General features: G+C 41.9%; 3 protein-coding genes and 3 pseudogenes across 6 annotated transcripts; 4 read left to right on the forward strand and 2 right to left on the reverse strand.

Annotated features, from left to right (window-relative positions):
- The first annotated feature begins 164100 nt into the window (after positions 1-164100).
- PTPRM (protein tyrosine phosphatase receptor type M) lies at positions 164101-646951 on the forward strand. The gene is made up of 32 exons (XM_081097861.1): positions 164101-164193; positions 242533-242804; positions 263933-264011; positions 275150-275265; positions 295085-295259; positions 300576-300869; positions 374964-375272; positions 377967-378076; positions 386247-386448; positions 389423-389525; positions 416851-417124; positions 418122-418158; positions 424740-424814; positions 449750-449882; positions 512084-512235; positions 515648-515722; positions 515948-515974; positions 520596-520783; positions 559320-559407; positions 570077-570153; positions 574266-574302; positions 592646-592743; positions 615132-615248; positions 619623-619777; positions 620038-620173; positions 621866-622015; positions 622715-622888; positions 625351-625482; positions 629823-629948; positions 631834-631997; positions 637574-637709; positions 646204-646951. Exons 1-32 carry the CDS (start codon positions 164184-164186, stop codon positions 646255-646257), a joined length of 4275 nt encoding a protein of 1424 aa, XP_080953987.1. The 5' UTR covers positions 164101-164183; the 3' UTR covers positions 646258-646951.
- Positions 646952-690513: 43562 nt separating this feature from the next.
- LOC308522943 (large ribosomal subunit protein uL5-like) lies at positions 690514-693721 on the reverse strand (annotated as a pseudogene). The gene is made up of 2 exons: positions 693198-693721; positions 690514-690604 (listed from the first exon to the last, which is right to left on the reverse strand). The product of its transcript is annotated as a large ribosomal subunit protein uL5-like (transcript).
- A 19825-nt stretch (positions 693722-713546) lies between these two features.
- RAB12 (RAB12, member RAS oncogene family) lies at positions 713547-741379 on the forward strand (the record flags this gene model as incomplete). The annotated part of the gene is made up of 6 exons (XM_081097862.1): positions 713547-714051; positions 729092-729152; positions 737371-737509; positions 738457-738546; positions 739181-739285; positions 740214-741379. The coding sequence occupies 6 exons, from the start codon at positions 713547-713549 to the stop codon at positions 740325-740327; spliced, it is 1014 nt and encodes a 337-aa protein (XP_080953988.1). The 3' UTR covers positions 740328-741379.
- A 34970-nt stretch (positions 741380-776349) lies between these two features.
- On the forward strand, positions 776350-902277 carry MTCL1 (microtubule crosslinking factor 1). The gene is given in 17 exon segments (XM_081097863.1): positions 776350-777423; positions 786025-786249; positions 787572-787730; positions 841833-841892; positions 844877-844954; positions 849304-850605; positions 851699-851919; positions 860103-860184; positions 863790-864020; positions 865482-865679; positions 878066-878233; positions 881425-881679; positions 888942-889232; positions 890928-890959; positions 893542-895081; positions 901110-901299; positions 901302-902277. Coding segments are annotated over 17 exon segments (6138 nt in total). The 5' UTR covers positions 776350-776364; the 3' UTR covers positions 901349-902277.
- On the reverse strand, positions 866718-869199 carry LOC308523623 (small ubiquitin-related modifier 1-like; annotated as a pseudogene). Its single transcript has 2 exons — positions 868940-869199; positions 866718-866816 (listed from the first exon to the last, which is right to left on the reverse strand). The product of its transcript is annotated as a small ubiquitin-related modifier 1-like (transcript).
- Positions 902278-963076: 60799 nt separating the features above from the next.
- On the forward strand, positions 963077-963423 carry LOC308523930 (large ribosomal subunit protein eL42-like; annotated as a pseudogene). Its single transcript has one exon. The product of its transcript is annotated as a large ribosomal subunit protein eL42-like (transcript).
- Positions 963424-1049113: the final 85690 nt, after the last annotated feature.

Below are 1049113 nucleotides of genomic sequence, written 5' to 3' on the forward strand. Positions count from 1 at the left end.
TTGTCTTCGGTGTCACTTCAAATCCCCTGGCTAGAATTGTTTTTGTAATTTCTTGTGTTTAGCATCTGGATATCTGATTGAGGTGAAACGTGTAAAATCCTTTGTAAATCTCTTATCTGTGTGCCTTCGTGTTCTCAGGGGCAAAGTGCCTCTAAGGTCAGAGATAATTTATTTTAAGACTCACTTCAGGTGGAAGTGGGCAGGCCTTTGGAGACTGATGTTAATCACCTTCTTTAGAACAAATTGTTTTTTCTTTTGAGGTTCAACAGAGGCAAAGAAAGCATGTGGATCCATATTTGAAGGATTTAAAACAATCCAATGAGCGTGGGTCTAATTAATCACAATGGAAAACAACTATTTGGTGTGTGTAATAGTCTGCAATAAATAGATTCTTGTACTTTGCTTATTTAAATCATTTTTTTTTTGCAGTGTTAATGGGGAGATTTAGACCGAAATAAACTGAACATTAATGAAAGTTAGAATAAGTGAATATTAAGAGAGTAACAGTATCTTTCAGAGTGATTTTTAAAACATAGGTTTAGATTATTTTTTATGAAATGATGATCATTTAACAGATGCAAATTTATACATAAGAACTTATTTGGAAAGATTCCTGAGCAGCTGGAGAGAAAATGGGGTGATTTGCTCGTTGTTAAGGATGAAGAGGACCCCAGGACTGGACCTTTAGGTTCTAATGTTTGGTTCTGCTCCCATCTGGCGTGTCATTTGGGTCAGATCTTCTAATTGTGACTCAAATCCCTGAAGAATAAAATGGATGTTATAATACCCCGAGTATCTAAAAGGATTATGCGGATCAGATTAAATGATTTTGAAAATTGATTCCTCAGCTATGAAGTCTTTGCTACATGTGCACTGTCTTGCTGTCACACACCCTTGACCGGTGTTGTTTCTGAGGGTTTCAGTTGGAGCAGGACCTGTGCTCGTCACTCTTCACCCGCTGGCACTCCTGGGCTTGCTTTTAGTGAAAATAACAAAGCTACCCGCCACCAGGTTGTTCTGTATCTCTTTATAAATAGGAAATTGCTATTAGGTTGGCATTTTTCTCTCTCTCAGGATGCTTTCTGAATACATACTGTTTTTCCTATTCTGGGGCACCCCTCGTAGTTCAGGATTCATCTTTCGTGCGTCAGTCCCATACACTAAATTTGAACACAGGGGTGAGGGATCGTCAGTGATTGGAAGAATAGTCTAGGGTTGTTTGCAAGGCGTAGTCTTTTCCAGAAATAAAAAGTTCTCTAGGACTGGAGGGGAATGAGGCAGCACGGAGTCCTCCTGCCTTAGGAAGTGGCTGCGCCGTCCGTGGGCGAGGACTCCTGGCTGAGCTCTCTGTGAGGCCTTGGGGCCTGGCTGGGCTGGCTACTCAGGACACGAGCGAGTCCAAGATGAGGATTTGCTCACAGGAGCTCACAGACAATCCTGAGGGGCACATAGGTAGCTGAGGGCTGGCCTGGCAAGCACGCTGGAAGCCGAGTCTATAGCAAGGAAGCCCCTGAGGCAGGGCTCTGCAGGGTGAGCTCACAGGGCCAGGGTGAGGAGTTGCAGTGTGCCAGTGGGAATTCGGAGATGCCCATGAGCATGTGGACACTGCATGGAGGGAAGGGGGAGGGAAGAGACCTCTAAATAATATTTCCTTTGAATGTTTTTTTCTCTCTCTTAAAATGGAATGCCTCCTAATCAAGCTAGTGTTTGAAGGTTGTGTCATCTCCTTAGAGAAGATGCAGAAGGGAAAAGACCTGGGAAATTGAAGAAAGGAAAAAACTTTTAATAGTTTTTTTTGTTTTTTTTAATTGGAAGATCCTGTTAGTGACTTGGCCTCTTTCCCTCCTGTCTCCTTGCAGTAGCTTGTATTTGCTGCTGTATTTAAGGATAACTGTGCTGGTGGGGAATTTGGCCAAAAGCTAGAAAAGTGTGTGGGATTAGGGAAATTTCAGGAATCAGAATTTTGGCTTCTTTTACTCTCATACCTGCTATCATGATCCTAAACTTTCTCTTTTTCCTCTTTCTTCTTTCATTCTTTCCCTTGCATTTCCATCTTGAGTAATAAGTGTGTTTTAAAAGAAAGTGGTGAACCAAGCAGGTATCTGCATGCCATTGGACCATCACCATTCCTCTCCCAATAGAATTATCATTGGACAGGCTAATGGCATCCTATTTCTCCTCTGAAGGATGTGGACAAGACAGTGAGTGTTGGTTCAAATGAAGAGAAATGGTAAGTGAGGCATAACCACTACCATGTCTATGTCAGGCACCGGCTGGGGATTTATCAGCCTTATATCTAGTCAGCAGAGTACTTATGGATAAAACTATTATAATATAACAAAAGGAAACTAATGCTTATAGAATACTTAAAATGTCTGAGCATTATTCTAAGTGCTTTTTTCTGTGTATGACTAAATTACCCCCATTTTACAGGCTTGGCAATAAGATCACAGGCTGAGCAAACTGACCAGGCTTAGATAAGCTGTAAGGGGAAAGCTGAGATCTGAACTTGACCAACCTGAATCTGAAGCCACTAATATTGTTCCTGCCAGATCTTTGTCTGTATCAGACACAGTTAGACTCACTCTGCACACACCATGAACTTAACCTGCTTCTGTGTCAAAACTCTGGATCTTTGTGTATGCATCCTTTTGACTGGTTAGCTAGGAGTCCAGGGAGGGTTGTACAGATGGTTCAGTTGTAAAGGGCATTGGCCCCTGAATAACAGGATGAAGGGGAGGAGAACACAACTCTAGGGACACTTATCAGGCTGGTCTTTTTACTTTGGTGGAATGATTTTCAAAATAGTCAACAGATTAGTTTACTCATTCTGGAGGGTGTATTGTAGCAAAACTGTCAGGATGAGGAACAAAACAAAGGATAAATACTGTTTATGAGATCCTGCTTTAGTGAAATGGTTTCCCTGAGCAAGGAGCTGATGCTGATAAGTTCCAAGGTCTGTCTGTGAGGCACTGACCCTGGACAGTCGTCCGACCTCTATGCTTGTGTATCCAGTTAAAGAATTTTAAAAACTGGGCACTTCCTTGCACATTGATAAGTTTACATATGAAATTTTGCAACATATGTTTAAAAAGTTGAGAGGGAAGAAATTTATGCTCTATGTTAACATTTTAAAATGAAACTTTTATAAAATTCTTTTAAAGGCATCCCTCAGAAACAGAATTCAAATATCAAAGGGATTTGATACACTCAATTATCCATTTAAAAGTACATGAAAAAGTGTTTATTCAGTTGAGAGAAATCTGACCTCCTTAATTTTTCTCCTTCAACTGGTATTTACATTTTATTTATCCTATTACAGCATATTTAAGCTTGAAAGTCTTTCACTGATTATTTGTTAAAGTTCTGTGTAACAAAATATTTATATACATTGAAATTTTAATTCTATCTTTGACTTTATGGGACTATAAAGCTCTAGTGATGAATTTTATCTTGTTGAAATCTCACTAAAATTATTAGTATATAATTGAATCATTGTTAAAATTTCTTGGGAAAGTAGTTCAGAAATCAACTGAGCTTTAAAAAATTGGTTCATGTATCTGTGGGTATATATTACTTACTGTCAAACAGGTAAAACACCACTTCTATTTCCATATGGGACAAGAAACTTGTTCATATAAAGAGGTAGACAGAAGTAGAGGATTTTTGTTAGAGCAGTGCGGCTTGTTTTCAAGTTATATGCCACAGTTCACATCGAGATCCAGCATCAGAAATTATTTTTAATGACCTATAAGCTGACAGTTTGATTAATTTCATTCTCAAAATTGTTCAAAGCAAAAAATTGAAAAACAACTAGTCCTTAAAGATTTAATGTCCAGTCATGCACTTTCTCATTTACTGGAAAAGAAACCAAGTAGATAGACCAAGTAAACGAAGATTCACCAATAACTGTTAAGTACACCTATTATTTTTAAACTTAAAGATACCTTGTTTATCCCAGAAATACAGAAATATGCAGAAATGTTTGAGAAAACAAAAATAATATTAATTTTAATATACTTTAGCCAATGCATTATATATATATAATGTAAATACCAGTTGAAGGAGGAAAATTAATATCATATGATCTGATTAGCACAGAAGTTCTCATCAAAGCTGTCAGTCAAATCAGTCATACTTTCTATCAGAAAAGGTCTTAGTTTTTAATTTCAAATAAGTGTTAATTTGCATTTTGAGGAATTTTTTTTAACAAGTATAAAGAAATTAGATGACATTAAAGCAGTTTAGTCAAGTTTAAAATGTAGATTTGGTAGAATTAACTATATTTTATAATACGTTATAAAACCATGGCAAATCTATTGTTTTTTATTAATTTATAGTAATATAATGGGCACCTAAATTAGGAATTATAAAGTGAGTATCAAAATGAAAAAGCATACTGTTTTTCTGGTAAATGTGTGTGACTGTTTTTGACTTTCAGGAATAATTAAAAATCATAGGCATACTTTCAGAAGTAACTATGTCAGTTTCTGAAGATATAAGGATTCAAGGTTTTCTATTATATTTTTAAAAAATATTTTTTAGTGATTTCAGAGAGGAAGGATGAGGGAGAGAGAGAGATGGAAACATCAATGAAGAGTAGAATCATTGATAGTTGCCTCTTGTATGTCCCACAGTGGGGATCGAACCTGCAACCTGGGCATGTGCCCTGACCAGGAATCAAACCATGACCTCCTGGTTTATAGATCAATCAATGCTCAACCACTGAGCCAAGCCGGCTGAGCATTCCTATTATCTTCTATAATAATAAAAGCGTAATTTGGTAATTAGACCAGACGGCCTTCCAGATGACCTTCTGGACAAAGCTGGGGCTGCAGGGGAAGCCCAGGTCCCAGTGCCAGAGGGAAGCCGGTGCCGGCAGCCAGGGGAAGGAAGGCCTACTCTTGCATGAATTTTGTGCATCAGGCCTCTAGTATTTAATAAAAGAGGTATATGCTACTCAAAATAAATGGACACAGTGGCAGATTGGTATAGCATATTTTTTGTTAAGAGGTAGAATATATTAAAGATTTCATAAGACGAGGATTGACGTTTACTGGAAAAATTACATCATAGGTAAATGTTTGATACAGTGGATTTTCACTATGTTACTGTAAAATGCACACTTAATCCAAACTAAATCTCATGGATTTTATTTGTGAAATTTTCCTGTATAATTTGAAAAATTTGGAAAGCATTGCAATTATATTCAAAAGAATCAGGCTGGGTCGAGTACAGTTAGTACTTACAATTAACTGATCACAACCAGTTACAGGTTTCTTGTCTTGGCTAGTATGTTCACAGTGGTTAGAGCATCAGCCCATACACGGAAGGGTCACAGGTTTGATTACTGGTCAAGGGCACATACCTGGATTGTGGTTTGCTACCTGTGCCCAGTTGGCGCTCTTGCAGGAGGTAACCAGTCAATATGTCTTTCTCACAGGGATGTCTGTCTCTCTCTTTCTCTTTCTCCCCCCCCCCCCCCCACACACACACACACTTCCCCCTCTCTTCCACTCTCTGGAAAGCAATGGAAAAAATATCCTCTGGTGAGGATTAACAACAACAACAAAAATCAGTGTCAGGCACACAATGAGGTATGCAGATGATGTTTTGTTGAGTTGTACACTTGAAACACGTATGGTTTTGTGAAACAATGTTATCTCAATAAATTCAATAAAAAATAAAATAACATGCAATACTAAGAATAATGTTTAGGCTTATTAGGCTCAGCTATTTGCCAAAAACATATCATCCTGGCTTTAGAATTCAAAAGTTTATTGCTCTAATGTAGTGTTTATTATGTAATAGCATTTTAAAATATAAGATTCGTTGAATTTGACAAAAATAAAATAATAAAATAATTGGTGTCAGGATTATCCACGCTTTTAGTTATTTGAAGGTCCTTTTCTTTCCAGCTAATGTCATCTTTGAGTGTGAGTGAGTATATATGCTAAAACTAATAAATATATTTGGATACATTTAAAAGTCAATTTTTGCATTTAACATTTATCAGTGTCATATATTTCTTAAATTTCACCAATTCTTATATGACATGTATTCTTTATGGTCAAGGGAACAATGATGTGTGGTCATTAAATTGTATAATATATCTGATTTTATAACATCCCACAAGGGCTAAAATATTCCATCTCTAGAACATTGTTTTACCCTTAAATGACATATGGCTATGACAGAGAAAGACATGAAGCCCCACAGTGAGTAGCTGGTATTTGATTGATCATTAAAGAAGGCTTTTGGGGAGCAAAAACTCACAGTGTTTCTTTGATGCCATGGATGTTTTTATACCTGAGAGGTGTGCCTTCCTTTTGTAGTGTGTGGGGTCTATTAAGAAAGGGCAGACAGGAAAGGAGAGCACACCTGATGCTAGGATGGAAATTGGTGGCCTTCCTCCTGTCAGTGTCCTGTTCCTCTTAATTTTCCTGCAGCTGCAGAAGTCCCCTGTTCTGTGTTTTTTGTCTGGACTTTCACACTGACACCTAAAATGATGGAGCAGGGCCCTATGCCTAGGGGTCTATAGCTTTTATCTTTCCAGATAGAGGCCTCAATTTAAATGAAAAAGATTTAATTTTGGAGCAGTTTTAGGTTCACAACAAAGTTAAAAAGAAGGTACAGAGTTCTCCCATCTACTCCCTGCCCCCACACATGCATAACCTCTTCCAGTTATCAACATTCTCCAACATAGTGCATTTGTTACAATGACTGAGCCTACGTTGACACACATTACACCCAAAGTCCATAGTTTAAATCAGCGCACTCTCTGGGTGTTGTGCAGTGCATGGATTTGCACAAATGTATAAAGATCTGTACCCACCATTATAGTATCATACAGAGTATTTTCATTGCCCTGCACATCTTCTGTGCTCAGCCTGTTCATTTCTCCTCTCCCCCAACAAGAGGAGGCAGAGACCAAGCTGGTGAGCTCAATTCAAGTCTGGTCTGGACTTATGCTGTGACTCTGGCAGATATTTTATTCTCAATTACCCCTTCTGAAATCAAAACAGGTCATTATGATTTAAAAATGATTTTTGTGTTAGAACTTTAGCTTACGAGTCATCATTAATCATAAGAAAGTGAAACAGTGGTGTCAATTCCTCATTTTACCTGGAAGAACCAATTTGACCCGAAAGAATCTGGCAAAAAAGTAGTTTCCGGCTATGCAACTAAATCTTCCGCATAACTGACAGTGTCCAGGTGAATTCTCCCCTCCTTCCGGGAAGCAGAACAGGGAGCCCGAGGGCAGCATAAAACAGCTGTGCAGCACTGAGGCACTTCATTAACTGAGATTCCCCCCTTCACTTCCTGTGGTGGTGCTGACATTTCTGTGATGGGAAGTGGGTGGGAACTATTACATGGATCTTGAAGCACAAGTTAAATGGTTTGTTTAGCCCTAGAGAAAGCTGGAGCTCAGGTTTCCTGTGAGTTCTAAAGGGAGGCAGCAAACCTTTGTAACACACTGCTTAGGAAAATGATGAGACACATTATTCACTAATATTAAAACAAATTTATCTCAGAAAATACAACACTAGCATCTAGTAAGAATTTTAGTAATTTTCATTCATAAGGATATTTGCAGTGTGTTTGGGGCCGGGAGGAAGGGGGACAAAAACATGGCAAGGAGGTGGGTTATCCGAGGTCAACCCTTGGCCAGTGGTTGTTTGCAGAGTGATGGGCCATCTGAAGCACGGTTCTCCAAGCAGCGTGTACACCTGGAGCCTAGAAAGATGGTGCACTGGAGTGCAAAAAGAGTGGGACCTTATCCAGATACGATAAATCCATGCCAAGGAAATCAGAGTAGAAATACACAGACTAACCTGAAAGCATATCCACTAAAGCATTATTTAGAGAAGTGAAAAACTGGGAAAAACCAACACTCAACGATAGAGAATAGATTAAGTCCTGGTGTATTCATATAATAGAATGTCATGCAGCCACTGAGAATGATTACACAGAAGAATGTTTAAGGATATGAGATGATCACAAGAGAGTGATGTGGGTCAAAAGCTAGTGACAGAATCATGTGTATAGGGTAATGCCAACTTTATTTAATTTTTAAAATTGTTTAAAAAAACTGGAAATGCATGAACTAGAAGTCAAAATATGTGGTTATTTCTGGAGAGGGGTTTTATTGATATTTTTGCTTTCTTGTAACTTTTCTGTGTTTACCAGATTTCCTTCTGTTTATATATCTATCTTATGATGAAAATTACTTAAAATAGTGACTGTGTAAGAGTTGAATCCCTGAGTGTTTAAGTCAATAAAGAGCTGTGATGATTTTGTGAGTGCGAATTGGCAAAGACTGATGGTCCTCCCCTACTTCTAGAAACCAAACTGAAAGAGGAAAATTCTCAGATGACACAGTTTACTGCCATTTTTTTTTTTGCTCGCTCTGAAATGTGTAAAACACAAAACATGTAGATGTACATGTGACAGTGCATTGCAATGTGAGTTTTTAAACAGATTGTACCCATTGCCAGTTGTCTTCTAATCCTCTTTTGGCTGCTTTTCCTCTGGAATTGTTTCTTTACTAGAGTATTAATGGATTGGTTAATTTGTGAGCAACACTCCTAATTGTATTAAATCTCTACAACCTTATTAAGCATTTGTGCAGAATTAGATCAGAGAGATTGGGGAAGCAGCGTGCCGGAGGTTGTATAAAGGGAGGGAGGAAGGATGAATGAGGCTAACAAGTGAGTGTGTTCTAATTGAGCCCCCATCACCACCCTCCACATCCTAAAACCACACAGATTGAACACCTGCTGCTGAAAACTCAGAAGTATTCTAAAGGACATAAAGCAGCTTCCTTGCTGTATGTGTTTACACATCATTATAGGGAGAGAATGAAGGAGAGCCAGCTTGTTATTTTTACTTAGATCTGTTAGGATTTACTTTTATTTTGAGGGAAAGAAATGAGCAAGAATTAACAAAATCTCCAGTGCTTGATTTTTAATGCTGGTTGCCTATGTTTATATTTAGACACCAGACAACAGGACAGGTATTCTGTGCTTAAAAGGAGAAACAATTTCAGAAAATATAACTGGACCATGTCTATTTTGAAAACTAAAGATAATAGCCTGAAATAACTGATATTTAAAAACCATGGCTGGCAGCTGCTTTCTTCTGAGAGTAAGGGTGATGAATTCAGCCCCCGAGAATGTGCGCCACGCCTTGGAGAAGCGGGGCTGGGGAGGGTGGATGAGCACGTGCATTAGCTCTGACCTCTGGGTGCTCTGACCATGTCCTGTTGCTTATACGTAAACATTCTTAGCAGCTTGTTTTTTATTTAAAGTTACTGATTCTTTGTATTATGTATTTTAGCCCTTTCCGAGTAAGAAATATTGAAGTACCATTGAGAAGGAAAACTGATTCAAAACCAGAAGCGGCCAGAATTTTTACTTTCTTAATATTTCCACTAACCCTTACTAAGAGTCTTTCTCTTGTAGTTTTAAATTGGATGGCACCAGAGGTTTTAAGAGTCATCTGGAAAAATAGAAAAATAAAGGCGATAATGAACTTTTGAAGCTTTATACAATTGGTGTTTGTTCAGGCAATATGGACTTGGTGGGAAAAAAAGGCAGATGGAACAATAAGGAGACCTACCTCCTCAGTCTCTGGAGCTCCAGCTCATCATGGATTCCACCCATCAGGTCAGGAAAGCTGTGTGATGTCCCCAAAGTGTCCCCAAAGCTTTCCTTTCCTCTACCAGGCAGGGTCTTCTGCCCCTAGTGCCTTGGGGGTGGCCGTGTCTCTTACGGCCAGAGGCATACACCGAAATTTTGGCCTGTGGGCTGCTGTGTCCCACATATTCTGCACTTTTCCTGATCTTGAGCTGGCAGGCTGCTGCCTACCGGAGGAGGGGAGCTGACACGTGGTTACTGCTCCCAGCCTCCTGTGCTATCTCAGTGGCTTGGAAGGGGTGCCTTATTTAGTGGCCCTGCTCTGGAGCTCCTAGTGAATCGGCCTGGCCTGTACAGTCAGTGAGGTCCTAGCATTGGGGAGTTTTAAAAGATTGGAGCGTGTGTGATATAAAAAGGGGTAATGCTGATAGAGTTCCAGAAAGAGATACATTGTTAAGGTTTAATTAATAAATACCTTAAATACCAGCTGGCTGGTGTGGCTCTGTTCTTTGGAGCATTGTCCTTGTCCTGTGGACCCAAAGGTTGAGGGTTCGATTCCCAGTCAGGGCACATGCCTTGGTATGGGTTTGATCACCAGTTGGGACAGGAAAGCAACCAGTCTCTCTCTCTCTCTTTCTTTCTCTCTCTCTCTCTCTCTCCCTCTCTCTCTCAAATCAATAACTATATCCTCAGGTGAGGATTAAAACAAACAAACAAACAAACAAACAAATTAAGAAATACAAAGGTTTTGTGTGTGTGCACCTGGTTGCTGGGAAAGGGAGCTGACCTGTGAAGATACCATTGCCCTTTGCTTTGGAGGCCTTCATAGTGGGTTGAAAAAAGACTCTGGAGATTCTTTCCATGTGTGTGAGAGGTGAAAAGGGAATGTGGCTTCCATTATAACCTGGGTTGTAACATTTTCTTGACCTGTAGAGCAGGTTTCATCCATTCCTTTGAGAGTTTCAAGGTCCTTATAATGATGTAAACACCTTTCACGTCGTTCTGCAGTCAATTAAATATATAGAATGCTTTCTGGAATAAAATTTGTGGCAAGGAAAGTGTGCAAACGGACTGCTTAGTTAATAATTGCTGGTGTAGAGCATTCTGTTACTTTGCTTTTTTCCCTTAATTGGTTGAGTATTAATAAACTCCTGGTTTGTTTCAAGGGCACAGCTAGTTTTTAATGGTCTTACTGAAATTTCAGGAAGAAAGCTAAAGAATTAACATAATAAATAATTATTGCTTCCAGGGTTTTTTGTTACTAAGATAATAAAATGTTAAAAAGCAAGCCACTTGAGCAGAAAGTAATTGCCCTGACAAGCACCACACAGGCAGCATTCACAATGAAGCAGCCCTTCCCTCAATGTCAGCCAGATTTTTGTCCCATGTAAACGTTTCCTCACATTATGGAAATGTACTTTTCCTATCAACAGCAGAGAATGAAACTGCAGGCTTCTAATTAATCTTGGCTGACGTTTGATTTCATACCCAAGTTAAAGGCAAGAGGCCCTGGGTGTGCCTCCTCCCCACCATGAACATGACCACAGGCAAATCTCCCCATTAATGTCAAATTGCATCTGTGTGTCTCATTGTCGCTGCCACATGCCAGTCATTAATGCATTAGCGATCACTTAAGTCCACTTTCTATCCACTAGTTCCCTGCGAGGGGAAATAGCATTGCAGGAATTCTACTTGCAAGCCTTTAACCTTGAGCCTCTGTGCTCATAACTTAAAGAGCTTACTCAGATATAAGCTTTACAGATTGTAACTTGCCTGCACCTACTCTAGCAATTGTGAATCTCAAGGGCTTGGCGAGGAAGGCCATTTAGCCACCTATCACAAATGTGGCGGCTAAGATTCAGAAAACCTGCATGGCTTATTTAGGTTTCCTGGTATGTAAGTGGTGGAGCTGGGATTTGAACCCAGAACTCTACTGTCAGCTGTGATGCTCTTTTTCCTAAAACGCTTTTTGAAAATAGAATTAAGTCTTAAGTTTTTCTCTCTATACACTCCCCAACCCCATCAACTCCTCCTTCTCCACTGTAGGTCCTGTGGATGTTAGGCAAGCAATTGTCATTCTTGATTGTCAAAAGAAACAATAACAACAATAAAAGCAAATTTATAGAAGAAATAGTAGTGAGTTCCATTTAATTTATTTGAAGTGAGGCATAAGAAAATTATTAACATAAGTGTGAAATACAAAGGGATATATACCGTTAGCTATTGGTTTTAAGCTTGCTGGCAATCATGGGAACAGGGAAATGCAGGAAGTCTTTCTCCGAGAGACAGAAACAGTTTTTCCTGCTTACTGTTTTCTCTGAGGGCTCCATATCAGCAGGTTGAGTGACGCAATGAGTAATGCTCTTCTCACTAATTAGTTTTGGTGTCATTGTGGCAACAGAATGCATGGAGCTTATTTTTTAAAGCCTGACCTCTAAATTGAAGAAGTACTTTGAAAACAGTTCAGTTCAGGCAACTCTATGGGAGGCAAAGATGATGTATAGCTGATGTGATTTAGGGAGAGAAATCAGTGTACCTAGCAGAGTAAATTACCATCCTCAAAGCCCACTGCTGTGCAAAGGCCACAGCATTACTCTCCCAGGACCTTGGAGTTGAAGGTCTCTCTGAATGTCTCATTCAATGACGTAGGCCAGGCTGGACGTGGGCAGGAGCCAGGTACTCTTCAGACTCAGACAGGCTTGGTAGTAGTGATCCCAGAGCTCCCCACCGTTAGGAGGGCAGAGATGGTTTTTGCCTGGAGTGTCTTGGAGCTGGTAGAACCCAGGAAGTCACCGTGGCTATAGGAAAACCTCAGGAAGGCACTCATGAAGTATCAAAACCTACGCAACATTGGTACCATCCCCGTGTGCCTCTGAGGAGGAGTTGGCTGCAAAAAAGCCCCTGCATAAACAGATTGACCTGGTTATGCAATGGCTTCTACATTGCAGCATAAGTGGGGATGTCTATCAGTGACATTGTTTCTGACATAATGTTCGCCCACTTTTTGGGGGGCAGCAGTTAGAGGGAGGTTGTTTGGCAACACTGGCTCAACCTAGTGTCATTCTAGGAGGTGCAGCATTTCAAGGAAGGGTCTTCATGTCAGATATATTTTATCCTGCTGTGAAGTCTCAGGTCATTACATTAAAAGAAGAAAATGGATAATGTTGCTCTGTCTGTAGTCTTAACATGTTTACTGTCAGTAATAGATGAAGATCTTCCTGTTGATTAGATAGGGTGGGGCAAAAGTAGGTTTACAGTTGTGAGTATGCAAAACCAGTTTATTCTTGTATTATTATTAATTAATTGTTGTATTACTTTTTATACTCGCAACTGTAAAGCTACTTTTGCCCCACCCTGTATAATGAGTAGTTCTGGTCCTATTCTTGGTTCTCTTCCCCCCTCTGCTGTTACTTATCTGGAAATACTTGAATTTGGTCACATCTGTGCTGAGACCACTTGCGGCTGAAGCAGTAAAGTCTTCACTTATCAATAATAGGCCCTGGCCAGGTTGCTCAGTTGGTTAGAGCAGTGGTTGGCAAACTCATTAGTCAACAGAGCCAAAAATCAATAGTACAACGATTGAAATTTCTTTTGAGAGCCAAATTTTTCAACTTAAACTATATAGGTAGGTACATTGTTATTAAGTTAATTAGGGTACTCCTAAGCTGGCCTTTGCTAAAAACGTCCTCAATCTGTTGAGGTACGTTCGCTGAGATCGACCCCTTCCAATTCTCCCATCCACACTTGTCTTGTATACTTGTTTCGTCTATCTCCTTTTCGAAAACCAACTTCTGCGCATGGGCCATGAAGTTTCAATCGCACTGTACGTGTGCGCCCGCACGTGATATTTTGTGGAAGAGCCACACTCAAGAGGCCAAAGAGCCGCACGTGGTTCGCGAGCCGCAGTTTGCCGACCACTGTGTTAGAGCATCGTTCCTATACACCAGCGGTTCTCAACCTGTGGGTCGCGACCCCTTTGGCGGTTGAATGACCCTTTCACAGGGGTCGCCTAAGACCATCATGCATATCAGATATTTACATTACGATTCATAACAGTAGCAACATTACAGTTATGAAGTAGCAACGAAAATAATTTTATGGTTGGGTCACAACATGAGGAACTGTATTTAAAGGGCCAGAAGGTTGAGAACGACTGCTATACACCAAGGTTGTGGGTTTGATCCCTGGTCAAGACACAACCAGTGAATGCATAAATAAGTGGAACAACAAATTGATGTCTCTCTCTGTCTTTCTCTGTCTTTCCCTCTCTGTCTAAAATCAATCAATAAAATAATAAAACCTAACATTTACATAGTTTTGCAGTTTTTATTTTATTTTCCAGAAATTTATTTTGCCTTAAAAATAATTCATGATATTTGTAATAGCACTCACATTTTAGAGATAGGAAAATATGCTTAGGCCTGGCTTAGCTAGAACAAGCAGAGCCCATGATGTGAACATTGGCCATCAGGGTTCATACTAAATATATTTCCCATGGCCCCACAGTGTCCCCCTCTCCCTGCTGCCCCAGTTTAGAATAGGATGAGGTTTTTTTAATGCCCTTTCCTCAGCTGGCCTGGAGCAAAGGAGCATGTTTTGCTTTGAATGAAGGTAATGTAACTCATGAAAAAACTTGGGAACTAATCATCTTTATGTTTTAATAAGCTATATCTGAGTCTTCTCACATCCAGAACATGGTACTGTGGCTTTTACTTACCTGATCGTTTGATAGGTGAATGCGAATACTGTGCTCGGTATTGGGGACCAAGGGCTGAACAAAAAGTCCTGGTCCTTGTCTCCATTGGCTTACCATTTAGTTGACAGGACACACAAATACATGAAGAAAGGCACACCAGGAACTGGGAGCGTATGTAAGGGTGAGACTTAAGCTGATCAGAGAAGGGTTCCCTGAAGAAGTGACTTTTGAGCCGCTTGTTTTTGTCACAAGAAGAATGTCTGGAAAAAAAATCACAGAAAAATTTCCCCTGTATGTATTCTTGATTGAGAAGCTAGGAAAATAAATGCTCACGTTTTAAATTTCAGATTCAACTTTTTTACTTTGAAAGGATTAAAGACATTGAAATGGAGAACCAAAATAATCAAAGCATATTGAAATGTATAATAAATTATTTTCAGAGTTATTTCTAAAGATATCTTATTATATTTTTCTTCTAGATTTCTATTTATTGAATACTTTCACACTAAAAATTTATCCCAAATTGGGACTAAATATATAAATTTAAGGTAGGTCAGTTTGTTTTTATGAAAAATAAAAAGCAAAAAGAAAAATCGATAAAGTTTGCTCAGTTAAAACTCCATTTGCCATTTTTAGAAAATTACCTAGCTTCTCATTTGTATTTTGGATGTAGCTACTAGATTATTCTGTTGTTGTTTTTTTTTCTTTGCATTCATATACGTTTTTCTTTTTTTTTTTTTAAATATATTTTATTGATTTTTTAAGGAGAGAAAGGGAGAGGGATAGAGAGTTAGAAACACTGATGAGAGAGAAACATCAATTTAGCTGCTTACTGCACACTCCCTACTGGGGAAGTGCCCGCAACCAAGGTATGTGCCCTTGACCGGAATCGAACCTGGGACCCTTCAGTCTGCAGTCCGACGCTCTATCCACTGAGCCAAACCGGTTAGGGCCATATACGTTTTCCAAAGTGTTATATCTCCTCCCCAAATAAGTAGGGGGGTGCTCCTCAACCACCCCAGTAAAGGTTCTCACTACAGATGCCTGGTTTGTAATTAGGTTAATTATTTTTAATTGAAATTAATTACTTAGTGATCGTGATGCCTAGAGTGATGTGAGGCACATATCAGACACTCCTTCTTTTCAATAAGTGAATGCATTCATAAATTACTACATTGTGTAGTTTCCCTTTACCCTACACATCTCTAGCAAAAATTCCATTATGTATATAACCTTTTAGAACTAGTTTTGAACATGTTTTATATTCAAATATTTTAGAAACATTTCTTTCTAGTTAATTTATTTACTTTTTATATATTGTACAGTTTCTTTCCCCTTTAACTCATTTTTGTTAAAAAATATTTCTTTTTCATAGAGCAAGTTTGGAAAAGAATAAAAATATAAAGAAGACAAAAAGTTTATAATGCTGCTACTTGTTGTCATTACCACAGTTCAATTCATTTCCTTCCAGTTTGTGATTTATCTGTGCATGTATTTAAAATTAGAATCATACATATGCAATTTTATATTTTTCTATTTAAACTTAACCAGAAATTGTGACCTTAACTTAAATTAATCTTAACTAATATTGAACTATATTTCCATATATTCCTAAAATTTAGGAAGCTGTTCAAGAGCATGCTCTTCTTGGCTGCATGATACTCCTTGCTATGGAAGTAAAGGTTTTTTATGCAACTTTCCCTCAGGCTGGGTATTGTTTCCAAGCTATGGCTATTACGTGAAATGCTAAATTGTGCTGCGATGAGCATGTTTCTATACATACCAGTTTTTTGCACATCCTGATTGTTTACATAGTACAAATCACCAAAAATGTATCAATAAATTTTTAACAAACTGCCCTCCAAAGAGGTATACCCATTTATATATATTCACACCCCCACAACACAGCAGACATATTTTAGTCATTGCTAAATTGTTTGACAACGGATGGTGTTCTTTGGAAATATATTGGTAAGGTTTATTGGCCTTTTGTGTTTATTTATTAACTTGTCTATTGCTTTTTTTTTTCTACTGGTGGTGTCATTATTTTTTTTAATTCTTTTAGGAATGTCAATAATCCTTCTTTTCAAAACATTTTCTTAACATACAAAACATAATTGTGTGTGTAAACATGTGTGTATAGAAAAGGGGGGGTGACCGCTTTTTGGATCTGAAGTACAGGCCTTGAGTCACTGAAGGAGAGATGCTAAGTGGGATAAAAGCTGCTCCCGTGGTCTTTCCCTTCTTGTCCATTTGCTCTTAGACTTGAATGCTAATCATTTTTTTACTCATTCTATCAATGTTGTAATTAGAGGTAAGTCTTGCCCCTGAAGACAGATTATTGATTTACTCTAGTTATTTGTTACTATCTTTGGTTGGGAATTTCTGTGTTTTAGTGGGAAAATACAGATAGAGTGAAATTAGATAAGGTGGTTAGCCTATGTCACAATCCTGAGTCAGCTGTGGGATTTTAAAAAAGTTGTTTTTGTACTGAAGTTTCTGCCTTCCTTCCCATATTTATTCTTTTTTTTTCTACATCATGCTGGTCAGGCAGGAAGGAGAGGGGAATCGGAATGGATTGTGGTACTCCAGTGTACCTGGATGATGCAGAATTAAAGTATTTGTTAGTAACCTGTATTACAGATTTATGTAGAATGCTAATTTAGATGTACATAGGCATTAGCTTTTCTGCAAGGATTTCAGAAGCTACACTATTTGAAAGAGAATGAAAATTTGAAAAGAATAGAAATGTAACTGATAGTCCTGTATAGAAAGACCTCTATTGAAATTAATGAGAAGTTTCAGATATAACAAAAGATCAGATTCTTGATTTAAACGAAGACCTTCATTTTTAAAAAGTCTACTCATATAATACTAAAACAAAATGAAATTTTATCTTAAAATATATATGGGTTGATATTCTTGTTTCTGAGCTCAGAATTACTAAGAAAATCTTTGGTTTCCCAAACTCAAAATGTTTATTGCCAAAAGTCAAGTAATATCTTCTGGTAAACATTGTGGTTCAAAAATTTATGATCCTATGTTTATCTAACTGAAATCTGAGTTAGATGTTTGTGATTGTATTTGAAGTTATACATACTTTTATATGAGTAAACACACAGCATAATTCTGAGGTCAATATAAACTTGTTTGGTATTTATTAACCTCTATTGACCAGGCCTACAAGTGTTATATGCTCAATTCAGTGCTTAGTTCTTCGGGATGAGAGGGAGGAAGTTAGGGACTTGGAGAGAATTGTCCAGAATTAATTAACATTATCTTTTAGGCAGATATAAAATAGTGCTAATCTGGCATCCTTTTATAACAGAGTTCCCAAATGTAGTTGAGTTTTGCTGTATTAATAGCATTGTTGATGTCAGCACTTTCTTGGAAGAAAGGTTTTTTGCTTATTCAACTTTTGCCTCATGTTAGATATTTTTCGGGTAAATGTTGCTGTTCTCTTAGCATTTTTTTGTCTTTTTTTTGTTTACTGGGTATTTAGCATAAGAATTCAGTTTTGAACTTTTTTTTAAAAGCAACATAGAATAATCAAGCAACTGTGTATTGCTTGGTACGGTCGCCATTTTAAGATGATTTATACCCACTTACTTCGCAGTAAAATCTCATTCCTAAACGATATAAACTCTATATTCTTTGTAAGGACCCTTGGGTTGTTGGAACTCTATACATGTTAAAGCATTATCATCAAGTTTTAGACCAAAAAAATATTTTGTATCATTTTAATTTTTGCTATTCCAAAACACAGTGGCCTTCTGTGACTTGAGTAGTTTAATTATGTGTTTAGAATTTCTTGGCTGCAACCTGTTTTAGAGTTTAACTCAGCTATTGTCGAGAAGAGGTCATTCTTCAGTCAGTACTAAACTTTTGTTAACTGCTATTAAAGAAAAAATAATTTTAAAGTCTTGATTAGAAAATAAGGTGCCTTCATTGTGCTTTATGTTCTGAGATATAGCTAAAATACATATTTTTAATTGCTATAGGGTGGTGTTCAAACTTGAATAAAAAATGGCTGTACTAGACAGACTGAATTTATGATTAAGAACTGAACTACTAAAGTTAGCATGTGGATTGTCTTAGAATTAATGCAGGTCTAATTAGTCTCAAATGAGTCTTCATTTTTTTTTTTTCTGTACAGATTTAAGTTTAATAAGAAGTACTATATGAAAATTCCACTGTCTAATGGGGACCCTCCCATCTTTTGCCTGGACAATTGCTACAGTGGTCCCATTTGCCACAGTTTGGGGTTCACACCATCATGTGGGGGCTTACTAAAGCCTAGAGACCTGGACCACACTGAATAATTTTGATTCAGAAGGCTGGAATGCCCGGGGCCTAGGAGAATCTGCAATTTAAAAAAGCAAGTTGGGTGTTTTTAAAGCCCTCTTGGAAGAGACCAAAGGCCTTTTTGTGGGCCAAAGCTGATCTTGGCCTCCTTTCCCATTGCACTTGGTCCATTTATGGGGAACCCCTAACAGATGGCGGTGCTAATCCTGATGCAGGGTTGGCTTTCACTTCTCACCCTCGTTCTCTTGCTCAGGTTCCGGTGTGAGGCCCACACCCACCTTCCTCATGGCGATCTTCTCATCTTTCCTAGTCTAATTTCTTGTCACCTCTTCACTGTTCTTTGTCCTACAACACAGGAATTCCCAACACCTGACACACCACTTGCTCCCAGAGTGCCCTGCAAATGTTGAATTAAATTGACTTTACTTGTAAATGCCTTTCCTGCCTTTGATGTGCTCAGACCTCACCAGTCTGCGGCTACAGAACACATCTCTTCATTGCTTGCCTCAGAGCCTCTGCTAAGAACATGCAGTAGTCCCCCTTATCAGAAGTTTTGCTTTCTGAGGTTTTAATTACCTACTGTCAGACCACAGTCTGACAATATTAAATGGAAACTTCTAGAAATAAATGGTTCATAAATTTTAAATTGTCCGCCATTCTGAGTAGCATGATGACATTGGAGCCTTCCTGCTCTGTCCCACTCGGGACAGGACTCATCCCTTTCTCCAGCTCCTCCACGCTGTGTCAGGCTGTTAGTCACTTAGTAGCTGTCTTGGTTATCAGATCAACTGTCCAGATATTGCAGTGTTTGTGTTCAGGTAACCTTTATTTTACTTAATAATGACCCAAAGCGCAAGCGCAGTGATGCTGGCAATTCAGATATGCCAGAGAAGCCATAAAATGCTTCCTTTATGTGAAAGGTTGAGTACAATACAATAAAATTTTTGGGGGAGAGAGAGGTCACCTATAGTGTAACTTTTATTACAATATATTATTATAATTGTTCTATTATTTTTATTCTCATTGTTAACCTCTTATTTATAAATTAAACTTTATCAAAGTTATGTATGTATAAGTTATGTATGTGTAGGGAAAAGCATAGTATATATATATACTGTCTGTGGCTTCAAGCATCTACTGAGGTCTTGGTCCATATCCCCTCCAGATATAAGGAGACTACCGTGCTTCCTTCTCCTAAAGCAATCTCTACCATTGGCCCCACTTTTCCCCTGGGTCCTCATAAGCAGCAGGAAGGAGCACCTGGGGTGGTGTTGGCTGTGTGCACTGTGGGCTGTTGATTGATGTCTGCACCCAGATGTCCCTCCTGATAGCTCCGAAAGTGCCTGCAGCTTCCATACACTGCACTCGGGTCTCCCTGGACCTCCCTGTGCTGCCTTGGAGGGAACTGCTCCTCCATTGGCAGTGAGTGCTGCTTGCCTGGAAACAAGCTCCTCTCCTCAGAAACGCAGGGCCTGAGTGTGCACCTGGGAAGGGCAGCAGTCCTTCAAAGGCAGCGCGCCTGTGCATAGAGCCACCGCTCCCAGGTATCAGGGCTCCATCCTGCACGGGAACAGTGTCCACATTCCTACCTCTTAGAAGGTAGAAAACTGACCCAAGTATCCAAATGGTCGTTTCTCCAGACTGTGCAGTTTCTAAACAGTTTCACAGATCTCAAGTCCAAGTTCCAATCAGGTTTTTCTCCCCGTAGCACTTTTGGCAAGAAGTAGCATCCCAGCTGTGGAAGTTTCTCTTCCCCTTTTTGTTTCTAGCTTGACAAATCACTATGTTTGCTTTCCATGGTGTATTTGTTTCCTGGGGATGCCATAACAAAGTACCACAAACTTGATGACTTAAAACAACGAAAATTTATTCTCTGAGTTCTGGTGACTGGAAGTCCAAATTCAAGGTGTCAGCAGGGCCACATTTCCTCTAGAAGCTCCGGGGGACAGTCCCGCAGTTTCTAGTGGCTGCATCTGCCCTTGGCTTGTAGCTGCATCGTTCCAGTCTCTGCTTTCATTTATAGGTGGCCTTCTCCTCTGTGTTTCTTCTCTGTGCCTCTTTCCAGGATTCTTGTTATTGGATTTGGGTCCCACCTGGATAATCCAGGATTGTCTCATCATCTCAAGCTCTTTAATTATATTTGAAGAGATATTTTTTTCCCAAATAAGATCACATTTACAACTTCCCAAGGATTAGGAGTTGCTATCTTTGCATGGCCATTTAAAAAAATATTTTTATTGATATCAGAGAGGAAGGGAGAGGGAGAGAGAGATAGAAACATCAATGATCAGAGAGACTCATTGATTGACTGCCTTCTTCATGTTACCCCCACCCCCCCCCACCTCACCCCAACGGGGGATCAAGCCCACAACTCTGATATGTGCTCTGCCTGGGAATCAAACCATGATCTCCTGGTTCATAGGTTGACGCTCAACCACTGAGCCATGCCGGCCGAGCTGCATGGCCATTAATTATCCTACTATAGATAGGTGTTAAGAGTTTACATGGTCATATATTGTTACATCATCCCAATTTCATAAACTGGTTGTGTCAGTTAACTTTGGTGATTTGGTTGCTGCCTGGAATTTTCCATATTTGAGAGACAGAGAATAACAACTACAGAAACAGTTTTTTTGAGCCCTTAGAATGTGCCAAGTACTGTAGCATGCACCAGCTTACACTTCCCTGGCAGTAAGGTGCTCTCATTATCCCCATTTTCCTGATGCGGTGACTGAGGCCTGGAGCATTTCAGCAACTTGTTAAGATCTGCTTGGCGAGTTGGTGGCAGAGTCAGCAATGCACTCCTCATGGTCCCCTTCAGAGTCTGTGTTCTTGAAGATTCAGGAATGCAGAGAGGTGGCTGAAAATCAGGGCTGGGCAGGGGTCTTGGTGTCCTAGGGTCCCCTAACATGATGATATGGCCATGGGCAAGCTAGTCCATGTCTATGAACTTGATTTTCAGTCTTTCCCAGTAAAATAACTGTGAATAGGGAATTAATAAGAAGGGAAAAATCAAAAGAAAGCCAATGAGAAGCTTTGGACAAAGGTTAGGTGAGCTTAGGTTGAATGTTAAACAGTACTGTTACTCTGTTAGTCACATTTCCCCTTGGACTATGTGACCATGGTGCCTTAAAAGTAAACCTGTTAAGAATAAGAAAAATGCCTTTAATGCTTTAATGAGTTTAAATATATGCTTCAATATTTGCCATTAAAGTATTAGGAGAAAAAGATGGTATTATGAAAACATCTAACAACAAAATTTTAGAACCATTTTCATAATTTTTTGGTCATGCTATCCTTTAACTTTATAGTAAAGAAATCATTGGGTTTTCCCTTAACTGTAGAATTTGTTTTATTGAGATTTAATTGCAAAATTCCAAAAATACCTTCTGCGAACTCCATTTTAGGAGAGTCACTTTGAGTTTTCTGGTTGTGTCTGATTTGGATGGTAAGCTACTTTTTGCTTTGGGCTCCTGCCTGTTAACATCTGCCAGGCCTTTACCTATCTGGCACAGCTTTTTCTCCTACCCAAGGCCAGGGGTCTGTGAACTCAGTGTGAGGCCAGATGCCTGCCACCTGGAGAGTCTGGTGGACAGGTCCTGAGGGTGCGAGAACCTCCCCTTCCCCTCTCCCTCTCTGCTTTGCTCTTGGACTGTTTGTCTGAGGCCTGCCTGTTATCTCTGTTCCTGAACCTTCATTTCTTTTTACTGCCAGTTGGTAGATTTGGCTTTAAAATGGACAAACCTCCTGTTTCCCTGGTTCAGAATTAGCGATTTTTATCCTTTCAGGGTCTTGCTGTGAAACACACAGTAGCCTGTTGAGTTTGTGCTGAGCCTGCGGGTTCACAATGGAGCATTGATCCTGTGGCTGAGTGGCACCCGGCTTCTGCAGCGCCGTGTGGGCTCCAGTCAGAACGCACTTTCAGTGGGTGTTCAGATCTGACATGTTGGCTTTTGTTAGAGTGAAATCGGGGGCATGCTTCCCCTTCATCTCCATCCTTTAGAAAGTGGTGATCTGCTACCTTACAGACTTCTGGTGCCCACATGATCATTTATGAATTAATCAGATTACATTAAATGTGCTGATTTTTTTCTCATACAAGAAATTATTTTCAGTTGATGTAGTGATTGCAAATTGATTGATTTGTGCATTTATGTGAGATTTACTAAAATTGTTTCTGTCTTTGGGAGACCAAAAATGATCCAGATTTCGAATGAATTGTTCCAATTCTTTTCATGCCTAGCAAGGCTCTGTGCTAAATTTGGGACCTCAGGAGAGAGCTTTAGGATCTGGAGAGTTAAGAGTGAGACACGGTGGCTGCCTGGCCACATGCCACATGCCAGGAGGTAATACTGGAGTTTGTGATGGGATTCGGACATAGCTGCTGCACTGTTAAAACAAAACAAAAAACCCATCTGGAGTCATGTGGAATATGTGCTAATAGTCTGGAAAAGGGAGATTTTTTGGTGTGAGAAATCTAGTGGTGTAGTTCTCAGCATTAATGATGGCACCTGGAAATTTTATCTTCAAATTAGTCTAAAGTGGGCTCTATACGGGCTACTGGGGGAAATTTGCAAGTGGTATTTTTTGGGGAGCATATTAAGTGTTGATGGTGATGACAAATGTATGGATATTGAAGGCATGTGTGTACTCAGGAGGGGGAATTAAAAGGAATCTTAAATTCTATTTTGACATTACTGTCTGTGACATGCATGATCTACCAGTAACTGTAAACAAAGGTAGAAGCATAGAGGGTTTTTTCCCTGGAAGATGTCAGGGAGGTGCCCTGTTCACGTTCATTTCCATGGAAATGCGGGAGGGAACAGAGCAGCCAGTCAAGGTTTCCTTCAGCTGTGGTCGGCAGAGAACCAGTTCTTCTAATTTAGTTTCGGATGGAATGATAAAACAGTTCTAATACTCTATTTCTCAGTGGTATTGCACAGTAACTTTCAATTTACAGTACATTAAAGCTGTCAGAGGCCCCTAAAATGGGGTTTTGTCTTTTCTCTTTTGGTGCTGGCACTTGGTACAATTTGAAATACTGAGAAAAACTTCCAGTGTAACACAGATGAATTTTTAATGTGATTGACTAAGTCAGTTTTACTCACTCGAATATTAATAAATTTTGTGTAGCATAGGCTGTGCTTATGTTAAATTTCAGTGTTAAAGCCTTAAGAAATTAGCTACCTTTATTACTGTGTGTGTGTGTGTGTGTGTGTGTGTGTGTTTAAGAAGTCAGCAAAAAATGTCACACAAACCCTCCCTTTTTTCGGTAGCATGCTTCATATAAAAAAATTTAGGAATAAAAACATATCCTTGTTGCTAACACATCAACATTCTTCAGTCTACACTAATAAAAGACAAACATGCAAATTGACCGCACCTTCGCTATGCCTTAAGACACACCCATCAGCCAATCAGAGCAACTATATGCAAATTAACCCAACCAAGATGGCAGCCGACAGCCATGGAGCTGGAACAAGCAGGAGGCTTCCCTCCCACCCGCCCTGGCCGGCTCTGAGCTCCTCTCAAGGCTACAAAGTTTCAATTATAGAAGGTAAATAAATCCCAGAATAAAAAGAAAAAAAGAGAAAAAGGAGAGGCTGGGAGCTTCCATTGCGGGGGGGCTTGGCCAGCCTGAAAACTGCCCTCAGCCCCTCACCCAGACTGGCCAGGCACCCCAGTGGGGACCCCCCACCCTAAAGGGGGTCTGGTCAGCCTGAAAACAGCCATCAGCCCCTCACCCAGGCTGGCCAAACCTTCATGGGGTGAGGGTCCCCACTGGGGGGGGGGCTTGACCAGCCTGCAAACAGCCATCAGCCCCTCACCCAGGCTGGCCAGGCACCCCAGTGAGGACCCCCACCCTGAAGGGGGTGTGACCAGCCTGCAAACACCCATCAGCCTCTCATCCAGGCTGGCCAGGCACCCAAGCAGGACCCCCACCCTGATTCAGGACACCCTTCAGGGCAAACCAGCAGACCCCCACCCGTGCACCAGGCCTCTATCCTATATAATAAAAGGGTAATATGCAAACTGACCCTAACAGCAGAAAGACTGGGAATGACTGGTCACTATGACACACACTGACTACCAGGGGGCAGACGCTCAATGCAGGAGCTGCCCCCTGATGGTCAGTGCACTCCCACAGGGGGAGCTTTGCTCAGCCACAAGCCAGGCTGATGGCTGCCAGTACAGTGGTAGTGGTAGGAGCCTCTCCCACCTCCTCAGCAGCGCTAAGGATGTCTGACTGCAGCTTAGGCCTGCTCCCCGCTGGCAAGTGGACATCCCCCAAGGGCTCTCGGGCTGCCAGAGTGATGTCTGACTGTCAGCTTAGGCCCATTTCCCCAGGGAGCAGGCCTAAACCAGCAGGTGGTCATCCCCCGAGGGGTCCCAGACTGCAAGAGGGCACAGGCCAGGCTGAGGGACACCCCCCCACCCCCCCCCCCCAGTGCACAAATTTTTGTGCACCGGGCCTCTAGTAGAAATATAAAGAAGTCAAGGTGAAAATCAGCTTGTCTTTTCAAGACCTTACAGGGGATCAGGCCAGATCTTTTAGATCAGTGGTCGCCAACTGATGGTCCATGGATCACTGGTGGTCTGTGAGGTCTGAAAGGTTGGCGACGTTGGTTTAAGGAAACCTTTGGAGCCGCGGTGGCCAACCAGTGGTCTGTGGACCACTGGTGGTCCGTGAGGTCTAAAAAGGTTGGTGACTGCTGTTTTAGATTATGTTGAGGATTAGTTCCTTGGTTACTTTGTGGAGTTGGATTGTATGGAGTTGATGCTAACAGCTTATTCTGATGTTACTGCTTCCAGACAACTTAGATTGTGAGTTACAGGCCATCTGAGGCCTGTGGTTGTGAATTGGGGAGGAGTCTGCTGTGTTGCTAACCCAGCCTGCCCAAGTCCTACTAGTTACAGACAGATGATATGGAGTTAGGTGGTGTGTGTGTGTGTGTGTGTGTGTGTGTGTGTGTGTGTGTTCAGGGTTGGGGGGTGGAAGAAGTCTGGTTCTAATCCTGGGAGAACCTTTGTAAAGCAGAACAGACAGAGTCTGCAGTTTGGAACGGGAAACGTGTCTAGCCACGAATAGGACCTCAGAAGTGGGGGAGTCCAGCAGCTCTCCCCTCCTACCTCGAGTAGCCATTCCCTTCCCTCGTCCTCCTGGTTAGAGCAGCGTGGGGAGGGGAGGGGACCTGAGCTCCTCCCATGACCAAAGTGCAGGGTGGCTGTCCTGGGCCTTGCTAGCTGCCCTCTTTCTGAACTGAAGACTGAGACTGGCTTTGACACTTTTGAGGATCTAGTGGCCTGCTCCGGGTGTTTAGAGGAACACCCCTCTGGCTAATGGTGTGGAAGGTGGAGAATGAAGTGGTCACCACCCGAGTTCCCGGGCACAGGTACTTTAGGAGGCCCTTTGGGTCTGCACAATGCCAGAAAGAAGAGGTATTCTCTCGGTGGTTGCCCCTGGGGTCCATTTTTGATGTGATTTTATTTTTTTCATGGCTGACTTTAAATTGTGGAATTCGCCCAAGGGTTAGCATTCCTATGCATGGCATATGTACATAGTCATGCATGCCATGTGCCAGCAGAGTGTGATGGCATTTTACACTTCCTGCTTTGTGGAGGTGAGCAAGGTAGTGCTATGTTACTTGGCTAGTTTTTATTGGTTTAAACTTAAAGCATGAAGAGGCTCTTTGGGCTCTTTAGCCCGTATTACCTTCCTAATTCCTAAAATTTTTCTCCAGATACAGATCCTGGCTTTGGTTGAATAGGAGGGGAGATGTGAGTTTTGCTTCCTTCACTCTGCCTTATAGATGCTGGGGGGAAACGCCCATGTTAGTTTCAGGTCCCTGGGTTCCCTCTGTAAGGTTTCTCTGTGCACTCCCCCCACCCTGTTTTGATTGAAACTGCTCGACTGGAGGTCCCTGACTCAGCAGCTCATCCAGTGATTCCCTGAATTTTACTTCTCTCTATCAGAGACTTTCCTTTCTACTGCTTACATCTTGCCTTGGGGTTCCTAACCCACACCTGAAGTCTTCCATGCGAACTTCACAAGTGTTTTCTGAAAGGCGGAGAAGGGAGCTGGGTGTGTGCCAGCTCCTGGGTGCAGTGTTTGTGTGGGCCTTACTTCATTAAATGTTCACACCTGCTTCTCAAGGGAGATGCTGCCGTTCTCACCATTTAAATGATGCAAAAACAGATTCAGAGCTGCAAGGAATGGAGACATCTTACACATATTTACCACAGGAATTCTCACTGCGACCAGTTGATGCTCCTTTCTTCACTCATTGCATATGGAGAAGCCTGTAGATAAATCGTGTTCAGAGTGACTGATATGCTTGGCTGTGCTGCTTGTCTCCTCTGCGTGCTTCTCCCACCTGAGGGAGGCAGCTCAGTGTAAGGTTTAGATCAGAGGTTACACTCTGAAGCCAGATTTCTGGCTTCAGGACTTGTGTGACCTTGGGAAAATTCCTCAGCCTCTCTGTGCTTCACTATTCCTGATATTGGTTAAATACATTAAGCATTTGAGTATGATTCTAATTTTTTGTTTTGTTTTATTAATCCTCACCTGAGATTTTTTCCATTGATTTTTAGAGAGTGTAAGGGAGGAAGGGAGGGGGGGGGGAGAGAGAGAGAGAGAGAGAGAGAGAGAGAGAGAGAGAGAGAGAGAGACATCCATGTGAGAGGGACACATTGATTGGTTGCCTTCCCTGTATGCCCCAACTAGGGCTGGGGATCCAACCTGCAATCCAGGTATGTGCCCTTGATTGGAAATTGAACCCACAAGCCCTCGGTGCACAGGCTGACTCTCTAACCACTTAAAATACTGGCCAGGGCTGTAATCTATCTATCTATCTATCTATCTATCTATCTATCAATCATCTATCTAAAATGAGGTAATATGCAAATTAGGCTTGGACACCATAATGGGGCACGACGGGACAGGAGGAGGTTGCGTGCACAGATGAGGCCCAGAGCAGAGGTGGAGACAGAGACAGTGGAGCCTGCCCGAGCTGGTGTGGTGACTCAGGCGCCCCAGTGCGGACACAGGCAGGGGGCCAGGGGACGCTGCAAGTCAGGCGCAGGTCCCGGCCCCCCGCCAGGTGCCTCCTTGCATGGTGGGAGGCGGGGCGCCTCCTCGTGCGATTTCAATTGCGCACTGCACCTCTAGTCTATATACATAAAAGCCAAGCGACCAGAACGGCGGAATGACCAGTGGCTATGAGGCACACTACGTCAGCCAACTGGCCTGATCTGGGCCCCAATCACACCCCCCCTCCACCCCTCACCTGCCTGCCCGGCCCCTGATAGGCCCCCAACACCCCGATCGGGGCAGGCCAGTCGGACCCCACCCGTGCACAAATTCATGCACCAGGCCTCTAGTATATATATATATTTTTAAATCAGGAAATGAACAAAGATTTCTGTTGCATGTGCCAGTTTAATCTGGACAAGGATAGGGTTAGGCTGTAAGCTGTTAAGTTTCAAGTTTCTGACTGCCTGCCAAATGCTAAAATGTCACCTTTCTAAAATAAGAATCCTGGAAGCCATAGGTAAGCTACTCATTCCTCTCTTTGCTGTCCTCAGAGAACTGATCTTCTCTCTACATATATCAAAGTCCGGTGGGCCCTCCAGCCCTCGCCCCCACCTCCAAATGTGATTTTCTTCTGCCCCATTGTCTGATGCTTAAGCCCCAGTGCCATGGGGGTAAAGAGGTGGGGAGCGACTCAGTAGCTGGCTTACTGCCATTCTAGCCTTACCAGCAGCCAACACGGGCCTTTTAGAGTTGCTCTGCAGGATCACTCTCCCACCTGTTCCGTAATGAGTGAAACCATGAGACCTTCCATTCCCTAGTTAGAGAAGAGTCTGCAAGGGCGAGTCCTGGGACTCACATCAAAGGAAGAAATTCCCTTTGCTTCTGAGCAGGCTCCTGTGGAGATGACAGGAGGGAAGTGCTGTGAGAATATTGAGATTAAATGGAAAGGGAGGCCAGCATAGTCTGCAGACCTGAAGAATATTTTTTCCTGATGCAGGTTTTATTTCAGGCTAGCATGCTTCTGCACACTCCTGACATCACCTGAATTTAAATACAGCCTGTCCAAGATAAGAAAAGTTTCCACTAATTTTCTACATTTCATTTTTATGAAAAATCTCAGAGTTCCCTGTAAAAGACATTCCTGTTGACTTGTGAGATTACATTAACAAACCATGATACAGGGTATTGGTTATCTGAGTTCTTTTTTTTCCTTTGAAGCTCCACATTGATCTCTGGAATTAATGTCGGTGAGCTTTTGAGGTCTCTAAAATGAGAATGGAAGGACCTGGCTTTTTTCATCCCTGAGAAGGTGACTGAAGTTGGTGTATGGATATCTGTAGAGTCCGGATTTTCCATTTAACCCATTCAGCCTTGGGATAAAGGCACTAAATTTTTTCATGGAGGAATATTTCCATTCTTGGGTCCCATTCTTGAGCCCCACAGATTTGGGGGTGGAATGGGGCTTCAAAAATTGTAGTAGTGTCATTAGCTCTGAAACAGCTTAGAGAACTTTTAGAATTCTCTTGGGAACTGGTGGAGGCCTGGGAATGGGGACAGTCAGATTAAAGGTGAGCCTCTCCCACCCTAGCCAGGTGGCTCAGTTTGTTGGAGCATTGTCCTGCACATGAAAAGGTTGTGGGTTCGATTACTGATCAGGACACATAGCCAGGTTGTTGGTTTGATCCCCCCCTAATCAGGGCACATAGCCAAGTTGTGGGTTTGATCCCCAGTCATAGGGTGTAAGGGAGGCAACCGGTCGTATGTCTCTCACATAAATGTTTCTCTCTCTCTTCACCTTCCTTTCTCTAAGTGAAATAAGGCAGTCAGAGAAAGACAAGTATTACATCATCTCACTCAGATGTGGAATCTAATGAACAAAATAAAGCAATGAACAAAATAGATCCAGAGACATAGAAGCATGAAACAGACCGAGGAAATCTCAGAGGGAAGGTGGGAGTTGGGTAGGGAGAGATTAACCAAAGAATTTATTGGCATATATGCAAAACAATAGTGTCGTGAAGGCCTAGGGGAGTGTGGGCCGGCTGGAGGGGTCAATAGGGAAAAAAGAGACATATGTAATACTTTCAACAATAAATATAAAAATTAATAAAAATATATATCTCCTTGGGTGAGGATTTTAAAAAGAGTAACCTCACCCTGTTAGAACAGATGTAAGAATAAAAATGAGAGCAACTGCAGGAACATCTGGAAAACTCTGGAAGTGCCGAGTCCCTGTGCATCCCAGAAGGTCAAGTGATCAGAGGCTAGGGAGGCAGATGTCAAGGTTAGCTATTTGGGATTTTTTTTAATAATTCTTGTTTTCTCTCCCAGGGTTATATTTATGCGATTATTAAATGATTACCCATACTAGTTCATTCCTTCCTAGTGTATACTTTCTAGCTACTACCATTTAAAACTAAAAATAATTTTGTAGTCTTTGAAGTTCCTGAGGTTCTTCTGCCCAGCCCTTTCTTTCTTCTGAGATTTTGGTCTTTTAAAATCATATTTAATTTGCCCACATGTTCTTTTTTTTTTTTTTGCATTGTTGTAAATGGTGGGAGATTCTTGGTGATGAGACTGAGTTGTCAGTTCATTAAGGAGCCCCAACCTGTGTATGACAAGTGCACAGGTAGGTCATGGAGTAAAGGGTTGGCCTGGGTACAGACCTAGGTATTCTGCCCCAGCTGCTGCCACTCGATGCCTGTTACCTTGGGATGCCCTCTCACCTTAAAGAGACCCAGAATCATCTCATGTAAAATGAGATCATGGAATAGCATTGCATTCTCAAAACGTGCCCACCCCTTTGAACAGCAGCGAAGTCCTATCTTCAAGCAGATTTATATGGAACTCAGTTTAGAAAGTATAACTGATAGCCATCCCACTTCACTTCCCCCTCAGTTACTATTGTGCCTCTATCAGGCACCACCCCCAACTGTGGATAAATATTTTTTATCTACTGGAATTAGAGGATCTCCCAAACTCTGTCAGTTATGGGATTTCTGATTATTGCCCAGTTGTGGCTATTAGCTTTAAGGTAGGGAAAATATTTCCTCAGAGGTGAATAGGCAGTTCTAATGGTTTAGGGCAGTGGTTCTCAACCTTGGCTGCACATTAGAATCACCTGGGGGTCTTTTTAAAATCCTGATTTCTGGGCCTCATCCCCCAGAAATTCTGTTTCTTTGTTACTAATGTTGTGGCCCCACCCCATAACAAAGAAACAGAATTTCCGGAGGATGAGGCCCAAAAATCAGGATTTTAAAAAGACCCCCAGGTGATTCTAATGTGCAGCCAAGGTTGAGAACCACTGGTTTAGGGGGCACTGGCATCACCAGATGGTGAGAATTTTACTAATGAAAACGGCTACTGAAGATGTTGCTTATGTTTTTGGTGATAAGAGTTATGCCAGCCTTGTTTCCCTAGGGAGGCTCTATACCAGCGTTCTCAACCTGTGGGTCGTGACCCCTTTAGCAGTCGAACGACCCTTTCACAGGGGTCGCCTAAGACCATCCTGCACATCAGATATTTACATTACGGTTCATAATAGTAGCAACATTACAGTTATGAAGTAGCAACGAAAATAATTTTATGGTTGGGTCACAACATGAGGAACTGTATTTAAAGGGCCAGAAGGTTGAGAACCACTGCTCTATACAAATGACTAAGCTGTTATTTAGTATTGGGAGACATTTTAATAAAGGTTTAATTAGATTACAGACATCAACAGGGAGCCCATTAGATAGTTATAAAAGGATGCAAGAGACACAAGAAAATTCTGTTGAGCAGTTTGAGAAATTGATAAAGTGAATGGTCATTTTAGAAATGTCTCTTAAAGACTTCTTTAACTGGAAAATTTCTTATACTGATCTTGAAATTAGGGCAGGCTGACAAGAGCAACTTGTTTGGAAGAGATCACTGGGCTTTGCACAATAGTTCTAAATGGGGTTATCAAACTTGAGTTGCTATAATAATTTGCAATCAACTTATGTTCTACGTAATTTATAAACTTTATTTTAATGTATTTTGTCACTTATGTAGTTTTTAAAAAGTTTTTCTAGTTTTAAGTCAGTGTTTCTCAAATCAGGGCTCCAAAAACCCTTTAGTAAGACCTTCTTTGGGTCATCCTTGATAATTTTTCTTCAAAAGGTTTCTGAACCGTAATCAAATTTGAGAAACACTGACATAAAGGGGGATATGAGGTAACTAAGACCGCATATTGTGTGTGTGTGTGTGTGTGTGTGTGTGTGTGGCATAGAGTGTTATCTGCTGTTACAATGCTATATTTACTTTCATTCTCTGTTCTGAGCAAATGTCTAAAATATATATGGACCCCATTATGAAAGTGCTGGTCACAATACAGGTACCTTTAAGGAAAAGTGATCCTTATCTTTCTTGGCACTGGCTCCCTTTTAACTGCATCACATGATTTATGTCTATGTTCTGGGCTTTCCTTAGATTGATTCCATCTTACTAGTCCTTACACTTCCCACTGTTTCCCAGCATCTCTTAACCATGTTTGCCAGGCCTGTTCCACAAATTCACCTTGATTCTCTCCACCTTAGAACCTTGGTTCATATTAAACCCCTTATTTAAAATGTCTCCTCTTCTATCCATCTAAATTCCAATTATCTCTTAATGTTTGCACCATGTCATAGTTCTTCGGTGAATGGGAGTGACGCTATAATGAAATCCTAAATTCTAATAGAATCCTCCAAAATTGGATATGTGAGGAAGAGATACTGAAATGACCCTTCCTAGGGTTCCAACCCATTTCCATTGCCCCTTGCTTTTTAACCTCAAGAAACCTTGAATTCTTTTAGCATGGTATAGATGAGGCTGGATGGCCACCTGAAGGCTTCATAAAATAACCTGCAACTACAGTGGGGCCTTGACTTAGTTAGGAGTTTAATTCGTTCCGAGACCGAGCTCATTAAGGAGCTCAGTAACTCAAATTAGTCTGTCAACTCAGTGCAAAAAATCTGCTGAGAAACAGCTGGTATCTCAAAAAACTTGTTAGTAGGGACACTCGTAAGTCAAGGCCCCACTGTAGTTAATTGGGTTAACAATGTAGAATTTACTCAATGCCAATTGGAGGGTTCCCTTTAAGTGTCTTTGCTACTTAGGCTCCCAGCCGACCTCATGTCTCTCCTCTAGAACAGGACCTGGAAAGTGACAGACATCACATTCCTACCTAGCTTAGGAAACCGGAGTCCTTTATGTGACCTTGCCTTTTCCCACTCTACTGTTTATCCTCCTTTGGGGAGTTATCAACTCATATTCATAAGAAGACAGCTTTGCTGATGGCATCAAAGGACAGTTAGGGGGTTCTCAAATTTGGGTCCCTATGGCAATTCCTTGTGGTAATCTATAAATGAAGATAAACCTTTAAGAGTTAAACACAATTTAAACTGTTAGTATATATTGCCTTAGTCACTTCTGTTTTATTAAGTAGGCACTCAATAAATAATGCTTGCAGCTGATGCTGACCTATCTACCTTGTCTCTTCTAAGACCATGTTGCCTAGGCAATTATTGATCAGGACATAAATGCTTGGTTGATGCAACGAAGAGGTGACTTTGTTTAATTAAGCTCCTGGGATCAGCAGATTATTATTGTCAGCTCCAACATGGCTAACTCATAATTTTTTCATTTAGACCAGGTAAATTGTGATGTTGCTTAGATGGAAATGATCCTGTTGAGTAGAAAGCCGAATTTTCCTTGGTAACATGGATAGTTTTATTTGGGCAGCTATGTAGTTATTAGAAACAAGAAGATGGATGAATCATGAATGCTTTAGTGGGAGACTGATGGATTTGGCTCATTGAGGTGATAGGATCTGATGGTGGTGAATATGTCCCAGTGGAGAAAAACTTCCGTTCTTCACAGAGTGGTATAGGGTAAGAAGCAGAACCAGAGAACATGTTTTAAATAGAATCCAAATCAAGCCTACTAAATGTGCAAATGATTTAAGGGTTATTGTGGAAATTTACTTAAACTGCTAACTCAGCATAGAACAGAACAAGCAAGAGGCAAAGCTGATGTTGCCATAGTAATAAAGTACACACAGGCAAATGAGCCTGTGGTATATGTAAGGCAATAGAGTACATCTGGAATGCTGGTTTCTGAAGCAAAAAAAGATGCTAGAAGTTTGATTTTGTGTGATCAAAGATCATTTCAAAGCTAAGAAACTGAAGGAATATTAAATGTTCATGTTTGAATGTTCCTGTTTGAAGTAATTAGAGTTTCTTATAAGCTTAGAAGTAGGGAGTGGATAGTGATACTAAAAAAGAAAAAAAAATAGCTTGTCATGCTAAAGGGATGTCTTTTATTAGAGAAAATGGGATCATTTATAGGTAATTGATCCAGTTAATAATCTGAATTTTATCAGCTCCAACCAAATCATCTGGATGAATTTTTCTTGCCTTCCTGCCTAATGTGAACTATTTCAGAATACCTCTCATTTGTAATTAAGAAATTGTCAGCTGCTGTAGACAAAAAGATAATGAGTTTGACACAGGATCAATATTGTTATCAGTCCTTAGCACAGGCATTTGTTTACCCGTACTGTGGCTTCCTAAAGCATGGGCTTAAAGAGTTATTTTCTAATCTAAGGGACATATAAAGCAACTTCATTCTAACAACTATTTTTAGAAGTGTCATCAAATTTTCAAGTGGATGATGAGTTTTTAACTGTTTTACATATCAGGATGCGATGGTGGTGGAGAATTTAATTGTGACCTTACTTGTCCCTACCCCCCACCCCACCTCACCAATATACAGAGTAGAATATAAAGATTCAACAGGTGTTTTTTTCCTGTGTTTTAATTTTAAGTTGATGTTCCAGGAGGTTAACATTGAGAATTTTAAGGAAAGTTATCTTCAAAATCCCTTTTTTGCTTAACTCTGATGATTTTTCAACTTGGGAAGGGAGCTGGTTTGATTTTGCTTAAAAAAACAACAACTCCCTTGTTTAAATAAAATTATTTTAAATTATAATCTTAATGTAACAATAGTGAAAACTTGGGAACTCTACGAGGAAAATTACTTATTATCTTATCAAAAATAAAGTCACTGTCTTTATTTATAAATGTCCATTTTTTTAGGAGCTCAATTTATTTTATATACTCTGTTCTCTGGGTTCATTTGTTCTTAGTGTAGCTATAAAACACTCAACAGCTGGATGTCAAGTGCAGGGAGGTGTCCCTGGCCTTGTGGATTATCTGTGAATATTCCTTTACATATCGCACAGGGGTGACTGGCTTGGTGTTCAGGGTCAGGATCTGAGGGAGGGTGAGAGAGCTCCTTCCTCTAATGTGGAAGGATGAGGGTGCAACAGTGCAGGACCCTAAGATATTGCTCTGGGTAGCAGATGCTCTGAAAGATTATATACCCTGTGGTAGTGCCCTTCAGAAGTTAGTTTGTATAAAATAACCTCACTTATAAGATTTTTCACTGTATATATGATTTCTGTGAAAACTTTGGAGCTGCGTAACCTAATTGACAGAGCCAGATCTCCCCATCAAACCAAGGAGGCAACTAAGACTGAATTAATTAATTAATTATTTTCAGAAAAGGTCTGACTTCATTTTTCAAGCCATACCTATGATGGCAGCCCTCTCACATCTGCATTCTAATTCTGAAATAGAAAAGGAGGTGTGCCCTGACCGGTTTGGCTCAGTGGATAGAGCGTCGGCCTGCGGACTGAAAGGTCCCAGGTTCGATTCTGGTCAAGGGCATGTACCTGGGTTGCGGGCACATCCCCAGTGGGGGGTGTGCAGGAGGCAGCTGATTGATGTTTCTCTCTCATCGATGTTTCTATCCCTCTCCCTTCCTCTCTGTAGAAAATCAATGAAATATATATATAAAAAAAAAGAAAGGAAAGGAGGTGTGGGACCCTGTTAGCAGAGTTTTCTGTCCCCTGCATATTTCTCTAGGGTTCTTTTTCCTTTGCATACCAGTGAAGTCCCACAGAAGCCTGGGGGCAAGGAGCTCTGAGGGGACAGGCCCACTAGGATGAGGGATGCCTGTGAGTTGCTTTGGGATAGGGATGGGAATGCAGTGAGAGTTCGTGCACACAGGGTGGTGGGATGGGGAAGTGCAGACCAAGGACAGATGTGGACAGACCAGCATTATTAGGAAGAGCCCCGCTGCAACTGAGCACTTTCCGAAAAGGCTTTGATGGCTCCCCTCCCGCAAAGTATAGGGACCCCCCTTTGAAAGATCTTTATACTTCCCTAATAACTAAACTCTCCACATGTTGCTTATTTGGGGGAGTAGGATATAGTTTGAGGTGACCTGGTCTTCTTAGACTTAAGATTTATTCTTGAACCCTCATCCCTGTATTTTCTAGCATTAAAAAAATGCAGTTCATGAAAGACTTAACATAAATATACCAGAAAAGTCTGTCCTTAACAAGCTTCTTTCTATTCACTTAAATTACTTATAGCACACATTAAAACACCCTCAGCAAGACCTCACCACAATCAGAATTAGGAGGTGACATGGCAGTCCCTCAGAATGCTCCAGGCTGGCATTTTAAAGGGGAGTCTGTTCTTTGTGGCTTCAGAGGGACAGCTGGTTTCCCAGGGGAAGGTGAGAAAGGGGTTGGGTTGTGCTCAGGGCAGCAGGAATTTTCTTGAAGTACATTCCATCAGTGGAATGGGCTCCTTTCCCCAATTCCTGATGTGGGGGATAGTAATAAGTTTTACGCGAGAAGGTCATTGATTGTTGCTATTAAAGATGTGTTTGAAACTTGAGTTTAGCAGAGCTAAACAGGGTTCTTTATGAATGGCCAAGGTTCTGATGGTTTGCAGAATATCCTGAGTGTACTCACCCAGGGGGCCCCGGGAGCGGCTGGTGCCCTTGGGGACACTCTCAGGCATGCGCTGGGGAACAGTAATTGGCGCTGCCACTGGCAGGCTGGCAGGCTCTTGAGTTGTGTGCCTGGAGGGATAAGCGTGGGGCCCTTTCTAAAGTCAAATGTGTGCTTTGATGACATAAGGAGACAAGGAAGAAAGGTTTTACGTGATCAAAAGTAGCCAAGTTTTGGAGCAGGGCCACATGTCACCCCCTCCGCTTTGCATCCTAACACTTCAGCGAAGGGGAGCCGCAGCAGAAGTGTAGGCTCCACGTCAGGAAAGAGTGCAGAGGCCTCCACCTGCCATGTTGGGTCCAGAGTAGCAGGACGAGGAAGGAGATGGTGCCAGTTCTCTTCCCTGAGGTGCTCTTGAAGAAGCCTCCCCTCCTTCCTTGTCAGGGATTTCAGGGAACCTGGGTTTCTGTGTAGGACTCCGCTGGTATTACATGCACAGTGCGCCCTTCTGCAGATACCAGATATCCACAGACTTGACTCAAAGAAACAGCTTCAAAGCCTTAGGGATTGCTTGCTGATTTCTTTTGGTTGAGACGCTTTAGGTGAGCTTAGTCACTTTGGTTCTGGTTCTCAGAAAGGCCCTGAATTGCTCTGCAGAGCTTTGCATCCATTCACCAGATTCCAGCCAGGCAGAGACAGGGGAGGAGTGGCCAGCCCCACACCGCCCTCCCTCTCCGGGCCTCCTTTCCCCCTTTCCCCTCCCTGTCCCAGGGCTGGCTTCCTAGACGCCTCCAACTCCAGGGCCCACAGCCAGTTTGTGCTTGGAAGTACATGGCTGTCAGAGTCTCCTCCCGTTTCCCTTCCTGCCTACCCTCCCAGGAGAGCAGAACTACTGGTGGCCTCGAGGGCGAGGATTTATGGGAGGCCTAAGGAGACCCGCCCATCTGCAACATTCACAAGGCAATGTGGATCCTGGTGTCTCTCATTTGTCTGGCCTGCTTTCCTGGCCTGGGTCCAAGATGTGGGTTTCTTAGTGTTTCCACATGTAAGTGGCTGTGCTGTGCTGGGTCATTTGACATTGTTCTCACCATCACCATCCCTTTGATCAAAAGAAGCACAGAGAGGGAGGTGTTCTGCATTCTCAAAAAGCAGAAGGGAATTTAAAATAATATATTCAAATAGATGCCTTAGAAATAGAGTTCATAGCCAAATGGAATTCTTTCCAGTACAAGATACCTAGGGTTTTATATCACATCATGGCATGGCATGCTTGAAGCAGCCCTCTCAGTGGATGTGTGGACGTCACGATTGTGAGGGTATTTTATAATTTTAGGGTGAGTTTAGAAAGGGAACTTTGGGAAACTGGAAGTGGTAGGACAGACATTTTTATTTGTAGGTTGAATAATCAAAATCCTTCTCAGCATTCAAGTTCTTGCTTCAGTGTCACCTATTCTCTGCAGCTTCCCTAGATTCTTCTTGACTAGAACTAATATCGCCATTTGATGATTTTCTAGTTCCCAGAATATATAACCATCATACATTGCAGAAATTACTGTTATTTGTTTGAATCATTAACGAACAAAGGGACTTATTACCTGCATATATCAAAGCCCAAGATATGAACAGGAGCTTGCCACAAAAAAGTAACGGTTTATTTAAGGAATTGGCCCCAAGCCCAGAGTCAGAGGTGAGCTAGTGCTCTGAAGCCTGGCTCCCTGATAGCGTCCAGGTGATAGATTATATAGGGAACAAGTCATTAGTCATGATAGCTAAGGGAGTGTGGGCTGTGGCTCCTGATTGGTCAGAGTCAGGACAGGGAGTAGTGGATCTTTGCATCAGGTCCTAATGTCGGCCATACTGTCGTCATGTTTTGTTTCATGAGGCGGTGGTTGGTAGGGTCCTTCTGCTTTCATGGGTCTGAGGCTGAAACATAACTGAGGTCAAGATGTTATTTTTCGTTTGGCTCAAACCTGGGTTCTCATGGTGAATGGACCTGAGGCTTTATTCTTAAGACAGTTTGATGGGGACCAGAACCTAATGTTCTAAGGGCTGACGGGTTAAGGGAGTGGGTCCTGCACTAAGTGCCAAGATGGAAGGACCTGTTCGAAAAGAAGCAAGTGAGTCCTGGTGCGATTGGACTGGAGAAGGCTAGCTTTATTTAAGGAGAGAATTATATTAAAGAAATGAAGTTCCTGTGTGGTTATAAAATGACTTTCTCCTCCATTAATCCGTAAGCTCTTTGAAGGCATAACCTCTCCTTTACCATTCTGTTTCCCTGGAGAAAAATTACATACTCAATAAAGATTTATTAAATTGAATTAAAATATATAAGATAGTCCTTCTCTTTCTGTTTAGGGTACAAATGTAGTTTTCCTGAGTAAATTTAGAAGTTATTTGCTTAAATGAAACAAAAATAAGCTTTAATTTAAAAACTTAAGTTTAAAGAGGATTTTCATCAAGCTCTAGCACACAGGGTGGAAAAAAGTAGGTTTACAGTTGTTTGTGTGGAAAAAGACATGCAAGTTATGATTATTACAATAGTTTAGTAACTCAGTGTCACAATGACAAGGTGCACTTAGGTACAGTCTGGTAAGTGCTCAAATAAATAATACAATAATTAATAATACAAGAATGAACTCTGTCTTTCATACTTACAAATATAAACCTACTTTGCCAAACCCTGTGTGTGTATATACATATATATATGTATATATGTGTGTATGTACATTTCATTCTAAGCCTTTAAAAGACAATAATTGTTAGCCACAGGAGTTGGTGTGGTGGAATGTCTGGGAAGTGGGAGGTTCAGGAATGCAGCATCATTGAATAAATTGTGAACATTTCTGGTTTCAATTTGGTTTACCTACTCTTAGTCTGGAAGATCTGGAATGCTGCCCTGGACTTCGGTTCTCTGTGAATTGGCTCTGAGGAGGAGGAACGCTAGAAGTAGCTATTGGAATTCTGAGCTCCAGGGCCTGGGATCATGAGAAGTGAATGCACTGGAATCTGTTCTCTGAGATGTTGCTTTGTGTCTGACTTGTTGATGGCAGCCCCATGTTGGAAATAATCTTCCACTGTTAATAAAAAATATTTCATTTTCACACTCAACTTGCAAATTCTTGAAACAAAACAACAAAAATTCCTCCTACCTTACCCCCTCATCCCCCCAAAAAATAACAACAACAAAAAAAAACACCCACAGAAATTTTCCTGGAAGTGATTACTTAATAGTGCACATTTCAAATAACAGTTGACTAATGCACTACAATAAAGAAAAAGTTGTCTTTCCTTCCCTGAGGGAAATGAGCTGGGTTAACAAGCTTAAATGTATAAAGGGTTCAGAGTCCAGTAAGTTTTCACGCCTCTGTCTGTCCTTCTCATTTTTGTTACTTTCCTTTTTCTGTTTTTTTATTATTTATTCTATGTGAATAATATTTTATTTAAAGTGTATTTCCCACCTACATTTAATCTGAATTAACACATTTTGGAACTTCTGTTTAATTTATTAATAAAATTAGCATATATATATATCTAGGATGTAACGGGTAGAGCAAACAAATTGCTCCCTGGTTTCCTGTGATGGAACTAGTACCACGATGACTGTTTGTACGTGTGTTGGTGGGTTATGGTCATGGTGGGGGGAATATTGAAGATCATAGGCCAGTTGAAAAAAAAAATTGCTTTAATGCACTGATTTTGCAGAGTCTTCTCTTGTAGAAAATGGCCTGAATTTTATACATACATTACTCAAGGCTAAAAACAATACAGAACAAAACAACTTGAAAGAAAAAGTCCAAAAATAAATCCTTAAGTGCCCCATGTCTACTATCTTTCAAAAACAAATGATAAAAATTTCTGTTCTAGTACATCTTTATAAATTCTTTTCACACTTTGGTGTGATCTTTGATTTGAGTTCAAAACAAATATTTGGTGCCAGCTTGGAAAACAACACCTGGGACTGGTACTTAGAATCACTTTAAGAAAACAAAGACAGCCCAGCCGGCATGGCTCAGTGATTGAGCGTAGGCCTACGAAGTAGGAGGTCATGGCTCGATTCCAGGTCAGGGCACATGCCCGGGTTGAGGGCTCGATCCCCAGTGTGGAGCGTGCAGGGAGGGATCTGATCAATGATTCTCTCTCATCATTGATGTTTCTATCTCTCTCCCTCTCCCTTCTTCTCTGCAATCAATAAAACATATTTTAAAAATACTTGTGGAAAGCCTCACTGGCCCTGGTCAGTATAGCTCAGTTGGCTGGGTGTTGTCCCATGCACCAGGACATTCACCCAGGCGCCACAGGATTGCTGATTCAATCCCCAGCCAGGGCACATGCCCGAGTTTTAAGTTTGATCCTCAGTGGGGTCGTGCAGGAGGCAGCAGATCAACGTTTCTCTCTTACATTGATGTTTCTCTCCCTCCCTTCCTCCCTCCTTCCTTTTCTCTCTAAAACATAATAAAAAAGTCTTAAAAAGAAGAGAGAAGCCTCACTATGATTAGACTTCACCCCTGTGATATTTAAGATGTATGCTACACAAAATACAGTAGCTGGCTAACTAGCTTCATAGCCCTTGTTAAGCTTTTTCCATTCTGCAAAGGCAATAGCTCTGAAATACAGAAGTGATTGCATTAAATCCTTGGCTGGCAATTTTGTATGGGATTGGGTATTGAAATGCAGCAAAGCAAATAATGAAGGCATATGTTTACCTATAATTCTTTTTTACCTTGGGAGAAGGATTAAATAGGAACAGTTTGGTTGTTGTCAAATTCTTAACAGTTGCTTTCAAGCATGAAACAGTCCCTGGGCTCTCAGGAGGATTTACTTAGCAGTTTGAATAGAGAGGTCGTCACTGCTAATGGAACTGAGATGGCAGGCTTAAGCAACGGGGTGCTTTATAGCCTCTTTAGCCACTTGAGACGATGTAACACCAAATAGCTGAAACCATCCTGGTCTCCATTGGTGTTTAGGAAGGTGTGCAAAGATAGATGAATAAATAATTCAGGGTTGTATGAATGTCCGGATGCCCAACGTGTGCAGACTATCTAAAAGCTTGATTCACAGAAGGTTTAGTTCTGGGAGGAACTCGGGAGCACCTCCTTGATCTTGGCCTCAGGGAACATTTACAGAGAATGACATTTTCTAAAAAAAAAAAATAATAATAATTTTCACTTGGAATTGACTGAGCTTTGTAAAGCAGCTTGTCACTGGGGACTCCAATCTTGGAAAAGTGTTATTCATAAAAAAAAAAGATTATTTTCTTTTTAGTACAGATGGTTGGCAGTTACTGCTTGTGTATGTGTGCTGTGTATGTATGTTTAAAATACAGGATAGTGAGGATTGAGGACTTAGAGTCTTAAGTAACCATTTAAGCTTTATACTATTTAATAGTTAGGCTTTAAGTAAACACTTGTTGAAGAGGTGGGAGAGACACAGTCTCAGTTTGTCTGATGAGAGCTGATTGAGGCTTCTGCTTCACACTCTCTGGTCAGTCTGTTTGAATCATGGTGAAGATGTTTCCCAAGTATTCTCTAATGAGCAGGTGAGAAGACAGGTATTGGGAGCCTCTCATGCATAAATAGTCACGCAATTTCTGGTTCTTTCTTGGCGTAGAGCAGGGGTAGACAACTTCCTGGCTGCTAATAGAGAACAGCTATTGGCCTTTCTCTTTCGTTTCTTTTCTTTTTTCTCCCATAGGTTGCCTCCAACATTCTTTCTATTTTTTTCCTCCTCCAGTTAGCCCTCTTGTTATCCTTTGGATGGTTTCTTGGCAGGAATTCTCAATTCTACGTCAACCCCAAAAATGAAAAGCAACTTCTCTCTTCTCGATATCTGACCTATGTCAGCTTCAGTGTTGAGAAGGACAGAAAGTTCTTCTGCTATGGGTGAGGCTGTTGGGGGGGGCAGAGGGTGTCAGGGGAGTGTGATTATTTTAATTCTAGAACAGAGTTAAATACTTGACTAGGCCTGGCTTTGTGTGTGTATATGTCTGTATTGACAAAGAGAGAAAGAGAACAAAAAATGTGGTTGTTGAAACAAGCCAAAGTTCGGCCAAGTGCTCTGCTGAACATGTAATTCCTTCAAGATACTTTTTTCCAGGCATAAGAGGAAAAATCATTTTCTAAGTCTTTCCATTTCTGATTTTTTGGTGATTCTAGGCAGGTACTTATAACATTTTTATTGTACCTTTTTATTTTTAAATCCTAAGTATGATAACCTTGTTTATTTAATGAAATTTGAATTCCTGAAAACTATTATTTTCTATTTTTCTTTTTGGTATAAGGTGATTTCTTGTGTGGGCAATCCTATTTAATAAAGAGGGAATATGCTAATTGACTGCTGTGCCCTCAAAGATGGCGGTGCCCACAGCCACAAGATGACAGTGCCCAGTCCCCTCAGCCCCACTGGTGCGGCAGGCACACAACAAGCCTCAAATGGCGGCTGCCCAGCCGCCCAGGGCTGGCCAAAGGCATAGGCAAGCCTTGGATGGCAGCTGCCCAGCCACCCAGGGCCACCTGAGGCTCAGGTAACCAGGGCTGGCTGAGGCTTGCGCTGCTGGCAGTGGCAGCAGCAGAGGTGTGATGGGGCATTGCTTTCCCCTGATTGCTGGGTCACCTCCCACCCCTGAGGGCTCCTGGACTGTGAGAGGGGCAGGCCAGGCTGAGGGACCCCCCCGCTCCAGTGCATGAATTTTCATGCACCGGACCTCTAGTCTTTTATAATTTAGTTACATAAAAAAGATTTTGCTTTTAGTGTAAGTTTTACCTTTATTTTTTAAAAAAAGTATATTTGTTCTTTGTTAAAAATCACTATGTTTTTAATCCTTTTTCTGATTCTATGGGTCACATATCATCATTATAAGGAAAAGTCGAAAATGCTAGAAAGTAACAAAAAACATAATCCAGTGATTCAAAGAAGCACGGGTAATAATTTTTGTAATTTTTTCAGAGTTCCATGTATGTATATAGGCATTATACATGTGTACTTCTGTGCATGATAGTGAATATATATACTATTATGCAATTTTTATAGCTTGCCTTTTTCAGTGATCAAGATAATTATTTTTTCAATGCTGAGCAATAATCTTGGAAAATATGATTTTTAATATCTGCATGTGATTTAATACTACTTCATAATTTATATTTATTTTTTCCAGTGTTGGGCATTTAGGTTGCTACTGTTGCCAGTGGAAGTAGGGTCCTTGTGTGTCACAAGAAAAGCATTTTCGGGGACCTACAAGGGAGGATGAGATCTGATAATAAAATTTATTTTGGTGAAAATAGAAGGCTTCCCCCAGGTTTCCAATGTCCCATCTCCGTCTGTGCTGCCATGGAAAAAGTAGAATCTTGTCTTCATCAGGCTCAGAAATAGGGCCAATGTTCCTAGATTCTGTGCCATGCCAAGCCTATTCCAGTCCAGCCTTTCTCCCCTTCTGAGTAGCTAAGTCTGTGTTCCTGGTTGCGCTTGAGCTGGTCATGATCATGTGTCAAGGCTTACACTTGGAGCCTGCATGGTCCTTGGGCCTCAGGTGGCTGCTAGGGCCACATGGTTTCTATGAAGAGAGAATACATGAACACTCGGGGCAAGCGGGTGCTAGTGGGCAAAAGAGAGAGAGACAGAGAGAGGGGCTTTGTCTTTGTTAGGCTCAGGATATAGTATCTTGAGCTTGGGAGGGACCAGGTGCCCTTTTCAAACTAACCAATCAAATTCCTAAGCTTTCGTGGGCTTCTGATGGGTTCACTCCTTTACTAATCTATTTCCTAGATCTTCTGGGGTCGTGTCTCTTATCCAATCTGATCCTTTGCCTAGGCTAGAGAGACAGGCCTCTGTGGTCAGCATTTTGGCTCCTACTGTGCATGCGCTTGCCTCCCTTTTTATTGTTCTGTCCTTTCCCTAGTGACCTACAGGAAATGGACTGGTGGTTCCCTGGGGAGGGAGTGTGCGAAACTCTAGCTTCCCATGGAAGCAAAAGTATGCACCCTAGTTGATTATGCTAAATAGTGTCTGATTTCCTTTGATCTCTTCCTTTATTAATATCTACCTACCTACTCTAACATATTTCTCCCCTCAAGAACCTTGGGCCTTCTAGTCTTACAAGAATAAGTGGACGAAGGTCTGATCTTCTGTGGCTTCTTCTTGCTGTCAAGGGGTATAGTCCTGCCTATTCCCAGGCCCAGAGATTCTTCCTATTTGCCAAAGGAAGAATGGAGCAAAAGAGAAGGGGAGTCTTCACGGGAAACAGATTTTGCAAAGTCCAGGTCAATCTTGTGCTGCCTGTGGGAAGAGGCATACTCAGAGTTGAGAGGATGGCCATGTCTAGATGATGGCGCTGCTGGACAAGCTGGCATCCTGTTGTATTCTTGAGGTGACAAATTAGACAAGAAGGTTAAAAGGCATAGTCCAAAAATGAGGAGAAATATAGCAAGTAAAGATCTGATGAGAGGTAGAAACCAAGTGATAGAGGGAGGGACTAACTTTACAGTATCCCAGATTAGGTTGAAGGAAGGACTTCCTTGAAGGAAGGTGTGTCACACTTGTCTGAAGAGTTTTGGTTTATTATATTTAATTCAAATTAGGCTGAAGGGAACATTTTAAGATTTCCCCCCTGAAGAACTTTGGACCTTTTCTGTCTGAATCATTGTGGCAGAAAAGGGAAAACAGTTTCAAGTGAAGCCAGTAGACCCCTCGATACTTCACAGACTGAACCATCTAGTCCTGACAACAAACCAATCCAGTCAAACTGCTGAGTTTCATTTCAAGAGGTAGCGATGCAGATGGGTCCTTAAAGTGAGGCCTTTTTGGTGTAAATAAGCAGTCAGGTAATTAGGTCATGGCATACACCCTATGAAAACAGAAGGAAAAAACAGAAATCATAAACCAGTTTGTGAGTCTGCAAGATTGTCAGTTGAGAAAACTTTCAAATGCAAGGCTTTTGCTGGAATGAAAGCAAGCAGGACAGTCTGGTAGATTCTCTTTGTAGTTTGAATATCTTTGGTGATGTCATCAGGTGCTGAATTCTGTATGGTGTACACAGATACAGCCTTAGAAAAACACTTTTAGTTCTCAATAATTCCTAGTCAAAAGATGGGAGGAGAAAAATAAAACATTAGTTTGGAGGGTTGAAGACAACTAGAAGAATTCAGGAATCAGTCTAGTCCACAGGTGAAAAACAAAATTTTGAGGACAATTAACTGCACTAGAGTTCAATATTCATAATTGGGCATTATTATTTCCATTGAAACACAGTTTTTCTCCCTAAAATCACCATTACTTTAAAAAAAAAATATCAAAGAGTCTGCATTAAGTTTAGTTTTAATTTGGCCTAGTTATTTGCATAAACACAACAAGAATAGCAATTGATACTATAGGCTCTTTAAATCTGTTTTGCTGGAATCTCATAAGGAATCTTTAGATTGAGCTTTAATCAGCCCTTCAGGGCAAAATTTGTAGAGATTCTGTAAGAGCTTGAAATATATGTATAGCTGTCATTGAGTACATATTTAAGGAAAGGAATAAGATAAAAGTAAGTGTGATAAATGCTTTTAGAAGACTAAGAAAACTCCAAGTTCAAATATCTTTTTAAACAGGCATTTAGAATGTCATCTCAAATGTGTTTCCTTTGTTTTCCAATATGAAAGTTACTGGAAAAAACCAAAACAGCACAACCTAATAGCATATCAATAAGCCAGATATTTCCTGATTTGGTTTCATCTACTAGTAATTTTCCAGCTCTTATCACATTGAATGCAAATAGATGTTTTAAAAGTCTAGTTTCCCACACTGTTTGAATCAGTTTGCTATTTTCGGTTTAAAAATGTAGCAAATATGGCCTAATTCTTGCCCTATGATGAACTTATATTGTGAGGTAAAAGAATAGAAAATAAAGCTTTCATTAGAACTCCTCCATGACTTCCTGAATAAAAGCCACTGGAGATAGTAGCGGGGAGGTGAAGAGGGTGTTATCAAGTTGTACTTATTCTGTCTTTGTCAATCACTAGTGAAGTCATAGTAAGACTAGTAATGGTGGTCAATGTGTAACATTGGCAGTCACAGGCGTGGATTTGAAACCCAGGTCTACAGTGTGCAGGTCACATCTGTGCCTTCCAACTCCATTTTTTTTTTTTTGGTAGAATAGAGATAATTTCTTCTGTGCTCATTGAGTGAATTAACATTTATGGAAGCCTCTAATGCGAGGCTCCCATGATTTTGCACCTTTTCCTCTGATGATGATGATGTTCACTGGAAAAAGACAATTCCTCAGAACTTAATTCTTCAAAGTAGGACTATGTTCTAGGCTTGTTTTTAAGCTGGGTTATTTTCTTACACTGTCCAATCAGGTGCTATGACACAGGAAAGGGCATGCGTTCTGGGTGACGAGCACTCCACTTTGGAAAAGATTGTTGTTCCCACCTCTACTTAAAAGGGCTTAACAATCTTCGGACTGTAGCTGGGCTCACGTAGTATATGCCTGATATACAGAGTTTAGGCAGAAAAGAACATTTTTATTCTACAGTCTCCTACATAGAGACCTATAAACTGCTTTCAGAAACTTCAGCTGTCAACCTGCTGGTGGCTGACCAAAACATGTGTGTGGGAGGAATGAAATTTGTGTGTAGAATAAAAGGGAGCATACGGATAACTTCTGGCCTAGCCTCCCCACTCCACCCCCGAGCCTGCAGTTAAGCTAGTGGGTTCATGGACCTAAAAGGCCTGCTAGTCATGAAGTTGTAATGTGTATAAACCAGCACCTTGCTCAGCGTCTCAGCCAGGTTAGGAGTTGCTTGGGTTTTAGTTGTGAGGTTTTTGACACACTTTTACACTCTTTCTAATCACATACCCCATTGGAATTAATTATACTTGGCTGCCCTTCACTTGGACACCAGAATCCAGGCCTCATCACCCTATGCAGGTGGCATAGTGTTCTTCCTCTCTGTAGGGGGATTTCTCTGGTCTCCTCCTCTGCTTAAGGCTCTTTATGATTCACACTAAAATAGGATTCCTTCTAAAAGCTGTCGCCTCCCTCCCACACTGTTTCTGACTCCCTCCTGACCCCACTGACTTACATAAGCAGGCACTCTGTCCTCATTCTCTACAAAACACAATTTTCTTTTTAATTTATGGCCACCAAACATTACAGCCGTTTTGTGCCTCAGACATTGGCCTTCCCTGGTCAGGGTGACAGCTCCCACCCTCCTGGGCTTGATTAAGCCCAGAATACAGTCTGGGAAGCAGTTTGTTTACTCTTTGCTAATTAGGCCCTGTGTCCTGTTGTTGGCCTCCTGGTCCCTGGGAGTGAGATCCTGTCTGGCCAGGGCAGCAGTCCCTCCCAGTGTACCCAGTGGGTGAAGTTCTTTATTCAGGTGTTTCAAGGCTGCCCTCTAGGTCTTGGGGTGCCCTGGAAGGGAGTCTTTGGGATAAGGACTGCCCAGAGGCCTGGGGTAATGCTCAGTTCATTCCAGCAAGTATTAAAGAAGTACCTGCTCCCTGCTAGGCTCTGTGCTGGATTCTGAAGGGATATAAAGAGCACACTTCTGGGTGGGTATAGAGAGCTTGCAGTGCTTACCTTAATACCATCTGAAACATTTCAGATGGGGAGTTTTTGTGGTAGGGAATAGAACTGAACTTTAACCCAGTTATTTTCCCTCTAAAAGGAGCAGGAAGGAAACCAGCAGTAGGGGCTAGTTGGGAAATGGGTTGTTTCTGGGATGCTAAAGTGAGCGGAGTTCCATTTATGCCAAATATATGCCAAATAAGAGGCCCTGAGCAAATTGACTTCCTGGTGTGTGTAGCTCCCCTTGGACCTTTATTTTTTTCTAAAATAATTTGAGGAATTTTCAAATGGCCATATGATAGATGTGCTAAATATATTTAGTATATTTTTCAGTAGTAATACATATGTCAGGATACATATTCTGTGAGCCACTAATTAGGCTTCTGTGTATCAGATTGGATTTTTATAAGTGTCTGAAGCATTCAGTTTTTCACTTTAATATCAAAACATTAAAATAATTCAGAAACAAAGCCTGTAAAGTAGTTTAATGATTCTACTTAAAATTTATGCAACTGTTTTAATGTATTTCTTTTATTCCTTGGTGTACTATTGTTACATGATAGTTATTATCCTTGAAATGAGAGTTGAAAAAGATAATATAATGTTCTGAACATTGCAAATATTGTACAAAACTTGAATCTAGATCAGACAATTTTATTCCATTTTATTTAAAATTTAAATCACCGTATGATTTCAAAACCATTAGTTGGCATTTTAAGAGTCACTTGAAGAATGTATTTTAATTTGAACCAAAAGGAAAATGAAATTAGAACATATTTCCATCTTATTCCTGTTGTTTTAAATTCTAGTTTTGTCCAAGACTGTTAATAACTCAATCATTTAACAAATAATTGAATGACCACTCTGTGTCCTGATCTGACTGCTAGCAGTGCTAAACAGAATCGACATGGAACCATCCATACCTTCAGGGAGCTCCCATTTTATGTATGTGTACTTCTATGCACCAGGTGCCAGGCTGTGAGCTTTTCACGCATGAGCTACTTTAATTCTTATATCAGCTCAAAGAGGAAGGCATTGATATCTAAATTTAACAAATGAGGAAGCTGAGGCTTCATTGTGGTTTGCAATCCTGAGCCTCCTGAGTGACTGGCTAGGTTTTCAGCCCAGCTCCATCTACCCCAGTGCTGGTGGTTTCATGACCACTGTGAAGTTGAAAGAATCCCTTTGAATCATTGAGTTAGCTTTAATGAGGAAATGGCCTAGAGCCATTTAAATTTGGCATTAGGAACTTTGCTTAGTAAAAATATTGGTAGCCAGGCCAGTGTTGCTCAGTTGGTTGAGCATTCTTCCTTGCACCAGGAGGTTGCCAGTTTGATGCAGGCTTGATCCCCTGTAGAGGGTGTGCTGGAGGCAGCCAATAGATGTTTTTCTCTCATTGGTGCTTCTGTCTCTCCCTCTCCCTTCCTCTCTCTGAAATCAATAAAAACATACTTTTTAAAAATGGTGGTAGACTTAAGGACAATAATGATGTGTCAATGTAGGTTTACCAGTTGCAACAAATGTACCTGCTAGTGCTGAATGTTAATATGGGGGTCTGGGAGCTACCCATGTTTGGAGGCAAGGGTATATGGGAAATCTTTGTACTTTCCCCTTAATTTTCCTATGAGCCTAAAAATGGCACTAAAAAGATGAAAGTCTTGTTAAAAAATTGGTGCAGACAGATGGAAACGGCCTTAGAGGAAATCTGTCAAGATAGTGGGGATGCCAACCAAGTCCTATGAGGAAGATTTAAAGGAATTATTGAACTAAGATCAATGGGTGCAAGGTTCCGGGAGGCAGGTTCCAGGTCAATATAAGGAAGAGCTGTCCAGCCTGTCCTCAGGAGGAATGGATTGCCTCATTAGGGATGAGTGGTGACTGGAGATCTTGGGCTTGTGCATGTGGTCAAGAGGATTAAGATTCAAGTGTTTAGATGGATGTTCACTTATATCAGGTCCCAAACCTGCTTATCAGAATCATGCACTTGTTGAAGGATGTATACTTTTGTTCTGAAATGTTCTGCTATCCTGAGATGTTTTGACTCATAAGGTTTATAGTAGAAACTTAGCATATGATTTTGGGCATTATTTTATGTTATTATTTTAACTTTTTGACCCTCTTCACCCATTGCTCTCATTTCCCAACCCCTGCCTCTGGTAATCACCAATCTTTCTCTATCTATGAGCTTGTGTTTGTTTGTTTGTTTAAGATTCCACATACAAGATAGATTATACATTATTTGTCCTTCTATGTCTGACTTATTTAGCTTAGCAAAATGCCTTTGAGGTCTACCCTTATTGTTGCAAAAGGCAATATTTCATTTTTTATGGGTGAATAATACTGCATTGTATTTATCATTGATCATACAGATTTTTTCCATTTTTTGAGAAATAATTGACATACATCTCTGCATAACTTTAAGGCATATAGCATGATGGTATGATTTACATGTATTGTCAAATGCTTACCTCAATAGGTTTAGCTAATATCCATCTTATATAAATCCTATATAATAAAAGAGAAACATGCAAATTAGCCATCCCTCCACTTCGCTCAAGCCATGCCCACAAGCCACGCCCACCAGCCAATCAGAGTGACCATGCAAATTAACCTGACAAAGATGGTGGTTAATTTGCCTACGCAAGTGTCAGGCGCCCCAGCAGACGACGGCGGCCATGGGCTCCCGGGACCACTGCCGGCACGGGAGGCGAGGCTGCCCGTGCCTAGCCACACCCGCGGACGCCTGGGACCTTGTCAGTGGGGAGCGGGAGGTTTGGAGGACTTGGCAGAGCAGTAGACCGCTGGACATAGAGCAGAGTGAGAGAGAGTGTCTTGGAGGGCGCGGCTCCCTCTGTCACCCCAGCTTCCTCATCACAGCTGTGGAAACTGACAGCAGGGAGGAGGAAGTCCCACCCCCACAGAATCAGCCAGAATCAGCCTTTGGTCAGACAGCTCTCAGTGGCCTGATAGCCAGGACTCTCATTCACCTGCATCTCAGACTGTGACAGCAGAGAGGTGGTACTATGTCTAAAGAACAACTGTTGATACAACGTAGCTCTGCAGCAGAAAGATGCCGGCGTTAGCAACAGAAAGTGTCTGCAGAGCAGCATGCGTCTGCTCTTGAAAGGAGGTGGCGCCTGCGACAGGATATATCTGAACACCAGCTACTGGAAAAATGCCACTCTGATGCCAAAAAACACCGGTGTCATCGACAGAAAATGTCTAAAGACCAATGTGCCTTTGAAGTTGAAAGAAGGCGGTGGTGACGACAGAATATATCTAGAGAACAGTCATCAGCAAGTACTACCAGTACCGGTAGGAACTGCCTTCTCAGCGAAAATGGAGTACATGAGGATGCAATCCTCGAACATAGTTGTGATGGAGTGACTGTTCGATGTGTATTTTGCCTATCACTAAATTTCTCAGATGAAAAACCATCTGAAGGGAAATTTACTCGATGTTGTAGCAAAGGGAAAGTCTGTCCAAATGATATACATTTTCCAGATTTAAAAAGATTAATGAGAAACGAAGATTCTGATAGTAAAAGTTTCATGGAAAATATTCATTCCGTAAGTAGTTTTTTTGCTTTTGCTTCCATGGGTGCAAATATTGCATCGCCATCAGGATATGGGCCATACTGTTTTGGAATACACGGACAAGTTTATCACTGTACTGGAACTTTACATCCTTCGGATGGTGTTTCTCGGAAGTTTGCTCAACTGTATATTTTGAATACAGCCGAAGCTACAAGTAAAAGATTAGCAATGCCAGAAAACCAGGGCTGCTTAGAAAGACTCATGATCAACATTAACAACCTCATGCATGAAATAAATGAATTAACAAAATCGTACACGATGCTATATGAGATAGAAAAGGAAGCCCAATCTGAAGCAGCAGCAAAAGGTATTGCTCCCACAAAAGTAACAATGGCGATTAAATACGATCGTAACAGTGACCCAGGTAGATATAATTCTCCCTGTGTAACCGTGGTTGCTGTCATATTCAGAAACGAAGATGGAGAACCTCCTTTTGAAAGGGACTTGCTCATTCATTGTAAACCAGATCCCAATAATCCAAATGCCACTAAAATGAAACAAATCAATATCCTGTTTCCTACATTAGATGCAATGACATATCCTATTCTTTTTCCACATGGTGAAAAAGGCTGGGGAACAGATATTGCATTAAGGCTCAGAGACAACAGTGTAATCGACAATAATACTAGACAAAGTGTAAGGACACAAGTGACACAAATGCAGTATTATGGATTTCATCTCTCTGTGTGGGACACGTTCAATCCTATTTTAAATGCAGGAAAATTAACTCAACAGTTTATCTTGGATTCATATTAAAAAATGGAGGCCAATCAGATAAATTTCATCAAAGCAAATCAATCTAAGTTGAGAGTTGAAAAATATAGTGGTTTGATGGATTATCTCAAATCTAGATCTGAAAATGACAATGTGCTGATTGGTAAAATGATAATACTTCCATCATCTTCTGAGGGTAGTCCCAGAAATATGCAGCAGCGATATCAGGATGCTATGGCAATTGTAACGAGGTATGGCAAGCCCGATTTATTCATAACCATGACATGCAACCCCAAATGGGCAGATATTGCAAACAATTTACAACACTGGCAAAAAGTTGAAAACAGACCTGACTTGGTAGCCAGAGTTTTTAATATTAAGCTGAATACTCTTTTAAATGATACCTGTAAAGTCCATTTATTTGGCAAATTAATAGCTAAAATTCATGTCATTGAATTTCAGAAATGCAGACTGCCTCATGCTCACATTTTATTGATATTAGATAGTGAGTCCAAATTACGTTCCTCTAATTAATTCCATTTCAATGTGCATGAATTTCGTGCACCGGGCTACTAGTGTAATAATAAGAAAAGAAAGAAAAAAGAAGGAAAACATTTCTCCTTGTTATGAGAACTCTTAGGATCTACTCTCCTAACAACTTTTGTATCTATATTATACAACAGGGTTAGCTATAGTCATCATTTGACCATTACATCCCTCATACTTACTTATCTTATAGCTTGAAGTTTCTACCTTTTGACCACTTTCTTACAATTTTCCTCACCCCCTAACTCCCACCTCTGGTAACCACAAGTCTGATCTGTTTTTCTATGAGTTGTTTTTTTTTAATTTAAATTCCACATATAGGTATACAGTGGGGCCTTGACTTACGAGTTTAATTCGTTCCGTGATGGAGCTTGTAACTCAAATTACTCATATGTCAAATCAACAGTGAACGAGTGAGACACGTGATGCTGGGCTGATGTTGTGGCGTTCACTGTGACGTTCGCTGCGCCGACTAGCGGTGGGGTATTTGAAGCTGGCTCGTAACCCGAATTTTAGCTCGCAACTCAAAGCAAAAAATCGGCTGAGAGACAGCTCGTATCTCGAAAAACTCGTTAGTCGGGACACTCATAAGTCAAGGCCCCACTGTATGTGTTTTTGTCTGACTTATTTCACTTGGCATTATGCCTTCAAGATTCATCCATGTTGTCACAAATGGCAGGTTTTCCCCTTTCTTTTTCATGGCTTTCTTTTTCATTGGCATTAGGAACTGCTTAATGAAAATGGTGGTAGCCCGGCCAGTGTGGCTCAGTTGGTTGAGCACCATTCCTTGCATCAGGAGGTCACTGGCTTGTTTCCAGGTCAGGGTATATACCCAGGTTGTGGGTTTGATCCATTGCGTGTGTGTGTGTCACAATTTATTTATTCATTCATTTACCATTTATTTATGGACACTTAGGTTGTTTCTATTGTAAATAACCAGTTATTTGAGTTTTTTGTTTCCTTTAGATATATTCCCAGAAGTGGAATTGCTGGATGTTAATCCATTTTTAATTTTTTGAGGATCCCCATACTGTTCTTCATAGTGGCTGCACAAAATGAATGATTAATCAATGTCAGAGATGACCCATCTGAAGGGTAGCAGTGGTAGTGGTGCAGCAGTGATCACAAATGTACAAAAGCCTTTTTTTTAAATTTTTTTGAGGAGAGTAGACAGAATGCTTTAGAAACTGTGACACAAAGACTAAAAGGAGAGTTGTATTACAAAAAAAAGTGGAGCTATAGATGGGGACCAGAAGTGGAGAGTCTCCTGAACCATGTGCAGGATCCTAAGTGCAATTAGAAACCATTTTAGCCTAGAGCAACACAGAGTAACAAGAGTATGTGTATGTGTGTGTGTATATATATATATAAATAATATTTTTAAAGATCACTTAGGCTGTGAAGAGAATGGATTTAAAGCATGGATGGAGGCGGGCAAGGGTGGATGGTGTAGGTGAGTTCACAGACTATTGAATATTCCCGGTGAAGGACAGTGGGGAATGAGGAGGTATTTGGGAACTGATGTCGCAGGACTTGATGACAGATGGGATAATGTGGGTGAGGGAAAAGTGTGGGTTGGTCCATTTACTTATCGAGGGTACACTGAGGACACCCTGGGCTGCAGCACGTTTTGAATGTACAAGGCACTGGCACTCTGAGATTGGTCACTCTGAGATGGCTAATGGGAGCCCGAAAGAGAAGTCAGGCAAAGGAAGCCAGCGGGTGGGTGAAATGGTCAGAAAGCAAAAGTGTTAGAGAAAGACCAGGGCTGAGTGCAGCCGCTGCTGACATCGAATGCCTGGTGGGTGAGGACGACCAGGTGGGATCATGGAAGCCCAGGGAAGAGACAGTGTTTCAAGGCAGTGAGGTGGTCAAGACAGGAGGAAAGATGAGCCTGAGAGGACTGGCCTTTGATTCCCTGGCCTGGAGATGACTGGGACGTTAGTGGGAGAACTTTATGTGGTGGGGGAGGCTGCAGTCCGCGAGAGAGCCAGGGACAGAGAGCGCGATTACAGATACTGCTCCTGAGAAACTGGCACATGGAGAGGGGCAGGGAAGTAGGACAGTCACTCCAAGGAAATGTGGAGGGGAGGTTTTGAAACTTTTTTTTAAAAAAAAAATGGGATAGACTTTTAACCTATTTGAAGATTTATTTGGGAATTTCTTGTGAGAGGAAAAAAAATTGGAGTGATGCTTTCAAAGTTTCATCTTCGTTATTTTAAAATATATTTTTTATCATGAACTTGAAGAAATCTTTGATTTAGTGAAGGATTTTCAAGGCCATGTCTGACCCAGGCCCTTGTGAAGGGAGACCAAAGCTTTGTTTTCCTCTCCTTGAGATAAATGAGCACACCATTAATACTAGGTGTTGCCTTGTTATCTAAGAAGGGGAAGATAGTTCCAGATGGAGATTGTAGTATTCATATGAGCCTGTGGTTTTGTTCTGGGGCCTGAGGTCAGCTCACTTTATGTGCCATGTGAATGTGATAGCCTGCGGCCAGGATCTGATTTTTCTCTTTAATTGAGTATCACATTAAATTCAGGAGCCTCAGGGACTACCATTCAGATCCTTTTTTTTTTTCCCCTCACACTGATCTCCTTTTCTGGTCTGCAAATCTATGTCCTGGTTTATTTAAACCAAATGTAAGTCTTTAATTAAGAAGGTTTTAAAGTCATGAGATTACAAAGTAATCTTGAATCCAATCCTCTGGAATTTTAACCAAATCACCCAATATCCTGAAGCTCAAAGAGTCCTTTCAGCTTTAAATTGAAACTGAATCCCACTGAGGAAAATATTACTCAGTCTCATCAAAACCTATGTTAATTTCTTTCTTTGTTTTTACCCTTCCCTTCTTAAATAATCAATAAACTTGATTTTCTGCAGCAGTGATTCTCAACTTTAGTAACTGTGATAAGATATATTTATTCCCATTAACTTGGCTATAATAACACATTTGCATTCAAAAGGGAGTTAACTAACACAAGGCTGACTTTTTATTTTCATAATAGACCAGGGAATTCATTGGGGTGCTCCTGAGGATTGCAGAGTCCAATTTTAGAGTTAGATAATGGCTCAGAGATACAGAACTATTCTGCATAGATGGGTGGTTCCCTAATACTGCTCCTTTCTCCTGAGTCTGGGCTTTTTTTTTTTCCGATTGTTCTTGTGCTACATATCCATCAGGGATGAGGCAGTAACACTAGCAATGGGTCTTAATTAAATATATTTCTGGACATATTGAAGTATAATTGACAAATAAATTATATTTAAAGTATACATATGCATGTGCATTTGATATGTGTATAAATTGTGAATTGATTACCATGATCCATCACCTCATACAGTTACCTCTTTATGCTTGTGGTGAGAACATTTAAGGTTTACTCTCAGCAAATTTCAAGCACACAGTGTAGTATTATTAACTATAGTCATCATGCTATACATTGGATCTCCACTATGCATAACTGCAACTTAGCATCTTCTGACTAACATCTCCCCATCCTTCCCAGCCCCTGGAAATCACTGTCCTACTCTCTGCTTCTATGAGTTTGACTTTTTAAGATTCCATATATAAGTGAGATCATGCAATATTTGCCTTTTTGTGTCTGGCTTATTTCACTCAGCATGATGTCCTCCAGGTTTTGGATGTGAATGAAATTTGAATGTCACTATATATCCTGTGCTCACTGTCCTCAGTTCAAAAAAATCACAACGTGTAGATTTATAGAGACCCAGGTGGCAAATGCTAGTTTATCAGTTCACATTAAGAATGTGATATAATATTCTGTAATGGATATACCATACTCAATTCTAAACAATCTAAGGGGAAGCCAAGTTAGTAACTTGGCTGCCTGTGGAATCAGCACAAGAGGAGGATGTCAATGGCCAGTTGGTCGTCATCAAGTTGTTGAACTAGTATATCCATGTCCACTGAAGCGACACACCTGTGAAAAGAACCAGACCATGTTGTCTTCTGAATCGGTGGCTGTGCCATTTCTCTAGCAGTGCCCTCGTACACATTTCATATGCAAAGACATGAAGTATGCTATCCTCATTTTATAGGTGGTATAACTGGCCTATAAATTGCACAGGTGATAAGGGTCAGAGTTAGAATTGGAGCTCATATTTAATTCTGCTCACTGTGCTATACTGTTCAGATTTGGTGGCTCACAGGTCTTCAGTGGTACAGATCACCTGCAAGCACCTCAGCACTGCAGCCCTAGATGACCTTCCCACGAACGAGCAGAGCATCGGTTCCCTGGGCTGAGAAAGGTTCCCTGGCTGCCACTGGGGGCACATCTCTTCCCATTAGCGGCGTGTAAAATTTCAGTTGTCTACTGTGCCTGGAGTCCAGGTAGAGTGAACAGCAGTTGGTAAATGATCTGAGGCAAATCATCTTGATTTAGGCATGGAATTTGGGAAAGACTTGTAGAGATGAAGAGGAGTTGTAATGGTCTCTTACCAAAGCTGTGTGCTGTTTACTGTTGGAATTAGCATGACTGATTAGTAGAGTGCTCTGGAAAGCTGTGAAGACATCTAAAAAAATTCAGTAATTGCCTCAGTGCCCTTAATAGTCTTATGTCAGCAATTAGCATTAACAGTCTTTCATTAATCCATCGGATTTCTGATGCTGCACATCCTAAAGCGGGAGATAATGGAGAATCCTCAGGATTAGCCGCCCATGCATCACACTGCAGCGTGTCATTACAGCAGTGGTGTTGAGACGGCACACGGAAGCAGAAAAACACTAGAGCAATAATGCTCTAAAAGCGGCAGTGTATTCCTTTGATTCAGTCAATTCAGGGTGACAAGTAACATGGGCACGTGACCAAGCAGTCGTCCGTATCATGACCTCTTACACTCTTTGAAGGTAAGTGGGCCTTGTAGTTATTGGATTAATAAGATCTTGTAAAAACAAGACATTCCAAATGCCTCCTGGAGAGAGGAGTCTTGCTGCTAAATTCAGAGAGTTCAGATTGTGCAGGCGTTGCTTGCTGAAATGGGCTCTCCTTCACCTGTTCCAGGGCCATGTCACCTAATCTGAGCAGCGATCTCCATGTTCCTGCTCCTCCAGTAAGTCATCTTTTGTTGATTCTTTATCAGAGCCACTCAGAAGATATTTCACATTTTCTCTGGTGTCTTCAGGTCCCCAAATGGCCTCCCCGCCCTTTTTTCCTGGCTCTCTGCCTTCCATTTACTTCCCCATTCTTGTCAAGTCTCCCACCTTCCCTCCACTCTGCTCAGAATTCCTCCTGCTGTACTGCATCCTGGCTTTTATCCAAGCGGAAAGGGGGAGTGTGTAGGTGTTGGATTTGACAGATCCAGTTTCAAATCTGACCTGCTTTATATATCATCCTGGCAGAGTGTCCAGGCACCACTCACCTGGTACTCTTGCTTTCCTCATCTTTCTTTCCAAATGTTCCTCCTGTATTTTTCCCATCTCAGTAAATGACAGCGGCTTTTGTCTAGTTCTCAGGCCAAACAATGTGGTGTCATCCTAGCTTTCTTGGTTTCTCTCACACCCACCATTAACCTGGTAGCAGATCCTGTTGATTCTACTTTTGGAATATTTCTAACTACATTCCCTTCCATCTTGTGGGTCTTCATTAGCATGATTCTTCTTGGGATTCTTGCATTACTAACTGGCCTTCCTGCTTTCCACATTGCCCTATGCTGGTCTACATAGGTACTTTCAACATATGAACAAATTATGTAATATTCAATGGCTCACTGTTTCACTTGGCAAAATATAGGTTCCTTGTCAAGGCCTTTGAGTGCTGTATGATCTCCCAACACCTCTCTCATTTCATCTACTGTTCTTCCCTTAATTCTTCCTCCCATCATATGGTCCTACTGTACCTCACACATCATACATTTCCTCCTTGAGGGCCTGTTCTTGCTGCTTCCCATGCCTGGAATATACATCCCCAATATCTCTCATGGCTTCTCTCAATTCCTTAGGTCAAATGTCATCCTAAATTAAAATACCTATCTTTATATTATACATTAAAATGACATATTTTTATTTTTTAATATTTTTAATTTTTAGTTGTCTATAGCCACCACAAGCATGTTCATCCATAAAGAGCAGGATTTTTTCATTTTGTTCTGCTAAATCCATCTCCTACTCTCCCTATCTCTGTTATGCAATTAGAGAGCTGCATACGGGTGAAATAAAGTTGAAACTCCTTACCCCAGAGCGTTTGATCATCTCCACAGTGTAGGCTATTGCAGTTAGTACCCTAGCTACACCAAGTGTTTACTTGACCCAGGTTTGTCTTGGCTGTGTCTTTGTTCCTGTGACTGTGAAGGTAGCATGTGAGAGAAGTTCTCTCGCATTTTTACCTGTCGAAAGCCTGTTCCTGACTTTAATGTTCAACTCAATTGCCACCTGCAGAGAGGTGTCTTAGATTCCCCCAAGTGAAAATGTTATCCTTCTGTCCTCTGAATTTGCTGCCACGGATACAGCATCAATCACATTTGGCCTCATATAAGTTATATGGGGACACCTTTCTCATCTTTATCCTTGAAAACTCCTTGATGGATTGACTTCTTAATTTTGATTTTGATTATTGTATCCTTAGTTATCACCTTGTGAACTCTGTTTACCCAACTTACTGATAGAAACAGCTTTAAGTTCGTATTTCAAATGATCTCAATTAGTGTGGAAATTGTATGAATTATTTACATGAACAAGAAATAACATGCATATAATAAATCATAATGTGTTATTTTAATATTAAATGTCCCTAAGATAATAAACAATGAATTATTAATGTAGCACACAGGCATACATCTTATTTCTTTTTGTTTTATAAATTGGTTACTAAATTGGTCTCAATAGATTGCTTTTAGGATTTCAGGGGAAATGAATATTTTCACTTAAAAAGAAATTACTAGCTAAAAATTAAAAAAAACACACCCACACACCTTAAGTTTGCATTGAGTCCTCTAAAAATGTGCCATATATATGGAACATGGGCTCAAAGTGAATTTGGAATGAGTATTTCATGTATGTTAGAGTTTTAAATATTTTTACGAAGTATAGAAACATGGGAAAAAAGAACTTCTGTTCATTTTTACATCAACATTAATTTTATATTACCAATTTTAAAGTTCTTCTGATTTTATTGGGTAAGGCAGTTTCATAATGCAGGGGCCCAAATCTCATTTTCTTCCTATTTAACTTCCAACCACATAAGTAGTACTTTATGATGTAATGCACAATATTTGTGTAAAGTGCTTAGTGCAGTACTCTGCTTAATATATAGTAAGCACTCAATAAATGTTAGCTTTTATTACTTATAAAGAAGTGACCTTCCCTTTCATACTCCTTCTTGACCTATCATTCATCATATATTGTCTTCTGTTATACTTATTTTTATATGTCTTTTCTAGCTCACTGTATTTTAAGATTGTAAAAAATTTTGTACATTTTAGGGGATTAATACATTATTTATCCATTGAATAAATAATAGACTTGTGATCATTCTTTTAAAATTTAAGCAGCTTTGATTATTTGATGTTCCATAACACCAAGCTCAAACATAGTGGAAACACAGACAAGTTAATGCCTAAATGATCCCAGAAAAGCCACTGGAGACAGCAGGAGCCCTGGGGACTAACCCGAAGTCGCATTGCCTGTCTACGGCTTCCTGGCTGAGGCAGTTTGACTAAATTAGCAGGGGATATATTACAGTGTTCAGAGACCTCTAAGGCACCGTAAAACCCACAGAATGCCCACTTCAACTAAATTTGATAGAGTTACCCATTTGGTTAAGTTTAGTTACTCAGTTTATTTATGGTTAATGGCTCATTTGGCTTCCATTTGTTAAAGAAAGGTAGGAAAGCAATGGATAGAATGTACAGCAAACAACTGCTTCTGTTTTCTGCTATAGTCACATGAAAGAAAGCCTTTCTAAAAGCATTTGCTAGGGTACCTCACATTTAAGATGAAAGTTGACCTTTGAGAACTGGGACCTTGCCTGTAACATGTTATTTTTGTATACCCATTAACCATTGCAGCACCTGGAATATAGTAGGCTTCAAGGAATACTTGGAAGGGTAGATGATAAACCGGAGGCAGTATCCCAGGTAGAGGAGAGAACGCAATTATTGGAGACAGTGCAATCCTAAGCCTCATTTGGTTGTCCCAAAGCTTTGTGTTTGCCTGAAGTTTAATAATTTTCAGATCAGTGAATGGAATTGGTCATTACATCATCATTATATTATTCCATTTACAGTCTTCCCTGTCGTGATCATATTCACTTTTTTATTCTCCTAATGATTCAAAAATACTGTGTATCTCAGAATTGTCTCTACTGGGCAGTAGTGAAGCTAACATATAAGCAAGGTGCATGCACCTTCTGGAGGTACTTTGCATCCTTGCAGGAGGGGAGACCTGCTCACACCAGTCAGTACAGGGCAGAAGGCCTGCCATTCGCTGAGAGACTGAGGAGAAGGGACATTTTGTATATAACTGGAGAAATCTGAAGGACTCCAGAGACGTTGCATTTTGAATGAGGCTTTGAAGAATACTTTGGACTTAAAGAAGTGGACTAGTGGGAGGTTTAGAGTGAGGACGTTATAATAAGAGAAAGTAGCAAGCATGGCAGTTAGTAACTCTGTGGCCATATCAATGAAGTTATGGTAATTAAAATTTTAATTTATTCACACATGTGTATGTATCTAAGTAAAATGACATATTTTGTCAAATTTAAGATAAATTTGAAGTTTCTCTCTTATCTCCTGATACATGACATTTCTAAATAAAGTTTTGTTATGTTCAGTTTTTTTAAAATTTTTATTGTTTTATTTCTTTTAAGTACTGAGATGCTTCATAATCAAAATTTTAAAAAGTGTAATCACATGTTGTGCTCTCCTTTGAAGTTGTATTGGACAGCATTACTGGTCGAAGTAGAGAAGGTGAAGTTTACTCAGTGATAATAGCATGCTCCCTCTTTGCAGCTGACGTTGGGGCTACCTCACTCACTCACTCACTCGGCCGTGTTCCTTAGTCACCCACTATGTGCCAGGCACTGTCTAGTGTTTTTAAATTGTGCTTGTGTGACTTATGGTATGTTTTACATTCTTTCTCTTTCTCACCTTCTGTTAAAATTTATTTGGGGGATATAATAGGTCTTAATAATCATCAAATTAGTGCAGATTGAAAAATCTCAGAAGGGAATTAGAGCATTGATGAGCAAGATGAACTTGTTGGACATGCCATTAGTTTTGGACTTGAGTACAGATATAAGGCACAGTTTCAAAGAGCTTCATTAGAACAGACCGTGTTTATTATTTTTGAAAATGTCCTGGTGTTTTGCATTTATTTAACAGATAATTTCACAGATGAATCAGATCAGTGTTCAAAAATTTAATTTAGCATTTTGACTAATTTTATCATCTAATGGAATTTCAGTAGTGATTTAAGCATGAAGGACTTTTTATTGGCTTTGGCTAGGAGAATAGATATTTAAAGTTCTTTATACATTTATTAATGCTAAAATTTCTTTAGCCTATTTCAGCTCTTCTTGAAGGTGAGCAAGAAGCCATTCAATCAACCAAACAGAAAACTAAAGATTGATTAGTTAAAGTGTCACAGTATATTTGACCTCTCTACCCTACCCCCAAAGTCTAATTAATCACACTTCCTAGAGTTACCAGGCAAAGCCAGATTAATAGAAAGTGGTTCAGAATAAAATGTCTGATGAAGAGCATATAGGTATAGGAGGAAAATCTTTGGATTACAGAAATTGAAGGTTAACAATTTTGACTTTATTAGATTTTTTAGAAACAAATCTAATTTGTTTCATTTTAAAATGTATGCTTCTTAATATTCTCAATTTTTTTTTAAATGGCCAAAGACAGTGTAAGAGTATAATTAAAGTTTAAATTCTATTATTTAAAAACGGTCAATGTTTCTGCCTTCCCTGTTGTATAAGCTTCTCAATGGCTTATAATGTTTTTAAACATTGATCTAATTGCAGTTTCTTGCAAGCATCTGCCTTTTGTGTCTACTCTCCTCTTTTCATGATTTTAAGTTTATTTTTATTGGGTGAGATATTGTATAGAGTGACTGTCTTCTGCGGCAAAATCATGGAGTAGTACACTACAATGTTAAGTTATTTAAATTAGAATTGCAGTTTTAATGCATTTGTTACTTAAGTATTATTAGTTTGATTCTCATGTTAATTTTAGATTTTTTAACAGATGTGCTTGATTTTGCCAATTATTAATTTTTCTCTTGACTCAGCATTCATTTTTATAGTTCAAAATGCAGATGTATTTTTAATGGTCTTTTAGAAAATGACTTTCTTTTCATTTAATCACTTGTACAAGACACATTTCATTAATAGCACTTCTAAATTAAATTAAATATTAAATTATTCCACGGGCAGTAATCATTATAGACTCTTTCCTCGCAGTGGAAAAATTTGGCTTCTTAAATAAACTTAAAGTAACCATGTTTGTTTCTCTAAATCTGTAGTATTTCACCAAGTAAGTTTTTTTGGTTTCCAGGTGATGCATTTAAAGTAGATAGCTCATTTGTACTTTTAATGCAATTTTTTTTTTCTGATTTGCTCTTTCTAAATGCTTTTTATTTCTTATATATGTTGGGCAAGCAGATACTGTCCTTGTGCTGTAGAGCATGCATTTTTTTTTTTTTTTTTTTTTTTTTGCTGTGTCACTGACTCTTTTTCTGTGAACAAATAGAATATCTTTACATTAGTTTTCTTCCCTTACCAGTGGTTCTCAACCTTCCTAATGCCGCGACCCTTTAATACAGTTCCTCATGTTGTGGTGACCCCCAACCATAAAATTATTTTCGTTACTACTTCATAACTGTAATGTTGCTACTGTTAGGAATCGTAATGTAAATATCTGATATGCAGGATGTATTTTCATTGTTACAAATTGAACATAATTAAAGCATAGTGATTAATCACAAAAACAATATGTAACTATATATGTGTTTTCCAATGGTCTTAGGCGACCCCTGTGAAAGGGTCGTTCGACCCCCAAAGGGGTTCACAGGTTGAGAACCGCTGCCTTAGACTATATATCTGTGCTTGAAAACTACCCAGAGAATGCTGCCACATCTTGGTAAGTACATTAGGAACACAAGTAATGTGCTTATTTCATGCTTTATTTTACTTGTAACCAGATCCAACTTCTTAAATCACTTAAAGGCAGTGAATACCTAGTCTTTTCTAGATAATTTATTTGGTGGGAACAATGGTGGTAGCAGTAGTCCACAGTTAAAATTGAATGGTGGCATGGGAGAATAATTGCCAGGGACAAATATTGACCTAAGAAAGGAGAATGATATTTACACTGTGTTTTTTTATATCTTAGAAGGCTAATAAGAATGCTATATACTTTATATTTTATAATATTGATGATTAGCATTTGGATTCTCTCTTCTGCACCAGTGTAGTTTGAGAGCCAGAACTCGGTGCAGAAAGCATTATGCCATTCTAAATTATCTAACCGTTACATAATTTGAAACAAATAATTATATGGAACGAGCTTTAGATATTATCTTATTGGGAGGAGTTTTGTGATAATGAGGAAAATTGAGGTGCAAGGAAGATTATTACATTTCACAGGTCATTGTGTATTAGGATACTTTCAGGATGCTTTCAGTTGCAAGTGAAAGAATCCCCAATTGAAACTATTTGAAGCAAAATTTTAAAAATGTAAAGAGGGGGAGAAAAAAGAAATTAGTTAAAGCAAACTTGAAAAAGAGGTACTGAACTATTGCCAGGACATGTCTCTCCATCTCTTGGCATAGCTGTTCCATCAGGGTTTGGTCTGTTCTCTCCTGAAATGAGGAAAGAAAATTACACAGCAGTAACTGTGCAGTTCTTTGTGTTTCCTACACCAGACCTCTGAGGCAATTATGAATTTTATTAATAACTAGAGGCCTGGTGCACGGAATTTGTGCACGGGGGCGGGGGGGCGTCACTCAGTCTGGTCTGCGCCCTCTCACAGTCCAGGACCCCTCAGGGGATGTCCGCCTGCCTGCTAGCTGCTCCTTACTGCTCTGCTCACTGCTCCTTAGTGCAGCCATGGAGGAGGGAGAGGCTCCCCTGCTGCGCTTGCCAGCTATGAGCCGAGCTTCTGGCTGAGCAGTGCTCCATCTGTGAGAGCACACTAACCACCAGGGGGCAGCTCCTGCATTGAGAATCTGTCCCCTGGTGGTCAGTGAGCATCATAGTGACCGTTTGTTCTGGTTGTTACGCCTTAACAGTTGCTTAGGCTTTTATTATATAGATAGCAATTGAGCCTATTCCAGATTAGTGATCCCATGAAGAAAAGTTCTGCTTTCTCCTTTACATTGTAGCTATATTAGAAATATCAGGAAATAACCTGATTTTCCTGCCATGGGTCATGTGCAGGCCTCCCAGCCAATTGCTGTGCCTAGGGTTTGGGTATCATACTGTTTGGTCATGTCCCTATTCCCGAGGATGTGATGGGGGAGGGATGTGATGGGGGAAGGACACTAATACCACCTGGAAGGGGAGAAGCTGGTATCTGAGAGAGGAAGCAAACCCTCCTAGCACAGTGGTAGAATTGCTGGTGGAGTCTGGCCTTTTGACTTCCAAGCTAATGTCATTTTCATCAAAACCTTAGTATATTCTGAGTTGTATAGTTTACTTAGGAGGATGCCTTCCTCTTAGTTGAGAACGCTGCCTCTCTTAGGGTGCCCAGAAGTTTGGGTTGCAAAGCCTTGATTTGAAGTCAGCGAAAGCTTACAGCTACAGTCTTTTGGAGGTTAGGGCTTTTATAAACCAGATGCAGTGTTGGTGATGTGATACATATAGACCAGAATAAAACATGGTCCTGATAAAACTTATCAGCTTGTGTTTTAAGAATAGAAATAACTCCTGAAAGCACATAAATTGTGATCTGTTCAACATGCAGGTCCCATCAGCCTTCCTCACCCTGTCCCTGAGCTGGCCTTGGCCCTGTGCATCTTACATGAGGCTGCTAGCCCTGGCCGTTTGATGGAACACATCTGCACCTGCGCCAGCCAACCCATGCTTTCCTCCCCCAGGAACCACTTGTCATCTGAGCCACTTTCTGTTCATCTCAGCAGGTGCCTCATTTCCCTCACTATGTTTCAGTTCCTTGAGTGCAGGGCCCATCTTGTCTTTTTCTGTATTCCTCATTTTTTTTCAAGTAAGGTGCTGAGTATATAGTAAGAGTTTCATAAGTATATATTGTGCCTTTTACTTTATTTTCTCTCAGAAGCATATTTTGCATTCACTGGCTTATGGTAGGCTCAATTATACTTAACTAGTTCTTGATTTCCTTAGTCATATCCAAGTTGCTATGCCATTAATCCACAATGTAGTATGTATTATGGAGAGAGGGTGCCTGAAGTATGAATTTCACCTCAGTACATTTAATTTGTCTAATTACTAAGTTAGTGTGTGTGTAGATGGATGAGAGTGTATTTAAGTTTTACATTTGATTTTTCCTAATTGTCCTTGGTGATTTGTTATAAATGGGATAAAAATTATCCCATTGTATCAGGAAGAAAAGGAAGAAATAAGAAAACACTTAGTTAATCCAAAACACTCTGCATTAGTATACCAAGATATGATTGCTACCACATAACAGAATGTTTTAATTCTCTCACTTAGTAACATGCACACAGCCCTGACTTAGTAGCTCAGTTGGTTGGAGTGTCATCCAGATATGACAAGGTTGCAGGTTTGAACTCCAGTCAGGGCACATACAGGAAGCAACCAATGAATGCATAAATAGTGGAGCAACAAATATCTTTCTCCTTATCTCTCTCAAATCAATCAATAAAATTTTTTAAAAATAACATATACATATCTCCCAAATGTGAACAACGCAAATGTATATGCTTTCATATGCCCTATATATAAACCCAGAGGGAGAGCATGAATACCGAGAAGAGGTTAATTACAAAGCTGTATTTCTGTATCTGATGGGTAATGACAATCAGGAAGCTTTCTTACAGGATTTGACATGATGCTGAGAATACAGGGATTAATCAAAGGTAATTGTAAAATGAAAGACTTATTTATAGGAATTAATTTGTTAGGATCAGAGAATAGGGCAGTAATGAATAGGTGAAAATTTTATTGAATACTTGAAAACTTTCTCTGGGTCCAGCACTATGCTTTAAGTACATCCTATTTAAACTTCCCTTCTATCCATGAGGTGAATACTATTGCAGATAATATATCACTTTACAGATGAGGAAACTGAGGCTTTGAAAAGTCAGTAAATAATCCAAGGCCAGTCTGGGTCTGAGCCCGAGCCCTTGGATACTGCTGGATGTGATGTGGAGAACTCGTCAAGGAGCATTGTGTGCATAAGATGCTCGGGGAAGGGCAGACCTAGGATTTTCTAGCCATCCATTCTGCCTGCATCCCTGGCAGACATTGCCCCAAATATCCTAGGATCTAAAAGCAAGTACAGCAGCCCCTCATATCTGTGGTTTTACTTTCTACAGTTTCAGTTACCTATAGTCACCTGTGGTCTGAAAATGCTAAATGGAAAATTCTCCAAAGAAACAATTCATTTGTTTTAAGTTGTGCACCTTTCGGAGCAGCATGATGAAATTTTGCACTGTTCTGCTCCATCCCTCCTGGGATGTGAATCTTCCTGTTGTCCAGCATCTCTATCTACACTGTATACGTGCCCATTAGTCACTTAGCCCGCTAGGTTATCAGATCAGCTGAGGGCTATTGCAGTGCTTGTGTTCAGGTAACCCTTATTTTACTTCATATTGGCCTCAAAGCACAAGAGTCGTGATGGTGGCAATTCAGATATGTCACAGAGAAGCTGTCATGTGCTTTCTTTAAGTGAAAAGTTATGTAGGCATAGAAAAAAACATAGTATATACAGAGCTCAGTACTATGTGTGGTTTCAGGCATTCAGTGGGGGTCTTGGAATGTATTCCCATAGATAAGGAGGACTGTTGTAGTTATACTAGGTTATTGACTCATAGTTCTATGAAGAAAAGGAAATTGAACATTTGTTTCTGAGAAAAATTGAACCAACACACTGGGTGCCCTAAAATTTTATTGACTTTTGAGAAGTGTTTCAGGCAAGAAGAGTTTCCAGTTTTTTCCTGCAAAATGCTCCACAGCACTGTCCCCTGGAAGGACGGTAACCCCCTTCTAGAGAACTATTTATTCTCCTCTGGAGATGTGACCTGGTCTTAAACGTTGGCGATTTCACATTGGATTCTTCTGTCATTATAATTTCCTACCCTAATCCTAAACCCCTCAGAGAGTTTATTACATTGGTTGGTGGCATTAGCCTGCCAACAGCTGGATGAGACAGAAATCAGAAAATGGACTTTGAGGTTAGGAAGCTAAGTAACCAGAAGAAGCAATTTGTCAACTCAGATCATCTTAGGGATGGACAAAATTATTCTACAGTGTGGGAAATAAAAGACTGCAGTGAGCCCTTATTTTGTTTTTATTTTTTTCTTTTTCCTGCTTGATCATGTCCAGAATACAGAAAGTTTAAGTGTTGGCTTTCTTTGTGAGAAGTTGTGATAATGTTTGTTACCATTTGGTCTGCTTATTTGAACATTTATCATGAAAATTGTAGGTGATTTTTACCCCTCTGGCTTAATTACCTGAAGGCACATGAACCTGAAAAAATTTGAAAGGTAAAGGGGTCTGAGACTTCAGTAACAGCCTCTCATTATTTTATTACTTAAAAAATTGTCATGCTTGTATTATATTTAACACTGTTATTGTAATAAATTTCCCATATTTGGGGGTTTGATAGCATATAGGGAATGAACTTTACTTGCAGGTTTTATAAAACATATTGTTTCACAATATTTAAGAATTTAGTATAATATTTTTTAAAATTTAAATTTACTACTATTTTAAAATAGTTATTTTGTATGTTCTGTTACAAGAGCAAAGACATAAGATTCCTTTGTGAAATTAAGAGACCACAGTGTTCATGACAGAAACACATGTTTCTTGTGAATGTTGGCTGGGCACTCACTTTCAATTACTTGTGCTTTGTTTTTCCTAGTATAATTCTTTATAAAATAAAACTTTATATGCTGACATGGCATGAAATAAAGCCACTATTGGAGACCTCTATTTTTTAATAATGCTCAAAGCTGCATTTCTCTATTTTTAGTGTGAATCATGTTTTTTTGGTTATTTCAATGGACTGAGAAATCCAAATTACATTCTTTAAATAGTAAAGCAAATATGCAATTTACAATAACCCGGGCTTTTATTTTTTTTTTAAAGAAGTACAACAAAAAGTTGTTAATTTTTACTAGATTCTCTTTTTTTTTTCTTTTATTGAATTCATACATATAAACACAATCATGGATGGATAATCCCATTGATTAATTTCAAAACTTCAGTCTATTAAAATAGTTTAATACCAATGAAATCAGTTGAAATGTTAAAAGGCAAGAACACTTGTAATTATCAGGCAGCACATATTGAAACATAATAACTCTGTAGAAATTTTTAAAACAAATTCATGTGCACTAATATTACTTATAATAAGAATATTTTTCTAACTGACATGCCATAAATATAATATTTATAATAATCTGAGGGTTTCCACTTACTAAATATGTTCTGATATTAATTATTTTGCAAAATGAGGAAGGAGTTTTAAAAATAAACACTGTTCTTGGTGTTCATAGATTTATTTGTTGTATACTGTATTATTTCTTTTAAAGTGAAGGACATTTGTATTTATTTTCTTTTTAAATCGGATAATCTTGATTTCACGGGGAAACATTTTTAACAGACATAGTTGATCAGATAATACCCTTCATTACTTCTGTAAAGCATGCCAATTATGTCCACTCCATGCTAAACACAGTAGAATTGTATGTGTAGAACTGTCAGTTACATATCTTCTCAACCCTGTCTATGCTGATTGTATTTGTAGTTTAATTAATCCATAAAATTATCCTATCAAGAAATTGATGAAAGTGAGTAGGGGATAGAAAGAGAGTTGTCCTATAAAAACTTAGATGAATCATTTGGAAAGACTAAAGGTGAGCTGCTTTAGGGGAAAACAATACTATTACATTAAGGTAAGCAAGCCAGCTAAAAAAGTATTAGAAAAGAATGAGAGGAAACTTTAAGCTGAGGAGCTGAGAAAAAGCATAAATGGTTGAGGTTTATTTTAGACAGATGAGTACGAACTCAGATCAGCAGAGCTGTGAGTTTGAGAAAAGACTGACCCGACATTATATTGGTGAATGATGTACACTTATATCACTTTTATTCCAAATAAATTATTTCATTTGTGTATTGTTTTTTAACTCTCATTTTGAAACTTTTCAATTAACTAGAAACTATTCCTTGAGGTTGAATGAGGCCTTCTACTCTAATGATGATTATCAAATATTCAGTATATGTTTGCTTCACAGATTTCATTTCAGTTCATACAGTGTATGTCTATGTAAAACTTTCATCAGCTGTTTCAAGCAAATATGTATCTTCTGTTGTGTAAAAGTAAATAGAAAAATAATTCGATTTTCCCCAGAACTCTTTAAAAACATATGCTTAAACTTTGGAGTAGTCTGCAGAAATGGTAGGTTTTTAGGTTAAACTCAACAAACATTTAATAAACATTAAATATTTAATTGAAATAAACCCAGTTTTTAACTTAATTACATGAAATCTAATTTTAATACCCCCCTTTTGACAATATTTATTAGGGGAATAATTCAGTATCAGGTGCATTTGTATGCCTGTGAGTTAATCATGTTGCCATTCTACTTGTATAACCATTTTAACAATTCCAGGAAAAGCTCGTGTTTAGAAATGAAATGGACTCATGACCCTCCTGTTTTATCAAAATGGTCAGCTTTCATTTTCTTTGGTGTAGATCACTTAGAATCATGTAAAAATAGAAGACATTTTGGAAAAGCATGCAGAGACGAAACTTGCAGCCATTTTTAGTAGTAGAATGCTGAAATGCATCTTGATTGCTGCAAAGCCCTATAAGCACAAATGCTAATATAAACCATAAAGTCTCAAAGGCACTAAAGCTTGAGCTGTCTTCTTTGCCACTATGGATGCTGCTCATTTTGGCTGTCCTACCAATCAGAATTCAGTATTACCACACAGGTAATGACCAGCCCACGATGCTGTTCTCCTCTGAATTTATAATGTTTCTGGAAATTTAAAGACAAATACATCTAGGGAATGACATTGTAGAGGAAAAGACTTTTTAGCTGCCCAGATAATCCTAAGAGGGCAGGGCTCCTTTATGAATTTGCTAAGAGTCTGGCCTTAGGTCTGAAGAAGCAGTATGTTCACTAGGACTGGGTATCTCCCGAATGAGAGTCATATTGGTATTTTGTTATTTATAACTAGAGGCCCAATGCATGACATTTGTGCACTGGGGGTGGTGGGGGAGGCCCTCAGCCTGGCTTGTGCCCTTTAGCAGTCTGGGAGCCGTCGGTGGATGTCCAGCTGATGGCTTAGGTATGCTCCCTGCGCTCCCTGCAGGGAGTGGGCCTAAGCAGCAGTTGGACATCCTTAGCACTGCTGCAGAGGTGGGAGAGGCTCCTGTTTCCCCACTGTGCTCTCCAGCAGTCAGCCCGGCTTGTGGCTGAGCAGCGCTCCCCCTGTGGGAGCGCACTGACCACCAGGGGACAGCTCCTGCGTCGAGTGTCTGCCCCCTGGTGGTCAGTGCACATCATAGTGACCGGTCTTTTTGCCGTTCGGTCTATTTGCATAATACCCTTTTATTATATAGGATGAGAAAATAAGACAGACTTAAAAGAACCAGGCACCCACAACCTTTAACCAGGACAGCTTTTCGTTGTTGGCAAGTTCTTGGGGAACCCATTATAGTCACATTGTTCTTGGTAGGCCTAGTCTAGTGGTTCTCAACCTTCCTAATGCCATGACCCTTTAATACAGTTCCTCATGTTGTGGTGACCCCCCAATTTCATTGTTACAAATGGAACATAATTAAAGCATAGTGATTAATCACAAAAACAATATATAATTATATATGTGTTTTCCAATGGTCTTAGGCGACCCCTGTGAAAGGGTCGCGACCCACAGGTTGAGAACTGCTGGAAAGCAGGGAATGGAATGTACTGGAAGATTTCAGTCTCTTTCGTGACGATTAGCCAAGGTTTTACACTTACACCATGTTAACATTAGCAGCAATGCATTCTTGCCCCTGCCTGTGCCCTATATACACTGGTCTGCTGTGCAGGCACCAGTCTTGTCCTTACGGAGCTTACAGTCTAGAGAGGAGGCATTGTGAACACATGCTGATGCTCTATAAGAGCATGACATGGGGCGGGGGTAGGGTGGTCAAACCAGGTCTTGGGGTCCTGTGGACTTGACACCCACCTGAGACCAGAAGAAAGATTGGGGTTACTCGTATGGAATTAGGGACCCAGAGCATGTCAGGGAGGGAAACCCTGTGTGCAGAGGTCCTGAGGCGAGAGGAGCAGATTCCCGAGACAGGGGGCAAGGCCAGTGCTGGAGAGTGAAGTGAGGAAGGGAGAGTGGGCAGGGCTGAGAGGCAGGCAGTGCCCATTGCCCACCTAGATGTCCCGGTGCCCTGCCCTGCTGTCTGCTTGGTACCGCACTTTCTCAGTGGCTGGCTGTGTGTCCAAGTGAGGGCTGCTGTCCTGCTCCTAGTGTCCCCTTTCACAGGAGAGGTTCCCAGTCCGACATGTTGGTGGCCAGAGTTGTCAGTGACACGGTCTGTGATTTCACTTTAGAATTCCTCTGCGTAGAGGAATTCTGTGAGTGGTTGGGGATTGGACCAGGAGGCACGTCTCAGCAGCTGTGTCATAGTATGAGAACTGTCTCAGTCCTGACGATGGAGGTGCCATTGCCATTTCTTCATTCTTCAGCATCCCTATGGAATCCTCATTTTTATGCAAGCACATTTCAGATGGGCTACCCCGTCAATCCACGTTAAAACCTTGATGGTAGAGGGGGAAGCATGGCTTTGGTTGCAGCTGGGATCTTTGTGAGGATGGCCTCATGCATCCATTGCCTGCGTAGGACACACCTGTGTTCCCTTGCAGGCCAGGTGCAGCTGGGGGCCTGGGCATCACCCCTCTCCACCGGTCTTGATGGGCATTGCTGAGGTTTGCTCTGAGGATCTTCATGGAGGACAAAATGACAATAGTGGATCAGCATGGCCTTTTTAAAAAATGCATTTCTTTAAAAGGTTACCTTATCTGTCTTTGTGATCCATTGTGTTGAACTGTGAAGTTTTGACTTAGAGGTGGAAGCCTCATTTGCCACACCTCCCATTCTCAGGCTTCTTCTCTCATGGCAGGGTGATGTCCTGCTCCCTTCATCCTCTCTTTGCTAATTGTGGCATCCTCCTGATCTTCCTTTCTCTCTCTTAAAATACAGATCTGATTGTGTATTGCTGTTTTGAAAAGATGGAGAAGAGATAGCTGTGTCCCTGTCTATCTATTTTTCCTTTAAAAGATGCTTAAAATCATCATACTTAACTTCTGATTTTAGCGTTTGCTACATCATGAGCAGGGTTCGCAGGCCGGGAGTGCCTGTGTGCTGCTATTTCTGGATCTCCTAGTGACAGCAGCCAGATTCCAGTGAAGCCCATAAACTGACAGTTTAGGGCAGGCTTGCTATTGCCGTAGGCGGTCAGGGACTGCAGGCCCCTCCAGCCTCCTGACTTAGGACATTCATTCCTCCTGAGGTGGCTCGTCCTCTCTGGTGATGGATTGAGGGAGACAAGCAGCACATGGGCAGACAGACTCCCCGCCCAGGCATTTGGTGCCATTTAACAGTTTCCTTGCGCTCTTGACATTTTCATTTCCCTCCTTCACCTCGCTCATCACTAACTGTTTGCATTTTTTTTTTCTCTGCACCACAGTAATACAAAATGACAGACCACACATACAAGCTCCATTATTCATTTCTAGTCCAATTACACAGTGGGTTTTACCCGTGCTGAGCCATGAAAGGGGCACAATTAGGGTTTTAATTGTGGGCTGGCCTCGTGCAGGGCAGCATGCAAGATGGACTGAAATTTTCATGAAATGCTGCTGCTCAAAAGCAGTGGTAAAATGAAAGGTGCTTCTTTCATGCCTCACTCGTGCTGGCTTGGGCTTGCCTTGTTTATGGGGAGGCCTTTTTCCCAGAAAAGAACAATGAGGATTTTTAGTCCCATTCCTTTGGGAAGAGAACCCTGATGTCTGCTGTTCATTGTTGAATGCCATTCTGGGCTATGAGATGACCCAAATGTAGCTACACAGAATTTGCATCTTTATCTCCAGAACCATCTCTATGAGGCCTGAGAATCTATTTAAAATCCCGAAGCCTCCTTGAAAAATAAAGGTAGCTCCTTTCATAAGTACATGGTGGGGTAAAAATAAGTTTACAGTGTGAGTACATGAAGCAGAGTTTATTTTTGTATTATTACTTATTAATTATATTATGTTCCATATAAACAACTATAAACCTACTTTTGCCCACCCCTGTGTATATACTTAAGAAATGAACAAGGGCAGAGGGTAGCAGAATGCTCAATGACTGATACACTTTTCAGGGATTTCACCTTCAGACTTAGATCGAATCAGCTGGCCTCTCCTTCCTATCTCCAACATTGTAATCAGTCACATTAGGGATTGTACACTTAGGCTGTTTATTCTATTTCAGTGCTTGCTTTCTATTCCTTATAAAGACTTTTTATTGGTAGGATAGGAGGTGATCCCTGAAGCATGACATGACTTACGGAGAAAGGGCAGTGCCTAATGTCTGACTTATAGTAGGTGCTCAGTAAATAGGATTGTACAGGGACAGGCAGACTTCTTATGCACAACATTTAGATCAACGTCCACAGACACCTGGAGCTCTGCCCGAGCCTCCCCCCACCCCCCCCATCCTCAAGGGGATCCCACTGGCTTTCCCGAGACCACAATTAGACACACTTTGTTAGTTTTTTAAAAATACATTTTATTGATTTTTTACAGAGAGGAAGGCAGAGGGATAGAGAGTTAGAAACATTAATGAGAGAGAAACATTGATCAGCTGCCTCCTGCACACTCCCCATTGGGGATGTACCCACAACCAAGGTACATGCCCTTGACTGGAATTGAACCCGGGACCCTTCAGTCCGTAGGCCGATGCTCTATCCACTGAGCCAAACCGGTCAGGCTAGACACACTTTGTAACATGTTCCTGTTTACTTACTGGCAGGATGAATCTTAGGCAACAGGAGGAATTTGTACAGGAGAATAGGAGAGACTTTGCATAGGGCAGAGGGATGGAGAGGTGAAGGGAAAGATCTCTTTAAGAAACCATTGATGCATTTGGCAACAAAATTTTATTTTTAAAAAGCTATTTTTCTTTTCATGAGTAATGGCAATTAGCATCCATCTTCATTTAGTTTCCTGACACACAGAATATTCATAATAGCAGCTAATTCAGCACCGATGTGACTTTCAGAAACATGTGGTTTAGTTTCTGGTTCCACAAAGAGAAATGAAGACCCGAAGAAGACCTGAGATTGGCAATTGGTTCTGTCTCTTGCATCAGCTGCATCTGTGGGCCCTTTACATGGCTCACGTGGATTCTTGCCAGTGAGTTGGTTGCCCTAAAGATCTTGGCCCTGACCGAGTTCTCAATAGGGAAAAGTTGGGAAGCATCTTTGGGAAGGCAGTGACACTGAGTGTGCCAAGAGAAGAGGAAATCTGTCTCTAGCCAATTTTCCAGCTAGTAAATGGAAATGTAATCCACACGTGGTCAGAAGAATATCTTCACCCAACCATTCATGAAAATGAAGTCATGGATAAAAACAAACTGGGTGGTTCAGAAAGATCCAGTGGCCCTGCAGAAAGGTGAGCGTGTATCTACTGCAGACAGGCTCCTACTACATGGAAAATGGCTCACACTGCCAGCCGATGGCACTCCCGGTGGACTCCTGGTTTACGCCTTCTTTGTCTTCGTTGAGAAAGTAGCAGGTGACATCTGAGAAATCCTGGAAAGAGCCTGAATAATAATCATTACTACCATGAAGGTTTTCTTAGCAAGTGGCAATATAGTTTGCAAGCATGCCTACATAGATCATCTTAATAAAATATTAATGCTAACGACTATGTCTTGTTCATGTTTGCACCCCCTTTAATGGCCTGGGATACTTCTTGGCATCAAGGAGATATTTTGTGTATGTTTGCAGAATAAGTGCATTACGCCCTCCACTTCTCCCAGTAGGCCTGTGTGGCAGGCATGGTGGTCCCAGGCCAGGGCATTGTTGTCTGAGGGGTAGGTGGCTGGTCAGGGTGTAGAGGGCAGTCCTGTCCGAACAGAGCTGTCTTTCCAGAATGACCAGATCACTAATACCAGGGGGAAACCACGCCCTTCCAGAGCACACAGGCCTCAGCAGGCCTGCACTGCACACTTTCCAACTATTTACCCCTCAGTGTTTGAAACTCGTAACATTTTCTTGTATCGCTTATTTGTAGCCCCATCGAAAAAACACGTTTCATCAGAATGGGACTTTTCAGTTCATCGAACCAATGTTTATTGGGCAACTGCTATGAGCAGGGCACTATTCTAGGTGCTGGGGATGAAGCAATGAACAACGCATCCTCAAAATCACTGCCTTCACAGAGCATGTGTGCGCTCTTATATGGGTGCGTGGTGGGGGAGGGTCAGAGGTAAAAGTAAGTGTTTCAGTTATCTTTTGCTGCACAACCAGCCACCCTCAAATGGAGTGAATTAAAAGCATAGCAACCGTTGCTTCTGTTCAGGAATCTGCAGGTAGGACAGGGCTCAGTGGGGAAGGCTTGTCTTAGCTTCACGTGGTATTGGTTGGGGCAGTTCATGTGACGGCTGGAGCAGGCTCAATGCACAGTGAAAATAAGAGGCCCCTTGTTTGAAAAGCAGAAAAAAGTGTTGTTGGAGGTATTAAAATACAGAGCATTTTCCCTTCCACAGTCTTTCAACATGCCATCTGTTTTTGCTTTAAAAGAAATATTTTTATTGATTTTTGAGAGAGAGAGGAAGGGAGAGGGAGAGAGAGAAACATTGATTGGTTGCCTCCTGTAACCCAAAAACTGGGCCCTGCCTGGAACAAAGGTGACAGCAGTCAGTGAGGGTGGGCAGGCGAGCCATGGCTTGGGGAAGTGGGCAGCTAAGAACCTGTCTTGGGGACGGGGGATCATACAGGAACCGAGGCTCCAAGTCCCTGGCACCTGTTCCATTGTCTCATTAGGCTTCAGGTACAGAACACATTCACAGGTAAAATTGTTAGGAATTTCAAGACTGTGATCACAGAGCATTAAACCCCAAATGCAAGCCATTGTGAGCGCAGGGCCCTGTGTGACTGCACTAGCCCCACATACTGGGCCTTGTGTTGGAGGGGGGCGCGGTGCTCCCAGGTGACCCACTACTGTAGCGAGCAGGTTGGTGCTGGCTCTGGGCTGGCAGCTCCATCCAGGCTGAGATGGGCAGAGTGAAGATCGGTTTTGCTCTGCACAGGCCTCTTGATGTGGCTTGGCTTTCCATGTAGCATAGAGGCTGGATTCCAAGAATGCATGTCCCGAGAGAGCCAGGCGGAAGTTGCATTGCATTTCATGGTCTAGCTTTGGAAATCACATAGAGTCACTTCCACCATACTTTATTAGTGGAGGCAATCACCCAGGTTTAAGGGGAGCGCATATAGACTCCCCCTTTGTTTTGGGAGTGGCAAGGTTCTTGAGGAACCTATGGGTCTGGACATATCGCTGGAGCTGTACTTTTAGAAAACACACCCTGCCTTCATACTGGTAAGTTAGTATAGAGAAGGGGGTAGTGCAGAAAAGGAACATTGGTGGGGAGGAGATGGTTTTTGACATGAAATACTATGGTCAGATCGTGCCCCTTGACATTTGAAGAACGTTGGAGAAGGAGCCATATAGATGCCTGGGGAAAGAGTGCTCCAGGCAGAGGAGCAAGTCTGTCTCCAGGGAATTGTGAAAGCGGAGATGCAGAAGCAATGTGAGCACGGAGGAGAGTCCTAAGGCTTCAGAAAGGGAGACAGGGCTCAATCATGTCAAGTTTAGTAGGCTGACTGTAGGAGGCTTTGACTCAGTGGTTCTCAACCTTCTGGCCCTTTAAATACAGTTCCTCATGTTGTGACCCAACTGTAAAATTATTTTTGTTGCTACTTCATAACTGTAATTTTGCTACTGTTATGAATCGTAATGTAAATATCTGATATGCAGGATGGTCTTAGGTGACCCCTATGAAAGGGTCGTTTGACCGCCAATGGGATCGCGACCCACAGATTGAGAACCGCTGCTTTTACTTGAATATGGGAAGCCATTGGAGGTTTCTGAGCCAGTGTCATATGGTCTGATTCACTTTTTTACAAGATCATGCTAGCTGTATTTTATAGATAGATTGTATGGGACAGAGGGGGAAGCAGGAAGACCCATTGGGAGGTCATGGAAATATTCAGTGCAAGAGTTAGAGGTGGCTTGGACCCAGTGGTAACCATGGAGGTGATGTGATGAGGAGGGATCAGTCTCTGGGTATGTTTTTAAAGCTAGGACCGTTAGGATTTGATGACAGGTTGGGTTTAGTTAGGAGGAGACAGGTCAAGGCTGACTACACAGTTTTTGGCCGGGGCATCTGGATTGATGATGTTACCTTCGACAGGGATATTGAAGACTGTGGGGGAACAGGTTTGGGAGATGAGGTGTGAGGAGGATTATCAAGTTTGTCTTGGACATTTTAAGTTTGAGGTGTCAAATATATAGGAGTGGAGATATTAAGGTTGAAATTGTACAGGTAGGCTGGTGGCTGTGGAAGAAGCTAACGTGCAGATAAAAATTTTGAAGTTGTCAACCAAGACTTTAATAAGAGAGTGAATATATTTCCTGGTAGGAGTCCCTGTATGCGTTCAATTGATTTGCCATTGAAGGTGAATATTCCTTTTACATTTAAACTGATGATTAAGTAGGTGTTATTACATTTCCTCAACCTGTATGTTTGGATAGAAATGATATTCAGTCAGCCACTCAATTTTCCTTGAGTTTTAGTTTAGTTAAGGGAAGGCTCCAATGCCCAAAGAACCTTCACAACACTTTGTGCCAGCATTCAGGCTGTTGGATAGACACTTCTACCTCCTGTAGGTAGTTCTAGGCCGAGTCTTCTACAACCCAGCAGGCTGTCCTGTCCTGGCCCCTCCACTCCTCAGTCCCACATCTCAGGAACACTGTCTTCAGATGAGGCCCTGGTGTCTTTGGCTCAGCATGCCTGTCTTCTTTCTCCCTCTCCACCAGCCTCCCCCCAACTATTTCCAGTAGAAATAATTTGCATAGCAGTTCACAAAAGGCTTGTAAATCTTACTGTTTGGAGGTTCCAAGACAATCAACAGGCTTTTTGAGGGGATCTGCTGTTGGGCAGGGTGAATAGGAAGGCATTAAGGGGAAGTCAAATGCAGGGACTAATGGTTTTAATTTATTTTATTTTTTAAGATTTCTTTATTAATTTTGGTATTACATATGTGTCCTTATCCCCCTATTGCCCCACTGCCACTCCCCCCCCCCCCACTCATGCCCTCACCCCTCTGTTGTCTGTGTCCATTGGTTAGGCTTATATGCATGCATCCAAGTCCTTCAGTTAACCTTTTAAGGTTGGCCTGGGAGGCTGATAGGGGAAGCCAGTCTGTGTTCCAGGCCAGATTCAGGTGCACACTAATCGCTTTGTGTGGAAGCACATTGTTAGAAAATTGTCCTAGGCGCCGACTCTCTTAATATGCCCAGCTGAGAGGAAATTAAGCACAGCTACTTGACTGGTAATGATACCAAACAGTTTCAGGTGTTAGGATTCATTAAGACTGTTGTTTCTCACCGTACCATTTACATGTTGTCAGGTATTTCAAATTAATCACGAGCATAATTAATAGTTTTAGTAATTAGATTGCCATTTTATGACGGTCTGCAATATAACAGAGAACATGAAGCAGCAAGAAACATGAGGAGGACCACGCATGTCTGTGTAATCAGGGTTGTTCACCATGTGAGACTTACCAGGACAGGCCCCCTCAAAGGATTAATTAATGTATTGGTGCCTCCTTGTGTATTGGCCCAAGTATGTCAAACTCACGGCCTTGGCGAGTTTGACATGCTTGTATTGGCCTATTATAACAGTTAAAAATGAAGACAATTCTCATGGGAAGTGGAACTCTTCTAGGGCCTTTAGTCCCAAACCACCAAAACTGAATTGTTTTAAGAGGATAATTTTGTAACAATGATTCTAGTTGAATTAAAGGCCACGTTAATTAACTAGAGAAACCAGGAAGTAAATACATGGTTTTATATTCCTTAAAAGCTTGAGTTAAAGATCAGTATGTGTAATTTGAAAAAGAGTGAAGTTTGGCATCTTAGAAGTTTAATGAATTATTGGCCATATTTCAGACAGATTTTTAAATAGCATATTGAATAGTTCTTGTTAACCTAAAGAGACACTTAGTAAACTATCCACGTACTGATAGGAAAAGGACATTTGCATGGAAGTCACTTTTTACCCAGGGTTTGCCCTGGAATGATTTCAAATAATTGCATAATGAGGGTAAAAGTTGCAGGACTGCATATAAACTGCATGCTACTTAATACATTATTCATGGTAGCCCAAAGGTATAATTATTCAGTGAAATGAGAACTAAGAAAATTGGTTCTGTATTAATGTTTATTTATACTGTTAAATATTTTTTCCCTTTACATGCTCACATTTTCCTGCTAGAAGGGAACCTTAAGGCAATCCATTTAAAATGTTGAATCAGGTTGGAATTCCCAGAGTCAACTGTTTTCATCCCTTTCTATTTCTGTTGTTGTTGTAATTTGTTTGCTTTTAGAGAAAGAGTTTCTTTCATATAAAAAGGAAAGTCAGACTCTCGTGAAAGCAGTCCTCAAAGGCCAAGAGCAGTCAGGGATTTCACCGCAAGCATGCATGCAAACCTTACTGAATTTCCCCCAACCCTGGTCTTGAGTGAAGAGTTAGAAGGACACCTTTTTGTGTCCTGGCAACATGGGATCCCCCTCCTCCTCCCATTTTACTGCTGGAAGCCTCTCCCTCAATCTAGATCAGGAACCATGATTCTTATTCTTCTTTGATTTCATTGTTATTGTTTCACTTTCAGTTGTCACAGTTTTTAACACATTTTAGTTAAGTAGTTCCTGCCTTTCCTCCTTGACACCCTCCAGAATCCACAACAGTAGACAGGGTGGTTATTTCAAAGCAGACTTCAGAGCAAATCATTCCTCTGCTTAAAATCTTCCAGTAGGTTCTCATCTCAGAGTGAAAACTGTAGTCCTCACCAAGGCCTTTGAGTCCTGCCTGGTCTGGCCCTGCCTCTATGACCTCCTGTCACTTTCCCCTCACCCAGCCATGCCCCACACTCAGGCCCCAGCTGCCTCAGTCCCCCTCCAGGATGCCATCTCTGCCCATTCCTCACCCTGGAAGGTCCCCCACCTTCTCAGTGAGGCTCACCCTGACCGCTCCCTATAACTACTGCTCTGTGCCCCATTAGTCCCAGGCCTTCCGGTCCCATGCTCGGCTCTGCTTCTCTTTGCTCGGCACTTAACCACCTTTGTTAATTATTCCATGTTTATTGTCTACCTACCTCCTTGAACAGGGGATCTTTGTTTTTGTTTGTTTGCTTTGTTTTGTTCAATGATGTGTGACAAGTGCTTCATACAACACCTGGCACATAGTAGGAGCTCTGTAAATATTTGTGGAATGGATGAATGAATGTATATATATCCCCAAACTGTTCCATGAAAATGCTGTATCTGCTGCCCCCAAGGTCTATTAGAGGGTGCCCAAGCCCTGTGTTGTGAATGCTCCATGACCAATGGGAGTTGCCAGTTATCACAGAAATCCGAGGAAGCAAGGGCAGGAGGATGGGACGCAATTGAAAACTTTCTATGTTGGAACGAGTCCCCGGGGCTCAGTTCTCTTTAACGTCAGGTCTTTTAGCTCATTCTCTTCTGTAAGCGCCCTGCCCCTCCTTGTGCTGTTTTCCACTCCCAATTCAGAGACAGGTAATTATACGCACACCAGCTAAACGTCTGGTAACAGCTCAGGGCAAACCTGCGTGGACTTGTGTGGAACTGAATTTAAAAATACTTGATGGAACATGGCTCCAGTCTCCGACGGCTTGTCAGATTACATTTCCTGCCTTGCCTGTGTTCGCAGGGCATGTGCCCTGGTCCTGAGAGATGCCTTCTGCCCTGCCTGTCCTCCTCACCTTCCTCCTAACTCCTGACTCCAGCTCCTGAGGGCTGATGATCTAGCAGTTCTTCATTTTGCTACCGAGTTAGAAAAAAAAAAAAAAACATAGCCCAACTAAAATTTGTATTTGTTTTATTACCAGACAACTCTTTTTATGAAGAAACTATTTACATATAAAATAGAGGAGTGTTTCATTGGTTATGTAAATGAATATATGGAATATAAAACAATGATTATTTCTAAAGTATTCTCCCAAAAGAAAGTAAAGGGAGTTGGATAAAATTAGTGATCACTTGTCAGTTGTATATCACAGAAATATGTAATTGGCCATTGCAGTTGATCTTGGTTTGCATCTGAGGTTATGATAGTTGCATATTTGGGGGAGGGGAGGGATAGAAGGGGGCAAGAGTTGGGAGTGGAAGAGAAAGCTAGACTTTTTAAGTCTTTTAAAGCCCATACAGTTGCTTTAGTTTCAGTTCCTTTTTCTTAATTTGCAAAACAAATAAGCAAATAAAACACTTAAAACATAAATGGAGATGAGATTAGAATTTTATACAGTAACCTCTTTTATGGCTGGTGTTCCAGCATGCACTAGAGGTGAAGTTTATAAAAGCTTCATTCATACTTGTCAAGGTTAACAGAGGAAGGTGGTCATCCATAATAAACATTGTTAGTTTTTAAATGTAAGTTTTCAGAGAAGAACCTTCCTTTTTAAAGCACTCAGCCTGAATTTATTCAGGATTAAGTTAAATGAAAATTAATCCTTGGCTTTGGTAAGAATTACATTTTTTTTAAGGTACGTCTTTCAAGGACCCAGGTTTTAAATCACAGTTCACAAGCTCAGTGAGTGTTGGACTTCTTTGTTATTGAAATTGGTGGAGTACTTCCTTATGGGGATTATTAGTAAGTAGAAAGCAAAATATATGAACTTACAGTTTTTGCATAAGGACACAGTGAAACAGAAAAAAAAATGTTTTCTTTTATAGATGAGTCCAGTCTTTGGCAATATTCAGAATAGTAACTTTTGAAGACTAAGCAATTTTTTTTCATATTTTAATCAACTTGGTAAGTCTTTTGGCATAGTTACTATTTGGTCTTTACAGAAAAAAAATATGTTTATTGGCCTTAGGTTAAACTATTTAAAAATTAAAGATGATAAAGATGATAAAGGCATGTTCATTCAAGTTTTCTGCCCCAAGGGCCCTAACAGGAGTAAAAAGAATGAAAAACAAAGAAGAAAATGCTCTCTTTGCTTACAGAGCTACATCCTCAAACCACAGACTAGAAGGAATATCTGCCAAATGTGGTGTTTGGACCAAAGGAGAAAAGATGCTGTACATGGACACAATCCTCAAAATTGGGGTGAATACAGGTTTCTCAGGTAGTCCGGCCTATAGAAATTAAATGGCTTCATTAAAGTGATAAGACAGTTGTGGTAGGACTCTCCTGCAGCAAGTCTGTCATAAATCCCAGAAAACTGCAGGGCATGGAACTGATGGAGGAGCAGAGCCACTGTGTATGGTTGGGCAGGGTGTGAACTAAACAACTCTTGGGACCTGTTACCATTGAAGTCTGTGTGAATGGAGTTCTCTGGGGGTGAGTACCCTACCTGTGTGCCTACCCAAGCCACCAAGGTGAGTGAATGCCACCTTAAGGTCTAGTTAGTACAAGATCCTAAAAGTAGGGGACTGCCCAAAGTAAGGCTCGAAGAAGGGTCAGGTAGTGGTAGTCATGAGGTCACCACACAGAGAGCTTGTGGCATGCGTGGCTTTTCTCTAACCTACATTGACTCTTTGCTGACGCCGAACAGAGTCACACCAAAACTTTGTATGAAATACCCCCGTGTCACAAGTATTTAACAGAAGTGGAGAGAATGTTAGAGATCAATACTGGACTTTTAAGGGTCCCTACTTCTCCTACACTCTTCTTCCTGCACTATTCTTCAGCACCTGACTGATTGTCTTCATTTCATGTCAAATGCCTTCTGGTTTATACTGTATCCTCATGTAGATGGTGCAAGTTAATAGAAGAAAGGAACATAAAGTTAGAGGAAGAATATGTATCAGAAGGCAAATCGTCTCACAAACAGAAGAAAAATTCAGACTCATAGTTCTTCATGACCTCCAAGGATTAATAATAACTGGGTTTTCTGCAAAAAAATTTAAAAATGATACACATGATGAAAGAAAAGAAAAAGGAGACGGAAAGTGAGCTGATGAATCTCAATTAAAAAATAAAGAAAATGAACTATTAGAAAGATGTAAGTCATATTAGGAGCCATTAAAAAAAAAAGAAACATGGTGAAAGCAAGGGATGTGCAATTCAGACTTGTGAAATTCTTACAAAAAAGGGAAAAAGATGAGATAAAAATGTTTCTATGAAGTTGATACATTGAAAGGCAAAGGATTATCTGTCACATATTTTCTTGTATTTCCAAAGGGAGAGAATAAGAAATGAGAACCAAAAAAAAAAAAATTTAAAGGCATAATAGGAGAAAACCTTGCTGATAAAGAAAAAGAAAGATTATGTGTGCAAGTCAAAAGGCCACATTGTTTAGAAAAAAAAAACTATTTAGAAAGAAATGAATAAGAAGAAATATGCTGCTGAGTGGTCGAGGAAATCAAGAACAAATTTTGTCTGCATCTACTTGGTAGACTCTTCATTTTGTTTTTTGTGGAGACAGAGAAATTAGACCAAACAGGATCATTTTGCTCACTTAAGTGGAAAAGGAATGACTCTTAATCCTAGTAGTTACAAACACAAGTAGGAAGTGGTAAAGGCCTAATCTGTCTCCCTAAAGCAGTGATTTTCAACCTTTTTCATCTCACGGCATTACTGAACTAATTGCTGAACTTCTGCAACACACACAAAAAACATTTTTGCCAATTTGAAAAAAGGGTATAATTCTGATTTATTTACACCAGACGGCTATTGTGTTGGCTATTGTCATTTTTTTTTTCACTTGATATTTAAAGGGAAAAGAGGTCCTTGTCCCTGACTAAATAGCCAGGTATTGCATGTTTTAAAAATTCTTGTGCACACCAGTTGAAAATTGCTGCCATAAGTGAAGCATTTATTCTAGATCTGGAGTGAGTTTGCAGTAAAGAGAATTGTGTGTTGGCATGGTTATAATTAAGTGTTGAAACAATGTGCATCCTCAAGTTTGCATCTTGAAATACAATTTTAATCAACTTGGAGGAAAATATAAGCTAATCAGTTTTAATAAAGTAATCTCACTTTGTAAATACTGCAAGTAGAAGTCTCTTCTTTTTGGATCTTATTGGTGGGGTCCTTGGATTAGAGGTTTTTGTTATATGTTAGTGCCTTATTTCTTTTAGTGTGTCAAAAACCCTATTTCAGTTGTGGATATAGTTTGTGTTTTAAATTATCTCACATAACTTGCTGGAAGCTGAAATCGATGCTGAGGACATTGTGACATTTTAAGGGAAAACCGAACACCCATAGGACACAATGGAAGGACCCTGGGGCTTAAATTCAAAAAGAGCCCATTGAGAAAACAAATGTGCATAAAATATTAAACCCAAAGTGCGCAGTCAAAAACATCTCTGGAGTTTACTAATGTTACAGTTTCTTTTCATTCCAGTGGTGAGGAAGGATAAACACCGACTGCTTGGGCATGTTTTCAGAACCGTTTCCCGGTCCTCCTTTTACTTGGTGAAGAGTTACTGACACCATTTACCCTCAGTAGACCCTTGTTCACACACTGATCTCTGCAGATAGTCAGCAGTATATGAAACTTGGCAGTTGATGGGAGAAATATTGTTTACTATTTCATTCAACGCATTTTTCAAAATGTGAAATTGCTGTGCATGTGGCACTGTTCTAGGCATCAAGGGGTAAAGACATAATTCAGACTTGGCTCTTGTTCTCATAACATATATTCTAAACTTTTCAAAGCTCAGGGAGGCAAGGAAATTTTTCTTGGCTTACTTTTTCAGCGTCACTATGGCATTCTTGTCTATTAAAAAACAGAAATTACCCGCCCTAACCAGTTTGGCTCAGTGGATAGAGCATCGGCCAGCGGACTGAAGGGTCCCAGTTTTGATTCTGGTCAAGGGCATGTACCTTGGTTTTGGGCACATCCCCAGTAGGGAGTGTGCAGGAGGCAGCTGATCGATGTTTCTCTCTCATCGATGTTTCTAACTCTCTCTCCCTCTCCCTTCCTCTCTGTAAAAAAATCAATAAAATATATTTAAAAAACAACACCTCCCCCCCCCCAAAGAAATTAGTGTTGCAATTGTTGGAAAAATTCTTTAGTTTCCTTATTAGCTTCTCTGGTGACAGTGAGTAGACTAATCTCTTGGTCACCTTGGACCCTGACATAAAGGAAATAAATTTGGTGACTTCTGATCAGTTCTGTGGGGATGTAGCCGCCTCTGTTTCCAGTGCTTTGCCAAGGTTGGATTTCCTATCTCATCCTTATCCTTTAGCCTGACTTAACTTACAAAGGTCATCTGTAAAGGATTATTTATTATGTAGCCAAAATCAGTATTATTTGTTTTTATAACTGTCATCCTAAACTTTCATCCTCCCCTCAGTAAAATTTCATGTCTCAAAACAGTCAGTTGATGTCTCATCTGGGCAAGTTTCCCCATCATCTAGGACCTGCTTATTCCGCCTAATGTGTGTGAAGGATTAGTGTTAAGAGACCACTGAAAGCTACAGATTTTACTGCACAAATCTTATTGATAACTGATTTACTGTTTTGAATGTGTCAGATTATTTAAAAACTAGAACAATGTAAAATAGATGATTCTTGTTAAGTCTTGAAAAGCATTTTTTTTTTTTAGTTCTTTGAGAGGCTTTTATGAGTTTCTGAACTAATACTAATTTTCTGTGCTTTGACAGTTTTGCCTATGAAGTCACTGATAAGCCAAGTCTAGGGCCAGCCATATAAATTATTTAGGAATTTAATTTAAAGAGTGGTGTTTTCTCTTAATTTTATTATAGTGACACTTACTAGACAGGATATATTTAATATCCTATTCATTCCAAATAACCTGCTCTTTTTCTCTTCAGGTCATACCCTCTCCAATCACATAAAGCAATTGTGTAGAAACTGCATGCTAGTTATAGAATTGCTTTGAGGCAGCCGGTGATTACTCATTCCTTATAGTTTATAAAAACCCACTAGATAATTCTCTGAACATGAGCTTTTAGAATTACTTGGAAATTAATAAATGAATTGTGTAAGGGAACTAACTACTTTACTTTTTGCAATTAAGAATGATGAGTGATTATTGGTTCAACAGCTGTATGTTTCAGTAGCTATAGCCCAACAATTATCTACAGGTAGGTATGGCAAACGTGAATTTTTGCATTTTTATCTTTAGCAAGAGAAGCAGTCGAGAGCTGCCTTCCCTAGAAGGCCTTTGTTTCTCTGGTTGATTAATCTCTTACTGCCCACCTCACACACTAATTCCATTAAGACAGAGGCTGCTTGGTTTCTGCTCACGTGGTGTGGCAGGACTCTTGGCATGTGTTACTTGGCCCTTGCTCAGAGGACACCCAAAGTCCACCCCCAGGTGGTCAGGCCCACGGCTTCCCTGGTGCTCACTCCTTGAGCACCATGCTCTTTTGGAGTCCTTCCCTGCCATTTCTCCTCCCCCAAATGCCCTGCTTCTTATTCCTTACATCTCTGCTTAAATTCTTTAAAAAATATCTTTTAGTTCTTTGAGAGGCACTTATAAGTTTCTGAACTAATACTAATCTGTGTTTTGAAAGACACTTTGGTGGTTTTTTACCAAAATAGACATACTTTTATCATATGATCTAGCAATCACACTCTTTGGTATAAACTCAAAGGAGTTGAAAACTTATGTTCACATAAAAACCTGTACATGTATATTTATAGCAGTTTATTCATAATTGCCAAAACTTAGAGGCAACCAAAATGTGCTTCAGTAGTTGTACAGTAGGAGAATGGATAAATAAACTCTGGCACATCCAGACAATGGGATATGATTCAGAGCTTAAAAGAAATGAATCTTTCAGCCATGAAGAGACATGGAGGAAACTTAAATTTTTATTACTTAGTGAAAGCCAATATGAATAGCTACATACTGTATGATTTCCACTATATGACATTCTGGTAAATACAAGACTGTGGGGTCAGTGAAATAACCATAGTGGTTTCCAGGGGTGGGTGGAGGGAGAGAGGAATAGGCAGAGCACAGCAGATTTTTAGAGCAGTGAAAGTACAGACAGTCCTCGGGTTACCTCGGACTCCACGTATGTTGTTTTGTGGTTACATCGCCATCTCCCATTTATTTATATTAAAAAAAAGTTCCATAATTTTGATGTATGTACATATGTGACATGTTTTTTATTATTTATTTACCACAAGTAAAGGTCAGGAATTGTTATCTTTCTTTTAATTTTTTTTTTTACTGTTTCCCTTCATTACTGCTGTGTATGTGCTCCATGAGAGTGAGGTAGGTGCTTATGTAGATGGGTTCTGACTTAAGGCAAAAATAGTGTTATGTCGTGCTGTAGGAATGGATCTCCAACTTAACCTGAGGACCTACTGTCTTCTGTATGATATAATGATGTATATATGTTATTGTACTTTTGTTCAAACCCATAGGATATACAACACCAAGAGTAAAACCTAATGTAAACTATGGACTTTGGGTGATGATAATGTGTCAGTGTAGGTTCATTATTTATAACCAATGTACCACTGTGGTAGGGTGTGTCAATAATGTGGCTATGCATTTGGCAGTGAATATATGGGGAAATCAATGTATTGAGTACCCTGTTCTCAATTTTGTTGTAAGCCTAAGATTGCTCTAAAAAAATAAAATCTCTGATTAAAAAAAAACAATATGGAAGACTATGATCCATTAACTTGTCAAGTAATTTTTAAGTTAATAGTTAACTTTGTGAATGGACTTTACCCTATTGTCTATAATAATAAAAGCATAATATGCTAATTAAACGGACGTCCTTCCAGAAGAAGCTGCCGTGGGCGGGGGCCAAGGCAGAGGCCCCTGGCTGCCACACCAAAGCAGAGGCAGCTGCTGCGGCAGCAGGTGGGGGCTGAGGCACAGGCAGCCACGGCTCCGGCAGGGGCCGAGCCCCTTGCACGAATTTTGTGCATCGGGCCTCTAGTTTAAGTATAATTTAGTGGAAGCTATAAATTCTAAATATTTCAAGTCAGAAAGGAGAAAATGTGATGGAAAGGGGCATGTTAACGAGTGGTAGTACACTATGGCCAGGTTTCTGTCCCTTAAGCCAAAGGCACCTATGTACATCGCAACTTGCTTACAGCAAAGTGCTGTATTCATGGTGGCAGGCTTCTGTCTCCACCGGCCTCATTATACTGTGAAAACCTCATTGATTGATGCTGAAAATGTTGCAGCACAAAATAAAAATACATTGTTGTCAGGCACCGATGAAGGGAATTGTGTTACTGCACCTCATGCTTCTGAGGGATGACATTTTCGAGAGTGCACGTAGGAAAAAAATGTTCCCATGTGTTAGAACTGCTGTATACTTTTCACTCTGGCCAAATGTGTATAGAAAATGGACTAAGTGTGTGGAAAATGCTTCTATACTGCTTTATTTGGGGTATTGGACACTTTTTTCTTGCATAGGAATTACTGAAGACACCAATTTATTTACAGCTTGATAGTGTAAGTAGTCTCTGAGCATAATGAAATGTATTATTCTCTTTGGTCTTCACACCCTACACTGACCATGACCTCCTCTAACTGGGGCTGTGCAGGGCATCACTCTTCCTTCCTCAACCCCCTAAAAGTAGCCACCCTTGATTTCAAGTCTGCCCTGGGTGACTGGCTCAGCATGTGGCTCAGTCCATAGAGAACCTGCCTGGCCCTTGGGGAGGTAACCGTTCCCCCTAATCTCTAATGGGTGCAGACCTATTTGGATCCTGGAATCCAGTGTGGGAGGTTTGATGGAGTCAAGGAGAAGTTGTGTGAACTGAGTGTAGAGATCATCCGTGCACTCAGAGGAGTGGTTGGACTCTGTGCTTTGGAAACCCTTAACTTTCTTAAGGTTAATAGTCATAGAAAATAAGTTATTTAGCTTGAGGGGTTTTTATTCTTCTCATTTATGTAATTTTTTTTTTAATGTGAATCTCAGAATGGCCTGAGTAATACTAATAATGGGCAAACTTAAAGAGCTTTTCTTATCAACTGTTAATACATTATCTCATTTAATCCTCAGATAACTATGAGAAGGTAATCATATTACCCTTTTTGTTTTGTTTCTAATCTTTATTGTTGAGATTATTACAGATGTCCCTCTTTTTTTTTCCCCCAAGGCCCCCCTCCACTAGTTCCCACCCCACCCCAGGCCTTCACCGCCTATTGTCTGTGCCCATAGGTAATTCATATGTACATATAAGATCTTTGTTTAATCTCTTCATGCCTCCCATCCCCCTTCCCTCGGAGTATCATCAGTCTGTTCCATTTCCATGACTCTGATTCTATTACCAGTTTATTTTGTTCATTAGATTTCTTATTCATTTAGTTTGATTTTTAAATTCACTTGTTGATTGGTATGTATTTGTTGCCATTTTGTTGTTCATATTTTTTATCTTTTTCTTCTTCTTCCTCTTCTTAAAGAATACCCTTCAACATTTCATATAATACTGGTGTGGTGGTGGTGAACTCCCTTTGCTTTTTCTTGTCTGTGAAACTCTTTATCTGACCTTCAATTCCAAATTATAGCTTTGCTGGGTAGAGTAATCTTGGTTGTAGGTCTTTGCTATTCATCACTTTGAATATTTCTTGCCACTCCCTTATGGACTGCATAGTTTCTGTTGAGAAATCAGCTGACAGTCGTATGGGCATTCCCTTATAGGTAACTAACTGCTTTTCTCTTGCTGCTTTTAAGATTCTCTCTTTGTTGTTAGCCCTTGGAATTTTAATTATGGTATGTCTTGGTGTGGGGTCCTCTTTGGGTTCCTCTTGTTTAGGACTCTCTGTGCTTCCTGAACTTGTAAGTCTGTTTCTTTGACCAGGTAGAGGATGTTTTCTGTCATTATTTCTTCAAATAGGTTTTCAATATCTTGCTCTCTCTCTTCTTCTGGCACTTCTGTAATGCGAATATTGGTATACTTGAAGTTGCCCCAGACGCCCCTTACATTATCTTCATATTTTTGGACTCTTTTTCCTTTCTGCTCTTCTGACTGGGTGTTTTTTGCTTTCTCATATTTCAAACCGTTGATTTGATTCTCAGAATCCTCTACTCTACTGTTGAATCCCTGTATGTTTTTCTTTATTTCAGTCAGTGTATGCTTAATTTCGGACTGGTCCTTTTCCATTTCTTTCGGAGATTTCTAGAAGATTCTTGAGTAACCTTGTAATCATGTTTTTTAACTCTACAGCTAGTAGTTTGCTTTCTTCCCTTTCTTTCATTTGTAACATGTTTCTTTGTCTCTGCATTTTTGCTGCGTCTCTGTGTTTGTTTCTATGTATTGGGTATAGCTGATAAATCTCCTTAAGTTGGTAGAGTGGCCTTGTGTATTAGGTGTTCTATAGAGCCCAGTGGCTTAGCCTCCCCAGTCACCTGAACTGGGCACTCTAGGTGCACCCCTTTGTGGGCTGTGAGGACAGTCTTGTTGTAGTTGAGACTTGATTGCTGTTGGTGTCACTGGGAGGAATTGACCTCCAGGCCAATTGGCTGTGAGAACCAGCTGCAACTACAGTGGGAGAGCTGCTATGCAGGAGACACCCCTATGGATCAGGACTTGTTTCAGTGGGACTTTGGTGCTCACTTGAGTGTGTCAATTATGGATGTGTAGAGTTGTAATCTGGTTTGGTTTGACACTGACGGAGCTTGCCCAGCTATGAAGCAAGGCAGACTGGTGCTGGTGCTGGGTCTTGAGCCTTTTGTTGATAGGTTTGGGGCTCCCTGACCCACCTACAGCTTGTTTGAGAGATTTTAACCTGAGCAAGGAGAGGAAAATCATATGCACATAGCTTGGGTGAGTTTGTAAATTGGATGAGGCAGGATATTAGGGAATCACCAGGGCAGAGCAAACAGAAATGGCTGCCAGTCAGCCCTGCCACTGAGGAGGTCCCACCATAGGAATAATGCTCCCTGTGACTACTTCTGTCTGGGAGAAAGCTGCCCCGAGTTCCTGCCCTGATGTCGGACAATCCAGTTCCTCCTTTTATGTGTCTGTGTTCCCCAGAGCCTCACCCTGGTGCTGGAGCTCAGAGGAAGCGGGAGCTTGTAAGTTTGGTTTGTGGTGCTGGCCTTTTAAGAGGAACAGCTGGGTCTCCAGCAGCCTGTGTCACTGAGCCCCAATCCACACTGGTCTTTACAGCCCATAGTTCTTATTGCCCCTAGGGACTTCTTTTACTAGCTCTGAGACTATGGGCTGGGGGTCTGGTGTGGGGCTGGGACACCTTGCTCCTCTGGGCAGCCTCCGCAGAGATGATCTCCCTCCCGATTAAAAAAGTGGCCATTCCACGCCTCTGCCCCTCCTACCAGTCTCAGTGTGCTTTCTGTTTTACTTCTCTAGCTGTGGGACTTCCACAGCTTTTCAGTGGTTCTGGATGATGATGGTTCTGTATTTTAGTTTCAATATTGATGTGGTTGTGGGAGGTGATGAGTACAGGCATTTACCTACACTGCCATCTTCCTTTCTTCTATCTTTTTTGTTTTTGAAGAAATTGATATTTAGTGTGCTTAATAGAGCTTGCCAAGTAAAGGAGGGGAAAATGGGAGATAGCTGTAATACTATCAATGTCAAATATATTTAAAAAGAAAAAAAAGCAAAGTAACTTGCCAAGGTTAAATATAGCTAGAAAGTAGAGGGTCTGTTTGCCTATAAAGCCCATCTTTTACACAACTTTACTAAAAGCAGTTTCTCTTAATGAGCAAATTTGTAATTGATGGTTAATGAGTGCGTGGAACCCATTGGCCTATGCCAGTGATGGTGAACCTATGACACGCGTGTCAGAGGTGACACTCAAACTCATTTTTTTGGTTGATTTTTCTTTGTTAAATGGCATTTAAATATATAAAATAAATATCAAAAATATGTCTTTGATTTGCTATGGTTGCAAATATCAAAAAATTTCTATATGTGACACGGCACCAGAGTTAAGTTAGGGTTTTTCAAAATGGTGACACGCCGAGCTCATAAAGTTCGCCATCACTGGCCTATGCCATCAATTTCTCCCTTATAATTTTGTTTTCAGCATCAGTTTGATGATGCATACTCTCTATCCACCACTCTCATTTCCTCTGTTTTGGAATCAAAATACTGTGACATTCTTAAGAAGAATCCTTATTTGTGTTTAGAAATGGTTCCCAAATGCATTGCTGGTTTAACTACTAAATGTTGCTAATTTTTAGTTCTAGATTAGTTGCAACACGTCACTAGCCACATTTCCTGTTTGATTCTTGAGTAGTTTTTCCTTAATAAAAACTCTGAAATGTTTGCATTTATTTTACATTATTTTAATTATTTATTTTACATTATTTTAATTTTCATTTATGTACTAAACATGTGGTCCTCTCCTACCTATGGCTGGAGATGTGTATATTTGTGGTAATTGGGCAGATATAGGGAGAGGGGATCAGGGGACCAGAAGAGAAGTTCCCAGAAATCTCTCTTGCTTGTTCCACATGCATTGACAATGGATATAGAGGAGAGAAAACATTTGTTAGAACTGATACTTATAACTGTGCCTGACACCTGGTTAGCACTATGGAAATACTTTGTATGTGTTAGTACATTTCACCTCTACCACCCCACATGGTTGCTAGTATTATGATCTGCGTATTGAGACTATGTATAGTTCTTAAGGCCAGCAGCTAATAAGTGGTAGAGGTGGGGTGCCAATTCAGTTGGTCAGATTTCTGAGTCCCAGTTTGTAATCCAGATGCTAGATTTTAACCTTATTCTCGTTCATGTGTATTTAATATTCTAGTTGGAGGGTGCCTCAGAGCTGTTTCGAGGGAATGTCTAAGAAGGTATATGAAACATCTTGGTTGAGAAACTGGCATTAAAAAATACTAATAGCAATTTTATTTAAAACTAGAGGCCTGGCCTGTGGGGTTGGGCCGAAACCAGCTCTCCAACATCTCCTGAGGGGTTCCAGATTATGAGAGAGTTCGGGCCAGGCCAAGGGACCCCACCGGTGCACGTTTGGGGCCAGCTGGGAAGGGACCACAAGAGGGCTCCAGGGCGTGTCTGGCCCATCTTGCTCAGTCCTGATTGGCCAGACCCCAGCAGCAAGCTAACCTACCAGTCAGAGCATCTGCCTCCTATTGGTCAGTGCACATCATAGTGAGCGGTTGTGCATATCATTACCATATTAATCTTTGATTGGTTGAATGGATGACTGGACGACTGGGCACTTAGCATATTAGGCTTTTATTATATAGGATCATTTGGCTATATATTCGGTGTCATTAAGATTATCAGTGTTCTTTGGGGGAAAAGAAATAAAGAAGAATATTTTACATTTCACTCAGCTCTGCTCCCTGACTTTTATTCGTCTCTACCTGATTTATTCTAGCTTTTTGAGGATTGTGGGACAACTGTTACATGATTAGCACAGTGTCTACTTAGTTTGCACTTTGGTTGAAAGTATTGAGACAGCTTTATTTGTTAGAGATGCCAAAACAACAACAAAAAGACCTATTGTGGTGTAATTAATTGTATGATTAAAGAAATATATGACCTCTCCAAGTTAGTTTTAAAATGTAGCTTAAAAATTAGACATTTACTTATTTATAAGAAATCACAAATTTTTAAGGCTCAAAAATAACTTGCTTAAGGGACTCTGGGGAAGTTGTTTAGAATTTTTCATTTTAAATGATAGTTTTTATTCTGTCTCAGGCATTGTGAGTTATGAGTTATGTTGGCCAAAGGGTCCTGGGACTGAAGCCTACTTTTTGGGTTTGTTTAGCATCCTTGGGGTTGAGTGCCCTACAGTACTTTTTGGGTACATGTAATTTGGGATATATTTAACAGGAAAAATCCAGTTTAGAGAACAGCCTGTTCCTTGTTTACTCTTGCCTGCTGTTGTGTAAGTTTGAGCTTCTATGTAACCTAATGTCTGTAGGGCTTAATTTCTCCTTCTATGAAATGAGGATGTACCCTTTGGCACCAGGATTGCGGGGTGCATTAAAAGAAAACCCCTAGTGACATCCCTGACACTGAACCCTCACTAATTGTTTCTTTCCTTTCCCTTCATCTTTCTTCCCCTTCATTGACTACTGGAGGATCTTATTGGGCAGGTGAAGTTGGTAAAAGAATGTGGAGAGTAATGTTCTAAAGACATCCTCTTTTCCATGGGATGAGACCTAGATTCCTTGGTGTGAGAAGTAATTTTAACTAATCAAGAGTTTCTTTTATTTATTTATTTATTTATTTATTTATTTATTTATTTATTTTAAATATATTTTATTGATTTTTTACAGAGAGGAAGGGAGAGAGATAGAGAGTTAGAAACATCGATGAGAGAGAAACATCGATCAGCTGCCTCCTGCACATCTCCTACTGGGGATATGCCCGCAACCCATGTACATGCCCTTGACCGGAATCGAACCTGGGACCCTTCAGTCCACAGGCCGACGCTCTATCCACTGAGCCAAACCGGTTTCGGCTTCTTTTTTTTATTATTACTATTTTTTAAATTTTGTTGTATTGCTTAAAATATTACAAAGAGTAGTACATATGTCTCCTTTTTCCCCCCCTTGACCTTCCCCTGGCCTCCCCTACCCCCCAGTGTCTTGTGTCCATTGGTTATGCTTATATGCTTGCATACAAATCCTTTGGTTGATCTCTTCCCCACCCCCCCCCCAACCCTCCTCGGCCTTCCTGCTGTAGTTTGACAGTCTGTTTGATGCTGCTCTGCCTCTGTATCTATTTTTGTTCATCAGTTTATAATGATCAAGAGTTTCTTGACTGAGTGATGTATTCGTTTTCTACTGTTGCCTAAGGTTGCCACAGATTTAGCAGATTAAGACAATAGGCACTTGGCTCAGAATCCTCTCAGAAGCCTGGGCTGGCTTGTTATGCCAAAATACAGGTGTGCCTTGGCTGAGTGCTCACATGAGAGGCTCTGGGGAAGAATTCACTTCTAGGCTCATTCTGATTGCAGGTGGAATCCACTTGCTTGTGGCTGTCCTCTGAGATCCTCAAATCTTTGCTGGCATTCAGCAGGGGTCCTTCTCAGCTCCTGTAAAGCTGTCTGCATTCCTTCTCCTCGCCCCTTCCATCTTCAGGGCTCAGTCAGTCAAATCTCTCTGACTTCCCCTTTTGCCACTGGCCTGAATCATCTCTGGACTTGTGAGAGCTTAAGAGATTGGATCAGATCCAGATTAGAATGCCCCACTCTTAAGGTCAACTCTGCTATATAACAACATGGCAAAATCATTCTGTCATAATCATAATTATGCATATAATGATAAGCATAATAATGAACATAATCCCAGGAGTGATCCATGTTTAGAATTACACAAACCATAGGGATATCTCAGAATGCCTGCGAGCATCCCTGGATCTGCCTGAACACTGCTAGACCATTACTTTACTCAGTGGCCCGGCAAACATCTTATTTCAGTAGGGATGGCGAATTTTATTTGATTTTAAGAAATCTGTGGGCAGAAATTTTAGCCGCAGTCTGATCATTATAGCTTGATGCCTCAAGGTGTGTTAGAGGTTCCTAAAGATGATAGTAAACATATTAAAAAGGAGAAAGTATTGTTCAAGGTTTTATGTGTCTTACAGGTGAGCGAAAGACGTATTATGGGTCAGTTCACTGCTCATTTAATTGTGGGAATGAATCTGTGGAAATGCACCACTTGGGGTTTCTATAAATGTAATTGAGCTTATAGGTCATAAATCAGAAGGGCCATTATATAAATGGGCAAATGTAGCATTACCATGTTGGTCAGTTACCAAGTCCTAGGGAGACACAGCAACAACAAAACAAAAAGTAGTTCCCCTAAAGCTATTGATTTTTTTGAATTTACCTCCTAAGGACTCCTCAGGGCCATCAGACAAGGTCAGGCCATTATTCATTTCTGGAAAGAGCACCTGATGTTCATTACTTTATCACAGAGATAATCTCACAAAAGGGCACCTGTATCAGAGTTCTTCAGTTGCAAGCAATAAAATTGGAGCACAGATAATTTAAAGCAGAAAAGGAATTTATTGTAAGGACATTGGGATGCTCACAGAATCTAGCGGCAGGCCAGAAAGCCGGGCTCACCATAAAGATTAGGTGAGGCCCAGCAGAGTTTTAAGGAGCAAGATTTATTACCTAACTACTCCCTGTATTTTCAGGATATGCTGCAGGAACAAGGCAGAATCCTTTTCTCTTTCAAGACTCAAAGCCCAGAACAAACCATCCCATGGACCTTTCTACAGAAAGGCAGGGACCCAGGTGTGCATCCACTGATGGAGGAACACATACATACCTTGAAGGGACTTGGGGTGCAGTTCCAAGCAAGGAGGGAATAGATGCTGGGGGAAAACCCTAAAAACTTCACTCTAGGATCTGTCTGCTCAAAAAAAAATATATTGGGTGGTGATTTGAAAAACACACTTTTGCATTAAAATAGTCTTTTATGTTACACAATTGCTGTCTCAAATCATAGAAAACCAATAGTCTACCATCTGCAAATTAGAATATTTAATCAGACATATCCCCTTTCTTGCATGATATCATCGAAATCCTTTGACTAGGTGATAAAAAGGACCCATTTAGTATATCACAATGAAAACCTGTGGTACAAAAAATCTGCCAGCAAGTAACAAAGGAGCAAAAAGCATTGCTTTTTGTCCTGCAGTCATGTTAACTGATTATTTATTTGTAAAGTGAATACAAACTACAAAAGTAATCCTCATTCTATTTGTTGGATGATAATAGCTTTTAACATGAACATTTGTGTCTGACATAAAAAACCCTCTGTATCTGACAATTTATGGGTAAGTGATCATGTTGTAATAGCATTGTATCAAAAGCTGCTTTTCTTTATAAACCCTTATATTTAATCCCTCCAACCAACCAACAAGCTACATGCTTCCCAGGGATTTAATTTAAGATTGAAGATTAAAAAAGAGGCCAAAGTTAATAACATCAAAGAGAAAGCTCTTGAAAGAAGTAATAGTTTCAAAAAGATTTTGACTATTTTTATAAAACAAATATAAGCTGCTCTAGAAAGAATTGGTGTAAAGTAAGGTTATTGATTCTGACTTATTCAAAATGACATTTTCTAGTTTTTAACCTCAACTAATCTTGTAACAAATATTTTGAAGTAAAATTTTAATGTGAGCATTAGGAATAACACTGACCAGGTTTATAAATAGACTGCATAAAGTATATTAAATATTGATGATGTAATTTTAATAAGAGGAAATCATTACTTTTTGATAGCATATAATTTTTATTCTCAACATATGAGATTTCTTAATGGGTAAATAGGCAAAAGGGGAGTTGTTGGTGAATCTATATATATAAAAGCCTAAGCGACCAGAGTGACTGGAACGGCTGGTTGCTGTGATATGCACTGGCCGCCAGGGGGCAGACACTCAACACAGGAGCTGCCCCCTGGTGGTCAGTGCACTCCCATAGCCAACTTTCTGCAGCCTGCTGTCACAGCAGGCAGCAAGGCCCCAGCTGGCAGCCGGAAGGCCCTGATTGGCCCTGATCACTGGCCAGGCCTAAGGACCCACCCGTGCATGAATTTTGTGCACTGGGCCTCTAGTTAGATAATATCTAATATTTAATTGTATTCTGGCAAGGAAATAAAATAATGGGATACAACTACCAGAGAAATGAAAATTGATACTTTTGGTGAGTGTTCTCCATTTTAAATAAAAACATTTCTGTGAGATGACTTACCCCTATAGCGGAATTGAATCAACACATTATTTACACATTTAGTCTTATTTTGATTTAAGTCTAATTTATCTGATATCAGCTGCCTGTTAGATGATAATTTAAAAATTTGCTGCAATTGCTTTAGGAAGCCTTCCTAGTCATGATTTTATTCCCTAGAATAATTTAACTTTCCATTTAAAATGCACATCTAAACACGATAAAGTCTGTATTGGCAACAGAAGATGTTTATGTAGAATGATAATTTCCTTAATGGACATCAATACTATGTTTTCTATTTTATGGTAATGGAGATGGATTGAAATTACTTTTTACTACATGTACCTTCTGTGTTCATGTGTAGTATAAACAAGGAGGTATGAGAATTTACAACATTAAAAATGTTCCCCAGAAGTGCCTTTATTGGGGCAAACTGAGATTATGATGTCATATTTTGTTAGGTCTTGCATATACTCCAGTTTGAGCTAATGTCCCAGCATGGTGTCACATTTGAAGAGCTGTATCTGGCTTTTTTTCCTGGGAAGATGGGCAGGATTGGTTCCTTCTCAGAATCCTGATGTCATGCTTCCAGACCTGTGCCACACACGTGAGAGGCAAATCCTCTCCTGCCCATGACAGTGGTTCTTGCAAGGAGCTTTATTCCACTAGGAGGAAATGTCAGAGGAATCCTCACGTACATCCTTACAAACAAAAAAGGAAGGGAAATGATGGAAATTCTTCAAAGGAAAGATGGTAGTAGAAATGCAGAGATAATCCTTTCTGAAAGCTCTGACATTACCCCAAGGTTCTGAGGATGGTTTCTGAGTACCCTCTGCCATTCATTGCAGGACAGAAGTTGCTTCCTCTATTCCTGCAAGCATTGAGGACAAGGTATAGGTGTTGGGGAAAGCTGTATCCCAGATGATGGCATTCAGGAGAATCCCGAGGTCATAATGTGATGAAACAATAAGAGCAGTGGAGGACTTCATGCCTAAGGTATCAGCAGTAGGTGGTTCATGGAGTCAGGGAGAGAGGAGCACAGGCACTTACAAGTCATGGGATTTGCTTAAAGGTGATAAGAGTTGCCCTTCCGGTATTTCCAATCCTGTTCTTTTTAATTTTGTTGGAGCACCCAGTCCAGTTGGGTAAGGCCCAGTTGGGAACTTGACTTTGTAGACCAGAGCAAATGTATGAAGACAGGGCTGCTGAGGCAGAAAGCCTCAGAAGGGGCCAGTGCTCCTGCAGGCCCATGGTGCTTCATGCTTGTCCAATACAGGAAGAACCCCTCGGCTGTGGTGACTGTGAGGGAAGTCTCAGGGACTAAATGCAACTTAGCTCACTACTCAGACTTCCAGCAAAAAGTAATTTCAGGAGTTATTTGTTAAATATTTGTTGTGTACCCGTAGCCTGAACAAGATCCAAACCAGGAGTATGACAGGACCCTGTGTTCAAATACATCATAATTATATGGAAAAAATTAGATTTTTTAAGGTAAGTCCAATATAAATGTTATGAATAGAAAGTCAGTAGAATTCAGATGAAAAACAGCTATTTCCTGATTGAGGTGATTCACACACACACACACACACACACACACACACAATATGTTTTCTTCAGGAAACAGAGGTACTTTCAAATGGGTGACAGAAGATTTACTAGAGGCACTATTGACAAAGGTGGAGGTGGGGTTAAGATACCCTAATGAAATGGCGAAGCACCCATTGGGACTGGCAACAATCATCTAAGGGCGTCACTCAGAGGAACTGTGACTTTTGTAGTTGCATTCAGCTGGTGCCAAATCAGAACCTTTAGAGACAGACACAGGTGTTGAGTAAAATGCCAGACCTCTCCTTGGTTGGGCCTTCTGATGTCCTGCTGGTGCTCCTGTTGATGGAACTCAGCCAGAAGCTAAGTCCTGCAGATTGGTCTTCCTGTCATGGAGAAGGGTGGAGAGTGGATTTAGAGTAGCCAGTGGAGAATAATCTAGCACAGACTTCATATAAAAGTTAGAAGTGTACAAATTTATGTATTACTTTATGTTGTGATGAATAGTTTAAAGCATGATGAATTATACATGAGGATTAAATATAATATTTAGTTTATAAACCTTTATCTCCTCTCTCTCTCTCTCTCTCTCTCTCTCTCTCTCTCTCTCTCTCTCTCCCTCTCTCTCCCTCTCTCTCCCTCCCTCCCTCCCTCCCTCCCTCCCTCCCTCTCTGCATGTGGCTAGGTAATCAGAGGAATTCATCATCCGGTGTTTTTCTGACACTCCAAAGCACATTGAGAGGGATAGAGAGACTGAGAACATAAAGAATCCAACACAAGGCTGGAAGTCTGTTGATACCCCTTTGTGTAGGGAAGAGGAAAGGTTACTGAACTAGCTCTGGAGACACTGAGCTGTGATAATTTTTCTTCATCCCTTTTTGGCAGTGTCCTTTCAAAAGGTGTGAACTTACTAGAAGTGTCCCATGCTGAGCTTTAAAAATGCAAAGGGATCTTGTAAACATGGAGCATTTGAATGGAGAATTGAAGGCCTGGGGATGGAGACAGAGAGATACAGACCCTAGTTCAAGATGATTGTAAGTTTACTCTTGTGTGGAGAACCAGTTTGTCTGCCTCATCGGATTGTTCACGATAAAAGATTTCTTTTTTTCCCTCTTTACCTGCTTTTATTTGTTGGTATTGTAGACTGGGCTGAGAGTTTCCTAGGCACACTTTTAACTCAGAGTTTTAGTATACTACTCAGTAGAATATTATGGGTGACTTCAAATTTCAGAGGTGCTGCAGTAAACAATTTTAATGTAAGAAACAAGAAAACACCTGAGAACATGATAGAATGGTTTAAGGTTCTAGAACAGTGGTTCTCAACCTTGGCTGCACATTAGAATCACCTGGGAATTTTTTTTAAAATCCTGATTTCTGGGCCTCATCCTCCAGAAATTCTGTTTGTTATGGGGTGGGGCCACAACATTAGTAACAAAGAAACAGAATCTCTGGAGGATGAGGCCCAGAAATCAGGATTTTAAAAAGATTCCCAGGTGATTCTAATGTGCAGCCAAGGTTGAGAACCACTGTTCTAGAAGGACATTTTTGTTATTCAGAATAACCCCTGAATAATAATTTTGTCTTTTAAATACACAATAATAAAAAATATGACTTTAAAAAAATATATTACAAAGGAAATGAAGGTAGTGAGGAATCATAGAGGAAAGCCTTATACTTTTAAGTGAAGTGAGTCCAACAAATACTGATGCCAAGAGGGTATAATGAAAATAGTTACTTGGTTTTAGGGATAAGGAAGACTGTTACAGAGGAAGGCCACCACATGCCACCTTTATCCTAAAAAGAAAATGTTATAAAATATACTTTTGATTGAAGTTAAAGAAAATGTGTACTCATCAGGTATTTGAGCTAAGTAGAGAAATCTTAAAACAGAAAATATATGCTGTTTAGCTTCTAAAATACAGTAGGTCCTCCGGTTACATCAGAGACCCGTTCCTACAGTGCGACGTAATGTGATTTTCGCTGTAAGTTGGAACCCACCTACATAACCACCTACGTCACTCACATGGAGCACATACACAGCAGTAATGAAGTGAAACAGTAAAACAAAATTAAAAGAAAGATAACAATTCCTGACTTTTACTTGTGGTAAATAAATAATAAAAAACATAAAGCACATATGTACATACATCGAAATGATGAAACTTTTTTTTTTATAAATAAATGGGCGATGGGGACGTAACCACAAAACGGTGTGTATTGAGTCCTATGTAACCCGAGGACTGTCTGTATTGGTAATCTGAAGCTGAAATAATTGTTGCACTGTGTAGATTTAGTAAAAAGTTACTAAAGTGTGTATGAGATCTGAGGTCTATTTCTTTTCCTTTGATGAAAAAAGTTATAAAATATATTAAAGAACACAAACTTGTGCCATACTTGTCAGATAAGCTAGCAAGTAATTACTTTTTAAAAATTCTCTATGTGTGTATATTTTTTCATTCTTTAAAAAAATATATATTCTTGATTTCAGAGAGGAAGGGAGAGGGAGAGAGAGAGAAACATCAATGATGAGAATCATTGATCAACCTGGGCATGTGCCTTTGGCAGGAATCAAACCAGGGATCCTTCAATCCCAGGCCAACACTTTATCCACTAAGCCAAACTGGCTAGGGCTGTGTGTGTGTATTTTAACAAAGTTGAACCCATTGTAGTTCCCTTGGAGTATTTTCTGACTTCATCTTAAGTCAAAGCACGTTCAATAATAGTGTGTGTACTCCACTGCTTTTTCTACAATCTATATCAGAATTTTTTTTGGTAAGTCTAAGCATGCAGATATAAAAGGGGTCTTGTACTATCTTGGTCTCATTTTGCTCTCCCTGGGAGGCCCAGGTGAATGGAGAACACACGTTAAGTGCTCTGAGGGTCATGGTCACCTAATTAATTCAGTGCAGATCATGAAATAGGAAAACATTTCCGAAGAAAAATGTAATAAACTCCAAACTCTCTCTTTTAGTTGTTCATGCTGTTATCTTCTGTAAGAATAAAATATATTTTGTAATTCTCAGTGTGAATAAAATATAATGATCAGAGTAACTTTCCTGTTTAAAGGTAAGTAATTGACATGGCATAAATTTTTATGTAAGTATGTTTATGTGAATCAGGCTTCAATGAGCCAATGTGTTAACAAATTAACTTCATTTTATTTAAATTTTGCTTTATTTGTTGAGTTTCTGGGATAACTGCTCATTGAGAAATAATAGCTGCCAAAAAGAGACTGACAAATTGAAAGACAATTGATTTAATTTTTAGAGGGAGAAAATTGTTTCTCCTCTTTATCCCACTGGTGGACCCAGCATGACTGCATTCAGTTCAGCTTTCAATGGGGTTCAGAAACTACTTACATTTGTTGACCAGACACTGACCAGCTTCCATCTTTTATTCTTACCAACTGATGGAGCAGCAGTTGTACAAAGTGCAAGAACCTGAGGGGATGGGTGAAAAAAGTGAAGGAATTAAGAAGCACAAAATGGTAGTTACAGAATAGTCACGGGGCTATAAAGTACACACAGGGAAGATAGTCAATGATATTTAATAACTATGTATGGTGTCATATGGGTACTAGACTTATGGGAGTGATCACTTTGTAAGTTATATAAATGTCTAATGACTGGGGTGTACACCTGAAACTAATATAGTATTTTTCTAAAAGTTGAAGAACCTGCCCATCCAGCGTGGCTCAGTGGTTGAGCATTGACCCATGAACCAGGAGGTCACGGTTAGATTCCTGGTCAGGGCACATGTCCGGGTTGAGGACTTGATATCCCTAGCTTGGGGTGTGCAGGAGGCAGCCAATCAATGATTCTCTCTCATCATTGATGTTTACATCTCTCTCTCCCTCTCCCTTCCTCTCTGAAATCAATAAAAATATATTTTTTAAAAAAGTGCAAGAACCTGAGAGGTCATGACTGAGAACTTATGGAGCAGGAATGATGAAATATAAGCACACTTTTATTGCATTTCTAAGCACTCCTTATCAGTTGATATCCCTGACTTTATTCTTATTTACTGTACTCATTAAAGTTTTAATTAGTATTAAGTTCATTTTAATTTTTATGAATAATTTTTAGTTCATATTGGAAGTTAGTACTCAGTGTTTTTAATGAAAAAATATGCCGTCCTAAAAAGAGTTTATTTACCTTGAAGGTGAATAAATCATTGCATCACAAAGAGCCCAATTAAATAATTGTCAAACAGTTCCATTTATATTATCTTCCACATTCAGGTATGTGAGGCATATATACCGCACATACATATATACTTCATATACCTGAATGAAGAGACTGTTATATTACATTTTGTTGCTCAAACTATCGGCAGAAATCGAAGGGAGGGAGTCTTGTGCCAAGTGCATACAATCAGGATCTTTTATTAATAGCTATAGAAATTAATATAGTGCAGTAGCAAACCCTGAGTTGTGATGGATGGACTCTATTTGGCAGAAGCTCCTGGAGGCCAGGCGTCTCTGACTGTTCCTATCTGGAATGGTGCATGTAAGTAGACACAGATTTAATGGCCTTCTGATCATAGGTGGTCTCGAGTGTGAAGCGGAAGGCTGCATTTTCTAACATGATTTGTTAGTTGTTTGTAATGACATGTAGAAAAATCATGTTTTAAACCATGGTGAGGCTCTGAGGTTAGCTCCCAAAATGCATTTTAAAACACTATGGTGTATTCTTTCATTGCTTTGGCTTGTACATTATTTATATTACTATATTTTGCACATTATATTATGCCTGCTTTTATTTGTTGGTATTGTTGACTGGGCTGAGAGTTTCCTATGAGCGGGGATGGTGTGTCTTGGAAAGTGCTCCAGCACATACGATTTATTATGAGGCGTTTTTGTTTGTTTTGTTTTGTTTTTGTGTGTGAAAGGAAGTGTAACCTTTAATTGGTTCTAAGGAACTCCATGTCTTTCTTAGGTGTTTGCAAGAGAAATCTATTCAGAATTCCAAGTCGGGATAGGTAAATTGAAGAAATGTCTGCAAGCAATGTAGCTCAGAATTTTAAAATTATGTTTGAAGTTCTTACCTGAACTTCATTAATTCTGCTGGCCTTGATGAAACCCTGCAGGAAAAGGCTACCATTTCTTCAGCTTCATAGTGATCAGAAATACTGTTAGTACTGGGTCAGGACAGGCCTTTTGCAACTCTGTAATTCTTTTCTAATTCACAGGGAACTTGCATAATGATTGTATGTTGAGTTCTTTGCTTTTTGGAATTTTAATGGAATGTGAATAATGCTATTACAATGGATCTCAAAAGTGTAGTCCTGTCACCCAGAAAAATATTTATCCTTTTTCACTTTGGGGATAAATATTTCTTAGATTTCACCTCTCAGTTGATTACTTAATTTAAAAAAGGGAACTGTTCAGTAAATTTTTTGATTGTATATTTTAGTATTTTTAAGACCTCTGATTACTTCACCAACTTCCTCAGAGGGGAAATATATAAAAACCAGAGCGCTTTTATGTTTGGACATAGTGGAAGCAAAAGTTCTAAAATGTTTTTGTTGGACATACAGCAACAAAATGGACCTTTTTGAGCAGTGTGTTAAATAAAAACTTGAATCACGATATAAGTTTAGGTTTTGAGATTTAAGTCTCTGTTAGACTAGATCCCTTTCTGACTGCAAGCCTCTGGAGGAGAGACTCTGTCTTAATTTTCTTTGTACCCATCTGACTTTCCCAGAGCCTTGTATGTAATAGAAACTACTGATATTTGTGGAATAAATGAATTATGAAAAATTGAATCAGGAATTTTAAAGACAATGTTAATTATTTTTGCCTTCTCTTTCTGGGACACTATACCTGATGCAGTTATAACTATAAAGGCATACTTCAGAGATATTCCAGGTTCAGTTCCGGACCATTACAATAAAGTGAATGGTGCAATAAAGCAAATCACAGGCATTTTTTGGTTTTCCAGTGCATATAAAAGTTACATTTACACTATAGTCTAATGAGTGCAATAGCATTATGTCTAAAAAGTGTACATCTTAATTAAAAATTCTTCATTGCTAAAAAATGCTAACTATCATCTGAACCTTCAGTAAGTTATAATCCTTTGGTGATGGAGGGTCTTACCTTCAATTTGTTTGTTTATTTTTTAAAGCAACATCTGTGGAGCACAAGAAAGCAAAGTGCAGTATTAAAATGCCTGTATTAAAATCATTGTAGTAAATTTGAGTAAGCCTGAGGGTATTAAATGGTTTTTAAAAATCAGATTGTAGATAGGCGAACATTTTAATGGGAGCAGAAAATGTATTGCTATAATGGCATTATTAAAGACATTTTCACTTTGAATAATTATCTGGATGCAGTTGGGTAATTAGAAACTTTTAAGTGATCTGTGAGGTCAACCATATTTGTTCTTGTGTTTCATCGATGGGTTTCATGGATGAGTGCAGCTAGTCCTATCAGTTCTATCTTCCTCTATTTTTGTTGATTAAAACCAAATCATCTTGGTTTCCTAATGATACCAGAAACAGGTCCTCACTGTGTCCATCCAAATACACACATTACCGGATAATTGGCAAGAAATGCGGTGACTCTAGAAATGTCATTATGTATAGTATACAACACAAGAGATTTGGGTGGGAGGAGGCATATTTATCCTTCCTCGATTAACTTGCCAATAAGAAAGAGAGAGTTGCAGAACAAAATCTTGAAAGTTACAGAGGCATCTGAGGAAATGAGATTTCCTGGAATTCGTTTTCTTGTATTTTGGGAGTAATGTTTCTGGGGTTCTGAGTTCACACCAACATCTCATCAGATACACAGTGCCTAGTGTGAATTCTAGAACTTGTGTGAATTCTGTAAATGCTCCCTCGGAAGATATGTGAGGAGGACTGTGCTGGCAGGCTGAGGTGGGCTGTGGACCAGCTTACCTTGACATCGCTTATTTTAGTCTTATGTGAGGAAAACGTGCCCTGCACGAATGTGTTTTCATAAAAAAATTAATAGCTAACATTGGAGGGATTACTACTTATTAAGAACTAACATTGAAAGGGTTACACTCCACATGCATGATCTTATTCTACTTCCTATGGGACCCTGTGAAGGTAGGGGCTGTCACCATCCACTTTCACATACACCCCATTTGTTGGGAGTAACTTGTCCACAGAACCCCAGTTAATATCCGGCAGAACTAGTTTCTGATCCCAAAGACTAACCTTCTTACGATTTCCTAATGCCCTTCTGTTCTAGAAATATTAAAAAGCCAGGGAACAGAAAGAAACAGAAATATATAGATCTAAAATTTGGAAACATTAAACTAACTTCACTCCTTCTGACAAAAAGATATATTGACTCTCTGCCATACGAAATGCTTCATGGAAAATTGGAGGATGAGTCCCACACAAGGGTTTCTGTTCAGGGAGTGAATAGAGGCAATCTAGAATCTCAGTAATGAACTCTAATTCAACATGGAAAATAGGTGCTTTGTTAAGAAGAGAGTAATTATACCTAAGGGTCATCTAGAAAGGTGTCATAAAGAAAGCGGCATTTGTCCTGGGCTCTGGGAGACCACATGGCTATCAGAAATGCAGTCCTAGGGTGGGGATGGGGTGGGGATTGTGATTGTGCCTAAGGGGGTGGGACAAGTATGAATACATATAGGAGAAGGAAGAAATGGAACTGGTGTTTTCAAAAATTAGAATGTAGTTTGAATTGTAATGTGCTGTAGAGAGAGATTTGATGGTGCCAAGTCTTAGAAAGCCTTAGGCGGTTCTCAACCTGTGGGTCGCAACCCCTTTGGCGGTCAAACGACCCTTTCACAGGGGTCGCCTAAGACCATCCTGCATATCAGATATTTACATTACGAGTCATAACAGTAGCAACATACAGTTATGAAGTAGCAACGAAAATAATTTTATGGTTGGGTCACAACATGAGGAACTGTATTTAAAGGGCCAGAAGGTTGAGAACCACTGCCTTAGGACCTACCCACTGTTTGGTAGACAGTGGGGTGTCAGAGCTTGGGGTTAAGTTGTTTTAGGCATGACTGGTTTCTGCTGCACCAATCTAGTGGCCAAGCGCTGCATGAGAGATCATAGAAGATGATAGTTTGTGTTCTGAGGCTATGGTCTTCCTGAGGCTTGTAATGTCATTTGTGTTGTCAGCTTCCCTTAAATTTAAGCACTCATCTGCCCACAGCATAGGAAGGGTGTGCATTCTAGTCTTAATAAATTCCATGTAGCTCAAATTTTTGAAATCACATTTCATTCTGTAATATGTTGTGCGAAATTATTGATGGTATGGGGTGATAATTATTCCTCATAAAAGAGAATGCTTTGGAAAACACTTTGAATTTGATCAAGTGTGGACAGTTAATAGTAGCAAGAACAGGAAATTTCTCCAGTAGTATTAAATATAAAGAGAAGGAATAGGATATAAGAATTTATTCATGAAAGGTTATAGTTCTTTTATAGAATATTGTAAGTTTAAAAAGGTCAGAATAAATACGTTTACAACAGCATTTTAAAAACTGAGGTTAAAAAATAAACCCTTAAAAGAAATGAAACAGCAACAAAGCTTTATTGAAGGCTTACTGAGACCAGCCCTTGTGTTGAATTTTTCATAAGTATCATTTCATTTATTTCTGACAGTAGCCCTGAGCTGGAGGGGTTGTTATTATCTCCATTTTGCAGTGAAGGAAACCGAGGCTTAGATGGTTTGAGCGACTTCATCAATGTGCAGTAAGTGGCAGAGTGGAGGTTTGCATCCAGGTGTCCTCACTCCAGAGGCTGAGCTCTATTTAGCCCTTTGTGATCCAATTTTATTTTTGGAATGCAAACGGTCTGGTCCAAATTAATTGACGGGATTGAATGTTGAACCGGTTTGCGGTGTCCACCTCAGCCTCGACGTTGGACCTGCTCCTAGTGCCTGGTCTGTCGAGTCAGCCTCCATGTTGGACCGAAAAGGGTTAACCTCCCCTTATGCTAATGGGGAGTCAGTAAAATGTCATCATGTCAATAAAATGTCCTAGTAAAATATACAAACCAAAAAGGAGGCACAGGTCTTTCGGGTTATTCTTGACAAGTGTCCATCAGTAGATGAGTGGATGAAAATAATGTGGTACATTTACCCAATGGAGTACTACAAGGCTGTAAAAAAGAAGGATATCTTACCCTTTGCAACAGCATGGCTAGACCTGGAAATTACTATGCTAAGCAAAATAAGCCAATCAGAGAAAGACAAATACCATATGATCACACTTACTAATATATGGGGAATCTAATGAACAAAATAAACAGACAAACAAAATAGAACCAGAGGCATGTATACATGGAACAGACTGACAGATCTCAGAGGGGAAAAGGGTGAGGGGGACTGTAAGAGATTTGCCAAAGAACATTTATACTTATATGCATAGCCCATGGACACAGACAACAATGTGGTGAAGGCCGGGGGGAGGAGCTAATGAAGAGGGGCAGTAAGGGTAGGGGAGTGGAGATATCTGTAAATAATTAAAAAAAAAGAGAGAGAGAAAATGTAATTTTTAAGTGTCAGGTGGGTTTTGAATAATACTTTGCCCCTTTGGGTTGTTGGTTGTGTTTACATGAGTGCAAGGAAACATGTGGCATAGGTTCCCTTCAGCCAATAAAGGTGGGCTGCTATGCAGTTATTCCTGCATCTACAACATGTGCCAATCAATGGCATGCCATTCTTAGGTGGGACTTGCAGGAACTGCTGGGGTGGCTACACTGCCTTGTAGTCATTTCTGAACAATGAGTGCATTCAACAACACATGCTATTCAGTACATTTACAGCAATTTACCTGATCTTTTTGTGCATCACCATACAATTTTAAGCTTTAAAAATGCCCTTGTCTTTCACATGTAGTTGTTTATTTTCGATTTACTTGCTATTTGTAGCTCAGATTTCATCTATCTTAGAAGGTTTTTATATAGAACTAGAGGCCCGGTGCACAAAAATTTGTGCATTCAGGAGTAGGGGGTCCCTCAGCCCGGCCTGTGTCCTTTCGCAGTCTGGGACCCCTCTGGGGTGACCACTTGCTGGCTTAGGCCTGCTCCCTGGGGGATTGGGCCTAAGATGGCAGTCAGACATCCCTCTGGCAGCCTGGCAGCCCTCGGGGGATGTCCACTTGCCAGCGGGGAGCAGACCTAAGCTGCCATCAGACATCCTTAGCGCTGCTGAGGAGGCAGGAGAGGCTCCCACCACCACTGCTGTACTGGCAGCCATCAGCCTGGCTTGTGGCTGAGCAGAGCTCCCCCCTGTGAGAGCGCACTGACCACCAGAGGGCAGCTCCTGCATTGAGCATCTGCCCCCTGGTGGTCAATGTGTGTCATAGTGACCAGTCATTCCCAGTCTTTCTGCTGTTAGGGTCAGTTTGCATATTACCCTTTTACTATATAGGATTGAGGCCTGGTGCATGGGAGGGGGCCAGCTGGTTTGCTCTGAAGGGTGTCCAGGATCAGGGTGGGGGTCCTGCTTGGGTGCCTGGCCAGCCTGGATGACAGGCTGATGGCTGTTTGCAGCTGGTCACACCCCCTTCAGGTGGGGAGTGTCCCCACTGGGTGCTTGGCCAGCCTGGATGACAGGCTGGTGGCTGTTTGCAGCTGGCCACATCCCCTTCAGGGTGGGGATCCCCACTGGGGTGCCTGGCCAGTCTGGGTGAGGGGCTGGGGGCCGCTTTTAGGCTGGCGGGTAACTGAAGCTCCCAGACTCGTTTTTGTTTGTTTTTTTCCTTTTCTGGGATTTATTTACCTTCTATAGCTATCATTGGAGCTGAGAGCCGGCCCCAGCTCTGAGGCCGAGGCTGGCTGAAAGCAGGTATCTGGAGTTTGTTTAGCTTCTATAATTGCAACATTGTTGCATCCGGAGCTCAGAGCTGGGTTGAGACAGGCGGGGAACCTTGGCTTCCTCCATCGCTGGGGCAACCAAGCCTCATTTTTGCTTCAGCTGCGTGGCTGCTGGCCGCCATCTTGTTTGGTAGTTAATTTGCATATCTCGTTGATTAGACAATGGGAAGGGTAGCAAAGTTATGGTTAATTACCATGTTTTTCTATTATTAGATAAGATTTGGCACTCTGACTGTTGGCTTTTGGAAAGTTAATAGGAACAATGGTGTTTAGTGCTGTGCTGCTTATTCAGGCAGTCAGGTGGTCTGAACCACAATTTGGGGCCAACCTCCCATTGAAGTGCAGTCTTCACTTTATACCTTCAGTGAACCAAATGGGTTTTGACATGAATATTGACACCGCTGTAATGAAGGTTTGAAGATAAGCAGGTAAATACGTTGCTTATGCTCTTGAATATAAAATTAGTTCTTATAAAAGTTCTTTTCTCTGTACTGTGGTGACACAGCATTACACATACTGTCAATATTCTTATGTCAGCAATCATTTGCTATCAGTTTAATCATTTTACTGGTTAATGTTGGCTTTTTAGCATGATCATTTTAATGTCCCAAGAGATTCCGTTGATTATTCGTCACCAAATAGATTCATTTTAATGTCAAGAAAATTGCATCATTTGTATCATTAGATATGCCTTTTCAAGCGTTCTTCTTAAAATCATATTGTCATAACTTATTCTGACACTTACTTACAGATCTATTATGACTTACTTTATTTTTTAATGGGATCACCAAAAAATATTTTTGCAAATTAGGCCTTTGGAAAATGAAAACATTCACATGTTGTTCTGATTCTAACAACACTGTTAAAGTTGAACATCACGACATCTCATTTATAATTCTCCTAGGAAAAGATTTCCAGAGTAGATCTCTCTTCATATACAGCAGTCTGTTGTATCGGTGTCACAGATAATTGTTTGAATCAGGTCTGTCATTTTTATGGCATATTTTGAAATAGTAATGCATAGGATTGTGTAAATGTTTCATTAACTATAGAGGTACAAAGACATAAGAATCATTTGAAAAATTCTGAGAGCATCTCTGTTTTTATAGTTACAAGTTCACGCTGGCCGTCTTATTGCTGGGTCTCTGTTTATGCATGTTTCTATGCAGAGACAGTTCGTAGGGCTGTCCTAGCTGAGCAGGCTTTATGTTTGCAGATGATCCATGGAAACACAAACAAGGAATCGTAGCACCAGTATTTCATTCCTAAAGCTGAACGATGGCAGGCATAATTACTGAGACTAACATCTGGAGCGGTTTATTAAAGGGAAACCTGCCAAGATTGTTAGCATATACCAAACAGCATTATCCATATGTGCCGTTTTATCACTATTGAATGTTGGGGTGTGTTCCCATAAAGGGAAATGAATACAATCCAGGAAGGGATCACCACTGACACATTATCTTTCTAGAGCTGATTTTTGTTTAGCTTAATGAAGCAGTTTGCTGGAGATTTTCAAGATCATGAACGCACCCATCTGGAAGGTTTCTAGCTAGACAGGTACCTGTCTTACTAGAATTAAAATGTACCCTTCATTAAAGTCCTACTGAGTTCTTTTGCTTTTTAAATGTTCTCTAAATTCTAAATGAATTAAAATACTATTATTAGCAAATAAAAAGATTAACAGGTACTGAGTGCCTACTATATGTTTAGTCTTATGGAAATCTTGCTACACACACTTTGGAAGTTTAATAGGGATCTTGTCCAGTAGGGTGATAAAAGAGCACTATGGTGTGATTTCCACATTCATTTAAAAATATATTTTAATGGATTTCAGAGAGGAAGGGAGAGGGAGTGATAGAAAAATCAATGATGAGAGGGAATCATCCATCCGGTGCCTCCTGTACACCCCCTATTAGGGATCACTCGCATCCTGCATCCCAGGCATGTGCCCTGACCAGGGATCAAAATGAGGCCTCCTGGTTCCTAGGTCAATGCTCAGCCACGGAACCACACTGCCAGGTGATTTCCACATTTCTTGGAGTAGCACTGAATTACTGTTCACACTTTTCCTTAGCAGACAGCTCCGCACCTGAAAAGAGGGTATTAAGTCAACAGATTGGTCCTCATCAAAATAGAAGAGCTTCAATTCTTGGGAATACTGACTTTCTAATAATACTAGAGGCCCGGTGCATGAAAATTTATGCACTGGATGGGGGTGGGGAGGTGGGGGAGTGGCGGCGGGGGGGGGGGTCCCTCAGCCCGGCCTGCCCCCTCTCAGAGTCTGGGATCCCTCAGGGGCAGGAGGCAACCCAGTGATCAGGGGAAGGTGATGCCCCCATCACACCTCTGCAGCTGCCATTGCTGGCAGTGCAAGCCTCAGCCGGCCCTGGTTACCTGAGCCTCGGCTGGTTCTGGGTGGCTGGGCAGCTGCCATCCGAGGCTTGCCTGCGCCTCCTTGCCTGGGAGGCTAAGGGAACTGGGGGTCTCGGCCTTGCTGCACGCCTGCCACCCCGGCAGGGCTGAGGGTGCTGGGCGCTGCCATCTTTGAGGGCGATGCAGTCAATTAGCATATTCCCTCCTTATTGGCTGTGGGTGCCATCATCTTTGAGGGCGATGCAGTCAATTAGCATATTCCCTCCTTATTGGCTGTGGGTGCTGCCATCTTTGCAATGGCATGAGGGTCAATTAGCATATTCCCTCTTTATTAGATAGGATTCCAATCAGTGTATTTAAATAGTAATCTAGACAGGCTGCCCCCCACCTCACATGTTGTCCTCCTTAGACAGGAGTAGAGGGTATCAGGCCAGTCTGCATTCTAAACATGGGAAGGGAGTGAGAAGACATAGATATTCAAAAGTTATACTTGGTTAGTTTTGGATAGAATGGAGGAAAAAGTAGTCCTCCAAATGCATCTGGTTTCTCCGCTGTGCCATTCACTGTAGGTGCTAAAGAGTCAAGATAAGTAAGAACATCACCAACCTTTAGTTCTGTTGTAATCTGGATGGCTGATTGTGTTGATAAATAACATCTGCAAATGGTTCATGAGGTGTAGCTGAAGGTACATGCAAGGACAGGGGTACACTGTGGAAGAGATGAGTGGTGTAATGTGCTCATTGGACAAATTTGTCTACAATAAAAATCATATCACTTCCTCTGGAAACAATGACAGCAAACTCTCAGTCCTCCCCCCCCCGCCCTGCCTCCCCCCCCCCCCCCGCCCTCCCCTCCCCCCACAGTGTTGTCCTCAGCTTGTTCGGATACTGCCTTTCCAAAGTCTGAACTGAAAAACAACTCCCTCTTCCCACAGGAGCCCTGCTGCCTCTCTGCTCGCACTGCCTCGCGGCCTCTCTCCTCCACTGCTGGTCAGGGCAGCCCGCTTCCTATGTGGCCTCTGGAAGTCAGCTCTCGCTGGCCTTTTGCTTCAGTCAGCCTTTGCTCCAGGTCGTCAGCCATATTACAGTGCACACAGCACCCCTTACAGAAAACCCACACTTGTTGGGAAGACCCTGTGACCTCCTGCCATTCCTTTCACAGTCTCACAACAGGCCACTGATGGCCACCCTTCTGTGACGTGCCCTCTGCCCTTTTCCTTCTACCTGGAGGGCTCTCTCCCTTTTTCTGGTGAATTCCCTGTGAGCCTTCAAAATGAAGGCCAGGGATTTACAGTCTAGCGTGTAGGTCACAGAGCCTCCTCCTTCAGAGCCTAGTGCTTCTTTCGTACCCCAAGTCTGTACCTATCAGATACTATTTCAGCTTTCTGTCTCCATGGTATTCTGTGAGCTCCTCCAGGGTAGGGAATTGCCTTATTTAGCCTCACATGTTGTAGGTGTACAGCCAGTGTTTGTTGGGGGGCGAGGGGGTGGGGAAGGGGGAGAGAGAGAGAGAGAGAGAGAGAGAGAGAGAGAGAGAGAGAGAGATTTGTTGTTCCACTTATCCATGCATTCACTTCTTTTGTGTGCCCTGACCAGGGATCAAACCCACAAACTTGGCATATTGGGACAATGCTCCACCAATTGAGCTACCCTGCCAGGGTCCAGCCATTTTTATTTCTGAACTTCTTTTTTTTAAAAAAAAAAACAAAACATTTGCCGAGACCGGTTTGGCTCAGTGGATAGAGCGTCGGCCTACGGACTGAGGGGTCCCGGGTTCGATTCCGGTCAAGGGCATGTACCTGGGTTGCGGGCATATCCCCAGTGGGGGATGTGCAGGAGGCAGCTGGTCGATGGTTCTCTCTCATCGATGTTTCTAACTCTCTATCTCTCTCCCTTCCTCTCTGTAAAAAATCAATAAAATATATTTAAAACAAAAAAAAAACAAAAAACAAAAAAAAAACATTTTATTGATTTTTTTACAGAGAGGAAGGGAGAAGGATAGAGAGAAACATCGATGAGAGAGAAACATTGATCAGCTGCCTCCTGCACACCCCCCTACTGGGGATGTACCCACAACCAAGGCACATGCCCTTGACCAGAATCGAACCTGGGACCCTTCAGTCCGCAGGCTGACGCTCTATCCACTGAGCCAAACCGGTTAGGGCTATTTCTGATTCCTAAATTTCTATCTTGCAGTTTTAGAATGTACCAGTCAAGTCACCAATGCCTTAGTGGTTTTCATGTGCATGCATATACACATCTGTGTGTGTATACGTAAGGATTCATAGTCAGTAAAAGCATCTATAATGATTTCAGGTTTTTGATTTGTATGTAACTCTGTAGCAGGAGAAGGTTGCTAAGATCATCTGATCCCAGGTGTAGCCCTGAAGCCAGAAGCGCACATTTAAAGAGACACTAAGTCGGGACTTGAAGCCTGTGGTAATTGGAGCATAAGATGATGTGGGCATTTCGCAATACCCAACAATGGGCATCTTTTCTGCCTCCCTTTCTTGCTTCCTGCTCTATTCCTTCTCCCTTCCTCCCCTTCTCTCCCCTCTGCTTGTTCCTGCCAGTGGTCCCCCAACCCCGAATACTGTTTACTGATCCCTAGTAAGATGATGGCTGAGAAGACGCTGGGTAAGCAGTCAGGTCCGACTAGAAACAGTGCTACTGCACAATGCGGTGTGTAGGACTTCAGGAGGCTCCCTTATTGACTACTCATGGACCCACAGATCAGTGATCGTGGAATGTAGGAATGTCTCCAAGGAAACCAGAGCACCAGCTTAGACTGCATCTCCTACTGAATGTTTGTTCTTGGAGTGGTTTGGTGGAAAGGGGTTTATTTGTATTTTTTTTATTTTTATTAATAGTGAATTTGGACATGGCCTAACCTTTTATTGTTCATTTGTATTCTTTATTTTTAATGTCTTTTGCCCATTATCTGTGCTTTGATTTTAGTAAAAGAAAGAGCATTAGGATTCCTTACAAAAGAACTTCTTACTTGGTGTATCCCTTGTAGCCATAAGTAGGTAGTTACATCAGATGGCTGGAGCAAGATGTTGCCTGGGATGGCTGAGCATAAAACAGGGATTTTTGAATTTTCTGAATATCTTGCTTAGTTGATGTTTACAAGTTAACCGTAGAGATTGTGGTGAAAAATATGTTCATATCCTGTCTTTCTTGTTTCTACTTCTACCTAGAAAATACTGTGTAATGCTTTATAAGATGTGTCCCATATTCTCTATGATAACCCTGGTTTAGAGGAGGAAAAGCACAGAAAAAGTGTAGTTCATATTTGAATGGAAAACCTAAAACTACTTCTGGCTTTAGCAGAGGGATATGTGGCTTGGAAAATCACTTAACCTTTTTGAGTTCAGTTTTTTTCTCTATTAAAGGAGTCCTTGGATTTATTAGTAGGTGAACTTCAAAATCCTTGTTACTACACTATTCGATTTGTGGGTTCAGACATAATGATTCCAAAAGTTAATGCCTTGTTTATTGACTTTTTCCAGTATTCTATCAAGAATTACTTTACCACTAGAATATTGCACAATATGCTATTTAAAAGTGTTTTTTTATTATTATTATTTATACCTAACTGCTTTATTCTGCTCTTGAGCTGGCTTTCAGAACACATACAGCAAAGGTTTTTAAATAAAGTAAATATCTGGGTTATGGAAATATAAATTAAACAGGGAATCAAGAATATATATTTTTGGTAGTATATCCAACTTCTGAAATATCATATTGAGAGCCTTAATTACAACCAAATAATGTTTTCCAGTCTGTATTTAACTATACATCAACACAGTGGACGATTCATAAAGAGTATAATTGACAGCTGGTAAACCCTTGTGAAAATGAATCAGCTTTTAACTTCATATTAAATTATCCTTTTCTAAAAGACTGAAAACTATAATCAAGTCCTTTCTGTGTAATTTGCTATAGATTACTACTTTAAGAGAATAACAGCTTTTGTTAAAAAGGCTTTTCTATTATTGGCTTACAGTGTCCCCTCCTCCAACTGAATTAAAGCTTTCAACCTGCTGTTGGATGCCCTGAGCTTTTCACCTGAACACTTTTATAATGAGAGCATAATGAATGTTGAAACTAGTATAGATTATTTAAAATAGGCTTAGATTAGCTCTCTGTTGATGCTTTTGACCCCCAGAGAGAGAAGAGAACCATGGTTGTTCCTTAGTACTGAGATGGAATTTTTACCAAATGCATTCAAGCTTAAATTGTACAGGTGAAGTCTGTAGCTTTTCACTGCTAGCTTTTCTTTATTTGTTGGGTCCACTTATTAGATAAGCAAGTATTGACACTCTTAGCAGTTAAAATTTGCATTTTATGTTTGTTACATATTATAAACACCAGAGAACAATATAATAACATTATGTTATATGGGAGAATTAGCAACTTAAAATTGCTTATTTATTGATTTACCAAAAACAATACTAAAATTTATGTGTTAACATTCTGTAGATAGATTGTTGGAAGAATGCAGCTGAGGTTCCTGCCTTCATGGAGTGTGGGATTATGGACAAGACCTTTATTGTGACTCTCTTTATAGGAGTTGAGAAAGTCCTTAACAAAATTCAACACCCATTCCTGATGTTAAAAATAACATTCAATAAAATAGGAATTGGTGAACAATTCTTTAACGTTAGCTAAAATATTTAAACTGCAGAAATAAGGTTAGCATTTTACTTTATGTTGAAATATGAGAAACATTCCCACAAGCCTCCAAACAAGGCGTGGATGACACCATCCTCACTTCTGTTTAACATTACATAGGAGGTGTTTGTCAATGAAATCAGACAAGGAAAGATAATTAGAAACCTAAGAATTGTACAAGAGGGAGTGAAATGATCTCTTTGCAGGTGATACCTAGAAATTCCAAAAGAATCAACAAGAAAATGAACACAAACAGTAAAAGAATTAAGTAAAGTACTAGGATATGAGATTAACTTAAAAATCAAACATTAACTGATCAGAACATAAAATTGAATAGAAAATTCTATTAATGGCAGCGACAATTATAAAACAAGAGAGTAAAAATACTTGGGAGTAAAAGTAAGCATATATGTACCAAATCTATACTAGTATAAGAAAAATTCTAAACCTTTCCTAGAAAGTCCAAAGGTAGAGTTGAAGAAATGGATGGTCATAACCTATTCTTGTATAGGATGTCCAACATCATAAAGATGTCATTTATCTTCAAGTTAATAAATTTAGTGCAACCAGTAAAAGTGACAAGTTTTTATTTTGAGCTAAGCAATTTGATTTTAATGTTTATATAGAAAATAAACATGCAGAGATATCTAGGAAAACCTGAAAGGAGAAGCAGAGGGAATTTGCTTTGTCCAGTGTTCACTCTCTAGAGCAGCAGTTCTCAACCTGAGGGTCGCGATCCCTATGGGGGGGTCAAACGACCCTTTCACAGGGGTTGCCTAAGACCATTGGAAAACACATATATAATTACATATTGTTTTTGGGATTAATCACTATGCTTTAATTATGTTCAATTTGTAACAATGAAAATATATCCTGCATATCAGATATTTACATTACGATTCATAACAGTAGCAACATTACAGTTATGAAGTAGCAACGAAAATAATTTTTTTAAAAATATATTTTATTGAGTTTTTACAGAGAGGAAAGGAGAGAGAGAGTTAGAAACATCGATGAGAGAGAAACATCGACCAGCTGCCTCCTGCACACTCCCCACTGGGGATGTGCCCACAACCAAGGTACATGCCCTTGACCGGAATCGAACCTGGGACCCTTCAGTCCGCAGGCCGACGTTCTATCCACTGAGCCAAACCGGTTTCAGCAACGAAAAGAATTTTATGGTTGGGGGTCACCACAACATGAGGAAGTGTATTAAAGGGTCGCGGCATTAGGAATGTTGAGAACCACTGCTCTAGAGGCTCAGTGATGGCATAATGTGATGCTAACCAGTATACCAGTTGGCTGGTATAGGGGGAAAAATCCAGAAATAGACCCAAGCACACATGGTTTTTATTATTATTAAGTATACTTTTATTGCTTTCAGAGAGGAAGGGAGAGGGAGAGAGAGATAGAAACATAAGAGAGAGAATCTTTGATTGACTTCCTCCTGCATGCCCCACACTGGAGATCAAGCTTACAACCCAGGCATGTGACCTCCGGGTTCATAGGTCGACGCTCAACCACTGAGACACCGGCCGGGCATGAAAGTGGATTTTTAAATTAGTGGGAAAAGATGGATTTAAAAAAAAATTATTAGACTCTATTTTGTTTTATTTTTAATAGCGGTAAAATACACATAACAAATGCTACCATGTTAACCGTTTTTTAGATATACAGTTCAGTACTGTTAAGCACTTTCACATTGTTGAATAACCAATTTCCAGAACTCTTTTAAACTTGCAGAACTGAAACTTTGTACCAATTAAACATAAACTCCTCATTTCTTCCATCTTTCCCCCTAGCTCCTGGTACCTACCATTCAACTCTCTGTCTCTATGAATTTGACCACTCTATGTACCTCATATAAGTGGAATCATACAGTGTTTGTCCTTTTGTGTCTGGTTTGTTTCACTTGGCATAATGTCCTCAAAGTTCATTCATGTTGTAGCATGTATCAGAACTTCCTTCCTCTTTTAGGCCGAATGGTATTCCGTTGTATTTATATACCACATTTTGTTTATCTATTTGCTTATCACTTGGGTTGCTTCTACTACTGGCTATTGTGAATAATGCTGAAATGAATATGGGTATAAAAATTATCACTTTGAGACCTTGATTTAAATTTTGGGGGATAAATTCCTAGAAATAGAATTACTGACTCATATAGTAATAATGTTTTTAATTTTGATGTCCCACCCTACTGTTTTTCACAGCGTTTTTACATTTCCACCAACAACAGAAAATGGTTATTCCTCTACATCATTACCAATACTGGTTACTTTTTTTTTTTTTAAGAACAGGCATCATAGTGGGCATGAGTTGGTATCTCATTGTGGTATTGACTTGTATTTTTCTAATTATTAGAGATGTTGAACATCTTTTTATGTGCTTAGTGTTCATTTGTATATTTTCTTTGGGGAAATGTCTATTCAAGTTGTTTAATCAGGTTGTTTTTGCTGTTGTTTTAGGAATCCTTTATATATTCTGTGTATTAATTCCTTATAAGATTTATGCTTTGAAAATTTTTTTCATTTAGTGGGTTGGTTTTTTCCCCACTCTGTTGACTATACCTTGATCCACAGACATTTTACATTTTGAAGTAGTCCGGTTTGTCTATTTTTTCTTTTGTTGCCTGTGCTTTTGATGTCCTATCCAAGAAATCATTGCCAAATATAATATCATGAAGCTTTTTCCTATGTTTTCTTTCAGGAGTTTTATTGTTTCAATCTTATGTTTAGGTCTTTGATACATTTTGAGTTAATTTGTGTGTATGGTTTGAGGTAAGGGTCCAACTTCATTCACTTTTTCATGTGGATGTACAATTTTCCTAACACTATTTGTTGAATAGATTGACCTTCCCCATTGAATGGTCGTGGCACCATTGTCAGAAATAATTTGACCATATATGTGAGTTTATTTCTGGACTGCCTATTCTATTCCATATGTCTGTCATTATGCCAGTTCCACACTGTTTTAATTTAACGTATTTTTTTTAGTAGTTTTAGGTTTATAGAAAAAATTAAGAAGTACAAAAAGTTCCCATATACCCTTTCTCTTCCCTATTTCCCCTATTTTTAAGATCTTGCATTTGTGTGGTGCATATATTGCAATTGACTAGCCAATATTGATAGACTACTATTAACATAAGTTCATAGTTTACATTAGGATTGGCTTTTTGTGTTGTGTATTTTATGGGTTCTGATAAATATATGACATGCATTACCATTACAGAATCATATTAGAATAATAGTTTCTTTGCCCTAAAAGTCTCCTGTGCTCCATTTATTTATCCCACTCTTGCAACCAATATAAGGGGTGAGGGGAAAAGAAAATTAAAGGGAAAAATGAAGCCAGGCAAAAAACTAAAATAAAAATGGGTGAATTCACTTAACAGCTGCATATAAAAAAGCCTTCCTATGACTCAAAATCCAGATGGAACAAAAAAAATAGATAAGTTTATCTTAAACAGTATGAAAAATTAAAGATAGAAATTTCCATGACAGAAATACTATAAGCAGAATCAAAAGAGAAATGACACACTGGGAAAAAATACCTGTAATATGTATTAGAAAGCTCTCTCATATGAAATAATTCTTAAAAAATTAAAGACCAAGAACTCAGAGGAAAAATGGATAAGATACATGAATAGACAGTTCATTTAAATGGTTATGGAAATGACTCTTAGACCTATGTATGGATGTTTAAGTTCACTCAGAGTAAGAGAAATGCAAATTAAAATAGCACTGATGCCAAAATACCTTGTATCACCCAGTAGATTGGCAAAAATTCAGAATCATGACACATTCTGTTGGCAAAGCTGAGATGATACAGACCCTCATTTACATTGTGGTATGGGTGCAAGATGACCCCTGCCTGGTGGAGAGATTCTTGTCAAAGCTGAAGAGAATCACCTTAGCTGGCTCTGTCCGTACCCCTCACTTCATCTGACCTTTCAGTTGCTCTGGGTATTCCTCCCCAGAACCTTGGAAGTGTCTTCTGCCCATCAGCACAGCAGACTGGGGATGCCTTGGAATTAGCATTCTCTGGGGGAAGCTCTCACATAACGACTCTTAAGCATTGATATAATACCTCAAATGGAATAATTTTGAGGCTTGATCATTGCATCATTACTCAGCATGACCCTTCAGGATTAAGCTCCTCTCCACTAGGACAGCAGGCCAGATATAGCATGCTTTCTTGGCTGGATTTTAGTCCTGTGTCACCAATGCCCCCTGCAATTCTCAAATAGGCACTTGCAGTTGCTTCCTGGTCACAAGATCTGATCTTGATTGATGATTCACTCTCACATGGATGTTTCTCTCTCTGCCTTCCTCTCTAAAACAAAACAAAACAAAACAAAACAAAACAAAACAAAACAAAACAAAACAATGTACATTAGAGTTTCCTTACATATACCTTCTAGTGACTGAAATTGAAATGAATGTTCTGTGTCGCAAGGCTCTGCTCCTCCCTCCCTCTAGGTGCATTGTTTTTGAATTTCTATTGTTTACCTATTTATTTCCTATTTTCAATCAAATCAACAAAAGATATTTTTATTGATTGCCTATTTATTTTTTTGAAACCTACTTGAATATCTCCTCTAGTTAATCTAGTAATTTTCTTTTTTATTTTTTTAAATGGGTGGTATAAATTTCTGGAGGACAAAATTGTGATCCTCCACAGATCTGGTATTGGGCCTTGCACATAGCTGCCACTCAGTGCATATCTGCTGAAAAAAAAGTAGTAGCACTCTTCTGCTTTTTTATTACATCATTCTTCTATACACTAGTGAGATATTTATAAAGCTTTCTCTTATACTAGTAGCCCGGTGCACGAAATTCATACACATTAAAAGGGAATTAATTGCCCTAACTGGTTTGGCTCAGTGGATAGAGCGTCGGTCTGCAGACTCAAGGGTCCCAGGTTCGATTCTGGTCAAGGGCATGTACCTTGGTTGCGGGCAAATCCCCAGTGGGGAGTGTGTAGGAGGCAGCTGATCGATGTTTCTCTCTCATCGATATTTCTAACTCTCTATTCCTCTCCCTTCCTCTCTGTAAAAAATCAATGAAAAATATTTTTTTTAAAAAGGGAATTAATTAGCAGAGATATTTTAATATTGCCATTTGCCCTTTCTCTATAATAGAAGTGTGAGCGATGAAAGGAAATTAGTAAAATGTATATGAAAATAATATATAAATTTATTAATAAATAAATAGTAACCAAAGGATATAACAACAACAGAGGCATGATATAAAAACGACAAAAACATGATATGAAAACAACAAAAACATGATATAAAACAACAGTGATGCAAACAATGACTGCTAAAGTGATTAAACTTATTCAAATATCTCCCTGCACATCACATTAAGCGTGAAAACACTTTCAGAGTGCTTGACTAATTTCCCTTGTGATGAAGTACTTAAAACTTTAACTGTAACATCACATGCTCTTCAAACTTGTGAGAAAGCAACATATAACTGACCATGTGCAAAAACGGGTTCAGGTAGGAATATGCCTACTTTGTCTAGAGTTTGTCCTTGTGATTTATTAATAGTCATCACAAATGCTTGCATCACGGGAAACCATCGTCAAATCAATTTAAATGGGAGGCCAGTGTCAGATGGGGACAAATTAATTCTTGGAATCAGAACAACCTCTCCCTCTGCAGATCCTGTTAATACTTCAGCTTTGATAATGTTAGGTTGTAATCTTTTAATAATAAATCTGGTACCATTACAAAGACCCCATATACTATTGAAATTTCTCAATAGCATGATGATTGCACCCACTTTCAATTTTAATTTATGACATGTCATTCCCGAAGGAGTAATACTATTAAGAAATTCGATGGGAAAATTTTCCTTTTCAGCATCATCTGTGGAATCAATGGAATCATCACTCAAATATGTGGGAAAATCTCCATCGAGTATATCCAAATTTTCATTTAATTTTTGAACATGCTCATTTTTTGGACAAAGAATTGCATGTTTAGATATATTTTTAATATTATCTACAGCAGGGTTTTCAACCTTGGCTGCACATTAGAATCACCTGGGAATCTTTTTAAAATCCTGATTCCTGGGCCTCATCCTCTAGCAATTGTTTCTTTGTTATGGGTGGGGCCACAACATTAGTAACAAAGAAACATAATTAAAACTTTATTGTGGGGAGCTGCTACAGTGTTTTGGACAGGTTCAAGCCTTGGATTAATGAGAGGGCACAGTCCTCTCATTGCCATGTGCAAGTCCCAGCTTGGAGGGCAGGGCCCTCCCAGCACAATTATAGCCAACAGCTGTAGTTGTAAGCTTGAACCTGTGGTCAGAACACGTGGCCCCATGTGTCTGAGTGATGTAGGCTTGATAGAGTTCAGGTGCTTGTAATTCAGTAGGATTGAAACCCAGGAGAATGTTATAAACATCTTGGTCATGCCCTTACTTTGTCTAGTAGCATCTACTATAAAATAAAGGCATGGCTGTGGGCATGGTTGCTGTCTCTCAGAGAAGCAGCGTCCCACCAAGACCCGGCTTTCATTCTCTTGTCTGTCTTTTCTAAGCCTTTCAGCCACCCCCACTCAGGTTCACCCTTGGCTGTGCTGGCATGGCACACTTTATAAAGATATACCTCCATGCTCCCAGGGTGGGTTCCTGCCTCAAACCCCACCCTTACAGGAAACAGCTCTGGGAAACAGCTCAGGGGAGGGCACAGCCATTGCCAAGACAACCCCTGCAGGACTGACTTCCTTTCGCTTGGTCGTGGTTCAGGTCATGATGAACACCATCCAGGGTTTTTATATAAGTAGATAGTTTCTGTTTTAATCAACCACGATGTTAAAAAGACAATCATGATAATTTCTGTTGTTGGAAAAGTGTGACTTCATTTTTTTTCACTTCTACTTTCAAAATAAAAAAAATTAAAAGCAACATTGACCCAGTAACACCTGATTAAATTAGACCAAGCCTATAAGAAACCCAACCCTTAACAAGTAGTGATTATCATAAAAAGAAGACTGATTCATTTTACACCACCATCACACCTGTAGACTACTGATGCATTGTATTTTTTCCTGAAACATGGTTTTCTGCAAGGATCAATTACTTGACCTTCACTGCAAATATTTTTTCAGAATCTAGCTGTGAACTTTTATTATTTCTTTAATGCCATTATGGTTACATAGGACTCATATAGTTCCCAGTGATCAGAACACATGCACTCAGATAAACTTAATAGTAAGACTGAAGGCAGTTTACCATTCAATTCAAGACAGGGAGATTAGCAATGATTAAGAAAGCAATATTACAAGTTTGTTGGCAGCTACTGGTATGGACATATATTTGGAATATACTGTCTCTTAATATAATTTTTATGTTAGATTACTTATAATTGTAGTATTGTGTTTGAAGAATAAATTTTGAATTAAGATGTGCATGTTTTTATTCTTCATGCATTTATCAGTTGCATAGTCCCGTAGTATTTTAGTAGAGTTGCATTTGACCCTGGATTTCAAAAGATCCAAAGAATTCATCTTAAATGCAGGCATTCCATCTATGGCAGCGAGTTCAGAAGCTTATTCAGCGTCTCCCCGAACTTGCAAACTTTAGCAGTGAGATAGCTCATTCTGGTTAGTGGCTCATCTTAATGATGGATTGTCACCCTTTATTCTGCCCACAAATTGAACTCTCTCATTCTTTTAAGCATTGACTTTTAGGTCTCTCTTCTGAAATTATAGTGTGTCCATTTTTGTTCTTTTTTTAAACAGCTTGATTGATATATAAATCGCACACACAAAAATTTCATGGCTTAAAGTGTACAATTCAGTGGTTCTTGTATATTCAGAGTTGTACAACCATTACTACAATCTAATTTTAGAGCATTTTCATTGCCCAGTTCTTTTTAAAAAATACATTTTTATTGATTTCAGAGAGGAAGGAAGAGGGAGAGAGAGGTAGAAACATCAATGATGAGAATCATTGATCAATGGTCTCCTGCATGTTCCCCACTGGGGATCCAGCCCACAACTTGGGCAGGTGCCCTGACTAAGACTCGAACCACGACCTCCTGGTTTATAGGTCAGTGATGAACCAATAAGCCATGCTGGCCAGGCTCATTATCCAGTTCTGAACCCATTAGCAGTCAATTCCCATTTCCACCCCCTAACCCTTGCCCTAGGCCAGTGCTCGGCAAATCGACTTCTGCGCATGGGCCAGGAAGTTTCAATTGCACTGTACATTGGCTGCTCCCACTGTGGGAGTGCACTGACCACCAGGGGGAAGCTCCTGCATTGAGCATCTGCCCTCTGTGGTCAGTGTGCATCATAGCAACTGGTCAACCAGTCTTTCAGGTCATTCTGCTGTTCGGTCGCTGGGCTTTTATATATACACACATATATACATACATACACACACACACACACACACACTAGAGGCCCAGTGCACGAATTCTTGCATGGGTGGGGTCCGGCTGGTCCTGCCCCCTGGTTGAACTGGTCAAACTCCCGGTTGAGGGGACAATTTGCATATTAGCCTTTTATTACATAGGATATAGACTACTGTCCTGGTGCACAAAATTCGTGCATGGGGGGGGGGGTCCTCAGCCCAGCCTGCACCCTCTCCAATCTGGGACCCCTTGTGGGATGTCCGATGTCCTCTTGCAATCCGGGACCACTGTGTCCTAATCACCTGCCTGCTTCATCTGGGACCATTGTCTCCTAACCGCCTGCCGGCCTGCTTGCCCCCAACGGCCCCCCTCACCCACCAGCCTTCTTGCCCCCAACTGCCAGCCTGATCACCCTCAACTGCCCTTCCCTCCTGGCCTGATCACACCTCACCACCTCTGCCTCAGCCCCTCCACCATGGCTTTGTCCGGAAGGACATCTGGAAGGTCTCCTGGTCTAATTAGCATATTACCCTTTTATTAGTATAGATTATAAATATGTGCCTTGCATAGTATTTACCTGGCACCTAGAAGGTCTACAGTAGAGGTTTATGAGTAAATGAATTATGTATCTTCACCTCCTTTCTCAATCTAAAAATCACAGTAAATATATTTTGTTCCTTAGTTGAGTCTCATATTCTGCCATTTGTTAATCTCTCACTAGTGGGTATGGCCGTTCTCAGGAAGACTGTGACTTGCCATTGTGCCTTACTGAAGAGTAATGCTCTAATCTAGATCTAATGCAATATCACGAATGTGGGCACATTGGGGCCATCATCTCCTTTGACTTGATACTACATTTCTATTTGCTCAGCCGAAGGTTTCATGACCTTTTAAATCAACTCTGTATTATTTTCAAATAAATTAACTGTAATATTCTACCTTAGAATAATAGCTTGAAGCAACACAAAGCTGTGCTTTTACTTTAAGAAAAATCCTATATAATAAAAGGCTAATAAGCAAATTGTCCCCTCAACTGGGAGTTAGACCAGGGGGTAGGGCCGGCTGGCTGGCCAACCACCATGGCCCCTCTCCCCGATTGGGGTAGGCCAGCCGGACCTCACCCACGCATGAATTTGTGCACCGGGCCTCTAGTCTATACATAAGTGAAGAACAGAGGAAATCAGTCTTGACTGTGGTTCATATTAAAAGATGGACTTTTCAGTTACCTCATTATATATAACTAGAGGCCTGATGCATGAAAATTCATGCAAGAGTAGGCCTTCCTTCCCCCGGCTGCTGGCTTCTCTCCAGCATCCAGGACACAGGCTTCCCTCCTCTGGCTGCCAGTAGGAACCCAGGAAATGGGCTAGCTTCCCACGGGCTGCCCGCAGGCAAACAGGACTCAGGCTGGCTTCCCTCTGGCCCCGGCTTGGTCAGGAAGGACATTTAGAATCACATCCGGAAGACATCTGGTCTAATTAGCATATTGCCCTTTATTATTATTGATTCATTAGTAGGATAAAGTGTTTTTCTTATTTTGTTTTGTTTTGTTTTTATTGTGTGAGATTTCCTGGTGGTTTCATTTTTAATGAAGAGACTCTTATTAGAGAGGTGAAACAATAGAGTGAGTGATCTGAAAAGTACTGACTTCCCTATGTTTGACAGTACTTATGCAGAGGCTATGAACACTGGTCAGCGATATGATAGAAGAGACTCTTGACTGGAAAGTACTGTGGACCAAGTAACTCTTAAGACCAGCCTCTTTTTCCTCTAATTCTATTATGTGCCAAATATACTTATGAGAAAGATCAGTTCTTTCTGTATTTGTGTGCATTCTGAGATTATATTTTCAACTTATTATTTAAAACAGATCCTATTTAGTAACTTCTTTTGAGAGACAGCCGAGTGGCTGTTTTTTTGTGGCAAGCCAATGGTACGTCAAATTGGAATTTATGTTGGAAAGCTGTTTTGTAGACATAGAAGTCCAAATAAACAGCCAAGTCATCATTTCTCCCCAGTTTTGATGTGAGAAAGTATGTGTTTGGCTTTTATTTCTGGATGAATAGGCTTTCCTGTATGCTGTGTTAAACATTTACAATTTTGCAGCAAATCCAAATGTGAGAAGTTTAACCCCAAAGAATTATGTTAAGTGCTTGAAAAATATCAATTACTTAGGATCATCTCCTGTGTGCCAGGTGTTTTACAAATGTTATTTCCCGTAATCCCCCAAATCGCAGTGTAGGTATTATAATCAATTCTGTGCTATAGGCAGTAAAATCAAGAGCATCAGAGTTTAGGTAATTTTGACCAAGGTCACAGCATTAGTTAAGTATGAATAACAAGTTTGGGATTAGACCCAAATCTTGACTTCAGTCTCAGGCCTTTTCTTTTAAGGTGTCTTCAGTTCTTTCAATTCTTTGCCACCATAATATGAGATGATACTTAACATTGCGATACTTTGACACTTAAGAATATTACTTTGGACTCATTTTACACTATTTGAGTATGTTTAATTATTTGTTTTTCCCCCCTGCTACCTGAAGTCTAAAATAGCAGCACTTCTGTATTGTAGTTGATAAAAACAGGAATAATTGACCTCTGTCCTGTGCTATTTGTGAATCTTACCTCAATTTAAATAAGTATTGACCAGAGGCCCGGTGCATGAAATTCATGCACTGGGGGGTGGGGGTGTCCCTCAGCCCAGTTTGCACACTCTCCAATCTGGGACCCCTCAGGGGATGTCCAACTGCCGGTTTAGGTCCGATCCCACAGGCAGTTGGACATCCCTCTCACAATCCAGACTGCTGGCTCCCAACTGCTCATCTGCATGTCTGCCTGCCTGCCCCTAACTGCTTCTGCCTGCCAGCCTGATCACCCCCTAACCACTCCCCTGCCAGCCTGATCAATGCCTAACTGCTCCCCTGCCAGCCCAATCGCCCCCAACTGCCCTCTACTGCCAGCCCAGTCACCCCCAACTTCCCTCCCCTGCTGGCGGGGTCGCCCCCAATTGCCCTCTCCCGCAGGCCTGGTCCCCTTCAACTGTCCTCCCCTGCCAGCCCAGTTGCCCCCAACTGCCCTCCCCTGCCGGCCTGGTTGCCCCTAACTGCCCTTCCCTGCTGGCCTGATTGCCCACAACTGCCCTCCCGTGCCCAGCCATCTTGTTGCGGCCATCTTGTGACCACATGGGGGTGGCCATCTTATGCGAGGGTGTGATGGTCAATTTGCATATTACCTCTTTATTATATAGGATAGGTTTAAAAAATAACTGAAGGATCATTAAGAAACTTTTAATCGTTTTGAAAATTGATTTACCTCCAACTGTCTGTGTGCAGTATTCTTGAATGAAATGCTTTAACCTTTATTGTACATCAGAGAAATTGAGAATTGTTCCACACTTATGCCCTAACTTTTGTTTCCAGAGGACTTTGCAAGGATGCTTGTGTATCACTGAATCAGGGTGCAGGAATGAAGTGATAATCATCAGGTTACAGTATAGAATTATGCTCGAGGCTCGTCCTGGGTGAAATATAATCTCTACCCTGTTTTCTCCTTATACTTTAATTTCTGCTTCAAGCAGAATTTCTCTTGTATTTGAAAACAGCACTTATTTTGTAGTAGGGCTAAGAAAGAAAAACAAATGTAAAAGACATTTAAAAGAATGTAGCAGAGTTCATGTCAGAAGGATGTTGTGGCATTCATTGAAGTTAAAGCAATTAAAAATGGTCTTGGGGCTCTTAATTTTTCTTTCCATACTGTTAGTTTTAAAACCACTCTTAGGTGTTTTTTCCTTATCATCCCAAAGCACATATTTGAGTTTATTTCTTACATTGTCATCCTTATTAGCCATTTTAGTGTCTTAAACACCTTTAACTTAAAGGAATTTTAAAACCTCTAATCCTATAGAACCATATAAAGCTAAGCTAAATTTAAATCCTAATCTCATTTTTCTCTTAGAGAAAAAAATGAATTTAAATCAAGCTTTTGGGAATTCTGTCTTGTTGAATTTTTCTCTAGTATACTGTTATAATGAAATTTATATACTTCATGAATGAAAAATATAGATTCTAGATATACTTTCATGCTTATATTAAATATCGTCCCAAGTGTAAAATATTTATGGAAAAAATTCTGCTTTGACCCTACATCTTTATTATGCCTGAAACCTTACTGTAGCATTATTTTTAGGTTGTGTAGGTGTGGAGGCCCCATTATTATAACTATTTGCCACTTATTTAATAAGATCAGTTTACAAGGTCCAAGAGGGACTTCTGTAAATGAATGAGAACTCCTAGTGTTATGCCAAAAAACATAACTTTAAAGAATCTTATTCTAAGGTTTTTGAGAGTATGTCATTAGGATGATTGATGCCAACCCCGAGCCACGTCATGTTCACCTGTTCTCTGTTGAGCATTTAAAAGCTATTTATTTAGAAATGTGATGCATAAATTATTTTCTTAGCTATTTGAGTATTTGACCACTAGTCAAATGGTTACTACATTACCACCCATGTTATAATATTGTGTTTTCACGGGGTGGCAGACAGGTGTCTCTATTTCCACAAAACCACACATAATTAGACACATAAATGTACTTAATGCACAGAAACTAAACACATACCTGTGTCTTTATCTAAAGTCCAAATGATTATTTTTGGATTAGCTACAGTTAGCAGTTTTGCATCATTCTTCATTCAAAGTTAGACCAGTTAGTTAAAAGTCACTTATCTTTGATTATATTACTCAGTAAACAGGGTGTGTAAAAGGACTGTACAAGTGATTATGGAGCCAGAAGCTTTTTTTTTTTTCCTGGGGTGGGAAAGAGGGTTCAAGCTTACTTTAAAGTCTCAAATACTGCAGATTTGTTGAGACAGTTTTGCTTCATTGACATGTTGATTGCACTCATGTTATACACAATATCTAGGGACTTGGTCTGTGAGGTTTCTGGCTTTCCCCTTTATCATAATTGTGGAGTGTCACACTGACTGATGGAGACAGATTTAGAACAGTTGTTGATTAGAAGCTCCCGATAGAGACAGGGAGTTCAAACACAAGCTCTGCCTGGAAACTCAGCAGTGAACATCACTCATCTATCATCATCTAACAAATGGAAAAGATCAAGACAGCCTGCCATCCATCAAGTCTATTTTACTGTACTCCAGAGTGGACTAAATTGTATTGAACAATTCTTATCTTACAGGATTTAAACTCTAAAAAGGAGTAGCACTTCTTCATCAAGATTTTGCTTTCTGATTATCAAGCTGACATTTTGAAGTTTGTTCCAAAACATTCAATATTTAATAAATTATTTCCAAAGTTATTTATGATCCTTATTTCCCCCTATTTTTTGACAATAACAATGAATATAAACTCAATAGAATAGCAATGAAAATGTATTCTAATGGTACAATGATATAAAATAGTGGCTTATTCTAAAATATAAATTTTCTGAATTGATATAAACTTGGTTGGCATTGAAATGATTAATGTGGAGCCTTTTAGGAAACTCTTAGTAGTACCATTTTAGGACTGTTGAATGAATCCTGGAGTTAAAGAGCAGCTAGAGATCTCTTCCAGTTAAACATCTCGTTCTTAGCTATCAATTGGACCTGGAGAGGTAATTGATGTCACAAAAAGGTCTTCTAGATTTTCTATAGTACTTGTGGTTTCACTTTATATGATTTACCTCGGTTCAAAAATATTACATGGAAAATTCCAGAAATAAACAATTTGTAAATTTCAGTTGCATTCTAGGTAGCATGATGAAATCTTGTACCGCTGGGCTACATCCTGTCCAGGACGTGAATTATCCCTTTGTCCGTCTCCTCCACAATGTACAGGCTCCTGGCCCCTTACTCACTTAGCAGCCCCTTTGGTGATCAGACATCTTGGTTATCACATGTCTCAGTGCTTGTTGTCAAGTAATTTTTATTTTACTTGATAATGGCCCCAATGTACAAGAGTTTGGATATGCTGAATAGAAACCACATAATACTTTCTAGAAGCAACCACATAATACTTTCACTTACATTTCATTTTTATTGGTTAGTATTTAGTTATGAAAATACTTCTTGCTTCAAGGAAGACTGGAAAATGTGTACTGATTTTGAAAAATGTAATTTATATTCTTGGTGTCAAGGAGTTCAGCTAAATCCGTACTGCATTACTATATTTTATTTTGATAAATTGCAGTATTTGAATTTGAAGTTTTGGTTTGCCTTTTTTAAAAAAAAGAGTTGAAATGCATTCATTTATTTAAGGTGGCTTATAAAAGCTCCCCAAAGAGATCTCTTATGATTATAGGTGTGACAATAGTGACAGTTAAAATTGGTAAGAAAATCAGGATAAGAAAGAGACTGTTAAATTTGAGCTGATATATACAGAGAAATATGTGATATCTAGAATAATTATAATCAGTGGAAGCTTTATCCTAGAACTAGCTTGTGGCTTAACAATTAAGATGGGGGATTTGCTTTAGGAAAGAAAATTCTCTGTTTCAGTTACAACATAAAACAAATACACACCTGCTCACTCATGAAAATGACTTTCATAGAAGTAGGCTCCTTTGTTGTTTTTAACATTTGGGTTTTAAAAAGATATTTTTAAATTGAATTTATTGGGGTGGTGTTGCTTATTAAAATTATATAGGTCTGCCTTTTTTATTGGCAAAGTTTGGAGTGCCATATGGGCATGGCCATTTGTACCCAGTAGTTAATTTCATTGAATATGTAACTGTTAACCATCCTCTCCATCTTCCATTCTCTCTGTAAAGCCCATGTTTGTAGTAATGCATTCTCCCTTGATCAAGCCTTTGTTTTTTCTCATGAGCCTAAAGAATGAAAAGTATTTTGTAAATACCGTAGAGCCTTTTATCAAGGGGTTTTTTTTGAGTACCTGTATATTTCTGTTCTCTTTGGCGTCTATTACTTGGACTAAATGGAAGAATTCAGTGAGCAGTCAGACTGGGAAGGATTTCTAGGTTCATGCTTGCCCACTACATAGACTTGTGCACAGGGCAATCAATACAGAGGAAGGATCTCTTTGAGGTTTTGATTTGTTATGAAATGTATCTTCAGGCTGCTTTTCTCCCCAACCAGACGCTTGATGAGTTCTTATTCCTCTCTATTCATGCATCACCTTTCGAATATACTTCTGGCCTCTGCGGTAGCCAATAGCCTTAACCTTGCTGCATCCTTGAGAGAGGAGGTTCAGTGCAGCTCAAACCAGTAGGGAACATTGATTCTTTAATCTACTTAATCTTTGGAAACTCCTGGGGAACATATTCACAGTGTGGACTCTTGGGCCCCATACCTGAACCACTGAATCAGAATCTCTGGTGATAAAGCTTGTGGGTTGGTTTCTAACAAGCTCTTCCAGGGCTCCTTAGGTAGCCAGTTTCCGGCTGCATTTAGGAATTTTGGGGCTACATATAATACAGGGCTTAGATAGACCCTTCCATCCCCACCAAAAAAAGAAGAAAGCTCTCTACGCTAAACGGTTCACACCTATGAAGGGCTCAAAGCTCCCTGTCTTACGTCCCAGACCTACATGCAGAGCCAAAGGAGGCCCACTCCAGCTTCATGTTAATCCAACCAAGGCCTTTTCTGAGCCAGCTGTGCCAGTGGCCCAGAGGACAAATGATCAGTATTAATCTCAAGCACCATAAAGGACAGAGGCTGGGCTCACCTCAATCTGTGTGTGTCAGGGCAGGGTGGTTTTGGGAGGGGATTGGAAAAGCTTCCAAAGGAAAGTAGGAACTTGGTGTGAAAATGAGGTTGCAGTATAAATTTTGTGCATTTTCCCCACATTCTGTGATATTTCACCTTTAAATTTGGTGTTGGCTTATCCAATAAATCTGTAATATGTTTATATAATTGTGATTTATGTATACTTGAGTTTAATTTTGTAATTAAGTCACTATTGCTGTTCTAAGTCCTAAATCAAAAGTATCATGTAATCCTGTGAACAGATAACAAATTGGGGGAAAGGGCAGGCTAGTATGGATTCTAGTAGAGTTGATATTTAAAATTTATTGGAATTCTAGTTTCATTCTTAAGGAATGTAGACTACAGATCTATTATATGCGTTAATTTGAAATGGGGAGGAGATGGTATGGAATATTACTACTGCTTGAAAAAAGCATTATTGGCATTAGTGTTCTGGGAAGCACTAAGACATTGTTCAAGTTCAATTAAAATTAGCCTATGGTAGTCCCATTGGCATACTCAGGAAAAAACTTAATTATCTGAAGTGTGATGGTTCCAAATTCATTAGGGCAGAAATTACGTATCTTCCTCTGGGTATTTATTTTTGCTTCAGTCAGACTGTCTGAGTGGCAGTACTGCTTGATAGCACAGACACCTAATGTTTCATGGCAAGGGACAGAAACTCAAATGACTTGGGCGAGGGACAAGTGACAGCTAGTAAGTGAGAGTAATCACAGTATACGGAATGCAATGTATTGTTCTGAGTACAAAATGAGATGCTCCATGAAAAGTTCATAGCATGGAGGTGGCCATGCATTGCTGTTCAGTGGCTGTTTCTTGCATTACACTAGGTGTTCAGTGGGCATCACATTTGAGAGAGCACGCCTCCCCACCTTGGTTGTACTCAGGCTGCCATAAGGAGGAGTGCAGCCCCACCTGCTCTGTAGCTGAGGGTAGCATTCAGTTTTACTGGGCACCGGGGGGTATCTTATCAGCTGCCATGCCTGACTGACTTCATGTATGTGGAGCAAATATTGGTTGTTGCCACTGAGAAAGGGCTCCCAGAAGAGAGCATTTTAAAACATTGACAGCAAGAAATTAATTTTCTTGTGCCCGATTTCCCTTGTGAGTTTTAATAAAATGTTATATTTGTCAGTCATTAATATTTTCAGTTAATGAAATGCACAGGAATAGCTGTGTGTTTCCCATACGGCTTCTGTGAAGCACTGAAGGTGGTCATTTTTGGCAAAACTATTATAACTCTTAACCCTTTTCGGTCCAACCTCGAGGCTGACTTGACAGACCAGGCCCTAGGAGCAGTCCAACGTCGAGCAATAAGAACATTAAAAAGTTCAACATTCAATCCCGTCAATTAATTTGGACCAGACTGTTTGAATTCCAAAAATAACACTGGACTGCAAAGGGTTAATAAGTGGCTTGACCTTTAAGGCCGAGGAAACCAAATCTTAAGAGTTTCCATCTCAATAAGTTATCTGTGCCTCTGATGAGATTGGTTTCATCTTTTAGGGTCCTATTCTGAAAGAAACCAAGAATTCCTTCAGTCTAAATGAAACCTCATCCCTGGCTTAGCCTCCACAGAGGCAGGCGTAATCAGCCTTTTTGTCCTGTAATTGCTTTCCTCAGTTCTCTAAGGCAACAGCCCAATGATAGATCCCAGGGGAGGAGGTTTTCCTGCAGGGAAGTTCCTGTTTACAGGAATGACTGTGCACCCATTTGTCAAGAGCAATTGCTATTCTGATGTGCCACCTTCAATTCCTCCCAGTTCTATAAAAATCATGACAACTTTTAGAACCTAATTACCTACGTCATTAACACATTGTTCCCCACTGAAGTTTCTTGTGTTTGAAGGAAGACAACATATGGGTGTGCGGAAAGCCATAGATAGATACCTCTAAATTTCTAAAACTAAGGGAATTCACATACATTTTTCATCTTCCCATTTTTAAGGCATTGTGAACATTTAAAGCAGAATTTATTTTTAGTTGTAGTGAGAGAAAAATATGTTGGCTATTTCCAACAACTTTAAGAAAAAAAAAAATCTCACGCAGAATTTTGGATATATGGATGTGGAACTGGGCTTTTAATTTCTTTTTTTATACAATGCACAGGCTCCTGGGATTTTCTTAGATTGTGCAAAATGGTTTAGTCACTGAATTTTTCCTACCCAATGATGTATCTTTCCATTGATCAGTACATCTATTGCCTCAACTGTCTATTCATCATTTCTATTTAAGGTACTATACTAAGAAATTAGAGGGTTAAGAGATGTATATTTGAGAAATGTAGTTCTGTTTTCTTTAAAGAACTTTTGGGTTGAAGGAGACCCTGGGATTCTGTGTAGCAGATCACACTTCAGGTATGCAACAAGACTCTGAAGCATACTTGGGCTTTATAATATAGAAGTGTGAGAAATGGCCAGAGATAGATTATAGTAAGCCTAAATTTATAAAATTGCAAATAATTTCTACTGAATTTTGAAATTTTACTTAAAAATTGGAAAGCACACTGCATTGATTGATACAGGAGATTGTTTACCCTTTACATAGGCACCAGTCACCATGTTTTCATGCACCTTTCCTGATTTAATTCTGATAACAGTGTGGGGAAAACAGTGACCATATTCCCATCGGAGATGCTCAGAGAGAGGCGAAGATGTTAAGTAGCATGTCCAACTGTCACCTAGTCATAGCATTCAAATCTGGATTGGAATTATTAGAGTCCAGTATGTAATTAAGCCTTAGGTTGTTCTGAGTAGAAAAGTAAAGGGTCCAAATATCCAATTCTGTGTCACCACCTTATGTGGCCACTGATTGTCTCTTAACTTTTCTTTGCCTAATTTTTATCACATACATCATTAGGAATTGTAATACCTGTCTTATCAAATATAATACTCTATGTGAAAATGTCATAGAAGAATGCATGTAAAAATATTTGGTGTAATGTATTATGTTCTGTAAGGGGAAGTTATTCTTCTTATACTTGTTTCATCACATCTTTCACAACAGTCTCAGAAATTCTTTTGTTCTAGCTAATACCAGTGAGCTATCAATTTGTTCTTTAGTGTTTATTGGGGGATTGCTGTGGAATGCTCAAGTCATAGAGATAAAGACAATTGCTTGACATTTTTTGAATAATATTATCTTCTTAAAATGAAAAGGGAGAGCCTGGCTAAAACCTGGTATTTTAACAAACTAGTCAAATGTAATTCCTTCCTTAGTTAAAAGTAGATGTGGGGCTTGATCACTGTATGACTAAGTATGTAGCCGGCTAATTAATGTCCATGAAGTTTCCCTTGAATATTTTGGACATAAACTAAAAAAGGGGTATGTATATGTAGTATAAATTATCCCTTACATATGTTTTGATTTGCAAACTGGTTAAGATTAAGAATATCCATAGAAGCTATCAAAATTAATAATACTTTTATTTATGTAAAAGTAGGAATACATTATTCAGTAGCTTTTATTTTGGGCTTAGTGTGTTCTTATCTGAGAGGCTTTGAGAGTATTTTGAAATACCTCTGAAACTCATCACACAAATGGCAATGATTACCATGAAATCAGCTTCCGACTTAGATTTTTCTGCAATTAGTGGGAAAGCATCACTTGGATTTATGCTATTTAGATTGCCTTGGAAAATTCTGTTTAAAGCATAAACCAGACTATATAGTTTCTAGAATTACTCAGTAGAGCCTCTTTAAAAGGTCTTGTGAGAAATAAGTAATATCAGGTTGAAATTATCAGACCCTTTTTGTCTGTAGATTTTGGGTCCAGAGGTCACAGTGTGGAGAATACCAGATTCTTTTGCAAAAGAGTAATCAGTGTGTTTGTTTTCCTGTAAGTCATAAAGGCATAGTAGTTAGAATGAATATTGAGTGCTAAAGTTTTTGTCCCAGGGCTTTTTAGGGTGAAAGGAAACTGAATTGGTAGGTGTAAATTATTTTGTAAAGAGGTATGTCTTTATGATGAATAGAGTAGGGGTGAGGTGGAGTCATTATCAATTGTATTTTAGAAAATCTTATTTAAAAGTAAAATCTTGTATTCTGCCCTTTATTCCCTGTTCTGCCCTCCCCATCCTTTTACACAATTCTGTTTTCTTCCATAAAACTTAGGACCTATGTTAATTGGCTTATTCATGATATTTGTATTTATACATATTTTGTTTCACCTATTAAAATATAGCTCACATGCCTAGGACAGTGCCTGGAATTTAGTAGGTAATTGATAATAATGAAAGGGTAATATGCTAATTAGACCAGATGTCCTTCCAGACATCCTTCCTTCTGGAGAAAGCTGCAGTGGGTGGGGGCTGAGTCAGAGGTGGCAGAGGTCCCCAGCCATAGCAGAGGCCCCCCAGCTGCAGAGGTGATGGCGGGTGGGGGTTGGGGCCAAGGTCCTTGCATGGATTTCATGCATCAGGCCTCTAGAAGATAAATGTTTTTGAATGAATAAAGGAACCAAAAGTCAGGGTCTTTATCTTTATGGTTTCAGCTTTTTCTTGGTGTAAAAAATGAGTACTATATTGGACACCCCCCAATATTTCCCCAGAGCAACTATAAGGATAATTATGATCAGAGACATTATTTTTAATTGAGATGATTGCTCTCCAAATGTTATTTGTTTGAAGTTCAAATTTATTTATTTTCCCATAGGAAAAAACACAAGCTAAGTGCAAGCTAAGTATATTTTGTTCCAAACTCCAGTAGAAAGAGCATCAGATAGATGGAATTTTGAAGTCAGAATGCTCTGAACCCCAGCATTTCATGAATGTAGAGGTCCAGAAAAGCAGAGAAAAGAATGGGATAAAAGAAATGTTTGAAGAGATGCTGCCTGAGAATTTCCAAAATTGATAAAAGACATCAGATAGAGTTTGGGAAAATTATAAACCTCAACAAGATAAACACAAAGAGTACCACACCTTTGCACATAATGGTCAAATTGCTGAAAATCAAAGACAGCAAGGAAATGCTAGAGGCAGTCAGAGAATAAAATACGTGACTCTCAAAGAAGCAACAATAATATTTTGAGTTGATTTCTCAACAGAAACAATGGCATCCGGAAAGTCGTGATGTGATATTTTGAAATCCTGGAAGAATTCTTACAATTTTGAATTCTGCATCCATCGAGGATCATGGAAACATAATTCAGATATTTTTAAACATCTACAATTTTACCAAACCACTAAATTCTTTAGAGCCATCAGTAGGATATCCAAAGAGCTATATTTTAAGTCTGTACAACCTGACCACCACGTACAGTGATCTTTCTGTAAACTCGTGTGCTCAGAGTTTCAACTTGGTTTACCTAGAGCACCTCTTCCCTCTGCCTTTTCACCCTGCCATAGCCTTGACAGTCGGGCAAGCCCCTGTCTCGTATTTCTTTTACCAGCTTTATGGTGAATGTCCTGACTATTTCCATTTTCCATGTTGTAGTGAGTGAGGACGGAGGAGGTAGAAAGGCATCGGGGGCTGTATGTGTATATTCACGGAAGAAAGATAATGAAGACTTCTGTGACTCCAGGGTCTCTTGCAAGCAGGAGCCTTCAGTTGACATAGCTGCATGTGGCCAGTAGCGCTGAATTCAACGGCTGGACTCTAGACAGGGGGCTGTGTGTGGAAGTGCTGTGCACAGGTTCCACCAAGCATCTTCAGAGTAGGGACACACCCTTACCCCTCCCCCCTCCATTCTTCTACATGGACTCTGAATATGCTGGAAGGAGCCCCATATTGACAGTGAGGATCAAGGCTGCCCCTTCAGACTGTTGAGCCATGGGCTGGAGGGATTCATGTGAAACACAGCTGCCATATGAGCCTCAGGCTACTTACACAGACTTCATCCATTTGGGAAATACACTGGTGTCTTTAACCCACTGACATTTGAGTTTTCCTGCCCTTTTGGACTAATCTAATCCTAATTAAAAGCCAAATGTAATTTCCCAGCATCATTAGTGGTGGTGATAGATTAATATTTAATAGCACCCCAAATCCTTGCTGTCACCATTAAAATGAACCACTTTGGAAGCAGGAGGCAGAATTCTTGATTAGGGACCCCAGCTTCCTAGACCAATGATTGGAGACCGGGCCGTTAAGGAAGTCCCAGCCCACCCTCCCCCTTGGGAAGCAATTCTCAACATTGATGAGATGTTCTAGAAATTTCTGTTCAGTAAAAAGTTTAGAGGCAAATTGCCAGTGTTTCTCTCTAGTTTAATTTTAGAATTCCCCAGTCGGCCTAAGTTTGCTTAGGATGAGACTACTTGTATTTGAGGAGCAATTTCACGCAGTGCGACATGCTTTGACGTTCTGCTAGCCCTTCTAGTATTTGCCTTTGGGGTTACTGGCTGCAATAGGCCTCCCAAATGGCCTTGGTAAGAACCAGCTCTGCAGGAACAGGACTGGGACATGGCTAGTCCCTTTGGAAAAAGAGTATGTGGGAGGGGCAGAGTGGTTCTCCTCACCCTACCTCCATTGCAGAACCCTTTTAACTGGCAGCTACCACCCGCTGTTTCTGTTGGCAGCATTACTGCAAGCTGTGTGTGTTAAAAACCACCATTTTTTGTCAAACTGTTTTGACAGGGATTTGGTCTTTAAATAGTAATTGCTCATTAATTGCATTTCTCCCTACAACCCAGAACTTGCCTTGTCTCCTTGTACACTTTGGAATATCCAAAGATGTAAACCAATATATTTTTATTTTTACTAAGGTTATAAGTGTGTTAAGGAAAAAAAAAAAAGAGAAAAGAAAAGAAAAAAACCACCTTCCTTGGGACCATGTGGGAAAAAGGTGTGACTGCGGTAGGACTCAGAGCCCTATTAAGTGTAATTACAGTCTGACCCCATTTGCTCATAATAGCCCTCATAATGAGGTAGCATATGGTTTGTGCTTACAGGGGCACGGGCAGGAAGATGGGCTTGTTGGCAGATTCACTAACTTTAACAGTGATTTACCTGAATCAAGTGCTTTGTGATTTATAAAGCATGACTATATATTCTCAATCCCCATGTTAGGAATATATATAAAAAAACAACCACCTTTGCAGAAATACCTAGGCAGTGGTTCTCAACCTTCTGACCCTTTAAATACAGTTCCTCATGTTATGACCCAACCATAAAATTATTTTCCTTGCTACTTCATAACTGTATGTTGCTACTGTTATGAATCATAATGTAAATATCTGATATGCAGGATGGTCTTAGGCGACCCCTGTGAAAGGGTCGTTCGACCGCCAAAGGGGTTGCGACCCACAGGTTGAGAACCGCTGCCCTAGGGTTAAACAATTCTGTTTTTAAGTGAAGTTGTTTGCTTTGCAAGGCCAGATATCCTCTGCTTTGTCAAGCATTTAAAAAATTCATTTAAAGCAAGTTGGATAACCCTAGCTGGTTTGGCTCACTGGATAGAGCGTCAGCCTGGGACTGGAGGGTCCCAGGTTCGATTCCGGTCAAGGGCATGTACCTTGGTTGCAGGCACATCCCCAGTAGCGGGTGTGCAGGTGGCAGCTGATCAGTGCTTCTCTCTCATCAATGTTTCTAACTCTCTATCCCTCTCCCTTGCTCTCTGTAAAAAAATCAATAAAATATATTTAAAAAAAAATAAAGCAAGTTGGATAAAAGCCTGTGTTTGCAGATGTCTTAAGAAGTCCAGTATCTAGTGTTAAAATGACAGTTAATATCGTTTAACTGTTGCTTTTTTGACTTCTTAAGCAAGATTCCTTATTCACTTTAGGTTTTAAGATCTGGTATACTACTTGATAAGGGTTTCCATATAAATCCCTGAACACATAATATCTTTTTAGGTTTTGCTAAGAAAGTTGGGATTACAGGATAGTTTTTTGACTAAAGGATATTTTTCTCAGTTATCATTTTAATAACAGTTAAGAACATACCATGGGGATATGTTTTGTTCTGATAAAGCTAAATTTAAATTTATATCCTTGGTTCACTTTTACATTCTGTTTTACTTATTTATTTCAAGAGCATTCAAATGCTTTCTATGCCTCTTAGTGAAAAATGCTTGTTACAGGCTATTTTTAACATACCATCTTTTATATTGCCAAGTCTGTCTCCGAAATACTTTGTAGATTTGACCTTCTCTTCTGATTTTGAAGCTGCCTATGTGTTTGTTGGTGATAGCTAGTTTTTTTTTTCTTGTTCTTGTTTATACTGCACAGCTGCAAATTGAATACTATTCTTTGTGCCAGAATGGGTCTTTATTGGCCATTATTGCAAGTACAACTTTTCTGTTTGACATTTTCAACCTTCCATCACTCTGACACAGTGGTTCTCAACCTTCCTAATGCTTTGACCCTTTAATACAGTTCCTGATGTTGTGGTGACCCCCAACCATAAAATTATTGTCATTGCTACTTCAGAACTGTAATTTTGCTACTGTTATGAATCGTAATGTAAATATCTGATATGCAGGATGTATTTAGGTGACCCCTGTGAAAGGGTCGTTCGACCCCCAAAGGGGTCGAGACCCACAGGTTGAGAACCACTGCTCTAACACCTAACATTCTTACCTGGCCTGTGCCATACCCCCCTTTTTCCTACCCACCTGTTGGTCACTGCTGGCACAGGTCTTTTCCTCACAAAGCTGGATAGTATATGTGTGCCATCTCATGACCATCTGATTTCTTCATTTTTAGACAAGTGCAAATCCACCTAGAAGTGCCTCCTTCAAAGCCTCTGTCTCCTGCAAAACTGACCTCCCAGCACCACTGAGACTTTAAACATCCAGGCTCTAGCATCCAAGGCCTGAAATGATAAGATGGAAGCAAGTCCCCTCAGAGCAGGAACAAAGATAGTTTCTTCTTGATATGCTGACCTCAAGAATGTCTGTACTTCCTGGCTTACACGTGTCCTCACACACTTTTGAGATGGATCTGACATTGCTAATTGTCAGCTGGATGTGTCTAACATTGTTTCCACGACACCTCCCCTGGCTCATTTAGTCTTGTAAATAGCCTGAAATGTTAGAGTCACATTGGACTTTTCGTTATGCCTCCAGCATAATGATAGTCAACATGGTTGAATTTTCATCTCATTGGTACTCACTTCTGTTCCTTTCTGTACATTGCCCCTGCCATATCTGCCCTTATTGGTTCTGCCACTCCTGTAAGTGATTTCATGGCCTCGGGTCTTGATTTTCTCATCTGGATGTGAAGGGAATCAGGAATCAAGCTTTTTACATGTAATTCTGGAATCAAACTAGTGTCTGAAAAGACTTTTTTTTTTTTATTTACAAGTGTTTGCTTTTTTTTATTTACGTTGGGTAGAAAATCTGTTTGTTTCAAACCAGTTTCTTCATTTGTGAAATGCATATGTACTTGCTACAGATATAGTTGCTTAAGCATGAAATGAGATTTGTCTTTGCAGGGTGACTTGCACATTGCCAGGCACCAAGGATGCATCTGGTAGATACATGAATGATCACAATGCCTCTAACCGGGTCATTTCACTCTCCAGTGCATGATTCTCCCTCTGTGAAGAATTTCCTCACACCTGCCTCTCCAGCTTTGGTTATCTTTACTTAACTGTTTGTACTTCTTTTACACTGAATAAATAATCACACCTTTATTGTGTGTTACCAATGTGAAGTGTAAGTTCTGTGGGAGCACAGGGAGAACTTAGTTGTTTGGGGCGGGGTGGGCTGATCAGGGTCCCTGTCACTGAGGAAGCTGAGACCTTAAGGTTGTAGGAGTTTGCTCTGTCCAGGAGGAGGGATGTGCAAAGGAATGTGCAAACAATTGTGACATAGTTTGGGACAGCAAAAGGCCAGAGTATTAGTCAGTGCTCTCTAGAGAAAAATAACCAGTAAGATCGATCTATCTATCTATCTATCTATCTATCTATCTATCTATCTATCTATCAACTGTCTATTTATCTATCATCTATCTATCATCTATCTATCATCTATCGATCTATCTATCTATCTATCTATCTATCTATCTATCTATCTATCTAGATTATTATAAGGAATTGTCATATGTGACTATGGAGTCTTACAAGCTCCATGATCTGCCATCTATCTGTAAGCCTGGATCTAGGAAAACTGGTGTATTTCTGAGAACCAGAGGGTCGAATGTGTAAGTCCCATTCTGAAGGCAGGAGAAGACTGAAGTCCTCGCTCAACAGTAAAGCACAGAGAGCAAATTCTCTCTTCCTTCACTATTTTGTTCTATTCAGGCCCTCAGTGGATTGGATGATGCCCACCCACATCTGCTCTAATCAGTCTACTGTCCAATGCTAGTCTCTTCCAGAAACACTCCCACAGATACACCCATGGTTGATGTTTAGCCAAATATCTAGGCACCCTGTGGCCCAGTGAAGTTGACACATTACTAGTACATTAGCCATTTCAGCCGGCATAGTTACTGCCAGAGGGAGAATCAGAGGAGGTTGTTGTGTTCTCTCACTTCTTTGAACTTGTTTTCTTGGATTATCCTTTGGCCAGAGCATCACCTCTCTGTTATATCTTGTTTCTTCACAAGATTATAAACCTCTCAAAAGAGACTGATGTAGTATGTTTCATTTTAGACATTTAGAGAGAAGTCTATCCTGTCCATGAGGTGGTAGATTCTTGATTTTAACCATTGAGCTCCACGACAGCAGACACTTTTGTTGTTTCCCATCATATCCCGACACTCAGTACACAGACCACACACACTTGGTACTCATGCATATTTGTTGAATGAATGACATTTTTACCTACTATTTACCAAGCCTGATGTCCCCTTTAAAAATTCTTCTCCTCCTTCTGGCTTCCCCTCCAACCTTCACACATATGTATTCATAATCAAATGAATGAAATGTTTTTATTTTCAACTCTTAATGAAAATCTCACCTTGTAACGATTAGCCAAGTTTCCTGCCTAAATTAATAAGCCAAGGTGAGTAATGCTGAATGCATTTCTGTGTTTTCTGGATCTCATAATCTTTGTGGTGTAATTCTGTCAATTTATGCTTGGACTGTATGACATTCTAGAAAAGTACATCTTATAGGCCTTGAGTACTTTCTTCTTTTTAAATATTTCTGTAATTTCTATAAGTAAGAAACATGACAACAATAAGAAAATTTTAGATTTTATTTGTGCTGGCTATGTTCTTGTGAGCCATGAAAAAGATACTCAGATGTCCTCTGGCTTCTTAGTTGTGGCCAGTTGGCAAATAGTTTGTTTTACAATTTTATTTGTTACGTTGATTGATGTTCTTGGCTTAAAATCTATTGTTTGTCTTTTGTAAGTATTCTTAATTGTCTAAGCCCCCTTTAAAGTAAAATGTCATTTAAGAGTTTAATGATTGGGAAGGGGTGGGTTCTGGAAATGTTATGATGGCTGAGACTTGAGGAACAGTCTTAAAATCTTTGGTTTGTGGAGCATTGAAGCCAGTTGGGAAGGGGATATAGACCTTTCTGTAGCCATATAAAGCTCATTGAGAATGTTTGGCAAAATTAGTAATTTTCTATTGAGAAGTAGCCAATAATCTCTGTATCTTACCCAATATTTGTGAAAGGGGAAAAAAAAATGAGGTGGTTATGTTTTGAAAGCAGGCTCATCTTGATGTGAGTGCTAGTTGCTGTTATATGAACTTGCTTTATTATCTTGAGAAACTTACCCTGCAGGCTATATAGTTTGCTCACCAATTAAATGAGAACAGGGCTTCCTACATGATTGGGTTTTGAGTGTGAGTATTAAGTGAGGTATGTTAAGTAACTACTAAATAACCGATGATTAATAAGTCAAATTCCCTTCTCATTCCCTATAAGTAGTATAACCAGGGTTTAAATCAACAAAGTGGATTAGTTACTACTACAGACTAGCTTTGCTTTGCTGCCTTTAAAAAGATTCAAATGGTTAAATTTGTTTCTCTTTAAAAATGCAATTTTTTTTTTATCATGTTCATGTCATTTTGTTTTGGCTGTTTGCTAATGTTTTTAGTGGCATCACACCACTTTCTGTTGGCTTAATTTATAATTTTACTTTATTTTTGGCTGTATGCATACTGTTTCATTTTGAGACTCATTACACTGTTGGATTTTTGCCTTTACTCTCCCCAACGCCCCCCCCCCCCCCCGCCTTTTTCCTCTTTGGCCCATCTCCTCCTATTTCATTTTGGCATTGCTGACATAACTGTTCACGTGTGTGCTGTAAGTCTACCAAATATGTCTTTAAAAGGTGCAGTATTCTTTTTATTTTTCAGATTTACAAGCTTATATTTCAACTATGTGAAAATGCTTTAGAACTTCTTGTTGGGTATAGATTAGTTGACATTTTAAATCTTGACCAGGGTTGTATAGTTGTGTTTTAGTTTTCTATTTCTTTTGTACCCTTTTACTCATACTCCTTATAGTTTTTGTCCTCAATGAATGATAATTAAGGATCCTAATAGCACTGTGCTGGAACTTGCATGGAGCAGTTTAACGAGACCCTGTGAAGTCACCCCCCCCACCCCCCCGTTTCTGTGTGCATATTTCAGGCAGAATTTTATAGAATAGAGATTATCACCTTTAGGTGCTTGAATCTTAAGCAAATATGAATGAATAGTCCAAGCAAATATTTGAATGAGAGAGTGTATGACTAGTAAACAAATAGACATGAGCATCCTTTACCATACATAGATTAGACTTCTGGCTCCCAAGATGTGACCTCTTTACTGTCTTCATGTTTTCTAGGTATTAAAATGTCAGGCTCCTTTCCACATTGCCTGGAATAATTGCTCGGCACTTGTGCCACTGAAAATGAGGCAACAAGTCCTTTAATTGGACTGGCAGGTGCACACTACCTACGAGAACATCTTTGTAGCAGTGTTGCTTCTCTCTTCACAGTCTGTTCTCTTGAGAAGTCATGCACAGGGGCAGGCAGCAAATGGTCCAGGGAACCTTAGGACAAGTGGGAGGCAGGACATCCTTTTCCCTGAGTAGGCCAAAGAGAGCTGGGGGAGTCCCTCTGTCTTCTCCGGGCAGTTGTGATGTGGATCTGTGACTACAGCAGCCAGAACTAGAAGCTCAATGCCAGAAATGTGAACCCTGAGGGAATGACCAGTGGGATTAGTTAGAGATAATTCACTGTGTGGCTTTTGCAGAGGGCAGGGTGACATGAGTATCCGGTGTTCCTAAACAGACTGCTCCTCTGGCCTGGGCCTGTCTGTGTCTTACCTCTCAGGGTTGCTGCCAGAGCACGGTTCTCTAGTCTCCCACTCCTTAGCTCTTCTGATGAATTGCTCTTCTATGTAAATTTACCAAGGTACACTCTGTGATATTTGGAGACAGAAATGTGAAGACAATAATAGTCAGACAACTCAAACAGCTACTAGTAGGGACATGTACCCCTACAGGAAGGGGTGGGATTATTAGTGGAAAAAAAAACCAGACAAACCAGAGATTGGCCTGGAAAAAAAACAGACCAGCCCAGAGGAACCAAGGTAGATGTATGTGAAGAGAAAATGGGAGGAAGAGCTGAAAGCTAGAGGGCATGCAAAGAAGAAAACAAGCTCATTCCAAAGGCCCCTGGAGGGGTTGGATGGATGTTGTGATCTGTGCAGTCAGCATGGCTTTATTAGTAGTGAGAAAGAGGACCAGAAGTGAGAGGAGGGATAAGAAAATGTCAGCACATCCTTTTAGAGTTTGGTATGGATATCTTCCCGCTATGGCTGAGAGGAGCATGTGTGGTCTGCGTGGAAGAGCAATTGAAATGCTTAGGAGCTGATTGAATTTTGGTCCAAAGCAAAAATAGGATCTGAAGACAGCGCAAGAATTTTATTTTATGCAGTGTGTGTCATTTGGTTTTATAACCAACTCAAAATAAAATAAAGAGATGGAAATAATCTGCCTCCATCTCCTTGTTCTTTGTCTTAAATATTGTTGGCCTGGTGTGTGACCCAGCCTTTTATATATAAATCCTGCTTTCCAAAAAAGATAGGATACACTTAATTATATTTGTGCTCTACTACACATTTTTTTTAAAAAATTATACTGGTTTTCTTTTCAATTATCTGCCACCCTCTGTGCGGGGGACTGAGGTATGAGTTTAAAGAATACCGAGTTTTAAGCTGAGAGACTACTATGGTCATATCCTTTTCGATGCAAATCTTGCTCTCCCTCTCAAATTTCACTTGTATGACTGTTCATTTTGGATTCTTTGTAAGATCTGTCTTCATTTCCTCTGTTCCTATCAGACCCTTATATTTCCTTGTACTCTTTGGCCAAACACCATTGTTTTTATCTTACTGGGTGGAACAGTAGATGCTGTTCCAGCTTAGATATTAATTTCCTTTCTAGTGCAGCATTTCTGAGCTGGAGTTCATTAGCATTTCTTTTCAATTTTGAAAGGAGATTTGATCTCTCAGAACCCTGCCACAGTGTCTGTGTTTTCTGGATGATTCATTGTGGCTGCTTTCAGTTAAGGTCAGGTTTCTGCTGCACATAGAAAAGCAAACAAGCAGTTAATTCAGTGCATCCTTGTATTTTCCTGTAAACATGCCTACCGCAGTATTACCTCTCTCAGCACTCTTGCTTAACATGCCTTCATTTGTAAAGGATGGATTTGTTCAGCAGGATTATTGGTAGTTGATTCTAGGAGTAAATTTTCTTTGGAATCTATTTGAGAAAGTAAATCTTACTTATCCATGCCTTTTTAAAGTCAACTTATTTTTGTTGTCATCAAATCTTTAATATTTGTGCTTTTCTACACAGTAGTGTTAAGATGCTAATGCTGTTTGGGGATAAAGTTCAAGGATGACATCTACCCTATTCATTTTAGTAAAGACGCAATTTGTTTAAGTAGTAGAAATGCAAGGAGCATCCACAGATTAGTCATCTTACTGTTATTATGTACAATAATTAGACTGAAAGGAAAACGTGCCTCCTAGGGATTAGGAAACCAAGGGTCAGGTTCCACCTCTGCTGTCATCTACCTCTGGACTATAGGCAGTCAGACCAATTTTCTGACCTCTTTTCTTCTCTGTAAGATGGGATAACATTTTTGCCCTCCTTTGTCTCCAGACTCTTGTGGATGGCCATGTGGAATTGTGAAGGTGGCAGTGTGGTAGTCCTGCTCTTGCACAGCGTGGATCACAGCCTGGCATCATACTGTTCTCTCTGTCTGCCTTTGCATCCTGGTCTTCAGCCCTTCTTTGTATTATTCCTAATGGCAATGAACTTTGATTCCATGCACACATAGTAGCCTTCTAACCCTACCTGCCCCTCAAGACTTGACCTGTCTCCCCAGCCACACCTTAAATTCCTTCTCCCCTTGGAACTCCCCCTTGTTCTTCCTAATCTGCAGTAGCCTTTTAGTAATCTCTGGCACTTCATCACCTTGTCATCACAAGGCTGATTTATAGTTGGTCACATATGTGTCTTGTATTGCTAACTAGATTAAAACCCGTGATTTGGCATCAGAGGCAACCCTGCCCTTGTATGGATCCAGAGTATTGAATGCTGCCTGACATGCCTTTGATCAATCAGGCAAATGCCCCAGCCTCAGCTTTATCACTTGCATACTACTTTAAATGATCTCTGACCCCATGTAGAAACACAAATTGGACATCTTTAAGTCTTCTTACAATTAAGGAGTGACCACCCTGGGCAGCCAGGCACCAGGTGTTGCTTCTGCTATAAAATCTGGGTTCTCACCATGTAGTCAGGAAGGCCAGTGCACACATGCACCCTGTCCAGAGGGAGCAGAGAGAGCGTTTCCTTACTGTGAGAATGATGGACATTCAGGGAAGAACTAATAACCCAGGAATAAAGACGAGCTATCCTGTTCTGTGAAATAGGGTCTTACAGGATGAGTGAGCAGGAGTTTGTTGGGAGGGTGGGTGGGAGTGCCTGTAGTTAAGGTCGGGAGGAGCCCGAGAGCCTGCTGAGCATGTGAGCCCGGGGTGGTTGTGAAGTTTGGAACCCCATGTATAGAGCAGGTGAGGATGCAGGTGGAGATGCCCTCTGATCCTGTGGAGGTGACCTTGAAGATCTTGGGCTCCTCAGGAGAGAGGGGAGAGATGCCAGAGGAACATCTATATCAGAACCAGCCAATGCCGGATAGGAAAATGGCCATAGCAGAGAACCATACCTGCCCTTCACCCAGGGGCAGAAAACACCAGGAGACAATCTGAAATTCAGAACCACAACCCCACTTCCAACCGTTCTGATTCCATATGTGTAGGATAGGGCTCCGGATTTGTTTTAAGAAATTATCTGGGCGATTCTGGTATAGGTGGTCAATGAACTGCCCTGCTCCTGAATAAATGCTGAATTATCCCTAAGAGTTTTGTAAACCCAAGGAATATAAAATGTGTACGTTATTCATTTGTCCCCGGGAGACAGACCATGGATAGGTCTGTTCAGAATCTCAAAAGAATCCTTAAATTTGCAAAAGTTTAAGAATCACGGAGCTGGAAGAAAAGAATGTAGAACAGAATGAGAGCAGTGCTCTGGCAGGAATACTGGAGAACAGTATCCTTTAAAGAACCATTTGGTGATGTAGGAAAATTGGTGTTTTCAGGAGCTGAACTGTAAACATGTTATGAAAGTAAAGTCTTGCCACTCAGTTTATAAATCAGGATTGATGTTTGCGTTAATATCTCAATCTTTAAAGGAGATAGTACAATGTTTGGTGGATCTAGAGATTTAACAATTTATCTATTACAGGATATTTTTAAACAAGTTTTTTTTTTTCCCTGACCTAATTAAATCTTCTGGTTTCCCCTGGGTTTCATTTTTTAATTTTGAAGTTAGCAATGTATAAAAGTTCAGTATAATGAAGGTCTTTATTGAGAATTATTAGTAATGGTGCCGCATTTTTGTTCTCCTGTGGTTAAGGGCCTGTCTGCATTTCTATGATAGACATTTTCTGAAATTTAAAGAAGAAAAACTGATATTGGTGCTACTTGGTTTTTACTCCTAGCTCAAGAACTTTCATGTCAACCAAGTGTACTGCTGTAAAGTGGTGCCTGCTCCCTCTTTTTCCTAAACCCAGGGAAAAGTGGGCATATTGCTTATACTAGCAAAGTCAGTACTGCAAACTGGAGGTAGTAACTCTAGAGGAGGGCTCTGAACTGAGATGTGTTTCCCTGCATGGAAGAGGCCCAGCAGCCCTCTGGGAACCATGGCTTGTGCAGCAGTGGGGTTCGGGTCCCCAAGTTCCACTTTGTATTTTGGCTTGAACATTACAGAATTTACCTGGCCTATGAGGTTTCCTCTAGGCAGATTCTGGCCCTATAAAGGGTTACTATTTATTAAGCTCAGTCAATATTATATTGATCCACAAGGAGTTATTCTCAATTTACTAGGTACCCAGTGCTAGGTTAGATATTGTTAAAAGTTAAATGTCTGCCTGCTAGGTTAGATATTGTTAAAAGTTAAATATCTGCCTGGCTGGTGTGGCTGAGTATGGACCCATGAGCTAGGAGGTCTCTAGTTCCATTGCTGATCAGTACATACCCCAGGCTCAATTCCCAGTCGGGGGCATGCAGGGGGTAGCCAATTGATGATTATCTCTCATCATTGATGTCTCTCTCTCCCTCTTTCTGAAATCAATAAAGGAAATACCCGAATGGGTTGAGATCTTTAAAAAAGGTAAGTATCCAATATGGCCAAGGACCAACAATAACTCACTGAAAAGTCATCCTAAGAAAGAGAGATCCAGGCCATGTATAATCAAGTGTAAAATTGCACAGTCAGATGATTCAAACCAACTTTATGGTGACCCTTTAGTTAACTAAGCCGATGACCACAGCTTCTTACAAGTCAGCAATATGGGGAGCGGCGGGGAATAAAGCTTCATGAGAAGCAAAGCTCTCCATGCTCCTGGCTTTATTTTTAAAATATCTCAATGAACAGTTTCTGAAAGAAATAGGACTCATGCCAGGCATAGTATGACATCTTGAATTTGATATTTTCTTGTTTTGAAACTGTTCCCCATCAACGTTCCTGTGTCTACTGTTCTTAAGTTATCTTTATCAAAATAGGAACAATCTAACATCCAGTTATTTGCACTTGCGTCTTGCTTGCATGGGCCTGCACATGCTAGGTCTAAATAAATCTTTGGAGTGGAAGTGGCTAGAAGACAAATTGTATGAATCCATTTTAATTTAGTGTTTTTTGCATATTGGGTTTTGATCCTCTTTGTTATAGACTGAAAAATGTAAACTGATTCCAATAATTATAGACACTAGTAAGCAGATGCTGATAGCTTGGAGAATTCTGCATGAAACTCAGCTTCCTAAGTCAAAACATTACATAATAAATTATTTTTTTCCTCAAAGCATACTTTATGTCCTGAGAATTGAAGTTTGACATTGAATAAGTATTCACTATTTTTATGTTTCATAAATTGGAAAGACACATAATATGTAATCACTAACATTCCTCTTACATTTGGAACATAAAATCAAACATAACCAACTGAGACATTAAAGCAGAGTTCCAGGAGATACACAGAAAATCTGTTTGCTTTTTGTTGACTTATGCTGAGGTCTGCCAAATAACAGCCTTATTATGCAGATTTTTAGAATAACAGGCCATGGATATCTTAGATTCTTGCCTCTAGTTGCTGACACTCTAGTTTTTGTTTGTTTTGTTTTAATCTGGACTATTTAGGGACAGATAGTCAGGGTGAGTTGGTTTTTTTTTTTTTCTCTCTCTCCCTTTTGGCTCCTGTAACATTTTTTATATTCTTTTTAATTTCTTCCTGTCCCTCAAGATTTCTTCCCAGAGGACAAGGGCTTCTTTTTAATCCTCTGTGTATCCTTTAGTGTTCCTCCCCCTTCCTCCTCAGTGCTGACATAATTCCTGGCACTCAGTGAGAGGGAGGGGAGAAAGGAGATGCCATGGGCCAGGCAAAAAGGCAAGCACTCCAGAATCAGGATAGCCAGAGTGTTTAGTGCATAAAGCCCTTTACTATTTCTTCTCCAGTGTTCTTTTCTAACATAGAGTAGTACACAGTTTTTGTTCTTACCTTTGTTACAAAACACTTTCAAGTAGGTATTCAATGAGTAGCAGCACCTTTCTAGGAGAGGTGAAGGGAACAGTGTCCAGGCCCCAGGAGCCCATGCTCACAGTCATAGTACTATGTGGGATGAGAAGGATGTCTAGAAGGCGTGCGCATTTTGCAGTTAGGATACAAAGGAATAAGTGATTGACTTATCTGTGAAAAGGAATCATCAATAGCTACCCAGGAAAGGTGGTGTGTGAGCTGAGGTTTGAACAGTGAACAGGAGTCTGCCAGCCAGACTCTGGGGTGAGGGTGTCGGGACAGCATGTGGGCAGCATGGTGAATCTACAGATGTTCAGGAATTACCAGAGTATACTAGTACAATGACAGGAAAGCGATGGTAGGAAATTAAGATAAAGAGGTAGGAAAGGATCAAATCAGGAAAACTTCATGTCATATGATAATATTTGAACATTATCCCATGAGCAGTGAGGTGCTAATGAATAGCCTTAAGTAGGGAGAGACTATTTTCACCTATGTGTTTTATAAAACGTCAACTTTCTGTTAGTGTACGGGATATATTGGAGAGGGCAGAGTGTAGATGTGAGGGGATGGGTCAAGTTCAGTGGGGACATGAGAGGAAACTCAAACTGCGGTATGGTAGGAATAGGAAACTGATAGGAGCACCATTTAGAAAGTTTTTGGGGGGCTTTTCCCACACCCTTTGAGGAGTGAAATACAATCCACTGATGTATGGAAGAAAATATTTGGACATCAATTCTAATTTATTTTCTAGTTTGTACTTTTAAAGGTCAATTATGCGTGTGTATGTACAGTAATAATCTGCATATGTAGAGTGCTACATTATATAATTTATAAATAATTAAAGATAGTATGGTTGTGTATTTTTAAAAACCTGATTCCTTCTTTGACATTTAAAACTACTGATCTAAAGCACTTTTCTAAAATAAGCTGATGATTAGATTATTCTGGGAACTTTTTTTTAAACCACAAATTCCTGGGGCTGCCCCCAGAAGATTCTGGTTAAATGGGTTGGTCTGGAATAGTAGTTGTCAAACATCAGTATACATTTCAGAATCATCTGGAGGTCTGGCTTGTTAAAACTCAGATTGCTAAACCCCATCTGGGAGTTTCTAATTTAGTGCTTCTGGGAGTGGGGAGAATTTGCATTTCTAACAAGTGCCCAGGTGATGATGCTGGTTCAGGGACCCACTTTGAGAACTACTGGTCCAGTGTGGTCTCAAGACACAGGCCTCTCTGAGATCAGGTGATAAGTTCTGATCTAGATGTGCTCATGTTCTCCTCCAGACAATTCTTGCAGATATTGTCATTTTTTCCCTTTTTACTCCTATTGCTATGATAGAGACTAACGTTTTTTCCCCCACACTTTAGTTTTCAATATTGGTGGAGGATAAGAGCACTGGTGTTATATTCAGTCAGATTAAATTTACAGGGAATATGTGTGAGTGGTTTATATCAATCCTGTAGCAACTCTATGAGATACTTATTTGTATACTAGAGGCCCGGTGCATGACATTTGTGCACGGGGGGGGGGGGTTGGGGGTCCTCAGCCCAGCCTGTCCAGGGGTTGCAGTCCTGGACCCATCAGGGGATGTCCAACTGCCGGCTTAGGCCCGCTCCCCATTAGCGCTGCTGCAGAGGCAGGAAAGGCTCCTGCCACTGCCACTGCGCTTGCCAGCTGTGAGCCCTGCTCAGGGTTTTTGGCTGAGTGGCACTCCTCCTGTGAGAGTGCACTGACCACCAGGGGGCAGTTTCTGCGTTGAGCACCTGCCCTCTGGTGGTCAGTGCATGTCATAGCGAATGGTCATTCTGCCATTTGGTCAATTTGCATATTAGCCTTTTATTATATAGGATGGAAACGGAGACAGTCAGGTCCCTAATGATTTAGCTGCATCTGTACAATATTTTTGAAAATAAATAACACTATTACCCATTAAAAATATATTTTGAATTTTAAATCAATGAGAAAAATATATGCTTATTTATTAAAGTCAGGTCTTTTTTATGATTAGGAATCAGTAAATTGATATAAAATGAAGAATGCAGTGAGTGTAAATGCCACAGAAAATTTAAGAACAAGACAACTTATTTCCTGTGAATTATATAAAATATATCCATTGGCAAATAGCACTTTTATAATAGTGCATAACATTAGCCATTTAAATGCCTGTGCAATGTGTAAAAACTGCTTGCTTGATTAAATTATGTAGAAGAGCATTTCTATAACGCTTAGTGTCTGATTCACTAACCATCACTGGGGCACTCAAAGTTTAAGAGGCATTATATACATTCATTGTTGGCAGGCAATTAAATGTCGCTGTCACTGGGTTGATTTACAAGAAGAAAGCAGTGGCTTTACTATGTTGGTGCAGGTTTCTTTTTACAACTCTTAACATAATGATGTATATTATAGCTCAATTTCTGTTTATCCTTTGAAATGTGTAGTGTATGGCCTTTTACCTCACTATTTTAAAATTGAAAAAAATGGAGAGGACCACCTGAGATTACATGTAATTTAGGAAAATAAAACATATAACATCAGTTGTTTTGGGGGGTACTTTAGCACTTGTTTTTGATCTGCCCTTTTTATAGAGACCCATTTAATACTTCATGCATTTGGGAAAGGCTGCCTTAAATGGGGTCATTCTGTATTTAGAACAAATGAGAAAAATGTTCCAGAAATCTCCTCAAGGAATATTACAGCCTTTTTACAAAATAGCTGCAAATGGACTGTAATTATCACAAGAAGAACTATTGCTAGAGTATATAAATCCATTTAACCTGGTAAAGGCAGAACTCTAAATGTGTATGTATGTTATAAATCAGTTTATGAAATTAACATTTGTCCTCCACTGGCTTCTTAGAATCAAGAACTTATTTGCAATGCAATTCATGTAACCATCAGTATATAAATAGTACACATTGTTGTGTCGCTTATTTTATAAAGGTGGGTTAAGGGTGATAATGTGTAGCCTGGAAAGAGTATGAATTTTGGACTCAGGCCTCGGTTTAACTGCTGGCCCTACACCGAATTGTGTGTGTCTTTGGGCAAGGTATTTGACCACTCCAAATGGCCATTTTTAAAAATAGGAATGTATCCATCAAGGTCCAGTCAGGAGACAGAAACCACACAGTGATTTGAACAGGGAATGTTTTTTGTAAATGAATAATTAACAGCAGATTAGAATACAAGAGATTGGCTAGTGTGGACTGCATTGAGCTCTAAAGAATAAAGGAGTAGCAGATGTGAAGAACAGCCACTGGTCCGGAACGGAAATAGAGGTCCAAGGAGATCTCTAGAGCTGAGATCCAGGGCATGACTGTGGCTCAGTGGATGACATGGAAGTCATTGTGGGGACACATTGATACAATAGAGAAGAAATGTGTCCTCTAGGGTGGTTTGGACAGCTGTTCATGGGTTCTGTCCCTTTGGAGGTGCTACAAAACCACTGGGGAGAGGGGTTGCTGGGGCAAGCTGCTCTCTGCCGGCCACCATGCACCAGGGCAGCGGAGCACCGGGAAGGCCCCTGCACTGCAAGCCTTGTGCTGGAGAAGCCTCAGTGCTGAGGGCCTTTAAGGGAGGCCCGAGAGCCCACTCCTTCCCCCTGCAGTGCCTCTCCAGACCCACCACTGTCAGAGCTTAACATCTTCACAACAGGGACAGGAAACCTACTTAGTCGGCCCAGATACATTTTTGCAGAGCAAGCAATGAAATGTGAATTTAGAGCTGAGTGTTGGTAACTGGCACAAATAATATTGACAGTTGCGTTTAGAGTTTTTAGTTTAAATAATACATGTAGACATTTGCATGGTTTTTGCTATGTAACACGTTCTTTAAATCAGACCTATTGAGACAATAGCCTTTTACGGGTTGTGAGGAGTAAATGAAATAAATCCTATATGTCGCCTTAAGCAGAATCTGGCTAGCGCGTAACAGATGTTCACGAATGGTAGCTGTTAATACCAGAGAACTTTGTAGATCACAGGTTGCACCCTGACTGCCTTGGTGGGGAAATCACATAGTAGTTTTGATCGATAACTTCAAGCTGAACAAACAGTCCCAGATAAAGTTTCTATACCACAGACAACGCTATTGGCAAAATTGTGAAGTCAGTTTAGTGGATCTAGACTCACCCTTTAGAATTGAACAGGACAAAAATGAAAAAAGATCAATGTATGCTATGCCATCAGAGATAAATTTGGTTTGTAAAATGTCCATATACATGTCCTGGGTCAAGACAGTGGGTCACAATTGAAGAAATGTTAAGTACTGCCTTAAATGATGGGCTCTAATCCTTGTCCATTTTTCTTTGTCTTTTCTTCAGTAGGAATAGAATGGTTGTGTGAAAGATCTTACAAGGTTTCCTTTGGGGGAAAAATGGACCATCTTCTCCTTTATAGCTTCTGTGTTAATGATGTCATACGGTTCTTAGGTCTACTGAATAATTCCCTGCTACTCTAAAGCAAGAAGAAAGATAAATTCCCTCCAGTATGCAAATGACAATATTTTATTTTCATAAATCAAGAATGACCTTTATAGACAACTAGCCTTTCTATCTAATTATTGCCAGAAAAAGAAGAGTTCAACTTTTCTAAAGTGAAAACTATAATTTGTGTAGACTTCATTAACATTTAACTGGATTATAGTTTTCAACCATAGTAAAAATGAACATGGTCAGTGATTTAGTCACATTTATAGCAGGGCTGGGTGTTTTGTGGGGCTATATTAAAATTTTTCTCATTGTGTAGTTGTTTGTTACATTAAACTCCTTTAAAAATTGGCAAAAATTATTTCAGCTGAATTCTGCATATAATTTTGGGGACTTTATTATCTATTTTTCTAAAAAGCATTTATTGGTGTCTGTCATGTACCAATTCTAGGTAATGCCAAGATGACTTAGATACAATTATAATCAGAATTACTTTTGAGCAGAAATAGTCTTTCAGACACCTATTCTTTTGAAGTTCTTCAGTTTTCATGAAATATTATCTGGCCTACCACTGTTTCATCTGCTTTCTAAAGCACATGGCTCTACCCTTCAGTAATAGCACAGACTAGTTGAAATAAGACTTTGTTGGAAGAAACAATATTCATAAAGGCCATTTTCAGGGATATTATAGCTGTAAGCCTAGAATGCACTGAGCTCCCACAAAATCAAGTTTATTGAATCAAAGTTTGGTGACATGCTATCATACTATGTTACTAAATCGATCCTAAAACCCATAGCTCTGTCCTGGTGGATGCTGATGAGAGCTCTGTTCATTAACTTATGTTAATTGCTTCTTACCAGGGTCCTGGGAAGATAGTTCTCTCTAGATTAGGAGTAGTTGTGTTTCTTTTGGATTTTCAGCTGGAAGATACTATCGCATAGTGTTAAGAATCTGGGCCGTCAACATAGGATGCCTGGATTCAAATCTCTGCTTTACCTTCCAGCTTTGAGGCCCTGTGTAAACTCTGTAACTGCTGTGCCTCAGTTTATATACCTATGAAAGGAAGGCCATAGTATCTACCTTATTGGGTTGACATCAGGATTAAACAAGTCCTCAGTAAAACATAGTCCCTATTAGTAGTTTTAGTATTAATATTATTGTCTCATAGATACTGTGAATTATGTAATCAATCGTATTTTCCTTTTTGGACTGGCTACCCCAAACTCAAAGTGAAATAAATTTGTAGCTAACTTCCAGTAAATGAACCTGGTGACATTGTTTTATTACTTGGTGGTGAAGTGGAGTCCTCACTATATCCCTGGTATAATCTCATTTTATTTTTTTGCCCATTTTCCTTGCTTTTGAATTTTAACTTTTCTTTGGTTTTGTTAATTTAACTCTTATGTCATTGCGTAGCAAGATATGTGATGGAGTAGGCCATGCAATAATCATTTTTGCACAGGAATCAGCAATGATGATAACCTAAGTATTTGACATCCACAGATACTTCCTTTTGCATAAAAGTTTATTATTGATTCAGCACATGTAGTATTTTAGTGTGTTGTATTCACATATGCTAAGGAAAATCTGGTGTGATGCAGGCATATGAGCATGTACATATGTGTGTGAGTATGTGTGTGAATGAGAGAGGCTGTGAATGAAGCAGGCCACCGCCCCACCCATCTTGCATCACCTTTTCTCCGTCTTGTTTATGACGTGGCTCCGTCTCAATGCCCCTCCACAAAAGAGAAATAATTTATGCTGATTTGACGGAGGAATGCAGTGCAGCCATGAGCATTGGGCATTAGTCCAAGTAAGACAGTTCTGGACAAACCGTGGCAAAGTCTGCCACTGACCACATTCCTGTACACGATGGCAAACCATCTGTTATTTGGAAAATCAAGGAGACTTATTTTTGGAAATGCTCATTCATTTCACTAAGTTTCAGCAGGCTTTGCTTCCTCATCATACTCCTCACTGGCCTCAAAGCATTTACAAATCCCACATGCTCCATAGAGGAGCCCACTGGAGTGTGCTGCAGGATTGCTCACAACTCTTTAATTTCTTATTAAATTTCCAATGATATAGTCCAACTATTTGCAGTGAAATGAACTCATGAGAATAATTGTTGTATGAGGTGTATATGGTAGGAAGGATTTAAGAATTAATAATAACAGATATGATTGAACATGCCTGGCACTGTTGCCCTAACTTTACATTTGCTGTGTAATTGAATGATTAGAAATACCACATAAGGTACATGTTATCTCCATTCTACAGGTAGGGAGATCAGAGTGCAGAGTGCCAGGTGATTTGTCTTCAGTCACAAAGCTAGGAGTGGAAGAATGAGGATGTGCCAGACCTTTGACCCTGGAACCTGTTCACTACCACCACTACACAGAGCTGCCTAAAAAGCCAAAAGTTTTACAAAAAAATAAAATAAAATAAAATAAAACATAAGTTTAATTTGCTCATTCTCAAAATGGTCATTTCAATTCTGATGTTGTTTACCTTAATCTTATCTCATTTTAGTTCCATCCACCACCTTTGGTATTTTAGGGTCTCTCATCTGTTGGATGATTGCCACTGGGTCTGAAAATTGGTGTGCAGGGGGATATATCTTCCGGAAATAGGAAATTCATAGTTTGTCCTATTTTCCAGTGGTTTGATAATCATACATGGGTCCAGAAAGAATCATATCATCTTTTTATGTTTCCTTTCAAGTGATAAAAGTAGCTTTATGTAATAGGAAAATTATATCCTTGTACCAGCATTGCATTAGTCTTTGGGGTTGCTATCAGCTGTACATTCTCTTCCCTTTACATTTGGTTATATCTTTAGTGTCAACAGTTGCTTCATAAAGCAGATCTTTAACCAGCCTTGAGTTGTTTTGTGGATGCCCATAGCTGTTTCTCACTGTTTAAAACTGCACTGCAGGACTTTCATCATCAATGTGCTGTCTATGTTTCCATGGGTATTTTTTTTCTTTTAGAACATTATTAGTGCTACCCACTGTTTGGGCTTATTTCTACAGTACAGAAGCTATTTTCTACATCAGATTTGGGGTTTGCAACCAAGGGAACAGAACATATTTATCATACATGTTTACATTGTCTTGTAACATTTACTATCCCAAAGTCGAAAGTTGTTAGTAGTATATGCTTTAAACAAATCCGTTTTGTTTCTTTGAACTTGTTAAAACTGAGTGAAGGGCAGTATTAATTACCATGTGTCAAGCTGAAATATTAAGTTGATGCTGTATTTTTATAGTGTGTTTCTGTTCCCAGTGGATTGTTTAATTGACCAGTTCTGTTAAATATGTTACAATATACAGCATCCAAAGCCACTAATTTCACCATCATGCCTGGAGATCACAACTAAAATAAAGTTAGAAACCTAGCACAGGCCTTTTAAAAGGGTCTGAGCTCGCTCATTCTGCCCTGTTTAACTTTTTTTTTTAATCAGTGATTTGGTGGCAGACATAGAAAGCATGCTTATCAAATTAGCAGATACCCAAGTCTAGGCAGGATGACTAATACCCAAATACAAAATCAGGATTCCAAAAGCTCTCAATAGACTGGAGTGATGCACTGAAACCAAAGAGATAGGGGTTACTGAGGATAAATACATCCTGTGTTTTCATTCATAAAGTCACTTAGTATAGGAGAGGAGAATCGGCTCAACAGCAGTGATTTGCATTTCACACCCCTATGGGAGTTCAGGCTCCTAGAAGCTCAAAATGGACCAGCGTCCTGTTGAGACTGCTGAAAGAGCAGGAGGTCCAGGGACGTGGACAGTTGAATTTAGAACTTGGAGACCTTATTTTGGAAAAGTACTGATAAACCTGTGAGTGTTCAGAGGTTTACCAGGATAGGGAAAGTATCCTAGCTTCTAGTAGAAAGAACTGGAGGGAGCAAAGCATGTTTTGCCCAGAGAAGTGAAGACATAGAACATGACAGTTCTTTTCAAATGATCAGCTTTCCTGGGTAAGAGCTGAGACTTTTTATTATTTCTGCAGAGGTAGAGCCACGATAAATGAGTAGACAAGGTAAGCAGAGCGTGGACCTTTACAAAGAGGGAGTTATGTACATGGTAAGGATGCTTTTTTAAAATTCTCAGTGTCTCACCTGTTCATAAGCTGTCTGTCTGTCTAGAAGGTTGTTGAATTGACTTAAACATTTGGATGGGAGTTGGTCCAGGCGACCTCTAACATCTGTTTTATCTCTGAGGTTGTACAGTTGCTGTTTCACTTATTGCTGCCAGGGCATACAGTACAGACATCCTATATAATAAAGAGCTAATATGCTAATTAGATTGGATGGAGAAACGACTTTCCTGAACGACCAGTGGGCGGTGGGGTGGGGCCGCGGGGTTGTGAGGCAGCTGGGCCTGCGAGGGCCTACTCTTGCATGATTTTCATGCAGTGAGCCTCTAGTAGTGTAATAATATTCTTATTTTTATGTGTTATTGATCAGAACCCTTAATTTTTATCATTGACAGATATTTATAATTACAATTTTAAATTAATGTAATTAATGACATTATCTAATGGTTAATAGAATCCTATATAATAAAAGCCTAATATGCTAAGTGTCCAGTTGTCCATTCAACCAATCAAATCGTAATATGCTAATGATGTGCTAAGGCCGCTCAACTGCTTGCTACAACGTGCACTTACCACCAGGGGGTAGACAGTTGACCGGTAGGTTAGCTTGCTGTTGGGTCCAGCCAATCAGGACTGAGCGAGACAGGCTGGACATGCCCTGGAGCCCTCTTGCCGTCCCTCCCCATCCCCAATTGTGCACTAGTGGGGTCCCTCGGCCTGGCCTGCACCCTCTCGCAATCCAGGACCCCTTGGGGGATGTTGGAGAGCCGGTTTCAGCCTGATCCCACTCAATGCAGGAGCTTCCCCCTGGTCATCAGTGCGCTTCCACAGAGGGAGCGCCACTCAGCCAGAAGCCGAGCTCACAGCTGGCAAGTAAAGTGGCGGTGGCGGGAGCCTCTCCTGCCTCTGCAGCAGCACTATGGATGTCCAACTACCGGCTTAGGCCCGCTCCCCCTAGGGCCTAAGCCATCAGTTGAACATCCCCCGAGGGCTTCTGAACTGTGAGAGGGCACAGGCCAGGCTGAAGGATCCCCCCACCCCCCAGGCCTAATGCAGAGTGCGCAAATTTTATGCACTGGGCCTCTAGTGTTCATAATAATTGATTTGGTCAATGAAATTAGTCACTTTTGAAATGTGAAACATTGGAGGAAAGACTTGATACTATAGTAATTCAAAGTAATAGGAGACATTTAAGGATGCTGGATGGGACTGAACATTTTCTCTGTGCCCCAGGATGCTGAAACAGCTAAATTGCTTTGCATATACTACATTTTGTTTTATTGTTTTTTTTTTAAGTAGTCTTATTTCTAGCACCAAAATTAAGCATATGTTTACCACATATTTAGTTTTAATTTATTCTTGCCTTTAAAAATTGTGAACTATAAGCAAATTTATAACCTGTTTTAATTTTGATACCTAAAATATCCAAAGTATTACTAGTAAAATAAAACCAGTTTCTATGGTAAATTTAGAATAATCCTTAGAAAAATAATTTGCAAGCTATGTTCATGATCTATACTGCATTTTGTCTCCTGCCATCGTGCCAGTGGTGTGGTGAAAGTTTTTTCTTTTAATTTTTTTTTTTCAAATTGTAATGGTTTTTCTATAGAAAACACATTGAACACTCACAAGATCAGTTATTCCAAATTCCTGTGCATCTGCCAAATGGGAATTATAAATTTGTATAGGTCTTACTTTTAATTGAATTTTTAAAATATTGGTTCTTTTGGGGAAACAATATAATACAGTATTTTGTCAAGACATGGTTAATACTCAGCTAGCAAGGGTACAATAAGGCCAATATCCAGAGTTCCTCAGCACAAAGTTCAAATCAAATTTAATTAGCAGTTGAGCAGCCTTAGCACATCATTAGCATATTACGATTTGATTGGTTGAATGGACTACTGGACAACTGGACACTTAACATATTAGGCTTTTATTATATAGGATTATATTAACCATTAGATGCATCCTTAAATGTCTCCTGTTGCATTACAGCACCCATAATCATCATAGCTTTTTCCTGAGGTCTAATGTTATCTACTAATGTTACTTACCATTCTGTTATGTTTTAGGAGGTTGCCTCTTTGATGAGCCATATAGCACATGTGGATATAATCAAGCTGAAGATGATGACTTCAATTGGGAGCAAGTGAACACCTTGACCAAGCCAACTTCTGATCCATGGATGCCATCAGGTTTGCTTTTAGTTTTAAGTGTTTTTTTGTTTGTTTGTTTGTTTGTTTTAATCAAATGTTCACAAGAGTCTTAATCACAGTAAATGTTCACTGGGTATTGGTTGAATGAGTGAGGGTCTAGATCTTTGAGTGTGGCAGTCAAGAACCGATGACCTAGTGAGAGTGCTACTATAATTAAGAGGACCAGTTACAAAGAGTTTATCTTTGTCTCTCTTTATTTAAAGTCTAATTAAAGTTTACTTCCTTTACCTTTGGGTACATCTGAGCTAGATTAATGGGCACTTACCAATTAATCCTTCCCAAGCAGCAGATATGGGAAATAGATTGATGTCTCTTCTGGCAAATGTTTCTAGTGAATGGAACTGTAGCTGGGGAATCGAAATTACAAAGTCTTGGTCACAAATTGGAGAATTGGAGACCTTGGGAGGTAGCATAACCTTTGTCCTCAGGGGCTCACCTGGCACCTGGGTGAACTGTGAGGATGCCAGTGATCTTGAAAGCATTCTGCAGATGAAATGGCCATGCACACATGTGGATGCTTTGTCCTCTGTATAAGTGCTTAGTATATTTCCTGATGAGTAAATGACATTTGCTCCACTGAACACCAGCAAGAATTCTACCTTATATTCAGAAGGAAGAGTGCGAAGATCATTATTAGTGAACTCTAATCACATTGGAGCTTGATCACTTTAATGGACACCCTTTTCAGGCTGTGATGTTGGACATCTTTATAATTTTAGGTTTGAAGATTCATATTATAAATGGGGTAAAGAGTTTGCCCCATTCAGCATTCAAACTATAAAACGTGTCATTTTGATTTGGATTTCAGGTAAATACATTTTTTTTGTAATTTTTAATGACTGTAAAGTTCTTCATTAAGGCAACTAAATGCAGCAATAAGTACATTTAGTAATCTTGTGAAGGTAGCTTCAAACATGAAGTAGAATCTAATGTTCTTAACTAAGCTTTCATCGTTTTGGTGCCCTCCATGTTCTTGATATCTCCTTCCCACGTTTAGATCCTATAACTTCAAAGAAAGGAGCTTTGAGCTCCTTAACACTATGACTTTATTGGACTTCAAAATGTTTCTAGCTCTTGTTTATTTATCCATAACTGACAGTCTCCCTTTTTCCCTCTCATTTTTTTTTTTTTTGTTTATATATGTGCTTTTGGATATGTTTTGTATTTGAATTAGTGGTACTTTGGTTGCTCCCCACCACGCCCCCACACACACGTTCCAGTTACTGTTTTCAGATTCTTGTCAGCACTGGGGAAGGGGGAGAGGAGAGCAGAACTGTGCTCCCATGTGGAGCTGTCCTTTGCCAAACAGGCTTCTCACCCTGAAAGTCTTTTGGTCATCGTCACCTGCTCTCTCTCGAGGATCCAGTCTATGTCCAGAGAGGCTGGAGATGGATGAGGTTATGGTACTCAGATAGAGTCCTGGTAGATTCATCCATAGGAGTTCACTCATGCTTTCTTTATTATCTTTGAATTTGGTGAGCAATTTGGTAGTTGATTTTATTATTGTGGTCCTTTAGATTGCAGTCTGACTTGGAAAAAGTGACTTTTTACAAAGCACCCCCAATATTGCAAGATCTTCTTCAGTTTCCACTGCTTCTATTTTTATCACATGATTACAAACTTCCCCTTATAAAGGAAGGGGAGGAATTGTTTCTTGTCACTATCTTATCCTTTTCTTCTTTATGTTGTTCCATAATACTGTCTCAGACCAAGTTGACCAAGTTTTAAATACAGAAAGAATAGGATCCTAGCAGAGGCTGTTACAAAAATGGCATTAAAGATCAAAGCCCAATTGCATCCTAGAATAATCAGTTGGGTAATTGAGGGAATGGAGGGGAAGCAACTGTTTAAATATCAGGGCTTTGAAGTCTCTTCTGTCTTTGGAAGAATATAGTAGGGCTATTTAGATGTTCTGTTTGAATTTACTCTCATTCTGTTGACTAATAGAATACTTGGTGGTGAATATTAGGCTTTTGTAGCTTAATATCTCTGAATGTTACATATTATGAAACTTTTTCAGTTCCATATGATTTCTGATAATTACAAACAATGTGCCCTCCACCACTGCTAAACAGTTTGGAAGTCCTTGTTGGGACATGTCAGCAAGAGGGTGGGGGAAGGACTAGCACTCCAATTCCTCTACCTCTCTATGCCTATGGGCATGGTCCGGATTTTTGTTATCTTACAAAATTATAGGCAATCCAAATTCAAAACCTAATGTATTAAAATCAATAGATTGATAATTATTCCATCGGATTACATTTTTTGCCTTAATATAGAATTGCGAATACTGGAATTTTTTCCTACTATGTATTAAACAAAGTTTAATTAAAAAAGTTTCTTTGAGCCATAATATGTGCTAATCATGATACCAATTACTGTGGAAGATGAAGGATTATAAGAAATGATTTTTCTCTCTCTCAGAATTCATCTAATTGGGAAAGAAAGTTAAAAAAATACAACTAGTGAGCAATCTAAAATGATGTTTTCTTACCTTAAAACCAATATGTACAAATAATATGGACTTGTGCCCAGCTGACCAGTCCATCTAAAGTGAGAAGTTAAATTCTCAGTGAAATATCATTGTTAGAAGTGAGGAAATATCATCTTATAAATTTGCATATGGTATCATATGGTATGAATTTTAAACTGAGCTGTCAAAATGTACATAGAGCCTTGAGGTTTAATTACTATTTGGTTTCAAGGGTTTTCTCCTCCTCCTTTTTCTCCTCTCCTCTTTCTCCTCCTCTCTTTCTGTTAATATGTATAACATAGTTTATTCTTTTCCAAAACTAATTCCAAAGGGTGGCTCTTTTACACTAAAACAGAGACTAATCTTATGAAATTTTCAGGATAACTAGGTGGCAAAATCAGATACAATCATTACTCTTTGAGGGTTAATGTTTTAAGCCTTTATGTAAAATATTATTTGATTTGTTCTTGCACATGTATTTGTATTTGGTCTCACATGTGTAGGCTGGTCTGTGATGCCTTAGACCAAGGCTTGGCAAGCTGTGTCCTATAAGCAAATAACAGCCTGCTGCCAGTTTTTGTATGACTTGCAAACTAAAAATGGTATTTACATTTTTGAGTGGTTGAAAAATCACAATAATGATACTATTTTGTGACACATGAAATTCAGATTTCAGTGTCCATAAACAAATTGTTATGGGCACACAGCCACTCCCATTTGTTAAATATTGCCCGTGGCTGGTTTTAAGCTACCACGGCAGGGTGTACCACAGTAGTATCCACAAAGCCTGGATCGGTCCTGTCTCATTCTTTTCAGAAAAAAAAATGTGTGTACCCCTGTCCTAAACCATTTCGGTACCAGCATATAATTGTGGCTTTGGACTCTTAATTTATATTGTTATTGTTTTCTATACTCACATTTATTAACATACAAACATTATTTCACATTTTGTTTCACTTTCAGATTGTATGTTTTCCAAACATTGGGCTATTAAAATCAGTGACAAAAAAACCCTGATGAATAGGGCTTCCTCTATCTTTCCCATAAATTTGCTGTCTATTAAAAGCATTGTGATTTTCTTTATTGTTTAGTAACATAATTCTCTTGAGACTATGGTGAGTCTAAGAAGCAAATAATCCATGAAGATGAATTTAAAAATTATGACAGTGAGAGACTAAATTTTTTATTCTAATCTTAAAATTTATTCTAATTAAAATATTACTTTGTCTGTCTTCTTTGAAATAGATGTTCCAGTGTGTAGGGTTTGTTTTTCTTTCTCTTAATGTGTGAGGTTATCTTTAGCCACATTAAAAAATTTTAAATACAGTCTGGAGCCTTATACATGCTGACATAATAACTACTCTGAGGCTCTGACATTGGCTCTGGAAATACATATTTAGGGCGAATAAATACCAAGTCATTTATATGTTTTTACTTGAAGTCGACAGTTACGTTATAATGGATTATACTCTTTGAATCAGACAGTTTTTCTGATGGTGGGAAACTTTCTTAAACTTTGTCATAAGGATTGCCACTTTGAGAAGAAGAAAACTTGATTAAGTAACCAAATAATAACCTGGCATCTCATTACACTGGTTCAGGCTATCACTTTATATACTGTAGTACATGGGTAATTATCAGCATAGAGTAAGAATTATTGATTAAGTGTTTTATGATATAAAAACACCTACATAGTTTGACAATGATTGGTGGTTTCTTTAATGTTCTCAAGTTCTTTATTTACATTAGTTAAAAGATTTTTGTCATCTTAAAAAAATATAGGCACTTCCAAATTCAAAACCTAATGTAATAAAATCAATACAGTTTTTCTCTAATAATAAGGCCTGTCATCTTACTTTGCATGATCTACAAAAAGAAAGCAGAATTTACAATTACATTACTCCGAACCTTACTGTTGTATTGACATTTCTGAACCTTTGACATAACAATTCAATCCACATTTATTGAGAGGTTCTGATAGATCTGATTTTGTACCAGACCATATGTTTCCCAGGGCCGTCTTTGTATCCTCAACACATAGCACAATTTTTAGAACTTAGTAGGTTCTCAAAATATGTTTCCGAGGTGAGTAAAGAAAATGTATAGGTCCTGCTTTCAGAGACCTTACAGTCTAGTGGAAAAGATGGGTTTTAGCCCAGTGAGAGACCCTTTTCAGACTTTTAACCTACAGACTGAAAGATAATAAATTGTTGTTGTTTTAAGCCACCAAGTTTATGCTCATTTATTATGATATGGTTGATGTTTTTATATTTTATTAGAATATAACATGTAACTTAGTGTTCCAGTTCTATAAAATGGGTAATTTACAAGATCCCTAGTTTATGTATAAGAATATGTGACCCTGTTTTATATTTTAAAAGATAAACACTAAATCCATTTATAACATAAAAAATATAAAGGTAGCTTATAGCCATAGGCATTTGATACTCATAAAGCTGGTTTTTATTTCTGCCCGACATGGTCTCCTGAAGATACCATGCCTCTAAAAAGGCTATACTTAAGTGAATTTGGGTCCTAGTGCTGGGAAAACAAAACATTATGCTTAGTGTTTTTATAAGTAGCAGATCAGGCATCGAGCGGGAAGCTCATTTAGCTTCCCACATCCAAGCTTTACATATTGCAAATTGAGAACAGTGTTGTTTCTGATCTTTATGGAGATGCAATGACTACGGATTGGATCATTTCTCTGGGTGTTCATATGAAAGAAAGAGAGAGGGAAGTGCCAGGCTGGAGGAGCAATATGCACTCTTAGTGTGATGACCCAGAAAATAGGAAAAAATGACTCTGTATTTGTGTAGAGTCAGTTTCACATTTGGGGACATGATGGATGGAGAGACAAAGGAATTGCAGTTTTCTTTTTGGGCGCATTCATCAGGCATGTTTTGCTCCTGCTAGGGAAGGCTTCTCTGCTTATCTACACTTCAGGACTTATACGGGCTTAGCCAGTGAAGAGAAGACTAAAAAGGGCTTGAAATGATATTTTTTCCTTATTAAATTTCAGTGTGTATGTAGTGAGTAATATTTTTGGCACAGAATAGTCAGACAGTTGTCTAATTATCTCATTCATTCTTTGAGTCTTGTCAACATTCAAAAAATATTTACTAAATACCTTCTATGTGCTAGACACTGTTGGAGATGCTTGGGAGCCATCACTGAGTGCACCAAATAGGACCCCTTCCTGGTGCACCCCACACTCCCAGTCTGGTGAGATTGTTCCTGGATTGCCAAAGAATTATATCCTATAAGACCATGTTTTCCATCACTTATTATTGACTTTCTGGAAACTAGTACTCAAAAAATAATACAAAATTTAGTGCATCAGACTCAGCACATTATACCATCAAATTCAGCTTTTTTGTATGCTTTGTTCTTTAAAAAAAAAAAAAGAGCAAAAGCATCTAAATCACAGGCATGGGGCAGTATAGTGTGTTCTGGTAATTCTCTTTTATAAAGCAAAGTAAGCTTGTATACGTAAATGAAACTTAGCAGTTGACAAAGATTGCTTTTTTGCTATATATCTTTTAATCCTCATGATGACCCTGGGACCGTGGTTGGCAAACTGTGGCTCACGAGCCACATGCGGCTCTTTGGCCCCTTGAGTGTGGCTCTTCCTAAGCCTTAGGGGTACCCTAATTAAGTTAATAACAATGTACCTACCTACATAGTTTAAGTTTAAAAAGTTTGGCTCTCAAAAGAAATTTCAATCGTTGTACTGTTGATATTTGGCTCTATTGACTAATGAGTTTGCCGACCACTGCCCTGGGAGATTGGGTGGTATTATCTCTATTTTATACCCCTAGGAGATTGAAGTTCAGAGAAATTAAACTTGCCCCAGGCATCATGTGAGAGAAGCAGCCCCCCCCATATTTGCTTCTCGAATACCACAGAGTAATCTTCCCATGGGAGCACATCATCTGGTAAAGGGGGTTAGGTGTCATCCAAGGTGGCAACTATTCAGATCTTGAAATGCATATGAAGGCTGCCAGGCCAGATGCTAGCTCTCTCGCTTTGTAGCTATTGAACTTGGGCAAGTGCTGAAGCTCTCGGTTTCTCAGGCTCCTCATCCGTGAGCTATTAGTTAGTAATATATGTCTGTGGAGTGATGGAGCTACGGTAGTAGAGTCTCTGTCCAGCTGCCAGTTCTTTCCCAGGGAGGAGGCAGGCAGTCAGGTAATAAGCAGAGACGTGTGATGCAATAGGGGGACATGCTAAGGACTGTGAAGAAAACCTAAATCAGGATAAGGGCTTAGTGAGTGGTGGGAGCAGTAGACTGGAACACCTCTCTGAGCAGAGCCTGGAATCCAGTCAGGGACAAGGTGCCATGGAGGTGAGTTACTGGGGTGGAGAATAGCAGGAGCAAAGACTGAGGCAGGGGTGAGCTCTGCGGGAGGGTGGTCAGTGAAAAGCTTTGGAAGGGCATTTAGAACTTACCTCATAGGTTGCTGACCAGGTGAGACAAAAGAATCCACTTTAGGAACTTAGTTTTGAACCTGGCTCAGCGCAGTGTTTAGGAAATGTCCTCCTTTTATTGTTATGAAGTAATCTTCAGAGTAATTTGGAGTAGCCTAATTTGTACTCTCTGTGAGATGGACAGTTTATACAAAGGTCTTATTTTCTCTTCTAAATGATACCAAACAGGAAACAGAAGGTAGAGATCTTCATATAATGTTTGAATGATTAAAAAAGCAAGCTGAAAGAAGTCCATTTAAATACAAACAATGTTTTTGTCATCATGGTAGGATTTGGGGTAATTGCACTACATTTCTATTTTAAATATTTCCTTGATCAGGTATAACTTTATAATAAAAAATAACTCTTAAAAATTTGGAGGGGGTTATCATTGATTTGGCATTATTTCAGTTGATTCTGAATATTTCCAGTCACTGAAGTCAAGAATTGAAAACAGTTTAATTGTCTTGAGTATCTCATTCAAGTGTCCCACAGTGAGGTGTTGCCTGGCATGCACTTGTAAGACAGTCATTGACAAACGTACTCCCTCCCTGCATCTTACTGAATCACCTTGGTGAGGCTCACACTGAGTTTCCAGTTAGCATTTAATCACTGAGCAGTGAACACAGTGAAAGAAATTGAACTGAAATTATATTCTGACAGCAGTTTCTAAGTTACAAAAATTAGAAAAGTAAATGTAGATGATAATGAAAAAAGAATTTCAGATCAGGGTAGTTCTTAATTAAACAGCACAGTGCTCCGGGTAGCCTCATTTTAATATGAGTGTAAACATTTTGCTCCACTCAAAGGTAAAAACATATTATAAAATTTACCGTCTTAACCATTTTAAAATGTGCAGTTCAGAGGCATTCAGTACATTCACATTGTTGTGCAACCATTTCTAACATCCAGCTCAGAACTCTTTCATCTTCCCAAGCTGAAACTCTGCACCCATTATATACTAACTACCCATTCCCTACTCTTCCCAACCCTCAACTACCACAATTCTACTTTCTGTCTCTATGTATTTGACCACGCTAGATACCCCATATAAGTCGACTCATATAGTATTTGTCCATCCGTACCTGGCTTATTTCACTTGGCATAATGTTTTCAGTGATCCAGATTCTGCATGCAAAAACTTCCATGATCAGGGTAGTCATTTTTTTTTAAAGCATCTTGATTTTGAATAGCTAAGTGTTTCAAGTGTCCCAGTGTATTATGTATGACCCTTATTTCAATAGTTTATATTCAGTGTCCAACAAATGCTCTCCTTTAAATATGTTCTAAATTCCTGCCTTGGTAAGAACAGTGGCTAGCTATTTTTAAATATTTGCTAAAAAGTATACAACTGATCCTGTATATATAAATATGTTTTTAAGATAGGTTTATTTCTTGCTTAATTTCCCGTAAAAATCACACATAAGAGTCATGTGAAGGCCAATAATGGAATAAACAGGCGGGCCATTCATGACAGAGTTGTAAATCTCTCAGAATAGGAGTTGAGGAGGGGGTGAGATGTGCAAGAGGGAGGTCCAGGGCAATGGGCCGATGTGGTGGTTATGATGGGCAGCCGGAGAAGATCGCACTGAGGAGTTGGTCAGCACTCACATACTGTGCGTTCTGTGTATTGCTCCCCCAGTGCAAGGCACCTCCAGCTGAAACTAGCCAGGATGTTGGAATGGAGAAACCCCCTTTGGCAATAAAAGTCAAGAGAGGAGACATTGGGTTTTAATGTGAAACTCAGGGACAGTCTTTTAGTCTTCTGGGCACAAATTCCTCATTGGACTTAAGAGGGGCATTGGGGTAGGATGGGATAATTTGAAAATAATTTCTTTAAAGACCAGAGAGCCTAGGGCTGAGGAAGGCTTACCACTTGGGTCTGGGGCTGCCCAGCAGTAGCCTCTCCTTATGGAGGGCAGTTTTTTGGGGTCAGTTTGAGTTTTTGGTGACCACTGATATACCAGCTTGCATGGCCACTGGCAGGTTAATGGTGGCATCACAGTAGCACAGACACCCACATGGGGAAGGCCTTGGGAATTCTGTGCGGCCCCAGGGCTCCGGTTCCCCAATTCTCCTGTGTGTGTCAGGCCTAGTCATCACCTGCCCAGGCTCCCCTTTAAGCACCTTTGGGACTTTCCATGATCCAAGAAATGGAAGAGCTGAATAAATTTAAATAAGAAAGAGTGAAGTCTGGGTTATTCTTTTCCCTTAGACCAGAAAGAAATGAAAGTTCTCTTTTGGAGCACCAGCTGTGTGTGAGGTGCTGGTGATGTGTGTTCCAGGCACTGGTGATGTGGTGGTGGACTGCGCTCAGTCTTCCAGTGACATACAAGTGGTGTGGCCCGTGCTCCAGTGGGGCCAGGCTGCTGCCCAGACTGAGACTGGGGCAAGTGGAAGGGCTCTTAGAGGAGGTAGCTCCCGAGAGGGGCCATGAGATCTGGAGTGAGGATGAGGCCAGAGCAGATGGGCATGCCAGGAAGAGGGAAGGAGCACTTTATCCTGAGGCAGTGAGTGGAGTGTGGTAGAGCAGAGGCACTGGAAAGGCTGCACAGGAAGCTATTGAGAATCAGTGAACTACAAACATCCGAGCCTGGGGAAGGGAGAGGTGGGAGGCAAGCTGAAGGACTGGCCAGGCCTTGTGGAGCCGATGAAGGATGCGAAGCCAGGAGGTAATTTGACTGTTGATTTCTGGCAAAGAGAAGAAAAAAAAGAAATCATTTGACTATGTATGCATAGAGGAAAAATCAGTTTCTTATAAAAGGGTGTAGGGGAAAGTGCTAATAAGGAGAGTTGATTAGTAAATAAGTATCACAAAGCATATGAATATGTAGGAGAATGCCTGTGCTCTTAGGAGATTCGAGCTAAATTATTTAGGGGTAAGTGCCCGGATGTTTGTACAGAAAAAAAGTGTGTATGTGTATTATGTGTGTTGAGAGAATATGATGTTAATAATTAAGTTTAGGTGAAGTATATATAAGCATTTATTATACTACTCTTTCAACTTTTCTGTAGTTTTGAAACTAAGCAAAATTTGCTATATATGTAGGAAAAGAAGACACATGACTGAGTTGCACTGACTTAGTGCCAGGCCAGTGCAGTTCTTATCTACGGATGCATTTTAAGCAAAATGCCCTCCTGTCAAATCACATTGAAAATATTTGTATTTAAAAACCTGGATTGACCCGTGTCTTCCTTTTCTGAGCATATCGGGATGATTCCTTGGTCTTTACCGCAGAGGTTTAGTGGAGCTGATGGACCGATTTACAATGACTAACTTCAGGGATATAATTTTAGGACTTTCTAAAATAGGACAAGTGCTTCATGCTGTGGTCTTATGCCTCAGTGGGTGTATCAGATATAAAAATCTTTGTCCTATTGGGAGATATTTTGGGGACTAACTGAAACTTTGTAAGAAGATGCATAAGGAATCATTAAATTTTATTTTTGGATTCATGCTTGCATTCATTTGTATCCAGTCCATAGTATGGGACTGAATCTAGAAAATATCATAAAGAATTTCTTGGCAAACTCCATGAAATGATCGTGCAGATCATTATTTTAAACAATTGGCCTTTAATGCATAGACTGATATTTTATTCTAGGAGATTGTGATAAATCACATCTCAATGTGATATTTAAAAGCTAAAGTGGTTGAAAGAGAAATAAATATGGCTATTAAATTAATTGTTGGCTGGACAATCACAACGCCTCTCTCTGTCAGGCAGATTGAGACAACTGATTGTGTGGCAGTCAGCGTCTGAATCAGATATGCGGGCTAGCATACGAATATAGTGCAACTCAGAGGGCATCACTGAAAAATTTATTTGATTGCTTTAGGTTATCTAATACTGGATTGTTTCTTAATTTTATTTTTCCTGGTTCCTTCTAGGGAACTTGAGACATCTTTTGTATTTATTCTGTTACCCATAGAAAATGTGTAAAATGTTGAAATCCTTAGCATAAGACTTGGAGACAGGGTTTGATCCATTGCTGTTTAAAGCAAATATAAATCAATGAGGTTTCTGGTCGTCATCCAGGGGCATTATGAAATATCTCTTTAGTCATTCCTTTTCATGCTGCTTCCTCTTTTCATCTCTGTTGAATATGACACTTGTCCTGTTATGCACACGTCTTGTGAACATGGTGTCACCTCCCCAATTGTACTTTATACACACCGGGTGCCTTAGTTCCTCCTGATGGTCCAGGCTCTCTGTGGAGTGACAGGTAGCAATTTGTGAGCAGGTCAACTACTGAACTGATGACGAGTGACCTTTCTAACACTGCAATCAATGCTCTTTATTTGGAAAACAAAAAGATACGGTTTGTAATTTTTAGCAGATGGGTCATTGGGTCAACCCATCATTGACATGGGAATTTGTTACTTGGGCTGGATGAGTCACTTTGGACAGGAATGTTAATTATTTGAATTGATCTGGATCTTGCTCTTATAACATGGTGTTGGACACTTGTTAATTTGTAAATTATTAGAAATAATTGGTTTTACACCTCAGTCAAACAAAGGCTTTTAGAAAGCCTATTTTATGCAATAGTGCTACATACTATCTTTGGCAAGATTTTACCATAATATATTTTGTTCAGATTTGATGAGTCTCTTGTCTTTAAAAAATTTAAAAATGTGAATTTGTACGTGTCATATTTAAATACTATCTCTCCACATGTTTCCAAAAATGTGTTTTGTGAGGCCCCAGGAATACATGGTCATGAGGGTGAGTAACTTTGGGAACAGATGCTGGGAAGAGACTAGCTGCCCAGGGAGATAGCCCTGGTGGTAGTTGGCAGTGCTAGTGAAGAACTGCTTTTAGCTGTCACCTTCTAGAAACCTGGGAGTGTTGTGTGTCTCTGTCCTCTTTGATTTGGATGCGGTCAAACCGGATTTGGCTGGTGAAATGTGAGTGGAAGTGACTTGTGTAACTGCCAGGCAGCCGCTTCCATAGTCAGCATGAGATTCCTCACATGTTCTTCCCTTTTTCCTGCCTTGATAATTATGGAAGCATGGGATGCTTTTACTTAGCCTGGTTACCTGAGTGAGGAAATGTTGACCTGACTTCTCTAGACCCCCATCCCCACATGTATACACACTCAGCTGACTACAAAGACATGTGCCTGAGTGAGGCAGAAACTTCCTTCTGTTATGGCAGATTTGGGGGGTGAGGTTGTTTGGTGATTGGTTCTCAGTCTTCAGTCTTTGGACCCCTTTACAGTCTGGAAAAAAATTTTTTTTGAAACATCCTAAGAGTTTTTGTTGATGTGTGTAATATCTATATATTCTGGGTTAGAAATTAAAACTGAGAAATTTTGAGAACAGTGTACATAGCATACATTCCTTTAGCCATCAGAGCAATGTTGTACACCTGTTAGTAATTGAAAGTGAAATGGAATTAATAAAGTCAAATCATGTCAAGTCATTGTCATGAAAATGGTTTTGACCTCATAGACTTCCTGAAAGGGTCTTGGGGATTTTAGGCATTCCTAGAAGACACTTTAAGAACCACTGATCCAGGCCCTCTTAAATGATAGGCCTGTCTTGATGATATATAGTTAAAGGCTTGGAGGAGTCTAGAACACAAATAAAGAAGGGAAAAAGTTTTAGAAATATTGCGAACAGGATATATCTGAGTGTTATAATTCAGTTTCTATTTTTGATTAAGACAATTGTAAATAATTCATTCCTATTTTGAAAGCTATTCCATCTTTATAATAATAAATACCCATTTTAAATTAAATAGTACATATAAAATTGCATTGTATGAAGCTGCGTAACTGTGGATATTACTAACTCTGTGAAAGTTGTGTTTATGAACTCTCATGTTCCAGAAAATTTTGAAAAGTAGGATTAATATGTGAACTTGTTTGGGTATAGGCTTTTTGGACAGCAGAGGTTTGGACAAATTGAATTATTTAAACTTATCCATGTATGGCTGAGCCTGTATAAATTCATTCATTAGAGCTACTTCTGAGATTTTTAACTGTGGAATTGTCATATATATTGTCATGCTAAAACAATTTAAACACCTTTTATTATGAAGTATAGTGAGAAAATGATATAAAGATGACTGAACCTTATTCAGGGAGACTTGGACATTGTGCTTGATAGAAATTGCCTGTGATTTGATAACAAATCCTGTAGGTGAACTTACCATTCACACATCTTCCTTCAGTAACCCCATTATGTAAGATCACACATTTATTTCCAAAGATATGAGTTCTAACAGAATTTGCTAGTATTTGAAAGGCATATTAGATAGACATTTTCTGAATTTAATGTGTTATAGCCATGGAAAGAGTTATCAAGGAGATCTGGTGATCTTTATAGATTTGTCCAGCTATTATAGTTAATATTTAAGCTTGAGAAGGAAGAAAGAAGTGGATGACCTTTCTAGCTCTTTCTAGTGCTAGGACTTTCTCTCCTTTTAAATAAATACTTATGAAGCGCCTGCTATGGGCACATACAGTTTTTTATCCTAAGAGATAAAGAACATCACAGATTATCTAAGTACGAGGAGGGTGATGCTTTACTTGATAGAACAATTATTAAAGTAGAATATTCACTGAAAGGAAGAAAAGAAAATTAAATCCGTGAGTGACAAAGATTTAGCAAGGATTAATTTCATCTACTTATTTCCTACCAATTATGGTGGTGTTTGAAGCCTGGAGATCACTTGAGAAAGCCCTTATTATTAGGAGACCCCCACAGGCTGAGAACACTTTAGTTTCCTAAGAATATCTGATAGATGCAATCAAGAGTTGGAAGTGGCCATCTGCCCAGCTGTCACTGGCATCCACAGCTTTGCCCAGAAGGCTGAAGATACTTCCTTCTCCTTTTTCAAGTAGAATTGTATGGAATGAGAGGTTGCCTTCACCGAGAGAGTATATCTTTCTAAAATGCCTATATTTGGTTCATACATTTTTACCCTGACACTGAAGAGAGAAATGACATGTAATCTGCTTCATTTCAACTTTTCAGTAACAAAACTATAGAGTTGTGACTGAGTTGGCCAGTCCGATTTTCTTTAAATAGGGTAGACTTTTTTTATTTAATTTATCTGTAATAATATTTTTAACAAGCAATAAGCCAAGTCACACTTTCTAATTTGGGTAATTCCTTCAGTCCCCCAGCAGATGGAGATCTGCAATTCTTTGCTCTTTTATTGGATGGTCATCTTCTTGCCCCAGGTGACATTGCTGTACTTTCTCTCTCTAAAAATATAATCATAATAATAATCATTTGAAAAAATAAAAAAGATGTAGCATCAGGTTTTGCAGATGAATATGCCCTCTGCACTTCTCTCCCTCCTCTCCTTTAGCCCCATTAAGGGTTCTTATTTATTCTTGCGTTTCATGAAGTCTTTTTTAAAAATTAAATTAAATTTTTCCCGTCAACATTTATCCCTTCTGTACCTTCTTCCACTTCCACCCACTCCCTCCCCACCTCACAATCACCACACTGTTGTCCGTGTCCGTGTCCATGAGTTCTCCCTCTTTTTTTCTTTTTTGCTCAACCCCTCCTCCTGCAGGCTCCCCTACCCGCCCCCCCCCCCCCACACACACACACCAGAGCTGTCTGCCTGCTCTCTATCTGTGAGTCTGTCTCTATTTTGCTTGATAGTTCAATTTGTCCATTCAATTCCACATATGAGTAAAATCATATGGTACTTGTCTTTCTCTAACTGGCTTATTGCACTTAGCATAATGTTCTCCAGGTCCCTCCATGCTGTCACGAAGGGTAATCATTAATGACCTTCGCTAGTAGATAAGAATAATATTTTCTTTAATGACATAACCACCACAAAGCAAAGAGCAGAGAACCTCCTGCACTCCAGGGAAGCAGATTTCAATCCAATGTGATCATTTCACAGGCCACAACCTGCCCATGTTTTGATTCTGAGTAAATTCCAAAAGTCAGATCTTTTTCAACCACAGATTTTCTGAGATTAGCAGAGGAAGTAGAAAGAGGCTATCTCAACTCATTTGCCTCTTTACATGCCCACCCCCACAATGATGGGGATTTTAATTTATTTTCCTAATCTTAATTTATTGGGGTGGTATTGGTTAATAAAATTATATAGGATTCAGGTGTACAATTCTGTAATACATCTGTATATTGTAGTGTGTGTTTACCACCCCAAGTCTAGTTTCCTTGCATCACCATTTATTCCTCTTTACATGTTTCTACCTCCCTCTACCTCCTTGCCCTCTAGCAGTCACAATGCTGCTGTCTGTGTCTATGAAGATTTCGTTTTTTTGCTTAATCCCTTCACCTTTTTCACCCAGTCCCCCATCTCCCTCCTCCCTGGCTGCTGTTAGTCTGTTCCCTGTATCTATGAGTCAGTTTCTATTTGTTTGTTAGTGTATTTAAATCATTAGGTTCCACGTATAAGTGAAATCATATGGTACTGTCTTTTTCTGACTGGCTTATTTCACTTAGCATAATACTCTCCAGGTCCATCCATGCTGTTGCAAAGCGTAAGATTTCCTTCTTTTATATGGCCAAGTAGTATTCCATTGTGTACATGTATCACAGGTTTTTTTTATCCACTCATCTACTGATGGACACATGGGTTGCTTCTATACCTTGACTATTATAAATAATACTGCAATGAACATAGGGGTGCATATATATTTTTTTAAAAAATTAGTGTTTCGGGTTCTTTGGATATATACCCAGAAGTGGGGTTGCTGGGTTATAAGGCAGTTTCACTTTAACATTTTTGAGGAAACGCCATACTGCTTTCCACAGTGGCTACACTAACCTGCATTCCCACCAACAGTGAATGCAGTTTCCCTTTCCTCTACATCATCTATAGCACGTGTTGATTTATTGATGATAGCTATTCTGACAGGTATGAGGTGATATCTCATTGTAGTTTTAATTTGCATCTCTCTGATGATTAGTGATGTTGAGCATCTTTTTATATGACTATTAGCCATCTGTATGTCCTCTTTGGAGAAGTGTCTATTTAGCTCTTTTGCCCATTTTTTTAAATGGAATGTTTGATTTTGGTGTTGAGTTGCATTAGTTCTTTATAAATTTTGGATATTAACCCTTATCTAATCTAATAAAAGAGAAACATGCAAATTGACCTTACCTCCACTATGCCCCAAGCCACGCCCACCATTCAATCAGAGCAACTATATGCAAATTAACCCAACCAAGATGGCGGCCGGCAGCTACGGAGATGGAGCAAGCAGGAGGGTTGGTTGCCCTGGCGATGGAGGAAGCCAAGCTTCCTGCCTTCCCTGGCCGGCTGTGGCCTCCGCTAAAGGCAACAAAGTTTCAATTATAGAAGATAAATAAATCCCAGGTACCTGCTTCCAGCCAGCCTCCACTTCGAGCTTGGGTGGCTGGGGGCTGTGGCTAGCCTGCAAACAGCCATCAGCCCCTCACCCAGGCTAGACAGGCACCCCAGGGGGGACCCCCACCCTGAAGGGGCTGTGGCTAGCCTGCAAACAACCAACGGCCCCTCACCCAGGCTGGCCACACCCTCATGGGTGAGGGACCCTGATGGGGGTCTTGGCCAGCCTGCAAACAGCCCTCAGCCCCTCATCCAGGCTGGCCAGGCACTCCAGCAGGGACTCCCACCCTGAAGGGGGTGTGGCCAGTCTGAAAACGGCCCTCAGCCCCTCAGGCAGGCTGGCCAGGCACCCCAGCAGTACCCCCACCCTGATCCAGGACACCCTTCAGGGCAAACCAGCCAGCCCCCACCCATGCACCAGGCATATAATAAGAGGGTAATATGCAAATTGACCCTAACAGTAGAACGACTGGGAATGACTGGTCACTATGACACACACTGACCACCAGGAGGTAGATGCTCAATGCAGGAGCTGCCCCCTGGTGGTCAGTGCGCTCCCACAGGGGGAGCTCTGCTCAGCCACAAGCCAGGCTGATGACTGCCAGTACAGTGGTGGTGGTGGGAGCCTCTCCCGCCTCCTCAGCAGTGCTAAGGATGTCTGACTGCAGCTTACGCTTGCTCCCCGCTGGCAAGTGGACATCCCCCAAGGGTTCCCAGGCTGCCAGAGGGATGTCTGACTGCCAGCTTATGCCCAATCCCCCCAGGGAGCGGGCCTAAGCCAGCAGGTGGTCATCCCCCAAGGGGTCCCAGACTGTGAGAGGGCACAGGCCAGGCTGAGGGACCCCCCCCCCCCAAGTGAACAAATTTTTGTGCACCAGGCCTCTAGTCAGATATGTTTTTGGCAAATATATTGTCCCATTTAGTGGGAGGCCTTTTCATTTTGTTGATGGTTTCCTTTGCTGTGCAAAAATGTTCGTTTGATGTAGTCCCATTTGTTTATTTTACTTTTGTTTCTCTTGCTCAGGAGATATATTAGAAAAAAAATTGCTATGAGAAATGTCTGAGATTTTACTGCCTATGTTTTCTACTAGGATTTTGTGGTTTCGAATATAACATTTAATAATTTATAATTATTCAATTATTCAATTTGAGTTCATTCTTTTGTATGGTGTAAGAAGGTGGTCTAGTTTTATTTTTTGCATGTGTCTGTCTAGTTTTTCAACAACATTTATTGAATAGATTGTCTTTACCCCATTACATATTATTTTCTCCTTTGTCAAATATTAATTAAATATAATGGTGTGGGTTTATTTCTGGGCTCTATATTCTGTTCCATTGATCTATATGTGTGTTTTTATGCCAGTATCATGCTGTTTTGATTACTATGGCCTTGTAGTATAGTTTGATATTCTATTATTGTGATCCCTCCAACTTTGTTCTTTCTCAAGATTTCTGTGGCTATTTGGGTCTTTTTTGTTGCATATAAATTTTTGGGATATTGTTCTAGTTCTATGAAATATGCCATTGGTAGCTTGATAGGAATTGTGTTGAATTGATAGATTGCTTTGAGTAGTGTGGACATTTTAATGATGTTAATTCTTCATATCTATGAATGAAAGAGGGGAATTTTAAAATAGCCTTAATTCCAAGGGTTCGTCTGATGCAAGTGATTTTTGTTAACTTATACTATTCAGTTCAAGAAAGTTAAAGAAGAGATATCTAAGACTTCATCCTTGACAAATTCAACAAAACCTTTCAAAATATTAATTGCTGTGAAGCCCTTTAGGGACATGCCACTAGTACTTCTTGCTTTTCTTGCTATTTCCACTAATCAATGGGGGAAAAATGACTGGTTTTCAACTTCTTAAGTCCAGTGTTTTCTAAGCTGATGAATTTTCCTCTAGTACATTAAAATGAAAAGAAAGATAATTTCCTTAGGTAATTCATGGGAGTAGCTACTAACACTTAAGAACTAGAAATGAAAATTGGTCAACAAAAATAAACACAGAATGCAACTAACCGATCAAATGAATAAAAAGAAACCCCATATACAATTGTGACCAAAGGCATTGTTCTTTAAGGAGCTAGTTTATCGTATTTTTGTGTTATCAGGCTTTCTCTGTAATTTGAAGGTACAATTTACAAAGGAGACATTTTCATTTACTTTGTAAGCTTTTGTAAGAGCAAATGAAATGATTATTTAACAAATGTCTATTGACTTGTTGAATGAGTTTTGAGAATAGGATACATCCAAATTCAATTGATCCTGTAATCTAGATCTTTATTTTATGATTAGAGTGCTTTCTAAAGAAAATGAATATCTCTTCATTTTGTGCTAAGAATTTATAAAATACAGAAATGTATTAATACTGTGACAAATCATGACTGGGTTATGGGCTCAGTCTTCAGTGTTGGGTGTACAGGAAGCAGCTGATTAATGATTCTCTCATTGATGTTTCTGTCTCTCTCTCTCTCCCTCTTCCTTCCTCTCTGAAATCAATAAAAATACATTAAAAAATAGTGTGACAAATCCCAAAATTTCAGTGCTTTAGCACTGGATACATTTATTTCCTGTTCATATCCAGCGGTCACCAACCGGTGGTCCATGGACCACTGGTGATCTGTGAGGTCTGAAAGGTTGGTGACCGCTGGTTTAAGGAAACCTTTGGAGCAGTGGTCATCAGCTCTTGCCAAGGTTAGAGGTCTGGGGGTTGGGAACCCTATTCCACACAGACACCCAGGATGAAAAGAAATCTGCCATCTTTAGCATGCATTCTCCAAGATTGTCCTCGTGGACATCTATATGGCAAAAAATCTGTGGGAGGTTTCTGCCAGATTCGGAAGTAGAGAGAACGAAGTCCTATGGTACCTGCAGCCTGCAAGGGCAGCTGGGTAGTGTACTTGGATGCCCAGGAGGAAGAAGAAAAGAACATTTAATGACTAGCTTGCAGCCTCTGCCACACTTGGCTCTAGAGAAGTTTATTTAAGGGAAGGTCAGTCCTGGTAAATTATTGTAAAAGAAAAATACTTTAAATTGAATATAATGATGGCTTTTTGTTAACTTAAAGGAGTGCCATCTTTAAGAAGTCCAGTCAATTGACTAATTTAAGTTCTGAGAGTTAACTTTAACTTTATGGTATTTTGATATAAAAATCAGTGAAGAATTAATCCATAGCTGGTAGATCTTACACATCCTGAGCCTTTGCTGAGCTTGCCCTAATATTTCTATAAAACAGATAGTCTCTTACCTTAACTCTAAGAAGATAATTTTCCAAATACAGCAAAGATATATGAGTATATATTTCTGTTTATTTCAGTAGAGTAAATATCATTGAATAAATGTCAGCTTTTCCAGGGAAATCACTGCATATAACCTCTCTGGATAATATATTTATCAAAAAATCAATACTAAGAGTAAACAGATTTTTAATGCATTTGAAGAAGCTTCCTAATAAACCAAAATGCCACCTCATAATTTAAAGCTATTGATACCAATAGGTATTTACAGATGACATCATAATAACTTTTGCAGATAATTATTCATAGTGGTTTGATATGATCTAGCAACTTCAATTTCAGCCATGGCCCAGGCAGCACGTATGTGGGTTTATTTTTATCTCCCAGTTATAGAGTGACCAGTGGTTCAGCATACTGAGTATGTTGCTGAAATACATGAATTGAGTTGGTCACATGAAATCGTAGACTCTCTTTACTGGCATGGTCTGTGCCAACCAGGCCATGTCATTGTAGCAAGCAGTTCTCTTTCTCTCTGTACAGTGTGCTGGAAATTTGGCTGGAATTTGGTAATTTCCTCATTCTCACTGTTTTATTTAATGGTGAATCAAGATCAGGAGATTTATGACATTGAGTCTGCCCAGTGTGTCATGGGCTGAGGGTGGAGGGACTAAAGGGCCCTGAGCTCAAGCCTCATACTTAGACTTTCAACATCATCTTCATAAAAAGATAACTTTAGGGCATAGAGACACATGGACAATATTGAAAGAATATTGGTCATCATATGGCCAAAATATGTCTCACTGCTAGATCACATTGCTTATAGTGTACCAGAAATTAGTATATTTAACCTATTTTATTATCTTATGAATGACATAAGTAAAATGCATTGTAATTTTTTTATGTTTAAAGTGTTCATATGTTAAAAATGTAAAATAATACTGTTTAAAATTATATCTTGGCATCTCTGCATTTTTAATGTGCCAGAGATCTCAAAAATAGCATTGGCATGGAACTCTTTGGCCCTGAGTTGCTCTCTACCAACTGTTGCCCATGACCAAATCAGAGTGTGGGGTGGTCCCAGGTGCAGCTCTGAACTCCTTTGATGGAATCCTGGCCAAGGCTCCAGGAAGATGACCTCAGAGCACTTTTCCAAGTCTGCATCATGACTTAACTAAACAAGCTTCAAATTCTCTATTCCTGTCAGAACACCAAAAGCTGTAGAGTTATCCTCCCTTCTTACCCCACCTGTTCTAAGAGCTGATTCATAGATTGCATTCAGTGGTCATCTGGCAGGTCTTGTGGAGAGCAATTGACAGGCCCCATCATATGACTGATTTTCTGTTTTCTTTTGATTTACTTTTATTTATTTTTAATTTTTATTGAATTTATTGGGGTGACATTGATTACTAAAATCATATAGGTTTCAATTTTCTTTTGACATTGTGTTTTGGTGTTAGATTAATAGCCAGAGTGTCACTGATATAGGAATTCTGCTTGGAGAGTCTTCTGCTTTCTCCCTATGCATAATAGCATTCATCAACCTTGCAGCCAGCTTCAGGAGGGTCTCAAAGTGTGATTTGTACATTCTTTTTTCCTTTGAGAACCATTTCGAATGGTGCTGCTGTGACTGAGGGCCCTCTCTTTCTTTCATGACAATATTCTTTAGGTTTATAGGAGACATTAATGCGCTTTTTCTGGAAAATCCCTACTGGATTACTCTGAGATGCCACTTGGACATTTTTTCAAACTTCTTGTTGTGCTGTTTGTGAAAGTTTTATGATGTTCACTTACTGAGAGTTAGAGGCAAGTGCATCGCACACAGGATAAGTCAAACCTGACTTTCAGATACTCATCATCTTTCTATTTTCACTGAATCTATTTTGGCAAATTGTATGAAACCATCACTCTTTCAGATGCTATTGTACCAGCACATACTAACTTATATTGCATATTTGCACTATGGGTTTTGTTCATCAAGATATTACCATTTTGAGTGATAAATTTTGTTACTATTTTTGTCACTACTTTTTGTTTTAATAAATACTTTTGAAACCTAGATCCCTTATTGCAACTTTGTGCTAAAGTACCACATAATAGTCACAAAGATGATAGATTTAACAGATGTGATTAGCAGCATGATGATGACACAAATGCACATTCACCACTCTGAAATGCAGACTTCACTAAACTTGGCAGAGGGAGCTGGCTTAGTGTTTTTGGGTGGCAGGTGCATGTGGTGGTCATTCAAGTCCCAGAAAGGACTGCAGATCAGATGGAAGGTCCCTTTGAATTTCAAGGGAGGGGAAACATACATGTGCATAACCTTTCAGATGAAGCACAGGCTCCCATGCCCGTGTGTACTTCAAGCACGTTGCTCAGAAAGGACGAGTGGGAGCTGACTAAGTCAGGAGAGGGGAAGCCAGAGCTCATGTCACTTCCTTCAGGAAGTCCTATCAGGGACAGTGGTGTCACCCACCAAATGGTGTGTCTCTGATGCACTGGGCCATTTGCAGGAGAGGGGATCAGACCAGAGGCACTGCCTTCCCTGGAGCTAATAGGTGTAGCTGCTCTTATTAAGGTAGAGCCCAGGCATCCCTGGATGCTACTGTCAACCTCCAATCAAAGTAGGGTATCCAAATGCAGACCCACACCAGTATTATCATAGCACAGCGATCATGGTTTCCCATTTGGTGACCATCTCGAGGGCAATGTTCCTGTGATTCCCCTCTGGATGCACTTACATGGCACACGTATTACTCTCAGGAACCAGAGAGTTTTTAGTATCCTAACAGGATAACTGTAAACGACATCATTATTCTTCTATTTCAAATTTGTGAAATATATGTAAATAAAATGGCTTCAGACCCCTCTACTCTGCTATTGATGCATCACCATGGATCATGTTGGAGGGCCACTCACTGGGGGATCTCCAGAAAGAGGTAAATGCTTCATGAGGCCAACTGTCAAGGACAAAAGGTCTGCCACTCATCTCTCTCTGACCTTTTTCTGACCTGAGTCACTTGGTGTTTAGGTTCTCTAAAAAGAAGATGAAATGCCTCAAACTCCAGTCAAGTGTCCAGATCTGGGCTTTAATCAGTGTAGGTCACCTCCTCCCCTATCACCCTTTTGGCTGGCCAGAACTCCTTATAGGTACCTGGTCTGGCCTGTCTCCAACACCTTTGCTGCCTCCCCTGTGGAGACCCCTCTCCTCTCCTAATGTCCCTAGATGTGTCTTCTGTGTGCTCTGTGCTCCTCCTATTCCTGTGGAGATTCCTATGGTGCTATCCTTCCTTCTTTGCTGTCTGTAATGTTCTCACATCTTATGTGGTCTTTCCCTAAGACCCGGGGTGTACTTCCACTCAGAGGAGCCACATCTTTGGCCTGTAGGTTTGGTAGTTTAACACGCAGTGGTCCTCTGTAATTGAAGATGACAGCTTTGAGAAGAGTTAATTATGCAGATCATCCTCTGTGGCTTACCAACTACTTAACAGTATGTGAACTATGGTAGGTTTTTAGGCTATTGTCTGGTGCCTAGGAAATTAAGTACTTAATTGAACATAACCCTTACTTCCTTTGTCCTCCAGATCTAAGGAAGCAACACCATGGAATACATCTCAGGAGCAGCAGAATTCCTGGGACTTAACCCCGTTAGAAGCCTTTTGCCTGACAAGAGCCTAGTGCAGTGGTTCTCAACCTTCTGGCCCTTTAAATACAGTTCCTCATGTGGTGACCCAACCATAAGATTATTTTCGTTGCTACTTCATAACTGTAATGTTGCTACTGTTATGAATCGTAATGTAAATATCTGATATGCAGGATGGTCTTAGGCGACCCATGTGAAAGGGTCGTTCGACCGCCAAAGGGTCTCAACCCACAGGTTGAGAACCACTGGCCCTAGTGGCTCCTGCAATTTTCCACGCAGCCCAGTGGGTTTGTTAACCATACTCTTGGAAATGGCTAATCCCAAGTGCAGGGTCAACAGCTGCTGTTGCCACAGCTATCAACCCTGCCACTGACAAGGACACTTTCCAACTGCGTATCCTTAGCTTTGCCACCAGAACTTGATTTTGACATTGCTGTCTGCCTGCCTGCAGATGTCTGGTCCAACTTTCACTAAAGCAGGTGTGGACTCTACTATTCAATTTAGGACTCCAGTTAGATCCATAAAAAGGTCATCCTGTTGTCTGCCAGCTATGTTTACCCCAGGGTTAGAGAACTTCCTTTCTTGAGTGATAGAAAAGCAGGAGTTATGATGTGCTATCTTAGTAAACAAGGGGGTAATAAAATACCAATGAAGGTTTCTAGTTTAAAAAAATCACTGAGGTTGGTTGCACAACAATGTAGACATATTTAGCACCACTGAACTGTGATGGCTAATCTTAGGCCTCACATTTTATGTGTTCCACCATTAAGGGTTTCTGGATGTCTGAGTCAAGCTTTTATTTATGTACTAAAAGCCCGATGCACAAAATTCATGCAAGAGTAGACCTTCCTTCCCCTGGCTGCCGGCACCGGCTCCCCTCTGGCACCCGGGACTCGGGCTTCCCTTGCAGCTCTGGCCTCCTCCTTCTGGACTTCAGGTCTAATTAGCATATTACACTTTTATTATTATAGATTGTCAAGGGATCTGGGGAAAAAGGCATCTGTGCCTGCAAAGTAGTTGCTTGCATTTGTTCTTTTTCATAGTAAACCTAGGTATTTTTGTGATTTTAACCGACACATATCCTCCCTCCCCGACAAATGAACAAAAAAGTGCACCACTACATTGAGAAATGAAAAACAGACAGCATAATCTGCTGAGACTCTGGTTATTAATTTTTGGTAGTTTTATGTGTTTAAGGAAATAGGTATAAATATTTGAATATATGTAATTTTTTACTTAATTTTTACATTTGACTCAGTATGGGTGGTGTCTATGCAATTTTACTGTTTGTTACATGGGTAACTATAGGTTTTGCCTCTAATAATTACTCCTGAGGTACAGGCATGGCCTTTTATCTTTCATCTCAGATTCTTAACATTCTTTTGTAAGTTTAAAGATAAAGTAGTAAATCTTTCAGCGCTCCCAGGAAAAGATGTGTTTTCCTGTGCTCTGGCATCTTATGCATATTCATAGCACACTGAAGTCTGTCTGCCAAGAGGGTTGGGAGGAGCTTGAGTAAAGGCATTTCCCAAACCTCATATTTGCTAGTATTTCTTCTTTCATTTCTATTTCATTAAATTTGTGAACTAGAAACAAAATTGAATTTAATTTTCCCTTTTTATGTCTTTTCACACCCCCTTGAAGAATTAGAGATGTGTGATGAGGTGGTTCAAAAGCAGACAACAAAAGGCAGAGAGGGGAAGCAGAGAGTGGGCGCCCCCATCCTTGAAACCAGAGAGAGATCTGGCACCAGTGGTGAAATAGATTCATTTGGAGATTCTGAGCAGTGAATCCTGGACAAAATCTAACCACCGGAGAAAGCATAACCTGCATCTCCCAAGGAAACTAGTAGAAACTGAGCCTGAATTTGGTATCATACTTCAGGTTTCTTTCCTGCCATGTTCAGTCTTACTGTTTGACAAAGGACTGAGATCGAATTGTTGAAATTATATGTGTAGTAGCAAAAGACTTCAGCTAATCTTAAAAAAGGGTTTTGATCAGTTGGATGTTCAGTTAAATTCTAAATATGAGAAAGGAGGAATTTCTTTGAATACAGAATATTTTATTGTCTTTGTTAGTATTATGTCATAACTTAACTAAGTTTTCTTCAAAATGTAAGTCTCTAATATTCTATAATATTAAAAGTGAATGTAAACTGAGTATAAAGATATTAACTTCTGACTTGTAGTATTTTCCTGATTGGAAGAAATGGAAACAATACTGAAACTCCCAGATTTAAATATTAGTAATAATAATAACAGCTGCCAGTGATGGCTATCTCCTCCAAGTCTGACTGCTGTTACGTTTTCCTATGCATTTGCTTCATAGTGCTCATTACCCAGTTCATGAACTGCTCATGGGCAGTTAAGGATCCTGGGACTTAGGAGGTGAAGGAAATGTATGACAAGGCTTCTAGCTTTACCTGAGTTCAGCTTCCCAGAATCACCTGTATTCCCTGGAGTACTTTGAGGAGAGGGTGGGTAAGAGCAAACTCCCTCTCGAGTAGGCCTGGGCTCAAGTTTCTCCTCGGGTTCAGACTGTTACTCAAGCTTCTCTGTGCCCATCTCCCATCTGTAAATAATAGTACTGCCTCTAAATTAGGGTGCAGTGAGTCGATGCAAGCTGGAAAGGCCACCTAGGAAGCACTCTCTTCTATGGACAGCTGCTGACACCCCTTTACTCTCACTGGCTCTTGGCCCCACTGACACCACTCCTGGGTCAGGCAGGGTGCAGGATGCATGGAAGGGGGGGTGACTATCTGCAGCCCCTTCTTCCTAGATGCAGCCAATTTATTTCTGCCTGTACCTCACCCATGTCCTTGTGTCCACAGCACGTTGGCTCAGGTCCAAAATCCTTCCCTTCTCCACCATCCCTGTCATACTTCCCACCCCAAACACTCCCTGTTTTGACTAAATACTGGAAAATCTGAGGGCATGTTATTTTTGCAATGAAGGTAAATTTTACTAGAGCCCTCTGTAGGAATTTTGTATTTCCCTTAGAGTTTAGGAGGGGAGAGAGAGGGAAGAATGAGGGTTAGAACAGAAGAGGGAGGCACCTAAGGACTAGCCATGCATTTCCTAGGAAACCTGGAGGCTGGTTTCAGGGGCAGACCTATGATAGTACATTCTTGGTAGTGAGTTGTCCAGAGAAATTCAGTGGTCCTGAGCTTTGGACATGGTGACTTTGGAATAATAGGAGGCAGGTGGAGTCTGAGGCAACTGGAGAACCAACTAGAATCAGTAATATCTATTCTAAGGATCTACAGGAACAAAAGACCCCACTATGTACCTACCCCTGTCTTACCCCTTCCTGCCTTCCCTTGCCTCCAGTCCCTGTTCCTCTTATCCTCAAAAACTGCCCTTTGGCAAGTTGGAATAGAGGTATAAATAGGTCCCCGAAGTGTAAGAAAACTGCATTTCCCCTGGTGGAATCATAATCTAGTAGTTAGGCTCAGTAGCACGCTTATTACAGCGCTAACCGGGGGACACAGTGCACTATGTGGACTCATTATAAATAGCCTGGGGATGCAAATTACATGAAGTGCATAGTTTCCATAAGAACATTCATTATGATTTCTAGGTAGCCTGCTTACAAATTAGTTCTTGAGCAAAGCCTGTTTGTTGCACTTGACTCATAAAGCATTAGAGGTGCAGTGGAAATAGTGTGAACTAAATGCCTTATTAGCCTGAAAGACATCTATTTAGTTGCGTGTGTGTGTGTGTGTGTGTGTGTGTGTGTGTGTGTGTGTGTAAGAGAGAAAGACAGATGGAGGGAGGAAGGGAGAGGTTATGATTTGAATAGACATTTGGAAGGTACTGTCTGAAGTTTGGTGGAGGGCATCTTTTACTTTCCTTAAGGATTGCTTTTTTTTTTACTTCAGCTATTCTAGTGACTTTTAACCTTTTTACAAATTATTTAATGAGGTTGTAGGTTCTTTCTGGTCCATTGTGGGCTCTTATTGCTCTCTTCTACCTCTCCTTTCCCATAAGCTGCGGCATGTCTTATCAGCTGCTTTTCTCTTTCCAGTTGAGGTACCTAGTGGCCCTTTAATATTTGCATGACCAATGGTGAAGAATGATCTTTCACAGTGGGAAGTGAGCCTCTTGGATCTTCAGTTCCATGGGTTTAGTGCAGGAGAGGTCTGATCTGCCCAGGAACCTCCTGCCCCTGTTATGAAATGGTGGGCTCTTTCTCTTCTCTTAGGGGACAGAATATGATGAATTGTCATGGCCCTGTATGAAAATAAATCTCTACAAAGCAGTATGGGAGAGCTGTGTAATCTACCCGGAATTTAAAATTTCCAGTTGCCAACTTACTACTGAGTGTTAAAAACTGAGCCTTAAGAAGGTTGTTTTTTTTTTTTTCTGTTACAGTAATACTTATTCAAAGTGAACCTGCTTATGAAGGAGAAATTGAGTCTAGATCAGTGATGGTGAACCTATGACACGCAAACTCATTTTTTTGGTTGATTTTTCTTTGTTAAATGGCATTTAAAGATATAAAATAAATATAAAAATATAAGTCTTTGTTTGACTATGGTTGCAAATATCAAAAAATTTCTATATGTGACATGGCACCAGAGTTAAGTTAGGGTTTTTCAAAATGCTGACAGGCCAAGCTCAAAAGGTTCACCATCACTGGTCTAGATGGTCTAGCTCTTTAAAGAGGGAGCTTTAAGTACCACTCCACAGAGTGTGAATGGGGTGTGAGATGATAATGAGCAGCAGGAGTGCAGAGATCCATGGGAAAACTTGTCAGCCTGAAGCTGGACTAGAGCAGAGAGCAGGGTGTTTCTAAAGCTTGATGGAGCTTATTTGTAGAATGCAGCTAACAGTGTTTTAGCCTCCTCTTTCTGAGACATTATGCTGATGAATTAACCCCTGTGACTTACATGTGATTGCAGATTATGCCCATTTCAGTCAGGTTTCATTATAAGAGGGTTTCTTATTCAATTTCCCCATAAAATAATCATATGCCAAGATCAGGTTGCCATGGTTTTGCATGGGCATGAAAGTAGAAGGGAGTAGGAGTGGGAAGAGGGGATAGAGAAAGAGAGAATGAGAATGAAAGTGAATGTAAAGACATGTAGGGGTACACTAGGTACGCATTGGTGAGTTATGATCTCGAAAAGAAATTTTGCGTAAAAACTTTGCTAAGGCCCCAGCCAGTGTTTCTCAGTGGTTGGATTGATGGCCCACACCCTAAGGGGTTACAGATATGATTCCCAATCAAGGGCACTCACCTCTGTTGCAGGTTGGTCCCTTGGCTCAATAGGGGAGTGTGCTAGAGGCAATCTCTCTCTCTCTCTCTCTCTCTCTCTCTCTCTCTCTCTCTCTCTCTCTCTCTCTCTCTCTCTCTCTCTCTCTCTCTCTCTCTCTCTCCCTCCCTCTCTCCCTCTCTCCCTCTCTCCCTCTCTCCCTCTCCCTCTCTGCCTTCCCTCCCTCCCTTCTACTTGCTCTAAAAATCATTGGAAAAGATATCCTCAGGTGAGGATTAACAATAAAAAACAACAACAAAACATTTTGCTGAGATTTACAAAGATCAAAAAAGATCAAAAGCTTGGTTTCAGTAGCCAGAATTAGTCATTCATTTATGGGCTCTCCTTCCATCCCATAGTTTAAGTAGTGAGGGTCCTTTAAATGCAACATTTCTAGAGCCACAAAAGAAATAGCCAACAGTTTAAGGAAGAGGACTTGGCTCCAAGGAGCTTCTTATCCGCATATGGGCTATTCCCTCCATTCTGCTTGGAACTTCATGAACCCTCTTGACTGAATACATATGCCTTTAACTCTGCACATTTTAAAAATAAGTTTCTTATTGATGAGAGAGAAAGAGAAGAGAAGAGAAGAGAAGAGAAGAGAAGAGAAGAGAAGAGAAGAGAAGAGAAGAGAAGAAGAGAGAAACATTGATCAGCTGCCTCTTGCATGCTCCTTACTGTGGATCCAACAGGCAACCCCAGCATATGCCCTGGCCAGGAATTGAATCTGAGATCTTTTGGTGCATGGGACAACGCTCAACCAACTGAGCCACACTGGCCAGGGATGCACACTTTTTTCTATTATTTATTTGGTCTTTTCTGTTACTTTCTTTGTTTTCTTTCAAAATTCATATTAGACTTATTTTTAAACTTCATGCTTATCTTAACTTTTTTCTCTCTTTCACTATCCCTCCCTCCTTCCCTCTCTGGTTAGAGGGAGTTACCATGTAGGATAATTCTTTGGCTCTGCCTTCTAGATTACTAATGTATTTTCAGCTGTATCTTTTTCCATTTAGACCAAATATTGTGTTTTTTCATTTAAAATTTTTTTTTTTATATTTTCTAAATCACCGTTTTAGTGCTACTTCCACTATTTGTTGTGTTACTGTTTCTCTTTCTTGGTGTTTGTTTTCTTCAAATGTTCAATAACTTGTGGTTTTCTCTGCATATCTCTACTGGAAGTTTGATATTACCCAATTCATAAGGCAATATTTCTCCAGAGATTGTGGGGATGGTATGGGAGGGGTATTTGGTAGTGGCTGTGCAGATCCCTGTCCCCCCAGGTTATCAGCAGCCTCCTATGGCAGACTTGCTAACACCTGCCATGGGCATGCACTGTGCCAAAAGGATTCTCTTTGTGGGATTCAGAGACCTACAAGAATGGATGTGCGGGAATGCAATTGAAGTGCAGGCAACTGAATGGACAGAAGGGAAACCTGCACCACCTAGTTCACTAGAGAGGGATGATAATGATGATAAAATAATAGTGATAGGCAATGAAGTCAGTTGAGACGTGTATCAAGCATAGAGAAGCTTTTTCACTCCACACCCTGTACCACCATGTATCTAGTTGTTCAAATGAGAAATTGAAGAGAGGTCCCAGCTTCTTCCTTCCCCTCATCCAGGCCATTAGTAGTCCCAAACTTTCTTCTTTCTAAATATACTTCAAATCCATCTACTTTTCTCTATCTCCACTTCTACCATTGCTTGTCTCAGTTATTGATGAAATAGCTAATAAGTTATATTTTTGTTCTGTGAAGACAGAAAAATAGATTGTGGGGTAAAGTAATACATTTGGTTGGGGGCATGTTTCTGTCTTACTGACAATAAATTTTCGTCATAGTGATGTCCAGTGTGTGGTTTAAATAGAGGACTAATAATCTGAGAAACACTTCATAGTGAAGGCAGCACATTTGGAAGAGGTTTATAGTTTAAAGAATGGGAATAGGCTTAATGCTTGGTGGGAAAGTCAATACAGAGAAATAAAATGAAGTTTTAGTACAAAACTATTGAAAACACTTAAATGTATGGGAGCATCTGCATTGCTACATTGTTTGAAAGATGTCAATGTATGTTATATTCTCTCCCTTTGAAGGAATTCTAATTTAACAGGTGATATAAGACATGTCTGAATGAAAAAATCAGTAACAACTGACGAGTGCAAAATGAGTGGTAGGTACTTTTGGGTTCCCAGTTATGTTCTGTAAGATTTAATAGCTTCATCAAAACCAGAGAATTCTGTGACAAAGTAGTTTGACAATTTGCTTATTCTAGGATTTCCCAGATTTAATTCATCTGAATATATACAATGTTCCTCCCTCACCCCCCAGTTTAGTGGTATCCTGCAAATTTTGATAAGTGTATTTTGGTATTTTCTCAGTTAAAAACATTTTATAATTTTCCTCTTGATATTTCTTTGACACTGAGTTATTTTGTAGTATTTTAGTGTATTAGAAACACACAAATATTTAAGTATTTTCCACATGTTTTATGTCATTGATTACAAATTGAACTCCATTGTGGTCAGAAAACATTTTGATATTTTTTGAGTCCTCTTTACATTTATTTAGGTTTATTCATAAACCAGAATATGTGCTATTTTGGCAAATGTTCTGTGTATACTTGGAAAGAAGGTGTATTTTGATGTTATTGGGTGTAGTGTCCTATTAATGTCAATTAGGTTGATTAATAATTTTTTAAAATCTTATTTATTAGTACTGATTTTCTGTTTACTTGCTCTGTTAATTATTGAGCAAGGGGTATTGAAATTCTGATTGTAATTGTGGATTTGTTTATTTCTTCTTGTAGGACTGCCATTTTTTTTGCTTTATATATTTGGGAGCTCTATTTTGCGGTGTAAAAATGTTTAAAGTTGTTTTTACTCTTGATGAATTGGCCATTTTATAATTATGAAATGGCTTGCTTTATCACTGATAATATTTTTCATACTGTGAAATCTATTTTACACATACTGTAGTTTTAGTTAGTATTAGTTACATATTTTTTCATCCTTTTACTTTTAACCTACTTATACCTTTGCATTTTAAGTACATTTATTATAGGTGGCATGTAGGTGAGACTTGCTTTTAAAAAAAAATCTAATCTGGCACTCTGCTTTTTAATGGACATATATAGACCATTTACATTTAATGTAAATATTGATACGGTTAGATTTAAATTTATCATCTTGTTGTCTGTTTTCTGTTTGTTCCATCTATTTTCTTTGTTGACTTTCTTCTCTTTCTGCTTTCATTTATATTGAGCATTTTTTATTATTTTTCTTTGATGGCTTTATAAGCTATAAGTCTAATAATATTGATACACATAATTAACATATTACAGGTTACCCTCAAGTGATAGTATACCAATTTAAGTACAGAATTAGAATCTTCCATAGTGAACTTCCATTTCTCTAACCTCAGCCTTTTAAAATTTTTTTTATTGATTTTAGAGAGAGAAGAAGGGTGAGGGAGAGAGAAAGAAATATTAGTGTTGAGAGAGAAACATTAATCAGTTGCCTCCTATACACACCCTTACCCTAGAGCAGGGGTGGGCAACCTTTTTGTGAGTACGTGCCAAAACCAGCAAAATCTCTGACTCAAAATTCTTCTGTGTGCGAACCCTAATTTTTTGAGAACATGTTACGCCTACTTGATATCTCTTAAGGTGTATGTATGTGAAGAACCTTGAAGAAATAATAAAATTCATTTGAGCGACAAAAACACAGAATATGATGATGAAAAATACATTTATTTTTTTAATGTATACATGTACACTGATAGTCGGACAGAAAACTTTATGACTCCGTTTGATATTATCAGTGGGACTTTTACTGCTGCATCACTGATGACAGAGATTTTACATCAGGTTTATATTTCGTGACCTTCAGAGATATGCACAAGCTACTACTTTCATCCGTCAGGCTACTCCTATTACGAGACTTAACAAAATTCATCACTGAGAACAAAGATTCACAGCGTATGTGGATGAAACCAAAACACTGGTTGGATCTAGGAAGGCAGGGAGAGTTAAGGCAGAGGCATAGAAATTGCTCTTCCCCACTCTCATCAATCCATGTCTATGGTCTTTAAGATAACTTGTTATGTAAAATTATTTATTTATCTAAGATGCACCTACATTGAATTTATCTGAAAAATAAAAAAGTTGATATTAAGAAAAAAATTGTAAATGGAAGATTATAAGAGAGGGTTTTGCATGCCAGCAAAAGTTACTGGCGTGCCATGTTTGGCACGCGTGCCAGGGGTTGCCCACCCCTGCCCTAGAGACTGAACCAGCAACCTGGGCATGTGCCCTGACTGGGAATCGAATTGGCAAACTTTTGCTGTACTAGAGACGCTCAACCAACTTAACCACACTGGCCAGGGCTCTACCCTCAGCATTTACTGTTATCATCATACATTTTACTTTTATGTCTTTTGTAAATTCCAAGTACATGGTTATTCCTTGTATTATACAATTTTCTTAAAAAAATTAAATAATAGAACAAAATCTTAAATATTTACTCATACAGTTACCATTTCTGGTGCTATTCATTGCTATATGTAGATTCATAGTTCCATCTGGTATTTTTTTCTGCCTAAAGTACTTTATTTATATGTTATAGTTTGTATTTGTAATGAGTACTTTCAGTTTTTGTATGTCTGAAAATGTCTTTATTTTCCCTTCATTATTTTTGAAAATATTTTTGCTGGGTGTGGAATTCTAGTTTGACAGTTTTTTCTTTCAGTATTTTAAATATGTTGTTCTACTTTCTTCTTTCTTGTACTGTATTTGATGGGAAGTCAGCTTTCATATTTATCTTTAGTCCTCTATAAGTATAGCCTCTTTTTTGCCAATGGCTGCCTTTAAGATTTTTCTGCTCATCACCAGGTTGATGCAATTTGATTATGATGCACCTTGACTTGGTTTTCTTTATTTATTTCCAGATTTCTTATGCTTGAGGTTCATGAGCTTCTTGGATCTGTCAGTTTATAGTTTTCATCAAGTTTGAAAACTTTTGCTTTTATTTCTTGAAATAATTTTTCTGTTTGCCCTCTTTCTCTTCTTCTTTGGGGACTCCAGTTACGTATTTATTATATCTCTTGAAGTTGTTCCACACATCATTGTTACTCCGTTAATTTAAAAAATATTACTTTCTGTGTTTCATTTTGGATAATGTATATTGTTATGTTTTCAAGTTCATTGATCTTTTATTCTGCAATGTTTAAACTGTAATTATTCCAATCCAGTGTAATTTTCTTCTCATACATTGTGGGTTTTAGCTCTAAAATTTCTTTTTGCTTTTTAGAATGTCTTTCATGTCTCTACTTAACCTTTTGCACATATATAGTTATAATAACTATTTTAATGTCTTTGTCAACTAGCTATATCTATGTAAGTTCTGGGTTTATATCGATTGATTTATCTCCATATTATGGGTCCTATTTTCCTATTTGTTTGCATGGTTGGTATCTCCCCCACCATGTTCCCCCATTCACTGTATAGACCAGGCAAAGGGCCAGGGCTGAGGAATATATGGGATGGGTTTACTCTGCCTCCTTTTTTATGTACAGTCAATGTAAGAACGCAGCCTTTGGTAAGCGCTGGGAGACCGCATGGTTGGTAACATTTGATCAGATGCCAGACATGGTGAAATTTATATTGTTGGGTATTCCTGTAAATTCTTCAGCTTTGTTATTATGGGATGTGTTATTTGGAAACAAGTTGATTCTTTTCAGTCTTGCTGTTAAGATTTGTTAGGCAGAACTGGAGCTGTATGCAGTCCAGGATTATTTATTCCCCACCGGTGAGGCCAGATTCTCCTAGGTCCTCACAATACTCTGTGCACTGAGAGTTTTTTTCAGAATGGCTGGTGGGAACATGCACTGTCCCTGCCCCATGTGGACATTGTCGTCTCTAATCCTCTCGGGTAAACCTTTCTCCAGATGGAGGTAGTTTTCTTACATGCTTGTGCTGAGGGGTACTAAGCTCTGTGGATCTCCAGAGCTTTCTCTCTGTGCAGCTGACTTTGCCAATACCCTGTCCTATAAACTGTAGCCACCTTGGCTTCTCTAAACTTTCTCTGCTTAGTCCCTTCAACCCAGGGAATTGGCGGGGCTCTGCCTGAATTCTCCCTACTTGTTCACAGCCCGGAGACTCTCTCAAGGAGTAATCTGGGGGAATTTTAGGGTTCACCTCACTTGTTTCCCATCTTTCAAGGATCGTTGTTCTTCAGTTCCTGGAATCCAGTTCCTTCCAAACTGTTATTTTGTATGTTTTGTCTGATTTTTATCTGTTTCACATGAAATGGTGAATCTGGCTGCCATCACTCACCCCATCGTTGTGCAAGTGGAGTTTCCTTTGCAGTGTTTTCCAGATTTTGAACGTGGAGCCCTTTTTCCAAAGAGTGTCTAATTGAACTAGTATTGGCTTTGGAAAATGCCAACGTAATAAAAGAGAAAGTTGTGTTCTGTTAGTTAAGGAATATTTCTCTTATGTGTTAGTCCTTAGAAGCTGGAGTCTCAGAGTTGGCTTGGCATAGAGAGTTGACATAGAGATCTCCCAGTCTCATTGTCTTCAAACCAGAAAAATTTTAAAACAGTAATGTGCTCCTCTCATGCAGTTATAATCTCACATGCAAATTTTCCCATCATAAGTTGCAATATGTATAAAGAATGTAATTTCCAATAAATGATAGATATTGATATTCTGACATGTTATAATTATTCTCTTTGTCATCTGGAATCTAAATACCATAGTGACTTGAGGCCCATATTGTTCATTTTAAATCATGAGGAAATTATTCTTTAACATTTAGAAATTTTACATTATTTCCCCTTCTTCTTGATGTCATATTTTCATTCCACTTTTCCCACTGAATTTATTTATAATGTTATGTGTTTGCTTCTTTGACACATTTATGAATCACCCTAGCTTATCTATATCAAAAATAAACATATAAATTAATTCCATGCTTTAAAAAACTTCTCATGATCATAAAAATTCTGTTTGAAAATAAAATTCATTTTGATTGACTTAGCATTATAATTCTCAATAGCACGCAGTTGATCCAAACAGCAAAAATATATAAAGCACAGATAAATAACAATTCAGCATAGATCCTTGCTGGATAGTCAAGTTGATTGAAACATCATCCCAGTACACCAAGGTTGCGGGTTTGGTCCCCAGTCAGGGCACATACAAGAATCAACCAATGAATGCATATACAAATCAATGTCTCTTACTTTCTCTCTCTCTCTTTTCCTCTCTCTCTAAAAGTAATAAAAAAATGCTATTTCAGCATAATAATTGAAATTTTATTTGAAATGCATCTCCTTGAGAAGAAAGGGCATTTTATTTTTTCTAGTTAGTCTGTTTACCTGTGAATGATAATTATGCATTTCTAGAATAAGGCCAGATAAATAGGTCATATTGAAAATCCAAGGTAATTATGATGTTAGGTAAACACATAGTGGTAACACCTGAAATATTTCTGGATTGTGTAAGTTTATATAAATATAATGACATCTGACTTTTTTACTTAATGTATTTGAAGCTTTATAAATTTCAGAGACAACTGAACTTTTTGCATGGAGGTGGATGACCAACAGAGCATTAGGTACTAGTTAGGGCTATTTTTGTACTACCTCTGCTCATTTTTAATAATTGACAGTTGACTACTATATGAGGCTAAACTTGCACAATGGTGAAAATATAACATATGATTTTTATTATAACAAAAGTATTTTTAACTTTGTGAATGATTGATTCAATTTATGAAATTATTTCCCTGCTGTTTTTCTATCTACTCTGTGAAATAATACATACCTTTTCAGGGATATACTTTGGCTATTCTGCTGTCCTGTAACAGGATGATGGATAGAAACGTCTCTGGTAGGATAATTGGGGTCACATTGTAAAATTGGACTTGTCCTTGCACCATGCGATGCTCAGAAGTCTTGGAATTTGGGCTCAGGTCCAGGGCAGCCTGTCATGCGCTCCTCTGAGCAGTGTTAATCACACTGCTGGTCTTCACTTGGAATGAGTTTCCAGGAAGCCAGTAGGGATTGAGGCTACTGATCTCTCTATCCGAGCACTTTAAGGATGAAAAAGGCATCATGCCAGAAAGGAATGCTCTGTCAGGCACATGGTATGTGCAGAAAGTGGTGTCTGTCCTTTTAACCTCATGCTGCCTAGTCAAATTGGCTGGGGGATTTTACGAGTTATTCACTCCTTCCCCTGGAGCGAAACCAGTTTGCTTTTATCTTGGCCAACACCCTCTTTGGAGGGAGCTTTTAACTAAAGTTGTCAAGGAAAGATGTGACTTAATTCCTAGGGAATATGATTTCATAGAACAACACTGTTTCTTCTAAACTAACTTAGATATTTTTTAAGGGACTTGGTGAAAAGTAGCTCAAAGAATAAAGAAAGCATTTATTAATTGGCTAGATCTGCATATTATTGCATCTGGATGAGAGCTTTAAAATTCACCCAAGCACCTTCACTTCTTTAACTTCATTCAATTATTCAAGAGCAGTTTTGACTCTATCTATCCTAAGATAAAATTCTTTGTGTCTCATCCTTCCGGCATGGAATGACATCTTAGTCCCTAAGACACCTAATTAAACTCTTACATATCTTGTCTTGGCCCTCTGGACTCTGGTCTCTATTCATCTTTTTATTTACCACAGAACCTGACACACGGTGGATTCTGGGAGAGAATGAATAAAGAATTGTCCTAAGCACATCTGAAATCGTGCTTATACTTACTAGCTGTGATATCTTGGGGGCAGTTACCTTCATCTCTGGTCTAGGTTTCTGCACCCCAAAATGGAAATAATCATAAACTCTACATACAGAATTTTGGTCAAAATTAAATGTCTATGAAGTACTTACTTGATGCCTGTGCCCATGAATGCTTAAATAGCTGCTGTTCTTATTGCTATGGGTGGAGTGAATGCAGGAATCCACACATGTGTCCTTACTGGCATCCCTGCTGAAGATGTGAGCAGACCTCCTGCTCACAGGGGATTCATGTTCCAATAGAGCAGTGGTTCTCAACCTTCTGGCCCTTTAAATACAGTTCCTCATGTTGTGACCCAACCATAAAATTATTTTCATTGCTACCTCATAACTGTAATGTTGCTACTGTTATGAATCATAATGTAAATATCTTATATGCAGGATGGTCTTAGGTGACCCCTGTGAAAGGGTCGTTTGACCGCCAAAGGGGTCGCGACCCACCAGGTTGAGAACCGCTGCAGTAGAGAGACACGCAGAAACTCATCGAAAAAGTACAGCAGAGTGAAGGCTTCTCTTAGGAACCTAAGAAGACTCAGGAGCGAAGGGTTTCATTTATTTAAAGGCTGGGATTGAGGAAGAGGTACAGGAGAGATAAGGCCTGGGCACCTCTACATTCCATTTGAGAAAGGAATGCAGTTTTCTAGACAGTCAGTATGGTACAGTAGAGGAAATATGTTTGAGGGATTTCAAGTGGGTTAGTACTTCCAGGGTGTGACATCGAGAAGGGAGAGAGGTTGTGAAGTGCTGGGAAATGGGATTAGAGAGGCAGTGAAAGGTTCTGTAAAGTAGAGGGTCATGGTCAGATATTAATTTGTGTAAAACTCATACCAGACGAATCTCCATCTCTGCTGACCAAGTACATTGCTAATTTATACTTAACCCCTGTCCCTTAAAGTACGGTGAGGCTGTGCAGGGCCTTGTTGGAAGAGAAATGGTGGGGCCTATAGGATCCTTTGGTTTGCTCCTCTGCCCCCCCTAAACCCACCAGGTTTGCCACATCCACACACATCCAGACGCTGTGCTGCATGGTCGCAGGAAGTGTTCTCCTCTGGTTAGACCTCTCCTTGGAGCCTGAGGCCCGCAACACAGTGTGTCTCCAGGTGTCCTCTGTGCGCCTCCTGCTCTCTCTCTGGGTGAGCTCCCTGCTGCTCTGCCAGAGCCAGGCTGGTGCACCCCTGCTGGGATAGGAATGAAAGACTGAATTTAGGCTGCCTCAGCCCACTCCTGCCAGCCAGTATCACCAACTCAATTATGATGACAAGGTCCCCAGGTTTCCTGCTGGAAAGCCACCCCTTCAAGGTATCCCCCAGGTCCGAGAGTTCCTCCCCTGGGGAGCCCTGCCACCTCTGTGCACTTTCCCTCCGAGACTCCATGTTGCCAGGCTGCTGATCCTCTGGGCACAGCCACCATCACTGACTTCTGTCATTAGAGCCACTGTGGCCTGTGGGAAGGGCAAGTGATTTCCCTTTGGCTACTTCATCTCAAGTGCCGTCAGGCCCTTCCCACTGATTCTTGGCAGAGAGATTCATTTCCAACCTGACTTTGCCAGAGTTCAGCTGCAGAGGAGGGAAGTGCATGGGAATCAAGCAGCTGGTTAGGACCTACTCATGGGACTCCTGCTGGCTCCAGCCTGCCTCCAGGGGCAGGCCCAGCTTCCCTCCCATGACAGGAGCCCTCCACAAGGCAGCCTCTCTCCTCCCAGTCCATATCAAGGTGACTGTTGACTCTAGAAAGGAGAAGTTCTATCCCCACGTTTCATACTAGGACTGATCTTAGAATAAACAGTGGGCAAAACATACAACAGGAAAGGTTCTCCCCACCCTGGTACCTCGATCTAGCTTCATGGCTCCAGCAATGCAGTTCCATAATGTCCCAGCGTGGACACAGTTCCCACAGTCAGGTTTCTTTGAAGTTAAACAATACCTGTGAGGTATATGAACAGTCGGTACAAGGGGGGCTGTGCCAAGCCGGAGCAGTTCCTTTTCACACTGTCTCCATTATAATTTAGAAAATGCCATGTGAAACACAAAGAAGGCCTTCGTGTTACCCAGCAGGTTAATGTGTTAAATCAGCCTGTGTGAGTGGTGATATAAAGTAGCCCTTTTCTTATTTATGAGAAAAGTGGATAGGCACATTTCAGAGTCTTGCCATTTTGTAAATATATTAGCTTGAGATGTGATTCCACTTACATTTTCTTCATCAGGTAACTTATTTCATTTATATTTATTAATGTCACCCCGACTGTGATCTGTACTTTTAAACTATATTTTCCCTTTCGACAAACCTCAGTACTATTTTGTCCCTACTCAGTTTCCTTGCGAGCACATATATCCAGAGCTGTTAAGGTGAACTAAAAAATATTTCATGTGCTTCAAAACGCATGGCCTGGGCTATAATGTAGAAACAGTATTTTCTCCCATTGAGATTGATTTAACAATAATCTCCAGCTACAATATTTTAATTTCTAGTGACCAAAAAAAAGCAACATCAGTAATAGAATTAATCAAGTTGTTCTGACTTGAAAGTTTCAGTTCTGAATGGTTCTTTATAAACTATATACTTATAGAGTTATATTTGTAATTATGACAGTAGTCAAATAATGTTGCATATGAAATAAAGGTATCCATGACTAAATGTTTATAGGTGGGTTTAAGTCACTCATCCTCTTGGTTGGATGTGGCTGAGAATGACAGAAATGCTCTGGACCACACGTCTGTTGGCAAGGATGCTGTTTTTCTAGACTGGATAAGAAGCTGGAAAGACTGCAGTGAAAGGGTTTATTACAGTCTAATGGAGACACAGTGTTTTAGAAGCCATGCAGGACAACTGGATTGTGAAACCAGCCCTGCTGGTACTGCACTTGATATAACACCTGTGCTAATTCTACATTGTATTCTTGAGAAGATAAATGAAGTAATAGGTATGAATATATTTGTGAAAGAAAAATTGTTACACAAATAAAGAACCACTTTTCATCTCTTTTTTGTTTGGCCCAGCAGTTCACATCTAGTGCTGCTCAGTTCCCAGTATCAAGGATGTGCAGTGACTGCAAAGACAAAATTTTATTTTGAAACCAAAATGAAAATGATTTTCAGATCACGTGCCATTTGGATTATCTGGACCATTAATCATAAATAATGAAAACCTGAATATAGATGATAATTATAGTGATATCTTTGTGACAATGTGTATGGTTCAAATCATGTCTATGTTGAGAAGAACAAACAAAACAATATACATAAATGTTAGAGACATTTTATTTTCATTCATAATATTTTCAGGAATCCTGAAAACCAGAGTACATACTAGTAATAATTATATATTTACCTGCCTTTACATTCAAGATGACACTGTTTTTACATTCAAGACAACAACAGAAGCATGTTTTATTTCTAGGAAAATGCTACTATATTCTACTTTAGTTAATCAAGGTATTTGTATTCCAGAGATAGATGCTTAAAACTAGATTGTTAATGTAAAGTGGCATTTTCATATCATAGGTTTATAGATACGTAGAATAGCAATTGAAAAATTATATGTATAAGTAACCAAAACACATGTTTGTGTTATGTTATTGGAATTTTAACATCAGGACTGAGATACTAAAGGTATTTTAAGTGAATGTGGCATGTAACTCTGATTATCATAAAGGATCTGCAAGATCAGTTGCAAGCTCTCTAGCAGATGTGACTATGGGTCTCATGAAGTAGAATTCTTTCATTTGGGTATAGAAAAGAAGAATAAAACTTCCATGTGTTACTTGGAAAGTTTTTCTATTTTTAGTGGAAACCAGACTGCCTAACCAGGGTCCTTTCCACCTTGAAAGTTTGCATTTTTTTTCTTTTCTTTCTATATATTTATTATTTACTTATATAGCTGTCCACTTTTTCCCTTTAAGTTGGTGTGGATCATTTTAATAATTGAGTATTGATTATCTTCATTTTTATGTTTAGGTGGTGATAAAATTATTTAACAAATGTTGCCTTTTGCTTTATACAGTGAATGTTCTTGTTTACTTGAACCTAAATGGAATGCCTCTTTTCTTTTGACTGTTGTGAGTTGAACCTCATGAATATAGTTCAAAACATTTTATTTTTTATTAAATTTAATGTAATAGGATGTGGCAAATGTTGTGTTTTGCTCCCCATATCCACTCCTCTTCCTTTCAGTAATAAAACCCACATTTCCTTTGGGCCCCATCCTTCTTGTTGAGATCATGTGCTTCAAGAGGGGTCCATTCCAGTGGCAAGAGTAGGACATGTCACACAGGGATGCCCAGAACCTCAGCTTCCTTAGCCATAAAGATTAGTTCAGAGGCAGTAATCTGACTTCAATATTGCCAGTCTGTGTAGTCTCAGATCCCTGGCCATCATTACTTATTTAGAAACACAGATCATCCAGTAAGAGTGCATCATGAGATTTATGTCAGGATACAGTCCCATTGCTGCTGCCAGTTTTCCTGGCTGAGAAGAAGGCAGCCATTGGAGGGCAGTGCTGATGGAGATATTTGAGTGGAGGCATCGCATCATTTGAGGCCTGCTTTTCACTCTGCATTTGAGGGCATTTTTATTCCTGGATCTGTTAGTTACATGAGCTCATATATTTCCCTTAAGGATTAGCCTAGTTTGATTTGAGTTTTCTGTCACCATGAAACAGAATAGACTCTGCATTTTGTTTGTTTATAGGGTAGGTTGTGGAGTTTATTTTGAATCTCTTATTTCACTCATATATGGAATCTAATGAACAAAATAAACTGATGAACAAAATAGATCTACAGACATAGAAGCATGGAACAGACTGAAGACTTTCAGAGGGAAGGTAGGGGTGAGGGGGTGGAGGAGAGAGATTAACTGAGGAATTTTTATGCATATATGCATGGCCCATGGGCACAGACAATAGTGTGGTGAAAGCTTGGGAGGGTTAGGTGCAGGGTGGAGGGGATCAATGGGAAAAAAACAAAGTGGGGGCGACATTTTGTAATACTTTCAATAATAAAGATACAGTTTAAAAACTAATAAAATAAATTTAAAAAAGAAAAACTTAAGTATAGTAATAGGAATTATAAGGAATTCATTTGAATGTATTTTGTGAAGTTCCAGACTAGCATTTAGGTAGACTTGTAATATCAGGTGGGGAGAATTCAAGTTTTTTGGAAGTTATGGGCAATCACAATCTTCAATGTTGCCGTAGTTAGTTTTGAGGAAAATACATACTCCTTTCATTTTCAACAAGGGCTGGATTTCAGTTGTCAGCTATTGATTATCTATACTGGAAAGTGGAACAATGGTCTTAAATGCTGTCAAAGGATACTTATATTTTACTTTGAAATAAAACCCTGGCGGAGCAATCTACCTTTCTTATGTCAGTCTTAAACCAAATAGAGATATATTTGTTTCCCAAACATTTTAATTAACGGTCCAGCAGGATCACTGACTGAGAGAGGAAAGCTTCCTCTAGTTTTAAATTTTGTTCTAGATAAATTACAAGGTGAAAAAATTGTGATTATTAAGAAATAAATTACTTATCAGAAGACACATATCCACATATGGTCATTAGGCAACTTTCTTTGATCTTTCAAATCTTGAGGCTCTTGGGGAGGATGCCTGGGGGCAGAGAGAATCACTAGGTAGGTCTAACTCCAGAAGTTCACAGGGAAAGTAATCCAGATTACCTTTTTGTCAGGGTCTGCCACTGGCAATGTGTCCATTACTGTCAGGCAGGATTCAGCTTCTTATTCAGACTTCAAAGCTTGCTATGGCAAGAAACTGACAAATGGTCAGAAATGTGCCCTTAGTGATGTGCCTTTGTGATGGTGTGTTTTGTTCAAAGGATAAATTGGCTTTAGATAGTGGGAAGACCATTAGAAGCATATGGTGCAGCAGTTGGCTGCAGACTTTGTTTGTTTTGTTGGAATTCCAGAAGCTGCTACTATTTGGCTTTGACATGTCCTTGAAAATCCAAGATGCTCTGGTCAGTGCGTTTATTGTATTAAACTTAATATAAATTTTATTGGGATCTTTGTTATATAAGACAGGCTTTCTTTACATTTCAAATTGATCTGATATGAAAGGACAGGATGCAATTTGTAAAGTACCACAATGAAAGTAATTGGAGAAGCTACATGCAGAAATCAGGCTCATTACTTTATAGCCACATGGCATTATATTTAGTTCCTTGAGCCGAATTCTTCCATATAGAAGGCATTTCTGTCATCACTGAAGCTCCTGGCAAGTTGGAAGTGATCACAATATAACCAAAATTGTGTAATTCAGAAGCGATATAGAGGCTATTCTGGAGCTTCTCTTCTGCTTAGTGCTTCATTACAAGAACTAAACAGTTGTATTTCTAACTTTAGGTCAGACAGGTTAGGGCATTTGGGGCTCAAATCATTGTCTAATGAAAGGCATGGTCAGCACTTGATTATTCAGAGAGCAATTTTCAGATTACCCAGCACCAGAGTTGCTTAAAATACTCTGGCATTAGTGTAATCATGAAAATAGCTAGTTGCCTAGAAAGGGAAGTGACTTCATGCTGTTGATGCTATGAATGTCCTTTTCTGGGTGATTTGAGAATTCTGTAGGATGTCAAATTAAACTCTAGGTTCAGAAAATTCGTAAAGTGAGCTCCCCTTGGCTTAGAAGTAGGAGTTGGGAAAAGAACAGCGCCAAAAATGAAATGTAGTTAACTTATACTTTGAAATTCTTATCCTTTGGGCATAGTAAAACCAAACATGTACACTGTTTTTTGTTTTGTTTTGTTTCACTACCCTAGGTTAATTTAAACTGTTTCTGGTGTTATCAGAGTATATACTATTTAAGCTTTCTAGAATCTGAGAAAGGAGTCACTATAATGAGTTTAACACTTAAGAATTGGCATATATGGAGCATTTACTCATTGTTCAGCATTGTGCTAAGCACTTATGGGCATTATTTCACTTAATAGCCTGATGAGACAGATGCTCTTTTTATCCCTGGGATGGTTAAGGTCAACTTGACTAGGCAATGGTGCCACTTGTTTCGTCATACAGCAGTCTAGATATTGCTGTGAAGATATTTTTAGATGTGGTTAACATTTAAATTGGGGGACTTTAAGTAAATAAATGTTGAAATCAGTAGACTTTGAGTTAAACAAATTACCTTCCATAATATGGTGGGCATCATCCAATCCATTGAAGGCCTTAAGAAACTGAGCTGTCCTGAATAAGGGATCCTCCTCAAGAATGCAACACAGAAACCCTGCCAGAGTTTCCATCCTGCTGCCATGTGTAGTTCAGATCTGCCAGCCCCCACTATTACATGAGACAATCCCTTAACATCTCTCTCCAAAACATGTGATTATAAAACCAACATATACTGCTTTTTTGCTTCTCTGGAGCAACCTGACTCATACAATCCCCACTTTACAGATAAAACTTATCTAAAGTCAAGTCACACAGTTCATAAATGGGAAACATGAGATTGGAACCTGGATTTTTAGATTCCAGGGCTCAAGATTTTGACTGTTAAATGTTCTGGTCTCTTAAAAACAAAAATAAAACAATAACAACAATGAAAAACCCTAATGTGATTCTTTTAAAAAAATATATTTTATTGATTTTTTACAGAGAGGAAGGGAGAGAGATAGAAAATTAGAAACATCAACGAGAGAGAAACATCGATCAGCTGCCTCCTGCGCACCTCCTACTGGGGATGTGCCCGCAACCAAGGAACATGCCCTTGACCAGAATTGAACCTGGGACCCTTCAGTCCGCAGGCTGATGCTCTATCCACTGAGCCAAACTGGTCACAGCCCCTAATGTGATTCTTATTTCAACTGGCTTTCTCTCGTTCTGAGTGTCTTCATTGTTCTGACAGTTCTGTTGTTACTGAGCATCAATGAAAGATAGAGCACATGGTCTTTTTGGTTCATTTGTTTACATTGTTAAATCAAGGAAGAATTATTTTATATCACTATGCAGTGAAGAAAATAATTACCTCTTTTCCACACGAATCAAAGATATCTGGGCATGCTTTTGATTGTTTTTCTATATTTTCTATAACTAGCAAGAACGTTTTTTCTCTAGGATGTTAGGATATTTTTTGTAGCAACCAATACCCTCTGTTGCACCCTCATGCTTCATTCTGAGATTGTGGGCCTCCCCCATGCGTCTGTGGTCTGCAGCAATAACCTGTATACAGTGTGATTATTACCCTTACAAAGTTACAGTTTGTTTTTGTGTCCTTGTCCCACAATGCATTGGAAGGCTCGAGCCATGCTTTATTGAGCCTTTCTTATTTGCCCAGCAAAGTGGCTACTCCTGGAAGGCACTCACTAAATGCTTAGTGACTGACTCCTGCCTGCTGCTCCCCGTCAGAAAGCACTGTTTCGCCCTCTTCGTCTTTGGAACTCACTCAGCTATTTCTGAGTAGTTGCTGCCTCTCCTAAGTCTAATCTCTAATCTTCTTGTGGTTTCTGGACCTGTATCCGATGTTGGTCCCTCTTCCAAATGCTTTTCTTTTTCCTTATTTCTACTATCTTTTATCTGACCTACCTCTATTTAATCTTTCTACCTATTTCAGCTCATCACTTTATTTTCAATGACAGAACAACCAAGCAGGTCTAATCTATGAATCTTTGGAAGTCCCCATAGGATTTCATTTGAAACTAGTTATCCTGTAGTTGCTTCTTTTCTGACAGGGTGCTACTTTGCATTGGACATAGACGGGTGCCCTAGCCCACTTGCTTGGTTGTAGTTTACAAAATTCAAATCTAACAACAATGAACGAGAACTTATTGCCTTGAGTAGTTTATAGGGGTGGTGGAGTATGGCGTTAGGCACTGCGGGACCAGGTTCTGCCAACCAGACTCTGTCTCCTTTTCTGTAGCTCAGCTTCTCCCTATGCTGTGGCTTCATTCTCAGGCAAGTTTCTCCCTCCTGCATGAGCGATGACCAGTGACATCCTCAAGTTTAGCTCTCTACAACTCAGGATTGAAAAGGAAGCGGGACCTCCTTTCTCCCTTTCAGTATCCGTATTACACACTTTGTGGAGAGGATCATGTACCCAAGTCTAAATGATGCACTCACGGTTAATTACCTTTAGGGGGTGGAGAATTCCCATGAGCCAGCCTGAGGCATCTGTTCACCTTGATTGTTGGACTGGCCCAGACTCAGTGCAGGTGGAGAGTCTGTTCAAAGGGGGGGGGGGGGACGCTGGGCAAACGCAAGTGTCCTGTGTCACGGAAGAGAGAGAGTGGCTACTCACATGTAGAGAGTTAGTTCCAGAAAGAAATGGACAAAGCAAATAAAGGGAAAAGCTTCGTATCACAGGTCCATAAGGTTAATGACTTACTGAGTCTGAATTTGCACCCAAATATAGTACTTTTCAAAATATGTAGGCACAAGTTTGCTTCATAGCCATATTGTATTTACCTTCTTTTGTGTGAGTTTCCTCCTTCCATTCCCTCCCCATTTGGCAACATGCCCAGCCTATAGGAGGCATTACATAATGATCTGCTGGAGTAAACTGGAACCAGAGTTTCAAGGTCTATGTTTGCATCCCTACCCAAATAAGTAGAATATTTCAGAGAAAGACTGGCCTGACATCTCGGAGAGATTTGCTCTTTCTGTATCAGAAGCAACAGTGTGAAAAATGCTTTATTTAGTTTAATTATGCAGGTCATCTTGCTACTGATAAACCTTACTCATGCAATAATAGCCAAACTACCATATTTCCCATGGGAAAGAGATGTGGTTTGCTATTGTCTAATGTCTTTATTTACATTAAGTTCTGAATTACAAGGAATTGCTTACAAATAAAATTTGCTTTCGAATGTTACTACTTTACACCATAAGAATAAACCTGTTTCTAAAATGAAATATTTTCATTTTCTTTTAAAACTGTGGTAATTTTATTATGTGAAGTAGCACATTAACTTCTGGAAGTTAAACAGCTTTCATTGTAAATGTGGTAATTTCCTTATAAATAAACTATCAAGTATGATTCAGCCCTGATTCTGGTTTAGACATTTTGAAGTTCTTTTCCTCTCCAGGGCCACAGGGGAGCATATGGCTGATTCACTTGATCTGAGATGGCATCTGCATTATTAATATTTACATTTTTTATGGGCTATATTGCACCCAGAATGATTCTGACTTTCCCCTCTTACCTGTGAAATGAATTTTCCTCCAGTGGATGACTGTTATGTTTTGCCCATTTCATATTGGGTGAAAACCATATGTCTAGGGGTTGCATGCAGAAAGTCTCAGAGATTTCAGTGGGGATAGAGTGCTTCAGGTTATCAAGAAAGTGCTCCTCTCACAGAGAAGTCTGCTGTGTGTTTTAATGAAATTCTCTCCATGCTTTCCCATGTACCCCATGCTCACTTTATTAAGCAAAGAGAATAAATCCTAGATTTGTTTGTTTTAGACATAAGTAGTTGAAATATTCAGATCCAGTAGATCTCTAAAAAATATCCATAACTCTAGCTCCTATTCTTGAGTAGGAAATAAAAGTAGATGCTGTCTGATCCATTCTTCTGAGCATGCTGGTACCAACTACAAGGTGGTTTTTTGAGCTTTCAGTCTTTCTCAGCTTAAATGAAATGAATCGAATGGAGTTGTCTGTTAACATGTTTCGTTGTGGCCATGATATGGAGACTTTTTTGAAACACCTTAAAAAATGAGGTGCCAGTGAAAACTGTGGGGAAATAACTTAAAAGAACAGACTAACCACGCTGCTGAAATCGGCATTGAGTTGTGTCTTTTACTCAGAGAAAAATGTGATAGTGAAAGGTGACAGATTCAAGAGAGAAACTTCCAGTATAAACCACAGAACTATCTTTAGGAATGCATGGTGTGAAAAATACTACTAACATTAATATTTATTTTAATAATAATAATAGTTTGGCCAATCCGGTTTGGCGGTTTGGCTCAGTGGATAGAGCGTCGGCCTGCAGACTGAGGGGTCCCAGGTTCGATTCTGGTCAGGGGCATGTGCCTTGGTTGCGGGCACATCCCCAGGGGGAGGTGTCCAGGGGGCGGCTGGTCAATGTTTCTCTCTCATCGATGTTTCTGGCTCTCTATCCCTCTCCCTTCCTCTCTGTAAAAAATCAATAAAATATATTTAAAAAAAATAATAATAGTTTGCTAAGCCTTATTGAGGTTTTACAGAATACAGTAGAAAGCACTCTCCTAAATATTTTCAAGCGTTTTATTTATATCCTCACAACTACCTGTGGCATAGGTAGTAAAATTATCCCCATTTGACAAATAGTGAAATGGATGCACATGTTGAATAACTTGCCCAAGGACTAACAGCCAAGATTTGCACCCAGGTCATCTTCATATACAGATAATTCACATACCCTTGCATCATCTTGAGTAAGAACTTGCATTATGTATTGATGTTTATAATAAGTTTGCCCCCAGGTACATTTTAAATTGTATGTAATATGGGAGAAAATGAAATGGGAACTTCAGCGGCTTGTTCTTGAGCAATTAAATGAGAGTGTGGGATTCCATTTCCAGTTAGCTTGCTTGGGGCCATTGTTCACTTAGAACCACTAGACAATCTGGAAGGGTCGAGGGCTGTCATTTGAAAGCAATGCAATTTGTGGGACAGCAAGTATTTGTAGTGCTAATATCCCAGTCAGAAGGCAGCCCCAAAAAGAGATGAGCTCCCCCTTTGGTGAAATTTTTCTAGTTCAGGCATTTACTGAATCAAAAGTGCCATCTGAGAGGCTGAAAAGAGAACTGGATCTTATGCAAAACCCTGAAGTTTTGGAATCCAGGTCCTGCCAAAGAAGAGGAGCCCTGGTAAACAACGAAGCTCCCCATTAGGATCCCCAAGGTTACACAGAAGGAATAGTAGTGAATCTGCAAGAGACCAGTTCTCACAGTGATTTAATAAAGCAATCTCTTCCTCGCCCATTCGTCTTCCAGAAGCAAAAGTAAATTCTCTCTGGAGGAAAGTAACATAAATTGCAGCTTCAAATTTTCTCTGTAATTTGTCATTTACAGTGTTATGCAATTAAAAATAACCAGGTACTCCAAAGCACAGGATTTAACTAAAAATCAACAGGACAAAAAACATAACAATATTAACCCTTTGGTGACCCAGATATTGGATCATTTTAACTTTAACATAGCATTAATCAAAAACTTTAATATAACTGGAAGTTCAGAAGGAAAAAAAGGATGGAAAACACAAGACATAAGAAATGGAAGGTCTAACTTCCAGAATTGGAGTCGCATAAGGAAAGAAAGATAGGTAAAGGGGCAGAAGTAATATTTAAAGAGAAAGTGACAAAAGCTTGTCCAAAATTAACAAACAACTTCAAACTACAAGTGTGAAGAAGATTTATGAACCTAAGCATGACAAATGCAAGGAAAATTTAAGTACACTGTCGTCAAACTGCTAAAAACCAGATACAAGAAAGTCCTAAAAACAGCCATGAAGGAGAGGCATGCCACCTTCAAAGGAGCAATAATAACATGGACAGCTGCCTCCCAACAGAAATGGCAGAAGCTAAAAGCATTTGGATTGACATCTCCGAGAAACAAAGTTATTTGTATACCAAAAAAAGAAAAGGCTGAGGAAATTAATTACCATACAATTGCACTAAAGGAATGGTAAAAGGAGTGCTTTAACCCTAGCCGGTTTGGCTCCGTGGATAGAGCGTCAACCTGCGGACTCAAGGGTCCCAGGTTCGATTCTGGTCAAGGGCATGTACCTTGGTTGCGGGCACATCCCTAGTAGGGGGTGTGCAGGAGGCAGCTGATCGATGTTTCTCTCTCATTGGTGTTTCTAACTCTCTCTCTTCCTTCCTCTCTGTAAAAAATAAATAAAATATATTTTTAAACAAGAGTGCTTCAGGCAAAATGAAAATGATCCTCTATCATTTTGATGAAGGTCTAGAAGCAATGGGGAGTTAGCAGCAAGGGTAGATCTAAATGAAAACTGACTGTGAGAAATGAAAGAAGTAGTAGCCTTTGGGGTCTCACCTGGACATTTGCAATGCATGACAGCAGTAGCACATACATCAGGAGTTAAAAGCGTTCTAAGTTTCTTGTGTTTTTCTGAAGTGGTACAAGTACAAATTGATCTTGAACTTCAGACATTCAGGGAGCCAATATGGTAATCTTTGGGGTAATGGTGAAAAGAATACAGAAAGAATGTCTAAATAACAAGCTACTGGCATGAAAATTAAAATAATAAAAACACTCAGTCCAGAAGGGGACAATAAGGGGGAGAAAAAGAAGCAAAGAACAAGTGGCTCCATAGAAAATTCAAGCCCAAATATCGCTAAATTATATTAAATATACACGGAGTAGAACTTCCCTTCCAAGGCAGAGATTGTCAGATTGGACAGAAAGGACAGGGGGAAAAAAGGCCTATTTGCTGCTTATGAATCCTAAATATAAATAATAAGTGTGAAAATAATAGGCTGCAGCCCCTAAATCAAAGAAAAGCTGTCATACTAAACTGAAATCAGAAAAAGGTAAGGCAAGAGGTATTACTACTTCATACTGTTAAATGATTCCATATACCAGGAAAATATTACCCTTCTAAATATTGCCTACCTAATAGCATAACTTCAAGGTGTATAAAAGACAGCATATTACCTAATATTCTGGCAGCTTGACTATTAAAAATAGAATTTGCCAAAAGCAGAACAGATAGCTGCCAGGGCATTGGGACAATATTGATACTGACTCCATCGTTATGTGGCTTTTATATTCAGCCTGTGTCATTCCTTTCCAGAATCCCTTTTAAAGGAGAGTGATGTTTTCTGTCATCTCAATTGTGTAGTTGAGGAATTGGGACCTCGGGCGCTGTGTGAGTTGGTAGAGAACAGACTTGGTCTGCCTTTCCCAGGGGTTGAAGTTGATGCTTGGTTGGGCCACCCCTGGGAGCTTCAGGTAAAGTCAAGAATTGGTAGTAAGGCTGTGGGCTTTTGTGACATTAGTAGAAGTAATGAGTCTAGAAGTAAAAAGCTAAAGCGTCCAAGGTGAATGAGAATCTCACCTTTCTTCTTTCCTTGGTATTTCACCCAGTGCATCAGAAATGTGAGTGTCAAGAAAATAGCACTGGATTTCTGACCCTCGACTTCGTTTTGTTTCCCATATTCCAGTTATTCCTTGCCTAGTGAAACATCTCCACTGAAAAGAAGTGATGGAGTGATGGAGACATGGGTGTGCCTTTGGAAGAGAAAAATAGAACTTGAAAAACAAGTATTGAAAGCGATGAAAATAATCTTCATCACCCCATTCTCATTAGAACTGCTTTTGTCCACCAAGATAAGACAGTTTCAATCAGGGAGCAGTTTCTTCTAACCAGGTTTACAGCTTCGAACATCAATGAAAACTGATTTTGTAAATTGTTAGTCAGTAGGATTACGTTTTCAGTCTGGTTGTCTTTTCATTCCAAGAAGCCTCGCTAATGAGAGCAGGTGTTGGAGGGAAAATGAGCCATAAAATTATCTCTCTGTAGCTGTTGGACCTAGACTACTGAATTGGCCATTTGTTAGGATGCATTTCAGGATTTCCTCCTGACATTCCACAAAACTGAAAATTTAAACAGCAATATTAGTTTTTATGCACCATAAGAGAGTGAAAGAAAATAATTCCTTTAGCTAAAGGCAATAATGGATATAGATGCTTTTGAACAAATGGTTGTCTACCATTTCTCAGTAATTTTCATTCTTTTACTGGGTGACCTCTGGTTTTTATTGCTGAGATACAGGAGAAATAAGAGTATAATAGGGAAAAAATTCTATGAACTTTCCTTCTTGTCTTATGCTTCTATTTTTCCCACTTGGCTGAAGTAGAAATAATGAGGATCAAGTATGTTACCTCTTATACTTCTGCAAAGGTTCTGCTTAACTTTATAAGAACCAAGTGAATTTTCCATGTAAAATCTTGACATATCTTGTCAAAAAAATTTAGTGTAAAAAATGTGATAGAGTCTAATTTCATTTTACTTGAAATTCCATTACAAAATAAAAGTTTATAGTAGGAGATACTGGAAGCTACTTGAAAAAGCAGGTACTAGAACAGGAATAGTCTTTGATTTACTTCATAACGTTAAAATACTATTTAAAGATGAATCTAATGTCTGGGCGTGCACACATGAGATTGTTAGCCTCTGTTCACCTCCGAGGCTTGGAATTAAAGATTTGCAAGAATGGAAGACTCAATATTTTACTCTTTAATCTTTGGAAATGTTAGGATTTTTACACTAGTATATAATTTTTAAGAAGGGATTTTTTAATGACCTAGAAGTTTTCCTTTGTAAGCATTACATTATTATATAAGGAGCATGGAAGAGAAGCCTCATTTCTTATTGCTTCATTCAGCAGACCAAACTTTTGATCTTGTTTGGCAGATTTGTCGCCAAGGAAGTAATCCTATAGAATAAAGAGCTAATATACAAATGGTCGTCATGCCCTCACGCCATCATGCCATAATGGCTCAGACACTCAACACAGGGGAGAGAGGAATGGGGACCAGCCAGGCACAAATGAGCTCGTGAGAGAGAAGTAGGGACCAGCCTATACCTAAACAGTAGCCCATTGGGGCATTTTCAGGGTCCAAGGGGACAGTAGTTATAGTCTCTGTGTTTATACAGAGGCAGTACTGGCCTCAAACATCTGACTTGTAAATAACTCACAATAGGAGCATTGTTTCCAGCCAGACCTTCTTTGTGTTTGCTCCTAAAACTACTGTCGGGAGGACCTGTGGATTCAGAATGTGCTCACAATTCCTCTATACTTTCCTTTTCATCTTCCAATCTTCCAAGCTCATCTTTCTTGGAAACTCTTCTTGACTCGTACTGAGAGAATTAGTTGCTGGCTCCTTCTCTTGATTATGAGGGATCAGTGAAGGTCTCTGTGTTGAGGAGTAGTGTAGAGGCCCATGGCAGGCAGGATAACAGATCCTAACACTTAACAAACAGGCTGGGCCCAGTTTGGAGAATCCTGTGTGTCATGCTTAAGACATTGGATTCCATCCTATTAGCAATTGGGAAACTAGATTTTTAAACCTCAAAATAAAGTGACCAAATTAAATTATTTTAAAATATGTTTTTAGTCAGAGAGAGGAGGAGAGAGGGAGAGAGAGATAGAAACATCGATGAGAGAGAAACATTGAGAGGCTGCCTCCTGAGTGCCTCCTACTGGGAATTGAGCCTGCAACCCAGGCATGTGCCCTGACCCGGAATGGAACAGGCGACCTCCTGGTGCATGGGAGGATGCTAACCAATTGCGCCATACCAGCCGGACAACCAAATTAAATTTTAAAAAATTATGTTAAAATAAGCGGCCTGGGTCTGTTTGGCACTGTGATATAATAATCATACCAGCAGGTACACTTACAACTGGGACGCCAGCTTCAAGGATTTTTCATGAAGTAAACCTTCATGCAACAGTTAAATATTATATAAAAGAATGATTACAATAAATGCATGGTTAATTTGCTAAAAGAGGAATGAGGCTCTACCTGTGTTTACATTCAGGCCAGGTGGGAAGCCTTTTTCTAAGGCCCTGCTTTTGAGGGGACCCTGGACAAAGTGGAGGTGGCGGACTGGTGGAATTGAGTTTCACATTTGATAATTTTCGCATTCTTATTGAATTGCGAGCATTTCTGTCATATATCTAAGGTTTTCTTCTTTTAGTTTGGGAAAAATAAAGCAGATTTAGATAAACAGATGGGTTTAAGTGCTCAGTGAGGGCAGAACCTGGGTCTGTCTCATTCAGCCTCAGGTCCTAGGCAAAGTACCTGGTACATGCAACTTGGGAAACCCAACCACTAATCATAGAGCCCGTGAGCCTTTCCAAACCAGCATCGCCTACTTAGCCACTTTCCCTATCTTTTCCAGTGTCTGTTTTGCTCCCTGGAATACTTGTATTTAGTAGAGACAACGTTTATCCAATATCCTAGGAAATTGTCTGAGATATATACTATAGAGGAATCATTTTACTTGGCACATAAGGATCAGTGATTTGTACCAAATTTGCCCATGGGTGGTGATGCCCTGAAGCAAGGGAGGCCGACGCCTTACTCTATCTCAGTGGCCAGTCTTTATCTCTGTTCCTACCCCTGCTCTTTCAAAGGAATTAAGCTGACCAGTGTTCTCAATTGTGTTCCACTTGAATCCTCTTCTTATTAATCTCTGGCTCAGATGGCAAGCACATCCTTTACAAATATCTCCTCTGAGGAAGAAGCCATTTCTGATCTGACCTTCCCAATTCCTTCCTCAGTTACTCCCTGCTCTGTGCTTCCCCTATGTTCCCTACATTCATGTTGGATGCCTAGTTATGCCTTAGACACATCTGCATTCCCCCACAGGATGAGGCTGTGCTCCCCAAGGCCCAGGTCCCTATCCTCTTTAGCTTTGAATCTGACCTTTAGCTTAGCGTTTATACCATTAAGAAATGTGTTATGAGTGACTGAATGTCTGATTTCTCAGCCTCTCAGCCTTCCCTGCATTTTTTTAAACTGAAGGTTTCTAGTTCTGTAAATCCCCTAAAATATTTATGCTTTGTGCTTTTAAGTTTCTGCTTATAAAGTAAACAGAATAATGATTACAATGAAACACACTCACTATTTATAGTAATATGAAAACTGAGTGAGATTAACAATTATTCACTGCGAATTTACTCGTCTTTAATATTTGAATGCAATCTGGCTTATTGCAGCAAGGCTTGCAAGTGACAGTGTAATATTTTAAAATATTTATACTTGCACATAATAAGCATTTTCTGCAGCTAATTTTGGATAAATTGAAATGAGTCTAAAAACTCTACAAAATATCTGCAAAACAAGTGTAAAAACCAACACACTTTGAATGCTCCTGTCAGCTAACTCATGTTGAGGTGAGACTGGATTCTCCTTCAGAGCATGTGGCCTGTTTTGGTGAGGTCACAACACAAGGAGGAGTACACACCTAGATCCTCTGGTGTACAGAGAGCCTACACATAAAGGTCTTCTATCCTTTACTTACAACCCTGCACACCCTTCTTCCACAGATGAGGTGGGAGGGTGGATGGAGACTGTTTGGGGTGTGTGTGTGTGTGTGTGTGTGTGTGTGTGTGTGTGTGTCTATCTGGGTTCTTGGAATTTATATCTATCTGGGTTCTTGGAATTCTGTGTTTTCTGAAAACATCTTTGAAAGGCAGTGGACTTAAGGGAATGGGAATCTTAGAAAAGCATGAACGTTTAGAACATGGGTTTTTAATTGTTTTGGGACCATGGACATCCGTAGCAGACTGCTTCTCAGAATGATGTTTTTAACATAAAATCCAGAAGATTTTAATGGAACCAATTACACTTAAATGAAAGAATCTAAATATTTAAAAAAATGTGATACAATAATAACAATGTCTTTTATATCACTAAACTAATAATGACTGTCTCTATTAAGCTTGGTAATTTCAAAGTAGTTAATATAACATGGTAATATGATATGAAAATCTCTGTGATTTTCTAGTGACAAAGTTGCAAGTACTGCTAATAAAGTTGTAGTTTGTTGCCTACACTGTATTTGAAGGAAATGCCTCATTCAGTTAGCAAGTATTGAAAATTAGGAACTAATTTTGTTATCACCCAAGTTCATAGACCCCCATGAATTTTATCCATGAACTCCTCCCAGGGATTTTTCTGGCTTAGTGGAAGATATTCTTAAGCAAATGAATGGCGCGGCAGGAGGTACAGGGTGAGAGAATAAAATGGGTGAGGAAGGTGAAGGATGTAGTTGACTCTTGTGCAGGGCTGGTTCTGCTAAGGCTGTTAATGCTGCCCTTAGGATATGAACAGGCTTGAGTGCCCTTAGTATGTGTGACTAAGTCTCTGAGTAATTTCACCTTCATTTGAATATAAGAGAAAAAGATCCCTCTTTCATTAAATAGAGAATCATGATATGCCCAGCCACAGGCCTTGGCGTACAGCTGGCCTGGGTAAATTACCTGGGGATTAGGGAGGCAAGGCCTACAACCTCTCCAAGTACATTAGGTTATCGAAAGTCACCGAAGTAGAAACTGGCCAGAAGAAATGAAACATGCACGTAGGTACTTATTCAGGGAGATGTCTATGGAAACTCTCTTCAGCTTTCTACATCCATATTTACCTTTCTGGCATTTGGTTTGTAACCGGGAAAAGTTTGGCAATAGCATTAGTAATCAGAATTTTACCCCCTTTTACTCAAGTGCTTGTCTTTTTTTAAAGTATAAAAATGTAATATAATGTGTGGGTTTGAGGCAGTGTCATGTGGGTAGATGTATGATGAGGCTTTACATTTTTTTAGATTTTTAAGCTTCCCAAGGTAAGAAATTATCTTTTCTTCCGAAAATGGCTAGTAAGTGGCAATTATTAAACTGGTGGCCTTTTTAGGAGTTTTCATTTCTCTGAGCATGTTCTAATGAAAATATTAATTGCATGCTTTCTATGGCTTAACGTTTTGACATGTTGGTTATCCTACCACTGGTAACATTTCATGACTATGGATCTGGGAACCCTTTTAGTTAAAATCTCACAGACACTTAATAGAAATTGTTTTTAACTCTTGATTTACTTATGCCATAATTATTTGCCTTCTTCTTTCCTAATTGTATGTATCTATATATACACATGCAGGGGAGACTTCAGCTTATTAAGAGCCTAACATCCAGACCCAGATTTGTTCAGGGTTGGATGATAATTTTGTGACAAACTGGGCCTGGAACAGAGCGCTGTGGCTTTCAGCCAGTTATGCTTTTAACACTACTCACTTCTCGGGAATAAGCGGAGAGACTCAGATGTCATTCATCCCATGATCACTCCCCCTGTACTGCGTTCTTGGCACCGCAGCCACTGTGGTAGATATAGACGGTGAGAGAGAGAGAGAGTCCTCTGCCTCGGAGGCATACAGATGAGCAGGGTGAGGCAGTACGTGCTAGTGGAGGCTGTGAGGGGGACTGTGTGGCACCAGCTGGGAAGAGCAGATGAATCACAAGACCTCAAGAGATCATCCAGAGGGTGCTGTGAGGAAAGAGTAGGGGTTCTCCAGAGGATTGGGGTAGAGATGGGAGGAAGGAACAAGTTGTACATGACCTTGGAGGTGCAGTGTGTGAGGCAATGATGAATAATTTTTGTTGGTGGAACATAACAGTTAAAAGAGGATTACCAGGAGCTGAGGTTGGGTTGGGAAAACAGAATACTGTACAAAAGGTGGACCTTTTTTTCTTGGTTCATTCATCTCAAGCATAAATATCCTTTCTATCTGTATGAAATACAAAATATATGTTATGGCCCTTTAGGTGAGTTTTGAAGGAAAGAGTTTGTCTCACGTAGAACAAGGAGAGAGTTCCAGAATGTGATGTGCAAAATCTTGTAGCATTTGTGAGCTGAACATGTTGGGGAAGACTGTAGTGGTCTGTATCGTAACATGGGAAGAGTGAATGGTCCCAGAAAAATATAAGCTTGGAAGGGAGGGCCTGCTGATTACATTCTAACATCAACCCTCTCACACCAGCTGGGTGACCTAAAGGTCAGTTCAGACTGGTTCTGATTCCCTAGAGTTAGCACACACCCCACAAATTGGGGGCAAATTTCTTTGATTCTGACACTAACTATCCATGGTTAACATCGGATTATTTGAGTTAAAGAACAAGCTTCCCCCAAAGACTGCCTTTACTTCAGATGCCAGCTGTAAGTAGGGTTTCTAGGTCACCTACATTTGTGCTCAACTTGGCCACAAATTTTAGGATTCCCATGATCCTACTTCAGGTTTAGTAATTGACTAGAATGACTCATAGAACAAAAGAACAACAACATTATTCTTTCAGCTAGTTTTATTATAGAGGATACAACTCAGGAACAGTCAAATGGAAGAAGTGAAGGGAAGGTTTGGGGGCAATGTGGCAGGGCACACAGATCTTCCATGCCCTCTCCTCATAGGATCGGGCATGCCACTTCCTAGCACATTCTGTGGTCACCAACTGGGAAGCTCCACTGAGCTTTGGCACCCAGACTTTTAATTGAGGTTTGGTTACATAAGAATTATCAATTAAAGCATTGGCTGTGAGATTGAACTGAATTGCCAATATTTCTAAAAATGTCATTCCTCTAATCAGGTGGTTTGTCTTTCTCTTGACCAGGCTCCATCCAGAAGCTATCTATGGGTCCCTCCCTGAGTTAAGGCATGAACATCACAAATACACACCTGTCATTCAGGAAATTCCAAGGGATTTTGAAGCTCTGCGCCAGGAACCCTGGACAGAGACCAGATCTATTATTTTTTCAAATGTATTTCTTTTTTAAAAAATATATTTCTTTATTGATTTCAGAGAGGAAGGGAAAAGGAGAGAGAGATAGAAACATCAATGAGAGAATCATTGATCGGCTGCCTCCTGCACACCCCCTACTGGGGATTGAGCCTGCAACCCAGGCATGTGCCCTTGACCGGAATCGAACCTGGGACCCTTCAGTCCGCAGGCTGATGCTCCATCCACTGAGCTAAGCCGGCTAGGGCTATTCTTTTTATTATACCAGTGATGAACTGTAGGTGCCATTCTGTAACGTTCTGTATAGTATAAAGATGGTCTGTGCATTTGCCAACAAAATATTAACATTTTATATGTTAGTAGTTAGCAGATTACCCCAGAACCTACCTGTTTCAAAAGAAATAAAATAAGGTCTTTCAACAAAACCTTTCCAGTCGAAGGTTATGAAGGAAGAAGCAAATGGTATTTCTTGCCTTTTTTTTTTTTCTAATAAAAGTTATATATGTTCTAAATCCAGTTTAAGATTGGACTATGGCTTTATCGCCTTAAAGTTAAAGCAGTCACCCTGCCTGGCATTCTTTAATTTGAAGATGGGAAGTAAGTTGCTTTGTATCAGGACTTTTCACCCTGTGCCTAGGACTCCCTTTTGAATGCCAGATTTTAACAACTTCCAGCCTTTTGGTATCAGCAATGGAGCCTTTATCAGTACCTCTTGGTACCAGATGACTTGCAGCAATCTAAAAGTGAGAATATCCTTTTATTTGAATCTTTTGTCCAGAGCCATCCAAAGCATAAGGGAACTAGTTAATATTCTACATTGTATTCGGGCAAGTTAATTTTCAGTAGAAAACTCTCTGGAAACCTTTGTGAGGTTGTTTGCTTGGGTGAGACCAAGAACTGAAATGACTCATGAGCAGGAGGACCTAGGAGGTCATGAATGTCAGCTCACCTGGTGTCTGACCACGTGTGGTTGTTCTATAAGATCCTTACTAGAACTAGCATCAGGAATATTCTAAAAGCTAAGTGTCCAGTGCAGCCGTGGGCAAACTACGGCCCGCGGGCCGGATCCGGCCCGTTTGAAATGAATAAAACTAAAAAAAAAAAAGACCGTACCCTTTTATGTAATGATGTTTACTTTGAATTTATATTAGTTCACACAAACACTCCATCCATGCTTTTGTTCCGGCCCTCCGGTCCAGTTTAAGAACCCATTGTGGCCCTTGAGTCAAAAAGTTTGCCCACCCCTGGTCCAGTGTCTTCCCATAGACTAGAGATTGGGCCATGTGAAAGTTCATCTTTGCCATGTCATCATGAAAGTGAATGTTCTGAAATTACAAGTGAAACTGACGTTGAAATTACAACACAGCATGGGTGTCCTTAGTCGGTAGTTGTCTGGAGAGCTGAATTTTCAAGGTGGCTGGCAATGGACCTTCTTTAGTACCAGGAATTATCTAATCACTGTTAGATGATAACTCATTTTGAACTCTATCAGGTACCCCTCTGCTTTGCTGTGTATACTCTGCCCTGTTGGTGGTAAGTGAAGGTCATCATGAAGACTATAAAGGCTTTCCCATAGTCCTGCTGCAGAGTAGTGGTTTAGTATACCCACAACTATGGTACTTGAACTTGTCTCAACTATCTTTTATTTTGATAGTGTCTTCACTTTTGGCAGCTCATCTTTGTCTGCTTTCACTAGTATCTTTCTTTCTTATAAATTTTTGAAGATTCAGAAACCATATAACATTTGTAGGTATGTATGGAGTACAGGTTCCAAGTCATCTGAATAAGTGAATGGACTTGGGAATTTCTGTTTGGCTGTTCAAGTGTGTGTGTGTGTGTGTGTGTGTGTGTGTGTGTGTGTGTGTGTGTGTTTGGTGTGCTTAGTTTCCTAGGACTTAATTTTTCATGTTGCTGATAAATAACTGAATGCTAGATAAAGAGTGCCCCATCCTTTTGTCTTTTTATTTCACTGCCTACCAACAAATATAAGGTCTGATAGATAACAAGTTTTAAAACAATTGAGCGATTTTTATTATAAAATTATTGTATGAACATTTAAGTTGTTTTCTCTGAACAGCATATAAGTATTCTGTCTTGAGTGCACTTTTCTGGCATTAATGTAGAGGGTGTGGAAGTAATGTTGCCTAATGAAAGGTTTAAGGATGCTCTCTAAAATGGTCTCTCAAAGAACTCTCTCTCTGGCAGCTAACTCTCAAGGGGACAAAGTAGCTTTCAAACACCTTCCAGGAATGGTGAAAGTATCTAATGTGGTTGCACGCCAGGTGGGAGTTCAACTCCTTGGAAGACCAGTATGGCCACAGTGCAGCTCTTGAAAGTTTTATAAAATCAAATCATCAAACTGCAGGAACAAAGTATTTTAATGGGAGCCACTGTTAGGTCTGGAAAAACCCACGTTACTCTCCTGGAAAGACATACTGTGCAAATGCTGCTCCTCAATCGCACCTTGATTTCAGTGGTTGAGTACTGGTTAATCCTTCTAAAGTTTGCACAGTGAATAAAGGGAAGCACAAATATTCCTTCATCCTTGTATTTGTGTAAGGCTTTAAAATGCCTCAGTGATGGACCAGTTTAGTTCTTAATTTACCCTGCCAATAATGCTGCATTTGCATTAGCCTCTCTTTCCTGCAGTGCTTCTCTTAGTGTTTGGATATATCTCTGACATATGCTTATAACTTCGTATTCTAAGACTCTGATTATATGGTGCCTTCCCTGTTAGCTTTGAAGGGCCATGGACTTGTCTTCCTCATGCTCAATATCAGTGTCTTTTACTTGCAAGGAGCCTCATAAATGTTTGCTGAATGAGCAAATGCTGAACCACTAACCCGTTTTCCTCCCACTGCTGGCCTGGCTAACTACTCATTCTGAGACTCAGCTTAGACATCACTTCCTCTAAAGAGCCATCACTAACACCCACCTTCCCAAACTAGCTTTAGCGCTCCTTTCTTTATGCCCTAAATGACTGCTGGAATAGCTTTATCACTGCTTACGCCATTTCAGTATAACTATTGGACTACCTCACTAGAATTAAGAATGGGGCTTGAGTCTTACTCAGCTTTGAATCAGTGGTGCCTACAGCAGTCCCTGGTACACAGTAGTTACTCATTACATGTTTATAGGTTTAAGGAGTGAAAGAAGATAGGATTAACATTTGGAATGTATTGTGGAGATACTTGCAAAATACATAGTTTGCTCTTTCTTCCTAGGGTTTTAATTATCTATAATAATAAAAGTATAATATGCAAATAGACTGAATGGCTACCTTTTGGACGAAGCCTGGGCTGCAAGGGCTGAGGCAGAGGCAGCCAGAGCTGCGAGGGCCTACTCTTGCATGAATTTCGTGCATCAGGCCTCTAGTATAAGTGATAAGGAGCAAAAATTAATGAAAAAATGCCCCTACCAGTAAGATATATATACAGTGATTTTAAAATATATACACTGCCATTTCTTGTTTGTAACACATTCAGGTAGTTTATTCCGCAGCCTGCCATATGCCAAGTAATACACAAGGTTGGGGATATAGAAGTACAAAATTTACTATTTTGCTTTTTTGTCAGGTAAAATTTAATTGTCAGAATGATATGAAATCACTGTTCTTCTGTATCATGTGGGCTAAGAATCGTATTGAACACCATTAGCTAACCAGCCTGACAAAAATTTATTTGATTGTAACTTGAAATGTCCCTTTTATCTTTCCCTGCTTCTCTAATATCACTGCTCTAGATTGCTCTACTATTCCTAATATTTAAGTGTTAACATAAAAATTCTATGATTGTGCATTTATAATTTATGTTGCTTTGTATTTCTCTTCAATGTGTTTTTGTCTACATGATCTGCTTCTTCATGTGGATTAAGAGCAATGCCTTGTATAACTTAGTCACCAAAATATTGGTTAAATAAAAGAAAGATTAGTCTTGACTTGAATAAAAATACCTATGATAATCAATATTTTTCTTTTCTACATTTCTTCCCATTTCACTACCAGCAGTCATGAATGTGTTAATTGTACAGTAATAAATGTTGGGAATGATTCTTGTGGTGACTCCTGGCAAAGCATGTGAATGGAGGACTCTTTTGTTTGGAGGAAGAAAACGTAGTGTACTTAGCATCATTGAGTACCTCTGTAATTCATCACAAATATTTCTGACCCCCAGCTACATTAGCACTTATCAGATAATGTTTGTCTTCTCTAGGGTTGTGTAAGCTAAGGAAATAGGACATCTGTTTTGAATAATTTGACCTTAAATAACATCTTTTAAGAAGAGCCACAGGAGTGTGTTTATGTCATCTTATTGCATTAGGAAGCAACAAGAATAAACAGTATCCTCTGGGCTTCTGAAAGATCCAGAGGTTGATCTAATTGTTTATACGATATTAAATGTCTCATTTTAAATTCATCTTTCTCAGTGAACCTTGGTAGTTTTGAAAGAAATAGATTTATTCTTATCTCTTTATCTTGTACTTTGTCACTAACTATTTTGTTTACTAGAAAAATAAACAATAAAACTTTTGCCTCCACACTGTTGCCTAAGCATGGTGGGTTTTCATTTTTATTTTTAAGTAAGAGAATGGCTCATGTGATTTGAGAATAAACTCATTTTTTAAGAGTTGTCATTCAAAGCTGAAGATGACCCTAACAGCCTCTAGTGAATTTTTTGTTCCTCTATTTTTAATTTTTTAGAGAGCATATGCCACAAATATTTAGTTATCTGCCTTTGTGATATGCTATGAAATCCTGATTATGTGTTGGATTAAAACATTAACCCTCAGATGAGACTGACTGGATTAAAATCTTAGTTTCTGTGTGACTTTGGGGAAGATTTTTAACCCTTCTATGAAATGATAATAATACTTTCTCAATGGGTTATTGAGGGGATCAAATAAAATAATAGATATACACTGTTTAATAGAGAGTGGTTCATAGCAAATACTTAATAAATATGTAGTGACAATAGCAGCAGCAGTAGTTATAATGCAAGTGGGCAGCCATGATGATTCCCTGGGCTCAAACCCACTTTTGCATTAACCAATCTGCTATTCTTTGAAGTCATAGGGCCACTGTATGTAAACCACTGACCATTATCATTAATAAATAAAAATGACTATTTTCATGTCTGGAGCAATTGTTCAGTTTTTATAGCCAATAAATCAAAACACTTGAAAATTAAAAATAAATAGGCCTTTGTCAGCAAACTGACTTATAGGACTCTGTTTTGCAGAAATAAAAACATTGGTGTGTTCATATGAATGTTTATTGAACATATTTTGTAGTAGCTGACATTAAAAATGTTGAACTGGGTTTATATATCTATACTGACCTAAAAAGTTCCATGTTATATTATTGGGTAAGGGATAAAGCTAGAGAGGAGCATGTCAGATTATTATTCTTTGAAAAACATAGGAAATGGCTAAAAAAAATACTTCATATATGTGAATATGTGTTTGCATATATATAAAGAAGGACTTTGAAGGAAATACACTATGAGCTCAGATAATTTTTTTAAAGATATATTTTATTGATTTTTTACAGAGAGGAAGGAGAGGGATAGAGAGTTAGAAATATTGATGAGAGAGACACATCGATCAGCTGCCTCCTGCACACCCCCTACTGGGGATGTGCCCGCAACCAAAGCACATGCCCTTGACCGGAAGCGAACCTGTGACCCTTCAGTCCGCAGGCCGACACTCTATCCACTGAGCCAAACCGGTCAGGGCCAGATAAGTTTGTGGGTGTTGGAGTAAGAATGGGCAAGAGTGTTTAATTTTTCCTTTGAATTTTTTTTTCTTTTTACTTTTTATGGTGGCATGTATTATTTTTGTTATTTTAAAAATGTAAAGGAAAAAGTTAAAGCACAGAGAAAGAAAGAACTGGACCTATGTGTAAAAGAGAAAAGTCCGCAAGGATGCTTAAAATTTGGTGATTTAGTTCTTTGCTATTGTAAAAGCTAATATATAGAATTTTCTCTGGAATTTTTCCAAGTACACAGTTATTTTTCCTGTGAGCAAATCAAGTCATCATCAAGTGAGTACATTTTCAAAAGAGCTTAACAAAAATGAATCATTTAAATTGGTTAACATTCAAGCTATATAACTTTGACTTAAAAGGAAAGAACAACCCTTGCCTGTGTTGATCAGTGTTTAGAGTGCTGGCCCTTGTACAGTAGGGACACAGGATTGATCCTTAGCCCTGGTCAAAGTGCATGTGGGAGGCAGCCAGTAGATGTGTCTCTCTCATATCTCTCTCTCTCTCTCTCTCTCTCTCTCTCTCTCTCTCTCTCTCTCTCTCTCTCTCTCTCTCTCTCCTGCCCTTACTGCACCTACTCCTCCTTCTCTCCCTTCCACTCTCTAAAAATCAGTGGAAAAATATGCTAGGGTGAGGATTAACCAAAAACAGGAAAAAATTAATATGCTAGAGATAGGAAACAAATCAAAAACCTCTTCAGAATTTCATGAAAGATGAGAAAGGTATTTTAAAACCTTAGGTCTTAGGGGTATGGACTGGACGGAGGGCAATAAGAAGGGGAAGGGGGACATTTGTTATACTCTAAACCAGGAGTTCTCAAACTACGGCCCGCGGGCCACATGCAAATACAAATATTGTATTTGTTCCCGTTTTGTTTTTTTTACTTCAAAATAAGATATGTGCAGCGTGCATAGGAATTTGTTCATAGGTTTTTTTTAAACTATAGTCCGGCCCTCCAACGGTCTGAGGGACAGTGAACTGGCCCCCTATTTAAAAAGTTTGAGGACCCCTGCTCTAAACAGTAACATATATATGTGCATGTGTATATATATGTATATATGTGTATATATGTATATATGTGTGTGTGTGTGTGCACAAAAATTTGTGCACTCGGGGGGAATCCCTCAGCCCAGCCTGCCCCCTCTAACAGTCTGGGAGCCCTCACAGGATGTCCTATTGATGTCCCTGTGAGGAGCGGGCCTAAGCCGCAGTCTGGCCTCCCTCTGTGGAAGGCAACTGGCCGGTCAGGTATATAGATACTTTCTGAAGGCAGCACAGACTCCTTCCTTATTTCTTTCCTCTGTGGTTGGAGAATATGGGACTAAAGGTGGAGACAGAACTGTGGCCGGGCCTGGGGCTCTTGTAGGCAGCAGAAGGAAGGAGAGGGCTGGGGAAAGTGTAGACACGGTTTTCTTCAATTGTCCTCCCTTCCTCCGGGCCCCTCTCTCTCTCCTTTCCTTGCCGTAGTGGATGCTTGGGCCTCGGACTGACAGGAGCCCAGTGACAGTGGAGTTCAGCCCCCTCACTTCTCAGCTGAACATACAACCGCCTCACATTCCAAGTGGAGCTGTTTTCAAGTGGCTAAAGTGCTGGCAATTCATGCCTCCCGGCCTTTCCCCTCTGGGGTTTCCTCCTTGGGTCAGTTGCAAACTTCCCCGAGACACCGAAGCAACTCTGCCCTGGTAGTTCTGCACCAGCCCCTGCCCGGGCCCTGCCAGGCACTCTTCCTTGAGGTCTCTGGGTCCACAATCTGAGGTCAGGGAGGTCACCCAGAGCCCGTCCCCCCGGACAGGTGGGGCAGGGGGGCTAGCTTGAAGAGCTGGAGGAAGATGGCAGAGTAAGAGTTGGTATGAACCGGCGCCTGCTTAGCCAGACTTCCGAAGCTCCCCACCGGGCCCAGGCTGGGCCCCTTCCCCACACCAGGAGGATCCCAGCTGAGGTCCCCTCCCTGCACCCAGCACTCTCATCTCTGTTCTACCACTGGTGGAAGGGAGCAGCTCACCTGCTCTGGACTCTGCCAACCTGGCAGGCTGAGGCACAGGCGGTGCAGCCTAGGGTGCTGGTGGCTGCGAGCCTTCTCCCCTACCCTGAAGCGTGGGGCGGGGTTGCAGCAGCTCACAGCCGCCCCTGGGCACCATGTATGGAGACACCACTCTCCACTGAGCCACCGTCTGCCCAGGGCCTGTGGGGGTTGGGGTGGCCTCGGGCTCCCACTGGCCCCACTGAAGCCAGACTCGGCTTGGCCGGCCACCCCTGCTGCCCGAGGGCTGTGCATGTCCCACGGGCCTCATCGCCCTCATGAATCGCCATGGTCCGGCCTTCCCATCCCAGGAAGTGGCCATCCCGGTCACCATGGCTCACTCCCTGGTGCAGTTGGGCCTGCCCAGCAAGCATGTAGGCAGGAGCTGGGCCTCTGAGGGGAAGGAGGAGGGATGCGCGGGCCAGGGAAGAAGTGGGGAACTTGGCGGTGTAAACACAGCCCCCCCACGTCATGCCGGCCCCTTGTGCTGCATTCCCGAACCCCTGGGTGCCCCTGCCCAGCGCTGTGCTCTTAGGCCTGGGGTCGGGGTGAGGGACCTGGAGCTGCGGCCTAAAGGCAGCCCTCGCTGGCTTGGAATCGCAGTGGTCGATAAGGGAGGGATGCGGGGTGCCAAATTCCGCCCCCCTCTCTCTCTCTGTCTCTCTGTCTCTCTGTCTCTCCCCCCCCTCCATCCCCCAAGAGGGCCCCGTGTCCCTGGCAAGTAGGCGAGGCTCAGGCTCAGGCAAGCGATGCTGATCACCTCGCCTGAGCCCTCCTGAGCCCTCGGCATCGCTTGCCTTTGCCTTTGCCCCACCCGCCCCAGGGTCACACATGGGAGTGGGCCCCATCCCCAGCGGACGGGCGGGGCTCAGGAGAAGTGAACAGCGATTGTGATCGCTTCGCCTGAGCCCCCGCACCCAGGTCGTACACGGGGGCCTGGATGGCAGCTCACGCTGTCCCACCCTGCCTGCAGTATGCAAATTAGCCACCATCTTTGTTGGCGGTTAATTTGCATATTGCTCTGATCAGCCAATGGCGGGCATAGCAAAGGTACAGTCAATTACCATGTTTATCTATTATTAGTGTAGATATTTTTTTTAATGTAAGAAGTTATACTGTATTCTGAAGGGGAAAAAACTACAAACTAAATAGTGGAACTTGTTCAAAGTAATTTTCTATCTACCAAGTTTAGAGATATAGTGATAGAATAATATATCCGAATATGTTTCTGGGTCACCTACCTCATAGATTAAATCAAGATTTACTGAATTGTACAGTTAAATTTCCTTTACTGATTAACCGTAAGGTGTGTTTATTTTTTTGGTTTGTTTGTTTTTTGTAAAATAAAAACTTGGCCATTGTATTTTATTTATGTTTTAATTACAGTTGACATTTAATATTTTATTAGTTTCATATGGACAGCATAGTGATTAGATACTTATATAACTTATGAAGTGATCCTCCTGATAACTCTAGGACCCCCTTTGACACCATATATGTATAGTTAGTATAGTATTATTGATTATATTTCTGACACTGTACTTTACATTTCCATGACTATTTTGTGAATGCCAATTTGTACTTCTTAATCCTTTTACCTTTTTCACCCAGTCCCCCAACCTACCTCCCTCCTGGCAACCAACAGTTTCTTCCCTATGAGTCTATTTCTGGGTATGTATGTTTTTTTTGTTGGTTTATTTTATTTTATTTTATTTTATTTTTTTTTAGATTTCCCATATAAGTGAGACTGTATGGTATTTGTCTTTCTCTGACATATTTCACTTAGCATTATATCCTCTAGGTCCATCCATGTTGTTGCAAATCGTAAGATTTTATTCTTTTTTATGGCCGAGTAATATTCCATTGTATGTATGTATCATAGTTTTTTATATCTGTTCATCTATTGATGGACACGTTGGTTGCTTTCATATCTTGTCTATTGTAAGTAATACTGCAAATTACAGTAAGTAATACTGCAAAGAGATATATGGTGTTACATATATCTCTTCAGACTAGTGTTTTCGATTTCTTCGAATACCCAAAACTGGGATTACTAAGTCATAGAGTAGTTTTATTTTTAATTTTTTGAGGAACCTCCATACTATTTTCCATAGTGGCTGCACCAGTTTTTAATACCACCAACGATGCATGAGGATTCTCTTTCTCCACATCCTCATCAATACTTGTTGTTTGTTGGCTTATTGATGATAGCCATTCTGGCAGGTGTGAGGTGCTATTAGATTTTAGTTTGAATTTGCATTTCTCAGATGATTAGTGACATTGAGCATTTTTTCATGTGTCTATTGGCCTTACATATGTCTTTCTTGAAGGAGTGTCTTTTGGATCCTCTGGTCATTTTTAAAATCAGATTGTATGTATTTTTGTGTTGTGTGAGTTTATTACATATTTTGTATATTAACCCCTTATAGGATATATTGTTAGCAAATATCTGCTCCCATTCAATAGGTTGTCTTTTTGTTTTGTTGATGGTTTTCTTTGCTATGGAAAATCTTTTTAGGTTGATAGAGTCCCGTTTGTTTAATTTTTCTTTGTTTCCTTTGCCCAAGGAGACATATCCAAAATATACTGCATCCATTCATGATAAGAACTCTCAGCAAAGTGAGGACAGAGGGAACATACCTCAACATAATAAGCCTATATACATCATACTCAGTGGTAAAAAGCTAAACATGTTTTCACTAAGATCAGGAATAAGACAAGGATATTCACTTTCACCACTTCTGTTCAACATAGAATTGGAAGTCCTAGCCACAACAGTCTGACAAGAAAAAGAAATAAAAGTTATCCAAATTGGAAATGCATGATATATATATAGAGGACCATAAAGAGTCCACCAAAAAACTATGAGAACTGATAAATGAGTTCAGTAGAGTAGCAGAATACAAAATTAATAATCAGATCAGTTGCATTTTTATATACCAATAATGATCAAAAAGAGAAATTAAGAAAATAACCTTGTTAAGTTCTGAAAATTCCATCTTTCTGCATTTTGACCCAGCAGTACAACCTCTGTGTGCTTCTGGCCTCTGACCCCAGCCAGGCTAATGAAACATCTTAAGCAAGATTTTTGGTTTCCTCTTCAGGAAGATGGTGAGCTCTCAATCAGGGATGTTAACAAAACCCTTGGAATTTTCTGGAGAACTATGTTTTTGTGTGTGACAGAGCACCACTATTATGCTTTTGCTAAGCTGAAAGTGTCTAAATGATACACTATTAAAATATTTAAATTTGGTTTTTATTTATATAGAAGCTAGTTGTTTCATTTTTTTCTTAAAGCAAGACATAGTTCAGCTATGTGATATATATATAAACCAGTTAAATATGTGAAAAAGAAATCATTTCTCAATTGACAATAATTTAGGGGGAAAAAAGTGGAAACTGATATGTGATGACTGGTGTCATTCTGAGATTTAGAACAAAAACAAACTAGTTTCTAAAGATGTCAAGCAGTAAAAAGCCTGACATGGAAATTAATCAGTACCTTAAGAACTTTCTAAACAGTCTACCTGTCACTTCTCCATTGTTGGATATACTCATTAGCATCATCAGATAGTTAAAAGGTTGTGTTTGCTTTTCTCTGTGTTTTCTTAATTAGAAATTATAGAACAGAGTATTTTCCAGCTAAGTCACTGAAGCAGCTTGTCTAGATGAGGCACTGCAATATAGTCAGTTTTCATTAAACCCTCACTTTTCTCATGAGAAGAGAGCACATTACTTTTCTCAATGGAACCCCCCCCCCCCCCGGGTTTCTTCCATTTTCCATGAGCCTCTTCATTCCTTCTTTGTCTCCTATGATACATGTGTCACGAAACTCTTTTTTTTGAAAGAGTTGTTAGTTGATAGTTCTAAATTCACAAAATTGACAGGCACTCCAGTTGTAGTTATATAAATGTTACTAAATTTAATGGATTTGATTTGCTAATTTGTGATGTTTTTTCTAACTGTGCTGAATACAGAATATTTAATGTATGATATACATCTAATCTGTGAGGTTCTTGCTGGAGGAATTGGTCCAAGTTTTATAGTTTGTGGTTCTCAGAATGCCCAGCACATGTGGGCACTCAGATGAGCCCTGTCATGGCTAAAAGTGACTACTTAAGATGAATGTATCTATTTCGTTCAGCTCAGTATTTTATGAATAATTAATAATACCCATTCAGTTGTGATGTGAATCACTAAATTGACAATGATTATTTAATATAAATGTCTTAAAGCAAGTGTTTTATGAACATTTTAGGCATATGAATTATGCTTATTATTAATTTTATAGCACTTAGATGGATGTGGAATTCCCTCAGGGAGAACAGAGTGCACGTGCTAACTAGTATGACTTGTAAGAAGTCTCTCATCAGATGAGCCATCAGTGCTCCCAGTGAGAGCACCAACTGGACTCTAAGAGGGAAGAGGCTGTACAGTTGCTTAGAGAGTCTCACTTGGGCTTCCTAGTGATGTGGTGTTACTTCTTTGCTCTCCCCCCGTATTTTCATGAGAATATTAGGAACAGGGCAAAAATTGGTGCGACAAACAAATGGTCTTGCCCAGGAATTGTTGAGAAAGGACAAGAAAGGCAAGAAGATGGAAGGTAAAATAAAAAGGGAGAGCACTAGCAGGTTTGGCTCAGTGGATAGAGTGTTGGCCTGTGGACTGAAGGGTCCCAGGTTCAGTTCCAGCCAAGGGCACATGCCTGGGTGCGGGCTTAATCCCCAGTAGGGTACATGCTGGAGGCAGCCGATCAATGATTCTCTCTCATCATTGATGTTTTTTATTCTCTTTCTCCCTCTCCCTTCCTCTCTGAAATCAATAAAGAAATATATTTTTTTTAAAAAAGGGAGATAGGACATTTGGGTGAAGAGAAATTTTTTATTAGCATTTTCTTCTCTAGTAGTTGCAAAGTAAGTATTTGTACTAGGGTGAAATTTTTGAAAGGATGTAGTAGAGGCAGTAGCTTAAGAAGGATGCATGACATCCTGTCTACAGAACATAGATGTGGCTGTGAAGACAGCCGTTCCTCAGGCTGCAATGGGTGCTAATAAGTATTTTTAAAGTGATAGTGGCTGCTCCCTGCAGAGGCTTTGTTCCCTTAGAGCTTTGCTCCCTGAGTTCATTTATTTCTCCACAGGTTTCATCTTCCCTGTTTCACAAGGTTTCTCATCAGAAAAGACATATTTTTTAGGACCATTGTTAGTACTGGCTGAGGGAGCAGGAGGAGGGATGTCACATGGTATCTTGATATTTGAGGGATGAGATCAATTTGAAATTGCAAATTAAAAATGAAAAGCTTTCTTACTAAGGAGGCAGAGCCCACTTTAGATATGGTTGGTTTTGGTTATTGGGGAGGAGTTGCAGTTTGGCCTTAAAGCACTCCTCGGCTGTGAAATCAATTGTGGGTTGCATCCAGCATTCATTTACTTATTTATGTTGCAAAATGAAATATGGTAGAATAGAATGTGAATATAATACACAGGCACATGGTAAGAAACATAGTGACACAATTTTTCATAAAAATTTGTGTCTGAATATGTGTCTATGTGTATAAGTGTCATGTATGCACACATAGCATCACACATGTATAGTGGGTTGCAATATGCAATATATTTTGTATTATGAGTAATAGAATGTTTGAAATATAATTGGTTTTAGAGCATTGCCTTTGGAGTTAAACAGAAAAATTCAAATTCCCCTTGCTCTATCAGACATTGTCAGTGGGACCCTTTGGTGAATTAATTATTCTCTGTGCTTCCTCAGGTCATTCTTATTGGGGAGAATTAATGAGATGGAGTATATGGAGCACCTTACCTAGGCACTGGGTGGCACACTTTCCTTTCCTGCATTTTCCCCTTTTTCTTACGAATAGCCACTCATGCTGTGATCCCGTGTGCCCTGACCCACTGAGCTCTCTTCCTTTGCTCCCTGCCTGGAAGCCAGTTCTTTTCTGAATTTAGAGTCTCAGTGCTGTCTTTTCACTCACCAAGACTCTGATTGCCTCTTCCCTGTGTGTCCACTTGCTTCCTACAGTTCGTCTCCACCACTTTTCATCATAGGCAAGGGGCTTGCTTGAATTTATAACCATTATCATTGGATTAAGAAACCAGAGAAAATTTTTTCATGCCTTTTTTTCAATTAACGTGTCTCAGTGTTCTTGTTCCACTGTTAAGAAAAATACATAGATTGAGTACCGAGAGTGCTCTACCCCTATAACTTTAAGGCTCTGCCAGTCAGAGTGCTCTTCAGATGAGAGGCGGCCCGCACATTGTTCCTGGTCCATGAGCAGTACAGGAATTGAGAGAAAGTCTTTAGAAATTTTTAGAGGAATTTGGCAGAGTAATTTTATGTTTATTTAATAACAAATTTGTGTTTGCATGTTGCAGGTCTTTTTGTTTTCTTTTTCTAAAATCCATGTTTATTGTGCTTTACATAAACTTGGTCTGAGATGCATTAGGAATTTAAAAACTGCTCCTTTATCATAGATTGTTTGAGCAGCACTGCTCTAGATAATCTTCATTGTTACAAGCGGTGTATCTAAATAGGTGAGAGGAAGCCACATGCTATGTAAACTAGAGTCAAGATATATGCTAGCTAAGATGGGACTTGTAACTTTTTATGGCTTTTGGATCTTCAGTTCATAAATGTGAAGGAAGGCATGGTCATTGAGGAAAAAAATTAAGACGAAACAGCCAAAGGGAGTGAAAGACTAAGGATCTGTGCACTTTTATTAAAACTTAAGAGGCTTAAAAGTGAATTATATAATGGCTTTCAAGTTTATAAATGCTTCTTCTCTGTCACCTAAGTATTCGATAACACCCATCATCCTCTCTTTCTGCTGGATGACTGAAAATGCACCCTTTTCTGATGTGTGCACAAAGTTCCTCAAATGTAGGAAGAGAATTCAGTTTCCTCAGCCTTTAAAAAATCTAGAGCTCCTACCATACCAATGCAAATTTTAATGATGGTGTAGAAGGGAATAACTAATTATATGTAGTTATTGCTGCTATAGCAAACAATGATGGAAGATAGCCTTATCAAAAGCATTTGCCAGTGGGTGTGATTAAGCTAAATTTAATTCACCCAAAAATTCAAGAATTAGAACACTGCATGTTCTTATAACAGAGTTTTCCTTTTCAAAAAAGTGAAAATAATTATTCTTAACAACCTTCAAAGTCTGCATGGAAAGACTGTTCCTTTTGAAGCCCACTCCATTATGTGGAGCTTTTTTCATTTGCCTGCAGTGTTAAATTCTCTACTTCCAAACTAGGATTTAAGAGTGTTTTGTTATCTAAACACAAACAGAACTTCTATGCTAATTTGAATTCTGATTTCTTTTATTTGCCCAGTTGGAGTGTTTTTTTGTAGGTGAAAAAAGTTGAGGTAAGGAAATACTTACCAAAGGAGACCCAATTACTCCTTGAGAATTCATTTCCTCAAGACAAAACATTGAAGTAGAGGTGAAAATTAAACATTCAGCCATATAGGGATATTTAAGAAAAATCACCCTCTTAGTATACAATTGAATATAAATGTTTTTAATTTTTTAAACATCTGGCTGGTGAGTTGACTTTCCTTTCATATCATATAGGTGATACATTCAAACAATGAAAAGGCATCTCTTTCTTCCCACTTCCCATTCTCCATGCACAATTGTGAACTTCCCCAAGGATTCTGGGTTGCTAGACTCTGCTAAACATAAATGTTCACATTTTCTCTTCTAAAGTCACCATAAGATAGTATTGCAGCACTGGCAGAAATACAGTGTTGGCTGAAATGTCACCTTCTATACTTTGAAAGTAAATTCTCATGGTCACACAGAAATAAAGCTTCCCTTCCCAAAGCTTAAATGTAGGGGCAAGATTGAGTTCAATACTCAATCCATTGAGTTTTGTAATGCCATTTGTAATACTAATGGATCTCTCTCATAAAGAAAGGAAATTTAAAAATTATCACTGAGGTGAAATAGGATAGGATCAGGAAGTTTATGATGTGGACAGGTAGAAATCTATAGAGCTAAATGCTAAAGAATTGCAGAAAATTCAGAGAAGTCATGCATTTAGCGGAACTATGAGGAAACAAAATAATCATTAATGCTAATCGCAAACATATTTTGAGCTTATGCTACATGGCAAGCATTGTCCTAGGTGCCATTGTATGCATTAATCATTAATTGTGGGGACTGCATAGAAATACCACTTGAGCCGGGACCGGTTTGGCTCAGTGGATAGAGCGTTGGCCTGCGGACTGGGGGGTCCCAGGTTCGATTCCGGTCGAGGGCATGTACCTGGGTTGCGGGCACATCCCCACTGGGAGATGTGCAGGAGGCAGCTGATCGATGTTTCTTTCTCATCGATGTTTCCAACTCTCTAGCTCTCTCCCTTCCTCTCTGTAAAAAATCAATAAAATAATAAAAAAAAAAAAGAAATACCACTTGAGAGACTCCGGAGGAAGAAAAAAGGGGGCCTCTCAGGGGAATGTCCAGGGGATAGGTTCTCAGTAAAGAGAAGACTCTTCCTCTAAAAAGTTGTGTGTGTGTGACATCAGTGATGCTCAGCTGGTTTCTGGACAATGGGAGGAGAGGTAAAAGCCCAGACAGAGTTGCTTTCTGTGGACCAGAACAGTGAAGGAAGAAGACAGTGTGTAGCAGGTGTTTTCACCAGCACGACACACGTGTGCTTGGAACATCTCTGACTGATTTTACAAAATCCTATGAGGAAAATGGGGTTGAGGCAGACAACTCGCAATCGATGCAGTTTTGTAGCCAGAGAACTAATAAAAACAGTAACAACCCTAATCAAAACACTGACCCATTGACTCCCATTCATTGGCAGTTAGAATCCCAGTGAATCCATCATTAGCCTTGTACCTGAGGGCTCCAGCCTCCTTCTCACTAACCGGTCCTGGAAGTCATTCCCTTCTAATAAAGATCCCTTTCTGCCAACTTGAAAATCAGATCCAGTGTTTGTCCTCTTCATCAGTCCATGTTCTTTCCTTTTTAAACTCAGTAGGGAGTAGAGTTTCTTCATCTGTTCTTGTGGTTTCCCAGACAACTTAGCAGAGGAGAAAGAGGAGTAGCTCTGGAAACCACTAGACTTCTTCTTGCCACTTCTTAGACTAAGCAAAGGCACTGCTCAGGATTTTTATCTTTGTTCAACATCTACCACATAGCCTTGTATGTAAGAGAAAATTTGCCCCTGATCACTCTAAAACTATAATGTCCTACAAAAAGATCACACATGAACGAAAGGTACTTCGGTCTTACATGGATGTCACTACCCTATTTGCTAATCCTCTGTCATCTGTATTACAGAAGGTGCCATGTGACAAACAGACTGGATTCTGGCTCAAAAGGGGGGAAAAAGAGAAAGGGGTATGAAAATTAGAATCATTTGAGTATGTAACATAGAATGTACTCTGAAATCAACATAAAAATTTCTGTATGCTTTCAACAGCTCAGAAAGCTGACAGAGCATTTTCTGCTGGGATGGAGCATATTCAAGTATTGGAGGAAAGGCTGTGCAAGTAGGAAAACAGCATTTTAGGGAACCCTGGTAATTTCCTGAACAGAATGGTAGGAAGTTGCCAAGTTTATGCCAAGCTGTGAAATGGGATTTGTATGTTTCAGCTTCACCCAAGCATCTAAACTAGACTTTACAAGATTTGGGAAACGCGGACTTTTGCCAACCTTTGCATGTTGTCATGTTTGCCACTCATGGTTGCCCAAGTTTAAATGATGGAAACATTCCAGGAAATGATGTTGGCAGTGTGGCAACACTAAAGGTTTTGGTGATTTGGAAATGGCCTCAAGGCCATGTCATGCCTCAGTACACATTGTAGCTATGTTGCAGGTAACAGAGCCCCAAGTGATTGAATATGAAATAAATTTTCTTATATTTTACTAAGAACAGAAAAGTACAGCTTTACCAAGAGCAGAAAAGTACAAAAGCCTGCTTTAGATTTCTTACGGGGTTGGTCAATCCTTTGTATTTTGAAGATATTTCTACATTGTATAGTATATAGCTAACCCAAATCATTTCAATGGCATTCTCTTGCCACTTGTTCCCTTTCTCTGTCCCCAACTCTTTCTTAAATCACATTTCAGTTTTCCCTTATTACTGGAATATATGTTCCATAGATAACCCTTCCCTTGTGGCTTAGCTTTCACATTTACAGGTACATAACATTCATCTCTTGAAAAACTGCTCCATTTTCAAATAGCGACTGTAATTTTCCTTCACTGTTATGAAGGGGTTTGTTTGCTTCGTATATGCTCAAGCAGCACACAGAGAAGCATGGGGTTATTGGAGTGTGGCAGGATGAGTAATGGGCTGGAAACTCAGAGGCTCAAAATTCTGGTTTGCCACTAACTCATCCTAAAGTCTGGGTAAGCTGCTTCTTAATTTCTCTATGAGATAATTCCTGTCTATCTTAAATGGCATTAACACTAGTTTACCTCATCTAGGGACACTGGGAGGGTAACAGCCATAAGCAAACATTTTCAAATACTGATCCTTTAACAATATCTTATTAATTTGTAAAGGATTTACCTACATTTGTTTTCTTATTTAGTCCTCATAATTCTCTGGGAAAGGTAGTCTTCTCGTTTTTCTGTTTAGGAAATCACAGCTTGTAGACAAGATAGAAATCCCACACTCTTCCTAGTATTGTGTATGTATATTTATATATATGTTTGGTGTGTAGTTGTATATATATACATTCCTCCTTGAAAATTATGTATCACAAGAGGAGCGTTTAAAAAGGAATACTCTTGGATGGTGTGGCTCAGTGGTTGAGCATGACCTATGAACCGGGAGGTTGCGGTTCAGTTCCAGGTTGGGGCATGTGCCCAGGTTGCAGGCTCGATCCCCAGTGAGGGGCATGCAGGAGACAGCCAATGGATAATTCTCTCTCATCATTGATGTTTCTGTCTCTCTCTTCCTCTCCCTTCCTCTCTGAAATCAATAAAAATATGTTTTACAAAATTAAAAAAGAGTATTCAAGGGCAATAGTCCCCTCACCCAGTAGAAATCATGAGTTCAAGCACACCTGAGTAGTATTTTACTTTTCATCTTTATACTCCCAAGTTTAGGTGTTTCTCCTCAGAGTTTCAGTATATTTTTCTCTGCTGAAGAAGACTTATAATGACCTATTTACCCTTTCATTTTAGAACATTTTGCTTTTACCTTTCTTTATGTGATGTATAAAATTTCTATAATTATTTTAGTTGTCATTTCTGTTGATCTTAAACACGGGGAGGGCCCACATGGCACAGTTGATGCCCGGGTATCTGGCAAGCTTGACTCCATGTGGAAACACTTCCATGGGTGGCTGAGTGCCATGGATGTAAAGACAGAAAAAAGCTCAGGGAGACTTCTGAAAACGACCATCCTCAAGATGGCCACAGTATGCCTAATCATGAAAACACCCCCACTGTCAGGAAGTTCGTTGTTTTAGCAATGGGGGAGAGATGGTGGGACTGAACTGCAAGAATTTCATTACATTGACTACAAGGAGCTTCATAAGGCCAATCAAGTTCTCTAAGATTCCACAAATCAGACCAATCTATTCTCTCTCTCTAGGTCATGTGAGAATCTTAAAGTGTATGTGATTCCCAAATGGTGGTACCATTATAGAACTTTCTGAGATGATGGAAAAGATCAATATTTCTGCTGCTAAATATGGAAGCAACTAGCCACATGTGGCTATTGAGTTCTTGAAATGTGTTTAGGGTGATGGGGGAACTAAACTTTAAATGTTATGGAATTTTAATTAATTTTAATTTAAATAGCCACAGTGGCTATTTAAATTAAAATTATGAGGGCTCCAGGGTATGACTACTAGATTGGTTGGCACATGTCTGCAAATTATGCACATTTCTGTTACTTAGGAGACTAATTTCAGTGACATCAAAGGAATTTTCCATTCACTGATCTTGAGAATACTTTGGGGTGAAAAGGTATGAGAGAGATGGGATTTTCAAAGTCTAAGTAGTTGCGGAATTTCAGGGTCGACCCATGTAAATGATGGTGGCTTTTCAGGAGTGACCAGAAAGTTGTGTTTCAGATTGTGACTCTCCTTTGATTTTCTTTTCTCAGGTTCTTTCATGTTGGTGAACACATCTGGCAGACCTGAGGGGCAGAGAGCCCACCTCCTTTTACCGCAGCTCAAAGAAAATGATACCCACTGCATTGATTTTCACTATTTTGTGTCCAGCAAGAGTAACTCCGCTCCCGGGTTACTCAATGTCTACGTGAAGGTCAACAACGGGCCTTTGGGGAACCCTATCTGGAATGTATCTGGAGAGCCAACCCGCACATGGAACAGGGCAGAACTGGCCATTAGTACTTTTTGGCCTAACTTTTATCAGGTATGCTCTTAGTTTTCATTTCATGTTTTGATGCATCCTCTAACTTCTAAAAATCTACTTCAAATTGTATCATCAGAGAATGTATAAAAAGTGTTGTTGTGATTTTTATACCAAGGTAAGGAAAGCTTATGCTATTTAATAGGGAGTGTATTAAAACTTCGTTTGTAATTTTGCCTTGAGAAAGGAGTAAAAGACACAATTCAGACTTGCTTATACATACATTAGCAGTAACCTGAGCAGGGCAGGAAGTGCTATTGCAAGGATATTGTACTTTCTATATTAAGTAAACCTTATCTGACTCAGGGAGACAGAACACTTGATTCTAAAAGAAGCAACCCCTTCTTCCATCAGTGGCTCTCAGGGGTAAATGAGTCATTAAGAAGTGAGCCCCATGGAGAAAAGCTATTGAGATGCAGGTTCCTGCTCCAGCCCCATAAGCAATGGGAAGAAAATGCCACATGTAGGCAGAGTCTTCGTCAGGCGGGGAACCGCTGTCCGTGCTGCTGTCATTTGGGATGTTCTCTTGAGGCCTCTCTAATTTCTCATTTAATATAACAAGGGTGAAGATCTAGGAGAAGTTAAGGAGTGGCACAAAAGCAATCTTGATGTCACATCTTGATTGTGGGAGAGTTCCTGTAACCCAAGCGCACCCTGACGGTGTCAAAAGCGGGAAATTATGCCCTAACCGGTTTGGCTCAGTGGATAGTAGTGATGGCAAACCTATGACATGCGTGTCAAAGGTGACACGCAAACCCATTTTTTTGGTTGATTTTTCTTTGTTAAATGGCATTTAAATAGCCTATCTAATAAAAGAGAAACATGGTAATTGGCATACGACCGCTACCCTTCCCATTGGCTAATTAGCGAGATATGCAAATTAACTGCCAGCCAAGATGGCGGCCGGCAGCCAGGCAGCTTGAAACTAACATGAGACTTGCTTGCTTCACTGACAGAGGAAACCAACGCTCCCCGCCTGCTTTGCCAGGGTCTGAGCCTGCAGTTTAAGAAACATTGTAACGAATATAGACACTAAACAAAACCCCAGAAACCTGCTTTCAGCGAGGCCGGGATCTTAGAGCTGGAGTTATACAGTGTTTCAATTATAGAACCAAAACAAACCAGATACCTTGTTTCAGCTGCAGAAGCCTCAGAGCTGGACCCAGAACTAAAGCTGGCCCAGAATAAAAAGAAAAAAAAGGAGCAGTTGGGAGCTTCAGTCAGCCTGAAAACAGCCCTCAGCCCCTCACCCAGGCTGGCCAGGCACCCCAGTGGGGACCCCCACCCTGATCCAGGACACCCTTCAGGGCAAACCAGCCAGCCCCACCCATGCACCAGGCCTCTATCCTATATAGTAAAAGGGTAATATGTCTCCCAGCACCGGGATTAGCGGAGCCAAGAGGCCTTCCGGCACCGGGATCAGCATGACAGGGGGCAGTGCCCAAACCCCCTGATCACCCTGCGGCTCTGTGTGTGACAGGGGGCGGGGCCACAACCTCCCTATCCACCCTGCTCTGTTCGTGACAGGGGAAGGCGCCCCAACCCCCTGATCAGTCCTGCTCTGTGCCTGATAGGGGGGAGCTCCCCAACCTCCTGATTGCCCTGCGGCTCTGTGTGTGACAGGTTGCAGTGCCTCAACCCCCTGATCAGCCCTGCTCTGTGTGTGACAGGGTGCGGCGCCCCAACCCCCTCTCCCCACGGGCCCTGCTCTGTGTGTGACGGGGTAGAGCCATAACTGCCGGGAGCCGGTCCATCCTTGCTGTTTCAAGGGACCTGGCATATATAGCATACTGTTCTTAATATGTTTGCTCCCCTTAGTGCTGTGTGTTTTAACCAAGGTCACCTCTCCGAGAAAGGTTGTTTCCCCAGGTAGGAATTTTTCCCTGAAGTCAGGAAGGGGATGCCTCTCCTAGAAAGGTTGTTTCCCCAGGTAGGAATTTTTCCCTGAAGTTAGGGAGGGAATAAAATCCCTTAACTAAGTGCCAGGCGGGTAATTAATCACTTTAACTACGAATAATCATGCTTAAGCTACATAATCTTTACTCCCTGGAATGGAGATAAGAAACGCCCTAACCTTTGTAATAGAGATTGATAGGATTGGAATCAACTGGTATAAATACAGTTGAAACAAGACAACAGAGACAGAACTTAGGAGACAGAAAGAAGACAGCACCTACACAGAACCTACACAGAACCCAGCTGGAGATCCTAAGCAGAACCTCTCTGGAGATTGAGACCAAAACTTGGCTGGAGATCCTGGCTAGGCTGCTGATCAACTGAACACTGTCTCCGTGTCATTCCTTCTTCGCCGACTCCGTCCACACCTTTGGGGACCCCTGGACCTGCTGGGGTTGGACCCCAGCACATAACCTCCCCATCGGCCCTGCCCTGAGTGTGACAGTGGCAGCGCCCCAACCACCTGATCAGCCCTGCTCTGTGGGTGATAGAGGGCGGTGCCCCAACCCCCTGATCTGCCCTGCCCTGAGTGTGACAGGGGGCGGTGCCCCAACTCTCCTATTGGCCCTACTCTGTGAGTGACAGGGGGGAGCTCCTCAACCCCCTGATTGGCCCTGCTCTGTGCATGACAGTGTAAGGAGCCGCAACCCCTGTGATGGGCCCTGCTCTGTGCGTGACAGGGGGTGGCGCTGCAACCTCCGCATCGACCCTGCCTTGAGTGTGACAGGGGGCGGTGCCCCATCCCCCCTATCGGCCCTACCCTGAGTGTGACTGAGGGTGGCATCGCAACCTCCCAATCTGCCCTGCTCTGTGCATGACAGGGGTCGGCGCCCCAACTCCCCAATCAGCCCTGCTCTGAGCCCCACCAGGGGCTGCACCTAGGGATTGGGCCTGCCCTCTGCCACCCGGGAGCAGGCCTAAGCCAGCAGGTCGTTATCTCCCGAGGGGTCCCAGACTGTGAGAGGGCACAGGCCAGGCTGAGGGACCCCCCCTCCCCCCCGAGTGCACAAATTTTTGTGCACCAGGCCTCTAGTATAAAATAAATATAAAAAATATAAACCTTTGTTTTACTATGGTTGCAAATATCAAAAAATTTCTATATGTACACGGCACCAGAGTTAAGGTAGGGTTAACAACCAGTTCCTGGTGGAACAACCAGTCACTCTGATATGCACTGACCACCAGGGTGCAGACGCTCAACGCAGGAGCTGACCCCTGGTGACCAGTGTGCTCCCACAGGGGGAGCGCCGCTCAGTCAGAAGCTGGACTCACAGCTGGCAAGCGCAGCAGCAGGGGATCGGGCCTAAGCCAGAAGGTGAACATCCCCCAAGGGGTCCCAGACTACACTGCGAGAGGGTGCAGGCCAGGCTGAGGGACCAGCCTCCCTCCAGTGCACGAATCTCATGCAGCCTGAAGGTTCGATTATGGTCAAGGGCATGTATCTTGGTTGCGGGCACATCCCCAGTAGGGGGTATGCAGGAGGCAGCTGATCGATGTTTCTCTCTCTTCAATGTTTCTAACTCTCTATCCCTCTCCCTTCCTCTCTGTAAAAAATCAATAAAATATATTTTTTAAAAAAGCGGGAAATTAGTAATGATGTCACTTGGTGCTCTCTCTCCTTTTGTCCACAGCGCCTTTCCAAATAACCTGGTACTTAAAAATAACTCCATTTCAAGCTACGAGGATGCATTAAGAGGACTGTGATATTTTACTTTTCTCTTAATCTCTTTGGCTCACTGAGGAGCCAAATGCATTGTGTATGCAGGACCATCTCTCATGTTTGCTCAGCTAGACTCAGGGAGGGAAAAGTGAATGGCATGAAAGGCACCCATGAATTCATTCCACAGGTTTGGTGTTTAACCCAGAAGAGGCGTCAATTCTTCTATCTTTGGATTTGATCATGAGAGTAAATAGGCTATAAATTTATTGCTTTATTTATTTTTGTACCCTATACCTATAACAGTTTCTGGTATTTAATGAGTGATAAATGTTTCTTAAATGGAAATGCAGGGTTAGTGAAAGCTGTTAGTTCACATATAAATTGTTAAAATTTTTATTTGGAGTACACTTTGGCAATATATTTTAAAGGTGTTAAAAATTTAGCAATCTAGTGTTATGAATTCATTCTAAGGAAATAAGAGTGGTTGCAAATAATTAACTATAAGGATATTCAGAGCTGTTTATTTGTAATAATGAAAAATCAGAAACAGTATTATTTCTAATAGAGATTAATTTATGCTAACTCAGTACAAAAATTTATTTTGCAACCATTAAGAATAATGTTGTTGCCCTAACCAGTTTTGCTCAGTGGATAGAGTGTTGGCCTGCGGACTGAAGGGTCCCAAGTTCGATTCCGGTCAAGGGCATGTACCTTGGCTGCGGGCACATCCCCAGTGGGGGGTGTGCAGGAGGCAGCTGATCAATGTTTCTTGCTCATCGATGTTTCTAACTCTCTATCCCTCTCCCTTCCTCTCTGTAAGAAATCAATAAAATATATTTAAAAAATGAAAATAAGAATAATGTTGTAGAGAAACATTTCATGATGAATCTGAGCTTATGTTTTTAAATTGGAAACCCTATGTAAAGCAATATATTAAATCTAGTTGTTTAAATTAGGGTTAAGGTTAGGGACACACACACACACATACACACACACACATCATCATATATAATAAAAGGCTAATATGCAGATTGACCGAACTGTGGAACAACCAGTCACTCTGATATGCACTGACCACCAGGGTGCAGACGCTCAACGCAGGAGCTGACCCCTGGTGACCAGTGTGCTCCCACAGGGGGAGCGCCGCTCAGTCAGAAGCTGGACTCACAGCTGGCAAGCGCAGCAGCAGGGGATCGGGCCTAAGCCAGAAGGTGAACATCCCCCAAGGGGTCCCAGACTACACTGCGAGAGGGTGCAGGCCAGGCTGAGGGACCAGCCTCCCTCCAGTGCACGAATCTCATGCACCAGGCCTCTAATATATATATATTCTACAATATGTGGTGAAATAAGTATATTTTAAAATGGTATCTCCCCAGCTACTGTTTTGATTTTTTTCCTGCCATCTGTCATATTCTAAATTTTCCCCAATGTACATGTATTGTTTTACTTATAAAACAAAAAGAATACAAGTGATTTTTCTTCCTGAGGAAATATATTTAATAAATACCTTATGTTGTATAAGCATATTAAAATATATGTTATAATTCAAAAATATGACCTGTGGGAAAAAGTTTCATCTTTCATAGATGAAAATGCCCTTTGATAGGATTAATATGAAAGCAGGGAAATGGATTTGCTAGGCTGGGCCTCAAAGGGCTTTTCTCTGGTGGACAAGGCAAAGAGCTGAATGTTTTTAGAAACTCATTTTGGAGGAGACTGTCTAAAAGTGGAGAAGGCCTAGTTCTGTGACGTTCCCATTGCTCCCTGGAACCTGCGCTAATAAGCTCTTTCTTAGGCATCTGCTGGATAGAGGCCAATGGGACACAGTTCTTGACAAGGTCAGAGGGTATGACCTCCTCACATGTGCCTGATTTTCTTCTTTCTGTTTGGCACGTGCCCTCTCTGGCTGATAAATGGCTGCCTTCCCATGCTCTGTTGTGTGCTCATAAGGTCTTCCCTTCACATGTGGGGAGAGAGTTTGCTTTGGTCTCTCTTCTCTTCTTCTAAATACACTAATCTCATTATGAGGGCTCCACGTTCATGACCTCTTATAAACCTAATTACCTCCTAAGGCTCCATCTCAAAATATCATCACATTGGAGGTTACAGCTTTAACATATAAATTTGGGGTGGGAGGTACAACATTCAGTTCATAGCAGCCTTTAACACACCAAGTTCAGACCATCAGAATTAAAGACTTTAATTTATAAAGTCTTAGGAGATAAGTCTTTCAAAAGGAATTAGCAACTATACTGAAAGGTAGTACTGTATATCAAACCATTGCTAGTTTCACTGAATTCTTTTTTTATTGATTTCTTTGGAATAAAATATTCTTCCTTCCTAATTGTAAACCTTGGACACTCCCTCCCCCCAACTCACTCCCCCCCCCCCTTTCCCTCTGACTTCCCTTGCATTACTGAGCAGTACGTGATTTATCATCATGAACTGGAACTGAATTTTCATTCTAGCTTTTTGGTTCACTGGGAGATTCATTAGGAATAGCTTCATACTTTGAATTTAAAGGTGGATTTGTAGAGACTCTTTAATTTAATATAGTGTTGCCAAGTGTTGATGAACCTGGTAATCAACATCTCTAAAGGGCTTGGATCCACTAAAAATGCATTTGCTCATTTAATTTCTGAGATCTCCAACTGAGCATCAGCCTTTAAAGTTTTAAAGGCATAGTTAAGGTAGTACTTCCCTTGTATTTCTGCTCTATCTGCTGGCTGGTAAGCATACTGAAGTCATTACCCTAATGGTAACATAAGCTATAAGGTAAATGGCACTCTCTAGATGATACAAGAGGGATGTCAGCAGGAAACTTACAAACTCTCAGCAATAATAGGTCTTCAAATCATCAGATAAGCCCAGAATGATGTTTCCCTGTTGGGATGAGGAAGACAAGCTGTATTAACGGAAATGAAGAAAGAAAGTACCTACCACATCCTATTTCCACCCTGGCCTAACATATCCTAATACGAAATGATCAGAAAAAAAGTCAGAAACGTCAGTTGCCTGTGTTCAGGCAGCACTGCCCTGGGAAGGGGCTTCCCTGCTGCTCCCTGCGGTCCCCAGTCTGTGTCCTGGTGCATGCTTACTGAGGAGACAGGCTGTCATATCCTAATGCTCTTAGAAACATGAAACCTGCATGAGTCTGTCTGCCTTTGAACTGATTTCCCATATAGAGTTTTCTATATGGAGTTCTGCACTAGCCTGAGGAAGTGAGTCTATTTTATGTGGCTATTATATTTCTGTGCACAGGGACTCAGCTACCCCCCAGACATCACCTCTGCACTAGTAGTTAGGCTATTATACTTAGCCAAGACACACTATAGAGATCTAAAAGAATTAATGTACAGTGAGTAGATCATTCTTAATTTTACTCATATAGTACTTTGCTTCTAAAACATGCATTTTACACTTCTAAAAGTAGTTTTGATATAATGAGTTAAGATTGATGAATTAACTCTTTTTAGAAACATGTATTTTTGTTGATTTTTAGAGAGAGAGAAAGGGAGAGAGATATAGGAACATCGATGAGAGAGAAACATTGATAGCCTGCCACCTGCACGCCTCCTACTGGGGCTCGAGCCAGCAACCTGGGCATGTGCCCTGGCCAGAAACCAAACCATCAACCTCTTGGTGCATGAGTTGACACTCAACCACTGAGCTACACTGGCCAGGCTGGATTAACTCTTTTAATTTCATGTTGCTTGAAACTGGGCATCATCAGAGTATACCAAAAGAACATATGTTTTGGGTCAGACAAAGCTGGATTTGAGTATCAGCCCTGTTTATGTCTAAACTCAGGCAACTGATATAAACTTACTGGGATTTACTTCCCTAATTATGGGACTAAGTATAAAGGCTGTGCAGGGCATTAAGATGAAAGAAAAAGCGCATTTGGGACATGCTAACCTCTCAATAAGTGGTGGTAGTTTATTGAGTTTAAGATTTGTGGAAGACAGTAAAAAGGGAATCAGCTAATAGTGGAGCACTTTAGTTCCTACTGTGTCACTCCTTACAAAAGACTTAGTTGTTTTTTATCTTGTAAGAATCTGAGTTTTGCAGTTACTCAATTTGGGGATGTTTTCAATAAATTAGACACAACCACCCTGTGTACTTTTGATAATATAGTAGGATGTTTTGGGCATCTCTTGTTTTTGTAGCTTTCCCCCCAATAATATCCTCATTATGCATTTCTAGAGTTTCAAAAACTTTTCTTAGCAGAGTAAAGTGTTCTTGCCAAAGTAGTTATTTTAAGTTGCTTTTCTTACTTATAGGAGAGTAGTATTCCACAGGTACAAATCCCAATGATAAACTCCACAGAATACAGCTAATTTGGGGTTAATTACTAGTCATTAAAACATAAACTGTCAACTATTTGGTGATTAACACATATTTAATTCCTTAATTAATGTTTGTCTTGATTACTGCCACTTACAACCTGCCCCTCTGTTGGGTGGCAGCAGTGGGAAGTGAGAAGTACCTGCTACCTGTTTTCATCAGTGCACCTGGGCTGCAGCACCTACTTCCTTTGATTTAGGCATTGACTTCCTACCAGTTTAAAAATAGTATTTTACTCTCATAAGCACCCTCTTGCTTTATTGTGCTCATTTAAAACAAAACGCAAAGATTCTGCTTTGATTTTACTTCTAGCCCTCCTCTTTTCTCAGGCCCCACAAGTTTTCAGAGGCCACCCATCAACTTTTGTGGATTCCTTACCCTGCATTGCACCCAGAGAGGCTGCTGGAATCCCATACTCACTGTATTTCTCCCTGCTTTGGAATATAGTTCTTCTGAGTTTAGCCAGAGACTAGGAAGGCAGTGATCTTTCATGCAAATGGTTACTCTGCAAAGAGAAAAAAGCTCAGGTAGCCTTGAAATCTCCTCCCCCAATGCCTCTCAATAAAGGGCCTGGGCTGGGGGCAGTGGGCAGTGACAAGAGAGAATGTGAGGGTAAAGTCCTGGAAGGATGGCAGTCTTCTTGTTTCTCTAGAGCAGTGGTTCTCAACTTTCCTAATGCCGCGACCCTTTAATACAGTTCCTCATGTTGTGGTGACCCCCAATTTCATTGTTACAAATTGAACATAATTAAAGCATAGTGATTAATCACAAAACAATATGTAATTATATATGTGTTTTCCGATGGTCTTAGGCGACCCCTGTGAAAGGGTTGTTCGACCCCGAAAGGGGTCGCGACCCACAGGTTGAGAAGCCTCCCTGTTAAAACAAATTCCTGAGGTACCGAAGGTCCTGGGAAAAGAGGAGGAGTGGATTCCAGCTGATCCCTGCTCAGAATTTTCTGTGCAGGGAGGACTTACGGAACTTGCCCTTTAGGGACGCTAAACCCAGATTTACCTTTATCAGTCTGACATCTTCCCTGGTACATGAGCAGCTGAGATCTTACCCATCTCTTCACATTTAGCTCTAACTTTTACTCCCCACACAGCCACCTCCACCTCTTGGCTGTGTTTGCCTCCAGCTCACTTATGTTACCAGAACTTCATGTAAAGCCCACCCTGAAAGGGAGCAGCTTCTCATGAATTTGCTGCTCAGAGCCAGTTTTTTAGATCTGAATAGGTCTTTTCCAAATTGTGGTCCACAAATATGAGGAATGCTGAAGCATATTAGTTGACAAAATGAGAAGAAGCACTGATTTAAACAAAGTTGAACACACTCTGTATTGCAAGTCATTTCGAAGTCAGGGTATGTTTCCAAATCTCCAGGAGGGACAAATGGCAGGTACAGGTGCCCAGCTGGAGTTTTGGGCATCAATTTAGGTTTTTGCAGAGCATCTCGAATCTAGTGTTCCCTGGAGCACACTTGGGAAATACTGAAATGTACTAATGGAAAAATAGAGCATTCCCTGACTCCATAAATTTCATACCTTATGGCCCTTATTCCAAGTGCAAGACAATTGAATTGCATCCCTTCTTGAGGCTGACATGGGGAATTAGATGTGGCCATGAAATATAACTGGGTATCAAGCAGGAAAGCTATTCTAAGCAGTTGCCCTGTCCTCTGCATTTTGTACTTTAAAAAGATGAGCAGTCTATTTTAAGAAATCAATGGGGACAACAGGCTGGCACTTTAGTATGGACCTAGAGCTGCATTTAGGAGGTACATGGATTCACATGATGGCTTTTCATCTTCAAAGATAATACTTTTTAAATGTATATATTTTAAATTTAACCTCATCTCTAAGTTTTATTCTTAGTCTGTGCTTATTATTTGATGATCAAGAAAAAATATTTCTTCTGGGTTAACATCTTATACTTCTTTGTGGTCTGTTATTTCTTGTGTTTTTCTTTTCTCCACTCTGCCTTAATTTTATTCCATATTTCATTTTATACAATGGGTATTTGAGCTATGATTAGAAATGATTTGAAAAGAACATTAGTGTTTCAAATTTGGAAGGGAAAATAAAAAGAAAACTGAGGAAGTCATGTTTATTGGGTAAAAAAAAAAAAACAGATGAAGTCCTTTAAGAACCACTTTAATGAACAGACATAAGAAAGCACTGAGAGTTCACTGCACTGTGACTCTTATCCTTTGAATGCCTTTACCTTTGGGAAAGTAGTAGGTTTTTACTTTACTTTGATAACATGCCCATATAAACCAATGCTTTAATATTTTATTCCTGATTTTCTTAAGATCACACAATTTGTGGTTTTGCTTTGACTCTTTATCATTATAGGAACATTTATTTTACGGTATACGGTTTTGGTGTTTATTTAACTCATTTGGAAAAGAAATAAAAGTAATGGTTTTGTAAATGGGTATGATCCACCTTAGCTCTTTATTCAAATCAAAACCAGGAAGGATCTACTAGATTATGTATGGGAGGACAGACATATGCCATTTAATCCCCTTGGTTCTAAGGAACCGGCAAAAGACTCCCACCAACATGTTTTCCGTGGTGAGTATTTGGGTTGGTAAGCAAACTTCTTTGCTCACACACGGCAAGGGAAAGTAGCAGCATGAAAAGCTAATTTTGCTCTTCACTGAAGCGGGGAGGATCAGAGATGCTGCAGTGTTAAACTGCTTCCTGTCTCCTGTTTGGCCGGCCGCTGAAGGAGAACCCCATGTCAAACCCCTTATAGGCCAGCATCCGGGATGGCTCTTCCTGAGCAATGAGAATCCATCGTTAACTGGTTGTTTCTGCTCACGAACGAATGTACAAACCTATAGAAAAGTTTTATGAGAGTTTATTTGGGCCAAATTTTTGAGGACATGCCTGGAAACAAGACCTCAGTGAATTGGGGAAATAGTGGAGAATGACTGTTTGTTTTTCTATTCCTTTTATGATTTTAGAATCAAAGGAGAAAATGTAAGGAAGTACATGAAGTCCGTTGGTGGTAGATTAAGGAGGTAGGAGAAAGCAGAGCAGAGAAACATCTAGGACTGCATAAAAAGCAAAATGGAGAAACACATACTTCTTTTATATTGGTCGGTACAGGACAATTAATAATTAGCATTTACAGCACATGGAGATGGTATGCGGGCAACAAGATAACTATGAGAGGTTCTGTGGTCATGTGCTTGAGTGCCTGCAGTTATGCCTTTGAGGGGTCTATAAAAGAAAATTATTCTGACATTTCAAAGGTATGTTTTCTTAGAAGTATAAGAAGAGAGGACAGGGCTCATTTAAGGTAAAGATTGACCTTTGCTAAGGAAGCTGTAGGCCTGGGATGTGACTCCCTGCCATGGCCGCCCCAGTTAGCAATTTATGATCAGACCATCCTGTGGGCTTACTTTCGTTCACTGAGCTTGTCAGGCGTGCCTTGTGGCCCCCTTGAGCTTGTCCGGCTTATCTCATAGCCCTATTTTCATTCACATTTCCTACCTGAGAGCACATGGCTTTCCCAAAGGCCATGGGGATACAGCTTATTATCTCCTGGGATGCTGTTTGTTGAGTAATTGAGTGAATATTGGTCCTCTCCATTTTACATTTGTTTACATCCCATGGCTACACGTAATATCTTGGAACCATTAGCAAAAGTGAATATTGAGTCCTTCCTACATCCAAGTACTTTGATAGAAGCGGGGACTCAGAATAAACCAAGTCACTCTAATACCACCGATCCTCATTAATCTCAGTTGTTATGTCCCATAAAGTCACAGCCACCGCTGGGTGAATGAATACCCAATGGTTGCTGATGTGGAAAATACAGGATTAATTCTGCAACCCAGTGGTCAAAACATTTTCATCAGCCAGTCAACACATAACCTTATTTGTGTGTGTGTGTGTGTGTGTTTCTCTTAAAGACTCCTTTTTAAATTAACATGTGTTGTTGATTTTTCACATTGAACTCAGCCAATAGCACTGTGGCTCAGACCTGAATGAAGCTTATCTAACATGTATTTTCTCCATAAGGTGCCGGGAGCTGGTCCATGCTTGCTGTTTCAAGGGACCTGGCATATATGGCATACTGTTCTTAATATGTTTGCTCACCTTCTAGGCACTATGTGTTTTAACCAAGGTCTCTGAGAAAGGTTGTTTCCCTAGGTAGGGATTTTCCCCTGAAGTTAGGGAGGGAATAAAACCTCTTAACTAAGTGCCAGGTAGGTAATTAATCACTTTAACTACGAACAATCATGCTTAAGCTACATAATCTTTACTCCCTGGAATGGAGATAAGAAACGCCCTAACCTTTGAAATAGAGATTGATAGGATTGGAATCAACTGGTATAAATACAGATGTGAGAAGACAGAAGAGAGACAGAAATTGGCACAGAACCTACACAGAACGTTCTCTAGAGACAGAAGAACTTTGCTGGAGAGAACATGGCAAAAGATCCTGGACAGAAACTGGCCTCAGAACCTAGAGACAGAACCTAGCGAGAGAACATGGCAAAAGATCCTGGACTGAACCTGACTACAGAAATTGGCAAGAGAACCTAACTAGAACCTGGTGACTGAACCTGGCTGGAGAACCTGGAGAGAACCTGGAGAGAACCTGACTGGAGAACCTAGCGAGGGAACATAGCTACAGAACCTGGCTGGAGAACCTGGAGATCCTAGCAAGAGAACATGGACACAGAACCTGGCTGGAGATCCTAACCAGAACTTCGCTGGAGATCCAGAGCAGAACCTCTCTGGAGATCCAGACCAGAACTTGGCTGGAGAACCTGGCTGGAGAACATAGCAAGAGAACATGGACACAGAACTTCGCTGGAGATCCAGACCAGAACTTGGCTGGAGATCCTGGCTAGAGATCCTGGCTAGGCTGCTGATCAACTGAACACTGTCTCCGTGTCATTCCTTCTTCGCCGACTCTGTCCACACCTTTGGGGACCCCTGGACCTGCTGGGGTTGGACCCCGGCAATAAGGCACATGACAGCATTCTTGCGCTGAGGAACAACATTGAACAACACTCAACACTGCACTTGAGGCCATTGTAAACAGCAACATTACCAATAAAAGGCAGAAAATGTGAAATATGTGGCATTACATAGACTGGAATAAGGACACATGTTTACAGTATAAGAGCTGAAACAGGAAGGCAGTAAGTTACCTTCTTCAACCTCAGTTGGCATAAGTATGGTGGGCAACTCAAGTTTTTTCCATACTGTACACATTCACAAATGACCATGGAAGCTTTGCAAGTATTGATTGTGGGTTTCAAATAAATTAATGAGTAGGCAAATTCACAAATACAGAATCTGCAAATAATGAAGATTAATTATATTTTCCAATTAAGTCAGATCCAACAAAAGATTTTGTAAGATTAAATACTGTGTTGTAGTAAATTACTCCCGAATAAGATAGGATGACTTTGTGGTCTGTCATACTGAGCCACTACTTTAGCCACCACTGTAGCTTTCAGCTTTTCAAATATAGTAGTTAGATCCCTCTTATCTGCAATTTCACCTTCTGCGATTTCAGTTACCCATGGTCAACTGTGGTCTGAAAATATTAAATGAAAAATTCCAGAGCTAAACAGTTCACAGGTTTTAAATAGTGTGCAGTTCTGAGTAGCATGATGACATCTGGAAACTTGTCACTTGGTCCCACCTGAGACGAGAATCATCCCGCTGTCCAATGTCTCCACACTAAAGACACTCCTTGCCCACTTGTCAGTAGCTGCTCTATTATTAGATCAGTTACCAGGGGGAGAGGTGAGAGAGAGAGTGGGAAAATTCAGCTCTGATTACAATATATTGTTATGATTGTTCTATTTTAGTATTAGTTATTATTGTTAATCACTTACTATGCCTAATTTATAAATTAAACTGCATCATAGGTATGTATGTATAGGAACAAAAGGCATGTATACGGTTCAATATTATCTGCAATTTCAGGCTTGGAATATATAAGGGAGGAACTACTGAAATCACAAATTAGTACAAGCAAACAAAAACATTTAGCTAAAATCTTGCTAATACCAGAGAACATTGTGTAGAATGAGATCTAAGGGTCACGTTTTAATAGTAAAGAGTTATAAATTTTCAGTAGTTCAGGTGTTTATAGAAGATTTGACTGTTAAATGAGTTGTGTTTTATTTTACTTTAAATGTATTTTATACAGTGTTTTGAGGTTTATAAAACAATTTGTGTCTATGGTTTTATTTTGGTATATTACAATTATGCTTTTTAAAAAGTTAAAAATGCCATTACATACTTAAGTGGGCATTTAAAATACCACTCGTGTAATACAGTTGAAACAAGTCAGGCAAGCAGGGTTCTTTCTCCCTGCCATTGCTGGAACACACGGTTTCCACAGGAAGTGCAGTAGCTTGGTTGTGACAAACTATTGCCCTTGATAAGTACTTTCTTGTTATCCAGAGTAATGGCACTTTGTTGGTGAGCCAAGCAGGAATGTTTTCTCTTAAAGCAGGAGGCTGGGTAGTAAATATTTCAGTCTTTGTGGGCCAGATGGTCTCAGTGGCAACTACTCAACTCTGCTGTTATGTGAGAGTCATCCTAGACAACAGGGAAATGAATGAGCATGGCTGTGTTCCAACAAAATCTTATTTATGAGCATTGAAATTTGAATTTCATAAAATTCTCATATAACAGAAAGCACTATTCTTTTTTTTAATACTCTTCCACCAATTGAACACAATAAAAACCATCTTTAGTTTGTGGGCAATACAAAAACAGAAGTTGGGGCCAAATCTTAGTTGGCTTCAGTTTGCTAACCTTGTCTTAATATGTATGTTGTTAAAACTATGTTCCTTGCATCGATATTTCTAGGTTGAGTAGATGATTGCATTTCTTACTAAAATCTGGAAGTAAAAATTTTATGCATTAAAGGATGAATATACTTGTGTGTATACATAGTTTTTCATTTTATATATATACTGGAGGCCTGGTGCATGAAAATTTATGCACACGGGGGTGGGGAGTGGTGTCCCTCAGCCCAGCCTGTGCCCTCTCACAGGCTGGGAGCCCTCAGGGGATGTCCGACTGACTGCTTAGGTGGGGAGTGGGCCTAAGCTGCAGTCTGGCCTCCCTCTGCAGGAGGCAACTAGCAGACTGATCAGGGGACTGCACTGGCAGTGAGCAGCCAGCCCTGCCCCCCATCGCCTTGCCATTGGCCTCCCTCTGTAGAAGGTGGCCAGGCAAGCCAATCAGGGGCCAGCTTGGCTGGCCTGGTGCCACCTGCTCACCAGCCCCGCCCACCACCCACCGCCCACTGGTCCGCCATTTGGTCAATTTGCATATTATGCTTTTATTATATAGGAAATATATGTGTGTGTTTGTGTATATGTATATGCATACATATTCTACATATATAGACCCTCTTATACCTACTAGTTCAGGCACTTTGGTAACAAAAAGAGTCCAGACTTGGAAGTAAAATAGACCTAGAATTAAACCCTGACTCTGCAATGTACTAATTGTGTGACCTCAGAAAAATTACTTAACCTTTCTAAATCAGCCTACTCATCCTTAAAAGGCAGTTAATATTATCTCCCTCTTATGGTTGACTAGGGAAAATGAGATAATATATACAAAAGATATTTGGGACATGGATCTGTAAAATATATAGATATTTTTTGAATTGAATTTTTTTAAAAGAAAATACTTTGTGTGGCAACCTAAGGAGACCAAGCCTCACTTCTAAAACAGATTTTCAGTGTATTCTGTTCTGTTTGACAAGCACGGCCACATCCCAAATCAGTTTGTTAAACCTTTCTTTTTTATTTTCCGGTGGCGCTGTCAGTGTTCTAATGTTACTGTTTCCTCTGACCTCAATCATTTGGCCCTAGATGCTGGCATTTTCGGACATTCCGGGGACTCCCACTGGGTTCTGTATATACTTGTTATACTTCACTAGGGCAATACCTGCACTTACAATGAGTAGTCTCTTATTGACAAAAGACAAAAATATTTTTGCTTTTGAAGCTTTTTTGGTAAGTGCACTGGCTAGAGAAAAGTACAAAATGGAAAGCTTGCCATATAACAAGAGTTTGTGGCAAGGAAACCTATATATAGGATGCTAAAATCTGTTGTTGAGAAACCTATTTCAGAGAGGCCTCATCTTTTGAGCTGCATTTTTACCCTCTTGTTCATTAGAAACTATAGAGTTAATCTTCTAAGGGCCAAGTGTTAAAATCAAGTTAGAAGTCAATTCAAGATTGTTCTATAGTACCTAAATTCAGATCTCTTCATTTACTCATAGTTCAAATAGCAAACTTTTCAGTACAAATGATACTTAATTTTCTGTGGTATGTATTGAAACATTTATTTATGTTTTTATTTTTAAAGATTTTTTAATTGAAACTTTTTATTTACTTATTTTTTTTTGCGAGAGAGAGAGAGAGAGAGAGAGAGAGAGAGAGAAAGGAAGAGAGAGGGAGAGAAACATCAACTTGAGAACTAAACAGGGATCAGCTGCCTCCTGCATGCCCCCTACTGGGGATTGAGGATGCAACCTGGACATGTGCCCTGACCAGGAATTGAACCAGCAACCTTTAGGTGCAGGGGATGATGGCCAACCAATTGAGCTACGCCAACCAGGGCTGTGTTGAAACATTTATATACTAAATTATAAACTTGATGAAACAGCTACTAAAACTTGTACTAATAAGCCTTTAATTGAAATTATGAGGAAAGAGCTGGGAAATGGTGGTTTGAAAAATTTGCTTTGAAAGAAACATTGGTCATTGCTTCAAATTTATAACCTTCTTATGTAAAACACTTAAATGTGTCATATAAAATTTCATTTTACATATTACATATAAGTATATATCCATGTTTATATGTGTAGACACATAAACATATCTATAAAGATTGTTTTCCTATTTTTGTCTCTACAAGTAGCTGAAAGTTAGTGCTCAAAACTGTCCAGTTCCAGAAATTTACTTTACAAAGTTTTCAATGAACTAAAAGGGCAGTCCATTATTCTCTTAGTGTTTTCATAATCAGACACTATCTTTCTTTGCTTCTTGGTGTTTCAGTTGGAGGACTAAGGGGAGCAGAAACAGTTTTAGGAGTAAGCATGTGTTTAATTCGTTCAAGGAGGCCTCATTGGGAGTCATCTTGCTGGGAAAGTTGGAGAGCTTGTAGCAAAGTCTCTTTCTAGTCTAGGGGGGACACTTGGTAAGTCCTTGCTGGGACATCTTTGTGTTTATACTGACGGGCCGGGAAATTGGGCTGCAGTTCGTGTTGGCTGTGTCACAGACTTCCTGGTTGGTGTGGTCAGGAGGATGCAGTCCTGTGGCGGAGAGGGTCACAGTCATGGGAGCTCCTTATTGTTCCCATCTGTCATTTGGCTATTGTAGTCTTCTGTTCTTTCATTATTTTTTCACCAAGTAGAATGAATATTCCTTATTTTTTCACCAACTAAAGCTTAAATTGCATAAAATTATTTCACTTTTATGGATCCCCTAGAGCATATTAAATATTCTGTAAATATTTGGGAATATTTGGGTAATAAGACTTAATCTTTGAGCTTTTAGTGGCAGATGAAAAACAGGTTCAGAGGTTTCAAAGTGACTTTTCTAGGTCTGTTATTTCTTCCCCTTCTTCCTTTCTCTCTTTCTTTGGTAAGGTCATGGCCCCATTCTGATTTAAATAAAATATTGTGCATTATATGCACACATATCAACTTCAAAAATAAGTCCACACAATCATGTTTTATATGGACATGATAAAGATTATTCTGCTTTTATGAGATACTTCAGCCCTTGTAGTTGATAAAGTAAAAATATAATTTTCTCTAAGGCGAATTTTGATAAGAAAAGGGGTTTTCATTTGTTCTCTTTATGATATATTCTAAGTGCTTATCTGAGTGCCTGAAATGGAGATGACACTTGGGGTAGTGAATGAATGAATGAATGAGAGGGAGGGAGGGAGGGAGGGAGGGAGAGAAGAATGAAGGGAGGACAGATAAGAGGAAGGAATATTGGATAAAGGTTTTGGGGTACAACTTTCAAAATACCATTTCATGATCAGAGCGATGCTGTTCTCGGGTAGCTGGTGGTCATGGACATCAGTCAGTGAAGTGGCCATTCTGACCAGAACAGCTAGCTGGTCCCTGCACTGCCCACGGTTGCTGTCCCCGGCTGGGTAGGATATGGCTGTTTGCCTTGGGAAGTCTTTTTCCTCTACAATGTTCATCAGCTTTGTGTCCCCACAATTGTCTTCTTATAGACTCAAAGTAGAGAGATTAATTTGCGGGAATATCCCTGCATCTCTTTCTTCCTGCATATTGTCAGTGAAAAAATAATTAAATTTATGAACAGGACAAAGTTTTATTTCATTTCTGTTCGACCACTGGGCCTCTTCTCTTCCCCGTGTGGTTTGTATTTCAGTGTGGTGGCACTGTGGCAATGTCACCTAGTCTAGCAGGTGTATCTGGGATGACTTCTTATCTCGGAGGCGTCCTGAGCTTTTCCATTTGAGGCTTTGCTGATTGCTTTCTCCATTTTTGTATCTGTTTCACAAACAAACAAATGCTGGGGTTGAAGTGTTTATTCAGGCAATGTGCACTAGAGAAAATATCTTGATATTTGGAATCAGAAAGACTGGGTTTTAAAGTTGTATCTACAATACACTCATGGCACATTCTTGAAATATTTATTTCTTGAAGGATTTTTGATGAACTAATACATAAAATAATGGTGTGATATGTTCCCAGTGTATGTAACATATTATGTAAATGGTAACTTATCTATATATTTTTAATTTAATTTTTATTGAGATAGTTGTGGAGTCAGATGCAATAGTAAGAAATAATGCAGGTTCCTGTGTACACTTTACCCTGTTTCCTCTGATGGTAACATTTTGCTAACTTAATGTATATATTATCACAACCTGAATATTGACATTGTTAAAATCTACAGAGTTTTTTTAAGTTTCTCATTTTACCTTACTTATGCATGCATACGTGTGTGTGTGTGTATTCAGTTCTATACAATTGTTTTTAAGTGGTAAAGTACAAATAATGTAAATTTTATCATCTTAATAATGTTTAAGTTGTATTAAATACATGCATACATAATACTGCAACCTTTACCACCATCCATTTCAAAAATGCTTTTCAGTTTATAAAACTGAAACGCCACACCACATAAAACAATAACTTCCTATTTCCCCTTTCCCTTAGTTCCTGGCAAACACCATTCTACTTTTTGTCTTTATGAATTGGACTACTCTAGGTGTCTCGTTTACATGGGATCATATAGTAATTGCCCTTCTGTGACTTACTTCACTTATCATGATGTCCTCAAGGTTCAGCCATGTTGTAGCATATCAGAATTTCCTTCCTTTTTAAGACTGAATATTATTCCTTTGTAAGTATGCACCATATTTTGCTTACCCATTTATTCTTCAGCGGACACTTGGATTGTTTCCATGTTTTATCTGTTGTGAATCATGGTGCTATAAACGATATACAATTTTATGACTGAGTAGATTTGTATATCCACCACCCTAGTGAAGATCTTAACAGTTCTAACATCATGAAGATTGTCCATTTCGTTCTTTGTAACCACACCCATCTCCCTCCTGTGCCTTCTCCCTTCATTCTTAACCCTGGCAATCACTAATCTGTCCTTTGTTTCTAAATTTAGACATTATACAACGTTACATAAATGGAATCATATACTTTGTAATCTTTTGTGATTGTTTTTTTTCCACCCAGCATAATTCTCTAGAGATTCATCCAAATTGTAGGCTACATCAGTAGTTAGTTCCTCTTATTGCTGAGCGGTATTCCATGCTATGGATGCACCAGTCTGTTTAATCATTTATCATTTGAATGACATCTGGGCTGTTTCCAGTTTGGAGCAGTTATGAATAAAACTTCTGTAAATATCTGTGTGCAGGTTTTATATAAGTGAAAAATGTCATTTCTCCAAGAAGTGTTTTAAGACATCATCTTCAGCCCTGACTGGTAGTGCAGTTGGTTGGAGGGTTGTCCCGTGCACTGGAAGGTCACAGGTTCGATCCCTGGTCAGGCCCCATGGTGTTCCCAGTGAATCCAGATTCCTTCCATGTGTAAATGGAGGTTAAAACAATGTCATGTGGACCTTTTTAATAATAGTCTGACAATAGACATTTTAGACAATTGTGGTGAGATATTTGATAACCTTCTTACTGGTCATTTTTTCTCTTTTAGCCTCATTTTCTCAGAAGTGGCTCCACCATCTAAAAAATGTCATCTATTCTGAGATGCTCAGAGCATGCTGCCCTTCTTCTATTGCCTGCTTCTCCCACGATCAAGCAGTGGCTAATGCCCATTGGGTTTCACCACTGCGGCGATCTTTATACATTCTCCTCCGCCATCTGAATTTCATCAGCACAGCCTTCTCTCTATGTTCTTAATATGGTGTCTTTTCTGCCCGCTCTTCCCCTGTGAGCAGAGCCTCTATAATCTGGTCACAGCAGACCCTGAAGGCTGTAGGTCCCAGTTCTCCTCTTCGTGGCCATGGCCACATTTACCTCAGTTTTTGCACATGCCCTGGAGGGAGCCTGGCCCTGTTCACACTGTGAGCTCATTCACATTCATCTGTCAGCTCAAACGCCACCTCCTCAGGAGAGGTTCTTCTAGTTTCTGTACTTTTCTTTTGTAGCACTTATGGTAGCTTTAAAATTTTACTTGTTTAAAACCTAGGGCTCCACATGGTTCAGTCTGGTCATAGAGCCCACTCGAAGGAGTTAACCAGAAAGTACGGTATCTTAAAGCAGTTTGAATCTTAACCTTGCCTCCTGTAGGGACTTTAAGCCTTTGTCTTGCACATACTGGCTCTTAACATGGCATTCCCTCCTTACCAGGTGAGTTCTTGAGATAAGGTGCTGTCTGACCTCCCATTCCCATTAACCTCCCTGAAAACTGGGTGAGGGTCTTATTTCTCTTTCTAATCTTAGAACCTGGAACATTGGCTAAAGATGTTAGGTGCTCCATTAATGTTTGTCAGAAACATGAATGAATGAATGAATGAATGAATGAATGAATGAATGAATGAATGTGAAACTACCTACCTCTTTATAGGAGACATTTGGTAAAAGTCTGACAAATTGAGTGAATAATGTAATTTTTTTCTTCTTAATTTCCAGGTGATTTTTGAAGTAATAACTTCTGGACATCAAGGCTACCTCGCTATTGACGAAGTGAAGGTGTTAGGACATCCATGTAGTAAGTTGTCTCAACTTTTAAACTTCCGGGTGCATTGTTAGGGGGGTGTTTACAGAACAGATGAAGGGAAGGCACTGAAACCTGAGTAGCAGTGGTCCTGCTGAGGGACTTCCCTGACAAGTCTCTGGCTGCTGCTTTGCCAGCCCAGAAGTCCCAAAACGTGTGTTCCATGTGTAATGCCCTCGAATGTATCTGAGTGTCTTTGAAATGAAAATCAGGGGTATCGGTATGCTCACACATCTTTGCAATGATGTTTGGATTTCAATTTTGAAGAGTACTACAACTTAAACATTGAGAATCTGTGCATTTTGTTCCTAAAACTAGTATGTTTTAGGCATAATTCCAAACAATATAGCCCCAAACAGGCCTGGGATCTGGTGAATATAAGAAATCTACCTAAACCACCTGGGGGCCCTAGAAATGGCCTGTTCTTCATCTTTTATAAATTATTTCTTTTAAAAAGTCCAATGAAAATAACACACTTTTGTTTTTATCACCCAGTATGAACAAACAACTATTGATTGTCATGTTGGCACCTGAACCTTGTCCTTGATCAATAAAATATTGCAGGTTGCCAGTCCTGTTTCTCCCTCAGCTCCCCAGGGGCCGCCAGTAGTGAGCTTGCTGCTGGCCCTCTCCATTTGGAAGGCTTCTAGTCCACAAGACGCTGAAACAGTTGCAGCTGATTTTAGCAGAGAAGCTTAGTATTGAAAGGGAGCTGGGCGTCAAGCAGAATCACTGGGAATACGGGTGTTGCAGGATCACATAATGGGCAGGAAAGGAAGGAAGGCTCTGCAGGCACAACTACTGTGACTGCTGTGCCCATGAAGACGGGGGGCTGAGCCCCCTCCTCTGGCCCCCTGACTTTCGGAGGGCGACCCTTGCCACATGCCTGAACATTCATCACTGTCTCGGTGCCTTTGCACCCTCAGCCTTCGGCACAAAACCCAGAGTGTGATTGTCATGGTGGACAAGCTAAATCACGTTCTCATTCTCCAGCGACCATAGGGTGACCTAGAAAAGGAAGCTGTGGCTTCTACAGCTTCTATCAGGGGATCCAGGCCTCAGCTTTTACCAGGAAACATACAGGGGGAATTTCTTGGTCCCAGGAAAGAGATTTGAGAGCTGGGCAACTAGAAAGCTGCAAATGTCTGTCTGTGTGTGTGTGCGTGTGTATGTACACACTCTGTCTCTCTCATAATCACGGTATATTCAATAAAAGTAAGAAAGTACTGTTTGTCTACTTAAATTCTAATGGATGATATCCAACTGCACAAATTATTCTGTTTTATCCCTCCCCCCGGCCTCCCACCTTGACATTACATTTTTAGGTCAATCTATGATATTCTATCATGTGAATATTTTACATTTTATTTTTTTATTCTTCTACCAACAGTTAGTGTTCCCCCAGTTTTTCTCCATGACAAATATCGCTGCAGTGAACATCCATGTGTGTGTGTGTCTGGGTGCCCTGTGAGAGAGCAGGGTATGTTCTTGGAAGCAGAATTGCTGAGATGTAGGGTAGAAATAGTTTTAGTTTTTATTACATGCTGCCAATTGCTATGAAAAGTGCCTAAACCAGTTTCTCTTCCCACTAGCAATGCATGGAAGTTTTATTTTCCTAATATCCTTGCCCCAAATTGATATTGTCAGACTTTAAATCTTTGGCCAGCTGAGGGATGGAAGCCTGTTTTATTCTTATGGTCCCTGGCATTAAAGAGAAATTGGCTATTCATACATTCCTGTAACTCTGCTGATGGTCCTACCCAAATTCACAAAAGAAAGGTTAAATCTACAATGGTATTAGAAATATAAACACTGCTTTATTGCATGGATTGAATCAGGGGTGGGCAAACTTTTTGACTCGAGGGCCACAATGGGTTCTTAAACTGGACCGGAGGGCCGGAATAAAAGCATGGATGGAGTGTTTGTGTGAACTAATATAAATTCAAAGTAAACATCATTACATAAAAGGGTACAGTCTTTTTTTTTTTTTAGTTTTATTCATTTCAAACGGGCCGCATCCGGCCCCCGGGCCGTAGTTTGCCCACGGCTGGAATAGAGCATGAGCTCACTCCCTGTACTAGTTACAGAGAAGCCCTGTGTGGTTGTCACATGATACGGACATCATGACAGAGTCATCCCGTTCCATCCAGAGGGGTTTGGCTCTCTCTGAGATCTTTATCTGGTTACAACATTGAAGTTCAAGCATAGCAATCATCGTGTTCATTACTAAGGCCAACGTTACTCTTGTAGCACAGTGCATGTGCCTTTTCTTCTGTCAATGAAACCAGTGAGTGTATGAAGAATTTCTTTCCCTTATTTCCTGAAATGGTAGAAAGACGAACAGTGCTGTACCTAATTGAAACAACAGGGCCAATTTAGTTGCTCATAATTACCTGAGTTGGAACTTGTCCAAATCCTTGGAGTAATAGACTCGGGCTTGGAGAACACACATGGAGTGTTCTAATGTGCACAAATGTTGCAGCCTCTGATTCACCTCTGACCAGGAAGTAAACATCAGAGGCAGTAATACTGAATGCCTACTATGTGCTGAGTGCTACCTGTTTCTCAGAGCAAATCTTGCCACAGGGAAGATTTTATTGCTGCCCTGGGTGCAGATGCAGTGGCCAAGGCCAAGTTTGCACAGGTCTTTATTGTATTGTATCCAGGTTCCTTCTACATCTGACCGCTGACCAACAAAACAGCCCCTCTCATTCCATAGGGTTTGAGTCTCTGCCTTCAGTCGTATAAGAAGACTTAATGCTTGTCCTTCTAGCAGAGCCTTCTTGAAATGTGTCTCCTGTAGTTTTGTTCATTCCTTCCAAGCCCAGCTGCCTATGGACATATAAAGGTGTTTATGGTCTCTCCTTTGGAGAATGCTGGTGCTAATATCTAATTGGCTTTGCAGACTGCTATTAGGAGACACAGTTGAAAATAAGGTGAGGTATGGTACAATAGCATTTTGAACTGTAAGCTTTACATTGTTTTGATGCTAGCCCTTCTGTAATTTTTTTCCAAACCTCAAAGTTTGTGGGAAAAACATGCAAATGAAGATTTTAAGGAAGGCAAAAGTTTAGTCATTAAGTGGAAATCTTCACAGGTAGTATTTTAAGGGATTTCCTATCAAGATTTATAAATAATAATCCTTATTTCATAACCAAAACTATGTATCTCAAAAGATGCAAAAGTGCTGAACTTTATTTACTAGTACTTCACTCTCAAGTAGCGGTTCTCAACCTGTGGGTCGTGACCCCTGTGGGGGTTGAACGACCCTTTCACAGGGGTCGCCTAAGACCATCAGAAAACACATATAAAGGGTGTCCCAAAATTCACGCAAGAAGTAATTTTGATAGAAAACACAGGTTTATAATTAAAAATCGTAAATTTTTTATTGATTTATAAAGTATACAGTCTAGGGTTATGTAAGGAATAGCACATCAGGTAAATGGCCTCCATGGCTTTGCTGGCACATACGCAAAGCCGTGGTCTTCATTGGTCTTCATTGTCCCTGCTCCTGGGCCATAATTGAATGCTTATCAAATTGAAGGGATTGAAATCAAAGGGCAACAGATATTAGAATCTGATTCAATAAACCAAGTAAAATTAGGCTTTTATTTTTTGTTGTTGTTAATGCTCACGCAAAATTCAAATCTTGCCTGAATTTTGGCACACCCTATATAATTACATATTGTTTTTGTGATTAATCACTATGTTTTAATTATGTTCAATTTGTAACATTGAAATTGGGGTCACCACAACACGAGGAACTGTATTAAAGGGTTGCGGCATTAGGAAGGTTGAGAACCACTGCAAGGGTTCCTGTTCGGATTCACATAGGGTTTATGAGAAAATATTACAACATTTTTTTAAAAAGTAGCTGTTCTGTTACAAGTATACAGTTGCTCGTATACAGTATAATATTGCTTTTAATGTAGTGACAGTCAGATGCAGGATTGGCTGGGAAATATAGAAATGGCTGTGCAGACGGCAGGTCTCTGGCTTAAGACCACTTCTAAGGAACGTAGATAATTTTTGTATTTGGGATGCCCACTAGAAATATATTTTGAATTTGGTTTAATAATTCTAAAAGATGTATTACAGAATTTTACACCTGAAACCTATATAATTTTACTAACCAATATCACCCTAATAAATTCAATAAACTTTTTAAAAAAACATAATATAATAAAAAAATTTAAAAAATACTGTATGCCATATATTATATAAAGTGAATACAAAATGCAAGACTATTCTGTAATACTATTTTGCAATATAAAATAAGTCAGTAGTTTATTTAAATATTTAATAAATTCTGAGTTAAAAAATAATTTTTTTGCTCATTGATATATTTGCATACCCAAACATTCCTTACCTATTTCCAAATTTAGGTTTTGTTTTAAAGACATTAAACAGTGTGATTAAAATAAGACTAAAAGTGAAAAATAAAAATTAGAATTGTTTAAAGAATTATGTTCTGTTGAATAAAGATAGGTCCATATGTTTTGGTTGAGAGATGCATAGGACTCAGAACTGGCAGTACATTTTAATCATGTAGGTACTTAACTTGGATTTTTTTCCCAAAGGAATATCATTCTTCTTTAGGATACAGATGACTTATAAAATGTATTTGTATATAATGGCTAACTTATTTTTCTATGATAAGAATGTTGAATCTATTTTTCTACTTGACAAATTATTCCATTAAGATCCATTTTAACTTTCAAGGAAAAAATAAGTATTTATCCTGAAACATGTTAAGAGCAAATCTTCATCTATCGTAAGAGTTACTTGACTTCTTTGGCTCCAAACCTTATTCATATAATGGAGTAATAACAATAAGGCTTTCCTTACAGGGTAAATGTACAAATTATATGAATTAATGTATAATGAAGAATTTAGAGCAGTACTTAGTACATTCTAAGACCTCAATAAATGTTAGCTGTTTATTATTATTAATTACTAGAGGCCCAGTGCACAAAATTTCGTGCATGGCACGGGGAGGTCCCTCATCCTGGCCTGCGCCCTCTCACTATCCAGGACCACTCAGGAGATGTCCAACTGCCGGCTTAGGCCCTCTCACAGTCCAGGACCCCTTATTCCTTACTGCTCACCTATGGTAAGAAGCTGGGCTCACGGCTGGCGAGCACAGCGGCAGTGGTGGGAGCCTCTCCTGTCTCCGAGGCAGCGCTAAGGAGCTGCGAGCTCAGCTTCTGGCTGAGCAGCGCTCCCCCTGTGGGAACGTACTGACCATCAGGGGGCAGCTCCTGCGTTGAGCGTCTGCCCCCTGTGGTCAGTGTGCATCATAGTGACTGGTTGTTCTGCCATTCAGTCGATTTGCATATTAGAGTTTTATTATATAGGATTATTATTATTGTTTTTATTATACACTACATCTTGACAGGCCCTCTAGAATGAGTTAGCTGCAGATTGTAACCCTAAGTAACTCAACTGATTTTTTTAAGTGGGGTAATTTATGAGTGTTCATTAAAAAAAAATTTTTAAAGTTTGTAAAATATATTGATTTTCAGTTTTAGAGTAGGCATTACCAGGCTATTTTTCGGGGGGGGGGGGGGGTAAAAACGGTTTTCTTGTTTGTGATGATATGCTATACAAATAGAGAGAAACATTGGCTATTTATTTGGGCTGTCGGGCATGCCTCCAGTTCTTTCCAACCTATGCCATTACATCAGAATGTAAATGAAAATAAAAGGGGTTAGCACACAGTCCTCTTTTGTCCCACTGCAGTTTGCACTTTGATCTTACAAATTACTGTTTTCTGATTTTGTTAGTATTTTGATACAGGCTTTGGAGAATCAATAATATGAAACATTTAGAAACAAAATGCATCTTGGTCAATGATAATTCTTGACTTTGGTAATGAAAGGCTGATTTGAGATAAATTAATACCCCAAACATCTATTCTTTGAAAAAAATGTTTTATTAGTGACAAACAACAGAATATGGCAGAGATGAGAAAGTAGGAGAGGTGTACTAAAAAAACTGTTTGAAATTCATGGAAGATTGTTTTTAGAACTCCTGCAGATTTTAGAAGAAAGCTGGCATAGCATTTTGAAAGGGTATCCAGGAGACAAATGGGCCTATAAATCTGGAGAGAGAGAATTTGTCTTTTTGAATACTGAGATATTGAAATTTTCTACTCTAACGGTGCTCTACCTGGTGTTACAATTAAGGTAGTTTGGCAAGGTTCAGAGCATACAGCTCAGCACGGAATCAAAACTTTTCTGGCTGTAGAGCTCTTTTCCTTGGGGCCTTTTCCAGCATCCAGTGATAAATCAATTCTTTCAAATAGTAATGAACATTTTTTGGGCTAAGTACCAGGCATATTGTATGCCTTCCCTACATCAGCTTGTTTAATCTTTATCCCAAGTCTCTGATATAGTTACATTTTTTAAATCCCTATTTTACAAATTAAAAAAAAAAATCCACTAAGGCATCAGTTTAGGAACTTTCGCTTCTATTTAGAGGTAGTAAGGGGCTGAGGTATTGATGCTTGAATAAACATGTGCTAAAATCCAAATTTAAAAATTACCAGTCTTAAATTGCCTCCCAACTGAAAACAGTTGTAGGATTTACTGCACTAGACAGGGAAGATCCAGGCATCCTAGAACTTTGGAAATATTATATAGGCCTTTCATGTTTATTGAAAAAATTTACAAATGCCTTTAGTAAAAATTCTGACTTTCATGTTCTTGAAGGAAAATAGTATCCCATAGCCCCTTTGTCTTATTCATCCTGGTGGATAAGTTACTAGCTTCTACTCAGATCAGAAATCCTCTTTCATTTGAAAGGGATAATTTGATTATATAAGTGTTCACGCTTAATATGTTTGTTCATTTGTTATACATCCAATTATTATTTTTCCTGGCAATCTCTTCTCAACCAAGCAGCCTTGTTTTTTCCAAACCAAAACAGTCAATCTATTTTCAGAGACAGGCCCTCCCCAAAATACAATTTGAACAGAGAAATAAATTCCTCAGACCCTGAACCTCACTGTGCAAGGAATATGCACTGGCACTTTCTGAGAAAGCCATAGTAGACGGAAAAAAACAATTTTAAAGGAAACGTGATAACATTCATTCTGAGTGACATATCTTTATTAAGAATGGGGTGAACAAAGAAAAGCATAACACAATCATATCTTTGGTCTCCAAATTAAAAATGCAAGTAATATTCTAACTGACAACTCCCCGCAGACAGTAAGTATTAGGAGATTGTGTTGGTAAAGGAGTTTTGCCGTGTCTTTCTCTGGTGGTGTAGGCAGCCATGGTTAGAAACAGGGCCCTTAGGAAGCAGTCTCTCCAGGGCACACTTCCTGTGCATGAACAGACTGAGAGCAGAGCCAGTGACCATCCTGATATTCCAATTATTTATTATTATTGCTTAGCTGATAGACCAGAGTACATATATTTAATAAGCTTATCAGAAAAGTTACAGAAATTCTTAGTATTTTTGAGCAGGTATTGAAAAGAGCCTTTTCATATACCCTGCTCATAGAAATACAAACTATTACATGCATTAAGGAAAGAAGTTTGGCAATTTGTGTCAAAAGTCTTTTAAAAATGCATACTTTTTGTCTTAGTAATTTGATTTCTAAAATTTTATCCTAAGGAAAATACAAAAAGTCTACATGACAATTTAATTATGAAAACTTTTATCTTGGCATTATTTATAAGAAACTCAGTGTTCAACAGTAAAGTTTTCTATGTCCGTATAATGTATGTGAGGATTTCTCAACCTTGACACTACTGATATTTTGAGCCTGGTATTTCCTTTCCATAGGCTCTGTGTTGTGCATTGTAGGATGTTCAACACCATCCCTGGCCTCTGCCCACCAGATAGCAGTGGTATCCCTACCTTCCTCACCCTTGTTGTGATAACCAAAAATGTCTCCAGACATCGCCATATGTCCCTTGGGGGGTGACATTGCCTCTGATTGGGAATCATTGATGTATAGTAAGCAGATTTTTAAATAGTTTTAAATGAATATTTAAAAGTGAAATACTGAATATCTTGTTAAATTAAAAAAAAAAGGAGGGGGAGTGGGGGAAGCCCTAACCGGTTTGGCTCAGTGGATAGAGCATCGGCCTGCGGACTGAAAGGCCCCAGGTTCGATTCCGGTCACGGGCATGTACCTTGGTTGTGGGCACATTCCCCAGTAGGAGGTGTGCAGGAGGCAGCTGATCGATGGTTCTCTCTCATTGATATTTCTAACTCTCTATCCCTCTCCCTTCCTCTCTGTAAAAAATCAATAAAATATATATTTTTTTAAAAAGGTGAATATTTGCCACAAAAAAAAGTAAGATACCAGTAGACCAATTTAGAGGATGTAAAGTTTCTTTAATGGCAAACAAAGGGTTGCTCTGACGGTTCTGTGCAAAGCCAGACATTTCCAAAGGATCTGTCAGAGCAGCCCTGAATAACATAGCCACCCATAGTATGTCCACATGAGAGGATCCTGCCAGGTGATGGAAACTTTCTTTTTGTGGTTCCAATAGGAATTTAGGGATTTTTTTACTTTAACCCCTCCCCCCAGGCCCACCCTATTTTCAGCTTTTCCCAGGATTTGGCTTTTCATCTGCCTTCTCGCCTAGTGCAAATACATAATCTGTATGAACATTCCTGAATTCACTCTGAGTCTAGATGAATCAAAGTTTCAATTCCCAGCCTCCCTCAAGAGACCCAAGCTTTAGGTCAACGTGCTATGTGTCTTCTCAACTGGTTAACTGGTTCAGGATGCTTTTCCTTAAGAAATTTTAAGTTTGCATAAATGCATACTTATTGTAAAAGTTACTTTTTAGAGATAACTTTACATGTGATTTAAAAGTTAAACACTTTATTTTTAATGTTTATTATTGAAACTATTTTCTAAAAGAGAACAATAAATTATTTAAATCATAATTCTTAGGGAAAAGAATTAAATTGATTTTAAATATCTTGGACAGCTTTTAATAGATTAGTCCTATTAAGAGGACTATATGAATGAAGCCATTCAGATTCTGGAGGTCCAGGAACATATGTCCCACGGATGAAGGGCAACTACTGTATACAGGATAGAGGATATGTGATATTGGACAGGCCTAACAAAAAGACAAGAGAGTCCAGGAAGCTTCATGGAAGAAATAGCATTTGCAAAGGGCCTTGAAAAAAACCTAAAATCCCAGCAGTCAAATAGGAGCCATTGCCAGTGGGCTGAAGAGCATGGGAAAGGCAGACCAGGATGGCAAGGCTGGCAGAGGCAGTGTTGCACAGTGGGCCCTGCCTGGGCTTTGGATCTCTGGTTCTGACATTTACTAAGTGCCCACAGCTTTCCCATCCCCATCTGTAAAATGCAAAAAATACCTACGTCATAGGACATTTGTGAGTATTCCATGGGAAAGTTTCTGGCACAGAAATGCTTAAAAGAAAAAAAAAAGTTTTGTGTTTTGTTTTTTTTTTCTATTTTCTAAAAACAATGGGTCTTTCAGTTTGGGGGGAATAGAGAATAGAAAAGAAATTTTATCTTGGAACTTTTTACAGAGATCTATAAAAACCATAGCATCATGTTATTCTTGACCACATCTAATTTGATTAATTTACTGAAAAATAGTTCATAAGGGTTTAAATTAATATGTTAGTATGAAAAACAGTGATCTATGGTTATTCCACTTTTCTAGAAGTTCTTAGAGGTATTTTGAAAGCTAAGCATCAAGAATACATTGTCTAAATGATTAGTGGTCTCCAAATTAGCAATGGGGTTCCCTGTGTGTTGTTCACATTAAAATTCATTTTTTCTTTGTTCTTGGATAGTGACCCACTTCCGTGCTTAATGATGTTCTTCACAGGCTAATATTAGTGCTAGTTCATCATCTCTAAGTACCCAGTAGTTGGGGACCATTCTTAAAAGTGTCTAGATATGACCTAGACTTGTTGCCCATGAGGGAAAGCGGGCATGGCACAGACAAGTCATTGTAGTTATTGTCCAGCTTCATCCATACTTCCCAGAAGCTGCTAGTGTCCTGTTCTCTTCCTCTCCTACTCCCTAACCCAGTGATGGCGAACCTTTTGAGCTCGGCGTGTCAGCATTTTGAAAAACCCTAACTTAACTCTGGGGCTGTGTCACATATAGAAAATTTTTGATATTTGCAACCATAGTAAAACAAAGACTTATATTTTTGATATTTATTTTATATATTTAAATGCCATTTAACAAAGAAAAATCAACCAAAAAAATGAGTTCGCATGTCACCTCTGACACGTGTGTCATAGGTTCGCCATCACTGCACTAACCTCTCCCATCCTCACCCATTGCTACTCTTTCACTCTCTCATTGTGATAAGAACATTTTTCCTAAAAGTAAAAGTTATCATAAAATGTAATCCCTGACCTATCCTCCCAGTTCCTTGACACATGTTTTCAGTGCGCTGTGGAAATTGGTTTGTACTTCTCAGATCAAATAGTATTATCTTTTTTTAAAACAGCTGTCCCCTATGGACAGTGTATGTTATGAGACTTAGTGCCATTTAGCATTTGGAATTGTTCTTTCTTCTTGAATTGGAAATAAGAATTAGCAAAATTTACCATGTTATGGCGTCACAGCATAATTTCAGAGTCTGTCTATAGGGACAGTATTTTTGGTAACAGGGAACTATTATACAGGCAATGCTACATACCAATTAGTTGTATTAAAATATATATTATGCACAGCTCTGACTTGGCTTAAAAAGTTTCCTTGACAACATCATTTAACTTCTTACTGTTCTTTTCATGTTGCTAGTATAAATATCTAATATGTTTTTGTTCAAAACATCAATTAGGCTTCAGTATAAGCTTTATTAATACAGATCTGTTATTACAAGAAGACTGCTGAGCTGTGATAATTTGCACAGCAGGAACAATAAAATATCTTCTTTCTGTTTGGTTCTATCCCAGAATACTTGGCTTTTTAATTTTTTTAACAGAGCCTTCCAGGATCTCTTTCACAATCATAATGAAATCTTTATAGCTCTGATAAGCAAAAGCATTGTTTTCTTCAAGGGTGAACAATGGGAAGGCCCGAAATTACAGATAGATTTAAAAAGGCACATATTAGTTCTAGATCCCCACTTCTAATATCTTTAATTGTTTTCTCCATGCAGCCAGAACCCCCCACTTCCTGAGGATTCAGAATGTGGAAGTGAATGCCGGCCAGTTTGCCACTTTCCAGTGCAGTGCCATTGGCAGGACCATGGCAGGGGACAGGCTCTGGTTGCAGGTACAGTAACTCATTTTACCAATTTATTAAAAGTCCAGTGGGAAGAATACCTTCCCCCTGGGGAGGGGCCCAGAGAACTGGATCAGTGCCAGGTCCTAATGGAAGATGGATGGTGTGGGGAGTTTTCCGGTACCCTTTCTTCTTAGTAAGTGGCCAGAATACTAAGAGTCCTAGATACGCTAATTTGTCACAGACCTTGTTTTGAATTTGTTTTTCCCCCTTTACTTGTGCTTAGCCATCTTGCTTTGAAGAGCTGATTGTCAAATTACTTTAAGAGCATTATATTAAAGTACAAATAGTACCCTCTTCCTACTTTTCCTCAAGAAAAATCCAAACATTTTCTCTCCTCTCCTCTCCTCTCCTCTCCTCTCCTCTCCTCTCCTCTCCTCTCCTCTCCTCTCCTCTCCTCTCCTCTCCTAATTTCTCTCTCTCTCTCTCTCTCTCTCTCTCTCTCTCACGTTTATAGGCCCTTTTGTAATGTGAATTTAGACAGCAATAAGTCCAAACTTAGACAACTTTAATAACACATCTTTTACCTTTAAGAATTTCAAGTAGACATTTTCCAGGGTATTCATAATTTGTGTGTTTTACAATCCTCAAATTTCTCGTGTGTATTTTGCATGGCAAATCATTTCAAGGTTAGATCCATGGTCTCAATGATTCTGACAAAATGAGTGACCTGCCCCCCTTTAACCCGAGTGTTACCCACTTTAGGCTCTAGGTTTCATTTACCCTCCCACGCAATTCTCTAATTTCATTCTTTTTCTTTCTTTCAAACATTGATGTGCGGGCTGCTCATTCTTCACTCTGCGTAGTGTTGACTTTCCCCCTTTCCTTTCTGGTTAATTATTTACTTACTAGAAGCCCGATGCACAAAATTCGTGCAAAAGTAGGCCTTTGCAACCCCGCTGCCTCAGCCCTCGCAGCCCTGGCTTCATCCTGAAGGTCGTCCAGACAGTCATTCCGCTGTTCAGCCACTTGGCCGATTTGCATATTACGCTTTTATTGTTATAGATTGTGTTTGTTACTGGGCTGCTTCATGTTCTAAGCCCTCTGTCTTCTATTCCTGTTCACCTTGGTTTCCACTTCCTGCAAACAGACTTTTCCTCGGTGCACATCACCTCTCCAGCTTCTATTATACCTCTTCTGCGCTGTAATAATGGTTGTGATGTGTTACATTTGCATTATACTCTATAATTTTCAAACCCTTACCCTTTCAATCACCACAACTGCAGTAAACGGCCATTTATATTCCTCTGTTTCTGGGGAAAATGGAAGATAGCCAAATGTGCTATCCAAGATTAGTCAATAATGTGTTGGTAAATGGGGAATACATTCTGGAGGAGTCTTCTTAAGTATAGCTGGGTCCTCTGGACAATTCCTCACCCTTGTACCTTGATGTCACTCTCTTTTCTCATATCCTTCTGTCCCTGCTAGTGTCCCCTGGCCAGGAAGGAGGAATGTGTGTAGAGGACTGAAATTGTACCTACCAAATTCATCTTTGCTATTTCTTTCTCTCCAAAAGTTGTACAATCATTATTTTAAAAGCTTTTGCAGTGTGTGAAAACTGTGCCTGACCCCGTTCTTCAGTATTTGGCCTTTTCCTTTTTATCCCACTTTCCAATTATCTTACAATCTTGATGTTAGTGATTGAGAATTATTTTCTTAGTGGTTGTTTAGTATTAAATTCTGTCAAGATTCACTACTTATGGTAATTGATGAGACATTTTTAATTGGCATTTTTCACAATGCATTAACGACCTTTTAAAAATGAAAATATCCTTCTCATCTTTGATTTATCTCTAGAAATCTTAGTTTTTATGGAAAATTTTTCTGATATTTATATTAATGTTACTTGAGAGAATACAATATAAAGTCTAAACTCTCTCCTCAACAGAGTCTTATATGTTCCCAAGAATTTACATGCAAGTTGAGGGATTCAATTTGTTCTTTCTGCAAACTGGACTTGGGGTGCTCATGCTTAAACTTGAGCATTCCCTTGGGGGTTGGAGATCTTCAACTATTACAAAGTAGAGGGTTGTTTTAAAGAGAATCTCTCATGTTGTAGGGAGAAAGCTAGCTGCTATTTTAAACAAAAAAGGGGGGGGTGCTTAGTGCAGAGTTCTCAACCCCGACTCCACTACTCCACATGGAGAGGTTTGTTTGTTTTTGTTTTTTTGTTCATATCCAGTCTATACCAGGATTCTGATTTAATTTGGTCTGGGGTAGGACCTGCCCTCAATATTTTGTTAAAGATCTCCCAGGTAGTTCCAGTGTGTGCTCAGGGTTGACAATCACTAGTCTGAAGCAAAGTGCAACACGTGTTTCAAGTTCGGAAAGGAAAAGGTAGCATAAGTTATAACTGGCACCTGTATTCCTTTCTGACTCTCATGATGAATTTCCCATATATACAAGGTCTCCCCTGCTTTTGTTCTATTAAATTTAATCATTGTATTGGTAAATTGTTTTTATGATTAATCTATTAATGTTGTTGTCTATTGCCCAGTCCTTTATTGCTCTTGTTACCATCAGTGACTGCTTATTGCCTGCAGATTTCCACATGATTGTGTCCAGAAAGGGGTGACAAAGATAGAACTGTTATAGCTTTGAAATTCTAAGTGAAACTTAGTTTGTCCTGGACTCAGTATGCTATTTGGTTTGTGAATCTTTGCGATGTTAGAATAATTTTACTGTTAAATGGCTTATTTCCTGTGGTAAGATAGGCATTTTGTGGAGAGATGTTTATTTTTTAATAGCTGATGAAATAAGACTAGTGCCCTTCACTTGCAATCATGGTTTCTAATAACCTGTATGTGAGGAGTGGCGTCCAGTAGTCATGAAGATGTGCAGCAGGTGATGGTTTCACAGGGCCCTCCTGCCCTCTCGGTGCTGTGCCCAAGTCCTTTGCCACAGGCCATTCTCTAGATGTGGAGAGAAGCAAACCTGGAATCATGGACCAGGTCTGTGTAGTCTATAGATATGACTATGGACATTTCTTCCTTATTACACTAATGTTGTAACAGTTCAACAAAATGCTTGCCTGCATATAAACTCACTCACATCCTCAAAATAATTCTCAGATCCAGGGGGAAAATTGAATACAAACATTTTTTTTTCAGTCATTTTATAGTTTTAATCTTCCCAATAGTAAGTCAAGATTTAGAAATTAATCATGCATCTTTATTTGGAGAACATCAATGTTTTGGGTATCATCATTTACAATAATTTGTGTTACTTGTGCTAACATCTTTTGAGTTCTGCAATAGGTATTTTGCATAGAGTTTCATGGGTGTATGGCATGATCTTAAACTTCTTTTGTAGGTAAGGGGGTTGAGGGGTTGATTGTCTGAGGTCACAAAGTTAAATGGCAGCCCTTGGAACAGTACATCTCTGTGTCTTACTTTTGCTTTGCTACTGATTAATTATACTCCACTATGCTGTCTTCTCATACCCCAATGCTAGGTGAAGAGGCCATATTCACTTACCACTTTATTACTAGAATTGGAATGTGACGGGCATTCCATGATTAACATCAAGGAGCCTTCCTGACAAAATTAAAAAGCCCATATGTATTTCATGTACATATTGACCCACACCTAAGAAAAATGGTCAGTGGTGTGATTGTTTTAAAATAGAGATTAAATATGATCACTGTCAGAGTCTTTCACAAAAATATAACAAATAAATTTGATGATGACACTAATGAAGAAATGTTTATGGTGAACAGATGCAGCCAATCTGTTTACATTTTCTTTGTTATATCTATGGGCCATACAGGTTATTGCCAAAATGGAATCAGTATTTGTAGAATACAAAACAACAGAATAAAACACAGTACATGAACATCTATTATTATAACTGCAAAGTACTTAAAACACCTTGCAGACAATTACAGTAGGAAGATAGCATGAAACTATTTTTTATAGTACAAAACTGATGTGCAATGGATTTCTTGAAGATACTTGCTATGTGCTATCAGATATGGCAGTCTATGCATACAATATTGATGTAACCATGGGAGATAATAAAATGAAATGTATTTGCAAAATCATTCAAGCACCCAAAACATGACGATATTTCTTGTTATTATCAACTTTCTGATCACTTGTGAAGCTTACATTAAAATATATATATATATATATACATATATATATATATATACATATATATATATGTGTGTGTGTGTGTATATATATATATATATATATCACTGAGAAGAGAAAAATTGAGTTTTAGATGTTCTTTTTTATACTTACAGATTATTTGCTGATGTACAATTTCTTAGTTATATATTTTTATGCAGTCCCTGACACTTTAAGCCATATATGATTGTATTAAGTTGCTATGTTCTTTCTTAAGTATTTAAATTTTATTTTCCTACATGTGCTTGCTTTCGCTGAGAATTAATATTTATAACACCTATTTCAGCATTTTAATAAATAAAGATGATCACCAAAGACAGTGTTGATATCTATAAATCCGCAGCCTGTGCACATTCTTTTCCAGGAAACACAGGCATCTCTACCCTCTTCTATATCTGTTCAGTATGGGCATTTTTTATAACTTCTGCTATTTAATTCATTTCTCATACATTGAAGAGGTTCCTCTATTTTTACTCTTCTTTGTGTCTTAATCAGCTCGGGCTGCTTAAACAATCTCCCATAAACTGGTGGCTTAAACAGCTGGCATTTATATATCACAGTTCTGGAGAGTGCAAGTGCAAGATCAGGGTGCCAGCATGCATGCAGGATTCTTAGTGAGGGCCACTCCCTGGCTTGAAGATAGCCTTATTCTTGCTGGATCCTTGCAGAGAGAGAGGGAGGGAGAGAGAGAGAGAGAGAGAGAGAGAGAGAGAGAGAGAGAGAGAGAGAAAGAAAGAGAGAGATTGATTAATTAGATATCTGGGCTTGCCATGCCCATATAAAGGGACTAATCCCATCATGATAGGGGCCCCACTCTCATGACTTCATCTAAACCTAATTATCTTCCAGAAGCCCAACCTCCAATGCCATCATATTGAGGATTAGGTTTCAACATATGAATCTTGGGGGGACACAAATATTCGGTCTACAGCCTTCAGCTACAGCATCAAACTCAGAAGTGGGTGGGACATGAAAGTGGTTCAGCCTCCAGAACAATGGCAGAAAGCAAGGAGGCAGTGGAGATGGGAGCAGTGAAGACGCCTTTTCAACAGTAGATGGATGGCCTCTTTCCTCAAGCCAGGGATTTACATGTGCATGTTGGGTGAAGAGCAGCTGGTGAAAAGAACCTTGAAAATAATCATTTTCTCTTGACAGATCTCGGAGCCCCTATCATTATTAAATGGCTTACTTTTTAGAATCACAAAATTATATAGCATCTGAATTTAACGGAACAGGCTTTACATTAAATTCTTCATTTGATTAATAAGAAAACAGAAGCCCAGAAAACGTTGGAAACTTTAACACAGTCATATATTATGTATTTATGTCACTTGGACATTTTTCTTCATTGCTCAACCTTGTATTTCAAGTAAAATTGGCCTTTGAACCAAATATTCGTAGATTTACTGTGAAAATATCTTTGTTAACTTTAGAATCTTCATAATACAATATATTTGACTTTTTCTCTTTTAGCCGACAGCTTGGTGTTTATTAGAAGTAAGGCATCAGAGTAGTATTTCAAAATGATGTCATAACATGCATCAGTTTGTAGGAATAGAAAAGAAAATCGAGTGGCGTTATCGTGAAGAACTCATTAAACATGATGGTTGCAACACAGCATCTAGAATAATACCTGTCACATAACATGTACTCAGTAAATACCAGCTCATGGCACTTGGCTTGATGACTGCCTAAAGAAATCCTGTGTCTCTCCTCCGGGTGAATCTCAAAGGTCCATAGTTGACCAGGAAAACTGGCACAAACTCTGTCTGACTTTCTGGGGCATTTGTTTTGGGTTAATTTCCAGAGGAATGGGCTTTGAGGAGAGAGGGCCATATAGAACATAGTGGTACTTCCTGCTATTTCAGAATATAGGGCAAATATCATTCAAAGTTAGAGTAATTTTAGAAGCAAATGTGTTCAATAATATATTGTCTTTTCAAGCCCCCTTTTCCTAGGCAGGTTAATTCTCTATTGTAAAAGTTTGTTCTCTAATTCCCCTTCTAAAATTTTTTCTTGCCATAGGACCTCAGTTAAGTGTAATAGCAATAAACATCTATTAAGGATAATTTGAATTCTCACCATGACAACAGATCTTTGTCACAGTAATTGATGAATGAAACCTTCCCCACTCATTTTTTTGTATGACATGTAATTCAATATGAGCTCTTAATTTTAGAAGCTTCGTTTTCTAAAAATACTTTTCAGTTGGGATCAAAACATTTTTAGTTGTTGGGCCAGAGATATTTTTGATAGTTTGATATATAATTCCACTTAACTGAGTATAAGCTACCCAATTGTGAAAAAAGTATTTTCACCAACGTAATAGATTTCTCTCATTCCCTTTCTGAGCTCAGATCGTTGTGACCTGTTTCTGAGAGAAAAGAAAAATCTTGAGATTTTGCAACTTAAAATTATTCTAATAAAATAGCTACTCTGACCTATAGGATTTTGCTAAAAAAATGAATAAATTATAAATTGAATTAATACCATTTACATTACTGACTTCAACAGATATGTTTGAAATAAAATAATTACAATTCCATTTACTGGACACCACTGTGTGTGAGGTGCTCTGATAGGCTATGTTTAGGCTCCTTATTTCCCCCCTGAACTGATCCCTAGGAGAACTCTCTTTCTTACATGCCCATTTTTAGAAGGAATATAGGCTCAGGAAGTTTCAGTCATGTTTTCCCCCGAGTGGCCCATTGCTAGCAACAGGAGCTGGCATTTGAACCATGCCATGCAAGTCCAGAATCTGCATTCTTAACCATACTGCCTCTTGCATAGTACAAAGACATAAGTATTTCCTCATGGATTCATAAGCATCATGTAGTGATTGATGTAAGTGATACTTTTTATCAGAATTTAAAATTAAAGTTATATTTACATGTGTGGAATTTTGCTTTGGCTTTTGTGCTAAGGGATGTATACATTTGGTCAACTTTTCTTGGTGGCTTTTAGTTTCATTTATAGATAATCAGGGGAAAAGTTACAACTGTATATGAGAACAAATTTGCCATCCTGTATAATAAAAGGCTAATATGCAAATTGTCCCCTCAACCAGGAGTTCAACCAGGAGGCAGGGCTGGCTGCCAACCACACTCGGCCCCTCCTCCCGGCTGGTCCCACCCTGATGGGGGGGGCAATTGGGGGCTGGGCTGGCCATCCAACCTCCCACGTCCCCTCCCCCTGCCAGACCTCACCTGTGCACAAATTCATGCACTGGGCCTCTAGTTCCAAATAAAAGCCATAAAAGTGATTTGAAAAGAAGTAAAATTACAGTTCCCTGGGCAAGCTTAACTTGGGTATTTTATACCATATATATTAAAGCATAAATTTAACATCACTTACCATCATAGAAAATATCAGGAATGCATAAAAAGGACTGTCTCTGGTTGCTATAGGAACCATTTGCTCCTTAAAGTTATGAGTTGTTAAAATCTCATGCATTATTGTTCATATATATGATACAATATTGAGCATTCAGACTGAAAACATCAAAGCCTTGTTATGTGTTTTAATTTAGTATGATTTTGGATTACCTTAATTTGAAGGTTAAGATTTATTTTACATTGATGAAATAGTATGACATGTCTAGGGAGGTTGTAGGAGAAATAAATTGTACTTTGTGATATTACCTGACTTAGTCAAAGGAGATACAAGCAGCTGGTGTTTTGAGTAGGATGCACCAGGTAAAGTGGGAGGAGCATTAGGATTTCTCCTCCAACCCAACCTGAAGGTCTCTGGGCCAGGATATGAAATTGAACTTGGAAAATTGCAGGTCAGGCTAATTGTTTGTTTTTGACCCAAGAACCATAAAAGCATTTATTATTTTTTTCATTTTATCAAAAGGTTCATTTGTTTATCTTGCTTCCAAGAATCTGCAGTTCTGTCATGAGAAGGAAAGGAGGAAATGGTCATGCTTCAGAATTCCCCTGATTGAGGTTCCAGGATACTAACACTGCTCAGCCTCTTCTGTCTCCTTTTAGAGATCCAGGCCTTGGATCAAAGGTCCTAGAGAGTTTGGACACTGTTAGGATCTCTAGGTTGTTTCTCTCTGTCTCTTCTTTCAGGAAGAGAAGGGGAAAACGGGCAGTGGTTCAGCTGGGAGGTTTATGAATCTGCCTTAGGTGGCCTTGAAAGTCCTAGAAAATTTTCAGTCTAGAAATCTGGAAGTAGGTTCCAAGTAAAGAGGGAGGAAAGTTTACTAAGGTCCTTCATTGATTTGGAAAGAAAATTTGACAACTTTTGTTGGGTTTTAATTTTCAAAATCTCCTTAGGACCATACAAGTAGAATAGAGAACAAATCATGCTCCCAGCGTGACCCAGTTTGAGACAAGGCCATGGACATCTCTGAGTGGCACACAGTCACAGCGAGGAAGTTTCTACAGAGGATGAACTTTGAAATCATGAAGCAGGCCATTGTTCTCTTCTGCATCTCTCCTGCTTATAAAAATGCCATCCTTCATTCCCTTCACTCAAAGGAAAGAGGGTTGGCTATTGCCCAAGTGTAATAAAATTATGTTTGTCTGTGTTATAAGAAGTGATGTCCACCAACCACAAAGGAAAAGTGGCAAATTATGTAGTTTCTGTTTATTCTTAAAATTTGAAAGCTAATTTTGACTTTCATTCAAGAAATGAATATTACACACATCCCGTGTGCTAGATATGTGATTGTTACTTATGAAAATGTTGCTGCAGAATAAGGCAGCTACCTACCCCTAGGATATGGTTTCCTTTGCCAAACTGTCTTTTCACTCCTATTGAGGTGGTACCTTTACCATATAAATGGCTTGATTCTTTTGCAGGAAGTAAACGATACCTGGACAAAATGGTTCTTTGATTCATGTAGCACTGGAGTATGTATAAGCCAGCAGCAAAACCATCATTTTTTCCTGGAGAAATAATCATGGTTAAAATAGTCATTCAGAAATAGAAACATGGGAGATTACTTCCTAATTGCTTCTTTGAAGAAAAGTTTTTTACTTTTATTATAGAAATTTTAAATACATTCAGAGGCAGAGAGAATATTATATTCAGCATCCAATTTTAACAAGTAACAATATGTGGCCAATTGCTTCATCTATATTTCCACCTGCTTCCCGTCTGATTATTTTGAAGCAGTCTCAGTCGTCTTGCATTTAACTTGTAAATGTTTCTCTAAAATAGGAGTTGGCAAACTTTTTCTGTAAAAGACCAGATAGCAAGTTTTGCAGGCCAGTCTTTGTCGCAGCTATTCAATTCTTCCAATGTAGCAGGCAACCAGCCACAAACAATACATATAAGGAATGAGTGCGGCTGAGTTCAGTACAGCTTTATGTATGGACACTGAAATTCAAGTGTCATATAAGTTTCATTGTCACAAAATATTATTCTTTTGATTTTTTTCTACCATTAAAAATGTAAAAACTATTCTTAATTTATGAGCTGTACAAAGCAGGGCAGTGGCAGAGGCGGTGGGGCACAGATTTGGCCCCAGACCCCTGCTCTAAAAGATAAGAACCCTTAAAATCATAATAATTAGTCACTATGTAAGCCTTAGATAAACAGTCTTCACATTTCCTTGGCTGACTTATAACTTCATTTCTTTTAGCAGATTCTGATTATTTGCATTATGATTGCATTGTGTTTATGCTTTGAAACTGTATGATTATACCCTAAGTCCTTTTTATCATAGGTTCTCCATCCATTTCCCCTTATTTATAGTGGTTGTTAGTGTTGTTGAAACTGTGTTTTTCCTCTTCAGTTTTCCATATCTTGAATTTTGCTCATTGCCTTCTGGTAGTGTCATTTAATCTGTTCTGACTAATATTGTATTTCTAGCATATTATGGCTCCTTTTGTGATCTTATCAGTCATTGATGATTACTCCTAGGTTTATTACTTAATTGAGGGTTGGGCTGCAGAATGGCTCAATTATAGCAGTCATTTTTGTTTAGTAGCTAGAATACTTCTAAAAAGAACTCTTTGTCCTGACTGGTTTGCCTCAGTCTATAGAGCGTCAGCCTGCGGACTCAAGGGTCCTGGGTTTGATTCCAGTCAAGGGCATGTACCTTGGTTGCAGGCACATCCCCAGTGGGGGGTATGCAGGAGGCAGCTGATCAATGTTTCTCTCTCATTGATGTTTCTCTCTCATCGATGTTTCTAATTCTCTATCCCTCTCCCTTCCTCTCTGTAAAAAAATCAATAAAATATATTTTTTAAAAAATAAAAAGAACTCTTTCATATCAACTATTTGGTTACCCTGATATATAAATCATAAAGGGAAGATGGCATAAATACTTGATACTTTGTTATTGTTGTTGTTGTTTTTTTTAGCAAGTTTTCAAAATAATGATGTAATTCACTAACATTACCTGAAAGTGACCAAGTGGGTTATTAATATTATTGTCATTGTTTTCATTGGCATTATCATCAACTTGTAGATTGAACACATTTGATGTATTTTGATCCATGATACTTATTATCCGTATTGCTGCACAAATCTTCCACACCTAAACAGTGGGGCATACTCAGCGTGGATGATCCCTGCCCTGGGCCATCTGAAATGGCTTTCTTGCTTTCTGGTGTGACAGTATATTCCAGGCTTTTTTTTTTTTCATTTTCCACCTTAATGACCTAGAATCAGCTATTTCTTCAGGGAGTCCTGATTCTTTTTTAGTGGGAATTGGTCATTAGAAATTATAATCTGACCATAGAGGTACTCATTACTGCTATTTAATTCTTCTGGATCTTCCCATAAGACAGAGCTAGAATATATACACATGTACACATTCACACATTTAAAAATAAAATCTGTGTCCTGAGATCATTCTGATAATTCCAGTTCAGAACTATAGGGCTTTCAGCCTCCATTATCTTGTATCTTTATCTTTTTTCAACTATGTTTTCTGAAAGAGTTGTGTATTTTAATGCATATTGATTGAGGAAAAGTGATGTTCTTAGCAGGCCATGTTTATGACTAGCCTAGTCTTTTAATCATGGATGGTTACTCAGGCACTGCCATCTTCCTCATATTAGAGTGCCATTATTATAGTTTTGAAATAAACAGGGTCAAGTCCCTGCCTTCCACACCCAAACCTTTAGCCCAAAAGGAAATGTTAGTCAGTGTCAGGCTCATTAGTCTGATGAGGCTGGGTTAATTCAGTCAAGAGTTGGATATTGCCCTATCTGGTTTGGCTCAGTGGATAGAGAGTTGGCCTGCAGACTGAAGGGTCCCAGGTTTGATTCCAGTCAAAGGCATATGCCCGGGTTGTGGGTTTGATCCCCAGTAGGGGGCATGCAGGAGGCAGTCGATCCATGATTCTCTCTCATCATTGATGTTTCTATCTCTCTCCCTCTCCCTTCCTCTTTGAAATCAATAAAAATGTATTTTTAAAAAAGAGTTGAATGCTTATTTTAATACTAAAGAACTTCTGATTTCATTGATATTCATAATTACTGCACTTATTATGTATATCCTATATTATTTGGATGAACTTTTAGATGAAACTTAGACACAAGTTGACTAAATAATATTATTCAAATATTACATATATATAATGAAATGAACTATATATATCAAAATGAGGTTCTAAATTTCTAAATCAATTTTTTTACTCAAACACACTTATAAAGGCTATATGTTCAAATAATTTATCACTTTGGATATCTGCATATTACTTGGCTATATCCATTAGTCAATTAAAGTATGCTTGTGAATATATATTTATAGTACATGATAATGTAAGTAAGGACTTTTGTTTCCAAATTGATAAATATTTGGGTTAGCTTGGTTATGGCCTAGAAATCAAAGGTGAGTACTATCTCTTTTTTAATTAAAATAAAAATATATGGGCTCCAGAAAGTAGATTTGCTAAGGCATTCAATTGTTGGATTTAGATTACATAAAATGTTTCAAACAAAATTATTCCAGGCACTGTTGATACTATTTGTGATCCCAGTGTTAAGAATTTCAATCAGTATCTTACAAATGAGCATATTGTAAAGTGGGATAATAGAGACTATTTTCCCTATTGAATAAATGAGAATGCAATTTAATCCCCACCTGTATGGCTAAGGAAGGGTGACTGGCCCATATCTCCTCTAAGCTTTTGCACTCAGAGGGGCTACAAATTGCCTGGGATTGATTAATTTTCTCCAAGTGCTGCTAACTTCCTGGACCTCAATTTCTTTCAATCATTGCCCTGATTATTGCAGAACTATTTCGGAACGACTTAATATGTATCTTTTTGCTGGTAAATTACTGCTCATTTAGAAGTCCTAGAGTTAGTCCACTGCACAAAGAAGGTTGTAAGTCTAATTTAAATAACTGTAAGTACTTTTTTTTTCTAGTAAAGATTCTCTTGTGTTTATAAAAAGCTGTATTTAACCCACCAAGATCATTTCCTCTCACAAATGACCATTATGGTGGTTTCATTAAGCTAACAATCAGTCAGCATTTTTTTTAACAACCCTGGACATTCAGATGCCATGCTTTGCTCTGAGCATGGGGTTTTGTTCTCAACAACTGGGCCCTAGGCTCGCCTTCCAGTGACCTCTGAGACTGTAGAGAACAAAAGGAATGCCCATCCTCGGTGATTTCCCATTGTCCTGCTGTAATGGCTTTAAGAACATAGTGCTACTGTCCTTAACAGGACTGCCTCCTTCTAATAGTGAAAACTGAGCTAAAACTGGCCGACAGATTTACTCTCTCTACCCAAATGTATATTTTCATCATTTCATTCTGCCAGAATAATAAAGCATTTCCCCTGGATGCTCAGGAGTACTGGAGGTTCTGAGCCCATTGTCCTGTCCAGTCATCCCTGTCATGAGGAAAGGCACACAGGGAAGGGGACTCATGTGCTGTTTCACACCTCCTTGCATCAGTGAAAACTGATGGACACTGTTACCTACACGTCCCTGTTGAATTCTGACCAGAGGAAGGCTATCTGGGGACCAAAAGGCATTTCAAAATCAAAGTCATCAGTCACCCATTCAGTGCCTAAATCCCTTTTAATATTACCATCAGCCCTCCCTAGGATGCACCAGGCATGGTGTTCATGCTGGAGAAACAGCAATAAAAATCCTGGCAAAGATCCCTGCCTTTGTGGAACTGTATTCTAGGAGGAGGAAATAGACAATGACTATAACAAGTAAGAAAGTAGTATGTTAGCAAGTGATCAGTTGCATTCAGGAAAAGCTAGTCAGGACATAGGGGTAAGCAGTTGCCATGCAGATCAGGTTTCAGTGTTAAATCCAGGGTCTGGGTAGGCCTCCCCGAGAATATATTTGAGCCGTGATTGGAAGGACATGGAATTAACTGCCTGGATAAGTTGGGGAGAGCATTCTAGGAGGACCAAGGCAGAGGCCCCTAAGGAGGATTGTACCGGGGGGTAAAGAGACATAGGAGCCTGGCTATGGCTGGAGCTGAGGCAACAGGAGTAGTGGGGGACCATGGCAGAGTGATAGTGGAGTTGGCGGGTGCGGGGAGGGGGGGGTGATGGTGGACACGGGTGGGTAAGACGGGCTGTGTACATTCTTGGAAGTCACTCTTTTATTCCCAAATCTGAAAACTGAACGTTCTCCATATCTCATTTAATAGCAAAACCTGCCCATTTTTGTAATTCATATGGTGACAGACATGACCTGAACTGATGTGAAGCTACTGATGACCTCTGTTTTTCCTCCTGATAGTCAATATTCATATCTTTTGATACAGAAATACCAATGTGTCTGGTTAGAGGGTGCTGACTCAGGCTCTCCGGAGAACATCACATAATATACAGTATATGCACCTTATAAAATTAAAAATATACTAAATTCTGAGGTACATTTTACCCAAGAGTTTCAGGTAAGTGATAGAGCACCATGGCCATGACATTCAAGTACAGGTCCTATTTCACATGGCCTGGTCTTTCGGTGTCTGAAATAAGCTCTCCTCTCCCTCTGGAGTTCTGTTTCTCAGCACTTACTAGCTCGTCACCCGTGGAGAAGACCAGCCCATCAGTGTCCTGCTTACATTCCTCTGAGCAAGCCTACTGCTCGTTTGCTTCTCAGAGCGCGGGCTGCCAGGAACATATGCTGTCTTCTGGGAGTGCCTCCTAACACCACCTCTCTAGATAGTTTATATTAATACAACTGAAAATTGAATTATATATTTTAAAAAATTTCTGATTTATCTTTATTGTTGAAAGTATTATAGATGTCCCCATTTCCCCCCCATTGGTCCCTTCTACCCTGCCCCTACCTCCCCAGGCCTTCACCACACTATTACCTGTGTCCACGGGTTATGCATATATGCAAATAAGTTCTTTGGTTAATCTCTTTCCACCCCCACCACCTCGAAATATTCATATACCTTTAAGTGATGAAGGTGTGCCTAAGTATCTACTTGCAAAGTCTGATTTAATAAGGAGGAAGTACACTATTGATTTGCATTTATTTATATTTATGATTATCTTGTTAAATTTATTGTTTGGCTTTGTTGAAGTCTTTCTTTAATCCCATTTAATTCATTCGTGTTGATTGTCAAAGGCATTAATAGTACATGTTGGAGGAAATCAGGAAATAACCTGAGCCAAAGCTCCAGAAACATAGCATCCGCCCCCACGCTGATGAGCAGCTATGTGCTCTGGTGGCTCACAGGTTTCTTGTCCACACCGCTTGCCTGTCATTAGTCCCATATTACTCTCCTCTTGCCCACAGTGATAACAAAGTGAAGAGCGAGATCTCTCTCTCCACCCAGTGCTCTGTGGACATTCTCTCATTTTCCCTCCATTAACCCATTCACGGTAAATGCCTTATACAGGTGTATCATTTTTTATCTTTTATACCACATTTTACTGGACCTTTTCTATATTTAGGTACACAAATATTGGCAGTGTATTGCAATGGCCTACAGTATTCAGTATAGTAACATGCTGTACAGGCTTTTAGCCCAGGCTATACCATACATTCTAGGTATGCAGTAGGCTGCACCATCTAGTTTTGGGTAAGTACTCTGTGATGTTCACACAAGGATGAAATCGACTATCAACACATTTCTCAGAATGTATCCCCATTGTTAAGCAATGCATTACTTTACATCTTCGTAAAACCCCAGGTTTTTTTTTATTATCCTGATGCTCATTGTATTAGTGTCCTATTGCTGCTATAACAAATTACCACAAATTTAGTAGCGTTATGATCATACAGATCTGGAGGTGAGAGGTCCTAAAATAAGGTGATGGTATGGCTGCTTCCTTCTGAAAGCTGTCGAGGAGAAGCTGTTCCTTGCCTTTTATAGCTTCGAGACTGCCTTCATTACTTGCTCATGGTCTCTTCCTCCATCTTCAAACTCATCACTCCAGCCTTTGCTTCTGTGGCCACATCTTCTACTGCATTTGACTCCCCTGCCTTCCTCTTATGTTGTGATGACATTGGACACACCTGGTTAATCTAGCTTAATTTTCCCATCGCCAGATCCTTATTTTAATCAGCTCTGCAAACTGTGTAAGGGAACATATTCACAGGTTCTGGGAACCAGGAAATAGATGTCTTTGAGGGCCATTATTCTGCCTACCACAATAGTGGGCAATGTTACTAACGAGGGACATGCTGAGCCTAAAATATTCTTTCATTTTCCTATTGGTTTCCCTGTGAAAGATTAGTTGTCCAGTTTTAGGGCCTGGGATATAAATCTGTTCACTTAACAACCTCATATTTCTGTTCTACCAATGCCACATTTTTTTCCACTGAGGCTATTATTATTCATAGAATCAGCAAATATTTGTTGGGTTCTATTTCTTGTGCACCCATGTAATGAGTGAGCTGTGATTCTTGACTTGTGAACCTCATAGTCTACTAGAAAAGAAAGATGTTTCTGCCATACAATACATATTTTGTTGATTTTATTCCTTAAATATCTTTAGAATCCTTTTCTTCTTCTCATCTTTAATTTTGTCATTTGTTACTGATTTCTGAAAATATATAACCAACTTTCCTTGGTGTCAGTTGAGCTCCCACACTCTTCCCTTCAGTCCATTACCATACCCATAGATGTGTTCATGTCACCGTTTTGCCTAAAATCCTTCCTTTCCTGGCATCAATGTAAATGCTAATCCTCAACATGTTATATTCCTTGGCGTGGTCTCTCTTATGCTCATCTTTCTAGCTTCATCATCTGCTATTCCTAGAAGCACTTTTGTTCTAGCCATGTGGAATAAATTATACTTCCCCCATGCTCTCTTGTCTTGACTCTTGCAGAGTTTTTTTTTTTTTTGCTCACTGGGCTCTATTCTCCTCTGTTGGTGACTGCTAAGCCCCTGTTTATCCTCAAACCGGGCCTACAGTAGCTTTTCTGCAAAGCCAATCCTTACACCCCTTTCCAGCAAGGTCCTCTTTTCCTGGGTTTACTGTTTTAGGCAGTTCATTGCTCTGTACTATAGCTACTGCCTTTTTCTGTTTTCTCTAATAAGACCGTAAATTCAGTTAGGTGAGGAATTGCTCCATGCTCCCCTTATATTAACCAAGTATGTGCATCTTAAAACATTTTTACTATGTGTTGGTTGAATGAATGCTTGGACCTCTGTACATCTGAATGATTTACTAGAAAATGATCTGCAGATTTGAGCAAGATTTATGATTTTATATGGATCCTAAATTTGAATGATTGCTAGTTAGCATTTGGTTTCTTCTTCCTATGTACTTTTTTAAAGAAGCTTAATCTAACTTTCTATGTGATTAAATGTATAGGATTTAAAAAATAAAAAAAGAAGCTTATTCCTAAGAATTATTGTGATTAGAGTTATATGGAGTTGTTAGTTTGAAGCTTTTTATTTTAAAGGATAAATCTGTGGCTTGAAGATAATAATTATGAAGCAATACCCCTCTCAACATATGAATAAACTCAAAAAGGAGGTTTTATTAAACTTGAGTGCCCTCAGTACATACTTTGAATATTTGTGAGGGATCAGTGAGTATATACTTTAAAATCTTTTGAATAAACATTCTGTTGAGATAAGCTTATTCATTAGGAAAATTGCTACGGGATTACTATAGAAGTATATCCTTATAAGATCCATGCTACAAGTAAGTAAATAAATAAGTAGATTGCACTTTTTGTTATTGTTATTAATAAACAAAACAAATGGTTACAGATAGGAAATCTGCCTATATCCATACGACTTAATTTTTTCCCCTCAAAACTGGAGATTAGATTTATATTTTTAGTTTGAAAGAAGACAAATTAATTTTATGGAGTAGTAAGTCTAGTATTACCCTTACTGATAGAATTTGATTATTTATTTGGTGGAGAGGATGGGAGATCAGATGTCTGGAATACAGGGAAGAATGGTGTAATTAATAATGCTAGATAGATTTTTTAAAATACTTTTATTTATTTCAGAGAGGAAGGTAGGGGGAGAGAGAGAGAGAAACATCAATGATGAGAGAGAATCACTGATAGGCTGCCTCCAGCAGGCCCTCAGGCATGTGCCCTTGACTGGAACCGAACCGGGGCCCCTTCAGTTCTCAGGCAGAGGCTCTGTACACTGGCTAGGGTTGATTTTGTTTTTTGTTTTGTTTTTCTAACTTCTTGGTGCCCTCTTCAGACCAAATTTAGGAGACAAACATAAGTCATATAAGGCATATATATGACTTCACATTCTGATTCATGATTTTTGAAGCTATTAATAAAGGTGTTTTGACAGATAATATTGAAAATGTTGTTGGTGGAACTCTTTTTCCCCACTCCTGATGTTTCCTTCCCTGTGGCAGGAACTTTACTTGTGCAGCACTCCTGATGCCTTTTCTCTGCCAGGCTGGAGCTGCCTAGGAAGGAAGCTCTGAGCATGCACAGCCCAACCTTTTCTTTGGGAGCTAACTCCCTATGTGAACCTGTTCCTCCATCCTGTGAGTTTTACAGCAGCTCCCAGCATACAGGAGGCCTTGTGATTTTCTAATGCGGTCTGTGGCTGTGTGGGTGAGTCGTTTTAATTCTGTGCTTTCAGAATTAGTGAGCCCTTTGTTACTGCACATCAGCCATATTCTGCAGCATCAGTAAAAAGGTGGTGTTTTGAGAGTTTGTCTGCCTTTCTTCTTGCACTCATGTGTGGTGCCAGTCATTATGCCAGTGTCCTTGAATGCATCTTTAAATTCTCATGACAACACTAAGAGTGAGTTGTTTCATGTTCTTGTTACAAATGAGCAAAGGGAGGCTCTAGGAAGATAAATCACTTTAAAGTTAGGTTTGACACCCTGATCAGTCTGACTCCCAAAGTCATGTCCATTAGGACATTCTGTCAAAGAAAATATCACAAATAAAAGCTTTTAAGGACTTTGCATAATTTAAATCACCAAGTAATACAGATGAGTTTTGTTGTTTTGTAGACGAGTACTTTCATAACTATAAATACAAGCATTTTAATATAGCCTGCAAGTCCCTGAATGCAAACGTGCTTGCCTCCCTCCTTGGTTCTACTGGCTGCTTTCCCTACATCCAAGGCCTTCAGCTCTTTTTAACCACTTGAGCTTCCTGCTCCTGTCCCCTCCCCCTTTGCCTACTTCAGATCTCAGCTCCAGTGTCGCTTCCTCCAACTGACCTCCCATGGCCACCATCCCTAAAGTTGGGTCATATTGTAATATGGCCGCCACCTGATCTGTCCCTTCATTACTTAAGCCATCATTGGTGATTATGTATTCAGGCCTATACTTCCCACTAACTGAAGCCACTTTTATGTAGTTCATTGTTGTGAGCCTAGTAGTCTTAACACAATGATAGTGTGGGGTTGGCACCCCAAGATGGTTGCTAGGTGAGTAAATGGATATAGTGTGTGGCATCGTGCATTAGCTTTAACGTCTTTGCCCATTGTTTTCTCTTAACACTCACAAATAGCATTTTAAATATAGCCTCTTTCCTGACAATTGTAAAAAAAAAAATAGAACTGAAATTGGTAAACTTCTTTTGGGCTTTAAGCTATAGAAAGTATAGAATGGGTTTCCAAGTATGCAAACTAAAAACTAACTTAATGTGTCAGGGATAGTATACGATGAAGCTGCCCCAGCAGTGGGACCTGCTTTATGTGGTCCTGAGACTATGGGATGTAAAAAGGACCTGCTCTTGTTGCATTTCAGTATCAGGTAACATTAAGCATATACTTCTGCTTGGATTGTATACATTCAGGAGCAATATCATAAAGCTTGGATGAGTCCTACAAACCTACTCAAGAAGGAATATGCTAATGCCTACTTACATTTTAAATGTAATTTTTGATAAATTGTTTATTTGTTGATATATAAAATGAGGTCATAGGGTAATGTGTGAGTTAATTTTGTTTCCTAGCCAAGCGTGAAAATAATGATAAAGTATTATGAAAAGGCCAAATAATGATTGTTTGGGAGCAAAATAAAGAATTTTTCCATATGCCTTTTCTCTCCTCCTGTTGAGCTAATTTAACATAATTAATATCTTGAAGGGGCAAAAACAAGACATGTCTGTACACTTAATTTTGCATCCCTCAATCTTGAAATTGTTGATACAGCAGAATTTCAGTTTCCTGGGCAGCTGTTCTCCTGGAACAGCTGCCCATGGGTAATAAACAATGGAGCCAAGATCTGCATGGAATTAACATCAAGGCTATATCATCAGGTATCTTGCTGTTTCGATATGACAGCTGATATTGTTTCTTTTTGCCTTCCCTACCCCCATTTATACAGGGCATTGATGTACGAGATGCTCCTCTGAAGGAAATAAAGGTGACTAGTTCCCGACGATTCATAGCTTCATTTAATGTTGTGAATACGACAAAACGAGATGCTGGAAAGTACCGCTGCATGATTCGCACAGAAGGAGGTGTTGGCGTATCAAACTATGCTGAATTGGTAGTTAAAGGTATTTAATGTATTTTTATACCCCCAAATAGTCTATTAAAATAGATATTTTACACGGTAGTGAGTTCGTTATTTGTTTTAAGCTCAAACTTATCCTTGTATGTTTCTGAACAGTAGTTTGTTGACAGGCTATATTGATGGATTGCATTTTAAGTACAAATTTTGCACGTGAGCAGTATTTTTGAAAAATGTATTTTGTTCACGTTGGTTTAGTTGCATATGAAGCAATGAATGTGCTCTTGGCAAGTTCTTCTTCCAACTCTGTATACAGAAATTACAACCTATAAATTTTTTTAAGGAATAAAAATTTTTTTACTGATAGAAAATCACTTAAAATGCAAATATTCACCAGCCAGGGTGTTTATGATAGCAGGATGGTTAATAAAATGAAGCAGTGTCAGTATAAAAATGCTCAGTCATATCACACAAGCCATATTGATAATTCTGAGTTAACATTTATAATGTTGCAGTTAGGTTCTATTACCATATTTTGCATGACTGAAAAATTGAGCCATTAGATGCAGGAAGGTCGGGGATGAGGGAAAAACAGGGGGAGGGATAAGTTTTCTTTACCTTGTATAATGCTTTTTTGTATGTGAGCTGAGGAGTTTATAGTATGAAACTGCTAAGGCAAGTCTTGGTCCAATACAGGATAATTTGGACTTTTAGATGTACCATGAGACATAGTTAGACAATGTGTAGCAGACCGTGGCTGTTTCATCGCAGCAGAATCGAATGATGCCTGTTTTTTAAACTTTCCCCCCTGAATTTGCTAAATATGGACCATAAAATCGATCTCTTTTAAATGAGCTATTGCTTTTGCCAGGAAATTTCTCTATACAGGCAGTTTTAAAGGCTGCAGGGTTCAAACCCCAGCACTAGCTCTGTGGGCGTGGGCCAGTAGCTTTTTCTCTCTGTGCTTCTGTTCCTTCATGTATAAAATAGACATAAAGTATTACCTGCCCCATAGATCTATCAGAAGGACCACACACAAAAAGTCTGTGAACAGCACTTAGATCAGGGTGCCCAGTAAGCGGCCAGCACCTGTTGGTGCCCTGATGGGGAGGGGGGGGAGGACAGGATGATTCTTACTCTCTGCTCCAGTGCATTAGTGCTCTTCATTTGGGAATGCGTGTCCGTAGGACCTTTCCCAAATTTAAAAAAAATACATAAATGCCTGCCTACCTATTCTCCCTTCCCCCCCATCACCCATACTGAATCAGAAGCTTGAGGGTCATAGTCCGTTACAGAATCAAGAGGTGATTTGGGCAAGTGCTTCTGTTGTGGAATCACTGCTGCCATTATCAGTCAGCCCTGGTTTATGAGAGAAAACATTTATTGGTGAGCCTCCCTCCAGCAGTCTTAATCTGCAGCAAGGGTGTTCAGTGTCAGGAAGTACACTCCGAATCTCTGCATGAAAATTATTTGCCAAATCAGATCCCGTGAATTTTGGTTTCTAGAAAATCTCTTACTAGCTGCTCTGGCTAGTGTTTGAGTTTAGGTTTGATATCTGTCAGGAAACCGAGACTCTTCATAGGCATGCTCACCAGACTCTGCGGAAGCATCTGGGAGGTGTGGTGTCTCCCTGTGGAAAATGGACACCGTTTACCAATCAATCCAGTAGAGCAGACACAGTGTTTCCACGGCTCAGTTCTTTATTGTCATTGTTATTCTGTGATTTTCATCTTGGTTTAGTTCCTTGTGATTGTTCCTGATTTATGGTTGCTACATTAGTGTCACAGTGACCAGTCACAGCCTGTGTTTTTGAGGCATATATGCTTCGTGATCAATATGATGCAAATCAAGTCACTTCTCTAAAAACTGCCTCTGTGAAAAAGTTAATTTGTTGGAAGTTATAAGTGAAGTAGAAACGTCTAGTCTGATAGATCAAGCAAACACACAAATTGGGTGGGTTTGTGTTCACCCTTATTCAGCATAAGTTTTCCTGTCTTATGACAGAATAGAGGTACGGAGGCTCCTTGTGATACAAATATCCAGGCATCTGTTCCCACCCCTGCAGACTGCCATAGCTTGTGACAACTGGCTTGTAGTCATGGCTCAAATCTGAAAGTTGACTTTTCCCCATTTACTATTTTATAGCCATATTTTGCAAATATTTTATTTTAAAACTAGAGGCCCAGTGCACAAAATTCGTGCACTGCTAGGGTGCCTAGTGGCTGCTGGCTGCTGGCCATGTACTCCCTCCCTTCCCCCAGCCGCCTGCTGCTGCCACCACCAGCCAGGCCTCCTGCCACTGCTGCTGGCCAGGACCTCCCTCACTTCCTCCATCTGGCCCCGCCCCCTGGTCAAACTCCTGAAGGAACTTCTGGTGGAGGGGACAATTTGCATACTACACTTTTATTATATAGGATGAGATACGATGCTGGATTCTACTAGTTCAATAAAGTATTACCTTGAGATGATTACTTTAAAACATACAATGACATTTTTAGGCCACTTGTATCTATTTAACAGTTTTTTTAGAGGCATGTAATATTTGGAGTGCTGGCTTTTTTTTAAAAACAGGATAAACTAAAGTCGTAGAGTGTATAACTTTCTTATGGCTGGCGACACACTGATTTGGTGCCAACTTCCCAAATGAAGCCCAGGTCACTTTTTAACTATTATTCTTATCTTATTGATATTTACCATTGCTCTTTTTTCTTTTTTTATTGAATATATTGAGGTGACACTGGTTAATAAAATTGTGTAAGTTTCAGGTGTACAATTCTATATACATCATCTGTATATTGTATTGTGTGTTCACCACCCCAAGTCAAGTCTCCTTCCATCACCATTTATCCCCTCTGCAACCTCCCTCCACCCTCTTTTCCCTCTAGCACCATTGCTTTTGATAATCAACAACAAAAACATCTTATATAATTTCCAAAATGCATGTATATATCATATATATTAATTTCTTATTTAATTATATGATATATGTTTTAGACATTCACATATGTATATCAATTAGAAATGTGCATATGTATCTATATGTGTATAAATTCTTTTATTGCTGGTATGATTTAGAATTATTTATGATGTCTTTTCACTTTCACTTGAATCAAATATTTTAAATTGCTTTTTATCGCTTAGTATAGATTTTCTTCCCTCCCTTCCTTCTTTCCTTCCCTTTGGGAAATGTATTCAAATTTAAATATTGACATTTTTGTACTAATGCTTCCAGCAACCCACAATTTCTTTTGAATATCTATTTCAATTATTTCCAGGTTCTAGTTAAATCTCTCATTTGATTTAATATATGTGGTACTTTTTCTTAATAGGGAATTAATAGAGAAAATATTCTCAGGACATGCATTAAAGATATATCTGTTTTAGGCTACAGATACTATCCTAAATGAATTGGTGTGCTCACTAACCTTTGTGGCCTTGCCCCTGAATTGTATTTTGAATGGCAGTTCAGCTATCCTTGCTAGCATTTGCAACGTCAGAGTAATTAACTGCTCTTTCAATCTAGCTGCATAAGTGTCTTAAGATCTACTATAAAAGGCCCATTTCATGTCCTGTTTCAATGAATCACCCTAATGAAATAAACTGATGTTAAACCATTATGAATTGAGGCAGAACTATTAAAAAATGAAAAGTTAGCACAAACTTGTAATTTATAAACAATAGTAACAATATTTTAATAAATTACACTAAATTGGTATTCCACCAAATAAAATTAATCCTTTAGTGTCTTATTTTGATTCCATCTACTGAGATTCCCCAGCTCTTTTAGAAAGTCCATATGACTTATTGCACCTTGAATACAGAAAAGAACAAAGACACCCCATCCCAGCAAAGGGAACTGATGTTGCTGGTGTTTTAGTCAGTCTAGGGATCACCTGGTATCATCTCAGAAGCCAAGGTCAGATGGTACTAGCTGCCCTGAGGTTTCATTCAGCAGGAAACATGACTGTGATCAATTAGGTGCATGTGCCACAGAGCAGAGAGAAGTTGTGGCATGCAAGCCTGTGTAAGCGTAATGGAACGTAGCATGCTTTATTTTCCATGCATTCATCTGAGCGAAATGGGGAGTTGAAAGCAAAAACACACCAAAGGGGCACAAACGACCTGCAGAAATATTTTTAAAATAAATCACTGGATCTTTATTTTTTAATATGGAGATTTGTTAATATAGTATTTTATACAGTTATCTTCTTTCTTAATATGATGTGTGATACCACTCATAATGATATTGGCATATTGAATGCCTTCAATGGTGCCTGAAGAGCCATTCAACTAGCCCCTGAATAATATACTGGGAATACTATTTAAAACAAGATTATCTGTCTCTCTCTTCTCTTCTCAGACAATCATATGGAAAAAGAGTTGGTCTCAAGTTTTAATGAGAGACTTTCTTGGGTTGTAAAGAGTGTTTGCTATTGATTACTTAGAGTTTCATCAAGTGCATAGCTTGTGCTTTGCTTCAGAGCTTTCCTTTCTATGCACTGATTTAATAAGACCCATTATTGGAAGTGCCCAGAACAGCAGCATGGTGGACTTCATTATCTACACTGTTGGCTTCTCCTGAAGCTAAATGAACCCATTGTGATCATTTCTTGGGAATGAGTCTTCTTGGATGTGCATTTATGATGAAATAAACCATAATTTCAGCCCTGTTTTTAAAGTGATGATATTTTTACTATAAAAATAAAGAAGTGAAATTTAATGATAGAGATAACTAGCACCTTTGATGATTTCAAAGACATTCTCAATAAGGAGGCTGACAATAGAGTGCCTCCTAGAGCTTAAATACTACCACTTGCGAGAGCTTTAAGAAGTCACTTTTAGTGGTAAAAGATCCTTTGAAGTCTGTGTAGCTGAGAAAAATGAGAAGTGTTCTAAAATAAACTGGAGATATATACCTACTCAAGCAAGCTTAGGTTTTAAAAATGGTTTATTTCACACATTTGAGCATTGTGAGAACCTGTATCAGTATACTTTTTGTTAATAACCTAAACAAGCCCTAGCCTGTTTGGCTCAGTGGATAGTGTGTCAGCCTGTGGTCTGAAGGATCCCAGGTTCAATTCCAGTCAAGGGCACATGTCCTGGTTATAGGCTCAATCCCCAACGGGGGCGTGCAGGAGGCAGCCAATCAATGATTCTCATCATTGATGTTTCTATCTCTCTCTCCCTCTCCCTTTATCTCTGAAATCAATGAAAATGCATTAAAAAAATAAACAAAACAGCTTAAATCAATTCATTCCAGAAATGTTAATGTGTTCTATATTTTTATAATTGATTTGTGCTTAACTCCTTCAAAACTGAAGACCAGAGTGTCTGAAAGATGGTTCTTGGGTTTGCTTTTCAGAACCACCTGTTCCAATTGCTCCACCTCAGCTGGCCTCAGTGGGGGCAACCTACCTGTGGATACAACTCAATGCCAACTCCATCAACGGTGATGGGCCCATCATTGCTCGAGAGGTGGAATACTGCACGGCAAGTGGGAGCTGGAATGACCGGCAGCCAGTGGATTCCCCAAGTTACAAGATTGGGCACCTGGACCCGGATACGGAGTATGAGATCAGCGTGCTCCTCACCAGGCCAGGGGAGGGTGGCACTGGATCTCCTGGGCCAGCCCTCAGAACAAGAACGAAGTGTGCTGGTAAGTGTGGGAAGTGGAACTGTTGTCATTGTCTTCATGGGTGTTGACCTGCAGCACTAGTGTTCATCAGGTGCCTACCGCCCCCCCAGCTCTGGCAGCATCCTGAACAGGACAGATAATTCCCTTTGCCTGGGCACAGTAGCCCAACAGCCTGTGGATTTGGGGACCTCAAGGCTTGGAGTATCTCTCAGGCAGTCCCCACTCCTTTCTCTTACCATTCTTTCTTTACATCTTTCCATGGGTACCACGCAGTTCAAGTAGGAATTATCACTAAAGTTGACAGATATCCGCTTTAATGATGTCTGTTTATAGGTCAGATCCTCTCCTCCTGGGCCCTTTGTTTTATGTTCACAGTTAATAGGTTTATAGCCTAGAGGAGCTTTAGAATAATAGATTTCATCTCCGAGATAGCTTTAAAGCTGTGTTTTTATTGATGGATATTTAATGGAGGGCTGCTTGCCAATGACATGGAGCCCATTTATTAAATAAGCAGGGGGGATTTGTGGGCTGCATGCCGTCTTTGAGTTTAGATTATGTAGTTCTAATTGACTGTGCTGAATCCGCTCTGCAGCTTAAATAAAAGTAGGGTTGATGGACAGAGAAATGGCGAGTCCTGTAAAAATCAAAACCTGAAGATAGCGCCCATTAGAGGAGATGGCATTGTTTCTATGTGGCTCCTCTTTCGCCAGAAGTAGAGAGAAATTGTATATTGGGATACTGAAGTGTTCTTGGATTATTTAAATGAAGAGCCCCTTTATACTCAATTGTGTCTTCAGGTGAAGAGATTCCATAAATTTTTATGGAGTTAATTGATTCTTCAGATAGCATTATTTAAGAAGACTCACATCACTTTCATTTCTTTTTTTAGTCTTAAATATACTGAGAGCACAGTTTGACCCTGACTGGTAGGAGACATGATTAAACCTTAACAGTTGTAGATGTTTCATTTTTTCTTTATAATTGGAGTACACTGTTTCCACAAGTTCAAAACTCATGGGAAAAAAATTCTGTTTAGTTTGTCTGTTTGTTTGATTTAGTTGTTTTTTTGTTTTTTTTTTAAATATATTTTATTGATTTTTTACAGAGAGGAAGGGAGAGAGATAGAGAGTTAGAAACATCGATGAGAGAGAAACATCGATCAGCCGCCTCCTGCACACCCCCTACTGGGGATGTGCCCGCAACCCAGGTACATGCCCTTGACCGGAATCGAACCTGGGACCTTTCAGTCCACAGGCCGACGCTCTATCCACTGAGCCAAACCGGTTTCGGCGGATTTAGTTGTTTTAAGGTTTTTGTTAGAAAGGGGAGCAAGTAGATTTTTCTTCTGGGGATAGGTGATGGGCCCGAGTGTGTTTGCCAGATCCGGACCGGCATGCTCATGTCACCCTCAGTGCTGGGTCTCTGGGGTAAGAGCTGCTGTTTGGACTGTTTGTCCCCACAGCCCTGATTGGCGGGTCCAAGGAGGAAGGAGTTTGATAGCCCTTTCTCCTCCTCAGTTCTGTAAGCCATGTCATTTCCTTGTTCTCTTTAGTTGAATGAATGTCCTTTTCTTTTTGTGAAATCATTTCTTATCTGTTGTAATGCAAACAATAGGTGTGGAAAACATTATACATGTAATTTTATAATAAGGAATTTCTTTCAAATCTGTAATTTATTTTATAACTGCCTAGATTGTATAGACAGAGTAGATACTGTGATCTCCTTATCACAGGTGGGATAAGAGCCTGCATAATCTCTGTCCTTCTCTGAGCAGGCCCTGTAAGCAGTGCATTCAGTGTTATTCCACCTCAGTGTTATTTTGAGGGATCCTGTTTGGGGTGTGCTAATATAAAGTCTCCCTCTCCCTCCAAAAGAAGGTTAGGATTTCAGTTCTCAAGACTGGGGAGAGGATACAATGTTTTATTCTAGCCATCTACAACCCCACCTACTTTATGTTTCTAGTTCCCTTGTTTTTACATATTTTGTCTTTTCTCTTGGTTTGCTGCCTTTATACTTCAGTTATTGATACAATTACTATATACATTTCTCTGGAGTACAATGCCTGCATTTCTGTTTTCAGGAAGCCTCTTTGTTATTGCTGCATGATGTGTAAATATATAACTCTCAAAGAGACAGTGAGCCTTTATAATAGCTTGACAGTCCTTTTTTAAAAAATTAAAACCCATTTTGAATTGATATTTGCATACCAACACTGTATCTTAAAGTATTAAGCTCCCTTAAGCAAGGAAGCCCAATGATAAAGCACTCTGTTCCTCTTACCATTGCAACCTGCCGTTGACACTATTCCTGGTGTGTCATGCACTGACATTAAATGTTTTGAAATGGCTGTAGTTGAACAAGTCAGGCCTAGGATTTGTTAGGTGAGAGAATCAAAACTAAAATAAGAGGCATAGTATGTGGGTGAGGGAAGTGAAGTCAAATGAGACTTTTTACTGGAGGAAGAGGTATGCTTTCTTGACCTGAGGCTTTTGAGAAAATATGAAGATGAGACTGGTGACTGTTGTTGGTGAGCAGTGGGTCATTGTGGAAAGCAGACAGTTACAAAGAAAAAAGATAGCTGCCACAAACTATAGACTGAGAAATTGGATAGTGGCCACAGACTATTGCTCAGATGGCTTGTGAGCACTTACGGTTCATAAAGAGCAAGTCATGGGTCTCAAAAGCTGGGAGGGACTCTAAGCATTCTGCAAAGTCGGTGGAAATGTCCTTGACCAGCTTGAACTTGTGGGTGAATATTAGGGTGATATATAGGAGGAATAACTCCACATCCATCCGGTATAATGTAAAAAGCCAAGAGTACAAGTATGGAACTAGAGTAATAAAAATTAGCAACATCATATATAAAAAAGAGACTGAGGGTTTGGCTTAAATGTATATGAATCTATAATATGATCCATACTGTATTAATTATCTATAATGCTATTGCCTCATCCCCCAAAAACATCTAATATAATCCTAGATTGTATTAAGAAAGCAAAATGAGGTGAGTGTCTTACTCTAACAGTTCTACTTAGCTTCCCTACACTGTTGTGTTTATTTCTATTCCTGCATTTTAAGAAAGAGAACATAAAGCAGACTGTGCTCAAGAGATAGCACCTAGAATAGGAATGGTTCTGGAACCTTGCTCAACCAGTGAGGAATGATGGAAAGAAATTAGAAAGATAGTGGAGAAGAACAGTGTCTGTGCAAATTTGTCTAGAGTTGAATCATGAATAGTGGCTTTCCAATGGCCTATCCATCCCAGCAGAACCTGACAGTGTAGAAGGGAACCTGTACTCTGAAGAGGATTGAGCTGGTTGAACCTGAAGAATCTCAATATGAAGTTTCTACTATTCCTGTGTTGTTCTCTTTCTAATGAGATGGTGCATCATCTGTTTCTACCCTGATAGTCTGAATTTTGCTCCTATGTTATCCTTGCCCAAGAACTCCATAATCATGCTTATCAAGTCCTGCTTTGCCAGCCAGTGGAGGTTTACAAAAATCTGAGCAAAAGGGGTGGGGGGAAATGGTGAGTTTTTAATACTGCTTTAGATTAAATTTTAAGAAGTGGCTTTTATTTTGAAATGTGCTGCGTGGGTTTTATGCTGCCTCCTATAAAATATTCCTTTTATGAAATGAAGATGTCAGAGAGTACTAGAGCCAGAGTCTGCAATTGAGAACACAGGCTCTGGGACCTGGCTGCTCAGACTGAGTTCTGGCTCTGTCCGGAGCTATATATGTAACCTGGAAAAACTGCTTACCTTCTCTGGGCCTCTGTTGCCTTCTCTATAAAACAGGGGTGATAATAATAATATATGTGTTGTAGATAATAGTAACATTTGTCTTGTCGTGTGGCTATGACACCTTAATATGTAATGGAAAGAAGGTGCTTAGAAGAGAATCTTACATATAGCAAGTGGTTAATAAAAGTTAACTGCCATTTAAAATTTTAAAAAATTATTTTACATTTTCAAAGGAGTTAGATGTTAGCAACCTGATCTCATTACCTTAGATGTTTTAGAAATTTACTTATCTGATACGCTGAAAATCTGAGGACCACTGTTTTATAATATGGGCTCATAGGATTTTCTGCAGTTGAGCATTGACTTGATGACAGACATCATTCTCTCGTTCTTTTAAATTAAATCTGTTTCTTTGGAACAAGCTTTCTTTTCATTTTTGTGCTGAACCAATGAGATCTGTCCTATCATGTTTTGGTGACATCCATGAAAATCTATTTTGCTTCTTGCGTTAAAATGGCCAGATCACTATTTATTGTCCTGCTCTGTGCCGTGGAATTGATTTTCATGTGTGGCTAATAGACACAATCTCATTACCTGCTCCGAATTCTTGCAAGAATTGTATTGTAGCACACTTCCAGAGTTCTCGCTTCTTGTGCATCTGAAAATTCCAACCTTGATCAAGTCATTTAACTTCTGTGGTTTTACCTCATCTTTTTTATTTTATTTTCCCCCACTGGTCCCCTTCACAGTACTATTGTCTGTGTCCATGGGTTACGTATATATGCATATAAGTCCTTGGTTAATCTCTTCCTGCCCTCCTGTCCCCCTTCCCTTTGAGATTCATCAGTCTGTTCCATGTTTCAATGTTCCTCCTCATCTTTATTTTTTTATTTATTTATTTGTTAAAATATACTTTATTGATTTTTTACAGGGAGGAAGGGAGAGGGATAGAGAGTTAGAAACATCGATGAGAGAGTAACACCGATCAGCTGCCTCCTGCACACTCCCCACTGGGGATGTGCCTGCAACCAAGGTACATGACCTTGACCGGAATCGAACCTGGGACCCTTGAGTCCTCAGGCCAATGCTCTATCCGCTGAGCCAAACCGGTTAGGGCTCATCTTTATTTTTTAAAATATATTTTTATTGACTTCAGAGAGGAAGGGAGAGGGGGAGAGAGATAGAAACATCAGTGATGAGAGAGAATCATTGATCTGCTGCCTTTTGCATGCCCCCTACTGGGGGTTGACTCTGCAACCTCCTGGTTCATAAGTCTACGCTCAACCACTGAGCCACACAGGCCAGGTGTACCTCATCTTTAAATAAGGGCAGTGACATCTGCCCTGTCAGAGTTTTTTTTTTTTAAATATTAGATTATATATTATTTATAAAGGTATTTTAGAAGTTATAAAAGTGCTGTGCCTACATGGGGTATTTTTTTTTTTAATGATTATAGTCAGGAACTAGTTTCAAGAGTTAAACACATATCTAGTTATTTTCCAACTTTGCAGTTAAGCTATGGTTGGGTAACCTCAGAGAGTTGAAAGAACTTCAGTATCCAGTTAAGCAAAATGCAATTTAGTTTGTGTTTTCTGTTATATCTTCTATTCTTATAATTATGTGCAGCCTGTATATCACAAGCCATTAAGTGGTAGCTACTTGAAAAAGAGAAACGGATAATGCAGTTAGATTAATTTTCACAGTGGACTTTTTATGTGTTCTATTTTGGGATATTGCTTTTTATATATCCTAGTTATTGTTTAACTGGTTAAGTGGCTTGCTAATAATTGGCCCCAGGAGTCAAAGAAGGATGATGATAAACTAAAGACTTAACAATTAAGACTAGTGAGAGTGAAAAAAAAGCTAAACTGAATGTGTTCCTTAGAATTAATATAACTAAAAATCTTTGAAAAACAAATGATTACACCTTTTAAAAATTTATTCCTAAAATATTTATTGAACATCCATATTTGCAAGTTACATTCCCTGGCCATAAAGGTATAACAATAAGACAAGATCCTGCATTCAGAACTGATAAATTTGGGAGTATTGGAGGGAGGACATGTACATGCAATAAACAAATATATATCCACAGATATATAATATGATAAATACTCTGAAGAAAAATAGAGAAAGGGATAGAGAGTGGACAGGCAGGAGATTATTAAAATATTATCTTAAAATTTTTTAATTGTGGTAAAATAACAAAATTTACTATCTTAACTATTTCTAAGTGTATAGTTCAATAATGTTAAGTATAGTCAACCGATCTCTACAACATTTTTATCTTGCAAAACTGGAATTCTGTACCCATACTAACTCACCATAATTCCTTCCCTGGGTTCCGTCAGCCACTACTCTATTTTTTGTGTCTATGAATTCAACTATTCTGTGTACCGCTTATAGATGGAGTCATACAGAATTTGTCCTTTTGTGTCTAGCATATAGAATAGCATTATGTCATCAAGGTTCATTCATATTTTAGCATGTGTAATTGTACACTTTTAATTACTCTGATAATTGTGTTACATATGCTTAGCTTATGGGATTCTTGAGACTTTAAGCACCAATTTCAATTAAATTAAAAATCCTTTATCTTTATGACTTATGGAAATCTTGCCTACTAAAGAAGGTAGTGCTGCTGTGTTTCCAGAGAGCCAAATTACAAATAAGTACCAAGAGGTACTATGTCAGAGTATTATAGCCATCCCATCAACAGTCAGGTTTCTATAGGTCAATAATAAAGAGTAGTATAAGAAATTAGAGGTTTTTTAAAATAATGCCATTATTTTAAACTAGTAAGGGTGAGTGAGTTTAATACCTATTTTTAGAGCTGTATATTTGTTTTATATATGCCAATTAGAACCTTTTACATAACTATAATCAAAACATTGAATATGTGCTACATTACAATTTAATTTTGTTCTACTCAGTTGCTTTGATGATATGCACTTATAGCCATTTCATCTGTAGTACTTTAGTGACACAAGAGGTGGGGCATATGTTTCATCTCCTTCCAGTCACTCATTTTCAAATGCTCCTTGGTCTGAGAGAGACTGTGTTTGTGCCAACCTGTTATGATGTACATTTTCCTGTATTACCTGTTCTTGTTTCCAACATGGTAGTTGTACTGTTGCATTAGAACAAATGTACCTGTGTAGCCCTCTCCTATCTTGCCCATGCATTGTGATGAACACATTACGTACATGAGCAAGGGATCAGCAGCCCTTCAAGGCAGAGGTCCTGCATCCTTGCCTATGGGAATGTTCTGCTAACTACAAGGCTAAAGTTCTGTATTGTCTTATATACCTGAGACCTTCCTTTAGTATGGTTTATGTAGAAGCATACTCTTTCCCACCAGGTCCAGTCTAAACCACATGACATTTAGGTTGATACTGTTTTTTAAATTTTAATCCACCCTGTTTGTGAAATGTGGCACTGGACTGGCTCATTTTAAGTACACTTGAATGAGACTCACTTATGGGAAATGAGTAGTGAGTAGGTTTCTTGGCCAGGGGGTCTTTCATAAAGCCTAAACTGCATGATGCCTGCATTCCAATGAAGGCCGGCCCATGTCTATTTATTTATTATTCTTAGTTCCTCTTGTAAGAGAGAAATAAACAACAGTCTGGTTTCAGTGGTGCTGATCTGAAATTAAACACTGCCAAGACTGGATTTGTTTTCTTCCTAAATCAAGGAGAGTCAGATTTATCTTTTCTGTACAAAGCTGCCACCGGCTTTACAACATGTGTTTGGACTTACAGGGCTGACCCATGGGCCCTTAGGAGCAGCTAGGAACTCCTCTAAGATCTAACAATGGCTGTTATTCAGAAAGAATACAGGCCAAGGACTTCATTTAATGGAACAGAATTTTTTTTATAAGTTTATTTACCAGGAGAAAATATTAAAGTGTTCTAATTCTAATTCTAAAATAGCTCTGCCAAAGGTCAATATGTTTTTAATGCATTTGCAACACTTTGAGCCATTAAGAACCTTTTTAAATTATAAACATTAGAAGGACATAAAAAATATCTGTCCTATTAGACTGCAGAGATAAAGACAGCATTGAGTAGCTTTGAATTGGGCAGAGGACAATAACATAGTAGCAAGGTAGCACCTTATTTATTATAATATATTCTTTTCCTTCCTTATAGATCTTCATGCCCCACTGGCTTTGTAATACTTGAACCTCAATCCAGCACTTTCTCCCAACTAAACTCTTTGGCCACACAGAGAAATCTTGTGTGAGAGGTTTAGAAGTGCTTAAACAATGTGACCCTAATAAATTCAATAGATAAATAAAAATAACCTAAAAAAAGATCAAACAGAAGAACACAGTTGCCTTTAGTCATCCATTGACTTTCATTGAGTGCAGAGATAGTTCCCAGAAGGTGTCAGGCAGGGTCCTTGGCTGTGAAGAATGAGCATGCCAGCAGTCCTCCTTCCAGGCCCTGTTCGGAAGCCTGTATAGGCAGCTTCCTGCATCGCTTTGAATAGGCTGAGGAGTTTGAGAAAATGAAAAGATCTGGAGTTTATCAGTTACCTCACCCAGCTGTGCCTCTGCTGGGTCATTTAACACTGAAAAATACCACAGAACTGTTTGAGGCCACATTTTTTACAAGATGGGGCAAAAGGAGGCTTATAGTTGTTCATATGGAAAACAAAACAATAATTAATAAATAATACAAGAATAAACTCTGGCCCTAACCGGTTTGGCTCAGAGAATAGAGCGTCGGCCTGCAGACTGAGGGGTCCCAGGTTTGATTCTGGTCAAGGACATGTACCTTGGTTGCGGGCACATCCTGAGTAGGGGGTGTGCAAGAGGCAGCTGATCGATGTTTCTCTCTCATCGATATTTCTAACTCTCTATCCTTCTCCCTTCCTCTCTGTAAAAAAATCAATAAAATATATTTTAAATAAAAGAATAAATTCTGTGTTTCATGCATACCCACCCTGTAGGTAGGTCTGTCAATTGGGAGCTTGTGCAGATTCCTTGATCTAGTGCTCTGATTCCATCCGTCTCTGTAAAGGGGGTTTCACTATCACAGTGAAACATCAGCGCTATCAGTATTTCTCCTTTATTGAGTACCAACAACAGTATGTTGAGTATGGTCCTGAGGCTACTGGAATGCTTAGGGATGCCTTTGCTTCCCACAACAGAGACTTCTAGAAAAAGGATGACAGTTACTAAATCTTCTTTGCACAATATTTAAAGAGACCGTGGGTCATCTAAATTTTACCCCAAATCTCATATATTTAGCAAAAAAAAAAAAAGTATTGTCAATGAAATTATTGATTTGTATTAGATTAAATGCCTTATCAAATTTATGATTCAGTAGAGTTGTATTTTATGGTCTATATAAGCATTTACATACTGGGGTCCCCTGCGTAATCAATGTGTACTGCATACTTATATCTTTTTATATAACTTGTAGAATGATTGACCATTCTAAATTGCCACAAAGGTTTGTAATTTTGTCACTGCTTTGTGCATATGTTGGACATATTTAGAGAAGACAAATGTTTATTGGTTAACTTCCTTCACTTTAAAGTCTGTCTTGGCTTGAGCTAAAAAATAACTCAACAAATTACTAAAATGTACTGAAACTAAGTTTTCTAATAATTCTAATCAACTTCCTACCAGTACTAGCACCTCTTCATAGCACTGCTGGAAGAATGAAATGGGATAAGGAATAAAAAATGGTTAGCAGAGTACTTGGTTCACCAGGTTTACCCTGAACTCTGTAGGCTTACTAATAAATTCTGACCCTTTTGTAAAATTAAGAAACTTATTACAATTGAGGATACATACTACTATGGCAAAAATCTCCCAATAGAATTATTAAGCTGAGTAGTTTGGGTTTTATTTGACACACACACATCAAGTTGCAGTTTGCCTTAAGTAAAACAAAAGATATATGCATCTTCTCAAGTTCATGTCAAAAAATGACAACATGTTTAGAAACTAGGAGAACATTTTGACTTCAAGTGTTATCAGGATAGAACAACATAGTGACCTAGAGTGGCAAAGAAAACACAATGTGGATGTTTTACTGACCTGTGAGATCTTGTTAGTCTGTGGATAGGACGTTTTGCAATTATTAGTGACTTGATGAACATTTTGGACACTTTAACTCTTTGAAGAGTGAGGGCCTCTAAGTTTGCCCCGAACACACAGAGATTGACAACCATCATTTGATTTGAGTAGCAAGGCAGTCTATGGGGTATGACCCAGGTGTCTCAGGGGTTATCTTTCCCTTTGCTCATTTGCCTACAGACCTCAGGAAGGTAGAGGACCCTTATTGAGTGAGATTGGTGATGGGGTCATGATGCTGTGGATCTAAGGAATTGAAATACACAGGAAAAATCTTCCACTATGAGGGCTGCTTCTGAGGCAGGCTTGTATTCTGTGCCTCTGACCCAAGGGCAGAAGAGCCAGTTCCAGAATAGCCTTTGTCTTCAGGACATATTAGGAAAAGTTCACTCACACTTAACTAATCAGCTATGCTATTTGCTTGTGCCTGGAATCTCAAACTCAGCATGTTCAGAACCAATTTCATGAATTGGGAAATAGGTGGATTTTATCTTTGACCTTATACATGCTGTGTACTTCTGTCCATTGTTCCCTAAGCATTTTCAGATGCACTCTCTTATCAAACCTGCTCTCGGCTTATTTGTCCCCATTAATGCGGACAGATAACATCCTAACACATGCAATGATATTTGGCTTCCAAAATAGAACTTGCCTACTTCATCTGTAAGGATAATGCTGCTTATGTTGTTCAAACTAGGTGAAATAGATGAGAGCTAAAACCTCCACAGTAATAACAACAGATTATAAAAGCTTGATGATATGTCAAAATTTTAGTTTATAAAGGTTAACCATGTTCCTTTGTTTGTGTAATATTTTTTATAAATTAATTTTAAGAATATAAAGAACTGGTGATTACATTACCTATTAGAATAAATTATAAGTGAATAGAAAGCTTTAAAAATGAATAATGCCTATACATGAAATTAAAACTACAAATACAAGACATTTTATTAGAAAGTAAGGTTATACCTATTATTAAAATAAGAAAGATAATAGCACTGTTTGATGTCAAAATTGCTGATCTTCCATCCATGTTATTACCCTTGTAGAATGAGAAATAAAAGTAATAAAACTATGTAAAATATTTCTACCAACCAAATAGCAATATTTCTTTTATATAGATCTAAACAAGAGACTGTAGATTCATATTAATAACTGGATTGAAAACCCTTTCTAGTATAAATAATCAGTAGAGAATATTCAGATGTTAAAATATATTTCCGTTTGCCCTGGCCTTTGTGACTCAGTTGTAGTGTTGCCTTGTACCCAGGAAGGTCAGAGGTTCAATTCCCTGTCAGGACACATACCTTAGGTTGTGGGTTTTATCCCCAGTCACGGAGGCAACAGGTCAATGTATCTTTTTCACATTGATGTTTCTTTACCTTTCTCCCTTTCTAAAAACCAATAAAAAAAGAAAATATTTTTTTCATTAAATAGTATATGTTGTTATTTCATTCTCTTTAGATAGGCTATATTGCTATTAATTTGGATCATGAATTTATCATGAATAACATTTGATTTGTTAATGTTTATATCTGGTTAATTATCAATTTTAATTGCTGAAATCATAGATGCTATGTAAGAGGCAAAAATCAGAAATATATGATAAAATAGTTATTAGTAGATTTCCTCGACTTTCTTTCAGTCCCTCGCCTGGAGATAATACATAGTGTTTATCCTTCGGCGTCTCTCTCTATGCCCATGTAGACATATACAGTAAAGGTCAATGTATATCCCAGGTCTACTCCTTACTAATTATAACAAAATGAGATCATATTGTACATAGTAGTATTCTGAAAATCTACTTTACATCTCTAAATATTTTCCAAACATCTCTTTAGTTGCTAAAGACTAATGCAATATATTTGTATACAGATTTAACTCATTCTTAGTAGTAACTATTTATTGTGCTGGAGTATCTATATCCTAATTATTCAGCCCTCCTTTTTTTGATGGGTAGGTTCTTGTTATTTTCTATAAAAAGTGATACAATAAATAATATATATATTTCCTTATAATAAAATATTTTATTTCTATAAATTATACTTTTAAGGTAGAATTTGTGGGACAAAGTGCATCTAAGATGTTACTGGATCTCACTTTACTTTCCAGAAGGCTAGCAAGTTACTAGTAAACTCCCACAAGATGTGAGAACAAAACTTTCATGCTTTTGAGCACTGAATATTAAAGCTTATTTAAAATTGGTTGTCAGTTTATTGATTTAGAAATGGTATGTTACTATTTTAATTAGTATTTCATTTTCTTTCATGTGTTTATTGACTTTTTGTATTTTTTTCACCATCAGATTACTATTTTATCTTTAGGATGGTTTTCCAATCTTTTCCTTTTCAGTTTGTAGGAATGGTTTCTATTAGTAGGGTTATTAGTCATTTTTTTATCATATATATTTTATAAATATTTTTCCTCATTTCACCATTTGCCTTTTGACTTTATTCGTGGCACATTTTAAGGAGAAATGTTTAAATTGTATGTAGTTAAGTCAATCATATCCTTTAGGACTATCCATATATATTAATATATGATAAAAGTTTCATTAGACTTTAATTCAATCCAAACATAAATTTATTCATTCTATGTAGATGGCCAGATATGTAGAAGCATAAGTAATTAAACCATTGTTTTTCCTTGTGGTTTCTCACTTTCCAATCTTGTTTTAGAAGGTATTTTTCAACATTTTCTTTGAATAACTTTAAAAAGTTTATTTTTTCCTGAGGTCTTTAATCAGTAAAATTCGGATCAGAAATATTGTGCAGATGTCTACAGGGCTGGGAAGACCTCTGGGCAAGATTTCTCACTCTTTAATGATGAGCCAAGAAAAATGGCCCTTTCTCACGTTTGTTCTGGGATGGTATGTGATGTGGTATCCAGGAATAAGGAGGCATCAAATGACCACAGAGCAGCCACTTAGAAGAAATGTGGTATGGAAGCTGAGTAGACATAACTGAATTAAAATAACCCCACACTTAATCTTGATTTGCTTCATTTATTAATCTATTCAACAAATATTTATTGATACTCTATTATTTGAGAGTAACTCTCCTAGGCTTTGGGGACACAGTGGTAAGTACTCTGGCCTCATGGACATCGCTTTCTAATTTGTATCTCCACATGGCTTGGCAATGTAGGAGAGTATTTACATGAAGCAAAGCTTGAAGAGATTCGTAGAACAGTGTAGGAAGGAAGTTCTAAAAGTAAGCATAAACATTAGGGCAGACTTTACAAATAAACTATTTTAATCAGGATGTTTTGGACTGCAAGTAACAGAAAGCTAGTTCATAGACTAAACAATAAGGAAATTTATTAACTTGTAGTAACAGGAGGTACATAGATAAATCACACTTTGCAGTTTGTTGTCTTAGTGGCTCAGCAATATTATCAGGGACTTTAGTTTTTTCTAAATCTCTCCTGCATTGGCTTTAACCCAAGGCTAGTCCACTTCATAGTCATAGAAGCAACTAGAAAAGGATACTTGTTCACATATGACAGAAGGGAGAGAGAAATATTTTCTCAAACATAGAATAGAACTCCTTTCTTTCAATCTGTTAGGCCAATTAAGTACCAGTAATAATAACTGGGAATTTTTATGAACTGATTGACTTAGTGTCCTTATTCTCAAATTTCACTGTCCTTCAGTGATGTTGGTTTACATCAGAATCACCTGGGAGGCTTGCTAAGTGATAGATAGCTGCCCCCCCCCCCCGCCCCCACCACTACCACCAGAGTTTATGATGTAATAGGTTTGGGGTTGGGCTCAGTAATTTATATTTCTAAAAAAATTCCAAGTGATGCTAGTGTTGCCAGTTGAGAAATAATGATTTGCTGTAACGAAGATGCACCCTTGCACTACAAACCTATTAGAATGGCCAAAATCCAGGACCCTAACAACACCACTTGTTGGTGAGTATGTGTAGCAACAGGAACTCTTACTCATTCCTGATAGGAATGCAAAGCAGTACATTCACTTACCAAGACAGCTTGGCAGTTTCTTAGTAAACTAAATATGCTTTTAACATATGATCCAGCAATAGTGCTCCTTCGTATGTACGCAAAGGAGTAAAACTTATGTCCACACAAACGCCTACACATGGATGTTTACAACAGCTTTATTCACAGTGGCCAAAACTTGGAAGCCACCAAGTTGTTCTTCAGTCAGTGGGGCAAATAAACTGTGGTATATCCAGACAATGCAAAAGTATCCAGTGCTTAAGAAGAGCTATCAATCCATGAAAAGACATGGAAGAAATGTAAATGCATATTACTAAGTGAAAGAAGCCAACCTGAAAAAGCTAAGCACAGTATGTGTAATTCCAACCGGGTGAGATTCTGGAAAAGGCAAAACTATATAGACAGTGAAAAGATCAGTGGTTGCTAGCGGGGAGAGAGGGGTGAATAGGAAGAGCACAGGATTTTTAAGGTAGTAAAAATACTCTGTATGAAATAATGGTGAATACATGTCTTTATACATTTGACCCAACCCATAGAATGTACAACACCAGGAGTAAACTGTAATGTAAACTGCGGATTCTGGGTGATGATGATGTGTTAATGTAGATACATCAGTTGTAACAAATGTACCACTCTGGTGGGGGGCAGATTATTTGAGGGGGCAGGGGGTATATGGGAAATCTTTGTACTTTCTGTTCAATTTCGCTGTGAACCTAAACCCGCTCTTTTAAACACACACACACACACACACACATACACACACACACACACAACGTGTATTCTTGGGTCTAGGGATAGGATCAGCTGTCCCTGACCCACAAGTTGTGAAGTTGTGGAGAACTAAATAGCTGAATGAAATTAGGGATTTGGGGAGCTGCTGGTAAAGAAGAAAGGAGAATGAATACTGGGTAAGAATTGACAGGGTCCCTTATAGTTGATATGAATTGAATGAAGTACTTGTAGTCAAATTACTGTTGAGAAATTGAATAAAGTCTTCTTCTAATTTTGAATAAATGTGTTCAAGATTAGGTACGTGTATACTATGATTCAGAATTGAGATCTGCAAAGAACCTTGCTTTTCATTAAAAAAAAAAACCTCTTGATTTTAGGAGAGATACTAGAAATTTTTACTATAGGTGTTACTTGGATCTAACCTTGAGTCCAGTTATAATGAGAGAAATGTATGGGACCTGAATTGTTTAGAACAGTGGTTCTCAACCTTCTGGCCCTTTAAATACAGTTCTTCATGTTGTGACCCAACCATAAAATTATTTTCCTTGCTACTTCATAACTGTAATGTTTCTGCTGTTATGAATCGTAGTGTAAATATCTGATATGCAGGATGGTATTAGGCAGCGGTTCTCAACCTGTGGGTCATGACCCCTTTGGCGGTCGAACGACCCTTTCACAGGGGTCGCCTAAGACCATCCTGCATATCAGATATTTACATTACGATTCATAACAGCAGCAACATTACAGTTATGAAGTAGCAACAAAAATAATTTTATGGTTGGGTCACAACCTGAGGAACTGTATTTAAAGGGCCAGAAGGTTGAGAACCACTGGTCTTAGGTGACCCCTGTGAAAGGGTCCTTCGACCGGCAAAGGGGTCATGACCCACAGGTTGAGAACCACTGGTTTAGAGGCTGTTGGGTTGCAGTTCTCCGTGGGCCTCTCATACTTTGGCACATCTTGCCAGCAGAGGCCCTGATGGCCTTTGTTCTGGGCTGTCTTTGCACGAGTGTTTGTATAGTGAAGAGCCTTGGAAGATAGAGACAGTGCCTGCCGCTGGAGTAGAGGACAGGCTGTCTTACTGTTTGGTATAATATACTAAAGACAGTATACCTCTCTGGAGCAAAAGGCAGGCAGGTTTGCTTACACCCATAATAAAAGGTTTGGATTTCCTAAGCTCAGGGTTCTTCAGATGTAACACAGACCTCCTGCATGTGCAGCATGGCCTGGACCCTTTGTATTACTCCCATGGGACTTGAGGGGCAAAGGGTCCAACAGCAACTTGAAGTTTATGCTACTCGCTGAGTTGTTAGTAATGAAGTCCTTTATCTCTGACCTAGGTGTCTCACATCTTCTGCCAACATCTGTGAAACTTGTTAATATGAAAGTTGGGTAAAATCTCAGACCCTTCACAGTTCTTTTTTTGTCCCTTCAGTTCTTGACAGAATATATTTACAAGAAAAAAAATTGAGTTCTCTCTCATTTCATCTGACTCCTACATATTATTGACTGGGAAGTTGAGACCTGGATAATAATAAATCGCACCAGTGCACAGCAAGTCTATTTGCACATGTGAACAGTGAATATTTTTGCACAAGTACACAGCCAGTCTATTTACACATGTGCACAGATAGCCTATTTGCACAGGTGCACAGCAAGTCTATTTACACAAATGTATAGCAAATGTTTTCACAAGTGCACAGACTATTTGCACAAGTGCACAGTGAGTCTGTTTGTATGAGAGCACAGCAAGTCTGTGTACACGAGGGCACAGTGAGCCTGTTTGCACAAGTGAACATCCAGTCTGTTTGCATAAGTGCACAGACTATTTGCACAAGTGCACAGCAAGTCTATTTGTATGAGACCACAGAAAGTCTGTGTCCACAGTGCACAGTGAATCTGTTTGCACAAGTGCACAGCAAGTCTGCTTACACAAATGTACAGCAAGTGTTTTCACAAGTGCACATCCAGTCTGCACAAGTGCACAGTGAGTCTGTTTGTATGAGAGCACAGCAGGTCTGTGTCACACAAGTGCACAGTGAACAAGTCTGCTGCAGAAGCAGCCCTCAGAGCCAGCACTCGAGGCTCTCGCTGCACTTTGCTTTTTGCCTCACTATAAAACCTGGCTCTGTGAGTAAAACCTGTAGTCCTCTTTAAGTCAATTTAAGGATGTGGTTAGGCAATAAGAACTTCCCATTTCAAGATAAAACCAGATAAAATTGACATAAAGTGAGTGGGGCGGTTAGTTGTATATAGCATATAGATATAACCTGACAGGGTTATTCAGCCTTAAGAGGTTCTTGAAAGAATAAAAGATAATTATCTGTCATAGTCATTCAGGTATAACTCTACTAAGTTCAATGTGAGATTAGTTGACCTTTGCTACTATTTCTCAATTTGTGTGTTTGCTTGTTGCCCTAATTCTGAGGCTATGTGGCAATTTATTTTAAATTATAAAGCGTAACTCTGCTTGACCAGCAGATATTAATATGCCTCCTGCTAGAAGGATATGTAGACCTAGAAAGGTGGCCACTTTCACTGTTTTGTCCTCAGTTATGCTCTCACATTAGCAAGCCCAGCCTACTCGCTTATTAGGCGGACATTGGTAACCCTTTTTTGTTTTGACACATTAGATGTATCTTTTTCTCTTTAAAAATAATGTCTTAGTACTTTGAAATTATGACTCTTGTTCTATATTTTATCAGTATTATATCTGACCCATATATACCATACTGATCACATATCGGCTTTAATTATTTTTAAAGTTTATAAATTTTTTGAAAACAAAGACATACCTTTCCCCCCTCAGAAGTGCCTATAGCGACTTTTGAAAAATAACACTTTGCCATGGAAGTTAAGAGAACATGGCTCTGGGCTCCACACCTGTCATCCACCCATGTCAAAGAAAATTGAATGTTACCTCGGTGACCTATCCATGAGCTGGGTCTTTAATTTCATTGTGGCTATTGGAGCTCTCGCTGTAGTCAAAGAGAAAAAGGAAGTGAGTGCAGAGAAATGATTGCTGCAGGTGACCTGTATCCAGCCCACAGAGGAAATCATTGGCCCTCCGTGCAGGTGCCTTTGCGGGCCACCTTTGTCTAACCCCGTCTGGGTGTGTAACACATACACGCATCCCATTCTAGGATGGAATCCTGGAGTGTCTAAGGACGATTTTTAAAAAAGTAGCAATGTAGGTTAATCTGTAGATACTGGTAAAATTAGAGAGGGTTTGGGAAGTAGAAATTCCAAGTTAGCAATTTATAATTCTTCCTGATAAGTTCATCAGTTGGACACCTTTGGAAGCATTTTAATACCAGGTTTAGAAAGGTGGACCTAAGCTATTCTTTTGCACAGATTATGAATCTAGGATGATTTAGCTGAGACAACTGGTTAACATGTTATATGGTAATATATTTATTAGTCCCCAAGAGAGTGTAGAGCTCATAATATATTTGCATTATGTATCTTTATCCAGCAGTTATGCTCAGAAAATGACATATTTTTGAATAATTAATAGCAGAATTCAAATTAAAAAACAAAACAAAATGGGAAGCCATAGACTCTGGTGTCTTGGTGTTGTGGTTAAGGTCCCCTTGTCACCCTGAGGTCTACTGACAGTGTGGAGGGCACAGAGGAGAGGCTATGAGGGGCTGCCCGGCATTTCTACTGTAGCAGCTTTGGACCCATTTCACTTCCTGACGGAGGACTGAGGGGTAAGCAGCAGGGTCTGATCACTCCCAGGGTGTGTTCCTACAGCTCCGTGTCCCTGTCCTCCGCCCAGCTCGGAGGAGCTCCAGGTCCTAGCTGCTAGGTCTGCGGCCATACCAGGTGTGCTATCTATTTGATATCTTTGTTTAGATTACCTGTGTAGCTCTGACTCTTCATCCCTAAGATGCAACTGAGCATCTTTCTCCACAGCCTTCCCTGCCCCATGCCCCCAAGATAAGTTTTGGTCTGCAGTGTCCCTTAGCTCAATAAATATTTCTAGAAACTTCCCACTCATCCTAGCCAGCACCTGCTACTCACCCTTGGTTCTTTCCACTACTTCATCCCTACACTGAATTCATCACTGAGTTGTACCCATTCTTTTTCCCAAATGCCTGGGTGGTTAAGAGGTGTATCTGCAGTGCCATGCACTAGCCTCAGCCACCCACCATGCTTCACTGTGCATCCTGCTAGCTCATCATCCCACAGCCCTACTCTCCCCTCCAGACTTTCTCTGTCCCATAGACAGAGATCTTTTTAAAACACAAATCCAATCACACCATGTCTAATAAAAAAGACCATAAAATACAGACTCCTTCCCATGCAGATGCTGCCAGTTTTTGTGTCCCCTTCCCTGCTTCCTTTTTAAAAAAGTGGTAAAAATTGTATTTAATACTTTTAAAATAGAGTGTTTTCAAGACTCAAGGTAGACATCTAGACCCAAGAAAACACATTTCATGGCACTTTCACACCATGATAGAACAATCCCAAATGCCACAACAACCTGGCCACAGAGGTATCTAGCTCCCAGGCCCACTAGCAAAACCTCTCTGCTTCTTTTTGCCACATCACTGCTCTCACAGTCGGACATACCAGGTATGGATTTTGCATGTTTGTCTGTCTCCCTCCACTAGGACATAAGTTCCAGGAGGGCAATGCTTTGGTCTGTCTTAATGCAGTGCCCCTGCCATGGAAGAGATGAATGACAGGTGTCTTTCCCCCACTGCTCAGCCCTGTCCTCCCTCTCTATCAGCTCTCCACACTGGCTCCTGTGCTCCTGTGTCTCAGCTTCAGCTTTTATTGTACTTCTTTCCCTTTCCTTGGTTCAGCCTCTCCTTCCTGCCTAAGAAACAGCTCTCTCCCACTCTTGCCTTCTCTTCAGATCTCTGCTTAAATGTCCCTTCCGTGTGGAGGTTGTCCCTAAACTACTTCTAAGCAAGAGAACCATGCGTTCCCTGTAATTTTAAACATCAGACCTCTCTGTTACCCTGAAAGCCTCAAGTCTTCAGTAATAATGCTTGTGGGCTCTTGACAAATATTTAGTAAATGAATCCATAGCGTTCAGAATCTAAATGAGAAAGGACTTATAAGGTTTTTCCTCAAGGAGCCAGTTACATCAGTTGAAGTGTGAAGAAGTCAACCTAATATACACCTCCAGGCATTCTTTTCTCTCCCCACCTGAGCTGCCAGCTGAAGGCCTGTGCCTCCCAGGCACGCTCCTGGGGGACACCATGGCACAGCACTGAAGTGCAAATGAGTATCAAGTACACAGACAGTGCTCTCGGAGTTGTTAGAATCGGGGGCATTAGTCAGGCCTGAGAAGGTCTTTACATTCCCGACTTAAACACTCCTGACCCACTCTTCCTCCACCAGCTTATATTTCACTCACATGAGACCTTTACCACTTCCCTGAGGAAATCGTTCTGGCATTCTCTGGCATACCTCCATGCCTTTTCACATGCTGTTCCCTTTCTCAAAACTTCCTTTCCTCCTCTCTTCTGCTGGTCAGCACCTCCTGTGTGTGAAGGAACTGTCAGGCTTTGTCTTATTCACCACACCGAATCAGGGCCCTGTCCATCACACTTGGGGCAGATCTTTATAATGGCCTTTGTCCCATATATTCTGCATAAACACGGTGTGTCTCTGGCTCCACATCCGTCTATAAGATAAGGAAGACAAAAACTGACCTTTTCATCTTGTGCGCACCAGTGCCAGCACATGCTGAGGGCTCAGATGTGTTTCAGGCACTTAAAGAACGGTCCCTAGTTCTATGTGGGTCCGCCTGCTTCCTCCTTTAACACATTTCCCTATCTTCTTTGCCACCAACCTTCTTGGAGAAAATAATCTGTGGAAGGTCATTATCAAGTTATCACAGCACTTATTTAATGTGTGTTTCGCTGCTTTACTGTCACATTAAAACGTGTGGTAGTAAAATAAAGTAATAAAACTGTCAATAAAAGCTCCACTTCCACTCAATATTTAATGCTAAAGAGCAAGAGACATTTCAGATTTCCATCCATAATAGTAAAACGGCATTATCAAGGTTGGTAGGCAGTTTGCCTTGAGATACTGTGAACTTGATGAATAAAAATGTAAATTGTTAGACTACAGTGTAGTCTAGAAAGCAGGGTGTTACAGTGTTCCATATGCAACAGTCCCCGAAAAAAGTCAGGATATGAAGTAGCCCCATGCCACAGGGCTACCGCATATTTTTAAACAAAGGATGGGCAGTGATGGCTGCTGACCAGCAAGCAGTCGTGGAAGAATCAAGGAAAATGAAAAATGCCCTCGCGATACCATCATTAGTACATCTAAGCCATAAGGTACTGCCACATCCATTTTCTTACCTAACCCCAAAATGATTGGGAGGTAGATAACAGGATTCTCATTTTCCAAACCGGGAAGGTAAAGTTCCAAGATGGTTAAGGGACATTCAAAGGTCACACCGAACTGAGGTACAATCCCAAGTGTGTCGGATTCCACGTGGGGCTCTTTCTGTTACAGCACGTTACTTCATTGCTAGGCAACTAAAAACTGATACAATTTTTATACCAATTCAAATTGATGCAAATGTAGAATATATTTAGAAAATTTACCATTATAATTCCTAATCAAAGAGTAAATTCATATGGTGTCCTGGGCTAGGTGGGCTTTAGAATAGTTGTAGTCTTGACACCATCTAAGGGGGAGATGAGGAAGGCAAAGGAAAGTTCCTTCAGAGTGGGGACACATGTCTAAAACCTTGGGCCCATTGCTCCTGAGAGTGTAAAACTTTCAGAATTCACAGGAAAGTTAAACCTTTATTTCAAAATTGTACTTTGAACTCAAAAGATAAAAAGGAGAGCTGTCTGAGGCCCAATGCTCAAATAGATGGACTAAAAACATTTTTAAAAATTCAAGAATGCTTATCAGAATTTGAAATGAATGTGGTAACAGATCCCCTATAGTTCAAGGCTTCAGTTCTGTGTAACAGGGTTTAAAGAAGCTTAGCTCAGCCTACCACACACAGAATCAAAGACTTTTGGAGGGTTTTTGAAATGTTTTCATTTCTCAGGGAAGAGAAAAGCAGATTCCTTACTTTTATGTACCTGGTTGCTAAGGAATGTTTTATATTCTGTGGTTTAGGTCCATTCTTTAAGCAACACAGAGAAACACAATGGCACATATTCAAATCTGCGATTAGCCAGTCACCGCTGGGGCAGTTTTGCCTCGCCTCTACGTGCCAGAAATAGTGAGCATTGTTTCAGGGGAGATAGAAGCTCAAGCCCAACACTGGGAACAGGGGACGTGCATCCCCAGGCAAAGTCCCTGCATGAAGGGACTGTAATTTGTCAAGCAGCACGGCCTGGAGTTAAGACAGCATCAGTCAGCAGTGGCAGTTAAGTGTGTACTGGCATGGTCCAAGTTGAGCCGACATTTTTAACCTTGGAAAATATCTTCATGCACAGTAATTAATAGTGGTGTTCTAATGCCTGGACGACGTGGCTCAGTGGTTGAGCATCGACTTAATGAACCAAGAAGTCACAGCTTCATTCCCGGTCAGGACACATGCCTAGGTTGCAGACATGATCCCCAATAGGAGGCGTGCAGGAGGCAGCCAATCAGTGATTCACTCTCATCAGTGATGTCTCTCTGTTCCTTTCCCTTCCTCTCTGATATTAATAAAAATATAATTTTAAAAAATAGCAGTGTTCTAAATTAGTGTCATGAGCAGAATTGTGTTCTGCCAAAATTCAGATGTTGAAGTTCTAATCCCCAGTCCCCAGACTGTGACTATATTTGGAGATAGGGTCTTAAAAGAAGTAATTAAAGTAAAATGAGGCAAGTAGGTTGGGCCCTAATCCAATATGCCCGATGATCTTGTAAAAATTGGAGATCAGGACACGTACACACAGAGGGAAGACCATGTGAAGACACAGGAAGATGGCCATCTGCAAGCCAAGGAGAGAGGTCTCAGAAGGAACCAACCATGCTTTCTCCTTGACCTTAGACCTTACAGCCTCCAGGACTATAAGAAAATAAATTTCTGTTGTTTCGACCACCCAGTCTGTGGCACTTTGCTATGGCAGCAATAGAAAACGAATACAGTTCTTAACCCCAACATAGAGACTGACAGCTAAACACAGGTCTTTCAAGCTATGGCTGTACCCCCAAAAATCTATCTTTATTTTCCTACTCTCCACAGTATGTTTCCTGAGAAACATGTTTTAAAATTTATGTAAACCCTTGTGGGGTTGTGTGTAAATATGATTTTATAGAGGTTATTTTTACATTATAATTAGAGGCAGGTTAACTTAGTTCAGTTTATGTGAGTCACTTGAAGCTGACTAAGCCATTGGTAAAAAAAGCAAGTAGAGAAATCTTTACTGTCTTTAATTGTTCTTAAAGTATTAATAGCATATGCTCTCCCATCAAAATACTTAATATATAAAATATATGAGAATCAGTGATTAGGGAAGAGCAGTCATGTGAGTTTCTTGGCAGCCTACCTGTCATTCCACTGAGTATTGAGCGGAGGACAGACCAACAGCCAAAAGCTGTCAGAGACTCAGAGGAACAGAGGATGGGGAGAGTGGGGAACACTGGACTCCAGGACACATGGCTGCTGTTCCACTGGAGGGTGATGTTTTGATTTATTTTACCTGGCTTACAAAAACCTATGGAAAGTGAATACATTTAAAGCTTTCTTTAATATCATGCTATCTAATTTTTAAGACATATCATTAAAGATTAAAAACAAAGTTTCAGAGTCAACATTGTTACGATTCATTTTTGTTCACAATGCATATTGATTTATTTTGAAACCTTAAGTAAATAAAAACTTCATTTTCTTCTTTGTTGGCTTTAAAAAGCAAATATGTATTTGAAAATAACATATTTAGAAATACTACCATCTGAAATTTTTGGTAAAATAAATGAATTTTTTCATTAGTTTATTGTTTGACAAGAATGAATAGAACCTTTCTATTTTTGATGAAAAGTCATAGTAAGGGCTCTAATTTTTTTATTGTGGTAAACATGCATAATAATAGTTATCATTTGAACCATTCATAAGGGTACAATTCAATGTCATTGTATATACTAACAGTGTTATATAAACATCACCATTATCTATATTGAAAACATTTTTATCATTCCCCGAATAAAATTCTGTACCCTTTAAATAAGAACTCCCTTTTACCCCAGCCCCTGGTAACTTCTATTCTATTTTCTATCTCTGTGAATTTGCCTATTCTGGGTATTTCATATAAGTGGAATCATATAATATTTGCACTTCTGTATCTGACTAATTTCACTAGGCACAATGTTTAAAAATCCATCCATGTTGTAGCATATATCCAAATTTCAGTCATTTTTATGGCTAATATTCAATATATATAGAGACCGCATTTTATTTATCCATTTATCTGTTGATGGGTGTCTGAGTTGTTTCCAAAGCTGCTATGAACATTCACATAAAAGTATCCATTAAAATTCTAAGGGATTTTGATACAAGTTGGATTTAGGCCATACAAAATTTTAGGTTGGAGGTAGAGTTCAGTGGAAGCATGGGGAAAATCTACCACAGAGTAAATAACTATTGCTAACACCTAAAGTTTAGAGAAAATGGTACCTTTTCTTAGATGGTTATGTATGCCTTGCCTACTATGTTAATATACATTCAACAAATATTGTTAGATTTAAGTAAATTGAAAGTTCACTTGATTCGTTTATCCGTTATTACATATTAGAGGCCTGATGCATGAAATTCCTGCAAGAGGCTCGGCCCTCGCAGCCCCAGCTTCACCTGGTCTAATTAACGTATTATGCTTTTATTATTAGAGATGTTAATATTAGGTAATGTTTGGGCTAGCCAATTTTGTAAAGCAGTCTTTGTCATGCACCAAATGGAGTAAATGGCAATAATAGACTATTCTGTCTACTGCACTATCCTATACTAATTTGATGTTAAACATATAGGAGGTGGCACAATTTCTGTAGTCTGAGAAACTTGCTTTGAATTCTGGCTCTGCCACTTACCTTAATGGATAACCTTGAGCAGAGGTCAGTAAACAGTGGTTCTTAGGCCAAAGCCAGGGTGCCTCCTCATTCTGTAAGCCCTGAGAACCATATAATGCTTGAAAAAAATTCAAAAGGGCAACAATATTTTGTAACACAGGAAATTACATAAAGTCAGTGCTCATAAGTGAAATTTTATTAGAACATAGTCCCACTTATTCCTTTACATATTATCTGACTGTTTTTGTACTTGCAAAGTTGTTTTGACAGAGATTGGCCCACAAAGCCTAAAATATTTACTCATTGTCTCCCTACAGAAAATGTTTTCCAAGGCCTGACCTTGAACAAATTGTTAAACTACCATAGACCTTAGTTTCCTAACCCATCAAATGGAATTAAAAATAATTCTTCCTTATTGGGCTCCTGCAAAGCCTAGTAAGATGGTGAATGTAGAGCATCTGGTGTAGTCTGGATCATAGCGGACACAAAACTCCTCCTAACAGGATTTTTGTTTTGTTATTTCTGAGTTTATTATTATAATGACTATTAACACAAACCTGAGAGAACAGTGTGATTGATGTAGCTAACTTATCCTCATTGCAAGCGAAGTAACAGGAAACAAAATTAATGCCTCCGGTAACCAGCACTGTTGTGCTGAACCATGGCCAGCATGCCACAGGCCAGTGGGCTCAGCTGAAACCTGTACCATCTTGCTTAGGCATTGCTCTTTTTATTCCTAAACTAACCCCCTTGATCCATCTTACTTTTACAATGTGTATCAATTTTCGCTTCTTAAAGTTTAACCATGACTCTCCTTGTACCTGATTTCAAGCACTAAGAAGCCCCTCTTACCTGCTCATCTCCTGGGAGAAGCTGCAAGTTCCTCTCCACCCATTATGCATATATGTCCCTTCACTGCATCCTACTGGATAACCTCCTATCCTCTTGTTGACTTCAACTTTTCCACTATATCCACTCAGTTCTTCTTGGTCAACATTTTTTTTACATTTCAGCTTTAATTGCCATATAAAATTGTAAGACATTTAAAGTGTACATTGTGATGATTTGTTATATGTATACATTGTGAAAGAATCCCCCCCCCCCCAAAAAAAAATCTGGTTAATTAACACAGTCATTACCTCATGTATTTACCTTATCATTCCTTTTTTGATTAGAACATTTAAATTTTACTCTGTTACCAAATTTTAATTCTTCAGTTCAGTGCTATCAATTATAGCCACCATGTTTTACATTAGATCCTCAGATCTTAATCATCTTAAAGCTGAAAATTCTCCCTAATTCTCGCATCCCCACCCCCTGGAAACCATTTTTTCTACTCTCTGTTTCTATGACTTGGACATTTTTGTTTTGTTTAAAGATCTACATCTAAGTGATACCATGCAGTACTTGTCTTTCTCTGTCTGACTCATTTCAATTAAGATAGTTCTTCAAATCCCACTCATGTTGATGCATATGGAGAGTGTCCTTCTTTCTCATGGCTGGATAACATGGTATGTGTAAAGCTACTTTCCTATATTATGTACTTGCTACTCTCTACTCTCTTGATCCTCCCTTTCCCTCACACAGGCCTCCCAACTCTCTCTTCCTTCATGCAGCTCTTCGGTTCTCTCTGATTTTCAAGATGGTATTTTCTTCTGATGTTATATTTTCTAAATCCTTTCACATTTATTGTCTTACTAACCATCATTCAAAATGCACTAGTGACTTTGCATTTCAACAGTGTGAAGAGTTGTGTATGTGTGTGATTGTGTATATGGTACATGTGTTTTGTTGTTTGATTTTTTTAGATATTTCTTTGCAGCCACTTTATCATAGATTATAGTCTGCTAATAAGGAGGGACATATTGACTTTCTTTGGATAATGTAACATATAGATTGCTGTCTAGTAAATAGTTTCTATGATGGTATATTTGAGTGATAACTACTTATAATTATTAAAAGCATTAATATAAAAATTATGAAATACACCGCCAAAATATCTTAGGAGTAAAGCTGCAGTTGGGTTATTTCAGATTCAGTAATTCTTCCCAGAGGATTGGCAGTGCTGACTAGCACTGACTCACGGATATGAAGGTGTTAACCTTCTGTCCTTGAAGGAAAAAGGTAGAATACTCACATGCAGACAGACTACACTGATCCCCAGACAGAAGAGTGCCTTCTTCCTCCACACTGCCTTCTTATAGGTTGTTTTCCCTTCAGGAATATGCTCTGTGTTCATGTCAGCCCAGTTCCATGTATATAAATGATGGTGGGACCTTGGGGGCAAGGGGATGGGTAGATTGCAGGAAGCTTGTCTCAGTGTGCCAGGTTTTACAGGTGACAGGGTGTTTTTAATGGTTTCTTACATGAAGGATTGTTGCAGCTAATGGAGGCCTTGTGGAAATGATTAAGATTAAGCTTCTGGTTTGCTTGAAGCTTACTGGCCCAGTATAATTGAGTGTAATTCAGTGGAATCTGAATTTATATTCTTACAGGTAATATCAATATATTCTTGAGAATGAAAAAAAACAAACAAACATGAATGAGGTTCCTAACTTGCTTTTCTACTTGTGCCCTGATCTCAGGGAGAATAACATGAAAGCATTGTGGAAATTAAAAATCTTCAAAACCCCTTCTCATCCCACCCACTATTAAACTTAAACACCATGTTCACTGGCCACCGTTCTTAAGTGAGGACTAATGCAAAATAGAGGGTGTGGGTTTTATCCTAGCAACACAGTACTTTTACCCACTTGAGGATTGTGGTGACATTAGCAGTAATGTTAATGGAAAAACTGTTCTTTGTGACTAGAAAATGGCCCATAACTGAGGATGGAGGATGAGGGAGGAAAGGAAGGACAGGGGAAAGAAAGGGAAGGAGGAAGGGGACAGAGGCAAATCTAAAGCAGACTGCAGAAGTAATTATAAAAGTAAAATAGAAATATTTGTTTGCAAGGTAATAGCACATAATAGAATTCCAGGGCCTTAATATCATTAACATCTTTGCAAATAATTTTCCTTAAAGAAAAAGAAAAAAGAAAGCCCAGCTGTACCAGGTAGATTTATATTTTTTAGTAGCAACCCATTCTAGCAACTTTATATGAAACATCTTTGGTTTGGTTCAGTTTTAAAGTAATAAAATATTAGATGTCTGATTTAGGAGAGCTTGTTCCCATTAGTAACTGTTTTGATTCTGAAGCTCTTGCTGCTGGTCCATGTGGTTCCCAGAAAAACATGAGCAATGAATGTTGTAAAGGCTCATAACTTATGGGATGTGTGTAGGAAGTGCATAACTTGTGGGAATTATGTAAGAAGGAACCCGTTGTGGGATATATGGGTGAGGTTTTAAATTCTCTGGATTAATAACTTTTTTTAGAAGTATAATTTTTGGCCAAATGCATGGTCATCCCATAGCCCAGTCAAGTTGACATATAAAACTCACCATCACAATCATGAATCCCAGAAATTTAAATTTCATTTGTAGATAGCTGAAATGTTGTGCTGTATTTAGGCAAAAGTCTATATGAGAGAGTGACATATGTATGTTATTAATCAAGTTCATTTGTTTATACCACTCTCTTTGATTTATTATGCTCATACTATGTCTCAGTCTAATCTAATAATTGACAAACAGGGTAATTGATCTTACCTTCGCAACGCCTCCCATTGGCTAATCAAAGAGATATTCAAATTAACTGCCAACAAAGATGGCGGTTAATTTGCATACTTAGGCACAAAGCGGAGCAGCCATTCAGCTGAAGGCGGCTCTGGCAGGAGCTAAGGTCTGGGTGTCGGGTGCCGGAGGAAAACCGGTGCCGGCAGCTAGGGGAAGGGAAGGCCTATTGCATGAATCTTTTCGTGCAACAGGCCTCTAATAAGAAATAATACAATTCGAGTTTTACAGGTATACAGGGTGTTCCCAAAAAATGCATATACACTTTTAATAACTGATAGCTCAATTGATGTTTCTTTCTTTTCAGATTTAACCCATTGGAATTAATATAATTATTCAAAGTTTGTATACATTTTGGGGGACACTTGTACTTGAATAACAGAATTCTCATTCCTTGTGAGACATTGCCTCATTTCACTTTTTTATGCAAAAATAATTATTGATAATAGTACAAAGCCTTAGTTAAGCAAAGAAATGATCACTCTCTATAACTCAGCTGAAAATAGGACCTTTAGGAATAATTACTCTTGTTTATGGATATTAGTCTGTAGTGGGATCTTAGACCTACTTTTTTGGACTGAGTTTGAGAAAAACATAGAGGTGTACCTTACAAAGGCTGCCTCATCCATTGCAAATCATGCACCATGAAGCCACAAGAAGGGAACAGTCTGTTCCAGATGGCAGTACAGTAAAAGCTAAAAGTTCCCATATAGGAAGTCAGAGACGGAGTTGGCTTTCATACTTGCTAACATGTCTTTGTGCTTTTCCAAAGACTTATTCACCTTTTCCAGTGGTGGCAGGCACTGGAATAAACGACTCAAGTTGGAACACAGCAAATGACTTCGGGACATGTGAAAAATGGTGGTTGGGATAAATTGGTGAAACATTGTGGGCACCTAGGTATTTCCAAAATGTTTAGTGAAAAATGGCATTTTAGAACAAACTGAAAATGGCTCTTCTGTGGCAGAAGAGCGAGCAGTCGAGGCTTTGAAAGAGAGCAGACAAACGTTTTTAATCCAGCATGTGCATGACATAGTCAGCCAGCAGCCACATTGATCACTCACTGCCTTTGACAGGGCTGGTGCGGGGATGAATCATCAAAAGTCTGTGCTGCACATGGATGCCACCTTTCATCCTGTGTCCTCTAAGAGGGGTGCAGTTGTAGACTCCGCAGAAACCCCAGGGTGGAGCTCTGCTTCTGCCTGTAGGTGCTGGCACCTTGCTGCTGGGATAATTACTGCTACTTTCTCAGTATTGAGTGGCCCTAATCATTGACCAAAAACCATAGTGAAATTGTGTGTGTGTGTGTGTGTGTGTGTGTGTGTGTGTGTGTGTGTAAGGTTTACTGGAAGCTCTACTGGAAATGAACAAAAGCTACTGAGAAATTGCACTCGAGGCTAAAAGTTTTCTGGTGAGAAGCCTGGATGAAAGGTGCGGTTTTTTATTTGCCCTTTACCAGCTTTCATACACACTTGATTATTTTTACTTCAGAGGGCTATTCTCAGGTATATATTCCAAAATTATAAATAATTATGAAATGATTTCAAGAATCCAGTAGTCAAGTCTTCATTGCTTATAAACTTTGTGACCCATTCTGGACCTGGCAGGGATTATGCTAAGTGAAATAAGTCAGTCAGAGAAAGGCACAGACCATATGATTTCACTTATATGTGAAATATAAAGGACAATGTGAATGAATAAACAAAACAGAAACAGACTCATAGATACAGAGGACAGACTGACGGTTGCCAGAGAGGAGGGGCTTTGAGGGACTGGATGAGAAAGGCGAAGGGATTGAGAAGTACAGAAGTAGGGACAGAAGAGTCATGAGGATGTAAAGTACAGCCTAGGAACATAACAATGCTCTAATAACATAGAACATAGCAATGCTCTATGTATGGTGCCAGGTGGGTACTGGAAATACCAGGGGAACAGTTTGTAAAGTGTACAGATGTCTAACTTCCATGCTGTTCACGTGAAACTAATACAAGACAGTATTGATTGTAAACCATAATTAAAATAAACTTTAAAAAATAAATCATGCTTTATATATTGTTAAAAATGTTTTTTAAAAAATTCACGACCCTTTCTGTGCACTGATCTTTTTCAGTGAACTGTGGACGGTGTCACTATTAATTGCCCTTCTTTGCTGCATCGGGCAGCAGGTTAGCCTGATGAGGTTGCCTCATGCCAAGTAGCTCTCAGACATTTGGACAACCTACAGGCAGAGAGGCTTTAACACTGGTCTTACTCATCAAATGATATTCTGGTCATGTTAACACATATATTTTTGTCTCTTTAGCACAAAGTTTACTGACAGTCTCTCTGCTGCATTATAACTGAAGCTCTCCTTTGGTTTCCTTGAGTAGTTCTGCATCAGCTAATGTCTTTAACATTCAGAACTTAAAAGAGTTATTGTTGCCCTGACCAGTTTGGATCAATGGATAGAGCGTCATCCTGTGGACAGAAGGGTCCCGGGTTGATTCTGGTCAAGGGCACGTACCTTGGTTGTGGGCTCAATCCCCAATGGGGGGCATGCAGAAGGCAGCTGATGGATGTTTCTCATCCATGTTTCAAACCCTCTATCCCTCTCCCTTCCTCTCTGTAAAAATCAATAAAATGTATTTTAAAAAAATAAAAAAGTTAATGTTAAATATTGAAACCGTTCCTGATTATTTTGGCCATTAAGAGACCACATGAGATGAGATAATAGAAAAATTACAGGTAATCTATTCAAGCTGTATTTAGATTTATGAAACTCTACCCCAAGGCAGAAAAACCACACTCCTAGAATTGGTGGCTAATAGACATTTAGGTGTCTGGATGCTGAGTATACATATGTACACATAGTTTCTCTCCTTTTTTTTTTTTGAGCTTGGCTTCTAAAAACCTTGATAACATTGAAAGCAAATATTAGAAAGGGATATCCTGCTCTCAGGGTGATACATTCATATCCTGCTCTCAGGGTGATACATTCAGGTAGCACAGCGAGTAATTCCTTACCAGGTATGATTTGACCTAAACATATGTTAACTCATTACCACCTACTAGCACCCACTGTTGGTTAAAGAGAAGTCAGAGCCACTGGCAGAAAAAACACAACATCATCATTGGATGCCTGGTGTGGGGTGAAAACTTCTGGTAAGGAAGATCAGTGAGTCTGGGAGAAGCCGGATTCTTGTTTCTCAGTGCTTGTGTGGACCAACTGTATATATGCTATTGTCAGGTGCACAAAGTGTGGTCTCGGGACCAGCAGCATCAGCAGTATGTGAGAACTTGCTGGAAATGCAAATTCTTAAGCTGGAGCTCACATGTATTGAATCAGGAACTCTACGTGGTGGGGCCCAATAATCTTATTAGCAAGCCCTAAAGATGATTCTGATGTGTTCTAAAGTTTGAGAACCAATAACTAATCATCTCTTAACAGACATAAAGTGAATTTCTCTTCTGTCTTCCCATGATTGCAATCCTCAGGCTGAGGTGGGGGGTGAGAAATGTTGATGCATCTCTGCTCACACACACGACATGCAACTCAACAGACTAACAGTTTGGGGCAGTAGTTAATTTGTAATTCCAAAATTTTCTCTTCTATTATAAACAGAAATATTTAAAAGTCCTCTAAACATTCTCTCTTAGGACTAAAAATAAACTAAAGTATTCAGAACAGCATGATGTTTGTTCTTGTGCTATATTACCCAGAGAAAGAGTTGGCAAAGTGGGCTTCCACCTCATGTGTAGATGACGGAACTGTGTTCTTCAGATAACAAAGAGGGAAGCATGCTCCTCAGAGCACATGGTTTCCACACTTGCAGGAGGTGTTGTCCAAGCCTTCTTACATCTGCTGAATGAAGAAGGGATCAGCCCCTTCCCTTGTGCCATCTTGAAGTCACAGAGGCAAAGCAAAATTCTAGTTCTGCAAAACAGTCATACCTGTGGCTCAAAGCCCTAACCTGAATCTCTGGGAATTAATTACATTATATACATTAAGAGATTGTGTATTTCTTTGCTTTTATATAATTGCACCATTACTTTAGCAGCTTCATTTAATACTAGATAGGAGGTGGCATCACTTAATGATGCTCTCCTTGTGCTGCCTGTGAGTCTTCTTCCTGGGACCATTCTATTTCAGGAAACTGAAGGAAGAGAAATAGTCCCTTTCCTTTTCTTCTCCATAGGAGCACCGAGTCCAGTTACTCATTTCCTTCCAGAAGCTCCAAGAGTGCAATTTTAGTTCTGGCAAATGGGAGCTAAGTGAACTCTTCCAGCCTCGAAAAGCACTTACTTTAACTTTCCTGATGGCTGGGTGTTGCAGGTGCAGAAGGTGCAGACCTCTTGAAAGATATGGAAATTCTTTCTTCATGGACTGACCTATTAACCTCCATGAGCCCATGGAGGCTGGAGAGAATGTGACTGAATTTCTCTAATCCAAATCACCTTCTCTGCTTTGGGGATGAAGTGAGGATTGTTTTGAAGGCCAAAAGTGAGTTAGGCTTTAAATTGAAAGCAGCCACTCTTTTAGAGTGAAGGTTGAGAGGTTGCATGTTGGATAGTTTTGAAATAAAGAAAGAGATCCATAGGATATCTGTACATTTGCAGTTTGTGGATTTTTCCTGTTTTTATGTAAAGTGTGTGTGTGTGTGTGTGTGTGTGTGTGTGTGTGTCTGCCATGTGAGTAGTCTATCATGTAGGGAATTGGATAGAAAAACTGTTTATGCAGTTCATACTGATAGCATTTGTCACTAGTTAGTATGGTTTAACTGGCTGTTTGCCTGCCTAGATATCTAGTGACTTAAAAAAAGAGAGAGTAAAAGGTATTCTAACAGGCTTGGAGCTGAGTGAAGCAAAGATAAGTTGGGTGTGGGCCTGAGTTAGTAGCGTTTGCAGCCCCCATAATTCAGTTCAGAAAATGGCTGACCTCTGGTATGACAGGAGAAAATCGTAAGGAGAAAAAGCCTGTAGCACCAGGAAACGGAAAGGCACTTGGACAGCTCATTACCATGGGCTTCACAAAACTGGAAAGAACCATAAGGAGAACTCATGGCTCCTGCATAAGTCAGAATAAACAGGAAATTATATAGAGAAAATCAGTCCCCATCCTACTTTTATAGAAAACTTGGACTTGTTTTTTATTTGCTTAAGGTTTGGATTTGTTGATCTATCTTTTCTCCCAAATGGTTTCCCCTCGCCCTTGCATTTCAGTGAAGAATATTTTTCAGTGCATTTGAGTGATGACAAAATTTGCATTTCTGTAGACTCCAGCTGTCTGGTTATGTAAATGGTAAGCAGACACTATATTGTATTTCCTAAAAGCACATTTGCAGCTTGTATAGCTGAGTGTTAAATTTATTTCCAAGCTTGTTTAAAGAATGGTCCTTTGGGCATTGCTGGTGAGTTGTTGCATGGAAATATAATACCTAGAGTCAGGGCGACAACGCTGGAAAACGCATATCTCAGTCAGGGAAGCCCCTTTGATAATCAAGTCAACTGTTCTATAAACAATCCAAATGACTCAGAAATCCTTTCCAGTAGAGCCACCTGATGTCATAGCTGCAGGACCAAAACAGCTTTACTTACTGTGTCTCTTTGTCTTTCTCCCGTTAAAAATACGAACAGCTTTACTTTGGACAAACTCATGTCTCTGGGTTGTGTTTCTTTTCTGGCCTTTGGTTTCTGCTGCACATATATGACTTTACTGTCATACGTGGCTATATACGTTCAAAATGCTTTTGCATAAGTAATCGCATCTAAACCCAGAGCAATGGTCGAGGTTGACATCATTTCCATTTTATAGATGGGTAAACTGTGGTTCAGCAAATTTAAGGCTCCTGGAATTTTACAGCAAATGAACAGCAGGACACATGTTTGTATCCAAGACTCCTGCCCCCACCTCCAGTGGCACTTGTCATTGTAGACACGTGCTATCTTGTCACCTCAGGGGTTGCCTTTTCCTATTTCAGGAGCCTAGTACTTCCGATGGTGTTTCTTTCTTCCTCTCCTCTAATTGCAGTTCTCAATAATTTCATTATTATTATATTCTTATTATTGCTATTATACAGCTGAAACTCATTTATACTTTAAACACTGCCACAATCAGTCTTTGGTATTTTAAGCCTTTTAATTTCTAATTATGGAATAAGTGGCTTTTTTCCTTATTAAAAGTTATTTCATGACTGGCAGTGGATAAGCCTGTATTGGAGATGGGATATCCTTCAGAGAGTCCTGGGAATCATACCAGATCTGTGGTGTGCTGCCTAATTTATTGGGTGTTAGGGTGACTTAAAGGGATGTGAGCTGATAGGATTCATGATCTCCTCTTCCGATGGCTGCCTTGTGGCTGCTTGAAGACCCAGCCGAGGGTTTGTTGGAGCAGATGAACTCCAGACCTCCCGAACTAGCTCCTGGTAGGCCTGCTGCCAACCAGCACAGGTTTATGTGTGTTTTGATTACTAGTTAGAAAAATCTAGTTTTACATGGCTAACAGCTCCTGCTCTGTGAATTACTAGCTCATGTCCTTTCTCTCAAGCAAACATTTATAAATACTTTGAAGAGATGTCAGGGAAATTTAAACTTCCTTATAAAACTTCATCTTAAGGATAATAGCTGTACATGTTGTGCAAAGGAAAAAAAACTCATAGCCTGGATCAGTGACTCTATGAGTGAGGTGCACATGAGCTGCCGAGGTCCTGTTGGCATAATGAATATTCAACAGAAAATATTTGCATATTACTTTATGAGGCTTCCTGTCTGGCCTTCCTATACTTGATTAACTACAAATATTTTGGACAGTCCTTGCATCAAAAACATCATTGTAAGTATAGGGCCAAAGAGCATGTAGTGGAGATGGTTTTCCTCCTACTTCCCTCTCTTATCTGTTGTATTTTATTGAGGGGAACTCACCTCAGATTAAATATATATATAATTTTGTTCTCAAAATGCCTGAAGAGTTTAATTTCCACTTCACTTCTCTATGGGGTACTTTTCAACTTTATCCAAATAGAAAACTGGATCCTACCTTCTCCCTCCCCAAATTAAACAATATCACTCCAACTGAATGAGTGTATATTAAATTCCATGAGGACCAGGAAACTGAACAAAAATGTATGTGTCCTTCTATCCCCTTTGCAGTCACCCTGATCAGAATCTGACTTGCCTGTTGCGAATCTCAGGGCTGGAATCTAGAACTCTGCATGGTAACAAGTGGGAGTGAGCCTTACTATGAGACGAGTTCGGCTCATGAAACCTGTTTCTTGAACAAGCCTTTGTTACATAAATACTACCTTTAATTTTACCTACCAACTTACTCTTCTCAAAGCACTTGCCACTGTCTTCACTCTCTAATACTGAAACATTCTTGAGTGAGTCAAGTAAATAGTTGATCTCTCTTTCAAGTGATATTAAAACACGACAAATTTGAGTGACTTGCCTATGAGTGCCCCCAGCAAGCCATCAGGTGGGAACAGACTCTAAAGGGGGCTCCTGGACCAGTGCTCATCCTGACTTAACAAGTAGGAACTGGTCAAATAGTTGAGACCCCAAGGTTGAGGTCCACTATTGTGGAGGATGGAACAACCTAACAAGATAAAATAGTGGTGTCGAAACTGGTTTGGCTCAGTGGATAGAGCGTTGGCCTGCGGACTGAAAGGTCCCAGGTTCGATTCCGGTCAAGGGCATGTACCTGGGTTGCGGGCATATCCCCAGTAGGAGATGTGCAGGAGGCAGCTGATCGATGTTTCTCTCTCATCAATGTTTCTAACTTTCTATCTCTCTCCCTTCCTCTCTGTAAAAAATCAATAAAATATATTAAAAAAAAAGATAAAATAGTGGTGTGGACCCAGTATTTGAGATTTAATAATCTGCCATTGGCCACCGAGAGTCTTAATTATAAAAATTGAAATGGTGACATTGAGTGGAAAACTATATATTAAATTATTTTCTACATTGTGATTATTTCTAGTGGCAGATTCTTATCTAATGGTTAAGGATGTTAGGAGGATAATTGATCCTGATCCTTTTTATTCATTTGAATTGCGTGAAGTGACATCTGATACCTAGAATGCCAGGTGCCTTCTCTTTTGTGTGGCTGTCCTCACCTTTAAAGTGACAGTAGAGTTTTGCCTATTTATTAGGACCCATTTAATACCTAAGAAATATTTCTATGGAAATTATCCCTGAACTACATATGCAGCATTTGCAATTTGACTGTTGTTTGAAGAATGGAAAATCAACTGAAGTGGCATTGTGTTAGAGACAGTGCCTGCTTAATCACATGCTAATATAGCTGCCCTGCTACCAGCCAATCTCAGGTCCTCCCCTCTCCTCCCCCTGAAGTAGCTGAGTATCAGATGTGTACAGTGGGAGGTCGGCAGTTCAGGCCTGTACTACACAGAATAGATTTCTGAGAAATCAATAAATAGCAGCTGACAAGACTAATGATGGAAAAATTAAAGGCTGTCGAAGAAGGTTGGTGAAAGGTTAGATCTTTCAGCTTAAAAATCTTAAAAGAAAAGGCACCTTTTTATAAAAAACAAATAAAGGTTTATATTTTTAAATAAAATGTCTTTACTTACTGCTTTTAGGAATAGATAATTAAAGAACCAGAGAAGAAAGTCTTTTCTATCCTAGCACTTGAATGCCTTGGTTGAAAACTTAAGTAACTAGTAATATTATTCTTTGTATTTTGGGTACTTTAGGGGTTAATAATGTGGTTGGTTGACAGAAAAAAAAAACACGAATGGATTTTTTCCTTTGACTCCACATAGCTTTGGATGTGTTGTTTTATCTTTCCTCTGAATTTTGGAGGCTCCATAGAAGAAAGCGTTGTTGCTGAAGCCCCTTCTGCTTCACGTGCTAACTCCATGGAAACGAGCACGTGCTTGGAGATGGCACTGACATCACTCTCCTCCACTGCCACAGTTGCTGTGCTTACTAGTATATTACTCCTCAGGCTCTGGCAATATGAAAACACGCGAGAGCTAAATCCTACCCACTTAGACTTGCAAGTCTAGAGGGAAAAACAAGGAGCAAAATTAAATGCTTAATAACAATGGAAGGAGGCTTTAAATCAAACGGATGAATGGTACTGTTCTACACCCAGGTTTTGGGCACTAGGCCTTCAGAAGACATGCTTAGGTTGGCAATGGCCACAGGAAAAGGCTTCCCAGAGGGTTTGGGACTTAGGCTGAATTTTGAAAGGCAGGCAGTGCTTGGAATCTTATAGAGGGAGGAAGCAAGGACATCTCAAAGAGGGGAATGTCTCCAATAGCCTTGCTTATTTATAAACTGATCATGTGCACTGGGTGAGATTTAAGTGTGTAAAGCATGGAGCATGGTGTCTGATCCATAATGTGCTCAATAAATATTAACTATTGCTTTGAAGAATTGTGGTTAAAAGATGAGAAATTATGAGATAATGAAAAAAGCAATTGTATTTCCTTTGCTTCTGTACCTTAAAAAAAAATTCCTGGAGCCTGAGTCTATTCCTATTCTAGTTAGATTCCTGATTTTGCTGTGAAGAAGTTTAAATAATGTTGTAAGCATCACCTTTCTTCCAGGTAAAGTGTATCAGCTGACCTAAATGATATCCATTATACCTTTCACTTTAAAATATCGCAAATATACCTCGCTATAATGAGCAAAGGAAGCTGAAACTGGGGACAATAATTAAAATGTTCTGTCAGTTGGTTTCCTGTTTATATTTTTCATGTAAGCGTCATTTTTTGTTTGAATGAAAACTTACTTTACCTGCCTACTAATAGTAAAATATTAAATTATTTGGGAATTAACCTTTAAGAACAGGTAGGTTAGGTTAGTTGGGCGTTTCTCATGTGTAAGTATCTGTTCCATCCTGAAATAAACAAAGTAGGAAATCAGAGAGTGTCCATTTTTACAGCAGATGTGATGCCTGTAATAGCGAGGTATGCAGACATGGAGGACATTCTACACTAAATGACTTTTTAGGGCCACTTCATTACTTATAGCATGATTCCTATGTGTGTGTGTTTCTCAATGCTATTACCGAAATAATTTTCTTAGAATCTTTTTGATCAAGTCAGTACCTGCTCAAAAGCCTTCAGTTACTTTTGTCCAGGACAAAGACAAAAGTATTAGTCTTTTTTGTCCAGGTTCACCTTTTTAGTTTTATCTTTTACTGTTTTCCTTTATAGAATTTCTGTTCCTACTGGCCTAATTAGTTCCCAGGCCTCAAATATGACCTGTTTTTCCTTTTTTTTTTTCTTTTTCTTTGTTTTTTTAATTGAGTTTATTGGGGTAACATTGGGTAAGGAAATTATACAAGTTTCAGGTGCACAATTCCATAACACATCATCTGTACACTATATTGTGTGTTCACCACCCCAAGTCAAGTCTCCGTCCATCACCATTTATCCACCCTAAACCCTCCTCTCCATTTCCCCCCACCTCCTCCTGGCAGTCACCACACTGTTGTCTGTGTCCATGAGTTTTTTCTCTTTTTCTTTTTTGCTCAATACCTCCATACCCCCTTCTCTCACCCCCTACCTCCTGACAGCTGTCAGCCTGCTCTCTGAGTCTCTCTCTATTTGGTTGTGAGTTCATTTTGTTCATTAGATTTCACACATGAATGAAATCATATGATACTTGTCTTTCTCTGACTGGCTTATTTCACATAGCGTAATGCTCTCCAGGTCCATCCACGCTGTCCTAAAGGGTAAGATTTCCTTCTTTTTTACAAACAAGTACTATTCCATTGTGTAGATGTACCACAGCTCTTTTAGCCACTCATCTGCTGATGGACAGTAGGGCTGCTTCCAAATCTTGGCAATTGTAAATAATGCTGAAATGAACATATATTCTGTCAAATTACTATTTCAGGTTTCTTTAGATAAATTCCAAGAAGTGGAATTGCTGGATCATAAGGCAGTTCCATTTTTAATTTTTTTAGGTAACTCCATACGGCTTCCCACAGTGGCTACACCTATCTGCATTCCCATCAACAGTGCATGAGGTTCCCTTTTCTCCACATCCTTGTCAACCCTTGTTGTTTGTTGACTTTTGGTGATAGCTCTTCTGACAGCTATGAGGTGATATTTCATTGTGGTTTTAATTTGCAATCTCTGATGTTTAGTGACCTTGAGCATCTTTTCATATGTCTATTGGCCATCTGTATGTCCTCTTTGGAGAAGTGTCTATTCAGGTCCTTTGCCCATTTTTATATTGCATTGTTTGATTTTATTAGTGTTGAGTTGCATAAGTTCTTTATAAATTTTAGATATTAACCCCTTACTAGATGTATCATTGGTAAACATTTTCTCCCATCTTTTCATTTTGTTGATGGTTCCCTTTGCTTTGCCAAAACTTTTCAGTTTGATGTAGTCCCATTTATTTTTTCTTTTGTTTCCCTGGCCCAAGTTAATATATCAGAAAAAAATATTCCTAAGAGAAATGTTACAGATTTTACTGTCTATATTTTTTTCTAGGATTTTTATGGTTTTGAGTCTAACATTAAAATCTTTAGTCCACTTTGAGTTTATTCTTGTGTATGATGAAAGAAAGTGGTGTAGTTTCATTTTATTGCACATATCTGTCCAATTTTCCCAACACCATTTATTGACTAGACTATGGTTAGTCCATTGTATGTTCTTGCCTCCTTTGCCAAATACTAATTGACTGAATACATTGGTTTATTTCTGGGCTTTCTATTCTGTTCCATTAATCTATATATCTGCTTTTATGCCAGTACCATGCTGATTTGACTACTATGGCCTTGTAGTATAGTTTGATATCAGGTAGTGTGATTCGTCCAACTTTGTTCTTCTTTCTCAATATCGCTGTTGCTATTTGGGGTATTTTGTGATGCCACATAAAATTTTGGAAGATCAAAAGGAATAGGCAGGAAGGGCTTGGGTTCTCTGAGCCAGTTATTTTCTCAAGTATCTCATATAAATACAAATATTACAGAGACAAAGAGCAGGAGAAAGCTGTGAGCTACAGGTGAGACTGGGGGAAAATGTGTGGATGCTATGGAGATAATTTGGCCACAGTACCTTGAAAATGAGAAAAATTGTGTCAATCAAAAGTAAAGGCCAGAGAGGCATTGAAAAGCCCAACCCCAGATCCTCTCCAATAATTCAGAATATTTAGAAGGAGGAAAGTATTTTCATTTAGGAAAATCCAGGTAGAAATAAAGGGAATGTCTGCTCCCAATAGAACCGCCTTTCCTGAAAGGACAAGGGGAGTATTGGGCCTGTAGTGCAGTACCGGGCTTTCTGGGTTGAAATTGTATAAGGAGAGATAGAGGGAATAGATAATAGATCATGTATGCTCACACTGGACACTAGGTTGGAGATAAATGTTTGCAATGGAAAACTACAGTTGAAATACTGACATTCCATTCCAAACCTCGGGAACCAGTTGTGGCTGGTGGCATGGTGGAAGGGAGCAGATGACGTTTCCCTCCTAAGGGAAAGGCTGACTGGGGCATTTTCTGATATTCAATGCTTCAGGCCCAAGCATCTGTAGCCTGGAGCTCCACTTGTAGGGTTTTACTTCATCTGGCTACATTTCTCTTAACCCATTTTCAGACTCATTTACAGATTTGATCATTTATACTGAATTCTGCTACTAATTCTTTGCTCAAAATCACTCTTTGCCCAAGGAAAATGATTATAACCTGGAGGGAACATTTGCAGAAACGTAAAACTTCTCTGGACAACTGTCTGGTATGGTTCCTCCATTCTAACTTTCAAATGTAAAGGCAACCTTCAGCTATTAGTAAAATTATTATAGGTGATAGACAGGATTTTTGGTGGCTGATAATCTCAACTGGAATATCAGGAACAAATTGAAAGTACTATGTTTGTAACACACTAACAATTTAACATTAATTCTTGGTTTTCGAAAGGATTCCACCTTCACTTTTAGAAGGAGAAATATACATTTATTAGTACTTATTTTTATAGTAAAATGACCAAATTATAGCTATAGGTATAGGAATAGGTATAAAATGTAGTATTTTCTTGTACATTTTTCTTTCTCATACTTCAGTCCTCCCTTCCTTAGAGAAGAAAATCAGGATTTATTGTTGCTCTGGTTTCTTTTTCTGTATTTCTGCTACTCTCTAGTGGATCAGTCTGTGTGTGATCATGGTTGCCCTGGGTGAGGAAACTTGACTGTGAGTAATGTTAATCTGTGCAATTTACAGCACTACAGTGAATTCTCACCTCCTTCAAAATAGTAATAAGACCTCTGGTAGTTTATTTGTTTAGACACAGTTTTCTTTATTGATTCCATACAACTCTGGGAAATAGTACATCTGCTTTTATTTCAAACTTAAAAGTTATTTTAGAAATACTTTTTTTGTTGTTTCCTGAAACTCTAAAGGATATCCATTTCTGTGATAGATGGACTAGTGGAGAATTTCTCTAGAATGGTTACTTTGCTTCTGCCAGGTTGTCCCTCTGGCATTCCACAGCCTTCCAATTATATTATCTTTGTTCTTTTCATGAGCACCTCTGTCGTATTTGGAAATGCTCTCAGTTAACAAAGGGAATCATGATTTATTGAATGTTGTGTCTCTCAAATAAAGTATGCTGGTTTTTTACCCAGAGGGAAGGTTAGGGGAAACACACATAAGAGCTGAACCACTCAAGGGTAAATGGGGGATGCCTCCCACTGCTCCTTTTGGGTGGGAAGGTGAAGGTATAAACAATATTCTCAGTGTGTTTATGTTTATAAAGACTGGTTCCGTTTTCAACAGCATGTACACCTTCAGAAAGCAGCATTATAACAGTATTAAATAACAGAATATTTTAGTTTGTAGCAACTAGAATCCGAGATCTCAGTCTCTTTTAGTTTAGAAATTACTGCCCCTTGAGGCACCTCCTTTTGTTAGGCTACCTGACAGAGGAGTGATGTTAGTTCATGACTAACAGGGATTCATTTGAAGGAGAAAATCCATTTGGGCTTCTAAAACTTTTTCTATAGTTTCAAAAATATCAAATTGTATGAACTGTATCACTACTTATGGAGATTATACTTCTTAGCTTTAAAAATTTAGGCTTTTTTTTTATTGCTTAAAGTATTACAAAGGGTATTATATATGTGTCCTTTTCAAGAGAAGAATACCAATATGTGTTTAGGCGCAAAGTTCTTTTACATCCATTAGTGAAAATTATATCTAAATATACCATCCTGAAATTCAAGATTCTCTCATAAACAAATTCAAGTTAAAATGAAAAAAATCTGAGGTTTTTAGTATCACTTCCAGTTTTTCTTCTTCTTTAACACAGCAATATAAGAACAAGATTTTATTTGGTGTAGATTATTTTAGATTTTGAGGAAATTAAGAAACCTTTTTCCTAACTGTTAGAATAAATAAATTAATATTGGGCCAATTAAAAAAATTACCTAAAACTGTATATTAGACTTAAGAATAGTGCACAAAATAGATCTAAATAAAGAGAAATTGTGTTTTATTGGAAAAGTTGTGGATACATCTACATGAAGAAAAAATAGGAAGAATACACACACACACATACACATGAATGTTGTGAGGCATATATACATGCACATAGACTTAGTTTATACACACCAAGCACACTGAAACAAGTCTATACTTAGTGTCAAAAATGTGTGGTGAAAAACAGGGATTTATCCTTTCTAATGACTCTTCCTTTCAGTTGCATTCCAGGAATGCATTGCTATGAATCCAGAGGAGATTTGTCAAGTACAGAATTTCTTTTTCCTGCTCACAGAGACAAGGTCTTTGCTCATCTCTGCCCCTTACTTTGATGTTGAAGAATGTTGTTGGGGTTTATCAGCTAAACTGTTTCTTGATAAACTCCCTGAATTTCGGAAATTGCCCTGAATTTTCAGTGAATCCACACCTATGCATGTGGTTGAGGGAGCCTGTCACTGACTCAATCTTATCAAGAAAGAATATCACATTTCTGCATGACAAATAGCAGGGGGAACACATTGTCCAACACTGACTCCAGTTTTTGCCCTAACACAAAGGCCCTCTGCAAAGAACAAATATGACAGAATTAAAATTTGCTCTTATAGTAGTTCTGTGTTTTTATTTTATTTTTAAAACGACAGAACTACTGCTTCTAAAACCTGTGTGTTTTTAAAGAAAGTCCTCCTCTCATTTAAAGTTGTTTATATTTTATTTAAAATATGAAGCATGGCTTCAAATTCAACAGATAAGTGTGCCTAGCCCTTTGAATAACACAGTAGGACTTGAATTCTGACCACTGTCATTGACAACCTAACTTACTTTGGTAGTTCACTCCTTTTGGTATGATAGTTGTAAAATTAATTTAGAACAGTCCCATGAATCTGTGACAGGAATCCTTAAATGCTTTAAGTATCAGAGAAGGAAGTTATCTTTATATAGATGTCACTAAGCTTTGAAAGGATTATTACTAATTATTTTAAAGGTAAGTGTAGCACTGAGCATTTATCATTTTAAAGCCTTTTTAATTGAAATTATAATTGGAAATGTCACTCCCTCAAAAAAACTCACAACTCTTTAGGTGCCTAGGGGTAGGTAGGAAAAATTTGAATTTATCAGAATTAATTTCAGAATAAATACTAAAGTTGGTTGGAAAAGCTGCTGAGGTGGATAAGACCTCAACGTATAACCAAGTAACTTAAGATGGTGCCCGGAATGCCATCTAAGAAATACAGCTAGCATGTTTTTAATTGCAGTCACTCAAATATGTTATTAGATTGAAAATGTATTCATTATTTTAAATGTTTTACACAGTAAACATCCATCGCTTATTCTTACAAAAGTACACACACACACACACACACACACACACACACACAGGCATGCTACTTTATACTTGTATAGTAAAACACAACTCACAAAGCATATTGCAATTAAGCTTTGCATAATTTTGAATTATGCTCTGGAGTCAGGAAGACAGGTTCCCAGAAACAGGGGTTATTGATCCATTTTACAGCCAGGTACCTGAGATGGGTGGTATATTTTCAAGGCCACTGGGGCTCCGACTAATCAGTGGTTCTCAACCTTCCTAATGCCGCGACCCTTTAATACAGTTCCTCATGTTGTGGTGACCCCCAACCATACAATTATTTTCGTTGCTACTTCATAACTGTAATTTTGCTACTGTTATGAATCGTAATGTAAATATCTGATATTCAGGATGTATTTTCATTGTTCGTGACCCACAGGTTGAGAACCGCTGGACTAGATCCAAGCATTTTATAGCTCAGGGGGTTTCTGTACTACATTTGCCAAACATCCATGGCTCAGGTATTTGAGAAATAAATAGAGAAATGTACAGAGTGAAGTATGGATCTAAAGCAAGCCTGGCCCCACCTCCCAAGGAGTCCACAGCCTTAAAAAGGACCGGCATATCAACTCTTAGGTAGCAAACTGGAAATGTTTGCTTAGTAAAGGAAGCTCTAAAACCTGTATGATCCAAGAGGAGGCTATCTATGGTCAAGCCCAAAGTGTGCCGGCAAAGGCGGGCCTCAAGAGGTAAACTTTCAAAAAAAAAAAAAAGAGGTAAACTTTCTGTCAAGCCTTAAAGCGTAACTAAGACTGATCTTGATAGAGAAGAAACGCAGCAGAGTATTGTAGCCTGAAGGAAAGGCATTCATGCAGACACAGTGGGGTTACCATACTTTTTAAATTTTATTTTAACTTCGAACCATTCAGGTGAGTTCATTAAGTGAAATGGATGTGTCATATGTTGAGGATTTACAGCCTAACTTTCATGTGTCTTTCTGAAATCATTTTTAGTTTTGCTAAGAGACAACTTAAAAATAACTGTTTGGTTAAGATCCAACTGAAGTAGGAGACTGATAACTAGTCATGTTCAGGGATATTGGGAAACCTCTAGGTGCCTTTTTAGGCAGTTTTTGTATTTGCTTCGCATTTGTAAAAGGAAGACTCAGCATGGTGAACCCAGTTGAGAGGAGACACGGGTTGTTTATGGTTTTGTTATGCTCCCACATTGTCACAGAGCATTAGGCTCGTCCTCCAGGCAGAAGGAGACATCCGCTACTGATGAATAGGAAGGGAAACATTTATCAGAATGACATAATTTTTATAAGAATTTTTTAAGTAAAAAAATAATTAATCGACATTATTAGGGGGATTGACTCCTTAAAGAGAGCAAAAATATCTTAGTGGAAAGTGATAGAGAATTTTACTTTCCTTTCTCATGTGAAATTGTTGTGACATAAAAAGTAATTTATGTAATTATAGAAGGAAATTGGATTTTCCTTCAACCTTTATATATGAATGTGTGGTCTTAAGATTGGATATATACTGAATATTAGGCTAGAAACTGAATGATGATGCAGAATAGTATAGTTGACATTTGGTTTCATTAAAGATTAATAGCAGCATGGCCTTGTGTGTTTTACCATATCGCAAAAAGCAAGATTTAGTGGCTAGGGCTCTGGATTATGTATTAGGTGGCAAGACTTCTAGTCCAAACTGCCATTCACTTGCTGACATTCCTGCTCACCAATGCTCACTTTAATTTTCCCATCCGTAAGAACAATAGTAATAACATCAGAAACCAGTGTACCCTGATAAATGGTAAAGATGAATAGGGTGATATCTATGACAGTCTTGCTTTAGGCTTCTTAGAAGATCACTGAATAAAAACACACCAGAAAAGGCTTCCAGAGAGCATATCATCAATTCTCTTCATCCTTCTTAGGAGCACACTTACACTCTGCTCTACAGGGTGAATTCCATTTGCAAAGATGGGTTAGTGAAGGAGGAAATAAAGTAGAAGTTAAAGTGGACTGATTTTGCTACTCATTATTTGTATAACTTTGGACGTTACTATTTTGATTGAGTATTTCATGCCCTTTAATTAGAGATATCATGCATAATTCAGACTTGGAAGAATTAAATGAGTTGATATATGATAATGTTTAGTGGCATTCACAATCAGAAAAGTCTACTTTAAATGTCTCTCGAGTTTGGGCCTATGTGGGAAATACATAAAAAGTGTGACCACCCTTTATGGTTGACAAAATGGTATAGTAGACAGGATGCTTTGGTTACATTTCTAATTTGGTCATTATTTCTAATAATTGCACCATCTCTCTAGTCATTCAATATTTTGAAACTATGCAAGAGTGAAAAAGAAAACACTTTTCTCTCCTTCTATTTCTTATCCCATGCTATCAGTGGAATTAAACGAGGATTAGAGGTTATGCCTTACCTTTGTAAAATGGACCTAATGTTCACTATATAGCTAACTGTCCAGCCGTTGAGATTGTTTTCATGAGTTAAATCCCTGCAGCTCAGAATAACTGAAGAAAAGTTTCTTCCAAGAAACTTTATTATTATTTTGTAAGGGGGCACTATTGCTTTTTTCAATAAGAATTAATACTTTTAAAAATCTTACCAAGGAAAAACCTTGAAGACAAATTTTAATATATATGAATCATTTGTAATTTACTGTTAACACCGATTCCCATTAACTATTTTTATTGAATTATCTATGGCAAAAAATACCTGAGATATCTGCTCATTACTCTCAAGTTAAAGAAACCATACCCCACCCCATCCTGTGTTTCATGCCTGGCAACGTCATCCCAATCCCCTGTCCAAATAACCATTCATTTCATTTGAATCACACTATTGGGGTTTCCATTGTTTGTAGGTTTGCACATCTTTATAGAAATGAAAAGGGAGCGAATCTTATCAGTATTATTAAAAACTATGTGTCTGAAGGATAATGCATGTGAGTAAAAAGAATTTTTCTAGTCCCTGTGAATATTGCACATTCGAGGGGAAAAGTCTAAGACTTATGCCATGCTTCACATTATGCTTTTTAAAACAATAACATTTTAGCAAGATGAAAATACTTTTGGAAAAATTTATAGATCCCATTAGAATTATTTAAAATGTTTTAGAACATAGAGCATTCTCTGTGGCTATATAGAGTTTTGGGTTCTTTGCCGAGCTGCTGAATCGCCTCTTGGTCTCTACTTAGTACATTGACAGCCCAATTATGGTATATTTATACTATGCTGCACACTATTATTTCAGGGTGTTTTTCTTGCAGTCTTGCAGGATGTTTTTGTGGATTGGTGATATTAAAAGAAAAAGATGACAATCACCCAACACAGTAAACACCCATTTTGCATATTGCTTCTGTGCAGCAGATGAGCACAGAATCTGAATGTGCTCAACAAAGTATTACCTGCAATAGTTCCCTACAGGACTCCGGCTTTTCTAAAGCTCTGGCACTTGTGATCACTGAACCTCCTGGGCACAGTTCCAGTGGCTTTCTTCGAGCCTTTGTTTCCCGTGCAGTAATGGGACTCTGTTGTAGCTACATACATTCTGATTATAAATGTGTAGAGATCCTGGCCAGAAACACCTGTCAGTAGGTCTTTGAGAAAAATTGTTGGAGGCCAGCAGTCTTCTGAGAAGCAATACGTAGTAACCGTCCTGCTCCATGCCATGTTGGAGAATTGCATTGGGCAATGGGACGTACTTACTTTCTGTACCTGGAGAGTTAAGCATTTCTGACCTAGGCCTTGGTTGAAGTGAGGAGGCTGCTGTAAGCAGAGCTGTGGTATGCTGGCTAAGCTGCTTTGTTTCCAAGTGACAGAAATGAAGTGATACACACTTAAGACATAGATGGCAAGACTACAGACATGCCTCTAAGGAGGACTGTAACCTGGTCTGACATGTAAGTCAGTGTTCTCTCAGCCTTGCATCTCTGCTTCCTCCCTTTATTTTCCTTTCTCTCTGAAGGCCATCATCTCCTGCCCTGTATGTCTTGTGGAAGATGAAAAAGATGTCCAGAGCTCCCACCTTGTGTTCACAGGGACAGGGATGCTTTAAGTAAAATTACTTCTGGGACTGACTTCTCTAGATAAAAGGACCAATTAAAAAGACTAATTGTAAGCTGGGAAAATACCCCAAAAGCCATCCTCATATGGCGATATGTTGCTACTGATAGTTCTCATTCTTATACCCTGCTTCTGCTAAATAACCAAGAACTGGGTACTGAGCTATTTGGGGCAGCAATTCAGAGAAAGCATAACATTTTCTTCTGTTACTACTAATGCTCATTCTCTCCATACGTAAACCTTACCATTTCACAGCTCCTGGCCTTTCTCTTGAGTCTGAATCTTGAAGGGATCTTTAAAGACCATCTTCTTACCTCAGCCACAGTCACCAGCCAAAAGCATCACAGGTGTCCACCCATCACTACTAAAGGACATGGATGGGTAGGAAGTTCACACCTTATGAAGATAGTAACATTAGATAGCTCTTAAATGCACTTTTATTGATCTGAAGTTTGTTTCTCTGTAGCTTTCTCCCAAAGCCTACACTTTCTCTTGGGGCAGTAGAAATCAATTATGTCCTTCTGTCATACGAGTGACCTTCAAATTCCTTAATATGTAAGAAGTTACTGTGTTGTTCACTTAACGATATGTAAGTGCCTGTAGTTTACTGAGTTTTGTGTAAGTGCCATGGATGTAAGATGTTTGGCAGACATTCGGAAAAGAAACCGGCGAGTTTCTGAGGGAATGGAAGATAACAGAAGTGGAAGCTTCCCAATAACGTCTCAGCCCCAGGGAGGCACATGCCAGCTGGTGAGTGAAAGAAGGGAAAGTGAGAAAAGAAAGGGATGTATAGCCTGGGATGAATAGATGAATTGAAGAAACTGAAGATTCTGTCAAGTTTGGATTTGGAAGGGACATTAATCCCAGGTAATCATAAAGTACTTAGATGTTCTTAGGAGCATGGATTGCTGGAATCACCCACTAATGTAAAAGACCTATAGTGTCTTTTGATTGGTTTCAAGATAGACTATGTTATTATCTATGTTTAACTAAAGATAATGATAGGTATAGTTTTATTTTGACTAAAGCTGGTATATAAGTTTGCATTCATCCTTTGACACAAAGGATTTTATTCTAAGAAACTACTAAAAATTTTTTAGTTTATTGCATGAACTATAAAATTGGTATATAAATGAGTAGTTTTAGAGGATTCTGATGTTTTCCTCAGAATTGAACTAAGTGATATGAGTGGAGTCTTAGAAAATTAAATGAAAATATTAAGGAGAATAACATCATCAAGATGGGGACATAGGTCATTCCCAAGTTCAGTGACCCTCACCAAAAGACCAACTAGCCACTATCCATAGACAAGACATCACTATGAAAAGCCTCCCAGGGGAGAGGCTGAAGCACCGCCCTGGACAGCAGAGCCCCAGAAAGACTGTATCAGAAGGGTAAGACTGACCACAACATTTCTCCCTCAGGCCGGCACGTGCCACACCCAGAGGGCCCCAGTTTATCCAGTGGTAAAAAGGGAACCAGGGTGCACATCCAGCTTCCCCAGCATGATGGGATGCTTTCTGGGAGACCCACTAGAGTCTCATTTCACAAGGAACATTGGGGGAATCAGAGGAGCATGAGCCCTCAGGATCAGATAGATAGGAGAAAGGGGATGGGACTACCGCAGCCGTCAGTCAGTTCTTGGCAGACTGTCTTCCTGCTTACCGTGGCACCTGAGCAGAGATCCCAGCCAGTGGCTACGCCCATCTACAGAGCTGAATTGGTGGCCCTATCTGGCCAGGTAGCTCAGTACTACCTGATTTGTGTCCCCAGCCAATGTGCCATAGAAGTCTTGGAGTATATCCTATGACCCACCCACCCAGGCAAGGAGTTAAGCTAGCAGCCCTGCCCAACTGTTGAACATACTTGTTGGCACTGCATTAATAAACTGTAATGGATAATGTACAAAGTGAATAATTAATAATTAGTTGCCAATTTATAATGCTAAATTATCACACTACATACACACATGCACACATGTACTCATCTCCTACAAGTCTCTACAAGTGAACTGTTTTCTGACTTTGGGTTTATCTCATCTTTAGTGAAGGCATTTTTTAATACTTATTTTCATAAATAAAATGAAAGCTAAGTCAGTAGTCAATATGACTGTTTCAGCTTATTATGTGCTTATTGATCAATAGGCTAGATCAGCGATTTTCAATCAGTGTGCTAGAGCACACTGGTGTACCACAAATTTTTTTTGAAGTTTAATACCTGACTATTTAGTCAGAGGCACTGACCACTTTTCCCTTACATTGTCAAATTTAAAAAATGACAATAGCCAGCACAATAATAGCTGTCTAGTGTGAATAAATCAAAATGCCACAGAATTTTAGTAATTAATTTATGTGTGCCATGAGATGAAAAAGGTTGAAAATCACGGTGCTATATGCATGCCTTTAGGTTGGCACTATGGGTCCATATGAACAAAATAAAAACATGAAAGATGCTGTACTTTGCTCTTAGAAAACGTCATGCTGGTCTAGTGTATTATAAGGAGAGACATTATTTTCCATATGTGATATGAGATGAGCTCTTTTTGTTAATTTCTTTGTTTTTAATTTCTGCCTCTTTTTAGCATTAGTGATCTTATTTATTGATTTTGAACATTGTTAGTTGATCTTTAATTTCAGGTAAATATCTTAATGAAATATTTAAATGTCAGCTCTCTGACAGTCTTACCATTTGGTTGATCTCCATTCATTAGTTTCTGTTGGGGACTGATCTGATTGTTCACAATTTTGGCTATCATTCTTATTGTCCCATGGCTGTGGGCATTTCTGCCAAAATTGACTGTGAGTCTAGAATATGATGGCATTTTCATAGCTGATAGGCAAGGTAACCATCTGCTTTGTAATCCAAACCTCAATATGAATTATGCCAGAAGAACAGGCTTAATCCCTGGACTATCCATTTAAAGCAGGACATATGAACACACTATAGGTAATCATCTTCCTGTTAAAAGCATTAAATTGTCCACATATTAATTGTTTCAAGAGAAGTAAAAGGAACAATAATAGTAGTTTCTGTTATTTAATTTTATGCTAACTTCCTAATATCTGGAATATACTTAACCAGTATTTGTTATCGTATTTCCAAAATTTGGCATACTTAAAGTCAAAGCATGCCATTTAAAAATACAACATACAGTCTTTACTGGGTGTCTTATATCATAAGGCACTAAACTCCTGGGACTGGTGATATAGTCATAAACAAATTATTTCCCCTATCAAAGAAAATTTTAAAAATATAGGTACCAAATGCCCAAAATTATTGATGTTTATTAGTGCACAGACAGATATTCATTTGGTACCGATTTATATTCTTCTGTAATTTGTATATGAAATAAAAAACCTTTGCCTGAGTTTGCTAATACTCATTTCTTCATAAAAAAATTTACTTCTAACAAATCACTATAAAATATTCTTAAAGTTGATTAAGTTGTGATCTATCCATGTAAGAATAGGCCTTTAAATATTTGACTGACACATAATTCAATCTTTTTATTATCCCAATGTAAATTAGTTAGATAGACAATTATATTGTGTTCCTAGTTACATCAATTTTTACTTGAGAGATGGCTTGATAATTAATTCTCTTATATTCTAGAATGAGAAAATTTATCTCCTAAGAAAATGGAAGTCCCTCAGCTTTCACATATTAGAGTTATTAGGATTTTACATTCCTTAGGATTATCTATTGTATAGAAATGTGTACATTTGTGAGGTACTAACCTTTGTAAATCATTTTGAAATTTCTATTTAATTAGATTCTGCATGTTTCTGCTAACGTTTCATAGCTAAATATGTATGTGTATAATAATAATAATATGTTTATTAGTCAAATATTAAAGAGACTTCCCACACAGCAAAATAAAACAAAATAACAACAACAAAATCAAAGCAGTCTAAACAGGAAGGAGCATAACCTTTGATTTTAACAGGGTAACATAATTCTGCATTAGTATGGAAGACTCAACAAAGTAGAAGCACGGATAAAGTGATAGGTTTCATTCCTATGGTTTCTCTCACTTCAAGTCCGCCCCTACCTTCCTAACATGTTTGCCCTCAGCCTTGCTTGCCCGAGTCTAACTGGTTGGGTACTCAGTAATCCTATCTAATAAAAGAGAAACATGGTAATTGGCGTATGACCGCTACCCTACCCATTGGCTAATCAGGGCAATATGCAAATTAACTGCCAGCCAAGATGGCAGCCGGCAGCCAGGCAGCTTGAAACTAACATGAGGCTTGCTTGCTTCAGTGACGGAGGACTCCAACGTTCCCCGCCTGCCGCTGTAGGCCCCTGAGCTGCAACTCTAAGCAACTATGTAACAAATATAGAAGCTAAACAAAACCCCAGAAACCCGCTTTAGTCTGCCAGGCTTCAGCCAGCAGGATCGCAACACTGTAAGCAAAGGCCAGAAACCTATTTTCAGCAGCGGAGGCCTAAGAGCTGGAGCCAAGCCTCAAAGCTAAAGCTGGCCCAGAATAAAAAAAAGAAAAAAAAGAAAAAAAGGAGCGGTTGGGAGCTTCAGTCACCCCCAGCCTGAAAACAGCCCTCAGCCCCTCACCCAGGCTGGCCAGGCACCCCAGTGGGGACCCCCACCCTGATCCAGGACACCCTTCAGGGCTAACCAGCCGGCACCCACCCATGCACCAGACCTCTACCCTATATAGTAAAAGGGTAATATGCCTCCCAGCAATGGGATCAACAGAGCCGCGAGGCCTCCCGGCACCAGGATCACCATGAAAGGGGGCAGCGCCCACACCCCCTGATCACCCTGCGGCTCTGTGTGTGACAGGGGGCAGGGCCACAACCTCCCTATCCACCCTGCTCTGTTCATGACAGGGGAAGGTGCCCCAACCCCCTGATCAGCCCTGTTCTGTGCCTGATAGGGGGGAGCTCCCCAACCCCCTGATCACCCTGCGGCTCTGTGTATGACAGGGTGCAGTGCCCCAACCCCCTGATCGGCCCTGCTCTGTGTGTGACAGGGTGCAGCGCCCCAACCCCGCCCCCCACGGGCCCTGCTCTGTGTGTGACAGGGTAGAGCCATAACCTCCCCATCGGCCCTGCCCTGAGTATGAGAGTGGCGGCGCCCAACCCCCTCATGGGCCCTGCTCTGTGCATGACAGGGTACAGAGCCCCAACCCCCTGATTGGCCCTTCTCTGCGTGACAGGGTACAGAGCCCCAACCCCCCTGATGGGCCCTGCTCTGTGAGTGACAGGGGGCAGTGCCCCAACCCCCTGATGGGCCCTGCTCTGTGAGTGACAGGGGGCAGCGCCCCAACCCCCTGATTGGCCCTGCTCTGTGTGTGACAGGGGTGGTGCCACAACCTCCCCATCGACCCTGCCTTGAGTGTGACAGGGGGCGGTGCCCCAACCCCCCAATTGGCCCTACCCTGAGCGTGACTGAGGGTGGCATCGCAACCTCCCGATCGCCCTGCTCTGTGCATGACAGGGGGCGGCGCCCCAACTCCCCAATCGGCCCTGCTCTGAGCCCCACCAGGGGCTGCACCTAGGGATTGGGCCTGCCCTCTGCCACCCAGGAGCAGGCCTAAGCCAGCAGGTCGTTATCTCCCGAGGGGTCCCAGTCTGCGAGAGGGCACAGGCCGGGCTGAGGGACCCCCCTCCCCCCCGAGTGCACAAATTTTTGTGCACCGGGCCTCTAGTTGTTATATAGGAGACTAGAGTGGAAAGTGATTTGGAGGCCTAGAACCTGATACACTGGCTTACCAAAGTGACGTCTAAGTAAGTGCCAAATAATTCTCCCTACTCACATTGCCTTAAAGTGAGAATTTACTCAAAACCACATATACAGAACACTTTATGCTTAGTGGTGTTTTTGTAGTACACCTTTTTTTTTTTATCTTCACCAAGGATATAATTTTTATTGATTTCAGAAACAGAGGGAGGGAGAGAGAGAGAGATCGATGTGAGAGAGAAACTTTGATCAGTTGCCTGCGACCTGGGATTGAACCCACAACCTGGGTATGTGCCCTGACTAGGAATCGAACCCGCAACCTTTTTGGTGTACAAGACGATGCTCCAAACAACTGAGCCACCTGGCCAGGGCTGTAGTGCACATACTTACAGTAATAGGTTAGCATGCTGACCCTGGGGTGCTCTTACAGCTTATTTGTCTCTTTTAATATAATAAATTTGGAAATGTTATGTCTTTCAATACCATTACTGAAAACTTGTTCTGTGTGTGTCCTCTGTGTAGAACAGAGAGATTTCCAGAGTGAGTTCTTCATTCTAAAACAGTATGGAGAATTGTACCCACCTTACAAATAATGTGAGGACATTATGAGATGATTCAAATGAAATTCTTAACACAGTAACTAGCATAGAGTTCCTCAATATATTATTGTCGAATGATGAATGAGATCCTTAAATCTAGATAAGACTCTATATGTTTTATATATAAAGTGATAAATTCTGTGTCATAACATTTTGCAACAGACTTTTTATCCTTAATCTTTGAATAATCACCTGTAAACTACCCAGTCTTTTGTTCCTAAATTGCAACATTGGATATTTGCATTTTCTTTTTGTTTGTATCCTTTTACTTTTTATTCTTTCCTTGAAAAACAGTGGCCATTTCATCTGATCTTTGAGCAACTTAATCAAGCAATTCCTATTTATTTCTCTCTCTGAATTTTGTCATAAGTTGCAAGTTGTGTAGCCTGCTCAGTAGTGAACATTTTAGGTAGCACATGCTGATCACATTCTTAAATCTTCACCCACTTGAAGATAACTGATATAACCTACTAGAAATTAAGGCCGTAAATTTTCAGGTAGGGATTTCAGTGGTACTGCAATCAATACTTTGCAGATAGTGCTAACAGGTTTTTCTATGAAATATGTTGGCTTGTGGGTGGAAAAATCAATGCCTGGGAATGAAAAACAGGTGTCAACTTTGATAGGAACATCATGCATTTGATGTTTGGAGGCCAGAGGGCTCTGTCAACAAACATAGCAGTAATTCTGTCAGATGCAATATGCGTGGAATTAATGAAAATGCCAGAAACAAGGCAGTCTGGTCAGCAAGCCATTCTGCAAAAAAGTCAGGGTAAGAAATGTCTTCCTCTTGCATCTCAAATGAATGCATTATAGAAAGAGAGTGTGGTTGAGTGGGATGGAGGCACATTTGCAGTGTGGTAGGAAATGTAGGCAAAGGAGTGATAGGTGGCCTTGCCATCAAAGGGACTATACCAAGGGTTAGGCATATAGGTGAAGATAGGGAGAGTGGTGTTAAGAGTGCTGTGAATTTGGAGGTTACAAATTAGCAGTCCTTTTCTAGGCAATTCAAGCTTGATAACAGCTCTGAAATTCAGAATAAGTTTAATTGTCACGTTAATCGGATTTTTGTTTGTTTTAGCAGGAGGGAAAAGGCTGGTTGGATAGAAGGAAGAAAGGAGCCTGCATGGTTGTGAAAATATACATTAGCTTTCTGCTTTTTCCCATCTGCAGTCGGCTTCTTGAGCAGGTCGCCATATTTCTAATCATACTAGTAATACTGTCCCAGTGTCAGCAGTATTTTCAGTAGCCATTTAGTCAGGCCAGCCTTCCTCCCCACTTTGAATTCTGAGAAACTGCAAGGTGATTCAACTTAAACACTTAACCAGAATTAGGGCCTTTGCCAGAGTTAGTTCTAGTAACATAATTCGTAGTTGAAAACATGCCTTTATAACATCTTGAAAAGGTTTTAATATTAATAAATAACTGGAACTACTTTTTTTAGTTTATTTTTACCAGAATTATATAGAGAGAGCCTGATACATTTTATGATTTCATGTAACTCAGAAGTAATTACCAAATTCATAATTCTGTAAGTAGCAGATTTTTAATACCTACATTATTAGAACACACCAGATTTATTGTCTAGAAGCCAGCCTTTGAAGTTAATAAAATGCATTTGTCAGTGTTGCAAATACCCGTTAAATCTTGTATATTATTTTGTGTGTATATAAACCATCATGAGGAAATGAAGCCTCGTAAGAATTTCTGGGAACTTTTAAGATTACTGTATTTCTGTCCTCAGCAATTTGATACTTATTCAATTCTGCTTTCTTGTTTAAATTAAAAGAGGTTTAGTCTTAATCTTATATTTTCACAAAGTTTAAAGTAGAATTTTTGAATCATTCCTTCTATATTAATGTATTTTCTAATACACACACACACACACACACACACACATTTACACACATACAGAATACTGCTTGGAACATAAGAATTTAAAAATAGTAGCTATCATCTTTTATGTTATTGTTTATAATGTGGTATTTGATACATGATTGGATCCATATTTATTCTTTTCTAGGACTGAAGATTTTCAGAGCTAGCAGGCAATTGAGATGAGACTAACGAAGGTTTTGAGGCTTTGAGATTATTGAAAGGATTTTCCCATAGTGTGGATACCCATACTCTGGTCAAAAATAATAACTGAAGGCCTCGATTGAAAAAAAACAACTTCTTGGCTATATTTCAAACTGTGTATATTATAAACTGATAGAATACTAGGGTTAATAATTTGAATAATTTGCATTTATAGCTCTAGAGAAGAAGTAAACATTATTGAGATGAAACCTTTGGTGGGTAATTTCCACTTAAGCCGAGAGTTGGATGCATATATTTTGGGTACCCCTTCCCAGCTTGACCAGTCATTCCCCCCACATACAGCTTTCTCAGGCTCTGACACCTCTCTCATCTCCCCAACTTGATTCAACTTCCTCTTGCCCTTAGAGCCTTAACAAGTGATGATGTGGTGTCTTAGCTACTCAGTACTGTCACTTCTCACTTTAGCCTCCTGAGTGACCCATCCCAAGCTTCCTGACTTCAGCAATAACTCAGGGGAGTGTATTTCAGCTTGTGAAAAGTGAGCAGGTGCTGGCTGGCGTGCTTTCTCTGAATATGCACCATGTGTTGTGATGTATGGCAGCCAAGTATGATTCTTGCTCTCCACATTCTCACCCAGATAGCATTCCCGTTCAGAATTATTTTTGTACTTGGGTTATTCCCCGGGTCCAGAGCCAACGAGTGCACCCTGTATTGTGTACAGTTGCATTGGGCTAGCAGTATATGTGCTATTTGTAAAAAAGCAAGTCAACCAAAAGCTGGCTTGGAGTTGAAGGACTAAGGTACAGTTCAAGGTCATGGGTAGTGGTAGGATTTAGAAGAAAAGCACAGGCTTTTTGAAAACAATGATATGGATAATTTTTTTGGAGAAATACAGAGAGAATATGAGTCAGTCAAAAATTAAAAGGGAATTGCTTTGCATTTGTTTCCTTTTAATCTCATTTCTCCATTTTCACATCTGTCATTGATTCTGTCTTGTTGCCAGATATTTAAAATGGTCAATACATAATTGCTTGGTGAAAGAGCTATTTCTGTTCATTCTGGGCCTGAATGCACTGAGCAGTTCAAAGTTTATTTCACCAGTTGATCTGGAGAGTAGTGTTCATTTATCACTTCTTGCATTTGAAAATGAAGTTGCCAAAGTTGATTTCATTCTACATCCCTTGGTTCAGGTTGGTTACACATATCAGACTGTATTCATGTTGAAAAAATTAACTCTGCTATTTAGCCATGTAGCATTAATTGATAACATTTCTCTAGTATAGATTTATATGGCCACCAGTGTTGTCACTTTGGTTCAGTGAAGTCCTGTCTTAAATTCTTGATTTAGCTAATATTGTTGGGGATAATGACTTAGAATTAATGCAGTTTGTCAGCAGCAATAGACTGCAGTGATAGCAAGAACATCCTGCTACATCTTCTTCAGACGAATGTATGAACTAGCAGACCCATTTATTTTTGTAAAGCATTATAAACAACATGTGTGCTGTGCTTTCCTGGGAGGATGGAGCTGCTAAAACCTGAGAAGATTTATACCGTGGTTTATCATTTTACCAGGCGATTTTCATGGCAACTTTAAAAGCCTAAACCAAGAGAGTAAAGTATTGCTCAGATGTGGACCATGGATTGGCTAAAATAATGCCTTGAAAATCAGTTTACTCTTTCAGCTATTCGGTGCTCTATATTCACACACTTGACACTTGATAGGGTTTTGAATTTAATACCAGGTATAAGGCTTGGCTTGAGTTTGTCTGCATCAGAAAGCCCCTTTTGTGACCAAATTCACATGGCCAAGCATATTTGTCATTTCTAATACAGTGTGGTTATATTTCTGCATTATAAAATGTGTAAGTTACCTGGCCGGCATGACTCAGTGGTTGAGCATCGACCTATGAACCAGGATTCTGGTCAGGGCACATGCCCAAGTTGTGGGCTCGAACCTCAGTATAGAGCCGATCAATGATTCTCTCTCATCATTGATATTTCTGTTTCTCCTTCCCTCTCCCTTCCTCTCTGAAATCAATAAAACTATTTTAAAAATATAAAGTAAAATGTGTATACTGAAGTTCTGCAGTAGGTTTGCACAGCATTTAAACCCATGACCTCTTAATGAGGATCCCACCATCATACTGTGTTCAACTCCAGTTGTGGTTGGGATTCTGAACCTCTGCATTATAACTCGCTGGTTTGGGTTGAGGAGTAATTCTCAGCTAGTTACTTTTTGTTGACTTAGATATGTAACGTAGCACCTGGGGTACAATGGGGGCAAATTGTCACTGACATAAGGATGATGTGAAAAGTATATGTCTGTAGCCTTTTGTCTTTCGTTTAGCAGCAAGTCACATGTTTCCTTCATGCAAAGGAAAGAAAATCACAAGAGCCCATGCTTGTCTCTCTTTAGAACTCTCTAGAATTAGCTTGTCATGAAATGTAAAACTAATGTGCAGTTGTAAAAACTGCTGCCAGCTTGCTCCTTACTGCTGCCTGATGGCTAAGTAGATTTGGAAATGAAAGGGGTTATTAGAAAGTGATTACTGAATAGCTAGGTATGTCATTTTAAACAAGCAGCTAAAATCTCTCTTATAGACATGCAGGCTGTAGCCTTGTTTTGTATCATTCATATGTAAGACATGATTTTGATTGTAGAGGAGTAATCAAGCACTAGGAGTAATTTAAGAAAAAAAATATACTGGGTGATATTCTTTCATTCCTTATTAAAATACATTAGAATTTAAATGAAGCATTCTCTAAAATGTATAGCTATTAATATGTATCAAATATAAAAATTCAAATACCAGTTGGCTCTTGTGCAAAGCTGAAAATTCTTCACTTGACTAAAACTTATTTATCTTTTTTTTTTTAATTCCAGGAAAGTCTATTGTAAAATTACCTATTGAAAATGGCATATATATCAAAGAATGAATGGCTTAAAATTATAACTTTTAATATTACTGTCAGTTTCATATGGAAGGACAAATACCTTGAAATATCTTTTTTAAAAAACCATAAAATCAAGTTAAAATTAAGTTCAGCTAAAGTGGTCTTTTTCATTATTCCTCTCTTCTTTTAAAATGCTTTTTCTTGAAATCACCATCTATACCAGAGGCTTGAACAGTCACATAAACTCCAAATCTTCCACCGTGACCTTGAGCTGCAGATTCATTTTAAGTGGCATCCCAGTTTCCTTTTGTGGATATTGCACACACATTTCAATCCAAGCTCTTCTCCCTTTGGGCTCTGTCTTGGCAAGACTGTCTTCAGTATGTCACTTTTGCAGCCTTTCCTGTCCCTTGCCCTCACCCCCCCCCCCCACTGTCCCACTCCGATTATTTAACCAACCATCTCCCATGATTTGTGTTTCTGAGATATTTCTCACGTTGCCATTTTCCTGGTACAGGCTGAGTTTACCATTGCCAATACAGTCATCCTGTAAGAATCTCCAGCTTTGACTTTCCTCCAGGCTTTCTCCCTTCCACTCTGAGGCTAACAGGCTGGTCACTGTATCTGCTTCACCAGCTCATCACATCTCTTCTCCCCATAACTGGGGCCACTTGAGCTCAGATATAGGCATAACCCTACACTGTCTCCAGGACCTTTATCGACCTCATGCAGGGGAGATTTGAAGAGGGCATGAGGCTCAGTACTTAGTCACTTTGCTTCTGGCTGCCTTATAATTTTGTTTTACCCCAGTGATAACTGATCAGATTAAATGCCAACTTATATCCCATGTCAGGCAACTAGATGCCTATCTATCGCAGTACCTGACCTCCTTCCTTATTAAAATGCCTGAAATTTTTCCATTCTATGCCTAGAACCTTGATAGTTGCTGTTAGCACATCCTGATGCTAACCTGACACCACTGTTTCAATCTGCTGAATAGTCTTGCTATGTGATCACCTGACATTGTGTCTTCATTGATATGGTTCACTCTACCTTAAATGTCTCTCTGTCTCTCTATTATTTGGTCCTGTGGCAAGGTTTTAATAAAATATATACTTGTTATTCTTGTTTACATTATAAAAAAGCTATGTTGATTTTTTTCTTGTAGTTAATTTAGATTTTTTTGTTTGTTTGTTCACATCATCTGTGCTGGAGGTGGTGGCATTGATGGGAAATGGAGAGTAACTGATAAAGCATATGGAGTCTCTTTTAGGGGCAATGAAAATGTTTTAAACTTAGATTGTGATTGTACAACTCTGTAAATATACTAGAAAATATTGAATTGTGCAATTTAAATGGGTAAATTTTATGTGTTAATTAAAGCTCAAAACAGATATGGAAAAAAAGAGTTTAAATGAGGAATAGTAAGAAAGAATTTAAAAGAAAGTTTATATGGACACAGAGGTAAGTCATTTTCTTCAATCATTGTTATCATTAATGAACCTAACAGTATGATCTTTACTTCTCTGGTGTCTATGTCTCATTTAAAAACCTGAAAGGGAAGGCAGACTATTAGGTATTGGCCTCCTAAAACTTCAACAAATTTATGCGTAGCTGAGACTACTACTTATCTCATATCTTGTCTCTATCTCCCATCTATATTTTATATTGTATCCACCGTGTATCTAGACTTGTATTTATTTATTTTTCTTTCGTTCCCAACTTAGTGTGGGGGGAGCACTTGGGGAGGAAGTGTGATGACTTATCACCACCCCCTTCCCAAAACCCCAATCTAAGCAGCTCTTGGTCCTCTGTGATGTAGTGTCCTTGCTTAAATCTATGTTTTTTCCATAGACACCATTTATAGCTTTTGTTTTGTTTTTTTTCATCTTCCCCTACCCCACAAGGAGATCTAGTTTCAGGATCAGAACTTCCCATTATTCCCTGTGTAGTCAGTTTAGTTTGTCAAGTTGCTACATTCAAAGCATAGATAGATCATATTAAACAGCTCTCCTCAAAATCTAGATTCCTGGGCCTCCATGTCAAAGCTAAGTATTGCCTCCTTCTCACCCCATCCAAGTAAGTCTAACCCACCATGTGTTCTTGCTATGAGGTATTAGGAAGTGAGAAAGCATCTGCAAATGCAGGAAAATGAGCACTAGATCAAAGAAAGATTGTTTTTAATTTTGAAAGATTTTATTCTTCACTAAGAATTCAACTTCAGAAAGGATGATAAAGCTAGAGTTTACTCTTTATTATATCAACCCATTAGAAGTATTATCTGATGGGTTATTGATATAATGTATAATTAATTTTCAAAATGTATAAATTATGAGTATTTTAAACTAAACTGAACACTAGATGGCAAATGAATGGTCTGCCTTATTAAGATTCTGGAAACAGCTCAAGTGCCCATCAGTACATGAGTGGATAAAAAGATGTGTTACATTTACACAATGGAATATTATGCAGCTGTAAAAAAAAAAAAAAAAAAAAAGAAGGATCTCTTACCCTTTAAGACAGCATGGAGGGACCTGGAGAGTATTATGCCAAGCAAAATAAGCCATTGAGACAAAGTCAAGTATCACATGATCTCACTCATGTGGAATCTAATGAACAAAATAAACTGATGAACATAATATATCCAGAGACATAAAAGCATGGAACAGACTCATGAATCTCGGAAGGAAGGTGGGGTGGCTGGGTGGGTGGATTGGGAGAGATTCACCAAAGAACTTATATGCATGGACACAGACAATAGTGTGGTGAAGGCCTAGGAATGGGAGGGCTGGATGCAGGTTGGAGGGAGTTAATGGGGGATGTAGGGAGTTATCTGTAATACTTTCAACAATAAAGATAAATTAAAATAATAACAAATTATTCAATATATTCCATAATTTTTAAGTGATTTCTAAGCAATATTAAAGGAAGCATACTTATTGGTACTTTTTTTTAAGTTTCTGTGACAAGTAAGCAGAATTTAAAATAATAGAAATCTACATTAGTGAACTGAAATTTATTTTCACAAGTTGAGTAAGGAATTAGCTATTATAATAATCTTTATTTGTTATAGTTCCCTTGTGATTTTATTCAAGAAAGCAATACTTGGAAAAACACAGCAAGTTAAGAAAAAAGAAAAGATAGCAGCAAACAACCTAAGAACAAAAGTGCGCTGTATTATATCCGTCACACCGTGTACTTCACCAGGTGGCATAGTATATGTGTGCTCATGTTTGTATTTCAGGCATTCTTTACCACGTGGGATAAGGGTGGTCTCCAGATTACTTCAGGGGGAGCTTTATAAAACTCCCCTTTACCCTGATTCATAACCCGCACCCTCCCCGCTGAGAGCTGAATGTTAGAATCTCTCGGGCGGTGGGAGCAATAAGGTCAGTGCATGAAATGGCAAGGGCATCTTGAGGGACTTGTGACCCCACCCCCTCCTCATTTTCGTGGACAGTGGAGAAGAGGATGTCTAGAACTTCTTCCGAGTGCTATGAAATCAGGAGACAAAAGTTCATTCAAAGAAGTTTGGGGTAGTTGTTCTTAAATGAATGTAGTAGACTATTCTCTAAGGGACATGAAGCAGATGACAGGCCTCCAGGAGTGTTGGAATAAATGGCTGTGAATCAGTACATCTTCAATAATAATTGATCGATTTTCTGGCATGTAGGGAAATAGAAAAATTCATATTGCCTTCCATTTTTTTAAATAGAAAATTGAGCTTTCTCATAGTAAGCTAAGACTTAATATTAGAAAGGGTTTGAAAAGTAACATAGAAAAGTCAGAAAGGTGGAAAAATTGAGTCAAGCCTACTCAAAAACTACTTTTAGGGTATAATGACTGTAAGCCAGGGCTAACTCAACAGTGAGGCAAGCTACTCTTTTTTTGTTTAATATTTTTCTAAATTTATCTTTATTGTTGAAATACTTTTTTTCCCATTGGCCTCTTCCACGCCACACATGCCCCCCCACCCCCCCCCCCCCGGCCTTCACCACACTATTGTCTGTGTCTATGGGTTATACACATATGCATATGAACTCTTTGGTTAATCTCTCCTCACCCACCCACCCACCCATCTCCACCCCCACCCCCACCTTCCCTCTGAGATTCATCAGTCTGTTCCATGCTTCTATGTCTCTGGGTCTATTTTGTTCACCAGTTTATTTTGTTCATCAGATTCCACATATGAGTGAGATCATGTGATACCTGTCTTTCTCAGACTGGTTTATTTCATTTAGCATAATATTCGCCAGGTCCTTCCATGCTGTCTCAAAGGGTAAGAGATCCTTCTTTTTACTTCTGCATAGTATTCCATGGTGTGAATATACCACAGCTTTTTATTACTCTTGATAAAAAAAAATCAAGCTTTTTTTTTAAGTTTTAAGTTAGAATTTCCATTTCTTTTTTTCTTATCTTTTTATAATAAAAGAAACTGTCTATTCCTTTTTGTGTCTTGATATTAAAATTCTCAGTGGGATGCAAGCAACATGCTGTCTAACCTTCTAGAACTGTATTTTCTACCCTCCATTCTCCCAGCTTCCCTGGAAGATATGAAGGATGGAAAACTTAGGATTTTAAACAGAATCTTATCAATCATATGCAATTTTACATTGAGGAAAGCTCTTTCTAAAACAAGTTGTTGATGAAAACACAGAAGAATAATTTTAGCATAGTTGAGTGTGGCATTTTGTGATACTATTCGCCCAAACTCATAAATAACTTAAAACAGAAGACAAGGCAATCATAAAAAGATTGTACATACCAAAATAGGAGGCTCTAAACAGTTTTAAAAATTTAAATAAGATTTACCTGCTTAGTGTTAACCTAGAGAGAATGGTTACTATAGCTAAAACTAAATTGTATTTGATTTGCTCTTCTCCAACACTAATCACCTGACTTCTGTAATGAAGAGTGAATGGTTTGGGTAAACCATTGCTCTGGGTAAAATATAAGATCCAAACTTCTGAGGCTTTTTGTGGGTATCACTGCTTTATGAGGGTTAGAAAAGGTCAAAACCCATTCCAGTCCAATTTCTCACACTTCTGAAGAACTCTTTGGAAATCATTTTGCCTCCTATTTTATATGGTCTGAAATAAATACAAGGAAGTCTTTTACTACAGACTTATTTTTATTTCATACAACAGTTTTCTTGTAAAGTTCATCTATAGGATGAATCGCAGTTTGTTCATCCCAGTGCATCGAAACAATTGAAGATTCTAATTTTGCTGTATAGCAGTAGTGTTCCTTCTACAGCAATGACCTTTACACTTCGGAAATGTCACCAAGGAGCTCAGGCAAAAATGGACCATTCCTGTGGTTAGTGGAAGCCACATTTATACTATGACTCCTTTAAAGCGATAAAGTAAAACAGATGCAAGTCACAGCACAGAACACTGGTAAATACTGGAGAAACGGAGATGTTTCCGGAATTGACTTATGAGAACAGGGGAACTGAGTTAGATGGAGGATATTTATTATTTTGTGTTAGTATCCTTTTATTAAATGTGTTGATTAGCAGATGTAGACATCTTCTAAAGCAGTGGTTCTCAACCTTTCTAATGCCGCGACCCTTTAATACAGTTCCTCAGGTTGTGGTGACCCCCGATTTCGTTGTTACAAATTGAACATAATTAAAGCATAGTGATGAATCACAGAAACAATATGTAATTATATATGTGTTTTCCGATGGTCTTAGGCAACCCCTGTGAAAGGGTTGTTCGACCCCCAAAGGTGTCGCGACCCACAGGTTGAGAACCGCTGTAAAGCATTTCTATTAGACATGGCGTCTGTATTCAATGAACTTGATTGTTACAGAATGCAATAAAACATATAGAAACCAGCCCTAACCGGTTTGGCTCAGTGGATAGAGCATCGGCCTGCGGACTCGAGGGTCCCAGGTTCGATTCCGGTCAAGGGCATGTACCTCGGTTGCGGGCACGTCCCCAGTGGGGAGCGTGCAGGTGGCAGCTGATCGATGTTTCTCTCTCATTGATGTTTCTAACTCTCTATCCCTCTCCCGTCCTCTCTGTAAAAAATCAATAAAATATATTTTTAAAAAAACCATATAGAAACTGGATCAATATATGAACATTAGGGTTTTGACCATTTGGGTCTATAAAAGTCTCTCTGAGTTTTTATTTTAACTAAAAAGAAACAGTCATAGAGAGATTCATTTTGATGCAATATTAAAAGAAATTAAAAGCTACTTTTTGGCAGATGAATGGTGACTTATTGCTGCATGTGTATGGGTCAGTGAGAGCAGAGATATTAATTTTGGAGAGAGAGTGTATATGGGATACAGCAGATAGATTTGCCTGACTAGTACAGAAAGTAAGAATGGTATGTGATCTGCTTAATAGTGTTGATTTACTAAAGGAAATGTTTTTTATTTGGTTTGTATAATAAAGGGACAACAATTAAAAGTCCTTAGATTCAGATGAATGTCACATAGGAAAGGCATTCTGGCTACAGCATGAGGGAATGGTAAGATTAGGGAGGAGTGCCTACTAGTTCATTTGGAAACTCTGTGAAAATGCAATTTAAGTACTTTATGTGTGTGTATGAATATTGAGGTCTGGTAAATTAGTGAATGGCATTAGGTTGCTGAAAAAAATATCCCTCAATCTCTGTCAACATGCCTACCTCACAGCACATTTACTGCTGAACTGGTTTATCCTAAGTTTTTGTTCATTAAAAATGTCTTCTCTAAGAACTTTTAGTTTGTGTAATGTGTATGTGTGTATATGTGTGTTTATTTGTCTACATGTATGTATATGTTTATGTATGTATATAGTATACACACACACATATATGATTGTCATATTCAGGACCTAGTTGTTTTGAAGTAGAGAGTATTTCATGGTAAATGGCGTGTATGCTTTTTTTTGTAATCTGAAATCCTAATGATTATTTTAGAGATCTATTACCTATCAATTTATCTAATTCTTCTTGATAAGTGAATTTTTTATTTTATTTTTTTTGATACAAACACATGTAATGATATGATATGATATGATATGAGGAGCAGCTATTGGAAGAGAGACCTGACATGAACACTTGTTAAACAGAATTGCTATAGCTGAGGAAAGAAATACTTCTGTACATAGTATATTTTAATTTCAAAAGCTATGTCAAATACATGATGCAGACTGTTTTTATTCACATTTCACTGGAACCAGTACCAAAATTTAAGATCGATCCTCAGAAACTGACTTTAGCTTAGAGCCTTAAAATAAAATCTCTTTGCGGAAAAAGAAACATCTGAACATCGTTTTCTTTTTTTAGAGCAATTTAATATTATCTGGTACACTTAAAGATGTGCAAAGTGTAAAAGCCAATAGTCTTACTTATTGTCTGAACCCAAGGGACACTGTGGCCAACTGGATATAATATACAAGGATGCTCATTGTGCACTGCTTGTAATAGAGAAAAAGTAGACTCACTCTATCTAGTCCTCAATGCTGGAATGAATAATAGTAAACTGGTTCATGTGTTAATGGCTTTCTATATACCAGTTAAATGATCTCTCTGACCTATCTATAACTCTAAACAAGATCTATGTTTTAGCATAGCTAATGTTGAATGAAACCTCAAGTTGCAAAAAAATGGTAGCAATTACTAAATTTTTAACCATCCCAAGATATATGTAATAAAAGTACAAAGACATGTCTGGGAATGATACATAATAACCTTGGGATAGCCTGCAGGAATGTGGAAAGGATTTATGTCAGCAATATTTTATTTCTTTAATAAAAAGTGATCTGAAGCAAAACACAAAATGTTAACATTTGATATTAGTATGTACAACAGTGATTGATTTTGTACTTTTCAATGTATTTTAAAGTTCTATTACTTAAAATTTCAAAAACCTTAAATTAAAACCAACAAAAAAGGATACTTCATGTTCTACAGAATAATGTCTTTCAACCATTGCAGGACTCCTAGCGTTACTTTGTACAGTTAATCAATTCAGGCAAAATACAGTGTGACAAATGTTACTACCATTGGGTACTTTATCAATGCTCATATTTCTTTATTTCAGATGGTACCAATAGTAAAATTTTTACTGCCTCTTTTTTCCAACTGCCATTCAACAAACTCTTCCGTAAGAACATTAAAGTAGAAAATTCTTTTTGAAAGTTATCCTGAAAGACTTGGTGAAATTATCCTGAAACCAGGCACCTTGGTGACTCCCCTGAAACCAAAAATGTATTCCTTTACTTTATTTTTCAAGTGGACAAACTGAACTAAGCACAGCGTTTGTACACACTGCTCTTCCAGGGCCACCCAACGCCGCTGGAGAATCCTCCTCAAGGGCATCGCAGGTCACTCGGGTGTAGAGTGCCTATTAGACTCTCGCCTGAGAGGGTCTGCATTCTCACCGTACTGTGTGCTGCACTTTCATTCACTTACTCAATAAGACTGTTTTTTCATATTTCAAATTAGTACTAGTTTTGAAATTCAATTTGTTGTTTAGGAATAAATTATTCATTGATGTAGGATTGGGTGATACAGTTAAGACTTTTCAAGTACATTTATTGATTTTAATTATGATACAATAGTTATAGTTATGATACAATAGTTATATGATACAATAGTAATAGTTATGATACAATAGTGATACAATAGTAAAAACTATTCCTATAATATCTGTAAAAATATTTTGGTGGGAGGGACTATTCAAATTCATATAATTATTATAACAAGTTTTAATGTATTCAATTATGTCACAGGACTATAGATGCCTTTAGAGTAGCATGTGGAATTTCAGAGGGAAGGTGGAGAGGGTGGGTGGGAGGGAAGAAATCAACCAAAGAACTTGTATGCATATATACATAACCCATGGACACAGACGATAGGGTGGTGAAAGGCCTGGGGTGGGGGTCAGGGGTGGGCTAGAAGAGGTCAGTGGAGGAGGGGGGGGAAGGGACATATGTAACATATGTAATACTTTCAACAATAAAGATTTAAAGAAAAAGAATTGGTATATTTCAGAATTTTCAACTTCTCTGACAGAGGGCACTTTTTAAAACCTGGAAAACATTGACTGATAAACCAAAACTACAGCTATTTCACTTAAAAATAGTGCCATCATATACGTGGAATTTAATTCCTTGCTGCTTTAGGAATATTGATAATTGGGCATGCCGCTATAATAGTGTCTTAATCAGGTATTTTCTTTGATTTAGTTGGACAGTAAAGAAAATGAAGCTATCATTTTATTATTTTGTCACCTTCTGTTGTGTAATTGGCAAGGCAGAAATACAGTAGCTGCAGGTGTCAAAGGGGGTTCACCATTCCAATCTGCTGGTTATTCCTTTTGTTGTAATAGACCTCCAGATAATTCATGAAGAAGGACAAAAGAGAAACCTGTTAGTGGAAACCTTGGTTGCAATCTGTGTTTTTTATTATTAATGACAGGATCCTCAAATTACACCCAAATATCTCTCACAAGTTCTGAATTGAGCTTCTGAAAAAGCACTCTAGTAGTAATAGAAGGTAAAAGTGCAGGGTTCCGGAGAAATGAGCTGTGAATTGAACCTGCAATGGAAATTGATCCTATCTGTCAGTTTCTTCTCTGATTTATAGAAAAAACAGGAGTGAATGTAGAAGGAGCCAGAATAACCGATTAAATAGGATGCTACAGTGCTGGAGGCTAGAACCTGGCGTGCTGGTTCCCTGGGGTCAGGGCTGCAACTGTCAGATTTCTGTGCTTGAAACCTGACTCAAACTCACAGAAATAGAACATAATGAAAAATGCTGCTGGCCAGTAGGGGAATTGGTAAGAAGTTCCTGACTAAGCTTAGGCATGACAGCCATTGTTCTCCTTCGAGAGGATGTTCTGGTGGGCTGTTATCCAGCCGGTGGGCCCAGGTCAGACCACATGCTCCATGCCAGTGGGGTCTGTCACAATGCCCATAACAGTGTTGGCCAAGGGTGCGAGTGTGAAGTGACACGTCCTTGGAATAGACTCACATCCTTTTAGCATCTTTTGGATTGTGAGGAAAGAGAAGCAAATATTCTACAAGTAGTGGTCCTGTGAATATAATTTATTACCCTGTTATCTATCTCCAAGAGACTTATTTTGCACACATAGAATGGTAGTAATAGTAGGCCAAGGTTTTTTGGCAGTGTGTACCCTACTCCCTGAAATGCAGCATGAGTTGTAATCAGCCTACTGAAATCACCCATTTCTGATTATGAAGTTGCCATTCATTTCCTACAATAGGGATATATTTCTACAATGATGCCCCTCAAAGTCTTCAGTGATCATCAGTCCAAGTCACTAGAGTAAATTGTCCTTGTGGAATGCCTCCTTCACGTTTAGCAGTACACTAATCGAAATGGTTCTGACAGAAGGTACAGGTACTATAAAACACTAACTTAAGATGTAACCATTGTAAACCATTGCTATATCAGAGCTCAGTTTTGTAGAATGGCAGAAGAAAAGATTTTAAAAAAGAAGCAATGAAATCCGGCAGTTTGCTAAGGATGAGTTGAAAGGATTGTCAGATTCCCTTAGTCAATGAACTTAGCCTATCAGTGCTATCACCGAAGGAAGATGTTATCACAGGTACTTGGCAACACAGTTTATGTTACCAGATGCCATTTTCCCAACTCATTTAATTCTAGCCTTTGGGCCCTGACAATAAAAATGACAGCTCTTCATCTAAGGTGGGCTGTTATCCACACGGTGGTACTGAACCAACTTCTCTCTTAAGCTTTTGACTAATGAGAGGAGTGTTTAAGAATCCGAGTTTATTTTTGTGTATGGTGTGAGTTGGTGATCTGGTTTCATTCTTTTGCTTGTATCTGACCAATTTTCCCAGCACCATTTATTAAACTGGTGAACAAAAATAGATCCAGAGATAAAGAAACACTGAACAGACCATCCAGCTTCAGAGGGAAGACAGGGGAGCAGGGAGAGGGGTAAGAGATCAACCAAAGGACTTGTATGCATGCATATAGCATAACCAGTGGACAATGATACTGGGGTGGTGGGGGCTTGTCCTGGAGGGTGGGAGCGGTGGCGGGGGGTGATACTGGAAACAATTTAAAAAAGTAAATTACTGTAGAATACAGTAATAAATGTAAAAAAAAAAAAGAATCAGTCAAAGTAGCATTTATCCCTTACCTTGTTGATATGATTGGATCCTGCCAATATTGACCTATTAGGAGATGCAACAGAACTATCCTATAGGCAAAGGCCCATGAAGGGCATAGTGGAAATATTAGGTTTGGGAAAGCTTTGGTAAAATCGTTTCTTTTTGTTAACTGAGCATTTAAAGATGCAGGCCAGTGAGCACAAGCCTCTTTTCATCAAATCTGTAACTTAACACTCATGACAGTAGGGACCCTGGAGCTTTGGTCACAGAGAGGGTTGTTTTGTGCTAGGTTTAGCTATTATACTTGGAAAATTTATGGGAAGTTTCTTTCATAATTTCACCATGATCTAATTCCAAGAGGTAATAGCAGAGAGGAAGAGAGTATGGTTTAAAAGAAAAAAAACGACCAGTACCTTTGGTTTTTTTAAATCCTAGTATTTAATTCATGTGTGTATTCTCTTGGCTAAGGAATACTGAAATGATACAGGCTTATCTATACAGTGGAAAGTAGTTTTCTATTGAAATTAAGTTAGAACTGCATTGCTTGTTTAAATTGATATTTGAAGCACTTAGTTATTTTATTAGTCAGTAAAATTGATGAAAACCTTAGGAAAATGCTTAAGAACGGTCCTCGCAGACTGTGATTAATAAGGAAAGAGGCAAAGAGATGCATATTAATCTGTTTATGTATATGGGATCTAGAGCTTATTAAAATTTTTTTATAAACATTCAACTAATGAAGCATTATATAAAATTAGACATTTCCTTTACACTGTGAAAAATGTCTGGACTGAAAAAAACCTTCAAGGTTATTTCTGAATAGCTTACTTACGACATTTTCCCTATCACTAGTAACAAGTATAAAAAATTAATTTTGTAATAAGGAACATTCCGTGAGAATGCCACTCCAGTTTCTCTGGGGCTGTTTTCATCTCACTTGGCCTTGGTTTCTCAAGTTATTGCAGGATGGAGTAGCATGAACAATCATTATCAACTTCACTTTGTGGTTTTAGCAGATACTTGGCCGATGAATCCCCACTCACATATATAAAACCAAAACATGATTTCACTTTGGATGTTTTCATTTGTTGGAGGTTGCAGGGAAAGGCGGTGGTCCAAAGTTCTCTCTAGGTTCTAAATGATGAGATAATGAGGAATGTATGCACAAATGGAAATCAGTAATTGTCCAGGCAAATTTCCAGTGGTTGCAGAGATAGGGAGGGTTGTCTGGGAAAGCTGAGCAAGGGGACATGTCCTGGGAGCCCTCTTCTCTGGAATTAGGAAAAGGGAGAGGATTCTTTTGAGCATTTATCCCAAGATTAAATACATGGGATATTTATTGTATTTTATATTCCTTGGTCATGTTTTAGGTATCTTTACCATCCTAATTTCTTATTATCTTCTTCATTTTTTTGGTAGAAACTCTGTAGTAGAGTCGAAGCAGCATCCGTTTAGTTGTCAGACAAATATGAATTCAGGTGCTAACATCAAATCTTGATCCGGGTCAAACTATTGAACTGACATTGCCATGATTTTTTTAAAAATCTGTGTATTGGGGAAAATAGTACTTAGTCCACAGGATTGTTTTGAGGAACATAGAATATATATAAAGGAACTCACATCATGAGAGCACACACAGTAAATGGTAGTGATTATTTCTCAAATTTTCATGCTAATTTAATACTAGAGGCCCGGTGCATGAAATTCGTGAATTGGGGTGGGGGGTCCCTCAGCCCGGCCTGCACCCACTTGTAATCTGGGATCCCTCGGAGGATGTCTTACTGCCAATTTAGGCCCGATCCCCTCAGGGATCCCGCTCACAATCTGGGACTGTTGTCTCCTCACCATTGGCCTGCCTGCCTGATCACCCCTAACCACTTGCCTGATTGCCTCTAAATGCTCTCCCACCTGCCTGATCATCCCTAACCACTCTGCCTGCCTGCCTGATTGCCGCTAACTGCCTTTGCCTCGGCCCTCACCACCATGGCTTCATCCAGATGGACGTCCAAAATGACATCCGGAAGGTCGTTCACTGTTCAGTCTAATTAGCATAATATGCTTTTATTATTATAGATTCCTTACCTGTTGTAGATCACTTTAAATTCATATATGATGGCCACAATTCAGGAAAAGAAAAATCAAAATATATGGATCAAAGGTATTTATGAATATACCAAAGCACCTCATTTTAGATTAGGTTCTTCCCCAAATCATAAAAAGTAAATGCTTTTAGAAAAATTTATAGCATATGGTGCTCAATAAATATTATGTATGTAGTATTATTCTATCTTCATCTTCATTTAACAAACAAGTTTAAGCTTTCTCTGTATATATTCTTTCTTTAAACCCATTCAAAATGCTTATATTCCTTGTATATCATTTAGATTTCTAAGCTTGAAACTATGTGTCTGGAGCTCAGGCTAAGACATTGTGAGGGATGGGAAAGAAATACTTCAGTATTGACTGCATGAACTGTATACAAATCAAAACTCAAGAGACCTGGAGTTCTGCTCAGAAGTTTATGCTCTTTCATCATTATATTATTTTGTGGTGAATTCTCAAGCATTTACTCTTATGTTTTCCAACTATATAATTATAAATTAATTTTTAACCCTAACTGCTTTGGCTCAGTGGATAGAGCGTCGGCCTGTGGACTGAAAGGTCCCAGGTTCGATTCTGGTCAAGGGCATGTACCTTGGTTGCAGGCACATCCCTAGTAGGAGGTGTGCAGGAGGCAGCTGATTGATGTTTCTCTTTCATCAATGTTTCTAATTTTCTATCCCTCTCTCTTCCTCTCTGTAAAAAATCAATAAAATATATTTAAAAAATAAATAAATAAATAAATGTTTTAAAGTCTATGTATATATAACATACATATCTTCACGTTCAGATTGGATTGTTTTTCCACTTATACGTATATGGGATATAAAACTGAAAGTAACAAATAACAAATATGGAAAAGAAACAAACAAAAATGTATAGACACAGATAACAGTATGGTGGTTATCAGAGGGGAGTGGGAAGTAGTAAAGGGTAAAAAGGGTCAAATATATGGTGACGAAAAGAGATTTGACTTTGGGTAGTGGTACACAATGTAATATACAGATGATATAGGATTATACACTTGAAACCTATATAATTTTTTAACCAGTGTTGCCCCAATAAATTTAATTTTTAAAAAAGATTCGTTTCTTATAGCAGAGTCCCAGAGGAAAAGAGGCTTAAATAAAAGCATTTTATTTATCTCTAATGAAAAATTTGGAACTAGGCAGCTCAAAGCTGGTATGGTAACTCGGTGATTATCAGGAACTGTAGCTCATTTTTCATCATTGCTTTGAATTCTTAATGTGTAAGAGCCTCATGTTTCATCATAGCTGCATGAGCAACAAATACCCTGTCCTCCGTCCACTAACAGGAAGGAAGACAGAACACAGATGGTGAGCCCCTTCTTTATAGGCACCCTCCCAGAAACTCTTCTTAACTTCTCATCTTTTCATCCTTCACCAGAATGCAGGCACATGGCCACATCTGCAGAAGAAGCTGGAAATTTTATTTAGGCTTTAGTCTGAGTGGCCTTATACCCTGATAAAATTTAAGGATTTTGTTACTCCAGCAGAAAAGGAGACCAGATATTGGGGACAAGTAGGACTATCTATGACATCTGAACTTCACCAGATCTTTTAAAATTCACTTATCTTACATTTTTTTCACCTTATTTTCTTTCCTAAATAGATCCCATGCGAGGCCCAAGGAAACTGGAAGTGGTAGAAGTCAAATCTCGACAAATCACTATCCGCTGGGAGCCATTTGGATATAATGTGACTCGTTGCCATAGTTACAATCTCACAGTCCACTACTGTTACCAAGTAGGAGGACAAGAACAGGTGCGAGAAGAAGTAAGCTGGGACACAGATAATTCACACCCTCAACATACGATCACTAACCTCTCACCATATACCAATGTTAGCGTGAAACTCATCCTCATGAATCCGGAAGGAAGGAAGGAAAGTCAAGAACTCATAGTACAGACAGATGAAGACCGTGAGTACTTTTAAATATGTTTATCTGAAATCTATATCCTTTCAAGAAAGCAGCTTCTGTTTCTTTTTTTAATTGAGATCTTTATAGTGAAAATAGAAGGAAGAACTATTTACTGTGTTGCATAATAAAATATAAACATGTATCTATGCTTCTGTATACTTAAGCACTGATTCAAAAGGGTATAGGGAATAAAGAAGTAGAAGTGTATTTTAATTCTTTATGAGTCAGATAGTCACATTTCTATGTAAAATAACTCTATATTGCTCTTCATTCAAGGTTTAGTATCATGTTGAACTGAAGAGTTATTATTTTGGGTACTATTACTTATATGAAATGCATATTTAAATATATTTAAAAGGCATTCTGAAACACTTTTCATAGTTCAGATAAAAATTTAGCCCAAAAGAGAGGCTGCCCTTGCTTTTCAGTGTAGTGCTGAGAAATTACCTCATTAGGTTTTCGGTCATGAAATAGATCATATTTTCCCATAGGAACAATGTTGTAATTGGATATTACCTTAATAAACAAGAATTTAACTAATATACTATGCACATTACCAGAAACTCATCAATAAAGTGAATATACAATTAATCTCTAAAATAACTTAAAATAGTAAAATTATACCTTGAATATCATAGCATGGATATAAATGTCCTTTTATACTGATTATACAAGTGACTCTCATGTACAATCACATGTTCATACAGCACATAAAATACAGTGGTAGTATGTCATATATTTGACCTGGAGTTAATTTTTCAGGCATCAGAATAAGTTTCAAAAGAACTTGGAAAGCTCATTAAATGAATATACTTACTTATTCCTGGGGAAACATATACTTTTACTTTTTTGTTTCTTCACGTGGCTGATTATGATCTTGATGATTAATTATAACAAATTAAATATTTATGACACTATTATTTCATGTAAAGAGCTAAAAAGGTGCTTTAAGTATTTATTGCCTATACAATACCATGCATATTGCTAAAGAAGAAAAATGTGGAAATAAGGCATTCACCCCACATCCTTCTCTTTTATTGTATATCCCCATAAAGTTCTTCCATACCTAAAATAGTCGGTTGCTGTCAAATAGTGGTTTTATTACAATTACTAGTGGCCCAGTGCTTGAAATTCATGCACTTGGGGGATGGGGGTGACCCTCAGCCTGGCCTGTGCCCTCTTGCAGTCCAGGAGCCCTCGGAAGATGTCCAACTAACAGCAGTTGGACATCCTTAGTGCTGTTGCGGAGGCAAGAGAGGCTCCCGCCACTGCCGCTGTGCTTGCCAGCCGTGAGCCTGGCTTCTGGCTGAGCGGCACTCCCCCTGTGGGAACATACTGACCACCAGGGGGCAGCTCCTGCAACAAGTATCTGCCCCCTGGTGGTCAGTGCACATCATAGCGATCAGTCATTCTACCATTCAGTTGATTTACATATTAGCCTTTTATTATATAGGATTTTTGTTAAGAGTATTAGTTTATATAGTGAGTCAGGGCTGAGACTGGAAGTCTTATTTCTAATTCTCCAACTCTTCCTCATCTCCCATGAAATAAGAATGAAGGTGTCAGCATTGTCAACAGGTCGTCTCTTGACCCTTTCTCCCCTGCATTTCAATGTTTAACTTGGTCCTGACTCCTGTTGTTTCTACTTCTATGATATTAGATTGCTCTTGTCTCTCAACTTCCACAACCTATATTCAGCTCCTCATTATTTTATACTGAAATTTCTGTAATAATTTCTGCGCTTTCTTTGTGGTCCCAGCTTTTTCCCATTCTAATGCCACCCTACTCACTCACTAAACTCATCTTTAAAATATATTTGCATCTTGTTTCTCTCTGCACAAGAAACTTCAATGACTCTCTTTATTCAAGTCTTGACTTTCAAGGTCTTCTATATTCTTGACTTGTGCTCTAGAATTACTGACTTCTTCACCGCAGTTCATTCTACAAAAATGTCACCTCAGCATTGGTCCTTTATGCCACACTTTTTATCCTGGGCTCTTCCTCATTTCCCGTTGTCATCCACCACCTACCTTTCTACATGGCTGCCTCTCAATTCCATCTCCTCTGCTACCCAGTACTCCTCAAGTATCAGGTCCTTCATAAAGCTGTTATTATTTTTAATCATTTTTGTGTTTTATTGTGTGAATATGAAATAATTTATTAAACTCTTTGGTTTATCTCAATTTTATTGGTTTTGTTTTAAAATGCTGCTATGTCAACATCCTACTGTATGTCTCCTGGTACTATGTACAAAAATATTACTAAGGAATATACGTGGAGTTTGAGTTATTAATGTTGTATGATACCGGCCTCCTTAAATTTACTTAAATGCAACCATTATTTTCTACAATGGCTGTACCATTTTATACTCTTACAAGCAATTTGTGGCAATTCTTATTTCTCTGTGGATATCTTAATTTATTTTTGAAGAATGCAAAAGCTCATATGAAAGATGATATTAATTCATCTAATTGATTCAAACTTTAAAAAGAATGAGGGAATTGTTTTTCTTTATAAGGACAGTATAGTCAAAATGGTTTTGAATTTTAGATTTTTTTTAAAAAGTCAGTGTGTCTATGGATTATTAAAATATTGTGCCTCAATAGAGAGTTAACTACCTATCAAGTCTAGAAAACTCTTTTTTTGTTTGTTTGTTTGTTACTTAAACATTTATTGGTTTTTTCCCCCTTCTAGTGCCAGGTGCTGTTCCTACTGAATCCATTCAAGGAAGTACCTTTGAAGAGAAGATATTTCTTCAGTGGCGAGAACCAATTCAAACATATGGTGTCATCACTTTATATGAGGTAGTATATACATTTGTTACTAATTTAATTTTTATTATAATGTCTATGATAGTTAGTCTATCATAGAAATGCATAATGGCATCATGTTTTGAAGAAGTCTAATTCTTTGAATAGTTATAGTGATTACTGTATAAAACAAAAAAATAAAAATGAGTTTTTGAATTATGTATGTTTTTAAGATGCATATTTATAATGATTTGAATGTTTCCAGATTATATAATATTCATAAAAATAGATGATAATATATTTTTAATCAACTTTATTAAAAACAGTATTTTGAAGTATACATTGATTAAGAGGTACCCCACAGAATCCTGTTCTTGCTGATACAAAATATTTTACTACTGAATCACAGAAGAATGCTGATTATCCAATTAGCAAAGTCAATAGATGTTGTCTCAGAAGTAACAATAGAATGATGTCTTTTGGCTTTTTAGTATTAGCAAAACATACATTAAAACTTCTGTGACATGGTTTTGTCTACTGAGGCATATCAAATGGTTGAATAATAGGTAACAGAAGACTTAGATGAATTGTTCAAGGAAGAAAATAATAGCAATAACGGGGTGACAGTCATCATCAATCTATATGAGCACCATTTTACGATGCCTATTGTCATAGAAACAAGCAGGTGCATTTTTTAAGCTAGCATTTATTTGAATGCAAATTCAACAAAATTATATGTTGTTCAGCTTCTGAAAATCGCGACAGTTCCTCCTACGACATCTCTGCTTGAATACCTTTCAGAACTACTGACAAAAGCCTGAGCAGAAGAGCTGTCAGACAGTAATCACTGCTGAAGCCCTTTCCTGACCCAAATAGCCTCACATTGATGTTTCCTTCTAACTTTTGAAAATTGGCATTGAAATGCAAAAAATATATATATTGTTAGTAGAAAGCTAAATAAACTAAGATAAAAAATAAAAGAAAATGGCTATCAAGTTAAGTTATTGATGCTTTTTATTGGCTGCTTCATTATAAAAGAATCAGGTATCATGAAAATCATGGCTAGATCCAAAGAGCTAAGTTTTATAATTAAATCAAACAAGTTCGTACTTTTGTTTTCAATTAACAGAATCTTTTAGTTAATATTTTTGGCCATGACCATTTTCAATTCTCAGTTTGGGGGATTCTTGCAATCAGGAATAGATTTTTATTTTTACTTTTATTTTTTTGCCAGAAAAGATACAGAAATATAGTCTTTAAAATCAACTGAAGTTCCAAGAAATAAGTCCACCTGTCCTAAGGTTCACATGTTGTTATCTAGACAGACTGATCTCAGTGAACATATATCTTTGTGTAATAAAGTAACTTTAACATATAGAAAACAATAGGTATAATAATTCAAAAGAAGAACCCATTAATCTCCCTGACTTTAGCAGCTAGGATCTCCCAGTTGAACACTGATCTAAATGCTACTACAATGGTGATATGTGAATGTGTCATAAATCAGAGTTTTAAAAATCAGCTGTAGGCAAGTAAAGCAGGTTGGTTCATTTTTCTGGATACCAAAGAGAAAATGTCAAATATGTGAATCAGGCCTAAGTAATTAAATATAAGCTTTCTGCCCAGATGGCATGGCTAGTGGTTGACTGTTGACCTATGAACTAGGAGATCATGATTCAATTCCCAGTCAGGGACATGCCTCAGTTGCGGGCTCCATCCCCAGTGAGAGGTGTGTAGAAGGCAGCCGATCAATGATTCTCTCTCATCAATAATGTTTCTATCTCACTCTCACTCACCCTTCCTCTCTGAAATCAATCAAAATATACTTTAAAAACTACATATATATATACATGTAGTTTTTAAACTACATGTATGTATATATATATATATATGTAGCTTTATATATATATATATATATATATATATATATATATATATATATCCTATGTAATAAAAGCCTAATATACTAAGTGTTTGACCATTTGACCAGTCTCTATGACACACACTGACCACCAGGGGGTGGATGCTCTGACTAGTATGTTAGCTTGCTGCTGGGGTCCGGCCAATCGGGACTGAACGAGACAGGCCAGACACGCCCTGGAGCCCTCCTGCTGTCCCTCTACGGCCCTGATCATGCACTGGTGGAGTCCCACAGCCTGGCCTGCACCCTCTTGCAATCTGGGACCCATTGGGGGATGTGGGAGAGCTGGTTTCGGCTTGATCCCCACAGGCCAGGCCAAGAGACCCCACTGGTGCACAAATTCATGCACCGGGCCTCTAGTATCTATACTAATAAAAGGATAATATGCTAATTAGACAGAGAGACCTTCCAGACATCCTTCTGGACAAAGCCATGGTGGTGGGGCCAAGGCAGAGGTGGTTAGGGGCAATTAGGCCAGGAGGGGAGGGCAGTTGGGGGTGATCAGGCCAGCGGGGGGGTGGGGAGTTGGGGGTGATCAGGCCACAGGCAGAGTTGTTAGGGGTGATCAGGCAGGCAGACAGGTGAGCGGTTAGGAGCCAGCAGTCCCAGATTGTGAGAGGGTTGTCCGACTGCCGGTTTAGGCCCAACCCCACAGGGATCGGCAGTCAGACATCTTCCGAGGGGTCCCAGATTGGAGAGGGTGCAGGCCGGACTGAGGGACACACACCTCTGTGCATGAATTTCATGCACCGGGCCACTAGTGTGTGTGTGTGTGTGTGTGTGTGTGTGTGTGTGTGTGTATATAAAAGCCTAAGCAACTATTACAACTGGATGACCACCTGGTAGCTATGACACACATTGACCACCAGGAGGCAGACGCTCAACGCAGGAGCTACCCCCTAGTGGTCAGTGCACTCCCATACCAACCTCCCATGGTTCCTCCCCCTGGCCAGCCGGCCTCAATCAGGACTGGGCAAGATGGCTCCAATCAGTGGCCAGGCCAAGGGACTCCCCACCCATGCACGAATTCGTGCACCAGGCCTCTAGTATGTATGTGTATATAAACTAGTATATATAAGTTTTCTGACTACCAAATCTTTCTCTTCTTTGTCCATGTTTTCTAGAAATAGGAAGGAGAGAGTTCCAGGCTCCTCAAGGTAGGCCTTATTTGAGGTTTCAGGAGGGAGCTCTTCTTTAGCTAAGAAGCTCTGCACACTGTGATTCATTCAGCCTGGGCCAGAATCAGTGATAGACTGAGCTTCCTCCTGGAGCCAAGGACTGATGTTGAACCAGACTCCGTCCCCACTCTGGAGGACTACAGTCTCCTGGGACAGATATCATGCTAAAGAAGTAGAATGATAACCCAAAGGGAAGCAGGGACTTTAGGAACAATGTATTGTCATAGAAACACATATGACCACAGGTAAAAACTCAAAGGAGAGCTTAATTATCATAGTTGGAAAAAAGTTTAGCAAAAAATGGTGCAGGTATTTCTTAGGCAGGGAGCACTCTTGGGTAGTTTTAGAAGGAGAGAAGGAAAACAACTTGAATGGTATAGATGTTATAAATGAATATTCTACAAGTTCATTTTATTCTCAAGTTTTCTCTTTACTTTCCTCTTATGAATGACACACCAACCAGTAATGACTGGAAAATGCTGACAATGTCATTTTTGTTAGGAATTATGGCAGTTAACAGCGTTCACATATTCTTCTGCTGTTATTCTTTGCCCTCTCCTTTATGGTCCCTCGACGTCCACCTTTAGCCTTTGGAACTAGCCTTTCCTTTCCTTTCTCCCCACCTTTGTTCTAGCTCCAACCCTGCTCATACCTTATGTCCTAATCAGCCACTTAATTTTATCAGTCATCTTCCTAAAACCTGGACTGATAATTGCATTTTTCTCATTTTAATGAAATTATAGTTGTAATGTTGCTCTTTGAAAGGATATTTTAGTACAGAAGTATTCAAAATAACATACCCTTGCTTTCCCATTTCACTTTTCAGAGATTACTGAAAAATTATCCAAGATAGAAATTGCAGTGAAAGTTTACTTATGAATACAAGAATAATATGCCTTATAAGATCCCCACTTCACACCATACAAAAATAAATACCAAACATATTCATGATCTAAACACAAAAATTAAATAGTAAGAATATATGAGGAAAATGGGGAAAACATTTTTTATATAGCTGAACCTCAAACAATATGAGAGTTGAGGTGCCAACCCACTGCAATTGAAAATCAACATGTAACTTTTGACTCCCCCAAAACTTAACAATCATCCCTTAGTATCTACAGTGGATTGGTCCCAGGACCCTCTGGAGATAACAAAAACCTCAGATGCTCAAGTCCCTTATATAAAACGGCATAGAAAAATGCATACAGTTGGCCCTCTACATCTGTAGGTTTGTGAAATGCCTTATCAAAATTTAAACATTATATATCAAGCCTATTTCTAGAAGCTTATCAGTCAGTAATACTCCCAAATGAACAAGAATATATATTCAAGTATTTTAATTGTAACTCACTAAATAGCTCTTGAGGGCCTAGTGAGAAAACTCCAGACCCCTGGTCATGAAAGTAACGTATCAACCGGTTTGTTTGGTTTTTAATTTAGTATGTGTAAGGTATTGGAAGAAGACAAAAGTATATAAAGTACTGCCCCTTCTCTATAGTCCTAACAGCAACTAACTACAAAGAGAATGAAGTACCAAATGCAAATAAACTTAGTGTGTCACTGGAGTATAGAGTGCAGTGTCAGCTGAGTGGGGCATTGATGGATCAAGAGTTGAAGGAAGACACTTAAAGATCCCACCTGGATAACTGGGCTCAGATAATCACTATTGACTGAGATAGGTAGTAGTACAGAAAGAAGTAGAATCTAGGGGTCATGTTAAGAAGTTTCATTGTAATAGTCAAGGCCTCCCATGATCTAATCACAATTTATACTTATTACCACATCTCTCATTATTTTTCTCCTTGAATTTAATAAGCCATGTATATGGGATATTTTTTCTCCAAAAATCTTCTGAAGTATCACATCACCCTGCTTTTTCCAATTCAGGAATCCCCTCTTATCTGTAAGGAATACACCCCAAGACCCCCAGTGGATGCCTGAAACTGGATAGTACCAAACTTTATATAAACTATGTTTTTTCCTATACACACATATCTTCTTACATAAAGGAAGCACTTCGTGGCTTCTCTTTGGCATAGCCAAATTGCCAGTATCACTACTCTTGTGCTTTATTACATAAAGTAAGGATCATTTGAGCACAAGCATTGCAATACCAGGACAGTGGATCTGATAACTGAGAAGGCTGAGTGACCAACAGATGGGGATTGTATTCAGTGTGGAGATTCTGCACAAAGGGATGATTCATGTCCCTGGGTATGATGTAGTTCATCATACTCCTTAGAAGAACATGCAATTTAAAACTTAAAAATTATTTCTGGATTTTTCCATTTAATATTTTCAGACTATTGTTAACCCTGGATAATGAAACTATAGAAAGTCAAACTCCTCTTCTACCCCCGCCCAATATTCTTTATCTTAACCACCTCTCTTTCTTCTATAGAACCTAGTGTTTTTAAATTATTTACTTACTTATTGTCTCTCTACCCAGCTCCACCCATCCTAGTCCAGATTCTTAGTTACCTGAGGGCAGGGTTGTGTCTATGTGCTGACCACAGTGTGTGTGTCCAGTTAATCAACATTTGAATGGGATGAATGAATCTGAGTAAGTAGAGAAAACAGGACCAGAGCTACTCTGTGGTATTGCAGGCAGGCAAAAGTTAGTGAGCAAAAACAGGGTGAGAAAAGCCCAGGAAGTGTTCATAGAAGACTAACCAGGACAGAAGGTAATAATGTCATCATGTCAAGTATTCAGATATAAAGTCTGGGGAGGGCAGGTCTTAAACACAAAGTTAGGGAGCTTGGACTTTGTCCCATATACATTTGTGTCCCATTAAAGTTTTCAACAAGACAGCAAAATGAACAAGACGATTAACCTAGTCCTGGTGGGCAGTGCTAGTCCTTATTTTAATTATACTGTATCATCATTGTTGAATTGCTTCTCCCCTTCCCCACCAGACTGTTACCTCTTCCAGGGGAGGTACCAAGTCTGAATCTCTATATGAGACCCCAGCTCAGGGCACAGTGCTTGGTACATAAGGAGGCATGCAGTTAATATGTTTCGAACGGCTGACGGAATGAATAAATAAACTTTGGGGGAGCAATTATGCTGCCATAGCTTAGCTCATCTTCTGGGGCTATTAGAATGGAGGACTAAGTAAGCACTTGAGCACATAGCAGTGACATTGCTGAGTCCCTCCCACAGCAGCTGGGTGGTAGACATGATCTTGTCTCTCTCTCTCTCTCTCTCTCTCTCTCTCTCTCTCTCTCTTTTTAAAAAAATATATACTTTATTGATTTCAGAGAAGAAGGGAGAGGAGGAGAGAGACAGAAACATCAGTGATGAGAGAAAACCATTGGCTGCCTCCTGCACATCCCACATGGGGGATCGAGCCCGCAACCCAGGCATATGCCCTGATTGGGAATCAAACTGACCTCCTGGCTCAGAGGTCGACGCTCAACTACTGAGTCACGCTGGTGGAGCTATGGTCTTGTCTCTTGCTTCAGAGTAGCCTTGTGAGGGAAATATGCTAGAGCAGTGGTTCTCAACCTTCCTAATGCCGCGACCCTTTAATACAGTTCTTCATGTTGTGGTGACCCCCAACCATAAAATTATTTTCGTTGCTACTTCATAACTGTAATTTTGCTACTGTTATGAATTGTAATGTAAATATCTGATATGCAGGATGTATTTTCATTGTTACAAATTGAACATAATTAAAGCATAGTGATTAATCGCAAAAACAATTTGCAGTTATATATGTGTTTTCCGATGGTCTTAGGCGACCCCTGTGAAAGGCTCATTTGACCCCCAAAGGGGTCGCGACCCACAGGTCTAGAACCACTGTGCTAGAGGGTTTACAACAGACAAGCTGCCTGATTCTGAGAGTGCCAGTCACTGCAGAGATGAATATATATAGGAAACAGTTTCTTTCCAAAGCTCAGTTGACTCAATCTAAATATTCTTTCAGAGCGGTCTCCTTAATTATAATGACATGGTATGAATATAGGAAGAAAGAATGTGAGCTATCACTTCGTGTAATAACAGTGTTAGTGTTCATGCACATAAATTATAAGTCAGTTTACCTATTTAAAAGCAAGAAGAGTGCTCAGTTTTGTAATTTAAAACTTTGAATATGCCACATTTAAAAATTATGTCATTACAACTGGTAGAAGTTAGTAATCACCACTAAAATGTATGTTCTTGAATAGCTGATGAGCTACTTAGAGTGAAATTCTTTTAAAATTCATTTGAAAGGGAAAAATTTAAAGGCACCTATGTTATAGTTATATTTATTTTCACACATATCAGACTCACCCAGTGTGCTTCAAACACCTGTTATGTAGCAAAAGCTTCTAGCATTGCACTGTCGGAAATGGCAGCTCCTAGTCACAAGTGGCAATTTAAATTTGAACTTTAGTTAATTTAAGTTAAATTACATTACATTTTAAGTTTTTCAGTCTCCCTAGCCACATTCCAAGTGCTCCATAACCACTTGTAGCTAGTGGCTACTGTACTCAACGGTACAGAACAAAATACTTACAGCCTGACATCTATTGAAGAGCGATAAAGAAAAGACACAAATATGACCTGTCATGAGGACTGCCGTCATAGCATCAGCAGCTACTGACACATGTTTAGGATTTATTTTTGAAGCAGATATTTTTGGCCACATTGATGAAAATGGAAAAAGTGTCCTTGTTTCCAGGGGGCCGTAATCCGATTCAGTACTAAATCAAACTGTGGCCACTACAAGAGAGATGAATGAGGCCTTACCCTTGTCATGTTCTTATCTGTTTGAGCTAGTTGTATATTTTATTATTTTGTATTGAACCATATTTTATTATTTTGTATTTTGTAGTGTTGTTTTCCAAAATGACATTTTGAAAGCAAACAACTTCAAGGTATTACGTTAAACCTGACCTCATCCCTTATGTTCTAATCTACTGGCTGTAAGTTCTTCTGTCTATAAAAGTAGTAACTCATAAGAGTTTTGGCTGAGTTCCTGCGCCCCTTCGTTGGATCCAGGATTTGAAGGGTCTAAAGGGATAGGAGAGCTTATCCTAAAGTGCCTGACAGTGCATACATCAGAAGGCTTTATTGGATAAAGATGCAATCTTGAACTACCTCTAGATATTTAATCACATTCTCATTCTCTTGCAGATCACTTACAAAGCAGTCAGTTCCTTTGACCCGGAAATAGACTTATCCAATCAAAGTGGCCGAGTTTCAAAACTGGGAAATGAAACCCATTTTCTGTTTTTTGGACTGTATCCGGGGACAACATACTCCTTTACCATCCGAGCTAGCACAGCCAAGGGTTTTGGACCTCCAGCAACAAATCAGTTTACCACCAAAATATCAGGTATTTTATCAGAGTTATGTCTTTTATCAGGAGTAACATTTTGTACTTTTTCATTCCCATTGTCAAGTATGCAAAGCTCACCCAAACTGGCATTGTATTCAAATGAATACTTTCAGATATCTAAAAATCAGAATCATGGAATTAAATGAAATGTTACAGATATGTATTATTTGGGAGCTTAAGATTCTCCTGTATTAAGAAGAAGCCACTGTTTTCACAGTTTGCACTGGGGCACTTGGACATGAGCAGAAAGTTCTGTTCTGTTCACTCTTATCCCCAAATTATCAGAGAAGCAGTGCTGGAAAAATCTCTGTAGTGAGCCTTGAATGACTGAGTGCTCAGAAGAAAGGTGGGGCTATATGGAGCTCAGTGCCAGAGGCTCAGCCTTCCTTGGGACCATCACCATTAGCAGTTTCAGGTACTAAAGAGAAAGAGACAGGCCGCAACAGAGAAGTTGCTCCAGGCACTTAGGGCCTCCAGCTTTTTGTTTGTTATCTCAATTACATCATCCAACAAAAGATATAATTTGAGAAATATTTCTGGGCATATGCAACTGTGCAGAAAATTTCTTTGTGCTTTAGACTAGAGGAAATGGAGTTGCCATCTGGTATGGGATATGAAACAGCAATAAACACATTCCATGGGCATTTTCTTTTTCCATTTTTTCCCCCTTGGGTATGAGAGGGGAAGTATTTACGTTTGGACTTTGATTGTTTTGGTTGGGGGTAGATGAGCAGGAGGCGGGTGAGGGAGATAACTTAGTCAGGGGTAGCTATATAATAATTAGCCTGATTTTCGTATATATTGTCCCTCATTCCTTGTTTTATAAAAGTTTTTGTTTGAAAATAAAGGAAGGGAAATACAACTAGAGTACTGTAAGTATTCTACTGGGTTTTGAGGGAGAAGGTTTGGAACTTTGTTTTTAAGCAATTATAACTTAAAGGAAAAATTTTTATTTTGTACGATTTTATTTGTGAGCATAAATTTGACTTGATATTTAATATACAGTTGGTATTTGATCTGAAGCCTTAGGTTAGAAGAACGACATAGAGAGTTGGAAAGATGAAGAAGGCCTTGGGAGGTTAGGAAAATGACATGGGTTGTACAGATGAGTGAGTAGAAAGGGCATTGGACTTGCAATCTAAAAGTATGGGTTCTAGTTGTAATTTTTTCTATGTACTCCCTATCTGATTTTGATCAAGGAATTTACCTCCAAATGTAATTTAAGATATTGGCTGCTGCATGGATTTATCATGAAGATTTAAAGAGGAAATGTGTACCAATGTGTATACCTCCAAGCCCGTTTTTTCCTTTCTTTTTCTTTTTTTTTTTTTTTGTAATTTTTGCCTGTACCTACCACTGTGTTCTTATAGGAAAATAATTCATTTATATCATGTTTATTAAATGAAAATTCTGCTTGTTATGGATTCAAAGAGCTGTTAGCCCACCAAGTTCATACAATTCTATTCGAAAGCAAAGGTAGGTGACATTTTAATTAGCCTACACAAGCTCATCAAGAATAACTATGTAATTTTTATAGTTCAAAAAAATTACAAATTATGGGCCCCTGTTTTCTACTTTCATGGATCTCAGAGAGAGAACTACTCTCTATACAAAATGTAATTCTGTATTATGAATTCAAGTTAATTTTCAGAGAATTGGAGTTAATTTTTAATGCTGAGAAAATCCAATAAATGGAACTGAGATATAACCCTTGTCTTTTATGTAAGAGCTTTTTATATTTCAGATATTTAAAAACTATATTTGTAAAAAAATGATCTCTAGTGTTCTCATCAGGTCGTACCTGTGGTCGTAAAAGACCAGGTGCACACTCACATCCCGGCTTTTATGAGATGATTTCCTTGTCCATGGTGATGACAGAATTACCGAAGAGCTCTGTTATATTCTCGTAATGAGAGCTAACAATCTAGAAAAGAAAGAATGCCAGGAAATGGCCTTGGAAATAGGATTCACATTAGGAAGAGAACTAACATTTGTAGAATTATATTTGTCTGGCTCTCTTTATCTCTGTCTCTTTGAATTCCTATAACAACCCTAGAGGGTAATTTTCTACTTTTAAAGATGAGTAAACTAAAGCTCCAGAGATAATGTGTCCCAGCTCTTATGTTGGTTAAAACAAGGCACAATGAAAAGTCAAACCCCTGATTTTCTTACTTCAATCCCCATATCTTTTTCACTCCTTGCTTCCCTGAGAGCTCACCAGTGGTCACTAATTTCAACAAGCCTCTCTGGCTCCTACTGTCATCTTCAAATCCCCTGATGGATCTTTGGTACAAAAAACCTTGACTTGCCCTGGCCGGTTTGGCTCAGTGGATGGAGCGTCGGCCTGGGGACTCGAGGGTCCCGGGTTTGATTCCAGACGGGGGCATATGCCTTGGTTGCGGGCGCATCCCCAGTGGGGAGTGTGCAGGGGGCAGCTGATCGGTGTTTCTCTCTCATCGATGTTTCTGACTATCCCTCTCCCTTCTTCTCGGTGGGAAATCAATAAAATATATTTTTAAAAAAAAACAAAAAACCTTGACTTACCTGGAAGAACTGTAAAGTTCAGTGTTATGATCCTAGTAATTATTTCTTAAATGTGCATTTGAAGAAAAGTACACAAATTATAAGTGTACATCTCAATGGATTTTCACAAGTTCACCACACCCATTTAGCAAGAATCCAAACAGAAATTTGAGAAACAGAATACTATGAACAACTCACAAGCCCTGTGAATGTTCTCTCCCAACTTTGATCTCTGAGATCAAAGAAGTTGGCATGTGGTGGTTTTATCAGTTGTCCCTGATATTTTGTGAAAGGTATATACATAAAGGCTGCTCATGGTCAGTTGATAGCTGCAATTTAATCTAAGTGCATAGTATTATTAATGTTTGTTTTTTAAAATGAAAGTAGACAGAAGACTGGAAATATAAACCAGAAATAACGAGTCTCCCATCTTTTGTGTTTTCCCCAGCACCCTCTATGCCGGCTTATGAACTTGAGACCCCTTTGAATCAAACTGACAATACAGTGACAGTCATGCTGAAGCCTGCACAAAGCCGAGGCGCGCCTGTCAGGTACTGAGCAGGGAAGAGATGGGCTGGAGGCATGAAAACAAAAATCAAATTGATTGATTTCTTGAATGCATTTTCCAGGGATTTGCAACCAACCTCAGTCAGCATGTAAACCCCTATCTGTATTAGTTCTAATTAAAAGAAATGACTGAGGAAAAGGAAAGTGCTTTGATGTGCAGTGATCAAGTACTGTGTAAAGTTTGATTCGGCTGCAAGGGGGTTGTTCTTTGAAGATGAGGAACAAAAGCCCCAGTCTGTTGCGAGGAGGCTTTACAATTGCTTGCAGCCATTTAGTTACCCAACGGCACCTGGCATTTTCATCCTGAGCTCTATTCTTTAAGTGGACCGTTTGTTTGTTTACCTGGGGTTTAAGTTTGGTTAACTTTTCATAAATTGGCTAATTTCTCAGTGGACTATGTGGTATACAATTGGTTTAAACAGAAATAGACCAGCAATTTTCAACCTGTGTGCTGCAAGAATTTTTTTAAAATGCAATACCTGACTAAATAGTCTGGGACACTGACCTCTTTTGTAGATTGTCAAATGAAAAAATGACAACAGGCAACACAACAATAGTTGTTTGGTATGAATGAATCAAAATAATACCTATTTTTTGTCAGATCAGCAAAATATGTAACACATTTTTTGGTGTGCCGCAGAATTTTAGTAATTAGTTTATGTGTGCCATGAGATGAAATGGTTGAAAGTCACTGCGATAGACTGGTGGAAAGAGCATCGTGAAGTCTTTATTTGAACAGATTTAAGTTTATTACCAACTTGTAGGTCTCATTTCTCATTCCATGATGATTTATTTAGCTAAGAAATTACAAAGTGTAACTTTTACAGTGAATGAATAAAATAAATTTATTCTTCCTAGGAAGGAGCAAAGGAATGCCTGAATAACTCTTGAATACGAACTTGTCATAAGCTCATTAATCTATATAAATGAAATTTCTACTTGTTTCAGAGGGATTCAGATATGCTGTACTATCAGAAGTGATTCACTTCAAAATAATCTATTACTTTCAATAGCATACACCAAGGAAACATTTACAGTCACAATTAAGGCTATATCAGATTCGTTTCCATGTTCCTGTTGTAGAATTTTATTTCATTAACCCTTTGAAACCTGGCTCGTTTTTATTATGTTTTCACTATAGAATCCTACAGTGATTAGTTGGACTTTTTACCACTGATGAGATATATACTAATTTTAGTCCACAGAATCAAGAGTAAGAACAGAATAGGAGTAGCTGATATTGAAGTCACTATAGGGTAGAATCCCAATTTGAAAAATCTACAATATTGTAGGAAATTATTTTTAATTTGCTCTGTTGACTCACTCAACATAATAGCTCATATAAAGGACTTAGGATTGCCATTCATAGGTGTAGTTTATGAAAACACTATGGAATATGTAAAAGCTCTCTTCCAAATTTCGGGTATTCTTACTGCTAGAATGTGATGCCACTGGCACCACCCAGAACCTCAGGGTTGGTGTGCGTGTGGTGATGACTGGTTGCACTCATCTGAATGACCCAAGGCACACACTCATTAGATGGCTGTCTAAGACCCAGGTGTACCTGGCCATGGGTCATTCCTTTTTCACTCCGGAAGGCTGAGTTATTATTAAATGAAAGTTGACGCTCTGACCATGGCCTTTGCACCATCATTTTTTTCTGACCAATTTAACAGTTGCCTAGAATTAGCAACAGTGGGCCATTAGGACAGGAGTCTGTGTTCTACAGCAGAAGCACCGCAATAAAATGAAAGGGTAAACGTCACTCACCTCCAGGGCCTCCTAACTGCAGGAAGCTGAAATCCTAGCCATGTCTCCAAACAGCCAGCTATTCCCTGTTCTACTTTGTTTCTATATAAATTCATTTTACATATTTTCTATTTCTGTTGCATTGTTCCTTCAAACCCTTTCTGTCAGACTTCCATCCGCGTCTTTGTACAGATCTTTCCAAGTCTAACTTTTCAAAAATATTCCTTCGGGCAATCCACCTTAGTCCCCTTCCCAAACCTCCTTCCCCCTTATCTTTTTAAATTGCCGCCTGCATTTTAAACTGCTGTTCCTATTTTCTGTCATATGTGCTGCCTAAAGAATTATTTTATTGTTGTTTTCATTTAAACCTTCCTAGTTGGTTTTGGAGATTTTTGAAGCCTTGCTAGTTCATTAATTATAGACCTCTTCAGACTTCTTATTCTTATGCCTCTAACAATACAGATTCAGAGACTTGTCAGAGTATGCAAAATACATAGCTTTCACCCCAGATCTCGCATCATTTCATCAGGCTTGACTCTTTATCTCCTCTAAGATTTCAGTTTAGGTTGTCACATTTTCTTTCACAGTTGTCATATTGCCTTATGGTCCAAGTTCAGCACTGCTCTGCTTTGATACTGGTAAACATCATCCTGTTATTAGCTTAATATCCCTGGAATTTGACAGGGTCACTTTGTATTCTGCCCCCTTTTATACCTTCATCTACCATGTTAGCATCTTAACATAAATAAATTTATGATCCATGTTCATTATCTAAATCCATAATGCTGCAATCAGTTTCATTTGTTATGGGACAATATTCAGTAAGTATTACAGGAAAATCCACTGTGGACACTACCTTTATTGCAAGGATGCTTGTCTTGAACGGGTAAATTTTATTGCACAAATCTGAGAGAGGAAATTATCTCAATCTCACCTGTCAAAGATTTCGTGCAGAAAAGTAAATATTCTCTGCAAGGAATTCATTATTATAGTACAACAAAATGGGACTGATTATCTATTGAGTAAATAGAAGACCAAAATAGCTAGAAAAACTAGTTTGAAGGGGAAAAAAGTTTATAATACTCTCAAACTAAATGGGGTATATGAAAATTTTCCATTTCATTTAGTATTTAGAGAAATAAGAACTCTGATTAGGGAATCATAGGGCCCTAAAATATAAAGCCATAATGTAGATTAAAACATTTGAACACATCTGGAAATTTGCAAAATGCACATGTAATCAAACTGCAATACAAGAAAGCTTTTCCCAAATGATAACTACTAGAAGAAAGAGGGGAGATGAAAGTGAACATCTGTTGGCTTTCCTGGATTATTCACAGTATTATGTGTTCAAAAATACTGTCACTGTGTGATTTCCAAAACCCATTCTTTCAATTGATTTGATTTTTCTTTAATCCATATTCATTGGTGTTAAAATTCAGTGGTACTTCATTTGTGCTCTTCCCTAAGTAAGGTATTGATTCTGCTACAAGCACTGAGCTTGGTTAGTGCAGATTCTTGAAATTGCACTGAAGTCTCACTGTAAATGATTGTTGTCTTTTTATTGATCAACACTTCAGCTCTGTCACATACAATTATTTAAATCTGTAGTGGGCTAGGAGGAACACAAATTCCATCATTCCAGCTGGTAAACTAGCACCTAGGACAGAATTTTAATGTCTGTTCATAGATGCAATTTGTTTTCTTTAATAAGACAGGGAGAAACTCATTTAGAACCACCTCTTTTCTCTCTCTTCCCTCCACTGTTCATTACATGCAGACACAACCCAACACCGAAAACCTTGTACTTTGGCATAAAAGAGCATCTCTAAATAAAGAATGAATTTAACACAAACTTTATACAACAAAAATTCCCTCTGTGACGCTATTTATGATATAGATATGTCTGCAATATTCCTTGTTAATAATATGTTATACCTTCCAATGGTCTATATGCTTGAGAATCACATTTTTCAGTTTTAGGTGATCATGTTTTCAAATGACTCACTTCGGTTCTCACAACTTTGTTGCTTGAATTTGTTCATAAATGTTTTGGAGCTACATGTCTTCTTAATTAAAACTCAGTGTTTGAAAATTTTTATTAATTAAACATTCTGATATTTCAGTGAAAAGTTAAAAAATTAAGTTCTTATTTTTTTAATTCAAGAGATATTATTAAGTGGGGGAAACATCTGTTACAGATCTGTCTGTCCATGGGGATGGGAGGTGGGCAATAAGCACATCGGCAACCCAAACATTAAAACCAATGCCTAAACATGTGAATGTAAATTTAATTAATGGCACCCACTCTGTTCTTCTAATAAAAGGAGCCCCAATTATTTTAATGTTGTGCTTTTATTGTCATTGGTAACTTATTATACGATGGTTGTCCTCTCAACCAAATGCTTTCTCAATGGTTATATTTAAAAAGACACTTATGAATAATTTTTCTAGCTGAGAATCAGGGCAGCAAATAGGAACCTCACTACTTTATGAATAGGGAAGAGATAAGGGCATAAGGAATGAAGAAATATTTGCCTTACTTTTTAAAGGTTGTGTTCTACTTAAGATTTCAAATGAGACAAGAAATACTTTATATTATGGCAAGCATAAATATTTTCTTCACCCAAAACACTTTTGGTTTTATTTACTTTTAATTTTTATTTTTTGTTAACCCTCAGCCCAAGGATATTTTTCCCACTGATTTTTACAGAGAGTGGAATGTAGGAAGGGGGAGAGAGGCAGAGACAGAGAGAGAGAGACATCGATGTGAGAGAGACAGATTGGTTGGTTGCTTCCTGCACATGCCCCAATCAGTACCAGGGATTGAACCAGCAATCCAGGTACAAGCCCTCAACTGGGAATCGAACCCTTGACTCTTCAGTGCTTGAGCCGACACTCTAACCATGGAGCATCATCGGCCAGGGCAATAATTCTGATTTTAAAAACGATGTGTGTCATATAATACCTTCAGTTTTATATATAAATCAAGAATTATTTTTATATAATATGTCCAGATTTTTATTTAAGTGATTTTCCCTTGAATGCATTATTGTGGTAGACTTTGCAAATGTCTGCTATTTTCATTTAATTCTATCATGTCTTTCCTTAAGCTGCTTTGCCTTACGTAGTTAACTAGGAAAATGTGAGCACATATTAAAGCCTCATTGTTAACTTCTAGCACCTGATTTACTCAAACTACTTATCAAATATTCTTTTGTAACAAACTAGACAGATAATTAGAAGTGTATTAAAATATGCTATTTTTTTCTCATTATAAAGTTATTTGTCCTTTGAAAAACCCATGCTGTTTTCTGAGGACAAGGTGAAGGACAAGTTTTCATTCCATTGAAGATAAATAGGCAGTATAAAGCAATTGTATTTATTTTAAGGTAATATGTTGCACTTCCTTAAATGTTTGATTTGATCCCAAAGCTATATCGGGAATGATATTTATTCTCCTCGTGGGCCATCAGCCTGCACTTTTGTCCCCAGTTGGTATCACACATCAGATTTTGTTAAAGGGACTCAGCAAGAGAGTGGGAGTCAGAAAGTCTGTAAAATGTGTCACCTCAGATGGGACTGCGAAACAAATCTTTTGACAATAAAAGCAAGAAAAGAGATCATTGTTATTAATGAAAGGTAGAGATAAACATGCATTTTTGTTTTAAGAAGTTCCCTATGTTAGGAGCTAAAATTGTTGGCATATAATTTAATATGGTTTAGAAGTTGGATGTTATAATGTATAGACCAAATTTTTTTTTTAAGCAGCAGCAATCTTTTTGATTGTCTGCCACCTGTAAGTCCAAGGAAAAACATGTTCACTCCATTAACACTACCTTCTTGAACATCTCATTCTCTTCTGCTTCTTGCAAGGAACCTTTGAGTTATCAACATTATATGGTTCTTGTGAAGATTATGAGGTTACTTGGTTGATGTGGGTCAGGGGTTGAGCATTGACCCAGGAACCAAGATGTCATAGGTGTGATTCCTGGTCAGGGAACATGCTCCAGTTGCAGGCTCAATCCCTACTACAGTGCAAAACATCACAATGAAAAGTTAGCCTTCAGATACAAAAATTCTGTTACATGCATATAAAAGTAGCTTTAGTTAACATTCACCTATTAGAAAATGATGTATATTTTCCAGATCTAAACAGCGCTGTATTCTCAATTAATTGGAAAATAAACTACTGTATTTATCAATAATTAGTAATCAATATCATTCTTGCCTAAAATACAATATAGTGTCAGGTGTCACATGTACCCTTTTAGGCAGTCAGAGTCACCCTTTCTTCCTTTGGCATAGTCTAAGGGAAAAAAACAATTCTAACTTTCAAATAATTACTCTGGGCCACATAATTTGTGGACTAAACTTTGAAATAAGACACATGATATAGGGAAGGAACATCCTCTTTGTAGTTAAACCTAATTTCAAATTCCAGCTCTCTCACCACTAGCTGTGTGGTCATTATAGATTTCCCAACACCTCTGAGACTCAGGTTCCTCATCTTCCCAAAGCAGAGATAATGCCATTTTATGTCATGGAGTTGCTAGGATTACATTTACCAGATACTCACTAGGGTCCAAGCACTGTGCTAAGCTCTGGGGATGCAGAGGAGCTTGTGATGGCACTGAGTATACCATTCCAAGGCTCTATGTAAGGAAAAAGGGTAAGGATGATCGACTCAGCCACAGCAGGAAAGATCAGAGGGGCAGGCACTGGAGGGGGTAAGGAGGCACAGGCTGCAGGTTGTGTGACCCCTCCCGGCCTCCCTTTTCCATTGGACCCAGTTAGTATATAGCTACCTCTCAGGGCACAAAGGGAAGGGGTCTTGTAAATGCCAAATGCTAATTTTTATTAGAAACAAGATTTAAAGAAATCAAAACCATTTAGTCCTTTATAGGGAAAAAAAAAAGAAAATGTATCATCTACACTAATAAAAGAGAAAAATGGTAATTGGCATACGGCGATACCTTTTTCATTGGCTAATCAGGGCTATATGCAAATTAACTGCCAACTAAGATTGGCAGTTAACTGCCAACTAAGATTGGCAGTTAACTGCCAACAAGATGGCGGCTAATTTGCATATGTAGGCACAATGCAGGGAAGCGAAAGGGAAAGCAGGAAGAAGCCCCCTGCCACTGACAGTGATCGGAAACCCAGGGGGGAGCTAAGAGCTGGGGGGCGCCTTTGCCCTGCCCCCCTGCCATGATTGGAGAATTAGGCACCTTTGTCGCCCTGGCCAGTGATAGCAGGAAGTAGGGGTGGAACCAGCGATGGGAGCTGGGCACGGTCGAAGCTGGCAGTCCCAGGAGCTAGGGGTCCCTTGCCTGGGCCTAAAGCGAAGCCCACGATCGCCACGCCCCCCACTGCCACTGCAGGTCCCCGCTGCCTGGGCTGGACGCCTAGGCCAGAGGCGTTAGGCCTGGACAGGGGCGGAGCCTGCAACCGCAGGGAGCTGGGGGTCCCCTGCCCAGGCCTGACACCTCTGCCGGAGGCCTCAGGCCTGGTCAAGGGGCCGATCCGGTGATTGGTGATCGGAGGGTGATGAGGGTCAACTCCTCTGGCTGAGGCATCAGGCCTGGGTGGGGGGCGAAGCCGGGGATTGGGGGGATATGATGGTCCCCTTGCCCAGGCCTGAAGCCTGGGTCAGAGGAATCAGGCTTGGGCGGGGGGTGGAGCAAGCGATCAGAGGGAGATGGGGGTCCCCTGCCCAGGCATGATTCCTGGGCCAGAGGCCTCAGGCCTGGGCGGGGGCCAGAGCCAGTGATCGGGGGGAGATGGAGGTCCCCTGTCCAAGCCTGACACCTCTGGCAGAGGCGTCAGGCCTGGGCAAGGGGCCGATCAGGCGATCGGAGGGTGATGGGGGTCAACGCCTGAGGGCTCCCAGTATGTGAGAGGGGGCAGGCTGGGCTGAGGGACACTCTCCCCCCCACACACACACCCACCCAGTGCACGAATTTCGTGCACCGGGCCCCTAGTATAATAATAAAAGCCTAATATGCTAAGTGTCCGTCATCCAGTAAGCCTTTCAACCAATCCAAGCATAATATGCTGATATGCTAAGGCTGCTCAACCGTTCACTATGATGTGCACTAGCCACCAGAGGGCAGATAGTCGACCGGTAGATCAGTTGCTATGACGTGCACTGACCACCAGGGGGCAGCTGCTCAACGCAAGAGCTGCCCCCTGGTGGTCAGTGCACTCCCACAGAGGGAGCGCCGCTCAGCCAGAAGCTGGGCTCACAGCTGGAGAGCACAGCGGTGGTGGCGGGAGCCTCTCCTACCTCTGCAGCAGTGCTAAGGATGTCTGACTGCCGGGTTAGGTCCACAGCCCGCCAGAAGTGGGTCTAAGCCATCAGTCGGACATCCCCTGAGGGCTCCTGGACTGCGAGAGGGTGCAGGCCGGGCTGAGGGATGATCCGCGCCCCCCCCCCCCCCCGAGTGCACAAATTTCATGCATTGGACCTCTAGTTTACTATGTTTACTAATCCAAGTGATTGGTAACCATTTAAAGTACTGTTAAAGTGAATACTAGAACACTAAAAATTGACAACCTAGCTTATCAATGACTCTGATAATTCACAAATTGACTTTTTTAAAACCAAATTTTCATAAACAGTAAACATGTGGCATTATTTGGCTCTCTTGCTCAGAAGGACCCTCTGGATCTTTGTCTTTTTGTTTCTCTCTTTCTTGCTTTTACTGCATTGCCCTAACTGCTTTGCCCTGATCCTGTGCTAGTCACCTTTGCAGTGATTATCAGATGTGTTGGGGTATGTATGCAAGGCCTGTTGAATGATGTGGCAGGGTTTTGGCTTATTGAAAGCCAGAGTGCCAGTGCTTCTCTCAGCTCCTAAAGGAATGGCACCAGGACACTCAGTGGATGATTGTGACTAATTCTTGACCGGGGCCAGGGAAGAACCAAGGTTTTGATCATGCAATTTCTCATTCCTACTATGCCCAAAGGAACCTATGCTTGTCGCTGAAAAGATAAATGCCTGCGATTGGAACTAGAGATTACACGAATGCCCTTGAGTGTCATTTACAGTGGAGGCCATACATTATACACAACTGCCTCCCTAGCGGTCAAGCAGATAGTGCTGCGCATTCCCATCATACTGACCAGCAGCCCAGAAACCATCCGTCAGGTGAGGAAGGTGGACATGCAAGTTGATCTCCATTTTCCATGGACAATAGAGAGAGTTACATGCTGTTTCTTTCCCCCCATCGCTCTATAAATGTTAACAGTGGGACAGTTTTAAACACCAAAAGGTTGCAAATGCCTTGAACTGAACAACGCATTGCCTTATGAATCTCAGAGCTGCTGTGCCATTTCTCTCAGGAACGGCTGGGTCTTCCTAATCACAGTGATTGATTCCAGGGAGTGTAAGGGACACATTGCTAGCAGTGTTCCAAGCTAAGACTGGTAACATTTGGGAGAGAGGATCTTGGAAATTTTGACAAAGATGGATTTGACTGTATAGATGCCTCGCTTTCACTTTTTTAAGTTGTTAAATCACATATATACGCAAGAAAATATTATAAGTTCTAAGAGACCGATAAAGTCACTTATGGGGCAGAGAGTGAAAGTTAATCCACTGCACTGCTTAGAAGCATAGCCTTTCAGAGCCCATGAACCACTGAAAGGGCACCTGACCACTTACCTCTCGTGACGCTGCTTCGTGGTCCTGTTTCAGGGAGAAGGGCACAGTCATATAATGACCTCTGTTTTGCATCATTCTCTTCAGCAGAACATTTTCTCAGCCAGTGCTTACAAATATACGCAGTGTAATTCTTTATGATGAGAATACAGAAATACTGATTCGCCTTCTATTTCATCAAAAACGATTTTAAGTGTATGTTATGTTTTATAATTTATGCTATAAAATATAATACATAAAGAAATATATAGGATATTATTATATTATCCTGTGGTGGTTACTTGTATTTAGTTTTCAGTTACTTAATTAACACTTCATTCTTCAACCTGTAAATAGTAAAAAGATTAGGAAGGGATGTTAGCTTTTTTCCATATCACCACATCCCTTTTGAGTTATTCTCTCTGTCCCAGATCTTTCACGTCTCTACTTTTACCTTAAAGAATTTTCCTGTATGGTGTCAGTGTTTTTTTCCTCTGCTCAATGAGACATGCTAAGAGCTCTCTGCAATTATGAGCATCTCATTAAAATTCTTTCCATTATAATAGTGAAAAGTGTTATTGGGAATTTTAGGGTTGACATTTGGCTATTATTCATTCATTCTTCATCCAGTCACCAAACATCTATTGAATATTCTTATGTCCAGGTCACTGTGGTAGGATGATGATCAGTGCTGCAGAGGAAAGTCCAGGGCACTGTAACCGCATCTGACACAAGGGTGGTATCTCAACAAGGGAGTCAGAGTGTACAGTTTAAGCTGAGACCCTAAGGAGAAGTAGCCAGTCGGGAGCTGGAAGACAGGTATAGGCCCACCAAGGAGAGGAGCAACCTATGAAAAAGCCTTAGAGAAAGTAAAGAGAGGCAACAGTGGCCATCCAAGTAAATTCATTTAAAACACACCCATGGTAAATGAGGTTTGACCAGCATGCAGGAGTATTGGATTTATGCAATTAAGCTGAAAGTGAGCATTTTCCTAGGTTAATCATTATGTAGAATGTATGTAAATAGAATAGGAAATGCAAAATGATTTTCATAATTTAGTCTCTATCATTCAGTATCTCAAACCTAATTAAGTGTGCAATAAATGTTTATTGAATCGAACCTCTTTCTTAGCAGAAGTAATTATCACTGAAACTTTCATAGGTAAGAAGCTGAAGGTCTAAAACTGCCTTTTAACAAGTCAGAATATCTGGAAAAAGAAGGGTTTTAAATTTGCATTTTCATCTCTAAATAGAAGTTAAATACATTGACCCTTCCATATAATGCATATGCATAAAAGAATACCCTGCTTTTATCCTTAAATCAATCTCTGATGTTTTGTTAAATGAGAAGAGAAATTTAGAAAGACTCCTTCAAGTAAGCCATTGCTACAAATTCAGATTCCATCAGGAAGGTGACTAGAATCTTGTGCACCTGTACCGACTCCTTTGAAGGCCTGCCTTTCTTCTCACCTCTCAGGGTCACTAACATATCTCCCTTTTCTCCTTTACTTCTCATCACCCCTCTGATGCCTTCATTCTTACTGTTGCTTTTTCAGCTCTCCAATTTGTGCTCACACTGGAGCTGCAGGGATCTTTCATTCTCTTTAACAGTCCATCAGTTTTACCGTCGCCCTCAAGGTAAATCCAGACTCAGACTGCTTCATCTCTAATGGAAGGTGTCCATCATCTAGTCACTACCTGGGTCAGCCTCCCCTTCAAGCCATCTGCCAGCTGCAGTCACATAAATATATGCTCAGGCCTGAGAATATGCCAGGCTGCATTTGATGCTTCCTGAGCATGCAGTCTTCTCTCTTCTTCGCTCCTCTATCCCTCCTCCAGCCCCCAACACACATGCACACATGCATACTCACACCCATATTCACACACATGCACATACTCCCTCTCTCTCACTTATTTGGTCACCCTCCGAGGTGTGGCCCAGATGTCTACTTCCTGGGAGAGCCTCCTCTGGCCTTGCTGCCCCCTGGCCACCTCAGACTCCTTCACCTCGCTGTGTGGTGACTGTTTACCCTGCTAAACTGCCAGCACCTTCAGGGCAGGCACTGCCCTCTGTGACTTAACATCTGAATTTCCAACCCTGGTTCTGCACTGGGCACAGCCCTTAATTCATGTTTTGTTTTGTTTTGTTTTTAAGAAATAATTGGATTGTAAACAGATTTTTAATGGCACGAACATATGATTGCATTTTCATCTTAGATCAGTCATTGGGGCAGGGACCTGGAGGAAGTAAATGGGCCCATGTGCTTCTGGGTGGAAGGTTACTGGGTCATTTCAGGTGGGGGCTCTGTCATGGCCCACAGAAACCCAGGGGTGTAGGTGGGAAGAAGGCTGGCAGGTAGTTCTGTGTGGCTCTCTCTGAGCTCTCTCCAGAGGATTGCAGTTTTACTTAGACTGAGTGGAATCTTATCTCTCTGGTGTAAATGATTCATAGGACATAATGTCTTAGGAAGATGGTATAACAGTTTAAAAGAGCATGTAGCAGGGACCAAAAGCCTTGGGTGGCACCAGGCTGTTGTTTGCTATTGTGTGGTCTAGGCCATCCTGTGGACTCAGAGTCTTTCTATAATGGGAGTTTATATGCAGCTAACATATCTCACAGTGTCATCATGAAGATTCTATAAGTGAAAGTTCTTTTTAAATTGAAGTGCGAAAAAAGGGCAAAACTATCGAACAGACTGTCCAACCTATGAGGGAAGGTGGGGGGCGAGAGAGTAAGAGATCAACAAGGACTTGTATGCATGCATATGGACATAACCAATGGACACAGACAGAGGGGGGGTGAGGGCATGTGCTGGGGGGTGGGGCCGGCCAGGGAGAGGTCAATGGGGGGAAAGGAGACTTATTTAATACTTCAAACAATAAAGAATTTAAGTTTAAAAAAGGAAAAAGCTGTAATATTAGATTTGCTTAACAAAATATGTTGACTAGATTGCTATTCAGTCTTTATTCCATTTATTTCTTGCTTGTTAGATGCTTAAAATTTCTAATCATTATTGCCCTTTAAACTTATGCCCATACATTGTGATTATCAATTTAATAGGATCCATGTTCTAACAGTACAGTAACCCATATTTTGACAGTAATTTTTTAAATTGATATTTAGAGAGAGGAAGGAGGAGAGAGAAACATTGATTGTGAGAGAGAACAATTGATCAGTTGCCTCCCATACACATCCCGACCGGGGATCTAACCCACAACCTGGGTATGTGCCCTGACCAGGAAATGAACCGGCCACCCTCTAGTGTACGGGATGACACACCAACCAACTGAGCCATATACCATCCAGGGCAGCAATAATTTTATGGAAGCAATAATTTTATGCAAGAAACGTGTTTGGTATTAATAATGTATATTCATTCTGTAAAATTGAAGTTTTAGAAGATCTTTTGTTCCATCAAAACACCACGGAGATGAGAAGACATTGTTGATTGGAGAAATTACAAAAAAATAGTTCTATCCTGGGAAATAAGGTACAGAGATGTTAAGGCCATAAAAATGAAACCAACCTCAGCATGGAGCTTGGTGATCCAGCATTTAAATCTGGCCCTTACTTTCTCTGTAATCTTGGGCAAGTTGTGTACCTTTTCTGAGTCTCGTTCTCCTCATCAATTAGATGTGAGTAATGCTAACACTAACATCTGCCTTAAAGGGTGGCCAGGAGAATTAATGACATGTAAGAAAGCTGTCAGGACAGCATCAACACAGATATTATCTGATCACTGCAGGAAAGCTTTTCTTATGTATCATTGACACTATTCAGGTCTGTAACGATCAAAACAACTTGTAATAACATGGTGTCTCCTTTCTGCCGTGCATGTCTTAGGAAACATTCTAAGTTCTAGTACAATATTTCTGAACTTCACTTATGATCTTCTGAGCAGCTTATGATAGAGGAGTAATAACTACAATAATAATCATTGTTGCTCGGATTGAGGAGCTCTAATGTGCCAGGCCCACGCCTGGTCCTTTCTGAAATGATCTGTGGCCATCCAGAGCAGATGCTTAGTCAGGTGCCAGCACCCCATGCCCTGATGAAGGAACTCAGACCTGGGGAGGTTAACAGGCATCCTGCTCTGACCCCACAGCTGTGCTCTCTCTGTGCAACCTTTCCTGGCCTAGGAGGTCACATTAGCCAGCAGAAGCTGGTTCCCTCCCAGGAGCTGAGCTGCAAACCATAAGAGCATCTTAAACCTTTTGGGTTAAATGCTCTTTTGTCACAATTGTTGAACTTTTTGAAAAGGTTCTATCCATGGCTAAAGTTGTTTAAGGAAAGGAGGTCTAAATAGCTTACTTCCAACCTAAAATTTTTCCCTTTTTCATTAAGGTTCCCATAATAACAAAGACCAGAATGTCATTCAGTGGTGAAATTTCAGTTTTATATTACTACATTGGCTTGGGTTTTTATTACTTGTTGTAGCTGAGTTGCTACAACGTGCATTAACAAACGGTGCTGAGTCCCTTATTACCATCACTGCCTCCCTTCCCCCACCTCATTTTAGGTGAACTTTATTGTATTAAAAAAATAATACTCTGGATTCCTTTACTGCCAAGAAACAAAGATCATTTTTATTAATGTTGCTTTTAGGATGATAATGTCAGTCATCTCTTTGAAAATTCATTTTGGAAACTAAGTTCGTTCTTCAAGACCCTTCAAAAGAAACTTTAAAAATGGCAAGGAAAGATAATAATAATAGAGTAGATGTATTTGAGTTTTCATACAATGAAACTTAATTTAACTTTCCCTCTAACTCCATTTCAGACTTGCTTTTGTTCATAAAAATACAGTGCATAGCTTTTCTTCGCTGATTTAAAAAAAAATTTCTTCCTCATAATGTCCTCTGAAGGATTCAGTGTATGAGGCCAGAGCACCAGTGTTATCACCAGGGCAGGTTCACAGGGAGAACAGACCCCCAAACTCAGGGGCACACCAGCCAGGCCTCCTGTGGAGAAAGGCCAGCAGTGCGGCTTCCTGTGGACAGGGGAGGCAAGAAATGACCACCTCTCCCAAGAAATAACAAAACACATCTGCAATATTTTGATTTGACCTTAATGATTAAAATGGATATCAAATGAAATGCTAAAATTAAGAAATTATGGATCATTGTATAGAGGAGTGATTACAGGAGGTAGAAAGAATAGTTCTCAATTTGCCTGGCAGAGATTCGGGGAGAGTGAGAAGGGACCAGAGACCAGGACTCTGAGTGTTTGCAGGCTGCTCTCCCTGCCCACCCCAAAGAGCAGCAGTGCCTCCATTCCTGCTCCTCACCTCAGGCATCACAGGTGGTGATGGGAGTCAACATAACTCCCCCTGGTTTTCTTTCCCTACAGTGTAGTTCTGCCAGGAGCTGGGCAGTATGGAAATTGTGAGGAAAAATCTTGCTACTTTAGGGTTCCTCTTGCAGTTATCCAGGGGCCTGCCAGGACTTCCTGAGCTGGCCCTCCCATGACCTTCAGTCTTCTCTGCTATTGATAAAGCATCATCTTGGGTTCTGGGAAGCTCAGCTGCTTTGGTGAGTCTGATGGGGAAAACTTGGAACTTGGAGGGGTTTTCTTTGTATAAGTGGTAGAGTGAATCGAAGCTACATTGGGAATATAAAGACCTTTTAGCCCTAGCTGGTTTGGCTCAATGGATAGAGTGCCGGCCAATGGACTGAAGGGTCCTAGTTTGGATTCATGTCAAGGGCATGTACCTCGGTTGCAGGCTCAAACCCTGGCCCCAGTCGGGGCATGTGCAGGAGAGACAATCAATCAATGTGTCTCTCTCAGATGTTTCTCTCTCTGTGTCTCTCCCTCTCCCTTCCATTCTCTCTAAAAAACAATGGAAAAATATCCTTAGGTAAGGATTAACAAAAAAATAAAATAAAATAAAACCTCTTTATTTTGGGGAGAAAGTTGGTGTCTGTAGGCAGTGCAGGAGCAGCCTTCAGAAGTTCCTAGCAGTAGGAATGTTTAGGCATGAAGTTCAGGACAGATGTCCTCAATGAAGCAGATGCTGCAAGAGACTTCGTTGTACACATTGACACTCTTCCGTGTGTCCAGTCACACTTTGTGCAATCTTTTCTCAGATCCTCATCACAATAGTTCTTGGCTTTAGTGACCTGTTTCTAACACCCTCAGGCTGGGCTTCTTGAGAACAAGGACAGTCCTCTTTTTACTCTTCCCTGTGTGCACAGGGCTTGATACCTGATAAATACTCTAGAATAGAATGATGGAAGAAACATGAATGAAATAATTTTCATCTGTTGATTTTACAACTTGCCTGATCTTGTACCAGGAATTATAAAATATTAGACCTGAAAAGGACGTTAGTGGTCAGTCAACAATATAGTGGCAGAGCTGGAACCAGTTGCCTGTGGTGTGTGACTCCGGTTCAGCATTCTCTGCATGCACCTGCTTTGGTGCACCTGCCTCGTTGACGGTGGCATTTGCATTTCAGCTCACCTGGCCTGCAGTATCGCTACTTTTAGGAACGGAAAGATTCTGAATTGAATGTGATACAAACATATAATAATTAAGATATGCAATGTGGCTTTAAGAGTGTTCAATTTCTCTTTTTATTCAGATCACTAGCACTATAAGAGAAAATGCTTTGTGTCAACAAGTAAAAGAAAGTTAAAATTTTTTAAAAAGAGGAAATGTTTTAATAATAGTAGCTGACCTTGAATTATAATTTTTATGCAATTGTGATGAATAAATTAGGATAAACTTTAGTGCAATAACATATGCAAAGAAAAATGTCTTTACTTGTTAAAAAGGGGAGAAGTCACTCTTAAAAATGTTCCATTAGGACTAATTTACTAGAAATGTGGCGCCCGTTGTGAAGATTAATAACAGGTGGCCTTTACGGAGTTTCTCAGCCTGAGTCTAATGTCCTAGTTGCTCTTTTATTATCCCAAACCTCCATAACTAAAGGATTTTTTTCTTCCTGCCTTTTGTTCACAATATGGAACTATAATTGAGTTCATATTTCTTGCCCAACCTTTCAGCTATAATTAATATTTTATTATATCAGATTTTAACACTAACTAGCAGAGCAGCAGGATATTGGCCTGCATGCTCAGGCATGCTTCACACACACACACACACACACACACACACACACACACACAGTAGTAACTTACAGATGCTACACAGGCTCCTTGTGATGAATTATGGCTGAGAGAACATAAAGTATATTTGTGATTCCCTGCAAATATTCCACAGCAATTTATAGCCAGTCATATAAAAAAATCAGGACAAAGAGAAATTAAAGTTGCTAACACAGAATATTCAGTCCCACAGATCTATTTATGCTGTGTGTGCTATGCAGTACCCATTGTCTGTGGAAAATGAGTTATCAGTCCTCGATTATGGTTCAGTGAACAGGACTATGTTAGGTCAGCCCCTCTCAGCTCCAGTGTTACATGAAGGACTCCAAGGAATCCTAGTCATGATAACAAACATGACCTTTCTTCCTACTTATAAACTGGTGGCAAAACTTTTAAAAATTAGTTCAATTGTACCAGGTTTTTGTATTAAATAGGTTGTCATTTTATAAATGCTGACAGGTTTAGGAATAGAATAAGAAGAAAGTGTGTTGTTACATGGCAACAAACCTTAATTAAACATTTATTTCTTGTGCATTGCATATAGTCTATACTTTCATTTGCCCTCATCCCCAAATATTTATCTTCAGGATGATATTAACACTAATCTCTATTTTTTAGAATAGATAGTTTTTACCAAAGATTGCCAATCAAGCTAAAGGTCACTATAGGTACCATGAAATGAACACTATTCTAAGTCCTTGAAATAGTCAGAAGTGCCCACTGTAAAGTTTTAGCAAAGCAACAACGAAATGGATTATTACATTCCTCTCTCACTCAGCCACCTGTTCTGTTATCCAGTGGGATAACCCTCCAATAGTTTATGCTGATAAGAAGTAGAATAAGTGGGTAAGAAAAATAGATGTACAACTAAGGGTTTAATCTGGAAATGAATTAGGATAGAAATTTTTAAGTCAACTTCAAATCTGCAGCAGGCTCTCCCCCTCAGAGTTTTCAAAGTTTGAAAAGACCAAAAACATTTTATCACAGGCCTCTAGTTCTATATAAATGGAGATTTCCTATTCTCCATGTAGAAGCCTTAACGTGTTGTTATAGAAAAGCATAGCATAAATTAAACTTCAAGTTAAATTTCATTCCCTAAGAAAGTTATGATATAGTGATGTCACATCTTTGGCAGATTCATCTTTTCACTGTGGATTGTGCCTTCATATTGCAAATGCCGTAGGAAGATTTTATGTTACTTTAAATTCCAGAATAATGGTGGAACCAGGCTAGGAATGGTGCGACTTTAATAAACAACGGGAGAATGACTAACACATTAAAAGGATAATAGAATACTAATTCAGCTCACTAAGCTAGAAACTTCTGCTTGGTTTTTATTCTTGAGGATTTGTGGGGGGTCTTAATCACTTTTTAAAGAAAAAAAAAACATCAAACAGTGAGATTTTCAAATCTACTTTTGAGATTACAATTGTGGTTGCAAAGCTTTTATAAAGTTCATTAGTGAAATGATGATAATTGTACAAATGAAAAACCTATCAGTCATAAAGTGCTGGCAAGGTACCATTGACCTAGGTGCCAATAATGTGTTAATCTCCATCAGAGAGACAGCAGTGTGTGGCAATTGGTCAGCAGATAAGACTCAGCTATTTTTCATTAGCACTTGAACTTTGATAAAGGGAAATAGAAAAGAGCTTCTTGACCTTTCAGGGCTTAAATTATTAAAGAGCAAATAGATTTGAAGTCGGGATGCTTGCAAATCGAATTTGTCTTGTGAGCAAGGATAAAAAGACATTTTGAGTTTGAAATTGCTCTAGTCAACTTGGTTCTTCCTTTAATATATCTGAAGATGAGTAGATGGTAGCCATTTAAAAAGTAATATATCTGCCCTGGCCGGTTTGGCTCAGTGGATAGAGCGTCGGCCTGTGCACTGAGGGGTCCCAGGTTCGATTCCGGTCAAGAGCATGTGCCTTGGTTGTGGGCACGTCCCCAGTGGGGGGTGTGCAGGAGGCAGCTAATCGATGTTTCTCTCTCATTGATGTTTCTAACTCTCTATCCCTCTTCCTTCCTCTCTGTAGAAAATCAATAGAATATATTTTTTTTAAAAAAGTAGTATATCTGGAATACAGTACATAGTTTAACCTACCAGCTGGCTAAAATGGAGGCCCATTGCATGATCATTTGCCGGGAGCCGGTCCATCCTTGCCGTTTCAAGGGACCTGGCATATATGGCATACTGTTCTTGATATGTTTGCTCACCTGCTTGGCACTATGTGTTTTAACCAAGGTCACCTCTCTGAGAAAGGTTGTTTCCCCAGGTAGGGATTTTCCCCTGAAGTTAGGGAGGGAATAAAACCTCTTAACTAAGTGCCAGGCGGGTAATTAATCACTTTAACTACAAACAATCACACTTAAGCTACATAATCTTTACTCCCTGGAATGGAGATAAGAAACGCCCTAACCTTTGTAATAGAGATTGATAGGATTGAATCAACTGGTATAAATACAGATGTAACAAGACAGCAAGAGACAGAACTTAGAAGACAGAACTTAGAAGACAGAACCTACACAGAACCTAGAGACAGAAGAACTTCACTGGAGAGAACATGGCAAAAGGTCCTGGACAGAAACTGGCAACAGAACCTAGAGACAGAACCTAGCAAGAGAACATGGCAAAAGATCCTGGACTGAACCTGACTATAGAATATGGCAAGAGAACCTGACTAGAACCTGGTGACTGAACCTGGCTGGAGAACCTGGACAGAACCTGGCTGGAGATCCTAACCAGAACTTCGCTGGAGATCCTGAACAGAACTTGGCTGGAGATCCTGGCTAGAGATCCTGGCTAGGCTGCTGATCAACTGAACGCTGTCTCCGTGTCATTCCTTCTTCGCCGACTCCATCCACACCTTTGGGGACCCCTGGACCTGCTGGGGTTGGACCCCAGCAATCATTTAATTCTCAAATTTTCATCTAACCTTCATAAAATCCTTGCTTAGAAAAGTTAATTTTATTTATCCATAGTCTGATGGTATTTAAATTACAAGACAAAATTTTCTTTTATTAGGAAATGTCAAATGCCATAGTGTTCTAGTTAAAGTAGATCAGGGCCTGGCACAGAGTAGGTGCTCAATACAGCAGTAAGCAGATACACAGCACACATAGTAGCAAAGTTAGGGGGAAATGCTGGAAAGTGGGAAATGGAGGTGAGCAAAGAGGGTAGAGAAAGCAGAGATGCAGCTTTGATGTTCTCAAGGTTCATTATTTCATTGTGCGCTATCCAAGATAAACTTACAATCATACCAGCATCCTCATATCACAAAACTTTTCTCCTGGTAATTTCCTCTTCTGTTAGCTCTTGGGTATTCAGGAAATGAATACAAAATAAATTTAGTATTGCATTGTAGTTAAGCAAAGCATATTTGTGAATACCAGTGTATTTCTTCCTTACTACTACATATAATATAGAGAGAATAGAAATTACTTCGGGATTATATTATGCTTTCAAAAATATGTATTTCATGACCACTTCATTCTAAGTGTCATGAGATTCAGAAATGATTAAATCATAGACCTCCTCCTTCAGGAACTTATAAAACTTTTGAAAATATTGATAAAAAGAACACAAATAGCTCCAAGCCTTTACGGAAAACATGTTTCTGGGAGCTTGGCACAGAGCACGAGTGCATCAAAATGGGGGAAGAGATTATAAATCCCTGAGAGAGGTCATGAAAGGACCTCGGACTTTTTATGAGGTAAGGTCATCTGCTGAGAGCGACCAAAGATTTCCGTGTGTTGGGAAAAACAGCATTTAAATAACAAACTCAGGTCCAGGCCAGGGCGAAGGAATAGAGGAAAGATGTTTGTGGTAGGGGAATTCCAGACTCGGATCTGTGAAAGGTCCAGAGTGGCTCTGCTAATCTTTTATCCAGCAGTTAGAATCAGGAGGGCGCTCCCTGCAGGTTGAGAAGTGAGTGATCACTGTCCCATGTGCCATTGATGAGGTTTCTGGGAGGGAGCAGGAGTAGGAGAAGACACCAGCCTGTCACTGCAGATACAGGAGTCTCCATCCTGGAAATCGCTAATGACACGATTAGTACAGATGGGAGAAGAAATTGAGGTCAAAGGTATAATTACCATCTATGGCTCCCTTGATTTGATAAATCAGAGAGAATCTCTCTACACAATACTCAAATTGGTTATGAGGAAGTAGAAAATTCCTGTCTTAATCAGGAATTTTTAGCAGGTCATGCTAGTACTGTCTTGCTGATGGTCAAGAAATGGCATCTACTTTTTTTTTTTAATATTTTTTATTGATTAAGATATTACATATGTGTACCCTCTACCCCCCCTCTCCCCGCTCACCCCCTCACCCCCCCGTTGTCCGTGTCCATTGGTTAGGCCTATATGCTTGCATATAAGTCCTTTGGTTGATCTTTCCCCCTTGCCCCCACCCTCCCCTACCTTCCCTCCAAGGCCCGACAGTCCAATCAATGCCTCTCCGTCTCTGGATCAGTCCTTGTTCATCAGTTTATGTTGTTCATTATATTCCACAAATAAGTGAGATCTTGTGGTATTTATCCGCTCTCCAGTTCCATCCATGCTGTGGCAAATGGTAAGAGTTCCTTTTTCTTCTTCCTCTTCTTAAAGAATACCTTTCAGCATTTCATATAATGCTGGTTTGGTGGTGATGAACTCCTTTAGCTTTTTCTTATCCGTGAAGCTCTTTATCTGACCTTCCATTCTGAATGATAGCTTTGCTGGATAAAGTAATCTTGGTTGCAGGTTCTTGCTATTCATCTCTTTGAATATTTCTTGCCACTCTCTTCTGGCCTGCATGGTTTCTGTTGAGAAATCAGCTGACAGTCGGATGGGTACTCCCTTGTAGGTAACTGACTGTCTTTCTCTTGCTGCTTTTAAGATTCTCTCTTTATCTTTTGCTCTTGGCATTTTAATTATGATGTGTCTTGGTGTGGTCCTCTTTGGATTCCTTTTGTTTGGGGTTCTCTGCGCTTCCTGGACTTGTAAGTCCATTTCTTTCACCAGGTGGGGGAAGTTTTCTGTCATTATTTCTTCAAAAAGGTTTTCAATATCTTGCCCTCTCTCTCCTTCTGGTACCCCTATAATTCTGATGTTGGTACGCTTGAAGTTGTCCCAGAGGTTCCTTACACTATCTTCATATTTTTTGAATCTCTTTTCTTTTTTCTTTTTCGGTTGGGTATTTTTTGTTTCTTTGTATTTCAAATCTTTGACTTGATTCTTGGGATCCTCTTGTCTGCTGTTGGATCTCTGTAAAGTATTCTTTATTTCAGTCAGTGTATGCATAATTTCTAATTGGTCCTTTTTCATGACCTCCATGGTCTCACCATACTCCTTGAGGGATTCATTAAATTTATCGGCGGTTTCCATAAAATTCTTGACAAACCTTATAAACGTGGCCTTGAACTCTATATCCAGTCGTCTGGCCTCCTCCGTTTCTGCCAATTGTGACCTGTTTCTTTGTCTCCGCATTTTGGCTGCTTCCCTGTGTTGATAGAGTGGCCCTGCGCGCCAGGTGTCCTGTAGGGCCCAGTGGCTCAGGCTCCCCGGTTACCTGGGGTGGACACTCTTGGTGCACTCTTGGTGCCTTGGTTGTTGTAGGATCACTGGGAGGAATTGACCTCCAGGCCAATTGGCTGTGGGAAGCAGCTGTGTCTGAAGTGGGAGAATGGTCCCCCTCTGACCACTGGGTACAGTGGCTCCTGGATCTAAGGAGGTGCTAATTCAGCCCCTGCCTGAGGCCACACAGCAGGAACTACAAAGAGGCTCAGCTGTGAAGCTGTGAAGCAATGCAAGCCGCTGCGGGGCCTTGGGCCTTCTCTTGGAAGTTCCGGGTCTGGCTGGCCCGGCTGCAGTTAGGTAATTATCAGGTTGCAAAGTTCTGGGGCATTCACATGCAAAAGCCTCTGCCACAGCCCGGGTGGGGCGGGGTCTCAGGGAGTCAAAGGGCGTAGAAAGAAGCAATGGCTGATTCTCCGCGCCCGGAGTCGCGCGTCTCAGTGTCCCGGCAATGGCTGCAAGCACCTCCGAGGGAAATCCGCCCCCAAGTTCGCCCGCTGCCGCCTGAGAGAGCAGCCTCTCCCCGTATGTGTCCTGGGTCCCCAGAGACTTCCCAGAACCGGAGATCAGAGCAGTCGGGAGCTTGTGATTCAAAAAGACAGCCGCGTCCTCAGGTGCCACCCCCTTTCCGCGCGCGCGAGCCGCCGCCGTACCTCTGCACTCAGCCTCCGCAGCTCCTCTGGCTCTCAGCGTGCTTTTCTTTTCTTCTAGTTGTAGAAATTACACTCAGCCAGCCTTCCTGTTGTTTTGGACGATGTTTGCTCCGTCCTTTGGGCTAATTTTCAATTGTTTTGTGGGGCGACTATTTCCCGGTGTTTATCTATGCCGCCATCTTAGTTTCTCCCAAGAAATGGCATCTACTTAATTAGCTTTGTGCTCCAAATGAATGAACACTTCACCTTTGAATTTTATTTTTTTAAAATATATTTTATTGATTTTTTTTACAGAGAGGACGGGAGAGGGATAGAGAGTTAGAAACATCAATGAGAGAGAAACATCGATCAGCTGCCTCCTGCACACTCCCTACTGGGGACGTGCCCGCAACCAAGGCACATGCTCTTGACCGGAATCGAACCTGGGACCCCTCAGTGTACAGGCCAATGCTCTATCCACTGAGCCAAACCAGTTAGAGCTCACCTTTGAATTTTAGTTTTCTCATCTTAAAATGGGAAAATAAAACTTGCATGTGGGAGCCCTGGCTGGGGAGCTCAGTTGGTTAGAGCATCTCCCATTATGTCAAGGTTGCAGGTTCCATCCCCAGTCAGGGCAGATACAAGAATCAACAGATAAATGTATCAATAAGTGGAACAACAAATTTATGTTTCTCTCTTTCTTTCTCTCTCTTTCTCTCTCTCTCTCTCTCCTCTCTCTCTCTCTCTTTCTCTCTCTCTCTCTCTCTCCCTCCCTCCCTCCCTCCCTCTCCCTACTTCCTCTCTTTCTCTGAAATCAATAAATAATTTTATAAACAAAAATAAAAAGGTAGCCTAGTATTTCTTGTATAGAATTATTCCCCAAGTATACTCATATTTCCACTTCCTGGAAGTTGTTAAAGTGAAATTTTGAAATTCATGTATTATAGAAAATAAATTGGAAAAACTGACTGGTAGAAGGAGCCAATACTGTCAATTATTTTATTTAATGGAGAATCCCTTTGCAAAGCAATTGATTCCTTTAATATATCCTTTTTGTGGTAATAATTTTTATATGCTGCATAAAAATTATGAATAAAAAAATATAAAATGTGCCATAGAAATCCATCTAATTATCTCATTTCATAGGAAAAAAATAAGACCCAAACAAATTAATTTAAAACCTCAGTTGTTGGAAGAATTAGGGTTAGAGCCTAGATTGATGTATATGCCATAGTCTCCCACCCCTATTAAGTGCATTTTAAGAGAAAAGTCACACTTTCTCACTGCTGTTTGTATTTTTTGGCATAACTTCTTTCTGGGCCAGCTGTCACCTGTGATGAAGCTATGGTCTTTTGCTTTGGCCTTGACTCTTTACTTTTGATATTCTGTGATCTGATACTCTTGTTAATTTTTGTTGAATAATCAACTACACCAAAACTTCATAGCTATAAGCAACCTTTCTATTTTTTCATGATTTGGGGGCCAGGAAAAGCTTGACTGGGAAGTTCCTACTTGGGGTCCCTAATGGTCTGCTATCGTCTGAAGGCTCAGTGGTGTGGCCTTCCAAGATGGCACACATACATGGCTGTTGGTGATGCTGACTGTTGCCTGAGAACTATTCCAGACTGCCACGCAGAGTACCTGCCTATGGCCTCCCTGGGGTGGGAGGTCCAGTGTCATTGGACCACCTACATGGTGCCTGGCTTTTTTTCCCAGCTAGCTTCCCTGGGAAACCAGACTGAAGACTCCTGGCCTTCTCTGACCAAAGCCTTGAGATTTACACATTGTCCCTCTGTTATACTCTGTTGGCTGAATGTAGTAATTAAGGTTGGCCAACCCAATTCTTGATGGGAGAAATTTTAAATAATTTGCAAATATAGATTAGATATAGATATAGATATATTTTTTAAATCCTCACCTGAGGGTATGTTTTATTGTTTTTAGAGAGAAAGGGAGAGAAGGAGGGAAGGAGGAATATTGATCAGTTGCCTCCCATTTTCTCCCTGATTGGTGATCAAACCTGCAAACTAGGTATGTGCTCTTATCAGGAATCAAACCCGCAACCTTTTTGGCATGGGACGACATACCAGCTAACTGAGCCACTGGCTAAGCTGCAGATATAAAGTAGCCACATCTGACTGTAGCTGTAAGAAGTCAGGGAGAAGGGGTAAGAAATGAAAGTCTACTTTACCTCTATTGTGTTCCTTTTGTGTTGGATACATCATTCAGTTAGAATTCTACCAGATTTGTAGAGCATCTATACTAATAATAGAGGAATGTGCAAATTGTCTGGGACTCTGTCACAGTAATGACCAAATAGCAAGCTGCATGGGGCAACAAGGCCAGCAGGGGGGTTAGTGAGGGACGACCAAACGACTGAACATCAGGCTGCGTCTGGTGACGAGGCCGGCGGGGGGGGTGGGGGGGGGAGGGCAGTTAGGGTGAACAGGCTTGAAGAGGGTGGCAGTTGGGGGCAACAAGGCTGGCGGGGGGGGGGGGGGCAGTAAGAGGTGACCAGGCCGGCAGGCAGAGGTGGTTAGGGGTGATCAGGCTGGCAGGGGGGACAGTTAGGGGCGATCAGGCAGGCAGGCAGGTGAGAAGTTAGGATCCAGCGGTCCTGGATTGTGAGAGGGATGTCTGACTGCCAGTTTAGGCCTGATCCCTGGGACCGGCAGTCAGACATCCCCCGAGGGGTCCCAGATTGGAAAAGGTGTAGGCTGGGCTGAGGGGACCCCCCCCCCACACACACCATGCACGAATTTCATGCACCGGGCCTCTAGTGTTATATAACCAAAAGTCTCTGATGTTAGGAAGTGAGAGTTATATTACTTTTTTTTTTTTAAGTTTACATCACTGCTCAGAATTCACTGTATCATTACACTGTAAACATGCTGGACTATCTGTGTTCTGAGCAATCATTTTGATGTTCTACATCTACAACAATTGATTTTTGTTTAGACAGAATTATAAACTGAAGGGCAGCTACATTGCATTACACTAGTGCGCTATGTGGTTGTACTCCAGAAACAGGTAATTTCACTGAATCCAAATTCAGAGTTCACAGGGAGGAGAGCCCAAAGAGGGACCTCTCTAGGCCTTCCCCAGGCCTGTGGGCATGGTAGGCATTAATAAGTTCTCAATACTGAGCAACTCCAGCATTACAGCATTGTTCAATGGAGAAACAGTGCTTCTCTGGTATGGTAAGAAAAAGATACATCTTTTTGCCAGAAGGACTTGAATTGAGTTTGGATTGTTTTTTTGTTTGTTTGTTTGTTTGGTTGGTTGGTTGGTTTGGTTTTAATTTATTTGTATTTTTGAAAGTATTAACAGATGTTCCGCTTTTTCCCCCCCATTAACCTCCTTCACTCCACTCCAGCCCCCTCTCCAGCCATACCTTCACCACACTATTATCTGTGTCCATGCATACAAGTTCCTTGGTTGATCTCTTGCCCCTTCCCCTCTTCCCTCTGAGATTCATCAGTCTATTGCATCCTTCCATGTCTCTGGATCTATTTTGTTTGTCAGTTTATTTTGTTCATTAGATTCCACATATAAGTGAGGTCATGTGGTATTTGTCTTTCTCTGACTGGCTTATTGGATTCAATTTTTGAAAGCTGTTATCAAGGTTTAGTTTTTCTCAGTATTAGAAACTTTTTTTCAACAAAACGCACAATTATTCATCATTCTAGTAAATGTATATATCTTATTAAGTTTGCCCTTTCCAGCTTTTTTCCATTCTCTTCAGGTTACTTCAAAATTCAAAGACACTGGAGGGGCAGGGAAGGGAAGGTGGGAAATCCACTCCTTCGTGAGGTATCTATCCTTGCAGGCATCTTCGAAGGATGATCATTCCCATCTTACCGTTATATATAATTCAAGTAGCCCTGTTCATCACTTACTCTTAGAAACTGCTTATAACTCCAAGGCCTTGGCATTTGAAATTCCAGTCCTTTTATCTGATTTTCTTGTGCCATCTCTTTCCTCTGCCTGAATATGGGGAAGGGCAAAGGAATATAAGAAAATATTGAAGTCAAACCTTAGTTAACATGAGTCATTACACATTATACTTTGTGACTTGTTAAAACTTCACATGAATTCATACAAGTGTCATTGATGAAAATAATACATTGCCTTTAAAAATAAACTTACAATTAATATAATTCTGTTTATTAGGTAAACTGGATTAATTTTCTACACCAAGCATGTCAAACTCATGGTCCGTGGGTCACATGCCTCATTTATTTGGCTGGTGTTAGCCTTTGAGTTTGACATGCTTGGTCTACACATTCATCTTCGATCACATGTAAGAAAAGTAGTATTTTAGTGTCCAGCTCCCATAAACAGCAGAGATTGATATGTAAAGCTTCAGTAATTATGTGAATTTTGTTTCCCTCAATAGATTGTATTATTTGGGATGAGAGAGTTGTGTGAAAGATTAAGCACTTTCCCTTTCTCATTGAGCAAGTGTTGTGTGAGTGTCCATTATGTATTAAGCACTTATTATTGACTATATCCTATATATTGTTTATTTTGGATATCCTGTGGGTCCGCACAATCAGAGGCAAAGGGCATAAGCTCAGTTATTATAAAATATCACTGATAATTCTCTCCTTTTTTAGTGTCTACCAAATAGTTGTTGAGGAAGAACGTTCTCGAAGAACTAAAAAGACAACAGAAATCTTAAAGTGCTACCCAGTGCCAATTCACTTCCAGAACGCCTCTATCCTGAACTCACAGTACTACTTTGCTGCAGAATTCCCAGCAAACAGCCTGCAAGCAGCTCAGCCTTTTACTATTGGTGATAACAAGACATACAATGGATACTGGAACACTCCTCTTCTCCCCCATAAAAGCTACAGAATTTATTTCCAAGCTGCTAGCAGAGCCAATGGGGTAAGTTATATAGATGGCTGTTCACTTAGGCTATTTAGGGTTATGAATGTGAACATAGATTAAGTAAGAAAGTAGTAAGGAATAGTTATGCTTTTGTGTGTTTTGACTGAAACAAATGTGGGTTTTTTTTCTACTTTTTAAAGTTATTTTCACCTACAAATGTGTATGGGAAGAAATGAATATATTCATATTTGTTTTGGTAAAAAAGAATATATTGTCAACATGATGGTTTTTATTTTCAGATTTTACTTATTATGAAAAGTTGGCTAGTAATTTTGCTTAGCTTACTATTTTACAGGAAAATAGTATAGCTACAACACATACATTCAACTCATTTAAACTCTTGTGAGATTCACAGCATCTGTCTTTTCAGCGTATTCTGTCCCGTTTCTTCAAATCCACAAGAGTTTATGCTTCCTATAACTGTGACTAAATTAGGTACCTTTTTTTCCAAAGAGAAAACAGCTTTAAAAAGATGAGATGTTAACAAAATAAAATCTATCTATCGAGTTGTTTTGAAAAGTTTCCCTTTCCTATTCAGACCAGTGCAGAACTCTGATAAGGTAGTACAGTCTCCTAGAAGGCAGGTTTCCCAGATGTGACGGTGGGTGGTTTGCCTCCTGCACAGCAAGGGTCTGGGTGTCCTCCCTGACTTGACCTTGCCTGTGAAGACAGAGGACATCTGGGACAGAGATCGCCAGCAGGGCTTGCACAGGGAGCAAGTGAGGGTCTGCAGGAGGAGGCCAGGGGCCACCAGGCAGACATTTTTGAGTTGGCTCCTTGCTCCTTATCTGCTCCAGAAATGCCCACCCCATCTGGGCCGGAGCCAGAAGGTGTATCTGAGCTTGGTTCAAGGAGTGACCATCATGTGATTAACGCTACTCTAGGACTAATGAGACCTTTCATTAACAGTTTTTACATAGAACTGCAGATACTTGCATTTGTTTTAAATAAAACATGAATAGTGATTCCCCCCCCCCCTCTTTATTTGACACAGGAAACCAAAATAGACTGTGTTCGAGTGGCCACAAAAGGTAGGTTGAAATTATGGAATGCTCTCCTAATGTATTTCTTTTAAGATTTTAGAGGGTATTTCAAAACTTCTTGAAATATTAAATTCATTGAAATGTGTGCATGTGTGTGTGCATGTAGGTATGTATTAGGAACTAATGGCAGTTAATATTGACTGGCAGTTAACATTAACATTAAAATGCTTCTTAAAATAAGTGGTCCAAGCAGTTTTCAATGGTTATCTTTTAAAACTTAAAATAAAATTTTATCTGATCTCAGTATACTTCTTAAACCATAGTACCACATGTAGCACTACTATATCTAGTGACTCTTCATACACAAAGTAGTAAAATACTGCCTGTCATTTTTAAAGAATTATCTAGTTATAGTAGTTCTATAGAGTCTGCATGGGATTTTTGTTTGTTTGTTTTCTGATGATGTGTGTCTCCTTGAACCCAGTAACCAAGTGATGTTATTGTGGAACTTCTGTTTCCCATGCCTGGTTCCAATCCTGGAAAATGTGATCAAGGATGAGCTGTAGAAATGCCTAGAGCCAACCACCAAGCTCACCACATGGCACCTGCTAAACAAGAAAGCCCAGTTGTGTGTGTGTCGGAGCTGTTATGTCCTTGTGTCCACCTTGCAGTGGGATTTTAACCATCACATGTGGCAATGTATGACAACAAAATTTGCGAAATGTAAAATGCTGCATTAAAATGAGGCATTATAAATTAACACTTGGAGTTAAATACACCCCTTTAGACATTAGAGTAACCATGTGACAATGAGCTCGTTCTGTATGTTTAATTTAGATAAGACGGCAAGAAGGCGTCACTGGATCTGTGGCACTAGATTTACTCAGATCATAGGTAGTAGTCAGTTGAGTTCTGTTGGATAAAAATATCTTGTTTTCATTGTTTAACTGTCAGGCAACATAGTTTAAGTATATTATGGATGTCCACCTGCATTTTCAAAATTCTCATTGAATTCTTATTTATGAAGAGACATGACTTTTTATTCAGCTTGCTTGACAAATATTTCATAGTTTCATATTATGTGCCAGGCATTGTGTGAGGTACTCACCCCATTTATATTTTCTTTGTCCTCATGGGTTCATAGTTTTATTTCTAAGAATCTATATTGATTTATAAATACTAAATTTTTCATATGTTGTATGTGATTAGTGCCTTTGTTTATAGGAATAAATTAGCAATTAATGAAATTAAAGATATTGATGAGTCTTGTAAACTATAATATGCTATTAATTATTAATTATTACAGTATGATAGGGCCCATGAATGGGGTATTGATGATCTTAGACCTCCAGGTCATTGCCCATGCTCAAATTGCTTTATTGAATTCTACATCGTTGAGGTCTCAAAAAGTAAATCAATTTCCAGAGTGCCTAACTTATAATGCCTTATGTTTAACATCAGAGCTGAAAATCACTTTAATACATGTGCTCTCCTTTATTTCTTTAACATTACTGTGAAAAGGACACAGATATTGCTATTTTTTTAAGATAAGAAAATGTATATTTTGGGAGACAAGTTGACGTACCAAGGTCACTCAGCTAATAACCAATGGTTATGGGCTTGATCCCAAGTGTTTGAACTCCTACCCCTGATGTTCCACTGTAGCTCATGGCTTTCACCCAGCAGATCCTCTCGCCAGTTATAGACTTGCATTGTATAAGTATCTGTCCTCCTCTTTATATTAAATTAAGTCACTGACCAATTAGTTTACTCTGAAAACAATGAAATATCTGGCATGTTAATCTACATATTTAAATAATTATATAAAGAGCACACTAGTAAATATAGAAATCTGAGGATTGCTATTTTCACAATAGATTGAATTAGACAGTGATTTTGGAGCATTTTCTTCCATCAGTTAGATTTAATCAATATTGTAATTTGCTTTTCAATTCACCAAAGGATGATTAGGCAGTCAGATGACCTGATTGACTAAATAGTCCCGTCTCAGATTTTCTGAGCCACTTGCAAAAATTTACACAGCAACAAACTCTATCCAAATAATCTGTTTAGGTGTTGGAGGGAAACAAATTTTAATATTCATTACATAACATTGTCATTTCTAGTCATAAAATCATAATACAGGAGGAAACCTTGGGAGATATTCTCCTTCCAGGCAGAACTACACTATTTGGTACTATTTTATTTTATTAATTTCTACATGTACAGGTGCAGCAACCTCCCTTTCCAGCACAATTTAATGTTTTACCACCTTCATAATCACATCATTTTTCCTTATTCACACTAAAAATTCTTTTTGCAGTGTGGGAAGCATTTCCATCTTGACTACTTAGTCATAACAGAGAAATAGTCAGGTCTAATAACTTTATTGGCACCATATAATAAAGATGTTTGAAATTTAAAACAGTTCAAATACCTATTTTTTGCCACATATTGCTGACAGTGTGGTGGCTTAATTAAATTTTTAGATATTAAACCATTTTCCTAAGCAATGTTTTGAATTTATAGAATTCAATGTTCTCATGAAACAACTATTGACAAGTATCTTTATATTAAATGTATGGAGGTGGGTATTTCTTCACAGGGAACTAATGTATAATTTCAAGTATGAGTATGTCTCTTAAAGATATATTTCATACTATTTATAAATTTCATGTTTTGCTTATTTTAATCATATACCAAGGGTGTATTTTGACACTAATCATCTCAAATATAAAGCCTCATGAAAAATAGGCACAGGAAAAAACCTAAGGTATATTATTTTATATCTTCATGTATGGGAGATTGCCTATATTTTTATGTATCCTCCTTTAATTTATACATCTAGAATCCTCATAGACATATGTTACTGTATTTTGTTTGTCTACTATAGGCAAACTCATGACAGTATTCTGTCTCTTGAATTAAAAGATAAAGACACCAAACCACAGAATATACATGATGCTTGGATGTTGTCTACCCAGTTATAGGATTATTTTTTATCTGAACAGTAAACAGTAGCTTTTCTCCTAATTTTTCTTTTTCTTTTCCTATTTCTCCTAATTTTTATTTTTATTTTTAAACACATTCACATTTTTATAGTTGGATTCTTTTCCAGACCATTTGGTCCAACTGTGTGTCTTAGCAATGAGTATACGTGTTTCCTTTCACTCTTACATACCTTATAGCTGCCTTACGGTAACTGGTAGGTTTGAAATGGTTTTAATGCTAGTTTCGTAAGACTTTGTCGGTGATGAATTCTAAATTGACAAAATACATTTAAAAATCAAAATCCATCTCGTTAGAAAATTAGATTTCTTATATTAAGTGTGGTATATTCACTCTAATTGATATAACAATCAGTTAAAATGTATACTTTTCATTAATCTTCAACACAATAATATTTTCCATAGCATGGTGCCAGCTGTGTTTCTCCTTGACAGTATAGTGTTTGGGAGTTTTCTTTTTATACATTTATTTTAAAAATTACCTGGGTGCTTAATATGTTAAGTGAATTATAATCTGAGACTTCCAAGTACAGATACATAAATACGTCACTTTTTAAATTTGGAGGATTTTTAGTTCATAAAGGTGTTGAGGATTTTTGTTTGTTTTTGTTTTTAGTATATGGGGAGTGGGGTTGTATATGTTATCTCTTCCATTGCTAAGATTTGTCTAACAGCATTGTAGTTAGAAATCAAAACAAAAACTGCATGAGAACATATGCAAAATTCTTTCCAAAAGTATTATAATAGTCAGACCATAAATCTTAAACAAAAAGAAAACAAATCATGATTCTAATGTCATATTTTAAAGTGAATTTTCTGTGCAAAATTCCTTCACTCTTTTTAAGTTTAATATTTTATTTAATTTACATTTGTACTGGAATGTGCATATGCTTTGCTGGAAGACCTTCAGGAAACTTTGAAGGATTTCCATTGTCCTGATATAATTTCTAACTATATTCAGAAATTTGAATGTTTCTTATTTTAATCACCAGGCTCTTTGAGAAGTTTCTGTAGACTGTTTTTCTGTTCACAGTTTTGTTCAAAGAAATACCGTCCTTTCTAGGCCACAATGCTACAGAATGAAAGTACTCTGACAAGAGAACTGAAAAGAATGTCTGTAGAGATGTAAAGCTAATTAAGATTCTTCTTAATTACTCATATTCAATGCAGGAGAAAACAAATTACATAGTAAGACTACTTACATATGCTAATCTGCTATCATTGAGCTATGGATTTAGAAATAGAAACATAAATATGACATAGATTTGTCGTTCAGCATCTTCTAGAGACAATATTTTCTTTTCTTGATTTGAAATAGTCTTCATAATGTACGTCATCAGTGCATTAGGGCCCCTGAAAAGTTTCTAAGGAAAAACACCTGTTTAACTTTATTCTGTCTTATATTTTGCCCAAATTTATTTGACCCAGATTCGTTTTTAAAGGAACATTAGAGTCATGTAAAACACAGGTGAGCAAATACCGGTTCATCAAATTCCAGAAGATCCCACAAAATGCGACTGAAATGACACTTTGGAGGTCTGATACACTGAGTCTATTTTTTACTCGTCCATTCTTACCTTGTATTTAAGGGAGACCCTAAATTAATCAGCACCAGAAGTATCTTCAACGCCTACGAATGGGAAATCTCCTGACTTTATTTTACCGAATTTAGTGATTGTCTTCTTGATATGTTCTTATTGACATTCTAAGAGGACAATTGATTTTTATGTAAAAGGCACATGGTAAATATTTGAGGCTTGGTGAGCTAGATGGTCTCTTTCACAACTGCTCAGCTCTGCCACTGCTATGCAAGAGCAGCTGTCTGCAGTGCGTAAACAAATAAACATGACTGTGTTCAATAAAACTTTATTTGCAAAAGCAGGCAGTGGCTAGCTGACCACTATTTTTAAATAATTTCTAACATAATCCAGTTTTCCCTGTAAGTAAAAATAATAATAACAATTGAACCCTTTACAACACAGATTAGGAAGATCATATAAAAATTCTTAAGATATCTGTTCTGTAAGGTACTTTTTCCCTTGGGAGTTTTGAGCCTCAGATTACAGTTAGCTTTCCTTTCAGTGGTGAAGACATGGCTGCCCAGCATAGCCATTTTCAAATAACGTTTTGTTCATATTGTTTACTTTTATCAGTATTGTAGAGTTGCTTTGTTTTTGTATAAGGCAATATAATTTTTCTCAAAAATAGGGTAGGTGCGATTTTCCTGTAGGTAATGAAATACCATATAGGAATGTTGGTTGAACAACAGTAGTCTATGACCAAACAAATATTATATTTATAAATTTGAAATTGGTACCAACTTTGTAACAAGTCTGAAAAATAGCGTTTTACTGTTCACAATTTATTCTATCAGCTTGCAAAATTGCATACTATGTCATATCAAGAAAATTGTCTTTGTAATACCCTGGGAGTTCTCTATTCTTTGACCAAACTGTTAGTCTATTCATCTCACTTAGCAAGATTAGAAAGTTTTCATTAATAATGCGTGAGAGCCGATTATACTACTTTTAAACCCAGTTATGGCAGTTGTCTAGTTATAAGGAGCAGCACTGTTTGAACGATGCAGAGGGATATTTCAAAATATTATGCAGCAGCAGTTTTGGGTTTAATTGTCTGCAGATGGTAGATGATCTATTTTCCTTACTCGCTGCCACATTTCTAATAGCACCCAGACTGTTCCATGTAAATTAGTAATCTTTCATGTAAAGCCTGTCCTTAATTTTTCAGTATTTTTTTCTTTGCATCATTTTCCAGCTGTATCATGTTAGAACTGATGTTTTAATTTCTTATTTTTTTAATATCTGTGTGTCATAACTGTTAACCATTTAAACACAACTATTGAGCTCTACAGGCAAACCAGAAGTCTGCCTGGTCCACTTAAGGAATCTGAATGATTTCTTTGGTCACATGTTAACCATGACAACTATAGCAAAGGCAGTGGTTAGTTTTTATTTTTCTCACCAATGCTGTGAGGTGCATTTTTTTTTCATTCCCTTAATGTGAATAATGAGACTCCTAAATAGAGATGCTCTACTTGAAATTTAGTCATCAGAGAGGTTTCTCTACTTAATTTTTTTTTTTTTTTTTTAGTGAAAGAGGATAATGTTCTTCACAAAGGTGATTTTAGCAAGAAGAGAAAATATTGTGACTTAGCAGCAGAATTTTAAATAATCTAATAAATTCTAAAAGCCTAAAATTTAGAGCCTCAGAATTAGCAATGAATCTTTATACATCATACTCAATAGCAGTTGGAAATAATTGTCCAGTCTAGAGCCTTACTTGGGACCAATGTGTTTGTTTGCACTTATTTATTCAGTTGATCTATCCAAAATCTCAGCTAAAGTTTACAACTGTGTCATACTTAGAAATCTAACTGCCTGGCTAAAGCTTATTTAAGGGAAAAAAATTCAGAAAATTCAACACCTTGCTGTGAGTTGTTTTTGTTTTGTTTGTTTTTTCTTTTCTTTCCTTCTCTTTTTGTTGTTGGAACAAAGTTGAGACAATGTGATGTACTGATCGAGATTCTCCTTGCTAGCCTAGCTTCAGTCTGGCTTTTTCTTCCCTCATGCATGCTGACCTGGGGATCTTCCTTTGCCATAGCTGCGATAATCGTGACTCAGCTTACAACACCTTACATTCGCATCGCCCCTGCCGCAGGCGAGGACCAGCTGACAGGTCAGATGTTCAAGTATAGATGAGTCATCTTGCCCATTTCCTGCTCATTTTTCTCAGCTTCGTCTCCCCTCTACATTTCCTCCTTTGCTTAAGGCTTGTTTACAATGTTTCAAACTCTTGGTACAAACCTGTGCCCGCATTAAATGAAGTGATGTGCTTGGCCTCTTCTCTGTGCACATTATATCCATGCATTAAGCACAACTCCACTGCATGTCTCCATTGTGTGTTTGTCTGTTGGTATGTTCCTCTCTAGCCTAATGTTATATAGAAATGAAATTTGCTGGACTTGCAATAGCAATGACATCAAACAGGATTTCAAACAAAATCCATAAAAATGGATCCACAGTAATCCAAATTAAGCTGAAAAGGTGTTGTGGTTTGAGAATGAGAGAGGTTCATTTTTCACATTGTAGGGTCTAGTTTGTACACACAATTAGCAATACACGGGCTTTCTGCCAGTGTTATGAATTGAAACCACTCAAAGTTGTTTGGGGCAATGCTGTGCAAATAGCTCATCGTGTACATACAACTGGAGCAGAGCTGGTTGCATTCCTTTTAGATCCTTGTTCCAAAGCTAAGTATTTGTATAAAGCAGTGGTGCATCTGCAAGTCAAATGCGTGGAATAATTTAGGGAAGTTTTTAAGAAAACAAATGGCTTAGAGTCATGGAGTTGAACTGTGTGCTTCTTTATACCAAGAGAAATCAGTGTGCCCATTCATGCTGCCTCTAAAGGCATGTGGCCATCGATAGAAACTCATACAGGAAAGAACTCCAGTAAATTACTCCAGACTGAAGGTGAGTGGTCAGAAAATCCCAGAAGACAAACTTTTGTCCTGCAACAAAAGCAAGCCATTGTCAAGATTTCTAACATAATTACAAGGGCAGGACTCAAATCCTGGGTTCCAAAGGATCATTGATGTCATAGTTTGTTGCATGTAGTATAGGCATGATTAAGGCTGAGTAATAAAAACACAACTGCTTCCATAAAATTTCTACTCCAGAAATTGTTTTGTATGTATGAAACTAAGGAATATATCCTGACATTTGGGGGGCGGGGAGTAAAGCTTAACTCATGGCAAAAATTCATAAATGTTTAGGTTCTGTGAGCTTATTACTTTGAAAAGTAATGTAAGTGAGACTCAGGAAAATTATAGACTAATCTTTATAAAGTAAAGAAATATAGGATAACTCCACTTCTTTCTCTGCTGGAATTCTCTACATATTTTCTGTCCTCTGTGTCAGGCCTCCAGGCTATAAACTTATTATTAACAGTTCTGCTTCCCCTGCTTTCAAGTTTCTTTTAAGCATATTTCTTTTATTGATTGAAGTTCTGCTTGTTACAGATTCTTTCTTATCCTTAACTTCTGAAGTGTTCTTCCCAGAGGAAGCACTTAAGCGATAGTGTCTTTCTCACCTAAGTCCTCCCCTTTAAGCCCTTTACATTCCAGGATAGGCCCATGGCCTGCTGGGTAGAGTTAGGTGTTCACCTTGAAGGGAATCCGGGTCCTTCAGCAAGTCTGAGCCCATGATGTCTGAGCTGGCACCAGTCTTCCCAGCCAGTCATTAAAAATGGGTTGTCCTCACTATCATAAAATGAGTGCTATGGGATACATAGCTAAATAGCCCCTTTCTCAGGACTTACCTATAATCAGCTACCTTCAAATTAAACATGCTGTTTATGAGACGTGATGTAAGTGAAACTTCTGAATAGAGCGTTTTTCTCTAAAACTTGCATGATTAAGAAGATACCTCATAAATCAGCCTCCTTCATAAGGCTTTTGGGTCCAGGGTGGGTTGTTATTTTGGAACTAGTCTGTGAAGGACACATACATAACTGAATATATGGCTGCCAATCCTGTACAGGCTGCAGATAATCTCCCTCATTTACTTTGGTTTATTAGGGATTAAAATGATAGAGTGTTAGAATAAGTCTTAAAAACCAGTAAAAAATGACGCGTTCTTTTTTTCAGTATTTACTGCTGGTTTTAATGATGGTTAATCTTAACCAGATAAATTCAAACTCAGGTAATATTTCTTTTGCATTTTCCATTTGCATCAGCCATCAACTTTGATAGCAGTAACACTCTCTTTTTTAATAGATTTATTCATGAGTCATACTGCAAGCATGGCACTTAATTCATTCAATCACTGATTTGACATTTATTGAGCACCTTCTGTGTGCCAGGTATAGAGCTTCATATTCTTATAAAGAGTTTTACTCTGTGGTTTCCCAGTCTCCTGATATCAAGCATATTTGCATTAGTAGCATGAAAACATACACGTACACATGCTCTTATGAATGAAAAATTACTATTATATTTATCATATGGCAGTTAAGAAAAGACAACAGTTATGTAGCTAATGGAGGGGGGGAAACATATATTTCAAAACCTATCTCATTGTGTCCAGCAGCTTATACATGGTCAGTGGGACAGGTCTGAATATTTGACCCATTGAACATTTGTAGTTTTATTTACTAGATCAACACAGTCCCTCCTAGAAGCAAATAGGAGATACCTGATGGATACATTCAAAAGTGCCTTCAGCTACTTCTTGCTTTAATTGTGCTGACATCATGCTCCTACAAATTCTATTTGAGGCTATACTTACTAGTACACTAGGAAACTTTGATAAGATAGTGAGAACTCTGTAGTTCCTTTTGGCTCAAAATGCAGTACCTGCTGGTTAAGTTTGCCTTGGTATAGGTGGAATCTCCCTTTCTTGTCTAATACCAAAGAAAACAAGCACCTTGGTGAGCTGACCTCAGCACAAGAAGACTGCTGGATAAAACAAAAAGTGTTCATAAATACTGGCTGATTTAATTCACTGAATGAAGGCAACTCAGACTGCAGAATGCTAGCGAGTTTGGTAAGCAGTCCTGTCATTGCATTGGGGAGTGTTTCTTAAACTATTTTGTCCTCAAGCAACAGTAAGAATACCTCAACACCCAACTCACCCCCCACACACACACACACAGACACACATGTAAATTTAACTGAAGAAAAAGCTTTAGACACTCTAGTAGCAGTGCTATTCCCTGAATAGATGAATATTGTTCTATCTCATTCCATTTTATTCTAATTCATTTTTGTAATTCTAGCCACTAACGAATTTGATTAATTCCCCACCAATGGGTTATAACCCACAGGTTTAAAAACTGCTTTACTAAACCACTAGATTTAGAAGATGATGAAAGGGAGCAGAATATATACTTGGAATAAAAATTCTGTCTACCTCAAAAATCCTACACTCAAGTGCACACAGAGAAAATTCTAGAAACTGGAAATGCTTCTGGTTTCTACTTCATTCCTTTTATTTTGTGATTAATTGCATGTAATATAAAACTGGGGAAGAAAATTAAAAGCTGTACATGCTACAAATTCTCTTTAAGATTTTCTAGATAATTTTATAAATATGTCTAGGCTATTTATTTTATATTAAGATATTTCTATTTATGATTTAATGACCTAGCCAGCTCTGAGGTACTATTGAGAACGATTTCCTAAACTTATCATCTGTTTTGGTTAATCCATACGTCTAATACGATAAGATCTGTATCCTAGAGTTTGTATAAATAAAGTGACTCCTGGAATTCAAGTGCAAATCAGATATATCAGAGCATGAGAATTGCTTCCTAGATATAATTAGTGCCTCAAAAAATACAGAACTAGCCAACAATTGTTTCCACATAAAGTTCCAAGTTTTGTAAGATACAAGCAGCATATGTGTGCATTATCAAAGGTAAACACTGCCGGACGTTAAAGTGGTGAAAGGAGATTTTACTCAATAACTACTGACAGGTGACGGAGCTGAGTTCCATTCCAAGTTGTGTAGAAGTGACTGGGCATTTTAACGAGAGAATGATGGAGAAGGGAGGGCAGCAAACAGGGACTCCACAGTCAGGGAAGCTGGAAGGGTGTGTTGGTGCCTGTGAAATGCATCTGAGTTTGCTAACTGGCGCTGACTGAAATAGGCTTTTGCGTCCCCGGGAGGCTGGGAGACAGGGAGACAGGGCCCTGTTTGCTGGAACAGTCAATTCTTTGGCCAGCCTGAAGTTTCTTCAGACAGGCACTTTCAGAGAAACTAGGGTCACCTAGGAATGTGACACTGAGCTGTTAGAAATGATGTTAATGTTTTGTTTAAGTCTTTATAGATCAAGATTGAGGCCTAGCTGAGAAAGGGCTCGGAGGACCCTGGGTAGAGTTTGGTCAAGGAGACAGTTTTTGTCACTTCTCACCCCTTTCCATGTGAAGAGCAGTGACTTATTGGATTGATGACATTTGAAAAGGAAGTGAGGATATTTGATCAACTTCTGTGCATTGTCCTCAGTTCACAAATGTTCTTTTGTGTCAAAAAGAGCTCAGAATTCCCCTTCAAGCCTTAAAAATAAATCTAAGGCATTATGTTTTTAATAGTTGACTATTGTTCTCCTGTAAAGTATGACTATGTTATGATCTGTTTACCCAGCCTCTTATTATATGGACATTCAGATTTTCACCACTTTTCTCCCTAAAAACAAACTAGAATAAATAGCCTTCTCTATGTATGCTGTCTATTATAACTTTTATTTTTAAACAATTCTCAAATATGAGTAAAGAGTAAGTTTGTTTTTCACATGGAACTGACTAGATAACATTCCTCCCAATTGTAGCAGTTCACACTTCCACCAGTGTCCCTTACGTGGCCCTCCCCACAATTCCACCTGCCTTGGACATTTACAACCTAATGTGTCCAGTATGGGGTGAAAATGGTATTCTAATGACTTTTCCTGAAGTTGGGGTTCTTTGCCAATGTTTATTAGCTATTTGCATTTTTCTTCAATATTTGTACATATTCCTGGCAGTCACTGTTCTTTGGGCATAAGGATGTTTCATTTTTAGATAATCAAATATGTTCCCAAAAATGTTCCCATTTTCCTCTCCTTTTCCAAGCTTTTTAATTTGAGAAGTTCTTCACACAGGTCAGATTATTCAGCCATTACCCTGATTTTTAGCTCTTTGTTGAATCCATCTAAATTACCACTGATAGGGTGTGGAGTGTGGCCGGGGGAAACATCTAGCTTTTTTCCAGATAAACAACCAGTTAGACGGCTCTAATTATTAAGTAAACCGTTCTTTTCTCATGGGATTGAAATGCCATATTGTCATATTTAAGTTCTCAACTTTAGATTTGCATGGTCCTCTTTGTCTCTTCCTATGCTATTATGATAATCTTTGATTATATTGATACTAGAGGCCCAGTGCACAAAATTCATGCACGGGTAGGGTCCCTAGGCCTGGCCAGCGATCAGGGCCGATCAGGGCCTTCCTTCCTCTGGCTGCCTTCATTCCGTGCCACCCCCTGGTGGTCAGCGCACATCACAGCGAGTGGTCAAACTCCCTGTCGGGCGAACTCCCAAGGGGACAATTTGCATATTAGCCTTTTATTATATAGGATCATGTGATAAAGCTTGAATGTTCTTCTAATACCTCATCACTTATATTTCCGTGTCTACTTACCAGTCCTTAAATGTCAGGCCCCTCGCTTTCTGCCTCATTCCACCCCAGTCACCCTGACCTCCCTGTTCTTTGGACACAACAGCCATGCTCCTACCTTCAATCTTTTGCCCTCATTTTTCCCCTGCGTGCAGTAGTCCTCCCCAGCTATCTACTTAGCTGGCTCCCTCACCTCCTATAGTGTTTGCTCAAATCTACCTTCTCACTGCAGTCTGCCTTGAGAACTCACCCTTCTTACCAGCACAGCCTTCCATGACACCTCCCCACCCCTTCCACACAGTCTGTCCCCTTACGCTGCTACTCTCTCCTATTTGATAGCACTGTCACCCTCTGCGCTTACTTGTTATGTTTGCTACTGCCTTTCTCCCCCTCCTGGAATTGGTCTCCTGAGGGCAGGACTCTTCATCTGCTGTGCTGACATATCCAGGCACCAAGACGGTGGCCCAGCCTCGACCACTGCAGAAGCACTTTAATGCTCTCTGACTTACTCTGATTGCTCCCTGTTCATTCATTTGCCCAAGAGCAGCTGGGCCAGCATTCCTGAAACTGAAGTCTGGTTCCATCACTGCTCTTCGTAAAGCCCCCAAGTAGCTTCCTAGTGCACCTAGAATAAATTCCAGACTCCCAGTCACAGCATGAAGGGCCTGCTCCACGCCTGGCCTCGCACTCAGTCCTCAGCTCATATCACTCTCTCACTCACTGCTGAGCTGCTTATTTTTTCTCCAAAGCACCAAGTTGGATCTTGTGCCAGATGTTTGCCCATCCTTTTACCTCTGACCACAACGTCCTTCCCCCAGACTTCATATCACCAGCTCTGCCTCAGCAGGCAGGATTAGGCACAAAGGTCATGTTCTCAGAGAGGCCTACCTAGACCGCAGTACCTGAAGTGCATGGCCCTGCCAGCTCCCTGGCCATGCCTAGCCCATCACTCTGCCACTTTTTGAGGCCCCCCCTTATTAAGCTAGGTCTCCCTCCTAAAATGTGGTCAGAGCAGGGCTTTGTCTGTCTTGCTCCCAAGGTATCCCCTTACGCACCAGTGGGAATTCAAAAGTATTTACTGAAAGGTGAACAGTGGATGATCTTTCTTATGAAGTTTATTCTTAGGTATTTTGTGGCTTGTATCACTATCATGAGATTTAGTTTTATTTTAATTATTTCACAGAGTGAACTCCCCACTCACACCAACTTTATCTGTGCCCATTCCCAGACTCTGTCTGTCCACTGCTCTTCCTTCACCTCTCAGAGCCAGCCAGTGGATGCTTGGCACTCCATGAGAAGCTGTTACAGGGCTAAATGCAGATAGGTGGCATTTGTCCTTCTGTGGACCTCAGGCTCTTTATTTGTAAGTTGAAGGTGTAACTGAAATCAGACCTTAGCCTCAGTGAATTGCTCAGACAACTGGTTACAGTTTGAAGATGGTGGGATTGTTCATTGAACTTGAGCTCAGTCAGTGGCAGGAATAGCAAGTGCAGAGGTCCTGTGGTGGGACATAGCACGCCCAAGAATAAACAACCGCACAGAGGCCTGCCATTGTGGCTGGAAGCAGGTACGGGAGCAGTCAGGGTGTGCAGGCAGAAAGAGGCTGACGTTATGGACATTGGCCGTGATCCCAGGGGCAGTGGGTAGCAGCTGAGGTGTTTTCAAGAGGGCAGACAGGTTCAAGCGTGTACTATGTACTCCAGCCACACTAGAAACATTGGAGGGGAACTCAAAGAGGCCAAAAGACAGAAGTAAAGCAAAGACATGGAGGATCGTCCCAGCCTAGAAAAACACAAATAGAGGGAGTAGACAAGAATAGAAGAGCTAAATGCCAGGAAATCAATACAGTTGAAGTACTGGCCCTGGGTTATGTATAGTATGCAGTCTGCATGGAAGAGCACTTGATAGGGAATTTAAAGGACAGGTTCAAACCTATCAAAGGACCCTGAGTACCTTAGAGATAGAATGGCTTCATTCAACTTCTTGCCTGAGATATCCACTTCCTTTATTTTGAGAGCTATTTACCATGGTATGCATATGAATCAGAACTGACAAAGAGCATAAACAATAATACTCAGGCATATTGTTTGAATATATGGGTGCTGAGATAAAATCTGACCACCTTTAGCTGCAGGCAGTTATATTTGCCCTTTCAATCGTTCAGTGATTAGACTCATAAAGTGTTGTGTTAGAGATTGTTAATTGAGTCAACTATGAAATGTGTGTAGAAGTATTTTTATCTCCTACCTACTACAGGGCCATATTTTACATATCCTTATACTTTTCACAATCTGCCACTCAGCCCTTGGCACTTAAAAGGCATTTAGAGGCCAGCTATAAATTTCCAGTGGAATGAAGTCATTTGTAAAAAGATGAAATTGCCTTTACGGTATGGACTAATTTCCATACCACTTTTTTAAAACAACCTACAGGAGCTCCCAACTGTGTCTGCCTTAGGGAGATTGGGACTCCAGGAGGTGTGCAGTGCCCAGTCTCACTTAGACCTCTGATGGCCAGCCTCCCATCAGACACTTTCAGGAAGTGCATACAGTTCAGCTCTGATAGAAATACAAGTTACAACCTTTCAATCTTTGAAATGCTTAGCTGTAGAGAGCTCTGCTCTGTACTGCTCCAAGAGTATTCCTGGTCCCTACTATAGGAGGGAAGGATTCACTCAATCATCCTGTGTGTAAAGAACTCTTCATGTCCTTGAAGACCTTTATATGCAACTAGAGGCCCGGTGCTCAAATTCATGCATAGGTGCGGTCTGGCCAGCCCACCCCAATGGGGGCCCATCAGGCCAGGCCAGCAGGGGTGTGGGACCACAGGAGGTTGGCTGGTCAGCCCTGCCCCGGATTGCAGTGTTGGGGGCCAATTGGGGTGGGGCCGGCCTGGGGGAAGGCAGCTTCCTCTGTGGTTGGTGTGAGTGTCTTAATTTGACTTCTACTTCCTGAGTCTGAACCTGGGTTTTCCCGTCACTCCTTGACTTCATTCATGCACTTTTGATTTGGGCGTGGTAACGTCACTTAGATGTTTAGGGCTCCTGTCTTTGAGCTGCTGTGTAGTTTACCTCCTCCTTCTCCTGCCCCTTCCTCCTTCCCAGCCCCTTCATTCTCCCCCCAACTTCCTTTGGCCAAGTTTACTGAGTCAGTAGGTGACTCAACCTGAATGTTGACTCAATAATCAAATCAGTGGGCATTTATTAATTTGACTCACAAAAAGGCTCACTGCAAAGGTGTTGGGGGCCGATCAGAGGGCAGGCCAGCTGGGGCAGGGGCGGGGGGTGGGGGGGGATCTGATCAAGGCCCGGATCAGGCCGGTTGGCTACCACAGTGCACGTCAGCACGTCATAGCCACCAGTTGTTCTGGTCGTTCTGGTCATTCCACCATTCAGGTCGCTGGGCTTTAATATATATATTAGAGGCCCAATGCACAAAATTCGTGTAAGGGGCTCAGCCCTCACAGCCACAGCAACTGGCTCAGCCCTCACAGCCACAGCAGCTGCCTTGGCCCTCACAGCCCCGGCTTCGTCCAAAAAGACGTCCAGAAGGTTGTTTGATTGTCTGGTCTAATTATCATATTATTCTTTTATTATTATAGACTAGAGGCCCGGTGCATGAATTCATGCATGGGTGGGGTATGGCTGGCCCACCCCAATGGAGGCACATTCAGCCAGGCTTGTGGAGAGAGGAAGGGCCGCAGGCGGTTGGCCAGCCAGCCCTGCCCCTAATCGGGGTGTTGGGGGGTGATTGGGATTGGGGCTGGCTTGGGGGGAGCTGCAGGTGGTTGGTTGGCCAGCCCCACCCTCAATTGGGATATTGGGGGCCAATAGGAGGCCAGGCCAGCCTGGGGTGGGTCGGCAATCAGGGCCCAGATCAGGCCAGTTGGCTGCCTCAGTGCATGCCATAGCCACCGGTAGTTCTGGTCATTCTGGTCGCTGGGCTTTTATATAGATGATATAGATACAGATATAGATATAGATATAGATATAGATATAGATATAGATATAGATATAGATATAGATATAGATGATATAGATATAGATATAGATATAGATATAGATATAGATGATATAGATATAGATATAGATATAGATATAGATATAGATATATTAGCTGTGTTAAGAGATGAGAATTCAAACAAGTGTAACTTGTGCTCTTTGCCTCAAGGAACTTATATTTATCATCTTTGTTAAAACCAACATAAACAGTTCAATATATATTTCACTTTAACAAATTGACCAGTATCTTAAACCATTTTTCCTAAGTGTGTAATGAAGTAAGTTAACATAAATTTATTTGTACTCTAAAATTGCATATCTATATGATACCAGAGTCATTTTCAGTGTCAGAAGCTTTCATGTGGCTTTTTGAGAGAACTTTAGGTAAAAATTAAGGAAAGAAAGTTTCTCTTTTAGATTTTTTTATAAGTAATAATAGCCAAACTCTTTATTTAAGTTGATAATCAGTTTATTGGAAATAGTGGCTGAATTAGAACTACCATTTCCAACTGCTTTTTATCAAATGCAGTGTTATATATACATGGAGAATTAACAGTTCATGTGCCCCATCTTGGGCATTTCTTATTAAACAGTGAGCATGGTATCAATGCTGTATATTTTGGCCTTGGAGGCCGATATTGAAAGTTAGTGTGAGGAGAATTTGGTTGGAATTTCTTATAAGGATTGCTTGAAGATTCTAAAATTTCCTTTTCAGCTAGAAAGAATGTAAAGTGAGGGGAATTTTTTATTCTTCCTGCAACAGCAGCTGAATGCATTTTAATGGGCTGTAGTGTCACTGGTGATTTATTGCCCTTTTTTGTTCTTTTATGTGTTATATTTGTCATTCTGCTATGGCAGTTTCATCTATAAAACAGTATAGTTACAAGAAAATGGTAAGAGGATACAGGAGTGTCATGGGAGATTCTGTCCCCTTTTCCTTGTCATTTTGTGGAAGGAAATGCTGAGTCAAATGTCAAGATTTTGCTTTCAGAAATAATATCTTTTAAAAGATGTATACCGCACCAAGTAGTTTTGTTTTCCGTTGTCACTGCATATACTTTAGGATTTCTATGTAAAAGCTTTTCAGTGTAAGACAGCAATTTAATTTTTCAATATTATTTTGTGTTTTCTCTTTCTATCAGCAAGAAGAACGGAAAGTAAAACAATATATTTAACAGTCTTCTGTTTGCTTAAGGCATAGAGCTTTCTGGCTTGTAGAGGATAAATTGAAATTCTGTACTTTGGGAAATCTACCTCTTAATTTTGTTAGCAATCTGGTGCCTTGTGCATATTTAAGAAGAATGCTGAGACTAAATAGTTGAGCTCAAAACCAAGATTTCAGTAAAAGATGCAAATATTGGGAAAAGAAAGTATCTATAGTTTCAAAACATAGTTTAAGTTTTTGCATGAAACAATTAATTTTAATGAGTTTAATTATTCTTAACTTTTCTATAAGGAAATATATTTCAATCTTATAATAAATTAAGTTAATTTATTTTTTATATTAATAAGCATGGAAAAGTCATGAATATTTTAAAGACATTTATCTAAACTGAGTGACAATAGCATTTCACTAAGTCTTTATCTTTACCCCAGTGGCTAGCATGAAACTCCACCCTACTGTTGGTAGATGCCAACTATGATCATTTGATTTTCATCCCTTGCTTTAGAAAACTGTTACTACAATTTAGGATAAAAGGTGAATTTGTTGGCAAAAGGCCATGTTGTACTACTGTATGATATTTGTTTGGTTGACTTTGGACTAGTCTCTCTTGTAAATAAGTATTTTTAAATACTATAAACTGCCAAAACCGGTTTGGCTCAGTGGATAGAGCGTCGGCCTGCGGACTGAGGAGTCCCAGGTTCGATTCCGGTCAAGGGCATGTACCTGGGTTGCGGGCACATCCCCAGTGGGAGATGTGCAGGAGGCAGCTGATTGATGTTTCTCTCTCCTCGATATTTCTAACTCTCTATCTCTCTCCCTTCCTCTCTGTAAAAAATCAATAAAAAATATATTTTAAAAAAATAAATAAATAAATAAATACTATAAACTACTTAGTATTTATGAGATTTTTTAAAAAGTATTTATGGGTGTGATCAAATATATTTAATCAGAATGGAAAGGAAGTCAGAATTTCCTTCATTATCTTAACTCAGCCGGATGTTGAAAAGGCAGCAAATCAAGAAAATATCAAGGATAGACCTAGAATAAACAAAACTCCCTTTTGAACAAAGAATTCTCCTCTTAAATACTTTCTGGCCTTGTAAAAGAATTAAGGGAAAGCCAGGACCTGCAAATTGAAGGAGAGAAAAAAAAAACACCATCTTTTCAACAGAAATACCTCATTTTATTTGCCCTTTTGACACTATCAGTGTCCAGACATGTTCACCAATGTCTTCAGTGTACTGAGAGGGAGGCCCAACGATTTTTTTAAATATTGGCTCATAAATTTCTAGCATGTTCAAATTACATACACCTTTGTCCTCCCCACCCCCTTGCCTGCCTGACATACATACTACTTGTAGAATTATCATTGTTTTTAATGTGAGAGGATCTGGGATTTAGCTTTTAATGTCTGATTTGTTCACAAACCATGGCTTTTCCAGCTCAGCTACCATATATTCTCAAGCAAGTGATCCCCTCCCCCCTCTCTGGGAGGGTTGTCCTAAGGACAAGGGGAGGTGGCTCTCCTTTGTGGAACTGTAGCTCTTCTCTAGTCGCTTTCCCTTTCCTTATACTAGTATTTGGCAGACAAATCCAGGCCTTCAAGAGGGAGTTTCTCTCTCCTTGATGAAAATGATTTAAAACATTATTTTTATTTTTAAAAATCAATAAATCATGGAGTAAAATGCAACATTTGCATGCTTTATGTTCAAAGCTGAAACAAAAGACTTCAATGAAATTTCAATGTAACTGTAGGCCACTGGGGATAAACCTCAGATTCGTGCTGGTACTGGCCTCTCTTCTGCACTTTGGGGGGCCATTGACCAGTGCATAGGGACAGTGAGGTTTAGACTGCAGAGCGTTTTCTAAACCACATGGCACACTTCCTAGGGCAGTTTTCAAATATGTCAGCGAGGAATCTGGGCTTAAGGATTCTCTGCACCAAATTTTGATAGGGTGGTTTTCATGGACTCTGCATCCCAGTGTACATAATTTAGAAAGCATTTACTTTAGATAGAAGGTAGTAAGTTCAAGTCAGCTCTTGGGGAAATCTCCTAAACTCTCAATTTCAGCTTCCATATATGGAAAACAGGGAGAATACTATTTTTTAATTTCATGGTGGGCAGTGAGAGAATGACTACGATAATACACGCATATAAAAGACCTCACACAAACCTGGCCCAGGCTAAAGGCAGAATTTGGAAATGGCAGTTGCTGATAACTTTTTCTGTAGCTTTGTAGTTGTTATTCTAATCAAGGACTATTTTAAGGCTTTTAAGAGAACTAGGATATTATACTGGACCACCACCATTCCCAAGTTTTTGAATTTCACAGGCCTTCAGAGAGGTGCAATATTGAACTTCTGGGAAAATGAATGGATTTCTTAATGCTGCGTAGGGTGTTATTTACATGAACACAATGTGGATGGCATGGTCTCCAGGAGCACCAGAGCATGAGAGGAATATTATTATTCTCTCATACATCAAAATCTGCAATGAGTCCCCCACGGGCAAATATTTTCCATTTGCCAGTCTTTGGGATATAAGCAGCAGCAGCCTGACCCAGGCTATGATCTCGCTGCTGGCAGAGATGGTGATGATGATAATGATGAAAAAAGTTACTGCATTTTCAAAAACAACTACTTTTTTGAAGCAGGAATAGCCGGAAGCAGTGTATAAACTATTCCGTGCTTTCTGTAGCCCAGCACAGGGAACAAAACACCTGGCTCCCTTTATCATCCTTGCCATTCTGGGTTCCTTTGTTCTCACTGTCCTTGGCTTAAATGTGGACACCATCCTTTGTGTTTGTCCCTCAGTAACATCAGTTCTCAAGAGAACCTAGGAGTATGCACTGTAACAGAACTCTATTCAGAAGGATTATAGATGATCTCATTAAATAATGTTTTCAGGCTCTGGGTATGAAGTTGGAAAATATAGTGGTGTGTAAGGGAATGAGAAGCATTACAATTTCTTCAACATGTTGTTTTCATTTGGAAGAGTGAAAAACTATCCCTGAGAAACAGTCTTTGAAAATGAGCCCGGCACCTGCCTTGGGCCTAATAAATGGCATCTGCTCAGCACATCTATCAGTATCTCTGATGAGCGTTCCCATTTGCTCTGCTGAACATCCAAGCAATATATCACTCAGCGATGTAATTGATGTTCAGTTTAATATGTATAACTTACTTATTGGTATTGCTAATGATGCAATTATTAATTCTGGTTTATTATTAATTATAACAGTTAATTCTTCAAGTTGGAGCTCTCTTAGTCAAAATACTTTCTGGCAGATCAGTTTTTGTCTGGGAATTTGCCTCGGTGCTTTCTTATTTACTCAAGATATTAACCAACTTGGCAAGTTCTTCTCCTATGTCTTTAAATACTTTCTTTACCAAATGGTGTATATTTATGTACATGCACATGGGTAAAGATCACATCAGAGTGAGTTACATGTCTTTTAGCCAGTTAGGGGCCTAATAAAGGGAATTTTCAGATTTCTACCTTATTTCATAAGTAATTAAGAAGTTAGAAAATGATTTCAAAGCAGAGTCCTGTAAATGTATAAAATGATTGTATAATCATTTTATTAATTGAAATTTTTCTAAAAAGCTCGAATCATATTAGCATCACCTTATTAAAAGTTTCTCTTTTTTTTTAAACAGCCCCAGACCATTGTAATTACTCTGCAGCAAAAACTTGAGCTAGTTTGAAGACTTCTAAAACAAATTCCAGATGTGATCATGAAAAATGGTCCATAGCCACTTAATCATTACAAGTATTGAGTTCATAACACTTTATTCTTGATGGATACTCATTTCATGTCTCTCTCTGATATGTACCCAGTTAACTTTCTCATCATTGATAGATATGTATTCCACTGCTTTGGTGGTAGAAATATAACATTTTGCCACTGGCATTTATTTTCATGTTCTTTCTTTCTATTAATCTCATTTTTACATTGATGAAACTTTGGTCAGTAAATTTATTGGTAAAGACTTTTATCTGTCACCAATGTCCTGAGAGAAACCCGTCCTCTGTGCGCACTCTTGGCATGTTCAGGGGAGCCAGTGTGCAGACATTTTCCTTCTTCCTCAGCATATTGCCTGGATGCCCATGTGAGGTGATTCAAAAATGGCTGCAGATGCCTCTCTTCTTTTTTTTTAAAATACATTTTATTGATTTTTTACAGAGAGGAAGGGAGAGGGATAGAGAGTTAGAAACATCGATGAGAGAGAAACATCGATCAGCTGCCTCCTGCATACTCCCCACTGGAGATGTGTCCACAACCAAGGTACATGCCCTTGACCGGAATCGAACCCAGGACCCTTCAGTCCACAGGCCGACGCGCCATCCACTGAGTCAAACCGGTCAGGCAGATGCCTCTCTTTTTAATAACCTCTCACCAAATACTGGGGATTAGTGAGGGAAAGACCACAAAATGCAATCTGTTGTCTTTACTTTCCACGTCTACCTTTTCTTCCTTTTTCTTTCCACTTATATCCATTGTCCTATGTCTGAGAACTTTAACATAAATGGAAATGGATAAGTAGGCTATGAAAACCATAACCATGCAAATGAAAAAGACAGAAACATTTAAATGAGATTTATTGTGAGAAATCTTTGATTCAGCAAACATGCTTTTGCATGTACTGTGGCCACCTAATAAGATGCTCAGCAAGGTCTGTGAGGATCAAAGAGTAAAAGCAACTTTGTCCCAAAGGGTTTATGTTAGAGTATGTGGCACAAGGGACTTACTACAATAACTGCACACAAGGCTGACAATAGGAAGCTCTATGCAAGAGGGGTGAAACTTCCTATTGAAGTCCAGTAGGAAAGAGAATACTTTCTACAACAGCATTTGGGCTAAGTGCCCTTTGAAGGCAAGTGGTATTTAAACCTACAGAAAGTGAGGAGGGGAGTGCTTCCATGCAGAAGCAGCGGGAAGAGGACATGTTGGCTGTATGACGAAAACAGAACATTTCCATTTGGTTGGAACATGGGTGGATGAAGGAAAGTAGAAAGAGGACAATTATAAAGTCAGGGAAGCGGGAGGGAACCAGCTCCTGGAAGACCTTGATTGCCTTTTAAAATAAGCATTAGAAAACACTTGGTTTTTTTGTTTCTGAAATGAGTGACCCGATTAGAGTTGTTCTTTAAGTAGATCAGTGGGGCTTCAGTATGTAAAAGACTGGATGTGATATCTACTTGGGAGTCAAGTACAAAAGTCCAGAAGAGAAGTAAACATGTCCATGGCAGTGGGAATGGAGAAGGGATGAAGAAAAAATAGTGTTCTTTGACTTTTTTGAGATTGGGCAGGGTGGGGTGGTGATAACTGACCTCTCTAATATCCTGTGACTACTCTTCAACCCAAAGAGAGACTGAGAGAACCCCCTTTTAATAGGTTTCATTTTTATGTGCTGAGGGTCAAAGTGTCCTTTATGTATAACCAAAATGTATTTACTTGTTCTGACTTTTATTGTGTATCTAGTATATTCTAAGCACTAAGGACACAGAGAGGGAAAAGGTGCAGTGTTTCTCTGTAAGAATTTGAACTCCTGCTCGTTCAAGCCTGTGTGTGTATGTTAAAAAATATGCCACATTCATACACAGGTCACACATGATCATTGTTCTCTTTACAAATGCCTCCTGCATATCTGAAGACATTCATTCAAGAAAGATTTACAGAGTGACCACTATGGCAAAGACATTGTGTTAATCTCAAGAAGTCAAAGGTGGACGAGAAATAGTCTGCGCTCGTGAAAAGCTCCAGGAAGACAGTGTCATGGCACCTGCTGGTCTTTTCCTTGGTTAGATAAGTGACCTCAATTCCTTTTTTCTTTATTCATAGTCCTTTTTTTCTGCCCTGTGGATCACCCGTATTTTTTTCTTTGATTCCTTTTCAGCGTTTCTATTCGGAACAGCCTTTTGTACCCTGGAAGGATTATTATGTGCATGCCATTCCTCTCGGACATTTCAGAATCACATTGACTGCATTGCCAGCCCTTTTTTCTCCGCAGTTAGGCCCAGAAAGTCCTTCGTCCTCATATGTTTATCTTACTTTTCTTTCAGGATTTTAATTTTCTTATTGCATTGTTCTGCGTTTTTGTTTGGTTGTTTGGTTTGTTTTTGCGTGTGTGTGTTAGGCTCGCCTCTTTACAGAGGATCAAGATGATTTTGAACATGAGTCTTTTCTTCCAAAGTGTTAGCAGTAATCACCTGAGTTTACCGTATTACTGGAGAAAGTTGCGATGCAGACAAACAAGAGTGGACTTCATAGACTTACTTAGATCTAGAGTGTAGCCCCCTCACTTTCCTTCTCATTGACTTAGGGCAAGCTATCCTGACTGCTTCTGCTGCCTTGGTTTCCTCACTTGTAAAATGGTAGTAATTATACCTTATGGTGTAATCTTGTAAAATAAAAGCCTAATATGCTAAGTGTCTGATCATCCATTCAACCAATCAAAGTGTAATATGCTAATGATATGCTAAGGCCACGCAATGGCTCACTATAACGTGCACTGACCATCAAGAGGCAGGCGCTCCAACCAGTAAGTTAGCTTGCTGCTGGGGTCCAGCCAATCAGGACAGAGTGAGATAGGCCAGACATGCCCTGGAGCCCTCCCGCAGTCCCTCCCTGGCTGGCCAACCTCCCACATCCCTCCCCAGCCCCGATTGTCCACCGGTGGGATACCTTGGTCTGGCCTGTCTGTGCCTTCTCGCAATCCGGGACCCCTCGGGGGATGTTGGAGAGCAGGTTTCGGTCCGATCCAGCAGGCCAGGCGGAGGGACCCCACTGATGCATGAATTCGTGCAATGGGCCTCTAGTATTAAATAAAATTTGGGTAAGATACCTGGCATATAAAGTAGGTCTTCCAAAATGTCAGCCTTCTTCCTGTCTAATTTAGTAACATCAAATTAGCATGCTTTAAATTCTTTTACACTTAAAATATATTCTAGTTTCTACTTGTTGTGGGTAATTCTAAAACTAGGATTTTATTCCATCAGGTTTGCCTCTTTATTGTGTAAAAGGATATTTTAAAATAGTACATTAAAAGAAATAGGCTAACTGATAAAGTGTAGTATTATATTAGAAGATGTTTTTAAAACAACAGACCAATTAAATATTTTTTCTGTTTTTCATGGCCTGGGAAAACCTCCCTCACAGATTTTTAGGAACAACGATTCTTGAGTTGGATTTTTCTTCATGTTGTGTAGAGAATGACCTAAGGTGTTATATATAGATTCCTGGGTCCTACCTCAGACCCTGGATCCAGTCAGGGGGAAACTCAGCCATCTGCAGGTTTCAAAAACTCTCCAAGTGATTCTAAAAGTCACTTTCCTTGGAGAGTCTTTGTTCTAAAATATATTGAACAGAATGACACAGTTAATATAAGCCTTATTTATTAAAGAATTTCATTGTTTGAGGAAAAATTGCCTGTTTACTAAGTCAGAGTTGGGAGATTGTGTGACCCCATTCAGTCCTAAGACCCCAAGAATCCTTTGTACATTTCTAAGGTCCACCTTGTGTGTATGTGGCTTATTGGCCTGTGAGAGACGTCACACTTCTGCAGGCATTTTGCTAGACTATATTTTTTGAACCTCAGAAATACTGATTATTCTAGCAAGCAGAGAATTTTTTAGGTATATGTACTTTTTGATAAGATAGTAAATGACACATTCCAGGCAGTAGACAAAACTTCAAGGGGTTTTGCAAACAGCTACAACTTTATTCAGGAAGCTGTGGTGATTCTTTGTCCCACAGGAATGATTTTTAAGAGTGAAACATAAGGTAGGCCATAACCCAAAGCCACAAAGTCTATAAGAAAATTTGAGGGGCAGTAGTTTTTATTTTAATGCCTTCAAACTCAGTTTCAAACTTTTAGAAATGTCTACTCTTAACTGGTGCAGCCTGGAAAACATCTACTTCCATTGCCTCTCTTGAGTACTCACTTTATATGAAAGGTGAACACAGTTGATACCTTATTATTGACAAATTGTTTCTTCATTTTATTACTTGACCATGAATTGAGAAATGCAAATAAAAAAATAAAGCTATTTCATCAGAATAGTAACAGCACTAATAATTCTCTTGAAACTTTTAGTGCCCAGATGGTAAGTGATAAGGCTTTGATAGATGATCTTCCCCTCTGGGTGTTGGCCACATCAATAACTGAGACAGTGACTGTCATGAAATTAGAACAAAAATAAAAAAAAGTAGATTAATTTTTTTAAGATGGCATATATCAAACAATCCAGTATTTCAGTTTTATATGAAAAATTATTATTCTGATTATTATTTGTAAGTCATACACGCTCTGCATGCCCTACGGTGGAAATTAGGGACGAAGGAAGAGTTATAAATTCAAAAGCATAATCAGGTTACAAACAGTACATAAAGTGTGAATGTAGATTATTCCAAGAGCAGTAATTGACTTTGCATTCCCAGGAAGAAAAACACTATATAATTTAAATGAAAAATCGTGGAGATGTTTTGTATTATGTGTAACGTCAAGGTCCAACTGAAAACCTAAACTCAGACTGCAAAGAATTTAAACTCTCTGAGCACAAGACATGAAGGAACTGTCTCACATAATCTTGAAGACCAGGTTGTTGCTATTTTTAAGAAAAAGAAAAGAAATCTACCTCTGCAAAGGGTAAAAAGAAAAAAACACGAGAATTAATTAAAATAAATTCTCTATAAAGTCATAAAAATGTTAGTACGAAATGTGTAAGGCTTCCTTAACTGAGATTTTACAGTATCTGTTGGGAACAGTGCTCTTTGTGCTACACTTGAAGTAACAATATTTTTGTGTATTGCCACAGCTTCCACTTTATTTTCGACTTTTTTCTTGAGTTTCATTTCATAGGTTTGCTTGAACTCCTCAGTTTCTCTTTTCAGCAGTACCCTCCATGGTTGCGGTCCCCAGCGTCCCCTTCACCTCCCATATACCAGGAGTGGTATTTGGTATTTGTTTTGCCACTGAAGCGTTTTTGCACGTAGCGAAATGAAGTATTTTGTTGCTTGGATTCAGTTCAAGCGTTGAACCAAAGGAAACACGTTTCTCCAGCAGGAAGCTGGCCATGTATTTCCATGGCACCAGCATCCACCCAGTCCTTTGCACTCTGACTCCTGAGCTCACCTGTGTGCAGCCAGTGGGGTGCCTGTGCAAGTCCCTTGTGTCCTTTCAGTTCCAGTTGCCCCCTTAGATCAGAACTGGAGGCTCCTTGCCAGGGTGAGGCAGTAGCCTTCCCATGGCCCGCTGACTGTCCTTGCTTTCCTTTCTTCAGTGAGCCTGGCTGGTTAGTACTGCCCAGGTATTCTCCATTCTCCTCAAGGGCTCCTCCACATGAATCTCAGTCTCTCCCTCTCCCGCTCCCTCTCTTTCCTTTCTCTCTCCCTCTCCCTCCCTCCCTCTCTCTCTCTTCACCTCCTAAGTGTCCTCATGCAGTCTCATGGCTTTAAATACCATCTTTTTTGCTGCCAACCCCAAAACGTATTCTCTAAACTTAGATTCTAAACTTAGATGTCTCCCCACTATTTGCAACTGCCTACTTGTATCTCCTGTGGGTGTCTAATGTTTCACAACTAACTTGTCTCAAACCAATTTCCTGACTCCCTCAGCTACCTGCCCCTATTAATTCTCTACATCTCAGCAAATAGCAACTGCATCTTTCCAGCTACTCATGCGAGAAACCCAGATGTTATATCTACACACTTAAACCAGTTCACGGTCAAAAGTTTGACCTCCACTGCTCCTGTCTTATTCCAAAGCATCAATAGCCTCATCCCTGATATTCCTGTTTCTACAGTCGCCACCCCCCCCCCGCCCCAAAGCCTATTCTAAACACCATGCCAATGGGATCCTGTTAAATCATAAACCAGATCACATCACTCCACTCAGAATCCTCCCATAGCTCCCATCATGCACAAAAAAAGCAAAGTCTTTATAATGATCTATGGAGGTTCCCCCACTCTGACATTTCCCCACCACTTTCCCCAGCTTCCTCCACTCCGGGCATACCTCAGTATTTCACAGTCTTATCGTGTGCCTGTGAACTTTTTCTTCCCACTGCCAAAGTGCTCCTTCCTGAATCTCATCATATCTCACTCCCGTTCCTCTTTCCTGTCTCTGCTCAAGTGTTACTTTCTCCATAACCCCCCATCTCAGATCTTATTGGCACCTGCCCGCCTTCAGAGTCCCCACTCCATTGCGCATGTTTCTCTGTAGCACCCACCACCCATTCACATCCCGCACAGGGTATGTGTGTACATCCGAGTCTCTTTCCCTGCAAGAATGTGACCACCCTTCAGCAGAGGTTTTGGCGCCCAAGCTGTCCCTAGGTGCTTCCTCACCTTCCTCTCCCTCCCTTTAGGAAAGCTTCCCGTTTCCTCCAGCCTGTCCCGATGCTGTGGCGGAGGGTCACTAGCTCCAGGCCGCAGTGATGCCTTCCTGGCCTTCCGGGCTCGCATCCTGACATCTTCTGGGGAGTTTTGTGCAGCCAGTCCAGTAATCCGAACTGGGCCCAGACCTGAGGCTGAGGCTGAGTCCTTGTGTTCTCAGCCTGCCATGCTGCTGTTATTCCATTTAACATCGGTCACTGGGCCAAGACTGGCTGTTTTCTGCCAAGTTAAAAACCAACCAAATATTGCATTGGGTAATTGGGTTTGGGGTTCTTTTTTATTTTTGTTTTTGTTTTTTAGATTTTTTTTACATTAGACATTATAGCTGAAACCTTAAATAATGCAAATTATTTTTACCTGGATTACCACTTTTTTTTTTTTTTTTTTTTACAATTTTCTCAGTCATCAAAACAAAACAAAAGACCCAGAGCTGTCACTAGGAGTCAGTAGAGTGGGCATCTGTGAAGATTATGCACCATAAGTTTAGTAGCCCCTCCTCCTCCATCTCTCAGAGATATTTTAGCTTATTCATCATTTTAATGAATATGTTTAAGCCTAGATAGTGCCTATTGTTAAATGTATATACTTGAATTTATTCTTTTTATAAAGATCTAAATGTGCAGTAAACTCTAAGCAGAATGCACAGCAGAGGGGAAAAATGCCTTTCCATGAAAAATTAGAATGTATATACCCCCTAAAAAAAATAAATAAAAGTTTATGCCATTAGAAACCTGGCAAGAAAATAACAAGACAGAGGGGGAAATATTAGGAAAACAACCCTTTTGCCAAGCAGTTTGTAAATTATACTGTTAAATTCAGAGATTTGGGTGGAGGGCAGGGAACAAGCTATCATTTGCAATGACATTCTGTCACTAAATCGTCCTCTGTCCGAGGCTGACTGACAGCTCACAAACACATGTTTCCAAAGAAACAAAGTGGAGAGAAGAGCATCCTATGGAAGGAGAAGATGAAGTTACTCATTTCAGGGAGGGCTGCAGGGCAGGCAGAGAAAGACAGGAATGACACGTATCTAGGGTGAACCTGGAATTAATGACACACACCTCAGGGCCGTAATTTATTTCATCCCAACTAGTGTCTGTGTTCATGCTTCCCCAGATTAGTGCTAAACCCAGACATGGGACTCAACCCCGTCATTCAGGCACTCACAGTGATCTAGTGGCTGTGCCCTGTTGCAAGCAGAGGGTGGGTGGCTCACAGGCAGCCTCCTTGCCTTTCTCGAGTTGGCCTCCATTTTGTATGATTGCTATCCTAATCACACTGCAACTGTGTCCTGCAGAGATAGGACATTTCATTTTCTTGACCTGCAATGTGAAATGAGTTAAAAGTATAAGTGCTAAAGAATGATAATACTGAGGTTACACTGGCTGCATAGCAATGTGCTTGCCTGCTTCCTTTAGGGAATGAATAGCTGCAGGGCGATCTCTTTTCCTGACCCGGAGATGTGTAGAGTCATTCACCAGTTCTCACAGGACACAGGCAGAAGGCTACAGGAACACGCACTAGTTGCCTGGTTAACAGAAGCAAATGCATGACCATTATCAGGACAAACTCTTATTGAATGTTTACAATGTATGGGTTGTAGCCATGTATTTTTATATTCAGATTTTCTGAGCTAAATTAAGGTTTTCTTAAAAAAAGAGAGAGAGAGAAAAAGAAAGAAAAAGTTCCTTTCCCAAGTGTTGTATTTACTGGCATAATTTGATTACAAAAATACTTAGTGAACTTTCAATCTATAGCTAGGTTTGTAAGATGCATGGAATGAGTCCCAGTATGGCAACATTTGGAAGAATAAAACCAATTTTATTTAATTATTTTGAAGTTAAGATTTTGTAATTGGGTAGAAAAATAAAAATTAGAAACATTGAACCTTTTTCAGTTTTGTGTATGTGAAATATGTTATTTTTATCTGGGTTGCTTTTTCAATTTTTCATTTATCCTTTTATAACATACACATTTTCTAATTCTCACCTGAAGGTATGTTTTTAGTTTATTTTAGAGCGAGAAGAAGGGAAAGAGAGAGGAGAAACATTAATGTGAGAAAGAAGCATCATCTGTTGACCCCCCCCCCCCCCACACACACACACACACACACACACATTTGCCCTGACTAGGGATTGGACCTGCAACCTTTTGCTGTACAGGATGATGCTCCAATCAACTGAGCCACCCAGCCAGGGCTATAACATACACATTTTATCTTTAAATTGTTCCCAGCAACGTATTTAGTGTAATAATGTCCTCCAAATCTACCACTTGGTTGTATGTTCCAGTGGCATATTGGAGTAGTATATTTAAGATGTAATTACAATAAAAGGAGAAATCATTAATGGTTTCAAGGTTTATCTAAACAACTAGTTTGAGAGATACTCATTCAAACAAAATAACAGAACATCCTCTGGAAGTGGTCAGAAATAAAAATGACCTATTAAGAATTACCCAGAAGGTTTTGTATTTAATAAGGTGTCAATTGTACAGCACAGCTTCTTGTACGATTGTCACTGATTGGAATGTACACACGGAGTGAAACTCAGATGACCATGGCCTCTGTGCACTTTGTGTTTCTCCCTGACCTTGACTATCTTCTCCAGTCTGATGGCCACAGCTATGTTCAGGCTGCAGAATCATCTATAAAATCTTAATGTGAATGCCTTTTAAAAGAAACATTGTTAGTATGTTCCCAATGGAAACAGATGAAAAAATTATAGTTTGACGCACCCTACTTCTCTGACATGACTCATCTTAGCATAAACCCATTCTAGAATGCACAAGACACAACGAAGGTTAAGTTTTTCAAGAGCCAGTTGAAGCATGAATGGAAAACCCAATGAAAGGATAGAAAGGGGTGGTACCAACATTCACTTTTAATTACATTTTTTACCAAATGAAACAAGAAGAAAATTCTAAAGTGAGAAATTTGAACATATAATTTTCCTCCTTTCAGGATGATTTGTCAACCTAGTGAGGGTGACGTGATGGCTCAGATGCTGAGCACTATCTTGCTCTGATTAAAAAGGTAGAAGCCCTTAAAAAAATGGATTCTGTTTAGTGAATTGAACATTACCTTCCTAATATTTTTCATCCAGAGCTCATTTAGCAGAGGAAATGGATATTTCATCTGACGTTGATGTGACATTCCATCACATTATACCATAAACAGGACAAACGGTGTTTTTGGAAATGAGAAAGCAGGAGAGCTAAGACAGCCGCCACTGTAAGGCTTTGGTTATCTCATTTCAACAGATATTAAATGTGGGTGCCAGTAGTGTGATCATCAGCTGCTTCCTACGTTGTATAAATTGCTTAGAAGGAGTCTTTTGCCTACCAGATGTGACCTAGATTTAGATTTCCAAAGACAGAGGGGAAAAATCTCTATTGTGTTAAAAACACAACAACAATTGCTGGTAAAATGCATGGTAAATGAGCTTATCTCACTTTTCCAGGTGTTTGGTTTAATATGTTATAGAATTACTGCTTCATTTATGAAAAATAATTGAGGGAACTATTCCAGCAAATCAAATTTGGATAAAGGCTTAGGATAGCAATTGTGTTGTTAGCAAGTTTTAAAATGGCAGAAAGAGCAGGGAGCCAATAGAGATAATAAAAATATAAAAAACTGTGTTTGAGAAGAGTCTCTTATAAAAGGGTCAGTTATGAGTGTGCTATCCAGCTCATGTTATAATTTAGTAAAATATGGAAGAACAATGTGAACAATTACACTCCTTTCAGTGATTTTGAAAGCTGTTGAAAAAGTCAAAGCTTGTCTGTCTGCAGGCTCTGATAAGTCTGTGTTACATGCAGCCAAAAAAAATTAATGTAACATCTCTATTCTCTCTTACTCACCCTCTTTTCTTTCTCATTTCCTTTCATCTTTAGGAGCTGCTACTCCAAAACCTGTCCCAGAACCTGAGGAACCAACAGACCATACAGTTAAAATTGCTGGAGTCATTGCTGGCATCTTGCTGTTTGTTATTATATTTCTTGGAGTTGTGTTGGTAATGAAGAAAAGGTGAGCTCCTCACTATTGTTAAAGATGTGGTGCTATGCCATTGTTGCCACATTGCTTCATGTGTGTGAAAATGGTCAGTTATTGAATTGTGTGTTTTTTGTTTTTGTTTGTTTTTTTAAATATATTTTATTGATTTTTTACAGAGAGGAAGGGAGAGCGATAGAGAGTTAGAAACATTGATGAGAGAGAAACATTGATCAGCTGCCTCCTGCACACTCCCCACTGGGGATGTGCCCGCAACCAAGGTACAGGCCCTTGACTGGAATCGAACCTGGGACCTTTCAGTCTGCAGGCTGACGCTCTATCCACTGAGCCAAATCAGTCAGGGCTTGAATTGGTTTTGATGACCAAGACACATCTGTGACTCTGATTGTTGACATTTTTCATCATGTAGCATTCAAGGTTATATGACAACATTTAGAATAAATGGTTATTTTGTATGAATATGCAAAGCTAATCATGCCAAGTTAACCTAAAAATCATGTGTTTTCCCACAAGTCAGTTTGTAAAGCTCTGCAGAATCTTTAAAGACATTTATTCACCAGGCAATGTTTAGTACTTATTATTGATGTGTTAACATATTTGATGTTCTTGGGGATACGAGAAAGAAGACTTCCTTCTCATTATAACGAAGATGAGGATGACAGTGTGGAGCCCATGTTATATGCAGGCACCATGCTCGGGGGTTAATCTGCACAACACCCCAGGAGAAAGAAACTCTCAAAGAACAGCCTGGCAGAAACACAGGGCATGATGTGGTTAAGGATGAGAACTAGAGCACATGGCATGGTATGAGACTGCACTGTCTAGCCCAGGGGTGGTCTCAGGGAGGAGAAAACAGAGACAGCTATAATAAGCAATTCTTACCTCTGATGCTTGAAAAATATACAGTGTCTTCTGTTTTGTGAAAATAAGCAAAAACTCATTTAATAATAATACAATGTTCAACTTATACAAAAATTATCAACATAAAAGTAGAGATGGTAAAGGAACTACAGGATAAATTTTCCCAAACAGGGAATACTCAGATCTTGTTTCTTTATAGTTTTAAAATAATTACAGAGTAGGAGTAAAGTCATAGATGGTTGGGGGTGAGGATGGAGAGGTTTGGAAAATGAGGTCTTGAAAGTCTTATCTGGTCATCTATGGAGGCTGGAGGTGGTCCTAAAACAGGCTGTTGTCCTTTAAGCAGGTAGTAGTTTGATATAATTTTTATCTTAGAAAGCTCACGCTGATGTTAGGGTTGACCACAGTGTGGGGGAATAGAACTAGAGTCAGAAAGACTAGTTGAATGAAGAGGGGGCAACTTTAGAAAAATCCGGAGAGAAGGTAAGTTTCTGTAGCCATCTGGAAGCAGAAGCTGAGGGAGATGTAACAGTGCAGAAAGAATCTAGTTTACTGGCTTAGACAGCTTAGTGGAGATATTAGTAGTGACCAAAATGTGAAATATAGAAAACAGAACATATTTGGGGAGTGAAAATGGAGAGTTCATTTTTACACTTTTTAAAGTTCACTCTCCCTATAAAGTCAAGTGGACATACCCACTAGGCCACTGGATAGGCTGGTGTGAACTAGGATAACCAGTTGCCATAGTCAAGGTTATCGACATGTCCTGGAGTGGAATCCATAGGTTTGGATGAGGTCACTCAAAGTTAAGTGTAGAGTGAGAAGAAGGAAGTCAAGGAAGAAGATAAAACCTTGGGTAACAGCAGTATTTAAGGGGTAAGTTAGAATATTTGTGTATATATATATATTTCTTTTTTTACTTCTTCCTTATTTGGTATTCATTATTGTAGACAGGCCTCAAGACAAAGTGTTGCTCTGTCCCAGCTGTTTTTATCACTAATGGGTCCCCATCACTTGAACTCTTCCTTTCCATTTGTCATACATCTCTATTCCTTTCTCTCTTCCCCCCCCCCCCCACCATCATTTTATTTCTCTTCTTATTTTTAATTCTTTTTTTCCTTTTTATTTCACTTCTCTGTACCTCTTTTCTTTACACTTCTTTTCTTCTTTTTTTTTTTTGGCTATTTATCTCTTTATTTCTTCCTCCATATCTCTTTCTTTTTTATTTTTTTTTTCTATTTTACTTCTGTCTCACCTCTCATATTTTTTCTCCTGGATGTACTTCATCTCTCTCCACCTTGATGTTTAAGCATATCATGGTCTGTACTGTTGGGTGTGTTTTTTTTTAGTATGATTCTGTATAAATTCTAAGCAACACTAGGCCTTCCATGGCTGCATATTAAAATTAAGCATTTTGGATAGATTTATTATCAATTCTAGAAATATGTGGAGTTTTGTGTCATCTGGCAAGCAGTTGCCCTTGTGACCTTAGCTAAATGTGGACTCACCCTCCCAGAGTCTATTTCTGCTGGGTCTCTCAGGTAGTCATGGAGGCGATGTCATAAATTATGCACTTGAAGATTTTACCTGTGGTAACATATGCCCTTGATACAATTTTAGACTAAAACCAATAACTCATATTAAATTTACATGACTATTTACTACATAATCATCTTTAAAGGGTTGTTTTCACAGCATGTGCTACTTTTGTATGTGCTTTTTCCAAATATAGATATGTTCTTTGTAAGGCAATATGCTGTGCCTATAAGTACCAACCTTGTATGATGTAGACCTGAACAGTCATGTGGTACAAACTTTCATATTTAACAGAAATTCTTAAATTTCCAATTGTTCAGGGTCTACCCAAAAATGTTTTTAAAGTTTTGTTTTTAAACATAATAGTTAAAACATGATAGTAATCATGGATAAGTTGCTGGAGTGTTATTGATGGTTTGGTTACATGGTTTGGTTATCAGAAACACTGAATATATTTTTTACTGAGGAACACTTGCCATCTAACATTTTATAGTTTTAGTAAAGCATACCTTACAAAATGATCACCACAATATATCTAGTGAATGTCTATTACCAATTACGTAGTTACAAAAATAGTTTTCTTGTGATGAGGACTTTTAAGATGTACTCCTAACAATTTTCAATTATGCAATGCAGTATTATTACCTTAAGTCACCATTCTGTACATTACATCCCCATGACTTATCTACTTTATAGCGGGAGGTTTATGCATTTTGACCTCTTCCCTCGTTTCAGCCATCCCTCGCCCCCCCAGCCCCCAACCCCAAGAGGAATACTGAATCCAGATTTGGAATTCCTACATCTGTATGTTAACTAACTTGGTGATTCTCAGCTTCTCTTGGCCTTAGTTTCTTCATTTGTAAACTGAGGGGTTTGCACTATATGATCTCTGAAGTTCCTCCCAATTTTAGAATATTAGGTTTTCTGTTATGTAGCAGCCTATGGTGACAGTATTATACATTTGCTATTCTAGAAGTACAGTGAGTGGCTCATTACTGTATTTCATTATTTAAACATACCCAGTGTTTCTTTCAAAGGCTCTCTTTGCTCAGTCAATTCAAGTCTAGAAGTGTTAGTTGATGAGTGGTTTATCTTTTAGCCACAAGGGAAGGAGAGAGAGGAAAGGAAAAGAATTACCTCAGGTGTGGGATTAAGTGTAGTATTGGTCGTTTTGCGGGTTAGAGCCTAATGCTAATCCAGCTTGACTCCCAGTCCTGTGTGAGCTGTTAGTCTGTTTTTCTTCTACCCACAGTACTGAGTCAGCCAGCACAAATGTATGCCATTGGTTGTAAAGACAGACTGGGCCCAAGAGAAAGTATGGGTGAAAAAATTCATTAAAATTTCTTGAAATACAATTGGATGTCCTTCTGCTGAGGAAAAGTCAGTAGTTACTGTCTGTGTTTGTTAGCAGGCCAGGCCAGGTGGGCCTGAGATCTTGAGAAGAGGAACAGCAAATATTATTGGGAGGCATTTTCAATTATTGGCTTAACTAAGATGTGTTACCTTCTGAAAGACTAACCTTCTATAAAAAATAGTTGTTGGCCCATCCAGTGTGGCTCTGTGATTCAGCGTGGACCTATGAACCAAGAGGTCACCAGTTTGATTCCTGGTCAGGGCACATGCCCAGGTTGCAGGCTTGATACCCAGTAGGGGGTGTGTAGAAGGCAGCTAGTCAATGATGCTTCTCTCTTATCGATGTTTCTATCTCTCTGTTCCTCTCCCCTCTCTCTCTAAAAATGAACAAAAACATATTTTAAAAAATAGTTGCTGAAGGGAGACCTCTAGTAAACATGGAAAATCTGCTCAACTCATCCTGATGGAATTCTTAGGCAATGATCACTGAACACAGAAGTGTCCATGAGGTGTATTTAGCTAGAATGTTTTATAAACCTTTCACAGATTAATGACTAATTGTTAATTTGTTTATAAATATTAATCCATTTGAGCCTTGCCTGGACTAATTTGAAATATTTTCCTTAAAAACTGATGCAAAGACTTTACATTTATTACCTGTTTATTCCCTAAGTAAAGCAATTTTTTATTATATTTATCTTTCCCCAAAACATTCTTTCCTTTGAGGGTGCAGTGTTTGATGCCACAAGTGTTAAGAAAGGGCATGAGATGAATAAAAGTTTCATACATGACAATATACTCTCAAAATTAAATAAGTTGAGTAGGAGATATGTAGCTTTATCATGTTTATCATCTATTATTAAAATATCTATATTTTTAACAGTTTTCATAAGTAATGATTTATCTCAATAACATGTTTAACAGAATTTAGCATACAAGCACCATCAATTTTAAGCTGATCAATTATATTTACTATTGTTTTAAAATTTCTATAGATCTTTTAAAAATTTGAGAATATTTATATTAATTAAAAATTGAGAACATTTATATTAATTATAATAAAATTCCAGTCTCAGCTGATGTGGTAAATAGAAATTACAGAAGTTGTGGCTCTATGGAAATAATCAAAGAGATATGCATTCATGGTCAAAATAGCAAATGTTACCTACTCAACTACATGAACATTTGTTTTAGGTAAATATAATTATTTTAATTCTGAAGCACTATACCTCTACCTTCTTTCCACAACACATTTTAACAGATGTATATTTGTCATTAAATGCAAATGCTACACATCTCGTTAAATATTTAGCACCCATTATATTATATTTAAATAGTACTGGTACTTCCAAGAAAAAATCTCAATAAAAATAGGAAGTATTTCTGAAGATATCATGAAACAAAAAGGATAAAAGAGAAACTGATGAAAGCCCTATTTTCAAAGAGATGCCTGCAGCATGTGGCTGGCGGCAAGCTGACATTAAATGCAGTTCTCCCACTATACCTGTTTACCCCCGAGATAAGAATTTCTGTTCCACTCTAACCAAGTGTGCGTTGCATGTGGAAAATATTTTAGGTCTGTAAGTTTTATTCAAAGTCCTATTTTAAAGTCACATTTTCAAAAACTGCATTAAGGAAAGTAGACATTTCTTTGTGATTGTTACTTAGAGTGTGTATACTTCATATGCAGCCATATAAATAATAGCCAGATGCCAAGACTGTTCTACTCTAGCACATGCGTTGGTATGCATGAAACAGAAAATACGTACACACAGATGAACATCCATATGGCATCCTAATCTATCGACTAGCTCATGCCCTTCACTTTTCTAGATGATGATTGAAACAACTTGTTGTACAGACGTAAGTTAATCAAAATTACCTTTTTAAGGTCTCCTCTAACCTGGACTTCATATGATTACCTGAATAGCTCCTACATGAGCCACTATTTTGGATTCAACCAAAAGGTTTAATAATATTCCATTAGGAGTTCTTTGGGAGCTCTTTATAAGGAAGGTTTTATTTTAAAACGAGTGTGGGGGAATATAGGCACCAGTGTTTTCATTTTACAGGAGGAAAATGTCAGAGAATGATAATGGAGCCACTTGGGCTTTAGAATCTTACAGACCTGGTTAGAATCCCAGCCTCTACTTGGTAGCAGTGAAAACTTAGATGAGAAATGTGATGATAATGTGTGCTTCATAAAGAAAGCATGAATATTAAATGATATAACTCATGTACACAGGTGGTGCTTGATAAATGATAGCTTAAGGGTTATTATTGGAGGTTGGGAAGTTCAAGGTGACATAGGTAGTACACGCCAAGCCTGGGATAAATCCAGGTGTGTCTGATTGTTAAGCACCTTGCTACACTAGTCATGCAATAGAACTCTGAGATGCCTCTTGCTCTGTAACACTCAGACACTTTCAGTTTACTTTGCTGTAAGCCTACCAGTACTTGAAACTTTGCCAGCATGTTTTAATCTTCTTTTTGAGCTATCATTGGAGAATTAGCTAAATAACAGCTTTTTCCACTTCTTTCTTCACAAAAGTGTTTTTTAAATACCTTCAGATATATGTACTTTGTGTATTCTTTGAATCATAACTTTACTTCAGGCATCTCACAGTAGTGAGGAGACTATCTTTGTCTGGTTTAGTGAGTGAGAGAACTTGGTGAAGTTTCCTCATGAGCTGTCAATCAACGGAGCCCTTGCTCTTCCCCTTCTGCCTCAGGGACAAATGCTAGAGCCTAGGTGAGAGGGGCCCTGGAGACAAATGCTTGCGTGCACACCTTGGCTCTGTGGCTCTAGTTGTGTGACCCTGGGCAAGATATAGTTTTGTGGCCCTCATTTTCCCCAGGTGTACCACGGGCATAATAATAGTATATTTACCCCCATAAGAGTGTTAGGAAAAGATAATTAGTTATTACCATTGCATTGCTGGTCCTGATAAATATTAACTATATTATTAATAATATTATTCATAAACTATATTATTAATAAACATAAAACATTAGCATATGATCTATAGCTGACTCTAGTTTCAGTATGCATTACATGCTGCCTCGAAGCCTGGTTTCCATGCAAGAAGGAGAACTGCTCTTTGGCCACGCTCACCCAGCAGTGTTCCTGAGGCAGAGGCTCCTGCTCAGGCCAGGGGATGCCTGGAATATGCGAAAAAATTCTCTGCAGAGAAGTAAAGCAAAACCTCCTACCATGCGTGGGGACTTTCCTCTACGCCCAAATTTTTCTGAGGGGGCATGGCCATGGCATTCAACTCAAATACTTTGGGCATCAAAACCCATCAGGCCCTGGCCAGGTGGATCAGTTGGTTGGAGTGTCAACCAGTACGCCAAAAGGCTGTAGGCTGAATTCCTGGTCTGGGCATATACCTAGGTTTTGGGTTTGATCCCAGTCGGGGTGTATACAGGAGGCAACCAATGTTTCTCTCTTATATCAGTGTTTCTCTCTCATACTCTCTCTCTCTTTCTGCCTCTCTTTCTAAATCAATAAACATATCCTCTAGTGAGGATAAAAAAATAGAAAATGAAAAGAAAGTATCAGACTCAGACCCAGTAAGAGGCCAAATGTTCTGTCTCCAGCGGTCAGAAAAAACGGGCATCCTTGCTGTCTTCAGGGTGCTTACTAGTGGCGTGAACTCCCTGCTCAGCCAATTATCCCAACCCCAGGTCAGGATAGGCCTCTAGAGCCTCTGGCGGTGGATCCTTTGTCATGTGACAAGGCACCAGCCCTGAACCTGCTGGACCGTCACCAGCTATCTCAGGGCACAATTGTCCTATTGATTTCCATTTTTTATGCCCTTTGGCTTTCCAGCACAGCTTGTTTTTACCCAGTATCTTTTAGTGTAGCTGACTAAAATGTTCTTTCGGTGTATCTTACTTCTGAAGTTCAAGTCTAATAGTCTAAAGATGTTAAGAGTGGTTGCGTATTTATCACTGAAATCAATGGTTCTCCACACTTGATGTCTGCAAGCAGCATGTGTTGACATTCCCAGCTTAGTCCCACCAAGGCTATTAATGTTCTCCAAAGGGTATATGTCTCTATTCGTGTTGACATGGCTTCACTTTCTACAGGGCAGGGCAAAAGGTTTACAGTTGTGAGTGCACAAAACTGAGTTATTCTTATGTTATTTATCAATATTGTGTTTTCCATCTGAACGACTATAAACCTACTTTGGCACCACCTGTGATTCGTAGAGTGGGAAAAACCCAGGGCCTGAAAACTAAGGATATTTTACTTGGGATCATTGTCTAGACCTGTAATCTTACTTAGTGAATCCAGGAATTCAAACTGACCGGTATCATTTCTTCAACTCTTACTACTTTTGTTTTGTACTAATGAGTAAAAGAGTATTGAAAAATACTTTGAGTATATGGGGGAAAATTATATTTATATGGGCGAATTTCTAACCTAAGCTTCGTGATCCTTCTTCTACTAACATAAATCTAAATTTCTTTTTAATAAGAAGAATTGTATCTGGAATCCTTAAACTAGGTTCATGTATAGAAATTCACATAAAATTAATTGTTAACTAGAATAGACCAGATCTACTGTGTTAATGGAGGAAGGAATGCTTTGTTTGTTTGTTTGTTTGTTTTGGTGGATCTCAGCATTACAAGATGCAATACTGTAGTAAATAATAAAATGACTTGAACAGGAAAGGCATGTTTTTGCCAGTATCCTCCTAAAGTGAGCTTCAAAGGGAATAATGCTTCACTAGACCTACTGGATGCAGCTTTTGTTATTTTCACACATGCTATTTCCTTATTGGCACTGCAGTGGTGGAACTAAAGTTAAGCTATTTTTATGGCAACTAGTAAAAATTGACTCATTTCTTAAATTCAACGTACTTCTATTTGTAAAAACAACATACTTCTATTTGTAAAAACAAAAAATTGGCAAAAATATAGTCCAGGTTATCCTATCTAAGAATGGCCCATTTTATCCCTCCTGCACATGCATAGGCATGAATACACCTTTCTAAAGTTAATTATGTTTCTGAAATGGCTTGAAGCAGCACCTTCCTGAATAGCAGAATTCTAATTTGGACCCAGAAATTGGGTATTTTCCTTACTCACCCCCTCATTTCAGAGCTCACAGCACATTCTCCTTGCATTCAGGCTCTTGAATTATTTGGGTGCCACCTGTCTTTTCTATTAAATTATAGCATGTGAAGGGCTGTGATGTGATCCTTTTTAATCATCTTTGACTTCCCACTTCCCACATCTAGTACAGTACTTTTCCCATTGTAGATATGTAGTATATTTAATAATTAAAGACAAAATATACTTCTTTAATACAAGTCCTTCAGTGCAACACTAGACTTTGAATTGCTTTGGCTTTTTATTTATAGGGATGTAAATTGTGTAATATCATAATATATTTTATTAATTTTTCTGAAGTGCAGGCAGTCTGTGGACAGATTCCCTGTTTTAATGGAATGATTTCTTAAAAGTTTGAATTCCTTAAGTTTTTAATTTGAGATATCAGAATAGTTTAAATGAATAGAGATATATTTAAATTCAGATGCAGCTTAATTAAAAGAAAAATATGCTCATAACTATCATTTACTTAAATTATCATTTATTTTTAAAACCTCTTTGAGTCTTTTAGATGCATATTTTTCACAAGTAACATCAATTTAGATAAAAATTGTTATATTCAAAAAATGAATAAACAGCCTCAGGATGAATTTTTCTTCATGGTATGAGCATTGGTCCTAAATAAATTAAAATATCCATTTTTTCAGGTCTTCCATTCAGTGGGTTTATAATGGAAATGTGCAGGCTGATGTCTAGCTATGCCAGGACTCTTTGTAATTCACCCAGATCTTCTCATTTCCAGGCCAGACTGCTAGTAGCTCTCCCCCTGCATCCTTGCATGGAATTGTTCCTTTGAGTGTGTGTTTAATAAGACTTTGTGATAAATAATGGTTCACTGTATAGTTATTGGGAGCTAACACACTGTCCTTTATCTTTTTACTTGCTTTGTCTAAAGCCTGTGGGTTGTGGGTTTGAGTCAGCAGTCAGTTTTTTGAAGATATTGGCCATTCCTCCAAGAGAGTGGTCAGCTTTAATGCCTAATTCTTAGGCACTGTCTTACCCTTTACCAAAAGAAAGAGTGGAAAATCTCAGAAATATGTTACTATCTTAAAAATGAAGTGTTGATGTAGCATTAACTGAAATTCTTAACTCAATGGCTGTCATCTGGGAGTGGTATTGCCCACTTAGGGGACACTTGAAAATGCGTGAGGGTATCTTGCTGAGACTGGCTTCATTATAAATTGTGTCTGTGGACTGAATAGTTTTGTTGCCCTGGTAGTCAAGATTTTTCTTTTATAATTTGTTGAGCTAGGGTTGACTCAGAATTCTGATCCTAAGATTCATCTTAAGAGTCATAGCCAGAACTGCCTCTGGGGCCAGTAAAGACGGTTCAGCTGAGTGAAGGGGAAGCCCTGGTGAAGACTTTGCCTTGAGAAGGCATCTGTTCAGGTTCAGTCAGGTATACCCCAGTGTTACCAATCTTCCTGTCCCTGCCCCCTGCCCACACAGAGAAGCAATAAATCTTTATTTTATTAAAATTTTTTATCATTGGCAACTAATCAATTTTTAAATGTTGTGTTGGCCACGTAAAATGGGGTATCTATTTACTAATTTGTGATTCCTAATTCTAGTGTAAGATAAACCAAGCAGGGGACATGTAAATGATGACATTTTTAAACTCCTTTTATCATCTACCTGTTTCTGGCTATAAGTATTGTCTTATATGAGAAAAGAAAATAGACTTTTTGCCCAAGATTCCTCTCTGTCCAGGTGCTCCTTGGTACATATGATGCCATCTGATAGCGAAACGGGCCTGCAGTGTATTTTGTGAATAGGCAGTTCCTGCTTAGAAATACATGATAACCTAAGCTTCACTTATCCTGTTGGTGATGCTCCCAGGTGGTTTGGATTATGTTCCTCCAGTTTATAAGTAGAGCCCATCCCTGCTTTCTACACTAAGAATTGCTACTGACTCCTGGATCTCTCTCTAATACAAGTTGGGAATCTCTGGACACCAGAGGAGCCTCAGATAGTAAGTAACATCTCTAAGATTGCTTTCCTCATGGGAGTAACATTAAATGTTTAAAATTTTGCTTACAGCAATCATATTTCTGGTCTTTTAAAATGGTTTCCCCACTGTAGGAGAGAGTACCAGGCTGCCCCGACAATGTTCACCTTTGTGGATGGCCATGTTCTAAGGGACACTGGCCCACACCAGCGCGGCCTTCCCTCCAGAGATGACTTGCTGACGGATTGTGCCTGGCTGATCAAGTCAGAGCCCTGGGTGCTATAGGTTCTCCTGCTGCTTAGTGCAGAGCAGGAAACAAAACCAGGAAACCTGGAGATTGTTGTGAGAACAGGCTCTTTGCTGACACTGTGGCTGTTGATTTCTTTTTGCAGGGTTTGAGAAGGAGTAAGATTTATCCATCTGCTGTAATCTGAGAATAAGCAGACAATATATTTCCCTATAGATCCATTAGCCTCCACCCTAACAAATGCATACACACACACACACACACACACACACACACTATCTATATGAGACTTCAAATTTAAACCATCCCCTGAAGTGCCCCATTGTCCAATCCACGGCCTGGTGACCCCACTTGACATCAGCTGCAGTTATGAAAATGTCCTGCTGCTTTTGCTGCAGTGAATACTGGAGCCCAATGGGCACATCTAACACACCAAACACCACAGCCCTACCACCCTCTCCACAGTGGCATCTAGCACCTTCTTAGGAGCCCACGGACACCTAGGAGCCACTGCCCAGCCTCACTGCAGCTCACTCCCCAGGGCCAGGCCCACCCACTTTCACTCTTTGGCAAGAAATTGCTCAAGTGCCTGAGCGCCACAGACTTCCCTTCAAGAGCAGTGTGATTTTCCGCTATCCTAATTGCTGGGCTGGCACCTGAGCTGAAATGACCCATCCATTTGGATCTCAAAACAGCTTCTAACTCTTGACCCAAAACTTCTCCCTAAATTCTAAAATTGTGGGTTTTTTATAACCTGGAACTTTGAGTGCTGGCCTGATTCTGTAAACCTTGCCTACATCTGGATTAAGTCTAGTGCAGTGAATGTCCCCTCTGGTAGCTGCGTGCTGTCAGTGTTGTGACCGTGAGGTCCAGGCTCTTCACCCCTTAATTAGTGCAGTGCCCCTCCGCTGCCCGGAGCTGATACCAGGTTGTTAGTGATCACTTCCCAGGGAAGCCTGCCAAACACAGAGCCCAGGACAAAGCTCTCACAGAGGAACAGAACATAAATAAATGGTTCTTACACTGTGTGCCTTTTTACTTTTATGATTGACACTGATGTAAAGAATAACAAGGGCCACACCATGGAACCGCAGTTATAAGTCATTAACTAAAATGATAATTCATTATGTGAACGGAGAAACCAACTCTAGGAAGAATGTGGTTGATTAATGAGCATCATTAGCAAGTTCACAGTTTCAAAGGTCAAAATTATCGATCTGATGATGTATGGTATAATGCCACACTCTTCATTGATGCTCAAGTCCTTTTTCTAACAGAGAAAGTTAAAGGAAATTACCAACAATTATTTTAATACTATGTGTTCTGTGACTTATAAAACTTTGAATTCTCAATATATCTTTTAATTACTATTCTGACCAATGAATTAGCATTAGTATTTTTTTAGTTTAAATTGAGGGTACTCAGCCATCATTTCTATTTCAGATGTAACACTGCTAATTTTAGTGAGAATAAGTGAAGAACTTACAACAATTAAACTGGAGCTCTGAACAAATTACAATCAAGCTAAGCTGAAGTAAATGATATAGCCATATGGAAGATCCGTAAATTAAGAGAGAAACTAAGCAGAATTTGGAAAAACTAATTAAGGCAGATCTTTGGTTTCTAAAATGTTGTTTATTATGGTGTCTTAAGGGGGCTACTGGAGAAGACTTTGTTAGCCAAGAAGTCTCCTACTTAGTTCATTTTTGTGATTTGGCAAACGCAGTCTGTTAAACTTCTTTCTCTAGCAACATGCAATCCCTTTTTAGGTGTGCATGAAATGAAAAACATACTAAACTAGGGCTCAGAAATGAAGCACTACTGATTTTATTTGAAAAAACGTCTTTCTAACTATTTACCCAAAGGCGCTAAAAGCGGGGCCTTGAGAGATATTTGTATACCAGTGTTCATAGCAATGTTACTCACAATAACCAAAAGGTGGGAGCTACCAAAATGCCTATTGATGGAGGAAAGGATAAACAAAATAGGGTATTTACATTCAATGGAATATTACTGCCTTAAAAATGAAATTCTGACACATAGTACAACATGGATGAACCTGGAGGCCAACATGCTATGGGAAATAAGCCATTCACAAAAGGACAAATACAGTAAATGAAGTACCTAGAGTAGTCACATGCATAGATACAGAAAGTAAAATGGTGGACGCTAGAGGCTGGGGAATGGTGGAACGGGGAGGGAGCATTTAATGGAGCTGAATGGTGGTGATGGTTGCACAGCAGTGTGGATGCACTGAATGCCACTGAACTGTACACCCAAGCATTGTGAAGTGAGTAAATTTTATTATGTATATTTTTCAGTTTTAAAAACTGTGCTAATGTTGGTGGACAGAATGTTTAGACAGGTTTTGAACCATTGTTGCTGCCCTCATCATTCTAGTCATTTGTCTGCTAGAGCATCAGCCCAGCCATGGTAATCGTAGACTAGCCTTGTAACGGAGTGTCTGCCTTTTTGTTCTTCTAGGCCTGGGCTGGCTCAGGGAGTTACTTTGTCCAGCTCAGCTCACAGCAGGGCATACTGATGAGTTTGGGACACGGTTGCCTGAGGCTAGGAGGTTCCACAGAAATACATCAAGCCTCATGTGGAGCTTGCAGCCTGGAGTATCCCAGCATTGTTACTGACAATGATGACAGTGGGAAAATCAAACCTCCTCAGAAAAGCACCTCCTGAATTGTTACCATATACCTCCGAAGCAAAGCAGGATGGCCGCCTACCTGAAATCAGTGCAGTATGCACTCACATTACTTGTGATGCACTTATTTCAATCATAAGTGAAGAAAACAATGGGTTGTGCTGCCACTATTTTCAGACACCAGTGAGAGGAATACAGGAAGCATGAGGTCCATGGCTTTCCCACCTGTCAAGTTTTTATTTTCTCTACTAGTAACAGTGACTGTGGCACAGATTGTCTACAAACAGAATATGAATATGTCCAGCATTCCAGAAGCTCACAGCGCTTCAAGTGAAATCCACATAGCTCCCCACATGCAGGCCTCGGAGTGTGTGCAGGTTCAGTCTTGTGGGTTTGATTTAAAAAATGAAAATAAAAAATGAATTCACTCTATGCCCCCTAAAGCTTACGGCTAGGGTTTCTCTCAGTTAAATAAAGCTTCAGCTAGTGGGTTCTGAATTACGTTCTGGGTTGCTGTTTCTAAGTAGCTTTTCTGTACAGAGCAGGCTTGGTGGCTCTGAGCCGACTAGAAACTTAGTGAGGGCAGGAACCATGGCCTAATCACCTTGGTCTGTTGAGTTCCTCCTCCAGACTAGATAGCTGTTCGTGGCTCATCGAATAAATGAGTGAATAAACAGAAGGTCTTACCATGCATGAGCCCGCCGTGCTGTTCCTCTCAGCTGCTAAAAGAGGCTTGGCTGACCCCAGACTATTTGCTTCATGTCATTACTGAGGCAAGGAACAAGGACTGTTCTTTTTTAAAAAATAAATCTTTATTGTTCAGATCATTACAGTTGTTCCCCTTTTTTCCCCCCATAGCTCCCCTCCACCCAGTTCCCACCCCACCCTCTGCCCTTACACCCCCCCCCCCACTTTCCTCATCCATAGGTGTATGCTTTTTGTCGCCGGGTCAAAGGTCATACACATGGAAAATGTAGCTATTTCCATCCGCAACGTGTCCCTGTGTTCGGAAAGGTCTCTCACGACTTGTTCACGCTCTACTCAGAAAGGATACGGAGCCACGTAATGGCTTTTTAAAATAATATGACCTCTTATGTTTAAAATGAGGATTTCGCTACCGAAAGTGAGGAGAAAGCAACACTACAGCTGCTCTCGCCCCTCTCGCCCTTCAGGTGATAGTTGTGCGTGGGGCTGCGAGCTGGTTCGCAGGCCATCGACGAAGCCATCTGGGCGGCTCGCGCGGCTCCGTCCGGCTCCCCAGGGGCCATCGCAGGACAAGGCCTGTTCTTGCTTCCTTCTCTTCTCCTTGCAAAACCTCTTTGCCTGAACTGTGGCCTTCTCTTTGTAATTGGAGTCAACTTGTGGAGGAAGTGTCCCATGAAGGGAGGTCTGCTTCACCACCTATATTGAGAAACTGTGTGTGTGTGTGTATTATGTATAGCAAGCTTCTTACAGAGCCTATCTTTCCTTCAAACAAATTTATTAACCAAAAGGGATGGTAATCACTCAAAAAAGAATAAAAACAAGACTTACCTTGAATAATCTAAATGACTCATAAGACATCCATGAGTGAATGTGAACTGACTCTTCTAAATAGTCTTTCCATTTGTATTATAACAGTGATGATGATGATAATGATAATGATAGCCTATATATAAGCATTTGCCTCATATTAGGCACTGCTGTAAGTCTTTTATGAGTATTATCACAGTTAGGCCTTCTAACAACTTTATGATATATGTGCCAAGACCTTGTTTTTAGTTAAGAAAGCTTAGACATAGAAAAGTAAGTTGTTTAAAGAAGCACACTATATGTTCAGACCCTAAAATATGGTGACAGATTTGACTCTAGATGGTGGGCACATGGTGCAATATACAGATCTTGTGACATAGAGACCCACACCTGAAACCTATATGATCATGTTGACCAATGTCACCCAATAAATTTAATTTTAAAAAAGTTTTCTGAATTCAGTTGAATAAAAAATAATAAAGAACCACAGTCAGTAAGCAACAGGACTGAGGTGAAGCCAGCTTACCTCCAGAGCTGCATTCTGAACCAATATGGTCCTTTCATTGAAATGTAATAGAAATAGAAAAAGATGGACACAGTACCTACCCACTAAGCTGAACAGAAGCCAAGAGAAAATCCCATGACCTATATGGTGACCAGCATTCCCATAGATCTCACCTCATGTAGTGTATGAAACAAGAAAAGTATGCCCCATGTGAAAGAGGAAGCCTGCCAAGCCAGCCAGGCAGTCTGAAAATTGCCACAGGACATCAGCTCTGTGGCCTGAAGGGCAGGAGACAGAGAGGACCTGGTTAACTTGGGCTCCTCCGGAAGTCTTTGACAAATCAGGCATCTCAGGAGACTTGAAATAGGCCACAAATGAATGGCCACCTTTATGCATAAATGATTTTCAAGCCCCATGGTTACCCATTACATACATTGTAAAATTCCAAGTTAGTTCAGCAGCCTCTCTCATCCAAAATGCAATGAATACTTGATTTCCATTCTCCTAACACCATACAGCTTTAGCCCCATGGCGTGAACAAACCCTGTTGTTGCTGTATGTACACTGCCTTATCCAATAGGCCAGGCCTGCTGCTTCTCAGCATCCCCCCGATCAGCTGGGCTCACCTCTGTGCCTCAGAAGTGCATAATTAATACCCTGTTTCCAACCCACAGAAAAGACTGGAACTTGAAACTCCAACTGTGTTCTCATTTCTTACCCTCTCACTTGTTAGCTTCAGAGAGGAGGGTGTAAGGCTGCCAGTCTTTGTGTGGTATACCTTGCTCTGGTTCCATCACTGCTGTGCCTCCATGGGACTAATGAGGAGGGGAGGTTGCTTGTGTTGGTAGGAGCATCTGTAGTTCAAAGGCAAGAAGTCTAGTGTCTGGAGTGAAAAGATGCTAGGCAGTGTGAGGTTTGAACTTTAGCAAGTCAGATACAGGCTCTCAGCAGGGCTTGTAAACCCTACTTTCGGGAACACACAGGCTTGTGGTTCTGATATGTTGAAAGTTTGGATAAGAGGAATGTGATACAGCAGCTCTTTTTGTCTTTTGGTCTCTGCTAACATAGTATGTCATCTGATACCAAGATAAATATTACCTTTCAATGATGCAGGGAAATGAATGTTAAGCCTTTTTTTATTTTTTATTTTAGTTTTTATATATTGACTAGAGGCCCAACGCATGAAATTCGTGCAAAGGGCTCGGCCCTCGCTGACCTGGCTTCATCCGGAAGGTCATTTGGATGGTCTTTCTGCTGATCAGTTTAATTAGCATATTAGCTCTTTATTATATAGGATTTTAGAGAGAAAGAGACAGAAAGACAGACATTGACTTTGTTCCACCCATCCATGCATTCATCGGTTGCTTTTTGTATGTAGCCTGACTAGAGTTCAAACCCTGGTGTTTTGGGATGACACTAACCAACTGAGCTACCCAGCAAGGACTGGATGTTAACCTTCAATGTGATTTATGCCTTGCCATTTTGGCTGGCATTAGGCCTCTGGACTGGTTTTCATACCAGCTTTCTGCCCTGGCTTGCTTATTCCCAGCTGTACGCCATTTCCCGTTCCTATTATCTTCTGCCATGCAGGCAATGGTCTCAGCTTCTCAGATCTGGAGAACACTGAGTATGTTTCTGGCACTCAGCTGAAAATACTTACTGGCATCTGTATGCTTTTTTTTTTAACTCTATTTCAACATTATTTTATAGTATTAATCTTTAATCTTCATCTAGAAGGTATTTCCTGAGAGCTATTAACTATTTTCAAATGAATTTGACAAAGACATATTTTCATTTTTTATCATATCTAATCTCAATTTTATGCCAAACTGTTTGGTTTTCACATTGAACGTGGCAGCCCAGACCACTTTGTAGCTAAGACTAAGACATAGGAAACTATGGTAGGATCTTTATAACATCTTTTGTAATCCTTACAAAATAAGTATCATCATTAATATATTAAATTAAACTTAGCTAGAAATAATGCATAGACTACATTTAATGCCCGCCGTACTCTTTGTTTTAATTTTTTTCTCCTCTCAGTAGCAAATTTGCTAAATTTGGTAATTTACAGACTTGTTTTCTTTATTAGTGAGAAAAATAACATAGTTCCATTCATATTTATTAAAATAACTGTTTTATAAAGTTCCCTTCATAAGTAAAATCAACAAGCAATTATTATCAATAGAAGACAGGAAACATCCAGATAAAACTATAGGTAATCACAGATTGTTTATATAGTGGGAAAATGCTGACCACTTACTCCTCTCTTTCATAGAGCAGGATTTAACCAATGCAAGCAAATATTATGGCATTGGAATTCCGCTCAGGAGGTCCTTAAAGTTTTGTGCACAACCTCACATAGCACAGACCCTGTCACCATAGACAGGTCATAAACAGGAGCATTTGCTCCCACATAATTCAGATGCACTCTAATATACATGTAAGCTCTGCCTAGACTCAATGGAAGAAGTTAAATAAAATATATTGCATCCCTGTTTGACTTTTGAATTAAATTTCTTTATAAATATTATATCAAGCCCCTTAGAAATCATTTTCTTAAAGAAATATTGTGAGTATATAGAAGGAAAATGAAGATTAAATGTCACTGATGGGTCACAGTGAGGAACAAGACAAGAGGTCTGTTTCTTCTATCTTTTTTTTTATATTTTTATTGACTTCAGGGAGGAAGGGAGAGGGAGAGTTAGATAGAAACATCAATGATGAGAGAGAATCAATGACCGGCTGCCTCCTGCATGCCCCCAACTGGGGATTGAGCCTGCAACCCTGGCATATGCCCTGATGGGAATTGAACCCAGGACACTTTGGTCCACAGGCTGATGCTCTATCCACTGAGCCATACCGGCTAGGGCTCTCCTATCATTTTATCTTAATTATTTTCTTTTTCATCCCCCCAGAAAGTTAATTTAGAAAGTCCTATTGCAGGGTATGACAGACACATGTTAGCAATGGATGCCCCAAAAGTTACATCTCCAAAAATATCAAGTTGAATAAGGCAGATATCATTTGTCAAATTAATAAGACAAAAACTTTTTGCTTGGTTTTTGGTAGGTGAAGGAAGGGTAAAAGTAATAGCTTTGTTTAAAATTACTTCCCCCACTGCTGAGTGCATTCACTGAACACTTTATTTTGTTTTATTTTTTATTTCAGAGAAGAAGGGAGAGGGAGATAGAAACATCAATGATGAGAGAGAATCATTGACCAGCTGCCTCCTGCACACCCCCTACTGGGGATTGAGCCTGCAACCCAGACATATGTCCTTGACTGGAATCAAACCCCAGACACTTCGGTCCACAGGCTGATGCTCTATCCACTGAGCCAAACCAGCTAGGGCTAATGAACACTTTATAAAGTATATCTCAATGCAACTATTTCCATTAGCCTTGATTTATACATAAATCATTATAAACAATAGAGAAGAAAAAAGTTAAGTGTATAAGCTTCCATATACATCATAGTTTTAGTAAGAATTTTACCCAAGGCAGGAATTTAGTCTGGTACATGTGTGTACATTTATTTAGTCTTGAGAAATCACATGTTGATTGCTAATTATCTTTTTTATTCTACAAAGTATGTATATATTTATATAGGCTGAATATATATTAATTCCTTGAAATGCTTTTTTTTTTTTACATTGGGTCTATTTTTTTGTTTTCTGCAAATAAATATTCCTGAAACAACAGTCTAAGTAATTTGGAAAGATGATTTAGTATGCAAGTATTCACTTTATACTCCTGTCATTTGGAATGCATTTAATGCACAAGATTGTTCAGACTAAATGATGCATAGAATTTCAAGAGCTGCAAGGAGCCTTGGAGTTCATCTAGTCCTAACCTCTCATTTTATAGATGAACAAACAGAAGCCCGGATAAGTGAAATGCTTTGATGGGGGGAGTTGGAGCCCACAGCTGCAAATCCCAACTTGCGCTTTCTGCACAGATTGCTTTAATGTGACTTTTCTGGTGACTGCTTAACTGAATGATGTCAGCGATGCTAATTTCATGACATGTCACTGACAATGCAAGGGCCACACAATTAATTTGAGAGCGTCTGTATTTTTCTAGTACAGCTAGTTGAGCTCCATTGAGTAAGAAGTCTTAATCTGTGACAGTCCCCAGTTGCTTGGAAAAAGTGCTCAGCCCAGAAAAGGCCCCAGTGTTGTGTGATTGATTGCTGTGCTGGCCACACAATTATAGTCAGTTACAGTCTTTGCTCCCTCCAACTACCAAGCAGTAAATTTGTAAATGAGCTGAGCATTCGTTGTTATTAAAGCTTCATTTTAATATTTTCTTTATGCAATAAACATTTAAGATTAAATTCAAGGAAAAAAAAAGCAGCCCTGAAAATTATTTATAGGCAGTCTTTGGTCTATAGCTAGTTTATTCAGGGCCCTAAAAAGTAATATACAAAGATTTGCCTACCTGTTTATTATTACAAATAAAAGTTTAGACTTATGGCCTGGGGTAGGAGAAGAAACTCATTAAAGGAGATTAAAGGAGCAAATTACAGAAATTTTCCTGAAGAATTGATCTCTAGACCAGTCCGGGCACTTTTTGTCTCCCCTGGCATTATTATTGTAAGTGGAGGGAAAGGCCTTCCCATCCCTTCCAATAGCCATCAGAGATGTCCAAGCTTCTGTCACTTTTAAAGTGACAATTACATTTGAAGGTTGTGTAGACTGACCACTGATTGTCCAAATGAGTCCAGAACGAAACCGCTCACCCACACTTACTTCTGAGTCATATAACTTGCAGGTGCCCTGCAGCCAAAATAAATTAGCTCTAAATTTTCTGTTGAGCAAAGCCTTCCGCAGGGGCCGTCATGTGAATGCTCTTCAGTCATTTTGCTGAGGGTGATGACAGGCTACAGAAGTGGCAACACACACACACACACACACACACACACACACAAACACACACCATATTTCCAAGAAAAGATTCTATATTAAATTCCTGGACAGTTAAGGCAAACACAAAAATAATTCATTGTAGACCTAAAAAGACCATTTCCTGCTAAAAACTTTTTTTTTAAGTGTCAGTGTTTACTGTCTGAGGGAAGCTTAGAAAGGTTATGCTTCTTGCATCTAGAATGTGTAGAAAGTCTACAGCTATCAGTGTCTCCACAGCAAATGGGCTGTATGCGCACTACAACCACAGCCTGCTAGGTAATTTATGTTGCTTAGGGACTGTAGTTTTCTAATAGATTGAACTGTTAGTTTTCAGGAGGATTTAATGAAATATTGAACCAGATGCCACTGGTCTGTCATGGATGTGGGACTGTGCGAAATGAGGAAACGTTGCTTGGTAAACAGCTCAGGCCTTTTGTCGGTGAAACCAGTTGGGGCCTTAGTGAAAGAGAATCGCAACCAAGAGACAATGTGGCAGGTTATGTTTAAATATGTTTGCATCTATGTCCTGTGTGCATTTAGAATAAGAGGTTGTATCTAGCCCAGGGTAATTTGGATTGTCAGCAAAAGTGTCTAAACCTGGAGATAGGTAATAGGGGCTGAGGTTTTCCTGTGTCTTTGTTGTCTTATATTAATTCTGTGAACATCCCTATAATTCCACTGGACAGGCTTCTGCCCTACTCCCAGTTTCAACAATATTCAACATCAGGATTGAACTAGAAGATCTTTGCAAAGAAAACAGTCTCTTCAGAATCAAATTCTTATATGTCATTTTGAGAACCCTGGCAATTAAACTCTTTCCCTAACATTTCAGAACTATTTCTTCTTCTTTTTTTAAATTACCAACATCAGGACAAGAGGTTATTTCTTAAAAAAAAAAAAAGTATTCAACTTTTGAATTCAAAGTCTGACTTTTATCTTTAAGGAAGACAAGTATTGTTAGCTATTTTCTCCTCTTTATATGCAATTCAACTTCGAGCACTTTTTTGAGCAGCATCCTGTTTATTTTGCTTACGGTTTTAAAAGTTGGCATTTGAAAATGTGTCTCTAGTTGCCTGAGTGTGGAGAGCCTTCTTGTTTCTGCATGGCCCGTCCTGCAGCAGTGCCTACAAGCACTGGCAGACGGCCCATGCAACGGGAAGCGTCCTGGCACAGTTCTGTCAAACTCACAAATGTACTGGCCCAGTAAAGCAAAAGCTGTGGCTTTAAAGATAAATAGTCAAGTCCATAAGGATTCGTGTCCATGGGGACATTCTCTGTCTAAATAACTAAATGTCTGATGTAGCCTGCATTAGCTTTTAACAATGTAACACTGAAAGTCATCAGTTTTCTCTAAATACTTTTGGGTAGAAGTGGACAATGTAGTTGGAAACCTTACTAATGCAATTGTGAGGTTTGGTCCTAGGCCAGTGATGGCGAACCTTTTGAGCTCAGCGTGTCAGCATTTTGAAAAACCCTAACTTAACTCTGGTGCTGTGTCACATATAGAAATTTTTTTGATATTTTCACCCATAGTAAAACAAAGACATATTTTTGATATTTATTTTATATATTTAAATGCCATTTAACAAAGAAAAATCAACCAAAAAAATGAGTTCGCATGTCATCACTGTCCTAGGCTAATCCTTAGTAGCTGATCTTAGAAAAGAGGTTGAAAGCTAAAGGAAAGAAGATACCTGCTCTTGTCAAGTTCTCTGTCAAAACCTTGGCGACTGCTCTATACATATTGATTTGTGCCTATTTCATGGGACAGTGGTTCCTTCTTGCAGTCCTTTCAAGGGAATCCTAGGAGAGTAAAAATGGTAAGATGATTCTGACAAAGATTAAGCTCATCCCGGTCTGGAAGGGCAGGCATTGGCCCCAGCAGGGCCACTGAGTCAGTCTGTGACCTCTGGCAAGTCCCAGGACCTCTCTGAGCCTCCCTGTGTGATCATTTCAGGGACTGCCAGATAACACTTCAGGTTCCTTAGCACTGATGTGTGATTCTATATTACCAGCCTGACCTTTACAACAAAGAAATAAATTGGGTAAACTAAAACTCAGATTGCTTCTGTGAGAACTCTTGTCCAATTATTCGATTTACTTATTTCTATGACAGTCACTCTAGTCTGTCAGATCTGCAGCCTAAAATGAATAGGAAAACTTGTTTCCTGTCATATTTACTCCATGTGATAGCTACAAATAAAGTTTGAAATTTATTCATAGTATTCTCCCATACACAGCATCTTGCCCTCAGCTCTTCTATTTAAGGACTAGCTATTGCCCCCGCACAGCACTTCATTGGCTTAAAGAGGAAACATTAATTAATTTTAAAAAGAAAGGAAGGATTGACAGCTATATTTTTCAGGCATTTTGCCTCATGTCACTCAGATTTATTTGACTGATGAAAGATGGCAAATGGTGCAGATAAACCTGGCTATTCCTATGTGCCATTTCAAATTTGACCCTTTCTTACCTTATAGACTAATCTACTCACGCAACAAGTACAAGGTGTAGATCATCCCAGCTTTGTTGTATGGTCTTGCTGCTATTTATAGCCTATTAGTAGCCAGGTCTTCAGCGCATGGGAAATTTAGTGTTGTGCAGGTCAGAGCTGTTTCACGACACAGAACTGTGTTCCTCCGTGTTTAATCAACGACCTTCTACCTCAGAATCACCTAGGGTGCTTATGATAGTGATACTTCTGAGTCATACCCCAGGGATAGTGGTGGGGGCAGAATGTGTATAACAAGTTTTTAGGTGATACAGTGATCCTTACTGGCGTTCAGAACCACTGCCCTAGAAGATTGGGCCAGCTGCTGAAATTCCTGTGTGTGTAACTTGACAAGATCCTAATGGTGAGGAAGGTTCTCAACCACAGCATGTCGGCTTAATCACCACAAGAACCAGATGCTTAACCTCAGGGTAACCCACTGGAACAGAGGGAAAAATTCAAGGGAAACACATTCTGTGGTCCTGATTCTGCCTGTACTGTGTGACCATTCTGTAGCAAACACCTTTCGGTAAGGCATTGTCTAATCCTGAATGGCTCCCAGGACGCATTCACCTGGCACTATAATTAATTGTATCAGAGTGTGATGGTAGATAAAACAAAGCTCTGTTTGGATGTGTGCACATGTATGTTGATATACACAGAAACACATGCTTTTTCCTTAATTTATGATGTATTTATTTCATCATTCTTAGTAAATGACTGTGCTCAGTTCAGGGGTTAGGAGTGGCAGAGTGACACACTGATTCATTCAATAATTACAGAATGAATCAAGGCACTAAGTTAGGTGCCATGGGGACCCACACATATTAGACTATCCCAAGGATCTCAAGAGCTTTATAGTCTAGTAGGAAATAGAAGCCAAGCACACAAAGACAATATTAAGTTGAAAATGATAAAATACCAGAGAATGTATGGGTAAAGGCCGTGCAGGTTCAGAGGGAAAACTTCAAAGAGGAGGTGGCAATTCTGTTGAAATTTTCAGATATAAAAAATGTCAAACAGATGATATATGTGTTTTTAGATAAAGTATTATTATCATTTCTAGAGGCCCGGTGCATGAAAATTTATGCACTGGAGGGGGGGCATCCTTCAGCCCAGCCTGCCCCCTCTCACAGTACAGGAGCCCTCAGGAGCAGGAGGCAACCCGGCGATCAGGGGAAGGCAACGCTACATCACACCTCTGCTGCTGCCACTGCCGGCAGCGCAAGCCTCAGCCGGCCCTGGTTACCTGAGCCTCGGGCAGTCCTGGGTGGCTGGAAGCCACTATCCGAGGCTTGCCTACGTCTTAGGTGGCCCTGGGCAGCTGGGAAGCTTCTCTCCGAGGCTTACCTGCACCTTGGGCCGGCCCTGGGAAGCTAGGAGGTGGAGGGGACTGGGGGACTCCAGAGGCAGGCACTTGCCACAAGACTGCCTCCTCGGCAGGGCTGAGGGGACTGGGCACTGCCATCTTGTGGCTGTGGACACCGCCATCTCTGAGGGCAGGGCAGTCAGTTAGCATATTCCCTCCTTATTCGCTGTGGGCGCTGCCATCTTTGTGACAGCATGAGGGTCAATTAGCATATTTCCTCTTTATTATATAGGATATTTATAAAACATTTCATAGCATTTGCTATGAAGAGTACCTAGCTTACTCATTTCATGTCAGTATGTCCTGTGTGACAGAAACGGGTCAGGTCAGAAAAGACTGCTTTTCAACAACAGATATTGGTGTGTGTACAAAGCAAGCAAATTAAGTATGATTTTGGAAGTAATCTTAAAGATCAAAACAAAGACAGCTGGGCTTGAGATTTCACAACATAAAAATTGGCAATATATTATAGTTATTTTGATCAATTAAAGAAGTTATTAACCTAATGGTAGAAGTATAGTACTGATGGAGTGTAGAGCAGTATTTACCTCAGGAATAGTAAACCAGTAAGAAGGGGTGTGGGTAATACCTATAGAAAAAGTACAATTTTCGGTCTCTTATTAAAATAAAAATGAATTGCACCATGAGGAAGAATGAGCGTACTTTCTCATTAGAAATATCTCCGTCTTATGATTGCCTCTTATTGTTTGAGTCACAACTTCCACTGCTGCTTTCATTCAAAAGAAGCCATTAAATTCACGCACTTCCTGAATGTGCCCAGTGTGTGAAAGCTTTAATTAAATCTACAAGTAGAGCCTTAAAAGAACAAGAATCAAATTAATTGCAACATGGGCCACGCATTTGTTTCTCTGACAGCCCCTGTGCTTTGGAGAAAAGGCAATCTGTGTGCCCTTATCTGAATTAGTAAACTCAATATCCCTTTCCATTAGTATGGCCAGTCGGTGCCATGCGTCTTCTCTCTGACACTGTTTACATGTTAATGCCCTCACAAATGGAGTCTGTTCCAACCGGCTTGCGCTAGGATTCCAAAGCAGTAAATCCACGAGGTGGAATGAGTGGTCTGCTCTCTGCATCGCTGGCTTTTGTGAGTTCTTCTCTAGATTGAACTTCATAATTAAACTACAGGGCAATTAAGCAAAATTCAGCACATGCAAATAGGGCAAAAGCACTTGCTGCTAATTATGGTTTCTATACCATAGTTAAGAAAAATTCATCTATAATAACCTTTTTCAAATTTCCAGTGACTTGGAGAAATCGAATCTCCAGTAAGGAGATGCTATTGGAGTTTATAAATATTCACCCCATGAGGAAATTGGGGATAAAAGCTATATATTTGAAATTTTAGACCAAAAAATGGGGGGCTTTAAAATCCTGTAAAAGCTTTCGTGTCTATTTCCTTTGTTTTTATTGTTGTTCTCTTTCCAGAAGGTGCTGATTTTTACTATGCCAGTGTTATAGCATAATCACACTAGCAATCTATAAATACCCATTCCCCATACCAACTTGCAGCATTTGCAACTGGGAGTTTAATTAGACAGTATATAATTTTCTTGTTTTAAGGTCTGCACCTATTAATACCTTAGGCCAAATGTTTAAAGCCAGTAAACTGGGACTGGTTATATATTCAGCTTCTGTAAAGGTAATAGCCTTGAGCAAGGGTGTCCTGGCATTAGCATGCTGAGTCAAATAGGCATCTTTAAGGTAATTTTGTTGGTTGCACATAGTTTAGAATTTCAATTGCAAGGATTCCAACTTTGAAACATTACATGTTTTAGTGCGGCGATTGTTTCACAGGCAGAGAATTGCATTTTCTCACTGAAAAAGGAACGCAGATTTATTTGTGAGCTGTCCACCCATGTTGCTCCAAGCTTTCTTACTTCTTTCTCATTTCTGTAATGCTCAAGACTACAGGGCAAGCATGTGTTCTTCTTATGACTAAAAAGGGGGAAGGTAGCATTTTTAACAGGACTTTGCATGTTAAGTAAGAGGAGCAATATTCACAAAGTATTAAAAATTAAAAATTTAGTCCACCCAGGGTCAAATTGGGAAATTTAAAAATTTATGAGCTTATACCATTAATAATTTCCTGAGGGCTAATTTGTCCAGTATCTTGAGCGATTAATGAATTGCTTTTTGTGTGGTAGTATAATAAAGAAAAAGAGTACAGTTAGACATAATCTACAAGTTCTCTTTGGAAACCAGTTAACAAGGGAGGCTGTGTAATCTCGATCCATTGCAGTCTCTAAAAATAGGTCCAATAACCATTTATCTTCAAAGATTTCAAAATGATGTGCCTGGAGGCAGGGAGTTGGAGCTGGTGACTTCTTAAGTCCCTTCCACTTTTGTAATTTTCCCATAATTATTCACACAAATATAAATACAGACAACATGATTTTCTTTATTCCAGTTTTCATTGTGAGAAGAAAAAAATCTAGAATTCAGCACTCCCATTATAGAACATTGCTGTCAATTATTCAAGTTAACACCAAAGCACTATCTCTATTAATAAAGGGAACCAAAGTGCACATCATCACCAACAGGATGGTAATTTGTGAGGTCTTTTGAATGTCCAAATGACTATTGCATGAAGGGCTGAGAGAAAGGTCATCCGAAGATTAGTTCCAGACATACACAGTTGTTATTCAAGAAGGGTTTTGCTCCGATTAGCAAGACACCAACAGCCACTCAGGGAAAAAAGATCAAGGCCAGTAACCTTCTGAAAGGGAAGTCAACCTCGGTAATAAACAAAGGCTGCCACTGTCTATCAGTACTCCAAACCCAGGCAGAATTGATTAATGATCTCCTTCACTGAGTCTTGACAGCCCTGTTGACAGTTTCATTTCTAATTATTTGTGGGTCAGGATGAACAGAAATGCATCTGTTTCTTCTCCATCCTTTCTTTTTGCCCTTCCTTTATTTTTTCCCTTTTGTTTATGTGTGCATTCTTTTCGTAATTATATTTCGCTTCTTTTTGCATTTTTCTATCAACTCCATTTTCTCCTGCCTTTCTACTCACTCAAATACTGATAGCCATTGGAACCAGCTAAATTATTTTAAGTGTTTTGTTTTGTTTTACTTTCTAAAAGTGTGTGGAGCTTTTTCTTAGACTTATACTGTGTATACTTTCTCAGCCCATCATCCACCCAACACAATAGGTAGTTTCTGTAATAATCCTTTACAAAGTTTTCCATGCCTCTTCATTTATTTATACATTCACCCAACAAATTTTTGAGACCCCATCACATGCAGAGCCTGTTCTAGACATTGTGAATATGGAGATGGACAAAATAAACAAATTGTGACCTTCCTGGGGATTCAAAAATGACCTCAGAAATCTTACTCTGTGAGCAAAAACCCAGGAGGAAACATGAGCGCTGGAGTGCTTTTTGCCTCTGTCCTAGAGAACCCCATTCTTCCTTGTTTGGCTAATGCTGAGTAAATGACCAGTCTACTGAAACTGGACTGTGGAAGGCATGGCAGTTGCTAGAGGCAAAGGTGAATCAGAGCCTCTGCAGGGCTGGGAAGGAGCACAGGAATGGAGGGAAGCATGAGGAGCAGGCAGTGTCCTCTGGCAGAGCGGCCCCCCAAAGCCTCCAGCCTATTGCAAGTGGTCAGCGACCTCCGTGGACAGGGTCCCAGGAGCAGTGCGGCCCAGAGCTTCACTAAAAGCTGTGGGTCTCACAGAGGACAGGCTGTCCATCGGAACACGTTTGTCCTTCCCGAGTGCATGAAAGCCTGGACGGGGCCAGCGAAAGGAAATGAGGCTGAGCTCGGCTAAGTGGAGAAGGCAAATGGCCTAATATGAGAAAGGTCACTGGCTGTCTTGGGCAGTGGACTTCTGCCCAAGTTAAAGGTCTTTCCTGCTGCTGTGCACATTGGACTCAAACTGGATTGTGAAGTGTCTCCTTTGGTGCTTCTCATGACATCGGATTGATTCACACAAACTGAGGGCCTCTCAGGGAATATGGACCTGCGTCAGGCTTTCCCCAGGTTAATAGTTCGGAAACCATTTTCCTTCCTCAGTGCTGGCAACTTGGCAAAGACAGGTCTCTGTTGCTGGTCATCCTAAAAGTAGTTCAGCCTTTTAACTTCTAAAAAGAAAAAACTGGACTTAAACAGGAGCCTGTTCCTTTAATTATTTGGGTTGATTTTAGGACAAAGATGAGTAGCATTAGTTTGGGGGCCTTAACTATACAGGGTCTCTGGTTCCCCTTATGAGCTGCTTTGATGTTTTCAGTTCTTATGCCAATTTAATTATTTGTATGTGACAGGATTACGTCATGAAAGGAAATTCCTCACATTGTTCACTGTAGAGCAAAAATGAACAAGGGTGTGAATATGTTTATACTTGGTAAAAATATTAACCAATCTCATTCATCTCCTTTATTTGAAAGAAGTGGAATGATTATTACATTTTTTTTTGTTTTGTTCTCCTTTACCAGAATTACTTGGGATCAAAGTAACATAAAAAAATAGCTCAATATCTGACAATAGTAGCCAATATATAAATATGGGCTCATTTGTAAAATAATAACAACAATTAATCAAATCAATTTAATTAAATTAACCAGCAAGTACAGGTATAAAGTAAAACAATAAAACATCTCCCCAGGTTATCCCCTTACCTGCTGCATACACAGATCCATTCCCCAGAGAGGGAATCTGATTCCTAAATATGAAAACTACAGTATACTATTTTATACTTGTCATAAATTGAATTATTCCATCCCTGTAGTGTATGACTTTTTATTTAGTTTCATATGTGTTAAGGCTTTTCCCGTACGAAGCAGGATAGATTTATCTACATTATTCTTTTAAACCATGCTCAGTGTTTTAACATTCCTTTATTAGTGGAAATGCAAGTGGTTTCCAGGGTCTTTTGCTTCCTTTTTGTTGTCATACCAACAACTGCCCTCAGATCCACCTTCTGTGGACAACTCTGATGTCCATTTCCACGGCAGTGACATCTGACCCCCCTGCAGGAATATGGACCAAAGTATATTATGTACTCTTTTAGGATTCCCTCGAAAATCATTTATTCATTTAATGTCTGTAGTGCCTTTATCAATAATAACTGTAGTAGAGTGGTGGTGGTGGTGGTGACAGTATTAGCAAACACATATATGACTGAATCAGGCAGCATCCTAAGTCCTCTGTGCAATGAATTCATTTAATCCTCACAATTATTCTTTTTTTCCATTCCATGGTTAGAGAAATTCTGTTTCTTTCTTATGGGGTGGGGCCACAACATTAGTAACAAAGAAACAGAATTTCCGGAGGATGAGGCCCAGAAATCAGGATTTTAAAGATTCCCAGGTGACTCTAATGTGCAGCCAAGGTTGAGAACCACTGAGTTAATGAGATTAAGTTGAAGGTAGAACATTCTAAACAGTGGAAGCAACAGCTGCAGTGGGACCTGTGGCAGGAGGGAATGTGGCCAGTGTGAGTGACTAGGAAAACGCCGGGAGAGGAAGGATTCTCAGGTGGGAGATAGGGCCTGAAGGCAAGGAGGCTGGAGACATGGCTGGAGCCAGACCACAGGGTGCCTTCTAGGTCAGGGAAAGAGTGTAAATCTCTTTGGAAGAGACTAGAAACCACTATTGTGCTGTAAGAGCATGATGTGATCAGATTTGTGTTTTAAAAGCTCTCTGTGGTGACAGTGTGGAGAGCTGATTGGAGTGAGGCCAGTGTGCCTTCCAGAGACCTGCAGGGAGGCAACTGCAAGAGAAAGCGGAAACCTAGACGAGTTGGCAGTAAGAAGACAGAGAAAGTGGACAGATTGATGCAGTGAGTGAACAGGACCAGGATGTTAGGAGGTTAGAGTGAGGCAGAAGTTCAGGAGGCGTGGTAGCGCTCGCTGTTTACCAAGTTGGCCAAAATGCAGTGTGGAACACCAGGTGTGGACTCAGGCGGCTGTCGTGGGTCCACACGTGTTTCTCCGAGAGCCCCTTGACCGTAGAAGCAGCTCTCCTGTGTGAATTGAACAGTACATCATGCTTTACTCCACTTACCTTTAGGAGATTTGCTAGTATATGCAGATGGCAATTTCAGATGCTTATATTTAACATCATATTTTTTTTCTATTTCTTTTCGTCCATTCTTAAAAGCATACAAGCTTTTCATTCCATGAGCTAAAAATATATTCCATTCCATAAACAGAAGAAACTCTGTCAGAAAGTGTAGGTTCTTAAATCCAAAAAAATAAATTAATTCATTAAACTTGCTAACATTATTTCTCAGATGTTGATGGACTGGTAGAAAGGAAATGTTCAGCAGAGTGTCTCATTTTTAAAGGGTAAAACAAAACAAAAATAAGTCTAGAAGGCATGCAGTTCAGCATAAAACTAGCCACGGTTGTCCATAAAATTTGAACACTGTAGTGGGAGGAAGGCTCCTTCTGCGCTTCATACAAAGGATGTGCACAGCTGGAATTGGTACAGTCCTTCATTGTAGCAGCAGCCAACCTTTCTCTGCACACTATAACACTGAAACAACTCATCATTTTAAAGCAAACTCTATAGGAAAGATTTAAGTAACTAATGCTGTTCTCTAATGAAGTGAGTGCCAAACGCTTACTGTGTGTAACAGGCAGTGCATTACCATAATGCTAAGGAAAATGTCCATCTGAAGGAGCCTCAGCCATCATGGTTTGCATATGTTGTTTGCATTCAGCCCTTAAAAGACAATAAGTGAGTCATGCTCTGTTTACATTTGGTAAGCAACAGATAACTTAACAATGATGATCGTTAAGTTGATTGTCTTTACCATAAAATTTTCTTAGTTTCTTAGTTCAATTGACAAAATATAATTTTCTTAAAATGGGGAAGTACCCATCAGGAGCACCTGGAGTTTGGGTTTTTTTTTTTTAACAAAACAGAGATTCAGACTCCACCTCACACCTACGAAGACTCTCCAAGGATGAAATATAACATGTTTACTTGAAAAATTTGTAACATGAAAAAGAAGTCACACTACTTCCAGCTAAAAGCCATCGGATTAATAAGACAGGAGTAGTGACCACATTCAACCGATTTTTCAGAAAATGCCTTTCTGAAGATTGCTAGGTGTAAATACTTTTTGTTGTATTCATTCAGAGATCTCAGGGTGGCAAGGTAAATGGAGACAGCATTCCCTGTTTTGGAGAGAGATCAGCTCAGGGTGGCTACTGTGATTTCTAAGCGGTCAAGGCCTGTTCTGTGGGACATCACTGTGGACAGTATCTCGTCAGCACTGTTCTCCTTGTAAAAGCTGAAGCATCCCTGCTAAGTAAGCTGGCTTTCTTATTGTATCCTTAGCCCAGAGTGAGATAAAGACAAAGACATTTTCTATAACTATTGACTTGTCTGAGATGGGCATCCTTCAGGGCTGATATGTGAGGTCTTCACTTGTTTCTTCCCAGCAACTTTTCAGTATATAGGACAACACTCCAACTTACTGAGCTACACAAGCCAGGGAAAAACTTTTTTAACTTTTAAAAATAAAAGTTAGGCCTTGCTGGTTTGGTTCAGTGGATAGAGCATCAGCATGCGAACTGAAGGGTCCTTGGTTTGATTCCGGTCAAAGGCACAAGCCTGGGTCGCAGGCTCAATCCCCAGTAGGGGATGTACAGGAGGCAGCCTATCAATGATTCTCTCTCATCATTGATGTTTCTATCTCTCTATCCCTTTCCCTTCCTCTCTGAAATCAATAAAAATATATAAAAATAAAAGTTAAAACTAAAAAAAAAAAAATGAAGAGAAGGAATTGTTTTCTTTACAGAGTAATACAGTGAGTAAAGGTGTAAATGAGAAGATTAGAAAATCACCATTTTGCAAAACCCAATATAATAATTGATTCAGATAAGAATTATCAATGTTTGTTTAAAGCCTGTATGAGATAGTATGGAAGTCAGAATATTCACTCAATCTTAAATCATCACCCCACAGATTACCATATTATGAAGGAAAACTGAGACTTTACAATGGAAGGATCTGGTGGTCAATGCCTTCCTCATCAAATTTAGCAAAGCCAATAGTGCACATGTTGACATTATGTGCCTGCTAATGTACTCCAAATAGAAGGGCACAGAATCAGCTTATAGTAGTTGTGATAAAAATATTTAACCTGGAACAATCAGAAATATCTACCTAGAATGTGAGACATTCTGCGATATAACTAGCCTGGGCTCTTCAAAAAGTCAATGTTATTTTTTTAAAAGCAGGTAGACTATTGTAGATTATAGGAGACTAAAAAGACATAACCATAAAAAATGCTTGGACTTGTGTGCAAAGTAAAACAAACAACAAAAATTGGGGATATTGGGGATATTGAATGAATACAGACAGCATAACTAACATAACAAACAACGTTGTAGAGCAGCGGTTGCCAACCAGTGGTCCGTGAAGTCCGAAAGGTTGGCGACTGCTGTTGCAGAGTCATTATTTTTCTCAGTTGTGATAACAGTATTGTAGGAGATGCACGCTGACGTCGCATTTGGGGATAGAAGTAATATCTAAAACTCACTTTCAAATACTTCGGGGGGGAAACATATCAGACATCTATTTTCCCCCAGAAATATTTGATAGTGAATTTTAGATATTATTTCTCGAAAAAGCAAGCAAGAGAAAGCAAATGCTCACAATTGCAGAGTCTAGGTCAGTGGTCGGCAAACTCAACAGAGCCAAATATCAACAGTACAACGACTGAAATTTCTTTTGAGAACCAAATTTTTTAAACTTAAACTATATAGGTAGGTACATTGTTAGTAACTTAATTAGGCTACTCCTAAGCTGGCCTTTGCTAAAAACGTCCTCAATCTGATTAAGGTACGTTCGCTGAGGTCGACCCCTTCCAGCTCTCCCATCCACACTCATCTTTGTGTACTTGTTTCGTCTATTTCCTTTCATTCATCCTCTCTATATGTCCAAACCATCTCAGCATACCTTTCTTAATCCTCGACACTACATCTTCTTTCACTCCACAACATTCCCTAATATTAACTTAATAAACTTAAAGTTTTAAGTCAGCTTCTCACTGTACGTGCATGCCCACACGTGGTATTTTGTGAAAGAGCCACACTCAAGGGGCCAAAGAGCCGCATGTGGCTCGCGAGCCGCGGTTTGCCAACCACTGGTCTAGGTGGAAGGTGTTTGGATGTGTACTGCACTGTCCTTTTGCCTTTACTATAGACTTGAGAATGCTCAAAATGAAAAATCGTGGGGAAGAAAGCTATCGAGTAGGACAGTAACACAGCTGCATCTTCTCTTCCAAATGCTTATAAATCGATTTCATGTTATTTTTACTCTCCCTTCCAGTTTTATACTCTCCAGTATAAAAGTTATATCAACAAAATGTGTGTAACTCCCAAAGCTCTTTAAAAACTCTGATTACATGACAGGATAAGGGTCTCCTTATCCCAGTGAGTTATGGTCAGCTGTGAGGAGGGTAATGGCCCAGGACTGCGGTCCTGCAGCCTGTGACCAGATGCTCGCCCTAGAGCAATGCCTCGTGCAGTCTCAGGGTGCTCTTTTCATTTGGACCCAACATGTGGGGAGCAGGAAGGCAGGGAGCAGAACCTCTGCTTTGATTAAGATGCAGAACGCCGGGGAGCTCAGAGATCAGGGCTGCACGCCAAAGTTTAGAGGGACAGCACTGAGCTATCTCCATTCCAAGTTCAGGGGCCATAAGGACAAGGCTTTCGGCCTGTGGCCCACGCTCTGTATCTTGGCCTGTCTTACAAAAGAGCTGTGGGTTTTTTAAATTCTTTCAGACACAGCAGGTCTTAAATTTTGAATTATTGTAGATGCATGCCATATTTAAAAAAAACATCAGGTCATATTGATTTGGCAAGAATGGTTTGTACTGATGTTGAATATTTTCTCTTAGTGTTTCTCTGTGATGTCACATTCCTATAGAAATCCTCCTTGTTATGAAAGGCCATTTTTTAAACCAAACAACAATTTATATGTCCAGACATTTGTTTCTGTGTTTTAAAAGCTAGTTGCACCCATGATAGTTACATAGCCCATGTGATAACCTATGGTAATCCAGGGTGTATGTTGTTTTAGCTCACAGGGTTTTAAGATGGTGAGAAAAGTGTGAGAAAATTGTTCAAAACAAAGAGATAATGTGAAAAATAATAAAAATTAAAACAACAAGGTTCTATCTGTCTCTAGAAAGTTCTGTGGGAAGTTATGGGCCCTGTATGAGCAACAGCGAGCACACTGGACTCCAGATTGGAAACAACCAAGCCCTTTATGGCCCCGTTTGTGGTAACACTGGGTAGTCCTTCATTAGGCCTTACTATTGTGTGATTACGGGATCCGACCGATTTATGGCCTAGGCCTCTGGAAATGGTGCAAGCCGCAGTATCCAACATATCCTGTCTGTTTAAAGCAAAGGTAGAACTTTACCTCTGAATTTCGTGCTGCCTTTATATTTTTCTTGCTTTTGAAATAGTGTGTGTTCTGGACACCTCTGTTTGGGAATGCTACACACTTAGAGTGAAATAGTGTCAGTCAGCCCAAGATGGGGGCTCTTTTCTCTGGCTCCTTAGATCTGAGCTGTCAGAGTCCTTTTTATTACTGGACATATCAGGCTTACAGGCTTACAGGGAGCCCGAGATCTCCTGGGAAACTGCCTCTCCGGCACCTGAGAGCACAGCTGCCCAGGGCAGCACTGGCCTGTGAGCACATTCCATCTTGACGGACATCCCTGTACAAAAACCTCTCAGAAGCTTCAGAACCATTGTCCAGAAATGGACCAGGTGCTAGGATGTCGCCAGGCTGGAATGAGTCAAATTCTGAACTTAGAATTTCCCTTTCTGCGTGTTCTGGGAAAGCCAAAACAGGGGCCTTCCACGTGGACTCCACGGGGCAGATTCTGATTTCTGGCTCGTGGATTTGCTTTGTGGCTCCAACGCACACGAAAAAAGCAGGAGATTATTAAGTGATGAGTGCCTTCCACAACACTTGGCAGTTGTTATAACCACCAGCACCACACCCAGCTATCCATTTTGAATGAGCAAAGGGATATAGAAAATAAATATGAAATCAATCTGACATGTACAAGAAAAAATGTAAAGGGCCCATGTGAATCCTCACTTAAACTTGAGCAAGATCTTGTTACCAGTTAGTGTCAGCGAAGAAGCTTGACCAGCTGGTGGCAGATATTTAGGAAGGGCTTCAGGAGCTAGAATTACTGAGCCTTACTCCATTATCTGTCTTTTAGGATTTGAGCCGTAATTGGGGTTGGATATAACAGGTGGTCAGGGAGCTTGGTGGGATTACCTTGCATTGACATCTCTCAAGAACTCTGGGGTGTCTTTTCTATAGTGTGCAGGTAAGCCTGCCTTGGGTACCTCAGGTCAGTCCAGGTTTTTACCACAAATGTAATGAAAGTTGTCAGATATCATCTCTTTTTTTTCAGATAAAGTCTTATACCTCTACTCCTGGGAGCTATTACTGTAGGGAGATGGGAGTAGAAGGCAGTGAGACAAGCAGAGTGGATTTCCTTGAAGAAGGTTCTATGTTGATACCAGGGGAGATTATGCTGATACAGGTTCTGCAATCCTCTGAAACTGTCCCATGAGCATGCAGCGTGTGCCTACATTGTCCCTCTATCTAGAACAGGGGTGGGCAAACTTTTTGACTCGAGGGCCACAATGGGTTCTTAAACTGGACCGGAGGGCCGGAACAAAAGCATGGATGGAGTGTTTTTGTGAACTAATATAAATTCAAAGTAAGCATCATTACATAAAAGGGTACGGTCTTTTTTTTTTTTTAGTTTTATTCATTTCAAACAGGCCGGATCCAGCCCGTGGGCCATAGTTTGCCCACGGCTGATCTAGAATCAGCACCCAGTATGGGGGTTGGCAAAGTTCTCGTTGTACTTGGCTTTCACATAATTTTTCACATTTGACAGCAACTATGTTAAGAAAAACCTTAGAGTACATCAAAAAAGCAGTTTGGAGAAACCCTTGTCAGTTGGAGGGACTCCAGCACTAATGTTTCCAAATAGTGTGCTGTGTTGCCATGGTCCCAATATGGGTCCTGGCCACCCCAGACATGAGCTTGAGTTAGAAGCCACTATCCTTCTGAACCATGACGTTACTCAGATTCAGAATTGCATGAAGTATGGGGTGGGATGAAAGTAGCCAGCGTAGCTGTATCACACCTTAGGCAAATATCTGACCTGAGGTATGGAAAAAGGCCATATGGAGGGTCATTAGTCACTAAATTTTAATCATCTCTAAGTAGTTAATTTGGAGTATATTGTGTAGAAAGCCAAATAAATATTCATTTCAAGCAATTCGAGATAAGGACAATATTTGATTCTGGTTTTGTTTTTGTTGTTGTTGTTGTTGGGTTTTTTTTTGTGCGTGCGTGTGTGTGTGTGTGTGTGTGTGTGTTTTGAGAGACTATTGTTAACGAAAAAAAACATTGAAACCTGTAAAGAATTTTAATGAGTTTATTTGAGCCAAACTGTCGACATATGCCAGGAAGCAGAACCTTAAGAAATAGAGATAATACTTCAGAGAATGGTGGGGTTACATTTGTATTTATACATTTGCAATCAAAGGAGGGACGTAAGTGGGTTACATGAAATTCATTGGTGATAGATTAAGGAGGAGGGATAAAGCAAAGCAGGGAAACCCCTGGGATTGGATAAAAAGTAAAATGATGGACACATACTTAGGTGGGTGCAGGATCAATTAACATGATAATGAAGGAATTTATGGTATCTGTCCTGGCGCCCAGTACATTTGGTTGTGCCCCAGGGGCTCCAGAAAAAAGGGAAGTTACAAGTTACCCAGACATTTCAAGGGTGTGTTATCACAGATGCAGAAAGACAGATGGGCTCGGTTAAGGTAAAGGCTGACCTTGTCAGTGAAGATACCGGCCTAGGACGTAACTGCCCACCATAACTGCTTTAGTTAAAGTTTAATTTCAGACCATCCTTTGTGGTTACCTTAGGTCTCTGAGTTTGCAAGACGGCCATGCAGGCCTCTCCTGAGCTTGTCAGGTCAGCATGTGGCCCGTTTCATCCACACTATAATAGTTTGTAAACACAGTAAGGCTCAAAACTATTTGTTGAGTATTTGAGTGAATATCAAGGCACTAGATAATGTTGTAGTCGTGGTCTTCTTAATGAGTTTTAAGCCAGTGTTCTATGTAAAAAGGCAAATCCTTCAAGGTTCTTATCATGTATTATTTTAGGTAATCATGTTTCTATTTACCCCGTGTATGTTTTCATGGAAAATATGTTACACAGATGCTGTGTAGCTAAGAAAGTGTCAATGGAATATCACTGATAACTGCTCAGTTGACTGTTACATGCAGAATGTGATGTGGTAATGAATTCTTAAATTTTTGAAAAGAGATGTATTTATAGTGAAAAGATGGGGAAACTAAAAAATAAGTTACTTTTAGATGGAATTTCATGAGTTGCTACTTTGACTTTAGTTTCTGTTCACAGGACAAAGTTAAGAGGAATAGAATTAAGAAGTTGCTTAGGAGTAAGCTTTTCTGTTTATTGGGAGTTGGGATTGTATATTCATAAATTTATAATCTGCATTATGTTCCAGCAATATGTTAATGCTGAGTTCATAAGATTAATCAGGCCACATGCTGCCCTGTGGTTTCACTAATATAGTTCTCAGATACATCAGCATTTTCTCTTTCACACCACATACAGAAAGCCTTACAGAGCAGTATGGAAGCTGTCCTAACAGGCAAATGTTCAGACATAATTAAAGATGAAGTTCAGCTTTTCTCTTATGGTTGGTGAACAAGATAATGTTCTTTGACTGTATGAGAGGAAAATAGAGAAAGCCAAGGTATTTGGCTGTCAAACACATTCTCATTGAAACGCCACACAGGACTTCACCAATTGCTAGAAGTTCATTCCAGGAATACAGCGCCTGCGAAATCACTAAAAAGCCTGGTAGAATGGGAGCATTCCAAGTCCAGTGGGTGGAAACAGGTCATCCCTGCTCTTTGACCACATTTTCCTATGTGTACCCTCTGCTTCTGGAAATTGTAGTAATGGGTATCTATTGGCAATCACTTCCTTTGGCTAAAGTGAACTAAGAACATAGGTGCATGCATTTCAGTAAAGTAAAATTTTGCCATTGGTAGTTAGAAATTGCATATAATTTTAAACTAAAGTTGTGTTTTCTTAAAGATATTCCCCCAGATTTATAATAAATCAGCTTGCAATAACTATTCCTTCAACAGGTATATTCTAAGCAACCAACTCTTACTGGGCACTCTACTCAGTGCTGGTTCAGTAGTGGTGAGAGGAACAATCTAAACATAAAGTAGTCCAAAGGGTTACACCTGTTGTCCTAAATAGTGAAAGGAGTTCTTTCTATCTGACCCTTGTGGCTATAACCACTTAGACAGCCTGCTCATAGTCTCTATTGAACATAATCTGCCCAGTTACATGGGCTGAAATACTGACTTCCCCTAAGAATGCTGGATTCTAGAATCAATTAAATAGTAGATCATTAAGATGATGTATTTAACTGGGCTGGCTGGATTGACTTGTCCAAATCACCGATATTATTGGGTTGTGTAATGATGACAGCAAAAGAGGATCTGAGGCAGGTGCTCCAGAGCCAACCTGGAGAAAACAGGACTCTAGCCCCACCCTCTTTCAGATGTATGGATGCTTCAAGGTAAAGATCAAATCAGGCTGGCTCCTGTCCCAGCCACCTCATCTTTTCCCACGCCCACCTTCATTCTCTATTGATTTTCTAATATATTAATAACAATAATTTCATTTTCTCAACCCTTCCATGGTAACACCTAGTGGTCCTCTTTCTATATAATAAAAACCTAACATGCCACTCAACCAAACAGCAGAAAGACCAGTTGCTATGATGTGCACTGAACATCAGGGGGCAGACGCTCAATGCAGGAGCTTCCCTCTGGTGGTTAGTGCGCTCCCACAGGGGGAGTGACACTCAGCCAGAAGCCAGGCTCACGGCTGGCAAGTGCTACCGTGGTGGCAGGAGCCTCTCCTGCCTCCGTGGCAGCGCTAAGGAGCAGCAAGCTGAGCAATAAGGAGCAGTGAGCAGGCAGGCAGTAAGGAGCGAGGGGTCTCGGACTGAGAGAGGGCACAGGCCAGGCTGAGGAACTCCCCTCTTCCAGTGTATGAATGTCGTGCACCGGGCCTCTAGTTTTAAAATATTTTACAAACCTGTTTGACAATAAACAGCTATTTTTAAATACATTTTATTTATTTCAGAGAGGGAAAGATAGAAACATCAATGATGAGAGAATCATTGATCTGCTGCCTCCTGCATACCCCACACTGGATATTGAATCTGCACCCGGGCATGTGCCCTAACCATAATCAAACCAACCATGACCTCCTGGTTCATAGGTTGATGCTCAACCACTGAGCCACACCACCTGGTTATAAATAGCTATATTTTACAGTGATTCTAGAAAGAAGAGGAGCTTTTCCATGCTCTATTATATTTATCATATTCTGTATTCTTTTGGCTCCAAAAAGGACTGGATAATATACATTTAGCAATTAAATACCTCTATTATTTTATCTACTTTTTGGCTCAGATTCAGAATTTTTCTATATGAAAAAAAATAAAAAACATAAAAAACAATAAACCCACCCACAGATTTGTATATATCTAGAATTACCCTGTCCTTTAAGAACTTATAGTTCTTCCTTCCCTCTTTCATTTGTTCTCTTAATTTGGAAGGAATGATAAGAAACCGGCAGACTTTTTGCCAAGCTTCTTACATTGAGCATATGGCTGGTAATTCATGTAACCATGTCTGCATATCAGTTCCTTGTCCCGGATCAGGCCATCCTCTTATTATGTTAAGTACTTTGCTCCTTGACTCTGTCTCAGTTGTCCTTCTCTTCCCCCTTCTTCTAGTTAATCACCTTCTCTTAATTAAATACAATTAAAGTGGCACATAATTCCATTGCAAATATAAAGTATATGTGTTCATATACAATTAATTAATCTGACTGAGAATCTGAGTGTAATCACTGCTAGTTCAGACTATTCTTAGGAAATGCAGGACTGGACTTCTATCTGATTCAATAATTTGGTACAGTTCTTAGTATCACGCCATTCTAGTTTTTGAAGGTAACATGATAGAGCTGATATTGTATATATTAATATTCATAGAATTCCTGAGCACTTTAAGATAACTAGAACTTAGAGAAGCATGGTACAAACTGCTAGGTAGTGAATTCCTCAATATATGTCATACTCATAAAACACAGATTTCAGGAAGTTTGAATAAAACTACTGGCCTTAATTCTCTAAAAAGGTCAATATCATGAAAGGAAAAAATTTAGAGGACTGTTCTAGATTAAAAAGACTAAAGAAACCTGACAAGTAAATGTAGTATATATCCTTGATTAATTCTTTAGAAAAGAAAGCAAAACGCTATGAAGGACATTATTGGGACAAATTGGGAGATTTAAATATGCTTATATGTATGTTAGATAATACTATTGTTTTGTTTTTAGATTTCTTGAGTAAATGAGTAATAATAATACTGTGGTTATGTATAATTCCTTATTCTTAGGTAATATATGTTAAAGGATAAATTATCATAATGTCTTCAATCAATTTTCAAATGGTTTAGCAATATATATATATATGTATATACACACACATACACACACACATACATACATACATACATACATACATACTAGAGGCCCGGTGCACAAAAATTTGTGCACTCGGGGAGGGGGGTGGTTCCCTCAACCCGGCCTGTGCCCTCTCGCAGTCTGGGACCCCTCGGGGGATGTCCACCTGCTGGCTTAGGCCTGCTCCCTGGGGGGGAATGGGCCTAAGCTGGCAGTCAGACATCCCTCTGGCAGCCCAGGAGCCCTTGGGGGATGTCCACTTGCCAGCGGGGACCAGGCCTCAGCTGCAGTCGGACATCCTTAGCGCTGCTGAGGAGGCGGGAGAGGCTCCCACCATCACTGCTGTGCTGGCAGCCATCAGCCTGGCTTGTGGCTGAACAGAGCTCCCCCTGTGGGAGCGCACTGACCACCAGGTGGCAGCTCCTGCATTGAGCGTCTGCCCCATGGTGGTCAGTGTGTGTCATAGTGACCAGTCATTCCCAGTCATCCCGGTCGTTCTGCTGTTAGGGTCAATTTGCATATTACCCTTTTATTATATGCCTGGTGCATGGGTGTGGGCTGGCTGGTTTGCCCTCAAGGATGTCCCAGATCAGGGTGGGGGTCCCTCTAGGGTTACTGGCCAGCCTGGCTGAGGGGCTGAGGGCTGTTTTCAGACTGGCCACACCCCCTTCAGGGTGGGGGTCCTTTCTGGAGTGCCTGGCCAGCCTGGGTGAGGTGCTGAGGGCCGTTTTCAGGTTGGCCACACCCCCTTCAGGGAGGGGGGTCCTACTGGGGTTCCTGGCCAGCCTGGGTGAGTGGCTGATGGCTGTTTGCAGGCTGGCCACAGCCCCTTCAGGGTGGGGGTCCCTGCTGGTGTGCCTGGCCAGCCTGGGTGAGGGGCTGATGGCTGTTTGCAGGCTGGCCACGGCCCCCAGCCACCCAAGCTCCCAGTGGAGGCTGGCTGGAAGCAGGTATCTGGGATTTATTTATCTTCTATAATTGAAACTTTGTTGCCTTTACCAGAGGCCACAGCCAGCCAGGGCAGGCGGGAAGCTTGGCTTCCTCCATCACTGGGGCAACCATGCCTCCTGCTTGCTCCAGCTCTGTGGCTGCCGGCCACCATCTTGGTTGGGTTAATTTGCATATAGTCGCTCTGATTGGCTGGTGGGCGTGGCTTGGGATGTAGCGAAGGTATGGTCAATTTGCATATTTCTCTTTTATTAGATTACTAGAGGCCCCGTGCATCATGCATGGGTGGGGTCCCTCTGGGTGGCCTGTAGGGATCAGGCCAAAACCCGCAGTCCAACACCACCTGCAGCTCCTACCTCCTACTCCCACTCATCCTGACCATGCTGTGCCTGACTCAGGCTCACACCCAATCAGTCCCGACAGGGAGAGGCTCACACTGCCGCAGCAGTGCTCACCAGCCATGAGCCCTGCATCTGGTGCCCTCCCAAGGGGAGTGGTCTGTGGGATCAGGCTGAAACCGGATTTCTGACATCTCCCAAGGGGTCCCGGATTGCTTGAGGGCATAGGCCAGGCTGAGGGTCCCCACCAGTGCACGATCAGGCTGGGAAGGGACTGCAGGAGGGCTCCAGGGCATGTCTAGCCCATTTCACTCAATCCTGATCGGCTGGACCCCAGCAGCAAGCTAACCTACCGGTCAGAACATCTGCCCCCTGGTGGTCAGTGCACATCATAGCAAGCAGTTGAGCAGCCTTAGCATATCATTAGCATATTACACTTTGATTGGTTGTTCTGCCATTCAGTCTATTTGCATAGTACCCTTTTATTATATAGGATATATATATATATATTATTTGCATATTACCCGTTTATTATATAGGATATGGATATATATATATACATATATATATATATATGTGTATATATATATATATATATATACCTGTGTGTATATACATGCACATATGTATATGTCCACATTTACGTGGAAAGAGAGAGAAATATAAGCTGCAAAGATTCATTCTTGCCAATTCTTATTTCTTCTAAGGGAGTAAAAGATAGGTTTCTCAATTAAGTTTCCTACTGGTAACTGAAGCACACTGAAGAATGTGGGCAGTGGAAAAGGCCAAATCACCTAAGAGCTTTTCTGTCCAGGTGTGGGGTGGCAAATACATCCTAATGGTGTTTTCCATGGAGTCATTTGTTCCATATGTGCAGAACTGAACCAAACCACATGCTAAATGAACAAGGTTTTCTTGGCCATTCTTGAAAGAATGAACCCAAGAAATTTAAATCACTTGATGCCAAATGATCTCAAAAGGATTGCTAACTTTTGCATGTCATTTCCTTGCAAGAGGAATGGAACAGGGGAAGGTAAATTGCATTCATTATTGTACACTTTTTATTCATGCACTTTCAGCAATAGCAACCCCCCCCCACTAGCCCCAAATGTGATGCCTTTTTATTGAGGATCTATTTCACCCTCTCCTTTATATGTGTGTTGAACTGTGTGGGGACGTGAATTGAGTATTGGCATTTTGAAATGAAATAGGCTTGTCGTTGTTGTTGTTTTTTAAATCCCTCTAGTAGTTAGTGAAATACTCCAGTAAGGCTGTTTTTTATTGATATATAAATAGAAGGAAGATTAGTTTTGAAAGTATAATGCCATTGTAGAAAATACAAAAAGGAAAAGGAAAAAAAATGGAACCTACGCCTTGATGGAGAGTTGCAGCTTTGGGGAGGAAATGAGGGGAATGGCATAGCCTCCTAGCTGCCTCGTTGGCTGGGCAGCTCTAATGCACCAGCGTGGAAGTAGTGTGAGCAGAGAGCCATTTTGCCTGCACTTTGCTTCACTTAAGAGTTGTCCAGGCTGCATTTGGACTTGATACAGAGAATGACTGGACTGAGAACCCCTCTTCATAAGTATCCTTATATGGTAACTAACAATTGCAAAGCAAAAAAATCAAAACCAAATACTTCCCATAATAAAAGCATAATTATTTTTGAGAAAAAAATTTCTCTCATATGTATCGGATTTACGGCTCTTCTGGTCAGAGTATGGAAAAAGTTTGAGTTATCCACATGTATCATCTTCTAATTGTTTACTATGCATTTGCAAGCACAGAATGATATTTTACTGTATAGCCAAAGGCTATAGTTGTAAGCTTGAACCTATGGTCCGAACCTGTGGTCCCACATGCCTAAGTTATATGGGCTGCCGGAGGTGCAGCAAGTAAACAAAGCTTGATCAGATGCATGTTATTGAGTAGATTCTAAACTCACTAGAATGTTGTAAACATCTTGACCATGCCCTTACTTTGCCTCATGGAATCTGGCTATTAAATAAAGACTCCTCTCTCCATCAGAGAGGGCAGCGTCCCACCCAGACCCAGCTTTCTTCTTTTGTCTGTCTTTTCTTAATCCTTCACTGCCCCCTCTCAGGATCATAGAACCTGGCCGTGCCAAAGTACTTTATGGCCAAATTATTTCATTTTATCTAACTTGCTTGACAATTAAACAACCATTTTAGCCTTGGAAACAAAATATGTCCATCATAAAATTAAGAATGTGATCTAAAGTTCAAATATGAAATATTAAACCATTTAGGTAGTAGAAAGCTTTAAGAACTATGCATTTAATATGCAAAGAAACCATCATTTCTCACAGCTGTAATTTCTGATCCTATTTATAAAAGGAAAATATAGGAGGGGGCAAAAGTAAGTTTACAGATGTTCATATGGAAAATAATACAAGAATTAATGAATGAATAATAATTAATGAATAATAATACAAGAAGAAACTGTTTTGTGTACTCACAACTGTAAACCTATTTTGCCTCACTCTATATCAAGTTCAATCACTTATACTAAAAAAAAAAAAAAAAAAAAAATTCCAATTGGCTGCCTGTGGGTTCTTCAAACAAACAGCCCTATTATTCCTACATGCATGTATAGCCTAACATTAAGATTATATGATATCATTTTTAGAAATGTTTTCCAAATATCCATATGGTTTCCATTGCTAAGAATAAACCACACCAAGTTCTTTGGATGTGCTTTATTATATGTTTACTTTGTCATGTACTTTATAACTTTAAATATTTTGACATTTTAGAATACAAAAATATGCTGTATTGCTGTGATTTTTATATAGTTATATTTGGAACATGTTATGCTTGAATTATAAAAATAATTTGACACATCCACTATGTTCAGTGGATATCATGTCTGCCAAAAATATTTCCATTTGCACACTGTTAGCTTTCATACATAATTACTTGTTCATCTCAGGACATAATGTCATCTTGTAGTACGTAACATAAAATAATCTCATCTAGGTGCATAATGAATTTCTATTATCTAAGAATTGTTTGTATTTCATGACATTTTTCTTCTCTGGGCAACTACATTTCAGGGAAAGGAAAATTGCAAAGATTTTTTAAATCAGTGTTAACTTTTTTGGCATTAGAGTATGTTTGATTAAGATCACTATTGTTTTGTGGCAATAGCTAAGGCTAGAAAGTGTGAGAAATAGTTTCATACCTCCTGGATCTCATAAGACATTATACATATTGCAAGATAATTAAGACAGGAGGAAGTGAGGATAATGACTGCTTTAGTGTGCAGAGAAAAGTGAGGTCACTATTGGCCAAAAGGTGAGATGTGGCGGGGACTGAGCCTTGAAGGGTGGGAAAGAAGTGGTTGTGGAGGTGAAAGAAGAGAGCAACTGCAATATGAGGGAACGGGGAGAGAACAGTAAAGGCAACAAGTGTTGAGTAACAACTGTTATATTGATATTCTTCATGTAATCCATTCAAATCCATGAATGGCACACTAGGATTTTAGTAGATAAATGGGCAAAGGATATGAACAGTCATTTTATAGAAGGGGAAGTGCAAATGGTCAATATATGTATTTAAAGCTGTTCAATTTCATGAATAAGCAATGACATGCAAATTTAGAAAGTAAAACACCCTTAATTTTTCACATCAAATTCACAACTACGTTTAAAATCCAGTAGAGTAGGAGCTCCAGTGGTGCAATCAGTTAGCGCGCCGTACTTATAAAATCCAGCAGAGTATAATGAGAAAGGTATCCTCGTGCATTTTCTGTTGAGAGGAGAAATTGGTAACAAAGTTTTTTATTTCCACAGGGTTTTTTTTGTTTTTATTTTGTTAATCCTCACCTAAAGATAATTTTCTATTGATTTCTAAGGGGGGGGGGGGGGGGGAGAGAGAGAGAGAGAGAGAGAGAGAGAGAGAGAGAGAGAGAGAGAGAGAAACATCAATGTGAGAGAGACACATGCCCCAACCTACCAGGCTGGGATTGAACCTGCGCTTTCAACCCAAGTTCATGAGACAATGCTCTAAACACTGACGCCCACCAGGCTGGGCAAAATCCAGGTATATTTTTGCTTAACTTTTTGCCGAAGAAACCATCTCTGAGTCACGTGGTGACATATAATTTCCATGGATCATGCCTAAGCATTTTGTGGACAATTGCTAGTATAGGCATCCCACAGAAATGGATGCTCTTTTTTACAAAGAACTGGCAATTTTTTTTATTGTAAATGCTATAAACCAACCTACTATTGATGTTCATCAAGGATAATCAAGTAACTCCTCCAGTGCTGCTGGGATGAGATGTTTGGGGGAACAAACGACTTCTGTCTTGAAAATCGATCTTGAAGGGCTCTTGTGTGCATTGTGGGTAAAAGGAAATGGATGTGCTTAACTCTAGAACTGTGTTGCTTATGGAAACATCTTTGTGTAGAGTGTTTGACTCGTGGGCCACTTGGAAACCTATGCCTTGGAGATTATATGTATCTTTCATTCGATACTGTGGCAAGGTTAATGATATTTACACATACTTTTCTCTGTGTTGTATGATGTTAGTATAAGTTGAAACTTGCTGGCTTGTCGTTTTCTAAAGTGAATCAGTTTATCTTTGGTTTAACCCGAAATTGCAGCAGAGAGTCCGTTTCCTCCTGGGATGTGAATGTAAAATAACTGCAACAGATTGAAGTTGGCAGTGACTAATGAAGTCTCATGCTAAAGTCGACAAGTCAGTGGGTTTCTGCGTGTCAGGGAGGAAGAGCGGAAGTAGCCAGAAGCTCTGAGATGAAGGCGTTTCTTCCCATCCCTCCTGAGCCCAGCTCCAGTGGGGGAGGGGGCCTTAAATATCCCTCCTCCGTTCTTTCTGAAGACATCACAGTTATGTATACAAATTTGTTACATTACTGATAATTCCCAGCTAGCTTCCTTGTTTAATGAGCCGTTTTAGCTGCCTGAAGGTATTCTACATACAATAATTTTAATCAGTCACATAAAATTTATGAACCTGAGCTTCTAGTGAAATTAGCATGTATTAGAATCACGGTAATGCTGCTTTGAGAGCTCCCTCAGCAGGCCTGGCCACCTTGTTCCACCTTTCGTGTTCTGGAAGATCCCTTGCTTGTCTCAAGATGCAGGAATGTGGCTTTGTTGTTGGTTTGTTTTATTTGTGGTTAGTATCTGCATATAACTTCATATATCCCTTTCACACACACACCATTACTTCAAAAAATACCAGAGTAATTTTTTTGTTTCGCTCTCGAAATGCTTTCTTTTTGCAGCTGTGTTTTTCAAACTTAAAGTTCATTTCAGGGATCCGTCATATCATGTTGCATTTTACTACCTTGCACATATACAGTGTGCTCGGTGCATTCAGAAATATGTTTTGAAAGAAATTATCGGTGCTCTCTCTCCCGTTGGCTCATCTCTCACAGCCCGTGCCCACACGGAGTGCAGCAAGATTTGTGTTTTCCAGCTCATTAAACTGACAGCAGAAATTAGTTTGTGGTATTAAGAACTAAAAAGTTAAATTACAGCTACACGTGTCCTTTATGCAGTGGGGCGTGTGGAAGATGTTTGATTTTAATGTTTGCTATAATGGAGAATTTAAATTACAATGTTTGTCAAATCTCTAATCTTTGTTACAGGGTGGAATATTAATTATGCTTTTAACTATGAGAGGTAAATAAAACGAACATCCACTGCACGCCCAGGGGTAAATTGCAGATTACCAACAATGTGACATAATGCACTAAACGTCAGTTTTGTCAAACAAATTTAGAGGAACAGTTAAACTATTAGCTTCCTGTTGTTCCAATGCCTTTCTTGCAGCAAGCGACTGTTTTGAATGAGCAGCAGGGACACTGTGCCTTATGGAAGACTAAGGGAGTTAAATTGAATAAGCAAGATGAATGAGCACCACAGCCGCACTCAATTAGTTTATAACTGTCCATTAACTTCCGTAGGTGGTTTTGAATAAACAGCAGATTAACTGTTGCTTTGGTGGGGGACTTGGGGAGCCCATGGCAAAGGGGCAGTGTGGCACTCAATGGAAAGACAAATTTTCTGATTCTCATTTTTCTCTGCCTTCCTCTTTCACCATTGTGTACCTGAAGAATTGGTAATGGGGCCTTAGCCTGCTGCCAGTTTAAAGGAAAGAGTTGAGGGGCACACACCCTGCCATTTCTCCCTGCTGTTCTTGCATGGAACAGTGGTATGCCACTCTCCAAAGAATAAGTAGAATTCATAGCGCTGTGAGCCTATCCTTGGGAAGAGAATTGACTCATGGTTCTGAAGATGGAGGAAGAGAAAACTTCCCATCAATGATAAAAGCCAGATGTCCTCCAGCGTGCTGAGGGTGTGGAAGGGGTCCTTCCTGAGCGGTAGAGTTCCTTCCCTCATAGGCAGCAATACCAACCTCACAGAACGCTTGAAGTCTACCTGCTCCCAGAGAAGGCATTGTTTTATAATTCTACTCTTCTGATTCTCACCTTGTACTACACTGAGGAAGCATTACATAGTAAGAGTATTAGATTATTATAAAGATGAACTGCTAAAGTTAACATGAAGTTATTTTTTAAATAGTGAGAATTAAAAGGGAAGAAGAAGATAAAAGTGTAGAAAGGCAGGGGGGAAAGCAAGAATATATAGAATCTGTGAGTGATGATTTTAGAAACTTTAAAGTATTTCTGCTGGTTCTGAATTTATGTCTTTCAAATATGCATACCAACTTGTTTTGTGGGGCATGCAGACACTACATAATTCTAGCCATTTAGCAGAGCAACTCAAAAATACTGCTTTTCGCCCTAACTGGTTTGGCTCAATGGATAGAGCGTCAGCCTGCGGGCTCAAGGGTTCCAGGTTCGATTCCGGTCAAGGGAGTGTGCAGGAGGCAGCTGATCGATGTTTCTAACTCTCTATCCCTCTCCCTTCCTCTCTGTAAGAAATCAATAAAATATATTTAAAAAAAAAATACTGCTTCTCACCCTGGCCTTGTGGCTCAGTTGGTTAGCGTATTGTCCTGTACAACAAAAGCTTGCAGGTTCAGTTCCCAGTCAGGGCACATATCTACGTTGCAGGCTCGATCTATGCTCGGCTGAGGATTTTTTTTTAAATACTGCTTTTCATTACACACCACACACACACACATACATGATCAATGATTGTTTTTTTTCCTCTCTTTTGGAATGGCTAAGAAATTTACACTTGATGCTCTCATTGGCTGGGCTGGTGCATTCCCCATGTTGACCTAATTTAGTAGAAGCAACTGTCAAGAGAGAACCAGGAAAAAACACAACGTGTAGTGGGTAGGTAGACTAAATCCACATTATCTTTCTGAGTTAGAAAGACTATAGTTTCTCTTTAATAAGAAAGACTCCTTGAGGAAAAGTGCCAAGTCTTAACATAACTCTGTTGTAGGCAGTGGGAATAGCACCAGGTTTAAGAACTGTGGGGTCAGACCAGACCTCGGGGTATCTCCTTTGACACTTGTGACTAACTGTTGGTTGACTTTATAATCAGACTGTTTTCTTTGACCATTCCTTGAATTACCTATCCAAAGATCATTGATTTTTTAATACCAACTTTTACTTTGGACAAAATGTAAGCATTTATATACTGATGGATATTAGTAAACACAACACCTCCTTTATAATTATTAATGAGAACCCTGGAGTGAGGGCAATTTACTCACTAAGTACATCATAAAATCTTTAGGAGATAAGATGCCAATAAACAAAGTGATAATAATCAAGTGAAATATAGTCAAGTGTTTTCCCTGGAAAAATAGTTTAACTTACGCATTAACTCTTTTTCTTCGATTTATCCCCCCACCCAGCTGATTTGAGAGGGCATTTATTTTGCAAACTGCAACAGAGGAGTAGATAGAAATAGATAAGAAGAAAAGCATTATCCAAATGATAATCCAGAGTTTATTTTCTCATTTGCCTGTGTTCCCTGGTACTCTATAGAGCTTGGCATGCTTTGTTGTTGCTTCTACAGTTGTTTTTATACTCCCATCTATCCTAGTAGCTATGAGTTTCTCAGAAGCAAGGGCTGTAGTCTTCATTCAGCTGTTAGAAAGGGTTCTAACTTTTCCCTCATATCTACTGAGTCCTTACTAAAGATCACCAAATGTGCTTTACCTATATTCTCATTTAATCCCCATAATCAAACTACAAAATAAGTGATTTGCTCTCCCCTTTATACATATGGGTAAACATTATCTTTCATATACAAAGCCAAGGGAGGGGTGGGGGTCCCTCTGGTTGCTGCTCTTTAGTTGGTGAACTAAGAAGTATTCATCTGACAGAAGAGAGGGAGGGGCTGATGGAAGTATAAGGAGATAAGAGAAAATGGAAAATTTGTTTTCCTAGTAACCCCTAATATATTATTTACTGCTGAGCATAACTTTTCTTATCTAAACCTTATGTCCCAGCTTCTCAACCTCACCTCCAAAGCCTCCCCCAGAAGGACACCAGGGCTTCACTATAGGCAGCTCATACCCGATGTGTATTTCTAAAAGTTGGTTGACTAATTATAAATAAACTCTGAAAGGTCTAGCCATAGAATAGTAAATATAAAAATTGATTATTGTATCTTGTCAGAATAAAATAGTACGGAGGCTTCAAATCGGTGGCCTGGAGTGGGTGGATAGAAAATCAACCTATTTTCCAATGCATAGTTTAAGGAAAGACTTTCAACTCTATTCATCTCAAATATTAGATATTTTTCACATAATTATCTTAGTTCTAAACATCAGTAGCAGAATGATGTGCTGAGCACTCTCCTTGTGATCCAGGGAGCAGACCTTTCACAATAGGACATCCCCTGGACAGCCACCAAAGCAGCTCAAAGTTACACAATTGGGAAAAAGCTTGCATGTTATTGAGGATGGTGTGGGCCCAGTTGTGCTGTCTCCCCACCCCCAGGAGTCTTGACTGTTCCAACTGCTGAAGACAGAAAACACCTCACAGAATCTAGGGATTGAGATCTATGTCAAATAGCAATGTATGTCTGCTGTCGTAGCATTTACTATGGTGGGGAAGAGGAACAGTGTTTTAGAAAGTAAACAAAGCCATAAATCTCTTCTCTGTATACACAGTAGGCCTTCCATATCTGTGGGATCCACATCCGCAGTTTCAAGCCACCTCAGATCAAAAATATTTGGGAAAATGTGTTACCCTGTTTGCTGACATGTACTGTGTAGTTAGATCTACAATGGCTGTGTCTGTACTGAATACGTACAGACATTCTTTTCTTGTCATTATTCCTTAAACAATATAGTATAATAACTATTTATGTAGCATTTACCCTGTATTGGGTATTATCCATAATCGAGAGATTATTTAAAGTATATCAAAGAATCATGTAGGTTATATGCAAACACTGCGTCATTTTATGTAAGGGACCTGAGAGCATCCAAAGATGTTAGTATGCATGAGGGGTCTATCCTCCTTGGATACTGAAGGGCTTTCAAATACCTTCTACCCAGTGTCTGTTCCCCTTTAACTCTTTGATGTGAGTGAAGGGCACCATAGCATGACACAAACAGGTCATATGTTTGAATTGGCGGTGTGCAGGGGAAGAGTAGAGTTTTTCTCTTTGCTTCAGAAATCAGATGCAGTACCTGCTGCATACATATCCCCTGAAATTTGCCAGCACTATTCACCAGGCAGCTCCCAGATAAGCAGATGGCTTCTTTAATCATTAAACCCAATTTTTCTAAAATGCTAATTATTTGAGAAAGATAATTTGAAAGTCTGTCATACATTGCAGAAAAAAGTCTTTCATGTCTGTGTTTTTTGCTCCTAAAAATCACAGGGCTATCACCTGAGTAGGCTCAGTTTCTCTCCTTTTATTTAAATCATGTGACTCTTTAATCACAAGAAAGGATAAAAGAGAGTCAATGAGGAAAAGAACCCTTTTATTCGCTATGAAGCACTCAATTAAAAAGGAAGCTTTTTTATTTTCGAAAATCTGCCTTATTGGTGCTTTTTGAACTATGCGCATGGAACAGTCTTTCCAATGGCTTCATAGGGCATGTGCATCTCAATTCCTTTTTCTACAAATTTTCATTAGAACATGGAAAACCAAATTGTCCATACGAACCTTAGTTCTTACTATCAACTTGTCAAGCTATAGAGTTCTTGGTCATTGTCCTGGAAAAACTGAATTAAAAGTCATAGAAACCTGGATTTTTGTTCTGGTTCTATGACAAGTCACCTAACCCTTGGTAAATGATTCCTCATTTGTAGCCTGTAATAATGGGTTCTATCCATACCTCCTTTATTTATTGGATAAACCATTTCATTCTATAGAATTCCCCACATTCTGAACTTGCATGATGCATTCTTGTAATATCACTTACCGTGTCCTTTATTATCTGTATTTCCTGTGAACTAAGGCAAGAACCAGAGGCCTAATCAGATTCAGGTGTCTTATTTTGGTAAGACTCGTTCATAGGTAATGCTTTGTACTCTTTATAGCATTGCATTGGGGAGCACATAATGCTCAGACTGGTTAGTGGGTGGTGGTTTTGCCAACCGGATCCATCCATTATAAAGTTCCACATCAGCCTGTCACTTAATGGTTTTTTAAGCTACTGAAGATGATAGCCCAGAATAGATCTTTTATTTTACTAGGGATTTCAAAATAGTAAGATCCTAATCCTATCATTCTTCTGTATTTATTAAGTGCCAATCTCGTCTCCACTGTTTGCTTACCCGAAAACAGTTCCTGTAGGAACCCTGACATAAATGTTTAGTTCATTTTATTTTATTTTATTCCTTTATTTTCCAGTTTCAGAATGAATTGGTGCCATAATGTCTTTACACAGTGACCAGTAGTGTCATTATGGACTCAGGTGTTCAGTGCATTTGATATGTTTGAACACTCCACAGTAATTCATGTTTGCATTTTCAGAGCATCTCATCTTTGGCCAATAGGAGCCCCTTTTGCATCATCTCTTGTTTCTTTTGACTCCAGAACTCTGAGAATTTCTTCCATTTTCCATACTCCAGGATGTTCTCAACTCAGCTTGTGCAGTATCTTCCCCATGACTAGAATTAGCCATTTCTCTAAGAAACTCTGGTTGCTTTTAGTAGGAAATGGCATTTAGAGACCACAATCTGGCTGTGTTTTTTCTTTTTCAATTACAAGTTACCTTTAATATTCTTTTGTATTGGTTTCAGGTGTACAGCATATACTTTACAAAGTGTTCCACCTAATATTTCTAGTACCCACCTGGTACCAGACATAGTTATTGCATTAGTTTGACTATATTCCCTATGCTGCACTTTACACCCCATAACTATTCTGTAACTATAAATTTGTAATTTTTTATTCTTTATTGTTTAAAGTATTAACATATGTCTTCTTTATCCCCCATTGACCTCTCCCCGCCCACCCCCACCCCTGCACATGCCCTAACCCCCTCGTGTCTGTGTCCATTGGTTATGCTTATATGCATGCAGACAAGTCTTTTGGTTGATCTCTTACTCCCCCCTCACTCTTCCCTGCCTTCTCTCTGAGGTTTCATGGTCTGCTCTGTGCTACTCTGTCTCTGGATCTGTTTTTGTTCATCAGTTTATGTTGTTCATTATATTCCACAAATGAATGAGATCATGTGATAATAATCTTTCTCCAACTGGATTATTTCACTTAGCATAATGCTTTTCATGTCCATCCATGCTGTTGTGAATGAATAAGAAGTTCTTTCTTTTTTACAGCAGCGTAGTATTCCATTGTGTAGGTGTACCACATTTTTTTAATCCATTCATCTGCTGATGGGTGGAATAGAGCTTTCTGGATAATTAGCTCTGCAATATCTAAGGGGTCACCTGGATTTTATGATAATGTCACTGCTTAAATTAAGATACAGAACATGCAGTTTTCTTGTTTATTGAGCTCCAATTTCCCTCTGTGCCTACAGCAATAGCTGGCTCTGTTTTTATTAGAGACCTTTCAGTTTTTTAGTGAGATTAACAAACTTTGTCAAGAGAAAACTAGAGATTCTATTCCAATATGACATGCATTAAAAAGTCCTCCCTTTCTCACTTGTATTTATAGTCTGATAGAGGATCAACAGTATACCAATTTAGTCTTGGTGCAGGGTGACATTTTTGAAACCATTAAATTCAAGATAATGTGCACACACGGAATTCAGCAACATAAGCTGACTGTAAGCGGAGACCCACTATCACTAATGTCACTTTATTCCCATTGCTCTGTTGTGGATTGTACCTGTTTCATATATTTTGTGCCATCGCTGGTTCCAGTCCCTCTGGGTTTATATTGCCCTGATATGAGAAATAAAACTAAACAAAATATTACTTAGGAGGGCAGATACTGTGTCTGTTCTTTTTATTGCTGACTTTTATTAGTGTTTTAAAATCTTGGGCTGGTTTGGGAGAATACCCGAGGTGCTAATGTGAGCTGGGAATTATTCCCAAGGGCTCTATTTTCAGGTGAATCTTGGGAGAGCAGAATATGTGTGTTTTTCTTGGTTCTTTCTGCAGCATGTGTTCGAAGGGCCCCAGCATAAAACAAACAGTTACAAGACATAGCTCTCACCCTTGGGCACATGAGCCAAACGTAGAATGAGGGGGGAGATGGGGAAAAGTGGGGCTCACTGGGATTTCTCCTTGGTAGGAAAGATTATCTAAGGAAGTGAGGAAGGTGCCTGATTACATAGGTAGAAATGAACGAGGTGATAAGTGCATTTCAGGATTGACCCAAAGGCTTCTCCAAGGCTGTTACATGAATAATGTTAAATTCAAGTTACTACAAAAAAAAAAAAGTTGTGTGGGGTTTCTTTAATTCTTCTTCGTCACTTTAAAAACAACATTATCTGGTCATTCTCACAGAGCCATCTTTAAGGGAATAGCCTCTTCCTTGTTCATTTAGGTTTATTCAGCTGGATCTTGGCAATTTGGGATAGCGTATGAATTATCTCACTCAACCAATATCTAATTTATCCTTATGGTGAGAAAAATTAAATATTTTTCTTGGTTCCAGCATCTGCCCCAGTCCTTAATCAAGTGTAAGCACACATTTAATTTTAGAACCCAAACCACAAAGTCTTTTCATACTTATGTCTACATGAGATTCTATATTTTCAAGTTTTGCCATCTCTGTAGAATTTTAAATGACATAACTTAAAAATGAAGACACCTTTTCTGAGATCAATAACTGACCTTTAGTTCAGTGCTACTAAGTCATTTTCCAGACATGATCTTTATTGACATAACCCAATGTGTCAGGGTCTCTGATAGGGGTCGGAGTGGGGACAGTAATGCTTTTTGGTGAACCATGTTCTATAACCCTGAGTTACAATAAACAGGGAATGTGATTAGTGTCAATCAAAGGCCATCATTGCAAATTCAACACCAACAGGAGTAACCAGTTTGGGGTGGGGAGAGAATTTATTCAGTGGCTATAGCTCAGTTATCAAACAGCTCAGCTGAAAACAGCACAATTGTGATACAGCTCAATTGTGGAGCAGCTTGATTGTGGAACAGCTCAACTGTGAGAGAGTTGAAGTGGCCAGGGCAATGCAGCTCAGGTCAGGTGTTATAGCTCCAGCAGGAAAACTCAGTCTTCAATGGAAACGAATTCTTTACTTCCTTGAGGCAGAAGTAAAGCTGACAGATATAGAGAAAAGTGCCTGCCCCTGGCCCCCTGATACATGCTTGGTCCATTTCTATGCAGTGGTGGACTCCAAATCTTCACAGGTCAGGTGGTCCAAATAGCATCATCCTGATTGGTCAGAATGGAGCCACTCTGATTGGCTGGTGAAGATGCAAATGAGGATATAGCTGTGCTGCCCCTATTGGCCTGGGCAGGTCTTCAGCCCATTGGTGGATTTATGAGCCTAGCAGCTCCTTTGTAAGGGTCAGCTCAGGTGGCAGGAACACAGTACAATATGCAGCTAGCTCAATGCAGCTTTTCCATGAAGGCAGAGAGCATGAGAAGTTTAACAATGACTAATAAACTGTGTCTATAAATTTCATTTTCAAGTAGTTTAAAATATCTTTTAAATTTCTCCTGAGATTTATTTTTTTACTCAAGCGCATGGTTTATCCATGGCTTATGCATACATGCATGTAAATTATTTGGTTAATCTCTTTCCACCTCACCCACCACTTCCCTCTGAGATTTGTCAGTCTGTTCCATGCTTCAGTGTCTCTGGATCTATTTTGTTCATCAGTTTATTTTGTTCATTAGATTCCACATATAAGTGAGATCATGTGATACTTGTCTTTCTCTGAATGGCTTATTTTTCTTAGTATAATACTCTCCCAGTCTCTCCATGCTGTCTCAAAGGGTAGGAGATTCTTCTTTTTTATAGCTGCATGGTACCATATCTCTTTTATCCACTCATCCACTGATGGGCAGTTGGACTCTTTCTAGATCTTAACTATTGTATATAGTGTTGCTAAGAACATAAGAGTGCATATATTCTTTCTGACTGGTGTGTTGGGATTCTTAGAGTATATTCCTAGAAGTGGGATCACTGGGTCAAATGGCAATTCCATTTTTAATTTTTTGAGGAAACTCCATATTGTTTTCACATGCTGCACAGTCTGCATTCCCATCAGCAGTGCACTAGGGTTACTTTTTCTCCACTTTCTTGCCAGCACTGGTCATTTGTTGATTTGTTGATAGTAGCCATTGTGACAGGTGTGAGGTGATACCTCATTGTCATTTTAATTTGTATCTCTCTGATGATTAGTGACTTTGAGCATTTTTTCATATGACTCTTGGTCATCTGTATGTCCTCTTTGGAGAAGAGTCTGTTTAGATCCTTTGCCCATTTTTTTAATTGGATTTTTTGTCTTCCTTTTGTTACGTTGTATGAGTTATTTATACATTTTAGAAATTAAGCCCTTATCAGATGTATCATTGGCAAATATATTCTCTCATACAGTGGGATCCCTTTTCATTTTGTTGTTGGTTTTTTGTGCTGTGCAGAAGCTTTTTATTTTGATGGAGTCTCATTTGTTTATTTTTTCTTTTGTTTCCCTTGCCCTAGGAGATATTTCAGCAAATATATTGCTTTGAGAGATGCTTGAGATTTTGTTGCCTGTGGTTTCTCCCAGGATTTTTATGCAGACAGTAATGCAGTGAAGGCCTGGGGAGCGGGTAGAAGCGGGATGGAGGGGTTCAATGGAGGGGGGAAAGGGGAGCATCTATAATACTTTCAATAATAAAAATAATTTTTAAGAAATGAAAAAAAAAAGAAATGCAAGGACACCCTATGTCTTTGTGTCATTAGCTCTTGATTCAACGTCTTAGGCAAATGCACCTGATAAATAAATAAATAAATAAATAAATAAATAAATAAATAAATAAATAAATAAATAAGAAGTGTTTGGTTTAATCTCCACATATTGTGGGGTTTTCCAGTTAGGATTCTCTTACTAATTTGTAGTTTGATTCCATTGTGGTCTGCGAGCATACATTGCATGATTTCTGTTTTATTTCGATTTTAACGTGTGTTTTATGCCCAGAATGTGGTCTGTGTTTGTGAATGTTCTGTGTGAACATGAGAAGAATGTGTACTCTAGTATTGTCAGATGAAGTGTTCTATAGATGTCAGTTACATCACATTGATTGATGGTGCTGTTGAGTTCAACTATGTTCTTACTGATTTTTCTGCCTCATGGATCTGTCCAGTACTGATAGGGTGTTGAAGTCTCCAGCTATTGTAGTGGATTCATCTATTTCTCGTTGCAGTGCTATCAGTTTTTGCCTCACATAGTAGGATGCTCTGTTGTTAGACACACACATGTTAAAGCTTGTTAAGTCTTCTTGGAGAATTGACCCCTTTATAATTATGGAATGCCTTTCTTTGCCCTGATAACTTTTCTTGTTCTGATATCTGCTATGTCTGATGTTAATATAGCTACTCCTGCTTTCTTTCCATTAATGTTAGCATAATCTATCTTTCACTGTCTTTATTTCAAAATGGATATTTTTCTACTCTTTGTGCCAGAGGCCAGGGGACAGGAGGGTTGTTCATTCTTTACTGTGAGGACCTGGTAGGGCTCCTGGGGGTAAGACTCACAAAAGTATGGGGGCCCCTAACAGTGGACCCTCCGGGAGTTTATAAGTTTCAGACTTGTCCACAGAACCTCCAATAATGTGTCTATTAGGATTTAGGTTTTCCTACCCCATTGCGGGTTCTCACTGAGATTTCTGCTCTGCTGAGTTGTAATTCTCTGTATCCAGCTGTTTGTCTCTGTAATTTGGGGGTCAGTGGTGTGTCCTGGGACCTCAATTATCTGGTGAATTGTCTAAGAAGAGTTGTTGATTTCAGTTTGTTCAGCTCTTTACTTGTTGTTTGGACAGAGTGATGACTTCCAAGCTTCTTGCATGCTGAACTGTAAACTGATTCTTGATGATTCGTTTTTCATGTCGGCAGAAACTTTTTTTTATTGTCACAGGGGCCTTTGAGATTCATGCAGTTCAAGTTTGAAGAGTTGAGATTAAAATATTTCAGGCAAATCATTTGTTAAAAATCAAATGGGAAATAAATTGGCTTGTGTCTGTAGATAAGATTGCAAAGAAAATTGCTTCCACTTTATGAGTGTCCCTGCACAAAACACTTTATTTCGTTGTTTACAAAGTTTTCCTGACAGTTTTCGAAGTTTCACTTAAAAAAAATACTGATCGGAAACACAAAGCCTATAAGAGAGAGCAAAAGAGAAAGAGAAAACTCCAGTTTATCCACAGATTCCCAAGCCTCAATTCCAAATCTAGCCTTCCTCAGCCCTTATGTAATTATGGACTACTGCATCAGGCTGTGTATAGGAAAGAACATATGAAAACCCCAAGCAACAACTTGCACCCTTCATAACCAGGCAAGGTACTTTGATAATTAGGCTATAGAACAACTCTCCTTTCTAATGGTTTGGTATGACAATGACTACTTCAATTAACAAGAATGTTGGGTACCACCTGCTTTGTATAAAGCATTGGTTAGAAGCTAGTAAATTAATCCTACTTTTCAAAACCTAATATTTAGTTATGGGGTTGCATCATCGGTAAAACGGGAGGTAAGAATATTCTTATAAGGTTACTAGGATTAAATGAGACAACACTTGTAGAGATACCACTTGTGCACTGTAGATTAGTTTCCACTCCCTTCCATTCCAATGCAATCCTCTAAGTGCCATTACTAACAGAGGACAGAAGCGCCCACAAACATGCTTTGTTTGGGCCACATACTATTTTATTTTTTTAATTTGAATTACTAGTATCTGATGACACTTTAAAAGTTTTTAAGTTCACATAAAGTCTGGATTTCTAGTTTCTCCTGAAATTTACAATGTCTGGGACCTCCACGGGGTATCACTTTTGGAGCCAAGTGGCTGTCACCCTCTTCCATTACTCTAGTCTCCACCTCTCCTTGTTGTCTTGGGCCGACTTCACTTACTTGTGCCACCTGCCTGGCCCTAGTGAGGTATTTGTGTTTGTGACATTTGATGCCAATAAAAATGTGGTGAGACAGATTAATGCAGGAAGCCTTGCTGTGCACATTGTGAGCTGGGTTTTGAAGAAGGTTCTTGGAGATAGAGGATGTGCTTAATGGATATGAGCTTAAAGCTGTAGGTCTCTCACATGAAGATCTCTGTTTGATTTGAACAGGTTCTCTTGAGTCCTTAAAAGGCTCTTTTTGTGCTTAAAGAAGATCACCATTGAAGTGTGTAGTATGACATCACTGAAATTAGTCCACACCGGGGAGGATTATAGAGGAGAAAGGGCTTTACCTTTCTTCAGTGAAATGAGTATAAGCATTTCATTGGTGCACACATCCCCCCATCCACCACCCTGTCCCACGAACAACACCAGAAGTACATTCACTGTCATTCCCTAACCTGTAAGGATCAGAGGAATACAAGCAAGAAAAGACAAAAAGGGGAAGTCAGATGAACTTGGCTATAGCTTTATTCATAGGTGGAACAAAAGAAAATATTGAGGCAATCAGCATAAATTAGTCCAAAGCAAGTCAAAGAAATTCCAGCAAAATTGGGATATTTTGCCTGAATTATGGGGCTAATCATCTCAGTCTTCTACTCAAGTGTTCCTGGGGAGACCTGGCCTAAGAATGCTTTTCCAATGAGCTGGCAAATTCAGAAAGGGAGAGAAAATGTGTTATTGTAGCCACAGCTTGAGCCTGGTGCTGCCTCTGTCCAGAACACCTATGGAGAACATCTGAGTCCAACCTGCCTCTCAGATGAGCATGGTTGCCTAGAAAACCTGGGCTCTGGAGAAGGTGATCATGGTCTGCTTGCTGGTGACAGAGGAATGCCAGAACCCAGAGGAGTGAGACTCGCTTACTTTTCAAAATCTTTACAACTTGAATGGTCTCATAGAAGTTACAGGTGATTTTTCCCAACAACTTTTAGAACTAAAAAGAGCAACTTATTAATGAAACAGTTCAGCCCTCAGAGTACGATATTAAAAGATTATTATAACTACAGGCAAGAAAGCATTTGGATTATGTGGCATTTGGAAATGATGATAAAGATTGTCCATATGGTCTAATGTTGTCAATGCCTTACATTGCATTAGCAATCACCTAATATGGGGGTGATTTTGATTATGTGGCTTACTTTAAATTCTGGTGTGTCCTAGGTCAATCAGAGTCAAGAGCTGCCATTTTCTTTGGTAAATGTTGCTATGTGCTTAGGCAGAATTAGAATATTTTGGGACATAATATTTTAGGTATTACGGTGCCATGGTCCTCTTAAAACTTTTCACTTTATACCATCTCTAATTCTATTTTTGTCTGTCGTTGGTGCATAAAACCAGCTCCTGTAGTAACAGCTATAAAGACATGTTTGATCTGTTTATTTGTATGTCAGTTCCCCTTAAGTTGATGGCTTTTGTCCAGGTATCTGTAACTTTAGATTAGGAGCTTTGAGTCAATGAGAAGGATGTAGAGCAAGCATGTCAAACTCAAAGGTTAACACAGACCAAATAAACAATGCATGCGAGTTTGACATGCTTGATATAGAGGCCAGTGTTAAACTGTGCCTCCAGAAGAACTGGAAATCTCTCTGCTTTCCTCAGTCCTTTGCCTCCTCTTCCACTGTAGAGGGTAGCCAACAACTTGAGAATTTTTTACCTTCTGCTCTGTTGAGAAACCTTGATGGGGAACTAATTTGGGCTCCTTTGGGGTTTGGTCCAGTGCCATGGCTATCTGGGAATTGAGGGCTGCCCTCCAGGGCTTCCATGGCCTGGGCTCCTCTCCCCGGCGTGGCTCTGCATCACACTGCTCCCTTTATGCACTCCTCACCTCACTTTGCTCATTAGTTCTACCATATGCCTCTTAGATTCATCCTTAGACTATTAGAGTTGTGTTTGGCAAATATACTTACTAGGGGCATCTACTCTTTGGCACTGAATACAGAAATGAAGAAAATAATTTAGTCAAAGGTTAGTAACTAGAAGCATATCAGTAAATAGAAAATGATTCTGTTGTACTACATTAAAATGGTCATTGTCCCTTTTAATTTACGTTACAGAAGCAAGAACAGAAACTGTTTTAGGCCATACAGTCCTAGCGTCACTGTGGATATGTCTGAGGATAGGCAGTGGATGACTTTCATCTCCATCTCTCTGCAGCTGACAGAGAACCTGATAGCTCGAAGGCACAACAAATCAATGTTATGAATGAATACGATTAATTCAATAGAAGTTATTCCTGATCGTTTGTCAATACACATGTCAGCATCCCATTTTTTATTCAGACGCATGCCTACATAATGAACTCTCTGTCCTAAGGAAACTAGCCAAGAAGCGGAAGGAGACCATGAGCAGCACGCGGCAGGAGATGACGGTGATGGTGAACTCCATGGACAAGAGCTATGCCGAGCAAGGCACAAACTGCGACGAGGCATTCTCCTTCATGGACACCCACAATCTGAACGGGAGATGTAAGTGCACACGTTTCTTGGCTTCTAATCCATCTCTCTGGTTTTCCAGAGTTCCAGATAGAACTGGGGGGTTGTAAACCCAAAAACTGCCTAAGAATTCTTTTTTGTCTTACTGGTTTCTTGAGTCCCTTTAAACAGCCCTGGAAACCTCTGCATGTGCCATAGGTCGCTTGGGTGAGATGATATTGTACAGGTGGTAGGTCCAGATCCCAGAGGAAAGGAGGCCACAGTTACGGTTCTGAGAGCAAGGGCTTTTCTCCTCTCCAAGGAGGCACATGCTTCTCATCATTCTCTTGTTGTTTAGATGCTATTTGTAAGCTAACCAGGCGTTGAATTACACATGAGAAGCCTACTATAAAACAATTCACTAAATGCCAGTAACCAGTTAATTGATGATTTTTTCAGCTGACAGGTTCTGCCTTTATTATAGGGCTATCAGTGGCAATTAATAAGTTAAACTGTATTTCCACTTCACAAGTCTTACATTTCACACTAGGTGGGTAAGCCGAGCTCAGCTCATACCTTCCCATACTAACACACCTGTGATCCAGGTACAGGCATGATTTCAGGAAGCTAACAATTATGTTGATTATACAAAATACAGAAAGAGCAGTTGTTGTGTCCCTGGTGTTCTTCTCAGAAACCAGAAGTAAATCCCATGTTGTATACCTGACTCTGTGGTTCACGGCCCTGTTGGGTTCAAGGTCAGAGGTTTCTTCACCATGTGAAATCCATGCCACAGACGGCTGCTCACTATGGCTGCATGATCAGGCTGTAGGACAGCATGGGGATGGGATAAAAGTGCACTAATAAAAATGTGTAAAAGCTGGGAACCTCGTGGCTGAAAGGCACAGGAGTCTAGTCTCCGGGGGGAGAGAACAGATAGCAGGGTGGACAGTGTGTGCTTGTGTCCTGACCACCCATTGGGCCTGTTCTGATTCTGCAGCTCCCCCCATCCACTTCTCTCTCCAGTCACCATATAGTCACCACACCTGCCTTCTCCCAGGCCTTGCCTTTCTCCTACATTCAGCAAAGCTTTATAGAGTTCAGTTGCCTACTTCACTCTGTGGTGGCTACGGTTGTCCACCTGTTCCTACTTAGAGGTGCTACATTTATGCACAGTAAACTTTATCATAATGCTCTAGCCTGGTGGAGCAGGAGTTCAGCAGATATGACTTTGACCAGCACTCCTTGTCCTTAGCCATTGTCCTTAGCCCTACATCTTCAATGTAGCTGACAGAATCTGTGGTACATCACAAGCTACATATTACATTTTTCACTTTATGATGCATTTGTTGTGGGCTGGGATGGGAGAAGTCCTTCCCACCCCAGACAAGGTTAGAATTTTTGTAGTTGCAGTTATTTCTTGAATGATACTATGTAGGGGACCACATGTTCTCACTTTCCAGGATAACCCATTAATGTCCCAAATTTTCTATTTCATGGTGCAATTCCTCATGCATAAATTTACTTGGAATTACCTGCCCAAAGAGCAGAGACCTACATTAATATTTTCTAGGCTTGTGAAGTTTGAACAACAGGGGGCATTTGCCTCTGGACAGGAAATTTAATTTGATATTACTTTTTCAAAAGTGAATGTATCTGTGGCAATCCAAAAATGCTCATGCACAGAGAACTGCCTCAGAAGCCAGCATCAGCTTCCAAACCAGCTCATTTGCTATGAGGCATTATTTTGGGCCTCCCATCAATGTAGCCAATAGAAGAAACAAAGCAATAGGCATTTCATTTTCTTCCCACTCTTTGAGCAATGAGTAGATCTCATCAAATTCCATCTACCAGAAGTGACTCCAACAGTAAACTTTATCATAATGCTCTCTCTCTCTTAATGCCTTTAAAATAAGAGAGCAGTTACTGAGGGAGGAAAAGTGTTCATTAGGCCACTGGGGCTCCAGCCCCAAACCTATTACAAATCTGAGAATGTTTGAGATCTTTTAAGGTTGGGACAAAGTGCTAGCAGTTGGGAAAGGAGTACCTTTTGGAAATGCAACAGCGAAAAGTGAGATCGGACAATTTAAAAATAAACACAAGCATATGTAACCTACCCACCAAAGTAAATGGGAGTTGCACATAAAAAGGAGGAAAATAGATATGTATAGTGGGAATGAGATTAATTTGTCTACTAAAAAAACTAAAGTATTTAAAATACCTTTTATTTAAAGGTGAAAATAAACGTGGTTATTTTGTGTCTGCTTTGCACATTTTTCCAACCATGTAAAAGTGTCTGCGGGTAATAGGCATTATTCTTGCTGACCCTAGCGTATTTTATAGGTACTCAGGTTTTTTGTTCTTATTTTCATCACTTGCTCTCTTTTTCCCTGGCAGCTTACCATAAACATGCTTTATAAATGTGATACTTTTCTATTTTAGAAAAATATGTTGTAAATAATAGGCAGCCTGGGTTCTGGCTGTTGCTCTATTATTCACTAATTCTACACTTTAAAAACATAAACGCGGGTGAAACATCATCCTTAAAGGAACTTCTCCAGGAGAGCTAAATATATTAGCATGTCATTAGAATAAAGATAACATACAATACCATCAGGATTTGGTAGTGGTTCCCATAATACAATGATGTAACTGGGTAGGAACTCAACACCCAATAAATCATATACCTTCATCACAGGAGTTAAAATTTAGACTTTCATTAACCTGCTTGGGCACATTAAAATTATTTATCTGAACACTTTAATTAAAGTGTTTTTAAAGCACTAATCAATTAAGACATTGAAGAGAATTAACAAACTAAAAACAGGAAATATCCAATTACAGTGGAATCTCAGATAAATTGGATAGGATTGACTTTCCTCTTAATGATAGAGAGGAAGAGAAGGTTGAATCTTGAGAGTTTCAGAGGAATAGTTCAAATAAAAATAGCATTGTATAGAGATTGAAAAGACAAATAGGACAATATGTGGGCCTGCAGAGTTGACCTGACGTGTAGCACATATGACACCTCACCTTTATTTTCCACAAACCAGGTCAGGGCATGGTGGGAAGTTCTCTGAGTATCCAAAAGATGAGGAAGGGGGTGGACTTTACAACTTATAAAAACCATGTGTGGACACATGATCAGTTCAACTTGATAGCAGAATTTACAGGCAAAGGCTAGAAGTCAAAGTAGAAGTCTAATGAATTTCTTGATTCAAAATGGCAGCTGTGGCTATTGGTTTTTCTTCGTTTGTGTGGTGATAAGAGGGAGCTTGTTCTCTAAAAGACAAGTAGTTCCCCAGAGAGAGCAGAAATGGTAATACTTACCACGGGGACTTCAGTAAACCCATGTGTTTCTGCAGTCAAGTCTACTCCAGCTGGTGTCCCTGGAAGTGATCTGAGTGCCATGCTTCCAGGTATTATTGCCTCTACATCTGCTGACTAGCCTTTCTCTTACTTACAGCTGTGTCTTCACCATCGTCCTTTACAATGAAAACAAACACACTGAGTACGTCGGTGCCTAATTCCTATTACCCAGGTAACAGATTTTTCCATGGTTTTGTCTTTCATAAGCCCTAGCAGTCAGATTCAATCAATGCTCGCCTTGCTGTCCATGATGCTTTAGGGGCTTAATGTGTCTGATGTCATATAACCCGGTGCTTTCTATGGCTTTCTGTGGGAATATCGGGGGCCTTTCATCAATCATTTACTGTTCTTTCTCTTTTTACTTTCTCTGCATTGACCTGCTTATGATGTATGACAGACCCATTTGTGCCAACTGCAATTTTAGGTGAGAACATTTCCCTTTATCACAGTTTATTGCAGGAGTAATTTAGAGAGTCAGTGGCAAGTCTTTGGGAGAATGGAGTTTTAATTCTGTATGATTCAGTGATTGCAAGTAGGACACGGGGGTAGTGGGTGGCCTCGGGTGGGGGATGGAGAGTGGGGACGTAGATAATAAAAAGACTTTCTCCAGATAGTCTCTATTGGTAAGAAGGATTTGCCTCATGCATGTTGGAAATGATACCAAAAGGCTCAAATGAACAATCCCAGCTCCAGTATTGTCCCTTTCTGTGTTCCAAATTTAAAGTCAAGTCTGATCCCAGAAAAATAGCACAGTATGTAATCACTCAGCTGTTTACTTCCAAGAGCTGAATTCTGTCCAATGTGACAGTCGTAAAAGTGAAAATAGCTTGTTATTTTCACTTACTGCTAAGCACTAATAACTTCAATTTCAAAAATAGCATTTTTCTAATTACAGTATGCTGAACATCATGCAGGAAAAATGATCACAATAGCCTTTCGGCCCCTTACCCCTCCTCAGAGACACTCAGGGCACCCAGCATTCCAAAGTATCTGTGAGCACAGTGGAATTTCAAAGGAGCTGATGTTCCCAACAGCTAAATGACAAGATGGCACTTTATAATCACATGGTTTACTATGTGTCAGATGTCACTAGAAATGAGATAAAAAGTTAGAAATAAAATGTGGGGCAGAACTGTTCCCAGTGGGGAACGAAAGGAGGAAACCTCCCTTTTGTCCAGAATAAGAAGGGTGAGGAGAAATAGCATTACCTGGCCATGAAATGGCATTGCCAAGCCAGGAGGAGCTGCCACTGCATTCGAGACGCACATATAACCCGCGTGTAGCACGGCTGCGTTCTCCTTCTACCACTAACCTTGCCAAGGAGCCCAACACAAAAGGCTTCAAGGTGCATAGCAAGTCCTTTTAGCCAGAGCTCCATCCTCAGCTGTGACGCCTCCTAACTCTCTTTATAAGGGTTTATATCTTTACAATATAACTCCCTCGCCGCCCCCCCCCCCCCAGCTTCTCTTTTCTCTAAGTTGTTACGATTTTTGTAAAGAGGGTGATTATGTTTTTCTTATGGTCTTTTCTGGGCTTAAGCAAATTCATTGCCTGAGGAAAAAATGAACTCAGAAGTATAAGAATGGACATAAATCAGAATTTTTGAATTTGCATGATTTTGGTGGCTAACAAACAAAACCCACTGAAGCTCTCACCTTTTAATACCAACTATCAGGGGAAAAAGCTGCATTTTTATTCTTTTCATAAGTGAGGGGGCGTGGGCTAATCTTAGGCTCCTGAACAATGCAATCTGCATGCAGATGACATTTGCAGAATCTTCGGATAGGCAAAGATTTGCATTTCTTTGTGTGCCTTGCCATTCATTCCCGGTTCCTCGGGTAGACATTCTGACCCTGGGGGAGCTGCGAGCGGGGAGGGCTGAGCTGCGCATTGTCAGAGGGAAGAAACTGTTCAGGTTTCACAGCAGGATTTAGATAAGCTTATTAAACAAATATCATTTTTTAAAGTCGCTGCTTCGTTATTATGAACACTAATGACATCTTTTAAAGTTGGTTAGGCTTCTTTACTGAGAGAGAATCATTTGAGCAGACAGTTCAAGGAGCAAAAATGATGCACATTGTGAAAAATAAGTCAGCTGGATAGACAGATAGCTGTTAGCCATGTCTACCGTATACATGTACCACCGTAAGAAATGGTGCTGCTTGGGAACTGTTCTTCCACGTTATTTGGTGCAAATGTGAATCTGTATATTGCATACTAAGGATCAGTGAGGTTATCGCCTGAAACTGGAAAGAAGATAAGCTGTGTATCCGTTCTGGTACTTTTTGAGAGTAGAACTAATATCACTTTGGAAGAAATGTTTCTTGTGACTCGGAGCTTGGCACAATTAAATCTTCTCGTTCCTCCACCTTTTATTCTCACAGGCTAAGGTCCCCCGCCCTAATGTATAGAGCTTTAGTATGCCTATACATCATTTTCTAGCAGAAAAATAAGATAAATAGATGGATGGGTTGATCAATTGATCGATTCTCCCTGACCTCAAAAACACAGCATTTATTTCAATTCAGGATTTTTTAGCTGGCTTGTTGAAAATTCAAGATAGCTTATTAAAGAATATAGGTAGCATTCATTCTCTGTTTTTAGAAAACCATCAGAACTATTAGTAAGAAATCTTATTTCTGATTTCCTCTTATGCATACTTTTAAGTTTAAAAATGTCAATGGGTAAATTTTAACAAACATAGGAAATTAACGTGAAATTGTATGTTTTATCAGTAATAATTCTTTTTTAAGAGGTTGTGGACACTGATTACTCACTAATGTGGGTGGAATCAAGAATTTCCACTAGTTTAGGTGACCCAGTTTCATAACAGCTATTGCACAAGGAACGTCCTATTTCCTCTTTGAGATCTAAATGCTGGATAAAAGTACTCTTTTCTTAGATGGTCTCAGTAGTGTTTAAATGCTTTAGGACACATCCACACTGGTAATGAGGCCGAGATGTCACAGTGCCGTGGGAGATGATGCATACAATGGTAACAGTGGTTTTAACCACATGGTTAAAACTTGCAAGAATGCCCAGCCCTGGATCACAGCGCTGCTTGGTCACCAGCGTATCCACTTAAGAGGCCCAGATGATTAATTTAGGGGAAGTTTAGAAGGTCAGTCCACAATGGAGGGCATTTAATTACGTTCATCCCAAAAGGTGCAAAAGTGAGGGAACGAGAGAGGCACAGGCGGGGAACTAATTAATGTTCCATTTATTTTAGTATAAAGAAGAAACTTTCTACTGGGGTAGCTAAAGCTCAACGGATTCAGTACTTCCGTAGCAGTCCTGTATCCCACTTTATGAGCTTGGCAGTCGCCAGCAAGCAAACCTGACTTGAAAATTTCCCGGTTTATTTGTGACAGTTCCAATAAAATGAGATCAGGAATTTCTAAATTTCAAAGTAATTCCAAATGGAAAAAAAAAAATCATAAAATCAACTTACCACCCTTTTTATTTTGTCTTTGTGTCTTTAGCCACCTTGTAGTGATCCAGGTGCCATTTCAGCAACAGCGACATAGCTACACACTTGTGTACCACCTTTCATACCATGCATCCCCAGGTGCTTTGCAATGCAGATAGAAGTGAGGTTTCAAAACCAGGCCCAGCTAATCAAGCGCCCTTGAGCTAAATTTCCTTTGGACCTGAACTTCTCAGTTTAAAAAACAAACCCCATAGCTGAATTCCCTATTGTTAAACAATCTGGTAATTTAAAAAAAAAAAATGGACAAATTTAATTATTTATACTTGAAATAGATTCTTATTTATTATCCTCATTTTAAGTGACTTTGCATTATATTTTGATGAGACACATTCTCAATTATAAACAGCTAAAGGGATTCAGCATTATTATGAGTTAACCTGTAGAATATGAAACTCTTAATCTAATAGCACTTTCCTACATAAGACATTTTTAATAGCTACAATTTCTGCAGTTCATTCATCTAATTTACTAGTAGTCTTCCATTAAAACACAGCCTCTTTAGGCTTATTTGACCAAATTTTCACATTAATTTTGTAGTACAATTTGGTTGACCTGTTTCAGAAATTCAAATAAGAAGCCTTAGTCGTTACTTGGTTCTTGGGGGATGAGAAGCAATTGTGATACTTCTTTAACTCCTTTTTGAATAGAGTACATAAACACCTCCATCCTTACGAGAGGGGAGACTTGAGGCTTTGCCCTCTGACCACCTCTGTATAGAAAACTTAACTGTCAAATTAAAGCACAAAATAAAAACTACCTGTAATTATTCACACAGTATTATTGCTTATGCCCTGTTTCCTTTTTCTCCTCTTTTCTCCTGATATGTATCTTCTTAAAAGTGCCAATAAATGGTAAGTTCTCCCATTCGCCCCATGGAGAAGGTGTGGAGGGAATGGGGGTGTGTTTCTCATCTGTAGACCCTGACGAAGCCAGCTGGCTCTGCTGCGTGTCGGCCTGCATGTTAGCTCCTGTAGAACATTCCATGTGTGATGTGCTGGTCCACAGTATTTTGTCAAGCTTTCTGATCCTGGAGCATGCAAAGTGACTCATCACTACCCTTTCCTTTTCCGCTTTTCTTTGATTTCGTGTATCAAGTCCATTCTCATTGCTAGCTTTATAAGCCACACCATTTTGTGCTCTTTTATTTTGCTCACAGAACATTTGTACAGAGTTCATTTTCTTCATCATACAAGTTAGGTAACTAATCTTCAGAAGAAATCCAAGACTGGTTTAATACCAAGCCTTGATGAAGTTTCAGACTGAAACTTCTATAAACTTAGCACCCAGAGGCTAAAGGGTTCTTACCAACCAGCTTTGTGAAAGAAATAGATCGTTTGGACTGCTTTGTAAAAAGCAAGATGTCTGCCTCATTCCTATCAGTATTGCCAATCCCATTTAAATTTCTAAACATTTAACTTTTCTTTTTTGCTAAGCCACTGTAGGGATTATTGCAGCTAGAGGTTAAGGGGATGTCAGCACCACTTCTTAGCATTTTCAGTGACTTTGACATAGCCTGCTGGTTCACCCTCACTCTCTCCTTACCTTCTTCTCCTAGATGAAACCCACACGATGGCCAGTGACACCAGCAGCTTGGTGCAGTCGCACACGTACAAGAAGCGCGAGGCGGCCGAAGTGCCCTACCAGACGGGGCAGCTGCACCCCGCCATCCGGGTAGCAGACCTGCTCCAACACATCACGCAGATGAAGTGCGCCGAGGGCTATGGCTTCAAGGAGGAATACGAGGTGAGCATGAGCTCAGCACCAGGGCCCCTCTCAGCCTTCCTGGGCATCATGCCAGGCACTGTGCTCCCAGCTCACTCAGTCAGCCAGCGGGCCCCATGAGGGCTGCCGGAAGGAGCCCAGGTCTTCCAGCCATGGCTCCATTTCCCTCTGGCGGGGAGATGTATTACTAGGAAGCTAGCGAGCATTCAATGGAAAAAGGAGGGCCACTTGACCTTTGCCCTCGTTCTGCATAAATGCAATGAAAACAGAGCCCCCCAGGCTCTCTTCCTCATTCCTGACCACTTTGGCTTTTCCTGTAATTAAATATGATGGTAAATCCTGATCATTTTGTATAGTTCTCTCAGGGAGAAACTTCCCACTCAAAACAATTATAGACAGCCAGCCGTGCCCTGTGGTGGAGATTAGAGGGACTGGGTAGTGTCATCGTGGTAACGGCTGTGATTGTCCGGCCAGCCCAGGAGCAGGTTGCTGACCCAGGATCTAGTGTGACAGCGTCAGGGCATTTCCAGGAGCGGCAGTATTCTCTGACCCTGTGTAAAATGTAGGGCTCATCTCTTTCACGGCCTCTGTCATTGACCAGTTTTTTTGGAAAGTCCTTCAAGAACTAAAAAGAATGAACTGATTTGAAGAAGTCTGATTCAAAGAAGCCCATGCTACCTGAGTGTCCAAGTCGGGGGAATAGGTTTCTCTTTTTACCTTGTTAAAATTAGGTCACAGTCACTGGTGAAAAAAAAGGTAGCATGCTTATAGTAAAAATAGGGTTCGCCCTAGGCAGTTTGGCTCAGTGGATAGAGCATCAGCCCGCAGATTGAAGGGTCCCAGGTTTGATTTTTGTCAAGGGCATGTACCTTGTTTGAAGGCTTGATCCCTGGCCCTGGTCAGGGCATGCGGGAGGCAACCAACCAATGTATCTCACATCAATGTTTCTCTCTCTGTGTCTCTCCCTCTCCCTTCCACTCTCTAAAATAGAAAAACAAAAATAGAATTATATAGTTATGTGGTTTTTTTAATCTTAGAATGTGTTTCTGGTGCCGTATTGACCTGACTAGCTCACAATTGGAGAACATTTTGTCTGGAATGAGAGTATTTTTAAATCAGTTCCTACCATCTACATTTCCTACAAGTTTCAAACTGCTTTGTCTCCTCTTAGGGAGCACTTGATACTTCATGTTATGTTCCAGGTGCCATATTGTCTTAGGTTTAGCTCCATTTCCAAGCTTACTGGCCAGGCTCCTTACAGCAGTGAGAGCCACACCACTGCAATGGCTGATCTTCTTTTAAGTCTAGGTCTTCAGTCCAATGCAGACAAATAGACAACACTTTGTCTGCTGACATGTGCATCCTTGTATGTTGCCAGTGGACCTGTGTTCAGGTTCAACAAAGCCAAGGAAATGAACTCAAACCAAGCCCCAAGGGTTTGATTTCAGTCCAGGAAATATTTTCAGATGAAGTACTGCATTTAGCAACCCTGGAATTCTTATTTAGCGGTTATTTTAGTTTTACCTTTAGTGATTTATAATTCAGTGAAATTGACTGCCTTTGCATACTCCCTCATGCAGTTTTAGAAGCTAGCTTAGGAATTAATAGGATTAAGAGTAAGACTCCAAAAGCATTAATATCTTATGAAAGACAAAATTAGGTTATTGAGAAAATATAAGCCTAATGAATAGAAGTGATGTCTGAGTTCTGAATGCAAATATTACTCAAATGTTTATTAAAGATATTAATGTCAAAGAGATTAGTTATAGGCTCAAATAACAATTCATAAAGTAACCTGATAATTTTTCATGGACTATTTAAAAATACCTACCTTGGCACTTCCTATAACACATTATAGGTGATATATATTTGAAAGTGTGCAAAAACATATTTTCTATTCAGAGATCCTGCAGAAATATGGCTTGTAAGTGCAAACAATTATACTCATTTTAAGCATATTATAATTCATGATTCACTGAGAAGTTATACTTTGAAATAAAATGATTTATTAATTAATTACATTTTAAATACTCTTTCTCATTCTAGCTAGTCAGCGGATCAGAAAGGACTGCTTAAAAGTAATATGGACAAGTATACCAAATCATCACATTATAGATCTTAAACTTACATAATGTTATATATCAATTATACCTCCATAAAGCTGTGGACAGAAGTAAATGCTTAAACACCAAAACCATTATAAAACAAAGAAAAAGAAAGAAGGAAAAAAGAACATATACTAGAGAGGAAAGCAGGAACAAATAAGAAGGTGCTATTGAGAGAAATATGAAATGGAAAATTCTGTTAAGAATAAGCCTAGCACTGAGTGATTTTCAGATGATTAAATACCCCTCCCAGGGGTCAGGGGGGACAAGGTGCTGATGTTGGCGGGAGGACCCTGGTGGGACAGAGGAGATGGGATGTGAGGAGGGATGCTGGTGGGTGGGGAAACCTGTGCAGTGGCTGCAGGGAGACTGACGCCTGCTAAGCTGTGTCTCACCTCAAGCCTGGAGTCCTATCTTTGCCATCCTTGCCTGCATGTGTCACTGAATCACATGCTCAGGTCTTTTCTAGAGGCACAGCCAGGCTGATGGGAATTAAAGGAACTGTCCAGGCTGTATTTACTGTGCTCTACATTCTCTAATCTTAGGGAATATTTATTCTAGTATGAATCTAGAAGCCCTCAGGCTATTACTTTTTACGTTTATTTGGCTTTAGAACTCTAATCAAAGGTACCTCTTTGAATGGTGCTGTGAAGTGTGTATCTTCCCTTTAACATGTCCCAGGAGTCAGGAGTGTTGTGCAGCCTGGCATAGTGTGAATCCCTCAGGGCAAATACTGAGAGGCCGTGGTGTGGGCATGGGCTCTGGCTCCAGACTGCCTGCCTGTATGGCAACTCAACTCTGTTGCCTAATACTAGCTGTGTTACCTGGAGCAAGTTGCCTAACCTCTCTGGGCTCAGTTTCCTCATCTATGAAATGAAGTAACTGTGGTATCAACCTCATAAGGTTGTATGAGGATTAACTCACTTAATGCATCGTGAATGCTAGAACAGTATCTGACATTCAGCTCAAGTCTTAGCTAGGAAAAGAGGAAAATACTAATACAGGGTGGGACAAAAGCAGATTTACAAATGTTCATCTGGAAAACAGTCCATTCATAAGTAAGAACACAAGCATAAACTGCTTTTGTATATTCACAACTGTAAACCTACTTTTGCCCTACCCTATATAAGATTCAAAGGCAGAAGTTCACGCGGTGTCCTTTATGGGGAAACGGTGACACACTGCGGTTCAGTACATCTGTCATCTCTTGTGGTCGGCACTCTGAGGATACAGTGAGCCAGTCACTTTATGGAAAGGACTCAGTACGTTTTTGCTTTAGCTATAGGGCAGCGGTTATCAACCTGTGGGTCGCCAACCTGTGGGTCACGACCCTTTGGGGGTCGAACGACCCTTTCACAGGGGTCACCTAAGACCATTGGAAAACACATATATAATTACATATTGTTTTTGTGATTAATCACTATGCTTTAATTATGTTCAATTTCTAACAATGAAAATACATCCTGCATATCAGATATTTACATTACGGTTCATAACAGTAGCAAAATTATAGTTATGAAGTAGCAACGAAAATAATTTTGTGGTTGGGGATCACCACAACATGAGAAACTGTATTAAAGGGTCGCGGCATTGGGAAGGTTGAGAACCACTGCCATAGGGCTAGGTAATTTCCCTACTATTTATCAAATATCATCAAAATCTCCCATTAAAAAGTAATTTACATAGTAGGTAGGTTTGATTATGTGAATAAAATTTGAGAACTGAATAAATAAGTATTTTTAAATCAATGCTATCACCTTTAATTGCTAAAATAGTATTTTCATGTCTGTTAGGAAAGTCTTAAGGAATGGTGTAACTGGAGACCACTTCTCAGAAAAAAAAGGTTCTACTGGTGTTGGTGGCAAGGCAGGGTTTAGGAGGAAGTTTAATTAATAAATTGCACTTAATTTACCAGAGAACACTGAACAGGTGGTGTGAATCTGACACTGCTGGGTGCTGGGCGCCCTGCCCTCCGGAAGCTCACTCTGCAGGAGAAAGCAGCCACATAGCGAATGCAGTGGGTTAAACCTCACAAGAGAGACTTGCAGTGGTGCTTTTAAGGCCACTGGGGACATCTGAGCCAGGCTGGGGTGCAGCACTGAGTTAGGATGACCTTTTCCTTAAAGGATGAGCGGGAGTTGACCAGGAGAAGGTGAAAGAGGGCAGCTTTCAGGTAGACACAAGTAGAACAGGGTGCACTGGGAAACTGGCCTGAATCCTAGGAGGGTCTGGTGGGTGTGGGTAGTCGGGGCTTCAGTCATGAAGGGCCCACGTGTCCTACTAGAGAGCTTGGACTTGGACATCATTCTGGAAGCATGGGAAAAGAAGAAAGACACAGATAACATGAGTTTCATTCCTGTACTTGGATGAAGATCTATTTAGTACAAACAGCTTAATTGTTAAACATTATCTGTACAAGGCACACAGGAATTGATCGAAAGGTAATAATCAACCCCCAAGAAAGAAAAGGGAGAGGAAAATGTATCATGGAGAAAGTATAATATGAACTCCATCGCTCTGCCCCTGTTCAGAAATGCTATGGCATGCTTGGCTTGGACACTTGTTGAAGCAATGAATTCCTTCAGGACTGGAGCATGCATGGGGATAAATGTCAAGCGAGTCCCCAGTTGCTACTGTGACTCAGCGTAATCATCCAGTTAGTATTCCTGGTTTTCTTCAATCCATGTCCATTGGGAAAACCTGCCGTCTAGATTGTAAATAGTTTTGAAACAGTGACGTTTTCTCTGTTGACAGTGATTCAACCAATTCGTCTTTATCTTTTCCAAGACAGAAATGTCTGAAAATTGGCCTAAAGACGGGAAGGATTTATTACTGTTCAAGTAGACAACAGAAGTGTGTCCAAACAAAAGGGAAAACATGTGGTGGGGATGAGACGGCGCGGAGTTCAGTGCAAATTTTGTATTTGATTTTGTTCTAACAAGATCGTCGTATGGCATGTCTCACTAGGGAAATGCAATAATTTGATTCAAAAGAAACTCAGACATGAATCACAATAGAAAAGTAAACAGGTTGAATTGAACAGAAAATGGCATATTGTCTGTGGAGAGTGGATGGGGATCTCTGGAGAAAGACAGAGGGGAAAGGGCAAGTTTATTTGCTTTGCTGTGAACGAGGAGCGGGTTCTTTTTCCCAGCAAGTAGAGTGGTGTGTGATAACCCCTTGGGAAAATCTGTGGCTTTTCAAAAAATGAAAAATGGAGGTGGCTGCACTGAAGGGAAACTGTGAGGACTGAGCTGTCCTGCACCTACAGACTTCTGGGCCTGTATGACCTGGAGTGAAAGAGGGTGGTTGGCCAGGATGCAGCAGCTGTACCCTGCACCCACCGGGCGGTCCTACACATGGTGACCTGTGCCCACCATGGCTCTCTGCTCCTGCAGCATTTGAGCTGCAGTGCCCCACATGCCATACTAGTGAGACAGGAGGGGTCCCCCCTTCCCGGTGGCCCTGAATGGCTGGAAGTTGAGATTCACCCCATCTCTAGTCCCCAAAAGGCCTTTGGTCCTCGGTTTTGTCTTGTTTTTAACTCATTCTCCATCTTTGGGGATCCAAGCGGAAAGAGACTAACCTTCAGTACGAAAACAATCATGTGATTCTGAAAGAGTACATTTTTCTCTCATTGTAAAATTAAGAGAAAGGAAGGACGGCAATTTATTTAAAACTGCTCCTAGATAGGGCAACCTGAAAAACACAAATGGCACTACATCCATACCTATGGTACAATTTAATGTATAAGTTAGGCACATTAAGAGATTCACAATAGTAGCCAATAATAAAATAGAACAATTATAACAATATACTATAATAGAAGTTATATGAATGGCTCTGGGGCCATTATTAAGTAAAATTAGGGTTACTTGAACACAAGCACTGAGATAGCACATAGTCAGTATGATAACTAAGGGCCCCTAAGTGACCAATGAGCGGGAAGCATATACAGCGGAGACACTGGACAAAGGGATGGGTGACTCATGTCCCGGGCAGGATGGAGTGGAAATGCACTTGATTTCATCACACTATGTAGAACGACATTCAATTTAAAGCTTATGAATTGTTTATTTCTGTCATTTTCCCTTTAATATTTTTGGACCATGGTTAACCACAGGTAACAAACTGTGGAAAGTGAAACCACGGGTAAGGGAAGGACTACTATGTATTTGACAAAGTTGTGACAAGTTAAGAAGGACTTATCGTTAAAACATCTCACTTGCCCTGCACAATCTGTTTTATATTTACTTGCGTCCCAGGCAAGCCAAAGAAACCTTCAACAAAATCCTGAAAACCACCCCGTCTCTGTGGAGGTTGCGGTTATGATCGCCCGTTCAGATGCCCTTAGATGGGGCAGGCCCTTGGCTGGGAAGGCAGGCCCCGTCTCAGATGGGCTGACCACAGACCCAGAGGAGAGGAGCCAGGTGCCTAATCTCTCCCCTGTGGGAGGTTACTGGCAGAGGGAGAGTGGCATGTACCTTTGGAAAAATTTTAAGAGCAGAGCACATCAGCCCCTTTGTTGAGTTTTGAAAACGGAGACAGGGCAGGTGGAATAATAGGTACTGTGTGGTACTCAGCTGATAGAACCATGGCCTGACACAGCTGGTTCCGTGCGTCCGCACAGTCCGGGGTGGCGGCACCCGCTTCGCTCACCTCCAGCCCACACACTCTTCAGATGTGCTTTTCAGTTCCTATTTCATATTCTCAGGCACCAGCTGAGTCAATCAATTGCCACAATCAGTGCAGGTTATTTTCTATCCCACAGGAAACAAAACAAACAAAACCATTGAAAGCTAAGGACGGGGAGCGGGGAGCGTTGGCAAGCACTGTAAACGCATTAAGAATCACACAGCTGCGCCTCCAGTGGCTGCGGCAGCCAAGTGAGTTTTGATGTGTTTTTTCCTATAATTATGATGGTGATGCAGAGCCAGGCCCATAACAAAATGACAAAAACGTCTATCTGAATTTTGAGGTTGCTTCAAGCTCTTTGGGGCAAGTCAAGTGTATGTGATTATGCTCACTTTCTTGTAGATAAACGTTTCTGCATGTTTTTAAAAGTACAATAGGGTGGATTGTACCATGAATACCTGGTGTATTTATTGTCTAAACTACAATTATGAAAGTGTCTTGTTTTATTTGTTGCCCGCTCCATTTTGTCATGGTAGCTTTCAGGACCTCTTAGGTGTTAGTTGATTGTTTTAAATACACTTTCCTCTTGCCTGTGCCTCTGATAATATCATGTGTAAGCTCAAACTTCAGAAAATTTGGTTAAAAATTGTTATTTCCTATGACCGTCCATCCTCCCTCTGATGATAGTTCATGGCAGTGACATTTTCTAGTTTGTTTGAGGCACTTCTAGTCAGCTGTCTGGCTTTTGTTTTGAAGCTGGGTATTAGAATGTTTTTCCACACTGGGGAGTTAAGCGCTTTTCCCACTTGTTAACATGCTTTCAGTGTCAGATGCCATTGGCCACAGGACCCACCCAGAAGGGACTATAAATGCGCCTAGCACCTGCTGACCTCACGAATATGTGGTACCACTCAGATGGTATCACCTCCCACTGACTTAGTCTAGCGAGTTCCGTCACTGCCCCTCCCTCTCCTTCACCTCCATCAGCAGGTCACAAGTCCTGACTGCTTTCTCTCCCCACAGTTTTTAGTTCCATCCCTTCCTCTCAGTTCCCACTCCCTGGCCTCATCTCTGGCCTGCACCAGGGGAACTTATTTCTTGACATTCAGTTTCCCTCTTCAAACCTGTCCTCCACTCTGCTACCAATTTTCTTCGTAAAACATAGATGTTTTATCACGTTTGACTAAGGCTTAAATAGCTTCTGTGAGTCCTTTCCAGAAATAAAGACTTCAGAGCATGGCATGCTCAGCCCCCCATGACGTGACCTCGGCCTGTATCCCGGGCTCTCATTTTAATCACAGCTGCTTCCCACCAGGTTCCTTATGGTCTGGCTCTTCTGAGTGACTTGCCATCTCTCACACTCCTAACACCTTCTTGTCTCTGAGCTGAGCTTCGGGTTGTGGCTCCGCCTAGGGCAGGGGTGGGCAAACTTTTTGACTCGAGGGCCACAATGGGTTCTTAAACTGGACCGGAGGGCCGGAACTAAAGCATGGATGGAGTGTTTGTGTGAACTAATATAAATTCAAAGTAAACATCATTACATAAAAGGGTACGGTCTTTTTCTTTTTTAGTTTTATTCATTTCAAATGGGCCGGATCCGGCCCACGGGCCGTAGTTTGCCCACGGCTGGCCTAGGGTGACTTCTGGCTCCTTTAGCACTCGCCAAGTCCTTTCAGACCCAACTCATATATCACCTCCTCTTGATGCTTCCCCTCACCTCCCAACCAGGGACAACCATTCCCTTCACAGTCTCATGACTCTGTGTTTGAATAACATAGCAGGCAGCACATCAATTGATAATGCAGTGAACATTATATTCATTGATAATGCAGTGGGCAATGTATTTATATTACAGTAGGCAGTATATTAACTGATATACAGTAAGATATAAATTGATTTATTGATTGATTCAATAGATATTTGACAAACACTGTTAAGTTACTTTATATTTGCTGAATTGATTTCTATGTGTTTGAACACATACACTCCTAGAAATAGAAATGAAATTAAAAAAGATAAAACTATTAAAAACATATGCTCACATGATACAAATCATCACATAGGATCAAATTAGTTAGTGGCATTTAACCAGGAAAAAAAACTGTGCTGACCAACTTGAACCTTATCAATACTGATCATTTGAAAATAGCATACATACATACATACATACATGTCATGACTCAGTGGTTGAGCATCGGCCTATGAACCAGGAGGTTCAGTTCTATTCCCTGTTGGGGTACATGCCCGGGTTGCGGGCTTGCTCCCCACTATGGGGCATGCAGGAGGCAGCTGATCAATGGTTCTCTCTCATCATTGATGTTTCTATCTATCTCTCCCTCTCCCTTCCTCTCTGAAATCAACAAAAATATATTTTAAAAATAGCAAGCATGGACATGGTTCTCTGATTATTTTACCCATTGGATGCCAACCATATGTTTAAACATTTTAGGATAAATATTTGTAATCCATGTTTGTTTTAAATTTCTTATGTAACCACTAATAAAAGTAATAATAAATCATCTAGGTGAAACTCCAGTGCATTTCATAGCATGACTATTACAAGAGAGAAATTTTATATCTTCCTACACAGTTTCAAAGCTCATAAGGTAATTTGTGTTATCATGGACATATTTTAGTGGGAACAAGGTGTTGAGGAGTAGACTTTTCATGCTCTTGCTTAGAATTTTGATGATGATGTCAGTGGTACCTATCTTTGTCTAACATCTAATGTGTCCGCATTGTACAAAGATACACACACACACACACACACACACACACACAGATGTATTTCTAACCTCAAGGCTATTACATTATTATCATACCCATTTTACGGATGAGGAAATTACTCAGAATTTAGTAACTTGCCCAGCCATCCTGCTATGGTGTGGTAGAATTTATTCCATAATCTATTGACTCTAAAGTTCATGTTCTCTCCAGTACATGTTTATATCCACATGCAACACCACAGGGATATAAACCTATGGAAATTAACCTTGTGGCTTTTTATTTGACTTGTGGCTCTATTGCAAGAGTGTTATTTTTCCTCTGTGTTGTTTTGTTTGCTTTGAAGTGTTCTGTCCTTTGGCAGAAGACCCATCCAGCCCTGGGGCCCCGTTGACAGTGCCAACTCTGGTGTTTTAACATCTCCGCAGCAGCAGATGCTGCCCGTTAACCTCGCTCAGTCCCAGCTCTGAAAGCGAGGTCACTCCAGCATTGCTCCTCTCCTGCTCGGGTTTTTCATTGTCGAGAGTTGCAGAAAAATCATTCTGTGGATATCCTCCAGCCTGGTTCATCAAAACCCACCAGGAGCTAAAATCAAGCTACAGGTCTTGGGAGCATGGATTCTATATGCCACCTCCCTGGATTATTACTGCCAATCAACCCAGTACAGGGAGGAAGGGAGAATGGAGGGATAAAAATGAATGTGTAAATTTGAGTTATGTGTGAAAGCCAGGGTTTTCTAAGAGATCCTCTTTGGAAGATAGTGACTCTTTATTCAGTGAGATCATGCAACATGATGGTGACTGTTATGCTACCTGCATCTCTGTTAAATGTGATAACAGGATATTCCCTGTTAATTGGATCGCGTTAACTGGATTCCTAATCTCCAGGCAGAACCAAGATAATACTTTTAATAATGATACAAAAATACAGCCAGTTGAAAATTTAGTTACTTTTTTCAAACAATAGTGTTGTGTAGTAGAAAGGACAATAGATTAATCAGAAGACTTGTATCCCATGTCTCAGACCTGTCATGTCGCTGAAGAATCTCTGCTGAGACCCTAACACGGGACCCTTGACCAAATCACTGTCAGCCGTGAAGGCCAAGTGCTCACTAAGTGTCTCTGATAGCAGTGGTGCCACTACCTCAGTGGGGCTGCCACCTCAGTGGGGCCACACTTCCTGTTTGGTTGACACATTTCCATGGATGGGATGTTTTCTAGTGGGTGGCAGCCATCGCCTAGGATCCGCGGGCTGTTCTCTGGCTTTTCCTCTTGCAGTTTTGAGTCAATTCAGCATTTCTCAGTGAGGTGGTTTCTATCCTGATAATGCCCTTTTTATATTTCCTCCTCTCTCTTTCCCCATTCCCTTTCCCGTTCTCACTTCTAACCCCCACCCCATCTCCACACACTGGGAACTCTTGAGTTGAGAGGATATGGTAATGACATTAATACATATTTGTATCAAGCCCTCAAGTGTCTGAAATGTGTTTATGATCATAGTTGCATTGCATCTTTAATCGCCACTATCCCAGTTTTTAAGGATCATGAATAATAAGAAATATATGGACTAAATGTTTCAAACTAATTTATTTCATATTTTATATTACATAAATTGTCACATGTATTATTAAGACCAAAATAATATTCAATCAGAACCCATATTTTTGGACCTGTCATATCACTTCATAAAGATAATGTGCTGACTTTTTCTATTTCTTCTATTGCATCTTCTGAAATAAAAGTAGTTTTGTATCCATGATGGAATTCATCCATATTATTCAATAACTTATAAATTAAAAAAAAAACTTCTTCATTCCCTTTATATTCTATTGTTGCCCATTAGGGATTCATGGAAAAACCTTTTTATCTGTTTACTTCAGGGAAACTATACAAGAGATACTGAATAATTATAATGCATTCAGTGTTAATTATAAAAATACAGCATATGTTTTTATATGTATTGTATTTATGTGCTTTAGGTAATTATGCATTTGAGTTCCTTGCCAATTTTATGGCCAAAATATTTTACTTGGCTGATTACTAAGTGTACTTTAAGCTTACTACTTGAAATATGCTATAAATTCAATTAACATAATTTATCTGCCTAAAGAGAGAGCTTGCTTTTATTTTTTTATCTATCTTTTTAAATATATATTTTTATTAATTTCAGAGAGGAAGGGAGAGGGAGAAAGAGATGGAAACATCAATGATGAGAAAGAATCATTAATCAGTTGCCTCCTGCTCGCCCCACACTGGGGATCGAGCCCACAACCCAGGCATGTGCCCTGACCAGGAATGGAACTGTGACCTCCTGGTTCATAGGTCAATGCTTAATCACTGAGCCACACCAGCCGGGCTTTTTCTCTATTTTAATAATGAGAAACAGTTGTAAGGATAGAGAGTAACAAAATATGTTTTTTAAGGTTTGCAAGTCCTGATTTCCTGATTTATTGTTGTTTTCCTTTAAAAGCAATACTATTTTTGAAAGAAATTTGAAAATTTTAAGCAAACTATAAAGAAAAAAGACGATAAAAATCACCCATAATCCTGTTGTCAGTTTTCAGTAAAATTCCATCCAATATTTTAACACCTTGGAATGTTGATATAAATAGTTCTATATCTTGTTTTCCCATTTAATATTATATCACAGGTGTTTCTTATGTCTTTGCCGTGAACACACTGCTACGAATAATTCTTTGGATTTTCCTTCATTATTTTCTATGGATGGATTTCAGGAGGGGGAATTAATGGTTCAAAATCAAGTGTTTAAGGTGCTTATAAGTACCGTGCGCTAACCGATTGCGCCACTGGAGCGCCGAGTGTTTAAGGTTCTTTATGCATATTGACAACTTGCTTTCTGGAAAGGTACCAATTCATATTCACCATCAGCGCTCTTGATGAGAATGCTTAACACTGGCACCAAACGCAGCGTTAATTATTTTTTAGTCTTTGCCAGTTTCATAGGTGAAAAAAAAAAAGTATCTCATCATTGTTCCATTTGAAACTAGACACGTCTTCATATGTTTACCAGCCATGGGAAATTTTTCTTTTCTGAATTGTTCATGTGCTTTGCCTCTTACTTATTTTTTACGAGGGTATTGATGTCTCTGATGGGCTTGCATGGCCTCTTCTATAGGCCTACCTTGCTCTTCTTTAGAAATGTGTTGGCTGTCCTTAGGCTTTGTGCTGCCATAATTTTTAAAAATCCTTGTACATGGAAAGTGTGGACAGCCTAGTCAGTCAGCTTCATGAAAAACTGTGTACTTTTGTTTGGAATTTCATAGGATCCATTTATAAAACTTGAGAGAATTACTTCTGGGTAACATTGGATTTTCCTATTCGTTCATGGTTTCTGCTTCCATTTATTTGATTCTTCTTTTATATTTTTCAATAAAGTTTCAAAATGTTCTCTATAAAACCTTGTACATCTTTTAGTTATGTGTACTTTTTTGATATGGTGATAGTATATTTTAAAGTTACATTTTCTTTTTATTGCAAGAATATAGAGTACATATACACACACATTCGCTCTTGCCTTTTATATATTGCTCCTTTGTCCAGAACCATTTTTTCAGCGATCTTTATCACAATCATTTATCTGTAGATTTTTCTGGTGTTTGCTATGGAGAAAACCATGTTTTCAACCTGGTTGTTACATAGTTCCAGTGGTTGCAGGCTTATAACAATGGTGGCCATGCTTTCCTTGCAACATGGACCTCTACTACCCTTTGCTGTTAAGACTGATGACAGTTGTCACACTCGGCCACCATCCTCCCATTATCGGAGACGCTTTCTGCAGTAGCCAGTTATTGCATGTCTCTAACCCAGTAGCAGGCTGCTTACCTTTGTCTTTGCCCTCCGCTCTTTGCGTTTCCACATAGGATGTACATGTGAAATGGAATGAACATTCCTATCTACTTTCCCTTTGCTGCACAGATCTCTCTAGTCTTGATCATTGGTGTGAGTCCCTTGAGAGTCTGATTTTCCTCTCTGAATTATAATTGTTTTAAAAAATGGAATTCTGTGTTCCAGTGCTCATTTACCTCTTCTTTCATGCTTCCCTGGGCTCATCAGTCATCTCCCTCTGTTTCGTCACTGCCCCGAAGCCCGGACTTCAGCTAGGCTCACATATCACCCGTTGCAGCTCGCTTTTCTTCTTCTGTTCTTTCCACTGATGAGCCTTTGGATCTTTGTCTAAAAGCTCTAATTTTTATTTTTTTTTATTTTTTTTTTTTTTATTGCTTTAAGTATTACAAAGGGTATTACATATGTGTCCATTTTATCACCCCGCCCTAGACAGTCCCCTAGCCTCCCCTATCCCCCAGTGTCTTATGTCCATTGGTTATGCTTATATGCATGCATACAAGTCCTTTAGTTGATCTCTTACCCCCCTACCTCCTGCCCCCCAACCCTCCCCGGCCTTCCCGCTGCAGTTTGACAATCTGTTTGAGGCATCTCTGCCTCTGTATCTATTATTGTTCAAAAGTTTATAATGGTCTCTATTATCCATGAATGAGTGAGATCATGTGGTATTTTTCCTTCATTGACTGGCTTATTTCACTTAGCATAATGCTCTCCAGTTCCATCCATGACGTTGCAAATGGTAAGAGTTCCTTTCTTTTTACAGCAGCATAGTATTCCATCGTGTAGATGTACCACAGTTTTCTAATCCATTCATCTACTGATGGGCACTTAGGCTGTTTCCAGATCTTAGCTATGGTGAATTGTGCTGCTATGAACATAGGGGTGCATATATCCTTTCTGATTCGTGTTTCTGGTTTCTTGGGATATAATCCTAGAAGTGGGATCACAGGGTCAAATGGGAGTTCCATTTTCAGTTTTTTAAGGAAACTCCATACTGTCTTCCATAGTGGCTGCACCAGTCTGCATTCCCACCAGCAGTGCACAAGTGATCCTTTTTCTCCACATCCTCTCCAGCACTTGTCGTTTGTTGATTTGTTGATGATAGCCAGTCTGACAGGTGTGAGATGATACCTCATTGTTGTTTTGATTTGCATCTCTCGGATGATTAGTGACTTTGAGCATGTTTTCATATGTCTCTTGGCTTTCTGAATGTCCTCTTTTGAAAGGTGTCTATTTAGGTCCTTTGCCCACTTTTTGATTGGATTGTTTATCTTCCTTTTGTTGAGTTGTATGAGTTCCCTATAAATTTTGGAGATTAGGCCCTTATCAGATATGACATTGGCAAATATGTTTTCCCACACAGTGGGTTTTCTTGTTGTTTTGTTGATGGTTTCTTTTGCTGTGCAGAAGCTTTTTATTTTGATGAAGTCCCATTTGTTTATTTTCTCTTTAGTTTCAAGTGCCCTAGGAGCTGTGTCAGTGAAGAAATTGCTTCGGCATATGTCTGAGATTTTGTTGCCTTTGGATTCTTCTAGAATTTTTATGGTTTCCTGTCGTACATTTAAGTCCTTTATCCATTTTGAGTTTATCTTTGTGTATGGTGTAAGTTGGTGGTCTAGTTTCATTTTCTTGCATATATCTGTCCAATTTTCCCAACACCATTTATTGAAGAGACTATCTTGGCTCCATTGTATGTTCTTGCCTCCTTTGTCAAATATTAATTGAGCATATTGGTTCTGGTCGATTTCTGGGCTCTCTATTCTATTCCATTGATCTATATGCCTATTCTTGTGCCAGTACCAGGCAGTTTTGAGAACAGTGGCTTTGTAATACAACTTGATATCTGGTATTGAGATCCCACCTACTTTGTTCTTTTTCAGGATTGCTGCAGCTATTCGGGGTCTTTTTTTATTCCAGATGAATTTTTGGAGAGTTCGTTCTAGATCTCTGAAGTATGCCGTTGGTATTTTAATGGGAAGTGCGTTGAATTTATAGATTGCTTTGGGTAGTATGGACATTTTAATGATGTTGATTCTACCAATCCAGGAACACGGTATGTTCTTCCATCTGTTTATGTCTTCCTCTATATCTTTTTTCAACGTCCTGTAGTTTTCTGAGTAGAGGTCTTTTACCTCTTTAGTTAAGTTGATTCCTAGGTAGCTTAATTTTTTTGGTGCAATGGTAAACGGGATTGCTTTTATAATCTCTCTTTCTGAAAGTTCACTACTGGTGTATAGAAATGCCTCAGATTTCTTGGGGTTAATTTTGTATCCTGCTACATTGCCAAATTCATGTATTAAGTCTAGTAGCTAAAAGCTCTAATTTTTAAATAAGATTGTCACAGTGGAAACATCTTCTCCAGTGTGGGTGGTTGGAGGGTATCAGTAGGTAGGTACAGTGGTAGTAGTTAATATATAAATGGGTCTTTGATAAGTAGTACTTGCTATTCAAGGCTGCCTGTATTCAGAAACAATGCCACTTATACTCTAAGTCTGATGGACAGAAAGGAGAAAATGGAGCTTGGAGAACAGTTTAAAACTGATGGAAAAGCGCTTTGCTGAGAAGGCTCTGTTTGCCCATTTTCCTCTGCCCTTTCGAAATTCCTCTGAATGTGAATTCTGTCAGCAGGCAATCCTGTAATGTTTTCCGTTTAGTCCTCAGCACTTCTACAGCGATGGCAGCTGACCCGCTCCCAGTGTGCCCAAAACCTTGTCACTACACTCGGTCATCGGATGGCACTGGCGGATGGAGCTGGCTGGCATGACTCATTGTTATGCTGCTCCGTGCTTTATTGGTGGGGAGTAAATCGCTCATGGAGACTTCAGTGGTTGATGCTTTGTTTAGGGTCTCGATGTCCAAATTCCTTCTCCAACTTTTTGTTTATAGCTTGGCACAGATCTCATTAATATTATTGACCCCTTCACCATTTTAAGGAGCATTGGGTAGATTGCAGAACATGGGATTTGATCTATTTTGCCCTAACTGAAAATTTTCATTTATGTTTTTTAGTTCTAGCCATGATTACTGCATTGGTCAGATAACTTTAATGCTTTTTTTAAATGCCAATATGTGACATCAGTGTTCCCATAAAACAAATAAATGATTCTTCATAATTGCTTTTCTGATGCTTTTCCCATGTGACTCTTTCCAATAGCTTTCCCTCCAAAATTGTCAGAGTAGTGGCTGTCATGATTCTTGTGAACTGACAATTATGTCAAAACAATTTAATCAGTGCTTGAGCTGTGCTGGCATTGCTCTTGGAAGACTATTTTTCAGAATGACATCCCTGTAAGCATTTGTTAAATAATTAGCCCTCTAAACACTTTTCCCACAAGGACCCTCAGAAGTACTGTTGGACGTTTCTAGCCGTAGGGACAAAGCCTGTTCCCCACTGTAAGTGCCAGAACCCCGTCTTCAGGAAAGACATTTTTCAGTGAAGGTAAGAATCAGAGTTATCTGTCCTTAGGAACAGTCCTGCATTGTCATTGTCAAAAGCTCGCATACATAATTATTCAAGGAAGAGCTCCCTGGGATGTTGATTGACATCAGATGCCATTCCAACATCGCATGTTGAAGGATCACTGGTGGGATCCCCTTAATTTACGGGACGTATGTGATTATCCTTCAGCCCATAGTCATTGTGGAAAACATGTTTCTTCTGCAACCTGACACGGGTAGGTGCTGTCAGAGAGGGACTGTATAAAGAATTAGCACAAGATTTTAAAGTTGTAGTTAAATGGATAATAAAAATCAAAGAATCCTCTTTCAAATATATCCATTTGATTTATGAGAGGCTAATAATGAAAAAGTAAAAGCTTCACTGGTCCCAAGTGACTGTCTTGTGTTCAGACCTTTGCAGGAAAGCAAATACAAGAACAGATAAGTAAAGGAGTTGTTCTGTTGTTCAGGTGAGATGAATTCAGGCAGAAAGTCTTAAAATCTCAAGACATTTGAAAAGAGGCCCCTGTTACTTCTGTTCAGGCCCTTTATCACCCAAGTCTCTCATTCAATCAAGTTTGCTATGATGGTTACTAAACACAAGTCATAACCATTAAAAAAGGGACATTTCCTTGTGCTGCTTGACATGAGGACATACTATGAATGCCCCTTCTGATGTGCCTCTTAAGACCTCCAAGTCCTTTAGAAAAGGGGGTTAAGGTCTGCGTCATAGGATTGTTGTGGGAGTGATAGTCTGTGTGTGTGCATCTATGTCTATGCATAGATGATGATAGATAGATAGATAGATAGATAGATAGATAGATAGATAGATGATAGATAGATTTTTCACCGTGTTGCAGAACTGAGCTCTCTATTCTTGGATCACTGCCAGAAACATCAAGACAAAAATTTCTGGTCCAATCAGTTGTTATACCACCCTCAGGCTTTGCTTTTATGCATCACATTGAAATCTTATTCACTCCCCTGTGTTAAGAAACACATAATGTCTAAAATACTGGGTGATTATGACCCTCCTTCCCCACTGGTGAGCTTCATCTCACCTCCCTTTGTGGCCCCTTCTTCTGTCACAAAAACTCACTCAGATCAAATCATCTCCTCCCCTTCCCTCATTTCCAACCTCTATCTTTGTGGCAGGCACTGCTTGCCTCTGCTGGGAGCCCATCTGTGTCTCCCTCTCCATTTCCAGGTTTTTTGGTTGGTTCTTCAAGGATCAGGTCAAGTCCTGTCTCCATGAAGCCTTCCCCTATTCACCCATCAAACCCTCACTGATCTCTCCTTTCTTCAGACCTTCACAGCCCCTGAGAGGCCATGCTGCTTGCTTTAGCCTCTGTGTACTGTTTGCTGACTGTTTCCTGCGTGTTGCAACTAAATTGTATCTTCCCCAAGGGGAAGGCCTTTTATCCTCTGTTGTGGTCTCTCCAGTGTCCAGCACTAAGCTCAGATCCTAGCAGGCGTGGTGGTTGTCTGTTTTGGGCAAGATACTCGTTACAGGATTGTCTTATGATATGTCAGCACAAGCCAGTGATGCTGAAGTTCAACAACCAATTATTATAATTTCATGGTTTTGAAAATTATTAGAGCCATGGTGGGCCTCTTCATGGCAGTAGTAAGAACAATCAATATTTTTATCAAAATAGCCACTGGTAGCGGTTGAGCATCAGTCCTGGGCCAGGCACTGGGCTAAACACTTCCGTGCATTATCTCATTTCAGTCTTGCCACACACCCCATTATAGACATGAGGAAACCAAAGCTTAGAGAGTTTAGTCTCTTCCCAAGGTCAGGAAGTTTATGTGGGGTGCTGGAGTTTGAACCCATGACATCTGACTCCAGGGTCCATGCCACCTTCTGAGTTTAAAGAGGAAGTGGGTTCTTTCCCGTCATTACCCCATACTTTGAGTCCGTGAAAGCTAAAGGAGTGGAAAAGATGAGATGATGGGAAAAGGGATTCCATGTATATCAGATACCCAGAAAGCTTAACAACTTTCTCCTAACTGTAAACAACAGATCACAATTTTCCAAAACAATAAGAATTATGAGAAATGTTGGAAATTAAGTTTATTGACAGCATGATTATATGGTTTTGATGTGAGACCTTTAATCTTATAAACTGACCTTGTTTTATGTGTACAATTTTCACTTTATTTGGAAGTGATTTGTTCCTGTTAGCACTGTGGAGGTGTGGTGGAAGAAGGCTAAGGAGAGCAAAGTATATTTGTCCTTTTACATTGGCGCCAATGGAATGCCATATTGCACTTAAAAATTGGAATTTTTTTTGCAATAAATGTAGAATATGTGATCAAGTAAAGGACCAGTGAAAAAGAGACAAATTATTTGTCAGTGTTCAATATGTAGAAATAAACATATTTCAAAAAGTCAATCTCCTAGCCCTGGCCGGGTGACTGGGTTGGAACAATGTCCAGTATACCGAAAGGTCATGGGTTTAAGTGCCAGTCAGGGCACATACCTAGGTTATGGGTTTAATCCCTGGTTAGGGTGCATAAGGGAGGCAACCAATCGATATTTTTCTCTCTAAAAATTAATTTAAAAAATAACACATTCTCAGGTAGGGAAATTTTTTAGAAGTCAATCTCCCAATTATACACACTTTCAGAATCTAACTAATTAAAATCCTCAGGGCAAAGACAAAGCTTTTAAAAGCTTGTTTTATATGTGTGTGTTTGTGTGTATATGGTTCCTTGTGTGTTTAAAGTTCTCTTGGCATGGTGAGCTGGACAGTATTTCACTGATTATCATAGGTATGCTACTAGAAGAGCTACACATTTTCAATTTTTTCTGTTTCTAGCACAATAGGTGCTGTTAAAGACTTCAGGTAATAATGATTTAAATGTAAAAGCCAATATGTTTTGTGTGCCTATAACTTCATGTAAGTAGGAAGAAAATAGGATAGGAAAAAGAAAACTATGGGAAACATGAGCATTTCTGCACAGTAGGAATTTGGTTTCTTAATATGTAATATTTTATTTTGGTATGCTGAGTGGGTGGCCCACAGTGTTTTTTTAGCTCTTCTATTGGCCAACCCCCTATATCTGCTTCTTAGTACATAACCTATACAAAATCTAATAAACTACCTAAATCAATCTATAATGGATCTAATGAAGAAGAAAAGCCTATCATCTTTGTAAAGATAATATTGATATAGCAGCCAGAGTTTCCTTAAAAAATTTTATTTGAGGAGAAATGCAAAAAGAAAAAGTGTCTGCTATCTCCTGGTTTGAAGTTTCGTTATACTTTGCAGTGGCTAATTTAACTTGAGTGCACAGTTTTAATGAAAGGTTGTAGGATAAAAAGGTAGAGCTGAAGTATATATCTTTGGTGTCCTTGTAGATCTGATAAACTGACATACTTTTCTAAGCTTATGCAAAACCAAAAGTGAAGAGGCATCTTGCAGAAAACTAAATTATACATAAGTCATTAAACCTCAATCTTCACTTCTGATTGAGGGATTGCTGCAGGAGTCAGTGAGAGCAGAGGCAAAATGAAAAAATAAATAAATGAAAGACCTGATCACATTATAAATTTCAGTGGAAATGTAATTGCCTATAAGTTTACTTGAAGTTCTTGGGTACGTGCAAAATTGCATATAACTACTGAAATTAAGAAAGGGGCCATGCCACACAGCATCCTTGTGAACTCTGAATAGCACCTTCAGATGGGGGGCGGGAAGGGGGGCAGGGAGGCGGGAAAAAGCAGACTCATCATTGCTGATGTCTAACTCCTCATGTGCTGCTTAGCCCCAAACTCTCCGTCTATTGAAATGTTCACTCTTTTTCTTCTTCTTTTTTTTTTATTTAAATTATTTATTGTTTAAAGTATTACATAAGTCTCCTTCTTCCCCCATTGACCTCTTTCCGGCTGCCCCCACCCCCCAGCACATGCCCTCACACACACACACACCACCACCACCACCACCACCACCTCCCCTTCCCCGTCTATGTCCATTGATTATGCTCATATGCATGCATACAAGTCCTTTGGTTGATCTCTTACCCCCTCACCCCCCACCTTCCCTGATAGGTTGGACAGTTCTGTGTTAAATAAAAGATTCTCCATTAATCTTTATTATTATTATTATTTAATGGGTAAGTTATCCACTGGTGTGCTGGCCTTCTTGGCCAGATTTGTGTTTCTATCTGTAATAAAGTCGCCACAGTAAGAAAAAAAAAATAATTCACTCTTTTTCTTGACCTGGTTTTCCACCCAGCAATGTATTCATGTAGATAACATGCACCTTTCCCTTTTATTCTAAGTGTTTTTATAACTACCTGCTTTTGAAAGCAAGTCTACATAGACAAACTCTTTAGGATGCTTGAGAATTACCCTTTTTCAGAGGTCATATATCCTGGAAAATACTCTCTTCTGTCAAGGATGATCTAAATATGAGTATTTTGAAAGGATGGCAATGCAATAATGACCTCTCTGGAGGTCGTCTTCTACCACTAGCAATGTGAAAAGGAAAAGGCATAAAGTCAGCATACGCGTAAGATTTCATAGCTCTGAGGCCCGACAGAGCAGGCAGAGCTGGAGAAAACAGGAAGACCCTGTTCTGACCCTTAATTAACTGCCAAGACTGCAGATTGCTGCTGGTGCTTCAGCATCCCCGAATAGTTCTTAATTAATTCTGGCTGCCGGGGTTGCCCACACTAAATCATTACGAAATCAGCCCTACCTGAGGAGTGGGTTAATGGCCATGGCAAGCCCCATGAACCGCATTTTCTTTCATCTGATGCTGTGTCTTGAAGGCTTTGGCAGTGGGGTCGTCTGCCTCTGTGTGGTTCTGTTTCATGAACACATCACAGGACTGTGGCATTGAGACCGAAAGTCTCCCTGCTTGCATGAACTATGGCTTGACTAAGAATTCAGTGATATTCACATCTCAAGAAATGAAGGATTGAATTTTCACTATGGAAAGATGTTCAGAGGAGCAGAAATTGTGTGTGTATATCCAGCACTGAACGTCAGCCTGCAGAAGGAGAGCTGTGCCTGCCAGAGCCAGCCTTTGTGTTTCCATACTTAGGTGACTCATTCCCACAAAACATTCCACATTGTTTACTCCAACCCAGTATCCACCAACTAGTGTCAGCCTGACGACTTGGCTTTCCGGCAGTGCCACTGCATACTGCACCACGGGCAAAATGGACATTGGGGGAGAAAACATCCCCATTTTAAGTTAGTTCATTAGCATCCTATGTTATACATCAGAGTCACTTCAATTTAATATTTGTGCACCCACGACTGAGAACAAGTCATCTCCATGTGTGCTACATATGTATTAGTTTGCTAGGGCTGCCATGATAAAATACCACAGAGTGGGCAATTTACACAACATATTTATTTTCTCCCAGTTCTGGAGGCTGAAGTTCATGATCATGGTGCCAAAGGGTGAGTTTCCTCTGAGGCCACTTTCCTTGGCTTGCAGACGGCCACCCTCATGGGGCCACTTTATATGGTCATCCTTTGTGCAAATCTCCCCTTCTAAGGACACAGTCATATTGGGTTATGTCCCACCCACTTGGCCTCATTTAACCGAAATACCACTTTAACAGCAGTGTCTCCAAATACAGTCACATACCACATACTGGGGAGTTAAGGCTTCAACATATGAGCTTGGCAGGTGCCAAAGGATGGGACACAATTCAGCCCCTAACACTGAGAAAATAATATTTCTTATTCAAGAAGACTGAGATATCTTCCAGTTTGAGATCCAGCCGAGGGGATTTCCCAGAGAGGCTGGGCTAAGCAATCCTTTGGCAGGTCCTGTCCATCAGCCCCGTGGGTGTGTCCGCTGTAAATCATAACCTGAGCTGTCCAATATGGTACTGCTAGCCACATGTGGCTATCTAAATCTAAATTAATTTAAACGAAGTTGAAAATTCAGTTTCTCAACCACCCTAGCCTCATTGCAAGTGCTCAATAGCCATAGTGGCCAGTGGCCATTGTGTTGGATAGTGCAGATGTAAGACATTCCCATCATCCCAGAACTACCATTACCTTTCATGCTCTGGAAGGTCACACTCAACAGCTTTGACAATCATTGAGGTAGTTCCTGCAACGGCATCCTATAGCTGCCTGCTCTGTACCCAGCTCTCTGCTGTGCAGGTGTTAAGTGGGAACATGGGCCTCTCTTCAAGCAGCACATAATTTAATTGTGGTGATAAAAATAACATAAAATGTTACATATCGAGAGGAAACCAAGATGGCGGCATAAGTTAACGCCGGAGTTTGCTGCCTCGAACAACCACTTCAGAAATACAACTGAAAGACTGAACAGACATCATCCAGAACCACAGGAAGGCTGGCTGAGTGGAAGTTCTACAACTAGGAGGAAAGAGAATAGCATACCGAGACTCAGAGGAGGCGCAGTGCTTAAGTAAAATACTAAGGTGCGGAGTGCATGTGGAGAGGGCTGGCGGCTGAGGGCGCAGTTGTCTGTTTCAATCGGGAGGGAGTCCCAGGCTCTGAGCTCCAGATCCGGGTGAGTCTCTAGGGACCCAGACTCAAAAGAGAGAAGCGGGACTGTCTGGCTTCGGTCGGAACTCGAAGGCAGCTTTCTCTCCGAGGTTTGCAGCGGTTGCTGGGACTCTGAGAGGCAGAGCCCCCGGGGACAGGACTGAGAGCAGCCATTACTGCTTGCTCAGCCCGCCCTGTTGATCCCCTGGGACACGCCCTGCCCAAGCCCTGCACAGAGCCATTTGCTGGATAGCCTCAGGCAAAGGCTAGATTAGCACCTCCCTAGAGGACAGAAGTTCTCTCACTGCAGACACAGCTGATTCTCACAGCCACTTGGCCTGGAGGTCAAATCCCCTCTAGTATTACCTACAACAATCAAGGCTTAACTACAACAAGACTGCGCACAAAGACCACTAGGGGGTGCACCAAGAAAACATAAAAAAATGCGGAGACAAAGAAACAGGACGAAAATGTCAGAAATGGAAGATATAGAGCTCAAAACCACACTTTTAAGGTCTTTCAATAATTTTCTAAAAACTGCCGATAAATGTAGTGAGATCCTCAAGAAATCTAATGAGACCCTCGATGTTGTGATAAAGAACCAACTAGAAATTAAGCATACACTGACTGAAATAAAGAATATTACACAGACTCCCAACAGCAGACCAGAGGAGCGCAAGAATCAAGTCAAAGATTTGAAATGCGAAGAAGCAAAAAACACCCAACCAGAAAAGCAAAATGAAAAAAGAATCCGAAAATATGAAGATAGTGTAAGGAGCCTCTGGGACAGCATCAAGTGTACCAACATCAGAATTATAGGGGTGCCAGAAGATGAGAGAGAGCAAGACATTGAAAACCTATTTGAAGAAATAATGACAGAAAACTTCCCCTACCTGGTGAAAGAAATAGACTTACAAATCCAGGAAGCGCAGAGAACCCCAAACAAAAGGTATCCAAAGAGGACCACACCAAGACACATCATAATTAAAATGCCAAGAGCAAAAGACAAAGAGAGAATCTTAAAAGCAGCAAGAGAAAGAAACTCAGTTACCTACAAGGGAATACCCATACGACTGTCAGCTGATTTCTCAACAGAAACTTTGCAGGCCAGAAGGGAGTGGCAAGAAATATTCAAAGTGATGAATACCAAGAACCTACAACCAAGATTACTTTATCCAGCAAAGCTATCATTCAGAATTGAAGGTCAGATAAAGAGCTTCACAGATAAGGAAAAGCTAAAGGAGTTCATCACCACCAAACCAGCATTATATGAAATGCTGAAAGGTATTCTTTAAGAAGAGGAAGAAGAAGAGAAAGGTAAAGATACAAATTATGAACAACAAATATGCATCTACCAACAAGTGAATCTAAGAATCAAGTGAATAAATAATCTGATGGACAGAATGAACTGGTGATTATAATAGAATCAGGGACATAGATAGGGAATGGACTGACTATTCTTGGGGGGGTAAGGGGTGTGGGAGATGCGGGAAGACACTGGACAAAACTCGTGCACCTATGGATGAGGACAGTGGGTGGGGAGTGAGGGCGGAGGGTGGGGTGGGAACTGGGAGGAGGGGAGTTATGGGGGGGGGGGGGAAGAGGAACAAATGTAATAATCTGAACAATAAAGATTTAATTTAAAAAAAGAAATAAATTTAATAAAAATGTATCATGTCTACAGGAAAAAAAATAAAAAATAAAAATAAAAATCAAGTGAATAAATAATCTGATGAACAGAATAAACTGGTGATTATAATAGAATCAGGGGCATAGAAAGGGAGTGGACTGACTATTCTTGGGGGGAAAAGGGGTGTGGGGGATGCTGGAAGAAACTGGACAATAATCGTGCACCTATTGATGAGGACAGTGGGAGGGGGGATGAGGGTGGAGGGTGGGGTGGGAACCGGGTGGTGGGGAGCTATGGGGGGAAAAAAGAGGAACAACTGTAATAATCTGAACAATAAAGATTTAATTTTAAAAAAATAAAATAAAATAATTTAAAAAAATGTTACATATCTGATCTGTAACAAAAATGTAAGTGGCACATATAAGTACAATAGAATTTTGAAGGGATCAATCAGTGGAAACTGGAGAAGAAAATGCATGGAAGTAGTAGGTTTGAGCTGAGTTATAATAGATCAATTTAGCAAAGCAAGGCAAGGGAAGGGCCATCTGGCTAGAGCAACATCATATCCCACAGACACTGGAACAAAGAAAGTCCTAGAAGAAAACTGTCATTATGCCCTTTATCTTGGACCTACATTACTGTTGATGCTTTCATTCTCTCCTTTTTACTTCTTAGCATCTCTTGTTCCTTTCTCACTCAGCCTTTCCTATTAATTCACTACTACAACCTTGGGCTCTCATGTATCCTGAAAGATCCACAAAGATTTTCTTCATTTTACTGTTTGAATGAAGGGCCACATCCCAATTCATTCAGTTAGAAGTGGAGTAGGGGAAGAAGAGCACCTAAGAGTCATCTTGGAGAGCCTGTGTGATATATTTATGAACATGCCTCCTAATGTCTGAAGTGCTGATACTGACACTGCAATCACTGATTCACTGATTCAGTGTTGATTATTTAATTATAATTACTATCCAATTTATTAACTATAAGACCTTATAGACTTTTATAGTGTTATAAATTAAATAAAAGCTATTGGGGGGGGGGGGAACCTAATGCTTAGTGAAGAATTTTTATACCATCACACCATGATCCATTTTTAAAAATCAAGAAATTGGACTTAATCAAATTAAAAATATTTACTCTATGAAATATTGTATTTAAAGGATGAGAAAATAAGCCATAAACTGGGAAAAATATTTGCAGCCCACATGTCTGACAAAGGACTTCACCAAAGGATAGGGTATAGGAATATCAAATAAACACATGAAAAGAGAGTCAACATAATTAGCCATTAAGAAATGCAAATTTAGACTGCAATGAGATATCACTACACAAATATTAGAACACTAAAGTAAAAAATAGGAGCAACCGTCAATTCCGGTGAGAATGCAGAGATACTGGATTGCTCACAAATTGCTGGTAAAAATGTAAAATGTAGAGCCACTCCCACTCTGGAAAATAGTTGGCAGTTTCTTTAAAAACTAAACATGCATTTACTGTACAACCTAGCAAATCACACTCCCCAGCTTTTATCCCAGAGAAATGAAAATGTCTATCCCTCCCCCCACCCATAAAAGAGCATAGAACTTATTATACGTGATTTCCATTTCCTGATTTCAATACTGTACTACAATTATTAATTAATTATTGGTAACCATTGCATCAAACTGAAGAGTGCATGGAATCTCTCAGTACTATTCTTTGCAACTTCCTATGAACCTATAATGTTTCAAAATAAAAAGGTGTGTTTTTTTTTGTTATTCCTTAGAATAATTTATAATTCATTTCAAACATATTGGTTACCAATGGTCCTTAACTCATTGAGATATTATAAGGTGGTGGTAATAATCATAAGATTGACCTATATTTATAAATATGCTGGAATCATTTATCTGAGCACAAGTTACAGCTATAACAGGAAAATAATTGAAGGATTCATGTCTATTAAGATATCAATGCAATCAATGTTATAGATAAGTTACAGATATGCAATAGTGTGTAATAATATTTAGCATTTGTATTTAGCATAGTTAGAATATTATTTAGAATCTATATTTAGAGTAATGTTTAGAACAAAGCAAGTATGCTGTGCTTATGTTATTCTTAATGTCATCTATTGTTAATAGTATCTGTTGTTTTAAATACCTCTGAACTGATAGCTTATTGTGATTTCATGAAAAGAATTCATATGTAATCAAAATCTTTTTGCCAAAGTTTTTTCCTTATAACACTTCTTGGCAAAAATTCAAATCTCCTTTCAGGAATTTTCTTTGCTGAAACAACAGTCTCAGGACATTGTGTGAAGGTTCATTCTGTTATGATTGAGCTGGTAATATAGGTCCTCCAAGGGCACTAAGGTCTTTGTTGTTTGCATTTGAAAACTGACCCTGAAGTTTACTTTAATTTACTTTTAACTCTCTTGCCGGGTCTAAATGTTTTAAGGCAGTGCGTCTAATAGCATCTTATTTTAGTTTAGTCCTAAACCTTATAATTCTTAATAAAAAATTGAACTATGCATCCCCAAGGTTTTCATCTAATATCTGGTTCCTTGAATTAGGGCCAACTCTTCATTTTTCAAAGTATCAGCAGATTCTAAATACAACTTTTGGCTATTTCCTTTTAGCATCTGACCTTCGTGCACTAAAACTAATTGTTATTCTTTCATCAGATTATGATTGTAAAAAACAACAAAAAACTATACTATAGAACATTAGAGGAATTTTTTTAAATTCTGAGTAGAATGCACTCCACATAAAATGTGCCTTTTTGTTATTCTCCCTCAATCATGACAGCAATTTATTTAAAATGAGATACAATCATATCATTTTTTAAAACCCTCTTTAAGAACAGGTCCTAAGTACCCCCATGCTCTTCTTCCCTCTTCTGTAACGTGTGTTGTGAGCCAAGACTGATGATGAATTCAGAGTTCTCCCCAAGTAGGCTCTGCAAACAACTGGTGATGCACAGTGACTTTTAAGGAGACCCACTCTCAAGGACTAAACAGTACTGAATTACAGGGAGAGAAAGCGATCGCCTGTCTGGTTAGTTCTTTCAGTCTTTCGGTTCATTGGTGAGTCTTGGTTTGGCTTTAGAGTGTCTTTTGCATCCCTCTCACCCCGCAAACAAGAGCCTTGGGCTAAGAACATAGCCAAGCAGTGTAGCTGGGCTGGAATTAATACCATTGTTTTGTTTTGTTTTTTATTTACCTTTTCTATTATCTTTACTGCGGTAAATATTTTGGCTTTCCATTTTCTATAGTGGTATGAAATTTCATTTCCAAATAAATGTATTTAAATACACAATAGTTAACTTTAAATACTTAGACAAAGTAAAGGGAAATGGGGAGGGGTGGTGGGAAATGGTGAAGGTGGTACACAAGTGGTAAAATTTGGGAAGAACTGGTGTATTGCTGCTGGCGCCTCAGTCATTTTTACTTGCCTTTGAGATTCTTGTTTCCTCTTTTCCTTCACCTACTTCAACTTCCCAAAAATATCTTAATGAGGTGGTAACAGTTTATAGAGAGCGCACTCAGGTGAATAAGGCATTCCACCCAAGTAGCAAGATGATTTTAACCGATAGTGCTCGCTCTGTTTTGATGGGTGAGTTAGTCCTTTTAGGACTGTCCAGGGAGGCTGCGAGTAGCTCTGTCTCTCGGGAGGAATGATCATCGTCAACTCTTAGAAATGTCCACAATGCCAAGATTTCTTCTCTGTGCCGGGTGGAGGCTCATGGTTTTGATTCTGTTCAGAATTTCCTCCTCATGCCTGGAGACCAAGGTTAAGAGCCTAGACTTTCCTCTATGGACCTCCAAAGTGACAGTGTCCAAAACCTTCAATAGAAATGTGTGGCTAAGCATCAGTCAATAAAGGAGATCAGCTGTGACTCTAATTTCATTGTGGATCTAATTTTCCATTAAAATGTTTACTTTTAAGAGAAGAAATTGAACTTTCTGACACAGTAAGTGGAGATGCAATATTCTTCACTAAGCTGTTTGAAAAGAATCTCTAACCTTGATGTCCAAATTTGTAAAATAATTCTTCCTTCTGAATTTTTATCTTCAATCATCATGACTTAGTACTGGGAATTATGCTGATAGGTTTTATAAATTAATCGATGTCAAAAAGAGAGTCACAAATCTCTCATTAAGATTCCTTTTTTTGGCACACTTACTCATTTCCAAGTCATGTCTAAAAAAATACCCTTGGATTTTCAATCACATTTGATGGAGCTTATGTACTGTGATTTCTGTGGTGAAGGACGTTTTAAAACCCACAGCTCTCTAAGAAATACCTTACAAAGGATGTTTGATTTTTAAGAGAGGGGCAAGAACAAAACAACAATAACTCCACTTCTAAACACTAGGTAGAATCAGTGGAAGAAAAATATAGAGCCAGGGAGGAAAAATTGACAGGGATTATTGCCAAGGAAACAGTGACAAACATGGCAGCCAAGCCAAAAGGATATATTGTCATCAAAGTCTCAAGCTTTAATATGAGAACGAGAACAGTGCTTGCTGGTCCTCATGAGCACTTACTACGCACTGTGTGGCTGCACAAGTTCCGCCCACCAGTCCTGTGACAGCCATGTTGTCAGCAGGGAGATTTGCTAGGTTTTCAAATAGGTATGTGGCAGGTAACCAGGTGTATTTCTAATTTTTTTAAATCCTCACCCAAAGGACATACTTTATTTCTTATAGAAAGAGAGAGAAATATCAATGTGAGAGTGAAACATTGATTGGTTGCCTCCCCCACATGCCCCGACTGGAAACCGAACCCATGACCTAGGTATGTGCCCTGAATGGAATGGAACCAGTGACCTGTTGGTGTACAGGAAGATGCTTCAACCAACTGAGCCATACTGGCCAGAGTGCCCAGGTGTGTTTTTGAAAGCTGGAGGGCAGTGAAGCAACCAGGTAGAAAGTTATTACAATAATGATAAATAGGAACTCACCTATTCTGGCTGCTCTCAAAAGGAAAGAAGCAGCTACATTGCTGCAAAAATATCCATTTGTTCTCTAGATGCTTTAGGGAAGTCTTTTTCCATGGAGGGACTCCTGCTCATCTCTAAATATCTGGGCACGTTTAGCACAAGCTCACTGACAATCACTCTTCCAGAGCAGATGCAGAGGTGGAGGAAATTACAGTCCTTGAGTGGTACTAACATCTCAAACCCTGGCAATATCTGCATCTGAGGGGAAATGAACATGGCTATCTCTCTGAAATGTAGGTGGCAATCCTGGAGGTAGGACTCAAACCCAGAGTAATTTAGAGAAACTGCAAAGCAGTTGAATCAGATATTTTCACCTGCCTTTTAAATAGAGCAACCCTCTTTTTATACCATTTGTGACAAGTTGCTCATTCACATCACTGTTTTGACACTGTGGCCTTCTTGGAGTTGTCTGAGTAATGCAATGATAAAGGTCAGGTCCAAGTTCCAGCAGCTTTACAAAATTCATTAATCATGATGTACACCATGATCATGAGATGGGCAATGCCCAATCCCAAAAAGTAATCTTCAACCAAGTTTTATATAATGAATATGAACACAGACGTAAGCCTTGCAGTCCAGCCCCCCACTGCCCATCCTCACTGCATAATGAGCAGCAGGGACTATCGGGACGAGTCTGCACATGCAGCCTTGGAGTTTGAAACTGAGCAAAATGCTTCTTGTGATGGGTCCTTGTACTCCCCCTTCAGGGGCAAGTGCCAAGGAACCAAGGACTCCCCAAAACTCTCAGTGGCCTCTGCAACATTAGTGGGTGAGAACTTTGCCACGTGTAAAAAGACAGAGATGTCCGGCCCTGAGAAGGCATCCTAAACACGAGGAGGCTGGGCCCTGCTGGAACTGGGGAATCTTTGTCATTAAGCTCTCTTCCAGGGAACGGGGAGAGGAATGCAGGCCAGGAAAGGGTTGAGTATCCCTGAGCAACCACCCTCCTCAACCAGAACTCACCCCAATTATATCAAAAGAGCCCCCTTTTAAAAGCCGCCTTACTGTGCATCAGTCTCAATAATTCAGAATATTCCTCTTGTCCAAGGAAAGCTCAGCATCAGCCAGTGCTCCGCGGTGCCCATCCCCATCACTTTTTCTTCTATCACTCGGGTAAAGAGTGTTGTTTTTTTTACCCTCTCTGGCCACTTTATCATGGTTTTCAGATGTTTCTGCTTTGATACACTTGAGGGCTATGTCACATCATTAATGAGAGCTTACTACTGCAGTGATTCTGCAGGTGGAAAAAAGGGGACTTTGAAATTGGGCAAATGTAAAGAGCAGGTGGATTGAGGGTCCCTCCAGGGTGCACAGGAAAATCACTGTGCAAACAATAACTGAGCGGGCTTATTCTATTAAATGTGGAAACCAGAAATGCTTGGTGGCTTATGACCCGTGGCAAGGGTGATCTCAGAATGCTGTGTGCACAATGCAATACGGTGGGCACAAAGCCATGTGCTGTAGGCCAGCTTTGTGGCCAAGTTAGGGAGCACTAAGTTCAGGTCCCAGCTCTCCTGCTTATGGTCTGCATCATCTCAGGCCAGCCATTCCTGCCTCTGATCTGAAATCTCCATATCTATGTGGTAGGAATAAAAAGCCTTACTTGCTAAAGCTTAAAAAACCCCAAAAGCATATATTACTCAAGGGGAAGAATATGATATTGCTGTGAAAATTCATTCAGCCTGAGTAATATTCACCAGGATATAAAACATGTTCTAAAGCTCCGCCAAACATCGTGGCGGGGTGGGGGGATGTTTCTGGGCACAAAAACATCATATAATATTTTTAGACTGCAAACCTCAGTTCAATCATCAAAAGAGAAAGAGATGTTAAGTAAAGGAAGGCAGTGTGACAACTATTGTTGAAGTCATCATCTGCCTGGATCCTGCAAAACAGAAATATTCTGCAAAATTTGGAGCTGGATTAAGTTGCAATAAAGTGTGGCCATTTGAAATGCTGAGATGGATTAGCAACTTTTTTAAAATATCAGAATATTGCTCAGCAGGCATGGCTCAGTGGTTGAGTGTCAACCTATGAACTAAGAGGTCAAAGTTCAATTCCCAGTGAGGGCACATGCCCAGATTGGGGTCTCAATCCCTAGTAGGGGTTGTGCAGGAGGCAGCTGATCAATGATTCTCTCTCATCATTGATGTTTCTATCTCTCTCTCCCTCCTCCTTCCTCTCTGAAATCAATAAAAATATAAAAAGTAAATAAATATATCAGAATATCCCATTTAGATTTCAATAAAAACAATACATTTGTGTGTCTTCAGCCTTGTTTTTGCCTAGTCCCCACTTCTTTTGGCTTCATGCGACTGCCTCCTTCCAGGACATTGGCTAATGATAGTGACTGGTGACCACTGCTGCCCCTGGGCCTGAGCTTCTGGGGCCCCCTTCCCATGGGCACGCCACTCGGTGGCCCGCCAGGCCATGTGAGACGTCTCCAGTTGTTTTAGTGCGACAGCAATAAGTAGCTGATATGGACCTAATAAAATGCAGCGCTCGGAAGAACCAAAGGAGAAGGATGAGCAGAAAACAAAGACAGTTCAGAGGCTTTGCATGCCCCAGTGAGTTCATCTTCCTTCTTTCCGGGTGAAGATTTCAGTCCTTTTACGTGCACAGTTTTATTCATATGAGAAAGGGAGGGAAAATTCCATTTCAGGAGCTTCTCTAACTTGACCCTGCAGTGCCTGAAGCACACAGCACGTTGCGTTCAGCCTTGACCTGCATCCTTTTCTTCCTGGCCGCTTCTCTGTTGCGTAGAATTGTTTTCTCCTTTTTTAATATCTGGGAGCTGTGGCGTTTTTTTAACAGACTGCATCGTTTTGGAGTAATGTTCTCTTGAGGTGGGCAACTGAGATGTATAATTATATGCTGTGGAAAATGACGGTGGTGGGAGGAATGGGGGAGGAGGTTATTGAATCACGAAAACATGTTTTCTGTTCAGAAAAAAATGACTGTGTGCAGGATGTTCGATTTCCTTCTGCTCTGTGCCCGTGGAGAGCAGCATCCTGAAGTGGAGCAGTCATTGGTATTCACTGGAGCTTGCCTGGTTTCATTTTTATTGTTTCAGAGACGTATTGCTCTTTCAGAGTTGTTCCCGCGTTTGCTGCCTTTTTTCAGTATGGATGAGCTAAAGTAGTCCGAGGAAACACTTTAATTACATTTTAAGTAGAATCAAACCATAAGTATATTTATGAAAATTCTCGCAGAAGGTACAGTGAGACCATTAACTCAAATCCCCCAAATACATAAAGTGGGGTTTTTTAATAATAAAAGTCCATAGTCGGTGTGTTAAATTGTATCTGCATATTAAAAATCTGCCCTAAACACTAAATATTGCCTAACTGTGCATATTAGGTTTAAAATTCCTCCCGTACACAGTGTGCTGGGAGCATGAGCTATGCTGGTCTGTCTCCCCAGCTTGTCCTTGTGCGGCTGCTCCCAGGTGGGGAGTCAGCAGCTGCTGTGGGGTGGCCTCAGCCACTCTTCTCTCAGTCACCTCCGCTGTGGCTCTCACGGGGCCTCTTTTTCAGAGTCACGCCTGTGCGTTGTTTGAATTTGATTTCAGTGAACCTGCTCATACTTTTGTCAAGCAAAAACTGAGAAATTAAGGCGGAGTTAGAGGTTGTACTTAAGCTTGAACAACATGAAAGTTTGTTCGGGGGGGAGAGAACTGTAAGGGCAGATAAGCAGAGTACCCCAGTGGCCAGAGGCCTGCGTTGGCACATGCTCGGGAGTCAGCCCTCGGATGCCTTTTGGGATCAGAGTTCTCGCTTTCTCAGGAGGAGGATTCAAAACCGGGTTGTCTTTCCTTCCAACAAATGTGATAGGACCAACCCTTCTCTAGACACCACGTAAATGAGGTGGCAATAAACTTGTTTCCCAAGAAAATTGGTTCAGAGTAGAATTCTTTTCAAAGCATTCAGTAATTCAGTGTCCATAGTTTTAAAGGAACAGAGATAACTTTTGGTTTTCTTGAAGATGAAAATAATAGCTAAAGAAGCTTTTGTTCTTGCCCCCCCCCCCAAAAAAAAATGCACAGGAGAAAATCACATAAATGTGTGTTGATTGGCCTAATTTATTAAAAGCTAAAAAGGATGTGAAATAGGACATAGTAGGCTGATTGCCTAACAAAATTACCTAATTTTCCTCAGGCATATACTGCATGTGGGTTTATCTCATGTTCTACCCCAAAAAAAAATTAAAAAAAAAAAATATATATATATATATATATATATATATTTATCATAAGGAGGTGAGTCACAGGGTAGCGGGAGAAGGCTCCGTCTCTTCAGAGTCTCAGGAGAGCAGGGATGGAGGAAGTGCCTGGCTGCCTCTGGGGTCGTACACCGGGGCAGGCCTCGCTGTGGCCCAGACAGGAAGCAGAGTCCCACAGCACTGATGAGCCGCCTTCCTGTCCTGATGATTGTTCTTGCTCAGAATTCCCCAGCCAGGAGAGCCACCAGGGGATCACAGTGCTAAAGACCCGCATGTCACGTCACAGCTTCTCCGCATGCCTAGTGGTTCTAGAGCTACTAGGTATGTAAACAGTTACCTTTGTACTAGTTTGGGCAGAAGAGGGAATCTGAAGTCTAAGGTAAATATTTTCTCAGATGCTTTAAAAATATGCTAACAAAAATTCATACTCCAGTAGCATTTAAAACTGGGTCCATCTTTGAAAAAAAAATATGGTAATCTCCATATCAAAAGGAAAAAAAAAGCCAAGTTACCAGATTGAGAAGTTCATTTTTCCTCTTCCTGGGATCCCCATAGGCATATTACTTATTTTGCAAGCCAAGGACAAAGAAACATGGGCTTGACAGTGCAAATGTTTTTATGGGGAGATTAGCCAATATAATTGGAAGTAGAGCTGTTCCAGACAATGAAAGACCAGGTCATCATATCTGTAGGGAGACGATGGATGGCACTAGTTATCTGTTCTTTTCTTGGCAGCTTTTTCTGATGGTTTGTTTTGCTTTTGTTTAAGAAAAAAATGCATTTTGCCACTTAAAAGTGATTCACATAATTCCTGGGCAGGAAGCTGGGCATGCGCATGGCAAGAACTGCCCCTTCTGCTTGCCCTCCTGCAGTGGTCACGTTATCTTATGAGAGAAGAAATTTTTCTTTTTTGTGAAAGTGATCAACAGTTCAACAAAGTTCACTTGACATCTTTTATATTTCTTGTCGCAAAGCTTCAAGGAGGTGAGGTGGAAAGTGATTGTTAGCCATATGTTTCTAAGAAGGTTTAACACTGGTTTCCCCTTCAAACTCCTTGTCAGGGTTGGGGTGGTGCAGGAAGAGCAGTGGATTAAGAGTCAGAATATGTTGAATCTGACCCAGGTCGGCCTGTTATGAGCTGGTTGTGGTCTGTCCACCTGTCATGTCCCTCATGTAAAGCGAGGAGGCAGTCCCTCTGTGCCTGGCTGCTCGTGAGGATTAATTGAGTAGATGGACTGGTTCATTCTGCAAGACTTACTGGTGCTCACCATAGTTAGTGCTGGTGAGAGACGGCACTTGGGCCCCACCCTTATGAAAACATGCCAGGAGCTACAGGTAGTGCCCAGATATAAGGAGATTGGTTATCATTTCATTGTTGTGTGTCTGTTTCCTGATTATCAGTTAAAGGAAAACAAGCAAATTAAAATAACTGTTTTTAAAATCCAGGGTTACCACAGATGCTAAAGAAACACAGCTGTGATGTGAGCACAGTCTACCACAGGAGAGCATCTGCGTGCGACTTGTGGCTTTGCCTCTATGGGCTAAGAGCATTTTCTCTACTAGTTTAACACGTGTCTTTTTTCCTAATTCATCACTGACCCCCGCTCCCCAAAACACACACCAAGATACTGTTAACTAGTGACCAGGAATCTGCAGGAAGATGTTGTGATTTCCCTCAAAGTCACTGACCTTTTTCATCTTTCTACAAAAAGACAAAATTTGAAAACTTTAGATGGATGGGAAAGACTGAAGGAGACAAAATTGGTAATTACATCACGACAAGCTCAAAGTAGAATTAAATTGTTATAAGGGAAGTTAAATAATAGTTATTACTCAACTGTGAAATAGTCATTCATAGAATAACAAAGACACTATTCAGAAAGAGAGCATAAATTTAAAATCCCTGAAGCAATTTTTAAATGCATATTTTATAGCAGAATAAAAGTTACATTTTTCAATAAACCCCCTGATGACATCATGGTCTTATTCTAGATGAAATTAACTAGTGCTTTAATGCTTGTATTTCTATTTACTTATTAGTAACCTGGAAATGTTTTATTTGTATTTGTCCTGTATTATAGAGTATTTTACCCTTTAGTTAGCAATGGATGGTGTGGGTCTATAGCTATAGGTACATAGTACGTGGAATCCTGGTATGCCCCCATGCTTTTTCCTAAATGATAAATGTAGTGTGAAACCTATTATGCTAATAAGGTGTCTATGATGGTCATGACTAAGGTACACTAAATTAAGATGGGCAGTTTAAAACTCTAACTCTCACCTTTGCGGTGTTAGCTTTTCGCTCCTGCAGGATAAAAAGGATGTGCCCTGCTGTTCTCTTGTGGGGAAGTACTGGTCCCGGGGACAGTGCTCCTTTCCAGCCAGCCTCTGAGGAGGGCTCAGCTGCATGGTGACAGCAGTATTATACAGCAGGTCACAAACTGGGCCCCAACGCAGCTGAATGAAATCTGCAAACTGTGCACATTCAGGTTTCCAAGCATTCGAACCCCTCACACACTTACGCCACTGAAGTAAGGCTTTATTTTGAGATCAAAGCCTCACAGACTGTCACCAAAGCACCAAGTTGCTCAGCATGGATGGACCTGGAGAGCGTTATGCTAAGCGAAATAAGCCAGTCCGAGAAAGATAAATACCATATCATCTCACTCATATGTGGAATATAATGAACAACATAAACCGATGAACTAAAGTAGATCCAGAGACACAGAAGCATCAAACAGACCATCCAACTTCAGGGGGGCGACGGGGGTGAGGGGCGTGTGAGAGATCAACCAAAGGACTTATATGCATGCATATAAGCATAACCTATGGACACAGACAGTAGTGGGGTGAGGGCATGTGCTGGGGTGGGGGTGGGAACGAGTGAGGAGACGTCAATGGGGGAAAAAGATTCATATGTAATACTTTAAAAAATAAAGAATTAAAAAAAACACCAAGTTGTTCATTCATTTAGTAACTAATGACTGGATTCTTACTGTGAGGCAGAGGCTCTGTGCAAACATAATGATGACCACACAGTCCCTGTCCTCAGGGAGTCCACAGCCAAATGTGCTGAGCACCATCCACCAAGAGGTCAGGTCTGTGTGACATGCAGGTGGGCAGGGCTCACTGTGGGGTCTGTGAGCAGGTGAGCCCTCCCTAACACAGCAGTACTAGAAAGCAGATTAACTAATAAGGTATAACTGGACTCATAAAAAGGAATAATAAGCTCAGACTAATCACTAACTATTGGTAATTGGTGGAAATAGCCATGGTGGCCAAACACCAGAGGTGGGATGGAGATTAGGGAGTAAAAAAGAGCTTCAGCCCGGCCTCAGTGGCTCGGTGGTTAAGCACCGACCTATAAACCAGGAGGTCACGGTTCGATTCCTGGTCAGGACACATGCCCTAGTTGCAGTCCCATCCCCAGTACAGGGCGTGCAGGAGGTAGCCAATCAATGATTCTCTCTCATCATTGATGTTTCTGTCTCTCTCTTCCTCTCACTCTCTGAAATCAACACAAATATTTTTAAAAGAGCTTCAGTTCTAAGGAGAGTGTTTGGGAAGCCATCTGGGGCATGTAAGAGGATGTGAGTTCCAGGCCCTAACACATTTCAGAATGGTGCTCTTTTATCTGCTCTGTCTTCATGTCTTCCTCCTTCTCTCCTTCCCAGTTGGTGCCAAGAAGTATAAGAATAGCTCGAGGCAAAGACAGGAAATCAGTTTTACTAAATGCTTCTTGCTGCCATACTTCTCATTACCTCCTTATATAGTTGACCACATGAAGGTAAAATAAGTGTGAGCTGGAGTAGAAATGAAAGTCCCAGATGTTTCTTTCACTTGTCAACTGACAGCAGAGGACATTTTCATTATAACTTGAACAGAAGAAAAAAATATATATATAAATGGCTAATAACATGAAGATTAAAGACCCAGGGTATAATAATACCAAATCCTTAAATAAATGGACATCTAAGCTCTAGCAGAATTTATTAAAGAATTTTATCCATGATGTCTCAGCTTACCTACTTTCACAGTCTTAACCAAAAATAACCTTCTTTCAGTTAGCAATTGGGAAGAAAAACAATATTTTTATATCTCTTAGGAGGATATTGGAAAATGGTAATATAATTCAGAAATTGAGAAAAAAATGTTCCACTTTTCTGTGTTAAATATTACAGTAGAATAGAGATGAACACACAACCATTTTTAATGGATTGTGCCGATCAATTGTGGGATCATCCTTTAGCCCCCATTTGTGTTTGTAACACTTAACTAAAAGAGAACAAAAAGCTAAATGAAATGTTTAAGATGTAAAACGCTTTCATCAATTATCTCATCCACGTGAACGTTTTTTCCTTCAGAGCCCTCGCACATTTTTCCAGACCATCCTGTGTCATTGAAACCCTGTGTTTACTGCGCCACATTGTCATTCTTGGTGTCACTTTTCTCTTTCTTCCAGAGCTTCTTTGAAGGGCAGTCTGCGCCATGGGACTCTGCTAAGAAAGATGAGAACAGAATGAAGAACAGATACGGGAATATCATTGCATGTAAGTATTGACGGTGTAATTGTGCTGGGCTGTAACTTCCTCCCGCTTCTGGGAAGATTGACCAGCAGCCTCCAGCAGTGAGAATTTACAGTGCAATTACCGCTCCATCCTGCTGGGACGCTGGCGTCGTGTTCATATTAAAGGAAGGAAAAACTACCTAAATACCCCCACTATGTCAGTGTGTCTAGCTATGGGGCTAGTTTCACTGTTAGATTTAAGGTTTGGGTAACATCGGGAATGTTAAAATGCTGAGAAAGAAAATGCGTTTTAGGAGTAAACATAACGGTCCTAATGTTACCCAGCTGCGACTAGAAATAATGACACCCGGCTCGCCTTGCTGTAAGGAGCTCCGAGTTCTCCGCAACCATTAACTCATTAATCCTCCGGACACTTGGGTTAGGTGGGTCAGTAATGGCCCCATTTTAAGGACAGGAAACTGAAACGCAGAAGTTAAATGAGAGTCCCCATATCACAACACTCATTAGCCAAAGAGCTAGGATTGTATCTCAGAAATTCCCAGTTCCTGTGGAACTGAATGTTACCAATCCATAATGCCCTGGACGGTTTTTAAATTGAGCCCAACCTCATTAATGTTCCGTAACGATGCTGGGACACGTGGTAGATTGATGAGCCTCCCTCTCCCAGGGCTGAAGCCATCCATCCCCTGCATTAAACTGCTCTAAATCACACCATCTGCACCAAGTGTGCACAAGGTACTCACAGAATTAGTACTATTTCTAAATAGACATAAATAAAATTTAAAAAAGCAGGAATAGACCCAGAGAGCATCTAGCTCCTCATGTCTTATTACTTTCAAAAGAACAAACTTGAAAGGTTTGGATAGTCCAGGGGAGCAATATATTAGCTCTATTGATTATGAAAGTGCAATTGAACTTTATTTTCCTGAGTTCACATTGCTTAGTAGGACTGTAGAGATTCGGTGGCAGCACAGGCCAATGGAATTTTCTGGGATTCTGGAAATGGCCTTTCTGCGCTCTCCTGTGCAGTCACCACTTACCAGGTGAGCACTTGAAATGTGGCTGGTGCAACGGAGGAACTACTCTCTCAGCATCTTTCCAGGTTCAACCCAGTGTCATTAACCATAGTCATCCGGCTGCACATTACATCTCTAGAATTACCCATCCCACATAACTGTAACTTTGTACCCTTGACCAATATCTCCCCATTCTCCACACCCCCAACCCCTGGTAACCACTGTTCTGCTCTCTGCTTCTATGTATTCTTTTTAGATTCCACATGTAAATGAGATCGTGCACTTGTTCTTTTTGATGCCTATCTTATGTCGCAGAGTATAAGGCCTTCCAGGTTTATTGTGTTGTTTCAAATGGTTATCTTTTCTTCTAGTGTCTGTTTTCTAAAGTCCCTTTGGAGCTGTCTGTGGTCATCAATATGATTTCATATAAGGCTCTGTGCTGGCATGTCCTGAGATAGCACTTAGACCACCTGCCGAACCATTATTCATACTTCTAAAGTAGGGTATCCAAATACTTAGATACTACTGTTAACCCACCCCAGCTAACTAGGGTGAGTTCAATACCGCATATGGCTGCCAAAATACCACTACTGTTGGCTTAAATACCAGAACTGTCAGGCGCCAGCCCTTGCCCACTCTCCATGCTAGACCTCGCAGGCTGAGTTATTCGCTAAGGAGGTGTCCCAGCCGGGTGTGAGCTTCCCAGGTAAATCTGATGAAGCCAGTGCAGTGCCTAGGGCCCCTTTGAGAGCCATCATTTGGAACTGTTCCCTCTGAGACTGTCTGTGTGTCTTCAGTTATGGCAGTGTAAGGTCATCTACAGAATTGTTCAGGTTGTGGAAGGATTTGAGGAATAAAAAGAATGAAAGTATGTATCTAAATCATACACACACACACACACACACACACACACACACACACACACCATACTGGCTGTTATCTTTAAGTCATAGAGAAGAATAGCGCTGTTACCGCCTCCCACACAGGCACACACACAAACGTATATAATTGCGGAAAGATGATTTCATTAACTGGGGAGCCTGCTTCAGAGCACCTAGGCCTTGGGAATAACACCGCTAACTAGGATGAGCAATGGGGGGATTCAGTCAACATATCTTAGAGATTCTCATTAGTGCTTTTCTGAGAATATGAGAAGTACTAGTAATGATCACATTCATTGTTTTGCAAACGTGTTGGAATCTAAAATGCTTTTAATGATGCTTTAAAACTGTTTATTGGCTTTTGCTCTTAAGTAAGTTAAACTTTTTTCTTATTTACACTATAAACGTGCTGAGCTAGCCCTTTCCAAATACAAACTAATACCCAGTCCACCATTAGTACACCACACACATAAGCATAACCTTCTTGATACTCTCTTAATTATAATTAAGTCGGAACTTAAGACATATATCAAATCTCCCAGGTCATGGAAGCCCCTTACATCCAAGAGTCCTCTTTTCTGGGGGCAGGCAATTAGAGGTCATACCAGAACTTGCAGGCCCTTCCCAGGCTCCCTCCCCCTTTCTGTGGTCCAGTCAACAAAGACACATTGATCTGACGTGTGCCAGGCTCCATGCCAAGCCAAAGGAATTCTTTCAGCAGATACTTATTGAGAGCTTATTACATGCCAGGCACTATCCTAGGTGTCAAAGAGAGAGCGGGAAACAAAACAGAATTCTTCATCCACATAGCACTCAACATGCGTGTGGGGCAAACAGAGAAACAACCCCTAAGTAAACTGTATAATGTGTATATTAGAACGTGAGACACGTAACAGAAAGACAGCCTTGTGGTCAGTGCAGTCCCTGAGAGGAGAAGATGCTGGTAATACCTGATGCAGGTGAGGAAGGGAGCCAGTCCAAGCAGAGGCCCCGAGGGGGTGGTTCTGCCGCAGCTCGGTGTTGGGGGCAACAAGGAGTCATGTCACTGGAGCCGAGTGAGCTTGACCGAAGGGAGAGGTGGGAGGTGGGAGGTGTGAAGATGCTGGGTGACTGCAGTGAGCCCCAACAGACACAAGCCCCACCCTCAGGAAACTGCCATTCCCGGGGGTGGGAGGAGAAAATTAAATGATTATACAAATGAACTAAGTGATTATACAAATAAGTGAAATAAAGGGCCACAAAGAGAGGTACATGGTACTGTGAAACCCCGTAGTGGGGAGTGGGGGTAGACTTGTTCAGGAGGTGTGAGAAGGCTTCCCTGAGGACGTGAAATGAAGACTACTTCTACTGAGAGCGGACCAGACCCTTCGCATGAGGGAGCCCTTCCATTTGAGGAACTGAAGGAAGGCCAGGTGGTGGCTGGAGCTGGGAGGGGAGAGAGAGGCCGGGTGGCCAGAGAGAGAGGGAAGCCGATGTCAGACCTGCAGGGCCTTCTAGGGGAGATTAGGGATTTTAGTCTTAAGATAAGAACATGGAAAACCTTATTAAAGAATTTTTTTTTAGGAGAAGGGGTGAGGTTTGTAAATTAAATTTGCCTTTGGAAAATTTAACCTAACTATAACGTAAAATAATTAAGTGGAAGGGGACATTAGTTAAGAGATTCAGTAACCCAGGCAGGAAGCAATGATAATGTGGACTAGAAAGAAGATAAGTAGATGCATTCAAGAGACATAATTGGTCAAACTGAATGGATAGCATGTCGGGTAGGGAACTCAAGAGTGAGGTGACTCTGGTGTTCCTGGCTAGCAGGAGTATTGATGGGTGGGTGGATAGAAGGACAGTTGGATGGATGGACAGATGGAAGGACGACTGTTAACTCAGATAGGAGGGGAGCTCAGGTGGGCATGATGTTGGTGGTAGCAGGGAAAACCTATTAGTTGAATCTGGGGAATATTGAGATGCCTTTGAAACATTTAAATGAGATACCAAGTAGGTGGTTATATAAACTTCTCTGAAACCCCAAAGAGAAACGTCTGAGCATGAATACAAATTAATGAATCTTGGGTATTCAGGTGGAAGTGGAAGCCATTGACATGGAAAGATTATCTGTGGAGGGAGCATGGAGGGCATTGGGAGTCTAGAGGGACTTTAATAAGGAGAAATACTCAGGCAAAACCACCTAACCCATACAGAGGAGCACTGCACCATGGAGCAAAGGGCATGCCACAGTGTCCTGCCAGAATATGTGCAGAGAAGACTGTGATGTAGCAACCTGAGGAGATTGTTCATGAGCATTGCAGGAGCTGCTATGAATGGAGTGGGTGAAAGTTGAGGAGGCCAATGAGTGAAGATAAGACAGTGAGAACAGACAGCTTTATGAAGGAGAAGAGAGGGGTCCCTACTGAGCTTGGTCTCCATTTCGACTGGGTTACTCAGGCCCTCCTATCCATTTTCCCGGCTAATTGTGACATAGCCAAGAAGAAGAGAGTGAAAGCTTTGACCCAGTCTGTCCATCTGATTCTTTCGACCAATCTTGAGGGTCCCTGCTGAAGACCACTCTTCCAGGATTTTATTTTAATAGCCAGGTGCTTCTCTCTGCTATGTGAGTGACTCCTACAGTGTCACTTTTAAGGACTCTACTCCGTCATGGCCTGGCTTTGGTATAAAGGCAGGTGAAGGGAGGAGCAGAAAACTAGAGTTTAGTTACATAAGAATGGACTAGCAGGGAGAGCTTTGAGGATGAAAATTCAGTTGGTTGAGAGTAAGGGAGAAACTGATTGCTACACCAGGTTTAGGAAGGCAAAAAGCAAATCTAGAAAAATCAGGCAAAATAAAAGTCAGGGGTCCTGCTGAGAATCTGAAGAATACTGAATTGGAATTCCTGAAAATGTCTAAGTAAAAAAGAGAAACAAGGCATGAGTAAATTAGTAGCATCTAAAACCAACAGCAAGACTGAAGTTTAACACTAGCCACCCACCGCTATACTCATCGTTTCCTTATTTGCCTCATGCTCAGAGCCTGCATGGCCTGAGCACCCAGGTGGCACAAGCAGGGTCACGAGGCTGGAGTCAGGCTCACCCAGGGGTGAGGCACCAGGCACTTCCAGAAGGTACTTGGCTTTTCTGCATCTTGTACCATGAAACCAGTGCAGCAGCAAGAATATAACCATAGGAGGAGCAAAGCCATTATTTGAAGATCAATCATAATTAAAATGAATTTCCAATCTCCTCTCAGAGGGCAAAGGTTACTTAGATCACTGTGATTCTAATTTACCTTAAATATGTCATCAACATTTAGCAGAAAGAACAAATTGGTTGGAGGTGAAAGATTATCAATAATATGATCCACTTCTGCTGCTGTAGTAATATCTAATCACATGCAAGCAAGCCTGTTACCCATATCTGTTGTGTTTAGTATGAAAATTGTAAAATATTTGAAGCTACTGAGCAGTGTTTTAAACGTAATATTACTTGAAGAAAATGGCATCAGTAACATGTTTCAGGGGCTGAAAGCATAGAGACCTGTTTTAAATATCACATTATCCCACTTCTATTGTATGAATGCAAACATACAGGCATGCACACCCAAAAATACATACATACATGAACACACAAATGCACAAATGCATACATGCATATTCATTTATAAATACATGCATGCATGGACACATACATACCAGCAGATTATAATTGTTCACCAGTGAGCAGTGGTTTGTTATGCTTTTTTTTTTTTACACTGAAAACAGCCATTTAATTGTTTCTCTTGCCAAGTTAAAGTATACAAATCTCCTACTTCCTTGATAGAAAAACTGGAACTATATTAAGCACAGTATCTGTATCTAACATAAAACGATATCAATTTGGTAACAGTGAATAGTTATCCATTTCCATCCATCTGTATTTATATAGCTTAAAATTATATTTGTAATTTTAACATGTAGTTATTCATCACAGTACTTATTAATTTATATTTACAAATGCTTTTCACAATCTGTATAGAGTGCTAGAATTTCTCCATAGCTGATTATCATTGTATTTATATCATATATAAAAGACTCAAATATTTCAAAAGCTGTAGTTACAGACTTTAAATTTTACTTCAAGAGTAGTTACTTCGTTTTGTGATTATTAAAACTAAAAAAAAAAAAAACAAGAAACATTTATACATAGAGATTTCACGGACTTTGTTAGTTTTTTTTCTAAATGGGGCTTAAACATGGGTGACCTTGGGCTGCAGGGAGCACCTGACCTCCCTGAAATCATAGCTCCCTGCACAGTCCATGAGAGTGGCTGAAGAAAGGCATTTTTCTGACGGAACTCTCCATGGCTTTCCTCACCTCCCTCAACGTGGAGGGGCCACTTCACAAAACAAATGCCTGGGATGCCCCACAACACAAGCCATCTCTGAGCTTGAGGAATTTCATAGCTGATACTTGTTTTGGGAAGAGAGACCCACTGATCTATGTGGCTGCAGTTTGTTATGCTTTATAACAGGTCTTTATGTGCCTATTTCTTACCCCCAAAATACAATGTTTGTCCTATTTCATATAGTAAAGGCTTTTTTGGAGTAAATGAGAGGAATGGCAACAAGGCCTTTAAGGAGATTGTGTCTCAAAATGTCAGATTTTGTACCTTTCTTAATGGGTAACATTGAGTTATAATTATAACATAAATTTTAGTTGGCTTTTGATCATATTCCAGTCATCCCTGGCTAAGTAGGTTCTTTATTTCCCAATTATAAATGCCATTCATACACATTAAAAAAAAAATGTGCAGTAATGAAAACTTGGGGGAAATTGCCCAGAACCTCACCAATAAAATTCAAACCCAGCTTTCTATTTTCTGTTTCCTTCAAATCTCTTTTTGTTCTATGCCTTGAAGTTGATGGCTTTATTATTGTTAAATAAAGATAGCTCTATTGTTTTCTTTCTCACTATAAAATTAGTATAAACTGTGTAGAAAATTGAAGTAGTACATAAAATCACAAAGATGGAAGTAAATATCACCCCAAATTTTCCCACCCAGCAGAAAACCTATCCTTTCAGTCATCCCACCGTGCATCCCTACACTCATGTACAAATACCTAGAGTTTCATACAGATAGACTCCCTGAGACATGCTGCTGTGTGACCTGCTCTACTTCACTCTACAGTATGCCACAGAGCTCTTTCCAGGTAAAGGCAGAGTAACCCTTTTAATGATTGCATCACAGTCTATTGTTTTATAAGACCACTGGTCATTAGTTCCCTGTTGATATCATTGAATGGTTTAAACTAGGTGGGGAGAGAATAAATTCTGCTTTAGAAAAGACGGTCTCAGCATGGATTCACCAGAGAGGGAGGAGTCTAGAGGCAAGAATTCAGTAGTCCAGGTGAAAAATTATCAGGTCTTGAATAAAGTCTTGTCAGTAATGATACAAGCAACAGCTCACTTTTACTTAGTTCTTACTATGAACCACACATTTTATCACTGAAAGAAAAAATACTCCATAAACCTCATTTCAATAGTTCTTAAACATATCTACTAAGTACACATGAATAACATAGGATATCTGTCCTCTAGTAGGGAGCTATAGAGTCACTGCTACCTCCGCCTCTATGTTGTCAGGGAAAGGGGACTAGCCCATCTCAGGAGAGGCTGCCCAACAGAGGGACTCCCGAGGGCTCAGACTGCAAGTCCATGAGGTTCCCTTCCCTCCTTTGAAAGACCTGTTTCCTAGGATATCTGGGGTTCGAGGGGAACATGAAGGAGTGTTCTACAAGAGAGGGATGGAGAGAATGGACTCTCAATTTCTTGTGGTAAAATGCATGTAATATTAACCTTACCATCCTGAGCATTGTTAGGTGTACAGTTCAGTTCATTCAGTTCATTCGCATTGTTGTGCAGCCACCACCACCATCCTTCTCCAGAACTTTTTCATCTTCCCAAACTGCAACTCTGTGCCCATTAAGCAACAACTCACTGCCCGCCTCCGCCCAGCCCTGCCATCCACCATTCTACTCTGTCTCTGTGATCCTGAACACTCTAGGATCTCATATAAGAGGTTTTACAGTACTTGTCCTTTGGTGACTGGCTGACTTCACTTAGCATAATGTCCTCCATGTGAACTCTTATTTTTAAATAGTGAAATATAGGTACAGAAAGGGGTATAAAACATCCATAGACAGTTTAATAGATTGTTGTAAAGTAAGCACTCATAAAACCAGAGCAGGACCCTTGCAACACCCTGGGAGCCCCAGTGAAACTCGCCTGATCACAGCTTACCTGCTCTAAGGGTGGATCTGTGACCATCACGACACCATGTTCATTAGTGGGGCAGAGTTCACTGCTTTGTGCTCACTGGCTGGGTGTTGGGCAGGACTGATACATGTGGCAGTACAGCCCAGGCTGAGATTGGGCTCTGTGGCCTTGGCTAAGGTGTTCTTGGAGATATTTTTTAAATATATTTTGATTGATTTCAGATAGGAAGGGAGAGGAAGAGAAATAGAAACATCAGTGATGAGGGAGAATTATTGATCGGCTGCCCTCGCACACCCCACACTGGGGATTGAGCCTGCAACCGGAGCATGTGCCCTGACCAGGAATTGAACTGTGACGTCCTGGTTCATAGATCGATGCTCACCCACTGAGCCACGCCGGCCAGGCCTCTTGGGGATATTGAGAATGGACACTATGTGGCCTCTGACCATAAGAAGTTATAAACTAGAAGAATCAGCTTTAAAATAAAGAGAAGATACTACTAGGCATATAAAGAAAAAGAAAAACAATCTCAGTCTGCTCAGGAAATACTCTGTACACATATCTTGCTCCATCATCAGAGGAGTAGAGCAATTAAATTTGGAGAAGTAGCAGCCAAATTTTTTTAAAAAAATTGAGGGGTTAACTGACTAAATGGTAGGAGATGATGGGGAAACTCTCTTTCAAAGGCACTGCTTATGGGAGATGAGAGCGCAGTCTTGTCAGAGATTGAAGTCCTTAATGAGAACATTGTGAACAATTTGAGAAGCCCAGGGGTAGTAAATCATGGGGAATGGGCGGCATTTATCCCGAAGGTCTAAGAGAAATAAACTGTGGATGGGGATTCTGACAAGGAGGTGCAATAGATCCTAAGACAGCCCTGCTTCTAAAGATTGGGTGGCTGTAAACACGGGGCCTGCCTTTTAAAAAACTGCCCAGGGAAAGTCGAGGACTACAGGGAGGTAAACCTAATCTCCCTCCAGAGGAGCTGACTAAAAGCCCGATGTGTGTAGAACCGCCATGATTCAGTTCTATTGTAGCATCCTTCATCCGGGAGGCTCAAGTGGCTTTACCTGCGGAATGCTTATAGCTCCACCCTGGAATAGCTATGTGTGTGCACCAGCTCTCCTAACAAATACAGAAGCCATAACAATCCACACATACCCTGTACCTCACTGGCCCACCTCCCACACAACACGAGCAATCTATGGACAGGGAGCCTTGGGTTTTTAGCAAAATATAGTAAAGCAGGTCACCCTGAGAAAAATTCTGACTGCATTTGCATCCAGTCCTGGGTTACTGTCATCTATTTGGAAGGAAAGATTTCTCTGCTAAAAACAGCATTCATTTAGGAAAATAGTTTTTATATCACAGATTTTTCACACAGTAAAAGTTTCACTTTATTCATTTAAAAAAACAAATTGAGGGGAAACCAGGTATGTTCCAGGCCTTAATCTTGGGGTCAGGAATAGAACAGTGAGCAAAAAGGAAAACATCTGGCCTTATAGGGTTTTTTGAACTTTTCTTTTTAAAATATAGATTTTCAAGGAAATAATTGAGATTTCTCAATGGTCTTTGTGGAGAAAATTTTTCATTCAGAAAATAATTTAAATATAGTTGACTAATACCATAAACACAACCCCTATCCAGTACTTGTGTGTCGGACATCATGCTTGGCACAATGTGTTAAATGTGTTTTCGTTTAATCCTTAAAGTAGCCCAGTTTGAGGCATGTGCTGTCATTCCCTTCTCCAGATGCATTGCTCAGGCTTGCTGGCATAATTGAGTCTCATGTAGTCACATGACTGATGGGGAGAGCCTTGTTCTACCTGCCTGTATGCCCTCAGGTGCAGAGGGAGGGCTTAGAGAAATCATGGACGATGACTGAAGTTAGAACCACGTCCTCACCTCCCAGAAGGCTGGGCTGTGGTTTATAACCATCATTTGTCAAGGTGGATGTCATAGGCAGCTTTCAAAATCTCAGGGCTTATATGTGATTTAGTGAAGTTACTAAACTTTCAATCCAAGAAAAAAATTCCGTTGTGATTCAGAGGACTCTTCTGTAGAAATTTCAAACTTCCCCCAACTCTACATATCCATAAATGATCAAAGAATAAGTTAATGAGATTTACTGTGAAATGCAAAGAATTGTAAATTCTTACCAGTCTTTTTTTTAAAAAAAAAATATTATTTTATTGATTTTTCACAGAGAGGAAGGGAGAAGGACAGAGAGCCAGAAACATCGATGGGAGAGAAACATCAATCAGCTGCCTCCTGCACACCTCCCACTGAGGATGTGCCCGCAACCAAGGCACACACCCCTGGCCGGAATCGAACCTGGGACCCTTCAGTCCGCAGGCTGACGCTCTATCCACTGACCCAAACCGGTTAGGGCATTACCAGTCTTAATAGCAAAATAAGAAATGTAGAAAGTGTGGTATTTAACTCTTTATCTTTAAAGCAGCATGGATGTTGATGGTCTCCATGTAATGTTCTTTTAATCCCGGGCTCTGAGCATCTCAACAGATTGCTTTTAATTGTTTTCCTTTTCCTTTTCAGATGATCATTCCCGGGTGAGGCTGCAGACCTTAGAAGGAGACAACAACTCAGACTACATCAATGGGAATTATATCGATGTATGTACCTTGAAACTATCAATAAGCCTACCTGTTCTGACACATACCACATGGTGTGCATGCCACAGGCCTGGTGGACACATGTTGGTCCGGTTCCTGAAGCACTCACATCAACACTGCCCCATACACCACAGTGAGGGCTTGGCTACTCCTTTTCTCCAATCAGCCTCTTTGCTGGTAACTTCTCTGTAACATTCAGTGCCTTTTTTGCCATCCCATGTCAATGTGGACTCAGAAAATGTTATTTCCATTTTTTGTCAACAACTTAGATTGTTTGACACATTTAAAAAAATCTGTTTGCATATTAAGAGGACAAAACTCTCTAATTCCTAATTCAATGATTTGCCATCTCTTGTCATCACTGCACTTTTAAGTTGCCTTCAAAGTAGTCTGCAGCTGTTAACCAGGACTTCTGATGCACGCAAGACATGCCCTTAAATATGCAAGCTGTTTAATTATTGAAGACTGCTTCTTTGTTCATTCTGCATCATGTTAAATTAATGTCTTACATTAGAATAAATTCTTTAGGTGGCAGCATATTTTCAGTTGGAAGAATGAATGAAATCAAAAGAAACTGAAAATCAAGGGAAAGCTGCTGTTACCTCTACAGCCCAAGTTTGCATTAAGCGGATTTCAGCCCTCTTACAGTTCCTCACACTATTTCCTAGTCCACCAATACCTCCATGCACAGGTCATATATATATATATATATATATATATATATATATATTCTTTTATTTTCTTGGTTGAGTATTACTCAGATGCTATTAAAAGTCCTAGTATTACAATCTCTAAGAGTTACCTAAAAATAACTATAAGAATGTTATTTTTAGCCCAGCCTGTGTGGCCCAGTGGTTGAGCATCAACCTATGAACCAAGAGGTCATGGTTCAATTCCTTGTCAGGGCACAAGCCCAGGTTGGGGGCTCGGTCCCAGGTGAGCAGCATGCAAGAGGCAGCCGATCAGTGATTCTCTCTCATCATTGATGTTTCTATCTGTCTCTCCCTCTCCCTTCCTCTCTAAAGTCAATAAAAATTTTTTTTTTAGGAAAGAATGTTCTTTTTAGTGTTACTGGGAAAGGGATGACAGTTTGGTTATAGATTAGTGTATGGGGTGGGATTATTTGAAAAATAATTCATATTTCATTCTTCAAATGAAGGCCCCTATATTATTTTGATAATAACTAAAAACATACTCAACCCCAGTTAGATTTTTTTTAGTAAAATGCATTGCACTTATTCTGTTGTTCAGTAAAATATTTAGTGAGTATCTTACATGAGTACTGAGAGGTATGCAAGACCTGTTATTTTCTCCCTGAAGCCTCTCAATTTAGAAGATGAAGAAACCTCTTCTCTATAACACTCCTTCTTTTGGGGTATTCGAAGGGAATCTTCTTCATACTCCAATTCCAGCTTCTACAATCCCTGAGCACAGGGACAATGTCTTACTCAGCTTTGCATTCCTTGCACATGGGACATGCCAGAAATATTGCAAGCACTTAAGAAGTGTTTGTTGAATCTGACTGAAGATGTAAATGTGATCAGATTAGGCATTGTAATGGAGGTAATTTGAACTAAGCTTTAAAAAAAAAATGGGTGGGTAGCAATACAGAGGAAGAAAGACATAAAAGTAGTGAAACTACCAGATTAATTAGTTTTAATTGTAACATAGAAAAGAGTCAGTATTCAGGGCCTCTTTATTCATTTAGTCAGTAGGATTTTATTGAGCACCTATTACATGCCAGTCACTGTTTTAGATACTGGAGATATAACTATGAACAACTCATACCAAAATGAAAAGCAAACCTCTAACCTAATGGAGCTGATGAGCCAATTGAGAGAAAGAGCCAATAAATGGAATAAGTCAGTTATTCTGATGGTAGTATGTGCCGTGTAGAAAACAAAAGCCATAAAGGGGGAATAAGGAGACCAGCAGAGATGGATTGCAATTTTGAATAGAGCGGCTGGAGTCAGCTCCACTGAGGAAGTACATTTGAGCAAAGGAAAATGAGAGACTGAGCATGTAGATGTCTGGGGGAAGAGCATTCCAGGCTGAGAAACAGCTGTGAAAAGGTCTTGATATGGAGGATGCCTGGCGAATTTGAAGAAAAACAGGTTGGTGAGTGTTGGTAGAATGTTGTGAAGGGAAAGAGAGTCGTAGGTGATGAGATGAGAGAGGTCGTGGGGCCAGGTGATAGAAACAGCCATAAGCACTTTGGGTTTTACTATGAGATGGGCAGTCATAAGAGGGATTTGAATGGAGGAATGACATGATCTGGCAGCTGTGAATAGGATGAACTGCAGATGGACGAGAGTAGAAGCAAGGAGACCTGTTAGATGGCTGTGGAAGCAATCAGAGAGAGAGATGATGCCTGGGCCAAGTGGTGGCACTGGAGGGTGAGAAATGGTCAGATGATGGATTTATACTGAAAATAGAGACAATGGATTTGCTGGCACATTGGCTATGGGGTGTAGGAAGAAGAAAGGGGTCAGAATGCCTTCAAGAAATGGAGTTACAATTATCTGAGAAGAAGACTGTGAATGGAGCAGATTCAGGTAGGAGGTAGGTAGGACATGAGTCCAATTTTAAGTTTTAAATAAATGTTAAACATCCAAGTGGAGATGTAAAGTAGGCAATTGATATCACATCAGGATTTCAGGAGAAAGGCCAAGACTGGAAGTAAGAATGCATGACTCATCCATGGTATTAAAAACATAGTATTGAAGCCCATGAGACTGACGTAGCACAGATAGTATTGAAGCCCATGAGACTGAATGAGATCAACAAGGAGTGTAAACAGAGGAAAGAGTCTTAAGAACTGGGCACATCTACATCACATCAAGGTGAAGGGGAGGAAGCAACAAATGAATAAGGAAGGGTAGCTAGGGAGGGAGTAGGAAGACCAGGAGAGTGTTCTATCCTGGAAGCCAACAAAGAAAGTATTTCAAGGGGATTAATTGCGTTCATGCTGCTGATAGATCACTTAGATGAGGATTGAAAAATGGCCATTGTGTTTAGCAATATAGGTCATTAATGGACTGTATGGATTATTTCAGTTTAACAAATGAGTTCCTCCTATCTCCTAGCGCCTTGCTAGTACCGACATATAGAGCAAATGAATCAGACCAGGATCTTGCCGTGTGGAGTTTATCAGCTAGCAAGAAGTGAGGGGTCATCTAAATAATCATATTTAATCTTTGCCATGATTCTATGTTTGAAACCCATAGCAGGTCAGTTGTACAAAAGAATGTGTTTGCTTTTGTTTTATGTTATTTTGTTGTTCAACCTGTTTTTAAGAGCAAAACAATCTAACAGATATGCATTTAAGTTGTCTTAAAAAAAAATCCATATTTCCTCTTTAAGTTTCCTCACTCTGTTTTCCATGTGGCTTTGGGTGCAGTATTTTAGGTCATTTCAGGGGACAGAGATGGAAAGTATTAAGGGCCGTGGTGACATTATGTTTCTTGTGTGTAATTTTCTCTAAGTTGACTTTATCTTTCCCAGATATTGATTCTACAGTGTTCTTTGCCCCCTTCTTTATGTGGTCTCCATTTTCATCTTTCCCCTTCATATAGGGTCACAGTGAAAGGAAGGGGGTCTTATCTAATTGCTGCCTCTTTAAATTCCTGGTCTCTGCTACAGCGTCATGTCATGGTATTAGCAGTGTTTAAGAATGATGGTTAGTATTACTATTGATATAACTGCCTATACCAATATAACAGAATATGTGTTAAAGCCTTGGCACATTGCCAATAATGCCCAACCATAAATGAAATTCTATTGTACATTCTCAGCCTATTTTCACTCTACTAAGAGTCATGGTCATGTTATTTTGGAGAATCCATAAGTTGTTGGTGTTTATTGCTCATCTATCATCTCACAGCCAGTGTGCAATTCAGTTACTCACACCCCCTCTGCAAGCATCAGAATTGTAGTATTTGATGCACCTTTGTTTATTAAGAGGAACTCAATGGCACTTAGTCTGATAATTTAACTTTCAAGTGATGCAGCTGTTGGTATTTGTGGATGCATTCATTTTGGCAAACTTAGCATGTGACCTCTGTGCTTATTAATTTTAGGTTTGTGAAATATTCTTTCTCATTTATTTTTAGGGCTATCATCGACCCAATCATTATATTGCTACCCAAGGTAAGTTTATTTCAGCTTTAATGTCTTTCTTCAGTTATTTGCCCATTCTGTATCATTGTGTACCTACTTCACCCTCCCTCAGATATTTGCACATTGCTATAGCACCATTTATTCCAGTTCTAGTCACCAACACATACACCTTGTTTTATCAGCAGAAGTTCTGGTATGTAATCGTTTAGTTAGAATTTAATATTGAGATCATTATAAGAATTATATTCATCATTCATTACTGGATTAAATCTCTCTACCTTAGGAATTAATCTGACATCTGAAAATATATGTATTCATTAAACATATATGTACTGAACACCCTCTGTGCAAAGACCTGTGTCAGTTGCCACCAGAGATGCAAGCTGACTCCAGCAAGCTCTCTTTCTCAAACTACTTGCAGTTTAGTGGGGAAGATGTGAAATGCCTATATATTAGTACGTCCACAATCAATTAAAAACTTGTGTGAGAAGTACAGAGAAAATGTTAGGGGAACTTGGAGAAGAAAATATATTTTAGATCAGATGTAATGATCTGAAAACAGCATTGTGGCAGAGGTGAGACTGGGAGAACTTCTAAAGGGCAGAGATATCATGAGCTAAGATCTGAATTCAAGAAATGTGTGCTAGTGGGTGGAAAGCAGATGGTGGATCAGTTTGGCTAAAGGAAAACTGAAATAAAGCTATAGGAACATGTTGAGGAAGTTCATGGCCTGGTTTTTTTTTATCATGTTCCCCACCAATAATGAGGCAAGTCATCTGTGGAGAATGAGGACCATGAGAATTCTGAGGTTTCAGGAACAAGGTATCATAAAGGATGAATTAATGAGTCAATAAAAATGAATTGAAGAAGTGCTAAGAAGCAGAGAGGACCTAGTTAGGGTTAAAGAGCATACGTTCTCTCCATTTTATTATTTTATGATTGTTTCCAGTAATTCATTATACCCAATAAGCAAGAGCAGGACAATCAAAAGGATGTGACCTGCCAATGATTAGGAATTAGCAGGAGGCTGTACACAGAAAGTCAAGAAGCAGGGGAGTCAAGGATGCCAAGAAAATCATGGTTGGAAGGTCTAGGCTTGGTTGCAGGGGGTCATAGGTGTCCAGTGGACTGCAAGGAGAGGGAAGGAGGCCAGGTTCAGTTAAAGAGTCACAGAATAGGAGAAAAGGCCGTTGTAGCCAGAGAGCATTTCTTCCAATACTGTCCAGTAGACTTTCTGCAGTGGTTGAAATTGTCTCTATCTGTGCTGTCCAATATGGTAGCCATCCCTTCAAACTCTTCTGTGATTTATCAACTAAATGTATGTAATATTCTGAATCCATTGATGTCATTATAACCATTTTCATGGCATGTTCACTGGTAGATTCCATCTCAGAAAACCAGTTTCTTTGCTCATCCATAAGAAGTAACTCCTCTTTCATTAAAGTTTTATCATGAGATTATAGCAGTTCAGTCACATCTTCAAGTTCCAATGATGATGATGATGATGGTTCCCCAAATTACAATATTAACATCAAAGATCACTGATCATAGATAACCATAAAAATATAATAATTAGAAAGTTTAAAATACTGAGAGAATTCCAAAAACGTGACACAGACATAAAGTGAGCAAATGCTATTGGAAAAATAATGCAAAAAAATAAAAATAGGGCCAATAAATAGACTTGCTTGACTCAGGGCTGCCCCAAACTTTGAATTTGTAAAAAACATGCCATCTGCAAAATACAATAACACAAAGGACAGTAAAACAAGGTATACCTGTATACTATGCTACAAGTTTACTAGTAACTGTGTTCTCAGATTGCCAGTGATAAAGATTTCTGATCATCTGCAGTAATTGGAAGGGAGAGGTAGAACATGCACATGGATCACCTTCATTCAAATAAAAACACAAACACCTAAGAATCCAACAAAATGAGTGATAAAGACTACCAGACAAATGCAATGTTTCAATCTCTGCTCCCTTTTTTCCCCCTCTATTTTGCACTGATGTAATTCTTTAAAACCTATTCATAGCAGGAACCCATGAAACTGACAACCACTTTTATTCCCAAGAGTTGGAAATACATAGATTTTCAACAAGTTCCTTCAGTATAGAGGTCATGTCATGAATTTATCTATTTAGTCTCTTCCCCTCCCTCAGCTTTATTGATTTTTCTACCAGCAACTGACTCTGACCTTTGATGATAATGGTAATGTTTCTGCAAATTGAAGGGACCACATTCAAGCCAGATCTGTGGCTTTTTTTAGTATGTTCTTCCTATTTCCCCTCAATTTAATTGTATTCCGTCTGGTGGCTAACACTTTGATGACCCAGTATTCACTTCATCACATCTGCCTGACCAGCCATTAATACAACTGTAGCATACAGGATTTATGATTAGGCGCACCAGGGATCAAAGGAGAGGAAGCACGTCTGTTACTCCATTTCCACACTCAGAGCCAGGGCAGACTTAGGATTTCAAAAGCACAGCTCACTGTGAGGGGCAGATGAGTACACAACTGGGTAGGACTGCCCAGAACTTACTATATTTCACAATGTAAAGGTACCCGGATAGCCCACAGAAGCCTGTGCGGGCCTTAAGCTGGAGGAACACATTTAGAACCACTCCAAAATGATTTGGGCGAACGCCTGCCATCCACATGGTGTGCAAACGAGGGGGCCCTGCAGAAGTGTTCTTTTTATTATTGTTTACTTTTATTTTAAAACTGTCTTCAAGACTCCCCCTTTAAAGAACTCAGAAGAGATGGTGCCAGGTTGTTGTGGAAGGAACTCAGTAAGTCTGTGATGGGCAGGGCCTGCCGAGCACAGAGTCCCTCTTCCTCACGTCTAAGTTCATCTGTGGGTTGGACACACAAATAACGGAGGATCCTGCCCGAGGAACTTCCCTGTAACTCCTTCAGGGGGAGCAGCCATAAACCATGAAATCTGGAGGGCATATCATAGTCAGGTGGTAATGCCCCAGCACTTGGCTGGGGTACCCAGGAGCCGAAGAAGGGGTAGAGGACGTGGTGGGGGATGGGAGGAAGGAGGCAGAGCAAGACTTCAGCGGCCTTGAAGGATGAGTTCCCTTATCAGAGGACTAGCGAATGGGAGGACTGCTGAGGTTTGGGAGGAGCACCGCCCCCACAGAAGGTGTGAGAGAGCAAAGGTCTTCACCTCTGTGGCTTCTTGAGTTTCCTAAATCACTTGTTGAAATGGATTTTCTCTCTGGAAAAATTCACATGTACACACAATTTTACATAGCTGTTTAGGCACTCACAGAATTAATAAAACCCAGCCTGAAAAATCTGGCCACCCAGATAAAAACCCTGAGCTAGCGGGGCTAAGAACAAAGGACTGCGAGGTAAAGTGAGGACACTTAAGAGGCTTTGAATAGGGGTGTTATTTAATGAAAGGCAGGGAGACAAGGGATGAAAACAGTGCTTTAAGTAGATTAATTAGTGCGGAATTATCCTGGATAGAAACTGGAAACTAAGATAATAGGGAGTAATCACAGAAAAATCTGGGTGAGAAATGAATAAGTCAGACAATAATAGCAGGGCAGTTGTAGGTTTTATTTTATTTAATAATCTAGGTTGCATATGACTAAACATGTTTTCTAATATGAATATATTATAGTGTCAAAAACTGTTGATTTTAAGTATGTTTCCTTCTCATTTAATAAAAAGTGATAAATATATTTTCTTTCCATATTAGTAATTTGGGTTGATATAATACTTTTCTTTCTGAAACTCAGCATTTTTATTTGTCTGTTCATTCAAGAAATATTAAGTGCCTATTGTGTACTAGGCTTTGTGCTATAACCAATGGAATGTATTTTCTATCCTCTGACTACTTTGTTATTACTCATCTCATTTCATGAGTATCAGAATTGAGACCCATGAGGAGAGAAGCAGGGGTTGGAAACAGAACTCACATGTAGCTGTGTGCTGCAGTGTGCGGACGGGGATGCTAGTAAGGCATGATGACATGCTTCTCCCCCTGAGAAGAAGCTCAGAGCTTATGCTCCTTCCCATGCATTGCATGCTGCCTCTTTCACGGGCTTTACAAAGCACACCCCTCAAAATCTCATGGTTAGTCTTTAATAAAACGAATCTATAGTGTAACCTCTTCCCTTCTAAGTTATGCTTCTCAAAGAAGCAAATTTTCTATGATACAGTCATATCTGAAAATACCTTTTAATTAAAATTGTCTTAAATGTCCTCAAATATGACACAGACCATCCAGGGTCTCCCTGTTCCCACACAGGTGTCTGAGCACCTGTGTGGAGACCCATTAGCCCTGGACTGCACAAAAAGAGACCTTACGTGGGAAGATCAAGGCTAAGCTCAGAGTTCCAATCCAGTAGCCAGCCCTGTCAAGTTAGCACAATTCAGACAAAAGAAAAGATGAAATGGACTATACCCAAGGCACTATACTCAAGAAGAGAACCATGCGTGGTTGTTAACAATGCAGAGTTAAAGTTACATCTGTTATGCTCAGAGACTCTGGGTGCTCAGTGGCATGTCTCAGGACTTCAGGTCGCACTGGCATAGGCCACAGGGACTGATATGGAAAACCAGATACAGCTAGTTGTTTACAATGAGAAATGTCACTGTCCATCAAACATAACTGCCCTCAGCCTCGCAAGGACATTTTGTGTCACAGACCAGCTAAAGAGGGAGATGCCTGGGCAGAATGTTGCCTCATGACCTCACACCAGAAAAATGCCCCAGAGCACGTTCATGGATTCAACAAGTACCTACCAACTGCGTGGTAGAGAGCTGGCTAGAAGCAGATGCTGAATGAGAATACAAGAATGAGTGAATGAATGAGTGAATGAATGAATGAATGAATGAATGAATGAATGAATCGGGAGTTACTGTGGGCCAGACACCAATTAAGCAGTAGAATATTCCAACTTGGCAAGAAGGTTATCTCATGTTGGCCCAACAAAGCATCTACCACCTGCATGAATTTGAGGATTGTCATCACCAGCACCTGTGATTGTTTCTTTTCTAAGTTAAGGGCTAGTCAGCTCCTATTCTCACTAACATAATTTCCTTAGACATGTCAGTAAATCAAAGCACGGTTTTTGGAGATAGTCCATCTTGTTAAACTAAACGCTTATCTCCGCACTGACCTACCTCTTCGTGCTTATCCCCACCACCACCCCATATACACCTTATGTAATCAGTTTTATTTGTTCATAATTATAATTTGCTGATAATTTGAAAAAGAGAAACCTAAAAGACACTTTCTCTAGGGACTTTGAGCTAGAAGCAAACTTTTACGTGAAGATAATAACAATGCAGAGTGAAGGTTTATAGTGGAAATGGCTCCAGATCCTCCCCTCCCGCACAGGAGCTGCACCTTTGCTCAAGTGACTTCCTTCTGTTTGCTGTTCATCTGTTTTTCTTCTGCTTCTTCCACATACTCTGTGTGGTATGAACACTTTTCATAAGGGTTTTCAGAGAGATAAATATGGTTTATATTTTCATAGCTCAAAATTCCCCTTCAGGCCTCTGAAGCAGTAAATAACATGCTTAGAATAAGACACACTTTCCTCAGCACGTCATGCCTGCAGCCAAGACGTGTCAGAACATCTATAGAAGTTCTCCATACTTTATAAAGCAGCTTTTGTCTCCTGCATGTTGGCCTCCAGATGGAGGTGAACACTTGAAATTATTTCTCAGTAGAATTGGAAGAAAAAAATGTTTTTTAAATCAAAAGCTAAGCCTTCCATAAACAACTTTTGTTTTTATTCCTCCAAGCTCCAGTGCAGCTCACTCCTCACGTACAGATTCTGGGTCAGCTGGCATTGCTCTTCCCGGCTATGTTGTCCCCACATTGTCAGGGTGTGGAGGTTATGTTTGGATTCACTTACTCGATGCTATTTGAGGTTGATTTAAAACTATTGCCCGGTCAAGTGGAGTATTCTCTAGGGTCCAAATTTAAATAGGGAGGCTGTGAGGAAGTATGTTTTATATACATAGGCAAACAGCGACCCTCATGAGGTCTAGATATTCCAAATAACAGTGCCAAGATCTCCATGCAGGGCCTGCCTGCATTTCACTCTCCATCTCTACTTTCCCAAGGAAAAAATGAACAGTTGCAATTAACAACTTACCCACAAACTTCCTTTGAAAGAATAGTTTCTCTTCACCAAATTAATTGTAGAAGATACTGGCCAAAAAGCTAGAAGGTCAGATCATAGACATCTCTCATCCCTGTGCTCTTAATAAACTTGCTCATTACTGGTGGGAATGTTTAAAGTCAGGTCGCAGGTTAAAAGATAAATCCAAAAATTGCCCTGATCGGTATAACTCAGTTGGTTGCAGCGTTGTCCCACACAATGAGGGGTCTCGGGTTTGATTCCCAGTCAGGGCACATGCCCAGGTTGCAGGTTTGAACCCTGATTTGATCTCTCTCTCTCTCTGTTCCCCTCTCTCTCCTCTCGCTTCCTTCCTCTCTAGAACCAATGAAAAACATCCTTGGGTGAGGATTGAAAAAATAAATACATAAATGAAAGATAAAACTAAAAATAGATCACATTAGTTAACGTCCACCTATGCTGTTATAGATGCCTTGTTTGGAATATATCCATCGAGTAATGGAACCTAAATTAATAGAGAATGATTTGAAGATGAATGGTCTGATGTTAAGCAGGCACCCAGTTTTAGACTGTCTTAAAACAAATACTTTTTAAATCTTTAATAGTACTTTATAGGTGTTCCTCATTGGAAGTAGAAAAGTATAAAATCTTTTTAAGCTGGTAGAAATGTCAGAATCTTTAAGCCCAACTCGCCTGTTTTGTCTTTGAAACAGTTGAAACTTAAAGCACAGATTGATTTAAGTGATCTTCATCTATATAAGCTCAAATGAATCATGTACACAAAAGTATTTGCAAACTGTATGGACTAACATACATATTTAATAGAGTGCATGCAATGTTCAACCTAGGAGAACGCCATGTGTTTCTGGTCTCCTAAGGGGCCTTTTGTTCAACAGCGAGGAAAAATGAGGTCACATCTTTCTTCCAGGGTCAGGCTTTGAAAGGGTAGAGCTGTAGCTAAGTACCCATGTGGCTCCCCTGGTGCCGGCTTCCCCAGGCCTCCAGCACCATAGACCCTTGCGAAGCAAAGCCATATCTTTCAGGCCTAGTTCATCCAAAATTAAACAAATATTTCCGTGCACCACCAAGTGACTGGCTGAGTAAAGAGTCAGGAATACAGCCGTGACCTCAGGAATTACATAGCACTGGTATCTGTATAAATAACCACCCCTTACTAATTTGTGAATTTGCCACAACACCAGCTTTTGGAACTACTTCAGGCTATTTTTCTCCCCATCCCTACCCCATTTAGCAGGTGAAAGGTGATCCCTGAAGCATACCTTCTTGACTCTCATGACCAGGTTCCTTTATCACACACGGACACTACTTTGGACAAGTTTGTCAAGGCAGCAAACAGTTAGCAAGTTGTTATTATTATTATTATTATTATATTAACTGGTCATTGCAAGTTACTTCTTTTTCTTGCCTTCTCACTCAGAAGGATGCTCCTGGGAATTTCCTGATGTAATGCCCCACGCTGCCATTAAAAAATTGAGATTGCCTGCACTGAGTTATGTCTAGGGAGTCAACTTATCTCTATTTTATCACTTATTAGATTATTCTCTTTTTTCTTAAATAAAAGAGACCTCACTTGTATGGTGGGAGAAGCTTAATTAAAGAAGATAGAGACTAATGCAAGCGTTTATTTCTCTGGCAGGGGCCCCTGAAGCATGTGAATATAGGCATTTCCCTTCACTTTTCTTCTCCTTGACAGAAGGCAGCCAGATCCTTTGGGTCACCAAAGCCCTCCATTCGGAAGGGTGCCATTCTTTTTTTGTTCTCCTTGATTGCCTTCTCTCTGTTCCCCTCTTTACAGCATGAGCACGTACTCGGATGGGTTTACGAGGGTTCTCTTTGGAGACAGGCCTGATGAATGCTCGGTGACTCAGCCAGCAGGAGGCTCTTGTGGTGTGAACATCTGTCACGTTCCCCTCTTCCACGGCTACAAACACTTTCTTGTGCGCCTCTTCCCAGCTCTTCATGCAATATTGCTGTACAACCTGTCTCAGGGATCAAGGACCAACGGTCCCTCTGGTAGTGGTGTCTTTATCTCTGCATCGTAGAGCAGATTGCTGCCACATACTGCCTACCAACTCTTTCATTCTTTTCTACATAAGGGTTTCTCTTTGGAGCCCTAATCTTTACCCCTGTCACTCAAATCTGATTTGTCTGCCTTTATTATTCTGCTTTCTATGTCAAGAATAATAGCAGCCTTTGCACTCCTGCTCACAGTGGTACCTCTGCAAGCTGGAAATGTTGATTAACTACTAGGGAGGGCTGAATAGAGTCCAAAAAGAATGCAATCCAAATAATGGTTCCTTTAGGTAGATGGTGCATCCAGAAATGCTTTGGAACATTACAGTTTCAAGTCCTGCCAGGAGTCACCCGGGTTTTTATTTATAAATATTTCTTTGCTTGTGTGACATGGTCACAATCAAGTCTTTGAAACTTGGCCCTAAAATTCCTTCCATATACAAACATGTTTTATGTCAGTAACAAGGACAAGATCTTTCCCCCCCAAGAGGCAATGGAACAGAGTGGTTGATGAGAGTGTAGACTCTAGAGTTAGACTGGCTGGGCTCAGATACCAGCTCTGGAAGTGCCCTCTCAATAAATATTAGCTACATTCTTGTTATCATTATAATTATATGGGTTCCAAAAGACACATATCTCAATAGCACATAGGCAGTTCAGGCTTTAACCCAAGGAGAGTGCATACTCGTAGCTCTCATAAAAGCTAATACATTCTACATATATTAATGCCTCCTTCCAGAAAAATGTATCAAGGGGAACCACTTATGTTTTCACCAACATACTTCGTCTTTCTCCAAAGTACAAAGATTTTCATCATTGCCCTAAACTTTTCAACAAAAAACAAACATGGCTTAGAAAGACAACAAACTATATTATAAACAGGGAGAAGCAGATTTTCCTTCAGTTTTTAAAGTTGTGCAGAAATTGAGCATCTCTGATAGCAGCATAGGACACCAGCCTTGGCAGTGTCTGAAGCTTCCCTGATGCACACTTAAAGCTGGATTACACGTAAGTGAAAACAGCTTAATTCCACAGACCAGGCAGGTTCCTTTCCAAAAGGCTTCGTCCAAATCAATTTTTGAGAACTGCACGAGGATGTTTTAGAGCAGAGGTTTGGAAGGCTAAGAAACCACTGGAGAACTAAATGGGGCTGAGAAATGATTTTCTGGGAAAGAGAAAAATAAAGACCAGAGCAGAAGGGGAAGTAAAGAGGAAGGTGTGTGCTCTTGGCCTGCCTCTGCAACCTGTTTGTGTTGGGTGAGGATGGTTAGGCAGGCACCATCTTCTGCTTGGCTAGAGGTTGACCAGATGCCTAAAAGTTGCCGATCATAACCTGTATCAAGGATATAGTAAATGGAGTAGGTCTTAACTGAAAGGAATTCCTCCAGACCACTTCTGAGATCAGTTGCACACATGGCATCCCAAGAAAAACAGGTGTCCCCCAAGCACTGCCTGTCAACTTATGAAAAGGACCACAGAGTAATAGTTAATGGGTGTACAATGATTTTAAATAATTATTTTTCTTTTTAAAGTGAAATAACAGTTTCATGGTTTGGGTCTTTTTTTGTTTTTTGTTTGTTTTTTGGTTTCTTTGTGTGTTGTTGTTTTTTTGCTTAATCCTTTCACCTTTTTCACCCAGCCCTGCAACCCTTATTCCCTCTGACAGCTGTTAGTCTTTTCTCTATCTATGAGTCTCTTTCTACAGTATTCTGTTTGTTAGTTTGTTTTATTCATTAGATTCCATATATGAGTGAAATCATATGACACTTGTCTTTCTCTGACGGGCTTATTTCACTTAGTATAATATTCTCCGGGTCCATCCATGCTGTCACAAAGGGTAAGATTTCCTTTTTACAGCCAAGTAGCATTCCATTGTGTAAACGTTCCACAGCTTTTTTATTCACTCATCTACTGATGGATACTTGGGCTGCTTCCAAATAATCCTGCAATGAACATAGGGTACATACATTTTTTTTCAATTAGTGTTTCTGGATTCTTAGGATATATTCCCAGAAGTGGAATCCCTGGGCCATGAGGCAGTTCCATTTTTAATTTTTTTAATACAAATCTGTATTCCCACCAACAGTGAATAGGGGTTCCCTTTTCCCCACATCCTCGCCAACACTTGTTGTTTGTTGAAGCGATTTTAGAATTTATATGCAGCATGTCCATTAATGTTTGGTTTATTCCAATTTTCTCCTAACTCAATCGAACATGACCTTTTGGTGTCCAGCCAGCATTTTGTATGTTCTCTAATGCACCTGGAAACCCACATTTCATGCACCTAATTATCTGGAGAAAGCCACAAATATTTGCGGTTATCATTGACACACTTTCTTATTTCAGTCTAAAAGGGTAATGTTAGGGAATGGTAAGAGTGAAATATAAATATCAACATGTGGATTATGTGTTTGAGAGGAAATGTTATTCACGGATAGAGCAAAAAGTGTATGCCTGCTTTTAGGTTATAAGATCACACAAATCTGTGAGCCAATTTAGATAGAGAGAGCAAGCATATCAAACTCAAGACTAACAGGAGCCAAATAAAGAAGGGTTAAATTTATGTGGGCCACAAAAAACAAACGCTTCAATTTTCATAGAAACATAGGTTTATTTCAATAGAGACATGCTGAATACAAAGGGCTGAAATAAATGAGTAATTGTTAACATAAAATAATAGAACATTTTAATAAAATTTAACATCTTTTCTTGAACATTAACTTACCAGACACTGAATAACTGCACAAATTAATAAGCATAACGCAAATAACCTATTTTTCTCGTTCCCTGAAAGTGAAATATTCCCTGTTATGTGCAGCAAACAAGTCAGTCCAAGACTAATGACGTGGCAATTGGCTGCTAAAATATTTGCTGCTAGTATTAGTGGAGAGAAATGGTGTGCCTGTGCATAAGGCGCATAAGGGAAATGAATGCAACCCCATTATAGTAATCAGTCATTAGCGAACGTTGTAGTTCGTTATTAATAATTATGTATAACAGGATATTGTAAAAATTAAGTTACGAAATTCTTATTAAAATGTTTCTTACATATCATTATATTGGCTGGGCCGCAAAAATATTCATTGTGGGCCGCATGTGCGAGTTTGACATGCTTGCAATAGAGTAATCAGCAAGTAGCTGCTATCCAGAGCAAGCCAGGTGAAGGAAAACAACTCATTCCATGGGAAAGCCTACTCCAGTGTAAGAAGAGATTCATCATTGTGTGGTGGGAACCACGGCAATTTATTAACTGAAAACACTATTTAACATCATTATTTTAGTCACCGCTTTTTACACTACTTCTAAAAAGGTGACTTTTATTATAGCTCCAACGTCTATTATCTCCTCTTTTACTGCCACTGAAATGAAAATTCCAGTGGCCTGGAGAGCATTTCCAACCAGTAATTCTGGACATGGAGAGCTATCCTTAGAAAATGCTATTGTAACATGTTGCCAGTTATATTTTTGAATTTAGGTAAAATAAAGTATTCCCAAGTTTCTTTCATCATGGAACAATTCTTAGTGTTTGCTTCCAATTCATCAGTTGATTTTATTGTTTCTTTAATGGGGAGGAGGAGATGTTCTTAGCAATTCAGAAAAATGATGAAATCACATCCCATGCATCCAGCCATCTCAACTTGGGTTTTCTTTTTCTGCAGCTGAAACCAAAAATTATTCACAAAAATATCATGATTTTAACATCGGTAGCCTCAGGGGAGAGCAAATGCAACTATTAGATAGGTGTTGTTAAGGATTATTAATGCAGAAGCCAGCTGTTTTCTGTGTCACCATTATGGCTTCTGTGACACACGAGGCAGATGCAGTCCGTAAAGCAGGGTGGCATATTTTACCTTGTAGATTTCACTCCCACAAAAATGAAAAGCTACTTAATGTAAAATTATAGACAGAGGTGTTATGGAAGCATCATACTGAAAAATCGCATAAAGTTTTTTAATAAAAACTTATTCAGAAACCACTGAAGGGACATCTAATGCCCTGAATGCTGAATAACTGACTTCATAATCCCTACTCTAGATTATCGCCAGCAGCAACAATAACAATAATGGATCAAAAATATAGGGCCATTTTTTATTTATGAGCAAGAGCTTTAAAATAAATGTATAAATCCTAGGCTCATCTTTTTCCACATCCATATTCCACCTTCCATGGCCTCCAGTTCTGATGGAGTGAACTGGGTGCCAAGGCAGGCCAGTACCCAAAGCAAGGCCTTCTAGGTTTTCTACAGCTACTTTGCCCCCAGGATCCCTGCCCCTTCCCTCTGCACTCCCACCACTCAGTGTGTACCCCACAACACACAGTCTGTCCTCCCACTCAGGGGATTAGTCACGTCAGGTGGTTAGAGGACTGATGTGCACAAACAAGACCCCCAGTCTGTTCAGGTCATTTAGAAAATTTAAAAGGGACCCGGCTTGGCATTCCCACTGGGGCCAGGAAGGGGATTTGAATGAGCAAAGCAAGCTAGGTATGAGACCGAGAAACTGTGTGACCTGGATGAGCAGATCCACATTCACAGACCAGTGAGGATGACAGACATAAAAAACACATAGGCCCCACAACATCAAGTGTCATGAAGGAATGGGAGTCACGACTCGGGTCTTGGAAAACTTGCCTGAGGAAGTGACGTTTAGTCTGCCGAGCTGAGACCAGCAGGAAACACAGGCTTGAACTGCAGCATGCATGGGAGGAGGGCTCATGGCAGAGAAGGTCTCAGGAAAATGCCAGGGAGGGGTGGCACATGGGACAGGACCAGCCGAGACTGGAGACCCAAACCAGGCCCAGGTGTATTGGGGCCACATTTGCCTTATTAAAGGAAACAGGTTTTGCTCTATGAGTATGGAGAACCCTTGGAAGATCTTTAAGTGGGAAAATGATGTTTTTTCAGAGATGAGCTCTAGTGGGTTGTGAGGCTCGCCTGGTATTCGGGGGGAGATTATGTAGCTTGGGCTAGGCCGGTGGAGGGAATTGAACTTGCTGTGCTCTGGATGGGCGGAGAGGTTGGACTGGGCAGATTTTATTCTGTTGGGTTTTATTCAGTAGCAGTGGGACCTTGAGAGGTTGTTTCCAGTGATTAACATGGATTTTCTTCTACTTTATTTTCGCCGGGACTGTGGTAATTGTACACACAAGCCTGTCAAGTAGAACCCTTTTGAGTTGCGTTGACATTCAAATGGAGGCAGTGGCACCCATGGGGTGAGACCTCAGCACTCAGCTCCTCACTCACGAGCCCTGTGACCTTGGAAAGCTTACCTGACTTTTCAGTCAAACGGGGGAAACAATAGCACCTATTCCATAGGATTGTGCTTTTTAAATTCAGAGAGTTGATTCGTATAAAATACTTCAGACAGAATCTGTGAAATGGTAAGTGCACAAAAGGAGTTAGGTATTGTATTTATGATTGAATACAAGTTCACATTTGTACTATCTCTCTTCCCTTCAGAAAACTCGAATATGCCACTGTGAGCTTAAAGGACCTTGACTTCCCCGCAGCTCTAGTTAACACACAAAACATACTGCATAGAAATTAGAATGTGAAAATAAGGGGTACAAGTCATCTATCAAGGTTTGAAATGATAATTTTTAATATGTCTCACTTCTCATGAACGAGAGAATTCATCTCACACAATAGAGTCTATCCTTGAATGTCTTTCACTTCATGCTTCTCATTGCTTTTAATTATTCTTTATTGTGCTCTAGTTCTTCCTGCCCTTTTTTTGGTGTTGTTCCTTCAGGCATTGGTGGTGGTAAGAATGGCCCCGCCACACCTTTCCTTCTCAGCAGAGGCCTGTGTGTGCCAACTATTGTGAGGGAGATGGAATGTATTACGGGCCTGATATTATTGAAATTTCAAGGCCTTACCTTTTAAATGCTTTAGTCCCACAGTGGGAGGACTGCTGAGAATACCTCCTTGCCTACTGTGCGAACATCTGTAAATGCACAGGCACAGCAATTGTGGCCGTTCCCACCCAGCCAGAAACTGCAGAAATCCAACCCTGGAGCTGTGGGTTGCAGCTGTTCACACCTGGAGGGAGGGAGGTCTTTCAGTCCTTTGCCTGCTGTTTTCAATTCCTTGTCTTGGGAGTTGGTTGTTTTCTTTTTTCTTTGTATTGATTTTAGAGGGAGTGGAAGAGAGGAGAATTGAGAGATAGAAACACATTGATTGGCTGCCTCCTGCACATACCCTACTGGGTGGGGGTGGAGCCCGAAACCTGGGCATGTGCCCTAACTGGGAATCAAACCACTGACCTCCTGGTTTATAGGTCTATGCTCAACCACTAAGCCACACCAGCCGGGCTGTTTGTCTGTTTTCTGTGAGCAGTCCCCAGGGACCTCTCTAACGATTATTCTTCGCGTGGTAAGGGCGCTTGCCACACCAGCGTTTGGGAGACGGACATGGAAGGCACAGGAGTACCGGCCCTCTCATGGTCTTCCTCCCCCAGTTACAGTCCTGACAGCAACCACCTCGTGTACCACGCATGCAACTATAGACTCAGTGTGGGCTCACAAGGGCCAGTCCCTCAGCAGACCCACTAGGAGCTGCTAAATAAGTGGAGTAGCCTCAATGTCAGTAAAGTCTGCCTGCCCAAACTGCATTGTGCTTTCTCACGTTGTCAGGGGACATGTATCTCTGTCTCATAATATATTCCTGTCTCAGGAAATAATCTGAAGTATGTCAAAGAGAAAAGAAAATCAGGCCCAGCCCTGAGCAGTTTTTTTGTTGAGCTGCCACAGTGACAGGTCAGGGAGAGGCCTGTAGAGTAGAGGGTGGAGAAGGAGCCACTCTCACAGGCTAACAGTGCACAGTGCCCCAGGGGTGAAGGAGGGGAGAGACAGGGAAGGAAGGACAACACTGCACCAGGGAGATGGGGGCCCTCTCCTGACACTTTTTTTTTCTTTCTGGGACCAACTTAGAATAAGCTTTGTGTTCAAATACATTTTCAGATTTTAACCCCAAACTGTTTTATTTCTTCTGGATACCTGTGCCTAATTTTAGCATTGATTCATTTTTCTATCCTAATCTCTTTTTTTTCATAGTCCAGGTCAGTGGATAAGAAAATCATCAAGACTAAGGTTTAAAAGTGAGCCACTAATGCTCACTTTGGGTTATTTTAAGAATAACCCAAATTCAGTTATGTAAACATTTAAAACTGGTGTCACCTTAATTGATGCTCAGCCCGATGCTAAGGTGGGACAGCTGTTCTGAGATGACATTTTATAAGTGAAGTTTCCTGTAAATCAGAAAGAATGGGATTCCTGGATTCTGAGACCTTGTATTAGGGTTTGGCTAAGCAGTAGATTCAAAACAACACCTCATATGAGACCACCTGGTAGTTCGGTCAGAAGGCGGAGTCCAGCGCCCTTAATGCCTTAGATCTGTGGTTCTCCACCAGGAGAGATTCGAACACACATCCAGACCCAAACCTCACCCCCAGTCAATTAAATCAGAGTCCCTTGGATTGGGACATCAGGATTTTTTAAAAGCTCCACAACCATTGTAATATGCAGCCAGAGTTGAGAACCTCTGCCCTCAATAGAGAACAGCTACCGGGAGCCTAGGGTGGCACTCTGGCGACCTAGGGCAACGGAATGAGTCAAGTTGCGGGGCAAAGCCTTGAGGCAGGGAAACCTAGATCTTACAAAAGACACCCCCCTTTTAATGAATTGGGGAAAAGTAAAGGCGAAGTGCGTTTAAGCTTCACAGATGACCTCTGAAATATAAGTCAAGAAAAGGAACCAGGCAAATATTGTATGTTAATACCTTTCAATACTTATATATTTAATATGCTTTAATAATAAATAGTACAGTTTATGAATATGCCTACAGACTTATTCACTCATTCATTTGTTCATTGAGCCCCTGCTATGGGCCGTAAACGACAACAGCCATGTTCCCCTGCTGGGGGAAGTTGAAAGTAATCACAATGGGGTCTAAACCTAAGAAAGGACAGGTGAGTTGCACTTTGGAACTTGGCCCTAAATGTGTCTGGGAAGACTCCTGTTGGGCCTTGAGGGGAGAGGTAGCTTTTCTTCTTGCCAGCACACACCATCCGTGATGCCGGAACATCGGCTGCCTCCACTGTAGCCACTGTCATCAAAATTATTCCTAGAAGTTTCAGAGCAGGTGGCACAGGCCCGTGTAACTAATGAAGGAGGCAAAAAGTGTCTGGGCCACTCCTTTATTTTGCGGGTCACATTGGGAAGGCGATCTGTTTGCACAAAGATGGACTTGGTATTTCATTTCTTGTGAGTAAGTAACCAGCTGTTACAAACACAGTGGATGTACCTCTCTGCAAAATAGAAATGTAGTGATTGATGGATCGATGTTTACTTGTCTCTGTAACCTTAGATTGAAGTCACTGAAAATTTCAGCCTATATATCAGGAGAATGGCATGCATGTGCCAAGGGACAGGGGCCAAAATGGCAAGTGCAACTTCCTGGGAGGTGGTGTACAGGTTCCATGAAGGGACTAGACTCAGTGATATCAGAGAGTAGAGTTGGTTTTCATGGGGAGGGTAAGAATATGTAGTCAGAAGCACAAGGAGGAATGGTGGAGGCTTGAATTGGGGAAAGAAGGGGAGGAGGCTTTGATAATGAGGAAGGAGAACAAAATTACACAAAACCAGTTGATAATTGGTCAGGAGAAATGGGAAGTGACTGAAGGGTCCCCTGGGATGTGCCACCATTGCTCAGTATCCAAGCCTCAGCCAAGAAATAGCCATTAATAAATATCTTTCAATGCACCTTGTTTTTGTTCTAGTGCTTTGCTATTTCGCAAAATGCCTGAGTGTTCGTTGACTCCATGCATTCTCAAAATAACCCCAACAAATGTTATTGAAATCAGTATGTAGATAAGGAAAGATGAAGACACTGAAGCTCACAGCGGCTGAGTGACATGCCCAAAATCACACAGCCAGTGAAAAAGCTGAGGCCAAGCTCCAGTGCAGACATTGAGCTCCAAATCTTTTAGTCTATGTTGTCGGGATTCTACGGCACAACTGGATCCTGGTCCCAGCACGTACCTGAACAGTTGTCTGATGACACACATAGCATGTTTCTCTCTATGCCTTTGAAGTTGTATTCCTCACATTTCCTGCACTTCTGCTTGTCTTATAAAGACTTACACTGGTGCATTTATACCCCCAAATATGCATAGTCATCAAATGGAGTTTGGGGACTTTCTAAAATCTGGATTAAAAGAAATATTGAATTTCAACTCTATATACCTGCTAGTATCTATAGCACTGGCATTCTGAAATACACATTTTCCCACTTTTTGACCCCAGTCCATTAGAAAGAGTTTTTAATTCTCAGATCTCCCAAGAGCTAAGAAAGGAGGTGCTGATCATGTTCAGTGACAAGAAGTACAACTGCTTAAAACTCTAACTTCTCTCTCACTTTAGGAAGTCAGACCTCCCCCACCCCCAAATGGATTAATTTGACAGAATAAGAAAAATATGAGACACAAGAAAAGGACATTCTATATAGCATTTCCCTGCCAATTGTTAGCAGGAAGAGTAATGTTATCCATGTTTTAAAATATCACTCTTTAGTATTATGGAGATAAATAGCCAAATGATGGAAAATACCTTTCTTTCGAGTCAGTAGTTTAGGGATAGAAAAAGCTCAAATACAGATATGTTGGATGATATGAGAAAATCCAACTCTGAGTGAAAAATTCTGTATTTCTATGGGTACTCTTAGAAGAGTACCCTTTTGCATCAACACTAGAAAAGAGAGCCTTGTCCATCTATGCCACGACCTTCGACCTTTGAGGCAGGTTTTAGGATCTGAAGCAGGGGCCGACACACAAATGAAAATGCTATATAAGAAATATGAATCTAGAAGGCATTGGGGGCCAGGTGGAGCCTCTTTCTTGAAGAGACACACCAACTTCCTCCTGGTCCGCTATTTACTTACTTAAATACACATTTGCCCTTTAGCAATGCATACAGGCAGATCAGAGTAAAGTTTGGTAAACAGCGTAAGGATTATCAGGTTAAGGAATTACCTTGAGCCACCACTCTCTGAACAGGAACAATGGGCCTTCCGCATTCCTTGGTGCACTGACAGTACTGACAAGAGGTGGCTTCCAGCACATCTGTAACAGTGAGAGAGCTGCATGTGATTTCTTTGCAAGCCCAGAAATGTTCTACTTGGAAACTGGCAAAGGAAAAAGAAAAGTTTCTGTTGTTTTGCTTCAGGGCCCATGCAGGAGACCATCTACGACTTCTGGAGGATGGTGTGGCACGAAAACACGGCCAGCATAATAATGGTGACCAATCTCGTGGAAGTGGGCAGGGTAAGTGAGACCCGCACGTGTCCATGTGTTCCTTGCTTTGTTGGTAATGTGATGTAAGGCCAGAGCGACCTGGAGCAGTATTTGGTGTCCTCCAGAAAACATTAACTACTATAGCTCCTCCTACGGCTTGCTGCATTTGCTTATAAATTATCAGTAAACATAGTCTGAATTGCTTTCATTTGTTGCGATAGCAACAGATAGGAAAGGCACTCGAGATTTAAAAGCAGTTGTTATCTGGCTCTATTGAGCACACAAAAACACCTCTAAGCATGAATGCTAGCTGTTGGGTATCAAAACTCACAGGTGCCACCTTAGCCATAACTGCATTCCCTAATTCAGGAAAACTGACTGTAGATACGGTGTACAGTGCCGGGTTCAATCCTTAGGTTAGAATCCAGCACCTCCTCTGGCTGAGATTTTACTTCCCTGTGCCTCCACTACCCAGACTTCAGATGGAGAGCATCTTCTGCCCTGAGATCTTGGATCATTTTATCTGTACTAACTATTGATGGCGCTATTTTTGTTTAACCAGGAAACTCTTAAGTATTTCTAATCCTGAGACTGGTATGTTGTAGGATTATTTCCAAAGTGAAATTTAAAAATGAGAAAATACTCAGAGGGCAATTGCTTTGTTTTGTAATAGGGTCAATTCTATGGTTCTGCCCAACTCCAGAACCCATTACATCTTAGAGAAGCTGACCTCGTAAGATCTACACTCAGCAAAAGCCAGCCTAGAGATCAGCCTAGAATTGAAATATTGAGGCAGAAACCATAAAGGTGTTGTTTCTTAAAATTCTCCATCAGACTTAAAAAAAAAAAAATCCTGCCATTTACAACATGGATGAACCTAGAGGACATTACAGTAAGTGGAAAAAGCCAGTCACAGGAGGACAAATACTGCCTGGTTCCACATACACAAGGAACCTAGAGTAGTCATATTCACAGAGCAGAGAATACAAAAGTGGTTGCCAAGGGCTGGGAAGAGAGGGAAATGGGAAGTTGATTTTTAATGGGAAATAACATCTTGGACCTGTGAAGTGCTAAGAATTTGAACTGAAACTCTGCCACATAAAACCTAAACCTGCAGGGAGTAGACCCTCAGAGAAAGGGTCAAGGAAGGCAGCCTGGGAAATAACGAGGAAGCAAATCAATCTTCACTTAGGATCTGGGTGAGAAAGCACTTCCACTAACTAATGGGTCAAAGTAAAACACTCTGCCATAAATCAGAAAGCATTTAGAGCTGTGAGTCATGAAGTACCATATAGTCAACTTGTAGGATGCCAATAAAGGGTACCTAAAGGTTGTTAGAAAAGAAGCTAGATGAAGAACTGAGTACAACTAAAGAAAGAAAAGGGGAAATAATAAATGAGGAGCAGAAAATTATTCAATAGCACACAAAGAAAAAGTAATAAAAATCAACATAATCAAAAAGGCTGTATGAAAAAACGAATGAAATAAACACCTGGCAATCAGAGAAAGAGGAATAAAACCAAAAATAACAAATATTAGGAATAGGATAAAGATGTTTTATTAGAACAGGTAATATGAATAACTAACAATAAATTTGAAAATTTAGATACATTAGACAGTTTTATTGACAAACTAGAAACCCGGTGCATGAAATTCATGCACGGGTAGGGTCCCTAGGCCTGGCCAGCAATCAGGGCCAATCGGGGCCTTCCTTCCCCTGGCTGCCAGCTGCCAACCAGGGCCTTCCTTCATTCCATGCTGCCCCCTAGTGGTCAATGCACATCATAGTGATCGGTCGAACTCCCGGTCGGTTGAACTCCCAAGGGGACAATTTACATATTAGCCTTTTATTATATAGGATGTGATTTTTTAAAATTGACTCAAAAAGATACAAATTCTGAATAGATAATAATTATTTTAAAAGTGAATTATGGTTAAAAATTAAGCCATGGAAAAACACCAGTCCTGAATATATTTATACATATATTTTACCAAATATTCAAGGACTGGATAATTCAAATCTTATAAAAATTATTCTAAAAGATGAGAGAAAGAAAGCTTGCTTCCCCATAAAAGGGAAAATTCTAGGTACCACAAATTTGGAAGAGATAAATAGAACAACAGATGAAAATAGCCCAGATGTTGACTGTAGACATATGTGGGAAAATATGTAATTAGTGGGAGAGCATGAGCCTTTCAATCAACTGAGCTGGGACATTTGGTTCTTCATGTGAACCAAAAAAAAAAAAAAAGCTGCCACCATAAAACACCCAAATATCGCCCTAACCAGTTTGGCTCAGTGGATAGAGCGTCGACCGGCGGACTCAAGGGTCCCAGGTTCGATCCCGGTCAAGGGCATGTACCTTGGTTGTGGGCACATCCCCAGTAGCGGGTGTGCAGGAGGCAGCTGATCGATGTTTCTCTCTCATCGATGTTACTAACTCTCTATCCCTCTCCCTTCCTCTCTGTAAAAAAAATCAATAAAATATATTTTAAAAAAAAAACCACCCAAATATGAATACCAGATAAAAAACAAAATAACCCTAGCTAGTTTGGCTCAGTGGATAGAGCATCAGCCTTCAGACTGAAGGGTCCTGGGCTCAATTCCAGTCAAGAGCACATGCCTGGGTTGTGGGCTTGATCCCCATTAGGGGGCATGCAGGAGGCAGCTGATCAACGATTCTCTCTCATCATTGATGTTTCTATCTCTCTCTCCCTCTCCCTTCCTCTCTGAAATCAATAATATACATGTTGATTTATATATATACTAGAGGCCCGGTGCACAAAAATTTGTGCATTCGGGAGGGTTGGGGGGTCCCTCAGCCTGGCCTGTGTCCTCTCACAGTCTGGGACCCCTCAGGAGATAACGACCTGCTGGCTTAGGCCTGCTCCTGGGTGGCAGAGGGCAGGCCCAATCCCTAGGTGCAGCCCCTGGTCGGGCTCAGAGCAGGGCTGATTGGGGAGTTGGGGCACTGCCCCCTGTCATGCACAGAGCAAGGCAGATCGGGAGGTTGCGATGCCACCCTCAGTCACACTCAGGGTAGGGCTGATCAGGGGTTTGGGGTGCCGCCACTGTCACACTCAGGGCAGGGCCGATGGGGAGGTTATGGCTCTACCCCGTCACACACAGAGCAGGGCCCGTGGTGGGGGGGGGGGGGTGTTGGGGCACCGCACCCTGTCACACACAGAGCCGCAGGGCGATCAGGGGGTTGGGAGCTCCCCCCTATCAGGCACAGAGCAGGGCTGATCAGGAGGTTGGGGCGCCTTCCCCTGTCACGAACAGAGCAGGGCGGATAGGGAGGTTGTGGCCCCGCCCCCTGTCACACACAGAGCCGCAGGGCGATCAGGGGGTTTGGGCGCTGCCCCCTGTCATGCTGATCCCGGTGCCGGCCAGTCTGGGTGAGGGGCTGATGGCTGTTTTTAGGCTGGCGGGTGACTGAAGCTCCCAACTGCTCCTTTTTTCTTTCTTTATTTTTTTATTCTGGGCCTGCTTTAGCTCTGGCTCCAGCTCTGAGGCCTCTGCTGCTGAAAGCAGATATCTGGTTTGTTTGGGTTCTATAATCGAAACACTGTATCAACTCTAGCTCTGATATCCTGGCTGGCTGAAAGCAGGTTTCTGGGGTTTTGTTTAGCTTCTATATTTGTAACAATGTTTCAAACTGGAAGCTCAGAGGCCAGCAGCGGCAGGCAAGGAACGTTGGAGTCCTCCGTCACTGAAGCAAGCAAGCCTCATGTTAACTTCAAGCTGCCTGGCTGCCGGTCGCCATCTTGGCTGGCAGTTAATTTGCATATCGCCCTGATTAGCCAATGGGAAGGGTAGCGGACATACAGCTAATTACCATGTTTCTCTTTTATTAGATAGGATATGAAAGCTTTAAAACTTTTAGAAAAAATATGGGGGAAAATATTTCTTTTGTTTGAGGAGGTTCAGGCCTTTATCTCAGGAGAGTAAAAATGCCAACTTGTACATCCATCTAGCACAACACCCTCTTACGAAGGGTCACAGCATAATGCCAGCTGCTCAAAAATCAAGAAAATGCTGGCTTTTTTTTTCTTTATTTTATTGTATTTTTTCCCCATCACCATTTATCTCCCCTACACCCTCCTGCACTACCACCCACCCGCCCCCTCCCTTCTGCAGTCACCACACTGTTGTCCGTTTCCATGAGTTCTTTCTCTTTTCTTTTTGCTCAGTCCCTCCACTCTCCCCAACAACCCCCCCCCCACACACACACACACAACTGTCTGCTTGCTCTCTAACTATGAGACTGTCTCTATTTTGCTTGTTAGTTCAGTTTGTTGATTAAATTCCACATATGAGTGAAATCATGTGGTACTTGTCTTTCTCTGACTGGCTTATTTCACTTAGCATATGACCCTTTTTTTTTAAAGAATGCATCAAAGGGACAAAAAGGTTAATGTATGCTTGCAACCTATATAATCTTATTAACCAAGGTCACCCTAATAATAAATTTAATAAAAAGGCGTAAAAAAGATAAAAACTTACAATGCAATATTTTAGGTACTAAATGTGTGAAAGCCATTCATGTCTTTCAGTCCCCTCTCTGCTGGGAGGCAGTGAGACAAAGGCTGGCCTAGACTCTGGGGCAGCCATGCTCCCTGTGTGTCTGGCCTAAAACAGGTCACTGAGCCTCTCCTCCCCCTCAACCCCCGACCTTTCCCCTCGGCACCTGCTTTATAAGGTTCTTTTAAAGATTAAATGAGTTTCTATATGTCAGGTGTTTAGGAAAGTTCCTGCCCCATTTTGAAGACTTAATAAATATAGGTATTAATATAACCCTTATCTTTTCAACAAACCTAAGACCTACAATGGTATTTATAATTCTTTATTTCCCACTCCAAATCTACCTTCTTTAGCTATGAAAGCAGTGAGTAATGACTATGAGAAACAAAAACTACCAACTCCGCCAGAAAGAAGCTCCTGTAAGGAAAGAGACAGCCTTATGAATTTTGGTCGCTCCCTCTGGGCACTCAGTAAATGCCCAAGGAAATGAATGTATGGGAATTTGACCAACGTAGTGTCAGAGAGCAATTAGCATAAACAAGATGAACTATGGCCAATTAAACTCAATACTGTATCTGTTTTCATGCACTTGGGTTTCCTCCCCTGATATGTGTGATGAATTCTGAATCCTTCTTTCATTTCACAAATATTTGTTGACTGCCTACGTTCACTAATAAGAAAGATACCTGGGGACTGTTCTCTCAGTACTGTGCTTTCACAATAACTCTTCCCCACCACCTCCAAATATTCCTTATTTGCATCTGAACTTACTTAAAATAATCCCAAGGTGAATTATTTTGAAAAGTAAAAAATCATGAAAAATAACTACTACTGGATTTTTTAAAAATATAATGGCACACATGTATTTGTTGCCTAATTGGAATTCCAAAGTACACTGTCTCCAGACTCTGTCTTAGGAGGTAAGCTATTGCCATACAATAAACCTTTTTTTGTTTAAGGGAAGATGATGAGGACAGCATAGTCTTTGGCTAAAAAGTCAAAAGAAGATTGTGCAAGAAAAATACAAAAACCCTCCTACAGTCAAGCCCCCTGTCTCTTGGACATGGCACATTTAGCAGAGAGCCAGGTTTCAGGTTTAGTTACCTGACTTTAGAAACATGAAAAATAAAAAGCCCTGCCACCCTGGCCGCATGGCTCAGTTGATTGGAGCACTGTCTGGTGCGTGGGAAGGTCATCACGGGTTTGGTTCCTGGTCAGGGCACATATAGGAGGCAATTGATTGATGTTATGCCCAGATTTCAAGATCCCCAAAAGACCACCAGGGAGCCAGCCGAGTCCGATGCAAAAGCAAAGAGTCTTTATTCGAGCTAGCTCGGCTCCCCGACCACACTCACCGACGCAGCGGCGAGCAGCATAGAGAGCACCCAAGGCCCTGTGGGAAGAGGGGTTTAATAGGGGGGTTGGAGTAAGGGGAGGAGAGAGGATTGTGGGCCCTGCCGATTGGCTGGGCGCAAGTCGGTGTCCTGTTACACAGGATGTGGTCATATCTATGGCACGCACGTCCCTTGATTGTCATTGGTTAGTTTAAAGAAATCCTGGGTGTGGCTAGCAGAGGCTTGGGCTTCCGGGAAGAAGCTCCTTGCCGAGCACATGGCTAAGGCTGCTGCCCAAAAATGGAGGATCCGGGGTAAGATGGAGGGCATAGCCCTCGCCCTTTCAATTGATATATCTCTTCCCTCTCTAATATCAACAATAAATTTTTTAAATCTAAAAAAAAAAAAAAGCCATGCAGCAATGGTGTGTCCCTGTTCCTTCCATCAGACACTTAGACGGTCCCATGCAGGGTGATGACTGGTGATTTTTTTTTTTATGGGAACTATTCCTTCTGACAAATAACCATAGAAATTCCAGCTAAAAGTGTGCAACTGAAGGGGAGAGGGTGCCTAGGTTTCAGCTGTATTCATAAATGGAAGCCCATACGCTTATTTTTTTTTTTATTAATCCTTCTAAATCCTTACCAGGTTGTGGAGACATGGTAAGCTCTGAGGAGTCCCCACCTCATTACCATCAGCCCCTTGCACGGGCCTGTCTTCAGTTAGTCATGAATTTAATGGCATCTGCCCTTGAAATGTCTGGCATGATTTGGAGGTTCTGACCGGAGGTCACATTCCCTCCAGGACCAGGTGCTGACCTTTTCCCATTGTGAATGCTGCCCACTTGTCTAGAGATGACTTCCCGTTTTCCATGCTTAAAAACAGCAGCGACAAACCACCGAAGAAATCAAGTGACACGGTTTTCCAGGGCAACCACTACCTACTTACATGTTTACTGCACATGGTGTGTCCTTCATGCATTAGGCATGAGTGAGCTGGATGCCCGTTTGTTTACACAGACTTGCTGCCGATTCATTAGTCAGAGCTGGGAACTGCTTCCCCTTGCTTTCTGCCCTGAAGCAGTCTGCAGCAGGCGGTGGTAATTGCCGGTGTCGGAGCCACTGGGAGTCCTTCCCTGTCGCAGCACCTGGTGCAGAAGACACCAACGCTGCACTTCCCTCCAGCAGGGTCCCCGGCACATCTGCCAGGGCCTGTCATTATCTAAGACTTCCTTGTCACCACTGAGCATCCCCTTTCAGCCCGTGTGTTCTGGGATGGGACCCTTGTCAGTTTCCCTGGCACCTGCCGAAGGCTGCACACCTGGCATTGAAATTGCACTGGAATGTGTTGTGATTGTTTTCCCTCTGTAATGAACCCACCTGAGGGATATTTAACTTTCCATCCAGCCGCCAGTTTCCCAGGCACTCCCACCTACACAGTCGGTGTGGAGATGCACAAACTCTGTTGTGTTGAACTAATCCATCTGCCAAAAGTCTTATAACCAAATCGGCAGGACTCCCAAAGGAGATTTTGCACTGGTAATTTAAGCTAATGATTTCTAAACATATTTAGTCAGTTTTATGAAGACCTCATTAGAATGTGACTGTGTGTTAAAAATCCAAATAAGCTCTCATAGTCATGTAGGAAAATTATTGCGGAGTTGCTCTGAATAGTTTTTATAACAGGTGACAAAGTGTTTTGGAGCTAAAAGAAGTAGGGACTGAGATGTTAACCTCTATCAATATAGAGGATTGGAGGCAACCACCTAAATGGATGCTTTAAAGATTTTTACTCACCCAAAGAGGTTGGCATAATTCCTTTCCTAACATTTGTCACTAAAAGAGTAATGAAAAAAAAAAGTTTAAGATGAACACTACACATCAATTAACTTTCTAATTCACATGCAAGGGAAGTATATTAAGATTCCAAGTGCCCCTTTCACATACAATAAAGAACATCTGCTTTTCTACAAAAGCCACCAGATCCAGGAGCAATGGAAGAAGCAAGCAAGAAAGAGGCCAGGTTTATAAAATGTGGAAATTCTGCTTAACAATAGGAATAGCGTAGGTAACGCCTAACAGTACAAAATAATAATAATATTTTCTGCAAAATCTTTCAAGTTGTAAGAATCAAACCTATAATGAAGGGAAGAGAGAGATTCTTTTCATAGACATTGCCAAAATTTTCCTCTCTTGAACTGTCAGTAATACATTTGACAGATCTTTTTTAATGAACTGGATTTTTAAGATGGATCTTTTTTTGACCCGGGTAAATATAGCCCTAATTCTTATTAATTTACTAGAGGCTCAGTGCACGAAAATTGTGCACAGGAGTGGGGGGACGGTCCCTCAGCCCGGCCTGCACCCTTTCCAATCTGGGACCCCTCGGACATCCCTCTCGCAATCCAAGACCGCTGGCTCCTAACCGCTCACCTGCCTGATTGCTCCTAATCCCTCTGCCTGCCTGCCTGATCGCCCCTAACTGCCCTCCCCTGCTGGCCTGACCACCCCTAACCCCTCTGCCTTCCTGATCGCCCCTAACCTCCCTCCCCTGCTGACCTGATCGCCCCTAACTGCCTCTGCTTTGGCCCCCGCCACTGTGGCTTTGTCTGGAAGGAGGACTAGATGACCAGAAGATGTCTGGTCGACCTGGTCTAATTAGCATATGACCCTTTTATTAGTATAAATACTTGTTCAATAAACATTCCTCTGCATTTCAATCTACTGCCAACCATTTCAACAATCATATTACTGTAACTGATTCAAACTGTCCCTCCTCCATAATTCCCACCCAGGTACTGCCACACTTCTCATCACCTCCCCCCAGCATATCACCCAATAAACAAGGCACTAACAGCTGTCAGCAGTAGGAGAGGGGCGCTATACAGAGCCCTTCATAGCAGCAGGCTCTTCTGGAAGAGATGACTCCCTTTGAGGTTGTCTCTGCTCAAAGGTCTCGGTTTCCCTCTGTAAAAAGTTGGAAAATCAACCTAAAAGCCTGATTTGTCTTGTTGACAAATTAACTCAAAGTAGGCTTTCTAATACCTTTTTAACATTTAATGGTACACTTACTGTATCACTGGCACTAAGAAATTCCAAGATATTTATATTTCATTTGTCCTCAAAGAACATAGAATATGGTACTAGGTAATCATTTAAACAGTTCACTGTAATACATGTAGGTCAGAATGATGACAACTGTAGTGAAGGGATCAGTTCTGCCAGAGGGGATCTCAGAGGAGTTCATGGAGAATGTGGTGAGGAGCTGGACCTTAATAAAAGAAAGAACTTTAAATAGCAAGAATGAGACAATAACCCCTTAGGGCAGTGGTTCTCAACCTTCTGGCCCTTTAAATACAGATCCTCATGTTGTGACCCAACCATAAAATTATTTTCGTTGCTACTTCATAACTGTAATGTTGCTACTGTTATGAATCGTAATGAATCTTAGGCGACCCCTGTAAAAGGGTCGTTCGACCGCCAAAGGGCTCGCGATCCACAGGTTAAGAGCCGCTGCCTTAGCGGGTGGGTGTAGGGGAGCCAGAGAAGGGAGAGTAAATGGCAATATGGGGAGAGAGCCAGTGGCCTGGTGAGGCTGTGTTGGAGAGTTGAGGGGGACGTGAACTCTGAGGCTGAAAAGCTGATTGAGGCTTTATCAATGGAGGTTTGAAATGCCATTCTAGGAGTAAGGAAAGGTAGACACAGGAAGTGGGTCGTGTGCCTGTTTGTTATAATAGAAGGCATTAAGCTGGCGAACCATATGTTCTAATTAGTGTTGCTGATCTAATCTAATCTTAATAGTCATTGGATTTTACATGGAAAAGGTCATTGGTAATCTCTGCCTGAGTAGTTTCAGAGGAATGACTTATCCGAGTTCTTTGATTGTGTGCAACAGAAATCAACTCAGGCTAATTTAAGGCAAAGGGGAATTTATTAGAAGAAATAGGAGCTCACATTCTTGATGTGGAGAATAAGGCTTGCAAACAGATAAGGGAAAAGGCACCAACTCCAGGGGGCCGGTGAGTTAGCGGGCCTCACTGCCAGACAGTCTGGTCAGGGTGCTGATGGAGAGAGGATGAGCACCAACAATTCCCAGGCTTTCTCAACGTGTTCAGGGTTCAGAACAGAGCATCTCACTCCCCCTGATTGCTTCATGTGCTCTTCCCTTGCTCTCCAGGGCCCCTAATTGATAAGCTACCCCTTGGGGAAGAAATAGGCCCCAAAAGGACATCAAGAACATATTAGGATGGATGAATGGATAAAGGGATGTTGAGTGACCAGTTAACAACCAGCATTCACTCCGAATGGTGGGATGGAAAGCAGTCGGTAGGGTCAAGGCAAGAGTAGAAAACATGAATGAGTAGACTGAGTTCAATCTTATCAAAAGCTTAGCTGAGAAAGGAAGAGAAAGAAATAAACAGAGAAGTATTTACACTCAAAGGATATTTTAAAGGTGGGAGACCTTTGAAAATTGTATGTGCAACAGAAAGAATCAGGAGAAAGGGAGAGATTAACACCTTAGAAGGCGGACCGCTGAGGGGATATTTTCCACAGAGGCAGAGTGCAAATCTGTAGTTCAGCCTTATCAGAGACAACATCTTTCGGAGCCTGGAGAACAGAGACAGGTGAGGAAGCAGTTAAGTCAATGTAACCAAAACAAAGGAACAACACACTTGGAATGGCACCCTCTCCTGACAACCTCAGTTTCCTGGAAAAGAAAAAGCAGTGCCGTGGGCTGAGACTTGGGGAAATAGCTGTATGATGGAGGCGTCAAGAGCACAGGTGAAGGGTTAGCCAGGAGCAGGAGCTGGCCTGCTCATCTCTTAGAGATAAGAATAGGGGACGATGCAACCAAGACTTAGTTGAGGGGGACAGGTCACCACAACTCAGGCTGAGTGTGGGCATTTCTAAGTGACCTCTCACCTCTGAGCCTTAGTTTACACATCCCCAAAATGAAGGGAAATTGGCTGAATGAACCCTTAAATTCCATGTGTATATGAAGAATTTCTGTTTGTTGTTTCCATTTAAATAACAGACACATCTGCAGCCCAGACACGTCTAATGCACGTGGCCTCCGGACCCTCCTGGCGCTCCCTGTGTCTGCTCTGAATATCAGCTGTGGGAAAAAAGCATGGAGTCTGGATTTTCTAAAGGGCTTAAGTCAGTAAAAAGACATGCGTGTCCTTTCCTTACGAGAAGCCGTCCACTTTTATTTCTTCTGCACTATTTAAACGCATTTTATAGAAAATCTAGAGCAGAATATTGCAGTGTGTGATTAGGTACCAGCGAGATGAATTCTGTCGGTGTTCTATCTATATTTCATTTATACGGACCGTAAACGATGCTCAGTCTATAATTTATAGACCTTCCTTTGAAAATGAGCTAATCTGACTACAGTAAGTTATGATTTTGAGAAAATATCTTCTTTTCCAAAGTTCTCAAAATTGCTTATAACAATTCACTGGTTTATCAGCTGGCACCACAAAGCAATCTTACCTTCCCAGCACTTTTCTGTGTCTGTAACCGATGATCAGCAGTACCGCACCTGCTTCCTGCCCGCTGCCAGGAGGGTCCGTGGAGAGAACAGGGCCTCTTTGGAGAACTCTCCCAATCATCTAATAACGATGGCTCTGTATACCCGTCGTGTTCTGTGTAACTGCGAGTGTGGCTTTTGCATCTAGAAGACCCCCTTGTGCACAGAAAACTTCTTTCACACACACCCCAAAATCAGTAGAGAGTCATCATCATCACTTAATGTCCATCAATCCAATTTGGATAGCAAATCTATTTAATTGAAAGGTAAACTGTGGTGTGAAGAACACGAAAAAACAGACACAATTGTAAAACAAATTCATTTCAGTAGGAAACACTTCATGACTACCAAATTGGGTGGTGATTTTGAAAAATGTGAGACTAAAGGCAAACAAATACTTTCAAAATAAAGCAAAGAGAAAACCACATAACTTCATTCTTCAATCTGACTGAAGGCTTAAGTATTTTAAGTTAATTACTAAATAATGCATTTTAAAGCTTAAAGTAATGGGGTTTCTTATTTAAAATTTCGTATCTGTAATGCTAATCCCAACTTCTGTAAAACGTTCTGACAGTGTCCCAGCAAATAAATGTGGTGTGTGTGTGTGTGTAACATACATGCATTTGTTAAGGCTAACTATTCCTCTGCCTCACATTTGCTCACATGGGCAACCAGACTACATTCCTTTTAATTTCCACATTTTCTGTACCTGATAAAAGGTTCTTACCACATGTGTGCATCACACACACGCGCGCGCGCGCACACACACACACACACACTCGAGCTCCCTTGCTCACACATCCTTGCGCATTTAGAAATGCTCTTTCCTTGTTGGGATCAGCAAAGTGCTATTTGTTCTGAGTGCAGACCATTGTCTCCTTCTCTTCTGAATTCCGCATGAGTTGTCACCGTGAGTTAATGAATTTCCTGGGGGAAGACAGCATCAGTCTCATAGCTTTTCCTCACACCTCCGGTGTCACTGCTGTTGTCAGTGTTAGAGACTTAACCCCTCCGAGTCTGTTCATTTTTCTGTGGCTCTCCTGGTACACGTGACACTAGTTAGCTAGTTATCAGGTGACCTCTCGACCTCCTACGGGTGAGGGCCGGAAAAACAGAGAGGGGATCCCTGCATTCAAGACATTTACAACCCAAATATAGAGGCAGGACTTACAGTTGCAGACAAGAAGGAACAAAACACCTTTGGGAACCATTTTGCCCTCCCCTCCCGGACCAGAGGCCTCTGTGAGTCAAGGCTAGGTTATTTCATCTATGAGTCCCAGAAGGCTGGACACATAGAAAGTATTAGAAAGTGTTCAGTGAATGTTTCTGAAGAGTTGGAAGAATAATTACAAAAGAGCACATAAGCTAATGGAAATAACTTATTTCGTACAAGAGAAATGCCTGTTGACCACTCTCCTTCCCTTGATTTCTGATTCATTGGGTGAACAGACTGGAATCTAAAGTCACACATGTATATACAACATGGTCATTATGGGTGTGGGTGAAATTACTACAGCTTTGCTTGATATGACGGAAATCTCTTTATAGTTAGCCCACCTAGTTAACCCTTATGCATTAAGTTCCTGGCAATTCCTTAAAAAGCTGTCATTTTTTCCCAAATATTGATGAATTATAAAATAGGCTTCGGAGACCATTCTTTGTGTGCTGTAAGTCATCTGTCACTTTTGTATCAGCCATCTCTAATCATGCCATAGTGGTGGGGTATTGCAGCATCAAAGCAGATTTGCAGGTCTGAATAACACGTGTTTCTCAGAACACGCTCTCCTGGCTCCTAGGGAGCTGCGAGCTGCATGCAGGCCAACTCTGCAGTAGTCTCTGGCTGAGCCCATGGAGATGACGGCGTGGGAGCGCCCGCTTCATGGTCACCATTGGCAAAGTCGCTGCTTGGCCTCACAGACACTCTTGCTGCTTTGCCGCAGTTGCCTGGCCGTGGAAAAATCCTCATGTTCATCTCTGTCTGGACTTCCTGTGTATTTGCTGTTTTACTGGCCTGGGCTTGGATCCTCAGCTGTCTTACTCTGTCACCTCTAACTTTATCTGCATTGTCTTTGGGGTGCATATAGGTGGTCACCTGCCCTAGTGTCTATAAAGCGCGTAAGAGGGTAGGGGGCCCACATGTGTAGCAGATGGACAGGTGTGCCTGGGACAAATGTGCCATAGCCTGAGAGTGTTTAAAGCATAGTCCCAGTCACATTGGGACCCACTCGGGCAGCGTACATCTGTGGTTTCTTGGAGGTGCAATTGGATGCAATATGGTATGGCCTTTGTTCTGCTCACATGAGCTCTTGAAAATTTGGGTATTTCCCTCACTTGGCACACTATAGGTATGCCAAGGATATCCTATCCTTGAATAATTTGTTGGAAAACAGTAAATGATGTATCATCTTAAGTGGAATCTGTTTTTCCTTCTCTACCTTCCAAATCTGCTAAATTCAGCTTCCTTGGCCTTGCTCTGCCTCTCCCTGAAGGCTTGAGACTATCTGGCTAAGTAAATATGTGAGGAAATGCTGGGGGCTTCCCAGGAGAAGAGGGCCAAAGAGTCACAGTAATCCAGTGAGTAGTTTTATAGTCTGTACCCAACTCCTTTCAGATTAGCCAAATGGCACGACATCAGTATCTCTACTTCAGTTTCACTAATTAAGGAATTTAAGTAAAGAAGAATTTAATTGGCTAGCTAGGCTAACAGGCAAACAGAATTCCCTGCCTCAGAATGTTTTCTCTGGTAGTCTCTGCCATATGTTGAAGACCAGTGTAGGATCACATCTTATGGCTTAAGCTGCTGCCCCGTTTCTCTGGGACAGGGTTTCTAGCGATGAGAATGTGGGCGGCTTTGGATACTTCTCTGATGAAAAATCCAAGAGCCCCCTTCACACCTGACAGGAAGGTGTCGAGTAGATTGCTTCCTCGTCCTGTAAAACTCGGGATCAAGGAATATGTGTTTGGGTAGCCTGCTTGGAAAATTGTGGGGGTGCTGCTGGATTACAGAGGGGACCGCTCACATAGCCAGCCGTGAGTGTAGTAACAAGATGAGTTAATGACCAAGGATGTCACTGGGTTACCTGCTGGAACTTACTGAAAAGAAGCAGAGTCTGCCGGGGAGAAGCTAAAGGAGACCTATGACGTGTAGTGGAGAAGTGTCCACAGAAGGAATGTGAAAAGTAAAGGGGAAATAGATATTTCAAAACCAATACGGGGTTTACATCTTTTAGCTTCAGGCTGTCTGCCATGATATAGAAACTGAACCCTTAGCACTTAAGTGCCTCTGATGTACCTCAGCAAATGTATATCTACATATACTAATAATGCTGTCATTGCGCAAAAGATTTCTGAAACTCTTCTTTCAGAATAATCTTTAGAATACGTGGCACACGTTTTAGTGTCCTCGGTGGTTGGCAATCTCCCTCCTTTGGCAAGAGGACTTAAGTTTGAGGAATGGCTAAAAGTCAAAGCCAAATCTATTGACTGAGGTGGGGAACAAGCTGCCTGGAAAAATGTGTTTCCTCGAAGTGCTGATGCTCTCTGACCTTGCTGGGTAGGAGAGACAAAAGTAACAAGATAAACTTATTGAGTGGTCTGTACCATGATGTTTAAATTCCACAAGAGGTGTCAGGCCATGTTTCTTTACAGGTGATGAAAACAAATATTATAGATATGAAATAAACCTTGTGTTTATTATAAATATTGTATAATATATTGTAGGTACGGTAAGTATTATATGCCCCTCAATTAATAATATTAATCAATAGATGCAATTGGAAGACCAGATAGAAAATCAGAAACCGTGGGGGAGGAACTTCAGGCAGGAGCAGGAGCCTGGTGGTGTGAAGCTGATTTACTCAGGCTCTACGGCATTTTCCCAAATTCAAGCTACTCAGACCTTCAGAAGAAGCTCTTGATTTTGTGCCAGTATTGAAATAGGCTTTAAGGATGGTGCCCAAGGGAGACCCCAGGGCCAAATGAAACAGGTTTGGAAGGGAGGAGCTGGGAAACGTATTATAAGCCAGGTCCTTACACAAAGTCTTTATACATCTTATCTCATTTAATCTCTACAACCTCCCTAAGAAATCAGTGCTATTACCCATATTATATACTAGAGGCCTGGTGCATGAAAATTCGTGCACTCAGGTTGGGGGGGGGGGGGGTGTTGCTCAGCCCGGTCTGCACCTTCTCATAGTCTGGGACCCCTGGGGGATGTCCAACTGACTGGGAGGCTGGAGAGGCTCCCGCTACCAGCCATGAGCCGGCTTCTGGCTGAGCAGTGCTCCCCCTGTGGAAGCGCACTGACCACCAGGGGGCAGCTCCTGCATTGAGCATCTGCCCCCTGGTGGTCAGTGCGCAGCATAGTGACCAGTTGTCCCGGTCATTCTGCGTTAGGGTCGATTTGCATATCACCCTTTTATTATATAGGATATGAAGACTTAGGCTCGAGGGTATAACTCACAAGTTGGCAGTAACAACAAAAATAGAGCAAATGCACTTCCATCTTCATTGCACAGAGACCAAAGCAGTCTGTCTTTTCAGGATATTTATTAATTTTATTTTTTTTAATATATTTTATTGATTTTTTTACAGAGAGGAAGGGAGAGGGATAGAGAGTTAGAAACATCGATCAGCTGCCTCCTGCACACCTACTACTGGGGATGTGCCCACAACCCAGGTACATGCCCTTGACCGGAATCGAACCTGGGACCTTTCAGTCCGCAGGCCGACGCTCTAGCCACTGAGCCAAACCGGTTAGGGCGTTTTCAGGATATTTAAATGAGGAAATGTTTTTATTGCTGTGAGAACTCTGTAAAAAAAAAAAAAAAAGAATTTGGATACAATAAATCTGTTCTCTTGGAAACCTCACTGGCAGCTGCTCTTGGCTGGGGTTCTTGGGTAACTTTACTTAGTAGCAAGCAGCCTCTTTGCTCTTGCTATCCAGTATCTCCATCAAAGCTGTGCTCAGCTGGCCCCGAACACAACTATTAATAGAACTGTGGCCACTCCTTCTGGATGACTCTTTTTAGAAGAGAGAGGCAGACAGACAGAAGTGGGTGAGGGGGGGAGAGAGAGAGAGAGAGAGAGAGAGAGAGAGAGAGAGAGAGAGAGAGAGAGACTGTTGAAATCCTTTCTTTTCCTCCCTCTCCCTTTTACCCCTTTAGGGTAAGTAATGTTTATTAGATCACACTATGGTGGCCCCAGTTGAAGAGCTAACATTCAGTTCCTTAATCCTTCTTAATCATGGGTTTCTTAGTCCTTGGACCCCTGCACATAAACAGACCTTCACGTTCTGCCCCAGGCTCCTCCCTGCAACTGGTGGAGTTGGTGATGGGTGGCGGGAGAGACACCAGCAGAAACAGCAATTTGTGATTAGTGACAAAAAAATGAGTGATGGTTTCGCTGTGATTCTACTCTTCTCTCCCCCACCCCACATACTGTCTCTCACCCCAAAAAGGCAGGGAAGCTACGGTCATTTTAAGGCTTCCTACTTAGCATCTGTTCCTGAAGCCAGACCCGGCCAGACCTGGCAAGATTGAAGAAAGGATGATTCGCCTTGAGTGCCATCCTCCCAAAATGCCCTGTGCTCGGAGCCATTTCTGGCTTGCAGCCTCGCCTTCCACACCGTCTAGCTTATTCCCTGAAACAAGTCACTCTCCCTCCATGGGCCTGTCTTTTGTTTCTTCATTTGAGGACACGGGGAAATGGAAGGAATGAAGGGGGTGGTGAGCAGTCCTGGCCAGAACCGGCTCTCCTCTCTCACACCAGTCACTTGGCTCCCTGAGCCACTAAATTAGGCCCCAGTTGTGCAAATGCAATGACTCTAAATGGCAAAATCCAAGCGCAAAAGGCTTATGTGTGCAGTTGTAATGACCTTGAAAACGAGTGCTCGGAAACTGTCTCTGTGATGCCTCACAGCTTCATTTGATATGAATTTCCTCCCCACAAATCGCAAACAGCACTTCCTAATTTCTGATGGATGCTCATCAAACAGCCCTAGTGGGAGAACAGACCTTCTGGCCACTCTCCCGTCTTCTCAGTCCCTGGAATAAGGTTTGTAGGAAAGAGATTTAGAGGAAATGGTGGGTGTTTCCCTTTGTTTTGTTTTCACCTGTGGCCCCCCCCCCCCGCCTCCCGCCCGCCATAAACCATGCACAGTTCACAATGCTCAGTTAACCTCTTCCTTCTCCAGAAAATCCTGCTGCACATCTCCACCCCCTTAGTGGCCCCTAGCCCTCTGAAGTTCTGTGGCCACCTAGAGTCCCAATCACAAAGTTATCGTTTAATAAAAATAAGAATTTCCATTGTGTGAGCACTTACACTGGGGCAGATGTTTTAACTGCATCATATCACTTAATCCAGTGGTTCCCAAACTCATCTATCTGTTCTTGGGAGTCGCCTGAGGAGCTACAAGAAACTATGGACACCTCTGTCTCACCCCAGAAAGTATGATTTAACCAGTGGCCCGGTGCTCGAAATTTGTGCACGGTTGGGGGGGAGGGGTGTCCCTCAGCCCAGCCTGCACCCTCTCCAATCTGGGACCCCTTGGGGGATAACCAGCAGTCAGACACCCCTCTCACAATCCAGAACCGCTGGCTCCTAACTGCTTGCCTGCCTGCCTGATTGCCCCTAACTACTTCTGCCTGCCAGCCTGATCGTCCCTAACTGTTCCCCTGCTGGCTTGATTGCCCCTAACCACCTCTGCCTCAGCCCCACACCCTGGACCCAGGATTCCCTCCTCCAGCCGGCCACAGGCACCCGGAATCTGGGTTCCCTCCCTCTGGTCATCCATAGGCACCCAGGACCCGAGCTGGCTTCGCCCGGGCCTGCTGCAGCCACAGGGGATGGTGGGCAGGTGGCTTCACCCAGGCCGCAGCCATAGGTGCTGGTGCCTGGGACTGTGGGGTGGGCAGCTTCTCCGTCTCCCAGACCACAGCCAACCACAGGTGCTGATGCCCCAGACTCCAGTAGGCGGCTTCATCTGGGCTTGGCTTTGTCGGGAATGACATCAGATGGTTGTCCAGAAGACCTCCAGTCTAATTAGCATATTACCCTTTTATTAGTATAGAGACTGGCCTAGCGTGTATCCTGGGCTTTGGAATTTAATACACTCCCACCCACCCCCACGTGATTCTATGTGCAGACAAATTTGGTAACCCCTGACTCAATCATAGATCACTTTGAGGTAAGAACTAAAATCACCCCCTCTTTACAGAAGAAGAACCTTAAGCAGACTTTAGTAACTTACCCGAGCTCACATCAGCCTTAGGGAGGACCAGACTCTGCAGTCCTGTTGTGTTGTCTAAATCCTTGCTACTCAGGTTGTGGTCCGCAGACCAATGGCGTCACCTGGCAGCTGGGTTGAAATGCAAACCTGGTGCCCCACATCCTCAGACCTACCGAACCCCAGCTCCTAGAGTGGGCACTGGAGTGTGTAACAAGCCCTGCAGGGCATTGTGTTGCCTGCTGAAGCCTGACAACCACAGCTCTAGCCAGTCGGGATGCCCTGAAGTTCACGGTCATGTGCTGCCAGCCTCGGGAGCTCCAGCTCCAGCCTGCCAGGGGTCATCTGACTTCACCTGGGAGTCATCTGGGCTGCCGTTTAACATGACCCACCTTGGAGAACTTTTTCAGGCAGCCAGAAACTCTGCAGTTACTCTGCTTTCTGTGCTGTTTCATGTTTGTGCACTTTAAAGCCAACAATGACCCCCGCACCACCACCCCGCCTTTGGAGGCAGGGACCACCTCCTGCTACCCTGCAGCCTTCTGCTGTGAGGCACACAGCAGGCTCCGTACCAGGTGCCTGACAGATGGCCCGATGGACCCAGCTCCGAGGCATCCAGCTACTGAACCTGATCAGAGCCTCCCTTTCGGGGCTGAAGGCTGTTGCCTTAGGATTAGGATGTGTGGGAGGCACAGCCTCTCCTGGACATTGTGCAGGTAACACTGGGCTGCAGAAGGCAGTCAAGCCTGGCCACCATCTGAGGAGAGGAGTGTCTGGTTCTGCTCCTACAGGTGCCACAGAGCCACTGGTCTTCACACCTCTGCATGGTCTTCACAGCCAGGCATGGGAAGTCTGCATCCAAAAAGAAGCATACATCCCTCCCGCTCCTCCTCCTCCTCCTTCTCCTCCTCCTCCTCTTTTTCTTTTCTTTTTAAAAAGTAAAATTATAACTTGACACAAATCCAAGCAGTTAAAAAGATACTAAAAGGAACCTAATTTAGAAAGGTTTTAGTAGGCTAAAAACAGATGTGGCGAACCATTTCAGGATGTTCCAGGAGATGAGAGGGAGAGGGCGGGGTTGGAAATGGCTCGTCGGCCTCTTCTGGGTCCGCCTGTACAGGTGCTCTGCACAGGAGACAGCTCTGTCCACAAACACGTTCTGGAAGGAAGCAACCCCAAGGCTCCCTTTCTCCTAATTACTGCTCAGTATAGAGCAGTGGTTCTCAACCTTGCCTGCACATTAGGATCACCTGGGAATCTCTTTAAAATCCCGATTTCTGGGCCTCATCCTCCGGAAATCTGTTTCTTTGTTACTAATGTTGTGGCCCCACCCCATAACAAAGAAACAGAATTTCTGGAGGATGAGGCCCAGAAATCAGGATTTTAAAGAGATTCCCAGGTGATCCTAATGTGCAGCCAAGGTTGAGAGCCACTGTTATAGAGCAACCGGCAGCGCCGAGTTAGCATCTGACCGAGTGTTTGGAGCGAGCAGTCCAGGTTTCTTTCCATGGTTCACCTGTCCCATAGGGGCGTGGCTGGTCCTTTGGCAACCTCTGGATCTCCTGGCTGTAGCTCTCTTATACTGGAATACTTTAGATCCATAATGTAAATATTTTAGATCCATAATGTAAACCATAATATGTATAAGTATTTATACTTTCTAAAGTCACAGATTATGTTCCCATTTGGGGGGGGGGGAGGTGGGGGAGGAGCTAAAATGGTAACTAAAAATTTATTGAAGGCAGAGACCATCTTTGTTATGCTGCACTGTATCTGCAACTCCTGATGTGTCTGGCCTACATCTTGCCAAGTAAAGGTAGTAGGGCGTCGCTAAAACCTCACTGAATCGGCTGCCAGGAAGTTTTTTAAGGAAGCGGCTAAGATAACAACCAGCCGGTACCACACTGGAAGCATTAGAGTACCAAGGTGCTTGGCATTCTGGGAAAGGTCACCTCAGACCATCTTTCTTTTTTGTAAACTTTCCCAATCTGGGATTTTCCTTCCTGCACTGACCCTATCATTGTCTCCGTAAAATTCAGTTCTACACGTACCTATTGACATTCCGTGTCTATGGGGCACAATAGGAGATATTGCAGGGTTTACAGAAATAAGCAACAACATGCCTTTCCGTGGTGGCATGTAATAGGCAGGTATCAAGCATTCTAGCAAAACATGCACATTTCATCGGAGGATCAAAAAGAGAGAGACTCCCGTCTAGACTTTGAAGGGGTGTGGCATTTGAGATATTCTTTGAAGAAAGGATAAAATTTCCAGCTGGGAGTGTATGGGTGTGAGGAGAACATTCTAAACAGAAGGAATGGCATGAGTAGGAATCTGGATCACGAGATCTGTTTGGGGATCATGCAAATTACTTGTCTCTGAACATAGTGGATGGAAAGGAGAGTAGTAAAAGCGAAGGATAAACCCAGTAGTTGTGGCCAAATAAAAAAGATCCTTACATGCTGGGCCCACGTGTCATTTCTGTCACATGAAGTTTCCATTGGAAGTTGAAGTTTATTGAGCAGAGCAAGTAAATGCCACTGGCTTTACCCTTTGGCAGGTTTTTTTTTGGTGCTGGTATGAATAGAATGTTCATGCAGGAAGTTGCCAGATACAAGATTATGGCAAAGGGAATAAAAAGTTGGAAAACATATCAGAGAGATACTTCAAAAATGTCTTACACTTAGCAGTTGGTTGGGTCTTGGAGACAGAATCATGATTTTGTGCCTGGGTAACTGGGGAAATTGTAGCATCATTAACATAGGGAATCAGGAGTGTAGCTGATGGGGGACAAAGAATTCTCTTTTAGGCATATTGCCTTTGAGGTGCTGGCAGGACCTCCCAGAGAGATGCCCACAAAAGAAGTTAGAAACCGAATTCGGCACTTGGAGAATAGGGCCAGAGGCACAGAAGTTAATCCTGGAGAAGTGGTGACAGGAGTGGATGAAGCTGCCAGGAATTCAAGACAGAGCCACAGAGGCTCAGACGGAGCCCCGAGGACATCTCCATGACTGTAATTCTAAGTTGGGAAAATGACATAGTTACTTCCTTTTTCAGAAAAAAAAAAAATCTAATCTTACTGTTGGCTTTGATTTCCTGCTCACTCCTCCTGCTCTTCCCTCATCCCAAGCTTTTGCTAAAGACTGCAAGAGCTACAGGACCAAAAAAAAATTTACTAGGAGGAGTCAAGTCTAACAAATTTCTTCCACTGGAAAAACCCTCCGATTAGAGGCTTTCAGTAATATGGAAAGACTATGTTCAAATTTTGCCAAGGTTTGTGTATTGACTTTACTCAGCTTAAAATGAATCTGTAATTCTAAATTGGGAAAACTGCATAGCTACTTCCTTTTTCAGAAAAAAAAAAAATGATCTTACTGTTGGCTTTGATTTCCTGCTCACTCCTTCTCAAAAATGTTCAATCGATTCCTGAAACTGGAAGGAATTTAAAATTCAGAGCTGACATATTGCAAACTACCTTTTATGGTTTATTTTTCCAGGCCATTCCCTAGGTTGAGATAAACAGGAAATGAATGGTTACTGTAACTGGGATATTTGCAGTATAAATACAATCTGTTAACTTTAGACCATTTCCTAGGCTTTACTCCTTTATAACTCACATTTTGTCTTCTTCTGGGGAGAGAAGAAAAGCATACATGATCTAAGAAAATAAACCTTGCTCTGTAGTATACAGCTTAACTTCTGGTTTTCATGCAAATTTTATCCTGTAAATCATACTGTGACCCATCATTTGGGGAACTAAAAAACAAACTCTAAACCTTTATTTCCTTTGTGTTTTCTAAAGGTCAAATGCTGCAAATACTGGCCAGACGACACAGAGATATATAAAGACATTAAAGTTACCTTAATAGAAACAGAACTACTGGCAGAATATGTAATAAGAACATTTGCTGTTGAAAAGGTAAGTTTCCACACTGCAGACTTTGAAAAGCCATGGCCAGACATTAGTGGTGCTAGCCTTGTTAACTTACTAAGCTAATCTGTACCTGGTCACACCTGAATGCAGGTAGACTCTGTCTAGTAATTTCTCAAGATTGCATCTCACCCTTTGATTCTGTAACAGCTCAGTTCCATCTTAGAAGCAAATCATTTCCATTTCATAAGAGTCTATATTTTGCAGTTATACCAAATATATATGCCTGTCTGTCTTTTTCCTTTTTCTTTCTAACCTGGTTAATATTGCTTCTCTCTCTCTCTCTCTCTCTCTCTCTCTCTCTCTCTCTCTCTCTCTCTCTCTCTCTCTCTCTTCACTCACTGACAGTTGAATAATTCCCCTCATGTTGTATGTTCATGTGGGTTTCCTGTAGTGAGTTAGTATCTGTGTGTTGAGACCCAGGTCCTAACTCCTCCTGGAATCCCTCTACTTCCTGAGGCTTTTCAGGCCTCTGGTTTCACACGGACCGATGGATCTTCCAGGTTCTTCCAGGTCGAAGGGACTTACCTGGAAGCATAGGATACCCCTGCATGAACCAGCACCCCCATTCATCCTCACTGCCATACTGGTTTCAGCCTTTTGTACTTGCTGGTGTTGGGTCGTGAGTGCTCTGCCTTGGCTCTCCTCTGCCTCATCCCACGTGCATGGATGGGGCTTCTTGGGGAAGCACTGTAGGGCGTAACAGGGAATTTCCTTATCCCCCCTCTTTCTGCTGACATAGGGAGGGGCCGGAGGTGAAGCAAACTGCAGTCCACCCAGAGAACTGTCACAGGTAGGCTGTGGGAAAGTGGAGGTGATGTGGCTGAGAAACACTCTGCCTGCCAGTCCTCATCTTGCCCCCGATGCAGGGGACACATGATGTTGTGTCTGAGGTCCACAGACTTTGTGTCAAGAGCTGACTCTCCAGAACTCAGCCCCGCACTGCTACACTGCGCATAGCCATTTTGTTGTGAATTTGTTCAGTGCAAGCTTGTGCCCATTTACACTGTCAGGTCCTCTTAGAGGACCTGGATTGTCTGTGGACTGCTGGGCAGTTGGCTCTTGGCCTTCTCCTCTACTCTATATTCGTACTTTTTGGGTTAGCAAGGCCAGTTTTAAGGAAATTGCAGCATCTGTTTACGGGCTAATTTACTCTTCTGTTTTGAACTACCTATCTTGGGTTTCAAATTCATATTTGTCAGAGAATCACAAGACTGAAAAGATTTTATTTTCGTCTGTTTCTCATGCTATTTTTTTAGCCTGTCATTTTTAATAAGCAGGCAGGAGGCTTGGGGACTTCAAAGAACATGGAGTTCTTGTTGCCTCAATTCTTCAAGTTCTGAACCTCATACTTTGATGTGTGTTTTTTCCCCATCTTAGGCAGGTTTGGGGGGAGGATTTCTGTACAGCTCTTGGCAAGAGCGCTCATGAATTACTGCATTAAAACAGATAGCGATAAAAGACCCTCAATATTTTTTTCTTTTAAAAAAAAAATCATCCAAAGTCATCACTTAAACATGGAGTCCTTTGAACAGTAGTCAGCTCTCTAATAAGCTGAAAAGGCATCTCTGATGCTAAAGGAAGGGTTTGTTTGTTTCTTTGTTCTTTTTTAACCTCTTATTATACTCTCCGACGTCCCCAGTTACACAGAAATGTTTTAGAAATACCCAGTTATTTTAGTCACCAGACAACTAGCAAAGAGGTGATGGAAGGGAGGGACGAGGAGCTTTTTCAGGCTTTGAAGGAAATCAAAATGACCTGTTCGTGGTTTTCTAACTGGACAATTGGAAACTTTAAGGAAAACAAATCATTAGCACTTACATGGAGCACTTCTTGTAGATTTTAAACTTTCTCATTAGAGGGGGGAAACAGTCAATCATATATGTGCGAGTCCTGCAATTCTGAGAGTATGTTGCATCAAGGGACCGAAGGTGAAAATGGATTTGGGCTACACTCCACAAAACAAGCAAACACGTTGCAATCTGAAACTGATGAAGTCCTGTTTTGCATCGGACTGTCATCCTCTCCCACGTAGCGGATGACTCAAAGCTAAACAGATATTAAGCAAGGTGAAGTGTCCACGGTGTCATGAGGAAGACAGCTGAAAAGTCCCCGTGGATCTCGGCTGTCTGGTGAATCTATCCCAGTCTATCCTGGCAGAAAGGAAGTTGACAGTGGCCACCGAATTCTCTCTACCTAGGAGGTGTTTGGGGTTCAGAGAAGGCAGTGGGAATATGAACCTAATGCCTTGTAGACAAAGAATGCACAGATATTAAGTACACACTTTGTTCTAGGCACTATTGTATGTCTTGGGTTCTTCTTTCCCATTAAATTGCATGGGAAAATGAAGTGAATATTACTTTTTTATGTTGCATTAATACTTGTTATAATGAAAAATAAACAAAAACATAATGATATCAAGTTGGGAATCATTTGTGTTGTGATCACTAATCACATCTAGGATTTCACCCCCAAATGAATTGACTCAGAAGCAATTTCCTTTGCTAATCTTGAACATATAAGAGGGTGGAGGTTTCTTTTGGGGAAAAGACATTTATCTTGTTCCAAAAGTGAGTTTTAAAGGGATTGGTTGGGGTCCCATCTCATGATGGATGAAGTTTGGGACTTGGGGATGCTGGAGCTGAAATCTAGCAAAGCTAGAAGGGGAAGTTCTCAAAAAATGAAAATTAAGAAAAAAAGGCAGTATATGGGGGGAAATGCCCTTCAGTGGTCTCTGGAATAAATAAATGTGTATCATAGGCATCCCCACTGTGTGGGACCACCACTGACCCAGTTGTCTTACTTGGGGGAGTTCTCTAAGGGTCTGGAGAGTGACCCAGCTCAACCCTTTGTCTTCTGATGGAGACTTTGGGACTGGCTATGGTGTCAGCAATAAGAAATGTGGGCTCCTAACCACCTTGTAATGTTACTTTGGGGTCACAGAGCATATGTAGCAGATAACAGTGTTGGTTTTTATTCGTGACTCTCTGATAGCTTAATACCTTAATGCTTAAACATCATTAAAGAATAGCATGATTTTCAAAGAGTACTAAAGCTTCAACATTTGTGGGTTATTAAACTAAGACATATTGATACACTTATAGCAAGCAAGTCTTACCTGAAAATCTATAATTGTTAGCCTCTTCCAATCTTTCAAAGCACATAAAATTCTGAATTTCTCTGCTCATAAGTATGTGTGAACAATGACTGATGGTGAATGTGTTAAGGTTAGTGGGTACTTAATGTTATGATAAATAAAACCAAACTCAGGGACTAACGCAGAAATGGTAAATAGTCACTAAATGAGAGACAGGAGAAAATTAAATTTAACCCCAAATTTACATCCAGCCTTGATTCTGGAAGTAATTGTTGTTTTCAAAACAGACTTCAGCTTTAAGATACAGTCTTACAACATGGGCTCATGGTTAGAAAAAAAAATTGATGGATATACATCAACTAAAATATTCTCAAAACAAGAGTAAATTTTTAAAAAACAAAACCTTAAAATCCCTTTCTTCTGCCTTCCCTTCACTTCAGTGGCAGGCAACTGTCCCACTTCAACTTACTGATCCAACAAAGAATTCTAGCAAAATGTGATTTCCATGGTATATATGTGCTTGCCTACCTGTTTTCCACAAGCCAGCTGCAACAACCTGAACCCAGGAGGCACTGTCTGAATACCTCTGTGTCCCCAGCACTGAAGGTCATACCTGAAGGAAGCATTGCATTCACTAGATGGTCACTGCATGGATGAATGGATTAAATGTTTACCTGAATTAAAAAAGAGAACTCTAACAAAATCAATTGCAAATGAAAATTAGTTCTCTGGCCTATGTAGTTGGAGAGTAGTCCTCATTCATTCTTCCAGTGGCATTCTCTAAGCATCCACAGTGTGTGCACTGCTCAAGGGCCCGGGACAACGGAACCAGAATACAGAAGAGAGAACAAGGGTCTTGCATTTTAGTAGCTGGTCTCTTGAGCACACAGGTCCCTGTTCGGCGGCTCTTTCTCTGTGAACGCACACCTCACCCTTAGGACTAAGTGACACACAAACTGTTCACTGAGTCTACTTTTTGGAAAGGAATTTCAAGGACTCAAAGAGATCCATTCATTCATTTGCTGGAATTGCACCTGTCTATTAGTGTTGTCCCCAAACGTCACCTCTCCTTCCACCCGACGAATATCTTCCTGCCTGTGGTAAGGTTTTCAAAGTATAAAATCTAAGAATGACCTTCTTCCCAGCAACTCAGAGTTTCTGTCCCTAGGCTCACTGGCTGCTCAGGGCTACCTGATTCTCTCCTGGTTGCTCATCATGCATTTTCCTTTGTTCTTTCCCTGCAATGTGCTGACTGGGAATGGCAGAGGGGCGTTCATGAAATCCGAGAGATCAGACAGTTTCACTTCACTGGCTGGCCCGATCACGGGGTCCCTTACCATGCCACAGGGCTGCTGGGATTCGTCCGGCAGGTCAAATCGAAGAGCCCGCCCAACTCAGGCCCATTGGTGGTGCACTGCAGGTGAGTAGCATGCCCAGAGCCTCTGGAAGGACACACAGAGGGCAATGGGTGTGGGTCTCCTTTGGGTGGTGAAAATGCTCTGGAACCCAGTGGAGGTGATGGTTGCACACCATTGTGAAGGTGTGAAATGCCACTGGCTTGTACACTTTAAATGGTTCATTTTATGTGATATGAATTTCACCATAGTAGGATATTTTCTTTAAAAAAGCAGCTGCACAGGGGTCCTTTCCTTACTCTAACAGACATCTCTCTCCATTCAGTGCTGGTGCCGGGAGGACCGGCTGTTTCATCGTTATCGACATCATGCTGGACATGGCGGAAAGGGAAGGGGTGGTGGACATCTACAACTGTGTCAGGGAGCTGCGGTCACGGAGGGTGAACATGGTGCAGACGGAGGTACTGTGCTCCCATCAGTCCCCATCAGTTCTCGACTGGCCCCTGGGCCTCCCGTGCATCCCTATCCCCCAGAGCCAAGGAAAAAGAAACGCTGGCAATTCTCTCTGCAAAACTCCCTAAAAGAAAAAGTGACTCAGCTGGCAGCCTTTCTTTCCTTCCTCCCTTCTTCCTTTTCTTTTTCCTTTCATAACCAAACAAAAAAGCCCCCGAGTCTCCCAGGTAACAGACTGTAGCCATGAGCCTAAATCCGTGCATGTTTCTGTGTCAAGGAGCCCAGGGGAGTCTCTGCATTAAGGCTTCAGGTTTCCAATTCCATTTCTCTTTATTATGCCTTTAAACCAGCTGGTGACCAGGGCAAGGTCACGCCTGAGAACAGCCAGGCAGTTGCCAAGTGGCTCAAGGGTAGTGTCTGTACATTTTGTTCCTTTCCTGGTCCCTAAAAATTCTTCCCAGTGGCCTGGTATCGAGGGAATTTGCCCATTTTATAGAAGCACTGTGTACCAACTAGTACTTCTATCAACTAGAATTCAAAGTGTATCAGGCATTTAAGCTTCTGAGGAAAAATATTAGATCCTACTCCTAGGAAATTTTTATGAATATGTGATTGTTTTAAGTAAGCATTACACTCACCACCTGGAAAATGATCCGTGAAGTAGAAAAAGAACTAAGAACAATCCATTACATTTTGATCATGCATAAAGTTTACACAAGGCACTGGAAAACCTTATTTATTTAGTTATTTATTTTAGCTAATAAAGAAAAATAGCAGAAACTTTCTATGCTGTGTTCCTAGTCTTTTTCTCTTTAGAGTAGGAATTCTTTGTTTTAAAGATAATAATGATAATGTATTTTTTAAAATAAATTTTTATTGATTTCAGAGAGAAAGGGAAAGGGAGAGAGAGATAGAAACATCAATGATGAGAGAGAAGATCATTGATTCGCTGTCTCCTGCACGCCCCACACTGGTGATCGAGCCCGCAACCTGGGCATATGCCGTGTTCAGGAATTGAGCCGTGACCTTCTGATTCATAGGTCGACATGAGCCACTGAGCCATGCCAGCCAGGCTAAAGACCCATTTTTACACTGTGGACTTGTAACCTATAAACAAGAGCCCTCCTCTAGACACAGAAGGACTTTTGTAACTATCACATTCATTAATATTTCAAAGGAAATAGTGCTAAGTGCTCAGAACTGGTTTTCCACTGTGCTGTCAAGTTTCCCTAGACCTTCTCTGCATTATTAATTTGGTTGGCACATTCTTTTTTTATCATGGATAGATAAGATTCTGCTCATTTCCTCATCTGAAATACTGAGTTTCAAGCCTGTAGGATCAGAATTACTGAAGTAGTTTAGCCATAGTTACTCTAGCATCACAGTGCTTGCTCTAGTATTTATCAGTGTCTGATTGGTTGTAATCAGTCCATATAAGGCTTTGATCAGTCCATATAAAGGGTTGAGCCTGTTTGTCTCTTCCTCCCATTAAACTGTCATGCGTGGCCTTTCAGTAACCATGCCAGCTGTGCCACGTGGGGAATACCCCTCTCCCAGCAGTCAGGTCCTCACACTGGATCTCTCGCCTCAGAACACTGGTCCATTTCCTTGACCATGTGGGGCTGCCTTCCCTCTTTCTCTATCTCAGTCTCTCAGGTACCTTGGTGTCTCTTACTAACCAGTCCCCTGTGCTTCACCAGGAGCAATATGTGTTTATCCATGATGCCATCCTAGAAGCCTGTCTTTGCGGCGACACCTCCATCCCTGCTTCCCAAGTTCGGTCTCTGTATTATGACATGAACAAACTGGATCCACAGACAAATTCAAGCCAGATTAAAGAGGAATTCCGGGTAAGTCACACTAAAGGGAGAGGCGAGTGGCTGTGACTTTGCTCCTCAAGAAATATATCTAAGTCAGATCTTGAACCATTGAGGCAACACAGGGTTCCTCAACCTCAGCAATATTAATATTTGGGGCTGGATAATTCTTTGCTGTGGGGCTGTCATGTAGGATCCCTGGACTCTACCAACTGGATGCCAGAAGCCCTCCACTACATCAGTTGTGACAACCAGAAATGTGTGCGGACATTGCCTGTGTCCCGTGGGGGCAAAGTTACTTTTTGAGAACCACTGGTCTAGCAGTGCCATTTCCCCTCTTCAAAAGCAGACACAAGGTAGTCCCATAATGCCCTGGGGTGTAGCCCAAACAAGCAAGGTACTGCATTCAGAGTACTTGCCAGGCAAAAGTCATCCTCACATTCCATCTAAATGTACCTGGCTCTAGACCAATTCTACCCAACCTCCTACTCCCAAGTGCCCAGATGTCTAGCCCTCATTAGACTCAATGGCCCTTATGTCTGATGGGCACTATCTATGGACAAAATCCAAGGAGAGAAAAGAGAAAAATGTAGCTGTGTGAGTGGGGCGATGGCGGGGGTGGAGGAGGGAATGATCTTGTACTCAGCTGTAGGAAACTTGGCTGTGCCACAGTCTGAATTAAGACAGTGTACTACCCAGCGTCTTGTCCACCGTCTGCATTCTATTACATAGACCCTGAACATGGTCACGCCGACACTGCGTGTGGAAGACTGTAGCATTGCGCTTCTGCCCCGGAACCATGAGAAAAACCGGTGCATGGACATCCTGCCTCCGGACCGCTGCCTGCCTTTCCTCATCACCATCGACGGGGAGAGCAGCAACTACATCAACGCCGCTCTCATGGACGTAAGCCCACCTACCTTCCCTCGGAAGGAAATGGGAGATTTTTCTCCAGGGGTAGCAACTGGGAAATGACGAAGTGCAGCCTGGGTCTCCTTAGACGCATCTGCCCTTGTTCTTTGGGGTGTTGTTTTTTTAAAGACAGAAACTATTTTTTCTGCAAAGTGCATTTCAGACTCCATATATATTTTCCTGTCAATGCAAACATTCTTGGTCTCTCAGAAACCACTAGTCCTAACGTATTGGTAAATGAATCATGTCCATTTACTCTCTGAGCACTTACATTTTAACCTGCTGGCCAGAGAGCAAGAGACAGCTCTTAGGTCACTACGGCAGTGAAGTGGGATAATATGGTTTGCAACATTATTTTAGTGCCCTTTCTTCCTAATTCAGGCAGTAATTAACATGAGGGGGAAATTGCCTGTCAGTACAGATAGTACACAGCTCATTACTTCCTGTCAGTCTGTTTACTTCTAACTGAATGAGCATTTGCTATTCAATTGGTGGGAAATGTGAATGGATATTTTTAGTGCTAATATGGACATTTTAATTCTATGGGTGTGATATTGGTAAAAACTTGTTTGAGGCTCTCCAGAGCAGTAAAAAGCATATGTATCCTTTTATGGCAAAAATAAGTAGCACCATCCTATCTAATAAACGGATGATATGCAAATTAAATGTCACTCCATCACAAAGATGGCAGCGCCCATAGCCACAAGATGGCAGCGCCCAGTCCTCTCAGCCCTGCTGGCAGCATGAGCGGGCAGCATGAATGGCCTGGCGGAATGCTTGCTTCGTTGCCGTGGCCACGAGGCAAGCGATCCACGCCCAGCCGTGGATGGGCCTCTTGCCAGGCCAGGGTGCAGAACACTTGCGTAAGAAGAGAAGGAACCGGCAAGCTGAGCAGAGTCAAGTGGCCCCTGACTCCCGGGCAAGGTCAAGTCCGGGCGGCCAGAGGGTGGAGGGGGTAGAGGATAGTGTGACAGGAGGGGCTGGTGGTGGAGGCACAGGTTGAAAGCCGGCTGAGAAAGAGGAAGGGAGTCCTTTATTGGAGTTCCTGAAAACAGGGAGGGAAGTCGTTTATATTTCTTAGCTGCGGATCGGCCTCTGGTCAGGACAGGGTGTGGATGGGCCTCTGAGCTGCGGAGAGCCTCTGGGCAGCGGTGCAGAGCGGCCAGGCCCTGCAGAGAGCTACTGGCACGTGGATTTGTGTGCAGGGCTACTAGTCACACATATAAATAACAAGGAAAGATTTCTAGGAAAAACGTAACTATTTTAATTATGCATGTTTTTAAATATGTTTTTATTGATTTTAGAGAGAAAGAGTGAGGGGGAAAGAGAGAGAGAGAAACATCTATGTGTGAGAGAAAAACATCAATCTGCTGCCTCTGGGGTTGAGCCCACAACCCCGAAATCCGGACATGTGCCCTGACGGAATTGAACCCGTGACCTTTTGGTGCATGGGACAATGCTCAACCAACTGAGCACACTTCCCAAGGCTTAATTATACATATTTTAAAAATAAAATAAAATTTTCTTTATTAAAAAAATTAAAATCTTACTTTATAATATTCATAGGAGAATTGGCTAAAACAAAAGGATACTAAAATTTGAAAGAAAAGAAGAAATGGACAAATATGGTTACATACTAGCCAGAAGGAAGTGAAAGTAGCTGCATTTTTAGCAGGCAAAATAGGCTTTAAGGTTAAAAAAAAAAAAAAAGACTTTAAAGGCAACTTTTAAAAAAAAAGATAAAATGACTATTATTTTATGGCGTCATTTTGTAAGAAATAATGTTTGATGCGCTCAGAAGAAATTACAATGCTACACTAAAATTATGGCTTCAAAATATATAAAATAGAAATTGAAATACAAAGTGAAACGGAAAAATTCATCATCATATAAGGAGACAGTACCATGCTTCTTTCAGAGCCTAGTCAAGGAAACAGTCAAAAAAATCAGTTAAGTGCGGAGTAAGCTAGACCTAACGACAGAAGTAGAGCATTGGATTGAACATTGAATACACTTAAGGTCAGACTGGGAGCCAAACATTCATGTGCTATTAGTTACTGACAAAAAGGGGTTACATTTTTTAAATGCTTTGAGATCTAACTCCCAAGCCCTAGATAAAAGCTTATTCCTCGGGGGGCGAGGGGGGGGGCGGTACTGGGCGGGGAGGAGGGGGGGGCGAATTATGTATAAGGCCAATATTGCTTTTCTACTAGAGACAGCAAAAATTCTATAAAATGCTCTTATGTTCTTAGTGTCAAAGTGAGAATATTTTATCATTACTATTCTGCAGATAAGTTTATATTTAGTCTGTTTTGGCATTGACAACGGTGATAGAATTTAACGGTTGTTAAATATGTTCAGTGTTTTATGTCACAAATTTGTATGCATATAAAATAACCTTAGCTTCTTCCCTTCATATTTTCTGATATATTTGGATCTTTCTTGTGTGTTTGCAGAGCTATAAACAGCCTTCTGCTTTTATAGTCACCCAGCATCCTTTGCCAAACACAGTGAAAGACTTCTGGAGACTGGTCCTGGATTATCACTGCACGTCTGTAGTTATGCTGAATGATGTGGATCCGGCCCAGGTGAGACTCATGAGCTCGTGCCCAGGGTTAATCTGTGTTTGCTTTGTTTGCACATTGAAAAGTGTGGCCTCCAGTGCCAGGTCACAAAAGCCAGGCGAGGATTGAGAACAGAAGATGCTGAAACACAAACGTTAAAAATCAGATGGAATTAGGGATTGGGGCAGAAAGTCATCTGAAACCCAAAAGACAGGCTGGAATTACAGATGGTGGAAGCGAGAGGGCAAGACAGAGTCAGAAAGGATGGAAATATGGACTGGAAGGAAATCAAGGTAATGGGCAGAGTCAGAGCTAAACAGGAACAGGAACGTCACTAAGCCAAAACCAGAGCAAGCAAGCCAGAAAGCCGTGATGGATGTCGGCATCTAACCCAGCGCTTGATCCCGTCAGGGATAGTACCATGATGGGGCGGCAGTGGAGACCGGCAGGCAATTTTAAGGGACAGCAATTAGTTGTGTCAACTCTTTGATAAAGATATTAAAAAGAAATAAAACTGGGCCTTGAAGATAAGAGAAGCTCAGAATGATAAATGGGACATTATCATAGCTCCTCTTCTTAAACATAAAAAAAGATAGAATGGACAGTAATGACTCGATATTAATAATGGGGTTTAAAAACATTTTCTTAGAGAGACTTGTCAGGCGAGCATTAGCACAGTGGCCGTTTAGGAGCTGAATTTATTGCTTTAGGTTACAGCCATACTAATCACAGGCTTAACTGTCATGACAGTTATGCTAAGTTTGAACTTAGCATGTTTTGAGAATAAACTTGTTCTGGAACTGAATTCATTTTCTATCTAATAGAGACAAATTCTTTAAAATAAAATAAATAATAAAATGGCCTATTTCAGCATCCAAAGTGAATAAGATTGATAAGATTTTCCCTTCCTGAAATCTACTTTATTGCCATCAATCTGCCGTAAATGACAAGGAATTCACTTTAATGCTGTAATGTTTTTAATTATGTTAGAGATACTACATTATATTGTTAGGGCTGTAGCCTGAAAGTTCATGAAATAATAATGACAATCCTTGTCCTCATCTAGTCTTTTTTGCTTAAGAAGCTTAAATGTTTTAGGTCTTCCCCATTGATCCTCTCCGGAGGATAGATTGCAGCCATTTAAAAACACAACCACAGCTAAGAGAGCTTCAAAGACACAACTCAAAATAGAACTACGGATCCTGGTTTTCTAACCCGCAGTGTCCAGGTTAAATTTCCCTAATTCAAGAGTCCTTAGTCATAGACAGTTATGGAATAAAGGACTTGATCCCCCTTCAGAATCATTCTTTTCCCCCTAATGTGGATCCTGAAATGTAGTGATGTACTGTTTTGTTCATATTAGTGAGCCAGGCGTTAGTGATTTCTGTGTGTTCTCTTTGAACAGCAATATTTGAATTCTGAAGCTGCATTCTAAACCCAAACTGTCTGGACTGAAACCAAGCCTTGCCTGGCCAGTGGGAGGACAGACAAAGAGACAGTAATTCCATTCAGCAGACAGAGCTGATTTTCAGAGTGAGAGAAAAGGGGCTCCTGGGAGTCAGTCTTTCAGAGAACACTAAACTGAGCATTTGAACTTAAAGGCTTTGCAATTGTACGAGAATAGCACTCAACTATTTTAAGTATTTATAGGTCCAGATCATGGGTGTGTTATACACCATTTAAGCCATTTTATACATGGTTTACTTGGGCAAAGTGCAGAATGCAGTGTGCCAAGAGCCAAATGTCAGCCTGGGCCATTCATATTTCTTTGGTGTAAATGACAAGCTTTTGATCAGGGTTTGAACTGAGAGAACAAGCAAAAAGCAAAGCTAGCTCAGTCAGGAGTAAAATGGGCAGAACAGTTCAACTGGGCATGTTCGGATTTTATTACCATCTCGGCTTCCCATCACAATGCCTATTAATTTTAACAGTGGGTACATTTGGATATCAAAAAGAAAATAAATATTAGCATGCTACAGTTTGATAAGGCAGGTTTATAACTTGTCGCCAGGAAGTGCTGGTGAGGAAGGGAAATTTTCATGAAAGCATTATTTAAAAATAAATAAATGGCTGGTCAAGATAGAGGTATAGGGGAACGTGCTACTCACATCCTCCTACAACCACATCAAAAATACAACTAAATTACATAACAACCATTATTCAGAACCACCTGAAATCTAGCTCAATGGAAGTCCTACAACTAATTATTTAAAAAAGAAGCCACATCAAGACTGGTATGAGGGGCAGAAATGTAGCACATAAAAAGTAGGAGGAATATCTTGGCTGTGGAGATTCCCCCTGAAGAATAAAAGGTTCCATTCCCAAACCAGGCCACCTAGCCCAGGGTTCCAATGCCAGGAAGAGAAGTCCCCATAACTTCGGGCTGTAAAAACCAGCGGGGATTATGGGTGAGTGTGATGGAAGCTGCTGCGGTCCCAGGCAGTTCCTCTTAAAAGGCCCCGCACAGACTTATTCAGACTCTCTCCTTCTGACCTCCAATGCTTGGTCAGCACCTTGAAAAGTACCAGAGACATAAGGGTAGAAACTAAAATGTTTGGCATCAAGATGAGAGCTGGAGGGGCAGCTTTCTGCTGGCAAAGGCCATTGTTCCCTTTGTGATCCCTTCCCCCACAGAACCAGCAGGAGGTTCCATATCTGAGTCTCCATTAACCTGGCTATGACTGTTCACCCTGCCCTGGTGATCCAGCCGTGGGCAAACTATGGCCCGCGGGCCGGATCTGGCCCGTTCGGCTGTTCTATCCAGCCCACGGAGCCGAAAGAGTGGAGAGTTCTCTTGCTCTCCCCTCCGCTCCTTCACCAGCAGCAGTGTTAACATGTATTAGTTCACACAAACACTCCATCCATGCTTTTGTTCCGGCCCTCCGGTCCAGTTTAAGAACCCATTGTGGCCCTCGAGTCAAAAAGTTTGCCCACCCCTGCTTAGACCCTGCCCCACCAACTTGGGTTCTATATTTATCTGGATGATCACTTAGTGTTATATCGTGTCTAATCACTGGACTGGACACCTGAAACTAATATAATATAAATTTTAAAAATAAATAAATATAATTTCTAAGATACTGTTAAGAAAGTACCCTTAGTTACCCTACTTTCATTCTTAATCATAAAGTCCAAATCTCTAACTTCTTTATAATAGAGGAAGATTGCTCTTTAGGTTGACCCACCATTAACTGAAAATTATCTTGCATATAAATCAACCTTTGCAACCTGTGACCAATAAGATTTTTAGGTCCTTTGGAAAATAAAAGTCATCAAAAAGGAAATTCAGCTAGTAGATTCTATTGTTGTGGTCCTTCATTCTGCTTAAAATGAGCTGATATGTTTTTCATCTGCTCTTGGCCCAATAGAAACTGGTTATAAAGTAATGAAGTGGTTCTTTTTTTGTCTCACCACAGCTATTTGTCCCTCTGGTAAATCAGAAAGATAAAAGTTACACTATACTACCCAAAGTGTCACTGGAATATCATGCCCCAAAAGAAGTTTCATTTCCAACTTTAAATGCCTATTGGGGGTCTTGTGAGAAGGAAAGACCTTGGATGTTCTCTCACCTATCTCTAAATTTAGTATTTCTACTAAACTGTGGCTAATAGAACGGTGGCTAACAGAATGAAAGTGCCAGCTTCATTAGCCACCATGCCCAGCTGCACTTCTTCCACATAGAGCTGTGCATTGCATCCCATTCATGCAAAAGTTCCAGTAACCTAGTGTCACCAAAGCTAGAGTGTGAGACTCTAGGAAATTGTGGTTTGTATTAAAGCCACCTCCAGGTAAAGCATTTACTCCTATTACACCAGGTTTCCTACAACAGAGCAGGAGGGTTTGGACCAGAGCATAAAAATGCAACCTAACACTGTTATCAGTATCTTGTCACAAAATAGCCCTATTCCCAAAGTGATTACAAATTGCAAAGCAAGCCCAGGGGAAGATGGAGATTTGGGTGTTTGCAGGTATGTGAGTCATCTTAAGTACCATAGCTCTTCTAATGGCAGCTAGTGGCATCTTCCCAGGGCCTGTAAGAGTTCCTGTCAGCAGCAAAAGGAATCTTACGATAGGGTGTGTAAAATAGCACCACATGTCCTCAGAAAACAGAATCGCTCATAGTTTAATGATGCTTTCTCAGAAAATGCAGGGGAAAGTACTAGATGAAGGACAGGTGGAGCTGAGGAATCAGCCAACAACAAAGTCCGCAAGTCTACTTTCTTGAAGGAAAAGAGAAAGGAAAGAAAACTTCGTGAATCACAGAAGTATTAAGACCCACTGAATGTCAATACTGACCATATCCAAACTGCTCAGAGTAAACTTATTCTTATAAATAACCTCGTGTTTCTTTGTTCTGAATTCAGTTATGTCCACAGTACTGGCCAGAGAACGGAGTTCACAGACATGGCCCAATCCAAGTGGAATTTGTTTCTGCTGATTTAGAAGAAGACATCATCAGCAGGATATTCCGTATTTATAATGCATCCAGAGTAAGAATCACAGCCACTCTCACTTACAATGGGGTTTCATTATTTTCTCTTTCACTGCATATTTAGTGTGCCACTCTGTGACAGTCACTGTTCTAGGAGTATGGACTATATCAGGGCTATATCAGGGAACAAAACAAAGTTCCCTGACTTTATAGAACTTTCATTCTAATGGGAGGTGATAATGGATATAACAGATATAATGAGATATGTTAGAAATTGATAAGTGCTATAGAAAAAAAGAAAGCTGGAATGTAGAAAGTGCTAGGGCATTAACAGGAGGGAGAGCAAGGCTCTGTCTTAAGTAGATGTACAGTGTGAGCAAACACCTGATGGAAGTGAGGGAGCAACCATCCAAGGTTCCGCAGAGTCAGCTTTCCAGGCAGAAGTACTGGTCAGTGTAAAGGCCCTGAGGGATGGTTTCTGGAACAGTAAAGAGGCTGATGTGGCTGGAACACAGTAAGCTCTGATCACCTAGAGGGAATGGGGGGGTCGGGGAGAGGCGTGGCAGAGATCATGCAGGACCTTGCAGTCCACTGCAAAGATTTGGGCATTTGCTCTGAAGGAAATCGGGAGCCATTACAGGGTTTGAGTAGAAGACTCATGTGATATAATTTACCTTTGAAAAGGAGCACTCTGGCTTCTGTGTTGAGAATAGACTTTAAGAGAGGCCCATCGGGAGACTATCATAACAATCTAGGTGAGAAATGACAATGGCAGGACAAGAGTGGTAGCAGTTGGAGGTAGTCAGAAATAGAGAGATTCTGGTATATTCTGACAGCAGAACCAATAGGATTTGCTGACAGTTTGGCTCCTAGGGAGCTGAGGGTGATTCTCTAGATTTTGGTTCTGAGAACTAGAATGATGGAATTGACATAAACCGAGTTAGGGAAGACGGTGGGTGTAAACAGGACAGTTGGCGGGGGGATGGTGGAGGGATGGGGGTCATATGTGGAGAGAGAGTCAGGAGTTCAATTTGAAGCATATCAGGTTTGAGATGACCATTAGACACCTAAGTGGAAATATTGAGTTGGCATTTGCATCTATGAGGACAGAGGTCTGATCTGGAGATGTGAATTGATGACTATTGGAATATTTAAAGCCATGAAATCATCAAATGAGAGACAAAAGAGAAAGGGATCCAAGGACTGAGCCAGGGGTCCATCAGCAAGTGGTCTGGGAGAAAGGGAGGCCAACACAGAGGGGAGAGAGCAGTCAGGCACAAGGAGCAGCCAGGCAAAGAAAGTGTGTCAATGAGAAAAGCGTGACCACCTGTGTCAAAGACTGCTGGGGGCCACGGAACATGTAGTGCACATGGTGTAGCCATGGCAGATTAAAACTGTTGCCTCTTCTAACATTTTCTTGAATACTGCAATTCTATTTAACTATGACTAAAGACTAATTAACTATTGATATCTCAGCAAGATTCACACCAATAAGCAAAATCATATTATATTCACAGGAAACGCAGTGCAATCTGTAACACCCTGAGCTCACAAACATCTCCTGATTGTAATTTATCCTTTACTTTTAATTTACCTGTAATTACCTAAAGTAGAGCCATCTTACCATTTACTACACAATGTGGTCAGTGTTCGTGTTGTGTGTTATTTTTCACTTGGCTTTTGCAAAATCGTAAGCCTTCGGCTTCACTTTTATTTGTCTGGTCTGTCATTTCAAACACCTGGTTTTTTATAACACCTCAATATTAAAACTCATAACTCTCAGGCCAGTAGAAGCTTCCTCTGTTATTTATAGGCTAGCCTCTCCTTTAATATCGCCCTGCTTTGATGAGAAGACCAAGTAGGTGGAACCTGCCCACTGGAATTCAATAAAGTAAATAATGCCTGTTTTCTTTTCACTCCCTGGCTATTGCCTGATTCTCCAGCCCCAAGATGGATATCGGATGGTGCAGCAATTCCAGTTCCTGGGCTGGCCGATGTACAGAGACACGCCGGTGTCCAAGCGCTCCTTCCTGAAGCTCATTCGCCAAGTGGACAAGTGGCAGGAGGAATACAATGGCGGGGAAGGCCGCACGGTTGTGCACTGCTTGTAAGTGTGAGATAGAGCCCTGCATCCGGGAATGACCAGCCACCTTCCATTTCCTGCCATTTCACTATCTCTTGTTTCACTACAATTGGAGAAGAAATAAGTAGATGTGAGTGAAAGGAGATGATCTACTTGATGAAGGTTTGGTTTGCTTTGCAGAAAACAAGATACACATGTTTTGATTCTGCACTTGCACAGACTGTGACTGCTATAAAAACAAACCCTGAACTTGTGATTGGGAACCCCACACCCCCAAAACACACACACACACAGACGTGGGTTAGCCCAGTGGGCTCCTACCAACTCTTGAGAACCAGTTGTTAACATTTGGGGGACTTTTCTGAGCAGGTTGGACTTTCTAAACTGTTGGTTACTTGATAAACCATCCATGTGAAAGAGTCTACATCACAGAAATCAGCAAATACTAGAAATCAGGGCTAGCTTGCCATCACACTAGCATAGTGGGTGATTCTGTTGGAAATCATGTCAGAGACTTCAAAGGAACTGTCGGTTTTTTCTTTGTGGTTTTAAGAGAGTTTTGTTGTTGTTTTATTTTGGTTTGGGCCTGGGAATATAGATATTGGGGAGATTTGGTTAGAGCCATTGTCTCCAAAGTGAGGTCTCCAGGCCACCAGTTTTAGCAGGTGCTGAAATGGGAGAACCTCTGCCACAGAGCAGTGACTCCCAACCTTAGCTGCTCATGGAGAGTCATTTGGGAAATTTCTATGCCCTGGCCACACCCAAGCCAAATTAAATCAAAATCGCTGGGGGTGGGGCCCACACACTGGTGTGTTTTTAAACTCATAGTTTTAACATTCGGCCAAGATGAAGAGCTGCTGAAAAGAGACTTCCATGCTTTTCAAAGCACTTCCACCTGCATTTCCTCATTGGTGATGACATGTAGCTAATCAGCCAGCTGGAATTGGCTTAATGGAGCAGGCAATTAGAAAGTCGTGGCAATTAGGGAAAATGTTTAGAGAATTTGTGGAAACTTAAAGTGTTAAGCTTATGTCTCCTTTCAGTGGAATGTCATTACAAGTATGCAATGAGATCTCTTCCAAATTGAAGGGAAAATAAAGTTTTACTCTAGGCCCACTAACCCTCATTAAAATGACAAGCTTGTGCCCATATCTCATGCCATGCCACCCCCACTCAGGGCCCTACGAGACCTTCTGACAACTTAGAACTCCACCTTGCCTCTCAAGTCAAAATGTGGCATGTCAGCCTGTAGGAAACCGGAATTCCCTTGGAAAGAATCTTAGGAACCTACCCACACTTAACCCTAATCCTTTGTGCCCTGAAAAGCTGTTTATAAGCCATCACCCTTTACTACTTTCTCCTTCCTTTTCATGGACCCAGTTCATTAAAAACATCTCTACCAAGAAAATGCCAAAAGGAATGATGAACAACTCACATCCCCATTTTTATTTCTTTCAAGTCCAGAAATAACTTCTGATCAGAATAAGATCAGAGGGTCACCAGTGTGAGTTAATACAATCCTGGCAAGGAAAATTGACATTTTAGTTAGAGTTTGTATTATATCTATTAAGTTAAAAAAAAAAAAACACTAAAAGTAGTTTGCAGCTATCCATTTCTGCATCTAAAGTCTGCCAGCATCTAGAACTAGGAGCATAATGCATGGCACCAAATCTGATTAGTAGCTTCCTTTCAAGGGCAAGTGCTGTAATTCAAAGGACTAAGTCACAGTGGGGGAAGCTGAGGCACTAGACAAGCCTGCGGGGAAGATACAGGATCCCTTACATCACTGTACCTCAGAGACAACCACCGACTATAGTCTTCCAGGACACAGCGGTGGCCCTAGAACTAAACAGTTATGTCACGTCTCCATGTGACATCTAAAGCAGAGGGCTGTTATTTAACTGTAGTGGACGGTGGTGGACATCTGTTGTTTCTTCCCCTTCTTCCCCTTCTACGGTGAGAAAAACCTTTATTTTTTGGCGGGGAGCCATTCTCCTCCATTATAAAGTCCTTGTGGTTCCCATGGGGCTGCCTCTTGCTCTCTTAACATTGGGGTGGCCAAGAGACCCAGGCCTGGTGAGAATGTTTATTGTTGTTTAGGTTTTTAAATCTAAATCTAAGACTTTCAGTTGTGAGAAACTAGGTTAAATTGGTGCCCTCCAGTATAAGCCAGCAAAGAATGCTTTGAACCACAACAGCTCCCTGCTATTCTTCTGAGGTAAGGACATTTTTTTAGCATAATATAGCGCCACCTAATGGCTGAGGGCAGAGCATCCCTGCCCAAGACAGACTTACAGGGGCTGTGAAATTGAATGGTTCTTTAAGCCACATATACTCACGATAAGCAAATAGGGGGTTTTTTTTCTTTATACATATCTCCCAGCTAATAAAACCAGAAGAAATATACGATATCACCATTTTGCAATCCTCGATGAAAATGATGGGTGTAGACAATGTCGCCGACAGCTGCTGAAAGCGCTGGGTGAAAAGCTAATGGAGGAAAAGCCGTGTGGTGTCGGTGCAAAGGCAGAAAAATAGACTAATGGAGCAGAAGAGAAAACCCAGGAACTGAGCCACACCTCAGGGTCACCTGATATACAAGAAAGATCTCACAGCTTACCTACTGCAAGGCAGCGGGAAAGACTGCCTGCCTACCTGGTGTCTCTCTCCCCTCACACTAAAAATCATTTCCAGATGGACTGTAGACCAAAATGTGGAAAGAAAACAATGACATTTCCAGGAGTAAATTGTTATGAGCATGAGGTTACCAAAGACGTGTTACACAGGACAAAGAACACTAGCCATGAAGGAAACATTGATGAGTTGGATTTCATTAAAGTTAAGTATTTAAGTTCACCTATGACACCAAGCAGAGTGCAAAAGCAAGACACAGAGCTGGTAACGAGTTTTGTGATACATCCATCTGCCAAAGGACTCATAGCCAGAATGCCTACGAACCACTGCAAGTCAATAGGAAAAGGCTAGACAACCCAGTTGTTTGGGCATAACACTTGACAAAAACTTGATTTAAAAAAAAAAAAAAAAGAATGTCCAAGTGGCTGATAAGCATGGAACAGGTCTTCAGTGCCATTTGTTTTCAAGAAAATACACATTAAAATCAGAGTCGGATGGCAGTACATACTCAACAGAATGGCTAGAATTTAGAAGACAACACATAAATGATAATACCAAGTGTCGGTGGAGCTGTGGAGTAACTGGAACTCCCATACGCTGTTCGTAGGAGGTAAATATGCTACAGCCGTTTTGGAGCTGTTAATGAAAGCTAAATGCACATACATTCTCTGAGTTCTCCTGCTCCTAGGCATATGACTACAGAAGTGAGTCATGTATGCACCATGAGACATGTTTACAGCAGATGTATTCATAGTACCGGAAACTAGAAACAGACAAACACTCATCAGCTGTCAGAGAAATAAATTATACAGTAGTATATCCATTCAATGTAATTATTTTAAGCAACGTAAAATAAATTACTGATACAATCTGGATGATTCTCTCAGATAATATTAAGTGAAATAAGCAAGACTCAAGAGTATATATACTGTATGATTCCACTTATACAGAATTCAAAAACAGACAAAAGAAAATTTTTAAATATGCTTTTATTGATTTTAGAGAAGGAGAGAGAGAGAAATATCAATTGGTTGCTTCGCACACACACCCAGACAGGGGATCGAATCTGCAACATGGGTATGTGCCCTGACCAGGAATTAAACTGGTGATCTTTCAGTGCACAAGACGATGCTTAACCAGCAGCCACACCGAACAGGGCCAAAAGAAATTTTTTATGTTAGAAGTAAGAACAGAAGATTATCTTTGGAGTATTGATGGCATTGACAGGACGGAGTAAGAGGGAGATCTCAGGGGCTGATCATAGTCTGTATTTTTATCTGAATGGTGTTTACATGGCATATGCATTTGCAAAAATTAACTGATATATATACTTAACATTCATGGACTTAATTTAAGGTATGTTATACTTTATTTTAAAAACTGCTTTGAAACTTAGTGATGGACTGATCAAGCTGACATTTGAACACAATGATTAATCTTAAAATCACAAAATAAGGAACAATTTTTATATCTGTGCCTACTTCCTAATGACAGTACACTTATAAGGTATCCTTATCCAAAAAAATTTAAATTTTTATGGAACTCGGGAGCTAACTCCCAATTTATAGGAAATACAGGACTAGAGAGTAACATGTTAAATTATATTCAGAGACACAATGAATAAGAACAACCCAGAACATGTGCTCTCTACAGAAAAATAACCCTATTTCCTCGAAAAATAAATTACCAAGGAGAGAGAGAGAGAGAGAGAGAGAGAGAGAGAGAGAGAGAGAGAAGAAGAAGAAGAAGAAGAAGAAGGAGGAGGAGGAGGAGGAGGAGGAGGAGGAGGAGGAGGAGGAGGAGGAGGAGGAGGAGGAGGAGGAGGAAGGAGGAGGAGGAAGGAGGAGGAGGAGGAGGAGGAGGAGGAGGAGGAGGAGGAGGAGGAGGAGGAGGAGGAGGAAGGAGGAGGAGGAGGAGGAGGGGAGGGAGGGGAGGGAGGGGAGGGGAGAGAGAAGAGAAGAGAAGAGAAGAGAAGAGAAGAGAAGAGAAGAGAAGAGAAGAGAAGAGAAGAGAAGAGAAGAGAAGAGAAGAGAAGAGAAGAGAAGCCTATTGATTAAAATAAACTTGCAAGACATTTCGACCAAATGCAATGTGTGGACTTTGCTGGCTGTAGATTTGAAACGGAAACTATAAGAAAATATCAGAAACAACCTGAGAAATTTAAACAGTGACTAGAAACTTGACTACATTAAAACAGTAATGTGTATTAATATTAGCTGTGATAATGATACTGTGTTTATTTTTAAAAAGATCCCTAGATTGGTTGATTCTAGAGCTGGAACAGGGACCATAGAGAACGAGTCTGGAATGTCTGTGGTTGCAGAAAGTAAGGACATACTAAAAAAAAAGGACAGAAGCTGTCAAATGAACGCGGAAGCAATCTGATGGAGCGGCTAATGGCCTGAGCTGGAACAATTTCAGCAACAAAATATCTATACTACTGGATTTTAGCTCATAAAATAGAATTAATAAGTCTAAACTGACAAATGATAAAAATAAATAAGCTAAATAACAATTTTAAACGGGGGAGAAGAGGCACCTCTCTCTGAGTAGAATGTTTTATTTAAAAAGAAGCTTTATTTAAAAAGAGCCCTTATGTTTTAGAGGTAAATAATGAAATACTAATGGGTATTTATAAGGCCAATTCCATCTTTGAGTAGGACCCACACCTGTCACGTTTTAACTGAGATACTGAGGTGCTCACTGAAAAATTTCCGAGGTGGGCCCTCCTTATAGAAATTGATGAGGTGCTGTATTACATTATGTAATCTAGGGCCGGGGTGACGGGAGAACAGCGTGCCCCAGTTCATGGCCCCCAGCACAGCGCAGAGCTGTGTCCGCGCTCATTAGAAGGCTGGGCCAGGCGGCGGGTCCCAGCCCGGAGGCTTCACCACCACCGGTTCTCCGGCTTAGGGGCGCGATGTAAGGACAGACATGGTCCAACTCTCTGCCTTCTGTCCTCGCAGGAACGGGGGCGGCCGCAGCGGGACCTTCTGCGCCATCAGCATCGTGTGCGAGATGCTGCGGCACCAGCGGACCGTGGACGTGTTCCACGCGGTGAAGACGCTGCGGAACAACAAGCCCAACATGGTGGACCTGCTGGTAGGCCTCCGCCCCGCAGGGGGCGCTGCCGCGGGCGGGTTAGCCAGGGGTGGGGGGGACTCCCCGGCTCAGGTCTGCGGGGAAACTGATCACAACGGAATAGGCTCGTTTTCAAAAACATCCTGTAATCACTCCATTGCAAGGGGTTTGCTCCCTCTGCCTCACTTTGCTTTGCCACAAGGAGACTTCCTCTCTACGCGTCTGAGATGTGAAAAGAGTTGAAACTCACAAGTGATCATCCTTATTAATTCCCGTTCCTGGCAGAGCCTTCCGTGTGGCTAAGCACTTAGTCTTCAGGAGAAGAAATAATCATAGCACGTGAAATGCCAGATTTTCAAATTGCATATCTTATAAATAGCTTAATCGCCTAATATTTATCAAAGCTGTGAATTTAGTTTGACACCAGAATATTGCACTTAATTATGGTGGCCATCGCTGCGGAAAGGATTAGAGGAGTTGAGAAACAAAGGACTCTGTGCAATTATTCTCGTAGTGTTTCATAAAATCTCTTTTTTGTGTGTGGAGCTGTTGAAATGCCAACCACTGTGACTCAAGAATAGCCCAACAGCTTACAGGAGGGAGCTTTCAGGTTAGGGCTTTGTACTCCTCTGTGGGCACAAGCAGGATCTGGAGGAAAAGTAGGACTAATCCCGAAGTGGGGAGAACCGCCTGGGGAGAGGGAGGAAGGGACGGCCACAGCGCTGGCGCGGTGGGGTTAACATTTTAACTATCATAAAGAGACTGAAGAGAGAGTTGAGATTTACAATAAGGTTGAGGAAGTAGCCGCGGTCCCCAGTCATGACAGCAGTAATGACGAGGCTGGGTAATGACAGTGACCTGTGACACTGAACCTAGGACGAGTCCAAGTCACTCCCCAGAGCATCTGCTCCCCCCAGATGTGTGTCCCGTGTTTAATGAGCTGTTCTGTTTCCAAGAAGCATGGTGCTGGACAGGGGATTTGGTACAAGGCCACCTGTTCGGCCAGGTGTGGGCCCACACAGCCATCAGAAGGCATCGCATTGGCTTCTGTGGGAAAAGGACTGTGTCCTCCCACTGCCCCCCCTCTCATTCCTGCCCTGGGGGAAGCCCATGAAAACCCAAATTCTAGTCTCAGCTCTGCTACTAATTCAAGTTGTGACCTCAGACAACTTGTCAATTTTTATGCTCTGAAGAGAAACAGTAGAGTGTCTCACTTGTCGATGTAAGTGCTCCTTGGGCAAAGAAGGCACTTCACTCTCTTGGGTCTGCGTTGGGTAAACGAGGGATGGTACTGGCTTAGTGACGGGATCCCATGTGATGCTGTACGTGAAAGTGTTTGGAAACTGCGAAGGGTGGTTCTTGATGGTGTCGGTGTCCACAGGGCATGGGGCAGCCAGCAGCCTGCCTGAGGTAGTTATGTGCAAGTGTTGGGTGAGAAGCCGGAAGTGGCGGCTAGAAGCTAGTGTGTGACACTCCTGGTGCCTTTCACAGGTCGCAGATCTCCTGGGGAGGGGCCGAGAGGCTGAGGAGTTTGCCCATAGTCACGAGAATCAGAGGGAATGGTAGGGTTCTCCCACCACTGAATTCTCAGTCTCCTGGGAAGCAAGTGATAAAAGGGCAGGCGGGCAGGCGGGAGTGGCCTGGATTTAAGCCAGATAAGAAGACTGACAGAGGCTGAAAACAAACGCATAAATTAAAATTTTCTGTGCCTTCATTTTGTATTTACCTCCCTGATTCACGGACAGATGTGTAGCTTCCAAACTTTGGTTGGTACCTGGGCAAAGCTGATCTTGCTTTTTTTTAAAAAAAAAAAAAAGTCATTTCCCTCTCTGTGCAGCCTGCAGTAAGCAGAGCATTGGGGTGGGCCTTTCCGCTAAGAGCTCTGGCCGCAGCGTCCATCACTCACACGTTTTTATGGGCAGAAACAACGTGGCTTTTCCCAAACCAGTGGTGCTTCTCCACGAAATGAATGGAGACCTGGGTGGTTGGACCAGAAGGGAGCTACTGACCCCAATGCACTGCTTCGCGGTTTCTGTCATTGGGTGAAATTAGACTAGAGAAAACAGGATCCTTGCGTGCCCAGAACTCAGAGGGTCAGGACCAGCTTTAGGATACAGTCAGGGGCTGAGAAACACAGGAAAGTTTTGCAATTTCCTGAGAAAAATGTCTGATAAGTTTGTCACAGTGAATGTTCGCAAAGTAATATCTGGTGATGGGCAAAAAAATGTCACAGTGCTCTTTGCAGTGGGCTTGAAGCTTCCTGCGTTAAATAAGGGCTCTTGTCATTTGTTTGTTTTTGCCTTTAAGTGCAGTTTCTGTTAGTTTGGTCCTTGTACCTGTGTATATATTGGCTAAGGGGATTAATTCAGGTCAGGGTGATAAAATCTGGTACAATGCTTTGGGGCATAAAAGGCCGTCTGAGACCCAAGTTGCTCCTAAGCACTAGCTGTTGTGCCGGCAGTTGAGAAGTACGGAGTGCGGAGTCTTCTTAACACATTGCATACCACATAGAAATCTCTAAGACATACGCCAGGGACCGCACGTTTTGGGGCAAACTGCACGTTATTAAATCATCATAATGCACTTTAGGTGTTGTTTTTCGATAATTATAACATTTTTATTTACGAAAACAATTAAACAATTAAAGTTCCTAGTACTTTTTTAACGTATGGTACTGTGTAAAACATTTTCCTCTACAAAGAGGGACCAAACAAAATTTTCATAAGCATCTAGATTCGCTCCTTTTTCCATGGGCGTGAAAAACGAGAACACTCGTGAGCGGTCCTTAACAGATGGCGCGCGAAACACGAGCAAACTCCTGAGCGGTACGAAATGTGTTAACTGCATCTTCATAGGATGGTGGTGTGTGCGCCAGAAAGCTTTGGAGCGCACTTGTGCTGGCCCAGGGAGCCAGGTGGGTGGGGGGTCCAGGTGGATGGGGTCAGGAGGGCCTTGGCCTGGGCCCCCCTAGACCAGCTCATGTATCACATGCAGAGGCTGAAACTCACAGTGGTCCCCTCCGTTCAGAACCGCCACCCCCTCCCTGCTTGCGTGGGATGAGTGTGAAGAGGGGAGTCCATCTCTACCTCCCTTTGAGGCTCTGATTTTTCCAAATTGCTTCTAAGCTCGAAAATCCATCCATCTGCTTTGAAGCATGGCACTTTGAAGAGAGATCTAGGAAGCCCTGAAAGATTTATTTCTTCAAATTTTTAGTTTTGGGGCCCTGGAGAAAAGCCAAGTGATTGCAAGGAAGCAAAATAATTTATAACACAAAGTTAGGTGTGTGTTTTACCCAACGGGAGCCGGATGCTTTTCCCTCACCCCCTCTTCAGCCCAGCCTTAAGTTATCTGTCCCTTCACCAGCCTCCAGTCCTAACCAAAGGCCTGGGTCCCAGGGGCAGGTGGGACCCACAGCCTGAAGAATGAGCTCCTTTGAGGCCCTGATAGTTGTGGGAAAACCGGTGCTTCAGTGAGTAGCTTCCCTCTCACCTTTGTCCTCCTCACTTGGCTTTTGAAGTTTCTAGGGCTCTGTTTTAGCAAAAAACAGCCTCCAGGGACAGATCTTGCCTAGAGATACATATTATCGCCTGGGATGTGGTGGGAACTTTGGCCAAAGTTACCAAGATCAAGGCAACTGACACATAGTTAACACAGTGTGTGTGTGTGTGTGTGTGTGTGTGTGTGTGGTGAGAAGACTTAGGCTCTACCTAGTCTCAGTAATTTTCAAGTATGTAGTACTGTTCTCAAACTAACTATTCTCAAATTTCTTATAACTGAAAGTTTATACCCTTGACCAAGAACACCCCATTCCCCCCTCCCCTCAGCCTCTGGCAACCACCATTCTAGTCTCTTTAAGGGGAGCTTTAGACATTCCAATCCCTCAGCGCCCCCCCCCCCCCCACACACACACACACACACACACTCTGATCCAATGGGCTTGGGGCCTGGGGATTCTAAAGTCCTGCAGGCGAGAAGCAGGGCTCAGCTGGGTGACAGGCTTCCTTTTCCTGCCCAGCAGGCTGCCTGCCCAGGCCCAGCTCCCCAGCTCCTGTTTGGACCACATCTGCCAGTATCTCCCCACCTGTAATGCAGAGCTGGCCACCCAGGCTCAGCCCACTTTCCTCTCCAGTGTAATACATATTACACTGTGCTGTGAACTTGTGTAAAATGTGCAGACTATTTGAAAGGTGGGGTGTGGAGGTGTGAATGTAGGTGGATGTGTGGATGTGAATGTGTGGGTATGGGTACGTGAAGGGCTATGCATGTGTAGGAATATAGGTGTGTGGCTGTGTGTGTAGGTAGAGGCGTATTTGAGTGTGTAGATGTGGGTGTGTATTAGTGTATATGTGGGTGTAGGTGTAGGGCGTATAGAGGTATATGTGTGGATATATAGGTGTGTGTATAGAGATAATAGCTGTGGGGTATGTGTAGGTATATAGGTGGGGGTGTGTATACATGGGAATATGTGTGGGTGTGTGTATGTGGATATAGGTATGTGGTATGTATAGATATATGTGCACATGTGTATATGTAGGTGTATGTGTGTGTATGTAGGTGTGGGTGTGGGTGTGGGTGTGGGTGTGTAGAGGTCTAGGTGTGTGTATGAGGGTGTGGGAGTGTGTGTATGGGTGTAGTTGTGGGAGTGTGTATAGGGTGGGTGTGTGTGTGTGTGTGTGTGTGTGTGTGTGTGGGAGTGGAGGGTATAGGCCTCAGGTGGGGAATCAGAGATGTGCATTCAGGCCCCTGAGCGGTGCCCCCACCAGCTGTGGCTGGCAGTCTGAGTGGCATACCACCTCTCTCAGGCCTGCCCTGCCATTGCCACACAGCCCGGGGCTCACAGCCCTGGACAGCAGCCTCTCCATAAGGCCTCGTCAGTCCCCATATGGTCTGTTTTCCTGCATCTTAAGGACGCATTTGGGGGAATCTGTGAATGCCTGTGCCCCCTCTCTACCCAAGACTCTGATCTCCTTGAGGCAGGGCTCCTGGCTCCAAGGGGGTGCCTGATAAGGATTTGCTAAGTGACTGGACATTTCTGCTCTGCACCCAGCCCCACGTCCATCCTGGCTGCCCCGCTGCCCTCTGGAACCTGGGGAGGCTGTGGCTACATGCCCACAGGGCTGACTAGGGAACCCACACAGACTGCATGGGGCTCTGTGGGAAGGAAGTTCTCATGCATTTTTAAAGATGTAGATGAGAGTAGCGACCCTTTCCGTTCATTGTCAGGCACGCAGCTGCCTTATTGAGGGGTCTCCTTGGCACGGTGGCTGGTTGCCCCATGGACCCGGGGAGCAGGGAACCCGACCTGGGGACCACGTCCCCTCCTGGCAGAGGCATCGGTCGGGATTCTTTCTGCCCTGAAGGGTCTGTCAGCACAGGATCAACTGAAACTATGAAACTGGTCTCGGTTTCAAAAAGCAGGAGCACCAGGGAGGGAAGCTTTGCCGCAGATGAGCCAGCGACTCCTCTCTTTGAACCTCCCCGGGCAGGCAGGCGCGTGGGGTGTTTGAAGTGCCAGACTGCCCGTAGGGCCCCCAGTTCCTCAGACACAGGCCGCCTGAGTGACAAAGGCACAGCCCGGGCTCTGCAGGGCAGCCCCAGAGCCCTCAGAGTGAGTGGGGACTTCTGAAACAGAATCTGACTTTTAGGTGCCGCTTCCGATTTCCCTTTCTTCCTAGGAACAAGAGATGTGATCTGGAATGAAAGTGGGGTCAGGTCTTGGAGAGGAATAGCGGGTCTCCCTGGCACCATCCTGCACAAGGATGGACCCCCACTCACATCCCTTCTTCATGCCCAAAGCCAGCCAAGGCCGCCCCAGTCGGGGGAGCTGGGGACCATGGCATAAACATTTTCCCCTGAAGCACAGGGGTAACTCCTGTGGCTTAATTACTGTGCAAAAGCAAGTGAGTTGAGAGAGACCGTAGAAGACAGGCCTGGACCTGGTGATCAGATGTAATCAGCTTCCAACGGGCGAAGATTTCAGGCGTTTCCCGAGGTGCCTGGAGGGGGCGCAACAGTTTATGACGATTGTCCTCATTCCTCTTACTTTTATGACTCAGAAGCCCTCGTCACAGAGTCTGTGGGGAATAACAGACTCAGAAGCCCTCGTCACAGAGTCTGTGGGGAATAACAGCTCGGTTAGGAGGGATAAGACGAGAGAGAATTCGTTTTGAAAACTACAGTCATGCCTACAGAGCATCCTCCGCGACCTACACAGCAGCCCCTTGGCCACAGGACCCGAAGTCCCTTTTCCTCCCGGTGTGTGGCCGGAGGCCAGCAGCCACATTTTCCACTCAAATGAAAGAAATTTTAACATTTTCGTGTTAAAAGGAATGGGTTCATTAATAGGCACTGACGTTAATTGCACAATTAGGTGTGTACAAAATCATATTTTATCCAATAAGAAACTGGATCTCTTAGAATTTTATTGGGAGGATTGGGGGGTGGGGGAGAGCGGGGGTCACTGTGATACACACACATACACACACACACCAACAAAAAAGGGAAAAATTATTAGAGCACTTTATAACCAATAGGTCAGCTCAGTGATCTACCAACATCAGAATTTTGAAATTCAAGTGATTTCTTTTAAATATTCTGAAAATAAAAGTATCAAATCCTGAAATGTAGTCACAAAGTATTTATGTAGACACTATTTTCAGTTCCCTTGGGTATATACCTTGGGACTATAGAGTGATTCTATGACCTTTTGAGGAGCTGCCAGACTGTTTTCCAAAGTGGCTGTGCCCGTTTACATGCCCACCCGCAAAGTGTGAGGGCTCCAGTTTGCCCACGTCCTCCCCAATGCTTGTTCCCGCCTGTCTCTTTTAGTTGCGCCATCCTGGTAGGTGTTGCTGCTGTTGGTGTGTGATCTTGCGGCACCGTCAGTGTATGGAAGTGATCTCTGGATTGTAAGCTCTCTGAGGACTGGGGCTGCCCCTTGGAATCCCCGATCTCTAGTCTTTAATGTCTGTTCAGTTGTATCAAGTGCAGCTAAACCCTTTGTCATCATTTACACAGAAGACCAACACGTGACTCCCCCATCTGTATGTCAGGTTCTGCACCAAAGACTGGTATGCTGGCCCTTGTCTTCCAATAAACAGATTGGACTAGTGGGGCCTTTAGAGAACAAGTAATAGGTGAAGAAAAGGAAATTGCAGTGACTAATCAGGAGACACATACCCAAAAAACAAAACAAAATGGTAGAAATATATTTTTAATGAATTTGGCAAACTCACAAATGAAAGACCCATCTCCTCGTTTGTGACCATTGTGTTGAGCCATGAGACAGTGGCGCTGACTCTCACAACTCACAAAAGTTTGCCTCTTACTGAGCTGGAAAGAGAGCCTTACAATTGCCGAGCCCTTCTGCCCCCGACACTGGGCTGCTGCATCCTCAACCCCTGGGTCCCTCTGCTCGGTTCAGAGGCCACACCCAGGCGAGCATCCATCAGCACAGCGCACTCACTCAGGAGCCGAATGCCCTCCCTGCCACCTGAGGCCCCACGTGCGTGGACCAGGACCTCAGGTCCATGATCTGAGAAGGCTGTGCTCAAAAAAATGAAGGTACTGCCTGACTGAGAGCTGGTATGTGGTTCCCAGAGGGTACCAAACATTTCCTCCCAGTGCCTTTCTTTATCCGGTTGCCTCTACCTGGAATGCCTGTCTTACTGCCAGTTAGAATGACCATATAATCACTCACACCGGGACGCTTTTGAGAGTAGAAGAGAACGCTACAATGCTTATGCCAGAACACCAGGCAAAAACCAGCTCGGTCTTGGGCAAACCAAGGCACATTAACACCCACCCCAGCTCTACACGGTCACTCTCTCCCTCCTATTACCTACTGCCTCTTGCCAGATCGTCCCTAAGAACTTCCACCCTGCCTTCCACATTGGAGGGCCCTGCTCAGCTCTGGCTCAGGGCTTGTCATGGGTCACTTGTCTCATCCTCCTCACTGGACCGTGGACTTCTCAAAGTCAGAGCCCAGGTCAAGGTGCTTGGTACATAAGAGGTACGTAACAACTCCTCATAAAACAGAGGAAATCCAGCTGACTGAACAGCAAAGGGAAAGCTGGGCCAGGAGTGAAGCCACGTTTATTAACTGGGGGCCTTCTGTGAGCAAGTCAAGAGGCATTGCCCCAGCACTCATTATCTTCCCTTCTACCTCATGATCTTCCCATGCTTTGTGCTCAGCATGTTGATGTACAGGTAAACATACGTGTATGGACAAACGTGTGTGTGTGTGTGTGTGTGTGTGTGTGTGTTCCAGTTGTCTAGAACTTCCCAGGAATTCTAGTGAGTGTGGATATCAAAATACCTTTCATCGGGCCTCGTGGGAACATCTACCAACAGTGGATATATTTGTGGTTCAGAACCATGACCTTCTCATTTATTTCTGATTCAAATCCTTCTCGGTTTGACATCTTCCAATGAAACCCCTCATCTGGCATAACTGCTTAACTAGAAACAGCATTCGGGTGCTGCCGAGCTGACATTTTTCCCTTCCGTCTTCCAGGACCAGTACAAGTTCTGCTACGAGGTGGCCCTGGAGTACTTGAATTCCGGCTGACGGCATCACAGCTCTGCAAGCCGGCCTTTCGTCCCACAGAGCCGAGAGCGTCCAAGGCATTTGTGAAGATGAGATCAGGGCTCTCAATGTGCTTATTTTGCTTTGCAGCACTGGCTCTTTTTAAGAGCCCGAGGAAGTATGTATAAAACTGCTTGCACTGCCCAGTTCCCAGTGATGCTGCTGCCTGACAGGAAGCACACACGGCCTGCAGTCGTCCGAGACTGTGCTCCTAGGCGTCCGCCTGTTAGTGCAGCATAGACGGCTGGTACATGGAAGAGCACAATTATATTCTTACGAAGGAATTTGTACCTTTTGGGGTATTATTTTGTGACCCGTGAACCTTTGTTATTGTTACAGCTGAGTGTACATTTTTGTTCTGTGGAGAATGCTACCTGGCATTATGATAATATATTATTTTAGTTAATATTTGTATTTTAACATGTTGCACAATATAAGCTTATGTAGCTTTCCAAGACTAACAGATAAACATATAATGAACAAAGATATGTTGTATGAGTTGTTGTTTCTATCAGATTTATATTGTTTCTAAGGGAAAAGCTTGGGAGGAATTCAGCTCAAAATGCAAAGCTCAGCGACCAGATTCACAGATCGAAAGCTTTTCCACTTGTTTATATTGTAAATACTTTTGATTTCATCAAATTATTTATTCATTAAAAGAAATTTTTGTGAAGCACAGTGAGTGACAATCATTTTTATTAAGCCCAGGAAATGGCTTACTGTATGATGTTACCTTGTGTGAATTCTCAACTCAATAAAGACCAGTGACCAGTCGTGGTGTATTGCTAGTGTCCGGCGCCCAGGCGGTGGAGCAGCTCCGGTCACTCCAGGTCACTGGCAGAGAGAGTGTACGTGGAAACTGTTGCCTGGAGCAGGTTGAGTTGAAATTTTGGGGACAGAACTGTTGGCAGGGAGAAACCAAGGCCCATCCTGGGAGCCTCCCCTGGTGCTGAGGAAACACAACCCCAGAGTCTGCCGGGGCCATGAGTTCTCACCTGGTGGGCAGGCAGTTGCGGGGGGAGGGGAGGGGGCGCGCTGGGCCAGGCCTGGGAGGCTTTCTGAGCCGGAGCCACCTCTCCTCCTCTCTTTCACCTGTTCACTGGGGAGGTATCTGTCCTCACCAAGCCTCATTCACACCTGAAACTTGCTGAGAACACTTTTTAAAGGGTTATGGGATCCGAGTGCCCTTAAGCAGAGCACTGAGCTAAACAGTTCCCGGGAAGGGAAATCACCGAAGGGCAGCCTGCTCTGCTCTGCTCCGCTCAAGGGCCTGGCCGGACCTCTGATGGAGGGAGACACTGCAGTGGACTTCCGACATGAGTAAGTGAGCTCCCGGCTATGTTAAATGATGACCAGTAGCTGATGGGACAACCTTATCAAACGCCGGTTCTGTGCCAGGAACTGCAGGGCGCTTTCCCCAGGGGCAGCAGGTCCTCCCAGGTTCAGTTACGGAGCCGTCTTACAGCTGGGAATGTCCATCTCATCAGCTGCCAGCTTTCTCTGCTTTATTCCTGCCAGCCTTGCTCTTGGAATTTATGAAAATGTCCAGTTCATTCTCTGAGTGACTTCCAGTCCCAGACGTGGACTAACAAAGACCATATTTATCCTCCTAACTGAAACAACTAAAAAAACTGAGGAACATGTATGTTTTTAAAAAATCATTTTCAGGAAACTGAACATCAAGTAATTAAGGTAACACCAAGGGGGTACCTGATAAATGTTTGGAGAGGAGGGGAGGGGAGGGGAGGAGAGGGGAGGGGAGGGGAGGGGAGGGGAGGGGAGGGGAGGGGAGGGGAGGAAACCCTGGCCTTAGATTTCCTCTCGGCGATAACTCCCGTGGGTTTTAGGTGTGCCTTCCTAAGATTTCAAATGGGAATCAGAGTGTTTGTGTTTTTTCTCAGCAGCATGAAGTGACAAAGGCAGGTGACCCGTAGCACAGTGACAGAACATTCGCTTGTGTGAACTCTAAGCCGTGCTGGCCGGCCAGCCCGATCCTTCCACTCACTGCGGCCCACAGCTCCCGGCCCTCACTGTGGCTCTCTGGGATGTCATCCCTCAGGAAACATCCACGTGGGGCAGCAGATGGGAGCATCAGCCCTCAATAGACTGGATGATAGGCCTTATGGCGAATGCTTCCCATCTCTGTGGGCCTTCTCCCCCATGCCTCCCCTCTTCAGGAAGGGTGGGGGAGCTTCGGCAAGGAAAGGGCTGGTCCAGATCCCTGCCTCTGACCCCACCTTGAACTTCCAGTTTTTGTTGCTGTGCTAGTGCTGAGCTGGAACCCACTAAATAAAGAGGCAGCTTATCAGAGCCATTCTATTATGATTGCCTAATCATGTGCTAGTGATGGGGGTGGCGGGAGGGGGTGGGGGGTGGGGGGCAACCATTTAACACCCTCACGTAAGAGGAAACGGAGCAGCCTCCTCAGCCCTCTCTGGTTGTAGAAATCTCAGTGCGCCATTTAAATAACGCACAGGTGATCTCAGAAACTCGATGTCTTCGGTGCTTATAAAGTGCGTTTGGGAAAAGAACAGGCGGCGATTAGCTCCACTTTCTCCTCCCATTACAGAGCAGAGACTGTTCCAAAGCCCTGGCCCCTGTCAGATGGAAATGAAGCTGAACTGCCCCAGCCCCCGGGGCCTGCCTGGCCAGCCCCTTCCCGCCTGCATTCCCTCGCCACCCCACCCCCCCCCAACCCCCGCCCCGGGCTGACAGTAAGGGTTTCCAAGGATGTGCTACCACATAAATGGGAAGGTGTGGAGGGTAATACAAGAGCCATGCAAATGTAAAATCCAGATGCTATGGGCATCAGATGTAAGAAATCCTATCCACCAGAAAGAGATTTCACATGGAAAAAGTAAAAATTGTGGTAAATAACATGTTAATTGGCATAACTAACTGCAATGGGCAGGCTTAGAAAGAAATTGCTCTTCATTGCTGCATCAGGGCAGCCATGCCAGCATGGACTCTGGGCTCTTCCAGCTGTTTTCATGAACAAGATGGGCCCCCAGACCCGGAGCTGGGCCCCCAGGCCCCGAGCTGGGCCCCCAGGCCCTGAGCTGGGAGAGCAGCCTGCTGGGCCGTAAACAAAGATGATGCCTCGAGGGGCGCAGATGCTCAGCTTGGCAGGCCGTGGAGGCTGTCTCTTGGTTCATTAAAGCAACATTAAGATGCCCCTTTTCCCTCTATGTTAATATAAATAATAGAGTGAAAATGTAATTACCGCGGCTAACTTAATTAAGAACACTTTGAAAATTGCCCCTTCTTCCTGGTGTCAAAAGGATGGTTTGGAGGCATTTGCCCTCGCCAGCTGTACCGTTTCCTCCCCCAAAACCATCCTGGGAGGCTGTGTATTTCCAGGCAAAGAAACTGATAGGCTGGGGCTAGTGGGGACATGGCTTCCCTGAGGTAGCACCATCACCAACCGGGCCGCTGCAGGACTTAAACTCAGAACTAGCTGTGCCCACAGGTCCCACAGGCCCTCCCTGGAGGGTCTGGGCTCTAGAGCCAACCTCCTGGGTTCCAGCCACAGCCACCAGCTCCTTGGCTGTTGGATCTTGAGCAACCTCTGTCTTAATTTCTGCATCTGGACAACTCAATCAGGTACTTCCTGGCAACTGGCAGAGTTCTAGAAAATACACGGGTCCTTTTCTTCCCTTTTTTTTTTCTCCCTTTTTGAAAATGAGCCTGTGTCTTGTGAATAGTCTGGACTTGGCAGTCATACCCCGGGGCGTTTGGGCCTCCTTTCACTCACTCCCGCGTGGGAGACAGGAGGTTTGCGGCTAAGTCATAGAATGAAGAGAAACGCAGGCGGATCAGTGAACACATGACGAAGGCCAGAACGTCGCTTTGCTGTAGCATCTCTCCGAGCGGCCTTGGAAAGCAGACCAGACAGAAACTGCTGAGGACTGAGTTCCCCCATCGGATACCCATGCCCTGATGCAAAGACTCAGAAGCGCCCAGAGTGGGAGCTGAGTCAACGGCTGCTCTGGGCTTCTAGGCCAGCTCAGAGCCCGCCACACGGCGAAGCACCCAGCTGTGCCACGCGCTCCTGAGCCTCTGAGCAGAGCCCCTGACCACCTAGAAAGAGAACTGCCGCTGGAGGAGGCTTCGCCAGGCCACCCAGCTTTGCCCTCTCAGGACACAGCCCTGCAGCACACAGGGGCCTCCTGGGGCTAAAAGGTTGAGTGGCAGCTTCCCCTCTTGCACCCACAGCCTGGGCTGCCCTCTGCTCCCACCTCCCCAGCCCCACACCCTCCCCTCACTCCCCACTAACCTGGGGAAGCGTGGAGAAGTGCGGGCCTGCGGGGAGTGCTGGGCCTGAGGCCTCCTGCCTCACCTGCCTGGGGCTGAGTTACTGCATTGGGGTGCAGGCCTGCTCCCTAGGAGGATGCCCAGGGCTGGCAGGTTGGGCTGCTACCCACAGGCCAGCAGAATGCAGCGCCTCTGAGTCAGGGACACCTCCCAGGCATACACTGGACCACAATGGGCCCAGCTTGGAGGTGGGGATTCAGGAAGCCGTCTCTTGGAGGAGATGCAAGGGGTCCTTTCCTGGGAGTCAGGCAGAGTGCCGTGGCAGAGGGAGTGCCGTGGCAGAGGGAGTGCCGTGGCAGAGGGAGTGCCGTGGCAGAGGGAGCGCCCTGGCCTCGCTGGGAGAGCAGGTGAGCTGCTTCAGGATGGCATTTCGAGCCCACTTGCCACCTCCAAGGATTGTGAGCTGGCAACAAGAGGAGTCAACCTGGAACTCCCCCAAGAGGTGATGCCAGCAGGGGACCAGGACTACAGGACTAGCAATTCCCAGGGGATCCCCCCCCCCCACACACACACACACACACACACACTCCAGGCACCTCAGCTGGAGCCGGGCCAGCAGAGCGTCCAGGCCAGCAGGGCAGCTGCGTGGTCCTGGGAGTGGGCTCCAGCCTGGACGATGGATCGGGCTTCTGCATCCTTCCAGGATCATCAGACTCGTAACTGCTGGCTGGTTAGCAAAATGGAGAAGTCAGTGGCAGCCTTGCCCGGGCTGGAGAGAGATTTTCCTGGTGCTGAAAACCTAGTGGGTTTTGGGTGTGCGTGGCCCAGGGGCTGGCTCTCCCTCCCACCCGAGGCAGCATGCTTGGTTTTCGGCTCATCTGCTGACTTAATGAGGGGTCTGTGTCCATCCACCCTCTCCCTCTCACTATCTCAGTGTCTCCATCTATTTTGTAAAGCACCAATTTATCGGATATTACCCTCATTTTAAATTACATAGATCAGTTTAAACATAATTCACCTTCTCTTCCCTATCCCATTAGCTTATAAAAGCATTAGCACATTGTCACACGTTTAAATGACCGTGTAATAGGTATTGGTTTTAATTGTCAGTACTTAAGTGGCCATTATAACGAAGTGTTTTGCTTCATAAGGCAGGTAAGCCCCTGCCTCTCCAAGGGAAAAATGCTTGAGACTTGGCTGCGGAAATGCTTAGAGCCAAATCCGTGATCCACGGGCAGCACGCATACGGGATGCTGGTATTTTGACATTGGCCTCTAGAGTCCTTTTACTTTATTTTATTTCATTTATTGTAGTAAAATGTATCGTTTTAATCATCTTAAATGTACCGTTCCGCGGCATTAAATACATTCACGTTGTTGAGCAACCACCATCACCAGCCATCTCCAGAACTTTCTCATCATCCCAGATGGAAGGTCTGCACCCATTAGACAGCACCTCCTCAGTCTCCCCTCCCCCTGCCTATGACAACCACCATCCCCCTTTCCGTCTCTGTGACTTTGACTGCTCCGGGTGCCTCACGGAAGTGGAATCATACAGTATTTGTCCTTATGTACCTGGCTTATTCCACTCCGCGGAATGTCTTCAAGATCCGTGTTGGAGCATGCATCAGCACCTCCTTCCTTTTCAAGGCCAAATAGCATTCCATTGTGTGCATGGACCACGTTCCGTTTATGTATTCATGTATTGATGGAATCGGCTTGTTTCCACCTCTCGGCTACTGGAAATTATGTCGGTATTGGCCTCAAGAGTCCGAGCTTTTATTTATGTTCCAATCCCTGTGTTTTCCTTTTTCTTCCTCAACCATTTCTAATTTGCTCCTCCCTGTGACTGACAGGAGATTCCACTGTGGCTCCTCAGTACATTCTGTTAAATTTCTAAAGTAACATGAGTACTAACATCAATGTGAGAGACAAAATTCCAAACAACGAAAGGGGTCTTAGCCATTTTCAGGACCACCAATCCACTGGAGACTCTAAAAAATGTTTTGAGCCTTGCCCCATTTAAAAAGGTGCATGCACTTCCACAAATGTTACACTTCCTGTTTCCATGGACACCCCTGAAACCTATCTTTAGTCCTTAGGTTTATCTCTGCTCCAGAGAATTAGTTTCTTCCCCAAAAGTTATAAAGCAAAGGTTTTCAAAACAGAGCATGGTTGAAACACCTGTGTAAAGCAAATGATCGCTCTGGTTTGACAATTACTGTACATGAAGCTAAATGTCCATATTTGGAACTTCCCTGGCATGGAACACAAGAATGACCTTGGGCATTTACAAAGCATCTCCAAAGGCCCTTCAAGGTCAGGAGCAGAACACACAGTTCCCTCCCAGATGCAGGAGGTCCGCGACGGCGGGCACAGAGCCTGCCCACCTCTCAAGGTGCACGGATGTCCACCTCTTGCAGGAGGTCCTCCAGCTCACTCAGGCCGTCACATCCTGCCCCTCTCAACTTACACCACTTGCCACGGGGCAGATCCTGCCACCTTCCCCTGTGGGGTGCCTGTGCATCACTGGTGGTGTTTCTTCGCTGTTCATATGTGTGCGTCCTGGGACTCCTTAAAGTTGGGAACATACTGAGTTCATTTTTAATTTCCCGTGAAGCCTAGTAGGATGCTTGGCACATAATAAGCACCCAACATCTTTTTGATAATTGGTTTCTCATTAAATGAGGCAAACTTGTACTATGATAATAATATTAAAAAAAATTGACTAACCCTAAATCATCTCTCTCCTAAATTAAATGTAAGAGTGGGGAGTTCTCTGCTCCTCCATAAAGCCCTGGGGTACCAGGGCTCCTCACAGACTCAGCACTGGACAGCTCCCGCCCCTGCTGTTGCAGCACAGCCTGGCACTGGTGTCCACACAGGAGGTGCCAAGTCCATTTTCTAGGGGAGCATGGAGGTCCAGGACCAGGAAGCAGGAGGCCCAGGGCCTACTTCCCTAACTCCCGATCTGGCCTCGGGTTGCCGCCCTTGGAAGGCCTTGGGGTCTTCTCTCTGCTCTCCACAGGCTGCTAACGCCCCCTGCTTGGAGGCTGAGCCGCGCTGCAGAGTGCTCTGACCCCACCGGCCTTCAGAGTGGGGTGCAGCCCCACAGCAGGGGCCGGCACCTCCTGGCCCAGCCTGCAGTCATGGGGGTCATGCACGGACGGCCCCCTTCTCAGACATGCCATTGCCTGCTTTGAGGAACCTATTACAGCAGTACACCGTGTGTTCAGCAATTGTCACGGTGTCGCTGGTGTGGTTTGAAACCCAATTCCTCAGGGTGGGGGGAGCGAGCTGGGGCAGGGGCAAGAGCAGGAGCCCAGCTGACGGTGGCCCCCACGAAGGACAGCTTCCCAATATATAAACTCTTCTTCTGTCAACCAGTGCACAACGTGCTCATAGCTCTCTCACTGGGCCCAGCGCTCCTCTCCCGTTCCTGTCTGTCTGCCTGGTGAATGACATGTCAGCCTCCTGATGCCACAAAGCACACTTCCCTCGCCCAGGGGAAGCCCCCTGCCCAAGCTGGAAAGCCACTGTAAGTACAGTCAGATGGATTTTGTCAGTAAATCTATATCTGAACGAGGCAATAACATTCCCACACAATGTGATGTATCTCAGCAGATGGTTAATTTTTGAATATCCTGCTTTGAATATATATCACCTGATAATGTATATACACTGAAAGTATTTTTTATTTCCACTCATTAAATCTCAATAAACCAGTAAACAGCCCTAACTACAGAGGCACAGGAATTCCACTTCCCTTTGCGTCAAGTAGCCGCAGTTTATTATGGTGTAAAATAAACGGGCTGCTAATATAATTTAAACAGGACAACAATAACAAAGCTACAGGTGCTACGCCCCTAAGCATGGAGCACAGGAGGCAGGGCAAGCTTGAGGTCTAGTCTGCCCCCCTCTGAGCAACCCTAACGGCTTCTTCATCTTGCTGGGCCTCCGCCCCTCTGTGGAGCGGGATGACCACCATGTGGCCGCACAGGGGTGTGCAGAGGGTTAAAGGAACAAACGTGAGCAGGGAGTTTAGGACTGTGGCTGGAATTACGCATTTGCTCTTATAATTGTATTCTAAGAGACCAACGAAAGAGGGAAGCAAGGAAAGTACTTCGGGTAATGGCTCGAGTGTCAGGAACAAGACCAGAAGCTGTTTCCAGCCTTCTCCACCTTAATGTTGCTCATTAGGGAAAGCAGAGCCTCCGTTTCCCCAAGTGCAGGCCAGAGGGGCATCCTCAACTCCCTGGCGTGGCCGAGCCCATGGCCAACGACAAGTTCTCCCCGAAGAGACACTAGGTGACAAGGAGAAAGGAATGGACTTGGCCTGTCCCCTAGGCCTCGGAGGTGAGCAGGATGGGTCCAGTGTGAGACACGGTCACCAGGTGTGGGTGCCAGGGCTTCTGTTGAACCTACTGTGCCTTTCCCAGCGCAGCGCTGGCTGTCTGGACTGCCTGTCGGGTCTCCCTTCTCTTCCTTCTTTATCTCCTCATCTCCTTCTCTCCTCCCATTCTGTTACCTCTCACTCTCTTTTCTTGTTGCCATTTCTGACACTGACTGCTGTTCCTCACTGACTTTCCTTCCACTTGTTTCGTCTTCCTGGCAACCTTATGAGGAAGCCCATTCCCAGGTGACCTCACTGCTAAGGGGCTTGTCTAACGTGTCCTGGCTCTTGCACACACAGTGCGGGGATGAGGGTGGAATGAAAGCATAGACTGTGGGGTGGAGCAGGGGCCTCCCTGGGTCTTGCAGGGAGCAAAGCTTCATGTGGTCAATCCACCCTCACTTGGCCAGGCCGGGAGGATGGCTCCCTCCCCCCACAATGGAGATAAACTGGGTTGGACTGGCTGTGAGGCCGTTTGAGGCCGACCTTTGAGTGTCTGTCATGTGCCGGGCGTGGTGTAGGTGCCACAATGCTCTCCCAGGGCCCAAATCAAGGTGTCGCCGGCAGGTATCCTTTCCTGGAGGCGCTAGGGGACAACACATTTCCAAGGTCACTTAGTCTGTTGCCAGAACTCAATTCCATGTCATTGGAAGACTGCTTCCTGGCTGGCCTGGGGTGCCTCCTCGCTTGCAGCCAGAGGTCATGCAGATTCCAGAGGCCACCGCTTTCCCGGGTCCCTGACCCCTTTCCAGCCAGCGACAGCGAATGAGTTTCTCTCAAACTGCGTCTCATTGACCGCTCCACCCGCCTCATCTCTCCTCCTGTCCTGTTTCGCCACATCTCGTGGACTCCAGCCAAAGAAACGTCTCTGCTTTTAAGGGCCCCAGTGATCACATTGGCCCCATCTGGAAAAGCCAGGATAACCTTCCTATCTTAAAGTCAGCTGATTTCATTGCACCTGCAAAGCCCCATTAGAGCCGTATCTAGATCAGTGTCCGGTTGGATAATCACGGATGGGAATCTTGGGGGAACATCTTTCGAATTCTGCTGACCTCACCTGGCAGGAGACGAACCTGGGAGTGAGGCTCCCTCCCCCCACAGAGGAGAGGAGGGGCTGAGTGAGGTCTCTTCTGTCCACAAGCACAAGGTCTCTTAGGCGGCTAGCATCTCTCCAGCAAGGGCACCCTCCATGCCACTGAGTCCCTCGCTGTCCTGGCCCGGTCTGGTGCTCTCTCCCCCGAGAGGCCTATGAAAAGGAGAGCTCAGCAGGGAGGCCCCTGGGGCCCAGTCCACCACGCTCCGGCCGTGCCTGGTCCACACACACTGTGTGTCCATGCGGCGGGGAGCTGCTGCCTGCCTTGCCTCTTGGAGTTTGCCTGAGCTGTCTGCTTGGATCTGTGGCCTGGTTTAGTCCTCACTACTGCTCTGAGTCAGATACAAGTATTAGCCCCATTAAGCTAACCAAGCTAAAGGTGTCTATGTTCCCAAGGTCCCCAGAAAAAAGAGGTTTGAACCCTGGTAATCAGCGCCAGAACCCAAATGCCTCATAAGCATGTTACGGGAATGTTCCCCACACACCCAGCCATCTCTGCAAGCTGGGAAAAGGTCGCTGTTGAACCAGCTCTCTAATAGTGGGAGGAGGATGCTCTGGGTTTCCCTGGCTTGTTTTCCACAACCATTGTCCGCACAGGAGCATTCCCATCCCAGACCTCCCAGGGCCACCCTTGCCTGCCCTCGGACACCAGGTCAGGCAGCCTGAAGATGTGGCTCCTTTTCAGCACCTGCAGAGTTCCCCGTGGGGAAGGATCAGTGGGAGGGCGAGGAAGGAGTTGGGAAAAGTCCAGGTTCTGAATAGAAAAATGCCTGTGATGTTTGCAAGAGATTAATCCAAACAGATTCACTGGGCTTTGCACCATTGCTTGGTAAGTGGGTATCAATAAATCCCCCTGTTGTCACCTCTGTTGTGCAGAAAGTTCGGAGAGAAAGAGGAAAATGATGAGTGAAATATCACGGGGCAGAAGGAGGAAGTGACAGATGATCGTGTGGGGTGCTGACCATCACGACTGCCATTAGGAATGTGTCCTTGCTCCCTAATCATATGTCAGTGCTGTCCAGTGGCCCCGCAGAACAACCATAACCGACTGCTTTCTCATTCAGGAAGCCTATGCATCTGTTAGCCCTGACCTCAGGCTCCATGTGGAATTAGGCCAGCTCAGGGTGGAACTGAGCACGGGACAGAAAAGGGCACTCGAGCCACTCCAGCTGTAAATGTCAGTAACAGTGAAGGTGGCCAGCCCTGCACCGTCCTCTCCTCCCACCCCCATGGTGTCAGCCGGTCTGTCACCATCGGGGGGCGTACTCCAGGACAGGAGCAGACCCTCTGTGTCTCCCTCTGAGAGCAAAGGGACAAATCACAGCTCACAGTCTGAGATCCCTGGTTCTCCTGAAATCAACCGATGTTCAGCATCTGAACATGGCTTAAGGAAGTCGAGCGCTTGGGAGCAGTGAGCCAGGAGAGTGCTGACCAGCACCAAGCCTGTGTGCAGAGCTGCTGATCGAGCGTGAGTCGGCAAACAACTGCAGTAAACAACTGGGTGATTTCTCGGCCTTTTTCTCCTCACCCTCACCCCTGCTTTCCACCAGACAGACAAGCGGACAGAAATACATGCACAGACAGAACAGCAAGCTGAAGTTATGCCAGCGGTCTCGCCAGGCCTCCCTTAAGCCCCCTTCAAATGCAGCGGGGACCTGGGACCTGACAGTCCTTATTCTAAGGGGAGTGGCTAAGGCAACTGTCCGCACTGCTCCTGCTCTGCACAGCCGTGTCCCCAGCTCCGGTGCTGCCCAGGAATCAGGGAGACAAAGGCCTGTCCACACCGCTCAGGGCTACTAACAACCAACTGACCCCCAGGGAACTGGGCCGCGATCTTTATTAGAGAACATTGGTCCTCCCAGCTGTCATGCACTGGTGCAAGGAGCGGGAGGAGAAGATTAGGCTCTGTAAACATTTTGTTTCAGGAACAAGTGATGAGCAGGAGGTGCAAAGCTTGGGGGTGGCTCAGGATGAAGCCCAGCCTAGCCCTCCTCTTGCCCCCTCTCCACGGAGCTGGCTCACCCTGCATCCTTTCCCATCTCCAGTCAGCAGCTGAGCTCTCAAGCAGGTTGGGGGCTGGGGGGGAGGGAAAAATCACAATAATGAAGATCTTTCCTCTTCTGCAGTTTTTCTGCAGTACCGAAGATTTCTTTTGTGCAAAAACAAAGAGAAAAAAAGTCTTTCATCTGCCAAGATTTTTACTTATCACATATGAAAGGGTATCGTCTTCCACGCATTTTGAAATGCCTTAAAAACGGGTATCAAAGAGTCCAAGGCCCATTAATCTAAATTGCTTTAGCACTTAGAGAAGAATAAAAGGCACTTTCTAAAAATCTACAAATGAGTGTAACCTACAAAATTACAGATTAAATGCTGCGGAGAGAAGGGGGAACCTTAGGTTCTCAGCTTGGAACAAACATCTTTAAAGGGAAAAAGAATATTACTTCAATATTTTAAAATCATGTTTTGAAATACATGAGAAAAAGAAAGATACAGACTTAGACATGATGTAAAAAGATAGGAAAAACAATTCTAGTTCGGTTAAGACTGGTCACCATTAAATGTCATTCAATAAAATTTCCCAAGGAGGGGTCAGCTCCACGGGCTATTTTTGTCACCTTTGCAAAAACTCTTATGCATGGATCCAAACTCTTAAGTCATTTTCCCCCTTTGAAAAAGATACAAAGTTCTCAAGGTTTAGACCTGAATTCTCAATTGATGCAATTAGTAGGAAAGAGGTCATCTTACTTTCAGACTCTCCCATTTAAATTTATTATCCATTGCTCTGGTAGTAAAAATAGAATGAAAAGCCTATAATATTGGATAGTCTTGATTTTTCAGCCCCAGCCAAGATGGGAAAACTATAATAATGTAGTAACACCTTAAATGTACATCCTGCATATCTCTAAAGAACTAAGAGCAATTTAAATCTAATTAATCCCATCAGCATTCCTGACCGGTAGTTTCTGTGGAGTTGAGGTCTCTGAGGTTCTCCCCTTAGCAGGTGATAAAACGTCATAGCTGAGGACGGCCAAAACTTACTGCATACCCTATGTGCCAAGCTCTGTGCTCAGCCCTTTGCATTTATTTTTCTGTCATTGAATCTTTGTGTCATCTCCATATGGTTGAGATTTCTATAGATTGTAAAGACACCCACAAATGGATCAATTCCTAGAAACATACAATCTCCCAAAATTGAATCAAGAAGAAACAGAAAATCTGAACAGATCCATTGCAACTAATAAAATTAAAGAAGTAATAAAAGAAAAAACTCCCAACAAACAAAATTTTTGAACCAGATGGTTTCACAGCTGAATTTTACCAAGCATTCAAAGAAGAACTAATACCTATTCCAAGACATTCAAGAGGAGGGAAGACTCCCAAGCTCATTTTATAAGGCCGGCATCCTCCTAATTCCAAAATCAGATAAAGACACTATAAAGAAAGAAAATTATAGGCCATTTTGTATCTATGTTCCTGGTGAACATAGATACAAAAATCCTCCACAAAATATTAGCAAACCAAATTCACCAATACATTAAAAAGATCAGACATCGTGACCAAGTGGGATTTATTCCTAGAATGCAAGGCTGGTACAATATCCACAAATCAATTAATGTGATATATCACATAAACAATGAAGGATAAAAATTATATGATCATATCAATAGATGTAGAAAAAACATTTGACAAAATCCAGCACCCATTTATGATAAAAAAACAAAACAAAACCAACCTTCAGTAAAGTAGGAATAGTGGGAACATATCTATATATATATAAGCCTAATAAAAGCAAAGTATCCTCTTGGGAGTTCAACCAACAGGAAGTTGGAGCTCTCACTATGATGTGTGCTGACCACCAGGGGGCAGCATGGAATGAAGGGAGGCCCCGGCCAGCAGCTGGCAGCCTCTAGGGACCCTACCCGTGCACAAATTTCATGCACTGGGCCTCTAGTCTCAACATAATAAAGGCTCTATATGACAAACTCACAACTAACAATCATAATCAATGGAAAAAAACTAAATGCATTTTTCTTAAGATCAGGAACAAGACAGGGATGTCCATTTTCACTTCTCTTATTCAACATAATACTGGAAGTCCTAATCACAGAAATCAGACAAGAAAAAGAAATAAAAGGCATCCAAATTGGAAAGGAAGGTGTAGAGCTGTCATTATTTGTAGATGATTTGATACTGTATATAGAGAGTCCTAAAGATTCCACCAAAAAAGCTACTAGAACTGATAAATTCAGTAAAGTAGCAATATATAAAATAAATATCCAGAAATCAGTTGCATTTTTATACACTAATAATGAACTATCAGAAAGGGAAACCCTAACAATTTTCTGTATTGTTTGCAGCTACCAGTGGCAGTAAAATCAACATCACCACTGCTAGATCCTTGTTGGACTCTCAGAAGCATGCCTCTCATGCATATATGAGAGCAGCAGGGTTGGAGCATGGACTGTCATTTCTGTTTATCTCTAATGATCTTTAACAGCAGGAAAAAGCTGCCACTACATTCCTCTCCTAGGTGACTGTCATTTAGATCTGATGGCCCACGGCTTCTCCATTGTCCAGCTGTTAGACCAAGTCAGGTAGATTCTCTTTACCAGTTGCTCCTCTCCCTGAGCCAGCATGCCCACCCCATCCTCCTCATCTTTCTTTTTGGGCTCAAAGTAGAAACCTGCTTACACCATGCTGTGACAGCCATTTCTTTCCCCAAGAAGGATGTGGGCTGGTCTAGTTCCAAGGCCACAAGCAAGACCAGCTGAGAGGAGGGAGGAGGAGGAGGCATTCAAGACAATGTCAGCTGGAAGTCTAGCTTCAGAATGAAAAGAACAAATACATAATAAACATGTGTAGCAGGAAGTTAAAATGAGTGTCTGTCTCAGTAACTTCCTCATTCCAAAAAAAGGTAAAAGAAAAATCTATACTCTGCAGTCCTTGGCTCAATACCCACTTCAAAGGCGAGAGTTGTAATGTAGAGATTAGAGAAAAGGCCCCATGTGAAGAGACACTGCTGGCATCGCAGGAGAGAGGAAGTACTTTCCTTTCTCAAATCAACCGTGGAGGTTTCATGAAGAATCTTCAGAGCGCTGATTCCTCAGGGCTGCCTTCTCGCATTGTGCAGGCTGACCCTGTATGAGGACATCTGGTCAACAGGTACGTGGGGACTGAAGTCAAGCCCTGTCCCCTCACCACGCCTTGCACACTCCTCTATGGGGCCACATCCACTGAGAGGAAAAATATCTAGATTGCCATTTACAGACACACATTCAACTTACACTCACCTGGAACTAAGGTCCTGGAGTCAGCAGTGAGCCGGGGAAGCAGCTGCCTGTGGCCAGGGCCAGGTCTAGATGTGGGCCTGGCTCCGTGATCCCGGGCCTGGGGTTGGCTTAGGCTGCCTGAGGGTGCGATGTGGTCATCTGAGGAGACCCTAAAGGAAATAGCTCCTTTCCCAAGAAGGTAGACTTGGAAAAGAAAGAAAACATGGTCTGTTTATAGGAGACACTTATTTGCCAACGTATTTTCCTTAGCCCTGGGCAGAATAAAATATACAATATAGATTTTCTCTCTGCTTGAATTTAAAGGCAGTGTGTGTTGTCATATTTCCTGCTAGTTGGAGGTTGTTTTTTGTGGGGTTGTTTTTTTTTTTTTTAATCTGACAGGAGGATGGGGAGGGAGACTATTCACAGTGGCTATTCGAAGTTTAGTAATTGCCCAGAAAGGGAGAAAAAAAAAAAGAACACTCTAAAGTTATTTTTGAGCAGTGAATACTTTTCAGTCTTCTAAGAAATTACTGCAATTTGACACATGAAATCTAAGGCACAGAGAAGTGTGATCTTGAAAAATTATCTTTTGTTGGCTTGATGGGAACAAAAAGAAAATGTCAATGCGATAGGCATTTCCCCGCGGTTCAGTGAGGATTCGGCCTGTGCAAGCTAAAGCCGCACGGCACTTGGTCCGCACGGGGATAGCAGCAGAAATGGACTCACTGCTGGGAGTGACGGCGCGGCCATGCTGCCATCCGGCAAGGCAAATCCTGGCTGTCACTTCTTGAAAGAAAATCATTACAAATGACTTTCAATTTAAGGTGAATTACTCATTCTGACATACTTAAATCCTGCCTCTTTATAAAGGTATAGAATTACCCCAATTAGTGTTCTTGTTCTGGTTTTGTTTTTGAGACGAATCCATCTGTCCTCTAAGTTATATTGAACGCATTTGAATAAACCCATATATATATGTGTGTGTATGTGTGTGTGTGTGTTTCCATTTACCAATAGAAATACTAGGTACAAATCTCTGAATATAAATAACTTCAACCTTCGAAAACTCTTCCATCAAATTACTCTCTTTCATTTTGTGTCCTTCTCCAACAGTGACATAATAATGGTGGCCGGCCTTGCAGCTTCGGACCTCGGAGCAGAAGTGAACGAAGGTGAGCAGACTCTGGGGATAGTCTCTATATTTTGGGATGTGAAGGTAAAGGATACAATGTCCTTTTTAACTTTTGAGAACTTTTGCACAGTGCATGAGTATGTGTGGGAGTGTGTGGGGGAGGGTACTTTTTGGCTAGTTTTGCCAGGTAGGGTCAGCTCCTGGGAAAGTAAGCTCCCCGCAGTGCCAGCCAGAGCCTGGCTTAATGGGAAAAGAAGCAACAGATGCATATTCTGTAGGGACACAGACCTGAAGAGCAGAGGGCCCGAACCACCTGCCCTCAGGATCAGTCCCCTGGACTCTGTCCCAGGCCTTCAGACCTGCCCACTGTCATGGAAAGAGGCACTTGCAGAGCTCCAAATGGCTGATCAAAAGCAGTGGCTCTGCACGCTTGGGTGTGGCAGGTAGAGAGGGTGAGAGGAGGCATCGAGTGGCCCAGGGGCCCTGGGGATGACCTGGAGAAAGGACCAGCAGAGTCAGTCAGCAGGGGAGGTGGCCCTGGTGCACTTATAGTAGTTTATTGGAGAAACTCAGCCAGAATGTAGGATGTGGAGGGACACATTTGTTTCTGTTATTGCCTCCCACCTGCTGGCTGGTCGGGGGTGTCACTTAACCTTTCAGTGTCTCTGCCCAGTAACCTGTAAAATGGACATAACCATCTAAGCCAGTTAGCCAACTCACCCACCTGCTGATGGTCACACAGAGCTTTAAAATCACCAAGAGCAACACTCAAGGGCAACCAGGATGCTTCTCTGGTGGTAATGGCTCTGAGACAGGAGCCAGCTTCAAAGATGAAGTGTTCCCTATTCAATAGAGGGAAGTGCAGGGTTACACGCAAAAGATAAAAGGGTTGGAACTAGAATGGAGAGCAGGGGACAGGGCTGGGGAAGACCAGCAGAGCTAGACTGCATTTACCTCCTGATTAGCATGCTAGTGTGCATGTGTTAATGGTGGCCCAGAGGGTCAGATTAATCAGAGAGGAAAGCATTTCTCTCAATTGCAATTACAGTCATTATTTACATTATTGAAATTAATCAATCACTATTAATGGCCTTTCCTATTTTTACACCACTTTGGGGGAATGGGACAAACAAATCTCCAGTCCCTTCTAGGGTAGGCAGCCGCTCGCTGGGAGGAGGGAATGTTCGTACAATGTAATGGAAAAAGTAAGGAGGGTTGTGTGGTTATTAAATTTTTAACATGCAATTTCTGTGTAAAGCAACATGTGATTTATGTTTTTCTATTTTCTTGGCCAACAGCTTAGGTGCTTTTTAATAGACCTGTACCCTAGACATCAGTCACCACATCGCACCACATTGGGGCGTGCAAACAGACCTTGCTAACGTGACATGACCATTCTGCTGATTAGGGGGTGTTAGAACTTCTGGGCAGACGACTGTTTCCAACTAACCACAGGGTTGCCTATATGTAAATCGAAGAACCATCCCCACTTGTCTCTTGCTAGTTGTAATGTGTAGCATTTTTCCTTAACACACAGAAAATGGATGCATTTAACAATATGGTGGAAATCATACCCACATTTTGAGCAAGGCCACAGTTAAGTCCATGATAAAGGAGTTTTGAACACCTTCCAATGTATAAGATTTTCTAAACATAGATTTACTTCCAGCATCTCCTTTCATTCTGACTGCCCTCAGAGCTGGGTCAGGTAGAAAGAGCAGGGCTTTGGGCATCAGAAAGACAAGTGTTTGAATGTTTGTCCGGCCACTGTCTAGGCTACATGAAGGGACATCTGAGCCTTGTGTTAGAGGTCAGATGGACAGAGTGGTAGGGCAACCAAGTCATCCTGATAGGCTGGGGCTTTCTGGGTATTAGTACTGAGAGGCACTTGTACAGGCTCTCAGGCCAGGGAAAGCAGGCACGGTTAGTCACCCAACACGCAGTGGAGTACAGACAGGATACCAGGATGAAACCTGCACCCTGAGTTCATCCGAAGCCTTCCTGGGCGAAGCTGGGTGGTGGCAGGTGGTGCTGGAAGCAAGGGACAGACTGGGAGGGCATGCACTTTTGTAGGTGGGCAAGGTGACTGTGGGAAGGGGAGAGGCAGGTAGTTGTGCACATTGGCGACCCCCTCTGGCCCTGTGTAGAAGGTGCATGGTTCAGGTAAGTCGAATGGCAACACCTTAATGAAGCTCTGGCAGGCACAGTGAGCAAAGGATGACTTTTGTTAGAATGCTTTGGAGCAAGAAATAAAAAGCCTGCTAGAATCAGCCTAACCAATATCTGGGTTTTATTGGCCCACATCAGGGAAAGAGAAACCTGCAGAGGCTCTGGCTTCCCTCCACCCTGTGGGTTCTCAGGCTCTGCCCTCCTTGTGGCCTCACTGGGACCTGTGCTCGGCTGGGATGCTGGACAGCTGGGAGGCTGCGTGGGTTCAGGCCTCACCCGCTAGCCGAGTCTTTAGGGAAAATGGACATTCTTCCTGTGGCTTACTCCTAAGAGCAAGGACGAGTCTTTCCTTCAAGTGCCCTGAGTCTTGTTGGCCATTCCGAACCATTGCCTACCGTGGCCAGTAGGCAATGGTTCCAGGCAAGAGGCACTCACTGACCCTTAGGTCAACTAAGCCGACTTTCCCTTAAGCATGTGGCCTGCCAGGCGGAGGGGCAGAAACCTGAACAGAACTGGGCATGCGCTGAGAAGGAATACATGGGCACCAGCATGCCCACCACCAGACAAACAGAGAAGTAGTACAGGGCACAGTGGAGGATATCAGTGCTCATTGGATTTGGAGATTGATGGGGAGGAATAAGCAGAAAGCAGGCCTCTGGGGTTCTGGCTGCCCCGTGACATTCTGCTGTGCTTTGTAGCCCCATGCAGTGAGTCAGGTCTGGTATTACCTCTCCTTGGCCAGGCCCCTTCCTTAGGCCTTCCCAGGGTGAGGTTTGCGTCCCAGGAGCTGTCTCTGCAGGAAAGCCATCCGAGAGAAGGCAGAAGGAAGCCACGCCTGGACCGGAGTGGCAGAGGAAGTGCATCCACTCTCCAAACACCTCCCACAGAGAGCCCACCACACAGGCCATCCAGAAGCCTGGATGGCCAAAGAGAGAGGCCCAGGGAGTCCTGCATATTTTTCAAAAGCTCAAAAGCCAACTGCTTCCAAAGTCTCTGTGTGGGGATGAACTGTTCAAAACTGTCCTCTTGTATCCCTGAGGTTGGAAGCTCCTATCAGGAGGAAGGCAAGCTCATTGTTGCATAGCGGGTGTCTCATCTTGATGCGTTGACTTTTCCCATAGCTAGTCACAGTTCTATCCCTCCCTGCAGATTTCTCCAGAATGCTCTCACCCAGCTTCAGACCATAGATCTCCCAGTCGGTTCCAGAGACCCCACACCTGGCTCCATCCAGCTAAGCACCTGAGGGCCTTGTCTCTGCCACCAGTGGGAGGTCAGACTAGACCAGCCAGGCAGACCCAACCAGAAAACAACCTCCCAGAACCTTTGTGGATACCAAGACTCAGCTTAGGGCTCATTTTACTCAGGAGGCTTTTTCTAGTCCCAGAGCAGGATAAAGGCTGACAGAGCCCTCATGGTTCTCATTTTATTGAAGTTAGGGTTTTAAGAGTCTGTTTACACTTCCCCCATCAACCCATAAACCAGGAGGCTTTAAGAACCAATCTCAAGCCCTGCACAGTGACTGAAATATAACAGATTCCCAATGTATTGAACAGAACTGAACTCAAATGCTGTGTTCATGAACATTAAGTCTAACTGCCATCTACCCATTTGGTTCCCTAGCTTTCTTTCAGTTAAGAAAATGAATGGCCCACTGGAAATCAGATGAATGGTAGGATCAATAATCACCTTGTGGAACAGTGTATTCCTTGTCCATCCACTTACGTTCAGACACTATGGGCATTTCAGCATTAGTCTCAGGCCCAGTTCAACTTTATAGATAAAAAGATTTCTGGGCTCTCAAATCCTATTTGACTTTTAAAGCTCCTATTAGGATTCTTGGCAGAGCAAAATACATTTCCTGATTTTTTGTGGAATGTGTTATGTTTTGCTGTTAAACCAAGAGAAGAGCTTCCTTGAAATTATTGATGATCTAAGGCTGATACCTGGAAGCATTTCTCGGCTTCCCCTTCAGAACACGGTAGCCAGAACCAGAGCCTTTGGGCTGGATAAATTCACTTCCCTTCCCTGCATTAGCTCTACTTTAAAACTCAACAGATCACGGAACAGCATTGTCTGAAGTCTCCGAAATCTAGTGCATCTCCCATTACAATTGCAAGCAATTCTGCCCTGATTGCTATAACCTAGATGACCATGCTTTTTGCTGTACAGGGAGAAACTAATGAGATGGAGAGCTTTCTCGGATGTGAACCTGCTGGCCCACTGCCTAATGCGCCATGCCAGGGACCTGTGGGAGCCCACCTCCCGGATTGCCGACGTGCCTGGTTGCAGCAGAACGTGCTGATGTGTCTATCGATTGCAATAGGATGTAAGTGGACTGTAAAATAGAACAGCAGGTGAAAGGACACCCTGCAGGGAAACGACTAAACGGTTCCTCCCAGCACACTAGATATTAGCATTACCGCCGGAATAGCCTCTTCGCGATAACAGGGCAGTTATCTGCCCAGAGCACACGTTAGGAACATGGTGCAGGGAGCCAGGTGGGGGACGTGACCGCCACTGGTCTGGGTGCAGCAGCTTTGCCCTCACCGGCACCAGGAGCAAAGCTTCAGGCCTGGAAACCTGTGCCAGGCAGCAGAGCTATATTTTATTCTTAGAACTGACACACCTCGCAGCAGCTGGTCTGCATTGTCGTTAATGGCATTAAGGTGACTCCAGATTGTGGGAAGTGCCAGTGATGAGTTCTTCGCTGAACTTGTTCCTTTCGGTTCAAAGTGGAGGGACTACGATAAGCCGGAAGTGGGATCCCTGATGATTTGTTTCTCTGTGAGATCCAAACGCTGGCAAAAGAAACAGTGGAATAACAATAGTGTAGACCAGTGGTTCTCAACCTTCCTAATGCTGCGGCCCTTTAATACAGTTCCTCATGTTGTGGTGACCCCCAACCATAAAATTTTTTTCTTTGATACTTCATAACTGTAATTTTGCTAACTGTTATGAATCGTAATGTAAATATCTGATATGCAGGATGTATTTTCATTGTTACAAATTGAACATAATTAAAGCATAGTGATTAATCACAAAAACAATATGTAGTTATATATATGTTTTCCGATGGTCTTAGGCGACCCCTGTGAAAGGGTCGTTCGACCCCCAAAGGGGTCGCGACCCACAGGTTGAGAACCGCTGGTGTAGACCGACAGCCTGCAGGTTCTCCAGGAAGGATTGGAAGCTTGCAGGCATGAACACCTGCCTGGCTGTCCCAGGTGCCCTTTCAGCTTCCCTGTCAGAGGAAGGCAGGGCACGGACTCTCAGGGGTGGGCAAACTTTTTGACTCAAGGGCCACAATGGGTTCTTAAACTGGACCGGAGGGCCGGAACAAAAGCATGGATGGAGTGTTTGTGTGAACTAATATAAATTCAAAGTAAACATCATTACATAAAAGGGTACGGTCTTTTTTTTTTTTTTTTTTAGTTTTATTCATTTCAAATGGGCCGGATCCGGCCCGCGGGCCATAGTTTGCCCACGGCTGGACTAGATAGTGGGTCATAGTCACCATAAATGACGGACTCGCAGCTGTGTTTTCCTTCGCACCAGCTCTGACGTGTCTTACCCAGTTTAGTTCTCTCTTGGGATCAGGGTGGGCTAACGACATTAACTAGAGCAAAGAGGGGGACAGAACAGCTCTGCTTTGCCGTCAATTGCTTTGCCCTGAATCTTTCCTAAGGAAGAGCCGCCAAAGCCACCTTCTCCATTCTGTTCGCTAAATTCCCATGAGACTCGATGTGCATGGCAAACCCAACACCTGTCTTTCTCACATTTCTGTCTGCTGGGCTATGAGCCAAATAAAATACCTGGGGAGAGAGTGATCGTTGCCGGACCTGAGGCCAGATCCTATCTGGAAGTGCTGCCACTTGGTCTGTGGGCTTCACTGACCTTCCCCCAATCACAGTGTCTCCTGGACAAACAAGCCTTTGGCTTCTATGCTCTCAGCTCTGTGCCCTTGGCCACTACTCTGGATGCTGTCACCAAAACAAAATAAGTTCAGCCTTGTCATTTGAGCAGAAGAAGGAGAAGGAATGTGAATATTCTGTGTAAGACGAGAGGCAAAAAACCAACCCACGCAGCCTGGGCTCGGCCGCGGAGACTGATGGGTGTCAGGGCTTAGTCAATGTCAAGGTTTGCATCCCTTTCCCAGACTCTCTTTTGATCCAGGAGCGGAATCCGTGCCAGGATCTCTACGGAGACCAGCTGCAGGCACTTGCCTTTTTTCAACAGGTCTCCTACCTTGACACCAGGCTCATTCCATCTAGCACAGTGGTTCTCAACCTTGGCTGCACATTAGAATCACCTGGGAATCTTTTTAAAATCCTGATTTCTGGACCTACTCCTCCAGAAATTCTGTTTCTTTGTTATGGGGTGGGGCCACAACATTAGTAACAAAGAAACAGAATTTCCAGAGGATGGGGCCCAGAAATCAGGATTTAAAAAAGATTCCCAGGTGATTCTAATGTGCAGCCAAGGTTGAGAACCACTGATCTAGCAGTTGGCAGAGGACCTAGACACAGTGGTTCTCAACCTTCTGGCCCTTTAAATACAGTTCCTCATGTTGTGACCCAACCATAAAATTATTTTTGTTGCTACTTCATAACTATAATGTTGCTACTGTTGTGAATCCTAATGTAAATATCTGATATGCAGGATGGTCTTAGGCGACCCCTGTGAAAGGGTCGTTCGACCGCCAAAGGGGTCGCGACCCACAGGTTGAAAACCGCTGGAGCAAGCATGTCAAACTCAGACAGGCATGCAGCCTGTGGGCTGTGAGTTTGACATGCTTGATCTAGAGAGCTCTGCTGCTCCCCACTCCCTGGCTTTTTTAGTCCTCATTGCTCCAGACTTCTTCCAAGTTCCAGAATATTGCTTTTGCCATGAGGAATACTTGGACTCTAATCTGAGTAGCTCCTAAGGAAGGACATCTGAGCCTGGAGGGCCAGCCTGGGCATGGGACTTGCAAACACTGCGGTCGCCTCACGTCTGGCCAGGATGGCCTCTGCATGCTGTGATCTGCCTCTAATTACAATGGAGAGAGAGTTCTCTGTGCATGATGCTTTTAAACTGGAAAACTGAGAACATCACAAAACCATCCGGGGCACCGTCAAAACTGGAAGTGCGCTGTTGAAATGAGTATGTGTACTTTGAAGTCCAAAGCCATTTTTAGAGCCTGTACTTTGTGCAAGATGCTGAGCTGGGTGCTCAGAGGGTTTATTCTCTGAGCCCTGCCAAGGAAGGTGGGTGGGCTGAAGGGATAAGCTTCAACACTAGGAGAGGACACTAACAGGGTGAAGGAGAACATAATGCATGGACGGCAGGATAGAAGGAAGTACAGGCATGCCCTGGCAGCATGGCTCAGTTGGTCGGAGTGTTGTCCTGGACATCAAAAGGTGGCAGATGTGATTCCCAGTCAGGGCACATACCTGGTTGTGGGTTTAATCCCCAGTCGGGGTGCATATGGGAGGCAACCAGTCGATGTTTCTCTCTCACATCATTATTTCTCTCTCTCTCTCTCTCTCTCTCTCTCTCTCTCTCTCTCCCCCCCTCTCTCTAAAAATCAATAAAAACACATCCTTGGGTGAGAAGGTGGTAAAGACATAGAGTATAGAGAGGGCTTGTTGACGGTTCTCCTCTGTTCCCCTGTGCTTGGCAGCCACCTGCATCATTGTAGCTGGCTGTGGGGTGCCCTCTATGAGGCACTGAAATCTGTCATTCTTACAGGAGACAACATCCTTTCACAGGAAATAAAATCCTGTTGTCCTTGGTGACCAGGTGAACCTGCAGAAACAGAAAGAATGTTTGCCGCATGAATTAGTGAATCACTAAGCCTTCATCTCTACATCCAAGGGAACTGCTCTAAATATTGGCCTTGCCCTCATGGAGCCCGCATCTGTTTGTGTAAAGGGCAGTGCACTGTGGTGGGCCCCAAGGATTCTTCCAGAAGTGCCTTCATGCTGCAGCTAGGGCTGTGCTGGAGCTGGCTCCCTCAGCTTGGGGAGCTGATGGTTAAATATGCAGGACTTCTGTGAGCCAGTGGTAAACTCTTGGTACCTTGAAACCAGCCACAGGGGAAATATTATACCACAGACATCCACAGAGACTGCACATCAGGGTATCTTGTTTCAGTGTATATTTTTCCATGTTGACACATCACTGGTTGGGCCACGTGGCCTCTCCGAGCCTCAGTTTCCTCATCTGTTAATCCAGATAATGACACCGGTTTGCTGAGAGGGTTAAGTGAGAAAACGCAGGTCAGTTGCAGAGCACAGTGGCCAGTGCAAGGGCAGGTTTCACTAAACACATGGTCCACAGGACAGAAGGCAGTACGGTGGGGCCTTGACTTACGAGTGTCCCGACTAACGAGTTTTTTGAGATACCAGCTGTCTCTCCGCCAATTTTTTGCATTGAGTTGATAGAGTAATTTGAGTCAACAAGCTCCTTAACGAGCTCGGTCTCCGAACGAATTAAACTCGTAAGTCAAGGCCCCACTGTAAAGGCATGCACTGGCAGGGTGGCTCGTTGATCTCTATCTGTGAAGGGACTCATCCTTTCCCACAGTCTAAAGAAGATTGCTTCAGAGCACGATTTTCAAAAAGCCCATTCTCTCCAGAGGGAAAAATACCACTATTCAAAATATAGCCATGCCATCTTGTGGGACTTGCCAAGCTTGAGAAGTCTTCCCATCCCCAAAGAAACCACATGGGTAATTCCCATGACCAGGGCTGGCAGCCTGGGAGTTCCCAACCGCAGATCCGAGGGACCAAATGAGTCACTGCAGGCTCTGAAGCCTGGGGAAACTCGGCCACTGCTGCTGCTCTGGCTGGTCAACAGCAAAGCCCTATGATGTGCCCTTTATAAAAACGGGGGCTGGTCTCTGCCCAGCGGACACCCCCTCAGACACTCTCCTCCCTTTGGCTTGTTTCTCAGCCAGTCCGATGCGGCTCTCCCAGCCCATTTTCCATTTCTTGGAGGAGGCATTCGAGTTTCTGACCAAAGTCGCGAGTTCTGATCGGCTTTGATATATCAGGAAACACTATTCAGTGTTTTACATTAAAAATTACTTTTTTCCTGATACAAAACCCATACAGTTCCCTGGCTTTCCTCTCAGTGGTTCTCAACCTTCTGGACCTTTAAATATAGTTCCTCATGGTGTGACCCAACCATAAAATTATTTTCGTTGCTACTTCATAACTATAATGTTGCTACTGTTATGAATTGTAATGTAAATATCTGATATGCAGGATGGCCTTAGGTGACCCCTGTGAAAGGGTCGTTCGACCGCCAAAGGGGTCGCGACCCACAGGTTGAGAACCGCCGTTAGATGGATGATATTTGTACTTGGAGTTTGTTCAAGTCAGGCCATCGAGGTCTATTTCAGCAGTTGAATAAGTAGAAGAGAAAGAGACCAGTGCAGTTACCTACTGTCCAGGGGCCTTTCTAAGTGGGTCAGGAATGAGTGGGTAAATTTGGGGGCACTTATTTTGAGGATGGGGCTATGTATTGGATTTTTTTCTAGAGTCTTTGATGACAAATATGGTATCAGGCCATTTAAACCTCGTTTCTTCATTGGTGAAATCTTCAGTTGGATGCAACCTTCCTCAACGGGCGCCCAGCTTCCAGGAGGTAATGAAAACCTGACCATCCTTTGCACTCAGGAATACCTTTTCCTTCAGCATCATCAGAAGACTAGATTCATTGAACTAATCAGAGACTGCAGGCTGTGATATTATATCTTCAAATATGCAAGTTAGCCAGCTAGGGTAGCCTAGTTCTGATTATTTGCATCTTCAAGCCCATGGTCATCATCTTGGAAAATCAGGTTGAGTGTTTTGAGGGCAAGAGTCAAAGCAACAGGGAAATAAACCAAAGGCCCAAGGAAAAAAAGAAGTATCTGGATTTATCCAAAACAGCCTATGAGTTTGAATTATGTTTTATTTTTGCTAAATAATTCCTGTAATGTGGTACTCAAGAATGTTCGTCTGGCTTCCACTTACTCTGCCGCCATTTTTAATCTCTCGGTACTCAAGAATGTTGATGGAATGAATGAGTAAATAGTAAATGCCTCTCTGGATTGGCCCTCGAACCTAGATAGCAAGTTCACTGTTGATAAACATTGTTAATGACAACAAAGCCCCTGATGTCCCAGGCTCCCTTTGTGTGACATACCCGGTGGGGGCCAAATCCAGGGCCAAGGCAATTGGCTGTAGCCAACCATACCAGCTGGCCTGGGATGTAACTCCAGCGCCCAGGCCAAAGCAGAGCTTCTCTCTAAACTCTTTCTCTTTCATTTCTTCCCATCCTTGTGCCATTTACTTGTCACTCTTTTCCATGTACTCCCACTTGCCAATTTCCTTTCTTATTAGTAAGGATGGCACTGATGACCTGGGAAGGAAGGCAAGATAATCACAATTTCCCCTGTTGGACACACGAATGCTAAATATTTAGAAGCACTGTGCTATGCTATTCTTTCTTTCTTTCTTACCTTCTTTTTTTTTTTTTTTTTTTTTGTATTGGCTGTTGAAAGGAGGAGCCGACAGCCAGGGAAGGAAAAATTAGATTGGAGGGGAAATGTGACTTGTGATGGGAACTGGGAAAATAATCCTTCCCTATATGGAACCAACTGAGAAATACGGAAGCAAAGACCTAGCAAGCTGATTTACTGTGCTAAGAGAGCTTGGTTTATACATGTGCCAGGGTCTCTCATCTCACTCTGCCCCACCCCTCAGCATGCACACTTGCCCAACTCCGGCACTGAACAGGGAAATTATGTCTTCTTCAGTCAGGCACAGAACAAGCTGCAGATCACAGCATCCAAGGTCAGAGGAAGCCACCCACCAGGTGTTGGCCAAGGGGGAGATATTTGGCTTCCAGGGGCAGCCACTCTGAAGAGAGAGAAAGAAATGGGCAGGGCCCCTGGACTCGGTCCTTCTCCCAAACTCCCCACTGTGGGGAGCCTCTTCCCAACTTCTGAATTTTTCTCGAAGGGTAACGTTTCATATGTGATAGGCCTAGTCAGAAAGAGAGAACACTTCCTCTGACACTTCCATAAAAACTTGGAGGCAGGCAAACAGGAAATTGAGGGGTTCAGAGCTAGTCAGTTGGTGGCGGGACCCTTTATTGAGAATAAGCAACAGCCAGCATCACCCAGCACTGACAGTACTGTGGCGAGCTCCTTGTATCCTGGCATTGCGCCATCGTCTGGAACTTCTGAAACACCCTGTGCCGGGTAGGTGTTGCTGCCCTCTGACAGACAGGACACCCAGACGGGCGGTTCTGCTACCTGGTGGGGTCCTGCTACTGAGGAGGAGGAGCCGAGGAGCCCGGGGGAGAAAGTGGTGTCCTGAGGACTGAGACAGAGCTGACGAGGGACCCATCAAAAGACTGCTGAGCAGCGCTGATTACTCAACGGAGACCAGACACTGCACTTGAAATGGCCCGGATCCGAGTGATCGTGCCGGCTCAGCAGCCCAGGTTTAGAAGCAGAAACAGCAGGAAGTTAGGCTGATCTCGGATTGCTGAGCAAGGCAAGGACTGAGGAAACAGATGTGGGTGGAGACACGTAGAGCTGGCTGTACCTCGGAATCCCCGGGAGTTCTTAAAGCATAGAAATGCCCCTTTTCTGGAGATTCTGGCTTAATTAGCCTGGGGTGGGGCGGGGCAGGGCTGGCTAGTACAGCTCCCCAGGTGATTGGAATATGCTATGGGGGCTGAGAACAGCTCACTGCTGAGCTTCTCAAGTGTCAGCAGCTACGGCATCACCTGGCTGCTTCTCAGAAATGCAAACTCACAGGCTCCATCCCAAACCTCCTGCATGAAAACCTCTGGGGGTAAGGCCTCGCCAGCTGTGTGTAACCCCCCTTCAGTCTTCCTCTGGGAGACTCTGATATAACCTAAAGTTTGAAAACCACCGGCTTAAAGGATCTGAGAGGGACCCGCGGAGTTTAAGATCCGCGGAGCTGGAAAGATCCGGGATATTGTGTGTGGCTGATGTGAAATCAGGGGTCACTGGAGTTCAGGACACAGGTCACCGCGGAGCGGGTTTGTCATTCCAGGACAGTGAGCTCACTAGGGGAATGTGAGAGTTCGATCATCAAAGAGTGCGGGAGCCTCAGGGCACAAGGGGTGCAGGAAAGTGAAAAAGAAAATTGAATGGCAGATTCTGTGAGCAGAGATTTTTGAAGGGGGAGGTTGGTAATTCCTGAGAAACAGCTTGGGGAGCAGGTAAATGCTGACCTCACCTCTGGGCCCTGTGGTCCTGGGGGTACAGGGTGAGAGGGTGCCCCTCTTAGAGGCCCTGGGGAGGGTCCAGGTGCAGGTAGCCGGCAGGTGGAGAGGCAGAGGTTGAGGGTGCTAGGAGTATGCAAGCCAAGGTTCCAGAGGGCACAGGAGAAAGGCTCCCAGAGGGGAAAGAGCCCAGAGCCCTCCGGGGAGGGAGGGAGTATGCACAAAGCAGAGCCTGGGGCCACAATCTGGCCCAACTACTCTCCTGGTGGGACCTCAGGAGAGTTACTTAACCTCTCTGAGGCCCAGTCTCTTCATCTGTAAAACGGGGACCTGGATAATAGGACATAGGCCCTGGCTCCAGGCACAGTGGGGGTCGCTGGTCTCTGGGATCAGGTTGCTTCCAAGTCTGTGCACTGAGGCAGGTGTTGCTGGAGCCCACGCCTCTTTGCGGGTTGGCCTGTCACGCCACCTGTCTGTGCCCCAGGTGCCTTCTGCCTTTCATCCCGGCCTCCTTTCTGTGCTGCCCTCACCTTTTCAATTACTTCCTATGTGACTCTGGGCAAAACGAAGAATCAACAAGAGGCGTTTATCTTCATCTGTGGTCACCTTGCGGGGCAGTGGTGAGATTCACCAGAGCAGCACCGATGCGGGCATCTCATACCCTGTGGATCCTGGCTGTTGGCGCGGTTCCTGTCTCTCCCTTGCCCCACATTCAGGGCTGGATGGGGTCCAACACTTCCTGTGGAATTACCCTGCCTGTTTCTAATGACCCCCTGCTGCCAGCACAAATCTTTCCCCCTCTCTCTGCCTCCCAGAAGGTCTAAGGTGCTGTGGGGCAATCTCTCAAACACTGGCAAGGTGCTAAGGGTGCGGGGGAGGGTGGCAGGTGTGTCGCCTACTCAGTACCTTCTGTCCCGTTAGCTCACTAACCCATTGGTTCTTTACCTTGTCTGCATATGAAAATCACCAGGAAGCGGGGAGGTGTCAGGGGGCTGAGGGCTTTCAAACATCACTCTGTCCCCACCCTAGACCATGAATCACTTGATGTGATTCTAAGATGCTCCCAGCTTGCACCGCTCTGAGCTGGCTCTGAATACCTTGCTGAAAGTCATGGCCAGGGCAGGATGGTGGAGAAGACACGATGGGTCCTTTCAGAACTTCTCACGTCACAGCCACTGCAGAGATGCCCACCCACCCCCTCAGCTGAAGGTTCCCTGGGTTCATGCTTCATGCCCTGCAGCTCTCCTGGGCCGAGTGAGCATGTCTTAGATGTCACTGCCGTGTCTTGGAGAAAAGGTAACTCTGCCAAGAACAGCCCACACAAGCATGACTGCTATCTTACCACAGCACCTAGTTTGTTCTGGAACACGCTGTTTTCCGTAAGTGGAACGGAGGGCTACCTGCGCCCTCCTAAACTGCCTTTGTCCCTTGAGACCTTGAGTTAGTGCTTTTCAATTGAATGGGACTATAAGGAACAGTGTGCTCCTTGCCTATTAATAGCAGAAGCCAACCCGTTTTGAAAATTGCAATTAGAAATGTATTCTTGGGGGGGTTTATAAGAACAAAAAATTGTTCTGTTATATTTAAGCACAGCTAATCTTTTCCCCCATTTAAACAAAGTTTTTATGGAAAGGATGGTGGTTTCTGGAATAGCCATGTTAAAAAATGTCTATTTACAGATGTGCTTCTATATAATGTCAGCGTCCAGTTCGTTAGCACGTTAGTCATCTAAGTATCAAATGAAGAAATCATTCAAGAAGAAGGGAAAAGCTGCTCTAGAACTTAGCCAGGCGGTAGTTATCACCAACAACAGCGCCGCACACAGGCCTGGTGAGTGCTTGCCCCACGTTGAAGAATCCTTGACAGGGAAAGTCTCTGGGATTTAACACAACCTTTGCTGTAGCTACAGAGCCACCTAGTGGTCCCCTGCGGTATTAGTTACAGGGACATGAACGGTGGCCAGCCTTCCTCAATGTATCAGTGCGGCTAAAATGCAGCTGGGGACAAAACCTAGCTTGTAATTAATGAAAACCATTCCTTCACACAGCACTTACGTGTCTGCAGAACCTTTCTGAGTAACACAGAAAGGCCAGGTAAAGAGGAGGGCAGGCTTGAAGCTGATAAGAATTTGAGCTCTGGCAACTCTCCAAAGCTGTAGGAATGACATAGTCATCTATCTACCACGATCCTGCACAGCCAATTTACTGGCGAGGCCAGGAGAAAAAGCCATGTAGCCTTTCTGAGTGACAAGAAAACAGTAACAATAGATATGAGACATTTCAGAGTTTTCAGCCGTTCTCAAGGCCTGGAGCCTGGCTGGCTACCTTTGGGAAAGACATTTCGGTGGAATGTGTCAGATCGCTCCATGTTTTAATGTTTCTGTCAAACATTGTCGGTCAATGTCGGCACTCCAGAATGCAGTATCTATAGGCCTCCCTCCCGCCTGACATTATCCTGCTTTTGGGGAGATCCGCGCAGCACCGCCTGCGAACAGGCTCTGTGGCCTTTGGGTCTGATGTGTTCCAGTTTGAGTGACAGCTGGGCTTTTTAATTATGGCTGCTGTGTAGCCTGGAGAAAATATAATAAAAATCTTTATCAAATCACTTAAAAGGAATCGTATAGTAATTTCTTGAACCACTTGGCTTAAGCTTGAGACCTCTAGCAGAGAATATGCAGAATAACTGTAGATAGAAGGACCTTATAATGATTCTGTGATTAATTTTTTAAAATTCAATATTTGATATAGTTGCTCAGAAACAAAAGTAGCTAAGTATGTTATAAGGACTTATAATCTTGGGATATTTCTGGAGGTTGCATGTAACCTGCTTTCTGTGCTAGAAATCTGTCAATGCTATAAGAGTTTTGCTTGTGAACATTTATTATACTTCCAATTATAAAGCAATGCATGTTTATTACATAAATTTGAAAAAAAAGCAGGAATATAAAAAGAAAATAAATTACTCATATACCTAGTGCTGTTAAGATGTCATTGTATTACTTTCAGTTTTTCTGTCTTGTCATATAGGTTTTTAAAGAATAGGTTGTGATAATAATAGATATATTGTTTCATTTTCCTACTATTATTTAACACCCTATCTCCATGTTACCAAATTCTTTATAGACATCATTTTAATAACAGTGCAACAATTCTAATATAGACAAAAGACACAATATACACTTACATTGTTATTAAAGACACACACAAAAGAGGAAGCAAATATGTGAACCAGGATTATTGCTTATTTCTTGCTGTTATAAATCCCTGCAGGGTGAGTCTTTGTGCAGAAATCTGTCTAGATTTATAATTATTGCTTCAGGATACAGACCCAGAAGTAACATGGCTGTATCAAAGGGTATTAACATTTTCACAGCCTCTATTACCACATTGCTTTCCAAAAGGACGTTCCCATCGGCAATTTCACAAATAATATCTGAGAGTACTTATCGTACCCATATCCTCTGCACCAGATGCATGAGTTAGGGATGGACTCAGAATTCCCCCCAGATCATCATCCTGTGCTCAGTGAGCCTGCAAAACCTCTGGCTCCTGAGTTTGAATTCCCAGGCCCTTCATAACAGGTACCTGCCCCCAGCCACACACACACACACACACACACACCATGTACAACAAGTAAACGAATGTACTTTCCAACTTTTTCCTGTCTATTCTTGAATCCTCTTCCCTAACCTCCTTCTCAGCGCTCACCCACTGTGCGCCGGGCTCCGGAGGTGTGGAAATTCATAGAGCATCCTTAGTTCTCTTACCTTCTGGAATCACTTATCCTTTTTCCCTAGCCATCCCAGTTCCACCCGTTGTCCCACTTGTGGTTTGCAAGGTGCTGGGTCAGCTCCTCAGTGTACATGGCTCCCCCGTGTCTCCCCCATTCACCCGTGACGGTGCCTCCTTCATTTTCTTGGGTTACAATGTAAATAGATTTTCTTGTCACCTTTTAAAATGCAAGTGCTCTTGGAAACAGTAATATGTTAAACTGTTATGGATCATAATTATCTTAATCTGAGCTAGTTAATTGGGTCCTTCCCTCCTCCTTCCTTTCTTTCTTCCTCTCCTCCCTTCTAAGCAGAGTTTTATGTATATGACACTTTAAAAAGCCAAATGGTTTATAAGGCTTATAACAACAACAAAAGTCCCCTCCTCCAGCCTTCCCCACTGCCAGTTCTGACTCCTTCAAAGCAATCCCAGGCACAGGAGAGCTGCCGAGACCCCACACGCCTGCCTGCTCCCTCAGCTGCAACCTTGTATCCCATCAGCTCCTCACAGTCCACCTGCCAGCTCAGCTCCGAGGTCCCCTTGGTCCTTCATAGTCACCATCGCCTTTGCTCTGTGCCTTTGAGATGCCCTTCTGTTCAGTCCCCTTTGGTCCTGAGTAGCACTTTAAGATGGTCACTTTTGCAGTCTTTTGGCAAATGGTTGGACATCAGGCAAGAGTTAAAGGAAGCTGCTGGAGGGGTCCAGGCCCTGGATGACAGACAGAAGCCTAGACGAGGTGGACAAGGTGGCCATGGACAGAAGTAGGCACACATGAGACGTATTTTGTAGGGAGAACTGAATCCAGTATGATTCCTGGTTTCTGGCTTAATTGGGGGGACTCGTGATGTCATAGGAAAAGCTACAGGATAGAGAGCTGGTTTGGAGGGGGGAGGAAATCAAGAGATTGCTCAAACATGTTAATTTTGCCATGTTTCAGACAACTCTACCTAAAGGTTCTCTGAAAATGCCAAGCAGTCATAACATAACCCTGAATCCTTCCTGGGCCCAGGTTCCTCTGTGAAGTGAAAACATTGAGTAAAATAATCTCCATGCCCCCACGGGCCCCCACAGCCTTCATCTGACACTTTATCTAGGGTGGCATCTCTACAGAAGTTGGCAGTGGGCTTGTTGGTTCATATCTCAGAGGAGAAATGAAGGGTAAAGACATGCTCTGGGGGGACAGCGGCAGAGGGTGGTACTAAAATTCAGAACTTATATGATCACCTGGGAAGAAAGAGTGGAAAGAAAAGAGAAGATGGCTCCATGCTGCCTGAGCCCTAAGTGGTGCGGAGAAAAATGGCCCTGATCATTTCAGCTCTCTTAGCATCTGAAAGAAGGCAAACCAAGCAACCGAGAACCTGTTTAAATGTTTTCCCTGCAGCTATGGAGTACGGACAAACACTACAACTATTCGCTAAAACCATGAAATTACTCTACGAGAGAACTGTAACCAGTTCATCTAGAGCGGCGATTTCCAACCTTTTTCATCTCATGGCACACATAAACTAATCACTAAAATTCTGCGGCACACCAAAATATATATATTCTGGTTTTTGCTGATCTGACAAAAAATCAGTATAATCTTGATTCCTTCACATTGGACAGCTATTGTTGTGTGGTCTGTTGTCATTTTCTTATTCGACAATCGAAGGGGAAAGAGGTCAGTGGCCCTGACCAAATAGTCATGTGTTGCGTGTTTTAAAATTCTTGTGGCACACCAATGTGCCTGCTGTGGCACACCGGTTGAAAATCGCTGATCTAGAGACTCCAAACCGCGAAGAAAGAGTTTTTGAAAGAAAGGCATTTCTATTAAAACCACTGACAACTGGAGATACAATTTAAAATAGTCTGACAGTCGATTCCATGATGGAATGTGTTAGCGAAGCAGAAGGGAACAGTTAATGACAGAACACATAATCGTCTCTAAAGAAGGGAATTACCTAAGGTTACTTGTGCGTCAATAATCCTTCAGGAGGCACCACACACATCAGCTGGTGGTGACTTTGCCCACATGCAGTGAAAAGTGGGAAGTGGGAATAAAAGCAGCAAACCCAAACAACACGGAGTACGGGTCCAAATTAAGTAATTCATACAATAAGCAAGTTGCTCGTTTTTTAATGTAACATTGGGCAGCTTCCCCAGTATCTTTCTGTTTCTCATCAAGATAAGTAAGTTTTCTGCCCCATTGGGTACCAGGCTAATTTCCAGCTTCTTTGTATATTAGCAGTGCATTTAGAAACAACCATAGGATTAAAAAGAAGACATGGTGCTTACTCATACACTTTCACCTTAAACAATTTAATTTCTGAAACCGCTAAACTAAAATGAACACAATCATTTTAATTTTCAAATTGCATGTTTTTAAAAAAAAAAAACAACCCAGGAAGTTCCACCTCAGGAAAATCCTCTTACTATGAGTCTCAACTAACCATTTGTAACTGAAAAAAATGCAACATTAAAATTGAGATTTTTTTCTACTCTAAGTACTGCTGCTACTCTTTGTTTAAAAATAACCTCAGCTGTAATATGTCCATCGGAATAATGCATAGTTTCCCTCTGCAGAAGGAGGATTTCCAGGCTTGTCACCAATATATTAGAAGCCAGTATACATAAAAGTGTACTTTTAATGGAAATGACTGAGGTAAGCTTTTTAAAAAATTAATATCAGCTTCTGTTGTGTAATATCTTTCTAGCATTATTTTAGTTTGTTGCAAACTAGAATGTCATAAGTTCTACATAAATTACTAAAGCAATGGAAAATAATTTGGCTAGCTTTATTAGTTAGGAGAAAGAGATATTGCATGCTCATTGTCAAATGAAATAGAAACAATACAGAAAAAAACTACAAAAGGGAATACAGATCAACTGCCATTGTGTCGCCTAGAAATAGCTATGATTAATATTTCCTGTGCATATTTCCAATATTTCTTTCTGTAGGTGCCTGTGCGCTCCACACCACATGCATACTACATCCCATACGGAGGTCATATTGTTCACACTGCCCTCTGATTTTGGCATTAATATAGCACGGACAGTTTCTTTTCTGTTGTAATAGTCTGCTCATGGTTTTTAATGTCTATATAGTATTCCATCACATAGCCGTACCAACATGTACTTGACATTCATTCCCAGATTATTGCACATTAGGAGTATATTTTTCCAGTTAAAAATAATGGAGCAACAAATAACATATATATTATTGTTTACACCTCTGCTGACTTCCTTAGAATAAATTTCTAAGAGTAGAATGATTGTAATTTATAGACATTAATTTTTTTTATTACAAGACCTTATTTTTAGGCCAGTTTTAGGTTCACAGAAAACTTGAGAGGAAGGTATAGAGCTTTCCCATATACTAGTACTCCCTGCCCCCGCACATGCACAACCGCCCTGATTATCAATATCCCTCAGCAGAGTGGTGTATTTGTTACAACTGATGAATCTACATTGACACATCATCACATGACCCAAAGTCTATTGTTGACATTAGGGTTCACTCTTAGTGGTGCACATTAAATGGGTTTGCTGTTGCTGAAGATTCGTTATGCACCGACAACTTGTCAGACACAATCAGAGAAGGAGATACAAGCGGTTGTCAGCTCTGAAGTTGTCTGTCCTGGGTGGGGTGAAAGGCATGTTTATTAGTATAAACTTCTTCAGTTGCAAATGACTACCTGATGAGTATCCATTTTGTTTCCCTAATACTCAATGACAAGACGTACCACCATTACATGAAATTAAAAATTAAGGAAAAAAGATTTTAAACCACTGTTTCTTTCCAGACGAATGAACAGAACTGGCAAAAGGAAGAAAGAGAAAGAAAGAAAGAAAGAAAGAAAGAAAGAAAGAAAGAAAGAAAGAAAGAAAGAAAGAAAGAAAGAAAGAGGGAGGGTGGGAAGGAGGAAGGAATGGAGAAAGGAAGAAAGGAAGGAAGGAAGGAAGGAAGGAAGGAAGGAAGGAAGGAAGGAAGGAAGAAAGAAAGAAAGAAAGAAAGAAAGAAAGAAAGAAAGAAAGAAAGGAAGGAAGGAAGGAAGGAAGAAGAAGGGTGTTTGTGGTGGTTACTGGCTCATGTAACCAAACGTTAACTAGATAATGGTTTTAATTAGACCCAGAGGCTAGGTCTCCATATCCGCCACCCTCCCCTCCTCATGGGGAAGGAGGGAGATATATTTACCTATAATGTTTCATGTTTTAAAAAATCAGCTCCTTGCCCCAGCCGGTTTGGCTCAGTGGATAGAGCATCAGCCCCAGGACTGAAGGGTCTTGGGTTTGATTCCAGTCAAGTGCACGTACCTTGATTGCAGGCTTGATCCCTGGCCCAGGTCAGCGCACATGCGGGAGGCAACCAATCAGTGTATCTCTTTCACATCGATGCTGCTCTGTCTCTCCCCCTTCCTTCCACGCTCTAAAAATCAATGGCGGGGAGGGAAGCCCCTTGAGTCTGGTTTAACACGGCCAGCTTTTCATGAGCAACTACTGTGTCAGGACGACAGGGCTTGGTGCTGTCCTCCTGCCTCTAAAACTCCCAGGAAAACCTACATGCGGCCACAGCCAGGGTGCTAACATCCCTCAGGCTCTTCAGCACAGCAGCCCCAACACTGTGCTCTGCAGACCATGGGTTTGGGTTCAGAAACGCTGATTCTTAGAAACTACAAAGGTTTCAGTGGCAGAAGTTGAGAAAATCGATGTGCAAGCACAGACAGGTGTGATTGGTGGGTGGAGAGAAGTCCTCCCAGAAGAGACAGTATCCCATCGAGCCTCTGAGATTTCTGACAGTCTAAGGAGAGGGCAGAGCATGTTCTAAGCAGGGAACGGGGAAGGAAGGCATGTTAAGAGGGAACTGCTGGGTGTGTATGCGTCAGCGTGGAACCCGGTGCTGGGAGAGCCATGGGAGACAAAGCCACAGAGGGAAATGGAGCCCGCTGACCAGAGCCTTAAAAAGCCTGATCCTAGCTGGCGACAAGAAACTACTGGAGGTTTTGAACATAGGCATAACATGCAGTCCATGGCAGTCTTTGGGAAGGGGACGAGACTGAAGACAAGGAGACCATTTCATGGCAGAAGGGAGAGAGCTAAGGCCTGAATTAGAGTAGAGTCAGGGAGGGAGGGCAGGTTAGGGAGAAGGGCTTATTCTGAATGAGAATCAATGGGCCCTGGTGGATGCTTGGAATTTAGCAGGTGAGGGAGAGAGCTGTATTAATAGAAAAAACTGCCAACACGTACTTATTGAGCACTTTTTCCTGGTAGTGCTCTGTAGGGAAGTTCTTTCCAGCTGATTGCAGATCCTGTTGCATTGGAAGCCGTGGCTGATTTGGTCCATCCGTCCCTGGTGCCCAGGGGCACATGACCCACACAGCCCTTCCTGCTTCCGGCACGTAGTCCTCATCTCCACAGCAGAATTACCCATGATGCTTGGAAAAAGAGAGGAATTGTCTTTAATTGGTTTTGAAGGGAGTCAAGGGAAGAGACTGCTGAGATGCTAGGATGGAAGGTCCTGAGGAAGAAGCTGTGCTGAGAGCGCTCCTATCCGTGGACGGCGAGGCCAGTTCCAGGAGTGCCCGGGAGGCCAGGTCTGTTCCACGGACACCATTAGGAGGCAGCGCTGCTTGCCAGAAGGAAGCGCAAGATCAGGGTGGCGGCAGCACACCGCCCAAGGAGCTCAGTCCCTTGTTCCAGAATACTTCGGTGGCCATCTAGTTTTGTACCTCTGTGTCTTGGTGATGTCACTGGTGCCAGGTGGGTACGGTGACTGGCTTGGAGCAGTGCCCTGGGCAACAGGAGAGTGGTCATTGCCCTGGAGAAGGCACGCAGGGGCGTCTGCACAGAGAACTTCCAGCACTTCACCCAGTTGGGCATCTTGACAGCTTGAGGTCCTGCAGCAGCAGCTGCGGAGCTCCCATTTCCAAAACTCGGTCATCTCTTACTCCGCTGACTTCACATCTGGACTGCAGAATGGTGCACTAGATGCCAAACACATGTCCTGAACACATTCTTCCCGAAGAATGTGATTTATTCTAGTATTTTAAACATCCAGTCCATCTCATCATCTGTTATTATATTTTTTGTCACATATATTTAAACACATTCCTTTAGTGGGTTTGAAATGCTTTTATTTTATTCCCTTACTAAATATTCATTTCAAGATGACAGCCAGATGGGCTTGAGGTAGGAAAAATAGTTTATCCTTTGAGCAAATTTATTACTGGTGCCTTTTCTTATATGCTGTCATAAAGGCCAGTCTCTTACCAAACATTAATTTTATGACTTTATTTGTACAAACTCCAATTCACTTTTCTATCTCCTCATGGACTGAATGGTTTTATTTTCCTTTGCAGAAAAGAAATGCTATATTATATTAGGCATGAATTTATAGCAGGCTTACAATTTAGCTTCCTGAAAGATCTCTTCCAGGAAGCAATGTTAGTAAAAACTGCATTTGGCTTCACTGCAGGACAAGACTACTAGTATTTTCAGTTGTGGAGTTTCCAGTGGAAGCCTTGCTTAGATTTGTATGTCTTTGTTTATTAGCTGTATTCAAACTAACTATGATACCAAGTACCTCCTGATCCTCATTCGACCAGCTCTCAATGTCTCATACCCATATCCCATCCTCATTCTGCTCCACCAGTGATGGGTGAGTAGAAGTGACTCGTCAATGGCACCACAGTTCCAAGGAGACCTCAGGGTGAGGGGAGTACACCCCCCAGTGCTCAGCTGCTTTATATGTATCACTGGCTCCAGGAGCAGCTCAAGCAGGGCCATGTGGATCTAAACTTGAATTTCATTTCTTTCTCCTAAACTAATCTTGCTGAACAGTTTCTGCAGCTTCAGACTTGTACATCATATGGGCTGCAATAATTTGAACTCAGAAGAATTAGTAATACTTATTATTTAAAATATGATGCTAGATTAATGACATTGACAGATAAAGCATACCATTGCATTTGAACCAGGCTTTTACATCTTGGGTTAAATTATTGGCATGGTATGAGAAGGGATCAAAGGGATTTCAGATTTGCAGTGCATATTTCTATACATTCTGGGGGAAATGTTTGGGGCTGAACAAAAATAGCTTCTTCATTTTTTAAGCTTAAAACAATTTGCATAACACTCACATCCCTGATCTTATTTGATCCTCCCAACCACTAGTGAGATCGGCCAAAAGCCATTTTTCTCATTTTATAGATGAGACTAATGCCCTGATTAATCAAATGACTTGCCTGAGGCGTCAGACCTAGGAAGCTGCAGATGTGGTCATCGGGCCTCACTTTCCCATCCTGGAGACATCGGTCTCCCCACACTGGTCTTCATTCTCCCCACACTGGTCACTGTATCCCATCTAGAAACCTGGTGTTTTATTGTTTGTTTTCCTCAGTGGCTCAATCATCTCCCAAAAATCATGGATCTAGTCAACTGCACCAAAAGTCATTTTTTTGTACATAACATGTATAGAAACCCCTTTATTTAGTTTTTTAATATATTTTTATTGATTTCAGAGAGGAAGGGAGAGGGAGAGAGATAGAAACATCAATGACGAGAGAGGATCATGGATCAGCTGCCTCCTGCACACCCCCTACTAGGGATTGAGCCAGCACCCTGGGCATGTGCCCGTGACCAGAATTGAACCTGGGACCCTTCAGTCCGCAAGCTGACGCTCTATCACTGAGCCAAATCATCTAGGGCTTATAGGAATCCTTTTAAAAAGAATAGACTTCAACTTCAGTTTTCTGAAATTAATCCAAGTTCATCAGATTCCTAACATTTCACTTCAGGGTAAGTCTTCCTCCCCAGTCACGCTGAGGTAGAAATTGCAGCAGCTGACCTTGATCTCATTAAGTCCTTTTATGCTCAGGAAGACATAAGGGTCTGGCTCAGCCTGTATTCTTCAGGTGCAAGCCAGCTAAGAGAATATTATTGCCTCTATTGTCCATAAAAATGACACATACAATTAAAGACCCTTCTGAGAATTTTGAATTTTGAATTTTTTAATGAAAGCCTAAAAAGAGGAAGAGATGATGGGTCATCTGCTCATTGTGCTACACATGTTCATTCTTTTTATCACTTGCTTAAAGCCATTTTTCATTTAGAATTCTTGAGGCTTAAATGGCCATGTCAAGATACACCTAAAACCATAACCTTAGCAATGCATTGTCATTTTCATCCTCACAGAGAATTCACACTCTGATTACCTCATTTACTCCAGAAAGACGTTTAACTAAGTGCTAAGACCTGAGTTTTTATCTGGTGTCTGCTCCTTCCTATCTTTCCCTGCTTTCCCTGAGGCAAATCACTTACCCATCTCTGCAGGATGTCTTCCATTCCAGCCCACCAGCGCGTTCCGCCCGCTGTGCCCTGGGGGCTCGGCCAGCCTCTCCGGTCTGGCTTCTGATTAGTTTCAGCCAAGAGAGGGAGGCTGACATAGGCCAGAGGCCAGGCATGTATTCCGGTGGCTGAGTCCTTCCACTAAGCACCTGTCAGGCAGCACTCACACAAAACCCCCTGCTCTGGGTTCTAACTGTCTCCTTTGGCAGCTGCAGACTGAAGCAGGGTTGCAGCTCCCAGATGCTGCTTTCCACCTGCCCTTTATTGCCCTGGTCGGTTTGGTTCAGTGGATAGAGCCTTGGCCTGTGGACTGAAGGGTTCGGGGTTCAATTCCGGTCAAGGGCATGTATCTCTGTTAAGGCTCCTCCCCAGCAGGGCCCTGGTCAGGGCGAATGCAGGAGGCAACCAGTCAATATGTTTCTCTCACATCAATATTGCTCTCTGTCTCTCTCTGTCTCTCCCACTCTCTCTAAAAATCAGTGGGAAGAATATCCTTGGGTGAGGATTTAAAAAAAAAACACAAACTACAGCCCCTTTATTGTATGCTCCTCAAATTTCCCATTTTGAATGTGCCATTTGATTCCTCCTGGATTCATCCGATCCTTGATTTTCCTGTCTGTACAATGGAGAACACAATAGCTCCCCTGACTGCCTCAAGAGTTAGTAGAGGATCAATTTTTCTTCACTTTTCTACATTTCCCAAAGGCTGTTATGATGTGACAGACTTTTGTTTTTTCCTTGATATGCTTGTTAAGCAGTGATATGATAAGGTTGTCACGTGGCCACAGTGCTCTGCCTTCAATTAAAGCTAGATTTTATTAGGTAAGCAGAAGAAAGTATTTGTTCTAGACTCCTGGGTCACCAGACACAATGCTTGCTCCCATATTTCCCAGCCTTGGAATCGCACTTCTCCAACTGACCTCTCTCTACGGTGCCTGGCATGTAGTAACCACTCATAAATATTTGCCAAATGAATGGAGGAATGCACCCACGGTTTGGCCTGCTAGCACAAACTGAGAAATCTCCTGCCTGTTTACTTGTTCCTGGCTCCTCCTCTGGTGGGAGGGGCACCTTCATCCACTTTGCTGCTCAGGGCCAAAACCCAGAGGCATCAGTCTCCACTCTCTTTCCCTCTCCACATCCAATCTACCAATCACCATGTCCACTTCCTCTATCTCTCACACACCTTTTACTTTCCTCAGTCCCCACTGTCATCCGCCTTGTTCAGACCACCCTCTTTCCCAGCCTGGCCAGCTGCTGCAGCCTCTCATCCTTACCCTTACCTCCAGCCCTGCTCCTTTCCGCTCCGTCTCCACTCCCAGCTTCTCTGCTCTCGGAGCCTATGAGCAATAGCAATAACCTGCCCTGGGGGTTGGGGGGAGGGACAATGACCTACAAAACTTTTTGTGGTCTTTCTCTGAATGAGAAGTGACTAAAATGTGTTTATAAGCTAAAATGTTGGAATTTCGAATGTGGGGCTGAAATCTGTACTACCTTGAAAAATCTGGAACATTCCCTATTGTAACCTGGAGCAGACCAGGCAGGAACTTAAAATACTATGTGCGGGCACGCACGTACAGTGCGATTGAAACTTTGTGACCCATGCGCAGACATCGGTATTTTGTGGAAGAGCCACACTCAAGGGGCCAAAGAGCCACATGTGGCTCGTGAGCCGCAGTTTGCCCACCACTGCCCTAAGCAGTTGCAGCAGCTGCACATTATTTCACTGTTTTAAAAATATTTTTTAACTGATTTTTAAAGAGAGAAAAAGGGAAAGGGAGAGAGAGAGAAACATCAATGTGGCAGCAAAACATGCCTCCTGCATGCCTCAAGCCCGAAACCTAGGCATGTGCCCTGAATGGGAATCAAATGGGCAACCTTTCGGTGCCTGGGATGATGCCCAACGAAGCGCGCTACACCAGCAGGGCTATTTCACTTTTGAAATCCCATCTTTTCTCTTTCCAGTGATATGTATAGCCCAATGCACACGTCTTCTATTTGTAGCTCTCATTTGGCATTCCAGAAATTCTCTGAGCAGTGTTTTCCTACTATGATGTTTTCAATCAGGCATTCCAATTACTTTAAGAGGAGGTAAAACTGCTTGTCTCAAGCAGCAAAATCTTCTCATTGTTTTTCCTAAATTAGAAAACTATTTATACCTCATTTATAGTGTAGTGGGAGATTCTACAAAGCAAAGCGATTTTCTGCTAAAATTTTTCCATTTTCTTTGAAATTTCTGACATGTTGGGATAAGCACAATTTAAATTTATTCAGAGATCACATTTTAACATTAAGCAAGTTGAAAATATATAAACAGATCTATTAAATATTCCTCTCTTCTGTCAACATTTTCAACCTGGAATAGCAACCATTCACGCTTGATTTTGTGTAACTGAAAGAGGCAAAGCACACTTAGCAATCATTGTGACCTGCATTTTGTTGTTGTTGTTGTTAATCTTCACCTGAGGATATTTTTTCATTGGTTTTTAGAGAGAGTGGAAGGGAGGGGGAAAGACAGAGAGAAAGAGAAACATCGATGTGAGAGAGACACATCAATTGGTTGCCTCCCGCATGTGCCCCAACCAGGGCCAGGCCCCCACCAGAGACGGGGATCGAGCCTGAAACCAAGATACATCCCTTGACCCCTTGACCCCTTGACTGGAATTGAACCCGGGACTCTTCAGTCTGAGGGCTGGAGCTCTATCCACTGATCCAAACCAGCTAGGGTGTGATCTGCATTTTTTTTTTTATGCATAACAAAACCAGCATAGAGTGGTGAGGATTTCCTACACATCCACATTCGGTATCTGTTAGATGTTAAGAGCATTAATGGACAGCCTCATAATAGATAGGTAGAGGATGGTTTTGAAAGCATTCAAAAAATTATATTCCATCACACACACACACACACACACACACACACACACACACACAGTGGAAGATTATTCAGCCATAAAAGGAAATCCTCTCATTTGTGACTTGAATGAAACTGGATTGCTAAGTGAAATAAGCCAGACAGAGAAAGACAAATACTGCATGCTATCACTTATCTGTGGAATCTTTTTTAAAAATCACACTCTAGAAACAGAATAAAATAGATTGCTAGAGACCGGGGTGAGGGGTAAGGAGGGAGAAATAGGGAGATATTGGTAAAAGGTACAAACTTTCAATTATAAATGGATAAGGTCTGAGGATCTAATGTAAAACATGGTAACTACAGTTGACAATACTGTATTTTATAATTGATATTTACTGAGAGTAGAACTTAAGTATTCTTGCCAAAACAATAGGTAAATATGTGAGGTAATAAATGTCTTAATTCAATGTTGGGAATCTTTTCATAATGTACACATATATCAAATCATTGCATTGCACACTTTAAATATCCTACAGTTTTGTCACCAAGTCAGAAACATCTGGGCCCTCATGAGTACCACTTATCCAATCCTCACTGCAACTCAGCACCTCACAGCACGACTGGCACAGAACAGCTGATCAAAAAGTAGTTGTTAAATTGCTTAATAATGCTGTGAGGTAAGTGGTGCTTTTATTACCACTAATTTATGGACAAGAACTCTGGGATTCAAAGAGATTAAGCTACACGTCAAAGTCACCCAGTAGTGGAGCCACTGTTCTGGCGCCCAGATCTAGCTCTGCCTTTCTGAGGTCCCCAAAGTCTTCCATTTCCCTTATACGGTAACCGTCAAAGGGATTCTGTAAGGATGTAAATCAGATCAAGTTATTCCCCTGCCTTAATCTGCCAAGGCTTCCATTCCCACGGGCCATAAATCAAATGAAAAGTTCTCCCCCTGAGGAGGAGGCCCTGCAGGTGATATGCAGGTTTCCGGTTTCCTCCCAGCTCCAGACCCTGACCATCCCCATCACTGCCTGACTCCACCCTTCAGCTCCGCCCAGCAGTGGCCTCTGCACTCCCTGCACTCTGCCTGCAGCGCTCTCCCAGAGGCCACGTGGCTCAGGCCTCCACCTAGTTCAGCATTCTCTTCATACCTCACCTCCTCAGGGAGGCCTTTCCTGCCCAGTTTATCTAAAGAGGCATCACAAACACTCTCTATCCCCTCATTCTGCTTTATGCATCCAAAATTATGCTATATACTCACTTGTTTAATGGGTATTTCCCCCTCATAATAGAAGTACCATAAGTTCTGATACTTTTCATATTTTGGTCACTGCATCCCCAGAGCCTAATATTCAGTAAATATTTGCTGAATGGAGGAATGAATGAATGAATGAATGACAAGCATACTCATCCCACTATTAATGACTTCAGAATGACAAATTATGCCCTGTGATTTGGAAAGGGAAAAGCAGACTGATTTCTTTTTAGTTCTTATCAAGACCATCTGGACTTACTCTTAAATCATCATACAATTTAAAAGAATTTCTAGCCCTGGCCAGTGTAGCTCAGTTAGTTGGGTGTCATACTGTGCACCAAAAGGTTGCCAATTCGGTTCCTGATCAGGGCACATGCCTGGATTGCTGGCTTGATCAATCCCCAGTATGGGCAGTGCAGGAGGCAGCCGATTGATATTTCACTCTCACATTGATCTTTCTTTCTCTTTCTCTCTCCCTCTCCCTTCCCCCCTCTCTCTCTTAAAAAAAAAAAAATCTTAAAGAAAACAACAAAGAATTTTGAGGCCACTCAAATTTGCTCACCAGAAAACTATAACTTTAAAAAAATTTAATAGACACTAAATGTTTACTTCTTTTTTACTATAAATGTGCTGTCATTCTATTTTTTTGCCTTTAAAATCTTTATTGTTGAAAATATTACATATCCCCCCCCCCCCCATTGACCTCTTCTAGACCACCGTGGGCCTTTCTAGAATCACTAGATTCCATTAGCTCTCCCTTAGAGGCTCAGTGGCAAGTTCTAGCCCAGTGATGGCGAACCTTTTGAGCCCGGCGTGTCAGCATTTTGCAAAACCCTAACTTAACTCTGGTGCCGTGTCACATATAGAAATTTTTTGATATTTGCAACCATAGTAAAACAAAGACTTATATTTTTGATATTTATTTTATATATTTAAATGCCACTTAACAAAGAAAAATCAACCAAAAAAAATGAGTTCCCGTGTCACCTCTGACAGGCGTGTCATAGGTTCGCCATCACTGTTCTAGACCTTCTCTTGGGGTAAAGAAGGATCCCTGTCAGCCTTTAGGGCAAAGCAGTTAGAAAAGACAAGATATGCATGAAGTGGAGGAAATAAGAGAGTGCCCTGCTCTTCTGACCCCTGGGATGGCAGCGGGGAAAGCGAAAGAGGGAGACAGAAAAGGAGGAGAAGGCGGGCATTTGGGTTCTCCCGCCTTATTCTCCTCACCACCTCTTCTTGGAAACCAAGCCTCGATGAGGGGACAGTTTTAGGACCTGCAGGAATGCATAGGTAACTCAAGTACACGGAGGTACCTGCCTACTTCCTCTCTACAAACATTTGTCCATGTTCTATGTACAAATCTGGAAGGAAATACCAACCCCGCCCCCGCTCTCCCCTCTCCCCCGCCCCTCCGGCTTCTCCTTCACCATCTGCTAATCGCCAGAGAGAAAAGTCAAGTTCCTCCTCGGAGTTCTCCTTTGACAAGGAAGGTACCCAGAAAAATCCGTGTGACTGAACCCACAAGGCAACCAAGAGGACGCTTGTTTAAGCTGTGCACTGCAGAAGGACACCAAATCCAAGGGGAGCGCTGTTCACGCCAGAGACATCTTGACTACGATGGGTTTTGGGGGTAGTATTACATTTTGGACACTTCATAGATGGGCAACTTATGTTATTATTATTACAGTTTTCCAGGAGATGGCAGTAATGTGTCTTGTTTTAACAAAGACAGTATATGTTGATAATTTTTGATGAGTAGAAGAAAAGTGGCTTATTCCACAAGTGTAGAATATGTATGATTCTTCACTAACTAATGAAGAATTAGTCAACAATCAAACACCTATTGATCTAACCCATCTAAATAAATCTGTGCTTTAAACAAGAAGCTTTCAGTCTAATGTACTAATCTGTGACTATCTTCAAAATTTTATAAATCCCCTATTGGGATTAGAACACAGACTGAATATTTTGAAAATATTTTTATTCATTTTTAGAGAGAGGGGAAGAAAAAGGGAGAAGGAGAATTAATTAATATACATATATAAACATTCTCTTCTTTCTGAAATCTCACTAAGACAATAACAAAGGATTGGATATTGTTTTGCTTTATTTTCTTTCCATTTCGCTGAAAACATATTTTCAGCCTTTTGGAGAGAAACAGAAACGTACTTGCCAGGAAGGATGATTCCACCCTCCTTCTGCGAGGACCAGCACTTGGCCTGCTCTTTGCTGATTCTGTTTGGCCCAGGGCAGCCTGCCCTGCATTTCTTGTCTGTGAGGCTGAACCTGGCCGACCCAGCACCACACAGACGGCCAGGTTCTGGATACCAATGCTTGGCTCATATTTGATGCCCAAATGTGTATTCCTGGATCCCCAAACCTAAATTCCCAGTGTCTGAGAAGTTATTTTTTAGTAACTCGTACTCTCATACCTTCAGACTTTTCTCCAGGATTTTTTCGCCTCGGCCCCACAAACTATTCAGTGGACGGAAATCTTTTCATTTCTCCAGATGCCAAAGGATCTGTCCGTGTATCTGGCTTTGGAGAACGCGGGGGTGGGGCCTGTGAGCTGCTCCAGGACCTTGGCTGCCTGGTCAGCCTGTCTCCACTCTCACCCACGCAGTTGCTGAGGCAGAGCTTTCTGAAGTGAAGCTCCTGATGGGACTCTCCTTCTCACCTTGATCCCTGGCCATGATGAGAAGCAGGAAGACAGGGTGGTGTGTGTGTGTGTGTGTGTGTGTGTGTGTGTGTGTGTGTGTGTTTAAAGGAATAACCCCTAAAGATGAAAAGAGAGACAACAACAAACTTTGGATGCTAGAAGCAGATGGAAGAGTGATAAATGACTCAGTAAACCCAAGGAAATTGAATCTTAAGCCAGCAACAGAGAAAGCTGAGAAGCAACCTGACATACAGTCATCCCTCCATATTCGTGGGGGATTACTTCCAGGGCAACCCTCCCCGCCCCCCCCCCCCACACACACACACACACAAATAAAAATCCACATGCTCAAGTCCCCTATATAAAATGGCATGTATTAGCATATAACCTATGTACATCTTCCCATATACTCTATTTGTTTATTTATTTATTTAAACATTTTAAATATATATATATTCATATTGATTTCAGAAAGGAACAGAGAGAGAAAGAGAAATAGAAACTTCAATGATGAGAAAGAACCATTGATCGGCTGCCTCCAGCACACCCCACACTGGGAATCCAGCCTGCAACCAGGGCGTGTGGCCTGACCAGGAATCAAACTCAACCACTGAGCCACGCCGGCCGGCCCTCCCATATACTTTAAATCATTTCTAGATTACTTATAATACCTCATATAATGTAAATGCTATGCAAATAGTTGTTATATTGTATAGTTTAGGGAATAATGACAAGAAAACAAATCTGTTCCATACAGATGCACAGACACAACCACCGTAGGCCAGTCTTCATAGTACATGTCAGCAACATTGTTTCAAACACTTTTATCCATGATTGGTTAAATCCACTGATGCAGGCCCCATGCATATGGAGAGCCGACTGTAGACTGAGGAATCTCCAAAGGACTCAGGAATTGCAGCGTATGTGAAGGATAAATGAGAACTGGTTGTATGTTTAATTACAAAATTGCCAACCCCCTTCCTAATTCTGTGCAATAGATACTCGCCCTCACCCACACCAACAGGAGGCAGATTTATTCTCTAGCAGGTAAAACAGAGAGTCTCTGGAACAGAATAAAGTGCCCAGAAACAGAGACGTGCGTATTTGAATTTATGAAGGAGAAGGCATTGCAGTTTTAATCTGACACGGTGTGTCATGGTATTTTATTGTGGTTTTAATTTGCATTTCACTGATTATCGGGGAGGTTGAGCACTTTTCATAAGATCATGGCATTTGGAATACCTCTTCTGTAAAATATTTGTTCAAGCCTTTTGCCCATTTTCTACTGGGTATTCCTTTCCTTATTGATATCCTGGATGGAGAAATTCTTCATTTTAAATGTCAAAGTATCGATTTTTTTCTGTATGCACAGAGCTTTTTGTGTTTTGTATAAGAAATCTTTCCTTTCTGCGATAGTGAAGATTTTCTCCCAAACAAACTTGTAAAAGCCATTTGTAATTTGTCTTTTCATTTAAGTTTAAAATCCACCTGGAATTTATTTTGGTGGATGGTCTGAGGTGGAGATCTGTTTCATGGTATGGCCATATAAATGCCCAATTGTCTTAGGTCTGCTTTTTTACTAGTAAAACACAGCCCTTCTCTCACTGTCCTATGGTGAACGTCTGTCACAAATCAAATGTCCGTGTGTAGGCTCCTGGGGTTGTTGTCCTGTCCTGTTCAGTTGACTATTCCTGTACCAGTTTTATTTTATATAATAATTTGGAATTCGTGCAGGTCTTGACTAGTAATGTTAATGAACTCCAGTTTCCCTGCATAGTTTGGATTCATTAAGTTTCTCTGACAGCTCCCCCTCCCCCCCCACAACTCTCCCCTTGGCCCTTTCAAGGCCAGGATCCTAATCCTGGTCCAGCTACATGAATTGCAAACTTTGTAAACTAATGTGGTCAGATACCAGTACCTCTGACCGGGGAGATGCCTTTCACCACAGCCCAGAGGCCACTCCTAAACAGGGCTGTCATGTAGCACCAATCCATTTATGAATAGCACCAAACAATCATGATAAACCATCCTATATAATAAAGAGGTACTATGCAAATTGCTCATCACTCCAACACACAAGATGGCTGGCCCCATGTGGTCAAAGATGGCCAGCAGGGGAAGGAAGTGTGTGTGGGGGGAGGGAGGACCAGGCCAGCAGGGGAGGACAGTTAGGGGCAAACAGGTGGGCAAGAAAGGGCAGTTAGGGGTGACCAGGCCAGCAGGGGAGGACAATTAGGGGCAACCAGGCTGGCAAGGGAGGGCAGTTAGGGGTGACAAGGCCGGCAGGGGAGGGCAGTTGGGGGCAACCGGGCCGGCAGGAGAGCAGTTAGGCGTCAATCAGGCTGGCAGGGGAGTGGTTAGGGGGTGATCATGCTGGCAGGCAGAAGCGGTTAGGGGCAATCAGGCAGGCAGGCAGGCAAGCGGTTAGGAGTCAGCAGTCCTGGATTGTGAGAGGGGTCCCAGATTGGAGAAGGTGCAGGCTGAGCTGAGGAGCACCCCCCCCCCCCCCGCACGAATTCCATGCACCAGGCCTCTAGTCAGTAAATAAAACCTGAATTTTTTCCTCTTCCGCCAGGTAGTGATAGGAACCCTTCCTCCCATCCCAACCCCACTAAGCCACACGTTTGAGTTGGGGCAGAGGCACTGTTGTCACAGAGATTGTTACCATGAGATTTGGGACCACCTTATTAAATATATGGGTCTTCTAAGCCTGCGTGGGCTGATCCTGAATGTAGCATTACCTTCTTTGCTTAAAATGTGGTGGGTCTGATAATACCAGCTCATGATGGTCAACTCTGGTCACATGGGCACTGGTGCCTCTGGTTCAGAAGTCTGTCTCTAACAGGGCCTGGCAGCACACCAGGAGTATTTCAAATGGCAAGTATCTTGCCACCAACTGAATGCAGAAGCACATATGAGACTCCACTGTGTAAGTGTAAACGACATTGCTCTTATCACTAACTTTTGTTTTGTTTTGGAAAATTATTTTTATAAATGTATATTATATATGCTAATATGCAGTGGATTTATTAAGTATTAATATGCAGTGGATTTAATTAAATATTTTAAGGTAGACATTTAATTTAAAATATGTAAATTTCTAATAGGTAACTATTAATAGATATAAACAAAATCAAAGAGCTCAGAAATTTTTCTTTTTATTTTTTTAGAGAGAAAGAGGAAGGAAGAAGGCAAAAGAAAGAGAAACATTAATCTACTGCCTCCTGCACACCCCCTACCGGGGATTGAGCCCGAAAGGCGGCATGTACCCTGACCATGAATTAAATCAACTGTTTGGTGCACAGGATGATACCCAACCAACTGAGCCACACCAGCCAGGGCTAGAGCTCAGAAATATTTTAAAAGTACATTAAAGTCCTGAGCATAAAGTATTTGAACACTGCTATTCTAAATAACTGCTATTATTGTTGAATTTCAGTAACATTTGTATTAAATTAGCACCTCTTTAATAAATAAATATTTTTTAAAAACTAAAAAAGCAAATGGCAAGTATTTCTTTGCTGCAGAATGCCATTACTTCAGAACTTCAAGGACTTCCCACACAGCCTCCTCACTCGCCATGGAAACCTCCAGTGGCATCAGCTCTGTTGGTAAAACGGCCTGATGGCAGGGTAGCCCGGACCTCCTCGGAGCCCTCTCGTGCTCTGACACCCACTTAAAACCGGTAGCCTTCTGAGTCACCCGATGAGTGGGTCAGAGCAGTATTGCCAAGTGAGTGTGCGATGTCTCCAGAATCCGTCTCACCAGTGCCTTGTCTTTATGTTTTGTTTCTTTAAAGATTGGTTTAGGATGCAAGGTGCAACCACTTCCCCTTTTCCTTAGAAGGGGTTTCCCTTTTTCCCCAAACCACTAGAACCCTAAATCTTTACCAAAGTGGCAGATTCTTGCATCTTTATGCCATTTATCTCTCATCCATGGCCACACTTGCATTTTACTAGGGCACCTAGAATTCTGGCCACTTTACTAGTATACTCACCGGGTCTAATTTGCATAATATTATCAATAGTGTGGGCCAGCATGGTGGTTTGGGGAATGTCAAGATAATCAATGCTCCTATAGATTATATTATAGCAAAGAATAGGAGCGCTCAAGAAAGTACTGGTATACCTCTATAAAAGCAAGTTGCATTTTATTCTTCTTATCGATGGCCATTGAGAGAAATTTGATTTTCCAGATCAATAGCTGCATGCCGCATGCCAAAAGAGGAGCTAATCTGCTCCTGAAAAGGCATCTATGCATTTACTTATTTATCTATCAATTGGCTGCCATTTGTGTAATTTTCAGTCACCCACTGGCCTCTGCCCTGATATATCTGGCTTGTGTAGGAACCAAACAGAGAATTGAACAAAATACGATGGGGCCCAACCCTGTACATCTTTTGTCCCAACCCTGTACAGTGCTAGTGGCTGCAATATCTCCCAAGATGTGGTGCTGCCTCTGGCTTACTATGTTGGCCAAGCAATGAAAGGGGAGGCTCCTGTTGCCCATTGGTGAAGGGTACCCTACCAGAGTTAACTCCCGAATGTCCTGGCTACACATGCATAGGTGCTAAGCAGGTGCCCACGGAGGGGCCCAAGCCCATATTCAAGAAACCTGCGGCAGGAAGTGAGAGGCTGTTGACACGGCCTGTCAAGGTGCAAGACGCTGCCGGGTTGCTCCTTCCGGCTGTTCAGAGCCTGCACTGCGCAGGTGGCTGCAGCTGCAGCTGGAACATGATGTGGGGCAGGAAGACTTGAAGTGGCTCAGATCAGATTCAATACATTGGATTCTTCGCATGCGAGGAGGCAGATACAGAGAGAGACACCTGTTCTCTACTGGACTGACAGCTCTTTAGAGGCAGGAACCCTTCTCTAGACCCCCTTTATCAGCTGGCACAGGAGTGGCAGGTAGACAGACTTCTCCATAAAGTCTGTTGGTTGCATAAGCTAATAAATTAATTAAATGATAAAACAACATTGAATGAAAAGATCCAGGTCACATTCAAAGGTGTGGCACTCTGCCGGTGTTCTCAGCAGCTAGAGTGTAGGCCTGTGCACCTAAGTGTCACAGGTTCAGTTCCCAGTCAAGGGCAGGTACCTGGGGTGCAGGTTCAACCCCTAGCCCCAGTGGGGGCACATGCAGGAGACAACCAATTAATGTCTCTCTCTCTCTCTCTCTCTCTCTCTCTCTCTCTCTCTCTCTCTCTCTTCCATCTTTCTTCCCCTCCTTCCCTCCCACCTTCCCACTCTCTCTAAAAACCAATAAAAAAACCCTTCAGATGAGGATTAACAACAACAACAACAACAAATGTGTGGCAGGGTTGGATTCTGTCACACTTAACAACCCTGAAAGGAAAAGTACTGAAGTCCGTACTTCTAACTCAGGCTTGCTGAGTCTACCTGGGCACAGGTTAGAGGAAGTGACAGGCGACGGTGATGTCTGTCCTGACATAGACGGAAGAATACAGCACCAGCCCTCAGGCTGCCAGGATGGAGAGGTTTTGGACAGGCCCCACGTTACTGATAGAGAAACCCATTTTTTCTCATCAAATTTCCTAAATATGTTGTCAGAACAGAAATTGAAGAAGTCACCAGGAGATAAAGATGAGGGTTAGCCCACTTCCTCAGAAAGGCTGGTGGCTCCCTGTGGTGAGGGACCACGTCTGGAGTGGCCAGTGGGTTGCAGGGGACTTTCTGTGTTTCCTGCCCAGGCACAGGAGGAAGGAGAATCGGAAGAAAAGGCAGATCTGGTTTGTGACGCTTTTTCCCAACAGGGAAAAAATAGAGGCTAAGTCACCAGGCAAAAACTAAGATAGGCGTCTTGAGCTGGGCTGAAGTTGGAGTGAACGGTTGTAGAGAACAAAACAGAGAGAGAGGAGAGAGATGGGGGGAGGGAGGAGGAAGGAGAAGGTAAAGCAGATGAGAGATTTTTTTTTTTAAATTGGCTGTGTGTGGTGTGTGCATGCATGCGTGTGTGGTATGTGTGTGTAGTGTGCGTGTGCGTGTGTGGTATGTGTGTGTGGTGTGCGTGTGCACAGAAGCCTTAGTTCCCTCATTAGCAAACCTTTATTCCAGAGAAAATGGCTAGTCCCAGTGGGGAACAGCGCCTTAGACTTGGAATGGAATTGAGGCAGCAGTACCAGCAGCGTGTGCTGTCTGGGGAAGCAGTGGTTCGGGCCCCTGCCCTTCCTGCAAGCAACCTGCTTGGGCAGCACATGTGAGACACTCCCTGACGGATGGCATCGCCTGGAGAGCAGTCACTTCACTCTATGAACACGAGCAAATGTGCTCGGTATTGAAATACAGCATCGCTGAGTTTAACCTTCAAGTTTGAATGTCTCCTTTTGAAGAAGAACAGAAAAACCTGATTTTTTTTTTTAGCAGCATAACCATCAATGAGTAAATCCAGAATATTTGAAACAACAATAAAACGGTAATCTCAATTGAGGTACAAATCTTCCAAAGTTGTACAATCCTTTTTTCAAGTGAGCAAGTACATAGAGTGATACATTATTCATAGCTCCATCTCTGTTCTTTGAGTCCTTTTATGTCTCCTAATTCTGAAAGACTGAGTGTAGAAATAAGGAATTTGGAAGCACTCTTTTTTAAACTTCAAGTGCTATATAAATTAAAGGTATTATCACTTCCAGTTTTAACTCCAAAGCAGAGTGTGATGTAAAACCCTAAGATGTGTCTAGAACTTAAGAATAGATGTACTGAGGACAAAGTGTGGTTCCATTTTTAAATTTTCTAACAAAAAACACTCACTGAGGGATGAATCAAGACTTATTTAAATATTATTTTTATTTAAAGTTTGTATTGTTGACACTATTGCACATGTCCCCCATTTTCCCTTCCTTTGCCCTCCTCCATCCAGCCCCCTCCCTGGGCCATCCCCACACTATTACCTGTATCCATAGGCTATTCATATATGTTCTTTAGCTGATCCCTTTATCTTCTTTTATCCAGTCTTCTACACCCTTCTCCCCTCTGACATTTTTCAGTCTGTTCCATGTATCCATGCCTCTGGTTTTATTTTTTTCCACTAGAGGCTTGTTGCAGGAAGATTCCTGCAAGAATAGGGCTTCTTGCGGCAGGAGAAAAGCAGAGCTTCGCTCCCTTCTCCATTGCCTCGCTTCGTCGTGTCCCCGCTGCCTCGGCTCTGCTCCCATGTCCGCTGCCTCGGGATACTCCATCGGCGGTGGAGCAGGGAGGCTGGATCCACCGCCGGAGTGGGTGGATTGTGCCTCACCACTTGGCCCCCACTGCCCCCTGCTGCCCCCCGCCTGGCCTACAGGCCTGGACACTCCAGTGGAGGCAGAGCGGCCCCCCCACCCCACCCCCTGCCTGGCCAACAGGCCTGGACACTCCAGCGGCAGGGCTGAGGGGACTGGGTGCTGCCGCCATCTTTGTGACAGAGTGATGGTTAATTTGCATATTACTCTTTTATTAGATAGGATTAGTTAATTTTGTTCATTAGATTCCACACATAAGTGAGATCATATGCTATTTGTCTTTCTCAGACTGGTTTATTTCACTTAGCATGATAATATACAAGTCCATCCCCGCTGTTGCAAAGGGTAAGACTTCCTTCTTTTTTACAGCTGTGTAGTATTCCACTGTGTAAATGCATCACAGCTTTTTCATCCACTCATCTACCAATGGGCACTTGGGCTGTTTCCAGACCTTGGCTATTGTAAATAACACTGCTGTGAACATAAGGGTGCACATATTCTTTCTGATTGGTGTTTTGGGATTCTTAGGATATATTCCCAAAAGTAGGTTCACTGGGTCAAAAGGCAATTCCATTTTTAATTTTTTGAGGAAACGCCATACTGCACCAGTCTCCATTCCCACCAGCAGTGTACTATGGTTCCCTTTTCTCCACATCCTCTCCAGCACTGATTGTTTATTGATTTATTGATGGTAGCCATTCTGACAGGTGTGAGGTGAAATCTCATTGTAGTTTGAATTTGCATCTCTCTGATTAGTGACTTTGAGCGTTTTTTTCATATGTCTATTCACCATTAGTATTCCTCTTTGGAGAAGTGTCTGTTCAGGTCCTTTGGCCTTTTTTAAAAATTGGATTGCTTATCTTCCTGGTGTTGAGTTGTATTAGTTCTTTATATATTTTGGAGCTTAACCACTTGTCAGATGAATCTTTAGCGAATACGTTCTCCAATATGATAGGTTTCCTTTTCATTTTGTTGATGGTTTATTTTGCTGTGCAGAAGCTTTTTAGTTTGATGTAGTCCCATTTGTTTCTTTTTTCTTTGTTTCCCTTGCCCAAGGAGATGTACCAGCAAACATATTGCTATGAGAAATGTCTGAGATTACACTGCCTATGTTCTCTTCTAGGATTTTTATGGTTTTGTGACTCACATTTAAGTCCTTTATCCATTTTGAGTTTATTATTGTGTATGATATAAGTTGGTGGTCTAGTTTCGTCTTTTTGCCTGTACCTGTCCAATTTTCCCAACACTTTTTATTGAAAAAAATGTTTTTACTCCATTGTATACTGTTGCCTTTTTTGTCAAATATTAATTGACCATAAAGGCATGAGTTGGTTTTTGGATTCTATGTCCTGTTCCATTGATATATATATATATGCTTGTTATTGTGCCAGGACCAGGCTGTTTTGATTACAGTGATTTTGTAGTATAGTTTGATATCAGATATTGTGATCCCTCCAACTTTGTTCTTCTTTCTCCACATTGCTGAGGCTACTTGGGGTCTTTTTTGGTTCCATGTACAATTTTAGAATACTTGTTCTAGATATGTGAAATATGCCATTGGTATTTTAATAGAAATTGTGTTGAATCTGTAGAATGCTTTGGGTAGTAGGAACATTTTAATGATGTTAATTCATTCAATCCATGAACATGGTATATGCTTCCACTTGTTTGTATCTTCTTCTATTTCTTTCTTCAGCGTCCTATAGTTTTCCAAGTACAGGTCGTTTACCTCCAGGTAAGTTTATTTGTAGGTACCTTATTTTGTTGTTGTTGCAATAGTAAATGGGACTGTTTCCTTCACTTCTCTTTCAGATATTGGTTCATAAAAATGTCACCTATTTCTGGATATTAATTTTGTATCCTGCTACTTTGCTGAATTTATTTATTAAATCTAGTAGTTTTTTTGGTGGAGTCTAGGGTTTTCTATGTACAATATCATGTTATCTGCAAATAATAACAGTTTTACTTCCTCCTTTGAAATTTGAATGCCTTTTATTTCTTCTTCTTGTCTGATCTCTGTGGCTAGGACTTCCAGCATTATGTTAAATAAGAGTGGTAAAAGTGAACATCCCTGTCTTGTTCCTGATCTTAAGGAAAATGTTTTTCGTTTTTGCCCATTGAATATGAAATTGGATATAGGTTTTGCATATATGGCCTTTATTATGTTGAGGTATGACCCCTCTATTCCCACCTCACTGAGTTTTTATCCTAAATGGCTGCTGGATTTTATTGAATGCTATTTCTGCATCTATTGATATGATCATATGATTTTTATCCTTCATTTTGTTGACGTGTTGTATCACACTTATTGATTTGCTGCTATTATACCAGCCTTGAATCCCCAGAATAAACCCCACTTGGTCATGGTGAATGTATTGCTGGATCCAGTTTGCTAATATTTTGTTGAGGATTTTAGCAACTATGTTCATCAGGGATATTGGTTGATAATTTTCTTTCTTTGTAGGGTCTTTATCTGGTTTTGGAATTAGGATAATCCTGGCCTCGTAAAAAGAGTTTGGAAGTCTTCTCCCTGTTAAATTTTTTGGAATAGTTTAAAAAGAATATGTTTTAGTTTTTTTTTGAATGTTTGGTAAAGTCCACCTGTGAAGTCATCCAGTCCAAAACTTTATTTTGCTGCGAGTTTTTTTATTATTATTATTATTACTACTTCAATTTGATTAGCTGCTATTGGTCTATTCCATTTTCCTGATGTTTCCTGAGTTTTGGAAGACTGCATGTTTCTAGGAAATTGTCCATTTCATCCAGCTTGTCCATTTTGTTGGCATATCCATACAGAGAAAAGCTAGCCCCACTGAATAAATTTAAAAGAACAGCGACAGATACAATAAAATTACTTCATGATGACACCCCATGCATCATGTCTGTTTAGTGCACAAGTTACAAGGGTCCAGAAGACAGAAATACTACTTTGAAAAACATGATGTCACCTCTAATAGCTCTGTTATTGCCTTTTAATAATAGGTGATTTTTTCAAATAATAAAAGCAGACTTGTATGAGAATTTAGAAATTACATAAACATATTAAAAGAAAACTTAAAACCACAATCCCAGCACTATTTCCACCTCAAAGTGTGAACAGAAAGTGTTTTTTAATAGTGAAAAACAAAAAAGGTATTCAAGTGTCCTAATTATTATTTTTAAATGGTGTGATTATAGGCCTTTCCCCCTCTTTGTGTGTTTGTGGAAGCAGACAGCTGTAATTTTGTCTCCCCAGCTCACGGCCCATGCCACTCCAACCGCTGGCTGCACTTCCCTGGAGTCGGCCACCCCGTGCATGGCTCTAGTTATATGAGAATGGCCAGGCTCTTAGATGACGCCACTTTCATTGCCACTCATCATGGTCTAAAGATGGAGCACGGATCCACGCCAGGTCAATCAGGGACCTTCCCTGGGAACTTGGCAATAGAACAAAGAGATATAAGTTTATATTCTTTCTTTCTGGGGGCTGCAGAGTACAGCCTTTTCCTCCCCTTGGAACCGGGAAACAGTGATAACGAGAGATAAGCAATGGAACTGACACCAGAGGGAGGCCTCGCTGAAAATTCCAACAACCATGCTGAAGGGAAGACTGCATTTTACTTTCCTCTGTAAAAGATGATGTTACAAAGTTATTGTCATATAATAAAATGTATGTAGCCAACAAATATAGTTAAAAAAAAAAAGTTACAGAAGTGATCCAGGCAATTAATTAAAATAAATGCAATTTTTTTTCCCCCAAATGCGTTAGTTTAATTACAGGTAGCACAGAATTAAGGACAGAACAAAACTGAAGAACACAGTTTGGCAGGATTCTGGGCTGGGTTTCTTCTGGACTCACAGTGAAGGTTGCAATGGCAGAGTGAGGAGAACTAAAGAGATGAGCCACTGAATTATTATTATTATTATTATTATTATTATTATTATTATTACTAGAGGCCCAGTGCACAAATTCATGCATAGGTGGGGTTCCTTGGGGTGGCCTACAGGGATCGGGCCCCAGCTCGCGCCCCCAGCCTCGCAGCACTGCAGCCCCTCCTGGCACCCCGTCTTGGCCTGGTGCCGCCTGCTCACCTTCTCCACCATCCTGCCATGTCCTGCTGTCATAGGGGCCCTTCGGGGCCGGCTGGCACCTGCTGCCAGCACCGCATCGCCAATGCTCGCCATGTTCCATGCTGCCCCCTGGTGGTCAGCACACATCATAGGGAGCGGCAGAACTCCCAGTCTCCCTGTCGAACTCCTGGTAACTACTGCCCGAGGGGACAATTTGCATATTAGTCTTTTATTATCTAGGATTAGCAAAAGTTTATTCTTAAATGTACAACAGCCTCCAAGACAACTCTTCATTCTAGCTGTAGGTGGCAAGTTATGGCAGGGAATCCAGATGTTAAAACAGGAGTGGAATCTTAATTCCACCTGTGGCCAGGGGCCCTTCCCCAGGGCCTTGGCTTTTAGCTCCTCTAGTTCCTTCTGCTCCTCGTTTTGCTTTTGCTCAAATGCCTTACCTTCCTCGTCCATCTCCTTGGCCTGCGTCAGGGCTGCTTTATGCCACCTTCGAGGCCGGACATGGCGCCTGCTGCCCCTTCCCCACACCCTACCACTAAAAAAAAAAATCAAGTTTTGAAATTATGTTCAGAGATTTTATCAACTTTTTTAAATTTATAAATTGTGTATTTATGTTATCATTTGAAACAAACATTCACTTTCTGTTGGGAGAAAATTCTCCATGGGCCTCTCATACTTCTGCACATCTTGTGAACAGGACACTGACAACTTTTGTTCAGGATGATCTTTTTTTAAAAAATTGTATCTAAATACCAACACTCATGCACATTTTATTTTATTTTTTTAATCCTCACCTGAGGATATTTTTTCCCATTGATTTTTGGAAAGAGTGGAAGGGAGAGGCAGAGACCGAGAGAAGCACTGATGTGAGAGCAACACATCAACTGGTTGCCTCCCGCATGCCCCCTACCAGGGCTGGGAGCCTTCAACCAAAGTATGTGTCCTTGACGGGAATCGAACCCAGCACCCTTTAGTGCTCAAGCCGACACTCTATCCACTGAGCCAAACTGGCCAGGGTCAGGACGATCTTTTCAGGAATGTTTGTATAGTAAACAACTTTGGGAGATGGAGATCCCATCTTCCTTCAGGGCAGAGAGATTTGTCTGTTGACCAGTATAATAAAGACAAAAACTCCCTCTTGGCAAATGTTAGGCTAATTTTCTGGTGGCCCCATTGAAGACTGGGGTCGCCCAAGCTTGAAGTTCCCTAGCTGCGATGCAATTCCAGCTGTGTAGCATCCACCTGGGGCCAGCCCCAAAGCATCTGTGGGACTTGGGGACAAAAGGATCTGAAGTGAACTTGAAGCTCATGTAGCCCACTGTGGTGTAATATAGTAATAAAATAAACTAATAAAATGTGTTTTGTGTTCCATGGTTGTAGGAATGTAAATTGGTGCAGCTTCTGTAGAAAAAAAGTATGGAGGTTCTTCAAAATGTTAAAAATCCTATCTAATAAAAGAGAAACATGGTAATTAGCCATACGTCTACTACCCTTCCCATTGGCTAATCAGGGCGATATGCAAAGTAACTGCCAGCCAAGATGGCGGCCGGCAGCCAGGCAGCTTGAAGCGAACATGAGGCTTGCTTGCTTCAGTGATGGAGGACTCCAACGTTCCCGCCTGCAGCTGCCGGCCTCTGAGCTTGCAGTTTGAAACATTGTTACAAATATAGAAGCTAAACAAAACCCCAGAAACCTGCTTTCAGCCAGCTGGGATCTCAGAGCTGGAGTTGATACAGTGTTTCGATTATAGAACCCAAACAAACCAGATACCTGCTTTCAGCAGCGGAGGCCTCAGAGCTGGAGCCAAGCCTCAGAGCTAAAGCTGGCCCAGAATAAAAAAAAAAGAAAAGAAAAAAAGGAGCAGTTGGGAGCTTCAGTCACCCGCCAGCCTGAAAACAGCCCTCAGCTCCTCACCCAGACTGGCCAGGAACCCTAGTGGGGACCCCCATCCTGAAGGGTGTGTGACCAGCTGCAGACAGCCATCATCCCCTCATCCAGGCTGGCCAGGCACCCCATTGGGGACCTCCACCCTGATCCAGGACACCCTTCAAGGCAAACCAGCCGGCCCCCACCTGTGCACCAGGCCTCTATCCTATATAGTAAAAGGGTAATATGCCTCCCGGCACCGGGATCAGCATGACAGGGGGCAGCGCCCAAACCCCCTGATCGCCCTGTGGCTCTGTGTGTGACGGGAGCGGGGCCACAACCTCCCTATCCACCCTGCTGTCTTCGTGACAGGGGGAGGCGCCCCAATCCCCTGATCAGCCCTGCTCTGTGCCTGATAGGGGGGAGCTCCCCAACCCCTTGATTGCCCTGTGGCTCTGTGTGTGACAGGGTGCGGTGCCCCAACCCCCTGATCCGCCCTGCTCTGTGTGTGACAGGGGGCGGTGCCCCAACTCCCCTATCGGCCCTACTCTGTGAGTGACAGGGGAGAGCTCCCCAACCCCCTGAGTGGCCCTGCTCTGTGCGTGACAAGGTATGGAGCCCCAACCCCCCTGATGGGCCCTGCTCTGTGCGTGACAGGGGGCAGCGCACCAACCCCCTGATTGGCCCTGCTCTGTGCATGACAGGGGGTGGCGCCGCAACCTCCCCATCGACCCTGCCTTGAGTGTGACGGGGGGGGGGGTGCCCCAACCCCCCAATCGGCCCTACCCTGAGCATGACTGAGGGTGGCATCGCAACCTCCCAATCTGTCCTGCTCTGTGCATGACAGAGGGCAGCGCCCCAACTCCCCAATCGGCCCTGCTCTGAGCCCGACCAGGGGCTGCACCTAGGGATTGGGCCTGCCCTCTGCCACCCGGGAGCAGGCCTAAGCCAGCAGGTCGTTATCTCCCGAGGGGTCCCAGACTGCGAGAGGGCACAGGCCAGGCTGAGGGATGCTCCCTTCCCACCGAGTGCACAAATTTTTGTGCATCGAGCCTCTAGTATAACTATATGAAACAGCAATTCCACTTCTGGATATTTATCCAAAAGAAATGAAATCACTATCATGAACAAATATCTGCATCCATGTTCATTGCAGCATTACATGAAACAACCTAAATGTCCACTGATGGATACACCAATTAAGAAAATGTGATACACACACACACGCACACACACACACACACACACACACACACACACTGGAATATTATTCAGCCTTTTAAAAGAAGGAAATCCTGCCAATTTGCAACAACATGGATGGACCTTGAAGGCATTACTAGTATACTAAGTGAAATAGTCAGAGATAGACAAGTACTGAATTATCTCACTTATAAAAAGACACAAACTTCCAGTTATAAGATAAGTCCTGGGGATGTAATGTACAGTACAGTTAACAGTACTGGGTTGTATATTTGAAAGTTGTTAAGAGAGTAGATCTTAAACGTTCTTTTTACAAGAAAAAAAATCAGAACTATGTGAGACAACCCACGTTAACTAAATCTACTGTGGTAATCATTTCGCAGTATATGCATATATCAAATCATGATGCTGTACACCTTGGACTACTAGAGTGTTATATGTCAATTATATCCAAATTAACCCGGGGGAAATGTGCCTTGGCAGGAAGAAGATGGAGATCTGCTTGCCTCTGATCCAGCATCCTCTGTCTTCTGCCAGCATCCATGAAACTGGGCCCGGCTAAGTTGCTAGCTTGCAAGTTAAATAACATATCAGACCCTTCACAGTTCTTGATAGTTTTGCATTTGTAATTTTGAAATTTCTAGAAGAGGGATATAAAAACTGAAAAAGCTTTAAGCCCCACAAAATCTGGATCCACTCTGAGTTTATAGATGATGCTTTTTTTATATCAGTCTCCATGTCCAATAGAACGTTACTTTGATTTCCAATATTTGGCATTTCCAACGCCAGAATATGTTGAATTTGGCAAGCACTCTTTTCTGGCTACTCCTATCTGTTGTCTTCCCTTCATAGCCAGTATGCAGCGCAGTTCTGAACTGCAGTCCCATGGAACACTTGTGTGTGTGATCAGTTGTCTGCCACATCACAAGTAATGTGTTTCTGATAATTAAAGTATCAAAGTCCGTAAAATTCATTTCTTAAGAAAAGATTAGGAGAGGGCAAAGAAGGGATAAAAGGGGATGGGAAAAATCAATCAATCAATCAATCAATAATCATGTACTGTCTTTTAAAAAAAAGATTAGGGCTGATTCAAGCTTATCCCCATGATATCGTATTTGTAAGGATGTATTCCTATATCTGTTTGGAGTCTTTCACTTCAAATATGAAAACGCCCAACTCAAATGCTTACACAAGAGAATGTATTCTCTTCCATAGGAAGATGTCCCTCAGTGTGGGGTGAGGAGGTGTGGTTGGTTCAGTGGCTTCCTAGCCACATCAAAGGCACAGGTCTTTTCATCTCCTCTTAGATGCAAAATGGTAGCAAATCCTAGAAGCATTATCCCCCTCACACAAAAGGTCAGAGGCAGAAAAGGAACTGTCTCTCCCTCTGGCCTTTTTTGAAGAGCTAAAACCTTCACAGTTCTATCTCCCAGAGATTTCCCTGCATGTCTCATTGACCAGCGTGTAGTTATATGCCACTTTCAAAGCCACCTACTGACAAGGAGACTGGAATTTGAGTGAAGGACATAGACAAACCAAGGTCCCCCCATCCCCCACCTCCGCCCTGGTCCTGCTGTTTGGGTGAGCTTTACCTGAAGCACAAGGCTTCACAGAGCAGTCTGAGTATGTGGACCAAACTCGGAGTTCTGTTAGCAGAGAAGAATAATGCAATCTGTTCCCCACCTCATTGTAATGAATGCTTTTCAACACAGACAGTCCTCTCTCTGCCTGGTTCTGATAAGCAGAGATTTCAAATTAACCACAGTGTAGTTAAATAACACCAGCTCCCCGGCAGGTCACATTCCCCTTACCATGGTATATTAACTATGAGTAATTGCATGAAGTACAGACTTCGGTCCACAGATTACTCCATAAATACCAGGCGTGTGTGCATCTTAATCAGTGAGCGCCATGTCTGCCGTGAACACACAAGAACGGGATGGACTTCCACCAAAGTTCAGGATGAACGTCAAGACCGATGACACCCTGCGCCAGTCAAGAGGGTGTGCTTGTTACATACATAATTGAAGCTTCCTGGGAAGAACAGGATGGACCTCCCAAGCCAGCTCCAAAATGGCTTAAGAGCGAAGGGATGGAGACCAGCTCAGGGGCTCATTGTGCTGGAGGGCGGGGCTCGGGTGAGAGCTGCTGCAGGAGGCTAGAGGGGCTTGCTTGGTTTGACTCTCCCAGAGTGCCAAAGGCTGGAGTGCCCAGGCTTTCTTGTCAGTTGCCCAGATGGGGGACACAGGGGAGGAGAGGGGCAGGGGCTTAAAAGATGTCAGCGCCCGAACATTAAAAAATAAAGTCAGATTCTTTATTATAACATCACTTCTTTCAAAGTCTCTGGGTGACTGGTCACTGTGTTATTCAGTTCCCACACAGAGAGCAAAGTGTGTCCTTGTGTCACCTCCACATCTCCCATTGCTAAACTCACAGGACATTTTATTTTTAAAAAAATGAATAGTCAAAAGAGGAAACAGGCCAACAATGGCGAAGTAAAGCAAAGAAACAGACAGTGACGCTGCTGGAAGTAAAATTCTAATCTACGTAAATGGAGTCACAGAAGAAGCAGCTGCTATGGGACTGGTGAGCCTGCTGCCTTGCAAGAGACTTGGGATGTGCAGACCAAGGAACTCAGTGAAGACCAGCTGACCAACACAAAGCAACAAAGCGGCTGTGATGAAACGAGTGAGGATGCCCAGAGGTAGTGATGCCAGCAAGACATTTAACATTCAATGAACTTTTGGAGATGCTTCATAACATCGAAAGCGCAAAGAATGCATGTTGGAAGCCGATCTAGACTTAGAAAGGAGCGTAACAACCCACAACATAGAAGAGATGTCCCTCCTTACAGTAAGTCATACGGCAAGAAGACAAGCACTGCGTGCTCAAGCGAGTCTTGATGTTTCCTGCGAAGAAATAATACACTTTCATTCTCAATGTTTCTGTATTCTCAGTGTTTTCCGTTAATGTCCTAAATAAATGCTAGTTTAACTATTTTTTTTCATTTCTTTACACATTTATAACCCAACAATTACCTTACAGTTCTGTTGCCAATGTTTTGACAAAAAAAATTTAAAGGTCATGGAACAATCACATTTTTTCCCATTGATTATGAAGGTCATTTTGCAGTCTTTGAGCTTGATCATTCTTATGGTCCAAGCAAAGCGAGGAGTGCCTGTACTTTTTTATATAACATTATATAATATGTGACCCTGTGGATCATTCCTTTGTAAACCACAATCCTCCCGTTTCCTCGTGACGCCATTATCTCCAGATTTCCTTCCTCGCTTCCCTGTAGGAAGCCCCTCTTCCTTTGCCTATCCTGTTAGTATCGGTGATCCCCAGATTCTGTCCTTGACTCTTTTTTATTCTACATCCTCTCCCAATTCGGGGCCTTTTGTAAACGTTGCAATGCTCTGTCATAGGTGGTGATGGTGGTGTGAAGGTGATAATGAGGAAAGGGGGCTTGGCAAAATGGTAGGAAGGAATTCGGGGGTAGGGGGGAGTAAAATGGCAGAGAGTCACCTGTATTTCACAATCTGGATTTAGGACAGAGCCCGAGAGAAGCCAGCTAACTTTATCAATATGACTATCTGTGAAAGTGCCATTCACTCTTTGACAAATATTTGCTGGATTGTACTGTGTACTTGGTATAGTTCTGTATGCTGGAACACTAGGCAGTGACAGATAGTTGGTGTAAAGCAGCGCATTCCATTTTGTATTATTATTATTATTGATTTGAAAGAGAGAGGGAGGGAAGAGAGGGAAAGAAACATCAATTTGTTGTTTCACTTATTTATTCATTCATTGGTTGATTCTTGTATATGATCTGGATTGAACCCGCAACCTTGGCATATCAGGATGACAATCTAACCAACCAGGCTACCTTTGATTTTTAACTGTGCCCTCAGGAGGTATTACCCAAACCTCTGCCATTTAACCCGTTGATTCCAGTGAAGGAAACTAGAGAGCTGCTTTATGGGAAAGATATTTTATTCTGGGCAGGAGGGCCTCCAGCCCCACAAGCCATGCCACAGCCATCTGCCTATTAGGACAGGCGGTGCTATAATTCAGAATGGGCCTTGTTAAAAATCTTGGCCTTACCTTTGCAGATCTGTCTTGCTTTGTGAAATCATGGTATTCTCCAAAAGTCATGCATACATCAGTTTCTTTAATCTCTTACATTTGCACAGTGAGTTATGATTTACACCAGACTTTGCATAGATTGTTTGTTGATTCCCCCCCCTCACCCCCCCCCCCCCCCCCCCCGTTAAAAATGCTCAAGGGCAAGAAAAGCAGAGAAATCCACAGCTTAGAATGGTTCCCTGATTATAAGTGATGGAGCTGTGTTTAAAATAATGAGATCAATCTTATTTTAAATACCTCAAGAACGACTGAAAAGGTTCCTACTGTGATGTTTTGGAAAGCTAAGAATTATCTTATAAATGCAAACTTCCAATTTGCTTTGTGGGCAAGGCTAAATTTTTACAAACCAGATTTGTAGACGAACATCCACTATGCATTACTAAACCCAGTTCTAAATAAAGCTGAAATTTGGGTGGGTTGCGCGATCATTCTCGGCAAATGTGCCAGCTCCTATCATATTTAGAACCCTGTGTTCTGAGGTGCTCAAGTTTACGCTGAGGAATTTGCTAAACAAATCTCTGGCAAGGGAGCAGAGCAGTGGTTTTCTGTGTCCTTAAGTCCTTTCAAACAGAAACTGCAAAACATACCCAAGTCTATAATTCCTAAATTTGTGGAGTTTCCATCTTGAAGCTTCTTACTACTGTTTAAGTGCTAGCTAGCTCACTCCTTCCCCCAAAGGAGCATCCCACTTACTTATTTTTAAAGTTAGCCGGAATAAAAACTTCCTAACTTTGATTGAGTCAGCAATTGGGGATAAAAAAAACCAACTGATTTCTTGCGTTTCCTGTGGAAAATGGAAGACACACATGCTGGGGAAAGATGAAATCTATCTCCCAATCGGGGTGCGCAAGGCTTCTAGCAGCGAGTGGGGTCTGCGCTAGAGCAGGTCTGCACCGGAGGCCCGCGTCGGCCAGCGGTGACGGCGGAGGCTTGGCTCGGGGACTTCCGAGCGTCCTGCAACAACAATGCGTTGCGACAGTGATTTGGGAGACACATCTAGAGAGTAACAGGTTTGGGGGAGAAATGGCCAGTACATGGGCATGGTGTTTCAGGACTGTGCTCAGGGAAAGCAGGGAAAGGAGAAGTGAAAAGGGAAATGGGGGGAGATGGGAGAGAAGGAGAAGATAAAAACAGACGACAGACAGAAAAGAGAGGGAAGAGAGAGCTGGCAAGCTGGACACAGTGGGAGCAGAAAGCAAAGTAGGTGAAGGGCGGACGAGGCGCGCAGGGCGAGCGGTCCTCCCGCCAGCAGGGGGCGCGCGTGCGCTGGGCCTCCCGCCCGCCGCGGGCCCCGCGCCCCTCCCACCCGCCACCCCGCGCCTGCGCTTCCTGCCCCTCCTCGTCCGGGATGCTCCTGCCGCTGCTGCGGAGGAGCTGTTTCCCTTCCTCCTCTCCCGGCGGCGGCGGCAGCGCCGGCGGCAGCGGCTTGGGCGCGGGCGCGGGCAGCCAACCAGCGGCGCAGCTGCCGCGCGAAGCCCGCGGGCCGCCCGGAGCGCTCGAGCGGGCGGACGCCGAGCCCGGGGTCGACCCCAGGCGCGCGGCGGAGGCCGAGGGGGCGCCGGGGCCCGAGGCGCGCGGCCCGGGGGCGGGCGGCGGCGGGCGGCGGGCCGCGCGGGAGCCGTATGCGTGCATGGATCCGGGCGCCGCGCTGCAGAGGCGGGCAGGGGGCGGCGGCCTGGGCACGGGCTCCCCGGCGCTGTCGGGGGGCCAGGCCCGCCGGAGGAAGCAGCCCCCCAGGCCGGCCGACTTCAAGCTGCAGGTCATCATCATCGGCTCCCGCGGCGTGGGCAAGACCAGCCTGATGGAGCGCTTCACCGACGACACCTTCTGCGAGGCCTGCAAGTCCACCGTGGGTAAGGGCTCCGCGGCCGGGCGGACCGGGGCCGGGGCCGGGCTCTCCTGCCGCCGGCGCTGCCTCCCCTCGGCTCCCAGGGCCCCAGCTGGTGCCCTTCGCCGTGTCGGCCTCGTTTCTCAGCGCGTCTCTGAGCTTTTCCTCTCCCCCTGGCTGGTCTTGCCCGTGGTGGATGGGCCTGTGGGTGAGATCTGCGGGGAGGCGGAGGACCCCCAAAGCCGGACGGAGGGATGCGGTGTAGCTCCGCGCAGACTTGCTCTTGCAGCCTCCTCTCGCGCGCGGCACAGACCCCTCGCGCCCTCCTGCGGTCCCGGTGGGGGCGGGTTACAGAGCGCAGGCGGCTCAGCGCCCCCTCCCGCACCCCAAGGCGGTCATGAGGTGGGGTGATGCATCGGTCCCGTCCCGCTCTCGGGCACAGTGCGAGCATCTCCCCGGAAACCGACCCGAGGAAGAGGTGGTGCGAGGTGGGCCGCAGGGGGACCGTGGAGTGAGGTTGAAGCTGCGCCCCGGCCAGAGGCCAGGGTGGTCACTATAGCAGGTGCTGGTGCCTTCGCTGTACCGCGCGAGAGGTTTTCCCACCGTGAACCAAGGCTTAGGTTAGAAATTTGAACTCACTTTTACGATATGCAGGAATAATGAAGTTTAAGATTTCCTGTGGAGACTAGTAAGACTAAAACGACACTAAATCTCCTTAAGTGTAAATGCGGGGCACAGGCACTTGGGCGGAACTATCAGCTCATGACCTCGAATAACCCGGGGACAGAAGTGGAGATAAGTTATCCAGTACCACCCCGGTGGGTGAAGTGCAACAATGAGGTAAATACAGTGGCACTCCAGGTCAGGAAGCAGAATGCCCTGGGGACCCAAAATTGAAAGTGCAGGGAAAATTTTTTTGATGACGTCAGATGTACAGGACTCGGCGTTGAGGCCTTTCACGTGGGTGTGGGTAACAGTGATTTCGGTGGAAAGCCCCTTCAGAGCTGGAGGAACCACATAGCGCTGGTTCTTCAAAATAAAGGGTATTCACCTTCAGTGATAGGTGATGAGTGGTTTCCCCAGGGGATGTCCGAGAAACATTGAGTAGTTGTTAAATTTGAAATTCAGAATTAAAAGTATTCTGTATTCTTGTACATATATTTAGTATTGTAACCAATGCTAGTTCCAACGCAATACAATTTGGGATGGATTTGTTTTACATTACTGTAACAGAAAAGTAATTCCCAAATTTTGTATTGTCGTTTTGTTTGTGAGAATTTGTTTCCCTTCGTGTTTCTTTGGAATAGATCATTTTTTTGTGTTCTCTATACCCTGTGTGTTTTTTTAAATGTTGGCCTTGGGACCATGCGTTAAAATTTAGTGGCATAACTATACCTGTTTCATATATTTAATCTTGGATCATCTAAAGTACAGGGACTTATTAAACCATCAAATGAAGGTTTATACTGTTACTGTAGTACCTGACATATGAAATAGAATTAAAAGCAATTCAGAATTACCAATCTTTTATGGCTCCACACTTAAAATATATAAAAATGAGGGATAAGCCCAGCTGGTGTGGCTCAGTGGTTGAGCATCCACCCAGGAACCAAGAGGTCACCAGTTCTGTTCCCAGTCAGGGCACATGCCCAGGAGTCCGGCTCCATCCCCAGTAGGGGGCATACAAGAGGCAGCCAATTGATATTTCTAATCAATTGTTTCTATCCCTCTCCCCCTCTCTCTAAAATCAACAAAAACATATTTTAAATAAATGAAGGATAATATAGCTATACTCCGTGATGAAAAGAAATCATCATAGGCACTAATAGGTGGCTAACAGGGCTTGGGTGGATGGAGGTGAGACAGGAGATGAGCAGAGGTGTACTTTAGGGGAAGGCAGAGAAGAGATGAAGGGTTTTCTAAGCTGGGGCCATAGTGGAGCAGCACCCCCATATTCTGAGGAAGACTCACTAGGGAACATCAGAAATGAATGCTTTGAGGCCTGGATGCCATGCTGAAGCAGGTGGACCTTATTCTATAGCAACTGGAGTCTTGGCATGAAGACAGTGAAACTATGGGCAGGATTCCATAGGATACTTGGGAATGAGGAAGAAAGTGGCAGGCAAGGAGACCAGGCAATTTGTTCCTCTGTTCCCTTAACAATCATAAGTACATACACTTACACATGCACATACCTCCCCTACCACTGCCAGTGTGAGCTTCCTTATGTGCTTGGATTCTTGTCTTGCTTCTCCACACATAGCCTGCAGTACTTGGCTTGATGCATGTTTATTAATTGTGGGAAGTTCAGAGAAAGGTGATAGTTTCTGTTCTGACCCAGAGTGTGAAGACACTTGAAGAGAGCTAATTAATCGCCCTTTAAACTCCGCTTCTGAGTTGCTTTCTCCTTCCATTTATCAAATTACTTACTGAGCATTTACACTGTGTGTCAGGTGATAGGCTACCCACTGGGGACTGAGTAGTGAATAGGACAGTGATGGCAAACCTTTTGAGCTCGGCGTGTCAGCGTTTTGAAAAACCGTAACTTAACTCTGGTGCCGTGTCACATATAGAAATTTTTTGATATTTGCAACCGTAGTGAAACAAAGATTTATATTTTTGATATTTATTTTATATATTTAAATGCCATTTAACAAAGAAAAATCAACCAAAAAAATGAGTTCGCGTGTCACCTCTGACACGCATGTCATAGGTTCGCCATCACTGGAATAGGACATAATCTATCCAGATGTGGCCCAGAGTCCTGGGAAATAAGATAATCCAGGTTGATAAGGGCAGCGGTAGAGATGTGTAGAGAATATTTGAGGGACATAGTGGAAGACCTTAGAGATGTGTAGAGAATATTTGAGGGACATAGTGGTAGGATGAGGACTGATCAGGGGAAATTTCCTTCCCATTGGAATGCTGTAAGTATAAATTCATTCCTTGAGTTCCTTTAGAAAAATGCTATTTAAATATGGCGTTGGGTGTGGTGTAGAACTGTGGTTGCCTCACCTGAATGCCTGCCGTCTGAGCAGTTCGCTCATAGGTCCTTCTGAGGCCAGTTTGTCGGCTTTCATCTCCATGTAGTCAGCTCCACATAGAGAAAGAGTCTTCCCCCGGAGCACTTTCCCTTACCCTGTCCAGACTTGCAGCTGTGGTCTGCTCGGACAGCAGAGTCTGGAGAAGACCGCGCGCCCCACAACAGGGGAAGAGCCTGAGCATGCACAGACCAAGGTGCCTGTGTAATGCAGAGGCTAGAAGAGACTGCCTCCAAAGTGCCTTTTAAAAGTGAATCAGGTTCCCCTGGACTTCCTATAAAAGGTCATTGTGGAAGGCCTTGGGGATTTTAAATAAGCTATTTTAAGTGAGCAAAATGTTGATTTTTTTTAAAAAAAATTATCAAATCAGAAGTTGACTTGGTTTAAAGACACAAAATTCATCAGGGTATGAAAAGCTAAAAAGACTTTTTAATAATTGACTGTTCAATGGAAATTGTCTAAGTGAAGGATTATTTTCAAACGAGAGGCCCAGTGCACGAGTTCATGCACGGGTGGGGTCCCTCAGGGTGGCCTGCGGAGATCGGGCCCAGCCTCGGAGCCCTGCAGCCCTGTCTGACACCCCACCTTGGCCTGGCACCGTCCCCTCACCTGCTCCATCATCCCGCCTGCGGGGCTATCAATTGAGTGGGCCCGGCTCCTTCAGCCACCACCGCTGGTCACCATCTGTGGGGTGATCGGCCCTTTCTTGCACCAGCCTTGGCTTGGTGCCTCCTGATCACCTGCTCCACCATCCCACCGCAGTCCCACTGTCATGGGGACCGGCAGTGCCTCCACTGCCGCCAGCTGCCAGTGCCACATCGCTGACGCCCACTATGTTCTGCGCCGCCCCCTGGTGGTCAGCACATGTCATAGCAAGTGGTCGAACTCCTGATCTCCCTGTCAAACTGCCTGAGGGGACAATTTTCATATTGTGCTTTTATTCTATAGGATAATACTTGGTATCTTGTATTTATGGAATTGAATTACTTAGTCTGATATAGCTAGCATATCAGACTTTTAAAAGTACAGTAGCAGCTTTTTAAAGTTTGAGAAATGGAGAAAAAAAACCTAGTTGGCTGTAGAAATTCACAGCTATTAATATTAAAAAAATAATTATATATTTGTCAACTTTTGTTTTATTCTATGCTACCTGTTAATTTTGTTTTGACTGAAATGGTTTTTGTTTTAACTGAAGTGGTTTTATCAGGCAACACCCACCCCCACTTCAAGAGCATTGCATTCTAGAAAAAACACTAGAGTAAGATTAAAGAGCCTGGGCTCTTTATTTAGGGTTTGCCACTTGTGACTTTGGATAAGTAATTTAGTTGTCTTTACATATAAAATACAATATTCTTTTAGTAGTAGCTACAATTTGTTGAGTATTTACTATGTATCAGCAAAAGTACACTTTGTGATCCTCATAACAGTCCTGAAAGTTACCCCCATTTTACAGATAAGAAAGCAAAGTCTCAGAGAGAGAAACTTAGCCACTGTGGCACAACTCGTCAGCAAGTGGTCAGGGGCAGGGCTGCAAAGAGTTCTTTCTGTGTTCCTTAGCTTACTTTGAGATTTATATTTACTCTGCTTTGTGACGTTTCTGATGTATTAAAATCAGAATCATTAAGCCCTTTGCTGCTTATGTAATTTGGTCCTCCCACAACCTGTGAAGATAGTGATGCCATTGATCTCTGGTATCCATGAAATTGACTTTCTGTGTGCCCCTATCTTCACTTGTCACTTGCTTTCTGGATATTAAAATAATGCTCTAAGAATTGGATTCCTTACCTAAATATTCATTCATTTACATATCTTAAACCTACATATTTATAAAAATTTTCCAAAATTTCAACATTTTAGATAGAAAGTAGGAGTAGGGCCATCAAAACCAGAATTCTGGTTTTCCTGGGCAGTAAAATTTCCCCCAGAGTGCTGGAGACCAACATAGGGATTGCCAGTTCTTTTATTTTGCCAAGTAAAAACATTTAATAAAAATAAAAACAAATGCCAGTTAAAAAAAGAAAGATTTAAAATGAAGTTGTCTCTCCCCAAATTAGTAAATTCAGAATATCCTAATTAAAAAGTTTTTTAAATTTAGTTCTGAGACCCTCCCTACTCTGTCTTCATTATTTTAATTTTGTAGCAGTGCGTGAAACTTCCCAGGCTGGTCCCTGAGAGTGGCTGGTCTTAGGGCTATACTGAAGCCCTGGTTTCACTCCATTGCTGGCAGTAGTCCCTGTGTTCTCTGTGAGAACGCATCTTCTTGAGTCCTTGTTGAGAGGAAGGTGCCTGCTCTGAGGTTGGGGAAACCTCGTGGTGCAGCTGGCTGCATGTTATCAGGACCAACAGTCAGACTGGAAGCCGAACTGAGGGGTCCAAGAAACAGGTGAATACAAATCCCTGGCAGAAATGGCTCTCTGTGGATCTGGCCTTGAACGTTAGGAGACATGATAGGTGAAATGCAGTTCACGAGTGTCTGGTCAACTTTATCTAGAAGCAGTGGAACCGCTGGTTAGGGACATTGATTACTCATACTTTATTCTGGAAACAGATTTTTAGAAAACCAAGAATGAACATCAACTGGATTCAGATTTTAAACTGTCTTTTAGTTTGCTCTTCTGTATTTATCTGTAGTCTTCCAAGCCATCGCTGATCTGCCTAAGTGTTTCACTTAAAAGAGAATTTGGGAAAGTTGTCGAATTCCCACTGCAAAAGCCCAACACTTCCCAGCCATAGTGATGTAACATGATGACTCAGGGAGATGTGAGTGTGAAAGGAACCAATGCGTCTTGGTTATTTAGTTTTTATACCAGCCTATGCTATGCATTGTGTGGTTAGGTTTATTTAATGAACTTAATGCAGTGGAGCTATCTTTCAAAGAAAGTATGGAAATGTATTGCAGTGGGGTTGTTTAGGTTGAATGAAAATCTATTTAAAGACCTGGCTCAAGTGCACTCAGCCTTTCCCTGTTCACTGGCACTGAAGAAAGGTTTCATTATGCATGACAGAGATCCAGATTCTTAGAGATTGCTTCTCTCCCTCCAGCCTGTGGAGCCAGCCAGGAGCAATCTGGTGCAGATCTTGGAACTGGCTTGAGGAGGCAGAGTTGGTTCTTGTGAGAGGTTCAAATTATTCTCCAGCCCTGGGTTTCACATACATTGTTCTAATTAAGTTTTTATTTGAATTTGTAAAGAAAACAGCTCTGTACAGTAGTCAGCAGATATTTTTGAGAGGCTGTTCATATTTATACAAGATGCCACTCTGCTAACCATTTATTGGATGTAACGCTAAGGCCTGCTCACCTGGCTTGTCCTTTTCAGAAGGGGTGAGTCATGGAAATAGTCATAATAAAATGTCAGAAAAGAGGTGAAGGGCTGTGCTGTTGCACTTCAGCAGAGGAAGAAATTGATTGTTCTCCTTTTGTTCTGTGGTTGCACATCTCTGACATTTGGAAAATATTTGGAAAACCAAAACTACAGACCTAAAATAGTGCCCTTAATTGAATGTGATTGTGGGGTTCTTTTGTTTGTTTTTTAAATGCTTTTCCTTTAAAATCAGAAAACACAGGCCTAACAGAACACTAGATTCCATAGAAAACCTTTTCCCACCAAATCTGACAGCCTCCACTGCTTGGTTTCTGGTGCTTACATAATGCCTTCTTAGCTTACAAAACAACAACCTGCATTTCCACCTCAGGCAGAGTTAGGATGGAAATAGTTGATGAATAGAACTCTTCTGGTTTTCCAGGCTTAATTTAACACAGAAGCTTCAAACCCCCTAACCCAGCTCTCGGGGGAAGGAACAGGCCCCTTCTAAATGAGGGGCTGTGGTGTTCTTGCATGCTGTCTCCCTCGTTAGGCCTGCTACACAGCAGAACTCTGCTCTCTTGTTTACTGAAAAAGAATCACACACCATCAAATTTTCACTTTTAATTTTTCACTTAAAAAGAAAAACACTTGGCCTTCTCTTTGGCCATTACTCATTGTAGGAGCTCCTGGGGTGGCAGCATATTGTGGGAAGAGTGTGGAGTTCAGAGGTGGGCCCAAAGTCCTGGATTTAAGTCCCAGCTCTACCACAGCTATCAGTGTGACTTGAATTTCGTTTCCCTCATTTATAAAAGGAAGGGGAAAAAATAGGGCTTACAACTCTTTTCCTATCTTTTGGTACAGGAGTGAGTGGAGATAAAATACCTTATGTACCTGGCCTAGAAAAGGCAATTATAAATGCCAGTTATGTTCCCTTCTCTTTCTAATTTATATTATAGGTGCAAAAATTCTGAAACACTCCAATAAATAATTCTTATCCTTTAGAGATGCATACAGAAATATACACAGGAGAATAGGAAATAAAATGTAAGGAGATGGCCTGTGTAAGGTACAAAATCTACTTGTATTTTTATGGACCCAACCTAAATAGTAGTAAAGTAAATATTTTTTACATAAGAAGAAAATAATACTGATCTGCCATTTGATATCTGGGTTTTTGTTTTTAATTTTCCAGATTCTTCTTCTCTCTTCTTCCCCTCCCCCCATCAAGAGGTCGAAATGACTGCTTTTTCTGATAAGGGTCCATGAGCCAAGGAAGGCCTGCAGATGCAGGAGCAGTCTATCTAAGCCAGTCAGCATCCCTCATTTTTACTTTGCAATATTTCCCTAACAATGCAGAATTCTTTTTTAACATTGAATACATATTTATACCTCTCTTGCAGCCATACCCTCTTTCACCAGGTGAGGCTGCACAGGGAGGAGCATAGCCTGAAGCCATTCAGCTCAGGTTCAGATCTGCTCTAATACCAGCTTGGTGACCTTAGGCAAGTAACTAACTTCTGATGTGTTTTCTCGACTGTAGAATGGGGACAGTGATAATATCTACCTCAAATTGTTAAGAGGGTATACTGCAGTGAGTTATGTACATCGAGTAAATGTAAAGCCTTTAGACTAGTACCTGAAACATAGTAAACACCACAAAATAGTTTTTAATCTTTTTATTGTAAAGGAATTAAACCCCTTTCTGTGAAATTGTTTTATACATGTACTAGAGGCCCAGTGCACGAAATTCGTGCACTCGAGGGAAGGCCCTCAGCCCAAACTGTGCCTTCTTGCAGTCTGGGAGCCCTCAAGGGTTGTCCGACTGACGGCTTATACATATTTAAGCCGTCAGACGGACATCCTTAGCGCTGCCGCAGAGGCAGGAGAGGCTCCTGCCACCACCACTGCGCTCGCCAGCCGTGAGCCCAGCGTCTGCCTCCTGGTGGTCAGTGCGCGTCATAGCAACCGGTTGTTCCGCCTTTTGGCCGATTTGCATATTAGCCTTTTATTAAATAGGATGGTTCATGGAAATGGAACCACCCGCCTGTTCTGATGGGCTCCCAGGTGGTACACATACTCTGTTTCCCCAAGCCTCTTCTCTGATAACCTCAAGCTCTCTCTTCTGTCCCTACCTGATGTAGTTTGTATGTCACAGTGTGTTCGTTCCAGCCAAGTGCAAGGCTGTCTCCTTATGCTCCTGCATATGTCAAGGGCAGGCACAGGGAGTCTTCACGTGCTGGAGTGGAGACATGTCAACCTGGAATGAAAGAGAGGCAGGTGTTCTTAAACTTCGGATAGACTTTTGATATCCTCAGGCCTGATAAGCATTCTTTAATGACATGCAATTATTTTATTATTTTAATGGTATCAACTTCTGAGAATGATCAGACTATTTTAGTTGTAGTACTTAGTTTCTATTTCATTGAAGACTCATAATAGTGAAAGTAGGAAAAGCCAGATAATCTATCTATATATATATATAAGCCTAAGCAACCATTACAATGGAACGACAGGAACGACCAGTCGCTGTGACACACGCTGACCACCAGGGGGCAGACGCTCAATGCAGGAGCTGCCCCCAGCCTGCAGGCCCTCCCAGCCAACTTCCTGCAGTCTCTCCCCCCAGCCAGCAGGCCCCCATCACCCGATTGGGGCCGGGCTCTGGGCTGGGACAGGGAACCAGGGGTGGGTGGTGGCGACGCAGCCCCTTTCCCAGGGGGGCCAAGGGCCGGCTCTCTCCTCGGGACCAGCAGCCAACCTCCCAGGTATCTTCCCCAGCTGGCAGGCCCCGATTGACCAGCCGACTGCCCACCACAGTGGCGGTTGGCCCTTCCCCCTGGCCAGCAGTCCCCAATCAGGGCCAGGCCCCGGGCTGGGATGGGGAACTGATGGTGGGTGGCGGCAACCAACCTCCTATGGCACCCGGGTTGGGGGCTGAGACCTCTCGTGGGCTACCTGGGGGCGGGGATAATGGGGACAGAGATGCGGTGAGAATGCAGGGTGTCTGTCGAATTCGCTGTCACTCCTCCTGCTAACCTCCCCCAGGACGCCAGGGTTTGAGCGCCAGGGAAACCCACTGCTAGGACCGCAGGGGCCGGTCGGGCTCCCCGTGGGTTCCGGTCCGGCCCGGCTCCTGCCCCAGTGGTCCCGGCCCTGATCAGGCTCAGCCTCCGCTCCAACCCCGAGGCCCCCACCCGAGTGCTGAACATGCACGCGGCGTAGGAGTGGATGCCATGCCAGGTCCCTTGCTCTCCGCCCACAGCCCCTCTCTGGCTGCCTGGCCTCATGCTCACCACTCCTTGGAGTAGAGCTACAGCTGCTGCTCCTGATAACACCATGGAGGGCAGCAGGCACAGAATGTGGGGGCACCCGCTGCGCAGGAGCCGGTCTGCAAGGCTGGCCGGGAGAGAGCGTGCTGCCTGCCCAGCTTCCATGCAGCGTGCTGGGCAGCCCAGAGACCCAAGCTGTGCCCCGGCCCACCACATCCAGCCACACTCATCACATTTCCACGTGGGGACTCAGGTGCTGTGACTCAAGCAGAGGGGGGCGCATGAGGGCCTGGCAGCCCAGGTGCTGCCCAGGGCCCAGAGGTCAGCTGGGACCTGCCCTTACATGCCAGACGCTCATGCTTCGATCGCCAGCTAGACCTAGGGACCCTACCCGTGCACAAATTTCGTGCACTGGGCCTCTAGTATTAAATAATAGGAATTCTCAAGTTCAGTGCTTTCAGTGCAGAAATTGAAAGATGGTCTACTGACCTTTATGTGGTGCTTTCCTCTGGGAATTTCTGTTGTATGCTGCTCTGGTAGATTGTGTTTAGACAGAAGACAGGCTTCACAGTCATGCGACTTGGCTTTTTTGTTTGTTTTGTTTTTCTTTTAATATTGATTTCAGAGAGGAAGGGAGAGGGAAAGGGAGAGAGAAAGAGAAACATCAATGATGAGAGAGAATCATTGATTCGCTGCCTCCTGCACACCCCTACTGGGGATCGAGCCTGCAACCCAGGCATGTGCCCTTGACTGGAATCGAACCTGTGACCCTTCAGTCCACAGGCAGACACTCTATCCACTGAACCAAACTGGCTAGAGCACGATTTGTTTTTTTAATGATAAATTTACTTTATGTGACCTTTATGCATTTCTGAATTTATTTTCTCGCTTTCAGTGAAAATGCTAGAAATGCTCTCCCTTGGTAGAAATATTACATCCAAAATTGGGCAACACTTTATAAGGTATATATCCTTGGAAGAAAAGCTATACAGATTTAAGATAGTTACTATAAAGTGGCATTAAAATTGCAACCATTATTTGAACTGAGACATATTTCAAAGTCTGAAATCCTTCAACTTCCTGAAAGTGTTAAGTAAGATAAAATCAGATCTTTGGTGGTGGGGTCGGGCAGAGAAGAAAAAGGAAAGGCAGGCTGTTCAGCTGTAATTATAGGCGTGGACCATGGTGTTATTTTTGCTTTTTATTTTTTTAGCTTTTGCTGGAAAGGAATGTGCAGAAAGAAGCTTCTGTTTATTTTTTTATTTTCACTTTTGTAACTTCTGTGGCCCAGCAAAAAGAAATACACTAATGTTTTGGAAATGTTTTGCCTTAAGGGAGGAGAACTTAGAAATGTTATCAGCACTAAGTATACTAGTACAAATTCTTGATGCTGTTGCTAAGGTTTATGAAAGATGAACACAAAGAAAAAGGCAAATTTCAAAGTTAAGCTCTGTTCTTTAACAGCTTGATGTGGTGATTCTGGGTCATTTACAGAACGTTTCACACTCCTTTTTTCAAGCATTTGACTTTCATTTGTGGGCAGTGTTACAAATTTGAATCAGATATCTGCCACTGAACTAGCATGTGCTAGTTATGCAAATCACCTTTTCCTCTCTCCGTTCTGTTTTCCTCTGCAAAATGAGGGTAATAGTTTATTCCTCGTTGGGCTGCTGCAGGATTCCATGTGTTGGATGTCAGGCACAGCATGTTTGACAAATGCCCACTATTGTTGCTATTAAAGGTCATTGAGATTAAAAAAAAAGAAGACAGCCTGGTTGGTAGTTCAATGGCTAGAGCAACGACCCGTGGACCAAAGGGTCTCAGGTTCAATTCCCAGTCAAGGGCATGTACTTACCTGGGTTGCAAGTTTGATCTCCAGCCCTGGTCAGGGTGCATGTGGGAAGCAACCAATCGATGTATCTCTCTTACATCAATGCTTCTCTCTCTCTCTCCTTCTTCTCTCTCTAAATTTAATAAAAGCATATCCTCGAGTGAGGGTTTAAAAAAAGAAAGGTAAGCTCCTGTTGTCAGAATAATCCACTTATTGGACCACTTCCCATCTAAGCAACTGAATAACTGGTTACCATTATTCCTGGGATGGCTGTACGTAGGGAGAGGACATGAGTATATTAAGACTGCCCCATCCTCTAAGGCAGTGGTTCTCAACCTCCCTAATGCCGCGACCCTTTAATACAGTTCCTCATGTTGTGGTGACCCCCAACCATAAAATTGTTTTCGTTGCTACTTCATAACTGTAATTTTGCTACTGTTATAAATCGTAATGTAAATATCTGATATGCAGGATGTATTTTCATTGTTACAAATTGAACATAATTAAAGCATAGTGATTAATCACAAAAACAATATGTAATTATATATGTGTTTTCCAATGGTCTTAGGCGACCCCTGTGAAAGAGTTATTTGACCCCCAAAGGGGTCTCGACCCACAGGTTGAGAACCCCTGCTCTAAAGATTTACATCAATCACAGGAATTGTAGGAATCCCACTGCTCTGCCCACCAGACACACTGAGGACAGTTGCCCTTTCTTTTTACTAAAGTGTTTTGTTTGGGCTTTAGTCCTGAACTTCCCTAATTTTTCCCCAAATAGCATAATTCCTCCTTACATATCCAACATTTGATTACGGGAGGGGGTCCATTCATCAGATTTATTGAGTTGCCAGGCATTATCCTAGGCTTTCAGGAGTCAAAGACTGTCCTCAGAGGGGACACAAACAACAAAGAAGGAGCAGGTGGTAGGGCTAGAAAAGAGCTCAGGCCCAAGAACTGGGAACACATGAGGAGTTGAGGGTAAGGGGTGGGGCCATCATAAGGGTTCAGACAGGAATCACTAAGGACTTACATTCTGGGCAGACAAGGAGGCTCTCTAAGAGAGGACAGCAGAGAAAAGCATTTCTTTGCCAAGTACATGGGGTGTTTATTGATTAGGACGGTATGACTTAGCCCTTTGAGGGCAGGGACTGTCCTCATCAACTGATGGAGTAGTAGGACTGATCACTTCCTATTAGTCAAGAGGCCTATATAGAAAACTGGGTTTTCAGCAAGTGCCGGGGATGGAAATGAAGTGCCCCCTTTTTGTCCCTGTTTGTTTATAAGAGTTGTTTGTAGGCATTCCTCCTTAGTGAGGAGAAACTTCTCTGTGCTGACTTCTTCCAAACTAATACGAATATTTAAGGCTTTAATGACTTGCTGCCTTTTATTAGGGATCTTTACCATTTCTATAGCATGCAGATATTGCAAATAGACAGCATTAAGAGATACTTTGACTTCATATAAGAAGGTTTTTAAGAATGTTTAGTTGTATGCTTTGATACAAGGATGTGTTTCTAAGTCTTAAATTGGAGTAAGTTCCCAATCTTTGCAAGCCATCTAGTGTCTGTTAGATGTAAAGGATATTTCATCTAAGAGAGAGGACCATTTTAATCAGCTGTTCCTTTTATGGAGTTTTAGATTTAGCCCTGGGTATTTTTCTGTTGTTAGTTCCTTTGTCGTTAATCTATTCACTAAAACTAGACAGTTTTCATTTTGGCTAAACAGATTATGAACCCTGTTCACTGTCATCTTTACTTTGTTTTTGTGTTAAAATTATGATAACATTACCACGTCTTGATTTTGAATATTTGTACATTTTCCTTCTATTTTATTTATTGAACTTTGTGGTTACAAAATAGTCCTATGTAGGACTGCTAAAATTGATAAATTTTCAAGTTGGCTGAAAAAGAGTGTCTGACATGTTCAGGCTCAGAGCAATTCTTCGCAGAGAATACAGCAAAAATTATTTGCACTAGCTATTTGTTTAAAAGGATTCTTTTAGTTGATTTGAAGCAGAGCTCACAAGTGCAATAAAGTAGTAGCGACTGTGATATGTATTATAAAAGTTACAGTTCCCTTAACTAAAAAATAAAATTAACTGGAAATAAAAGTAAAAAAATAGTAGTCGAACAAATAGGAATTCGATTTGTAAACTGCCATCACAGAGTAACATAGTGAGGTCCCAACTTGATGCTAATGTAAGGAAGACTATTTGGTCTGTTTAAAACCAGAACATAGCAGATATCTCCAGGCTGTTTTTTGTGCCTTGTAGAATAACACTTTAAGCTACACTCTTCCCCTGTGGTTGAGCCATTAAGGAACCTTGAGGATACTGTTGATGAACAAACATGCTTCGTGTTTTAAGGTGGTTTCAGTGTCATTTGGCTCTAGAAAGCAAATTTATTCCAGAACTGAACGTGAAATTGAATTAACCAGGTTTCACTCGGTGACATTTGAAATTATATCTGGTGTAAGAGATTATGAATAGCTTTGTTTTCTTGTGACATTTTATATTCATGCAACTTCTCTGTATTGTACAGATGAGGGCTAGTGCCCCACCTCTGCCCAGGGTTGTAAACATGTTTTTTGGTATTGCATTGGTGTCCACAGGGTGTTACTAATTATAAAAGTCAGTCATATGCCTTTCCCTTCACCTCAAGAACATCATCTGACATTGAAGTGCTGCATCAGTTCCCTGAAATGGAGAGCCTGGGAGGGGGTCCCTGTTCTCTGTGGCCACATGGCACTCATGGGTAGTTGTGTTCCCCCTGCTATTGGAGGTCAGGCAGCATGAGCACCCTGGGTCCTACAAAGCAGTCAAGAAGTAGTTCCTATAAAGAATATGTTTCTAGTTCTCAAATTTAGCCAGCATTCCTTTGGTTTACTTTCTTTAGTTTTGAAAATTGTGTGAAAAATACTGTCTGAAATATTTAAGTTTTCTATAACTGAGATGGTAACCTACACAAATAAAAATTTGGTTTAAAAATCATCTGAATTGGAAAGGGACAGTGATACATGATGGTTTGCTTATTAATATTACAATAAATAAAAATTGTTAATTTTTATGTGTAAATTTAAAAAAATAGTTCCTCTTCCATACTATTGACCATATAATAAAGAAGTGCTATTTATATATTAACTAAATTTTCTGCAAATGCTAAAAGAATTTAATACAATAATTTGTAAGTTCAGAGTAAAGCTGTTTGAAATCAAGATTGTTTCCAGTGTTCTATATAAGAATTTTCACCCAGGTAACATTCTTTTAAATCCACTTATTAATATAATCATTAATTATAATTTTAAATGATTTTTATACTAAACTTACAGTAGTAATAAATTATAGTAATTAGAAATTGAAATTTTTTAAATTATATTATGAATAGTAAATGCTACATAACTATTTAGGGTAAAACATAGCATAGGTTGACTTACAGTTGTGTATTGAAGTGTGGAATTACTGGGTGCTTACAGATACTGGCACGCTTCTGCTTTTCCCTTTTGAGAGTTGCTAATATCAGTTTTGTTTTTTGTTTTTCTAATAATGATATATTAAAATGTAAGTGGGATTTTTTTTTGACAAATTGCATCTTTTTTTCATTTTAATTTGTTTTATTTACAGGTGTTGATTTTAAAATAAAAACTGTAGAGCTAAGAGGAAAGAAAATTAGACTACAGATCTGGTAAGTGGAAAATCTGTACCCAGTAATTGCCATTCATGTTTAATAGTCCATACGCTTGTCTAATACAATTAACCATTTGAGCTGGTTTGTTCTCCTACTTTTCCTCTCCTTTGCTCATGTTTAAATAAAATGAACAGTGAGAGAGAATTTAGAAGAGTCTGCTTATTTCATATCCTATTTGCACATGGGCAGTTATGCCGTTGTCTCTATTTTCAAATCATTTGACAAAACTGTCATCACTAAAATGATTGCTGAAATGCTTGTCTTCATGTTTTTAAAGTTATTTTGTTTGATAGTATTCAAAGAAAGTTCAGTATGTTTCTGACCAGACTTGTAGTTTCAAGCCAGATAACCTCTAGAGTTCAGGGACTCTTCTTGGTGGCACAGTGTGAATATCACTGTGGGACACACACACTCCTCTGGCCATATTGCTGATGCTACATGAAGTAAGCCCTCATTAATGTCAACTGGAAATGAATCCACAGCCCCTTTCTCACAATATAGTCGTATGAGAGACCAAACCAGCTGTGCTACCGCTGTGTTCAGCTCTAAGAGCTCTCTGCTGCTCTCAGCAGCCCACAGGGAGCATTAGGAAACCGATCTGTGGAGAGAGGATCAGGTCTGGTGTTGGTTTAAAAGTCACGGCTGAGCTGTTCTGAGAATGCCCTTTTGTTTTAACGACACAGCTGCAGTGTACTCAGCTTACTAACTCCTCTCGGCAGGTCAACTTCAGCTCTGAGTGTTTGTCCACCATGTGTGTGTTTGCTTTCATCTGCGTTAATTGCTGCCTCATCTGTGGCATCATCGGTCACCTAATGCTTGAATGTTAGTGCCATGCCTTCATTCTTCATCCATGTCCCTGTCTGGGATACAGCTGCAGCCGAACCAGCATTGCTTGCCCATCGGAGGTGTCTGAGGTAATATCTTTATTTGGCCATCTGTGGCTATATAACCCACTTTAAGATGTTTTAACTTAATTATGAAACATTAACAGTCTTGCCTAAATACTCGATACCCCAAATAATGCATATTTCTTACTAGATTGGCCCATGATCAGAAAGGCTGCAAACTGTTTTGTGTCTTGTTGCCTATTTTTTTGAACTCTGGAAATGGCAACAAAGTATCTTTCACATGAGCTGCTGTTTTTAATTTTAAAAGCTCTTTAAGGTAAAGACCATATTTAAAAGTATTTGGAGCATGTCCACCTGTGGGACCCACACCAGAGACACCTGATAGTCAAGGCCAGTGAAAGGACAGAGGCCTTGTTGTCAGTACACAGAATGTCCAAGGCCACTCTGTGCTTAGGCTAAGATACCATAAGCAGGTGCAAGGATACACACACAGTAATCCCACAGTATACTGCACATGCATGCCCTTCTGTAGCCAAAATATGAATGGTGTAACTATTGGCATGAAGTAATATATATTACTTCTTTGTCTCTGGAGTAATATACATGTTATATTATGTGAGCTAGAGAGAGGAGAGGGAGAGACAGCTGAGAGCTGGTACTGCTACAATGTAAGGCTAAGAGCTTATAGAGAGCTCAGATATAGCCCCCATGTTAACCACCCAGTGTGCTGGGCAGAGGAGTGTGCTGGAGAGGGGAGAGACCAGGGAGGCTGGGAGAAGCTGCTGAGGCAGGGAGCTCAGGTACTATTGCTATGTAAAGCTATAGGTCTAGAGCAAGGGTGGGCAAACTTTTTGACTCGAGGGCCACAATGGGTTCTTAAACTGGACCGGAGGGCCGGAACAAAAGCATGGATGGAGTGTTTGTGTGAACTAACATAAATTCAAAGTAAACATCATCACATAAAAGGGTACGGTCTTTCTTTTTTTTTTTTTTTTTTTTTTTTAGTTTTATTCATTTCAAACAGGCAGGATCCGGCCCGCGGGCCGTAGTTTGCCCACGGCTGGTCTAGAGGCAGCTTGCAGTTGCTCAGAAGCTGCTGCAGACACAGAGGCTAATACTGCTGATGTGTGGGAAGATGTATCTAGGTGTATGAACAGCTGCCTGTTGTATGGACTGCTTAAAGAACTGTTTTGTCTGAAGGCTATGTGGCCACTGGCTTCTGCAATAACAACAACTCCTTATATAGCCACAATTTCTCATGGCTTCTCCATCTACAACCTGGCGTCCAAGAAGGTCTAGTTCCTAGGTGAGGGGCTCAGACCCAACACCTATAACTAGTGATCAGAGGATAAAGGTAGAACGTGGACTAAGTTCCCAACAGTTGGTGTAGCGAATAGGGTTTGAGAAGGAACCTGACTCTGGCATAGAATTTAGAAGAGTACATGGACTCAGAGCAGCAGTGCTGTGCAGTGCTCTTGCTGTCTCTGACACCACCTCTGTACATAGTGCCTGTAGGTGAGATACTTTTTGATGGAGATTGCCTCGCAAAGGAGATATAGCTAATTGTAGAATGTCTGTGAAGCTTGCTTAGTGAATGACAGCAGTGTCTAAATGATGGCATGATTAAAATATATGTTGATTAATGTATTAATACTTTAGTTTTCATCTCAGGCAGTAGTAATCTGTTTTGGAATGTGTTCAAATGCCCTGTGCCCCCTGGAGCTCTGCTCACTGAGTCTGTGCTGGTGACATTGGATACTTCTGGATCTCACTCCAGTGGCTTTGTACCTAATGTAGGTGGGCCTTGCCTTATGAATCCCAGTCCATGGGGAAAGGTGTGATAGTGCAGTTCCAAGAAATGCACAGGGCACCCCAAAAGCACTTCTCTCTTGGGTGTAAAAGCATTTCCCCAAATAACTCCTTCTCTGCTTCTCCTTCACTCTTCACTCCTCAGACTTAGTTCTCAAAATTTTCAAAACTGTGCCACATTGGTGAAGAATGTAACTGAGAGGAAAAGCAAGATTCACTGAATCTATTGAAAGGATGATTGCAAGTTTTCTATGGGGAATACCCCAGTGATTCAGTTAGGAAGTAGGACTTATCTTTTCCTAAAGGAAAAAACGTTATTGTTATCCAGTAGGTAGAAAGGAAGCAATGGAGTCCTGGTTCATTACTTAAAGGAACATGTGGCTTATTTTGGTGTCAGCAGCAGTCCTTGTGCTGTTGCTGCTATAATCTGCTTTGTCAGGGACATGTTGTCGTCACTTTACTGTCACAGGTTGAGGGCATAGGAGGATCTGGTATGGTTGGAAGGAGCTTTTCAGAGAGGCTGCTAATAATAGCCCTGCTCTGATTTTGTACACTGTCGGTCCCCGCAAGCACTGCCAGTCGGCCTTCACAGAGAGGTGTTGTCAGAAGAAATGCATTTTTTTCTTGATGATGTCTGGATATAGTCCATCTAAGAAAATGTTATTTACTGTAGATTCTTGAAGGTTTAAAGTACCCAAAGCTACAGATGTCATTGTTACATTTTTAGGTCACATTTTTCAGTTCCTTGATTTATCTAGGGTTAGAAAATAAACAAACTGATTTTCACATCTCTGTACTTAGAGTGTTTCTACATATATGTATACTAGTGACCTGGTGCACAGATTTGTGCACATTGAAAGGAAAAATTAATTAGAAGGTGGCCATCGTGGCGGGACTGGGTGAAATGGGCCGGACATGCCCTGGAGCCAACCTCCCGCAGTCCCTCCTTAGCATCTGTGGAGTGAGCGGAGTCCCTCCGGCTCTTAGACATCCCCCGAGGGGTCCCAGAGTGTGAGAGGGCACTCTGTAAAGTTGCTGTTGTACAGGGTGTGGAACGCAAACACAAGTGTGCAGTAAACCAGCAACAACATAACCCATGGCCGAAGGTGGAATCGCATGGCCCTACGAGGACTCAGCTCCCTCCTCTCTGGTTTCAGAGTGCATCACCTGAGAACCGCCGCTGCCAAGTCACTGCACCTTGGCAGTTCCTGTGTTTAGCGTCTGCCCCCTGGTGGTCAGTGCACACCATAGCAGCCAGTCGGACAGTCGGACACTTAGCATATTAGCCATACACACACACACACACACACTTTCTCTCTCTCTCTCTCTCTCTCTCTCTCTCTCTCTCTCTCTCTCTCTCTCGACCTGGTGCACGAATTCGTGCACAGGTGGAGTCTGACTGGCCTGTCCTGATGGGGGCCCATTAGGCCAGATGGTGGTGGTGGGGTGCCATGGGAGGTTGGCCAGACGGCCCGCCCCCGTTCAGGGTGGGGGGGTCCGATCAGGGTTGGGGCTAGCTGGAGGGAGGGCAGCTCCCTCTGTGGTTGGTGTGATTCTCTTAATTTGACCCCTACTTTCTGAGACTGAACCTGGGTTTTCCCATCACTTCTTGACTTCATTTGTGTGCTTTTGATTTGGGCGTGGTAACCTCACTCGGACGTTTAGGGCTCCTGTTTTTGAGCTGCTGGGTTGGTTACTGCCTCCTTCCCCCGTCCCTTTTTCCTTCCATTACCTTCCTCCTCCCCCACTTCCTCAGCCAGGTTTACTAAGTCAGTAGGTGACTCAAGCTGAAGGTTGACTCACTAATCAAATCAGTGGGAATTTATTAATTTGGCTCACGAAAAGGCTCACAATAAAGATGTTCGGGGCTGATCAGTGCTGGGCCGGCCAGGAGGGGGCATGGCCGATTGGGGCCTGAAAGATCAGGCTGGTTGGCTGCCACAGTGCATGTCATAGTCACTGGTCGTTCCGGCAGTTCTGGTCACTCCACCATAACGGTCGCTGGGCTTTTAGATGATAGATAGATAGATAGATAGATAGATAAGAGCTTAAAGTATAACTAAAATGAAAATGCTTCTGCTAGAATATAGTTTCATGCATTTACATCCAAATGCTATCTGGAAGTTAAACATGGTGACTTAGAGTCATTGTGTTGAAATGGACTTGACCGTGATATCTGTCCCCTACTTCAGGCAACCCCAGAATTAAATGCTTTGTGTAGGGGCCCCTCGTTCTGTCATTGTGCCAGTCTCCACTGTTGGGGAGTTTGGTGCTCACCAGCGTTCTTCCATTAACGCCAAACTCCTTTCCTTTCGTTCTGTGCTGGGAAGAGGAAGAGCATTTCACATACTGAAATTGGTTCCTGCCTTTCAAATTAGTAATTGTGTCATTTTACTGGATATATTAAATATTACAGATGAGAATTTTTGAATTCTTAAAACATCATTGTATTACCAAATTGGGGAAACAGAATTTAGGAATTTTTTTAATTTATACCAAAAGCAGAGAGAAAAATAATAGTAATATCACATGCTAACTATAGTAAATGAAGATTTCGCTGGCATTAATAATCTGCAAATCTCTACTAATCAGTTCTTTGTCATTACAGCAACAATATGGGTTCATGGTGATAAAGAGGGGAAAATACTCCGATTCTGCATCTTTATAGAAAGATAAAAGCATGATCAGATTGGTTACCTTATTTAATTTTTGAAAAGGGAGACTTGTGTAGTTTTTTTGGTGCTGGTACATAGTAGGTACTTAAATACTTGAACTGAATTAAACTTTCTACATTTTAAACATGTAATGTTTTGGTCAGCACATGTTTATTGACAGCCGCTCTGGGTCAAACACCCTACTGGGCCCTGGTGGACAGAAACAGACCAGTCCTGTCCCTTGTGGGCCTTCAGTCAAGGACAGCATGGGATTCTTGTGTCCTCTGGAACAAAGCAAATGGCTTTGTTTTTTATGTGAAATGAATTTGCCAGCGAGTTTTGTTTGCTTGGCATAACATCAGAAATGTGAACTAATCGGTGGTGAGTTCAATCTGAATGAAGCCATAAATTATAGCCACTGCCAAGGGGTATTTTAGGGACACAGTCCCCACAAGTTGCACCTCGACCAGGAAAGCGTTGCACACACTCTTCCACTAAGACACGCACTGTCATGCTACAGGCTTTGAATAGCCTTGCAGTGAGGAACCTTGTTGTTACTCTATTGCCCAGCTTACTCCCCTGTGACCCACCATGGCCCCTGGGCGTATGCCAGCAGTTAGGCTTTGGGGAAAGCTAAATTATAGGTCATCTTTAGAGACATTATTTCCCCGATCAGAAGCCCTGCTCTGCTGAGCCACATTTGTCTCAAGCAGTTTCTTGGCTTCTTAGATGGAAAAACTAGGTCACAGCCAGCTTCTATACACTACTAGCGTGCTTATGTCCTTCCTCACGTTGAAGTGCCAAACTTCAGGAGAATAAATAGTTCTTAGGTTTCAAAGTAGCAGTCAGAGAATAATGAACTTTACTGTAATTGTAAACCTATTTGGTAACTCCCCTCTCTTTCCCTTTGACCACTTATTCTGTTTAAAAGGATTCTGTAGCATTTTTCATTAGTGGATGATTCTTATCAACAAAATCAGATATTAGCCATTGAGATTGGTTAAAGGAGAGTTGTAGACTTAAATAGTTTAAATTATCCCTCGTTTTCTCCTTGTTGATGACTGTCTCCCCTAGAGGGTGTTATCTTTCTACCATTTTACTCGTTAGAAACTGAGCTCATTTTAGAAAGGCTGAGTTCTCTAAAGAAGCAAGACTGGAGCCCGGGTACCTGGCACCCACAGTGACTGCCCGGGCTGCCTGCTGGAGCAGAGCTTTCCAGGAACAGCTCCTGTCCACCCTAGACAGGCTTTGAGGAAACTGGGGGAATAACAGCATTTATACCTGTTAATACACCAATTGATAGAGGTAAAATACCTAGAAAAGCTGACTTGACCATAATACTTTATGACCATAATACTTTATACAAAATAAAAGTTGAATATCGCCCACCACCTAACTCCTTGTTCATTTTTGCTATTTCTCTTATTCCCTCCACAACGATTTTCCTCACAGTATAGTAGATTAAAAATTTAGAACCTTCTAGAGCAAAGTTTATGACTTTGTGGGGGAGAAAAGTGTGGTCAAGTGCACTTATGTAATTTGTAGTATTAAGTTACCTCATGATTTCATAATTTTATTCATGAATGTCAAAAAATTCATTCCGAAGCTAATGTTAGCTTAAGTGAGTCACTTGAGTATGAGTTAAGAAATCAGAAATGACTTTTATATTTAACTAGGGGCCCAGTACACTAATTCGTGCACCTTGAAAGGAAATGTGGGCCACGAGAGTGCGGTGGGCACAGGGGCATGTCTCAGCCCATCCTCTGCACCCCCGCCCGGCCCCTCCCGCCATGGCCCCTGGTCCCCTGTCTGCCGGTAGCCCTGCTCCCACCACTGCCACTCGCACGCACTGACAGCACCGGCCCTGCTCGCACCCGCTGATGGCGCAGAGCAATTGGGGCAGGTGCCAACAGCAGGTGTGAGTGGCAGCTGCTGCCCTGATTGCCTCTCAGGAGCAGGGATAGGTGGAGAAGTCCTCAGGGGCAATTGGGGCTGGCAGCCACCACTTGCACCCACTGACGGTGCTAAGTTATCGGGACCGGCGCTGGGCAGTGACTCCAGCACCAGCTGTGGTGCGATTGGGGCTGGTGCCAGCAGTGGGTGTGAGTGGCACCTCTGGTACCAGCAACATATGTGAGTGGGGCTGTCGCTGGCAGCGGGTGCAAGAGGTGGCTGCCGGCCCCGATAGCCCCTCAGGAGCAGGGCGAGGTGGAGGAGCCCTGAGGGCGATCGGGGCCGGCAGCTGCCGGGCACCGCAGCGGGTGCGAGTGCCAGGTGGGACCACAGCACACGAGAGCAAAGAATTTTCAGTAACCATTAGAGGCTTGCCTTGATGACAGTGACCAGCGCCCCGCCTTGGTCTAGTGCACCCGCTCACCTGCTCTACCATCCGCCTTGGCCAACGTCCACCATGTTCTGCACACGCCCCCTGGTAGTCAGTGCACATCATAGTGACTGGTTGTTCAGTTGTTCCACAGTTCGGTCTATTTGCATATTAGCCTTTTATTATATAGGATGCTATTTTTGCATGAGCTTTCACATTGGAAAGTTTTTTATAATTAAGATTTTGCTGTGTATAGGATTTTAGTATCTTTAGTTAAATTATGTGGGATCTGCCTTCTCTCTCCCTCTTTTTATTATAACTTTTTGCCATATAAATGCTCTTTTTTTTCTATTTTCAAAAGCTTGGTTTGAAGGAAATTGGGACTCCTTTATGTTTTTGTTTGAATGAAACTAGCTCAGAAAAGCTATCCCCACTAATAGTGAGCGTGCACATGAGGAGTGGCCTGGTGACTAGAAGGAACCAGCCTGGTGGGGCCACCACTCTCCCTGTGTGCATTGGAATGTGGAGTTGCTTACTATGGTTATGGTTTGGGAACTGATTTTTTTCCTGCTATTTTTTAGGGATACAGCAGGTCAAGAGAGATTCAACAGCATTACCTCAGCTTATTACAGAAGTGCCAAGGGGATCATATTAGTATATGATATTACTAAGAAGGAGACATTTGACGATTTGCCAAAATGGATGAAGATGATTGATAAGGTAAGTGTTGCTTTTTTTTCCCCCAGATATGAACTCTTTGCTCATGGGTGTTAATCCTTATAAAAGAAAACATATTTATGAAGCATGCTTTTACATTATAAAGGTCTTTAATCCATATTGAAATAATCAAAGTTTTATTATTATAAGTAATAAAACCAGGATTTTTATTCTGGTATCCTGGGCTGTTTGAATGCAAAGCCCAAATCTATAGTTCTGCCATCCTGAAAAACCAAATTGGATTTATACTTTATTCAGTGTTACACCCTCTTATTTCACTAAATATTCTGTCATGACGGCCTTCCTATGTCATTAACTGTTCTTCCAAAGCATGTTTTTTAAAAATATATATATATTTTATTGATTTCAGAGAGGAAGGAAGAGGGAAAGAGAGATAGAAACACCAATGATGAGGATCATTGATTGACTGCCTCCTGCACGCCCCCCGTCAGGGATCAAGCCAAAGCCCGGGCATGTGCCCTGACCAGGAATCAAACTTTGGCCTCCTAGTTCATAGGTTTGCACTCAACCATTGAGCCACACTGGCCAGGCCATGTATTGTTGTTTTTAATGGCTGCATTCTTTTGTGTACCTTACCTTATTTCATTCTCAGTCTATTTTGTTGGATTTTTACATTTTTTTATTGATGATCATTTTTAAATACAAAGTTTTGCCTTTATTTTGAATCATTTCCTTAGGATAGATTCTAAGGAATTACTGGTCAGAGGCTAGGAACATTGTGGTTCATATACCTAGAACCACGTTTCTTTCTAAAACGCTGTGAGCTGTCTTCATGCCACAGTAACCAGGTCTGCCTGGGACAGAGAAGACGCTCAAAGATTTGTAGAGTGTATGAACAAATGAGTGAAAAATACTGGATTGTTTTACATTTCCTGTCAGCATATGACAATGCCCATTTTTGAAATGCAGCTTCTTTTAAAATTCCACAGTATGCTTCCGAAGATGCAGAACTTCTCTTAGTTGGAAATAAGTTGGACTGTGAAACTGACAGAGAAATCACCAGACAGCAGGGTGAAAAGGTGAGAGAAACCTGGGGGGCAGGAGAGAGAAGTCAGTTCCCACACTTTGTATGTTAGCAGTTGATATGCTTTACCTTTTAACAAATTACTTTTTTTTTTAAATTATGAAATATTTATACAGTATCACTCAATCACATCATTCTCATATGTTTCCTTTTTTTTTTTAGCAATCTTGCTGCCTTAAATTAATTTTGAAATTGAAGAAAAAAACCCACATTAGTATATGCTGCATTATTATCTAACCTGACACTATATACAGAGAAATATTTTTTTAAAGCATAAATTGCTTTCATGATTGTCTCTCACTCTAATACTAGTATATGTTAATCTTCCTTGGAGAATCAGTGGTATTCACATTGTAAATGTCAGATACATTACAATTTTAGAAATTTGGTCACATTATTTGACTTGAAGGTCATAGTATCACTGGGTTTTGCTTTGTTATTTACTTATGTAAGAATTTTCTGCACTTAGGAACTTTACAGTTAAGCATACACCAGCCTTAACAAACCTTTAGTCCACCCCTTCCCATATAGCGGAAGCCCAGAAGGTATGATTCCCCATCGTTGGCCTCATATTCATACATTAGTCAACATTGCACCCCACACAGAGGAAAAATAACTTGTTTCCTTAGTTCGCACAGCAGATAACTGGGATGCGGTTCTGTGAAGCAAGTGCCAAGGATAACTTCAATGTGGATGAAATATTTCTGAAACTTGTTGATGACATTCTGAAAAAGGTAAAAAAAATCTGCATGAATGTTTTTCATCCGAAACATACTGTTTATTAGTTTTTGGTTGAGGATTTATTATTTCGAAAGGGAAGTACAGTAGTTTTTCTCAGTCTTAAGGAGCAGGTGAAGTTCTTAACTCGGCCAGAGGCATCCAGCCTGCTATAGCAGCAGCCCTTCCATCTGGTGGTTTTCAGTATCCTTGGTATTAATGTCCGGTGTATTTGCTTAGCCTCAAATACAGTTTGGTGGAGTGACTGGCGCTGGCACGACAGTGTGCCTGTTTGTCTGACATTTGCTCTTCTTCTGTTCGTGTTTTCCCACAAGGACTAAGTTACATGCAGATGGAGGAGACAGCGAATGTGCAGGGATCTGAGCCGAGAGGCCCTGGTCCTTGCCTCCCCTGTTGTATCACCAAAGCCTTTCGGTGATGCTGAGCGCCAGGAGAATTGCTAGGCAGCTTCACTGAGCGGCAGCAATTTCTTCAGGCATCTTTAGGCTTACATTCAAAGATTTTTTAGTAAGAATTTCGTTATTATTACGTGTTACCTGCTCAGTTCAAACATAATTCAGAAGCTCCTAATAAAATGGCTGCTTTATTAGAAAGGTTATTTCTTTCTTCAGTCATGCTGTACCCCCTGAGAATGCAGAACCGCTTTTTTATGTATTAATGCACCGAGTTCCCATTATACTGGGCCATGAAAAAGACATGTTTATGAGGTCCATCTTGTCTCTTCTTCCTCAGGTATAAAGGGACATGATTCATCCTGAACGTGTTTTGTTTTTTGTCTTAGTATTTGAATGTCTAGTTAAACTTTGAGGATTAGAGAGTTTTATATAAAAACACGTTGCTCTTATATAATTGTACGATTTGCAGAGCACTTACCTTATACGTTGTGTAGTTAAAGTGTGTTTTTGTCTTTTGTTTATCCTGAAGATGCCTCTGGATATTTTAAGGAATGAGCTGTCCAATAGTATCCTCTCCTTACAACCAGAACCTGAGATTCCACCAGAATTGCCTCCACCAAGACCACACATCAGATGCTGTTGATTTGCTACTTTGGAGACAAAGTGGGAATGATTCCTAGAAAGGGGAAAACGTTCTATTCTGCACTACAATCATTCTGAAAATTTCCTTTCGCACTTTGTAATTCAAGTCAGAGCTATACACTAACTTGTAAATATGCAAATATGCAATCCTGGGTAAGTTTTGGTTATAAATTACATATATCCCTCCAAATTATTATATTTCATTCATTATCCCAGTGTCTAGTGTGCATACACTGGGAAATGTAGTACTTCTAATATGAAGAATGGGAGAAATGAAAGTTATAGTGTTTCTTGATATAAATAATATAATTGTCCTTGTTAATTATATTATGAGGACAGAAGATATTCTGATAAGAAGAAAGAACATGGTGCTTTGCTTACTGATTTAAAGAAAATTTGTAAAACCAGAGATTTTTTGAAGAAAAAAAAAAAAAGCTATCTTACGTGCTTGTTCTTTATTTACAGGACATTTCCCTAGCTGTAGCATTTTTGAAGTATTGGGAGTATTTCTAGCACAAAGCAAAGTTCCATTCATAGCCGTCATTGAAGGTTATTTATTAATGTGATATAATGGTAGAATATTACTAGTTAGAGGGTAGGATTTGACTCTGAGGCCGCAGAGTCGCTCTCATAGTTTCCGAATTGATATCCCTTATGCTTTTAAGAACTACGAAGATTCAATAAAGAAAGAAAACGCTGCTGTCCTAAACAAATCCTGTTTAAAGGAATTTTAAAGAGATACATTTTACTATATCAAAGAACATACTTGTATTTGCCTAAGCATTCTGTACCTTTATAATGATGAAACTTCTCCCCCTTATGACGAAGCTTATCCCTGTTAATCCTAGACTGTGTTCTTTTTTCTTTTTTCTTTTAAGTCTGATAATGAATTTGTGAACTCTCTCTTTGGTATATCTTTTATTAAACTGCACTGTTTTGTTTAGTCAAGATAAGTAATTATGTATTTGAATAACTTGGCGTGTCTTGAGTGTTGTGATATGAAAAGCATTGTGGTCTTTCTACACTAATAAAATTTTGTATTTATGAATAACAGTTGAGTTGCCACATTTATTGTGTAATTATTACTGTGTGTGTGTAATTATAATTTGAATATCTGATAATAATCTTCATATACTCCACTTCTTAATCTTTTGAGTGTTTTAGATAAGACAAATACAGTGCCCTTCACTGTGAAAAAAATTATTTGGTAGTTTCTCAAAATACTTAACAGGATAGAGTATGACCCAGCAATTCTGCTTCTGGGTATATTCCCCCCAAAATTGAAAGCAGTAACACAAACATACTTATACACCTGTGTTCATAACAGCATTATTCATAATAACTAAAAGGTGGTGAGGGATTAGTGATTAATTGGGATAGATTTCGTTTGGGAAGATAGGGGAGGGTGGGGGTAAGGGGGAGAGATCAACCAAAGGACTTATATGCAAGCATATAGGCCTAACCAATGGACATGGACAACAGGGGGATGAGGGCATGAGTGGTGGGATAGGGGGTAACATGGGGATAAGGACACATATGTAATAACTTAATAAAAAATTTTAAAAAATTAAAAACTTCTGGAACTGGGTGATGGTGATGGTTGCACAATAATGTGAATGTATTTAATGCCACTGAATTGTACATTTTTAAATGGTCAAACATATATAATGTCCTCAAGAAAAAAATTTTTTTTAGTGTATATGCCACCAAATTGAGCACAGAATTTCTAATGTACCTTTCATCACCTAACAGTTAGCCATGAGTTGTGCTGATCGTTTACCTGTTATCTCACCTCCATGCCTACCCTCTAGGCCAGCGGTTCTCAACCTGTGGGTCATGACCCTTTCACAAAGGTCGCCTAAGACCATCGGAAAACACATATATAATTACATATTGTTTTTGTGATTAATCACTATGCTTTAATTATGTTCAATTTGTAACAATGAAATTGTGGGTCACCACAACATGAGGAACTGTATTAAAGGGTTGCAGCATTAGGAAGGTTGAGAACCACTGCTAGGCTCTGCTGTCTGCTCTCAGAGCTGGGACTCAAGGATTTTCCAGGCCCTCCTGCTCTTCCTGTAAGACCTGCTAATTGGAGAAACCAAAGACTGGGGAGGAGAAAAAGAAGGGATTTGCTTGCCATTTTTCCTTCCCATCAGCCCCTGTGGCAACACCCTACAGCTGGCTCTAGCTTCCAGCTTCCTACAGACCCCCTAGCTTCAGCGTCACTGCACCCCACTGGACATACCAGAGCATTGGGGCTGGTCAGCGTGTTATCTGCCACATACCCGGGCCATCCCAGCACCTGTTGGACAGCTCTCCTTAGTCCATGTCCCTTCCAGGTCCTGCTCCTGCTCAAGATCTGAGCGCCTTCCATGCACAGCCCTCCTCAGAGCTTAGGTCAGCCTGCAGGATCCTCCTTAGCTCCTACGCTTTGGCAACACTCCTCCCTTTTTGTCCCCCAGCCCCGGGAGTATCAGTTGCTTCCTTTAGTTGTTGATCACTGAGTTACCTCAGTATTCTCTTTGTCGGTTTAGCATTTTAACAACTCTGTGGCTAGTTCTCTGTATCAAATCCCTGTTTAATGATGGCTTTTCCTGACTGCTAGAGTACTTGCTATCAAGAGTGGTCTCAGGAAACATCCTCAAAGATGAGTTTAAAAAGAAAAAAAAAATGTTTGCCATGGGCATTTGTGGCTAGTTCAGTAATCTGTAGTCTGATTCATATTTTTGACTCAATCTTAGCTCCTGCATTTGTGCCTGTCAGCTGTGGTGTTAACAAAAGTACCATCCTGTTCAGTAGAGTGATCGTGGGATTAAAGGTAGGACTTTGCAAGAAGTATTAGTGTGGTTTATATGGTTCTTGAGTTTGATTACATTTTTGTTCTCTGGCTTTCCAGTACAGTTGTATGTTTTTTCTCTAGTTAGGATTTTGTGACAGTAGGACTAGGACTTTTAGTTTCTATACTATTGTCCTATACAATTTTTTAGGGGCTGGTTATTCAGTATCCATTTTGTGTATGCTTCTCATGACTGGTGGCCTCTCTTGCCTATATCATGACCCTAAATAGCCCATTGTGTGATAAGCTGAAACTCAATTTCTTCTCTCTTGAGTTTTAAAGGGAACTCTATTAAACAGTTGTAAATATACATTATGTTCTTATAGCTCATTGTCTTAGTGTTTCATTTGATTCTCAAAAAACCAAGATGAGTAGATATAGGTGTAAAATGAATGTTGATTATCCATGTAGAAGAAGAGGAACAAAATACAAGAAAGTACAAATAAAAACCCCTGAAGACTCCAAGTTCTGTAGATTTTGTTATAGCTAAAAATCATATTTTTGGTCTGTGAACTTGATGATAAACTTAGTTGAAATTCACCTTCATGGAGAATTAATAGTGGATTCAATGACTTTGAATATAGTGGGGATATAACAGGGTTATTCTGTATGTACAAATCTCCCTTTTTCACTTTCTGGATCTTAAAGTACTATTTCAAGTTGGTAGGCAGTTTAATGGTTTTAAAGTTCTGCATTTTGAAATTGAGTGAATATTAGTTAATGACAACAAAGCAAAGAGATTAGTCTTGTTTGTTTCTAGCTATAAAGCAAACTGCCTAAAATTAGTTGATTGGTTTTTTTTTTGTTTGTTTCTTCATGAGTGACTTACATTACCAAGGAGAGAAAAAATGCTTGTCAGATAGATTATTTATTGCCTGGAAGTTACAACTAGGCCCACAGACTGCAAATACATTCGGACAGGACATGACATTCAGCCTGTTCTTTAGGTTCCAATACTGTAGTCAGCAGGAACCATGAAATGTATTGCATGGTTGCTCTATTCAAGGCTCTGTGCTTAGGTGCTGTAGGGGATACAACCAAGATAAATACTACCGTCACTGCCCTTAAGAAGTTCATCAAGCCTTAGCCGGTTTAGCTCAGTGGATAGAGCATTGGCCTGTGGACTGAAGGGTCCTAGGTATGATTTTCCGGTCAAGGGCACTTGCCGGGTTGCAGGCTCGATCCCCAATGTGGGGTATGCAGGAGGCAACTGATCAATTATTCTCTCTCATCATTGATGTTTCTATCTTTCCCTCTCCCTTCCTCTCTGAAATGAATAAAAATATATATATATATATTTAAAGAAGTTCATCAAGTGCCAGAAACAGGCCCAAGAGAACGAGACAGCTTCTGTCGTGAAAGAACGGATGATGCTCCTGGGGAGCAGATGAGGTAGAGCCAAGGCCAGTTGGGGAAGCTGGCATCTTCTTCCTTGGCCTCCAGGAATGAGTAGGCTGTTCACTACTGGCAAGGCAGACCTGAGTAATAGTGTATCCAAAAGCCAAAAGGGACCGTCTGATAGGAGGGGACTGTACATAGTGAAGCATGCATTGCCAGCTGCCCCAATCGGTTATGGCTTCCTAAACCCTTGGCTGCCTCTTGTAAATGTCTGATAGTGACAGGCAATTACTGAAAATGTTGAATTGCCTGCATGCACACACAAACCTAAAACATGTCTCATGTCAATGCATTATCACTGAAAAGGGGTCTGGAAACCTGCCTTTGTATTTTTAGCAAGGGTGAACTGATGAGTGGTCTACTTACGAACCAGTTAGCTGTTCAATGGGCTTAACAATAAAAACCCTAATTTTACCAGATCTCTTTCTTTTAAAAAAAAATTGTAGACCTTTCTGATGCCACTCCAAATACAGTTCAACAAATGCTTGTGATTAAACTAGGGTGCATTCCATTATATTAAAGAACGTAGGTTTTTTTAAGACAAAGAATGCTACCCCTGAGGCTCTGAGGAAGACTATGGTCTCTGCACCTCAGACCTGTCTGTCCTTAGAGGTCATCAGCTTTACCCTTTAGGGTCAGCTAGTTAAGCCCATGGTTACCTCATGGGCTCCACAGCCCAATAATGATCTCCAACCAACTTGTTAAAATTTAACTCAGAAAACAGTTTTTCATTCCATAGTTCAAAGCAACGGGTTTCAGTATAAGTAACTTGTTAGTTTGGGTTCCCATCAATTTATAATCAGTCATTCACAAATAACTGGGTGTTAGGTCTTGCCTTGGATTGAGCAGGAGACAGCTGGGAGGAGGAGGGCATTGGGTACCTGAAGGGGAATCATGAAAATAAGGTAGGAAAATGGTTTAGAAAGAAAATGAAGCCAAAGCTAACTGGGCCAACCTTCATTTGAATCTGTCTGCCTCCCGCCAGGCTGGGACAGAAGTATGAGACATTCACACAACAGGCCGTCTCCTCAAGGTCCTGCTGCTGCTCCTCACTCTCAGATGCCACCTCCGCCACACACAGCATCAGGCACCGAGGGGGGTGTCTGCCCTAAGTGTGTGCCCTGGATGGAAGTCCCTGCTTGTCACCCCAGACATGATCCATCCACTTTCTCCCTTCCTCTCCTGTATATTCAAGTTGGCCCCTTAGCTTAGAGTAGCCTGTTCCCTGGACCTAAGTCAGCTCAGATTTCCACATGGGCTCTCCTCTGACCCCCGCTGGAGCCCACCCTCTCTGCAGCGCCTCTTTTTGAAGGATCCTTTCACACTTGCTATCTCCGCTCTCAGCCCTCAGGCTCATTTCCCAGTTCACTGCCACCTGGCTCCCAACCACAGCTCCACTCCGCAAGGACTCTGCTCTCCAAAGTCACCGACAACCTTGTGCTAAAGCCCAGTGGATGGGTGAGCATCAGCATGCTTGATGTCTCCACAGCACTGAGCACCCAGAGAGCCTTTGGGGCCCAGGGGCCCCTGAGATAACCCTCAGTGTCTAGCTGGCCCTTAAAATGAGACTGTCTTATGGGCAACAGTACGGATTGTCTCAGTAGTGGTCAGGAATGTGGTCCTTAAAGCCAAATTGTACCACTTCAAATCCTAGCCTGACCGTTTCCCAGCTCACTTGGTAGGTGTCTTTATTTGAGAAGTGGGGATAATACTGGATGGTAACTTCTTCATAGGGTTGCTGTGAGGATTTACATGAGTATCTGTATACTTCCTGTAACAATTCTGGCACATAGCTAGTACTCAGTAATTAAGTATTACTGTGGTAAATTTTTAATAATTATACTTTTAAATAATTTTAAATTGACAGGAAATTGCAAAATTAGTCGTTACCATGTACTCTTTCCCTAGTTTCCCTAATGATACCATCTTATATAACTATAGTAAAATTATCAAAATCGGGAAATTGACATTAGTACAACACTTAACTAAGGTGCAGACCTTATTCTAATTTCACCAGTTAATTTTTTTTCTTAATGATTATGTTCTTACCAGAGGGGTAGGGGGCTGGGGGACTGAAGGGATTGAGAAGTACAGACTGGTAGTTACAAAATAGTCTTGGTGATCTAAAGAACAGCATAGGGAATATAGTCAATAATACTGTAGTAACAATGTGTGGTGCCTGCTGGGTATTGGAAATACAAGGGGAACACTTTGTAAAATACTTTATATGATTGTCTAACCACCATGCTGTACACCTGAAACTAATACAAGATAATATTGAATGTAAACTGTAACTTAAAATAATAAAATAAGCCTTAGCCAGTTTGGCTCAGTGGATAGAGTGTTGGCCTGCGGACTGAAGGGTCCTGGGTTCAATTCCAGTCAAGGGCACATGCCCAGGTTGCAGGCTTGATCCCCAAATAGGGGGCATGCAGGAGGCAGCCGATCAATGACTTTCATTGATGTTTCTCTCTCTCCCCCTCTCCCTTCCTCTCTGAAATCAACTTCATATATATAAAATTGATTAAGGTATTACATATGTGTCCTTATCCCCCCATTGCCCCCCAACCCCCACTCATGCCCTCACCCCCCTGGTGTCTGTGTCCATTGGTTAGGCTTATATGCATGCATACAAGTCCTTTGGTTGATCTCTCCCCCTTACCTCCACCCTAAAAAATAAATAAATAAAATGAAATTAAAATAATAAACTAATAATAATCACGTTCTCTTTCTTGAATCTCTCCTTCCTTTTGGCTTCTGTGGCCCCTAATGTCAGTGTCCTCAGAATATTTGTAAGCATCTCTTCCTCTGCTTGTCTTTTAGGTGTTACGGTCCTGGGGCAGGGGCAGGCCTCTTGGCTTCCGTCCCATTCATCTCCTCGCTTCTTTGAGTTTTATGAGGTAGGGAATGGCCATGTGCTCCATGACAGACTGCGCCTCTGCGACCATGGGGTGGATACACCCGCCGTGCTAATTCCATCCATTTGCTGCTGATTGGGGATACACCTGTGGCCACAGTCTTTGTTTTCTTCTTCAAGATTTCCTTGAAGTTTATTTGAGGTGTTTTGCTTTTTTAATGTATTGGTTTCATTTGTAGGAAACTTCACAGCACTTACTTCTTACTCTGCGTGTAACAACCCATCCCTCATTCATCACCACTGATAGGAACATGTCGCTGCTGTTTTTCTTCTTGGTGCAGCATCTCTTCCCAGGAGGCCGGCTGGTGGTTGCGTGGCTGTCTTCCACTTCTGCTCAGCAGTCGTTTCTCACATGATCAAACTTAATGAGAAACTGGATGATCTGACCCTTGGCTCTTTAAATATTGGCTCCTTTGTCACTTCTCTTCTCCATTTTCCCCATGACTAATCCCAAATTAAGTTACCCCATTAGAAAGCCAATAGAAGTGTTAAGTGATTGTGCATACACTGAATACCAAGAACGATGCTGGATGGAACAGCCTGGGTGACCATTCATTCAGTCTAACGTTTTCATAACCTTTTTATTTTTCACAAAAATGAAGGCAGCCCAACCATCTGCTTGGCACTTGTGAAACATATGGGTTGTTCTTAATCCACTACACAAATTACACACACTCCAAGCTGTTAAATTGAACACAAGCTTCAAATATCTGCTGCTCAACTTTATCAAAAATTCTGGGGTGCGGAGTTCAAAAGTCACACTCTGTTCCTTTCTTTAGTGTTGCTCCCCAGGTCAGGATAGCTCATAGGAGAGCTGGATAAAGAAACCCATGGTCTTGCCCCAGTTGGTTTGGCTCAGTAGGTAGAGCTCGGCCTGCGGACTGAAGGGTCCCATGTTCATTCCAGTTGAGGGCACATGCCGGGCTCAATCTTCAGTGTGGGGTGTGCAGGAGGCAGCTGATCAATGATTCTCTCTCATCATTGATGTTTCTATCTCTCCCTCTCCCTTCCTCTCTAAAATCAATAAAAATATGTTTTTTTAAAAAAAAGAATAAAGAAGCCCATGGTCTTGACTTCTTGGAATTGTTTTCACAATACTTTGATGTCATGCCTTCAACTAACACAGAACAACCTTAGGAAAACTCCTGTGGAATCCATTATTACCTTTATTAAGGGCTTAAATTGTAAGCCTAAATTCCTACTTATTTATTTTTTACTCAATTCCTTTGAGAAATTACCTGACTACAATGCAATGAAATATTTTAGTGGTCCTGGAATAATCGCCAAAGTGCTTCTGCAATAATTCAAACTGCCCATTAGGAGGAGCCAGAGCACTAATGATAAAAACTGCAGGTTAAAGTATTTACAAATTGTGCAATTTCTATTCTTTCTATTATGCATAAAAGGCATATATAATTCAAATGTATCATTCGATATCTATGGTATAATTTAGAAGAGTAATATAAATCTTTAAAATTCTGCCCTACATTTTAACAGTAATTTGAACAGACCTAATGAATTCAGTTTGAACTCGGGAATTTTTCTAAACAGAAGGCTGAAGACTTTTAAGCATAAAGAAGTGAAAGAAGTAAACAGAGTGCAATAATAGTTGTTTATTTTTAATCCTCACTGAAGGATATGTTTTTTACTGATTTTAGAAAGTGGGAGGAAGGGAGGGAGGGAAGGGGGAGAGAGAGAGAGAGAGAAACATCAATGTGTGAGAACATCAATCTGTTGCCAAACCTGCAACCTTTCGGTACACAGGACAACACTCCAACCCACTGTGCCATAGGGGTCAGGGCAATAATAGCTCTTTTCAATTCTCTAAGTTAAACCGTCCCCCTGTTGTTTAAGCCAATTTGAACTAGGTTCTCTGTCACAGTATAAAAAGTTCTAACAGGTATATTAGCGGAATTGTTGCTTTTATCTTTCAATAATAAAACCTGTTGTTTATGAAGAGCTTTGTGGTTTTCAATGCATTTGTAAAAAAGGAAAAAGAAACCAGAGAATATATGAGTTTGTGTTTCACTGGACAACTTTTTTGCCACATCTTTTTTTTTAGAAAGTCACAAAGTATTTGAGAGCAAGTTCTGGAATGAGGCATTCATTCAAATTGTGGTCTCCATGATTTCTTGGCAGAGCAAGGAAGGTCTATATGTGGCTAATAACTTTGTAAATTCCGTGATTTATAAATTCAGATGAATTTATAAATTATGCCTTGGCCATTGTCACTCAGGGTTAGAGCTTTCTTTTCAGGTTAGCCTCTGAGAGATAGTGTATGGGAGGAAAAAAATTTCACCTACTCATCAAGGTTCTTCTAGCTGGAAGAACCAATAACCAATAATGACAGGAGACAGATTAGCAGGAGAAAACAAATTAAAGTTTAATAACATGTATGCCTCCTGGAACATTGAGTGACTTGCCAACATGTTAGAAGACATCAAGCCATCACCTTAAATACCACTTTCAGCTGAAGACAAAAGAGATGCTGAGGGTAGAGAGTCAGGTATGGGAGGCTCCCAGGAGAAGCACAGCAAACAGGGGTAAGATTGTTATGCAGACCTAAGGCCCCGCCTTCTCCATTGCTGTAAAGGCGGGCCTGGTACATAGGGAGGCATTCTCACAATGGGGATTCTTTTACAGATGTAAATGTTCTCTAGAAAGTGTGGCTTCTGCTGGTTTTTCAGAGCTCCTCCCAAGTCTGACCTTTCATAAAATTAGCCAGTCTAACAGTAACCAAAATCCCAAAGACGCATATTTTGAGGCAAACTCCATGCCCCTTTGTCAACATAAGAATTATCCAAACCTGTAGAGAATTTCTAAAAATATTTTTCATTGAATTTGAGAGAGAGGGGAAGGGAGAGGGAGAGAGAAGGAAACGTCGATGTGGAGTGAAACAGAAATGGCTGCCTCCTGCACGCCTCCCATTGGGGATGGAGCCTGACACTGGGGCACGTGCCCTGACCGGGATCAAACCGGCAGCCTTATGGTGCATGGGATGACACCCAACCAACCGAGCCACGCCGACTAGGGAAAACCTGTAAAGAAGTTTTATGAGTTTATTTGAGCCAAACTGATAACCATTTCCAGGAAGCAAAATCTCAACAGATTGAGAAAACGCTCCAGAGGATGGCTGTTTTGCACCTTAGTTTCTACATTAGCTTAAAAGGAGGAGGCATAGGCAACATGACATGAAATCCATTGGTGGTTGACAATAAACCAGTAATCATTTCTGTCAAAAAAGGGAGTTTAGACAAACTGCCATTTTGGCTCACGTGACTTGCAGCTCCCCTGGGGGCCACCATTTCGAAAGGGCAAAGGTCAACCCCCCCCTTTTTCCTTTAAATTAGCCAATTGCACAAGAGTGTGAGCCTAAGCTCTGACCAATCAAGAGTGAGGGACAGATGGCATTGGTCAGGCATAAAACCCTGAGCAGACTGCCCGCTCAGTGACGTGCTGCCAGACTCGGTTGGTATGCACCCTTCTGCAGGAGTAAAGACAGCTGCCTTGCTGTCTGGATCCCGAGTATGCTTTGTGTCCTACCAGGACCCCTGATTTTGGGGGCTCGCCTTACTTCTAACAGTGGTAGATTAAGGAGTTGGGAGAAAGAAAAGTAGGGAAATACCTGGGATTGGATAAAAAGTAAAACAAGATACATATTTATTTTACATTGTTTGTAAAACACATATTTGGAATACTATTTGGAATAAAGTAAATGGTTTTTTCAAGATGAAAAAAAAAAAATGGCCCTGGTCAGTGTGGCTCGGTTGGTTGGTTGGGGTCATCCTGTGCACAGAAAGGTTGCTGGTTCAATTCCGGGTCAGAGCACATGTCCAGGTTTCGAGCTCAATCCCTGGTAGGGGGTGTATAGGAGATAGCTAGTCATCTCTCTCCTTCTCCCCCACCCCCTCTCTAAACATCTATAAACTATTCTTAAAAAAAAAAAAAGAGGATATTTTCCCTCCCCATGCCTAACCTTTGTGTCCACCTACCCTCCCCATGCCTGCCCTTGGCATTTTTACTATATCCTAGGTATTTTGTTAAGATAATAATTAACATTAATGGCACACAGAGGTGGATTCAGGGAACGATATAACAATGAGGGGTTCTGTGGTTTTGTGCTCTGGTACAGTAGGTGTGCCAGGAGGGCTCTGGAAAAGAAGATTCCTCTGACATTTAAAAGGTATGATATCTTAGTCAGTGGTTCTCAACCTTCCTAATGCCGTGACACTTTAATACAGTTCGTCATGTTGTGGTGACCCCCAACCATAAAATTATTTTCGTTGCTACTTCATAACTGTAATTTTGCTACTGTTATGAATCGTAATGTAAATATCTGATATGCAGGATGCATTTTCATTGTTTGTGACCCACAGGTTGAGAACCGCTGTCTTAGATGCAAAAGACAATATACAGGCTCACTTAGGTAAAGATGACCTTTGTCTAGTCCGGCCCAGGACGTGACTACCTGCCATGACTCGCTTTTACGTAGGAATTTTTATGTTCTGACCATCCTATGTGGTTGCTTTCTGTCGTTGAGTTTGGAAGGCCCTCCATGCAGGCCTCACCGTTTCATCCGCACCTTCAATAGGAAGGCTGGGGACAGGTTATAATGCCTGTATCGGCAAGTCCTGGCGGGATGTTCCAGGAGTCCTCTTACTTCAACGGTAAGAGCGGAGTAAGAGCCAGACCGGCCCTCTGGGGTATCTTATCTCTCACCAGATGGATAAGGGTGGTCACTTGGAGAACAGATTTGGTGAGAACTGTGAGCACCTGCTGCTTTGGCCTAATAACCATAAATCATGCCTGCTCAAAACCAGCCTGACATTTTTTTTTTTTTGCCAGCCATAATTTAAGTAGATGAAATTGCCACTTAAATTAAATCCAGTTTCATCTTACAAGAAATGTGTGATTTTTATAGGAAGAAATACTTTAAATTCAAGGTTGTGCAAAACCTCTAGCCATCACCAGCCCTGAAATAAAACTGTTGGTTTGCTCCTGGATGCTGAGGGCGGCTGCAGCAACTGCATGTCCAACAAAAGCCTGGCTTTGCCATTGCCAAGGTCATTCCCTGCCCCTCCCTGGTCACTCACTGTCCGGGCTGCAGGCTGAGGGAGGCACCTCAGACTCTCATGTCGTTTCTCTCTTGGCACAAAAGGTCCAGGTTGTTCCTTTCCCCTTTGCCTTTTCTCCCTGGGCAGGGTTTTCCACTCCACCATGATACCGTTTTCTCACTAGCCCGCACCTTAATTTTTAATGTCCAGCAGCAGGTCCCTTTCAGGTTTTTACTGTTATCTTTCCTTTTCCGCAATTTTCCAATTTGCAATTGTACCATTTTATGATTTTTTCATTTATTGTTGGGGGGGTGGTGTTGGGGGGAATGCTGTAAGTCTTACATATACTTGAAGCTCTTTCCCAAATTGATGAACCCACCATGGCCCTACAAGCAAGTTTAACAGCTGCCCCTGGCCTTCCGTCTCTCAGAACTCCACGGGGGGTGGGGGTGGGGGGTGGGGTGGGGGGTGTCTGTCCTGTTGCCATGGCAACTAGCAACCTGTTGAGTCAGCTAGTGCAGGGTGTGCTTGCTGTGGGCTGGGCTCTGGCCCAGCCAGCAGACCCTCCCTCAGCATTACAGAAACAACTCTAAGGTACCCTCCAAGTCCCAGCAGTTACTGAACACCTAGCTCTCTGTTGTCACCTGTCTTGGCAGTAACTTAGGAAGTTTGTGACTGCTGAAGGTCCACAGAAAATTAAGTATTTTCTCTGCAAGGAAATCAGTCCTCATTCTGTCCTCAGAATAGGTTTATTTGAAAAACAAGAATGACCCTGGCCAGTGTGGTTCAGCTGGTTGGAACGTTGACCCGTATAGCAGAAGGTGGCCAGTTCAATTCCTGGTCAGGCACATACACAGATTGAGGGTTCTATCCCCAGGCGGGACATGTGCTGGAGGCAACCAGTGGATGGCTCTCTCTCTCTCTCTCTCTCTCTCTCTCTCTCCTCCCTTCTTCATCTCTCTCAAAAAATCAATTTTTAAAAATCCAATACTGAAAATCAAGAATGAATGTCTTAAGCCGAAATGACCATCCCTACTTGATCTTGGTGGCTGGGAGCAGGGAAGAGAAAAGGACTGAGAAACTGGAGAGGGGAAAAACAGAGAGATTTTGTATCTCATTTGCAGAGGCAGTTTTTATTGTGTTTTTAACATCTTGCCATTCGTCAGCTATGAGTGGGAAAGGGTTCCTATGACAGCCCTGTGGAATTTCTCTCCTGGATGCTTCTCTATAAGCTAGCTTGAACACAACATGGAGGAATCCACAATCATTTATAAACCACCTTGTAACAAAAGATCTCTGGCCCTAGTCTCCTGGAAAGCCAACTCCCCGAGGCAGGGGCAGGAAGGAGGCGGGGAGCTGGGGAGGGGAGACTGGCTGTCTGAGCTGCCACCCCTGTGCTGGTCCTGCGTGTGACCTCAGCTGCAGAAGCAGCCGGCAGTCTGACATTAAAGAGAAAACCCTATTGATCGGCGGTTGGCTGAGCACTCACACGCATGAAGTAAAAAAGGGCTTATTCTTTGCCTGTGTGAGTTTGCTGCTAATGATGCTGATATTAATAGCCATGCTGAAACGGAAACGCAGTGTCCTCCCAGGCTGCAAATGGAAGAAGTAGCCAGTGGAGATGGGTGGCTGTGACGCAGCTCGTCTGCCTGGGGACGCGTAGAGCCAGCTCCGCCCATGACATCTGCTGACTGCAACCAGGAGGAGGCCCTGAGCTCCAGCAGATTTCAATTTCAGATTCCAGTCTGCGACTGACTCACTGTGAATTTGGAAAATTCATTGGATTTTCTCTAGCTTCCGTGTTCGTTCATCTAGAAAATGAGACTCTGAGGAGGATAAGAGCGTGTATATATAAAGGTCCTGAGACAAACACTGGCTAGAGTGTTCACATTTCTCTCATTTGGTGCCTAATAATAATAATATAATAATGGCCTATTTCCCGAGAGCCAGGCAAACTGGCAGAAGCCAGGTTTGATTCTTGCTGTCCAGCTGCCCTACAAGCCCTTTTCCTGCCACCCCACGTCTTCTGACTCTTCAGCACTTCCCCCTCCCTCCTCAGGTGCTGCCCCCTCTCCTCAGGGAGAAACTGGGGTTGTCCTTGGCTTTCAAGGATTGATTATTGGCCACGTGGAAGCTCTTCAACGATGAAGCTGAAGTGCCAGAGAGGAACCATATGTGACTTTGCTGGAGCTGGAATTGGAGCCTCCGTGAGCACAGCTGTGAGCGCTCTCAGGGCCTCCCTGCCTCGGCCACCCTCCTGTCACCGAGTCCTCCGGAGAGCCTTGGGATAGGTGTCACCACCCACTTCTCAGAGGAGGACACTCATGCCCAGGGCCCTGCGGTGACCAAGGTCCAGACTCTTGTGTTTCTTTGAGTCCCAGCTCAAAGGAACATCTGCAATGCTTCCCTCCTTTCTTAATCTCACGTCCTATGGTCCTATTTCCCACCCCAAGGCTGGTTTCAGTACTTAGCGCTCCTCTGAAAGCATTTTTCTCGGTCCACTCTGCGCAGCTCTTCCCTCCCTCCAGAGACACCGCCTGCCTTCTGCCAGTGCAGACCGGCTTCGCAGTTTTGCATGGCCTACAAATGGACGCACAAGGTATCCTGCTGTTGGACTTTTGCAAGACTGGCTTCGTTTCTATCAGCTCTGGCGCTGGAGACAGGTGAGCTCCCCACTCCTGGAGCTTTACCTGCTTGCAGAGACAGTCAGGAGCGACCTCTGGAAAGAGAAGCCCTGCAGGGAAAGACTTTCCTAGCAAACGCCTGATGGGAACTGTATATACTCAGGTGGGCCTCTGAGCTTGGCCCTCTGGCATCGCAGATTCTATATGGCTTCCTGGGCGATCCTCTTAGATATTGTGAGACCTGTGAACTCTAAGAAAAATCCACACGTGAAATCCAAACCAAATAAAGTTGGTTAATCAGGGTCATTACAAAGTGATGGTAATTCCCTCCCTTTGCAAAATGAGTCACTACCAGGTTACTAGTAAATTTTTTTAAAATATTTTTTTTATTGATTTCAGAGAGGAAGGGAGAAGGAGAGAGAGATGGAAACATCAAAGATGAGAAAGAATCATTGATCGGCTGCCTCCTGCAAGCACCCTACTGTGAGCCCGCAACCCTGGCATGTGCCCTTGACAAGAATCAAACCCAGAACCCTTCAGTCCACAGGCTGACGCTCTACCCACTGAGCCAAACCAGCTAGGGCAGGTCACTAGTAAATTTGAAGGTCTAATTGGCTTTAAGTGGTTCGTCAATCTGTGGTTTTTTTCTTTCACACGATGTGCTTGTGTACACCTGTGTGTTCCTGTGTAGGTGTATGGAAGAATACATGGATTATCTTTAAACCACAAATTTACAAGTTATTGAAGATTCTTATTTCTTTATAATTCTGAGGTAAAGAGAAATCTTTACAACCGTTCAAACTTCACTATCATATTGTAACTTGAGACTTTAGCATTAAATGCTACACAAAAAACAAATGTAACTCAGTTGTGAAAACACAAATTGCACTGTTGGGTGTTTCTTTTTGCCTATTAATACAAATTGAATAGTAAGTGGTGAATAACCCAACTTGCCATGGATGATATTGACTGGAGGGAGGATGAGGGAGGCAGAACAGATTAGAATACAGTCTGCAGTTCTCAGTGACTGCCGGAGGTCAGCCTTTACTAGTTAAGAGGGTTAGTTCATTACTCAGGCTCATTTTTATTTTTACTTCCTTCTCTCTGTGATTTTACCCCGGAAAATGGCACCGGCTGTCACCTAGGAAACTGGTTCTCATCTGGCTGGTGGAGATTGGAGACAGTGCCCTTTCTCGCTACAAATTAGCATTTGCAGCTGGGCTCTGGGTGACCTCTCCTGAGGACGGAAAGCTAATCCGATCTGGCTGGCGAAGGAGAGTGCCCGGGACCTGCCTCAGAGGGAGCTTGTTTAAACTGTTTAACACACCCATTTCTTCCCCTTTAGAGGAGGCTGCAAAGTATTTTTGTTTTGAAAGTGATTTAAAAATAATAATAATGCAATCTCTGGCTCGTAACTGCACGGCCGGTGGTTTCTAACTTGGGCCACCTTCCTTTTCACCGATTCCCAGAGAGCTTACAGATTAGCAGGGAACTAGAGACTGGACCAGATGAAGACAAAGACGGGATTCCCAGTGAGCTATGTTAATTTTTTAAAGGGCGGGGGCGAGAGTGTGCTTGGACAATGGGGTTCCCGCTGCTTTTGTCAGCAGGGTAAGTCTTTATTCTGTGCCTTTGGCAACAGCGGCTCCTTTCTCTGCCCCATTGTGTGCCAGTTGGCTCAGCAACTTCTGGGGAGAAACCGAGTCCCAGCTGTATGCAAAGTGCGGGTCCCCAGGGGGGCGCTGAGCGCATTATTTCTCCAGCACTGGTTCCCTGGACTTCCGCCCCCTCTCTCTTACCTAATAACGACAGGTAACTCCTTTAGCTATCAGGCCAGGAGCTATTCTAAGCACTTCGTGGGCAGGAAATCCCTTCATTCTTACAATAGCCTACAGGGTGGGTACTGTTTGTGTCCTGATCTTAGACCTGGGAACCCGCAGGTGCACAAGTGTCAGGGTTTGTCTGGCCCCAGAGCGAGTGGTGGCCAGCGGAGGGCGCAGCTGGCTGCTCCACCCGCCAAGCCCTGCCCTGGACTCAGCAACCAGGGTGACAGGTTAAACCCAGAAGGGGGTTGTCGGGGAGGGAGGGGGGATGGGGGATCTGGACCGCAGGTGCCGGAGCCCGGCTGCCACCGCCCGTCTGGCTCTAACGCAGCACAGCTGGGGTGAACTCTCCTTCCCAGGGTGTCTAGCAGACTTGAAGGAGGAATGCACCCTCTGCACCTGGCCCTCCCGGTCCTCTGTTGTTCCCTCCTGATGACAGCCCCACTGTGCACAAGGCCAAGGGCAGCCCCAGCCCGTGTGGACAGTCGGAATCCAAGTGAAAAGACACTTGCTTGTCTAAAGAGAGGCTTTAAAAATTATGTGTATATATATATATATATATATATATATATATATATATACACACATATATACTTGTTATTGATTTTTTTATTCTAAAACTTTTAATTTAATTTTTATTGAGGTATAATTGACATATAACATTCTCTTAGTACCAGGTGGATAACATAATGATTCAATATCCTATCTAATAAAAGAGAAACACGGTAATTATCCATACCTCTGCTACCCTTCCCATTGGCTAATCAGGGCGATATGCAAATTAACTGCCAGCCAAGATGGCGGCCGGCAGCCAGGCAGCTTGAAGTTAACATGAGGCTTGCTTGCTTCAGTGATGGAGGACTCCAACGTTCCCCGCCTGCCACTGCCGGCCTCTGAGCTTGCAGTTTGAAACATTGTTACAAATATAGAAGCTAAACAAAACCCCAGAAACCTGCTTTCAGCCAGCCAGGATCTCAGAGCTGGAGTTGATACAGTGTTTCGACTATAGAACCCAAACAAACCAGATACCTGCTTTCAGCAGCAGGGGCCTCAGAGCTGGAGCCAGAGCTAAAGCTGGCCCAGAATAAAAAGAAAAAGAAAAAAAGGAGCAGTTGGGAGCTTCAGTCACCCGCCAGCCTGAAAACAGCCCTCAGTCCCTCACCCAGACTGGCCAGGCACCCCAGTGGGGACCCCCACCCTGAAGGGTGTGTGACCAGCTGCAAACAGCCATCATCCCCTCACCCAGGCTGGCCAGGCACCCCAGTGGGGACCCCCACCCTGATCCAGGAAACCCTTCAGGGCAAACCAGCTGGCCCCCACCCGTGCACCAGGCCTCTATCCTATAGAGTAAAAGGGTAATATGCCTCCCAGCACCGGGATCAGCGTGACAGGGGGCAGCACCCAAACCCCCTGATCGCCCTGCGGCTCTGTGTGTGACAGGGGGCGGGGCCACAACCTCCCTATCAGCCCTGCTCTGTTCGGGACAGGGGAAGGCGCCCCAACCCCCTGATCAGCCCTGCTCTGTGCCTGATAACGGGGAGCTCCCCAACCCCCTAATTGCCCTGCGGATCTGTGTGTGACAGGGTGCGGTGCCCCAACCCCACCCCCCCCCCCCCCACACACACACACATACACACGGGCCCTGCTCTGTGTGTGACGGGGTAGAGCCATAACCTCCTCATCGGCCCTGCCCTGAGTGTGACAGTGGCAACGCCTCAACCTCCTGATCGGCCCTGCTCTGTGAGTGATAGAGGACGGCGCCCCAACCCCCTCCCCCCACGGGCCCTGCTCTGTGTGTGACAGGGTAGAACCATAACCTCCCCACTGGCCCTGCCCTGAGTGTGTCAGGGTGCGGTGCCCCAACCCCCTGATTCGCCCTGCTCTGTGTATGACAGGGGGCAGTGCCCCAACTCCCCTATCGGCCCTACTCTGTGACAGGGGGGAGCTCCTCAACCCCCTGATCGTCCCTGCTCTGTGCGTGACAGGGGGGAGCTCCCCAACCCCCTGATTGGCCCTGCTCTGTGGGTGACAGGGGGTGACGCTGCAACCTCCCCATCGACCCTGCCTTGAGTGTGACAGGGGGCGGTGCCCCACCCCCCCAATCGGCCCTACCCTGAGCATGACTGAGGGTGGCATCGCAACCTCCCAATCCACCCTGCTCTGTGCATGACAGGGGCGGCGCCCCAACTCCCCAATCGGTCCTGCTCTGAGCCCGACCAGGGGCTTCACCTAGGGATTGGGCCTGCCCTCTGCCACCCAGGAGCAGGCCTAAGCCAGCAGGTCGTTATCTCCTGAGGGGTCCCAGACTGCGAGAGTGCACAGGCCGGGCTGAGGGACCCCTTCCCCCCCCCCCCACCCGAGTGCACAAATTTTTGTGCACTGGGCCTCTAATTTGTATATATTGCAAAATGATCACCACAATCAGTCTAGTTAACATCCAATAGCAATACTACACATAGTTACATATTTTTTTCTTGTGTTAAATTTTTTTTTCAGTAAAAATAGTATTTTATTACTCTCCCTCCCTCCTAGCGCCCTCTCAATCCCCAGTACACTTTTCCCCTCATTCCCACAGCAACATTACAATCAGAAAAAAAATAAGTTTCAGAGGCTGGGATTTGGGGGTGGGGGTGGGGTAGTATGGGTAAAAACAGTCAAATCATAATCAGAATTTTCAAAATAGGTTCTCCACTTAGTCATCATCTTATCATCTTCTCCCTCACCTTCAGATCCTCATTTTCGCTTCTGACCCTTCATCTTCCTCATAGTCTACTTCCCTAGAAGAAGATTATAACCTTCTTCATCCTCCTCTTCCTTTCTACTTACATCCTCCTCTTCATCTTCCTCCTCCTTGTCCTCATCCTCCTGGTCTTCTGCTACCTGAGCATCCTCATCATACTCTTCTTTAAACAAATATATATGTTTTTATTGTTTTTTTTAGAGAGAGAGGAAGGGAGAGGGGAAGAGAGAGAGAAACATTCATGAGAGAGAAACATCAATCAGCTGCCTTCTGCACACACCCCACTGGGAATTGAACCTACAACCCGGCCATGTGCCCTGACCAGGAATCAAACTGGTGACCTCTTGGTTCATGGGTTGATACTCAGCCACTGAGCCACACCAGCTGGGCACCCATCATACTCTTCCTCATCTTTGTCCTCCTCATCATCCAGGTCCACCACATAGTCCTAGCCAGGGGTCTCCTTGTCTTCCTGGTCTCTGCAGAGGCTCCCACACTGGCAGAATTCAATCAATAAATGCCAAACCCATCATCTCGAATTTTAGGACTTTGAAGGCACTACCAGTTCCACTCCCTTCTCATGATGAGAACTTTTAAGATTTACTCTCTTAGTAGCTTTAAAATATGCAATACATAGTCACCATGCTATACATTACATCCCATCGTAACATGGGTCAAAATGCTACATGGGGATTCAGTGCCACACTAAAATGTCACACAGGACATTCTTGTCCCACTGTGCGCACTTGCAGCCCCTCACTACGTGTCTTGGGTAAGGCAATGCTGGGGGATGACACCACTCTCAAAGTTCCTGTCCTCAGTGTATCTCTGGCCTCAGGGGTCTGTTTACTATGGCAGAGGGCAGGCTCTGTGGGAACAGGCAGCCTGATTTATTTTAACTTCAAAGTACTTGCATTTCTTAAAAAATTTTTTTATTGATTTCAGAGAGGAAGAGAGATTGAGAGAGAGAGAAACATCAATGATGTTTCCAATTATAATGTTACGATGGGTCAAAATGCTACCAATAAAAACCTGACTTGTGTTAACAGAAAGCCCTAAAAATATTGATAAAATTTAAGTTCACAAACAAACAGAAGATGAAAGAAGGGGAGGGGAGCAGAGGGATGCACAGAAAAGGAAAGCATCTCCCTGAAGTGAACCTGCCAAGCAGGGACTGAAGTCAGCGCCACGTCTCTTTAGACCCTTCATGCTAATTCATAAAAGCCATTGTCTCTGTTGGGATCACAAGTGTTTCCACACCCCCCCCCCCATAAATTGGCACAAAATAACACATATGTGGATTAAGTGCACACATACAATCAAGCGTTTGGATCACAGTTAATAATATCGTTTAGACCATTGAGATCAAGGTACAATTTTACACATCCACAATATTTGCCACCTTTTCTGAGAAAAAAACAAAACAAAACAAAAACCTTTGACAAATGGTTGGCACTTCTCTGGAGTGTGAAAAGGGAGAGGTGTGTGATGATTTCCTGGTGTCCTGAGCTCCCAGACCTGAAGATTCCCCCTCCAGGGGATCTACCTCTACCCGATGCCCTAAATCCCTGGCAAATTTGCAGGGTGTAGAATGAGGTGAAGAAAAACTAATCTTACTGAGTGCTTACTGTGTGTCTGGCCAGGGTTTTACACAGGTAGTCCTTTGTATGATAGAGTGATGCAGTAGAATGTATGTGGTCTACTCCGCATGTAGCTGAATGACACCCATCTGTCATTGCCTCCCCACCCCGACTCCTCTTTCAGGGGTGCCGGGCTGGCCACTGCACCTGCCGCTGACGGCTGCTCTCCAGTGGGTCAGGGGCAGATACCTGGCCCACACTGGTCAATCAGCTTTTTTCTCCTGGGAGTTCTGGAACACAGGTAGTGAGAAAGGGAGGGAGCTGTGGGGAGCAGAATGGAAACCTCACATGGATCACACATGGCCCAAGCCATCCCTGCAGGAGACCAACCCACATGCAGAGAAAGTCCTGGTGAGAAGAAAAGCCACAGGACAGATAGCCTGCAGGGAGAAGAGGAGACAAGAAATTCCACAGCCGTGGAGAAAGCAGACCTCTCTGATTTTCTAGTGCAACCGGCGCAACCCCATTTCCTTTTTTCGAGGCATGAGGGAGTAGATGTTGAAGTCTTATTAAAACCACCTTTTATTTATATTAAGTGACTTGAGTTCCTGATGTAAAATAAGTTGCAGCATGTCCTCAAAAAATGTAATTTTCTTTAATGTAGTTTTGTTTTAATGTTAATAAGATACCATGGGAACTTTTGTTTATATCAGTTAGTAGTCCATGGTAAAATTAGTTTCGTTATACCTCTTTTTGCTTAAAGACACAGAACCTATCTACAACCTTAAATAAGGACTCATCTGGTCTGGGAGGAAACCTAATTTTGTGAGATGCAACTCTCAGTCTTCTTCTGGGAGGAAATTAGGATTCTTGATTTTAAAAACTAAAACAATTTAATGATAAACTTTAATGGAATTAAGACTTGTTCTGGAAAATTGGAGCTCCAGTGGTGCTGGTAAGTGGGAAACCAAAGAACCATGGCCCAAGGTCATGAAGGTTAAATACCTTTAAGGATGCCTTTGGGTTGCCTTGTAAGGAAGTGGCGAGGACTCTTCCAGAAACCACTTTTCCATATTCTTTTTTTTGTTTCTAGAGAGGAAAGTAGAGGGAGAGAGAAACATCAATGATGAAAGAGAATCATTGATAGGCTGCCTCCTGCACACCGCCCATACTGGGGATGGAGCCTGCAACCTGGGCATGTGCCCTTGACCGGAATTGAACCTGGGACCCTTTAGTCTGTAGGCTTACACTCTATCCACCTAGCCAAACCAGCTAGGGCTCCATATTCTTTTTCATTTTGGCTCAAAGGTGGCTTCATTCCAACGAATAAATTATCCTGAAGACAGAGGCTATCTACTATCTACACTCTGGATTGTGGGCCTTTGTTTAAAGAACATGACTAATTGTTGCCTGATCTCATGGCAACCCCAAGCTGTTGGTTGGCCCTGGTTTCCCCACTCAGGAGGGGGTTTATGAGTAGGCCCAGCTGAGCTCTCCTCACAGGGAACATGCCCAAGCAATTCAGCAAAACTCTGATTTGCTTACAGTTATTAGCCACTCTGATTCCCCATTGACACATTTAATTTGGGGTATTGTCATATCCCTAATCAGGAGGCCTCAAAATTGACGCATGGCAAGGGCATCTTTCTTTAGAATAAGGAGCAGGGAAGGAGCCTTAATAATTGGGGGAACACTGATTTGGAAAAGATAAAAATGGTCACCTCCTTTCTAGACCATTCTTTACATTTTTCACCAACTCCTCCCACCTTCGTCAAGGGAAAGCTGTGCGCCCCAGTGCAGCACCCATCTTCTCTTGTCACCAGAAAGGGACCTGGCCCAGACTAGGTCTGCCTCTAGCCAACCTGTAGTGTGTAGGTTTTTGACTTCATGCAGGAAAGATTTCACAACACAAGTCCAGGTGATTTTGAGAGCACATCTATGAAGGTTGGGGACAGTGAAACTGAGGAAGGGCTTAGGATAGAAGAAGCATCAGGAAAAAGCCTAGGCGGTGCTCTGCTTTGGCTCTAGAAACGTTATGGGAAAGAAGTGAGCCATATGGGCTGTGTGGACTCACTGAGAAGTAAAAGTCACAGTGACAGAAGTGAGCCAAGGTGGGGCTGCTGTCAGTTCACTAAAAAGTCAAGGAAAAGGGGGCCTTAGAGACAGGTTCAGGGAGTTGGCCAGGGACAATCTGCCACTGCCTGCTGCTCCCCTGGTTGCAAGTCTTATGGAGACCTTTACAGCTTAGGAGAAAGAGAGCAAAAGCATCTGCCTTCCTTTATCTTCAGGGTTTTTATCTGTTTTCTAAAGGTGGGAATTTTAGGGGAAATCTCAGGGGAGGATCTCAATAGAATATTCATCAACTTTCCAGGTGTGTCCTTCAATATGCTGATTCATCAAAATGAGTGTGTAGAGGAGTCAGGATCATTCTCTGGTCAGTGTCACCTTCAAAGAATGTCACCAAAGAGGGTCTGCCCGTGCATGGTCTGGAATGTGTAAACCATTTGCTCCTAAGTGTCTTTGGTTGGGGGAGATAAGACCTTGCGACTTATTATCTGGCTATAAATTGCTTGACCAGTTTGTTCAGCTATCTGCCTCCGTTCCCCATTCCACTTGTCAAGGAGTTTTCCTAGCTTCTTACTATCCTGCCTCATGCAGACACAGCATAATATGCTATCCTTGCTTATGTACTGGCTCCTTAACAAGACTCTTTGAGGGCTAAAATAAGGATTAGTCATTTTTGTATTCTCTGTGTTCGGCAAAATTTATTTGCTGAATGAATGAGCCTTAACTAGGCTGATCCAGATGTGTGGTGGGAAATGAAGTCAGCCAACAGATCCTAAGACCCATTCAGTAAAACCTTCCTGACTCTGCAGATCTCTGTTGGACACACACACACACACACACACACACACACACACACACACACACCCTGATGGTTATTATTTCAGGTCAGTTAAAACACCGTTTCAGTTTTAAAAAGCTTTAAATGGCTGTCAGAGCTAAATGTAATAGTTCATCCAAATAGAATCCAAAAAGTAAGGCTTCCACAGCCTTACTTCCAGACAACACACATCTCTTAAAGCAGTGGTTCTCAACCTTCTGGCCCTTTAAATACAGTTCCTCATGTTGTGACCCCAACCATAAAATTATTTTCATTGCTACTTCATAACTGTAATGTTGCTACTGTTATGAATCGTAATGTAAATACCTGATATGCAGGATGGTCTTAGGCGACCCCTATGAAAGGGTCGTTTGACTGCCAAAGGGGTCGCGACCCACAGGTTGAGAACCGCTGTCTTAAAGGAAGGTACTAGTCACATGCAGGGTCATTTCCAATCCCATCACTGAACCAAAAAAAAATATATACATATATCTCGAGGTTTCAAATTGCCTTTTGTCAACCTTGGCAGCTCCTTAGGGGCTGATCAGAAGTGTACCTTTGAGTTTTCAGTGAACAAGAGTTTGCTGAGGAAAGAAATGTCAATAAGATGAGACACTGTTTTCTTGGTTGAGTGACTGTTCTGGGACTTGGAGTGTCATTTACATATAAACAGTGCAACTGTGTGAAAGCAGGAGCTAGCCTGCATTAGGTTGGTGTTTGATATGCTAATTATAATACTCTATAATCTATGCAGGCTGTTTGGAAAGAGAATTTAGAATTGGAGAGAACCCTGTGAGGTTAAGTGACTTGCTCAAAGGGCACATGGCTGACAAATTGGAAATTTTCTGTGTCCTTTGAATGTGCAAAAGGTCTTACATACAAAAATATTTCATTTAATTCTCTCAACAACGCTTGGGCGGATTTTTAGGACTATTATTGCCATGCTGTTGGTGAAGAGGGGAAACCACCGAGAGGGACGGTAAGCCACAACGTGCCCAGACCCTCTCTGCTAGCGGGGAGGGATCCACTGGGGCCCGTTGAGGTTTCCATTGAGATCCGTCTGGTTCCAAAATGAGACATTTGTAGGGTGTCCCAATTCTTAAACCAGCAAAGAACATTACAAGTCAGGAACAAAAAATGTAAAAGTATGTTTTTTCTATTTCCTCCTTCATTTGAGTGTATCTAACAGTATAGATGTGGTATATTCTCTGTTCTTAATTCAAAAAATAAAAAAGTAAACATTCAGGTTTACATAAAATAGACAAAGATAGATGTAGCTGGCTAGCTAGCTAGATGATAGATAGTTAGATTTCTCCTTTATTCAAGAAATTTCTCAGCAACTAGCAGGGCCTCTCTCAGGCTTATCCTAAAAATGTTATAGTCCTGTCCTGGTTGTCCATGCAGGATAAAGACAGAAATGGTGGGGTTTATATGCTGCAAGCCCACTTTAGGCACTCAGGTCCCCGTGGTTCGCCCTGGAGCTGGCCAAGCATGCTGTGATAGGAAATTGGAAGTCAGTCATGACCCAGAGGGGCTTGGATGGTGTGCAGGGGTGGAGCTGAGGGACTGAGGTAGGGGGATGGTGGAGGAGATGGGTGATGCTATGACTGGCATAGAGTAGATGCTCAATAACAAAGTACTCTCTGATGGATGGCTCAGAAGTCTTTGAGAAGAAGAAAGATAAGGAGAAAGTTGAACCTTCTGGAACTTCTGGAGCTGAACTAACAAAGAAGCGCAGAGAAAGGGCTTCTCTTCTAAGCCTGCTCCTGTCCTCCAAAAGTGCTTTCCCTTTAGAATTTCAGGAGCATAGTCTTGGCCATCCTTTTTCTTCCTTCTTAGATCAATACTCAGACAGAACATAGCTCCAGTGAAACCTCAATGTCCTCCCAAACAGACAAACAGGAAGAATGGAATTGTGGCAACTCTCTTTCTAATCATTAATGTGGAAAAACTGCCATGGAAGATAAGGAGCTGAAAATGTCTAAATCCATGACCTAATAAGCTAAGTCAATTCACACACACACACACACACACACACACACACACACACACACACTCATCATCATCATCATCATCATCATCATCATCATCATCATCCATAACCTAATGTACCTTGATAACATGGTTTTTGTATTCAAGGCCTTTTGTATTCAAGGCCTTGTCATACCAAGGCCTTTCCTAAACCCTCTTGTTAAATCAGCATTTGATCCCATCATACTGTCTCTGTGCTTAATGAATATCTGAGACTGAGATACAGTTTTTGAAAGCATGGATCAAAGGCATGCTTCTTATTTACCCTATGGCACATAAACACAACTCAAGAGCATTTTTGGTGAGCTGGCTCTTGTCCACTGTTTATTCATTGTGTAGCACAAAGGGAAGCTGGTCCAAACACATTAGTGCCAATGAACGAACACTGGAGACTCACAAGTAGGTTCTGTTTTCCCACATCTCAAAGAATCTAATTGCTTCCTTTTTTGATCCTCTCAAAAAACATTCTCCTAGGACATTTAAACTTCTGAAGGGGTCTAAAGATAGTGAGTTCTTTCAGGAGCTCAAGGCCAGCTTTTTCTTGGATCACCACATGGGTTCGTGTTGCTTCACACTCAATGGCCCCAATCAATTTTTTAATTAAAAAACTGCTTCTCAACCTTTTCAAATATTAATGTATGTAGAATTAGTTTGAGCATAACTCTCCCTTCCTGTAGCAACTCCATGTACTACCAAAGCCTCCGATTCCGGATCAATATAAAACCCTCCTTCCACCATCATCTTACTTGTGAATGGAAATTCCAAAAATGCTCCTGGCTTTTTGAACCCAGAGAGCAGCTATCTAGCATGAAATTTCCAATGAAGAAGCAAGACATCTGCCTGATGACCGGTTCTTCCCTTCCAGCTGCCTCTCTAGCAGCTCTCTCTTCTGTGTATCTTTCGAAGTGGGCTTCGTTTCACCCTAGGAAAGGTCCCCAACAGCTCTGATGGGTGCCTGACACCCAGGGTGGGGAGGGCAGCAGCATGTGCTGGGAGGGGGTTCAGAGTACGGCGGTGGGTGAGCATTGACATAACACTTCTCAGGGCAAAGCCTGGCCCTACCACTTCAGTGTTGTGAGGTTGGGGAATTGCTTGTTTATCTTGTGCCTTCATTTCTTCATCTGTGAAACTGAGAGAACGATAATATCTAGGACCCATTATTCCATTTGCTAAGGCTCATTTGCCATCTCCACTATAAAGCCTTGCCAGATCTAATTATTTTCCTCTATGTTTTTTTTTAATTTGCAAAAGAGAATATCTATTTATTATTCTCCAATAACAAATGAACTATCAAGCACACTCTTTGCCTGTAAACAGATTTATACAGGAAGTTAAACTGTCAGAAGGTTGTTGTTGGGCATGGACTCAGAGATATCAGTATTACAAAGCAATGATACATTGCCTCTTACATTCATCTCCACTAGTAATAGGTAATGTGCAAATATCAAGAGGCAAAATAGGTCCCAGGTTCAATTCCAGTCAAGGGCATGTACCTTGGTTGCAGGCACATCCTCAGTAGGGATTGTGCAGGAGGCAGCTGATCAATGTTTCTCTCTCATTGATGTTTCCAACTCTCTATCCCTCTCCCTTCCTCTCTGTAAAAAATCAATAAAATATATTAAAAAAGAGGCAAAATAAAAACAGTTGAATTAGTTTTGGGCAACTGTTCTGGCAAGAACAAAATACATACAAATGTATGAGGTTCAAAATACAAATTGTGTAACTTTTGTTGCACTTAAAAGTGGCATTGCTCACTATAAAGACTTATGGCAAAATTCATGCTAATTATTTAAAATGCTATTTTTTTTTGTTAGAGCAATATTAAATAGTAAATAAAAACACTATGATGAATGCACTGAGACACTATGAATGAACGGAAAAGATTTCTGTTTTAGAATATACTTAATCACACTTTTCCCCCTGCTGTTTGAACAAGGAAATCGGCATTTTCCTTTTGCACTGAGCCCCGTAAATTATGTAACTGGCCCTGGTCACTGCTAGTAGAGCAACTTTCCTTCAATATTTTAATTTTTAAATTGTCAGTTTCCTCACAAACTTCTCAAGTGCAGGGCACAGGCCTTTTTATCTTTTATATTTCGTTTCTGTCACAATAATGCCGTTTGAAAGAATAAATGAAAAATGTTTATGAATGAATAAAAGGTAACAAATATTTAAAGAATGGGTATAGAGTACCTCTGAGTTATTTTCCCAATCAGCAGTCCTCAGAGGCCAGGTCACAAAGCCAAAAATCAACTGGTGAGTCTCAATACTCTATGTAATTGAGAATTAGTTACATTCACACATCACGGCAATTTGCCTAGTATTTATATTTTCCACTTCAGTCAGCTTTTGCCCATTTTAAATGGTTTTAACTTGGCTGATTATTTTAATTTTAATTTTTATTTACCTATTTATTTATTTTGCCCAAGAGGAAAACTTGGTTGGTAAATTCCCAGTTGAAATGCAAGTGTTTGGAGCATCTTAACATTTCACAGAAAGGACCAAGGGGTAGTTAAGAAAGTTACATCTTGATTGCATCTTTCAGTCCACTTTATGTCCATTTCAGGAGGTACAAGACACAAAATTCATATAAAAATTACACACTATGAATTCCTTGCATTTTTCACACCCCTCAAAATTGTCTGCTCTCAGCAGTTCCTGAATTTACAAATTTTTTTAAAGGGTACAAATCTATTTTGTAGTTTACTTTGAAAAGTTCCAGGCATCTAGAAGGTATTAACTGCTTTAGATTGTGATTTTTCTACACTTCATCCTTTTATATTAAAATTAGTTCTTATTTGAAAAAGGTTTAAGAGCCTGGCCGGCATGGCTCAGTGGCTGAGGGTCGATCTATGAACCAGAAGGTCACAGTTCGATTCCTGGTCAGGCCACATGCCCAGGTTGCAGGCTTGATCCCCAGTGTGGGGCATGCAGGAAGCAGATGATCAATGATTCTCACTCATCATTGATGTTTCTCTCTCTCTCCCTCTCCCTTCCTCTCTGAAATATATATGTGAAAAAGGTAGAAGATAACTATACTTCTGGTCGCTCTTCTCCCCCTGGACGTATATGTGGAAGTAGTATAAAGGAAAGCCTTGGTCTCCGTAATTTTCAGTGAATAAAACAAAGGTGAAATCCAGAATGTTCTATTTGATAGAATGTTGTCTAAGCTTCTGGAATCCTGCAGAGTGAATAGATGGAAGGACATCATCCCAAAGAAGAGATTTAAGCAGAAGACAATTCTAAGTTGTTCTAAGTTCTAAAATAACTCCCTTGAATTTGATGAAACATTTGTAGAAACTTTTAAGAGTAGGAGCAAGGAAAGAAAGAGAAAGGCAACTCTTATGATTGTGGAATGTTCTCAGTGTGTGGAACATTCGAAGGGCCAGACAAGGACAAAGATATTACCCTTATCATTAAGAATAAAGACCAAAAGGAAAAATCATAGTAACAATGGCAGCTTTTGCAGCTCTCCAACTCTGTAAAGTCCTAGCTGTCTTCCTTCTTGACACCTACTTTCTCCACTGGTGAGTTATATTAGCTATATAACAAGTAAAGATACATTAACTACTGGTAGCTATTGTGTGCAGATTTCTGTACTGCCTTGTGGCTCTGTACCAGCAAAGGTTACACTCTACAGAAGAGAGCAAGGATATAACTATAGAGTTGAGACAACCCCTTGTCCAGATAAGAATCTTCTCTATAGCATCCTTGAAAGATGGCCATCTGCCAACTCTGTTCCAGAGCACTTACAAATATACTTTTGGAGATGGTCATTCCATTCTATGTCACTTGTCTTTTTAGGGATGAAAACAATTATATCCTTCAAATTCTGTACTAATGAAACACAGAATGTTTGGAATGTTGAATAAGCAATGACTTTTTATATAATCTCCTCTTTCTATGCTTCTATGATTATTTCATTTTTCATTACTTGATAAATTTCCAAACTCACATTAGTAGCTGCCTGATTATATATTCGAGAAGCATCCTACAGAGAAAATAGAAATAAACACAAATTCAGTTGCTTGGCAGAGAGGACTTGGGAGTGCTGAAATAGCTGAATGCTGTAGCCTACATTATAAAATGACATTGTGTTGGTACAAAAGATAAGGTCCTTGCTTCACTGTAGAACAAAAGCAATTCATGGAGCTAAAGGTTTTCTATTCAGCATCATCTCCAAAGTAGGCTTTGATCTGGGCAACTATTTTTTTCTTTTAATCTTTATTGTTGAAAGTATTACATAGGTCCTCCTTTTCCCCCCATTAACCTTTTCCAGCCTGCTCCCATCCTCCCCCCTGGGCAACTAGTAAGGTGGCTTAGCTACTCAGAGACTTATAGCCTTTAAGTAGATCAATAATGTTCTTCAATATTCATGCAATTTTTTTTTTCAAGGAGAAACAAGACCCATCAAAGCAAAAAATTATGCTTCACGTATTCATATATTTGTAAAACAGAGAATGGGTGTTATGTTCGGTTTCATCTTGCCTTATGCTGCTGACAGTCCTAATTATCAACTCACCAGGAGCACACACATCTGTGGCAGCATTAGACTTACTGCTCAGAGCGGTGAGAGAGAACAACACCATGGGGGCCCTCAGTGAAAGGGTGTTAGACAGGACGTGGACTTGGGCTTGCATTAGATGATTTTGGGGAGGGTTCAATGAAGTGGGGCTCTGCTGCGGATCAGATGTTGTCAGGAAGTGGGGGTGATTCTATGACTGGAATCTTAATAAATCTTATTTAAAAGGAGGGACAACTGGAGCAAGGCTAAAGCTGGAATTGATAGGAAGCAGCAGTCACTCAAATTACCTGGGAGAGAGGGACGTTTGGTCATATTTGTAATTTAGAAAATGTTCGTGTTTTGTCTGTGTTCAGATAAGACTGTGGAGTGGTCTTGTTTTTGTCTTGATTCATCACAGTCCTAGAGTGGCCTTGTCCGATGTTGAGGTTCTGTAACATTGTTTATGTGTAACAGGAGAGCGCCAGAGCCTAGCTTTGAGAGCAGGCCAGATCCTAGGAACATGGAGGTCTCAGTGATAGTGGAGGCCAGCTACGGGTATCAGGGACAGCTTTGTCCCTTCTCATAATATTTTTATATGAGATTAGAAGTCTCACAAGGCCAGACGCCATGGTTTTTTTTTTCCATTCCTGCTATATTAAATATTTATACTAGTATATAGCCTAGATTTTAGAAGGTGTTCAATAAAGAATCTTTAAATGAATGAGTATTCAAATGAATGAGTAGATGAATGGGCTGTAGATATTCTCTAACAGTCTTTTATTTCAATTACTTTTAAAAGAGTTAAACAAAATGAAAGGAGTTCCTGTATTCTTAGTGTAGGCGGATATAAAGATGAGTCAGTTGGATTCAATTTGGAGACAGTCTTACCTTGAGGAATGTACTTGCCCAGGTTCAGTTCATGCCTATTGTCACATGCAAGTATAAATAGTGCCCCCTTTCATTCTCGATATTTCTGTGGTTTGGGTGATAAAATATATGATCACCGTAATCATAGAAGGGAGGACTGCTTCAGAATAACAACCTGTGGGTACCAGTCATGGGGTCCCTAAATAGGAGGTGACAAATGAGAGGACTGTGAATGCTTCCTGCTCTCAATTCTTAGAATCTTTGGGCAATATTTAAAGAGGCAAGTAGGAAATGGACTTACTCTAAGCAATAATATTGAAAGCCACCTAAAAACATGACTTACTGTTAATAGTCTGCCCCAATAGGGTAATCAAGAATGTACATAACTAACATTTGTCACATTTATTCCATTATAGTAATTCTATTAAAATTCATTTATATTTCTTGAATATATTTTGTTAGAGAATGAACAGAGTTGACCTACAATTTACTATGAATAATTCCATGTTGATAATTCAAATGGCATGCACAGGAAGACTAAGCTATTTTGTACAAGGTAACTGAACAATCATTGTGTCCATCATTGTTCTGTCTCCTCATTGGTAAAATTTGCTTGACAATAATTTTACATAGAAATAATAATTAAAATGTATTTTTGTGTGTGATCTTATGCAGTGTTCCATCTCCTGAATTAATCAGGAAATTTATTTCATAAGTACTATCTGCTATGGAGCCTTCTATAAAGTCACTGTTCTATTTTTTCTGTCCATGTAAACCTCTCTTATTTTGTATGTAAAGATGTGGCCTGCATTTTTAACAGGCTCACAAGGTGATTTAATGTACTCAAGGTTTAAGATCCGCTGAAGTCCTCGTCATTATTACCACCACCACCACAGCTGTCAATCTGGCCATGAGGAGGAGTCAGAGGGTCCTTCTAGAACTGGCCTGCTTTAGGTTCCATACGACATTTTGGCAGTAACCTTACAAGAAGACCTGGGAGGCAACCCCCCCGCCCCCCCCCCACCACCACCCCAGAGTTGAATGTAATGACTTCAACCTCCAGAGGGTCACCTGACTTCAGTTTGTCCCTTTTCAACCCTAACTTTCCTGAAGCACCAAAAAAAATTGCCCACTTTGTTAAAAATCCTTCTTTGCATTCTTTCAAAGTGGATGATTTCTAATTATTTAAAACAGGAATGATCTTATATTCTAAATGTGCTTTTGTGTTAAAATAAGGGGAAAAACTGGCAAATAGATATGTGCCTAGGCTTGGATAAAGGTGCAGAAATTCTGCATATAATTCTGTGAGTATAGAGCAGTAAAAGAAGTGTAGTCATAAGTCATATTTTTTCCATGAGTCAAAGCTATATATATATATACTGTATACTCACACTAGATTTCTAACTCTCCCTCAAAATTTGGTTTGCTCACATTTAAAGAATATTGAAGATTATTCCACTGGTATTAAATCATAATGATAATGTTGATAATAGTATCTTACCCAAGGGCACAGCGAGTACAAGTGACTCAGGCAGGACTTGAACCCATACTTACCTGGTGTCTAAGCCTCAGTTCTTGTCACCATACTACACTGCTCTTTGGCAAGAAAGTCATGGATATGTTATATCAAATTACTTCTTACACTAAGCTGTTGCATGTAGTTTCCTGGGCCTATACTTAGGCCTCGGCAAGTGAATGAGAAAATTGGAATATTGGCATATAGAGCAGTACTTATGACACCGGGCTTACAATGAAGAGAATTGGTTACAAAGGTGGGAGAGGAATCCAGAGCCACACAGGGGATGGTAAAGTAACCCAGGGATCTGCAATCTCGGGAAGCCACTACCGCCCTTGACTGAGAGACAGCAGGTGGCGGCCAAGTTACCCGAGGGAGCAGGAACCCCAATAAGCCGGTCCATAAAGGAGTTCCAGCCACTCTGAAGTGGCCACTTGGGGCAGAGAAATAAGATAAAAAACACCTGGTTTCTCCTTTGCTGTTACATTCATGTCTCCTGACACTCGAATCTCCTCCTACCCGCCAAACCCAAGAACCTGAAAAAACAACCTTTATGGATTGTTTGTTCCCCTCTCTACCGAACTGAGTGAGAAAAGGACAAGGATTGAGTTGGAGGACAGACAGACCGAAACAGTCACATCCATGCTGGATTTTGTTATTTTCCAGAAAGAAAAAAAAAATGTATTTTAAGGCTCCTTTAAATAGCAAGCCCCCTGTACTTAGACTAACTTGATTGAACAACAAAAAATCTTTTGTCACATGTGACTTTAAAAACACCTATTATGTACTCTGGCCGGTTGGTTCAGTGGTTAGGCTCTACCGAAGGGTCTCTGGTTCAATTCGGTCCCAGGCACATACCCAGGCTGCAGGTTCTATCCCCTGCCCCCGGTCCCATGCAGGAGGTAACCAATTGATGTCTCTCTCTCTCCGTGTCGCCCTCTCCCCACCCCCTTCCACTCTCTCTGGGTCTCTGGAGGAAGTTCTGGTGAAGTTCCTGGACCCTGAGTTGCAGTCGGTTGTGCTCTGGGGACTGACAGCTGACACTTTCTGATTACCTGGCCGGCTCAGAAGGGGAGGGTTAGAGCGCCCTCTACGGGAGAGCTGGTCCCGGCTGGCGTGGTGGCTGGGCACCTTTCAAGCCTTTCTGCAGTATTGTCATGAGCAACGTCCTCCCCGCTCTCCGTTCTCCCTCCCCAAATACTCCCTGAAATATATGGCTGTGGTCTTATTAAATATTGCGTCAAAGGAGACTCAGTACAGATTATATTTTGTGTGTGCTGTCACACATTTAGAGAAATGGCCAGATTAACGACTCACAAAAAACACGAGACAGCTGCCAAAACGACGAAGTTTCAGTGCGCTCAGAGCTCGGCAGCAGGAGATGGCCGGGCAGCTCCTCGGGGATCTGAGGAGAAAGCAGACAGGATGTCTTCGGGGAGGGTGGCTGTCTTGATTTACAGGATTAAAATAAAATTTTTTTTTTATCCTGCGGTTTTTGAAGGAGGTGGCTATGTGGGAGTACTCTCTGGTTAAGATCACAAACTTTGAAGTCTGTGTTTCTTTTTCTTTTCACAAGTCTGTCCCCTTTTCTCTACCCCTATTACCACGGCTCCTCATCTGTGCTTACTGCCACAGCCACTAACGCTCCCCTGCCCGGCCTCCCTCTCCTCAGTGGGAAATTTCTAAGCAAATAAGATGAGCCATACCTACTCAGGATCTTTCAATGGCTCCCCCAGCCTCTGGGATAATGTTCAAAATCCAGGGGGCAAAATTATGGCTGTCATCTCACCTGCAGTCCCATTCTGGCAAGTCCTAGGCACTCACCTTTAAGGTCAACCCATACTTCTAGGAAAGCTCCATTCTCCCCAAGCCAGGTAAGCCAACACCCTAGCAGCTCATAATGGTTGCCTGCCCCTCTGCCTCCCAGCAAAGCCGAGCCTTATTCCTTTGAGTATTGCCCAACATCCAACACCTGGGATTAAAACTGTGTTAATGGTATTTGAAAAGCACTTTACACTTTACACAGTGTTATCTCATACTTGCTCCTTTAATCCCACAGACACATGTAGGACTGAGAAGTCTGTGGACTTGGGTGTGAATCCCTATGCAGCCAAGGACTGGCGAAAGGCACGGACCACACTTCACCTCAGCCTCCAGTAATTCCAATTCGGGCTTGTTATGAGGCTGCAATAAAACAATATCTGGCTCGCAGCCGGAACTATAAACTTGACTCCCCTTTCTCACCCCAAGCTTGGCGAGCTGCTTCTCTTATTTCTACAGCAACCCCTCCTTCTCTGAGCTCCGGAGGCCACCGAGGGTGCCAACTCTGAAGCACTGTGCCTATGTTGCATCGGGTAGAGCAATCCTTAATGGAGTGTGCAGGCACCACGTGGAGAGGGCACTGATGCAGGGAGCTAAATAAGGGGTCCTGGGAGGCAGGAGTTGGATGGAGGGGACTCTGGCAGACGTTGGTCAACCAAGGGAAAGAGGCTCCCGAGGGCACACTCCACTGAGGGGTGGGGGGGGCACCCACGCCTCCCGGACTCCCAGTCTCCCCCAAGTGGCCGGTGCCGGCACCCCCCACTTCACCTCTCCTATTGCCCTCCCTTCCCAGCACCAGGTACTGTCTCAGGGAACTCAAAAAGCAAGTAGGGTCCCAGGGCGGAGAAGGCTGGGGGGAACGCAGCCCCCGCGCGAGCGGTGGGGAGCGAGGCCCCGCCCTCCTGCCCCCACCCGGCGCGCCGGCTGGCTGCGGGCCGGACATGCGCACCGGGCGGCTGGGCGCCGGGCGCCGGGAGGCCGGGGAGCGCGCGTGCAGTTCCTCGCTGCCGGGAGCAGGCGCGGGCCGGAGCGGGCGGGCGCGGAGGGGAGCCGGCCCGCCGGGAGCTGGAGCAGGACGCGGGAGCGGGAAGCGCGCCCCCAGCGCCGCCGCGGGAGGAGTGAAGTGTGCGAGGACGCAGCGGCTCACCCGCGAGCCTGGAGCGCAGCGTCCCGGGGATGCGAACGGCGGGAAGCCACCACGCTACTGTACCCCGAGAGCTCTGGCGGCAGTGACCTCAGCAAGGAGAGAGCGAGGCGGTGGCGAGTTCCGCGGGATCCTCGGGCCAGGGGTGCGGGGGGCGGCGGCGCGGGAGCGTGGGGCGCAGACCGGGCGGGGCGGGGGACAGTGATGAGCCAGCGCGCAGGGAGGCTGCACGCCGCTGCCGCCACCTGGAGCATCTGCCGCCCGAGCTGCTGCTCGCGGTCCGGGCCCCGGCCATGGAGACGCTGAATGGCCCCGCGGGAGGCGCTCCGGACGGGAAGCCGCAGCCGCCCGGCCAGCACCACCGCCACCACCACCTCTACCCGCTGGCTGAGCGGAGGCGGCTGCACCGCGCTCCCTCGCCCGCCAGACCCTTCCTCCAGGACCTGCACGGCCGGCCCGCGGCGGCTGGCCCGGCCCCGGCCACCCGCTCCTCTGGCCGATCCCCGGCCCCCGCCGCCCCGCGCTCGCCCAGCCTGGCAGGCAAGACGCCGCCCTCGCCCGGGACCCTGGCCGCGCCCGGCCGCCTCTCCCGGCGCAGCGGTGGTGCCCCCGGCGTGAAGGAGAAGCCGCCGCCAGGGGCCAGGGCTGCGGGCGGGGCTAAGGCCACTCCGGGCCCCAGAAGGGCGGCGCGCGCGGCGCCCGCGGATCCGCTGCCCCGGGCGGGGAAACCGCCGCCGTCGCCCGGGGCCGAGCCGCTGTGCGCTGCTGCTAAGAGCCGCAAAACCAAACGCGGCTCCGGGGCGCTCCCCGCCCGCGCGGCGGGGCCCCAGCCCCCCAACCCGCCGGTGCCCGCGGTGATTCTCGCCGTGACCTCCGCGGTCGGCCTCCCCGCCTCCGGCTCGCGCATCAGCCACACGGACAGCAGCTCGGACCTATCGGACTGCCCCTCCGAACCGCTGTCCGACGAGCAGCGCCTGCTCCCCGCCGCCAGCAGCGACGCTGAGTCTGGCACGGGTTCTAGCGACCGGGAATCTCTGCGAGTAGTCTCCGCGACGAGTCCCGCAGCTCGGGGGGCGCCGCTACTCAGCCCCGAGCCCCCCGCATTCCTCGCCGCGCCCCCCGCCGCCAGCGCTTTCCTTGGGGGTCGGAGCAGCCCGGGCAGGGTCCCCGCGGGGTCCCCCGGCCCCAGCGGGGCAGAGGATGCCGGGGGGCGCGCGCCGCCAGAGCGAGGGGTGCCCGGGACCCCCAAGGAGCCCGGCCCGGGCGAGCAGCCCCCACTGGCCCCGGCGGTGGAGGAGGAGGAGCTGCTGCGGGAGATGGAGGAGCTGCGCTCGGAGAACGACTATCTCAAGGTGAGCAGCGGGCGCTGCGCAGGGGTTCCGAGACGGACCCCCAAGGGTCTGCTGGCCGCGAGCCCAGCCTCCCGGGTCCTGATGAGCGCTTTCCCCTTCTGCCTTTCACTTCCCTGTCCCCGAACACGCTGGGTGTTTGGAACTTAAGCCACAACTTCTGGAAGAAGCAACAAGACCTGTGGGTCCAGGCAGGTTCTCAACGCACGTAGCTTTTCTTGTTTCTAGAAGCCTTGCTTCCCTCTCCGGATGCCCGTTCCCCTGTCAGTGTGCCGTGGGAGAAGTGGTTTTCATCGCATTCTGCATGCACATCGAACCCCCATCACCTGTGAGAGCGGGTTCTTCCCCATCTAGGACCTCTGGTCCCCGCACCTGCGGCTGTGTCTGCCTCCGGAGGCTGCGGCGGGCCAGGCTCTTGTTATTACAGAAAATCAGGCGCTGGGTGTCTCCCTCCGGGTTCAGACAGCACGGGCAGAGGGGTCCTTTAAGTGGGGCCTGGTTTGAGGGACAACAGTGTTTTGCTTCCCAGGCCTCAGTAAGCGTCCGTGAGCCGGGTTTTCCGTGTCAGGAGGGGCCACTTGATTCCCTCCACAGGCCAGCACTTTCGAGGGAATTGCAACCTCTGCCGGTATTTTCCGGCAAGGCCTGCGAGCCATGGCCTGTTGGTCTTGTTAGCCTTTGGGCACTGAACCTGAATCCATGTTTTCTCGGAGGAGGAGAGCTGACTGGTGCTGCATGCAGAACAGCGGGCTTAGACAATGTTGGGTGGTGGGTGGGGGTGAAGACAATTGAGGTGTGAGGTGCCTTGAGAGAATATAAAGGTGATTATATTGAGGGCAATGGTTTTAATTTATTGTAATCCTCAGGTTAGTAAAGAGCTCCAGTGATGCAAACAAATCCATGCTTCTGTCAAAAGATGGTGTATATCTCCTCTCAATCCACTTGGGTGGGCCTCCTTTATCAGTGGGCTATATGATTGGCACTGTTTTCTCAGCAAATGCTGAACCTACCTGTTTGAGGCCCAGTTTCTGGTCAGTGGGACCAAAGGTGTGGGCTTTTAAGAGGAATGGTGGTGAAGTGTGCAGTGCAAACTGGAATCAGTTAACTGCCTAGTGTTCTAAAGCGAAGCCTTTTATCAGGAGCTGCTCTTGACCAATTGAACCCAGTAGTTATTTTATCATGTGCAAAGAAGTAACAATGAGGCGGAGGAGAGACCTGGGAAAAGAGTAGATGAGGGCTTGGAGTGAGATGTTTCAAATAGTACATTTGCTTTTGTCACCTACTCTTATGTAACAGACAACAGGGTGAAATTCAGAGGTGTTGAAGAGAAAGGGCCACTATATTTCGTGACTCTCTGAAAGCAGCACTTTGGTAAATCGTCAACAAATGCAGTCTTCCTGAGGGCGAGAAAGATAATCTTGTTCAGTTTTGAGCCCCAACTCTGGGCATAATCCCTGACCCTCTGTGTTTCTGGTTAAATGATGTTTATGCCAATTATGACTGCTAAACAAGAAAAAATTTTAAAGATATTACTCATTATATCTTTGATTTTAAGGTAGGCAGTCTGACATCATTTCAGGGTTCATTCCTAGTAACTGGCTATTTGTTTTATTTTTTCACATTGTTGGTTTCTCAGTGAATTGGATATATGTCTGACCCTGGAGTCTCGTCTAGAATATTTGATATTTTAGTGAATCTTCACAACAACATAGGGTATGGTTGTTGGTATATTATAATCCCAATTTCACAGGCAAGGATGCTGAGACCCAGACAACTTAAATGACTTCCCCAAGGTCATACAGCTGGTAAGTGGTGCCACCTCCAGAGCCTTTGCTCTGTTCCCTGCACCAGGCTGCATCCTCCTTCCAGCAAGGCTGCTTTGCTCAGAGTTCGCTGCTTGCTTTGGAGCTGTTGTATTCGCTCCAAGTGCTCCCAGGGTTTAGCTTTTCCTAGGGGCCCTATTTTCTTTTTAGGTGAAAGGGCCATAATGAACATCTCTTCCCTAGCCTGTGTATAAGTGGTCATATAAGTCCCACTGGCAATGGTTAATTTGTGGGAAATGTTCAGTTGCCATTTCCTGTGGAGCAAAGGTCACGGCCAACTGTTCACTATGCCTGAGTCCATCTCCCAGCCTTTCTCGAACAGCAGGAGAGAGAAGTGGGCAGAGGTGGTTTGAAGGAGGAGAGGAGACCAGAAGAACACTCACAAATATATGTGTGAGTTACATGTTTGGTCATTCCCGAGATTAAATTACAATAGTTCAATTTGAGGAAGACACAGCAATTCTGGTAGACTTCCAAAGGTCAGCGAACCCGCCCACTTAATGCAAATCTGGGAGGGGAGCATCCATGACCTCATGGAGCAGAGGCAGTGGCATGCCTTTGCACGTGGTATTTAGAGCATGCACATTATAAGTTGGAGCTTCTCTTTTTGTTGTTCTTGTTGCTCAGCGGCACTCTTGAAGATGGTAGGTAACAGTGCATCCTTGACCTACTGCTTTCCCAGGGACTGCTGCCCAGAACTCTGGCGATTGGATAGAGCATCTCTCTGTTCAAATGTTATCTAACAAGAAGAGACCCAGCCCAGAAATTGTACTTCACTATATTCTGGAGGAATGTGACAGTATTAAGTATTACATTCTTTTCTGAGTCAGTTTTGTCACCATTACTGTACAAGACTGCCACACTTTCTGAGGTAGAATGACGATGGGGTAACAAAGCAGAAAAACAAGGCCTGCGAAGTCATAGGAGAATGTCTTATTGATCAGGAAATTCAAGTGGAATTCTCTTGTTTTTGAGCCAGACTGCTGTATTTTTTTTTTATTTTTTTTATTTTTTTAAATAGCAAATGCCAACAGAGAAGTGCATGCATTCTGTTGTGCTGTTCGGGGCTGTCCTTGACCCTGCTTTCTGTTCCTTTACTACCTTCATCAAAGGGCAGCAAGGTGACTCAAAGAAAAAATGCAAAAATCACTCAATCCATTTTTCATGAACGCAGTCAGAAAAGCATTCTGTTGTCCCTTTAGCTCTGGTGAACTTGGATGTATTTGGAAGTGTTCAGAAATTAAGTTCAGGTTCCCAAAGGCCTCTGCTTCTTTCTCAAACCAAACCCAAGCATGTTTCATAGTGAGGACTTCTACAAAATGTTGCTGGTGTGTTTCCCCTGCCCACCTGTCTGCCACCACTGTGTTTCTGCTTGAGTGCTGTGAGGTAATCAGGCAACCTTACTGCTCTTTGTGAACGTATTAATTATGTTCTCTGTTTCCACAAGCTATTCAGGAGGATTTAATCACTGAGTTTATTGGCCTATTTTGAACATGTCTTTCACATTACGGGTGGTGCACTCATAACACCCTCACTCTTGCTCCCGAAGAGTGTACTCCCAATTGCAATGTCCTGTGGGATGAGCAAGGATTGGTGTGGGGAAGGGCTGCCTCTTTTTGCTCTGTCATTTCATAAGAATTTTTTTTGGTTAAAACAAAAGAAGCCAGTGCTAGCTAGCTACAAGGACAAATAACATTGAATTCTTTGAGAGGAAAAATTTCCCAAGGGAGATCACTGGGAAGGTCTTTTTGTTTTTTTTACGGTGCACTGATCCAATCTTACCATTCTGTTTCTCACTTGAGGTTGTCTCCTGAGTTTCAGGCTCTGATATGGTTTTGTTAAATTTGGCTGCCTGGGTTCTAAGTGCTCAGTGTGGCCCAGAGGCGGGGACACTGTAAGGCAGGGCCCAGCAGTTCTGAAGTGCTTCAGCTCCTCCGTCCCTCTTCTGGACCCTGCTCCTCCTCCCTTTCCTTTGGCAGGGTAAAGTGGACAGCATTTCTATTCTTTCCTGACATCCCACTTTCCACATCCATTCTTTATTCACTCTGTGAAAGAGCTGCTGTAGTAATCTTGGGTGGCAAGATAATGTAGACCAGGGCCAACAGCCCATCAGCTGCTGGGTGAACTACCACTTGGTAAACAATGGTAGCAGCCCCTGAGCCTTCTTAGCTACAGCTGGGACTCTGCAGAGAACATTTCCATTGTCCAGAGGGAAATGAGGCGGGTTATTTGTGTATTACAACAGACAATAGTTTCTGTCTACAACTCCCCGAAGATGGAATTATTGCAGCAGTAGCCAGATGACTCCTCCTACTGTCCAAATTGGGCCTATTTAAGGAGTGGTTATTAAATCAATAGTAGTTATTGATTTGGGGTTGTTTAAAGGAGATTGTGACTTGGATAAAATTATCTATATGATCAAGAATTTGCATCAGTTATACTAAGAAACCATGGATTTGGGTTTTACTTTATATTTATGGCTAAAACTGTTCTCCTAGAGGTTTTCATTGAAACATTTCATTTTAATCTTGGTGGATAGTGATTTTCAAACTAACTACATTAATTTTACTTTAGTGCTCCAATGGTATCTGGTTATTACTCTAATTTATATGTATATAAAATAGGCTCAATTTGTTATCTGTAGGCAAAGGGGGATAGTTGAAGAGATTCACACCACTTCATGATTTCATTTTAGATACAAAATTTGAAAAAATTAATTAAAAAACTAGATGAGCTTTTCAATGAGATAATGATCTAACATTTAAGTATCCGATAGATCTGATGCTAATTTAATACAAAACTGTTGATTAAGAGCAATATTTTTCTTATTAACTTCTGTGTATAAACAAAACAGTAATTTTTCACTTTTACTTACTATGTCTAAAGTACATCTGCCAGAAACATTATATGTTCTGCTTGATTTGGCTTTCTTAAACATTTAAATGACAGACATCTTATGGTTCTTTAATACAAATTAGAGCATGCCGTCAGAAAATTAATGTAGTTAGTTTGAAAATCACTATCCACCATGACCCTAATCTGAATAATCACAGTTTTTGCTTTCCAAATGTCTGCTGCCAGCTAACAGGGTTTATAATTTGCTTTTTGGGGTAACTTCTTTTCACTGAACCTGAAAATTGCTTTTTTTCAAGGCTCCAGGAAAAGAGTTTAAACACTGGCTTCATCCCATCTCTGAAACAGACTAGTATTGGGAAGCCATTTAAACTTTTAGAATAGCAACTTCCTCATTTTAAAAAGGGGGGTGTCTTAATATCTTTGTTGCACATTACAATGTTTTTCTTAGGACCAGTTGTGATAATGGATATACTTGCATACTGACAATTGTCAAGCTCTAAATGTTAGCCTGCTTTTGTTATTTTACACTGACAGTGGGCTTTTAAAAGTACAATTTGAAGCCTATTATTATTTCATTCGGTCTGGTTTTTGCAAATAATGTATAGTATTTATTGGAAAGATCGTGTGCTTGGAATCAGACAGTCTGGGTTAGCAGTCTAACTTCCATTTATTAGCTGGGACTTCAGACATGTCAACCAGTGTGGGTTTGCTTTTCTTGTCTACACAGTGAGATTAATATGTTCCTGGGAGGGTTATTATAGGGTTACTAATGAAGGTAAAGTGCTTAATAAAGAATGTCTTCTACAAATTTAGGTAAAATATGAGTTGTAAAAGTAATGATTCAAATACATGAAATTATGGTCTCTTCCTAATTTAGCCTCGGTGCAATTAATGTTGGTAATTATTTATGTCAAAAATATCAGCTGTTTATATCTGGCCTACTCCATGGCTTGGAGGTGTGGGTTCTTCTAGCCCTTAAGTAGTTTTTTAGCCTGCATTGGTTATTTACGCATCTACTGGTATATAACACATCAGCATTTAACATTAGGCCGACAAGGGCTCTCCCATTACAAAGTCTGAAAATTCAAGAACATTTTTATGCCTGGAAGTTGTATCATATCTTCTTATGACTGTATCACATTTTAAAAACTTTGGTTTGAATACCAAGTAATTACAAGCATTAGTGACTTTGGCTTTTAGGGACAAGCTTTCCAGATGGAAAAGCAGTCATAAACAATTCCTTCTGTGAACAGCATGGCCACAGACACTGTCTATTTGTGTGTGTGCGTGTGTGTACATATGGTGATTATTTTTTGTATTGAACTATTTTTTATTAGTTCTACCCAGTGACACAAATACCTTTTAAGTGTCCTCAGACACAAGGGTAAAGACTAGACTCTTTCATAGTCTGACTCATCATATTCATGGATGGAACCTGGGTGAAACTTGACCTTGATTTTGAAGATACTCTCTTTATCAAAAGGATGACATCCACAGGGCCCACTTACAGCTTTCCGTCTGTGGTCGGTCTCCTCCAGCATGGGCCGAGTCAGGGCACAGCTCCTGCACTGCGTCCTCCAAGCCTCAGTGGGGGGAGCGGGCATCAGCCACAACCTCTTTGCTGAAGGTTGGCAAGGACCTTCATGAAATAGCTGAGTTCTCCAGTCCTCTGAAGAGCTCAGCCAGTCCATTCTGTTCATTTTGTTCAATGTAGGCCATTCTCTTGATTAGGTAGTGTGGACAGGGTGGAGAGAATCTACACGCTGGAGTTGAGGGAAAGCAATGGCACCTCTGGGCTTCCCCATAGACTACCGCATACAGTTGAGGATGGCTGAAGAACTGTCTTCACCCTGTTTATGCCAATCTGTTCTTCCATAAAGATTCCTAATGTGTTTATTTGTTACACTTTTGTATTTAATCTTACGCAAGATAAAATACCCTTCAGGAGGCTTCTTTCTGTTCAATTTCTTATCTACCTGAAGCTTTGAGATTGGGAAACTTGTGCTTTTTTTTTTTTAATATATTTTATTGATTTTTTACAGAGAGGAAGGTAGAGGGATAGAGAGTTAGAAACATCGATGAGAGAGAAACACCGATCAGCTGCCTCCTGTACACTCCCCACTGGGGATGTGCCCGCAACCAAGGTACATGCCCTGGACCGGAATCAAACCTGGGACCCTTGAGTCTGCAGGCTGACGCTCTATCCACTGAGCCAAACTGGTTAGGGCTTTTTTTTTTTTTTAAAGTTTTTTTCTTCTTTTATTTGAGTCTTGATATTAATTGAACAAAACAAATGGGAATGACTGCGTGTATCTTATTTTGGAGGTATTTTAACTATCAATTATCAAACAAATCAAGAAAAATCTTAGCATGCTTTCCTTAATCTCCCTCCTTCTAAATAGTTCCTTGTTAAAATCTTTAGTAATACTTCAGTAGAATTTATGTCTCACATATTGCAGCTCTGTCTAGGGGATTGAGAAAATTATTTTTATAATTAGGCTACATGACTGGAACAAACAAAGCTGCAGTTATGTCTGATATTGGTCATCGTTATGATTTGGTCTTTCTACGTGCTGACCAGTGCTGTGTAGTCATTCCACACACATTTATTGAGGACCTGCGGTATGGCTCGCACTCCTCTGGGGGCCGTGAATGCTAAGAAGAACAAGACACTCAAAGTGTCTGCCCTCATGGGACTTACCTTTTAGTGTGGGCGACAGATGATAAAAGAGGTGGAAGAATATAGAGCAAACCAGGGACGAGAGACAGTGGGTTGGGGAGGGAAGGTGGTCAGAGAATGCAATGGGCGTCCTCCAAATAATGAGACCGGAGCCTCACAAAGTGCTGGGAGGAGCGTTTTAAGGAGAGGCCGTAACAGGTGAAAGGCCTGGAGCAGTTCTCTACCTTTTGGGACAAGAGAAGCCGGGAGCTCAGAGGCCCTGGGGAGGCCTTTGAGGAATTTCTGGGTGTGATGGGAGGCCCCTGGAGGGTTTGAGTGTGGGAGGAGGTCCGAGTTCCATATTGAAAGGATAGCTGTCTGGGTTGAGAATGGGCTGTGGAGAAGGAGAGGGTGAGGGGAAGCAGGGGGTCCCAAGTGATGAATTTAAACTGTTTGTGCAGTAGCCCCTTGAGAAGGGTGGAGGGTGTGGTCTGGGAAGAGAGCGCCTGAGGTATTCTTGATATTGAGCTGACAGCACCGGATTGGCTGTGGGATTGGAGGGATGGAGGGGAGGCAGGGATGCTGTCTGGGTTTTTCCTGTATTCAGAGGGTCTCCATATTGAAGCAAAGTGAAACGGAGATGATACATAAAGGGTAGGTGAATGGGGCAAAACAAACCCAGTGTGTATTTGAAACAATGTAAAGGTTTCATCTTTAGAATTTCCGGACCCCTAGTTAGTGCTGAGATTTGTATTGAGAGACCCCTAGTTAGTGCTGAGATTCGTTTTGTGGGACAGACTTTTAGGGACCGTGGCAGGTATGTTACAATTCCAGGGCAGGTCACAGTTATGATTCCGCTGGAGTTTATGTGCTTTGAAGGCAGGGTCTGTCTGACTCATCTTTGAAACCTGGATTGTGCCTTAGTGATGGGAGTCAATGTTCGGTTTGAATCTAAAGTTTATCTGCAGAGTTATTTCATTTATTATTGTGATTACGTAAGGGAATATTGGGAATGGAATAAATATTAAGAGGCCACAATGAACAATTCAGCTGGGTTTTAGTTTCTGGATCCATAATATTTGAACAGACATCTGGTGATATTCACTCATGTGAGAATGTCCAGAGGTCCCTGTGCCATATCACATAGGCCCCGTGGGTAAGTGTGCAGGTAGTTAAAGTTTAGTATCATGGCGGGGAGCTGGGGGGAGGCATGATCCTTTTTCTGAGGCACTCGGCTTATAAACCTACTCCGTCTGGCTTGTGTAGGATGAGTTGGATGAACTCCGGGCTGAAATGGAAGAGATGAGGGACAGTTATTTAGAGGAAGATGTTTACCAGCTGCAGGAGCTGCGGCGAGAACTGGACCGTGCTAATAAAAACTGCCGGATCCTGCAGTACCGCCTCAGGAAAGCCGAGCAGAAAAGCCTGAAGGTGGCCGAGACCGGTCAGGTGGACGGCGAGCTCATCCGAAGTCTGGAACAGGACTTAAAGGTGAGTGAGCGGGGCTGATGGGACGTGAGCTCCCGGGAGGAGCTGGGGTAGACGGGGTCGCAGATCTGAAAATGCAGCCCTCGGACCCCACTTACAGGTGGTCTTAATGTTCTGGTTGTGTTTCTCTCAGCAGACTTAAGCGTGAACATTTTTGTTCACTTTATGAACGAAGATTCGTAAGTGTGTAGTTATATGGCTTTGGTGGTCCAAGATTTAAATCTGTCATATGAAATGGGATCTTCAAACATAATAAAAAAAAAAGAGAAAAGAAATCATAGGAATAGATCTATAATAAGAAAGAATTAATGCCTGGTAATTGGTGTGGCAATTGTATAGAAATGATACGGAAACTCCTTCTAAAGATCTGAAATGTTTTAAAAAAATCTCTTGATTATCAATTCAGTTACAGTCAAAGACCATTCTTAAGAGTTGACCATAATTGCTTAACATTTTTATTGTTAGGTAAGTTTCTAGGATGTAGAAAACCTGAAATTACCATAACCCGAGTGAGTCTTGAATAGTGTAGTGATGATTTAACTGAGGAGAAATAAGATCATAACTAATTGTTGAAAGTGTCTTTGAGAACCAGTGACAGAAATGGGAATGAGGTGAAGAAATCCCAGACTTTAAACCACGGCTTCTCTCATGCCCAATTATCAAATCATTCATCAAGAGATGAACTATGCATAATGTCTTCCTTATTATGGGAGTACTTATGAAACCTCATTTAGCCTTTCATTATGATAACAAAAAAGATCTTTGTACTTCTATAAAATTTATAAAACACTTACAAAATGTCATTTAGTGTGGTATAAGGGTGATATATATTTCTTTTGCAAAATCTCTTTCTCATTTCCTTTTAGAAAGTAAAAATGTTTAACTGCTTTTAACATTCAAATATTTTACCACAGGAGATAACTTAAAACTTGACTACATTAAACATCTACTACAGAATTATCTTTTTTACCAAATAGGTTTAATATTACCTTAGGGAACAGAAAAATTGGTTGTGTATTGTTATTATTTCCAATTTATCATTTAAAGCATCTTCACTTGAGCACAATTAACATTCTTGGTAATATCCTATAAGGAAAGAGGGCTATCCAGAGTGGCACTTCAATCCAGATAAAAGTTGTATTCTTCCTCATAATGTGGACATCACATTTTAAACTAGTACCCTCCTGTAAAAATCGGCTTTTAATATTGCTAAGGTCTTCGCTCTTCGGTGTAATGCCATACCACTTAATGATTCTGCCTCAAAAGTTGTTTGAATGCAGCCGTGGTGCACAGAAAGCTTCATACCCGGGTGACTATCTCTGCAGGTAGCCAAAGACGTGTCTGTCCGATTGCACCATGAACTTGAAACTGTGGAGGAGAAGCGTGCGAAAGCTGAAGATGAAAATGAAGCCCTCCGACAGCAGATGATTGAAGTGGAAATATCCAAACAGGCCCTCCAAAATGAGCTGGAGAGACTGAAAGAGGTAATCCGGAAATGTACGGGGATTTCTCCTTTGGGTTTAATTATGAGGAAGTTGGGACTCCAAGTGTCCCATTATCATTGTGGTTTAAAGTAGTGGCGGGCACCCTGTGGTCTGTATGCATGGCCTGGGAAGTAAGAATGGTTTTCACATTTTTTTATAGCATTGGAAAACAGCCACCACCATACAAAATAAACTAATAAGCAAGGAAGACTATGTGACAAAGACTGTATGTTGCTTGCACAAACCTGGTGTTTGCTCTCTGGTCCTTTATAGAAAAGCCTGTTGAATCCTGGTCTGAAGCTATTTTTAATACTTTCCATTCAGATAAGCTGGCCATTAATTGTTTTTATGTGTTGAAATGTTGAGCACTATTACTGGAATACAACATTAAGTGGTAGCTTTTTTCTCAAAAGTCTTCTCTTCCCACAAGCTGGAAAATATGTTATGGTTGCCTGTGTAAACAGGTAATCTGAATATGTGACCTATATCTGTTATTCAGCCAATATGATTTAAATGTAGATTTTTAAAAAATGTTGTGGAGTGACTATGTCCTAGTAAAGTGGTCTAGAAAAGGAATATATATGAATTTATATAAATATAGGAGTGTATGAATATAAATGTATACTCATTTGCATAAAGTAATGTAAATCCTGTTCTGTTGTTGACTGCTATTATAAGCTGAGTATTTTCTTGGAAATTATTCTGCATATTGATGAAATTAAAAACTTGGTGAAGGCTTTAAGATAATGGTTTTTAAAAAAGATGATTGTTAAAGCCAGCATATTACCTGCTAACAGCCTTACGTAGCAGTTTAGTTTTCCTTTGGCTAAGCTTCCTGATTCACCAGCCATTCCCTGTCCATCTACCCAACTTAATTCAGGCCCTGTACTAGGCATTGGGCATGCAGATGAGAGTATGGCAGCATGGGCCCTGCTCTCAAAGTGTTTACAGTTCAACATGGCACACAGATAACACAAATTACGGCAAAGGAGCCAGTGCTGTGACCTCTGATTCCTCCCCCACTCCCTTTACTCACAGCCATGCCAGCCTCGAGTTTGCCCTCCCCAGATATGGTCTCTTTCCAGAGATCCAGCCACTTGTGGCTCAATTCCTCATCTGCAGGTCTCTGCTTACATCTCACCTCATCCAGCCTCCCCTCAACACTTACACATTAAGTTGTTCCTGTCTCCACCCTGGCCATCCCCGTCTGCCTTCCCATCTGATATATTATGGATTTGGGTAAATTATATGTATACTAGAGGCCTGGTGCATGGAATTCGTGCACAGGTAGAGTCCCTAGGCCTGGCTGGTGATCAGGGCTAATCGGGGCCTTCCTTCCCCCGGCTGCTGTCCAGGGCTTTCCTTCGTTCTGTGCTGCCCCCTGATGGTCAGTGCACATCATAGCGAGTGGTCAGACTCTCGGTCAAACTCCCGAGGGGACAATTTGCATATTAGCCTTTTATTATATAGGATTGTCACCACTTATCTGAAAATGCTATGTGTTTTATTTCTTTGTCTCCCCTTCTCTAATGCCCCTCTAGAACTCAAGCTCAGTAGGCTTGGGGGGCTTGTTTTTTGGTTTACTCTGGGGTCTCTGTGCCTAGAACAGTGCCTGGCATACAGGCATCGTGGAGACTCGCTGGGTGAGCAGGTGAAGGAGGGTGAGAATGTGGAGCTGTAGTGACTACAGCTTGCCTGGGGGACTCAGTGAGCTTCCCAGAGGAAGAGGTAGATGCTGACAATGTTCTTTCATTCTGGGTAACCCGTGCTTCTTACCTTACATGCACACTTAACCCAGGACTGGAGGAATTTCCTCTGATTGTGAATCTCTTATCTCTGACTTACTGTTCCTAGTAGTTTACTTTCCTCTCTTTCCTTTGGTCTAAGTTTACTAGAAGGTATGCCATAATGGGTTTTTCCCTCAAAACTTCTGGTTTGATACTGACCATGTGGGTATAGAAAACAACTTAGAAGTTTATTTTATAAATTTGATGTGTGTATATTTGTGTGTCAATATATAAATTATATACACATAAGTAAATATATATATTTCAGACAAGCAAAAATTCTTTTGCACATATTTAATGGCTTGTGTGATATTTGGCTTCTGGTTATGGATAAAAGCTCTTTGGGGAAAGAAATGATTACTCTTGCCATTCAGAGCTACGCAAGTGTGAGGCAAGGATCCTCAGAGCTGTGATGTAGGCTCAGGCTGGATATGAGGAAGGGGTAGGGTGGAGGGGTCAGCTCCCTCTCCTTTGTGGGTGAAAGCTATTTGGAGAGGGGTTGCTCAATGGGGACACAATAAGTATTTCACCTCCAGAGTTACAGTCAGGCCGAGGGGGCTGTGTATTTACACCAAACTTCTAAACCAGTGACTTTCAACAGGTGCGCTGCAAGAATTTCTAAAACATGCAATACCTGACTATTTAGTTCAGGGCACTGACCTCATTTCTCTTAGATTGTCAAATAAAAGAGTGACAACAGCCAACACAATAGCTATCTAGTGTGAATATCCTGTCTTGAACCATTAATATAGGGTGTCTCAAAAAAGTGTAAACACACACTTTGAATTATTATAAAGACAGTGTTTATTAAAATACATTTCATTTTTAAAATTGAGCTATCAGCTGTTACAGTGTGTATACATTTGGGGGGCACAACCTGTATATAGGTCAAGAGTTGCATCTTATTGGTCATGTCACATAATAAGGTTGAATCTGATTGATTAATTATTGGTACCAGAAATCCTTATTAAAAGTATAGGCAACTGATTTTTTTTAAAAGTCACTTTGGAGCTGAAAGGGTAGGTATTTACTATTATTATTATTTTTGTTGTAAATTAATCAAAAATACACCTATTTTTTGGTCAGATTGGCAAAAAATATATATTTTGGTGTGCCACAGAATTTCAGTAATTAGTTAGTTTATGTGTGCCATAAGATGAAAAGATTTGAAAACCACGGTTCTAAATAAATCATAAAACTGATAGGAGTCTGAGGGAGGGTTAGACGCTGGTATTCTATGCTGGAAGCAGAGAATGATGGAGCCCATGATAAGGTTCAGAAGCGGTGGAGGAGGTATTTATTGGCAAATGCCACAGTGGTCTCCATGAATGGGCTCTTTTTATGAAAGCCAGAACAAAATACGCCCTGAGTTTTGCTCTAGGCTGAGGATAATATTTCTCTCTCCTGAGCCTTCCTCATTACTGTTCACCTCTGAAGTTTGGTAAATGGACGCATCACCTTTTGGGAAAGGCAAGGACAGTGTGTGTGTGTCTCTCTGTGACAGAAGTGCATGTCCCTCTTGGCCTCGGACAGTGAAACAGTGCATGTTTGTACCTCTTCGGCTCTGTAGCCTCTGCTGTGTGTTCTCTCTCAAGCTGCAGACTATTTTCAGCTGCCTATGCACTTGTCCAAGACGGATTTCTCCTAGCACTTCAAACTCAGCGAGTCAGAAACAGACTTGGCACCCTCGCCTCCATCTGCCCCTTCTCTATCTTGCCCCGTTGGGTTGGTTCGTGGTGCCACTGTCCTTTTAGGCACCCGGGCTTAAGTGATTGTTACTGTTCTTACTTCTCTTGCTTCCCAACCTCAATTGCCTGCCAGGTGCTTAAGGTTCAACTGCTCCTGGCTTTTGCAGTCTTAGAAATTTTCTTTCTCACTGATACATGCTGTAATATGGATGAACCTCAAAAATAGGCTAAGTAAAAGGAGTCAGACATGGATGATTTCATTTATAGGAAATATCCAGACTAGGTAAATCCATAGAGTCAGAAAAAAGGTTAGTTGTTTCCAGGGCCTGAGGAGAGGGGAGAAAGGGGACTGTTTGCTTAATGGGTGTGGGGTTTCCTTTTGAATAATGAAAATGTTTGAACTAGATAGAAGTGATGGTTGCACAACATTGTGAGTGTACTAAATGCCACTGAATTTTACACTTTATAATGGTTAATTTTTTAAAATTGATTTGAGAGAGAGAGAGAGAGAGAGAGAGAGAGAGAGAGAGAAGAGAAAGAGAAAGAGAAAGAGAGAAACATCCATGTGAGAGAGAAACATCTATCGGTTGCCTCACGCATGTGCCCCAACCAGGGAATCAAACCTGCAACCTGGGTATGTGCCCTGACCAGGAATTGAGCTGCTGCCTTTCGGTGCATGGGACATACTCCAATCAATGGAGCCACACCAACCAAGGCTTATTTAATGGTTTATTGTAACATAAATTAAAACTTTTTACTTTCTCTGTTCTATCTGTTATCAGTGGGGTATCCTCTGTGTCCTCACCTGGTGGAAGTGGGCTTCTTGGGGTGCTCAGGAACAAGAATTTCCTGAGGCCTCCATGGGAGGATTGAGGTATCATGGAAAACTTTATTGATGAGGTAACATTAAGGGAGTCTCCCTCCAAGGTCTTATCTCCCTTCATCGCACCATGGGCTGAGATCAAAGCCACAGCCCAGAGTCTTTGCTCCATATTAAAGCACAGTCCAGTCCAGTATCTGGCCAGGGTGGCTTGTGTTCCCAGGGCAAGTCCATTGCGCAGCTTCTGGGGTCACAGAGGCAGGCCAGTGCCGGTCATGGAGTAAACAAATGCAAGGAAGCAGGAGCAAAACAAGAGGAACAAGAGAAGGAGAGGGGTTGTAACTAGGAGCTTAACCAACGAAGCCTTGAGGATTTCACACACTTCCAGTGGCTCTGCCCCTCTAGCCAATGATCCTTGTTCCCAGGTTAGACTGACAGGCAAGCACCTTCCTTACGTCACCCCAGCTTCACTGCACATGAGCTCAAGTTCTCTTTTGCTTGATCCTTTTCCCCAGTGATCTGCAGGGAGTGGACCGGTGGTTCCCTGGGGAGACTGGAGCTTGCAGCTTCCTGGTGAAGCTGCCCAGATGACCATGCTTATTAATAACTAGCTAATTATAATGGTACTAGAGGCCCGGTGCACGAAATTCGTGCACTGGGTGTGTGTGTGTGTGTGGGGGGGGAGTGTCCCTCAGCCCAGCCTGCCCCCTCTCACATACTGGGAGCCCTCAGGCATTGACCCCCATCACCCTCCAATCGCAGGATCGGCCCCTTGCCCAGGCCTGACGCCTCTGACAGAGGTGTCAGGCCTGGGCTGGGGACCCTCATTTCCCCCCATCACTGGTTCTGCCCCCAGCCAAGGCCTGATGCCTCAGCCAGAGGCGTAGACCCCCATCACCCTCTGATCACCTGATCGGCCCCTTGCCCAGGCCTGATGCCTCCGCCAGAGGTGTCAGGCTTGGACAGGGGACCTCCATCTCCCCCCGATCACTGGCTCTGGCCCCCGCCCAGGCCTGAGGCCTCTGGCCCAGGAATCATGCCTGGGCAGGGGACCCCCATCTCCCTCTGATCACTTGCTCCACCCCCCGCCCAAGCCTGACGCCTCTGACCCAGGCTTCAGGCCTGGGCAAGGGGACCATCATATCCCCTCAATCCCCTGCTCAGCCCCCCGCCCAGGCCTGATGCCTCGGCCAGAGGAGTTGACCCTCATCACCCTCTGATCACCAATCACTGGATCGGCCTCTTGACCAGGCCTGAGGCCTCCGGCAGAGGTGTCAGGCCTGGGCAGGGGACCCCCAGCTCCCCACGGTTGCAGGCTCCGCCCCTGCCCAGGCCTAACGCCTCTGGCTGAGGCGTCTGGCTCGGGCAGCGGGGACCCGCAGCTGCAGCGGCCCCGCGATCGTGGGCTCCGCTTTAGGCCCAGGCAAGGGACCCCTAGCTCCTGGGACTGCCAGCTTCGACCATACCCAGCTCCCATCGCTGGCTCCACCCCTACTTCCTGCTATCACTGGCCAGGGCGGCAAAGGCGCCTGATTCTCCGATCATGGCTGGGGAGCAGGGCAAAGGCAGCCCCAGGGCCGCCTTTGCCCTGCCCCCCAGCTCTTAGCTCCCCCCTGGGTTTCAGATCACTGTCAGTGGCAGGGGGCTTCTTCCTGCTTTCCCTTTCGCCTCCCTGCATTGTGCCTACATTTGCAAATTAACCACCATCTTGTTGGCAGTTAACTGCCAATCTTAGTTGTATATCGTCGTATGCCAATTACCATTTTTCTCTTTTATTAGTGTAGATCATTTCTACCCTACTTTCTGCATGTCTTCTAGAATGCCTATTAGTCATATGTGGGATCTTCTTATGTTGGCCATTCTTAGTCCATCCTCCATCTTACTTAACCTCTATAAAAATCGTTTTATCTCTCTGTGCTATATTCTGGACAATTTCTTCATTTCTTGTCCAAGTTACTAATTTTCATTTTTTACAAAAAAGTTGCTGTTTTATTCATCCAATAAGTTTTCATTTCAATGAGTTTACCTTTCATTTATGGAATTTTAAAAAATTTGCCTGTTCTGCCCAGCCAGAGTGACTCAGTTGGTTGAGTGTCTTCCTGTTCGCCAAGGGGTTGTGGGTTGAGTCTCGGTCAGGGTATGTGCCTGGTTGCGGATTTGATCCATGGTCAGGACCCATGTGGAGGGCAGCCAGTCGATGTTTCTCTCTTTCAGTCTCTCTCCCTCCCTCTCCGTAAGCATAACCTCTGGTGAGGATTAAAAAAACAAAAAACTTTGCATGTTCTTTTTCATAATATTTATTTGTTCCTCATCTATTCTTTCTTTTAGATCTTTCACCATTTTAAAGTCAGAGTCTCTTCCAGTTTGTTCTGTTATTTTCAGTTCTTGGTGTTACTAATCCTTCTGTTCATCATATCCGCTGACTCTCACTCACTTAACGTGCATTTTATTATGAGCTGTTCTTAGAATCCCATGAAGTTTGTTGAAATGTCCTTCTAGTGAGATTTTGCATTGGTCTTTTCCAAAGGCCTTGGTACTATCATTGGTCCAAATTTAAGTCTTAATTTTTGACTTGTGAAGCTGTGTACCAAATCGGTTGTGTCAATGGGAAATCAAACTTGCATGGGGCATAAGCATAGGGTATTTTAATACTTCAGAGGAGATTTTGTTTGCCACCACCCAGTGTCCTGAAAAGAAGTTAACTCTCCCCACTCCCCACACCTGGTGGTGTTTAGTTTGCTATCAGTTGGGGTACATCTCTTCAGTGGGCTACCTGAATGCATTCATGAAGCTTCTTGCCACACTTCTGGCTACGCGGGCCTATTTCTGTGTCTGGTAACTTCCATCATCCCCTCCTACTCCACAATGCTTAGCACATACCCTTGTGCTGATTGCTCTGGTTTTCAGTATCTTATGCATTTCTAACACTGGGGAATTTTCCTTTTTGTGTGTGAGTTCAGCTGTGTATGAATTGTTGCTTGTTATACTTTCCCTAGCATTTCCAGCTGTTTATTGTGGGAAGGCTCATGATAACTCAGTGTACTGTGTTGCCAGAACAGGATGTGACCCCTCAGGGCTCGGCAGCTCTCCGTGGCAGCCCTGGGGTGCCATGAGTAACCCCAGTTGTCTTCCAGTTCATGACTCAGCACTTGTGTTCCTCCTTCTCTGCTCAGTTTTTTCCACCCCGCTGCTCACCAGCTCCCATTTTCCTTAGGGCCCTTTTTTCCCCTCATGGCTTCTCTACGTTATGGCTGCTACTCACTATCTTCTCTCTAGGTGTCTGCTATAGACTGAATGTTTGTGACCCCCACCCCACCACCACCACATTCATATGTTTAAATCCTAATCCTCAGTGAGGTGGTATTTGGGGATGAGGCTTTTGGAAGCTGGCTAGGTTATGAGAGAGGAGCCTTCATGAATGGGAGTAATGCCCTTATAAAGGAGACCTCAGGAAGCTTCCTTGTTCCCTCCACCATGTGAGGATACAATGAGAAGTTGGCTGTCTGTGAACCAGGAAATGGATCCTCATGAATCCACCAGCACCTTGATCTTAGATTTCTCAGCCTACAGAACTGTAAGAAATAAATGTTTGTTCTTTAAGCCACACAGTCTATATGGTATTTTTGTTATAGCAGCCAGAATAGATTAAGATAGTCTTTCTACTTTTATCTCAACCAGTGGGCAAGCACTTTTCTCTGTAGGTCATTACCTTCAAACTATCAGGCAGCCATAAAGCCTGGAAATATAAGTGTACAAACATAACAAATGGTTTTATTGCTGTTAGGCTGCATTTACTAAAATAATATTATCTTTGTTTTCAGAGTTTATGGTCCCCCTTGTAAGAAAAAGATTTGCTAGGTTGAGCTACTGTAAAGCATCTTTGAGCAGAGTCCTACTGCCAGGCATCTGCTCCGGCCCTGACCAGGCTGTGAGTGGCTGCCAGGGAATCAGTCAGGGCCTCACCCCTGGCCTAGCCAACAGGGGAAGGTAGGACCAGCAGGCCATGTGGGGCAAAGGCAGCTGTGTTAGCTTGGTGGGCTCTCTAGGACACCTCTGAAGGGATAAGCAGCATCAGGTTTCATTTGCTAGCCATGAGTTTATGGGGAGGGGCAGGGTGACTAGCTAAAGAACAGGAAGTGGGGAGAAATCTGGTACCCTGAATGATATCCCAGTTATGTGGCCTGCTAAGTTCATAATGAGGTAGAGTGGGATGGGGTGGGAGCAGAAGAATCAGGGTGTCTGGTTAAGTCTTTTTCCCAAACACTGAAACATGAGAAGAGTCTGGTGGCTGTGTGTGTGTGTGTGTGTGTGTGTGCAGTGTCTGAACAGGAATCTGGAGGGAACTGCCCTTTTGTGAGTTCTGCCCAGACCAGGAGGGCAGGGAATGGCTTGGACTAGAGCCGTGTCCACCAAGGAACAAATCTCAGAATCCCAGGCCTGGAAATCCAGAGGTCAGAGGTTGGGGAGGATTAGGAACAGCAGCAACTGCAGGAAGATTGGGCATACGTAGTTCTGAATATATAAGCTGTAAATGGACCAGTTTTGATGTCTGGGAAGAAAGGGGTTGTGTGTTGAGTGAAACCATAAGTAGCACTTAATGGCTAGATTCATGCTGTTGCTGGAAGGAGGAGCAACAGCCTAGCACAGTCTGTCCTGGTCACTCGGAACCATTTCTTGCCAAAATCAAGACAGAATCATAGTGGGGTTTTCTACTAGGCGAGTCCTGCCACCCACTTTACAGCGAGTCCCAGTGTTCTGCGGGGGCCCAGCTCGGTTGAGCCTCACGGGGCCTTTTCCGATGCACATGGCGGGCAGGCTTTTTGCTTCTTCGTGGTGAGCTGTGGCGGAGGCATGAGGAGGAGGTAGGGGCTTGCCGAGGTTCAAGTGTTTGAAATGCTTTCATTTCTTAGGTTATGCTGTTTCCTTAAGTTCTGTTGTCAAAGAAGGATTTTACCTTTACTTTGTGTGGATTTTATGTCGAAAACAGTGGTGAGGACAAAGGAAGGATGTTGGAAGGAATAACTTTATTTGACAGCTTGCTTCTGGTGGGGTGTGAAGGCATGCAAGGCCAGACGTAGGCCTGAGACCTGAGACTTACCTAGTGTTAGAGTTGGAAGAATCCTTGAGATGAATTAGCCAGTCTTTTCATTACCAACACGAAGAAACCAAGGGCTGGGTGGCCCATTCATAGCAGAGCTACCCCAGGTCTCCTGACTGTCAGCAGCTGTCTGTATCTCTGTCTTTCCTCCAGACCGTAGCTCTAGACCTGGACTCTCCTTTCTTTGTAGACTTGGAAAAGGCCAGTTACCCGGTCAGAACTGGAGGCAGGCACTTGTGGAGCCAGCTTGAACAGAGTGTCTTCTAGGGGAAGCCGCTGGAACAAGCAGCTCCTGGTTCCTTGCTCCAGTGCGTTGGTGAGGAAGGGCACTGTATCTTTTTTTGACCCATTAATGCTTCTCTATAAAATTAATTTCTACTTTTAGAAGTACTTATTAAGCTTCTTCTTTCTTCTCTACTGAGAAAATTATAGGAAGAAGGCCAGGATTTACCTTTGAAGAGAGTGAGCGTGGGTCCTCCCAGCCTGCCTTACACCTGCTCAATGGGAGCCCTCATGCCCTGTTCTCTCCCATCCAGTTTGAGGTCCTTGTCATCCCTCCCTCCTCCTATTAAAGGTTCCTGGATTCAATTCCTGTGTGTGTGTGTGTGTGTGTGTGTGTGTGTGTGTGCGCGCGCGCGCATGCATGCTTCCCCACACTAACAAGCAATTCTCAGACTCCAGCAGCTGCTTCTGACCAAACTGGCTATAGATTATAGGTTCCGTCGATCCCCTCCAACTCAGGATGCCAATTGCAAGTCCAGGTTGTTACCTTTACTTCTGACACACTAGCTATAAATCAGAAGTTCCCACAATCTTCTTAATTCGGGTGATCACCTTTATTTGGGGTTATTAATATCGTGAATATATTTGTGTATAGTGCCTGGTACGTGGTGCCTTGTTGTGTTGTATTTTGTGCCTTTAAATCAACGCAGCAGGTCCAAGCAACAGCAACCTCCTGAGCAACACACCCTCTGCCGAGGAACGGCAGCTGTACGTGAAACCTCGCCCCACCAGCCAGAAGAGCCACCACAGCTGTGAACAGAACCCACCAGAGGAGCTGCTGCCAACTGAAGAGCAGCTGCTACCGCAACCGCCCGAAGAGCAACCACAGATCAAGGAGTCACTGCCACCAAGGGAGCAACCACTGAACGACTCAACGTCTAGATATGTCAGTGAGATCAAACATGGGTAGACAAAGAAACCCCCAAAGGAAAGAGAAGGAGGACTCTCCAGAAAAGCAGCTAAGCAATACAGAGGCATGCAACATGACAGAAAAAGAATTCAGAATAAGGGTCCTAGAGTGCATAAACCGGATGGAGGAAAAAATCGACAACCTCTGCAAGAAGCAAGATGAAACAGATGAAAAAATCGATAACATATGGAAGAAGCTAGAAGAAACAGATGAAAAAATCAACAACTTAAGTAAGACCCAAGAAGAAATGAAGAGTGATATAGCTGCAATGAAAAACTCCATTGAAAGTATCAACAGTAGACTAGGAGAAGCGGAGGACCGAATTAGTGAATTAGAAGACAAGGAAGCAAAACACACCCAAAATGTACTGCAATTGGAGAAAAAAATTAAAAGACAGGAGGACAGCCTAAGGGAGCTTTGGGACAACATGAAACGAAACAACATACGAATAATAGGAGTACCAGAACAACAAAAGGATGAACAAGGATTAGAAAACCTATTAGAAGAAATAATATCAGAAAACTTCCCTGAGGTGGGGAAGAAAAAAGTCACACATGCCCAGAGAGTCCCAAACAAGGTGAACCCGAAAAGACCCACACCAAGACATATCATAATTACCATGGCAAATATTCAGGACAAAGAGAATCTTACAGGCTGCAAGAGAGAGACGGAAAGTTACATACAAGGGCTCTCCCATTAGATTGTCAAATGATTTCTCAACAGAAACACATCAGGCCAGAAAAGAATGGACTGAAATTTACAAAGTGATGCAAAGCAAAGGACTGAATCCAAGAATACTCTATCCAGCAAGGCTATCATTCAAACTTGAAGGGGAAATAAGAAGCTTCACAGACAAAAAAAGGCTAAGGGAGTTTATCACCACCAAGCCAGCAATGCAAGGAATGCTAAAGGGACTGGTATAAAAATAAGAAATAAAAAGCTCAGAAAGAAAACAGCCACACAAAAACAGAAATGGCTACAAACAAGTACCTTTCAATAATAACTTTAAACGTAAACGGACTAAATGCTCCAAACAAAAGACATCGAGTGGCTGAATGGATAAAAAAACATGACCCATACATCTGCTGTCTACAAGAAACCCACCTCATTAGAAGGGACTCACACAGACTGAAAGTGAAAGGATGGAAAAATATCTTTCAGGCAAATGGAAAGGAAAAGAAAGCTGGGGTAGCAATACTTATATCGGACAAAATAGACCTCAAAGTGAAGGCCATAACAAGAGATAAGGAAGGCCACTTCATAATACTAAAGGGATCAATACAACAAGAAGATATAACTCTGGTAAACATATATGCACCCAATGCAGGAGCACCCAAATTCATAAAAAAACTCCTGGAAGATATCAAAGGAGAGATCGACAACAATACAATCATAGTAGGGGACTTTAATACACCACTGACAACACTGGATAAGCCCTCTAGACAAACAATCAGCAAAGATACAGCAATCCTAAATGACTCACTAGATCAGATGGACTTAATAGACATCTTCAGAACACTCCACCCCAAAGCCAGGGAATATACATTCTACTCAAATGCTCATAAGACATATTCAAAAATAGACCATATATTGGGTCACAAGCAAAGTATCCCCAAATTCAAGAAGATTGAAATAATAAAAAGCATCTTCACAGACCACGATGGCATAATATTAGAAATAAACTACAATAAAAACAACCAAAAATACTCAAACACCTGGAAGCTGAATAGCATGCTATTAAATATTGATTGGGTTACCAATGAGATCAAAGAAGAAATTAAAAACATCCTGGAAACTAATGACAATGAAAACACAACAATCCAAAACCTATGGGACACAATGAAAGCAGTCTTGAGAGGGAAGTTTATAGCTCTACAGGCCTATCTCAAAAAACAAGAAAACATGGTAGTAAATCATCTAACTCTACAACTCAAAGAATTAGAAAGAGAGCAACAAGAAAACCCCAGAGTGAACAGAAGGAAGGAAATAATAAAGATTAGAGCAGAAATAAATGACATAGAGACCAAAAAAACAATACAGAAAATCAATGAAACCAAGAGCTGGTTCTTTGAAAGGATAAACAAGATTGACAAACCTCTAGCCAGACTCACCAAGAAGCAAAGAGAGAGGACCCAAATAAACAAAATCAGAAACGATAGAGGCGAAATAACAACAGACCCCACAGAAATACAAATGATCATTAAAAAATACTATGGACAGCTCTACTCCAACAAACTAGACAACCTGGAGGAAATGGACAAATTCCTAGAAAAATACAACATTCCAAAACTCAATCAGGAAGAATCTAAAAATCTCAACAGGCCAATAACTATGGAAGAAATTGAAGCAGTCATCAAAAAGCTTCCATCAAACAAAAGCCCAGGACCAGACGGCTTCACAGGGGAGTTTTACCAAACATTCAAGGAAGAACTAAAACCTATCCTCCTCAGACTACTACAAAAAATTCAAGAGGAAGGAACACTTCCAAGCTCATTCTATGAAGCCAGCATCACCCTAATACCAAAACCAGGTAAAGACAACACAATGAAAGAGAACTACAGGCCAATATCCCTCATGAACATAGATGCCAAAATCCTCAACAAAATCTTAGCAAATCGGATCCAGCAGTACATCAGAAAGATCATACACCATGACCAAGTAGGATTTATCCCAGGGATGCAAGGATGGTACAATATCCGCAAATCAATAAACGTGATACATCACATAAACAAACTGAAAGAAAAAAAACCACATGGTCATATCAATTGATGCAGAAAAAGCATTTGACAAAATTCAACACCCATTTTTGATAAAAACTCTCAGCAAGGTGGGAGTAGAAGGATCATACCTCAACATAATAAAAGCCATATATGACAGGCCCACAGCCAACATCATACTCAATGGGCAAAAACTAACACCATTTCCCCTAAGAACAGGAACAAGACAGGGATGCCCCCTCTCACCACTCCTGTTCAACATAGTACTGGAAGTGTTAGCCATTGCAATTCGGCAAGAAGAAGAAATAAAAGGCATCCAAATTGGAAAAGAGGAAGTAAAACTGTCCTTATTTGCAGACGACATGATATTATACATACAAAACCCCAGAGACTCCATCCAAAAGCTACTAGACTTAATACATGAATTTGGCAATGTAGCAGGATACAAAATTAACCCCAAGAAATCGGAGGCATTTCTATACACCAGTAGTGAACTTTCAGAAAGCGAGATTATAAAAGCAATCCCGTTTACCATTGCACCAAAAAAATTAAGCTACCTAGGAATCAACTTAACTAAAGAGGTAAAAGACCTCTACTCAGAAAACTGCAGGACGTTGAAAAAAGATATAGAGGAAGACATAAACAGATGGAAGAACATACCGTGTTCCTGGATTGGTAGAATCAACATCATTAAAATGTCCATACTACCCAAAGCAATCTATAAATTCAACGCACTTCCCATTAAAATACCAACGGCATACTTCAGAGATCTAGAACGAACTCTCCAAAAATTCATCTGGAATAAAAAAAGACCCCGAATAGCTGCAGCAATCCTGAAAAAGAACAAAGTAGGTGGGATCTCAATACCAGATATCAAGTTGTATTACAAAGCCACTGTTCTCAAAACTGCCTGGTACTGGCACAAGAATAGGCATATAGATCAATGGAATAGAATGGAGAGCCCAGAAATCGGCCCGAACCAATATGCTGAATTAATATTTGACAAAGGAGGCAAGAACATACAATGGAGCCAAGATAGTCTCTTCAATAAATGGTGTTGGGAAAATTGGACAGATATATGCAAGAAAATGAAACTAGACCACCAACTTACACCATACACAAAAATAAACTCAAAATGGATAAAGGACTTAAATGTACGACAGGAAACCATAAAAATTCTAGAAGAATCCAAAGGCAACAAAATCTCAGACATATGCCAAAGCAATTTCTTCACTGACACAGCTCCTAGGGCACTTGAAACTAAAGAGAAAATAAACAAATGGGACTTCATCAAAATAAAAAGCTTCTGCACAGCAAAAGAAACCATCAACAAAACAACAAGAAAACCCACTGTGTGGGAAAACATATTTGCCAATGTCATATCTGATAAGGGCCTAATCTCCAAAATTTATAGGGAACTCATACAACTCAACAAAAGGAAGATAAACAATCCAATCAAAAAGTGGGCAAAGGACCTAAATAGACACCTTTCAAAAGAGGACATTCAGAAAGCCAAGAGACATATGAAAACATGCTCAAAGTCACTAATCATCCGAGAGATGCAAATCAAAACAACAATGAGGTATCATCTCACACCTGTCAGACTGGCTATCATCAACAAATCAACAAACGACAAGTGCTGGAGAGGATGTGGAGAAAAAGGAACACTTGTGCACTGCTGGTGGGAATGCAGACTGGTGCAGCCACTATGGAAGACAGTATGGAGTTTCCTTAAAAAACTGAAAATGGAACTCCCATTTGACCCTGTGATCCCGCTTCTAGGAATATATCCCAAGAAACCAGAAACACCAATCAGAAAGGATATATGCACCCCTATGTTCATAGCAGCACAATTCACCATAGCTAAGATCTGGAAACAGCCTAAGTGCCCATCAGTAGATGAATGGATTAGAAAACTGTGGTACATCTACACGATGGAATACTATGCTGCTGTAAAAAGGAAGGAACTCTTACCATTTGCAACGTCATGGATGGAACTGGAGAGCATTATGCTAAGTGAAATAAGCCAGTCAATGAAGGAAAAATACCACATGATCTCACTCATTCATGGATAATAGAGACCATTATAAACTTTTGAACAATAATAGATACAGAGGCAGAGCAGCCTCAAACAGATTGTCAAACTGCAGCAGGAAGGCCGGGGAGGGTTGGGGGGCAGGAGGTAGGGGGGTAAGAGATCAACTAAAGGACTTGTATGCATGCATATAAGCATAACCAATGGACATAAGACACTGGGGGATAGGGGAGGCTAGGGGACTGTCTAGGGCGGGGTGATAAAATGGACACATATGTAATACCCGTTGTAATACTTTAAGCAATAAAAAAAAATTAAAAAAAAAATAAATAAATACATGGTTAGCAAATAAAAAAAAATAAAAAAATAAAAAATAAATAAATAAAAAAAAAAAAAAAAAAGAAGTTCCCACAATCTTCTTCTTGGGTTCAGTTAATTGGCTAGAATGGCTCACAGAACTCAGGGAAACCCATTTACTCACTAGATTACTGATTTACTGCAAAGGATATTAAAGGATTCGAATCCATAGCCAGGTGAAGAGCCATATAATGCAAGGTCCCACACAAAGGAGCTTCTGCTCTCATGGGGGTTGGAGCCTGGCAATGTGGCATGTGGGAGTGTCCCTGTTCTCCAAACTGGAAGCTCTCTGAACCCCCTCTTTTTTGTTTGTTTGTTTGTTTTATGGAGTGTCGGGAGTTCTCTCTTCCCGCGACCAGTGCAGAGAGAGAGAACATGAACCGGTTCTTTTAAGTAGAGGTGCTCGGGATTTGATAAATGAAAGAGACAGGACACAAAAATAGAATAAGCTGGGTCCGGGTGTGGCATCTGCCCTCTGATGGAGGGACAGACAGATGCGCAGCACCCGAAGTAAATTTAATATATATTCGAGGTAACAGGAAGTTACATCAGTTCTGGGTGGGCCTTGAGTTCCTGGCGACATAATAGGATCCACCCCCCTTAGCACCTGGCGTTACAGTGTGTAACCTTTTGGGACTGGCTTTTTTCACTCAGCATCATCACTCTGCAGAGGTTCACCCAGGTGGTCATGCATAACCATAGTTTGCGCCTTCTTATTGCCGAGCAGTGTTCCACGGGTGTGGATGTATCACAGGGTGTTTAATCATTCACTGGTCCAGGACATCTGGGATGTTTCCAGTTTGAGGCTCTTACAAATGAGGTTGCTCTGAATGTTCATGTGCATGTTTTCTGTGGGAATGTAAATCTTCATTTCTCTGGGATAAATGCCTAGAAGCTCATTTCCTGGGTCATAAATAGTAGTTGCATATTTCATTTTCTTAAAAAAGTGCCAACTATTTTCCAGAGTGGCTGTACCATTTAACATTGGCACCAGTCGTGTGTGGGTGCTCCAGTTTCTCCGTGTCCTCACCAGCATTTGGTGCTACTGTTGTTTATTTTAGCCATTCCGAATGGTGAAAGCTCATTGTGCTTTTAATTTGCATTCCCCTAATGGCTAATGATACCGAACATCTTTTCACGGGGTATTTGCCATCTGTATAACTTCTTTGCTGAAATGTCTCTTTATGTCTCTTGCTCATTTTCTAGTTGAATTGCTTGTTTGTTTTACTGGTTTTTGTTTGTTCTTCACTACTTTTGAGTTTTGAGAGTTCTTTCTCCCCCCCCCCCCCCCACCATGCATAGAGTTTATTTATCTAGCTTTTCTTTAATTTTTAAATTTTCTTTCCTTGTTTTGTAAATTCCCATTCTCCCACTCCCTCTCTTTTGGCAACCATCAGCTTGTGCTCTCTGTCTAAGGATCTGTTTCTGTTTTGTTTTGTTTATTCATTTATTTTGGTGTGTTTTTTTAGATTCCACATATAAGTGAGATCATACAGTATTTGTCTTTCTCTGTTGCAAGTATTTTCTCCCACTCTGTAGCTTGTCTTTCGTCTTTTTAATAGGCTTTCTCAGGGCAAGTGTTTTTAATTTTGATGAAGTTCAATTTATAAATGTTTCCTTTTATGGTATCAATTCTAGGAGCTCTTTGCCTAGCCCTAGATTCTGAATATTTTATCCTACATTTTTAAAAAAAGTTTTATAATTTTACATTTAAATCAATAGCCCATTCTGAATTCATTTTTTTATAAGACATGAGACTTTCATCATTTTTTAATGCCCTGGACCGTTGGTTGAAAGGCTGTCTTTTCTCCATTGAATTATTTTCACACCTTTGTCAAAAATCAGTTGGACATATTTCTAGGTTCTCCGTTCTGTTCCATTGATTCTGCCAGTACAACCTTGATTACTTAGTTTATAAGTCTTGAAAGTGCCCTCTTGGTACAGTGTCTACTTCAGTTAGCAGTTTGAGAGCTTCATTTGATCCTTCCGTGGCATTTCGGAACACTCAGATCTCTGCATTATAGGATATATATGTGTGTCTGTACGTCCCTCCCCTGATCAAGCATTCAATAAGTATTTGATGGATGAGTTAGGCTTTTATCATCTTTAGTTTTTCCATGAGAAATACCATAACATTGTTTTTAAATCTCTTGGTGAAGAATTTCTGATTCTGTAAATGATTACCTCAGGACAGTAATTGCAAACCAGTAATTCCACTCTAGGTCAGATATTTTGACAATGACCGTGGGTTATAAAATCACACTGTTAGTTAGTGATAAGGAAAGCTTCCATTCATGGCTTCCTGAACACACAGTCCATCACTGGGGTCATGCCACATCTAGTTGTCCCCTGTGGCTGGGCAGCCTCCTCCTCTTTACCTGTTTTCTGTAGGATCTCACCAACAGGAACTGCGGGTGCTCAGGTGACCTTTCAGGCAGGGCATGGCCCCGTTGGGACGGCCACATCAGAAGCAGCGCTGCTGTGTGAGCCGCCCTTGGTTTGCAGGCCACTCACTTCTCCCAGAGATTTAAGATTTAGCCATTTTTCCTCTTCACTCAACACAACCTTTCTTGGCAGATGGGAATTTTATATGATGTGGATGGCAAAACTTCAATATGTTATCTACTGCTGTTTAAGTGTTAGAATGCAGTTTTTGTGAATTTTAGTGACATGTACTGTGTTCACATTGCTTTAAAAAAAACATAATTAAAACGTAGACCAAACATATTTCTGAATAATTTAGATTTTCACTAGGTAGTTAACTGCATCAAGCTTGTGCTATGGGAATAAATAAAAAGTATTTTCCTTTTCAAAATTTACATTTGATTCTTGGGATCTGTTAAATTTTTAAGGTGTTATATTATATAGGATTATATATTAAATTATAATATAATTTAGGTAATTACATCCTTAAGTACAGAATCAAGAGTTAGAGATACAAAAATGCTTAGAAAACAATATATGGTACTATTTCCTGAGTATACTTTCTTGATATTTCTCTGACTCAAGTGAGAGCCATTATACATTGAGTAATATGATTATGAGCCAAATAAGCAGTTTTCATTTCTTTCCTTAGTAAAAAAAAATTGAAAAGACCCCAAGATATATAAATATATACACAAAATACAGTCATATGAAATGTCTTACTTTTGAGCAGTTGATCAAACAGCATTTGAATTTTTGACCGAAGGAGGAGCCTTAGAGAGAAGAGAGGCCCTAAGCTCTCCCAGGGCACGTTCCTTTGTGCAGGTTGGTTAATTCTTTTTCTGAAGGAATGTTTGTGTGGGATGGTTGGGTTCTCATTGGTTTTTCAAGATCTCAGATGTTCTTTCTTGTGACCCACAGCAGTTTTCCTGGAACAAGGGAATGTAGAAATGTGGGATGCGCTTATCAGACAGTTGGCATTGGACTATAGACGCTATTCATCTTTGGATGCTGACGTGAGCTGGTTGCCAAGCAAAGCAATGTTTATTTATCAAATACACATTTGTGTTTGTTTAATTCTGAACAGTTGGAGTAGACTTTTGTCAGTTGTTTTCCCACCACACGTGCTTTGTCTCTTCTGCCTGGAACCTGAGCAGGACTGGGAGGTAGAGAGGGCAGTTTGCGGGGAGCCAGTGGTGGGAGGTCAGGGCACCGGCATGCCTCCCAGGGCTGTTGACCCACCACACTGGGAGTGGGATGCGAAGAGGGATTAGCAACAATTTTTTCTTTATCAATGAGTGAAACAAAAGCATTTCTGGAAAATCATCCATTTATTTTTTTTATAAATCATAGGAAATATTACAATTTAAAAATGATATAATTTTTTGCAATAAGTACATGTCTGCTTTGGTCTAAAACAACTTTAATGATCAAGACCTTTAAACATTCCTCCTAGAGGAGAGTTGCAGGAATGTTCTTTCCTGTGAATTAAAGATGATTTTCCCTCTGGCTAACGGATTCAATGGAGGGGGTTGGCCAAACCATTTTTTAACTTTTCAGTTTTGAAGTAACACTAAGCGTGTCTTGTTTGTTTCTAAGAGTTCTCTTGTGTAGGATTTTTTTGTTTGGGTTTGGATTTATCTTCAAACAAGGTTACTCCTGGGTCACCGAGGTATTGGGGCCCAGGGTGATATAGTGCTCATGGAAACATCACACGTTGGACTTGCTTCAGGAATCACTTTGAGTAATCTGCTTAGAGCAGGGTTTCTCAGCCTCTGCACTCTGGACACTTGGGCTGATAATTGTTTGCAGTTGGGGACTGTCCTGTGCCTTGTAGGATGCATAACAGCATCTCTGGCTTCTACCCACTAGATCAGTGGTTCTCAACCTTCCGGCCCTTTAAATACAGTTCCTCATGTTGTGACCCAACCATAAAATTATTTTCGTTGCTACTTCATAACTGTCATGTTGCTACTGTTATGAATCGTAATGTGAATATCTGATATGCAGGATGGTCTTAGGCGACGCCTGTGAAAGGGTCGTTCGACCACCAAAGGGGTCGCGACCCACAGGTTGAGAACCGCTGCACTAAATGGAAGAAACAAACCTCTCCATCTATGACAATCAAAAATGTCTGTGGGCATTGCCAAACATCCTGGGGGACAGGCAGTTGAGCACCACCAGCTGAGAGAGACAAGCAGGACATGTAGCAGGCTAGCAGGGCATCTCTCCCTCCACCCCCTGGAGGAAGATTCCTGGTTGACCAGAGGAACATGTGGTGATGTTGAGCTGCATTTGGCCTTGGCAATGGTGTCAGGCTCTTTCCTCTTGAAGGAGGATTTGACAGGCTTGTGAGGGAGCTTCACAAGGTTTGTTCTAGTACCTTAGGCACGCTGTCTTGTCTCCTTGCTTACTATGTCTGGGTTCAAATCCTTGCTTGCTTCATTATTTTATTTTCCGAAGGGCCTCCATTTTCTAACTCTGCAAAGAGGTGGGTAGAAGGTAGGCACTACATGTTCACCTTTGCTCTCAGACTCTTGCCGAACATCTTCAGAGGTGCCCTATGGGGTGACCGTGTGGACGGTTGAAGCCTTTCTTGCAGGAGGATGAGAGAACAGCAGTGCTTAGAGCTGGTTTGACATGGTGCGGCTTGTGCCACAGCTTGTATTAGGTGGTTAGTGAAAGGATTGAGACATGTGAGCCAGGGACTGAACCCGTTAGCCCTGTGAAGCTCCACCCTGGCTGCACATTAGATTCTCTCAGGAGCTTTTAGGAATCCTGATGCCCAGACCACAGCAGCACCTCTATTTTAGTTTTTAGTTTCCTGGTAATTTTAGATCAGCAGTAGCCACTGCCATGGGATGGTGCATCTGAAGCATCTCTGTAGCTGTAGCTAAATAGTTCCCACCCAGGACCAGTGCTGTGGGCCCATTAGATTAATGAAGGGTAAAATAAGAGTTTCCAAAACAGGCGTTTGGGGAAGATGAGGCCTTGGAGTGCTCTCGTTTTATTAAAGCAGAGGCCCGCAAGATTGAGCTTACAACATGTAATTGCTCTAGTGAGCTCGTCAGCTCACAGTCTCGAGGTGTATATTTGTAACAGCAGAAGCTGTAAAGGGCAGTGACGATGTGGCTTCTAGTCCATTCATTATAGTTTTCCTAAAACACATCAAAGGCCAGATTCTAGCATACGCATGACGGTCTATGATTCGTTTGAACCTGCCACTCATCAAATTCACTCCACCCCTTTCTGCTACCCTAGTTCTTTTTTCTCCTCTACGTTTTTCTCTTTTACTCACCAAAACGGTGCACCCTTCTAACGGTTGTGGGTTGTGCTGATTCTGTGTGGCTCTGGTGCTCTAGGTCACAGGGGGACAGGAACCCTCATTAGAATGAAGGGTGGCTGGGTGGTCAACCTCCCGTGCCAGCCTCCAGGTGGCCTCCGAGCCTCTCATGAGCCTTTGAAATCGCCCCACTCGAGGGCTGGGGTTTTGTTTTACTAAACTGCTCTTGAGATAGCAGAACACATTGCCAGGAAAAGGATGGAAGGGGTGAAGGTTGGGGTGCTAGCCTGGGCATCTCACTCTGCGCTTTGTTTCTGGAAATTCCTCTAGTGGGGCGTGTGTGAGAGAGGTGGGGGTACCAGGGAGAAGCAGAAGGTGAAGCCTTGTGAACAGAACGAGTGGGAAGCCCCCTCACAGCCATGACAGGGTTCCCTGGGCACCAGGGACAGTCCTCACAGCTCTCAGAACCTCACCTTGACTCGTCCTTAAAGCACCCCAGTGAGCTAGGCTGGGCAGACCCATTGTAGTGGAGAGAGTGGAGCCTCAGTGACAGTGACTTGCCCTAGTCACACAACTTGTCCATGGCACACTGGACCTCATGCCAGTGGGCGACTGTCCTTTATAAGGGACAGAATAAATACTTACTTTTTAAAAATCAAAATTGCTTTCTGAAGAGAAGTGGCAGAAATTGAGGGGTGTACGTGTGAAATGTATATATTCAGGCTGCGTATATGCACAATAAAGAAGACAAATGATTGAATCCTCCTCACTTTTTAATCCTATGTCACATCATCAGACTGGGCATAGCTGTTTTCATTGATGAACCATATTCCATGGACTCATCAGTGGAAAGGTACAACATTAAAAGAAAAATAAACGTGCTAGTTAAATTATGACATGCTGTATATCAGAGCATGCAGCCCGAGTGCAGAGATATGAAAATGGGTATCTGAAAATCGATGAAATATGGCATGTACATGTTCTTCAAATTCCGTTGGATAAGCCCTGTTAAGTCCCTTACCCAAATTACTTGTCACCTGAGGAAGCATGAGGGGATTTTAAAACATTCCTATAGGGATCTGTCGCTGTGTCAGGAAGGCTTTCCGCAGCCCTTTTAGGAGTATTCCTGTAACCTGTGCTGATCATTGCCTGTCTTCCTGTTCCCCTCTCCAGGTAGTGGAGTCCTGGCAGGCAGGACATTCATTCCCATGCAGTTCCCTGGGTCTGACTTTTACTTTCATCTTCAAAACAATACACCAGTGATACTAAATTTAGCAGAATGGTTGCCATTCATCATAACGAGTTTTGCTTAGTTCTTGCACTAGGATCCGGTTTGACATAAGGAATTTAAACAGAGACAGAGTAGTTTAAAGAGCTTTAAGGACACGATTTGAGAAAGCAGTAAGACGTGTCCTGTGGTAAGGGCACCTCCCAGCTGTATTGAAAGGCTGGGGCTGGTTTAAATGACTTTTGGAACGTTAACAGAGGGCAGCATGAGGCCGACATCATGGCCGTGGGGGCCTGGGCTGGCTGGCAGGGCAGGGGTCCTTGGAGCTCTCTTTCAAACCTAATTGACAGCAGGTGAAGTGAGTGGAGACCAGTGGAGATGCCAAGCAGGTGCCCAACGGGATGGCAGCAGGTTTTTGGGGTGTCTCTGCAGTCAGACACGAGACAGTGACTGAGGGGATTCAGGCTAAATACTGAGCGTTGGATTTGAGTCCCGTGAGACACATGGAGGAGGAAAACAGCCCTTGACTGCATTCATAACTGCGCAAGAATTGGGACCGCACAGGGCTCCCTAGCCACCTGCAAGGCGGAAACTGCTACTGGGTCAAGGTCACGGTCCCTTTCACCAGAGGGTTCATTCTGTCAATGGGCCCTTCTGACCAGTGGGCTGGCTTTCTTTTCTGTTGCTTTTTTGGACTAAATTTCAGCAAAATAAAGAAAGTGAGTTTGGTTTGGGAACATGAATTTGGGTTTGCTGCCTTATTATTAGGTGTATAAAAATTCATGATTGGTATAACTTGGTAGATTGTATTTTTTTCTGTTATTAAGTATATTCTTTACACCTGTTAATGCTTTGTTTATATTCCATTAAATTAGCTTTCTTTTGGGTAATTTTAGCTCTTACCCCTTTGTTTTCAGCTTTTCTATATCATGTTTTAAACAGGTTAATTCTGAGTGTGTATGAGAGAGATAATTCAAGTTTATCTTAATAACTGAGTTTATTCCATGTAGAGTTATTGTTATTGAAATTGTAATTGGACTTAGTTCTACTATCTTTTACGTTTCCTGCTACCATGTTTTTTCCTACTTCTTTTTTAACCTTCCTACCTTCTGTCAAAAATATTTGGCTTGTTTTTAATCCCTCTGTGGACTTAGAAGCAATATCTTCTGATTCTGTTATTTTACTGATTGCCTTTGCAAAGTTTAACAAACCTACTCAAAGTATATTTCTCATTCTCCTCAATGAGAGTGGCACTGTGACAGTCATTTAGTGTCATCTTCCTCACCCCCCACCCATCTTATGCTCCCCTTATAAAAAATGTTGATTCACCACTTAAATCTAAATTTACCAGCTTCAGTTATTACTTTTCTTACTGGGTTCTTTTTCTTCCTGCTGGAAGGCATCTCTTAATGTTACTCCAGCAAGCATAAGTAGGAGGCAATCTAAAAAATTGACTTCATTTTCCCCCGATTCTCAGTGATAATTTAATTTGGTAGAGAATTTTAGATTAATAGATATTTGCCTCAGCACTTCTGAAGACAGAATTCCATTAATATTTTGGTATCCTTTGTCACTACAGCAGCTGTCAGCCTAATGGTTCATTCTTTGTGGGTAACCTGAATTTTCCCTCTGGTTCCTTTTAAGATTTTCATGTTACCATTGTAGTTTTTCACTGTGTTGTGTCTCGATGTAGATTTCTTTTTATTTATCTCTCTTGGATTTTCCTCATTTCTTATGTTTGGGATCACTTTGAACATAGTGGCCCAGCCTGTCTGGGATTTGCCTGATGTGCGGGCCCAGTTGACTGGCAATGTCTGTCAGGCATATCTGATGATGCAGAGACTAATAGCATAAGATCTCAGTTAGAGCTTTTAGAAGTTAAAAATCTCTATCCACTAAATACAGGAGCTCTGAGGCAGCCACCATGTAATTCTTACTGGAGTGTGCTGGTCTAAAAGAATAAACATATTGTTCACTTCTGTTATTTTTCTTTCAATACTATTCAAGAAATAACAATTTAGTCAGTACTTTAGTGACTGGCAGCATTTCCCTCCAGAAACATTTGCCTGGCCATTCCCATACTAGAGGGCTTTTCCTTTCTCTTCGGCGGCTGTGCAGTAAGAGCCCATTTTCTGTCTCTGCTTTGAGCTTACTAGTGCAGTTTATAAAAGCTAACCACTTGCTGTAGGGAAATATTGTTGTTTTAGTTAAGTTTCTCTATATGCTAATAATAAATCTTTGCACTTACAGGTCTTACATATGTATTTTTACCTTACACAGAGTAGGAAACTCAAAAGAATGAGCGTAAGCGATTTTTCTCTTCTCTTGCGAAGTTATTTTTATAGGTACTCTGAATGTGAAGCCCTGAGGGTTTACAAATAGCATGGTTTTTAAGGTGATGGTCTTTAATATTTTGAGACATGGTTTTTAATTATAAACACAAATAATTAGAAAACTAAGATGGGGGAGATTTTGGAGGCCTAGTTGACCTTAGTGATTTGCAGAAAATGAAGGCATGGCATTTTCATTTGCTTTCAGAATAGGAAACAGAGCTGTTTCTTTTGATATTGGCTTCCCATCTCTCCACACAATACACAGTTTTGCCCAAGAACTGCCTTTTAAAGCCAGATTAGACTGACCCGGTCCATGTTTAAGGTAGAACATGCTGTTTTGAGAGTCGGAAGGGAGGCTCACGGAGTCCTTCTTGGCTACTTTCCACTCTGAATGGCTCTGTAGCAGCTATAACACATCAACAGAGCAGGCTGAACAGAGTGAGAAATCACAGATTAAAACCTTGAGCTGCAGATACTGCGCTGCAGGGAGAGTCCGCCTAACGATGTCACCGAGGCCGGTGTTTCAGTGCATGTCATGTTCATCCAGAAAACATACTCTGAAATGTGGGGGACCCGAGGGTGGAAGCAACAATAAGGGGCCGCTCCGCTGGGAAGCACTTCCTCCAGCAGCACGGGGTGTGCGCCTGTGCGTGGACACTGTGTGCGCGGTGGGGACGAGGCAGTGACAGGAAGGTGTTCTGCTAGAACCAAGAGTGTGCTTTCCCTCAGCATACTTATGGCATTTATAAAAGATCCTATCCTACCCAGGATGGTTTTCCCCTTGTTACTAAGGATACATTTTCCAGAGATGAACATCAGCATCTGTCTTCTATACAGAGAGGTCAGAGTAATTCAAGAAGTGACAAGTTCAGGGAGAACGTCAGCGTGGTGAAACAGCACCGGCTGATCACAAGCCTTTGATCAGAGGGAGGTCTGTGGACGTGTTTAGTTTAGGTGCTGTACAAAGAGGGTTGCTGCAAATATCTATGATTGTAGAGAGGAGGTGAGAGCAAGATTTCTTTTCAAGGCTGTGATGACAACTGCTGTCTCCTCGGAAAAACATGTTCATGTCGCCCAGAGCCAGTTCTGCTGAGAGAGTTTGGAGGCAGGTATGTCTTAATAGTTGGTTTAGGAAAGAAACAGTTTTTTCTGTTGCTCTTTTTACTCACTTGCCTTTATCTGGGTTGTTCTTCCACTAACTAGCTTTCAATCTTCAGAGTTCTCTTACTCATAAGCACCCAGTGATGCAAGAACCTGCTCAAGTAGGAGAAATCCTTGAGAAACAAGATAATGGCTATTTCAGGATAGTGCTTCATGCTTTGGTTTTATTTAGTCTTTATAGCTAGCATAGTGAGGCAAGCTGATTGTTTTATTACCCCCCTTTAGACAGATACTCAGAGGAGATTGACCATAATTGTAGATAATTTATTGAGAAAGCCACATAGCTCTGACTGTAAGCTTCCTCAGGGCAGGCCTGTGATCATTGTTGTAGCTGTAGTCCCAGCGTGGCACCTGGGACAGTAGTTGCTCTTATATTTGCTGACTGGAATTGAAAATCAAACATCTTTTGCTTCTCAGGTCTTCTCCCCACAAATGCAGTGTCCTCTCCACAAAGCAGCCCCAGACCATCTCATCTCCCTTTGCAGAATAGTTAAGTGGCGTGGCCAAGTTTTCCTTGTTCTTGGTGAGCATTTGAAGTGAGATGAGTGGAAGGTTTGAGGAATTTTTGCCTTGAAAGCTTGGTCAGGTCTGGAAAAATTACAGTGCTGTAAAAGATAATGGGATGGGGACAATAAATGGAATAACAGCATAATGGGAAACTGCAAAAGATGAGAGGAGCCAACTAAATTCACAACAAACGAGGAAGGACTTGAGGGGAAACGAGAAAACAGAAATGATTTACTGTTGTGCCAAGCTGTACAGACTCACATATCAGTTAAAGGCTGCGGTAAATTGCGATGTGCTTGCTGTTCGGGAGTTTATTTCTCAGTGCGCTTGGTGGCCATCCAGGAACTTACCAAATCAAGTTAATGGAGAGTTAAATGGCTCTTGAGACAAGCTGGCTTGAGGCAACTGGAAGCTGGGGCCTGTGCTCCTGTCACTGGGCTGCGCTCTAAGGGGGAGACTGACATCTGAGGGAGGCTGTGGAGCCAGTTAAGCTGTGCCTTCAAGGAAGAGCCGGCTCCCCTGACCTTACCGGGAGGAGGAGCTTTCATTCCCTTAGTCCAGCTCCCCGTCTGGATGAGAGAGAATCATTGATCCACTGCCTCCTGCATGCCCCCTACTGGGCATGGAGCCCAGACTCTGGGCATGTGCCCTAACTGGAATTGAACTTGACCTCCTGGTTTATAGGTTGATGCTCAACCACTGAGTCACATGGCCCCGGACTGGGCTGCGATCTTTTGATTCTCTCTCCTGCTTCCCTCTTCCATTTTAAGGGCCTTGTGATTTTTTTTAAAAAAATATATTTTATTGATTTTTTTATAGAGAGGAAGGGAAAGGGATAGAGAGTTAGAAACATCGATGAGAGAGAAACATCAATCAGCTGCCTCCTGCACAACCCCCCAGTGGGGATGTGCCCACAACCAAGGTACATGCCCTTGACTGGAATCGAACCCGGGACCCTTCAGTCCGTAGGCCGACGCTCTATCCACTGAGCCAAACCGGTCAGGGCAGGGCCTTGTGATTTTTAAGGACCTGGATAATCCAGGTGAGTCCTATTTTTAAGGTCAGCTGATTAACAACCACCCTTCTCCATATGGTATCATATAGTCACAGATCCCATGGATTAAGGAAGTGGACATTTGGGGGAGAGGGGAATTATTCTGCCTCCCACCGCAGGGAAACAAAATTTCAGAGCTGGTGAGGTTAGAGCTCACTTATTCCTTCTTGCATTTGTATACTTGGAAAGTGGAGGCTTGGGGCATAACATTTATTATGCACTATTGAGTATTAAATGCTTCCAAATGCTTGTCTAATCTTTATGACAACCCTTTAAAATAGGCGTTTTTATATTTGTACTTTAATGAGAAGAAACTGAAGCTTACCATGGTTGACAAACCTGTCCTATGTCACGTAGCTGGTAAGTGGCAGAGCTGAGAATCTCATATCCACAGCTGTCAGATGCCCCAGCCCAGGCACACTCTTTCTACCACGTGTTGGGTGTGTGTAGTTCCCTATCAGGTCTCCGGTTTCCGGTTTGGCATTCTTTTTCCATTATACCATTCTACCAGCTCACATTTTCCTCCAGTGACATGAGTAACAATATGTTTTACACAAGTTCCTTTCTGAAGGCAGATTTAAGTATTATTTGTATCTTCAAGCCTTTTTTTTATTTTTGTGGCTCCTGATTTCCTTCCCTAAGGAACAGCATAAATTTTTCATCTTCTATAGTAAATTACCCAGTTCAAACATCTCAGAAGATATATATGGAAATCCTAAGATAGAAATATCACCTGGCTTCCATTCCTTACCCTGCCTCCTGCTGCTTCTTAGGACTGAATCAAAAAAAAAATATATATATATATATATATATTTCTTTTTGTCTTTGATACATTCTTCCTGTCTGTTTCATTTTTTCCTTTAACAAATTTGGATACTTTTTAAAAAGAGTGTATGAACTCCTGTGTGCATATGCCCCATTGAAACCATGGTATGATATCTGTCAGGTTTTCTGAATGGCTACTACAGCCCCTTTGTTAAAGACTACACACTCATAGATTGTTTTCTGTTCCTTCTGTTTGTTGTAAGGATTGGGTTGTACTAGAATTCTGTAAAAGAGTCCTTCATTCCCCACACAACCCCATAGGTGCCCTTGTTCTGATGACAGCTAAAGACCTGTGCAGAGAATATCTTGGAGTTGGTGGCCCAGAACAGGGCAGCCAGCCCCACTGAAGTTTTCCAGCAGTGTCTGTGGTTTGCACTAATCCCATGATCCACAAGGAGATGACAGCTGGGGAGCAGCCTGGGCTGCAAACGGAGGATCAGAGGGACAGATTCACCTCCTGCCTCGAATATTTGAGAGGGTTTGAGATTTGAGATTCTCAGTTGTAAACCAAGTTCATGACCTTAATTTTTTAAACGATTAAAAAAATATTAACTATATTGTATGTAAAAATAAGATATTTTAAGTACGTGTGTGTGTGTGTGTGTGTGTGTGTGTGTGTGTGTATTTTAAAGAACAGTAGAAAGAATACCCATCGTAGGCAATAGGACATTACCATTTGGTTTGAAAAAACTATGTATGACTATTTCCCACTCTCAAGTGAACATTCTGTTGAATTGTGTTAATTTTTTTCCTGCCTTTCTATATAGTTTGCCAGCTATGTATCCCAAAGAAGTATACTGTTCAGTTTTGCTTAGTTTTGAAGAAGCAACAAAAGGGAGTCATACTGTAGATACTCTTACATGATATCACTCGACAGTATGTTTTGACATTCATCCATGCTGATGCATGCGGCTGTGGTCTACCCATTGTCACTGCCCTTTACTAGTCCACTGTCTGGATCTCTGCTCTTGTCTTGTGGGTTGTTTGGTTGCTTCTAGGTTGTTGTTATTAAAAAATGTTTCTGTGCATATGCCTCGCCGTCTCCTGGTTGCTGTGTGCCATAAATCCTCTGATACACAATCTTAGGAATAGGTGTCAGTTTAATTTTTTAATTCTGCCCTGTTTTGTTCTTATTCGGGTATTAGTCTCTACATCTCCGCTAGACCCTAAGCTCATTGAAGGCAGCCCTGACTTATTTTATCTCCACCACAGTTGGGTACTATTTAACACATAGTAAAACGTTAGTGAGTGTTTGCTGAATGCATGAATGAATGACCAGTTAGTTGCCTGCAATAAAGCTAAGTAGCTAAAACCAGTCACGTAGAAGATGAGGGCCCTTGGCACATGCATGTCCAAGCAGGCAGGTCTCAGCCCCTCTATTTTCCCAGCTGAGAATGCAGGGCCTTTGTGGCATCACCCGTAGATTAGCTGTTGGCTCAGACTAAGTTGATAAAAAATAATTTTTGGAACTATAAACCTTTCTATTCAAGTGTCTTAAAATTCCCCATGGTTTCTGATTGCTTTGTACTGACAATTCGTGAAATATTTTGTGACGTTTGTACAATATACATATTGAATGAGAGAAATCCCCATTTGAAGAAAATAGTAAACAAAAACCTCAACAAGTTTAATGAAACCAAACATTTATAACCAAGAGAAATAAAACTAAAGTAGTTGATGGAAACTTATTTTATAACTGAGGATGAATGAAAATTCAGAACTATATAAAAATAGCACTGATTCACATTTTTCAGATACTAAGGTATGAGATACACCATATGTATGTATTTTAACATACATATAAGATACATAATAGATAACATATGTATCTGTTAGAATTAGGGAAATGTACTGACATATTAGTACAGAGTCTTCAGAAAAACATTTTTTTTACATTAGTTCAGGGTCAGCCACCTCTGTCTTTGGGGTGGAGTTGCTAGACTAAGTGCAAGACTTTGCGCAGGAAAGCCACATGGTTTGTAAACCAGATCCCTGCATGTTACAGCCAGAGGTCATAGGTGACCCAGGTTCCTCAGGGCTGTCACCTATGAGGTTCAGTCCTTTCAGAGTACTTTCTCGTGCACAAGGACAAGTGCAGTGCCCTCTGTTAGCACCATTAGCACGTGATGCCACCCTCACAATGTCATGCCTCATCTCTACTTTTAGTTCTGTTATAAATGGAGACCCTGGGCTTGCCTCGGATGACCTTATGAGATATTTGGCCACTTACCCTATTTGTTTGGCAGCAGTGAAAGGTGGCGCTTTTAATCAACCAGCACCATCTTCAGTCTCTGGGACATTCTTCCCTGTGCAGTGTCTTCAAACTCACTTCATAAAGGCGTCAAAGAGCAGTTGGAAATAACACAGGTACCATAGCACACCCCAAAGCAGTTGCCCAAGGCTCAGGCCAAGCAGCAATTACATCAGCAGACAGGGAAGCCCTGGAGTGAGAGGTGCAGAGTCAGGCAGCCTGGGACCACTGCAAGGGCTCAGTGTGTGGAGTGCACAGAGGTAAGACCGGGCAGGTCAGGCTGGCTAAGGACAAGCCGCAGGAACCTAATGTCTGGGCGCGGAGTGTTGGATGTTATTCTGAGGGCAATGGGGTGCCACAGGAGGACTTTAAAAGGGGAATGACATGATCAGAATTGTATCTTTGGAAGATAACTGGCAGTAGTGTGAAGCTAGAGGAGAGGGGCCAGTTAGGAGATTGTGGCAGTAATCTAAATGGGGAGAAAAGAGCCAGCCTGAACCAAGGCCGGTGCGAGGGTGATAGACCGATGAGCAGGTGAAGGGTTTTGCCTTGTTACTAGTAAATACCTGTGTGAGAGCAATGTCTTTCACTTGTAGCGGCGCCAGAGCTAGTGTATAGTGGCTGCAGCCAAGCTGGGCATTGTTCAGACTTCAGATCCTCTTCTGTTGCTTCATAACTACGTGACGCAGGCAGGTTACTGAAGTATGTGAACATCAGTATCTGCAACTGTAAAGGAGAGATAACAACAATACCTCCCTTGTAAGCTTGTTTTAATGCGTTAGTGAGATAAAGCTTTGCTAAGAGGAGGTACAGGTTTAACATTAAGACACTGGTTGAGTTCTGTTAACCCATAGGGAATATTAAAGTCATTTTCAGCTGGGTGGCTATGTGTGTGACTGCCCAGCCAGACCGGCCTGGAGAGAGCCTAAGCCCTGAGCCTGCCCTCCTCAAGGGTGGGGACATACCTGCTGCCTGTTGTGTCTCTGGCACCCTGCAGAGGTCCACGCGCCCAGGGTCAGTGCAGCATGTGCTTGTCGCCTGGCTGGTTGGATGAACAAAGTAAATTTCTACCTTCTAATCAGATGGAGGGCAGAGAGGAACCATAAAATGCCACCACCTCTCCTTGGGGCTATACACTTGGACCGCAATTGCACAAAACCAGAGGACACTGCTCTGCAAAAGGCTTGAGAATGTTTTTTTCTAGGTGTGGGGAGAGTTGTAGCAAGATTATTATCTTGCTTTTTGAATGCATTGCAATTATAATCAGATGATCCATCTGACTTGAGGGAGTTCTTGGCTTATTAGAGTGCTTTATCTTCATTACAATGAAGCGACTTGCCAGTAAAACTTGATTTATTTCAGGGAGTCACAGACAGTCACCTTTGGCTTTGCTGGGGCTGAGGCCTGCAGAGCTGCCTTCTATTTATATGTTGATATATTAAATGTGCATTGGAAGCAAGTTACAGGGGAGCCGCTGTGGGCCGAGGATGCCGCATCGCTGCACAGCGTGCACCTTGGCTAGGTCCTTCCTGCGGTCTCCACAGCGGCCACTCAGGGTCCTAGGATGGTTGGATGGGAGGGTGCTCTCGGCACCAAACCCAAAGCAGGAGAAGTGGGTGTGGACATGTGATCTTGCCTTTTCATGTTGCATGTGCATCTCTTTCAGCACATGGATTGTGTGTGTCTGGAATCTGTTGAGAAGAAAATATGTGTGCAAAAAAGAGATTTGTAAATCTCAGGCTGTTGCTGACTCTGCACTTTGTCTTGAATGTTTACAAGGAATTTTGAACATGTTTGGACATAGCTTGTGTGTGTTCTGTCAGTTGGGTATTCTACCAGGTGCTTGGTTCTGTGTTGTAAGTTTTATGTGGGGAGACATTAGACTCATCTCTTCTGGTGACCACCCTGGAGTGTAATGTGATGTTTTATCTCTGCATCTGGGGATATGAGGAATGCTGCTCCTACCATTCTGGGCTGCTCTCAAAAGTAGACCATCTGAGTCCTTCCAGAATAGATTGTTGTTGTTTTGGAACAAGATAACTTAAATTTTGGGCTGTAATTTCTCACTGGGATGCTGTTTTTGACACATTTCTTGACTATCAACACTAAAAAACAATTGCTTTTTTGTTCTTGGGGGTTTTTGCTGCATGTCCTTCACTGGTCAAGGAGACACGGGGCGAACTTTCTCATTGTCCTGAACCCCACAGATCCAGTGCACGGTGGGTGTTGGTGAGATATGGAGGAGGCACAGCACAAGTGAGGTCAGCTGCTGGCTCAGAGAGCCAATGGCTTTTTTGGAAGAGGGGAGCATCACAATAAAGTCTTTTTTTCTTGTCGTGTTGAAGACTAGATTAGATTAGGCGTGCTTTGAGCTGGAACAGAAGGAGTCAGTAGATGAACAAGTACAAATTAGTAGTTACAGAATAGGCACGGGATGTAAAGTACAGCATAGGGAATATAGTCAATAATATTGTAATAACCATGTCTGGTGTCAGATGGATACTAGATTTATCAAGGTGAAAGCTTAATAATGTCTAATCCCTGGGTTGTATACCTGAAACTAATATAATATTGTATATCAACTGTAATTAAAAAATAAAAATTTATATAAGGCAACCAAAAAAAAAGGGAGTCAATTGTATTCTCATTGGAAAGGTGTTTCATTAACCTGGGCATGAGGTATTGAAGACCTAGATTAGGGTAGTGATGCTGAAAATGAGGGGAAACAATAAATGTGGAGGTATCATGAATGGAGTTTTGTTGAATCTATAAGATCAAAAGGAACAGAAGCAGAGAGGCCTCTGGTGCTTTGAATCTGGGACATTTGGTGATAAATGGAGAGGGCTGACCTGGGGAGAAGATGATGGGGTCAGGGTCAACTTGCAGAATGAGATAAAATTAAGGATTATCTAATATTTTAAACAGGAACATCTAAATAGCGTCATTTTGACTAAGAGATGTGAAGATCATGACTTTATGAAAATTATCCGCATATTAGAAGTACTGAATAGTAGTTTTGTAAACTTCATTAAACTTTTTTTTTTTTAATTTTAAGCTTTCACATACTAGTTGCATAATAACTGAAGGAGAGCTTAGTTGTTAACTTTTAAATAGAAAAAAACTTCTTTTAAGTTTTATGGTTCTCTTTAGCAGCTGCTACTTGCTTTTCCAGGTTTGATTTGGAGGAAAGTTTAGGAAAGGCCTAGTGTGGCTCTTGGTCTCAGAGAAAACGACGTGGAACAGCAAATTAAACAAAGAGTGAAAACATTTCTAGTCTGAGATGTGCTGCACTTTTTAGGCCAGACACACAGAGCGGTTCTGTGGTTCCTGGGGTAACTATTTAAAAACCTTACTTGCTGCTTTCCCACTTTTCAAACCCAATGGAATGATGTTGGAAAATGTTGTTGCAGATGCGAATGAGAAATGATAAGTTGATTGATCAGTTATTGAGTATTACAGAGTTGCGACTAGGAGCCCTCTTGCTACTCGAGCAGCCACATAGCCCCTGCCCCCCAAGAGTGATGAGTGGGGAGGCCCTGGGCTTCATACAGTGAGCAGTAAACCGTAAGTGAGTCATAGCACCAGGCCGTGGACAACTGGGACATGAAAAGCCTCAGAGAATATGAGGGCATACAGGGAAACAAGTGGACCGAACATGGCCGCTCTGAGCTATTACTGCCGGGACCAACAGTGGAGCTGGGCCAAAGGCAGAGGTTGGTTGCCCTTGAATAATAATAATAATAATTATTATTATTATTATTATTATTATTATTATTTTAAAGGTTATCAATGGGGACATCTGTAATAGTAACAATAAAAATAAAGTTTTTTTTTAAAAAAGAATATATAGTTTACAAAAATAAATAAAAGTTATCAATGATCAGACCACAAAACCTTCAGGAGAACTGCAGTAACTCAGAGAATAGAAACAAATAAGCCAACCCCCTGGCCAGGCAGTGGGGGTGTCAGGCTGGGTCACAGATAGAATCTGCGGGCACACTCAGAACTGGAGATAGAAGAGCGTGGCAGGTGAGATGCTTTTCAACAACATTAAATCACTTTTTGGTAGGGGAGGCCAGGGGATTGTCAAGGGCGGGGGGGAAAAAAAGGACACATATGCAATACCCTTTGTAATATTTTAAGAAATAATAATAAAAATAAATAAATACATAAAAAGAAAAAAAATCACCTTTTAAAGTGTCCAGTGCCAAATTCTATTGTCATAGGCAGGACCTTTGAATCAAGTTGTTTTCCTTTGACTCAAGTCCGCAATCAAGTGAAGACTCTCATCATTACGTGAAGGAAGATATTGACAAGTCTGGGATTTGATTTTACCCTGCTACAGGATAACAATCTAGCTTGTTCCAGGGTTGCTGACAGAAGTCATGAGACTCCTGGGCTAGAGACAAAGGATTTTGTTTCTCTGGGCACCGCAGTCAGCATCAGCACAGTCACGTTCCCTTGTCCCCAAGCCCAAGGAGCAGGATCCAGTGAGTCCAAATGGCTGCTGTGCACACAGTGGCCTGTGCTACGGCTGGGGAATGCTGAGCCAGGGGTCCATACTCGCATGCTCTTCGCTGCAGAGAGAAATGCTACCTCATCCTTCAAGGTTGCTCACTGCAAACACAGCCCTGAAATGGTCCAGGTAAAGACTGATTCAAGCCTTGTGTCCTTGGCCCTCCCAGCAGGATCGGTAGGAATGGGAGAGACCCATGGAGACCATCTCCTATTAATATAAAAATATAAATAGCACAGTGTACAGGTGAAACCCTGAGAGTAGTGTTAAAATACGTGTTTATTTAGTAAATTACCATGTCATATCATATCATTGCAATATATTTTTCAAATATAAATTAGATATTCTTATTTCAAACTATTTGAAAGTCCTAGTGCTCTTCCTACAGACTGTGATAAAGCAACCAGTTGAAAAGCTTCCTCCCTTTCTTCCTTCCTCTCCCCCTTATTTTTAAACAATCCCTTTAGCATAATATTCTACCGGGTGCTATTGGGAATATGGAGGAAGTTGATGATTCTGTGTTGGTTGCAAAACATATTAGAATGATGAGACAGGCTTGATGAGACAACCAGAGTAAATCTATCGATTGCTGGATAATGAAGGCCCAATGACGGCAGAGGGAAAAATGACCCAAATCATTCGGTAACGTTTCTATCAAGAATGGTTACAGATATATATATATATATATCATTGATTTTTTACAGAGAGGAAGGGAGAGAGATAGAGAGTTAGAAACATCAATGAGAGAGAAACATCGATCAGCTGCCTCCTGCACATCTCCTACTGGGGATGTGCCCACAACCCAGGTACATGCCCTTGACCAGAATCGAACCTGGGACCTTTCAGTCCGCAAGCCGACGCTCTATCCACTGAGCCAAACCGGTTTCTGGTTGCAGATTTTTTAATGGGTCTGTATTCTCCTAGCCACAGCCACCCTGTTTCCTAATAGCTATAGAACAGAAGCGTGCAGTTCTGCAAAATGCCTGCTGCCTGAGATTGCCTCCTGCCCTCACCTCACCCCTCTCAATTGTATCTCTCTTATTCTCCATTTCTCTATCTCTGAGGTGTGAAGTGTAGGAATATTAATGGAAAGGGGCTTTAGTTCTTCAGACTTTTTGGTGGGAAGAAAATAGTGGCCAGGTGGAGCTCACCTGAGAAAGTCTCCCCCATGCTGCACCAGCTCTGATCCTGTCCACGTGACAGTATCAGAGAGCTCCTGGCTGCCTAAGCAGTTGGTGTTTGCTTCTGTTTGGGTGTGGGGTGGCACTTTATTGAATTCTGAAAACATTACTTGAGAATCCCTAGGTCACTTTTCTGTTGAGATGCTATGTAACAATATAGCACATTTGAGTAATGCCCAGTGCCCCCGTGCCACAGTCTCACTCCCCACAAGGAGAGGTGGCTCAGGAATGCCAAGGCACTTGCCTGAGGTCGCACAGCAGGTGGCAGGGCCAGGGCCAGGACTCAGGCCTTCTGACACCCAGGTCACAGGTGCTTTTTGCGTTTGGGGGTTTTGTTGTTGCTGTTTGTAATCTAGGATTTATTTTAGGTGACTACTACCATATTTGCATAAAAAATGATGGTGAGTCCTTGATTATCGCCCCTTGTCAAGCTTCAATTTAGTAAGGGTGGTGATAGTGGTGAGATGATAATCTGGTCTTAGCACTTGCAACATGGGCGATTGTCAGTCGTGGAAGAGATAACCGAGCAAGGCTTTCTTCTACCAAGGACACTTTAAGGGCATCGCACACCCTTCTCCTCACTTTCCCTGGGACCAGCTCTGTCCCAGAAAATCCTCCTGAAGCCAGCGTAGCTTCTTAGATTCCAGGACATCTCTCCAGGGCCCCCAGGTAACCTGGTCTATTTTGTGATGGGTCATGACTATTTTTAATATCTCAGCCACCTTTGAAAGACAAACCATCATCTGTGTGAATGAATATAGCCAGTAAAGTCCACGGGAGGTTTGTTCACAGGGACTTGTGCATGGAGCAGGGCTTGATTATGGAAGTTACATAGTAAGTTGTAAAACATTACACAAATATGACTATTCTCATCTGTTTTGTTGACTTGTATTCAAGATGAGAATTCATAGGCATGGAGTGAAGGCAGGGGCTCTGTCCAAGGAATTGGGTGCTGAGCTTTCCCACATGAGTGCTGAGGTCTCTTTTGTAAGGTGCCAGGCCTTTCTAGAGGTTGTAAGGTGGCCTGGTGACTTCTGGCCCTTATCACATTTCCATTATAGAACCGTGTGAGATTTCAGCCTCAGAGAGCCAAGAAAAAGAATTGTAGGTATCAAAGATAAGAGATTCAAGTTCTCACTTAGAGTTTCAGGAATACTGAAGGATAGAACCAAACTTTTTGGAGAAAAGAGAAATTTAGAGACTTCACCGAGAAAGGAGAAAGATGAGACTGTGTCTTTTTCTGAAATTCAGGTGTTGGCAGCTTTAAGCCACTAGAACATGGTCACAAATCCTATAAGAGCTGTCACGAATCCCAAGTGATGCATTTCCTGGGCGAGGTCTCCTCTTAGAGCCCTTCTCCCTGATGTTAGCTGGGTTTTACCTACTTCCCATGGCTGCGGTCATCCCAGCTCCTAATTGATGTGGTCCCAGAGGACCAGGCTGGCTCGGGGCGAAAGAGAGGCGCTGCCAATGCCTTGATGACAGACTGGCAGAGGCAGAGGCAGCCACAGAGCTCTCAGCAGAGCCCCTCCCACGAGGTCAGGGCTGACTGTATCTTATAAATTCCATTTAAGAAGGCGGCAAAAAGCACAATATATTTTGAAAAGACTAACTGGGAATTAGAAATACCGGCTTTCCCGCTGTTGAGTTCTGTGTGCCACCACGGTGCTCTCTTCGCGGTTCCAAACTCCCAGGAGTCTAGAACTTCATCGTCATCTATGATGGTTGATTCCATCTACTTATTGTTTTACATTTAGCTCCTACTGAGAAAAGTTTTAGTGCCCTGGAAGTCATGTGCAACCCCTCTTTTTCCTGAGGATGCCCAATCAGCAAACAGTCCCTGTAGAAACTAAAGATGTGTGTGTGTCCACGCACACACACATTGAGCTTTTAAAGTCATCTCTAGTGCCCCCGTCAGACTCTGTAGCAGGTGGTTTCCGTGAAATGCTGGTCAGTAACAAAACTCAGAAGGCCAGGGAGCAAGGAGATCTGTGAACATGCCAAGTGTGAGTCTGACGGCCCATGGAAGTCACAGGGGCTGTGTAACAGGAGAGAGTTGTACCCCTACATCTAACCCAGTGACACTGCAGAAGCACTTCTTTACAAGCACAGAGATATGTTTGGAGAGATGTGTATAGGAAAAGGAGGTCATTTGGATTTTGAGGAATATTCTCTTCTAATAGAAGTGGTCTGGTAAAGGTTTATAGTTCTTTAAAAGCAATATTTTTTACGGTATTGAAGACTATCATTGTCTTTTTATTGTTGGTATTAACAAAATGTGCACGTTCTTTTGATACAGATATTTTCCCTTTAGCCGGTTTTGTAACTGGATTTGGCTTGATAAGGTTTTAAAGGCTGGTTTGTCAGTTTTTTAGCCAAGAAAGATAAAAGGAAGTGCTTCCAATAATGACTCACGAACTAGATGGTAGCAGCCTCTGCTAATCCTCCCTGAGGAATTACGCCAGACGTCACCAGAGAGATTTTCCGGCTATCTAACCGTGACTCACTTCCCATTTCCTGGGTAGAGATAATTTCTCGGGACGTTTTCTTCTGTAGATTAAAGCAGTGCCTGTCACCTGGCTTTTCCTTAATCCATAGGATTTGAAATCAAGAAAGGCAGTGGGTAAATTTTGCAGGTTGGTTAATCTGATCTGTGATGAGCTTGGCACCTTGGCCTTAGGACTAGTTAAGCTTATGACTTGATAAATCTGTAAGAGTCTGGTCTCGTGTGAGCTGTGATTGTGTTACTTTGTGCTGAGAATTGTTAATGCTGATCACATATTTAGGCATGCTCTCATCCCACGGGCCAGGGACCTCAGTGAACTGAGAATTCTTGGTTATCGCATGTTTGTGATCAGACAATAGACAGATAATAATAACAAGGAGGCAAAAACTCTCACTGCAAATTGTGCTGATACCCAGGGAAACCAGACGCAGGGTTTTCAGAACAGAGATGAAGAAGGCTGGCAATAAGGACATTGCAGATTTCTCTCCAAGACCATTCCTCTTTCCCCTCCACTTATTAGAGAGTAAAACACAGTTGAAATACCTCCTCCAGAATGTCAGTCCAGGATAGCAGAGGAACAGATGGGTACACTGACAGAAAGGGATGGGAGACTGCTGCGGGGGAGGGAAGTTGTTATTGTTGCTGAATTCTGCATTTGGGATCACTTTTGGAGGAAAATGGCCTTTGAGACCTAAGCTCAGATCACACACACACACATTGAACTTTTAAAGTCATCGATAGTGCCTGACAGGCCGTCAAGCATACCTTTCTGTCAGTGCATCTGTATGGCTCAAGGTCCTAAAGTAAATACTGCTTCTTAAGGCAGAAGAAAACGGTAGCATGTTTTTAATATTCTTCCTGGAGCTCAATACTGTTATCCATCCTTGCCCTTGCTAGTCCCCAGCCGCAAACAGGAGCCACGTTCAGGAGGGATTCTGAAGACACTGCTGATCTCCAGGCTGCTGTAACATTGGCTCCTGGAGGTTGAAGAGTAACCGTTTCTCCCAGACAGCAGGGAATACACAGGAGAAAGGTTTCTTTCTGTTTTCACTTCACTGTGAGACTGCTTCCCCGCAAGGACCCTCTGAGAACATTCTAAGGGAGTTGAAGAGGTTCTCATTTGTCACAAACACTATGAAAACAATCTCCTGCAAAGAAAAGATGTTTAAAAAGCGGAGCATCATAATGAGGCCCTTGTTAAAGGAAATTGTTCTCTCAAGCCCAGACTTTTAGAGAAGCATGTAATTGGCATATATTCCTTGAGAAGAGTGTAAAGGTTCATAAATGATAAACTGTTATTATAATAGGTTTTCTGAGCAACCCAGGACTGGGTTTACCCAGGTTTACCAGCAACCCAGACAACACTAGGCCTGGGTCTCTGGGGTCTCAGACTTGAATAGGGTAGAATGGGAGACACGTCAGTGAGCTGTGGGTGTCCTGACTGAGAGCACAGTGACGTGTTTGGGGATCCCAGGTTTCTCCTGGAGCCCTGAAGAGCTGGGCTCATGCTTACGGGGCCTCAGAGTCCTAGAGGAATGGGTGTGCTCCACCTCGAAGGTACGTTTGTGGGGTGGAGTCCTTTCTTACATTATAAAAGATGGATAAATGTGAAGTGACTTTAGCAGGACAACAGATGTTTTTTGCCCCTTTTGGGACCCCCAAAATACCAAAGGCACATCACTGTTCCTTGTTGCATACTTTCCTGGGATGTAGGCTAATCTCGCTGGTCCATCTAGAATGGGAGAACAGTCAGCAGGGAGGTGAGTGGCCAACCATTGGTCTGATCTGGTTTCTCCCAAAATCCCTCGTCTGAGACAGCACGGTGTGGTGGAGAAATTCAGGCTACGAAGGGAGAGGCTGGGTTCAAATCCTGCCTGTGGTGATGGACAAGTTACTTTCTTGGAGCCTGTTCCCTCCAATATGAAATGAGAATAATATCTCTCAGAGGTTTTGAGGAGAAAAGGTCTTGAATATAAAATGTTTGCTTATAATGGAGCAAGCTATTAGATGCAAAATGCAAGCAGTGTGTTTGCTGACTCACCTGACGTTTTTGACCATGATCCTTTGGTGGGCGTATGGTCATTTCATCTCATTTGCAAGTGTTACGATCTTGGTTTCTCAGCTGACACAGAGGCCAAGGTAGATGGTCAGCTGGAGCTATATCTAAGGCTCGGAACTTTTTCTTTTTTACCTCCCTCTTGTCTTATCTCTATTCTTTACATCTTCCTTTACTCCTTTCATTCACTCTTTTCCTTCCAATACTTCAATGTATTTGTGTGTTTGTACAAAAAGAAAATATAAAATAATGTAGAGGGTATTCCTGCATTGCTTCCAACAAGTTTTAAAATTTTGCACCTCTATGAAAACCATAAAAATTTCTCCCACTAGTATTTTCTGATAAATTATTTTTTTCCCTACAAATAAGTTATCATCACTGAGAGAAATTATTTACTTCTTATAAAGAAACCATGCATGTAATAGTTGATTAAAATATACTGACCTGAAACATCAGTAGAAGAGAAAACCTACCTTTAGAGGTATAATAAAATTTTAAAATGTGCGCCATTGTTTAAAAATGTAAGGCCTTTGGAGAAAAACACTTGCTAAAGCTTTGGTCACTGTTTAAAAGCTGCCTTCAAAACATTTATAAATAGTTTGAATCTATCTGAATGTGTATTTTACAGATTAAAAACAGTACTTGATAATCTTAGCTTCTTGGCCATAAAAGGAGAGAAAGAATGTATAATATTGTACACATGGAAAGTGAAATAAATCATAGGATCTTATGGTGACACCCAGAATATAAGCTATAGCAGTCCATAGAGTTTTGTTTGGGGTGCTTTGTTATGGCTCTTAAAATAGACTACTTTGGATATGGTTAATTATTTTATTATGGTGAAATATACATAACCTAAAATTTACCATTTTAATCCTTTTAAGTATATAATTCAGTGGCATTGGATACGCTCACAATGTTGTGCAACCATCACCACTATCTCTTCTAGAACTTTTCCATCATCCCAAACAGAAACTCTACATCCATTAAACAGTAACTCTTCTGCCCCCCAGCCCCTAGTAACCTCTATTCTACTTTCTGCCTCTATGAATTTGCCTAATCCAGGGATCACGTATAAATGGAATCATAAATTATTTATCTTTTATTTTCACCTGGCTTATTTCACCTAGTTTTATGTTTTCAAGGTTCATCCATGTATCAGATTCTCCTTCCTTTTAATGGCTGAATAGTATTCCATTGAGTGTTTATGCCATATTTTGCTTATCCATTCATCTGTCGAATGGATAAGAGACTTGGACTGTCTCTACCTTTTGCCTGTTGTAAATAATGCTCTGCTGCAGGTATCCATTTGAGTCTCCAATAATTAGTGTTTTTAAAGGGTATTTTTCTGTAGGTTAGATTTCCAGAGAGAAGGTGTCAGGGTCCGTGTGTGAATGGCACCCACATGCTCCTGAAACTGTCTTGTGCAGTCTCGGTAGCTAAAGCCACCACATGCCTATAGACCAGTGATGGTGAACCAACCTATGACACGTGTGTCAGAGGTGACACGCGAACTCATTTTTTTGGTCAATTTTTCTTTGTTAAATGGCATTTAAAAATAAAATAAATATCAAAAATATAAATCTTTGTTTTACTATGGTTGCAAATATCAAAAAATTTCTATATGTGACACGGCACCAGAGTTAATTAAGTTAGGGTTTTTCAAAATGCTGACACGCTGAGCTCAAAAGGTTCGCCATCACTGCTATAGATTCTGCAAACACAAAATACATGGTCCATAAGCCAGAGGCAAGCACCTGGCAAAGGCACAGTGACTTGTAACTGAGATGGAGATGTCTCTGTGGATCACCCATGAAGAAAACATCACTGAATAGTTCAGCATCTATTGAAGAGGGTGGGCATCACCACCAAGGAGCCTTCCAACAGAATGATCAAGGTGATCAAGTTTCCCTTGAATGCAGGAGAGAAAAAGGGACAAATACAAAAGGTTATGTGTAAGGGATGGCATGTTGCAATGTGGAGTGAGGAGAGAAGAGTTGATAGAAAGCTCATGGCTGCCATTCCCGAGGACAACTGAAGGGGATTACAGGACACTCCCCCCCACACACTACCCCCACCTGCCCTTCCAAACCCCAGAGATGGAGATGGAGCGATGTCTGTAGCAGCTGAGATGAAGGAATGAGAAAGTATCCGCAGATGGGGTACAAGGAGTGGTAGAAGGATCAGTGGGGACCCCCTCTGTGGGTTACAGGCACCTGAGGCTCTGTGGGAGACAGGGGAGTAGGAGAGAAATGTGAGAAGAGGGGTGACACAGGAGGTGAGGTGGGGTGTGCACATCCTGCCCCTTCTCACAGCGGCAGCTTCCGTCCTGCTTTACAGCCAGTTTCTGTGCGTCCTTTCTCCTCTTTATCAATTTTATTCTTATTTAATTCTTGGTAGCTAGAGTCTTCTGTACACTCCTTTAGCCCGAAATAACCTGCTAACTGCGCAAAGGACATCTCTACCCTAGAATGTTAATTCACAATTAAGCTATTCTCATTGTCCTATTTCTAACAAAATGTGCAATATCTGCCCAGAGTGGAGGAGACTTTGACAATACCTGTGTCTGTTTTCAGTCATGTGGAAGAAAACAGAGAACCATAACCCAGAAATGATCAGGGGGTTAGAAAGAAAGAAGGAAGAAAACAATGTCTAAGAACAGACTCACACCACGGGGGTTTTTCCCAGCACAGACAGGAGGCCAGCTGGCAGGGGCTCCCACCTGGGGCCAACCCAGGATACGTGGGTCCGACTTGTCTAAAGGCATGGAAAGTGCATAATCTAACTCTTTTCTCATTTTTTCCACCTGGGTGTTGGTTTATGTCTCGAGGAGAGTTCGTGTATTTGCTCATCTGGCTGATGCCATGACCAAAGAGAGGAGGTCTTTCCAGCGCATTTCATTTCACATTCTGGGTGCTTCTCAGTGTCCACCTAACACCAGACAGAAGCTGTTGTATGGAAGAAGTTTCACAATCTCTTTGCTCTTTATATCCCTTTCCTCTGCTTAATGCTTCTACTTATCCTTCCATTCAGCCAATCTCCTGCAACCTTATTATTCACTGTATGTTAATATGTTAAAGAAAAACCTTGTCAGTCACAAAGACAAGTGCCTCTCCTTTGATAATTGGCATCTGCCAGGATCTGATGTCAGGGGAGGGCATGTGATGTCACCGTTTTTCTCCTCATAGTTTGACGCGTTCTAAACATTGTGTGTGAGGCCATTTTTTTGCCATTGGCTCTTGGCATATTTAATTGCTTTGTGGAGCATCTGACCTACTTATTTCCCTGAAATGATAGAAATAACACTCAATGTGAGAGAATTTTTTTTAAAGTTAAAATTTCATCTGTGAATGAGTGACAGACAATAGTAAGGTATTTTCCCGGCAGGCATTGAGTGGTCTGTGATATGAATTTAGAGTTCTAAATTATCCATGTACAGAAAAGAACATCCAGAAACCATCCAGATGAGCAAGTTTACACTCTGCACATTTCCCACACAGAGTGGAAAACACATTTCTGTAAACATTGGTCTTTTTTCCTAGAGAGAGAAAAAAGCTGGAATGATTAATGATGGCTCTTACTCTCAATTTGCAAGTAAAAAAAAAAAAAAGAGGGGGCGGATGAATAGCATTTGAAAATATTAACCAAGGAATGAATTATAACTGCTTAGCAGACTAACGTTGGCTTTTTATGGCTGTCAGTTATTAAGCATATTACTTCATTGTGTCCTTACAAGAACCCTTTGTATAAAGTGGGTACTAATATTAGTCCCACATTTAAATAAGGAAACTAAGGCATCAGGAGCTCAGCGTCATAGGCCATGAGCGATGTGCTTGTCTTTGGACATGAATGCCCTTCTTCCTAGTCCACCTTCCCCTTTCATGCACGAGGCTTTTCACATGCTTGCTGGGAAGCTGAAAAATTCATGAAGATATTGGTCCAAAAGCCTAATTTGAGTTTTCAAGGTTTTTCCAAAGCCATACTGTGAAACCTTTAAAAACAAACAGTTGAGATTGCACATTCCACGCTGAGAGATCTCAGATGCTGTTACTCTAGATGGCAAAAGAAAAAAAATGCCGAAAACGAGTCAAAGGAAAATAGCGGAGTACAGAGATACATGGCCCAAAACTAGCGCAGGCATGAAGCATGGCGGTGTGGCAAGCAGAAGTCCGTGGACATCCAGGGGGAGGAAAAAAAGCCTTGCCACTGGCATGTTCCTATTTGCAGGATATTTGCTATTTAAACCTCCAAGAGACTCTTTCTCTGAATACCAGTTAATGCTCTGATGCACTTTTGCATCCCCAAGTACATGTTTGCAGCAGCAACGCACATGCACCTGAGTAAGGTGGAAGGAGAGGCATGGCTGCCGGCTTTCCTTCTGGGAACCTGTGGAAGGGATGGAGGATGGAAAGGATGAGAACATGGTGCAGCCACCCAAGGGCACGCACAGCACTCTGGTGAACCCAGGGGTGAGAGATGACTGAACAGATGGCAGATGGGCAAAGCAAAGGCACCTCAGCTCTGAGTCACTGCGGCCTCGTCATGGCACTGCAGGGGCAGACCACTCCAGGGCTAGGCGGGACTTCCTCCCTGCGTCTCCCTGACCGCACCGAGGACCTTTGCAAACCCCAGTCTGCTCCTGGTCAGTGAGGAACTGTGATTCCCACTGTCCATCCTGGGAAATGCAAATAGCAAGGCACTGTACATACACACCTTGTGGGGTATCCTTCCCTCTTCCCACAGTTCCTCGGGGCACCCATCACTCTCCCCAAGCCCAGTGCGCTTTGGGCGGCAGGGATTTTTGGTTGAATAGTAGAAGCAGAGAATCTAGGGGTTGGAAGGACCTGGGACATCTGCTTTCATCCTTGGACAGGCGATGGCTCAGAAGTAGACATGCTGGCTTGTGAGAGACAAGTGAGCGATCTGTCCCGGTGGGAAATGGCCATGGAAGGTGCATCGGGGAGGAAGCAGGACAAAGCTTTCAAGTAGCAGGGATTTCCTGATTAAGCCCCTTTTACTCTGTCAACTCTGAAACCATCAGAGTCCAGCTTGATTGCATAAATAGATTTACCTGCAGCCCGGGGAGGAGCCCTCCTAGGAAAGGGCTGCCATGAGCCTGAGTAAAGAGCACCCTTGCCCTCTTTAGCTGGGTGAGGCTTTCTAAATTGTGAGAGCTTGCACTTAAGATCTAACAACATCTGCATTTTCTCAGACCAGCATTTCATACAGGAAACTGTTAGAGATTTGGTGTCATTTTAGAAGACAGAACTTGACTGATGTGGCTCTGACACCGCAAAGCAGATTTCACACACAGGAGGAGTGCCCCATGAGCACTGCAGCCTGCACATCAGCAGCTCACGCCTTGGTGACACCTCACAGGAACACCCACTTCATCCTCAGCAGTTCTGTCCGGAGAGCCTGCTCCACGGTGCCCTGTCCTCAGCAAGGCAGGAGCTGTCGGAACTCTCTGGGGGAGAGGAGCAGGTGGGGGAGCTCCTTGGGCTTTCATGGTGGTCGCTCTGCTTTGGCTGTGGAGGGGCTGCAGTGGACATACCGGTCTGGGGCAGCTGACTGTGGTTTTAAATACTGTCTGGGATGTGCTGTCTCATCGACATAATGTGCTAGCAGAAATATTTGTGTGGTTTAGGGGCATCAAACTTCTCAGCCTGTGTGCTCAACAAAGAAGACAGGACCACAGATAAAAATGGCCCCCTAGCTTTTAATCACCTAAACGCAGCGCTGTTTTCATTCTTTCATTGGATGGTGCTCTGAAGTCTTGCCCAGGCGTTTCCCCGCCAGGCTGGGCAGGGCAGCCCCTTCCTCTGCTCTGTGCCCATCCTTAGCCCAGGGCAGCTAGAGTTGTGCTTTTGGGCCAGGTTTCCTTCTACGGGAAGCATGTCTGTTTCTCAGTGCCCACTGGCTGGTCCGCCCCTGAAGGCAGGGCTGGCCAGCCCCCACCAGTGTCCCAGCTGCTCTTGGCCTCTAGGGGTTTGTTTCTCCAGCTACAAGAACAGGCAGCATCTTGCCCCCTGCCCCGCAGCTCAGTTACTGGTCTTGCTTAGCTGAATCATCGGCACAGTTTCCTGAATGGTGGTGGAGGCCATAGGACATTTGAGAGAGCTTTTGCTCCATAGGAATCATGAAACCACGGGCGAGCATCCCCACTCGCCCCTTAAGTCACTCAGCGTGCATCTTGGTGGTAAAGGTGGGAATCCAAGTTGTCACGAAGAATTGTTGAAGATTTACCCAAGGGGAAGGAATGGCTTTATGCAGAATACTAACCAGGGACGCTTTTGAGATTTCAGAGCGTTTCAGTGGATGATGAATGGAGCTGAGCAGTGGCTCAGATAACAGGGCTCCTCAGCAGACATGGGTCAGCAGGTTGGTCTCCGCCTGGTGGGGGAGACTCTTCGAGAGGAAGCCATCAGCCCGGAGGGTGATTAGAATCTCAGATCCAATTGCTGTCCCCAAATGAGCATTAGGCCCTTCTTTGTCCTCTGTTGGAAGATGTATTTGATGATTCCCAGCAGCACAGAGCTAATCCTGCCGGGTGAGGGGGGGGTGGGGGGTGGGTAATCCTCCAGTTTAATTTCCTGTTATTTTCTGTCTCTCTGGAGGCCACACAATCAGTCTTGTCTGTCAGTCTTGTCCATCGCGTCCAGAGGAGGCCAGGCAAAGGCAACACAGTATTAGGTTTAGTGGGGACATTTGCATTATGAGCCAGTTCTGTTGTCCTTAAAACATAACATCGTCCTTGATCTGAAAATATAATATATATTAATTTTGATAATTTGGGAGAAATACAAAAAGTGTATAAAGAAAAACATGAAGTCACCCATAATTCTACTGCTTAGTAAAAATTTCCCAGTTTTTAGTAATCATAATTATTAATGGCTATACAATATTGTATTAACCGATTTCCGTGAAATCAGGAACGTATGTGCATAATGGTTTTCTTTCCAACATTATGGCAATTTTCACATACAGTGAAGCTTAAGGAATTTTGTAGCAAACACCTGTATACTCACCACCTACATTCTATATTAATATTTTACTGTATTTGATCTATCTTGTATCTATTGTCCATCCACCTATCTATTTACCCATCTTATTTTTGGATACATTGAAAATAAATTTTAGACACCAATTCACTTTTCCCTAAATACACATTGTTAACTAGAGCTTAATTGTTTTGTACACTTTTTTAGTTGATTTATATATACTAAAATGTGCAGATCTTAGATTTACTGAGTTTTGACAAATGTGTACATAAATTTTAATAGCATGATGGTTCTATTATTTAGAACAATGTGAAAGTTAAATTAGAAGGTTTAAGAAGTGTGACAGCAGGTTATTATGAAATAGTTGCACAAGTAATTCAGAACTTTTCCTGATGTTCTTTTGTTTGAAATATAAACAAACAAACAAAAGTACTAAGTATTTTCTCATATTACATGCACCTGAAAAAAAAAAGAGTAATGGATTTTCTCTGAAAGGGGGCAACATATATACACTTTTACATATATATTGTATTTTGGCTTTGCTTTGTTTTTCAAAGTACTTCTCTTTTGTATTATTTCATTAGATTAAGAAAATAATTTGCCTATCTTGATGGACTGGTATATTTCTTTCCCATAGACCAGTGGGAGCCAGAAACATTATTTTAAAAAAGATACAAGCCTTATCTTCAGTTCTGACAGGCAAATGGCATACATTTCTATCAATTTTCAACTTTTCTGCACTTATTGTCACTTACTAAGTAAGTCAGTAGAGACTTCTGAAGTGTGGATTCCAATTTCGTATTTCATATAATGCTTGGTGATGTTGCTGAGTACCTGCATGGGTGTGCATACTAAGAGCTGGGATTCCTGCCCTGGCCGGATGGTTCAGTGTCATCCCCTATACCGAAAGGCCACAGGTTCAATTTCCAGTCAGGGCACATACCTAGGTTGTGTGTTCAATCCCTGGTGAGGGTGTGTACACGAGGCAACCAATAGATTTCTCTCTCACATCAATATTTCTCTCTCTCTCCCCCCCCCCCTTCCTTTCTCTCTAAAACATCAATAAAAACATACCCTCAGGTGAGGATTAAAAAGAAAAAAAAGAGTTGAGTTTCCTACAATTTGGGAGAAGGACATTTTTTTGGTGCAGTCATCATCATGGTCTTGCAATGGTCCTGATTTTCCTTTTTTTTTGCATACGAAGGATAACCTACAGCTTTACTTTATCATCTTCCATTTCATTTATTTTACCATGTTTGGTTGAGGTTACTGTGTTGTAGCATATTTTAGCCAGCAATTTTCCAATCACTAGGCCTCAAGATATATGTCTCTAAGGTTTAAACTGAGCCAAGAAAAGCAAATGTGCAGCGACCTGTCATGTTTTATCATCATGTTCTTTCCCAGGAGAAGGTGCCGCCTGACAGGCTGGGTATGCAGTCTGGTCTGTTCCAGGTGGGCCTCATGGCCTGGATGGTGTGGCTGTGGCCTTCTTCAGCCGAAGTGTCTCAATATCATTTTCCTTCACGTCTCCTCATTTGCTTTGTGGTATTTCGTCTCTGCTAATAGTTTTATATCTTTTCCAAATAAGGACTTCTGCTGTCTGCAGCTCAAACCTTTCAGAAATAATCAGAGTGCCAACAAGCACATCACGGCCATGATGTATCTTGTGAGCAGAGCAATTTGCAACCATTCCTAGAATAGCTCTTTGTGCTTTTTCTCTAAAGAAAGGAGAGACTCTTTGGATGAGAAAACTCAGCAATTTGGGGCTTAGAAACCTTGAGAAAACAAAAAGAAAAACAGCCCAAATAAGGAAACTGGGCGTTGGAAGGCTTGGAGGCAGCTCTGAGGTTGGAGGCTGTGACCAGGAGCGAGAGCTGGAGTCGGGGACAGGTTGGTGCCCCATCTCCCAGTCTGGGACACCTTGAAACACTACCTAATGTCTGCTGTGTTTTCTTATCTGTTAGTGATAATAATATATGCCTCGCAGGGTCTCGTGAGAATGAAATTAGGTTAGTTGTGTAAAGAAAGAGTTTAGCATTGTGCCTGGCACACATAAGTGCCCAACAAGTGGTAGTTGTTAATATCACATTACCCTCCCAAACAGGGCCAGAGCAAGGGTTTTCTTCCATTTAAAAAATATATGTGTATTTTTTTATTGATTTCAGAGAAGAAGGGAGAGGGAGAGACAGATAGAAACATCAATGATGAGAGAGACTCATTGATCGGCTGTCTCCTGCACGCCCCCTACTGGGGACCAAGCCCGCAACCTGGGCATGTGCCCTTGACTGGAATCAAACCCGGGACCCTTCAGTCTTCAGGCTGATGCTCTATCCTCTGAGCCAAACCAGCTAGGGCGGGTTCCCTTCCCTTTATGGCCATGGAGGGTTTTCCATGGAATCCGAGGGGATTTATGTGTATTGGGCCCTGCAGTGTAACTGGTGCAGCTGGTTTCGGGGGGATGCTATGTGATTCCATGGTGCAAAGGGAACCAGTCTCCCTGAGAACTGTTTCAGGGCAAGTGAAGAGGAGGAAAGGGCAGGAGGCATCTTCCAGCCAAGACGTGGTGCTTCTAGCTGAAGGGGAAGCTAATAGTTTTTACTCTTTACATCCTGTATCACCCAAATGAGAACTTTAATATGGGTAGAAGAATCTTGGTGACTTCCTCCTTAAAGGAAGAAGACCTATGAACTATCATTTTCTTATTCTGATTTTGCAACTATGTGATATAAATCAGCCCCCCAAAAACCCAGACTACTTTCTGAATAATGAGATTCTGTAAGAATTTTGAAAATCATCTGCTTATGCCCTCTTTTCCATATAGACTCATAATGTATAGCATTCTAATTCATATTTGCCTCCTTTTATTACCAATTTAAAACGTTAAAGCCCCAAAAGCCTCTCTCTGAAGACACTTTAGCCATGAGAGCTTGTTCGTTTTTCTGAAATTGCTTAGAAGAAACTGGCTAACTTAAAATAGGAAACATTAAGAATTGATATGGAAGTCCAAATAATTGCCTAACTTCATATTTTATTTAATCATATTCAGTACCCAGCAAATGCATCAGTCTTGGATGGATTCAATTTGGATTCACAAATCCAATTTTCCCCCCTTTTTCATAGGAATTTAGAATTGATTTTCTGGCAGTTGGCCAGACTAAAAAGAAAGAGTAGAATTAAACAGCAGGCACACCCCATTCTGGGTTCCATTTATTTGATAGTCTACATTTCCCCCTTTCCCTTAATTGTTTCTTGGAAGAGACTCTCCACTGGATCTTTGCGTCATCCAGAGGATGGCCACAAATAATGCTCATACAGATCAGCTGCTGTGGCTCAGTGGTTGAACGTCAACTTATGAACCAGAAGGTCACGGTTCAATTCCCGGTTAGGGCACATGCCCAAGTTGCAGGGGGGTGGGGGGTGGGGGGGGCTTGGTCCCCAGTAGGGGGTGTGCAGAAGGCAGCCAGTGATTATCTCATCATTGATGTTTCTATCTTTCTCTCCCTTTCCCTTCCTCTCTCTGAAATCAATAAAAAATATAGATATTTTTTTAAAAATGATGCTCGTACAAATCATTCTATACCCAGGGTTCCTTGGCCAATAGGCAGGTGAGCCAGGGAGGAGACTGCACGCCAGAGTAGGGGCTTCATCACTGCTTGGAACATGGAGAGGGAGCCATATGCCAGGGGCCTGCAGGGCAGTAGGTCACCTGGCCAGTTTCTCCAACCCTTAGGGAGCCTCTTGGTCCTTTTAAAGAACTGTGTATGTATAGGTGATACCTCAAGGTCTGGGCTAATGAAAACAATTTCTAATTGTGGAAAAAAGCCCAACAACTTGGCACAGAACTTCTGATGAAGTTCCGCTGCAGTCCGACGTAGGAAGATGGGTGCTAGCCTCTTTTCTCTCACCTCGTTCAAGTACAAATTTTCATATCCTGGTTACTTTTGTTTTGTTTTCTTGCAAAAGAAATAGTATTTACTGTAGATAATTTGGAGACTATGAAAAGCCACACAAACAAAAACTAAAATCACCTGTCACCTGAAGATGATCATTATTAACATTTTTATACAATTTCTATAGCCTACTTTTCTAACAAACACATATAACACATACATATATTTATATTTTATTAGCTATAAATTGAAACCACAAAATACATGCTGTTGTAACCTATATTTTCTATAGGGAATCGTCAGAAGTGTTTATCTCACTCAGTTCATTGAAATCAAAGAAACTCCTTCACTGCAGCGTGAATAATCCTGGAAAACCTACTTATTAAGAAGGGAAAGCTCAAGCCCTTCTTAAGACTTGCTTCATTTAACCCATCAGAGGAGACTGGTTCTCTTTGTAGCGTGATGCTGCTTTTACAAGAAAGCCTAAAGGAAATAAAGCTGCTTCTGCAGGGGGACCAGAGACAAGCTTCCACACACCCACACACACCCTTGGTGACCAGGGAGCGCCCACTCACATGCTGATTCTATAAGCATCTCATCCATTCACTCAATTACACACACACGCACACACACCCCACCTGACCCAGGCCTCCTAAAGGTTCAGGGAAACTAGAATTTTGTTTCTTTTACATATATATATATATATATATATATATATATATATATATATATATACATATATATATATAGATAGATAGATAGATAGATAGATAGATAGATAGATTTTAGAGAGGAAGGGAGAGGGAAGAGAGATAGAAACATCAATGATGATAGAGAATCATTGATTGGCTGCCTCCTGCACACCCCAACTGGGGATTGAGCCCGCAACCCAGGCATGTCCCCTTGACTGGAATGGAACCCAGGACCCTTCAGAACACAGGCCAGTGCTCTAACCACTGAGCAAGACCAGCTAGGGCTAGAATTTTGTTTCTTAACCCTAAAATTCATCCAATAAATGGCATGGCCTAGTCTTCTGTGAAAGAGACACTTAAAATGTAAACAGAGCTGAGTTAATTAGCTTAAGGCTGACAGTTATGTGAGTGACGTGCATCAGAGCCTCCTTTCCCAGCTGCTTGGGTATGTGGGCTGCGGCAAAGGAATGAGGCAGAGAGGACTCTGAGCCCACCCACCTTCAGAGGCGTTCCCAGAGGAGCCAGGTGCTTGCCTCAGTCGGGGCGAAGCTGCCAAGGGGAGGGGGCGGCCCCCAGCGAGAATGTCCTCTCATTCACAGGTTTGCCAAGGTCTGAGTGACAGCCAGCAATCTGAACTTTCCAAGCCGCTTTCTTCCACCTTTCTCAGGATTACAGGAATGCTTTCAGGTCTCAAATTCCTCTTCTTCCCAGTAGTTCTTTCTTCATCCTTGACTGAGCAAAACCTGTCTGCCTCCCTGTTATTCCATTTCAGACCGCCCCCTGGGCCCTTGTGTTTATACCTGTGTTTATATTTCAGACACACTTCTTGCCTATGGCAGGCAAAGGTGCACTGTAATGTATGTAACAGTAGGCAAGACCCAGTCCATTGAAGGACACTTACTTGTGGCCAAGGCCACATCACAAATGAATATATTAGGAACTCTTTTAGATCTTTAAGATGTAGGTTTAATCATGAATTGGGGCTTGTTCATGGAGAACGTTGCAACCTAGATTAGGTTTTCTCCAAAAACAAGAGCCACCCTTTCTCTCTACCACTTTTTTTTTTTTTAATATATGATCATTTACTTTTAGGCATTCAGGAAACATCAAATAATTTTGATATTAGTCCAAACAAAACATAATTAGGAAATAAGGCAGCCCCAGACATATTATATATCTATTTCCAAAACTTCCTACCTTTTCCTCCTCTTGTCTCCCCTCCACTAGTACAAATGATCTAAGTTACCTTCCTTTTTCATGAAACTGAATAATTGAGGAATACCTGAAATATAATAATTAGGATTTAAAGCTTTTTAGAATTCAAAGACCTCACCAACCTATTCAATGGATTGAAATGTTGACTCTAAATGGTTTCTTGATTTCAGTGGGGGAAAAAGAGCCCTGTCCTTGTGTGTCCCCGGCCAGTGGGGATGGTGCCCACCCAGGGCAGGTGCCCCCTGTGACCCCTCCGTAATAGAATGTTGCTTGGATCTGTTTCAGAGTTCCCTGAAAAGAAGAGGCAGTCGGGAAACATACAAAGAAAAGAAAACCTTGAACCAGGTAAGCAGAGTTTTTGTTCTAATGTTACATCTCCTCAGGAGGCAATCACCTCATGTTGAATTTTCTTTAAAAATGTTACCGTTGCCTTTAAAATATTCAAAGAAACATTACCTGGCAAAAAATTTGGACTCATTCAAAACCTCCATGGGTGAAGCTTTTCTTTCCAAACCAACAGCTCCTCCCTTTTTGTTTCTTGCACCAATAAGCTGGTGATTCCTTCAAGAAAGAGAAGAACAGAATGGCTTTGTGTGAGACATAATTTGGTGCCATTAGGGCTCTGGCAGTAACTGGTAAAAAGTCATTCACACAGTAACATAGTACAACTACTGTGCTATTCACAAGGTCATTCACACGGCACTGTTTTGAGCATTGTGTTTTTTTGTTGTTGTTTTTTAAATATATTTTATTGATTTTTCACAGAGAGGAAGGGAGAGAGATAGAAAGCTAGAAACATCGATGAGAGAGAAACATCGATCAGCTGCCTCCTGCACATTTCCCACTGGGGATGTGCCCGCAACCCAGGTACATGCCCTTGACCGGAATCGAACCCGGGACCCTTGAGTCCGCAGGCCGACGCTCTATCCACTGAGCCAAACCGGTTTCGGCATGTTGTGTTTTTATATATATACTAGGGGCCCGGTGCACGAAATTCGTGCACTGGGTGTGTGTGTGTGTAGGGGGAGTGTCCCTCAGCCCAGCCTGCCCCCTCTCACATACTGGGAGCCCTCAGGCGTTGACCCCCATCACCCTCCAATCGCAGGATCGGCCCCTTGCCCAGGCCTGACGCCTCTGACAGAGGTGTCAGGCCTGGGCAGGGGACCCTCATTCCCCCCCATCACTGGTTCTGCCTCCAGCCCAGGCCTGATGCCTCTGGCCCAGGCATCAGGCCTGGGCAGGGGACCCCCAGACCCCTCCAATTGCTGGCTCTGCCCCTTGCCCAGGCCTGATGCCTCGGCCAGAGGCGTAGACCCCCATCACCCTCCAATCGCCTGATTAGCCCCTTGCCCAGGCCTGACGCCTCCGCCAGAGGTGTCAGGCTTGGACAGGGGACCCCCATCTCCCCCCGATCACTGGCTCTGACCCCCGCCCAGGCCTGAGGCCTCTGGCCCAGGAATCATGCCTGGGCAGGGGACCCCCATCTCCCTCTGATCGCTTGCTCCACCCCCCACCCAAGCCTGACGCCTCTGACCCAGGCTTCAGGCCTGGGCAAGGGGACCATCATATCCCCCCAATCCCCGGCTCCGCCCCCCACCCAGGCCTGATGCCTCAGCCAGAGGAGTTGACCCTCATCACCCTCCGATCACCAATCACCGGATCGGCCCCTTGACCAGGCCTGAGGCCTCCGGCAGAGGTGTCAGGCCTGGGCAGGGGACCCCCAGCTCCCCGCGGTTGCAGGCTCCACCCCTGCCCAGGCCTAACGCCTCTGGCCTAGGCATCCGGCCCGGGCAGCGGGGACCTGCAGTGGCAGCGGGGGGCGCCGCGATCGTGGGCTCCGCTTTAGGCCCAGGCAAGGGACCCCTAGCTCCCGGGACTGCCAGCTTCGACCATACCCAGCTCCCATCGCTGGCTCCACCCCTACTTCCTGCTATCACTGGCCAGGGCGGCAAAGGCGCCTGATTCTCTGATCATGGCTGGGGGGCAGGGCAAAGGCAGCCCCAGGGCCGCCTTTGTCCTGCCCCCCAGCTCTTAGCTCCCCTTGGGTTTCAGATCACTGTCAGTGGCAGGGGGCTTCTTCCTGCTTTCCCTTTCGCCTCCCTACATTGTGCCTACATATGCAAATTAGCCGCCATCTTGTTGGCAGTTAACTGCCAATCTTTGTTGGCAGTTAACTGCCAATCTTAGTTGGCAGTTAATTTGCATATAACCCTGATTAGCCAATGAAAAGGGTAGCGTCGTACGCCAATTACCATTTTTCTCTTTTATTAGTGTAGACTAGAGGCCTGTTGCACGGAGAGATTCGTGCAATAGGCCTTCCCTTCCCTTGGCTGCTGGCACCGGTTTGCCTCTGGCACCTGGGACCCAGGCCTTTGCTCTGGCCGGGCTCTGGCCGGAGCCGACCCCGGAGCCATTAGGCTTCGCTGCTCTGGCCCCGGAGCCATCAGGCTTCACTCCACCACTTGGAGCCTATGTATGCAAATTAACCGCCATCTTTGTTGGGTTAATTTGCATACTCTCCTGATTGGCTGGTTAGCATAGCAAAGGTATGGTCAATTTACATGTTTGTCTATTATTAGGTAAGATATATATGTGCAAGTTGAACAGTGTCCTAAATTGTCCTAAATGAAAGTGAAATGTTCTTACCAAAAGATGGCAAAAGCGTAGCCCTCTCTGTGTACATGGTATGTGTTCTTCAGAACTTTCTTGGCTTTTCTGAATACCTGCTTTACTGGATTCCTCTCTTCCTTCTTTTTGAAATCACTGCTAGTATTAGGTGTTGGAGGGAACAAAGGTATTATTGGGATATCAGCTCCCTGAGCTTTCAGAACAAGTGGTAATTAGAGAGATGCAGTAGCTAAGAGCTCTGCTGACCCACCCCTGTGAATTCCACACTGATTCCTTTGGTTTCTCCAGTCTCCAAATGCACTGATCCCCAGAGTGCCCTTCAAAGGGGGCCAGGCCGTGTGAACAGCAGGGATGCCAAAGGTGAACTGTTCTCTTCTACCACCTCTACTCCCCAGTCTCGCTTTGCCATTCACTAATACCAGGGAAATTGGAATCTGTAGTCCCACTGCTGCGTGCTTGAGCCCTCCTGGGCTTCGAGGATTTTCAGCTTGCCGGCTCTTGACCAGGGAAGATCTTTTCCTTAAAAGGGTAGCTGTTGCCCCATTCTGGAAGGAGCAGCATGGTATTGCCTTCCCCTGTGGGTAAATTGGGCTGAGAACAGCCGTGCTGCCCCTCAGGAGTGTTTGAGAAGCCCCGGGCATCGGGAATGTGTTCAGTCCCCCCCAGCCTGCAGTATCATTGAGAAAGGAGTTTCTGTCCAGCAGAGTGGTGGAGCGGAGCGCCTTGGGAACTGCAGGTCTGCAACCAAAACTCAAAGGAAACTGGCACCCCGGCGCAAGGTAGGAATGCGAGCAGTCAGGGCTTGGGGTGCTGGCTAGACATCAGACTTGCAAGCCAAAGAATATACACCTGTAGTGATATATTTTTGTTGCTTGGCAAGGCCTTTCCAGCTGCTGCTGCTGGTGGTGGTGGTGGTGGTGGTGGTCTTCTGTGTGTCTGCTCCCATGCCATGCTTGCCTTCTCTGCTTGCACAGGGACAGTGTCATGTGGAAAGTTTGACTCAACCTTCTGCTTTCATACTGCATTCCTGGGCTATCTGATCATCTCTTGAAACCAGAGCTTGATATCCTTCAGTTGAGGATTCAGCCTAGACCAGCGGTTCTCCACCTTCTGGCCCTTTAAATACAGTTCCTCATGTTGTGACCCAACCATAAAATTATTTTCGTTGCTACTTCATAACTCTAATGTTGCTACTGTTCTGAATCATAATGTAAATATCTGATATGCAGGATGGTCTTAGGCGACCCCTGTGAAAGGGTCGTTCGACCGCCAAAGGGGTCGCGACCCACAGGTTGAGAACCGCTGGCCTAGACCCTTACCCCGGAGATTTGGCAGAGTTTAGAAGTCTGTGGTTACAAAATAAGATGGGTAGCCAGCCTCCCGCTGCTTTAGGTGAGGCTGTGATTCTCTATCTCGTCAGAAGGAGTGACTTCCTGTCCCCAGAACAGGCTGAGCCCAGCATCCTGCCTCCCTTCCCGCACGCCGGCCCCGGAAGGTATAGCACCTTCTCCAGCCACCTCAACGGAGTGAGGAAGTCTGACGCCTTCATTAAATGCACACACTGCCTTGACTTCAAAGATTGCTCTTTCAAAAACTGCTTTAGTCTCGGTGCCAGGCCTCATCGTGCATGGGTGTTTAGTAGAGATGACAGCATGCTTTAATCATATGTGAAATTCCTGCTGTGTGTATAGTTCTTCCTTTAAGGAACAAGAAGACTTTTTGGATATTTTTTCAATCTTCAAGTACTCTAGAAATTGGACATCATTAGGGTATGTCATATAATCTTGCTTCTTTAACTGACCGGGATTTAGGTTCAAGGAGACAGAGAATGGTTCTGGTTTATAGTCAGACTTGTGGGGAAGGCCAATGGAAAGGGGTGATGGAAGGTTCAAGGTTTCCAGAAATCAAGGCAATTTTAGGGCTTCATAGTATTTTTCTACTCTAAGTATTTATAACCAAGTGTTTCGGAACCCTTGTGCAAGGCCTGGTTCATGTGCCTCTTAGAGATATTACCCTCAACTTCTTAGCTCCACTTTTGGGGAACACTCTCTGCAGAGATCACCTGAGACTCCCTGGTCTGGGTTTGAGACAAAAGCTCCCAAGAATTGAGCAGGTAACTCCGCCCCTCGTTTCCAACCTGTTCTTCCATATCAAGGCCTCACCAGTTGCAAGTTTCCATGGAAGTAGGGTTAGGGCATTGGTTACAGTAGGTGGTCTTGTCCATCTCTGGGTCTGCTCAGGCTTGAGGTGGGCAGAGGTTGGAATTCCCTTGTGGCTGGCGACATTGTCTTCCATGACCTCTGCTGCCATCCTCATGTACGAAGGTGACTTTTTCTGTTCTATGGTGGAGATAGGATCACTTAGGTGATATTGGATGAAGGATAAACACTGGCTATCAAGTTAATGATGGGGCTAAGGGCATTATCTTGTCTTGTCCCAGGCTTTTCACTCCTACACTAATCCATTTACAAAGTATTGGCAGTCCATCTCCATTGATTTCTTGGGAATCTAGGTTTAACAACCTAGATTATTATGAAGCTGGGGTCATTTAAAAGTAAAATGTCAATTTCTGGTGCATAGTGAGTACTCAGTATGTACAGGAAGAATGAATGAATCAACAAATATGCATACTTTCTCCTTAGTATTAGGATAGACTACAATATGTCTTTTACAGCCCATCTATTCAATTAGGCCCTTTAAAAATATATACATCACTATCCCAGCAGTGTTAATAACACATGTTGCTTAGTGTGAGTGGGCAGACAGCTTCATTTCCCAATTAGTCATAGAAGCCCTTTTTATGTCTGCTTAATCCCCCAAAACCAAATCCTTAATGGGATGAGTTTGTAGAACATGAAGACCATGCTCTGTTCCCAATGGTATTTATATACAGTGGGGCCTTGACTTACGAGTTTAATTCGTTCCGTGACGGAGCTCGTAACTCAAATTACTAGTATGTCAAATCATAAAGTGAACGAGTGAGACACGTGATGCTGGGCTGATGTTGTGGCGTTCACTGTGACGTTCGCTGCGCCAACTAGCGGTGGGGTATCTGAAGCTGGCTCGTAACCCGAATTTTAGCTCGCAACTCAAAGCAAAAAATCGGCCGAGAGACTGCTCATATCTCAAAAAACTCGTTAGTTGGGACACTCGTAAGTCAAGGCCCCACTGTATTACCCTCTGATACACAGAGCGGGGGGGGGGGGGGGGGAATGGGGAGAGTAGAGTTACTGGCTCCTTCCCCTAATATTAATTGTGTTTCAGACAAAGAGAAAGTTAATTTCAGGGTGCTAGAGTATGGAGATTTATCATACATACACAAGCCACTTTGCTATACATTATTCCATTTGACCTTCAAAACGACCTTGTGATTGAGCTAGGATCCTGCTTTAGACATAGGGAGATGGGTTTACCAGGGCTCTGTGATCAGCCCATGGTACCAGGGACAGAGGGGCAGAGTGGAACTCAGGGCAGCATGTTTGACCCCAGGTGCGGCAGGACTGGTTTGTCCTCTGCTAGGACGGTGGCAGGGGGAGCATGTCCTTCAGAAGATGCACAGACAGCACCAGGGCCTATGTTCCACACAGCACTGTCTCACAGCTGGCCTTAGGCTTTTCCTCCAGTCAGCCCTGTCACATCACTCCCTATCCCCAGTAGATTTGTGGTACAGGGAAGAGGTGGGTGGGTGGAAGGATGTAAGTTGGGGGGTCACCAAGGGAGGTCTTTCCGTATCTTTCTGACTAATGGTGAGAAGTGGCAAAAACATGGCAGAGAATGAGTGTGAAAGTTGTGTCAACTCTACTAGGCCACGCAAGCACACACTCAAAGACTTCATTCTCCCCAAGGGGTTGACTTGTTCCAGATATTGGTTTGATGACTTCCCTTCCCTTGAAGCTGATGGGGTTTGCCTACCCTCCAGCATGCTGTTGAGTGTCTCTGTGTTATGGGGAATCCTTTGCTGAAAGTTTTGTCCCCATGACAGCCCTTTGAAACTTCTGATAGCCAACCAAAGAGGAATGATTCATGAAAGTGGTCATTGTTTCCACTGAATGTGATAGAAAACCTTTGTGCAAGCCCAAACCAGAATTCATGTTGCTTCACGGCTTTGAGACCTGCACTGTGAAGGCAGAGTCAGCTTTCCAATTGGCCAAATATTGCCCTCTTGACCTCAGCCAAGCAGTGTGGCATTTAGGAGAGTCTGTTTGGGTGACCCTCGGCATCCTCTGGTATTCCAGTAATAACTACATCTCAGGTTTTGAAACACTTAACCTCCTTGTGTTGGGTTTCTGAGTTTACTTTCCTGCTGTGTTATAGCAACTAAAGGGAGCGGAACATAACCTCAGGCTCTGAAGTTGCACCTGCATGGCGGAAGGTTGTGAGTAACCCAGGTGCTTAGGTTTGCAGTAACCAATTCATACTAACTGTCAGAGCTTGGTACTTACTCCACACCTTGACTCCCAAAGCACCCTCATGCCTGTCATCTCATAATTTTGTGCTCATGTCATCCTTGTGATACACTGGGGATGGGGAGATCTGGGGAGGGGGAGGGGCATTGCCATGTCTCAGGTTCTCAGCATGTCAGTGGAAAGCCCGGTCATGATTTGGGGGTCACCTGGCCTCCCCCTCTTGGTAACACCTGTGGGTTGCTGACCACTTTGGATGAGGGAGGTCTGCACCATGGAGGAAGTGAGTGGCCACAGGTGGAAGTGGCTACGGAAGCCTGTGTGCCTGCCCCAGACTTGGCGGGGGGTTCTCTCTTCCACTGATGCCAGTGATGAGTCAGGTTGGACCACAAGGTAACGCAGGATCACTGCATCACTGGCAGGTGTTGAGTTTCATTTCATTTTCTCCTCACGCACCACCTGTATGATGGTTTTCATGTGCACGTGTTTTCCAAACTAATTGTTTGGTTTCTTTTGTGTCTGTGACAAAGCAGCAGACGTTGTGAAGGCCCCAGCTCCCCTTGGCTTTGTTTTGGCCCCTTCTCCTGTAACCTGATGCACTGACAAAAAGATCGGTGTTTTGTTTTTTTGTGTGTGTTGGGGGCGAGGTGCGAGGGAAATAATCAAAAACACGAACATTTGGTGTTTTCAAATAACCCTTCTCTCGGGCTGTTCTTTCCTGGCAGGATGACAGTGCCGATTTGAAATGCCAGCTTCAGTTTGCCAAAGAGGAAGGCTCCCTGATGCGCAAAAAGATGGCCAAGCTGGGCAAGGAGAAGGACGAGCTGGAGCAGGAGCTCCAGAAGTACAAGGCCCTGTATGGGGACGTGGACAGCCCCCTGCCCACCGGGGAAGCCGGTGGGCCACCCAGCACCAGGGAGGCGGAGCTGAAGCTGCGGTTGAAGTTGGTAGAGGAAGAAGCCAACATCTTGGGCCGGAAGATCGTGGAGCTGGAAGTGGAGAACCGAGGCCTCAAAGCGGAGATGGAGGACATGCGAGGCCAGTATGAGCGAGAGGGTCCCGGCCGGGACCACCTCCCGAGCATTCCTACCTCACCCTTCGGCGACTCCCTGGAATCCTCCACGGAGCTCCGCCGACACCTGCAGTTTGTGGAGGAGGAAGCGGAGCTGCTTCGAAGGTCCATATCTGAGATCGAAGACCACAACCGGCAGCTAACACATGAGCTGAGCAAGTTCAAGTTTGAACCGCGCCCGGAGCCCGGGTGGCTGGCGGATGGCGGAGGCAAGGGCATGAATGGCGGGGCTCCCCTGCAGGAGGAGCTGAAGTCCGCTCAGCTGCAGATCAGCGAGCTGAGCGGGAAGGTCCTGAAGCTGCAGTATGAGAACCGGGTGCTGCTGTCCAACGTCCAGCGCTACGACCTGGCCGCCCACCTGGGCCTGCGTGCCCCGAGCCCCCGGGACAGCGACGCCGACAGCGACACAGGCAAGAAGGAGAGCGATGGGGAGGAAGGCCGCCTGCCCCAGCCCAGGCGGGAGGGCCCCATTGGCGGGGAGAGTGACTCGGAAGAGGTGTTGGAGAAGACGTCCGGCTTCAGCAGCGGAAAGCCGTCGGAGGCCAGCGAGCTGTGTCCGGCAGAGGTCCTGAGGGCCAGGGAGGACTCCGAGTGCTTGGTGAGCATAAAGCATGAGGCTGAGCGGCTGGAACGGACCATGGAGAGCCTCATCACGGACACCAATGGCTTTGTGGACGACGTGGCCTCGCCAGGGCCTGGTGTTCAGGGGGAGGGGGATGGGAAGGGGCCCCAGCTGCTGGGGACCATCAATGCCAGGATGAAGACTTTCCGGAAGGAGCTCCAGACCTTCCTGGAGCAGGTGAACCGGCTCGGGGATGGTGTGAGGGAGCGCCTGGAAGGCCTGTCCCCCTTGCCCCACCTCACAGAGTCCTCCAGCTTCCTCTCCACCGTGACCTCCGTGTCCCGGGACTCCCCCATCGGGAACCTGGGGAAGGAGCTGGTCCCAGACTTGCAGGTAAGGGGGCTCCTGGCTCTGCCTCCCTGCTCGGTTTTGCTCTTCCTCCTCCTTGCTGGCCTTGCTGCACTTGAACTCATTCTGCTCACGGCTGCTTGGTTATGATTTCAAGCCTGCATTGTACTAAAGCCTCAAGTGTCAACCAAATCCTTTCTATTGGTTGGATTTCTTTTTGTTTAAGTTCTCTTTTATTTCCTTGTTTCTTTTTCCCTTTTCCTCTCTTATTTTTAACTGCGCCGTTGCTCTTGGCTTAGAGGTCCTCCCTCATGACACCAGGCTAATCCCAATGGAAGCGATAGGGATCGAAGCAGTCTTTCTCTATTTTTGGTGTCTCAAGCGACCAGCTATCCTGATGAAGAAGCTAAGAGGAGTTTAAGACAAAGTGCAAACTCATTTCACAGTCAGGATAAGTAGCAAACTCGCTCAGGAGCAAGTTTCATTGCCAAAGGGGACAGTTCTGAAAGGCCCTAGGCACCCAGGCCCACCCACCCCCACTGGAAGATGAGCCAGAGTGGGGAGAGGAGCGCAGCTCTGAGAGAAGGATGGTTGCGATGGAAAGTCTCGCTGCTGGCTTGCTCCCGCTGCCCTCCCTGAGCCGAGGGTGAGGGCCGAGTGGAGTAGCCGTCCCAGGACTGCTTTCCTATGCGTCGCCCTGGGGTGCATGGCCCAGCTGCCACCCTGGATTATGGCTTTGACTGCTCGACCACAGCGCGGAAGGAGGAGCCTTGCTTCCGTATCCTTCATGGGTAGCGTGCTTGCGGTTGCGTCTGTGATTCATGCATCCCCATTGCATGCGCCTCATAACCAGTGTTTTGCATTCTTCCCCCCTCTCTCTTTGCTTTCCAGATCTTTCAGCCCATCGTTTTGCTCATCCTCATTTTGGTTCTGTTCTCTTCACTCTCTTACGCCACTGTGTTTAAGTTGGTTTTCCTGTCCATGCTTTTCTTCGTCTGGTAGTGTTCTCAGTCGTCTGCCTTACCCATTTTTGTTTTCTTTATCTCCCTTCCCTACCCCACCCTCACCCTCTTGTCCTTTGTTTTTTATTTAAAATTTAAAAAACAACAACAACCAAATCCCTCCATGCACCTAACAGTCCAAACTGAGAGATCAGATGGAGTGGCAGCTGGGTCAGGAGCGAGGGGACGAGCGGGAGCACTCGCACCTCCGAGCCACGCGGGAGCTGCACCGCCGAGCCGACGGGGATGCCCGGAGCTGCAGGCCGGGAGGCCAGAGCTGTTTCAATCTAGAGGTCAGCAAGCTGGCTGGTCCCACCGGCCGACCCTCTCCCCTGCCCTCCCACCCTTCCTTTGCTGTGTGGTTGGCTGTCTGACATTTCCTGTGAGTCCAAGGCCCTTAGTGAACACAGTAGGAGAAGATGGAATCAGGAGGACTTCACTAGAAGCCGACCCACTGCATGCAGCTGGAACTGGAGGGTCTACACAGGCTGAATGCAGGGAACTGCCAGCACCCCCTGTCAGGCAGGCATGGTCCCACCCGTACACCTGTGTCTCCAGGGCCCGGGGGTGCCTGGAAATGTAGCAAGACATAGGGGACTGATTTGTGAGCATTACCCGGCTTCTTGTCAAACGGGAAAGAAAACTGGGATAACACCAAGCACTGTTTTTGCTAGTCTGGAGAAAACCCCTCCCGTGTGTCTCACACGCGTCCTGTAGTTTCTGGGACAGCGCTCTGGCCAGCAGCAGATTCAAGGAGTGCACTCCTGACCCGGACTCTTCAGCATGCTCTGTTGTTGCCACAGTAACGCCTTGTCAACAAAGTCCTGAGCCACCACAGATACTCCATTCTATGAAACAGTTGTCAGTGGTCCTGTCAGCAGAAGCTCCTCCGTGCGAGTAATTCCACCCAGCACCAAAAGACAGGTGTCGCTGAGGAGTGAGTCCCTGACTCTGCTACTGCTGGTCAAGGCAGGTTATTGCAGGGTTAGAGCAACATAGTACACATTAGAAAATATCTGGATAAAGAATCTTAGTTTATTATTCCCAGTGGGGGTGTTACCCCTCAGCTCTGAGGCTTCTTAGTGGCTCCCAAAGGGCAGAGTAGTGGTGGGCAGGTGGGAGGGAGCCTCACACCTGGAAGCAAACAGAAGCTCCCTCCACAAGAAGGTCAGGCATTTGACTAAGAAATGAAGAGGCACTCGGGGTGGAGCGCTCGGGCCTTTGGCTCAGCTTGCAGCTAACGCCTTGGTTAGGTTGTGAGTCCCACTGTTAGAGGTAGGCGGGTGGGGCAGCTGGCCCACCCAGACGTGAGTTCAGATATCTCCAGCCTGTGAGGGAGTATGTCACATTTCTGCCCTCGTGGACAGGGCTCACAGTAACATGAAAACCTTCCCCCAAAAGCTTTAGTAAAACAAAAACAGTTTTTGAAACAGCCTTTGTAGCCCACCACCTTACATTACTTTGGCAGAGGCCAGGCTCCCCCAAAGGTGGCATCCAAGTCCGTGCCCCGGAGAGAAGTAGCTGTGGGCCACACAGAGGCATGGCCGGGAGAATCCTGCATGCCAGTGGCCAAGCACACGGCAGCGCCAGCCCCCGGACGACCGGCGGAAGCCCCGCGTGCCGTGTGGGGTTGCTGCGTGCCGTTCCAGAGCAGCAGCGCCGGTCCTCCCAGTCTGGAACTCACGGTGCCCAGAATAAGCATTTGTGATTTTTAAAGATGTTTTCTGAGCACGGGCTCTAGACGTGGAATTGGACATGTATTACGGCAGATCAACTTTAGTGTGTGCTCATTCCAAATGTGCAGGTCAGCTGTTCCTAGGTTTTATACCAAAAGTAAAACAGGACACTACATATGTAGGTTTTCCCCCAAATACGGATTTAGAGATTAGTGTGTCTTGTGACTCTATGGAACTTTCACAATCAAAACCCTTTGATCCACCCGGGCCCCAGGCAGGGCCTTCATCTGGAATACTGGTTGCTTGGACACTAGCAGACTCACAATTCTGTACATTTCAAATGAATTGAATGATCCACCTCCAAGGCGGAAAGCTCAGGAAGACACGTGTCCCAGCTCTCAGTTCAACTGAGCACAGTGATGTCTAGCAGGGCCGCCATGCTGTGCTGGAGTCAACCCTGGCATGGGCATCGGGCTCTGGGTCCTGGCCGCTCTATGTCCATTACTAGCCCTGTTTCTCCGGCAAGTGTCAGCCTGTTTTCTCATCTGTAAAATGGCCCTGCCTGCTTCATGTGGTTGTATGTGGATGATTCTCAGAGCCAATGAGCTGTTACCTGAACAAGTACACTGAAAGGTGCTACATGCCATCTAAGCATCAAGTATGATTAATAATAAGGAGAGGGATTATGTCCCGCCATCGAAGACTATAGGCGGGAAGGGGTGTCACAGCTGCCCTGGTCATGGGACCAATTTTCTCTGCCCACTGTAGCCCTTTGTCACTTGTTACTGGCTGCTCCTGGGCCCTGCGCAGAAGCACAGCTCTGGCCGGACATGATCCACTATTTGGGGAGAAATGCAGCTCCCCTCCCATAGGCGCCATCAGTCAAGGCCTGTCACACAGCCCTGTTCAGTTAAGCTCTGATCAAGTGTGCGATGGTGCTAGGCCTCTGATACGTCTTCCTGTCGCTTGCCACATACATACACGCACTGCATAGCTTCAAAAACCGGCAACGGTCTTAGAGAGAGAGAAATACTTTATTGGATAAAACTGAACGTTCTAGGAAGGCAAACTCCAGAAGAGGGAGACTAGCCAAGTTAGTTGGTGCCATATGGCAAGTCCGGGTATCCGAACAATGTGGCTCAGAAGAGAATGTCTGACTCCCTCATGATGAGAATGAGAAACACAAGGCCCGAGTGGAGCATCCGGCCATTCAGCTCTCCAGGGGGACAGTGGTAGGACTGGCTCTAAAATAGTCTGCTCAGGCCTGGTCAGTCCTGTCCCCCCTGCTGCCCAGGACTGCAGGGACTGGCAGCCCTGACCTCCTCTTGGTCCCCGGGGCCCGGACACGCCAACAAGAGCTCCATTTCCTGGGGGATGTTTCTAAACACGTATCACTGAGGTGATTAACTGCATGGCCAGTGATGTGGCCAAGGTATGTTTCTTCTTTTTAAACATCTGCCTGTTTTTCTTTAATTTTATATATTTTAATGAGAACATAAAAAAAGAAGAAAACTCATAGTGAAAGGCAGTGTCTCAGGAGCATGCCTAGAAGGGAAAATGGTATGAACCAAAGTTGAACATCCTTTGTTGGGACATTTTTATTCACTAAGACATTTTGCACAGAAGAGAAAAGCCAATTATGCATGCAAGCATATCATATTTAAAAATATCTTTTAAAGATAACACATATTTTAGGACCAGCTTGGTGGCTCCATAGTTTTTCCTTTTGAGGGGCCGAATGTCCACCCTTATGGAGTCTGGGTCTGGGATGCTCTGTCCCTCGGGTGATGCCACCCTGACAGACAGCTTAGCTTGGTCTTTGAATATTACATTGGGTTAAAATGGCACAGCAGACAGTTCTAGAAAGAGCTCCTACAAGCCTTTTAATGAAAACATCTGGAACTCATTGCTTACAATGGCTTTCCTCTGAGGCCATGATGGAAAGGGTACACAATCCCCCAGCAGGGCAGCTGACTGACTACTCCCGTTGAAGACACCCCAGGAACTGGGCGAAAGGCAAACACGAGGCTTTCCTCTAGAATGAGGCCAAGACTAAGACTGCGTGCACCCACAGAAGTTTATTCCCTCTTACATCACCCTTGAAATTACCACTGATTATCTGCATAAGCCAACTGCTACCACGTCTGAACTTCCTCCAGTCCTTCGCCTGTGTGCCTTGGGAAAGGGATGGGGCCTTAGAGGACGCCTAGTATCAATGTTTTAACAGAAGAAACACCTTTCTGACTTTCAGCTGAAGTTTTAAAAAAGGATCAATTTCTCAAGTTCCATTTGTGAAACACCTCCCATGATTTCCACCTTATAGATTTTCCTACTTAGGGAAAGGGGGAAAAGGTAAGTTCGTAGTTTGGAAGATTCACATGTTTTGGGCAGGTTAAATTATTACTCGTACTAATTGAACCAGCAGTACCAGTAGCAGCAATAACAACAGGAGAAAAGTAAAAACCTACGTTCTTACACTGCAGCATTTTAGCAGATAACAAATCTGTGAAGAAAGCCTCCTGCTCAGATGGCACACATAACAAGTCCAGGAAGGGAATGGCATATCCACGCCCTGCCCTCTGAAAACAGCCATGGGCAGAGAAAGCTGAACTCAGAATCTGTTAGCACCCACTGACCCATTAATTCAACCACACAAAAAATTAACTGGTTAAAAAAAAAAAAAAAGGATTTCAAATGAACAGTGTTCCTGTTGCCTGTTCGTCTCAGTAAATAGTAGCAAGATTCTCACACCAGGCACCAGGTTCTTCCCTGACTTTGCCCCCCGTGAGAGATTTCCATTTGTTAAGAGAGAGCAATGTATAGAATATGTGGTTTGGAATGTGCAGGGTACCTTAAAAATAGTTCTCAATGAGGAGTAGCCAAGCACGGGCACTGGTCAGATTTCAGATATAAATGAAACCAAGCCTGTGCCCAGAGGATTGGGTTTCAGAAATCTCAAAGGGCTCTCTTTCCCCAGCTCCCCCTTTATCCTTTAATCAGCGAAGCACACGGAGCATTTGTGATCACTTATGCCTCAGCTGTGTCCTACCAGGCAGGATAAAATGATGTGTGCTGGTTTTATGCCAAGCATGTGTACACACTTGTTGACCTCATATACTGCTTTGGGAAGAAGCAGTAACAAAACTGGCCAAAACAAAATGGAACTCACCAGAATATGAAGTCACGGTGAGAGAGGTGGAACAGAGTTCTAGTTACAGTAGCGTTGTTAGGTGATAGCATTGTTGATGCTCTCATGGAAAGCATTCTTTTTTTTTTTTTTTTTTTTTTGGTGGAATGAGGTAGTGCAGTTAGCTCCTTAGGTGTGGGAAGTAATTTACAAGCCCCTTTGAAGATGTCCAGAAAATCGGCTGTGTATGTGGGTGTGGGGCCCAGCCGTTAGGGAAAATCCTGGCCAGGGTTTCAGAACGTGAACAGGGAAGGTGGTTGTGATGTGGAGATGAACAGGCCTCCACAGCCTCAGAACCAAGTAGGGGTGCTATTTTACATAAAATGCCTTCACAGGGATGTCAAGGTGAATTCATTTGGTGTGTAATCACAATCTTAGGTAAGTGGGCAAAGGATGGTTTTAGAATCAAAGCTTTGGGAGTCTGGTCATGAAGGGAAGTATTTATTTTCTGGAGGAAATCTGTGTGTTACGTGAAAACTTTCCTCCGAGGTCTGTGGCTGTGCGTGGTTGTGTTGCGTAGGCTAGTTCTGGACAAATACTTTGCCAGAGCCTGTTTGCATTTTGTTTTTGTAACACTGGGGTGACGGCATCCCGACTAGGAGACTTAGCTGTTGTAGTTTTAGTATTCCGTCAGCAAAAATGAACAATGCAGGAAAGTAAAACTTCTAATAGATGATCTAAAGGTTTCTGTTGTTGACCAGTCTCCGCAGACACCACGGGAACCGCTGTAGGTAAACCCCGTAGATGTAGATGTCCCCGAGGAACAGGCCTCCAAAGGGGTGTGCAGACAGAGGGACCGTTCGTCAAACAATATGCCTGGAGTATGAGACTTGTGTTTGTTTAAACTGAAAATGGTTTATATAATTATTTATTAAGATGAAGCTGAACTAAATAGTTTAGTGTAATAAATAGAAACTAAATTAATATATATTTTTTTTCTTAAAAGATACGTTTAATTAGGGTGCCCATTTTAACATCTAATATAGAGCTCTTTGGGCTAATACCGACTGTGTTAGAGCATGGAGGATTTTTACAGTTTAAATGTACAGAGTAATATGTCACGGAGCAGCGGGGGTAACCTGAGAACCCAACTGGGCAAAACACCTAAAGAGCCAGATGGGAAGCCCCAGGAGGGCAGGGATCTGGGGCAGCTTTACTTCCTGCTATACCCCTAGTAGAGTGTCTAGTACGATAGGTGCTTAATAAAGATTTGTTGAAGAAAACGCTGCATACAATATAAATTGTCCTTTAAAATATATAGCTGAATTCCTAAGAAAGTTAAAAAAAACTCCAAGAGTTGGAATTGATTTCAGAATTGAAAACCAGAGCAGTGTCAGTGGCCTTTGGGTGAAGTGGGTGGAAAGTTGCCAGAATTCACACCCAGAGCCTTGGCTTTTAATAGCTCCAAGAGGACAGTAGACAGGGCCTTGGGCCCAACACAGGCAGAGAAAGAAATTAACGGGGACCCTCAAAGGGCTGCACGTCGTGAAAGCCCAAAACTGAAGAAACATCTGCCTATGGGAGAGGAAGGCAACAGGGATCTTGTCCACCCGCATGGAGTCCCCCTCCCCCTGTAACTGTAAGGGACAGCCAGCCTCGCCAGGACCAGGCTTGGAACTGATGTCACATGGAGGTCCAGGAATCCTTAAGGAAAAGGAGGTTTATGTTCTGTTGCTGGCTTTTGCAAACACGAAGCCCCTCTGGAGGCACATTGTCGGCCCATGTCACATATGAGATCATAGCTAACTCCCCATTGAAGATGACCTCACAATGCAAAATTGCAAACACCCAAGCCAAAAGCGCGCACCTGGCGCAGGAGTCAGCCAATGTCCAACGGCAGGATCCAGCGCTAAGACCTTCAGACTCTAGAATTATCAGAAAGAAACTATAAAATACATGTGTTTAAAACTACGAAAAATAAGCAAACAGGAAAAAAGAAAAGACTCATTATTGTAAAGGACTCCACACATTAAAAAACAGTAAGATAGAAATGAGAAGTTAGCCATTGGAGCAAATTCAATGTGTAGAGAAATGCCTCTCTTCAAAGAGAACCCGAAACCTTGCCTAGCAAATATAAAAGACTACACTAGTAATCTTTAATAACTAACAAATCAAAGAAGCATTAATGTTCTCAGGAGTTCTTGAAAGTAGGATGAGCTTACGTCTTTCAAAAATGTTATCCCAAAGTTGATGACTCCCCAATGTGTCTGATTTTCTCTGTCTAAATCAGTGGTTCTCAACCTTCCTAATGCCGTGACCCTTTAATACAGTTCCTCATGTTGTGGTGACCCCCAACCATAAAATTATTTTCATTGCTACTTTATAACTGTAATTTTGCTACTGTTATGAATCGTAATGTAAATATCTGATATGCGGGATGTATTTTCATTGTTACAAATTGAACATAATTAAAGCATAGTGATTAATCACAAAAACAATATGTAATTATATATGTGTTTTCCGATGGTCTTAGGCGACCCCTGTGAAGGGGTCGTTCGACCCCAAAAGGGGTCACGACCCACAGGTTGAGAACCACTGGTCTAAATCCTTTCTGTCAACTCTCTTGGTCTTCCCATATGCTAAGGGAAGTGATCTACCCTTTTATTTTCTGTATCTCCTGTTTTGGGGGGTGTGGTTTTCAATCACGACAACTCAGGTAACATCAGATTAGGAAGAGCAAATGAAAAATAACAGACTAGTTAAAGGTAATCAGAATGAACTAGTGAAATGATCCTGGTTTTTATGATAACAATCCACTCTCATTCCTAGCTTTATAAATCATCTGTCCTCAGCATAAACCAGTGGGTAAATCTCATGTTTCCATTTTAATGATGCCTAAGATTTTTAATATGACAGTGTTTCCATCTCTAAAAAACACGTTTCAAAAGTAGTAGGGAGTGGAGAGTGACTCCTCTATCCTTGCCGTTTGGACATAAAAGGCATGAAAGATAGACTTTACCAATAAAAAGAGTTTTAAGAGATTCCTTTAACTATTTTTAACTCAAAATGTAACAAGCAGATTTTGTGCAATTCCCCTTAGGCACAGACTGTGTGCAGTGGAGAGACCGGAAACCATGTGTCTGTTAACTGGAGGAGGCCCACCCCAAAAACTGTGAGCATCCAGGACAGGACTGCTGGGAGAAAAGGAAGGCAGGACAGACTCTGATAAACAAGCAGGCAAACAAATTAATTATGCAACTTAGACATGTCTGAACTTGGGCAGTGAATCTGAGAGGCTGACTGTGCGTGAGGGGTCATGCTTAACTGCCACAATCACCAGCTCTGATCGCCCCCAGCATTTCATAAAACTTTCTAGAAGCTGCTGTGGTAGCAGAGATACCTCTGGTGTAACCAGGCTCCCTGCTCAGTCTGGGTTGTGGTTACTGTGGTGTTCGAAGTTCAGGAGATAGGCGCCACTTACTGACTCACCTGGTCTCCAAGGTGAGAGGTGCAGGGCAGGTGGAGTTGTCCTCCCCAGATAACATAAGTGCCCAGGGCAGAATCCCGGGGAACTTGCCGCCAAGTCACTCCACTGCTGCAGCGCACATGCTGCGTTGCTCCATGCATGTCCCTGGTCTGTCCTGCGTCTTCACGCCAGGCAGAGTTCTCCTGCCCACTAAACCCCTTCCTTTATCCCACTGATCAGCCCAGGATTCCCCCCTCCCCTTTTACCTGAACAGAGGAGCTACAGGGTCAGCTTGCACAGGCGACCCGGCTGCATCAAGAGGAGACAAAGAAATTTATACACAAGATCCAGAAGGTAAATATGTCATGTGGATTTCAGCACAACCATGTCTCAGACCACAGAGCCCCTCCAGAGAGATGACAAGATACATTTTTTTAAAATATATTTTTATTGATTTTTTACAGAGAGGAAGGGAGAGGGATAGAGAGCTAGAAACATCAGTGAGAGAGAGACATTGATCAGCTGCCTCCTGCACATTCCCCACTGGGGATGTGCCTGCAACCAAGGTACATGCCCTTGACCAGAATCAAGCCTGGGACCCTTCAGTCCACAGGCTGATGCTCTATCCACTGAGCCAAACCAGTTAGGGCGACAAGGTATGTTTTAAAAGAACGCTGTCTGACCTCATGGGCTGGAGGTCGTATGGAAAGGTCATCCAGTCCCGCACCCCGCTCAGACACTCATAAAGATAACTGTCTTCCTTTCTGTTCTAAAATATGCTTTTCAATATTTACAGTGTCGTCTCAGGGAGTTCTTAATATCTAATCTAAATTTCCCTGCATCCAGAACTAGCAAAGTAAAGTAAAATAAGGGCCCTAATGCAACTGGACATGAATGTGTGTCCAACAACTTTGGTGAGGTGTCCCCCAACACCCCCAGGGCAGAGGAGCCTCCGCGCCTCAGGAAGTCCGGGAAGGTGGGACAGCAGAGGCCTGGAGGCCTGGAGGCCTGGAGGCCAGGCAGTGGAGGAGAGGTCAGAGGGTGAACCAGGAAGGGGCATTCCCAGGAGGCTGCAGATGAAAGGACAACTCACCCTAAATCGTTGTCTTCAGAAAACGTTCATTAATTGAGCTGTGGCTTCATTAGCTCTTCTAGCTATTTTAGAATAAATTGTTACTGGCTAATTATCCTTTATCCATTAGATCCTCTCCCAGGGCGCCCAGTAGGAAGGATTCGCAGACACAGGCACTCCTTGCTGGGGCCTCCCTGAGGACTGCCCAGTCCCTGCTGCCACCTCAAATCTGTAAACAGATATGCGGGCTCAGAATCGCCTTTGCTGCTTTTCCCCCCTTGTATTCTCAAAATATACTTATATTTTTATTTTTATTTTTTATTGGGAAAGATACTTGTACTTAAAAAAAACAAAAAAACAAAAACAAAAACAACACAGTTGGTCTTGACCAGGGCACCGCGATATTGTAAAATGCATGTCTAAGGTATCCAAGAATTTAACTCATGGGCCCCCACGTTGTTCATGGTCCTGCTCATCTAAGTCAGTCAAACCTGATTAAGGGAGCGCCTCTGCACCTCTTGGCTTGGGGAGAGCAAAGCTGAGTGCTGAGATCCAAGTGCTCTGCCAACCTCCAGCAGCAGACGCACAGCCCTTTTAAACGTTTCACTGATAGGTCCAGTGTCACATATTATTACAAAAGGAAAATAGTTTCATATTACCCAAAAGGTAAATTCCTACGTAATTAACCTTTTTTTTTTTTTTTTTTTTTTGCATTCCACCAAAAATCCTGTTTGAAAATGAGTTTATTCCTGGAGATGCTGCTAGCCAAGTGCCAAGTGCCAGGGTCCCAGGTGCTTCTAGTGCTTGTATTCGGGTGAAGGAGTGTGTGGAAGAGGCTCCCAGACTTTGGCCCCAGGTGGTGTGGTGTCATCCAGGCTTGTTCTGAGGGGAAGGGAAGGGAAAGGAAGGGGTCCCCTAACACACCCCAGGGCAGAGCAGCCACTCTCCGCCTGGGGAAATGCGTGGAGTCTGGAACAGCGGAGGCTGCAGGGCAGGGGAGGAGAGGTCAGAGCGAGCCAGGAAGGGGCATTTCCAGGAGGGACTAAGACAGCGGTTCTCAACCTGTGGGTCGCGACCCCTTTGGCGGTCGAACGACCCTTTCACAGGGGTCGCCTAAGACCATCCTGCATATCAGATATTTACATTACGATTCATAACAGTAGCAACATTACAGTTATGAAATAGCAACAAAAATAATTTTATGGTTGGGTCACAACATGAGGAACTGTATTTAAAGGGCCAGAAGGTTGAGAACCACTGGACTAAGAGAACACCCCCCAGTGCTGCATCTCCTCTTCCTAACACCCCATCACCTCTGGAGTGAGTACCTGCCAAGAGCTAAGCTCTCTGCACAGCATTTCCTGTTAACCGTTTTGTAACTGAGGACGTAGAAACTACCAGAGGCAGTTAATGGCCTGATGTAAGTTGAGAGCTGGATTTCCAGTACAGTAGGCTGCCCCTTAGCCACTCTGTGCCGTCCTTGTGTCCGGACAGGGGAGAGAACCAGGGTGGGACTTAGGGCAGCTGAGCTGCTGAATTGAATCCGCTAGAAGTGCAAACAAATCTGGTGCTAGGACAGTAGCCATGCAGTCATTGCCCAGACCAGGGACCTCCCTGGGGCTGCCTCCACTCTTCACTGGCCTTCAGCACAGCCACATTCATCGGCCCAGGCAGTGGTAGTCATATTCCCATGGTTTCCACATGCTAACCTAGTACTTTAAGAAAACAAAACAAAACCCACTGCCTTGGTTTTTGGCGCAGGAGGGAGTGTTAAATTAGGAGAGGACAGCTGGTAATGATCCTAACCCTTTTTTCACCCCACTTCAGCTACTGTAGGTATCCTTTTTAAAAAATATATATTTCTTTATTCATCTCAGAGAGGAAGGGAGAGGGAGAGAGAGAGAGAAACATCAATGATGAGAGAGAATCATGGATCAGCTGCCTCCTGCACGCCCCCCACTGGGGATCGAGCCCACACCCGGGCATGTGCCCTTGTCCATAATAGAATCTGAGATCCTTCAGTCCACAGGCTGACGCTCTATCCACTGAGCCAAACTGGCTAGGGCAGACTGTAGGTATTCTTGTGCCCTTGTCTGTAAGATTAAGATTTTATTCATACCCTTTTGCTTAGTCATTATTGACATACTATAATTGCTTATTGCTTGGAAGAGTGCCAAGACCTGTGCTGTAAAAGCAGGAACTTGATGGAGAGGTGGAAAACATTTCTTTTTAGCAGAACTTTTATTTCCTTAAGACTTACCCACATGTAATAGGAATGTGAAATCTTAAGCGTGAAAGTGGATGTAGGTTATGGACATGCTTCCCTGTTTGCTCACCACCATGAGTGGAGTACTTCATGTTTGGAAAGAGCGTCTGGAGGCCCCAACACTCCTTCGCAGGCTCTCTGTGGGCCTCTTCTCAGCTTGCTGTTCTCTGTCAGGGGCTGGGGGTTGGGAGGGGTCAGAGGGCCCAGGAATTCAAGGGGACGGATTCCTACTTCTTCCCCCTTCACAGTTGCAGTGTGCCTTTGTGTGCAAGCCCAGGGTCAGAGGCAGGTGGAATCTGCACTTAAGTGAGCTATAGCCATGCATCCAAGAAATAATTTTCCTGAAGGCATCCCGAAGCATCTAAAAACACCAGGGGAGACTTGACCATGAGAAATTATAATACCTTACCTTGAAACAGCACTTTCTTCTAAATCAGAAAATTCAGAATGTTTTATAAATAGTGAACGTCTCAAGGAGTTCACCAAACTTCTGTTGGTTTCTGTTTCAGGCACCATATACAAATTGGTATGGATTGAATGGCAGTTTGAAAAGACTCTTAGTTTGGTTTGGGTGGCACATGGGGATCGCTGCTTGTCACACTCCCTTTTCTTCGGTTCCAGATGGAGGAGGATCACCTCTACGCGCTGAGGTGGAAGGAACTGGAGATGCACAGCCTGGCTCTGCAGGGCGCCCTCCCGGAGCGGACCTGGAGTGACGAGAGGAATCTCGTGCAGCAGGAGCTCCGGTCCTTGAAGCAGAACATTTTCCTTTTCTACGTCAAACTCAGGTGGCTGCTGAAGCACTGGCGACAAGGGAAACAGATGGAGGAGAAAGGAGAGGACTTCACTGAGGTACCTCCATCCAGAGAGTGCACGGGGAGCTCACTGTTATTTGCATCGGTTTTGTTCTTGACCCCCAGGCACTGCTGTGCCCCTCCCCGCTGCACACAGTCATGTTCTGTTAGTTCAGATTGTTTTGTCAAGTCTGCTCCAGGCGATGGAAATGCAATGGGTTGTCCAGTTATGTACCAGCCTGAGGGTTCTGGTCTGTCCTTTGACCTCGTTGCAAGAGTATATGGGTCAGTAACTCCGTTCTGCAACAGCGTTTTGCTGCCATCTCCTTTGTTGCTGATTTATAAATTTATTAAAATGATCACCCTGCCGTCCCTGACTGTCTCCCTCTACCTTGCTAGTTTGTAAAACCTAGTTCTACGTTTAAATTTTTATTCCTAAACGTCAGAGCCCACTCTGCCAGTGCAGTTTTATAAGGGTTTCTTCTAAGCTCCGGGTGGGTCACTTCCTTGCTGCCTCTGAAATTTATGTGTGTTCTCCTGAGAAAGGGAACATGGCTCCATTCCAAGGTTCATAACAGAACCAGAACGGTTGTTTGTTTTCAGATGGCTCTGTATTGATTAAGCAGAGTGGCCGTGAGCTCTCTGTGAGCTCAGGCTGGTAGCCGCTCTGTCAGCTGCTTCAGACACTGAGCATGTTGGTTTCCTTTTAGTCCCCAAAGACCTTGCAGCTGCTTTTCACTCTAGTGAGCAGGGTAAGTAATTTTAAGTCATCCTATGATGGGGAAGATACGGTGATCCTCTTTCCTCAGGGTGAAGAAAGTCTTCAAAAATTAATTCAACCTGCTCCCAAATATCCATGACAGAAAACCATCACTAAGCAAAACCTAGAAGTAGTTGTAAAGTTTCGTCAATACTTTTCCCTCTAATTTAAAACCATAACTGTAAGCAATAATCCTATATAATAAAAGGCTAATAGGCAAATTGACCAAACGGTGGAACAACTGGTCACTATGACGCACACTGACCACCAGGGGGCAGATGCTCAATGCAGGAGCTTCCCCCTGGTGGTCAGTGCACTCCCACAGGGGGAGCGCCGCTCAGCCAGAAGCCAGGCTCATGGCTAGCGAGCGTAGCAGCAGTGGTGGGAGCCTCTCCCAACTCCGCATCAGTCAGACATCCCCCAAGGGGTCCTGGATTGTGAGAGGGCGCAGGCCGGGCTAAGGGACGCCCCCCTCCCCTCCAGAGTGCATGAATTTCATGCACCAGGCCTCTATAGTTTATAAATAGTAAAATGTCTAATCTTTTCTAGTAAACTGTACTTACTAAACTGCATGCTATTTAAATGGAGAACGTGACCAGTGAGTGAAAAGACCATCATGAGCATATTAGGGGGAAGGGCTGAGAAGTGAAGCGTTGATAAAGCCCATAAAATGGGTAATTATCCTCCAACCATAAAAATCAGACTGCTCAGCAGAAGGATTTGGGTAAAGCTGTGAACCTCTTCTCTTGCTGTTTTCAGAGTGAGCACCCAGATCTCTACCCCAGGCCTGGGGAGCTTGGAGTCCAGGGGGACCCAAACGGGGCCAGCCCAGACCGAGATGACGATGGTCCAGGCTGCGGCTCTTCGGTGGGGGAGCATTCTCCGCACTCCCCCGTGCAGATCGGTGACCACGGATCACGGCTCCAGCCTGCAGATGGAGGGCAGCTCCACGGGCAGGTGGGTGCCGAGTCCCAGCCCCCCGTGCTACCCACACCTGAGAGAGAAGACTCCAATCTGTGTCTGTATCATTTTCCATCATGGGCCGGTGTTCTGGGGAGCAGCAAATGTCTCTGGCGGTCTGTGGCTGCCTGTTGCTGTAATTTTGCTAGAAGTCACATCATGAAGGCTTTTAAGCTGATGTCAGCCTGTTAGATCATTTGGCTTACACGTATAAATAAGGACCACAGAAGAGCAGATTAGCTGTGTACCCTGAAGGCCAGCGAATGTGTCGCAGACAGAGAAAGAGAGCGTATTCTGTAGAGTGGTCTGAGGCCATATAAAAGCTGACCGTTCTTCCAAGGAACGAATACTGAGTGCCACATGTCCAGCATGGAAGGAAAAAGGAAGTCCAGGGCTTCTGTGTGGATGTTCAGCTGAACGGACACTTGAAAATGGCACTAATTTGGTAATATAATGGGTAAAGAGGAAGGGACAAGTACTTTTTTGTTGTTGTTGTTGTTAATCCTCACCTGAGGATTTTTTTTTCCATTGATTTTTCGAGAGAGTGGGAGAGATAGGGAGAGACAGGGAGAGAGGAACATTGATTGGCTGCCTCCCGTACATGCCCCAACCAGGGCCGGGATCAAGCCTGCAATTGAGATACGTGCCCTTGACTGGAATCAGACCCGGGACCCTTCAGTCCACAGGCCCACGCTCTGTCCACTGAGCTAAACTGGCCAGGGCTGGAACAAGTACTTTTTAAAAAATATCCCAAACGTGTAAAGTGTTTCAGGTTCTTTTGGGGCCACCTGAAATATAAAAAATATTTGATGACACTTAAAAAAATTAAAGAGGTGGGATTTCAGTGTAAATATTAAGTAATTATTAGTGTTCCTAGAGGCCACATTTATTAATTATTAAACAGAGAGACCTTGCTTAGTAACCCAAAAGATACTATTGCCACCATCCAAATTTTTTTGCAGTTTTATACGAAACAGCAGCCTTGGTGGGCTTGGAGTGTTGAGACCTTGCAAGGCACCGGTCGTTAAAGCTTCCTCACTCCCAGACTTCCTCTTTGGAGTCTTTTTGGACCCTATGTTGCTTCTCCGAGAGTTCCATAGGGCAGAGCCTGAGGCCCCAGCCTGGACCCTGGCTCTGGGGTGAGGGGCAGGGCCGGAGTCACTCTGGGAGGGCGGGTGCAGCTGCAGCCGCTCAACCACAAGCATAATCGGGCACTCCCTCTGCAGGGACGCCACAGCTGCAGCCCCTCCCTCAGCCCTGAGCCTCCGAGGGTCAAGCGGGAGAGGCTGTGTCAGCACTTGGCCTCAGATCCAAGTGACAGAAAGTGGTGATGTGTGAGCACAGGCCTGAGGAAATGTGTCCTTTCCCCCTTACTGCTTTCTCTCCATATACAAATAAGATTTTTACAACTGAAGAGCTGCCTCTCTCTCTCTCTCTCTCTCTCTCTCTCTCTCTCTCATTTATTGTTTGTTTAATCCAGACACATTCAAAGTGGAAACTGAAAGAATACTTTTCACCTGAAACAATTAAACTAGATTCTACTAGCCTAAGATACCTAACACATGACAGCAGTAGAGATGATAATCATTGTCCTCTATATCTACTAAAGCAGAGATGGAAAGCCAATTTGGTTGCAGAAATGTCATAAGGATAGACTATTATCATTAAAAAATCAATAAATAACAGTAATGGTAAGACAACTGTTTTTACTCTGATTCACTGGACAGGGGACAGTATGTTAAAATTCCACGGGACTGCAGGCGAACAATCACCATGCAGACTCCTCTGTGTGGTGTTTTAATGGTTTATTCCTGGTGAGCAAAGACGGAGGCTGAAAGACTTTGCTCTAATTTTCTATTACCCTGAACATTGGCCGTTATTTTGGTGCCAAGCATTTTTCATGAGTGGCAGGACAATATCCTGGATTTCTAACAAATACATATATTTGGGAGGGGTAAGAATTTCAAGTACTATACATTAAAAAATATAAAAGTGTTTTAAATGGGAAAAGGAAAAATCCTTAAACCCCCAAAATGGAAACTATTAGTATCTGTGTCCCCAAAATATGTGCAATAGTGTAAAACTTTCTCATGGAAGATCTCATTCAAAGGGAAAAAAAGGACAGATTTAATTTTACTTATATTGCCAAGTACATGAAAAACAAAATATGTGCATCATTTGCTAGTTTACTAAATAGCAAACAGTTTTCACAGTTCAGAGCCAGTGTGTTACTGCGTCAAGTGCGTATTTGTTTTTACCAGGAGAAGAATGGAGATGCCTTCCAGGCGAACAAGCAGCTCTCAGTGGTCACACTGAAGAGCTGTTTTCTAGGCACCCCCACCCACCCTTCCATTTCCCGACTAATGTGACTCAAGAAAGAGGCATTTTCAAAGGCACTTTTAATTACAGTGATTAGGAAGTTCGTCATAATGCCAGAGTCCATGGGGAGAATTTAGCTCATGGGATGAATTTTACAACAATGACTTAGAAAATAAAATGCTTACTTTGCAAAATAATCCTTTAAAATCTGCCAGTTTTTTTTTTTTTAACAAATGTTATTTATTTTAATGAAGCTGGTACAGACAATGTCCACTTAAAACCCATATCCCAGGCCAAAAAGTACAAATAAACTAAAAAAGAGCAGTGTTCCTTTGTACCCACTTCTACTCAAATAACTTTATTAACTGCCAATGAAAATTAGAACTTCCTGGGATCTTCTGACAAGATTTTTCTCTACTCTTAAATGCTTTCTCTTTAGTCTTCATTCTCACCGTATCTGTCATCTTGACTCCAACCTCACAATCCTCTTCTTTGGGTCCAGACTCTCAGATTTTAAAAGTAGCTTCCAGTCAAGGAAAGGTCATTTTCCATCTCCCCCTGAAAGTCACAGTCCAGGAGAGCGGCTAACCCATGCTAGAACCTCGGGGCCGGGTGGTAGTCGCTCTGAGCACCTGCATTGGCCGGCCTTATTGATCACAAGCCTGAAGTGCACGGGCCTGGAAAAGGCGCCTCCCTGCTCACACGTGCAACATTTCAAAAGGACGGGGCAATGCGGCGGAGGCTGGGGCTTCATCACCCAAAATCAGCACAATGTAAACCAACAAAAATGAATAATGGGCACCGGAATTCCCATTGCCAGCTGTTCAAAAGAAACCGGGTGCCAGTTTTCAACCCATTTTGAACACTGCTTTACAAAAGAACTATTTTTAAAAACAAAAAAGGTTTGAGAGGAAAAAAAATAGAAAGAATATCTCAACCGTTGAATGACCCCCTGTGTGTTCCTGATAAACTTCAGTCACATCTTCTTCCTCCGTTCCCAGTTCTTCTGGAGTGTGACTATCAGCAATCCTCTGACCTCCCCAGAGAAACCCGCGTGAAGGCATTGGACTCCCCGTCTTCGACAGTATGAATCTTTCAGTGCCTTGAGATGCGTCGTCATTTTCACTTTGAAGTGAATCTCAGGGCTATCCTGTCCAAAGACTGAGTTTAATGTATTCTCCTTTCTTTTTACCCCCATGTCCTTGTGAAGGCTTTGCCTGCTGGACAGACTTGGGGATGGTGGCTTCACGGGGGTCTCCTCCGCACAGCAGTGGCCTAGGGTAGAGTGAACCTCGCCCCAGGGTTTACAAATCCATCTCTCTTCCCTACAGCACAGCACTGTTGCCGGACCAGTTTTATTGTTTAAAAAAAGATATTGGCCACCAATACTATAAAGTATCTGTGATGAACTCAAATAGTATTTCTTGATTTCCATTTAGTTGAAAACCTGCTGCACTAAGATCATGTGTTGGGTGTTTCTCACATGCGCATCCAAATGCTTTGGAGAAGAAGAAAAAAATGTAACATCTGGTTTTCTAAACCAGAGTCATGGAAAATTTACCCCTGGGGTGAAAACTGATGTAAGGTCACTCTGCTGGAACCTCGCATTCAGTGTATTTTAATATCATCTCTCCTTTCCTCCTCTTCCAACGCTGATTTTTTAGATCTTCCCCTTCAAGTGGTGAGGGACCCATGGGTTTTCACTTTGTGCAGCAGAGGCACTTGGATGGGCTCCCAGGGTAGTGCCCAGGTCGTGGGAATCAGCTCTGCCTTTAATGGACCCATCTCTCCATAGTCATTAAGTGCACACTGCCATCCGCCCAAGGACAGAAGATGAGGGAGCTCCACTGTAAGCAACAGCTGGCTCCCTGAGACTTCCCGTAGAAGGGTTGCCCGCTCTTTAGTGGCCTGGGTATTAGCTGGGCAGCCTGGGTGTCTTACAGAGCTGCCGAACAGAGCCACAGCCTTTCAGAAACTCTGAGAAACCCCCCTCCCTGCCCCCCAAGGTGATAAGCAGAATGAGCAAAGAGGCTGAACTTCTTTACCAAGGATAAACTCACAAGTAACAAAATTTCCCGGGCCTTGGTCTTTAATTTGTGTGATATTGGACATTCTCCAAGTTGAACACAGTAAATGGCAACATTGATCACATACAGTGATGTAAAAAAAAAAAAATTAAACATATTGAGTCAACCTTGGAAATAGATCATGAAAACCATCAGGTTGGAAAGTGGTTGGCTGTGCGAATGCTCCCTGTTGACTGGTCTTTGGCTGTGCCATCTGCAGCAGTGACCTGATTGTCCTTGCGAACAGTAAGCTTGCCTTGTGGCAGAGCAGAGGCTGGGAGTAGGCAAGGGCGTGTTAGTCAGTTCTCATTGAGCTCCAGGATGCTTGCCACTTGCTGCTGTGTTAAGCTCTCGAGACTAGCACCGCTAAGGATATGTGCATTTAATATTCATTAGTAATTCCTGAAATCAAGGTTTGTTTTTAAACAAGGTGACTAATAGTGCCAGAATTATGACCCCATGTTTCCAGCAGCCAGTCTTCCAAGATGCAGATTAATTTTTTAAAAAGAGAAGTTACTTTTTCATTCAGGGATGTGACATACTATTCTTTATTAAAGCATCTAAGTATAAACATAAGGAATCTAATCTAAAATTAGAGCAGGATCTGATGCAGTATTGTATCATATTAGTCCTCCAGTCTTCAGCGGGGGCTGGTCGCTGAAGAGCCTCACTCAGGACCGAGTGGATCCTGCTCCCTGGGCCTTTGTCACTGATCCAGGACTCATGTGAAGCTCAGGGGCTTCAGGGGCCCCTGAAAGTAAAACTCAGCCCTTCTCCTGTAGCCAGAGCGCCTGTGGCTCCCTGAACCTCTCAGACTTCCACTCACTGGTTGCCCAGCTACCCACTTCCTGGCGGCCCCTCTTTCTGCTTTGCTCCAAATGCAGACACTTCCAGAAAGAACACCTCTTCCAGACAAGGCCTGCAAGTCAGAACTGTGACATGCCCTGGCTTTCTTTTCTTTCTCTTTTTGTAGTAAGAAAACTCTCTTCTTGAGCCTCAGTAGCTTTTATATTTTGATTTTGTATGTTATGCCATGGTTCATTCTTCAGACTCTGCAACCTCATATCCTCACCTAGGAGTCATGCAACTCTATATAAAAGGAGCCAGATCAGAGCTTATGATTATGAATCACTTTATTTTTGCTGTTTACTTTTGTTTGTTTGCTTCAGTTACTGCTGAAGGTGAAAAGTCACAAGGACTAATGGGGATTTGAGGAAGGACTCTCTCTGCCCCAGTCCCACCTCCCTGGGTTAACCCGGGTGTGCAGTGTACAACATATCTTGATTTGCATCAGACCTGCCCTGGTTTCTTTGAAACCTTTGACTGGTATCTCTGGGTTTATAATGTATTAAATATATGTCCATTAGTTCTTTCATACACCCTCATTTATTCTTGGGAAGCTCTCAGTATAAATTTTGGCCTGCAGGCACAGAGCCCTCACGGCCCAGATCACCTGGTATATTCTCAGCCAGAGGAAAAATGATTTCTTTACATAAATGTGTCTGTCATCTCTGTAAACCTCCATCAGAGATCATATTTTCACGCCAGTCTTCAGTGACTCAATTGTCTTTTATCTGTGGGAGGATAATGATTTTAGAAAAGAATCTTAAAATTAACCTGAATGTAACAATGAAGGTAAGAATAATAACTGGCTTATATATTAAAACGAGAGGCCCAGTGCACGAATTCATGCATGGGTGGGGTCCCTCAGCCTGGCAGGCAATCAGGGCAGATTGAGGCCAGCCCGCTTTGGGGGAGGGACTGCGGGAGGTTTCCCGGCCATGGGATGTTGGCTGTGGGAGCACACAGACCACCAGGGGGCAGCTCCTGCATTGAATGTCTGCCCCCTGGTGGTCAGGGTGTGTCATAGCTACCGGCCGGTTGTTGGGTCATAATAGTTTAGGATTTTATATATATAGACTAGTAGCCCAGTGCACAAAATTTGTGTACTCAGGGGAGGGGGGTCCCTCAGTTATTAAACATTTTACGGCACAACACTGACCACATTGGTGGTGGTGGTGGTGGTGGGCTTGTCAGAATGTGTTATATTATGCAGATGAAAATCTATGTAAACAGATTTGATGTAGATATTTTCAAAGATGGAAGAATTGTCCCTGTCAACTATTTTAGTTGATTCATATCTTCAGTAATTGTCATCATTGCAAAGTTTTCAGTCCCCATATGGATTGCTGGATATAATAGGTCATGCACTGTCCCTGTCCTTTGTTACCTTAAGGACTCTAGTTTTCCATTTATATGTTTAAGTACCAACCTTACCGGCTTAAAAATGTAAGCTTTTAACACTGCTCTCTCTGTTCTGTATCCTTCTGATGAAAAGTGGAGTTGGGTTGCAGCACAGGAGAGAAAGTCAGAAGGGGAATATTGAAGTAATGACTACAGTAGGAGAAGAGGGAACCTGTTTCCCTGGCCACAGGCGCTGGCGCCCTGGACCACAGGGCTGGCAGCTTCTCCGGGTGGCTGCACCCTGGGACCTCTGGCCAGTAGCTTGTCCGTCTCCTGAGCTGCAGCCAACCCCAGACGCTGGCGCCTGGACCAAAGGTGGGAGGCTTCTTCTTCTGGGGGCTTCTTCTTCTTATGTGCTTCCAGGGAGGGCAGTCAGTTATGTGTCATGCAAAAATAGGCATCACCAATTGCAGAAGCCAGGTGCAGGTCAGGGAAGCCGCAGCCGGGGACGCTGGCAGCGGCTGCTTCCCTGTCCACACACCTGGCTTCTGTGATCGCCCCTGCACCCAGCTTCTGTGGTCACCAATCGCAGAAGCCAGGTGCAGGGCAGGAAAGCCGTGGCCAGGGACGCTGGCAGCGGCTGCTTCCCTGTCCACGCACCTGGCTTCTGTGATTGCCCCTGCAGCCAGCTTCTGCAGTCACCGATGGCAGAAGCCGGGTGCAGGGCAGGAAAGCCATGGCCGGGGACAGTGGCGGCGGCTGCTTCGCTGCCCCTGCATCCGGCTTCTGCGGTCATGGACACTGTCTGTGTCCTCTTCCCTGCCCCACCCCCCAGGCTTCTCCAATCACCCACTGGTGGCAGGGCACAGGTGGCCTCCAGGGCTGACCTTTGCCCTGCTCCCTGGCTCTTGCCTGCGCCAGGGTTTCTGATCACTGTCTTCCATCCTTCCCCTTTCGCCTCCCATCATTGCGAGTATGCAAATTAACTGCCATCTTTGTTGGCAGTTAATTTGCATATCGCCCTGATTAGCGAATGGGAAGCGTAGCGAAGTTATGGTTAATTACCATGTTTGTCTATTATTAGATAGGATGTTGCTGGATGTGCAAATGTATCCTTTCTGGGCAATCTCACAGAAAAGGACTTGTCTTGGGACTCCTGCTGCAAAGCCCCCCCCTTTATATGTATCAATAGGAACTGTGCAGTGCGTCGGGGTTCGAGCAGCTACCAGAGCACCCCAGAACTCCCAGCCTGTGTCTAATAGCCTAGATCAGTGGTTCTCAACCTGTGGGTCACAACCCCTTTGGGGGTCAAACGACCCTTTCACAGGGGTCGCCTAAGATCATCGGAAAACACATATATAATTACATATTGTTTTTATGATTAATCACTATGCTTTAGTTATGTTCAATTTGTAACAATGAAAATACATCCTGCATATCAGATATTTACATTGCGATTCATAACAGTAGCAAAATTACAGTTATGAAGTAGCAATGAAAATAATTTTATGGTTGGGGGTCACCACAACATGAGGAACTGTATTAAAGGGTCGCGGCATTAGGAAGGTTGAGAACCACTGGCCTAGATGAATAGGAAGTAGAGGCCATCACCTCTATTTTGTGACTGGCTTTTGTGGGTTAACCTATAGCAGCAGGTCAATATATCTGTTCCAACTTTTTATTAAAGCCATTTACAAAGTAAATGGCTCTAAGGCAAGCAAAGTAGTTGATAATAATTTAGCCCTTTCACAGAATTGTAATACACAGGTTTTAGAAATCTTAGGCAAGAATGATTTCATAAAATTGCTGGCATTGCATCACTAATAGGTTGGTATGTTACCTTTTCCATAAACTTCCTTCTCACTTTCTATTAATACTTATTGTATACTTGGATAGCAGTCCTGTTAGCTGACGCCTAACCTTGAACCTGTTAGAAAGTTTAACACTTTATAACACAGTCAAGCTCCCAATGCCAGTTTGGTGATTAATTTAAGCTTCGCCCAAGAGAGACGAACTCCGAAGGGCTGAAATACCCTTAGCCTGGGCAGAGGAAATAATATTTTATCCTTTGTGAGAAAACCAACCTGCTGATCTTAAAGAGATCGAAAAGTTGGTCTTTTTCATTGGCCTATATCTAACACACACACAGCTGAAAGGCTGCATAGCTAGGCCCCTGGCACAGAAGGTTCAGAAGCTCTGTATCAGGAATGCTCTCAGAACATCTTGGTTCCATTCTTGACATGATTTGGGTAATTGCTTTCCCCAAAACATAGCCCAGTAAGGGCCACTACCAGAGGAAAAGTGAGAGAAGTAACTTTGAGGTACTTTTTCACGGTGGCTCGCTATTATTTCCCTTGATATGGGGATAGAATTCATTTCACAGAGATTAGATGGCTTCTCTACGGCCAAGTTAGAAATACTAATAATGAAAGCCTAGGCAGGGTGTGGTGTCAGAATTCAAATATCCTGCTTGGATTGTTCAGCCTTGGAGGGGACAGACCTGATTGCTGTTCGGGCCCTGCACTTCCTAACAGCGAGACCTTGGCAATCTCTGCACATGGTGATTGTAACTTGGTGAACGTACCCAGGATTGATGTGCAGTGCAAGGTCATGAGGATGAATGATTTAGCATACCATTACCCACTGTCCCCCCCGCCCCCCGCCCATTGGAAACAATATTAGTTATTGTATGTGAAAAACTAAGTTAGAAGGATCATGCCCATCAATGGCTCATCCAGGGTCTTCAGAAATCTTACTTGGACCTCAGTTCTTGCTGTTGTGCACCAAGGCAGAGAGCCAGTGTGGCTTCTTGCCATGCCACACGCTGCTCCGGGTGATTGTAGTGACAAGTACTGATAGCATGATTCTCTGAACCCTCTTGCTGTCTTGGCCACCTTCACCCCAAAGCAATTTTGTGCTCATGTCGTGATTATTAAATTTATACTGATAAAATAGGAGGTTATGTTGATTCCTCTGACCCAGATGTACATGAAAACATGAGGCTTGATTTGCTTGCGAGAAGCACAAAGGGCTGGCCCTAGTGCTGTGTAAGCTGATTGGTGTAGGTTAAGCACCCCACAGGCTGACCCCTGATGCAACCTGGGGATTATAGGGAGCGATGGATTACATAGAAGAATTTATCACGTAGTTTTCTGCTTTTCTTCAGTGAAAATTAGATACTCCAAAGGCTGTATCAAAATTACTATTATTTTATGCTCAAATTACTTTGACTTAAAAAGTAGTGATATATGTAAACTTTAAAATCCAAAGATGAAAATACCAAATAAATCTACCATAATGTATACATAATTTCTCAGCAAATTCTGTACTTAGACTGATGTATATTTTTGAAGAGATTGTTGTAACACCTTTTCCCACTCACCTACACTTGTATAATTTTTAAATACTTTTGGTATAGAGTTTAAAGAAACTTCGGCATTTGTTACAATTTCACCCATTTCAAAAGCATCTCTTTGAATATAGAGCTAATTTGTTTATTTTTATTGTTTATACAGACATTCCCATCCCCCCTTTGCCCACTTCCCCCCTTCTCTCTGGCCATCGCCACACTGTTGTCTGTATCTATGGGTTATGCATGTATGTTCTTTGGCTAATCCCTTCACCTTCTTTCATCCTGCCTCCCTTCTCATCTCCCCTCTGACAGCTGTCAGTCTGTTCCATGTATCCATGCCTCTATTTCTATTTTGTTCCTCAGGCTATTTTGTTCATTAGATTCCACATATAAGTGAGATCATATGGTATTTGTCTTCCACTAACTGGCTTATTTCACTTAGCATAATAATCTCCAAGTCCATCCATGCTGATTAAAGGGTAAGAGAGCCTTCTTTTCTTACAACTGCATAGTATTCCATGGTGCAAATGTACCACCAAGTTTTTATCCACTCATCTAATGGGCACTTGGGCTGTTCCTAGATCTTGGCTATTGTAAATAATGCTGCTATGAACATAGGGGTACATATATTCTTTCAAATTGGTGTTTTGGGATTCTTAGAATATATTCAAAGAAGTGGGATCACTGGGTCAAACGGCAGTTCCGTTTTTTATCTTTTGAGGAAACTCCATACTGTTTTCCATGGTGGCTATACCAGTCTGCATTCCCACCAGCAGTGCACTGGGATTCTAATTTGTCCGCATCCTCACCAGCACTTGTTTGTTGATTTTTTGATGGTGTGACTTTACGTCTGGGCTTTCTGTGCTGTTCCATTGACCTATATACCTGTTCTTATGCCAGTACCAGGCTGTTTTGATAACTATGGCTTCGTAGTATAGTTGTGATACCTACAAATTTGGTCTTTCTCAAGATTACTGAGGCTATTCAGGGTCTTTATTTAGCTTCAGGAGGTTGGAAAGACTGTAGGATTTTAAGAAGGTTCTCTATTTGCTGAGCTTTTCAAATGTTAACTGGATTGTACTCTTAATAAGCCTTTCATCTCAGAGCTATTAAAGTAAAAATTGGTGTTCAAGTAGAGAAAAATCAAAGAGCAATGAATAAAATGTTTAACAAATAGGCCTTTCCACTAGATCAGAAGTCTACTGTGTCTACTATTATAACTCTTCCTATAAATTATGGGAGCAACTATGGAGTTTTCAGTAACAAATCGGTTCCTGTTAAAGAATTTCTCTTTACTAATTCAACTTTATTTAAATCCAAACATATCCAAAGTATCTTAAATTTTTCCCCTATGTGGTTGACCACCTTTGTGTATGTACATGTGTGTGCTTAGCGCATTAACTGGATGGTTTTAGAAGCACACCTGACTCTCCCCGTGATGGAGGGGAGACGGTGTGTATAGATCCCACGCTAGGGAGCTGAGGGGCACTCACCTTGGTTTACCAAGTAGGGGGGTCCACCTGAGAGGAAGGGGCTCTCCTTTCTCTAATAGAGGCATTCTGCCTCCAGCCAGACTCAGAGAGCTTTTATTCCTCCAGTCTCATAAATGCAGCCAACAAGATTGCCCTGAGACCGCGCGATGCATGTTTGTGCTTTCTGTCTGGCTTGAAGAGTTGGGCTCATTTGGCTATCGTTACCCAGGTACAGAATTAATTCACTTGGGCAAACCGTTCTGATAAAATGCCCATGCTGAAATGTACTAGCAGAGCAGTCATAGTGTTGAAATGTGCCCTCAAAGGGCGGGACATGTTTCAGAAAATATAAAACCTTTTAAGGCAGGTGTAAGCAGGTGAGTAATAAAAACCCATTTTCATTTATCAGACCTGTTTGCACACTTCACATGAAAAGCATCGTGCATGACACTGGAAATGTTGGGGTGGGTCAGGCTCAGACTTAAAAGTCCCCCCCTTCCCATGGCCATGTTTGTCATGTCTATGACCTTCGAGGAACTGCAAGTCAGGGGTGATCACCCTATGTTTATAGGAAACACAAGGCCTTTATTCATTCCCTTCTGTTGCAACAGCTGGAGTTAAAATGGCCGCACACATAGGTAAGTGTTTGTATTTCGTTATATCTGCATCCAGCCAGAGCTTTGGATGTCTGAAGTCACACAGAGCGTCTTGGCAGCCCGGCCTCCAGGGCCCCCGGTGGCCTCCTGCGCCTTCCTCTCTTCTGCTTCAGGTTCCCAGCACCAGCCTGAGGTCCGCCCTCCCTCCTATTCCAACAAGCCCTTAGCAGTCTCAGCCCAGGGGCCCAGTGGCCAGCATGGGGACCCCCTGGCCCTGCGCCCTTTTCCAGCGGCACCTTGGAAACAGCCCAGCACCACCCTGCTCGCCAGGCTTCTCTCCTCTTCTGACCTGAAGGACACCCTGAGGTGACAGCCCACTCCCGTGTCCCCGCAGGCGGTGGAGAACCAGCAGCTGTTCAGCGCGCTGAAGGCCTTGCTGGAGGACCTGCGCTCCGAGCTGCGGGAGGACGAGTGCGCCCGGCTGCGGCTGCAGCAGCAGTACGCCAGCGACAAGGCGGCCTGGGACGTGGAGTGGGCCATGCTCAAGTGCCGCCTGGAGCAGGTACCTGCCCCCGTCTCCCCCGGGACAGGTGGGGAGGAGGCACCGGTGACCATAGTGACCCTCGTCTGAGAGAAAGAGGGCTGTGAGGAGACCAGGGGCAGCCACTGCTGTCTCTTCCTCAAGTTCCCCACCATCCCAAGCATCTTCTTTCCCCCATATCCCCTCTCCCACGTGTGAATCACGGTCGGCATTTCCAAAGCAGCGTGTACTTTCTCACTCCACACTGGGCAAGGTTGTGTTTAGCCCCATCAGAGGCCGCCAGCATCAGGTGGTGCTCAGAATGCGCTGACATGATTCAGACAGGAGCTCAGGAAAAGCGGACCGTCGTTCAGTTATCTCTGAAAAAGGTAAACACATGCTTTCCTTTAGATTTTTCTCCAAATACTAGAAAGAGCTGTAGACCTTCCACTTCATGCCCTAGAAGTGAGTCTAATCAGTTCGGTGGCCTGATTTACACCAGAGGACATGGGGCCCAGTACAGTGGCTGGTCTCGGATCACAGAGCCTTTCGTGCTCACGTGGAGAGGAGAGTGGGCTCCTGCACCCACGCTTCCCACAGAGCAGAGCCTTCTGGGAGGGTTTAGGCGTGGCAGGGCTATTAACATCAGACTTAGCCAGAAACTGGAAATGTTGGAAAAAATTCTTTTCTACATTTTCAGAAACATTTTCTCCCTGGAGTTCCTAAAAGCACAGCCACTCCCTGCAGCCCTTTGATCATGATGAGGGGGAAAGGTCTGTGCATCTCTGATGATCTATTTTCTAGGCCTTATTTTGAGGCAAACCATAAAATAATTAAATTCATATGAATTGCACACACACACACACACACACACACACACAGAAAGGAGATATATTCCAAATGGCCTTCATAAAATATGACAGGACCAGTCATGTCAAAAGAAAACAGCTCTCGCCCTTCCTGGTGTGGCTCGGTTGGTTGAGTGTTGTCTCACGCACCAAAAGGTCACTGGTTCGATTTCCAGTTGGGGCACATACCCAGGTTGTGGGTTTGATCCCCGGCCGGAGGGCTGGAAGGAGGTAGCCAATCCATGTTTCTCTCTCACATCTCCTCCCTCTTCCTTTCTCTCTCTCGAAGAAAATCAATATAAACATTTTTTTTTTTTAAAGAAAAAAAGGACACAGCTCCTTTGGTACCCACAGTTCACCTGCATTGCCTGGCACAGGGGAGCAGCGGTGTCAGGCTCCCTGGGAAAAGCAGAGATACAAAGTTTTCTGCAGAGGAAGCTGCAAAGCACAGGAAAATCAAAGTGCCAGGCCAGGCTGGTCAGATGACGGAGCTGCTGACCCAGTTACTAATCCTGCCCACTGCCTGGTAGCAGACTCTTACTAGATGCTCTGTTTATGTTAGGACACAGCCTGAACAGTCAGCAACGGAGGAGGAATGAGTGAAAACACTTTCTGATGAGCTGCCTTTAAGCCTATTTAAAAATATGTTTATTGGAGAAAAAAACTAAATATTTTCAAAGACATTGAGTGTAGCTGACAAAAGGAGGCATAATCTTTGATGCGAACCAGTTTCAAAACATTTCATCTTTGTTTTAGAGAAACCTTGTATATCCACCCACGTGTGTGCCACAAATAAAGCCTCAGGGAGAGTCAATAAACACAGTGAAATAATGCTAGGACTTCAAACCTAAAAAGCAGGCGGTAATAGGCAAGATTCACCGTCTGCCCAAATCGTTTAAGATGTTTTTTAAACATTTGCAGCCCAGGAAGCAATGAATGTGGGTGGATGCTGGTTCATTTGTAACAGTCCTATGGTTACCCTCTTCTACTTAAAAGCAAAAATGAGTGAAATCTACCAAAACTTAAGTATTTTTTCCTCAATGAAGGCCATGTTGTATCAGTTCCCAAATCTGTGATTCCTTCCATTGACTCCTAAGTCAGACTTTATTCTAAATGCCAAGGTCCCAGCAACAAATAAGATATTTCTTGACTGGGTTCACAATGCACTGGGAGACCCAGAGAAGTGCCCCACTAGGCCTGTACACAGTGCTGTCTGAAGTGGGGGTGTGCAGGGCACACACCTCAGCTTAAGGGTTTAGGGAAGTCCTGCTTAGAATGAATTGCGGAGGATGAGTAGAATGAGTACATGGAAAAGGAGAGAAAGGAGATGTCAGATAGAATAGGAATAGCATGAAGAAGGGAGCTTGCCACATCTGCAGAACTGCACCTAGTTAGGTGTGAGAGAAAGAACCTTCACAGAATTAAAATGATAGCCTTGATTTTCATCGTGGAATTAAAGCATTTTGATTTTTAAAATATTTTTATTAATTTCAGAGAGGGAGGAAGAGGAAGAAGGAGAGGAGAGAGATAGAAACATCAATGATGAGAGAGAATCATTGATCGGCTGCCTCCTGCACGCCCCACACTGGGGATCGAGCCCCCAACCCAGGCATGTGACCTGACTGGGGATCAAACTAGCGACCTCCTGATGCATGGGAAGACACTCAACCAACTGAGCCACACTGTCTGGGCTCCTCTATCATTTCTTGAAGTCTACTAGCAGTGGTTTTTTCCCTTCAATTTTTATTCAAAAATGTTTGTTTTCTTTTATTTTTGAAAGATGTTACCACTTTCCCCCTTTAAAGATGTCACTCCATTGCCCTCTGACTTAAATAGTTTCTGAAGAGAGGTCTGTTGTGATTCATATATGTGTGCCTCTGTGTGTGTGTGTGTGTGTGTGTGTGTGTGTATGTGTATGCATGTGTCTCTTTTCTCTGCCTCCACAGCTTCCTCTTTAGTTTTCAGTAGTTTGGATATGTTATGCCTAGATGGGAGTGCTTTTGGTCATGTGTTTAGTTTTAGTATTTAACCTCCTGAGTGTTGGACAAATATGTATTGTAGATGCCTAGGTTCCATCACTAGGTTTCATATAGGGGCTAAGAATATAGGGCAGACATGTACTTGTCTTCAAGGAGCTCTATAGAAGGACAGGCAAGAGATGGTGGTGACTCAGTAGGGATGTAGAGCTGAGAACACTGACATTCTGTGTGACTCTTATGTTTGTAATTAGGACTTTAAACATGACAATGGTTTCTTCCATGGGATTGGTCAAATCTTGGTTTAAACATGTTTCCAGGCATAATACATTAATGATCGGAGATTTTTTTGCCTACCAACGTGAGACTTGGCAGGGACTAAGTTCCTCAGTTCTCTTCTCCTTGACAGCTGGAAGAGAAGACAGAGAAAAGCTTGGGAGAACCAGGCTCCGCCACTGACAGCAAAGGGGCATTCAGGAAGGAGAGGGAGACACACCAGAAGCTCCTCGCTGACAGCCACGGCCTGGTCATGGACCTGCGCTGGCAGATCCATCACAGCGAGAAGAACTGGAACCGTGAGAAGGTGGAACTCCTCGACCGCCTGGACAGGGATCGGCAGGAGTGGGAGCGGCAAAGGAAGGAACTCTTGTGGAAAATAGAACAGGTAAGGAAGCTCCCAGACACCAGAGAACAGGAAAGAGAGTGGAGACAGCTAAAGTGACTTGGAAATCCGAGCATGTTGAGGGAACAACAATCAGGCTGCTCAGAGGTCCTTAGTACATTAGGATGTTTCATGGGCTTCCAAAGGGAGAGGAAGACAAGAAAAAGTAGAATTTTTAGTATTGGAAACCTGGGCTCAGCCATTACACAGATCTCTTCATTGCAAAGTTTGTAGGTAACTTCCGTGTGTGTGTGTGTGTGTGTGTGTGTGTGTGTGTGTGTGTGTGTTCCAGGGTGGAAGTAACTTTTTAAAGGAATTTAAAGACTAAACCTGGAACATGAGGTTTTTCTCAGGTCTTATAGAGTGATTTCTGCCAAAAAGCAAATTAACTTTTAAGTTTCTCATTCAAGGTCTGGTCACAGTGACTGCTCCAGCTTAAATGGAATTATTGTCCATTAGTAAAGAAATTGCTGAAGTAATTGGAAGTCAGGCTGTTTGCACCTGCTGTGGACATTACTGAGCTATAATTATGTAGGACCATCGTCAGGGGAGGTAGCTGGTAGCTCATTGTCTTCAGCTAAACAAATGAGTCAGAAACTCAGATGAATTCATGGGGAGAGAGGGAGTTGTTTTTCTACTGCCCAGATCATTATTCTCTGCATTGCGTCAGACTTAGGACAGTTTGTGTAGTTGCAGTTGTGCCTACGTGATGCACAGATTACATTTTTGCATTAAATTTTTAGATGAAGGTTTGGAATTCCTCCCTGGCTGGATTTGTACATAGCATACATTTCATTTCAGCTTGTCATACTTACAAATTCATGAGGCCTCAAGGAAATGCATTCATCAATAAGAAACTGAGTTCAGGAAAAATAACCTTCTTATTCTATTACAAATACCCATACTGTCTGCATTTATATGAGGCCCTTTTTAAAAAATGTGCTCCATTATCCCCAGACATATGGTACCTGTGTTTTGCTGGTGCAGTAGCAAAGGTTAGCTTCTGCATATACTGTATGGGAGTGAGGGAGGAATTAACTGGAAAAAAACTGGAGCCTTTGGCTCAGAAATCCTTGAGGAGAAGGAAGTGCGCTGCAGATAAAAAGGAGCTGAAGTTTCTCTGAGCCTGGATTACTCACAACTGAGTCACCCTACTGATATTTGATATGGTTCATTTAAAAATTCTACCAAAGGAAAGTTGGCCACTTCCTGTTCGGCCTAGAAATGCCAGCACTTGAGGAGAATCTTCTGATTTAAATCCCCTGTGCGCTTGTGCTCTGCCGAGTGCATCAGTTGTTCAGTGGAAATTGTAGGAGCCAAGCGGCATGTGTTCACAAGAATGGTCACAGATTCACTCTATCCAATTGCAGCTGGCCAGTATCCCAGTAACTCTAGGCACCTTGTTACTAGGGAAGTTCCCTCTGGGCCTTCCTTCCAGGATCTCTCACTGTGTCTGTCCCTCCTGTACCCCAGCAAGGCCATCCCCATCCCTGCCCTTCGGGGTCCCCTTAGCCTGCTAGCCGTGGGCCTGTTGGTCTTATATGGCTTCATTTTGGAAGTGACACCTTGGACATAAATTAAGCAAGTCTTTGGGTTTGTTATTTTTTTACTTTTGGGAATGAGGAATTTCTGGTAAAGAAAAATTGGCAAGACATTTGATGATACTCAGCTTTCAAATAGTTAATGACTGAGGGATAAGCATTCTCCTCATTACTAGACTACATTTTGGAAAGAGAAAAGGGGATAGGAGCTGAACCCCATGTCCAGATTGTCAACACTGCAACAGTTCTACCAAGCTGACAGCCCCAGAGCATCAGTCCTCAAGGCTGACATCTTTGAGCATAGTGGGTTCCCGGCATTCATCTGTTTCTGAAATCCCTGTGTGTGGTGGATCCCACAGGCTTCCTACAATGACTTAACTGCTGTTTTTAGAAGAGGGTTTGTTGCCAGTGAATGGTGCTTCAGATATGCAATTGTGGCTTTCAAAAATAAATCTGGCCTTTCCCCCCAAATATTAGAGATTTTAAAAGAAGACTTTATAAATCTTGGTGCCCAATCCTGAAAATCAGGTAAAGGCATTCTCTGTGTAAGAGGAAACTGGCTGAAGTGTGAATGTGTGTGTATAGATTTTGCTCATCAGTAACTGGATTGCTCACTCATTTAACTTTTAGCTACACATTTCACAGATAAACAAGAATGAACATTCCTCATAGTGTGTGCTCTTGATATTTGACTACATGGTGAACCATATAACCTTGACTAGGATAACCTAATACAGATGGTAAAAGAAGGAACACTAAATCCATTTTCCACTTTCAGAACACATGCTTCATACTTGTCGGGTGTCATTGAATTCCTACATAATTATTGTGCCACACGAGGCATTTTACATGATGAATGACTGTGGGAACGTGGGTACGGTCATATAACACCTATCATCTATCTTATCACACATCCTGTCTCAAGTCCGCACTTGATTGGATGATAGTTAACTTTTATGGAGTCACACTGCATTTCTCCTTAGAATTGTTAAGTTCCCAATTAACATGCTGATAGTAGCTCTAAAGAGCTAAAGGGAAGTTCATTCTCCTCCCAGTAACCTCCTTAAATCAGTTGCCTCTACATCGTGAAAGACCTTTCTTTTAAAACCTGTTCATGCCCGGCTGGTGTGGTTTAGTGGTTGAGTGTCAACATGTGAACCAGGAGGTCATGGTCGATTCCGGGTCAGGACACATGTCCAGGTTGCAGGCTCGATCCCCAGTAGGGGACGTGCAAGAGGCAGCTGATCAATGATTCTTATCACTGATTGATGTTTCTTTCTCTTTTTTAAATATATTTTTATTGATTTCAGAGAAAAAGGGAGGGGGAGAGATAGAAACATCAATGATGAGAATCATTGATTGGCTACCTCCTGCACACCCCCTACTAGGGATCGAGCCCACAACCCGGGCATACGCCTCCGACCAGAATCAAACCCAGGACCCAGGACCCTTCAGTCCGCAGGCCAGTGCTCTATTCACTGAGCCAAACCAGCCAGGGTGATGTTTCTATCTCTCTCCCTCTCCCTTCCTCCCTGAAATTTATATATATATATAGTAGTTGTTGTTGTTACTTCCCACCCAAGGAAATTTTCCCATTGGCTCACTCTTTCTTTCTTTCTTTCTTTCTTTCTTTCTTTCTTTCTTTCTTTCTTTCTTTCTTTCTTTCTTTCTTTCTTTCTTTCTCTTTCTTCCTTCCTTCCTTCCTTCCTTCCTTTCTTCCTTTTTTGATAGAGTAGAAGGGAAGGTGAGAGACAGAGAGAGACACACATCAATTGGTTGCTTACCGCATGCGCCCTGACTGGGGCCTTGGGATTGAGCCTGCAACCAAGATTTATGCCCTTGACTGTAATTGAACCCAGGACCCTTCATCCAAGGGCCGATTCTCTATCCACTGAACCAAACCCACCAGGGCAATAAAAATATATTAAAATAATAATAAAACCTGTTCACAAAGTGACCATTTTTTTCTTTTGACTGATTCAGCTGAGGTGACACTCTTGAGGGTTTATTGTTTCCTGTATTATTTGAAATGCAAATCTTTAAAACTTTCTATTTGCATTACAAGTTGTTCTGCTGCAGGATTCTAAATACAGTAATTGCAGATGCCTGATTTGAAATGACTCCCCTAGGAAACCCTATCCTTTTAAGGGACCATTATTCTATTACACCACCCCGGCATCTCAGCGGCAGATATCTCCAGCTAAAACCACTCAGCTTCATTTTTAGGAAACCTAACACCGGCTTCCGTGCTCGTTGCTCCAGGCTGCAGGGTTTATTTTTGAAATTCCACTTTCCTGAGTTAGAACCTGCTTGTTCATAGCTCTCCTCTGTAGTCATTACTCCCCCTCTTCACACACACCCTCGGTGCACATTTACAGCTTCAAATGTGATTCTCGCATTTTAATTCCTTGCCCAGAATAGCTTGGAGATGATCATGTGTTGAAACTAAATTGTGCTGACATGCATTGGATAAACATAATAGAAAGCTTTCCTTTTTATTTCTCGATTAAAGAAAGCATTTAGCATCTTTTAAGAGAACTGGGAAGAACTTGTTGTAATGTACCCCGCGAATCACAGAACGACGCCTCAAGAAGTCGAATTAAAGAGTCACTTTATTGCAATCGGGACTATGAGGGGCCATTCCCCAAATCTCATAGTGATAAGATGGTGGCAAAACCAGACTTATATAGGCAAAGATCACAAAGGTATTGATTACATCTCAAGGTTTGGAATGAGGAACCTGGCTTGCAAAAAAGCAGTTTACAGAAGCAGAACTAAGCATGTTAATTATAGTTTTGGGTCTCGGGGCCACTTGCTGGGGTCCAACCCCAGTGGGTCCAGGGGTCCCCAAAGGTGTGGACGGAGTCGGCGAAGAAGGAATGACACGGAGACAGCGTTCAGTTGATCAGCAGCCTAGCCAGGATCTCCAGCCAAGTTCTGGTCTGGATCTCCAGTGAAGTTCTGTTTAGGATCTCCAGCCAGGTTCTGTGTCCATGGTCTCTTGCTAGGTTCTCCAGCCAGGTTCTCCAGGTTCTCCAGCCAGGTTCTGTAGCCATGTTCCCTCGCTAGGTTCTCCAGCCAGGTTCTGTCCAGGTTCTCCAGCCAGGTTCAGTCACCAGGTTCTAGTCAGGTTCTCTTGCCAATTTCTGTAGTCAGGTTCAGTCCAGGATCTTTTGCCATGTTCTCTCGCTAGGTTCTGTCTCTAGGTTCTGAGGCCAGTTTCTGTCCAGGATCTTTTGCCATGTTCTCTCCAGCGAAGTTCTTCTGTCTCTAGAGAACGTTCTGTGTAGGTTCTGTGCCAATTTCTGTCTCTCTCTCGTTCTGTTTTCTTACATCTGTATTTATACCAGTTGATTCCAATCCTATCAATCTCTATTTCAAAGGTTAGGGCATTTCTTATCTCCATTCCAGGGAGTAAAGATTATGTAGCTTAAGCATGATTGTTCATAGTTAAAGTGATTAATTACCCACCTGGCACTTAGTTAAGAGGTTTTATTCCCTCCCTAACTTCAGGGGAAAATCCCTACCTGGGGAAACAACCTTTCTCAGAGAGGAGACCTTGGTTAAAACACATAGTGCCAAGAAGGTGAGCAAACATTTTAAGAACAGTATGCCATATATGCCAGGTCCTTTGAAACAGCAAGGATGGACTGGCTCCCGGCAGCCACTGAATTGACAGAAACACCTTATCTAGAGCCCTTGGGTCTTGAGACCACTGAGTTGCCAGGAACTCATTATCTAGAGCCATCAAGGTAATTTAGAGTAATTGCGCTGCCCTGGTCTTGGGACCACTGAGTCAACTGGAATGCATTATCTGTGGCCACTAAAACAATTTAGGATAATTGTGCTGTCCTGTTTCCCAGGTACAGAAGAATGTGCTTTCTAAAACCAGTAAGATAACAATCAATGGGATAGTCATTCAATCGAATGGGATGATTTATACAATTTAGAAAATCAAAATAACCTGTCCATTGTTAAATAAAGCAAATAGGTACCATACTTCAAACTGCCATGGGGAGCAAGGGGTGGAGAGTGGAGGTGGCGGAGATGAAACCCAGAGTGATGTGTTTGTTCTAACACAACTGTGATCCCGCCTCAGACTCCAATACTGAAGCTCTGGCTGCTCGAATCTTCATATTTCTCACAAAATGAAGATGATACTCGGAGATTTTAGTTCCACCACCTCAAAAATTACTAAAAATAAGCAAAAGTCCTTTATCCCCATTATTTCACATGGCTTTGTTCTTGGCAATACACAGGCCACACGTATAGCTGTTGTGTGGATGAAGGCTGAAATTGGGACACGAAGATAGATTTATGAAAGATGCCTTCTTAAAAGAATATATGACTCTAAGGGAGTTTTAGAACTTCCTGGCACTGTCCCAGCACACAGGGATCGAACGAACGTCCTTCTTCTGCCACCCCTTCAGGACAAACCCAAGTCATTTTTGTCATTCAGATAATTACTTATTCAAAAAAGCAGCCAACCTGTAGCGTGCTGAGCTCCTCATTCAACAAAGACCCCATTAAGGGTGTGAAGCTGGGAACCCTCCGTGCTCGGCTGTGCTTTCAGTGCATATCTGGTGGAGGCAGGGGGGAGAGCTCAGTGCAGAAAGCTCAGGCCAGTAGAGCAGAGGAAAACCGCCCACCAGAGCTTCTCCTGGGGCTTTGAGGAGAGGAGTGAGAACATCTGCCCTACATGCATTTCCCTGACTGTCCTGTGGTTTCACCCTGGCGCCCTTCCTGGCTTCCTCCACTTGGTCCTTGCACAGTAAATAGGCAAGGTGATCATTGTGGGCCCAGCCCCTGAGGGCAGGCCTGAGGGAAGTCAGGGGTGGTTTCACTGACAATGGGCTGTCCCCTGTTGTCCCCCTAGACCTGGGAGGGAGGTTTGCCATCCCTGTTTACAGATGAGGAGATGGAGCTGAGAAGAGGTAGGCACCTTAGACCCGATAGCCAATGGTTCCAACTCAGATAGGTCTTCCCAACTCCAAGTGGTCCTGTGTGTTCCCACAACTGCTCCTTGAGCTTCCTGTGCCAGGCACAAAACGTGTGACTCAAACGTATCTGTCTTGTGTTGTTTGTTTTCAGTCATACCAGAGCTTAATTCCCTTTATAGCTAAATTTCAATCCTCTCAAGCAAAGTGTAAAGTGCTTTACCATCCAGTGGTTATAACAGTTTGATCTCTCGGATTATGTATAAGACCTGTTCCAGATGATTTGGAAATAATATGCTGTTATTATTAGGAAAATGCTAGTTAGGAAAACCAAATTCACCTTCAGAAGTTTGCTGATCGTTTTCCACTAAGTATACCTTAAGTTCTGAAGGTAATTTTTTTTTAAAAAAAAGAGCTCTAAATATGTCATTTAATGTTCGATTTTTTAAAAAAATAAGTGTATTGTTTCCTGTGAGCACAGTACTCAAAGTTATGTACAATAACAGATTCTTGTCAGAAGGAGTTGGCTTGTATATGATTAATGCAGATTTTCCGTCCAAAAAAAAATAGTGATCTTTTTTTTAAAAAAGCATTTGTAATGATGGTTGGTTACGTTTTGAAATCAAGGCCAGAACTTTAAGAACATTTTCTTCTCCTGGTCTTTGAGATGTGAGCTATGGAATTATAGATGGACTCATCTGTAATCCCAAATTGTGGTGAGACCATGGTCTTAGGAGAGCAACAGACAGAAAAGTGAGGCTAATGTTTTAATTTTTAAACCTTCAAGTTGCAGAAAGAAAACAGTCCCCGGAGAGGTGGAAATTTCCTTTGTGATCAAAAAGAAGGCAACATCCTCCCTTTTGCTCCCCCGGGAAGCCCCCGCGTGCCCCAGCCTCTAGGGATGTGGCCCTGCACAGAATCGGACTCCACCCCTTTTGAAGACCGGCCGCTCTCCAAGCTGAAGGAATCGGACAGGTGCTCAGCCCGGGAGAACCTCTACTTGGACGCTTTGGAAGATGAGCCACAGGAGCCTCCGGCCCGCGGGCCCCAGAAGGAGTTCAGGAACTGCCTCCCTCAGGTCGGCCTGGGTTTTCGGGTCCAGTTAACCACTGCAGGATCAAGGGATTGGTGGGCAGCCCTGCCACGTGGCAGGCAGGCTCCAGGGCTTAAAAAATGAAACCTTCACAGTGCCAAGAGCATTGCTGGGTGGCCCTGACCCCAAACTCCTAGCTTGTGCTGCGGCCAGCTTTATTTTGCCACTTTGTCTCACGTTTCACGTCCTGTGTACACGGAAAGGTTTCACAAGTGGGCATGTCCAATGAGACACACAGGAGGGAATAGGTCATTCTTCTGGGGCGTGTCGATCTTCAACTTTATTTCAAATCATAGAAAACTTATTAACAGGAAAACAAACTTTAAAGAAAATACCTGACATTTGGGAGTAGCAAATGTCACTAAACAATGACATCCCCTGAAGACCTTATACAAAGGGAAGACACCCAGCACTTAGACACCTTACACAGACTAGATGAGCAAGTAGCCGAGCTAATAAGCTCTGTGCTGAAATCTCCACAGCACAGCATTAGCGTTTTCTGGTTAAGCCCTTTTGAAAGCTGGGTTTTAAACATTGATTTTAGGAATCATTACCTGTGAGTCCATTTAGCAGTTGCTCTGCCTGCTTTTTAACCTGTCCCAGGTACTTAATGGACTGAGAAGGGTTCAGTCAATAGTGCTGTTGAAATGTGGGGAAATTATACTCAGTCACATGTCAGTGAGGCCAGGTGCACCCCCCTCCCCCACACCCCCCGCAACAGATTCTCAGGTGATGTGACATCGCCAGTATTGCCACCCTGTCTGATCTGCTAGCAGTCTCACATGGTCCACGCTCTCAGCAGTGAGAAGGCAGCCGGGGTCAGGAGACTGGCCTGGTGCCAGCCCTGCAGGGGCCTGGATCCTTTACTGACCTGCACTGCGGACCGTGCGCGCTGGGGGGAAGCGCACCAGGCTGTTGACCACGCCGACGCATAAACTTCCGTTATCAGGGCGTGCGAGGCTCCTGGCTCCTTCTTCCAGACCCTGTCCGCTCGAAAACACCCAAGTCCACCTGTGTTCGTGTTGTCCTCTACCAGCGCAGCTATCATTCTTCATAAGCAGACGTCACTGTAACTTTGTCTTTGATTCCAAATGTCGAAATTTAAAATTAAAGAAGTACTCACGCCTAAGGATGTCAAATCAACTTCAGTTAGGGACATCCATCTTCTAACTCATTCTGTCATCCTCATCTTCTGCCACTTCTCTCTCTCTCTCTCTCTCTCTCTCTCTCTCTCTCTCTCTCTCACACACACACACACACACACACACACACACTCACTCACACACACACACACACCCATGAACGCACGCATGCAGACATATCTGGGTCATTACAAAACGAGGTTGGAAAGTCATGTGCTCAGGGAAGTCCTCTGAGAAAGCCAGGAGGGCCACTTTCTCCATGACACTGTTTATACAAAAATCATGGCCAGTTTTGCTTACTCATGTGGTCTCCTCCCTGGACTGCAGAAGCTCCAGCCCCTCACCACACTGTGGATTGTGGTTTTATTATCGAACCTTGAAGGGCTGGTGACAGTAACGCTCCCGACCAACACTGGCTCCATGTGCATTTTCAATGCTGTTGTCCTAGGGCAGGAGAGCTGAACAAATCCCATAGCACCCTGAGAGCGCCTAGCAACCAACATTAACTGATTCGGATGAACTTATTTCTTCTTTACAGGAAGAAGAAAATCACAAGGGAAATCTTCAAAGGTAAGTAAGATCGAGGGAAACAATAGTAGACCACTGAAATAAAATCCCCTTGTCTGGAAATTCCACCTGTCACTGCGGTCTATTATAATACGCTCTTCAAAATGACTTAAAATAAGACTTCTGAATGAGTAGTTTCTTTATTATTTTTAATGTAATAAATGTATTTTTTTTTTATTGTTAACAACAAAAAGGCCAGAGACCTGCTGTGTTTGCTTATTAGCTTTAGGGTAAGAACTTTGTCGTTATAGTTGTGTATTGTGTGTATTAGGGAATGATTGTGGTAAAGAGTTATTGAAAAGCCCATGGAAACTCCTCTCTTCTAATTTAAAATCTGGAAAAACTCCCTCTTGCTAGGCTAGGAGACCTTATACTCCTATATGCCAGTGATTTTCTATGCAACGTGTTTCAGATGCATCCTGGTTTTTGTAGTTATTGTTCTGTTTCACTTCGGATGCTGCTGAGGTTGATGCCTTTCCTTTATCTACCTGGTCTCTGTTCCACATCCATCCATCCAAGCCCTGAAGGCCAGGTCCCCACACAGGTGCCACTGAATCAACTCTGAGTGTTTCCTCTGTGGGCAGGCGTGGGGGTTAGATGAGCCACATCCAAGAGTGGCTCCAGCCCCCAGCATTCTGAAGCTCAGTGTTAATTCAGCCTCTCCCTGACACGACCGGAGACAAGAAGAGGGAAATCATGCTCGCAGGAAAGCTTAAGACCTAGTAACAAATCGAGGTACACATTTATGTCCAGCACTGGTTATCGCCAGCTTCCTGTTATTCAGAGGGCATTGGACAGTTTGTAGGTTATTTCTAATATAGAAATATCACTGACTTTGCCTTCAGTGAGAAATAATAAGATGGAAAGCCTAACGGTGGCATTTGTCACCTAGACCCTTACCCCATGGTGACCACCACAAGAGCATGTACCCCGTGGTGAGGGCAGAGCCACCGGGAGCTTTGCTGGCTCTGTGGGCCAGTCCAGGTGGCACACAGACCCCATTTCTGGCCTCACCATCATTAATCAATCCTAGAGTGGAGAGGCCCATGGACTTCATGTGAGACCCCCTCGGCAGGGCCTGGGCTGGGCATAGAAAGTCACTTATGTATTCAAGCCTCAGTTTGGAGGTAGGTGGGTATTGGTGTCCTATGGGGAAGTGGTCTAGTTGCAGAGAACATGAGTGTGCATACACCTCACCTCCCTGGCACCCATCCAGAGGGATCCCAGGCCCGAGGGTCCAGGGCCTGCGCCAACAGGCATGGCCAGCCCCAGGCTTCCTTCCTGGCCACTACTTCTTTGCCCTGGGAGAGCTGACAAGCTGCCTGAATGCACCGGCATCCCCCGACCTAGCATGTCAGATCTCCAGCACCCGGCCTACAGGGGGAAGTCAGTAAATTCCTGTCAAGTAGAAATATATTGAATTAAAGTGCTAATACATTGAGGAATCTACAGCTAAAACCACATCTGTCGGGCAGGAACTTACCCCAAACTGGCTGCTGCTTTAGCTCACCTGTCTTCACCTTCCATTGTGTGCATGTGGAGTGTCTTCCTCGTGTCCAGAAATACAGGAGGAGCAGGAACAAAGAGAAGGCCTGACTGTAAAGCAGGGAGCAGAGAGGGGAGAGGAGAGCCGAGCCCCGTTGGTGGATTTGGGCAGGGCCAGGTGGAAATTTCATTTGAAAACTCATTTGGAAATTTACTTGTTGGCCTAGATCAGTGATGGCGAACCTTTTGAGCTCGGTGTGTCAGCATTTTGAAAAACCCTAACTTAACTCTGGTGCCGTGTCACATACAGAAATTTTTTGATATTTGCAACCATAGTAAAACAAAGACTTATATTTTTGATATTTATTTTATATATTTAAATGCCATTTAACAAAGAAAAATCAACCAAAAAAATGAGTTCGCGTGTCACCTCTGACACGTGTGTCATAGGTTCGCCATCACTGGCCTAGTTCCATCTTCCACTTTCCTATCTTCTACATCTTCCACTTGGCCTTTGGAGATGGTTAGTACTTCAAGTCAATAGAGGATGAGGCCAATGGGTGAAAAAGACTTCAGATAATAGTTGTTTTGTTGTGGTAGCTCCCCACCCCCACCCCAAACCATTAGCTGGTTCTGGATCGGGACTATGGCGGTCCGTGTCTGTAGCGTGAGCACCTGCCATAATGCTCGGCACTCGGGAAGCTCCCAGTACAGTGGGGACGGAAGGCTCTGGTCAGTAGATGGAGACGCCAGGCCACAGCCAGGTGTCCCTTCCTCCTGTGGGGCACTTCAGGCTGAAGTGAAGTATCCAAGGTGGCTTGGACCTTAGCTATGCCTGCCTGAGAGCCCCACCTTCCACTCGTTCCCAGTGTTTGAGGGTTGGCTGTGTTGCATTCTGACCCAGACACAGGTCCTGGAACAATTCCAGAGCCATAAAAAGCCCATTGAACATCCACAGGGTCAGCTCAGGGGTGGAGAGCATCAAGCGGCTGGAAAGCCATCTCATAGTTATGGTAGCGACTGGCACATGCCATGCAGGTTGGCAGGCACCCGGGCTGGCAGGCAGCTGACACTGTCTCCTCTCCCACTCCTTCTCCCAGGGCGGTGTCCGTGTCCTCCATGTCTGATTTCCAGCGCCTGATGGACGTCTCTCCCTTCCTGCCGGAGAAAGGCCTGCCCGCGGCCAGTAGCAAAGAGGACATCACTCCCCCCCTGTCCCCTGATGATCTGAAGTACATCGAGGAGTTCAACAGCAAGAGCTGGGACGAGAGGCCTCCAGACCCCTGGGCAGGCAGGACCGAGGTGGGGCGGGCTGGGGGCGAGGCCAGTGTGGAGCCTTTCCCTGACTCATCCTGGTACCTCACCACGAGCGTCACTATGACCACGGACACTATGACCAGCCCCGAGCACTGCCAGAAGCAGCCCCTGCGGAGCCATGTCCGCACCGAGCCGTCCGGGGTGCGGGTGCTGCACAGCCCGCCTGCCGTCCGCAGGATAGACAGCATCGTGGTGGCGGGCGGTGAGAGCTCGGGCCACCCGGAGCCCGAGGGTCCGTTTGCTACAAGCAGAGCCCGAGGGGGCCCAGGAGACACTAAGGGGGGCCCCTCAGAACACATGCTTAGCAGGTGGCCTTGTGCCCCTCCCAGGCAACCCCGAGACTATGGAGAGGGAGGCCTGCGCCCCCTGGATGGTACCCTCTGCCCCTCCCTGGGCTTTGCCTCCCCACTGCACAGCCTGGGGATATCCAAGAACATGAGTGACGACATGAAGGAGGTGGCCTTCTCTGTCAGGAATGCCATCTGCTCTAATTCCCCAGAGCCCCTGGTCAAGGACATGGCCTGCCAGACCAATGGGTCCCAGACCACGGGGACGCAGACCGTGCAGACCATCAGCGTCGGCCTGCAGACCGAAGCCCTGCGCAGCAGCGCCGTCACCAGCAGCCCCCACAGGTGTCTCACACCAAAGGCAGGGGGGGGTGCCACGCCCGCATCGTCTCCGTCCCGTGGCCTTAGGAGCAGGCAGGTGGCCCCCGCCATCGAGAAGGTGCAGGCCAAGTTCGAACGGACATGCTGCTCCCCCAAGTATGGGTCTCCCAAGCTGCAGAGGAAGCCCCTCCCCAAAGCTGACCAGCCAAATAACAGGACCTCACCAGGGCTGGCCCAAAAGGGGTGCAGTGAGTCGGCCTGGGCCCGCTCCACCACCACACGGGAGAGCCCCGTGCACACCGCCATCAACGACGGCCTCTCCAGTCTCTTCAACATCATTGACCACAGCCCCGTGGTGCAGGACCCCTTCCAGAAGGGGATGCGGGCTGGGGGTCGGTCTCGCTCAGCAGAACCGCAGCCGGAGCTGGGCCCAGGCCAGGACACCAGCCCCAGTTCCCGGGGGCGGTCACCCAGCCCCATCGGGGTTGGCTCAGAGACCTGTAGGGAGGAAGGGGGAGAGGGCACGCCTGTGAGGCAGGACTTATCCGCTCCCCCTGGCTACACGTTCACCGAGAGTGTAGCCCGGATCCTCCATAAGAAGCTACTGGAGCACGCCTTAAAGGAGGAGAGGAGGCAGGCACCCCAAGGCCTCCCAAGTCTTAACAGTGACAGCCTCGTGGGAGAGACAGTGAAAGCCGAACCAGGGTCCATCGAGGTAATGAAAGCTGAGTATTCCACACCCTCACCCTACCAGCTCTTCCACTCAAATGCTGGGAAAACAAGTTTGAACCTGGGATTGTACTAGGTCATTTGATTTTAAGAATCCTGGCCCATAATAGGTTCTTGTGAGCTGGGGAGACACCTGGTTTATGGGAGAATGGAATAGGCAGAAACATGAACTCTGAGCTACTTTTTAAAAGTGATTCAGGTTCTCTTCTCTGGTCTAAGTGATGGCTGCTCATTTGTTTATCTGAGCGTTTCACTAGGGTCATAATATGCCATTTTGGGGGGTAAATTTGTGTCCTAGGAATGTCAGTGTGTAAAGTATGGGAGTTGTGTCAGGGCTTTCTGTATGCTCCAGGTCTTTCTATGTGACAGCATGAGTGGTGTGCCGGGGAGGGTCTGAGAGTGTGGATTCTAGAACTTCTCACAAGGAGCTACAGCAGCTGGACTCAAGTGTGGGCTTCAGTGCAAAGCTGTAGCCTTCCATCTCACACATTACTCTCTGTGTCCATGAAGCCCCCCAGGAATAACCCAGGCGAGGCAACACACACAATCAAAACCCTACCTTCATGCAGTGTGATTATCCTCTGACACATCACCTATTATCACATTATCATTATACTAGAGGCCCAGTGCATGAAGTTCATGCACTGGGGGGTTGGGGAGAGTGTCCCTTAGCCCAGCCTGCACCCTCTCCAATTTGGGACCCTTCGGGGGATGTCGGGCCTAAACCGGCAATCAGACATCCCTCTCACAATCCAGGACTGCTAGCTCCCAACCATTTGCCTGCCTGCCTGCCTGATTGCCCCTAACTGCTTCTGCCTGCCAGCCTGATCACCCCCTAACCACTCCCCTGCCAGCCAGTTCGACGCCTAACTGCTCCTCTGCTAGCCCGATTGCCCTCAACTGCCTTCTCCTGCCAGCCGATCACCCCCAACTGCCCTCCCCTGCCAGCCCAGTCACCCCTAACTGCCCTCCCCTGCCAGCCCAGTCACCCCCAATTGCCCTCCCCTGCCAGCCCGGTCACCCCTAACTGCCCTCCCCTGCTGGCCTGGTCCCCCCCAACTTCCCTCCCCTGCAGGCCTGTTCCCCCCCAACTTCCCTCCCCTGCAGGCCTGCCCCCCACAACTGCCCTCCTCTGCAGGCCTGGTCACCCCCAACTGCCCTCCCCTACTGGCCCAGTTGCCCCTAACTGCCCTCCCCTGCAGGCCATCTTGTGACCACATGGGGGTGGCCATCTTTGACCACATGGGGGTAGCCATCTTTGCAAGGATGTGGCGGTCAATTTGCATGTTACCTTTTTATTATATAGGATGAATACACATACTATCACATTGTCATGTAATTATTATTATGTCCCTGTTAACAATATCCTCAAATCAGTCAACCTTGAATTCTGTTCTGATGCCTATCCACACGTGGTATACTCGTCCCATGCCACCTTAAAAAGCAATCCCCATTTCCACTTCCAGAATGAGCAAAATAAAACAAAGCCCGATGACAATGCTGGGGGTGACAGAAGTGGTGATGCCTGCCTCCCATTGCTGACGACACTTGGTCAGTCACTGTTTGGAAGTGATCCATGTGTAGACTTGAGTGTGAGCCCTGACCCACCAGTAGCCCATATAAACACACTCCACCCCACTGGGATCCAGACACCCACCCACAGGCATTCTCCAGGCCGGGCAGCCCAGTGGATGGCGAGGGTCGGCAGGAAGAAGAGAAACTCGCTCTTTGAGCCACCCACTTCTTTCCCACCGCCATGGCCCGGGCCTCATGAGTAAGAAGAAACGTGTATTTCTACGTTCTGCCCCACATTTCACAGGGAAACAATGATGGTCAGTTTCCCAGTCTCACCCATCAAGTGGTATTTAACTCAGTATATAGAGTTTAAATCTCAAATGGGTTAAACCATGCCAGTGACCTACTGAAATGGCAATGCCATATGGTTCAACCTGACCTTGATGGTCCATGGCCCGCATGTTCCGAAGATGCAAGTCTTTGTGATACAGTGGTGTGCAGGCTCTGAGAAGAGCACATACCGTGGCTGAGTGTTCTCAGATGGTGTCACCCCATCCTTCGGGGCCCTCAGGTAAGTCGCGCACTGCTGCGGAGGGTTTGTGCGAATGCCTGCCTCCTCAGGGCCCGAAAGGCATCAGCTGAAATCAGGGCTTTGTCCCAAAGCATTAACTGGCTGTGTCTGGAATGTCCATTTATATTGGAAACTAAATAGAAATTAATTTTTAGGAACCAAAAAAATCCTTTGAGTCAAAAAACAATCTATGATAATATGAAGAATGGTTTAATGACTGAATCATAGTACTCGGGTGTGAAAATGGTTTTACCGGTACAAAGCTATGCCCAGCCCTTTGGCTCACTGCCAAGACTTCCTTCTCACTAGGTGTGCTCACCGCCTCAGAGATGACCGGCCGTTTGACGGGAGCACAGCAGAGTTTCGGGGTCAGAGCCTGACTGGAGCACTCCCCGGCACCGTTTCAATGTCCTGGACTCATTTTCCTTTGTTGTTGTTGCAATTTTACTTGTTCTAGATTCCAGTGGAATTACTTCTTGTCTGAATTGACTACTATATATTAGACCCAGTGGAGAGCCCTTCTTGTCACTCCATAAATTTTGTGGTGGTTCTGGGTTTTCATTTCGAAATCTCCAGTGATTCTGAGTTGCCATCCTGCTGTGCGTGGCCTGCCGGGGCTCTCCCTGGGTGGTCCCAGAGAGACGGGGACGTAGGGGTCCTGGCTGGGACCCACACAGCAGGACCTCCCTCTCCCACCCACACCCTGCTTACTCTTTTCTCTTGAAGCCCTAACACCCATGCCGCGATGCAGAGAAGCTGTGAGGAGTTCTGGCGTGAAGAGAACGGAAATAATCTGGAAATGCAGGTCTATTCTTCTCTCCCATACCTAAGTGTAAAATGGGAGGAGAGTTTTAGTGTGAGCAGCGGTCGCTGCATCATTGTGACAAACTGGCTGTTCTATGCCTCCTTTCAAACACAAGAGTCATGCGACTTCCATCTCTCTGTGCCGAAGGGTGGTTGAAGGGTTACACGGAAGGGCAACTCAGGGAAGACTAGAAATCAGGAGGGAGAGGCCCGTGGCTGTCCCACAGGGAGGCCATCCCTCCCTTCGGACGAGGCCGAGGAGAGGTCTGTGTGCCCAGGAATGCCATGCCACTTTTGGGGACTTCCTGCTTCTCCTGGTAGCTGTCCCTGGAGCTGGCACCTGGCTTGTTGATGTAAAACCTTTACTGTTTTCTTTTTTAAAAAAATACTTTTCAACCTACTTGCTTTGCTTTTCTTTCTCTGTCTGTTCTGTCCAGAACCAAACTGTCTCACTAGCTGCCCCCTGGGGACTCTAGCCCTGCCTGCCTCACGCCGTAAGTGGTTTCGTCCTTCTTCCCCACTGTCTGGAGGGGGCACTGGTGGAACTTGGGGTTGGCGCCAGACACTCAGAAACAGGTGGAGTCATCCCAGGTAGATCTGCTTCCTAGAGGCAGCCGCCCCACTGGCTCTGGGTCCGTCTGCAGGGACAGACTGATGGCCTGTACAGTCCCTTTTGCCAAGGGTTGACTGCTTGGTGCAAAGAAAGCTCCCCGGTTATAGAGACCCCGCCTAGGTTTCTGCTCCCTGTGCAGTTTGCAGCCGGTCTGCTTTCGGAGAGGGGACTGTCTCGGACAGAGTTCTAGCCTGTGGGGATCTGCTGGACCTGCTACCGGTATTTGGTGGCACAAGTTATTGCCATATGCTCTATCAGGTGCGACCATAATGCAATGAGGCCTCTTTTGCAACAACCGCACCAGAAGGAATAAAAGCAAATACATCTTGTCCTTCCAGGTGACCTAGTAACTGCTCAATAAGAATTTGTTGATTGAATAAACAGCAAAGTCACCCCTGCTCCAAAAAATATTCTCAGAATTGACTCCAGAGCCCAAGTCAAGGCACATGAGAAAACAGGAGCCTTGTGTGTCACCAAGGACATAATTAGCTCATTCACGGATCTCACGCCGAAGCGCTCAGGGCCAAAGTACAGTTGTTTCTCCAAGACTAAAGTGCTCCAAGCGCCAGAGGCCCACAGAGCCCACGGCAAGGCCTGTCGGGAAAGGACAGTGTGGTGTGCTTATGTGTGCTGGGATGGCCACCCGCCATCGCTTCCTGTGGGGGCCCCCATACAGGTGCTGGTGAAGAGGTGGCACAACACGAATGGGAAGTGCATCCTCGTCCCACATCGTCCAGGTGGGAACTGGCTGCAATGTGTCCAATAACCCTCTAACACAGCGGTTCTCAACCTGTGGGTCGTGACCCCTTTGGGGGTCGAACGACTCTTTTACAGGGGTCGCCTAAGACCATCGGAAAACACATATATAATTACATATTGTTTTTGTGATTAATCACTATGCTTTAATTATATTCAATTTGTAACAATGAAATTGGGGGTCACCACAACATGAGGAACTGTATTAAAGGGTCGCGGCATTAGGAAGGTTGAGAACCACTGCTCTAGCAGCAGCCCCACCAGCACACACACTTGCACACAACACACTCATACTAGCACAAGCACACACAACCCTTACAACACCAGGAGCAGTGACACCAGAAGACGCAAGACAGTAGCAGATTTCCCAAACCATGCGCCCCCTCATGGCCTGGGCTGAGGTGCGGTAAGGACACAGCTCACCCCCGCGTAAGTTCGCATTCCAGCTATCTCAGGGCCCACGGTGTGTTCACAGGCAGGCACCTCAGGTTGTCATGGTTCTCATTAGCATATGTGCTTTGCTGACTGGGGCCTCCCGATTGTCATAGAAAGTGCCAACCACAGAAGAGGCAGGGACCGGCAACAAGCAGTCTCCATGTTAGTGCTCCTTCTCTGCGGGCCCCACGGGGAAGCAGCCTCCTCACTCCATCACTCCCCTGTCCGCCTTCCATCTTCTTCCTTGTCACCTGGTTTTCGTCACATCGTCCTTCAACACAGCCGCTGACTCTTCTCTGTGTCGCTCGCCTGCGCTGCTGACTACCTCTTCCTCATTCTGACCTCTGCAGTTGCTTGTCACCTCTCTTTAAATCCTCTGACTTACCTCCTGGCTGGCTCGGAGGGTCTTTGCTCTGTGTCATCGGCATTGCAGTGGTTTACCATCTCAGCTTTCTGTTGTCTGAGTGTCATTTGGGCAGATGGGTCCCACCCTGTAGAGCTCCCTGTATCTTCCTGCCACAGCTTTGCCCATGTCTCTGTGCCAGCAAATTCCCAGTGTGGTGTCCTTGTTTCCTGTCGTGGAGACCAAGCCCTGAGAAGAAGTATTCCAGGTGATGTGCACCATGATGGAGGGTGTCTGGCATTAACTGTTCTCAGAAGGTGTGGGATGCCCGCAACACAAGAGCACGGGCACACTCTGACTCCCCTTTCTTAAAATGCTGCTGCAAGGAGGAGTCATTAAAGAAAACTAGACCTAAATTAAAATTTTTGCCTGCAGCATTTTTTCATGTTGTGGGAGTGTGTTTCACCCACTGCCAGTCAATTTGGGATAAACAGTAGCAGAGCTTGTTTTGAGGTGAGTCTCATTCCTAACACAGCTGATGAAATCAAGAGAGGCTGTCCTCTTAGGACCGTCATTGCCACTAAGTAGATCACTCAGGAGGACCAGAGTGATGGGATCAGCTGGATCAGACCGACCACGTGGCCGGGGTAGACCACATGTGGCCTGTGGCTTTCCCGCCCTTCATAGGTGCCAGCCCAGTTCTGATGGTGCTCTGTAAACACACCCATCTCAAGGCTTTGCCATGTTTTATCCTCACTCGATGTCTTCCCATTACTGTCATCACTGATCATTCCTGTTGAGGTCTTTCCTTACCATTTTAAGTCATTCTCCATGAGCAAAGTATAATTTAGCATGCAGAAGTTGCCCTTGGTCTGTTGCATTGAGTCTGTCGAGAAGTGTATTTGGGGGAAATCCCTCCCACCCCCGGAGGCACTGTCTGTCTGAGTAACCCTGTCTTTCTCTTTCTGGCTTTGAAGGAACTACCTTGTTCTGCTCTAGCTCCATCCCTAGAATCCTGCTTCTCCAGGCCCGAGAGACCAGCAAACCGCCGCCCTCCATCCCGCTGGGCCCCACATTCCCCCACTGCCTCTACGGCTCCATCGCTCGGAGACGCGACCTCCTTGGAGGAGTTCGGAGAGGAGGAGCCGCCCGGGGAGAAGCTGCACCAGTGACGGATGCAAGTTTGCATGGATTATCACAGAATAATTCACTGTAATTTGCATAACCACACCATCATCATCCACCAAACTCTGCCCAAAAGGAGAGATCTCGTTTTCCCAAGGTCAAAGAACGTGTTAAAAAAAACACACAGCTGCTGAATGTTCAACCTCTGACCTGAGATGTTTCTAGAATGAAACAGTAAATGTGCCTGTAATAACTTAATTTTTTTCATAGCTCAGAAAACTATTTTTGTCTCCATCTTTTTTACACACAGTATATTAAAAAAGGGTACATAAGATATAAATAAATTTTAAAAAAATAAACGTTTTAAAGATGTACATTTTACAAGATCCTGAACACTCTCGCTCTAAGACTGACTGCCTCTCTGTTAAATTTGCACTGTTACATTTTGGTTTGCTTTATTTCCACGTTGAATTAGAGTGTTTTAAGTTAATTTTCTTTTCTCAGTGTTTTTGATTTTTAAGAATTTTTGAAAACTTCAGACCGTCTGATAAAATGAACTTTTTGTAGTGAAAAAGTCAGGAAGCCAATAGTCAAGACAGATGCCCTATATGCTGGAGGGAGCACATGTCAGCGTTTAGGAAAAGGGCACCAAGTCCTCAGCGGGGCTCACCAAATTCTTTGTATAATCCACATATTCTATCGACTTGCACGTCTTCGGGTTCGAGGCGCTGGGGTGCATGTACATACTGCTGCTGTGGGCTCGCCATTGCCCGAGTGAGTCGTTGTGCACATTGTGAGTTCCCTCGTACTGTACTTTCGTTGTCTTCTTGCATCGATGATACAACATTCGTGGCTTTTTTAAATTATTGTTAAAAGATGAACTGACAATACGCAGTGTTTACTCAAAATTTTCTGTTTACGGGAAAAATATTACACATGAGGACACCGGATTGGAACAAAGGACGGTGGCTCGGAGTCTGTACAAGACAATGATGAAGTAGAAATAAAGCCTTGACATGATGGCAGCCTGTTGCAGACCTGGTGTCTCACACGCCCTCTGTCTCTCCTCAGGGATCAAGAGGAGAGGTGCCGTAAATGGGGGATCGCGGGACAGGGGAGCTCATGGGAAAAGGCAGCCGCTGCTAACGAGGCGTCTATTGGAATACGCTGAGTGCGTGATGGTGTAGTTACACCGGATTGCAAGAGCCTCCTGAAGTAGATAAAAAGGCAACTTCATTCTTGTTGGAAAAGCCAAAAGGGGTGGATGTGGGGTTGGAGGGTGGTGAGGACACTGGCTACCCACAAGTCAGAATGGGCCAGCCTCTGTCCCTCTGCCCTCATTGGGAAAGCAGGAGTGGCCAGTGACTCCTGAACAGACGTTTCCAACCTGGTGCTGAGATGGATTTGAGAGAGTAGAAGTCTATAAAAGCGACATGCTGCCCAGAACACACGAAGGACTATTTTAGGCTAGATCTTCTGGCTTTAATGTTTCATGAACGCAACAATTCTCTTCTTATCCACACAGAATAGAACTCTTAGAATAAGTTCTATTCTTAGCATTAGCACAGTTCTATCATTAAATATTTTCAAAAAAATGGAAAGCAACAACTACTGATACGGATGTAGACTCCGTGGAACCTTGGTGCACTGGTGGTGGGGATGTAGAATGGTGCAGCTGCTCTAGAAAACAGTGGGATGATTCCTTAAAAAGTTAAACAGTATTTTCATATGATCCAGCAATTCCACTTCTGGGCTATAGGCCCAGAGGAATTAAAAGCTAGGACTTGAACACATATTTGTACACCCATGTTCATAGAAGCATTGTTTACAACAGAGTGGAATCAACCCCCGTGTCCATTGATGGATGAATGGATAAATAAAATGTGGTCTACACATACAGTGGAATATTATTCAGCCTTAGAAAGAAAGGAGAGTCTAATTCATACTACAACATGGGTGAACCTTGAGAACATTATGCTATGTAAAATAGGCCATTCACAAAAATAACAAATATTGTAAGATTCCACTTATACAGGGTGAGGCAAAAATAGGTTTACAGTTAGTCATATGAAAAATAATACAATAATTCATAAATAATACAACAAATGTTTCGCTTACTCAACTGTAAGCCTACTTTTGGCCCATGGTGTGGAACCTAGAATAGTCAAATTCATAGATTTAAAAAAAGCAAAATGATGGTGACCATGATGTGGGAAGAGGGAAGAATGGAAGTTGGTGTTTAATGGGTATAGATTTCTGTTTAGGATGATGAAAAGTTCTGGTAATGGATAGTGGTGATGGTTGCACGACCATATGATTAAATGGTAAATGTATTTTACCACAATGACAATGTTTTAATCTAAAAAATAAATATTTCACTTAACCACTCTAGATGGAACTGCAAACAAACTATCAACATGTTGACAATTTTTGTGTGTGCCTACCTTGTGCCAGGGTAAATGCTAGGAGGTACAATAACATCCTTTCAGCTGGAAGCTACCGCTAGCAGCCAGGAGGGTTGTCAATACTCATAACTGAAAAGGCTTTGGGGTCAAGGGCAGTTACAATCCAGAGCCTTGAAGAAAGCCATCAGGACTCTGCCTGTCTCCTGGCTCTGCTCTCCTGTGTGGCTTTATTCTCAGACAAGCATCCCAGGAGTTGGCAGTGATCATCCCCAGTGGCTCCTGTCAGTTTAGCAACTCCTAGAGAAAGAGGGTCTCTTACCAGTAGCTCTTGCGGAAGCCCCAAGACTGATGAGTCTCCTGGATCTGCTTTAATTCACATCTGCCTGAGCCTATTGCAGACAGATTAGCCCAGCCAAGGAAAACCAAGGAGCTGGGAGAATAGAGGGGGAACGTGCATGGAAGACAGCAAAGCTGCTCACAGCTGTGGGGAACTCTCAGTTACAAGGAGAGGTTCTGGTCAGAGAGAACTTGCTATCTAAGTGGGGGAGATGGACTTCCCAGGCACAAAACAAAATGGGGAGAAAAGGAGGGGAGGGATATGTAAATCCGAAGTTAAAGGGCTTGAGTCGGACCTCGAAGGAAGAGCAGGATTTTTAAAAAAATATATTGTTATTTATTAGAAGAGGGAGAGAGAGAGAAACATCAATGATGAGAGACTCACTGATCGGCTGCCTCCTGCACGCCCGGGTATATGCCCTTGATGGGAATCATACCTGGGACCCCTCAGTATGCAGCCCGACTGAGCCAAACCAGCTAGGGTAGAATTTAAATATGAAGGCAGGAGAGGTGGTTCGGTGGGGGAAGAGTAGGAGCAGCTATGTGAGAAGGTGGTAAAAAGAGCATTTGACCAAGGCAGGGAGGCAGTACCTGGGCTGGAAGCAGGTCCAGTGAGCAAAGCCACTTCGTGCGACATCAGTGCCTTAAAAGCCTGTTTGGAACTTCTCCAACCACCCAGTTTTCTACTAGTTGGGCTTTGTATTCTTGAGTCCATTTATTGTGGAACCACCCCAACTTTTGCCAAGGCAATATGGTGGAATGAAACACTTTCTACACTCCTGTCCAAATGAATGCTGAGGCAGCTACGGGGGCGATGCGGGCTCAGAAGGAGAGCAGCTGCGCAGGAGCCAGCCTGCAAGAAGTGTTTGTGTATGTCTCCAGGAGCCAGTGTTAATGTGTCATTTGCTTTTATGTCCTAAAGAAAGAGGCAGGAGCAGATTCCTCAGACACAGCTAACGGCTCTTGCACGCGGAGCACTCCCTGCCCCCTGGGGCATGGCCAGCACCAGCGGCCCACAGACATTTCTCATCAAACTGCGGTCAGGCTGGGCTGTAGTAGACACATTCCACTCTTTCCTTTTTTCTTCTTATGAGAAGGTAAAGGTTTTCAATATTATGTGTCTTTCTAAAACATGCATATCATAATTCTTTTTATTTAGTACATTTGTGTTACACCCTTTTTTTATTAAGCTTGTCAGTTATGGGTATTTTGTTCAAAAACTGAGAAGTACAGCTATCATTTACTATTTTCTAATTCATTGGTTTTTTTTTTTAATGGTGGTAAAATACACAGGGTAAAATTTACCATTCTAACCATTTAAAGCATACAATCCAGTGGCTTTTAGTACATTCACAATGTTGTACAATCATCACCACTGCTTGGTCCCAGGACATTTTCATCACCCTAAAAGGAAATATCCACCCACTCCCTGGCAGTCACTTCACCCAGCACCTGGCACCCAGGAATCTGTTTTCTGTCTCTATGGACCTGCCTTTTCAGGATGTTTCATATAAATGGAATCCCTCAATATGTGGCCTTTAGGGCTTCTTTCACTGGGCATAATATTTTTAAGGTTCATCCATATTGTAGCATGTATCAGTACCTTATTCCTTTTATAGTTGAAATAGAGGCCCCGTGCACAAAATCTGTGCACTGGGGGCAGGGGGTCCTTAGCCCAGTGGCATCCTTGGGGGATGTCCAATAGGGCCTAAACCGGCAATCGGACATCCCTCTTGCAATCCGGGGCACTGCATGCATTAGTGACCATACTGTTCATACAGGTGAAAGGTATCTTGCTATTGTATGGGAAGCTACATTTTTTTGCCCTGAGTATAAAAAGTAGTACATAACATGATCCTTCCGAGGTAGTACTATTTTCCCCATCTTATCAGTGGGAAAACTGAAGCAGAGAGAAGTTAAGTAATTGGCTTTGTTACACAGTTATAATTGTCAGAATCAGGGCTGACCACAAAATGTGCAAGCCAGAGTCCATGCATGTCATCGCTGCATCATCCTGTTTTTTCATTTTTAGAGTAGCCTTGCCAGGTCTTAATTTTTAAATCTAAGAGACTGTTCCCAATATATAGGGTAGGGTCCCTAGGCGAGGGCAATGATCAGGGCCAATCTGTGGGGCAACCTGCAGGCAGGGCGATCTAGGGACCCCTACTGGCACCCACCTTGGCTGGTGGCCTGACACTGCCTACTGGCCAGCCCCGCCCCCCAATCGCCACCGCTGGTCACCTCCCTCTCCTGTGTTGAGTGTCTGCCCCCTGGTGGTCAGTGCATTTCATAGCAACTGGTCATTCCGCTGGTTGTTCCACTGTTCGGTCGATTTGCATATTAAGGTTTTCTTATATAGGATGATATTACATTTTATGGACATACTACATCTTGTTCATTCACCAGTTGATGGAAATGTATTTATTGATTACCTTAAACAGCCTTGGGCATTCCCCAAAAGGAGGCAATTCACAATGAATGACCAGGACATTCATCAGTCAAGTTACATAATCAAGGCACTCTGGCAGCTTTGACTCTTAAACATAGTTGCTTAAGTGGCCACCAGTACATATGCTACTTGTCATGCTTTTCTTCAATTTGCATTTAGCCCTTTCAGCATTATTCTTTGAATGCAATGTGCATTGGAACCAGTATAGCAAGAAGTCAGGTTGAGTCATAAGCAAGGTGTCTGTTTGAATGAATTTAATGACACTGGGTCTTTAATACACTCTGGGTCACTCAAATCAGGGTGGTACTGAGAGAGGGAAAAATCTAAATATGAATCCTGGTGGGAACACTTAAAGTAATGCAACTTTAAGCCATTTCTTTAAGACTCATTTGAAAAATAGTAACAATACCTACTTCCCAGGCTTATAGAAATTAAGGTTTACTATGTACCTAAAGTGTGCAAGGTGCTATGCTAGGAGTTGTGAACACTAGAGATGAACAGAAAAGACAAACTCCCAGCTTTCCCAGAGTTTATATTCTAGTGTTAAAATACAAAAATTCTTCTGAGTAAATTTGAAGATTTAATTGGCTTTATGGAATCATGAATAGAGCAAATAGGAAGGAACTCCAAAGGGCTGTACAAAATGGAAGGTTTTCAAAGACAGAAAGGGGTCAGAAAAAGGACATTATGAACATGAAATGCATTGTTTCAGGCAATGTCCCCTCCTCAGGGGAATGGAGGGAGCCTATCACAGATTATCTCACTAGTGCTGACCAGGTAATTCCAGGTTTACTGGCTAAAGGTTACATTTCTGAACCCAGTCGGTCTTGCTCAGTTTTTGAGCGTTGACCCAAGAACCAAGAGGTCACTGGTTCAATTCCAAGTCAGGGCATATGCCCAGGTGGCAGGCTCGATCCCCAGTGGAAGAAGCTGAGGCTGCGATAAAGCTAGGTATTAAGTATTGATTTGTTGACATGGGTTTAACACAAGTGACTCCATTTGGGGCCTGATGCTTCTTTTTAACTCAAGTGATGAGAAACATGTAGTAAATAAGTAAGTGAAGTGTAATGGAGAGTAACAGAAAGGCTTCCTGAGGAGATACCATTGGAGTTGAGGATTGGACAAGAAGTCCCTGTCAGCCAGGGAGAGGGAATGTCTGATTACAACGTTGAGATGAGAAGGTGGTCATGAACCTAGTGCGTTCCAGGAAGCAAAAGAAGGCTACTGTCTCCTGAGCAAGGGATTTTGGGAGAGGTCTCATGGTCCACAGGAAAGAGTTTGAATTTTATGCTGGGGGTGGGGGATCCATTAAAAGATATTAAGCAAGGGGGGCATTTTTCAGCAGACTACTATGGTGTAGGTTAAGAAGGGGCAAGATCGGAAGGCTTCCCAATAAAAGGTTGTTGTGTTGACCCAGAGAAACGTTGATGGTGGGTGGCTTGGGCAGTTTTTGTGCTGTTTATTAGCGTCACCAATTGCAGGCTTGCCACATGCTGCTCATTAAGAACTGGGCTTTAGAATCTGCTGCTGAGGATTCGGCAGGCTCCACTTCCGAACTCCAAAAGCTACCCCAGTTCAGATAAAAGCTGAACCAAGCCTTTATTTATTCTTCTGCTGCCTCTCAGGCCAGGCCAGCAGTTTTGTCAGTGGCTTGGGACCAGGAAGAACCGGTCTCACCTCTTAGCTCCTTCCCTTCAGGACACAAAATTACACAGCAAAGTTCTCACTCCTGTTTTGATTTGTTTTAAGGTCTGGTCCTTCTCCAAAAGGAAGTCAGCCCTTGAAAGCTACTAACAGTCATTTTTAATTTAGTAAAAGTGGGGTCCTGCTCTTTAAAGTTGACTTTTTAGGAGGACAACTACGAGCTCTGGGCCTGGGAATGATGGGGGAGGGCTGGGAAGGTACAGTACTAGGTGCTGTGCAACCTAATCTAAAAGAATGGATAGGACTTTTTGTCAATATGTCAGCATAGGTAAATGTGATACTTACATCCTCCCACAAACACATCAAAATTAAACTACAGAACAACCATCATTGAGAACTGCCTGAAATCTAGCTGAATGGAAGTCTATAAGTAAGGATATAAAGAAGAAGCCACATTGAGACTGGTAGGAGGGGCAGAGATAAGGAACAGGCTGGTCCCATACCCATGTGTGGTGGATAGAAATCAGGAGGGATATCTCAGCTCTGAAGTTCCCCACTGAGGAGTGAAGGGTCCCAGCACCACACCATGCTCCCAGCCCAGGGCCCAAATGCTAGGGAGAGAAGTGCCCATAAATTCTGGCTGTGACAACCAGCAGGGATTGCAGCTGAGTGAGCCGAGTGCTGCTGGAGTCCCAAGCATTCCTCTTAAAGGGCCCATGCTTGGACTTGCTGACAGATGCCCTCAATTTGGGCATACAGGAAGGAATGGAATCATCTGGCTTCAGGTGAGAGCTGGAGGGGAAGCTTTCTCCCAGACGGAAGTGCTGGCAGAGGTCACTGTTCCTTTGCTGTAAGTGCAGGATGGCATCATATCTGATTTTCTTTCAATTTGGCTCACACTCTTCACCCCACACTGGTGACTCCCTGAGACCCTGACCCCCAATTTCCTGGCCCACCCAGGCTGCTTCCAGTGGCTTTTCCATACAAATGGCCTGTCTTGGTTCATGCTTCAGACCTTCTTAAAACCTCTCAAAGGTTCACAGTCCCCAAACAAGCAGCATCTGGCTTCTTGTTTCCTACTTCTCACTAAGCAACCCCAACTCCAGCACTGGCAGCAGCCAGCCTCCGTCAGCTTAGCCTTCCACAGGCACCTCCAAGCCCAGGACCAGTGGCAACTGTCTGCAGATCACTTTGTAGTTCATGCCAGGAGGCCCTCAACAGGGCACAGGTGGCAGCTGACCTTGGTCTGACCTACCAAGAGGCTCCAGAACCAACACACCTGGTAGCCAGCTAAAGACCACACCAGAGCACTACTCAGTCACTTCCACAGTGATGCGCTCAATGGGCAGACTCAGCAGGCACCAGAGCCCCACTAAAGCAAATCCTGTAACATAGGGTCAGCCCCCGCACAACAGCTCCTCCACTATATCATGGCCAGTCCTTAAAACCAATCAGCCTGAGAATACATCCCTCCAAATAGCAATCAAGGCTCAGCTACAACAGGAGGGCACACAATCTACAGAGGTGACACACCTGGAGCAACAGTCTCAGGTGACCATAGAGACTGCACCACAGGACACCTGTGTAAGGTCAATATTATCTTATAAGGTCACATCACTGCCTGCTGGAAGTTTTAAGAGCCGATACTCCACTTCCTCTGTTCTTTATCTGCCTTGGCAGTTGTGGAAGCATGTGTCCACCCATCTGGGCCCCTGAGTGACAGTCATACACAGACCCACTTCAAATATATAACATGAGGGACAAATAAGTCCTGGCAGGTTAAGCCATGAGGTTTGGGAATTATTTATTAGGGCAGCATCTCTTAGTCCCTCCTAACTGGAGTCACTGTCCACAAAAATGGAAATGCATGTATAAATAATATGAAGAAATCAAAGCAGATCAAATTTTCACAGCATATATAATGTTAATTCAGCCCTAGCTGGTTTGGCTCAGTGGATAGAGCGTCAGCCTGAGGACTGAAGGGTCCCGGGTTCAATTCCAGTCAAGGGCACATGCCTGGGTTGCGTGCTCAATCCCTAGCAAGGGGCGTGCAGGAGGCAGCCAATCGATGATTCTCTATCATCATTGATATTTCTCTCTCCCTCCCTCTCCCTTCCTCTCTGAAATCAATAAAAATATATAAAAAATAAATAAATAAAATGTTAATTCATGTTAACAAAGAGGTAAGAGCTATGCAAAGTTAATTATCCGTTTTGAATTCACACTAAAAAAAAAAACTTCTAGCCCTGACCAGTGTGGCTCAGTTGGTTGGGCATCATCCCATGTGCCGAAAGGTTGCTGATTTATTCCCGGTCAGGGCACATGCCCAGGTTTCGGGCTCTATCACTGGTAAGGGGGTGTGCAGGAGGCAGCTGATTGATGTTTTGCTCTCACATAGATGTTTCTCTCTCCCTTTCCCTTTCTCTCTCTCTCTATAAAAAAAAAATCAATAAAAAATTTTAAAAACACAAAACAAATCTAGTTCCTTTAGTTAAGAAGGTAGATGAAGGTAAAACTGTGCTTATTGTTGAACTAATTGATTACATGTATGAAGCAGAAACAACTGAACTAAATATTCCAACGATACTGCTTCCGACCCCTCCCCCAATTACAGCTACCCTTGTTGGAAACGTACAGATTGAGTTCCTCTCTGAGACAAAAGTAACTGATTTTCCTGGGGAATTACAAGGACACGTTGGAAAAGATCTTAAAAGCATTTTTACCAAAGCTTTACTTGATATACAATTTTAATCATGCAACCATTTTCTCAGGGTGCTTTCCCTGTGACTTAGCACAGTGGTCTCTAGCTGCCTGCATTTTAGAATCACTCAGAGCAAGTAACTTAAGGCCTGACCCAGACCAAATAAATCAGATTTCCTTGGGTGCGGCTCTCAGTATATTTTAGATGTTTCCCTGGTGGTTCTACTGTGTAGTCACGATTGAGAACTACTTAGAGCAGAATTTCTTAACCTAGCGGTTCGCAAACCAGTAATCACCTGGAGGATGAGGTCTTAAAAAACCTGATGCCTGCTTGCCACTCCAGCCCTTACGATGTACTTGGTCTGGGGTGAGACCCGGGCAAACTCAGAATTTTGCAGCGCTGTTTGGGAGCCATAGTCTTAGCCAGATTTAAGAAAGTGAAGTCCAGTCAGACATGAAAACAGATCCAGACTCTACCCTCTGTGGCATTGTGTCTTCTCATTCTGTATAATGGGAATAACAACGTGGCTGTGAGGACTAAGTGAGATAGTAAGTTAGCAAAGAGCCTGTCATATAATACTTGCTCAAGAAACAAGTTCATATCATCTCATTTAATTATTATCTCTCAATAATCCTATGAATCGAGGTTATTGTCCTAAGATGACAGCCAAAGGAACTGAGGATCAGATTACTCAAGATTACATGGTAATCACTGGCATTATTGAGGCTTGACTGAGCAGACACTTGCAGCTGCCCATGCCCACTCCATTAGCCACCCTGCCTTGGCAGACAGGGCCAGCCTGTGTTGTTGAATTGGCCCCATTAGGGGACACATTTAGGCTGTCAGGTGGATCTGGGCTCATCTCAGCGCATCTGCCTCTGTCCTGGAGCTTAATAGACTAACTCATGTCTTGAATTTCATTGACTTCATTTTTTTTCAAGGTTGTAAAATAGCCTCAATTGACCTATTTGACTGGAGTCCTTTTTTCAATGTGTTCTGGAAAGGCAATGTTTCCCTCCCACCGTTTCTTTTATTAATACAGTATGGAATCCTTTCTAAACGGATCATGGCCTGTTAAATCCTCACATAACTCCTGATACAAAAGGGTGAATTCAGACACTGGGGACTTATATTTGCTGCATAGATTATGGAGAAAACAGGGCATTACCACACCTGATAATGTAATATTTTGACCCAACATGTGAACAAAAGTATAGAACCACAGGATTAGATGGGGCACCCAGCACCCTCGGATATGACCACAGGTGTACTTTGTTTACTTAAAATGTGTGTCCACACTAAGGAGGGGTTGTCCGTGCACTGTTCCAGGTCTCCCCTAATTGGGTGAGATAAGCAGGGTGAGACAGGGCATTTGCCCTCACCCCTTTTTTAGGGATGGACAATTGACTTGCCACTGCTCTGTAAGGCAACATGCAAACAGTTTAAAAAACTTTCCTAGTCCCCAGCCCCCACCCTTCATTGGGCCCAGGGATGCTGGCTGACCTGCGTGCTGACTCCGGCAGCCCAGCCCGGCGCCACCCCCCTGCTCCACCCTGGCCTTGGTGGCTCTCACCCCTGCCTCCACCCTCTGACTGGGCGTGCATGTTCCACTAACCCAGACAGGCAGTGGGTGGAGGTGCCAGGCTTCCAGCTGCCTCAGGGCACAACACTAACCCGACCACGGGCGGGCCTGTGGTGCCGCCCCAATAACAGCAAGTCCACTCCTCCCAACAAAAACCAAAAACTTTCCTAGTCCCCATTCAACTAGAGGAAGCCCCTGGTCTTTCCCATAAAGGAACCCTAGAGCAGCTTCCCTAAGGCAGAGTTTACCCCCGGCTATGCGCTGCAGGGCTGCAGGGCCACCAGTGCTGACGATTTTGCCACCCCAAGAAAGCAGAGGGAGTTTTTGGTGTGAAAAGCCACCATTTCCTCAGAGGTGACCTTTCCAGTCACTTCTTGCCTTGCTGGCTCCACCTCCATCCTGAGATCAACCCCAGACCATGCTGATGAAGGCAAAAATCCTGAAGTAACAAGGAAGGAACATCTTCCCCTTGGGAGCAGTGTCCTCAAAACCCAAGCCCAAATTGCACTGAATTCTCAGAGGCACTGAAGATCTTGTCTCAATTTACCTGACCCACTTCCAGGAGGAACCCGAAATTTGGAACGCTGTTCTCAAGGCACAGATGCCCCATAAAGCAGCCCGGGACCGGTTTAGGGATTCGATCCAGTATTAACTCGCCGCCTGGGAGACCAAATGGACAGCAAACTGCTGGTCAAGGCGAGGGCTGGGGCGGGTGGTGACATGAGCCAGGGGCTCGCTCTGGGGATGCGCAGGGCACTGCCTCGTTGCCTGGCAACATCGAAGCCGGAGCTTTGGGAGCCTAAGTAGTGGCATCTGGCGAGCACATTACTCTAGCATTTTTTAAAAACCGTAATATGGGTTTTAGTTCACTGCTGCAGGTGGGCCGTGCAGCTAATGAGGCCTGTCCCGGAGTCCGAACACTGCCTCTTGCTCTGTATCTGAAATCACTAGATCTTTCCCACGGGGCAGGAGCGCACCCCTCGGGTGCCGGAGCAGGTGGCCCGCCCAGCAGGCTGCTGTGCACCCACCAAGGAGGCCCGGTTTATATTAAAGCTTTCTCAGCCTCGCTCTGCTCTGACACTTGCAGTTGAGACAACAGCTAAGGAGACTTCTCCCTGGCCTCGGTGGAACCATGAGTTAATGCATTATGGCTTTGCAGACATCGGTGGTGGTGAGCCATGAAGGCAGGGGGGTCTCTTCCGTGTAACCTCACAGTGCCCGGCATAAATTAGTAGGTCCTCCAGCAATGCTTGTTGGATCTAGTACTCTCATTTCCAGTGTGTGTGTGTGTGTGTGTGTGTGTGTGTGTGTGCGCAGTGCATTACAATTTAAGGAATAGACTAACCACAGAGCCTGAAGGACACATTGCGTAGCATAAACATACACAATAATAAAAGCACTGAAATGCCAATACCTACGGTTTGCATTTGTATTCATGGCTTCACAAAATAATTTCACACACATCGTTCCTTTAATACATCTAGGATTTGGGGGCCTGAATAGAATGCCTGTTTTTCCATTAATCACACCTTCTCAATCCTTTCCACACTTCTCCCTTGCTAAGGTCTTCTGGTCACTTGGCTGCTCCCCCAGCCATAAACTGCTCTTCTCGAAGCCTCTCGGAGGCCCCTGCCAACCCTCAGATTCCCCTGGAGCGGCCTCCAGGAGACACTGAAGCAGACCCTGAGCTCTTGCAGAGGAAGAAGGAAGGGGCTGACAGGGAGAGGGCGGTGTCAGAAACCTCACATCTCCCCTCTGCCTCCAATCTGTATTCTTCCCTCCAATTAGGCCCCATGATTGTTGACTGAGCCTAATATGTCCAAGAATTGTAATTAATAATCTACATGACAGTAATACTTTATTAAACACTTGACCACATACCAGGTATTAATACAATAATTCTAGGCTCCTTATAGATGAGGAACAAGGCTCAGAGAGGTGAGGTCATTAATAGGCAGTAAGAGTTCAGATCCTGGGTCATCTGCCCAAAGCCCACATTCGCAGCCAACAGCCAGTACTTATTCCTTCTGCACCATTTATCCTTTGGCCCTGGCTCAGTGAAGAGATCTGAAAGCAATTCTGAGTAGCTCCAGAAACATACCTTTGGTAATCTGTTCCCTACCTGTGCACCATTTGGGGGCCATCTATGAAACTAGGTTTTATGTCTATTTGTCCATTCACTCAGCAAACACATAGTGAGTACCCGTCCCTGTGGACCACTCTGCTAGACTCTGGAAAAGAGTCAAATAAAACCTGGTTCCTGCCTTCAAGAGAAGGAGATACATACACACAAATATGTTCAGAATAGCATTCTAGAACAGGCCTGAATGCCATGGGGTACAGGGGAAGGCATGTCTGCTCTGCTGGTTACTCAGCACTGATGTCACAGAGAAGATGAGAAGTTCAACCCTCTGTGGTCATCTTCAAATAAGACTGCATAAGCTGAGGTGGTATGCAGGAGGTTCATACCCAAAGACCTATAAACAGACACCTAGCTCCTGAGTACCCAAGAGACAAGTCCCATTCCAGTCTCCCCACAGGGGTCACGTTCGTTCAGCCATTCAGCAAAATATTTGACCTCTGCCATGTACTTGCACTCTGCTATGGGCTGCACAAATAGCAGGAGCCAGAACAGGCCAGGTCCCTTCCCTCATAGAACTTACAGCTTTATTATCAGACCCATCACATCGAAAAACTGCCCAGCCAGGCATTCGCTAAAGTATCAACACATTGAAATTTATTGTGGTGCAACCTGGAAATGCTGGCACATGTACGCGGTTGCAAACAAAGCTGGTTAAATCGGAGCCATTGCACCAGAGCTGAGGCTGACTAAGAACAGAGACGTGCCAGTGTCTGCGGTAGCCTGGGGCCAAGAGCATTAATGTGCTGACATGTGTCAAATACTGTGCTGCTGTCAGGTGACATTTTACCAAAAATAGGTGATTCGCATGAATAAGCAATGTCTGAAAATCTCCCGGAAAATATACATTACCCTGTAACATTTATTTTTTTATTAATTGTGCAGGTTAAGCCACCATGAAATTTATAATTACTGGATAACAAATAAGCAGGGCTTGGACTAGAGTGTGTTTTAAGTTCTTGTTGGATTTTGATAACTCTAGGTCCTATCTTGCCAGCCAAGCCAGGAATTAAGGCACTTCAGGATGACAACACAGTGAAGACTCTGACCCCAGGAACAGGTGATTGAAAGGTAGTCAAGGTGAAGATCATTGTCACTGAAGTAACAGACATAGAGGCTTATCTTGTGAATGGATCATTAACAATGTGGAAGATGAAGCCACAAAGGCTGGCTGAAGGAGTTAGGGTGAGAGGAAGATTCCAAAGCCACTGATAAAATCCCAGCTGCATGGCAGAACTTATGGCCACATGAACCATCAGCTTAAGTTTATTCTATACCTATTTCATCTCATCGTGTCTCTGGATGTATATACCCCTCAAGGAAACTTCTCTGCTATCTCCCTCTTGATTTCTGCAGTACTGGACACATTGAACACAAATGACAGAAGATGAGCGAACAAATCCCAGACACTCACTGGGTCTCAGAAGATAGCCAAATCTGGCCTCTTCCCCACAAAGCCTTCAACTCAGCACTTGAAAAACAACATTCTTTCTAAAGATTTGGTGCAGCGTTTTGGTAAACTGCCCAGCTTAATAGGTGACCCATTTGTTCTTTAAAGATTGAAAATAGTCTAAGAAATATATATGACAAGATTTTTTAAAAAGAAAATTTTATGTGTTGTGTTGCTGTAATCAACTAGAATAGGCCCAAGAGTCACAGTGCAGCATCTGTTGCTAAAATAGCCAAATAGAAGGGGATTCACTTCCTATATTCTTTACAAAATAATGGAAAGAATTGTTAATTTGGAAAGAGAAGAAGGGATCAACGTTGTCCTTACTATGAAGATGAAAAGCAAACCTCTGGCTTCCCTATAAACCCTTTACTTAAAGGGCAACCATCTAAGCAGCGCCTTTGAGGGACTGGGTCCCGTGTCCGGCTGTCTGCCTGGCTCCATCTTCATTCTAACTGGCTTCTCTCCTTCTCCAGCTGGATCCCATTGCCCCTGTGGCCAAACAGCTTTCATCTGCTCGGTGTTAGGAAGATAAGCAGGTGAGGTTTGCATGAGAACATTTGCATGAAATGTTCTCATGCAAATCTAAACACAGATTCTAAAGTGAGTGAGGTCCAGATCTAATTTGACACTGATACAGCAATTGAAAAGGAGTCTTTCAATCCAGATGAGAAAAAGCTGAAATTTATCATCGCCAAACCAGTATTACAAGAAATGTTAAAGGGGCTTCTTTAAGAAGATGAAGAAAAAAAATTGTTTTACAATATGAACAAGAAAATTTCACAAAGGAAAAAAATTCTCACTGACACAGGCAAACAATAAAAGCAGTGGATCAACCAACAGTAAAGCTATGAACCAGGAGGTCATGGTTCGATTCTGGTCAGGGCATATGCCTGGGTTGCAGTATCAAGGTTCAAAGGCAAAAATAGGAGGCTCATATGTAATTACAACAGTAAATTAAGGGATACACACACACACACACACACACACACACACACAAAAGAAGTAAAAAAATACTGACAAAGATAAATATGGAGGGCTTGAGTAAAAATGCTAGTTATTTTTGAATGTGTTCAAACTTAAGTGACTATCAACTTAAAATAGACTGCTGTTGCTTAGTATACATGGGCCACACACCAAAAATCTACAAAAGATATACAAGAAATAAAGAGAAAGAAATCCAAACACAACACCACAGAAAATTATCAACATAGAAAAGAAGAGCGTAAGAGAATAAGAAAAGAACAGAGAACTACAAAAACAATCAGAAAACAATGACTAAAATGGCAATAACTACATAGTATCAATAATTACTTTAGGTGTAAATGAATTAAATGCTCTAATCAAAAGAGGAATGGATGAAGGAGATGTAGAGTATTATAATATCCCAATATACAATGGAATATTACCCAGTCAAAAAGAGAATGAAATCTTATCAATTGCAAATTGGCAGACCTAGAGGGTATTATGTTAAGTGAAACAAGTCTGACAGAGAAAGACAAATACCATATGATTTTACTTATATTTGAAATCTAAGAAACAAAATAAATGAACAAATGAAATAGAACAACTCATATATACAAAGAACAAACTGATGGTTGTCAGATGGGAGGGTTTTGGGGGCTGGGTGATAAAAGGTGAAGGGAGTAAGAAATACAAATTGGTGGTTACAGAATAGTCATGAGGATATAAAGTACAGCATAGGGAATATAGTCAATAATAATGTATGTATGATGTCAGGTTGGTGCAAGACATATCGGGAGCGATCACTTTGTAAGTTATATAAATGTCTAACTATTCTGTTGAACACCTGAAACTAATATAATATTGAGTATCAAGTATAATTGAAAATTTTATTAATTAAAAGGAAAAAAAGAGCCTTTCAATGTTTATGTGGTGCTGAAGATTCCCTTAGCAATCTTCTCCTTTGAAATCCTTGATCAGAAAACGTCTGCTCCCTTCTTTTTTTTAATGTGAGAATTGCAAGTGTATATATAAAGCTAATATCAGTAACAGGAAAGAAAAACTTCTTAAATTATCCTGTGCTTACACTTCAAAGCAAACTGTATCTTTTCTTTTTGAACAACAAAATATAGATACATGATAAAGCATAATACAACAGTATTCATGTATCCACTATTTAAAATGGATAGTTAACATTTATATATTATGCAAATTACAGTTGACCCTTATTATTCTCAGTAGTAATGTTCTACAAGTTGCCCTGAACCCTTAATTAGCAAATACTGAATCATTGCTCCAAAGAGAATTATGATCAGGCTCCCAGGAGCCTCTGGTGTGTGTATCCATAAACTGGATGTGATATGGATCTGTAGGGATGATACATTTTTTTGCATATGTTTTATTATACTATTCCATGTTCTTCAACTTACTTTATCTACTTAATTGTATCTTTAAAAAATCTACTCATGTGGAAACCTAGAGATCTAATTCATCTAATGAAACTTCATTGTGATGCCAATGAAATGTAAACATTAGGCCTTGCAAGGGAGGGGTTCTAGCAAACTGTTCACATGGACATTTGTTGTTTTTGTAAAATGACAGCCTTAAGATATTTTTTGTTAAATGGAAACCCAAATTATATAACCTTCAGACCTCTCTAAGGCTGGCTCTGCCCCTAATTGCTACTCTTGTGAAACTTTCCACGACCTCAAGGGAAAGTCCTCTGAGGTCCCATTGCACTTTATTATTATGTCTAAATCTCCACACGCTGTCGTATGGCTTATCAACTCACTTCTGATGTGACATCTGTCTCGATAGTAGGTATTCAAAAAGCATTTGTTAAATGTATGTAAGTGGTGAAAATATAAACAGAGGTTTGTGTATTATTTGCTAATTAGTCCACCATGTTCAGACTTGGCCATTTTCATCTTCAGAAGGAACTTTCCAACTGTTGGCTCACTACACACAGCAGACAGAGGGGACAGGAGCCACGTGACACACAGCAGACAGAGGGGATGGAGGGGCCACGTGACAGCAAGAGGGAAAGAAGGATTTCAGGAGGGATGTGGGAAGCATGCAAAGCCAAGTCACAAAGGTACAGGAGTCAAATAGATATGAGATGGAGAGTTTAATTAGGGAAGGAGACAATAACATGAACCTATAATCTTAAAAAAGTTAATGTTTTTAAAGTATTTTTATTTATTTATTTCCAAGAAGAAGGGAGAGATGGAAACATCAATGATGAGAGAGAATCATTGATTGGCTGCCTCCCGCATGCCTTCTCCTGGGGATTGAGCCCGCAAACCCACATGCCCGGGAATTGAACCGTGACCTCCTGCTTCATAGGTTGACTCAACCCCTGAGCCACACCAGCTGGGCAAGTGTTCACGTTTTAGGTGGTATGGTGGCGTCATTTAAAAACAAAGGGGAAAAATACAGGGTACATACAATGGGAGATATAGAAAAACAGGGATTCGTTGCAACTGAGTGGATTAAATTGACTACACAGCTAATCCAGCGCCCTAGCACATGCTTTCTCTCTGAAAGGACGTCTCAGCCAGCTCTCACTCATCCTTCAAGAACCAACTTCCCGGTGATTCCTCTAAAGCCGTTTCCCTTCCCACTGCCCTGATTTCATTTCTCCCTCAGCTCTGCAGCCACAGCTATGAATATGTCACTACAAGACCCTGTTGTTTTCCTTATTTTAAACATCTGAGTAATTACTGACCTGTGCACATAGAGAGAAGCTGTTTCTTACATTTTCATCTGATAACCAAAACTTTTCCACAATTACCTACTAGTTAGAAAATCTTAGAGTGTTTACATCAAGTCATCTTTTTCTTCCATGTTCCCAAGACTGAGCTACGTTCTGGAGAAATATGACGTTGTTATGCTGGTAAGAGGCAAGGAGGCGGCAAAAGCAAAAGGCAGAAACAAAACTCACTAGAAAGCCTTTCCCATGGGAAAGAAAGTCACATTTGGAAACAGATGCCGTCGTTGTTTCCTCGGTTTAAGCGGAAGTTGCTCGCTCTGTAAAATTACAGTTGGAACCAGTGTTGCAGAACAAGTGAGTCCTTACCCCCCTGCTGAAGTTATCACCCCGTCGAGACAGGCTCAAGTAAAATCTGAGATCATTCAAAATTTAAACAGTGAATGCAGCAATCAAAATGTCACTGGGCTAGAGGAATGAATGAATAATTTAGCTCCCTAAAAGGTAACATTTAGAAAAGGCCAGACTTGCCAATTCCAGGAGGTAGAGACAGCCTGGAAGAAGACGATCTCCTCTTCTCAGTTAAAAATAAACAAACTGACTTCAGAATCTGTCTCTGAACCTCCCAGACACCCTACTTTGGGGTGAGAGTACAGTTCAGACCTGAGAGTCACGGAAACATAATGTTATTTTAGTTCACCCAGCACTTGCAGAGCTCGTACCACGCCAGGCACTGTCTGGGTGCGGAGGTTGCAGAGAGCAAACACCGTCACCGCCCGTGGCTGTCTGGAGGGGCTGAGGGGCAAGCATGGGATCGTGCAGCTCAGGAATGTGTGGCGGAACCCTAACGGGGACAATGGGGGCCTGGGCTTGTGTTTGTGTGCGGGTGATGTCTGGCGGAACACTGGAGGTGAGCTCAGAGAGGCCTGGGCGCTGAGGCAGTGACTGTCAGGGAGCAAACTTGGGGATCAGGCCAGGACGCCACAAGGACAGTCATGCTCCACATCCCATGGTGAGTCCAAGGGTGGTGTGTCTCCGCCCGGATGTCCTCATCTCCTTTGTCCACGTGGAAATTGCTGCTCTTCTGAGAAGAGACATTGTCATGAGCGTCACCTCCCGGGGCTGGGCCCTGGTGCTGGCTCCTCCCTGCTTCCAGCGATGGTCATGCCCAGCAGCCATGAGCACAGCCCGCTGTCATTGCTGATGCTCTGCATGTTCCGTCAGCAGCCAGCCAAGCCCACGCTTTATCTGCTCTGCACGTGCAGAGCCTGGCCAGCAAGGTGCTCAGCGAATGTTTGTGAAAACCAATGAGACAGAGCTCAGCAAGAGAACGTGGCTCCCACACTAACAATGAGACAAAGCCAGACACTCTAAAAAAATTATCACTTTTTATGAGCCCCTCAGGGAGGGGCGGCAATGAGTCAATGAAGTGAACATAATTCCAAAGCTTGGCAAACCCCTCGGACTCACAGCTCCTTTCCCGTTGGCGGAAGTGGAGGAACACGGGGCTATCATGAAAAGCAGGTAGGATGAAAACAGCTAAGTGTTAACAAATCCGTAAGTGTGGCCTAAATATGACAATTTAGAGTAACCAGAAGCCCCAGACACAAGGGGCAGAGGTCTGTACTCACAAGTGAGCCCTTTCCCTGGACTCTACCAGGCATCACAAGAAAGAGCAGGGCCACGTAGGAGACCCTGCCTAACACAGGAAGGACCAGAAGAACCGAGAATCCATCCCCCACACAAGCCCAAGAGCGACAATCTTCCGGAAGAGGGGCTTGAGCATGGAGAGAGGCCCTCCTGGTGGGCACACAGGGACTGAGGAAGCCGGGGTAGGGAAGGGACACTCAGGAAGTCCTCTGACACCACAAGTCCCGCATGGGGCCCGTGGTAACAGCAGCCCGTGGCTGGAGGGAATGAAAATGCACCGCGGTGCCCTGAGGGTACCCGGAGCAACCACACACCCAAACCCAACCCTCTACTGTCCGCACAGACGGGCCTCCCATCGCCACTCAAGCCTGGCAAAGTGGGACGCCCACTTCCCTGTCCTGCAGCCGTCCAGAGCCAGATCTCAGCAGCTCTCCCCTCTCCGGCTTTCTGCCTTGGAAATCCTAGCTGCCTTGACCTACCCAAATCCTCTCCGCTGACTCCACAACTCAGGGAGACCACCAGGCCCAGTCACTGCGTCCTTAGAATGTTCGTAATGGTCCTCTCCTCTACGCATTCTGTCATTTCTCCATCTCTCACCGGGAAGGTAATGTAAGATCACCAGGGAAGCTGAATTCCTGAGAAGGAAGGAGAAGGGAGTCAGTCTTTGAGTGGCTAAGCCTATCTTTTTCTTGCCTCTTGGTTCTTCATCATTAACAAGTCAAGATTATGGTACTGGCCAAGTGGAGATCCAAAGCAGAAGAACTCAAAGACTAAGTAGCTTTAAAAAAAAAAAAAAAAAAAAACACTGGAATTTTCTTGACAAAAACTGGCAAACATTCAGAGAGCTGACGTAAAATGGCATCCAGGAAAAGAGAAAGAGACCACAACCTTTTAAAGAACTCAATAGTTGGCAAGTCTTCAATTGTGAATGCTGGGGGATGATAAATTATTCAAATAAAATAATCCTGGCTCCCCTCACAGTTGTACAAGAATATTGATCCCATCACTAATGCACAGAGACCTTCATTCTGAGATGCCAGTGGGAAGTGAGGAGCGACTGCATTTCTGCTTTGGATGTTTCACCCCTTCCTTACCCTGAGATTTCGTTTGCTCTTCCTCGGTTTCCAGAAAGGACCAGTTCTTCAGTCACATGGAACAACACATACAGGTTCATTATCGACAAACATTCCCCAGCTGTGCTCAGGATTTCAGGAAGGAGTGACTCAGAAATGCCTGTCTTCACATAATACCACTAGTCCCTTATGTAATGGACCACGATTCCATTATGCAGACCAGTGTGTGTGTGTTTTTTAACTTTGATGTGCACAAGAATTACCAGGGGATCTTGTTAAGATGCAGATTGTGCTTCAAGAGGTCTGCTTGCCTAGACGGTCTGCCTTTCTAACAAGCTCCCAGGTGATGCCAGTGCTGCTGGCTGTGGACCACTCTTTGGGTAGCAAGACACTAGATGGCTATACAAACCAGTCTCCATCCTCCCGGCACCCCCTCCCCCTGAGTCTAACCTGGATAGTACACTAGTACTGCATCCCTGCTCAAAGCCCCTCAACTGCCTACTAATAAAATCCAGACATCCAAGACCTGCTTTCTAATCTACATCTCAGCCAAATGGCACTGTTTGCTGCTTCCTAGACATCATCTCATTCTACCTTGATTCTGCTGTTTCTCCTACCTTGCCCACCTCCTTCAAAGTCCGGGTCACATGCTGCCTCCTCTATGAAGCCCAACACAGTTCTCCCAGCAAGAAGTCGTCTTCTTTCCTCTGACATCTAATGCCACTTTGTACCTCCCTCCCACAGGGACATTATCTCTAGCTACCGTGTACTGTGACTTTGGGGAACACATCTTTTATATAGAAAATACTGTTACCTGCTCCATGCTTCCTTAGGGCAGGTTCTTGTTTTGATTTATGCTTGCAGTGTATAGGCACCTAGCACAATGCTTTGTGTATTTGGACATAATTGTGTGTCTATTACTTCATTTTATTGGGGTATAATTTAAATCAGTAAATGCATAAAGTTTAAAGTATTTTTTTAATTGATTTTAGAGAGGAAGGGAGAGGGAGAAAGAGATAGAAACATCAATGATGAGAGAGAATCATTGATTAATGCACACCCCACACTGGGGATGGAGCCCACAACCGGGAATTGAACCGTGACCTCCTGGTTCATAGGTCGACACTCAACCACTGAGCCACAGTGGCCAGGCAATGCACAGACTTTAAGTGTACCACTCATTGGGTTTACACCCAAATAACTACCACTGAATCAAGACAGAGAACATTCCCACCATCCCAGAATGTTCCCTAATGCTCTCTCTAGCCAATCCTCACCAACGGCCTCTGTCCCTAGATATAATATAACTGCTCACATTTCTAGCATCCTAGATTTGTCTTGTCTCTTGTTCAGCTTCATATAAATGTCATAACATCACAGGTGCTCCTCTGACTAGCTTCTTCCATTTAACACAGTGTTTTTGAGATTTGTCCATATTGCCACAGGTTGGAAGCAGCTTCTTAAAGAATTCGCTGATGGTGGAAATGGAAGTCCTGCTTCACCACAGTCACTGCCCTGGGAACTTCCCTCAGTGAGTGGCATTTTGGACTTTCTGTGCTGTTCTGGCCTGATGTCCGGCTGTCAAAATCACTGAAGTCCCTTGCAGTCCTATCGCTCTTTCTTGCAGGCCCTTCTGCCTCCTCCATGTCGCCTCGGTGCCTTCCAGCTGCCCTCAGCGAGGAGACAGCTCCTGACAGCTTTCCCATCATGTCCCCAAGACCCTGCTGTCCAGTTCCCAGGCTCTGTGCTCCCAGGGAGGGCCCCCATCTGTCTGGATGTCATCTCCACTCTTTCCTGGCAAATTCATTTTTCTTCTTTGAGGGTGGGGCTCAGTCTCACTGAGGCTCAGCCAGAGTCACTTGTCCAGTGGCTTCTGGCTCCATGTCCTGCTACAGCTCATGTCCATTCTTTACCAGGAGGCAAGTGTGACTGAAGCCGCTGGTGAGGGAGGGGCTGCTGGCCCAGGAGGGCTCTCCACCGGCTGCATCCTGGGAATTCTCAGGTGATCTCACCTAATGATGATGGACTTGGTCCCCCTGCCAGTCCACATGATCCAACAATAGAATGATGGCAGCAACCCTTGCTGGATTCCAGGTTTTCTCAGTCTGGCTCTTGGTATAAGTTTGGGAAGACAAGCCCAGGACCTGCCTCCTCCCATCACAATGCCCACAAAGGCTTATTCTCATGCCGTGTATCAGCTCTGCTGTGGTCTATGTCAGCACTGCCACCTTGGGCCTTCAGGGGATAGGCTGGGAATGAGGCCCAGACTGGACTCCAGACACCTTGATGTCTGGTTAAAATGTGAGAGAAGGAACCAGGTGTCATCCCCAATGAAGTACTTAATCTGGGGGAGAACAAGGGAAGGAAGCCGGAGGGTCAGCTCTGTGTCATTTTGCCCTTTTGAAAAATTGTGGTAAAATATAGTCCCTTAGTCCATTTGGGCTGCTATAGCAAATAGACAACAGACATTTATTTCTCACAGTCCTGGAGGCTGGAAAGCTCAGGGTCAAGGTCCAGCAGATCCAGTGTCTGGTGAGGTTCTCCTTCTGGTTTGCAGATGACCATCTACTCGCTGGGTCCTCACATAGAGCAGAGCAGAGCGAGGAAACGTGCTCTCCTGTCTCTTCTTATAAGGGCACCAACCCCATCCTGAGGTTCTCACTCTCACCACCTAACCACCTCCCAACAGCCCCATCTCCAAATACCATCACATTGAAGATTAGGGTTTCAACATACGAATCTTGAGGGGTCATTTTCAGTCCACAGCATATGCATGGCACATGGATAACATAAAATTGACCATCTTAACCATATCTAAGTGGACAGTGCAGTGGTGTTTGCACTTTCTGAGATGTCATAGCTGAGTGCTCTTCCAGGAGATCTGTGACTAACCACATGGAGCACACCCTTCATCCTCACAGACCTGCAAACGAAGTATCAGTATCCCTTTCGCATGAAACTGAGGCGTAGAGGGTGATGGCTGCAGAGGGCATATGGAGAATCTCAGATTTAAACTCTGTCTGTCTGCCCCAGGCTGCTTCCCTATTGCTCTGCCCCCCTGCCTTTCTGTCTGGCTCCTAGAAGGTGATTTCAATGTCTCTGAGATCATATATCCCATCAAAGTACTTAGAGCGCTGACCACAAAGCCCTTCCGTCTCATCACAGCACTTACAGTAAGCGAATCAGGAAGGAGATGGTGCCTTTTCCCTCCTTGCTAAGGGGCTGGTCAGCCTTGCAGTCACCACCCATCTGCAGTGGCCTCTGTTTGTGTGACTTGAGATTAACAGGATGTTGACAAGGCCTCTCCAAAAATAGTTTTCATTCCAGGATTGTTACATACCTCACATTCCTACTAAGGAGTCCTCTGAGCTAGAGTTTGTTAAAGTGTAAACATTTTAATAAAAGAGAAGACATGTGGGGATGTTATCTCCCATTAACATAGCAGCCATTTTCTGTTATGCGGTACCCAGCCCAGTGTCAAGCCTCCTGGGATGGCCCCAGGACCACTTATTTCCTAATGAGGAGATGAATTGGGCAATGAACCATAGTTTCGGATTCCACTGGAAAGCAGAACAAAATGAGGTATTGTAGTGAGTTGCAGCTTCATGGATCGAGTATAGAGGAAGGAGGAAAAGATGGAAGCAACACAGATGAGATTTACCTACTTTAGAATTTTCTGGGCATGTGTGTGGTGGAGGTTGAAAATAAGAGCTTTGGAACCAGGCAGGACAGGGTTTGCAGCCACCAGCTGTGCCCTGGGCAAACTGTTTGACCTTTCTGGATCTCTATTTTCACCTACTTGGAGATTTTAATGCTTTCCTTCCATGGTCACAAAGATGACTATCATTTGTCCATTATGTAGGCAAAGTATGTAGCACAGAGATAAAACATGGAGGGATTCAAGGAATGACACCTCATGTGCTGCTTAAAACTCCATCAGGAAGTCTATTGACGCTGGAGATGGGCCAGGACGACAGATATTTCAACTGCTCGCTCTGTCAGGAGGTGGAGCCCCTGTGTCAATCAGCTGTGTCCTTAGCTCCCCACCAGCTCTAGAGGTGGACATGTGGGATAGAAGGTCCTCCTTCTTAGCATTGGTAGAAATGATTATGACCTCTCAGTGTGGAAAATACTGTTATGACTTGATTGGTTGGTTTTGATATCCTCCTGTAAACCGGTGGTGAGAGAACCATGGAAGATCTCTCCCCCAGAGTTGTCTGAGAAATGAGCCTGTAAACCCAGAAGATCTCAAGACAGTGGTCAGCACCAGGAAAAGCTAATCTCTTCCTGGTGCAGGACTAACAATCTTCCCTGAAGAGCCATCTGTGATCTTCAACTAGTGACATACTGAGGGAAATCAAGAACAAAGGGAAATTAGAATTGAGAAGACATTTTTTCAGAGACTCAGGGTGATGGAGCATCCAGAGAAGAGTGAAAGAGGTGGTTCAGGGTCCATGGGGACTACCTAGATCCCAGAAGGTATTTCAGAAGTGATATGGAAAATGGCCCTTCTCTCTTAGGACGTCCCAGAGAAAGAGCAGCCCAGCCCCACAACGAGATTCCAAGCTGTATCCAGGGCCAATCTGGGAAGCAGATTGCAAAAGAATGGGAGCCCTCCAGTATCTGACCTCACTCTCTAGTGGAGAGGGTGGGGTGGGTAGAAAAGGCCTCTGCTGGGCAGTGGCCAGGCACATACCAGTACAAGGGTGGGGGCAGGACAGGCCCTTCAGTTGTGAAGCTGAGCCCCACAGTCCAGCAGTCTAATCTGAGAAGTAAATCCAAAAGCAAACCAAGCTTCAACAAACAACAATCCAAGAGCCAACGTGTTCCAGCCACCGAGAAGCCAAATCACAAGGAGCAATCGGTCCAGGAGCAGAGCCAAGGCCAAAGCCACACTGAGTCAAAGGCCAAGGCGCTCCCAGTTGACAGGGCCTACGAGGAGCAGGGCAAGGGTAGACCAGGAAGGATTCTGGAACCCGCAAGCAAGCCAGCTGTCCAGTTGCCTATGGCTCACAGTGGGGCCATACTACATGCCTTTTAACTCATGCAAGTTTAAACCTTCTGCGATCCGCAGAGTGAGAGAGACACAATGTACTATTGCCAGTAGCATACCTTCTCACCTGGCAGGTGAGCACCTTGGAATGATCACTGAGTGAGAGTGAGGGCTCTGCTGTCCCTGTGGACAACCCCTGGGTCCGGGGCAGCACACCTACTGAGCATCTTGCCATTTGTTGGTATAGATTCATATTTTTCATAAAAATGGCTTCTAAATGCAAACCCCTAAGGTTCAAAGCAGAGTCAGACATGCAGCAGGGACTTAAACCACCTACCTAGAGCTACATGGAATCTGAAGGGTTTGGGGGGACCACAATCTACCAAAGTAAAAAAAGAATGGCTACTATAATCCACAACACCGTTTTCAGCAAACAGTATTGGAAAAACTGGATATACACATGCAAAAGGATGAAATTGGACTCTTACTTGCCTTATATCATACATTAACAAGTGACTCAAAATGGATCAAAGACCTACACATAAGCACTAAAAGTCTTAAACTTTTAGAAGAAAATATGGGGGGAAACTTCATGACATTGGATTTGACAGTGATTTCTTGTATATGACACAAAAGCACAGGCAACAAGAGAAATAATAGATAAATCAGACTTCATCAACATTTAAAACTGTGTGCATCTCAGGATGTTATCACCAGAGTGAATGGCAGCTCACAGAATGGAAGAAAATATCTGTGTATCATCTATCTCATAAAGGGTCAATATCCAGAGCATAGAAAGAATAACAACCCAAAGACAAAAAAAACAAATAACCAATGTTTTAAAATGGGCAAAGGACTTGAATAGACATTTATCCAAAGAAGACATACAGAAGGCCAGAAAGCACACAAAACAATGCAAAACATGATGAGCCATTTGGGAAAATGCAAACCAAAACCACAATCATATACTACTTCATACAAATTAGAATGGCAACAATAAAAATAAAAGCAAATAATAACGACAGCAACAAAACAGAAAATAACAAGTGTTGGCAAGGCTGTGAAGAAATTTGAACCCTGGTGCATTGCTTGTGGGAACGTAACATACAACTGCTGTAGAAAACAGTATATCAGGTCCTCAAAAAATTAAGCACAGAACTATCATATGATCCTGCAAATCCATGTCTGGGTATATACCCAAAGGAATTGAAAACAGGGACTCAAAAAGATATTTGTACACTCATGCTCAGAGCAGCATTGATCACAATAGTCAAAAGGTAGAAACAAACTCAACTTTCATCAATGAATGACTGGATAAACAAAACATGGTGTAAGCATAAAATGGAATATTACTATGTGAACATGCAAGGAAGGAAACTGTGACCTTTGCTACCCTGTAAGTGAGACTTGAAGACATTATGGTAAGTGAAAACCACAAAAGGACAAAAAGACTATGAATTCGCTTATATGAAGTACCTAGAGCAGTCAAATTCATAGAGACAGATGGTGGAATGGTGGTGACCAAGGGCTGGGGGAGAGGGAATGGAAAGTTGTTTTTTACCGGGCACAGAGTTTCTGTTTGGGAAAATGAAAACCTTGTGGGGATGGATGGGGGTGATGGTTGCCCACCAAGGTCAATGTACTGAGTGACACGAAATGTAGACTTAAAAATGCTATGTATTTGATGTGATGTATGTTTTATCTCAATAATTAAAAAAAGAATCTGCTATGTGAGCAATAGGCCTCCCTGCCCTGAAATCTCTGATCTTTAAATCCCCTGGGTAGGGGAATACGGCTGCTGCGGCTGCGACGCACTCTGCCTAGTGAGGACTGATGCGGACACTCTCTGCAGGGCCAAGTCTAGGACTCACAGGCAAACCCCCTTCCAGAAGTCAGGAAGGCAAAGGCCACCGAGGGAAGGCGAGACTTTAAGCCTTTACTTCAGACCCTGAATGCTCCAAAAATTAACTGCTCTACCAAAAATTTGCTCCTCCAACTGTCCCATCCCCCACCCTGCCCCCGCCCCCACCCCCCAGCCTTCTTCTTCCCAACCCCTCAGCCACTTTTCCAAGTATCTACCTCAAACTATCACTAATGTCAAATTGTCAACCTCAAATTCTCTCTGGCTTTTTTTCTTCTTCAACTTTTGATGTCTCTACTCCTGATGGAAGACGCAGGCTAAAAGGATTCCAGTGCTGCCTGGACCACATCTTGGGAAGGCAGGCAGGCAGTGCTCCTGCCTGACACCCACCTCATTGATCACCCAGGGAGGAGCTGACCGCATCCTGGCCAGCAATCGATGGTGCTAATGGCTTCTGGTCCATTAGGAGCGGAAGGGTTCCAGCCGGAGCGAGGCAGCAGCAAAGTGCTCAGCAGTCCCACCAGGCCCAGATTCTGAGCGTGTTCTTGGGAGTCCCCTGAGCACTCAGGACAAGGAAGCGTGGAAAGAAAAACTTCTCTGGGCCCGCTCACCCTTCTGTCCTGTGCCGGATCCCTCACCCTTCCTGGTCCTAAGGAGACAAGTCCTGGCAGACATCCACCTCCTGACGTGGCTTTCTTGCCTGCTCCTCTAATAGATCTATCTAAGCAGCCATCCTGCTGCCAAGTCTGCCGGCCACGCCTGTGACTTACCTTCATGGAGCACTTTACTTGGACCGCTCTGGGGACCAGGACCCAGAGGCAGCACAGGGCAGGCACCCTCTCTGCCATGCTGTGTGTGGAGTCATCCCACTGTGGTCCAGGAGGGCGGCTCTTGGGTATCCCAGTCAGGATGATTTATTTTAGGAAATAAGCTCGATGGTTAGCAAAAATGACTGTTTTCTCCTTGGTAATGAATACCACGGGAAAATAATGTACCCTGGACCCACTCAGTGTGTTGTTTTAGTAGTGACACTCGAATATCACGCACAAGATCCCATTGACCATGTTGTATTCACCGAAGCCCATCTTTTAGTGGCTGTGAATTATGCCAATCTTCATCTCTAGTTGTAGCAGAATCCAAGATCCCCAAAGAGAATGTGGGCAATGGCTAGAATTTTACTATCCTCTGGGCAGGAATTTTGAGGGGCAGTGACAGAATAGAATGGGAAAGGGCTGGATTTTATTTGCATCTTAAAACCAACAGCTGAATGAAGACTTGACTTCCCATTTTGATGTGCTGCCAGGTTTAGATCAGGCTGGCACATGCACTGCCTGTCAGGTATGATGATGGGGTTTTGACTGCTTCCATTGTAGCCCAGGATTAAAGCCTGGTGAGTAACTTGGGGCTGAGTGGAGGCATGCCCACAATAAAGACCCTGCTATTCTCTGATGAAAGCAAAACATAAACAGAGCTCTTCTTGCTCACTGCAAGTCTAGACTTTAGATCTATTGCTAAAAGGGAAACAAGCCCTTCTCATATTTGTTCTTTTAATAGACTCATCTCTCATATAAGTTACCTTTGCATCTCCAGAAACTCCGCATTAAAATTACATCATAAAGAGTGCAAATCTTTTTTTCCAAAATGGTAATGATTGTGAGCAGGATAATATAACAATTAACCACTACCCCTTCCAATATAACAAAAAAAATTTTAAATAGCTTTCCCATTATTCTATCCCACCATCACTCACCCCTCCTATTTGAAATGCCAAGCAGGATTTTTAAGACTTTGAACTCTATGATTCAGACACAGCTGGATTCACATCTCAGCTCTGGAAATTAGTATGGTGTGTGGCAGTTATAAAACACGTCATCCAAATTTCAACACACCTCTCATCAGAGTTGAGGTCTTAGGGGTGTGGCAGTTATAAAACACGTCATCCAAATTTCAACACACCTCTCATCAGAGTTGAGGTCTTAGTTCTATGTCCCCTCTCTTGAATCTAGGCTCTGCTACCGTTTGGCCAATAATATGCAACAAAAGTAATGGTACCAGTGGCTAGCCCCAGGTCCCAAGAAACCAGCAGCTTCTACTTTCTTCTTGGGATGCTCCTTCTTGTTGGGACCCAGTCACCATGCTATGAGGAAGCCCAACAGTCCATGGAGAAGTTTCAAAAGAGGGGCAGGAGCTCATGAAGACAAGACCATCTTGTCAATATCTGCAAAGGACTCAGCTGGAATTTGGATGGGAATGGCATTGAATTACTCTGTGGATCACTTTGGGAAGTATTCCATCTTGATAATATTATCTTCTGATCCTTGAACCTGAGATATCTTTCTATTTAAATCTTCTTTAATTTCTTTTAACAATGTTTTGTAGATTTCAGGGTTTAAGTTCTGCACTTTTTTTGTTAAATTCATTCCCAAATATTTATTGATTCTGATACTATTGTTCTTTTGGCAGTGTTGAGAAGTCCTTCCTTGCTAAGAGCTTTATCTTCCACAATTATTTCAGTTACCTGGGAACTTCAGACTTCTTTGGTTAAGTCTTAGTTATTTCACAATTAATCACCTGGAAACCAATCCCTGCCTTGGTCTAATAGGTTCCAACAAATTAAAGTTATACTTTCAAGAGTTTTGTTTTAGGAAATGCTTTTGACCACAGTCACCTCCTTCTGCTGCCCCTGGTGCTGCTGCGTGCTGGTTTGATGATAACTGGTACTCTCTTTGTGAAATAGCAGCCGAGAGACTGCAGGGCTTGCCATGGCCAAAAGCCCAAGGACAGTTTCAAGACTGAGAACCATGATTATATTAATTTGGATGTGGAGAGGCAGAATGGATTGTGGAGCAGTTTAAGATCAACAGGCATACACTACTTAGTAAACTAGTGAAAGTCTATTGTGAATGACAGGGTTTGTCAATGAGGCTGATCAGATTCTGCCAATAGACAGGTAAGCAAATCAATGACAGTTGAAAATGGAGGAAGAAGATACAATGGATGTGTTCTGGCACCAGACAGGAGGCTTCTGCTAAAAAGGGAACCTGCTACTTTACTCCAGAACTCTGTTCCCTCAGATCAAGAAGACATTCTCAATTAGAAAACCACGACTGCCCCAAATTGAACGGCTTAAAGCAATGCTCATTTATTAGCACACGGTTTTGTAGGTCAGAAGTTTTGCACAGCAAGGCTGGGTTCCCTGCTCAGAGTATCACAAGGCTGACATCAATTGGCCAAGCTGAATTCTTATCTAGAGGCTCTGGGGGTGAATTCACTTCCACACTCATTCTAGTTATTGGCATAATTCAGTTCCTTTGGGTTGTGGCACAAAGTCCTGGCTTCCTCACTGGCTGTCATCTGGGAGCTTCTCTTAGCATCTAGATGCCACCCATATCCTTGCCACATGGCCCCCTCCATCTTCAAGTCAGCAATGGTGCATCAAATCCTTCATATCCTTCAAATGTCTGACTTCCCCTTCTGTAACCAGATGGAAAAAAAACTCTCTGCTCTTAAAGGGTTTATGTGGTCAGGTAATCCCCAGACCGCCCCCCCAGACCCCCTTTACCTGAAATTGTCACCAGGTAATCTTCTTGGCGCAACTGATCTGAAAACTCAATTACATCCAAAAAATGACATCACGGGAGTTCCTAGGTGGGTGTTTCATTGAATAACTGGGAGAAGGTACATGTATACCAGGGGCTGGAGGCAAGAACACCAAAATTAAAGTGTTGGCAGGGTTGTTTTCTTCTGAACCCCTTTTCTTGGCTTTTAGAAAGAGTGGAAGGAAGGGGAAAGACACAGAGAGAAAAACATCAGTGTGAGAGAGACTGAGGTACATGCTCTTGACTAGAATCAAACCTGGGACTCCTCAGTCTGCAGACCGATGCTCTATCCACTAAGCCAAACCGGCAGGAGCCTAATTGTCTCTTCTTATAAGGACACCAGTTACTTTGGATTAGGGCCCACCTATATGACCTCATTTTTACCTTAATCACCTCTTTAAAAGCCCTTTCTCCAAATATTGTCATATACTGGGGCGAGGGTTTCAACATATGAATTTGAGGGGGACACAATTCATCCCATAACAGGGTAAAAAATGAAGATAGCTATAAATGCAAATATATGTCTTAATACACATAAAATAACTATGGAATATTCAAAAGAAACCATTTACACTATTTGCTTCTAAGGACAAGACCTGAATGGCTAGATGGGGAGGGGAAAGGGATGTTTTATTATATACCCTTTAAAAATTCTGAATTTTGTATTGTTACTTATAATATGTATCAAAAGACTATACAAATGAAAATGTTTTAAATCAAGAAGTTGAATTGGCATCTAGAATTTCAGACCACATCTAGCATTTAATGGGAAGACTTTTTCTCTGTTGATGAAGTAACTAGGCCTTATGTTTTTCAGTCAACAATTCCTGCCTGACGCTTACGTAATGGAAATAAAGCGACTGAAAACCAATGTTGTCACAAGATAAATGTTTCTTATTTTAATAATAACATATGGACATTTATTCATTTTTAGAGTCCCAGTTTCTGTGACAATAGCATTAACGAACTTTAATGGATAAGCTAATGTGTCTGTAGCTGACAGCTATTTTACAAATAGTAAAGTATACAACATAATGATGTGTGTTCATTTAGGCTAAGATATATGTAATTGAGCAACATTTTTTTATATTAGTTACAGCTGAAATAGCATGTCCTTTATCGTGATGAGATGGGAAAATAAAGCTGTGCCTTCATAAATCTTAGTGTTAAGCGTAAATTTCCCAATATCGCTTGAAAAGTTGAAAAGATATAGACTGCAGACAATAAGGGTGGTAACACTACCCCTGAGGATGTTTTGAAGGAGAATAAGAGCCACTAGTAACGTGGCACAACTGTTCAGCACTATGTATTGTGAAGTGCTCTTACAAATAGCTCATTTATTTCTTACAACTACTCTTTGGAGCATAAGTTTTGACTCGCATTTTATAAATGAAAATGTGAGTCAATGTGGCAGGAGAATGGCCAGCATCAATTCTGAGTCTCTTGCAATTCACAGGCTGTTCATTTGGCATTTGTATCAAGAAATATTGCCAATTTACAGAAATTGGTCCAACATCAAATTGGCCAATGTGTCTTCCCAAGTACCAAGAAAATGTTTTTCAGGGATCAAACATGAAGTGAAAACAGCACAAAAGAGAAGACAAATCTCTTACAGAATACCTGGTCACCTATTCAGTGAGTGATTGTTAGTGATGATCGCAGGGTGCAAAGCATTTTCACATAGTCCATCTCTTTTTATCCTTATCATGGGAAATATGTAGGATGATTCTTATCACAAACCCTCAAAGACATTAATAATATAATGTCTTTAATAATACAAAACTTAGCTTACTTTCCGCCTAATCTACTAAATATGTCAATACATATCCACAGATGCCTTTAAACCCTACAAAACAACAAACTTAAGTATGTGAGAGAGTCTAATGACCAAGTAGTAACTAAACATGAAAAGGTTTTTCTTTCCCGTAGGAATTAAATAGTCCGCAATTTGCACTGTAGAGTATTATATGTCTCTCTCCAAGGTCCTGAGGACCTGACAGGGTCCCAGCCCATCCTCTCAGCACAGCATAATGGACTGACATGTATATTGAGAATATTCACGCCTTAACTTTGGTCACCAGTTTATAAAGATCTGCATGTAATTGTAACTGCAGGAATCACTTGAGTTGCCTGTGGATGTTCTTTAAGAAGAAAATAAGATAAAAAATATGAACAATAAAATGGCAATAAATACATATCTATCAACAAATGAATCCAAGAAACAAAATAAACAGACAGAACAAAGATAGAGAGACTCATAGATACAGAGAACATTTGGAAGGTTGCCAGGTGGGAGGTGACTTAGGGGATGGGTGAAAAAGGTAAAGGGATTAAGAAGTACAAATTAGTAGGTACAGAATAGTCAAGGGGATGTAAAGTAGAGCATAGGGAATGTAGTCAAAAATATTCTAATAACTGTGTATGGTGTCAGATGAGTATTTATTGGGATAATCACTTAATAAGATATATATAGTCTCTAATCACTGGGGTGTACACCTGAAACTAATATAATATTATATGTCAACTGTAATTGAAAAATTAAAATTAATTTAATAAAATAAGGAGAAATCTGAAGCAGATATAGCAAACTGTTAGTATCAATTTAATATTAACAGTACATACCTAAATGTGTGTTATGTTTTTCTATAACTTTGTATGTTTGAAATAATTTCAAATTTTTTAAAATAATAAATAAAAAAGAAAAATAAGAACAAAATGTGCATAAGGATTTGGCTTTCAGAATATTTATCACAGTACTGTCTATAAAGGAAATAAAATAAACTCAATGTCCAACAAGAGGAATTGGTTAAAATAGTTATAGAATATTTAAACACTTCTGTAAACAACCTAAGTTCCATGAAGAATAGAACAGATAATTACTAGTAAATTGTGGTTTGCGGTTTGCTCATACAATAGAATATTACCATAAAGATAATGAACTATAGTTTCAAGCAACATTATGGGTCAATCTAACAGACTTTTGATGAGTAAAAGGACCCAGGCTCAAAGGAGTATGTATTATATGATCCATTTATTTGAAGTTAAAAAGCAGGCAAAACTAATTAATAGTGTTAAAAGTCAAGGCAGTGGTTACCTCAGTGAGAGAAAGAGGGACTGGTATGGATTGGGGCATGGCACAAAGGAAGTCCTGGATATGTTCTATAATTGACATAGGAAGTGTGTGGACATAGGTGGATGCAACACAGGGGAACACTACACAGGTGAACACATATGTAAAAATGCACTGAGCTATACAAATTAAAATCTGTGTACTCTACTGTATAGTTAATACATTTTAAAGTACTTTTGTAGAAGAATATTGAATTACTTGAGGAAATATTTATGATATATTGTTCAATGAAAGAAACGTGGTTAAAGGGCAATAGGTGTAACATGATCCCCCAAAAACATTATATGATTATAATGATTATGGTGTTAACCCTGAAAATAAAATGTTGTTACAGCCCATTCCATATTTTATGTGCATTTACATATTAACAGACTAGCTAGTCTGCAAAGATGACTACACTCCCACAATGAACTACACTTCCAAATATTCCTTCCTTGCAGAATCCCCTCCCACACTGAACCTGGGCTGGCCCGTGACTCCTATCAACCAGGGGAAATGTGGTAGACATTCCAGCCTAACTTTTAAAAGGCTGCTTCTTGTCTCTTGGATCACATGCCTTTAGGAACCTTGAACCGTCATCATGTGAGAAGTCTGGCTGTCCTGTTGGAGAAACCACATGGAGAGACTATGCGGAGATAGCATGTGGAAAGAGAGCCCCAAGCCTGCGTGGAGAGAGCGCAGGAGAGAGACGGGACCTGGCTCCCCGGCCTTTCAGCTGAGTGCAGATTTAACCATCCCTCCAAGGCCTCATGGGACTGAACCGTCAGACTCTCCAGCCTCGATGATTGCAGCCCCAGCTGATACCACAAGAAGTAGATCACCCAGCTGAGTCAGTCAAATAATGAAATGGTTGTTGTTATAAACTACTGAGGTGAGGGTTTGTTACCCAGCAAGGGGTAACTGGCCCAGCTCAATATCTGCGAAACTGTTCACTAACATGGCAAGTTCACTGTCTACACTGCTTGTCCCGCACGCCCTCCATCCTCCTGTGCTCCTCATGATGAACACCGTACCACCACCCACAGGGTTGCCCAGCAGCCCCACAGGTGGGGAGGGGAAACTTGTTTGATTTTAAGCTGTGATACCAGTGCCTTTCCATCCCCAGTATTCAGCCCAGGCCTAGCAATTGTGCTGCTCAAAATCCACTTATTGAAGGAGACAATGAATACATTCAATTCCACAAATTATTCTGTCTTCTCACACTTCCATTCCCCATGCTAATTCTTTTACGCCCAACACTATCCCATTAATAATTGATTCGCTTAACTCTTAGATTAAGCTGGAAGGCACCTTTTCCAAGGTGTCCTGCTGCTCCCCTCACCCCAGCCTGGCCATTAAGGTCTCCTCCTCTGTGCTCTATGCATGGAGAGAGGCACAACAGCCCAATAAAAGCAGCACAGGAGGGCAGGTTGCAAAGCCTGCCTCTGCTGTGTGTCGAGGTAACCGTTTCTTTGAAATGCCTCCTAAGGCCTTCTCTCTCATTGCCGGGCAGGTTTGTTTCCTGCAGCCTTTCCACCTTTGAAGCTCAGCCATGAGGGTTTTCACTCAACTAAGATGCCTGAGCGGGTGCTGCCTGGAGCACAGAAGTCCTCGATGTGCTTTGAGCCGCAGGCTGACTTACTAGAGTCAGGTAGTGAGATAACAGTCAAACCATTCACACGTGGAGAGAGAACGGGCTTTCTAAATTCCAAATTTTCAACTTACAGCTGCTCAATAGCTGGGCTTGGCTGATTTGAACTAGATAATTTGGGGTCTAGATAGTCCTGGGTGACTTCTTGGGGGGGTGGGGGGAAGGGGCTTGCAGGGAGGTGGGGCCTGCTGTGGCACACCCAGGCCGGGGGAGCTGAGTGGAGCAGGAGAGCGGAATGGTCACTGCCCCTGGGGTTGGGTCAGGTCAGAGCGGACACATGGGAGACCTGGGGCACCAGCTGGAGCTGAGGTGAGATAAAGTCGGCTGGGGAAGCGTGGGGGTGGGGCACGGGATAGAGGAGTGGGTGAGTTGTAGAGACTTCAGCCTCTCATGGTGCTTAAAAACCAGACCTCAAATCAGGTCAGCTGCACACCTGCCAGCACCAGAGCCTGTGTAGCTCCCAAAGAATCAGGTGGGACCTGCAGAGCCCCTACCCAGCTCATCACCCAAATACCAGGGCCGAGGGGTCACTCCTCAGCCAGTGGGAGCCAGGGTAGAGAGGTGTGTCAGGGGGAAACGTGAGCTCCTGCTTGAACCCAGGTGCATGTTAGGAAGGGGGAGGGGATGAAGGAAAGAGCCCCAGTAGGCAGCTGGATTTCAAAATCACTGTCTTACACTACAAAGGGCGGGAAGAGATGGAGCTGCATGTCAGGAGCATGGTTACGTTGGTGCTGCCGTCGGCGGGAAGCTCACCCAGCATGAGATGAGCTTGTCACAGAGGAGCCTTGGTTTTGCACGTCTTGAGTGTAGTGTGTCAGTTTCAACTCTGATTACCCAGACAGGCTGGGCGACCTTGATCGGGTCATTAACCTCTCCAGGCCTTAGCTTCTCCATCTGTAATGTGAGGATAATCGCCCTACATGAGGACCACATGACATAAGATCTTGTAGGAACGGTGCTGGAAGCGGAGTCGGCCCTGAAAAGGTGGCAGATGTGACTTGTCCCTCTCTGATAAGACCACTAAATTGTCATGGCTGGTTGTCTTCCCCATCTCATTATCTAAGCATCCAGCTCACGAGACCAGGGGCAACTCAAGGACAGGAACTCCATCTTACTCAGTGTGTGTCCTGAGCACTGAGCCTACTGCTGGGCCCACGCTTGTTGAATGAATTTATCTGGAACAATACAGAGAAGCGGGCTTAAAGCTGGAGGTCTCCAGAAGGACTGGCAGGCAGTCTAGAGAGTGAGGCCCCCCAAACTTATGTTGGCTTCCTGCCTCCTGAGGCTGCCTTTGTCCCCAGGTTGAGGGTGGGGGGTGGGGAGGGGGGCTGGTCCTACCCCTATGGTGCCAGAAACTGCCAACAGAAACCGTGGGTCTGGTGCTGTGGGTCGCCAGTCAAGGCAGGCCCGAGCCCTTACTGTTCACAAAGACTGTCAGATGTTAACGGCGGGAGGACGCTGGCCATCTGCCATTGGAACCTCAACAGCTGCCTGGCAGGGAGAGGCATACAGCCTGTTTACTGAGAGCCTGGAGGGGAAGCTTAAGGTCTAAGAAATGAGTGAGGAGTCAGGCAAGAGAGAGCGATGGGGAGTCACTCAACTAGAGAGCATACGTATTGGCGCTGTGCATTGGCTCTGTGCTGGCTCTGTGCCCGCAGTGTGCCCAGACTTTCTCTGTGTTATCTCTCCGCATCTTCAGAGCAGTGTTCCTGAGAAGGCATGCCTACTCCCAATTTACAACTGAGAAAACGAAAGCCACAGAGTTCAAGTAATGTTCCCAGGGAACAGAGCCAGCAAGGGGTGAGCGGACAATGGGGGCCAGTCTGAGCCCACAGGGCCCGGCACACCCACAGACGCGGGGCACCCTGGATCATACCCGTGCTTCCCACAGCGGTAGATTGCTCGCTCCCCAGCTGGGACACGCTCCTGCCGCTCATCTTTCTGACATGACCGCAAGTTGCCACATCTTCTCTCTTTTCAGTGCCCCCACCAAACGTGGACAAACATCTCCGATGAAATCAGACGGCAGAGGGTGGGAGGTGTTGCCCCGCCTCAGCCCAGCTCTGGTCTATGCAGTAGATCTCTGACCTGCATTACCTTTTCTGCCAAATGAGACTGGCTGACCCCTAAGGCCTCTGGCTCTAACAGGCACAATGCCGTGAGCTGCTACCCCAAGTGATTCCACTGCACAGGACCGTACCCAGCCTGACTGAAGATTATCAACCCCAAACGGGATCCGTTTTAAATGTCACACTAGGAACATGTCCTTAGAAATAAATTTGTGCGATGAATGGCAGAGTCTGGCTCCCAGGAAAAAGAAAAAATAAAATAAACATGTCTGCATCGAGTGCAGGGACCTCAACGCTGACTTTGAACATCACAAAAGCTTGGCATGGAAAACTGGCGGGCCCTGAGGCTGTGCTGCCTACATACAGGGACAGGTGTGGCTTGAACACATGTGTTCCCGATTAGCAGGCTCAGCCTCCACCCAGAAATCTTGAAAATCTCTTCACTAAGAAGCCCTGACAAATGGTATCAACTCTATGCATTACACGAACACTCCAATCCACAGGGCAGCACAGTATAGGAAAGACTTACTAAGGGAATAAGACTTCCAAACCTAGAGATTTTATGCCACAAGCAAACCATGCTCGTTCGTGAGTACAGCACCCATTCCTTACAGAGCACGTCAATGTATGTTCTCCGTAATTCCCAGTGCGTGACACACAGGTAAGCTGCACCGTCATGTGCAGCCCTCAGTGTGTGCAGCCCTCAGTGTACAGCCCTCAGTGTGTACAGCCCTCAGTGTGTGCAGCCCTCAGTGTGTGCAGCCCTCAGTGTGTGCAGCCCTCAGTGTGTACAGCCCTCAGTGTGTGCAGCCCTCAGTGTGTACAGCCCTCAGTGTGTACAGCCCTCAGTGTGTACAGCCCTCAGTGTGTGCAGCCCTCAGTGTGTGCAGCCCTCAGTGTGTACAGCCCTCAGTGTGTGCAGCCCTCAGTGTGTACAGCCCTCAGTGTGTACAGCCCTCAGTGTACAGCCCTCAGTGTACAGCCCTCAGTGTGTACAGCCCTCAGTGTGTACAGCCCTCAGTGTACAGCCCTCAGTGTGTGCAGCCCTCAGTGTGTACAGCCCTCAGTGTGTACAGCCCTCAGTGTACAGCCCTCAGTGTGTGCAGCCCTCAGTGTGTACAGCCCTCAGTGTACAGCCCTCAGTGTGTGCAGCCCTCAGTGTACAGTCCTCAGTGTGTGCAGCCCTCAGTGTACAGTCCTCAGTGTGTGCAGCCCTCAGTGTGTGCAGCCCTCAGTGTGTGCAGCCCTCAGTGTGTACAGCCCTCAGTGTGTGCAGCCCTCAGTGTGTACAGCCCTCAGTGTACAGTCCTCAGTGTGCAGCCCTCAGTGTGTACAGCCCTCAGTGTGTACAGCCCTCAGTGTGCAGCCCTCAGTGTGTACAGCCCTCAGTGTGTACAGCCCTCAGTGTGTACAGCCCTCAGTGTGTACAGCCCTCAGTGTGTACAGTCCTCAGTGTACAGCCCTCAGTGTGTACAGCCCTCAGTGTACAGCCCTCAGTGTGTGCAGCCCTCAGTGTACAGCCCTCAGTGTGTGCAGCCCTCAGTGTGCAGCCCTCAGTGTGCAGCCCTCAGTGTGCAGCCCTCAGTGTACAGCCCTCAGTGTGTACAGCCCTCAGTGTACAGCCCTCAGTGTGCAGCCCTCAGTGTGCAGCCCTCAGTGTGCAGCCCTCAGTGTACAGTCCTCAGTGTACAGCCCTCAGTGTGTGCAGCCCTCAGTGTGTACAGTCCTCAGTGTACAGCCCTCAGTGTGTGCAGCCCTCAGTGTGTACAGCCCTCAGTGTGTACAGCCCTCAGTGTACAGCCCTCAGTGTGTGCAGCCCTCAGTGTGTACAGCCCTCAGTGTGTACAGCCCTCAGTGTGTACAGCCCTCAGTGTACAGCCCTCAGTGTGTACAGCCCTCAGTGTGTGCAGCCCTCAGTGTGTACAGCCCTCAGTGTACAGTCCTCAGTGTACAGCCCTCAGTGTGTGCAGCACTCAGTGTGTACAGCCCTCAGTGTGTACAGCCCTCAGTGTGTGCAGCCCTCAGTGTGTACAGTCCTCAGTGTACAGCCCTCAGTGTGTACAGCCCTCAGTGTGTACAGCCCTCAGTGTACAGCCCTCAGTGTGTACAGCCCTCAGTGTGTACAGCCCTCAGTGTACAGCCCTCAGTGTGTACAGCCCTCAGTGTGTACAGCCCTCAGTGTGTACAGCCCTCAGTGTACAGCCCTCAGTGTGTGCAGCCCTCAGTGTGTACAGCCCTCAGTGTGTACAGCCCTCAGTGTGTACAGCCCTCAGTGTACAGCCCTCAGTGTGTACAGCCCTCAGTGTGTGCAGCCCTCAGTGTGTACAGCCCTCAGTGTACAGTCCTCAGTGTACAGCCCTCAGTGTGTGCAGCACTCAGTGTGTACAGCCCTCAGTGTGTACAGCCCTCAGTGTGTGCAGCCCTCAGTGTGTACAGTCCTCAGTGTACAGCCCTCAGTGTGTACAGCCCTCAGTGTGTACAGCCCTCAGTGTACAGCCCTCAGTGTGTACAGCCCTCAGTGTGTACAGCCCTCAGTGTACAGCCCTCAGTGTGTACAGCCCTCAGTGTGTACAGCCCTCAGTGTGTACAGCCCTCAGTGTACAGCCCTCAGTGTGTGCAGCCCTCAGTGTGCACAGCCCTCAGTGTACAGCCCTCAGTGTACAGCCCTCAGTGTGTGCAGCCCTCAGTGTGTGCAGCCCTCAGTGTGTACAGCCCTCAGTGTGCAGCCCTCAGTGTGTACAGCCCTCAGTGTGTACAGCCCTCAGTGTGTACAGCCCTCAGTGTGTACAGCCCTCAGTGTGTACAGTCCTCAGTGTACAGCCCTCAGTGTGTACAGCCCTCAGTGTGTACAGCCCTCAGTGTGTGCAGCCCTCAGTGTGTACAGCCCTCAGTGTGTACAGCCCTCAGTGTGTGCAGCCCTCAGTGTACAGCCCTCAGTGTGTACAGCCCTCAGTGTGTGCAGCCCTCAGTGTGCAGCCCTCAGTGTGCAGCCCTCAGTGTGCAGCACTCAGTGTACAGCCCTCAGTGTGCAGCCCTCAGTGTGTGCAGCCCTCAGTGTGTACAGTCCTCAGTGTACAGCCCTCAGTGTGTGCAGCCCTCAGTGTGTACAGCCCTCAGTGTGTACAGCCCTCAGTGTACAGCCCTCAGTGTGTGCAGCCCTCAGTGTGTACAGCCCTCAGTGTGTACAGCCCTCAGTGTGTGCAGCCCTCAGTGTACAGCCCTCAGTGTGTGCAGCCCTCAGTGTGTACAGCCCTCAGTGTGTACAGCCCTCAGTGTGTACAGCCCTCAGTGTACAGCCCTCAGTGTGCAGCCCTCAGTGTGTACAGCCCTCAGTGTGCAGCCCTCAGTGTGTACAGCCCTCAGTGTACAGCCCTCAGTGTACAGCCCTCAGTGTACAGCCCTCAGTGTACAGTCCTCAGTGTACAGCCCTCAGTGTGTGCAGCCCTCAGTGTATACAGCCCTCAGTGTACAGTCCTCAGTGTACAGCCCTCAGTGTGTGCAGCCCTCAGTGTGCAGCCCTCAGTGTGTACAGCCCTCAGTGTGTGCAGCCCTCAGTGTGTGCAGCCCTCAGTGTGTACAGCCCTCAGTGTGTACAGCCCTCAGTGTACAGCCCTCAGTGTACAGCCCTCAGTGTGTACAGCCCTCAGTGTGTGCAGCCCTCAGTGTGCAGCCCTCAGTGTGTGCAGCCCTCAGTGTGTGCAGCCCTCAGTGTGCAGCCCTCAGTGTACAGTCCTCAGTGTACAGCCCTCAGTGTGTACAGCCCTCAGTGTGTGCAGCCCTCAGTGTGTACAGCCCTCAGTGTGTACAGCCCTCAGTGTACAGCCCTCAGTGTGTGCAGCCCTCAGTGTACAGCCCTCAGTGTGTGCAGCCCTCAGTGTGCAGCCCTCAGTGTGTACAGCCCTCAGTGTAAAGCCCTCAGTGTGTGCAGCCCTCAGTGTGTGCAGCCCTCAGTGTGTACAGCCCTCAGTGTGCAGCCCTCAGTGTACAGCCCTCAGTGTGTACAGCCCTCAGTGTGTACAGCCCTCAGTGTGTACAGCCCTCAGTGTGTACAGCCCTCAGTGTGTACAGTCCTCAGTGTACAGCCCTCAGTGTGTACAGCCCTCAGTGTGTACAGCCCTCAGTGTGTGCAGCCCTCAGTGTGTACAGCCCTCAGTGTGTACAGCCCTCAGTGTGTGCAGCCCTCAGTGTACAGCCCTCAGTGTGTGCAGCCCTCAGTGTGTACAGCCCTCAGTGTGCAGCCCTCAGTGTGCAGCCCTCAGTGTGCAGCCCTCAGTGTACAGCCCTCAGTGTGCAGCCCTCAGTGTACAGTCCTCAGTGTACAGCCCTCAGTGTGTGCAGCCCTCAGTGTACAGCCCTCAGTGTACAGCCCTCAGTGTGTGCAGCCCTCAGTGTGTACAGTCCTCAGTGTACAGCCCTCAGTGTGTACAGCCCTCAGTGTGTACAGCCCTCAGTGTACAGCCCTCAGTGTGTGCAGCCCTCAGTGTGTACAGCCCTCAGTGTACAGCCCTCAGTGTGTACAGCCCTCAGTGTGTACAGCCCTCAGTGTACAGCCCTCAGTGTGTGCAGCCCTCAGTGTGTACAGCCCTCAGTGTACAGTCCTCAGTGTACAGCCCTCAGTGTGTGCAGCCCTCAGTGTGTACAGTCCTCAGTGTGTACAGCCCTCAGTGTGTGCAGCCCTCAGTGTGTACAGCCCTCAGTGTACAGCCCTCAGTGTGTGCAGCCCTCAGTGTGTACAGCCCTCAGTGTGTACAGCCCTCAGTGTACAGCCCTCAGTGTGTGCAGCCCTCAGTGTGTACAGCCCTCAGTGTACAGCCCTCAGTGTGTGCAGCCCTCAGTGTGTGCAGCCCTCAGTGTGTACAGCCCTCAGTGTGTGCAGCCCTCAGTGTGTACAGCCCTCAGTGTGTACAGCCCTCAGTGTGTACAGCCCTCAGTGTGTACAGCCCTCAGTGTGTACAGTCCTCAGTGTACAGCCCTCAGTGTGTACAGCCCTCAGTGTGTACAGCCCTCAGTGTACAGTCCTCAGTGTACAGCCCTCAGTGTGTGCAGCCCTCAGTGTGTACAGCCCTCAGTGTACAGTCCTCAGTGTACAGCCCTCAGTGTGTGCAGCCCTCAGTGTGCAGCCCTCAGTGTGTACAGCCCTCAGTGTGTGCAGCCCTCAGTGTGTGCAGCCCTCAGTGTGTACAGCCCTCAGTGTGTACAGCCCTCAGTGTACAGCCCTCAGTGTACAGCCCTCAGTGTGTGCAGCCCTCAGTGTGCAGCCCTCAGTGTGTGCAGCCCTCAGTGTGTGCAGCCCTCAGTGTGCAGCCCTCAGTGTACAGTCCTCAGTGTACAGCCCTCAGTGTGTACAGCCCTCAGTGTGTGCAGCCCTCAGTGTGTACAGCCCTCAGTGTGTACAGCCCTCAGTGTACAGCCCTCAGTGTGTGCAGCCCTCAGTGTACAGCCCTCAGTGTGTACAGCCCTCAGTGTACAGCCCTCAGTGTGTGCAGCCCTCAGTGTACAGCCCTCAGTGTGTGCAGCCCTCAGTGTGCAGCCCTCAGTGTGTACAGCCCTCAGTGTACAGCCCTCAGTGTGTACAGCCCTCAGTGTACAGCCCTCAGTGTACAGCCCTCAGTGTGTACAGCCCTCAGTGTGTACAGCCCTCAGTGTGTACAGCCCTCAGTGTACAGCCTCAGTGTGTGCAGCCCTCAGTGTACAGCCCTCAGTGTGTGCAGCCCTCAGTGTGCAGCCCTCAGTGTGTACAGCCCTCAGTGTACAGCCCTCAGTGTACAGCCCTCAGTGTGTACAGCCCTCAGTGTACAGCCCTCAGTGTACAGCCCTCAGTGTGTACAGCCCTCAGTGTGTGCAGCCCTCAGTGTACAGCCCTCAGTGTGTACAGCCCTCAGTGTACAGCCCTCAGTGTGCAGCCCTCAGTGTGTACAGCCCTCAGTGTACAGCCCTCAGTGTACAGCCCTCAGTGTGTACAGCCCTCAGTGTACAGCCCTCAGTGTACAGCCCTCAGTGTGTACAGCCCTCAGTGTGTACAGCCCTCAGTGTGTGCAGCCCTCAGTGTGTACAGCCCTCAGTGTGTACAGCCCTCAGTGTGTGCAGCCCTCAGTGTGTACAGCCCTCAGTGTGTACAGCCCTCAGTGTGTACAGCCCTCAGTGTACAGCCCTCAGTGTGTGCAGCCCTCAGTGTGTACAGCCCTCAGTGTACAGTCCTCAGTGTACAGCCCTCAGTGTGTGCAGCCCTCAGTGTGTACAGTCCTCAGTGTGTACAGCCCTCAGTGTGTGCAGCCCTCAGTGTGTACAGCCCTCAGTGTACAGCCCTCAGTGTGTGCAGCCCTCAGTGTGTACAGCCCTCAGTGTGTACAGCCCTCAGTGTACAGCCCTCAGTGTGTGCAGCCCTCAGTGTGTACAGCCCTCAGTGTACAGCCCTCAGTGTGTGCAGCCCTCAGTGTGTGCAGCCCTCAGTGTGTACAGCCCTCAGTGTGCAGCCCTCAGTGTGTACAGCCCTCAGTGTGTACAGCCCTCAGTGTGTACAGCCCTCAGTGTGTACAGTCCTCAGTGTACAGCCCTCAGTGTGTACAGCCCTCAGTGTGTACAGCCCTCAGTGTGTGCAGCCCTCAGTGTGTACAGCCCTCAGTGTGTACAGCCCTCAGTGTGTGCAGCCCTCAGTGTACAGCCCTCAGTGTGTACAGCCCTCAGTGTGTGCAGCCCTCAGTGTACAGCCCTCAGTGTGTGCAGCCCTCAGTGTGTACAGCCCTCAGTGTACAGCCCTCAGTGTGTACAGCCCTCAGTGTGTACAGCCCTCAGTGTACAGCCCTCAGTGTGTGCAGCCCTCAGTGTGTACAGCCCTCAGTGTGCAGCCCTCAGTGTGCAGCCCTCAGTGTGCAGCCCTCAGTGTACAGCCCTCAGTGTGCAGCCCTCAGTGTACAGTCCTCAGTGTACAGCCCTCAGTGTGTGCAGCCCTCAGTGTACAGCCCTCAGTGTACAGCCCTCAGTGTGTGCAGCCCTCAGTGTGTACAGTCCTCAGTGTACAGCCCTCAGTGTGTACAGCCCTCAGTGTGTACAGCCCTCAGTGTGTACAGCCCTCAGTGTACAGCCCTCAGTGTGTGCAGCCCTCAGTGTGTACAGCCCTCAGTGTGTACAGCCCTCAGTGTGTACAGCCCTCAGTGTACAGCCCTCAGTGTGTGCAGCCCTCAGTGTGTATAGCCCTCAGTGTACAGTCCTCAGTGTACAGCCCTCAGTGTGTGCAGCCCTCAGTGTGCAGCCCTCAGTGTGTACAGCCCTCAGTGTGTGCAGCCCTCAGTGTGTGCAGCCCTCAGTGTGTACAGCCCTCAGTGTGTACAGCCCTCAGTGTACAGCCCTCAGTGTGTGCAGCCCTCAGTGTGCAGCCCTCAGTGTGTGCAGCCCTCAGTGTGTGCAGCCCTCAGTGTGCAGCCCTCAGTGTACAGTCCTCAGTGTACAGCCGTCAGTGTGTACAGCCCTCAGTGTGTGCAGCCCTCAGTGTGTACAGCCCTCAGTGTGTACAGCCCTCAGTGTACAGCCCTCAGTGTGTGCAGCCCTCAGTGTACAGCCCTCAGTGTGTACAGCCCTCAGTGTACAGCCCTCAGTGTGTGCAGCCCTCAGTGTACAGCCCTCAGTGTGTGCAGCCCTCAGTGTGCAGCCCTCAGTGTGTACAGCCCTCAGTGTACAGCCCTCAGTGTGTACAGCCCTCAGTGTACAGCCCTCAGTGTACAGCCCTCAGTGTGTACAGCCCTCAGTGTGTACAGCCCTCAGTGTGTACAGCCCTCAGTGTACAGCCTCAGTGTGTGCAGCCCTCAGTGTACAGCCCTCAGTGTGTGCAGCCCTCAGTGTGCAGCCCTCAGTGTGTACAGCCCTCAGTGTACAGCCCTCAGTGTACAGCCCTCAGTGTGTACAGCCCTCAGTGTACAGCCCTCAGTGTACAGCCCTCAGTGTGTACAGCCCTCAGTGTGTGCAGCCCTCAGTGTACAGCCCTCAGTGTGTACAGCCCTCAGTGTACAGCCCTCAGTGTGCAGCCCTCAGTGTGTACAGCCCTCAGTGTACAGCCCTCAGTGTGTACAGCCCTCAGTGTGTACAGCCCTCAGTGTGTACAGCCCTCAGTGTACAGCCCTCAGTGTACAGCCCTCAGTGTACAGCCCTCAGTGTGTACAGCCCTCAGTGTACAGCCCTCAGTGTGTACAGCCCTCAGTGTACAGCCCTCAGTGTACAGCCCTCAGTGTACAGCCCTCAGTGTGTACAGCCCTCAGTGTGTACAGCCCTCAGTGTACAGCCCTCAGTGTGTACAGCCCTCAGTGTACAGCCCTCAGTGTGTACAGCCCTCAGTGTACAGCCCTCAGTGTGCAGCCCTCAGTGTGCAGCCCTCAGTGTGCAGCCCAGGGCTTCCGGAGAGATGGTGCTCTTGACAGCAGCAGACAGTTGGTAATCAAATCAATGTCCTTCATATCCAGCTCCAAAATGAACAAGCCCCTAGCAAAGAGAAGCAACCCACTACAATCTTTGAATGGGAGCAAACCAGTATTTCTAAGCTAAATTCTTGGATTTTTTGCAGGTCTACAAGAATTTCCTACACTTCACAACTTCTAAAGGACCCATGGAAATTACTCAACAAGTTTGAAATAGAGAGTGAATGTGGATGATATCTTGCTAAATCAAGGGCCTCAGCACTATTTTTCCACCTGGCATGTTAAGATCCCAAACCCAGCTCTAATTCACTGTCACCCAGGCACTATCAGTCGTCATCAAGTTTTCGGCCCCTTGATAGCACCTGTCTGGTGATTCGGGCTGGTGGGCCAGCTGCTGCCCTGTCCCTCTTGCTGAGTGCAGGGGACAGCCTCCCCTCACCCCCCACTTCTTCTAATCCATCTCCTCCTCCTCCCCACAGCCCAACTCATGCACACAATGCCAGGGTGACAAATGAGCAGTCAATTTAATTTCACTGCACTTGACAAGAACGCACACCAGATGGAAGGCCATAGAAAGTGCTGAGTGCCTTGGAAGGGGCGGCGGGGGGGGGGGGTGTTGTTTGGGGGCTGTCACCATAACAACAGGCAAAGCACTGCTGAAGTTTCTATTCTGGTGCTGCCACTAATTACTATGAGTGTTTCCTTCGGCCCTGTGATCCGCCGGCCCCAAGCAGCCTGTTACCGGCAGATGGCTTCTTTTCTTCTCTCTAGAAAGTTAGCCAAAGACCATACTTGTGCTTGGTTGTTTTATTCTTTTTTAAAACACTGACAGGCTTTAGAATGCCTTGTTTTTACATGGTATCATAAGAGCTCAATGCCTCAAGATCCTTTCCAAACAAACACCATTCTGTGGAAATAAAAGGCAGGCCCAGTAGCATTAACCAAGTTAGTGTTTAAACATGTACAGGGCTAGATGGAGAGGCTACTTATGTACTTTCATGGTTAGAAATAGTTAATATGTCCCTCTATTGACCCCTCTGACAAGTGGATCCATCTGAAAAAATTTTTGGAAGTTAAGCTTTCCTTATTTATGCATTCAAAATTTTACTCACTAAGATTCAACCCAGAAAAGCTTAGGGTTGACATATAGCCAGCCACCTTTCAAACTGATACAGGATTGGATGGGTTTGGTGTGGCTCTGGGGGCAAAAGTGAGACTAAGTTCTATTGAGGATGACAACAATTCAATCTATTTTTTAAAAGCTATTTATATTAACTATGCTCCATAAAGGTTTGAAGAAGCTTACCAGATAATACATATAATGTTTAAGGATGAATAAATATTTAAGGGACTTGATGGTAGAAAAATAATAGATATGAAAATAATAAAATGAGAGTAAGAATAACATAAAAATGCACACCATATACCTCTGCACACTTGATAGAGGAAAAAATACCATATTACAAGATATTTATTTCTTCCAGAAGGTAAAACAAACCAGATACTCACAAGAAGCTCAGCTTTTCCTGATGCCAGAGCCTGAGAAATGCCTCCTACCCCTTCTTAAAAAGAGGGGCTATTAAAGAAAAAATTATTAATGATGCTTCTTAAAGAATGTGAGTGGAATCATTCCGATTTTATGATTGCCTTGTTTCATTTATTTCACTATTCAAAGGACTACAGGAATGGATGTTAGGACAGATGCAATGGGTTTTTGTGTAGGGAGAAAGATTGGGCTCAATTTCAAATACAACAAGGCAAAGTGGGAATTTATAGCCAGGGAACAGGGTAGGGGTCAGTAAATGGAAAATTAATAAGAGGAAACATCAGGGATTCTGCTAAACTGACCTAACAGGATTCTTGCGGAAGGCAGGCCGGGGTGGTCAGCTATCCGCTGGGGGGACATTTGGGGAATGAGGAACACCATCAATATCAAGAGTGATCAGCGATCCAGGGCGGGAGATTCTGGCTAAACTGACTTAGAAGGATTCTTGCTAACACAGGACCATGCAGAGACAAACACAAAAGCCCAAAAGCCGAGGCCTAGTTGAAAAGGAAGTCGGAGAAGCCTGATCCGAGTTTGGTCAAGGAGAGTCTTTATCAGCGATCGTGGCAGCTTTCCAATTGGAGCTGTCTCCAGGCAGTCCGCGTGTTTCTTAAAAAGCACCTCTTAGCCAGCTCTTATCTGAGGAGGCAAACACTGTGATTTACATGCACACACCTCAGATGATCAAGCACCAGGAGGAACCTTCTGACAGGGACTGCTGTCCACAATGGGGCCCAGCGATTCCGAATGGAGGAGAGATGGAGAATGACTGGATCACTGAGTCATGACCAGCTGATTCTGGAGGCTGGAGAACTTGGGGAACCGGGGTTATACCACTTACACATAAAATAACGGAGGACAGGAAATAGTTTTAAATGTTAAGAACCTGATAGAGGTAAAGCCATGTGTGTGTGTGTGTGTGTGTGTGTGTGTGTGTGTGTGTGTGTTTTATGGTTTACATCTTATTAAAATAATTCACTTGCTATAAAATTCACTCATTTTAAGTACACATTTTAATGATTATTATATTTGAATAGTTATGTAACTATCACCACCATCTTAAATTATTTTCATCATCACAAAAGAAAGATCATCCCCAGCTCAAAGTGACCACCAATATACTTCTGTCTCTATGAATTTATGTTACCTGGACATTTAAAAATAAAATTTGTAAAATGCAAAAAAAAAGAAAGAAAATAAACAATTTCATTCTTGATTGATTTTATGTTTTCCAAAAATTATAAATAGTTATACTAAAATACAGATAGACCTCAAAAACATGACACTAAGTAAAAGAAATCTGACACAAAAGACCACATGTAGTATCATTTCATTTCTATGAAATGTCTAGGTGAAGCCTAGTTTTAAATTCACAGTGCAGAGTCCTTGAGCCAGTGCGGATGCCCCATAAATGTTTGATGAATGGGAACAAGCACACTCGAACATGCCAGCACCAGTCACACTTCAAGGCCAAGCTCAAATGTCACCTCTCTGGAGAAGCTGACCTCTCTTAGCCTGCCTGCTCTGTGCTCTGCTGTGGTAGGTCTGTGTGTCGGTTACTGCGCTTCGCAGAGGGCAGTGGAGAGGGAGGCAGCATGGTCTACATGGCGGACCTAACACAGGCTGCATTCCAGGCCCTGCTCTGCCAGAAGATGTGACTTGGGGCAAGTTTCTTAACCTTCCTGAGTTTCCTCATTTGGAAAGCAATCATTCCTGCCCCTAGGGTTATTGTGAGCATAAAGTACATAAGAAGATGTCTACATTGAGCACATAGCACTCAATAAATAGAAGCTACTATCATGGCTGTGATGGCCACATCTCCATTTTGCTAGTAGACTAAACTCTCCTGGGAGAAAGGGAATGTATCATGGATCTACTTTCTCCTTGCCCAGCACACACAGCTCCTGGCCCATGTTGGACGGTCAGTGAATGAATGAATGAGCAAGTGAGTGAGTGGATGAATGTTGAATCTACCTATTACCCATGGACACTCCTAGGGTAGAAGCAGCTCAAATAGAACCTCAGGCACTCAGTCTCTTGACGGTAGTAAACCCAAAGCAAACACCTTTTCCTGGCAGGTGATGGCCTCCCCGAGCCAGTTCCTGGAGACCTCAGGACACTGAAACCTCCCAAGTTGTCCTAAACCAAAGGCTTTCTGCCAAAAACAACAAAAACTTTTGGCTTCTGTTTTGTATTTCAGTGATGTTTGTTTTTCCCATGGCTCTCATGACCTTTCATAACATCTGAAATGTGATATTCCCATATTTACTCATCCCTCCTACTTAAAAAAAAATGAGAGAATAATGTTACTTCTACTCTAAATGTGCTTTGTGTAAGCTTAGTAGTGATAAGATGCGTGTTCGTTAACTATAAACTGGTGGTTCTCAACTGAGGCTGGGGTGGGGGTGATTTTGCCCCTCAGAGGGTGTTTAAGCCTGTCAGGAGACATTTTTAGTTGTCGTGAGGAAAGGAAGTGCTGGAAACCTCTAGTGGGCAGAGGCTGGGGATGCTTCTGAACATCCTACAATGCACAGAACAGCCCCACGGCAAAGAATGATCTGGCTCAAAATGTCAATAGTGCAGAGGTCAAAAAATCCTACTATAGAGTAGAAGAAAAGTATTCATTGTTGGAAGATAATTTTATTTTTATTGTCTACAGTTTTACATAAGTCTCCTTTTTCCCCAATTGACCCCCCAACCCAGCCATTCCCACCCCAGGCAAGCCCCCACTGCCCCAGTGTCTGTCTCCATTAGTTATGCTAATATGCATGCATATAAGTCCTTTGGTTGCTCTCTCACCCCCCACCCCCACCCCTACCATTTGTCTGTAGATTGATCTATTCTGTTGGAAGATAATTTTCAAAAAAAGATACAATCATGACTGTCATGCAGATAAAAAAAGGAACCCGTGATAAAGATTTTTTTTAAATTCATGAGAAAAGCAAATCTTAAAGCTATTTCAAAAGATAATCTGCAGAACAAATTTATAAATCACTTATATTGAAATTAATATGAAAACTGAGGCAAAACTGGTTTTCCACAGTGAGGGAAGGAAGGAAATTGAACCTCCCCCAGACAGGACATAATTTGCATCTCTATCAGTCACAGACACCACACAGAACTGTAAAACAGTTCCACAGAACTGGGATCACAGGGAAGGAGGGTGTGCTATGGACACTGAGGGCCACCTGATGCTTGTCAGAATTACGTGTTTGCTGGGCCAAGCATTTGCAGATTAAGGACTAATTCAAAGAAATGTTTCAACATGAGAGCACTGAAGTCAGTTCTTGCTCCAACCAACAAACCCACAACCCAAAGATTCCTAGATGCTGAGATTCTAGGAATAGTTTCCTGAGACTGAAGCCCATGGCCTTATAGGGGTGCACTTCAGCAAGGGGTGGGATGCGCAATTTCTTTAAAGGGTGCAGGCTTAGAAATTCTGCCTTGATCTACTTCCTGCCTCATGTCTCTACCATGTCACAGGGGACATGACCTCATCTGGTTGTTTAGAGTGGAGTTTCTGGAACTTCAATGTGCATATGAATTACCCGGGATCTTGTGAAAATGCAAATTCTAATTGCATGATGTTTGATGATTGGCATTTCTAACACACTCTGGGGTTAAACAAGCCAATACTGCTCATTTATGAAGACACTTTGAGTAGCAAGTGTTACAGAAAATAAATTTATTCATTTCAAGGTTAGAAAACCAAACACACAAACTCCACGAATAAGTGTGGTTGCAGACCTCACCAGTCTCCTGAGCTGAGAAATAAGCCTTTGAATGTCTGCAAACACTTGAAGCAGCAAAATTTGCAAGACACAGAACCAGCCCAGAGTTCTGGGGTTTCTTCTGGGTGTGAAAGACTAGCACAGGGAAGAGGGGAGGGGGGGATGCTGGTAGAGAAAAAGGTTTAAAGGAAAAGGATTTCTGAAACTGAAAGTCCTTGGAATTTTGATGAAATTTAGCTTTAAATCCTAGCTCTAGGAATCATTTCTCTTTATACCCCTCAGAGACCCAGCCTTTCACCTGGGTAATCAGCAACCCCCGAGGCAGCAGAGGACAGTAGCATGGACCTGACTATGGCCAAAGGGTCTGAATCTCTGACAGGTTAAAGACAGCATGACCTAAATTATGTTCCAGTCCCTGAGCCCTAAGGTGAAATGACTCCCTGGTTACTTTCCCATGAGACCAGACAGAGGGACACTGGAACAGACATCAGAACTGTCCAAGATTGAAAAAATGATGTATTACCCTTACCTCACCTCCAACCAATCAGCTCCCGGCAGGACCTCCCAACCCCCAAACCCACCGTATCATGTGACTTTTGTCCTATATAATCTGTAACCTGCACATGATCATTAGCTTCCCAATCTCCTGGCTGGCGCCATTCATAATAAAATAGCCAATATTTCTCCACTGCAATTCTCGGTGTTTAGTGTTTGGCTCCGCTAGGGCTTGGTGGGTGAACTGTTTCCGTTTTGTAAAACTTCAGAAGGTATAAAGTGAAGAGGGAGTGTTGACCTGGGATGCCTTACTCCTCAGCAGAGCGAAGGAAGAAGGATCAAAGAGTCAGAATGGGAGCTGGGAGGCACCTTGTCAACCTCGGCCACGTTCACCTGGATGGGCGGGGCGGGGGGGGGGGGGGTCCTTGGCATTGATGATGATATGGTCTCAAAGAACTTCTGAGTGGAGAACGTCACAGACGTGAAATTTGTCATAAATAAACAGTGCACCCCTGCTCCCCCCCCCCCCAAAAAAAAAGATGTTACTTTCAGGCATCAGAGAAGCATTCTCCTTCAGAAACAAGCGTGTGGTCTTCTCTGGAGAACAGATACACTGAAGGTGAGTTCAGCAATATTCCGGCCCAGTGTCAGGACCCTAACCTCTGTGTCATCCAGAAGATCATGTGGGGCCTGTGGTTGTCCAAGGGATTCGACTTACAGACAAGTACTCAGCTAGAGAAACGGAGGATGAGTCTACTTCAGCCTTTCTCCTTGCAACTTCCCTCCTTCCAGAAGTGGACTCCAGGGAGCAGCGAGGAGGCTTCCTCCAGCCCTGATGGCAGTTATTGCCACTGGTGTGAGCCGCAAGCAACGAGAGGAGCTCTTAGAGGGGGAGGATGGGATTGTAATCTCTATCGGGTACACCAGAAGTCACATCTGAAGCTGCTAACTAGACCTGGGCACTGTTAAATTAATCAAACAAGGAGACCATTGGACTGGGTGGCTCCAAAGCCTTAGCAGCCTATCTAAGCAAACCCAAATCTAAGCCTGCAAATGCCTCACGGTTATAAAGTCAGAACTCTAGGGACAACCAGTCACAAAAAGTCCAGTAGGCTTTAAGTTATCGCTAATCAAGAATTGCCTTACTTTGCTTCAGCACTTTCTCTACAGGTCTTTCCCTTGGCTCCTACTGGCAGAGCTCTAACCACTTCCAGTTGGGAGCTGCCCCATTCAAACAGATTTTTGCTTGAATAAACTCTTAATTAAATTTTTAGTATGCCTCAGTTTATCTTTCAATTACATAAACCAGAAAATTCATGCTTCTTGCAATATATTTTATTTTGGAGGAGCAGTGTATGTAGTCTTTGCTCTATATGGTTTTTCCTGTTTTTTAAAAAATGAAAAGTCGATTTATTTTTCTTTCCAGTACAAACAATAACTTTGGAGTGGCTAACCAAATGTTACATAATTGAGAGAACCTGCTGTAATGTGTAGGTAGAATGATTTACAGTTAGGACTATTATTCACAGTAAAAGAATACATCCCTGATGCATGAAAGTAACATTTTTGGGGGTCACTATTTATTTGTGACAATTCTCACATCTGTGATGCTCTCTAGTCAGAAGTTCTTTGAGACCACATCATCAACCAAGAACCCTGCATCCATCCAGATGAACCTGGCCAAGAGTGACAAGGTGACAGGCAGGTTCAATGGCCAGTTTAAACCTATGCTATTGGCTGGGCTATTCCTAGGAAAGGCGGGTCAGATGACTCCATTCTCTGACTGGCCAAGGCCACAGCATGACAACATCGTCTGAAAGTAACATCTTCTAGAAACATCTTGTTTCACAATCATTCCACTACTTGCTTAGGTAATCCCTTCCCCCAAAGACAGTTCAAATATAAACTTGGCCTCACCCACCACTAAATCACACAAACATCAACTTAGTGAAATACGAATTGAGAATTTTTGTCACATTGCTATATATGTTGTATTGGCAACCTAACCATTTTCATCAAAGGCACTAAATCAAAATTAGTGAAATATGTCTGTTTACAATGTGATTATAAAGATTCTAAAAAACCTGAGTTTATATCTGTTCAATTAATAATTTGCTGGATTTAAATATTAAAAAACATTTTTATTTGGGCACATTCATGAAGTTTGGAAATAGTTGGATTCTTTAAGCTGTAATAAGTAAGTGGGTTTACTTATTACACTGGTCAGGATGTTATAGTAACTTTAAGCAATTGAACTATCCTAGGAGGGGCTGCGAAAGGCTGGAAATGCATTGAATCTCAGAAGAAAAACATTAGTACAAGCCATTTCAGGCCAAAGTCATCAGCGGTGGCTTAACCATGTCCCAGGCACACTCCTGAAGGGAGAACTGCTCCAGGGCCTCTTTCCACCACGCCTTTACACTCCTGAGTTCGACAACACAGACTACAGGTATGTTTAGTGATGTGGCTCACACAGGGGACTACTCCACAGGGACTACTGAGAAGCCACTTGTATTCTGTTGATAATAGCAGGGTTTGAGATTTACAATGTACTCATCTCTCAGTCAGCCTAATTCCACACAAGAGTTTCCTTGAGAACTTTCCTTGAAACTAAAAATGATCCTTTTCCTGGGTCTCCAAATTATAGTTCTCCATTCCCATGTCAACACAATTATCTTCCTAAGAGTCACATATGTCAACACTCCCCTCTGCATCCGCCAACTCAAGTCTTAAATGCTTTCAGGAAAACCACACTTAAATGAATAATCTGAGCCCTACTACCACACCAGGGTAAAATGGAGGCTAACTTGCTTGTCAAGGGAAGAGACAGAGCTTTTCATAACAGTAAGACTAAATGCCATATTATCACCCTCAATTCAAAACTTATTTTATAGTCCCTCTTCAAGCTCCTTAAGAATATTTGAAGAGACCCTCAGTCCTTAGCTCATATATTACAGTACAGAAATGTGTTATTTGCATCACAGGCATAGACTGCCTTTTATGTGAGTGGCAGGGGTAGAAGGGTAAGGTATACATCACTAGATAGTTGTTCTTGAGAAGCTGTGTGAACTTGGGCAAGTCTCTTAACACTCCTAGATCCCCTTTATTGTATATATGAGTGAGAGCCTGAGTATACAAATACACAATGTCTAGATCGTATATAAAAATAGAGTTCTGACCCAAATCTGCAGCAACTAGCCCAGGAAACCCCATCCTATATAATAACCAGCTCAGGAAGCTAACACACTATCCACTACAAGGTTAGACCTATAGGAAGTGAGACCGCTACCTCTAGCCAACAGTCCAGAAAGCCAAACAATAACCTCTGTAACAATTTTGGCCCCCAAATGGCCAGGACTTGATTAATAACTGACAGGTTTTCTGATTTTTGCGCCTGCTTCCTATTTAGGACCAGACCAGAGAAAGCCAAATATGCACTTCTAACCGATTATATAGGATGCTCCGCTTCTATTAGCCTGCCGATAGCGCTCCCATGCCCATAGCCTCTAGTCAAGGCACACCTTGAAACCTTCCCTTTATTTCACTAAAAAGCTTTTTCACTCCTCTGCCCGCCTTTGAGTCTCTGACAAAAGGAGTGATAGTGACTGACTTCCTTGCAAGCTCCTTGCAAGCTCTGAGTAATGGCCTCTGCTTGTTTTTCACGTTGGTGGACTTCATTTATTTCCACATCAGAAAAGGGTAGACCAAGTGATCACTCTATGGGCCCAGTGTTTTTGGATTCTATAGGTCACACATTTATTCAACAAACATTTACTGAGCAGCTAGTTCATGGCAAGCCCTGTGCTAGATGGCAGAGGTATTTGGTGAGCTTCAAGTCTAGTGAGGGAGAATGCCATAAATCAAAGAATTACACTAACATATGCAAACTTGCAACTGTGACAAGCACCCATGTGCCATGCTGTGTGAGCCCAAGGCAGTTGGTCTAGTCAAGGAGAAAAGGAGGAATTCTCAGAGGAAGTTGCACTCACACTGAGATGTAAAGAAGGGGAAAGAGAAGTAAGGTGCAGGCTGAGGTCACAGGGTGGGAGGAACACAGAGAGTGTGAGGACCTGGAGAAAGGTGAGCACAGAGAGCAAGGGGGGACACTGACAGATGAAGTTTGAGAGAGAGAGGGTGGGTCAAAACCACACAGGGACTCACAGGCAGTGTTAAGAAATGTTGTCTCTACCTGTACTAGCAGTAGCAGCAGTTTACTGAAAGCTGACTATGTGTCAAGCACGCTCAGAAGGCTTTAGAGATATGTTACACTTTCAGTAACATCTTTTATTTATAAAAAGTCAAAAAAAAGAAAAGAAAAGAAAGAGGTAGAGGAGATTGGTGGAAGTGGAGAAAATGGACATATATGAGTGAAATTTAGGAGGTAAAAATCAGAGGAGTAGGCAATGAACAAGATGTAAAAAGTGAGGAAGGAGGATATTTCAAGGATGACTTTGAATCCTTTGTCTTCTGAAATGGATAGATGATATTCTTCACTGGATAATGAACACCAGATGAGGACAGACTGGGAACGTGTTGAATATGAAGGGCTTGAGACACCTGAAAGAAGGTGTTAAGGTGTAGATTGTGGCAGGCAGAATGCCCCCATCCCAAAGATGTCCACATCCTGATCCCTGGATCCTGAGAGCACATTACCTTACCTGGCAAAGGGACTTTGCAAATGTGATTAAGGTTAGGATCGTTAAGGAATAGTCTTAGATGATCCACGTGAGCTCTACATAATCACATAAGCCCTAACTAAAGGCAGAGAGATTTCTTAAGCATGACACACCAAAAACACAAGCAACCAAAATAAGATTAAATTAATTTAATTAAAGTTAAAAATCTTTGTACATCATAGTACTCTATCAAGGAAGTGAAAACAACGGGGAAAATATTTGCAAACCATATGCCTGATAAGGGTCTAGTATCCTGAATATATAAAGAACTCTTACTATCTATAATAATAAAAGCACAATATGCTAATTAGACTCTACATCAGAATGACCTTCTGGATGAAACTGGGGCTGCTAGGGCCAAGGCAAGCCACTGTGGCTGCAAGGGCCAAGCCTCTTGCATGAATTTCGTGCATCAGGCCTCTAGTTCAACAATAAAAAGCCAAAACCCAAATTAAAAGTGGGGCAAAGGACTTGAATAGACATTTCTCCAAAGAAGATCAATAAGTACATTAAACCATGTTCAATATTATCAGTCTCTAGAGAAATGCAAATTAAGTACACAATGAAACACCAATAGGATGACTACATTAAGGGCGTGGGGAGTAACAGGTGTTGGCGAGGATGTGGAGAAACTGGAATCCTTACACATCACTGGTAGGAGTGTAAAATGGTACAACTACTGTGGACAATATTTTGCCAATTCCATAAAAAGTTAAACATGAAGTTACCATATATCCCAGCAGTTCTACTCCTAGGCATACACCCAAGAGAAATGAAAACATATGTTTATACAAAAGCTTGTGCACAAATGTTCATAGCAGCATTATTCACAGTATCCAAAGGTCTAGGCCAGTGGTTGGCAAACTCATTAGTCAACAGAGCCAAATATCAACAGTACAACGATTGAAATTTCTTTTGAGAGCCAAATTTTTTAAACTTAAACTATATAGGTAGGTATATTGTTATTAAGTTAATTAGGGTACTCCTAAGGCTTAGGAAAAGCCACACTCAAGGGGCCAAAGAGCCACGTGTGGCTCGCGAGTAGCAGTTTGCCGACCACAGGTCTAGGCAATGGAAATATTCATCAATTGATGAATGGATAGACAAATGTGGTACATTCATACAATGGGATATTATTTAACCATGAAAAGGAATGAAGAGCTAATACATGATACAATGTGGGTGAAACCTACTGAGTGGAAGAAGCCAGGAACAAAAGATCACACATTATATGACTCCATTTATATGAAGTGTCCACAATAAGCAAACACGTAGAGACAGAAAGCAAATTAGTGGGTGCCAGGGAACAGCGAGAGGGAAGAATTGGAAGTGACTTCTAATAGGTACCTGCTTTCCTTTTGGGATGATGGAAATGTTCTGGAGTTGGGTAGTGGTGATGGTTGCACAATATTGTGAATATAGCAAAATCCCCTGAATTGTATAGTTTAACATGAGGAATTTTATGTTATGTGAATTTTATCTCAGTAAAAAAAGAAAGAAAGAAAGAAAAAGAAAAATGCAGAGAATTTTCCCTGACTGCAATCAGAAAAAAAAAAATGAGGCTAAAGGAGAATCCAGAGATTCAAGGCATGAGAAGTTCTCAGCACACTGTTGCTGGTTTGAAGAGGGGGAGAGCAGATGACGAGGAATGCAGGGAGCCTTAGGGAACTGAGAGAGGCTCTCAGCTGACCGCAGGGAAACAGGGACCTCAGCACTACAACCTCAAGGAACTGAATTCTACCAACAACCCGAACAAGCTGGAAGTGGGTTCATTCCTCAGGCTCCAGAAGGATTGTCACCCAGCTGCTCCTTGATTTCGGCCTTCCCTTCTAAGCAGAAGATCCTGCTGAGCCACGCTGTACCTGCATTTCTAACCTACAGAACTGTGCGATAAGAAGGGGATATTGTTCTAACCACTAGATTTGTTATAATTTGTCATAATAGCAATAAAAAACTAATACCTTTGTGATACACTGAAAAGGGGTTTGGCTGGACATGTCAACGGTGCATCACTTTATACAGGGACTGAGAGCACATGGATAAGGGTGTCAAAGGACGGGGAAGGGCAAGAAGACGAAGGAGCCTCAGCGGGATCCCCAGGAACTGCTTCTTGTGGTGGCTGAATGGAAACAGGAGGAGGAGCCATGAGGCACAAGGAAGAGGAGAATCGTGATGGGTAGTCCTCCCTGGAGGCGGAGCCTGACGGGGGTACTCTGGGGCAGTGTGGAGCCAGCCTTTCACAGGGTAGAACTTCTGTTCTTAACAAATTTCCCGGAAGCCCCTATGAGAGCTGGTGAAATAGTTGTTTTTAAAGTTGAAAGATGAACCCAACCAGTGTGGCTCAGTGGTTGAGCATTGACCCATGAACCAGGAGATTCACAGTTTGATTCCTGGTCAGGGCACATGCCCAGATTGCAGGCTCGATCCCCAGTGTGGGGCGAGCAGGAGGCAACAAATCAATGATTCTCTCTCATCAGTGATGTTTAGCTCTCTCTCCCTCTCCCTTTCTCTCTGAAATCAATAAAAATATTTTTTAAATAAATAAATTTGAAGGCTGAGACATTCCAATAGTTCGCAGAGTAATCAAAGTTCATGAAAAAGATAATGGAGACATCACAGTTCTGACAGAAGAAGATAACAATGCAGTTGATGATAGACGCTTGTACAAACAAGGCAAGGACTGACTTAAAAAGAAGGACATGGTGGGAAGAGCCAGAGGGCTGTTAAACATATGTTGCTATGGTCACCGTAATAATGGATGACTATATAAAGTTCAAGTACGCTCTTGTGGCTGTAATGGGGGCATATGTGTTACTTAAATGTGAATCCTAAAATGAGAAACAGTCCCTGGAACCAGATTGAAATGAATGGTGTTGAAAAGAGGGAAAAAACTAATATATTTGAAATGTTCCACTTTCTGTATAAAAGGAAACAATGTGGAGATGTTTTTTGTCTTGTCCAAATAAATGATTCATCAGCTTAAAAAAAAACCAACAACTCGCTATTTTGGCAATGGTTTTAGTCTCAGACAACAGAATCCACGCTAGCTAATATAAATAAAAGAGTTTTCTTAAAAGTCTAAGGCAACTTAAATAACTGTGGGGAAAGGCAAGGAAACAGACTCTAAGCTGAACTTTCAGAAATAACGCCACAAACCACACTGCAGAGTCAGTCCTCCAAAGGACGCTGCCCACATTGCCAAGGACCTGCCAATGGGGAAGCCATACCCAGCTGCTGGTCTCCACACCTTCCTGCCTCCACCAGCACAACTGATGCCTCAAGCCCCACCTGTCTACCATTGTCTCAGTTTCCAAGGGCACTCGGCTGAGAGAGCATCTGATTGGTGAAACCTAAATCTCATCTGGAAATGGTGGCAAAGGAATACGGAAAATGTTGTCTGTAGCTTTCTTCTCTCTGCCAAGAAGGTACGCAAAGAGGGGAGTGGAATGAATGTGGCAGGAGCCAACCCACTGTATCTTGCACAGAAGGCGGGAGGGGTGGTTAGGTTAGTGGTGTCAGATGATGCTGAGACGACAAGTGCAATGAAAACTGAAAAGCATTTCTTGAATGCAGTGATCACTGGTTACCCAAACAAGAGCTGAACCAGTGCCTTCACAGAATTGGAGTGTTGAAGAGTGAATGCACAGGAAGAAAATGAGGCCAGCAAAAACAAGAATTTTGAGAAAATTGGCTGTGAAGAAGTGGAAAGAGTAGCAGCAGCTTTGTGGGTTGGGAGGGAGAAGAGGGTTTCCTTTCTTCTGACTTGGATTGGTTTGATGTGCAGATATTTAAAAACTGATTGTAAAGAGCCCTTTGGGAGAGAAGAGTTAAATATAAAAGATAAAAGGAATAATGCAAGGAAGAAAAACAAGAATGCTCCAGGGTATGCCGTTTCTGAGATGGAGGGAGGGGTGGGGGCAGGCGGTGCCCAGAGCACAGGTGGGGAGTGGACCTGTACTTGGAGGAAGGTTGGATTCTCTCTGGAGAAAAATCAGAATGAAGTTTAAAGGAGGTTTGCAGAGATGGTAGCAGACAGACAAGGGCATATCCATCTGGAGGCTTCTATTCTCTCCATGAAGTGGGATGCTTAGGCATCTGCCAAGATGGCAGAGAAGTGGGCATCTGAGACTGAGGAGAGGTAATGTTTGAAATGATCATCTGGCAAGTGCGGTGACCAAAGAGATATATAAGAGCAGAGGCAGCTCTGTGATCCCACAAAGCCTTATGATCCCAGTGTGTGCTGGGGCCAAGGGGCTCTGGTGTGTAACACTTTCAGAGCAGAGGAAATATATATGATATTTTAATTTTATAATTAATATTTTTATTTTATAATATTTTATATACTAGAGGCCTGATGCACTAAATTCGTGCGAGAGTAGGCCTTCCTTCCCCTGGCTGCCGGCACCGGCTTCCTTCTGGCACCTGGGACCCAGGCTTCCCCACAGAAACTGATATAGTAAATGCATGTTGTTTTAAACCACTAATTGGTTACACATCATAAAAAATAAATAGAAGGAACCTCCTATATACTTCCGTTTCCGGCCTATTATCTTCCTTTCCCTGCTGATAGCTCTCACAGACATGGTGAACATTCCTAAAACCCGCCAAACTTTCTGTAAGTGTGGCAAGCATCAACCCCACAAAGTAACACAGTACAAGAAGGGCCAGGATTCTCTGTATGCACAGGGAAAGCAGTGTTATGACAGGAAGCAGAGTGGCTATGGTGGGCAGACTAAGCCGATTTTCTGAAAAAAGGCTAAAACTACAAAGAAGATTGTGCTGAGGCTTGAATGCGTTGAGCCTAACTGCAGATCTAAGAGAATGCTGGCTATTAAGAGATGCAAGCATTTTGAATTGGGAGGAGATAAGAAGAGAAAGGGTCAAGTGATCCAGTTCTAAGCTTCATATTTTGTTTGATTACATGACAATAAAATCATGGCATGTTCACTTCAAAATAAATAAATAAACAAACAAACAAACAAACAAACTATGTAAACATAAGGATAATAGCATTTGCTTTGCCAGGTTGATGTGAGGATAGCGCAGAGAAATGAGAGTGGCCACCACAATGCCAGGCACGAGTGGCCACTCGCTCTTACTAGGGAATCTTACAGCCCTAGTAAGAAGTGACTCACTCCAAATCAGGAACAGGAAAGCAAAAGAGTAATATTTCACGTGGATTTTGAGTAATTAGCAGGATGTTGCTTTATGGGGAATGAAAGGAAAATGAACTCAAAGCAAAGGTAAAGAGTCAAAAAAGTGAATGATGTGGGCAGGGATCCCAAGTAAGATCATGTAGATTTCAGTGGGAAATGCAATGAGAAACCTAACAATGTAGTTTGGGATAGGTTGTAGAGTCCTTTGATCATTAAGCTAAGAAAATTTTAATATTTTAAATTAAGCACATGCACATTTTCCCCCAAAATTAAATTTGAAACTAGGGCATTTAATCAGATTTAAATTCCAATTTAGCAAATGTAGAGTACATTGTAAAAACTTAAACCTTATGCTTTTTACTCAGATAAAATTGATGTTTAAATGATAGCAAAAAATCAAAAGAAAAACTTTTGTACATAGCCCCCTGTCCACGGTGAGACTGTGTGTGTGTGTGTGTGTGTGTGTGTGTGTGTGTACGCGCACGGGCACCTCCAGCTGCCCGGAGTGTGACTGGGTGAGGGACCCAGATGCTCATCTGTGAAACCCACTGCTGAGTTTGCACCCAGGCCTTCGTTTTCCAGATCTGCTGTCTGCCCATAACTGGCAGGCTGAGCCCAGCGGGACACGAAGTGAATCTAATGGGCAATTCTAGCTCAGGATTTGGCACCAGCCTTGCTGAATTCCCCTGAGAACTTCAAAATAGTCTGGAAGCTTCCGTCCACACTTCCCTCCCTCCATCCTTCCTCCACTTGTGCTCACACCTGTATTGCAGTCTGGTGGCTCTTTCTCTCCCAGCTCCCTCCCCATTACCACTCACAGGCCTTTCCCCTAATAAGTTTCTTGCACAATTAACCTTGTCATGGCATCTGCTTCTTGCAGGACCCAGAATAATGCAAGCAGGGACAGGAACGGTTTGAGAAAACAGACAGTAAGATGGGGATGTAGGACTGGCCCAACCGCCTCCCGGCAGGTGAGGAACTTGGTTGACAGTCCAAGAGAGTCCCTGGTGTAATGTAGTAGCTCAGTTGCTAAAAATTTCACCAGTAGCGACCTGGACAATGTTCTGGTGGATGGGAAATACTGTGGTATGATGCAGGCATTTTAAAAATACAGGTCAAAAATGCCTACAAAAAATGGTAGTGTGGGCTGGATGCTGCTAAAATGATTTGATGCCCAGAGGAATAACAGCCTGTTAACATAGGGTCTCTGTGATAGTTCACAAAGGGGCCTTTATCTCTGACAGAGAAAGGACAGACACAGCCCAGACGCAGACTGAAGACCGCATTGTTAGAGCCCAGGAGCTCCAGAGAACTTTCAAGGCTCAGCCACGGCAGGTCCGCCCTGCACAGGCCAGGGCCCGGGTGGGGAAAACCTGGGATCTCGAAATGTGGGACAGCGACATCTAGGTGGACAGCCTGAGGAGGGTGGTTCTACAGTGCCCTCTGCACCCTCTGGGACCAAAAGGGGGCTACCCTCCCTAGTGAGGTCTAGTACTCACGCTGAGCCAGCAGGTGCTGCAGAGGCCCCTCCCCTATAAGGCATCTGGTGCCCTGAGGAGCTGTGTCCCCCCCCCCCCCCCCACACACACACACACACACACTTCTCCTGGCTCTAGGGATGTGTATTTAAAGGCTTTCAGTATGGAAAAGATTCAGAGCTATGAGGTCTTAAACTTTGCCCAATCTCATCCTATTCCTTGCCTTTCGGGACACACCCTAAAATCATTCAGTTGAGGTTGTCACACCCTCCAAATACCCTTCCTAACTTCTTTGTTTTGAGACAACTACTAAGATTGACAATGCAGTGCTGTGCTGGCCAGCTGCAGGTCTAACACCTTAGCTTTGCCTGGCCAACGAGTGTTTCCGGTGGTCTCTTTGGCAAGACACATGTCAACACAAAATAGATATGCGTAATAGTAATATAGGATACATTTAACACATTAGATATTTCTTACTATGACACTGACTGTTTTTTTTTCTTTTACTTTGCTCACCTATGAAGTGTCTGACCTGAGTTAGTGCCAACCCACATCTTTTCTCAACAGAGAAAATGTAAGAAACATTGAGAAACGAATCAGGGAATGTACTTCACATCTGAGGTTCAGGAAAGAGTGGCCTCACCTGAGGGAGGAAATAACAACTGATATTAAATTTCTTACTCCTGTAAGAGTTCCTTGATGACCTTAACCGCTTTATTTTACTTCAATGTTACATACTTTGTCTGCATTTCTTCAACTGAATAAGGTTTATCTTGGTTAGTTAATGGCTAACTTTTGGCTGGCATTCCCAGGTTTCAAAATATTTGCCAAATAGGTAATCTGTGTGCCGGAGATATGAAGAACTACATCTAGTACAACCTGAGCTATTTGGGCACTCAGAGGAAAGATAAAAATTGGATAGGAATGTCTGTTTTAATGGATGCAGACTTTGGCCCCATAACAAGTCCTTATTGTCCAAGTTGGTCATTTGAGTATCACTGTAATTACTCTGGCAAACAGAGAAAATTTACATTGATTTATGACCTATCAGAAGATTTATGTATTTGTTGTGGTGGTGGTGTTTATTCGTGATCAAATTTTTAAATGTATTTTATCGGCTTAGAAATATAATAATAATTTAGTGTATATTAAAAGAAGCAGATATAACTTTCCACACATACTGTCTCAAGCACAAATTATGCACAAATCCATGCAGTTCTGCACAAATTCTTCCAGCTTAATAGATACTCCCTTAAAGTTGAGTCCAAATCAAGGGTTCTCAAAACTGGTCCTTTCCCCCTTTGTTTCCATTATAATATCCTGTTTCATTACCATTTCTGATAAGGAAGATGTCCCGAGCAGTTACTATGCACTATTTATTCACTGACTAGTAAGTTTGTAATCTAGTTATCCGGCCATAGCCTTGGGCACACATGGGGAGTAATTATAGTTCAAAGGAGTAGGTGATCAATGCCAAGTGAGCAGTTGATCAATAAGCGTCCTAGTAGTACCTCCTCCCTGCTTAGCCAGAATTTTCTGCCAAGTAGTTAATCTGTAAATAGACTCTTAAATATATTCAGGGCGTTCCTATTCTTAAAGCATTACTGGTATTTTGATTATATTATTCCCTTAAATCAAAACTTTGCTTTGTCCACTGATAAAAGTCCGAAGTCCTTAGGCTTAAATTTCAGGTTTTCTAAAACCAGATGCCTATTTCTCCTCTAGGCCTACTTTCTATTGTCTTCTGCAATCCAAAGACTCCAACCAAATAGAACTAGTCAATAGTGTCTGCACATTCTTGGCATCTTTCTGCCCCGGGACCTCGTTGATCTTTCTCACCACTCCAGGGCCATCCCCTCTGCCTCAGAGGCTCCCTCGGGGATAATATTTAGAACCAACCTGAGGTGAGGTGACCGTAGGGAAGGGGGCGCCCCCGCAAGTCAGTTGGTTTGGAATCATTAACATAAAAGCACATCGCGCATAAGACCTCTTTCTCTCCTTGTCTCGTTCTCCTGCTTTCTTACTCTTTCTCGTCACATCTTTTTAATCATGATTTTCAACAACGGTCGTGTGAACATACCTTAAAAACTGTTCACATGTTCTTAGGGAGGATGGCGGCTCCTCTTGCCTCCAACACCCCACATACCACCTGCATGTGTTCAGCCTGCTCTATCTCTGCCCACTGAGAGGCCCCTCCTTCACGCCCAGCGCCTCCCCTCCCCCACTGGATTCCCATGGACTTTCTTGGAACCATGAATAAGCTAATGTGGTCTTTCACTCATACACATATTCTTAGGTATTTGGGTTTCTCTCTCTTTGGTTCTTCGAGGGTTGAGATTTCGCTTCAAAGGCTTCTCTGTCCCCACATCTCCTAACAGAGGGTTTTGCCTATAGTATATGGTATTGATTCAAAGGTGTGGACATAAAAAAGGCACATACTAAATCTGGTAAGCTAAGGGGAGGCCTGCATGGAGGGCCTTACAGATTCAGAAACCTAAAGTGACTACATAGGATGATCTAAAATTAAAACGTCCTAACTAAAAGCAAGTCATGGCAAGTAGTCATATCCTAGGCTGCTATCCTCCGTGACAAATGTCAATCCTTACCTTAAGTAAACCTGTCTCTTGTCATTTTTGCATCTAACATAACATGCCTTTGGAATGTCAGAGTACAGTACAACCTTGATATAACGAACTAATTCGGGCGAGGGGGTATCCTTTAAAGCCTAAAGTCTGTTCCATAATAAAGTTTCCGAATGAGATGTTAAAGTATTGACAAATTAGTTTACCTATTTTTACTTATGTAAACACATTTGTGTAATTAAATTTAAGTATGTACAAAAAGTTTAATTTCACAGAAAAGTTATATGTATTACTGTGATTTTAAATTTATACTGAATAGGTCCAGTAAACGCGTGCATTCACCAGCCCCCTGGAGTAAACAAATGCACCGGGTAGTGGCTTAGTGCCTGTAGGAACATCTGCGGGCCAGCGTTAAAACTGCTGCAGAGAGTCATGCCAGAGGCAACAGAACCAGTTGCTGCTCCAGATGCCATGTGATCATGTGCTAATCACTTGAACATTGTTTACAAACGGTGACTCTTGGATTTAAATATGTAGACTACAGTTGTAGCTATGTAATATTTATATCAGCGAAATTACTATAGTATCTTTTCCAACATATGGCCTACTCACTAAAATTTGTTAAAAATAACAGCGAATAAATAACAAAAAAACAACCTGTTAATTCAATTATAAGCATATCTTGGTTCAAAGCATTTTAAAATTAACAGGGTGTTAATTTTCACATATGACATATGGATCGGAAATTTTGTCCATTAAATATGAAGCCTGCTAAATCGAGGTCTTCAAAATCAAGGATTTACTGTAATCCCCTTTTTCCAGACTCCTCAGGGCACAACCTCCCAACAGAGCAAGAGAACACGAAACCCCTCATTATTAAGGAGATATGCACCCCTATGGGGTTTTTTTATTATTATTGAATTGACTTGAGCAAGCAATAATTTGGGTATCTCAAAACAGCCTGAATTCACCCAAGAGAATCATGGAAAACCAGTGAATTTTATGTAGCTAGGTTTTGTCTTTGGCAGGAAGGTTTCCAAGGTTTCAAGGGAACAGCACTGAACTGTAGGTATAGAAAGGTCAGCAACAACAAACTCTTATCATTATTTTAAACCCAACATCTGTGGACCTTTGTGAAAGGAGTCTTTGTTGAGCTTTTTCTTTAAACAGGCAGTTGTTAGCAGGTCACCTTCTTGTGATTCCCTTGCCCTCCAAAGGATGCTTCATAGGCTACATAATGATGGTTAAGTTCTCCCAAAGAACAGGCCATGACAACATTAAATGGCTTATTTGTTTTTCTGCACCTGTTTTTGTTACCCTCCAAGTCCCTGGAGAATCAAGGGCAGCCTTTCTGCTGCTCTGAGAAATTATTCTGTCTAGAATATGTGATCACACCCCAGAACAGGTGCCAAAAGGAAGATAACATGCCAGGTGTCCACCCAGGCAGCAGGAAGTTGGCCAGAATGCTGCATCTTCTCATTTAAAAGACCCCAAACCATATATTGATCCTGAACTGGTTTTCTCAGCAATCCCACTCTTCCCAGAGCCTAGAATTCCAGAGTGCTGGAAAAACTTGAAATCTTGCAGTTCATCACACTCATTTTTCAGGCTGAGATTCAGACTGCCTGACACACAGCCAGGTTAAATGATAGCCCCATCAATTCTTTGCTAACTAGTGGCAGATTCAGTTCGAGAAGGAACCCAGGTGAACACAGGTGTTTTACCTAGAAACTAACAAGAAAAAACGATCCTACTCATTCTAATACTCTGTGTTATTTCAGAGCCTTGGATGAAGACATTTCATTTCAGAAATCATAACCCACTCCCAGTTCATTTCAAAGATAACTTGGGGAAGATGTGAACCAAGTAACTCTACCATAGAAAAGTATATGGTATTTGTCAAATGCAGGAAAGTGAGGGTTGGAATACTCACTGAGTCAGATTCCAAATTTTTCATCCCAAGAAATTAGTTGAGAATAAAGAGCAACATTTTTTTTAAGAGCGACATTTTTACAGATATACATCACAGAACTGTCTATTAAAATAATCTTGCCAGTTGGTGTGGCTCAGTGGTTGAGCATCAACCTATGAATCATGAGATCAGGGTTCAATTTGTGGTCAGGGCACATGACCAGGTTGTGGGCTCGATCCCCAGTAGGGAGTATGCAGAGAATAGTCAATCAATGATTCTCTCTCATCATTGATGTTTCTCTCTCTCTCTCTCTCTCTCTCTCTCTCTCTCTCTTCCTCTCTGAAATAATAAAAATATTTTTTAAATAAAATAACGTTAAGACTACTTGGCTATCTTTAAGGAGGTTAATTATATGAGCAGGTTTCCATGATCAGTTAGATTTTTTTCCCCAAATGCATTTGTAAGTAAGCAACTCGGAGCTCAGTGTGCCTTTTGCCTTCATCAAGGCCTATTTGACTACAAGGTCAGAGAACAATGGTCCTTTCAGGCCTTTCCTGAGTCCTCTCTGGACACCAGGAGCTACCACTGCAGGAATGAGGGAGAGGTCCGTGACCTATAGGAAAGTGGAATCACAGAAAAAGCATGGGGCCTTCAATTCCTACTCTGACTCTTGCTAGCCCTTTGGACAAATTCCTTACCATCTTTTAACCTCAGTTGCTCTGCTGTAAAATGGACATAAGAGCAACTAACCCATGGGCTAGCCTAAGCATAAAATGAGCAGAATGTATGTGAAACTCCTGGCATTGTGCCTGGCACTGAACGGGGAGGGACTCAGTGAACTATTCTTTCACCTCCCCACCATCCTAGTTCAGTCAGCCCTGCATAAGGACCTCAACAGCCACCCCTTTCCCTGGATTAATATGCTTCTTCCCCATCACCCCCAGTTTTCTAGCGGTGCTCCGAGCCCTTCACCCCAGCGAATCCTGCTATCCATGGTACTCAATCAAACCCATCTCCCCAACTTCAGCTAGGTATTAGAAAGGAAAAATATCTCATTGAATTGAACTACACTCAATAACTATAAGTTTAAGAATCCTCTGGGCAGTATGTAGATTTTTGAAAGAAGTTGTTCAATAACCAAGTTGAATCTCAAAGTCATTGAATTGCAGGCATAATAACTTAAATCAAAAGAAATTCTTGGGACAGTGTTAAGAGAAGCCACTCTGATGGGCAGATCCAGTCCTGCCTCCGAGCTTGCTATAAATCATCAACCACGTATTCTTGCTTTTCACATCTTCTTCTAATTTTTCTCTGAAAACTACCTCCTTCCACCCAATTTTGGTTTTCAGGGCCCAGGAGTAGAGATCCTGCAGATAAGGTTAGAGGGCACTGCTAAGACCTTGATGGTAGGGGTCACTTGTAATTCCTGCATAGTCAGGCAATATATGATCTACTCTTCTTCTGGGCAATCATTCTCCATCTTCTAGGGAAGAGATATTCCAAATGATATAATTGTTTGAATATGGATGGTCAAACCTCACCTTTCCTAGCCTGAGATATGACATCACCTGATTTTGAAGGTGAATGTATTTTATATGTGCCTATATCCCCCCACAGGTCCTAGAATTGCATTTAGTAGGCTCATTAGATGAATGCATGAGTGAATGAATAGGTGAAATTATAAAATCTGATAGGCATTACTAGTGCTCACTTCCAAGTTTCCTCTCTTCCATGTACTTAAAAGATAGGGTGGTATGACTAGTCCTAGCCAATGGACTACAAGCAGAAGTGATATGTGTTGCTTCTGGTCTGAACCATAGATGTTCATTCTCTATGCAGGATCTTCCCTTGACGAGGCCACCAGCCACCTTATCGATGGCAAATCCTCTGGTAGCCTGAGCTCCTGAGTGACTGTGTGGAATAGGTTACTCCTCCACACCTGCTGACCTGTGCTGCACATATACCATGAATAAGAAATATTCCTTTGTTGAAGGATTTTGTTCTGCAGCATACCCTAGCCCAGTGGTCGGCAAACTTATTAGTCAACAGAGCCAAATATCAACAGTACAATGATTGAAATTTCTTTTGAGAGACAAATTTTTTAAACTTAAACTATATAGGTAGGTACATTGTTATTAACTTAATTAGTGTACTCCTAAGCTGGCCTTTGCTAAAAACGTCCTCAATCTGATTGAGGTACGTTCGCTGAGGTCGACCCCTTCCAACTCTCCCATCCACACTCGTCTTGTATACTTGTTTCATCTATCTCCTTTCCGAAAACTGACTTCTGCGCATGGGCCACGAAGTTTCAATCGCACTGTATGCGCGCGCCCGCATGTGGTATTTTGTGGAAGAGCCACACTCAAGGGGCCAAAGAACCGCATGTGGCTCGCGGGCCACTGTTTGTCGACCACTGCCCTAGCCTATCCTGACTAACATAGCCAATGGTCACTTAAAGGTAAAACTAAAGGCAAAGAGGCTGTATATTTTATACTGACTAATGCTCCTGATGATATTTTCTTATCCAAACTTTGGTTGTTGTGTGATGTCAGTCTTATCAGTAAGACAGGATCTAAGGGTTAAAAGCCACTTGAGGAAGGCTACTCAACCTGTAGTCTCACTTGTGTGAGAGCTGAAGGGCATGATGCCCTTCAGTTCCACTGCTACCCTGTAAATTAGAACAAAGCAGAGTATCAGGGGAATATCTAAGATACACTGAAAAAGCTCCATGGGCCCTGACTGCTTTGGCTCAGTGCACAGAGCATCAGCCTGTGGACTGAAGGGTCCCAGGTTCGATTCTGGTCAAGGGCATGTACCTTGGTTGAGGGCACATCCCCAGTAGGGGGTATGCAGGAGGCAGCTAATTGATGTTTCTCTCTCATCGATGTTTCTAACTCTCTATCCCTCTCCCTTCCTCTCTGTAAAAAATCAATAAAATATATTTTTTGAAAAAACAGCTCCATGGTTTCATACTCACATCCTTAGAACCATATTCTCAATTGATCAGTGCACAAATGTTTAAAATTCACTTTATTTCATTTTTAGGTTTTGAAATGAGGAGTTGACATTTGCAAGGATCACACCATATGTGCCTTGTCAAGTCTGTGGCATGCTCAGTGAGGCAAACCCAGCCCCATTGCATGGTGTCATCCACTTAGCAAGCAACCTCCTGTGAGACCTTGTTTTTCATCTGTGGACAACATTTGGTCAGAGATTGCAGGCAGTATGGGTAGGTACAGGAAGAGTCCACTTTTTGGCAGTGTCTCCAAATTCACCCACCAAAAATTTCAGTTGTTTTTGGTTCCCATATTGGCAGTGAATGCCACAGGATGGGTACCATATGTTCCAGTGTTTCGGAAACCATCCCAGTTTCTAATATTTCACTTGTCTCTATAATCCATTAAAATGCCTCAGAAATTCCAATATTTTTAGTACACAAACTACAACTATCAGACAACTTCTCACACTAGGAAGCAATACAAAAATTCATTCTAGAGCCTTTACCTCAATTTTCTTGTTAAAACTAACTCCCTTTGCTTTCCTATACCAGCAAACAATATGATGATGAGGTTTATTTCCACCCCAGAAAATTACAGCCGAAAGGGCAGCATATCGAGTCACCTTGGTAGAGTATCCATTTCAGAACGTGATCTCACTGGGTTACTTAGTGCTATCAGCTGCTCTTTAGCTGAGAGGTTTCTGCTCTGCTTACATTAATTAGCATATTCCAGGGAGTTTGTTATATGAACATTTCAAGCACGAAAATATCACTTTGCTTCTGAGCCGTTTGGTCAGGAATGTGTGCTGCCTCTCAGTTCAGACAACTGACTAGTCAAGTTCAGTTTTTCCGGCTGATCGTTCTCTCTACTTCAGCATTATCCTCAGCCCAGAAGAGGACAGTGGGGCCCACAGTGAGATCTGAAGTCCACAGTGAAGGTCAACTGCAATCATTGCCATCCAGGGTTCTGTCCCAAGTGTGTGAAGCACTGCCATTAAGAATTAATCCTTAGGTTGACAGCCTGAACCCTCTTAAAATCCAAAAGCCCCAGGGAGCCCAATGCATTAAATGATGGACTATGAACCCCTGGGCGTGAGTGTGTTAGGAGCTCCTTTCCAAATGGCATCTGCAAAGAGAGAGGCCTGGAAAGAATGGAGATGGGGATTCTAGACAAGAGTGCAGCAGAGGACAGATTTTGTGGGGTGCAGAGGAAGGAGGGAAAGGACTTCTAGGTGGAGAAGGCATGGACATGAAATGCAAAGGACTAAAGGGATGGTGGAGATTTTATTCCACCAGTCACTACACAAAATGCTTTCTGTGTATTTTTGTCTGTTTTCATTCCCTCAGTGATCCTGGGAAGCAATGCGGTATGCTCACTTTACAGGTTAGGAAAACACCAGGCAAGGTGGTTAATAACTTACCCAGGATCACCATCTGGGGTGTGATGAAACCGTGACATGAACCCCAGTCTTCTTCTAAAGTGGGACTTATTGTCCAGCTCTCTAAATGGGCAGGGGCCTCAAAGCCACTTTTTAAAAATAATAGACATTTATTTCTTAGAGACTGGGAAGATCAAGATCAGAGTGCCGGCAGACTCCGTGTCTGGTGAGAGCCCTCTTCCTGGTTTACAGCCCAATCTAACGGTAACCTAACAACCCCTGTGACAAATCTTGTTGGTCCAGACTCTGAGATGGTAAACTTTAAAAAATTAGGAGATTAAAAAACATTAGAAGCTAGGAAAACAGTTTGGCAGTCTCTCAAAAATTAAATGTAGTATTATCATATGATCCAACACATTCATGTCCAGGAATATACCTAAAAGAATTGAAAACAGGGACTCAAACAGATGTTCATAGCAGGATTATTTACCATAGCCAAAAGGTAGAAACAACCCAAGTGCCCAATGAAGGATGAATAGATAAACAAAATGTGGTCTAGCTATACAATAAAATGTTATTCAGCCTCTAAAAAGAAGAAAATTCTGCCCAGCCAGCATGGCTCAGTGGTTGACCATCAATCTATGAACCAGGAGGTCACAGTTCGATTCCCTATCAGGGCACATGCCTGGGTTGTGGGCTCAGTCCCTAGTGTGGGGCATGCAGGAGGCAGCTGATCAATGATTCTCTCTCCTCATTGATGTTTCTATGTCTCTCTCCCTCTCCCTTCCTCTCTGAAATCAATAAACATATATTTAAAAATTTAAATTAAAAAAGAAAATTCTGACACATACTACAACATGGATGAACCTCGAGGTAATCATGCTAAGTGAAATAAGCCAGTCACAAAAGGACAAATTCTGTAAGGCTGTTGTCTTCACGTCTGATGCTGGAGCCCGAAGTCCATAAGGCAGACAGTCTGAAAAGGGAAGGTGGATGTAAACTGGGGGAGATCAAGAAGGCCTGTTGTTGCCTCTGTCCTTGGTGTGAGTGAGGTCAGTTAGGAACGCTCACATGAACCTTGGTGTCAGGGATTTTATTGGGGTCAGTCATGTAGGCATGGGGTGCCCTTCTGACCAACTTTAGCTACTCAGATTACAGTTTCTCTAAAATGCTACGGCATGGCCTGGGCCCCACCATAACTCACACTGTAGATAGACTCTGGTGGGCCCAGTGCCCCCAGTAAATAAAAACACTCTGATTGGGCAGGATATTCCCTGGGCTTTGAGTTAGCTCCCAGGAACCAGTCAAAGGCTAGACCTTTCTTTGAAACAGGCAAGGTTTGAACAACCCACACCTGCTGGGTCAGCCCTGTGATGCTCAGACACACATTTTTGTTCTTCAGTTTTTCAGACTCTAGTGTCCAATGTAGAGTGTAAAAGTGAAGTCCCATGGTGGCTCATGGGCAAACACTGGCCAGAGACTTCCTTAAGTTCTCATCACCTGCATTTCCTCATCTGTGAGATGACGGTAACAGTGCCCACTCTGAATTTCCTGAAAGGTGCTGTGAGAATCAAATGACACAGTGGATAACTAAGCATCATGTACTTGCTAATTCCAGAGCTAACCAGGTGTGGAATTCACACAGCCACTTAGGGATTTCTGTCTATTTAATGGCCATTTCATTTTTCGTCCCCTAACAGTTATAAAATGCTTGCTCTGTGCCAGGCACTGTGTCAAGCGCTTATGTGGATTATCTTTTTAATCCTCAAATTATTCCCTGAGGATAGTACTATTATTATCCTCTTTGAGAAGAGTGTGGTCCAGTAAGGTTACCTAAGGTTACACGTCTCATTCAATAGCAGAGGCAGCTTTTAAACTGTACTAAGGTGACCAGCATTGGAAAACAAAGCTACATTGATTGCTTGCCAGACGAGGGAAAGCGACTTCACTCACTCAAAGGTGCGTTCAGTGAGTCTCACTTACTTAAAAAGGGAAAGGCTGCCTATAGGATAGGAAGAAAGGCTTCGCTCCAGCACGGTGCGTTTCTGAAGGGTGGCATTGATTGTTTGAGGAGAGAATTGTAAAGCCTCCTTTAAAACTGGTCATTGCTCTGGGTTTGTTGTTGTTGTTGTTGTTTTTTGCCACAAAGTGCTGTTGTCAAACAGGTCCAAATGGGTTGTTCAATGGACACTAAGCAGGCTCAGGTCACAGCAGCCAAGTTCATATGCATCTAAAGATTGGGAACATTCTTCTCCACAGAACAGAAGCCTCTGTACCCAGGGCTAGAGATCGGACATCCCGTGTCTGACCACCTTTGCTCGTTGTCTTCCCACCAGACACCAGCCCCTAGCGACTAAATAAACTGCCAGGAGTCTCAGGCTGGCTTTAGAATGCACATTTTGTCAGTTTTTAATAATATCATTGTCTTTAAGGAAAACCTCATTTTTATTAGAGAACTGCAGAAGTAAACACCACCAGTGATTTCTTCTCCTGCTACCTAGGCTCAGAAGCTGTTCTTTGTTCTCCCAGACAAATCCAGAAGAGAAACAACCATTCAGTTGCTACAGATCATGGGATCACTCTTATGCAAAAATCTCCATAAGATACTTCAGAGAAGTTCTATGACTTAGGACAGAATTTAGAGGAAAGACAGAAGCCTTGGCAGAAACAGCAGAAGACTTTAAAAAGCTAAGGAGAGCCCTAGCCATTTTGGCTCAGTGGATAGAGCACCGACCTGTGGACCAAAGGGTCTCAGGTTTGATTCTGGTCAAGAGCATGTACCTCAGTTGCAGGCTCCTCCCCAGCCAGGGCCCTGGTTGGGGCACATGCAGGAAGCAATCAATATTTCTCTCTGTCTTTCCCTCTCTCTTCCACTCTCTCTAAAAAATCAATGGAAAAATATCCTAGGGTGAGGGTTAACAACAACAACAAAAAAAGCTAAGGAGAGCAGATCTGTGAAAAGAATGAATGGGGGGAAAAGACACCCACTGTGGGGTGGCAGCCAGGCTTGCAATGTCACCTCACACCAGCCCAGACAGGACGGGAAGGGCAGGAGCCTTAACTGGAAAGTATGCACAGCTAGGAGCATTTGGGAGGCATCCAGGAGGTGGAGATTGTTATTAGGAAAAGAATCTGCTTTTGAGATGAGAGAGATTACAAGGGCCTCAAATGTCTAGGAAAAATAAGGATTGTTCAAAACAGGGTCAATTTTCAATAAGCCACTTACAGGATTATCAGAACTGATTGTAGTTGTTGTTGTTGTTATTTTAATCCCAGGGGAAAAAATAGATGTGTCCTCAGAATATGTATAACAAACTGGAGAATTAAACTGGGATAGGGTGCTAAATCTGTTGCTCCTTACCCCCTCTTGGCCCCTCCTCTCACCTCCATTCCTGGAAATGTACAGGAAGAAACTCTTTCATAGTCCAAAGAAGACCAAAGACTTGATGCTGTGGGATTTGAGTTTCTGACTGAACGTGGCCTATTTTTCCATCACCCATGACTCAGAGTCTGGCCCTCTGGGAGGTGCTTCTTTATTTCTTTTTTTATTTTATTTTATTGTTGACACTAGTACAGTCCTCCTCCTTTTCCCCCCCTTTGCGTACTTTGGACAGCCCTTGCCACCCTTCCCCTGGCCTTCACCACTCTGTTGCCTGTGTCCATGGGCTACATACAAACTCACTTCATCTTTTTTTTTTTTAATATATTTTTATTGATTTTTTACAGAGAGGAAGGGAGAGAGATAGAGAGTTAGAAACATCGATGAGAGAGAAACATCGATCAGCTGCCTCCTGCACATCTCCCACTGGGGATGTGCCCGCAACCCAGGTACATGCCCTTGACCGGAATCGAACCCGGGACCTTTCGGTCCGCAGGCCGACGCTCTATCCACTGAGCCAAACCGGTTTCGGCCACTTCATCTTTTATTCAGTTCCCTCTCCTCCCTCCTCTCTGACCTCTGTCAGTCTGTTCCATGTATCCATGTCTCTGGTTCTATTTATTTCATCAATTTATTTTGTTTATTAAATTCCACATATTAGTAAGACCATGTGGTATTTATCTTTCTCTGACTGGCTTATTTCGCTTAGCATTACAACCTCTGGGTCCATCCATGCAATCGCAAAGGGTAAGAGTTCCTTCCTTTTTACATCGTGTTGTATTCCATGTGTAAATGTATTAAAGCTTCTTCTTTTTTTTATTCTCACCCGAGGATATTTTTCCATTGGTTTTTAGAGAGAGTGGACGAGAGAGAGAAAGACAGAGAGAAATATCAACGTGAGAAAAACATATCAATTGGTTGCTTCCTGCACACGCCCCAACCAGGGCCTGGGCTGGGGAGAAGCCTGCAACCGAGGTATGTGCCCTTGACCAAAATCGAACCTGGGATCCTTCAGTCTGCAGGCCAATGCTCTCTCTTTAAGTCAAACCTGGTAGAGCTCAAAGCTTCCTTATCCACTCATCTACTGATGGGCATTTCTGTTGATTCCAGATCTTGGCTATTGTAACTAGTGCTGCTATGAGCATAGGGGTGCCATCTACTCTTCCTGATTGGTGTTTTGGGATTCTTAGGATATATTCCCAGAAGTGGGATTGCTGGGTCAAATGGCAGTTCTATTTTTACTTTTTTGAGGAAACTCCACACTGTTTTCCACAGTGGCTGCAAGTGAAGGGCACAGTGTCCATCAGGACTGCCCTCACCTCAGGGAGGGATCCCTAGGCTACATGCACATATGACCAACTGGCTACAAATTTGGGTTTCCATGCCCTCTCATGTTTGATAATGCACTAGAATGATTCTCAGAACTCAGAAAAATGCTATACTTACTATTACAGTTTTATTATAAAACATACAAATCAGGGATGACCAAATGAATAGACCCGTAACATGAGGTCTGGTAGGGTTCTGAATGCGGATCTCCCATGCCCTCTTCTTGTGGAATCAAGATGTATTACCCTCCTGGCACATCAATGTATGACCACCTGAAAGGCAGCTTCAGGTGTCCAGAAATTTTGTTGGGGTTTCTTTACATATGCATGATTGAATCATTAGCCAGTGAGTGAACTCAATCTCTAGCCCCTCCCCAGAGGTGGGGAGATCAGGCTCCCATCCTGAGTCACCTCGTTACCATAAATGATTGCTGGAAACCAAGATCAACAATAATTAATATAAATGTGAGGAGTCTGGCAGAAGGCTGACCAGGACTCCTTTGATATTCACAGGGTGAATATTTGCATTTTATTACCTACTGCTCACTCAATGGCCTAAAGCAAACTCCCCCAAAACCTGACAATCTTACTGTTTACTAAACATTACCATTGATATGTCTGTTTGTATTCCTAAAAGGCAATTGTGTATTCTAGTAACTAAAAGCAGATGGGAAAGGAAACTGAGTGGAACTTGACTACTACAGTCCCCCTGGCTTTCCCCCATAATTTCAAAAACATTATTTCTTGTCTTGTGTGTCAATTTGTGCATCAGCTCTTTCTCCAAGCCTTTGAACCCAAAAGCCACACTGACTGTGGCCTTTCACAAATGATGGTATGGTCCAAGGGTCCACCAAAGATTCTTTTATAATCAAGAAAATTCCAAGGATTTAGAAGCTCTGTCTCAGGAACCTGGGACAAACACAAGACAAATGCTTTATTATACAACGCAATGACAACTGACATTTAATAAAGGTTTTTTAAGTGCTAGGCTCTGTGTTGAGCACTTTATATACATCTCATTCGACCCTCAAACAATCCTACATGCCAAAGACATTATTATCCCAATTTTACAGATGAAAAAAGTAAGGCACAGACAAGGGAAGTCACTTACCTACATTCACACAGCTAGTAAGAGGGAGGTAGAGCAGGGGTTTGAACTCATATTCGTCATGTGTGCTACTATGTCCCTCTAGAGTTGACTATACCCTGTAAATAAGAAAGGTACAAAAGTAAGGAGAAAGCGATCAATGCTACAGAGAAAAGAAATGAATAATTAAAAGAGGATTAGAAGTGCAGGGTGGGGCAGCTGCAATTTCCAATCCCGGGATATTTGGAGAACATTACTTAACCTCACCAGCCCACACTTCCTTTTCCATAGTATGGAACTAATTCCTGCCTCGTAGGGCCACAGCCATGATGAAAGGAGGTGTGCGCTGTGTAACGGAAGTGCCTGACAGTTAGTTTTGGGGTTTGTAATGTAAGTGTCTGACATTCCGATTTTGATTACTGAGGCATCCACGTCAAAAACATCCATCTCTAATAAATGTATTGCCCACTGCACGACCAGATAAAAATTCAGGCAACCCCACCCAGGCAGTTTCCCTCTCAGAAAACCCTGGGTGACCTCAATAACGGAGCACTTGGGTGACCCTGCTTTTCCCTTCTCACACTTTAATTCTGCTCTTATGCTTTAAATTCACCAGTAAAGAGTGAACCTAGGCACCCCTCTTCAGCTCCTCTAAAAGCAGAACCGCAGGTTTGCACTCCCTCCCTCTCTCTACCTGTGACCTGGCTGTGTGGCCCCAGGCATGCCAGGTACCCTCCAGGACCCATGAGTAATAACCTTGTTTTTTCAAAGTCCCTTGTGCATCTTGCATTCATAGAAACCACAAGGGCTGGTCCAAATGTCTGTGGGGGCTGCCACATGTAGGATGGGCCCAGGCAAGTGCCCAGGCATTCCTTGCTGATAGTATCCCTATGAGTAGGCTGAGACTGTTCTGTTCTCTTTTTTCTTCCCTACATCTTTACTTCCTCTCTTTCCTTTTCTTATTCTATTTTCTTTCTTTCTCTTTTCTTTAGTCTTTTCTCCAGTGTTTCCTTTCCTACTCTGTATTTTTTATTCATTATTATTACCTTTTAAAATAATAATTATTATTTCTTTTTTTATTCTTATTTTCTTCTCTCTTCCTTCTTTTATTTCATATTCTCTTTTTTCTTTTTTTCTTCCCTAATTCTTTTGTTCTCTTGTCTTTTCTTATTCTTTTATTGTCTCTTTTTCATTTCTTACTTGTTGTTGTTGGTTTGTTTGGTTTTTGTTTTGTTTTCAGTTTGGTCTTGTATTTTTGTTTTGTTTTGTTCTGTCAGCACAAAACAATAGCAGTTGGCATGACTGGTTGGGTTGACCCTCAGGGTCAGCCAGCCTGAGGGCCAAGCCCACCCACAAATGGGACAACAGCAATCAAGACCCAGTTACACATAATCCACACAAGGGACATTCCCAGAGTACTCAGTTCTGAAGATCAATGAGACTACACCACTGGGTCCCACAAAACACGCACTATAGGCCACCCCAACAAGACTGGGGTCATAGCAATTCTATTCCATAATAGAAACAAACACAGAGAAACAGCAAAATGGGAGAAACAAAGAATCAGGCCCCAAATGAAAGAACAGGAGGAATCTCCAGAAAAGCAGCTAAACAAAATGCAGGCAAGCAATTTATCAGAAACGGAGTACAAAGTAATGGTTTTAAGAATGCTCAGCAGGGGGGTGCACATGGGTTTGGGCGGGACTTCCAGCGGCTTTCTCCTGGTTGCCCTTTTGACCTCTTCAGTCTGTTCACAGAGTCAGAGGCTCCAGCAGGCTGTGTCTTGAATAGGAGGAGTCATCAGAGGCAGGTTCCCCGCTGTGCAGTGCTGTGTCTGAGGCAGGGCAGGGGCTGGGTAGAGGGTGGAAAAGGATGGGAAAATGGAGGGCATATGTAATAGTGTCAACTATATATATAGAAAAGAAAAATTTTTTTTAAGTGAACAGCCCCTGCTCTTGCCGGTTTGGCTCAGTGGATAGAGCATCAGCCTGCTGACCAAAGGGTCCCGGGTTCGATTCTGGTCAAGGGCACGTATCTTGGTTGCAGGCTCCTCCTCAGCCTGGGCCCTGATCGGGGCTCATGCTGGAGGCAATCAATGGCTGTGTTTCTCTCACATTGATGTTTCTCTGTCTTTCCTTCTCTCTTCCACTCCCTCTAAAAATCAATGGAAAAATATCCTCGGGTGAGGATTAACAAAAAATAAAAGGTGAACAGCCCCTAGGAGGCCCTGCAGCAACAAGACCACTTTCCTGAAGGTAAAATTTGTTTCCTCGCTCGCTCATCTTTAGTGCTGGGAGCTTTCATGCTGTAGGCCCTGAGGATGGAGGACATACCAGCCCAGATCCTGCAGAGCTACCAGTGATGAGGCTGGAGAGAGGGATTCTTGACTCATCCTAATTATTATTATTACTATTAATATTATTATTATTCCAAACAAGTTTCAGGGAAGCAGTCTAATTAAAAGTGAAAAGTCGTTTAAAGTAGTTGCCAGCCAGCTCTATACAAATCCCAACTCCATCACTTACTAGTTGTTTGATCCACGCCCCTGAACCTCTTTATGTCTTGGTTGCCTCACCTGTAAAATGAGAGTCACAAGCTGCATCTGTTTACAGGGTTGTTACAGCAAATAGGCTTATGGTAGACGTGGGGTATAATTTTAGAATGAGCAGGGCTGCAGGTTAACCTGATTCCAAATGGAGCACCAAGTAGGTCCCAGTAAATATTAATTTAATGAATCAAGATCCATACTGCATGCCCTAACCGGTTTGGCTCAGTGGGTAGAGCATTGGCCTGCAGACTCAAGAGTCCCAGGTTCAATTCTGGTCAAGGGCATGTACCTTGGTTGCGGGCACATCCCCAGTAGGGGTTGTGCAGGAAGCAGCTGATCGATGTTTCTCTCTCATTGATGTTTCTAACTCTCTATCCCTCTCCCTTCCTCTCTGTAAAAAAATCAATAAAATATATTTTTTTAAAAAGATCCATACTACATTCTTTAGGGGAGACAGCTGAAAATGAATGTTCATGACATACAGTATGTGCAGGGTGAGTTTTACAAGGGCACACTGATACTTTGTGAACTGAGATGGCACTGAGTCTTACATCGAGGGTAAATTCCTGAAGAGAGATTAATATATGGTTCTGTGGAAATGGCCTTGGCATCAAGATGCCTGAATTTTATTCCTGATTCTGCTATTAATTTTCTTCATGGCATTGAGCAAGCCTACTTCAGGTTCATGTTTTTTGCTGTTTTCTTTTTTGTTTTTATTTTTAAACTGAAGCAGTTGGACCAGATTATATCTAAGTTTCATGACTACTCAGTATATGATTCAGGGAAAGTTCTCTGGTACTTCTGAAAAAAAAGAGGTTACTTGTGAAGCTAGTAAAAACTGGTTTGGGGATGGGAGGGGGCAGATCTGTGTCCTATTGAGAAATATGCCTATTTTCACCAGGATAAAAATAATCACCATTGTGAGTCACCATTATCGTTATCATCTTCATCATTGCCATCACGTACTGTTTACTGTATGCCGGACTGTGCACTACAGCATGTTACACACCTTGTTTTATTCAATCCTCTCAACAATTCTTATCATTTTATAAGATCCATTCATAAAAGAGAGATTTATTTTCCCTAAAAAAAGAATGGGATAATTATGGATTATGTGACTAAAATCTGCCTTTCATTAGTACTCTCCTACATGCCAGGTGCTTTACATATCTTTTTTCTAATCCTCATAACCACCCTGCGAAGTAGGTAATACAAGTTCTGAGTTAGTTTTCAACTGCTATATAACAAACTACCACAAAATTAGCAGCTTAAATCAATATATTTCCATGGATCAGGAGCCAGCATGGCTTAGCCAGCTCCCTTGCTTAGGGCCTCACAAGGCTGCAGTCAGGGTGTCATCCAAGTCTTCTTCCAAGCCCACTGCTGGTGCCCCCAACCCCAAGATGGCCTGCCCCTGAAATGATAGCCAAAGTCCCCTGTGGTTGTCACACTAAGGTCCCTACACTTTTGCTGGCCGTCACCCAGAGCTGTGCTCTGGCATGTGGTCTCCACAACATGGCAGTTTGCTTCTTCAAGGCCATCCTCCTAACTTCCTGACTTCTGTCTCTGACCTTTAGACCCTTTCCAAAAGCTTATCTGATGAGGCCAGGCCCACCCAAGATAATCTCCTTTATTAACTCAAAATCAACTGATTTAGTACCTTGATTACTTCTGCAAAATCCGATTACCTTTACCATGGAATGTAAGAGAATCACAGGTGTGAGGTGCCAACATGTTCACAGGTCTCACTAGACTCAGGAGAGGGGTTATCCAGGAAATGCACACCAGGGACAAGAAATCTGAGGGTCATCCTAAAGCTCTGTCACAAGACTTGTCTTAAAAGTCATAAGGTGCTTCTCTAAAGTTCCATGGGAAATAAGGAGGGAAATTGGACTTGCAGTCAACTGTTAGAGTCCTGAGCCCAAGCCCCTTCTTACACAGCCCACCTCCGTTCTAACTGCAAACTTCACATCCCCAAAATAAGCCTCTGACTGAGGTCATCTGAGGCGCCTGCAGTTCATAAAATGCTTTTCATATAGTGACATCGCTGCAATTAAATCAAATTCAAGATCCTCCCAGGAGTACTTCTCAGCTCATATGTCAATCAACTCTAGGCTGAGCCATCAATCCAGTTACCCAGAAACCAGCTGATATAAACTATGAATAAGACCACATGAAGCAAGGGAGCAGACAGCTGTACTCTATCGCCTCTTTTATCTCTCTCTTCTTCTCCTCTCACAGTCTGCCCAGGTGTCACACCATTGCTCAGGAAGCTTCTGTGCGTAGCCAGTTACCTGTTTCAGCTTGTCATCATTCTTCTCTTCCCTGGCCCTTGTGCCCCACTTGGATTGAGCATTCAAGAAATGACTTTGGCCAGGGCGATGTGGCTCAGTGATTGATTACGTGACTAAAATCAATCACCAGATTGATTCCTGATCAGGGCACATGCCCAGGTTGCAGGCTCAATCCCCAATGGAAAGTGTGCAGGGACAGCCGATCAATGTTTCTCTCTCATCTATTTTCCTATCTCTCTATCCCTCTCCCTTCCTCTCTCTCTAAAATCAATAAAAACATGTTTTAAAAAGGAAATGACTGTTGTATTGAATACTTCTCACCTAGTCATAAGCATATTTCAGACTATCTTGATTTTCTCCCTTAAAGTTTCAATTGTTTGGGGGCATTTGAGTTCATTGACATTTCCTGTGCATAAAGCTGTATATTCAGGGCCTTTTGTCCACCAGCCATCGGCCCCAGCAAGCGTGTGGAGTATGGGGCAGCACCGTGGCTCAGACACTTCCCTCCTTCCTCAGTAGCATGATGCAGTTCTTTTCCTACACTGGAGAGCAGAGTGTAAGGAGAGAACATCTGTGGAACACATACTAAATGCCACATACTACAAACATACAATTATTTATGTCCTTTTACAGCTGTAGAACCCAAGGCTCAGAAACATTAAACAGCTTGTCTGAGGTCATGCAGTTGTTCGTGCTGCAGCTAGAAACTGACCCCAGAACTGTTTGGTGGCAAAGCTATACTCTTTCCATACTTGGCTGTTGAGTTGTTTTCTTCCTCAAATAGAGTTTCTTCCCCGAAACTCTGAACAGTGTTTAGATAGGGATGAGTTTTCAGAGTTCAAATGAGACCTCTTCTGAACAGACATGCATTTCTCAAATGAGATATCCGAACAGATTAAAGCTGTATGTTTAAGACTTGATATTTCTATGCAGTGTTCCACATGTTTCTGTTCCTTAGTGCTTTGCAGGCCTGAGACATATCAGTCCTTCAGGAAATATTTGAAGAGAGGAAGGCAGGAAGGGAGGAGAGGATGGCCATGTGGGGTGGGGTGGGAAGTGCATGCTACAGGTGAGCTGATCAAAACCCAGGACCAGCTTGTCAGTTGCACCAACTACACCCACAGGAATAGTCTCACTACTTTTGCATGCTTCTATCGCCACCTAGCCATCTTGGGGAGAAATGTCCCTCTCTGAGCAAATCTCTCCACAAATGTCATTGACAGTCCTTTCCACAATGTACGCCTATGTGCTTTGCTTTTTGTCTGTTTGCTTGCTTGCTTTTTCATTAGGAGCCTTCTTTAGCCGTTGTTTCCAAGGCTATTGCATTTAAAGAGAAACATAAAAATTTGGTATCACTTAAGCCAGCGGTTCTCAACCTGTGGGTTTCGACCCCTTTGGCAGTCGAATGACCCTTTCACAGGGGTCGCCTAAGACTATCCTGCATATCAGATATTTACATTATGATTCATAACAGTAGCAACATTACAGTTATGAAGTAGCAACAAAAATAATTTTATGGTTGGATCACAACATGAGGAACTGTATTTAAAGGGCCAGAAGGTTGAGAACCACTGACTTAAGCGATGGGCATCACTTAAGTCTTCTCAACCCCCAAAACTGGGTTTTCTCAGGTTTTGAGATGCTTTTTGCTGGTAAGAACCAGGCCTTGTTCATTTCTGAGTCCTTAACTCTACCATGAACACCCCTTGCACATTTTCATATCCCACCTTGGCTGTAGGGCCAAGTCAAATGGTGTCTCCTCCATGAAAGCTGTACAACAATGGCTTCTGTGATTCCACATTTACCATGTACCAGAGGCTTCATGAGCATGTCTCATGTATTCTCATGACAATTCTATGAGGTATTGATTTCTTTCAACTTATAGTCAAAGGTACTGAGGCAGAGTGAGATGACACAGCTCACCTTGGCTAAGCTGGGATTTAAATCTAGTTGGCTCACTGCTTCCCCAGGCCTAGGGCTTTCCTTTCATCACACATTCCTTGACTCGCCCAGCCAAAGTGATATCTCCATCCTCAGCCAGCATTTTCTTCTGTCTTCTTCATGCCATTTTTGTCTCTCCTGCCCCAATCCCTGTAAATTAAATGTCCTCCTTCTCTAAGCCAGACACTCAAATACCATTAGGGACACTGTTCTCTGCTGTTTGATCTATGCACAGACAGAACCTTACAGGTGGGAGTGCCCCTCAGGTAAGGCATGTTCATTCATTCACTTCACTTGTGAAATTGCAACTGCTTAGATTACCGAAAGATTTTAAGTTTTGAGTTTTGCCAGAAGCTAAATTAATGCAAAAAGACCCATTGGAAGGCCAATGGACTTTGCTATTCAGCAGGGCTGAAAATCAGCATAATATTGCCCTGCTGTGGGCTCAATGGCTGAAAGCAATTCCCCAACCTGATAATCCTTTTATGGCTTATCAAACTTTACCTTTGATATGCCTGTGTGCATTACTAAAGGGCAAATGTGTATTCAAGTGAATAAAAGCAGAGAGGACCCAGTTTCAGAGAGCTTCTCCACTAGAGGGAAGTTTCTGCCTGGCCCCCCATGCCTCTAAATTCATATTTCTTGTCTAGTGTTTTCATTTGTGCACAGCCCCTTCTTCGGATCCTGAACCCTAGCCGTAAATGGATGCGGCAGACTTTGTATTTTCCAAAGATGGATCTAAGGACCCCTGAGGTCAGAATAACTTGGGACCTTTAGTTAGTGATATGCATAGATATTTGAAGAGAAACCTGCGGCTGTCTGAAAGCAAACACATCTGAAAACAGTCTCAATTTACATTTTCTTTCTGGTAAACTGATTGGCAGCCGAGGAATGGAGCATGGAGGTTAGTGTGGGTGCTCCATCCTTGAGCAGGCTGAGTAGAGGCATCAGAGCAAACAATTCCCCCAAACCTTGGGAGTCCGGCTGCAGTGTGAGTGACAGGCTGTCTCCACCGTCCTCTGCCTGAGGTAGGCTGCCCGCACATCCTCGATCAGATTCCTCCTGGGGAAGGTGAGCACTGACTACTGACTGTCCAGGACGAGGCAGGGAAGGCGGCCTTCGGTCAGTGTGGGGGGGAGAAGAGTAACCACAGGTTCTGAGAGAAAGGAGTCCTGACCCAAATTGTTTGGGGGAACATGGGAAAAGGGGGCTGGCCAAAAGCAGAATTTGGGTTGTGTAGGTAGGAAATTAAGGGTCAGTGGGGGAAAGGAAAAGAAAGAAATACTAGGTCAGGGCAGAGGTTAAGTTCTCAACATGGAACAAGCAGGTGGGGCGGAGGCAGATAGTCCTGCCGTCCTCAAGTCCCTGCCGTGCCAGGCTTAGCATTCACCCTTGGACTCTGGCAGGTTCAGGAGCCCCTGCAGAGGCGCCTGGCAGTGAACAGGCACTCAGGGCTTGTATTTTAGCGATCACTACTCCCATCAGGTATGCGCTGGTTGAATAGCTGCACTGGGAGTAAGAAAGGGAAACTTGAATATTTGGGATCATAAATGAACATGGAAGACAGGGAGAAGCAGGAAATTGGCAGCAGCATTGAGGAGCTGCCCTTCAGGTCAGATGGGGCACACACCGCTGCTTCTGTGGCTGGGGGTCTGGCGGCCGCCATGATCAGGGAGGCAGCCTGGCCGAAACACCTGTCCAGCTGGCTGAGTGGCAGCCCAAATTCCCAAGGCGGGGTGACCAGCTGGTCAGTTGGGTCAAAGCCCAGAGTGATGAGACCAGCGTCTGATCCTGGCAGCCGCCTGTGCCCTAGCATCGGTGCCGCGGCCCACAGGTGGCTCTCCTCCACATGCCCACGTCAAAAACAATATCTCTGCCAGCTGTTTGCTTCTGGCTGCATGAAATGTGCAATTCTAATCACGCTCCCCGCCTTAGAATTTCTATTAGAAATCCAGAATTTCTAGGTTTCCGAAAAGGAACCCAGCATCCATGTCTTTACGGACAATAATAGATACAGGAGTTTCAGAGCCAGTTCCTCAATAACCACAGGTTCCAAAAAGTTGGAAGACCATAATCACCTCTCCAGAGTCCCCCGCATGTCGTTAATACCGCATTCAGGAGTAGGAGTTGCTCCCTTGAGTACATTTTTGTGGCTGTTTCTAATTACTCCCTGCACTTGGGGAGTTCATTTTGCATCACAGTTTTGCTTTGGGCCATGGAAACTATTTCCATCTTCCCATATGAGTTTGGCTATCATTACTTGGAGAAAGTTATTTTTAGTATTTCCTCTTCTTTTCATCTTCCCAGATCTGCCCTCGTTAGGAAAAAATAACCTAGAAAAGAGTAATTTTGTGTTGTTGTTTTGTTGTTGTTTTCAAGGAACATACCAGAGATGTTTTTAAAGTTCTACATGCAACAATTTTATGTTCACTGTGGAGGTCAGTGGAGGAACAAGAATCCAAAATCCTGGATTTTATCCCCCACTGTCTGTGCAGGCATAGAAATAAATAAATAAATAAATAAATAAATAAATAAATAAATAAATAAAAACAAGGATCCTTTTCATCCTTCAAGACCCAGGTCTGTCACCTCCTCTAGAAGGTTTTCTTCTATATCTCCCCCTTCCTTCTGCTTCTGCTTCAGGCAGACTCATGATCCCTAGAATTCACCAACCACACTAGAACTGTGCCTTGAGATGCTTTCTTTTATTTCAATACTGCAACTTGTACCCCTAAAGAAGTCTGCCAAGTTTAAGGTATCTTTTAAAAAGCTAAATATGAAGAATTTAAATCAGATTTAAAATTAGTTTTTTAATTGAATGTATTGGGGTGACATTGGTTAATAAAATTATATAGGTTTCAGGTGTACAAATCTAAAATCAATTTTATCTCATCTATACCAAAAGCAACGTCTACCTGTTAATTAGTAAGTTAGTAAGTAGCTTTAGAATTAATTCAGTACTTACATTTAAAATAATCTCAGCACACAAATACTTGTTTATTGATGTCAACATTAAGAAATAGTGTTTTCTTTGCAACTTCCTGTGACTCCAGTTATTTCAAAATAAAGAATTTTTTTAAAAGAAATATAATTTTTTATTATGTGGTTTAATATTTTGTCTTTAACTATCATTTATCAAAAATAATAATAAAGCAGTTTCAAACCATGAAAGCATGAATATTTTACTAATTTTGGTCAGGGTAGACTGGATAGTAGTACTCAGAAACTGGTTACTAATTGAAGCAGTTTAATTTCTTCAATTCTTCATTACTCAAAGACTCACAGTTAGGACCTCTTTGAATTATGTGAGTAGAGAACTTCAGAAAAACATTAATTAAAAAAGAATTAACCACTATACACATATTAGAATGGCCAAACTCTAAAACACTGACAACACCAGATGCCGGTGAGGACGTGGAAAAGGAGCTCTTATTCATCGCTGGTGGGAATGCAAACTGGTACAGTCACTTTAGAAGACAGTTTGGAGGTTTCTTACAAAGCTAAACGGACTTATCATATCATCATGTTCTTTGATATTTATCCAAAGAAGTTGAGAATTTATGTCCATATAAAAATTTGCACACAAATGTTTAGAGAAGGTTTATACTCGGCTACAATAAAGTCTCTCTTATATGCCTATGACTTCTCATATCTTCTCCGTCTAGTACCCAGTGTCCGAGGATCTGTGCTCCCACAACTCATAAATGCCAAAACTTGGAAGCAACCAGATGTCCTTCAATAGATGAATGGATTAATGAACTGTGGTACATCCAGACAATGGGATATTATTTAGCACTAAAAAGAAATAAGCAATGAAGCCATAAACAGAAATAGAGGAAACTTAAATTAATATTTCTAAGTGAAACAAGCCAATCTGGGAAGTCTGTATATTTTTGTAGAATGATTATTGGAATGAAAGATTCAAAAGTTGAGTACCCAAAAAAACCCACAATTTAGTATCAAAAATCACAGTACTTTTTTAAAAGCTATTATGCAAATTGGTTATGTTCCTCCAAATATAAGCCATCCTTTCACTTAAGGGTTTATTTTCTGTCATTACTACCTCCTTTATCTTGCTTTATTTTTCTTCATAGAATTTCATTTGAATATCTTTTTTATCTATACTTGCCTCCCAGCACCTAGAATGGAGCATGGCATACAATAGGTGTTCAATAAATATTGGCTCAATAGATAAATGGATAGACAAATAAGCAACTTAGGGCCAAAGGCAGAAAGACATATTCAGACCAATAACATTTTTGGTCTTCCTCTTCAGGAAAATGAAGCATTGTATTAACTTTCCACACACACAGGTTGCCCCAAATATTCATTATATGTGCATAGATGTATCCAGACTACTCTGGAGACCTTTGCTCCCTTCTCTCTCCCAGCCTCACCCTTTGTTAGAGGCTGCAGGACTGCACAGCTTCAGAAAGTTGTGTTCAGGATGTCAGGAATGGTAGCAGATGGCTGGATGCCCTCATTTTGTAGATGCTTCTTTATCTGTGCTGCTTAAAAGCATTTAACCTAACATAGGGTGAGACATGTATTATCTTTTGGTTCCAGCCCAAGCTTCTACAATCCCAGCTTAGTGCCCAGTCCCTTAAACTTCAGTCACTAATCCTCAGTGACAGCTCCTCTGCACAAATTGATGTTGGGTGCTTTCAGATTTCAGTGAATTCTGCTTCATTATGTCTTATTTGATGTTGGATGTGGTTGGCTTTTTATTTCTTTTCTTTTTTTGTCAAACTATTTAAAGGTGAGTAAACTTGGAGAGGGTAAGTAAGAGTGATACAGGAGACCTGAGAGAGAGCTAGGACTTATGCTGTTGACCTAGTCATCAAAAGCTGACATTGACCTATCACTGTTCTGTGACAGGTGATAGAAAACCAATCGGTTGATCAGAGATTCAGTAAAATGAGGAACAGCCACTCTCCAATTCTTCTGTGAAAGAAGCTGACACGAGAAAATAATTTAAGTGCACAGAACATTATAAAAGCACAGTCCATGTTGATATCTAAGTTCACCTGTAGTGTTTTTGTCATTTCTAGCTACAACCAGAGGCCTTTCAAGCTGTAACTGTCCAAGAGCTTTCCATCTGAAAGGAAATGATGTTTGTTATGCTAAGTCTTTAAAAGGTAGAATCTTTCTTAGTTTCTAAATGAATATTTTCCAGTTTAAGTAATTTGTGGGGTGGGGAGAAACGGTAGGGGGGAGGGGAGATGTCATCTTTTCCTTTTTTTCTCAGAAGGAACTGAGTAGACAGAACAAATATAGGAGACCCCAAATGTTGAAATCAGCAGATCTTTAAACTGCACAGAATCACATTTCTTAAAACGTAGTTCTACCTGTGTTGCTGAAAATACGGCGGAGAAATCCATCGCCTCTTGGCCCTTTTTCCATTTTTGTAATTATCGCTATCTCTTCCTCTAAGTATCTATATGCAATCCCACGGAGCATGGCTTTCCATCACGATCAGCTCACTGCTGCTGTACAGAGCTCCCCGGAGACCTCACTGAAACTCTACCCAGAAAAGGCAGAAAACGCAAGCGTAAGGAGTTTGGTTAGTGTGTGTTTGCTGCAGTCTCCACTGTAGCTGTGCTCCCCTGACTTACAAAATCACCTCAAAGACATCCAGGCATGGAGTATTTTGCATCCGCTTTTACAGGAACATGACCAGCCACATTTTAATGGCCCCAAAGGGAATAACATCCTTTCTCTTGGTGGCAATAATGTTTGCTGGGCTTGCAATTTCAAGGTAATTGATGTAAGAAAAAAGGCCCATTTCCTCAGGAGGCAAGCAGAGGAAAGCTTGAGAGACCTTCTCAAGGAGAAGGAGAAGGTAAAATGTAAAATTATAATCATGAAGAACTTGACCATTCACCCATCATAATTTTCACTATATAAGTGAAGAGTTAAAGGTGTCAGGAAACAGAAAGTACAATGTACAAGAGAGCACACGAGCTCTGACACTGAAGAGCTGGTGTTGGTGAGGAGCAGGGAGCTAGAGAAGACAGGCTTCCCAGAATTATGTTTTTCAGTCAATACAGTGCGTTGAGTGGACATGGGAGAGACTCATTGCCCTCCTCCACCATCTTTCTCTAAGCGTATGGAACCTGCTAAAATACATCTAAATGCATAGCCTATCTTAGAAGATTTAGGAAGAGCATCCAGGACAAAAAGGAACCAAATTAGAATGGTTATTACAAGCTCCAGCAGCATGGCCCAGTGGGTATCATACTGAAATAAAGGTCTTGTCAGCTGGGAGTTGAGGTTTTAACACACGTACTGAGACGGCAGAGTTAGTCCTAGGGGCCATGGGAAAAAGAAGCTCTTACACGTGTCAGGAATCTTAAAGTCCCATTTCTTTTGTGAACTTATGAGTAGAAAAATTCTTCCAATTTGCCTGGGGAAGAAACAAGATAATTGTCATCTACTCTGGTCCCTGGATAAATAGAGCTACCCTCAATATATCAAAATGGAGGTGTGAGGTCTGAATTTATAATTTGGATATGGTAAGAAAACCCCCAAGCTAAGAAATTAGTATAAAATTCTTTTAAAATTGTATTAATACAAAAATTTATTAGAAACACAGCAGAGGTCCATGAAAAACTATTCTAGAAGATTCAAATTATCCCATGGTGACAGAAAGAAGATCAGCGGTTATCTGAAACAGACAGCTAGGGGGATGTGGAGGAGTGAGGGAGGCATCACTTTTATAGTTTGTTGTGTTTTATTTAAGAAATCTTTGCTAAGTCAATCACAATTAATATTTCTTCTGTTTTATCCTAGGACATTGTGATCAGTGATAAATTAGTGATGTCTGCTATGGTCACAGAGCTGAAGTATTAGCACATCATTTAGGATGTGTGATATACTAACTGACCCTGGGTTGAATGTTTACATTCATTCATTCATCAAACATTTATTGGTCATGTACTGTGTGTGTAATCCCAAGTCTACCTAGATTTGGAGAGCATTTGTAGTTTAGGTCTAAAGCAAACTGGTGGCCATTAGTAAACCTTCCAGTTCTCACACAAGTGCCATTGGGTCCATGCGTTCCAGAGGCCTTTGTGGATTCTGGAGCAGGTGGCACTGCCATCACGCTGCTAGGCACACCTCCAGGATGGACTGTTTGTCCATGGTAGGCAGTGGGGAAGAGACAGCTGGGGAGCAGAGAAAAAGGCTTAAGATTTCTTTAATTCTCAACTCCCTTAAAAGGAAAAATACAGAATGGAAAGAAATCACTAAAATCTACCTACTCCTTAAGCTAATGCCTTAGAAAGCAGCATGAAAAAAATACATGCAATCAGAACTAAACACAGTTAATTCCACCAAATGGCTGGAGAAAAATGAATGTTCTCTTCAGTAAATGTGACTGCATTCAGTTATCCCCCCTTGTCCCAGTCTGGACACGGAGAGCAGCCAGGGGTTCTGGCCCTTCGTTTTCCCCGGCACATTCAGGCTGAGCAGTGAGCTCCGTGAACCATCTACTCTCAGCTTAACCTCCGCCTGAAGGCAGACGTGTGAGGAAACTGAAGCAGAGAGATCAAATGACTTGCCCCAAATCACTCATTCCACACATACTTGTTGAGCATCATATCTGTGAGACCACACTAAAGAGGCAAATTCCAGCCTGGAATCTATCATCTTAAATATCCAATTAGAGCTTTTCCTGCTGCCTGCTCTGCCCGGGCTGCCCTCTCTGTGGGTATCCAAGGCACACAGGATTTGATTCCAGGAGACCTGGGTTTGTCGGACTGTAGGGCAGAGATAAGAAGCAGTGAGTCTCAGTCCCAGGTGAGGGAGAGGCTCTGACATGGCTTAAATAGTGAGAGGACAGACATGACCACAGCTTAGGAAGGACCTACTGCATTGCAAAACCCCAAATAGGGGCAGGACCTCAGTGGAACGGCCGGCTGGATACTCCCAGTGGGGTTGTGCCTGGGTTCCAGCGTCCGCCTCCCTCAGCAAGCCTGTTCTGGGCTGGCTTGTCATAAAAGTCCTGGCCTCCCCCATCCTATAAGAGCTCAGATAGAAGCACAGAAGGCCCTTCCCCAAAACTAGATTGCATGAGACTCCATGACCTTACAGATTCCAAGAAGGTCAGGGGAAAGAACTACAACGATGACCAAGATTAACATTTTAACAATCTCTAGGGAGTGGAAGATTGGGAGTTCATTTACTTTAATTTTTAAAAATGAAATAATTGCTGTTATCTTTGTCTGAAGGTTGTGGTAGAACTAAATCCACAGGCACTATATGTATTTATAAGAGAAGGCTGTTATTTAGACCAGCTTGTAGGTCATAAAATCAACTTAGTGAGTTTTGACCAGCCATTTTAGATTAAATGGAACAGAAAAGAAAAGAAAATATCCAAGTGCCATTTCAGGATTTTTTTTTCTTAAGTTGCTGATAAGTATGGGGGTGCAGGGTAGCAGTGTTTCATATTTTGGGTCATGATCACAAAGTTTGAGAAGCACTGAATTAGACCACATTGTCAAAATGGACAATTTCCCCTTCACCAGGTAGTGGCACTCCCTCTCCTAATTCTATAGGAGGAAATATACAGGTTAGTGATTCTCAACCTTGGATCCTTAAAAGAAGTCATGGGGACATTACAAACTATTTTCAGTGATAATAACCAGCACTTATTAAGCACCCTGGACAAGAGGTGTATAGAGTGCATCATTTCCCTTTTCTAGGTAAGGCCACTTATACATGTCTATTTAGTTGGGAAGCTACATTTTAAATCCAAGTTCTTCTGAAAAAAAAAAAAAAAAGCCTTCTCCCTCTCCCTCTCCCTCTCCCTCTCCCTCTCCCTCTGCATACCTCATCCTTCAAAATCCACAAAGCTTATTGAAAATAATATAAGTGCCTGCAGTAAGGCTGGCCAGCCGAAAAGAAAAGAGCAGTTCTGCAAATATTTTGTGCTATTGGCTAATCCATGTGAAAAGTCAAGTCATAGAAGACATGTGTGGAATATCGGATAAACCATATAGCAAAATAAAAACATAAAGTGATATTAAGGTTAGACAAGACTGTTTTGGTGTCTTTTCCTCAGATCTCTCAGATCCAATAAGTCACCCCGTTACCACAACAGACCAGTTAGGATGGTCTTCACTGTACCTTGCTGGTGGCCTCTCTCTGGAAGTTTCCATGGGCACAGGAGCTTGTGTTCTGTCCCCTGCTGCTTCTTCCTGTCCTGCTGCCATTCTCTGCACTGGCCTTCCTCCACTGCCCCGTTTCCTCTCCATCCAAGTACAGACCAGAGCTCCTTCCTTTCCCCTGAGCATCTGCCCCTCTTTTTCTAAACACGGCATCGTGGATTTATCCGGTTTCTCTTGTCTAGCAAAAAAGAAAAGCTAAGAGTGTATGACCCATCAGTGCACAATTTTGTAGTAACCTCAGGCTCTATTTCATATCCGTTCCTTATCTTTATTTTCTCTCTCTTGTTTCAGTGCCATGCCTTCTTGCTACAGTCTTTGTATCTCCATAAACCACCTTTGGAACAAGATAGGGATAAATATAATTTTTTTAAACTTATAAACAGAGGTAGTTTCATGTCCCAAGTTTTTCTAAGTTAATACTGTCTTTCTTCTTGGGTTAATGCAGGCTTGGTGGAACACGTCTCCAGCATGGAAAATTACTGAGTCACCTGGCTCTGTACAGATATGTATCCATTAGAAGCCTGCTCTATTTTGACAATTTTGCATCTTTTTTTTCTCTGGATCCAGAAACAATTACGTCCAACAATTGAATAGACACTTTCAGTATGAGAGTTAACAGTCACCTGATTAATTCCAAAACAGCTTCATTCTCAGGGCTTGTTCTGTTTGTTTTAAACAATGCACCTTCAAAACTATACCAATGAGATGCCTTCATCATAGTACTTTTGTCCTCAGCTTTGAGCCAGAGGATGTTTATAAAGAACAAGGAATCTATGGTATGTGTGAAAGGAAGAGTCCCCGGGAATGAGCTCCTCAGAGTCTACTAACTATAGACCCACGGTCTTCAGTGCAGGAAACTGGACAACCTGTTCAGCCTCCTGTATTTGTGACTTCCATACAAACTGCCCCACTGCATTGCTGTTTTGTTTATGCAGGTCTGAGCCAATCTAGTAGGTAATTGATGTTAACTGCATTCCTGCTGTGTGCTAGAAAAATGGTGTTTAAATTTATATTTGTAAGCAAGAAAATCTTTTATAAAAATAAAACATTACACTGAATTTCAATCTACAAAATGGAGCTAATTGAAGTAAAGTGAGGGAGATGGGGGCAGGTAGATAGTGGGAAAGAGAAAGCATTTCTGTGACTGGACTCTTCCATTCATTCATTCATTCACTCAATCATTCATTCAGCATTTACTCCCACTTGGAGATTCTTCTTCCAGAATCCTTCAGCAAACCTGTGTTCAGTGTTAATAAGCCAATGTTCCCATATAACGTGAAAGGACTTTATAAAAAGCCTTCCTGTGCCAACCTGCTCTTGACCTGGGCCCATGAGGCCAGTTCAAGGCCATGGACAGTTACACGTGTTGCATACTGCACGTGGTTCTGGTATATAAAAATATAGATCTTGTACGAACAAAATTCAATGAATTCTGACCATTCACCAACAAATAGAAGTACAATCCATTGAGGAAGATGTACCATTTCCCACTAGCATAAAGGCCCTGAACTACACCAGTCAGTGCTCCTCCCCAGGCTTCCTTGTCCTGAGCCCTGAGTCCCAGCTGCTGTGTTACCAGGGAGACGAGGAGACCGTGTCTTCTTGAGGGAAAGATTTCAAGAGACAAAGTATAGAACAGCAAGCAAGATTGTATTGACGGCAGCAAAAATATACTGAGGAGAGTGAAACAAGGAAGGGCATAGAAGAAGCAACAGGAGAGCCTCGGCCGGGCTGCCTTTGCTCACTGGGAAGTCAGAGAGTAGGGAGCCCTGGAGACAGGTTCAGGGGCGAGTCCGGGAGGAACTGCCGCTGCCCATTGCTTCCCTGGTTGCAAGTCTCATGGGGAGCCTTAGAGGTTAGGGGATACATGCCTTTCCCCTCCCTCTCATGCCCAGGACTGCCCCTTCCCACCCATATAGTCAGGTGGCACTGTTGTCTGGGGAACCTGGGTCAAGCCTGGCACGACTGGGCTATTAGCCTCCCTGGATCAGTCTGCATTTTCAAATATACATAGAAACACACATGAGATCCCAACACACTGCAGGGCAACTTGGGTTTTTGTTTTTAAAGTATATTTTATTGATTTTTTACAGAGAGGAAGGGAGAAGGATAGAGAGTTAGAAACATCGATGAGAGAGAAACATCAACCAGCTGCCTCCTGCACACTCCCTACTGGGGATGTGCCCACAACCAAGGTACATGCCCTTGACCGGAATCGAACCTGGGACCCTTCAGTCAGCAGGCTGACACTCTATCCATTGAGCCAACCGGTTAGGGCCAACTTGGGGGTTTAAGAAAGTGCTTTTGAGGACACGTAAAGAGAAGGGAAGATGCACCACATGCCACAATGGAAAACTTTCCTAAAACCCCCATTTCAATATCACTTGCCCCCAAAGTCCCGTTCCCCACTCCAGCTACTCAAATTTCCCTCCAATGCCTCCAGGCTCTTAAAACCCTTCCCTACTCAGACTTCCTCCCACTGAACTGGAAACTTTCTCCTCTAATTTTCCTCTCCCTTCTCCTGTTATTGGGGGGGGGGGGGGTGCGGGGGGAGGGCGTTAAACATATTTTTATTGATTTCAGAGAGGAAGGAAGAGGGAGACAGAGATAGAAACATCAATGATGAGAGAGAATCATTGATCGGCTGCCTCCTGCACGGCCCCCTACTGGGGATTGAGCCCGCAACCCGGGCATGTGCCCTTGACCAGAATCAAACCTGGGGCCCTTCAGTCTGCAGGCTGATGCTCTATCCCAGGGGTCCTCAAACTACGGCCCGCGGGCCACATGCAAATACAAATATTGTATTTGTTCCCGTTTTGTTTTTTTACTTCAAAATAAGATATGTGCAGTGTGCATAGGAATTTATTCATAGTTTTTTAAAAACTATAGTCCGGCCCTCCAACGGTCTGAGGGACAGTGAACTGGCCCTCTGTTTAAAAAGTTTGAGGACCCCTGCTCTATCCATTGAGCCACAGACTAGGGCTCCTGTTGACGTTTTATTATACAAATCTCTCATTGGAACTACGCCCTTCCCCACCCACCTCCAAGAAAGGCCTGCTGTTTCCAGAAAAAAAGATCACTTCGCCTTAAGAGAGGGGATGGAGGGCTATTGATAAGAATCATAATTCAGGTGTAAATCATTTAACACTGTTCTTACTTTTATTGTTATTATACATCTACACCTTCTTACCCCATTTGACCTTGAGACCAATGGCATGTGTTGGAAAGATGGCTGGCAAGGTCAAAGGGGGACAGTCTGAGGCATGAGACAGTGCACACCCAGCTGGCAGCCCTGAGCCCAAGGGGCCCTGTTCAGTGGTGGTTCTTTCCCAGCCCAGGTCTCATCACCTGCACAGAGCGACGTCTGCTCCCCTCCACGCCCATCTCACGAGGTCACCCACACCTCAGAGAGGAAGGAAGTGACCGTAGAGCGGATAGGATGGACGTGCGGCAGATGAGAGCCATGGCCGGAAGCAGCCAGTCCGTCACTGTGCGGTGGCTGTGACTCAGCCGGCCGGCAGGCCCCCTTGTGAAACACTCTAAGGCTGACCCTGTGTGGACTTGTTACTCAGCGTCGGATGTACTTGCTCGTTATCTGCCGAAAACAGGCAGTCTCCTACTACACTGCTGCTCTTAAACAATACGCAATATTTTTCCTCCTCACAGTGCAGTTTCCCTCTGACACAACCAAAGATTAAAAACATCATATGCTCCTGCCCAGAGAAGGAGGCGGGTGCCTCTGGAGTGCCTGGCAAGTTTCCGTTAAAGGACCAGCCACCAAGGGAGAAAAATCTTCCAAATCGCTCCTGGCCCAAGCAGTGGCATGGCACCGTGAGGTTGGCACTCTGAGCTTTCCCCCAATTGCCTTCTCTCTCTCAGGCTCCCTGGGAGATGAGCTGTGAGCCTCTGAGCTGGACGTGTTACGGAGCAGTCCCAGCACTTGCCTGGGGAGGTGGTCCTCAGTGGAAGCTTTGTCTGCAGGGCTGGGCGAGTCAGGGCTGGCTCACGCACAAGCATCATGCAGCAGCCCCAGGGGCTAACGTGCTAAGGGAGGTGAGGAGCCATCCCTTCTCCTCCCATCTCAGTGGGGCCCACAGTTCCTGAAACCTGAGCCCATGCAGTACATTTCACGGTGAGAGAGAAAGCTTTAAACACAAATTGTCTAGCAGCGCACAAGCAAAGACCACGAACTGGCTGCGTCTTGTCATAAACTCCGTGAGACAAAACACAGCCAGGCCCACACAGAAAGAGGTGGTGTGGCTAGCTCACACGAGAGGACCCGGGCTGGACTGGAACGACCCCTTTGGTCACATTGCTTCTCCCCATTTCCTTAGCGAGAATGAACTGAAGACAGATTTCAGAGCTTGCTTTTTTGTAGAATGTATAGTGCATTGCATGTAAGTAAACTCATGTGATTCTGATCCTGTAGAACTGATTCAGCCATTTTTTTAAAAAAGTATGCTATTGTCTCCAGAAAGTTTGGAGTTTATAATAATCTCAGCAGGCCCTACCTTTTAAATAGTTATTATTAATTTTATTTTGAATAGATAATACATTCATATATTTAGATGTCAAACCTATATAGATTATCTATATTAAGAATTCATCTCTACCCTGTTCTCATTCCCCACTGACCCCAGAGATAACCATTTCTATTACTTCCTTATATAACCTTCAGTGTTCCTTTATGCACACAAAAATGTTTTTATATGTGTTAATCTGAATAATGTCCCCCAAAGAGGTTCATGTACCAATTCCCAGAACCTGTGACCATGCTACCTTAACCTAGCAAAAGAAGCTTCGCAGATGTAATTAAGTGAAGGATCTTGAGATGGGGAGAGTATCCTAGATTATCCAGGTGAGTTCAATCTAATCGCAAGGGTCCTTACAGATGAGAAGAAGGAGGGTCAAAGAGAAAAAAAGAAAGAGAGAGATTAAAAGATACTACATTACTGGTTTCGAAGATGGGGGAAGGGGCTACGAGCCAAGGAGTGCAGGCAGCCTCCAGAATCTGAAAAAGGTAAGTAAATGGATTCTCTCCATAGAGCCTCCAGAAGGAAGACAGTCATGTTGATCTATTTTAGATTTCTGACCTCCACAAGTAAGTTTGTATTGTTTTACACCACTACATTTGTAGAAAGTCATTACAGAAACAACAGGAAACTAACACAACTTATTTTTACCCTTTTTTTTAAAAAAACAAAAGTTAGCACACTTTGTATAGGGTGTCCTATATCTTGGTGCAATTGTAGACTTTAATAACCTTAGAAGTATAACTGCTACAGACTTACAAACAACATCATTTAAAAGTTCTATTATTTGAATCTCTTTTATATTTATTTAGTTGTATGAATCTTAAATAATATATTTTAATTTTGTTTCAATATTTCTGACTGAACAAATACTGACTGAATCAAAAACATTAAAGTTAAATTTTATTATTCCAAATTCACAAGCGTAAATAGCGGAATAAGAAATGTACACAATTAAGTTTTCAAATCATGTTTTTTTTTAATTTATAGTATTTCTACTTCTGATATTCTTACAGTTTAAAATAGCACAAAACTTTTTGGATATGGTGTACATTCTTCAGCACTTTGATTTTTGTCCATCAACAAGATATTCTAGAGATACTTCTGTGTCAAAACATAAGAGCTTCCTAATTCTTCCTACAGCTGCACACTGTCCTGTCATGTTGGTGTACAGTCCCTATTAATGGATATTTGGGTTATTTCTAATCACACAGAGTGCTGCAGTGGATCTGTATGTGTGGATCTGTAGGGCACATTATTAGCAGTGGGGATGTGGGGGTCAAACCTACTTTTTTGTAACAATAGTAGGATGTCCACATTGTTGGCAAAGATGGTAATGGTGACTCCTCCCACTTGTGTGTGCACGATCTTTTACACTGTGACCTTGCTGCTCCTGTCATCCAGAGGACTTGCTTTGACTAATAAAATGTGGAGAAAGCGACTTCCAAGCCTAAGCCTCCAAAAGCCCTCCAGCTCCTTTTCTCTCTCTCAGAAACCTGAGTCTTCCATGTGAAGAAGCCTGGACTAGCCTCCCTGAGGCAGTGAGACCAGTGGAAGAGGTGCAGCCAACAGCCAGTGAGGAAGGTCTTAGTGGAGCCAATACATGACTGCAGCTGCATGAGTGACCCCAGAAGAGACAGCAGCAATGCCAAGCTAAGTCAGTCCAATTGCCAACCCAAAGATCTGCCATGAAGTGTAAACAGAGTGTAGCCCTGGCCGGTATGGCTCAGTTGGTTGGAGCATCCTCCCAAACACCAGAAGGTGGCAGGTTTGATTCTGTTTGGGGCACATGCCCAGGGTGCAGGTTCGATCCTTTCAGGGTACATGGATGTTCCCTCTCTCTCAAAAAAAAAAAAAAAAAAAAAAAAAAAAGTAGTTCTGTTTTTTTTTTTCCCAAATAAAATGAGTATAAAGCTACTCATTTTTTAAGGCATTTATTATGTAACAATAGACAGCTGCTGCCTCAGGGAAGTAGTTGCTCTTAACAAGATTTATTTTGAAAGAATGTATAATATGTTAGCCACAGTAAGGCAATAACCAACTTTTAGAACAGTCTGTGGACTCTCTGGAGTTGCCTAAGAAAGTCCAATTCAGCTAGTCTTGTGGTTAGTGTATTCAGATACACCTCAACCCTGAGCATGCCAAAAAACTGGCTAGACAACCAAAATTTCTCACTTTCAGAAAGAGAAAATAGAAGCTTACTCTGTATGGAGCGGTGACTAGATTAGGAGAATTTCCTCTAGGCAGCATCACATTTCCTTGTTGGGCAATTTCCATTGTTAAAGGAAACAACTCTACTATGTCATCCCTTCTGGCACATACTGAGGCTCTTCTCAGTTCAAGGAAGAAAAATGAAGATCTGATGGTGCCCTGTTCACCTTGATCTGGCTCAAAGGGAAGAGTACATTTGATTGAACTAGCACACCAGTGTTTTTCAAAGTCAAGATAATCAATTTAATGTGTTGGAAATAGCATTTTAAAATGATATTTATACACCTTTGTTCACAGCAGCATTATCCACAAACACAAAAAGGCAGAAGCAACCCTGTTGCCCAAGTGGATAAGCAAAACGTGGTAAATACACACCGTGGAATATTAATCAGCCTTAAAAAGGAAGGAAATCCTGACAGATGCCAGGACATGGATGAACCTGGAGGACATTAAACCAAATGAAATAAGCCAGACACAAAAAGGCAAATACTAGTACTGTATGATTCCACTTATATGAGGTACCTAGAGTAGTCAAATTCATAGAGACAGAAAGTAGAATGGTGGTTTTCAGGAGCTGAGGGAAGAGGGGAATGGAATATCCATTGGGGATGATGAAAAATTTTCTAGAGACAGATGGTAGTAATAGTTTCACGACAATGTGAATGTAATAAATGCCACAGAGCTGTATGCTTAATAACAGTTAAAATTGTAAATTTTATATTATGTACTAGAGGCCCAGTGCATGAAATTCGTGCACTGGTGGGGGCGGGGGGGTCCTCTCAGCCCGGCCTGCACCCTCTCGCAGTCCAGGAGCCCTCAGGGAATGTCTGACTGCCGCAGAGGCAGGAGAGGCTCCTGCCACCGCCGCTGCACTCACCAGTCGTGAGCCCGGCTCAGGGCTTCTGGCTGACTGGCACTCCCCCTGTGAGTCCTCCTGCATTGAGCACCTGCCCCCTGGTGGTCAGTGCGTAACATAGCAACTGGTCGTTCCACAGTTCAGTCGATTTGCATATTAGCCTTTTATTATACAGGATATTTTACAGCAATAAATATAATTATTAAAAAATATAGGTTATACAGGTGTGCTCACTGTTCAAAAATATATCAGGCTCTAAACTTACAATAGAAAGTGTCAAAGTACATTGCCCATAATAAGGGTAACTGTTATTTTGTGAAACTTTAGGTACAGTTAAGGGTATATGTGTGTGAGTACTAAAACATGATGTAAAATGTATTTCTGATTGTGGTTTTAAAAAATTGGGGGGAAAATATGCTAGGGGCTAGTCCCCATTTCTCATTGTTGTAGTTCCTCCCCACCCCCTCCTTTGTTGTTGTTGTTGTTAATCCTCACCTAAGGATAGTTTTTCCATTGAGTTTTAGAGAGAGTGGGGGGGTGAGGGGAGAAAGAAATATTGATTGGTTGCCACCTGCATGTGCCCCAACCAGGGTCAGGGTCAGAACCTGCAACCCGGGTATTGCCCTTGATCGGGAATCAAACCCGAGACCCTTTTGTTGTGTGGACAAACGCTCTTACCACTGAGAACACCATCCAGGGCAGTGCCTTCCTCTTTTAATTTGATGCACTTTTCTCAGCAGAAGTAATTTAATTTTGACATTTATTTATTCAAACAGAAAAATCCTTTCCCTGGGGTCTTCTCTTCATTACAATCATTTTTCTCCTCCTGGCTGCTCATGGTAACTAGATTTCATATGCTAGATTAGCCAGTGAATTCATGTACAGACATTTGATCATTGTGCTCCATGAACTGTTAACGAACGCATTAGCATACATTGTGATGAGAGATTATGACATGGGCTTTCTGCTTCAACCCAGAAAAAATGGAGTTCCCTTCAGTCATACAGTGTTTGAATTTAAATGTCCTTGGTGGTTATGGCTTCTAAACCTCTCCTGCTCATAGGCATCTTCAGTATAATATCCAAAAACAGTGGGTTGTTCATCTTGTGCCTAGCATTTCAAATGATCATGAGGCACACCGACTCATTGTTGAATGGCTTCCATTGTAGAAAGTGGTAAGAGAGCAGTTTCATGGCAGAACTTAGAGGTAAGTCACTCTGGAACCTGTGGAGACATCTTCTATTATCTGAAAAACAGGTTCTGAATATATCCATTACCCACATTTCAAAGTTATCCTTCATGGGGAGTTTGTATTGGCTTAGAAGAGTGCACTTCATTCTTTTGCATGAGGCTGTCCACTTTTCCCAGCACCATTTATTGAAGCTACTTTCCTTTCTCCATTGTATATTCTTCACTCCATTGTCATGAATTAATTAGCCATATAAGCATGAGTTCATTCTAGGCTCTCTAGTCTGTTCCATTGATCTATGTGTCTGTTTTGATGCCAGTACCATGCTGTTTTGATTACTATGACTTTGTAAGATCAGGGCGTGCAGCTTTGTTCTTCTTTTTCAAGATTGCTTTGGCTTTGTGGGGTCTTTTGTCACTCTACACCAGTGGTTCTCAACCTTCCTAATGCCACAACCCTTTAATAGAGTTCCTCATGTTGTGGTGACCCCCAATTTCATTGTTACAAATTGAACATAATTAAAGCATAGTGATTAATCACAAAAACAATACGCAATTATATATGTGTTTTCCGATGGTCTTAGGCGACCCCTGTGAAAGGGTCATTTGACCCCCAAAGGGGTCGCAACCTACAGGTCGAGAACCACTGCTTTATACAAGTTTTAGGATTTTTTTAAAAATATATTTTATTGTTTTTTTACAGAGAGGAAGAGAGAGGGTTAGAGAGTTAGAAACATCAATGAGAGAGAAACATTGATCAGCTGCCTCCTGCACACCTCCCACTGGGGATGTGCCTGCAACCCAGGTACATGCCCTTGACCGGAATCAAACCTGGGACCTTTCAGTCCGCAGGCTGACGCTCTATCCACTGAGCCAAACCGGTTTCGGCGGATTTTTTTTTTCCTGTGAAAAATACCATTGGAATTTTTATAGGAATCTGCAGATAGCTCCGGGTAGTATGAATGTTTTAACAATATTAATTCTTTTAATCTATGAGCATGGGATATCTTTCCATTTAGTTGTGTCTTCAATTATTTTATCAACATCTTATTGTTTCGGTATATAGAGTAGACGATGTTAATTTGCAGTCACGTCAGATGTCATGTCCCCCAGGTGCACTGCTTTTCAGAGAAATCTAAGTAATGATCACAAGCAAGAGGCACACTCACATCAAAGGTCATTTGAGCTGAGGTTATTTGATTTAGGAATTCGGTAATGTTCTTCATTATTGCTACTGCTTTTTGCTTGTTTTGTTTAAAAAAAAAAACAAAACAGCAACCAAATGCACAAGTTTAAGATATTTTAATCACAAGTTTTCTGAAGAACAACTCATTATCTTCCTAGCATTTCAAGCTTCATTTATTCCTTTCTTATATCCTGTCCCCATGGCACCAGTACTCAGGAGCTATTTTAGCAGATTTTACTTAGTAACTTTTAGCATCAATACAATTTTGCCTTTGTTGCTGTTGTTGTTTATACCAAATTAGAAAGGTTAACAACAAAATGACACAAACAGAAAACAGGATAGGATACACTCCAAAGTGCTCAGAAGCAAAATTTACATACCTCTGGGGGTTATTTTTCATTTTTAATCTTTATTGTTGAAAGTATTACAGATGTGCCCCATTTTTCCCCATTGACCCTCTCCACCCCGCATCACCCCATCCAGGACTTCACCACACTATCGTCTGTGTCCATTGGCCATGTATATGTGCATAATAGTCCCCCCCCTCCTTCCAACCTTCCCTCTGAGATTCGTCAGTCTGTTCCATGCTTCTGTGTCTCTGGATCTATTTTGTTCATCAGTTTATTTTGTTTATTAGATTCCACATATGTGTGAGATCATGTGATACTTATCTTTTTCTGACTGGCTTATTTCACTTAGCATAATACTCTCCAGGTCCCTCCATGCTGTCTCATAGGGTAAGAGAGCCTTCTTTTTCACAGCTGCATAGTATTCCACTGTGTAAATGACCACAGCTTTTTTATCCACTCATCTACTGATGGGCACCTGGGCTGTTTCCAGATCTGGCATCTGAATGTTCTTGGCACCTTGACATGTTAAACATCTCAAGCTGAAGGGATCTGAGGAATAACAGGTGCAGGAAGAACTTTATGACCTTCCCCTGAAGCAGATTACAAGACACTCATGTGAGAGGTGCCCTCCCAATTCTCCTCCCCTACATCGCCAACTAAGTTGGGTTTTAGACTCCCAAAGATTGAATATTTACTAACATTTTTCACTATCTGGAGTAAAAACTGGAGGTTTTATTTTCAGATATTTTGTTTCATTCAGAATTATTGTAAAGTCAGGACCTACAAACAGATTTTACCAGTCTCTCTCCAGGCCTTCTGAGTTCACCCAGGTGCCAGATTAAAAAAGAAAACAACTCGGGCCTGTCTCTTAAAATAGGACTGCAGAAGTTTTGTGGGCTTTTTATTTTTTTAAATCAAGAACTATTAATCCATGGGGTGGGGGTGGGGGGGCAGATACAAGCCACCTGGGTTTGTTTTTTCTGCTTTTTAAAAAAGTAATTTTACTTTTAAGAGAAAGCTATAGCTCCAACTTATCTGCTTTTTATACTAATAACAAAATCTATTTCAAGCTTAATTGATTACATAAGTTAAAATGCATTTTGTTTTTATATTAAGACCAGTAATAGCAGAGAAAATGTAGCAGGGGGAAAATAAAGCAAGTGAGAGAAAGAAGCAAGGATTCACACGCCCCTGTCAAGAAAATTACAAGGACCACACACACAGAAAAGAGACCCAGAAAACAATAGGGAGTTTAGACTTTTATGGAGCAATGTCCCTTTTCCCCTCACCTGGTTATTTCCCCCAAGACTTTATAAAGTCCCTGTTTCATTACTACAGACTTCAGCATACATACCAATATCACCAGAAGAAAAGAAAAAAAACCTTGAGTGTGAACACAGAACTGCTCACTGGAGCTTTGAAATTTCAGTCTGTGAAACAGTTTACTTCACTTACCCAGGGTTTAGAACTGTCTTTAAAACTCACTTTTCAGGATTTGGTAAATCAAGAAATGCAAAAGCAGCCAAGACTCCAGACCAAGTCCTTACAGGGCAACTTTAGGCAGCTATTGTGCGTCTCTGGTCTCTATTGGCTCTAAAACCACTAACGCCACCCATTGTGAGAAAAAAACTATTCTAGAGCAAGGGTAAGGAGGTTTGCAAAGTGGCCTACCAACTTCCTAAGCATAGAAACAATGGGGCGGGGGGGGGGGGGACTGAGAATATAACTCATTACATTGGACTAAATAACGTTTTCCGATCCATTTAATATTAAAAGTCAAATGGCAGGGTGGGCGTTTACAATACAATCAGGGTTCTAGCAAGCACTGTGGAAAGTGTTGGGAAGGAGGTGTACAATAGGAGAAACTTATAGAGAAAGCACAGCAATAAGGAGATGCAGCAACAACGGGAATGAAAGACGAGGAAAATTGGCATTTTGGACAACGGTGACAGAATATGATGAAACATAGTACACGCCATTCCACCAAGGTTGGTAATCAAACTGACAGAGCAATGACCTGTGGCCATGAAAACTAGAACCCCAATTAATGGTTTTGGTCTAAACAACCTGGAAGTCTACAGCCTTTCCTAGTTTTAACTCAGCGATGGAAATAAAATATTGAGCAAGGTTATCTCATACCTGGAAAAGTTGGCTCCCTGGCTGAGAAAGGGGAGGATAGTCATTTGCCATGAAGATCCTCACCTTTTGGTGGAAATAATAACTGCTCATAGAAAAAATGGGGAGTTGAGGCTTTTGAAGAATTCTAAATGCCCTACAATATCTCAATGAGCAATGAAATGTATCCAAAGTCACTCACAGTCTCAGAATGGGTGATCTGCCAGTACAGGGGTTCAACATTTCTGACATAATTTTTTGCTGCCCTCACCATTTTTAGATATACTCTTCTTTGCCCACTCTGCTTTTTTTCTCTACTGAGTTAATATCTCAACAATCAAGGTCACCCCAACGCTTTTCCTAAACATATCCTCCTTCAGCAATAATTCTGGTCTTTCTCTCTGAGTCCAAAGGTTTCTATGAAATAAACTAGCACTGTTGCTGAGCTTTATTTTTATTCAGTATTTTCTCGTCATGTATAGACATGAATTGCCATTCAGTGAAACCTACCTAGTCTTTGTCATTTGGGATGAACAGAGATTTTTTGGGTGCACTGTTTTAAACATTCAGAAATAGAAGCAACCATGCAGTCTTCGAAAAGTAAATCAAGAAAAGAAAATGTCTTGTATTCTTTGATATGGAAGTATCTGTATCAAATTACTAATGTTGTACTAAAGAGGCTTGGGACATATTGTATTTATTTGCTTATGACACTTATTCTCACTATTTTCATTTTGTGGTGAGTAAATAAAAAAATGGAATAAGAACAAGATGACCTTTCCATTTTGTCCTGAATGAGAAAACAGGAAGAGTGAGTACTGCCATCTCTTGGTTACACAATGTAGTAATTTTAAATTGTTACATTTAGTAGCCAGAAGAATGCTGTTAGTCATCAAGTGACCAGAAACATTTGTCTCGTATGAGTCAGTTCTTTAAAGTATTTCCTCATATCTTTCTTCTTAAAGTAATCACGATATTTCGGAATCTCACTTTTCTTTCAATAGTAGACATAGAGAGAAAGTGCTGGTGGGTTGAATAGGTTCCCTTAAAGACTAACCGTTCTAATTATAATTAATAATTCTAAAAGATTCTCAGTGGGGAAAGAGAAGAAGTGGAGAACTTTTTTGTTTAATCATTAAAGCCAATTCACAATAGCAGGGGCCAAGAACTTGAGTGGAAGGCTGGGCTTCCTAAGCCAAGAAAACGCTGTGGCAGAAGCTCCGAAACCCACTTCCGGGTTTCAGCTACACCAAGCAGGAGGAGAAGTATAGGAAGTGTGGGCAGGGACTAGGCACATCCTGGGAATGGTCTATTTTTGAAGGAAACATTGTACTACTGTGGAAGGAAGCTCTGAGTTCACCACAGGGCACTGTGGGGCCAGCCTCTTAATCAGCTGGGTTAGCTGCTGGGGAGCCACAGACACTGTGACTGCACGAAACGTATTTTGCTAAGTAGGACTGAAGAAAAGACTTGGAGTGGGTTGGTAGAGAGCATGTATTTTTTTAAGAAGAAAGTTGTGAATTTGAAGAGGAGAGAATTCTGGAATGGCAATGTAAACCTCTCAGAGTGTGTGTGTGTGTGTGTGTGTGTGTGTGTGTGTGTGTGTGTGTTTATCCAAAAAGGAAGCCATCAAAATAAGCTTTTTAAAAGGCTCATCGGGAAACAAAAAAGGCTCATCCAGGTAGCATGAAATAGAATATAAAACCCAAGTGAGGATTTTAGGAATATTTGGGATAATAGAGGAAATATGGAAATGTCACAGCAGTTGAATGAAAGGAAGTGAACGGAACTTGACATTTATCTGGATATCCTCAAGTCTACCCTGATATTCTCCTTTTGCTGTAGAGACACATGATACTTTTCCACATACACTGACATGTTTTTGGAGATAAAAGAGTGGAATTTACTTCTCCTTGTTATATAGCACACATAGATACACACACACACACACACACACAATTTCCATAGGGTGCCAGAGAGCAGACTGGGTATACTGGACCTGGTTTATAGTCATATATCTCTACCACCTAGCCACATGTCTCCACATGAGCCTTGCATTTCTAATCTACAAAATAAGTTTGTTGGACTCTCAAGCTGGGGTCGGAGGAGATCCCTGCATCTATGGATCATTTTCAAAGGTTCAAGTTTGAGAATTACCAGACTATTTTATTTCTAACCAGAGGCCCGATGCACAAAGATTCGTGCAAGAATAGGCCTCCCTTCCCCTGGCTGCTGGCACGTTTCCCTCCAACACTCAGGACCTGGGCCTTTGCTCTAGCCACCGCTTCCTGCCTTCGCTCCAGGACCGGGAGCCACCTCCCGCCTTCGCTCTGGGCCAGCCGCCGCCATCTTTGTCACATTAATTTGCATATTCCCTCCTTATTGGCTGTGGGCATCGCCATATTTGTTGCAAGGTGATGGTCAATTTGCATATTCCATCTTTATTAGATAGGATGGCCTTGCTAGCTCTCAAATTCTAAGACAAAATTTTTTCTTCTTCACTAAATCCCTCTAGACCTAGAGAAGGAAGAAAAGTCAACAAGCTTATTTTTTCCCCTCTATATTTCTTCTCCCTTTATTTTCCTTTCTCTCTTTTTTTTTTAAATTGATTTGAGAGAGAGAAGAAAGGAGAGAGCAGGAAATATTGATGTGAGAGAAACATTGATTGGTTGCCTATGCATGTACCCTATCGGGGATTGAACCCACAACCTGTATATATGCCCTGGGAATCAAATCTGCTGCTCCTTGCTGGATGGGACAATGCTCCAACCAACTGAGCCACACCGGCCAGGGCTCTTCTCCCTTTCTGACATGCACTCATACCATTGTTCTGGATTTCTAGAGCAGTGCTTTCCAATTGAAATACATTGAATATAAAATTTTCTAGGGACCACATTCTTTCAAGTAAAAAGAAGCAGGTGAAATTAATTTTAATAATATATTTTATTTAACCCAATATATCCAAAATATTTTTTCAATGTGTCATCATTGTAAAAATTAATGAGAGAGTTGAAAGTCGTTTTTAGTACAAAAAAATTGAACATCCAGTCTGTATTTTACACTTACATCTCAATTCAAACTGACCACAATGTGAGTGCTCAGTAGTTACATGTGACTGAGGTCTGAAGATCCTAAGTCCAGGAGCGGACGCTGCACAAATAGAGCCCTATTGATGAGAGCTGACTCCCTGCAGTGCAGACTCCCTGAAAACGGCCCAGTTGACTTACCTAATCCCAGAACCCACAAAAAAGGTTCAGAACTGGAAGGCACATCTCTCCACTCAAAACTCCCCAGTGGGAATGTTTCCTTCCTCTAGCCAATAGTCCATCCCTTCCCAGGACACTTGAAAAGTGGTATTGCTTTCCTTTCTCAACCTAATGCTGCTTTCCCACAACACACGCAAGTGTTCTTCTCAACAAGCCATTCAATGGGGAAGAGAGTAATGAATCCATCTTTGGATTCAGGCAAATATTAATTACCCGCAAACCCCCTGCTGTAGAAACAATGAGCATGTGCATTAGTGTTCTTCATTTTGTAAACAATGGAGAAACTTCCATTCATTCCCCAATTCTATTGCAGGAGACCTGATTCAAAGACTATTTGCAATTAATGTAAATATTTTTTTGCTGTTATTGTATGTCATGATAGCAAAAGAGCATGGGAATAATTAAAATCTAATTTGGACGTCAGCAATCTAGATTTCAGTTTGAGACATTATGCCTGTTTTTTATTTAAACACCTGGAATAGTGAGTAACGGGAGTAAATAAGGAATGTTGCAAATTGAGATGAGGTAGACTATTTCATATGAGAGAAGATAAAGATTTTCTTTTTCATTCAGCCAACACACTACTGTCTTTCCATTCTCTTATATACTTGGGCTGGCAGCGTAGTTCAGAGGCGTAAAGAGAAGCACTGGTTTCAAGTACAGTCAAGCCTCGTTCATCTCAAACCTCTCCCATCTCGAACAAATCAGTTTTCCACCAAGTTGCTCATGGGAAAAAATGTCTCTGTTGTAGAACAAAACTTGGAATCAACCTGGCAACACTTTCATGCTGATACCTGTATGATCAGTCATGTGTCTCTCAGGCCGCAAACAAAGGAGAGAATGCATGAGTGTGAGTCAGTTTACCACTAAACCTGGTGCTGTTAACATATCAGGAAATTGTGCTGTGAATATTTTCTTTCTCTTTTTGCTTTTGTTTGCTGCTTATTATTATTAAATATTACCGTAAGTCACCATGGGTCCTACAAAGGTTAGCGATAGCAGCAAAGTGAAAAAGAAAGTTGTGAGAACAATAGGAGAGCTAAAAAATAAATAATTGCAAAGTATGATAGAGGTGTTCATGTGTCTGATCTGGCTACCAGGTATGGCGTGGCAAAATCAATGATTAGCACAATTTTAAAACATAAAAAGGCCATCAAGAGTGCTGATGTTGTTAAGGGTAGAGAAGTGCTCACAAAACAACAATCACAGGCAATTGAGAAGCGGAATCATTTGGGGTCTGGGACGGATTAATTCAATTTACATTATTTCTAATGGGGGGGGAATGGTTCTGTTTTCGAACAAAACACTTCTCAAACAGCCTTCTGGAACAAATTAAGTTTGAGAACTGAGGTTCAACTGTATTTCCTACTTTCTTAGGGGAAAAAACATGAGTACAGATTATCTAGATCAACATCAGCTTACGTAGGTATAGTTTGTCACAGTGTGCCTCTCCCACTCTCTCCTTCATCCCTCTAAGAACAGATTTATACAGACCCTGGGGAGTGGGGTCGGGGTGGGGTGTGACATCAACATCAGATACACCTCTGAGGAAATCACTGGTGGAAAAACGAAGTCTCATTATATCACACCAAACCCACTGCTGTGATGCCGATTAATCTGTGTGCTCTTGATGTTGATGATTCCACATAAGCACCATCAATGCTCTCCCTCCCTTTGTCATCATTGGTATCAATTCAAAAAGAGCTCCGAGAGAAGGAAGAGAGATTGCAGTGTACACAGTGTAAAGATCAGAATTACAACACTGCCTGAATTCAGTACATTACATTAGTACTGTACATTTTTGAAGAGTTGACACTTGCTGAAATGATGCCCCATTTCCAGTGTTCCCTTGGACAGTTACTAACTCTTCTGTGTCCTTGTACTCTTCCCAGTTGCTGGGTGTGTCTGAGTATCAGTTCCACAGAGGAGGGAGGTGGACTCTAGAATAATTAATGTGAACAGGGAAGGTTATGCAGTCCAATGGCCTCATCAGTCTTAAATTTCTTAAAAATAAATGCAAACGGATTTTCTTTGTAAAAATAAAAGTCCTGCATTTTTTGTGGCCTGGTTACCTGTCTATCCCTAGACAAAAGTGGACTAAGACTTCCTTCATTTTCACCAGCCATTATCTTCTACTTTTACCCCCAAAATGATCTTTCCTCCTATTCCCATCCTTTACTCAATCCTAAGAGATTGTAGAAAAGACTCACATTTACCACACTATACTGAGTAAATTAAAAATTAGCTTAAGTCCTTCAAGATTCATGTAATCAGTTTTCTTCATTTTTGCCCCCTCAAGTATTTCATTCAGAAGCAAAGTCCTTGGGGGGGGAAAAAATAGAGTCCTTCCCCTACTGGTCCTGGTCATCTGAGGAGTAGAGAGTCGAGCCTATCTCTCTACTCCTATAAGGAATAAAATGAAGTAAATCATTCCTTCACGAAGCACAAGACTTCACCCTTTGAGACCGGGCTCGGCCCTTAGGGATAAGGTTCACCTCTGAGGGTCTTGACTCCACCCTTCAGGTCGGGGCTCAACTCTACCCGGCTAGGTTGGGTTCTCTGGGTCTAGGTCAGCGGTTCTCAACCTGTGAGTCGCGACCCCTTTGGGGGTCAAACGACCCTTTCACAGGGGTCACCTAAGGCCATCGGAAAATACATATATAACTACATATTGTTTTTGTGATTAATCACTATGCTTTAATTATGTTCAATTTGTAACAATGAAATTACATCCTTCATATCAGATATTTACATTATGATTCATAACAGTAGCAAAATTACAGTTATGAAGTAGCAACGAAAATAATTTTATGGTTGAGGGTCACCACAACATGAGGAACTGTATTAAAGGGTCTCGGCATTAGGAAGGTTGAGAACCGCTGATCTAGGTGCATGCATTACAGACTAGCTTTACCTTTTCAGGCCTTGAATAGGCTCCTTAGGGCTACTCTTTGGGGTTAGCTAGGCTCATCCTTCTGAACTGGGCTCAGCTGTTCAGGGCTAGGCTGGGCTCTTTGGGTGTAGGCTCAGCTCTTAGGAAATAAGGTTATCCCTTCGGGGCTAGCTTCAGCTCTTAAGGCTAGTCTCGGCCCTTGGGGGCTAGGCTCAGCTCTTTGGGGTTAACTCGGCTCTTACTTACACTCTAACAAGTTATCCTGTTACTGTTCTGTGAATGCGGCAGAAGACAGAAAACTCCTGGCCATAGACAAAAGACTTTATTACTAACAGCACAGCCTATAACATCAGCACATTTGCATCAATTTCCCTGGCCCCCACATGACACCTGCACAAGCAGTGGCTTACATTATAGGGTCAAGGGCCCAGCAGGTAGCAAACAAGCCACTTCCCCACTGTGACCTACTTAATCACCTCTGTGACTAACCAGAGAAACTGCTCTGTATCAGAAGACAGATCAGCCTAACATGCTCAAGAGCATGCTGGGACAGTCAGGGCCCTGGGCGGACTGCCTCTCCCAACGGCGCTCACACACATTTATCATTCCCAGCTTCCATTCAAAATTACCTTAATCCAAAAGCCCACAACACCAAGGGCTCATAGCCCTGGGCTGACTGTTGGAGACTGCATAAAGTGTTGTATTCATCGCTGAAGGAAAATGGGATTGTAGGATGTGAATCTGTCTTCCTATGTTTGAACAAAAACACCCAAACATAACCCCCAACCCTTCCACAGTTTCAATTCCTGCCAGACTGTTTACATAAACTCTCAGTTCCCGTTAGATTGTGATACTGAAAAAGAAACACCACCCACTCTCCAATTTGGATGGAGAAGTCAACAACAAAAAAAGAAATATATGTCCAATAAGCAATTCAAACTTCATATGTCCAAAAACCAAGCTTCTGGTCTTCCCCATACCTCACACCTGCTCCTCCTGAGGTCCCTGCATAGCAGAAGGCAGCTCCATCCTCCTGGCTGCTCAAACCAACAATTTAGAATCATGCTTGCCATATCTATCTGCCTGTCTGTGTATCTATCTATCTATCTATCTATCTATCTATCTCATTTCACAGCCTGCTCAGTGAATCCAGACCCTAACCTGTGCGCTTGCCCCATGGTGAAGCCACCATAATTTCTTGCCTGGGTTATTACAATCACCTGCCAACTATTTTGCTACTTTAGTCTTTGCTTTCTTGTGTTATATCTCAATCCAACAGCTAAAGTGATTCTTTCAACATGAAAAGCCAAATCATATCACTCCTCTGCTCAAAATTTCCCATTGACTCCTCATTCAGACGTTTTAAAAGCTCTTACCCTGGCCGGCCAGGTCTTATACAATCTGCAACCCCTGCTTACTTCACTGATCTGATCTCTGACTACCCTCCTAACTGCCTCCCCTCCAATCACTCAGACTTCCTGTCTGCTCCCGAACACACTGGGTGCACCCTGGCCCGGGCATTTGCACTGCTATTTCCTCTGCCATGCTCCTCCCCTAAATGTCCACAGGTATCTGCTCACTGCCTGCCCAGCAGCCCCCACACCTCTTCTCTATTTTTATCCATGGCACTTACCAACATTTGACACACTACAGATGTTTCCTTATTAACTGTTTCCTTCCACTAGAATGAAAGTCAAGGATTCTTTCTCCACTTATGCTCATTGCTATATCCCCAGTAACTAGAACTGTGCCTGCCATACACTAGGAATCCAATAAAAGATTGTTGACTTCATTAATTCAGCAAGTTCAGCATCTATCTTTTCAGTTTGCAGTCCAAGAGCAAGGGAAAGACAAATCAACAAGAAACTATAATACAGTGGGTTTAGAGCCAAATTTAGAGGAGTGTAAAGTATTCCAGGGTCATAAAGAAGGACTAGATTGAGGAGAGCCAGATGGGAATTATTTTTTTTTAAAAAAAGGACTCTCATGTCCTAGCTCAGTGGTCGGCAAACTCATCAGTCAACAGAGCCAAATATCAACAGTACTTCTTCAAAATAGACTCACCCAGGCCGAAAACTGACTTCTGCGCATGGGCCACGAAGTTTCAATCGCACTGTACACGCGCCTGCATGTGGTATTTTGTGGAAGAGCCACACTCAAGGGGCCAAAGAGCCGCATGTGGCTCGCGAGCTGCAGTTTGCCGACCACGGGGCCTAGCTAGTTTGGCTCAGTGGATAGAGCATTGGCCTGCGGATTGAGGGGTCCCAGATTCGATTCCGGTCAAGGGCACATGCCCGGGTTGTGGGCTCAGTTCCTGGTAGGGGGTGTGCAGGAGGCAGCCAATCAATGATTCTCTCTCGTCATTGATGTTTTTATCTCTCTCTCCCTATCCCTTCCTCTCTGAAGTCAATAAAAATACATTTAAAAAAAAACACAAAACAAATAAGGCCTCTCAGAGAAGGCCCTCTGACATCCTGCTTTGTCCTAGTTTGGCCTACCCAGAATCCTAGACCACCCAAGGAGTTCTGGTGGTTTTGTTTTCACCGTGATTATAAATGTCAGTCATTGTCTTCGTAGGTAATAGCAAAATGAGGGAACATTTACTTATCAAAAATGATAGTCCAAGCCCTGGCTTGTGGCTATGTTGATTGGAGCATCATCCTGGAGACCAAATGATTTCAGGTTCAACTGCCAGTCAGGGCACATCCCTAGGTTGCAGTTCCATCCTCAGTCAGGGCAGGTGCAGGAGGCAACAGGTCAATCAATGTCTCAAGGTCAGCATAAATGCAACCCTCAGTTCTCAGCGAGGGTAAGCACCTTATCTGAGGCGCTGCTTTTTTTTTTTTTCCTTTAAGGGTAAAGATTTAAGTTTGAGGAACTTCACACTGCACATTTTTTTAAGAGTCACATGAGAAAGAAAAAAAAATGTTATCTTCCCCTCATCCTAGAAACAAACAAGTAGGGCATAAAACTTCTTGTTAAATCACAACATTTAGAAGTTTAGTACCAGCATCCCAAAATGAACAACAATGGAAGGGGAAAAGCATTAACTATCTATTTTATATTTATTTACTTGGTGGTTTCCCCATGTGGTAATGATATTTCTTCTTTCAATTCATGTCACCAAAACAGTAAAAACCAGGCCCAGCCGGTGTAGCTCAGTGGTTGAGCATCAACCTATGAACAGGAGGTCATGGTTGGATTCCCACTCAGGGCACATGCCTGTATTGTGGGCTCTATCCTCAGTAGGGGGCGCGTAGGAGGCAGCCAATAGATGATTCTTTCTCATCATTGATGGTTCTCTCTCTTCCTTCCCCCACCCCTGATATCAATAAAAAAATGTTTTTGGAAAAATAAAAGCAGGAAAAAATATATAAACCTAGTGGCTGCTGAAACTGAAGAGGTTGCTCTAGTGTCTGTGGAAGCATTCCGGGATCTCTGCTTGCTGGAAAATTTTGCTGACATTTTTTCTTTGTAATTGTTTGTTTTGTAAAGAATAACAGTAAACATTCTAATGTCCACATCTTGGTTAGTCTTCCACTTTATTGCTTGGATGTGTCTTTGGTTTTGGTAAGGCCACAGTCTGCTTTTTGCTTCGTTTTGTTGTTGTTTTGAATGGAGATTGATTCTTTAGGTCACCTGCTGATGATAAGGGTGACTGGGAAGGCTGGTGGTAAACCATGCAACACTGGTCCAGGAAGCTGACAAGGAATAACAAAGAAGTGAGCGAAATTGCAGCTGTCCCGGAAAACTTCAGGAATTGCTGACTTGTACAACAGTGGCAATATTTGGTCCTTGTCTTTGAGAAAAGGTGATAGGATTAGCTTGAGAAAGGCTCCGTTCCTAGTGCTCCTGGTTTTTCTCTGGAATGGGAACCCCTTAATTCAGTAGAATGGTGGTAAAGCCCCTCAGATGCAGGTGCCAGGATCATGCAAGTGGCACCACTGATGAGCACAACAGTGAAATCCTCAGCAACTTGCAGGACCTGATTCGGCATACCTGCTGCCTTCCACCCATCATCCCTCTGACCAGGACCAAGGACCAAGGACCAAGGACCAAGCATATTTTGTCTCCTAAGGACAGTCAATCCTGCAGGATTCTGCCCTGGTCTCTGGGTTTTCTGATAGGACCCTCTCTATCTGGTCCAGAAGGTTCCTATTCTTGAATTCAAGCTAACGCCGGTCTGAATTGACTGGCACCTGTTCTCCTTCCCCTGTAACAAGCCCAGGCCAAAAGTTGCTATGGCTCTGGTTTCTAGACAACCAGAAGCTGCTCTTGTCTTTTTTTCTATCCTTTTAGTTTGTGCAATATATTCATCACCAAACCTTTCTGGCTGGTTTGCCTTTAAATGCGTCTTGTCCCCCCCCCCCCCCCCCACTTTACTATACTGTTCCGTTGGCATCTGGAGCCATGGAGCCTGCTGACCACAATGGCAGATGCTACTCTTGGGGAACCCATCTACCTTGCATAGGACCTTCAAACAGCAGCTGCTACTTTCTGTTTGAAAGCTCAAACCCCAAGTAGACCCACCACTACGTCAGTTTCCAGCCTGGGGGATTTTTCTGGCCCTTAGCTCATTTGCACAACAGAGATGACACTAAACCCAGGGGCTCCCATGTTCCCCACCCCCACCCCCACCCCCAGCCCAGGTGACCAGCTCTTGCTAGCCCACTCTTTTTCCTCGGCTCTCTCTGATTATTCATCTGTGGATGACACATCTTCCCCTTTGGGAGGACTGAACCTTTATGTCATAAACTGCCCAACCCGAATCCGTTCTCGAAAGACCCACTTCAAACATTTGAGCCCAGACCTCGAAACGCTGTAAATATTCTTCTTGAACTTTCTTTCTGAGACATAACTAACTGAAATTGTCAAGGTGGTGAGCTCTTTTTGCAGTGAGCCTAATAAACAGCTTTGCTTGCTCAACAGGTTTTTCTGATGGTCTTTTGGGAGCTGACCGAAACTATGAAATTTTAAAACGTTTAACTGTGTACCAAGTAAAATCACCTCATACACTATGAATGGTACACAGAGTACCCATTGACAAACATTCCCTTTAAAGCAAACGAGAGGGAAGTGGTTGTTCCAGCACTGTGCTCTCTCCCACTCTCCGCTCCCCCCCTCCCTTATTTTCTTCTCATGTCCTCATCACCAAGGTCCTTTTGGTGCCTAATCTCTCCCCTCCTTCTATGACTTTAAAGGCAGGAACTAAGGGAGAAAATCTGACTGTTGAGCAGATAATATCGTGAAAGTTAGAAAGTAATACCAGACGCTGTGGTTTGAAAAGATTGTTAACCTAAGACAGAATAATAAACCACTCACAAAGCCACTTATTACACTGGCCACTCTGTAGTCAAATTTCAAGTAAATGTGAAAATTTACCACTCCAGTACAGAGCAGTATCAAGCCCGGATAGTTGCTCACATGGTATGATTTTTTTTTATTTTTTTTTATTGCTTAAAGTATTACAAAGAGTATTACATATCTCTCCTTTTTCCCCGCCTTGACCTTACCCGGCCTCCCCTACCCTCCAGTGTCTTGTGTCCATTGGTTATGGTTATATGCATGCATACAAGTCCTTCGGTTGATCTCTTACCCCCTCTCCCACCCAGCAACCCTCCCCAGCCTTCCTGCTGTAGTTTGACAGTCTGTTTGATGCTGCTCTGCCTCTGTATCTATTTTTGTTCATCAGTTTATAATGGTCTTTATTATCCATGAATGAGTGAGGTCATGTGGTATTTTTCCTTCATTGACTGCCTTATTTCACTTAGCATAATGCTCTCCAGGTCCATCCATGCTGTTGCAAATGGTAAGAATTCCTTCTTTTTTACAGCAGCATAGTATTCCATTGTGTAGATGTACCACAGTTTCCTAATCCATTCATCTGCTGATGGGCACTTAGGCTGTTTCCACATGGTATGATTTTAGAGTGTCAAGAAGGCTCCTCTGCCCCAAATTTCTGGCTTTTCTCCCATTTCCTCCACAATGCACAGGTGTTTTTTTCTTTTTCTTTTTTTAATTTTTTTTTTTTAAATACATTTTATTGATTTTTTACAGAGAGGAAGGGAGAGAGATAGAGAGTTAGAAACATCAATGAGAGAGAAACATCGATCAGCTGCCTCCTGCACATCTCCTACTGGGGATGTGCCCGCAACCCAGGTACATGCCCTTGACCGGAATCGAACCTGGAACCTTTCAGTCCGCAGGCTGACGCTCTATCCACTGAGCCAAACCGGTTTCGGCAGGTGTTTTTTTCTTTATTGATTAAGGTATTACCTATGTGTCCTTAACCCCCCATTGTCCCCCCATCCCCCCCTGCTCATGCCCTCACCCACCCCCTAGTGTCATGTCCATCGCTTATGCTTATATGCATGCATACAAGTCCTTTGGTTGATCTCTCCTCCTTACCTCCACCCTCCCCTACCTTCTCTCTGAGGTTTGACGGTCTGATCGATGCTTCTCTGTCTCTGAATCTGTTTTTGTTCATCAGTTTATGTTGTTCATTATATTCCACAAATGAGTGAGATCATGTGATATTTATCTTTCTCTGACTGGCTTATTTTGCTTAGCATAATGCTCTCCAGGTCCATCCATGCTGTTGCGAATGGTAGTTCCTTCCTTTTTACTGCAGTGTAGTACTGTGTAGATAAGATGTACCAGTTTTCTAATCCACTCAACTACTGATGGGCACTTAGGCTGTTTCCAAATCTTAGCTATGGTGAATTATGCTGCTATGAACATAGGGGTGCATATATCCTTTCTGGTTGGTGTTTCTAGTTTCTTGGGATATATTCCTAGAAGTAGGATCACTGGGTCAAATGGGAGTTCCATTTTTAGTGTTTTGAGGAAACTCCATACTGTTCTCCACAGTGGCTGCACCAGTCTGCATTCCCACCAGCAGTGCACGAGGGTTCTTTTTTCTCTGCATCCTCACCAGCACTTGTTGTTTGTTGATTTGTTGATGATAGCCAGGTGTGAGATGGTACCTCATTGTCATTTTGATTTGAATCTCTCGGATGATTAGTGATTTTGAGCATGTTTTCATATGTCTCTTGGCCTTCTGTATGTCTTCTTTCAAAAAGTATCTATTTAGGTCCATTGCCCATTTTTTAATTGGGTTGTTTATCTTCCTTTTGTTAAGTTGTATGAGTTCCCTGTAAATGTTAGAGATTAAACCCTTATCTGAGATAACATTGGCAAATATGTTCTCCCATGCAGTGGGCTTTCTTGTTGTTTTGTTGATGGTTTCTTTTTTTTTTTTTTAATATTTTTTATTGATTAAGATATTACATATGTGTACCCTCTACCCCCCCCCTCCCCGCTCACCCCCTCACCCCCCCGTTGTCCGTGTCCATTGGTTAGGCCTATATGCTTGCATATAAGTCCTTTGGTTGATCTTTCCCCCTTGCCCCCACCCTCCCCTACCTTCCCTCCAAGGCCCGACAGTCCAATCAATGCCTCTCCGTCTCTGGATCAGTCCTTGTTCATCAGTTTATGTTGTTCATTATATTCCACAAATAAGTGAGATCTTGTGGTATTTATCTGCTCTCCAGTTCCATCCATGCTGTGGCAAATGGTAAGAGTTCCTTTTTCTTCTTCCTCTTCTTAAAGAATACCTTTCAGCATTTCATATAATGCTGGTTTGGTGGTGATGAACTCCTTTAGCTTTTTCTTATCCGTGAAGCTCTTTATCTGACCTTCCATTCTGAATGATAGCTTTGCTGGATAAAGTAATCTTGGTTGCAGGTTCTTGCTATTCATCTCTTTGAATATTTCTTGCCACTCTCTTCTGGCCTGCATGGTTTCTGTTGAGAAATCAGCTGACAGTCGGATGGGTACTCCCTTGTAGGTAACTGACTGTCTTTCTCTTGCTGCTTTTAAGATTCTCTCTTTATCTTTTGCTCTTGGCATTTTAATTATGATGTGTCTTGGTGTGGTCCTCTTTGGATTCCTTTTGTTTGGGGTTCTCTGCGCTTCCTGGACTTGTAAGTCCATTTCTTTCACCAGGTGGGGGAAGTTTTCTGTCATTATTTCTTCAAAAAGGTTTTCAATATCTTGCCCTCTCTCTCCTTCTGGTACCCCTATAATTCTGATGTTGGTACGCTTGAAGTTGTCCCAGAGGTTCCTTACACTATCTTCATATTTTTTGAATCTCTTTTCTTTTTTCTTTTTCGGTTGGGTATTTTTTGTTTCTTTGCATTTCAAATCTTTGACTTGATTCTTGGGATCCTCTTGTCTGCTGTTGGAGCTCTGTAAAGTATTCTTTATTTCAGTCAGTGTATGCATAATTTCTAATTGGTCCTTTTTCATGACCTCCATGGTCTCACCATACTCCTTGAGGGATTCATTAAATTTATCGGCGGTTTCCATAAAATTCTTGACAAACCTTATAAACGTGGCCTTGAACTCTATATCCAGTCGTCTGGCCTCCTCCGTTTCTGCCAATTGTGACCTGTTTCTTTGTCTCCGCATTTTGGCTGCTTCCCTGTGTTGATAGAGTGGCCTGCGCGCCAGGTGTCCTGTAGGGCCCAGTGGCTCAGCCTCCTCAGTTACCTGGGGTGGACACTCTTGGTGCACTCTTGGTGCCTCGCTTGTTGTAGGATCACTGGGAGGAATTGACCTCCAGGCCAATTGGCTGTGGGAAGCAGCTGTGTCTGAAGTGGGAGAATGGACCCCCTCTGACCACTGGGTACAGTGGCTCCTGGATCTAAGGAGGTGCTAATTCAGCCCCTGCCTGAGGCCACACAGCAGGAACTACGAAGAGGCTCAGCTGTGAAGCTGTGAAGCAATGCAAGCCGCTGCGGGGCCTTGGGCCTTCTCTTGGAAGTTCCGGGTCTGGCTGGCCCGGCTGCAGTTAGGTAATTATCAGGTTGCAAAGTTCTGGGGCATTCACATGCAAAAGCCTCTGCCCCAGCCCGGGTGGGGCGGGGTCTCAGGGAGTCAAAAGGGCGGGGAAAGAAGCTATGGCTGATTCTCCGCGCCCGGAGTCGCGCGTCTCAGTGTCCCGGCAATGGCTGCAAGCACCTCCGAGGGAAATCTGCCCCCAAGTTCGCCCGCTGCCGCCTGAGAGAGCAGCCTCTGCCCGTATGAGTCCTGGGTCCCCAGAGACTTCCCAGAACCGGAGATCAGAGCAGTCGGGAGCTTGTGATTCAAAAAGACAGCCGCGTCCTCAGGTGCCACCCCCTTTCCGCGCGCGCGAGCCGCCGCGTACCTCTGCACTCAGCCTCCGCAGCTCCTCTGGCTCTCAGCGTGCTTTTCTTTTCTTCTAGTTGTAGAAATTACACTCAGCCAGCCTTCCTGTTGTTTTGGACGATGTTTGCTCCGTCCTTTGGGCTAATTTTCAATTGTTGTGTGGGGGCGACTATTTCCCGGTGTTTATCTATGCCGCCATCTTAGTTTCTCCTTGTTGATGGTTTCTTTAATGCACAGGTTTCATAGAACATGAAATTTTAACTTTAACTTAAGGAAAACATTAACTTTAACTTAAGAACTCCCTTTCTGGTGCTTTGAAAGCACAAAATCTGGGAATAACAACTATTGGTGTTTATTGATCAGTCAGTTCAGACTAATATTTGTTAGTTTCAACAACAAATATTGATTGTTAAAGTTCTGGAGGCTAGAAATCCAAGATCAAGGTGCTGGCAGGTCTGTGTTTGATGAGGACGCTCTTTCTGGTTTGCAGATAGCTGCCTTCTCGCTGTGTCCTTAGAGACAGAGAGAGAGAAACCTCATATCTCTTCTCAAAAGGGCACTAATCCCCATTCATGAGGGCTCCCCTCTCCTGACTTAATCACCTCCTACAGGCCCCACCTCCAAATACAATCACATTGGGCTTCAGTATATAAATTTTGGGGACAAAAACATTCAGTTCCTAGCAATCATTTACTATTGCTAGGAGCTGTTTAAAGGTATCTGTGTGCGTTGTGTTTACATTTTTAAAGAATCCTATGAATGGAAGGTACTGTTTTACCCAATTTAGAGATGAGGAAATCAAGGCTTCAACGTGTTGGTTAACTTGCCCAAATTCACACAGCTGGTAAGAGGCAGGCCCAGGCAGTCTCACCACATTACTGCTTCCCTAACATTATGGGGAGCGGTTGAATAATACAAAAACAACACATGATATCCCTGGCCATTGTAGCTCAATTGGTTAGAGCGTTGGCCATGGGAGGCGGGTTTGATTCCCAGCCAGGGCACATACCTAGGTTGTGGGTTCAAACCCCTACGGGAGGCAATGGATCTATGTGCCTCTCTCAGATAGATGTTTCTCTCTCCCACTCTCTCCCACTTTTCCTCCCTCTCTAAAATAAATTTTTTTTTTCTTGGCCGCTGGGCACTTGGCACCAGAAGCCAGAGCCCCTCAGGGCTCCCACCCTGCCCCTCACCCCACCCCCCGCCTCACCGGGTCAGTGAAAAAATGATCAGAGTAGTGGTATTTCACTGGCGGCCCTAAAATAAAAATTTTTTAATCTGACATTGGTACAATCCTCATTGTTCTTACAGTTTATACATTCACTTTCTTTTCTTTTTTTTCACTCACAATCTATATTTTAGACCATTTTATTTTTTTTATTTTTTTATTAAATCTTTATTGTTCAGATTATTACATTTGTTCCTCTTTTTTCCCCCCATAACTCCCCTCCACCCAGTTCTCACCCCACCCTCCGCCCTCACTCCCCACCCACTGTCCTCATCCATAGGTGCACGATTTTTGTCCAGTCTCTTCCTGCATCCCCCACACTCCTCCCCCCGCCCCCAAGAATAGTCAGTCCATTCCCTTTCTATGCCCCTGATTCTATTATAATCACTGGTTCATTCTGTTCATCAGATTATTCACTTGATTTTCAGATTCACTTGTTGATAGATGTGTATTTGTTGTTCAAAATTTGTATCTTTACCTTTTTCTTCTTCTTCCTCTTCGTAAAGGATACCTTTCAGCATTTCATATAATACTGGCTTGGTGGTGATGAATTTCTTTAGCTTTTCCTTATCTGTGAAGCTCTTTATCTGACCTTCAATTCTGAATGATAGCTTTGCTGGATAAAGTAATCTTGGTTGTAGGTTCTTGGCATTCATCACTTTGAATATTTCTTGCCACTCCCTTCTGGCCTGCAAAGTTTCTGTTGAGAAATCAGCTGACATTCGTATGGGTACTCCCTTGTAGGTAACTGACTTTCTTTCTCTTGCTGCTTTTAAGATTCGCTCTTTGTCTTTTGCTCTTGACATTTTAATTATGATGTGTCTTGGTGTGGTCCTCTTTGGATTCCTTTTGTTTGGGGTTCTCTGCGCTTCCTGGACTTGTAAGTCTATTTCTTTCATGAGGTAGTGGAAGTTTTCTGTCATTATTTCTTCAAAAAGGTTTTCAATATCTTGCTCTCTCTCTTCTTCTGGCACCCCTATAATTCGGATGTTGGTGCGCTTGAAGCTGTCCCAGAGGCTCCTTACACTATCTTCGTATTTTCGGATTCTTTTTTCATTTTGCTTTTCTGGTTGGGTGTTTTTTGCTTCTTCGTATTTCAAATCGTTGACTTGATTCTTACAATTGTCTATTCTGCTGTTAGGAGTCTGTATAATATTCTTTATTTCAGTCAGTGTATGCTTAATTTCTAGTTGGTTCTTTATCACAACATCAAGGGTCTCATTAGATTTCTTGTAGATCTCATTAAGTTTATCGGCAGTTTCTAGAAAATTATTGAAAGACCTTAAAAGTGTGGTTTTGAACTCTATATCCAGTAGTTTGCTTTCCTCCATTTCTGTCATTTGTGTCCTTTTTCTTTGTCTCCGCATTTTTTATGCTTCCCTGTGTTGATACAGTGGTTTTCTGTGCTAAGTGTCCTCTAGGGCCCAGTGGTTCAGCCGCCCCAATTACCTGAGGAGGACACTCTTGGTGCACTCCCTTGTGGGCTTTGTGCACAGTCTTGTTGTAGTTAAGCCTTGATTGTTGTAGGTATCACTGGGAGAAATTGGCCTCCAGGCCAATTGGCTGTGAGAATCAGCTGTGTCTGCAGTGGGAGAACTTCTGTGCTGGAGACACCCCTCTGGGGCAAGACTTGCTTCAATGGGGCTTTGGTGGTCACTGAGTCTGCCCCCTGAGTGTGTCCTTTATGGTTCCACGGGGCTGCAAACTGGATGGTCCCACTCTGCCCTCTGGGCTTCCTGGCTCCTGGACCTCTAGGGAGGTACTAATCTAGCCTTTGCCTGAGGCTATCCAGCAAAAGCCTCCCTGCAGGGTTTGGGCGGGGCGGGGCTAGCAGTTATGGCTGCTCTCAGTCCTGCCCTCAGAGGCTTTGCTTCTCAATGTCCCGGTAATCGATGCAAGCCCCTTGGAGAGAAAGCTGCCCTCGAGTTCCGACGGCTGCCAGATAGTCCTGCTTCTCCCGTATGAGTCTGGGTCCCTAGAAACTCTCCCAGAACTGGAGCTCAGAGCCTGAGACTCCCTCCCAATTGAAAATGACAACCACGCCCTCAGCTGCCAGCCCGCTCCGCATGTACCTCCGCACCTTAGTATTTTACTTCCGCACTGCGCATCCTCTGAGTCTCGGTATGCTTTTCTCTTTCCTTCTAGTTGTAGAATTTCCACTCAGCCAGCCTTCCTGTGGTTCTGGGTGATGTCCGTTCCGTCTTTTAGTTGTATTTTTGAAGTGGTTGTGCGAGGCAGCAATCTCCGGTGTTTACCTATGCCGCCATCTTGGTTTCTCCTCACTTTCTTTCTTTTTTCAATCCTTACCCGAGGATACATTTTTCATTGATGAGAGAGAGAGAGAGAGAGAAAGAGAGAGAGAAAGAGAGAGAGAGAGGAAGGGAGAGACAGAGGAGAGACATCGATGTAAAAGAGAAACATCGCTTGGTTGCCTCCTGCACATGCCCCTACTGGGAATCAAACCTGCAACCTAGGTATTTGCCCTGACTGGGAATTGAGCCCACAACCTTTTGGTGTACTAGACGATGCTCCAACTAACTGAGCCACCCAGCCAGGCCTACATTTGTTTTCTTTTTTCCTCATCAGGACTCCCCCTTGAGGAGGCAAGATAGATGCTACTTTTAGCATCAGTTTGTCAGTTCAGTTTCCTCTGGGATAAGACTGCATGTAGCAGGTTGGGGAGGGAAGAAGGAAGAAGCAGAAAGGGACTAAGGAGAGACCAAACTGAAGGGAAAGGGTGCAAAATGCAGTTGAACACAGATACAAAGAACAGATTGGAGGTTGCTAGAGGTGGTAGCTGGGGGAGAGGAGTAATAGGTGAAGGTGGTCAAAAGTTACAAACAGTTATAACATAAATCAGTCCTGGGGATAGACGGTATAGCATGATCACTATAGTCAATAATGCTGTATTGCATATTTGAAAGTTGCTAAGAAAGTAAACCTTTAAAGTTCTCATTACAAGTAAAAAAGTATTACTATGTGTGGCGATGGATGCGAACTAGACTTATTGTGGTGATCATTTAGCAAGATAAAAATATCAAGTAATTATGGTATACATCTGAAACTAATACAATGTTGTATGTCCATTTATATGTCACTCTTCTGCTGGGACCTGCTTTGCTCACACAAAACACTATTTTCCTGTTAGTAAGTTCCCCAGAATGGCAACCCACCTTGAGGAGGAAAAACCATAAGAGAGCCAGGTTCTCTGTAAAATATAGAAGGCATTAACGAAGCACGAAGAACACTTCCAGAGACTTACCATAAATGAAACAGTCATCAACAGAATAAGAGAGTGCAGAATTAAGACTCTCACTTGACTGCCCTGAAGAAGAAGGAAAAAAAAAATCCATATTGGGGTTTGAGCTAGTGCATAGGTTTTAAATTGCTTTAGGGAGACTTGCAATTCCAAGAATGAGAAATCTATGGCAATGCAGCAAGACAAGAACTATTTAAAATGGTGTGCGTGAATGGGTGACTCTTGCAGTTTCTAATAGCTACTTAGATTGCACACCTTCCATGTGGTGGGCACATCACCTACTTACCCATTTGTTTCTCACAACGACACCATGCAGTAAGAGTTATTAGCTTCACTTCTGATTAAGCTGCTGGGACTCAGAAAGGCTAACATAACAGCTAGAAGTTTCTGTATCGAGATTCAAAACCAGGTTTGTCCTGCTCCAAAGGCTGTGTCGTATTCCAATAAAGCTACCGGATCAGTCCTACCTTATCCTTACATCAAAGAGAAAATACTAGACTGGGCTGGCAAACAGAGTCCCCATTTATGCACCTCTGATGCTATCCCATTCACTGCCTCGGGGCATCTTAAATTGCCTTTTTTAATAAACAAAGAAGCATGAGAGGGCTTACCTACAAGGAAATCTAATTCATTTGAAATACAACATAGATTTTTAGCTTTAGTTAGATTTATTTTTAGAACAATAGAGTAGAGGCTTTTTAACTCTTTTGAACCCGATCCACGGAATGAAAAGCCCTTTACATCACGTCTTAGTTCACACGAATGCGCACACGTGTAACAGAGTTTCACAGGACAATCCTCGCTACACACTCAAGAGGCACTCAGACATTTTAGTTTCTAGCCTCGTCTTAGTTGGTGTTCATAGTCTCCCTTAACGATCCTTTATGTTTATTACTGTGGTAAGAATACCTAACATGAGATCTACCCTCTTAACATTTTAAGTTTACAATACAGTGTTGTTAACTATGGACACCATGTGGTTCAGTGGGTCTCTAAAACTTATTCATCTTATATGACTGAAACTCTGCACCCATTGAACATCTCCTGATTTCTCCCCCTGGCCCCTGGCAACCAGGAGCGCCTGTGCCTCTATTTTAGAAATCTCCCATTAGTGGGATTTTGCAGTGGGAAACAGTATAAAGACTCCTCAAAAATGTGAGACAGATCCTTTCTTTTTTCAAGATAGTCATGATCCACTGTATTGATGTCAGGATCCACATACGTGTTTGAATTACATTCATTGCAAGGGACTTTGAATTATTTTTTTTTTGCTTTAAATTAAATAGTACAGTAAAGGTGGTATGGATGACATGTGACGTAGGTAGGAAGAGACAGAGGAGGCACCAAAAGAGAGAGAGATTTTTAAAATGAATTATTGATGGCAACACAGTGGAAATATTATGCATTCTTAATTCTTGAACCGAGGAAGAGATGCCGCTTTTATAAATGCTGCTTTTTTTCCCTACAGGCTGATTAAAGATGATGAAATACCAGATTGGCTTCACTAAGTAGACATTTGAAAGTCCAAAGAAAACTAAAACTCAAAGATTAATTCATCTTCCAAGTCTCAAATAGTATTCATCAGCTCACTTGCTAACCAGGGCAAGTCTCTCTCTGAAGCAAAATGCACCAAAGAGCATGGATATCATTGTCCACTAGATGGCGACATAGAACAGGAGTAGCACCTTCCTTAGGGGGTACTCTTCCTTAGGGGGTACTTTACTGACTGGTAGGTTGATCTATGCTACAGAATTTCTAAACCCAGGGCTCCCCAAGAATTCACGTGAATTTAGCCTGAAAGTTTACCCACTGCTCCTGGCATGTTCCTGCCTCCTCTTGGCCCATCCCAGGAATTTAGCTTTATTCTTGCTGACAAACTGCCATTTACAATTAGTAATATTCTTGGCTATTTCCTGTGGCAGTACTGATGAATTGCTGCTGTGTAAAGTCGAAGCCATCATAATGTCTGCACTTATTAATAATCTGAAAATTTACCATATGCCATTAAGCTTTTATTTCTTGCCTCTTCCATGTAACATTTAAGAAACATTATGGATCACTGTGTCATTTCCCATTGTTAACAATTTCTATCTCTCTAAATTATCCTACATATAATAAAGCTGCCAGAAATATTTAATGGACATTTTAGTTTTTATCGTTTAACTGAAAAAAAAAATGGTAACGTATTTTCAAATACACATGGGAAAGCCATTTCCCCTGAAAGAACTAATAACTGGTAAGTTGAAAATGTATCATAAACAAAAATGTATGCTTTTTGCAATATGGAAAGAGTCTTTTAAAATAATCATATGTGTGAGAGACTTTTTAAATTTTCATCAAATGATGCCTGTTCATAAGACTTATTTACACGTACTTGCAACTCTCACTTATTTGAATAATTTTTTAACATAGGCAAAGAAAATATATTTATGAATGATTGTCTCTTGCTAGTTGTATTTGTATATCATTTGAAGTTTTGTGAGTCCATATTACTTTTACAAAGAGGAAAATAAAGATGTTTTGTTATAAAAATAATATGTAATGATGAGGGAAAACATGAACTTTATTATGGCATCATTTGGAAAGTTATTACTAACAGATTAGTTGAATGCTCACACAATTTAAGTGCCATGTATGTTAACTTTGGCTGTGAATTGCTGGTTTTAGAAATAATATTTCTTAATTTAGGTCATTTCCACTGTATTCTTATCAATAATTAACTATCCTTCTTAAAGTGGAAAGAATATCAAGTTGTTCATTATCATTATTGCAAAACAACTAATAAGACAATTGGTAGTAGCACTTCTAGTTGTTAAAAACAGAAAAATCAGTATATTGAATATTTTACCATGCTTCAAGCTGCACAGTAACCCGCTTACATTAGCTCATTTTATACTTGTAATAGGTGTGTGACATAAGGGGGGTGGGGGGGGGCAGATCAAGGTTCTAAGAAAAAAATTTCTACATAAGGTCATACATCTAATGAGTTCTAGAGCCAGGAAAGGACAAACCCCATGATTCTTTTTTTAAAAAATATATTTTATTGATTTTTTACAGAGAGGAAGGGAGAAGGATGGAGAGTTAGAAACATCGATCAGCTGCCTCCTGCACACTCCCTTGACCGGAATCAAACCTGGGACCCTTGAGTCCACAGGCTGACGCCCTATCCACTGAGCCAAACAGGTTAGGGCCCCCTGATTCTGAGTTCAGGCTATTTGTTTTTCATTTTTGTGTGCTTGAAAACTGAGCCCACAAATGTTCCCTACACATGGATGAGGAAGTCTTTTTAGCAGACATTTAAAGTATTGGATGCTCCTTCTTGCTTTTTCTTCATCTACGTGGGGAGTGAGCCAGGGGAGGCACAGGAATGATTCAGAACAGGCTGTGTGTCCCCATCATGCTCACACCCAGTGGTGATTGGGCCCTTCCCGACACCTGTGGGGTAGAGTGTATAGGTCCTAATGATGCTGAATCTTGATGTCATATTGATTTGTCACATTGTCCATCATCACCTTTCAAACTGCAACTCCCTGAGGTATATAGCATGTGTTCATTCAACTGATAAGCATGTTGAGTGCCAGGGACTTGTATCAGGTGCTGCATGCACGGAGGTGAGCGCAGACAGGCTCCCGGCCCACGTGGAGTCTGAAGTCTAGCAGGGTACACAGACACTGACAAAATCAGCACACAGACAAACATACAATCACTAATTCCACTGTAAGACCAATGTAAAGGCTATATGAGAGTCAACTGCAGAGTCAGGCATAATTTAGAGGGAGGGGTGTGTCAGGAAGTTTCTCTCAAGAAGCATTGTTTAAGCTGAGTGAGTCCGGATTTACCAGGGAAGATTGGAGGAAATGTTCCAAGAAGGACTGTGCTATACAAAGGCCCTGAGGTAGGAAAATGCTTTACTTGTTGGAGGAACTGGAGCTCCCGTGGCCCCAGTAGAGTGAGCAAAGGGAGGTGGTAGAATCTGGGGACAGAGAGGCAGGCAGAGCCCCAGCATTGGGACCTTGTTGTCCATATTAAGAATTTTGGATTTTATCCTAACAACAGTGGTAAGCCATTGATAAGTAGAGAATATATGGAATCTTCATGTTTCTAAAAAATGACATCAGCAGTTTTGATGAGATTGAATGGAGTAAGGGTTCACAATGGAACAAGAGCTCAGAGGTGCCTACTGTAGTCTGGGAACAGGTGGCAGCTGATGGATGATTCTCTCTCATCATTGATGTTTCTATCTCTCCCTCTCCTTTCCTCTCTGAAATCAATAAAAATATTTTTAAAACACACACACACACACACAAAACACACACACACACACACAAATCAGCAGCCTTAACCATTTTGCTCAGTGGATACAGCTTCGGCCAAGGGACTGAAGGGTCCAGAGTTTGATTCCGGTCAAGGGCAGGTACCTCCGTTGCAGACTCGATCCCCAGCCCTGTACTGGGATGTGCGGGAAGCAACCAATTGATGTGTCTCTCTCACATCAATGTCCACCCCCCTTCCTTCCACTCTAAAAATCAATGGAAAAATATCCTCGGGTGACGATTATTAATAAAACAAACAAACCAAAAAGCACAGCAAGTGTTAATTCCCTTCTTCCTTCTGCCAGCGGACTCTACCGCCACTCATATAGAATTCACCCACATTTCCACCAAGATAGAAATAGACATTGAACTCTTCCTAAAAGTGCTATTGTACACATTTTACAATAAACTCTTTGTAGAGAAGGACAATGGTGTCCAATGAACCCACCCCAACTCGGGAAATCATAATTCCTCCAGCAGAATCCTGCTCTGCTGGTGCTGAGCAAGCTTATGCCGCCCACCGTCCTCTTATTTGTAAAACCAGAACAATAACCATCTGTATCCTATAAGGACAAAATTAATTGGTATTTTCATATATTAACTAATATAGCCCTGGGGTTCATAGCAGGCCATGAACATTTCGCCTAACCTGATGTATTTTCAGTTTGCCCCACGGGTGCTCTATCTCCCCACAGTGCTAAGGTGAGGCCTGGAGGACACAGGCCTAAATCAGGGACCTTCTGTGCAGAGTGTTGCACCTGCTCAGATTTGGCAGTGGAATCAGGACTAAAGTTTCTAACTTGGTCTCCCCAGTTCAAATGTCTATTATTAACCCCTGATAGAGGTTATTGGGTCAGTTAGTTGTTTATTTTCTTGCTTTATTTGTTTGTTTTGTAACTCTTGGATTTAAGAAGATCATACATGAGAGTAATTTGTGGAAGAGAGGGTTTCTCAATCCTAAACCTGGTTTTAAGGAACCCAGAGGCATAGTTGAGGTAGCAGCACCTTTTAAGATTCAATTAAAATTTGCTTGAGCCTTTTCCCCAATCTCTGTGAGAAGCCTAATGATCTCCCCAGATTTGCTTATTAATTGTTGAGAATTTACAGACTTGTCTTTACTTCTGGTTCCAAAATTCTGGTCTTGCTGAACTCACATCCCTCTTGGGGTCCACTCCTACTTCTGACTTTTGTTCTTTTCTGGCCAACCCAGACATAGAATTCAGCCTCTGCTTTGATTTCCCCCAACAACTTTCCCAAGCAGAGCCTTTTGGAATTCCATTTCTCTCTTAATCTCTCCCCCTTCTACTCTCTTGACTGTTGTGTCCCCATTCCCAAACTCCTGTTGACGTTTAGGTTCAGATTGATTTAGCTATGACTTTACTTCCTTGTATTTTCTATCCTTGGCCCAGGGCCTTACTTTCCATCTACAAGTGGATAATCAAGGTATTATTCTAAACAAAGATAGTTCTCTTAAGGGTAACTTTGGTGCAGCCTGGCCAGAGTGATTCAGTTGAGCTTCATTCTATGCACCAAAAGGTTGGAGGGGGGGCCTTACTTGGGGGGTGGGGGTTGAGGTGGGGGAGTAGCTGATCAATGTTTCTCTCTTTCTCTCCCTTCCTTTCTCTAAGTATGTGCTTGGGTGAGGATTACAAAAAAAAGAGTAACTTTCGTGCAAATTTTTTAAAAAAGATATATGCACACACACATAGAAACACAAAAACACACATATATACACATGCATATACCTAATACATATCATACATGTGCATGTGATATAATACATAGAAATATATAAATAATTGCATATATAGGTAATTGAATATATAATACATATTTTTAAATATATTTTATTGATTTTTTTACAGAGGGGAAGGGAGAGGGATAGACAGAAACATCGATGAGAGAGAAACATCGATCAGCTGCCTCCTACACACCCCCCACTGGGGATGTGCCTGCACCAAGGTGCATGTCCTTGACTGAAATCAAACCTGGGACCCTTCAGTCCATAGGCCAATGCTCTATCCACTGAGCCAAACTGGTTAGGGCTATAATACATATTGTATATACATATACATACATACATATATACCCTGCTGCATGAATTCATCTACATAATCTAATCTAAACCACGATGGGACTGTGAACTCGACCTCCTGTCTCCTTCTGTAGGGTTCTAATTCTCACCTTTCTGTTTGTGCATTGCTGCAGACCCTCCTCTCAGAGTGAAATACAAGGAAGTAAAGTCATAGCTAAATCAATCTGAACCTAAACGTCAACAGGAATTTGGGAATGGGGGAGAGATTAAAGAGAGAAATGGTTCCCATCCAGTTTGCACTGTTTAGTTTGGGAAATGGAACTGTAAATATTTGTTCAGTTAGTCATTTATTCAACCACACATTCATTCAGCATACAGTAATCAAGCACCCACAATAGAATGCCATATCGAATCCTATGGAAGAGAAAAGATGGGTAAAGAAAGGAGGGGTTCATAGCTTTAGAAACTTAAAATCCAGCTGTATGTACCATGCTTAGCACGAAACAAAACGTTCCCAAATGCACAATTCTCATCAGAAGAACAGCAAATTAGAGCAGAAAGCTAAAGCCTCACAGTGTACACCAATGCTGCTGTTTCAGCAGAATGAGCGGGAGGAAGAAGCCACTGTGGTTAAAAGAAACTGCTGGCTTATGGACTTTTTGAAATTACAATTTGCATGCTCTTCTAACAGTGTTAGTTCTGCTTAGATGGCAGAGTGGCTTTCATGAAAATTTGAGCTCAGCCTTGCCTTAAGCCTGTTTTAAAAAAAGAGGTCAGGTAAAATGACTGTAGTAACTGCACCAAGCTAGTTGAAAACCACAGTGTCTTTCAGATGAAACAAAAAAACCACATACTGGAAATTTTTTGCCCGCTAAAAACCCCTCGAAGTTGTCTCAGAAACACACATACAGGCAATTTCCTCTTTTCTCTTTAGGACTGTCCTCAAAGGAAACAGCTTTCCAAATCTGCAGGGTTAGACCAGTGGGGCAGTTTAGCAGCCGGGGTTAATTCTGAATTGAGCAGTAAGTGCTCCCTGAGTAGTAAAGTAGCCCATGGTCAGGGAGAACCTGGGCGTACCAGTGTCTGACTAAATTGCACGTGCCTTGAAAAGGAGTTATTCTGATTCACCTGAGTCTACACAAACTCATAAGGCAACTAAGAATACGGTCCCACTAACAGCCGGTTGTTGTTTTCTGTCAATTTGGTTTTAGATTGTGGCAAAAGGGGAAGATGAGAACTGAGACAAGGCAAAATAATAAGGGAAGTAACTTATTTTTTAAACTCCCTAATGTGGTTATATTTGGGATCAGGGACTTAATCCTTACGTAGCTCTTCCAAATCTCTTCCTATAGTGCTGCAACTTATAACTGAACTCTACACTGAATATTCTTATTGTTTAGTACATTTTAAACGACCTTGGGACAGAAATGAGCAATGACTGAATACTTTTGTAAAAACCCCTGCCCTGTGTTTCGTTAGAATGTCTACATAAAAGCTGAGTAACTTCATCAGTGTTCATTTCACATCAGGTAAGGGCAGAAAACAGGAGTCTTTTTATCCTGTATGTTGATAAACATGGTCTATGTGTGTAATCAATGATATTTTTAATTCACAAATCAGATGTATACTGAATGTACCCAGGGAGGAATTTATATACGAATTTCGTGAAGAACAGCAAGTATTAAGATAATGAAGGGAGAGTATTAGTGTGTACAGAGGAGAGATATGATCGCCTATTTCTCGGTGGTAAAAAATATGATAAATGAACCTCAAAAATAGAGTGATACAGGTACAGGAGTCTCCCTTTATCCACAGAGGAGATGTCCCAAAACCCTCCGTGGATGCGTGAAACTGCAGATAGTACCGAACCCCGTGTAAAGTGTTTTTTCCTACATGTACATATTTATGCTAAAGTATCATTTATAAATTAAGCACAATAAGAAATTGACAATAATAACTAATAATAAAATAGAACCATCATGACAATATAATAATAAAAGTTATATGAATGTTGTCTGTCTCTCAAAACATTTTATTGTACTGTACTCGCCTTTCCACTTAAAGGAAGTATTTTACAGCTTCTCTGGCATTGGCAGCTTCACTACTCTTGCACTTTGAACCATTACTAAGTAAAATAAGGGTTCCTTGAACATCAGCTCTGTGATACAGCTACAGTCCATCTGATAACCAAGTTGGCTACTGAGTAACAGGGAGGAGTATACACAGCATGGAGATGAAGGATGTTGGGATGAGTCACGTCCTGGCCTGCCTGAGACTCGCACAATTTTATCACAGTACTCAGAATGGCACATAATTTAAGCTTATGAATTGTGGAATTTCCCATTTATTTTCAAACCACAGTTCTCTGTGAGCAACAAACCACAGGAAGCTAAACTGAGGATGAGAAGGACTACTGTATTCATGTTCTATTGAAGTTAGACAATGCTTTTCTAGGAATTGGTTCTGTTTTTCCTTGCACGCTTCTGTGCCAAAATTCAAGAGGAAATACTAATTGTCCTCATTTGAAAACATTTGCAAGATGAACCTGGCATGCTGGATGTGAACCTGAGAGAGCCGTGCCTCAGTCTCATAAGCTTGCAGTTCCTAGTTTTCATATTTCCCAAATCATAGAAGAACTGCCATTCCTGGGGGATCCTTACTTCTTACATAATGCTCCATTTTATTCTATTTGCTTATTCATTACTGCTGGATGAAATCAGGCAGTCACATGATGTACTCTATTTTGAAAATCCTTTAAGCTGATGCTTCAAATTCTATAAATTATGTCCAGATTTAATATTAATTCTCTAAGTTTGTCTGAATGCTAGTTAAGGCCTCTCCTTGTATTAAAGAAGTGATATTATAAACAAGTTGGGAAAGGACAGACTATCAATAAATGATGTTAAAAATATCAGTGGTGCCCAGCAGGCACGGCTCAGTGGTTGAGTGTCAACCTATGAACCAGGAAGTCACGGTTCAATTCCCAGTCAGGGCACATGCCCAGGTTGTGGGCTCGATCCCCAGTGTGGGGCGTGCGGGAGGCAACTGATCAATGATTCTCCCTTATCATTGATGTTTTTATCTCTCTCTCCCTCTCTCTTCCTCTCTGAAATTAATAAAAATATATTTATCCCTAGCCAGTTTGGCTCAGCGGATAAAGCATCGGCCTGCGGACCAAAGGATCCTTGGTTCGATTTCGGTCAAGGGCACATACCTCAATTGCAGGCTCCTCCCTGACCCCAGCCTTGGTCAGGGCGTATGCAGGAGGCAAGCAATTGATGTGTTTCTCTCAGACTGATATTTCTTTCTGTCTTTCCCTCTCTCTTACATTCTCTCTAAAAATCAATGGAAAAATATCCTTGGGTGAGGATTTTTTTAAAAAGCCTTACAAATAAAAAATAAGAAAAATATATTTTAAAAAATACATCAGTGGTGACTATCTAAGAGCAGTAGGGTTTCAGGTGACTTTAAATATATTTCTTCATATTTTAAATAATTGCTTGAATTTTAATAATGATCATGAATTGTTTATATAATCAGAAAGTTATTTCCATTGTAAAATTTACAGTATTGAAAAAAATGGTTTCCTATATGTAAGTAAATAAAATGAGATCTTCACCTAATACTCTCTTTACAAATGTAATAGAAAGGATAAAGCCCAAAATATATGAAGCAAACTTTTACTAATAGAAGGAAATATACAGATTATCTTCATGACCTTGAGCTCAGCAGAATTTCTTAAAACAAGGCAGAAAGCGCATGCAACATAAATGGCAAGGTTTATAAATTTGCTTATAATTAAAAAAAAATTTTTTTATTGATTTCAGAGTGGAAGAGAGAGATAGAAACATCAATGATGAGAGAGAATCATTGATCGGCTGCCCCCTGATGGGGATTGACCCTGCAACCCAGGCATGTGACCTTGACTGGAATTAAACCCGGGACCCTTCAGTCCGCAGGCCAACGCTCCATCTCCTGGGCCAAACAGGCGAGGGTTGCTTATAAATTTTAAATGACACCAAAATTAATGCTTAACTTTAAATTTTGATTTAAAAACAAGCCACAGATGAGAAGATATTTGTAATATGTATTAAGTATCTAAACTACAAGAGTTAATATTACTAAGCAATAAAACAAAGCCCCAACTTTTTTAAAAATGGGCAAAAATATTAAGAGAAAAGGGAAACAAAATTCACAAAAATATGCTCCTCACTATACTTAGAGGAGTACAAATTAAAGTAGATACCACCTTATATCCCTCTGATTATCTACAAAATGCTTAACCTGAAAATATGCAGAATAGATGCAGAAAATATGAAATTGTGTGGAGTGAAAATAAATGCAACTATTTTGATATCAATGCACAATACAATAAAACTAAAAATTTATGTTCCTCATGACCTTGAAAGTCCTCTTCTGGAGAAGCTTGCAAATATGTGCACAGGAGACAGCTACACAAAGTTGGGAACAATCTAAAATCCATTAGAGGGGGGATGAAAAATAAAGGACATTATATCCCCAAGGTCATTAAAGGAGCAGTTTTAAAAAATGAACTAAGTCTCTATGTCAGGGGTGGGCAAACTTTTTGACTCGAGGGCCACAATGGGTTCTTAAACTGGACTGGAGGGCCGGAACAAAAGCATGGATGGAGTGTTTGTGTGAACTAATATAAATTCAAAGTAAACTTCATTACATAAAAGGGTACGGTCTTTTTTTTTTTTTTAGTTTTATTCATTTCAAACGGGCCGGATCCGGCCTGCGGGCTGTAGTTTGCCCACAGCTGCTCTATGTAAATTAACATTATTAATATAGATCACAAAAACATACCATTAGGAGGGAAAAAACAGATTGCAGAAATATTTAAACAGTATGATACAAATTATTTTAAATTTAAAAAACACTATCTATTGAAAATATGCAGAATAGATGCATATTTAAATTAAATTATTTAATTTTTTAAATTATATAATAAATAGAAATCATTTACCCAAAGACACTATAAGAGTTATCTCCTGGGAGAAAAGTAGAGGGAGGCAATTGAGGAGAGGAACAAAATGGACCTCAATTTTTTCTTTTCTTTTTTTTTAAAAAATATATTTTATTGATTTTTTATAGAGAGGAAGGGAGAAGGATAGAGAGTTAGAAACATCAATGAGAGAGAAACATCGATCAGTTGCCTCCTGCACACTCCCTACTGGGGATGTGCCCACAACCAAGGTACATGCCCTTGACCAGAATTGAACCTGGGACCCTTGAGTCCGTAGGCCGACGCTCTATCCACTGAGCCAAACCAGTCAGGGCTCAATATTATATTACTGTTACTAAAACACACACAAAGCATATTGCAAAATACAAAAGTAATATACTTGGACTCTCGTTTCCACTGGTCACAGATGCAACCAGCAGACCAGAGTCACAGAGCACCCGGTCTGCAGGGCCCTTGGGTGGGACTGCAATCTAGCACTAATAGGACAGAGCAGTGCTCCAGCCTCAATTTCTATTCATAATCATGACATGGATAAAACACTACTGGATGCCCACAAGAAGTTGGTGGTGTCCCCCTAAGAGCACCCACTGTGACCCACCTCACTCATAGACACTACAAGATACTAATAGGATGTTCTGAAACAGAATCCCATGGCTGGAGGAAAAAACAGCTCTCAGCCTGAAGAAGATTATACTGAAAAAAGAAATTGAAAGCATTTTGAAGGAAAACTCAGATTAAATATGGGATTGGTTAAGTCAATCTGAGAATATCTCGCCTCTGAAAACAACAACAACAACACCTGCCTTTAAACATCTGTACGCAGCCAAAGCACACCAGGCTCTCTCAACATGAGGACCACACATTATGGAGAAAGAGGGCATTTCTGCGTCAGGCTCTTCATCAGTGCACGTTGCTCTATTTAACCTTATCCTTTGTGCTGAACTTTTGGAGGCTCTTACAATCAGCCTTACTCTAAGCATGTCTGTGGCGATGTTAAAAAAAAACCTGGAAATAGAAAAAAAAAAATCTTTGCCAAATCCTTCAGAGATTACTGTATTTGCATATGGTTTAAAACGAAACTTTATCAAAGCTTTTTTATTAAATCAAAAAAAGGGTAATTTACTTAAAAATAAACATTTGTTCTTTCCCAATGTTACTTGGGGACCTTTCTGGCCGGGTTGGGTGATTACAGCTGGACCCAGTAGCAGCGACAGGAGCGACCATATCTTTGGCTTTTAACCATGCAAGACCTCAGAGCGCTTAGAAGGTCAAGAGACCAAAACAAGAGCACAGCCACTCCTCTGGGACCTCACTGGACGCTGCTTGGGCAGAGGTGGGGCTGGTGGGATGACAAATCTTCCCCCTGCTTTGCTGAAGGAAGCCAAGCTCTGTGTTGATTTACAGCTGTTAGTGACTATTTTTATTTGTCAATATTCTAAAAGATTATTGGGAAATCTGCATCTTTAAAAAATTATCTCTCAACTCAAAGATAAGGCAAGCAGTTTTCTTTAAACTCGTCAATATTCCTTGCTGTATCTCAGCCTGGCTTTTTAATTTTATTTTATTATTGATGAGGGGGGGAGAGAGAGAGAGAGAGAGAGAGAGAGAGAGAGAGAGAGAGAGAGAGATCGGTTGCCTCCCACATGCACCCCAACCAGGACTGAATTCACAACCTGGGCATGTACCCTTACTGGGAACCAAACCTGCCACCTTCTGGTGCACACACTCCAACCAATATAGCCATACCGGCCACGGCAGGTAAGAGGTTTTCTTTTGAGAAAAGTATAGCTTGATATTTTTCCCCTCTAGATTTCTAGGTCAGTATAAGGATAAACTGTTGGACGTTTGATACGAGCATCACAAGTGCTGTGATTGAAATAGCTACATTTCTCAAAAGACTCCTATGTTTTTTTGTAACCCCCTCTCCATTTTAACAGGCCTAATTAAAACAAATTTAGCCTGATGTGTCTTGGAAATTGAAATTCCACCAGTGCTGTGTATTAATGATACCTGAGGCACTCATAGATATGCACTCTGTGTTTTTGACAGGCGCTGGAGACAAGGCCGGTGATCAGCAGGTGCTGACACCCATCTGGCATACCGGCCAGTGTCCCTTTTAGTTGGCTAGTACCTGAGCCTTACCGGGAGTTCAACGCTGTGCCTACCACCCTGTCCTGGAAGATCATTATGGGCCCAGATGCGTGGGTCTGGGCAGATTTATATCTCAGGACTGAAATCTGGTTGAGCCCTTCCTGGCCCCTTGCTTTTCCAGCCTTCCCGTCCCCATTGCTGGAGCACAGTGTGGTCCTCATTGCCACCCTTAAGCTCGACCAGTTTCTGGGACCAATCAGAACTTCGGCAGGAAGCATCTGAACTTCTCTAACTCACCACCTGGATGTAGTGCTGAGTCTCTAATAGGGAATACAAGGTCTGACACCTGAGGACCTCTACAGCCTTTCTTCCCTCCTTCCCTCCTCTTTACACACACACACACACACACACACACACACACACACACACACACACACAGTTGTTCTCAGGATGTGCCAGCCTGTTTAATAACCCAGTCATAACCTCAGTCACACTGCTTTCCTCTGCCTGGAACGTTCTCTCCTCTGCCTGAATGCATCATTTTTCAGCAAAAGTGGAGGTGGGCCGGAGTCTTTGATCACTCATGTTTCTTTGAACACTATTACCTTTTTTTCTGTGCCCAAAGCAAGTTCTAGTTCCAGCGGAAAGCGTGGCTTCTGCAGGCTGCCCCGGCTTCCCCTGTCATACAAGTAATACACTCACCTTGTACTCCTACTTTACATGCTATCATTAAAATCCTTCTACAACTTTTGTGAGGGAAGAACCATTACAATCAAACCTCAGTTCTCGAATCTCTCTCATCTCAAACAATTCAGTTTTTGACCAAGTTTTTCAAGGGGAGAAAACATGTCTCAATCATTGAACAAAACTTTGGTTCTTGACCTGACAACTATTTCATGCTGATGCATCTCTCCTCGGGACGCAAAGGAGAGAATGCGAGTTGATTTACCGCTAAACCTGTGCTATGAATATTTTTTGCTTTTGTTGCTGGTGAAATGGATGATTAGCACAATTTTAAAACATAAAGAGGCCATCAGGAGTGCTAATGTTGCTAAGGATGTGAAAGAAACATTGATGACAGGCAATTGAAGAGGTAGAAAAAGAGTTGTTTAGATAAATGAAAAGCAGTTAGCCTGTGATAGCATTTCAGAGGCGGTGACAGATGGGAAAGCAAAGATGCCACAGACTGACCTCCTGAAAGATACCCCTGGACTGAGTGCTGAAAGTGATTCGTTTGAGGCTAAGTAGGGGGCGGTTCAATTAATTTAATAAAAGAAGTGTTTGTTTATAGATTAAACAGTACATTATAAGAAAGGTTAAAACGGAATCCATTGAGGGTCTGAAACAAATTTAATTTACATTTCTGATGGGGGAAAAATGATTCCGTTTTTTAACACATGCTTCCCCAACAGCCTTCTGGAACAAAATTAAGTTTGAGAACCGAGCTTCCACTGTATCCTCTTTCTACTGATGAGGAGACTGAGCTCAGAAACGCTACACTACTCACCCAAAATCACCCTTTTGGGAAGTTAGGAAGCTAGCTTCTTAGATTTCAAAGCTCTTCATTACTATCTCCATGGCCCAGTCTTAGACTCACTTCTTTTTTGGCCCTGTTGCCAGAGTTCACGTGTTGTTACATGGTCAGTACCAAAGTCTCTAGGACTGCCGCCCAGCTTTGTCCCACAGCTCATCCTCCACGAATGGAAGGCTCCCTCTGACCCTGACTGAGCACCCACAACTAACTCTGTGTTGGCACCGGTCCCTCTCACTGCCTGGCTGCCTGGCTATCCAAACACAACCCGACCCCACAGTGATCATGCTCCCTTCCCAGGTAGGGTGGTAGACTCATGCAGGCCAGAATCTGGAAGCTGACTGCTGGCAGAAACCACATTTCTTGTTCCACACCCTTTGCCTACTGCCATGGAACCTAATTTTCTCTCCACCAGCAGCTGGAACTGAGTCTCCAGTGTTCACCCCACCGCAGCGATCAAGTCCACCTACCAGTCCTGCCCCCCTCCCCAGCCTTCTCCATTGGATCCCACTTCAACAAGCTGTATAGTTCTTCCCTAAGGCCTTGAGCAGGACAGTCTCAGCGGAACTAATTCAACAAGACTCTGACTTAAGCCTCTTATCTTTGTTTATTTGTTCACTGGCGTCATAAGTTGGGTTTCCCCAGAAGCCAGCTTTCAGACAAAGATTTGAGGCCAAGAAGTTTATTTTGGGGGTGACCCAAGGAAATGTTGAGCAGGTTTCCCCTTTGAGTACCTAGGATTCAGTGTCACTGAGGAACTGTGGATGACAGCACAGAACATACCTCTGAGTCAACCCACTCAAGTAAGGCAAGGAAGCTTGGGGGTTTTTTCCTCCCATTCTCATGGTCATTGGCTAAGGGCTGCACCCTGCACTTTGGGCTGAAGCCCTCAAGTGGAGAGTTGTGGGTGTTTACAGTTGGTTGCTCTGGCATAAGCTGTTATGACAAATACCTAGGAGTTATAGACAGAGCACAGATAGCATCTGATATACTCAGTAAAAAAAGCATTTAAAGCTGCTGTTTTAGTAATTCTGGAAAGCCTCTGGAGGAACTATTCAGTCACAAAGAATATTGCCTAAGCCCTAGCTGGTTTAGCTCAGTGGATAGAACGTCAGCCTGAGGACTGAAGGATGCAGGGTTTGATTCCGATCAGGGGCACATGCCTGGGTTGTGGGCTCGATCCCCAGTAGGGGGCATGCAGGAGGCAGCTAATCGATCATTCTCTCCCATCATTGATGTTTCTGTCTTTCTCTCCCTCTCCCTCTCTGAAATTTTATAAACACACACACACACACACACACACACACACACGAATGAATATTGCCTATGGAAGTCTTCCAAAGTTTCTTATATTTGGCTCATGAATTATACATCAGAGTCCATTAGGATTGCCGTAGAGCCCCCTCCCCATCTTCAGAACATGCACCAGAATTCTCAAGTCTTTCAGGAAACTCAGAGGTCTTTCCTGTGTTTTTTGCTCTTTTACTAACTGTGAGAATATAGGTCATCATTCATATTTAGTGAGTCCTCTCCTCATATGAAAGGGATGAACTAGAGGTTCTAAAGAACACTAATGAAATACTCTTCCTACTCTCAAGGAACCTGTAGTCTAGTTGGGCAATTATAATATGTATTGTTATTCTTCTTTGATGGAAGAATATGGGGTAAGAACTAAAAGGGTAAGTTGCTTAAAAAGTAGAAAAACTAGATTTTCCTGCTAGGAAATCGATAAGAACAGAAATCAAGTTATCTTGAGACTAGAATTGAAATGCCGGAATCACAGACTTGAGTCCCTTATTTAAACCTCTTCCAAGTTACTGAAGATGGCATGATTTTTCTTTTAAATTTTTTTTCAAGTATAGACTATGAGAGAGAGAGAGAGAGAGAGAGGAATGAGAGGATGTATATCAGTTCTGAAACCAATGACTAATTTCTCTGTATAAAAAAACTTTCTTTCCTAACCAGCATTTCATCTGAGGTAATAATGACACATTCTCTTCTTTGAAATTAAATTTATTGGGGTGGCATTGGTTAATAGGATCATATAGATTTCAAGTATACATTTCTATGATACATGATCTGTATATTGCATTGTGTGACCACAACACAAAGTCAAATCATCTTCCATCACCAAATATTTGGCCTCCTTTACCACCCTCACCTTCCCAGATGAAATGCTGGTTAAGAAAGAAAGATTTTTTATACAGAGAAATTAATCATTGGCCATAGAACTGATATACATCTCCTCATTTCTCTCTCTGAATATCTCTCTCTGAATATCTCTCTCTCTCTCTCTCTCTCTCTCTCTCTCTCTCTCTCTCTCTCTCTCTCCCTCTCTCTCTCCCTCCCTCCCTCCCTCCCTCCCTCCCTTCCCCTCGCTTTCTCCCTTTCTTCCTCTCTCCATCTCCATCTTTATCATTTCCTCTATTTCAGGGAAGAGTATTCATGTCAGATATTTGTGAAAATCATACATATTCCTGGCCAATTCAGCCGTCTTCTCTGTTTTGGGTGATTTAAATCATGCATAGTAATACTAGCATTTCTTAGCTGTTGACAGATGAGTAAGTCTCAGATTGTGTACTTCATAGGAACTACAGGGGGGTTCCCAAGAGCTACAAATTCTGCAAAACAGATCCCTTAAGTAAATAATGGAAAATGATAGTTTATTTTAAGTCCTTTGAAAAGTTGAAAAATGATGCAAATGGAAAGGACTCATCTGTTCTTAGTCAGCTTTTGACCTTTGACTATATAAACACACATGAGCTAGATAGAGCTAGGAAACAGTGTTCCTTCCCTGCTATCCAGAAGCACTAAATGAATCTTTCCATTGAGCTTTACAGAGATATAGGAGAGCACCGTCACACAGAACACTTGATTTAATAATGTATTATTAAAGAAGAAGGCAGTTTTTAAGATCTTGGCAATCTCGGCAACTTTAAAAAAATCTGTTAAGTGAGTAAACTGGAACAGATCTTTTCTAGTTTTTTTTTTTCTCTCTCTCTCTAAAATGTTAATGTTGGGACTCATCAAATCAGACTATCTCAGAGCCCACACATGCCATCTTGACATTAACACACAACAGTTAACACACAGTAGTGTGCAAGTCCCTGCCAAAAGCATCTTGCTTCTATGAAAGACAACAAAGGCCCTGGCACTGACATGAAGTGCCCTGTTACTATGCACTGAAATTACCTGGTAAGAAGTGGCCTCCAGAGGAATAGGGGAAATGTCTCCTCCAATCTTTTTTTTTTTTTTTTTATCAGAAGAATCAGTTTAGGAGGTTATTTGCCACCTTGACCTTTTAGCAGCTAATAATGCTTTTCTTCCACTTCTTTTAGGTGAAAATGTCTCTCCTAGAAATCCTATTCAAGGCAAATTCCTATGGAGCCTTCAAGGGGCAGCCCAACACTAACACCCCCAGTAAGACTTTGGCTCCTTCCTCTAAGTTCCAATTTCATCTGTATCATAATTGTTTCTCTGCAGTGTGTAAGATCTACCCAAGAAGGTAGCAACCGAACTCAAGGGGTTCACCTCTCCAGTGCTTTATTCAAGAACAAGATATGGTTGTTGTGGGTGGTTTTATTTACTTGGTGCAAGTAAAGGAGACAAGTCATTCATATCCAAAGCTCTGTTTCTCTGAAGGGAGGCTAAGTCATTGCTTATAAACACTATTTAGTCAATTACATGTTGATTTCTTATTTGCAGTTGGCTACATTTATCCTATTGAGTTCCTGTTAAATTCATCCTTACATCTAGTCTGCAAAATACTAAACCACATTTTTAACATTTAGCAAGAACAACATCTATATCTTACCTAATAATAGACAAACATGTAAATTGACCATCCCTCCACTACGCTCATCAGCCAATCAGGAGAGTATGCAAATTAACCCAACAAAGATGGCGGTTAATTTGTATACGTAGGAGTGAAGCGGCGGAGCGGGAGCGGCGAAGACTGAAGGCTCTGGCCGGAGCGAAGGCCTGGGTCCCGGGTGCCGGAGGAAAACTGGTGCCAGCAGCCAGGGGGAGGGAAGGCCTGTTGCACAAATCTCTTCGTGCAACGGGCCTCTAGTATATATATTAAAGCCTAAGCAACCGTTACGACTAAATGACCAGAATGACCAGAATGATCAGTTGACCAGACACTACGATGCAGACTGACCACCAGGGGGCAGACGCTCAACACAGGAGCTGCCCCCTGGTGGTCAGTGTGCTCCCACAGGGGGAGTGCCGCTCAACCAGAAGCTGGGCTCATGGCTGGCAAGTGCAGCTGTGGTGGCAGGAGCCTCTCCCGACTCTGCAGCAGTACTACCGAGCAGCAGGCACAGTGGGCCGGGATGAGCACAAGCGGAGCGGCGCCAGCTCCTCCCTGGCTGCCTGCCACTTGGCGCACTGCTACATCCCCCAAGGGGTCCTGGATTGCAAGCAGGCACAAGCAAGACTGAAGGAACCCCCTCATCCACCACCCCCCCCCCAGTGCACGAATTTGTGCACGGGGCCTCTAGTAAAACTATGAAAAAGATATGTACTGTTACTAAACTGAAGCCCAGAAAGACTAACTTGCCTAAAGTCACATAGCTAGAAAGCAGCAGAGATAGGATCCGAACCAGCAGTCTGATTCTAGAGCCTATTCTCTTAACTATCATGACAGGTATGCCAATGAGACAAAGAAATCAGCTGAAGGCACACCTGGGACACTTGAGGTAAGAATTATTTTCCTGGAAGCAGAAGTGGAATATATACAAGCATGGTGCCCACTGTTAAAAAAAAAAAAAAAAGGAATTATTTTCCTTCTTGGAAAGCTGTCATCTACATAGAATACCTGGAACTGCTGCAGCTATCTTGTGAGTCACAGCTGAGTCTGGTGGAGGAGAAAGATGGAAGGTACTCAAGTTTTTGAGGACATCCTTGAGCAACTGAATTATCTAGCCTTGGAACTGTTCTACCTCTGGAATTCTTTTCATGTGAGATAATGAATCCAATGCTGTTTAATCTATTTTAGTTAGGTCTCCTGTTACTTGCAGCAAAAAGCACTCTCACTGATACACATACATATACACATAAATTCAACCTCAGGCATACAACACATGTAGGGAGGCCAAATATTGGCACCATGTACAGCTTTTCATTCAGCCAACAAATATTGAATATCCTTCATATGCCAGGTACATTGCAAATTGTTGAACGAAACAGGTTGGAAAGGGCAGGTTTCTGTACCTATGGAGGTTATAATTGTGTGGTAAATGTGGTCATGAAAGTGGAAGCAGGCATATTTAGGGAAGCTATCATGAGGACTAATCTAGACTAGGAAGTTAGAGAAGGCCCTAATAGAATCTAACAAAAGCATACATACCAGATTCAAAGAATCCATGCCATATCAGTTAGTATCATCCACTTTTAGTGTGCATGTATTTAATTGGTGATATACTTTGGTTTTAGTTGTGTAAGAACTGTAAGTACAATGTTGTGTGCATAATTGTGTTGGGTTTATATGTATTTAGGTAACTTCATAATAAAATAATTTAAATCAGCACTGAGGGCCAGAATATTTTCCCTTTTTAAAGGGGAAATACTGCAGCCAATTTTGGAGAAGCAAACTAATATAAAAGCCAAAACAAAGGAAAGGGAACCAGGGCATTTGGCATCTATTTCTAGCTCACTGGCTGGCAGCCCTCTGTGACTTGAATTCCATAATTTGTAAAATATGATTCATCAGGAGTTGCAATGGAATATTTTAGAGTGTTTAAATTAATGAGGAATAAATCCTAAAAACCTTTGCAATGCTGTGAACGTTCCAGAAGTTATTCATAATTATTTCTTTGTTATAGCAAATAAAATGGGCAAAATAAAGGAGGTGGATACAGGACATGAAACACAAGAACAGAAAGCAGAGGAGGGAAAAATCAGGAGGCAGTAAGTGGCTGACAAACCCTCCACAGCAGGAAACTTGCTGTGCATATTGTAGCTGTTACTGAATAAGTACTTACTGGAACTTCCAGAGATGACCAAACATCAAGAAGGAAGTGATTTTTTTTTTAAGTTTTATTATGGAAAATTTCTAACATGCACAAAAGTACCAAGAATAGTAATGAGAACTACCACGCAGCCTCAACAGTCAATCACTCGTGCTCAA

The sequence above is a fragment of the Myotis nattereri genome (genome assembly GCF_964212035.1).
Source record: "Myotis nattereri genome assembly, chromosome: 8".
Taxonomy (NCBI): Eukaryota; Metazoa; Chordata; class Mammalia; order Chiroptera; family Vespertilionidae; genus Myotis; species Myotis nattereri.

Bases quoted from the DNA above. Each gene is read 5' to 3' on its own strand.
- PTPRM (XM_081097861.1), top strand. The intron at 295,260-300,575 runs GTATTTAATGTA...TTTGCTTTTCAG, and splicing joins TGCTGAATTGGTAGTTAAAG to AACCACCTGTTCCAATTGCT. The intron at 375,273-377,966 runs GTGAGTACTTTT...TCCCCCTTCTAG, and splicing joins AGTACAGACAGATGAAGACC to TGCCAGGTGCTGTTCCTACT.